Source organism: Columba livia, chromosome 5, assembly GCF_036013475.1.
Source record: "Columba livia isolate bColLiv1 breed racing homer chromosome 5, bColLiv1.pat.W.v2, whole genome shotgun sequence".
Classification (NCBI taxonomy): domain Eukaryota; kingdom Metazoa; phylum Chordata; class Aves; order Columbiformes; family Columbidae; genus Columba; species Columba livia.
The window spans coordinates 17,708,082-18,719,899 of record NC_088606.1 but is presented as its reverse complement, the minus strand read 5'-3'; the positions used below and the strand labels follow the sequence as shown (position 1 = coordinate 18,719,899).

At 40.1% G+C, this 1,011,818-nt stretch overlaps 16 protein-coding genes and 4 long non-coding RNA genes across 73 annotated transcripts; 6 read left to right on the top strand and 14 right to left on the bottom strand.

The window, feature by feature from the left end:
- Window positions 1–59,580: 59,580 nt before the first annotated feature.
- On the bottom strand, window positions 59,581–63,278 carry LOC135579549 (uncharacterized). Its single transcript, XR_010472819.1, has 2 exons — window positions 63,076–63,278; window positions 59,581–62,793 (listed from the first exon to the last, which is right to left on the bottom strand). It is a non-coding gene; the product is annotated as an uncharacterized LOC135579549 (long non-coding RNA).
- Window positions 63,279–63,338: 60 nt separating this feature from the next.
- Window positions 63,339–72,228, top strand: PSMC1 (proteasome 26S subunit, ATPase 1). 2 transcript variants are annotated; one of them, XM_065063685.1, is made up of 11 exons: window positions 63,339–63,467; window positions 64,043–64,096; window positions 64,930–65,026; window positions 65,442–65,566; window positions 66,088–66,273; window positions 66,468–66,596; window positions 67,459–67,555; window positions 67,731–67,920; window positions 69,125–69,276; window positions 70,992–71,146; window positions 71,931–72,228. In XM_065063685.1, exons 1-11 carry the CDS (start codon window positions 63,465–63,467, stop codon window positions 72,063–72,065), a joined length of 1,323 nt encoding a protein of 440 aa, XP_064919757.1. In that variant the 5' UTR covers window positions 63,339–63,464; the 3' UTR covers window positions 72,066–72,228. The 2 variants fall into 2 exon arrangements, with proteins under 2 accessions (XP_064919757.1, XP_064919758.1); XM_065063686.1 differs by lacking the exon at window positions 63,339–63,467 and adding an exon at window positions 63,763–63,865.
- A 2,656-nt stretch (window positions 72,229–74,884) lies between these two features.
- Window positions 74,885–109,985, bottom strand: NRDE2 (NRDE-2, necessary for RNA interference, domain containing). Of its 2 annotated transcripts, XM_065063684.1 has the most exons (14): window positions 109,840–109,985; window positions 101,121–101,229; window positions 98,883–99,107; window positions 96,622–96,771; window positions 94,667–95,129; window positions 94,081–94,483; window positions 90,221–90,354; window positions 88,052–88,172; window positions 87,089–87,264; window positions 86,005–86,391; window positions 84,074–85,002; window positions 81,713–81,851; window positions 76,309–76,380; window positions 74,885–75,649 (listed from the first exon to the last, which is right to left on the bottom strand). In XM_065063684.1, exons 1-14 carry the CDS (start codon window positions 109,916–109,918, stop codon window positions 75,524–75,526), a joined length of 3,513 nt encoding a protein of 1,170 aa, XP_064919756.1. In that variant the 5' UTR covers window positions 109,919–109,985; the 3' UTR covers window positions 74,885–75,523. The 2 variants fall into 2 exon arrangements, 1 of the variants encoding a protein (XP_064919756.1); XR_010472817.1 differs by lacking the exon at window positions 74,885–75,649 and having other exon boundaries at window positions 76,334–76,380; window positions 81,713–81,846.
- On the top strand, window positions 109,476–111,715 carry LOC110361319 (uncharacterized). Its single transcript, XR_010472821.1, has 2 exons — window positions 109,476–109,747; window positions 111,499–111,715. It is a non-coding gene; the product is annotated as an uncharacterized LOC110361319 (long non-coding RNA).
- On the bottom strand, window positions 111,209–135,978 carry LOC110361318 (uncharacterized). The gene is made up of 3 exons (XR_010472820.1): window positions 135,484–135,978; window positions 124,749–135,089; window positions 111,209–111,371 (listed from the first exon to the last, which is right to left on the bottom strand). It is a non-coding gene; the product is annotated as an uncharacterized LOC110361318 (long non-coding RNA).
- A 2,827-nt stretch (window positions 135,979–138,805) lies between these two features.
- LOC110361397 (basic proline-rich protein-like) lies at window positions 138,806–146,481 on the bottom strand. Of its 3 annotated transcripts, none has more exons than XR_010472818.1 (3): window positions 144,545–144,830; window positions 144,076–144,267; window positions 138,806–138,952 (listed from the first exon to the last, which is right to left on the bottom strand). XR_010472818.1 is itself a non-coding variant. In XM_065063687.1 (3 exons), exon 1 carries the CDS (start codon window positions 146,462–146,464, stop codon window positions 145,181–145,183), a length of 1,284 nt encoding a protein of 427 aa, XP_064919759.1. In that variant the 5' UTR covers window positions 146,465–146,481; the 3' UTR covers window positions 138,806–138,952; window positions 144,076–144,267; window positions 144,837–145,180. The 3 variants fall into 3 exon arrangements, 2 of the variants coding, with proteins under 2 accessions (XP_064919759.1, XP_064919761.1); XM_065063687.1 differs by lacking the exon at window positions 144,545–144,830 and adding an exon at window positions 144,837–146,481; XM_065063689.1 differs by lacking the exon at window positions 144,545–144,830 and adding an exon at window positions 144,916–146,481.
- CALM1 (calmodulin 1) lies at window positions 145,042–156,936 on the top strand. The gene is made up of 6 exons (XM_065063690.1): window positions 145,042–145,248; window positions 148,346–148,376; window positions 149,272–149,415; window positions 151,500–151,606; window positions 153,155–153,290; window positions 153,525–156,936. Exons 1-6 carry the CDS (start codon window positions 145,246–145,248, stop codon window positions 153,551–153,553), a joined length of 450 nt encoding a protein of 149 aa, XP_064919762.1. The 5' UTR covers window positions 145,042–145,245; the 3' UTR covers window positions 153,554–156,936.
- An 87,411-nt stretch (window positions 156,937–244,347) lies between these two features.
- LOC110361322 (uncharacterized) lies at window positions 244,348–288,756 on the top strand. 2 transcript variants are annotated; one of them, XR_010472816.1, is made up of 4 exons: window positions 244,348–253,189; window positions 272,438–272,624; window positions 283,931–284,048; window positions 288,001–288,756. It is a non-coding gene; the product is annotated as an uncharacterized LOC110361322 (long non-coding RNA). The 2 variants fall into 2 exon arrangements; XR_010472815.1 differs by lacking the exon at window positions 288,001–288,756 and having other exon boundaries at window positions 244,351–253,189; window positions 283,931–284,430.
- Window positions 274,157–418,587, bottom strand: TTC7B (tetratricopeptide repeat domain 7B). Of its 3 annotated transcripts, XM_065063659.1 has the most exons (21): window positions 418,290–418,587; window positions 398,899–399,053; window positions 397,552–397,720; window positions 384,041–384,171; window positions 381,776–381,897; window positions 367,928–368,006; window positions 366,413–366,585; window positions 361,150–361,213; window positions 354,891–355,028; window positions 349,453–349,536; window positions 348,110–348,214; window positions 346,678–346,795; window positions 346,429–346,486; window positions 342,462–342,534; window positions 341,016–341,176; window positions 326,139–326,255; window positions 321,613–321,710; window positions 317,964–318,122; window positions 311,354–311,494; window positions 305,179–305,381; window positions 274,157–275,167 (listed from the first exon to the last, which is right to left on the bottom strand). In XM_065063659.1, the coding sequence occupies exons 1-21, from the start codon at window positions 418,408–418,410 to the stop codon at window positions 274,946–274,948; spliced, it is 2,691 nt and encodes an 896-aa protein (XP_064919731.1). In that variant the 5' UTR covers window positions 418,411–418,587; the 3' UTR covers window positions 274,157–274,945. The 3 variants fall into 3 exon arrangements, with proteins under 3 accessions (XP_064919731.1, XP_064919732.1, XP_064919733.1); XM_065063660.1 differs by lacking the exon at window positions 317,964–318,122 and having other exon boundaries at window positions 418,290–418,586; XM_065063661.1 differs by lacking the exon at window positions 418,290–418,587 and having other exon boundaries at window positions 397,552–397,716.
- Window positions 418,588–429,541: 10,954 nt separating this feature from the next.
- On the bottom strand, window positions 429,542–513,633 carry RPS6KA5 (ribosomal protein S6 kinase A5). Of its 5 annotated transcripts, none has more exons than XM_065063662.1 (17): window positions 512,952–513,633; window positions 502,227–502,298; window positions 490,707–490,925; window positions 486,594–486,709; window positions 485,338–485,445; window positions 463,079–463,162; window positions 459,422–459,525; window positions 448,900–449,050; window positions 447,354–447,515; window positions 445,971–446,096; window positions 445,105–445,238; window positions 441,853–441,946; window positions 440,655–440,825; window positions 437,179–437,370; window positions 436,407–436,566; window positions 435,267–435,430; window positions 429,542–434,294 (listed from the first exon to the last, which is right to left on the bottom strand). In XM_065063662.1, exons 1-17 carry the CDS (start codon window positions 513,022–513,024, stop codon window positions 434,055–434,057), a joined length of 2,370 nt encoding a protein of 789 aa, XP_064919734.1. In that variant the 5' UTR covers window positions 513,025–513,633; the 3' UTR covers window positions 429,542–434,054. The 5 variants fall into 5 exon arrangements, with proteins under 5 accessions (XP_064919734.1, XP_021148084.1, XP_021148085.1 ...); XM_021292409.2 differs by lacking the exon at window positions 512,952–513,633 and adding an exon at window positions 501,607–501,667 and having other exon boundaries at window positions 502,227–502,279; XM_021292410.2 differs by lacking the exons at window positions 502,227–502,298; window positions 512,952–513,633 and adding an exon at window positions 493,421–501,568.
- Window positions 513,634–513,830: 197 nt separating this feature from the next.
- On the top strand, window positions 513,831–562,653 carry DGLUCY (D-glutamate cyclase). 13 transcript variants are annotated; one of them, XR_010472811.1, is made up of 15 exons: window positions 513,833–514,179; window positions 529,092–529,137; window positions 531,308–536,191; window positions 539,116–539,269; window positions 539,932–540,130; window positions 541,711–541,861; window positions 543,392–543,514; window positions 545,807–546,001; window positions 547,968–548,228; window positions 548,710–548,809; window positions 550,570–550,718; window positions 555,614–555,733; window positions 556,887–557,038; window positions 560,051–560,190; window positions 561,722–562,653. XR_010472811.1 is itself a non-coding variant. In XM_065063669.1 (15 exons), exons 4-15 carry the CDS (start codon window positions 536,095–536,097, stop codon window positions 561,863–561,865), a joined length of 1,845 nt encoding a protein of 614 aa, XP_064919741.1. In that variant the 5' UTR covers window positions 513,836–514,179; window positions 529,092–529,137; window positions 531,308–531,396; window positions 536,086–536,094; the 3' UTR covers window positions 561,866–562,653. The 13 variants fall into 13 exon arrangements, 10 of the variants coding, with proteins under 10 accessions (XP_064919746.1, XP_064919741.1, XP_064919739.1 ...); XM_065063669.1 differs by lacking the exon at window positions 560,051–560,190 and having other exon boundaries at window positions 513,836–514,179; window positions 531,308–531,396; window positions 536,086–536,191; XM_065063667.1 differs by lacking the exon at window positions 560,051–560,190 and having other exon boundaries at window positions 513,836–514,179; window positions 531,308–531,396; window positions 532,666–536,191.
- Window positions 558,442–586,256, bottom strand: GPR68 (G protein-coupled receptor 68). 11 transcript variants are annotated; one of them, XM_065063677.1, is made up of 6 exons: window positions 585,732–586,002; window positions 575,068–575,178; window positions 573,919–574,942; window positions 573,146–573,308; window positions 570,461–570,672; window positions 565,899–567,998 (listed from the first exon to the last, which is right to left on the bottom strand). In XM_065063677.1, the coding sequence occupies exon 6, from the start codon at window positions 567,855–567,857 to the stop codon at window positions 566,799–566,801; it is 1,059 nt and encodes a 352-aa protein (XP_064919749.1). In that variant the 5' UTR covers window positions 567,858–567,998; window positions 570,461–570,672; window positions 573,146–573,308; window positions 573,919–574,942; window positions 575,068–575,178; window positions 585,732–586,002; the 3' UTR covers window positions 565,899–566,798. The 11 variants fall into 11 exon arrangements, 10 of the variants coding, with proteins under 10 accessions (XP_064919749.1, XP_064919752.1, XP_064919747.1 ...); XM_065063680.1 differs by lacking the exon at window positions 585,732–586,002 and adding an exon at window positions 586,061–586,256 and having other exon boundaries at window positions 573,146–574,942; XR_010472814.1 differs by lacking the exons at window positions 570,461–570,672; window positions 573,146–573,308; window positions 573,919–574,942 and adding an exon at window positions 558,442–560,605 and having other exon boundaries at window positions 566,130–567,998; window positions 585,732–586,001.
- Window positions 586,257–598,312: 12,056 nt separating this feature from the next.
- Window positions 598,313–697,885, bottom strand: CCDC88C (coiled-coil domain containing 88C). Of its 6 annotated transcripts, none has more exons than XM_065063651.1 (31): window positions 697,592–697,885; window positions 697,383–697,483; window positions 688,937–689,045; window positions 656,462–656,531; window positions 647,789–647,847; window positions 646,064–646,147; window positions 644,585–644,725; window positions 643,644–643,828; window positions 642,971–643,052; window positions 642,209–642,367; window positions 636,372–636,518; window positions 634,811–634,955; window positions 631,953–632,134; window positions 628,006–628,143; window positions 625,573–626,643; window positions 623,103–623,230; window positions 622,055–622,196; window positions 621,033–621,221; window positions 620,499–620,660; window positions 619,130–619,407; window positions 614,182–614,325; window positions 612,541–612,727; window positions 612,156–612,301; window positions 610,655–610,744; window positions 609,601–609,842; window positions 605,444–605,626; window positions 604,971–605,039; window positions 604,108–604,176; window positions 603,051–603,349; window positions 601,840–602,055; window positions 598,313–600,632 (listed from the first exon to the last, which is right to left on the bottom strand). In XM_065063651.1, the coding sequence occupies exons 1-31, from the start codon at window positions 697,649–697,651 to the stop codon at window positions 599,619–599,621; spliced, it is 6,291 nt and encodes a 2,096-aa protein (XP_064919723.1). In that variant the 5' UTR covers window positions 697,652–697,885; the 3' UTR covers window positions 598,313–599,618. The 6 variants fall into 6 exon arrangements, with proteins under 6 accessions (XP_064919723.1, XP_064919725.1, XP_064919726.1 ...); XM_065063653.1 differs by having other exon boundaries at window positions 601,840–601,947; XM_065063654.1 differs by lacking the exon at window positions 601,840–602,055.
- Window positions 697,886–708,265: 10,380 nt separating this feature from the next.
- Window positions 708,266–754,951, bottom strand: PPP4R3A (protein phosphatase 4 regulatory subunit 3A). Of its 4 annotated transcripts, XM_065063656.1 has the most exons (16): window positions 753,760–754,143; window positions 745,199–745,254; window positions 741,159–741,251; window positions 735,352–735,450; window positions 732,334–732,951; window positions 722,537–722,614; window positions 722,320–722,436; window positions 721,726–721,842; window positions 720,282–720,413; window positions 720,085–720,187; window positions 718,706–718,864; window positions 717,289–717,458; window positions 715,398–715,540; window positions 712,259–712,449; window positions 711,473–711,699; window positions 708,266–709,151 (listed from the first exon to the last, which is right to left on the bottom strand). In XM_065063656.1, the coding sequence occupies exons 1-16, from the start codon at window positions 753,899–753,901 to the stop codon at window positions 709,038–709,040; spliced, it is 2,559 nt and encodes an 852-aa protein (XP_064919728.1). In that variant the 5' UTR covers window positions 753,902–754,143; the 3' UTR covers window positions 708,266–709,037. The 4 variants fall into 4 exon arrangements, with proteins under 4 accessions (XP_064919728.1, XP_005506205.1, XP_064919729.1 ...); XM_005506148.3 differs by lacking the exon at window positions 741,159–741,251 and having other exon boundaries at window positions 753,760–754,951; XM_065063657.1 differs by lacking the exons at window positions 741,159–741,251; window positions 745,199–745,254 and having other exon boundaries at window positions 753,760–753,782.
- A 71,167-nt stretch (window positions 754,952–826,118) lies between these two features.
- On the bottom strand, window positions 826,119–859,942 carry TC2N (tandem C2 domains, nuclear). Of its 9 annotated transcripts, none has more exons than XM_065063645.1 (14): window positions 859,465–859,604; window positions 844,369–844,438; window positions 844,157–844,218; window positions 843,151–843,277; window positions 842,245–842,478; window positions 838,860–839,024; window positions 837,298–837,389; window positions 836,592–836,667; window positions 835,466–835,566; window positions 834,483–834,599; window positions 833,425–833,616; window positions 831,406–831,520; window positions 830,735–830,934; window positions 826,119–828,455 (listed from the first exon to the last, which is right to left on the bottom strand). In XM_065063645.1, exons 4-14 carry the CDS (start codon window positions 843,215–843,217, stop codon window positions 828,345–828,347), a joined length of 1,470 nt encoding a protein of 489 aa, XP_064919717.1. In that variant the 5' UTR covers window positions 843,218–843,277; window positions 844,157–844,218; window positions 844,369–844,438; window positions 859,465–859,604; the 3' UTR covers window positions 826,119–828,344. The 9 variants fall into 9 exon arrangements, with proteins under 9 accessions (XP_064919717.1, XP_064919720.1, XP_064919719.1 ...); XM_065063648.1 differs by lacking the exon at window positions 859,465–859,604 and adding an exon at window positions 859,219–859,348; XM_065063647.1 differs by lacking the exon at window positions 859,465–859,604 and adding an exon at window positions 858,899–859,038.
- Window positions 859,943–877,373: 17,431 nt separating this feature from the next.
- On the bottom strand, window positions 877,374–924,962 carry FBLN5 (fibulin 5). Its single transcript, XM_005506145.3, has 11 exons — window positions 924,322–924,962; window positions 922,121–922,175; window positions 919,692–919,743; window positions 918,304–918,546; window positions 891,092–891,214; window positions 887,737–887,853; window positions 886,680–886,799; window positions 883,752–883,874; window positions 883,076–883,202; window positions 880,123–880,318; window positions 877,374–878,233 (listed from the first exon to the last, which is right to left on the bottom strand). The coding sequence occupies exons 1-11, from the start codon at window positions 924,336–924,338 to the stop codon at window positions 878,072–878,074; spliced, it is 1,335 nt and encodes a 444-aa protein (XP_005506202.1). The 5' UTR covers window positions 924,339–924,962; the 3' UTR covers window positions 877,374–878,071.
- Window positions 924,963–938,114: 13,152 nt separating this feature from the next.
- TRIP11 (thyroid hormone receptor interactor 11) lies at window positions 938,115–971,633 on the bottom strand. The gene is made up of 20 exons (XM_065063638.1): window positions 971,253–971,633; window positions 968,698–968,774; window positions 967,476–967,586; window positions 966,113–966,388; window positions 965,216–965,284; window positions 964,419–964,584; window positions 962,394–962,759; window positions 961,682–961,722; window positions 960,528–960,734; window positions 956,426–959,455; window positions 953,475–953,615; window positions 953,090–953,283; window positions 951,818–951,981; window positions 951,372–951,475; window positions 950,947–951,046; window positions 945,088–945,169; window positions 944,203–944,317; window positions 943,531–943,653; window positions 942,158–942,305; window positions 938,115–940,068 (listed from the first exon to the last, which is right to left on the bottom strand). Exons 1-20 carry the CDS (start codon window positions 971,389–971,391, stop codon window positions 939,860–939,862), a joined length of 5,862 nt encoding a protein of 1,953 aa, XP_064919710.1. The 5' UTR covers window positions 971,392–971,633; the 3' UTR covers window positions 938,115–939,859.
- Window positions 971,634–976,020: 4,387 nt separating this feature from the next.
- Window positions 976,021–992,244, bottom strand: ATXN3 (ataxin 3). Its single transcript, XM_005506141.3, has 11 exons — window positions 992,045–992,244; window positions 988,432–988,596; window positions 987,854–987,898; window positions 986,386–986,471; window positions 985,901–985,967; window positions 983,521–983,608; window positions 983,136–983,268; window positions 981,866–982,041; window positions 981,327–981,450; window positions 980,498–980,586; window positions 976,021–978,888 (listed from the first exon to the last, which is right to left on the bottom strand). The coding sequence occupies exons 1-11, from the start codon at window positions 992,066–992,068 to the stop codon at window positions 978,794–978,796; spliced, it is 1,092 nt and encodes a 363-aa protein (XP_005506198.1). The 5' UTR covers window positions 992,069–992,244; the 3' UTR covers window positions 976,021–978,793.
- Window positions 992,245–992,551: 307 nt separating this feature from the next.
- NDUFB1 (NADH:ubiquinone oxidoreductase subunit B1) lies at window positions 992,552–996,240 on the bottom strand. 5 transcript variants are annotated; one of them, XM_065063641.1, is made up of 3 exons: window positions 996,068–996,240; window positions 994,948–995,092; window positions 992,552–992,893 (listed from the first exon to the last, which is right to left on the bottom strand). In XM_065063641.1, the coding sequence occupies exons 1-3, from the start codon at window positions 996,198–996,200 to the stop codon at window positions 992,857–992,859; spliced, it is 315 nt and encodes a 104-aa protein (XP_064919713.1). In that variant the 5' UTR covers window positions 996,201–996,240; the 3' UTR covers window positions 992,552–992,856. The 5 variants fall into 5 exon arrangements, with proteins under 5 accessions (XP_064919713.1, XP_064919714.1, XP_064919715.1 ...); XM_065063642.1 differs by having other exon boundaries at window positions 994,948–995,089; window positions 996,068–996,219; XM_065063643.1 differs by having other exon boundaries at window positions 996,058–996,178.
- On the top strand, window positions 996,204–1,011,482 carry CPSF2 (cleavage and polyadenylation specific factor 2). The gene is made up of 15 exons (XM_065063640.1): window positions 996,204–996,331; window positions 996,957–997,142; window positions 998,552–998,711; window positions 998,804–998,909; window positions 1,000,701–1,000,830; window positions 1,001,949–1,002,064; window positions 1,002,612–1,002,799; window positions 1,003,216–1,003,506; window positions 1,004,605–1,004,705; window positions 1,005,036–1,005,236; window positions 1,005,905–1,006,057; window positions 1,006,634–1,006,859; window positions 1,008,226–1,008,525; window positions 1,009,460–1,009,594; window positions 1,009,696–1,011,482. Exons 2-15 carry the CDS (start codon window positions 996,994–996,996, stop codon window positions 1,009,786–1,009,788), a joined length of 2,349 nt encoding a protein of 782 aa, XP_064919712.1. The 5' UTR covers window positions 996,204–996,331; window positions 996,957–996,993; the 3' UTR covers window positions 1,009,789–1,011,482.
- Window positions 1,011,483–1,011,818: the final 336 nt, after the last annotated feature.

Below are 1,011,818 nucleotides of genomic sequence, written 5' to 3'. Positions count from 1 at the left end.
CCTGGGCACTCCCTTCTCCTAATGGCTCTGGCCAGGGTGCTCTGGGGCCAAACAAAAGAAGGCTGTTAGCCTCAAGTAGCAGAGAGAGAGGGAGATGTGCCTACTCCTTCCATACTGAAGGAGGGAGGGGGAGAGAGGGGGGTTTGCATTCTGCCACAACACAATGAAGTAAAGGTAGCTCTTAAGGTTTTCTGGCTGGTCTTAGGTTTTGTACAATTGGTGCATCAGATGCTTTGCTGGGTATGTAGGTGTCAAACGAGTTGCATTAGTTTATCTGCATGAAGGACATGGTCTGCTGTTTACAAGGACATGGACAGGTTTTTCAAAGACATCTAGTTCCTGCCGAAAGACAATTCACTTCCCACAACGCATTGACTTTCAGTACAAGTCAGGTACCTAATTCCCTTAGGCAATTTCAGAGTCCCAGTTGTGTATTAGGTTTTGAATCTAAGCTGACCTGACAGTGTCCCTGAAAAGTTCAAACACTTGGAGCAAGGTTTCAGTGCTGCAGCACAGTAATAGCTGTATTCATTTATTTAAAAGCCTTTTATGGTGAAAGCTTTGCATCAACCAAATAGCACAAGCAATGTTTACAGTTTGTTTGATTTAACCTTGGCCTCTGCCACTATTAATTATATTTGACACATTTACAAATTGAATAACAAACAGAAGGCTGGGCTGGGCATGAAAAACAAACCATCTCCATTTCTCAGACTGAATTAATCAAGAGAAAGAGGTCAGGTTGGGGAAAGAGCTTTCTGATTAACATTGTATTTGAATAAAGTTCCTCTGGAGGTGGAGGGTATTAAGTTGTTTGGATGACTCCTCTCCAACAGCTTTGGAGTGGAGCTGTTTGCTATGACCCACCAAAGTCATCACTCTGGGCGCAGCAGCTCAGTGAGCTTTAGCTGAGAGAAGGGTCAGCATTTCAGTCAATAGAGTTTGCATCGGTTGTTCTTTTGATTTAGCTTGCTAACATTTGGCTAATATAGTAATTTCTCAGACACTTCAAGAAGTAGCAAAGCTATTTTGTCCAATTTCGTGTACAAGCTGTGGAGAATCACCAAGTGTTTTCTTCCCCCTGGGCAGATAATACTGCCAAATATATGAGTGCAATCTGTGTATTTGAGAACTTTCACAGTAGTTTTTTGCATAATCCAGGAAACAAGAATACAATCCCTTCCCTCTTCCTTATTTTCCAAATATCTCTTAGCGTACACAATACTCTGTGCTTACTGCTTAAAAGATCACATTTCACTAGGGAAATTAAAGCCATGGCTCATCAAGGTGGACCAACATATTCCTGTTCTGTATTAGATTTAAGAGGAAGACAATGTGAACACAAAGAATGACCCTTCAGCTCCAAGTAGTCCAAAGCTTCTTGATATGGCCCATGTTTATAGAGCGTCAAACCAGAGGAAAAACCCCATCACTGCAGACTTTTAAAAGAATTAGTAAAGGTAAGAACAACCTTGTAGAACAGATGCACTCATTTATATTTTTTCTACATTTCCACTCTGTTTGCCTGAAGTTTTCATTATTTGAAATTATTTGCAATCACAGAATCACAGAATGTTAGGGATTGGAAGAGACCTCAAGAGATCATCCCGTCCAATCCCCCTGCCAGAGCAGGAACACCTAGATGAGGTTACACAGGAGTGTGTCCAGGCAGGTTTTGAATGTCTCCAGAGTAGGAGACTCCACAACCCCCCTGGGCAGCCTGTTCCAGTGCTCTGTTACCCTTAATGAGAAGAACGTCCTTCTCAAATTTGAGTGGAGCCTCTTGTGTTCCAATTTGAACCCATTACCCCTTGTCCTACTGTTGGTTGTCACCGAGAAGATCCTGGCTCCATCCTTGTGACACTCACCCTTTATAATAGAATAAAGAACATAAATTTGCAAAGATTTTGAGATGCATGATAGTGAGACTTGTTAAAAACGAAATATTATTTTCCTCAGGTTGCCTACCTTTTTACAAAGGGAAAGTTTGATTAAAAGTAGAATCAATGGGTTCCCTTTCCAAGCAAGTGTGCCAGTTTCTGGATTCCAAATGGATTCGCTATCGAGTGTCCATGCAGAAGATCCCAGAGAGAGGCAAGATGCCCTAGTTTTCAAACATTGTATTTTGAAATGTCTTTCAAAGCTATTCTGCCTTTCAAAGCAATAGAACACTAGCAGCGTTTTCTGTTTGTGGTCTTCTCTGAGAAAACTTAACCTTGCTTTTTGATGTCTTTAGAAGGAAAAGATGCACATGAAGAAAAATGAAAATAACCTACATAACCTTTACATGTACCACTTGGAGCTGCTAAAATCCTCCTCTTTTTGCTAACTTGACGTTTGCATCAGAGTTTAATTTCTACAGCTCACTGAAGAGGTTTGGTCTTATTAGTGAATAGTGACAGTTTGAATCAAAGAACTTTAAAATTGTATTTGTTCACCTGTTCTAAATGCTAAGAATCAGCTGATGGTCTGAATAACACGTGCTGTGTGAAGTCTGTTAAAAAGGTTGGAATCACCATTGCTCACATCTCTGCGATGGTCAGGGAGACACTGTGACCAGTTGAGTTCATATTGCTGCAGTAGCAGCAATTGCTGGCTGTTAACCTCTGGATGTCATATTGTCTGCATCTAGTATTCAGGGCTAGAAGTAAACAGAGATAATGCTGTCCAGAACCACCAGTTCAGAAATTCACAGAGCAATTTACTCTGAAAGAGGCCTCTGGATGCTATCTAGTCTCCAAACCCTTTTCCAAAGCAGGTCCAGCTAGTTCCTGCCCACCTCAGAGCAAATGCCTGTAATTTGGTGGGTGATGCTGGCTCTGCCAGTAGCACTCTGTTCACAGGGTGCTGGATGGGCCCTTCTCTCATGAAACACTGACCATCACCTTGTACCAAGGGCAAGTCACAGCACTTCTCTGCAGCTATTGCATTTGGGCAAATACTTTGCTCTAAGTTGAACACATTTCTTTGTAAACAGCATCTACGCAGCTGCTTTTCTCAGCCTAATACATAGCAGATGGGTATCCTGACCCCTAGGCGTTGTTGTTGGCAGTGATATTAGAGATGGCAGGGACTGAAAAGGTCATCAGTCTGTCAGCCCTGGGTTTCTAGGCAGGGGTATGACCCCTTGGGCAAGGAACCTATGGTATCTTGGCTTGGCTCTGCACATTGGATTTGTCTGTGTTCTCAGCTCAGGAATGGATTCTGCTCCACTGAAATCAATGGAGACTTTGCCACTGAGCTCTTTCTGACATTTTTCACAAGAATTAATTTCGCGCTACAAAATAATGCAAAGAAATGTTAACTAGCCTTTTGCTTTGCTTTTACCACCAGTTGTGCAAATACTAATTCTACTCAAGCAGTACTGTGTTCTGCACCAGCTTCTCAGCCAGGGTCCATTATTTGGTTAACAAAATAATAATCTACTTATAAGGAACACTTATTTAAGATTGAAAGTATTCAGACTATTATCTCTAAGAATTGTTTGCTGGTCACTCATTTCCTCAGCTGGAAACTGACAAATAATAACATTTTCCCTGAAATGCCCTGCAGTTCTGCAAGGGCAGGTTTTGTTCTGTGCTGACTGCCTGTGTCAGGTTGTTCTTTCCTTCAACTTGCTTCCCTCAGTCCACACCCACAAGATCCTCTTGCCTCCTTTTTTAATTTCCATTCATCTTTGTCTCAGTTCATCAAATCCTTCTCCTAGCCAAATGAACCATCGGATGTGCCACTGTTGAATATTGCACTTGAAAGTGGACTCACTGTCAAAAAGGATTCTTGTAAAACAAAGACCTCTTTGTTCAATGAGGATTCAGAGCCATACCTCATCCATTAAATGTAATGATAAAGATGTGTTTTTATTATTTTTCATACCTACTTCCACTGAGAGTAACAAGACAGTTTTTAGGAAGCTGGAATTAAAGTATCATGTAGAGGTACTTGGATGGAGAACAGCAGAAGTGTCTTTGATGCCTTGGCAGCCAGAAGGGATATTCTGCCTCTTTTTGTATATCCAATTGGCCTGAAATTATGTTCTCTATGGATGCCTTCAGTAAAGACTGCTGAGCTGACTGAGCTTCACGCTATCAATATTTGTCGCTTTTGGCTTACTATATTTTTAATAAATGAATGGGTTTGTATTTGTCTGTGAGCACAGTAACAATCAGTAACACTCCAGACTTCCCTAGGTATTAGGGAAACAATAGTCTTGACTTCATTTTTCTTCCTTTGAATAAGGACTGATCTTCATGGCAGCTATAAACCACAACCATGGCAGAGATGTTAAAGAATTTTACCTCATCAGCTTCTTGGCCATGATTTCACTGGCATTTGAGTAGAATTTCTCCCAGCAGGACCAGAGGCAATAATAAGATGTTCTTAAAGCATTTTTGCCCGCTGCCTGATAGAACCAAAGTGCATGGAATCAGACTGTACATACGTGCCTGTGTGCTGCTGCTCTGTTTTAAACATGGTCCAGTTTCAAATAAAATTGCCAAAGGGGGAGGTGTCTCACACAGAATTGACTTCCCACACCTTTTGATAAAATTAGCAGTCCACTTGAGAAGAAGTCTGAGAGGCAGGCTTGCAACCTGTTAGGTACAAGAAAAGCCACACAGAGCAAGCCAGGAGGAAAAGAAAGCGAGGCACAAAGAGAGAATGATGTCCTGAATGTCCTGTCAGCCAGGAAAGTGTCAAACAGAGCTTATACCTTCCTGGGCTCACAGCACAGATTTGAAGTGAAAACAGCTTCATGTGGTCCACCGATCACAGACCTATGTTTTTGTCTCATAGTGTATCTAGCTTTTAGTAAAAGAGTTGACTTCAACTGAGAAATTGTTTCATACCAGGAGTAAGACTTCTGACCTCCTTCCTACAAATTACTGAAATCCCATGTCCTGCAAAGCACAAAAAAGATTGTTGCAATATTCTAGCATCACTTAAAAAAAAAGAATCCCTTTAGTGTGCCAGGATTTTAACTTTTTTTATGTTTAACTCAATCAGCTTCTTTGCTGGCTGCCCTGAGCTCTGTTACCTTCTTTGGATGTCCAAGGCTTGAAGGCCCTGTGCTTAAACTGGAACTACAGAAATGTGTCAACATATATGCAAAAGATTTGGTCCTTGTTTGACGCCATGTAACAGGTCTGTGCAATAGCAAGAATTAGTATCTGCAGAATAGAGTCCATGATGATAAGAAAACAGAGAACTCTGTCATGCTCTTAATGGATTTCCAGTGTTAGACATTCCACAGTATTTCCAGGCAGCTTACTGGAGAGCATCATGAATTTTACTTTCAAACATTTTTCCAAATGCTAAATTTCAATCTCCCTTGCTACAGCCAAGGCACATTGTTTGCATCCTAGCCATGTGTAGAACAGAATATTCCCTTCCTTTTCCAAAGGAACGTGTTTTTTGCAAAACGTCCTCTTGGTGTTTGCTACCCCAGACTAGAAAGATCCCTTTCCATATGTGGCATTATTTAATTTCTCTACTGTGCTCTAGATTGTCTGCTTGATCCACTTTATTTATTTTTCCTTTGAAGTATTGTGTTCAAAATCAAATACAGTGACACAGAAAATATTTTATTAATGGAGTGTGGAGCAGTATGATTATTTTCCACATCTTACATACAACGTCCTGTCCATTTTAGGTTCTAGGCTAGTGCTTGCTATCTTAAAACACTGTTGATTCATCTTCAGTTTGTCATGTGCTATTGATGCCAAATTCTTTTTTCCAAAACTGTTACCTAAATTCTAGTGCCTCCAGTCTACACAGGTGATTGTTCCTGTGTACCATTTTACACATATTGTTTTTGAATTGCTTCTGTTTTTTTCAGATCCCTTTCCCACACCCATTTTGGTCCTTCAGCATCTTCGTCACTTCTGACTGCCTGGAATCATCTTCAGACTTAACAGTTGTGTTCTCTATTCCATCATCCAAGTTATTAATAAAAATATTGTCCCAGGTCTTGTAGAACCTAATAGATACCTTCTTCCAGTTTGAAACTGAACTATCATTCCGTACATTCTGTTGTCTCAATGCTGTTTCCCAATCAATTTTGCACTCATGTTAGTTTCATGAAGTGTTATGGACAGTAAGCTGCAATTGCAGTATTTTTATTCCAGGTTCTGAGATATGCACCAGAAAATATTTTGCTTTCAGATCCCTGGGTGAATTTGCACAACTGACTAGTAGGGGAAAAAGTAGTTAAAATTTAAAATCAAACACAAGTAAAGCTTGATTTACCAGCCTCCAACACAAAACTCTATTCTGTCATTTCACAGTTACCTCTTATAAAATAATTTTTTTCCCAGAGCTACAGAAGTAGATGAAATTATTTGAAAGATTACCTGGAAGAATTCAATTTGTAAAATACAAAAGTACTTGGCAATACATGGTAGGACTTTGGTTAGTTTTTTTCCTTCATGACAAGTTTTTTTGTTCTACTGATTAAAATTAATTTAAAAAAAAAAGTCAGCATGCAATATTTTTCTATAGATACAAGTTAAATTTTAATTAGTTTGTGCATCAAATCCTATTTTAGGTGAGATTATGCCAGATATATTTAACCTGAAAAGTACTAAGACACAAACAGCTTTTCGTGTGTGTGTGACGAAAAGGTTTTTCAAGAATGATCTTCCCTTGATGTGTCAGGCTGTTGATTATATTTTTGAAACACTGATCTCTGTGAGTACAGCAGGAATAGAACTGTGTGACCAGCAGATCATAGAAACATCCTTGCTTTAATCCCCAAACATACTTTGTGGATTTATGACGAATGTGCTTATTATTCATTTGTCTAAGGCATCTTGACTTATGGTCCACTAGCAAATGCCTATCTGACAGAAAAAAAGTGTAAAATGTCCTTTGCATTCTCATCAGATACCCTTCATAAGGAAATCATCCTTGCAGGGAAGTTGGCCTGAGCTAAGGCTTGCTAGAGGGAAGTCCTGCTGCTCCCTCCCTGAACCCTGGACACATTAAATAGACAAAATCTGCTGCGTAGGAGGTAGGTCAGTACAGCAAAGCCATCACTTGCTTGATTTCAATAGACACTGAATGGGCTCATGAGAGGAGTTGTATCACGACTGTTCGGCAACAGTAATAACGGTACTAAGCGATTTCTAGCACAGGACAGCATAGAGCTGAATGGGACCTGTGGAAGCAAATATAAGTTAATAGTAACAGCAAACAACGGGCAGTGTAGAACAAGACTGCAGAAAGGAAAAGGATGAGAACTCACTGAACATACTTCTCATCTTCTTACAACCTTTAAGAAGGGTCATTGGATGTCAATGAGGACTGGGTGTAGATTAGGACTTACAAAAGACAAGCACTGGTCTCTTTTCAGGGAAATTTTTAGGACTACTCTTTCAAGAAGTTGCCCCTAACTGTGTATGCAAAATTGCCAGCTGCATGCAGCATCCTGGTAATCCTATTGACATAGTGAGTTGCAGCAGGGGAATATGTGATAATCAAAGTATGTTTTAGTTATTTTTACAGGAAAAGAGTGTTGTCAGGACAAGGGAAGGGAAGTACTTAAGTATCTTAAACAGACTAGGTTCTTCACAAATAAATTTTCTAAATGATCTAGATTATTTAGGTGCATGAACCTGAAATGAGAGTTATTTTCAGCCAGGTTCCATAGGCCACTTTCAAAAAGTGGGTCTGTTTCCACCATCAGCCCACTTTCATATTCCCCTTGTACCACTGCTCCAATGTGGCCACATCACCCCAAATATCTCCTTCAACATGAAGGCAGCCACCACACACCACACGCTTCTTCCTGCTCTGCGCACTAAGCTGAGCCTCTCTGGACCTGGAGGGTTCGGAGGCATGTGTGGCTCCATCTCATGAGGCCCGCTGTGGTGCCATAGCAAGGCATTTGCCTGCTCTTGCAGTTTTTTTCATGGTCATCCAGCTCTGATTTTCCTGGGGAGCACGGCTCTGTAGTCAGGCAGCCACATGTGCTGGAGGCCTCCCATGCACCTGCAGCCCCGTGTTCGTGCCCTGCAGCAGCAGCAAAGGCTGCGCCTCAGCCTGTCTGCCCAGCTGCCGATGGAGATTTCGCTGCCCAGACAGCAGTTTGGGTGCCTGGGCCCCCTGCGCGCTCCTGGAGCACAGAGTCGGGGAGCTTTGGGGGAGTTTTAGGAAATTGTAGCATTCTGCTCAGACATTCCTTTACTTAAAAAGCCTCTCTACTAACATAGATAGCAAAACCCACCATGAGCAAGTTTTCCTGTGAGCAGCGAAACTAACAATGCCTGTGTGTGTACAAATTTATGTCTGATGTCCCCTGTACATGATCCCTGCATTGACTTGCAACATCCACATATTTTCTGTACCTTCAGCAAAGTCATCCAGTCCCTTTCTTTCTATTCCAAATGGCACCCTAATCCAATACCCCCATTGTATATTTAATATCCAATATTCAGATAGTCTCAGCTCCTTCCTGTAGCCATAGCAAGCCCACTATGATACCCTATTTTCCACATTTTTAATACCCCCATCTCCTGTATTGTCCCCTGGCCAGCACATCCTAAGCTGGCGGTGGCTGGGCAGGCTGCTAACAGGCCAGCTAACAGCTTGCCCTGCCTTTTCCTCAGGCACACTTCTCTCCTGGACACTTACATTTGTAGAAATTTAATATCTTGCATATTTCTACCCCTCCATCAAATGTGTTTTAAAATAATCAAGAAATTCAAGTGCTTTCAAAGAGTCCCAACAGTTGTGTTCCCAGCTCATTGCCAACAAAAATTGTGAGCAGGAGCCTGTAACCATGACAAACCTCTAATACTTAACAGGTATTGTGATGGGGGAAAGGAATCTACATCTGACTCAGTCCAGTTGCCAGCAAAAATACTCTAATAACTAAGCAGAATCAGGGTGTTCCAGTAATGAATATCAGAATATTTCAGGGTCAGTGGAAAACCTGAACAAAGAATAATATTTCACACTTGTAGAGCTAAAGATAACTGAGGCACTCCAGAAACGCTGTGTTATTAGCAGATGTAACCACTCAAATACATTCTGTTTTAAAGGGAAAGCATTACATTGCATGAGATGAGTTCTGAATTATATTTATAGAGGCAAATAAAAACAGCTATTGCCTGTATCTCCAAAGGAGCTGAATGATGACATCTGCTCAAAGTACAAAGCAAGTGAAAAAGAAGTAGTATGTTAAACTGTATTAAGAAGATGTGCTATTGTGCTGTATAGATAAGATTTATGTTCTCATCCTGGTTATTATTGTAACAGCTTGGCAAAAAGATGGTTACGAAAGTCAAAAAATAAAACCCAAGAAAAAGCAGTTTAAAAAATTCAAATCAAAGGTCTCTGAATGCTTGCTTCCAAGAGAAGGAAGACAAAGTCAGGACTATTTGCAGATCTGAGCCATTAAATAAGTGTGAATCTTGCTTATACTGTGACTGGAAAGAAGAGAAAAACAAGGGGCATGGGGCATGACAGAAAAGCCAGTCCTTCAGCACCAGCCCTGCTGGGTGCTCATGAGGGCAGCTCTTCCCTCCTGCGCAGGTACGACAGGAGCAAGGCTCACACATCTCACTCGAGTCCCAGCGTGCCCACCAGAATGACCGCTTGCAGAATAGAAGGAACTGAACAGATAAATATCAGAACCCATTTAGTTATCTCCATTGAAAGCATTAAAAATAATTGAATGGGAATAAAATGGAAAGAAAAAGGAAAGGCAAATAAAGGGGGGAAAAGTGCACTTTTAAGTTTGTGTTTAGTTAAAGCAGAACAATAATCATGTAAAAATGCAGTAGAATTTTTAAAAATGATGTTGACATAAATAGCAATTGTACTATTTGAAATAAAACGATGCTTCTGAATCATCATTCTTCCAGGCAGACAGTGTTAAGAAAAAATTGTTCTCTCCTGCAAAACAATTTTTTATAAAAAGTGCATTTGAAGTTTTTTCTTTAGCAGTTGGCACTAAGGACTCATAACCAGACCAATAAGCCTCCTGAACACTGTTTCCCATGCTACACATCTGCTCAGGAAGTACGTGAGCAAAGTAAATTTACTTTAGAAATTTATATCTGTGCTAAAAGCAATAGAGATGCTGCAACTGAATATTTATTAAGCAAAATGTATGTTTATATACTGCAACCATATCATACATTGAAAGATTTTCTTCTTTGCAGACAAATGCTCAGGAAAGCAAAAGGTTTGTTACAACAGATGAAAACTGCCAAGTTACTTTCCAGCTTTGGTAAATGCTGTGAATGGTTTAAGGGTGAAGAAGTTACATAAACAGATTTTTCAGGTGGGCGTAAACTGACAGGTTTACACCAAAGAAGGATTTGGCTTTTGACACTGTGGAACCTAATATTAGGCCAGCTCTTTCCCATGAAAATAGATTATTGCTCTATCTGAAACCTTCTGGAGTGCCCACATTTCTGACTCTTGCAGCACTCAGTTATTAGAATAACAGTAGGGGTACAGTGTAGAAGTGCATTTATGTTCAAAAACCTGTAAGGAAATGAATGCTAGTGTGCTAATATATGTAGCTCTATGAATCTTTTAGATTGCATTTTAAGTGTTGTATTCCATCATCATATTCTACTTCAACAGCTCTTTATTTTTTGCAGAGTCTGAGAATTGCTACATAAGCTTAGCATCAGGGATTAGGCTAATGTTCAACAAAGATAGGCAACTGCGATAATACATCATTCAAAACTCACATTTCATGAGATTCAAATATTTTGAAGTGATTTTCCCACTATTTCTTGAATTACTTATTAATTTGATGACACTTTCTCATTGAGAAATAATCAATTATTGACCAGCTATTAGAAAAATTGGTGCAGCATGCTGAAAGCAATAAGGAAGTATAAAATCTGACCCTTTAAAGGCACTATTGTCACCAAGTTTGGCTCCCACAAATGAGAAGCTATGAGTGTGAATAGCATGAAATCCATTTATTTTTGTGTCCAGAAATGGTTTGTAAGTTAATTAAAAATGAAGATACTGATATTTTTATATTCAATAAAAGATAGCAATGTTATCATACATGTGCGGATTAATTTTTTCAGGTAACACTGTCCCAAATGACTACCTGCTTGATACTACAAACCAGCAGACACTAGGAAACACGTTAGTCTTTTTTCCAAACGCCTTTTCGGTTTGTACAAGGGCAGGATTAGCAGCAGCACTACAAGACACAGGAAATCATGACTGGTGGTTTGGGGCAAAGCTGGGATTTGGCACTTTGTGTCACAAATGAGAAGTGTTTGCCCAGGTCAGAAGGCTGCTGTCTGAGCAGAGATTCCAAGCCTTTCAAGCGAGAGGGCTTTTTGTTGTTCCTGCCATATGACAGGGAAACAGCCTGGCCCTCACATCAGCCCCCAAGCAGGGGGCTGCTCTCAGCCCCACATGCAGGCCCTGCTCCTCCCTTCACAGCTGCCAGGTGTTTTGGGGAGGCACCAGGTGACCCCCTGACATTGGGGACCAAAGCCAACCATGAGGCGGTCCCTCAGGGGAGCCATGTGCTTTGGCCTGTGCCCTGTGGGGTCACACTCAGCTGGGAGGTGTGGGGAGACAACCAAGCTTGTGAGGCACCATGGCAGACACCGCCTGAGACCTGCCAAGCCGAGGTGCGTCTGGATGAGACCCCACTGAGGGGAACCAGGGTTGGTATGGCTCTGGGGTGGCCAGGTAGGGCCATGGGGACAGCGATGGGCCAAGACTGGGCCAGGACATGGCCCCACAGCCAGGTAGGGCAGGGCTGTGGGGAGCAGCATCACTGTGGCCGGGGCTGATGGCTCTGGGGGGGCTGCCGTGGGTCCTGGGCCATGGGCAGAGGCCAGTCAGGGCCAGTGAGGCTCTCAGTGCTCTCACTCCTACAGAGTTTGCCCCGGTGAGGGCAAGAGCTCCGGCTTAGACAGCCAGGGCTGCCCCTGGGCACAGGCCTGTCTGCTGGCAGAGATGAGAAACAGCCTCTTTAGGCCAGAGCTTCTCAAGGGGAGGTGAGAGCATGATGAGGCTGGTGGTTTGCTTCAGTTTCTGTTCCCCAGGGAAGTCCCACCAGTGATGCCCCCAGGTCCCACCAGCCATTTGCTTGGCGTGGCACTGCTCAACATGGCTGCTCCCCGTGGCACCCCCGCCATGTCCTGTGACGGGAGAGGCAGTTGGTACTCGCTGCTGACACCACAGCCTTTCAATTAAATGCTCTCTAATTTAATTTGCCCGTCACAGACTTGAGCCACTTTGTGCAAGACTGTCTCTAACCCTGTCTATTAGCATGTTAACACAGCTTGTCAAAATGCTCCCATGGTCTCAGCAAACAGCTAAATGAGGCACTTGTCCCTTCTAATGTGCTGTATCAAACCTACACGTAACAGCTCCCATGCATGCTGCTTGCCGAAAGGCAGATGTTTGTGTTCATTGAAGCTCAGTTGCTATAATTAAGATGGTTTTTATGTTTCCGGTTCTATTTTTTCGGAATCTACTCTTGTGGCTGAGTTTATGCTCTTGACAAACACAGTATCGGTGGTGAGTGAGAGTGAAAGAGAACTCCATTCACACATGGCTAGTAAATGATCTATGTTATTCTCAGAGCAAAACCTGGGGTTTGTGTTTCACAGATTCTTGAAGGCCTCTCCTGCTTTGCATGTTATAAGATAACAAATGCTGCAAGAAAATGCATTGGCTTTGTGTAAGCAGACAACAAATATCCAGATTGGAATCCCTATTGAAAACAAATGATCAGGCCTGATTTTCATTCTTCAAAAGAGCAGACGACTATATCCCAGGTTAGTGTCTCAGTCACTGCGTCATGGACTGCTTAGAAATAATTTATATCTGTCTTAGAAAAATGTTACTACAGTCCTGAAAAGTTCTCTACTTAGTAAGTAACAAAAAATTCAAACTATTGCAGAGGATAATTAAGCAAACAGGGCGGGGGGAAAGATCTGTTAAGGGTGCTTCCAGGCACCTATTTATTTGGAAACTAACTTCTCTGATACTACTGTGATTATTGTTGAGGCTGATTCTACGTGGTGGGGCAAGAGGTCTCCCTAGTACATATGTCCCACAGTTCAGGGTGCTCTTTCCTCTGCTGGAGGCTTATGGGAGAGCAGCTCAGGTCACTTCTTCACTTGTGCCAGCACTTCTTTTTGAAGGAAACTTGGAGGCAAGTGTAGATCTCAAGCCCAGTCGCTGGATGTGCCACTGATGCATGGCCAGGGAAAGCCGGGGCACCAGAGCTGCAGCATGGGTCGTGGAAGAGCTCAGTCCTGTAGCCTCTACTCAGCATGTTTCACAGCTTTAATTTCTTTATCTTCCCAGCACAACTATGCCTTTTTGTTTGCCTTTTTTTTTTTTTTCTTTTTAAAAACAAAGAGAGGGTTTGTTCTAAGGTATAAAATTCTATGTGATCTATTTTAATGAATTGCTGGGGTGGCGAAGTACTCTGCTATGCTAGTGGGGAAAAAAAAAAGCAGCACCATTTTAATCTTGACTGTAATGTACTGTCTTTGGCACTATGGGCTGATGATGGAGCAGGCCAGATAAGTACTCACTAAGCTGGGACAGGAGAAATTATCAGTGTGAATCTGGTTGTTCTTTATTAATTGGCTGTCACTACATTGGAACTCAATATTATTTTCATTTCTTCTCCCTGTTCCACATTTCCAGTGAGACTGATACCAACTAACAATTACTCTGTTAGGAATTTGTTGTGCTTTACTTCGAGCAGCAGGCTTGTTTGACATTAATAGCTTTGAGTACATGACACTAGCTCGTCATCACCTGACATCACCCTTCCTTCATATCAATGCCTACAAGGCTAGAGGAACTTCTGGAAAGCTACAGGTATTGAAGATTCATGCTCTGCCTCTTTACTCTTTTTGTTATGTTCAAATCCCAAGCTTAGGATCCTGCCTTCCAGACACTGAATCTTCATCAATTCTGGTGAACTTTAGCATTGGAATTAAATCTTCAGACAGGGCCAATGCAGTAGCATGATAATGGAAAATAATGGAAGAGCCTATGAAATGGGTTTTGTACTCTTCATCTGATTGCATTTGAATTCAGCTTCCTTTAATGAGTAACCTCTTTTGTTGGTTTGTGAGGTTTTTGATCTTTTAGTTCTAAGAATGTCAGTCTTCAGATGAAATAACCAAGAGTTCTTTCATTTTTTCCAATTAAAAGTGTTACTTCTGACATTTATCAGGTGACTAGTTTCTCTTAGTGCTTAGTAGGATAGTCCTAATAAAGTAGAAAGGCACATTTTGGATGTTGGTTGGGTTGTTTGTTGTTGTTTCTTTGTTGTTGTTATGGTTTTGCGGTGGGGTTTTTGTTGTTGTTGTTTGGGTTTGTTTGGGGTTTTTTTTTTGTTTGTTTTGGTTTGTTTTTTTCCAGTTTGTATGTTTTCTATTTCATCTGGTTACTCTAATCAATCATGTCTGAAAGCCTTGTTGTTACTCTAAGGGATAGCCAAGTAGATCAAAACTAACTTTTGACAATGGATTTGTTTTTACCAGTACTGAGAGCAGCAGAATTGTCTTTCATGTCAAGTTTCATGGACATTCCTGCTAAACTTCTCCTCTTTTTTACCTTGAAGACTCACACAATTTACTGATTACTTCCTGTTACTTCCTGATTGACTCAGAGGTTTTCATTGCATGCCAGTGCCACTGTGATAATTTAAAACCACTTGTTGCTGATGAAAATAAACGTAAGTGGTATCATTTACCTCTCTTGACCACTATTTTTGATCTGCATGTCAGAAGCTGTGTTCAGAAGAAGTCTGCATATGCGGACTGATCGAAATCTGTGGACACTCATGGAAATTTGCTAGTTAGTATGCTCGCAGTTTTTTCTGCATTGATGGCACCCCCTTTTCCTCCTGCCTATAGCAAGTGTCACACTCTTGTGAATTAGTTATCTAAAATATACAGGAGCAGAATGAGTTTCCATATCTTCCTGTACTGCAGTCTTCTGCTTCTAAATTAAAATGTTTGATTGAAAAGGAGATGATTGAAGGTTCTGTTTCTCCCTGATTGTTACACCAGAGTTCTTGTAGCCTGTTTAAATGGAATTTGTGATGGGATAGATGACCTCAAAAAGAACAGGGAAATGGTTTTTTTCCTTTCCATTCTTTATTTGCAGAAAATACAGAATACCTTGTTCTGTCTTCTCTGGCAACAGCTACAGGACAAAATTATATTGAGTCACGTGACTTTACCTCAAATCTTTTACTTTAGACAAAAGCCTGGTATTTTTCTTCAGAGTTGCCAGTTTTCCAGGTGAGGTTGTCTATGCAGTTTTGGAGCACACAACTTTGCAAGCTAATAAGTACACAATTCAAAACCGTGGATATTTTTTCCTGCCCTCCAGGAGGAAGTAACTGCAAAAGTAACAACACTGAGGAGATCTGGATATGTTCAGACAAGTTTCAGGCATGAGTGCAGTAGGGAAAACAGCAAAGATGTCACAGTCTGTGTTTTACTGTGAGCCAAGAACCAGAGCATGAAGTGCCAAGGGATACTGCCCAAGCAATTGCCTTATATCCAGGCAAACTGCTAGTGTATTTAAGGGTTGTGCTTTCATTGTCATTGTTGTTCAGAAAGCTAATTTAAAAAGTAGCAGTGGACTTCTTTGCACATACTACTGTGAGACCTAGAGAAAAAACATCAGCTTGTTCCTAGATGTTAAAGTTGCTTGAATTTATGCAAATGGATTTTCTAAGATTCCTGCAGAAAAGAATCCAGTTTAGCTTATTTCATTAAACTCCTCCAATGCTTCTCCTTTATTTTGCAAATGTTTCCCTTATCTCTGTGCTTTTCCTGGGATTGTAGCCAAATGTTAAGAGAATGATAATACTAAATAGATTAAACAGCAGCACTATGCACTATGCTGCTATACCGTATTGTATCTATAGCAGTCTAGGAAATGAGGCTGAACTGAAACCCCCAGTATAAGCTCATAGCCCAAACTGTGCAAGAGGAATTATTTGGATACTCCCAGGGAAATATTCAGCTAAACTTCCTTTGAAGATCACAGAATCACAGAATGTTTGGGATTGGAAGGGACCCCAAAAGATCATCCAGTCCAATCCCCCTGCCGGAGCAGGAACACCTAGGTGAGGTTACACAGGAATGTGTCCAGGTGGGTTTTGAATGTCTCCAGAGTAGGAGACTCCACAACCCCCCTGGGCAGCCTGTTCCAGTGTTCTGATACCCTCACTGAGAAGAAGTTTCTTCTCAAATTTAAGTGGAACCTCTTGTGTTCTAGTTTGAACCCATTACCCCTTGTCTTACCAGTGGTTGTCACCGAGAAGAGCCTGGCTCCATCCTCCTGACACTCACCCTTTATATATTTGTAAACATTAATGAGGTCGCCCCTCAGTCTCCTCTTCTCTAAGCTAAAGAGACCCAGCTTCCTCAGCCTTTCCTCATAAGGGAGATGCTCCACTCCATCTTTGTTGCCCTGCGCTGGACTCTCTCCAGCAGTTCCCTGTGCTTCTTGAACTGAGGGGCCCAGAACCGGACACAATATTCCAGGTGTGGTCTCACCAGAGCAGAGTAGAGGGGAAGGAGAACCTCTCTCGACCTACTAACCAGCCCGGGATGCCATGGGCCTTCCTGGCCACAAGGGCACAGTTCTGGCTCATGGTCATCCTGCTGTCCAACAGGAACCCCAGGTCCCTTTCCCCTATGCTGCTCTCTAATAGGTCATTCCCCAACTTATACTGGAACCTGGAGTTGTTCCTGCCCAGATGCAATACTCTACACTTTCCCTTGTTATATTTCATTAAATTTTTCCCCACCCAACTCTCCAGCCTGTCCAGGTCTCTGGATGGCAGCACAGCCTTCTGGCGTGTCAGCCACTTCTCTCATCTTGGTGTCATCAGCAAACTTGCTGATAGTACACTCTATTCCCTCCTCCAAGTCATTGATTAATATATTGAATAATACCAGCCCCAGTACTGACCCTTGAGGCAATGCACTAGATACAGGCCTCCAACTGGACTCTGCCCCATTGACCATGACTCTCTGGCTTCTTTCCTTCAGCCAGTTCGCAGTCCACCTCACTACCCGATTGTCCAGACCACACTCCTTCAGTTTAGCTGTAAGGATGCTGTGGGAGACTGTGTCAAATGCTTTACTGAAGTCAAGGTAGACCACATCCACTGATCTGCCATCATCTATCCACCTCGTTATGTCCTCATAAAAGGTGATGAGGTTGGTCAAGCACAACTTCCCCTTGGTGAAGCCATGTTGACTGTTGACTCTTACCCTTGATATGCCTTGAGGTGGCACCAAGGATGAGTTGTTCCATCACTTTCGCAGGGATGGAGGTGAAGCTGACAGGTCTATAGTTACCCGGGTCTTTCTTCTTGCCCTTTTTGAAGACTGGAGTGACATTTCCTTTCCTCCAGTCCTCAGGCACCCCTCCCGTTTCCCAAGACTTGGCAAAGATGATGGAGAGCGGCCCAGCAATGACCTCAGCCAGCTCCCTCAGCACCCACGGGTGCATCCCATCCAGACCCATGGATTTATGGATGTCCAGATTGCTTAACTGTTCCTTAACCCAGTCCTCATCAACCGAGGCAAACTTCTTCCGGGGCCTCAGCGGTACGAGACTCCTCGGGACAGCTTCCGACAGAGTAGAGAGAGACAAAGAAGGCCTTCAGTAACTCTGCCTTCTCTGTATCTTCTGTCACCAGGGCACCCACCTCATTCATCAGTGGGCCTACATTGCCTCTGGTGTTAGTTTTATCTGCCACGTATTTGAAGAACCTGTTTCTGTTGTCCTTGACCCCTCTCGCCAGGTTTAATTCTAAGGAGGCCTTAGCTTTCCTAGTTGCCTCCCTACACCCTCTGACAACAGCCTTATATTCTTCCCAAGTGGCTGGCCCCTCCTTCCATGATCTATAAACTCTCCTCTTCCACTTGAGCTTACCCAGAAGTTCCCTGTTTAACCACGCAGATCTCCTGGCTCCCTTCCTTGACTTCCTACATGTCGGGATGCTCTGATCTTGAGCCTGGTAGAAGAAATCCCTGAACACTAACCAACTGTCTTGGGCCCCTTTACCTTCAAGCAGCCTTGCTCATGGGATTTCCCTCAGCAATTGCTGAAAAGGCCAAAATTTGCCCTACTGAAGTCCAGGATTGCAATTCTGCTTGCTATTCTGCTCCTGCCACAGAAGATCCTGTACTCCACCATTTCGTGGTCGCTGCAACCAAGGCAGCCCTCAACCTTTACTGCTTCAACCAGACCCTCCTTGTTAATGAGGATGAGATCCAGCAGTGCACCTCTCCTAGTCGGCTCCTCCACCATTTGCAACAGAAAGTTATCGTCAAGGCACTGGAGGAACCTCCTGGACTGTGGCTGTCTGGTCGAGTAGTCCTTCCAGCAAACATCAGGGAAGTTAAAATCCCCCATAACAACCAGGGCCTGCGACTGTGAGGCTGCTCTCAGCTGTCTGTAGACGGCTTCATCAGCTTCATCAATTCACCCTGATCTGGTGGCCTGTAATAGACACCCACAACGGTATCACCGCTGCCAGCCTGCCCCTTAATTTCCACCCATAGACTCTCAACTCGCTCCTCGTCCATGCCTGGACAATACTCAATACATTGTAGTTGCTCTCTCACCTAAAGAGCGACTCCACCACCACGCCTGGCTGGCCCGTGTTTCCTGAAAAGGACATAGCCATCCATGACCACATTCCAGTCCTGTGAGCTGTCCCACCATGTCTCTGTAACTGCCACCAGGTCATAATCTCCTGCCCGAACACAGGTTTCTAACTTCTCCTGCTTATTCCCCATGCTGCGTGCATTGGTGTGCAGGCATTTCAGAGAGCGAGCTGAGCACACTGGTTCCAGCCTAGGAGTATGGGAGGCCTCTCAGTCTTCATCAGTTCTAGAGCGCTGCCCCACTGAGGCAAACCCAGCTACAACCCCATCCCCCTTTGAGTCTAGTTTAAAGCTCTCCAAATGAGCCCTGCAAATTCCTGTCCCAGCATCCTTTTGCCCCTGCGAGGTAAACCTTTCCCACGTATCACTGTCTGGACTGGTGTCTTATAAAACCAGCTGTTATCAAAGAATCCAAAGCCCTGCCTGTAGCACCAGTCTTGTAGCCAGTTGTTTATGGACTGAATTTTTCTATTCCATCCCATGTCATCACCCAAAACTGGAAGGAGGGAAAGAAAATCACTTGAGCCCCAGACTCTTTTACCATCCGTCTGGAAGATCAGCAGTGGGTAGTAGTCTGTTGAGTGCACCAGGTTGGGGAGCGTCCTGGTGATGTCCCTGATCTGGGCTTCAGGTAGACTACAAACTTCCCTACAATGAGGGTCAACTCTGCATATTGAGCCCCCTGTCCCTCTCAGAAGGGAATTGCCTACTACAATTACCCTTCTTTCTTTCTTACCTGAGGTGGTCTTGAGGCGTGGAGTCAACTGCCTCTTTCTATGTGACCTTGTAGACAGGCCTTGCACCACATCCTCACCTGATTTATCTCTTGCATGTATGTGTGTGCCTTATACTAACTCTAAACAAATCTTAGTATGTAAACTTGCACAAGCCTTTTTCATGCATTCACTGTTTTTACTGCTGTGTAGCTCTCCTCCCAACTTTCAGAATTGTTTGCCTCTTAATGACTCAGTAGCAGACAAGTTTTATGGTAAAAATACTTAAAATTACTTACTCTACCATTTCATCTCCTGCAGGTAGAAGTAACAAAAGTATCTATAGTATGAAAAGGGATGACAATTTCATTTAACTGTAAGCCTTTCAATGAATCCATGTCCACCTAGCACTTTCTTGTTATCACCATGCAGCATGTCATGGTTATCTGAAATTTCGCAGTGACAGTGGACAAAAATCTGATGATCCTACTTCAAAAGCACTTAGCTTTCATTCAAGCAATAGGAGTTAACTTTGCTCCAGGCTTAGCAATATAGCTCAAAGTAGAACAATTCTACTTGCAGCAAAAATGTAAGAGCAAGCCAAATACATTTTCCAATATTAAAAGAATACCTACATCTGCCCATTAAGTATATAATCAGACACTTATTGTACTTGCACAATTATCCCCAAAGCAGCACTACTTTAAGCACACATTTTGTTAAAATAGTTTTGATCTATAACAGCTCTAATACTCTGAAAATATGACACAAAGCTGCAAGGTAATTTGTAGATATTCTGCTTCTTGACAAGTTGGTTTAGACACCTTACTAGCACTTGCTTTAATAAAGCACCACAGTGCTGGTGGTTCCCTGGTGTATTTAAGACATTTCATTGTCACGGGTGATTATCTTGATGAATCTTTTCTGAGAACATCAGCTTCCAGTCCACTTTACCTTACTCTTCTCAGGGAGGAGAATTACATTTAACCACGCACAGTAACCGTTTACATTCATACTTGGACAAAGTGTATTAAGTGTTTTGCATTTACATCATACTTAACTGGTGTTTCTCTGGACCAGACTGTGCTCATATTTGGTAGGGAATCATTCAGGCAAACAAACTGGTCCAACTGAGAGAAATTAGATTAAACTCCAGTTCTAGCAGACATACTGAATGTGGGCTACGGGTAGGGACAGCAGACAAGGGTCTGGGTGTTGTGTTGTAGGGAGGAAAGAGGAATATCATTAAAAGTAAAGGTCATGTCTGCAAGGATTAGAACTTGAAACAGCCAAGTGCCTCTGTGCTAATCTTTACACCAGTGCACATGTTGTGGTAAAGACAGGAACTGGTTAAACATCCTTAGGCCTTGCCAGCCCATCTGTTCTGAATGTGAAACAAATGAAATTCAAAATTGTATTTATTAATGAAGCATTTTGAAGCCAATGAGCTGTAGAAACTATTTTTTCCCCGGCAGCTTGGAATGTCTTTGCTTATCAAAGACCCTGCAATTTCTGTTCACCAAGTATAGCAGCTACATCTCTTCCTGACAAGACTCAGAAATCTCATCAATCTGAAGTGGCTCAACTGGCTGTTTTCTTGGCAAAAAAAATCGTCTTAGTCTAGAGAAAAAAACATGATGGTACTTTGAGCCTTCAGAGAGCAGCTTGACTCTGACAGTTACAAAATGGGACCCACACGGGGAGGGAGATAATTCCATCTCTCACTAAATATCTCATTTATGTTCTCTGCCCCTCAGATAAACACTTTGGAAGGAAACTGTTGGTTCCCTCTTTCTGTTGCTTATGGATGTCCCATGAACTAACTGGAATCTTCAAATACGCATTCGTATAGAGTCAGCCGTGTGGTGGTGAGAGCTACACTGCCTGTGGTTAACACATGCTACTTGGAGCTGTGAGTTTGAAAATCTGTTTTACTGAACAACAGTGTTTCTTCGGTGATGTCACTTGGAGACATTTTTTTCTGCTAACTGTGGTGAAACAGCAGCAGCTGTCCACTTCAGTTCCATGTTGCTCCGATGGACAGATGTGCCATCTCCTTCCCTCATTCAGGTGCTCTGCACTTGTGCCAACTTTTCATAATGGATGGGGAAAAACTTCTGCAATTTTTAGGTTTAGTGAGACATTTTTGAGCTAGGGATTATGCAGATCTAAATAAACCTTCCCTGGCCTTGCCAGCTACAGACTAGATTTGCAACAGCCCTGTAGTCCAGCTCTGTTTTCACCATCTAACTTTCAATCCTTTCTCTGTCCCTCCCTGCAGGAACTAGGAAGTCACTATGCCAGGCTGCAGTGTCATGTTCCCAGCTGAAAGGTGTATTACACTGCCTTCATTTGTCATATGCAGACTTCAGCCCCACCAGCTTCACTGCCCATTTGGGCACTTCTGTAGCTGTGCTTGTGCTCTCACCACTCAGCTCCATCTGGATGGGAACTCTCTTCCTGAGCCCGCCTCTGCTCAGAGCCAGCTCCTGGTATCATGGTGAGCTACTGCTTGATGCTTCACTTTTTCCCTTAATTATCTTCTCAGGTAATGGGAGTTTAACAGAACAGTACACTCACAAGAAAAAAATACCTATTTTAATTGTCTCAGTCATAGAATTCAGATATTGGCCAAATGGTCACAACTGAGCAACAAAAAACCCTCTCTTATTGCTAGCTTTGATAGTGATCTTATGGCTCCTGTGTTCACAATAAGTGCTCAGCTTGCAAGAGATCTGCCTGCAAGTTGTACCCATACCCAAGTGTTCAAGCTGGTTTCCTCCTTCTCACAAGGAGTATCCTGTTGACGGTCCAGTTTTCAGACATCATAGGCAATTATTTCCACAGAAACAGGGTCTGAAAACCTGGTATTTCCCCTGCTAGGTTGCCTAAGAAGTCACGTTATTGCATTGTGACAGTTTAACTGTTCTATACAAATATTAATATGTGATAGAGCTGCAATAAGAGAGGGAGAAAAAGACCTACCCTAGAGTAGCCTGCCATCTAGTAATTAGATTATGCTCCAACAGATGGGATATCTCAGGCCCCTGGTTCTTAAGAACCACTGCTTATTTCTGAATTGTTCCTCAGCTAGCTATTGAAAGGTGAAAAAAGCTGATTTACATTTGGTCTGTGCTTTGTATTTTCTTTCATGTTTTGCTGGGCATGATAGGATCATGCTTGGAGGGCTTTCCCCTCAGTCCAGTGAGTCTGAATAACAATTTCAGTATCAACATTCTGGCATGCCCTAGATGCATGAGTTAATATCAAAGTTTTCTGGCAGGCTTGTGCAGTTGGTGCTGGTGCCTGTCATAGCTTTGCTTCTGTTGTTACTCAAGCTGCATAAAGACATCCTGGGCATGATGATCCCATCCAACTCCAACATATGTGCCTCTGGCTTCATAATCTGCTGTCAGGAAAAAAAAAAAGAAGAGTGGTAGTAGTCGGCGACTCTCTTCTGAGGGGAACAGAGGGCCCTATATGTCGCCCAGACCCATCCCACAGGGAGGTCTGCTGCCTTCCTGGGGCCAGGGTGAGGGACATTAATAGAAGACTTCCAGAGCTAATTCAGCCCTCAGACTACTATCCCCTGTTAGTAGTCCAAGCTGGCAGCGAGGACATTAACAGAAGAAGTATCAAGATAATTAAAAAGGACTTTAAAGTACTGGGTCAGTCAGTTCATGGGACGGGAGCACAAGTGATATTTGCCTCAGTTCCTGTGCTAGCTGGGATGGATGAGGAACTAAATAAAGAGAGGAGCAGAAAAGCCCATCTCATCAACAGGTGGCTTAAGGATTGGTGTCACCGTCAAAATTTTGGGTTTTTTGACCATGGGCCAAGCTCCGTGGTACCCAGTCTCCTCAAATCAGATGGGCTTCATCCTTCTAGGGAGAGCAAGAGGACTATAGCCCATAAGTTGGCAGGGCTGATCAGGAGGGCTTTAAACTAGGTTTGAAGGGGGAAGGGATTGAAACTGGGCTCTCCAAAAATCAGCCTACGGATGGAAAGCCCGAATTAAGAGGGAAATCAGCAGCCCACTTGAAGTGCATGTACACTAATGCACGCAGTATGGGCAACAAACAAGAGGAGCTGGAAGCCATCGTGCAGCAGGAAAGCTATGACATAGTTGCCATCACAGAAACATGGTGGGATGACTCATATGACTGGAGTGCTGCTATGTGTGGCTACAAGCTCTTTAGAAAAGATAGGCAGGGTAGGAGAGGTGGAGGGGTGGCTTTATATGTTAGAGTCACTCGACTCTGTTAAACTTGAGGTCAGCAGTGACAAGGTTGAGTGCCTGTGGACCAGAATCAGGGGGAAGTCCAACAAGGCTGACATGCTCGTGGGTGTCTGTTATAGACCGCCCAACCAGGACGATGAAGGAGATGAATTATTCTACAAGCAGCTGGCAGATGTCTCAAAATCGACGGCCCTTGTTCTTGTGGGTGACTTTAACCTGCCGGATATCTGCTGGGAGCTCAATACTGCACAGAAGAGGCAGTCTAGGAAGTTCCTAGAGTGTATAGAGGACAATTTCCTTCATCAGCTGGTAAATGACCCCACCAGGGGCAAGACCCCGCTAGACCTACTGTTTACAAACAGAGAAGGGCTGGTGGGAGATGTAGTGGTTGGAGGCTGCCTGGGGCATAGCGACCATGAAATAATAGAATTTTCAATACTCAGAGATGCAGGGAGAACCATTAACAAATCCTCTACGCTGGACTTCCGGAGGGCAGATTTTTGCCTATTCAGAAGTCTAGTTCAGAGCATACCCTGGGAAACAATGCTTAAAAACAAGGGGGCTCAGGAGGGTTGGACATGCTTCAAGCAGGTGGTTTTGAGTGCACAGGAACAGGCTATACCAGTGTGCCGAAAGGCTAGCCGGCGGGGAAGACAACCGGCTTGGCTAAACAGGGAGATTCTGAATGAAATCAGAAATAAAAAGAGACTTTACCAACTGTGGAAAAAAGGGCTGGTTACTTATGAAGAATTTATGGAAATAGCTAGATCATGCAGAAAAAAGATCAGGGAAACAAAAGTGCAATTTGAAGTTAACTTGGCCAATTCTGTCAGGGATAATAAAAAGTCCTTCTTCAAATATGTTAATAACAAAAGGAGGGGCAAGGAAAACCTCCATTCTCTGTTGGACTCTGAAGGAAATACAGTTAACAAAATGAGGAGAAAGCTGAGGTACTTAATACCTACTTTGCCTCAGTTTTTACCAGTAAGACAGGTGGCCCTCAGGACAACTCATCTCTGGAGATGGTTGGCAGAGATAGAAAGCCAAATAGGCCCCTTGTATTCCAGGAGGAAATAGTTGGTGATTTACTGAGCCATCTGGATCCTCACAAGTCTATGGGACCAGATGGGATCCATCCTAGGGTGATGAGGGAGCTAGCAGAAGAACTTGCCAAGCCGCTCTCCATCATCTTCCAACAGTCCTGGCTCACTGGGGAGGTCCCATATGATTGGAAATTGGCCAATGTTACCCCAGTCCACAAAAAGGGCTGCAGAGCTGACCCTGGCAACTACAGGCCTGTCAGCCTGACCTCGGTGCCTGGCAGGGTTATGGAGCAGATCATCCTGAATGGAATCACACAGCACCTTCAGGATGGACAAGGGATCAGACCCAGCCAGCATGGGTTTAGGAGGGGCAGGTCCTGCCTGACCAACCTGATCTCCTTTTATGATCAGGTGACTCACCTGGTGGATGAGGGGAAAGCTGTGGATGTGGTCTATCTGGACTTCAGCAAGGCCTTTGACACTGTCTCCCATAATATACTCCTGCAAAAGCTGGTAGCCCATGGCTTGGACAAGTGTACTCTATGCTGGGTTAAGAACTGGCTGGAGGGCCGGGCCCAGAGAGTGCTGGTGAATGGGGCTGCATCCAGCTGGCGGCCAGTCACTAGTGGTGTTCCCCAGGGGTCAGTGTTGGGTCCAGTCCTGTTTAACATCTTTATTGATGATTTAGATGAGGGGATTGAGACCATCATCAGCAAATTTGCTGATGACACCAAGCTGGGAGGGAGTGTCGACCTGCTGGAAGGCAGGAGGGCTCTGCAGAGGGATCTGGATAGACTGGAGAAATGGGCTGATTCCAATGGGATGAAGTTCAACAAGGCCAAGTGCCGGGTCCTGCACTTTGGTCACAACAACCCCCTGCAGTGCTCCAGGCTGGGCGCAGAGTGGCTGGAGAGCAGTCAGACAGAAAGGGACCTGGGGGTGCTAATTGACAGGAAGCTCAACATGAGCCAACAGTGTGCCCAGGTGGCCAAGAAGGCCAACGGTATCCTGTCCTGTATCAAAAACATCGTGGTCAGCAGGACAAGGGAAGTGATCCTTCCCCTGTACTCTGCATTGGTGAGGCCACACCTGGAGTATTGTGTTCAGTTCTGGGCCCCTCAGTTCAGGAAAGACATTGAAGTGCTGGAGCGGGTCCAGAGAAGAGCAACACGATTGGTGAAGGGACTTGAACATAAGACCTATGAGGAGAGGCTGAGGGAGCTGGGGTTGTTTAGTCTGGAGAAGAGGAGGCTTAGAGGTGACCTCATCACTCTCTATAACTACCTGAAGGGAAGTTATAGCCAGGTGGGGATTGGTCTCTTCTCCCAGGCAGTTAGCAATAGGACAAGGGGGCATGGGCTTAAACTCTACCAGGGGAAATTTAGGCTGGATATTAGAAAGAAATTCTTTACAGAGAGAGTGGTCAGGCATTGGAATGGCCTGCCCAGGGAGGTAGTGGACTCGCCGTCCCTAGAGGTTTTTAAACTGAGATTGGACATGGCACTTAGTGCCATGATCTAGTAAACGGACTAGAGTTGGACCAAGGGTTGGACTCGATGATCTCTGAGGTCTTTTCCAACCCAGTCGATTCTGTGATTCTGTGATTCTGTCATGTCAGTCTGTCTTTTAAAATAATGCCTTTCAGAATCAGTATTTTAAGAATGTCAAGACCTGTTTTCACAATGTAATAATTTTCTGTTCTTTTGCTGTATCTCAATTCCAAATTCCAGTGCCTTTAAGGGTGGAGATACTTTGGTTTTGGTGATAATTTTCTTTCTGTTTCTGTGAAGTGCAATTAAACTATTTCTATTCAAAATGTAATGCATTTAAGGTTAAGAGGTGGCAGGGAGCATCCTGAGGCAAAACTTCAAAACCACAAATCCTCCAATTCCTTGTTTCATTCCACACACCCAGCCCCTGAAAAAATCCCAGAATAAACAATGAGTGGAGACCAGTGACTACTGGTGTTCCTCAGGGGCTAGTATTGGGACCAGTGCTCTTTAACATATTTGTTGCTGACGTGGACAGTGGGACTGAGTGCACCCTCAGCAAGTTTGCTGACAACAGCAAGTTGAGTGGTGTGGTCAGTACCTTGGAGGAAAGGAATGACATCCAGATAGCTGGAGGGGTGGGCCTATGCAAACCTCATGAAGTTCAACAAGGCCAAGTGCAAGATCTTGCACATGAGTTGGGTCAATCCCAAGCACAAATACAGTCTGGACAGAGAGTGGACAGAGAGCAGCCCTGAGGAGAAGGACTTGGGGGTGCTGGTTGATGAGAAGCTCAACATGACCAGGCAATGTGCATTTGAAACCCAGAAAGCAAACTGTATCCTGGGCTGCATCAAAAGGAGTGTGGCCAGCAGGTCAAGGGAGGTGATTCTGCCTCTCTACTCCGCTCAGGTGAGACCCCACCTGGAGTACTGGGTCCAGCTCTGGAACACCCAACGTAAGAGGGACACGGACCTGTTGGAGTGATTTCAGAGGAGGGCCACAGAGATGATCAGAGGTCTTCTATGAAGACACACTGAGAGAGCTGGGGTTGATCAGCCTGGAGAAGTGAAGGCTCCAGGGAGACCTTCTAGCAGCTTTCCAGTACCTAAAGGAGGCCTATAAGAAGGCTGGAGAGGGACTTTTTACGAGGGCATGTAGTGATAAGACAGGGAGTAACGGCTTTAAACTGAAAGAGGATAGATTAGATAAAAGGAAGAAATTCTTCACCATGAGGGTGATGAGGCACTTGCACAGGCTGCCCAGAGAAACTGTGGATGCCCTATCCCTGGAAGTGTTCAAGGCCATGTTGGACGGGGCTTTGAGCAACTTGATCTAGTGGAAGGTGTTCCTGCCCATGCCAGGGGGATTGGAACTTGATGATATTTAAGGTCACTTCCAACCCAAACCATTCTATGACTCTGTTACTTTTATATACCTTCATGGGGAGAGAAGAATATGATACTGGATCAGACAAATGGTGTATTCAAATCTGTGTCTGGCAGCAACCAATGCAAGATGACTTGGAGAAGACTGTCTGGATTCTGCAAATGGATGACTATGAAATAATCTGCTTGTCTTGAAAACTTCTCTTTAATGTCTTTCACTTAGAATGTAGTTTATGTCTGGAAACAGAACACTCTGTATTGCTTAGGAACTTATCATGTCTAATATTGAATGGTCCTATTCAGATGGATGCTACTCTCTTACTTTTTTCTGTGTAAAATAACTCATGCATTGGCATTTTAAACATCTATTCAAAGTGCATAAGAGAAAAGCAGTGGAGAATAAGGCCAGCGCTACTAAAACTGGGATGTTTCTGTGGAAAAGGTTCCTGATCAAAACTCTCCAAGACCTTAAGCACTGAACCATCTTCACTCTCATCACACAGTATTCTAGCTGGCACAAAAAAGTCTCACTGGTTTGCCTGTTTCTCCATCCTTCTAAATTTACAGGGAAACCACACCTTTCATTTCCAATAAATATTTTCTATTGCACCTATGTAAACACCTGTATCCCTTTCAGATACACATTTTGCAAAGTTGTTGGGAAAATACTCATTTTTCTTATAAGGCAAGATGACATATGATACTACTTCAATAAGATCATAGCAGTAGTAAAAAGAAAAAAGATATGTCATTGTCTTCTGATAAAGTATCCTTCATATGAAAAACTACCTAAGTTTTATGAACTCTGACTAAATTATTAATGATTTCATTTTGAGGTGTCTGACTGTAGTATGGATTTCAGTTATTGCTTTCTCATTTCTCATAGTATGATAGATACACATCCTTTATCCAAAGCATAGTTTTATTGCTTTGAAACAGTCATCTCTGCATGTTCTTGTTCTGTCCTAGCTGAGCTTGCTTAGAGGTGCTAGCAGGCCTAAAGTTAATGGTATGGTGGGCATGAAAGCATTAGATTCATGTGTTAGGGGAAGAAGCAGTATATGGATTTATGTAGCCTTGCAAATGGCTAGAGAGAGCTGGAACACACTTACCCCTAGTTTGGTTTCTTGGTGACAGTTGCCACCACAGCATCTGAGAGGGAAAAGAAACCTCCTTCTCTATAGCTGTGAACGTGGCCTTCATCCCACTGGTGAGCTACCCAGGGTCACACACAGTCTGAGTATATTGGGACTTGAACCTGCAAAATATTCAGCTTAAAAAGTATTCTTTGCATTACAAAGCTGTATGGTAAAGCCACACATTAAGTAGCAGTAGGACATTGCTCCACACATATGGAAAGGGTGCAAGTAGCTGTTTCAGAGGGATGTGACCGTGTCCGTTGCTCCTGGAGGAATCGATACACAACCTGCTACAGAACAAAAGCCAAGGTCTTTTTGTCCTCCCCAGTGTTACCCTGGAGTAGTAAAAAACTCAAATAGGTAACTTCTGAGCATTGTCCAGAAGTACAGAAATGTGTACACACATACATATTGTATGGGTAATTTAGGGGCTGAAAGTCTGACACTGCAGTACGAGACACTCCAAAACAGCACAAGATTGCTTTGCAAATTGTGTCTGGCACAGATGCTCACCATGTTGGTGTGCTCTATCAGCAATCAGTTTCAAGTTTGCTCAGCTTTGGTTCTTATTCTAAAAAGTTATTTGTAAAAATACTTGTAGTTCAATACTGCATTATTTGTTCTGTGCTATAAAGTCTCCTTATATTACTGCTCTAACTACACACACAATTCCAAGTTTTGCTCATAGGTAATGAAATTCATAGATGACTAATGTTAAGTCAAACAAGGAGAATTTAAGCTCATGTGACAGTCCCCGGGAAAGACATACTGTTACATATTTCCCCTGAGCCTCAGCAACTGTACAATCAGTGCTTACCACTTCAGCCCTCCACTTTTAACAGGCGGGAAGGGGGAGTTTTTGGCACTTATTCATTAAAATTTAATCCTATGCTTGCAGTATGTCATAGTTTAATGTAGGCAAAATGATGAGTGAGAAGTGTTAACGAGCATCATTAGTGTTATAGGCTGTTACTCTGGACTTCAACTCCTTACTTTTACACCAGGGGTTCCAAAACTGTCTTTTTCACTTACCATCAGAAACAGGAGCTCTGCAGTGTAGGGCAAGCTATGTGACACTGTGAAGTCTTCTGCACACTACTGATGTTACACACACAGCTCCTTGTGTAGTATCAACTTGGCACTCCAAAACAGTACTAGGATACTGTTAGAAAATCTCATCTGATTTAAGGGTATTTGACTAAGTTCCAAACTCCTAAGTTTAAGGAATTTAGTTACATAAAATATTAGCTATATTTTTGAAGCTGAAGGGAGGAAAATTAGGTTGAAAATTTATTTGATTGAATCAGTAAGCTGCTGTGAGGCTTTGCAGTCATTGATCTGACCTAATCGTTCATCTAATTACCACAATCACTCCTGACATCTGATTCACACATTTTCTTGTATTCAAAGGAAAGTATAAAACAATGGTCTTGGAATTATTTCTGCAATGCAGGTCTTCCCTGTTTGAGCAAGAGCTGCCTTTGCTCTCAGTAAGACAGAAAGCCTCATGATGCTGTTTCTAGAGAACTCAGAGTGAGGGAGCCACAGTCTGAGCCCTCTCAATGCCTCTGCCCTCAGCTCCAGGCTGCTTCTGCCATACAGTGTTCAGAAACATCCTATGACGTCTCTAGCACTTATCCCAGAAAAGGGCATACGAACTCTGGCCTGTTAACTGGTGAAAATGTGGAATTATACTAAGCCCCCTTTCTTGCATTTTGATCATGAACCATGTCTCTAACACCGTTTTCAGCCCATTCTTATTCACCTTTAAGCAGTCTCATTTGGTTTACATTTCCCTAGATTCCTTATGAAAATATTACGGAAAGACGGCATCAGAGATTTGCAAAGATGCATGTTCAGTAACTCTTCTCCCATAGCTAGGAGGTCCTCTGTTGCAGAAAGGAATTACACCGATTTCACATAATTTGTTGTTGATGTACCCATCTGCTTGGAGTCAGGGAGTGGGTCTGCTCTTTGTTTGTTTTTATAAGTACTTAGACACTGGCTGCTTATTTGCAGAGACAGGACTCTGATCAAGGCTATTAAATTATTCCAAACCTCATATAAAATGAAAAAATGTAGCCTAATGCACCTGAATAAGGAGAGAAAATCATGATCAGATAACCTAGGATTTCTGACAATTTTGTGCTTGGCTTAGCAGCTTCAGTAGGTGTTCAGTTAGGTACTTTTAAATGGAACTTGCATTTGATATTCTCCATTAAAAGATACTCCAAGGCACATAAAGTGAGAATATTTTTTTAGAATTTACAAAATTATGTCTCTTCTGTTATTTTTTTTTTTGAATTTGTCTCCAGAAAATGAAAATAATATTAGAACAAATTGTCACGGAGGGACCCCAAAATCAGTTTTAGGTGAACAAGTTCCAAAACAGACTTTATTCTGGCCGGAAAAGTACAGCAAATGAACCGACCAAAACAGGATTTATACAATTAGTTAGCACTCCAATAACGTAACATAAAGGTTCGGATACCAGTTGAAGAGATTATTGGGGTGCAGCAAAAATGAGAATAACGAGTGATCCGCAGCGTACATGCACACACTCACAAGAAACAAACCAGAGCCCTCTGACTCCAGGGTAAACTGTCACCCACCTAGGTTAGGCAAGGACTTATTCAGAGATATATCCAGTAAATTATCACTCATCCAAATGAGGAGGTGAGGCGCTTCCAATCCTGGGAAGTTTCCTTAGACGGCATTCCCGTCTAATGGGAGGACTCTGGCTCAGCAGACCCGCTGCTCCGAGAAGATCACACAAAGGGAATCTTCAGCAGGAACCCAGTTTTGTAGTCTGATCAGATCTGGCTGTGGGCATTCTAGAAGCTTCTCAGCTTCTTTGGACCACTCCTCCTCTGCTAACGACCCTGTCAACCGACTCCAGGTCCCACAAAAGAGCCATTAACTGCCGAATTGAAGGCTCCAGTTCTCAGAGGGGGACGTGCAACTGCCACACCAGTCCTGAGGGGGGAAGTGCAACTGCCACACAAAGGTATATTCTTCACAGACTGCCTAACAAAAATAATTGCAACTTACACTAAGAGTGTTATTTTATCGGAAAAGAGTGTTAGCCCAGACTTGCCTATTTACAAGTAAGCCAGACAACCTTGGTGTGATGAAGATTACATTAGTAAAAGCATTATGAAAACAAGCCATAATGAGATTGACCAAATTCAACTGTACTTACCAAAGCAGGTATGTTTTATAAACTGGGCTTGCAGTGAAGGTTGTGAAAGCTGAATCTTCTGTTGACACTTCACATCCAGATCTTTACCACTGAGGCAGCTTAGTGCAGAGCTTAGAAAGACTGTCTTAAAGTGGGTGCTGTTAAGATTAGTGGTAAAATTAGTTGAATCTCTGTGCTCTGTGTAGTTGTGAGAAACTGTTTGGATTTGGGGGGAACTCAGTTTTAGGGCCAGTGCTCTTTAATGGTTTTATAAATTATCTGGAGGTGGGAATCAAATGTACATTAAGTAAGTTTGCCAATGATACTGAACTAGAAGGAGCTGTGGACACCCTCGAGGGTAGAAAGGTCTTACAGAGAGATCTAGATAGAGAGCTGGGCAATCACCAATCATATACAATTAAACAAGAGCAAGTGTTGAATTCTGCACCTGGGATGAGATAATCCTGCTTATACATACAAAGTGGGGCACAAGGGGCTGGAGAACAGCCCTGAAGAAAGAGATCTGGAGCTTTGGGTTGACAGTAAGTTGAATATGAGTCAATAGTGTGCCCCGGCAGCCAAAAGGGCCAACCATGTCCTGGGGTGCATCAAGCACAGACTTGCTAGCCGGTCAAAGGAGATGACTTTCCCACCCTGCACTGCACTGGCCCCACCTTAAATATTCTATGCAGTTTTGAGTGCCTAAACATAAGAAGGACATCAAACTATCAGTGTGTGTCCAGAGGAAAGTGATCAAGATGGTGGAAAGCCTTGAGGGTAAGACTTAGGAGGAGCAGCTGAGGTCACTTGGTTTGTTTAGCTTGAAGGGAAAGCTGAAGGGTGATCTCATGGAAGTCTACAACTTCCTCAAGGGGGCTGGCAGAGGGAGAGGTGCTGATCTCCTCTCTCTGGTGACAAGTAATAGCACACAAGAAAATGGTATGAATCTGCATCAGGGGAAGTTCAAAGTGGACATTAGGAGAAGGTTCTTCACTGGGAGAATGGTGAGTCACTGGAACAGTCTCCCCAGGGAAGAGGTCACAGCACCAAGCCTGTCAGAGTTCAAGGAGCATCTGGATGATGCTCATTGTCATATGGTTTAGTTTTAGGTAGTCCTGTGTAGACCAAGTAGTTTGACTTAATGATCCTCATGAGTCCCTTCCAACTTGAGATATTCTATGATTTTATGATTTTCCTTGTATATAAAGGGACCTGGCTGCTGCTCCAGAGTAAGATCTCTTCTCTTCTGACTTTCGGCAGGCAGCTATCCCTCCTGCCCTCCTTTACTATATTTTCCCTATGAATTCTACATTTGGTTTGGAAAGATAAAGGAGTTTTGGAAGAAAACAGTAAAGAAGAACCATGATGTGGAGAACAGTGTTACAGTGAGGGCTGCCCATCTCCATCCTGTAGGCTGCGAAGTTCTGAATTGTACAGATGAACATACCAACCTTTCAGGGGTATTGAAAGCTGTCCCTGGTGTCACTTCATGAGCTAGTGTTTGGTTTGTGAACACCTCCAATACATGGAAAGGCCTCCTCCAGCTCTGACAGGTAAGGCAAACCTTTTTCTCTGGTCCATGGCTTGAGGAGACATTCTTGCTCATTCTGCTGCACAAACACCCTGTTCCAGCAGGAGACAACTTGTGGAGGAGATATGGCAAGAAGTATCTCAGCCAGGGCCATGTAACAGGCAAATTGCAGTGAGCAGCTCTCCTGGCCTGTGGACCACTGCCCTGCCTGCGCTGCCACTGACAGAAACCTGGCTGGCTTGGGCATGATGTGACTCAGAAAGACACGGATGGGAGAGATTTTCTGGGAGCCCTGGGGCAACCTTTGTCCAGCTGCAGAGGATGCTTGCAATTATTTCCGTTTGAGCCTACTAAGTGAACTATTCACCCTGCTAGGTGTGAATAAAAAGGACGTGTGGTTTTCACACTAGGAAGTATTTTGATTTGAGTTGAGAAGCTGTTAATTTAAGGAAGACAAGTAGGCAGGTCCAGATACAAAAAATCACTTTAGTTGTTTGTTGGATAGTTATCCAATAAAATTATTTTTCCGTGTGGTAGCTTTCATATCCTCAAACAAGGACTTAAAAAAATTATACTGCTACCTTAGGGATAAATAGTGAAAGGACCAAATTTAAGAAGGAGCACAACCTTCCCCTGCAGACCAATTATACCAGCCTTTCCTGGGAGGGGGGCCAGAAAACAGATTTTCACTTTTTGTCATCAATAGCCAGTCTTCTATGGGGGCTGTGTGCCTGGATGTAGCTGTGATTAAATTGGATTTTGAATAAAATATTATAAAAGGTTGTAGAACAGAAAAAAATCATTTCTCCCTCCCTAACTGAAGGTGTTGAGAAATGAATTTAACCAAAAGCAGGGTGACTTTCTGCTCTGTTTCATCACCCTGCACAAATTTAATATTAATTATGCTTTGAACAGTAAACAGTTGTAAAGCATCTTCTTCCTACGTATTTTAAATACAATGACAAAATTTTTTAAAAATGTGCAGAAAGAAGTCAGAGTGTGTGACAAGCAAGCTTTTTGGTTCTAAGCTGGCAATTGGGGGCCAGATCCTGTAAAACATTTATAAAGGGATTTATACAACCCAGCAGCTGTGTACATCAGTAGTCACTTGTGACTCTTAGGACACCGATTCTGCTATTCAGTCATCCTATTGATTTTTTGTCTTCTGTGACATTGACTCTTGAGGCTGAAATTGTGTGTGTTGCCCTTTGAGCAGGGGTCAGCCTCACGCCTGGATTCTCTAAGGTATTTGTGCAGTCACAGATGTGAATAGCAGTGTGCAAATTCCCCTCGGCATCCACAGCCCTAATGCCTATTCGTCAGCCTTGTCTTAAAAGTCAGATTTGGTAGGGTCAGGAAGCTGTGCAGGAGCAGCCCCGAGTTTCACATCACAGCCCCATGCAGGGCTGACACCCCGGTGTAGCCACTGCAGCAGCTGGTGAGGGGAGCGGGAATCACCAGAAACAGCAGGCAATGCCTCAGGAGTGTTTAGCAGTTTTGGTGCTGATGTTCCCATATGCTTTATAGCTTGTGTTAAGTACCCTCTCGCAAGATGTAGAAAAACCTCACGGAGACTGCCCTAAGCATTGCCCAAAAAGGGTGGTAAACGTGGTGTTTTGACGTTGTTATGCTCTTAGCTTGTTGGATGAAGGTTCTGCAGGCAGTGTGGGTCAGAGAGCACTCAGGCACAGAGGCTGGATGCCACTCAGACCCTCTGTGTTGTCCACATGCCCATAGGCTGTGTGTGCACTGGGCCTGTTTTATATGTCCCCAAGGGCTGGGTAGTAACAGAACATTCATTTTGAGAATCTATATTTTTATATACTTGTCAAAAACTAACATTAACTATGCTTTGTGAATCTGCACAGAAGTCCCTAATTCAATTTTGCTGTTCTTTTTAATGGTTCAGAGGCTTTCTAAGGATAACTTTTAAAAATACCCTAATTTTGGAAAATCTCAGTTACTCATTGTACCTGACAACATTTGTAACTACTGAAACAACTTCATTGCTCACACAAAATGTGTCATAAATCTCATTTGCTGTTCATGCATTTCACAGTCTAGTGAAATGATTCTGCCTTTCAACAACACCGTTTGGAGAGCAGATTGCTATGAGGATAGTTAGAAATCAAGCCCAGGACCTCCCACAAGCTACTCGCTGATTTTGTGTCTCTGAGGCTGTAAGGAAAGCACTATGCATGCTCCTCTCTGCAGCTCCCAGTTGTGCTGCTTCACTACAAGATGCATCACAGTCAGTCTTGATGCATAATCTTGATACCTTGGATGAAGAAAATGACACATACAGACACCTCTGCCTCTGCTCTGTTCTTACTGACGTCAAGGACTATCAGTGGCACTAGAGAGAGTACACAGCCAATAAACTCTTGCAGGCCCTTTCACATTAGGGATCAGCTAGTTTAGACATTATCTGTTTGTATTGCATCAGATGGCTAAGACTGGCTGGGGCATTTGTGCTGTCAATACAGATGACTAAACCTCCCAATATCAGCAGCTGGAAGCTGCCAACTGAATGATGAATCACCCCCTGTAAAATCTGGCCCAGTCTCTCAGGATTTGGGGCTTGTCAGTCTGCTGATTTCTAAACTGGTGATGAGGTGCTCAGATGCCTTTGCAATGGGCAACCTGCCACACAAGCAAGTGAAGCAGCTAAAAAAATAATGAGTCAAAGATTTTTGATAAAAATGAAACATAATGGCTTAAATCAAATTTAACATCCAAATACTTCCTGCAAACTGGGGCAAACGAAGCATGACATAGAAACAGGAATGACTTTGTCGGATATCAGATGTACCAGGTTCTGAAACAACACAGACTGGATTGCAGGAAGTTAATTAGGCAATGCAGGTGAAACGCTCTGTGTGCTTGGCGAGAAACAAGTCTTGCCCTTCTGAGTAAACCCCTTTTTTTGTGCAGGCGATTTTTTCTATGGCAATTTGAAAAAGGGGCAGTCTCGTCCTCAGATAAATACACCAAAATGTCCTACACTGGTGACAGAAGTGACCCCGTTCCCTTCAGTGAGGTCCTGCAGCAGGACTTCTGCTGCTCTGCTGGGCACAGCTTTCTCAGGGGATGATGGCAAAAACTGGGTTTGCTTTTTCTCTTACTGCCTTTTCTCAGTGTCTTGAGAGATGAAAGTGTGACAGCAGCAGCAACGTGGTGGCCTCTTCTGCTGTGGCCTTTGTGTTGAGACATGAGCAGAGTGACGTGCACTGAAAGGCACAGTGTGGGAAGGGAAAATGCATCAATCTTATGGGTTCTTACCAGCACAGCCAGTTCCTTGCGGAAGCCTACGTGTGCCACAGGGTCTGCGTCGTAAGTAAGTGCCACAGTCCCCTTTGGCTTTTAGCTAGGAAGACCTCTCCTAAAATGTACAATCAGAACACAAGCAAGGCTAATGGCCTAAAAAGTATACAAACTGCTGAGTTGTGTGAGGTGGGGAAGGGATGCAGCCTGGGACATGGGGGCAGATTTTGCACAGTGAAGAAATGTGCAGGTGACAAATTGCCCGAGTGAGATGGTGTAGTGCTGGTGAAGGGTGTGAGAGCAGAAGCTCTTCATGGGGCTCTGGTGAGAGGCCACAGTGCAGCAGCTGTGTCCTGCTTGGGCGGAAAACTTGGTGAAAAAAACAAGTGTGCTTAAGCTTGTGAGAAATGGGACAAGGTATGCTGGCAGCATGTATGGTAGGAGAAGGGAGACTCTGAGCAAGCTCATTATACGCAGCTCGCTTTGACCAGGATGACGGGGTGAGGGGGAGATGAGACTCCAGCCACTGTTCAAATATAGAATAATTACAGAACGTACCAGTGATATAATGGCTGTTGCATTGATCCAAACCACTGGGCCTGTCTGGGCAATTACTTTCTACAGTACCAATAATACTGCATGTTCTTTAAACAGAAATGTTCAATTTTTTCTAACAAATACACAAATGAGTCACCTATTGGGTCCCATTTTATACACCTTAGAATCCTCTTCTCAGGATCTATATTTGGGCATATTCATGACTGAATCAAGATTTTATTGTGACTGACAAGAATTAATCTTCAGTTGTAAAAACAAGCATTGCCCAACAAGATGTCTCTAATCAAGCCAGTGTCCCTGGAATTGACATCTTACTTGTGTAGCCAAAACATATTTATCCCATTAACTCTTTCTGTACCTGCATTCCGCATGTACCAGGGGAGAAGCGGAGTGGTGCCTGGCCAGCAGCAGTGGGCAGCTGTCTCACCAGGAGCACACCGCCTTGAGCAGAGAGCGGCTGGTTGCCTGCACAGAAAAGGAAGGCAACTGTACTCGCTTTCCAACCGCTGTTACCCTTTGCAATGGTTTGCTGTAACTGAGGGATTCTTGACCCTCCACCATCAGAGTAACACTCAGAAGCAAAAATTCCTGCCGTCTGTTCCAGAGTGAGCCAAATACAGCAAGCAAATTCAAACAAACACAGAAATGATAACACTAAATACCCAGATATATCACAGCATTTCAATATCTTAAGATCTCAGGTAATATTTTCCTTCAGCAATTTAAAGTTGCCATGGTTTGTTGGAAAAACAAGAATAATACAATAATTTAATTCCCAGTTAGTTACCAGAGAATATGATGGTGATTCATTATAGCTTTACTGACTAGCAATGGCCTTTACACCTCCCTTGAGGCACCCAGACTCTTTTTGAGACTATAACCTGCTATGAGCTGTGAATAGAATTCTAATGAGGCTTGTTGTGTTTGAGATATATAAGCAGATGAATATTTGTCTTCCTGCCATACAGTGAATGAATCAGTGTACATTTTTTGGCTATGTAGCTTTTTCATCGTTCTCTTCTGTGAGTTGAGTTCTAACCTCACAGTGAGGCTGCAAGTGTGTTACTTTTTTGGTGGTTATCTCCTAGTTTAACAGTTCAGCTGTTGAATATCTTTTTTTTCACTGAGCATCTGAAAGAGACGGAAGGAAGTATTCTTTTGATCGGATCCACTGTCGTGATCTGTGATTGTTAACAGCAGATCTATATATGATACAATAGTACTTCAGCCCTGGAGTGACCAATGCATACATACAACTGCAGTTTTTATTAAACTAGCCAGAACACAGAATAAGGAGTTCACACCAGCTCCATGACTTTGTGGAGATGAAAATAGAACATTGGTAAGCCTGCCAGTGCAAACTTTTTGAAGTAACTTCAGCTACTTGAGTAACTTGCTTCATGCTTGATTCTGCATGACAAGACAATATATCCAGCTCTAGAGATCATCAAATCATAGTCAGCCAAAGTGCAAGCTGTCTCAGGACACAGCTTGACAAGACCACTTAGACCAGAACAGCAGCTTGCTGCCAGAGGAAGGAAGGGCTCTTGTCCACACTCCAACCAGTAGGGAAAAGAAAGATCTATTCACCAGAGCAGCAGAAATCCCAGCTGGCCCTCACCAGAAGGTCCTGTGGCAGCCAGAGCCTTGGTGAATGAGAAAGTAGCAGAAAAGGTGCAATACTACACCCTTAGATATGCCTTCTTATCCCAGCTCACTTTCAGTCCAGATGCTTTAGATGATCATCTCCAGATGTGCAGACCCACATCAGTACACAGACTACCTGCTTCACTTTTATTTTCCATTGAACCTTGGAAAAATCAGACCTAGGCACTCAAGCTGTGCTGCGTTTTGCAGTAGTGGCCTTCCATTGGGAACTTCCAGCACACCTGCCTCAAAGCCACACCAATGCACCCGAGGCTTAGAAAAAGGGTAGGCTGGGCTCCAAACCAAGACGTGAAATCCGTGCCTTGGACGACAACTCTACTGCTTTTCTATATGTGATTGTACTTCACGCACTATGCTGCATCAGATATGGAATTATAAAGCCTGGACTTCATCTGGACCATTTTGGTTCAGAGCACTAGTTTGGAAAGGTAACTTAAGTTCTCTGTAATTCAGTTTCACCATCTGTAGAATGGTTTGCAGTAGCTTGCTTTTGTAGGATGCACTGAGACCTAAGAGAAGAAAAGCACTGGTAATAAACAGCATTTATGCACTGCAGTTGTGCATTAAGTGCTTTTGATTTATCTTTATGGACCTGGAAGTAATTACAAATTGTCTTCCCAAATGATTACAATTATTGAGACAGTATATTAACTTCTACTCCATTCCAGTCTGTTCTTGCACTCCTGTCTGATGATTTGAAGGCTCTGAGACTGTTAAAACTGATAAATACAAAAGCTGAAGAGAGCAGGAAATGCAGTTTTGTCTGGGAGAAAACCTGGTAATACAGACTACGTGATTCAACAGCTGAGTGCCTTTCACTCAGCAATCAATGTGCTTAGTTGTTGAAGCATCAGAGGCACAAACTCTGCTTGTAGTGGCTGTTACTTTAATGTTGCTAGTTTTTAAAGTCCCTGGACAGAACCAAATGCCCTTCAAAAGTGGCTGTTCGAAACTGCAGGAGCAGCACACTGACCTGTTGACGATAACCAAATGGAAGTCAGAGCACTTTGCTCCCAATGGGTTATTCCCAACTACGTCTCACTGCTTTGGCAGCACTGTGCCAGGGCTCCTCTCTTCATGAAGTAGATGCTCTGATTCATCGAACAAGGGGAGTTACGTCAGAGCAATGAAGCCAAGACCTTCAAAATGCTCACAGTAGCATCCAAATGACAAGCCTTTTTTTTATTAAATTTGCAGCTGTCATATGATTCCATTGAGAGATTTACAAAACAGAATCTGAGCAAGCTTGATCCTTGCAAGACCTGCCTCAGGACACAGTATGTTAAATGAGTATTTTCTATATCTGACTGTAATCTTCAAGGCACAAGTACACTGCATGGGAGAAACGAGCTGCCAGAAAAAGCACACAGTGATCCTTGACGATTAAACCACTTCACAAGAAAGGTCAAACTGAGATCCATGGGGATGAAATCACTGACTGGACCATGTCTTCATATAGATTAAATGTTTAAAGAGATCTTCACACCAGTGGGTCATCTGCTTTTATACACAGAGTAAGTCATACCACTAATGTGAAGGGGAAAAAACGTACTGTTTCCTTTATTGATAGAATGTTTACCCATGGTCAGAAGAACTGGAGGCATCGTATCAAATATAAGCTGATTTCATAATCCTGTACTGATGCAGTAGCTCCTGACAAGGTTAAGGGAGGAGATCCCCAAGGGGACCAAAAAAAAAAATAAAAAGAAAAAAAGTTAGAACATTGTATTACTTACAGCAGAAACAAAACCAAAACCAAGCCAGAAACAAACAAAACCAACCAACCAGCCAAAAACCAAACCAAAACTCACACAAAGCAAAAAACCCCCATGTTTTTCATTCTCTCAGGAGTAAACTTTTCATGTTTGTCCTCTTTGATCCAAAGGAGAGAGTCGCAGGGTTGGGCAGGAGATGTGGTAGCCCATTCCCAGGCTTGCTCCCGTGACATGAGCACCACAGTCATTCCTTCGCAGCTCAGCCAGTGCAGGGCAAGCAGATTACCAGGGCATACGCTGGGGTATGAACATGCAGCCATACAGCTCTCCAGCCCAGCTGCCCAGCCTGAAGGAACTGCAAGGGTTTTCAAACACTGGCATTGAGGAACCAGCTCCCCAACACTTCCACATTGTAAACTCACATGGTATCTTGCTTTGCAGTAACTCGTAGAAAAGGAATTTGGGGGTTTTAATTTGATTGCAGCATTTTAGTCTAACTGCAAGGCACTGAATAAGTCCAAGGATTATATTTGTTAATAAAACAGGAAGCTAATTTTGACTGGCACCCTTTGAATATTTTACAGGTTGCCACAATCAGAGGTAGGTTTTGAATGGCTTTGGTACCTTTTGGCACAGGTGAGTTTGATCTGCCAGTCCTCAGCAGATCTTCTGCACCCTGAGATCTCATCAGCGGTTACCATGGTATAAAATGGTGCTGTGGAGGGTACACACAAAGCAGCTTTTAATGGCTCTCCCTTCTTCCTTTGAACAGAAACTAGCAAAGAAACAAGTATTTTTCTGAAAATCATGTTAAGATTGTCAGCCTTAGAGTAGGAGTGAGCCACTACAGCATTACAGGCCTCCAGAGCTCCCACTGTAGTGTGCAGCAGAGCAAGCACACAGCCCTGTGGGCCTGTGGTGGGAGGCGGCAACACCAGTCTGCCTGTACCTTCAGGTCAGCAGGGATTTCACCCCAGTTACCTGCAGTGGGATTTAAGCATGTGTTCTCACTATACTGACCTGTAGACCCTCAGAAACATGAATCTGATGAAAATGCTGCTGACTCTACCAGCATCCATGAGCTCCTGCAGGGAGCATCTGTGTAGCATTTGTAAGAAAAGTAGCTTTGCTGGAAGTTTGTGGCAACTGTCCTCTGTGGCGTGTACAAAGGCCAGATACACTGTGAGCTCTTTCAGGTTCTTCCCTGCCACAGCAATGCATCATTGATTTGCTGTAACACCTGCTGAGTCCTAATGACCTCCTAGCCTGTAAGCACGTGCTTAAATGCTCTGCTGAGCTGGGACCAAAACGATGTTATTTAAATATAAAATGCTTTCTTGTCCTGCTGGTTATAGAAATGATTGACCCTCAAGTGATAGATGCAACACAGTGATGCAGAGCAGATCTATAACAATCAGACCTTATGGGAATTTTGTACTGTAAAACAAATTGGAGTGCTTTGTCGCCCTGATAAATGGAGAAATTGAAAATGTGATTTGTAATTCAGGAAATAATGGGATTAATTAAATAGTCTTGTAAAACCAAAGATTCCTTGAGCAATAAGAAACTGAACAGAGACCCATAATTATAGGAGAGGGGACAAAGCTGACTGGCAGTCACATTACGATCTATTGTTCCAAAATTTACTTGAACAGTGCAGTGAAAAAATGCACTGAGGAAAGAGTGATTGCAGTGAGCTGTGGTACAAAGCAAGATGGTAGCTACATTATTTCCTCTGAAAGTGGCCCATATCTTGTGGTTTGATTCCAGCTGCCCAACTCTGGAAGATAACCAGAAGCTAGTATCTATTTTGCATTTAGTTGGTATGTTTCCTGCCCAGTACCAACATCGCTACTGATCTGTCCATGTGCATGTCACTAAAAGCATGGCCATATTTGCTAATTGGGCTATGAATGGGACTTCCACCTAGGGGAGTGGCAGCATATTCATAAACTGCAGAGCATAAACACTAGGATTTGGGGTAACTTTTCTAAGAGGCTGTTTTAACCTGTTCTTATCCTGCCATCTCCTCTATGAGTACAGATTTGTTTACGCTTTTAGGGGTAGGCAGAAAAATAGTATGTCGGATGAACATCAAAGGCAAACCAGTGTTAACAGCATGTGTGCAAGGTGCTGCAGCCACTGTCACATTTGGAGGGAGGGTAGCTGGAAGGTCCCGTTGCTCCCAGGTCTGCTCTGTGCAGAGCCAAATCAGCTGTGCTCCATAACCACCTGCAGACAGAACAACGGGAGCAGCATCTAAATGCCCCACAGCAAAAGCCAGATGCTCAACCAAAGACAGCTGTTTGTGGACCCACTTTGAGGACATAATGATAAAAATTACTCCAGGCACCTCCTGGGCTTGGCAGCAACCATGTTTAGTGTTTAGCACCTCTGACTATCTGTATTGTCACGCTATGGCCATTTGAGTGAATCTGGGCATGTGAATCCTTTGCGCATCTGTTCCTCATGCTAGCAAGTCCTGCCCGTGGAGAAGGGCTGAGAGAACAACTTGGGACCGGAAGGTCAGTGTTAGCCAGATACCATTCAGTGGGGAGGAGTCGAACCTCACTCTACTGTCAGATCCTGCATGGGGCCAGAGAGCGAGACCCCGACGATGTGCTAAAGGGGGAGGATGAACAGTTCTCCCTGCTTACAGTTTTCCACTATGCAAATTCGGAAATTTTAGGAGAAAAGCTATTTTACTGGGCAGGTTAATTTTACCAAGCCCCCATGAGAAGGATTCTGGAGCAGCATGACATGGGAAGCAAAGAGAAATGATGAAGGAGAGGAGAGGGAGCCAGAGACACACATGCCTGTTGGGCCATGTGAGCCAGAAAGCAAGTCACTCCACCTCTGCTCAGCTCTCTCAGGGCATTTATGGAAATATCCATCCCATGTTCCCTTTTGCAATGCACAAAGTCAACCACAGTTCTGTGATTGCACTTGCAGCATCTCCAGCCTTGTTCTTCTTTCTATGAGGCTGCTACAATGCAAAATGTCTCTCCCTCTCCTCCCACTGCTGTAAGACTATTTTATTTCAGCAGAAGTCACACATTCAGCTCCATTAAACATAATTGCATCAGATTGACATGAATGCTCTTTTAGTTATCTAAGTGAGTGCTTTTGCCTTTGAGCAGGCAAATCCTCTCTAAAAGCCTCCATTCTCCACATTGTGCCAATGGGTGGCACCATTAGTCACCAATTGCAATGTAGCTACACTTTGGGGGGTGGTTGCACCTTGCCGATACATTTTTGTCAGTCTTGTCTGTACCCATGCTCCAGAACTGTGCATCAGTAGGTAAAATTTCCTCCAATGTTTAAGGAGGAGATCTACAGACTTGGTAAAGTGATACAAAACAGAATTGTCTTTCAAGCATCAGTCACCTATTTGAGCTGTTCATTTCTGTAAAAACTAAGCAATAAAAATTGACACCATAGCATGTCGTGAGAATTAACAGATGTTGCAGAGCACCTGGGGACCTGAGGTGCAAGATGTTCACGGCACGGCTGTCCCAGTTTTGTGAGGCAGTTCAGTCCTTCCTAGATATTTCAAATACAAATGCTCACCCCAGCTGGCACCACAAGCAGTAGCGGCACATACGCCTGCTAGGATGTACTTGTGTAAAATTCTCAGAGTGATTTCTAGAGGCATGAAAAAGACATAAGCTGATTCACTGCAGTTAACCCCAAAGCGCTCTCACATCTCCCACAGACAGGCAGATGCACCAACATCTCGTGCTAGAAAATCCTGGGAGCTGCTGTCCTGTGGCACATTTCTTCCTTCGTGCCTCACTCCACACTGCAGGCTTGGAGGCTGCTGCTGCAGGAATGACTTATTCCTTCAGCTTGCCTCTCTGGCTCAGTTTGCACTTCAGTGCTGGGACAGTAGCAGTAGCTGCTGCAAAGTCAGGAGTCAACAAAATATAAAAGCCCTTGTATTACCACAGTTGTACTTTTTGTCAGAATGAGCAGAAGACAGCAACCAGCTGCTGCAGAGAGAGGTGGCTGTCCTGACCTCAGCTGTGGGAAAAAACATGTTACCTGGGAAGCTCAGGCTGATCTCTGTGGGGCCGACATATAAAGCAGAAAGGCAGCTCAAAGTTTGGAGTGTCAGCCCTTGTTGTGCTTCATCATTGTCTTGTAGTTTTCACTGAGTGGGCTTTTGTGCAGACACTTGTGCTTGTGACAGGCTCTCTGCTCTCTGTGCACCTGCCTTCTAGCACAGCCCCTGCCAAAAGACCAGTGTTAGCTGCTTGGACGACAGGGGCCCCCATGATTCGCTTGCAGTGTTGGGGAACATGGGGGCTGATGCTCACCCACCCATCATTTTGTCTTTCCACAGACCAGTTCCCTCCTGACAGACTTCAGATTCACTCCGTGCCGTGACTTAGACATGCTTCATGCACTTTAGATGAATCAATAGGAATAATGTATTGTTAAGTGCAACAAAGGGCCTCAGAGCATCTTTGACATTCACTTGAATTTTAATTTTCCCTTTTTTGAAAAAGAACCACTGTGGTTTCCATTTGATCTCTTGGGCAAATATAGAGCAGAGTGTGACATGTGGCCACTTGTGCCAGGAGCATAGGCTTGGTAAAATGTGATAGATTGGCAGGGCACTAATTAGCAACATAGCCCTGTTCTCTCATTTGCGGATGTGGTTTCCAGCTGTGGCTTTGTATGAGAAACCAAATCAAACGCAAGTAAACAATTTGGAATTTGAAATCAGAAGTGCTTGGGTTGACAGCTTCTAACCAGAGGCACGAAGATGGCAACAAACACAGTAATAAAACATTCCATGCAATTTAGAGGGAGGAAGCAGTCACTGAAATTCCTTGTCCCCAAGAGACAAAAGGAAGAATCTGTAGATTAAAACCCAAACTGAAGGTTAAATGAGCTGCCAACAGTTTCTAGATCAGACTGTCATGTTCACCCAACAAAGCCTCACTGCTGCTGGGACCTCAGGCTGTGGTGACTTTCTTCATATCTCCTGTGTCTTTTTGCCATGGCATGTTACAGTCTTGTAGACTTTTGGTATCACGTACAGAAGAGGTTACACTTATCACAGGATATGGGGAAAGATTTCCAGCCCAGAGCTATGGCACAGAGGGGAGGCTCTGGAGAACACAGTGGATTAAGCCCTTCCAGCTTTTTTAACTTGTTGGCGTATGTTATGTGCTTGGTAGTTCTTTGATGCTGATGCACAAGGTGAAGTGTCGCTTCACTGCAGAATTGAATTTCCTGAGGACAGAGGCAGCCGAGCCTTGGCCATGTCTGACTGAGGACAGACGGGTGCTGTGGCTGCCAGCCCAGGAGACAGGAACACAGCTCTGCTCTGAGCAGACTCTGGTGAGTTAGGGGAGCACACACTCCACTCACCAGTGCCAGTGGGGAAGGGATTAGATTACATTAGGCGTTCTCCCCCGCCTCGTAAACCTGCATGGTATGGGCGGGTGTTGTTTTCCCTCTTTTCTCCTGTGCTAGAGTAAGCTTTTTGTAGGAAACCAAGCCACCGAACACATTCTGCGAACCCACTTTTTTGTCCCTTATCCTACCAGTTGCCTTCTGCACCTCAGAAACAGCCTGCAAATCAGAGACCTTTTGAGACAGGGTTTGGTCATTTCTGGGCATCCCTTCACTGAAGAAGTGCTATTCAAACACAGATCATTTGTAGCCTTCCTAAAACAAAGTTGTTAATGGAACAAAAAAGGCTTGTTCATTGCATAGTGCTATGCTGTGGTAGGAATGAGCTTTTATTCCTCATGAAGTACAGAAGAATAGATGTGAGTGTCTCTGTGGCAGCAGTATATGCCCATTTCAACAGTTTCCTGCATACAAAACAGCCTCTATATTACAGTGCACTAAAAGTTATGAAAAACCCACTCATGGAGGATGCCTTAATGAAGCTATGCCAAATCAGATCAGGTCAAATGTCTAGTCCTGCTTCCAACAGCAATCAGTAGCAGAAGTCCAGGAAACTTCAATGCAACAGTGTCTCCATACAGCCTCTCAGCCTCCAGGATTTTTCTACTTAAAGATTTCCCACACAGCTTGTGAGGGAACAAAAACTACAAATTTGGAAAAGGAGCAAAGAAAAGGAATCCAACAATGTAATTTAGAGGTAGAGTGAGAAGTGGAGTTTGTCAAATAATATCTGCTGGCTTGCAGATGCTCCTGCAGACCCTCCCACAGTTTCCAAACATTGTGTCAGCCTCAAGTCAGGAGAAACTCTGGTATTGATGCTAAATGAATCCAGTCTTGAAGCTCACTTGGTATATTCCTTCTCTGAAGAGGCTTCTATGAAGGTACTCGCTGTGCTGGCGCTTGCTGAGTAGCACTGGGTTGGCTGCAGTGAAAGCAGGGCTGTGTGCCAAAAAGGGGTATCTGGTACCTCATGAGACAGGGTCACCAGTTTTTGCATGCACCTGCACTCCCAGCCACAAGAAAATTAATGAGCTATGCTTAACAAACTGCCTTGAGAGAATTCCTGCAGCAATTTACATGTTAGGTATACAGCGGTGAGGATGTAAACATTCAGACTAGCTCTTTATAAGGGATAAAATAGGGGATTTGTAATGAAGATGAAATATGACTTGGAAATTAGATAGGAAATGAATAACTGAGCTAAAGGCAGAGTTCAGACAATGAACTGAAATATGCTTTCTGGAGGATTTTTCTATTAAGGCTAATCGCAACAATGTCTGTTAAATAACATAATCCTCACACAGCATCAACTGCTGCTGGTCCCATACACTTAAGCTTAACTAGAAGAATTTACAGGCCTGTAACAGACTTCCACATTTTTAGTGAGAAAACATCCAATATTTGTATTCGTGCTGCTTCTGGACTTTGACCGGAGCTCTTAGCCCTGGCCACTGCTTACTGCAGGCAGACTCTTACAGTCAGCCCTGGTGTAAACTTACTTTCGGCAAGTTGAATTCGCCTAATGACCCAATCCAGTTCTGTCCTGTGTGTTCCATACATGCTCAGACAGTGGTGGTTTATTTTCAATTAGCTGTGTAGACAAAGGACTTGAGAACTTCTCCGCAGTGCCAGAGATAACATGGAGGTGGCCAATAAGGCAACAAACAGCTCACACGTTACAAACAGGTACTGTGTTTAAATACAAAAAAGATGTTAATCTGACAGTTGCCATGGTCTCACAGTGAGTTGCTGCAATAACCAGTTGCAACAAGCCACATGGGATGAAAGTCTCTTCTTTTTCTCAACAGTGCACCCATTGAAAAGTAAACCAATGAGCCTTCGGAGCGACAAATGGCCTGACTGTGTATGTGTGTATCATTGACCAGCATGTGCAGGGAGTTTCCTGATACACCTCAGGTGATGCTGTGCATGCTTCCACTCCTCCTCATGGCTTGTCTGTCTGGCAGCACGAGGGTGGTCAGTGATTTTCCCTCTGGGTTGGCCACAAGTTTCCAGGTACCTGCTGGGTCTGGATGCTTTCAGTAGCTGCTTGTTCCTCAGCACTGGTTCTGGCATCAGTCTGTGCCCAGCTCCTCTGGGGGTGATGCTCACACCTCAGGCTATTCTGCAGCTGGGATGCCTGGCCACTGCATGAGCTGAGGGGAAAGGATAAAGAGAGAGAGGCTCATGAAAACTGAACTCTTCTGTATGTTTGGAAGCGTACCTCTCCCCCCAGGTCACACAGGTAGGGACAAAAGGGTCCAGAGAAGAGCAACACGACTGGTGAAGGGACTTGAACATAAGACCTACGAGGAGAGGCTGAGGGAGCTGGGGTTGTTTAGTCTGGAGAAGAGGAGGCTTAGAGGTGACCTCATCACTCTCTATAACTACCTGAAGGGAAGTTATAGCCAGGCGGGGATTGGTCTCTTCTCCCAGGCAGTTAGCAACAGGACAAGGGGGCATGGGCTTAAACTCTGCCAGGGAAAATTTAGGCTGGATATTAGAAAGAAATTCTTTCCAGAGAGAGTGATCAGGCATTGGAATGGCTGCCCAGGGAGGTAGTGGACTCGCCGTCCCTGGAGGTTTTTAAACTGAGATTGGACATGGCACTTAGTGCCATGATCTAGTAAACGGACTGGAGTTGGACCAAGGGTTGGACTTGATGATCTCTGAGGTCTTTTCCAACCCAGTCGATTCTGTGATTCTGTGATTCTGTGAAAATCCAGGCTGTCTTGGGCACGTGTATAAGTCCTCAGTCACCAGGTTGTCATTATGTTCAGCCATGATGCATGGAGAATGGAAAGGAGAAGGAAAATAAAAGCCCTCCTCATCCTTCTGACCACTTGGCCTCTCACGTTTCCGTGTACTGTTGTCTTTCAGTTGCCAGCAGTGTGTGCAGGAGCTCCCAGCAGCCCCGAGTCTCTGGGAAGCCTGGCTAGACTGGCTCCAGGGGACACATAGTGTTGTCATGATATCTCACCCCAGAACAGAAACTCTCAGGCTTGTTTTCCTCCCTTGAATCTCTTTTACCATGGGAGGAATAGAATTGTTTACAAACTCAGGACACTAATGCGAGTTAAAGGTTAAGGGTTCCTGCAGCAATTTTTGCCTCCTTCTGACAGCACAGCCGGAGACATCATATTCCTGATGGTTTTGTGCTAATTGAGGTCATGTCAGACCACTGCCTGTCCAGCACCCCTTTTTTATTTGGGGTAACTTTCCAATGTTCCTACCATAAGCTAATGATGAAAAAGAGATGATGGTCCTGTTTTTTCTATTCACTCTTACACAACTCCTCCAGACTCACTTTCCTCTTCTGGAAATACATTCTCTGGCTATAGGTGACAGGAATCAGCTGAAATCCCTTCACATTTCAGGCAGCAGTCAGACAGCACACCCCTATAAAGCTCTGCTCCCCTGCCTCTCTTTTCATCTCTTCAGCTGTTGCTGCCCTCCATCTAGCCAACCAGTTCTTTACTGTTTTATCATTGCCTTGCAAGGTCTCCAATTTGCTCCTGGAGAGATTATCAATAACCATGGTTCTTCTCAGCACTATTTATTTTATTTGTGTATTGAGGATATTGAACACTTTCCTTGGAACTTCCAGCCCCTGCATTACTGTGATCCAGGAGCATCTCAGCTTTCTTTTGTAACATAAAATCCTCTCCTGACCACAAGGAAAAGCTGGAACACAAGGTTCTGGTGCACTCTGTAAGGTCATAAAACTGAGGGCAAAGAGATCATTAAAATGTGTTTCTAAAAATAATGGGGAAAAATGTGATTCTCATTTTGGTGTTTGCAGTGTGGCTTTGGGATTTAGGGTTGGCAGTGCTGTGAATGTTACACACAAGCACTGCAGCCAGCAGCTGTTAACATGGGTTGGATTGTCAGCAGTCTCCACATAAAAATCATCAGGAGGAGACAGCAGAAAACCCTGAGAAGAGCCTCTTCCAAGGAAATTAGCATCCTTGAAGGGGAAAGTGTTTGGCCTCCACAAACCGGCAGGAACAGAAGGTACTCAGTGCTATGAATATGCAGACCCCCAAGCGAATGGTGCTGGCTGCCTCCCAGGGGCTGCAGTCCCTTCAGCCAAAACCTCTGCCTGCTTGGCATGGGACACTGGTGACTTCTGACACTGCAATTCAAACCCGGCTGCTGCCCAGAACAGCCCATGTACCAGCCCAACACTGCTTGTCCAGAACCTGCGTGAGTTGCCCTGCTCCACATTCGGATGAGATACCTCACCTAGAAGTGATCCAGCTCTGCTGCCTTCCCTGCCAGGTGTGGGTCACTCATCAAACCTGGCTCCTGTTCCACGCTGTGTGAGTAGTCTCTAGAACAAACGGAGAGGAACACCAGACAATGACCTGTTCAGAGAAAGAAAAAGAGATGAAACGTTAGTTTTCTTGGAACTGCTATTTCAGGATGTCTTGTGGCCTTTTTGTTCGACAAGCTTAATAAAGAATGCTTATATTGCACAGGAAATCTGGTTAGTCTCCACGAGAGGACTTCTCAATTGTTAATCTCATTTCTGCCAGAGACTAAAATCTGGCTACCATGATTATTGTCAGCCTGTTGATCTAATATTCGTAATCATATCCTTAATTGTATAGCCAATCACTTTTTAACTGGCAGTAGGATCTCTGAAAAATACATCTGTTTGGGGTAGCAAATCTACCAGCTCTAGAGATTCCTGCTTCTAGTTCATCTTGCTTAAAATACTGAACAAATTGCAGACTTTCAATGAAGTCCACACAAGCCATAACCGGGAGTGCTGCCATTTGCTATACAAATGCATTATTTGTGTGCCATTTATTTTGATATCGTTTATACTCTTGTGATGTAACCAATAATGTAGTCATGAGGTGAAAGACAGATCAGCTGCTCCAAATACCTTGGGGAGTGTCCTGGTTTAGTTAAAAACAAGTTTCTCTTTTAGTGAATTTGCCTGTCAGCTAAAGCCTTCATATTAGCTGGATTTTCCTGGAGAACCGGATACATGTTTTGGTAAACGTAGCAATGGAATGTGAAGTTATTGATAAGCATGGATGGACATCTCACGAGAGGGGCAACGAGAAACAGGTGACCAAGACACTGACCAACAGAGTATAACATCCCATTCACGTGAATACTTCATATAAAAGTGAGAGATCACGAGTATCTCATCCTTTTTTCCTTATGGCCAACATTAGGAGAGGACCTTGCTAGTCATCCCTGCGAACTGGGGCCTAGTGACAGACTGAATCCAGCTCCGGCTGGCTGCAGGGTCCAATCCAGGACTTCAGGTTCTGGCTCTGCAGTTGCTGGGACTTTCAAGATTGGTTTTGTATATTTTGTATTATTTTCTCTATTCTTATTAGTAGCATTAGTAAAACATTGTTAATTTTTCCAGCTCTCTTCTCTCTGTCCTTCTTTCCCTCCCGATCGCCTGTCCTCAGGGGAAAAGGGGGGAGAGGGGGCTAACAATACATATGCCACAGTTTTATTGTCACCCCGCAATCAAAACGTATGACAGGGAGACACAGATTGCAGTTAGTTAATAAAAAGAGAGACAGTTTCCTTACAAAGCAATGAGTCATATTAGATTATTTTAAAATTTCCTTATATTTTAAAGACAGCATATTAACTGTGTGGGATCTAGCACACATGAAAAGCACCATAGCTACACAGGCTACAGATTTTTCTGGCTAAAGAACAGATAATTTATAGTAAGAGTTTTAGCTAGTCATCATAATTACTTAAAGTAACATGCCCACTTTTCCTCTGCCTGAGTATGATTTGTACTAGTACAGGGCAATTTGTTGCTACTGGAGAGATAAAGGCCATCAACCTAGGTCCTCAAATGGATAATGTCAAGTTGGGCTTCAGACATCCACCAGAATCCTCTGGAATCACATGACTGTGAATTCTTTCTCTTGTAATGTCTTGGAAATCATGACCTTGAGTTGTGTGTGTGGGCTCCCCTGAGAAATGCTAGAAAAAGTCAGGACTTCCAGAACAAGATTCACAGTTGTTGTGCTCTTTAAGATATCTGTTATAGAAGAAGTCTGGCATCCTTAAAGAATAAACCAGTATCAAACATTGAGAAGTTTTCACTCTCCATGGTCAGAACTGATTTTTGAGACTTACGAGTTTTCTGGAAACACACTGCTGGTGTCTAGGTTTCAGAGAAATGCCCTGCTTAGCCACCTCTGCTGTGAAATCAGTTTGGTTTAGATAACATGACTTGCATTTACACAAGTCCTGGCACAGGGATCTCACCTTTGTTGGGATGCTAACTTCCAAGTACTCGGTTGTTCCTCCAGAGGAACGATGTTTCAGGGAAAAAAAAAAGACAAACATTGTCTTATTATCAAGGAGATGTAATGAATATACAAATAAATGTTATTTGTGATCCATATTGAAGAGAAGAAAACCATTTCATCTCCATATGAAGCACCATATTGAGAGCAGAATGGAGACAGGGTAATAGTGGAAATCAAAAACAATGGGAGAGAGTTCTTGTCAAGCTTCTAGGCAAACAGTGATAGTTCCCATTTAATTGCTATAACACAAACTTGAACACGCTTCTAATTTACAGAGTAGTGACGGTGTTCTTCTCTGAATAGACAAAAGGCTGGACTTAGTAGAAAAATGCCCTGAAGTCCTTACTAACGCCATGAAACTTCAAAGCTTGAACTGGACAGAAGAATGAACTACAAAAGAAGTTGACAGTGCTGTTAAGAAACAAATAGCAAATTGGGTAGGTTCCCCTTGACTATTTTCTGTAACCTTTTCAGTAACCCTGCCCCAGGGAAGCCAGCAAAGCTCTTCCCAGCAGAGCTGCTGCGTGGCTGGGGCCAAGGCCACCCAGCTGGGCTCGGACTCCTCTATCTGAGCGCAGCCCCACACCCTTGGCGCCTGCAGCCTGGCTGTGAAGCACGAGGAGGGCCTTGAGGGGTACTGGTGAAGGTTGTGTAAATAAAATGACACCATCCCTTGAAAGCTCCAATTTTGACAATTCTTCCTTTGTGCGCTTTTGCATCACGTGAGAACCTGAAGTGACGTTTGGAGCCCATCAGAGCTGAGGGACCACACAGGCAACATGAGGAGAGATTTGCCTGTTCAGAGGGCACTTCCCAAGAAAACTCTACAGTCATTATGTAAATAGCTGTACTCAGAGGCATTAATAATTGTTTTCAGGGAGTTTACAGAGCCATAGGCAATAGAGTTGCCCAGAATAACTATAATATAGTACCAACAAACCTGTTTTCAATAACCACCTAAATGCAGAAAAGGGACCGTGTAACATAAACTGTGCAGTCTTCTCAGCTGTTGGACGCTAACCTGAATTTATTTCTTTGCAACAGCGCTATATTCAGTCTCAATTAAATGTGCTCAAGAGATCCATTCTCAAATGTTACTCACACTGCATGACCAATTCTTTACTTACAAAAGGAGCATCCTGAGCTAGAAAGACCACAAAGTGAGTAATTCTTGTTGCCAGGGAAGTCCCAAGAAAGCAGGCTTCGGCAGAAGGAAATGACGTGCCACATACTGCTGGGAAGAGGAAAATCCCTGCCCTGTACCCAGAGCCACTCAGGGCCAGGGCGGGACACTGGCAGCAGTGTGTACCCAAACATTTGCCTCATTGACCATTTAAATGTCTTTACTTCAATATTCTGTTTAGAAAAATACTCCGTTTAGAAGAATACTCCACAGACTTATGACTGGGCAGCTTTTTCTGTAAAGTAACATTATGTTCTGCTCCTTTCTGTCATTCTGGTATTCCTATTTTCATACTACCCCTCACTTCTTAGTGCTTACATTCTTCTGTTATTCTGTTCTTCCCAACCCTTGACATGTATATACCCTGACATACATTTAAATACTGCTTACATCTTTTTTCTTTTCTATTTATTATTGGTTTTGCGATGTTAAATATTTCCTCCTTGGTGATTTGTATCACCACATCCCATTCCGTCGTTGTTTAGTCTCTCACTTTATTATGTATCTAGGATCTAGCTAAACTGGCTTAAAAGTGTCTCACTTATTTTTCTCTGCAGCTGTGACCTTTCTGTGTAGGGAGACAGTTTCCTTAGATTGTATGACCACTGCATAGCTGTGCACTGTCAATAAGAGCAACAGCAAACAATACACAAGTAGCAAAGGGGGAAAAGTTGATAACCTAGAGCAAAAAGTGCATCTCTTTATGAAGACAGAAGCACATGTACCCATGAAGACCTCTGCTGGCAAGCTCTATTTGAGAATCACTGAAATGAGAATGACAGTCTAAAAAATGTTAAACTGTTTAATGAATTTTACTCCTAACCATAAAATATCATTTGTGTATTTGTGGAGGAATATTGTCATGGCACTCTTTCTTACAATGCATGATGTGTTCTTAAGGTGCATTTTCTACCAAATATACTACTAATGCAGTTTTACAGGTCCAGTCGGTTGTTTTCCACTCTCACCCTTGCAATACACAGCCTGGGAACTGCTACCTTTCCTGCCCGAGTTCTCCTGACAGGAGCTCCTTCTCAAATTCCACCCCGGACTCAGAGCCACAGTTACCATCTCCTTTGCACGTGCACACACACTCTTAGCACACCTACATCAACCGAGTTGTTCATCTTTCTTCAAATCAAGCATTTTGTTTCTCTGGTCAGAAATGTCTTTAGTAAGCTAAATACATGTTAAATAATGTTCTTGTCTTTCAACTTTATCTAATGAAAGTATAAAACTAATCTTACAGGCAGACCCTGTCTTTGATACTTCCAGATCTGGCTTTTCTCTACAGCATAAACATAAAATGCTTGCAGGGTCAGCTAAGGTTTGTAACGGTCTGGGTTTGGGAGAGAAGGACAGAAACGTGCTATTTATTTTACTCTTAGCCCTGAGCTGAATTTGGAGTCAGACCACCATGAATTTAATTAGGAACAACTTAAATCTGACCCTCAACACAAGACAGTTTTTGAAATGGGAAATGCTTTTCTACTCTGAATCCTGGTGATATATGGTAAACACCATATTATCTCTAAAGCTGATCACAGGGAAGCACAGGTGGATGGAGCACAGACATGAAGACAAATGCTGATAATAAAAGTATAATCAGTCATGGGAAGACATTAATTTATCTAAATTTAATTATACTCTGAGATCCAATGACAGATACAGGCCAACAGTGCGCTGTGTTTAACATTCCATTTTAGTTGGAATTCTTTTAGTTTTGCAAAAGACTATTGTTTCTCTGAGGGGCCATCTGCCTTTGTCATTCCAATGCTGGGGAGGTTTGGTTTCCCATGAGCTAAAGAGTTCCCCTTTTAAGAGCTGACAGCAGAATATGTTAACATTGTTGTAACTACCATCCCTGCTTCATATTCAGTTAACTGGAATGCTTTCATGATGTTCCTGAAAACACGATTGTGCCACGATGCAATCATATTTCATGTACAAATATGCGTGGGTTGGATCATTTTTTGGATGTGAAACCCGCCAGAAATACACTGCTGCTGCAGAAAGTTGTCTTAAGGTGTTAAGAGCAATGAAAGCAGAAAAATGGACTAGATAATTTTGCATCTTGCTGTTGATTCACCTGTACCCTGTGCCAGATTGGTCAGACTCAGCTTGGGAGTACTCTTGTAGTTTACATCAGTTTTTTTCTGCAGATTGAGAAACATATTCTGCAAAAAGTAAGGTTTCTTCTACCTCTAACTTGTGTAATTCTATATATCTTCAGTTGAAGCCTTTCTCTTGTGTTAGAGGGGATACAGACAAATCTTACTGAATGATGACATTACAATATCTTCATGTTGCCACTCAAGAAATCACTAGTACAACAGGTGGTTTTACATGTTTCAAATGCAGTGAAGAGTAAGTAGATTATGAAAGATTACAGATTACAGAAAGAAAACAGATTATGAAAGAAGAGGTGACACTTAAAATGTCATAGTATGACCCCAGTTCAGTTTGATGTTACTGAAAAACAGTATGTCCTGCAAATCAAACTTGTAGTCTCTAAACAGTTCACACTAGAATATGAAGTACATTATCCTGATAGATCAGACATTTGAGCAATACAGTATGAAGAAAATTCATGAGAATGAAAAAGAAGGAAACTGAAGTAGAGGGCTATTTTTACAGCAAGGAATGCAGACAGTTTCACTAATCATAAACCTGTATCTGAAAAGTTTTGCCAAGGCTGACTTTATGGGATTGGCAGAGAAGGAGTCTGTATCAGGAAGGGACAAAGCTTTTTCAACAGACATTTTTGTAGAAGGTAAGCTACAGCTTCAGAGCCACAGCACCTGCACAGCTCCTATGCTTTTCCAGAGGAGACTGGCATCTCCAAATACTCCTGAATTAACCACCCTACCCATTATTAGAAACATCCAGATAAAGCAATACCCAAGGAAACAGGAATTCTTGCATTTCTCATTTCTCACTCTGCATGCCAGTACCACACTCATTCCACTGAATTTGGGGCTTTCTCCAGCTGTTTTGGATAGACAAGATTTCTGCACAGCCTCTATAGTAAGTGCTGGCACTTCCACAACGGAGCTTTGGTTCTTATTTTCAAACTTATCTTTCAATAAGAGTATATTTTGTGTGAATGAGCAAAGTAGAACCAGAAAAAACAGTCCCTCAGCAGCTAAGAAATCATCTGTAGAAACGTCTGCTTGCAAGTGAGGACGACTGATCCGACTACCTCAACAGATTCAATTTGCACTATTAACAGTAAACGTAATTACACAGGTATATCAACCATACCTCCAGACAGAGCTGCAAACACAGGCTGATTAAACAGACGGTGCATCATGAAACTGAGGCCACAATTATTCAATAGAGGATGTGAACACGGCGAGACGCTTGTGCAGTATTAGATTACAGCGCTGCAGGAAATGACAGGGAGGAGCGACTACATGATAGCCAACAGATTAATGCAGAACCAGTACTTCGGTGAGGAGCAATTAAAACCAACGTATCTTCATCTCAATTCCAGTGGCAAGGTGGTAAGCTAGTGACTCCTGCCTTACTAGAGACATTAAGATTTTTCCATTTGTTTTTCTGCTCTCAGACAATGACTTCCCATTCTCCTGCACCGATGACAGCTCTCTCCCTTCTCTCCACTTTCTGCTTCCCTTTAACACCCCAGTGCATTCAGTCTACTTATGCTCTTCAGTGTTACATTCAGCCTTTCTTTCCATCTGCTTCCTAAGGCATTGGGACTGTCTCCAAGTGCTTTTCAACTGCAAGTCTCTCCTCAAAACTACTGTCCTTAATGAACCCTTGGCTGGGGTGTCTGTGCTGATGTGCTTTGCCCTCAGGGCTCCCTCCTGCACTGTGAGACAGAAGTCCCATGGAGCAGGCACCACAATGCCCCTCTGGGGCTTTGCAAAGCATGAGCGCTTGTAGCACTAGATAAGTAATTATAACAACTCTGCCCTTTTGTGAGGAAAAACATACAAATCATTAGCAGTTAATAATTCAACAGAGCACACAGACTAGGCAAACAAGTCTGTCTAAGGATTTCAGACTCGCAGCCTAAGTAGCAGCCACTATAATATTTAGAAAGCATTCATATGTGTATTCAGAAATACAACTTTCTGTAAAATGAGGGGAAAAGCCTATTCCAAGTTTTCCTCTTTCCACAAAAATTATTTCAGTGTCTCCTCATTAGTTGACTGAGTCCTGCAAAGTGGCTCTGGAACAAACTCAATTTATGTGAATGTTGATGTAATTAATGATGAAGTACTCAGTTTGTTAAAACCACCATAGACTATTGGTATATCAATGGGCTGACTCTGAGGAGCATTGGGTGACGGCATCTTTTCAACATTAGCAACTATTAATTGTCCAGGTGAAGAACTCAGGATTCCATTTATATGACATCTCCGTATTTCACCACTTCCACTTTTCTCCTTTCCCCAAATTTAGTAATTTCCTCATCAGGCAGCCCTTTGTATCAGCTTTCATAAGGCTACAAAAAGGCCTAGAAAATACAGACTGGCTAATATGTTAAACCTTATGGACAAATCAACTGATTATTACATTTGCCTGCCATGCAACAAAAAGTCACCATAGCAACATCATTCAACACTCACTGCTAAAGTACCGCAGGTTCTTTTCTTACAGAAAAACGAGAACTAATAAGCCACACTACCCAGTATTTTGCCAAACACTGTTTCAATAACAGAGAGAAAGACATTTTCTTCTTACACTCCCTTTCAGTTGGGTTTAGGATGCCACTCTGCTCTTGTGCTGCTTTCACTCTTTGGAACCCTTTAGACCAAACTTTGCCATCGCTCATGGGGATGCACTGGCCACCAGGTGAATGAGGTGAATCTGACACCGCTTACTATAAGGGACAAATTTCACTTCAGCTGTTGGATCATAAAATTGAGACGGTCTCCTTCACCCGCCTGCCTGCCTACAAGACTATGAAGTTTAACTTAAAGGAATTGTGTTGCTTTGAGACTTGCAAATGAAACCATATGAAGACACAGTATATTATAAGCATTATTGTTAATCTAATTGCTTGTTCTGCAGTATTCTGAAAACACGTATGGGTCAGTCTTCAAGGTGTCAGGCTTTGCTACAGCAACTTTGGTACCACTGGTGGGAACACACAGTGTTTTAGAGGGACAAGCCCCCAGCTGCAGCCCAAACCCTCCATTCTGTCACAACCCCCTGGTGCTAACTCAGTACCTTCCAGCCGTGCTAAAGCTGCAGATCCATTGCAGGGCTCTCCCCGAAATGAGGAATCAGCAAGTTGCCTTCAGTTGCCGTTTACTCTTTTGAGTGATATTATGGCAATTTTGTGCAGGGAAAGAAAGGCAGAGCAAGAGCTCCTTGTGCCTTGGGGATGCAGCAGGTCAGAGGCTGAAAGCTCTCGCCCACACTGGGCACAAGGGGGTGACAATATTCTGGGGGTCAGGAAGGCCCAAGGACCAGCACTGTCCGCAGTCTAGAAACACAGCACTACGTCGAGGAAGGTCACAGAAGTTATGACTAATGATTCAAGCTGTGAAACATCAGGTGAATCTTTCCTAAGGGAATGCTGTCTTATTATAGACCAAATATTTCAAATCAAATGAATTTTTGCAAAGAGCCATGGAAGCTTACAGGTTTCCATTCCTTTTTAAAAATGAACTGGTGCAAATGTACAGTGTGGACTTCAGGAAAAGAATGGAGGTGAAGATCACACTCCCTTTCTTAAAATCATTGTATGTGAGTCTTGGTGATGGGAGAAGGAGGAAGAAATCATGCTGCCTGACTTAAGGCAGTTATTTGAGCAGCTTAGTTAAAAAACCCCATGTCCCTGGTTCCCTGGCTGTGCAATGTAAAGGAAAAGACTGTTCCAGAAGGGGATGGGCCTTGTTCTGAACTGGGCGAGAAACTTCTCTTACTTGATTCTGTGGGGACACTGCAAGGGTGAAGTCCCGAGTTAGTAAGTTAGTAAGTAAGTTAGTAAGTTAGTAAGTAAGTTAGTTAGTAAGTCCCTTCACACAGTTACAGGCCAGTTAGTTTGAAGAACTTGTAAGAAGCACAGAATTTAGACACATACACACACAAGTTTTCCAAATGGTCCTTAATAACATGCAGTTTTATTCATTTATCGAAGGAGATGTAAGTTCATAATCCACTTAGAAAAAGAGGAAGTCCAAATTGCAACGTTTGAAAATATACCCCACTATATGTAGCTACAATAGTAAGCTTAATATTTTTCTTATCTGTGTTTGTTTATTTCAATTTATGGAAACAAAAAAAAGCTCTAGGCACCTAGACACATATTAATAAAGATAAATTAACATCAACAACATGAGCAATCCTAGTAATTTCCTCTTTGTGCAAAGGGAAAATAAATCTCTTTGCTATGTACTAATCCCAACCCAAATATTCCCCCATCCCTCAGCTGCCCTCTTCCTCCTCAGAAGCCTGGGAACAGAGATGGGGGCTTTACAACATGCCTAAAAGATCAGCAGTCAGCTTACTTCAGAATAGAAGCAGGCGCAGAAAACACTGAGAAAAGCAAAGCGTAGAAAAACCCACCCTCCCTGAACAACTCTTAATATTTTTTTTATATGAACAGAAGCTTTTTGATGCCCCCCAGGCTGTGTTCATCTTTAGAAACAAGGACTGTGTGTCCTCTCCTGTTGCCCCTGCTCACTCGCTCGCTCTTTTGGCATTTTTCTAGCGAGGGTAACACAACAAGTCAGACATACCAGGATCAATGAACATATATATTGTTTAAACTTCCTAATTTGACAGTATCTGTATTCTGCAACCAAATAAAGAATCTGGATGTGGAAAGTTAGGACAAGCAGCCCGGTTACAGAACCACACTTGCAGTCAGCCAGCACTAACCCCACGAACTGAAAAGCCATTAACCAGATCACCCCAAATTAGGAAATTGGTTCAAAACCCACAACATTTCCCTTCTGTGATTCATGCTTTCTGTCACAGCTGTTCCACTGCATGTAGTTAAGTGAATGAGCTAGGAGACAATCTTGACAATATCCTTTTACTGTTGCTCCCATGTATAATTTCCTCATTATTATAAAGGTTACAAAACCAGATCTGCCATCACAGATGTGTCCTGTGAACTCACAAATGCAAAGCTGGGCTTTTAGATTCATCCTACACCCCTACGGTTTTGTTCAGCTCCATTCAAATGACTGCAAAGCTACAAGCCACTAAAATTGGAGTTTTATAAGAAAGAAGTGACAGGAAATCTGAACCATAACCAGTACTTCCAATTACAGGTATAATTCTAAATAAATATGGGTATGCCTGAACCTAAAGTGAGGTTGAAGAGAAGTAAAATTGCATATATCTGAGGGAGAGGATATTCTAGCAACTGTACACTGTAAGGTTAACAGAAATACAGATGCAATCCTGTAAGACAGTAAATTCCATAAAGTGAATGTTATTAAAGCAAAGAACATCTGGTTTCATTTAATTTTATTCCAAGTGTCCTTAACAGTTACAGAACAGCTGATGCCATAACAAAAATGCAGCTAATTTATAAAAGAATAAAAATAACAGAAAAGTCAGATTAGATCCACAGTGCAAACCAGTAACCTCTGTGAACAAATGGAACCAAACCAGAGGAAGCGATCAAAACCTCACACCTTTCTACATAGCTTTGCCAGGCACATGTATATTTAATAAAGCTCCCTACTAATATATGAATTCTAGAGAAAGTGTGAAAGAAAAACACAACATCAAAGCAAAGAGGAAAACATACTCCACATCCTACTGACTGCTCTAAAGTGAAAACCCGTTTCGTAAACACTCTGATCTTTACAGTGAAAAAAGTGATGGATATAAATATCATTTATATGCTGCTTAACAGGGTGAAACAAGAGTCTAAGTACTTTTAGACTATATTCTCATGTTGATTATAACCTTTCTGCTTATGTTCAACCTGTGCTTTGCCTTTGGGAATGCCAAAAAGCAGACACTGAAAGTTCCTACTGCGTTTCCCCAGGAATATTACAGATTGGTAGCGCTCATTGTAGGTATGAATGGCACGTTTGTCTGGAGGGAGGGATTTCCTGAAAAGCTCACCAGGGTTCTTACAGTGCTACCCCTAAGTAAAGCAATTCTTATGCACAAAATTACGCGTTTATATTGACTAGCTGATGCAAGAGATGGAAGAACGCATAGGGTCTAGGAAAAACAACTGTAACTTTAAATACAGGTCACAAAGAATATTTCCCACTCTTCCTCCTCTGCTTCTACACTCCCACACAGGTCAGCTCACAGCAAGAAGTCCTGACAGAAAGGTCACAGTGCCTCTTCTTTTTTGGCAGTTAAAACTCCCGAAGCTTCATTTCTAGACATAAAAAACCCCTCACTTCTTTGATTTGTATTTCCATTCTTTCATTACTGGGAAGCTTTTCTGGTTACTCCCTTTGCCAATAACTTTAAAACAAGGTCGAATGCCTTCATTTATTTCAAAAACACAAATGGAAAAATGTCACAGGAAAACAAATTTTTGGAAGAAGGTCTACTGACACTTTTAAGTAGAATGAATGTCTGTTTATGTTGTTGGAACAGTCAAAACACACGGCAGCTCATGCTACAGGTGGAGAACAACCAGCACCAGTAGCACTCTGAAAACATTTGCTGCAAGCTGTACTCAGCACACCAGTCCAGATGCGGTCTCAGTAGGAGACCCATCAGTGTTGTAAAGCATGAGCTCTGGTTTTGTTCCTTTCCGGACTGAGGGCTGCTCTCCTGAGCCTTAAAGCTGCCGTGCTCTGCAATGGTCACACTCCCCCTGCCGCAGTGCCGGGCCACACGTTAAAACCAGTCTGCAGTACGTGCCAAGCAAAGTTGTGACCGAGGCATTGTTCATGACAGCATTTCAGAAAGCCCTCCCGCGACAGCTGCCAGGAGCAGGTCCGCTCCCCAAGCAGCATGAGCTGCCAACTTTCTACCTTCTCCACTTGTAGCACAACACAGAGCGTTTTGGTCTCTCCAGGAAGACGCACCTCTTGGCGGTTACGTAGTGGTGCTCAAGATTAATGTACTTTCCCAGCATATCATTTTTTTATTAACATTGCAGCAGCTGGTTAGTATGAGCTTTAGCACGTATCGTGAGCTTCTCGTTTTGATGTGAACTAAACTGTAAGAATACCTGAGAAATACCTCAGGGGGAAACGACAGCCTTCCTCGGGGTGTCTGGGGTGGAGAAGGCACTTTCACACTCAGAGCACAAGCTGCTGTTCACAGAATGCTTGAACTATCTTCTCCACTCGGCCGTTACTACGTGGTTCTTCTGTTAAGAAAAGTGAAAAGTGTTATTAACCTGAAGCTGTATTCAAAAGCTATTGCAACTCAAGCACTAGTTGAGACGTGACCACGACGTCTCCGCCAATGGACAGAAACCGCTTTTTCTCCAGCAAACGGGCCATTCAGGAGCGCTAATCGGAGGCGTCTGAACCGTCCGCAGCAGCAGCAGCCGGGCGGCCTTCGCTGCTCAAGGCGCGCAGGGAACAGCCTCCGAGCTCGGAGGAACCCCGGGCGCTCCGAAACACCAACCCCCGCGGCCGACGTGCACCTGCCGGGACGCTGCAGGCCGGGAGGGCCGCGGCTCCCAGCTGCAGCGGCGCGGAGCCCTCTGCCGCTCGCTGCCGGCCTCACACTCCGAGCGGCCGCCGCTCCTGCCTGCGCCGCACGGGCGGCTCCGCGGGCGGACAGGCCAGGACCCGGGCCAGGACCCGGGCCGGGCCAGCACCCGGGCCAGCGCGGACAGCAGCCCGGCCGCAGGGGGCGTGAGGGGACCGACAACCGCCCGCGGTCACATGACCCGGCGCCCCGCGCCGCTCGCCGTTGTCCCGCCCACGCCGCGCTCCGCGTTTGGCCCTCGCCGCGCCCCGTAGTGACGCCACTGCTGTGTCCCTCGTCGGCCGCCGTCGGGGCGACACTTCCGGAGCGGGCAGCGGCAGGATGGTGAGACAGCAGCCGGGCCCGGGAGCGCGGCCGTGTGGGACCGGGACCGGGACCGGGACTCTGCCCCCCGGCCTTCTCAGCCACCCCCGCCAGCGCCGGGGCTTTGCGGAGTCGCCGCCGGCGCGGGGCCGGAGCGCGGCCTGTAGGGCTGCGCCGGGCGGGGCTGTGAGCGGGAGCTGCCGGGGGCTCGGGCCGGTGCTGCCGGCGCAGAGCGGGGTTGTGGCCGGGCCGGGCGGGCATCGCCGCGGCGGGTCGGGCTTCTGCCGGCAGCAGCGCCGGCTCCTGCGGCTGGCGCGGGAAGGGCAGGGACAGCGGCCGGCAGCGAGCGAAGGAGACGCTTTCGTGGTGCCCAGTGATTTACGCTAGTGAGGAGTGAGCCAAAGCTGCCCTGTAGCAAGGTGATGCCGGACGCGTCCCTCCCTGCCTCATAAACCCACTTTTCTCTTTATTTATTATTTACTAATACTTTGTTTAGATAGGAGAAATCTAATTGTGGTCTTTGTTTACATGGAACTGCCCATAGATTTCAAGATTAATAGCAGCGTTTTGGTTTTGTTTGTTTTTGTTTTGCCTAGGGTCAGAGTCAGAGTGGCGGACATGGCCCTGGCGGTGGCAAGAAGGATGACAAGGTAACTAACAACTTTAGCTTACTGAAATGCCTTTACTTACAGGGTGAACTGCAGGTGTGCTGCTACAGAGGCTGGCTGCAATATGCTTTATTTTACGTATTTTTTTTCCCTTGTACTTGGCACTGCATAAAATTATGCTTTTACTAGTTTTGATGAAATGTTGTATCTCTCCTGGGCGCACAGTGCGGGAAACTGGTTGCAGTTCAAAAATAGAAAAGGGGGCTTAACTATAAAGAGAAAGAAAAATCATTTGGCAGTAGTAATTTATTTTTTAAAACAATGAAACTATAAATCTGTCTGTCTTAGGAAGGACTTGTTGCCTTCAATCTGTCACTTAAGTAACTGGTTTTACTTTGAAAATGACACCACACTGTCACCTGCGTGAGGTCTGTACTGTGTGTTGTGGCCCCTTGGAGGCCTTTCCAGTTTCCTTTGGAGGTGGAGGTACAGCGGCCATGCCCAGCGATGTCTCAGCCGGCAAACTGAAAGCACGTTACCTGCTGGTTAAAATGCAACAGAAATGATGTGGTTCGGTATTTTCCTTGTGCTTTCATGAATGAGTTTTGTTTGTGATTTACTTCAGGCTTCTGTGTTCCATATTCACTGAAAATGGGCAGAAATCTAAATAAGAAAGAGGGATGTAAAATAAGCAGAAGATGTTCTTCAATTTTCTTGAAAAATAAGAATAATATTCCTTTGAGGCTTCTCACTATATATCGTAAAGGAAACAGTTTTGTTATGTAGCCATTCAGCTGAAGCTGGGCTCTTACTCAGTCTGTGTTCCTAACGTCTGTGTGTATTTTTTCATTGTTAATATTCACTTTGTGAATAAGGATAAGAAGAAGAAATATGAACCTCCGGTTCCAACCAGAGTGGGGAAAAAGAAGAAGAAAACAAAGGGACCAGATGCTGCCAGCAAACTGCCCCTGGGTAAGCGTCCTGCCTGCCCAGCAGCCCCGTGGCCTGTCCTCTCTTCAGCAGCACCCAGCTGTCCTCTCCCCTAGATCTGGCTCTTTATGCATCGCCAATGATTAAAGAGAAGGGCAATTGTGATTTTATTTCTAATTAACGTAAAAACACAAAATAAGATTATTGTTATGCAAGATGCAGCCTGTGAATTCCTTGGTAAGAGAGAGAGAAATTGAAATGAGGAGAAATGCAGGGGAAGCATTATCTTTAAAAATGCTTTTTACCTAGAATTATAGTGGGACAAGTAAAACAGTGACTGCTGCTCATATAGAAGTTATTGTCAGAAAACAAAGCAGAATTCCTGGTAATGAATTAGTGAGTAGTTGGTACCATGCCAAACTTGCTCTAAAATGTTGTGATTCTACTCTGATTACAGTGACTCCTCACACACAGTGCAGACTCAAATTGTTGAAATTGGAGAGAATTAAAGATTACCTCTTAATGGAGGAAGAATTTATCAGAAATCAAGAGCAGATGAAACCTTTGGAAGAAAAACAAGAGGTGAGGTTTGTGTGAACTGTTACTTCCAATATTACAGTAGGTGCTCTAATGTAAACTACTTCATACAGAAGCAATGGAAACAAAGTGCCGTGAATGTGTAAGTCAATACAAATATATAATATAACGTAGAATTCTTCATTAAGTCTTAATTACTGTCCAGAAAATGGGATTTTTTTTCCTACCAGTTTAATGGTTTTAGTCCAAGCATGGATTGCAACAGATGAGGCCACAGTGGCTACTTGTTTCTTAGTTGTCTGTCAAAGTGCAGCTCCCAGATACCCATCCATAGAGAAAGACAGAATATTCTAGCTGTGCACATTCCTACAGGAACCTCCACAGGATAGCAATGAAGTAACGGTGAATTTTGTTACTGGCCTGTGCTTTTATGTCCGTTGGGGCAGCAAAACAACAATAGCAAAGACTAGTTCTGTTACGTTTGGTGTGAACTGTTGAGCCGGTGTTGTACAGGAATGTTTTTGCCCTTGTTCTTGAGTTGTTTGTTGGATTCTTCTTGACAACAGGAAGAAAGGTCCAAGGTGGATGATCTGCGGGGAACCCCAATGTCTGTGGGTACCTTGGAGGAGATCATTGATGACAACCACGCTATCGTGTCCACATCAGTAGGCTCAGAACACTACGTCAGTATTCTGTCTTTTGTGGACAAGGACCTGCTAGAGCCAGGCTGCTCTGTTTTGCTAAATCATAAGGTGAGTTGTTTTTATAAAATGAAGCACAAGTTCTTGTGCTGTTTTTAACTGGCCTTTTGTTGTTCCTGAGAATCCCAGGTCTGAGAGCTAATGCTGTTTATTTCACACACCTAAATATATGGGCATTGTGTTTAGACTTGTATTAAAAATGCTGCTTGCTTTGTTTTTTTGACAACTCTTAATACTTGAATTAGGTTCATGCTGTGATAGGTGTCCTGATGGATGACACAGACCCGTTAGTTACTGTGATGAAAGTTGAGAAAGCTCCTCAAGAAACATACGCTGACATCGGTGGCCTTGACAACCAGATTCAAGAAATCAAGGTATTCAGATGTACTAATTCACACTGTTAAGTAAGCTAGCAGTGTAGGTGGTGTGCTCTTTGTTCACAAGAACAGGACTAATTGCTGTTCGTGTACTGCTCTTTTGTATCTTGCCAGTTCGTTTCTGGGTTTGATTTTGCTAGACAGGAACTCTTAAGTGGGTAGGATAGCCGTTCACAAACTGTACATTTCACAGTTGCTGTGGAATCTGTAAAGCACTGAGATCATAAAATCTCTGCAATAACTTAATTTTATTTTTTGACTTATAAAGTGATTGTTCCAAAATGAAAGTTAAATTCTAGAAAATGCAGAGGTCATTTTGAGTGTCTGATGCTGTGCTGCGATCCAAGGGTTTTGGGGGGGGTGTTCACTTGGTCTGTGTTGTTGTTGGTTGGTTGGTTATCCTGCCAGCAGAGCTCTGTCTGAACCCTGGTGAACTCAGCTCTTTTGCTTTGGGTGGGCAAAATCACAAACGCTCTTAAAATACTCATCTGTAGTATGTGGTAACTTGTGGTGGAAGGTGTCCTTTCGTAAAAGGTCCCCTACCCCGCAGTCCTCTGTGTTTGGGAGTCAGGAACTCCCAAGTTCTATATTCAGCATGATGATTTCAGTTGGAGGAGGAAGAACACTCACTGCTTCTCTTCCACATGTCAAGTGGAAACAATAGGAAGACCTCTTCAAATAGAGTAGTTGCCTTGGAACTAGAGGCAACAGAAAGACATAATTTTCAAGGTCTGTCGTGAAATTAGTGAAGTTCTTTTTGCCTTTATTTCTGTTATTAGTGCTGTTCTCAGGATCCCCATGGAATTTCTGTGCAGAGTGCTCACTGTAAAAGCTCGATTTCATTTTTCTTGTGCTGCAGGAGTCTGTGGAGCTTCCTCTCACGCATCCTGAATACTATGAAGAGATGGGTATAAAGCCACCCAAAGGAGTCATTCTGTATGGCCCACCTGGCACAGGTATCTTGTAGTACAATAACAACTGTGCTGAGCTAACCCAAGTAAAATAAATTATGCTTGCTTAGTATTAAACCATTGCCAAGTTTGTCACAAATTTCTTATGATTGTTGTGTTAAAGCACTGGGGTTTTTTTGCCTGCAAACTAATTACAGTATTTCTGTCCAACTGAAAACAGGTAAAACTTTACTAGCCAAAGCAGTGGCAAACCAAACTTCAGCAACCTTCCTGAGAGTGGTTGGCTCAGAACTTATACAGAAATACCTGGGTGACGGTCCAAAGCTCGTGCGTGAACTGTTCCGTGTGGCTGAGGAGCACGCGCCATCCATTGTCTTCATTGATGAGATCGATGCCATCGGTACAAAGAGGTACAGTACTCTGGCTCCCGCTTCACTCGCAAGTATTGTGAGGGACAATAGAAAGTTTACTAGAAACACTTCTTGGGATCTATACTGATATTCAGTTTCATAGCTCTGCTGCCATTTTCATTATACTCTATTTGATGTAAGCATTTTTAACAAGTAAAACTTCAAATAACTTCTTTGAAACTAAAATATATCACAACCTTTTCAGATTAAAGAGATATGACAATAGATAATCTCTGTTCTCTTGCTAGCTGGTACCATCTGTATGATAGAATGTCTCAAACAGAAGGGAACATTGTGTGTAAGTTCACGTGGTGTACTTGAAGTGCAAATCCAAATAAACAGTAATTGGCTTTAGTGATTCAACAGAAAAGCAGTGTACTTAACACAGAGTTTATCCATTTATCACTTTTCTCTTCCAGGTAGGTGAGTAAATACTTACAAGTTTTTAGAACATTATGTGATAAGCTACAGAGTGCGATGTCCTGGATGTGGAATTTGAGAAGCATTGTTTGTGTCACACTAAACTGTTGTTAAGCCTATGTTCAAATTGTATTACTTTGAAAATTCGTTAGGCTGACTGGAACTGTCCAGTACACAGAGTCTTTAAAGTAGTCAAATGTGTTTTAGATAAAAAGGTGCTCATACATGTTACTACTACAGAGCTACTGGCCTGAAGGTCCAGGATGAGGCAGCTTCTGCCCTGTGTGTTTCAGCATACATAGAAAGGATTGGACTGATGGTGAAGTGCATAACACACGGAATTCTTCATTAATGAAGAATCTGGGTGCCAGTAAGGGCCGAGTTAAACCAGGAGCCACATTAGTAAGGCCAGAGGGTGTACAGTTACAACTGTGTGCCTAAGGAAGAACATGAGATTTCCAAATACATAACAAACTTGGAAAAAGGGCAGATTTCCTTCACGTGATTGCTGTTACTTCCCCTACCTACAAGAATAGTTCATTGTCTCTTTCCTTACCTATGTGTCAACAATACGATTATGAAAAGCTGCTTTTTTCTTTTCTATGGGTGATCATTAAATTAAAAAAAAAAAATCTGTTATGGATGTTTAAGAAAAAAACAAACAAACCAAACCAAAAACGCCTACAACTACCACACAGTATTTGTGTAGATATTTGTGGCAGTTACGTGATGCATGTTCTTAAATTTGCATAGTGCTTTTTCTGACTATATTGTTTTCTTACAGGTATGACTCAAATTCAGGTGGCGAGAGGGAAATCCAGCGTACGATGCTGGAGCTGCTGAACCAGCTGGATGGGTTTGACTCGCGAGGGGATGTTAAAGTTATCATGGCAACAAACAGAATAGAAACACTGGACCCAGCTTTAATTAGGCCAGGTAAGAGACTTCCCACTGTGTGTGTTTTAAGTCACTCTTCTTGGGACTTGTCATAACTCATCAAACATGGACTAGTAAAAAGAGGGCAAGTTATGCCTTGTCTGTATTCATATACGGTTGTGTTGGTGTGTCTGTTAAAATCAGAACCCATTCAAAAGTTTCCAGATGGGAGAAAAACCTATGAAAGAGACAAAATATATTAATTCCTCTTAAATATATACATAAACAATTTGAATATTCTTCTTTCGTATTAAGATGGCACAGCTATTTTAAGTGATTGCAAAGGCAAGCCATAGTGCAGCAGCATCCCGTTAGGGATGGTTGGGCAGTGTCACCTGTGCCTCATAGATGTGACAACTAAAGCCTGAACAAGGAGATACTGGATTTTGATGCAAGGAAACCCATCTGCTTCTGTACTGACCTGGCATTCTGCTGTCATCTGGGGGATGAGTCAGGGAGAAGTAATATCTTACTCTGATGTGACATACGTATTACATGTTGAGCCAAGAGCTTCAACAGCCACAAGTCGTATTTTTAAATGGCCGCTAAAATGTACCAAAACATAGTAGTGTCTGTGGGGTCTGTTAAACCAGAACTTTGAAAGCAACATGGAGATCGAAGGAAAAAGCTAAGCCTCCTGTAGTGTCCTCAGGTAAATCCTAAGTATTGAGGAGGTTGTAAAGAGATTCCTTCTAAAGTAGCAGAGGTAAGATAGAGAGTAAAGATAAGGTGATTTTATCAAATAACTATCTGAACGGTCGCCAGACTGTATAGACCCAAGGAGTTTAGAAAACACCTCTGTGGTATGAAGTTGCTGAGGCGTGTGTTTTTTTCCAAAAGGTCTGGTTTTGTCACCATCTTAGCTTTGCTCCTCCAAATCAAAACCATCTGCTGTTTGAGTACAGAAGAGAAATACTGTACTAGTATTATGATCTAAAATTTGTTGGAAGGAGACTTCCTACACCTATTGTGTATTTCAATTATAGCCATTGCTTGTGCAACAAGGGCACTTCTAACAGCTTGGTAGGCTGATTTACCACCATCTATAATAGTCTGGAATATCTTAATGTGGTGCCATCAACCCTTCTTAGAAAAGATACTGTAAAGAAAAACAGGAGTGATCTGGAGATGGAAAATATGTTTTAAAAAGATTGCTCATTAAAGTTAGAACAATGAGTACCAGAACATCCAAAGTCTCTACAGACATAAAGGAGACATCTGGTAGGGACTTGCAACAGAACGTCTTACGCAAAGCCTTCCTTCTTCAGTTCGGCTTTGGGGATTTTTTTTTAGGAGGTTGGTTATATAGGAAGAATTCTTCAGGTCGCCACACTGACTTGTGTGTGTGTGTGGCAGAAAATTCAGAGCTAAATGTCATCTCAAGAGTAGAACAAAATTTATTACAAAAGCTTAAGTTTTTGATTAATACTTTTCTGTGCTATCACAAATTGGGGTTTTTTAAGGAAGCTACAGGTTTTCATGCTTCCAGGTGAGGTGTCTCTTCCCTACAACGACACAGACTTTCAGCAGCACAGCACCTTTCAGCTCCAGTAGCTTCCTCTTCATTACAAACAGAATAATCTGATTGCACTTTCTACTCTAACACAATTGATTGTGAAGAAACAGTTGCTGTCAGTCTAGCCTTGACATGTTCTTCCTGCTCTGTCTCCAGTAGCCGTGTGTCAAAAACCTGACTGAAGTTCTGTTTTGCACAGGACGCATTGACAGGAAAATAGAGTTCCCTCTGCCTGATGAAAAGACCAAGAAACGAATCTTTCAGATTCACACGAGTAGGATGACGTTGGCAGATGATGTGACTTTGGATGAGCTGATTATGGCAAAAGATGATCTCAGTGGTGCGGATATTAAGGTGAGTGTACATCAGCATTGTTATACTTCAAAGGACAAATGAAATTTCATTTTTAACTGCATGCAAAAACGTTGTGGCAATTACCTGTGGCTACATCACTGAGGGACCATTGGGTGGCTTTAAAGTGCCTTTTCTGAGTGCCACATGCTCAGCTTTATGAATGGGAAACTTATCAAAATTGCAATTGTGATGTACCTTGTTTTGATAAGAGTATGTACCTGTGTTACCTGAATATGAAATTTTAAAAGTAGCAAAGTGGAAATTAGAAGAGGGATGTAGAATCTTGCACAAACATGCTGATATCTGAAACATTACTCAGGACAGTGCAGGATAAGAAGCATTTTTATAGACTGGTGCAAGTAGATAAAATGCAACTGTAGATGAGGAGGATTCAGACACACAGACTGATGGTCTGAAGCAGAAAGCGTTCTTGCTGGAGTTACCACACTAATGAGCTTCACCAAACATGACATGACATTACTCTGTCACCTCACTGTTAACAGAGTTGGATGCATCTGTTCCTCGCGGGAGGGAAACTGTTGTTAGGAAGCGGCCTTTCTGCCAGGGCAGCAGTACTCTGGTGACGGAAGTACTCATCTAGCTTTATCCAGATTGCTTTCCGTGCTTCAGTGCTACTCAGCAGTATCAGATTTAAGAATGCAAATGTTGTTAACACTCCACTGACTGACTCCTAGTGGAAGTGCAAAGGTGTTGCTGTCTTCTGAGCTGTGACCTGCAGGTGCTGCACAGAGCCAGTAACAACTTTTTGCTTTCTCTGTTGCAGGCAATTTGTACAGAAGCTGGATTGATGGCTCTGAGGGAACGGCGAATGAAAGTCACTAATGAAGACTTCAAAAAGTCTAAAGAGAATGTTCTTTATAAGAAGCAGGAGGGAACGCCTGAGGGATTGTACCTTTAAGTCATCCATCTCTTGGGGAATGATCAGGAACGCTGTGTTACAGTCTTGTGTACGACCACAGTCTAGCTCATTTTTCTTCTTGCAGAGTTTAAATCCTAGCGGACTGTGGGTTTTCAGTCAGTGTAACACTTCATTTCCAAATAAAACATGCATTTGAATGGAACTGGTTTGGTGGCAAAGATCTGCTACTTACCTGGAACTGTCTGTTCCTTTAGTTGGACTCGCTTCCAAGAAAAAGTGTGAGTGCCATGAGTGACTGTCCCAGGGATCCAAGCACGCTGTGACGGAACAGCAAGGAGTGTGTGAGCAGGTTCCCCACTGTGGGTCCATGTTGGGCGTGGCAGTCAGGGACAACTACTCCGTCACTGCTGCTGTTCTTAAAGTACTTTCACTTTTCCATCTCTTTTTAGTGGCAAAGGAACTAGGACAAAAGTCACTGTTGCATAACCTCAGTGTCCTAAGTCATGTATACATAGAAATTAATGAAACATGGAGCCTTAATGGTACCTGTCTCTATCTAGCACTTGATGCAGGTGCTGTTAAGGCACCGACCCTGGCAGTGCATGGTTTGCCATGCAGAGAAATCCAAACTACATGTCACAGGGTTGCTGTTCTGCAGTGTCATCTGAAAATGAATTCCCCTCTGGACAAATCCGTTGCCTGCAGCTCCATCCCCACAGGAGCTGGATTCCTATTTTGCTAAGTTGTAGTGATGCAAATACAGCTTATGAAGTGTATAGTGTACATCTGTAAAGTGCTTTTTAAGTTCTAATTAATTTGCAAATGTGGTACACGTGCTTGTTAATGTGAAGATCCATACACTGAACCGTTAATCACTGTACCATCTTTGTTCTGGAAACTTTCTGTGGGAGCAAATGCTGGCCAGTAACAGCCATTGGAGAGCTACATAGCGATCCCTTCAGTCACTGCCAGTGCTGTAACAACAATGGTGGCAGCAAGGCCAAGAGATTTTGTTTTTCTGTGTAAAAATTATGTGGTTCATTGTTAAAAACAAACCCTACAAATGAATGGAGCCTTTTATTTAATCTGGATGACAGGAACCCTGAAATAGAGTTGTTTTTCATCTGGAGATGATAGAAAAACAACAAGCAAAGTTTATTATCCATTCTCACAAGCCTTATGAGATCCGTCTCTTTGGAAAGGTCACAAAAAGCCAGTGATTTTTTTAGCACTTTCTAATCATGGCTGTTGATCTCACCATCGCTTGAGGGGCCGAAGAGCTTTATGAGATGCATGGTGAGCAAGGCTTTTTTTATGTGGGACGTGGCTGTTCACACTGGCCAGAAGTAACAACCGCAAAGAGGTGGTTTGGCTGACTGAAGAAAAACTGTGATGGATTAATAAACCAAGGAGTGCGTTCTGGTACAATGCTGCAACAGTAACTGAAGAAGAAACCTATTTGGAAATTAAATTCCTACCTTATGCAACAGAATTTAACTTCTGCCACTCACTCCATCATTTCTGAACCTGAGTGAGTAATAAAGATTGGGAGAAAATCAACAGCAAGTATATTCCCCATAAGGGCAGAAAAAGCTCCTGGGGTCTGACTGAAAAGGCAGCACTTAGTCCAGGAGCTCCAGTGAGCGGAGCAGCCTCTGGCCACCCCAAGTGAAGGCAGCAGCACGAACCCAGCATGGGGAGTAGCACCCAGGGGAGGGGACGCATGGAAGAGACAAGTGACCGAAAAAGGAGTCACCACCACCATCACTGGAGGTTTCCAAGATGTAACTGGAGAGGGTGCTGGAAAAATCTCACCTAGGCTCCCTGTCCCAAAAAAGATTGGACCAGATGATCTTTCGAGGCCCCTCCCAACCTGGGCTGCTCTGTGATTCTATGAAACACAATCAGGAGCACAATCAAGCTTCCCCCCACCATGCCCCTTCCAGGTCTTCAAGGGAAATGGCATTTTGCTTTGATGGGAGAGCAAAATCAAACACAATTTGTGATGCTGCTGTTCAGTGCACACAGTAACTTCTACCTCCAATTCAGGAGCTCTGTCATTTTGGAAAGAAGAATGGATTTTTAAAATAAAATAGATATTTTTTTACCAAGATTAATCAACTCCTTTTATACCATCACTTGCACCACTGTGAAATGGCAAGGCTTTTAGAAAGTGCTGTAATACCATTTAAAATTCTGCATATTCGCTGTAAGATTAAAATAATTTTAGAAAGGAATAAACAAAGCGCAGCCTAAATTAAAATATAATAAATCTTGCATTGTGCTGCTACAGGCACAACTGAGCCAGCGATTGTATGGCTTTGTCCAGCCACAGTTTTCTGTGTAATCAGATCTCACCAGCTGGATGATCCCGATTGTTTTAGTGTTGTGACAGTTTTCAGTTTTCTCCTGGAAAACCTCTGAAAGAGTTTTGGATATTCAGGAGCGGCAGGTACCCTCTTCCCTACAAAGACTCAGTTTCTGAGTACCTGGGTCTCAAGAGTAGGGATGCTGAACAGTCTTTCATGTATTTCAGCATATTCTGTTTTATAAAATAAATACATATATTTAAATTGTTACTGTATTGCACATTACTTCTCTAGGATCTTGCCTACAGACTCTTGGAACAGAAGCTACTAATTAAAGTCATGTTTTGACTACTCTGCCTTCTTTGGTGAGGATTAAATACAGAACAGACCTCTGCTTCTCCTATGATGATTGCCTGTATTTGGGTCAGAAGAGAGTCATCAATCACAAACTTGTTTAAAAATGAGCTGCTTAGAAGTGCACTATGAATATAATTTCATTTTTAATACACTCACAGTACTACTAAATCAAGAAATAAAAATCCAAGTTCCTTTTGAATTTTCAAATATTCAGGTATATTTTTCAGAAATACTCATATTAAAATGGTCATCTGTCAAAACATACAAATACAAGTCCAAAATAGGTGTCTGCTCAAGCAAAGATTCAGCTTTTACTAACAGTTTATGTACAGATGTAATGCCTGTTTGAGTTGGTAGTTATATATACACACGCAGGCATACCAAGCTGAAGGAAATTACTGAGGTCTGCCAACTGGGGAACAGCGAAGCATCCATCTGGCAGATGTTTATTTCCTGTGCTGCTCACCAAACCATAGTTGGCATGTCCTGAATGTCTACTGAACTCCAGGGAATGGAATTTCAAACAATAGAATAAGAAATGTGGGCAACATTCAACAAGAGGATATTTATAAGAGGGTATCCTTCTGTGGGAGACAGCAATACTTCAGGGAAATTGATGCATTTTTGTGGGCAAAATGCAGTACTTGATTCCAGAATACTTGCAGCAGCTAGCAGAAGTCCATTTTCATAGCAATTTATACAAAAGCTTAAAAAAAAAAAAGAAAGTATATAGTACCCAAGTCCCAACAGTGTTCCCGTTTGAAAAGAGACAGGTCTAACTTAGTTTTGGAACTTGCTTCTGTGCATGCTCCGCTCAGCTACAGTCTTCTTTTAAACCTCTAACAGCAGATCCAGCTCTTCCATCGGTACCCGCACTCTCAGTTCTTTTTCAGTCATTAGATCAAGCGTCTCCTGCAGCTGATCAGGGAAGTACTCTACTGCGTCCAAATACAGCACCTAGAAAGACAAGGAGAACGTTTTCTCTGCCATCTTTCTACCCTAGCAAGAAGCACAGTATAAAGAAGTATGTAGATATGCAAACAACTCTGCAGCAAGAGGAAATATCATACACTTTTAAAAATAACACAAACAGAATTAGTACTTCTACAGTGACAGAAATGTAGATGTTTAATCAAAGTCTTTTCCAATTCTTATTAAATAATTTTATTCAAAGAGATGAAACATAGGTCAGGAGGTGCTGGGGCATTTGCAGCATATACAGACGTTACCTGAAGAGATGCAGGTGTTCCTGAATAATTTGTTATACTATTAACTAAATACATTTTTACTTGCCTATATATTTCTGCTACTACCATGCTCATGATAAAGCATGGTCTGAAAGACACGATCACTTCTAGACCACAGAGGGGAATTTATTGTCTCCTGGCCTCATGCAATGCAATACCTTTCTGTTCTGCAATGCAGACAGCACTGACCACTACTTCTGTTTCCATTTCAGATGCACCTCTCATTTGCAGAAAATCTTACAGCACTTCTCCTTCAGAAATCTCTCATTTGCATATAACTCATTAGAACTACTAAATTCTAACTTTTTTTAACACAGAACTTCAAAAATTAGAGTATGATGACAACTTGATATTTTTTTCCATGCTTACCTTTGCCCAAGGACAGTTTTGAAGGGCTTTATAAAACAATCCTTTACTTTTTTCTTTGTTTCCTACTGAAGCCTGTGAGAGAAAAAACATGCAATAATAGCTGAAATAATGAAACAATTATCTCTGAGACAAAGAAATTACTGCTGAAAAGCTCAGTGTACCTCTGCTGAAGAATCCCTATTACTATACATTACGGTAGCTATGCAATTTGACAGGTTACACTCTTCAATGTAACACAAGGAGTTTCAGGGCTTTACCTGTAAGACAAATAACAGAACCAAGACAAGCAGAAAGATCTTCTGCTGAGTGTTTTCACTGAAGTCAGTGCCTTAGCCTATATTTGACAATAACACTCCAATGGGCAAGAGTGCAAGCTGTTAACCAAAATGTATGCTTACACTACACAAGAGCACCTTTGGTACAGCGAAGGTGAAAATACATTATTGTTGTGCACTGAAGGGATCATGCACATTCATTTTCTTACTCAGCAGAAGCTTGTTAAGGTTGAATCCCCTTACATACAAAAATGGATATGTCAAATTAGCATCTCTCTGGACGAGTTAAAACTTCCTCCTCAGATTATTCCTCAGACCTGTTCAGCTACGTGATATAAGTAGAGAGCACACAGCATCATGAAGTTTAAATAAGAAGGGAAGCAGAGTCCAGAGCACTGAACAGTCTCCTTAGCTACAGTCATCCCAGTTGCACGTAGAAATAATTTCTTGCGAAGAAATCTTTTGAATTGGGCTACTTTCAAAAACATTTAACAAAAGGGGGTTTTATGACAAATCAAAAAGAAAAAAAAAGGCAGTAGTTCCAAAATAATGAAAACACATTAAATGTTTCGAGATCTTTGAAGAAGAGATCTTCAATCATGAGTTTACACTTTCTCTTGTTCTTCATTACTGCTGCTAAAAATCAGCAGGTTCCCTTGTCTGTTCTTAAAATCTAGAAACTCTTTTTCATATTGTTGCACTGGGTGTAGAAACTTGTGCTGTTCTGGTGTCACGATCTCTCTTAACTGAGGAGCAACGCATTTCACCTATTGGAAGCCCTGCCACCAGAGCTGTGCACCAGGATGCACATGCACCTTTTGCAGCTCTGCCAAGAGCTTTCAGTGGCATACTGTCTCAAAGTTTATCATAGAATCGCAAAGGTTGGAAGTGACCTCTGGAGACCATCTGCTCCACCCACCCCTGCTCAAAGCTGGGTCAGCAAAAGCAGGCTGCTCAGAAGGATGTCCAGTTCGGTTTTGAGTATCTCCACAGATGCAAACTGCATAATCTCTAGGCAACATGTTCCAGTGTTTCATTGCCCTTACAGTAAAGAAACCTTTTTATGTTTAGATGAAATTTTCTATATTTCAATTTGTAGCTATTGCCTTTTGTCCTGTTACTAAGCATCACTGAGAAGAGTCTGGCTCTGTCTTCTTTACACTCTCATATCAGTATTTATGTACTGAGGATGAACAACCACAAGTCTCACAGCTTCTTCCCTGCACAACACATGCTCCAGGTCCCTTATTCATCTTCACGGCTTTTGGCTATTCAAAGGGACCTTGACAAGCCAATGGCAGAATTTGGTGCCATCAGCCACTTCACGTGATTTTGTATCAACCGCAAACTTGCTCACAGCACACTCTGTCATCATCCAGATCATTAATGAAGATGTTAAAGGGCGCTGGTCCCAATACCAGGCTCCAGTGGCTGGCCTGCAGCAGGAGCTTGTGCTGCTGGTGACAATGCTTTGAGCCTGGTGGTTCCACCAGATTTCAGACCACCTCACCACCTACTCCCCTAATCCATACCCCATCTGACTGTCCAGGAGGACATTAAGGGAGGCAGGGGAAAAGCCTTGCTGTAGCTGAGACAAACAACATCCACTGCTGTTCCCTCATCCACTGAGACAGTCATCTCATCACAGCAGGCTAGCAGTCTGGTCAAGCATGATTTCATGAAAAAAATAAACAGGAATTAAAGGTAAATAGTTTGTTTCAAAATCTATACAAAAGCTTTGCGTTTTTAAGCAGCTAAAAGCTTTTGCCCAAAATACTGAAGACTGAATATCTAGATGCAACCAAAGAGAAAAAAGAGAGATCTACAAAACTTAGGGTAATACTGGACAATCACAACTACTTCTAAGACTACATCTGAAAATGTTGACGTTTCTAATTGATTTTGCTTCTCTGAACAATGTTATCCAGGGCTATTACTGTAAAAGTAGTATTTTCCTCCACCTTATTAGCATCTAATAAGTATTCCTTCTTGTTCTTGTGAAAAAGAAAACTTCAGTGAATGAGTCATTAGTGATGAAATACACACTGTGTGATATGACTTAAGCATTTGTGCATACTGGAGACTCATCAGTAGTTTGTAAAGAATAATAGTAATTCAATTGTACATTCCTATACAAAGTTGTCTAAAATATTTACAAGCATGTTTTTATGTAGAAATGGTCACAGCAACAGTCCCACACAAGAGATCCTCTCCAACACAAAATAAGAGTCTCTCCTTCCCCTGCCTCCTCCATATTTCACAGCCTGGTAACTGCTGATCCTCTGTGCCAACTTATTACACCAAAATACATGAACAGAGGAGTAATATTGTGGAATTAAATTCCTCCTACATGAGTCCCAAGCATTTGGTTTGTGCTTTCATCTTCCATAGTATCTTTGGAGAAGCAAGAAAAGAACCTAGATGACAAAACTGCCTAAGTGAAGTTGATTTTATTTATGTACTTCCATGGCGAACTACGAAAGAAATGAACATTATTGCTTTTTTATGTTATTCTGTAATGGCAGTTAGCAGAACCTTTATATGCAGCTTTTAAGATTCAAAAAGATTGTGAAAATTCAAAACAAGTTATAAAAGCTATAGCTATGTTTTCCCTACCATGCATTTTATTTGTATGTGGATGGTGCCTTGCTTGACCCAATGTCAATTGAAAAAATCTTTGTCTGAGAAGGTTTTTATAATATGGAGAAAATAGAAAGAAGAAAAATATTTGAGGGGCCCATGTAAGTGTTTTCACTATATTCTTTATCCCACCATAAATAAAAAATATACTGAAGACCAGTTGAAATTGAACCTGGCAAGAGAAGTCAAAAACAACAAAAAGGGCGTCTGTGAGTGCATACATAACAAAACCAAGGGTGGGGATAATGTGCGCCCACTGCTGAGTGAGACAGCAGACCTGGTTACACAGGACATGGAAAAGGCTGAGGTGTGAAAGGCCACCTTTGCCTCGGTCTTTGATAGCAAGACTGGCCTTCAGGAACCCCAAGTCCCAGAGACTGGGGGGAACACGTGGAGCAAGGAAGATGTACCCTTAGTGGCAGAGGATCAGGTCAGGGAACTCTTAAAAAGGACGTGTAAGTCCATGGGCCCTGGTGGAATGCCCCCACAGATGCTGAAGGAGCTGGCAGATGTCACTCTGAGGCCGCTCTTGTTAATCTTGGATTGATCACAGCAACTGAGAGAAGTGTTCGAAGACTGAAGAAAGTCAAATGTCACTCCTGTTATTAAGAAGGGCAAGAAGCAGGACCCAGGAAACTACAGGCCAATCAGCCTCATCATGATCCCTGGGAAGATGAAAGAGCAGCTCATCCTGGAAACCATTTCCAGGCACATGAACGAAAAGAAAATCATCAGGAGTAGTGAGCATGAATTGGCTAAAAGTCATGCTTGACCAACCTAACACACTGCTATGAAGAAATGACTGGCCTGGTAGATGAGGTGAGAGCAGTGGACATTGTCTGCCTGGACTTCAGTAAGGCCTTTGACAGTCTCCCACAGGTTCCTCATAGATATGCAGCTGATGTAGGAACTGGATGAGGAGACAGTGAGTTGGACTGAAAACTGGGTCCACAGCTGTGCCCAGAGGGTGGTGATCCGTGGAACCAAGTTTAGTTGGAGGCCAGTAACTAGCAGTGTATCTCTGGGGTCAATATTGGGTCCAATCTCATTTAACATCTTCATTAATGATCTCACTGATCTGGCAGAGTATACGCTCAGCAAGATTGCAGATGACACAAAACTGAGTAGAGTGGCTGATACACCCGAGGGTTTTGCTGCCATTCAGAGGGGCCACAACAGGCTGGAGAAATGAACTGACAGGAACATCATCAAGTTCAATACAGAAAATGCAAAGTCCTGCACCTGGTGAGGAACAACCCCATGCACCAATGTATGCTGGAGGCCACTCAGCTGGAAAGCAGCTTGGCAGAGAAGGAGCTGGGGGTCCTACTAGACACCAAGTTGAAAAGGAGCCAGCAACATGCTCTTGCTGCAAAGTGCTGATGGTATCCTGGGATGCATTAGGCAAAGCACTGCCAGCAGGTTGAGGGGGAGGATCCTTCCCCTCTATTCAGCACTGGTGAGGCCAGTTCTGGGCTTCCTAGTAAAAGACAGACATGGACATACTGGATGGAGTCCAACGAAGGGCCACTAAGATGACTAAGGGACATGGGCATCTCTCCTGTGATGAGAGGCTGAGAGAGTGGGGACTGTTTAGCCTGGAGAAGGAGGGAAAGGCGGATCTTACCAACGTATATAAATACCTAAAGGAAGGATGTAAAGAAGTGAGAGCCAGTCTCTTTCCAGAGCTGCCCAGTGGCAGGGCCAGAGGCAATGGGCACAAACTGAAACACTGGAGGCTCTGTCTGAAGATCAGGAAACACTTCTTTACTGTGAGGGTTACTGACCACTGGCATGGGTTGTCCAGAGAAGTATGGAGGCTCCATCCTTGGAGATAGTCAAAAGCTATCTAGATGTTGCCATGGACAACTGGCTCTAGGTGGCCCTGCTTGAACAGTGAAGTTGGACAAGATGATCTCTTGTGGTCCCTTCCAACCTCAACCATTCTGTAATTCTGTTAAGTTACACAAAATAAGCATCTAGATTTGAGTGAAATATCAAAAGTCCTTATAATTTCCTTACAGAACCCTAAAGTAGGTCTCAAATATAAATACAGGTTGTCTTTGCTGATTTTACTTGCATAAAAATAATAAAATCACTACAATTTTATTCCGCTTTTCTTAAATTTTGTGCCCCTGCCCACTTACCTTTACACTGTAAGACTGGGTAGAATCCATTTATTGACATCTTATGACATATTTTTTATCTATTTAATTTAGCAGACACAATAACTTGCCTGAACTTATATTAAAACTATATTGTCAGAAACTATTACTCCTTATAAGCCACATGAAATACATTTTCCATAATATTCCCACCAATAAGGAGCATTACAAGTCAAATATAACACCTTACAAATTGTATAGATATGGTAGCATGCAGTATTCCTTTTTTTTTTTTTTTCTTTTTTATACAGTATTGTGGCTGAGTTCATGAGAAATTCCAAATATGGTAAAAAAAAAAAATTAGAACTGACACTCTCTTCTTACCAGAAAGTTCAAATACATTCTCCACAGCAGCGGACAATGGGTACCATTTTCACTCTGAACTGCATGTTCAAACAGAGCTATAATCCGATTTGTTAACCCAGTTTCAGGAATAGTGGAATGTATTTCACCAGCACCTGCCCTGAAACAGAGGACAAAGGAAATGACAAAGCCTTAAATCCAAGCAGGAGGACCACATCCATGTAAGAGAGGGTACAGGTCAATGTGCTGTCTTTGTTCACATAGCAATGTATATAGACAGGTTTTTTCAGTTCATACTACAAGTTCTGAAAGTTACAAACCAGATTTTTAGCACTTGCTACTCTAATCAAATATAAAAATCAGTTAATATTTCTGTGAAAATTCTTTTAGCATGTTGAAAAATTAACCCTGTCCAACTGGGCGAGATCATTTCTCTTTGAGTACTATAACCCACTATCACATCATCTTAAAACACTTATCTTAGCCTTCATTCAAGATAATGTATCATTCAAAGCTTGGCATAATAGCTCAAACCAAATTATAGTCTTGGTCAGCAAGCCTTCCCATGGTGCTCAGGCAAGCCTGTTCAAATTTACTCCTGGCACTTTTCTAAGACCATACACTGGTCTTGGATCAAGGCCTTGATTACAGCTCTGGATCTTAACCTTGATTACAATACTTTTCCTTTTCGCCCAGAGATTCAAATCCCCTAAGTCCCAGGCATTAACACAAAAGCAGGTACGAGTTTTTCACTGAAGTGCCTATTTTTATCTACAGCTGATACAGACTGGATTAGTTTTGACACTTGAGCTTGAAGAACAGCCCGGAGCACTTATGGCAGCATCAATTCTGCCTGTGTGCATCCTCTTCGCCTGCCAGATTGTTCCACTCACCCTTAACACTTGCTCCTAACTTGCCCCTTCTTTCAAGCGTCTTTGAGGTGATGTTTCCTCTCATCTTAACCTTTGCCATGAGGAAAAATGATGTAATTTATGCTGTATGGAGTCAGACATTTGAAGCATTATACCTCACACTGGCTTCTATAAGCTACTGTTTTACCCTTCATGTTCATTTCTTTAAATGAATTCCATGCATTTAAACAAGCAGAAATACAAAACAATAGGAAATAGTCACACACAGTACAGACATTTTCTTAGTTAGTCACAACATCATAAAAACATAAGTTTTATACTTGACTGATAGGCCATCTATCTCTCTGTTGGAGGAGTTCAGCTCTGCTCTTGCAACATCCAACTTGTCCCTACAAAAAATATAACCTATAGGAAAGGCTATGCTAGCAGAGAACAATATGGAAAGGAGCTAAATGTGACAGAGGAAACAATCACTCTGGAATTTTAACATAATTTTCCAGTAACAGTAATGAAAATCTACCATAGTGTCAGTCTGTAATTAACAGTAAATCAAATTACAATCCTTCTTTACATTTGGTGGCTGTGGAATTCTTATTAGAGTTTAGGATGACACACACTGACAGCACAGGAATGTCACTCTCATGTATGCATGCCTGTTGCCAGACAGTGGCAATCAAAGCAGTGGGTACACCGTCACTTCAAAGTATACTGATAATTTCATCAAGTGTGACTATTGTAAGCTGGCAGCTATGTAAAGCTTTCAGATATTTTCCTAGAAATCTCTGTTGCTATGTGCAGGCACAAAGAACCAAGCTGCCAATGTTATCAGAGATGTTTAGGCAGCAGTGGATTGGTAGCTCCAAGCAATGTCAGACAACAGTTACAGACTAAACTTTAAGAAGAACATACACCTCTGTTTCCCCACATCTCCTATCCATTCCTCCCTTCCCAGGAGCAAAAAAATTTCAGCCCAGACTGCAGATTCAGGAAATTTCCAGCCTCTTCTACCTAGCAACAGCCCCACATGAAAACTAAACTCTCGAGTACTCACTATGGAAACTGCCACAACTGTGTTCTGTGATCCAGGAGTAAAGTAGGGCAGCAAGCTTAGTCAGAAACTGCAGTGTAGCTCTGTATTATGCGCCTTATTGCTGTAGTACTAAAATGCAGCAGTTTCTAAGCTCACAATGTCTACCTTCGCCATCTAAGCAGCCTCTTAGTTATTTAAAAATAACTTAAAGAAATGTGTACCATCCGATGTCAGCAGCAAGTAATCAAATACAACACAACACATGATCTGATCCAGTAGAAAGGATATGAAACTATCATCCAGGTCTTTAATTCTATTCAGGATTCTGCCACTGACTCACTGTTCAGTCCTGAACAAATAACCTTCCCTAGCTAAAGCTTCTTCATCTGCAAAATGAGAACTACAATAGATTTTCTCTCCTCTGTTAAGTGATTAGAGAGATCCAAAAAAGCATAATCATAAGGAGCTGCAAAATATTACCTCTGGACATTCTCAATGAGTCTTTTTCTCATCTGCTCTGCTTGGATTGCAAACAGCCATGGCTCTAAAGAATCAGTAGACCTTGTGACACCATCAAAAAATCTTCGTGCTTTGCTAGCACTGTGAGACTTTCTTTGGATGTGGATATATGACCTCCAAAGAGACTGGTTGCTAGGATACCGTTTCAGAGCCTCCGTTAGTGCCTCTCGCAAAGGATTCAAAGGATAAACGCTAATTTTCATGTGGAATCTGAGTAAATTTGTATGCAGCAGTGTGACAGCTTCCAGAGCAGTGGGAAAATTTTGAATGCCAAAATTCTCTCCAGTATTTTCACATTTCTGTGGACCAAGAGCTTCAAGTTTTTCTGAAGTCTGTGCATATATTAATACTGCAGCATCAATCCCAACAGTCAAATACTGTAACAGTGCGTAACAACCAACCAAGTTAACCAGCTGATTAGTATCACTGACCCGATCCTGATCAGAAACCGGTGTTTTACCTAAATAATCTTGCAGTGCATGCTCATATGTTTTACGAGCTTTCAAGACATTCACAGGTAACACTTGTCCACTATAGGGTACATATGGTCCACTTTCAGCCAATTTGGTCAACACATGAACAGCACGTGACCTAACAGCTCCTTCTAGACTTTCTAGTAGTTCCACTTCCAGCTGAGCATAAAGCAGACCGAGGCCGCAGAGCTGGGAACTCTTCAACCCTCCTGTCCCTGCTGTGCAAAGAGCCGTGTCAAGCACCTTCCTGGCGTCATCAGTGTTACCAAGCAGCCACTCTAAGTAGGCGTATAGTTTCCAGAGAGAAAGGTCATTTCGGTTGTCTGGTGCTTTAAGGAGATTCTTGGCCAATTTTTTACTCTTCCTCCCTTGTATTTTCAGCTTCTTCTTTTTTTTTGTTTGGAGACACTGAATGACCTGCAGGGGAGAATAAACAGAACACATTTTGAGATAGGTGGGAGAAGAAAGAAAAAACACACCTCACAGCATTTTCATTATTGTATTTGTTTTCATCCGGTTCCATATTTCATCACCAGCCAGATGTTGCTACCGAGTACTGTAAGTTGTCACAACAGCCTGTTATAAGCTCCCTCCAACACAGACAAATTACAGTCTTATCATTCTTAGTCCTGCTATTGCCATTAAGCAATATCAAATTTCACTCTTTTAAAAGGCCAACTGTTCAAATAAAGAGCTGCCACCCTGCAATGTTTGAGAAAAGGAAAACAAATGATCCTGCCTGGTCAGATGGAGTTTATGGCAAGCACAATTAAACCTCCAAGTAGCTTTTCAGAGTGGAGAATGTGCTGACAGACTGGATGGGAAGATTACAGAAGATCTTGTCAGGTAATGTTTGCGTAAGAGATAGAGAACTTCTCCATGAGGTAACACAATATGAAACTTCCTGGGAAGACAACCTGGACTTGCATCCTTCTGTGGGCATCTATTAGAGCAGTTCTACTTCAATAAATCCATATTCAAGTGATAAGGTAGTCTTTCCTTCAATAACACTACAAATGTAACTTATATAGGAAGCAGTACATTTCTTGATAAGGTGTTCTTATCATGGTATTGGGGATTATGCACTTTATAGAATAATTTCATAAAAGTATTTGGCTGACTGCCTTGTAAAAAAATGCTTGCATCCATTTCTGTCTACCATACAAGTATCATATAACAACATTTATCCAAGACTGCAAAAAGTATTTTGTTACATGTTTACCACTATGTAACATACTGAAGAAAAGGGTTTGGTTTTGTTGTTGTTGTTTTTATCCCCAGATCAATCTTAACCTGCATTTTCTGATTTGAATACTTAGTCCTACAAGACTTAATTTTCATCAATATTTATATTAATTCAATATAAACATTAGTACACAAGAAAGCCACAAAAGTGATCATAAGCAGATTCCTCATTACCTTCGATATTTCATACTGTAACCAACAAATGGACAGGTTGCACTTTTCCTTTCCTGTAAACAGCAGGGATAGAACATGGAAAACATTGTGTATGAACTCCTCTCCTTCTTTACAGTGGCCTATGTGATGTCTCCCTCGTAGCATCGTGTCCATATGACCAATACTGTTGAATCCAGAAAGTGGAAAATCAACAAAAGTCAGTGGCTTTTCATCAGAAAGCACACTGTCAAAAATGTTATTTTCATCCATGGCAATATAGAGGTTGGAAGGAAAGAGTTTACTTGTGCATGGAACTCCCAGGAATTGCAAAAATGAGTACAGTAGCTGACGCTGAAGATCTGGATTAGAAAGACGAATTAAAGATGGTCCAAGATCATCAAATAATACCTAAAAAAATTCCAAATTACAACAAACTCCATTACTTTATGCAATCAAATAAAATTAACAAACCTGTAATTAATGTAATTAAAGAACATTTTTCAAGTCAATAAAGAGTTGTTATTACTATTAAATGGTAACAGAATGTCATTCAAATTAAAAAAAAGATAAGTTAAGTAATGTGTTCTTCCAGTCAGACTGTAAATTTGCTACCAAGAGTATTTGCCCTTGAGCGTCAAAGATGTCCACAGGAAACTTACACAATGAAGGTCTGAAAGATATTATTATTTAGGCCACTTAACATATTTTTATTTGAAAAATCTATGTCTGACTTGACCTATCTCCCAAGAAGAAAAAACATCCAACTATCTGACTTGAAAGCAACAAAACCTTTTTTAATTTAATATATATACATCACCTTAAACACAGATTTCTGTGACATTTCTGCATACAGATGAGAGAAATCACAGAACAGCAAAGACAGACTATTTGCCTGCCAGCCCTTTCCAAAGTTTACCACAAGCTTCCCACGGATTTCAGCAGTCTCAGCCCAAAATCTCAGGTAAAATTTGAACTCCAAACAAAGAAAATAATTTTTTCCAAACCAAGAAAAGGATTACTCCTCTAAGATATCCACTGGCAATGCTTTCAAATGAAAGAATAATTCATCTTATCATCTCCCCTTGTTTTATTATATCACAGTGACCTGTCTTTCTGGATCTTCACAATCTTCTTCGGTTTCCTTTTTGGTTTTGTCTGGCCTCCAAGGTAACCAATGCCTTGCTTCACGAGAATATTCAATATCCAGCCAAATGTGCCACTTGGGGAGAGTTTTATCCTTTATTTCTTGATCCTCATCTATCTCTTCATCATCATCATCATCTAAAACCAAATCATGACACACACACAAAATTACTAAAAAAAACACCACACCAAATATGAAGACCAGACTTGATATACAATTTAACTACTTTCAAAATGTAAATAAATACAGTGTTAATAAAACAGACCAAAGACAGAGCTGAAAAACTCCACATCACAGTTCTGGGTTTTAACATCAACTCTGTAGGAGCAGGAGGTTTCCAAACTTTTTTGAACCAGTGAATCACTGTCAGCACTCAAACTTCCTCATAGAGGAGAAAACAAAACACTGACAGGCTGTGGACAATTTTTATCAACAGCAGTTTGCAAATAACAGCCAAGAATCAGTCATCTTTTAGGGCAACTTAGGTTCTTCACCTCATACCTGGAAATACAATCTCAAATGCACTCTATGAATACTCGTGTACATAAAACACTTTGAGAAAGCTTCTGTAAGTAAAAAGTAGTAATACACATCGCAAACCAAGCTTGACAATGTTGCTTTTAGATACCTGGTATTTTCATCATTTTAATTAATGTGCAATTGAAATAACCAATGTAGTCGAACACACACAAAAGGAAGGGATTAACCACATCCCACTTCTATGATGATCTCTACAGATTGCTAGATGCAATTACTGCATTGTGTGCTTTTCTACCTGAAGTGTGATTTAGTTTATCCTAATCTTGGTAAATATTTTTTAAAACTTGTATGCAAAAACATGAGAACAAACAACTTGTATCGTTCTAATCAAAATGTTCAGAAGAACATACAGGCATACAGCTACATGTATTGACACAGGCCTACCAGGCTTAACAGCAATCCAGCCACCCTTTTCTTGTTGGTGCATCCACGCTTTCCAGCCTCTTGCTCCTTTCTCTCCAATTCGTGGTTCTCCACTATCCCAAAAGGGTTCAAAGAATTCAACCTGTTGTTTTGGGCAGGGGGAACCAAAACAAAACACAGAGAAAAAAAATTTTGCTGTTGTGCAGACACTGCCTGTGTCGACTTAGATTTTCCAGACCCTACAATCACTTATCTGGGTGCAGCTTCTGTATCTGAAGACTTTAACAGATGCTGCTTAAGAATGAGCAGGAATAACTGAGTGCTTCAGCTATGCCTGTGGCACAGCAGAACTGTCATCACCTCTTCCCATGAACATAAAGATTGTTTTTAAAAGATATTAGGCTTTTAAGAAAGAAAAAATACTTTTGTGCCAAATGTCCTATACAGATCCTTCAAGGAAAAGGATTCAAATGCACCCAGAAACCAAATCTACCCTCCTATCCACCTTTGACAAGACTCTGAAGAACTTGGCTAATCCTAGAATCATAGAATGTCATGAGTTGGAAGGGGCCCACAGGATCATCAACTCCAACCCCTGTCCCTGCACATGACAACCCTCCCGGTTCACACCATGTGTCTGATGGTGTTGTCCAGTCTCTTCTCGAACACTGTCAGGCTTGGGGCCGTGACACCTCCCTGGGGAGCCTGTTCCAGGGCTCCACCACCCTGGATGACATTTGTGCTCCACCATGTCACAGAACGATATTTTAGACAATGATATACTTATGGTCAAACCAAATGTTACGGTTGGATGTATATGACCGGACTGAGGACAAGAGGAAAAAAGATCATTGAGGCCTTTCATCTCTCAGGTTTCAGGGTGGTCAACAACTTCAGGGCACGTCCCAGTGAATCAAAAGTCCAGGGTTCTAGTCCTGACTTTGTCACTGCGTGTATGAATTGGCCATCTTTAGATTCATCAACTCCTCCCTGCTTTGTGTATACTTAGCTCTAACAACCCTCTCTCTCCTATTATATGCTGATGCTGTGTAACAGCCTTGGCTTGGACATTGAAATGTGGCTGTTAGTACAAATACTAACAATAAAGTTTGCTCTAAGAAAAATCAAGCATCAACATATCAAAAAAAACAGGGCTTACAGCAACTGCAAAATCTAATTCTGCTCCTCATGGATTTATTCTTTGCTCCAAGTGAGAAAGTGAACTGTGAAAACAGTACGCAAACAAGTAATTCAAGATTGAGTCATAACACTTTTGTATGAGGGCAGAATGTGTGATCAGCTGTAAATCTGGCATTTTCCTGTTTTCAAGAACTGCACTTTCCAACATAAACACTGTCCTTTTAAACTGTGGTTCCTTTCCATCCTCCCTTCTTAAGAGTTTTTAAATAAAACAGGTAATCTTGAAGTTTTTCAAATGACTGGAAGTATAACTCCGGTTTTATCTGTGTAACTATACCAAATCTCCCATCCCACACGACAATTATGACTGAACTCTGAACTTTTGGCTTTTTAAGAGGACAACATGAATATTTAAACTAAAAGATATCTCCATTGGTGGGTAAAACCATAATCTACAGAGCAAAAAATGGAGTCTCAGTAATGGTTGCTGGGGAAGGTGAAGTAATTAAAGGAAATTAAATTTCTGTCCTCTATGGTAGCCCAGCTGCCTAACTGCTGGCCCATCAAAAAGAAAGCAGCTCCTGACAATCCAGTGGGATGATGCTACATTGGCAACAGCCCCCTCTAAATATTAACTTACTCATTATTATTGGGGTGCACACCCAACATTTTCCTGACCAAATGAAGAGAAAAACTGACACAGTACTTCAATAGAATAAGCTGAATGGAATCTCATGGGTCAAACAAAAGGTACTTTAAAGCATGAAGGTGCTCCTAATGTAGCCGTCAAAGAATTACTGAAAACAACAGATAACAGAGAACTTAAGAAATGTTTGCAATAACTGTCTAGAACAGAAAGAGATTATGAGTCCTATCCAAAGGACCCACAAGCATTTTTCCCATGCAAGCATCACCCTGAAGAACTGTGAAGTATTGTAAGTTGTGATTCAAAATATTTCCCCATGTCCTTAAAAATTCACGAACATTTTTCTGTGACAGCATTATCTGTAATGCACAAGGACATAAATGCATTTAAATGGAAATTTCTACCTGTCCCCTTGTTGGCAGATCTTTTACACTGTCAGGTTTAAAGAAGGTGAAGTCAATCAGAGCCTGAAACAAAGACACTGCTTTCTCAGAATGGCCAGCCTGTCTCAGGAAGTGGCACTGCTGAATAAATATAGCTGTAAAGTAAAGAAGATAAAATTTTAATATTTCAAATAAATTTTGTTGCAAAGTATTTAATTACAGCCCACAAATATGTAAAAGACATACATGAAGTGCTGTAGAGCATAATTGTTTTGGAACAGTATCAAAATCCAAAACATATGTCAAAATTGTTGTAGTTTAATTAACTTTAAGATCTCCCACTTTAAATGTGCCAGACAGGTGACTTTTTTATTCATGCCATGCATGCACTGTTCCTGTTGTGGAATAAAACTTACACAGAATGGTCTGAACTCAGTTTATCCAACATCTGTCAGAGTGGGCCATAACCCTCTTTGAAGATGCTGGGCATTATTACAATTCACACCGTGAGTGATTACAACAAAAACCCCTTTTGCCTCATTTTCGCATGAGATAGTTACATTGGTAATATATTGGTAGTATACAATTTCCATTCCAACTCTCATTCCCATTTACATAAGAACTCAGCTAAGAGAAATTTGGTCTTTTGACCAAAGTATTATTGCTTGAAATTAGAGTCCTATCCCTCGCTCTTCAACAAATTATTTCTGTAATCGTTGCCATATCTCCGCTACAGAGGGAGCCTCAAGTCCCAGCTCAAAAAGGGAAGGAAAGGCCCAGTTTTTCTATTAATATATTTGCAATAAGAGTCTGAAATGAAACAGCTGGAGAAATAGCAGGTATTATCAACACCTCTATTATTAGGCAGTTCAAGGACATCTCAGAGATATTCCATCACTCCAAATTACACTCAAGTCTTAACAAACCAGTGGCTGTTCAAAAACCAAATTGTTTTAAATCATAATCTTAATTCACTTTCAAAGAGAACCAAACCCCATAAATCAAGACTTAAATAATTCATTGGTAGTTCTAGAAACAGTTCTTCAAAAACTACTGTTGCTTCACTAAATGCATTGGCTTTGCAGGGTTGCTTCTAATTAGCAGCTTATTTTTTAATCCTAAGAAGTGGCAAATTTTATTTTTATTCATTTTACTCATTTTATTTGTATTCAGATTTATATCAGATGTGTGCATACAAAAATTTGAATTCAGCTAGAATGTACAAACTAAGCAGTCCATCCAATTTTCCTGCAAAGTCAATTACTGTTTCTGACAACAAAGACTCTGAGGTTTCTAAAGGTATTTAAACAACACAAAGTATGTTTAAGTATATAATAGAATCTTCCAAAGTATTTTAACCAATTTAGGCACTTTCCCCATCAATTTCAGTATCCAACTGTCACTGAAAAAGTTGTCCTTTCCTAGTTTCACAGCTTCAAACAGATGAATTTTGATTAAAATAGTCTGAATGTAGAGAATATCTCATCAGGACTTGCTGCCAAACTGAAGATAAAAATAAATTATAACATTAGATTTTCTGCATGATAAAAAAAAAACCCTCTATATTTGAAGAAATGCAAAGATGTGCATTTTCTTTGTAGTAAAAGCTGAAACCAGCATGAATACATAGTTAATTCAGTCCATGATGCTAAAAGACTTCTGCAGCTGAACTAACCTAAAAGGTAGGGATGTTTCTCCCCAACCAGTAGGTATAAATTGAGAAACAGAACTCCTTTTCCACAGCAAAATTTGAGAATGCTTACCTTCATCTGCTTTACATTAACAGATCCTAGTAAATTAAAAATCTTACAAAATGCTATTTCAAAACTAAAGTAAAAACAAATATTATAACTTTAAATCAACTTTTACCCGCTTTCTTAAATTTCATGTTTTAAAAAAATACCCACTCATTTCCAAGCAGATAGTACCATGCACTGTACTGAACACTAGATGGCATAATCCACCACTATTTACAACTAGCTCTTACATCTTGTCATTATAAAAGGTCAAAGGTTGAAGATACAAGCCTACCATACCCCTACACTGCTATTCACCTCATTATTAACTTGTGAAACTCTTTGTATATTTATCTTAACAAACGATTTGGTAATCTTCCTCATAAGTACACTGTCAGTTCAAATTCAGCACAAGAATCAGGTAGCTGAGTCACTGAAAAAAACAAAACAAAACCAAAACAAACAAAACAACAACAACAACACAACCCTCAGATCAAGAAGTCTCCCTACTCCCATAATTTGAATTCAAAAATTGAGGGAAAAAAAAAAACCAAACAAACCCACACACATGCAAAACAAACAAACAAACAAAACCCACAAAACACCAAAACCTACAACCACAAACAAAACCCCTCAACAGTGTTCATAAACAAATCACTACAGTCTTAATACCTTAATACAGAACAAGCCATTAAGAGTGGATCAGAAATACAAATAAAGCCATTTTCATTTTAACCTATGCATACCGACACTGCCAGCATACAAGTATTTTGAAAAATGTCAATCAATCTAACATAGTTAACTAGCTAAAGGAACTCAATTTAAAAAATGCTTATATCACTTGACAAACAGTATGTAACGAGTCACATACATTCTGCACAGCAAAATAAAAGAAAGAAAGAAAGAAAGAAAGAAAGAAACAAACAAACAAACAAACAAAAACTTTCCTGTGTGAAGAAACAGATGCTCAATAAAACATTTGTTCTGAGAATCATTCATTGTGGTTAGTGTGCAAAGTGATCGAGGTGTTGGAAATTGGAGACAGCAGAAGCAGTTAGAAGCAGTCAGGCAGTACAATATCCACCTGCCAGCACAGGATTTTTCCTTTACAGCACTTTTTCCAGTGCTTGATCCAAAATGAATTAACTGAAGACCACAGGAGATCTGAACACCTGAAATTAATTTGCAATTCAGTATCTCAATCTGTAAATCCAGACTGGATACTGCCTAAAAGATAGCATCACTGCTCAAACATGAGTTACAGGGACTTGGATAAAAAAAGAGTTTCCTTGGACTATGCTACATATGGAGAAATGTGGACTGCTTCATAATAGTCTCCTCTAGATATAAAACAAATTTTTAAAAGAAAAAACCAAAAGCATCACACAAATATATTCATGATGACACTAATATTTCCCCCTCCTCAGTGTATCAATCGACTAACAATCACAATGACTCCCCAAGGTAGAGAAGCAAAATTCAAATGTGATAGGTTAAGTCATTTAGCTCCAAATAAATTTAAAGCCCATACCAGAACTGACCATGAACTCGTTTCTTCCCTGGATCCAGTCCAGCATCCTAACATCTGACTAATTTCCCTTCCAGGGATAATTATATAACAAATTATAAGTAGTACATATATGCATACAATAAATACAGAAGGCATGATCACATGATATTACAGTTTAGAATTCTCCACCTATGAACTGGTATGCTCAAGAAAATTTCACATTAGACTTCCCATGTCTCTTCTCTTTTCTGGATTAAAGTAATTAACTATAAAACTTTTGAACAAAAGATAATTGTTTCTTTCTCACCAGGCAACTGTGGGTTTTTTTAATGAACATTTCTCAAACATAAAAGCACATCTCTCAGCTGTCGGCTGCAATTCTCCAGCCTTGACATTTGTATTGTAAACCACTCAGCACATTAGACTTTACTGGATGTTGTATCATGAACTCTCTTGGGGTGGAAAAGCATCTGTTATGTCCATATTTGGTTGGAATTCTCAACTAAGAAATCAGGATGCCAGGCATTCTGAATAAAAATTTCCCATAATACATAGGAAAGCCTATTCTTACAGAGAATGTAGTCAGCTCCTGTGAAGACCATATTGAGCATAAAATGAAATAGGAAGAACCTTACCTAGCATAGCTTCTTCTGTCCCAGGCAGCAGAGGATGCGATACCATGCTGCCATCTTGTACAGCTGCCAATGTCGTCAAGCATTTTCCGTAGAGACTATTGATTTTTGAAACAGAAAACGTAGTGAACTGACTTTGACAGAACAGGAGATATTTCTTCCACAGCTCTGGATTATTGGGATGTAAGAAAATTAGCTTCTGCCATTCTTTGATCAAAGCTGGTGGTTCCCAGAATTCAGTGCAAATCTTCAGCCTGGCAAGTTTCAGATCAACATTACTTGGATTGCTTTCAATTGCCCTCTCTAAAATAGCCAGTTTCTTTTCCAAGATTAACTTCAGTGATTTTCTTCTTACTTCCTGCTCTCCCTTGCTGGCATAAAGGTTAGATCCTCTCATTAATTCATCCTTAAAACAACAGAAAAATCATTACATTAGGAAGAATCATCACTAGAATCACAAGAAGAATGCTGATATTTGTTAAGATGAATTAACAGCTTATTCTTTATCAATAGAAGATATATAGTCCTAAACAAAGGAAACTTGTATTTATGATTTATAATAAGCAACGAAGTCGGTCAGAACACATACCTGAAAAGAAACAAATTCCATCCAAGCATTAATATCTCTTGGGTTTTCTCTGACTTTCCTGTTATGTTCTTCCACTTTCGTCATTAGGGTGGAGTTGATATTTATCCCAGGCTCTTGAATTGTTTGCTGTGTATTTACAGGATCATGGTCTGCAGCCCTGCACCCTTTTTCTTGTAGCTGCACTGTAGCTGACGGATCATATATCCCAAGAGAATTTACCTCCACTGTGCCAGAAGGATCATCAGTTTCCGTTTCAAAAACTGGTATAAAAGCAGTGGGGTCAGATGAAGAACTTTTCTTGCAAACAGGAATCCCATCTGTGTTCAGTATCTTCACATTGTTTTTTGTGAAGTAGCGCTCAGGGTGCCTCTGCAATTGCTTCTTTTTTGATGCAGAACTCTCCCAAGTTATACACTGTTTCTTTGCATCTATGCCAAGACAGGACTCTCCTCTCCTTTTATACCTTAGAAGGAGAAATACAATTAAACATCTTCTAAAATACACATTAGAAAAGATGACTCCTCTTGAAAGAAAGCATGGAAGAAGTACTTTAATTCAAATTGACCCAAATAATGTATGCATAGACCTGCAAAACTCTAAGAATTTGGTAACTTTCTCCTTAATTAAGGCTTCGATTTCATTATTTTTTCAGTGCCATCACAACTTTTATTATCGGACTAAGCTTCTTCTGAGTTCAACAGTATCTGTCATACTCAGCAGATGGAAAATTATTTTTTCCAGTATAATTTTAAGCCATGTAGACAAACCTGGAGAAAAAAATATCAGATAGTATTATTGAAGACTATTTCGATTAGCTTATTTTAAACTGAAAAAATCAGAAACCAGTAGTTCAGTCTGGTAGTATCTTTCTGCATTCCTAAGCCTCTATCCATTTTATATGCCAAGAAGTGGGTGAGGTAGGAGGGAAGAAAGAGAGACCAGGTTCATAAAGCCCACAATAATCCCATCAATTGAGAAAGGAAAATATCGCCTTAAAATATTACCAAGAATGTCCTTTCAGTGGCAGACATACTGACATACAATGCTAAACCAACACTTATCATCTCAAAAAACAGCTGACAATTCAAAGGTGGCAGAAAATTTGAATGGATTGTAACCAGGCAATTTTACTGCAGAGGCATATACACTACAAAAATAAAACCCATAAATCCTCCCTCCTCCACAAATAATTACTTTTTATATATGCTAAACAACTTTCCTTGAGAACATCAAGAAGCAGGTGTGCGTACATAATGCACAAGCCCAGTGTAGGCTCCTTTTGACGGGCTTCTCCATTAACATAAGGAAATGTTCTGAAGGGTTATCATAGTACCAGCAACCCACTAAAGGAGGCTGAATATACAATTTCACCTACACTCACTCAAAATGCACCAATGCATAAGACAGATACCCTTTGGTACAATGTCTGGGCGATGTAACATAAAATCTGTTTGTTGAAGTATCTGTGTGGGGTTTTTTGCAAGGATATCAAACTACTCAGGTAAATCTCTTGATATATCTAGTACAACATACTCAGTACCTTCATTTCCCTTTCAGACACAGAAATGGAACAATAGACATCAAAAGAGGCACTCGCCCAAAGATGATCCATAACAGAACCCAGGGATTTCTGACCTCAAATTCATCCTTTTGAATCTGCCCCATGCTGCCACCTCCAGATCGCAGTTCTACAAGATCACATGCCTGCAGTCTACTAGACAGAGAATGTTCTCAGAAAAAATAAAAATTGTGCATTTTTTTCCCATTATTTCATGGCATCTTTTGTCTTTTAAAATATTTATGCCCAATGCAAAGTCAAATTTTGTAATAAAATATTCTGTTACCTTACTTTTTCATCTTCTACATAAAAATTTCACAGCCAGGCTCAAGTTACTGAATCTTGAGATAGTGACTCTGTGATAGTGACAATACCAATAGAAACCAACATGTTGTACCTTGCTATGTCTCCTCGATACAAGGATTTGTAGGCCCAGTTTGCAGGGTCTGGTTTCTTGTCTATCCTGAAGGTTTCTGCTGTGAAAGCCTGGACATCATCAAGCCAAACAAAGCGATTGCTGGTAAGATTTGATGTTTTCTTATCTAGGCTGCAGAAGAGAAGGAGTATATTCTAAGCATTTGTGCACATATTCAGCATTTACCCAGGAAACACTGCATTTCTGTTGTTCATAATAATACTCAAAGTCGTGGTATATGATCCAGTATGGCAAAGTCAGTCACACACTTGGAAAAATCATCTAGAAATACACTAATAGGACCATCAAAATAAAATACAAGAACTCTTTGCTCTTCCAAAAATTTGATTTACAATTACAAAAGGTAATAACTAGATTTAATCAATCAACTGGCTGGCAAACTAAAATCTAAAAGGCATATTTTGCTACTTTTAAAATTTACTTTTGTCTTAGTCGGATGCTACAATTAAGAAAAACAGGGTAACCTGTAAGATTTTGTTGATTAGCTGTAATTCTACCCATGCATTTGATAAAACGGTGTGCAGCAAAGTGGTTTATGGATTACAGTTGTATAAATGAACTTAGGTGGCAACTGCTACCTGCCTCTGAATGGTAGACAACCACAAAATTCCAATCTGAATTCATGTTACAAATACATAACCTAGTACATGAATTTTACAGTCTTGAGAAGATGTCTGAAATTTCACAAGGCCTATTGCATTTAAAGTAATTTTGTGGTTCTCATTTCAAAAACAGTCTTCTGAAAACTCAATATTCTCACAGTATCAACAATTTGTGGGAAAAAGGTAAGAGCAGACACCCTGAAAGAACTTCAGCATTTTCATCTGCGCAAAGCACTGGCTGGTTGGCCCAATCTAGCAAACAGCTGATGAACCAGGTTCAGCACGTAAGTCCATTCCATCCAGCCCAGAACCCCTTCCAGCAAAGACAAGACTGACTGGGCAGAGCAGAATGGTCTTGGCATCTCAGTGACTTTTACCGTGCTTCCTCGTAACCAAGTAAGCCTTGGCCACCACAAGCCAACAACAGGGCCTTTATCAAGAAGGAGGCGAATGTGGCCAGAGGCATCAGACAACACCTCCAGTACTACCACCATTCTTCCACACGGAAACGATGCAAAGGTCCCTCAGCATGGACAGAAGCCCACAAGCCTGTGCTCTCAGCTCCTGGTTCCTCTGCCTTGGGAAAAGCAGCAAATCTGGGGATGTCAAGGACTGCCTGGACTACACCCAGCCATAACAATTCCTCAGTGTCACCAAATTCCTTCTCTGTCCCCAGGAGCATCTGCAATGCTGTGAATTAGAGCCAGAGCTGCTGATGCTAAAGAAAAAGCAGGAACTAGGGAGCCAGAAAGAGGCAAAATGGCTGCTCAAAAAACAGGATGAGAAATGGGGAAAGGTGACTTACATAGACAGCTAGATCAGTCCACTTAGAAAGAAATCACCAAAACCCAACCAATGGAGAAAGGCACAGCTAGGTATGCCAAACTTGAATACCTGCTGTGGCCACAGAACCTCTTTTACTGCTCAAAGATGATGCTAGCCACCACATATCTATGTTATTGTTCCACAAAAAAAAAAAAAAAAAAAGACACCTCCACTAATTACACAGTACTTTAGAGCTCCCAGAATTAACAAATAAGATCTAGCAAAACAATTTGAGTTTTAAAATACCCATATAGATGCACCATGAGCAAGAAGTATGAAGCACACAGCACAGAGTAATAAATGACTGGATATAAAAGAAATGTTAAATTGTACAACAAATTTCATCTTAATATGAAACAAAGGAAATGTTAACTCTGTGAGGAGGAAGTTATATCACAAGGCAAACACAGTTGTACATTAAGACTTTTGCACTAAGAATAACATTTAATGTAATCCCCCTCCAAACTCTCCCAAAAGAAGATCCATGAAAGGAAACAAGATGCTTACAAAAACTCAACATAAGCCTTGACATATCTTTAAAAATATATTTCATTACTGCCATATTATGCTTTGTTCTGCAGAACAGTACTTTTCACAGAATATTTTAGTCACAGTTTTTCAGATATTATTAAACAAGTTGTTCTAATTCTATTTTCATTGCTTTGAATGCAGGTTTAGTCATATACAGCTTAGAAAAAAAAAATGACCCACCAGTGGTAAGACTTTCATTCATAAAGGAGACAAGTACAAGAACACAATGAATTTACATCTTGCACAGTATTAATAAATACATACTTTGCTGCTGCTTCCTTTTCGTGATTTCTGGAGCTTCCTGCAGCTTTGTCCTTGATGTGCTTAGTGTCCAGGTCCGACTCACTGCTACTGGAGTCCCCTTTGGTTTTCTTTTTTGTCTTCTTGTAGTGGTGATGCTTTTTCTTTTGCTTTTTTCTTTTCTTACTTGCCCGTTTCAGACTCTCATCTGTATCACTTTCCCCTGACAACTCTGATCTTGAAGGAGTCCTGCTTGGAAACAAGTAGGTATGTATATATATATATATAAATATACACACACACACCCCTCTACATGTCCAAGTAGTAAAACTGTAAAGAAATACCAGCATAAGAAAGTTCAGAATCATTTTAACCTTTACCTTCATTCTACCTGTATTGTTAGAGAAGAGAGTTAGCAGCAACACATAATGAAAGTTACATAAATCTGACTCAAATAACAACAATATTCAGTTCTTGGAACAACTGACAGTGTTATAGTTTTAATTGTCAAAGGCATTTTGGTGTGTGATTTGTATAAATATCCATCTCTTATCATCACTGAATTAAAGAATATTACTGAGCTGATAAAACTTCTTAACTTTGCTCAGACAACTTAGGTCAAGCTAAAAGGATGAGAAATCTTTCGAGGTCACCCGCAAAAGAAAAAAATCTGTACTTTTTTCCCTTGTTCTTTGTGATTTACATAAGAAACAACAAAAAAACCCATACTTTTAAAATCACTTCCAGATTAGAAATTCAAATCTCAGCAATCACAGAACAGTTTTGATGACTACTGGATTAATCTCATCATACCGTATAATGTAGTAATAAACACTACATGCAACAGACAGCTGACTCACTGAGAGATCACACAGAGGACGGGTAGTTTTGGCAAAACACATGTATATTATTGTATATATTGCATACACTTCCATAGTTAACAATCATCAACTGAAATAATGGAGGTCTTCTCTAACCCTTCATCAAAGCACAAGCTCTTTTTAAACAGTTTTTCTGGAATCTTTCAATAAAAGAAAGGAGTGACAAGTCTCAGTATTCCTAATATGACAGAAGCAAGGCACCTAAAAAAAAAGCCTTACACAATTTAAGGGCACTAAGGAAAAAGAAGCCATGGAAGAACCATTAGCAGGCCTTTAAAAGACACACACTGTCCCAAACCTAAACAAACCATAACCCCCCCAAAAAACACTAATAATTTTGAAATAATTAATTTTTATTGAACTGAGAACATACCTAGTAATAGGCAAAAAGTTCAAACATTTCTCTGAATGCTATTTTTTGACAAATTATTTTTCAAAGATTAATTAAATATGGTAGGTTTACTATGTCATTCTATCTGAATGGTAATTTGCAAATTCCTTATTTTTATGACATTAAACTGAGAAGGTCTGAAGAAATATAAGCAGAATATATGACTAATAAACAGAACAGTTATTGCATTTCAATCACACAATACATATAAATGTATTAAAAAGTATATAAAAATATGTATTCAGCTATGGTTATTACTATAAAGACAATCTCTATCATGACAATCGACAGTCATTATAAATACAGGATCTTGTATCAAATTAAAAGTGACTAAGTTTTTGAACTTGGCAACTGTAACTCGATTCCATTAATTATTAAGTGCAAGTTATAGTGTAGATATGCCAAGTATAGCAACTATTCAAGTGAAGTTGTTAAAACTAGTTCTTCAGCAAGCATGGCTGCTTAAAGCTCATTTTTTAAAAAATAATGTAATCACACACTTCCCTGATCAGCATGTTCTACACAGCTGCACAATTTGATACATGTAATATTTCATTAATTCACATCTTCAGCTACTTTTTAGAAAGTAAAAAACTTGACTGTGAAATGGCTGCTTGAACTGATTTTCACAAAGAAATCACAAAGATGATGCTTAATCTTTACATTATTTCAAGGGTCACTTAGGACATTTAAAAGCTCATAAAGACTCATGATCACTCAGTTCCCTTTCCATTCCAAAATAACAATGATTTAAATGCAGCTGTGCGAAAAAGAAAATGGGAATGTAATAGCGTAAGTATAATTTCTCATTATTTTAAGGACATTGAAGCATTATTCACACTTTTATACATGACTCAGTTCAGGCCTTTTTAAATACTGAACTGTGGGATGAAAAGCAGCCCTAAAAGCTTCTGACTTTGGTCTCATATAACAAAAGATAAGAAGGACAAAAGAAAGAGGATATTTTAAAAATATTGAAGTATAGTCTACCTTATTAGTGGTGGTTTTTCAGGGATGAGATTTGCAACTTCTGTAGTGCGCTGATGCAGTAACAGTGCATCTTCCGCAGAGAAGCTTGGGTTACTAAGCCAGTCCAATTCTGCAGGTAAAAAAAAAAAAAAGTATGAGATCAGCACAAATTAGCTTGCTGTGCTTTTTAAAGCTGAGGGTTAATCTAGTCAGCAGACAGTTAAAATTGCGGCCAATGTCATTAAGTCGTGTAATACTGAGTAAATCAGAAAGCAGTCCATGAAACTTCCATTCAGCGGAAAACTAGGTTGTAATGAGGTGAAATATTTAGTAGCTGGAATCTTCCCCTGACATCAAAGTTTTAAAAAGCCCACCATATAATAATACTTAAAAGTTCATACTGAAAGCAGATAATATGTTTCATACACTGCTATACACTTTTTAAAAAAATCTGTCCAATATTAATTTTTACTGTGTAAAAATTCTAACTTTATATATAATTATAATGCCTGGATGTTATATAAGCATCTCATGTATATTTACATATTTTATGTATTAATTATAATAATTATATACAATATATAATATAGATATTTACATATTTAAAGAGTAAAATTGAAAAAATTACAGAAGAGCATAATTCAGTGAAAGGTATAGTTAATGAATACAACTTATTCAAACTTACAAAAATGTACTTTATTCACTGTATGGATAACACATAATATGAGTTTATTGTCAGGGACAGTCATTACTGATAAGATTACTCAAGTGTTTTATACGAGGTCAAAATGTGTCACTGGATTCTCAGTTCTCTAAACACCGAAATAAGATTAGACTTTTAAATACTGTGAAAAAAGGCTAATTGATGTTAATTTTGATATATTAGTCAGCATTATGCATTCTGCATCTAGACTTCAGCCATTTCAGTCATCAGATAAGATCAGATACCGACAGCATGTGGAGGGGAATCTTTTGTGATAATTTTACTGGTATTAAAACTTTAATAGCAATTTTCATAGAAATTTTGTTTCTATAATTCTTTTCAGTATGTGAAATTTTCTAACATATTAAACAACAAATGTAATTTTGCACAACACAGAATTTAAAATCAGCCTCTGAGGAGACAGACTGCAGCAGATAACAACAAAAGAAACAAATTTGGTCTCCCTGCCTGTTCTCTGTGCTCTTCACAACCATTTTTGCCTCAGTGTTCTTCCTGTCACACTCTTGTCTTTGTGCTTTTGACTACACTGACCTCTAATCCTTAAATAGCATGAACTCATTGTCTGCCAAGCCATATATCTCTTCTCCTTCTAAAGTATTTCTTTCAGAAATAGCTCTTCATACCAAAACTCTTTCTTCCATCTCATATCGCTGAACTGTTGTCCACAAAAGGATTAAAAATAGAGCAGGCTGCAAAACAGTTTGTTAACCTGAGTTAAACTCATCAAGAAAAATACATGAAAAATAAGGTGATTGGCAAGAGTCACCATGGCTTCACTAAGAGCAAATCGTGTCTGACGAATTTCTGCAACGCAGTTACAGCGTTAGTAGATAAGGCAAGAGCCAATGACATAATCTACATGGACTTGCGCAAAGCATTTGACACTGTCCCGCATAACACCCTCATCTCTAAATTGGAGAGACATGGATTTGACTGATGGACCACTTGGTTGATAAGGAATGGGCTGGATGGTCACACTTAAAGAGTTGTGGTCAACAGCTCAATCTACAAGTGAAGACCAGTGATGAGTGGGGTTCCTCAGAGCTCAGTACTGGGATCAGTGCTGCTTAACTTCTCTGTTGGAGACATGAACAGTGGGATGGAGTGCACTCCCCCAACAACACCTAGCTGTGTGGTGCAGTTAGCATGCTGGAGGGAAGCGATACCATCCAGAGGGACCTTAACAGGCTTGAGAGGTAGGCCTGTGTGACCTTCATGAAGTTCAACAAGGCCAAGTGCAAGAACCTGCATGTGGGTCAGGGCAATCCCAAGCACAAATACAGGCTGAACAGAGAATGGACTGAGAACAGCCCTGAGGAGAAAGACGTGGGGGTGTTGGTTGATGAGATGCTCAACACGACCCAACAATGTGCGTTGGTAGACCAGAAAGCAAACTGTATCCTGGGCTGCATCAAAAAGAATCATGTCCAACAGGTCAAGGGAGGTGATTCTCCCTCTCTACCTCTACTCCACTCTCATGAGACCCCACCTGCAGTACTGCATCCAGCTGTGGGGTCCCCAACATATGAGGGACTGGACCTGTTGGAGTGAGTCCAGAGGAGGGCCACAAAAGTGATCACAGGGCTGGTGTGCCTCTCCAATGAAGAAAAGCTGAGAGAGTTGGGGTGTTCAGCATGGAAAAGAGAAAGCTCCAGGGAGACCTTCTAGCAGCCTGCCAGTACCCAAAGAGGGCCTACAAGAAAGCTGGAGAGGGAGTTTTTACAAGGACATGTACTGATAGGACAACGGACAATGGCTTTAAACTGAGAGTAGATCTAGATTAGATATGAGGAAGAAATTCTTAATCATGAGGGTGGTGAGGCACTGGCACAGGTTGCCCAGAGAAGCTGTGGCTGCCCCATCCCTGGAAGTGTTCAAGGTCAGCTTTGAGCAACCTAGTCTAGCAGACGGTGTCCCTGTCCACAGCAGTAAGGGTGGAACTGGACGATCTTTAAGGTCCATTCCAACCCAACCCATTCTATGATTCTCTGAAGAAGCACGTACTATCATGCTAAGCTCCATTTCCCAAGAGGCTGTCCCTGCTACCAAAGACCCTTTGGATAGGCTTGTTTTGAGCCTCCAACTCTCTACAGAGGACAGTCCACAATTCATGACGCTGTCAGGACCACAACACACTTCCCATGAACACCCCAACTAACACCCTGCAGAACACTGCCACGCAACATTTCCCAGCTCACCAAAATGTAGGATGTAGACTGAAAAATGAAGATTCAGCTGTATAATAGATATGTACACTATTGTAACCTTCTGCCTGGAAATCAGAATCACCAAACCTAAGGCAAATATACTATCCTGCTTTGTTGCAAATCAACATGATTTTTTTTTCCCCTTTTAGGAAAACACTTAAGAAATATTAATGTAAAATTACAATAAAAAATGAAACCTTAAAAGTATGATCCTTACTTGCCTATTTAAAATACGATAAAAATCTACTCTTTAATTTAAACTAATCCACCCTGGCACAAACACCTTCATTTTAAGTTTCTGTCTATGATTCTAAAACTGTAAATCTCTGACAAAAAATTCTTCCAAAACCTCTGGTGAGCTTAAATGAGAAAGATTTATGCTGGATAATTTCCAAGCAACATTTCACTTGCCTATCAAAATAATTATTTCCCTTGCTAGGGAATAAAGTATTATACAACAACAAGTTAATTTCTTATTTTGATGCTGTTAAGAGATGTATAAAGAAACAAGCTAAAATCACAATTACTTCTTAGAATAATTGTATTTACTATTTTCCATGAAGTACCAAATGTTTCTCACGAATAATTTTGTAACCATCACATATTTAAAACATATAGGAGTTAAATAAATTCATACACCAAATAGCTGCATAATCAGATTGGTTAATAATTCAATATATGTCATGCAGTATACTCAGTACTCCTTTATACTCAAGATTTTTGAGGTATATTTATTAAATGTGATTTTTATTTTAAAAATTAGCTTCCTTATATTCTTATATCCTTATATTCAATTATTTCTTCATTTTGGTAATGAAGATGGGGTGTAAGAGAACACAGGAGCAAAGTGCAACCCTGCAATGTTTTTCCACTGGTCACACTCAGGCCTTCCTTAAACAAAGACAAATTCAGAAAAAGTGCAATGGTCCAGAGCCCTCTAGATTTCAGTAAATGCCACTGATCCGTGCAAAAAGCCTTTTATTTACTTACAGAAATAAAGGAGACATTTAATTCCCTTAAAGAAAATCCATCTTTGTTTTGATTTGCATTGTACGACCTAGATTCACCTAACAAGTCAGAAAAATTCACTGGCTGGCAGAGTCTCCGGTGTAAAGGTGTATCAAACAACAGCACAAAACTGTAACTTACTAGCCAGACAGATCTCCTTAAAGTTATTATATCTGTTCCAAAGATATACAAGACCTATCTTATTTGTCTTTGTCCAGATCTTCAATAACATACTTCAGGCACAAAGATATTCTGTGTGGCCTTGAGCTTCTGTTCTTTTTAATAAATTATTGTTTCCCTTTGTGATGTGTAATAAAGAATTGACTAGCATTATTTTTTAGCAGAAATTAATTTGTTGCAAGGTAGTTCTGCATTGATTTGAATGAAATCACTTGAAATATACTAATACTCATGATAATAAAACACCGGGTTACATTTTTTTAAAAAGTAAGCTGGAAGGCAGAATGAAGTTAAACAATTTGCCTTCAGTCATACAGTTGTTCATGACAAAGTTCAGAATTCAGACCATCAGGAAAAATCTCTGAGATGTTTAACTTTTAAGATCTTGATCTAAGGTCTTTTAACATGTTGCATGCATCAACACAGGCTTTTCATTTATTTCAAGAGCGTAACATCAGGTCTTCCAAAGATTAATGCAGATAATATATTTTTCAATATTATTCATCAGCGTAAACAACTTAGATACAGAGCAGCCCAAACTAGGAAAAAAAATGCTTGCATACAGCAACAAGTATGCTACGTTTTGTAACCTTGAGCCTTATAGTACTACAGCGCCAAATAGCTTCCAAATGGAGATAGAAATCCTTAGCAGCACTAAGAGCTTCAGTCTTAAAGACTGAGAAATAGAAAGTAACTCATACATTTCTTTTTAAAAGGGCCTTATTGATCACACTGACAAAATGAACAGAGAAGAAAACAAACAAAGCAAGCAGTAAAGTTCCAGCTGTTTTAGAAGACACAATAAGACACAGGGCTGACTAACCATACAGATTTCCCTGAGGCACAAAACAGACTTTAAACAAAAGAGGCTTTACCCAACTGTCAGAGAGCAGAAAGCCATTATCTTTACATTTCTCTGCTTGAAAGGTTTTTCTAAGAACAGAATCACATTCCTAAATAAAAACTGAGAGTTGGCAAAATTTTCATTCCCCTCCTCTCCCAATACATTAATGCTGCAGCTCATAAAAGGTTGAAGCCCACATTTCTGAGTTGTGTCCTTCATTCTTTACGCTCCCCACCACTGCCACAGTTTCAGAATTACCTGGGTTCTCTAGACCATTCTACAGTAATTTGTCACATCCCTTAATTATTGGCTGGGCAAGAGTCAGACTGGGACATACGCTCATTGCCAAGCCCATCTATCCTGGTAACAGTTCAATTCACGTTACAGCCTCTACAGACGTAGGTTTTTCAAAGACTATTTTTACCATTTTTCTCTCCTACCATGACAAATTTGACTGAAAGAGTTAAAACTCCTGAGGAGGAAGAGAAAGATATCAGGTAGGCTGGCAGACAAATGCACAGCAAGCATCCATGAGATCCATATCCATAGGAAATTTGTCTTAAATATAGCAAAATAATGTCTATTATCACTGTTAGCTATTAGAAAAGGACTTCCAAGATGTCATTTTGACTTAACTTTACCTGAAAGTATCTGTTATCCCCTTACAGATGTGAAGTCACTCACTAACTTGGTACAATATGATTACAACAGTGAGTGCAAGCAGAATAAGGTTTATTTTTTACATTTTAAGCTATTTTTAGGGCCTCTAAGGAAAACTCACAGTGAGAAATGAAGTCCTACACATTAATCCCCCGACTGTGCCCGTAACTTGGTTCTACCTGATCAAATGAGATCAAATTACATTTTTAAAACACTGAAGAATCACACTGCAAGAACCAACCCCTGTAGCACAGTCAATATGCCTCTGTGAATACACCAGGGAAATATTTAGAATTCTCCAATGACAGTATTTTCTGAACAATTTAATCAAATTGACCGAATACTCTGGAAAGAACTGAACAATTTTTTCCATTACACAACATGCAAGTCCAAATCTCCTTGTAAATAATCTCCAGTGAATCACTCAGCTGGATACATCCAGTTCAAACATCAAAACACATTCCAAACTTCAGAACTCTACCTTTTCATTTGTTTTGTTTCCTTGTCAGATGTTTTAAAAGCTTATCATTTTCACAGATCAGATTTATGTTCTTAAAGAACATACAAAATAAAAGTATTACTTATTTTGTAATAATATGTATGTACTTGTTCATGTTCTACTCTACCATCCACATTCATGAGCACAACAACAGAAGCAATACAATGGCATTCTTTGTATACCTTCCCAAGAAAAAAATAATATATATATTAACAGTGCATGTCTACAGAGACAATTTTTAAAGATATGCAAAGACTTTTGTTGCCTCTCAGAATCCTGCAAATCTGTCTTCAGCAAAAATCACTGCGACATCTTACCTATAGAATAGCTCAGGCTGTAAATAATGCTTTGCATAATGCCCACTACTGTCAGCAGGGTTAATTATTACCACTGCTCTGTTCAGTATGGCTACTGATAAATTTGTAATTTATCTTCTACCAAAAACTAATTAAGTTTGAAAACATAATTGTAAGGAACCATATCCAAAATTACTTTGCACTCTAGAGGCTGCTGCAACTCAGCAATCTAGCAGTGTAGGAAGAGCATACAGCAATACTTCTGTTTCAGGCAACACATATTTATAAATGGTTTAGGAAGGTTTGTAAGAGTATGAGACATAAATGACTGCAAAAGACACCTCGGTTTTACAAATCATGTTAAATACAACATACTCTGTGATCTCTGTATTATGATGGACTTTGGCTAAATATCAGCTCTAAGGAAAGAGAGTCATCTATCAGAGAGATACCAAAGTTGCCTGTCAAGTTCTCAAGTTCTCACAAGCTGAACGTGTGAAATTTGATATATGCCACCATAAATGTGGCTCCGAGTTAATACTTAATTTTTATAACTTATACTGAAATGTGGTCATTAACAACAAAGTACAATATTGGATAACACATTAAAGAAACAATTTATGTTCCTTAAAGTTCTGTCTGTAATTGTCTACTTCTAGTAGACTAAAGCGTCTCTCATAAACAGAGCTAGTAACTGAAATCTAGCTCCCAAAGTCAGTCTTAACCTCTTTTTCTGTGTAATTTGATCTTCCAGACAGCTGGTCTGCAGTGACACAGACTACGCATAACAAACTCTAAGGCCAATTTTGCAGAGTTTTAAAATATAAGACAGGTCTTACTACTAGAGAATTTTAGTGTACCTGTGCCCAGCAGAGCAGCTCCTCTCTTCCTAGAAGCTATAACTTGGGATCTTATTACATCCACTATTCCCTGCACCAAGTGTCATTACCAGAAAGGCTCCTGGGCATGGCTAGAACTTCTCTGCATTGGCAGACTGAGCCTCAACAGCTGCAATGCCACCAGGGGGTACACAGAACTGGCTAGAACAAGCAGCTAATCCCAGCCTATATTGCTAAAAGCTTCAAAACCTCACCATACTGACTGGAAAAAAGGTACAAGAAATTCAGCGTAGGTAAACAATTCTCTTAAGAGTTTCCTCTTGCTGTGGTATCTCTAGGATGGGCAGACTCAAGGGTGGCAGAAGCTGACAAGCAAAAACCATCATTCAAAACATCTCCCAGTAGAATTAATATATGTTGCGCATACTTCAGAATTTGGCAATACACCAGGAAGGGTTCTTCACTCATTTAATACAAGCGTAACTTGCTAGACAGCAACCATGACAGTCAAAGTGATAAACTGAATCGTAATCTCTCATGACCTTGCAAAAAATATCCTTTACAAATAAAATCTGTCTTAATAAACAAGGAAATGAGGAAGCACTTTTTAAGTTACCCAAGGCCAGCAGCCAATAAAAAAAAATAAGAAAAAAAGAAAGAAGAGAAGAGAAGAGAAGAGAAGAGAAGAGAAGAGAAGAGAAGAGAAGAGAAGAAAAAAAAAAGAGAAAAGAAATCCTCATTTTCTGCATAATGCAAACTTTCTCCACCACACACACAAAGCCAACATAGACTTCCTCAAAGATGAGTATTTGTGTAGCCATGCTTAGGGACATAGTCTAGTGCTAGCTTTAGGTTCTGGTTGGACTCGATGATCTCAAGGGCCCCTTCGAACCAAAATGGTTCTACGACTCTACGATCTACCAGCAGACAGCTGGGCGCAAAACTGCACATACTTGAGAACCTCCTAAGGAGAAGCCGGCACCACTTCTATGGGGACGACCCTGGTGCAGGTTCTCTCTGCAGCCCCCTCAAGGGTATTAACTCCCCGGTAGCCATGACCGCTCTGCTCCCAGCAGCCCGGCTGTGCCCTGCACAGAGTGCGCCTGTGCGCTCCGCACGGCCGCATGTCCCCGCACACAGGCAGGCCGAGCCGAGCGCTCCCGGCGGCGGGGCTGCCCTGGCAGCCGAGCCCCTCTGGGCACCCCCGAGCCCCCAGAGCCGCCGCACACAGAGAACCGCTGCCGGGGTCCCGACGGCAGCACCGCCCACCCCGCAGCTCCGTGACGGAGGCGGAGCGCCCGTCAGCAACGCGGGCACGCAGGGGCGGGCCGGGCTGTGCCGTCGGAGGGCGGGCGACCGGAGTAGGCCTGACGCGGTGCACGGAACGGCCGGTACGGGGCAGGAGGCTCCGTGTGGAGGCGAGTGGAAGCGGAAGGGCTTCCCGAGGGCTTTTGGGGGAAAGAGAGTTCTCCTAGGACTTTACCTTTCCTGGAGCCCTCGCTGCTACCGGCTGGGGGCTCCCCGGGCTCGGCGGCCCCAGCAAAGGCCGGGAACAGGGCCATGTCTGCGCTTGCCGCCACTACTCTGCCCGATCCGCCCTGCGGAGCGGCGGGGCAAGATGGCGCCGCGGCGCCGAGCATCCTGGGAGATGTAGTTCGTCCGCTCGACCGCTCAAAATGGCGGCGGGGCCCTATGGCTCTTGAGAGAAAAAGGGCTCAGCGCTGAGGCTCTTTGGGTGTTTGTCTCCTGCAGGCCTTCGCGTAGCCTGCACCTTCCGCCGCCATCACCAAGGGCACTGGAGGAGGGAACTGCTGGGGGAAGGGAATGGGGTTTACAGAGCCAGCCTGCCCTTCCCCACCACCCTGCCTTCCCTCATGGGGTTCACTGGGAGGGAGCACCCCAGAAACATCTTTTCGGGACTGGAATACTCGGCTGTGTAAAGCAGAATGTTGCAAGAAGCCATGCTTGCTTTCTGTTAGTATCCACTGTATGTCAGAAGGCCCATCTATCCAGGCAGCCTCTCTCAAACACCATTAGCGAGGGCTTAGGGAAGAAATAACCTCCTGCAGTAAGTCCTTCGTAAGTCTCCTGACCACGGAGTTGCCTAGCATGTTTAATAGCATCCATGAGCCTGTCTTCCATAAACAAACTGGAAAAATAATTTCTGTACTGTTATACTTTGCACTTCGTTGGGCAGGATGTTCCATTTTTTAATTAGTTACTGTCTGAAACAGTATTTCTTTTATGTCTTGAGCCCGGTGCCTGATTCTTGCATTGTGAGAAATACATAGAAATGTATATCTGCCTAGAGTTGATACAGAAGATAGGGAAAAAAATCTAAAAGAAACACATTACCAATTTGTGACCAAATTCCAAAGAGGAAATTTAAAATTGTGAGGTAAAATAAGCATCCCTATTCACTTTCTCTGCAAAATTTTATACGCTGTTAAGATACTTCTCCTGTCTGAACTGAAGAGTCTGCCTTTTTTCTTTGTATAATATTAAAGCTGCTTCATAATGTTATCTTTGTTGAATTTCTTTAGTTTTTCTAACTCCTACACTAATACCACTGCACGAACAGAATTTCACGCAGTGGTTAAGCTATAGGTGTACAATGGGTTTAAGGATTATATGGAATTCAAATGAGTGGTTTGTTTTCTACTCCTTTCCAAATACCAATCATTCTGTTTGGCCTTTGGCCTCTCCGGAGCTACGATGTCTCTTCAGAGCCCATTCCTGAGAAGCAAAAAGTAATAGGTAACTATTGTGTATAGATGTTAGACTTAGCTTCCCTATACACACTGCTTCACATTTACTGAGCTGATTTTTTTAAATTATTTTATTATTTATTTCTGAAATATTTGAGTGACCGTTCTCAGTCAGCCTTCCAGTTGATTATCCTGAATATTTTTGCACCATCTATAGATTTTATCAGCTTTGTGTTCACTGCCATTTTCAGACTTTTTGTAGATGTTGAACAGTCAGATACGGATGAATCCTGCTGATGACTTCTTCCTTTAGAAAAAAACAAAACAAAAATAAAAACACAAAACCAACCAACAACAACAACTATTTCTTAATCATCCTTTCCTACCTTTAGTTTATTTTTAATCTCTAAAATGATATTCATTTTTATCAACAGAAGAGAAGAATATAAGTGCAGAGAGAAGAGGATTCAGAACAAAATAGTGGTCATGGACACTGTCTGGAAGTCATCAAATGAGTGGGGCCTGATTGCCATCTTGGAAAGAATGTGCTTTAAAATGCGTGCTCACATACCAATGTGGAGCAATGTTTTTGCTCAGGCTTGTTAATATCTATCAAGCTCTGTAGTAAAACATGAGAATGTGGAAAATGCAGTATGTAATACATAGAAATGTATATCTGCCTAGAGTTGATACAGAAGATAGAGAAAAAAATCTAAAAGAAACACATTACCAATTTGTGACCAAACTCCAAAGAGAAAATTTAAAAAAAAAAAAACAAAACGCCACTTTTTAGCCTTTTTCCTGAGAAGATAAAACCTACGTAATTACACTACCTGAACAAGCATTTGTCTTTCTGTCTGCCTGGCATAATTTCTCCAAGTACTTTTAAAACTCGTGACCAATTTCAACCAAATTTAACAGGAGGTTACAGGTTATTACATTACTGCAAATTTCATGAAAACAGGTGGCAACGCGGAGCAGGATTTTCAGTGGGAGGAAAACTCCAATGTGCATGCAGTTCATATTGGGAGTCTAATCTACTGGGAAAATTGAATCAGAATTCTCCTGCTGATGGAAATATCTGTTATAATCTTATTTGGATAGTTATTGAAATTTGTAAATGCATTTATTCTGCATGCCTCAGCACTGGGAAAGCTACCACCTCTCTACAGAAATTAATTATTCCCCTGTCCTCCTAGGAACCAGACTAAAAGCTCTTTCAAGATATTGATGCTCTACATGCAGGATAAACTAAATGGATTTCATAACAAAAGCATTCAGTTTATTTGCTGAAAGTCATTATTCACATTGTCTCTCAGCTGCTCATAGTAATGGTAACTAACATCTTCTCAACAAAGAGAATACAGAAAATGTGCTTTTTGAGAGTAAAGCAAATGGACAAAGAGTTTGTAAGAATCCTGAATACAGATTTTATGCCCTGTATCCCTGGAAATTCATTTCAATTATGGATAAAGGGAGGGATAAATTAACACAAAGTGTTATTATTGTTGCCATACTATATATATATATATATATATATATTACTGTGGCATCATAAGAAACCAAAAACCACCACATTCAACACTATCACATTAACGCAGGCAACATTTCCCATTATCACAAGTGGAAGTTAAACTCCTGTGAACATTGTTTTTACATTATTACATCTATTTGTACAAGCAGTTTCCTATTTATCATTATTAGAAATTGCCTATGTAGTGAAATCTTCTAAACTGACATTTCCTTGACTTACTGAGTGAGCAGTGCCCATTCTGATGAAATGTAGTTTTCTGCAGTGTATTTAGCTCCACACCTAAGAAATTTTATTTTCCAACTTTTATCTTAAAACACTGCGAAATGTATTTTAATTATGTTATATGAGTGCTTTACTGAGCCTTTACAGGCCAAAAAGTACTATTAGAAATAAATAATTTGCCTCAACTCAGTTGAGCCAAGCCTTTTCTTAGGATTAGTGAAGAACATGACCAAAACACAATGTCTAGAATATAGTTACCTGAAACACTCAGCAAACCAGCAAACCTTTCACAATACAGTCAAAACCACAGCAGCTGTGTACAACAAGAGTTCCTTGTTATTATAATAAGGAACAAACTAACCAATTAGAGGAACTAACAAGTTCCTTACTTAAGAACACTCTGGTCCACTTTTTACATTGTATCTACCTATTTATCATATTAAAGTCTGGTGCAGATAGTGTTTCTTATTAATAATCTATTTTAAGGATTCTTCTTCTTTGATAATGATTTTTCTTGTTTAGAAAGCCTTATGGTGAGTGAGGTACTGAACTGCCTAAGCAGATCTGAGAGTGATAGTTTTCAGTAGATTTGGGAATTGAGTTCTTTTGTGTATTTTGACAAAAATCATAACGTTATATTTAGGGACACAAAACCCCTCACATCGGGTCCATAACATTTTCCTTATTACAATAAAATTATAGTAGGCATTTGTGAGTCTGGCTTTTGTGAAGTGGGTGCCATAAGCAGCAGTAATTCAGGGCCCATCACCAGGGCCGGGAAGGCCACAGCAGGCCCATTTGGTTCTTGGCCACACACACTCAATGTTTTGTTCTGTCGTGCTTTCTACGCCTTAATTTCACAGCCTCTGATATCACATCTCTCATAATTTTCTATTTTCTGTTGCTTCTCCACACTTGCTACTTTCTCTGTAGTAAATCCTGTAGTTAGTTCTTCCTTCTACTCTGAGAGTGCAGGAGCTCCTGCTAGGAGTAGGTCCATCTCTCTATTAGATACCAAGAGACCATCCTTTTTACAAATCGGGGTTTCTTCTCACATGCAAAAACTTAGAGAACAAGCTGTATAGTACAGCATTATAAACAGTGTGATTCGAAGCACACGCAGTGGCCTTGAATAAAAACATCAGAAATAAAGGCAACCATTTTGAGCAAGGGCTACATTGCACTCATTTAAAGAAATAAGCATTCCCAAAGTTTTGTGAAATTTTGTAAGACTGTAAGAGCAGACGTTGCATTAGGAAGGGCACAAAATTAATTCTGACCAGGGAGCTAGAGGGACAATTGGGTGTATTTCTGTATACCTTCTTTGGCTCCCCTGAACAACCCCAGTGGGATGGATTAGAAGGCATCCACCTTTGTGCTTGACCAGCCTTTTCAAACCTCATTGACATACCGAGTGCTACCAGCATCATGTGATGACGCATTTGTATGACAGTAGGAATGCAGCTTACTCTAATAAGAAAATACATGGGTTTGATATGACATATTTAGCATGTTCCAACAGTGAGAGGGACTAGGCGAATGTAAAAAGAGGGTGCTATAGCTTTATCTCCCTGCAGTGAGACCTCTGGCACACAACAGAGTTTCCAGTGACACGGGTTCCTGTTCTGATGGTGTGCCAAGTTTCCAGCCTTCCTCTACATTTTCCCAGCCCCTTCTCAGGTTTCTTTTACTAAGAAATCCTTTTGTCTATGCCAATGCTACTCAGATGTATTGAGATCTATTGAGTAATTTTACCAAGGGCTAATTTTTTATTGAGACCCGCTCAGCAGGCAGAAACGCGAGAGCTCGCGTTCCCTCTCTGCCAGGTGCCCGGCGCTGCCGCTGGGCTGCAGCCTCAGCACTGTGCCATGGCCGGCCTCGCCAGGAGACCATCTCCTGCAGCAGCATCACGAGTTTGGGACTTTATGATGCCTGATAAGGTCCCCGTAGCTATTTTATTTCCTCTTTCTGCCCTGCTGTTGGGGTGCTGTGTGGGCTGGCAGCTCCCAGGGGACAGGACAGGAGCACTTCACCCCACTCCATTCCCCTTTGAAGCTCCTGTTATACTTCCCATGCCTTCACCCTTCCCACCTCTGCCATTCCCTTGAAGAGGGAGAGGACCAACCTGCCCTGGCTCTGAACGTGGTCTGGCAGCCACCTCTGCTGTGCCACTGGCTCTCCTCCCTGCTTCCTTCCCCAGGTCACCAGCTCCATGCCATGAGCATCAGGCAGGACATGGCTGGGACATTTCACACAGGGAACGATGCAGAGCTCTCCATCATCTCATGCTTTGCCGTTGCTTGAGAGGCAGCTCAAGAAGATGTCTTCTGAGAAAAAATTCTTCTTAAATGTCTAGATAATATTCTTCGGGTCCTCAAAACTGACAGATCAAAACTGAATATGGTTTGATACAAAGGTATAATAATTTTACATCTTTCAAAAGCACTTCTATTATATTTTTAAAGGGAAATGAGCTCACTCATATTTAGCAACAAATTCCAACTACTTTCTCTTTGGTGTTTAATGATGTATTGTATTACACATAGAGTTAAGTATTTTAGGTGAGAATACTGTATAATATTGCTACTAAATTTGATGTATCATATTTTACTCTCAAAGCAGGTGAGTATGTATATCCCTCCTAGAGTCTTCTGTACAGATTTTGAAAATTACATTACTGCTCATTGAAAAATACGCAATTCTACTGCCACCTTATTCTTAAAACGTAATAAATAATACTCAAATAAAATCTTAGTCTAAATTATTAATAAAACAGGGATATAAAATGACACGGAAGTGGTGCAAACATCTTGCCTTCAACAGATAAAACTAAATAGAAAGTAAACACATATAGATTGATCTTATTCAGAGATGCATTACTGCTGATATTTTCACAAAGGCTGTCAGGCCGTCCTTCTAGTGCCTTAATAAATCTCATGATTTATTTACTGATCCAAGTTCTGTCTGTAAAATCTTGAGTTATGATAAGCTTGGTGGGTTATCAAATGCTTGCTGGGTAGATCAGCTATTACAGGTATGTTTGTGGTGAATATATGTAATAACTGATTCCGTTCAAATACACATTCCGATTCTATAATTTAAAAACCTGAAGATTTCTGCACTTGATTACTCAAGCTGCATGGCAGTGCTGGGCTTGAACTTTGAACTAAAGCCATGGTCAGACTGACCCTGTATGAATATACGAAATATGTGTATACTCTTCCATACTACAAACAAAACCAAAATTAATATGAAAAACCTTTGTTTCAAAGCCATACTCTAGATAGGCCTATTAGGTTTTTAGACATAAACCTCAGACTTGTAAAGTATTTTGACTTTTGCTGTACACACATGTATGCATATGTGAATATACAACTGTATTCCTATATAGATTACAAAAAATTAGGGTCTTGATATTGTTCCCAGTACATTTACTGAGAATTTTGCTGTGAACAAAAACTACATCCAGAAGACAAAGGAGGTATTTTGCAGATATAAGCAAAGCATTCTGTTTACTAGAAGCTTTCTCAGGACAAAGACTAGAGAATTTTAAGAAATTCTGAATTATCAGAACTTCTTATATATCCAAAACCATGCGACTTTTACCTCGATTTGCCAATGCTTAGGAACATCCTGACTTCCTCCTTAATTTCATTCATGCTCTGTTTATATCCATCTGTTTCTGGGCCAGCATTTTCCTATGGCTTAAAATAGCTCCTCACTTTGCCAGGGTGCTAACCTGGATGTAACCTATACACAGACAGTAATCACATGCCACTCAGCCTTCCATTAAGCAATTTTAAAGTTTTGTAAGATCAGTTCTCTGGATTTTTTGCACTTTTCTCAGTTCATATCCTGAACTAGAATTGTACACAGTTTTCCAGATGCAGTGGTACTCCACAGAATGGCCTACTGCATATTCTCTACTGAAAATATTCTACAGCCCTGCATTGACGTTTAGTTGTCTGAATTGTACTAGTGGCTCATAATGACCCAGATCAATAATTACACTCTGACGTTTCCAATCTATCACTTCCCTTGGATGAATCCCCCTATTATACCAGAAAAATCTTATTATTAATCCCTAAGGACATGGCCTTGTATTTTGTATTACATTTAATTTTACTTCTGTTACTCCAGGCTGCTAAGTCACCTGTTTTCTAGGAATGAAATTCTTGAGATGGCTTATTGTAAGCAAGGCCTCTCAGTTTTTGTCATCAGCAAGTTCAATTAGCATGTTCTTATTTTCGTGCCATTGCATTTATTAGATAAGATCAGGACAAATGCTGCTATAAGGAGCCTCACTTGGAATCCCTCTCTGGTCTCATAGTGCCCTTTCCAGCACAGACCTATTATCATCCCTCTTTTAGACACTTTTTAATCTGACTTATGTTTCTTATGCTATTTCCCATTTCAACTAATAATCTCACAAGTACTACATTGCAAAGTGCTTTATTGAGATAAAAATAAATTGGACCTACCAGGTATCCATCCGTAAAAATTCTGCTGCTATTAAAGTTCACTCATGATCTACCTTTAGTAAACTTCGACTGCATTTTATCCCATGTTCTATTTATATCCATAGCATTCATTATTTTCAAAATTTGTTCTAAAGCTTTGTGTGTTACTGTAAACTAACAGAATAACTACAAATCTATTACATGTTTATAAAAAAAAAAAAAAAGGGAAGCTTGCTATATAGCACCACCACAATACAACAGATGGATTAAAATCTCTACCACAAACCATAAAACTCCATACCCTTGTTCTTTCCTTAGTAATGTTTCCCCATTTGAGCAAGCTGACTTCTCCTAGTTTAGCTTCCATGCCATGGCTCTTTTCACTTTGTGTATTCTCTTCTAACAGCAAACTTAGCTTGGACTTTCTACATCTTTGTCTGTTCTGAAAGCTGCAAAAATTACTCATCAGGCTGGGGAATGTAGCTGGATTATATATAACCTCAGTGCTTTGGGGCTCCCCCTTCTTTTTATGCTAGTTGCAATGAGCTACCTACATGGTTAAACAGTCTTTTACTTTTTGTTTTACTCTTTGCAAGATCTAGCTCTGGGTTCGGTTTGGTAAATCTTCCTTGAGTTCTGCACCTCCAGGTCTTTAAGTCACGTCTTCATTCATTTCCCTTCTCCATTCTGTACAGACCTTTTCCTTGTTTTTGCTCTGACTGGTGAGGTGGTTACTCATCCCACTTCCATACTTGGAATGTAAATTCCAGATGTTTTTTGCATCTCCGAGTTAGATAAATTCCAGGTCTCTGTCATGTTTAAGCTTCTGATTTATTCAGTCCCTTTGAATATCTCAATTGCTATGTCTAATCTACCAACATTTGTTATTACAGTATTTAAAAAGCCCTCCAAAACCTTAATTGTTGAAACAACTTTGTTTATTCTTCCCTTTCTTTTGGATTTTTCAACCAAGTGGGGATGGGGATGGAGAGAGGACTGATCTGCTTTAACTTTAAAACAACCAGCTCTCTCCCCATCATTACTACCTATCTTAGTCTAAAATAGCATCAGTTTGTACCGAAAAAAAAAAAAAAAAAGTGCTTTGGTTGTCATTTGCACAAATACCTGGGCTGAACTGGTATTAGTAGCTCATGTTTTCCACTGTACATCTGCATTTTGAATCTCTCTTCAAAGAACCTCATCAGAAATCTCCCTTATCCCCATGTTTCACCAACAACTGAGCTGTGATGCTTGCAGATTTTCCCTTCTCCAGTCTCCATTTGTGCTGCAAAATTCCATTAATTCAGCTGCCATCAAGATCGCAAAGTTTCCTCCAGTTTTCTAGAAAATTTCGATTTGCAAATAATATCACATAAGTATCCATTACCGGTACTGAAAAGTTTTATTACCAGACAATTTGTATAATGCTTGAGTTGTATGCAATGTCACCTCTGACAGAATGCCAATTGCTGTCACTAGACAACCAATATGACAGGCATTGAAACTGGTTTATATATATACAGTAAAAAAAAAGGAAAAAAATTCACAACATAATGAACTGGAATCTTGTTGTCCTGAACTACTACACTGTTCTTTCAGCACACTGAGGATTATTATGCCTATAAAAACACCAGCCTAACATCCTTAAATTATAGATAGCATCACTAAGTCACAATAATATATTAACTGGAACTAATCAACTATATATTTATTGTACTGAAATCCTCTATCTTATTAGCAGTGAAAGTCCTTTTATACGAGCTGCAATTATTCTACTGAAGTGCTGTTACTTTCAACCTAAAGAGCAGAAATATGCTGCACAACCTTGAGAAGAGGCGAATGCAGAGGCAAGTACACTTGGTAAGCTCTGTAATAGCATTAAGAAATTTAATTTTCATGTAGAGAAGAATGAATATTAATTTTATTTTTATGGCCCTTCCTCAAAGGTATGACTGTGCTTCCTCTATGCATTTCTTCTTCACCTTACGTGTTCTTCAGGTAACTGCATAAAAGCAGTTCTTTTGACTTCAGAAGGCTGGGAAAAAACAGCCATAAGTGTATTACATGTATTAGGAGGAAAAGTAAGGGTGATGATAATTCAAACCTAATTCTTTGTGCAATAAAATAGCTTAAGACAGAATAATTTGAATGTTCATGTACCTTCATCAGCGTATGAGTGAAAATATATATTATGTCTATACAATTTATATTTCAGAGCTTATTTTACACACATATACAGGAATGGAGCAGTTTGAAATGTTACTTTCTTTTTTAATTCCCCTGAAATTCTCTATCACTTTCTCTTAGATCATCAATTTTTTTTTCAAACTTGTTGGGCTTTCATGAACCCTGAGCTCATTTTCACAACAGCAGCCATTATCTAAAATATTTTCTACCCATCTGGCAATAAGTCAGTCCTTTTTGCTCAGAGGACTTCTTATCTATTTTCATTACTTCACTTTTGCCAGCACATGAAATCCACCCTCAGAAATACAAGCTGGGATGGAATCAAGGCATTAGAAAGACAAAGGATCAGCAACCACCACATCAGTCAAGGCTAGACCTCAACAGCTTGCAAAAGCAACATTATGTGTGGTTCAGATGGGTGAGGGCATGTGATGAAAATAAGGAGTGTGAAAGATTATCTTCTGCTTTTTCACTTCTATCAATCCGCTTGTGATTATACTCTGCTTTTCAAATACTGCGCACATCTCTGCAAAAGGGCAAGGTGGGAGGTAGCTGTAATGGCCTTGGGGGATAAGATCTTGCTAATTATCTAATCACTCTTGAGAGGTCAAGCAGTGGAAACCCAAGCCCATAGCCAGCAAAAAAAAAAAAAGAAAGTGTTCCCGGGGTTGTAGTGAATGACTCCATTAATGAAGATCAGAAGACTGATTTCTATAACCAGTGTTTGCTTAAACAAATATTATATGTTATGATGGAAATAATGTGGAATACTCTTCCTCAAATTCTTCTAAGTCAATGAGTCAATACACTATCAATCCACAAATTAATACATCAAGCATTCTCCTGACCCCTCTCTAATAACACAGTCTCAATTACCTTTTCAAAGAAGTGACTAGAGTACTTCTAGCATTTCTTTTCCCACCAGAGATTAAAAGACAATAGACCTTACCTCTTCAATTTATTGTGCTGGTCTCATTTGTTAACAAATTTAGGATACAAGGTGGTATGCTCAACCAAAAGCATTTCTTATTCTATTAGGTCTAAAAGAAGTGCAAACAAAATAGCCCGTTTCATGTTCACCTATCATATTAACAAACAAAATATAGAAACAATATTTTTTCTATAAGATGTAATCCCTCATATAGTGTGATCTGCTGTAGTTTTTCCTCAGCACGTAGGTCACAGGCAGCATGTTCCCTGCAAGACTCTCTGACATTGGTCAAGGCCTTAGCAAAGTACTGTTTTAACTATGGTCCAGGTTGATACAGAACAGAACAAGTGTTTCCCCTAGAATACTAGTTGTTCATGGAAAACAATACTTAGACAACAAAGCTTAGTCACACAGTCCATATTACGTTGCTCATCAAGCTTGCATTGTTGATTTTGCCATTTCCCAAAGAATCATTTCCCGCTTCCAGGCACGGCCAGGTTGGGGCTTGGATTCTTTTCCACTGTCCATTGTTAGAGGAATTAGGAATTTGCGGAGGAAAAAAAATAACTTTATCTACTGGTCCAAACCACACTACCAATTAGCCAGAAACTGGAGAGTTTCTGAGAGATTGTTAATAAATATTAGACAAGGTAAGCCCAAGTGTCTAGCTCAAAGCAAAAATTAGGCGTATCTGGTCTGCAGCAAAGTCCAGAGACAGATCTGTATGGGATCACTGTAAATAACTCTGAACATGTTTTGTTGCTGAACTTCTGAATACAGAGAGTCCTTCCATTAGACTAAAAGGAGAGCAGTGGCATTTATAACTCATCTACACGTATCTTAACATCTACTTAGCCATCTGATAGATTAGTGGTGAGGTATGGGTTCTGGTTGTATTTCTAACAAATGAAGCCACAGTTCCATTTCCATTGAAATGATTGGGATCTTCTCTGCACCTCCATTCAAACGGGTGAACTCTTCACATGCACCTGGTGGATGTTGGTTTTGTAGATTATCTTGCTTCTGACTATAGATTTGAAGTAAAATAGTTAATTTTGCTATTTGACATCTTATGAGAGAGCAGCTTAAAATACAAAAGGAAGGAAACATTAACCTTTATCTTACTAAAGGTTAAGCACCTCTGGAAACTTACAAGGCTTGATCCCAGAACCTTATAGGACCAAGGTTGCTCATGATTTAAGATACTAGACGAGAAAAATAATTAAAAGTTCAATTTAGTGTTGTCTCCTCTTCAAACAAGTGAAAAGCTTTGCTTTATTGAGGGAAAAATATTGGGGAAATTACCAAATAAAACCTCAGTACCCCAAGGGTATTATTCCTCTTGATCAAAAGCCACCGGAGAAACACTTGTGAGGAACATGTAGAAATAGGAATAACGTCTTCCTCTACAGCAACGTGAGATCATGTGAAAAAGAATTACAAGACAGAAAAGGGTAAAAGAGTCAGAAAAATGTAAAACTCTACTGAATTTGTATTTTAGTATTATTTGTAAAAAATTTATTGTACAAGTGGAAAAATATCATTTAAATATGGAAAACCTCTAAAATGCTTCAGGGACAGTTTATTATTCTATACACTTTACTTTGATAAACAGCCTTAGTCCATTGATTTCTGTCTACTCTTTTCATTATAATCCACATTAGGTATGAGCTGTTCTCTGTAAAATTTAGCCTAGCAATTACATTAGGTTGTTATTCTGAACTAGAAATCATATGTTGAAAAAATACAGTAAATCCATATATGAGTTAATAGAAATGCAGCTAACACAGAAATACATACCTGAACATATTTATGTAATTTATTAATGACTAAGAAATTATTATTAGTGTTCATCAGTATATCCAGAACAACTTCATTAATCTTTAAAGTATAGCAAACCACAGTAGACAATCTTGCACTGGAAGCGGCAGAACACTGCAGCTGTATTTCCCAGGAATCATAGCCATTGATTCCTGATATTTAGCACTGTTCAAAGTCCTAAAATCCAAATAACACTGAAATGGTATTCTACCATCTTTGCTACCAAAAGGGTGCCAATGAGCTTTAGAATGAAGTACTTATTTTGAGCTGAGCATATTGCTGTTTCAATGAAGAAAGCACACCATATGCTTAAATAAAAAACTTCTGGCACCTGCACACTAAAGGGGAAGCTGCACTCCACCCCAAACTATGTTACGGCCTTTGGCAGAAACCTACAGTAGCCTCATATGAACTGTGGAATCTCTAAACACTGTCAAAGCAGCCTTCATTTAGGAAGAGCTGCATAAAGCAGGCTCTGCAAGGTTCATCTGAGTTCATTTATAGAACACTGTACCTTGGGTTTGTGAGCTGTTTTCCCAAATTTGTGAGCAAACAAATCTGTAACAATATACCAGAAAGGAAAAAAACTCAAATGTTAACATTACAGAAGTGCTTGAACAGCCATAATCATTAATGGAGGCTCCATACTAGAGTGCTACTACTGAAATACGAAACCTGAAGAATTTAAGACCTAGTCTAGAAAGCATCCTATTTTAAAATGCTAAGATCAGGGGTTTTACTTTGGCTGCTACAAGTAATTACTTTTTATTGCTATTCAGTAAATAACTATTTGAGAAAGGTAGATTAATAGGACTAGCAGTTGCAGAAAATCCCAGAGATAAGCACATTCAGATAATCAGCCCGGTATGTTCAGTGAGTTGTCAGGAACATAGATAAGTTGGGGAGGGGTGCAAGGAGAGACTAAAGAGGAAAAGGAGGAAGGAAAGCAGTAAGAAATGCTAGAATTAGAAAATGAGAACTGCTGAATGCCATTTGTAAATTAATAGCTGTAGCCAGAGAGTTTCCTGGTGACAGAATTTGTTCTTCTCAAGTCAAAAGAAATACAGTATTTTCTCTGTTGTTCAGGGATCTCTTTCCCTGAGGTTGCCAGCTGTGTTTTTATAGCAAGATTGGGTGGGAAATTTCTCCAGTGGCAGATTCTGACATCCTTCTTCCCTGTCGAGGAAACAGCTCGACAGCCATCAGTTCCTTTGCTTATCAAGGGAATTTTTTTGCTCCCTGGCAAAGTGCCTGCTCTGTATTTATTCCCTTTGTTTGGATTTCCTTTCCTTTCCGATGACATTTTCTGCACACAAAGATTCTCATCCTTTCATGGAAAACCATGGTTAGACCCATCATATGCCACTCCTAGAAGTGACTTCTGAAGCCCGATGATCATGTGTCTCCCTCCACCCCGTATCGTTTTCATTCCCCACAAGTGGGGTGGAGCAAGAGGAGGCAGCAGCAAGGACAAACAGGGATTTATTTCTCGGCCCTGTGACACCATGCCTGCCAGGCAGAGAGCCCCCTGCAGCCACTCTATTTGTAGCCTTTTCCTCACTGAAGTCACTGGCAAAGATGACTGGGAAACCCGAGGCTCTATTGTTTTTCATTCCCAGCAAGCCATGAAGAGCACAGTGGTACATGGCTCTGTGAAGCCATCTAGTTTTCCACAGAGTACTGTGTGTGGTTTGTAATTCTGCAGCCCTGCAGTTTTCTATGTGGTTGTTCAGGACTAAAACAAAGAAAATACCATTTTGATGTGCTAAAATAATTCTATTTATTAATGCCATTCCTAAATTATTGTATTTGCAGGGAATAAGAAGCCTCCCCTCAAATCTCCAGCTACCTACCAAGATTTTTGATATTTTAATATTTCACCTTCTCAGAGCAAACATGTTTGGTGATCTTGGAAGCCTTGTTTTATTTGAGATTACTCCTAATTTACAACGGTACAGCTTTAGAATTAGTGGAATTACAGGAGTTACCCTGTGGCTATTGTTTCACAATAAAAAATGGCAACAGTAGCTTAAAGCCTTCTAATACCCCTTCTGCCCCTCCACTGTGCCAACACAATTGCTTGTAGGGCTTCTTAAATAAGGCTTATTAAAAGGCTGTCAGCACTAAGTCAAGGAACTGATTGGATTAAAAAAAATAATTACTGATCTTGAAAAGTTGTGCTAGCACAAGTGAATGGGTGGCATGCCACAGACACAAGAGGAACAAAAAGGAAGCAGGAATACCTCAAGCTGATCCTGCTGCTTGAACAGCAGTAAAGTAACAGCCTATGCAAGATCAAAACTGAGAGCAAGCTTGTAACACCCATTAAGCCAATTGTCAATTATCTATGATTAGATTATCTACATTGCATCCAGCATAGTTATTAGCTGAGTCCCACCACTGCACCAGTGTCTCTTGCAAGACTGTCCCTGGCCTGAAACAATACACTTCCATTCACGCAGAGCCAGAGCTCATAAACTCTTTTGATCCAAAGTTGCTTCTGAAGAAACGGCCGAGGCTCCTCCTTACCGTGTTGCCAGAACCAGGAGCGACAGACAGAGTGCAGACAGCACCGAAACAGCTCAAACCGCGCTGGGCTTCAGGCCAACTGCAGCCGACTGCGTGCAGGGACAGCTGAAATGATCCCCCACCGGCGGGACAGGACAGGCCCTGTAGGTCAGGTGAATACGATACACACGCTCGGATCCAGTTCGGATATCTGACCCAACAAACTCTCCTACAGGGAACCAAGGAGACGACATTGAAACACCAGCAGCAAGAAGCCTGGCCGGTTTCTGGAGGAGAGTACAGGAGCAGAATGAAAAGGCCAAATGTCATAGGTGACACCCCCAGCAAGGCATTTACACTATAAAGTATTGCTTGCAAAAGAAAACAGGAAACATTACAATTAGGAGTAGGATGTTGAGAAGTATTCTGTCTTGGGCTCAGCTCCAGCCCGACAGCGCTGGATGACACAGAGGATCCAGCTAAAGTTGTAAGGCAACTGTTTCTTGGTTGTCTGTTACAGTGCTAACACAAAGCTTACAAGCACAGGAGTTTCCTACTACAATAAAACAATCACCTCTCAGTGTGAAAGTACATTTTAGTGCTAGACAGTAGATTTGCAACTGATTATTCTGTATTATTTACATTGCACCATAAATGTGTTTGCTGTTTTGGATTATTTTAAAAAATATAGTTTGCCATAGAAAAGCAAATCAACCTCCAAATGAACACAAGTATTTTTACCCTAATGCAATAGCTATCACTTTACCTTTAACGGATGATCAAAAATTCAAAACTACTTCAATTCTTTGCAATATTCAGATAAGATGCACAATTTCATTAAATTGCGGCTGTGGGACTTCATTTTTGTGTGCTTTGTCTGCCCCATATAAGCAATATCAGCGAAGCCAAACAGGCTGTTGGCCTGTTCCTATCTATGTTGCATTCTTATGTGATAGTATATTCTCTAGTAATGTCAATTCTTTTTGGCCTAAAGAGTTGATCAGCTTTCCACATCTTTAAGGTTGTTTCCATTAGGAAAAGAAATTGATGAAATGTGATATGATCCCCTTTATTTAGGAAGAATGGGTAAAACATCCTGATTTATGGAGCACAAAGAAATTCAGATGAGTAAGAGCAATTTATTTAACTGTAGTTCCCAGGGTCTCTGTAGGCAGCTGTATTCTAAAAATCTTCCTTCCAGCATTTCTGATGCCACACAGACAGAATTGCAGCAGCTTCCAGATCACTACCTCAGTTCTGAAATTATTTCTAAATCCTCAGAAACCAGCTGGACTGTTTGACCCTCCTATTGTCTGCACCTGTTTGTGACCCAGTGCGAGTACAACATTTTCTACTGCCCGTTACTGAAATCGAAGTAAATTTTGTCTTGTGGTTTCTGAATGGATAATGGCTCTCATGGCCATGACTTTGAACAAAATGGTTCAACTGTCCAACGCCCAACACAGTAGCATGCTCTTCAGACTTCACTTTTTCGTATTGTCAAACAAATCCCTTTGGAATCACACAGAATCTCTCAGCTTAGCCAAATATCACAGGCAATCCCATGTGGCCATCCACTGAAGCCAAGAGAATTACTGCAGGGATGGATTTGGCAGTACAGCATTTTGAACTGAGTTCCCTTAAGCAAGAAATCAGCACAAATGTACAAATCTGGCTGTGTTCGAAGGTTCTGTTTTGCAGCCATCTGTGCAGGTTTTTATTGTTAAACAGGAGTAAAACAAATTCTGGACTAAATGATACATATTTTTATATGTTTGCAGGTAAAAAAAAAAATACACAGAATTCAGAAAGCTGGAAATAACTAGAAAAAGCTCGTTTAAAATTATTAGAAAACCCAGAAAACATCACGTTTGAGTAGAACATTAAGCGTCCAATTTAAGACATGTTGACACTGCAAATTAAAATCAGAATCCCAATATGATTTCTTAAGCTAAAAGATACAGTCAGCTGAAGACAGTTACTGTGTGTTGATTTCTCAGACGAAACATGAGAGCTGAAACATTGCCTCCTTTGTAATGGTACATAAAATCTTGGGTAATTTTTGTAGAAATAATGTACTTGATTACTGTTTGCCAAATCAATGAGTAACTACATGGTGAAACACATTGCTACAGAAACTCACTGATGCCAAGAACCCAGTAAATTCTAAAAATGTACATGAATAACAAACTAGCCAGAGCTGCAGTTGTTCACAATAATTCTGGAAGCCTTATTGTATGTCATGCTTCAAATTTCATAAAATCTCTTACAGTTTAGAATACAATATTTTATGGAGACAGACTATCTCCTGTTACCAGCAGCAAGTACTTTGTTCAAAGACCTGAGCTTGCCATAGCTGTCGAAAGTACTGACCCAGGGCATCTCAAGTCTGATCCAGAATAGTGTGTCAACCTCTGAGCTTCCTGTGACATCCCTGCCATCTGGGAGCTGAAGCAAGCAGGGTGGATGCCAATTTCAGTTACTTTTTTGCCATTTTGCTTTATCAGTAACAACCATTTTAAGGATGAGATGCATAAATGATTACACCAGTTTATAGATTTTTTTTCTCAACATACCAACTCAACTATGTTTTAATCTCTGCAGTCAGATTATTTTTTTTAAATGCAGTTCTGCACAAAAGCTTGATATACATTCTGCTTTCACTCCTATTTAGGACCAGCTTGTCATAATTTTAAGCACAGGAACAGAGTGAGGGTTTAAGCTCTAAAGTGCTCTCAGATTCAGACAAGATCATAATTCTATTCATTAGCAACATTATTTTTGCTTTTTTAACACTCTTTAAATTGCAAGGAATGACACAAGCAGCAGATACATACTCACCTGAGCTGTGGAGCAATCGCCACCGCAAAAATAGTTCCAAGGAGCCACTAACCATTCACACTGCAGAGTCTCCTTGTGTCTCCAGTACACTCTGGCATAGAGCAGTTACTCTGAAACAGCATGTGTAACCCAGGAGTAAACTCCTCTACACCTGGAGTTTTGTAACATGAGCAGTTAACACCAACAGCTGATGGGCATTGACTTGCTGCTGTCTCCACCATCATTGCCGCTCTCTAAGAGCCAAGCCAGAGCCACCTTTTCCAAGACTCTGGGAGCAAGTCAGGGTAGAGAATGTGCCATGGATGGAGTGGAGGTGGATGAGGGAATGGAACTGGCTTCTTTCTGTGGCAATGAGGGAGACAAATTAAAATTTTAAAATTTGAGGCTTCAATATGTGATGCATGGACACAGGTACAGAAGTGGCATCACAGGGCAGATGCGGAAGCACATATCTTCCTGCACACCAGTCTGGGGACAGAAGTTTGATCCTACCAGTTGCACCAAAGCCTTGCCCCTCTCCAGTGGATGAAGCCTGGGAGCCCCTGCTCTGTATTAGTCTGTTTTGCTGTTGCGGAATCTATACTAGAATAGATAACAAACAACTTAAAATTTACACCCAGGAAGTTAATCACATGTTGCGACTGACCAACACATGCCCACAATGGAAGAACTCCTGCCATAAAACCCGTGACAGAATTAGTCAAACAATTAGAGCAATGGTTTACCATGAAAAAACTCACCCACCACATAACATCCCAGTATGGCCTTTTAAGAAACCGGAGAGGAGATGGCACATGCCTATTGACTGTAGCGCTTTAAATAAAGCAACTGGCCCTCTAACGGCCCCTGTTCCTAGCATAGTAGATATGAATGTGATCTTCTGGGGGTGGGAGTGTTAACCACGAAAGGTATAGTCCTTATGATCCCAATACAAGAGCAAGACAAACAACAGTTTGCATTTCCTTGGGGTGGAAGACAATATAGTTTCATTACCTACGCCAAGGTTTTAAACATGGCTCCATCATCACCCATGCCATGGTAGCTAAAGAGTTTGAATCAGTCATCCTCCCACCTGCAGTAACTATTTTGCAATATACAGATGATACTCTAATTGAAGAACACGATGAGGAAATGGTTCACCAGAGTATGAATGCTATCGTCCAGCATTTAGAAGAATTAAATATTAGTGTTCCTGACTTGAAACAGCAAGGACCAAGTCAAGAAGCTACATTTTCAGGTATATACTGAAGGACAGAAAACTGTTACAGAATCTGTATTAACAGAGATACAAAGCATTCAAGAACCTTCTGATAAAAAGGAGTTACAAGCTTTATTAGGAACTTTTGGGCTTTGGAAGTCACACATTCCTGGATTCGGTATTTTATAGGGATCTCTGCAATTTGCTGAAAAAACCCACAATATGGAATTGGGGAAAAAAAATCATAATGAATCATTAAATGCTTTCAATGCTTAAATTTTACTAACCAATCTATGGGACTCATTAAGCCTGCACACCCTAGTACACTTCATATAGTCATAGGTTATGAGAGATATCAATAGCAATTATGGCAATAAGATGTGAATGGTAAAAAGGCATTTTGCTCTAAATCGTGGTGAGGCTCCCAACTACACTCCATTTGAGAAAGTGCTGTTAGCTGCATATGAAGGGCTGCTAATTACCAAGCCATTAATTTGAGAAAGAGAAATCAAGTTATGTGTGCCCATTCCTATTTTAAAACCAATTTTAACTGGTAAGTTGCTACCCTTAATGGTAGCCCAGGAAACTGCTGTGCAGCAATGGGCTCTGTATATACTTTACCAGGCGACAAGTGATGGGATAAATAGAGAAAACAAATGATCAGAGAGTGTAGAGCAAATAGGGATGCCTATCAAATACTCCCATCTGTCCTCCTCTCCAATAAATTATGCGCTGCCATGGGAAGGCGAGACAAAGGAAGTTTGGTTCACAGTGCCTAGAGAACTGGGTTAAAAACAATCAGCAAGTAAATGGTAGAGACCTATGGGGAAAAACACACTGGAGAGATTTACAATGTAGACCAATCCAAGTGCATATCTACAGGACATCTATCTGCTCACCAAAAACTAAAAACCCCTACGGGAAAGTGGAATCAGATTACTGATCATTTGGCTAAAATAAATATATAGCAAAACTCAAGGCAGAAAGGCTAGTAAGTGGTTACAGGATTGGATAGGACACATTGGGAATTACGATTTTTTCAATGAACTGAAAGCAGAGGATGGCCTGTGACAAAAGCTCTGGCAATACATACTGTAGACGCATGGCATTTTTTCAAACAATGGTACAGTACCTGTCAAAAGGACAACAGTTTGCCAATCTCAGGAAAGGTAAATTACTCAGAGAAACTTGTCAGCTAGATTATGTTAGTATTTTAAAGTGACCACCTGAGGGCTGGAAATACATCCTCAGGGGAGTAGAAACAATGGTGTAGGGAAGGTGAACCCCACCCAAGCTGTGACTGGTCCAGCAATCACTGCTGGTTTAAATGGATGGTTTACTACTTCTCCCTTGCCCAGGGAAATACAATCTGATAAGAGATCACATTTTAAAAATAAAGTTTTGCATATGAAAAGGAGCATGGAATTCTGCAGACACTACAGGGACTAAATTAACAATAACTGGGGCTTGGATCATGTCTGAGACCTAGATGTCTTCTTTTGCAGGAAAATAGAGGGTTACCTTATCACCCTGGGAATACTGACAATGAGAACACATGCCTGAGTCTTGTCTCTAAGAGGTTCTGCCTTTTCACATCACATAGTTATAACAGCAGGAGATTGTTTGCATTGTAATACATGACATTTATGAAATCAGTAAACACTACACCTATTGGCTCAAGCTGAGGATGGACCTGCCCTACTATGCCCAGAGCTCCAGAATCATGCATTATGAAACACTCCTCTGGTATCTGCATCTGGCAGCATGTCTACGGTAGTGAGATATAAGTATATGGCAATGGTTTTGGATGTGTGTGTATCCACTGTCAGTACTATCCACTTCAAAGATTATGTAAACTTTGGACCTGGCAACATTTGCTGGTGTAATATGACATATGTTTTTGATCAAATAACCAATTATATTTACAAGTTAACTTCTTCTTGACTGAACAAAATAAGTCTTATTTCAAGCCATTTAAGATATCAGTAACATGTGGGGTGACCTTTGATCCATAAGATGACTTTCTCAAAGAAAATGCCAAGGTTACCCAACATCTGTCTGAAATTGAAAAATGTTTAGGTGAAAGACAAGTAAAAATGGTATATGATAATAATGAACCAGCCTTACTGAACAGCATTGGTATGATATCTTTGAAGGTTTGTCACCAAAAACTACCAATGTGCTGAAAATAATGTTACATTCTATGCCTGTATTGTTAATAACCACTGTAATGTTATTTGTAACCTTGATATTGACCTGTTACTTGAAAAAATCAAATAGTACATGAGATTAACTCAAGTTAAATCACATAGCAAAGCTGTAAATAATAATTTTCCCATTGCCCTCACCCTCAGCATGCACAGGCACGAGGGCTGGTAATTCATAGCACTGTTGTATCAAGCTCACTGTGCAACACTAATAATTGTTGAATGCCAGGCTGAGCAAAGGGGTGGATTGCAATCAACCTAGACACCCCATACACTGGAGCAAAGCTCAGAGGCGATGAGCAAAAAACCAATTATCTCAAGGACTCTAAAGAAAAAGCACCAATTATCCTAAAGATGAACTTAACACAAAGGGGGCTGGAGGGTAACCTTTGTTTTAGATATAAGGCTGTACCAGCGGGTCATCACGTTGTATAAACAGCCTTCTCTGAGATAACCAGTAGAGAATAATGCCTTCCTGAGCTAGCCAGAGCAACATGGCAGGGGAGGAGTGGCTCAGCCAAAACCAGAGTACAGAAACTGAGCAACCAACAACATGCACTTTGGAAAGAGCAACGGGTTTAAGCTGGCTTCAACCACATACTCCTTCCTGGTGACTGGGCATGCTCAGAATCATGATGGTGAGCACACAGACCTATAACAAGAATGATGCTTTTACTGTGATTAATCTGTATATTGGAACTGCTATTTGATCCTTTCATTGTGATTTCAGTACATTGCTGTATCACTCTTCTAAATCAAAATCGCATGTAATACCCAATATATCAAATAAATAAATTTGATATTAAACATTAAAACGCCATGTGCAATATTTAAAAGAATTTGGTCAGAGACTATTTTACTCTGACACATATGAAAATATGGTATTACAATCAAGCAAGATGTATTGGGGGAGAAAACCCTTCTCATAAGTGGGAAATAACTGAAAAGGTGAAGACTCGGTTGGTTCTTACACAAAACCAATTATGCTAAGGCTTTTATTGTGGTGGTAAGTAGTATTTCACATCATCAAATTCAGCTGACAGTAATCTAAGTGGCAATTTGTGCTCACTGTCTTTTCCCAGCAAGATTATCAGGGTAGATGTGAATATTTGCAAATGACACTATATGGAGACAATATAATTTTCTAGTACAGGTACAACTCGGTGAAATCAGACATCCACCTAAGTTTAGATGCTGGGTGCTACCAGATTTTCCAGCAACTGGTAACATTCTGCAAAAGTTCACTGAATGCTGGACAATTTGTTTAAGTGCTCCACTACAATATCTGACAGTATCACAACCACTTAGATCTACCACTTTCCTAACTCACCTCAAACTTTTCGAAAACTAAATAATAAGGTCTTCCTGAGGAATCCTTTTCACCTAAAAATAAATTTTCATCAGTTAAAATGAAAATAACGTATAATACTTGTTGTACCAATTATAACACTCTTGTGTTCTTATGCGTGTGTTCTTAGCTGGCCCAAAAGTCACTTATCAAGTTTATCTGACATCAGCTTTTAAAAAAAACAGAAAATAAAACCAACCAAACAAAAGAGCATCATTTTAGCAACTTTAACAGCTTTGCCAAACTTTAATCACTTGGGCTGAAAATTTCTGTGACGATTGTCTGCCTTGGCCTGTACAAACTTCATTCAAAATTGTTCATAATAATACTCTAACAACTACAGAAAAGCCCATATATAAATTACTAATTTTGTCTTTAGCATAGGGCTTTACTAGCTTGCAGCAAATACAGCATAGTTACACTCCAAACAAAGAGGCTAAAACAGAATTCTGAACAGCTATTCACTAAACAGCTCCATCTAACCTGACCGCTGCATCAGGCAGTGGTCCCAAAGGAAAAAATGGCACATGATGATGTTGTTCAAGGCTGTCATATAATGTAAAAAACCAGCTTCAACTTTAAAACTTCCCAGCTTTTCCATGTTTGAACTTGTAACTGTAATGTCTTTATTTGATTGTGTGTTTACAGGTGTTTGCTAGAATGCACACATAAATGCAATAAATATACATACCGAATAGAAACAATGCGTCAAAATTGTGCAAGTTTTAGAAGAAGGAACACATTACCTGAAAAGGAAAAATTCAAACTATTCTCCTAATATGAACATGTAGTTCTATATTCTGTTATTTGGTAGTACCATTCAGGCTCCATAAGATGGCAGACCTGCATATATTTAACAGATGTTAATGTAATGACATTGCTGTAAAAACATGGCTTTTAAAATGGTTGCTTTAAATGGATGGTGCAAGTTTTTAGGCAGCATGTTTTGAATGTGATGTATTTAGAACCATAACAAACTCTGCTTACTACTCCGTCTTACCTTTCCTGTACTTATTGATGGCTTTGGATGTGGCCTACAGAGCACTGGTAAAAAAAAGAAAATGTGGCATTATCACTCACGAGTTGATTGATTTGGAATTACTTGAACTTGATCAATGCAACTCTTTCTAATAAACGTCTAATTGGTATTTATTCCCACTGATTGATTCTAGCAACTTGTGTTCAAAGTGAGCTAATTCTTAGAATATAATTGCTGTCCTGAACACAATATAAAGCTCTTGAGTTTATCTTTTAAACAGTCTGCTTTACAGGAGACTATCTGGGGCAGCAATGACTTACTCATTAACCCTGAAACTGGTATATTTATTTCCCATTGAATGATGATGTCACCTCTAAAAGCTTTTTTCGAGTTCTCTGACATTAATGTAGTTCTATTATTTGTACAGTCATTATAATAAATTAACAAATTGGTTTGATGACTAATATAGTGTTCAAGGTTGTTCTGGAGAATACTGTGTGATCCCTTTGCCAGGGCTTTATATCCATTTCCTTCCCGTTTTTTAAAACCTCAAGCTGATTTAGACCTAAGATTTTCAAATGTGAATTTTTAAAAAACACTCTCATCCTTTAAATGACCAAGTAAGAAATGGAATGAGCTTGCAATCTCATTTTTATGTTTCACTTCAGCAAACCTTCACTCCTAAACATTATAATTATAATTACACAGGCATATAATTTTCCCATAAAGGTTTCATTGCACTTGTTCCACGTGGCTAAGACTACAAGGAAAAGTGGCTAGATTATTTTTAAATTTTGAATGAATTCTTTGGAAAAAAAGACAGTAAGAAGTGTTCATGCCAGCAAGAAAGCAGTTTGTACTGAATAAGGCTGTGAAAAGGAAATCACAATAATTTTAAAATAAAAGGTGTTCTACTTCCTAGTGAGCAAACAGAATAAAGGAAACAAATTACCTTCCAAGAGTACATCAGGAATGTTATCCTGAAAACTGTGGTTAGGAAGAAAACTTCCACTAGAGTCAAGAAATTGGGCTGGTTATGTTCATATGCAAATGTGCGATTTTTTCATATGTAAACATGCTCTTTAATAACTGCTTAGCAGTGAAACCTTATTTAAAGTACTGCTCCCTGACACATTCAGAGACTTCTTGCTGACTCACTCTTCAAGAATGAGATTTTGAAAAAGAGCAATGAAAACACTCCAATAACAGAAATACTGAAGAATTTTGATAATATGATGAGTGTCTGTAACCCACTTCTACGTTTCGACGGTTATTGTATCAAGCTTCACAGATGTGCCAGCAAGTTCTTGCTGGTTTGAGACTTCCATAGTTTCAAAAGCACTCCTGTAAGCCTCTTACTGGTGCAGGCTTTGTTACTTGTTTGCTTCTGATTTCTCTATGCTTATTTCAACTGGAGCCACACAGAAACCCCACAGGGGTGTTTACGGCGTGGGTGCAGCTCTTGCGCGGCGGGGCTGCAGCGCTTTGGCCAGGCTCAGGACACCTGGCCACGTCCAGCCGTGCGGGGGGCGGCCGGCCGGCCTCACGGGCCTCAGCGCCGCTTCGGACTGCGGGCCTCGTTTTGCAGAAGCATCTCTTTGTGTTGAAAGATCTTGCAGCGGTTTAGCAGGATATTTAGGAGACCGCTCATGGCTTTATCATGCATATCCTCCTCCAAACGTCACTCAAACTGGCACTCAGAGCAGCCGTCCAAGAAACGCTCCTCACGCTGACGGTGGAAGGGCAGAATAAGCAAATTTGTACTGCCGCATTTTGCACCTCTGGCACCCTGCGTTATGGAGAGAGAACGAGAAAAGAGGCTTTGTTTTTCTGCTGCTTTTTGATACAGAAACCCAGCTCTAAAGCGATAACTGAGGAAAAGCTTCTTCCTGCCAGTTCTGGCTCATGAGCCAACCAACTGCTATTGCCGCAAGCTGCAGCTGCATGAAGGGGCGGGAAATCTAGCGCTCGGGCTGCTGAGGCTGCCAGGCCGTGGGACAGCAGGAAGGGCCGCCGGCCCTGCAGAGCTCGCAAGCCCGTGCGACCGCGGCCAAAGCCGGACCCGAGCAGCCGGCCACCGTGCCCACCGCCGAGCCCACACCGGCCGCCGACACACGCAGCCCAGCATCTTCACTTGACGCATTGCAGGTACAACGCACCCAATCAGAGGGCTCGACTCTTACCAGCTAACCATTGCAGACTCCCTTTAGCCAATCAGACGCTCTCTGACAAAGTGCTGCTTCAGATCTCTCAGCACCGCTTCCGTCGGTTGTCGCCGAGCTAGGGCGCGGTAACCTTCCGCGAAAGGATATAGGCCGTGCCGCAGGCCAGCGGTTGGCTGTTGCCGGATGCCCGGCGAGGCTGGCCGGCAGGCAGGCAGACAGGCTCGGCTGCCCGAGCGTTGCTCCCGGCGGCTCAGCCGCTGCTTCTCCCCGGCTAGAGCTGTGGGACCCTACAAGGCGCGAGGAGCTGCCGTCTTTCCCATGGCGGCCAACGGCCGCCGCTCCGGCCGAGCCCTTCCCGCCGCCCTTCCCGCCCCGCCGACTGCGGGAAAGGGGTGGGGGAAATAAAGATGTTTTCTTTACAGTTCTACTCGGGAGGCTGCAGGAGGCTTAGGGAAAGCAAAGGGGTTTGTGCTGTGCTGTGCTGCCCGGGCCCCTGCTGGTGGTTATAACGTTAATCGCCATCAGCAGCCTCAGCGTGGAGCCCGGAGCCTGGAGAGGCACCAGAGCGCGCCGAGCCAAGTCTCTGTGCAGACCAATGCTGAAGTGCTCCAGAGGAGCCGCGGAGCTGTCTCTGCCAACCCGGCAAATGGCATTTGCTAGAGACACAGCTGAGAGCCCTGCAGTGGCGTGCAGTCGATGGTGGTGGCAGCCATAGTGCCTCCGAGGGTGACGAGCAGGATGGGTGCTGCTGATTGCAGTGTTCCAGGGAGAAACACCAGGCCCCCAGCGAGGGGCAGGTGACAAGGAAACCTGGTGTCTTCCCAAGTTACTTAGAACTCTTGTAGCAAACTGAGTCCCCAGCATATCAACTATTACTCCTCTGTATTCTTCCTTTGGGGTGCCTGGTTAAAAAACCACCCCCTTCCCCATGCCCACGGACAAGTAATAAATACGCTTTCTTTGAAATACAGGTTCAGATGTTGTTGTGTTGTCATGCCAGCATGACACTGCTGTTTCTGGCCCGGGGCAGCGCGGTGAGATCCCTTGCTTTATCGAACATCCAGGTGGAAGCACCTGCAAAAGGGCCTGGCAAGGCTATCTCAGGAGGTTCGCTCTGTAAAGGATGCTCCCTCGCCGCACTGGAGGCTGAGGGATTGACGTCAGGATTGCAGGACAGCCAAAATTCTAATGATAACATTTTTTTGCAAGAATTAAGTTAGATGACTACTTGGCACCCATGGACCCATCATGAAACAGAGTTCATTTTTTCTGCAGAAGCTTGTGGGACAGCAGTATGTCCCTGAGGAGAGAACAAGATGAGACAAACTAGAGGAAGAAGTGGGAGGAGGAGTAGGAAGATATCTATGTTTAAGTGATTTAACCCCATAATAATAATAACAAAATAGTCTATTTTGAGTCTTTTGCTTTTTGCTTATTTGATGCTGAATATCTTGTTTCAGTTATATTTTAGTTAAGGAGATTGGTGCTCTTTAAGCACCTAAAATAGAATATGGAGATAGAAACAGCAGAAGCAGAATGGATGCCAAAGTGAAATGATCTGGAGTGCTGAGCACTGCATCAACCCACACACAGGCCCACCCCAAGGATAGTGATGCAGAGAAGTCTTCGATGGTGCTCCCTGCTTGGAAAAATGATGTCAGTATTGGCAGACCCGAAACTAAACTGAAGGCTAACCAAACTAAACTCGTTAAATGTAATTCCCTTCTATATAGCATAAGAATCCCATTCTCGGTGCAATGCACCTTTGTATTACACTTGTGCTCTTTAAAAATGCTGCTGACAACTTCACAGCCAGCACATAACAGTGCACTTACTAAATATAAGTACTTCATTAGCATCTAGCATACTTCTGCTACCACAAAAATAATAACAAATAGCCATACTACAGGGAAGGTCAGTGCTGCTTGCCAGGAACGGTGTGCACAAAGTGCTAGATGCCTGGGATAGACCAGATTTTAGGAATATTCTTATTTCACAGAAGTTGACAGCCTCAGAATAAGGCAGGCAGAACAGAGGTTTAATTAGGTAGCTGATATGAACTGTGCTCTCACAAAAATGTTGGGAAGAATAGGAGGCCCCACGGGACAGCTCTGTTTTCCAGGTTTACAAAGAAAGATGGATTTTCTTGGTATCGTTTCTGGAATTTCAAAAATGATGTGAGATGCTTTAGGTTGGAGGCACATGCATATTCTGAGGGTCAGACATTTTACGAGACTGGACTTCATGTGTGCTAGTGCCCCCAAAGGTGAGAACCTGAATTTCTAGACAAAGAACTGGATCAGAGAGAAACCTAAAGGGAGATATCAGAACCTATATTCTGGAGGCATCAGATGTTCCTCTTCTTTTAAAAATTCTTTTCCCTGAAAGACTTTTAAAAAGACGAACCCTCAGTAGAGGATTTCCTAGGTACCGCCATGCCAGGTTCCCAAGGGAGAGGCAGTCTGTTGGCTCTCTGGCAATATGCTGTGGATATTGGAATTTATTTTTACAGTTTCTCGGAAATGATACTAGAAATGTATCTTCTCTTCAAGGTTGTTTTTCTCCCTCAAAATGGCAATCAGGCAGTTGGAGAAGTTATTTCATTATTAGCTGAGTTTATTAGTGATGGAAGCACAAACAAAATAGTGGTCCAAAGAAATGTAATGGTCCCATAGCTTTCTTCATGTACTTTAGACAAATGAAGAAGAGTATTGTCTGGCAATGATTCTGGCTTTCAGCACCTGTAATTTGGGATGTATGTATAACACTTCTTACCTCAGGCCAGCTCCATAGTATGGTGGATTAGAATACTGGATGTCTCTTGGATGGCAGTATTTCACATCCATTAACTCATATGGTTTTGATCTTGTAGCTTCTTAGTCCAATGAATCTGACAAACTGATAGAAACTCCTCATTTCAGGTGTGTGAAAGAAGGGGAAATTAACATAGATTTATTGACTTCAGGGCATGTTTACGGTTGCTGAAAATCTGTACTGGAAACTACAATTCAGATTTAAAATTATGATTACTCTTAAACTGTATATGTGGAGTCATCGAATTTTTTACTTCTAGGTGTCACATGATGACCTATGACAGCCTTACCTGACCCCAAAAAAATTTTTTTAACATAGACCTACTACAAAATTAACAATTTGGGGTTAAGTAAGGGACACTTCACCATTAGAGGATATATCTGTGGATTTTATATACCTGTCTGCCTGTGTGTCATGGTTTGACCTCAGCTAGCAACTAAGCCACACACAGCCACTCTCTCAGTCCCCACCCCCCACCCACTGCCACCGGGGCAGAGACATAGAAAAGCAAAAGTGAGAAAACTCATGGGTTGAGAGAAAGACAGTTTAATAACTAAGGCAAAAGCCGCGCACACAAGCAAAGCAAAACAAGGAATTCATTTGCCTCTCCCATGGGCAGGCAGATGTTCAGCCATCTCCAGGACAGTAGGGCTCCATCACGCTCAACGGTCACCTGGGAAGACAGATGCCATCACTCCGAATGTCCCCCTTCCTTCTTCTTCCCCCAGCTTTATATGCTGAGCATGACGTCATATAGTGTGAGATATCCCTTTGGTCAGTTGGGGTCAGCTGTCCCAGCTGTGTCCCCTCCCAGCTCCATGTGCACCCCCAGCTGCTCTCTGGCAGGGAGCTGTGACAGCCAGAAAAGGCCTGGACTGTGTGAGCACTGCTCAGCAGTAACTAATATGTCCCTTTATTATCAATACTGTTTTCAGCATAAACCTGAAACATAGCCCCATCTGAGATACTATGAAGAAAATTAACTCTATCCCAGCTAAAACCAGCATACTACGTCATATGTGTTCTTATATATATACATATATATATGTATATATATTAATTAAATTAAGGTGGGACTTTTATTGCAAAATTATGTCCCAGTTTGCCCCTCAGGAACATTCAGATGAAAACAAATTACTCCTGGATGAAGGAGAGGTGTAAAAAACAATGTAAACGGATCATTTAATAATTTCCATTATGTAAAAAACCAATCCTAAGTATATTTGAAGATGCTTTTTCCATGTTAAATAAGACAAACTGAAATGAGAAACAATGTTAGTAGAGCTGAACAAACTCATTTCCAACCTCTCTTCAGGACTTCAATTCTGAAGCATATTTCTTTACCATAGTTTATTATACCATTATAAGCTGTATATTGGTTTAAAATCTGTAGCTAACAGCAACAGCTGTTTGGCTTTTATCTATTAGTTCCAAGACAAAAATTTGAACCTATAAAGTAAAACAGTTTGTGGCCCATTCAGTTTTCCAGCTTATTGTTAATAAATGAAATGCAGACTCAAGCCATTCCTAAAAAGGTGAATATTACTAAGAATTGTCTTCCTGTTTGTTACATTGTTTCACTGAAAATTTTGAGGAATCCATCTACTGAAATTAGAAACAGCAGTTTTCCTGTCATTAGAATGACTGTTCCCATACATATATTTCTATATAAAATATTTTAAAATGCATTTGTGGTAAAAATAAATTACTTTGACAGATGTACTAACTGGAATCACCATCAGGGAATATAGTTCATACACGTGTATCCGACAGTGAAGAAGCATGACCTAGGCATGCTTAGCAATGTTATACAAAAATCTGAAATACTTAGCGGACACATGCATAAGTATTCTGTCCTCTTCTGCATTTGATTCTTGAAAAATAGTCAATATCATCTGGCTTTTGTCCTTAAAAACACTAATGATAAGAAAATATAAACAATAGATAGATGGAAGGAGTAACTTCTGTTTATATCATGAATCATCCAATGTTTACTTTCCTATGAAACTGGCAATTACAAAAACTGAGAAGGAAAATTCTGTTTTCACATACTCCAATATTTGTAGAGAACTCTTCATAGGACTATGAAGTAAGGTTTGTTTTTAAAGACTGTGTGAACACCTTGTTCTTTTTTTTCATTTATTTTACATTCAAATATAAGCAAACAAACAAAACAAGAACAAAAGGCAGGGAAAACCACTTTGTTTTAAAACAATTATTTTATTAATGCTTAATCTGCAAGATATATGACCGAGTTTATGTATGGGAGCAGGTCTGTAATTGCCATCTGTGCAAGTCTTTTTAAGATAGGATCTTTAAAGTTCCCAACTCAAACCTCCCTAAGTTTAAAAGACAAAACTTTTCAAATTATTTGGCGTCAGGAATGCCAGTTTATGTAGCTACGTAGAAAAAAAAGGATTAATTAATTTAATTGCAATGTGTAAATAATCAAGTTCTAACCAACAGCTAAATTAGTTTTATGCCACCATCTAAAACTTTACAAGACAACGAACACTCAACGTACGTAGCAACTACTATTATTTAATTACACAGATGGCCTTCTAACAATGCTCAGTGAAAATCCACAATTGCATGTGATTTTGATACACACCAGTGGGAATGAGGAAATATAAAGAAATAATGAGAATATAAAAGATTAGGGAGTTCTCTCTCAAAAAAGCAGCAGTAATCTACAGGAACACATATGTTCCCCTTTAAAAGAGCTACCGGGTCTGGAAATTCAAATGTTAAGATTAAAGCAATTTTTATTTTCACATCTTGTATAAATGTGGTAAAATTCAATTCTGCTCTAGCTTTTTATCTCAATGGAGTTCCACCCACTTATTTGCAATCTTAGTGAAGCTCATGGAGCATTTTTGTAAGGATACTGGCTTAGATTTTCACGGCTGCCAATGGCATTTAGAAACATTAATTTTGTGGAAAATGGTCTCCCCTAAAAGCATTGCCTATAAGAACAGAATTTTATAGAGAGGGCAAAAAACTATTTTCTGATGTACCGAGAGAATTCCAGTTGACTTGAAAAGCAATACAACAAATTCAAACCTAGTTCGAGTAGCTCACACATATAACTGAAAACTTATTACGTATTTGTTCCAGTTGCACAGATGTTGCATGCACATATATACTTGATTTTGGCTTCTTATGTTTCTAACTTATTATATACTGATTATCTACGCTTATTGCCATAATATCAGCCTCCCAGCTGTGCATTAAATGATATGACAAACTTCTGTCCATCTGTTCTCACATCCATTCTCCCAGGGCACGTCTGTGAAGTGGTTTGTTTTGTTTTTTTAACTTATGTGTATATAGTATGAGAAAGCAATTGATACGTGTGAAGCTATGTTCTTCAGTGCTTATATTGACAAAGCCAAGGTTGAAAAGCACACCTTGCATGTAAGTAATAAGGTTTAGTATTTTGCCATGTTCTTAACAGAATTCCTCCATGTATCTTAGGCTGCTCCCAAAGAATGGACATGTTAAGGCTATGCAGAAACAGAGACCAACACTGTAACCTTACTGTCATATTAAGGTAAAATTTAGAAATTTAATACTAGGCAGAATGGTTGCAAGCCTTTCACTGCAACTAATAAATTTACAAAAGAATTGTTTGTTAATATTCCAGCTTAAACAAGAATCAACAAAAGCATGCTTAGAGATGGAGAGTAAAATAATCTAGAACAGTAAATCTATCCAGTCAGAAATTCATCTTAATAGCTATCGCATAGTCCTCTGTTCATAAAAAAGCTCTGTAGCTATGGGATGGCCAAGCTCTACGGTTTTAGGCACAAATACTGAGTAATTCCATGGCCCAGTCCCACTCCCACTGAGGTCCAGGAGATTTTGAATGAGACTGTAGAAGATCCTGGCAAATCACTTGACATTGTATGTCATTGGAATGACAGGGGCATTTCTTGCCTGCCCACAACTGAATGTAAATTTTAAGAGAGCAAAGAATACTAATAAAATCTAGCTGTACAATTGAGTGGAAGCAAATTTACAAGGAGCAGGCAATGCCAGTTCAGATAAGGGTTTTTTTTCTACATTAAATAAGCAGCAAAACATTAGTATTCTGTTTTGTTTACATTTATCACTGCCGTATGTCAAATTAGGAAAAAAAAAATTCCCCTTAGTCAGAATGTTATTTTGGAGCATTAGCTGTGAAATATTTTCAAATACAAAGTGATGTAATTTAACAGAAACTGCTGCAGAACGTTACTGTGGCACCTTAATTAATCATCCTGAAGCTTTTCTTAAATAAAGCAAGATAACTATATTCCAAACTACTTTAAAAGTAACTTTATTTTAAAATTCCATTTTTAATATAAATGAATTATTGATGTGAACCATCAAGAGTTAGCAAAAGGAGGCACAAAAAGTTAAAAAAAAAACAGGAATAAATGCACAGCAATTCTTGTACTCAAAGGCCCTGTTGATCTTTGGCATCATTCACTGAATATGACAGAGTGGCTTTTACCTCACATTTCCAAGTTTCTTCACATATGTCCACATGCTGTAATGCTGATAAGTTTATAAAATAATCTAAATAAATTTTGATTACTTGTCTCATAGTCTCTCCTCAATAGATAAATCCACTCCCTTAATTTTTTAACAAATGAAAGTTTGGATCAATGGAAGAACATATTACATGTACTTAATTTTAAAGAGACTGAAATAAGGCACCCATATTCTAAACCATCCCATTTTAATGTTGGTAAGATTATTCTCCTGATAATACCTTCGGCCTTCCATGTTAGAAACATTTTAATCAAAGACCATGAGGTTTTATTGGCGATTTATCTTTGTGAAATAAATGTACAAATTTCTTGGTCAAATATTCAAGTAGAATTCAGTGTTTCAATAATGAGATCTTCACTTGTGTGAGACCAGCACAATGAGGTGAATTATTTGTACATGAACATTGTTCTGCACACATCCCTGGGAGCCTCGTGGAGTTCCAAGATGCGCTTATCAAAGCAAAAGCTCCTGTAGCCCACATCAAACATTGTGCCATGTTTTCTAGAAAAAAAAATAAGCTGGGAAAATAAGAGCTTAAAATTGTTGGTCTGGTTTGAAAACAAAATGGAGATTTGTGTGTTCTTCCATGGCAAAAAAAAAATTAAAAAATCAACGTCACTGCTTTGTAGTTTTTAAAAAAAAGTATATTAAAAATAGGAGGCTGGGCATTCTGCACCTAAAATGGAAGCTGTCTATAAACCTATCATTTGCAGACTAGCCAGCTGCAAATCAGCTTTCTGACACCATTTCATATACTGGTTCCTACACAAATGTTAGGATGGTTTGGGGACCAAACTATGACACATTAAATATGCTATTTTGTTTGCTATGAGAAATCCTTCTAGATTGTAAACAGGTAACTGTTGTTTGTGAACCTATCACTAGGTTGCAGAGAGGCAAGCAAATAAATTTTAACTCCAGTGGTAGAGCCACTGAAATTGTTAAACAAAGAGAACCCAACTGAAATTAGGCACTGTTTTTCAAAAACAGAAAAACAGAAAAATGTATTCTAAAATATTTAATGCTATACTGCAAGAAGATCATCAGAATTATGACCACATTGGAAATACTACTATCCTCCCAATCCAGAGAGAGGCCCAAACTAAAACCTTAACTAATAATATCTTGAACTATAAGGAAACTCAAAATCTAAGGGTACCTGTCACAAACAGAACCAAGATCCTTGATTCCCATGTGGGTCCATGTTTGTGCTTCCATCTAGTAAAGGAGCTATGGTGCGCATGCTACAATATTTACCTGGGTTATCAGTTGATAGACAAAATCTTTAAACCCAGAAAACGTTTGACATCAGGACATGCTTTTGCTGCCTCTCACTTGTAGGCTACAGCTGTTCTGCTGAGAAGGGGTTGAAGTGACACATCAGTCGCAGACCATCTGATTCTGGATTCAATTTTACCATCATCTAGATTTTGGTGCTTGACAAAAGCCCTACGATTAAAAAAAGAAGGCAGCTATGCTCACTTCAACATAGCAGCTTCACAGTCTGTGTCGTCGTACCCCCCTTATCGTTCAGATTTTCCCGAAGAATATGCTTTATTAACGCCCCCGCCCCCCCCAGCTTCCCGTGGCATCCTTGTCTCCCCGGTACCGCTGCGGGCTCCCCGGGGGAGCGCAGGCCCCTGCACCGCCAGCGGGGATGCGGTCTAGGGGAAAAAAAAAAAAAAAAAGGCAAAAAAAGCACCAACTCTGCCGAGCTTCCCCTCACCCTCGAACTAGCGAGCGACGGGGCGATGGGGAGAGGCCTCCAAGTGGGGCCAGCGGGGTCCCCGCGGTGGCGCAGACCGGCGGCGGGCAGCTCTCCCCGCCGGCCCGGCCGCCCTCCCTCCGCGGGCTCCGCCGGAAAATGGCCACTGCCGCGGCCAGGCTGCCCTCGCCCCGCGGCTCGGGAGCGGGGGGCAGCCGTGCAGCTCGCGGAGCTGCAGCCGTGTCGCCCTGGGAGCGGGGCCTCTCCCTCCTGCGGGGGGGCTGCTCACCCGCCTGCCCCTGGCGGCGCTTACCTCGAGGCGAGGAGACAGGGGAAGGGGACAGGAACATGAGGGGGGAAGGGGGGGGGGAAACCGCTCGGCTGTAACCCACCGCAGCCCCACACCCGCAGCGGGCAGCCGGCCGTGCCTCCGGGGGCAACCGGCCCGGCAGGGGGCGGGGGGGGAGTGTGCCCGCCGGGGGAGGGGCCGGGCCGCGGAGGGGGCAGGGCCGCTCGCCGCAGTCACCCTCACACATACCGCGCCGGGGAGGAGAGAAGAAGGCCCTCTCTGGCGGAGGGATACAGCCCTACATATATAGTGCGGCGGCGCAGGCTCACAGCCCCAGCACTTCTCCGAGCCGCGCCGGGGAGGAGGCATCAGCCGCCGCCGCTCGTGGTCGCGCAGTTCGTGCAGCCGCCGCTGGGCCAGCCGCCGCCGCGCCATGGTAGGTAGCTCGACCGACCGCGGCGCGCCTGGGCTGCCGCAGGGGCTGGTGCACAGGGGGCTACCCGGAGCTTCGCTGCGGAGCCGGGGATGGTCGGATCGGCGTTGCTGGACTCTTCCCGGGGAGGAGTGGGGGATGGGGGAGAAGCCCGCGGGGAGGGGGTGGTAGGAGGCCGCAGTCGCTCCCTCCCGGGTCCCCGCGGGGTGAGCGGGCTGGTGGCTGCGGACGCCCCCCCGCCGCGCTGCGCGGGAGCGCCGCAGAGCTGCGGCCCTGCCTCTTCCGTCGCTTCCTTCCCCTTTCTCCGGGGCCTGCCGTGTGGGCGCCCCGGCCCCGTGCCCTCCCGCCGCGGCCCCGCCTCGCCTTCCCCCGCATGCGGCGCTCGCTCCCCTCCGGAAAGGGCTGGGCGCCTCTCCCCGGGGCCGCGGCCCCTCCGCCGGGCAGGGCGCGTTGCGGGGCGGGGGCTGTGCCGGGCGGGGCGCGGGTCTGTGGGCGAGGATCCCGTTCGGCTCCGGCACCAGCTGCACTGCGCAGGGAGCGGGGGGGGCGGCCCGGGGGAGGGCACCGCGCTGCAGCTAGTGCGCCCTCGCCCCCCCCCCCCCATCCCCCAAAAAAACGCAGCAGCCGTGGTGAAGCCCATCGCTGTCTGCATTACATCATGTCTCCTCCTCTTCCTCCCCGGCCCCCGCGCACCCCCCGGCTGGGGGGGCACCGGGGCGCAGCGCGTGTTGATCGGTTGGCAACGGCCCAACGCCCGCATGGGGGGCTTGGGGAGGCGGCGAGCGCAGCCTTTCTCCTCCCCGGGGCCTGCGGGGGAAGAGCCGCTACCCGGGCCGCCGAGGGGAGGGAAGGGATGAGGGAGGCTGGCGGCGGAGCCCGGGCGCCCTCCCGGCCGCAGGATGAGGACGTGGTGCGGCTGGGGAGGGAGGGGAGACGGGGCCGCAGTGCAGCAGCGGGTGGCTGCCGGCCGGGAAGGGTGCCTGTTGCTCCCGGCGGGCTCCGAGCCCTCTTGTGCCCCGCCCGGGCGATGCCAGCTTCCGCCGCCCCGTCTGGAACGCATCGGTGGGCTTTGGGAGCAGCCAGCGTCATCCCCCGGGTGCCGCAGTGCCAGCCCGGACTCCTCGCAAAAGAGGCCAAGAGGAAGGGCTGGGATTTTCCCGGCGGTTTTTCGCTTCCTACGAGAGCGGCGAAACAGTCGCACGCTGACCTCTAATCGCATTTTGGCAATCTGGGTGTTCCTCGGCTCTGTCTCTCCATCTCCCCTTCCCGTCGGGGAAGGCTGACATCACCAGGACAGGATTTGATGACTTGGCTGGGTGGGGTGATGGCTCCAGCCCTGGGTACCCTTTGTCCTGTGGCTGGGGAGAGCAGGCAGTAGCTGTGCCTGTTGCTCGGGAACGTGAGCCCCATGGTGGTTTAGGGTCGGGCTGTGTGCTTCTGGCATGGCGCTGTGTGCAAGGTTGTGGATTGTTTTGGTTTTTGGGTGTTTTTTTTTTTTTTTTTTAATTCGGAATCCGATTTTTAGGAACAGCTCTGTTTAATGGGGCAGTGAGCCGGTGCTGTGGGTTGGAGTTTTTTGCCGAGGTGTGGCTCTGTTTCCTGTTCTGCAGGGCATTGAGTCTGTTATGTAAATTCCTTAGATAATGTTTTGGTAAAACCCTCGCATTTTCTGGAAAATCACAAAAAGAGTGTAAAAGTTGAACTGGATTTGAACCGGAGTTTTATGCTGTCATTAAATAAGACTTAGTAAATTTGAATCCTGGTTTTAGCTTTTAACATTTCTACACTTTTTTCCTCCCCAAACCCACCTTGCATATGGGAAGTTATTTAATCATTGCATACAGACATTAAAACAAAAAAACATAAAAAAAACCCAATCCTAACACCTATTTACTGTTGAAATCTGTGTATGTAACTTAACATATACAACAGGCTTTCAGCCCTACCCTATTCCCCTGTGCAAGAGCTTAACAGATTGTATAGCCTGTTAATTCTCCATTGTAGTTGTTGCTCGTTACTGCAGTTCAATGGCTGTTACACTTGAATAATGATATTTTAGGACAAAGGGTTACAAGATATCTGCTTTCTCTGACCTATAAAATTCTCTGTTCAGCGAAAGTTGTTCAATAAAATTACTTTAAAAGGGGTTACTAGGTGTGTAAAATCTGGATTATTTTTTTTAATTGCTAGGAAAATGTGTATTTATTTCTCCATAACGAACTGGTTAGCTCCCTTGAGTCCAAACAGCAGAGCTTTTTGTGATAGTCTCTTTATGCAGAAGGGAGAGGCTTCTGGAAGGATGTGGTTAGCACAGTTAAGCTCTGGGAAAGCCCAGTTTAATTGCTCGCTGAGCTGTGTACCTTTGGATGTAGCAGTGGCCTCTTGATGTACAGAAGGTCATAAGCAGGCATTTTAAATCTTGACATTCAAAATGATGTGTAAAACAACCCATATATCAGTGTGAGGCACCTTAAACTGCTTGGCTGAATTGAAGAACAACGTGATGCTTGAAAAATTGCCTTTTTTTTTTTGTCAGAGATGGCAAAAATCTCAACTATAGCGAGTAGGGATTCCTTCTAATATCACAGCACAGTCCCTTCTGTTAGGCTTACAGTCAGCTAATACTTCCTGTAATGGAGGGGGGCGACATTCGCTTCAGTAGTGTTAGATCACTAGGTGGCACACTGGTTGTTAGCCCACTAATGTGCAAATACCCCCACACAGTATTAGGGTCGCTGTACTGCTGGAAATGACATTTGATGTGATGTGACACCCCAAACATGTCATTATGGATTTCGTGCCTCTCTGACCAATTGCAAGGAGTTGCCCAGTGTCCTTCACTTGACCAAACTGGATTCTCCAAGTTGAAGGATGGTGGGTCTGGTTCTTCCTATGCAGTTTCAAAACAAGTTGTCTTATATACTTTGGGAAACAGCTGCATGGTGTAGGTGAGTGAAATCTTGCAGAGGCAGAATTCCAGGGACTGAACGTGGCTTTGTAAAAGTGATGATAAATCACTACTGCAGTCTAAAGGAGGTGTCTCATGGCTTAACATAACTAGAGGTAAACAGTATTCTAAAATGTTCTATTCTTCATGTAGGCTGATCAGCTGACTGAAGAACAGATTGCTGGTAAGTGACTTGATGAGAAATTGTTTTTCCTCACTCCTTGTGACTGTAAGAAAATATATTATCTCAAACATAATGGGGGAAAAAAGTGACAATTTCAAATCTGTACTAATGCTTTTTTAAAAAGCATTAACTTTAAAAAAAAATACTGCAGAAGATTACTGGTTCTTTGCCTCTTAATTTAGACTGCTTGTTCCTTGGACTACAGATAATGATTTTTTTTTTAGACTTTCAGACTTGAGCCAAGTCCTTCTAGATTTCTTGCAAACAGAAATAATTGCTAGACTCAAGTGAACTTGTTGGAGTCAAAACAGATCTAGGTACTCTTTAATTTTTAATAAAGAGAAAACAAACTTGAAATAGCAACAAATAAACCTAAAATGGATTTACCACACATTAATATAGGCCAGTGTTTTTTAAATAACTTTGAACAGTGCCTGTAATTCAAACTCGTTAGGAGAAGGAGCATTATTTGACCTTCTGGAGACCAGTCACTTGTGGCTGACACCTATTCTTATTGTCTGCTGCCTTAAAAATAAGTGGTAAATGACAACACATACTGTTCCTGTAAATCTGTTAGTGGTGAATGGAACCTAGTGGGTTCCCAAGTAGCTGCTCTTAATGGTGCAACTGTGCCTCAAGCGAGATGATGTTGAACTGCATTATAGTTGTAATGGCAGATAATAGCCACATGAAATAAGTTTGAATATATGATGTAAATTATGTTGGTAGTGTAAGTAATTTTTTTATTAATATTTTAGAGTGTTAATTCTCTCAATACATAGACAGAAAATGTTTCGTAAAGTTGTACCATGCATTGTCAGTGGAGTGCGTTTCTAGTGTGTAGTTTTCTCATGCTGATGATGTTACTAAACACTGGGACTGTTTCTGCCTCTAGAATTCAAGGAAGCGTTTTCCCTATTTGACAAAGATGGTGATGGTACTATCACAACAAAAGAACTGGGAACTGTCATGAGGTCATTGGGTCAAAATCCAACAGAAGCAGAATTGCAGGATATGATCAACGAGGTAGATGCTGATGGTAAGTGTTGGAAAAGTAGTTACTAGTGCTGTGATCATCTTAAGTATGTATGACCTCCACATCTGAATTTGAACTGCATAGAAAAGATTCTATGGCATTTATCTTGAAGCAGTTTCAAAATACTCGATAGAATCAAAACTCAGATGTATAATTTTTTTGGTTGCTCTCTGCAAAACAGTCAGATGTCAGCAGTATTAGAATCTAAAAAAGGGGATGGGCAGAGACAAAGTTATGCTGTTTGTCTTAAATATTTTATGGGTCCCAGGCTTCCTATTGCTATCTGACTTGCCCTGACCTGCTGTTAACCTGCATTTCCACCCAGCTTTTCCAGGCATGTTTCATCAGCCCATGTTGGTCTTAATAGCTGTACTAATGTCTGTGGTTTCGTCTAAAGCCAAAAGTGCGGTAGGAGTGGAATAGTGCTAAACTTCCAAGAATTAACACAACAGGGAGGGACTGTATAGACTAATGTAGTATATTAGATCGCTAATAAATAGGTGGGAGGCATTGGAGGCAAAAGCAGAAAAACCTTCCTGCATCACGTCTATCAGAATTGCTTTAAATGGATGCCAGAGAGGGTAACTGCACATTTTGTTTCTGAGACTGCAGACAGGCTAGCAGTTATAAAAGGAAAAATGCTTTTCCCTGCTCAGTGATGTCAAGGTTTTGATATTGTATGTTGGTTGTGATAGTGTTTTTTTTTCTCTAATATCTCTGTAAAAGGAGAGCTAAAGTATATTGGCAAGAGTATAGATTATCTGTTTATCAGACTACATTAATTACAACTACTTTCTTAAAAGTGTAAGTTGACCCTAATTGTTACCTCTTGGATGCAGTTACTCAAAAACTTTAGGGTTTGTGGTGCTATGTAGAGCTTTTGTTTAGTGACTTCTCTAGGCTGCAGTCCACAACGCTGTACTGGTAGATTAAAAGTGAAAGGACATGGAGGACTTCAGATAAGTATTCCTGCCCATCTGTTGAGACTTGATTTATGGCAGAATGCTTTGCTATTATTCTGTGTGTTCATTGAGGATTTTTTTCAAAGCGGAGTACAAGACTTGTACTCTGATTTAGCTGGTAGCTAAGCTGGCCGTGATGATAAATAGCTGTGTAATGCTGAAGCTGCAGAGGCTTTCGTAAACTGCACATATTTAGCTTCTTTGCTATATGTACCCAATCAGTTTGTATGTTTCCCTCAAGCAGTGGGTAGTTCTTAGTTGCACAGTAAACTATTTAATGCATTTTTTTCTTTCAGCATATAGGGCAGAATCCTGACTATACAAATGTAGATTTTGCTGTTCTATAGAACGTGTTTCTTTACCATGCCATTTTTCTTGTAGCTTTGAGCAGCCTGAAGTTTGAATCCTTACTTTGAGTGAAGAATTTAAAAATTGTAGGGATGAGGCCTGGGTGTTACCAGGGATTTTCAGTTTTGCAGTAGAATACCTATAAGAACACCTACTGCTAAGCTTATCAGGAATACCAAATAATGGCAGCTTTTCTCATGTTGCTGGAGTTGGCAGATTCTTGTTGCCCCTTAAAATGGTGCATTACTTCTGTGGTATATAATACGTGTTGATAAGTGAGGTTTTTTTGACAAGGAACAGGTACTTATGAGCAGTTGAGTGAAGTGTAATTTTTTTTCAGATTTTTAGATATCCTGGATTTTTAGTGTCAGCTTTATAATACATTCCCTTCTGAAATCTCCCACAGGAATGGGGAGATCTGAAGAAACTAAATGATTGATTTTGGTGAGTGGTGTGAAGTAAAGTCTTAGTATTGGTTAACCTTCAAGCATCAAACTGACATTTTACTTGCAGCTTGGGTTGCAAATGGTATGGCTTGACCTGGAGAGAGCAGAACAGTTGATTTTTGTTGTGTCGAAACAGTGCAGAGACAGGGGCCACTGCGCACTCTTAACAGCAAAAAAGCAGCGGTAGCAGCTGAGGGCTGATCCAGTTCTTCTATAAGGATAGTTTACAGAGGATTTGTCAATCTTTTCCGTGGCTAAATCAAATGCAAGATTTCTGTGCGTGTGAAGAAAAGCATGGAAGTTTAATTTTTGGAAGTTTCTTTTCATTAAGGCAATGGCACTATCGACTTCCCTGAATTTTTAACCATGATGGCCAGAAAAATGAAGGACACAGACAGCGAGGAAGAAATCCGTGAGGCATTCCGAGTCTTTGACAAGGTATTAATAAAAGTACAATTATTCTTTAGAAGCAGTAATGATGTCCATTTTTTCCTCAGTATTTTCTCTCTTCTTGTCTAGAAGGAAAAAAGTCACCTAGTAGAAGCAGAGGAATTGGAAAGAGAGCAGGGCCTGTTCTGGAAACAGAACCAGGACTGTTGCAGGCTGGTTCTACCTGCTTTACACAGCAGATCTAAGCTTCAGTCTCATCCATGAGGAAAACTTTCTGACCTTTCCTTAGGAGCAGAGATGAGCAGAACTTGATGCTTGTGGGGTGTGTTTTTTTTCTTCGGGGAGGTTGGGTGTAGTGAAGGGGTGGGGATTTTCTGTACCTTCTGGCTTTGGGGAAGTGTTTGTGTGGATGCAAAAGGTTTTATACTTCTTTGAAACTAAGATGTCATCAGTATTTAAAGGGACATGAAGTGCTGCATGTTCAGTTTTTCAAGATGTGGACTTTGAGGTTTTCAAGAAAACAGAGCTCAGCTCCGTCTGTCTTTAAGGATACCTGGGTGTACATTATGAAGGTTCATTCTAGAACAAGGGTTCCCCTCTTTGAATTGCCTGGATATGACAGATGGTACAAGAGAATAGTGTTGAACAGTGGCTGGTGCAGCTGCTAAGCTGATGCACATGTGTGGAGGAAGGCCTTACTACTTCTGCTTTTGTGGAAAAAAAGTGGCAGTCTCTAGTACTTTGCTGGAAAATGTGCTGGAGGAAATGGTCAGATGTTTGGTTAGTAGTTCATCTACCCTGTTGGCTTATTTCTGCAGACTAGATTTCTGTTTAAAGACACTGAGGTAGCCTATCTACTGGTGATGTCTGTATGAACTCCTGCTCTAAGCTAGTGTATTCTTCCTGTGGATGGAAGAGGACAATTTCTGAAATGGCCAGGGATGAGCTCTAGGTTTGGATACTACTAATGAGAACACTTGGTGTCATTCTCCCCCCTCATCCTCCCCCCCACCTTGTGTGTTTGGGTTTTTTTGGTTTTTGTGGGGTATTTTGGCACAAGGCTTTTCACAACTCCTTATGAGTGGAATTTAAATGCTTTCTTTGAAGGTTTGTTCCATATTGTCTTAGACAAGAAGCCTAACCTAGCCACCTGCAGTTTGGTTATAGAGGTAGTGTTACACAGAAGAGAAAGCTGACTTTATTCTTGCTGGTATGGAAACTGGTGTTTTGTTTTGTTTTTTTTCTGCTGCTTAGGCAGCAGAAACTTAAAAAAAAAAAAAAAGGGTGGGGGGCAAATATCCCCCTCCCTGTTTTGTTTATGGGTTTAGTTTTGAAAGCTCTTTAAAAGCATTAAAATACCTTATCACAGCTACAAATCAAGCATGCAGTTATTCTTCCAATGGAATAGTTGTACATGCTTCCTAAGGCAATGGGACTATTATGTACTGTAGGGTGGTACAGTATACCAGGTCTGTATGTCTGTCCCAAGTGCCGTAAGGCTAGTTCAGAAGGAGTTACTAGAAACCTAGATGTACTTTCAGAGTTAACCAATGTCAGGATTGTTGATTGTGATCATGTGCAACTCTTTCCTCACAGGATGGCAATGGCTATATCAGTGCAGCAGAACTACGTCACGTTATGACAAACTTAGGAGAAAAGCTAACAGATGAAGAAGTAGATGAAATGATCAGAGAAGCAGACATTGATGGGGATGGGCAAGTCAACTATGAAGGTAAAAATATGTTTGTCTTGACTCAAATCCATTACCCAGCTTGAGTGAAAGCCAGTTGCATAGGGCATTAATTTCTAGTACTTGGGACTCCAGTTTATTCAGTCCACTTCTGTGGACAAAAACTGAAATGCAGGGAAAGGGGCTTGCTTTTTTTTAATGTCAAGTGTGTTTAAGTGACTTATCAGTTGAAGTACTATGGAGACAATAAACCGCAGTGACTTTTTATCTTTTCAGAATTCGTACAGATGATGACTGCAAAGTGAAGAGACCTCCTTTACACCTTTTTTCCTCTAGAAGAATCAAATTGAATCTTTTACTTACCTCTTGCAAAAAAAATGTTCATTTATTCATTCTGTTTCTGTATAGCAAAACTGAATGTCAAAATACCTTCTGTCCACAAACTGCATGTAATGGTTGGTGGTCCTGTCCCCAAAAGATAAACATCAGTTTTACAATATAAGTAATTGTACTACCTTGAAAATAAAAAAAAAAAAAGGAAGCACTTAGTGAACTCAAAAGTTCCATTTGCTAATGACTATTACACTGTTTGGGCTGGCCAGTTTTTCATGCATGCAGCTTGACAATTGAGCACAGTCAGACATTTGTATTAAAAGGAAAAAACAACCTAAAAGAATCCACTCTTTTGTTTTACAGTGGATTCTAGTTCAATTTGTAGTATAAATTGTCATAGCTGGTTTACTTTAAAATTGGTTTATACCTCAGGATGGTATGCAGCAAAATGGTTGAAGGATGCAAAACTTAGAGAAAATGCCCTAAAGGTTGAATGGTTCTCCTGTACGTAGCAGTGTGCTCCAAAAATACGATGATCTTAACTATGGATGGCATGTCTGTGTTAAAATACTGGTTTAACATTGTCTGCATTGCACTATAGTGAAACGGGTGTCGGGCTGTTACCGTTCACAAAATTTTTAAGAGAAAACTTCACCGAGGGAGCATCTTTGGACTCTCATATTTTTAAAACCTTCTGTACCATGACTTGGAGCTGGCGGAGTAGCCTGTGGACTTCAGCACAACTATCAACATCGCTGTTCAAGATATTACAATTTATGTCCATTCCAAGTTGTAAATGCTAGTCTTTTTTTCCAATAAAAGACCATTAACTTAAAGGTGGTGTTAAATGCTTTGTAAAGCTAAAATATATATATATAATTGAGATAATAAACCAAAAAAGCAGTAGGAGGGAAGTGTTTCTATGAATGACTTGCTGCTAAATTATAATGCACATGTATGCAATAAGTTATCCCCTATCTTTTCAAGATGGCAAGAACTGACCTCCTGTAACCCAAGACCTTTGCTATAAATAAATGAACTTGTGCTTGCCTTTCATATTACGACAATGTTAATTTAGTTGGTCTCAAAGTCGTGTAATGCTGACTCGTCAACTATCAGCACAGAAGTAACACCTCATTTCACTAAAGTGGAGAGCTCTGAGCATGCATGTCAATACTGGGCAAACATGTATAGGTTGCTTATGTTTTCTTGACAGGTTATAGAAACTAGTCAGAGAACTTCAACAGCATGGACTTCATAGATACCTACGATTCTCAAACATGCCAAAAATGCATTTCTTTACCCACAGAAAGAAAACAAAAGGACAGTTCTTTTACAGTGTGTTTAAAAAAAAATAACAAAAAAACTAAGCCTTTTTGGAAAGTGGGGCTGATATGTCTTGACTATCTTCTCAAACACTTGCATGAATTTTGTGGGGTGGAGAAGAGGACTAGGGTTAATCTAAATCCATCTTGTTACTTCTGCTTTGCATGCACTAGCAGTGCTTAGTCATTCCAAGTCTCTGAGTAAGTGTTCTCTGATCCTTCAGCTTCCATGTGAATGAGTGGCAAAGCAGCCATGTCCACTCTTCTTTGTTTGAAAGAAGAAATTTTTTGTTTTTTTTTTTAATAGAGCCTCCATGTGGAAGGCTTTTATGCTTGGGAGGGAGGGACTACAGCTTCTTTACTTGATTGTAAGTTTGTTTCCAAACGTAACTGGAGTTGCAAACCTTAATTGCTTAATTGCCTTTGGTTTGGGGGAGTGTTGGTACTATCTCTTGGAAGAGTGCAAGTCTCCATTCATCCTGTCTAACTGAGGTGCCAGTGTTAAGAAGTTGGTTGCCTGAGATGCAGCTTTGCTCAGTGGGGGTCAAGAGACACCTCCAGAAGGCAGTTGAGGCTATCTGCCTTCGGTGATACTTTTATTTTTTTATTTTTTTTTTATTTTTTTTCCCAGGGGGATGGGGGGGTGTGGTTCTGGGTGACTAGGGACCCAGACACCTTAACCAAGTGCCTAAAAGTTAGATGGGCTGAATGTAGGCAATTGTTTAGATCTCTAGTTGTTGCAAAGGCTTTTTGCTATGGCTGTGTACACTGTCTTAGCAAACTGTCCAGGCTGATGGTGATTACCACTTGGAAGTCTTGCATGGCAGCTGCAAACTGCTGCTTTGGTAGTGTTTGAGAAAGGCTGTACTGATTTCTGTAGACCAGCTTTTAAAGAGAACGTGCTCAAGAGACAGACAAGGTAGGAGCAATGGTTGCTGCTCTGAACTAATTACTTCTGCCTGAGTGTGCAGAGAGATCTTGTCTAGTAGGTAAATGCTTCTTACCATCTATCTGTCATTCACTCACGGTTGGTAGGGTAGTTCATTTAAGAACAGCTGCTTTTAGCGTATTTAGTGTGCTCTGTGCTTGCTAGCAAAGAGACCTCACTCCTGCAAGAGGTTCTTGGCTTGATTAGAAATTGTCTGGCAGTGTGCCGTGTTGGTATGCCCTGTAACTGAATCTGCCTGGAGGTATCTAATTATTAACTGACTTCAGTACCACATCAACCTCGAGTAAATGTATCCTCTGTACAGGACTTTAGCTCTGTTCCCTTCTGCATAGTAAATATCTAGAGAAATGAAATTGTGTCATCAAGGACTTTTTTTTTTTAATTATTATTATTTTTTTTCTGTGAGTGTGTGTGTATGTGTGGCTTTGGCTTTTTCCAAATGTGAAAGTGTGGGCTGGATACACTTGGTGCATGGCTTAGAAATGGGACTGGAAAGAACTTCCTGGGTCATCAGATCCAGTCCCCTGCTATTGCAGGCAACCGTGTCATATAATCCTTTTAATAAACTGATCAAGCTTAACCACCTGCTTGTAAGTGGCTTGTTTTCATGGAAGTTCTGTAACTCATGTTGCTTTCAACTGATGCAAGTAATATATGAAATATGAAGTTAATCAAAAGGTCCTCCAGCTTAGCTTTAGATTTATCATCACACTTATTTAACTGACTTTCTCAAACCTGTTATTCTTCCCACAACACTCAGGAAAGTGTTGAACCTTTACACCCCCTTGCTATGAATAAGAGTTGGTGTGCTTGCTTATTTTTTTTTAATGGAAAAGATGGATGTCTGGCTTGTTGAAATTTGTTACATATGTTAATTGTCAAGGCAAGAAACAATTGAGTTACTTGTATTTGATACATAAATTTAAGGCTAGAGTATACATAACCATTTTTAAAATACATCAACTTGCAGTGTAGTTTTATATTTAATACTGAAATTGTACTGCTAAAGTTTAAACTGCTGTTAATCATATTCTTCTGATCATAATGAAAAAATAAAGGGTAAGAAAATGCTTAACATAGATTATTCATTATCATGCTTATTTTATTAATAATTCAGGCACCGAAACATCTCCAGGTATGGGGCATTTGCTTTGCTGGAATGGGGTGGGGCGAACACGGGGGTTTACTGATGCAGTAGAAGATGCTTATCCCCCAATCATTTGTCACATTTGTGCAGCTTCAGAAACACAGATGTGGTCAAAACCTGATGCATTTCTCTGCACCTTATCGATGCATTGAATGCAGGTGTGGGTGTGATCCGTGGGCAGTGTACAGAGCCCCTGCACCCTGCCCGGGTGAGTGGGGAGGGGGACAAGGCTGTAACGTGGTCCCCATGTTGTGGCAAGCATGTGATGTGAATGCAGATCCTTGTTCCCCGGTGACCCCATCCTAAACTAAAAGCACAGTCTTGGGGTTTAAAATAACAAGACTTAATACAGCTTGCTTTACCCCTACCATGAAACTAATTGGACCACTTACTGCAATCCAATTAGGGTTGGTTTGTTTTTCCAATTTAATGAGAAAGTGAAGTCTGACAGAAAAGGACTGCGACAGGACGACACCATGTCTTCTGGCCACAGACATCTAGCCATTAATTGAAGATAAGGCGATGAAGGCTGATGCCATGTTTCTCCTGACTGACATTTAGGAAAGTAAATGGTATACTTGCAAATAGAGCAGGTGGACCTTTAAAATCAGTAAGACAAACCCCTATAAAGTTGTGTGGGGATTTCTACATAACAGCATTGCAATTCCAGAATACTAAGGGATTTTTTAAAAATCTGAATACAAGATTTTGAAGTAATGAATTAAGATTATTAATTGTGTACGGATCTGGAGTTCCAAAGGTTCCTGGTGTTGTTTGCTATAGAAAATTTGTATGAAGGCCCAAGTACTTAAATAATTTTGTATTTTCTAAGAAGCCCGATCAGTCAGTGACTTAGGGAAGCTTTCACACAATATTAGTCATAGTTGATAGTTTGTTTTAAGCTTGATATTAATAAATCTGGTTTTGAACTGAAGCAGCCTAACACCCACTGGATGACCAAGCACAGCTGATATCTAGCAATAAATGAGTGCTTGTGTTGCTCTCCATCCTACTGGTGACGGTAACCAGGAGCAGAGCAGCCCAGCCTGTTGTGCTGTCCTCCCTGTAGCACTGACAAGGACCCTCTCCTTGCTTCCCTGCGTGGTATTTTCCTCTGTGGAGGCAAAAGCACGCTTCAGAGTGCAGCACAGCCCTTTTAGCTATCAAACTACTAAACTCCCAGAGAAAAACAAACAAACCCCAAAAAACCCACAAAGAACCCACCACAACACAAACAAAAAAAAACCCCAACAACAGACCAAAAAAACCCCAAACCCACCAAAAAAACCTCAAACAGCATTTGACACAAAAAAGAGGAGTGTATTGCAGCAGGGAGTTAAACTTCTCCCAGATCCCTGTGGAGTCTGAGATGCTGAGAGACACCAGCACTGTATAGCAATGTTACATAAACAAAGTTGAGAAGCAGGTCTCCCAGCATTGCCACCAGAGAACCTGGTAAAGAGGTTCTAAGTTGCCCTTTCCAGCAAAGGGGAAGCTGGCTCTGGCTGGCAATGAGTACTGCAGCCTTGTGCATGGGGACTTCTGATCTTTCATAGAAGCGTTGTTGACTGGGAAATCTTGTACAGATCTCCTCCAAAGAGCCACTCCCATTTCGGTTGCCTCAGAAGTCAGCATCTGCAGAAATACTGAAAGAATTATTCATAATGCAGACTCTTCCTGGCAAAAAACATCTAATATGATTAGTTGTTGAAGTACAATATGAAAACTGGGCTAATCACCTAAAAGTGAATCAAAATGTTTTCTGACTTTTTTTTATTATTATTATTATTTCTAGATCTCTAAACAAGATGTATTTGAAAAACAGATTCTTGAACAAAAGTCCTGCTTGCTCTACCAGTTGCAGCATTTAAAATGAACATAATATTTGAATAAGAACCAACTGCCATAAAAAGGCATTAAATACCATTCCCCAGTTTACTAGTTTGCAGTGGAGTTGGCAATAACAATGCTGACAGTGTAGTAAGTATTCTGAAAAAGGATATGGTGAAAGAAATGGATAGGGTGAGAGCAGAAAGAATACCTGAGCATAGGGCTGCTTTGTAGTCTTGTCTCACAGAGTATTTGTTGCTCATAAATCTATAAATATTTGATTTTGAGCTCCCTGGGCATTAAGTTTTTCTAGCAGCGGTGCTGTCATTCAGTTTTTTCCGCTTTTCCTAAGCTTCCCCAAAGCCTCCCTGTGCTAACTCTATATATACCTGAAAATATACAACCTGGGAAAGTTGTTAGCCTGCTGCGGTTCAGAACTTGCCAAATGTGCTGTGCTTGTTGTGAGCTTTACAAATACATTAAAAAGAATAATTTCCTTCAGACATTCTGGTAGTAGACCAAATATAACCACAATTTAGGATAGGTTTTCACTGAATCTCTTTTGTTAAGTAAAATGTTTTAACCCAGGGTGTTTATCTCCCTAGGAATCTGTGTACGACATCATCAAAACTAGTTTCTCAAGGATTTTGACATAAAATTTGATGGATACTTTCTAGTAACTTATTAATTTCTTTAGATATTTATAAAGTAAAAATTTATATACACGTACACCAGATGCTCTGACATGCGTGATGCTGTCCAGCCTATGTAGCTGAATTAGATTCAATCAGTAAATCAAGCCAATAAGTAAAGCATCTTTTCACTACCAAAGAAGATACCTTGCTCTACAGCACAGTTAGAAGAAAAACACAGCTAAGGTGTGAAAATTGCCTTGCTGATTTATTTTCCATCAAATTAATTCATAGAGGAAGGTAAGTAATTCACTAGTTCGGGTTATTGCTTTCTGTATTAAACACTTTCACACATGGAAAATATTACAGCAAAATAATAGTTTTAAGGCTACAAAACTAAGCACTGAAAATATAAAAAAACCCCAAAACCCCTCAAAAACCCAACCCAACCCAAAACCAACAAAAGACCACACACACACACTCAAAGTTATCAATGAGACTCTAGTATGGCGTATTGCAAATGTGATTGCAAAACATTATGACGTTGTCTTGTCTCATACTACACTGCCCACAGCATCTTTACATCAGTGTATTAAGTATTTCGTTCCAATTTGCTTTTGAGTGCATTGTTCCATACCCTGGTCACTGATCACTACCCAGCTCTTGTTCCAAAGACAGAATTACTAGTTTCTTCAATTTTTCCTATGACACTTAAGTATCTGAGTGCTTCACAAATACTGCTTTGTTTTTAGGACATGCAGTGAAGTAAGGACACGCTTTATCCTTATTAAATAGAAGCAGCTGAGGTGCAGCCACTGAAGTCCAAAGCAGGATTTCTGAGAGCTCAGTCTGAGACATTTTCATTTGTCAGAATCATAATCGTGCCTTGCGTGTGGCACAGAGAGACCTCATTGCTAACAGTGTCCTCCGTGTCTGAAAATCAATCTAAGCCTCCGAGTCAGGCGGTTGTTGACCGATGTGCTCAGAGGCAGCGACCGCTCGCAGACAGCTGAGCCTAAGCGGCCAACTCCCCGACGCAGGGACCCCATGCAGGGACTCCACGCAGGGACCCCACGCAGGGACCGCAAGCGCTGGTTCCCCAGGGCAGTGACAGCCGGCCTCGTCGGCTTTGCTCTTCATCCAGCCCCTGCATCCCTCACTGCGCATTGCCTAATTCCTGCAACATGAGAAAAGAGATCAGCTACGCAGCATTTCTTTCATTGCACCACACTGATTCATGCCCAGAGCAGCTCCCCTTGTGCCAGGGAAGAGAAGGAGCTGAAATAAACAGGATGATTTCATGCTAGGACCTCAAAATAGGGGAGATGGAAGGGAAGTAGAGGAATAAAAGTGGCAAAGAAGCTCAATTCTGACACTTCCTAATTTTAAGGCATAACTTGGTGCTTTTGCTGCTATTTCAATCCTCTAATCTACTACTGCGAGAGTGAAAGCAGAACTGCACTCCCAGCACAGGAAGCTCCATTGTATGGTGTCACGGTGACATTCCCGTGAGTCATCATCCCAGCCCCTGCCTTGGGGTTCTGCACAGGCCGCGACCTCTCAATGTAACAGAGGTTCGGCAAGCAAAGCTCTTCTGCTTCCTCCACCAACTTGACACAGGGAGAGAGCACTTTGGCCATGGGTTTGCAGAGGAGAGGAGGATTTGAGAACTGTGGGAGCAGCTCAAAGCTCTACTTTGATGGTCCTAGGTTCTACCACCCATCCACTGTAACCATAACCCATACCTCCTGTCCTCTGCCTGTCCTACCCCTCCCTTCCTCTCTGTTTTATTCCCTACCCTTATCAGGCCCAGCTTGTGCCTCTCAGACATTTCCTGATTTCCTTGCCTCATGGTCCTTGACTCTTTTTCATCTTCTCTGCTGTTGTGGGTTAAGCCCAGCTGGCAGCTCAGCCCCAACAGCTGCTCACTCACTACCCTCCCTGGTGGGATAAGGCAGAGGATCGGAAGGGTAAAAGTACAAAAACTTGTGGGATGAGAGAAAGACAGTTTAACCAGGGAAGTAAAAGTCACGTGTGCAAGCAAAGCAAAATAAGGAATTCATTCATCACTCCTCATCAGCAGGCAGGTGTTCAGTCGTCCCCAGGACAGCAGGGCTCCATCACACATAATGGTTGTTTGGGAAGACAAACGCCATAACTCCAAATGTCCTCCCTTCCTTCCTCTTCCTCCAGCTTTTATTGCTGAATATGAGATCATATGATCTGGAATATCCCTTTGGTCAGTTGGGGTCAGCTGTCGCAGCTGTGTCCCCTCCCAGCCTCTTGTGCACCCCCAGCTGCTCGCTGGTGGGGTGGTGTGAGAGGCAGAAAAGGCCTTGACTCTGTGTGAGCACTGCTCAATGGTAACTAAAACATACCCATGTTATCCACACTGTTTGGGTCACAAATCCAAAACCCAGTACCATATAAGCTACTGTGAAGAAAATTAACTCTATCCTAACCCAAACCAGCACATCGGTCCATCCATTTCTCTCTCTCATCAGGGCTGCCAATGACACGTTCCAGATCTGCATTCCCATGAACACCCACCAACTTTTTGTCCTAACCTGCTGATTGCTCACCAAGGAGCTTTCTCCTCTGTGCTGCCTAAGACAGGGTGATCACTCAAGTCAGTGTGCAGAGGAAAGTCCTCTTGTGCTCTGCTCAGGCCCCATGTTGTAGATGTGGATCTGAGCCCCGTTTGGCTTGCAGGAGCAGAGAGCTGTGGTTGCAAAAGAAAGATACAGAGCAGGTATCCTTGAGCTTCAAAATAGAGGTACCGGGTCTGGGGGGCAGTAAGCTGTTGGAAGTCTACCTTGGCCATGAGCAGAGCTGTGAGGGTGCAGTGCTCACCTCACTGCTTTCCTGAAATGCTGCTTTTGCCTCTGAAAAGTGAAGTGCGCCGCTCTCTGCTGTATACACACATACCTTCTTGCTTTCAAGAAGAGCTTTGCTGTCCACTTCTCCTGAGCAGAATCACATAAGCGGCCACTTCACCCACCGTTGACATCCAATCATCTCGAGCCTAAAATGTGGTAGATTTTTAAGGGATGGTCTTTGCACATGAGTCGTTCCTAGCAGAGATCAATGCATCAAATTTTGAACTTGGGCTTGTAATGTGGTGTGTGACGTATGTAATTCTGAGGCAGCGAGGGAAGTGAGACCAGGGACAGACTATCCCAAGACACTGAGATCCCTCCCAGACCTCTTCTCCCACCAACTCTCCTTTTCTCTTCCCTTCTATGCTAATCTCCATCTCTTCTTTGGTTTCCTAAGCCATAGTTTACCTGTTTGACAAAGAGCACCTCACTGAACTTAATTCTATTCGTAGGCAGCTCTAGATTAGATCAGTTACTATTTGCTAAACTACTGCAGGAGTACCCCCACACAAAAAGTACAAGTAGGAAGCTCTCAGTTGCAGAAGTATGGCTGCAGAAAAAGTCATATAAAGTTTGATTGCTCTGATATTAAATTATTATGGTAGTTTGAAGTTTTATGAAGCAATAGTTATAAAATGCCATTTTAGTACTCTGTAGTTAGACACATTAGACCTGCTTCCATACAGTAGGCAGTTACTCTCTCGGGAAAAATAACCTGCCTTCTCTGATGTGGCAAAAAGCATCTTCATATCACAGCTATTGCCATTAATGAATATGTATAAACGAAAAAGTTAAATCTAATAAAATATATATAGCTAGGTACTTTTTTTCAGAATTTTGCAGTACGTTGCTTTCTATGAAATAATGGAACATAGTTTAGTGCTTCTCATTTTAACAGGATAGGGAAGAATTCAGATTCTTATTCATGATTAATGTCCAAGTGACTTCACACTGCCAGTCAAATGATGATATTACTTCAGGGATGAAGTATGATACTAATCTGTTTGCAGATTGTTAATTACTAAAGCAATACTGGATTTCACATGAAGCTTTAGTTCCTAAGCTATCACCCAGAGGTTATAGAATCTACTTGTATGGCAATGTAGGTATTTTTAGTGATTTAGAACTTGTAAGGCATTGTTGTGAACAAATTCCAGATTAAATTTATTTGAGCAATTAATACAACAACAGTTGAAATAGGCATTAAGGTCACATAGCTGAACTGGTGAAAAAACGGAACAATGTTTTTAGAGCAATTGCTGGCTGCACACCATTGACTGCTAGTTCTGGAATTTGTTTAGTCTCTTTGGTCTTATTCTATTGGATTGGCAAAGTTTTTTTTACATGCAGATTTTCTAATAAATTGAATATCCTTCCCTCTGAGTGAACAGGTTGCTGTTAAATATTTCAGTCTGGGATGTGACCAGTTTTGCAAATTTATCACCTTACAGCAAATTTTATTCCAATTTTATGTTTCCAAATGCAAAAAAATCTATCACTTTTTTCAACAAAAACCAGTAAAAGCAGCATTCTATGATCATCATGTTCTGTTTCTGCACTACCAGCTCAGTGCCCATAAACTCTGGTAATTAGACAGGATTAGCTGAACAAGGCAGATTCATCATTAGCTCAGAATTTCTTTGATTCTGGAAATGTAGGTCAGACCAAGTTTTACAAAATAAGGTTTTGTGCTTTCATTTAATTTTTATTATACCTTCTATAAAAAAAGAAAAGTTTTAAAAGGAAAAAGGTGTTACTGCTATAAGCAAAGACAGGAAAGATGGACTGATGGACTTACAGAGGAATAAATGATGAGTGTGTTCAGCAAAGCACTTGCACAGGAGAGCTCTGCTAGAGATGATGAGAGATTTCTGTAGAGCCAGCTCCGGGAGGATCCCTGCAGGGAAGAGAGGAGAGTGGGGGCAGAAGTGTTTGAAGGAAGATCTAAAATAGATGAAAAAAGGTGAAACATGCAAATGGCCTTGGGAATGCAACCTGCTACAAATTATAGCAGCCCTGATGCAGAAGCAAAGCCATCATGACCTGCATTAAGCTCCCAGACTCCCTGCATGGATTAGAGACGAAAAACCAATGCACAGGAGAAGATTCAGGGAGGGACCCTTTTAATGTAGACATTGAGGAAAAAGCATGCAGAGGTGACAACCAGACCTGCTGCTGTTCCCTGTGCAAGTTTTATCTGGTGCCATGCCTGTGTCCACTTGTCTGGAAGGCAAGCAGCTGAAGACCACGCAGTCACTGTCACCAGACATCGCTGTGGTCAGCCCTGGGATCATGCCTCACACCCTTGCCAGTCTCCAGGGTTTAACTACTTCATTCTGGGATGCTGAAAGCGACCTCCATTGTGAGGGAAGTCAGTGCTTCGAGCCTGCATGCAGTAAGGGCTGTGCTGGCAGGGCCATCCATGGTGGTCAAGCTGTTCTTTGTGATGGAGGGGACAGGTGACAGCTTCCCACCTTGTGCAGAATGAGTGACAACCACTTTGATGCAGAGGAAAACAACAGGCACCAGCAAGTGCATCTCTCATCTCTTAGTCTCCCTGAAGAGTGGAAAGCTCCATCCCAAAGCTTTGTGTCGGTGGTGCCAGGTTCAGGATAGTGAAGTTGTCAGTGAACCTAAGGCTGGTGGCCAGGTCTGCGTGCCCCAACAATCAGGAAAGGCACATGGGACCCTACTGCATAGATCCCAAGGAGGGAGAGACTGTATTGAATGTAAATGTTGAAGCCAAAGCACTCACAATCACGTTCAAGAGCTCAGAAAACAGTTTTCAACACCATAGTCTTTAGGTGCTAGCTGAGTAGGAGTTTAAGGGGCTGTGACTTGGGAGGAGTGGGACACAATCCTTTTGTGTTTCCAGTTCCAGCAATGACTCTAGTGGTGGCTTGGCTTTCTGTCTGGTCTTTAAAGCTGACCTTGTTTCCTGTGCTGTAGTACACATTACCAAGCTAGGTGCTGGATTTTTTAGGGTGTTTTCTCTATACAGCCATTGCACACATGCATTTCTCCTCAACTTTTAAGATATTAGCACACCACAGTTTAGGACTGAAGCCTTACAAGGGACTGAGCTTGAATGTGGACTGTTTAATTGAAAACTGTCAGATGGGAGATTTAAAGAGTACCTGGAACAGTTTGGAATGGTTTAAAACACATTACGATATTTTCTAGCTCCTTTCTTTAGCCTCTAGCCCTATTCTTTTATTTAATCACACCAGTTTTAAAACCAGTGAAAAAGAGGCCACAAAGAATGTATAATGGGTCCCAAATTAACACTTAGTGACAAAATCAAAAGCAAACACTTTCCTCTTTTTGAACAGTGTAGCAAATGGGCTAGAAAAAGGAATATGGTGCAGAACCATCCAGCCCAAGTTCATCGGTTTAGATGTGACCTGCAAGAAGTTAGCAGAAGTTAATGGCAACAATGCCTGCTTGGCAGTCTGCAGAGGGATGCTGCTTTTAACTTCACCCTACATAAGTACTTGTGGTTACTGATTCCCCTTCACAGGTGCTGCTGTGGCAGGTGACAATACTCAGTCTCCTGGTCTGGTGGCACTTCAGCTGCTAAAAAGACATCCTTGTTTTCAGTGGGCTGAGCACACTCAGTTCTGAAGTCTAAATACATGCTTCTGCAGACCACCCTGCAAATGGAGGCCAAGACTCGCTGTGTTGCAGCAATGGCTGGAGACTGCTTGACCAGAAAGGGTTGTTGGCTGCCGGGCATCCTCGTTGTTGCCCTTTGTGGGATGCTTGGACTTGCAGCCATGGTGGGCTCGCTGCTGTGGTGGGCTCACTGTTGTGGTGGGCACATCGCCATGGTGGGCACCCTGCTGTGGTGGAAACTCTGCCATAGTGGGCACACTGCTGTGGTGGGCATGCTGCTGGCCCACCTGAGACGTGGGCTCATGTTCCCGTGGGGCATCTGCCACTTCCCCATCAGGTTTTGCAACCCACGCTGAGCGCTCTGCTGCTCCCGCTAGCACAGGTGGTTGATGAACCCTGCTTAAAGCAGCTTGCAGAGCCTCACACAATGCTTTGGCCACTGGGGATCACATCCTCAGAGTGATCCTCTGGCTGCTCCACAGGCCTGGGCTAGAAAAACAGATTTGTTGTTACTGTTGGTACAATTATTGGAGCCAACAGGCTGGCGTGAGCTCCCTGCTCATGCTCTTTATTGCCCTTCACAAGGAAGTCACCCATGGAGCCAGTTCCTTCCCACTCAACTGAAACCTCCCCGTACCCATGGGAGCAGAGCAGCCGCCAGGCTGGATCCTGCATGGCCATGGCCGGGAGCTCACCCGAACCTGGCTTGCACACACTGCCCCAACTGCCCAGCCCAGTGAAATATGATGGGATGTTGACATGTTGGCAGGCTGGAGGGACTGGAGGAAACTGGTCTCAGCTCGTCAGCTCCTGTCAGTGCCTCCCAGAGTAGAAACACAGCGAAGGAAACATCTTACGAATGGATGTGGGCTGTATGCAGCAATCTGCATTAAATATTGGCAGCTGAAGCCCATCCAAACTTTTGACAAATTCAGATTTTAAACTTTGTCTGTGGACTTGTTCTTGTCAATCAAACAAAACACCCCCCATCCCCCTCTCACTTGCAAATGCAGTGTGTTTGAAATTCAGGTACAAAGAGAAATTTCACACCTTTAGCCCTCCCCACCCCTTAGTTGTTCATAGTGTGCCAGACATGCTGTTCCTTTTTTTTTCTTTCTGGATCAATATGAGCATCTTTAATACTTTTGTGGTTAGTCTCTATAAATATTATCAGGAGAACAAATACCAGAAAAGAAGGTTCATTCAAGTTAAGGGACAATTCTAGAAGTACAAATGGGTAGAAAGAGGCCCAGGGTAAACCTGTGTTGGAAATGAAAGGTTTCCTGGCATCAGACGGCTGTAGTTGTGGAGTCTCCATTCTGTAAGCAGCCATGAGAGTAAAAGAATTGGCTAATTTTTGCTCAAGCTGTACCAAAGCAAATAGACAATGTGATTGCCTGAATCTCCCAAAAGCTAACTCCAAGCCTATCTCCAGCCTTCATAATGGCACTTGCAGTGAGGCTAAATCTCTATTATAGTATATTTCAGGAAGAGTTTTATGGCAAAATCAGTGTTTTCTCACCATCCAGTCTGTCTCCCTAACTGAAAAGTTCCCTCATTTTTTGGTTTGCATTTTGCTATAGTTTTTTAATATTGTTCAGCAATTACAGATCCTGCTCATTATGCCCACAGCAAACTAAGCAGCAGAAGATATTTCAATCAAATCCATTGAATTCTGGGTATCTTGTACAGCTCCCTTGTTCTGTTTTGTTGTTTTTTTCTCCCAGTTAAAATCCTCTGAGTGTTTTTTCAGTCATGCTATTAGTGAACTGCCTGCCTGCATATAAACATTACCACATTATTTCCGTATATCCAAATGATTAACTCAGCTTCAGCCATTCTTCATTTTATCTTTTTTAAGATAACTAACAAAGTTTCTTAAGTGTTTACCCAGGTCAATGAGCTCAAGAGCTAACGATCAAAGAGGGGGACATATTGGGAAATAAGAAGAGCTCAATAAGGATTTTTTAGTCTCTTTTTGGTGACGCTGAAGCCTGGTCTGAGGCAATAGTGACAGGTATATTATTACCATATGCCAGATATTTAATTTTTTGCTGGACCAAGTTTGATAATGACAATTGACTTCCCCCAGGGCAAGTGGCCTCTTATTAACACTATATTCACTGTCAGCCTCATTGGATGTTTTAAAGGACAAGCTGAGAACTAATTGGGAGCTGGATAGAGAAGGGCTTATGCATAGGGTTGAGCCCTGGGCCATGGATAGGTGGAGTAAGGAAACCTGGTGTTAGCACTTCCAGGCTGTACCTTTTACTGGGTCATTAGAAGATTTCGATCTTCAGGGGTGCACAAACTCTGTTACCCAGACAGTCATTCTCTGAATTATTCACAAGTGATTTAAAAAGATAAGGGAATGAAATATAAGATGCATGACCATAAATCATACTGAGATCTTGACAGTACCTGCTATGGCCAGGAATGAAACCCAGCTACCATTGCAATCTCTTTTTCTCACTTGTTCCTAATCTAGAAAACAAAACAAAAATAGAAACAACAACTTTGAAGCAAATGTGTTTGGTTTGGTCACTCTCCAAATTAATATTTAGGGGAAGTTTGACTGTCACCTTTTTGCCTTCACCCAAAAACTTTTTATTTCTTTAGGAAGAAAACAAGCAAAGAAATTAAATGCAAAGTATTCAAGTCAACAAATGCCAGGATATGCAAAAGGGAAGTTTCTAATCATCTCATTGTCTGACTGCAATTTGTATTTATCTTTGTTAGGTTTAATCTAAAGTTAAATAAAACAATATCTGTAGTTTAAGGCATAACTTGCAGACTATCCAGCGCATCAGGTTTTCAAAGCCAACAATAGCTTGGGTGAAAAGAGATCAGGAACTGTAGAATGGTGATTTTTTTTGAAAAATATGGCCTCCTTCTTAGGCAGTCCCGGCTTCCCCTGATGAATAGAGGATGTATCACTCCCACGCCAGTTTGCCCCTCTGAGTAAAGTTGCTGAGATGGCATTGGTTGCACATCTCGTGTTTTAAACATTTCCTGCAGTGCACCATTTTGAAGTTGTGTACATTTTCTCAGTGTTGTTAGGTAATATACAGTGCATCCTGAAAAAAAGGGAATTGTGCACTCACAGAGAATAAAATCATCCATTAGAACAATACATGTATTACTGCAGAATTTCAATGAATATTTAAAATTACAAGACTGTCACTTTGAGTTACAGTTGACTTATACATACAATCCTGTTGACTTTAATTGAGGCAAAAAATTGCTACTTTATTTTCTTTAACAAATTGTTCATTAAATGTTTGTGAGTTCTCTACTGAACCATGTGGCACTTGAAAAGACCAGTATCTTAATTGTTCATTTATGATTTTTGCTGAAAGTGTCCATTAGAGTTGCAATTTTGCCTTATGTTAGTGAATGTACTAATAGAATTACCCTCTTTTGGGCAACTTTTTAGTTTGCAACAACAGTTTCCATGTTTTGTTTTAATTTCATTCCCACTCCTTCACGCCGGTTTTCTAATGAGTCTCCCTGCGTGAGGTGCAAGGGCTGAGGTGTCCGGCTGCTGCAGGCAACCCAGTGCTCTTCTGTAAATCCAGGGTCTACTCAAATGGCGTTAGGGGACACAATGTCACGGATCAAATGAATTTTAAAATCTTGCTGTGTAATTATCTCCTCATAGTGAAATGCACACAGTGTCTTGTTGCTATTAAGAAATTGCTTAATTAAAATAAGAAAAACAATTGGACTTGCGTGCTATAAAAGTGGCTAAAGAAGGTTCAGTGTCTGGGATTTGGTTCATGTCCTAAAGATAGTTCACAAAGCTCTGTGGATCGTTTAGTAAATTCCTAGGCATCAGCAGTATTTGTAGGCAAAAAGACTGGTGGTTTTAATGTCTGTATGTATTTTGTGATACGAAAATATTGCAAAATAATGGTGCATGGTTTGATCCTCATGGCACTGGTGATGATACTCATTGATGGTTTGAGTGGGTGCAGCATTCTTAACCTGGTAAAATAGTGAAGGTGCTCACCAGTGTTTGGACCAGCTCTTACAAATACTGTATCCTCCCAACTATAATTCATGTTAACAGGTGACGTGGACACTGAGTACCTGGAAATGCACTGATGGGGTTGATATTTCCAGATGCTCGGCGATCCTGTGAGATGCTGAGAGATTTCTAGTGAAGTGAGTGAGAGACAGAATGTCAGCTCCTGGCTGGCTTGAGCCTTTGCAGACCACAAATTAGGTTCTGTCTGCTTCTCTGCACTTTTGCTGAAAATACTTGCTCTTTCATGCTGGCTAGTTATTGCTCTACTTTATTATTGGTTATGACAAAGTAACAGACTAATCAAAGTCAGCCTTTTTGTAATCATATCAGAGTAGTGATTTAGTGGGACATTGTATTTTTCTGGGGGGATTTTAAAGCTTTTTTTAGTCATTTAAAATGGAAACACACAAAGCAGTGCAGTCCCAGTACCCAGTTAAAGATCACTGAAACAAATATGCAACATCATATATAATAGAGTTGGACAGTTTATTTATTTGGAATAAAATACTGAAGAATTGCTCCAATTAGGGTGATGTTTGTCCAGACCATCTTTGTTGGACTTGAAAAGAAAATACTGTGCTCTTCTTGTTGCTCTTTTCTGGGTTTTTGTTTCTCTCCTCACACTTCCTTAATCTCCTGGCTTGTTTGTTTTCATGACTACTGCAAGCCATGCAATTTAAGAAAAGATCTACAAATTGGGCTGTTGTGTTTGTCACTGTGCATCTGCATTAAAACAAAATAAAAGTCAGTGTTTGAAGATAGGCAGAGCCTGCTGACATCACCATGGATATCTTTCTGAGGGCCTGGAAACTCATCTAGTGTAGGGTGTGTGTGTTGGGGAGGGAGAACAGAAGGACACACAGATTTTTTTCTCTGCTCTTTATTCACACAGAAAACATTAGGGTTTGACCTCTGTCTGTGTCTGGCAATCTCCTTCTGTACATGAACCTTGTGTGCAAGACCACCACAGGAAAAGATGGCATGCTCTTGAAACTGAAGGCAGGTCTCTAAGAAGACAACAGTCAGTGGAGATGCTGCCCTGCTGAGCACACAGACCTTGTTCTTGGTGCCTCTTCCAAATTCCTCCTGCCTGAGGTGCTCTCTTCTGCTGCTGGTCTTCTGGCATGTGGCTGTATGAGCTGCAGCTGCAGGGGAAGTCCTCACTCTGTTTCTCAGCGTGAACTGCAGATTTCAGCCCTGCAGGAAAAGCAATCCCAGAAGTTTGCTGGGAGGTGCACAAACGCAGGGGCTGGTAGCATTTGTCAGGAGAGGGCATGGGCCTGGGAGGTGCCCCACAGGTGCTCCATCCCATTCCTGTGTGAATCACAGCAGAGTTCAGATTTAATTGTGGTTTTGTCACATAAACCTTACTTAAATCGTATTGCTAACTTTACCTCTTTCTGCTATGTGGAATATGGGATGAATGTAACATATCCCCTAAAACATTGGATGATATTCTGGAGGGCTGCAAAGACCCATAAGCTGTGCAAATAACTGTAAACCTCCTGAGACTCTTGGTAATATTTTAACCAATCATCCTTCTTCAGGCTAGAGAAAAAAAACCTGTCTCACCCTGCGCTTGCACACGTAGCACTAGTATGATTTGTCACACTTCCCTTCTTTCTCAGAAGCTGCCTTCACAACCATTTGGTCCTCATATGTTCTTTCACAGAACTGAATTGGGCATCTTTTCAGAATCACAGGGCAAAATGTTCACACCATAATCACAAAATGGAAGAAGCTGGTTATTTTTCAGGCACTTGGGCATATGCATTTGTTTCCTGCAAAATATTTCCAACTTCAGTGGTGGATGTGGTACTCACAAAAGGGTTAATGACTTCTCTGCAGTTGCTAGGTGATGCTGTCTTGTCATTGGGACCACTGTTAGTGACAGCCTTCTGATGATGTAATGCTTAAATAGTAATTGTAGAGTGCATTAAATTACCTTTTTATTTTTCTTGTTTCCTTTAGAAAGCTAGGAAATGAAACATAAAAGCCTGCAGCATTGTGATATTGTAGCTGTATGGATAAATCAACCAAAAGCCAGAAAATACAGAAGCTGAACATTAGTCTAAGGAGACATCTTCAGCTCTGAGAGAGTGAGCTCTCTTGAAATGTATTTTAATACAGCCTTTGGTAGAAAATGCTGCTGCTTCATAGTTTTTGGACCAGTGTAGATTGAAGTTATGGGTTCAAGTGATGAGTCACTACAATAATAAATATGGAAATGTCAAACAGGCTACACTCCAGTTAAAAATTCCTTTGCTCATTTTCATTTTTTTTCTTATTTCTGTTTAATTTGGTAATTAGAGTCACTCTTATAAAACAACAAGCACTGTTTGGATTCAAATTACTTTTGGAGACAGACCAAAGTGCTCGAACCCACATGCAGACAGAGGTGCAGCCAGAACCCATGCAGTCAGGTCTGTTCCAGAGGTGCATTCTTTGGATATCAGATCTGAAGCAATTGCTAATTTGTTCCTAGGTTACAGGAAAACACATTAAAGTGAATACAGCTATTCAATAAACATTTCATTCCCACTTCTGTTCATCTCATTCAGCCAAGTGGTCCAACCTCAGATCCCTCCTTTCCTAGCCTGGGAAATACCAGAGGAGGGCTCTCAGACTCTGTGGGGTTTTATACCCTCAAAATCCTCAGAGCTTGCAAGAGCCCTTGACCCTGATGGTGACACATCCTTCCTGTGCTTGCTCTCTCAGCCTCCTGGGACCCTGTCCTCCAAACCCCCTGCCCACCACAAGCTTCATGTGGACAAGAGCTGCTTTACCCAAGGTTGCACAACCCCAAACAAGGCTGCTTTAATGTAAGCACAGCACAAGCTCAGCGAGTGGTCCCAGATCAGTGTGCCAATGCCTTCTTTCACATGCCTTCTTTCACATGGCCTTTTTCTCCACAAACATCTCAGAACGTGAAATAGCATTGGGAGTTTGGGCACTTGGGGTGATTACAATGTGTCTGATTATCTTTTCATGCAAGCAGGGCAAATCCACTTGTGGATGCCATCCCCGAGGCATGACCTTACTCTGGATTAGAAAGCAATCACATACCAGAGAAGTGGGTATTCATATAGCTGATACCATACAAATGGAGAGAGAAGTTTATGGGTAAACAGCAGGTTCTTCTTTCTACATTTTTTGCATGATCATTTATGAACCCATTTTGTGACTAGGAGAAACTGCGTGTTCACCCAAACCTATATAATTGTGCTGAGCTCAGCTGATGTGTCTGGATCTTGCTGAGAGCAGCTGTTTTAACCAGCAACAGTGGCAACCCAGCACCTTTGTACCTTCCATTTGTCAAATTAAAAGGTCCTATTTCAGGCTTTCCCTTACGTATACTCCTACAGTGCTGTTTTCAGCGGACACACGGTAGGAGACCAATTGCTCACTGAGATGTGTGTGGGATTCAGTGCCAGGAGAAAACAAGAAGTCTGCAGGCTTCAGCACCCAGCTTTTTTGTGCCACTGACAAAACTAACAAGAATAAAATATGCAGTCTGAAAGGAGAAGGGAAAAATATCCTTATGTAGAGTCCTCCTCTGAGTTTTGGGACATGCAACCATAATAATGGTGGACACTGCATAGAAGACAATACACAGGAAGAGATCATTCTTGTGGTCAGGTTCAGTACAGGTATTATTTAACAGAACCACAGTGTATAGAAACTGTTTGCAGGGCAGGTCTCTCCTATGACAGATCATTCAAATGCTCGTGACAAGTACAGTGACTGCTGACGTGCAAAAGCAGTAGTAGGAAAAGAACTGATTACGGATTGTGAACCACTGTAGACAGATAGATTTTAGTATACTAAATTAAGGTTTAGCCTGTATGTAGGTAGATAGGTGAAGCATCACCATAGCTGTGAATGGCATTACCAGTTACATTTAATTCCATCTGATTAGATAGAAGATTTCATCCTACTCATTCATTTGTCTCATCTTGAAAAACATAATCCCTTTATACAAATACCTGATATACAATGCATCACTCCATCCAAAGGAGCATGGACGGTTTTGAAGTTGTCCTCTTTTGCTGTCGTGTTTCTCCCACACAGAGCAGGTGATGGGTAAAGGCTGGTTGCGGTGACAAACAGCATCTGCAGGTACCACATCCATCCTGGAGGGCTGACAGAGACATGTGTGAGGTGAAGTCTGGTTTACTGATTTGCTCATTTCTCCATTTCTGAACTCAATAACAGTGGTGCTGCACCTAATGCATGGGTAGCATTTGAGAGAGTTACAGAAACATTGAGTGCATTAAGTGAAGAAGCTTTAACCCCACAAATCAGTGCTTTCAGAAATCATCTCAGGACCTCTCATTGTCTTCCACTTAAGTAACAAATTCACAACAAAGACTGATATAGGATGTTAAGAAATTACACTACTGCTGAAATTGAACTATCACTTTGATACTCTTTAAAACACTTTTCCCTCTAAGGACCAATGGTCTCTGCAAACATCACTTACATCAACATACACTTATAACCATCCTGCCTGCAGTGCCATTGATCACTATTCGCCCTGCCTTCCAGGGGAAGGACATAGCATGCAAACAATCTGCCTGCCCTCATCCAAGTATAAATCTTGGCCCAAAGTTATCCACCTGGTCTGTGATGCATCCAGTCATTGCCATCGAGTCTGCTGGTCTGACCACAGGTAATTACAGTCGCCTGAGTACCCCCTGAAGCACCCCTGACAGTACTTCCCACAGGGACTGGTGTGCAGCTCCTGCCTTTGCGTCTCCACACGTGAGCAGTGTTTCCTCTTCAGTTTCCTTCAGTTTGGGAGAGGCAAAACATCATCCTCAGTCACTGGCTTTGCTGGAACAGATGTGGTCTTTGCTTTATCTAGCACAAGAAATACACAGATCAAAAGCTAATAGTGGAATGAACATGCATTTCCCAGTTTTTCTTTCCTAAGTGTATCTGAGTTCAGGTTGGAGTCTATCCAAGATCTTTCCCTACATTTTGTGGCTTCTGCATGGATTCACTTATCTTCCCCCTTCTTGCAATTATCTCCTTTGACCATGGCTTATTCTGCAAGTGACAAGGTCTTATCCTTCCCCAAAGATTTATTTTTCTCCTTATTTTTGCCATGCCAGGTTAATAAGTTCTAGTACCAACATCTGGTTTCTGTGTTCTGCTACTGGTAGTTTCCGATCTCTGCTGTGGCCAAAATATCTGCCCAGTTGTACTTCCCAGCCAGCCCTGCAAGAGTGAGGTGGGTGCGCGGGGAGCTGGGGACCTGCGCCCCTGCACACACATGGGGATCAGAGACACCCCAGCCCACAGTTCTGGGCAGAAATGGCAGATTCAGGGGCCTGTGGGGAGCTTTGGGAATGAGTGTTTTGGCCTCCTTTCAGTTCAGCAATGGTTCCCTTCACCAAACATCTCTTGTGGTACCTTTGTCTGCAGGATGGGGCTCCTGACAAGTTATTTCCATTCTGTGCATATGCTGGGGCATTCTCATCAAATGGCTGCAAAGGTTTGTTTCTGCCTCTCCTCTCCTCTCCTCTCCTCTCCTCTCCTCTCCTCTCCTCTCCTCTCCTCTCCTCTCCTCTCCTCTCCTCTCCTCTCCTCTCCTCTCCTCTCCTCTCCTCTCCTCTCCTCTCCTCTCCTCTCCTCTCCTCTCCTCTCCTCTCCTCTCCTCTCCTCTCCTCTCCTCTCCTCTCCTCTCCTCTCCTCTCCTCTCCTCTCCTCTCCTCTCCTCTCCTCTCCTCTCCTCTCCTCTCCTCTCCTCTATAAATGTGTGATTTGGAAAACACATTTAATTTTGCTGATTCCGTCTGTCTGTTTATTATGCTGGATTTCTAAGGCACTTATGCTTGGCTTGGTGATTCCTCAGAAAGGGAATGGTGCCTGTTGTAGTTAACTCTGTAAACTGTCTAATGAATAATTAAATAGCATGTTGTCTGTAATTCAGCTTTGTCAGTTTGGTCAGTCAATTGCTGGTTGCTGCTCCTATCAGACAAAAACCTTGCTGTGAAGCTTGTTTAAAATTCAGCATTTGCTAATTAGCATTGTTCCGAATGTAATTCTAAGTGCCACTTCTTCAGGCAATTCAAGAGAGCAATGTAGAACTTCAGTGTCTCTATGGAGACCATCTATAATTTAAAAGACAGAAACAACACTTTAATGCCTTGTAATACTTAAAAATTCACCAGTAGCTCTTTCCAAAATAGTCCCAAAATACGAATAGAAAAAAGGATTGTGCCCTACTAGTATACAAAGCCAATTTGTTGAAGATCACTGAATAGTGATAGAGATGATTCAGTGAAACTAGTTGAGGGCTAAGTCAAAGCACCAGGATTAGTCTCAGGGGTTTAAATTAAATGCTGAATAAATATTTAAAATGCAAAAGATCAAATTATTAGGCACATGTGCCAGCTGTAGGAAGGTAAAAGCATTTCATTGGATTTATGCACAGAAAGACCAAGAAATTAATTCAATAGCCCAGCTAACCATCTGGCTCACAGCACTGTAAGCCGTGACTGATCTTGGTTTCCAGAGCAGAAGCGAAGTGGGTTTGATTACCCACACCGGGCATCTTGCCTCCAGCAATGGCTTATAGCGAATGCTTCAGAGAAAAACAACATTGGGCATGACAGTAAGACAAGGTCTCCTGTAAATAACCAGCAACCATACAGGCAAGCTCTGATGAAAGCTGCGCCATACAGCGGTGTTATGGCTGATCAAAACCCAGGGCTGAAGCTGGTAGTGCTGCAGCACATCAGGGAGAGAAGAACTGAGTGCCTGCAGCAGAGCACCGGGATAAACACAGCTTCTGGGGCTCTTCAGCCTTGCAGACAGCTCACCAGCACTTTGGAAACTCTAAAACCGGGGTCACAGAGCAGTGCTGGGGGCTATGTGGGGAAAAGTATGCAGAAAGCAAAAGCCATCTTTCCCGCGGCCGAGGAACAAAGGTGAAGGCTGATGGAGTAGCAGAGTTGGTCCCAGGAGCCATGGAAGAGTCCTGTCCTGGTCCAGACCTACATTTGGCACCTGGCAGCTTTGGGGAAGACAGTGGGTGGGGAGGGAGGGGAGCACAGCCCTTCTCAAAGCTGGGCTGCAGGCACCAGGTGTGAGAGGGGATAAGCTCCATCTCACGATGGATGTGGAAAACACAGCACCTTGCAAGGCCCAGCAGTGTACCAGGAAGGCTTTGGGCAAAAAAGCCTTTTGGCCTGAATTTCGCATGTAAAGAGAAACACGAGAAGTACAAATCTCACCATGCAGCCCCTGGGAAGAGGTAGGATAAAAGGTAGGCTACTCTGCCTGAAAAGAGTAAGCAGAAGCTAAAAACACCTTCTAAAACTGAGATCTTTAGTGCTCAAATGTCCCTATACCTTTTTCAAGGTTGACTTGCAGTTGAGAGCTTCTCTCTCCTAGTGTGAAATATCCTAAAAAAAAAATAACACTATCTTCTCCAATGGTACATTATAATCAGAATAGGAGTTTTTAAAAAGCCAAGTGGAAATATAGGGTCTGATTTCTAGCTGAGTTGATCAGAGATCAGTTTTCTTACATCCCTAAAGCTTTTTTTGATATAGTGGGATTTCTTATTTTACCTTGTTAGATCACAGGAAATATTTACCACTCAGAGTTGTTAAGGAATACATTTTACCTTATTCATTGTCCTATTTCCTTTTCCCCTTCAGCAATACTGTTCATTAGTGTCGTAAAAATAGACATTAAATGAGATGTTTACTTCATTTAATTAAAGTTGAATATTTTCTGCCTGGAGTACAATATCTACTTAGTGCTTTTTTTCTACATTGGATACATGTTAACTACATAACTGGATATTAACAATGAACAGGGATTTTCTTCTTTAATACCAATAATTGTATTTTTCTCCTTATTGTTCAGTCACTGTTCCAGCTAATGTCAGTGGAAGGACACATATAGGAAAAATGTGAGCAGACAATGCAATGCGCTTCATATTTCATGTGCAGCAGTATTTTTCTTGAAGAAACAAATGCTTTTTGCACATCAGCTTTAGTTTTTAGGTACCTTATGTAATTTTTTTTTGTCTTGCACTTGAGTATATTCAGCCATGGGACGAAAGAAATGCTTTGGTCATGGCAGTTTTCGAAAGTCCTACTTGGCATGTGATTAGGTATGGCTCATGCTGCTGCTGCCCTCACCAGCTTGATACTCGACTCACTTTTGTCTCCTTTTTCCCCTTTGTTTTCTTGCTGCCCCAATATGCACCCTTGCTATACACGACTGGTTATCAGAGCCTTCAGCAGCCATTTTGAATCACTGTCTGCACAGAAGCCACCAGCATACACTGAAATCCCGTACCTTCCAAGTGGTAGGGCCTCATCCAAGCACTGAGCTGTACATACCACACCTGCTAAGTGTCCACAAGAGCATATTTAGGGTGCAGTTCTGCAGTCAAATGTCCCTCTGCTCCAGCAAAGGTTAAACCAATGAGTACATGGCTGCAAAAACATAGGTTGGAGTTTTGCATCCCAACTGTTTATGAGTTAGAGGGTGAATAGCTGGAAGCTCCATATCTCTTTTTCCCGACAAAACAAGCATGTGTGTCAGGGCACAGCTGGTCACGCCAAGCCAAACAGCAGAAGAATTGGATCAAGCCAGATGGATTTTGGCAAAAGCCTTACCCCCAGATACCAATCCTTCTTAATTAACCAACATTTAGCCTGAAGTTATGCCTTGTCAACACAGCCATGTTCCTGTTGAACTTTTTTGTTTTCTGGTGGATCGGCATAACTTGACTGGAAAAAAAAAGAAAGGCGAAGAAATACCTCATCAAAACCAATACCTCCTTCCACTCCCACCTCCAGCAAGGGAGTGTTTCATGGATCAACGCAGCTGGAATCATCTGGGGTTTGTACCACAAAAGCATCCTGCTTGGAGCCAATGAGGCCTCACCTCTCTAATCAGATGTATGTACATTTTGAAAACAAAATTAAGTTCATCCTGCATTCCGTTTACTTTCCTTTCTGTCTACTGGTGTGAATAGATACAGGACATAACTTCAAAGTCTGCATGATGCCTTCTGACCCACTGGATTGCACTTGAGATGTCTGCTTCAGACTTCTCTTCTAATATCATGTCTCTTCCACTTCAGACTAGGTTAGCTATTATTGTGTTAAGAATGTTAGAAGTATTTTTAAAAATGTAGTAAATTAAAACCTACCATTTCTTCTGTGTCTGTTCTTCCTTTCCAATGATGTTGTTTGGGCAATACATCATAAAAAACACCTCACTACAGTGATGTATGGCACCAATCTATCACATGAGCACTATCTTTTTGGTGATATATTAGAACAATGCATCATTAAAACATCATTGAGGTAGACATATATTACTCGGCTACTGACTGGCTAGCAACAATATATATATGGGTACTTAGATGGGTTTAATGTATTAAATCAAAAGTGCATGGATTTGAATCTAAAATAATAATAGCTGAATGCTGTTAAGAATGGTCTGAAGTTGTATATTAATAGGTATAACGAGAGCCTCTGCAAGACATTTCAATTAAAGAAAAAAAAAAAGACGTTCTAACAAAGTGGTGGAAGCTGCCCTTCTTCCACCCACGTTATTTTCCTGTTCCAGAATGGGCCAAAAAGGAAATAAAAAGGCAGAATGAAAAGATATAGGGCAATAGTCCAAAGGCATCACTGCCTCCCACGACTTTGATGGGAAATAGGAAAAATAATAAAAGCAAATGAAAATTTAAATGGAGAAAAGCGGTACCATTCTTTTAGGATTTGCTGACAGCTTTGAGTCTTTTTAATATCCCTGGCTTTGAAGTTAAAGCAGGGTCTCTGATCTTCAATAAACCTAAGTGAGGTGGACCATGGGTGTGAGCACTAATAAAAAGAATGAAAGGAAGCATGACTGTATGTGATTCATTAGTTTCTAGAAAATTATGTGGCTTTGTTCTGGAGGATTTTTTAAAATTCCCTGTTTTTTCTAGAGTGACACTCTTTGCCAGGAAGAAAATATGGGGTCACATCTCTTGAGGAAAAACAGACATGACAAAGCCCTTCACAGGCTATTTCCACTTATACCAGAACATTAGATGCACCTGCGGTTTTTGGATGTTGTTGGCTCTTCCTGATCACCCATCTTTTGGGAATATTCAGGAAATACTCAGGGGGTCAGAGAGAGGCCATTGCATTCTTCTGCATGGGTCCTTTTTGCCTCCAAGTGCAAGCTTAAAGCAGAAGCTGTGCTACAAACCTCTGCACACCCTGGTTCCTTTGGGGGAGTGTTTTTGGTTTCGTAGGGATTCTCAACGACTCAAAAGCTACTTTTTTTTTTTTTTTTTTTGAATTGTCTGCTCTTCATTTTCCATGGCAATAACACTCTACACAGTTAACAATTTTATCTCGTAACCCACCTTTGAACCATAGAAAAATTAACTAATATTTCAGAAGCTTGTTACAGCGAATCATAACAACTGTTTTATCCAAGCTCAAGGAGCATATTGGTGTCAGAGGTGGGATTGCAGTCAGCAGGCTTCTTCCATGTTTTCCTAGACTTTAAATCATATTTACCTTTCAGAACTTCCAGTGGTCCTTCACATTTGTTAACCATTTTTTATCAGTCTGATTTCTTATGTGACCACATTACTTGCTTGACCAAACTTTCAGGCCCACTATCATAGCACAACAGATTCAGCTCAGTAATATACAATAGAAATCACTTATTCCCAATCTGTCATTATTCCTGAAGAGCAAAATGGATTATTATCCCACTTTGCCACATTCTGTGGACAGGGTTTGGAAAGGATAATCCAAACTTCAGAATAATCTCTAAGGTACAGGTGTACCCCGGTCTGTAAAATGAGAAAGCTGCATATTAATATTAGACTGAAATCAGGATATGTCATGGTTCAATGATGAAACTGCAAATTATTCGGTTATATTAACAGAAGAAGAGAGACACGGGAGCGGGGAGCAGCAGGTTCAGCAGCACGAAGAAACCACTTGGTAGCGTTTTGTAATGATGGGGGAGGGAGGGAGCGGGTTTTCAATGCCTGAGGAATCATTTTCCACACAAAGACCTTTCCCTGTGTACAGCGTTGAGTACGTCCTGCACTCCACCAAGGCATTCAGCATTGCCAGGCACTGGGCCATCACATGCCCTATAACTTCCAATAATTAATCTCCCTTTCCACTGAAAGAATATGTTACATCAATGAGTATCATTGACACAGTGAGGTGGCAGCAAATGTGCTGGTTCTGCTGTTAGTGATGCAGTGTAGGACACAGAAAATAAACTGCCTAGCAATATAAGAGTGTCGTCTGGGAAAATGATGTGGATATAAAAATCCAGTAGTACAGGGCACCAAACACTCATCTGTTCTTTTTACAGTGCAGGCCGTATTTTTTCTTGTGGCTTTCAGCAAGTCCCTCAGGTTTTCTGAGCCTAGTCCATAAAATCAGCCTTGCTGTCTTTTGTCATGTCCTGCATAAGGGAGCATTAAAGATTGATTCATTCTTGTTTGAAAATTTCTGTGAAGATGAAAACTGCGGTATAAATTCTGCCTATTGTTCCAGTTGACTCCTGATTTCAAAGGCTAGCAGGGTTAAAACCGTAAGAGACAGATTAAACCAAAATACAGTGTAGCTGATGCAGGAGTCAGAACATGTTCAGCAGCACAGCCTGAGCAGGGAAGATGCACAGAGAGATGATACATAAAGCTCTTCAATGTCACAAAGGCACACATTAAAATAAAAAAAATCTCATTACTGCCTTTTGCACTCTCTAGCCACTGCTCCTACAACTCTATTGGGCTCTGGCACTAGTGAGAAACATGTTAATGAAACAGAACATTATCTGGAACATCTGGAAAGGATATTGTGTCAGGTTGTATGATGAGATACACAGACATCCTTTGGAGTTTGCCAAGAGTGAGACAATTATATGCACGCTTAGAATAAAACCCCTGCTTTTGTAAGCAGGTAGCAAAACATCCAAGGGGCTAAGAGGTAGGAAGAGAAATACAAGAGTGACGGATACCAGTGTGCCTGCCTCTGTTAGAGCCAGGGCACAAACCCCTGAACCCACCCCACAAGGACAGTGCAGCTGCTTCTTGCTGTGGATGGGAAACCTGGTGCAGGAAGGAGTCCAGAAACTTTCACTCAGGTTTTCTCTTTAAGAAATGGAACAGTGAAATTAATAAGGTTAATTAATAACCTTGGAAAATCATCATTAATTAAAACCCAGCCCTGACTCACTGAAGTCCAGACATCTTGGGCACTCACAGTGTAGATAATGATGCTTGAGACAGAGTCCTAATCTCACCTAATTGAACTCACTGCAGATCTGGGCAGCCTCCACAGCAGCATTGCAGTGGGCCCAGGAACGGGAAGAGCTCCAGGTGATGTGCTCACCACCACTGCCTGTAAGAGAGCTGAAAGCCACTGGGACAGCTGGGGCAGCCTGCAAGAAGGAGCTGTATTTGGGATCCGAGCTGAAACCCCGAAACACTCATGTGTTGCAGTGTTATTACCATCACTTCTCTGTGTCTGTGGAGGTAACCCATGGCAGGACTTGGTCTTGGTGCTGTACAGACATGCGATGCCAGGCTGATCCCACAGCTCGGGGCTGGACTCAGCCCTGCTCAACAGCCTGAGTGTCTGCCAGCCTTGAGGCCCAGAATAAGATGGAAACAACATACAAACATGTGGGAAAATGTCATTCAAAAGGTGAGAAGTTGCTAATGATTCAATATGTTATTTTACTCTGCGGTTTCCTGGTGAGCCCAGGCTGCTGTTCACTGACATAGTGGATGGGAGCAGTCTTGTGGCACACAAGGAAACAAAGTGGTGCAGGATGTTCATGTAACCTACCACCCGCAACAGCCCTTTCCCTCCACATATTCAGAGGAACAATAACAATTAATTAAAATATTGCCCTTCGACAGTGCCTTTCAGTCACAGCATTTTTATAAGCATCACTGAACAAAGGTTCCCAGCCTTGCTGGAGGTAAGAGTGATTGCTCCCCATGTTTTATGGCTTGATTAGCAAAGGCCTGAAGAGGTGAAAGGCTTATTGTTGCCAGCCTTGCCTGAGTGGGCAAGTGGAGAGGTAGGGGCCAGGAAACCTCCCCTTTTCTCTTGCTTGGCCTTTCTCAGCCCAGACATCTGCCCAGGAAAAAGCCTGGGAGTTCTGGGGTATCTGCCTGGCACCATGTCATGGGGGCATCCCCATAGGGATGGGACTGGGCATCCCATCACATATGTGCCAGCAACAAGGGGCCCACTCACCAGGACATAGAAAACAGCACGTGTTGACACACAGACAATTTGCTCAACACCACCAGGGAATTTTTTGTGGCTGAGCATTGGCACCCATGACTTTCGGTGCCGGCTTCTCCCCTGTCAGCAAGATAACACGACTTGGGGGTAGCTGAAATGAACGGCTTGTAAACGAGCAGGTTCAGATTTTTATCATCTAAAAAAAGGGAGTTGATCAGGGTCAAGACATTGGAGTGACTGCTCATAACCAAGCTGTCTTATTAGATTGCTAGCTCCAATTTTGGGCCCAGATGTTGTAGCATATAAAAGCTGACATAAATTTATCATAGCAAAGCTGCCTTTGGGCACTCCAGTGTCCATCATCAGCAGTGCACACACTCATTTAATGGTTCCTCTGGGCTTCCAGGGTAAACACTGCTTTTATGTAACATACCTAGGCACATGCACATATGTGCAGAAGGATTTGGGAACACTTTCACTGAATTCTGTGTGGAGGAATTAGTCTACCTGAATGCCATGTTGAATTTCATTGCTCTCATATCACTGCACATCTGGCACAGCTGTGGCCCTCTCTTGGCAGACTGACAGTCTCTGCCTCCTGCAGCAGCTATGTGGAAAAGTCCTTCTGTTCGCACTGCTGCCTTCTGCAGCCCTCTCCCTCCCCTAAGAGGCTTTAGATGATGTAATACATACTGCTGTTTCACTTGGTACTGCTTTTTCATCCAGCAAGATAGATGATCATGAAGAATCACTCGCCCTTCCTCTGAGCACAGCTTCCTCCATGTGTAGGGAAGATAAATACTCAGGCAAGCCACTCATCTCAAACAGCGTCTAGGCAAGTATTCACACTATTTTAAAAATTCAGTGCCCAACACTACTGGCAATTGCCACAGAAAAGTCTATAAGCAAAGCAAACAGATATAATACCATTGAGAATCAGAAGAAAGCAATAGTAATGCTTGCTACTCTGCAACCACTTCAAAATCCCAAACCAACCAAAATTGTTTTCTTAGTTACGTTTTCAACCTTTTCCCTAGGCCTTTTCCATAAGGTACTTAGTGAAAATGAAAGCAATAGTTTTATATAAATAAATCCATAGCACTGAAAGAGACTGATCTCTTTTCTCTAGGTGCTCTAACACTGCACCAGTCTATATGGTGTTTGAAAACCATGCGGGAAGGAGATAATTCCCTTTTAAATTCAATAGGCTTTTAGAATCACATTTATTCACTTCTGTGGAGTTTTTCCATACGGGATTTCAGTGCCTTTTATACAAGAAGGTGCCCCCTTTTCTCCTCCTTTCCCTCTCTCTCTCCCTCCTTTGTGCTTGTCCTTTCACCAGCACAAAGCCAAAGAGAACAATAATATACACTCGGCTTTACATCCCACAACATCCATGACTCTGAAGAACAAAGAATAAATGCATGGCCAAGGGGCTAAAGATAGCAAGTTCAGTGTAGTGGGTAACTCTGGCTCTGGCAGAAGGTTCTGGTGCTGGTGAAAGAAGGTTCATTTTAGTAGCCAAAGCAAATGTGCCAGTTCTGATGTAGGCTGGCTATAAAATCCTGACTGAGTCACCCTGCCTCTCCAAGCTGCATTTTCTGCAGCTGTAAAATGGGGTTTTGGCCCAGAAGCCCGGGTAATGTGTTTACAAGGCATTATAAAGGACTGCAAGGAAGACAAACAAACAACGTTGTTTTTTTCATGTGGGAGGGCAAGAGAAAAGACAGAAGGGAAAAAAAGCAAATACACTGAGTGGGAGCGTGAGGACAAGAGTTGGGACAGTTTATTAATTTGATTTCCATCTAATTCTGGTAAACAACATACAGCTGAGTGAATTAACTTTTTGATCACTCTCTGCCTGATGAGTGTTCACTCGCGCTGGGCCCCCAGCCCCTGCTATGTCCTGGAGGCTGCCCCTGCCTGCCCTTCGTCACCTCCGTCGGCTCCCTGGCAGCACTTGCTCTACTCGTTCCTACCCCAAGGACCTGAGCCCACTGACTGCCCTCACTTTGCTCCATGCGGGTGTTTGGGGTGACCATGACTTCGTATTGCTGTGTCTATCTGCCTTCCCTTGGCTTGAAAACTGGGCTGGGGAAACACATCTCCTTCCCCAGCTGGTTTGTTACAGAAGGGGAAGGGAAACTTTTTCTGCCCCCAGCTCAGATGTCCCTTGGGAAACCTCAGCACAAGGCAGAGGCCACCCCTGGGACCTGGGACAGCAGGACAGGTCAGAGCCTCAGGCAAAACCATGGTGGGGAAGACAAGGTCTTGCTTATATCTCCTTCTCACTGAATCTCTGGGATATCACATCCTTGCCTACAGCTATAATCACTGATTACATGCCGTTTGCCTGTATTGTATTTGTATTAAAGTTGCTTAATTAATATAATTTTAAAAGGCGGTCTTAGCATGGGGGAAGACAAGCTGTTTTGAACTCCAGTAAACACATTTAGTATGTGATCATTGTAAGCAACTCCTGCAGCCTTTCTACACTGAGCAGACAGAAAGCACCATGAGTTAATGAACTGTGTTTTAACCACCTGATGCTGGTCAAAGCTTTGATCCATCAGGTTTAAGGCTGGGTGGAGGAGGGGAGGGAAAGTGCTTTGCCACACTCCCCCGTACCACTGACACTGTTAATCAGCCTGCTCTGCAGTCTACTGCAGAGTTTGCTTTATTAGAGCTCCCTGCTGCCTGCACACGTTCCCTGGCACAGACATTGAGAGACAAGTAAACACTTACCCAAGTGCAGAGTACTCACTGCTGCATTGCAGAGTTTACTGGCATAAAATGATGGGGGTAGGTAATCGCAGGTGCTGCTTGGGTCCTCCCTCTGCCTGCCCACATCTGCAAGCTCACGGATTTCTGTAGCATGGGATATGAGGAGAGCTAGGGGCAAAACACACACCTCTAGGGTTCTCTTCTTACCTCCTAAATGTCTGGACAGCCAGCATTGCTCGTACTAGTCTTGAGTGTGGTCTATGCTATTTAATGTGGTTTTTATTCACAGCTACTCTATAAAACTAAAAATTAATTTCCTTGGAGGTACTCAATGGGGTAAGCATAATTTTATTTATTATTGTTATAAGCTAACCGTGCCTCTGCCCAGACGCCCTCTATAAGGCTGAGGATGCTGTTTTGCTGTTGAAGTATTCAAAGTGAATTCAGCCCCCTTTCCAGGATTTTGCAGCCTGAGTATTAGGGCTTTCTGTTTTTTGTCTAGGTTGTCTTACATACAAGCTTGAGCAGGGTGAAATCACTTTTGTAGCAAATTGTAGGTGATGAATTCAGTTTATTTTCCGCCCCCCCCAGTAATCTCATCTGCAGGGTTATGCTTCTCTTCTCTTTTTTTTTTTTTTCTTCCCCCCCCGCTTTGTGCCAGCACAGAAATATTTAATTATTCAAATTATTTATTGAGGTTTAATACCAAATAGCTGGTCTGTTTTGTAATGTCTGAAACCACACTGGATTTGTTGTTTTCAATAGACAAATTTTCCTGGAAGAAAATGTATTTGCTTAAGAATTGTTAGGTATTTCTAATCTACTGCTGTAAATATACATGTGGATATTTAATTATAGTAATTTTGTTCTTTGTGAGCAGCTGATTCAGGTTTTCTCCCATACCTGAGGAATACAAAGGGAAGTATCTCAGCTGCTTTTTTTTTTTTCTTAATGGAACAAGAATGGCTCAGATTTCTTCTCCCTGCATGTTTCCTAGTGATACAACACTGCAGTCTCTGCCTTACTCAGCTTATGTCTAATTGCAGAGTACTAAGCAAAAGAATTCACGTGCAAGTTTTAGATTTGAAGTTAACCATCCATTACACTTGGCTTTGTTAACAGATGCAGCTGAACAGCAGATACAGTCTAATAGGGAGAAATTCATCTTGAGGCCTCTGTGAAGGTGGGCTCACATCAGTCTGATTCAAGAATTTTTAGCTTGGGAGAGTTTAGGGAAAATAAAAGATCCTAGGCTGATTTTCATTGAAAAGCCAGGGTGTTTCAGTGCAAGTGGGACATCTGTGGCAGCACTGGTTACTGACAGTCTTCTGGGACAAGCTGGCCAGCAGAACTGGGTATGGTGGGAATTAAAGATCTGTGTTCATATGACAGCTTAACTGCTGAGTGCACACATTGTCTGAGGGGGAGAAACCACAAGATTTACCTTAAAAGGACTATTTGGGCTTCATTTTTGGAGCTGTTGAATATCCCTTGACTCTCATAGAAATTGGTGGGAACCCTGGGTACCAGGTGCTTCCAAAAACGAAGTCTCATTGTCAATATGAAGATCATGGAACAGAGGCCGAATATGATTTAATCATTATTTTAACCTTCCACATCTCAGTTTTCACACCAATAAAATGAGGATGACATTTTACTACCTGTAAGGAGTTCTAAGGGTTAATGAAAGATAATACAGTCTTAGGAGTCCTGCAAGGAAGACATTGGAAAGTGAAACAGTTGTTATGCTGTTAAATTGCTAAAAAATGACCACTTTCTCATCACTCAAATCCTACTTTAATTCACTTCCTCCAGTGACCCTTTCAGTGTTAATCCACCACGCAGAAGTGTTGCAGTTTTAATTAAAAAGGAAATCTCTATCTCACTAAGCTTAGTCTGCCATCTGATCATGCAGTATGTCTTATGGACAGTATTATCTGTCTAATTTACATAATAAAACCGGGACTTAGGCAAAGCAGAACACATTGGCAGCCCTCAGTAAATAATGCTGCTCTAACAAAAATCAGCAATGTTTTAAGCAAAAGTCTACTGTAAGAATGGAGATGTGAGCACATCACACATGGTGCTGCACACAGGGAGGGTTACGGGGGCACAGAGAGCTCAGTGGGATACCTCATTAAAATGAAATATCTAAATTGAGTTTGGACCAGCTTCTGAAAATATATGTTCCAACTCAGCTGCAAGGTATGGACTAGAGGTAGGATTTACTGGATTAAATTATTTGGCTTCTAGTATAATGAAGGTTAGTGGTCCCTACTGACCTTTAAAATCCATGATCTTAAATATTGGCAATGTTTATGTCCCAGGTCACCTGGAACTCCATCAATCAAATAGCATAGGGAGCTGCAAAGCTATGAACAGTTCTGAGGGCCTGCACGGGGCAACTAATAACCCCAGATTCCATTCCAGCAGGCGACGGGATCAGCACAAGGCCAGGACTCTGGCAAAAGTGTTTTCTTAGTTGTTCTTATGTTTGGGTCAAGGTAAAGCAACTGTCTCAGAGCAATACAAGGGTGAAGAAGAGCAGTAAAAACAGTCTTGCTGTTCAGCTCCCAATAGCACTGGCACATCGAGGTAGGAAACGTGATCCAGGAGTCACTGAACTAGAACAGAGCCCTACAACAACTATTTTTCACATTACTGTCAGATTTTTAAAACATTGTAGGAGGAAAGCGGTGGGGGAGGGAAGATGAGAGAGAAAATGGATCTTGTATTGCTTTAGCAGAGCAATGAGGGAGGCACAAGATCTGTGTCACACTATAAGCACTTTACCTCAGAGGAAGGTGAACCATGCCTGGCTGATATTAAATTTTAATGTATCAAATCATGTCCAAAAGCAAATAAAGCTCAAGGGACAGCTTATGATACCCTTTGAAAACAAGATCTAATTTAAGTCATTTGCATACCCTGATACCCAATCCTGCAGATTAGCATCAGTGGGTTAATGTACTGCTACCATTAGGCTCCCCTGAGGTTATCACAAAACTGTATTCAACTGCAGGCACTGAACTGAAGCATCTGGTCAGAGAAAACCAGATCAAACAATTAATACGTTGTCTTAATTGTGACCCAGTTTGGGATGCAGTAGAGTGCCAGCAACCCTTGGTAGAAAGAAACAGCAAATTGATTTTGCTGAGAACCTCATCAATCACTGATCACAGTGACCCATGGATCATTAATCTCATTAAAAAGTTCAGCCTCATAGCAGAAGTAATAGCAAGCACACCAAAAGTGTGTAAATTAGATATACTTTCACCAATTTGAATGGGTCTGGCTGGCATCCCAGAGGAGAACTCTGTTTTGATTTTGGGCAAACTCTTCACTAGTTGAACTTTAGCCATTTACTCTATGGCAGATACCATCTTTAAGGCCTGTGGAAACTGTCCAGAAGCTATGTGGCCTGCTATTGAGCCATGTTTATAGTACCCAAGTCAGGGAAGGAAAAGCTGAATCAATGGGCATGGTACATCACCTCTTAAAGCTGTGATCTTTTTGACAGCACACTTCTCTGCAGCTGGAGATCTTTAGGTGAGGTGTTTGGTAAATAGGCTGGGAAACACATCTGAGAGTACACAGACAAACCTGATTTTCTGTGCTTCTGTGAATCCAAGGAGTTTGCATAGTTTTGGAGGATGATATATGACAAACAGTAAAACAAGTCTGTTGTTCATGGTCCTTTTAACTATGACAGAGCCAATTGTATCTCTGAGCTGAAGGTTTTGTTGTTTTCACCATTAGCTTTCATACAAAAAGGATGAGATATGAGGGTTCCTTTTTTGTAAGATGCTGAACTTTTGAAGGGGAAATTGCTTAATATTCCCTAGACTATTTCTTGTCAGTACATCTGTTCAGTGTGTGACCAAAACAGAGGCACACAATTCTGCAAGACAGGATGAGTAGATCTAATGGCTCACCACCACTGAAGAAGAAGGTCCTGCTCTCTCCTGATTTCTTGCATTTTCAGCTGCACTCACCTGCTGTTTATGTTGTGTCAGCTCTGGCACTTGTCAGACCCACCCTAACTCAGCAAAAAGAAAATGGATGGTTTTCTCTTGGCTTATGGAGCTGCATGAGCTCACAGGTGGAATCTATGAGGGTCTAAGTGCACACATGAGGTGGAAGTGAATAGTCAGGAACAGGAGTGCAAAAGGGAAAGAAATGTGATGAGGTGGCTGGGTTGCAAGACCACTGCTTGGCAGTGGAACCTGTGCAAGACCTGCTCGTGGAACCTGTGAGGAATTGGTTTGAGATGCCATCAGTATATGGATAATATACAGATCAATAACTCATTTCTACTGCTTCCAGTTGAGTACAGACTCCGAGTTTTCCAGTAACAAGATAGGCAAACCAGTGGAGATTAAAGCCAGACAAAGTGTCATTAGTCATTCAGAGAAATTGGTTGTCACATGCCTGAATGGTTCCTCTCTTCTTTCATGAGGTAGACAAGTGAATCTGGGGTATTTCCAAGTATCTATTTGCAGAGCTGTAAGAGCATGAATGCAGTTGCCAAAGTCGCCACTGTGCATAGCATAGTAATGAAAAACTGTACTTGTTCCTCTCAGACCTTGTGAACACAATCCATGACTCTGGGTGCACCTGCACAGTTCATCCGTAGTCAGGTTTGCCACGTGGCCCTGGTCTCCTGGTCATCTACATGGAACCATATCAGCCCAGCTCCTATCTGAAGCAAGCTAAATAGCTACCTTTGTGAAGAAGCCTGGATACATTTCAGCAGGTTGATCGCAAGCATCCGCATGCTATAGACGCTACCTACACAGACCTGGGAACATCCAGTCCCTACTCCCAATAGCATTCTCTAGCACCTATAGGCTTATGCTCATGCACACAAATGTCACTCAACTGTGCTTACAAGGTCCCTAGTTGGCATGAAAAGTACAAATCTGAGGAGCTCTAAATCAATCCCCTCATTATTTGACCACTCAGAACTTTGTACTGAACCTAGTAATTAAAAAACCTAAAAGTTTGTTGGGTGCAAAAAGAAATTCAGGACTTCCAGATGTCTACATGGCATGAACTGGCCAAGGCCAGTTCGGGCTGTGGGTTTAGCCTGCAGCAGTAAGTAATTTAACTTCAGATTCATCAAAACAAAGCTGCACATGTTGAGAGTTTTGATTCCAACCATCATGCCAGAGCAGCTTGATATACATATTTCTGTCATGAGATACACCAGTTGGGGACTGATGTGCCATAACAGTATGCTTTGTGCTACACTGGCATCTGGGACTTGAACATCACGCTGAGTCTGAGAGGTCTAGGACCTTGACAAACCTTGCAAAAGGTGAGACATTTTGGAGCCATTTATTCACACCTTCCAGCTTTATTGTCATGCTCAGAACAAGTGGAGAGGCTCCAAGCATGAGGCCATGCCCCTGTCATTTCCTCAGCTCTGGTAGGTGTCTTGCCTGAGTTATATTTACTGGAGAGATGAGAGTAAGAAGTTACGTTTAGGTACAACCTATGTTTAGGAAAGATACGTTGTGTGATTTAGGGCATTCTTCAGCAGGGAGGGGCAGCTCAGGGACCAGGACAAAAGAGACTTATCTCACTCCACACCTTGGGTACCACACACACATGCACAAAAACACATACACATGAGCAGCCTTTTTCCACCAGCAACCTCCTGTCCTTGTTTGCCAACAATGACATCTAGGCCCCAAGAGCACTTCCGTATAACAACTTGTTATGTCAGAGCTTGGCTGGTAGCTAAGAGGCAGGCATATAATTGGGGCAACAGTAGTGCACAAACACCATCTGGCCAAAGTCAGCTCTAACAGGAATCTGTGTGTAGCCATTCATCTCCCTAGTTTGAGCTGACCTTGCCTGCACCCCAGTATATGAGGTTTTCTGTGGTGGGACTCCGACATCATGACCTGAAGAGGCAATGGCAGCAGATGTGGCCACAGCAGAAGCAGGCAGTGTATTTTTACAACAGCCCCTGCTCTCATTTATTGGGCTTGATCACCTTATGAGAAGGATGCTAGTGTGGACCTCTGCTGGGCACGGGGCAAGTGCCTTCTAACCCCCATGCAGGGGCAGCAGGGGGATGCTCACCCCCAATTGCAGACAGCAGTGGAGACTGATAGGATGCCGGGTTTATTCCCAGAGTGTGGTCACAGTTTGTGTGCTCCTGAGGGACGCAGGTCAAATTGTACAGGGCAGCCAGGGGACCATGGCTTGCTTGAGGGGTGAACTGCAAAGACAGCGTAAACAGGCTTTTTGTCTCCTCTGTAACAGGGTCCCAGTACATAGTGGTGTATTTGACCACAGTACACAAACCCAAGGCTTAATCATGGGTGCAGGGAAGCATACCAGACCATTGCTTCCTAGATTGTTGAGTTAAATGTGCAGTGCCTAATGTTAATATTAACCTATATACTGAATAGTTTGGAAAGTACCTGTTTGTACCAAGCTCTCCCAACTGAAACACTTCAGCTGCAGAGTCCTCAGTGCAGAGCTCGTTATTCTGAAACTTGCTTTCCCAATTAGCTGGAAAGAGCCTGATGGTTTTCACCCTTTGGATCACATTTTAACTCCTGTAATAGCTTTACCTGAGATGGACTGATGAGCAGAGATTTCTTTAACAATGCTATGATTACTGGCTGATTACACTTTTTGCATGAATGAAACTTTTCATGTAATTGGGCACGAATTTAGGGAGAGACTTTTTAAACTCCATTAGCAATTCAGCTGAATTATCTCTTCTGACTGGTATGACTTGCATCTGTCACATTAGTGTACTTCATTGAGCTGGGAGCTTCATTAAATGTAAATGTGTAAAAGTAAACTTAGACCAAACTGAAAGTCCTGAGTCTGTTTACACCCCAGCATGAACCTAGGGTCTCTGTCATGCAGTTTTGGCTTTTCCAGCTGAACACAACTACCCCCTGGCGACCCTATACATCATCAGACATGTCTGCCTCATTCCTTCTTGATTAAAGGATGGACTATGTCATCCCAAGCCATTACTAGGAGTTCGGAAAGAGACTGCATAGCTCACAGGTACAGCATAACTAAGCCTGTGGTCAGACTCCTGCTTTCACCTCGATATTGTTGGTTTCACCTACAGCTTGTAAAAAATCTACCCTGCCTTCATAGACAATACACCATGGAGTTAAGGTGGTTCAGTAAAAAAAACACACTGTGAGGAAAGACCGAGAAAGTTTAGGTTGTTTTGTTTAGAGAAAAAGTTGACTGTTTAGAGAAAAGATAATTGTTTTCAAAACTAGAAAAGATCACTGCAGGTAGGAATGGATAACCTGTTCATTATATGTGCTATGGACAAGACAAGAAGTAAGGTGCTTGGATTACAGTAGGGTAGATCAAGGAGGGTATGGCATTTCCATCATTTCCCCAAATGCCTGCATCAGCATAGCATGAGCAGGCAGAGATGGGCTTGGTCTGAAGGAAGGAAGAGCCTCAGCACCCCTGAGTAGTCCCCAAGTCACTACAAGCAACAGCAGAGAGGCTCCTGTCCCGTTGCCCCCTCCATTAATGGGGTTGCATAAATATCTGCCCCAGGTATAGTTCATTCAGACTTATTTTCTAAGCACAATCATTAAGTTGCAGAGCTGAGAGAGGAACACAGGTAATCTAATTCTTAGTTATCTGTTATGTCCACTAGACCACAAATACTGTCTTTCTCCTGAAATATGAAGTTAAGCCAGGCTAATAATGGCTTTTCACCACAGTACCGTTTAATACAGAGGTGTTAGCAGCAGCAGCCTCAGGTCCTAGGGGACCATGGGAAACCTTAATTAGGAGGTGTGGATTTTTCTCGGGGAAGTAATTTGGTGGGCTAGAAAGGTATTCTCAGTGTTCTCCTATGGATGCAACTGTGAGCAATAAATGATCTTCATGCCATTGTTTTTGTAGCAGGTAATATTTCCACCATGTCAAGCATGCTGCTGTCTTTTCTACAATAAAGCTCACCTAATCAAAACAAGTCAGAGCTTATCTAAGCCCCTAGCCCGAGATATCTCTGTGGTGGCTACAGAGCCAGGTTTCCTAGCAACCTAAAAGGCATTAGACAGGGCTTTGTCGACATTTATCTGTAACACACCTTCCCCCCACCCGCCACCCCCCCACCTTAATTAATGTTATGGGTGTGACACCAACTGACAAAAGCCAGGAAATTCAGAGCTGGGGCTGATTTTCTATCCTTGTTGTTCATCACTGAAAAACAAAAGGCACAGTCATGTGAGCGATGAGCAGACCAAACCAACATTTATAATTCCTGGCTTTTGTCCCAGATGAGATGCCATTTAAATGAGGTGTTTGGTATTAATTTCTTCTGTTTAAGACAGGTTTAATGCTCACAGTAGGTAGCATGTTCACAGTGTTGTCAGCTTCCCCACAGTTTCACTTCTTCCTCAGAGGGGCTGACTTGCATAAAGAGATATCCCAGCCCCTCTGTGATCTTTGGTTTCTCCATGGTGAAACCAGTTTTCAGATCCATGCCTTCAAAGGCAAAGGCTGCAAGTCTGCTCTACACAGGGCCACCATTGCATCCTTTGGTGGTAAAGACACTCCAACCACTGTCAGCCCAGAATGTAGCTGGTGAGGACACCACACAGGTTAAAAACACTGTCTTGCTACTGCTGCTCAACTTCATAAATAGGAAGATTCCTTTTATGGTTTTCAGAGAATTCTTGGTAAAAGAACTTCAACTAGATCTTGTTAGCAAGCAATATTGCTCTCTACAACTACCTGAAAAGTAGGCTGTAGCAAGGTGTGTGTCTCTTTTCCCAGGTAGCAAGTGAAGGACAAGACAAAATGGCCTCAAGCTGTTCCAGGGGAGGTTTAGGTTGGATATTAGGAAAAATTTATTCATGGAAAGGGTTGTCAATCATTGGAACAGGCTGCCCATGGAAGTGGTTGAATCACCATCCCTGGAGGTGCCTAAAGGACATATAGATGTGATGCTTAGGGACATGGTTTAGTGGTGGACTTGGCAGTGTTAGGTTAACGATTCAACTTCGTGATCTTAAAGGTCTTTTCCAAGCAAAACAATTATGAAAACAAAAGGCTGGGAGAAAAAAGAATTAATGTAGGGTTTGCTTTTTTTTTTTTTCCCACACCAAAAATATTTTGAGGACTGATGAATGGTCTGAAAAGTGATACTTCCGCAATGTCTTTTATTTCTCGACTTGTAGCAATAGGAGTGTTCAGAATGTCACAGCTTGTGATTTGTGGAGGAGATTAATGGAAAGGGATGGAAGAACTACCATTGCTGTTGATTGTCACTTCAGATCCTTGGGGAAAAAGGCCTCTGGAAGTGAACAGGAACTGATCACCTCTCCACAGACTTCTTGAGTCATCCCATAGAATTTAAAACAAAATAATTATTTTGCTTCAGCTTGGTATAAAGTGTCTTAAAAGCACCAGAAAAAAAGTTGTGTTAATTTTTAGTTATCATCTGGGGTAAACTAACTTAATCTGACTTTTCTGCAGTCTTTGAATGTGTATCATCTCAGCGTCTAGCTATATAGCTTTTTCACATGTGTATTTTCAGTGTTTTAGTGGTTTCATCTGTGGGTCTTCCACACATTTTTAACAGCCCTTTTTACATTTATTTGAGGCCTGACATGAAGGGTTTATCTGCGTGTAAATTTTTCCAGCCCACTTGTGAAACCTCTGAAAAGGTTTATAGAGAAAGTTCTAATGAATCTTAGCTGTAGTTGAGTCCTCCAGTGTTGTGAGGGAAAATCCCCTGAATCGCTGTCAATGGGTGAGCAGCCAGGCTTTCATCCCCTCCATTCTTCACTGTAATCTTCATTAACATAAGAGCTGGCGGTTTGCTCCCCACTCAGGGATGCCCCTACTGTCTGAACTCTGAAGGGTTTGTGGAATAAGGGCCTCTTTGCTGACGATATCCAGCATTTCTTTAGCAAGCATATCAAGAGTATATACGCTACATATATCAAAATGGAGATGAATTACTGTGCACAAGCCTTTGAAAGAAACAGAAGCAGGAGGTTCTTGCACTTTCTACCATCATCATCTTTACTGTCCACCTAGTTGTTCCCCATTTAGTCTCCCCCATTGCAAAGCCCCTATTGTGTGCGTGTGCCGGAAGAGGTGACAATGGGAGCCCACTACAGAGCAAATGCACACATTGTTCTGTGGGCTCCTTATAGAAATCCCTGCCTTCACATGACCCATTTTCCAAAGTGTTTTGTTTTGTTTTGTTTCATTTTCCTGAATAAGGAGGGTAACACACGATGTGTCAATGTGTCGTAGCTCTGCACAGATTAGTGGTACATTCATGCCCATACATTGAGGTAGACAATATAACATATAATATAACTTCCCCGAAGTGCTAGTTTGTAATGCGTGTGTGAACAAGCTTAAAATATTTAATGAACATTGAGATGAATGGAGAGTATGGGGTGAGGGGACAAAACTAGTAGAGATAATTGAGTACGCTTAGCAATTATAGCAGCTTTACATAGCTGTATCATATTCTCTATGGATAACAGAGCTGAGACAACATGGTTAGGGTTTTAAAATATCTAGGGATTTCTGTCTTAAGATAGTCATCAATAATTACAAACTTTAACATTGAACATTATTAGCTCAGTTAAAATATATACCTCACTAATGCACGACAAAATATTGTAAACCAGAGAACATTTTCCTTTTGACATTTTTTCAGGGTTCAGGTAAACAGGAAGGGTCTCTGAGAGGGTCTCTCCTGGAACTGAATTCTGCCTTGGGGAAGCCACAGGCTGCCAGAGGCAGGTGGATTAAAACACAGAAAACAGAAGTCTCTCAGATTTGATAGTGTTTGAAATGCCAAATGAGATCAAGGAGACAGGTTGCTGTAACACAGGTTAATACGACCTGTAAAACTGGTAAAGTCCTTCAGCACTGGACAAAATCTTGCTAGATCTAATGTCAAGTTTCCAGCTTCATTCCACTGAGCCTAAAACTGTACCTTTGCCTTTGTTCTGACTAGGACCAGGACCCCAAACTCACAGCTGCAGCAACGCATCCATCTTAGCTCACACAATGAACTGCTTCATTAGAGCTGCACTAGGGAAATTCCTGGTTTCATTTGCTGTCTGATGTCATTCTTGGCAGGACCACGGTTCAACACGAAGCTCTCAGAGCAACTGAACCTTCCTGGTGACACACAGCAGGTTCAAGGCGAAGGTCTCATCTGCTGGGGCTTTTCCTCTCTCTTTTGAGATAATTGACCTTGACAACACCATGAAGCTCTGCCCCAGGTCACAACACTTGCACCACAGCCAATTACCTTAGCTGGAGCTGGGGACTAATGCCTGGCTGTTTAATTTGGAAGGCTGTTTAATATGAAGGTCACTGAGGAAGCTAATGCAGTCCTGTTGATTGAACATGTGGATAAGGGCACCACAAAAACATAATCTACTTTGTTGGGGATGTGATAAACCAGGTTTATGTATGCAGTTGGCAAGCACTACTTCTGAGTGTTACTCCATCAATTAATCCAGACAGCAGAGCAATTATATATCCCTCTGGTTCCCTAATATGCCTTTAATCTAAGAATTAGGTCATTTACATATTTGTAGGGTTTTCTAAAATGGTATTAAAAGTAACTTGTATTTATTTCCTACTTGTTTCCTGATTTTATTAATGAAATACTTATTTCTGTAACCAAGCAGAGGTAGTTTAAGGGGAAGATTTCTGTTATTCCAAAGGGCAAAACAGCAGTGGGACAGGCCATCTTTTTCAATCCAGAAGATGTCCATAAGCCCCAGATGACTAACTGGTGTTTGCAGACAGATGCAGAACAGCTTCACTGCATGTATTCAGATGGTTAATGTGTCCCTGTCGTGAGACTCTTCACATGCACAAAGCCCAGGTGGTCTGTGGATGGGCAGTAAACTTGCTCTATAGGTCAATCCAGCCCAGCCATCACCTGACACCCCAGGGAGTTTGGGTGTCCATGGCAGCAGCCCTGCCCAGAACTCAGACATCCCTCTCTGATGGGGAAACCTGGCTCACCACCCTGTGCGAGGCAGGGTGAGAGAAGGGAAGGATGTGGTTGTGGTGTTAAGGTGTGATTGCAGGGATCCAGAGGAAGTGCCTGCAGATGAAGGCTGGAGATTGATTGTGCTGCCAGCCTGTGGCCTCAGGCAGGCCCTATCTTCTAGCTCCTAGGATGATGGTCCTGTGCCAAAGCTGCAACACGGTTTATAGGATTCAGCTGCTAGGCAAAGGGATGCCTTTCTGACCAGGAAACATCCTGTACACATTATTGTCATCAGGTGTGAAATGATTCACTGTTGAATTCTCAGAGGGACTCTGGCAATTTTACGTCCTTTCTGAAAACAAAGGACCCAGGGAGAGCTGTCACTTGTGCTGCCCTCTCCCAAGAGAGGGCAATGATGGACCACACACCAAGGATCAGATAGCCCATCGGAGTTCAAAAGGCAAAATAATTTAAAGAGTCCTTGGACTTTTTTTTTCCTCTCTTCTCTGGAGAGAAAGTTTCTCTTAATTTCCTCCTATTACTCTTCTGAGATCTGCTCATTTGTTTACCTATTGCATTTTAAAAAATATCATCTGAATGGATATGTAGGCTCTGTGTTAACAACATGCATACACATATGTCTGACTACATGTGTATGTGGTTAAATGTTTCTTTGCTTGACGACAGAAGCATCTGTCTGATGTGAGGAAACCACTAGCTAAGGCACTGCCATCGCTTCATCTGTCAGCGTCACTTCCTCTTACCTCCCTGGCACTGGGGTGCTCACACCACTACTCAAGGAAAGGTTTTTAATTACGTAGGAACTTCTCTGAGGAACACAGAGGAGCTAAGAGCATGTTATGGCAGGGTTCAGCACCCTGAATCCCCAGGGCTGACAGAGACCTCCAGGCTCTGCTTTCATCCCAGGTAACAGTTTTGTCCTCTTTCTCTGCCCACCTCATTGGATCTTTCTGAATTTTTCTTTTTCTTTATCAATGGAAAAAACCTTGCAGTCTCAGGACATATCAGGTAAGGCTTTTCTAACCCAGGCAGAGAACTATGAGTGCCGTTGAAGAGGCCACTGGTGAGGTCTCCTCCAGAATAGCATGTCCAGGCCTGGTCATCCCCTGCTCCAGAGAGATTATCTCTAATGGGAACAATTGCAGAGGATGTCTGGAGGATGGACAACCTATCTGACAAGAAGAAATTAGAAGGGTGACTTATTACCCAGCAACGTGAAAGGGTAAGAGTGAAGTCTTGCTCTCTTTGGATGTGGATTCACAATTGATTTAAACCAATCAATGTCCAGGCTGTTAGGACAGGGGTTTCTGACCTCTCTCTGCCTGTGCTGCACAGTCCTGATACCTCTCTCAGCCCGATGCCTATGCTTGGATAGCTGTGGGATCAGGGATCTTTTCTGAGTTAATTTTCAGCTAGATGATTTTTCTGAGACTGACTGACCATGAAGTCAGCAATAGCGTGAGCACCACTGCAGTATGGAGGAGGAAGTGTGACCACATCATCAAGAGCAGAGAGAGATGCAGGACGTGCCCATACCCCCGGCTGGAGGCCAGGTGAAGGAATGCCTGTTTGGCAGCAACTCCCACATAGAGTCAGCTTAAGCTAAGCATGAAACCGGAACTGAGATGTTAACTTCGTCCAGGGAGAACTATTTAAGCTATGGTATAAGGCTGGCACAAGAACAGGTGGACATATGGCTATGAATAAAATTAGGGTGGAAATTAAAAGGCTTTTAGCCATGAGAGGAGTGGGGTTCCAAAATAGCTTTCCAATGGGAGTAGGGGGGTTCAGAAGAAGTCAAACAAGTGTGAGATTGAGCTTAAAGGAGATTTACATGACAAAGTTGCTGTGATAGTGAGGAGCCTGAACCAAAGACCCAGAAGGTATATTTTCCCCCTATCTCCCCTGCTTGCTTTTATTTTGACTTTCTCTGTTACTCTCCTTTCTCCTTCTCTTTGTTCCTGTTCCTTTTTCTACTCGGATGACAGGCCAGAAAATCCCGTCTGTGCACTTGTCTGTTGCTGTTACATCCATTTGGCAGAACAAGGCAAAGGCAAATCCCATTCTGGTACATCTAAATGGGTCAGTTGAAGTGTGCAAGCAGAGCCAGCATGGGGCTGGCCCTTGGGGCACAGAAGTGGGGGCTGTGGGAGGCCATGGTGCCCTGGTAACACAGCAGAGGCCTTGCATTCTCAGTGGACGGGTGGTTCCCCTTGGTTTCTGCTTGGGGTACCTGGTGACACCCAAGTCTGCCCAAGAATGTTGTTCAGAGGTAGATTAATTAGAGGATGGGGTGCCCTGAAATGTCCAAACGCCTGCATATACTATGTTTCTGTGGAGCAGAAAGTTCTGAAATACATGTACAGTTATAACAACCGTCACTGTAAACACGATGTTCTGTTTAACTGGAAATGGAGAGGCTGAACAGGTAGCACTGGCTGGGGGGAAGCAGGAGATGCTCTCAGATCCTGGTGCCAGCAGCTGCTGGGCAGCTGTGCCTTGGCCTGCCATTGGCACATGTTGTGAGTAACCATCAGTTTTGGAGTCCAGTCCTCTGGTGCTCAGCAGGGCTGCTCCGAGGTGAAGCAGCACAGTGTCAGGCTTTCTCCCCCATAACAGTGGCACCGTCAGAGTGTGTGATTCCATCCTACACCTTTAGGCTCTGAAATTCAACTTGCAGAGAGCAGCTTGTTGTAACATGTAATAAATACAAAGAGGAACTCTTTGACAGGAGGTATAATGGTTCCTGGCACTGGCTGCTTTATTTGCACTGGTGCCCACTTGCAGTGACTCTATTTTACAGCTTGCAAAAGAATTGCTTGGTTTTCAGAATATGCTATTCTGTAAAAAGCAAGCATGTCCGGCAAGAAGTTGGTCAGTTAATTCAAAACTGAGTAGTTTAGATGCTAGACAAACGAAGTCACTTTTTCTTCTATTGCACTATTGCAGCAGATGTTTAGGTCTCAGGCAGTCACCCGAAAATTTGCTACAGCTCTATTAGTTGGCATTAGTGCCTTCATTTTACAGAAAGAAAGCTGTTGTTTTTCACAGTTCAGTCTATAATTCACAAGAACCTCAGCCACACATCAGGTAGTTGCCATGGTCATGCTCTTTATCTCATCCTGGTTATGGGACCCTGCCTCCTCCCGCAAACAGCTCCATCACTAACCAGCCCTGGTGCCCAACCATTTCAGCGTGCTAGACTGGCAGAAAGCTACTCCCTTTTTCTTACCAGACCAAAGGGGGCATGTCCAAAAACACCGGGAGCTGGCCAGAGAGCAGCTGAGCCTGAGGAATCTGCAGTTAGATGGGTTCAGGATGAGGAGGAGCAACAGCATCCCTGTGTTGCTCACAGCTTGTAGACAACAGATTTAAGGAGTCCTGTGGCATAATTCAACTTGGTTGTGATCCTGCTGGAGCTTTCCTTAATTGTCACAGTGTTGCATTTATCTCCTTTTGCTGAAACCCTACCATTAGATTTTATATGCACCTATATATGTAACCATCTAAATACAGTATTAACAACTGAGTGAAGTGGAATATTAGAACTACTGCAGTTTCTCTCTCTTGATCAGTGTTCTGTGGGTTTTCCTTTGTTAGAAAAATAAGCTAACACTCATTAAGATGAGAGCAGAACACAAAGTGAAAACTTTCAAAGTGTCTGTCACTTGCATGTATGCAAATTAAAACATCTAATCTACAGAAAACCTTGTATCTTTCTTTTTTCCTGTAGATTTTTGATTCCACAAGCGGCACTGGAGCACAAGATGCGTGCTGTCATCCTGGCCACTCCAACACAGCCCGCGTTCCATCAGTCCCACAGAACCTATCAGCAGGTTGGTATCCTACACTGGTACCTGTTTCACTGCCAGGCACCAGGGTAAGGGGCCACCAGCTGGAAGTGCCTCTAATGCAGGCAGGAGGATGTGACCAGGCATCCTTTGGGCACCGTGGTCCCTCTGAGTGGCTAGTGAATATTCAGAGCCTTTACAGTTTTTTGGTTTTGTGACCCTTTGGAAGTTTTTGATAAAGTTTAACCCTGAACAAAAACCATTTTATTTACAGCTAAGGAACACAGAATCTTGTTTGTCTGGTTGCAATAGAAATAAAAAACATCCAGGCCATTTTCATGCCTGTATTCTGTGCCCATAGAACTTGCTGCTGACTTCTCAGGGCTATTTCTGTAGCATCACACACTGCTCTTTGGGCAGGTTTTGCTGGTTTTATCCCTCACACACACACACTTTGAACTTGCATTGGTTTTGGCCAGACAACCCCTCTGCTCAACCCATTATCAGGCCCAGAGGTTGGCCCATTGTGTTGAATGGCTGTTACTTTTATCAGGTGTTTCACTCTACTAAGGGTCTTATTAGAGCCTGAAGGAAAAGTTCTTAGTTCTTTAATCAGATCTATGATTTTGGGTAAGACGTATTAATGCCTTCTGGTATTATTAGTTCTCTTACAGCAATGGGTAAAGTATCAGATCTTAGAGAAATACTTACTAATCTGAGCCTATAAATAATGAAGTTCTTCCCTTTCTGGAACATCCTTGATTATCATAGTCCAGAGGTATCATTACAACCTGCAGGATGTATCCATGCACATATCAAAATTTTGCAAGGCGCCAAAGTATCCTGTGTAGTTGGAGGGATCATGTAATACAAAAAGGAAGAAATTGTCCAGCATGGTGGAAATCATCTGCTTAAAATGAATCATGATTGAATTAACTGCTTGAGGAGTGGAAGGAGCTCAAAAAGTCAGCAGAGCCCATGTTCTGGTTGCAAAGTGATATTGTCTACTGATCTGCACAGAAATGTGCACATTTATATTACTTATATGTGGAAAAGCATGTCAGTTGAAGAGAAAAAATAGTTGGTACTCTATCAGGTTAGACCTAATGAATATCTGTGCAGAAGCTAACCTAATATCTGTGTGCCAGACACCTTGACGTGATGCCCAGGCCACCGAACAGCCTGTGGTAGTGTGACTTTTTAAAGAAAGGCTGCATTTAGTGAGGCAGATTAAATAATATGAGACAGAAGAACGTGTGGAAGAAGTAAACAAATGTTTGTGGTAGCTCGGTGAAATGATCTGAGTGAAGCTGTAGACATGTTTGTCTTCAGACCTCACTGCTGCTTTATCCTGCCATCACATTCATGGCCGTTCTGCCTCCATGGGCTTCCCCTCAACTTCTGGGGTCTTCTCCAGACTTGGTTGATGCTGTCGCAAAACTTGACTGCTTATCTGCTCTGCTGGCCATCGTTCATGTGGCATCAGCATGTAGCACCTTGCCAGCTACCGGCTTCTGGACTTTTTGTATGAGGCTACAGTTTCAGTTTAAATAATGTAGGATCAGAATGAGCTGTGGATCTATAGATAGTTTTCCGTGCTCTCCTGACTATTACTTGTTGGATTGTAGTTTCACAAGTACAGTTTCATTAGAAAGGCCTGCAGCGGAGATTGCCTTCCCACTCTTTCCTGTTTACATGATACTGCTTATGCAAACTGGGCAGAATAGACTTTTTCTTCTCTGCGATCCCAGTATCAGACATTTATAAGTGCATAGAGGCCACATTGGTCTAATTTTACCGTGTCTCTGAAGGAGGGAAGGCAGGGTTAAGCCAGTTCATCGAGACTCGAGAACACTGGGATCAGTTCCTCACTTGATACAGCTAAGTAGGATAATTTGGTTCATCTATGTTTTATCTCGTGTCTTTTTAAAATGTCAATAACGATATTTAGGTATGCAAGACCACAGCAGGTCAGGGCTGACTGCTGCAGCAGTGGGCATGGCCATCATGGCTTTAAGCTCACTGCCACTGGTAGCAAAGCCCGAGATTTCAGTCTGGCTTTTCACACAAGTATAGTGTGTATGGAAAAGAAGCAAGAACCGGTTGTTAAAACTGTGTTCTCTTAGTTACCCCTTTCTTGAAAGAGAAAGGAGTGTTTTGAAGAGGCAGGAGTTGCAGCAATGAATTGGTGACAGCAACCCAGACACCCTGGTATTTTGTCTGGGAGGGACACTCACCAGGCATCTAGGAGAACAAGGAAAGAAACAGCACAGAAGGCCAAGGGTGGTAATCTGCCAACAGGAAAAAAACATTCCTAATCCCCCATGGTGAGATATTACATGGAACATCATTTATTTTCCCTCCAAAATCCTGAGTTTGTGCTTATGATGTACTTTTAATCCATTAAAGTGCCTAGTCTCCCTTTGAATCTACACTTCGATTCTATTATCCACTTGGATAGCAGCCTGGGATAGTGTGTTTCCCTGTGTAATTATTCATTGTGTGAAAAAACATTCTTTGAAAGGCTTTGAATTACCAAACTTTCCATTTAGCGACTAACCTCTGAATTGCTGATAAGAATATTCTGTCTTTTCTGGGTCAGTTCTACAGGACTTCAGAAGGATAGCTGTGTGCTGTGTGAACCTTGCAATATTATGTTTTATTTTGGAAATTTAGTGTTGAAATGGAAGATGGTAAAGGTGGGTTTTTTTTAAAAAAAAGATAATATTTTTCCTACTGTGGCCAGTGCTTGCTCAAACTAGAAGAAAAGGGAATATTTTGCCACTTAAAATCTAAATTTTTCCTCTAGTGTAGCTGTGTTACTTCTTTTTCAGCCAACCTATGCCTGGTTCAGGCATATACAAATGCATACGAAGTGTATCTTCTTTCTTACGAGTTTGGTGCCACATTTTGGCAACTAACTAGCACTGAAGATTCACATGATGGAATTAACTAGTTTTGATTGACTCACATAGTTCTATAATCCTAAATTATGAAACTTTTCAGAGATGAAAGACATAATTGAACCTATTACCTGTTTGACTTCATTAGTGATACATCTAGTCTCCAGTTCAAGGATATGCTATGCTACATACTATAGCATCAAAACAGTTCCTCAATGAGAAGACACATTTTCAGAGCTGAAATCAAGTCAGTGTGACTAGAAGTGCTTGAATATAGATTGCATTTGGATTTCATCTGGGTTTGCTTCTTACACACATTACTCTCCCTTACAGGTATCTGGCCTGTTCACTCACATGGACTGGGTATTTTCAGTAGCGGCTTGGAAAAGAGGGTGACTTAGATGGGTTGCAGCAGATCTGAGGTTTAGATTCTTTTCAGTGTGTTTGCCTATTGGAGACAAGAAGCAAAAGAGCAGGGATTAATTTATTCAACAGTGACTATAAACACATTTTATTCTCTGCCCATAGTCATGCAATTCATTCAGGAATCACAGAAGCAAGAATTTCTGGTGTGAAAGGAAGGCTGTGTTATGTCCCCTAAATCTCTTCTGGACCAACAGCAGTGCAGAAATCAGAAAAAAATGGCACTTTCATGGGAGTTTCAGGTACTAGCTACCACATATACACTTCAAACTTAAATAAGCACAGTTTTTTTCTGTTGTGGAGACTGACTTTAAATGTCCTTGAAGTCTGGTATTATGCATTCTGGAAAGCAGGTAGAAAAATGAGCCAGATGCACCAATTTAGTCATATAAGGATGTTTCTAGCAAACTTCTGCACGACAGGTTAGCGACAGTATACTTAGTCAAGCCACATGATTTTTTAAAAATAGTGCTATTGATTTTATTAGTGTGTGTATAAAATGTTAGCACATTCATTAAAACAGCAGCCTTCCAAACACTGCTGTAGGACAACCAGCAGGCCTGGAGTCAATATCCATCTGAATACTGGCTCGCTCTCAAAGGGCAACTTAAAATTAGGGCATTGACTTTTCATGTTACAGAGGAAAGATTTTAAAGAGGGCATTTATCAAATAGAGTTAGGCAACATTTATCAAATACAGCTGGGCTGCAGGTCCTATTTGAGCAGGCAAAGATGCGTGCATACAGCCATATGCAGCACTAGCCAAACAACACATGTTTATACATATGTATTAATGTCTAGGGTAACGGTCTGGTATGGATACATGAGAATAATGAGGAAGACATTTATCTCTGGAAACTTTCCATTCTAAACTCCTGTGTGGGTATATTGAAACATCACCGAGCAGGAATGTAATATATTACAATGATTAAATAGATACTGTGCCCTTATAATGTAATTTTTGTAGAGCACTGTGAACAAAGCAGCACATTAGGACAACTATATCCTTTGTTGGCAATAGGTTTACAGCAACAAAATACAGTCCATTATGTCTGTTGATAAAGAGCTAAGACAACACAGGAAAATCAACTTTTTTCTCTCTCCTTGTGAGAATGAGAGATGAGGGAAGAAGAGCGCAGGTCATTCTACTTCTCATAGATTTACTATGAATTTGTGACTTACTTGTCTTTATTTTTTCCATTTTGTGTCTGTTCATGCATCCCTTCAAACTGTCATGGTCCCTGAGAAAAAGCTCTGCAGAAGGGGTCCAGTACCTGTTGTGCATGTCTATATTCTCAATGTAAACCCATGGCAATGATCTATGTCTCTGGAGAACAAACGTTCCCACCATCAGGGCACTGTTTGTTTCCTCCACTAAACTGATGAGGTTTATCTAATATCTGTGAGTTTTAGTTGATTGGTTGGTTGGTATGTTGGTTGGTTGTGGTTTCTTTTGACAGGGTTTCTTTTAACCGAGATAGGGTCACCAACCCTGTTCACCACGTTGCTTCACTGTCAACTACTTACCTGAGATGATGTGGGTAGAGAGAAGATGGAGATGTCTGCTTGGCTCCCAGGAGAAATAGCCATAGGAACAAAGCCAAAACCACCTCCTGAAGCACCATATTTCTCTTTCTTATTTACAGAGGGACACAAGAACTTTAAAGCCCCTAACTTAAGCACCTTATTTAGGTGGAAGAGAATAGGCATTTCCACAGTTGCATACAAATTTTAGCCGTGATGATTCATCCTTCAGAGATGCCTCCATTACTGCTGTGACTGCAGAAGAACAGCCTGGTGAGCTGCCTGGTGCCAGGGGTACCACTGTGTCTGCAGTGGTGGCTGCCAGCTGGCCCAGGAGCATTGTATCCCAGCTGGAACTGCCTCTACGGACACTGAATTCAGCTAAATCTTCACGAAATCACAGGCTGATCTATTCCTGCTTCCCAGCCACATGCTGAAGTAACTGAACTGCATTTTCCCTCCTTTCTGTGTTTCCTTTCTGTTTCATAATGCAGAGGGAAAGTCTAATAGGATAATTTCATTGGTTTTATTGTTTACAGGTCCTGTTAATTTTTAACCTGCTTGCCACTATGACTTGCTTGGTAAAGTCTGGTTTTTGAAAACTTCTCTTAAGCCTCAGCTGTCACACACTGAAAAGTGCTTTTGTGGTGTTGTGTGACAAGCAGTTGGAATAAACAGGTGTCTCAGAGAAACTCTATGTTTCTAATGAAAAAAAAAGGTAGGAAAGACCTGTCTCTGTGTTATTTTCTCCATTCAGCTGTCCTCATAGTTGGTACTAGATATCTCTTTCCAGTGTATATCTTCTTTGGAACCACATTCAAGTGTTCATAATGATGGGACTTCCTTTGTTTTATTTTCTTTCATGTTGAATACATTATTACCACAAAAGATTTTTACTCTTTGTCTCAAGATGCATATTCCAAAGAACTTTATTTCCTCCTTCAGAAAGAGAAATCAAGATTTTGGGCAGTCAGCCTGTGTAAAGCATGGCTTTGTTCTCCTCAGATTGCGACCTCTCTGAAGTCTATCTGAACTCCTGAATCAGCAACCCCATCTTTCAGGTCTGAACTCAGCAGGGCTTTCATGCCCTCTTGCTGAAGCATGAGTTTTGGTGTTTTTTTGTTCGGTTGGTTGTGTTTTCTTTGTGTTTGTTTTGTTAATTTAAACGTAATTCTTTAGTATTTGCCTAAAATTTGTTGAGCTTTCCATACGAGGACAGCAGAAGAGCTATTGCTGCTCCCCCTGACAGAAGATAATCTCAGCCTGGCTATGATGTTGCCCTAGGACATACTTGTGCAGATCCTTGCACTTCAGCCCCTACTAAGATCTGTGGCTTAAGTCTTATTTAGGTAAAAGAAGGTCATATGGAGCAGGCATGTTCCTTGCGTGCAACAAGTGGAAGTATTTCCCATTCAATATTAACAGCAATACAACACAGAGTTATGTATAGAGAACCTCTAAGAAGGTGGTTGTTCCTGGGTGAGGCAGAGGCATGAATAAGGGGAAGAAACCCCAGGCAAGTTGAGTCCAGACTGATACAGAACTTCACCCATACAACTGAGGGTGGTGTGCCGGAATACGTACTGGGATACCACCTGAATACACAGACCTGCAGCATCTACAGCTGTCTGAATGGGTGCAGCAAGGTATGCATGCTGGATGAGCAAAAGCTGTGAACAGTAACTTTTTTTCCCGAATAAAGAGTAATTTTCTTGTACTATGAGCTTGGTCAATACAAATAAGTCACAGTTGCAAAAGCAACTGTAAAAAGCTTCTAAAAGACCTCTCCTATGAGGACAGGCTGAGAGAGTTGGGGTTGTTCAGCCTGGAGAAGGCTCTGGGGAGACCTTATTGTGGCTTTTCAGTACTTAAAAGGGGCCTATGAGAAAAACTGGGATAGGCTTTTTAGCAGGGCCTGTTATGACAGGAGAAGGGCTAATGGATTTAAACTACAGGAGGGGAGATTCAGGCTAAACATGAGGAAGAAATTTTTTACCATGAGGGTGGTGAAACACTGGTGCAGGTTACCTGGAGAGGTGGTAGCTGCCCCATCTGTGGAGACATTCAAGGCCAGGCTGGATGGGGCTCTGAGCAACCTGATCTAGTTGAAGGGGAGTTGGACTAGATGACTTTGAATGTCCCTTCAAACCCAAATTATTCTAGAATTCTATGATTCTGTGACTAACACTTTGACCAAATTTGAGCTCTAGGGTCTAAGGGGTCACCCAGGATTCATTACTATTATGATAAATTGCATTTTTCTTGTCTACTTTGATGAATGCTGAGCAATAATTTTAAACCTTTCTTCCCTAAACAGCAGGGTAGGTTTTCATCTGGAGTTGAGTCTCCAAAATAAATCCAAGAGAAAGTAATCAACAGAATGAGGGAATAGAGTATTGAGGAGCAAATATGGGGGGCACAGTGGGTTTCTGAGTCTTCCTTGTCATTATACCACCAAAAAACACTACTGGAACCAGTGAAATTAATTCTTGGCTTCTTTTCCACTTAAACCACTGGTTCATAGGGTGGCTTTAAACGAACCTCTTAAAGCAGTAATTCACAGGTGGCAGCAGATTAAGAGTGGATTTAAAATGTTGGTTTCAGAAACTTGACCTCTGTGGCAGAAAAGCTGAGTTCCTAAACTGTGAGGTGTCCAAAGCATGGACTCACATCTCTGTCTGATTTTATGAAATGAGACCAACATTCTTTACCATGTTTGTAAAGTACTCTGGACCAAGGCTGCCACGGGTGTGCCAAGTATTAAGTTAGACTTATTTAGGTAACCCTTCTCCTCCTTAACCTTCTGCACCTCTCTCTAGTTTCAGGCACATTGTAGCTACCAGTGACCCAGCTAGGATCTGTCATGTAGACTGCATGGTGAGCTCTGAGAAATACTGAGCGTTTGGAAAGTAGCCAAATTGCCAAGTTCACATGATTTATAAAAAGTTAACTTTCTCTCTCCTCTTTTTTTTTTTTTTTTTTATTATTTTTCCTTTCAAAACCATCAGATCTGTTTGAAGCATGAGAAACAAAAACTGCAGCACTAGTTAATCCCATGAAAACTTCCCTCTGGTGATGCCTTCCTGTAAGTAAAACACAGTCCCCCAAAACTGCTTTCCAGAAAGAAAATGTTCTCAGATGGCCATGGAGATAATATGAAAAAATGGTTTTTGGAAACATTTACAGGCAAAAACCCTCAGAGGATCTCATTGCTGTGCTGGTTGCTGGATACTTCCAGTGTGGAAGGAAGCCCAAATCCAGTTTTGCTCATGCCAGTCCCAGCCACGCTCATCCTATGCCTGCAGCAGAACCTGGGCCCATATTTAGGGTGATTGTAATATGTCCCCAGCTGACATGGCTGTGCCAAGGGTCAGTTTGCTCTCTGCCATCTGTACAGATGGACACTTTGGGAGGGTGAAGTGAGCCATGCTCCCATGCTCACTCCCCACAGATGGATCGGCCATGAGACTGAAGTGGAAGGGATGATAGAAATCTGCTCAGAAATCAAGAGAAGTTCTGCATGTTATGAACCTGATTTGTTAAATTACCCCCAGATTTTATTTTTCGTTCGAAAATGTGTTCTTTCCTGACTAGAAATTTATCTATTTGAATCTTAAATGACTTTGAGATTAAACTAAAAATTATATTTTCTGAATTTTTAAATTCATTTTTAATTGGACATTGCAGCCCTTTGGAATTTAGAGAAACTGAAACTCTCTGAAGGCAAATGGCAGACATATTATTTGAAATTTGATGATGAATTTGTACTTAATTTTATGCAATTATATTAAGAGGCGTCTCTGTTACAAAGCATTAAAAAAGACTACTAAGGCCAGAGAGGTGGTAGTGAAATCTTTTTTTCTGTCATGCAGAGCCCTGTACAGAATTGAGTGGGCTTAAATAAAATGTATCTTGATAGTTTACCTTAAAACTCTCTGTCCTTTTCCTCGGTTCAGCTGAATCCTATGAAATAGATACGCAGCTTGGAGAAGTTCTTCACGCCCCCACAAATGCTAAAAATAGCCCTGATGCAACATGTATTTATGTAACAAAATCATCTGCATTAATATCTTCCTTTCATTTCTGCAAGAAGCACAGGAGGGACCCAGGCTGTCACATTTTCATGCAGCCCCTTCCATTTTTCTCCTTGCATTTGGGGTAGCAGGGACAAGCCACGTTTTCCCTTAAAAAACGGGCCACTGAATAAGCAGGAATATGATGTGACTGTTAATAGGGTGTTCGGCTGCAAACCTGCAGTCCGAGCTTTTGTGCTCTCTCCCTTTGAATATTCAGTACCCTGTTACAGATCAAAATTGGTTGGTAACAGGAATTCTGATCTGATCTTCCAAAAGAGAGAAGGTATTTAAAATAAAACATTTCCTCTACTTTGACTGAAAAGCCAGGAGACTGGCTGGCTGATGGGATCAAGCATGATGTGTCGAGCCTTTCACTTCTTATTCAGTTCTGGCAGAACCAAGTGAAAAATGTCCATGCTTGGTAGCTGTTTGCTGTCCCATTTGTCACCATCACGTTCAGGTGGTTCTGCTCTGTAGGTCATAGCCCATCCCTGGGCACCTGGGCAGGTCTGCAGCATGAGAAGGCAGCTGAGGCACTGCCCGAACAAAGAGAGGGGCTTTATCTCGTCTGCCAGGGCCGGCTCCTTGGCTGAGCTGGAGGAGTGCTGTCAGGGTGGGGAAGAAGAACGACTTACAGCTACTGCTGCTGACAGGCTCAGGAAAAGTCATGGTAACCCTGCCATGTTCAGCATCACCAAAATATCTGGGAAAATCAACAGCCAACAAGCCTCCTTGTTTTTCATACAGAGGTTTATGTAGCGATTCTGCCATTCCGCTATGGATGCTGACAGCCGACGGTGCCACAGCCCTTCCTCCCGCCATGGCTGGCCCGGACGGCTCCCAGCTGCGAGCCGGCTCCTTGGCCGGCTGTGTTGTTCCCAGGGGGCTGTCCCGAAGAGCAACCTCCTAAACCTTTTGAATTGATGCTCGCTGCCCCAACCTGCTGTCTGTTGTGGAAATGAATCCTGACCAGTAACAAGAATCAAACCAATGCTCACAGCAGCAGCTGTAAACTTGATAAGCTCCCTGTCCTCTTTTCTCTCCCTCCACCCTGTCCCTCTCTTTGGTGTTGAAATGAAGGCAGAGACATGCTGAGAGAGGCAGTGCAGTGCTCTGTTTGCAGGATAATATGCAGACCACATGTATGTATTAAAGGCTGTATGGAGTTATAATGAGCCAGGAGCATTTAAATGCAAGCCAAGGGGAATTTGCTATTCTGTGTGGGCAGATTTCAATTGTAAGGTTGGCAGCTCTGGTATCCTGTTCTCTAATGCCATGGGATGAGAAAAAATAGGCTTTTCTTTCAGAGCAGTTGATTATTGAATCCGCACCAGCTGTTCACCCTAATCCAAGCTTTCTGTTCTCGCTCCTTGTAATAGAGGCATCCCTCACCCGTCCATCCATCTGTCCATCTCCCTGTTTTCATATTCATGGCTCTTTTATAATTTTCCAGAAAGGTGGTTGGTAGATATCAGCCATCTAAAAAGACGTAAGTGTCAGTACCAGGCAAGGGTTATAACTAATTAACAAGAGAAGGCACCCACACCCATATATTGAAACTCAAATTATATTTCACATCCGTGGTAAGATGGGAAAAAAGCCATAATGAATCAGAAGGCAGAGAATCATTTTTTTAACAGTGACACCTGACTGTGCCCAGCAAACCGTGTGAGATCAGAGCTGGAGCAAGTCCTGAGCTGGCACAGAGAGATGGCTTTCCCTGCCGCCCCATCGCGAGCTGAGGGACCCGCACCTAGGCATGCAGCAGCAGTGGAGGAAATTGATCTTTTTTTTTTTGGTATTAAAGGGGGAGGAAGGGGTGAGATAAGAAGTGAGTTCCTTCTGGGTGCTTCTCACTCAGCCTGCAATGTTATGTAAGTCTGGCACAGCTAATGCCTGCTCTGCTTTGCCATCAGCCTGGCTGTTTCATCCCTGCTACACAATTATTTCATCAGTCTCTCCTATTAGACATCACAGTGCTACTGCGATTAGTCACATTTATTAGCATAGCGGCTAAAAAAAAATTAGCAAGCACAAGGGCCCAGTTGCACAAGGGACTGGGTTGAATGTGGCTCCAGGTCGTCCCTGCCCCAGAGTCATTTGAATCTCCTGGAGAAGGACAATGTACAAGAGGGTGACACACAGAAGCCAAAAGAGATGTATGAAAGCAGCAGAGGAAATGCTGTTTCCATGAAGAGCTTTGACAGGGAGGGTGAGTTTAAGTGGGAATGAGCTGACTGGAAATAAAAAGCAGCAGAAGAAAGGACATTGTAGGGGAAAGTAGGGTGTAGGAAAAGGTAAAATAGGAAGTGACAAGCAGAAGAACAGAGGCTGATGGTGGGGAAAAAAGCAGGATCTGCTCAAAGAGGCAGCCAGCACAGCAGATCCTCCCTGCCTGCATGCCTCCTGCTTGTTTTGTCTGCTGCTGCACATTTTAGCCCTGTGTCCAATTTCTTTGCAGTGTTTCTCTGTTTGAAAGGTGCCTCCTTCCCTGCTCACTGTGTCCTCCTGGGCTCGGAGGATTACCCCACGCTTTGTGAAAGGGAAGCCTGCAGGCTCCTCTCTGGAAATCTTGATTGAGTTGCAGAGACTGACTGTAGTGCCAGAACCATGCAAACTGCAAAGCTGCATTAGCACTAAAGATAGTGTGTTCAGGTTTGAAAAACACAGATCTGGGATGCTTTGGGGTATGGTGGGGAAAGGGGACTGTGTGACCTGATAAAGGACAGTTGGGCAGGCATGTACAATTGCATTCCTGTATGTCATAGTCATATGGATGGAAAAACAAACCCTTGAAATGACTACTTGACTTCCAGGAGCTGGAGATGTCAAACAATGCCTGTGACTTAGCTAACAATTTTAATCAGTATATCTGGACAATTTACAAATAAATCTCCATAAAGAATTGGCTTGGCAACTCAATAGCTGACAGATGTTAATATAAAAAGGGGGATAAATGTGGTTCTTGGATGAGTAGAGAAGGGAATAAAAACTTGCTGTAATATGATTTTTCCTTTGCAAATGGCATTGGCGACACTTCTAGTGGACTATTGGATAATGCTCAAGTGTTCACATTTTCAGAAGAATATTGAAAAAATGATGAGGTTGCAGAAAGAATTTCCAAAAAGGCTTTGAGAAAATTATAATTATAATCTGAGCAAATACTTTCTAGTAAAAGACTCAGAGTGCTTAACCTGTTACGTTTATCGAAAAGAAGATTGAAAAGTGGCTTGATGACAGTGTGAGTACTTTCATGGTGAGAAAACACCAGGTAGTAAAGAACTCGTCAATTTAATGGAGAAATGCATAATAAGAAACAATAGTTCCAAACTGAAGCTGACCAGACAAATTCAAATGAGAAATTAGGCATAATATTTTTGTTTGTTTGGTTGGTTTTTTTCAACAGAAGGAATTATTTCTGACTGAACAAATTTTAAGTGCCAAATTCTTCATTTCTGGATATGTTAGATGAGAACTAAACTCCTTTCTGAAGTTTCAATCATGCACACATGTTTTGTGATTCACTGCAGATGATACTGGGCGAAAGTTGAGGGTTTGTGATATAATTTGGTGGCCTTTTTTTGCCTAGAACTCCTAGAAAAGCCTATTATACGTGTATATATATATACATATACATATATATACAAGAGCTCAAAGCTTTTTACTCCATTTACTTTATTTGATCACTTCCTTCTTCACCAGCTTATAGGTAGAAAGCTGATGGATCTGTATGCATTTGCATAGCAGTTGGCCCTAATTCTGGAGATCCTCCAACTCATATGTTAAATAACTGTAATTAAAAGTTAAAACACAGCCTCAGTTTCAATCAAGACTGACTTCCAAGGGTATTTTTTTGGGCTGACAGCAACAGGAAGGCAGATATGAAGGTTATATGAGTTGGGTGAAAATTGGACAGAAGAGAAGTGTTAATTTGACAAAGTGGAAAGTTGCTTAAATCTGGCACTCCAGCAGGTACCTAAAATGGTTAAAACTGACACACAGTTTTTTGCAAGTGCTGTCAAAGAGTGGCTGATAGGGTGCTGGGAACTGCTTGGTGTAGAGTAGATGATGTCTGGAGTCTTCTGGACTGAACAAGTATTACATGAAGTCTACAATCATGACTGGATTCAGTAATTCAACTCCTTCTGGTCATATGGTCCTAAAATATCCAGTGCTGGGCTGTGCGGTTATGCACCAGCAGGAGCTCTAATCCAAACTCTGCAAACACCTATCTTTGGACCAGAGCATCTCCCATTGCTGTGGGGCGCTCCCTTAGTAGTCTAACAAGGGAGCTGGCTGGCACGAACCTCAGTGTCAGTGACAAATAAGGGCAAATATGTCTCAAATTTAGAGCCAGCAAGTTTAATAGTAACTACTTTATAGGACTGCTGAAAATGAACTGCAGCTGCCAGGCTGTTTGTCTCAGCAACTTCTACCAACCCCTGGGTTCTGTCAAAAAAAGGGGAAAGAACATCCTATTCGAGAAAAAGCCTAGTAGAAAGTCTGCCCAAACGTGAATGAGTGCAGAGCCCTTTAAAGATTGTGCCTCAGCCCCACTTGTGGCAAATTTACCCCATGATGAATCAGTGCTAAAATTGTCACATCTAAGAAGCCTGTCTTTCTGTGCACAGCCTGCTCCTTTCTCATGCTTTCAAATGCACAGCCGGCCCGTTTTGTACACAGCTGCCACGGTGTGATTTGCTTTGTGTTTATGCCTCAAGCTTTGCTTCTCTGTTCCTGTGTCCGCAGCCTCTGTCTCTTTTATGTCACCCTAGCTGGAACGCGTGCAAGACAAACATCCCCTTCAGCCACACGTGAGGGCATCAGGGATGCAGTGACACCGCAGAATCCTGCCCCACTTCTCTGATTGACTGTAGGTGCTGTTGTGGGGAGAAGGGGTGTCCTCATACCCAACAGCCCACCTTTTCCTGCCCAGGACCGCCTCAGGTGTGGGTGGGCCATGGGTCCCAGGCTGCCATCCTCTGGCAGCTCTGCCTCTGTGTCCTGTCCATCATCTGGGGAAGGTGCTGATGCAGCATGGCAGGGGACAGACAGCCTGACAGACACAGTGTGGTACCCAGCCCCCCTCAGCTGGGTTTCTGGGTTTCTTTGCAGGGGCATGACAGGTCCCGATCTGAGCCCAGAGCTGCGGTGCAGACCTTGTGTGGTAATGTGGGTGTAAACTAGGAGCAGCAGTTTTGAAGCGGGTGATGCAGCATTGGTGTGGAGTGGTACAGGGGCTGTGCTTCAGTCTGAGAAAAGGAGAGAGGGGGAGAAAGGGAGGGAGCACTAAGGTAACCACAGAAACATGGTATCCTTGGATATTAGCAATCATGACCTACTTCTGGGTATTTGCTCCCTTTTTGAGTGCTGTTAACAAAGGAGGACTAAGACGGAGGGCTTAAAGCCCTGGGGGAAATAAAGGGATCCTGCCATCATTTTCTAGTATCAGGATTATTCATTAAAATATTCAGCTAATGTAAATCTTTAACACTTTTATTCCCTTGCACATCATACTGTTTTCATTCCTGCTTTGTGTGCTATAGAAAGTGTTTTAATAATACATTACTGAAGTATAATTGACAGAGCTGTATTGTTATGTGTATGGTGTAGACTGGAGTGACTGACTGGGGTGTTGTTGTGCATGTATAATCTAGCTGCTGTCAGTGATGTTAATCTTGACCTGCATCTGATTTAGATTAGAGAGAAACCCTCTTCACATGTGGTACCCGAGCCTGCAGGGCTCCTGGTGACCCTGCTGCAGCTCAGGAGAGATCTGCGCCAATAGCAGTGAAATCACACTGTTGTAAAGGCAGGAAAAAACAGGCCTTGGGCTTCAGGGAGATTTGGAGTATTTATACTAGTATGTAACTGACAGCAACCGAGTCTGTCTATTTTGTGCCAGATGAAACACCTCTTTCAGACCAAAAAACAAACGACAAGGAAAATGTGGAATTCACAGTCATTCCTAAACTATCAAACAGGAGAGCTTTATTGATAAACAAAAACAGATGGGAAGACAAGAACGTTGTCTGCTTGTGAGCATAAATGTCCGTTGTAAAGAGTGGAAAATACATACTTTAGGGCTCCAGCTGAACACCATTAAAGCTTTCACTTCAGTGGACCATGGACCATTGTAGTGCAAAAATCTGTACCTGGTGTGTTAATAAAGACAGAAATGGAGGTTTAAATCCGTAACTTTAGCTTCTAGTCTTCTTCCACTTTTGACAATTCTGTACCAAATAAAAAGGAAAAGTTAATAACGAATCAGGGCTTGTCAAGGTGTTTTTAACATTCCTCTCAGCTGCAGTTCCTTCCTGCACACACAGTCTCAAACATTTAGACTAAGCTGGTAAAAGGAACCAGAAAGAAAAGAATCTGAAAGTCAATAGTAGTGAAAGTGTTGCTTTCTAGCATGACATTTTGTTAACTGCTAAGTGGAGAGCAGATTAGCTGACAATACTAATGTAACGTTGCCTGAATTCTAGTCCAATATTGAATATGTGCATAGTTGCCTTCTCTACAAATTGAAATCCATGGTTATTTTATAGCTGTATCTTTTGCAGAACTTGAATCTCAACAGCAGGGTACTGGCTAAAGATGTGGCTTCAAGAAATCCTGCATAGCCCTCCACCTACACCAGACATGGCTCAAGCCATGTTGTTCGTTCTCATTTAATTATGTGCTCAGATTTGACTATTCCCACTTTGTAGGTGGAAAACTTACACTAGATGGAGGTTAGATAATCTACCTAATGCCATACAATCATTCACTTTGCAGGATTGAGTGGAAATTCACGAATTCCCAGTCTGACAGAGCACAAAACTGAACTCTCATTTTTGCAGGCTTTGACTCCAAAATTTTTGCTATTTCTTTCATCTGTTCAAGAAGCATTCATAGTCAGCTGGTTTCTGCTGATGATTTCAGCATTGTCTCACGTAGACTTGCTTTGATCAGGCTTAGGCTGTCTGGATTGAAATCTTGGCTCCACTGAGGTCAGAAAGAGTTTTACCATTGACACCAGTGGGTTATGATTAATGAAACTAAATCTCTGCCAGTTGCTCTTACCAGGAGCCTTGTCTACTCTGCACAGTAGAGCTTCACGTACACAGCACTACCGTGGCAGAATCTCTGGTGGAAACAATAGCAAATTTAGGGCATACACTGCACCCTACCTCCTCCTGCCTCCCCTCATCCCCCACTGTCAGCACAGACATCCTGGGGAGAGCATTAAGCAGGCACAAAGAAGCAAACACGTCGGGGGGGGGAACATGTCAGTGGGCTGTGGATAATGCTGAGCTCAATGTGCAGTTTTGCAGCGCTGTCTAATGCCTGTGTCCTCAGGGAAGCAGACTTTCTTATTTTGAAAAGGGCTTGTGCAGCAGGTTCACGAAAGATTTTTCAGAAAAAACACCTTCCTCAACAACCTATTAGTAACACGGCTTTAGGACAGACTCGGATATTTCTAAAGCTGTGAGCTTAATTTATTGTGGTTGGACTGGGTGATCTGAGCTTTTTTTTTTTTTTTCCTGTTATACTCCAAATTTGGTGTTTTTCAATTAAAAATACATGATGAAGATTGAGTTTCTGGTCAGATTTTTAATACCCCCCCCTGCACTACACCGTACTTGCTCTGCTACAGGGTCTTATTCATTGAATACTATTTCCCACAAGCCTGTAAATTTTCTTCTTCATTTAAATAGTTACTTAGTCTTTTTTTTTTTTATTTTAAAGCTGAACTTAAAGGAAATGTAATTTACATAACAAGTCACTCAGAGACTATTGTATGTCAAATAAAAAAACCTGCCATATTTTATCCTTCTCAATTGACAAGTAGAAAGAAATATGCTGAAAGGGATATACCCAGTTATTAAGGGGTTTTGACAACCTTTTTTTTTTTCTTTAGTAAAGTGCCCTTATAATAAACTGAGATTTTTAAACACAAAAAGAACCTGAAATATTATATTGTGCTGACTGGACTTTATCCTCAACAAGAGGCAGAATTATAAGACAAATGGCTTGTAGGAAGAAGCCACAAGAAAGAGGCAAAACTAACAGGAGATCCATGATGGAGAAGAGATCCAGTAAACTGGTTCTTGCATCCTGTACATGAACAATTCCATTGACTTTAAGTAAAACATTGTAATACCGGATCCTTTAATTTTATTCATCTGCTTGAAGTTGAAGATGTGCTTTGCAGCATGGGATTCACAGTGAGGGGCGCTTTGAAAGGCTGAGTTGTGGATAATTAGTGGAGTCTGAGCTTACAATTACCATCAAATACCTGAAGTTGTAAGGAACATTTGGGCAGCAGTAAAGCCTTATAACCTATGAAATGCACAACTGAGGTCATGACCACCCACAGATATTAAACATCCAAAGCAATTTTCTAAGTTTAGCAGTTGTTTTTGGTGTGCAGGTCACATTTTAGAGTGGTAATAATCTGCCTATGGCAGTTTTACCCATCTCCAGTAATATATTCTGTCCCAAACCATGGCATGTTCTTCCCTGATAAAAAAGCTCCTGCTCTTCAGCAGAGAAGTGAGTCTCTCAGTGGACAGTGACACTGATGCGCTGCCCTCAAGGTGTTAAGAAAATATTTATGGTGAAGAGATACATGTAAATAGCAGATTTTCTTTGAAGAAGGTGGGATCTGCTGAGGCTTGACCCTACCTGTGAGCCTTCGTGGCCTGGATGGTCTGAAATCCTCCAGCACCAAGGACTGACAAGTCTGGCCGTGGCCTCCATCAGCAGCAGACACTTCTTGCTGCCGTCTCCATGAGAACATTAGCCCTATATTTGCTGCTTTTTGCCAATGACGAGATTAGTGGGAACACTGGGTATCCCACCAGGGAAAATCTAAGAATAACATTAATAATGTAATCATTATGAATTCAAGCATCGGCCAGAGCCTTTCAGAAGCAGTAGAAGGGATGTGATACATCCCGCAGCTAACCCGGAAACTTCAAAGTGCATGGACAGCGTACGCACAGTGCCACTAAGTGATATAAATACTTCTCTTAGCACTCTGTGCCAGCCTCCCTGTGGATACAAGCTGTTCACAAGAGATTCAGGCTAAACCTGTTCACAGACAGAAGAAACCCGAAAGGTTAGGGTTTTCTAGATGGAAACTATACGAGGTCTACAAGTTCCCAGTTATTAATTATTCAGTACTTCTTCGAAGTATCATTTTCTGTTGTAAGCTAATGCTGTATACTTTAACCTGCATGTTTACTCACTGGGGACAACTTGCTTTGTGAATGGTGGGGTCCATCCTCACCAGAATGACACAAAATAGAGTAGGATCCTTTTGAGCCATATCCCCACCTCTGCTATGTGAGGACAGCACACATGTTAGCACTGAGCCCAGCATCACATCTCACCACACTGGGCAGTGCACACTGTGAGGGGAGAGCACACTGTGCCTGCACAATACCCCTTCTCAGGGATCCCTATCAGCCAAAAGGCCTTGGAGCCAACCACAGTCCCCAGGGAAGACCTAGAGTAAAAAAGAAATTGTAGAAGTGTCTGCAACAGGACCAAAGTCATAGTGGAGATGCTGCAGAGGATCTGGCTACATATAATTCCATGCTGGTCTAGGGAGACACCTTCTTCCCCCTCAGCTCAGAGAAGCTCAGTAAAATAGAGGGTATTTCTGCCATTTATTGCAGTGCTCACTGACAACACTGCAGCAACCCATTATGTGGACAAAGATGAGTAAGAACATGCTGGCAGTGCCAGGCAGCCATAGAGATTTGGAGTGTTCATCATTGCAACCCTATCATTGCATTGTCCAGAAATGGAAACTGTCCTGAAGGACACACTGGGTAGAACGAGCCAAGAAGTGGCCACTGATCTTCAAGCATTGCCTTCTCTTCCTAAAAATCCCTAGTTTTCAAATACCATGTCTGTGAAGGAAATAACTTCTCTTTTTCTTCAGTGCGTTCTTAGTAGGATGACAGGTACAGTACATCTGGCATTGGGCTACCCGATTACTCTAAAATGGAAAGACAATTGGTTAGCCTTCACAAAGCCCATTATTGTTCTGTGGATCTCAGTACAGGGTGAATTTTGAATGGGAAAGGAGCAGTACAGCAGTACAGCAACCCATAATGTAAGCATAAAACTGTAGCTTCCAGAAGTTCCTAGAAGTTGCACAGGTCTCATTTTCCTCTGGACGGCTCTTCTTTTTCATAAAACAGATTTTACAGAAAGTTGGCTATAGGGAATTTACCTCTGTTTCGCCTGTTTTGATTACTGGTGAAGGAGAACAGCAACTGGAGGCATTTGCAGATTATTACATTTTTAAAATCTGTCTTGGTTTTGTTTTGCTCAGCTTAGAGGGGTATATGGTTTTCTGGAAAGCTGCTCATTGATTAGAACACTAACTTGGATGCTTAAAATGCTCCTGGCCAGCTACAGAGTTAGGTGACCTTGGATATGTTACTTAACAACTATGCACTAGTAAAAGATGTCTTTCCCTTTTAAGGTTTTTGTCAGAATAAGAATATAAAGGATTGTGAACTACTCAATGTGGCACAGTGGACAATATACATTTAAGACTAATTTTTTTTTATTAATAAAGCATGGGTCTTAGATGATGTTATTTGCTATGCTTAATCAGACAAACACTGAAATAATCAGGGAGCTTCTTGAAAGTGTTCTGCACAACTTTATTGAGGATGTAGCAAGTTGTCCTAACCATAATAGTTTTGGAGAGTGTCTTGATAGAAAAGGATCTTTCAGCTCAGAACCAGAAGGTTTCTGTATGGCAGTCAGGTGTCTCAGTTTCTATTCCTTTTCTACATTTATGTCTTGCTGTATTCCTCATTCCTCCCATGCTGGGATTTTCAAAAGTGACTACACATCTTGAATGCTTCAGTTTCTAGAGAGCTCTGAGAAGCCCCTCAGTGCCCAGATGCTCATGTCACAGGCTGCAGCTACAGGAGAGCGGGAGATGCAGACCCAGAAACAGGTTCAGTCTCTTTTCTCCCTAGAGCTGCAGATACGCAAGGCAGGAACTGAGTTCAAGGAACTCCACATTTCTGTGTGTTTCTCCTTGTATGCATCCATCTGTAAGAAGCTCCGCTGAGCCTGAGAATATATATATATCTATATAGCTGGTGTGATAGAATACATAAATATTCAAGTTCTGCATTTTTTGCAATCCTAGAACAAGTTACAGACAGATAGACTAATAGCAGTCAGACCTATTTAACCTTTCTAAATGTATGCAGTTCATCCCTGGGTATTGAGGGACTTTAAGCAGTAACCAATATGCCCATGTGAATGTATGCCCACCAGCCTGTTGAACTGTGTGGTTGGACTTGTAAACAGTACAATATATACAGAAATAGTAGATAAATAATGAGACCCCCTTTGGTTTTCTGAATATGGATTTTCACCCTTCAGCAGACTCAGTGTTAGCCAGTACCCTGCTTCTGGGACTATCGCCATTCAAAGGTCATTTACTGCGGGGGAAGCCATAGGAAAAAGCATTTGAATGGCTATGGAATAATCTGCCAGTCGGGGAGGTTTCTCCTACCTCTACTTAGTATTTAGCCTAGGCTAAAAACATGGCAATTAATTGCCCTTTAAAATGTGTTTAATCCTGCCTAGTACAGCCGTGGGTATTTTTGTCATTCATATCAAAATATAATTCATCTTCTCTGTCTTTTCAGGATGAAAAGTCTACCTCTGGCATTACAGTTAATGCCACTGCCTGCCCTCTAGAATATATTCAACCTCTCATTCTTGCCATGCCATGATCTTTTCCTTCCACTCAGAGAAACTAAAGCACAAAGCCTGGCTGCATGCTTGCTTTCTGCAGGGAAGGACAACTGCACACAACATGGGAATGGGACCAGGAGTGACCAAAGTCTAGAAGTGAATTAAAATGTTAACACCACAGGGCCAGACCCCTGGTCCATTCCCATCCCATACCGAGCTCCCAGGGCAGGAACAGTCTGCAGCACACCTTACCCTGCCTGGACACTTCTCTGAGACACACACCAGTCTTTAATGGCTTTGGCCACCTCACCAGGCACTAGGAGAAGCAGATATCACTATCCTATTACAAGATAAATAAACCAACAGATGGGAAGTTCAGTAAGGCACGTATTTTCAGGTGAAGTCTTCCTTCTGGTGCAACATTTTACTATGGTCTGTTAGTTTTGTATTGAATTCTTTATCTCTATGAGAAGTCTTCTCTGGAAATGAAGTAAATAAACAAAGGCCAAAATGGGCTCCTTTTGGCTACTGTTATTATTGCTAATGCAATCCTAGGACCCTGTGGCCCTTCTCACAGCAGCATCTTTGGACTATGTTTCCTACAAACCCAGGTCTGAAGCATATATAACCAGGCCTAAACAGTCCTGTGATGTCCAGTGTACTATACTGGCACCTAAAGAGATTAATAATCTCTGGATAATGAATTAAGAGGAATATAGACAATATGTATTCTGATACACCTAATAAAAAAATATAAGATCGAAACACAAATGTAAACCTGTACCATTTTAGTTCTGTTTTGCCTCTTTAATACTGAGCTGTGTTGAGATCAGTCTTCTTTTAAATATTTTTAGAAATAATGAAATAACTGATGCATTTTAATCCCAGTAGAGGCCTCACCATTGTACCCTCAGGCATTGCTCTGCTATTTCAGGCTCTGAAAGAATGCAGTTTAATAGACTGAGAAGATCAGAAAGCTTTGTCTTTGTCCTAACTTGATGTCTGAGTCCTTTAGGATCTGCTCAAATGCCCTGGGATTTCTGCTTAGTTCTTTTAAACATTATTCCAGTACTGTAAGAGAAGACTCTTGAGCTGGGACCATGCTTCATCTCCAGAGGCAAAGAAGCTTTAGGGTAATCATTTCATTGCCTAGGGATTTGGCGGAAGTTTAAGGCATCAGTGTGCCTGAGGATTTCAAGCTATATCAGGGACTTGAAGAGCCAGTGGAATACATCAGGGTAGTTTCCACAGCCCAAATCAGCCCACAGCCTCCAGAGCAGCATATGCTACAGAGTATTTTCTGCTCTTACTGCCCTTCCTTTCATCCCTGCCATCTTTGCTGGGCCTCAAAAAGCATCAGTCTTGGAGGCACAGCAGGGATTGTTCTTGTATCTTAGTTACCCAGCTCCAGTCCACATGTGCCTTTAGAAATGTACACTGGGACCAGACCCAGGGCAGAATCTGCCACTGTTTGGCTGGATTTCCAGTTATTTTCAAATTGTGAATGATGCAAACTCACTAATGAAGAATTCTAGAGGGATCACATGTAACATTAATTATGACTTACGGTCATAACTGAACTATTGTTACACAGTGTGAGTGGCTCTGCATCTATTTCTGTCTTTAGGTAATCAAGCCAACATTAGAAACAAAAAAATACATGGCAAATAGGTAATGAATGCACTAAAAAATTCCCAAGCATAATCATTCACATTTAAAATTAATTTCCATAAACAATGCTCATGCCTTTCCTCCCATTGTCAATGAATATTCAAGAATAAAGGTTCATGGTCAAAAGCGTTCACAAAAATAGTTCATTTTAATTACAATACAGAATATTCACAGAAGTGCATTTCCTACTCATAACTTTCAAAACCACACCAAAAACATTTCTTCAGTAATTTTGCTCATGCTAGCAGGACGTGGAGACCTTCCACCTAACCTGTGTCCCATCAGAGCACTCCAGTTTTCTACATGCAGGAACAAGGCTCCCCTCTAACCATCTTGTCTTTGAAATTCTCCTTGATGTTACTTCATATCTAAAAGAACCTGAGTATTTTTAAAATATTGTCCTCTGCTGCCTTATTTGTCTGACATTTGAGCAAGATGGTTTAAGCAGCTGAAGAAATTGCCCAAAGCAGTGGCCAAAGGGAAGAACATGAGTGACGATTTGATTTCTGTGAGCAAAAATATGTACTGTAAGCAGTGGAAAAACTTAAATTAGTGGTTACCTATGGCAGAAAGCCAGGAGCATGTGGAAGCTTTTTGTGCAAGAAAACTGAGAAAACCGCCTTTTTGATAAATTATTGTATTGTGGATTTTTTGAGTGTCCTTTGTAACCAAACAAGTATCTGTAAAATCCAGTTTCCATGGACAACATATGACCAAAAGGTATGTTAGTTTTTGTCCTGTCAAAAAACACAGGTAAGTGTTAAAAAAAAAGAAAAAGAGAGAAAGAGAAAGGGAGGATAAGATGGAGGAGTTACGCCAAGTCAGAGGAGTCAGTGGGGCTCGGGTGGCCATGGCTGTGTGCTCTCACTGGAGGGGCTGTCTGCCCCATGGGCTGAGTTGCAATCAGAGGAGCTGGGCCAAAAAAGCAAACAGAAGGAGAAAAAAGCATTTTTGTTCTACCTCAAAAAACCTGGGAAGCAGTGCCATGCCTCTGCCAGCCAGCACAGGAGGCCAGGGACCCGTGTGGGAAGGCCGCAGAGCAGACAGCCAAGTCTTTGCCTCAGTGCCCTCTGTGTTTGCTGAGGACACAGGAGGCAGTCCTTCCTGAGGTGCTCTTAACACAGGTTTAAATAATTCATTTTGTGTGAGTTTCCTGCTAACTTGAGGGGAAAGAGGAGCTGGGGCAGGCTGCGTTAGGGAGACTCATCGGTATGGAAATCACATGTTCCCAGGCATCTATTTAAGAAACATGTCACTGCAGGGGTGGGAATGCAGTGACTCAGTGCAAGCAGCAGCAGCAGAGGGGACCCGCCATGGCCTCTGTCCCCCACCACCACAGCCACACTGCCTTCCCTCCTGCCTCCCTTCTGTCAGAGGCACAGAGGCACCTCTGGGGAGCCACTGCCAGGTGGCCCCACATGGCTCTTCTTCTTCCCCAGGATGTGGAGGAGCCTGCTCCAGGCACACTACGGTGCTCGGGGGATGGTGTGGGGGGCACAACATGCCAGGGCAGCCTCCTTCCCTGGGGGAAATGGTGATTTCCAGTTGTGACCTGGAACAAGGTCTGCAATGGGGCCACTTCAGTTCTACACAGGACCCAGCTTGACCCCGAGCTGCTGGAACAGGTGGAGAAAATGGTCATGCTGGTGGCTCATGCTGTGGCTGAGGGCCAGGTCTGGGGCCACATTTCTCTGTGGCGAGGCTGGTTACGTGACGTGCTTTAACAATGGAAACACCATCACCAGTCTGTGCTGCTGGGCAGCAGCAGGGTTGGGCAGTTGGATGGGTCTGGACCTGCTCACAGCATGGCACAGCAGGCTGGCATGGTGCGAGAGCTGGGGAGCCGTGCAGATGGGAGCTGCCCCTTCTCTCTCATGGGACATGTCCAGCCACAGGGCTGCAGAGACTCAAGCAGCAGCTTGTCAGCAAGGTGTATGCAATTTGTAACCCCTGTGGGTTCAATGTTACTGGAAATGTAGTAATTTAAGATGCAAAGCCTCTTTTCCCACTGTCCTGCACCTTGGAAGGTATTATAAAGTGAAGCAGGCATGTATGTCCAATACCTGCTTCAGGTAAAGGTAAGAAAAACATTTGCTTATTAATAATAAACTATCATATATATAATCGAGTGGGTCAGTCTTAAGGAAAACGTTACTGAACTTGTACCAGATCAATGGATAGCCACTTAAAATTGTTTTAGATTGTGTTTTTCTCCTTCTTCAAAACCATCTCTCAGAGATCACTCATGAAGCCAGAGCAGAAGCCAAGAAATGACTGTGCCTGCACAGTTTAGTTAAGACATGGGCCTACTTGGAAGGGCAGGAGACAGTTTAAGTTAAAACGGATTTTAAAGTTGGTAATGGATATGATTATACTCTGCCTCGAAAATCATTTGCGGTATGCAAATTATCCATTTCTAGGTGTTGAAATATGGTAAGATTAACATTGTGTGTCATGTATATAAAAAAATGCAGTTTTGCACTGTGAATTACTTTATATTTTGCCTGAAGAGAAATAACAAGCAAGAAAGAACAATTTTCAGAAGAGAGTTTGTATTTTGCAAAGTGTCATGTGAATCTAGTCTCAAAAATGGCACTGGTATAGCAAGCCACCAGTTCAGAGGCATAAAACAACTAAACACAGAAAATAAACAACTAAACTGAAAACTTTCCTGACCAGCAAGAAAATTATTTCACCAAAATTAAGAAAGTTGTGTTTGAAAAATTATTCAGAAAGGCTGCTCAGGAGGGAGCCACTCGAGGACTTGTAGCTGTAGGGTAAGCAGAAGAGCCCTAAGGATTTATCTTCAATAACAGTCTTGAGAGTAACCTGTCATTGCTACCCAGAAGAAAAACATTGAATGTAATAATTAACCCATCTATAACCATCATTTCCCTCCTAATAGAGGAAAGGGGTGGAGAACAGCATGTCAGTGTTTGCTTTCTTTGTTGTTGACAACGTATCCTTGCAATGGGTACATCCAGAGAGAGAGAGAGTACAAGATAGCACTAACTGCAGAGCAGTTGGAAGGAGGGAAAAAAAAATCCCTTGATGGAAAGCTGGGAACATTTATAGCCAATTGATATTTTTGAACTGAGCTAGGAGGACAATTTTGCTGTCTTTTCACCTATAAATAAATTACTAGAAATAGATTCAAGTGCTGGTGGGACAGCACAGTCTATTTTTCTGCCTCTTAGCAGAATAACCTGGCTATATAGAGGACTATATCTTGTATTTTGTTTTGAGGCAAAGAGTCTCAATGGGTTGCTCAGAAAACAAGTTTATACTGAGTAAAACATACTTCGGCCTCAAGACCAAATTTAAACATTGAGAATCCATTTGCCAGTATGCAAACTTCCAGACAGAAAACTCAAAAAAGTGCTGCCATTGATCGCTCCTGCTCAGCTACTTGGAGAGGGGCTTCACTTTCTTAGGACAAGCTCAGCTCTTTCTGAAAATCAGACATTGTTGAAATGCTACTAATTTTGTTAGTGCTCCTCCAAACTCTGGCTCACGTTCTCCATGCCTGTAGTACCCCAACAGCCAGCATTTGTCGAGAGTCAGATGAGGATGAAGCCTTGTTTCTTGACTTTGATATAGTGCTGTAGGAAGAGCTGACAGTTAAATAAAATTTACTGATTCAGCTCACCCAAGTACCTCTGCAGAGGAGCTGCCACACTCTTGACACCACATCAGTGTAGTTTTATGCTCCTTGAGGAGCTGACTGCATGCTAGATGGAAAACGCTCTTCATTTTTCTGCTTGCATCTATGCAACTTTCATGGGGATTTTTCTTAAGCTCACTGCTGTTCTTGGTCACGCTCTGTGTCAGCAAAAGGAGAAAAAGTTTGTCCTTTTTGCTGCTGAATACAGATGTCTTCCCTTTGGCCCAAGTCCTGGTTATGTAGCTCTGTAGAAGACGAACAAGAGGGAAGTGTAGCGAAACTTCAATGTTACCAACTTTGCTTGCTCATGCCCAGTATGTAGGAAAGACTGGAGCCAATGCAGCAGGACACTGTGCCAGTCCAGCTGTCATCAGGGGTTGCCACATGAGCCATGGATGCTGGAACACTGTAACACCATAGTGATAGCTCTCCTGTCACCAGTGGTAGCTTTAAGTCATCTTTAGTCAATTTTACAAGTGGAATCTTATTTCATACCAAAAAAAGTGTGTTGCTTCCTTTGTGAGACCTGCTGGATTGGCCTACTTGCACAATTCCCTTTGCAGCAAATCTCTGTTACATTCCCCCTGCTTCAAACACGGCAAATATCCTTTCCAGTGTGGCACCGGAAAGTTACTTGAAAGTGGGGTGATAGCTCGAGGCCTTATAGTGAAACCCGTTTAAGGGTCTATGCTCTTGAACTCAAGCAATGAAATTAAGTAGATTTTTGATGCTCTTCACATTGAGTCAGTCTGTATTATTCTAACCACTGTATGTTATCAACAATTCTCAATAGTGGACTGAGAAAGATATATACAAGAAAAGATGTTAAAGATGTTTAACTGATTATTTTTGTAGTTTAGCCCAATGTGGAGTTTGATTGGGGTGCAAGGGATTACCCTTAATCCCTAAACATCCAAAGAAGGTGTGAGCAGGTGGGATATAACCTGCAACTGCTGTAGTCTCTTTAGCCTTTGATTTTAAATTATTGGAAAAAGAACTGAAACCTGAGCTCTGATTATTAGAAGGCCCTTGGTAGTCATCGGTGATAGCCAACTAAATGTGGTTTCCTACAAAGAACATAAGGCAAAAAGCCTAACCTCATTATGCAAAGAGACAGATTTGAACAGCAGGTCAATTTGTTCTGATTATGGCACCAAACAAGAACCTGGTTTGGGATCTGCAGGTTTTGGGAAGAATCAGGAAAGAAATAGTCATGGTAAATGTGCTTGATGAAGAGATGCCCAGTGATAAACCAGATGTGTTTTTAACATCATGCAAGGGTGGGTTACTAACCTGGTTATAATCTGGATGGAATTGTATTAGATGTGTTAGTCAGGAGACAAGATTACATAGCTCTAATAATCTCATTAGCCTTTTACCAGGAATTTTGTGATTCCTGGTAAGTGTGGTTCCTGTGATGAGCCTTGTGTAAGTCATGACAGGCAAATGAGTGCTTAACTGCATGTCAGAGTTGTTCCTCTGCCCGAGGAGCAGCCAGCAGCTGCTGGTACATCAGCAGATGGTACTTTGCCTTTAAATATTTTATTTTGATTCTTTTGTTCTCTCACAAAAGTAGCTGAATGATGATGGACTGGGGTAGAAATCAAGAAACAGGCACTATTCACTGAAGAATCTGCCATTATTATGTGGTTGACAGTTAACTGTACTGAACTTTTGTCTAATCCCAAGGGTTGAAGAGTTGGGATCTAGCATTTAAATGTTCTACCAGTTAAAAACCAACAACAACAAAACCAAACCAAACCAAACCCAAACAAATAAAAAACCAACCAAACAACCAGAACCAAACATGCAAGTAATCCTTAGGTTAAGGAAAAGATCTCTGTATGTATAGATTTAGCATTTACAGCACAGGTCCCTTGGTGAAGTACAGTTGTCAGTGGTCCTTGGTTAGGTTTCATCGTCTTTTATATCTAAAGCAAAGGGTGCAAAAGCCTCTTGCAATAAAAGAATGACTCTGACTCTGTGCATCCTGAACTTCCCTATTTGGCAAACTGAACTTATACATATGAGGGGAAACAGTCCTTCCAAACAGAGGCACAGAAATACAGCTGTAAAGTGGCAGGGGATGATTAGGATTCACTGGAGCCAGAATCTCTTGATTTGTGAGACTATATCTTCTCTGATAGCCAGTCAAAGAGGAAATTTTTAAAACTTACGTTTCTCAAAGTGACTAAACAATCAGTTCTTAGCTGTCTGTCCAGCATAAGAAAGAACCTGAAAATTAATTTGGTTGCCAAAGGACAGTTTATAAGAAGTCTGTTTTCAGAAACAGCTAAAGCATCTTTCATCAGAAAATCACTTTCTAATTCTTGACCCTTCTGCTATATTTAGATATCTAAGAGGATGACTTTTGTTCAGATGTACTAGGCAAAGCCATCCATACATTTGCTTGGAACTCGATGAATTTTTTATTTTTTAAGATAAAGATTTAGCTTTGATAATCACGGAAGAAAAAAATGGAAAAAGTAAGGCTAAAAGCTGAAGGCTCAGAACCCATGAAATAATATAAAATTATTAATTTTATTCATCAAATTTTATTATTTTAAGATCAGCTGTGTGATTTGTAGAGACTCAAGTTCATGATTAATTCCTCTCTCCTCCTGCCAAATTCAGGTTCAAATATAACATTAGGAACTGAGAGCTGACCATTTTGATCAGAAAATGATTGTGGCATTTTTGGTGCCCTTTGTGCTAGTACAAACCCCACTTTCATATTTTTTTTGAAGAATATCCACAATTGTTAGAAACAATATAGCTAAAGTTCTGGTGGGAGGTTAACACTATTGGCATGACTGAAGTTCAGCACAAGAGTGCCATTACTCCAGCGCCTTTATCAAGCCCTGGTAAGTTTTGGATTTGTTATTTTAGGACACATTAGAGGAGACAAACTTAGACATCAGATAGATGTAGAAGAAGGTTGAGACAGGTAAGTGTCTGTCTTTTGATCCACCTTGTCTAGCTTTTTAATCCACGTCCAACTGCAGCCAGTGAGGCGTGATTGACATTGAATTTAAATATTGTGAATTCCCTACTTGATTTGTCATACATGTAGAGGGGAGAGACACTGGTAATGTCTCCACAGAGATGGATTGCATTGTGAAGCCCCCAATTTTATACACCAGAGAATTCACAGAGGAAAAAGAAACCATGAATTTCCTGCAATTTAAGCCAGCTCTGTTCAGACTTTGTGCCTACTAGGCATGAGATACACCAACCACGGGGCACAAACCCCTAGGAAATCGTGCTTTTAGTTATTGTGTTATAGGACTACTTTGTTGGTTTTGAGCAGTAAAGCAAAGATCACAGTTGTGTTCTCCTCCTCTAACAAAGGAGTTGCTTCAGATAATATTTGCAAAGTTGTGTTTGAGGACAAAGTAAGTAGTTGCTGGTGTAAATAGAGCAGGATGTAGGCTACAACCCCAGGGGAGGAGAGAGCATAGGCTGCAGGGGGTTTGAGAGCATGCTGAAGGACCTTGCCAAAAAGAGATGGGAGAGCATGGAGAAGCAGAGGCAAGAAAATGAGGTAACTGCTTTAATGAAAAAAAGGAATAAATACAGATGACTGAGAAAATAAACTAAATATTCTGCAAAGTGACAGAGTTAATTAAATCCTTTGAATCTGTGCTTTGCAGCTGAATTCCTTGGTACTAAATTTTCCTTATCATTTTTCGTCCAGCATCTGGGAACCCATAGCATGTCTTTTCCTGTGTGGATTCCATGTCTCAACAAGGGCTGAGCTTCAGTTTCAGAGCTCCTTGGTTGGAGAACTAACAAGATCTAAGAGGGGGTTGACAGGAACAGGTAGTGCATTAGTGTTGGTTATCTTTGAGCAGGTAATTTATATTTAGTCACTGGATGGCTTGGACATTTTTCTGTAGACCACCTCTTTCATTATGAAGGCTTTTTCTGCAGTGGTGCCTAAGGTAGCTGTGAGAATGTGTTTTCTCACTTCACTACTCATTTTGTCCACTAATACCAGACCATCCACACCTTGACATGTTCACACAAGGAAGAAATATTCAAATTTTAAAGAAGGTATTTTAAGAAGGTATTTACACCTAGTCACACTGTGTTTCAGTCTTATGCTGTTATAGTAATCATGTGTACTCTCTTTGCAGACTCTCAGGGACACAGAAGTGGGTTGGTGTAATAGAGAGTGCGTGAGCTTTAATTCATTATTTACCTAGGTTTCAGACTTGTGCACAAACCTCAAAGCAAATACAACATAAGGCTTTAAATTTCCGTTACTGTGGTCAGATGTTACTCAGAAGTAAGAGGAGGAAGTAAAAAATAAATTGAGTGAACCTACATACTGTTTAAAATGCATTTGTCTTCACTGCCAAAGCTGCAGCAAGGAAACTAATTATTTCAGAGAAAGTCCAGTCTTGCTCAGCCTCTAGGCATAGCATGGGGTCGAAAGCTTGCCAGCACTTTGGGGTTTTAGGTTTGGTTGGGGTTTTTTTGGGGTAATTTATTCCCCACACCACAGAGCCCACTGGGTTGGGTCAGGGTGAAGGCAGTGCAGGTAGGAGGCATCAGGACAGCTGCTTCGGACCTCTCCATCCCCACCAGCCTTCCCAGGCAGCTGCCACGCTTCCCTCCAGCCCTGCACTGGGGCAAGTCTGGGGCACCCACAGGCCCCCAGAAGTGGTGGTGGTGGCAGGCACAGCAGGGCAGCAGCAGAAGCCTGAGGGGTAACACACAGCCGGCACTGGTCCTGGCAGCATCTCTCAGCAGCTCAGTGCCATGCCTGGTACGAGATGCTGCTTCCCACCTGGTGTTGCCATGGCAACAGGGAAGCAGGCCTTGTTTAGGGCTCTTTTCTTGGCAACAGGGTCTGAACGGAGCGGCCAATGCATGGGTGCATAAGTCAGCCCTGCTCCACACACTCTTACTTTATTCATCTGTATACATGTATATATATATAAATACATATATACACAATTTTTTTTTTGCTAGAAAGCCCTTGCAGAACATGTTTGAGGAAGTAACCTAAGTGATTTATACGAACCAGAGAATCAAGAAGGCAGCTTACGTAGGGGAAATCCTAATTTTGGAAAAACAGTCCAACATTCACCATTCAATCTGAGGTGGCATTTGGTTCTTCCCACTGCCACCAGCTGTGCAACAGGTGTGGAAGAAGCCGGGTGCCCAGCACAGCAGTGCCAGGTGGGGAGGCAGCCCTGAGCCACAGAGACCCCATGGAGCTCCCAGCAGCTCCTTGGCCATGTGCAGGAAAGCACTTTCTGCAGACAGGGGGGCTCTTTAGGTGAAATGCAGAATATCTTGGTGTGCCAGGGATCCCACATGCCTTGGGGTTGGCCTTGCAATGCTCATACAACCAGGGAGCTCTCATTTGCCTAAAGCAGATGTATCTCACCACACTGAGGACAAAGCACTAACAGTGACCTGTTCCAACACTTTGGCTACGGGCAACTGCATATACACTAGTCATGTTTGTAGCCTGTGAATCCCTTTTACTTGCTTTGAAGAATTAATATATTGAGACTTCTATATTTTTTTTCCTTTTTGTTTTGTTTTGTTTGTTTTGTTTTTTTAAATAGTGTGGCCAGCAGGGCTAGGGAAGTGATCATACCCCTATACTCAACACTGGTGAGGCAGTGTTCAGTTTTGGGCCCCTCACTACAAGGAAGACATTGAGGTGCTGGAGAGAGTTCAGAGGAGGGCAACAAAGCTGGCGAAGAGTCTGGAGCACAAGTCTGATGAGGAGTGGCTGAGAGAACTGGGGCTGTTCAGCCTGAAGAAAAGGATGCTGAAATGAGACCTTATTGCTGTCTACAACTACCTGAAAGGAGTTTGTAGCATGGAGGGTGTTGGTCTCTTCTCCTGAGTAGCAAGTGATAGGACAAGAGGAAATGGCCTCAAGTTGCACGAGGGGAGGTTTAGATTGGATATTAGGAAAAAATTCTTCGCAGAAATGGTTGTCAGGCATTGGAACAGGCTGCCCAGGGAAGTGGTTGAGTCACCATCCCTGGAGGTGTTTAAAAGATGGGTAGATGTGGTTCTTAGAGGCACGGTTCAGTGACAGTGTTAGGTTAACAGCTGGACTGTAGATTCCAACTTGGTTTGTTTTTCCTTTCCTCAGGTGAAAAATTTGAGATGTGAATAATTCTTCATTTATTCCAGCATAAGTCAAAAGTATCCCTTTGAATCTGCCAGAATTTTACCGATATAAAACTCTCCAGACTTTTTGGCCCCTAAAGCAGTAGCAACCCTTGCAACTTCATTTGGATAATATTCACCTTAGCCAAGGCTTTTGATAGAGGTCATCATGTTTTTGTTGTTTAATATGACTCAGTAGACCAGTTCTAAGTGAGTTACTGTAGGATTATGGACTACTTGTAGATTTGAAAGCCATTAAAATAAAACTGTAAAGTAGGAAAGAAGATAATTGGTCCTATGATAACAATAATCAATACTATATAAGCTAGATGCGTTTAAACTGAAGAAAAAGAAACATATACATAAGCTTTTTTCTTTTTTCCTGACAGTTGTGTTCTTTACCAGCATGATTTTTCTTACAGCATACCTCTGAGATCCATCATCAGAACAGTAGGTTTCTCTTTGGTAGAAGTCTACAGCTGTTTCAGTTCCTAGAGGAAGAAATGACAAATGCGAAAGGGAATTACTCAACTGGAATTTAGCCAGAATTGCAACAAAGTAAGGTGGCAGAATAAGAGAAAAATGTAGCAAATTAACACAAAAAGAAAATGCAAGGAAAATGAAGCTTCTTTGGCTTAACTCACTGCATTATGCTTCTCAGGCATTGCTGATGTCTCTGAACTGCAGGAGTTATGTGTTCATGGAGTCACCTTTATAGCAAAGTCAATTTGGAGCAGTGGGACCCTACTGTTCTGGCCTTACATTTGAACATCCTTGGTCTCACTGTATCACGGATGTTTTCTTAGTGTTATAAATGCCAGAGTCACTTCTGTGAGAGTGTGTGAAGTACCATGGAAATATGTCAGTTCATAATTATACAACTACTAAAATTAATTTTACACGTCCTTGTGATCATTCGCAGCAGCCATTCGTTATTTCTTCCAACTAACTGAGCAGCACGTGTCACCTCACTGGCTGATCTGTTTCCTATGTAGGATCAGGTGAGGATTTGGCTTCTATAGGAGAATTCCCCAGGAACAGGACAGTGTGTGTCCTTTTTGATCCTTTCCAGCCACTTCCCTGTGGTAGCAATGCGGCCCCTAAAGTGGCATTTAGCTGAGAAGCTTGAACTTCAGTGAACTTCAGGCCTGAAAGACAGCACTGCCTTTTTAGCAATGCATCACCAAAAATATATTAACTGTTTGAGCCATAATTCTGTGATTTCAGGTTCGCTGTGCCATATACTAATCTTGCTAGGGATAGATACCATGGATGTGCATGCAGAGCGAACCCTGACTTGCCTGGGTGACACCATGAGGAATCCCTCAAGTCTTCTTGCTGGAAAGGCAGATATGGGGACTGAGTAAGAGCCAAGGTCTGGGCAGGGCTGAGGTGGGATCCAAGGGATATGCAGACCTGGAAGTTGATATCTACTAAGTTGCTGGACTGACAGATAGTTAAGGGTACGAGGCATCTGGACAAAGAATTCAGAAGACAGATCTTGCCCAAAATATAGCCACATGAAACCAGCATAACTTCAGTGATTTTGGAGACAATCATTACTTGAGTGTGAATCATGAGTTTTCAATTTTTTAGATACAGGGTGTTATTTACCTGGGACAAAATATGTTTCTCTATTATGCTGAGCTCCCATTGCAGAGCAGCTCCCATTGCAGAACTTGGTCAAACTTAGCATTACGCTTTGCTCCTTTTTTGTCCAGATTTTGTTCTCACTTTATATACAGAAGAGTCTAAATTTACTCAAGTTTTATCATCTGCTTCAGAATGAAACACCTCATTTTTCTCACTGAATGTGCAAGTTAGGTAGCACTGAGCTCCAAACAGCCAGGGCAAGCTGAGTACAGTTGAGGCTCCTGTAATCAATATGTTGGTGTATCTAACAATTAAAAAATACAGTTATGTCAGTTACTGTTCCCTGCAGAGTTTTAATTTTAGTTTAATGCTGTGAAGCATATAAACTAAACTCCTTCATAGACTCACTTTGCCGCTTTCTCTTCTGGGTTTCCAATTTTGCTTTGATACATCTTTTTAATTGTAGAATATTTATGATAGCTAGGGTGGAAATATGTTAATCATTTAGACTTTTATTAAGAATCTTTAAGTTGCAAACCGAAAGCACATCTTCTTGCTTGCACTGTGAGGGCAGCTCACTACATCCCAAAAAGCCATGTTGTCTCAGCAAACTGCCTTTGGTTCTGGACCTGCAAAGATGAGGGACCAGGATCATGGCATAAAAGGCAGGAGGGGGCTGGGCTGTATTAAACACCTCAGGTTTTCCCCAGCTTCCCTCTAGATGGACAATAATCAAATCTGGTTTTGTGGCTTTTTAACATCAGAAGCACTGTCAGCTTGAACAATGACCGTATGGTAACAAATAAGAAAAGAAAGTGGGACTGAGCAGTTTGGTTTTGTGTTTTAGACATAACAGAAAAACACAACCAAGTAAGAAAGTAAGCAGCACATATAGCTAAGCTTGTCGAGCTAACTATAAAACACACCCAAACATGTGTCCTGTGGAATTTGTGATCTAAAAGCATTGAAAGTAAACTGGATGTTTTAGTCTGGTGATTGTGATCTGGGGTATTTAAGGGACGGTAACTTCTATGACACCTCTGTGTGAAGAAATGTGTATATTCCATTTTAATGGTCTATCATCTTGTAGTTGGAGAGGCAAAAATATTTTGGTAATTTTATATTCACAATATCCTGTTGCTATACAAATTGTTTTATGTTCTGGCTGTAACTGGAAAACCTCCTTCTCCAGTCACTCATCTAATTCAGTACCTGAACAGTCTAGTTTGTCAGGGTGAGCCAGCTCTGGCACATTTATCACCATTTATCCACTATTGAACTGTCACACTGAAAGCTGACTAATATTTTGTGATGCTCTGTCGTTTTCGATAACGGTAAACAGATTTCTATGACAGGTTGTAATTTATTTTCTCTCACATGTGATTAGTTACCCACCCCATTAAACACAACATATAATGTTTGGGTTTTAGGAATATTCAAATTGGTATTTCATTTGAGACACATGTGGAACCACAATGACCAGTTATCTTGAAAGCATATATTTTGAAACAGTGAACTGTTCCAAAGAGGCCATCACATCTCTGCATATAATATAGCATATCTGAAAGGCACTGACAAATGTTAATTAAAAGCTTTCTCGTAGCAGGATAAGACCCTGGTGAAAGATCCCTCAGTTACAAAGCAGCATGGTAGTCTCCTTGGATCACACACGGATTCTCTACAACTGCGCTCTGTAGTCCTATAAAAAGTCACTCAACTATTTTTACTCTTTTACTGGAGTTGTTACTGTGTTTTCAATTTGTGCTTAACTTTACAGACCCATATAAAGCTTTAGGAATTAATTCTGAATATGAAGAATCCAAGCTAGCTCTCAATGGCCTAAATGAGAGGGGCAAATTACAAAAGATGCCTCACTGAAGGAAGTGTTCCCTACTCAGTTTCAGAAGACAAAGCCCATCTGAATTGGGACTGTTATTGCTTGCCTATGCTCACAGTCAGGCAGGTTAGCTCTCCTCTCTCACATAACTTCTCTAGGGAAGGAAAAGCAGATATGCATAAGCAGCAGTTATAGACACAAAGTATTTATGTGAGATTTGGATTAAATTATGTTTTCTCTTGTCTCTCATGTTCCTCTTCATTGCCTTTCTCAATTCCCATGCCTTTCTCTTTGAAGAACTGTCCCAGATAAAAATTCCCTCTTGGCATTCATATTCTGCGGGGTAGTGTGGGATCTTGTCACCTCCTTCTCATCTCCCCCTTCCACTCTGACAGCAGCTGCCTCTGGCATAGACAGATATGGTATCTGCAATTATGGCATTATTAAGTGTAAACTCTTTTTCCACAGTAAAGATGCTACAGAGGCAAGGAAGGGAAGGAATGTGGACTTTGCTGCAGGCACAAGGAATGCTGTTGCAACAGGAGATTATTCGTGTGTAAGCAGCCTCTTCAATCTAGTAAAATGCTGACTTCGCCTCCTTGTAGAAAGAAATACTGAACCTTTTACCACTGAATCATTTACCACTGCAAAATGTTTTAAAACACATATGAATTCTCTTAGCAAGCAGTCCCTAGTAAATATGTATTCTGTGAAATCCTGAGTTGGTTGTGTTGGTAGTAATACCCTTAGAGATTTCAGAGGGACTAGAGTCTAACCTGGACTATCAATTTAGTCAAGATGACATGAGCACCTGCTTCTCCAATAACTGAATTGTCGTATTTCTATAGGGTTTGTCATGTGTCTCCTCTACCTAAGTACTCATAAGGCTCCCATCACCACTGCATGCAAATGTGAACTAGATCTCACATAAAATAAGCTTAGTGGAGCTGTTCCTGATTTACAATGGCATCAGTTAAATCAGAATCAAATCGTAAAAAAAATCTCTGCAGAGTGCTTCGAGCATTACTCAGAGTGTTGTAAGAGAGCCACAAACAAAGGCATTTCTTACTGGAAGTTGAACAGATTTACTGAACTGGTGCAATGTAAACACCTTACAGCAGGGACACGTTTCTTCAGACTCTCTCCAGTCCTGGGTAGAGAAAAAGGTGAGATGAGTAACATGAATGGAAGTTTTTATTTAATCTTCTGACTTGCTATAACAGAGAGAATTACTAGAGAGTGTGTTGAGTGACAGTTCTCTTAAAAGGATTGTCTTGAGAACATTTTAACACTGATAAAATGGTGACTAACATTTCAGAGCTGTTACAACACTGCAACTGCAGAAAGGCCACTCCTTGGGAATCAGTCCAACATAGTGTAAGCTACGAGAACACACGAGGAAAAAGACCTGCGGAATGAAGAGACAAGAACTGGTGAGAAATCCTAAGTATTTATAGACTTGGAGTAGTCCTCTCTCCCTACTGGTGTTTCCTCCACAGGCCAGTCAGGATTTGCAAGGCTGGGAATCCCTCTTAGTTGTTGACACTGCTCTGTGACTGCACTGGCATCCTCAAAGCTGCCTCTGCATTTCATGCAAGATCAAAAGTCAGTGAATCTGTGTAATAAGAAATGAAAGAGGTAGGAGCTGCACAAGGTGAGGCCAAATCTCCTCCTGTTGAAGCAAACCTCTCCTTCCCCAAGCCCCCAGCCCTCAGCAAGCCAACCTGCTTCTGCCAATTCACCAGGTGTTCCCTGAGCTGCCAGTTCCCTCACTCAAACCCCTGCTGCCACTTAGGCAGTGAAGGAATATGAATCTTTCCTGCAGTGTGCAGGAGCTTTCAACCTCCAGTTTGCACAATTACAAATGAAAATCGAAGGGCGAAGGCAGAGGGGGATGTGAGAACAGTCCTAGAGGAAAGAAGGGCACTATCTCAATCCTTAGCAGTTGTGCTTTGAGTTTGCCCTACATGACTGTCACGTGTGGTGTTTGTAGGGCCTGGTGTTGTAGGTGCCTGCTGTCTTTGGGATGTGACATTTCAAATGGTCTGTGCACAGACAAAGACAGACACACACACACACATACAGTGCTGACTGGTTGTCCCTGCCATGGTTCTGGCTTTGCATGGTCACAGCTACAAAATCAATAGGCCTGGTGTCAGAACCAATTTGAAGAGTGGTTTTATTTTGCTTTCCTGACTACCCTCCTTACCTCTTTTAATTGGAAGAAAGCTTATTTGTTATTTCTTTCTGTAATTTCCTACTCTAAACTATGATAGTAATTCTCTATGTGTTTTGCTGTAGATAGGGATGTTCCAGAACAGATGGTCTTCAAACCTTAAACACATCCATTACTGTGTAATTCACCTACCATTTATCTGTGGGTAGGGAGGTTCCCTTTAACCTGCTTTGGACCTTTACCAGGGAACTGGAAATTAAAATCTATCCAAGAGTCTAGTTCTCAAGGGCTTGTTATTTGTTTGTTTGTTTGTTTGTTTTTAATGATGTGTTGATATTACTTATGAGAATGACAAAGACATTTTCCAGCCAGGAAATTTTGAACTACTGATTTTAAAAAGCCCAGATAACCCTGAATAAATTGTAACAGTAGCCTAAAACCTGCTAGCTAAATGCAGATCAGTGTCTTCCTCAATGGAACAGAGAAAGGAGTTTCAACAGCAGTTAAAGCTATGGAAACTGATGCTGCAGTAGTGAGACCTGAAGCTGTGGACGATGTCAACTCTGTCAGCCTTTTCTGCTATGAAAATATAAGTCAGTCCACAAGCAGAAACAAATCAGCATGCTTCAGCTGACAAGTTGTCAGTGCACTACTTTCTGGTGATGTCCTTACTTTCTACTTCCTGAGCTTCCAGTTGGCCTTGACTACGCAGCCCTACTAGTTATCAGTTTCTCAAAATCACAAGAAATGGACTGTCCCTATTCTGCATAATTTGCTTTGAAACTTCACGTTGCCTAGAAGTCTTTCTTCAGTAAGCTGAAGTGATTTCTGTTACCCTTAAATGTCTGCTGATTGGACACAAGCCTAGGACAAAGGAGCAGGCAACTCTTCTGAAAGGCAGCAAATGACAGAAAGGGGGGTGTGACCTTTATCAGCAGAACAGGGCAGAGACATATCAGCGAGCTTTACCTTTCTGTGGCATGTGTTGACCCTGCTTGCAATGAGCCACCTCTGGGCTGGAGCACTAACTCAGGCATCACAGCACAGTCAGACACTGAGATCCTTAACAAACCTGCCTTGCAGTACTTCCAGGCTACCCATTGGAGGCTGTTGTTTTGCAACCACTCATATTCGAGACCACATAACCTGCTGGGTAACTTAGGGGGGTTGCTAGTGCTGCATGAGAGAGCTGGTTTCCCCTTCTTAACATTCTGCAGCTACCTAAGCACCAACAGATCTGCCTTCTGCCTGCCATAGTCTTTTTTGGTTTTGCAGAATGGATCATAGAAAATATATTCCTGACCATGTTTCAAGCAATAGAACACTTCCATTATGAGATTAGTGATGGTCATTCTTAGCAAATAGTTATCTGACAAGAAGTTACTACATGTAGACAAATGCAGTCCGTGTTATGCTTACCTGTGACCTTCAGCACAGTGGGTGTTGAAAGGAAGAATTTAGCAAAAATTTGATAGCAAGCAGGAAGGACCAAGATTATCAGTAAAAAAAACCAAACAAACAAAACCAAAACCCAACCAACCAAAAAATCAACCCAGAGAAACTAGAAAAATAATTGCTTTAAAAGTTTTTGGCACTCCTTGTTTCCTAAAATTGAACAAATAAATTGATGTAGACAGCAGCAAGCTGAACAAAAATAGATTTGGGGGGATTTTTCTAACTCACAATCTTCTACTAACCAGGAAGTGCAAACTATAAATGCTTGAGAACAGGCCCTATATATAGCTATTCCACATGACTGTTGGCAGAATAGTTACCTGTGACTCCAGTCTGAAGAAGGTATGGAACACAACATGTTGGAGTAATCTGACTATGACCTGAAAACAGGCAGGTAGACCTATGAGGCTATGAAGGATGAACCCTATTCATGTTTAGATCAGGATAATGTAGCAATACGGTGTTGAATGACATGGTAACTCTGAACCATGCTTCATAAAAAGTTGTTGATAATAGCACTGGAGTAGATGAAACCAATTAAGAAATTGATGAGTCAGATGGAGTTTAGAGGGGTTATGACTGGGTCACCTCATTATGATTATGATAACGAAATACCAGGTGTGTTTTCAGTAGCATCTTTTATTACAAGAATAACATCTCTTTAAATGTATTACTTACTCTGAGTGGGAAATTATAGTGACTGTCTCTGGAAGGAGGAGTAGTTTGGTGTGCCAAGTTCGGTGCAGCGACGCAGTACACATAAGAAAAGAAACCTAAAAAACTATGTGCTTGTACATAAGGAGTATTGTATACTATCTCACAGTATGCCAGTGAAATTGTTGGATTTAGCTGTTATTTAAAAGTCTAATTCCCTTTCAGTCCTATAAAACGACAAAATACCTTAATGCCATAGGGATGTATTTTTGACACATACCAGTTGGGATTCTGTGAGGATGATAAAATGTACAGCTAAAATAAATTGCTCAGACAGACCGATAAGCAGTAGATACTAAAACTTCCGTGCTGGATTCTCCTAGGAACTGTACCACTTACTGTGGCTATTGCTCAGCTACTGTCTTTTGCTCAGGTCTAGGTCACTCTATAGTTTTTCTGCTTCAGGCAGATCTTCCTGCAAACAAACAGTATCACAGATACTTATGACTTAAAGAATGTGACCACAAAATACCTTAAATATTGTACAGGGGAAGAGGACAGGGAGGAAGGAGGTTTCACCTTTCTGTCAATAATGTATCAAAATGGATTGGAGCCATTGGATTAAAGCTCTGATCTTGATGGATTAAACAAAATTAGTCAGAGCTGTAGCTAAATGAGCTGTGAACGAGTAAATCAGGCACGGAGGGAAACAGTATTGGATCCTCTTTCTTTTGATTCAGTTCAACATGCTTTTCAGGGGCAGCGCCATTCAAGACTTGCTGTCTTTTTTGACAATTAATGAAATAGATAAAAAATAAAATGCAAGCACAGTCATTCCTCTCCGAGAGTACAGGCAGCTGGCTTTCTATTTAAGCTCTCTATACTGTACACTTAGCCTTCAAATCTTCATCAAATTCCAATATATACTGTTAAATGCCAGACTTGTTTCACAGCCTCCACATTTCTGCTGTCTGAATAGCCAACATATTCAGCTAAAAGAGGGCTGTGTTTTAAGAATGAATGAAATCACACCTATGTGCATATCGATTATATATCACTGAGATAAAAGCTGCCCTGTAACTGGAAGTTATTATTGTACTAAAAATTTGTTAAAGAACACAAATAGTTATATTCCCTGGAATCAGAGGAGTGTAGGTTCTATGATATTTGCTGAAAGGACTCAGTTAATGGATATCAAAATCCCAAAGTAGCCATACCATGAAATCCCACTTTTGATTCTCAAAAAACCCTCAGCTAATATACAAAATAGCCCTGCCAGATATGGTATATATTATTTCTGAACATATTTAGTCTGGCTAGATTTTTATCTAGTTGATTCTTTCTGTGATATCTTTCCCAAAAAATTGTCATCTGATGAGTTTAGCTCATCTGTTTTTCTCTTGTGCTGAGTCACTTTCTTCAAGGTTAGATTCTTAGTCAACCAGTAATCACTGTCTGGTTAGCTGCAGCTCAAATTGTTTGTTAATGATGCCTGGTCAATCAAATAGAAGCATTTCTGTGCCTGCACTAAATGAATGTATAACAATTTCCATTTCAGTGTCTCTGTTTGGGTGTTTGAAGTAAGAAGTACTTGCATATTGATGTGTCTCAAGCACTATGGTAATTCTTTTTATTAGTGCTAGTAACCACCATGTGACCTAACCTTATCTCAGCGATAGGAACAATACACATTCACTGGAATTTCGCAATTCCCTGAAACAAATCTGCCGGTAAACTATGCATTGTGTTACTAATGGTCATTGAATAGAATGGAAATGTAACATACTTTTTGCCTGTGTATGGCAAGCCCATGTTAGGAGATGCCTAGAAATTATGGCTGGTTCCACCTTGATTCGTTAATTAGAAGTGTGACTTGTTAACTCTTCTGTGGATGATATATGGAATGGGAGAACCTTGCTGACAGGTTTTGAAGGAACAAAGGAACATAAAAATTACCACAATAGGTTATATTTTCAGTCTGCCTAAGTTGGTGTCCGAATTTTGACAAACTCGTGTATCAAGCACTTTGGATAAAGGTGAAGGTGTGAGAAATGTAATGTAGGCAAATAGGAGTTTAATTCTAATCTGGTTCTGTAGTAGTTAGTTATTGGGTTTATATTTAACATCAAGTATAAACATATTAAATGTGTTTCACAGTAATTTTATTACAGCTTTTAAAATACAAATTCTGAGAGATGTCTCCAGGAGGCTTGTGGAATGCTGCACCATGGACTGTGTAGGCAAAGGGAGGCCACCTGGAAGGCAGAGGCAGAAATGACTGACAGCCAGTGGGAACAGTTTTATGCATACCTGTCTAAGCTAAACATGAGAGAACTTCACTGAGCAGTGGGTTTTTAAAAAGTTAATTGAATAAGTCCTTACAATTGCAAATCACAAATGAAAACTGACATTAATGCTGCATATTCAGAAAGCTGGCATTGGTAAGAGACTTATGTTGCCTGTTTTCAAATGAAAGAGGTCACTCCTTTACTCATTTGTTTGGTGTTTCTCATAATAACTGTAATTACCAGACACTACTGTGATAATTTAATGTAATTTAGCACATAATTAGTGAACAAAAATCCTACACAATAATTCTTTCATGGAACCATGCTACTAATAAATAGTGGCATTCAGTGACATCCTTCCTGTCAGTGCACTCATCAGGCTTATGTAGCCTATAGTATTTTTACTTGTCTTGCTTTTTTTGAAAGATGAGCACAAGTATCACAGCAGAATTACTGAAATGAAATCTACAAAAAATGCTCTGCCCTTTGGCAAAGAATGCTAACTTGTTCATTACCCAGTGAGTACAGCTAAAAGAAGAGTGTCCTCTGAAAGCTTCATTGTCCTTTCCATGCTCCACTGATACTCAATAGAGTCATTGCTGCTGATTCCAGGGAAAAATATTTCTATTGATGGGAGGGGGGAAAGTAATTTCAACAGGCATTTCTGGTGCAGACTCCTCTCAGTGGATCTCTAATATAGGAAACAGTCTGATGTTTTCTCTTCATGTAGAAGAGGAAGGGTTGAACTGAGGTGTTTTGTGTCTGCTCTGCATGTGTGCCACAGAAACCTCAGACAATGCAGTTGACACATGCTACAATCAGAGTTGAAGTAAAAGAGCCAAAAAGTCCTCTCTTTCAAAACTCCTCTAAGTGTTAGTGTGACTATGTAAGCAATACTTCATATACTTTTCTTCTCAAGGGATCAAAAATCTGAAGGTACGAGATCTCCAGTCCCACAGCTTATGTTGGAGGGGTAACTTAATCCTTAATCAGATTTTAAAATACAAACATTTCATTAAACTAATGTTTTGCTGAAGAAGACTTGTGGGGTATCTTATCAGTGTGTAGATACCTGACAGAAGGGAATGAATACAAGGGAGCCAGACTCTTTTCCGTAGTGCCCACTAACAAAAAAAGACCAACGGGAACCAACAGAAATGCATGAGATGTTGTGAACACAAGAAAACATTTTTTTGCTGTGAGGGTGGTCGAAAACCAATGTAAGTTTCTCAGAGAGGTTGTGGAACCCAACTGGATGCAGGCTTGGACAACCTGAAGGAGCTGACTCATCTTGAGTAGGATGGTTGGACTTGATGTTCTCAAGTGGTACCTTCCAAGCTCAAGCGTTCTGTGACAGGTGAGGGGTTTTTGGGGGTGTTTTTGTTTGTTTGTTTTAAATCATCACCTTCCCAAGCCGTGGTCCAGCTTTTTACTTAAAGAACAGAATTAATGGGATTGAGATGAAAACACCCACCAGTGACTAGGATTTAAGTTGACAGCATTTTGCATGCCATATCATCTGTCTCGGTCCTGCCAAACCATGGAAATGTCCACTGGCAAGACTATCCCTTCAGCAGTCATTTTCAATAGCATGCCAGAAATAGACCTTAACTGTCAACTCAAGATGTCTGGTTTATGATGCTTCATATATTATAACACTGTAATTGCAATAAATTCTGCAAGCATTAAGCCTTTTTAGGCTTTCTGAGAGAGGAGAATCATTCTTTATTTCCATTTTATACAGGGACAGAAAAGAGTCAAGTAGCTTGCCTGTCACTGCGGATGAACATCGGTTTTGAGTGGGACTTCCCACCTCTTAACCTGATCTAGGCTTTTGAAATGGTAAAGGTCTCCGGAAATCTGTAGCTGAATGGAGCATCTGCAGATAAAGCAAATTTGAGAAGAAAGGAAAAAGACATCCCAGGAGTAAGGTCCCCATAACCAGCTGTTGATTGTGTTAAAAGAGAATTGGGAGAACACCACATTTGCCTCTGCACTGTGATCTTGTCAACCTGTCTGAGTGATGCAAGGGTGGGAGCTGGTAGTGCCCCTTTCCACAAATCTGTTTTCATCAAGTCTATTCACAGCCTTTAATTCTAAAGCTGAACCCTCATGGTCCTGCCCTTTCTATATCAGCCTGTTGTATGGGGATGTGGTTAATCCCCAAGCCCTTGACCTTTAGTGATTTGTACTGCTGTCAAGACACATTACACAGCTTTCCAAGCTGCCCTGCACTACAGAAGAAAATGTCCACAGTAGGGTTCTTTTGTTTAAACTACCATGCAACAGTTGTCAGTTTTATCAGGCAAACATTTTTAAATTTTCCTTCTGGGGAAAGAAGCTCCCCCGTCCCTTCTCCAGAAGAGTTTCAGTATGAAAATCAGAGCTGAGAAGCTAGAGTAGGTGTAGAAGAGCTGCCTGAAATTTGCAAACCAGTGAAGATTATGCTATTCCTGCTGGGAATGAAGCTGAGAGGAAGATGGGAGTTTAGTATTAATACCTAGGAAGAGGATGGATTGATTTTTGAAAGAAAAAACATAATTTTTGAATCATCCCATAGCTTTGACAAAAAACGGGTTGCTGGGGTCTAGGAGCACCTGTAAGGCACTCAGGGACCTCAGCTCTACTCTTCTTGGGTTTTGGTGAATAATAAGTCTGCAGAAAGGTGTAGCAACTAGATGGTGTTCTCCTTGTATCCACAGATAGAAACACAGTGGATGTAGTATGTACACAGTTTCCCAACCGCGATGTTCCTTCATTCAGAGATGTAACCTTAGGGTAGCAGGAACAATTTATTTTCTCTGCCACTCCATTTCTTGTCTTTTTGAGGATTTCAGCATGTGCCTCAGCTGGACTAATCAGAGTGTTGAAATGGACTAAAATTAGCAACTCATTTCACAACCATCAGTGGTGACTTTCAGCTGTCAGCCTAAGCTGCATTTTGATATGAAGCTGATGAAAGAGAAACGACTTGGGTGTATTAGCGATTCCCATTAAAAAAGAAGGTTAAAGAAAGAGTTTGCTTCCAAGATTTACCATGTTCTATGTAATAACGCCATTCTCATGCCAAAGAGAGCTTTAATACTGCATTTTCTAGCTGTTACCTTTAAGAATCAATTTCTCACATCAGTTTGTCAATAGGACTATCTGCCTTGCATGGTAAAGGAAAGATTAACATCAGATAGTTTAAGAGCAAACTCAGGAAAGAGATCTTTGGGTCACAGTGGGTATTTCTCTGAAAACTGCAGTTCAGTAGCTGTCAAAAATACACAGATATTTGTAGAGAAGGACCTAGATAAAAAACACTAATACACCATTGCATGAATCCATAGGTTTCTGGCAGCTAGAGTAGCATCTGCTTGCAGCTGTGGTCATGCAACTCAGCAAGGGGAAGTGGCAAACAATTATAACAAGGGTAACGGGGGTGATCACACACGGGGAACAACTCTCTGCATGGTGAATCAAACAGCCTCCAGTTCTTTGTTATAAATGAGAAATGACTGAGGTGGAGTTGATAGATTTGATATTATCACAGATGTTCTGGAGAAAGTGAGTGGGAAATGATTATTCACTAGTCCTAGCAATACAAGTTAGCTAATGATGTTATCCATTGGCAGATATAAACCGAACAAAGTTAAGCATATTTTCCCCACACAATCCATCCCCTCAGTATAGTTCTGATGTTAAAACTGTGAAACTCATTGCTATGAACTGTTGTGGAGGGCAAAAGTTCTGAAAGTGATTAGACAACTTCAGGAAGGGTACGTCTGTTGGAGCCTATCAGATGTCAAACCTGGCAGCAGCCTCCAGCTCAGAGAGTTCCCAAACTGCACATCACCGAAGCTGGGAGGTTGCTGCCACAGAGGGATTGCTCTGTACACACCTTGCTTTGCTCTTTCCTCTCCCGACAACTGCTAGAGACTGTAAGGGCTAGATGGTAGACAGACCTATAGTCAGACGCTATCTGTAGTTATCTACTTGAATTATCACCAACAGCACTAAACATGTCAATAGACGTTACAGTCCTGATAGCTTGGATAGAAATTCGTGGCAATAACAGCAAAAAGTCTTCAGAGAAACATGCCCATGATCTCCACTTTGCTCTTGTAACAAAGGTCTTGCTACGACTTCTGCACAGTGCCACAGCTGAACCACATGTTCATGTTCCACTGCAATTTCTCGATACACTGATGTGTTTTGTAATTGTACTGCAGGGGTTTCTAATCAGTGAAAAGACAGTTTTTCTGGATTCTCTATTGCTGCTGGCCTACCCAGCAACAGAGATTTTTAGAGTCTCCACATTCCTAAAATCACACCTCCCTTTATTGCCTTTTGTAACAGTTGAGACCTCTCCCAGTCCCCTGCCTTCCCCAGTTTCACTCATGCCAAATAAATCGGGCTTTCAGAAAGAAAAGACCTGCTTGACAAAGGGAAAAGTATGACAAAGGGAAAGACAGGCAAGAAAAGGTAGAAGAGTAAGGCAAAGGGCAGATAAAACTTTCCTGGGGATCCCAAGATAAATTCTGTGTCCCTCTGCAGGGAGAGAAGGAAGCAGAAGGCCATGGGGCTCATGGCAGCAAGAAGGGAAACGTGATGAAAACCAGGCTGAACCAGGCTAGTAGGATCAAAGCTCAGGGTCCTTTTTGAGGAGCTGCAGCTGTACCTCAGACTTCCACATCATGACCATGCTCCCAAACATTTTTCCTGGTCCTCACAGAAGGGCAGGTTTGCCAAGCTCGGCAGGAGCTGAAGGCCTGAAGGGAGCAGCTGCCTCTGAGAGATCTGGCTCCCAGCATTGGTCAGACCCTGGGTTTGGCAGGGGCCACCCTGCCCCTCAGGGGAGGTTTTTCTTACTCCCAGGGCCTCAGTTTCTAAACCGAGCTCAGCCCCAAGAAGGCAATGACTTAAGAAGGCCTGGCCTGTGGCTGTGAGACAGTGACCAATCTGTGACCCAGCAGCAGCACAGATTAGGGAAGCTGGATCCTGCCCAGTGGTTTAGGAGCACAGAAGATCCTACTGAGCACTCAGCTGGATTTGCTGTAACCCTGCTCTGCTGCCGGTGAGCTGAGCATGGTAACCTGCAGTGCAGGGGATGCTGGCTGCCAGCAGTATGGGATACCTGAGCTCATGGATGGGTAGTACATTGATGGAGTGAGAAACCAACCCAGCTAAGTCACAGGCTGGTGCTGGGCTCTTGCAGGCGTTCCCAATGGATCTGCCATGCTCCAGAGCAGCACCACAGTTGTATTCAAAATCAAACTTGGTGTACAGTCACACTTCAAAGGTATGTGGGTGTACATACCCCAAGAGCTTCAGGAATACCGTGTTGCTGAGTGTGCAGAGTTACTTGGGTTTGCAAAATGGTATCAATTGACAGAGCGAATTATTAATGCAACAGACACTGGCAGAGGCAGAGAGGTTTGGAAAGCTCATCAGAATATTTACCCACCCAGCTCTAGTCACGTTGCCTCCTTGTGCCTCACATCCATGTTTCCAAGCTAATTTGTAATCCATTGCAATAGCTCTCAGTCTCTCCTATGCTTTGAGTTTGCAAATCAGTCTGCCTGTCTAGAGCCGTATCAAATGTTTTCAACCAGCTCCACTCTTTCAGCCCTGTCAGCCACGCTGACTAGATGAGTAGGTTCAGGAATCAGGCAGCACTAGCAGACGTGACCTTCTGTGAATCAGCTGCAGACAAGCTTCGTCTAATGGGACTAGAGACACTCTCCAGCAAAGCTCGCCATGGTAATTTAAGACTTTGCTGTCTGCAGCTCCCTCTTTTTTAGGACTTGCTGTTTCATAGTGGAAGAGAAGTAGTCACTCCTGCCTTAACTGACTTGCTCTGCATTCCCCCACCAACTTCAGCCAGCCCGGAGAGCCGCAGTGGTCCCACTGACACAGGGACACTTCTGCTGCCTCTGCCACAGGGCAGGTGCTTTGTCTGCCACAATGGGATCTCCCTTCAGCTGCCTGTGTTCATCAGGAATATTCAGTTGTGGTCTTTGCTGAGAACTAGGTTAGTTTTTTGTTGTTTTTCATAATAATTAACTCAACTGAGACAAGATACTTTTGATTTGCTTTGGGAGCTGAAATAGACAATGTCAACTCTAGAAACAGCTGCTGGCTGCAGCTGATTTTTATTTTTCCCCTGAAATATGTAGAGTAAGGTAAAGCAGCACATTTAGTAAATTAATCTCAATTTTACTAAATTTCTTCAGTGGGAAGGAACCCTGAAAAAGCCTTTTAAAACATAAAATTATTTTGTTGAGATGCTTTCAAATATTCTTTTCATTTGAAGCAATACTTTATTTAGAAATTTTCCTTGCTGTTTTGAAGGCTCAAACAAAACATTCTGGGTCATTTTTATGTTCCTTTGAATAGACAAAAAAAATTCCCCACATTTTGGTTTGCACAAAATGTCTGTGTTATTTCACTGTAGTTGACCTCAATTCCCAACATAGATCCAATTTTATTAATTTTTTTTAACATGAAAGAACCAAAACATCAGCTATTAGCACATCTCAGAGTGCATCTTGCCTGTTTATCTCACAGCAGAAAAGATGTTTTTGCTTCATTACATCCTATTTTATTCAGATAGAGTCTTCTTGTGCTGCCCTGACAATTCCTCTGCCTCTTCCTGGCTGTCCTCACCTCTCCAGGACTTTCTGTTCTGTCCTTCTGCTCTATGTAGGTCACTACTGCATTTCCCTGGAGTCTCCCCTTGTCGTTTCTGAAATGAGACGCTTCATTAGCCACTCTCCAGTCTTTTGGCATTGCTGACTTCTGCAGTCAGCTTGCAGACACCTCTGCTAGTGGCTGTCTTCCTCCTCTCGCTGTTTGCCCTGCAGAGACAGTACCAAACGCATCCATGAGTCAGAAACTCCAGGGAATGCCCATTAGTGTGTGCTGGGTTTCTCCTGCATGTGTTTCACACTCTGAATCTTGCGGAACCTGACTATTTTTCTTTTGTATTTAGATGCTTGGCATAGCTAATATTTGAGGAGGACGGATGTAAGGTTTTAACATTTTTTCAAGATCCTTTAAATTGCTGTCTTCCGGATAGAGGAAGGAGATTTTCAAATAAGAAGCAGATCTATGATTTCAGCTCAAATGGCTCTTATTTTACCCTAAGAAAAATAAAACTAAATGAAGAGGAAGAGAATTATTTATATGAGTCTATGCGGCTCCCCGCCCCCTTCAACAGGAGCACCGAATCTGAACAAGGCATGGCGATTGTCTTCTGCTGGGAAGAGACATTTCAAAGGTAGGAAACAGGGAGAACAAAGCGTGCATGTTCCAGAGCTCTGCACACAATCACCAACAAATAAGCCTGGCAGCGCCTTCTTTTTCTGTAGGAGTGTGCTCCATACAGCTAATCCCCTCGTCCTGAGTTGCCATCTGGAGTATGCCAGGAGCTGGTCTGTGTAACTGAGGTGTTGCAAGCCTGCGACAAGGCGGGCAGCGTACCGAGGGCCTGCCAGCAGCCATGGGCTGTTCTTGCTCAGTCACACTTGTAGCCTAATACACAAAATGTACTCGGTGAAGGGCAACCGCCTCTTGTGAGAGGTCTTCTGGAAATCAGAGCCTGCATTGTATCTGCAGTGTTTCCCCTCGACAGCCCGGGAGCTGTATGGCCCTCAGTATGCTGCCTGAAGTGCCACTGGCACCCTGCGTCAGGGAGACTCCAGAGAGTTGGAGAAATAGCAACAGCCAGCCAGCAAAAACTGCTGAGGTCCAGTGAGAGGATCGTTGGCTCCCACTGTGCTAGAAATGGCTGGTCTCTGGTATGAACGCCGAGAAAAGGCTGTGTGGTGGCCAGGGGCTGGCGATTGCCCTGTCACCCCACCCTGAAGCCATCCACAGTGCACATTGCTCCTCATCACACCCAGTCTCTGTCGACCACTCATCCCAGCCAGCAGCATCCTGGCATCCCCAGTCACCCTACATGCTGGCACAGGGCAGTTGGCAGAGCCCCAGCAGCTCAGGTGGAGACCCCCTGGGTGTCTCCCCACGTCTGCTGAGCCCCAGGGTTTGTGCCTCTCCCCTGGCCTGGCACTGGGGGACGCACACTGCCCCACACGCCTAAGCAGCCACAAGTCTCTTGGTGGAGGGACAGGGTCCCTGTGGGCTTTTTACAGCTACTGCTGGATGATATGGTTTTTGTTTCGCCTGTCCTTTCCTAGCTTCATCAGTATCCTAATTGTGCTCAGCTCACTTTATGACATGTAGGCAACTACAAGTTTCCAGAATCCTGGCAAAGCTTTCTATTGGAAAAGAGCAAAAATGGCTCAAAAAGCACAGCGAAGCCCTGATGGCTGTAACTGCAGGACTATTTATCTCCTGGTTTTTAGGCCTGCACTCTGTACTGGGCTGGCAGAGCAGCAACATCTCTTGGCAGTGGCGTCGCTTTTCCACCCAGCGATCTCAAAGATGTCTGCTGAGAGTGGTGGACTCTGGCTAATCACACTTCAGGGACACAGAGAAGGAGAAATGGAGATGTGACATGATCTCCTGCCTGCCCTGCCTTCCTCCTGTCTCTCCTGACAGCTACAATATCTTGCCACCTTGAGACTAGGGCCCTCGTGTCACACACGCAGTAGTAGATCCATTAATCTTCCTGTTTTTCCCCCAGGAGCTGCAGTGTTTGTTCAGGAGGGGATGCATTTGCATAGAAAGACAAGTGCTGCCCATGGGCAGCAGCCACCCTTTGTCTGCCTCTCTCTGGAGGGCTCTCCCAGCAGGGCGGCAGCAGCAGCCCTCTGCTTGAGGTTTATCACTGGTAAAACAGCACACAGGTCACCTGCTGCTCCAGAAGCAAATCGCTGGGCCCCGTTGTTGATATTAACCTCAATAATGAAAGGTGCAACTTCTGTTTGTAAAAAAAAAGAGAAAAAGGGCAAAGGTTTGGGTCATGTGTCCCACTGCCCCTCCCTCCAATGGCTTTGATCCATTTTGGGCTTTGGTTCAAAAGCTCATTAAAAGGAAAGTACAGCCAAGTATTACTCTGAAAGAGAGGGAAAAAACGGCTCATCCATCACGAGAAAGACAAACAGTGTCAGATACTGGTTGCTAATTTGCTCTCCCCAGGGAGATCTGCTTCTTTTTAACCAGAAGTGTTTTGCCACAGACGAATGTCAAGTCAGACTGACTCTTTCTTACCCTGGGCTTCTCCCTTGACTGGCACAACTCCAGGGCATGCATCTCCCACACCTGTTGACCTCCTCTGAGGTGCTGGATGGGCATTGCTTGCGGAAGACAACTCACCAATATGTAAGTGGCACCTGAATTCTCCTGCAATGTAGTGAATCGATGTACCATGTAACAGCACGATGGTGGCAAAGACGTATATTCAAAAGAGAGAAACCACTCTGAACCATAGTGCTGTTATTTTATTAGTGTGGAGAAAAGGAGGCTGAGGGGAGACCTTATTGCTTTCTATAGTGACCTGAAACAGGGTTGTGGCAAAGCGGGAGTCAGTCTCTTTTCCCAAGTAACAAGTGATAGTACAAGAGGAAATAGCCTCAGGTTGCACCAGAGGGAGGGTTAGATGGGATATTAGGAAAAATTTCTTCACAGAAAGTTTGTCAAGCACTGGAACAAGCTGTCCAGGGAAGTGGTTGAGTCAACATCGCTGCAGGTGTTTAAAAGATGTGTAGATGTGGTGCTTAAGGACATGGTTCAGTGGTGGACATGGCAGTCTTATGTTAACAGTTGTACTTGATGATATTAAGGGTCTTTTTCAGCCTAAATGATTCTATGATTCTGTAAAAGCCAAGTAAAGAAAAATAAGGTATTTCTTCAAGGTTGGTTTGTTTGGTTTTTTTTTTTTTAGCTTATTTTGGGACAAAACTAGCAACATCAGTGGTACCAGCCCAACACTCAACAGAGTACCCGGTCAGGATAAGGCCTATGGAGGAAGCTAGATGAAGATGAGAATGTTGCATGACAATAAGGAATGTTTTTTTGTCCAGAAGTCACACAAAATGCTTTTGAGCAGGAACTACAGAAGGTGCTGATTTGCAGTATCTCTAGGAGCCTCAGGGAAATGCCAGAAGAGTGGAAAAAGAAAAATGTTTTTTCATGGGGGGTGGAAGGGAAGGGGTGGTGTGGGTGGGGGCTTGTATCTCTTTTTCTTTTGGGTTTTCAGCTGCCTTCTGTGGCTGGTCCTTGATCCCACATCTTTGAATCCTGCACTGATCACATTTGTGAGTCATATAAAAGTTGGAGCCTGGTGAAGAAAGAGGGGCTGTGCTTACTGCTACAGCACAGCCAAAACTGCTCAGTAGGATGGGCACAATGTGAAATGCCTGCTTGGCAAATGCACTGAAAGCCCTGCCTCACTGTGGGAGCTACTGGGAACTTCGTCTTTCTGGCTAAATTAAGCTCTCATCAGGAACATGCTGTTGTAGGGCTCCTTGGACTGACAGGTGAGAACAGAATAAAAGCAAATGGAAGTCCCATGTCTACAGCTTCAGCCTGGAAACAAAGCTCAGATTTTTCATGGTCAGGGGAACCTCTCCTTTCCGCAGCTTGTCAAATGTTGTGGTCACTGGGAACTCAACATCGAGATAGGATATTTTTCCAAATGATGTGCTCATGTTCAAGTGGAGCTGATACAGGGAAGGCCTGTGGTCTCTGCTGGCAAACTACCTTTTCATCTGAGGACTCCAAAAATTTTTGCCACTGAAAATGCAGATCCCTTAGAAATGTCATTTATGTAGATTGTAATACAGTTGTTATTTAAATTGTTTTATTGAAATTGCACTGTTAGTCATCTTTTCCATGTTTTAGAAGACAGTCTGCATGAGAACTGTCATGGGGTAACCCTGACAGTCCTGCCTAGTTCATCCAAAAACTGGTGCTTGAACTTATTCTCAAGAAAAAGATTTATCCTCTAGTACAGCATTAGTCAGCAGTCTCCTCTGCTTCAACAGTTGCTATTTTTTAGTCTTTGGAAGGAGGGCTGCTTTAAGAAATATCATTTTAGTCATAGGGAAACTGAGCAGAGGTCAAGTCTCACCATCCTGAGCAGGAAGCTGCACTCCCACTTCCTTCCTGCCTCTCTCCAGATCTCAATGATCCACTCCCTCTCGCCTTTCTGTCACGGAGCTGCCTGGGGACTGAAACCTGGCCCCAACTCCCTCAGGAGCCTGCAAAATGCTCCCAAAAGTGGCGCCCCCTGAACCCCACTAGCTGCCTCCTTTGGTGAAGCTGCAGGGTACCACTTGGATGCTTCGTGAACCCTGGGCTACTCTCAGCTTCATGTCCATCCCTTACTGTTTGTCTCATGGCTCCTGGGAAGGTGAGAAATAAAGTGTCGGCAGCCGCAGAATGTGGGGCTGAGGCCTGGAGGATAGTGCAGATCTCTGCAGGCTGTGTCCCCCATCAGCACAACTTCTGCCAGATCGCCATGCCTGAGCAACACCCACTTGACCAAAGCACTTTGTCAGCTTTAATTATTATTGGTTTTGCTGCAAGTTGCATGTTTACTGCTTAGTTAACTGATTAACAACACAAGGCAACTATGATTTAATGCCGTTTTGCAAACAGGAAAAGTTTAGTCTTGTTCCTGTAAGTGACGCCATGGAGGGATATGACCAAGAGCCGCATGAAGAAGTGGGTCAGTCCTTGGGCCAGCTTACCAAGGAGGAAATGGCTGAGGATTCAACAGCTGAGCGTGTGCGTGCCTCGTAAGCAGCGCTTGAGGCAGCGCTTCCGCCCTTCGGCGCAGAGAGGAAGGAAGCTCAGGGGTGATAACACAGTGGAAGGCAGCGGTGGCTTGCAGGGTGCAGGGAGGAGGTGACTCCACACGTGTCTCTGCAGTCGGGCCAGGAGCTGTGCCGGGGGGTTCCAGTGGCAATTGCCACTGTGGTGGCAGGGAGAGGGCCTCCACAGCTCGGATGCCATGTCTGGCTAGGGAGAGACCCTGAATAGGGAGAAAGGGCTCAGATGCCCTGGTAATAACAAAAACACTGCTGGTGCTCATACTACCCTCTTGACATGGGGTGGAAAGATAGGAAGGAGAGCTTTCTGTCTGATTTAGAGGAGACATGTACATCTGAGGGGTCTTCACTTTGGAGATATGTGTCTTCACTTGGAAATACGTGTCTTCATTGCCCTGGACATGTCAGTGCTGTCACTGAGTGCTTTTGGCTGTCAGACCAAATTTCCCTCTATATATTACCCATCACTCAGGGTCCCCAAAGCTCTCTGCAGTCCTTGATTAAACCAGTGCCTTCTAGAAGTATATGAGTAATATGTGCTTCATACATAGGTAATATGTGTATTTCATATTATTATATATCTTATATTTTTTTAATAATTTAAAACAATGTTAATTTTTATACATGCTGATATACCGCTGGCTCTCTAAACTGATGTGAGGAAGGAACAAAACTGTTGGTCTCTTCTCCCATGTAGCAAGTGATAGGACAAGAGGAAATGGCCTCAAGTTGCACCAGGGGAGGTTTAGGTTGGATGTTAGGAAAAGTTTCTTCACGGAAAGGGTTATCAGGCATTGGAACAGGCTGCCCGGGGAAGTGGTTGAGTCACCATTCCTGGAGGGGTTTAAAAGGCATTTAGATGAGGTTCTTAGGGACATGGTTTAGTGCTAGAGTGAGGTTATGGTTGGACTTGATGATCCTGAGGGTCTCCTTCAACCTAAATGATGTTATGATTCTATTCTATGGATTCTTGCTTCCTGCATTTGCAAGATGCATTTATCCAAGGCTAGCAGAGAGCTTTGATAACACCAGCTGTGCATGTTCATTCTTACTTCGTTAAAGGTGGCCTTGTGCCTCCCATCCTGCTAAGCCCCACACATGGCAGGCTGATGGCCCTGGTGCTCCAGCCTCTTGGGCACAGAGAGGACAACAGACAGCTGTGGATAACGGGGCAAATCTGGCAAATACTGGCAGCTCCTTGCTGCATACATGGCAGTGGTGCATCCTCTGGGATGCAGCAAGTGCTGTCACAGTGCAGCAACTCGCCTTGCTGCAGCTGAAGCAGTGTGGGTTTGTTCAGCTGTGTCGTTTGCTGGATTTATTTTTATTTTCACTGTGACAGCTTTTACACAGGGAAGTCAAACTCTCCTCCTAGCTAAACCTTTATATTATTCCATTGCATTGCAATAGGAAAGTAGAAAGACTATTATTATCTGAAAACGCCTATACCTACGGTTAATGTACTATTAGGGAATGAAAGAGGAGGCTCCAAATTATTTTTTTTTTAAGTGAAAATAAAATTATGATAAACTACATCTCTTTGCTTGCTGAAGGATTGGGTGTAATGCAAGTTCTGGACAAAATGTCCAGTGGACACTTGTAGTCCTCCTTCTGAAGCCTCATCTTTCATTCATCTGCATGTGGTCTGATCTGCCAAGCAGGACACAGTATCTCTGAGAGCCATGGGCACAGAGAGCTGCCACTGAGCATCACCAATGGTTACTCTGCATCTGTCAGCTGGATGCCTCTGCAAGGGCCTTACTAAATGTTTGTCATTCACTATGTTGCATGCCTATGATAGGACCCTCTGTAAACAGAAAACAATTAGCAAACTGGTATCTAGAAAAGGTGTAAAAGATAAAAACCTCAGTCTGGGTTATACTACATTTTTAAGTAGAAATATCCCTGTGAGCTGCTGTTGTGCCCAGATTTCCCCTAAGCAGGGTTATTTTGTGACCAGAGGGCAGCTCATCTGTGAGCCCAGGTAATCTGTTTTGAAACCACGTTTCTGAGGAAACCTCATTATGTTGTCAAATGACACTGAGCTGGCCTAACATGCCAGTCTTCCAGAGCAGGATCTATGGCAGGATGTGATGTTGCATTGGGGTAAATCACTGGCCATCGGGGAGACCTGGGTTTGTAGGCTTTATTGGGACAACATGACATGTCCCAGAAGACTTCACATGGAAAGGTGAGAAGTGTTTCTGGTTTCCTCCTACCAATTCCAGAGCCCATGCTTTCTTGTCACCACTGTGGGGAAGTTGACCACAGGCACGCAGCAGAAATGGCTGCTGTGTGTGATAGGTGGTGGGGCTGTGTTGTAAAACTGCTCCCCATGACAAGCAGGGAGTGTTTCTGCAGAGAAGCCTGAAGCCAGGGAGAAGGTCAGGCTGGGCACATGGACCATGACAGCAGAGCACACGGCCAGCTGCTTGCTGCTGCCTTCCCCTGACTCAAAACACTGGTAGCAGAAAAGTGACCTTCTGCATCAGCCAGGCTTGGGCAAAGGGTGCTGTGTAGTGAGCCCCACTGACAGGAGATCAGTGTTTCCATACCCTGAAATTTATTGGACATGAAACAAATCAATGATAGGCACCATGGTTGTACTCCAACACGAAGGAGAATCAGTGGTGGGGTTGCTCTTACTGCAGTATGTCTTCAAACAGTATTTTTGTGGATGCCTGAACATAAATTGTATGGTATTTTCCTCCTTGCAATGAAAGACAGACCATTTGACTAAAAATAAAATCCAAATGCCAACCAGAGTGAATTCCTCCAGAATATTCCTTTTGGCCAAGCTGTTCTGAATTGGACAACAACATCTGGAAAATCTTCTGTGTCCCTTGGTTAGCTAGAGAAAAAATTGTGCTTGATCTTGGCAAATATCCCAGCTTTCTTCAATGTGCAGAATGCTTCTCTCCTTTTTGACCTCCTTGCTGGTGGACTCTTATGCCAGCCAAAGTTTAGACACTCTCGCTTTATTGAAACTGAAAATGGCTGGCAGCTGAGTTCAATACATGCAGGAATACGGTGTTTTATTCTTTCTCCAGAAAGGCACAGAAGAAGGGCTTTGTCCATCCAAGCATTACCCACAAAAGGTACGAAGCTGAGCAGATTTAGTCAGCTCCAGCCCACAGAGACTGCCCTTCCTAGGAGGAAAAACATCATTCTGTAACACATAAATTGGCATTTTGCTCCGTGGGTGAGGAGACCTGTCTACCATGTACCCAACTGGGCTGCTCCAGGAGTTGTCAGTAACAATGTGCCACCTAATTTGCTCTTCCAGGGAACCCAGTTACCCAGGTTTGAAACACCGGAGTTAGTCATCATCACCTTTTTAGCCCACTCTTCCATCACGTAATATGCAAGTACATTTTTACCTACCAGGGCATTTATTCCACTGGAAGGCAAAGGAGCAACACTTGTTTTAAAGGGAAGTGCAAGTGTGGGTAGGAAGTCCCTTCTCTATCCGTGCATGGTGAAGTCAGCTGCTGCGCTCTGGAGCTGACCATTGGGTTGGGCAGAGGGAGCCAAATCCTCTTCCTCTTGTGGGGCACACAAGGGCAAATCCAACCCCTTTGGGAACAGACACAAAAAGGGTCCCCATCTCCCACCCTACCCATGTCAGTGCTGGAGACAGATGGGCCAAGAGACTCTGCGGTTGACTCTGCAATTATTCACTAGTGAGATTTGCCCAGTTTCCCACCCACCTCCTGCCTGTGTCCTAAGAAGTGTGAGAATTTGATTTCCTGGCTGTTTCCAAGCTGACATGCAGCCCACGGGGGTGAATCACAGCACCACCAGCCTGCAGCCGGACTTGACTTGCCCTGAGCTGCTCACTCATCACCAACAGCACATCCATGGAGCAGGATGGCTCCTCCGCTCCACCTCCACCTCCAAACAGGCTTTGGGCTGGTGCAGTCCCTGCCTTCTTGCTGACATGGTCAGGAAACCTGTGGAGGGCAATCCAAAGCACCTGGGTGCTCCAAATTAGGCAGGATTTTTACTGCACTCTAGGGAGTGTGTCATACAAGATACATACCTATACCTAAATAACATGGAGAACCTTTTTCACATCATAAAGACTACCCATGTTTTCTGACATGGCCTCCCCTTAATTAGCGCTCCTCCCCACACACTACTTGATCCTGGATCTGTGTATCCACATAGATAGACAGGCTTTCAGTTGTGTGGTTGTTTTCTTTAATTAAAATTTGGTTTTGAGAAAGAAGGAAATGAGCTCCAATACCAGAATGTGACAGCTCTGGAATATTACACAGCATTAATCTCAGCAGTGGGTGGGAGCAAGACACTGAGGGATGCGCAGCCTGAGAAAACCGAAGAGGCTCAGTAAGTAGCAGGAGCAGATAAAAGCAGACAGATTGGGAAGATTTTTTGGAAGAGAAATATCACTATGAAGAAAGCAGACAGGAGAGAGACAATCCAGACCCCTCCCAGGGCAGACCTTTCAGTGAGTGCGTGCTGATGGATGGGGAATTGTTTTATGGATTTCTCTCATTTCCAGGCTCTTGGAAAACTGTTGTCTAGTGGCTGACCTAATGGGGAGTGCAACTGCTCAACACAGGGAGCACATCCAAGAAAAAAATGGAAAGCAAAAAATTAAATTCAGAGGTTCTCTTTCCCTATTTTTAGCTCATCTGCAAGATATCTGGAGATGCATGCAACTTATTTTGGAAGATTTAGAAAGCAGAAGGTGTTGCCAGTTCTTGCAGTATAAAAAACCAAATGTGCTGCATTTCTTGTGACAGATGATGAGCTGCAAAAGATACCTAAATAGACAGCATCAACAAACGAAGGCTGGTTTTAGACAGTGCATTAAAGATTTTTCAAGTAAAAACTGAAGCACTTGCCTCCCTAATGTTAAAGAGAAACACACAGGGAGAGGGACAGAGACTCAACACCTGTTGTTCTGTAGCTGGTGTCATAGGTTGTGTAACTGCTCAGAAATTAAAGAATTGCGCTTCAGCTGTATAGATGCTTTGCATTTCTAACCCACCCATAAGAGGGAGGTTGCATTTGATTATCCTTTGCAAAGATCCCTGTAGATCTGGTGGGGATTTGATGATAGGAGTCTTGTCGCTGAGGGTTTATCCATGTTACAGGCAGGCCAGGTGAAAACACTGTGCATGACCTTCCTGACCCTGTTAAGCATTGTGCCCTTCTGTGACCTGACCCATTGACAGGCTGCAGTCTGAGCTCCTCAAAGAGCAATCCTGAAACTTTCACCGAGCTCCCACCTTGACTTGAGGTCCAGCTTCTCCTCCTGGAAGGGGAGCAGTGCTTTAACCCTGGTCTGTGGCTGCCTTGAGCCTCTACTTGGTGCCTTTTTGCACAGACATGAAGACCTGGATTTTGTTTTCCTCTGAACCACTGCAGCTCACTGACGCCCACTGACTTACTCCTGGTGGAGACCTAAAACTGTCCCTCACCAAACAGCGCTACACCTCATGCACACAGGCTCCCTCTTTCTTCCAGCTGCATTTACTGCTAAGGGCTTGTTAACTCCCCAGTACATTTTCATTTTCCTGGTCAAACCAGGAATCTGTCTGAGGTGCCATCCCCTTGTGTGAGCTCTGGGAACATCAGCGTCCTAGAGGCAGAATCACACCAGAAGGTCATAGCCCTGGATTTGCGTTGTGTTCAGCCAGAAGGTTATTTTCTGCTATTCTCAGGCACTAATTGCTTGACGAGACTGTGTGTATGTAACACATCTTGTTTCTAATCATGCAAACAAGTATTTTCCTGGTCTTGGCACTGGCAGTCAAACTGTGATTAAAATTCGTTGAGTTTCCTCCTCTCCTTGGTAGCGAGCGTTCCCATCCAAGCCAACAGAGGCAGCTGCCTTGTGACCTGAGCCGCAGCCTGGACAATAAATTCTGCGAAGGAAGATGCAAACCTCCGGGAACGGCCAGTTTCCTTGGAAGGTCTGCAGAGCCTGTTGCTTAGAGGACCCAGCTGCATCGCTTCAGCAAGGAAAAGGCAGTGCTGCCCCACAATGGACAAAAGGGATGTGATATCCCAAGGTCTCCTTTGGCATTACATTCCCGAGTTCAAGGGAGGAGAGGCTGAAAAAGAGGCAGAAATGTCTCTGCTGATCCTGCCTGAGCTCTCTTGAAATGCCTTATGTCTGTGCATCAGGGCTTCTGTTGATGACCTGTGGGGCCAAGGAGGACTTGCTCAGCTCCTTGCTGCAGACCTTGGACATGGGGGAGTTTGCTTCTCTGTTATTCTTGTCCTTTAGTGATGCAGAGGACTGTGGCATCAGCAAGTGACGGCATGCAGAGAGGCTGGGCTGTGCTGCCAGCAGTGTGCCTGCTAACATCTGTGGGCTTGTGATGATGTGCAGGAGGAATTATATTTTCCAGTCTAGGTTGATGGAAATCATGACACAGCTTTGTTTCCCTTTCCCTCTCGCTTTCCTTTTCCCTTTCTTTCCCTCCCCTTCCCTTCATCTGTGGTTTGGGGTGGCCTTTTACTCCCTGTTCTCACCTGGAAATTGCCCTGAACAAGTCCCGGGCTGCCACAAAGGACCTGAACACGGGCAAGGCCCATGGGGCTCCCTGGTGTGCCTCCTGCATGCAATATGATTTTGACTTTCTCCAGCCTTTTGCAGACTTGGTAAGTGAGGCATGGCTGCCCCTGTGTCCCCTTGCTGGTCTCTTAGCTGGTGTCAGCCAGTCGAGAGGTCCAAGCCCATATCCCAGTTGGACGCTAATTTATTCAGGAAGGCTTGCTCCTTTGGCAGATGTTCCGCATTTCGCTGCATAAGAGACTCAGCTGTCAGCAGAGAGGGCAACATACATATTCAGGGCCTCCTTTAATGTTAGCCACTGCAGAAAGTGCCTGTCACTTGGCAGTAACTGCTTGAAATGCTGTACAGCTGTCGGTAACACGCCTTGGTGCACTCTGTGCAAGTGGGGAGCTCCCTTTCAGGCCTCCTGAATCTCATCCCATTTATTAAAAGGGCTGATTACTCTGATCTCTACTCCAGGATGCTTTTCACTAGCAAGGTGAATTTACAGTCCACCACGTCTGGCACACTTTCACCTTAGGTGCCTAATGAAATTCAAGTTTTTCTTCTAGAAGGTGGTTTAATGCACTTCTTACAAGTTTCTTGCAAATGATTGCCAGTAAGCCTTCTGCTATGTTACAGCGAGTGCATGGGGACATCAGGCTGGTTACTGTGTATTATCTGCCTGAGGTAGCTCTCCATGGACATTCAAAGTGGTCAAAGGTGGTTGTTAGTGTTTTCCATCTTACCCTACAAAGCTTTGAGTTGGAGCTGACAAAACACTAAATACCTAGCATGTAAGGGCCTGAGTGCTCTGCTAATAGCAGTGAAATGGGAGTTGGTGCATGCACAACAAATAGTTGATATAGTTGCAGTACCATATGTGTGATTTTTAAAAAATTCAGTTAGGCTTCCTGGCTTGCAGTTGCAACTTGAGCAAAGGCTGGAGGCCTCTGGTGTTGGAGTAAATGGTGCTAAGGAACCTGAAGCATGCAGTATATATATATACATATATATATATATATATACATATTTGGATGCTGGTGGCATCTCATGGGTGAAGACTTTCTCCATCTTGCTGGAGAAGAGTAACTGGAATCATTGCAGTGTTGCTCTTTCAGGCTACTTCAGACTTGAGCACATCAGAAACCATCAGAAGACAGTTACTGGAACCATCAGAACATGGCCTTCACCCAGTCTGCCAGTGTTGCTAGGACTTTGAGCTGAGACCCAGGCAAAAGCTGAACTGCTTATTCCCACCTGAGGTTACATTCCTTTGTGGTATTTTATTCCTCAGGTCTAGGAGGTTAAAGGGCTTCACTGGGTCACACTGTTTTCTTTAGGATGACTAGTTATTGTGCTTTTCAAGATTACTGGGCTTGCTTTTGCAAGGTAGGGGGCAGCCAGTAGCCAAGCCATGCTAACCAAGAAGGACATAGATCTGTCTTGGAGAACATCATTTAAGGATAAGTCTATATAATATACAGAGTGACACCCAGAAGAGTCTTTCACAACAGCAGGGTCAGCTCACATTAACCAGTATTCCTGGTGTAGCACCTCACTACAGGTTCACAAGGTGGGACAAGTTTGCTGTGCACCACTTTGCAGCTCTGCTGGTAAAGAAGATACCCAATCGTCAGCTGTTGCACCAGCAAAAGGACTCTAAGAGCTTTGTTGCTAAGGGATGGCCTCAGTGTGAGTTTTTATTATTAACGTCATGTGTCTGCCTGACACAGTGATGTGTGCAGAGCAGTGACAGTCACAAGTCATCACCAGCTGCAGCTACCAGTGAGTTAAAATGCTCCAGCAGCTCGTCTGCCTCCAGCTCTGGAGCAAGAAACTGGCAGTGCTGGTCAAGAGACTCGGCTTAGCAGGTACCTCCCTTTGGGGGCACAAATGAGGTCTCAGCCAAGCATTTGCTGCCATTTCCATGCTGGGGCAATGGATGATGGTTACCATTTGCCACACCCAGCATTAACTTGTGAAACATCTTAAGTCTGTCAGCCTGTGGATTTGCTCCAGGCAGACTGAGAACCTCAGTGCCATTTCCATTCCCCATCCAAGGCTTAGGGTTTAGTTAGACCCTCATCTCCCTGAGATGGTAATCTGGAGTTAACACAGGCACCAGTGGTGCCACCCAGCTGAATGCACTGGGAACAATGATGGAATGTAGGTGACCACTCAGGAAAGCAACCTGCACTTCCAGGGGTCAGGAGGCTCAAAGCACTAAAAATTCCCAAGTATTCCTGGTCAGTTCAGAAATTGGTGTGTCATATTAAACCAATCACCACATACAGCCAGAGGTGCTCAGCTTGGGCCCATTAGACATCTGATTCCTAACACTGAAGCTTCTGCACTGCTTTGCGACAGTCCCCTTGGGCTTTGTGTGCAAATGTGCCCAGATCAGGCCCAACAGAGGACACCAGCACCACTGGTGGCTGCAGTGACCTTTGCCAGCCCTGCCAGAGCCTCTAGCCAGGCTACAACAGCCCAGACCTTACAGCCTCACCCAGTCTATAGGGTAGTTCAGGCCTTGTCTAATCTGGGCTGGGATTGTTTGGACACACAGCATAGAGGGAGGCAGCTAATCAGTGTGGTAAGGAGGAGAATCAAGGAGAAAGCACGCCCTTTTGAGGCTGGCTGTCCTGCAAGGAGGAAGGCAAGGTTCACAAAGGCTACACAGTGTTCAAAGTATGGCCCAACAAGCGCAGAGTCCCTGGCTTGCAGAATCCATATGCTTTTTTTCTTTTTTGTAAGTCAGTGACTAAGATAAAGCTCTAAAACTCACAGTCACTGATACCACAGTAAAATTTCTGTAAGAGATTCAGAAAACCTGAATTTGACCAAATGAGGAAAACTGGCAATTTTAGAACCACCCGATATAACTCTGATGCTGACTAAATCAAAGCTCATTGCAGAACTGAGCCTGACTGCTGCAGCTCTGGCCATAGCACCATACCATGTAATTTTTCCTGCCTCTCTTCCTGCAGCTATTTATACCACCCCCACTTCACGCAGGCTGCAGCTGCCGCTGTGCCTGAGCATCTCAGGCTGAGTGAGCTGCTCTCTGGAGGATGCTTTCTTCTAGGAATCAGGACACAGAAGCCGTTGGAGCGCATCATTCAGTGTCTCCCAGTGAAACGGGAAATCAAGGATGGAGAACAGGATGGAGGCAGCGCTTGTCACTGATCACATCATCCATTCTCTTTGCACAGAAAGGAGTCTGAAGCATCAGAACATGAGAAGAGCATTGATATGCATGTAGAGGGGAGTAGAAGAAAAGGAGGCAGAATCCATGTCTGCTTTTGAACTGCTTATAACAAAGCTAATGCACACTTCCTCCAAGATGGTGGGAAGTCCAGTTTTCCTGGAGCATGTGCCAGCCCTCAGGAGGGCTCGTTAGCTGTTTTATGACCGTCCCTGCTAAATTAGTGGGAATGGACTTGACTCACCTTTGGACTTGACTCACCTTTGGCTAAGCCTGTTAGACATTTATCTTCTGTACATTCAGTGCCTCATTTCCCAGGCAGAGTGAGGCTGTCTGGGCAAAGCCCTTGCTTGCCGTGTGTTTGTATAGCCACACCACAAGGCCGTCACGTTGCTGTTAGATCTCTGGACGTTACAACACTGAGGGCTTGTTGTGCACCAGGATTATCACCTGGAGAACACCTCAGGTGTAGGCAAGGCTTGGCACAGGTCCCTTGTCTTTCAAATAAGAGTAGGATCCACCAGTGACCTTGCTCTCTAAACATAGCTAAGATTGCATCCCAAATACCACAGTATATCACACCCAGGGAAAATCCTATTAGAAATATCTGAAAAGGCTGGATGCTGACAGAGCTGTCTCATGAGCATGGCGACATTGCTGGGACTGTCAGTCCATCTCATGCCAGAGCCCTCAGTTACTATTGGCCTAATTTGGGCCTACAGCAAGAGAATTATTAAAAACTGCAACCCATGAGAGGCAGCACTGAATGTTTGGTGGTGACAATGGCCAAGAATCACAAATCAAATCCATTTTGAGGCCAGGAAGGGAAATAGTTGTGCAATAGCATCACTTCCTATTCAGATTTTCTACAGACAGGGAATCAAGGTCTAGGATAAGAATCACAGGGTGAGGCTGATACATTCTGAGGTATGTTGACCATTTGTTTCGAGTCTTCTCAGTTGTGACCTATATAACCTGTGCCTCCTGTCCTCCAGTATTTCTAATGAAGTTGGGAACTATGGATCTAGGCTACTGTTAGACTCCAGCTAAACAAATTCTCACGATGCATTTGTAAGCTACAGTGAGCGAAGTTCACCTTATTTCTGAACAAGAATGTCTACATAAACACGTGGTATATTTTTGTCTTACAGATTATCAGTATCACAGTTGCACCAAATGCATTTTAATTTTTCTGAGCATCTCTATTATCACCCAGTCTCAATTTTTCAAATTATAATGTAACAAGAGACATCAGTAGCATAATACCTGAGGCTGCTATTCACAGCAAAGGCATCTCAGCTGGGAACAGAAACCCACAATGCTCTTTCCTACTGCATTTCTAAGGGCAAGCATGGTGCTCTGCAGCCAGGATGGGACAACCACCCTGCGAGTATATGTGGGTGAAACCCAGCTGGGAACTGCCAGACCAACTAACTTGTGCTCTACCAACCTACTTCAGCCTTTGTTTTGATGAAGAGTGAGGGCAACAACAGTGCAGGTTCTCAGTAGGCATAATCCAACCTAATTGCTGGCTACTTCTGAGAGGGGCTCACATCACTTCCCCACTTCCACTGCCTCCTCTGCAGTAAAAAAACAACCCCAAAAGTAACGGCCTTGAGCACCGTGAGCTGGTCTGAGTCACCCTGCAGCGTCACATTCATAAGACATAATGCAACAGGAGCGAAGCAAATGCAGGGACAAGGTCTCCTTTTCAATAATATCTGCTGATGGTTTGGGTCAGGCATAAGATGAAGTTGCACCATAACCTGGCATCCAAGACATGTTTTGGTTAACTCTTTCTGCTGCTGAAGCTCAGCCTTGCAGTACAAGATCATTCAGGTGAAGCCTCTAACACAAACCAGATGATGAAGACCTTACCAGAGCTCTCTGCCAGTAGAACATGGAAACTGTACAAGGGTTTGTTTGCATCTGCTGGTGGGCCCTCTCTGGGGCTTTTCATAAACCAGAGAAGCTTGTGCCTACTCTCTTTTTTATTTTTAATCTCTAAGATGCCGATGCTGGCTGACTCAGCACACATAATGAAGCAAGTGTTCGCAAACAGGTGTGTTGTGACTTAGTGCTCCATGTGGTGCTGCCGCCCTGTGCAACTCCTGCCTGGGGAGGCAGGGGTGCCAGGCAGGGGCACCTGCCCCAGAAATCTGGCTTCCCACAGGCTGCCCACCAGCGTGGGGAAGCACCAGAGACACAGGGCAGTGGGATCATCACACAAGCAAGACTTACTCCTGAAGCACACGTGTGGGAAGAAGTGATTTTAGCCTAAAAGCATGTAGGTCCCATGTCAGTAAAGGCAGTTGCTGGGTGCTTCAGTCATAGGACCTGCCCTGCAGGTTGCAGGGTTCCCGTTCCAGCACCCAGGAGTTTGTTACCCTAAAAGCTGTCTTGCAAGATTAAAAAGAAAAAAAAGCCCAACCTTCTGGCAGGGGCCCTTAAAAATAATTGTTCAGTCAGAAGATTTGTTTTATTCCAGATAAAGAGCTATTTTTTGCAAGGCAGTCGAAAGGAAAGCAACTTGTTATGTTTTATGGCCTCTATTGCCCCCTCCAGTCCTACATTAGTAGTCAGTGCTTTTTGAAAAACAAATATCCTGGGAAAACCTGCACTAATAATAATGTTTCAAGACTCGTTACTTGATATACATCTGACATGCATTGGAAGTGAAAATTGAGGTCAGAATTTCCTTTTCTGGCACCACCAACTTTCTATCAGAAAAAACAAAGTGTTTATAGAGGAGACAGCTTTACAGGAGCTGAAGTGAACTTGTGGAGGAACTTCAAGTTTTCCCAAAACTTTCTGTCATAGGTGTACGATGCACCTGCAACCTGGCTTGCTGTAGCCTGCAAGCACGTGTGCAGAAATAATTACACTTTAAAAAATTGTAAGCACGTACATTTTTCTCTTTGGTGGCAAGCCCGAGGGCACACATGCTGATCAGATGCTTGTTCCTTGGCTGCACCAAGGGGAGGGAGCCCCAGCTTCACCCTCCTCCCAGCACAGTGGGGCTCAGCTACAGAAACAAACAGAAAAACACTGACTCCACACCTTTTTTAAAGCCACATCACTGTAGTAATAACCAACAAACATTACCATTACCTTATGTCTTATGTCTACTGATTATTTTTTTCAAGCTTGATAGACAGGGCACCTTGATTAATTCCAAACTGAAGAGTGTCATTTTCTTTGAGAGACAATTTTAGAGGCAGAGAGGGAGCCAAGAGTTAGTCATGCTGCTCCAATGCAGACGGGGGGAGCAGGCTGTAGAGATTTATACCCGGGTGGAGCAAACAAGAGTAATGTCTTCAATGGAGGTGCCCACCTCAGGTAAGGGCACAGGGGAAAATAATTCAGCACAACAATAACACATTTCATCAACCCTTTAATGTCCAAAATAGGATTTTACACTCGGTTCCTCCACGCAACATTTCTAAGTGAAGGCATATTTATAAAAGCAAAAGCACTTTTTCTCCTACCTTTGGGAGCTTTGCTGTGCTCCTGCCATGCCTTACGGACTGCATCCAGAAGATCATCGGTGTCACCTATTGGACTCAGAAAATGTCCAGGAAAAAATGACAGTGCAGTGGCACTAGTGCTTGTCTGTCCCAAGACTGTGCACATAATAGGACAGAAACAGTTACATCTTTTCAAAGAATTTGTAGATTAAAAGGTACAGTTTTCCATCTATGAAATAATAATTAGGGAGACTAGGCACTTGGGCTACAAAGGTGCTTTGAACTGGGAACTAGAAAGGCCAGGCAGCCAAGGTGGTGACAAACCAGCACATCAGGGCCATGCCCCCCCCAAACGTGGAAGAATGAAGTCTGACCAACATCCACCCCATAGATACTCTACTTCCCAAAAAAGCTTAGGGTACATTTCTTTCTGATTCTCTTTAACTTCACTGTCCCATCTCTTCAAGCACACCTGCTGGCTTCGCAGGTCTGAGAGACTCCCACCAACTTTGACGTAACTAGTGACAAGAACCATGCAGGTCAAAAGCTGAATATTTACCGTCTTCCCTGTTGTCCATGAGCAGGATTCTTACCAGCTGTTTTTTTGTGACAATACAGATGCATATGGAAGTGCAACACATTCTCATATAATCTGCTGGTGGGATCAGAGAAGGTAGTTTGGAGATGATGAGGTTAAATTGATGAAGTGCTGGAGAAGTGTACATGCTGAAAGCATATCTCAGTGTACAAGGTTTTTAACTTGATGCTAGAGAGGATGATTGATTGCCAGATTGATGGTTAAGGAAAATGTCATTTTAACTGACAACTGAACAAACAAAGAATTAGTGAGGTAAATCTGGAACTCTGATATACCCAGACTTACACTATCATTTCAGAGTAGAACAGTCTACTCAGGAAAAAACAGATTTTCAAGGAAAATTGCAGCAGTTTTAAAAATAGCCTTTGATGTTTAAAATGCAGACAGTGACAAAAGTTTTCGAAGATACAGTTAAATTAGTTCTGCTTGGGTTGCTTCTGTTGTTCCTGTGGTTCGCTATCAATCATGAAAGAAAAACAAATCCTGGAGTAAAAATGGTTATCTGCACCAAAACTAGATATGAACTGCAACCAATTACTTGAATGATAAGTTTTCTTATCGTAAGCACTGCGGAGTCAGACATTTTATCATATGCAACAGGTTGTTGTTACACTCTAGCACATGCTTAATACATCGAACATTAATCGCTTTGAGGATCACAAGCACACTGCAGAGGAAGGGAAGTCCCCTTCAAAACCTGCTGTTACAGTCTTAGGATAAGAGGAGCGTATTTGATCCCTGCTGAAAGGCTGGAGATCTCAAGCTTGTGCAACTTGTCATTATAGCGATACAGAGTGCCTGACAATGCAATTTAATCACCATTTTAGGCTGGTGCAACTACAGGCTGCTGTGTGGAGGGGAAATCCTGTCTCCCCTTCTGTTAGTGTTACTACTTATGCAATAAATCAGAGGAAAGAACTACCTGGAGCCTCTCTTAGACTTCTACTCAAAGCTTACTAAAACCCTGCTGCAAGGGAGCAAGTGATTGGCTTAGTTTTCAGCTGGATCAATCCCCGATTTATCTCACTGTTCATCTGAACAGCGATTATTTCTGACAGAGGCTGGTGGAGCAAGAGCACACGTAGATCTGCATGTCCACTTAGAGATGATCAGCCACAAAGTCCAGGAGCAGCCCTCGTGCACATGACACGGACCCACCAGCACCAAGGGACACGCTTCCCCGCACTGGCTGTCCACGCTGGAGCTGCTTGTACCGCTCCTGTGACCGAGATACCGGAGTGGTCTGAGAGCAGATTGCAAAAGGCAGATTTTTCTGTATATCAGCTAAAATAGATATAAAAATACAGTTACAGCTGTAAAACTGAGTAACTTTTTTTTTTTTTTTTAAGTTGAAAACTAGAAACAAATGTTGCGGTTTAATTAATAAGCTGCATGGATTTCCACTCCTGATTGAAAATTCCTGAATGTACAGTCTTACAGTGATAACCCATTTTTAAAAAACAGGTAGCTGAGGCTATTCCCAAGAGGCAGAAGCTTGTGGATTTACAGTGAAACTGGTTCCAGTGTCAGAAAAACGAAAGAGATACTCAGGTTCACATGATACACACAACAGCAGTGACAACTTCTCCACAAATAAAATACATGACACAATTTGACTGCTAACCTTTCCACTTTGGGAGCTTATCAAAAGAGAGGCCAGGACTTTAAATTAAATGAGAAGAATCAAAGAAATTGTGCTATTACAGAATTCTCCTATTCTTCACTTTTGTCTGAAGGTCTCTTGAGGAACAGCACCAGTCCCAGATCTAGGTGCAAACTGTCTTGTTAGAAAAGCTTTGATTTTATAATAAAAGGTGAATAAATACTGTGAAGCAGCATACTTGTGAAAGGTACTCTATTGCAATTTTCAGTAACTGAAGTGGAATAGCAGAAAGGCTCAGGAGGAACTGAATTAAACAAATAACGGTTTTGCAGTATCTTTTGGTACACCAGGTACCAATTCCAATGGGATGAAGTTCAACAAGGCCAAGTGCCGGGTCCTGCACTTTGGCCACAACAACCCCCTGCAGCGCTACAGGCTGGGCGCAGAGTGGCTGGAGAGCAGTCAGACAGAAAGGGACCTGGGGGTGCTAATTGACAGGAAGCTCAACATGAGCCAACAGTGTGCCCAGGTGGCCAAGAAGGCCAATGGTATCCTGTCCTGTATCAAAAATAGCGTGGTCAGCAGGACAAGGGCAGTGATCCTTCCCCTGTACTCTGCATTGGTGAGGCCACACCTGGAGTATTGTGTTCAGTTCTGGGCCCCTCAGTTCAGGAAAGACATTGAAGTGCTGGAGCAGGTCCAGAGAAGAGCAACACGACTGGTGAAGGGACTTGAACACAAGACCTATGGGGAGAGGCTGAGGGAGCTGGGGTTGTTTGGTCTGGAGAAGAGGAGGCTTAGAGGTGACCTCATCACTCTCTATAACTACCTGAAGGGAAGTTATAGCCAGGTGGGGATTGGTCTCTTCTCCCAGGCAGTTAGCAATAGGACGAGGTGGCATGGGCTTAAACTCTACCAGGGGAAATTTAGGCTGGATATTAGAAAGAAATTCTTTCCAGAGAGAGTGATCAGGCATTGGAATGGCCTGCCCAGGGAGGTGGTGGACTCACCATCCCTGGAGGTTTTTAAACTGAGATTGGACATGGCTCTTAGTGCCATGATCTAGTAAACGGACTGGAGTTGGACCAAGGGTTGGACTTGATGATCTCTGAGGTCTTTTCCAACGCAGTCAATTCTGTGATTCTGTGATAGTGGGTGCCAAAAGACAACAGGGCCAGAGTGTACACAAACTGAGACTAGTGAGAACATCTGGCAAATAAAAAGAGAGAAAAAAAAAAAGCTAAAGACAGTGGAAAAACAAACATGCAGAACAGGCACTCTAAAAGGGGAAGGAAAACTTTTTGCAATGAAGAAGATGACAATTTCTCCTGGTTTCTAAATAGATTTGAAAACACTACTTATTACAGCCTTTTGGTCCATTTTACAGACAACATATGGTCTAAGCACTAAGGAGTCACAATCTGAAAGTAGCCTCAGCCCATGAAATGACATGGGGGGAAAAAAGAAGAGGCAAAAATGAAGAGCTCCCCCAAGTTTAAGTCTTCTGCCATTTGGAGATTCTCACTGGAGCATGCTGAGCCTGTCTCACAGCAAGGACCCTCCATGCATTTGAGGTGAGTAAGCTCTCTGGCGAGCAACAGACTAAAACATTTGCTGTTATTTTTCTGAATCATCTTTTATCTTGTGCTAAGCACTTTAAAACTGCTTCTTGTGACAAATCAGGTAAATACCAAGGAGCACCCAGTCTGACGGGGAACCTGGAATTCTTCCCAGGCTCCATACGAGCACAAGGTTGTGAATGAACAAACACCAGACTGCCCAGCTCGTTCACACCGAAAATAATTGCAATAAATGACTCTTCTCCACACATCCCAGAAAGACTCTGGCAAGTATTTATCTACTAAACATTTGGCCCTATTACTACTGATATTGCAGTAACATCTTACCAGCCAGCTTTTCCTTCAAGGGACGCAAAGCACAGGAGATGTTAAGAAAGAGCTCCTGTGGTGGTGTGCTCCCACCACCCCCAACCTTGCATTTTCTGGTAGCTCTGGTCAAGTGATAACCACCCATGATGGCTGTGATGGGAGCATCTGGTCTTGATGGCTGCACAGTGGGAGACAGATAACAGCACACAGCCAATGGCTGATGTAGAATAATGTGCCCACCTGGATGCAGTGCTGGTCCATACCTGGCTCAAGCCCAACTTGGAAGAAACTGGCATCTGGGGTTGCCATGCAAATATGACTGTGAGTCAATCACCTTACTACATAGTGGACAGCCCAGAGCCCTTTGAGCTCTCCTGCACAGCAGTGAGCTGCACGCTGGGCTCTCCCCTTGGGCAGGGACGCCCTTCACGGTTACTCCTTGAGGTTGTGAGAATCCTTATCACATCAGATACTTGGTATGTGAATGGAGAACAAGTGCAATGAAATGTTGCAACCTCAGCTAAATCATATAAGGGGTTGACTGTACATATGTAATTCTTTAGACATAAACCCTTGACCAAGTCTGAGGCTAAATCTGGATCCAGCTGTACCTGCACTTATCTCTGAGAAGCTGTTTAGAAAGCCAGGGTGTCCTTTCTGAACCTCGTGCCTCAACGGCAGGGTCTTGCTGACAGTCTTGTCCTACCCTGTCCCATATGCAGTAAATAATCTCGTGTACCTTGCCATTGAATCTTCTTAAACCACTGTCACATTTACTATCAACCTTTGTTATCAATAAACATATTGCTGCTTCTCTCTTATAAGTGAAGTGCATCACTCCATTCACAAGAACTACAAAGGCAAGTAAAGAAAACTAAAGAATAGTGTGTAAATATTTAACATGCTCTTCCCAAGCACTATCAAGGTACACAGAAATGTCCACATATTATTCAGAGGCACAGTAATCTGGCTTCACTGAGAGTTGGAGTGAAAGGAATAAAAAAAAAGGAGAAGAAGTGAAGATTTAAGGAAACCTGAAATCTAAGATAACACCACCACTGGCAAAGAGTATAGCAGTTTGTTTTCTCTAGATTGGCCTCATGGTATTTCATTTTGGTGTTGCTCATCTTTGAGGGCAGATACAAGCCCCGCATCACAAACGTGTGATCACAAGACATCTGTATAACCATGGCTTCCTAACCAGGACACAGGAAAGGTTCCATTTAAAAATCATTTTATTATTAACATAATCTTCCCATTTAGCCAAGTGTGGGTCATGTATAAGGAATGTCGGTAAATATTCCATTTGAGGCTTCTTTTTACATATTTCCATTGATAAATAAACTCTGAATTCACATAAAAAAGTTAAACTTAAATAACTAATATATTTTTTGTAACAGGCATACACTGGTAAAATATAAATATTCTTGTACTCAGCCTTTGCTCTAAATAGAGATAACAGTTAGCCACACATTACAGTTATTAACAACTGAAAACAAGAACTCAAGTGATTCTCTGGCCTGGACTAAAATAGAGATGGAAACAGAAAAATTCACATTTTGACTTTGGGCCAAAAGAGGTTGAGAGGCAGGAAGAGAACAGTTTTATTAACAGCCATGTTAAAAATAGTCTGCTCTGCCACTGAATTTTAACGGGAATATATTATTCTACGTCTGGTAGTTGATTCCATTATAATTTTATGTAAGACTCAAGTATCACGAACAGAATATGGCACATTATCCATGAACAATATAATGATGTTTTAAAACTACAAGGGCAAAACTGCAGGCGATATGAGTGATTTGGTACTGGCTGGCCATTCTGTCCTCTCACTCTAACATTAATATATTGCATCACATCACCGGTTTGGCCACTTTCCCGCAAAAGACAGGAGTTTGTTACTTGTAGCTCTAAAGTTTTCCTTACTAACCAGTTACCAGGCAGCCTGATACACTGGGTTTCCTCACCCAGAAGTCAGACCAAAACAGGTTGACCGAGATGCCCTCTCAAAGGACTCTGGGAATGATGGTAAAAGGGACCACGGGACTGCTGGCTTCCAGCTCCAGCGCTGTCAGGAAGCATTCAGTTGCAGCATCATCGTTGCCTTGAGCCTGCAGCACCTCTCCCAGGCCATTCCAGACCTCATGGGCTGTGGAGTTCACCTGGACGGCATCTCTGAGAATCTTCTCCGCCAAGCTATAGCGCCCGAGCTGGTGAAGTATCAGAGCCTGCAAGAAAACAAAGGAAAAATGGTTGAGATTGACCAGCACGACTTCCGTGAAGCTCAGATGATATATTGCAACAGTGAAGCAAGTGTAGGTAGCTCTTGGGTTCAAAGAGAAATGACCTGAAGCAGGACTGGGGCAGTTTATTCCACACCAACAAGGAGTCAAATGGCTTTGTACAGAAAACAAAGACACTGAAATTAAAAAAAACTGAATTGAACAACAAAACCTCCAATCACCAAAACTTGGTAAGCACCTGAGCTTTTGCAGCAAGCTCCTCTGTCTAAAGTCCTACTAAGGGGTGTTTGTATCCCGTCTGTGCATCTCAGCATGCAGCTCACGTCTGATCACATCTGAGATCACACACACAGCACCAGCGGCTCTCAGGGGTGGCTCTAACAGAACCAAGTTCAGCCCCACGAGCAACAACCACAGGATTTGATTCATCCTGTGAAATGGGACGTGTGCTGGGGCTGACGTTGTACCAGTAGTGTGGAAAGGTCCAGCAGGCAGACAACCTCCTCAGTAGTTTCCTAGACACAGATTCTTCGTATTCCTCTGCAGGATGCAATCCAATACAACACCACACGATCCAAGAAGATGTCCAAAGCCAGTAGGATATGGGCTGAGTGAGGCAGTGGAATTCTCCATCCATCATATTTGGCTATGTAACTGTGCCAGAAAAGTTGTGGAATGACCAAGTAAAAGAGCTGGGATTATAATAATCCTAATGAAGTTATGCATTTTTACCTTATGATTCTGTATTGCAAAATGTATAGGGAACACAAATCTTTGATTTTCAGACAGGCATCCTGATTACATGCTTACAGGTTCCTTATGACTTCTCCCCTCACAGCTCCTGCACCTTGGACCATGATTTCTTTTATTTCTCTCTGTAACACCTGTCCCATAAATCCTTACCAACCTAAGCATCGATGATTACAAAGTACTGAAATTCCATGCAACTCCTACATATCCACCAGGCTGACCTTCAGCATGGAGAGACTGCAAACTCCATCCTGTAGAGCAACAAAGGAGATTATGCTCTGAAAACAGTGTAAAGGGCACTGTACAGTATTGGCAAATAAATAAATAAATGCAACAAAGGCTAATTTCTACCAGGCTAGCAGATGTTCTCACATAAAGGTGCCAGAGGGCTTTTCTGCTTTTGGATTTTTTTTGAGCTGTCAAGTGAGTCAGCATTTCCAGAGAGAGCAGTACTTAAACCCAAAAGTCACACACCTCTCAGGGCCCGTACTTTTTCCCTGCAGGAAAGTGACTGTCAGCGACTGGTACGTATCAAATGTGAAGCTACAAAAAAATAAGCAAGGAAGTGGAATATATGAAGATGGTTTGGAGGCACGTACTTAACCTCAGTAAAATTAAAGTGTTCTTAATTTTTGAGACAAGATTCTCTAAACTATTTCCAAAATTCTTCCTCTTTTTTTTCCTGCAAAGATTTGTGTATTTTATACTAAACACGTGAGTTCTTAGAATATCGGTAATATTTTTTTCCCAAATATGCCAGACTATTTTCCCTGCTTGCTAAGGATACAAGCTGTTCTTTTCAAGAACAAAGGAAACAACCAAATTTTGCCTGTTAATGGAACACAAACACATTGTGTGACATCTGCCCTTTTCTATATGGATAAATGTGTGGCTGAGATTTTCCAGGTGATAGAACTAGAGTGAATACTGCCTGTTTGCCTGATGTTATACTTTTCTAAGAATATAAGTGACAGAGCACTACTGAAGGAACCACTTTTGCATGGGCAATCAGGTGGCATCCTTTTCCCTTATGCTTCTGAAGCCACAGCTGGTTAGAGGGAGAGTCTCCTGAAAGCCAGCCAGTTACTGGTGTCTCAGGCTGGGATGGTATGAAGATGCCTGCCTTGGGTATCAGCAATGAGACAATGAGCTTTGCTTCCAAAAAGAAGCAAGGGAGAGAAAATTAGATTTGTTTCATGCAAAGCATCAAAAGGACAGTGACACTTGGTGGGCTGAGCTCAAACAAGTGATCTAGAGAAGGAAGATATGATGTCCTCTGAGTCACTAACTCCCTCAGAATGATGGACAGATGCCATATATTGTGAGTGCCTAGCTTGTAATCTCCCTCCCAATGACTTTATGAAAATTCCAAGGCACAAAACATTGGAAATTGCTTGCAGTCCTTGCCTGACTCTGCTCTATTAAAGCATCACACTAGAGACCAGAGGAGAAGGAGCAGACATGCCTGTCACACAGCAACAACCTCCGGTGACCTCACACCATCGCCCATCCCAGAAAACCGACCTCCAGTCTACCAGCTGTCAGCACATGCTTGCTCCTGGTGCTAAACACTCCAGGAAAACAAACAAAAACCAAAACAAAAAACCAAGCCACAAAAAATAAACAACAACCAAACAAACCCAACATCAAACCCCTAAAACCAAAACCCTCAAAAAACCTGCAAAACAAAACTCCTCTAAGATCTCCCAGAAATCAATACAAATTATCCTAGTCCATCACTGCGTATTTTTCTTTGCTTCCTAACTGGAAACAAAATCTCAGAGCTAGTAGTTTAGTAGTTCTGGCCTTTACCTGTTTAGCAGCAGAGGTACAGACAACATTGATCTGCAGAACAGTGTGAGGTCTCTTGCTTTATGGCTGGAGATGGGCTTGATCAACACATCAGATCTACAGAAACGCAGTGGGGTCCCCAACTGACATATGGCTCACACCTTCAAACCCGGCATGTTAGTTTAAAACCTAAACAGAATGCTTTCTCCCTATATCTTCTTTATAAAGAGGCATACAAGCTTTTAAAAAATACATATGATAAGGATTTTGGAACAATTAGAAACACTGCTATATAATCACTTGAGTAAACAGTAAGAAATATTGGCAGGGAAACACCCATTATACAGAAGATTATGAAAACAGAAAATTCCTAAGGAATCACACAAATCTAAGGCAACCTATTTGTTCTTTGTACCTTTTAAAATGCTGCAGTACTTGACAGAGGTGTTTAAGACAACTGCTGGCATCCTGCTAGGAGAAAGCAGGGTCTTTCCTGCTATTGCATCTCTTTCACTACTGCTTTCACGTGAAAGACCAATAAATTTATGACATTTCTTTCTAGCAGTTATAAAAGCCTCTAATGTGTGTGGGTTGCTTCATTTTGCAGCTCAGTACAAATTTTGTTTGTTACTTTTCCCCATCTTTGGTTTGCTAAGAATTTTGAGGTTCTTCTGGGGTTGTTTTGGTTTGTTGGGGTTGTTTTTGCTGTTCAGTTGGTTGGGTTTTGGTTTGGTTTGGTTTTAGCAAACCGTTGATCTCCTGTAAGTGTGTTAAGGCTTCCAGCTTCTGTCTGTTCATGGTATCTTTATGTTGTAACCTCTCTAAGCAAACCTTATTTTTCTGTTAGCCAGTTCTACATTGTAGAGGTTGATTTTGTGACTCAGAAAACTCCAAGACAAAAATCTAATCAGAAATGGCACAGGCAGAGAGTAATAGGAATCTCTGAAGAAACAGAGACTTTTTTGGTGCCGTTATCGCAAGAAATGAAAGCAGTGCTTCGTGTCTCCAATTTGTTGATATTTATACCAGTCACTCTGAATAACTACCAGTACTCACAGATGTGTGGAGCTCAGATGCTCTGCTCAAGGAAAGGTCACCAGCCCTTTACAGTGCCCAGGCCACCGTCAGGGCTCAGAGCTGGGAGTAACATGGACTCTTCCAATGTTAAGGGCTGGCTTTCTAAAAAACAAAGAGTATTACCGTGTGCTGCCTGTGACAGGGAGGTATGGCAGTCCCTGGAATCAAGGTTCTACGGAGCCTTCGTACCGCAACAGAACAAAACCCCGCAGAAATTAATAAAAGTGGGGGAAAGTGCTTCCAACTTTCTTCTATGCCACAGGTTATTTTCAAAATCTTGACAATATTTTCCTCATCCAGTCTGGAGTCACAAAGTCTCCCTCTAGTTAGTCAATGATTTTACGTGTTTCTTCCCTCCATTATCACCCTTATACTTCATTTGATATAACCCCACATATAAAACTGCTGTCGTTTGTTTATTTTGCCAAAGCATCTGTCCAAGGATTGTTTTTATAATGCTCAGCCAAACAAGGTCCAACCCCTGACTGAAGGCCCTTAGCACTGTTGTCAAAACAGAAGTAATGTGTTATTTATTACTCAATATCTCCTGGTTACCTACACAAATACAGCCCAGAAAAACAGCTATTGAGTATCAATAGACAGAAATATCTCAATGCACCACCCTAAACATTTGGCTGAATAACCTTCATTGATACTTATCTTGCATGCGCTAAGGAATGGGGATTACAGCTTCTGTATTTCGGATACTGCCTTGAGACTAATAATGTTTAGTATTTAATTACTGTCACATGACAAGAATTATGACGCAATTAACTAAAGAAAAGTGAAGAGGATACGATACTGAAAGCAACGGGCTGATCGTGAGAACCAGGGTAACAGAAATATGGCAAAAATCAGTATAACAAAGTGGAAAATAACACCACCGTAACACAAGTTCTGCAGCATGGTGGAAGCCTGTCAGCCAAGCAGCTTGGGAGAAGGACTTGGCTATATCACACAACCACAGGATGACAGCGTGAAAAGGTGCCAGTGTGAAAGAGGAAAACCCCAGTGACATCGGGAGAGGTTTCCAGTAGAGAGAAAGACAACAGAGACTTCAGCAGCTGTGCGGTACACAGCTACAGCAGGGCCTCCTCCGGCACCTTGTGTGGTCTCCTCTGTTCAATGAAGGTCATTCAAACTGAGACACACAGAGAAACTATTGACTATTGAGACAATCAATAAAAATCTGAATTTATAAGAGGAGACTAACAGACTTCATTTGTTTAACCTACCAAATAAAAAGCTGAATTTACTTGCTATAAAAACAGTGGAAAGAAGAGAATATAGAAAAACTACTTTAGCTAGAGAATAATGTTGACACAAGAATACGTGTGTGCGACTTGGCTGTTTAAAAAAAGGTGAAAACATTACTAAGATTTTGGAACAGCCTTCTACTGGCAGTGGCAGGGTGCAAACCAGTGTTAAGCCCAAGTCCTTGCATGCTCTGGTGCGTGTGAGAAAGAGACTTGTCTGGAGCACCCAGGGAGCTTCCACTGCTCCTGTTCCAGCACCAGGTTCTCCGTCAGTTGCACTGAGAGGACAGAGAGCGTTAACATGTTCATCCCTATATGAGTACTTGATGCTTCCGTTGCAAGAACAACTTTCTCTTGAGTCCTTGTGTTACACCGAAGAAACAGGTTCAGAGAAGTGTCCAACTAATGACTACAAAGATTAAAAAGCAAAATTACGGTAGGTAACGAGCTTCTTTATGAAAGAAGAAAACTAGTATGAAAAAATTAATAGATTCTGAAATCTTCACATCCCTGAGGCCTTTTTTAAAAAACAAAAACACAAAAAAAGAAAGCAAACAATCAAACAGCAACAACTGCACCATGTTCAGAGTCTTTTGGACACAGAAAGATGCAGAATGGAATTTTCAAATGCATGTAATACAAGATGTTTGATCACCATTCAGTTCAACAGGACCTGAATCCTTACTCCATAACTTTCAGTATGTCACCACATGTCAATCTGTATCCTGGATAAAGACAGCACCTTTAAAATTTGGTCTATGGTGATGGCACAATAAAAACAATAATTGCAATTAATACCTTCTTCAATAAGCCAGAATTACATTTTGATATATATTGAAATGTCAAAATTATATTTTGGCATAGTTATTTCCCCCTTGCAGTTCAACATATTAAGGTTATTTTTCATTATCTAAATGTAAACATGTTTAAAAAGGAAAACATTCAAATGAGTGATAATTTCTAAATGTAGCTTTACACAACCTCCAAGTAAAACCTTCAGTTAGCAAATGCATCATTATTCATTAATAAAATATCATCACTCTGAATCTGAACAACATGATACAATAAGCAACTGTATAAAGCCATAATTGTAGCGTAGCCTTTCACTGCAAAGGTTATCTTTTTCTGCAAATGGGCTTTCTCTCTTTGCAAATTAACCTGTCATAATGATTAACTAAACAGTCAATGGAAAACACACATCTAGAAAAATAAACACGGGACAGAAATGGAAAAGTACTTAACTAATTTCTGATTTTGAAAACATGATAAAAACAGCCATTTAGAGGAGGAAAAGAGGTCACTTTTTAATTTGCTTTTAGGCAAATACGAAGCTAACATTCAAATTTTTTCCATGGACTTAACTTTTAAAAAATTAAAGGCATAATTATCACCCATTGTATGCCTCAGCAACCCAGAGCTCTGTCATGAAGTGCTAAACAAGTTTTGCAATAACTGAAAAGAATAAAAAGAAAAAAGTTGTGCTCAAGAGAGCTGGAGGTTTTCTCAAGGTTTAACCATCTGACTACTTCTCCACCTCTCCTGGAAAATAAACAGCTCTCAATCTCAACTGAAGCACTGCTTGAGATTTTTACTTTTATTTGATATAAAGAGGAACAATTTCATTTTCTCTAAGAAAAACAGAGACTGTAGGTGGGAGATGTTCCCAAAAGCAAGGACATTTATTTCAAAATGGAAAGAATATAATGGGAACTTCAACCATGAGTCTATTTGTACTTTCACCTTCTTCAGAAGGGAGGCTGAACTCTCAGCTCTGAACTCTCAGAACTCTGCAGAGAAGGAAACAGATGACTGGAAGAAATGGTGAGTATGAGGAGAAGTGTGGCCGACCTAACATACAAGAAAGCATCGGAGACACTGACCATGTTTAAGAATCGCCACCTGCAAAAAAGACTCAACTACAGAGATTTTGAGTTCTACCAGATATTAATTTTTTCCTAGTGGGTCTATGACATGAATTTTGTTAAAGAGCTTCTACATGGAGGGTGTTGGTCTCTTCTCCCAAGCAGCAAGTGATAGGACAAGAAGAAATTGTCTCAAGTTGCACCAGGGAAGGTTCAGATTGGATATTAGGAAAAAAATATTTAGAGAAAGGGTTGTCGGGCGTTGGAACAGGCTGCCCAGGGAAGTGGTTGAGTCACCATCCCTGGAGGTGTTTAAAAGACACAGACGAGGTTCTTAAGGACATGGGTTAGTGCTAGAGTTGGGTTATATTTGGAATCTATGATCTTGAGGGTCTCTTCCAAGCAAAATGATTCTATGATTCTGATTCTAAATTTATAGGATGCAGACCTTATTTAGCTAAAAAAAAAATACCCCTCAGAACTGTAAGTTTCCCTTGAAAAAACAGCTAGAAGAAAACATGATAAGCACATGAAAATAAAAAATTGACTGATTTTGCTTTTTATGATAAGGGCAGGGAGATAGAAGAACAGTGGAAATACTACTTGCCTGGTTCACTGATGAACTGCTGAAGGCCAATAAGCTATTATAGCAGCTGCAAATGTATTATCAGATACAGAGCTAGGCAGATCAGGAAAATAATGTATATTTTTTTAAAGTTACAATAAAAGGCCTCAAGAACTCACTGCATCCAACTTGTCAGTAATTTTCTCAGTTCACTATTTTGTTGAGTTTTTTTTTTTAAACAAGCCCCAGCCTGCCTAAGATAAAATCAACTTTCAAACATGGTATGCAGAAAGACATGATAGAAACATCACATCTTATTAAAAAAAAAAAAAAAAAAGTTAAAATCAAGGATTATGATAATAAACAGTTACAAAACTTAATACACAATGTGTGCATTGCAAATCCGCATGCAATGTAATTTTATCATCACAAAACTGCCCCTTGTTTCATGCTCATGTTCGACTTACTGTCTGGGGGTTCTGGTCGACGACAAGTTGAACATGAGCCAGCAGTGTGCCCAGGCAGCCAAGAGGCCACCCGTGTCCTGGGCTCATCCAGCACAGCATGGCCAGCCGGCCAGGGAGGTGATTGTCCCGCTCTGCTCTGCACTGGTGCGGCCTCATCTGGAGCTCTGTGTGCAGGTCTGGGTGCCACAGGATAAAAAGGATATAAAGCTACTGGAGAGTGTCCAGAAGAGGGCTACGAATTTGGTGAAGGGTTTGGAGGGGAAGTTGTATGAGGAGCAGCTAAAGTCACTTGGTTTGTTCAGCCTGTAGAAGAGGACACTGAGGGGAGACCTCATTGTGGTCTACACCTTCCTCACAAGGAGAGGAGGAGCGGCAGGCACCAAACTCTTCTCTCCGACAACCAATGACAGAACCCGAGGGAATGGCAGGAAGCTGTGCTAGGGGAGGTTTATGTTGGACATTAGGAGAAGGTTCTTCACCCAGAGGGTGGTGGAGCCCTGGAACAGGGAGGTGTCACGGCCCCAAGCCTGACAGTGTTCAAGAAGAGACTGGACAACACCCTCAGACACATGGTGTGAACTGTGGGGTTGTCATATGCAGGGACAGGAGTTGGACTCGATGATCCTTGTGGGTCCCTTCCAACTCAGGACATTCTATATGATTCTATGCTGCTTTTCCAGCCTATTTAGAATGTGTTGAGGTGGCTGCTATTTTCAAACAAATCTCTCAAACTTGAAGGTTTACCAGAGACTTGACAGTGTTATGCTATAATAATGAAACAGAAGAAGAGTTAAGCAAGGCAAAACAAGAGGAATTTGTCATGGTATATGGAAAAATAAGTAAAATTCTCCAGCTGATATTTCCGATCCTCTGTGACAAATAATACAGATCTTAAATGTATTCTATAATCAATGTTTTACACTTACGTAGAGTGAAATAGCATGTCACTTAAATACTATGCTCTTCTATTTTCATTTTAGTTGATGAATTTGTGCTGAAACATGTCCCTCTAATGGAAGTATGACTTTGCACAAGAAATCATTGATTAACTCCTTCTGTGGAAGGCATATACCAGTAACAGCTGCATGTTTACTCATTGTAAGTAACTATTTTCTGCAAGTGAAAAAAAAATTGTGACATGATGCATCAGTTTGAAATAAGTCATTCCAACAGAAAAACAATGCCGTTGCAAGTTCATGCAACGACAGACACAGATGTATTTCAATGCAGGGATTTTGAAGGGTGTCCACATTATAAGTTTTAAAACAACTGGGTTGACCACCAACGCTCACGAGTAAAGATTATTTTCCATAAAATAAATACATAATTTTTTTTGAATTGGAAAAGAAACTGCAATGTGTATGTAATTTGTTTCCAAAATGCAGAACACAAAACTACTTATCTCATTTTCTCTAATAATGCCATTCTTGCAAATAACAAAAAGTGTGTTTCTTCAAACGTGCTCAAAATAAAATTTCCTAGCGGCTCAGAATGTTTTGTTTTGTTTTATATAAAATGAGGACAACCAGCCAATAACATTGCAGCTGATTGCTCGTTAAACCAAACCAAAGCAACTGATGAGCAGATATGAGTCTGCGCCTGCAGGCCGCATTTCTGTCCCAAACCCCAGCTTGTCCCTCACGTCCCTTCCTGCCCTGTCCCCCTCACCTGCCTTCCTCGCCCCTCAGTGCTGGGAGCGATGGGGCAGGGCTGCACTAAGCTCCCAGCCCCAGATCACTATTTGTTTCCCCTTTCCCCAGCGCCAACATCGCCCCAAAGGTATCCGATTGCCTCCCCCGCTGCACAACACTTGTTGCTAGGAGAAAACCGACTGCTTGGCAACGGATTTTTAAAACAACAACTTTGGCTTTGTTACTCGCTGAACTTTATGTTGCCAGCATGAAATAACGCCCATGCATGGTTGTTAGCGCATCTGTGTATTTATAACCCTCTTGAAAATGACTGCCCCCTTCCAACAGGGATGTGCTTGCCTTTTTGTTCATTGCTGTTCATGGCTGACAACACAAAAAGGTTCAAAATTGAAAGTGGTGTGTGTTTTGGTGTTGTTGTTGTTGTTTTGGTGGTGGTAGTTTTTTGCATTTTTGTTTGTTTGTTTAATTACTGATCGTATGCTTCTACCAAGATGGAAGCTCTCGGGGGACTTTTCTGGTTAAGACAACACAATCTTACAATAACCTGATTTACACTTTGTGAATATCACAGCAGCTTATAACAACATAGCATGACTACCACAGTATATTGTGTGAGAACTGATTTGACTATAGCAAGAACATTGGAGACAAATAAAACACGTCACTGATTGAGTGAAACACCCAGTTGACTTCAGAAATTATTTAAATTTTATCTCCATCTGGAAATTATACTGAGGGTCTGATTTCACCTGCAGAATCTAAAAACACAGTAAAAACACAACAGTTCTTTCACCAGAAGTCAGAAGGCTACAGCTCTGGCAAGTACTGCATCAACACTTGGATCAGGGAATAATTAAGTACAACCTTAATCCTCAGATTATGGCCAGCCCCACATTTGGAGAACTTGTCATCCGGTGCAAACATTTTCTAATACATTTCCTCCCAGCTGTGGTATCATGAAGAAACATGCATGACCAAATTACAGTATAGTCACTGCTACAATCCTACCATTTTATCAGTCTAACCTGTGCTGTATTTCAACATTGCCTGGATCAAAAGCAAGGCTGGGTCACCGTGCTACCTACTGAGACTCCTATGTACTGTTTGTTACTGGTGCCATTATCTTCCCAGTTTTGAGTCAAAGCGTTAGAAATAGAGAAAATGCTATTTCTGTTAGTCAAGACTTAGGATGAAAATAAAAATGCTTTCAATATCCAAAAGAGAGAAAAACTCCAACCAACAAAAAAAACCCAACATCCAAAAAAAACCCAAAACCCAAAAAAAGAACAACAACAAAAACCCCAAAACCTACAAACAAATCCTCCAAAAATTTATACAAGTGCTGAACAGGTAAAGAAACAGAAAACCTCAGACAAAGATTCTTGAAACAAGCCTCAAAGTCATCCCACTGAGTCAATATTTGAGCACTGAGGATCCTGGGAATTCAAGTGTCCACGTAGGTACTCCAGTACCTAAGGACTAGATTTCCCTTTAGTACATCTGAGGGTTCCTGATTTTGAAAGCTGTGCTCCATTCAAAGTTATCACTCATGTTAGGATATTCATGTTCTTCTGTCCATCAGTCAACCATTGACAGAATTAAAGAATAAATAATAAGAAATAACAAGCAACGGCTTTTCAAGAAGCTGTTTTCCATTAATGACAGTTTTTCGATAAAATCACAATGAACATGCCGGGGGTATGTGACTTCTAGAAACAGTAATTAGAAAAATTGATTTTTCTTTGATGCACAAGCTATTCCCCTGACTTCAGATTCATTTCTTCATTAGAACATTTGATCAAAGTTGCAGATCCAGTACTAGCTTCTGTGGTTAACACTTATAACTAATAGAACTGTCAGAGTTCAAACTGAGTTCTCTGGAGATCTTTAGTTAGATCGTCACTATAGTGAAGGCGTGCACTGGTTGTCCATACTTGTACACAGTATGTGTACAGAAACCAGCTCTTACCTGTCTGAACTTTTGAGACTATGGAAAAGTCAATACTACAGAAACCAGCTCTTACTTGTCTGAACTTTTGAGACTACGGAAAAGGCATCAGAAGTGAATGATACTCCTCTGAAGTACCCTTTTTGCATTTATGCATGTGCATTTCTCTCAAATATTCTGACAAAGGCTGTATTAAATATTCAGAGTCAGAACTGCAGTATAAGATAAAAGATGACCAGTCCTTTCATTACTAAAATAAAACAGAAATTCGAAGATTAAAGCACATTTTTCACATTTTTATTACTTTTGCCCTTAGCCAAAGGGACTTTTGCTTATAGAAGTATGTACATACATATATCATAACTACGGCTTAGTGTCACTGTTTCGAAAGTGTTGTGACACCACAGCAGCACATACTACTCTGCCATTTCAATAACTTATAAGAAAAAATAGGTTATTTTTAATAGAGCGTTGATAAATATATTTTTATAGCATCCCCAGGAAACAGACCATTTCCTCCTGCCCAAAGCAGACGTGAGCTGCCATCTGCTCCTTAGGCCAGCACACTACAACGGGAAGAGCCACCTCCACAGCATTTTGCAAGAAGCTCCCCAGCATGAGGGGCAATGTGCCCCCTTTCTCCTCCCTGCCAGATTCCTACACAGAAGGCAGAAGCTGTCAGTCTGACAGGACAACTGTCAGCAGACCCACCCTGAAGGGAAGGTGATTTTCAGGGTGAAGGGAAGGCACACAGCCTCCCATCTGGGCACCATCAGGCGGAGATCAGGAGAGCCAAACCCCAACCACCAGCTAAGAAAGGGCTTTCAGCACTCAGAAAAATAAACACCTTCTTTGTATACTGACTTACCTTTCACAAAACCTGAAAAAGTGGAATATGCCGAAAACCAAGGAAAAAAGGCTTTGGGCGATTAAAGAGAGAAGCTGAAACATCAGTATTATGGAGAAAAAAAAAAAACCCACACTAAAAATAATTTAAAAATATATATATAAGAATAACATTCATATACCTCAAGAAATCAGCTTTGCTAATACCGGTCTGGAAGCAAACAGATAGATATAACTGAACTATCACCTACCTCCATATCAGACTATTAGGTTCTCACAACCATCTTTTTCTGGATCACTGTTAATTTTTTTACTTAAAACTTGCCAAAAGTAAGGTATTTGCCATTTAATAAGCAACAGATCAGAAGAGCCCTCTTAGGTTATTCATTTGCTCCCCTGTTGTTACTGACAACCTCAGCACAGGACTTCTTGTTCCACACAATGTTTAGAGTGTGACTGCCAGGAATACTCTTCAAATCATCTTCCCAAATTTGTTTTCATTTGTTCCAGTGCCAGTCACCTAGCCTTATTTTGATTATGCTTATTCATCTCATGTTTACATGGAGCATATATTATTGTTATTAATGTTTCCTACTCCTCCCAGGAAACACTCCAGAGATTTTCCAGAGCTACAGTTCGGGCACCTCAGTGCTCCCTGCGTATCAGCACAATCCCGGTGCGCAGTGACAGCTCAGTGTTGACATCCAGCCACTTCACTTGGGAATCAGAAGAATCACAGAGCCAGACTGCGAGAAAACTCCAAGGGAAACCTAATGCTTTAGTACACACCAAGGGTACAGTTGCCCTGTTGGTCAGCCTCAACTGGTTTTACTGGGCATAGCAGCCTCCATATTTTGGGGACATGAAGCTGCCAGTGGAGCTAGAACACCACCACCTTCCATACAGGAAGGAGAAGTCTGTAGGCTTACAAAATTAATGGTGAGTTTATACTGTTGACAAGATGATGACTTTGATAACTGGGATGTGATATCATGTGTTGGGCATGGCCAACTCATCAACAACGGAGATGTAGCTCAGAACAACTTGTACTCCAGCTCTGTGTCCTCCCCAGTCACTTCCATACTCAGTCTTGCCCTTGCATTTTATAGTTGTGAAAGTCATTGTATTTCTTTTTCTGAAGCGTCTCAAAGACTCACTTTTAACCAAATTGACATCTGTCTTCTGCAACTGGTCAACTCTATACTCTTCTACCAGCAAGTGCTTGCCACTATTTCCATGCTTTCATTTCCACTGCTAATTTTACCTTTGCCATCCATGCTGAATATCACATGCCTGCTAAAGACTGAGGAAAAAAAATTTAATACAGTTATGGATTTTTTATAAATTGTTATTCATCACTGCACTGCACTGCACTGCACTGCACTCATCACAGCATGTTAAATCATATGCTGCGGTTGGTTTACAGCTCTTGAAAGCCATTTTCCAAACTGTATAATAAATTAGAGCACAAGCTTGGAATCTGCAGAGAAAGCACAATTCAAAATGCAGTTTCTCCCTCAGTCCTTTCCTTTGGTTTACTACTGTCAGCTGACAGGCAGCTGAAATAGATTTGAATCCCGCTTCCAACAGTGTCAGAATCTCATCCATTTGAGTCACTTCTGTAGTTCACTGGAGCACAGTTGGCAGGAAGAACAGAAGAACAACAGAAAAGGCACTCCCACAGAAAGCTAGGGTTTGATCCAAATAAGCCAATAGGGAGGTCAATGTTCACTAAGTGACGAGCTGAAATCGAGAGTGGCAGCTTCCACTTTCAAGGATAAGAACAACAGCAACAGCGTGGGTTTGGGGGGAAGGTGGGAATTCTGGAACTTAAAGCAGCTGCTGAGTGTGGGCCGAGATACAAACATCTCCTACCAGCTATTGTGTTAAACATCCATGGATTTTATTTTCTGCAAAAATATTCAGATATAAATGTTACATTAAATCGAATGTAATGCACTTGGCGGAAAGACCGTGCCTACTAATAAAACTTCCTTCAGTTTTAGGAAGCTTATGGTTTGATTCTACAGCAAATGAGATGGTTTTGGATGCCCAGGCTAAAGCTACATGAGTTATTTTCAACAGAGATCACCAGCTGCTCACACTATCATATCACAATTTTAAAGGAAATTAAGTTTGACGCATCAGTTACTTTAATAGATCTGACAGCTTTTCATACCGTTTTAGACTTCACATCAAGAACAGTTACTTCTGGCAACTCTAACCTACCAACTTCTGGGCAGGCATTCAATTAACATGACAAAGCATCGTCACAGCCTGCATTTGTGTCCTAGAATGTCACAGCCCTCTGACCGTCTTTGGCTCCGTGACCCTCATAATACCATCTGTTCCGATGCCATTGTGGCTATCACTTTTTCAAATGGTCATAAATTAAAAACCAGACAGAATCCCAGAGAAGCTATTGTCAGCTGTCAGGACAAACTGTAACAAGGACCATGGAAAAACTGGAAATTGCAATGGCTCTGCAGCTGACAGAGGTCTGCTTGCTCATCTCTTGAGCATTTGTAACCACTTGACAAACATCTGCCTTGGTTTATTACATGCCCCCATTTAGAAGATAAAGGTGTTTGTTCTTAAATGAGAGAATATACATTTAAAACTATGTCTTTATTTAAAATTACTTATTTTAAGGTAGGAAAACCCACTTACCAGCAGGGAAATTTTAATTCAGAAACCCAGGCAGCTTTCTCTTTTCTAGGTCAGATGTCCTCTGACAGAAGGCAAGTATTATTTCGAAGTGTTACCTAATGCAACCTTTATCCATGCAGATTTAGAGATTTGAAACCATTTTCACACTGTGTATTGAACGTAAGAAATTTTGAGTCTGCATGATATAAAAAAAATAAAATAAAATTCCATGGCTCTTTACTGATATTCATAACGCAATTCACTATTTTGTCTAAATATATTATGCTATCAAGTTGTAGAGCTAACTAACCTAACATAGCAGAATACATTATGTTATGTTCTGAACTAATTCTAAAAAGTTAACTTTTAACAGCTACCTTCATGAGCACTGACTGTAATGAAGCCTGGTTTGGTTTTCTAACAACCATGTCTTATATTCCTGCAGCAGAGAATTTACAAATGCTCACTCTCACGTGTACTTGCTGATATCTAATAAAAACTTGAAGTAACGAAACAGCCTTGGTTGTTTTTCCTCTTGTCTCTATTTCTGTGATATTTGCACAAGGCTAAATGATGTTCTGTTCTTCTCACCATTCCCTCTTCTGTCCAGATGAAACCAGCTAAAGAATTTAGAAGTTATGAAGAGAAAGCTGGCAAACAGACACTCAAAGAATAATGATTCAGTAAGCCTGATTTCTTAAGGATACCGCCCTTCAACAGTAAGTTCAAGGTGTGTGATATGAACAAAGTATCAGTAGTAGCTGAGGGAGATTAAACACACTGAGCTGCAACAAATCATTCCACCAGCATCACTGATTAAAAAAACCTAATCAATGCATTACAACCCAGGAAAAAATTGAACTCAAATGTTAATATCAGATGCATCCATAAGGGAAACATTAATATCCCAGGAACTAAACTTCATAAGTGGAGTTAAGAGGGAAGCATTTAAAAACAATTGTATTTTCATTGAAGTATTCAGAAAAACAAACAAACAAACAAAAACCCAAACGTCATCATCCTTAATGGGTCTACTAAACCCCGCTACATTGCTCAAGTGTTTTGGGTCGTGTATTTCCTGGCACTGTTTAACTTTTAACAGCATGAACAATGTTCATGTTTTCATATTTCTGCCAAGTAAGTGTTTTGCTCATGAATTGCTTTGCTGGGTTCATCTGAACAGTACTAAAAGACTGAAGATTTCTTCCAGGTCAAATGCTTTATGTGAGATATGTGGCTCTTGAGCAGCAGCACTCCATTTTAACATCTCAGTGTTTTGCTAATAATTCTTTTCCCTTCAGTTATATGCCAGTTCTTAAATAAGAAAAGCTGTTCTTAAAGCAACTTTAAATTCAATGTAAGGGCTACTGAAAGCCACCTTCTTGAAGCACCACAACAGCATTCATTGCAATGCAGAATTTCTCAGATTTGTGTGAGGAAGCCAGACATGCATAAACCACACGCTTATGTTTCAGGTCAGAGATTAGCAGAAAGAAGCTGTAATGTATTGTTATGTACAGAGCTTTTTTAGTTTTCCAAGACTGTGACAAGCACATTTTTGTAAAAATGGAAATACAAAACTATATTCAGCCTCAAAATCTGGACAATAATAAATATTTACAACCATTCTGACAACCTTAAAGGTATTAAACTGCCCTCTCTTCTTTATCTCCCATTAAACATATATTGGGAGCACCGAGTTATGGTTTGTCACATCTTAAACTGATCTCCTTGCCCAGAGGATACTGCCCCCCTTCAGGAAGTAGCTGGCCTGAGAAGTCTTATTCAAAACTACATTTATTGCATACAATGGTAATCATATGAACACACAAGCAACCTAATAGCAAAAGGAAATTTATTACATTAGTTCGCCAAATCTGACCCACGCTACACATGAGGAAATATGCAAGAGTGATAATGTGCTCACCAATTCATGTTGGGAGCTATAATAACCTCCAGCTTCACCCAAGGGCATATGACAAGACTTAGTCCTTTTTTGTTCAAACCCAGGTAGGATTCTGATTTGTAGGACAGGAGGATGCATCAAAGCATAGACTCAAACAGAACATCTCAGAAAAACTAACAAGCCATTATCATGAAAGCAGCAATCCTTTTTCCTTTAGATCTCTGTATCCACACTTCACATTTAGTGCTGGTTTGAAGTGAGCTTTCTTGAATTTTGAACTTTCTACTACTGAGTAATAACATAAGATAAGAAACAAAGATCTATGGGAGTAGCTTACCTTCATTACCTATAAAAGTGCATTACTATAAACCAGTACCAAGTTTAACTAAACTCTCAAAATCAGATCAAAAAAGAATGAGAGAAATGAAGTATGGATACCAGATATACTTGTGGAACAGTCTGCTGTCCAAACAGTCATCCCCTGCACCAACCACCTCAGCTGCAATAACTTTGGAAATATTACATTCATTGAGCAAATCCAAGAGAACATTGACAAAATCTTCCAGAAGGGAAGATAGTTGGGGGAAAGAGAGATGTAGGTAAATGAACTGATTTATTATTTAAAAGTATTAAAAGTTCTGCAGTGAATTTGAGACAAGGGCCTCATTTTACTTGGCTGAGCTGAAATGGCTATCAAGTAGCTGCCACGTATCCCTTTGCTTATACTGCGTGCAAAGGCAGTAACTATCAAGAATATAATTTTCACTGATAAATGATAGAGCTGTTTTAATAATCTGCATTTTAATAGGAGGTCGATCAGGGACAGAGTACTAAATTTAAATATCATAAGGGAAAACCCTTCTCAAGTCTGCCAACCATTTGCAAGTCAAAACCCACAAAAGCCACCCCGCAGGCTCCCTTCAGCAGGCAGCGGAATATTGATGCTGCTGCCCTAACAAGACTGACTGATACACTGGAGAAACCTGTGAAGAACATAATTTTCTTCAGATTGCCAATGCACTGCAAAGAATAAGCACAGGAATTAAATATGAGTCCCATGAATGTGACACACGGAATGATAAATCAGGAGGCTTGTATCATATTTAAAGCTAGGTAAGTCGCAGCATCTGTGCCTCGGTTTCCTCATTTCTTGACAGGGAATATAAATAATAATTCAGGGCAAAACGTATTTGAAACTTAACACGTCAACCATTCAAAGTTGTTGCAAAACCAAATATAACCTTTTTTAAATATCTAGACTTAAGATTTAGAAAAAGAGTAGGAGAGATTTCAGTCATTGTTTTACTATCTGCCATACTAACTGTCTTAGTGCCAAACCTTCTTCAGCCACTCCGCTTAGCTACATTTTTATTCCTCTAAACTTGCTCAGAATCTCAAATATTCATGCTTAAAAATATAAAAAGCTGAAACTAAAAATGCAGCTATGCAACCAATACTAAATATTATATTCGAGATTTAAATCAGTCATTGGTTTAACAATGTAAAAATTTATCCTGCATAGGTAAAAAAAGACTATAACTAATGGTATTTTTTTCAAATGCCACAAATTATTTGCAAAGTCAGCGTTTAAACAAAATGTACAGACTAGATTTGTACGTATGTGACTAACTGTTGAAACTAAAAAGCTCTGATCTTTTTTCTGTCTATAAAATCCATGCATATTAATATCAGAATTAAAAAGGCACAGATCAGCATTGCTGATTGAAATGTGATGAAAGCCCAAAACAGCTTTCTATTTTCAAGTTCAGCACTACTAAGTCTCACTCGTGATGTATTTTTCCACTCATATCAGTTTAGCCAAGTAGCTTGCTGTGATAGAAGTGGCATTAAAAGTGTTAAGAACTCTGAGTTCACTGTGTTTCATGTCGAGCAAACTTGGACTAAACACACAGTGGGCAGGTTTACTTGCTGAAAACAAAGTACTGGAAAGAGTCCAGTTTCAGAAAACATTCATCCTTGTGCTTTTACACACAGATAACTGGCTCAAGCAAATAAACCTCTGATCTAGGTGCACCAGCACTCAGGTTAAACATAGTCAGCTTACTCCAGCTTCAGCAAGCCTGCAGGGTTGACCAGACTTTTTAGTCATTACCCAGTTAAGTAAACACAAATTGAAACTCAGACCATTGTTTCACGATGCCAAACACACAGCATCAACTCCCGTTTACCAAGATGCCAGCTTGTGACTTTAGTGTTGATGTTAATTTTATATCACATCATAGCAACAGCATGAAAAGATCCTTTATGCTCAGCAGAAAATCAGATTTGAAAGGCATCCAGACTTTCAAAGTGAAAGTAAAGGAATTTTCTTTTCCAAGCCACTGTAAAACCAAAACCAGAGAGACCCAGGTAATCAAGTTGTGACAACTGGGTTATCTCCATCTAGAAAAGGACAAAAAAAAAAAAAAAAATCAAAGACTAGCTATCAAGTTAATAGTGGAAGAATTTTTACTACCAAAAAGTAGTATACTGTTTGTATTTCAGAAAGAAAACTATTATTTTAATTTTATGAAATGACATGCAAGGCTTTAGAACAAATGCTGAAGAAAGGAATTGTTAGCAGTACAGTAATAGGGAAAAGTGGAATAAAACACAGCATGTGTTTATCACTGGTAAGACACTAAGCTAGCCTCTACAGTATTTGATTAGATAAATTGCAGAGGAAAAAAATGTTGTAGAACTAATTTGTCTGGATTTCAGTAAAGTTTCAGTACAGCTGGATATAGGAAAAGAAATCAAACTAGAGATGGCATAGAGCAGCAGAAGAATATAAAAATGAGTTAAGATCTAGTTTCCACTCATCCATCCATCCAACAGGGCTGGATGATGGTGAGTAGACTTCAAGGTTTGGCCACCAGCCATATCTTAGTTTAATTTATTGTCTTAGCATATAGTTATCAAGAGTGCTGATGAAATTCGATCACAATGAAGCTATAGTACAGAAGGAGGTAATCCAGAGCCTTTTAATGATGAGCTTGTGTGATCCACAGCTTTGGCCACAATGGTTTTACTTGACAGACTATTCTCATCCCCGGTTCCCCAGCTCTGGTTACAGAAGAGAGCAGTCATTTGTATTCAGAGGAAACACTGGCCTGTTTTATTGACATCCAGTATACAAGGTGGCCAAGCATCACCTCTCCTCTCCTCTCCTGAGGAAGAGACAGCAGCTTGCTGAAGACTAGTAGCTGCCTATCACTTTCTACATACTATTTGTTGCTACTCATTGAAAAAACAAAACAAAACACAGCAACTCTAACATGAAGAATAATGGAAAAATAACTATCAAACCTTAGAAAGGAACACAGCTTTCAGAGTCAGATAAAACACACTTCCGATTTCCCTCACCAAAATAATTGCTTTCTCTGTTTGATCATCTAGATGAAAATATTCTGACACAAAAAATAGCCTGCCACCAACCTCAAAGACCAATTCTTTAACTCCATCTAAAATCAGTTATGTACCAGAAAACACAGCTTATATTTAAAGAAAACTGATCTTGGATAAATTATATTATGCTCTTCACGCATAGTAAATTGGCTGAATCGTTTCAAAATGCAAAGTTCAACTCATCTTTAAACTGCAGACTCATGAGCAGGGGAAGGAGTACTAAGTACAACACTGGCTCGCAGGGACGGAAAGCTGCAGTAGATGGAAAAGAGGTCTTCAAATAAAATTTAAAGTGAGATGAGTTGGAGAGATAAAGAGACACAAAAAGACTGTTTCAGACTGGGGATTTGCAGAAAAAACTCTGTACCAGAGCAGACAACTTATCTGAGGAATGCAGCTGTTTGATATAACCCTGGCAAAAGCAAGCATTAAAATAATTTCCTGAGGGACATTTGCTTCCAGATCTCTATTTCTGCCTTAAGGTCAGGATATGATAAAGACAGGACAAAGCATGACTTTTAAGAACATGTTGTTTATAATTCCTAGTCAGAAAAAAGGAATAATCACTGATTAGGTAACTACTGGTCTTCTCAAGACCAGTCTGTAGTCCTGGGCAATGGCTTATGACAAAGCAAGTCAAGCCCCCTTGTGAGAGGTATAAAGCAAAAGGTAATTTCTTCAGGGCACCAGAAATGCACCTGAGAACTGCCAGTTTTATAGCTAGATACATGCACTGGTTATTGTATGACAGACTGCTAAAGAGCCAGGTCTCGGACACCGGGCTACAGTGCTGCAAGTGTCTCACACTCATAAATGACAACCACAACTTAACCACACTGAATGGTTTGTCTGGCTCAGATTGCTGGTGATGGGAGCATTTAATTATACTTCACCAGTGTGCAAAGTTATGGTAATAACTTCACATCTCAAATGTTTTCCTGTAGTTAATGAGTGCTCACCTACAGAATCCTACAACAGAACTTTTTTCTCAGGAAAAGGGAAATAAAATCCCTTTCATTCGTTTAAAGTTGAGGATGGCTGCTTGCTCCAGCATTTTTCACATGCTTTATATTTACCCCAAAATAAATCGTTAAAAAGATATCTTTATTTAAATTATATGAAATTCAATTATAAATGATTACATAGCAGATGTTATCTACCAGTGAAAGCCCACAGAGACCACAGAACAGACAGCCATGCATACCAGCTGCCACATAGCTTTGACTGCTGTGTAAGTTCTCAGATCCAGCTCTAAAGTAATTCTTTAATAAATTCAATGAGCATAAAAATGCCCAGGGAAGCAAAATTATCACAATTAGCCCAGTGCATAATTCAGCAGAATGTCCTAATTTAAAAAGTATTTTGCAAAGCAATTCTCATATTGAAAGCAATTACAAAGAGCAAAACAAAAATCGTATTTTTGAGATCCGTGTAAAAAAGCACCAGTAAGTATCCATGAAAAGCGATGTAGGAGACTACAGAAGATAGCAGAGAATAGCACACATTTTCAATTTCTTCCAAGCCTTCTGTTGTTTCCATTTTATGATTTTATTGTCTTAAAACAAACCAACCAACTGACCAACCACAACAAAACCCCCAAACAAACAAACGGAAAACTTAAATATCCAGAGCAACTATTAGCACTTTACTGACATGCGGCCTCTTGGCCAAACCCTGAATAACAGGGACTAAGAAGACTGACCTTTTCAATCTGTTCCATTAGTCTTGATTGCTAGTATACTTCCACTAGTAAAAAACTGTACGGGTCTTTTTTTCCCTCCACCCTCTTTTAGGTGGGCAGTTACCCAGCAAAAGGCATGGAGGAAAAGGCAAAGATTACTTTGCATATCAAAAAAACCAAAGTGATGACTTCAATGTAGTCAAGCCCTTTAGAGGGTAAAAGGCAGAAGGAGATAAAAGGACTCTGGAAAGACTTCTTTGGGTTCTTTAAATGACACTAGACACACCTTTGCCTATAGAAGCCTCAGTGCAGATCATTAACGTGTACTTGAATCTTCCTTGAAAAAAACATTGAGAGAGAGACAGAAGCCCAAAAACTTAATTTGTGAAGATCCCAACCGAGGCTTTTCAGTTGCATTGTTTTGCCACTGGCACTTTTGTATGGATATTCCCCAACCACACTGCATAAGCAGGCTGCATGAGGAACATGACTGGCAGTATTTCAGAATCAGCTGGCCATTCTTGCAGTTGCATTATACCTGCATGCTTAAAACAAAAAAAAAAATCATTAAAAAGCTCAAGTATTAAAAAACCAGCCAAATCAAGCATATAATATCAGACTCAACACAATCAAAAATGCATTGTATTAACTAGCTGTCAAAGAATAGGCCATTTTGTGGAACTACAGGGTACTGCAATGCCTGCAAGACAATGACCAGTTGACAGCAACCAGATTGCATGGCACATGGTTTGGCAGCTTTTACAGTGCAAAGACAATAAGAAATCTCCAAAACATTATGGCAGGTTTGTAGCAGAGAATATATGTATACATATATACATATGTGTGTGTATATTATATACGCATGCATGGAAGAGGAGTGAATACAGTTGAGAAGGATCTTAATCTTTTGCATCTTTCTTCCATTACTGCTGTGGGTAACATACCATGGAAGTGAGGAAAAAACAAAACAAAAAACCCACACATTTTACCTCTGGTAAAAATAAGGAAAGTCCTGTGTAATAGGAAGACTGTAACAAGATTTCGTCCAGAAACACACAAGTATTCCCATCACGCTGTCTAACAGAAACCATTGTCTCTATCTACAAAGATCATCTTGCTTGCATCCCCCGAACTGCAGGATGACCAAAGTAGGAAGGGACCTCTGGGGACCATCTACATCCAAACTCGAAGTAGAGTCACCTAGAGCACATTGTCAAGGGCTGTGTCCTGTCAGACTTTGAACTCCACATCCTCTCTGGGCAAGTGGATGCATTTTACACATGTATCTGAAATACTGTTACCTTTCCGCAGAAAATACATGACCGTATTCTTGTTCCCCAGCTCTTTGCCTGTCAGTCACCAGACACAGACGGTGTAGGGCAGGGAGTCCCTCCGCACAGGCTTTGTTATGATGTCCAGCAAAACCAAGGCCCCAATCCAGACTGGACCATTGTGATCTTTGGGTTTTATTCCTTGAACCCAAAACAATATTTGGTTGCTACCTACCAAATTATAATATTTAATCTGTACTTGCTTTATATACAATTAATTTATAATAGCTCAGTTTTGATAATAGAACCCAGTTCAAAAAGACTTTATGCTATAAAACATGAATCAAGGCTCAAGACGAACATGACTTGTATTTTGAAAATGGAAAACAAAGATTCTTAAAATCTTCTGAGCAAAGAGAGCAATTTTGGAGTAATACTGCACACTGTAGACTGACCTGCTGCAACAGCCAATTGTGATGAATTATCTGATGGGTGGAATTTTATCAGTTCCACACAATGCAATAAAAACACTGGAATGATCCCTGACCTGCCAAATAAAGAGAACTCTAGCCAAAGCATCCCTTCCTTCTGCCAGCATCTAACACTAATTAATTTTCCATTTTTTAAAATGGGAACAAATAGAAGTGATGAAATGGTTTTTGGCATGCTGAGCCTCAATTGATAAACTCTGGAAAAATCTATCCCACAGATAACACGAAAACAGAGGAAAATAGAAAGTTAAAGCTGAGCATACCGGGCAAAAATCCCTATGTAAAAACAAAAGAAAAGACACCTTTGAATTCAGAGAGAAATTCTCTTTCAAAAATACATCTCAGGAAAGTTAAATTAAAAAAAATAGACCAAAAAACACTTAAGAAAAAGCTGCAGAAAGCTGCCTTAACCATTCCTACTAAATTCCCAATAAATCCTACACCCCAATGGCTTAGATTCTCCATCTTATTCCAGTTCTGTTCAGTGTAACAGCAGTGCACGCTGCCCAAAATCAGATTACCTTTATATCTTCAGATATTCGCAGACGGTCTAAACAAAAAAACTAACATATACCCAGTTGCAGTATTTCTCTTGTAACGGCTGTCAGCTGAGGACAGTACGGACAAACTGAAACCTGTTGAAAAGTCCTTGCCAAGCTCACTCTCAGGTGGTGAAAAGCATCCAAGAGTGAAGGTATTTTCTTGTTGAAAGATCTGCTACTGCTTACAGCTACTTTAAGCCATTTGGAGTAAATACACAGTAATGTGAAAAGAAGGTCTTTTATGAAGCGGGACCTGTTTCATTAGCCCCAAAGTGCCACTTTCAGAACAACAGTTCTCAGGGCAACAGCACAGCCAGTCCTGCTTGAATAAATGGGAGCTAACTGCTTCAAGTTCTAAATTAAATTAGTGCGGTAAATCCCGATAGTGACTTTGTTTCCAAAAGAGCAACTAAATTCTAGTTTAAACTCAAATTTTTAGTAATTATTGTTGTCAAATACTAAACAAAAATAGATCTGCTTTAAAAGAGTACTGTGAAATTCAGATAAAGCATCCAGGAATTAAAAAATTCTATTGACATTCCTCCAATGATAATCTTCAAGATAAGAATTAGTACAAAATAGTTAACTGCTGTACTTGAACTCAATAACACTAAAAATAATAGGAGATAACTTTGAAACAAATAGGGGAAAAAAACAACAAACTTTCTTGATTATTCACCTTGAATGACACTTTTTAAAAAATATTTCAAAAGCTAATGACTACGCAAGTTGGTGTTATGTACTAAGTATTGCATTAAGCATCAACGGTTTTCTGCTGTAAGGCTGAAACCAGAATTAATATTTGCGAGGCAGAAAAGAACAGAGCCTGCGAGTGCCACATGGCAGGCAAAGAATTTAAGGTGTAATGAAATGGTTCTTGAGTCACTTGAACTCAATGGGCATGTTCCAGGTTAAAATGCAAGTAGAACCGCCATTGATTTCTCAGAGTGCAGAATGTGAATACTTGAAATATTTAGATGTGACAGTGGTCAAATCACAGTAAAACACCACCTGTAAGGAGCACCAAGATTTTGGCTGAACGTATGTTTTGCTTTCTCTACAACTTTCTATGAAATAACCTTGAAGTTTCTGAAGGGCAAACCCACAACATTTTACTAACAAAACCAATTACCATTTCTCCCTTCTTCAACCATCGTGTGCATAAGGATGCACGTAGAGAGTGAGTCAAATGAGCACGAAGATTTGGCAGTAGCATTTAGCTCTACAGTGATCAGTTACAACACAAACCACCCACAAGAACAAACATAACACGCTTAGGACAAGCCTATGTGGTCTAAACAAAAAGTTTTACAGTATAGCAGCCCGACAATGAAAATCAAATAAATTAGTGAATGCTCCCCAGATGAAGTCCTTGTTATGAAAGGAAGAATACACACAAGAGAAGACTGCCTCACTGAAGGAAAAAAGTTAGTTTGGGTGACTGTGCTTAGTCTTCATCTTCTTTAACTCCCCTGACTCCTTCAAACAGGGTCTGAACTCATGTTTCTAAACCCTTCTCTGCTTTTCCTTTCAGTCAGCTCAATATCCTTGACAGGCTCATAAGCGCACACAACCCATACATACTGCTGGGCTCCTTTCTGGTAGTCTTTGGGTCGAAAAAAAATGTAAGAAGTAAAAGCAGTTAGAAAAATATAACAATATAACTGAAAGGTAAAGCACACGTAGTTAATCTAAGTCTTAAGAGATCTGACTTAGTTCTGCCTGATTTTAGGAAACTTTAACAGATACCTAATAGTGTGGAATGTAATTCTTTAAGATAATGCTTTTTGAAAACTCATTTCTACATGAGTAATTTTGGATAAGTAATTTATCCCTTTCTGGTTTAGTTTTCTACTCTTAGAAGCCAAGCTCCTAATAGGATTAACTGGCAAGTGCTATGATGAATTACTTAATATTTAAAAACTACTAGTCTTCTAGTATTATAACCATATACAGATGTTGGAAAAATAATTTCATGTGAAAGCTACATTTAGCTAATAATTTTTTGGCCTGAGAGAGAATACATAGATTTGTTTCCTGGACAATGGGTTGAAATATTCATTGCCATTTCAGGCATTACTGAATGACGGCCCATTTCAGGACTTTTCAGACGTCAGCAGGAGGGGCTACTTTCCACAACAGCACTCTGACTGCAGGAGATAATAGACAGTTTATTCTTTTTTCACACAGGAGGAAAACAATGACAAAAGCAGGAAGGCAGCAGCAACGCAGAAATCTGGAGGTGATGATAAAGGGTAGGGAGAATAGAGAAAACTGTTTAAATAAATTCATTGTGGCCAAAATCAGGCAGATGACAACTGTATATATGTATATATGACATTCAACTGAAGTGCAAATCATCATTTTTCAATTTAGTAATTAAGGAAAATTTTCAATTTCATTGTGTCTGATAAAAAGTGATTTGAAATACAGAACACAAACTGAAGTATTTCAAACCTTTGGAGCACAACTTTGTGTAGTCTTCCCCGAGTGCATCATAGAACCCTTAAAAAGAAAGGGCCCTGCATTTGTGCGGAACCATTGCTGAGGCATTGACACGGCACGGCACAGCTTCCCTCTTGACACCTTGCAAACAGCCAGAGCCAGCCAAACAGCAACCTGTGTAACCATGACCTCGAGAACATTTCAGTTAGTGACAAACGGTAAAAAACAGCACCTGAGAACAGGTGGGTCTTACAATGAGAATTGCTCAAGAGAATACAGTGAATGAAAGTATGGATATAAACATCAACTATATGAGGAATAATTTAGCTGCACAAGCAACTAAGGAGAATTTTAACAGCATTTCTCTTAGAAATAACTAGTTTTGTTGTTCAGCTGGTTTAATGAATAAAAACCCCAACATTGTAGAAGGGACAGAGACAGCAGTGAGCACGAACACAAAAACACTGCCCTCTGCAGCCAGGTCTCTGTTAGAATATCTTGTATCTTGCTTAACGGAACAGTATAACCTGATCAGTTCCATTTCCCAAGAAGTTTAATTAAGTAGAATACAGCTAAACAAACTGTCATTTATTCGTGAATCAAGCCCCCACCATCTGGTGTCACGTTCTTAGGCTTTTCATCACTAAGGCAAATACAGCAAGAGTTAACCTCTCCCTCTGAACCCTACCATTTAGCACTGGCATTTTGTTGGTGAACATATCTATCACTGCTACCTGCTCCAATTTTCACACCATTACCTAGGCCTCCTATTTTTCATTTTAGTAAACCTTCAAAACAGAAGTAAATCAGTGAAGACCTTAAAGGTAGCAGTATAATAAATAATAACTTGTTTGTTTAAAAATTGTAATTTTAAACAAATATAGTCTTTTAACAGCTCATACCAACCACTAAAGGGTAACTGCATTCAGAGAATACATTAGACTTGTGCAAAGTGCATGTCTTCACGGTCACATTAACAGAGTATGGAGTCTGCACTTGAGACAAATGCCAGAGCCTTTAGGCAGAAAAGCTCCAAAGCACAGGACATGCCCCAGCTCACGGGAAGAAGCACATTAGTTCTCAAGCCACAAGGCTAAACCTTTTAGTCTTTCTTCACACATTTCTTCAGTAATGCAGATTAATAAGGTTGTTTCTGTGTAGAAACAGTAGATCATATTCAGAAATAAGTACTCAGAATTACGGCTGAAAAGTTGTACTGAAAAATAATAAAAGCTTCAAAGTTTCATTTTTTGTCGTTTTTACTAGAGTGATGTATCATCATTAAAAGGATGGATTATAAAAGGAGAAGTCTTGCCTATTCTCAGTAAACCGTTCTTGTTCATACAAATACAGACATCTATTTTATTTAATTTTTGTTCTTCTCTGGACAACTACACGTAATATCAAAGACCCAGATTTCTAAACCACTAGCATCAGGAATTTTCACTGAGTGTCAGATATCAGTCATTCTAAAATCTTTATTAAAAGAAAATAAAATCTTTCAAAACTGACATCAAGTTCAACTGCTTCAAGTAGTTTTACTTGGAGAGGCAGGGCTGGGTACATATGCTACATGTAGAACTTGTGCCATCCTTCAACCTTTTTTCCTTTTTGTTGTATTTTATACCTAAAGTTGTTACAATCTATACTTGGTATTTGACCAAAAAAAGACATTTACCAAAGCTTACTAAATAAATCTAAGCTCTAAGGTAACTTAGATTGCAACAGCAGCATTTTATATTGCTTTCTAAGCATCATTAGAAAGCTATATCAAATAATTTTTAAATATCACATTAATCACAGAAAATAAGGTACTTTTCCACAGAACTCTGGTTCATAAACTGATTGTTAGTTTAGAATTGTGAATACAAATATTACAAGTTACTGTTTAGCTATTGTTATAGAGGCTGGTACCCCCACAGTGCTGTTGCTATAGCTCCCCAGCCACTGAGATCATATCTCTTTATAATAACTAGGTAAATACACACAAAGTGTTGAGATGTACAGATATTCATCTATACACACAGGCAAGAGTAAACACTGCAAACTTCCTCCTCAAAATACTTTTTGCAATAGTCAAAACATCAAGAAGGACACAATTCTGTTCTTTTCCCCCACATAGAATTACATAGACAACTATTTTCATAGCATACATCTTTAATATTCGTATTTATGCAGCATAAATCTCTCAGCATCTATTCAAAACATCTTAGCAGAGAAATGATCTTAGAGTAACAGAAATAGTTTTTAAAACCAAAATTTTAAATTATAAGAATGCATAAAAAGGACTGGCCAATCCAATGAAATGAATAGCTTTCCTCCAGCTTGCACTCAAACTGAAAAGGTCATAAAAAGGGAACCCGTTTTGGAAGCACAGTATTTTTCATCTCACGTGCCTCTTAAGGCAGCTAATTTCTCAGACATTCTGAAGAGCATTCTGTGTTTACAGACTATTTATTCAAAGGTGGATTCAGAGGCTGGGCAAAAAGATACCCACAAAAAACATGAGCTTTCATTTTCACTGAGCTGCACTGCTTTAGGTCGACTGCCTGCTTCTTCGGAAAATCAACCTTTTGGCATTTGTCAGTAGGCTCAAATATCCTGAAATGCTGAAAAGGTGAAACAAAAAACTTTCGCTGTGCTGCCTTCCTATCTGATCTTTTGTCTCATATGTCCCCCTCAGGGATGTACGAGAAATTTCTCTGAATAATTCATAAGCACCTAAGCAGAAACTAGCTTCTACTTCTGAACAAAAAGATTGGGTAAGAAGCTGATTGCAGCTGTTCTACTCCGCTCTACCTGGAAGAAAACTGCATTAAAAATAATTTTCCTAGCATAGTAAGCACAGAATATATACATGCATGTATATACGAAGTATATAAACAAACGTACGCATTTAAGCTGGGGAAGGCACCTTTGTATTTAGAGCTATACATGTCTTTGAAGGCAAGACTGATTCCCTACCTTTCAAAACTCCAAGAAATCACATAGCATGAAGGTAATCAATGTGTAGAATTCAAGTTTTGGTTTGGAATTAGACAGCAGAATGACTGCTCTTTCCTCTAGACTACAGTGTCCAACTTTTCTCTGAGCACGAACCACCTTTCTTTTCCAAAAGCACTGAATATTAGGCAGATTCAAATGACTTATTTTTCTGCAAGATCTATTAGGACTGAAAGAGTCCTATTGCCTGCAGATAGCCTTTATGTCCCAACACACACAGAAGAGTGAATAAAAAACCAGAAAAGACTGTTTCCAAAGATATTTTGCTAATAAGAGCTCAGATCCAAAAGTCATATGCTATGGGTTACCCATATCAAGTTCAGATTTCACAATACAATATCGTAAGCTGAGACGAAAGTACTCATGAACATGGACTCAAGACTTACCAGCCTCTGCATGCTTTTCACATGTGTAGGACTAATAGATAAGGCCTCTTCATACCAGCGTTTGGCTTCATCAATATTTCCACGAAGTTCAGCCACTTGCCCTCTCATGTACAGAACATAGTGTGACATGGGGAAGAGGTTTGCTGCTTCCTGGGTACAGGCAGTGGCCTCAGCAGGCTTCCCAATGCCTATGTAGACCTCAGCTGTGGAAGGAATGTGAGGAGCAATGAATGATTCTTGCTTCAGCATACCATGATGAGATGTTGGCACGTGTTTCATTCTAAGCAAAGTCTAATTTCCTTAAAAATTTGCAGCTTAAAAGAAATTAATCCATAAATTATTTTAAAGAAGTTATTCTTTTAGGAAAGATGCTTTTCTAAATGTAATAGAAGTTTGAACCTCTAAATAGCTGTTTTAAACACCAGAAAACTCTTTGTTATTTTTAACTGAAGTCTGGGATTTTTTCATTTTAGTTTTATTTTTAAGATGTGAGCGTGCCAGTATTCCAGTACTATTTAAGAACAGAAAACCCAACACAAAACAGCACACAGAGATTCTCACAGTGGGTAAGAGAACACAACCGATTATGGGGGTTTCTGAATTTTACATGTCAGCTGTTAAGGAAGCAGCAGCAATTGCTCCAGCTACCAATCACTAAATAACAAGCCTCGTTATAAGTTTCCTACTTCAGAGCATTTAGAAAGAAATATAACGTTATTTGATATTAAAAGTTTCCTAGTTAAGGTATCAGAACATGTGAAATGCCTAATCGTCATTCTGATTTGACAAAATTTATTTGTATTTCCAAGCATTTTATCTGATATCCTTCAGAAACTAAGAACACTTAACTCTGTACTTTTTAAAAAAGGCTATATTTAACATGAATCATTCCTGATGAAAGCAGTTGAGTAGCCTGACATGCACTTACCTAAATCAGATTGAAAATACAAGAAAAAGAAGTTCATTCAGTAAGTGATTAACAGCTACCAAGAGAAGTAGTATTTGCCTTCAGTATCTCTTATGACACTCCTCAATGCTGCTATTTCGCTATCCTGCTGCATTATCTCAATCTCTTGCTGAAGGAGCGGGAGAAGAGAGGAACAAAGAGATACTGAATGCAAGAAAAATATATTAAAGATTCTGGGTTGGGTTATCTATTTCTTTTACTTTGCTACAGACCCTAGAAAAATTGAGCCTCAAAGTACTTAAAGTGCATTCTATTGTATCGCCTTGTACAAGAGTCTTACAGACTAAGGTTTCAATCAAAATGCTCCATCAAATCGGCAAAGGGAGCTATGTCTGTTCAAGACACACTTCTCACCACAGCATACAGGCCACCCACCCTGGTTGGAAGGCTCTCAGACCAGGATCTCACACTGCTGTAGTGGATTTGGGGTTATGCCTAAAATGCTGGATGGGACTGATGACTGAGTGCCTTTAGAGAAGATTTCTTCTGAAATAACTGCACCAAACAGACACTGATAAGCCCAACTAGTCAACTTCAGTACAGCAGACTGTATAAACCTTAACTTACAGGTGATACCTGCTATGAATAGCCAAAATTATTTCCATCAAAATTAATTTATAACAATGGCTAACAAAAACTGGACTTTCGGTAGCAGTTGGTGAGTAAGTACAGTTTAAATGTCCCACTCATCTTCTATTTTTTTAACTGATTTTTGTAGGGTAGCTGGAATAAGTTGTTTTCTTCCTCTGAGACCTTACCCTACTGATGGGAAAACAGAAATTTCCACCAGAAGAGCATTATTTTGCTCCTCAGTTGATTCAGTGATTTCACAGAGTACATTCTACTTAACTTAGTATGTCCATGTGGATGTAGAAACTAATAAAATTCTTTTTGACTGAAAAACGTTCCATCCACATAATGAACTAACACATGAAATTGCTGATCCAGCAACACTTCTTTTTTCCCCTCTAACCCTAAGAACCACCTCACGTAGCGAGAGATGGAACTGTATAACTAACAAATAGCAAACCTGGAAGATAACAAAGGGATACAGTTTTGAAATAAAAATCTATATTTGGAAGACATTATTTTTTTCTAGGGTTCTACTGTTACTAACTGCTGGTAAAATTCAAAGGGCAAATTGTAGGCATAATTTGAGAGCTGGACACGCAGCATAAAATGCGAACTGTACCAAGAGTTAAAAAAAAAAATGGAAAAGCTCTGGGTACTTCATTTTTGAGTGCTTTTCTAAAAGCTACATGGTCAATATTACTAAGTGAGAAACAAGATTTTAGTGAGTACAAAATACACTACATTATTTAAACGCTAACTATTTGAGCTTTTCTGGTTTTATTGTCTCTTCTCCAGCATCATGAGACTTGAAACATAGTTTTAAGTACTCACTCCCAACTTATTCAGTGAAAAGCCTGAGGAAAAATATAATTGACACAGACTGTAAAAGTTATTAAGCTATAATTATTAGCAAATCATATGCAGAAACTAAAAATTACTTAAGTAGAAGATTAATCTGCTAACACAGTAACTGTAGACTAAAAAATAAGCAGAGACTGGCTAATTTAAAAGGCTGCAGTTGAAATTCTGTATTCCTTGAGGGGAAACAAGTATGGCAGCAATGGCTTTTAACACTAGTCAATAGAGTCTGCAATGCTCCTGTTCAAATTAGTCTTATGTTACTTGAAGGGATACTAAATCTTGCTGTCTTGCTTGCTAACTGCAGCACAGAAACTTGACAGTTGTTAACAGATCTTCCTAAAAGTATTAAATTTACATTAAATATTTCATTTATATTTAAAGTTATTACAGAGTTATTTTAAAAATAACTTCTCATTTTCTCTAGTAGAAGTTATGACACCCCAGTAGAATATATATAGTGGGTTTTTTGAAAAACTATGGTAGAATGAACAGAACATTAAACTTATAGGTAGTTGTTAAGCATGAAAATTCATTCAAGAAATTTCTGAAACTAAAGGAGATCTATTAATCTGAGATACTGACTTGAAACTGAATAAAAATGGTAAAAACCAACATGGCAAATTCAAATAAATCAGTTGTGGAAAACTGAAAAGTGCCAGCATACTCTATAAGAAAATCTCACAGAGAAGCAGCAGTTTGAAGAGAAACCAGGTGCCCAGTCTGATGTGTCCCCCTAGAGAATCACAGAATGTTAGGGCTTGGAATGGACCTCGAAAGATCATCTAGTCCAACTCCCTGCCGGAGCAGGAACACCTAGATGAGGTTACACAGGAACATGTCCAGGTGGGTTTTGAATGTCTCCAGAGTATGAGACTCCGCAACCCCCATGGGCAGCCTGTTCCAGCGTTCTATTGCCCTCAATGTGAAGAAGTTTCTTCTCAAATTTAAGTGGAACCTCCTGTGTTCCAGTTTGTACCCATTGCCCCTTGTCCTATCATTGGTTGTCACCGTGAAGAGCCTGGCTCCATCCTCGTGACACTCACCTTTTACATATTTATAAACACTAACGAGGTCACCCCTCAGTCTCCTCCAAGCTAAAGAGCCCCAGCTCCCTCAGCCTTTCCTCGTAAGGGAGATGCTCCACTCCCTTCATCATCTTTGTTGCCCTGCGCTGGACTCTCTCCAGCAGTTCCCTGTCCTTCTGGAACTGAGGGGCCCAGAACTGGACACAATATTCCAGATGTGGTGTCACCAGGGCAGAACCTAGAATGCCTTCTGGCTCAAACCCCTCCAATGCTCACACTTGCATTTTATTGACAAATCAACATATTTTCCAATCAAGCTGCATAGCAGCACTGAGTTCCACCTTGACGCATTTCTTAAAGGACCATGATAGCCATTGATCATTTAGTGACACGTCTGTTTTCGAATAGTGAGTTACTAGAGAACATACTAATTGCAAATGTAATTTTGTTTCCCATTTAAAATAAGCCTGATTTTCCACCTTTACACTGTATGCCCAGAAAAGAAATGCTGAAACAGACTATTAACAAACACAAGATGAAAAATTAAAAGCCAGTTACTGTGTGTACAATCAACTTCTTTTTACTGAATGCCACGCTCATTTGCACAGCTGGAATGACACTGTACACCCAGAAGAACAATAGTTTTCTCTCTTTTTCACATCATATTTATTAGTTTGGGTAAATATATTCCACTAAGTTTTGCATGTATTAGAACTTCTTTATGTAACTTTTCCATGTTTCTATAATTTAACATGAAGAATAATTCTCAGTTTTTATATTTTAAAATTTAAAGCTTGTTAAAGATTTCCCTACACACACACTAAGAAGTAAAACACTGTACAACTATATAGCGCGTCAAACAGTTAAATGTGACATGAGTCTTAACAGGAAGCAATTTCCCAGTGGTAAATCTTCACTTTTATTTAAAGAATACGTGCTGTAAGTAAGGTGTTAAGTAATTTTATCACTGTTTTTGATGCGAGTAACCCATATCTACTGAAGGAGATACCTTCCAGAATATCTGCTTTGTATTGTGCTTCTGCAAGAAAACTTTATTCTGAATGTTCCTACAGTGAAGAGCCTTTCTCAAGGCTCAGGGCATTTACTGGGGCAAGACAAGTAGCTGAATAGCAGGATACCTAAACACCCTGAAATGCAGCACAAATCACCAGCCTGAACTATCAAGAACAGGATCATCCCAAAGTGGAGAGGAAGCAGAATTCTGGTTGCAGTACGTTCTCTGATGGCAGACAGAAGCTCTTTTCCATCTTGTTTTTTTCCTTCATTCCTCCCCATATATAGCGAGATCATACTTTGTCATGTCCTTCCCCTGGATATTTAACACTTTAGCTCATTCTCCAACTCTCTCCTACTTCCCACCTAAGCTTCCTCCTGCTGGTAATCAAGTACATAACCTACAGACCACAGTTGTCAAGATAGATATTTCTAAGAGTGAAATGCAGAGTGTGCAGCAGACCAGCAACATGGATGCAAACCCGACTATGTTGTGAACTAAAATGGAATCAGCAAAGAGTGTCCAGACCCCTCCATTGTGGGCAGAACAGTAGCAGTTGCTTGCATGGACTTGATAAGCAGCAACAGGACATGACCAACAAAAACTGCATGCTAAGAGGTACTGTAGATGGCCAGCTGTGATGGATTATAAATATTTAAAATCAATGATGCCACCCATGATGCAGGGCAGGTGACTACTCTGTGCCCTGGTGGACTTTGCATTGTTCTAATCTGTATTGCTTTCGAGGAGCCCTTCTGCCCTCACATGAGATCACCAGTATTAATCATTGCTCTTTCCAGTCTTCTAGGCTTTTTATCTAAAACATTGATTAATAAATTGAAGCCACTGCCCAGTAATGACTTGCACACAATAAAACTGTTAAAGTAAAATAGAAAAATTAAAACACTAAGAAATAGAGCACTGTTTTGTTAAATGTAAATATTAAAGAAAAAAAATTATGTCACTGAAAAATGCTCAAGTCTGCGAGCAGGCAAAAGCAGAACAATTGCTGACTGATTCCTAAATTACACCTTCCTGAAAAAATGAAAACAATTGCAGGGTATACATTTTTAAGTGTGTAAAAATATACTGCATTATCATTTTCTGGTTGAAATTGTGTATAACAGCTACTTGTGAAATTCCATTTAGCTTGAGGCTTGAAGCAGCAGAACAATATTAAACCCACTCAAGATGACTGTACATTTAGGAAAACAATTCTGGGTGTTTTACATTAATGAATTTAGAAGGAAGAGAAATGAATGAGAGCTCATTATCACAGCTGCAAGGGACAGGTTGTTCAACAGTACTGTTACCCTTTTTTCCCACATATGCAGAATTATTCATTTTCAATGATAAAGATTTTATAGTTGCAAGAACTCTTTTTTAATTTCACAAATATTTTCTTCCAACTAATGGAATTAGGGCATCTAAACTTGCAAATACTTTGAGGTACTTCATGGATAAGGGAGTGTTGCCTTTGTTCTACAGAATATACAACTCCACCGATAGCAGCTGCATTATAAAACTACTGCCTTATCTTACATAAAACATCTTACACGCATGTGACTCAAATGTACTTTTTATTTCTTAACTTGGTTCAGTGCCAAACACACCCCTGAAAAAATGAGACCTGATGAGTGATAATAGATTCTGAATGAAACCAACAGATTTTTGCAAGCCCTTAGATTAGCAAGAAAAGGGAAAGCATAAGAAAGAACTTCACTTTCACGGTACCTGCATGTAGCCATATTTGAGCCAGAGTCATCCAAGGGTGCAGGGGACCTTGTTTCGGGGCACTGCTTTGCAGAGATGAAGCAACCTCAGACAGTGCTTGCTCCACTCTGGAAGCTGCTATTGATGTGGCATGGACTGAACCTGTAGAAGTAATTAAAAAAATTATCATCAGAGAAATAATGAAGGCCACACACATTGCATAAAATGTAATCATAACCCTTTTCCTGAGAGGTTTTGGCCCAAACTCCTCTAGACTGAATTTACATGTCCAGTCTTGGAGAAATTTTTTGAAATGTCAGGTAATTTTCCTTGTTATGAAAGCTTTTATACTGTTCTGAAAGACTATATGAAAAACACACTGAACACTGGAAACTATACCTGACACATTTTTAGTTTGCTACTATGAATAACTCGACACCTCTTTTCTAGCAATGTACAACCCAAAAAAAACATTTGTGATGGTATCATACAGTGTAATCTTCAGGCTGCTGCATGCACTTTGATGTTAGTAATTGCTATGTTTTTCCATAGAGTGCAATTAGAGGACTATTTTAAGGCTAGTAACAGTACAAAAAGGAGAACTAACATATACAGGATGATCACAACATACCCGATCACAAATACACAATTAAACTGCACTGAATGTAAACCTTAGCTTATCAAGAAGGCTGAGTTAAAATGCCTTGTGCCATACAAGTCCCTTGCATGAAGAACACGTCCCCCTCCCAAGTCAAGACCGTGAATGTTTTAAGCTACACTCCTTCTTGTCATCTAAGCTTCAATGTCTCTCTAGTTGTTTCATAATTACAAATTACAAAATCATAGACTAACTAGGCCTGATTAATATACAATATTCCATATTGGATCAGATGATAAGTCTTCTAAACCCATCAGTATATCTGTAACAGTCAACAATGGCAGGTACCTCAAAAGAAAGTATTAAATCCTGTAGAGCAGGGGTGACAAACTCATTTACACCAGGAGCCACATCAGCCTCACGGTTGCCTTCGAAGGGCTGAATGTAATTTTAGGACTGTATAAATGTAACTACAGTGCCACCTGCATTACGGTTAAAACAGAGTGGATACTTAGTAAATTTCTGTAGTAATTAACTCCTATCTTGGACTTTATTCTGAGTGGCAGAAAAAATTTTAAAAAACTTTTGAAAATCTTTTTCAAAATGTTATTCTTCAAATTGGTTATATTTCTAGTTTAAGAAAAAGGTATCCCTTAACATATTGCAGCAATTAGTCCACTGAAGAAAACACACGCATACGCAAAGTAGCGCAGTAATAGTCTTCGAGTATCCTTACTTCAATTAAACTACTAGAAAACAGCTACCTCCTATACAGCTAATATTAAAATATATTCTAAATCATTAATATTAACAACTAAAACTCAACGTGGACCAAATAACTGTGTTAGAAACTCTGCAGACTGCAGATTATCCAACATATTCAACTCAAACTGCCTCTAAACAACATCCCAAATAATGGACTCTTGGGGTTTAAATTGAAGATCAATGTTAAGCAGCACACGAAGAAAGTCAGTGTTATCTTCTGCAGGGCTATTTGGAAATCTCAGCCTTGGAAATCCTTCATGCTGCAGTCTTATTTAAAATGTAGAGAACTTCAGATGTTGTGAAACAGCACAAGTGCATTGATAATTGGGCTTTTTTGCTTGGTTTTGTTCCTTTAATAGCCCTCCTTGCAGTGGCTATTGAGAGAGCTATCAAGCACAGAGGGCTATACAGTTTCCAAAAGGAAGAGGGATGACCTTTAGTGCAGACTTGCATATCTAATGGCACAGCCACTGTATCCTTCATCGCACTTTTACATCTTTGCTATTACCCTTTTTTCTTTTTTTTTTCTTTTCTTTTTTTTTTTTTATTTTTTCCCCCTGGTTTATAAATATCAATTGTCTTTTGACACTGCCCAGTCAGGCATCCTTCCGGTAGATCGCACTCATGCTGATAGCTCTAACCTATCAACCACTAAATGCTTCTTTAGTATTGCGACAATTAATGTCATCTGACTAATTTGTGGTTCCTTCTGTTAAAAAACAGTTAGCAAGCTTTCATCTTGCAGACAACTAAAAATCATTTAAAGACCATTTAAAGATCCTATGTGCCGAAAAGTTTTTCCCAGCCGACCTTCCTCCAGATTTTATCCAGCTCTTTCCTTACCAGAATTGACTAACTTAGTCAAACTATTTGTTCCTTGTTCTAACCCAGGGGTCCTCAGATTCAGATCTTTATAGTCACACTACAATTGTAAAATGTATAGTAATTTCAACTACAGCTGGTAAATACGGATAGCTGTTTGTGGGAAACTGAGGGTAAAGAGGGGATCTTAAAGTCTGCCCGAGGCCTCACAGGTCCTATGTAGCCAGTTGCTTGTTTGGTGGTTTTGTCATAAGCTCTGCTCCCTCTTCCCAGCCTTATCTGTATTTTTTTTACTTTGGTCTGTGTTCAGTACCCTCAGCCAAACACAAACATATCCTTACTCTCAGTGTTACAGTTCACCAGTTGTAGCTGCCTTCAAATGCTCAGAGAGTAGTAGTAATTTCTGGTTGAAAATTTTACCATATCTTTTGCACACACAAATATCCCCACTCATCCCAAACAACTTCTAGATCTGCTGTTACAGCATGACACTTAGGAATCAAGAAAAAAAATCCCTCAAAGCAAAGACTGTGTATTTTGAAATACAAAAGCGTGAGGTGTGGAAAAGTAGGAAAAGTAATATATCACCAAAATGGATCCTGGCTACTCACTTTCGTCTGTTTAGTTTCGTTCTGAAGCTTGTTTATACTAAAAAGGCCAAGTGCAAAACAGGGGCTGTCTTTGTAAGATCTAGAATTCACTACTTAAATTACTTATTATTTAACATCTGGAATCACAATCTTATTGCACACTGCAAAGTGTGACAGATGGCCTTAATCATAACAAAAATTTCCAAATCAAAGCGGTATAACCTCCCACTACGTTTCCTATAATGACAATTGGCCAGAATTTACAAAGTTCCTACTCATCATACTAACGTGGTATCTGGAACAACCATGGTTATATCCATGTTTCAATTCAATCTCAAATAGAAAACCTACCAACTGCCTTGTAAAACACAATTTAACCCAAGAAGTTAAGCCATCTCACAGAAGCCCTTCTTTTCCATGTCACACCTACAGTTCAACTGTGAACAACAAAGTGTTCTATTTATTCTCTCCAGACTTTTCTTCAGATCAATATTACAGGAGAGTCTACACAAACCCCATCTTTTAAATACCATTTGTAAGTCACCCTATGTAAAAAAAAAACCAAACATATTATGACTTGTTCAGTTCTTTCCTTGCTCATTTTCCAACAAATTATTCACAGCAGAGCCCAATGGACATGAACTAAGACATGGACTCTATCAGCACTTAGTTGGCATGCAGGCTTGGAGAAAAAGAGATTTTTCTTCAGAAAATGAGTAGAAGAATGGACTATCATCTTTCAAGAAACATGTTCAAACCAACTAACAAAACTAACTATAACAGGATTTCTTTTTATACCATACAAGAGAATATTATTAAACAGTTTTACATTCATCACGTTTTCAATATTTCAACATTTACATGAGGCAAAAAATGCTTTAACAGCAATGCTCATGCAGGAGAAAAGAGGCTTTCAACTTTGCATGCACACAATGCTGGCAGTTAGAATATTGGTGGTGTGACATACAGAAAACTGTGCTAAAAAGAAAAAAAGCAGTCATGTGATACAAAGAGGCAGTACCTTCTGCAGGACTAACATATCTCTGAACTGATGAATTTCGTAACACAGATCATCTGGTTTAGTGAAAATTAACAATTTTCCCTATAAAATTAATTAAGTGTCTGAGACACCTTTCATGAATTACAAAACTAGGTTATATTTTGGTACAAAGTTATGCACGAAGATATTAGCAGTTAGGTATGGGCAGCATCATTCTTAGAGCATCCTCTTAGCTCTTTGTAAAAGGTTTTTTCATGCTTAGTCACTGTCAAACACACTGTTTTACACACCTCCTTATTTTTCTCCAACTGGTTTCCTGTACTACCTCATAAAAATCTATGTAAAAGTAATCAATGAAAAAAAATCTGCTGTTCAAGGCTAAATGCACAGCTTTATAATGTAACTGGTTAAAGAAAAAACCTTATTTCACATCCTGGTTAAAGCAGTAGTTATTTTTATTGATCTATATTCTTCATTCTCTCTTATTTAGCTTGTTTTTATCATTGCATTATGTTAAACTGTACTCTTAAGAGATGTATTCTACAAGCAAAATTTGTACACAAGAGAAAGCAGTAGTTTATTATGACTCATGACAGCATTTGCAATGTTGTGTTCTGGACCAACATAGTCCTTAGGAAAAGCAGTGGCATAAAATCTTCTCTAATACAACCAAGTGGCAGCTGGCCATTACGGTATACAAGACCTTCCTAATATATCTTTATTTGCAGTCCTCTAGAAAGGAATACTGCCTCTTTAATTATTAAATGCAAGCGTTAGTTGAGTGCATTCAGATCTCGTAAGATTACAGCCCTTGGGGTGACTGAATGGGCAAAGAGCATCAGCCTTGCTTTACACACTATCAAAATTCCACTGCTGATGGACAAAACACGTACGTTTTGTGGTAAAGGAAAAGGTGATTTAAGTCCTTAAGAAATTAATAGAACTACACAGTCAATACTACTTACAAACTGAAAAAAGGGAGTAAAAACCATGAAAGTAAGCATCTGATGGATTGCCTTTGAACAGATCAAACCACAAATTAAATTCCAAAGTAAGAAGGAGGAAAAAAAAAAAAAGTATATGTATATATATATATGTATGTATGTATATATATATATGTATGTATGTATATATAAACCAAGAACTCCAAGAAAGCTAGAGGATTTCTGATAATCTTCAAACTGTAAATCAGGTTCACATGGTTTCAAAAGACTAAAAAAAAAAAAAAAAAAAAGAATATTACTGTTTACAACAAATATCTTCTTAGATTCTTTGCTACAACTTTACAATTATGTTACTGTTCAACTGAAATTGGAATTCAAGTCAATAATAGAAAAAGCCTTCTGCTACTTTCAGTAGAAAAAAAAAAATGAACTGAGCAAGATACAGAACATAAGATTTTCAGCCCTGGTAACTGTACTAACATGTCAGAAGCATCTAGGCAAACACCTACTTACTCAGAGAGCTTTAACTTTCATTAATTATTGATACTATACAACGAACTCCAATATCTGGGTTTTTTCATGGTTCCACTACTTCTCATGCATATGGTAGAACTTCTTTCCCTGAGGATATAGAAGTTTAGAAATGGAAAACTTGGGCTTTACATAATGGAATCCATGCTTGGGCTTCTGCATTTTTTCAGTTTGCCTTCATTCTTGAGTGAGTTCTTATTAACTCATAGCTCTGCAAAGAACAAGTAATTTAATGCTAACTTAGGTTGTGCTGTTTATAGAGTAGGTCTGAGCAAGTTCAACTCAGCAATGCTCAAACCTGTAATAGCAGTGAATCAGCCATTCAAATGTTTCCAGAAGAAAGTCAGACTTCAACCAGCTAAACTTCTGTTGGACGGCAGATTTCCTGGAGTCTAAAGGAAACACTTTCCTTAATTTCCAGTTAGAGGCTTACATATGAGCTAGTGTCTTCAAAACTCCAGTCTTATGTCAGCCATTTTAATGAGTGAATTTTGCTAAATACTCAAAGATTTCTTTTCTACATTTTATTAGGAATTAATATCTTTGACATGATATCGGTTACCGGCTAGGTGTAAAAAATGAATTTCTTAAGACTGGATTATAGTAAATCCAGTGACAAAAACAGCACTATGCATAAAGCTATGAGTAAAGGACAATTTAACAGAAATTAAAGGAGTTAAAAAGAAATGGCTGGAAAACTATGTTGATTTCACCCTGCCACCTGAACTACTCTGGTAGCATTATAGCACAGTTTACATTCAAACAATATGTGGATTGACTTTACAACATGTTTAAATTGGTGTCATTTCAATGAACAGAATGGCTCTTGACTTAAACAGCATAATGCTCTAATACCTCTGAATCACTACAATATGCCCTACCTGCAATGTGAGAATAATCACTGATATTTAGGCAATTCTTTCCTTCCTGTGCATTTTCAGGGAAGGTTTTAGATGCAATTAGCTAAAGGCTATCTGAAATTAAATTGCTAAAAACTGTACAGATAAGAAGGAAATTCTGTGGAAAGTACAGTCTTGTTAGGAAAATATGGCAGTAATGGAAATAATTTACAGCAGTAAATGCTGCAAAGCACTATCGGCCAATAACCTCTTTTACTAAACATCGGTCATTTTCTGCAACAGTCATGAGAATACAGTATTAAATATGTCTGTATCTTTACCTCTTCTAGGATCAATAAAACTGTCTATTCTGATGAAGCTCTTAAAACCCATTCAGTATTTAATGAAGAGCACCTGAAAGGGCAGATTTCACTGACACTGTTGAAACTTAAACTGTTTAAACACGGTTTATCAGTTATGAAGATTATCAGACAAATACAGCACAAACTAGCACGCCCATCAGGAATAGAAAGCCAATTTACAGCGAGAAGGTGTACAGGGCTCAGGAACTTGGTCACAGTATGGAGAGGCTGCATGGGGCCAGACAAAGGTATCTGGTTTGGGATGAGGAAGATGAGAAGATACAAACAGTTGTAGAGGAGACTCTGTTCTTGAGAGAGAAGATGAGGAAGTATCAGAGGCTAAAAAGCGAAACAAAGACAATGATAAGGGTGGGAGGGGGGGCAGAAAAGAAAAAAGATCCAACAGGGTTTAATGGACTCATGGATGACAAAAAGTGGAAAGCATTTATTTCACCATTCAGTAAGATGGAAACGTCTTCTACATAAAATAAATATAACTTCTTCTGGAAGCAACAGAAAAAAATACCATGTACTCATATGTACTCTCCTTCCATACTAAACTAGATTAAAAAAAAATGAAGATTTTTTTCCCCTATGTTCTAACGCACAAATTTGTAAAATGTAAAGTGGAAATAAGGACCAAAGTTTAAAACTCAGCTACTATCATTTCTTACTATGATAAACTTAGTGGACTACAACCATTACACGACAAAATGAATAACGTGATTGAGTGCAACTTACCTTAACCAAAATAGCCTCAATGATCTGCATACGCATATCTACCTTTGGATATGAAATGTGCCTGCCACCCTGTGAGATTTTACTTCAGTGATTAATTCATCAAGCCTTTTTTTTTTCCTCTCCATATTTACTAACTTCAATACATACAAATATGGGTGCATGCCACTCATGGTAAAACAGCTGAAACAGAAGGCGAACTTAAAGTACATTTGCCACAGTAATTGATCAGGTCACTAGAATTAATAGTCTAGCTTGTAAGAAATCCACAATACACTCGTTTTATACTTCAAAGGTTACACAAACTTTAACTTGAATCTTTTAATTATTTCTGATTATGGGACTGGTAAAAGTTCTATATAAAACTGTTTTAAGATATTATTTTTTTTTTAAATTTAGTCTTCTGCATAATTGACACAACTAAGAAAAAGAATGTTTTACACTGATTACAGCTAGATGTATATATATTTTATTTCTAGAAAAGAGTTTAAAATTCAAACTGCAAGTACATAAGACTTCAGATACTTATTTTAGCTCCCATTTCATGGTACTCAGGTTGAATTCAGACTAGACAAGCAAAGGGGATCATCACCAGAGGTGACAAGTAAAGTTAGGAAGGAGCAAATTTCCAAATGTTCATGTGAAAACACACACACACACACAAATGCATATACATGGTAGCATTATACTGTATAAAGAGGAGGGGAGCAAACATTTCTGTCCCAGAAGGATCTTCCACAATACCCTTCTGCATACCCCTATTTTAGCTTTTTTTCTTTTTTCTTTTTTTTTTTTTTTTTTTTAATATCAACTTCCTTCTGCATTTCTACACACTGTGGATCCACAGAATTTGCACACGAGCTCTTTCAGGCGATCAGGGTTGAACATCTCAACCATCTATTGTTTCTGTCATCTGTCTTTTGTGAACCACTTTTTTTGACAGTCTGCTTAGAGTCTCCTCAAACATCATGACAAGCTTGACTTCTTTCATTCTTATAGGACCAGAACCTTCTAATTTCTGAAAAAAAATTTATATAATCTTTTGGATGAAGAATTTTGGACAAAACTTGGGTATGGAGTTTTTATAGGTATACTACTGTATACACACAGTAGACAACAAAGCTCTGGTTCTTACAAAAATTGGAGTATTTTTATTGCAACAAGGTTTCTTCTGCTAAAAGTAACAAACAAAAAAAACCCCACAAGCAAACAAAAAAACCCAACAAACAAAACAACACACAACCACCCCCCAAAAAGAAACAAACAGAAAAGAAGTGACTCCCTGCAACACATCTTTCACAACTACATTTTATGAGAGAAATAATCAAAAAGGGACCCCATATTTTTTATTTCCCATTTTATCCTCCTTGACTATAGAGAGACACTAACGACATAACTGAGATTCAGAAAAAAGACAAATTGGAACTTGCAGAAAAATCAGAACTTATGTATAGATCCTGTTTTCCAATCAAGATATTGGCTGCAGGATTTGAATGTGGGGCGAGCTCTTTGAAAAGCTCACTGCTTTGGATAAGGGCTCATCTTTACTTAAAAGCACTGAAGAATATGCAGTCTTTAAAAAGCGCCAATTCATTATGCTTCCAAGTGTGGCAGATATAAAATAGGACACCCTGATCAAGAGCTCTGTGTCCCCATGGGGGAAAACAAAAGAAACTGATTTAAAAAAAAATAATTCCCACAACGCCCCTCTAAAAAGTATTTTTTGAAGCCATAAATTAAATTATATCTATGTGTATCTATATATGTATAAAAAAACCTGTTAAATCTATTTACATCCTTAAAATGAAACAAGCTAGACTAGAATATAGAATGGTCGCTATAGAATGATATAACATCTTATACATTTAAATTATATGAACACAAGATGACAGAAAATTCCACATTAGGGACAGCAAGCTAATTATGCCATACTTCAGACCATATCAGACTGCAATCCTTTGAAATCAGGTGACCTGATCTTTTTAATCAAAACTTTTTACCACTACAGCAAGCACAGAACACTTTCTATTTACTTACATGATTTTGAAATTGAGTGAACATTTGACCCAACTTTAACTTTCAGAAGTTAAATATCTAAATAGGATTGTTCTCTACTGCACAATTCTGATATTAAACACACACATCAATTACACAGCTCAATGTATCTTAATTTATGGGTCAGTGTATCCTAATTCACAGGCTGGCAAACTTCCCCATAGGCTGTTTGTGTCAAAGAGTGATGAAGCAGAAATTCACATCTGCAAGGTGCCAGGAAGGGTTTGCTACACTTTTGAGATAAAACCCAGGAAACAGAAAACTCTCAATATTTAAAATGCAAGTAACACACTGTAAAGGTTTGTGTGATGAGCATTATCATGGTAATTCCTTCTGCAATTTTCACAGAATGCATGGCTCATCTGCTTTTTGATTATATGACTTAAGGCATGTCAATTTGCATTGTGATAACTGATTATATTTAAATAGGCAAATTACATATTGTAAATATTTACCGATGTGTAACACTCTTAGCTTTTATGTAGTGCACCTGTACACCACAATTTTTGATATTTATATCAAAATATCATATTATATATAATTTGTAATACATACATTTTACTTATAATGTCAAAGCTATGTCTATATGAAGCCAAGCCATCCATGTAATTATTTTTAACATATATTAGAAATTTTTATGAATTTAATTAGCAATGGTGTCTTCAGGCTTTTTGAGATTAAAAATTTTCTGAAATTTTTCAAATTTACCTTTTAAAAAGAAAATATGTGCAAACATCAAATGGGCAGAACAGCACAGGACTTTGGCAAATAGGCTAGCTCAGCATACTGATTTTTAACCCTACATAAGATAACACCCCTAAGCTGAGCAAGATCCATACTATAGATATTTTAATTTACAAAGAATGTGGTCAGCAAGTATTTCATAAATAAACAAGAAAAAAATCTTATATTGCACAATGTCTATTTACACTTATACAGCAACAATTAAATATTATTTCATTAAAAAATAATTAATGGAAAATCTACCTACGACCGCAACGTTTTACCTATTTTATTGTTCAAATGCAGTTCTTACCTGTTTCAGGATCACTGAAATCTGGTAATGTAATTGTATTAAGCTGTCGTCTATCAGCAATAGCTCTGTCTAACAGGCTGCTCCCACGTCCAGAATCACTGTAATGAAGTACAGAAATTGTAAGCTATTAAAATATAAATTTATATACTGAGATACAAGTTGCTTGCTGGCCTCCTCCCACAAAAGTTCTTGCTATGAACAAATTTAGTACTAAGCATCACTCACTGTGCATTAAACCAGCTGCATTAAAGCAGAATTAAGCTGAGCAAATCTAAATCCATATTTACTTTGGCAATAATGTTTTCATAATTAACACAACCATGAAGGGAATCGAGACTTTTAATTTGATTCATAGCCAACAGCTTCACAGAAAGGATTTATTGTACCTTAAACTTTTACAGAATACGAGGTTCAGCTCTCACAGGTACCTGAGATGGCAAATTCATGCTCGAAAATCCACCCTTTTCCCAGACTGAAGAAAAACACTCAACTCAGGACATCTAAGTTTAGGTAAAGACGTTATAAAGATGCCATAACTACCTTTCACATAAAAAGGAGTTACTCTAATGTCCAGAGTCTGGGGATGGGAGGGATGAGGTGGTGGTGTTTGTTTCAGTTTGTGTGTGTGTTTTTATTTTGTTTCGTGTGTGCTTGTTTGTTTTTTGTTTGCTTGTTGGTTGCATTTTTAAAAAATACACACATATACATACGTATTAATTTCTTAATGTTGAATTGATCTTAATAGTGCAGTAGGAACATTTTGAACAATTTCAACACCTCAGAATTGCAGGCAGCAGGAATTGTTTTCACTGATTGCTCCTGTGGACAAATGACTTAATTTCTGCTTTACTTGTAACTCAGGATCTGTCCCTCACGCTTCCTGTCGATACACCTGCCGGAAAACTAATTGCTCCTGGCACTACTATTAAAGATTGAGCAGAAGAACAGGGACTGAAGAACTAAGTGATCCTTCTCCTTAAAATGAGTTGAGTATTGAGACACATGGACAGTGTGAGGAAGCACATATGGGCACTCCTCCTTTAACATTCTATGGGTAATACAGTAATTTCATTTTTAGTACTAGTCACTGTCAATTAATACTTTTTCTAAAAACCTCTTTTAAAAAAAGGCACCCCACAAACTTAAAAATAATTAAGCTTTAAAGCAATCGGGCTGTTAACCCAGCTTAGCACAGTGCAAACTTTTGTCCGATTCTTACTGAAGAGAAAAAATTCCAAAAAATTCCTAGCTTAAAGTAAAGCCTGAGAGACTTTAATCTAAACTGCAAGACTAGAATTCAGTACATCTTGCCATTTGCCTTCATTTTAGAATCCCCTCCTTCCACATTTGAACTGAGAGAAGGGCAAGAAGCCTTTCAGCAATTTCCTTTATTTATACAACTGTTACTAGAATGCTATAAATAAAATTTTGCACAACCCTAACATTATTGCATGACTGATTTCCTTACAAAATGATGCCAGTATAGAAACCCACAGGAAACAGAAGGGAACATCCTGGGACACACACTATCAGCTCTAGCTGTTACATCAGTTGGTGCATATTTTCTGGTAACCACTATATTAATTATTTCCTCATTCTACACGCAATGACATGCCAAACATTGCTGACAAGGAGAGCCAGGCTTAGCATAAGTATCTTCTAAGCACAGTACTGTCATTGTGATTAGTTCTGTTTTCCTAAAGCAAACGAAGAACTGGAAAAGAACTGCACTATTTCCTAATGAACTTCAAACATTAGGCTGAAGATATATATTTAAACCTTCCAAGATCTGCACCACAAAATGAGTGTTAAATTCATATTAACCATTTCATGAGGAAAATGGTTGTATGCCAATTAAAGACTACAGAAAATTGTTCTAAATCAGCTGAACAAAGGTAAGGCAAAATGTTGCATTTAGTCCTTTCTTTGTGTGGTATATTTAGCTACATACATAATTAATTTTCATTATTAAAAGAGTATGAGGACACTGAACCCAAGTTTACTCCACAAAATCCAATTAATTGCAGGGAGAAATATTTCACATAAAACACAGCTTATCAAAGAAGTGAGCTCTTATCTCATTGGGAAGATGACACATCCAAATTAGTTTTCAGTCTAAATCAGCACAGAAAAAGAGCTTTCGAATAAGCATAAAGGATATTTAAATCTTTGAAAAACTACATTCTAAGAAGATTTTAAATGATTAAAAGACCTTTTATTATTTGCTGAAAGAATTATTTAAAAAGCTTCAATTATGTCCAGTGGGAGACATAATTTTCAAATGGTGCTTTTCAACACGATGAAGTGTTAAAATTACAGATGTTGGATACTTTAGGTATTCACAACAATCCTCCTCCATAATTCTTTATTACAGTTGAGTGAATAGAACTTTCCAGTCACATTTCATGTCTAAGTGATAATTGTTACTCCAGTCAGCCAGACTTGGATCACTGTGATACCATATGAAGGTATTCAGCCTTTAAATTTCACAGGGACAATCCAAAGAAATGTTACAGCTTGGTATCCATATTCACTGTTTGCTGTAACTCTGGAATGTGCGACTCATGAAACCTGTCTCCTTCCATCGTGACATTTATCCACAACTCCAGTCTATTCCATTCCTAATTTGGTTTTGATTTGTTACCATAAACCAGAACTTCAAAAAAAGTTTTAAATATCAAGATAAAGAAGCAGTAAAAACTATCAAATGCAAAGGAGTCTGCGTTAATTTTTTCACTTAGATGTTCTTGAAGGAGAACGGTGACATGAGAGTTGGCAAACTTTGCTGTTTGAAGCTGACACAGCCAAGAGTAAATTTTCACAGTCCCTGCTGATGTCTGAGGGAAGCTTTACTTAATCTGTATCTAACATGGCACAGTAGCTCTTAGCACAACAAAAAAAGTAATTACAAGCCTTGATTAGAACCCTGATGTGTGTAGAGGTTGTAACAGCAAAGATGGAACGTGAAAAGTTGTGCCGGAGTACATGCAAAGCCTCACTGAAATTAAGCTTACATAGAAATCGTAACTATTCTGCACAGCACAGCATTTTGACAGTGAACTCTTAACCCCTGCTCCCCACACATAGGACCAGCCAACTAAAATAAACCACCACCCACTTAGAAGAGAAATTCTCTCCCAGGTCCCTGCTGCTAGTTCAGTGACTAAGAGTTGAAAATAATTCAGCTCAGACCTTTCTGGTTGCTGACGTTCTTGCTTTCTATAGCAGTCCCTGACTGCAGCTCACTGCTCCACAGCACAGTATCAGAGTCCCTCTCAATGTGCCAGGACAGACTCCAGTCCCCTCTCGGGCTTCTCCTGCTGCACCCTCCAAACTCTCCTGCTCTGAACGGCCCATCAGCTTACTCAGGAGACAAGAAATTTTACCTCTTTGGCCATTTGGCCAACTCAGTCACCTTAAAGAGATGCGTTTGTGTAACTGAGATCAAACAAAGTAAGAGCAAAAACTGAACAGATAAATGTTGACCTGTTATACAGGTATCTAATGCTACCTGGTACAAAGTTCTTCTCTTCTCTGGAAACTGTCAACCCTTCAAATAACCAGATAGCAGGAAACTCTGCTTGTCATCATCTCTGGGTACTTGATGTGTTGAACTGTACCAGGATGGATTTCTGCAAAGTAGCTTTCCTGTTTATTTCACAGCTTATCTAAATATATATGGCAAAGGAGCTTTGCAGAAGCACTCTGGAAACCCTAACAGGAATTAGAAAGAAATTCTTTACAGAGAGAGTGATCAGGCATTGGAATGGCTGCCCAGGGAGCTGGTGGACTCGCCATCCCTGGAGGTTTTTAAACTGAGATTGGACAGGACACTTAGTGCCATGATCTAGTAAACGGACTGGAGTTGGACCAAGGGTTGGACTCGATGATCTCTGAGGTCTGTTCCAACCCAGTCGATTCTGTGATTCTGTGAATGTATCAGCCTATCCAATTACTCGTTAATGTGTCTGAAGAACCTAAATAGATTCATAAGCAATACCTCCCTTCAATAAAAAGCCATGCTGGCTTTGCAAGAACATCATATTTATCCATGTAACCTCTGATGTTTCTGTAGCCTTAATTAACATCTAGTCCTTTATTTTATTTAGTGAAAGTCATTGAACTAAATTTCCACTATAGCAATCTCCCCACGAGCCAATATAAAAGGCTGTATAACCCAGATTGTGGGAAAAAAATAAAAATAAAAATTAAAAAAAAAAATCAAGACAATACCAGTACCATGAGCCCCATCAAGGAGAATGGCAGAGTTACCAAATCTCTGTGATCAGCCCTCATCACTGCAAAGTTCATTAGCTTTGGTGTATTATATCTTACTTGACAGAATGCTGGGTAGTTTCTGCATGCCAGCCAACTGGTATCTTTGCAATTAAGTCTCCAGGTTCCCAGAGGATTAGTTTTTTCATATGAAATAGCAGACCAAGTAAAAGCAGGAATGCTGACCTAATATTGTCCTGAAAGGCTACTGAGCAAGGTACTAAGCATCCTAGAATTCTACACCATCTTACCTTGGGTTAGTGAGATTGTAGCAGGATTTCCAAATCTGAAGCATGTGTTTACAGGTAAGGAGTGCTTCATCTGGACCTCTGCACAGGGACTCCAATTTGACTTTTGTAAACAGTAATCTAGTGAAAACAGGAGAAAACATAACTTCAAAGAAAGGGTTAATTCATTTTTTTTTCATTAAGTAATTAAAATAAAGTCAAATATCTAATGTCAAAGTAACAGGGCTTTTTACAAGATGGCCTTTTCAACTGAACAGAAACAATAGTTGACAGGGTTTTTCTTTTTTTTAAAGTAAGACAATATAGCTTAGTGAAATTAGCAAGACTACTAAAAACAGTACTTCATATGTTGAAATGAAAAGAGTCATCTTCACTAAAGAAAATCATTACTACTTTTCCATTAACTGGCTCAGATGATAGTTATCTAGCATATAAGTCACAAAAGAAAAGAAGACTCAGTACTGATGCAAGTTACTTCCCTATCGTATGAACTTCTATTATAAGAAATGGAAGTGGTTATACTGAAAAGGATACCACTAGACCAGATAGATTCAGAAGGGGTAGTCAGCATTGCTAAGATCAACATGAAAATGTAGCCTCCACTCTACATTATGTTGCCATCAGCAGGCACTGAAATTGACGTTTGACTGGGATTTTGAACATTCTGAACATTTACAAGTGACAACCTGAGGAAAGCGTATAATTCATCAAATATGCAGCAAACTATTCATAATGGCAGTGAACACATTTGCCAGAAGCCACTATAAATTAATTCTGATTTCAAAGTTGATGTTTCTAATGGCAGCAAGGCTAATAAAGTGCATCGCCTCTTAAGATGATAACTGCATATTCATTTTACATTCCACATATCAGTAGAAGTTTCTCCACAGAGATTAACTTAGACACCTTCCCGAATAATTAAAGAATATAAATGCAATGTGACAATAAACGACCTAGTCAATTGGTATGCATATTTATAGTAGTCACAGCATCTGGGAACAGATAACACACTGAAAAAATACTAATTTAAAAGCAATTTTTAGTAAATTGTGTGATTAAAGAGCACAGAGCAGAAGTAGAGTATGCATATAAAACTGTTAGCCTACTTTCTCTTTTTAAACCCAGGTGTACTTTGGCATTTTATTCCAGTGCAACCTTAATCATCTTAAGTGAAAAATTTATGTGATTGGTCATATGGTTTGCGTGGGAAGACTGAGAAGGGTGTAGAGGGTGGGCATGTGTGAAAGCTCAGAACTTTCTTATCCCAAAAACAAACTTTGAGGCTGCTAATAGTAACTGCAAACTGCCAGAGGGTTTTCTCAAGAATAAGAAATGACATCAACTGCCTCAGCAAGTCACAGGAGCTAAAGCTTTAGTGTTGCACTGAACGTCCTTTGCAGAAACAACACAGCATGTAAATCTAAAAATGAATCACACTACTTTAATTTTACAATGTACGCGTTGGTGGAAAGGTTGAGGAGGAAACGAAAGGCAGGTCACTGAGTTAGTTTAAGAGAAGGAGCACCTGTGGTTAAGCAAGGTAAATAAGGTCATTTGGAGTCGCATCTGATGTCTTGTAGAAGTGTAGAACAGAGTAATCAGTTACACTAGTTTAGCTTTTTTCCTGTCAGTAAACTGGATGTGAGTATACAGGGAACTATACACGTAATTTCAAGTCTTATTTCTTTGGCAGAGCAGTACTTTCTAGATACTCGTTTAACTGTGATGATATCACTGCAAGAAAAGATGTTCAAGTCTGTCCATCATTTTACTCCAAGAAAAAAGGAAAAATGACAAATAATATCCTCCTCCACTCACAACATCTATTCTACCCTTAACACATGCACACACACATCCCAGCAAATCCTCTGCATCAAAACCAAAAATCACAGGAATCCACCTCATACGATCCATCTCCTGTTTCTCTGTATGTAAAAAGAAGAGAGTACTTTCACAGTTTGAAGAGCCTATCAAAGTTCAGTTTCTTAAAATTGGTGATCCTAAAGCACTTTACAAAAGTTATAGGACATAATAAATTCAGAAGCACTGAATTTACAAGTCATTCTAGAAAGAAGGTAATTACTATATATACCCTATTATGTACAGTTTACAGATGGACTGAATTTACATTAACAACCTTCAAGCATTTAAGATTTTCAGGAATTTTGTAGCAGGGAAAAGGCACTGGGTCAGTAAATCTCTAAGATTCAGCATGCAAGAGCTAAAAGAAAAATTGAGCGGGAGGTAGAAAGGCAGAGGATTTGATTATTAAGAAATGACTTAAAGATGTGTATAAAATAGTAGAAGTCTGTGCAACAAAAATGTCAGAACCTGGACTACTAGTGCAAGATTCAAGGGCCAAATAGCAGAAGAAAAATATACTAGTAGGAATTAAAGTATCACATCAGAGTTTAATACTTTTGGATGCACTCGGTATACTCGCAACATGTTCTCCATCTCTTACATATTATGGCAATCAAGGGGACTGGACGGTTGCACATTTCCCAAAATACAAACAATAAATGAAGTATGATGGAAAAGTGTTCGTAATTGTAATAAGGAAAGGCTAGGCAATTGTATCTAATGGGGGAAAAAAGTACACCAATGTGCACTTTTAATAAAGAATAGAAAGGTTCTGGATAGAATAGGTTTTGAATAGAAAAGGTTGCATTTATAAAGCCACACAGAGCAGTTCCCCTGGGTCCAAGAAACATTTTCACTGTAAATCACAAAATAACTAAGACACTTTAGAAAACTGATATGAGATGTTAATAACAAAATGAAAACCTGTCAACTAAACACTTACTTAAAAAATGAGGGGAGGAAGGGAAAAAAGAGGAAGGAGACAGTGGGTAAGAGGAACACCATGTGACTAACAGGTCTCCCAAATCAACTTCATTCTTCCAAGTTCCTCTGAAATAAGGCTGGAGGTACGAGCTGATAAAATAAACAAACAGCTCAGGGACAAGTATTATCAGGAAGGTTTTAGAAACCATGAGGTAGATCATCTGAAAAAGGATTTTCTGAAAGGTCAGCTTCAGTCAGCTGCAGAAACAACTCTTCTGGAACACGGCCTGCTCTTCTGACACAGAGGATTTTCAACTTTACAGGGACATTTTCACACCTGTTTTTAATACACTATTACAAATGGCGAAGAATGGATAAATGGCTCTTCAAGAGACAGGATGGTGAAAATCGAGCTGTACATTTTATGAGTACTGTGAATTATCTGGTTGTATCTGTTTGTAAGAGCCAGAGGTTTAAATTACCAGCACACGGTGCAGAAGAAAACACAACAGAGTAACCACAGCATGGTGGGACAGCACTCGTGACTAAGAATGCAAGTACTGAGGAACAGACAATATTCAAAGTAGAAATGCAGAGTAAAACGATGTGTGTCAGTGACGCGTCAAACTGGAGTAAATATAACAGATAACAAGAACAGAAATCTGTTTGGGTCAAATCTTTTGGGGAAGGGAAGTAGGTAAAACCAGTTCTATTAAAGACATTAGACTAATGGAGCATTTGTTCCAGCATCAGTGTTTGATATGGAAACAGATCTTGAACATTAGATAAAAATAAAGTGAGTTGTATCATTTTAGGAGGCTAATTACCCAGACACAAAATGGAGAATAAATCAAACTCTTAAGTGGACAGGCTTAGTTACTCTTGGAGCTAATGGCTGATAAATTTATGAAATAGCTACTGAAGCAGCAAATGACTCCATTACTTCAAAACTGTTCTCACTCACTAATGAGGACATTATAGAAGAGCTGCTTGTAACCTAATCCATATACGACTGAGTTTTTATTTAAATAATGAAAAAAATCTCAAATGGTTTTTTGAATTTCAGCAGTATACACCTATATAATTTGATAACGAAGGTTAGCAAAGACATCTGAGATTCAGCAGAAGCCTGGCATTTAACACAAAGATGCAAAAACATTTAAGGATCCAGGTCTCAAGTTGAAGGGGTAAAATTCAATGTTTGAAAAGCCAGTCATTGATAAAATTGTGCAAGTAAGACATCAGAAACATGCAGAGATCCTATAAAGAATAGCAGGGGACAGAGTGGGGAGAAAAGAGCAAGAAGAATCAGTACAGAAAGCTGCATCTAACATACACAGAAAAAAGTTACACTAAACTATACCCGAACCCGTTATTACATGAAAAAGTTACAGTCTTTAAAGGCTTTTTTGTACTTATGTAGGGAAGAAAAAAAAAAAAAAAAAAAGAAAATGCGTATCCTGAACAGGGACAACAGGATGAACATTAAGAATATTCAGGAATGAATTCTCAACCTCTACCATAACCCCTGTCTGTGTTGTCGCATATATTAAAACAATGGCAAATGTAGAACAGAAACACTTTAAAAATTATTCAAGTTAATGCAGAAAATAATAAGTTTCTCAGAATTATGGAAACAGTGACACATAAGATTGTCCTTAGTAAAGTAGGAACTTTAAAGAAAATATAACTTCTGTAATGACTGGGGAACAGCGACTATATTGCCAATGTTGTTTGCAAGAGGGAAGGCACAGAAGAATATATATAATCTTAATAATACACTAAATTTTATATAAAAATAGCATACAAAAAATGAAAGTAGTATTAGATAAAATTGTTAATGGAAAAATGGGTTATAGTTCAAGTTTAATAACGGGATTGCACCAAACAACCTGTGTAACAGTTATTCCAAACCAGAGCTGCTTGACAGACAGGTTCATCAAGGTGAGACAGCTGCGAAGAGGGCAGATGCCATTCTGGAATGTTCTCATTGGAGCAGAATGAGAGACAGTGCCATTGTACAATAGCCCAGTGAGACCACATCTGGAATGTTACACAAAAATCTCATTATAATGAACACACACACACACACACAAAATTTCACATTGGAGCAGCTGCAGAGAAAAGCTGCAAGGGTGACCAGCTGACTGGAGACTGCAGAGTATGAAAAATACTTCATTTAGTCAGTCTAGCAAAAAGAAAAGCCAAGAAGCGGTACAAGTTCTATCTGTACATACAGATAAGATAAGCACCGTGAAGGGAAAAAGAACAATTTATCTAGAGGATAAAGGCCATATAGACTATTAAAAGATGAAGGGTAGAAATTATGTCTCAAGATTATAAATGAAATTGTAGAAAAGACTGCTTCCTCACAGTTGTTTTGGATAGACTGCAGAAGAGGTGGAGCAAATAATCCAGCGGTTCTTAAAAGTACAGCTGAGAAGTTCATGAACAGTGTTACAGGTAGCACAATGGTAATCAATGGGGCCTTGTGACTTCCGAGGTTCTTGCTAGCACTCTTTTTCCTAACTCTGCTACGTGATAACACTATTAGTATTGAAAACTCTTAGTTCTTCCTGTGAAAAGGTATTGCTCACCTTGGGTGTAATTTTAAAATCAGCTGCTTTGCTTTTGGGATCAAGTAAGCAATTTTTGCGACTTGCTGTATAGCATATAAGCACACCAGCTTGGATCAGACAGAGCTGGATATCTGTGTTCCACACACCGCTACACAGAAGAGACCTGCATATCATCCCCCAATTCTTTCTGCAAACCTGGCAATATGACATGCTATCCCTCATTTTTCCAGCAGATCTGCCTGCTGGAGCAGAGTCACTCAATGCAGTGGTCAATGGGAATCTCCCTGAAGTCCTTCAGACTAAGAAACCTTCTACAGCAAACTTTTAATTCCACTAGACTACTTCTTCTGACGGGTCCATATCCCCATATCCTGATCAAACCTGAACAGAATGCTTTATTTCAGTAAGGATTGGGAGTAAACTTCACTATTATTCTCTTATTATATAAAATATTTACATTGTTCAGGCCTTGAAGAACATAAGGGAGAGCTGCGCATAACACACGTGCTTTGAAAAACAGTAAACCTTCAGCATAACACACAACAAAAGCCTCACTGAGAACCCTTTAAGGACTCTTCGGTATGCAGGAAGGTCAAGCTAAGTCTGTCCGTCACACCAGTAAACATCTGTCCTTCTCAAATAAACTAAAATTTAAAAGGATGCATCAAATCCACTTGTTTACAATGCAGGATTGTAAAAACACAACCACCTTTGTTTTATGTTTAACCTACTTTGAGTAAAGTTTTAAGAGAACCTTTTAAAGCGATTTGACAGTCTGCATTTCTAAATTCAGCTAATGGTATTTCTACATGATATTCAAAATATGGTAGGAAAGTAATTAATATATTGGGAGTCCCATAAATACGGTAACAACCAATAAAAAAGCCATGCAGAAAGTGCAAAAAATACCTTAGTCTCCCTGACAAACACATTAATTTCCACAATAGCTTAAATATAACAATAAAGTTTATATATAATAAACTCTGATAAATAGCCTGTTACTTATTAGAGCATAAAAGAAAGATGACAAATAGTTCTGTGTAGAGTTATATATTTAATTTTGGTTTCAGATTTATGTGTCCATTTAATATATCCTGCAACGTCAAACCCTGGAATGCTAGGAAAATTCAAAGAAATTGTTCTGGTTTTAAACCTGGGCACTACATTAAGAAGAAAAGAACCACAAAAAAACGTCACCAAGTGTAAATGTATGATTTGTGAAATCTTAGACTAACTAGCCTGACAATGATCCTGTACTAAAAACCACCACCACAAACAAAAAAAATCACAAAAAGCACGATGCAGAATGTAATACTATAGAAAGATACTAAAGTCTGAAAATAAACTTTAAAAAAAAAAACACCTTTAAAACAAACAAACAAACAAAAAAGGTATGCTTGTTTTCATATGATCTGAATTTAAGGGAAAAAATACCTATGTAAAACTTATATTCACATGCATACTTCATACAGCTGCATCTCATTTCTGCAACAAACTGTCATAGTCAGTTGCTTTTCTATATTAAATCAGATTAACTGACAGAACCCACAGGGTAATTAAGGTGGGAAAGTAGTACACAGAATGCATAAAATTAAGCTTGAACAAATATTATTCAATATTGATGATTTCAAAGAATGTAAATCTATTCACCTTTCCTAAATAAAGTGTTAGCAAGTCACTTCTTGCATTCAACAATTACATATATAGGAAAAACTTCAGATGACTGTTACAGGAAACATAGAAGAAATGAGGAAGTAGGAGGAAGCTAAATCTTAGCAAATTCGGTTTCTCTTCCCCAGTACGTACTATCAGCAAGCGCAATTCTGACAGTCTCGCAGTTACCCATAAATGGTTTACAATAAAAAGGTTAAAATCAAAAAACATTCCCAGAGTTCTCAGCATTTACTTCATTCACAGTCCAGAATCTGACTACAGTTTACTGTCTGCAAGTTTGTACCTTCTTTTAAGAGGAGGAGGTAGGGCTGACTGCTTTAAGACCCTTCACTTGGGAATCCCACTTGAATCCAAAAGGACTCTAATTTATGTGTAATATACTGTCCTAACAAAAAGATGCTTATAACAGCACAGTAGGAAAGTTTCCAAACAATTTGTTCAGCAGACAGCTTAATAGCTCTCAAGCTGGATTTCTTTTTAAAAACCCAGCATATAGCTATAGGAACAAGTACAGACTTTGCACTCTGATGTGAAAACACATCACAGAAATAACTGACCGAGAAGCAAATAAGAACGCCAGCAAACAAGTAAGGGAATATAAGCCCCCAGAGAAGTAATTACACTCAAAATAACTAATACAATCCTTTTCAGCAGACACGATGCAGGTGATTCTCTGTCTAAAGCAATAACAAATGATGCAGAAATATTTCATGCAGTTCTTGTTTACATGTGATGAAAATTGGCAACAGTTCAGCAGCACAAAAGATAACTGAAAGGCTAGAGAATGTCCCCTACTGTCAGCAAGTGTGGTGACGTTCTTATTGGAAAGGACATTTGAAGTTACCTGATCACAGAAGCTACCATCAGAGTATGAAGTCACCAGTATTTCAGAATGCTTAGTAAAGAATGATAAAAAAAAACAATGGCTGGAAACAAATAAAGGATTCATTCAAATTAAGTACAAAACCACAGTCTTAATGAAGATTGCAACTGAAACACTGAAACAAACTACCACATGCAACAAAGTTTTCTCCAGTTTCTGGTGTGTTCTTACCAAGATTGGGTGTCTTCTTGAAGGTATGCTTTACTTAAACCTGTATTATTAGAAAAACTAAAGCAAATCTAGCAACTTCTGACATACAGAAGGTACATCACATCTATAATGAAAGTACAGAAAGAAATTCATAGGCATGTCTGCTGCAATTGCAAGGTGAAGATTTGCACAGACTACTGCATTTTGAGTATTCAAGGAAAGTTTTATTATCAGGAAAGACATAAATATGTCACCATTTCTAAGTACCTAGAAATAAATTTTTGCTGAACAAATTAATCTAATTTTCTGATGATTTCTTTTGAATTTCTGTGACATTGCTACCCAATCAGCTTCACTTGCCTTACCCTGAAGCCAGTTTCCTCTTTCCCAATTAATCACATCTGCTTCTCACGTTTGTTCAAAATGTCAATAGTCAGGAGTGAGTCTCAATTATCCAAGCTGCATTTGCAAGCTAACAAGACACAATTAATGAAAAGAGGTTATGGAACACAAATATCAGCAGTGTCTACTTGGATTGTTTTTTCAGCTGCTTCCATCAATCTGGTTACTTCAGGAATCCAATTGAACCACTGAATGCTCAATACTGGCAACAGGAGGCCAAGCAACCAAATTTTATTTTTTTTTTGTAAAAACTGAAGAAAATCATTTAACTTAATAAAAATGCCTCCTAAACTGTTTCTCAAAATATTACCAAACATACCCAAAAGACATGAAACCTGTTTCAAGTGATTCAGTAGTGACAGGTTTCCATAGTGCCAATATTAACCATAGCAGTCATCTCCTCCAACTTTGCTTGCACAGGTCTCCAGTAGCAGGATGCCCATTTACATGTAGAAACACAGATCAAGTGAAAATAGGTAGTTCAAACAAGCAAAAGCTACAACAAAAAACAGCCCTTGAGTCCCAAAATAACACAATTTTGTGGAAACCATGAATAGGTAGAGACTTGGTGTGCACTGGATGGCCTTCTCTGCACCCTTTGAAATATTATTCCTCATATATTTGTTCACAAAGTAGTAACATTACTTCTTTGTAAGCAAAAGCAGCGGTCAGTCCTGTGACTTTTGGTGGAGTTTATGTATACTGTATTTTATCTTATGAACTCAATGTCCTTAAGAAAACGAACATTTCTAAACTATAATGATGATAATTTCTGACTAAAGCCAGAAAAAAATAGTTACACTTGAAAACTTCTTCTTTTCCTGCCTGGAACACCCTGTGGCAGCCAGCTTGTGACCCAAACTGAAATTCTTTCAATCAAATTTCAAAGAGGTATCTATAGCCTAGCCATGCCTAGCAAACATGACTGGGATAACACTCTGAGGCCAATGACGAATTCATTATATAAATTAATATGTACCTATCAACAATGTCTTTTTAATGGGCCATTCTGTAAGAGCATGGAATAACAACCAAGGGGGACAGGGAGAATAGACAAGCCCAACATGAAAAGAAAAAACACAAGCAAGTCTTTCATGACTTACAGAAAAATAATTCCTGAGAACAAATTCAGTTACCTCTCAAAACAGACAGGATCAAAATGGAGTGGATTTGGAAAAGCTTGTTGTCATATGTTGACAAGAATGTATACGCCAACCTGGAAGGCATGATTTTGGCAAGTCTAGCAGATCACTGCTTCTTGTCCAATCATATACTCCTGCCCTTTCCTCAAATAATTCCCAGTGCTCTGTTTATCAAGGAAAAGAAAAAAAGCGCAAGTTTAAGCAGCACCACACACTGCAGTGCAATTACAATGAACCTTGGGAAAACAGAACAGCATGGATTGATTATTCCCTCTAATTGATAAATACATCCCTGTCCCACAAAACATTGGTGTATGTATCATCATACACTGAAAGTACCAACCAGCTCTTCTGTTATGCCCACCTGGACAACTCACATATTAAACAATGGAGTGAGAGGGATGTTAAAAGGCTGTGCGATTCTGGGAAATCTACTGTAGCTCAAAAGAGCCCTTGAGGGTCAGGAAGGAAAGGATTTAATAGTTTTCAGAGGAGTGACATATTGGCCTGATGCTTCTGTGAAATATTCTTGGAAGAAAAAAAAAAATCCATCACACTTCAACAAATGTAAATGTTTAAACTGTGAACTCAGTCTTCAGTTGTCTTCAAACCTGCTACCATATGTCTTTCCTTTTTGAGTGTACTTAACATTAGAATAACATGCTTGCACTCCTCAAATAACCCATCTGCTGTTCCCTACTTCTGCTACTTTATAAGCTTGTCAGCTGCTATCCATTGTAGTTCAATTTTCAGCATAAAATTAGCAACTAATATTTAATATTTATTTATCCTAATTACACTAGTTTCAGGCATTAACCTCATCTTTAAGTTCCTCAACACTTGACAAAGGAACATCAAACAGCTGAGATTAAGATAACGATATAATGAGTATTTCATTAAAAAACTGAACCCCGTCTCCCTCCTTTGAGAATATACTTTTGACTAACTATGAAGTAGAAACAGACAGAAGCCTTGTTTCAGGATTTCGTATCATTCAAAAGACCACTAAGATATAGTTTCCTTGTGACAAGCAGATAAAAAGACAAGAAAGAGTAATGGAAAGTAGTTTGTAATGCACATATAACTGTACTGAACCCAATAACTGTATATATAACTGTATATATAACTACAACTGTATATATATAAAAAACTCTAACTGTGTATATACATATATATACTGTATATATATAAACTGTATATATAGTCATATATATGTAACATATAACTAAAACTGTATATATATAACTATATATATATAACTAGAACTATAACTGTACCCAATATAAACCAATGCAACACAACCACAACTACCTTGCATCACCTCAAATACACTTCAGACTGTAATGCACACCTCTGGGACTGCTGACACATTCAGAGTAGGCAAACATTGGATTGAAATAAATAAAATTCAAGGAAAACTGAAACAGCTAAGACCTCAAGCCTCCCTCACAGCTAAGTTCTAGTAATTTAGCTGTGGCTCCTTCCTACCTACTCTCTTTGTAATCAGGACAGCATGTCCCTGCTTCTGTTCCAAGTCTAGAGATGGATCATCTCACCCAGTCTCCCACGTAGTTTGATGGTTACGATTTCTGAGCTGCATCATTCTGTGGGTTAAAATCCTGTCAAACTGGAGAAGAAAAGAACTTCACGTTTCTACTACAGGGACAAGCTGCCTAAGGAAAGGTAGGGAAAAAACAATGTAACTTTAGATGAATTAAAATGCAGTAGGACCTGATTGAGGTTAACCAGACTTTTTGATGCTCGCACTTTACTCCCATCCATCTTACTAGAGCAGGGTATTAATCTTTTCAGCAATCTTAACCCGTTCAGTAATCTTTTGTCTAGAGATCTTTTTGTTCCTGGATCAAAGCACTCTCAGATTTCAGAAGGCCTCAGAGGTTAGCTAGCATTTAAAAGCAGATTGATTGTATTGCTTCGGCAAACACAACTAACTTGTTTATAAGTAGATGGTTACAACCTGGCATCTTAAGTTTACAAAAAGTTTGAAATGATAATGCTACAGATTTTCAGCAAATATCTTGCATTTTTATAATTTCTCAAAAACATTACTGCATATCTATTTCATTTTTAGAATTTCACCAACAGTTCTTCCTATACCTCTTGAGGTCTCAGAGCTGCCAATATAACAAACAAAGGAAGAACAATCAACTCTCTATTCAAAGAAAATCTTTACCTTGCTGCTAACAGCACAATGTTACATTTGCTCATTCCTTCCACTCCTTTAGGTAATGACAGGCCACAAGTCTTTGGCTCTGAGAAATTTCTTTCTGCTTACTGACCCAGAGGTGCATGGGGCAAAGTCATTTTCCTATTGGGCACGTTTGTTCAGCAACTTCCCAGCTTTATGCGGAAGGAAGCTTAACACTAATTTAAGATGCAAAGGTATGCTTGCTATATGCCTCAAACAGCGACCATGAATTCTAGGAACACATCAGATTTTCAGGTTAAAAACTGACAGGCAACATATTTGTTAACTAACTATAACAGAAGAGTGCTGAAAAGTATCAATTTCTCAGCATGACTCTCAGTGTATTCCATGACTTCCTTGCAACCTCTGGCATTTTACAAAGATGTACTATTATAAACTTCCGAAAATTTAGGATTCTTTACAAAGAAATTTAGGATTCTTTACAAAGAAAAGCAAAACAAAAAGAACATAAAGCTGTGAACAAGGGAGGACAGCAGTCAGCGTAGCAATGCAACTACAGCATACAGAGGTATGTGAATAAGAACAACAAAAAAAAGAAATAAGAAACAACACAAATCACAAGCCCTATGTTTTACTTTAATATTTTCCAACTACAGAGATTTATTATGCTGCAAAGCTACCAAAGTATCATTTTGCATAATGCTGAGGTAATGGATTCATTCTAAGTGAAATACAAAGAAAAACAAGAAAAGCCTTGTACTATTTATCTTACTGGGATTGCAGACATAGCCAAAAGATAAAACATAAAACAAGATGACATTTGAAGTGTTTAAAAAGAGCCAATAAAATACCATAGGCAAATAACCAAATGTTGTAAGTATACCTAAGGATTACCGAGTATATCTAAGAATTAGTTCCTTAGAGGAACACAAGAGGATCTTCCCAGCTTGCTAGGAAGTACCGTGAGACTGTGCTGCTTACAGAAGGTGCAGAATAAGAAAACAGAATCATCAATACACTAAGCATTTGTGGTTTATGTTTTATATATGTGCACATACACGTTCTCAACCATTTCAAGAGCACTACTTACAGTGTGCAACAGCAGATTGTAAACTTGCGATTTTGCTGAAAAATGCTTACATGAATGAATAAATCCATATTTATATTACTGACCAGGTGTGTTTGGCTGTCAGTATCAATTGCAGAGAGCACACAAGGAATCTCAATCATATCCTTGACTTCTCAAGGAACCAGAAGTAACCTGACAGCACTAAAACATGACTATAAAAGACTGTCTAGATAGACATATAGTTGTCTTTCACCTTGGATACTTCAGCAAATGTTGCCATATCTGCTCGCAATTCCTACTGCCAAGATATTGCTCTAAAATACCCTTATTTGTGCCAGTAGGTTGTAACAGTACACTGTATTACCACAGTGTTTGTATTATACAACAGGACTAATAATTTATAACCACCACTGTGACCAATATGATTAATACACATATGGGTCATATACACATATATACATTAATAGATACATTCTTTTTAAAACAACTCGGAAACATGTTTAACCACAAGGTGCCATTATAAACAAGTACGGAAAGGCCATGAAGCGTATCTGAAAAACCTATAAACACCTCACGAGAGTAAGTTTAAACATTTTACTCAATGATCACTTGTCGTCTTAATCACAATAGGGAGAACTGTAGTTCCAGAAATACTTCAAGACTACTATTATTATGAGAGATATAACAGCTGCTTCTTTGTCATTTACATTGCTACTGAGTGGCAGAAGATGAACCAAGAACAGACAGAAGATGACAGATCATGGTGCTTTGAACATATCTGGTTTTAACAATAATAGGGTATAAAATTAGGTACCTGATACTTCAATTGCCTACCAAACCATGACTTACTGACAGGTCCCTCAGACCTGGGAAAAGCACACACAGGTTTGGGAGAGAAACTGCTACATAGTTCTGAAATCATGAAGCACATATGGAAGCCCCTAATAAGGCCAGAGACAAGTTACCTGTGTGTGGATAAACTAGGAAGTGGTAAACAGCTAGAGGCACAAAAGCAGTTGCACAGAACTGAGGTGATATAAACAGAGGTTCAGGTCAGACCCAGGAGGGAAAATGCAACTACTTTACACAGACAGCCAAAAGGAGGCGTGAAGTGTTAGGAACCGAAAGGAAAAACACTTTAATCCCTATTTTCAAACGAGTAATTCTTAAATAAATAATTTTTCTGGTACGTTGATATAGTAAAAACTTAGGATACAGGCCAGTCATTTAAAAGTTAAGGTTGAGATACTTCAAAAAATTATCTCAATAAACATCTAGGATATTTCCAATACAATGGATTACAATCTTAGTGGCTGTTGGTAAAGCATCAGAATAGAACATTGGAAGTTAATGGAAGCTGTCCCTGAGATATTTTGCTGTGAATTGTTTCATTAGATTTCCATAGGAAAATAATTTTTAAAACTTGCAAAAGTACAAGATCCAAATGTATTTTCAATATGCTTAACATGAAGAATAAACACAAAGAACAACTTCTTTCTTAAACAAGAGAACATCTATCAAACGTGCTTCTTCCCTGTTTACTTGTTTAGCCAAATTCATGTGACTGGTTCTTATACTGGCAAAAGAGGTGATTCTTTGTTATGATGTATTTTACAGGATAGATTCCACACAATATGCACAAAGTTATCTATAGGATGGGACAAATCTAGCTAATCATAAAGTCCTTTTTATCCTTTCCAGGATATTGCATAAAAAAAGAAGACAAAAAATACTCTAAAGCACGCAAAAGGAAGAAAAACTCTAAACAAAGAGTCTACAGGAAAAAAAGACAAAATATGATCAACTACCCAGCTCTAGCCTTCCTTCCAAAACCAAATCCATAATCACTATTTAGCAAGACTTTACTAAAATGCACACTTCCATTTAATGGGCAGGAGGGAACACTGTTGGAAAAAAAGCCAGACCAGTCTTCAAATCTATCCCCTCTTGAAATGAATGAGATGAGAATCTAAGAAAAAGAAATATGAGAGAAAGCGTAGAAAGCAAACATGACATTCACTCACATAAAATTTTCTGGATATTCACTCAAGGCCATATCAATGATATTCAAAGCATCATGATAGTGTTTCTGGGCTGATAGCAAGAGTGCAAGGAGATGAAGAGAGTTGGCATCATCTCCTTGTAGCTGCAGAGCCTGACGAACATAACCCAAAGCTTCTGGTATCTGATTAAAAAAAAAGGCAAAAAAAGAAAGCACCACTATTAGAAGTATAGCCTACTACTTGATTGCACGTCCATAAAATTTTCACAATATTTATCTGGATACCATAGAGAATTATATAGACTCCTGTAAGACACTGCTTAGAAGTTTAAAACGGACCTGATGCTCTACGGTGAACAGTAAAAATTAAATAAATTTTTAGCCCTGAAAAATAAGATACAAGTTTTAATAAAACAGTTCCCTTCAGCCCTCTGAAATATTCACTTACTATTCTTTTTGAAGTATTGGTTGTATTTCTATATGATTTTGAAAATATTTTAATTGTAATACATTAAATAAAATGTACAGCTAGACTGCAACAGTAACTCTTCTTCACATGGAATTCACTGACCTCCTCAGCTGCGTGTGCTTTTGCTCAAAATAAGTGCACTAGGTGCTAAAAACAAGGAATTTAATTAAGCAACATGAGAAGTTTGGAATTCAAAAGTACAGAGCCATAGGCTGTTACTGAAAAATATTTTGTGCTATTACAGTAACAATCCATTCCACTCTAATGTGACACAGTCCAATGTCTTTGCTACTCATTAGCAAGGAAAAGTAGTCACCTATAGTCTGTAAACTACTGTGCTCAAAACTACTTTGTAAAGTAAACATGACACAGGAAGAGGCTTACCATGACATAGACAAAACAGCTCCACGTTATCCAAATTCATGTGATATATAGTAGAACCATAAACCTCTTATAACAGCTGTACAAGTTGGACTGCGCTCTGATCTCTTCTACAGCTTTACAATATTTTCCAGCTTTCTTAAACATTTTGTTCACAATAACCAAACTTCTGATGAGTATTTAGAAAAGGCACAGATCTCAGGAGATACTCAAGACTTAAACAGTGTCAAGATCATTAAAGATTAGATTCAAGAGTCCCACTCTCCGGATAACCAGCCTAAGCAGAGATGACACATAATAGGTAAAAATGGGGTGAAAATTGATTTTTCTTTTTTCTCTCCATCCAGCAACACATTAAAAATGCTGAAGCAAATAATTTGAATGACTTCTGTCTTATTTCTAATCCTAGAGCTGGAAATACTGTGGCAGAACTCTGGAAAAGTGTACAAGACTGAAGGCGTTCAGACAGACTATTTAGGGAATTTCTTCCACAGATATGTGTATATGCACAAGGAAAACCAGGTTTGCATTGAAGAAGTCTTCATCTGTATCCATCAATAGACACAAATTCTAATCTTCATATGACCGTGTGAGGTGCACTTTTAAAACCCAACTAACCTGTCTCGATATGGCAAGCTGCAGTGCCAAGTAAAATGCTGCCAGATGATCTGTTGGAGACAAACTGTGAGCCCTTAAAAACAGAAACAAAACAAAACAGTGAGTTTTTCCTGTTAATACAGGTTACACACACACAAATGCATATATATTCACGCACCCATATTCAGATCTCTTCACTACACACGCTCATATTTTGACAGAAGCAGTGTTCATTACAGTGACTTTTCTGTCCCTTTTAATAGAAAATAACTCTGTCCCTTTTAATAGAAATTATGTCATTTCAGTATAAATCTGAAAAATTATTAATACAAAATTATTCTTCAATTAAAATATACTCCAAAACAATTTTAAAAAACCCACAACCAACAACAACCACCAATAAAACACCACAACGACCACCAATTCCTCAAAATAACATGCCTTCAAAGACAAGAATTATGTCCTGTGCATGAGAAGCACACAAGCAATCACACCACCTCTGACCAGGATGCTTCTGAAGCCCAGAACTCAAAGAGGAACAGTAGCAGCAAAGTAGATCAGAGTTTTGTTCGTTTTTCAGACTCCCAAAGTTTAAGCACAATTTCAGTCCCACACACTAAGCCTCTTCAGAAGCCAGTTACTTCTTGGCTGTGAGATTAATTTAGCAGAGCACCTTGCTATGTAGCAGTGTAAAAGAAATCTAGGCTAGACGGCTTCTTTGTCATAGCCGTACAGTACAAGGCAGCATAAGATCAGACTCATCATGAACCTCTGTTTTCCCAAGTGTAAAGAGACAGCTCCATTAGTTTAGCAACTACACCCAACACATATCAAGGTACTTTAAGTTATTAGGAGATAGTTTCATATTTTGTTAAATTTATCTCTACACTGGAGATTGGAGTAAAACAAAACAACAACAACAACAAAAACTAGCAAAGTTCAGGACCATTTTTCTTTTTTTAATTTAGGTTCACAAATCAAGCAAGACTAAGTGAGAACAAGAGTACTTGTTCAGTCACCCAAGCTTCAGTTAGAAAAAGAAGAAAGATGTTTCTATTTATTGACCATTTGGTGAGTTCTGTGAAACTTTGATTCACACCAACCACAGGAGAAGCACTGAAAGTCTTCCAAAATAATAATAATAATAATAATAATAATAATGAAACAAATAACTTCTGAGCACTGTGCAAAGATGGCAATAAGCACCTTCTGAAATGGCCACTATCACAAACTGGTAGCCTTGAAATCCAGCATAGGCAATGGTCCAAATCATAACTGTATTTCTTCAGGAATTGGTCCTCTAGGTAAGTGATTAAAAAATCTCCTCCTGCCTCAAAAAAATCCAAAACAAACAAACAACCCCTACCCCGCAAACCACAAACAAACAAACACACTCCACCAAAACACAACACACACACACCACACAAACAAACAACACACTTGGCAGATCAAAATACTGAGGCCAGTACAGCTACTTGTTTTATAAATTGTGTAGGAGTTGAATGGAGAATTTCAACTTCCACCTCCTGGAAAACATTTATTTTTAAGATGTAGGAAGAGAATGTGGGCATGACTTAGGTATGCTGAGCATAACATACACTCCGTGGTAACATCCTATACTTATGTTATCAACATAAGGAACCAGCAACATTATCAACTACATGTAAGTGTATTCCCAATACAGCTGATCTGTCAGGTGTGAGTCTGTCTATGAATAGAAGTGGTGAAACATGTTAATATGCAGAACAATCACCTTTCAAAATAGTCTTTTCACCTTCTCAGAAGTTATCTATGGGATTTTTGACAAGCAGAAACTCTGTTCCTTTTGAGGGCCAAACCATTGTATTCAAGATTCTGCGTGGAGCCCGAGCTACTCACATTAGCAATATCACTAACAGCAATATTAGCAATTCACTAGAGTTTTCAAAACATATACCGTGCACATTACTAAAGTCTCCAAAAGATATTTTCATTAAAAGCCTACATACAAGTTCATCCTGAGAAAGGCCAGCAGAAGGGTTGAACATATAACTTAACATCAATACCCTGGGACATGCACTTAAAAATACAAAACATCATTTCTAAGAGGTTGTATCAACTGGAGAAAGAAAAGAACAACAGAACCCCCAAAACAACAGAAAGACACATATCAATCTGATGCAAGTAGCCTTCATGTTCCCAAGACTTTCTATGTATAAATTTATGTTCTGGTAGTTAGCACAAATGTTTCAAAGCTCCATAACACTACAAAACTGAGGTTCCACTCAACTGCTAAAGGACATCTCTAATGGTTCACTGAAGAGACACCAGATATGTGTTTAGATTTCAGCTGGCACTATTCACTGCTAGCAAGCCTTTGAAACAAAACAGTGAATAAGGCATCAAGAGGCTTATTGTTCAGCTGTACAGAATGAAACAGAAAAGTTCCTGGGTGAAAGACAACATAACACAACTAAGCAACAATATTGGAATAGAGAGTATGAAAGTGTAATTTTGCAGTGATAAGAACCTAAATATTGCTTGAAAAACAGTTGTCCTAACCTACTGTGTACTGCCTATTCTCTTTTAACTCAGACCACTTATTCTTTTTCTAGACCAACCTAATAAAATAATACCACAATAAGCAGTATGCTACCTATACAAGCATCCTCATATTTACGGGTGGTCAAAACATGCTGCACAACCTCAAACCTCAGTAAATGGAAATTTTCTAGACAGATCGATAGCAGGGATTGACTCAGAATTTTGGGCATCACTAGACTAAACAGGAGGGTAGAGTCAGCAGGCACTGAACTGGACTAACTTCAGGCTATGGTTCATTTCATCCCTTGCCGTTTCAAAGAATCAGCAGAAGAAAGCAAATCGCTATTAGAACATCAAAATTAGTGAATGGGTAGAAATGGCAAGAAATGGTTAGCACAGTATTTTTGAAACAGTGATGACTAAGTCAGTGGCAAGAGGTATGGCAAAGGAAGTGAGGTATCAACTAGGAAGTATAAAGTTCAGTTTCTACATGAAGAAAGAATGCTGAAATCATAAAAACTGTTCAGTCATTAAGGAACAGCAAGAGCAGAGACATGTTAAAACATATTTACATACAGAGGAATTGTTAAGACGGAAAAAGGAAAGACCAGTACATAGCAGCCTCACTCTAAAGTTACCTGCAAAACACTTTTTCAACCCTATCCTCTCAGATACAAAGTCTCCAACGAATATCCCAGGCTTGCACAACTCAGTTTCCCTGAGGCATTCAGGCCAATCTCACCAAAGTAGGGTTTTCAAGGGTATATAAACAAAAAAAGAGACATACTTAGATGTTGCAGCACTTCTGCCAGCTTTGCCATCAAGATTTGTTTCTTCTATAATTCGATACATTTACCTGTTTATTGTTATTTCTTTGGCAGAGTCAAACCCTTGAGACTGAACTACTGTCAGCCAACAGCGCTATTTCTGTCTAAGGCACCTGGTAGATGGGAGATTTGCACTGTCACTGCCTATGCTGTTGAATGTCTAGGTAGAATTTTTGCTTTCTTCCCCTAGCTTACTACCTTACTACCTGCATTTCACCCCTCATCCGCAGCAGCAGGATCTCCATTATTACTCTGCCTCTACAGAGATAACTGCAAAAGCCTGGTATATGACCTGATCAATGCCCAGCTCTTCTAGAAACACTGTCACACTTGAAACCGTGCATCATACCCTTTTCCCTTCTAGATCAGAACAGAATACTCCTTTGAGCAAGTATTTTATACTATAGAGCCACACAAATGTCTTCAAAATGAAATAAAATCAAATTCTTATAAATTGATTTAGATATTTTCTGACAGAAAATGAAGTAAATGCTAAAGAAATACATTCTGTAGTCCTGAAGGGAGACTCCCAGAGATTAAATCCTCATTACACAATCTTTTACAAGTCCCTCTTTTTAACACATAAAGCTTTCCACTACATACAGCAGAACAAAATGAAAAGATTAACACCCACTCACCTCTGAAATGCAAGAAGAGCCTTTCTCTGCAAGACCTCTTGCATCCCTCGCAAAGATGCTGAAAAGGATATACTTAATCAGTGATATGCAAGATCAAGAAATTTCATTCCACATGCTCACTGAAGAAGTTTTAATAGAATGACTGAAATAAACGGTTGCACACACAAGCTTTAAGTCTGGCATTCTGCTAGGTATCCTTTTTTAGGAAACATGGGAATTTCCAAATGTGAATGTGTATTCTTATCTTACCATCAGTAGCCTGCAGACTGTAAGTCAATCCCAGTGCCAAGTAGCCCTTTGCTTTGAACTCTGATGTTTTGTCCCCAAGATCAACAACTGTTTTGGCAAATCTTTCAGCTTCTTCCAACTGAAAATATTATGAAACATCCATGTAAGTCTAAAACTAGCTAAAGCTTACGTTATAATGAGAAAAACACAAAAGTATGTGTATTATGCATACTGAGCCTTGACATCTCAGCCATGACTGCTTTCAAGGACTCATTTTTTTCATTAGACTTAGTTTTCCTGTGAAATACTGAGTATAGAACACAGATTAAAGCTGAAGCACCCATTCCTATGGCTGAGAAACTCTAGCACATAATACACAGATAATTCTAAACTTACTGTGGTTTTGCCTGTTTTTTTTTAAAATAAAAATGCATTTCTGGTCCATATATGTCATCTACCATTTTTTGCATTTCATAAATAGTATTCTTGCCCCATGAACCATTTCTTTAGAAAAATCAGTTACAAGAACTACAGCTCCAACCTTGCAGAAAGAAACACAGCCATGCAGAACTCTGCATCACATACAGTATTGCTGAATGTGTGCAAACTCACAAATAGAGAAATATGTAAAAGATCAGGGTTTAACTGCACACCCACCCTAACACACTATTTCACAATCTAGAAAGAAAAATAACATTTGAATCCATTCCAGTAAATGTAAATGCTAAGCACAGTAAGCTACTCCATATGGAGTCAATCCACAGGGAACAATTTACAGAACTAGGATCTACAGTAATTATTAAGACAAAAATATTGTCAGCCTCAACAAGTCATGTTTCTGTCACTGCTCTATTTTCTTGATTTATGATTGTGACCTTTCCCTCTTCTTTTACTCCTTTTTAAAATATGCTCATTCTTCTAAAAATTACACATATATCTTGAAAACTACCCAATGATCTTCGATAACCTTAATGGGTTTTTTTTTGTGCAGATACGACAATTTCAAGGTTATCTAAAATACAACTCAGGTAACACTTCTTAAAAAGACACTACCTACCACGAATTCATCAACCCCAGCTGTCTGCAAATGTGGTATCACCAGAAGACTGTCTTGAATGTAAGACATTTGTCTCATTATCCATCCTCTTGCATAAGGAATAAGAAGTCTAACTTGCATTTTTAGTCTCTGTCTGCCAACAATGTCTCAATTTCTAATATATTTTAGCTGTGCCTTAGATCAGCATACACTACCTTGATAAACATAATCATTGCTTTCAAGTATTTTAAATTAGCTATGCAAACAGGGCTGCACATGTGCTGTATCTGTGCTATATTTTCAGAGATGACCAAGTGCATTTAGTCACTGTGCAAATGTATTTGCTACATGCCTAAGCCAAGATCTTGTTGCATCTTAGCACAGCTCTTGCTGAAAAGACAGAGTGGCAAAGCTTACCCAGTGGAGAGATCCCATACAGAGCTTTGCAGCAAGGAGTGGAATAGTTGCATCATCTGGTTTCAAACGTATACATTCCTTCAGGACTTTAACAGCTCGAGCAGACTGTTAAAAACATTTTCCACTGAAATTACTAAAAGCATAAATATGTTTCACAGATAGAGGATTCCTATTTCCATCATTTACTGCATATTTTCCCATGTGAAGGAGACATTACTAAACATCTTATTGATAATTTGTCACAATGCCTCACACAACTGAAACACAAGACTCGAGGCACTGCTGGTGACACTCAACCCCTAAGCATCCCTAGTGAAACATTTGCCCAGAATGTGATTCCAATGGCACATGATTCAGAACACAGTTTGGAGATGCCTTTAAAACTCTGCTAAGCCTGTAAGGTCGCAGCTTTTCAGCCAGGTAAATGGAAGAGAAGGAATGGGCAGAGTTTTCAGAACAAGCAGTGGTTTAATGCTCTTTGGGAGTTACAACAGCACTTAGGAACAGCCCTGATGAAATACTGCGTAACAGACTGGCACTGCTCCTCTTTCCTTCATTCATTTGCCTCTACCCAATCACAGTTTAGAAGATAACGAAGAAAACAGACAATGGGAAGAAGAATCAAGCCCCTTCAGAACCAGTGTTCTAAAAATATTTTCTAAGGACAATATAAATCATTGTTTTCCCCCATACTGAAGATAAACAAACTACCTCCATTGAGAATGATCTTTTAGAAAATTAGTATTATTTACATTATTTACATTACGTAATGAATGTGATTTGTTTTCCATAACATGACAAGGAAAAGCAAAAAGAACTGAAAATTGAAAATTGCATCTGATACACCTGTTCCCAAGTTATACAGAATTTTTAAAAAATACAACTCAATTTAATTGCACAGAATATGCAGTCTTAAAGAAAGCAATATTAAGAAAAAAGATAGTGAGAAATTCTCAAAGAAGGAAAAAAAACAAGAGCATCATGAAACGGCACTAATTTGTACCTAAGCATAAAATTTGTTCATCAATATAGCACTTAAACAAGGTTGTTACTGTATAATCTGATTTGGCGTAATTCACCACTTATATTTAATTAGCTTAGTTTAAGCTTGTTGACAAGATAGTTCTTATGATCACCTTTCAGTCTTCCTAAATTAGAAACTATTGAAACAACAACCTTCTTTATACAGCACTAGACATAATAAATTCAAGAGGACAATGTATTTAGCTGATTCAAGGATTAGAATTATTTTCAAAAACACTACAGATTAAAATTATGGAAGTGGCAAAAATTGTTATTAAAAGCCATCAATACAAGAATTACCTCCAAAAATTAAGACTTACTTTTCCTGCTGCCATCAAGGACAATGCAAACTGATACCAGAGATGGAACTCTTCAAAGGCAAACTTCATGGCTCTTTCTAAACACTAGTTTTGGGGGGAAAATTGTTATTGAAGGTATGCTCTTCAATTATTAAGAAAATATACTAGTACAAAAATGTTCTTATAGACTCATACCTAAAATAAACATAGTTTAACATTTTAATCATTCAAATAAGTTAAGTGGAAATAGCTGCCAGATTCTACATGGAAAAAAAGAATTGAACAGAAAATTGCTTTCTCATTTATTATGTTTAAGTACTTCTGCTGGTACTGTCCTATTTAGAATGAAAGAAAAAATGATCAATGTAACCTTACTGAAGGTATCACCTGCAAAAGGCAGGTGAAAAAGAAAATTGTGCACAGCCTCTTCCTAAATTGTGAACACTTAACAAGGAATGTCACCACAAGTACTTATCAGTACCACTTAAAACATGGGGGAAAGGTTCACCTGACAGTATTATTTCTATTTTTATGAATTTTAACTTCACACTCAATATTCTGCTGAGATTTTTAACTTAACAACTGAATGCTAAAAGGAAATTAATTTACTATACTGAAATATATTAAATTAGCATTATATGCTAATTTTGAAAGTTTCATATCTGCTGTTGTCAATAGGAATTATTTCATTTTCCTATGGTCATTTTACTAATCAGGCCAACTCCAAATAGTCAAAGGTAGAATAATTTTCTGGATTAAACTGATTTAGCAATTAACCTTCTAGTCTGCAGAGTCCAACGGCATGAGGCAGCTTTTCTGCTCCAATGGCTATAATGTATATGTTAAACCATAATATCATTAATTATTTTTCACATTCAAATTCAGCCTTAACATTACATAAAACACAGCCAAGTGTGTAGCATGTTCCCACACCCTAACAGAACCTGAAGCAAAGAACAGCACTGAGGATGAAACAGAACAAATATGACAAGTGCATTTTTCTACATATATGTAATGTATGCTAGTATTTTTCCTACTATGCAATGTCTAGTATTAAGACTATTACTAAATAGAATTTTATTCTATGATTCTAGAGGAATAAAGTTTTTAAAAAACTAATTATTTCCCATACTGTTGTTAAAAGTTCATCATTAGATTGTATGTGTAGTAAGTTAATTAAATGTCTATTAAGAAAACCAACACGGGATTCCTTTTCCCATTGGACCTTCTATCAGTGGAAGCAAAATGACCAAAGCAAGAAACAAGTAAGTTATATGTCACATCATCTATTACTCTGGATACTTCACAGGGATGCCCAGGTCAGTCACGCTCCTCAACCTCCCTCCATGGATTTGGCAGAAAACACAAGTTGCTAATCCCTTTCTCCCTCTCTCTCCTGATTAGTACAACTATGTTGCTAACCTGAGTGCCTCTAAATGAAGTAGAATGAAATCAGGACTATCTTTTCAAATACACTTCCAGACACAACACACTCTACCTGTTTTGATACCAGTGTTTTACACATGATTTAAATAATTTCAGCACTTCTTCCAGAGCTCTGACCTACAGAAGCCATAAAATCCCAGAGATTCACACAAAAAAGTGCTGCATGGAAATTTAATATCTAAAGTCAAAATAGGTTTATAACTTTTTAGGCTGCCTGATCACACCTTCTTCTCCCATTTTTACATACTCAGATATGTATGCATGTGCATTAATTATACAGAGGTACTTAATTAAAAATTAACTGCCAATTCTAACTGGCAGAAAATAAAGTTGGAGAAGTCGATGCTTTATGTTGTTATAATTTTGTAATTAGAGGGACACAGGACACAATTGTACATTATTCTAAAAGGCTTGAGTTTCAACACACTAATGATCTATTTACCGTTCTTTTTTCCTTGACTCCAAGTTCTATTCATTCAGTATAAAATATGACAAACTGTCATGTTTTGTCTTCTTAAGATCACAAAATTGGTGGTTATCATGTGTGGGGACAAGGGGTATATGTGCACATAGGCACATATGACTTATATAACAACATGGGCACCTCATAAACTGGGTTCTTCTGAGGTAAGGAACAACAAGGAATTTCCAGGAGCAACAGACTCCAGCGAGAGATGAATGAGAAATATATAACAAGCAATGGCACCCTGAAAAACTGCAGGTTAAGATAACATTCAGAATAATGGCAACTGACTTAACTAATTGAAAACACATTCAGTACAATCACTCTCCTGAAAGGCAGAAATGCAGCTGTTGATATTGCCTTGTAAATAAATAATCACAAGTCACTATATGGACAGGTGATGTTAAATGCGTTCCTGAATTCTGTTGCTTAGCACTACAGTCTCCTCCTGAAAAGAATATGCTTGAACTTGGAGGATTGAAAGATTTCTAGTCTGGAAACATCTCTCCTAGTAGGGCACCGATAAGCTCAATATGTCACATCTTATGAAGCCTAAAAAACAACTTGACAACAGTCAGAGTACTTTTGCGTAGGAGAGAATTACGACAGTAGAAAGTTCTTTGATCTAGTTGAGAAAGCTATAAGAAATTGAAAGCCCATAGCATACAGATTGATATAAAGACATGGCATAAAGAAATTAGACCTTTTCAGTTAAGAATGTGACTCAGTATTAGAGTAGTTTGACAAGTATGAGACAGATTTTGGCCATTTAATGTTTTTATATCAGAGTTAACTACTTCTGTAAGCAATCAGCTAGAGCTAAACCAGAAGATTGTAACAAGATATTGGAACTGGTGGGTGAATACCATGTCCACAGTTAGTATAATGGTGCATTCTGACTTGAAGCTATAACAGCTCCACTAAAGCAATCAAAATTTGCTCACGGAGAACGCAGCTGGCAAAAAAATTACATGCCTATCACATAACTGAACATAACATTTTTACATTTCTGAATTTGCGTTTATTGTAATACTTAGTATTACAATATAGAAGTATTGTAGAAAAAATATACATGTAAGTATAATATATATTAAGTTATGAAAGTTTCAGACTAAGGGCTGCAGGATTTGAGGACAGATCCCTCTAACCACTCTCTAAACTGTAAGAGCTTCTTAAAGTCTAGGTTTTCCAGTGTGCTTTGGATGACAAGAACTGGAACAAATGAAATATTCTCATCTTTTCCTGATAAGCTTCTGCTGCACCTGTATATCTAGAGTATCCATATGCTCAAGTAAGTATAGTCTAATTACATCAGGTCTTCATAAGATATTTTTTCATGCTCAGAATAGTTACATCATGGACATATAATAAATACATTTAAATTATTCTGTATTGAAAAGTATTTATCAAACATGTTAGAATTATTTTCTGTTTTTCAAATAAAACATTTTGAAAGAATATACATACAATTTTGATGGAATATAACCACGAAGATGCTAGACCCAGGTTAAAAAAGAACAATACAAGACCTTAAAACAAGCCTCAGGTAGACTTGAGGTGTCAAAGCTCAAGGCAGTGGCTAAAAACCCTCAAAAAAGAAGCTGGTCAAACATGGAGACTCTTCAACTTTCCAGATACTTGTGGTTCTGCTTTTGTCTGTAACCATGATTACCACCTGCACAAGCAACTTCTAAAGGGCACTGAAATCCAAGATGCAAGTCAAGTAAAACATCTTCCATTAGTTAGAATATTCAACTGTGCTCAGAACACAGCAGGAAAAGGAATAGGCTGTGGTACTCGTCTGTCAGCTCCATGGGCTAAACCAGCCACACAAGCAGCAAGAGAAGCAAACTCTGAGCTCTTCTCCAGGTGACTGGACTATCAGACTTTCCTCCTACCCTTCAGAGTAATGTCCTAGACTTCAAGATACAAGGCTAAGAACAGAGATACCTCTAGCTTTCTTGGTGAAGACAAAATACTCTATTAAGAAAGGCAAGAAAAATCACATAGAAGCCGCTGTGTGTACTGTGACATAAATACTACCCAAAGTCTCCCAAAGGAGATAGTGGAAGAATCCCAGGAACTTGGTGGTTTAATGTAAAAAAACCAAAACAAAACAAACAACCACACCCCAACAAACAAACAAACAAAGCACACACAAAAAAACCAACAACCTCCAAACAACCAACAAAACCCGCACACACCAAAAAAACCCAAACCAAAACAAAAAAAAACCCACCAAAAACACCCCACCACAACACCACAGACAAAATAAAAGAATCTGAATTGAGCATATTTACATTTAACTAATCTCCTCACCCAATCTTCCGCTATATTCCCATACACTGTCCATGACTATTCTTTAAAAAGTCTAGACCAAAAGATATGGGGACTCATCTATTACAACTTCAGTGCCACCACCTAAAACTCCATGAAGGTGATGGTGTCTGTAGTTGCAAGTAAACGGAAATATTATTGATTAGATTATGTTGCAGGGTCACAGTCCTGCATGAGCTTTCATTCTCATTAGTTTTGTGAAGGCTTTCCATTGTACTGATAAAATTGTCTTGCATGGACAACTTGCAGCTCTGAAGTACTTTCAAGAAGAAAAATAACCAAATTCAGAGCTTAATATCGCAGGAGATGCAGATTAAAGCGTGGCTATTAACCAGAGATGTCTATTATCCCAGAGAACTGGGATGCTTTTTTTCATTTTTATCTTAATAAAAGTCCTCTATTATGGTAAAGAGAAACCATTTCTCAGTAAATCAATCCCTGGATATGCCTTTCTACCACACATGCTGAAGTATTCCTTCTGGATACCAAATATTAGTCACTGTCAGCAATAGTATCCTGCTTCTGGGTGAGCACTGTTTTGAGCAACAGAGAGATCTGCTCTGCGCAAAGAGCTGAGAGCTGTAGTTGTTTCTCAGGCATAAAGCTGTTAACAACACTTGAAAATTTCCTGAAGAAGTTGTCACAATCTAATAAAACACATACAAGTTGTGTAATCAAACACCAGACATTTGAGACAGAGAATGAACTTTCCTACAGACCTGAAAAAGTAATACATTTCCGTTTTACTAACTTCAAAGCCATTTTACAAACTACAAGGACTCTGGAGCACTCCAAATCTTCTGATGTGTAAGAGACAGTTTTCTTTTGAAATAAAACATCACAAAGCCTTTTTCTAGATATTTATATCTATCACTTATATCCACAAAATCTTTTGCCATTCCTTCCTGCTGTCTCTATTTAATGTGTATCTTTTTAAGAAAATCTGTGCCTCTCTACCTAAAAACCATGAGAATTGCTGTGCCCTTCAACATTCATCACACCTTTCACACAATTTCTGTGCTTGACCACCTCAAGTCACTCGTATAAATTCAGACAAGGAAGTTTTTGGAGTGGAAATCGCCTACTATATTTATACAGTAGTCAAAACAATAGCATCCTATATTTGTTTAGCCCTTAAGTACCACCACAACTAACATGATTAACAGAAATAAGCAATGGAGACACAGTTGAATATCCACTACTATCAACAAACCTCTGAGAGCATTTCATATTGGCCTCTTCTTCCCAAAGCTATAGTAAGTAAATCGTAGACTACAGATGCACTTTGCAAACTGATGATACGATCATTTTTGTGTTCCGGTATTCTGCTCAGTACAGCATCACGGTTGGCCTGAAACATACCCGGAAAAAAGGAAACAAAATCAGCAAAAGTCACCCAACCTACATTTTCACTCAAGTAACTACTGTTCTATTCAGACTGACAGTCAGCATGTGATAGACGTGCTACAGAGAGACAGTAACTGCTACTAATTTATAGAGAGCAAGAATCACCAACTTTTTACAATAATGGAAAGATTTATGTTTCTATGTGGATCTGGTTTTAATTATTCCACTCTAATTACATCAGCTAGGTAAAGTATTTAAAATCATTGAAGAGTTCTCAGAAAACAAATAAGGGTAATATAATGTATATTCATCTTTTAAAATTTAATTTTATTTTTGTATGCAAGTAAAACATATTAAGAAGGATCTTCAAATCTTCTATTCCATCTTTTGTAAAATAAGGAAACCGATTTCTGTTCGTAACATTCTGATGCTATCCTCTCACTTGTGAGCGGTAACCTGCCCAGGATAATCACACCATCACCTTCAGGAGTAACCAGTGAGAAGCAAAAACTGCCCCTGGTTCCGAGCACAGGTTTAGAATCAGGCCGTGTTTGTAGTAAGGCTTTGTACTTGCATTCCTGTTTTGTGAAAGGCACATTACAAACCTAAGTCCTTAATTAAGCGGTTTCTGTCAAGCAGAAAGGAAGTTGAGCTACAACTCGATTACATGAATTTACAATATTCACAGAGAAATCCTGTTAAAGAGCAAAGGATAAAATTCAGGTCTCCCAGTACCTAAGACTACCTATATTCACCTACCCAGTACCACTACCACTATAGCATCAAGCCTCTGAAGATACTTTATCTTGATATCTTACATATTTGTAGATTTCTTCACGTTTAATATTCCCATTGGCACAAATGCTAGTATATCTGGTAGTCTGAAGTCAGAAGTTAAAGGCCCTTCCCTCTCTTCCTCCTCTCCCCCTTCTTTTTTTTTAATTACACAGGGCATGGGCCCCTTAATATTTTTACTTAAATACACCACATTTTAATGGACGGCTTATTTCCCGTTTTTCTGAGGGGAAGAATGACACACATTAAGGGCTAATAAATGTTTCCTCTGTTATAACAGGATAATATTTTAAGCTCTGAACATACTCAATATATCTTTAAAATCAGAATAATTAAATAATGAAATTTTCAGAGGGATACATAGAGTGTAAAATGTTCAGACATTTCAGGATTTATCAAATGAATAATCCACAACTTGGTTTGAAAACACCCCCCCACACACACACCCCAAAACAGATACTTTGCTTTCTTTTGATCAAGAAGTCTTTGGCTTTTCCTTTCTACACTGCATAAATATTTAGCTTCAAGAACTTCTTCCTTTTCAACTCCACATTTAAGCATTGCTTAACTAAATTCCTTGCAAGTACAGAACAAGTTATGAACTAGCACTTCTTGTGAAAAAATGGTTGACAACAACAAAGCAGTATTATAGGAGAGGATGCCTTGTAAGTATTCAAGATATTTTATATATTTGAACAATCATTTTCTGTGTAACTATAAAACAGAATGTACATATAAACTGAAATGCTCACTGTTTCAGAACTGCCACGATCTCAGATGCAATAAAGTGACAGTTAAGCTGCAATGTGTCAGCTGGCCACATCTACCCTATACAGACTTTAAGCCTGAAGCAAATGCAAGCCATGTAACTTTGTTCACCCACCAAGAAGACAGGATATGCTCAGCCATTTACCACTGGCTGAGAATAACACACAAGGCTGAGCCCAGGAGGTGGTGACCAGTACATCAAAGTCTAGTTGGAGTCCAGTAACTAGCAGCATACCCCAGAGGCTGATACTGAGCCTGATCCTGTTCAAAATCTTCATTACTGATCTGGATGATGGGACAGAGTGCACCCTCAGCAAGCTTGCTGATGGCACAGGAACTAGGAGGAGGAACTGATATGCAAAGGGCTGCTAGGAGAATAAGCTGACAGAAACATCCTCAAAGGATTCAACAAAAACTTGGAAGTGCAAAGTCCTGCACTTGGGAAGGAATAACCACCAGGCCACCCAGCTGGAAAGCAGCTTGGCAGAAAAGGACCTGAGCATTCTGGCAGACACCAAGTTGAACAGGAACCAACTGCGTGCCCTTGCAGCAAAGAAGGCAAGTGGTATCCTGGGCTGCATGAGCAGGAGTGTTGCCAGCAGGTCAAGGTGATCCTGCCCCTCTGTTCAGCACTGGGGAGGCCACACCTGCAGTACTGGCTCCAGTTCCGGCCTCCCCAGAAAAAAAGAGATGTGGAACTACTGGAGACAGTCTAACAAATGACCACTGGGATGAATAAGGAACTGGAGTATCTCTCCTATGAGTAAAAGCTGAGAGTGCTGGGACTGTTTAGCCTGGAGAAGGGAGCATTCAAGAGGTAACCTTATCAATATGTACAAATACCTCCTTTCAGAGGGTACAAAAAAGAGGAAGCCAGGCTCTTTTCAGTGTTGCCCAGTAACAGGATCAGAGGTAATTGGCACCTCTGGTTCCTTTTGAACATCGGGAAACACTTTTTGTACTGTTATGGTGACTGAGCACTGGCACACGTTGGGAGATTATAGAGTCTCCCTCCTTGGAGATACTCAAAAGGCATCTGTGCCCAGATGAAGCCTGCTCCAGGTGGCTCTGCTTGAGCAGGAGAGCTGGACAACATGGGGGGGCTCTTCTAACCTCAGGCATTCTGTGATTCTGTTACTACAGCTCAGCTGACAAGCAGCAGTACATGCATTGTAATGTGAAGGTGTCAGTCCCTCAGATCCCACCTTCCTGCTCATTCCTGTCTAGGTAAGGAAAGGCTGGTCTATACTTTGCAAGTGTAGCAGCTGGAATACAAGGACATCCTACAGTAAGAGTGATGGCAGAGTTGCAGCTGAATTTCCTCACTATGCACAACAACACACTGTAGCAGCAGTCATGTGGCTAAAATAGACGATTTGCACTCTGAAATGTACCTATAAGGGAATTAAAACACTTGAAAAATCACAGAACTATATGTCCCAGAGCATTTCTTTCATAAATATTACAATTTAAATCTTACTCGAAGCATCCTTTCTGAATTCAGAAATCAAGGGAATCACAGAATCACAGAAGGTTAGGGATTGGAACAGATCTTGAAAGATGATCTAGTCCGATCCCCCTGCCAGAGCAGGAACACCTAGAAGAGGTTACACAGGAATGTGTCCAGGCAGGTTTTGAATGTCTCCAGAGAAGGAGACTCCGCAACCACCCTGGGCAGCCTGTTCCAGCGTTCTATTGCCCTCACTGAGAAGAAGTTTCTTCTCAAATTTAAGTGGAACCTCCTGTGTTCCAGTTTGTACCCATTGCCCCATGTCTTATCATTGGTTGTTACTGAGAAGAGCCTGGCTCCATCCTCGTGACACTCACCCTTTACATATTCATAAACATTAATAACGTCACCCCTCAGTCTCCTCCAAGCTAAAGAGCCCCAGCTCCCTCAGCCTTTCCTCGTAAGGGAGATGCTCCACTCCCTTAATCATCTTCATAGCCCTGTGCTGGACTCCCCTGTCCTTCTTGAACTGAGGGGCCCAGAACTGGACACAATATTCCAGGTGTGGCCTCACCAGGGCAGAGTAGAAGGTGACAAGAACCTCTCTGGACCTACTAACCACCCCCGTTCTAATACAGCCCAGGATGCCATTGGCCTCCCTGGCCACAAGGGCACAGTGCTGGTTCATGGTCATCCTGCTGTCCACCAGGACCCCCAGGTCCCTTTCCCCTACACTGCTCTCTAACAGGTCATTCACCAACTTATAGTAGAACCTGGGGTTGTTCCTGCCCAGATGCAAGACTCTACACTTTGCCTTGTCATATTTCATTAAATTTCTCCCCGCCCAACTCTCCAGCCTGTTCAGGTCTCTGGATGGCAGCACAGCCTTCTGGCGTGTCAGCCACTCCTCCCAGCTTGGTGTCATCAGCAAACTTTCTGACAGTGCACTCTGTTCCCTCATCCAAGTCACTGATGAATATATTGAATAGTACTGGTCCCAATAACAACCGACCCTTGAGGGACTTCACTAGATACAGGCCTCCAACTAGACTTGGCCCCATTGACCACAAGGGGACTCAAGGTGACACAAATATAGCATTCGTAATCCACTAGCAAGATTCTATTTTCTGGCTAGATGGTGCACTAGACACAATTCAAATTAGAAGTGATAATGATGTTAGAGTGCACCACTTCCCTGAAACTAGCAGTATGACTTAGGGATTGTATATACAGAGCAATTTCTTTACTTTTACTTACACAAAATGTTACTTATGTGTCAGATCCTAATTTTGTTTTCTAATATTTACTTGAATAAATTCTTGAAGGACACAAGTCTTGACACCTTATCTGTGTTTTTACTAATTCACAGACAATACAAGAAAGGGATCACACTACTTTAATAACACAATATCATCTCAAAACACTGATGATTACTTAATATTCCGCAACTGCTCCTATTTCTTTCACAAACACTGGTTTCAAAATCATAAATCACATCCTACTTCATAACTACTATAGCTAGAAAGTTAATATGCACTAAGCTGAAGTAAGAGCTCTCAACTCTCAGAAATATAAGTTGAAGTGATGAATATTTTTATGCTTGGTTTTCCCCTTTTCCCCCTCCAAAACTAATTTGAACAAATGGCTTAGCCAAAGTAAGTAAATCATGTGAAAGATTTTACACCTCCTTGAAACAAACTCTTTTGCCTCAGATAACCTGCAAAAATTACTTGTAAACAAAAAAAAATTTGGAAGTTTGCTAAAGGTATATGCTCTATAGTGACAAGCATTTCTCGTAATTGGGCAGATCTAATTCACAAAGGAAAAGCTGTAAGTAACCTGAAAGGAGACTGAACAGGGCAATACTTTGTTTTTTGGCTTCTTAATGCTAATGCTGAAATGCAAGGAAGCACACATGCAAATACAGTAATCAGTAGGCAGATGCTGCAAAATTGGGACTGCTCCCACGTCACACCATGGTCACAGTTCACATCAGAATTCTGTACATCGCCACAAGCCGCACAGGCACCTTACAGAGGCACAGGCAGCCCCTTTCAGTGGTGAGTACATGCTGCAGCAAAACCAGCACATGACATATGGAAATGTTCGCTCACTCTAGTTTTCTGGTGGCAGATTCTGTCATGAAGATTGCAAGGCAGATGACTAGGAATCAGGAAAGTAGTTTGCACTACAGCGTAAGTGTTCGCCACTTTAAAATAGTTCAAACAGGATAACATTCACTAAAGTGTTCTGATCCTATTTAACTGTTCCAAAAGAGAAATTATGCCAGAGCATGAAAGCATTTCAATCACCTATAGAACTTAAAAGACTAAGTCTCATTGATGTGCAGTGAGACCGACTCATGTATGATGCCCAAAATTCTAGAGGTTCCTCCCCTCCAATTAGAAAAATGGCAAAAATTCCAGTTTCAGATTTTCATTTCTGCCATTTGAGCACATAACTGACCTGGTATGAAAGTGTCAGTACGTGGCAGTTGATAGATGACTAGCAAAATCATACTAGAGGAAAATGTGAACGGTTGATAAAAGGCAGACATAGGCCATTGAAAAGAATCACCTATTGAGGAAATTAGGGCATTAAAAAAATAAATTTAAAAAAAAAATAAACAAACAAAAAAAAAACCAAAACCACAAACAATAATCCAGTAGCAAAGACTGAATGCCAGTATCACAAAAAGTCATTTACAAATTTGAGTGACATCTGAGGTTTAATGCACAATGGAAAAGTATTTTTTGGCTCACCTAGTAGTCTTTGATATGTTTTTTACAACAAAAATAACTTACATTTTGAATTTCTCTGAATGGCAACCAACTGATAAATTACTCCAAATGAAAGACCAGGCTTTGTGTTCACCTGCCTAGTTAGAAAGAGGCTAGGCTCAAGTCACCCTAAAGGAGAAAAACTATTCATAACACTTCCAGACCTCATCTTGCTGGCTCAGAGGAACAGAAGTTTGAGTTTCAGAAGTAACTGCCTACTTTCCTAACAGAGAATAGAACACAAGTCAAAGTAAGGCATGATAAAAAAATTCTATTAAAAAAAAGAGGAAAACACACACACAGCACACAGACAGTCACTGTATTTTACCTACCATAGATTCACTAATAAGCAGCAACAGTAAGGCTTCTTCTGTATTTTCTTGAGGACAAAAGATGCTGTTCAAAACAAGAATTTAGTTATTTAAGCAGAACACATTACTTTTAGTAGTAGCTTATACAAATATAGAAAGAGTATTGTAAAAGCTGGAAAATATCCAGGAAAGAGAACACAGAGTAACTTGCACACAGAAAATGGTTGATTAAAATGCATTTCTCTGCAATGCTCTAAATTTGCATTTCAGAAAATTTGGGCAAACACAATAAGAGAACAAAACCACCACAGCTGTCAAGAGTTAAACCATTCGAATATTCCAAAATTGCACATAATTTGACAACTGTAAAAACTGTACCCGTAGTTTAACTCAGCCTCTGGCACATAATATGTCTGAGCTGAATCTAAATCACTGATTCAAAGGTCAGCAACAAGAAACCCTGTCACAAGAACAAGATAACTTTTGTATTTTAGGCAATATATGGATGAATACTTCTATTAGTCTTTCAGCAGATATGCTTGAGATTTGTTTTCCTGATGCATTCAATAGCTGTGAATATTTTTAAATAGAGCCATGGCAATCTCTGCCTGCTTACCATAACCACTGTTACTTCCAAGCACTTAAAATTTTTGGTTTTAATTAAGTACACTTCCTTATGATTAGGACTTTGCATAGGACTAGTTTGCAAACTTCTTTCTCTGAACACTGGAAGCTTTCTGAATGCTTTTCTATACTGGTGGACAGACAACAGTAACCTGCATTGACTACATGACTGGTAGAAATTCAAGCATGCTCACACACACACATAGTGACTGTGTTCTTACTCTCCAGATTTCTTTCTCTAAACTGTTTCTGAATTAGCACAAGTACCGTATTTCCTGTTTGTAGACTAACAGTTCCACAATCAACTGTTTAAATGTAGAAAGTAATTTTTTGTTGTTAATAAGCAATTCCTATAGTGTCAAGGGTGCTTGAACTACAATAAATTACAGATGGGAAACTAAACTTGTGTCCTGGTTTTGTTAAAAACAAGACCAGTTCTCTTTTAGTGATTTTTTTTTCAGCTAAGTTCTTCTAGGTGGCTGCACTTTTCTGAGTTTTAGTCTGCATATTTTTCCTAGGATGCTGTACTCGGTGCTGATAAGAGACCAACAGAATGCTGAAGAAGCTCGTGTTTAGATTTATTACTATGGTAGCCAAGAAAGACTGATAAGTTTTCCAACGTTCCATTGTGAGAGGGGCGTGTTTGAGGAGAGGTGGATGGAACAGGTAACTAGAACTGACCAACTGAGGATCAACAGAAGTATTCCATCCCATAATCATCATACCCCTATATAAGAGAGTGATCACGAGGGTCACTCTCTCTTCAACCACAGCCGGCACCTAGAGAGGACCCTGTCTGTCTGCCTGTGATCTACAGGCCTCAGGCCCTGCATCCCTGCAACCAGGTTCCGGTTTGCTGTGCAGTCCCGCCCATGACTTCTGGGGGCCTGAGCTGCGCCTGCTGGAGCCGCCAGCTCCGCCGCTTCTGGAGTGACGCCAACTCCACATCGACCACTTGAGATCGGTTTTGTATATTTTGTATATATTCTATATTTATTAGCAGCATTAATAAAACCCCTTTAAAAGTTTCCAACTTGAAGTCTAAGTCTCTCTTCCTTTCCCCTTATCTTTCTTATCATCTTTCCAATGTAAAGGAAAAGGGTGGCGGGAAGTGAGCGGATAACAGAGAGTGCCTGCCACAGTTTATTGCCGCCTTGCCTTAAACCGTAACAACTCGTCTGAGATTAAAATATTTTTGGGTTTTATTTAATGCACTAGAAATTGAAGCAGTAATTAAATGCCAGAAAGGTGATGGAAATTAAAACACATCTGAACTCCAGGTGGTTTGAAAGCAACATTGCGAATGTACGATGGTAATACACAGCAGCTGAGATCCCAGGGCAGTGGTTTGTTGCTGGATTTTTGTTTTTCAATCAATGCAAGTTGCTCACAAGACTTTGAAGAGTATTCTACATCTTAGAAGACATTTTTATTTTTACTTAACAAAGAAATTTCAAAATATGGGTACTCATGTATAAGAACCAGCCAGAACGGGGAATGAGGAGTGAAGAGAACTCCCCATTTACCTACCCAGTCTGCAATACAGAATTTAGCAATCTGGAAGTAGATTTAGCCTGAACAACTGGCAATGGTTCCCAGAAAGCAAAACAACAACTGGAAATATTTGCTGTAGAAATTATTTCTTGGAGAAAAAAAGACAAGTTCCCCCAAAAAGAACTACTAAGAAGTCACATCAGAATGAAAGCAACGGTTATTTTCTCCTACAACTTAGAAAGTATTTTCGTAAATAAGTTGATGTTTGTCTCAAAAAGGAGATCCTTTTCATGCAGAAATTACTGGGAATTTCCTTTGACTTATATACGTAAAAACTTCAGTTTAGTTGACTGAACTCAGACATTTCTTATGTCTCCTAACAGATGCAGGCATAGGAGTAAAGCAATTCCAAGGTAACGGGGGCAGAGTAAAAGAGGGAACTGGAAGCATGAAACAGCTACCAACCAAAGGCAAAGCAAATAGTTTAACACTCCTTCAACTGAGGATAAGGAAAACTGCAGAGGCAGCAACACAGATCTACACAATCATACATGGTACTAGCCAGATCACATTCACCATCTTCAGAAGAACATAGTACACTTACTTGTTGTATAAGGCAGCATATTGAAAACAACAACAACAACAAAACGAACCAACAGTACACCTCAGACTCAAACAGAGCTGGTGCTCAGATGAATACCCAGGAAGAAATTTCCTATACGTCTCTCCTGCTGTTCACTGTCTTACGGACTTGCTTTCAACCACTGCTGGAGATAGGTACTTGGCTAGACAGGTTTTATCTGTTCTGGTATTAATCACTCTGATGTGACTAAAGAAAAGGACTTAATTACATGCTCTGTTGAAATTGTGGAACTCCTCACTTGCATGTCCCAAGAACAAGAAAATTACACTGAACAAAGCCCCAGTTTTGCCAGGAGGCACATTTCTGCCAATGGATCAGTTGAGAATGAAGAACAGATATCTGAAAGACTGAGACAAAAAAACTTGTTGTAAGTATTTTGGATAGAGAAGGAAAATAGCTAGAAATCTTTGAAGATAAAGGCCATTCCATTTGCTAGTAATAATAACACCACAATTATGTGGGCTTGCTGCTGTATAAAGTATTCATTAATGGAAATCTGCAATAAATGCAGCTTAACAACTCAAATGCCTGCAGTACAACAGCATGTTAGGTTACAATATACAGGTACTGTGACCACTAAAAACATCTCTTCAGAATTTAAGGTAGGACAACTTCTACACGCAATCTACCATAGAAGCAGACTCTTTTGCACATAACAAGGTTACATTATGGAAAAAAGCTTTCATATTAACTAGTAAGACATATATACTGTAAGACAGGAAGAGGCTGTTCTTTAGGATTTGCTGTATGAAACCAAGTGAGAAATGAGAAAATGTGCAACTTTGCATAGAAGAGTTTTCCTCACATTTGGGCAATAAATGCCCAAAAAGTGAAGTGATCAAGGTCTATACACAAACCAGTTATTTTCTTTTTACCAAAAAGTCTACCTCTACATACAGTTTGTTAATTATGTACTTGCAGAGAAACACAGTAGCTGTTCTGGCAAACTGAATGTTCAGCTCCTTGGAGAAAAAGGGTCAAAATTTCATATGGAACAGACAACAGCCTCCTCAAAAGAGATTGCCAGATCACACCACTTTCACAGAATCACAGAACAGCCGAGGTTGGAAAGGGTGTCTGGGCACAGTGCCTCCACTCTGAGCAGGGTCTACCAGCAGGTTGCTCAGGACCATGTCCAGTTGGATTTTTCACATCTCCAGTGATGCTCTCCAGACTCCACAATCTCTTCTGTAATTTTTTTTCCTAAGTTTAAATGGAATTTCAATCTTCTCCATCTGCATTATTTAGCACTGTCCTACTATGGCAGCTCCCATTCTTGGCTAGATCATTATCTCCACTGCAACAATTTATTTCTTGGTTCTGTGGCTGACAGTGCTTTCCAGCATGTATCAAAACAAGCAAGCAACAGTTGCTGACTATATTAAATATAGATATATATATCCACAAAACACTAGATCCCACAAGGACTTGCATATAGAATACAAGTAGAGCAGCACAAAGGTTGCAGACTATGCAAAACAAGCACACAAAGTTTCATCAGACCATCAATGCAATAAAAAATAAATTTTCAAAGTGCCAAATGGTTAAGATTTCATCAGTATCCTTTGACACAAGCATGTTCCATTCAGGCAGTAGGCTACACCCAAGGCTGTAAAAGAGCGCAACGTTTTGTCAATAAATATTTTCGGCACTGTCAGAGTGTGTCTACAGAAAACTTTACCTTAGAAACCATTTTTCATTTGGTCAAATAGAAACAAACAACAAACTATTAACTTTTTCTTAAAAGTTCAAATTCAAGGAAATGGCTATCCACATTCAACACTAATACTTATGGTGATTGGTTTGGAAATAACCTCATTCCTTTTCAAGAGAAAGACATGCACCAAAGCTACACCAGAATTAACCATGGGATATGCTGCACAAAAATGATGCATAGCATACCACTTATTTGAATGGGTGAAAGAATAAAATCCAGCAAAAAGACGGCATCATAGAGAAATGCCAAAATTAACCTAAGATTATTGGGAAAAAACAAACAAACAAACTCTGAAACTGCTAGATAAATTGCTAACTATGCTTTTTGTTTGGTTGGTTTTGTTTGGTTGGTTTGGTTTTGTTTTTATAATGTTTCAGGGATGAATTTGAATCTCGATATAGCTAAATCTTTTCTTTCTATGATAAACCAGAATAGAGGTCTAGAAACTGCACACAGCTTTTAAAATGCGCAATCTCAGTTTTGCCACCTGCACTTCATGTTTTCATTTATATCTAGGTACAATATGAGATATTGACTCCATCATATACTCCAATATAGAACAAGAAAACAATATTTTGAGAACAGAGAACAAAAGGTCTCATGAATGCAGTGCAAACTTCTGCTTAGAGAAGTTCGTTGCTTCCCCAGTTCTCTTCAGGGAATACAAATATACACACAGCATGGGAAACATTCCTGTTCACATTGCCAAATTCCTTCTACGTTTTCAACAATATAAACCAAAATACCCAGTGCACTGGGGAACAATTGCAATTATAGAAAAAAGAGGAGTATAAACTCAGTCATACTTTTCTCCAGTGTATACCCGCGGTCTTCTACTGAGCGCGTAATTCTTAGTATTTGAACCTTTTCGAAGTGGATCATCTAGGGGTGATTGGTGAGGAGGATCTTCCAGTGGATTCCAATAACTCTGTTCACACATTCCTCGTAACAAAATTTCAGCCAGTTGTCTTGCTATCGTCTGTAGAAGTGAAAGAGAAATACTTTCCTTAAAAACATGGAATATACAAACTCTTTGAAAATGGTTGGATTACTTCTAATGAAGACTAGTCATGGAGAATATACTGCCTGTTATTTTAAACAGGCATACTGCTGTTTGAAAAGTACAAGTGCCCAGTTCAATTCTCTAAACACAAAGAAACAAAATGGCAATAACAAACAAGTTTTTGATTTTATCAGTTAAATCCTGACACTTCTGAAGTAACACCAAGAACTATTGCTGCTAAGCGTGGAGCACATTAAGGTATATTTTCAGATATTTTGTGCTCAATAACCTCTACTGCTTCTCCAGCCCTGGAGCAAATATTTCCATGGGAGAGACCACAGTGGAGCAGGTATTTCCCTGCAGTCCCCGGGGAGGATGTCAGTGGAAGATGTCTACGCCGCAGCCTGCCAAGAGGACCACAGTGCAGCTGGTTGATATTCCCTGAAGGAAATGCAGCCCATGGGAGGGATCTCACACTGGAGCAGGGAAAAGAGTGAGGAGGGAGCAGCAGCAGAGAGGAGCTGTGACAGACTCACCACAACCCTCCACCCACCATGCACAGGTCAGGGAGTGGGAGGGCAGGGAGAGCAGGTGGAAGAATCAGGAATGAGGGACTGAAGTTGAACCTGGGGAAAAGGGGTGGGGGCATGGTGTTTCAGTTTCTCTTTGTTTCTCATCATCCCACTCTTTTAACTGACATTTCTCCCAAGTCCAGTCTGTTTTGCCCATGACAGTGGCCACTAAGCAAACTCCCTGTCTTTACCTTGACCCACAAGCTTTCCTATCTTATTTTCTCCCCATCATGTTAAGGAAGGGGAGTGAGAGAGCAGCTGGGTGGGCATGTGGCAGCCAACCAAGGTCAACCCACCCCAGACAGTTACAGTCTAAACGCCAACTGACTAGGGCTTCTGACAACTTGTATTGACGATGCTGGTGTTTGCTGCTGTCAGTAAGACTCAACAAGAGTGAAATGAGGTTGTAAATCAGCACGAAAATTTTACTTTGACAAGCTATTCTTGGCACCATATATTTGAGTGTAGAAATACTTACATAAACATTGTTAAGGTAAAGAATATTAATTTAAATCTTTGAAGCCATCCCGTAATCCGTAACTATCAGGTTAGTCTCCTCTTCAGTGTTTACATGCATACAAACTGCACGATAGATGGCAATGATGAAAACTCAGAGATTAGTACCAGGGCAGTAGGAAGATGCTGTGCATCTGATTATTTGTCTCAAATTCATCCACTACATTTATGCTTTACCTGACTACTGAAATTCAGATGCTGCAATAGGAATGTGGTTTACTGTAACTTACCATTCGCAGATTTTGGGTAGTTCTTGTTTCGACAGCTCTTAGTAACTCTCTAAATCTACCAACTCCTCTTGTCAAGTTCCTGTATATAAACATAGAATTTGACAGTATTCCAACTTGGATATAGTAACACCTTAATATATTACTTGATAAAGTTGTTAAAATCCATGCTATCATTTTTTGTTCTTCATATGACCATCACCTTTCTGTAAGACCAATATAGATATATATACATCCACACAACCATCTGGGAACCCCACCACTGATTACTGCAACAATATTCCCTGCCAGTTTATTGGAAAAAAAAAGTTTTCATGATCATTAGATAACTAAAGAGAAAGCAAGGGAACGTATAAAAAGTGACCACTCCAAAAAAGGAAAAAATAAAAATAAAACTGAAGTTGGTCTTGCTACTGCTATGGTTTTAATATTCAGTTACATTAGACGTGAACGTATAAACTTGCGGGGGGGGAACCAAAACAAAAAAACGCACTACAAACAACACCCAAACAAACAGCCACCCCATTTTAGCTGCCTCTTAACTTAAAATAGGGAAATAAAAAAAAAAAAGAGTAAATCTTGGAATCCTTGGTAAAAGTGACATAAGATTTTAAACTCCTTTTCAGAGAGGAAAGAACACAAACACAGCAAGGCCCCTGTGTGGCCAGAAGAGGACTGAGAGATCAGTGTTCTGTTCTCAACTCCATCTGGTTTTTGGTGTGGCTTCTGCAACCAGACTGTCCTTGTCTATGCTTCTTCCACTTCTCCTGCCTAAATAGCTTTTGCAAAGAGATTCAAGGCCCTCAGAGAGATGGCATCATTAATACTAACAATTTCAGCAGATCTGAACTTTCTTCTCAAACAACAGATTATTTTGAATGATCTTATAGCTTTATCTTTTTTTTTCCTCATCACTGTATCAGTTACCTCAGCTATCTGGTTTACAGTCTGTCTTTGAATGGGTGAAGGACTGGGGTGGCTTTTTGCTGAGCTCAACAACTGAATTCTGCAACCTCAACACACAACGTAGGACACTCATTTCACTATTTGAAGTCAGCTGCAAAGCAAAATTATTTGATCAAAAGTGTGTTTTGTGTTAAAGCACTGCTGTTAAGTCATACAGTTGGATTATCTCAAGATGTGATTCTATGAGCAAGTTGCATAACATTTACCTAACACGGGCTCAAAAGAGAAAATAAATATTACATATTGTTTAAGTTTTCCACAAGTAAAAGCAATATTGCACTGCACCATAAAGCTGAGGCTGAAATTGCCTTCCTTACTCTGATGTCTTTATTCACAACTTTATTTAAAATACCTTCTGAATTGCAACTTTGTACAAATTCAAAAAAATCCATAATTTTAACATGGATACTTTCTTTAAATTTAGTTGCAGAACACCTGAAACCAGTGTTTGATGCAAGAGCTCTTGCTATAGAACTGTAGGACTCACCACTTCACCTGGAGACCCACTCACTTATTTTACTCTTCAGATTACATGACAGAGGTCATCTCTATTCTGTTTTATATGATAAAGAGTTATCAGCGTATTTCAGAAACTTTAGTCTCCAGCACAGACAGACATGTTTCATTAGCACAAGTTCACCTTCCAAAATGCTTTTATATAAAAGCTCATTTAAAAGGAACTGGCATTTCCAACTGACAAAACCTATATGAACAGGTTGAAAGTTACGTCAAAGTAAGCCACTAGTTGGTTAAAAAGAAATAATCACCTGTCACACAAGAAATAATGATTGTTTGTAAAAATTCCACGTGTCACAGCAGAGCTTGGTCATACAGTGAACAGCTAGCACATATTTAGGAAAATTAATCTTCTGTATACATCTAACATGAAAACAGCTGCATGAAATATTTATATATTTAACACATGCAGGCCTCTTAATAGCTAATTTATATTATAACAACTTCATATACTAATCAAATAAGTACAGAGAGACAGCAGGCCAAGTTTTGAGAGAATCTCTGAATTCAGTGGAAGCTGGACTCCCTCAGCACCTTCAGCAGGTGAAAACACAAACCAGTCAGTAATGCTACGCACCAAACGTTTTAGAGAGCCCAAACCAGACCACTGGAATCCCAGCTTTAAGTCCTCTGCTCTAAGTGCATATTTCCCATGAATGGAGCTTTCTGTCCAGGACTGTATTGCAAAGTCACAGATGTGTCCTCATAACAAGATTTAAAACAAACAAACAAAAACTAACAAACAACAAAAAAACCCCACAAACCCAAACAGACAGACTGAAATGTTCCCTGCAAAACTGTTGAAAAAGAGCAAAAACTTGTCAGCGTGAAACACTAATTTCCCAGTACAGTTGAAATATACATTACGTAGTAGAACTTCTATCACAATAATTTAAATATTTATGTAATTTTAAGAATTGGCATTGTTTTCCATATGAAGTTTATGTGTTTTGATGTGTTACAAGAAAAAAACGACTTTATGGAAAAGTATGCAACTTTTAAAAGTCCTTATGAACTTCATGACAAGTTATTGCTAGTTACTCATTACATTTTTTAAGCACGTGCAAAGGACTGAAACTTGTGACTGAAGTTCTACTGTGTCATGGAAAAAGCAGTAAAATTGTACAAGAACAAAAAACATAAAATACAGAATTAGGTTTTGCTTCATAAAGCATTTAACACTGATCCACCGCACAAGTGTACACAAACACAATACAGATTCGTCAAGCACCTTCTATATGAAGCATACTAAAAAAAAAATATTTCAAAACCACCATCTAAATCACCCAGAAATTGAGTCAAACGCTTTAAGAGACAAGTAATGAAGCAAAATGTAGCATGAACAATATGGTAGATCTCCACACTGCACTGCTTTTAGCAAAGTACATTTCCTGTATTTGTTAAAAGTTTGTAACATTGGAGAGATGAGGGTTGTGAGTATTCTGGCACACATTTTTCCTGCCTTGGCTTGGAAACACACAACTTTTACCTGCTTTTCACTACCGTGTGCCTTCGTGTTAGCAGTTCCACCCGTGCCGATCAAATGCCAGAGCAAAAGGTTCGGTTAACTTAGAAAACAATGTCCCACAGTGTCTGTAAATGACTTTGAGATCCCTTCTGTTCTCCAGACAAGGAGTTTTAAGGTACATAAACTCAGAGCTGACACATTTTCAGTGATTTCAGACATGACCAAGAGAGCCCACGGGCATTGCTGCTTACATATGTGTGTGTTTATATAACTGCTTCCCACCAGGACATGCTCGAGTCAAGCCCTTTGAATCACATCTTCCTAGTTTTTAAACACTAATTAAAATGTTTGCTGTTGTGTATCATCAAGAACTAAAAAACCCTACTTTGACTCCGCAAGTAGCACTGCATCAGTTAAAGACTGGAAACTAGGATCTAAAGGTACAATCTCCTATGTGGATCACTGTCCTTAGGGCTAATTTGTACCCTTGTGGCTACATTTTTCATTCCAACAATTTATGTCGGAATGTAATTATTCTGATGCAAAATCAACTTTATGTTCTTTCTAAACATGATTTCTGTTTAGAATAATTGAAATATTTTAGCTGCATCTATGCAAATATGCTCACTCCTAAACAGAGAGATTGATCAACAACTGTAGATATGATACAAGGAAAGTGCTGGAAAAAAACAAAGGGGCAGTAAGGACAGACTTTCAATGCAGGATCAGAAAACCTGAATATAAGCACATAGGCCAGCAGCAGCAAACTTTTGGCACAAACGAAATCATCACCTTCACCACCAAGAAGTTTCTTGGTTTTAAAAAGCATGTTTGGCATCAGACACCACAGTGCTTTGACAGTAGTGGTCCAGATAAACCTCACACCCCAGACAAATACTTCTTATCTTTGTGTTCTTAAACATACACACTTCAAAAAAAGAAGCAGAAAATAATGAAAGAAACTGCTCAATAAGAAGCAGTCTCTATTTGAAAGATGTTAGGAAAAAGAACCGAACACCATTCCTTATAACAAAGGGAGTGAGATCTAATCACAATATACTCAAAACAGGGTACAAAAGTTTTAAATTTGACCTCAGAAAGCTGATAAGATTAATTTACTTTTTATTTACAGCATATTTTGATAGTATCTTCTCCATTGGTGTGAGAACAGCTTTCTTTGCCAGGCATTTCCCTTACGCTTATCAATTAAAAAACCCCATATATTTAGTTTAAAATTGCCTTTTATAGATGAAACATTGAATTAGAATAAATCCTTGCTTAGTGATCTTAGACCAAACCTCACCTGTTTTGCCATTTGGTAGCGAAAATTTTTGTACTTAGCCCATTTAAGAGAAAAGAGTATATCCAAAGCCATGCCAGTGAGCACATTAAGTTACTTACACTAGCCTAACTATTACCTCACTACAGAAGCTTACTCTATGTAATTTAAAATGATAAAAACTGAGAACAATGAGATCTAGATTGCTTCCTGGAAGCGATGAAACAGAAATAGCTTCTGGAATTGAGCTCACTTCCCAAAGCGCATACTCTCTGCTCTCTTTTGCTCTATATATATTTCAAGAAAATGAAATGCAATGTTTGTTAACACAATGGTACATTATAAGTTCTAAAGGTTTTTTTTCTCCCAGGAATTCCAAGAGCAAAGAAAACAAAGGTATTTGTTTTTTTAAAGAGAAGGAGTAAGGGCAGGCAAAACTCTTAACACGCGAGCCAAGCACAACAGCGGCATTTCAGTAACTTTGGTATGACTGACATGTTTACACAAAAAATATAACAATGTTTTAAATCTCTACACTCTCACTAATAATTTTCAGCAAATTAAGAAAAATTTACACATTAAGAACATAATTTATTTTACATTAATCAAGTTACTATATAAGCAAAATTAAGAAATGTGACAAATCTAGAGATTAACTCTTTTGCAGTAACAACAACATCCTAAACTGAGGCACACCATCTACCATACTAGAGAAATTGCTCGATGTAGCCCTACAAGGATGAATTTAATAAAAATTTTTAAAAAAAGGACTGAAATTCTATGGCTTTCTGCAATAACTTCATTAAATATCTGACCAAATGGACAATGTTGTCTTCTGCACAACTGATGATGCTTCAGGTGGGCTGTAACTAATGTCTGTGCCTGTTTTCCCTCAGGTTTAAGGAGAAAAAAGTGCTAAACATGCCAGAAAATTTTACTAAGGAAATCAGTTAACAGAGGGAATAAAATAAATAGAATTTACTCTGGTAAATATTTAATTTTGTAGTACACATCAATTTGTAAGGTCATAAACTTTATAGAGTTATTTTATCTATATATAAAAGTAAATATAAAAACTCCTGCAGAACTAGAAAGAAGCATGTGCAGCACCAACTGTGAATTTGTTTAGAATAGCAAACTGAAGACCTAGGAGGTCACTCAGTTTAACATCAAGCACGATAAATGCACAAAGAACTTCAGTAGTGACCAACACGGGCATGGTTTTACAACCTGTCCTAAAGATTCAAAGGTCAGAAATCATCAGCAGAAACTACAAAGGAAGTATATCCTGTTAAGACGCAAGAGTTTTAAGCAGCAACAAAACAGGTGGGATGCATCAACAAAACCATAACATTTGATAGAAGCCAAGATTTGAAGTGACATATCAGATATTTAATCAGAAACAGTGCTGAGTAACAACAAAGCCAAACCCTGAGCACTGCATGTGGTTCATCCCTCCCAACGGTGACACCAAAGAAGAGAAGGGGTGGGAGGAATACAGAGCTACTCTTGCAATGAAACCAAACTAGGGGCAACAACTATGAAGAATAAAGCTGAGCTGGGAAGGGGGCATTCACCGACACTGTATTCTTGCCACTGACCATGCCTGGCTGTCTCGGAGAGGAATTCTTTATGACCAGCATGAAGTCAGCAATTCAAAGTGTTCCTTCAAGTCCAACATGAAAGGCAAAGTGTAATATACTGGACAATAGCATAAAACCAGCAATACATTAAGTGCAAAAAGTGATAGCAAAAATTAACATGAGGAGGGAGAAGAAAAAAACTAAAGAACAACAAACAAAACCAAGAGGTTATCAAACCTTTGTTGATTTTCTGAGTCCCTTGGTAACCCTGGAGAGGTTTAATTTTGAAGCTACTGTTTCTATTTAGCTAAAGATGTTAAAATTGGAAAAACACTCACAGTTTTCCTCTACTTCAAGTTGCTTACGTACCACTTATCCATCAGTACAGCTGATAAGACTTCCGTCCTTTTATTGCCAACTCTTCTATTTGCTATCAGGCTTTCATACTAAACCAAAGTAATAGAGGACAAGATTTCCTTTCTTCTTTCCTACACAATAGTACTTACTAAGGTGTCTTTTCTTGTTATACTCTTCAAATTAATAATGAACCAATGTTCAGTGTAACTCAATACATTAACTTGGGCAAAAGTGAGGAGAGCCAAAACTCTCCAAATTCATACTTCATACAACACACAAAATGTGAGTTGTATCTACAAAGAGGGACAACACTTTCTGGAAAGAATAGTCTGTGCAAATACTTCAAAATGCACAAACAGAATATTTATTAGTAATCACCTTTCTTTATACTCCCTCTCTGGTCATTCATTGCGGGTAAGAATTCATGCAGCACACCTACGCATGAGGCTTACAGCAACACTTGTATCAGGAAGGAACATAAAACCAGCTCTAAAAACTATCCTGCCAATAGCCTCATAAAAATATCACAGTAAAGTAATTGAGATTACTTCACTGCTGAGTTGCCTACCAGACATACGTCTGTTTGAATGTGATCTCTGAGGAGCTACTTGTTTCCAAAGAAACACTGTTTTAAAATACCCATGCTGCAGTAACATGGGGATTTGGTAAACAAAAAAGCACTGAAATTTTGTCAAAATTATTTATACATATGCACTTTGCTTATGCACAGGAGAGAAATAAAATGCACATGGGCACTAACACAGAGCCAGAGAAGGAAGTGTTACTTTTACCTTCTCACGCTTAAATTACAGTGAATCAAATGAGTTCAGAAAAAAAAGTCATTTGGGACAGTGGGACAGCACTGGAAAAAGAATTTGAGATGCAGAAAAGGTCAGATTTAAGACGTGTACCAAACCTACACAAAACTGGTTTGGTACAAACGTGAAAATGCTTGAACGTCACCAAAAAAAAAAAAGGCAATCTTCAGTCAGCTGGTCATATAACACATTATCCTGCCAGTTACGTATTTTAAATGGAAAGGATCTGGACTTTAAACCTTTGACTGGTGTATGGCATTCTGTAACATGTATTATGTCTCCAAGGTATTCACAGGAGAGAATATCCACCACGGTCAGTCTAACAGTGTTTCTTATCTTAAATAACCAGAAGCAACTTTGTAAATTGTTTTGTCAATGACAAAGAAATAACTAGAGCAATGGATACTTTGAAAGAACTGATGAAATTTCAAATGTCTTTCATCTCAATAACAAATGAAAACAGACACACACAGCCTCAAACACCTGCACAATATTCAGCTTTTCTTAGCACTGTACCAGTCTCCTGTTCACTAATTGCTGAATATAAACATGCTGGTACAATTTGATTGCTACAGCACGGCCTGCAGCTTAAGAGGACAGTGCCAAAGAGACAAAAAAATATAATTCGGTAGCTCTTTGAAAAATAGCTTACGAACAGTTATTACTATTTAAAATAAAGATGGATCCTTCTTTACTACTACTAGTCTTCTTTTTTTTTCTTAAAGCTCTGTACATAATTAGTCTCCTAGTTCTTCCAAGAGCCAGTTCTCTTTATCACCACTGTGACCAAAATACACGCACTCTTTCCTTGACAAACCTACCTTAACACTTAGCAAGTGACTTTCTAATATTAACATAAAGAAATTCAGCACCAATGAGTACTCCTACCTTCTAATTTCCTCCTTTTGAAGTTACAGGGTCAATTAACATTTTTGCAGTTAAAGCTGGCAGCATAATATTAACCAGTTTAAAAACACGATTTCAACAAGAACCAATGTAGTTTGTAACCAATAATTAAAAAATACTGAAAAGCTCCAAGTTAAACTATTACTAAAGATTTAACAAAAAAGGCCAAATTCATAGAACCAAATCTTTCTGTTGGTGAAAATAGCTATCATCCAGGTAGAGCAACTAACTGTCTTTCAGAGAAAAAGCACTTTTAACAGAAAGAAACTTGAAATATTTAACTAGTTGTAGGTTACTGCAGCTCATATTCAGGTGATCTATCTCATGAATATTGTTCTCAAAACACCTAAGCCTCAAACTTCAGCAGAATTTGAACCTCAATCTTTGGCGACAGGCAGAACCACTGGCCGAGGCCCTGAGCAAGCAGCTCTGCCCCGGCTGTGTAGCAAGCAGGGCTGGGGGCCAGCTGGCCCCTCAGAGCCCCCTCCAGCCTGTGTGACCCTGTGGATCCCCGTCATACAAGCTGCAAGGGAAGGGACAACAAGAAGAAAACAAACCAACAAACTTCTGGCACAGCCATGCCACGTGATACCTGGCACGTGCAGCAGTGTTCTTCAGAACAAAATCAGAATCAGAGAAGGAAGTAAAAATAAGAGCGTTAAAGACAGCAAGTATGTTGCGGGGGGCAGCGGAAGTGCACTAACTACTCCCTCCCCAGTTTAAGGCTTCAATGCCTTTTTGTTTAATACCCATCACAACACAACATAAAACTAAAACCTTGAATTTGATGCTTGCAAATGTGAGCAACAGGCACAGTCAGCAACACTTGGAGTTCATGAGCTAAAAAGCACTCAATATTGTCTCAGAAAAAATGAGCTAGAGTCAGAATTCCAACTGCAAATTATTAAAATTATTCAAAATTTAAGATTGACTCAGATACTAACACTACTCTTCCAGTGTGCTTTGTATAATTAATTATTACAAAGTTATTTGAGATTATTTTGAATAAAAGTAATTCCTTCATGTTTATATGCAGTTCAGTCCTCCATGTAAAACTGTCAGATTCTCTATCTATCACTTCACTATGGAATCTTATTTTAATAACTCCTGAAGACACAATTCTGAGCAGTAAACACACGACAAGGACTGAAAGTATTCCTGATAGATGATCTTATTTGAATCTGAGGGAATAATAATTTCCCCTTGCATTCAAATGTATTGTTTTTTCAATGAAAACTAACAGAGTAAGAACAGTATCTTAAATAAGGATGAGGAAAGCATCTGATATGGCAGATATTAAAGTATATTTTGAAACTAATTTTTGTTAACAATCACGAAACCATCATTTTTGTCTGTATCTTGAATATATTCTGCCTTAGTTTCCTAACCACATAAACATGAAAAGTTATCTCCAGAGCAAAGTTGTTCTGAAAACTTCCACAGAAGTAATTTCCAGCTAACTTTCCAATATACCAGTGATATCTCACTTATAAAGAATGTGGTACTTCATAGGATTTCCATGTTCCTGAATTTCACCCTACATTCTATTCAGTAGTTAATGACCAATTTGTTTTGAGACTAATGTAGGATATTCAACAAGATCTCAGCAGATTCAGAGACTGATGGGCATCTAGCACTGTACTCTAATACAGTGGACAGCATGCCATACAGTGCCTTGATGTGCATTTATATCAAGCAGTTAAATAAATCCTTCTCTCTTATGGATTTCTTCACTGTAAAATCTCCAGCTGTGAGCACTCTATAGATGTACACATAGAAGAGAAGCACTTACAGATCAGCCTCCATCCAGTCTCCCTCACTAGCATGAGACCTATATTCCTATGCTATTCCTATTCATGCTATGGTGGAAAAAGAAAAACAGGTAAAAGAAACAGTTTCTATACAGACAAGTCCTATACTAGACTAGCTCTAAGGGGGTTTGGTTTTGTGCATGTTTGTTTGGTCAGTTTTGGGGTCTTTTGCACTTGCCAAACTTTTTGTAAGCCGATAAAAATCAATTATATACAGAAAAACTGGTTGAGGTTTTTTGGTTTGGTCTGGGGTCATTAATTTTCCATTGAGAAAAAGCCAGTTTCTGAAAAACAACTTCATGGAGAAGACTGGGAAGGTCTTGCTTCACTGCTGCAGTGCCACCACAGGGAACAGCACCATGAGGGGTACAGATCTGGTCCAGGTTCCTCAGGCTTTGATTCAGCATGTGAACCACGATGGAGCTCAGACCAAACTGCAGTATGGATCCTGGACTCTGCCAGAGCAATATGCTTGGAGAGGGTGTGAGATACATGAGAAGCCACAAGAACAAGCTTTGGAAGGTGGCCAAGGCTGGTTTTCACATGACAGCCACCTGATTTTAGACTCCAACTAGAAAGCCCTCTTGCTTTCAGAGCATACACTTCTAGTATATTTCTGAACATTGCTACGTCAAAACCAAAAACTATTTACAACTTAAATTTGTCTTGTTTATCTCATAACACGAATACAACAGAAACACTAGGATAGAAGGATTACTGGGTACATAAACCACTGTCCTCTCTCTCTCAGGAACATTTAAATTGAGAACAGCCATGTTAAAGTACTAATGTCAAAGTTCCAGAGCTCATAGCTTTCCTTGGAACAACATCAAGACTTTGAACTCCTTCAATTTGAAATTACAAAGCAACAACTAGACTAAATGGAAGCTGTGTAATCAGCCTCAAAGACATTTAAGCGTACATATTACAGAATGTTTTTTTAAAAGCACATATACCCTACTTTAAGTTTTAAAACAGCTTCCTCAACTTTGTTACTCATTTCCAAGCTGAAACATTCCCCTGCTCCCAAGGGATAAGAGTATTTAGTTTGATTCTTTGCTAAAATTCTGTACACTTAGGAAGAAAACATTAATTTCAGATTTGTATCTTAATAGAGCACTAAAATAGCATCCTTCCACTCAAACTATTGCCACTTTTTTTAAAGATAATTTCTTTTCCATGTATTTTCAAAATGCCAGCACTTAGCAAGTTAGGCCAAGTTAGGTTTCACAGACTTTCTAGTTTCTCATACAAGATAATGCATATCTGAAAGATTGTCACTTAATGCTCTACAAAAACTCGGTATCTCAGCTTAAAAGAAAATCTCTGTACAGTTAGTGAACAAAGGGGAAATTCAAAGTGGACCAACAAGCTTTCTGGGTAGTCAGCGATATTCCCCACATTACTGCTAAAACTAGTAATAGTATATAAGTTATATACACTAGTAATAGTTTATAAGTTATTTCCTTTTCTAGTTTCTAACTGACACAGGCACAAAAATTATATGTAATTATAAGCAGCAATTAGCCAACTAACCCTTAGATATATGGCAAGAGGAACAACCACAACCCACTCCATAGCAAAAGGGCTTCAGGCAAATTAAATTCTCCAGCAGATTTTGAGAGTTGCTTATTAGTACTTACTGGAGTAGAACTGAAATTTAAAAAAATCCAATAAAAATCCATTTATTTTATCCAGCAACATCTACTCAGATCTTTAAGCATGCTCCAATGCATAAATTGCCACAGCCACTATGCTGGTAACAGGATAACATTTGAACTGACTAAAACCAGTGCCAGGTTACAGTTTGGTGAAAGGAACTTTTATTTAAGATTTAACTCTTCCAAGTGTGAGCCTCACTTCATGAACATACACAAAGAAGAGATTCTACTGCACTGCAGTATGAATAGCAGATTTAGTCTGCCTATAAGAACAGACAGCCACACTTTTCTCCTCCTCCCCATCACTCACAGGCAATTAAACTCTGGTTTAAACTGCCTCCTCCTCCTCAGAACTGAAGCCCTTTTTAACATCTGCAGCTTCTATTGCAAAAAAAAAAAAAAAAAAAAGTTTATTTAAAAGAAATGTTTCCATTTCTAAACTGCCTATACATTTCCTCTCCTTGCAAATCTTCATATAATCTTTGCCATTTTAGATTGAATTCAAACATGACGTTGTAAAGCTCAATGGAAAGATCTTGAATCTAATTTCTATAAACCTAACATCAAGGGAGATGACAAATACAAAAAACATGCAAAGCATTCTTAAAATAAATGTATGTAAAAGTATCCTATAAATTTGTCGCTATTAGAAAAGTGCATATTTAAAGTTCTCTTCAGTTCTGGAAAACCCAAGTTCAAAACTAAACAAGAAGGGACCCGTAAAAGCAACAACAGATCTAGCAGCCTGGAACAATGACCTTATTAGGAAATCTTGAAAGAATCGAACTGGCTCTAAATGAAGAAAGGAAACTAAAGGATATAATGGCAGGAATACATAAAATAATGATTGGCACAGAGCTGTTTTTCCTAACATCTTGCTTCCTCTCATACCACAAAAAAGCAGCTCTGGCCAATGAGATTCAAAGAAAAATTAAATATATCATGTGTAATTAGCTTGTAAACTGCAAGGGACCATTATAATGTGTCATTAGCTTGTAAACTGCAAGTGACCATTGTACTCAAGACTGCAAAAAAGATTATCTGCTTATGTAGGAGTTAACAGGAACACCAACAGCTTCCCTGGGAAGGATTAGAATACAATCGGCCTTTCAAGGTTCACACCAGACCAATGGATATGGTTTAGGAAAACATTACTATGGCCTGGATGGTCCTTAATAAACAACCCGGCAAAAAAGTCATGTAGTGGGTTATTGTTTTCTTAATTAATCTTAATCTGCTATATCTACTGCTCGTTGCTTTTAGGCACAGCATGTCAGAATAAATGGACTGTTTCCATTCCTGGCCTTCAATCAAAATTCTTCAAAATACGGAAATTTTAGCTTCTTCTTAACCATGATCACCACTGGGATACTTGCAATACATATATTTTATCTTTTGTGCAGGCACAAAACCAGAAATTTTATTTTTAGCTCTGGTAAATTAAAAAAAATAAACTTTCAGAACATTCCATTCCTTCTGCAATTAAATGATGAAAACAGAATTAAAATGTAAGTCTTAGCTCATGCATTATTGCAGCACTACCTCATTATGTTAAGAATGAGATTTCAAAAGCTTAGTGATTATTTCCACACTGAAATCCCTGAAGGGTTTAACAACTTGGATAGCCTTTTGTCACTCTACCACCCGTGCATTAAAATCTCAAACTCTTTACAGACACTGCACGATTTCCCTTCATCTCCTGTTTATGTATTCAAAAGAATAAGCAACATTTTTGGTACAAAGCAGTAGTCCTATCAAGAGTGCCAATATTTCAATCAAACCACATTTTCCTAGACCTGTGAACAACTTTTCAACTATGGGATTTCAGCAACAAATGTCAGAAATGTACTTAAAAACCATTTGTGCCAAGTTCTGAAGCTCCTAAAAAAATGGAGAGTTGTATCCTTTTTTCATTTTCTTTAATACATGAATTTATTTTTAGGCTTTTGAGGGAAGCCTTATTTAAAATAAATTACAGAGGATCTCCCATGCAGAATCTATAAGGATCTATAGAGCGGGTACAATGGAAATTGTATAATTGTATACATACTGTTGATCTTCATGCACATTTATCCTGCAGCATAATGTTAAAATAAGTGATAACTGAAGAGATTTGGAAAAAAATTATAAAATCAGAGCTATAAAAATAAGGAGTTTCAATACGTCAATGACTTTCTAACAATGCCTAGTAATAAAATAAAGGAAATTTCAAACTGTTAAACCTTAAGATATTTTAAGTTCTCACATTTAGTAAGTAAAACTATAAAATGCTTTCCTTTTAATATACTTGATTAAACAATTTTACAATTTGTAAGTAAATACAATATGGGCAGCCTTACTATTTCATCCAAAATGCTACTACTTTATTAATAAGAGGCCTCATGATTACACAATTCACAATTGCTAAAAATTATGACAACCAGTTAGATCATAAATACAAAACCTAAAAAAAAAAGGCAAAGAAAAGAAGGAGAATCAAATCTTACCCATTCTTGAAATATAAAACATGTGCTCTTTGAAGCCCTGTTTCCAGGAAAAAACCAAGTTCTTGTTCATGTGCAGTGGGCCCTGGCTTAGGGCTTCTGTTCTGTAAATTGGCATTAATCACCTAAGAAAACAAATGAAAAAGGAAAAAAAAAATGTATTTAGAGAAAAAAAGTTTTGCAGACTTCTACACAGAAGCTAATACTTCATGTTGGAGAAGCCTCTTTCATTTGGAGGTGGTGGCCTATAGCATATCCCACCTAAATAGAAAGCTTTTTGCTCTTAGCTATATCCTTTTAAAGGTAACTTTTTCACCAAGCAGAAATGCAGCTAAAAATCATGATACTTCTACAGAAACTTTTGGGATACAAAAGAGAAGCGTAAGAAAAAGCACATTCAGTAGCAGGAGGTGATGGTATTCAAAATCTTAAACTCCATTAGGTTAGGAAAGCCTGCTGCAGAAAACAGTAAGAAAATAAAAAAAGCGATCTCCAGAGTGATTTTCAAAAAACAGTGTAGAAATAGCATATTTATATTACATCAGCATTAAAAATGCTCTCTCAAAATGGAGAGCTATTAGCTTTCATTTGCCTTCATGTTCAGTGCACAGTCTACCAGCCACTAAAAGGCAATAACAGAACAAAAAACTCAGAGCAAAAAAACCCTCAGAAAATAAAAAATGTGTATGTCTTTAAAAACCAGTGTGAATTACTTTTATTCCCACATCACATCAAAGTTTCCTTTGCCTTTCCTTTCACTGTGTGACCCCAAACTGTTTCAAGTAACCCTGTCAAAGACAACTGTCAAGTGACCGGCCTGAGGCCTGTCAGCAATACTTCTCAGAGCGTCAGATGGACGTTGCCAGCTTCCTCCATTCTAAGAGTGTTCACAAGCCAGAGTAGAGCCCCAAGCGTATTGTATTTTGTCCAGACACATCTCAAAGTCTAAATAAAATGCAGTAGTGTGTAATTCCTACAAACAAAGGGTACCGCTTTTTTTTTTTCTTTTTTTTAAGTATTTATAACACGTGAAAGGGTTCTGCTAGGTGGTAAGAAAAAGAAGACAAGATTAATGGTGCAAGTGAAGAGGAGGAAACAAGAGAGTCTATGTATCTTTTTAAATTGAGAAAAAGCCTGAGGCTTTTAAATAATGAAGTGTTAGGGTCTTTCCAAATAAAGAGTGTAACTTTAATTTTCCATAATTCATAATCTATAACTTATAAAACAAGGGAAAAAAGAAAACAGCAATTTGCCTAATATTTTGCAGAGCTGTTTGTTGGTTATATTCTGACTAACATTAAGAAGCTCTGACACACCAGTTTACCTCAACAAAAAAAGAGGTCTCCTACACATATAGTACCTCAGATTTTCAGCTTTCTACTCATAGGTAGCATGAAAAGTAGAGCAGCTCTAGAGTCCAGATTCAGATGTAGACAACTGGCTCCTTAGGGAAAAAAACGTAAGTACTTTCAACAGTAACTGTAGTTTCATAGATACAGTGAGTAACATATGAATGAGATAAAAAGACGAACAGGCCATCAAGTCCAAGAACATTGCCCTGATCAGATTTATAGAACTATTATGATTTATCTCAAGTTTATCTACATTTTAAAATCAGATGTTTATGAGCTATCATATCTGGTGATACTTGCACTGTCCCAGGGTTGTACCTATTAGCTGAAGTAAACACACTTCCTGTTACTGTTCTGGACACCCCACTGCTACATCAGTGTCTTGCTGACAGGTACAATGTTACTTCAGAATTTTACCTGCAAGCAGTTTTATAAGGAGGACTTAAAAGCAGTTAAGTTATTGCCTCCGAACAAACATCAACCAGATTAATTTTCCATCTTTACAGTTTCATTTTGAAATTAATTCTTCAAGAATTATCTGAAAAAGCTTGTAAATATATACATACAATGTACATATTACTACATGTGCATTTGAAAGACACCATAATCCCATGCTCATAAATGAACTACCATAGAGTAACAAAATGCCACAGATCCGCATCTCGAATATACATAGTAGTTCAGAGGAGCTCTGTCCCTTTTTAGACTACTAGCAGTATTTTCTGAGAGGTCAGACTGAGAGAACAGTCAGGACAGTTATTAAGACACACTCATTTACTTACAATTTTAAGTGTGCATTGAAGGCCTAAGAAAACAAATACTAGATACCTTTTAGCTGAGTTACCAAAATGTTGGTAATACATCGATGAAAGATGAGCCACGCAATTCTTCAGTTAAGCAAATCATCCTGGCTTACCCTTTCTATCTCCTGAAGGTACAGGAGAGCAATATCCCCAGCCTTCTCGTAGCAGGTAACAATCTCCTGTTCACGGTCCACATGGAGGTTGCTAGCCGAAGAAGAAATTGGCAACTTCTCAAGACAGAGACCTGAAAACAACAACAACAACAAAATTAAACAAAGCATTACAAACTAATGTCATATAATCCTATATCTAAAAAATAGCATAGGCTAAGCCACTTTGATCAGGAGAAGAAACAAAGAAAAAAAAAGTTACTAAAAATTTATGAGGGTATGGTCCCTCTGATACAGACACTAACAAATATATAAATAACAGCTACTCTTTAATAATCATAAAACCAGAAGCAGTAATTTTTTTTAAGGCATTTTGATTTAAAAGACATTATGACAGTCTACCACAAAAGTGCCTAGCATCTTTCTATACCAATTTTAAATTACTGAATACATCTTCACTTTCCAGAGTTATCACAGAAACCAAGGCAAGGTAAAGAAAGGCATTCAGGGTAATACTGAACTTTGTACCTGTGCAAGGCAGAAGCACCTATAAAAGCAAATGCATTTGCAGAAAAATAAGAGGTTAGGAAATGTAACTTCTGTATGTAAATGTAAATGTAGTAAATGGTATCTCACTCTCATCAAAACATAGAAGTATTTTCCTCTCAGCACTTTATTTGACTTATCCAAATACATACTCCAGTGCTGTGAAAGAAAAGAGAGTCTTTGCTTGCCTAAAATAGGAACCAAACAACTCTTACTAATCAATGCTATCTCCTCCACAAGCCACTTCTATTAGAGTAGTTTTCAAGATAATTAGAGAAAACAGCTGGAAACGACCTCGAGAACACTAACCCATCTATCTAGCCAAGGAACCAACCAACCCCTGATACTTGTCTAACCTGTCCTTAAAAGCCTCTGACAATGGAGATGCCTTGGACTTCCTATGCAAATTATTACGGAGCTCAACTATTCTCATAATTAGTATTTTTTCCTAATGCCTAGATCTCCCTCCCTGGATTAATTACTCTTCATCTTCTTCTCAGAAAGATTATTCCTTTCTTTACAAAACATTTTTTCAATGTTTATTGAGAGAGAAAGACACTCTTGCAACAAAGAATGTCCATTCTGACTTGTTTCTCTTTTCATGCTTCCTTAATAGCCAGTCGTTTTATCTCGTCTGGACAGTCTCCAACTGGTTACCTCTGTCTTGACTCCCTGTGCCGAAACTGGATACACAGCTCCAGGTGAGTCTCAATAGCACGGAGCAGAGAAGATGAAAGACTTCCCGGTTTTGATATCAAATACTTAAGAACCAAAAACATACAAATTAGCAGAACTTCAATGCCTGCTCTTACATATTAGTAAAACATTCTCTGTTGTTTATGATCTGCAACAGACCACCAGATCATATTCTGCAAGTGAACTGCCTCAGCAGTTACCCCATATTTTATGCATTTGAATAATTATTTTAATTTGAAGTGCAGCACTTCCCACATATTCTTAAGAGATTTATTTCAGGTCTTTCTTCCAGCTTGTCAGCAGTAAATGCTCATCCTAAAATGCCTTCAACTGCTCCCACATTAACACATTAACATAATTCACACTTTAAATGGACATATTCTCATTCCATCACCCTGGGTTTTGAGAATCCATTGCTGGAGAAATTAAATAAAAAAAAAAAATAAAAATAAAAAAAAAAAAAATAGACAGTTATATACTGGGCAGATGCCTGTAGAATGCCAGATAGTACAAAATCCCAGTTTGGAAAATAGTTTATCAAAGGATTTATGCCCATCAACACTGTAAGGTGCAGACAGTATGTTTCATTGGAATTACAATAGCTTTCTTACTAAAACAACTTGGGAAGACACAGACAGGGCATCCGGAGTTTACTTGTTGATAAACTATACAGTATTTTTGACCTCCAGATCCATTAACACATTTATTAACTTTCAGTATCTCCCTGCAAAGTATAACTGATCCATATGATAAACCATCAAGACATTTCTGGCTTCAGAGGATGCCTTAAGTCTGTCTCAGTTTGTTGGCCATCTTTATCCTCCAAGTCACCCTTTTACCAGTACAAACAACATATATCCTACAGCTCTATTTGCTAGCAATACACCCAGTTAAGACAAAATCCTGATTTCACTACTAACTTTTCTGCTAAAGACAAAGTAAAATTCAATATACTTTTCAAAAACTTACACATTCCTAAAGCGTAGCAAACACGCAAGTACTCTGTCTCTTAAAAATCTGCCAAATCTGAGTAACACAGACACCTGGACTTTTCTGATGGTAGTTTTCACCTGACACATTCCTAAAACTTAGCTATATTTGAAAATAGTCTAGAGTAGCCCACACTAATCTGCTTTCTTTCAATTTTTCAATTAAATAGCATATATCTGCGAGGTTTTTTTGATAACTGTAAGCAGTAGGCTTGGACAGACCCTCTGATAAGAGCTAAATGTAAGGTTGATGCTGGATAGAAACGCTGCAATATCCTACACAAACATCTTCAGTCTCAGGCTTAGAGGTGATCATAAAATACAATAAATGAGCTGCAATAAAAATGTCGAATGACTGAAAGCATCAGATAGTTGGTAAGCAGATCACTCCTGCGCACCCCTTCTCCCAATGACATGAAGAGCCAGCGCACCACAGTATTCCTCCACTACACGAAACATATTACTCAACTGGCTATTTGTAGATTTGACTTGGATTTATTATTGCTATCTGTATACTTTATGGTCACAACTATAATCTTTTTAATCTGAAAAACTCACTATAGGAACATTCACTCATTTTAGCTGAGAATTATCTGTCAGATATGAAAACATCTCAGTGCTCTGCGAGAAACTTTAAGTAATGCAGAAGGAAAGTACAAAATTCTAAGTGTCCTTTGATTAAGTATATAATAGTATTTCTTAGGGTAACTTTATTATACAACTATGATTTGGTGTGTTTTTCCTATTATGTTTATTACAACCTGGGAAAGTATGTCTATTATATGCATGCAAGGCTTTGGAAAAAGAAGCTCATTTGGAGAACTATCCCAAAATGATCACTTAACAGGATGGTTTGGACACTTATTCTGTTTTAATTAGACAAGGAATAATTACAATTCAATACTCTATTAAAAATGAAAACATATAAACTAGACAAAAAACTGTTTACAACTTCCTTGAGATATTGGGAAAAGAGGTACATATTACTGCTAAAAAATATTATCACATTTGTTGTAAAGGTCACAGCTACTGGTTTAACTTTGTTGTTGTTTTGTTCTGCACCAATTCAATTGGTATTCCACCTTGACTTTGATATTGATAGCTTTTAAAGTTTAAGCCCGTTCAGTCAAAACCACCTGCGAGTAAAAGCTTCCAATGAACTGGGTCAGTTTTATTTTGGGAAGACACTTGTACATATCTACTCCTGATATCAAGCAAGATGACTCCTGAGGGAAAAGAAAGTGAGAAGCAGTGAAAGGAATAGGAGTCTGTACTAGTTAAGCTTACATGTTTTGCAAAGTAATTCTAAAATTGCTTGTCAAAAACACAAACAGGATTTGGAGAAGAAAAGATAACTTGTAAAGGTTTACTGTAAATCTTCACAAGCTTTACAAATCATTAAAAAAAAAAAAAAGAAAAAAAAAAAAAGAGAAACCAAACAGTATCTACTTACTCTAGGTGGCATTCTTGTGTCTATGGTCTCAAATCAGTGGACAAGGTTATGCCAAGTGAACTATTTCATTTTTCACAAATCCAAGAGCAGACCAGCCCTTCCACCACATATTCTCACACTGACTCCTCAGTAATAAGTAAAAAAAAAGAACAAATTTTAAGAAGTCCCTGTGCAATAGATTTGCTTATTCTCAGACAACCAGTGTGTTTTACATTAAGGACAATGCCAATAATTACTTTTTATTTAAAAACCACTTAGAGAAAAAGAAAAAAAAAAGGCGCAGCAGATTTTTAAGTTCTGTAAGAAAACTTATTAACACTCCCATGTCAAAAACAACTCAAAGGTAAAATGGGAATTCACAGCTGAGTTCAGATCTTTACCAAGTATCCCCACCACCCAGACCACTACTGAGACCATTACACAAATCCAAAACCACAAAGGTGAGAAAAGCCTATCACATTTACTGCATCATATATCTGCGGATTTTCCAAAATGCCAGACAGTACCTTGTCTGTATAAGTGCTACTAAATTTTAGAAACCACAAATAATAACAGATCTCATGTTTTATCTACTGTTTTCAGTAGACAAGCCAAAGGACAGAGATAAAACAGTGAAAAGCTATTTTATACTTAAGTAAATAAACATGCTTTTGCAAGGGAGGAAGAGTCACATCAATAGACAGATTTCTGGGTTTGCTTCCTGTTCTCCTTAAACAGACACATAAATCCCAAGTGTATTTCAGTATACAGTGCTTTCTCTGCCCTATGTGATAAGCAAAGCAACACTGCTAAATGTTCCAAATGCTGGGAACACAAAAAACCACTTCCATCTCCTTTTAAAGAAACTTCATATTTAGCTTATATATTTAGAACAAACAATATAGACTATGGCAAACTTTTACTAGTCACTTTAAGAGAGGAACTAAAACAATCTAGAGTTCCTGCTATCAAGGAACACCCACAGTTTATTTCTGAACTCAGAAGGAACACACTGCTCATCTCACGGAAGGGAAGGACTTATTTCTAGAAGTCTTGAATCAAAGATTGTGACTTGCTTACAGGGGATTTTTTTTTTAGAAAGCAAAGCAGGAATTTTTTTCCTCTTCAATTCCCTACTGGTATTTGTAAAGTAATTATTATAAAGAAAAGCATGAAATTTAAGAATAGGGAGTAGGAAAACATATTTATTATAAATAACATCTCACAGTTACTGCAGATACACTCAGTAGGAACTTTCTTTAGACAATCTAAGGAAACACAAAGTATCTGATATTTCAAGTACCTTGTATTGCTCACTCAGCCCTGCCCTGCTCCACCCCCCCACAAGCCAAGACACAGAGAAAAAAAGTCTCAAGACAACTGTCAGGATGCTGGTTTCATTGCTAATTAACTTTGCAGAAAATGCATCAGAAAGGTCAATATCCCCTTTTTTCAGCGTATTGAATTTTAAGGGAAGCTGCTCTGGCTAGCCGCTCTTTTAAACACGGACTGCTTACAGAGAATTAAATCCAGTCGAGATGAAACCCAGAGCAACATAAGCACAGCTTTCCAGAGCTGAAGACAGCATTTTATCACATATGCTCATACTGCAGTGGCATTTCATTAGTATGGCTTTACTAATATCAGTTATGCTAGTGTTTCTAAGTGCCTTCAAGTTTCTCAAAGGTAAAAAGAAGAGGAAAATAAAAACAAACAGGAATACTCATCTCTTTTCTGAAGTGAGCATCTACTTATTAATCTAAGCAGACAATAAAACAGTAACAATATTTGGGGATTTCTTGTAATATAATCTGAGACAACTGTTGTGAAATGACTGGTCCCACTTTTCCTGTAAATATAGCAACCGTTAAATATTTGCAGTTTCTTAAGTGCACAAATAATATTTTTAAACAGAAAAGATCAGTATTTTCACAGATGCATTTGTTTGTTACAGAACATGTGCCAACCAATCCCTGCTTCACAATACAGCCCTTTGACAGACAAGCAACTTCTGGAAAGGCCAAAAAATTTCAGCATCTAGATAAAATCTAGGAAAAGAACTGATAATTTTTGTAGATCTTGGAGTGTAGGAATCTCTGATGAACCTTCACCAAAGCAGAAGAGCCACACGGCAGTATATGGAATGGTCATCAAGGAAGTTGTTCGCTCAGGAGAGATGGTTCAACAATGGAATTTGTACTGAATTGTTTTGCCGTATATTGTCAGGATTGCTCCTACAGGAACGTCTGAGGAAAAAAGACCGGGCTCGACTGTGACAACTGTTCTTCCCATAACACGAGGAAAAAGGCCAGGATCACTGATTTTGGCCCAACATTTTCTCCCGCTCCTCACCCTGCCAAGGGCAAGAATCTTAAGATATTCTAAAAATTTTGAAGAAACTAAGATTAAGAAAAACACACCACCAAACTGTGCAAGTCCTAAAGAAGCCTATTTTAATAAGAAGCAAATGATTTTCAGTCAGTGTTTGGATTTCAAACACTGGAGCTCAAGGCAGCACCGAGGAAAGCAGGACAAACCCCTGGGCTCTCCCCCAGCCCCTGCTCCAGCAGGGCAGAAGTCATAAAAATAGACTGGGGAAAGAGAAGCTTTAACAGGGAAGCTTGGAAGTACCAGTGGCACAGGCTTCCTAGGGCTGCAGACTACTTGCTGATAGGCTGCAACATTTGCACAGCCATGGAGGAGGAAGGGGGAACTTCAGGAAGTTGAGTTCTTGACCCATTGCCTAATGAGGCCAGAGATCCCCAGCATAATTTCTAAACCAGCTTTCATTTAGCATTCTTCCACGGAGAGCTGCTTGGTGTCTGCTGACACAGGCTAGCAGTGCACAAGATCTCATTACAATCATATATGATTAAAGTTAAGTGCAGCATCTTCTGCTAACTGCAACATAGCAATTCACAAGCACCTGACACTTCCACTGAACCTAATGTGTATTTCCATGTTTCTGTAAATAGAACTAATTAATCGCCAAGCATTTAACTTGGTAAATGCAACATTACATTTGAATATGGGTCAGCAGTAGTAAAGACAGTCTCACCTTACTGAACATACATCATCTAAATATAAACATGGTTATTTGAACAGGTAATATGAGACACAGAACAGCCTGCAGCAATAAGGCTACAATCTGTAATGTTACAGTCGAACTTACATAGGACATCCCTCACATACTTAACAATACGTTGTTACACTAATACCACACAGCCATCTTGACAGATACCTGCAGTAGTCTACTAATATATCACACTATAGTAAATATAAACACCATTTCTTTACTAAAATCAAGTTTACAAGGTTGTAGATTTTAAGAAATGTCAGCTCTGTAAATTGCTATGCTCCTCTATAAGCATTTAGAGAAATATTCAATGATTTCTAGTGCCAGGTATTATAAACTCATTTTTCAATCATGTCTATTGACTTACATAGCAGTATCAGAATCATGTTACCTAAGATTTCAATAAGCTTATTTCCCAGTTAAATATATACTTGTTATTTCAGTTACTGAAAAGTTGCACCTCCCCAAATTAACACCTCAATATCCCACTGTGCATGCATCTCATCTCTGCTTCCACAAGCAAACAAAAATTGCTTAGAAACATAGGAGATATTGCCATGCACGGTATTTGAATAATGCCTATGTGTGATTTCCTGCATATTACCTCATTTATATACTGCTGAACACTTGCAGAAACTTAATTGTCCTGTTCCCAGAGGCCATATGCCTAGGAGAATATTAGCTTCAGCCATTATTAAAACAGATACTAAATATATGCTTCTGTATGGTAACAGCATATACAGAATTTTTTCTGGATGGTTTTGTAAGAGAAGGGAGTAGAAAAAGTTGGAACTAGCTACACAAGCCTAGCTTGAAAAAGTCATACATACAGTCTTTACTTCTTTACGGATTCATAACTTGTCTTATTTCAGTTCTTCATAAGTCAAGATTTTCTTCCATCTCAGAATTGAGCATTGCTAATTAAACTGATCTAGTAAAGAAAGTAAACAAATGGATACTAAAGAGACAAAATTAACCTCTTATAACAAGGGAACCTGCTGTACTTATCAGAAGGTAATCATTCCTAAGCAGATACTTAAATATCAAATATGTAATACAGCCAGAAATGTGCTAAGCTCCTCTACATTTTACTTTGAACCAAGGCTTGCCACCACAATCTCAAGAATGCCGTTCACTTCTCCCCCTTGCCCAGCCTCATTTCTCAGCTTTCTTCTTGCTGCATAAGGCAGCTCTAATAACAGATACTGGTGGTTAAGCTACATCTGTGGCAGGAGAAAAAAAAAAGAAAAATCTGCCTTTTTCTGTATTGCTTCTTGAAACTTCATATTAAAGGTATGACCCGCTCCTGTGACCTACTATCTTAAATGCTACTACAGAAGAAGGAAAGGCAACGGCTTCAGAGAGCCAGCTCCAGCACCCTTCACACACCAGCTTTCAGGCCAACACTTCGCCACCACGGAGTCATCAAACCTGCCCACCTCCTCAACAATATCCTTCTTTTATGCCCATTTTTCTTTCCCTCATCACACCCCCTTGAAATGAGCACCTCCAACCACACACATTTCATTAGAGAAAACTGTTTTGTAAGATTATTTTCCTCCACTTTTGTGACAAATGTAATTACAGCAGACAGGGAAAAAGCTGAACAGATCCAAGTAAGTCTTCTCAAGTTTTTGCAAACACTAAGTGGCCCATTGAAATGAAAAGATGGAGGTTTCAAACCCATGTTTTATACATCACTTTAAAATTACCCTACTCAATTTCAAGTAACTCATTGAATCTAAGAAAGTTCTGCTTTTTTATCAAAACTATGATTGTATTAATACTCCAAGTATCTCGCACAACACCTTCTACATACACATATAGAGTCATTACTCAGAAGCACACCTTCACAATCAGCTCTTTCCTTAGAGAAAACAGTAGATATAATGCAGAGCTTGATTCTAAAGGCAAACACAGAGTCACAGAATGTTAGGGATTGGAAGGGACCTCGAAAGATCATTCAGTCCAATGACCCCACTGGAGCAGGAACACCTAGATGAGGTTACACAGGAATGTGTCCAGACGGGTTTTGAATGTCTTCACAGAGGGAGACTCCACAACCTCCCTGGGCAGCCTGTTCCAGTGTCTGTCACCCTCACTGAGAAGAAGTTTCTTCTCAAATTTAAATGGAACCTCCTGTGTTCCAGTCTACCCATTGCCCCTTGTCTTTATCATTGCTTGTCACTGAGAAGAGCCTGGCTCCAGGCTCCTGACACTCACTCTTTACACATTTATAAACATTAACGAGGTCACCCCTCAGTCTCCTCTTCTCCAAGCTCCCAGCTTCCCAGCTTCTCCCAGCTCCCTCAGCCTTCCCTCATAAGGGAGATGCTTCACTCCCTTAATCACCTTTGTTGCCCTGTGCTGGACTCTCTCCAGCAGTTCCCTGTCCTTCTGGAACTGAGGGGCCCAGAATTGGACACAATATTCAGGTGTGGTCTCACCAGGGCAGAGTAGAAGGGGAGAGCACACACGATTCTATGGGCAAACACAAAAAATCGGGGTACAGTCAAAAAAGTATACATGTCCATAAAGTTTACCACATAAAAGAAGAGCATCGTCCACTACACTTCAATTTTTAACTTTTTAACTTTTTAGGAAATGGTGAAAAAAGGCAGGAACAGGAGAATATCCAAATTACACTACATTCAGTGTACTGCATGGTAGTCACTCCCTTGCAACTGTGGAAGAGGAACATCTAAACAGTGCTGAGTCCTGACCTATGCTCGTCAAGTCTCTGGGGCTTTGCCAAATCCAAACTCACACAGCTCATCTACTCTCTGCTGGTTTAATGGACACAGCAGCACATAACTTTCCATCAGACTACTTTTGCATCACCTTCTAGTCAAGATTAAGCATAAAACATCACTACTAGCAGCAGCTGTTGTTGCCAGAAGGTGGGGGGGACGGAGGGAAGCCACCATAAACAGCTTGTCTGGTTCCTTGAATTTTTTTTGCTCACCATTATGAACAACTGCCCATGAGCTTTTCAATCTGATGAAACAGAGCAGTTCCTTTATCCCCACACTAATGTTTTCCCTAGGAGGAGCGACAGACAGGAACCACTTTCCAGCACTGCTGGGGCACTGAGGCCCTTGGACTCCCTGCACAGGACAGGCTGGCAAAGAGCCACGTGGAGAGGAAACTGAGAAGATTTCAAAGGTAATTTCATAGGGTTTTTCTCAGAATTTTGTTGACATTTTAGAATGTTGCATTTTGGCATTGCTATTGAAAAGCCTTCTTGGAAAGATGTGAAGCAGCATTTCCCCAGCTAGACATTTCCAAGAAAACAATAACAATCTTCCTCACTGGATTTCAGAGCCTTTGAATTCATTGATTGACTTATTATCATTCCACATTATGCCTCTCAATTATATTCTTCTAAATATGCTGTCCTCAATTAAAGCTATCAGCAACACAGAGACTTAAAGCATTCTTCTAAAGATATATATGCATTACTTCATTTATGTAATTAAAAATTTGAGGATCCCCTTTCTGAGTGCACTGCAGGCAGCAGATGGCTTTAGTTCTTTAGTTTAATGACAGAAATATTCCAAGTTGAAGACCACAGGGATGCAAAGACACTAAATTTCACGTTCTGGACTACTGTAATGAAGACTACTCTATTTTAGTGAACGTTTTGTAGTGAGATTTACAAACAGCCAACTCAATGGATAATGCATTCAGAAAGTCACTCTGGACAGTATGAAGAAGCAGTAAGAATTTTCTTCTTTTGATTTTTGTCACATCTTACTTTCTACCAATATAAATACATACATATGCATGTTTATATATGTGCACAACACACATATATATATACACACACACATAAATATACACACTCTCCACAGCTGAGCAAGAACTTAGGGATCTGACTTCCCCTATCATGTTCAGATTCCATTGCCTCTCCCCACAATTGTCACCACTGCTGTTCCTCTTCCCCTTCTTTCCAGCCATCAGTAGACAAAACCCCAGGAAAACTTAGCTTGAACCTGACCTTGGACCCAGTTTTGCACCTCATTGCATGCATATATACATGCTGAATCCTCCTTCCCTGTGCAGAACAGAAAGAAATACCTTGTATATTCCACAAGCAAGAGTAAGATGGGACAGGTGGAAAGCAGGTCATTCCCAAGGGCTTGTTGAGAGCTGTTAACTGTCTAAGGTTACAGCACAACATGCTCATTTAAGTACCCTGCAACAACTGTAGAAGAAACAACATGTCAAATCAAGCATCCCACTCAATCTGTCACCTCTGCGGTTACAGAATGAAGCCTCAGAGTGAGAAGGTAAGCACTTGGAGGTGATCCTACATGAAATAAGGAAAAAAAATTTAAGACAATTAAAAAATTACCATTAGTTATCTTCCCTAAGCCTTCGTCACAGCTCACTATGTGAGTATCGGACCACTGCACAATAGGATACAAGACTACAAATCCACTGGAACTGGATTTGCTCCGAAGTGGATTGAAATGGGAAAACTAAACCAGGTATCTTGAACTGCCCTTGTGCAGGTGCAGCCGGGCTGACGGTCACATGCAGGCAGCACAGACCCTCTTTGCTTGATAACACGATACTACGGTCCTGACCGCCGAAGAAATAAAATCTAAAAACTCAGAAGAGTTTTATCTTTATATGAACAGGATATCCTTGAACTTGCAAGCAGAAATACAAATCCTACTGAAGCACAAAATCCCTGTAAGGATAACTTGTATTTAGTTTGGTAATACCTACAAGCCTCAATCACCCCTGAAGAGACTCTGAATTCACACTGAAAGGCTTCATAGTCCGGTCTTGTAAGGAGAAAGAAGAAATTCCAGGAGGATGGGGAAGAGGAAGAAAACTAACTGTACAGTATTGGGTACAGACATATGCTATTAATATTTAGCTGTCAATTACTCTAAACTTACCTAGGCTTTCAACACTAAATTCAAGACTGCTCTGCAACTTCTACCTCATTCTAGAACACACAGAAGACAAAATTGTTGCAACCTGCTACCATGGGAAGAAAGGACATTAAATGTTATTAATCTTCCATTCAAACTGGAAACATAGTAGCAAAAAAACGTAATTCTGAACATCAACAGAACAACAAAAAAACCCAACAGTTTTCTCAGGTAAGCTGGTAGCCAGCCACCAAGTAGAAGCGATCAAACTAATGAAGTTTAATCAAGATTATATCAGGCTTGATAGGACAGACTTCAATGTTTAAGTATAAAACTTGAAATCAGAAGTAAAAAACACCCACCATATCTAGGTAAAAGACATGCTGGTTTTCTTGTCTCTCTCGATTTTGGTTTGGTTTGGGATTTTGGGAGTGTTTGGGTTTTTTTTTTTTTGGTTGGTTGGTTTGTTTCCAAATAAGCTGAATGTACAATAGTATTTTATTCTTTTTTAATATATTTTTTTTACATTAAGTAAAATTAATAACACTAATCCTTTCTACAAAAAAATGATGCCTTTGTTTTATTTGACCTCATGAGGATATATAGTAGTTGAAACACAGAGCCAGAAGAGTTGAGCTCTGGGAAAAGATTCAATTAAATTAGTGGGATTCCTTTGAGATACAAGCAAATTTAGGTACTTAAAGTTGATCAAGTCCAAGATCGCATTTTCATGAAAAGAACATGACAAATTCAACGGACATCAACGTAGATTTAAAAAGCAAATCAAAACCCACAATCAAAAACCATAAAGCTGAGTGGAAGTCTATCTGTACCGGACATCACTAAAAGCCGACACAGATGGTGCATGAAAGAACCAGGCAGGTTTACATCACATATAAGAACTCCCCATGTCCTCCCTTACCACTTTGACCGAAATATTACCCAGATTTAGGAAGCATCCTTTTGTCTGTGCTATCAGTTAGTTCTCTTATTTCCTTGACATCTCTATAGATAACTGATTCACGCTTGTCTAACATTTACTAGAGGACTGTGTTGGAGAAAACAGCCACTCTCTTCCAAGACTAATGTTAGAAACGATCCTTGACCAGTTGTCAGTGAATATGATCGAAGCCTCTCATAAATTATGTTTACTAACTTTGACACAACCAGAAAGCATATATGTGGACCAAACCCAGGCTTAAACACAGCAGACCAAAGCAAACATTTAAGCACAGTAAATTCTAATAAACCTATGGCACACACACAAACTGCCACTTTCCTCAACACACTGACCCAGCTTACAGCCTATTAATGAGTTTTCTAAACTGAAGTAGCACTGCCACCTTAAGACACAAGGCCAACATTACAATGACTAGACTAGTAAAATTTTTTTAACTATTAACTTGACTTTCAAATATTTTAAAAAAATACATATTCAGGTAAGAAAAATTCAAAAATAAAATTGCACAAGAAATGCACTGCTTGAAGTTATTTTATCATGTTATTACTATTTTTAAGTAGCAATTAGGTTTATCAGTTTTGCTTAAGTTGAGCATTTTAACATTCAGCAATATTCCTAATACTTTTAGTACACAGCCACAGCTATAGTGACATTTACATATCAAAGGACTTTTAAATACATATAAAAAAAAAATGATTGGGTGACAGCACAGTTAGCATATTAACTGAGGTAAAATCTTGTCAACCTAGCACAAACTCTGAATAATTTAAAGGAGCCAAGGAATCCTCTTGTTGATCTACAAATACAGTACTCCACCACTTTTTTGATGATAAGCACACCAAAAATTTCTTTAGCTTCCGACAAGATGCGAATTAATGTTTTAAAAACTATTTCCACATTATTATAGTGGAAAGAGCAACCTTACCTTTAGTAGAATAGGCTTCAGCAATCATCCGTAGCCTATATGGTGGCACTGCAGATAGCTGCAAGTCATCAACTCCAACTCTGGCATATGTGTTCAGAGCTTCTTTGTAATCACCTTCCACATAGTTTAACTTGGCCATAATTAGGTTAGCTTCTTGTAAGAATTCTGGCTAGAAGAGAGAGGAATAAGAAAGGTTTATTTTGTTGTGGTTTTTTTTTTTTTTTTTTTTCCTAATTCTTTCTGATAATTATTTGCTCTGTTTTCTGTATATATGCACTGTAGAAACCCTCAGGGTATTTTTTCTAACAGAGCAACAAACCAACAAAATTGTGTCTTCATGTAATAATTGGGAAGCTTGCAGTAGGTGGTGAATCCACAAAAATCTCACCCCTCCAAGCTACTGAAAAGCATTACCAGTCATTTTGTATATTCACAGATTTATTTACACATGTACCAGAAATACCTCTCAGTCAGGATCCAGCTTTGCCAGGTGACAAAACTATTTAAAGGCAGCTGATCATTACAACCCCTACAATGATTTTTTTTTCCTAACACCACAAGCACAGTTGAAAATAACATAGCATCAAAACGTAATGATATATGTTCCACAGTCTATATATTTAATTTGCACAGTTTCAAAGTATTAGGTCAGAAGAAACGTCTTGAAAAAAGGATTCGTGGAAAAATGAAGAAAGGAAGAGAAAAATCAATACTCCCACAAGTCACAGGAAACAAAACATTACAGATGACCATGAAACAAGGTCCTTTTGATCTCAGAAAAGATGGATATTGAGAATAGAAGAGATAAGCTGATGTAACAGCTACAATTAACAGCTAAGCAAAGAAGAGCCAGAATGGTTAAGAACCATAAAACATTATGACAGAAAATCGTTCTCATATATTAACCTCACTTTTCTGCCCCCATAAACATAACTTAAGCAACCTTTCCTGCATACTTACGAGACTACTACAGAAATTTGTGAACTATTTTGCATTTTTTCCTAACATTTCTATTTAATGCACTACAAAGGAAAATACAGTTATATACTCCGAGAAAAACTTCCACGAAACAGGTTGTAAGTACTTCACTTAAGCCTGCCAGAAGCCAATAACAGTTTTCTTAGTCTTCTAATGAAAGAAGATTTAAGAAAATTATCTGAAGAAAAAGCCATGAAGAAACAACAAGCCAAGAAATAGCATAGTGTTGATGATGTTCTGGGAATAGCGATGACAACACAACACCAGACAAGCATTTTCTACATTCTTCTCCAAGATCAGCAGAGGCCTCCGGTCAATTTCAGCTTTTGTAATTCTTGCTCAGACTGACTTACACACATACTTACATACCTTTAGGTTTCCCCTATCAAGTGCTGCTGTAAGGTGTTTCCTGACCTCAGTCAGCTTTGGCCGGGGCCCCCGTGGACTACTGTTCTGTTTAAGAGCATTTTCCTTCAAAAATTGTTCTAGTTTGGACTCCCCAAGAAGAAGTTCTGCCATGTCATCTGTAAATAAAAGCAAACATGTGAAATATTAGACACTTCATTTCACTAACATTTCAGTGGAAGCAGCCTTTGCCTGATTTTTAAATACAAACTAACCAAAACTAACACTGAATCAAGTTTTCAGATTTAACACATCACATGCTACTTCATTTTACTTGCCAGTTTATCTTTTACCTTATTCATTGCAGAATCAAGTCCCTGTGTTCTAAGCTATGATTAATTAGAACATTAACCCGAAGTCAGTACTCTTCCCTTCCCCCTTAAAAAGCACCACTTGATTCAAAAGCCTTATGTAGCTTTCTAAACATGACATGATACAGGTCTGACAAAAACTTTATCAAAAGAATGGTGTGTTTTTCACAAAATGCCTATTGTATGGTCAAATATGAATACTGAGAGACATTGGATTAATTTATGCAATTAGTTTTAAGTTACAGGTCCCCCAGGATGTATTTGACCACCACCTGTATCTCAGCTGTAAGAATGCAGATATCACTCAGCCCTTGTTAAGGCTCCAGCCATCCCAATTCTTCAGGATGAGAGTCCATTCATTTCTCATCATTCTCCTCTGTCTTAGGAGGCAAATCACCACTTCTCAGACATGAAGGTAGGATGTGATACCAGACTGCCCAGCAAACCTGCAGCTAACATATTTGCTGAAACCCAAGAAAGAAATCCTCTACCTTACCCTTATGCAGAACCACTGAACTCGTTTTACTGAAACATGCCGAGTAGTTCCTCTAGTGAGAAGAGAGCTGTAAAAGTCGTCACCTCACTATCTGGAACTTGAGAAGACCAGATGACATCTTGCAAACGATGTCTGAATAACCCAAATTTGAACTACCAATAAATGAAATATTTTTTAAAAGGGAAAAGGCAAAAAGCAAACAGAGAAGTGCTCACCATGCTATAAATGGCTATGGGAAGGGACAGAAAGTCCAAGATGTGCAGAACTCAGTGTTACTGTAGAGGAAAAGCTTTTCCTTGGGAAGTATGAGCGCATCAGCCTTATCTTGCCTTTCAACTACAGCAAATTTCAGTCTCATGACAGTCAGATTAGTATACAACCCCCGGACAATGCCATTATGCAGTAAGATGTAAGGACCAGTGCTGTCCTGTGATATGTCTTATCACACAAAAATACAAAAATCTAGAATTTTTTTCTTTAAAACTTCCAGCTAACTGCTGGTTCTTAAACCACGGAGTTTAAGAGACCAGACAAACAACACAAGTATCAAGGGAGTCCTTATTTTTCCACTTATGTTTTTTATTTGGTGTTCTGGGAAAAATATCCTTGGTAATCTAGACATTTATTTGTTCTCAACCACCATTCACTCATATTTTCCTGTTTACACACTACTGCAGAAGGGGAAGATCTCAGCATGCAGATGAAGCCACAGATGAAACCACGCCACAGATGCAGCCTGGATACCAGCCTGCTTAGTTTTCTGGCTTTCAGACGATAGTTGTTAAATGTGTTAATCCCAAATTTCCAGTAGCAATTCCATTCCTTTTACCCACCCAAGTTTCTCCTGATGTTTCAGCTATACTCATCTCATCTCTAGATCAAACAAAACCAAATAATCTTAAGTGTCACTTTCCATGTGCACTTTCTTCTTTGAAGAGCACCTTTATGTCTCTCCACATGTGTTTCATTTTGCCTCAGCTGTGCACTTTCTGCTCAATTTATCCTCCCAAGCACAAGGCACTCTGGATAGAGCTTTGACAAACGCTAGCCAAAAATGTGGGTTCCTTGAAAGATAAGGAAGGAGAAAACAAAGTATCTCCATGAGACACCATTACTTTAGAGACATGTAAAAAAAAAAAGAAAGCCACACCAAACCACAATGCTACCTGGTATCTTTCAAATAAATATTAAAGGCATACAATTCCCAATTAAAAAAATATTACTACAATTTAATAATACAGCTACAGTACAACAATAAAATTTTATTACCCACTAATTGTCAGCCAAAACATGCTTTTATTTACCTATTCAGTGCTCATATGGCAAATGGTACCTTTTGACATGCAACAGTAAATCACAGAATTTGCACATCCCTTATCAAAGTAGTTGACCAGCTTATACAGTTTGACTGATATGCTTTCCTCTCAAACACCCAATGGACAGTTCCAAAACCAACAAGAGAAGGTAAATGTAAGTTCTGACAAATACAAAGGTTCAGATTTTGTTGTTGCGGTTTAATAAACCAGTTTAATAAAAAAACAAAACAATACTAATATACTACTACTAATATATATATAAAATGTGAATACAATATAAACTAAGTGATACTCAGTGCAATTCCTCACTAACTCCACCTGCACCGAGCAGCCAGTCTCAGGAAAGGCCTATTCTATCCCGCACAAAACGACTGAGGGTGCATTCTCAACGTTTACTTTAGCAAGAAAAATATTAAACAGTATGGACTGCAGTATCAACTCTTGAGGCCCCATTTCTAATATGTCACAGATCAGATTTTCTTTTTTTAACCTGTGATCCAAACTCTGAGCGCAGCCAGTTTTCCACCCACCTCCTAGGCCACCTGTTTTGTCAATGGAGTTACCAGATACACTATAGGGAACTGTATCCAAAGTCTAGACAAAGCTGAAGCCAACAATAGCCCCATCCCCACTTCATCCATACAGTCAGTCACTTCTCATCAAAAGCTATCTGCTTGGGTAGTCCTTGATAAACCCACGTCAGCTGATCCCATTCACTTCCTTATCCTTACAGCTGGTTTCCAGAATTCTCCCAGGGCCTGAGGTCAGGCTGATCAACATGCAGTCCCTGCATCCTCCTTCTTGCCCTTCTTGTAAATGGCCATATTTGCCTTTTTCCATTCGCCAGGAATCATCCTTGACCACCAAGACCTTTTAAAAATATGGCGGTGTCCTTGCAATGACATTGGCCAGCTCTTGCAGCTCTCTGGCTGTCAGAGACCTGCTTCCTTTGCCCAACACAGTCGGTTCTGTCAGGGCATAATGCTTCACTTCACAAGACTTTTCAAAGGAAGTAATTTTCCATCAATATCAACAGATTTTCTGCAAGCACAGATACATTCACTAAAAAGCACAAACGATAGAGACAATTGTCACTTACTGCAATAAAGCAAATTTTCCATGAGAAGCAATACGCTAAAATTAGATTTTTTTTTTTTAAGTATACTCAGCATCTATTTGTTACAGTTTATTTTCAGCATGTTATTTTTTTTCCTTCAAACAGAAATCTTAGCATAATTGATAAAAATCAATGGCTTGCATAGCTTCATAGTTTCAAGCTGCAAACTAAACAAGACATTAAATTGACTCATTCTAAACATGGTATTTCAGACCAAATCCCCCTTGTTACAGCCTCGTTCCAAATTCCACATTTCATTAATATAGCCACAGTATTATTACAAACAAATAGTAAAGTCAGACATTATGACCAACATTACCCTGCTCAAATATAGTTTAATATAGCACCTTGTAGGATTGCACTCTCTGCAACTGCTCCATCTCTCTGGAAATTAATGAGTGCAAACCGCACACACTGAAAAGACAGCACGTTTTGTAAACCAATGCAAGGCAGATTAGTCTTTGGCGTAAAGAGTTTAACATGTGCTGCGTGAAAGGGTCTCAGAGATCAGAGGCCCACTTCAAACTTACAAAACTGTGCTTATAACATGTTCAGAGGATGCAATTATTTGCCTTGCAAAGAATAGGGCACTGAGGGGTCCCTTCAGCACAGGCATTTTACTAACAATATTCAGAAGACTCCAGAGAGTGTTCTGAGTACACAATTTTTGTTTATGAGCCTCTTTTAGAGGTGATTAAAAAAAGAGTAGGCATTGAAAATTATACTTGAGGTCAGCAAGCATAATAATGTCCTACTTGGGAGAAAAAAAAATGAAGATTAATTTTGCTAATTGTATTTTAACAGCTAAGTGGTGACTCAAAAATGAGTAGAAATATGTCAAACTGTTTACTCTAAGTTTTAAGCAATATGCAAGCAGATACTTCCTCCCTGATCTGTACTTATCAAAACCAAAGTATTTCATTTATCAAGCAACATCCTCTTTCCTTCTATTTAACTTAATGCTCCACTAAGCAAACTTGATTTCCAAAGAAGGTTGAGGAAACACAAATGTCAAACACAGCATGGAATTCAAATGACATTAAAAAAATCAGTGCTTTCGTTCAGGAGCTGAAATATCATCAAGGCTGCTTGCAATGAGTGAGGTCTATCGCTGACATTCTTCAACACCTCAAATACCAGAACTTCAAACATGCCAAAGAAGAAAGTATCACACATGCCTTTCCTTTCATATGCATTCCTTCAAGTAGGTCTCAAACATTCTTCTGACTCACATTCCTGTAACAAGCATTTCCCTAATTAAAGCTAAATACAGTAGATCTATCTTTATGGAGAGACAGGTAAAAACACTGCTAGACTGTGCACCAGATGCCAGAGACACTTTGTTTATACAAACTGCAAAATTGTCATGGAAGCATGTGAAAAAACTCATTTGAATGGTTACAGTAGATTAGCAGATATCTTGAAGAACAGGTTAGACAGCAGGAAAAAAGAAACTATTGCCCTGTTAGGTACGAAAATGCATTTCCTGAGGCATGAGGATTCTTTAAACTGAATGGGTGCTGAAACCACCAGTTACTAAGGGGAGAAAGTAATCATTTTACCTGTAACAGAAGAACAGCACTGGTACATGCAAGAGCAGATGTTGCCAGACTCCCCTCCATACTCCAGTTGCTCCACAGCTGCACCACAGAAAGATGAAGACCAGCCCCAAAAGCTCCAATTCTCACCCATTTGTGGGGCCACAGGAGAACCATACAAGCACAGACACAGATCTAACACTCTGCTGAAAGTTTGTAAGATTATTTCTCTCTTGTACACAGCAGAATTTCTCACACTGGGGAAAGCAGGAGGACAGAAACAATAAGCCACCTCTGGAAAATTTAATTTAGCCTCTCTTTCTTCCCCCTCTTATCCTCCCCACCCCCAACCTAAGATAAGTTTATTCTCTGACAACGACTTGAAAAAAATATATTGTCTCTAAGGACAAGACACAAGCAATAGAAAAGCCTTAAGTTCATGATGGCACCTACACTGAAGGTATCCAGACCTCAAGATGAGAATCAAAGTAGTCTGTAGCACCCAGGTAATTTATTCCCATCATTGATGCAAGTTGGAGAAACTACTGATCCATACACTAGCTAGGGACAGTCACAGTGCAGCAACATATATTACACACACTTTCCGTCAGAGTACAGGTGGGAGATGAAAAAACAGCTGCAACTTACACACAGAACTGATTAAAACAAAAGCTGTTCTTCAAGGTCACCCCTACACAGCACAACTCACCCTTTCCCTGCTACATTTCATGATACACAGCACTGTTAGAGAAACGGTTCTGGTCAGACTGGCTTTGAAGTGCTGCACCCGCTCAGCTGCTGGGGACTAACACTGGAAGGCAACAAGTCATAGAATGCAAACCATAGAAGTTACTGCAAAGCTGGGTTTTCTTATTTACCGAGTCGCTCATCTGCTAAGTCAAGCAGTTGGAGCCAGACATTGGCAACAAATTTTTAAATCAAATTATGACTGAGAGAGTACTTATTTAACAAAGTATTGGCTCGAGGCATGTCAACCATGCTGTGCCAGTAAGATGAAGCCTCAATGGTGCTCAGAACAAAATTCCAATTACATGGGCATTTCTGAAAAAAAAAAAAAACATTTATAAAACCATAGGTCTAGCAGTGTTTTTAATCAGTTTTAGCTATCCCTCAAGACATCCTGAAATAATGTAAGTAATGTTTGAGAATAAATTGCTTTTCCTTTTCTTCCAGTGCAGTATTAGTGACCTATGCCATAATGTTCTATAAGACACTTTATAAAGACAGAACTAAACAGTGTAAAGTTTTTAGATACCTTGAAGTTCAGTGTTCTTTCAATCTAAATAATGTTTTGGAAGAAAAATGGAAAAAAAAAAACAACACCATTCATGAACAGTTTCAATATCATGAAGACCAGTTTCCCACTTTTAGAAAACTGAGGTAGTTACGGATCAATATAAAAATTCTTGAGCAAAGGAAAGACTCCCTCTTATTCATCCATACCTCTGCCGAAGAGTTCATCAACAACACTTGCTTAGGAGAGTTAGGGGATATTTGATGACTTCTATCATAACTGCATTGCAGAACCATTTCCTAACCGGGGAAGGACAGCCTACCTTTCCCACCTGTTTCTGCCACATCACAGCATCACTGAAATAATCCACCTGCCAAACAGGATGTCCTCTGCCTATAAACAAAGACAAGTCTGAGCACCGTGGAACTACATGACAAGCTGAAGGATGCTTTAGGTGAAATGTTCATTTCTGCTGGCACTGAGAGCAAAAACTCAGATGCTTCTACACATGCAAGCTGTTTTCTTTCAGCTTAGAGAAAGCTTAGTCACGCTTATACAAAATGTCTTAAGAAGAACCTTGTACAGAGATGGCTGCCCCTCTTTGCAATATGAATCAACCCCAACCACCCTCAAAATGAGAATAATGGCTGGAATAAATACATGGTGCGAGAAAACCCACACATTATGTCATGTCTTTGTAAAACAGCATCTAAAAATATCCTGACAGCTGCTTTGCTACTTGATTTTTAACACCTGCTTTTTGAAGCAAAATTGTTATCACACTATTGGGATCTGAAGCAGCTTCTCACAGAAAAATAGAGAATTAAAACAGAGGATTAATCTTCACTTATCCTGGGTCAAGAACAATGAGGAATGCTTATTACTATTAGCTTAAAACCATGGTCCATCTTCAATCATCCACTGAATCACATGCTAAAATACAAAATAATCAGGTTTTTTATGAATGTCAACCTCTATCCATTTGTTGAAGAACCCAGGGGTTGTTAGCAGACTAGGCAAGAGGAATATCTAGCTCTAAATTCCTTTCTAAAAGTAAGTTTAGAGAGAAGGAGAGAGAAAGGAATGAATGGCAACAATGAACCTAGCTTAAAAAAAACCCAAACAAACAACACCACTGACTGAACACAGATAAGGAGCTCTTGCTGCAGAACTCTTCTCCAAGAGCTGACTTGAAGAGATCATTCAATTCCAGAGTACACCAAGATACATCCACAAGGAAGAATAAGTGTTCTCAACAGAACTAATGAACCTGCTACTTCTTGTTCTGTGGGGTACAAAACAGCTTTGTTAAATTATTGCTTTTCCTGTGGTGGTTCAACAGCGTTAGATAAAAATCAAAGCAAAACACTGAAGGTTATGTTATCTATGCCACAACTATCTACGTGGTTTCTCAAGTGTTCCTAATATTAACGCAGAAAATATAATATTTTCTAAAAGGGCCTGATAATTATATATTCCAGTTGTGTTCTTAACATCACAAGTAAAAACTTGAAAGGTACAATGGAAACATACCTCTCACAGATAACATAAATGCTATCACCTCTGTGGCAATGACTATCAACAGCCCTGCTCCTGGGATCAGGGCTCCATACACAGGAAGTTCCTGTGACATGAAACATCCACACCACGTGTGCTGTGGCACACTGGCAAGAATGTCCATGATCCCATACATGTTATGGAGCTTCAACAGCTCAACATCTAAAGCAAGAAAGAGTAAGGGGAAAAAAAAAAAAAAAAAAATCAGTATTTTCCTCCTTATACACCAAATGGCATAGATGAAAATAAGGATTTTTAGTATTTTATTTCACTCTTCTGAATTACACAGCTGCAAGAAAAATACACAGACTTAGGATAAAATCTCCTGCCACAAAATTTAAGCAAGGAGGTTCAACCTCAGGCTCAAGCCCTGAGGATCTGAATTTGAATAGTAAGTATTTAGGAACAGGAAATAGAGAGCAAACTATCTACAGAATCTGAGGTGACTGCCAAAACAAACTTTAATCTTTCCTTGTAAGTAAGCAGATAACCTATCCAGAAGCATGTTGTATCCCTTCATCCACTCTCCACCAAAATCTTCAGTATTTCAGACTCTTAAAAAGCACAATTGTCCAAACCCATTGAAGCCAAAAGATCAGTTATCATTAGTTCCAAATGAAGATACTGCATGAGGTGAGATCAATCAGATGAAGCATGAAGGTGTAAGAACAGAAGATGCTGCTGCTTCACCTGCCCTGTACTAGATTCCAGAAAGAGAAATAAAATAATATTTTTTTTTAAAGTCTTAACCCAGGACTAAAAATACTAATTAAAAACAAAAAATTAAAAAGCAGGGGAGGAAAGGGTCAAGGTGTAAAGAGGACAAATATGAGGTTTCCAGTATCCCAATAAGACCATAAGCTGACGTGCAAGATTCCAGCAAGTCGAGACCTGCCTTGTAATCTCTGTTCTGGTGCTTGAAATTTTCCCAGTGCAAAACTAGCTTGGAATTCCTCCTGCTCAATCCCTAAAAGTCTTATTCTCTCTATAGGTAATACTGAAAAGTCAGAATACCTGGAGGGCTGCATGCTGCATTATCTTGAGAGGATTTTTCCTTCAGACTTCCTAAAACATGTTGGATTATCATTATGCCTAAAATCTAAAAAACAGAGGAATTTTTATCCAGGAGTGGGATGCAGCAAGAAGGATCTCAAAGGGGTCAATTACTCCATATAGTACCTAGCCCAAAATTACAGAGCAAAGTTTCTATTAAAAACAGCTGAAGAGGACAAAAATCTTACAACATCCCACAGAAGAAGACCATTTTGAAATGGAGCTTTCTTCCACAGGAGGGTCTGGAAATCCCTGATCCAGAGCTTGTTTCATACTCATCTGGCAGAAACAGCATGAAGCACCTGTTTTCCAACTGGGAATAAGTTGACCATACTTTTAAAACAAAGACATTTGCTTTGCTCATGATGCATGTAACAGACATGAAGAGCATCAGCTGTACCTGAAGAGGAATATCAGCAGAAGCCCCCAAGTACTCATTCCAGTTCTCTGACTAGAAGTTACTCAAATTAATGCTAAAACTTGTCTTAGATTTATACAAGGTTTACATCAAAGAAAAACAATATATGGATATACAGATGTCCCTTATGATTCCATCACTGACTGGTAAGTGGCAAGAATTCACAGGATGGATGAGGTTGGGAGGAACCTCTGAAGATCATCCAGTCCAACACCCCTGCTCTTGCCAAGATCAACTGGAGCAGGTCACCCATGATCTTGTCCAGTCAGGTCTCTGGGGACAGTAAAAGAGTAGCAAGAGAACACTTGTGGATCAACAGGCACTACTGGCAGAAAGGCTGCCAAGTGATGCAGATGATACACATGTAAAACCAGAGGCAGAAAATACAGAGTCAGCTCCTCAGAGAAACTTAATTGTACTTATTAATGCCTTTAATTATACACGGCCATTCACTCCTCCGCCTCTTAAGTACACAGAGGGCATGGCACCCTTTTACTGCGCACCTCTGCAGTATCTAGGTGATTTTCCTGCCTGACAGCCAAAACTGGCTTTGAAAAAAAATGTAGGCTTTCCAGACTATTTATGTATAGGCAAATCTACTTCCAAAGTACCACTACTACAGAAATTTATTTTATGGGGGCACATATTAAGAAGAACAGAAAACTGCAGCAATTGTTTCAAATTGTATAGTTTTTATGTTGTTTTTTTTTATATTTGAGCTCCCAAATTTTGTGAAACGTTAAGACCATCAGAATCATAATAATCAAACCAGGACAGCCAGAGTGTATCATCTAGATTATTGATAAGTTTGTGCTTGGGTTAAACTTGGTCCATTCAGTCAAACGCAATATAAAACCAAGAAATAAGAATGCAGGTCATACCCAAGACTGGAAATCATTAAGCGTGGGAAATAGGATAAGCATCAACTTTGGGTGTTTAACCAGGAACAGTTCTAGAAACTGCACTGAGGGAAAGTGATCAAAATTTAGTTTCTTTCCATTTATGTTTTGTTTAGGTTACAAAGAAGATCAAAGAGTGGCTTGGAGAACAGGAAAAGCACATGCTGTGATAGCTAGAAGTTCTTTTTAATCTTGCTTCTTGCCACGATTTGTTTCTCAAATGACAAACCAGTTTTCCTGTCACTACTAACAACAACAACAACAGACTAGGGACTATTTAGATGGAGGCAAAACCAAACCACATCATGAGGACAGTGGCTCTTGGCCATGCACTGCCCAACAGCTAAATTGCAGCACAGTGCAAACTTGACAGATGATGACAATGAAATCCAAGGAGGGAAAGAAAATAGTTAGCAAAAAAAAAAGAAGAAATAAGAGATTGAAGATATCCTGACTTTGTGCGACTTCTTATACACCAGGAACACTTCCTTACTCCTAAACCTCACTAGCTAGAGATTTTGGTTCATACCTTCACTCCTTGGACATCTCTCTGTATTAATCACTGGTTAATTGTCAGGTCAGAAGAGGGACATTTTAAAATATCTACGGGATGGTCCAAAGCTCCGATGAAGCACACAGATGAGCCTTCGTTCCCCAGAAGATATCTTGCAGTTCTCAACCATTTCATAAAGCCAGTCACTCAGAAAAAACAGCCTCTTTTCATCCTCTTCCCCCACTAGCTCCACCTGGGAAATCTCAAGTAAATCTTGAGAAGCAGTAGCCTACACTTGTCACTTTCAGAGATTATTGTCTTGGGTACATAACCAGCAGTTTTAAGACAGAAATCATCTTTTAGCAACTTTGCTATTGTGTTGGGGTTTTTGATTTTTTTTTTCATTTTTAGTTCTATCAGCTGTCCTAAAAGCTGTAGGTTCCCCGCTTCTGCCTCTCCTTAAGCCCAGCTCTAAAGCAACCCAACTAGAGCCTTGATTAATGCAGTGTTTTCTCTCCATTACCATTAAGGTAAAGGGACTGTAATTAAAAGGTAAACAGAAAAACAGAAGTGTAGCTGGAAGCTGAGCCCAGGCAAACCTGAATTTGAAATAAGGCACGTAGAAAGATAAGCAGCAACTTGTTCACACAATTAACTGCAGAAAAAATAGGCGAGGGCCTGGAAGCTGTTGGTGTTTTCCTATCTTGGTTACCTTTTCAAGAGCTGCATTCGGGATTTATCTAGAGCCAAGGGGGATTTCACACCACTTTTTGTGAAAGCAGCAGACTTTACACCACCTTTTGGGAAGAGGAAGGGTAAGTGTTCTGTGAAACCTGGCAACACCCTCCACCTCTGCACAACTCCCCAAGGAGCTGCCTGCGCCAGGGCTCCAGCACCCAGCAGGCCACATCCAGGCTGAGAAGACCACTCCTTTATTCCAATAAATGGGAAGCTCTAAGCCATACAGCCAAGGAAGCGACCAAAGCAGAACAACAATACACAATTTCAGACTATACATTTGAACAGGGTACTTAACAGTGGAAGAGCAGCATTTGCCAAATACTGTAACACACAAGTCCCCCTTTATTTCATCCATTCTATCAGTGCAGCTTAACATTCAGGATCTACTTTCACTATCAAAGAATCAACTCCTAGTATCTGCTAGGGTCAGATCCTGATCCTCTCCTCTTTTCCAGACAAGACAAGCACACGTTTCAAAGCCCCTCCTTTGCATTATCATCCTTTACATGTTACATGTCAGAAACATCAGCTGTGGAGCAGATGTATCAAAACCTGAGTTGTTGATTAATTGTTGTTAAAATGCCACCTCTACAGAGTACTAATCCGCATGACAAACTGAGTAATGGTGCTTAAGGCAGGCAGCCTTCTTCCTACTACATTACAGATTTCTTAAGTGATAATTCAGCAGGCACTGATCAAGATAAACACAGAATGAATGATTTTATGAAATATTTGATTCTGGCCTTGAGATTTAGAGCTCTGTCTCTAGAGGCCAGTCTTCTGTGAACTGAATGAATCAAGATCCTGATGGAAAAAACAGCATACACACTATAAAGCTGTAGCAAAATCTTTAAAAGATTTAAAATTCTTTTACAACTACACTAATTTAAAGAAAGACAAAAAAATCCACAACACTACCTTTCATGAATTCCCTTCTCTTGAAGATAAAAAGATTATAGTAAAGGATTTCTGTTTGTGAATACACATTTTGAGTGGAATTGTGTCGATCATACACAGATCATCGGTGAGGTGGGAACTTGCAGAGCATCATGCAACACCTCCTGAACCAAGAGAGCAACTGATAACATCTCTGATCAGAGTAGCTTACTAATAACTGCCGCTGTGCATTCTGCCACACATTTGCTGACACCAGAGACATGCCCAGATTCAGCACTCCTTCCCAGAGCCTGGAGCAGAGATCAAATGCTCTCCAATGATAAAAGGTCTTGCTAGGAACAAACACAGGACTATTAGCCAGACATCCTCACTCCAATTTATTTCAACATCTTGCCACTTTGCTTTTTACATATTATTGTCTTCAGTCACTATTTATTAGATCACCAGTTAGACAGTATTCAGTACAGAGAAAACTGCAAAGAATTTAAACATCAACGTCTAAAATCTGATTATTTATAATACAGATTTTGGGGGAGGAGGAATGGCCCAGATTTGGCCAGGAAGGAGAACAGCCCACATTGGGTATCGTTAAAGACCTTCTGCCCCTTTCTTTACTACCATGCAAATCAAATTCAAACAAAAGTGGTATCAATGTTCCTGAGTTTATGCTAATGAACTTATTTCCTTACAGAAAAGCTAACGCTAACCTTTAACCCTTGAAGTCAGGTTAAAGGAACCTAGAGCAGCTCTAATACAGACATATACCAGTATATATACACTGAAAAGTCAGACTACCATTTCTTCTTATAAGTCTTAAACAAAGCAACAGAGTGCAACCAACCCAACATTAATATGCGAAATGCCTGATTTCTAAAGTAATTATGTTCATAATACATGGAAGTATCCTTATAAATGTAAGCAGCTATAAGTTCCAAATACCCAGAAGTACTTAGTTAATTTCACTCAGACCAATTGGTTCCTCGCAGCGGGAGAAGAAGGTTCCCCTTGCCTTTGCCCATCACTGGCTGCTGCCCCTGTTCATTTTCCACCAGCTGTTTTACTACTCTTCAGAGCCCTGGGGGAGGTAAATCAGCTCAGCAAGCCAGCAGAAACCAACCCCAGAAAGAGGAGCAGAGAGTCTTCTGCTGGCTCAGCACGGCAAGTGCCACCTCTGGGGGGAGGGAGATGCCAGGAACATGTATCTGGGGGAAAACGCATAAAGAAGGAGCAGCTTGAGTAAAGGTAGGAAGAAAGACTCCTCTGCGCAATAGCAGCAAGGCGATAGACCAGCTTGGTTACTTGTGAAACCATCTTGACTACGCTAGCATTTCCTCTTCCAGATGACAGTTGGAACACAAGCAGCAGATCTACATCATCACTCACACTGTTGTAACACCTCTGGCCATCTGAAGAAATAAAGCTCTCAGTCAAAAAAATAAGGCAACACATCTTAGTACTGTCACAATCTTTGGTCTTCATTCAGAAAAATGTGCGTCCTTAGTACAATTGTTCTGTAAATAAGATAGTGAACACAACAGAAGGAAAAGAAAAAAGATAAGAAATTAAGAGAGTGCTTCATTTCCACCTTTGTGGAAATGCAAAAAGGCATGTTACATGATGGTCTGCAAACTTTTTTGTTAGAGAGGTAGATCTCTTCGGAAAGCTTTCCACGTAAAAATTGCATTACAAGCTGTGTGTATAAAAACCAAACAAATTTGATAAACACCTTCTAAGTAGGGCATGAGTCCTAAGAGGTTTAGAAATCCCTGGTTTACTCTGAGGATAAGCTTTAACCACACATCTGAGGTCTTGTATTTCACAAGGGAGCAAAACAAATGAAAACTGATAAGATGTTTCTATTTTCACATCCTACTTATATAGAGATAAAGAAGCAGTATAGAAAGTGACAAACAAAAAATAGACACGTAAAATACTTCCTGACCATTTGGTTTTTCTACTCTGCTCCTAACTCCTCTCAGCTCCCTCATTCTGCAAGGCGAAATCTAATATAGAATAAAGAACTATAGAGACAAAGTGTTGAGAGGAAAGGCAGTCAGAGAAAAGATCACACACAGAAACAACAGGAAGAAATAGGATAGTAATGGCAGTAAGAAATTAAACTGGTAAGAAAGCAGTGCGTTAAAAGGCTGGTGTATTTCCATCAGCAAACTTGATACCTGTAGGTAATGTTCTATTTTCATGGCAATGTCACAATGCTCTTGGTAGTGTATAGATCCGCGAACCTCCGGGGCACGCGTCCTTTGCCCACGGTAATGCAATATTTCACACCGGCTAAGGTTTCTACACAACTACATCACCCTGCCTCACTTGAACTATAAAAATTCACCTCCTCGGTGCTTTTTCAGACAGAGCCATACGTCTCACTGAACTTGAGCAAGGTCACGTTCCGATTGCAGCAACAATGAATGGCCGGAAACACCTGTGGAAATTCATGGATCTTTTATTTTATCCACTCAGCTTGCCACTGAACTGGCCTAAGGTTTCCTCACTGTGTTTCCAAAGGGAGGAAAGAAAACATTAGAGCACTGATGTCCCGAGAGTGCTCTGAGTACACACAACCTTCATACTGAAGTCCGTTGTAACCGCTTCCTTCGAGCTGCTACTGATTCACCAAAAATTCATGACAGACTTGCAATTGCCTTTAAAATGCGATCACTAACTAGCTTCCAAAATTACCATTCAAACACCACAAAATTCCAGGCACCCTGAGAATCCTAATTCCCAGAGCTACGAATGACACAACGCTCTCATTAGAACTGTTGCAAAGAGGTTTCAAAACACAATCCTCATAAACCTGAACACTTCAATATATGAGTCACCTGTAAGACCGACATGTTTTGATAAACTTACTGAAAAAGAATCAGCACTGGTATTTCATAAGTCTTATTTTTCAATATTTGAGAACAACTTTACAGATCTCCTTAAAAATAAAAGCTTTTAACAACAACAAAAAAAAAAAAAAAAAAAAAAAAAAAAAACAGGATTTCAAATTCTCATTAATTTCAGACACTTAACAACTCTTCCAATAACTCATGAACAAGTAATTTTGTACTTGGAGATTTGCTGGCTCTCACGACCATGCTTCACCGCCATGCTGTTCACTTGCAATGTTAGACAAAACTCAACAAATAGAATCAAAATTTGTTCCGATTATTTTCTTAGAAGAAACCTTTTTTCAGTTAGTTAAACGAGTTTGAAACACAGATAAAGTTTCATTACTGAAAGCCACTTTAAGATTTCAATTCTAGGAACTTTGGGGTTGTCTCAATTTCATTTGAGAAATGATACTCAGGATGCGAACACTCGAGGACAGCACCTTTTCTTGCAACCAAAGAGCCTACGGACTAGCCAAGGACCACATCTCCGTGAACCTCAGATCAGCACAATGTTTTCTATGCCAGCTGCTACAGTTTTTGTAAATCCTGCTGTACTGGGTGTAATGGGCAAGGTGCTGGAAGCGCGGGGGCTGCAGGGTTGCCCCTATGGGAAGAGCCCAGGGACCGCCCTGTCCCAGGCCCAGGTGGCTCCCACAGACCCACAGCAGACCCAGCTGAGCCTCTCAGGGAAGCTGGCAGCACCTCTAGGAAAGTAGAGTTAAGAAAGGGCAGGAAACACCACAAGGAAGAGGAGGGAATGAAAAGGAGTGAGAAACACCAAAGGGAACAGCAAGGTCAGAGAAGGAGTGGGAGGAAGTGCTCCAGGTGCCAGAGCAGATATCCACCACCGCAGTCTGGGAAGGACCCAGGCTGGAGCAGGTGGACATGCCCTGAAGGATCTGCAGCACATGGACAGTCCTTGCCAGAGCAGATGTTTCTCCTGAAGGACTGCAGCCAGCAGGGAGCCCACGCCAGAGCGGAGCAATAACGTGAGAAAGAACAGCAGAAAGACGCCACCTCGCACCAACTCTGACCCCTCTGCCCACCATACTGCATGGGGAAGGGCACAGGAGTGACACTGAGCCTGGGAAAGGGGGGGAGGAAGAGTGTTGCTTTCACGTCTGTATTTCTGTTTCTTAGTATCTGAATCTATTTTAACTGGTAACAAGTTTAATTTTCCCAAAGTCAAGCCTGGTTTGCCCACAACAGTAACTAGTAAGTGATCTCGCTGTCTTCATCCTATTTTCTGCCCCACTAAGGAAGGGGAAAGACTGACCAGCTGGGTGGGCACTTGCTGTCAGCCAAGGCAAACCCACCACACCTGCACGCAACAGTTCTGACCCAATCTTTTATGGGAGTGCTGATGATGAAGCAAGAGATCAGAGATTTGTGTTACATGGCATAAATCCTACCACTGCTGCCCAGTCCTGGTTCTGAAGGAAAGACATGCAATACAAACTGGGTAACTGCCTAACAATTCTGAGTTAGGTTCAAGACCCTTCTTTCATCTGTCCACATTTTGTGAAAAACAATGCAAGTCACAGGCTTGACACAGAGCCCATATTTTCCACAATACAAATTGTGGCTATTACTTATAGAATAGCAAAGGCAGTGACCAATCCATCAACATTTCTCTTCCCTCTTTATCTTAAAGCTCAATAAGCTCACAAAGCCTTTCAAATACAATCCATCAGATAAAGAAAATTGGTTCTAGTAAGTGCTGTTTTTGTGCATCCACAATCTGACATGAACTGTCATTTATATTTGAGCCAGCGGTAGGTGTTGTGCAGAATCCTAGTTCTGTGAGGGAGTAAATAGGACCCATTAGCAGAACAAAACAGAATAAACAATACAATAATAATCAAGTCCACTTAAAATACTGCACCTCTCAAGTGTTGTGCAAGTATATACTATTGCCTTATGCATGCACACAGACCTTCATCCTGGTAGCTGTTACTGCTGTTTCTTCTTTCATCTAATTAGGGTTGCAAGCTTCAAGGGATGGGAACTTGATAACAGGAAATACTATATCAGTGCAAGACAGCCCAAACAATAATTGGGCCTATTAAAATTTCTGTCAAGTTCTCTAATGCCCATTTCCAAAGAGGAGGTATAATTAAGGCCCGGTAAAGTAACAGTCTATTATTTTGCAATAGTGCAAGATTGAAGAGATTACAACAGCGCTTCCCTAAAGGATCCCTTCCCACCTGTGTTCGAAGAGCAATAAACCATATTCCTAGCAATGCTGCTATCCTCAGTTAAAATGCTCCAGCATTCAAGTCGTAGCCAATTCTCTAATTCCCTGCACACCAATGTATGGATAGAATGAAGATCCTCTCCCCTCTTTTTCCTTCTCTCACACATCTCAATCATTCCTATGACATACTGTTGCACATTCAACCAAAAAACAGAACTTTTGTTTTCTATTACCTAGCTGATTTCTAGAACTGAACATTACTACAGAAGGAAGCTGTGAAGTTCTGCATACTTTTTATTAAATTAATTACTTCAGATTGACTAACAACAGGGATATGCATCAGAGTGTGTTTCAGTTCTCATCTATCTTCACAGGTGGAACAGACAAACTGCCTCTTCTTCACAGTCTCACTAGCTGATAAGCTTGGCCCGCAACCTGTTAAGGTACACCAGGATCTAGAAAACAAACCCACAGTTTTAGACACTCAACAGCAGGGTCATGTATTTCATTATACAAATTACTCTCTTCCTGTATTCCTCCACTACAAAAAGAGAGCCCCGTATGATCACTTAGCTTACTGACTGTTTATGTTCTCAGCTAGAGCTTGGGAGCCGTGGCCATTGATTTAATTATTCCTGTGCTATCAGAAAGAGACAAATCTGCATCTGATACTTTCTCATGTTTTAAAGATCAGGAAATGCTCCGATAACTCGTATTTTGACTGGTACAGAACCTAGAAGATACCATAATAGGAAAACTGCCGAAGTGCAAAGTTATGCAGACTGTATAATCTTCTCTAATATGCTTCAGTTAGGTAAGAAGTAGTCAGGTCACAGAAATTTAAGTCAAACTGCCAGTAACATCTGCCTCGCCCTCCCCACCTGCCTGAAATACCTTAGTACATCTTAAAACTATGAAGATCATTCTTCTCAACCAGAGTGCCAAAAAACATTTGCCCTTGCTTGAACTGATCTCTAGTTAGTCCATAGTCTATAACTTAATGAAGCACATCCTTAAACTAAACATAATACCTTCCACCTTTTCACTTGTGTTTATTTTTAGTTAGTATAATACCAGTGTGTTTCAGGATCACCACCCGGTTATTCTTAAGACCAACACATGTAAGCTTATCTCCTACCTATCCATCCATTCTTAAATTTTCTCTCTTTACTTTGATTTAGGCTTTTCCTCTTTTGTTTGTATTTCTGTAAACCTGAATCATGCAGTCCTCTGCCTAAATGTGCAAAGCCATCACTGCCTTCGCAACACACTCCCAGTGACACCAACCTTACACCTCATCCTCTGTTTAACTTAGCACCTATGACTCCACCCCAAGTTCTATCTCTGCAGACTTGTTTTATCTCTGAAAATATCTTTAGGTTCACCTGAAGCTGACAAGCGAGACCAGAGAGGCAGACACTATCCCCATGTCCTTTCTCACACACAGAATCAAGGCAACCATGCCAAAGAGAGGAATTTCCCTGCACCTCCCTTGTTCATTACGCACCTCTGTACCTCAGAATGAAGCGCCGCTTTTCACCTCCTTCAGATAAACATCTAGAAGTTTGTCACACAAGAAATAAGGGACGAAGCAAACCATTCATAGTTTTTCTAAGAAAACAAATGGAGCTGCACTATGTCGCTGAGGTGTGCTTTGGAGTAAAAGGAGAGAAGACTTCATGCGATACGCTGTGCACAGGCACTCCGGCTGCGCACAGACGGCAGAAGGACGTTCAGGGCTCCATGCACACAGTCAGCACGTCTGCCTGCAAAACTGCAGCACCCACAACAAACCATCAGGCTGCTCAGCAGTTCTGGATGTAAACCCACAGGGCCCCGCTGCCGGCCGGACCAAAGGCGGCCTCCCCGCGTCTCCAGAGGGGCTGGGGGCGATTCCCGGGGCGGTCGCACACGGGGGTCAGGCCCTCGGCAGCACCCGCCTCCCGCCGCCCTCCTTGGGGCTCCCGCTCCGTGGGGCCGCGCCGGCCGGGCCGCCCCTGCAGCGGCCCCCGCGCCCCACAGCCCCCCCGGGCACCGCCGGGCGGCTCGCAGGCCCCGCACGCCGGCCCGCCCGGCTGCACCTGCCGGAGCCGGCGCCCGGGAGCCCCGCCGGCCGCCCCCCGCAGGCCATCCGCCGCGGCCTGCCGCCGCCTCCCGCCCGGCCCCGCACCGTTAGCGATGAGCTTGGCCGAGAGCTGCTTGACGAGCTCGGGGATCCGCTCCCACTGGCACTCCGAGCGGCACCGCTCGATCTCCGTCTCCAGCCGCGAGCCCGCCTTCTTGGTGGCCATGGCCGGGCCGGGCCGATGGGCCCCGGCGGGGGAAGGGGCCGGGGCGACCCGGAGGAGGCGGGGAAAGGACGGCGGCGGCACCGGGCGCCTGGGCGGCGGCAGCGGCGGCGACCGGAGCGACGGAACTCGAGGCTGCGGCCCGCGCCGCGCCGGGGCCGAGCGGCGGCGGCGGCGCCACCTGCCGGACAGCGGCGGCGCAGCGCGAGGAGGGGCGGGGCCAGGCCGCGGGGCGGGGCCAGGGCTGCGCGGGAATGGCGGCCCGTCCGGCAGGGGGCGGGCGCTGCCGCGGCTGCCCCGGCACCCAGGGAGGGCGGGACGGACGGACGGACGGAGGGAAGCTAGCTAGTGATGCGGCTCCGCTGCTGGAAGGGCCGGTACAGCCGGGCTCCTGCGGCCACCGGCAGGAACTGCTTCTTTGAAACGATCTGCCCAGTTACACCTGCGGGGCGAGGAGAAAAACAACAAACAACAACACAAAAAAACAACAGCTCATCTAATGTCATTCCTCCAGAGGCTAATGAAGAACATACACCATCATTCTGTGTGATACACATAATTCCTGACCATTAGCAGTCGCCTCTTCCCCCACCTTCAAATCGCTCATCCACACTCACTCCAGGGTTTGGATGGAATAAAAACACTAGCTGAAACAATTTCAAATTTTCATGCATGTGTATGTGATGCGCCAGTTCCACAAACGTATATACACCTCAGAACACAACTGCCAGGAGGGATTTTTCACTGGAAAATATAGCAAAAAGACCAAGACCACACTTGAAGAAAAATCTCACATATTGCTATTCACTTTTCCCAAAATAAGGATATAGCTCATAGACAGAACAGGGTTTGTGACATGCAGTGTAATATGCTACATTAGACACAATATGAATTGAAGTAATGTAAATGTTTTGTTTCACATCCTTGGGTATTAGTGCAAACTTGTATAATTAATGCTTTTTATCCCCAGAAAGGAGAGGTCAGTAAGGTCAAGAGATACTTGGCTGAGTTTGTGAGGATGACTATCTGTCTGCTGGTTTAAAAATTCAAAATATAGGATGGGTGTTATTATTGCTGTTACATGCATTGCTCTCCTCTGGATCTAGTGCATTTTAGTCTTCAGAAACATCAAGATCACAAACTTAGAATTCAAATTTGGGCAAACGTAACGTTACCAGCCTGAGACAAGTCAATAATTGTTTCATAACTCTTAAGAACAATACATTTTATTCCCCAAACCTTGTGAATTATGATCACCAAACTCTTGGTGAACAAAACTATCACCAGTCACCTTTATATGCTGTTAAATAAATAGATCAGTTAACTGTAAACAGGACATGCACATGGGCATTGGTAGAGTTGTCATCATTGTTTAGAATTTCTAAATAATTATGTAGTGTGTGTGTGTGTGACACATACCAAGGACAGGTGCTTTCTGAAGTTTTGCTTGGTTTCAATTATGAACTGAAAGATCAGGAAAAGGACGCACCTTTTTAAATACGGGAAATCAATAATTGCTATTGAATCATTAATTGTTTTGGAATGGACCCAGGGTTGCGTGACCAAAAGCTTGTCCGTGTGTTCCCCAGCTGTATCCTCAATGTCATAAATATCCACTTCCTACAAACCTTGCTTTGCTTCTATCCTTGGGCCATCACAGCCATTGCAACCCTATGATAGGTATCAGATGTCTCTCGGTGCTTCAACCAATTTACTTTTCATTCCCGGTGCCATTGAAAGCACAAAAACACAACATTCAGATACTGTATCCTGCCTTTTTATGAAATTGCTGTTATAGCACTTTCAGGTTACAGCCCAATTTCAAACAAAGTATACTTCACATTTTAAAAAGTGAAATAGAAACAGTAGCAGAACATAACAGTGTTTAAAAAACACGGTGGAGTACTGCAGGAGCGGAAAGAAGCTTTGTTACTGTAACAAAAGAAAAAGGAGAAATATGTGATAAAGCATTTTTTGCTTACATGAGGTAAATATAATGTTACAGAAGACAGTATAAAAGTGCTTATTTTACTTCCACAAAGTGTAAAATAGAATTAAAAAGGCAATATTAAAAAACTTTTCTGCATCACAAATCCTTATTTTACCATTTCCTTATCTTTCAAATCAACATCTGACTGCCTATTAAGATGTTAAATGTATTCTATTGCAAGTGATCAGAGATGCAATTCAAATATTTGTATTTTAAAGCAATGATATTCAATTCCTGCTATAATCTGCCATTTTCTCAAATGCGACTTGCCAAAATTTTCTGGCCAAAATGCATTAACATGAGAAGTAATTTCTCTACAGTGAAGAGCACAACTCATAAACGTTACAGAAGCAAAAATTTGACTGGAATCTAAGGGCTTCTTTTTCAGTTAACATCACACCATCGGTGACACGAGGTAACTGCAGAGCTCCCCATTCCTACTCAAGCCAGTAATATCTATAAAATTTAGAACAGACAATAAAAATATTGCTAAAATAATTTCAGTGGCACTTGGTTCATTTCTGAGAGTATCCAAATGCAATTTAAAGGGAAGTGAGACTGAACATTCACAAAATCAACAGTTTGACCACATCCACATTATAAAACCTGCCACACCAGCCTCAAAGAAAGGAATGCAGTCATATAAGAAGTGAAATATGCTTTAGCAAAATATTTCAACATTTTGAGATTTTGTACTTAGATTAGTTTATTTTTTTAAAGATAAAATAGTTACATCCCTGAATGTACATTATTTTGTAAACCATTAAGCCCTTACTGCCATTTCAAAGTTAAAATCATACACAAAACAATTCAGGAAAACCTAGCAACCTGGAAAGCATTTTCTTTTTTTTCCTCACAATGGCCTTTTGATTTTGTTCTTTGTTACTTTCAAACTGATTCAATCCATATTGCACTTGTCAAATAACGGGAAGCACAATGGATACTTCGAAAGGAATGTATGCATGTACAAACAATACTTATTTTTCACTATTGTATGAAATCCCTTGGAGTTAATTCTTAGTCTTTAATAAATGACAATGCTAACAATCATTGCTATTGATAGGCTGACTTTGAAGCTTAATTACTAGTTGTGCAAAAAGTCTCACTCCAAAAGAGATCCTTTCCAAGCCCATTCATGCTAAATGGGAACCGGCATTGCCAATGAAAGGGTAACAGAGTATCACTCAACTGAGATAAATACTGAAATCATATTGTTTTGGCTAATGTTTCATACTGCATTTTTAAACCTGCCATACTGTTTCTGGAAATATCTTCCACATTACAAATTCAGGTATTTACACATACAAAAAAAAAAGTCACCTCTCAGAATCAAAAAAAGCCCTTCGCTCATGTTAAGGGCTGAACAGATGTATTTATATCTGAATTGTTACTTGTTCAACAACTGTATGTTTACAAAGCGATATTGCCGCTAAAGTTGCTATCTTATATTAACATGTAGTAACTAACAGGAAGCAAAATGGGAACAAAACCACCATAGTTTGCAGTTTCTCACATTTATCGTGCCAGCGTGCCACCGTTTACTGCAGGGCGACAATAAACTGCGGCAGATTCTCTCTGTTAACCCCCTGCCCTCCCCACCGGGAAGGGTAATAGGAGGGAAAGGGAGAGGGACTTACAAGTCGAAAAGTTAAAAAAGCTTTACTAATGCTACTAATAAATAGAGAAAATAATACAAAATATACAAACCCACTCTTGAATTTCCCAGGGTAGCTCAGTGTGGAGCTGATGCTGCAGGGCAGGCACCTGGAAGTCCTGGGCTGGACCCCACAGTGAACTGGAACTGGATTTGGGGATGAAGGGTCTGGAACTAGACCTCAGATCACAGGCACAATGGGCAGGGTCTTCTTCAGATGCCAGCCATGGTTGAAGAGAATGAGACCCTCATGATCTCCCACTTTTATAGGGTGTATGACACGTATGGGATGCAATACTTAGCTGGTCAATTTTAGTCACCTGTTCTGTCCTCCCTGCCTTGCCAATACACCCCTCTTACTTACAGGATGTGCAAAATTTATCATTAACCTTGGCTGCCATAGCAATAAGGATAAACCTGGGCCTCTTCTGCATACCATTGCTACCGTTATCAGCTCTGGAACGAACAGTGTCTGAAAAACATGCAGCCAAATCCAAAAAAGTGCAGTAACTTAGAAGAACTCTTGTGTTTAACAAAACCAGGACACAGTATAACACTTTTCAGCCTTGTTCAAACGTCTAAGGATTTAAAAGAAATGCTTTGTCTACTTCTAAGTTCAGGGAACAGCCGAGGTAAGGTCTAATCCTGGGTCTTCCATTGTGTCACGCTCACAGAAAGCCTCTTTCTTGCTGTATTTCAAACTGTTGTTCCACCCAGTGATGCCTGTAGTGCTGCAGGCAAAGAGTCTCCACACTCCCTTTGCCCAGTAACAAAACAGACAGACCCAGTTCAATGAAAGTCTAGATGTGATCCAGATTGCAGCTTAATCTCTCTCTTGAACTGGAAAAAAAAATACTAGACAAATTGAACACCAGTGGCAAAGACATTTTCCTATTTTTCTGGCTCATTTATGCAATAAGTGGTCAGAATAGAACAATTTTGAATTAAAACGAATGACAATAACAAAAACAAACCACAACAAAAAAAATAATCAAATTTATCTACTTTTAGAGAGATGCAAGCACACTTTAATTAACCCACTGCTTTTCAGTTCATTTTGTTCTATCCACCATACAAAACAAGCCATGCACCATTTTTACCTTATTCTTAAGGGTAAAAATAAAATACCTACATGTAATACATGTTAGAAAACTAGATGTTAGTAAATATGAGCCTCTTCTTAAATCTGAATAACCTCTTTACCTAGCAAAGCAATAGTGGCAGATCTTCTCTCTGTAGTACGATTGCTTGATTTCATCACTTTATTGGATAAAATCATACTTAGGCTTTATTCCCAAATCAATTTCTGTCTACACAGGAATCCCTGTCTTCACATAACTGCTGTTTCAAACTGCACTCCTGTGACCACTTAAGGGAAGATGAAGATCAAGTGTTTTTCACATTGAGTTTACTGACACAGCAGAGTGCAGCAGCTGAGTTACATTTCTTCTTCAGTTGCTAAGTTCAGCCTCTTTAAATAAATTCAATTATTACACAGAAAAAAAGCTTGAATTTTCACTTTTTCCTCCCTCTCCCAATGTTCCTAGCTACCTACTGGTAATAAAAATTATTTGTATTATTAATAAATATAAATATTTTCCCCATTGCTATTTAAATGCATCTGAGACAAAGAATGATGGTTGAATTTGAAGCATGGACAGTGTCATACTGCACTGAAGCATTTCCCTTGTTATCGTCAATATTCGCAGCTAACCATCTTGCCAGCTACATTGTCAGGCCACCAGAGGGAGTCGAAAGCTACGTATAGTTTCTGAAAGTTTCTAAACCAGCAGGCTACAGTATAAAACATTAACAGAAATTGCTCTCTGTTGTTAGTACTACGAGAAATGGGTAAGAAAAATGTAATAGAGAAATCCACAGAGATCATGAGCTGCTGAGCATGAAGATAATGGAAAAAATTTAGCAACATCATCAGTTCCTTACTATCCGGAGGTGAGAGAAATGTTCATGATACAAATAGTGTTCAGCAACTATTTTTGTTCTGTGTTGGGAAAGAATGGAAATCATGCATTTAAATCAGATTTTTTCAATAGTGTTAATAACTGAAGAGAAGTCTTAAAAATCAGTAGATCCAGAATTAGTACACAACAGTCCTAAACCAAAGGGTTTCCTCATCACATCCTTCCAAATAGCTCACGGACTGCCAGAGGCAGCTAGTAGGACACCGGCTTTGTGCTGGTGTGCTACAGGAAGGCAGAAGATGGTGGCAGAGTTCAGACCACCTAGCCTGATGTGACCCTACGAGAAAAACCTGGGAATGTGCAGACAAGGTTACATTCTGAAGTTCCAAAAGCAACGTCCTTAGCAGAGAGGGGAGAAGGAAACTTCCTAAGATCAACTGGGGCGAAGTTCAAGAGACCTGTACTCCAAATGGGCAGAAGCACTGAGAACCGGCAAAATGTGACCCAAGGAACAGGACATTTTATACCCTGCTCTACACATGATGTCAGATAAGAAATCGCAGATATTTCCCTAAAATCCTTGCAGCATTGTACAGTGGTAGCCTATGAAACACCAAGCATCACTAGGAAGGCTACTGAGAAGAAAGCAGCGAGCATCATTCTGCTGTTCTGTAAATCACGACACTCCTGCATCTGGAGTGCTGCGTGCATTCCTGGCCTCACTGGTTCGACTCAGCAGGACATTTCTTATGTTCTTGCAATATTCAGTTGGCTTTACACGCTGCAACTTAATCTATCTGGCCCTGCTCAACCTTTCAGAATTCTATTGCCTAACACTTGCTCTCACTGGTAGAAAGACAAATTCTGCTTGTGCCTTCTGACATTCTCCAGAAATCAAAGTTTTTCCTCTTCACATACTCCACTATGTCATAGCTCCTTTCTATGAAAAGTTCAGCTAGATATTTCCTGGGAAGATTAGGACTGAGCTGCAGTTTATTTAAAATACCATAACATGACCAAAGACATTTCTGAAAGGTCTGGCATTTGCCCGAAACCACAGAATGGATCGTTTCCAGTCTACTTCACTGTCCTGGCAAGCATTCTACCTATCAGCATAGACCAGGTAACAACAGAACATATGCACTTTTTTTAGCTGCTTGATACAAACTAAAGTAGAAAGCAATAATGTTACTGTGACTACAATCGGCTGGGGACAGATGTGAACTATTGTTCTCTGGGCTTTATCTATCTTCAGTTCACAAAGATGATTCACGAGCAAAGTTTCTGGGGAATAACTGCCAGCTTGCAGCCTGTGGTGCTCCCTGCTGGCTCCAAGTCCAGGCTCTTGAAAATCCGAAGCTTCACATGTGTAGGACAAAGCAGATTTCTCCCGCGTGCTTCCAATGTAACCCTACTTCAAAGTGTAAAAGGCAAATCAAGCAGATCAGACACCTGTTGTTCAGCAAATGCTTAGATCCAAGTTTGAAGGCGCTATTTGAGTTTATACCTTTTGGTTTGCACTCATTCTCAAAAAACAAAAAAACAAACAACCCCCTTTTATTCCTTTTCTTTTTTAGTATTTTTAAAACTGTTCTTTTTGTACTTGGAATGCTATTCATACTGTTAGCAAATATAACAGTTGTCTGAAGAGTAAGGTATCTCTTCATCGACCAGTGAATTTTACGCTAGATACTTCTGATAAAGGGAAGGGTTTGTTGCATAGTGCTCCTTACTATTTTTATTCTTTTTATATATTGGACTCTACATTTTTTGGGGCAGAAAGATCCATGCATTGCCTCTCAGAACAAGCACAAAGACAAGAGAAATCAAAGAGCTAAGAGGGTTAACATAAATAGAAAGCTCAGGAAAGGAACAAAACTAAGTATAAAATATGGGAGTAAAATTGAACAGTAATTAAAAAACCAAACCAACAAAACCATGAACAAAACCTGCGTAACCTACTTAACCCAAAAGCATGGTAAAAGAATGTCAGATTTTTTAGGTATACTGATGGTATTATACCATAGGACTTAAACATATAGGTATACTCACTCATTTTTCTCCAAAACCTAGCTCCCGACAGGGCTGCAGTCCAGCAATAGCTCAAATACTGTAAGTCTGTTTTAGAGACTTGTTCAGATATTTCTCGCAAACTGCCACAGAAGTTGTGCATAACGCAACAGCCAACGAACATCCTTGGTTATTACCTACAAAACTGCCTTTACCCAGGTGTTATCTGCCTAGCAGTTATGTGTTTGGCTTACTTTGTTTTAATTCTTCTGGGAAGAGAGTTCCCAGCCAGGAACGAAGGACACACAGGTCACCAGCTATCCAAGGGGAACACCCACGCTGCTGCTCTGCGCTGTGCACGGCTCTGGCAAGAAGCTCTCCTGAGGGAATCCAGGGTTGACTTGTTAATAATGACACATGGTACTTCTCCAGATTGCTTTGCATTAACTTTGAAGCCACCACAGTGGTTAACCACACAATTTAGGGCAACAAAAAAATCTCTTCCTATTTCTGAACACCATGGCCTGGAGAAGAAAACAAGATGAGCAAAGATCAAAACCTTCATTACATTTATCATTCCAAAACAGCTGAAGAACCTGATTTGCCAAACACCTTTTTTTCCCTGGTGGTTATGGCAGGTAAGGGGAAGTACCTCCAAGACAGAAGCCCCAACAGCAGGTTTTCATAAACCTGTGGCCAACAACAGGCTGGGCTTACCAGCCTCCAGGTCAGCATGGTTAGGCTTTAGCAGTTCTAGAGACAGGAGCATTCAGCTGCCATCTCATTCTGCAAATCTTCAATGAGTGCTGAGCAGCCTTCCAGAAAACAGCTTTCCTGTATTTCTTCGACCACTGCATTCACAAAAAGATTCTCTCTTCTAGTGCTTTTCCATATCCAAAACCAGAACCCTATACTCATTCATTTTGTGAATAATCTGATACTGGGTAAAATAAACCATTTCAGTTACTTATCTTGCTTTTTGCTAAACTTCTGCCACAAGGTTTTGCACTTTGTTCACGTGACTAAGAATCTGAGAGACATGCATACTTGTCACAACTTCACCGTAATCTGTTGAAAACTGGTATATAGTGAGTTAAGGAAATCAATGTCTATGCTGCTGCCTTTAACATTTGACAGTGGCACCATTTCCCTCCAAGAAAAAGTTGACTTGTGAAACTGTGGATAGTTCTTTCGTTTGTTTGGGGTTTTTTGTTTGTTCGCTTTTTCTCTCAAAGATTTTAAGATGAAAAGCAATGGTGTGCAAGTCAAATGTCCTGCACATTACAGTGAGGCAAAGCGTTCAGCATTCCCTTCACAGGGAACTGCTGAAGAGAGTCCAGCGCAGGGCAACAAAGATGATGGAGTGGAGCATCTCCCTTACGAGGAAAGGCTGAGGGAGCTGGGGCTCTTTAGCTTGGAGGAGACTGAGGGGTGACCTCATTAATGTTTATAAATATATAAAGGGTGAATGTCACAAGGATGGAGCCAGGCGCTTTGCGGTGACAACCAATGATAGGACAAGAGGCAATGGGTATAAACTGGAACACAGGAGGTTCCATTTAAATTTGCGAAGAAACTTCTTCTCAGTGAGGGTGACAGACACTGGAACAGGCTGCCCAGGGGGGTTGTGGAGTCTCCTTCTCTGGAGACATTCAAAACCTGCCTGGACACATTCCTGTGTAACCTCATCTGGGTGTTCCTGCTCTGGCAGGGGGATTGGACTGGATGATCTTTCGAGGTCCCTTCCAATCCCAAACATACTGTGATTCTATTTGATTTCTTTCCATCTTCCCCCTCCCTGCCCACACCGACACAAGAAACAGCATGCCCTGTTCTACTTACTGCAAATGAACAGAATGTCAGAATCTGTCACCAATTCATTTTTTGCCTTTACAGCTTCAGAGGTAAAGGCAGAAATTGCAGATTATCTCTTCTACCGGGGCTACAGCAAAAAATATTTTTTTCTGACAGGAAGTAATTTTGCGTGTTTCTTTCTCTACGCGTGAAAACAGTGCAGGAAAGATATCTGTAAGCATCAAAATTTACTGCAGTAGCGTCTTAAGACTGCCAAGGCTGAATGCCAATGCCAAGCTCTTATTCATTTTTGTAATCCAGATGTAGGTTAAAATTAAAGGCCTGTTCTCACTTTGGTGTTGAAGGAGATCTCAAGTTTTCCTTTTTATCTGACAGCTTTCAAATTGAATTAAGTGACCTTCCAGAGCTGCATACAGATGGACTGAGATGGCAATGCATATTAAATAGAACAACACTTGAACTTTAAAGTAGCAAGGATATAGCACCTTGAGTTCTAATTTGTACAATCACCAGACAGCGAGATCCTGCTCCCTCCAGTAGGCAGAGCTTCAATGGAGTATTATGCACAGCTGAGCTGTATCTTTAAAGGATGAGAACTCATTAAGGAGACATCTGAGAAAAGCTTTGACTTGCTGCTTTTGTGAATCAATTTAGTTTATCTTCTCCACTGTATATTGATTTTAAAGGAAAAAAGCATACACACTGTTATTAATGAGTAAGCTTCTACAGACAGTATGATGATACTATGGCCTAGTCACCTCTGTCAGTGTAACCCGGAGACAAGCCCTGAGCATTGTCCCCTCTCTGCATCATCATCTCTAAATACACCTTCCCCCCTTTCTTCTCACTTTGCTGCAATTCCAAAGCCTAGTTTACACTTGAAAGCTTTTTTAGCATAGCTGAATGTGTCACACAAAATCACACCCATAACTGATGTAAAATGTACTTGGGTAGTCACAATCATACTAAGACATATTTAAAAAAAAAAAGAAAATCACATTAACATAAATGAGATTGAGATACCAATTTTAAGATCTGAAGCTGATTTGCTGCCAAAGTAAAATTACCTTTGTATTAAGAAAAATGCAGCTAGTTTGCAAGCAGTTTGCAGTTTCACCTGTGGTAGGTTATGAGCAGGTTCTGAGCAATTAGAGTTCTGTTTTTCTCTGCTTTATTGTTGGCATTTCAAAGGACGTTAGCAGACTTCTGCAGGAATTTTGTTAATACAGACAGGTTGCCAATCTTGAAGTGCTTTTATATGTTAATAGTATGGATTCCTTTCTACTTCTGAATAAAGCTTAGTTTTCAAAAATCACAGCATTATACCATATTTGGTTTTGCAATGCTTCATTACTACTTTACTTTAGATTACCTGTGAAATCAATCCAGTGTTAACCAAAATGCTGTAACTAAGTTAGCAGAACATTCTTATTTCCCTGTCTGTGCTGACTGAGAGGTGATACAAACACTAGAACCAGGGAAAGGGTAGAGCATGTGGCCAGAAAAAGGATCAGGAATGGCCCTGTGGGTGACAGTAAGCTGTCAGAGCGGCTCATACCATCTCATCTACCTAAACACTCACCACTGATTCCCAAACAGATGCAGGCTTCCCTTTCCATCACGCAGAACACGAAAACTCTGTCAAAATACATGGGTCTTCTTCAAATATACATTATTGCAGGTGTCTTACATTTCTCCGCTCTTGATGCTTCTAGGCACAACAAACAAGACTGCTCCAGCTGGTCTATGTAATTGAAAGCATCACTTTATTTATGAGTGCAGACTACAGGAATCATCCTCAGTTTTCTTTTCAACACAGGTGTTCTGAACATCCAGAATCTATTGAACAAGTGATATATAAAAATGTGGGATGGCAGGCGAGAGCTAGCCAACAGCTCTGCATTTCTTACTTTTTACATAATCCAGTGCCCTATGGGTCAAAGGAGCAAATTGAGAAGTGTTTCTCACAGGCAGACAAAAAAGACCAAAGAACTTTTATCTCTTTACAGCAGACACAGCCACGTCATTTCTTGTTCTCTCAATCCAGACTACTCAGTCAACTACCTCAACCGAAGGCAATGTCATGTTTCACAACGTAAAAATCAGTGCTGAGAAAGACTGTCACATATGGGGGAAAAAGAATGAAGACCACCAGCTTGGTAAAAACACCTGAAACGATACTTGGGGAATAACAAAAAATTACAACTGAAGACCAAAATGTCACATAAAGATACACATATGTGTGTAGACACACACAGATACTCACAGACCTGCAGAGTTAGGAAATGTTTTTATGCTGGGTAACTGGCAAGAAAGTTTGCAATCTGGTGTCAGCAAATAATAAATACACATGGAGATAGCAAGGGGAGAAATTTACCCCTGAAATCATTTTCCCAGAAGCCTCTCATCTCTGGCTTCCCATAACCACCTTCTTCTGTGGTAGCCCCCTTGTCTGGTCCTCTGAATCTGTGTGAGTCAAGAACTCATTTTTAAGTACAGGTTCTCTTAAACAAGGCATATTACTGTAAGTTGACATGCAATACAGCATGTATCTACATACATGCACATAATACATGCACATATTAAAAATGTAAGACACTTGTGCAACACTTCACAACCAATAAACATACATCATCATTCTGTGTATATTTTCTACCAAGAATTGTTCTGTTCCTGGATGAGCATTAGGGAACATGGTTGTGCATGTGTCATTATGTTGTTCAGAAAAGCAGCCATGGAAAAGGGCTGAGAAAACACATACATCAGCAATGCCAACTCAAAGTCTCAATCCCTGCTGATGCAATAAGGTATTTTTATGTTACCTACCCCAAACTGTTTAGTAAAGCATTTTAGTGAAGCGTTTCTCATGGCAGTAAACAATACATATGCCAAATGCACTGCCCCTTCTATTAAGAAACAATAAATATTTCAGCTGCTTTTACTTATATAAAAGCGTAGAAATTTCACTTAGTCAGAGGAACAGTAAGTCATGTTACTTCCTTTGTATTCCTTTAAACCCTTTAGCAGAATTACTTCTTAATTACTAATATTTATGTTTCTAAAAGTATTACAAAGAAATTGCTTTACAGAATATCAAGTACTTTAAAGATTAGATTAATAGCCACACTAGTTATTGAAATCTTTACTGATAAGAAATTCGATTTTTCAAACAAACCTGCCCACAATGTTGCTGACTGCATTACATTTCTGACAGTAGAGAGATACCATTACTAGACACTAAAGTTGCTTGACGCATAGCAGCACTGTGAAGGAAATTTAATCTGAGTATAAACATAATTTACAGTTTAACACCTATTTACCAAGGCAATATGAAGTATTTATAGTACTAATGAAGACTGGCTTGTACACTTCAGATTTGAAACAGTTGTGAAAAATTTGGCCCATGGTCTTTGTATGACCTAAAGTGCAAGGCTGGGCAATAGGTGAAGCTGAGACAACACAGTTCTGCCAAGAGTAATTATTCTCCTGCAGGGACGTCTGATCAAGAAGTGAACCCGCTCTTGAGCTGCCTAGTTTGCAATTCAGTTTTACTAACGTAAATGGAGATCAGCAGCTGCTTATGTAAAGATGGTAATCCAAAAATTCAGACAGCTTAGTGTCAAACACACCTCCTCAAGAGTTGTTACCTGGAGGCGGAACAAAGTCAGAGGTGATAAACATTTCAGCTACCTCAGGTAACTGATTCAAAGCAAATGCAAGGCGACACCTAAATATACTTACCCCTGACAAAAAGAATTACCCTGGTTTTAGATTTTTATTTAATAACTCCTGTTAGAGCACAAGGAGGACACAGAAACATTCATCTATAAAACTCGTCTTTGATACAAGTGATGTATTCTAATAATCTTAGTCTCACAACAGTCTCAAAACCTGTGTGAAAAAAACCTCTGACATTACCTCTAGCATTTAGCATCTTGTGCATTCTTTTTTTGTTGTTTTATCAGTTTGTCAAGCACCAGGTTTAATTTCCCAACAGGGAAATAACTGTACTGTGATCCTAATAAGAAGTTATTTCAGCTGGGTCACAATACTCCAAATCTACCTGCTATCCAAAAGTTCCTTACACTTAAACAAAATCAAACCAAAAACTGCTGTTCTGTTGTCCTGAAGACAACAAATTCCAAAAGCTCCTCAAAGTGCAAACTTTACAAGTAACCTGTTCTCCAGCCTCCGAATTTACTAGTACTGTCTGCATAACAAGTATTAATGGTGGATTGTTCGTTGTATTTACAGCAAGTTTATTGGGGAGAGGGACAGTATTCTTTTACAAATGAGCCATGTTGACTATTGAGATTACTTCCAAAGAGAGCATTCAGAAAGCAAACCTGAATATATTACACTGACAATTACTTTTCAATATTTTAACATCAGCCACTTAAAATCGGTTGTGTTATTATTACATATACTGATCTTTAAATATACTACTTCTACATAAACAGTGCAAATCTCAATATTCACATCAACCTGAAATTAATGCTGCAATTACTGTTGACATTCACATCAAGAAAATAGTAAACTATTTCACATGAGCAATTCCAAAACCTCAGAATGCCATTATTAATATTAAAGAAACACAGAACAAACATGTTGGGCTTTAAAGCCTTGTTTTGATACACATGATCCCTGTAAACATGGATGTATTGTATTTGTCAATACTGATATCTGATACAAGTCTATAAATAAAACCACTGATATAAACAATTCCTACAACTTTTTTGCATAGGGTTTGGAGGTTACTTTAGGATACAGCAAGCTCTTAATAAAATCCCTTAGTCAATTAGTCTTCCACCACACAAATTTAGGCATAGGATTAACTTTACACAAGGAGTCTCTGACCTCAGTGGGAACTTACAGATGTAAGCATTTGCAAAACTGGAGTCAGCTTTAGCACTTAAGTTACCCCTAGTCATTGAGAATACGAGCAATAAAAGAGCTCTCCATAAATTTATAAAATATGCTGATTTAAAAGTTTATGCTGATGTTTCCGTAAGTCACATTTATGATTCCAAACAGTTATGTACATACTATACTATCACAGTAGGAAATACTTCACTGTAGAACACCACAGTGAACAAGTTGTGAAGCACAGTGTTTGATATAATTTCCCTTTAGTATTCCCAGTGCATAAGTTGTTAACATCTACACTACACAAGGTGCCCAGGTCTAGTATTTGTTATATACAATGTATAAGCAAGATAGAAAGAGCTTTGCAGGTTAAAGTAAGGAATGAAAACAGTGGGTAATATACAGGGATTCACTCCCGCAAAGTACAGAATTCTCCTTCACAACAACCACAGCCACCAAATACGGTGGATTTCAGGTCATTCAACCCAGTAAAACAGTGCTCAGCACCTTGTAGGAAAAGAGATCTGAGTGCACTTTATTAGAAAACATCTCCTTTTGATGTTATAAAGTGCAAAAAAGAAAACATATATCCTAATATTTTACAGTCAATATTAAACTGCCGTATTTGCACGATGCAAAATTCAAATAACGTGGTATACATTTGGTATGGACCCTATAATAACAAATGTTGAAACTGGAGTTCTTGCATCTTCAAAAAAATCTTCGTATTTTCAAGTTATTGTGTAAATATAAAAAGAAAATATAAGTTATAATTAATTCTTTAGATATTTTAACGTGATCATTTGCCGAAGCATTCAATATGAAATTTCAATTTCTCTTAAAATTCAAATAAATTGAAGAGAACATGACCACAAATTTAAAAGGCCTTAAAATACTATACCGCTTTGGTGCATTGTACCAACGATTCCTTACACACATGACGAATCAAATTCTATGACATTCTTCATGCAGCTGGGTAAAACCAGAAGATCCAATAGATCTGTATGTGTTAGAAAGCTTTCCTTTCTTTGAACGGTGGGGAAGAAACCACGAAGAAGATTCTGACACTGTGAAACAGTCTTCCTCCACACTGTACCATGAGCAGCATAGCTCCTTACCTTGAGCTTGACTGCACACTAGTAATTTAGCCCTAAGAGAGTATAATGTTGGTTGTATAATAGTATTATACCATATCCAGTGATACCAAACTTAACGCTAAAAAGAAATGTTCCGAAATATAAAGCTAAAAAGTTATGATTGAAATACATTTTTAAAGCGACAGACATTCCTGTAGCCTGTAAGCTACAGAGAACAAGGGTGCGAGACAACAATACAGGTACTACCAAGTTTATAACCACTTAAATCTTCAAGACAGGATATTCTCTGCTTTTCAGTCAGAGAATTGGAAGATGGTTTCTGGGTTATTGCTGTCCGCAGGGTTTGTTGGCTGCAGTGTCTTTGTAGGTGTAGTTTTACCGTGAGAATGAGAGGAAGAAGAATGTGAACTTTCACTGGAGCTGCTACGTGTCTCTGTGCTTGTACTTGTTTTTTTCATTTTCCTTCTCTTTGCAAGAGGTGCCTTGTCAACATTCTGGAGACAAAATCCTTCCCTTTTGTACTTGTTAAAGGCCTGTTTAAAAATAAAAGGTAAGTCTAAGCTTTTCAAGAGGTTTAAAACATTTTATGGCTCATAGCTTATTAAGAATGTTCTATGCTAAGTCATAAGGTAAACTGTAATCTCTTGACAGATCCCTACTGATTCTTACTTGTAGCTGTAACAACTTCACTAGCCTTTACACTTAGTGGCATTTAAGAGACACTATATAACATTATTAATTGGCATCTTCTCTTCCTTGTTCTTTTTCACTTAGAAATATTTTTATTAAGCCTTAAACCTATTTAAGACTATGTTTTCAGAAACTAAGTTAAATTACAGTTCTTCTTTCAACCCAAATTATGTTGCATTATCAGGACCTCTTCAAGTACCAGCTCCTCTTACTTACTAATACCTCTCTTCTTGGTAATAAGCATCTGCAAGTATTTTGGCACAAATCTGCTTGATTTCAGTATATTCTCTGCAGAAGGGATCACGAGAATCAACACTATGTTTGTACAATACAGTTGAAGTTCAAATGTTTTTTGTAAACATACAAAGGTAGACAAGCAAGTCCATTTAAAAAGTTTCCATTATATTAAAAACATGAACTCGATACGTTCTAGAAATTTCATCTCAATTTTGGAACAACAAGGACAAAATGTCAGTTACTTAAATAAAAAGTTTCTTCTCTTTTTTATAAAGTTTGAAGGCCTTTTAATAGCTTTCTCTAAGAAGCAGAATATTTATAATAGCTATTTCATGAATAGCTGTCTCTCAGTCCTCGGAATGCCATTAGCATAAATGTCTTCAACAAATTTATTCTTGCCCCATCATTCATGTTTTCAATCGTAGATGTTAGGTACGGAGAAAAAAAAATTGCAGCTATAAGCAATCACTGAATTATAAGGATAAATATTTACATCTTTTTAATTAAAAGGAAACATACAAAAATCTAGATCAACATATTACATAATTTAGCACGACATAAGAGTTCTTGGAACTTACATGAAAAGTGGCTTTGACGTACGTGTGCACCGCAGCTCCTGAAGAGCCTAAGTTATCAGGAGTCATGAGAGGGTTGGATGACAGCTGGCTGCCATCCTGCAGCCATTCATTGTATCTCAGGCTGGACATTTTAATTCTTTTGTTTGGATCCACTGTTAGGAGTCCTGATAGAAGCACATTACATTCACTTAAATCGTGAGCTATTCATCTTCTTCTAATAGAAAATTCAATGATTTTTAATAAAATCTCATGCATTGCTTTGGTAAGTAAGTCCTGACAACATTTATCCTAGGTATGCTGATATTCATCCTAGATAAGGCTCACACAATGTTATACTATCATCCTCTCCAGAAGAATCACTAAATGAAAGAAATTGCTATTTAACTGTTTGATAACTCGCATCTCTCTTCCATAAACTCAGAAGTACCAAATGATATCTCCACTTAAAAATTGTCTAGGACAAAGTTCAAAAGAGTAAGCTTCAGATTCTCTGCCTGATCCACTGAAATCTGAATCTGGAGATGCCTACACTTTGGCAGAAAAATTCCTTATAAGCTGGCTTCTACAGAAACTCAGAATTCCATCTTAGTATAATTAAGATTGGTGTCTACATCATCCTGAAAATATAATTTGATAGTCAAAAGCTTAAGGGAAGTCAAAGCATGGCAAATGTGAATTAAGTGGCTCAGAAATACATTCAAAAACAGTCCAAGGAAAAGATGATAGTAATTATTTTATGCAAAAGCTCAGCTTTTAAAATGCTTATCTTATAACCTGGTGTTTTTACAAAAGCAAAAACAACATAAAAGAAAAACTTTGCTCTTAAATATGTTTTAAAAGAGTGACTTCACTGTTTCTGAAGTTCTTCAGCTACTTCTAACCCTGCTAATCTTCTATGAGCATCTCACTACACTAGAAAGCTCTCTGCTAGGAGTACAAGCAATTTGTAATGCGGTTCTGATGTGTCCACCTTTACCCATAACTTGAATTAGAGGTCAGTACATAGCTCAAGCTGCAGATTCTACTCTGTTAGGTTAAGCACTCTGATGCTTATCACAACATTCAGATATTGTATAGCCCTCTAAATTTTATCTTTTGAAATAAAAATACAAGGCATGTGAAATAATTGCAAATACATACCCTGAATTAACTCTTTAGCCTCTTCAGAAACATTTTTCCAAGCTTCTCCTTCAAAGGAAAATTCTCCCTTTTTAATTTTCTTCATAATTTCCAAAGCACTGGTACACGTTAAACTTTTGTCTTGAGACTGAAATGGTACCTGTCCTGACAGCATTGTGTACTGTCACAAGAACAAAAGTAGTATTAACAAACAGTGTATTTATTGACAATCCTATTACTATAATAAATATGGAGTGCTGCTGTTTGCTTCACCAGCACTATGCACTAAAACTTGGACTAGCATAACTTCAAGGCTACATAAAATTTAAAATATGCCAACACTTCCTCTGGAGTCCTTGTTAGAAAAAACATTTGTATGTTTCATGAAACTACAAAAAAAACACAATGGTATTTCTACCCAGTTTATATCTGTTGAAATTAATTTTCTGTAAATCAGAATGCAGATTCATTCTCTGAATTGATAATGTAGGAAGATTACATGGATGCCTGTAAAATCCCCCGATAATAACATATATATATTTTAAATGCGACCGTATCAAGTTTTTTTTTTCTGTTCCCAGAAGTGTTGAATTTAATTTACTGCTTAGAAAAAAACCAATCTCCACCCCTGGAAAACATCTGTCTTTAAACCTATGATTTAGGCAGCAGTATTTTTAACTCACTTGAATTCAGCTTCTACCCAATTCAAGTCTGAAACTGTGTCAAGTCCTTTGCATTTGAACAAAAAGTAAACACATACAATAAAGTTGCAATAAAACCCTCCACCACTCACCAAAATGACTCCCAAACTCCAAAGATCACAAGATTCATCATAACCATTGTGATTCAAGAGCTCTGGGGCAGCATAATGCAGAGTAAAACATGGAGTCTTAAGAGGCTGATTATCAGGTGGTTTTAAACGAGCAAAGCCAAAATCAATTATTTTTATTTCTGAATTATCAGTTTCATCTGTAAACAACAAATTCTGAAAAGCAAAGACAAAATCAATACCAGCACTGGGTAGAAAATTGGTTAGAATACTTAATAGTTTGTTTTTTTTCCCTACATTTATTATTACAGAAAACTTCCCATTATCTAGAGAAAAGTAGAATTGAGAGATAGTGGGGAAAAAAAATGGAAAAGTAGAACTAACGGTACTCTGGGATTTAAGAAAATGTGCTGTGTTTACCTTCCTCCCGTATATCTGCAAGGCAGGACAGTTCTGTCTGAGATCAATAATGAGAACGGGTATTCAGCAGAGAACAGTGGGGAAAACAATTCGGGGAACGCTGAAGAGTCTCTGGTCCTCCAGTGGTAACACACTGAAGCCAGGTTGCCACGAGCACAATCAGGCAAAAGAATAATTTGAAAGTGAGGATGGAGGACTAGAACGCGCACGCATAGCTCAGCACCGTCCTGACTGCCGTCTGGCGTGGATCTCGAAGTCACTACAGACATGTTTTCTGGAAGAGACCTGGGACCAACAGCGTTCAGGCACTGAAGGTCATGGAGGAGTCCAACCTCGAACCACCGGCCTACTCCTTACACCAAGTTAAAGAAACTTCGGTGCAGCAGCCCCTGAGAATTCCAGCCTTGCAGACTGGAACGTGGCATCTCAGACTTGAAGACAGATGAGCTTTTATCAGTTTGGAAGAAGATTTAAGACAACCTGTTCTTCTTCTCCCTGAGTGTTTATATTTGTCAGGAAAGATACAAGAGTGAAGCTAAGTCTTAGGAGAACTGGCTGAGGCCAAGATGAATTATAAAATTCACTACTCCCCGCTTGAACTGCTGAGAGAAGAGAGGAGAGCAGAATTTTGCTGTTGCCTTTGCTGTTTAATCTATGCAATGCTAGAAAATGTCTCAACATCAGAAATCTTATAGTCCTATGTGATTTTGTAATACAAAAGGTGAATGACTCAACACAAAATAATTAAAGTCAAACTCATTAAGAAGGGGAAAAATGATTGCTAGACTGCAAGCAGATCAATAAGGAGAACTTGAGAGCATTCATTATGGACAAAAGAGAATAGCTGATACAAAACAGTATTTTTGCATTCTGTACTGGTGCTATAGCTTAGTGCACAACCAGAAAAGTCAGTTTTCCATATTAAAATGTTGTGCAAAATGGATCTGAAGGAAGCCTAATTTCAGTAAAAATATTAATACAGTAAGGACAGGTGATTAATACAATTGCCTTTTTTTTCCTATGGTGATGTTACATAGCCAACAAGTAAATAAATAACTGCAGTAACGTTGGTTTGAAAATATATCCCTTCTTATGACAAAAATAAAATTGGTTTTGTACAGAAAGAAAGCTGCAGTCCAAATGTCCTAAGTTGGGTTCAGACTACTTTGTTGAATAGGTAAATGAAGTGTGTTTCACACAAATCCATACTTAAAGCTATATTCCACATGTATTTTAAGGATATATAAACAACATCATCAACATTGGTATGTTTTTTCTAATATCTTTAGAACCCAGTTAATAATCATTTCACAGAAACAGTCGTCAAATCCTCTACTGAGAAGCTCCAAATGGTCAAATATGCTGCACAAATTCTTTATTTCTGTGAATTTTCTATTTTCTATGGAGTACTTATGCTCTATTTTGCAGAACAATATATGTGATCTAATCACTGTTGCTGAAACAGAAGAGCCTTCCAGTCCATGCAACAATTAAAAGCCTCATCCTTAGTGACTTGTAACCAGCCATATTTTTTAAAACAGACTTATCAGTATGCATTAGATGTCAAAGCTGAGCATCAAATAAATCTGCCTGGAATTGTTAGCAAAGCAACAAAATTTCCCATTGTATCTTTTTACAGAAAGGTGAACAAACCACATCTATATTGGGAAGCCTGCATATCCCATGCTAAGTTCATGTCTGAACCTAAAATAGTAACTTTCAAAACAACAAGCAGGAAGGAGACAGGCTGCTTAAGTCCAACCTTGTGGAGGCAACGCATTCTGCAAGCTGTCTGCTAACCCCTCATTACTGGGACTTTCCAGGCTTCTGTTCTTGAACATGATGTGGGATTGAAGACTGCCTCTTTCACCATGCAGCTGAAGCACTGCTTTACAGAATCTGGCCTTTTTATTCAAGATGGTAATAAGACTAAAATGACGAGAATAGGAAGAGAGGAAGGATTTCTGGGTTTTGGCCTTTGAATAATGACTTCTTTCAAAAGCTGGGTTTTTTCCTTTAAGATTTCAGCAGAGAAACTTTTTGCGAAAGTCACATTTTCAACTGACACCTTAGAATTTCACAACAGTCCTTCTTTATAAAATTGTTTAATTTGTACAGAGACTCCAGTGCAGAGATGTTTTCAAGCACATATATTTCGGACTGATTTTCAAAACCAGTTTAATACCAACACCTAGCTGATTTATTTACCTGTTGAACTGGAATTAATATAAAAGAAGTAAGTTTGTAATATACCAGAAGGTATGTTACAAAAGGATGAAACATTGGTAGGAATGGTAGATCATTTTAAACTCCAGGTACAAAAGGAACAGCTATTTCCTGAGGGATGATGACTGTAATCACCGACACAATATAACATCCTTACTGGATGAACTAATATCTATCCACACTGTTCTTGGGCTAAAGAAAACTAACACATATCCAAGCCCATTGTTGGCAAAGAAAAAGGAGCCAATATTGGCTCCAGGAAGCAGAACAAAGCCAGGGGTCACCCTTAACATAGTAAACTGAATTGTCTGGAAGGCAAGATGTTGCTGCATAATAAAAATACCTGAACAAGTAATTATTGAAAGATACATATTAAATACATTGCTTCTTTTGGGAAACTACTAAACTCACTGAACTCAAGTCACATCTTGATTAGCTGGCTGCATTAGCTTATGGTTCATTTTGTGTTTAATTGGGAGAGAAGACAGTACAAGGGCATCACAGCTACCCACAAACAAAAGGTAGAAATGTAGAGGCAATGTACCCAAGCAACCTAGCTCTGCTTGTGAACCATTTCATACAATAAATATATGCTTAACCGCTAGTAAAAACTGTCCCCAAGAAGGAGAAAAATGTTTTTGAACAAGTCAAGAGTTTAAATTGCTTACAAAATTAAAAACGTTTCCTAACAGTTACTTTTACTTGTGAAGAGAGTATCTACAGAATTTGCTAAGTGATAATGTTTTATTAAAAATATACAAGTAGAAAAATTTGTAATAAAAGCTGGAGAAATATGCCACCTTCCAGATTTTTAATCACTTAATGTCTAAACATATATAAGCAAGTCACTGTACCTCAGGTTTCAGATCTCTGTGGACTACTCCTACATCGTGCATATGGCTCACTGCTGAAACAAGTCTGCGCATAATATGACTGGCTTCAGTCTCACTGAAATGTTTCTTTTTCTGAATGCGCTCAAGCAATTCTCCTCCTTTCAGCAATTCCATTACTAGAAATGTGTGAAGCTGAAACAATAAAGAAAAATATGGCAGGTTAGAAATGTAACATTACACACCAACATTCATTCAGGAGCTAGGTGCTGTTCTGATACATTCTTAAAGTTTGAAGAAATAAAACTGCTGCTCATAGCAATTTGGAAAGTCAACAAGCAGCACCAAATTGCATATCAGATGACATTTTTCCCGTCAGTCTCATTGACACTGAATAATGTTGATGTTGTCCCCACATTCACCCATATTTATTTACAAAACCACTGTGCCTCCATGTAAATGGATTAATTTGTAGAGAAATGAAATGCCTTTCTTTAGACTTGTGGTCCTTGTACAAACAGCATGATGGGGATAGACTGGGATACATGGAGAGGCAAGAGAGCCCATGTTCCACTACAAAATCATAGGCTAGAATCACAGAGCAGCTTAGGATGGAAGGGACCTCTGCAGGACATCTGGTCCAAACCCCCGGTCCAAACCAGGGCCCGCCTCCAAGTTAGATCAAATTATGGCTTGTTACAGGCTGTGGAACTTGCATTACACTAAGAAAAAGACAACTAAAGTATCTAAATGAACCCTAAACTGATTTCAATATATTTTCAAATAGAGGCTCTGTTTTCATATCTAGTAATTCAGCAAGCTATTTGGTTATCTCCTTTAAGTTAGTAATGTGTAAGCAAAAAATGCAAGATATGTAATCTTCACATGCAAGATTTCCAAATTATTTTACAAATATTACTTTAAGATTTATGACAACTCCAAGATGACTAGCTACCTCAGTATCACAGATATGGAAACTGCGCAATGAATATATTGTAAGATGATTAACAAAGCAGACCCAGGACAGAAACAGAACTCTTAATTCTTCCAAATACTTCTTTTTTGCTAGAGCAACTGCAAGTTCCCTTGAATGCAGATCTTCTATACTGACTGGACAAAAGTCCTATGAAAAACAGTTGCTTCCCCAGTAACAGTATGCATAACTCCTAAAACTTCTTGGGAAAACACACGGCAAATGCTGATTACAGTTTCTTCAAAATACCTGGTCATGAAAAACTTCATGTAACTTCACGACATTCGGATGTGCTTCGCAGAGTTTCAGAGCTGTTATTTCTCTCTGGGTGTTGGCTTCCATTCTGGAAAAATTGAGCAGTCATTTTATACCAATTTTACTGAGCAAATTGCACATTCAAAGCATTACACCTATTTTTTTAATTGCTTGCAATGCAGATTTTTTAATATTGAATATTAACATTGAAAACAATTAAAAGTATATTCAAAGTGAGCTGAGCAAAACTCTCCAAGTTAGGACATCAAAAAACCACACCCAAATCAAACAATGTTTTTGATGCACCTGCAACTTGCTACAGCAAAATCTGAAATGATATTACAGAATAGTTTATATGTAAAACAAACCTTTCCCTAAGTCCAGGGCAATTTGACTTCACCTCTGTTCCTATAAATACTTGTTACTTCAGCTTTATGTTGAAGACTAAAATTATTGGCCCAAACCTCTTCCATTCTTATAGGAGACAAGTATTTCCAAAGCTGGATGGGAATAGTGAGCTCCTACTAGAAAAGTAACATCATCTATATATGGACTATTTTATATAAATGAAATCCTAAACGGGCCATTGTACAAGTCCAAAATGGAAGAGACAAGAAGAGACTAACTCCAGAGCAGAAATCATCACATAAATTCTCTTTTATGTACCGAAATCCATAGCCAAAATAAGTGAGCAGAGTGAACACTATAAAAACTGCATGAATGAGGACAGAGCTGAACATTTTATTTTCCACTAAATGCGTATGTTGATTTATTTTGGGCAAATAATGCCTGAATTTTTTTGCCAAAACTCTGTCCAAGAAAGGCTAATCCTGTACTGACTTAGAGAGAATGGCAGAATTTCTCTCACCACACATGTTCTTCATTTTTGGTTGCATTTTTTTTTCCCTAATTAGGACCAGAATTGTGATGAGAATTTTGTGCAAGAGAATTCTTTTTTTCTGCAGGCTTCATATAATCAACAAGTAAACTAAGTTGTTCTACCTGCATCTCTCCTGATGATTTTGTTTAAACTGAAAGTGATTTCAGTTCCTTAAGAAATTAAAAAACGTGACTCAAATAGTCTTTCCCCTATAAACTACTATCAGGAGAAGGTGGACCTAGGAAACAGGTGAAAAAGGTTCAGTATCATGAACATAAACCTTTGAAATTTGTGCACAGGCTTTTCTGAGAATTTCCCCTCTAGAAATAGTGACCACCTTGGATTTTAACAAACAATACCATGAGAAACAAATGGGAAGCTCTAAAACAGTCACTCAAGCAAGTTTACAGGACTTCACTGTTTCACTGGCCTTCAGACACACAGTTAAACCTCGAATTGTTGGATGGAGGCAGGCTCAGCACTATGAACAAAGCAACACCACAGAGGAACCCTTCATCTGAGCTTTCACCTCAAGTACCATGAGAAAGTTTGCCTAGGTGTAGGATTCACTTTTTTGGCCCCTTTCATGGGTAGGAGTGAAAGACTTCCTGACTTTGAGGCAAAGAAGTTACTAGAAATCTATTATCCTTTTTGTTTTAGCAAGAGTTATTAATGTGGTCTTCAGAGCAATATTATTTACAGTTTAACCAGTTTCTTATTCAAGGCTGGTGTGCGTCCAGCCACTCAGAGTGTGGGTTTACTGCTGTCTCTAAATACTACACAAACATGCTCAGTCTGCTCACAGCCTGCGATCCTAAAAACATCTCTGTATACAGACCACTTCTTACCTTCATTTAGCCTGGTCCACCAAGATGAAGGAGAAAGAGCAAAAGAATTTGTGAGTAATATCATTTAGGGACATAATTACTAAAAGTTTAGTTCTATGGGAAAAGTCAATACTAGTTTGCTCACTGTTATCCAGAAACAAGAAATCCATTAGCTTAAGATGAGATGAGAGTATTGATCTGCAGGTCTGCATGCACCACAGAAATTTTGAATGTAGACACAAGGCAGAGATTTCCAGGTTAAAATAGCCAAGGAAGGTGTCTACTGCATACAACCTGCATAAGGTCTCACTATAATGAGTGATATTCCAGTTAATGCATCTTACGGGGTGAACTAGTTCACTGTAAAATGCAGACCTAGAGTGGGATTCAGTGGCCTAAACATAGGAGAGCCTGGAAGACATGAGCCATGAAGACATCTACATAAAGGTAGGAGTCACAAAAAACTGAAGGGAACTGGAGGACAGAGAGGATGCCAACAGATGCTAAAATGGCACTAGGTAGATGCCTATGTTCAAGTTACTGAATCCCACCGCTACTGCCTGGTCGCTCAAGTCACTCTGTAGGCTCCACTATCAGTTTTGAGTAGGCCTTTGTTAATCGTAGCAGACCTCGGAAAACTGACTCAGACACCTATATTTAGGTGTCTTATTCTTGAACATTTCCTATCCAAAAAGCATGTGATGAAGCACTTCAGTCTGGCGGACAGCTACTTCTAGAGTCTAGAAAAACAGAGGTACAGCCAAATGTCTTGGTAGGAGGGATCACTGTGAACTATCATTCTGATAGCAGAACATTTACACTTTCCCTTTCCTGACCGCATTCTACAACACACTAGGGACATAGTTACTAATGAACACTGCAAAATGAAGTTGAAAATCCACACATCCCTCAAAGAATCCCTTGTCTTTATTTTTCTCTAGGCAGACGCTGCCAGAGGTACCTATTCTGGAAGAGGACCAGATGGTCCCCACGTACAAAGCAAGGTAGCTGCCTCCATCATGGTGTTCTCTCCAGAATATCCAGGAAACAAGATGCAACTTAACAACTCCATAGGCTAAATCGATTTTACACACACACACACAATTAATTAGATCTGAGGCAACTCATGCTACAGATCCTTTATAAAGGAATATCCTAGGCAATCAATTGGGCTGCTTAGGAAAGTCAGCTAGCACAAGCCTACCTTCAGTTCTCTTAGGTCTAAAGATAGGAGGGCCTTATACCTTACCCCAGTTAAGAGCAAAATTAAGGGAATTTCAGGTAGAATACAACTAGGAACCAGAAAAGTACTCTTCAGGCTTCTTCTTGTGTGTTCCCCAACAAGAAAAACATTTTGTTTCAAAAGATTCTCAAAATCTTTTAAAGGTCATAAGGTTACTGTAAGTTTCTGTAGATTCTTCAAATAGGAAATTATTTTAAAGTTATTTTTCTACTTCAAAAATGTAGTGAACATTATTCTAATCCATGGGTGACAGTAAGCAAAGAAAATATATTTATTGTCTTACAGAATATTTATACCTTTTGCTAATTATTTTTACTGCATACTCTTGGCTAGTTTTCTTGTGTAAGCACTTTCGACAAATGGAAAAACTTCCTTCTCCCAATGGTTTCTCTTTCAGATCCAGTTCATAATGATGATAAAATGGAGAGTCCTGTTAGGAAACTGTCTGTATTTAGTTCTGCAGAATACTTTTACTATACACAGTCAAAGACAAAGAGCAAAGTTTCATGAGAATTTTTCATCTACATTTAAAACTGCAACAGAGCTCTCTTTTTTGAAAAAATATAATCTTAACTTCTATTTAATAAAATGCTTAAACTTTTTTTCTAACAATACAAGAATAAATCTTACATTACATTAAACAAACATAATCACTAAATAAATCATTACTACTACAATAGCTTAAGATACCAAATATTCAGACAAACAGGATTAAAGATGGCTGTACATACATTTATCCACAAAACCATGTGCTCATTTGAAGACATCACAATAGCATGTGTTCTTATAAGGCTTCACACAACTATGCATACTTTTGGGCAAATACTTCACAGAAAAAATTCGGATATAATTAAAGTAGCTTCAAAAGTATCTACAACAGTTAGCTGAATACGAACTATCAGGAATCAAATTACTATTACTTCTATACTTTAGCCTTCTGGAAAACTAGACAATCATCTCATTTTCAGATTAAACTTCAATGATTTCTAAATAGTACCACATGCAAATTATATGTTTGGATCAGCTGAGGAGCCATTACAGAGAACAGATAAATCAGTGATGACTATTTCATGACCTGTAGCCTAGCTTGTGATTGCTGCTTCGAAAGTTATATGCAGTTCCAAGTTAACCAAATTAATTCAGCTCTTGATATTATTATTACCTTCATCATAGCACTTCTGGCAATAGTTGTAGTTCCAGGTCGTTCATCCCCCATATAAAACTGAAGAGGATCTACTGTAGCTGCATTGCGTTTAAACAAAATAGAAGGTGCAACGAAAGAATACCCCTATGACATTAAGACAACAGAAAAGGGCATGGCTTGAAATTGTTGCACACAAACTAACATACTGCATACAAAACATGAGAAGTTTCAGGAGAATTTTTCAAAGAAATCAGCATTTTCGTAACATAACACAGAAACCGTAACTGGCTTATTGATGGTTGATATTACTCTGTTGAATGTGAACAGATATCTTCCTGGAATTAGTTATTAATACATGATTCTCCACAGTTATAGATAAAACAATAATACAAAAATTCTGGTAAATAAAGCTAGAAGTCTGGTTCAGCTCCAATTGTTTTGCAGTAGTGATAAAGGCTCATATTTCAAACTAGCTAGCTTCCCAGAACACCTTTAAGCTAAGGCATGAATTAGTTTTTATATTGTGATGTAAGCATCAAATCATTTTTAAATGGCAAAACAAAATAAGCTTCATATTAATGATGTGCTCAGTTTGAGTACCATAAAAAGAACAGCTGTGACTACCACTGCAGGATGAATCAGACTGTATTACGGCATGCATAAATTGCTTGCTACGGTCACTACAAATCTAACAACTTCCAAAATATGATGCTATATTCCTGTACACTAAGCATCAAGCTGCTCAAAAAGACAATTAAAAAACAACAAAGCACAAGGAAGGGGAAGAGAGAAAGCAATCTGAGCTGCTGTTCACCTCTGCAGCTTTGGTACCACATTGACTGCACGTGAGCTGCTTCTGCCCATTTGACATCCAGACTGTGCAACCCAGGAAGGGATCATCCTCTAACAGCATGGAGAAGATGGTAAGAAAAGCTTTGTTACTGATCTGTATCTAGCAGTCTGGTAATCAGAGCACTCCTACAAGATGTGGAAGACCTACTTTCAACTCTGCAGTTAGCGCCCACTTCCCAAAGGAATATCTCAACTAGAGCATAATGAGGACATGGGGAAACTACACTGCTGTTGTCGAAAAGGGTAGCCCAGGCTGCTGAGTCAAGATAACAAACCCCTCAAGGTATGAAGAGTCACTAAAGGACAGACTGACTTTAGCCCAGCAGGTAGGACATTCAGCTGGGAATGGAGAGACATGGAATTTTATGTTTGCAGTAGGACTCTTTCCACCTTTCTCATTTTTCACTTGCTGAACCATCCTGGGACCGGGGATTGGAAATTACATAGTTAGTTCCCAAAAACTTAGAAAACAGGAAAGAGAAAAGCTCGCTACACTGTGGAATTGTTCAAGAAATGATTTTTTAAAATTAATGTGAATTCTTAAAATACCTGAAATATTCTTTCTGAAGTCTCAGGGGTTGCTGCAGGAGAATATGTTGGATCCATTTCTGTAAACTCTTCTGCAAAATTACTGACATCCAACTCATCTCTGATTACTGGTTTAAAAGGAGCTGGTACTTTTTTGGCAGCTAAATCGTCCCAATTCATATTCTAAACCAAAAATAGGAAAAAAAGTTTGAATCAAATGAAAATTTAACAGAAACAGATATTGGAAAGAGACTTGTCCAGAAACAAACAGCCCTAACTCCATTTGCTATTTTTCACAGGCAGATGAAAAGCATTCAAATTATGCCCTACTGATTTGCTTAGGTAAAGGCAGGAAGTATCATACTTCTTTGTAAGTAGACAGAATCCAGTTTAAAAAAAAAAAAAGGAAATTTCGCAGTGGAGATAAGCCAAACAATTAGTGTGACAGCCCTTAATTGTCTTCTTCTATTTCAGAAGAAACAACATTTATATTTTTGCAAGCCGTACTGCATGCATGCTGTATCTTCAGCTTTTCATTGCTGATTTCTGTGCTTCATTACTGATCTCAGCTTCCAGGGCCCTGAGAGCATAATGCCCCTGGATTCTTACTTAAATGCATGGCTAGAAGTAGGAAGCAGAGATACAGTAGTTCTGAGAAAATTCCCTTATCACTATAAAATAGTGGAAATGAAACAAATTCAAGATTAGAAAGTTTCATATGAGGAAAAAAACATAACTTCCAAAACAAACAATGAATAAAGGAAGTTTAACTCTTCTTTGTCACACTCTCTTACAAGAGAAGGAAATACAGAAGGGATGAGAAGAAACTCAGAAGTTAAAAACACAAGGTATTGCCCATGCTGAAAGTTACAATAATTACATTGAAAATATTTATATCAAAGGTCTAATTCATACTACCAGCTTTAAATACTCCAAAACCTATCCTAATTAAAAAAAAAAAAACAACAAACTTCAGAAGCACTGGAAATACATACTTAGTTTTCTCAAAGTAAGCACACATTTTAATTGCAATGGATGGAACAGTATAGATGTTGTTCACAAATCCAATCTTCATCATTGTTTGAAACCAAATGTTAATTCGCTGAAATCTGAACAGAATTAAAATCCGCTAAACAAGACTAAAGATCTAATTAGGCAAAGGAAAATACAGAAGAGGCATTTATCACTAAGGGTGTATTTTATCAATATCCAAATTTTATAAATAATGTTAGTGGTAAACTTTCTTTAAAATAAAACAACACAGAACATATTATCTAAGTGTTTTCCATTAAGCCTTCTGGTTTAAGTAGCTTATCTTTTGACTGCTTCAAGTTACTGCTAGAAACAGATAGAATACATTAAAAATCTACCCTTCTTGCAGTATGCACAAAATCCGTTTACATAAGCACATGGATATATATATACACTAACTTCAATGCAATTATTCATGCAGTTAACAAGCCTCTAAGCTATTCTGTTAACAAACAACTGAGTTTCTTTAGACTTGGATTTCAAAGGAACTAACACAGAGTAAGTGGTATCTGGGGAGTTTTGTTGCTTGTTTTACCTGGAAAAAGGGATGCTGTTTGATTTCATCAGCATCAGTGGGACCACAACCTAGCCTCTTCTTGGGGTCTTTCATCAAGAGACGTTGAATTATATCCTTAGACAGTGCACTCATTTCTTGTGGATAAGGTGGCTCACTTTTCAATATCCTCCTGTAAAACAAACAAAATAGCAATCATTTGGTAATTACTTAATGTGTTGAGTGTTAAATCAAAGAGCTACCATACTGCTAGTAGTGTTTAACATTTCTCTTAAACTTCCATTGCACCCAAAGACAGAAGGATGACAAATGTGAGACCAACTTGTTTGTCTGTTTTATAATAAAGACAGGTTTGAGGAAATGAAGACATAAAGAACAACTTCCATAGGATATAAATTCTGTAACTTAATCCACCAAAAAAAAACAATCCTCATTTCATACATACTAAGCTTACCATCACTATTCAAAAGAAATCTCATGGCTACAACAGATAGCTCCACAAAGACATCACCTTGATGCTTAATAGCTCTCAAAATAAACCCCTCCAAAAAAACAAAGTTAGAAAACAAAGAGACAAAAAAACCAAACACTAACTTGGGCCATTTGAGGTTTGCCTTGTATATTGTGTGCAGCGCTCTCAAAGGAAGGCACAATAACTGGAAATGTTTTAGAAAAGAGTAACAAGATTAATCAGAAATATAGAACGTGTTTCACATGAAGATCTACAAAAGAGGCCAGGAATACCAGCTTAGTGAAAAGGGGACTTAAGGGGACTGGGCATAATGTTCCCCTCAAAATGAGAAATGGTAAAGAGAAAGGGGATGGGGACCTCACTGTCTCTTTCAATACAAGAACTAGGAGGCATCAAACAAATCTAGTGGAAGTTCAGCATCTTGGAAGCCTAAGTAGAATCACATTTCAATACCTATCTTTTATATGTGTAGGTCCCACAGTTTTTATATAAAGAGGAAGGCAAGCTTTCCTTCAGTTATTCCAAATGTAGATATTGAATCTCCGGATTCTGAAGGGAAATGGAGAATGCACACAGGGACAACACATACCAAAGACACATCAACAAGTTAGACACACACAAAATCCTTTAGCATACAGAATCGCAGGATGGTTGAGGTTGGAAGGGACCACTGGAGGTCACCTGGTCCAATGTCCCTGCTCAAACATAGTCACCTAGAGCCAGCTGCCACAACCATGTCCAGAAGCCTTTTGAATGCCTCCAAGGAGGGACACTCCACCACCTCCCTGGACAACCCATGTCAGTGCTCTGTCACCATCACAGTAAAAATGTTTCCTGATGTTCAGAAGGAAGCTCCTGTGTTTCAGTCTGTGCCCATCGCCTCTGGTCTGTCACTGGGCACCACTGAAAAGAGCCTGGCTCCCGCTTCTCTGTACCCTCCCTTCAGGTGTTTGTCCACATTGATGAGATTCCCCCCAAGCCTTTCCTTCTCCAGGTGGAACAGTCCAAGCTCTCTCAGCCTTTCCTCTTGTGCTTCAGTACCTTAATCTTCTTAAGGGCAACTTTGCTGGACCCTCTCCCATATGTCCATGTCTCTCTTGTACTGGGGAGGCGAGAACTGGACCCAGTACTCCAGCCATGGCCTCCCAATCACCCAGTAAAGAGAAAGGATAAACTCCCTTGTCCAGTGCAGCCCAGGACACCATCTGCTGCCTTTGCCACAAGGGCACATTGCTCCCTCATGTTGCAACTCAGTGTCTCTATAACGATATACATATTCTCACTGTTGTGTCTTCAGGAAGTATGATATACAGAAGAAGGACAGAATACCTCCACTAAACACAGATTTTGAAGCTTTGAGAGACTGTGCCACTGAAATCACATGAGGTTGTGGCACCACTAAAATCTCAATAGCTATATGCCTCTGAGCTTAAGTTGATCACCGCTGGACATTTCTAAATTTTGTGTAAAGTTACTGCATGACATATCCTTAGAGACAGCTATCCCATGGGAAATTTTTTATCATGAAATACGTAACTTCTTGGATTACTCCAAAAATAGATGCAAATGTATTGTTTCCTACATAATCCTGTCCTGCCAGTGTGGAAGGACAAAAACAAGTTTAATATGCACGTATCCCAGGGGTTGTTTCTACTAACGTAGTATTCAATTTCAAGTAAATGAAAAGACAAAGTAAGCTAACCTCTTCGTTTAAGTAACACTGAAATGAGTTGGGAAAATACAGTCTGAGATTTAAGATATAGCATCTTCAAATGATGTAAGAATGATGTGCCAATAAATCTAAATAAATAAATCTAAATCACAGCCACCCTGCTAGAAGTAACAGCAACCATAAGCCTTGTCTTCAGCTTCTGTACACACTTCAATTTACAAAAAAGCAAAAGAAAGCACAATATTGGCAAATGATTTCTTAATAAGAGATGTTAATGCTAAATTTAAACATTACTGAACAAGAGGATTCTCACACCGTAGGACTGGTGGAGAAGTATAGGTCTCTTTCTAGAGACAAGTTGTCTTTGGGCTCTCAGAAGGGGAAAATAAAAACCTAAGTCAGTATGTTTTAAAATTGATTTCTAAAGCAAACAGGAGTAAGACTCTGGGATGTCCCTAAAATCCAAAAGGCAGATTTTAGAGCATTCTCCAGTCTGAAAAATGTCAGAGATTACAGATGGCCAAGTCAGATAAAAATTTGAAAATGTCTCTGAAAAAAGATGCTGAATTGGGATGATATGTAGCATTGGTAACAGAAAAAAATAAACACTATTTCTGTGTGTAGCCTCAGAAGATCAGTCTCTGTTGTACTGATGCTAAGTGTTAGCAATAAGATTCTTGCCTGTGTTTCAGGCTGCTGATGCAAACACAAACCTTCACATAAGAAAAAGAGAGTGAAACAAACATAAATAGCGGGAAGTCTTTTATAGAACTCTGCACTGCAAAGTTACCAGAAAATTCTCAGCCAGAAGAACAATAGTAACAACACTAGTAAACCTCATCCCTCTAATTGCAAATTTTCAGTGACATATGGCATGTCTTCGGTCAGCCTGGGAACTGCAATCAGTGACACCATTGATGTGGTAACTGAGCAGAGTGTCCCAGCTGACACTGAGACAGGTTTATAAACTAACTTTTCATATTACTTGACATTCTGCTCTTTGGGTAGAAACCACTCCCTAAAATATTGGAGGAAGCAATTCTCTATTTGACAGATTACAGCTGTCAAACAACTAGCATGCATATTTTGCCAATGATAGTTCAGCACAATACTGTATTTTACCTAATGGAAAACTTCTCTAGCAACAGCACCAGTAATTCCTGCCTTTTGCCAAGATTATTGTTTTAAATTATTTCTTTTTACAGACAGAATTAACAATGAAGTGGTATTTAGCGACATCAAAAGCAAGCTATGATCATATTGAGGGATATCTTCCATCTGTTGACCCTCCTAGAGCCCACTGCAGAGAAGGCAGCATTTTGCCGTGCTGTACAAGCAGACTCCATGTGATCTGCATTTACATATGCCAGTGGCACCCATTCAGAAATACCTCTGAGGTGAACCGATACTACAAACATCTGAATTCAGAGAACCACACTATGTAAGTAGAGAAGAATGAAGCTAATTTCTTTAGAAGTTCCAGGAACTACTTATAACAGAATTCAAGTATGTGAAGCTGCATACACATTACTGAGGATAGAAAGCAAGCTGCCAGAGATGAAAGACCATATGGGATCAACATGCGGGAGAGCAGATATTAGTGAAGACTATTGATCAAGTGAAGAGAGTCTGGCTTTATGAGTGCAGCACTAGAGAAGTGTTGTACTGAAGATAAGTCATTCAAGGCTGTAACAGTAGCCCATAAAGTGTCCAGAGGAAGGAAGCTGCATGTGTCCCAAGTCCTTCACGGGACATCTGTGCTTCTGAAAAGAAGCTACGGCCTTCAGCATCAACCTTCCTTTCCTTTTTGGAATCACCTCCCCCCCCTCTTGTCCATGTCATGTTCACGTGGTCCAATAACAGTGACAGAAGTAAGCAGGAAGAATTAAGCATTCCAAATTAAAAATGTGGTCAGAGGTGCTGAAGGATGACTGTCTTATTTTCTGCTTCTCCTAATCTAGTACGACCCCTCTGAGCTGGGATGAGCTGTGCTTACCCCTGCTGATGAGAGCACTCTGGCTGTACCTGAAACACTCCATGAGAAACCAACCATTGCACAGGCCAAGGGGATTATCACTTTGAAGCCCTGGATCCCTGCCACCTTACCCCTCTCTGTGGCAGACTCTGCAGAGCTGGGAGCCAACACCATTGGGACAGTGCATCAGCAACTTCAGCTCTGCTGAGTTTCTCCCATGAATACTACACACCAAGAGCATACACAGGAACACGAAGGTCATGGTAATAAATGATGAGGAGGAAGAGATGTTTAATCTTCAGTGAGTGGAGGATACAGTAGGGAAATGGCACTTCGACCTTCAAATGCTCCTCCTCTTTCTCAATCTCTTCAGAGCTACTGCTGTGTAACAGGTGCAGGCTGCTAAGCCTGACCGATCAGCCAAGGAACTTGCTCATTTTGTTATGAAAAACTGAGTTGCCACCACTGATCTATGTAATTTAAAAATTACATAGACTGACCATAGGTTTCTTATCTGTTCTTTATCAAAGCAGTAGAGAGGGGATATGTGTTTGCTGGCTAAATAAAACAACCTTCTACAGAAGGCATGGTATTTAAAACCAACCATAAATGCAAAACTCATGTGCTAAAGGTGTATATTAAAATGTCAGTCTAAAGGGAATTTGGAGAGGATTCTGACCTTGTTCATTCCAGGGTGATTATATTCAGGACTTAGGCAGTAATGCCCTTGCAATGGTCCATAGAGGCCTTATAGAGACAAACAGTGTCACTGGGAGTTCTCTAACACAGACAGCAGATTTCTCCCAGTGGTTAAGATAAAATGAAAGGGGAAAATATGCTGTTAACCAGAAGCTGAAAGATATTTTCTTAATTTTTCCTTTTAATTAACTCTGTAAAAAGCGGACCTAGTCAAAATTCTGATACACCACATACCTGGGAAAATCCAATTTATGTCAAAGAACATGAAAACACCTATTGACAACAGGACCAATTTGGCAATTTTACTTATTGACCAATTTATCTTTTAGCATTAGATTGACCCATCTATAAACTATATTGTAAAAATTATTATTAAATATATCCACTGAGAAGTAAAGCATAACCTATAGAAAACCAACTAAAGATGAGGTGCTTGGAAAAACTAATGCCAATTAATTATTGGAAACCATAACTACAGAACTTCTTTAAAATAGAAACAGTGAGAACCAAAACTAATTACAAGGAAGGAGGATGAAAATGCTAAGCAAGTGGTAAACATTAGATGCCAACCAAAGAAAGGTTTTATAGACAAAAAAAAAAAACCCACAACCACAAAACAAAACACAAACAAACAAACTAAACTATTTTGGTTACGATACAGATATAACACATACGATACTGAGATGGAAGCCACCTTTCACCCTCCACTTTGATTAGCCTGAACTTGACTCTGGAAGAGATGATAAGAAAGCATCAAACATGCAGAACCTGAAGTTGTTTTTGCTTCCACCAGGTAAAAGACACAATTAGATCATACAAAAAATGAAAGGATCACCACAGCTGACCAACATAAACATCAGGTTTATGCTAGAACTTTTATTGTTATAGTCTATTATCAGTGCCCTCAGAACTGTATTATAAGCATCAAAAAGATACTTATCCATCCTAATGTTCAAAGAATAAAAGAGTGCCAAACTGTAACCCTGTTAAAGGATAGAGGGATAAGCTTCCAAAGCAGAGTTTTCACCTTCACATTCGAGAACTCTACTGAATGCCCTGTCATCTCAGACTACTAATGGCAGATTATTTCATTGCAGCTTTGAGCAGTCAGATCTGTATGTGCATCCCAAGTTCTAGGCAAGTCAGAGACTTTGATGTAATACTTATGATTTTCTTAAAACCATCTGCTTTACTGAAAGGTTGAAGAGATCTGTAGGCAGTTACTGACATGATGTGATTCACATGAAGTCTAGCACCAAATGGTTTTCTTCTTGTGGCAGAGATTTTCTAACTCATTGCTATCTGTTAGAAAAGCATCATTACATTATTGTCTATCAGTTCTTGGACTCTGGACTCCCATCATCTAAGAGAATAAATGCTTTATATTCTAGGTAGACAGCTATATACTCTAGGACAAAATTCCATTAGACACCATGCAAATTACAATTCGGATTTAATGACTGCTCTGTCCTTTAAAAGATCTAACAACCCCTGGAGTCTTCACAGGTAGAGAATAAAGAAGGGAATCCCAGTAACCTCATCTAGGTGTTCCTGCTCCGGCAGGGGGATTGGACTAGATGATCTTTCGAGGTCGCTTCCAACCCCTAACATTCTGTGATTCTTTGTATACACCTGCTATGCATCTTCCCAACAGTTTTATCAAGAGAAGACTTCTCACAGAATCTTGGACAAAATATCTTCACAGCATCCAACGGATGGTCAAATTTCAGCTGTCCTCTGTGAAGTTTAAATAAAGTCCAACCAACTATGTCAAATAAAAAGCACAGGATGGTATTAGCATTAGTATGCTAAAATGGCATCATATGCTGCTACAGATTATTTTATAGATGTATATATGTGTAAAAATGGAAAACAATAGATATCTATTTGTTTATTACCCCAAAGCTGGTAAGATTTTCTAAGCTCCTATACAGCAGCAAAATAATACTCCAAAAGCTTCATGCTCATTTTAAATCCCTGTATGTATGACAAGACCCTCAAAAGTCAACACCCATAAATGGATTTGTCTGTCTTTCAAGTCAGTACTAAAAATCATTCACGGTCAAACTGAAAATACTGGGTTTGTAATCAAACCCAGCCCTTGCCTATGCTCTTGCAAGATGGGTCCCACCCATGGCTCTGCAGCAATGGAATTCCAGAATTCTCAAAAATGAAAGGAAGGTTTGGGAAGAAAGGAGAAGAATGGGGAGAAGGTATACTAGAAAAGGAGAGATACTCTGATAAATCTGTGAATTTTTTTTATTAAGTTTAATAAACCATAACACCAAGCATTTAAAAAAAAAAAACACAACTCTTCACAGCCAGAGACAGAGACATAAGAGAAAGTCCACAGTGTTGTCAAAAAGGTTATGATAAAAGAACCGAACACAATCTCTCATTAGAAAGAATAAAAAAAAACATATAAACCACACAGTAACTATTTCTGACAGAAGAACTTAATTGTCCTTTAGATATTTCAGAACGAAACTTCGTGCTCAAACTTAAGAGCATACAGCCATTGTACCACACAAGGGAATAAAATTTCCTAAAAATATCTAAGATTACTTCCCACTTAGGTAAAATAAAAGGACCTGGATTCATTTAGAAGATGTTTTTCCTTAAACTCAGAAAAATCAAAAGCCATGGAAACTGTGCTTTCAAGGCTTGAGACTGAGTAAGAGAAAACTTAATTCTCTAAATCTGTTGCAAATTAAAGCATATGTAGGTTGGGTAATACAATTTCTGTTTAGAATAACTTTACCATCGAGAAAGAAGTTTGTATTAACTCATATCTCCGTGCCAGTGCTAGTGATTTCATTACCATTGGCACCTGTAAATATCTGATGAAATTATCTTCAATTCAGTTTTTATCAGTTTAGAACAGAAATGAAACTAGAAAGACCAAAGATAGTTACAAAGAAAATGTGCAAACTATTTAATTGTAAGTCTAAAACTATCTAGGACCTGCCTCCCAGTTCAACAGAAAACTCATATAGGAAAGGCTGCAGACATAATCGGAAGAATTAATACTCGAAAATGACACTAAGTGTAAATTGTGAATGTATCCATATGGACAAGATTATCTGGCTTCTAGGCCAGACAAGCTCAGGATAAAGACAGGTACTGAAAATTCAGCTGTTATTTCTTGAAGCAGCTCAGCGTACGCATGCTAGAGATAAATACAAGGAGGGCATTTCTGAAAAGCCATGAATATGGTAACAATAATTTCTAAATTTAACAAGCTAGTATGTCGGGAAGGGAGGATCACTTCTTTCAGGCATGCTCTCAAGCAAGTAAGTCAACAGCTTCCCAAGCTGCAGCAAACTCTACACAGTCCCCTTCATTCCTTAGAAAAATATTTTCTCTCCATTTTCTCTGAGATGTACTTCTGCTCCCTACCGTTCTCAGCCTCTGCCTGGGCTGCAGGAGCACCCCAGCCTGCTGGTATCTCCCATCTGTTCCGATGGTGCTGCCGTGTCCCCAGGGAAGGCCCAAACATGCTCCCCTTGCTCCCCAGGGCACGCAGCAACCACCGCTCCCCAGAAGGCTCCACCTGACTCCGGGCAGCAGCCGCAACAGAGAACATCCATGGTCTCCTGTGCTCAGCCATGCTCTTAAAAGGAACATAACATCCATTATAGAATAAACTGCAAATACACAAAATGGATGTCACCCGACACAGAAATTGCTACCAATGGCAAGGATTCAGAAACTAGGGTCTTAGGAGTACTGAAGTAACAGAACACAGAAGAAATCATCTCTGAAAAGCAGTCATAGAGTTGGGACTAATGAGATTCAGCTATAAACTATGGGCTTGTCAGTTGGAAGTGATAGGAAAGGATAAGGAATTAGATCTATCAGTCCATCGTTGGCATCAACAAGAGGAACCCACGAAAAAAGGAAGGAATGTCTGTTTGTTCAGATGGGGAATTATTACTTCCCTTAAACAAGATTAGCTTCGAACATCAACAGGAATAAACTGTCCATATGTAAGACAGAATGCAAGCTGAGTTAAGAAAAGGCTTTTTCAGGAAACAGGAAGACTAAGGAATATCTTTACATAACGAAAACGGTAAGAATTTACCTTCTAAATTTATCAAAATAAAAACCGAAAAACCACAGGATTCCTATCTATAAATGTGTAGCGTGAACAGCAATCAGAACAAAAGTATAATGCACAACACCACAGTAAACTTGCTACAACTAAATTTAGATCACAAGTTAGGTTCTTAGCTATCAGAGGATGAATGTTAGTAACCTTGAAGTTTCTCAGCTTCAAATTTAACCTCAAATTATCAGAAAGATTAAGATATTGAAAAGCATATACAGACCTACGAAAAGAAAGTCAAATCCTGTAGAATAAACACCTAAAATTTTCCAAGTTTGGGGGAAAACCTATATCTGTAAAATTAAGGTCAAGGTTCTCTCTAAAAAATTTGTAACTCCTTCAGAGTTCCAATTAGTAGCTCTTGAGAGTCAAAATTACCAATTCAGACATGGCATAAGCAAGCAATCAACAAAATTTCTAGCTTGAAATAGGTCAGAAAGAGTTAATTTAAGTGTTAACTCCATCATAATGACCAAGAGAGTAAAGTCCTCAATTTTGCCTCCTTAATGGATTCCTCTTCCCTCCCGCATTTTTTCTAGTCTCTCTCTAAGATTCCTGTTCTGTTAGAGACCTAGAAACTAATAAATAGGTCTCAAACTTTAAGATATTGACTGAATTTATTAAAATAAACTATCTAAATAATTGATGTATGTTCTGTTGCCCATTATAACTTTAAGTATCGAGTGACTTGAGGTGAAGGTCAGAACCATAATAATATATTCCAATAGGAGCAAGACTATTCTTAGTCTGGGGAATGGACTTCCAAGCTGATCTCGACAGTGGTTACTAATTTGTGCAATGTAAGTCCTCAGCTCCCCAGACCAAGAGAAACGCAATAATATGAAATGCTCATTTTTTGGGAAGATTTCAGTAATATGGTCTGGGTATGCTTACTGCTTTGTCTTTTTAAAATGCTCCAATGCTTTTACATGGGTACTGAAAACAAACCTTTAACCTTTAAATTGAGGAGATTACTGCACGTAACAAAGTTGACAGTCAGGAAGAGTTTACATGTAAAATTTGAGAATGGTATAGGTTATTTCATTTCCATAAGTATCGTAGACATTTCTTCTGAGATATGCAAGTATGGCTAGAGAAGATCACATTGTTTGTTTCGTGTTATAAACTAATAAAATAAAATATTACCTGTGACAAAAAGGTAGGAGCAGGGTACATCCTGACACTTTAAGGCAGTAATCTGATGGAGTGATCTAGCAAGAACTGACAAAAATCTCTCTAGCTGAATATACGGTTCATTATGTATCAAGATTTTGAATGTGATAATTCTATTTGCATATGATTTCATATCTCATTTGACTTCCTTTTCACCAGTAAGCATGCAAGAGGGTTGAATATCTACAAAGCTGTTGTTTCACTGTAGTTTAAACAGAACAAGTCTTTTGTAAAGGTCAGTTGATTATTTCAATAATCTGCTGAGGTTACTGAAACCTATCTGCTTCCAGATGCCATTCTGTTAAACAGAACCAGAGCACATAAAATGTTACCCTGGTAGCACTTTCCTTCTAAATTTTAGATTAAAACTCTCACAAAACACATATTCTGGCAGAAGCATCACTTTGTGAGCAAGCACATGTACTTTACTGTTTTGAATCTTACCTAGAAATCTCTGCTTGGGAATTCTTCTCTCCATCAACCGTAAATGGTGATGCTCCAGTTAGTAATTCATACATAAGAACACCAACACTCCACCAATCAACAGCCTATAGAACAAAAATAGTTATGTATGTTGAAGTAAAATAGCTAACATGAGAAGGAAGAAGACAATGCACGCAGAAAACAACCAGCATACAAAAAGCTCACCTATCTATACAAAAGCAAACCTGTATACAATAAATCATAAACAATTGCAGTAATGATTGGAGGTATTTTCTAGAATAAATGAATTTTCTTTTTAAATCTCTCCACTGAGCTTCTTCAACTTATTTCTCAAGATGAACTCTTTCCACTGACTACCAAAGTTCTTATATTTCTACCATTGTGAAAGGATAAGAATTCTAAAATGTACTTGAAATACCATAGAAACCTAAGCATTGCTAAGAAGTAGAGGAACCTGAACTTCCAGGAACCTGAGAATGAAACTAAGGAACTTTCAAAAATCACAATTTAAGAGCACAGTAAATCATGTTATGGAATTTTATTTTACATTCCCTGGCAACATATGTGATCTTTGACTTCCTTCCTTGGTGCGGAGTCTAGTTGGAGGCCAGTATCTAGTGGAGTGCCTCAGGGGTCAGTACTGGGGCCAATATTATTCAATATATTCATTAACGATTTAGATGAGGGAATAGAGTGTACTATCAGCAAGTTTGCTGATGACACTAAGCTGGGAGGTGTGGCTGACACGCCAGAAGGCTGTGCTGCCATCCAGAGACCTGGACAGGCTGGAGAGCTGGGCGGGGAATAACCTAATGAAATTTAACAAGGGAAAGTGTAGAGTCCTGCATCTGGGCAGGAACAACCCCAGGTTCCAGTATAGGTTGGGAAATTACATATTAGAGAGCAGTGTAGGGGAAAGGGACCTGGGGGTCCTGGTGGACAACAGGATGACCATGAGCCAGCACTGTGCCCTTGTGGCCAGGAATGCCAATGGCATCCTGGGGTGTATTAGAAGGGGGGTGGTTAGTAGATCGAGAGAGGTCCTCCTTCCCCTCTACTCTGCCCTGGTGAGACCACATCTGGAATATTGTGTCCAGTTCTGGGCCCCTCAGTTCCAGAAGGACAGGGAACTGCTGGAGAGGGTCCAGCGTAGGGCAACGAAGATGATTAAGGGAGTGGAGCACCTCCCTTATGAAGAAAGGCTGAGGGAGCTGGGTCTCTTTAGTTTGGAGAAGAGGAGACTAAGGGGGGACCTTATCAATGTTTATAAATATATAAAGGGTGAGTGCCATGAGGATGGAGCCAGGCTCTTCTCGGTGGCAAACAATGATAGGACAAGGGGTAATGGTTTCAAACTAGAACACAAGAGGTTCCGCTTAAATTTGAGAAGAAACTTCTTCTCAGTGATGGTGACAGACACTGGAACAGGCTGCCCAGGGAGGTTGTGGAGTCTCCTTCTCTGGAGACATTCAACACCCGCCTGGACATGCTCCTGTGCGACCTCACCTAGGCGTTCCTGCTCCAGCAGGGGGATTGGACTAGATGATCTTTTGAGGTCCCTTCCAATCCCAAACATACTGTGATACTGTGATATACTAATCATATTATTCATCTCTCTGATACCTCCTAACTTTAAAATAAAAGAGGCTGCTATGAATAATACAGGAAGCAGTTTAGGCATTTCAACAAAATTAGTTTAACTACAGGTGCTTGAATTTCTCAGTTTTACTTCCATGAAATTTTCAACTCAGTGAAACTTCCAAAAGTTCTGCTTTACTTATGATGACAACACTAATACAATACAGGAAGACAGTTAGTGAAATGATGACAATTTGGCCTCAGATTTTAGGTTTTTTGCTCCAAGATACACTAAATCTGATGTTTCATATATTCAGCCAAGACTGCCTTGAAGAACTAGCTGAAGAAGTCTCTGTACTCTTAGCAATCACATTTGCAAACACACAATCAGAGAAAATCCCAAAGAAGAACTTTTTCTTGGCATATGTTTTTCCAAAGGAAAAGGAGGATCTGTAGAATCAGAAATTAAACTTAAAAAAAAAATACTAGAGCAAGTATTTTAGATAAATAACACAGCCATCCAGAAGAAACTACAAATCAAAAACACTGATTAATGAGAGCACAGCATACTAAAGAAATCTAATTTCCCCTTTTTTAAATAAGATCTTCGAGTTGCTGGATAAGCAGTAAGTATGAAAAACACTAAAATCCTTCTAACACTGCGTGACGTGACGTTGCCAACGGCAGGCAAAGGGTGCCTGCTGGAAACAATCATCATCACACAGGTAACTGCAAAATCACCTTTATTTATCTGCTCACATTCGGAATCAAACTATGAAGTTATTTTTTACAGAATACTGTATGGCTCTGTACTACATCTAATGAAAGTATCAGATAGAATCAAAGGTAACAGAACAGAGATTCCTCTTCAATAAAATCAGCAACAATACTGAATTTGTAAGGACTCCAGGAGACAGAATCACAATGCAAAGTGACTGATGCTTTGGAGAGATGCTCTGAAACCGGCAAGACTAAACCAAGAAATAGAATGCAGGAAAGGAAACTCATAAGTCTGTAAAATTCGATTTTTAATAATGACTAGGCAAGCAGTACAGTAGATAAAGATGTAGAGGTTAGAGTGGAGTACAAAGTAGGTGTGAGACAATGATGCAGTGAAAAGACAAGGCACATTCTATGTTAAGTTTAAGAGAAGGATCTGGGAGGTAATCATTCTGCTGTCCTTCAAACTGCCAGCTCTCAGCTAAAATACAGTGCCCCCACCTGCAGAAATGCACAGGCAAACTCAGAGCAAAAGAGAAGCAGAACGCAGAGAGAAAAAGAAAGAAGCTTCTCAGGCAAAAGTCCAGTTAGTCTAGAAAAAGGAGATGGAGCGTGACATGACGTTTTCCAGTGCTGAAAAGGCTGTTATAAGAGGAACTGCGACCACCTATATTTCATGACACCCAAAAGAAAATCAACTCAATCTACAGCAAAAAAACCCAGAGATTAAATATTCTCTGAACTTCTCAGTATAGCGAGTAATGTGAATAACCTATCTAGGAATATTGTAAATTCTTTCGGGGAATAGGTTTCAAATATTATCTGTGAATTATGGTTATCTTGATCTTTCCCATAAATTACTGACACTTTAATTCATAATAAAACTTGAACCTCAAGCTATGCAGAATTGATTTTTACAATCTGAGAACATTTATAACATTAATAACCTACTCCATATTTCAAGAAAGATAACAGATTTCCCTGATGTACGATTTCAAAAATATATCAGGATTAGCCAGAACACAGTCATTTTTCCACTCTGAACTAAATAGCTTTTTATTTAAAAGGAAGCAAGTGTCAGCTAAGTTTTTTCATCCCACTGCATGTTCAGAACAAATTTTGAACACAACATAAATAACCCTCAAGACCTTCATAAATATGCCTTTCACTTGAGACTAAAAACTAACAATACATTATATTGTTGTTTTTAAATATAGGCAATAATCCATTTCAGGGCAAGCTGAAATAAGGCATGCTTAAATAAGACACTATCATATTTTACAAAAAATCCTCAAGCTGAACAGTAGCACTGCCTAAAGAATTGATTTCTTCCCAATAATAAACTTGAATAGAACATACCTTATCATGTCCTGCATCTCCTCCTCTTACGATATCTGGAGCCATGTATTCTATCGTTCCACAGAAGGAATACGCTCTTTCATTCTAGCAAAAGAAGAGAAAATAACATTCACATCAAACAATTATATTATACAAATCATATGGGACAGATATGGCTAACAGTTCCAAGATGCTGGCAGCAATTCTTCTCCAAATAGCTCAGAACTGCTAGCTAAATCATAATGCATTGTATGCAGAGATGTATCACATAATGCTACAGAATATTTACAGTCTTCTACAAAAAAATAAAATGTCATAGGTTTGTGTGACAGTCTAAGATAAGCACACAAAAATTAATGTATTGATAGTTTTAAAACTTTCCCGTAAGTCTAAGTGAACTCTACATTTCAGAACTACACAAGATTCCCCAGGGTAATATAGACACACATTCTGAAGGCTGCAATATCAATACTCTAGACAAAAAATGAAACCTTTCCATTAAAAAGAGCATTTCATTGTAAGATGTACAATTTGACTAAATTGGATACAAGATCCTTTGGGTTCCCCATATATAGGAATTTATTATGACCTCTAGGAAAGTAATTTTCTTTTGCAACACACACATATATAAAAACCACAACATTCTCTCAAGAAGAGACTTGGAGAAAGACAAGAGAGAGAAAGAGAAAGGCAGACAGACAGAGTTGTAAATTTAATTTTATTCTACACACTGAAGTTATTGTCTTGATTATGCTCAAAACTAAGCTGCTTTCACAGGCATGTATCATTGTTCCCTGATAGCGATTTACCTTTGAGGTCAACATGAGGTCATGCTGTACCTTGCTAATGACGAAAGCACATGTGTTTGGGCCATGCAACACTGTTCCTCCCTTATCCTTCAAGCTTCTAGCATTTTGGGGAGAGATCCTGATAGGTCCTTTAAAGAAGAGTGTTCAAAAAAGCAAATATTTCAAAAGTCAGGTTTTACATTTGTAGATTCAGATTTGGAGTTTAAAACAGGTGCTATATAAGAGAATGTACTACGCTAACAAGAGGAAGCTTCTAAAAGTAGAAATAGTGCTCAGTGCTACCCTGAGGCATAAAAATTAATCAGTCCAACAGCATATTATTAAACTGTATTTATTAAAATACATATACTGTGACTGGTTTTTGGGGGTAAAATCCTCAGTTAAGAGGCCTCATTTTGTTCCAATATTAACTTGAAATATTAACTTCTGAGACAAAACCATAAAATAATAAACTTTTCATGATTCAACTTTCTTTTGACACATCTATTGTTTTGCTTTCATTATCTTTTCCAGTACCTGTTATTTGAAAGAAAAATAGTGTGGTAAGAAGCAAAAACAAGCAAAAAAAAAAGGAGAAATTCCTAGCCCTCCATCCTGGCATCAGGCAACCTAAAGCTCTTCATATATCCCTCTGTCCATTTTTCCTTCAGCTGGGAAAGAGGGAGGGAGGGGGGAAAAAGGGAAAGGAGGAAAAGGGAGTGAAAAATACAAAACAAGACCATTCTTCACTGGCTACCTCTCCAAAGAGTAAAGATAGTGCAGCCAAGCTGAGATTTACAGAAACAATTTATGATGCTACTCTATCAAAAGAAATGGATGAAAACTATTATCTAGTTAGCTGCCAATTCAGCAAATCATCCACAAAATTATGTCCTTTTTGTTTCCATGTTGTGTAATAAAGCCGGGCTACAAGATATGCCAGTGACAAGAAACAGCTTGGGGAGTTGTGTATGAATGTATAGAGGTACAGGAGAAACCTTTTGATCTCAGGTACCTTTTGCTGGTTAGAAGGCCCACTCAAAACATTTCAAAATATGCAGAATTATTAGTAGTAGCTGCTTTGGTGAACAATTACAATCCTTACTATACATAATTGGTGGGTTTCATTTTCAATTGTATTTACTTTTTTCCTTTTTTTACCATTTACAATCATTTTAGCTTTTAATATGAAAGATGGAATTTCTGAAATAATATTTGAAAATGAGTTTTACTTCTTTCTTAAATTCATGTATGCGGTATTTTTTCCCTTGTAAAATTTATTGTTTAAAACCCCCAAAACAATTTTGTAAGTTTAAAGAATTGGTATCGTATCATTTTAAAAAAAATTTACAATTAAATTTCAATTTGAAAAACTCATAGTGTAATTCAAGAACAGGCATTTACAAACAAAACACTCTGGGACATGTTTGTAATGAGATTTACAAAAACTCCAAATCCTAATTCACATAGGTAAATACTTCGGTGCTTGCCATCTTTTCAGTTTAGAAGTGGTCTGCTGCTGAAATCTGAGGCTGAACAGAGCCAAGAAGAAGCAAGCAGATGATTATCACAGAGTTCTTAGCAAGAAATTAAGTAGTAAATTGGAACTCAGCATCGGGAAGGAGAAAAAAATGGTCCCACTGAGCATTTTCTTCATAATCAAAACTGATTTGCCATTACATATACTAGCACCATATTGCAGAAGCCCAGCTCCTGGCTGTTGCAGGGTGAGCATTAAGAAAAAAACCTCTGACACCAACTATTAATAGTTTCTTATTTAACCACACAAAAAAGCTCAGAGGACCACAGCACTGCCCAGAACATTAATAAGGTCAACTATCTGAAAGCCAAGTGTTCTGACTCAACTACAAATTGACGCAGATTTGCCTTCATAAGATGCTGTAGGAAGTTCAGACAGTTGAAGTCACAAAATCTGGATACTTGTTACAGACCCCTCCATTTATGTTGTGTTTTATTAAATTGCAAGCCCCACCTACTGTATCTAGCAGTTTCTTACAGAACACAGTTTTTATAGTATTGTTTCACCAAGAGTATGTATGTAAATTTGTCATTGTTAAATATGCCTCTTGTAGGGAGTCACTAATAGTCTTTATTCTTATGTATTACATGTAGGTTTAAACCCATTTTCAAATAATCTTACTTCCAATGACAGTTTCCTTTTTCATCCTGTTCTGGGCTTCCCAGTACAAAAGAGACACGGATATACTGGAAAGAGTCCAGCAAAGGGCCGCTAAGATTAAGGTACTGAAGCACAAGAGGAAAGGCTGAGAGAGCTGGGACTGTTCCACCTGGAGAAGAGAAGGCTCAGGGGGATCTCATCAATGTGGACAAACACCTGAAGGGAGGGTACAGAGAAGCGGGAGCCAGGCTCCTTTCAGTGGTGCCCAGTGACAGACCAGAGGCGATGGGCACAGACTGAAACACAGGAGCTTCCTTCTGAACATCAGGAAACATTTTTACTGTGATGGTGACAGAGCACTGACATGGGTTGTCCAGGGAGGTGGTGGAGTGTCCCTCCTTGGAGGCATTCAAAAGGCTTCTGGACATGGTTGTGGCAGTTGGCTCTAGGTGACTATGTTTGAGCAGGGGAGTTGGACCAGGTGACCTCCAGTGGTCCCTTCCAACCTCAGCCATCCTCTGATTCTGTGACAAAAAGTCCCTGTATTTCACCATTCATTTGTGAAATCACATCTCACTCACAAATCAAGTACGCAGCCCCCCCAAAATTTCAAAAATCACAACCAAACCCTATTTTGTATTTTCCCTCTGCCTAATTTACATTTAATTCATTTTTATACCATGAATCCAAAGTCCAGAATCCACATTAATGCTTTTATTTTATGAGATGTAAGACAAGAAAGGAAATTATTAAACACCAACTGAATTTGGATTGCCTACAGATGAATTCTCACTGTACACGCACATCTTGCAAACACTCGACCTTAAGAATTTTCTGCATAATGCAGAATGCTCATTTTCTTCCCTCACTCAGCATGCATACCTTAAACATTGCGGGTCCCCGCTGCAGAACAGCAAGTAATCAGGCAATAACGGAAGGAAACAGAAGCGTGGCTGACCCATCTCTAATAACTTAATATGACAATATCGACTTTGTCTTTGAAAGAGTGCCATTATGTCCCAATCAGCAGTGCTTCCATGTTTACAGATAATCTGGAGACAGTGTTCAGTCCTCTAGCACATAGCAGCTGAGTTTGATTTGTTTTTTTCGTTACCAAGTTCAGCATCCTTACTGAACATTTATGCAATAGCAGTTTTTAGTATATGTATACAAAGTGGCTGCTTCAAACTGGTTAGCTGCTTAAGGGTGCAACATCTTTTCATGAAGCCACTGATACAAAGAGAATTTTGAGTTCTTGACCAGTGGACATAGATAGATTCACCTGGGCAGCCAAGCAGCTCGCTTTGTTAAACCATCCCTCTGTTAAATTAGAAAAACAAGTTATATTCTCTTAACACTTATTCTTCGTGATAAGCTACACACTGACACTGCTGATGTGCCAATGTGTACTACCAGAATGTTTCTAATAAATACTCTAGTACCACACATGGGGCAGACCTCTAACTTTTCCCACTCCACTTAGGGCAATACAAAAGACAGTTCCACCCTCTGAGTTCCTTGAAATCATTCTGACTGATGGGAGCATCCTAGTGAAACGTAACAGCTCTAGCTTACTAGGGCACTTTTAATACCATGTCTATGTGATCCCTGCAGCCTTTTCTCCAGGTTATCTATTTTAGCATCCCATTTTCCTTTTCCTTCATGAAAAAAAGAAAGGACATGATTTGTCTTCCAACCAGGGAATGCTGACAGCACCTAGTCACTGGGCAGCTTTAGGACAGAGAATGAGAATTCTGTGACTGTCCATGATGGAGAGGTGAAATGTGGATTAGCGTTTGTCCTGGAAGACAGTCACTTCACCAAAGGAAAAAAAAAAAAACCTCAGAGCAGTGTCTGCTTTGCGAAGACTATGTACACTGACCTTGGCAGGCTGACCACAATTACACTATTTCAAGAGATCAAAAAACCTAGCTCCAGAATTCAGTCAGCAGTGCTGACAAAAGGATGAAGGTCTTGTACTATCATGCTTTTGATGATCTTGTGGTATCATCATGTGCCCTGATTTATAACCAAGGAATGGCTATGCAGGCATTTGAAACTACCCAAGTTGCAGAAAGCACATGTGTAAACTTTCCTTCTCAAAGACAGAGAGGACTTACACCTTCAGAGTTATCTAACGAGTTCCCTCATCAAGTAAAAAAAGCATATTCATGGTGGCAAAAACAGCAAGAGGAAGAAACTCCATTTCTCTGCAGAGACTAATCAAACTCTCCACATCTACAGGAAAAGCTTGACAGAGAAATAGTCACTACTATAACATAAGGATGTGTCCTTGAGAGCACACATACTAGTATGCAGAAATGCAAACCCAGTTTAGTAATGTGTGCAGTGGCAGCTCAGACAGTTATTAAGTCTCATAACTGTTCAACAGGTTATAACAGGGTATTTGGGAGAAGAACAGTCATTCCAGAGCGAACCACAGGAATTAGATGAGACTTCAGGAGAGCCAAGGAATCGCACAGGCACAACATGCTCCTGAAAGGCTTATCTATCTCTGCCAGGCCAAACTGCCTTTTGGCAGCCAGCTATCTGGGCAAAGGGCTACTCCATTATGTCTGATTTAAGAAGTTACTGTGCTGGAAGGACCGTGTTAGTTTCCAGTGCCACAAAAACTCACATAGCCCAGATGCACTGAAAATGTTTCATTCAAAGTCCTAACACATCCAAAAGGGCATAGGAACACGGCAAAGAAATCACAGAATCACAGAATCGACTGGGTTGGAAAAGACCTCAGAGATCATCGAGTCCAACCAAATATAGACAACAGACTCAGGGCAGGTGTTTCCCAATACCTAGGGGCTGAAGCCCTGCATTACTGTAGCACATGCACCTAAAGATCTGCATCTGTAAAACAAACTGTGTTTTAATATTTGGCTGAAGACATCTTCAGCTAGAAGGACACAGGGAGACATCTGTCTGAATGTCAGGGCCAAACTAGTATTTGTAAAGTAAAAAAAGATTTCTTAGAGCAGAGGACAAGATCCCATGGGACTGCTACATGGTATTAGAACTCCTTCAATAAGCAGAGAACATCATTAGTTCAGGGACTCAAAAAAACCCAAGTCAACCACATCTCTGGAAACTGACATCTGCATAACTGGAAAGTGAATCTTGTGATTGCCATGTTTACTCATAGCATGGCAGGCACGGCATCCAAGACAGCTTGAAGGAAAGTATAGAGAATAGCTTTTGGAGCTCTGAAGCAGCCCCAGAGCAAAAGAAGATAACCTTCATCTCGAGTTCAAGACTTGAGCAGGCAAGGACTAATGTGTTGGGTATGTCCTGAGTCAATGACATCTTCACTGTGTGGCTGCTGAGTACCAAAGAAAATAAGATTTCTGTTTAGAGTTCTACAGGTAACCAGAAGTTACATCAAGAGAAACATACAACGTATACAAACATTAAGCACAAAAGGCACCTATTTGCTGCCAAATTGTCTGTGGAAGAGACAGACTGAGCAAATTAGAGCATGCCATTTGACCATTGGAAAAATGAGAGCATAAACAAAGTAAAGATCAAACAAAGTCTTAAGAATCCAAAAGATCTTGTTTCAGAGGCCTCATGAACAAAACAAACACACACATCAAAGCAAAGCACCCAAACAAAACTATGAAAGAAGACTACAGAGGTGCGAATGCTGGAAAGCCTGAGCTAAAGCTAGCCAACAGAATGCTAACAAAAACATTAAAAAAATAAAATCAACACACCTGCGAAGAACAACCAGATGCTCTACCTAGAGTATCTGCCTCAGAATACTGAGGCATATTCCAAGTTTTGTTCTACACATGTCCACCAAGCCTAAGAACAGCATCTATTTGCCACACAAATACTGCTTTGGGGAAATGCTTCAGAGCTTGAGTATCTGTGTAACGCAGATATGGAAAGCACTCAAGTGTCTTAAGACAATCATTCTGCCAATCGAAGACATATTATTTAATCTTTAAATATACGGCCTTTGAAGTACTTCTTCACATGCTACTGCTCCAACAGACACTTGGGTCCTATAATCCTATGTCTTATTTTATTCACAATAGTCTTTGTGCAAACATATTTTAGGCAGAGTATTAGCCAAGTATTCACTGACGCCATTCTTTTCAGCATTCACAATTAGGACCCACTTCTCCAACTACATGAAAGGTCACCTTTGAAACAGAACAGATCGCTTCTGTTCTCCAGCTACTTAATGCACAAATACTTTGTTCTTAACTGAGCTAGACTACTATGCTGAGCATTAGATATGAAACATTCTGAAACCACGCTACTATCATATTCCTTCAAATGATGAAACTTGAGTCCTTAAATTAATTTCACAACTAAATAAAATAAAATAAAATCCAAGCTACTCTTACCTAAATGTTCTTTTATAGTGTATGTGTTTGCTAATAGTAATTCCTTGCTAATAGAAGCAATAGTAGGGCATGGTTAAAAAGTTTGGTTAAACCCTGCTGTACCTTGCACATTGTACAGTGTAAGAACTACAAGAAATGGAAACTACACAATATTAGGGAAAGGGCACATCTCAGCTACTAAATTGTCTTGGACTTCAATTTCCTTGCATTCTGTACTCTCATATAATATTCTAGGAACATAAAGAGTTTAAGAATTACTCCTTTAGCGTATTCAATATTAAAAACCGACAACAAAACCAAAACTTAGACACAATAAGTGCTGTTGGGCCAAAGAACACTAAGACATCCTCTACAGCTGAAGTCAGAGTTGCAGCCTCGACTGACATGTATTTCATCTGTCAGCAACAATGACTGAGTAGCACTTGGTAACACAGGGCAAGAAGGTGCAGAGGAGCAGAAGGGAACCAGCCAGCCTGAGAGAAGCTCACCTGAGTGCCTTCAGGGCTGCTTTCGGGACTGACTTTCCACAAGGGCACTGAAAAATTCTCCAGTCCAGACAAGAATTACTTACTAGTTCTTGTCACGTTTGTTTGGTTGGGTTTTTTTTAATGGAGAAATAATTGAATAATTATGTATGTTTTGGCTGGGTTCTTCCACAGATTTCAGCAACATTCTTATGAGACTCTTATGCTTGTCCATACTTGTTAGCTAGCAAATTAAATTGCTTAATCTGATCTCATCATTATGAAGGTTTCAAAATATTACGACCTAGCAAGACACGAGGAATGCTTAGCTGTTGTTAGAGGTACTCTGAAATCACAGAGCAAGTTCAAACAAGGTTTTTAATCTAATGCAGACATGGTCTTTCTACTTAAAAGTCAAGGAAAATTCCTCCTTATTGCATGGGTAATAAAATGCTCCATACAAACTTTCAGATCAGGTATATAGGCAAAAAACCAAACTGATGAAAAATCACAGTTTAGCTAAAACTCTGCATATCTTGGGTTTCCTCTTTAAGTAATGACCTAAAAGGCTATACCTCACATGACTGTGTACACCAGGTAATTCATGTGAGCTACTGCTGTGTTTCCAGCTTCTATGAAATACTCATGGCTGCAAGTGAAATCCACCACTCTTCCATGAAAATGCCTCTCACCTATAATAAACTGGAAGCAGTCTGCATGTAATATATATGACAAAAAGAAAAACAGTCTCTAGGAGATTTAAATTTTCAAATCAACCTTTTGGAACTGGCAATGTTACAGTTAATATAAAGACCTTGCTGCAAATTCTATTTAGTGAATAAACATTCTGGCACATGAAAACCTATTATCTTGACTGTTATTGGTAAGCATTCACAACCCATGTTTTCTTCTCTGATGGAGGGCAAGTCTTATATTACCAGGTGCAGGGCATGTGGCAATTTCCTGGGAGATGAAGATGCCAAAAAAGATCTCTTTGCCTAGAGATAAGATGGACAACTGGGGAAGGGGTCACATGGAACAGAAACTAATGTCAGATGGTAACATTTCTTTGACACCACAGTATTGTAATTCTTGCACAAGATGGGGCATTTCCAGCTTATGTTCTAGACTAAATAAGATCTGCAGGGCTGCTGCCTGCTCTCAAGGAGGTCAGCCCAGATGATTGCTTGCTGGATACCGTAACCTATAGGGAGGAGAAATACAAAGAGAGAACCTTCGTCCTTGAAGTCATTAGGGTTTCCTAGGTACATCAACCAATCTCTAATGAAAGAAACCAGAGGCAGCTATCTCTTTTGCAATTAAAGACCAATGAAAAGACTGGGGAACAATAGGCTGGAGTACAGCCCTACAGAAAGGGATCTGGTTGATGGTAAGCTCGGTATGAACCATCAGTGTGCCAAGTGGAAAAAAGGGACCAGCAATATCCTGGGTGCATTAAGCACATTATAGCTAACAAGTCAAAAAAAAAAAAAAAGGGGGCCCCACTATACACCCACCTTGAGTACTGTGTGCAGTTTTTTAATGTGTCCAAAGGAGGACAACAAAGATGGTGAAAGGACTAGAGGATGTGACTTTTGAGGAGCAGATGAGGATACTAGGTTTGTTCAGCTAGCAGCAGAGGAGATGGAGGGGTAATCTTATTGCTGCCTATGATATTCTCATGATGGGGAGCAGAGAGAGGGTGGTTAAGAACTGGAGCAAGCTCCTCAGGGAAGCGGTCATGGCCCCAAGCCTGTCAGTGTTAAAGAAAGCATGTGGAAAACAGAGACATGGTTTCACTTTTAGGTGGCCCGTGTGGAGTCAGCAGTTGGACTCTATGATCCTTGCGACACCCTTCCAACTCAGGATATTCTACAACTCTATGATTCAATGAGACTGAAGCATAGCATGTTTCAACTGCGCCAGGAAACATTTCCCTGATGTACAAAAATATTCAGGTATATAGAATGCTTCATAAGTCTTTATAAAACCAAGAAAGGGGACTTGATGCAGCAGAATCTTCAAGAAGGTTTGGCTTTGCCAGGCGTTTCTCATATCTGCAGAAACACTGGTGCAAATTGTGCTGGATAGCGTTACAGCCTACAAGGATTGTGAATTGATTATTGAGGTGGCAAATTACTGAAACTGATTATTCAAGACACACTTATTGAGAACAAAGTTACATCCTCATCTTCAGCACATAGGACAGCTGCTCAGCAGGTAAGGAATCTGCTCTGCATGGTTCCCCCTGCCCAAATCTGGCCTGCAGTCTTGGATGTTAGTCCATGGGGGAGCCCAGTGTGCTGGCACTAAGGAGCACAGGGGAGTGCAGCAATGTGGGGATACCACAGCCAGAACAAGATGATACCATGCACATAGCTGCTGTAAATTAAGAGATAAATGTTCCATTCCATCTGAAATTCTAGTTGCTGAGCTAGCAGATGTGTTGACATTTGTCTCGTGGATCGACTTTGCTCATTAGAACACCAAAACACAAAAGATACCCATTTCCATCATGCCCCTATTCCCTCTCGACCATGTGTCCTGAATTCTTTCAAATTTATACCTTTAAAATGGAAGCAAGATGACTTTATACCAATCAATAACAAAGGTGTGTATGACCAGAGTCACTAAAACTCCACCTAAACATAGAAAATCGTATAAAATACCCTAACAATAGCAGAAAGTTAGGAAACACACCATCACTGAGAAGTTGAAGAGACAGCATTGTAGACTTCTAGAATGAGTCGATGGGCCGATCCTATCTCCTCGCAGAAGGAGGGTAAGATTTTGGGTAATATTTGCACACTTGGTTACACTTTGTGTTTCCCCAGGACATTTAAGACTTCAAACTTGTATTTCTAATCACAGTAGTAGCACTACATAGTCATCTTAGAATTTGTATATATATTTGGTACCAATGCATATTTCTTGCAACTAAAATGTATTTTTGCAACTAAAGTGTGTTTTTGCAGACTGTATTTTATCAACAGCAATCTAAAAGAACTTGTACATGTTGCTTTAATAAACCTCATTATTTGTGAATTTAGTAATGAGAACATCTCAATGGATGCGCTCAGACTTACAGTTTATATTATACTACTCGTGAATCTGTGCAAGTGCATAAAATGAACGACCACAAGGCGACCCTGCAGCATTAGTGAATCTGTAATCGTGTGAATTCAACATAACACTGGACCAGTTGTTGAGCACAATTGGACTTGCAGTGCTGACCTGAGGTCATTTGATGTAATTGGGCATCACTCCGGAGTTAAGCTCCGCTGCACCCAGCCACACAGTGAAATACTGAGGACAAGCTGGAATGTAAGAGAGTTTAATTTCTGCTAAATTAACTCTCTTAACACAACAAGGATATATCGGATGAATCCAGAACTGCTTGTAAAGTTTCTCAAATGCCCGTTTCCTTTTGTGGTATGATCACCGATATACCAACAGTACCTAAGAAAAATTCTATTTCTTAAGTAGTGCTTCATATAAATTCTGAACAGGAAACCCACAGAACAATTTCTGTGACTTCTCATATGCTTCTTCTCCTATGGTCTTTGTGTGGTGAAGTCTGCTTGCTCTTTTCCATTAGCTGCAAGTCTCTAGTGTAAAAGTCAGTCTGCTCAAACAAAAGACACAACAAATGGTATAATTGTTTTGAAGGTCCATTGATGCCAACTAACATCCCTAATACGCTCTCATTAAAGCTTTAGTAAAAAAAGTGCTTGGGAGAGCAATGGTGTCACAAAAGATAGAGTATCTAACTTTGTCTTAGAGCTCCTGGCACTAATTTAAATTGAAGGTGCAGAAGTCCTAACACTCTTGGCATAAATACTTGTAACAGATATCTGGCCAGGATTGTGACACTTCACCTGGTAATTAACAAGTCATCCCAAATGAAACCTGCACTTTACACTTCACAGGTCTAACTCAAAAGTACCCTTTTGAGGCAGAAAAGCAGACTGAAATTCAGAACTAGTGTCCTGGTTTTGGCTGGGACAGAGTTAATTTTCTTCCTAGTAGCAGGTATAGTTCTGTGTTTTGGATTTAGTGTGAGAAGAATATTGATAATCCACTGATGTTTTGGTTGTTGCCAAACAATGTTTACACCTTCAGCAAGAACGCTGGAGATGCACAAGAAGCTGGGAGGGGGCACAGCCAGGACAGCTGAGCCAGACTGGTCAAAGGGATATTCCAGACTGTATGATGTCATGCTCAATACATAAACTAGGGAAAAATTAGCCAGGGGATCGCTGCTTGGGAACTGGCTGGGTGGCGAGCAATTGCATTGTCCATAATTTGTTTTATATTTTATTATTATTATTATTATTACAATTGTTGTTATTATTTTCCCTTTCTATCCTATTGAACTGTCCTTAATGCACGAAGTTTACCCTTCCCCCCACCCCCTCCCGGTTCTCTCACCCATCCCACTGGAAAGGGGGAGCAAGCGAACAGCTGTGTGCAGTGTTTAACTGCCTGCTCGGTTAAACCACAACGACTAGAAATGGCAGCAAGAGGTAACAGTACTGGAAACAAACTGAACAGGTACTGAACCCTCTTGAAGAATAAGCTAATGTGTTTTTGTGAGATTCCTACAGTCTCTCAGTGTGCATCTTTATCAGTATCAATATCATAGGAATCACTTCAGCCACAATAGTATGGCAAATGACCCTTCTATTTTAGAGTTTTACTAATTTCTTAGTTAACGAGGAACAACATTTTAAACAATCCATGCTAAACCATCCTTTCTAATAATTTTAATTAATTCAATGTGTATTTGGAAATTGACCAAACCATCATTCATTCTACTATTCTTGAGGTCATTGAAGAAAAAGTTAACTAGTTGAGAAATAAGCAAATTCATACAATAAAGGCTAGAAAGGATATATTATGTTACTGCACTGAAGAGTAATACTCAGCCTTAACTAGGGATTATGGGCCCATCTAAAGACTTTCACAGATTACTAAATGAAATCATTTTCTTGTCCTTTCAACAAGATATAATCAATTTCTTAACCTCCTCAAATGCTCAAGTGATAGATCATTTCAAGCTATTAGCAGATGCCAGTATTTGTACTGTGCTAGAGGCGTCTCACTGTTCATTTGACTAACCCAGGGAAATATGCTGTAGTGAAACCACCTTCTCTAGCTGCTTATACCTCTAAACAAATGTTTCCTATCCAAAACTGTCTTTCTTCCTGTATTAACAGAATATCAAAGCTAACTTGAGGTTGCATTAATTAGATCATCTCCAAGCTCTATCAGTAGTGTAGCAAATAACACCAAATGGGCACCAAAAAGAAAAAACAGCAGAATTTCTGGAACACAAAGGACAATATCATTATTGTTACTATTTTGTACAGCTGTAAGAGTATGTCACGTTCTGAAAGCCATAACTTAGGTTTTGGCTAAAAGCACAAATAGTAAAAACTTTTCTAGGATAACCACATCAGGGCCCTGAGTTTATCAACAGGCTCTGCAACATCTTCCCCCAATCCAAGGGGTTAAGGAATCTGTGCTCAAGACCATCACTAAAACTATGCAGCTGAGTAACCTGTGTGGAGCCTTGTCAGGGGCCTCCTTCACTTTCAGCTGGGTGCTGAAGGTGCTCCCATTTTTGATCCTTGTGCCAGCTGTGCTGCAGGTATGCCTGTACTTGGCTGCGTACTCACTGATCCTGATCCACCAACTCCACTAAATCCTGATTTGACCTCAAGCAACCCTCTTCACGGCGGCAAGCTTGTCTGATAAGCACTGGCCTGTGGTCCGAGCCTGTCTTACCGCTCCTGGACTTGCTCCAATCTTGTTTGGCAGCTGTGGGACTGCACCGCTGGTCAGTGAGCGTTACTGATCCACGCCTGCCTCGCTGTCAGCCTTAGCTCCCAGCCCACTCTAACACGGTCTCCCCATCTTGCTGCTCCCTGACTAACTAGTCCAGAACCACACTTGCTCTAGAAACAGCCTGCAAGGCTGAGGAACTTGAGCAGCCAAAGAGTTCAGCAGTATCACACAGAGTATCTCTTACATGAGCTATGAGCATACGCTTCTGGTTAAGAGAGTGATTAGAGTTCCTTTGAGAAGTTTAATGAGAAAACTGGGGCCATATGATAAATGAAAAGAATACTCATATACAGAAATTTACTCGCAGTGCTGTAGGTCACACAGCAGGGCTGCTACTAACAAGCTGACCTGCTGAATGGAATTTGCATTTCAGGAAAATCACGAGTAAAGAATGAAAAGCCTAAATTCCATGCAGAACCAGGCCTCATACCTCCAGTGAACCTTAAAAGTCATACTATCTGGAAGTTATTTTATTGATATTTACCTCAAAAATAAAAATTCACCAAGAAAAAAAAACACACCTGTTTCATAGAAATCAGATCTGTAACATTCTTCACCATCATCTTAATTGTCCAGAATAACAATAATTACAGTCTCAATTTAGGAAGGCATGTGAAAATTGACAGAAAAACCCTCTCATGGTTCAAAGATACAATGTAAATTTAAAATGAAAAACAAAAATCCTGTTCCAACAAAGTACATGCTAAACTGAGTGGATTTTTGTTTGGTCTGGGTTTGGGTTTTGTTTGTTGGGTTTTTTGTTTGTTTTATTGTGGGTTTTTTGTTTGTTTTTGTTGTTGTTGTTGTTGTTGTTTGTTTGGGTTTTTTAAATTATTTTGGGAGCTTTTTAGGTTATAATACCCAGACATAACAGTGGATAATTAAGCTGTCCATACCAAAAAGAGTACAGCTTCACTCAAGAGATCTCTCAGCTGTAGATTCTTGATTCTGTAGCTGTAACTTCAATCAGAACGAAAACTATGATCTTTGTAGGAGTCAGAGGAGAAAGAACAAAGACAGGAAAAATGTTTACTGGCACACTAGTTATACCACTCTGCTGCATTCAACAAAATCATAATGAAGACTGTAGTACAAAAGTAAAGGTTTAGGCTAGACCAGAAAGGTTGCAATCTGGCAGATCAAAGGTCTACTAGTTTGAAATGTTACCCCAAGAAGAATTAATTAAAAAAAACTAAATGTATAAGGTGATCTGAAGTTAATTAAAAATCCCATCCTGGTGACTGCTCCTACTTGAAGCCAGGTAAGTCAAAATACTGCGTGGGTTACTGTACCACATGCCAGAGCTAGACACGCTCATAATGACTTCTGATTCCCCAACAGACATGGAATTGGGCTACTGAATTTTTCAAGAATGAGATTTGCCGGCCAGCAGCTGCCAGCAGAACAGGCACTTAAAAGGAGAAATAAGAACAGCTAAACCTGGTACTGCCAGCCAAGAGACATGCGACCTCTACAGCTGTGGCCCCAAAACATAACTCAATGCAAGGCTAAGCCCTCAACTAATCTTGAATACAGGTTCAAGAAACCCTTTCCACAGATTATACAATGGCTATGTTTGTTTTCGCAGTGCAATGCAATTGTAGTTCTGCAAGGAATTCTTTAAACCAGCTCTGATAATGGATTTGTAAAGCAAATAACTAAGAGAAAACAAGTGTCTCAGTTTTCCAAGCAAAAAAAAAAAAAAAAATATCAGAAACAGCACATTATTGCGTGGGAGAAACTCAAGCATGTACCACTGGCAGCCCAGATGAACATTTTGTACTGGGTTCTTCTGAAAATTCCAATTTTTGGAAGACTTCTTCCCTAATCCATAGATGTTGAGAAGAGAGAGGTATCATTAGCAAAAGATAGAAGAACAGTATACAAAGTGAAACCTGAAAAAAATCCGCTTTCTTCAGATAGAGACAAAATTGTAAGGTATAAAAGAGTACTGATTCAGGGAAGAATTCTACAAGCTGCCACCACAAACCTTCAAAAATTTATTTTCAAAAAAGAAAATATAAGGGAAAAAAATGTGCAGGAGATGCCAAATAAACATTTATATTATCAGAGAGCACCAGATGTAAAAGGTAGAGTAGGATTGAACAATTTTGCTCAAATACAGTCCATATGGTTCCAAATTAATTTTCGTAGGGCTATGAATCTCTGATCATGTAAGTTTTTTACACCTGGTTGCCCAAGTTTCATTGAAGTTGGGTATTCATAGTAATTCAAGAGGTTAAAAAAAAAATCCATGAGAAAAAGAGGTTAATGAGGGTGGTATTTGCCCTCAAGAAGTTACTTTTTTTCCCTTTGGAAAACAGAAACAGAATTTTCTTAAGTTAACCAGCAACATATTACTTTAAGATCTGTTAGAAGATACCTGGTTACTGAACACACAGATCACTATTTCTCCCCAAAATGTGATTTTTAAGTGGTGTATTATTGTATAATAAGAAAACAGAATTCTCAGGGCAGTCACTGTAAGACTTCATAAACTCTCTTGCAAAAATTCTTAATGCCACTTTAAGATTTTTGGCATCAAAATCTCACAGCATATTTTGTGTCCCAGTCTTCTGCATCACTGCTCCGTGCTGGGAAAGCAGAATCACCTTTGTGACAAGCCCTGTAAAAAGGATACCTCTCGGCGTAAGGCACAAACAGTCATCTGATCATTATTGACCTAGCTTTGCAATTAAATGAGTCCAGTTCAGTTAAGTGTCTTTGGAGTGTTTGGTATGTTCTCAACATTAAATTTCAGGACACCTGAAACACCAACAGAAGTACACCAAATAAAGTTTCATTTCCTTTTCCAAAATATGGGAAATACTGTCTAATTGTCCAGACAGATCTATAACTAGTGTTAACTTCTGTGGACTAACCCCATCACTCAGTTTACTCTTACATTTTCCTCTACAGAAATGTAAATCTACTCCTTATAACTGTGCTATGTCTACACTACTGAACAACTGTTTAACTAAAATGCAAGCAGATATAGTAATGGTCATCTGCAGTACGGATTATTTTAACTCAACTTTGCAAGAGAATGCTCAGTGTTCACGGGATCCCTTATCAATTTTCAATGATCAGACTTTATCACTTTAAATTGGACAATTATAAAGGGCCTTCTAAAGGTAAATACCAGGTCCCTCAAGTGAGATGACAGTTCATACAGCACTAAACAAGAGTCGAGTTGTAGTCACTTCCCTCTGTTGTGAACTTTGTTTGGTGAAAAAGTAATTGCGGTTTTTGCACTGTTGAAATTTTCCATTTGATGTTGGAATACATTCTTAAATACAGGTGGTTATGTTATACATCATTTTAATGTGTTTTTCTTGCTTTTTTTTGTGACTAATTACTTGCTGTTTATTTTATATTTAGACTATAGAAATGATGTTAGACAAAAAGCAAATTCGAGTGATTTTCTTATTCCAGTTCAGCATGGGTTGTAAAGCAGTGGAGACAAATCACAATGTCAACAACCCATTTGGCCCAGGAACTGCTAATGAATGCACAGTGCTGGTTCAAGAAGTTTCACAAAGGAGACCTGAGCCTTGAAGATAAGGAGTGTAGCGGCCGGCCAGCAGAATTTGACAACGACCAATGGAGAGCAATCATCAAAGCTGATCTTACGACTACACGAGGAATTGCCAAAGAACTCAATGTCAACCATTCTATGGTCATTTGACACTGGAAGCAAATTGGAAAGGTGAAAAATCTCACTAAGCTGGTGCCTCCTGGGCTGACCAAAAACTTAAAAAAAAAAAATAAAAAATAAAAATAAAAATAAAAAATCATTGTTTTTAAGTGTCATCTTATTCTAAACAGTAACAATGAACATTTTCTCAATTGGATTGTGACATGCGATGAAAACTGTATTTTAAACAACTGGCAATGACCAGCCAAGTGGTTGGACAGAGAAGAACCTCCAAAGCACCTCCCAAAGCCAAATTTGCACCAAAAATAACTGTCACGGTCACTGTCTGCTGCCAGTCTGATCCACTACAGCTTTCTGAATCCCAGCGAAACCAATCCACCTGACAAGTCTGCTCAGCAAATCGATGAGATGCAACAGAAACTGCAACACCTGCAGCGGGCACCGGTCAATAGAAAGGGCCCAACTCTTCTCCACAACAACGCCAGACTGCACAACACACAACCAACACTTCAGAAGTTGAACAAATCAGGATATGAAGTTTTGCCTAATTCACCATATTCACCTGACCTCTTGCCAACCAACTACCTCTTCTTCAAGCATCTTGACAACTTTTTGCATAGAAAACACTTCCACAACCAGCAGGATGCAGAAAACGCTTTCCAAGTTTTTGTCTAAACCCAAAGCACAGATTTTCATGCTACAGGAATCAACCAACTTCTTTTTCTTTGGCAAAAACGTGTTGATTGTAACTGTTCCTATTTTGATTAATAAAGATGTGTTTGAGCCTAGTTACAATGATTTAAAATTTGTGGTCCAAAACTGCAATTAATTTTACACCAACCTAATACCTTTAAACTGCTCTAAGAAAGTGTACAAAACATTTCCTACCTCACCTACCAAAATTCACAGTGGACTAACCACCTTTTAACCATTTTTCCTTTCATGAAATTTCCTTTGAAATGTAAAATTTTCTTCCCAGAACAAAATGTTCACTCAACCAGCTAACAAACGAAAGCAAACAACAACTGAACAGCGTAAAGCATCTGACAGTTATAACTGAATTTGCAACTCTGATCAAGAGATTTTCAGATGGGAAAACAATCATGTAGCTGAACTACTCATTCTACACATCAGACAGAAGTAAACAGATATCTATCCAACTGACTTGGATTACAATTCAATCATCCCTCATACAGAGTATCAACTCCTATATGATTCACTACTAAGGCATTTGCATGCTCTCAGATATATCATATCAGTTTGAAGACTGACAGTGTTCAGTACTTACATTTTTTTTTTTTTTAAACTTCATTAAGCAAACAGAAAAACTTCAAAACAAACTTAAGCTAATGCAGAAGACATGTACCAATACAGAAGAATTCAGTATTTCATTATACTCGGGTACAAAGTGTACTTTGTGGGATTTAATTAAAAAGAAAAATGTTAATTGTCATGCATGGTCCAATAGAATAGATTACTGCTATAATAATTCAATTAATGCGTTTACATTATTTTTTCTAGGACGCATAGAACTCCATATACACTAAAGTATGATATTTAACAGTTACAGAACTAAGAGAAATGTGAGAAGAAAAAATATTTTAAAAAATTAAGTCACATTTTAAAAACAGACATTAAAATGAAGACCAGGTGTGATGAGTACATTAAACTGATATTAACCAAATTAAAACAATTTCAGCATACAAGTAGAGCCATTAATGAGATTAAAAGATGCCTAAGCCAGAAATCCAGAAGACACTATACAAGAAAAAAGATGGCAAAAAAAATACCAAGTTATGGGGTTTGTTTTTTTTAAATGTAAATGAAATGCAGTGAACAAAAACGTTGCAGAAAGTTCAATACAACATCTGTCCGTCCGATCAATTCCCCACACCCCTGCTAATAATTTTTATTAATGTCATGTGCAAATATATTCTGCATCCCAGTTAGACAGGAAATCAACTGAGATGCATGAAAGCAGAAGCCTACAATGTTTATTCTTTTACTCTGATTTTCTTTACAATTCAGTTTAGAGTTAAAAATTGGAAAGACAAGTCTTATATTCATCATGTGGCTAAGAATGCATGTGCCATAAAACTTAATACTAAAAAGGTACTATTCTTTTCAATCTCTTAATCTCTTACCTAATTCCATTCTATAGTTAGACTAGCCAAACTGTAGGTCTTCATAAGATATTAAATAAAATTTGAATATCAGAAGTCATTTCATACTAATCTACTTTTTATTCAACTACTTTATTCCAGTCAGATATTTCTTCTTTTTGTATGCAAGTACAAGCACATAGACTCATTTTATAGATAAAACAAGGGCAATACCAGAGTGCCATTTCACTTGTACAAAACAAATATCAGTTTTGAGTGAAACAGTAGTATAAAACACTTTAGAGCTCTTAAAAGCACACTGCTTTCAGCTTGGATTTGTAATTCTTGCATGTTACAAGCACTTTCACACAATAAGTGTAAAACAAAGGGATACTTGACAATGCTCTCTTCACACTCGTGCTTCTGTAGCTGCATGGCAGAAATCAATAGGTTTCTGTTTTCCTAGAAGTCACATGCATTTGCTTCCTTTCACTCACAGTACTCAGGAAAAACAGCTTCCTAGCTCTTTGGTGTTGAATAGTCAATGAATCCGCTATTGTTATTATAGTCAAGAAATATTACACTTTTTATTCTAAAACAGCTTCCAATAGATTCTGTACTTGGTCAGGTACCTGGAAATATTTAATGACCACCAGATAAAAGCAGTGATATTGAAAACATTGAACTATGATATTTCCTTAGCAAGTATCCCTAACTACCATACCATCTGAAATTCATAAATACATAGGAAAGTATGCTCTCTGATAAGAATTCTAAACATAGTTCATGCTTCTTATTGCTGATAATTTTTTAACTTTCTTAATAACCTAAATATATCTTGTTTCACCAAATACAATCCAAAGAGGGGGCACTACTAGAATAAATTCCACTTGCACAAGTATACTTTCTCAGTGGCAAAGTTCTTGCAAGAAGCAGGGTAGACCAGGGAAGAAGTGTGAAGAAAGGGGAAGAAAGGAAACTATACTGCTCTGATTGAATTGCCAACACTACACTTTTATCTGACTTACATGGTTTTGTAATTTTATTTAAAAGTGCTACGCAATGAGCATGAAGACAGATACAAAGCTATGCAGTTATACAGGCAAATTTTACCTCTTGTAAGTACATTGCTTCAGAAGCGTAAGTTAAGTATCTTTTGTAACGTGAATTAGAAGTGTTCTAGTAGTACCTGAATTGTCTACAGAAGACAATACAATTTCTAGATGTAAATGGGTCATTCTAATCATGTTTAGGTTCAGTCATCAAATTACAATAGCACACATGAAAACAGTAGTCAAGTGCAGATGATTTCTTAGATTTTGAAAGCAAACGATGCAATTGCAATTACTTTTTTCCTTAAAAGAAACACTAGAAATGTCGAGTTTTTTGACAGGGAAGACAAATATAAAATATGAAGGTGAATAAAAAAAGTATGGTTAAATGAAGAGGTTTGTGAGGTACATACTGAAAACAGAATGGAATAGAGTCAGAGGAACCAACATTAAATGACAAAGCAACAAGACTGCTTTATTTAATGACTAGAGAAAGAGGAATCCAACTCAGTGTGGGAAAAGCAGACAGGTGTCTCTTGATGCTCATCCAAGTCCTCCCCTTTCCTTGCACTGCTTGTAAATGACATCCCAAAGGTGAGCACAGGCGAGAAATAAGTATATTTCCTAAAACCATCTATTTTGAGACTTAGAGAAGGTCCTGATTCATTAAGACATTGTTATTACAGGGAAGATCTTGGCTTCCTTCAACTTTGGCTCGAAGGCTGGAGGACTGTTCCTGTTCCCTCCCATGGGTGCAGTAACACCATTCCCTTTACTGCGCTTTGCCTTGTGTGCCCAGCACAGCTTCTCTCACAACTCTGAGCATATTCTGCTCTCCCTACCCACACCTTCTACTATCATTCTTTCCTGCTGAAAACTGCATTTCTCTGTACTTCCTCTCTTGCACTGGTCTGGAAATCTGCTGCTAATCCCTTGTCGTGTCAGTTGAACCTCCTCTTGGTTTCAAGCTATAATTTAAAAGGAATATACTTACATTATCGGTACTATTTCCCTGCTTCAGAAAGTAACATTTTATCTCTCTTAAAATGGTACCTTCCAAATCCTACCAGACTCCATTTGAAATGCAAATAATTCTCAAGGAAACTACTAGTTATCTATTTTTAGAAAACCCCTCTGCTGCCTCTAACAAAGACTTTTTCATCTGTAGTCCCAGATTTCAATACTTTTGATACTTAAAGTGAAAGCCAAAAGATAGTAATTTTTAAATTCTCTCAGAAGTAAAATACTGTGCAATTTTGACTCTCTGAAATCTAAAAAGCATATTTGGAGATAAAACTGTACCTTACAAATAATTAACAACTAACGTCAACAGTCAAAGATAACTATGTTAGGTACTATGCACATATTTAGTATGAGATAAGCTTTTATCCTAAAAGCTTGCAATTAAGCCTATCAAAAGTGACACAAAGAGATGAGAAAGAGACAAGATAATAATACATTAATTATTATTAGCATAAAAAGAGTCATAGCATACCATTTGCCTAGTCACTGCAAAGTATTAGCACAGTCAAGTGTCTTTAAAAAGGCACCTGAAAATGATAACCTGACTTAGGTGGATCTCTCCTTCTTCACATAAAGGGCAGCAGAAGGGATCATGAAGGAATTTCAGGGAAAATTAGAACAGACAGAAGTGTCTGACAACACTGCTAGGCCAAAGACCAATGAACTGAAAGCACAAACCTCAGTAAAACACACTGCCAGATTTTGTTCTATGAAGCAAGAGTCTAGAAGGCAGTTTTCCCCTCTCAAATGTGTTTATGATTTCAGTAAGACACAATCTAACTTTGTGATCTTGCTGGATTCTGTGTACACTTACTGGAGATTCAAATACTCACCTCATCAGTGAGAAACTCCTTACTCAGACCAAAGTCTGTCAGCACCACATGGCCATCAGAATCGAGGAGAATATTCTCAAGTTTTATATCCCGATATATAATCCCCAACTGCAAACAGAATACAAGAAGAAGTATTTTCAAAACAGTATAACCACATCAAGGAGATATTGTTGAATGCATTTAAACAAGAAGCAAGCAAAACTCCCATTATTAAGGTAACCTGACACCTGAAAGTTGCACCTCAAAAGGACGATTTTAAAATACCTTTGAAGAAATAACTTTGAGACAAAAATTATCAGAATTTACACTGTGCATTAACATCTTAAAATTTAAAGGTCATACTATATTGTTTGAATTTAAAAATAACTTAATACTTGCTGTTGAGTACAAAACTTAGTTCAGCTATCATTAAGAATGAAAATGGACGGTTCTGTCAAATGTTCTATTACAAAACATGAATGTATGGTCTAGACTACAAATCTACTTACTACCTCTCAGAGCGCTTTTCATATCTACAGTTCACAGAATCATAGAATGTCCTGAGCTGGAAGAGACCCACAAGGATCACTGAGTCCAACTCCTGTCCCTGCATATGACAACCCCACAGTTCACACCATGTGTCTGAGGGTGTTGTCCAGTCTCTTCTTGAACACTGTCAGGTTTGGGGCTGTGACACCTCCCTGGGGAGCCTGTTCCAGGGCTCCACCACCCTCTGGGTGAAGAACCTTCTCCTAATGTCCACCCTAAACCTCCCCGGCACATCTTCCTGCTATTCCCTCAGGTTCTGTCATTGGTCACCAGAGAGAAAAGATCAGCACCTGCCCCTCCTCCTCTCCTTGTGAAGAACCTGTAAGGTCATATGTGCCAAAGTTTCAGAACTCTGTTTAATTGCATCAAAACTGGGACAACTGAACATCTGTGCAACATTAACACTGTTTATGTCGACTACAAATTACTTTTGCTGACATACTCCACTTCATATGGATTAGTAAAAGCTAACAATCATTTATCAATAACACTCTTCATGCTGCAGACAAATACTTGTATCCTTAATCTGGTGCACATGAATAGACATTGCATTAGGAAGTATTTCTAATTATAGAACTAATGTCCCACTGCTAGATTAAGTTACTTTGAATTTAAAACAATCTAAAAAAAAAAAAAAAAAACAACCCACAAACATAATAGACACCAGTTGTCCTTACTAATTTTGTATGATGTGAAAGCAATATAATTGTAGGATAAAGTTACTTTACCTTGTGGAGATGTTCAAGTGCCAAAACGATTTCTCCAATGTAAACTTGCACCTCATTTTCTGAGAATCTCTCTCTGTGTGAAAGATGAGTAAACAATTCTCCTCCATTTATATAGTCTAAAAAGTAGAACAAAGAAACTTGTAATTTCACTTTCTGACCATTTTCTTATTGGAATATTAATAGGTACTTAAAGTTATTTAATAAGATATTCTGGGAGCAGATGCTTTTACTTTGTTTAATTCAGTAATATCTCATGTTCTACAATGCTCCATTTCCTTCTTAGAGTACTGACAGAAGAACACAAGCAACTTTTAAATAAGTACCAAAACCATAAAATAAGCCTCAAATATCTGTAATTTATAAAGATTAGTATTTTTTGCAAAAAACAGTCTTTTAGTTACTTAGGAATATTAAAAGAAAGGAGTACAAATGGTATCTACAAACAGAATACTTGTATGGTCTTATGAAAAACTTAAGAGCAACAAGGCAGACTCATACAGGGAAAGGCAATTCAGAAAACAGGTATTAGGCGAAATAATCAGCTACAGCAATTATAAGTTTTACCCTTTGTAAGGGGAACTTTGATGACAAAACATACTTGAGGAGATTTGTTAGATTATTTCCACATACATTCCGCCATGGCAACCACACTCTCATTCTTTGCAGGCTCTGACAAAAGGGTTTTACCACAGAGGGTGAAAAAAAGTAATGATTACAACAGAGCTCCACTGCAATACAAACACAATGCAGAGGTAGAGCTGTTTATGCCACAAGTTGTATCAAAGCCATTAATTCGCAACCCCACAGCCCCCACATTGTTTGTGAGGTCTACATATACAGAGCAGGGAACATGCCCCACAACCTCCTACTCAACACTTTCCTGAATATGGTTGCTATAGATTCCTTGGTATAATATGTAAATCCATTTAAAAGGTTCAATCCTATCACAGGTAAGTTAATACTCTGAAGGAAAATGCATATCTAGAAATTATAGACATTCTGAACTCTTTCCTCCAGTTCTCTGTTTGGGAAGCAATATTAGTGGAATCAAACCATGTGAGGAAGATAAAGTAAGCATATGAAAAAAATTATAATAAAGTATAAATGACCTGCATTTTACAATTGCTTTCTTCTTCCAAAAAAACTTTGTCATTTGAATCATGGATAAAACAAAGATAAGAAAAGTAAATTTTTTTTACAGTATTTCTAATCAGAACAGCTAACTTAGGACTGAATTCCCAGGCACTGTGACAGATACAAACCAAAGCTGGCAGAGAAGTGGCAAAACAAGCCTAATTCTACACAGGTTATAAGACTAACCACAGCTGTATTAAACACTGTACTGAGGCTCCAATTCCAAAACCTCTTGAAACTGAAATGATGTGTTGCTCATATACTAAATTCAGGTAGGTACAAAAACAGAGACTGGTTTCCCCAAAAATTCAGAAGACTCTGAAACACATACACTCCAAAACTACATCAGTGATTCACAGATTTATACAATGAGAGATAAAAACGTTGCAGCAAAGAGTTATTTTTTTGTCAGGGAGCGTGTGAAGCCCAGTTGAGGAAAATTGTTCTGGCCTCAACTGATATTCTGAGAATAGATGCATGTAGACTTCATGGGGAAGTAAAAAACAGAACAAAATGCCTTCAGTCACACATCGGCTTTGACTTTCTTGCTGTAAACATCATCTTAACATTGTATTGCAGTGAGCATGTGCCCAGACTGCACTATCCACTATGTAATGTTCTTCAGAACTACTGGGCTCCCTTCCCCTTGGACTCTTATAAGAATATGTCAAGCTTTTAATTTTCCCTTCATATAGGGGGGTTTTCTGCCCTTCTGATTATTCTTGTCACCTAAGTTTTCCATTACTGTGTATTTATTTTTAGGTAACTCCATCCATCTCAGGTGTGAGGGTTTTTGGTTGTTTTTTTTTTTTGGTTGGTTTGCTGTTTTATTTGGTTTATTTTTGTGCATGTGTGGTTTCGGGGTTTTTTTGGTGTGTTTTTTTGGTTTTTGTTGTGGCAGTTTTTTTGTTTGTTTTAAATAGTTCTAATGTGATCTCAAATGTATTCTATCAAAATATATTACAATTATATTAAAATTTTCAACTTTCATTTTCGAAAGGAACCTAGTGAACACTCCATTTAAGCTTGAGCTCCTCAGATACCTGTTTTATCTCACTGTAGTATATGAAACTAAGGTTTGTGCATAAAACACCTACCTAAGCATTGACAGCCAGTGATACAGATTCATATAATATTAATAAATATTTATTAATTTAATCTCTAGATCAACCTGTGAATAAAGGTTCAATAAATGGAAGTTATGAGCTAAAAGGAACTGCAAAACTTATACTTCAACTAAAGGCTCATTTACTTCTTCAAATAATTCACTACAAAACTGTATTCTGCATCCAGGCATTAATGTGGTCATTCATTTTCCTGTTCTTTTATAATACCCTAAGTAGTCTCTACAAATTGTTTGTATTTTTGTTACAGATACATCTTAAACACCAAACACAAAATTTGCTGCTGATCTGAAAGGCAGAAATATTTCTTATTTTAGAGTGGTACCAAGCCTTATGAACAAGCTCTACTTTCAGCACAAAATTGCGTCATTTTGGATTGCCTCTTAACGTCCAAAGACTGAACACATACAAGTATCTCAATACTCAAAGATCAAACAGTTTCATAACAACAAGTTTTGGGAGGAAATGTTTCATGAAGCACTGAGGTCTAGAGTTGATTTTCACACCCTTTTGCAGCTCATGAAGTAAATGTTCCTCATTATCAGGAAAAATCCTTAGTCTCTCTGAGAAAGACAGGACTCTTCAAAGGCAATTAAACTGGGGAATAAAGCAAAAAGGAATATAACTCCTTAATCTCAGCATCTTTGCCCAAAACGTTACTGTCCTGAAAAAGGATGGTGGTGGTAGGGAGTAGAGAGACAAGTGCATATGGAAGTTATATCCAAGCTGAAAACCGTAAGAAAGTTCCTTATCTATCTTCTGCCCACCTTACAAATGCTACACCAAGAGATGTGGTTCTTCACATCAAAATGGAAAGCAAAACGGCCAGGACAGAAGTGGAATTAATAATGTTCTAATAAGGCTCGCTATACAATAGTATTATCAAGTGTCACTTGTAAATAGGAGATTTACAAAAGTTACTATACTTCATTTTGATAAGTTCTCTCAATGCATAAAACAAGAAACTATCCACAATACTTGTATTTTCACCAGCATTTTACAGCCACAAGCCATACCAACAACTTGCAGATTCCAGTGCTGTGAGGAATTTGGCCAAAAATAAATAAAAGCACAATCATCTTTAACTGGCATCACCCACACTACGAGTGCATTTGTTCAGGAAAGACCTGCAGCATTTCAGTGCTAAAACAGGGTACTAACTGGTCAGCACAGTGACAGGTAGTCCTGTCCTCTCAGACAGATGACAACCTTTCGAAAACACCCATCACATTGAAGACAATATACAATGTGTTCTTAAGAATGAGATGTGCACTATGTTTGAACTAGAAGGCTCTCTACTGCTTAAGTATTTCCTTACTTTTTTTTTCTTTCCTGCCAACTAACACCAGTAATAAAGTCATGTTTGGTCATTCCACCTTACCAACAACCTCTGTGCCACAGACACAAGAGCAGCACGCAGAGAATATAACCTGAATCACTTTAATGCCCACATTCATATAGATCAAGAACTTTTTCATTCATTGTAGCATGCAGTATATAATACATAATAATATAGTATATAATAATGGTTACAAAAGTGAAAATCAAAATTTCATCCTCTAAGTAAGTTCAAGAAAATATTTCTCTGATTTAGGTCATGTAAGTCAGCGACACTTTTTTGTCATGTCTTCTGCCCCAAGTCAGAATAGAACACTGAAGTTCAAACAGGAAAACCACAAACACACTGTTGAAGATGAACAGAATTTTACTTCCTATAGTCTCTCATGCAATCTCCAAACACACAGTACTTAAGACCACATGAAAAAACACCCTACAAAACACTAAGGAGATGAAAAGGAAGATTTATTTTTTTTTTTTCCACTAACGTAACACTTGAATCCTGAAAACTACTCACCTAAAATGAGATGAAGCTTTGTATCCGTCTGGAAGGCATAATGTAACGTGACCAAAAACGGTGATTGCCTGATGTGCTCCAACACTTGTCGTTCTGTCCTTGTGTGCTCAGTTGTTTTGGCTTTTTGAACTATTGTTGCTTTCTTCAGTACTTTCATGGCATACAGCTTTCCAGCATCATGGCCGCTTACCTTCCTTACTAGGAACACTTTTCCATAGGCTTAAAAGAGAAAAAGTGGGGAGAAAAACCTACAGTCACTTACTTGTACTACAGGTGTGGCTGATAAGTATTTTCATTTCTTCATTGTTATAGCAAACAGTAACTATTCAGTACAAAAATCTTCCAGAACGTCTGGTTTTTTTTTGTTTGTCTGACCGTTTCTGAGCAAAATTTCAACCAAATGAGCTTCAGGACTGAACACAGCAAGAGTGGGAAAACCAAACAGAGCTTCAGCATTTAAAAACAATTTTCAAGACTTCTGATTTTTTCCTTTTAATTACCAAAACTCCCATACCTAGAATTTAGCAAGGGTTCAGAATACAAGAAAGGCTATTATTTTGTCCTCAAAACAGTTGGCCCATATCTGCACAACTACTGTGCTTTCATTACTAGTTTTATAGCACTGAAGTTCCAAAAACCAAGAGAAAAGCTAATGAATTCTTCCCATCAGTATTTAGTACATAAGAACATTCTAAGGCTCCAATACTGGATTTGAATGAGAATAAGCTAGAGGAATTACCTCAAAAAGAAAAGTTATCTGAACACTAAAAGAAATAGTCAGCAGGACCAAAAAGTAGTCTTTCCAGAGTCTTAACTTATTGAATCTAGGTGTTCTGTTTACGTATTTGGTTAAAAATACACTCAATACTGGAGTAATAAGTGGCAAATGTCAACTTTTTCCCCCCCCTTCCTTAAATAAAAAGGGCTTCTGGGAATTGCACACAAGTAAATTTGACACCTTTACTAGGCAAACCTGCAGAAATAATAAAGGTTAGAATCACGCAAACGGGACACTGTGTGACCAGAATGAGTGTCACTTTTGTAGATGGTAGTAATTATTCTACTAATAATCACTCAAAGGAATCAGGAGGAAGGAACAATGATATGATTGACTTATTTAGAATTCCAAGGTACTTAACGACTTCCCTTACAAAAGGGTCTTAAAACCACTAAATCATGGATCCAAAGAGAGGGCTCCTCTTATGAATCAAAAACTGTATTAGTAGATAAAACACAAAAAGGTTAAAAATAAACATTCAGCTTTTTTAGCGAAAGGAGGTCACCACAACAACTCATCCTGCCTGTTTCAGTCATACATGAACAGTGAGGAAGGTGATTTTCTTGATTTAGTAAATTATCCACTCAACAGAAATCAACTGCTGAAAACTATACCACAGTATCAACATATTAAGTAGCTGAAAAATAAAGTGGCAGATAAAATTCTGAATAAGTAAATGAGTAATCCACAGGAAGTATAATAATTAATTGTGCATGGTGCTATAACTTAGGGAAAAGAAAATACCTGGAGTTACCACAGAGAATCCTATGAGAAAACATCAATGGTAATCAAAAAAGCAAATTAATGTTAGAACTTCAAGGGAAGCACTGAAGGGGGAAAATGACACAAACATATCGTTCCTCAGACCTTCAACACAAAACCAGAAATCCTTTATGCTGTGGTATGAACTCTTTGCCTGCTCCTATCTTGAGTGATGTACGCTATTTCGGTTTCTCCTCCCTTCTGTCCCCAGCTCCCTTCCCCCATCAGAAAAAAAAAAGGTATAGGAGTACCTTAAAAAAAAATACAGAAAAGGATAAAAGAATTCTTCTAATTATGAAGGAACACACTTATACTTTTTAGAGTATTTTAAATTTTTAACTGTCTAGCACAGCATGAAGGTAAGTAAAGAACATTTTTTCCTTATATCTAGAAATAAAATAACTAAGGTAATGAAATCATTAGGTATTAAGATTAAGAACTGCCAAGCACACACACAAGTGGTTAAGCTGTAGAACTACTGTTACATTATGCTGCAGATGTCAAAAATGTAGATGAATTTAAAGAGATGAAATTCTTGTGGGAGAGGAGAGCATAGGCAAGCGCTGCTAAACACAGAAGAGAATCTGTGGCTCAGGCAGACCCCAAACCACCGGCTGCCACACGGTCACTGAGGAAATCACCAATGTGTGCTTCCCCATCTACTTGTGGGGTCTCCTTAAGCCATCATGAGAGGCAGAACACTGAACCAGCTGGGTGTTCTGTCCAAACCCTATAATTATCTTCACATTACTGTCTCAAGGAGAAACCGTAAATACATTAGACAGGTTATACTGTCCTGATGCAAGACACTCAAATTTAGTTGGTCTTTAAGAATGTTATAGCATACACTGCTCCAGGTAATTATGTGTAACTCCAGAATTTTCCTGGTTTGTTTCGTTTTTCCAGATAGGTAATAGTTTTCAATTATCAACTGACATGGGTTGTTTTTTCCTACAACTGCATTCTGGTTCATTCAGTATACAAAAGTGATACTGCTCATTTAACGAACAATTCTTTTAAGAAGCCCTTTACTTGACTCATCGCACACTAAGGAATCATGCTTGCCTTCTTTATAGAACACATTATTCTCAAGAAGAGCTTTCATAAAATAAGTTTTCACAATATATCTGTCAAGAATAGCAAATAGAGTCAGAATAGGTTACTGTAAACGTACCTTTCTATTTTGGGAGACAAATGTGAGACATCCAGCGACAAACTTTTTCAAGATGTTCAGTAGTATATCATATTCCCCAACTTCAGTTATGAAATCTCAAGTATATTTAAGTTTGACTCAATAGTCACCAGCAGGTCATCAAGAAATGGATAACCATAGATGTAAAAAGATTACCTTAGTAAAATAGGCATGGGCCATAAATCCTGTCACAGTGTACAGACATAAGTAATCTAAACCAAGGCTGTATAGACCATAATATGTGACCACAGTAATACTGTTATGCATATGAACAATTTTAATGCTATTCATCTATTTTTCCAATCTCAAATGTTAAATTATTTTTAGCATCTGAAAAACAGGCCCTTACTACAGAGCACTGGTTTAAAATTGCTGCTTCAAAAAGTATTATTTATTGATACATCTTTTTAAGGAGTTACTTCTCAAAAAAGTAGATAACACTTCTGCATTCTACTACCACACAACAAAACCAGTATGGAGAACGGCCTTAGCTGGCATTTTTCAACTGCTTAAGGGAGCAGCTCTAGTTTTTACCAGTTTTCAACTGGAGCTTGACATTGAACTTCCTTGTGCCTCTCTGCAAAGCCCAGTCTAGAGCATGAAATGGGGGTTTCCTTAGGTAACCAGATAACAGTTTTATCAGAAATGTTAGAAAACATTAAGTGAAGCTAAATTCAACAAAAGCCCCTAGATCTTAACACTTGGCTACCCGCACCTTTAAAAACACTTTATAAAAGCATACAATAATGCATCTTAAGTGGCAGAATGCTAGCAGTATATTAACAGCACCTACTACAGCTTTACATAAAACATAGGAGAAAATTATCAGTAAGTGCAATAGCTGTAAGAAAATCTCTAGACACTATAGCAGTGTTATCATAGAAGAATTTGCAACATAGAGCTTTACCACGGTACAAATTGTTTCTTCAGAAATCTGAAAAGACTGACAGAATGATGAGGATTCTCAGCAGTTTTGATGAGAATAAATCTTAAGTAGCACTATTTTAATCAAATGACTCATGATATACTCAACACCAGAGTCCCTGATATCACAAGAAATCTACTTAAAAGACAACACTGCAAAAGTAATTCATTTGAGTGGCAGCAAGGAGAAGAAGGCATGTAAGCTAATTGCAAGAATACCCTGACCTGATAATCTTATTTCAGAAAAGCTTTTTTGAATTTCTCAGAAAGTCACTTTTTAATGTTTATTCTCAAAATCTAATGCTATCTCAACTATTTCCAAGGCAGAAATATTTAGCCAGCAATATATCCCCCATAAAGAAACACACACAGTCACTCAATACCCCCAAAATGCATTAAAAATATTTTGAATGATGGAAGAACCAAAAGACTACATAATACATGCTAGATATATATACACATACACATAAACTAGGTCAGACTGACCTCGCAGTTTAATAAGAGAAATAAAAATCTGAACTAAATAAAAAAAAACAATTATTAAATGCAGATTGATATGGATATCAGGCCTGTAAGATGAATAAGAGATTTCATACCAGCAATTTATACTAAATTCCCACTTAATTTGTGAGGCAGAATAATATAATTGCTGGTTAAACTTTCCTTTCACCACTGCCTTTTTCATGAATGCACATTCATAGTAATACACACTATCGTTAAGTAACAATTCAGCAAGTCATTAGAATATTCCAAAGTACACACTTGCTGAAAGGCAATTAAAAATAAAGTATTCTTTGCGCTTTTTTGTCCTTTCTGTATAAATGCAAGCACATTAAGCCATTGCATCATGCCAGCCAACTTACAGAGAAAAAGGCAAGTAATTGTTATTATCCCACAAAGGATGGTTTATGCAGACTTCTAAATCCATCAAAACTTGACATTTATATACAGATGGTTTTAAAGTAATGTTTTCAAGTGTTAACATCAGCTACAGGTCTTAAATTACTTTTCTACTGTTAGTGTGAGAATAATAATGAGACAACAACAGGAAAAGGCTCAGAGGCAACAAATATTTAATGATTTAAATAATTTTTACTGTATTCTTGCATGATATATGCCTAATGACCTCTTTCCTCTGCACTTTTTATTGTTAAAATCATCTTTAGATTTTATCTTCTTAAAGAATTTAGAGGCAGAACTCTCACTGTGCAGATATCTGTCCATATAAATTAAAATTTGGGATGCAGCAATGTCAGAAAGGCATATAGGTCTGGCAGCTAAAAATGGGGAAAAAAAAAGCAGTCAAGCAAAAACCTTAACAAAGATCAAATTCTAGTTTTTTGAACAAATGAGACATTCTTGGTCATCTTTACTTAAACATTAGATAGGCAAGAATCTTCAATGCACCTTTTTCAACGTTATTATTTTCCCACAAACAAGAACTGTCCTATTAACAAGTGAGACATGATAAATAAGAATGGCAGAAAGTGACAGGAGAGAGTAAGTTACATCTTGAAATGTATGTTCTATCTGTATTTTGCCTCTGTGCTTCTTCTGTTATTACAGTAAAAAGGTATTTTATTACAGTAAAAAGGTACTGTTATTACAGTAAAAAGGTATGGAAGGCAATACGTGCCTAATTTTTTTTTCTTTCTAAAAGTAAGTTTTTAGAAGAAGGCTCTCATACGTAAGACAATCTACCACCACATAAGCATGCCATTCATTTTTAGTTATCACAATAATTAAGGTAAATTATTTTAATCAAAATTGCTTTGAATTGCTGCTGAAGTCAGATGAAGTCAGAGCAACTAACACCCTACTTACTTTGTTCCTTCTTAAATGTAGGATTGCATTTACAGTTATACTCAACCACCTCTGTCATTAGTTCCAGTGAGAATCTGCTACTGATCTCCAATCTCATTTCTAGATTCTTTCAAAATTCTGTGGTGGATGAATAGGACAAATTCGTCCAGGTTCTGAGATTGAACACAGTCCCCTCTTTTTACAGAAAAATAATTTCCTACTTCCAAACTCCCTCTCCAGTTAGCCATCCCACCTTCCATTTAGTATTCACCATGGCTGTCCTCAGCAGAAACTGAAGGAAAACACTGACTGGAGTTTGGAATTATTTTTAGACGCTCCCTAATTTTGGCTCACTCTTCTGGGCACAGTAACCCCACTTTCTTCTTCCTCCTTTTATGATAGCATTTTATATTTTCTTCAATATGTTTTGAAAGTTCTAACAATTTCACAGTCTTGTCTTTATCAGCATACTTTGACCTCTCAGACAGAATTTCATTATGCCTTCTTGTATGACAAGTTTTTTTGAGCTGTTTACTTAAATCTGACATTAATCCTATCAATTTTCTTCCCTTCATATGAATATATGCTTTACATTCTACGTAATATCTTCCACATACAAGGACAATATCCTTGCCGTATAAGTACTTCACTGCAAAACATCATGTATAAAATAGTCTCTTTTCTATATGGCAGGTATATTCTTGTTTCTAATTATTTTTTGTTTTCATTAGTGGACTTTACTTCAATTAGTAGACCAGACTATTAGGCAACATGTTCAGGGACCACTTGTATTGTCTCTTCTTAAGCACAGTTGAAAGACAATGAAAGTGGCATTTATTAAAATCAGAAGAAACAACAGTTAAGAAGAAAAAAACTGAATAATCTATTGAATAATCTATGTGTAGAAAAATGTGTGACCTGGAACGCACTCTACAATTTTTATTGTTTGTTTTAAAAACACATTTACAAAGAATAAGCCAGGTGGGCACACATAAACCAACACAGCCACCTCCTCTAGTTGTTTCCTTAGCAACTTTGGGAAGCAACTAGATTACTTTGCTGTAAAGTAACTGTGTTGTATAGAATAGACAGTGGCTTTCTATGTCACAGGAAAAAACCCTTTAACTAGATAGAAGGGGCAGCTGGAAACATTAATTCAATAGACAGGAACTCTGAAAATTTCAAATTAGCAAGGCTACACAGAAGCAGCAGGAGAAAAGGACTTAAATGAAAACAAAAAGAGTCTGGAATTTCAGAAAGTATATACTGAGTAGAACACACACAAGTCAGAGAAGTCAAGTAAGCAATAATTTGCTCCCAGAGCAATAAGTACTTTATTAATAGTTTTATTAACAGTGGCACAGTGTAATGTATTTTGTTTTACTGATGCAAAGTGTTACTGATTTCTTCAATGTGGCAATATATTCTATTAATAGCTCTTAATGCAACATAAAAGGATTCAACTCAGATTAAACAGGTACTAAATTAGGTTTCTGCTTCCCTGTCTTTTCCTGTGAGACTTAGGTGAAAAGAGGAACGTGTGTATTATGATATTCTTTTAACACCAAAAAGCAAAATATAACAAGCATGCTTCCAACTGAGAAAGCATGTGCAACAACAAACCAGACAAAAAGGAATGGAAGAAAGGAAAAATGCAAATTAAAGAAAATAAGTACAAAATTACACTAAGCCATAGCATGAAAATGTTACCACAAAAAAATTACTTCCTCAGGAGAAACATCAGTACCCAAGGATACTACTTCTAATACTTTTTTTGTTGACTTTTTAAAAAATTGAACTTAAAAGTTAAGATTTAAGTAAACCTTCACTGCTGTTGCCTGAAAATAACACCACCAAGTCTATACAAAACTACCACAACTATATATACTTAAGTAAGGTATCATTTAACATATTTTGAGTATCTTCTTTAGTTATTCCAGTTGCTTCATAGACTATATTTAAAATATTGTAATTAGTTAAAATAGCATCTACAGTCACCACTTAATATTACTGTGAGGTTTCAATATATTCTGCCTTGCATTATTGTAGACCATTTAAGTATCAGATCTTTTAAAAACACTTTGCATGCTGCATAACTCCCCAGTGAAGAATTTTAAAACAGCATTACAGCTTTTATTTACCATTAGCTATATTACAGTAATGTCAGTAATACCCAAAAGCTCACACCAGGATCAAGCTTTCACTGTCAGAGTAAAGATAGTTCTTGCCTAAAAATACACAGCAAGACGTACACAGTAGCCATCAGATGCCCTCTTCCTTATTTTTCCTTGAAATTGCTCCTAAAAAAACAAGAGCATAATTTTTGTGATGACCTCAACCCTCAGCCCCATCTTCAACTTCATAGAATTTACTAGTGTAAACAAACAGGGAAGTTCTTAAAATTGTCAAAAAGCCCCAACACCTCAAAACAAAAAAAAACACCTCAGTTCTCTCTTATCATCCTGCCCATAATTTGGGGGTAAATTACAAATGAAGATACAATGGCTGTTTGGAAAGATCTCTAAATCCCAGGAATCACCCTGCCTTGCCCACAGACCCTGATTAAAAACAAAGGGAGAAAAAAAGACCAAAATAAAAAAAACACACAAACATGCCACCCCCCCCCCCAACACAACCCCACTTGAAAATACTTCATTATTTCAGAAATTTGAAATATATCAACTTATCACTTTTTTCTGTCTGAAAGGCAAAGGGCATCTAATAAGCACGTGTAACTTGCAACTTAGCAACCAGGCCATTTCTGTTTAGAAGGATGGCCTCCAGCTTCACCATGATTAGATTGCCAACTATACACAGATAAAAATTAGACATACATTGAAGAAAATATTTCCTTTCTTACTCCAGTAGAATGAAAACTACAAAACAAGAAAATTAAGACTCCTAGTTACCAACACAGAAGGCATACAAATGTCTTCTGAACTTTTTCCTCACCTTTTTGCGAGAGCAAGCCTCAGGATGACAACTGAAATGCAGACAAATAGTTCTGTACAAGAGAGTACCAGTTCTCAAGGAGGCCTCACTCTTGCACAAATCTTTTAATACAAGTCTGCAACAGGAGCCTGCTATTCCAAATATTTTTGACTTATGTTACTGTGATTATAGACAGTCTCCTGTATGTTTCTTCTCATTCCCCCAGGTAAAAATATACTCTGGTACAAAAACTGAGAAGTCAGAGTAGTCATATTCATTCCTCCAACCTCAATTCAAGTATAAGAACAAGAAGTTGCAGGCCTAAACAGGACCCTGCAACTCATGACACACTTAAGAAGATGTAGTAAAATTTGCATGCTAACAGGTAGTTAGAGTCTTATGAAGTTTTTGAAAAATAATCTCTCTGCTATCGAAGTTGTGGGGAAAAAAGCAAGGTACATTGTACAAGACAGAGTCAGTAAGATAGCTAAATAACTGAATGTATAGCCCCAGACTTTTCACACGCAGCAGGTACTGCAAGGTCTACAGCATTTAAGTTGGTTTTCCGTATTTAAGATGGAGCCTTTGCACAACAATTCTTGTTATTGACAAAGTAGTTCTAGAACTTTCTAAAAACTAAATTTTTGCGAAGTGGCTTGTAGGTTATCAAACTAACAGCAGAGTCAATGTGTACAAACTCTCTGTGGTTCTGTAACAGTAGATCAAATATTTACAAAAACTTATTTCACAGTAGAACATTTCAAAATCATCTTAACCAAATGAGAAGCAACATGAAGAAAACTGTCTATAATCACAGTAACATAAGTCAGAAATATCTGGAATAGTAGGCTCCTATTGCAGACTTGTCTTAAATGATCCTTCTGCTCTATCAAGTGAGTGAAAAGGACACAGAAACTCTTCTGACCACACCAATTAGAAATATACTAAAAGTGGAGACTTTTTCAGAGCTACATCAAAATTTTGTTGGATGATATTTACAGAAGAAATGCTTTAACACAGGTATAGCCTATTGTGAAATAACGTTCCTTCAGAAGCCTCTTGCAAAAATGAGAGAGGATTTTTACTTATTGCAGTCCCCATTATGCTTCTCAAGCTAGAAAATTAAACAGCCTCACAAGAACATCTAGGAAGGTTGCTGAATCTCTACTACTGGAGGCTTTTCAGAATGAACTGTTGCCAGGGATGATGTAGGTATAACTGACTGTGTCATGGGCCAACCAATTAGAGGACTTCTTCAAGTCCATTCCAGTTCTGTTTTCAGTGATTCCTTGTTGCTGCAAACGCTGCCAATTCAGACAGTCCCTTCCCCAAAAGCAAACAGAGCCAGCTCCATTCTGATCAGGTCACTGGCATTTAACTCTGTCCAGCAACTGGCAAGCAACAAGCTCTGACACACTGTGACATGCTTAAGGCTGAACAGAGCTTCTTGACTTCCCTGATGGTCTAGACTTCTGCAGCACAAACCTCAGGCTATGATTGAAATTACATATTTAAAAGGTGCAACTAGCATCTCCTTGGCCAAAAAAAAAGTAGTACTACTCTTCCTACAAATGCCATTTCAGGACTCCTAGAGTCTACAGGAATCTTTTAGTTCTTGAAGTCTACTAGGTCAGTTTGAAGTCTATGAAGACAGAAGATATTTATGGAGCAATGTGACTATTAGAGCAGGATGAAGACAGGCATGCTTCCTCAGCTTTTTTTTCTTCACATATATGTACACTGTCAATCCCACTGTCAATGCACTGAAATAGCCTTTTCTGAAAGGGGTCACTCAAAAATCACCCTGTTAACCTGAATGAATAGGATAGCTTTGCATTATGAGACTAATGACTACCTGCTATGATTAAGAGCATCCCAGGTAACGAATATTTGGCTAATACTGTTCATGAAGACAACAGGGCTATTTCAGAGGTACTGCCTAAAGACAACAGAAGGAAGTCAAGCTACTACCAGTCTGAACTTGGAGGCTGACACCTATGAAACCAGCAAAATGTACTTTATATTCCCAATGCAACAGTTGCAATATTGTGATCTCAGACTAGTGGAAGTGGCAATGAAAAAGGGAAAAAAAAAAAAAAAAATCAGGTATGGGACTAGCTTTCAGATACACACACACATACAATTAAAAATCCAGCCAATGTTTCTATCAGCGGGAGAAAGGCATCCTCACATAAATGTGTAATTATAAGTAATTTCATTTCTCTCTACCCCACTCAGACCAATACTGACCATTTGAGAGCAGCACAGCTGCTTTTCTACCTATGAATATACATCATATATCTATGAAAATTAAAGCTTCCTTGCCTCTACCGCTAACTACTATAATTTCACACCAAAGGGTGAATTGTTAAGCCTGTTAAATTTAAATACCAAAAAAAATACTTCAGAAACAGAAAAATATACTCAAGTGATTCCATGGCTTAATGAATTTATGAAAGAATCTGTATGACAGCTAAATGTGAAAATCAAAACTTATAACTTCTACAGACCTTGATGATAGTCCACCTTCTGATTATCCCAATCTACTCAACACTGCATCTGATGTTAACACTGGCAAAAAAAGAAATGCATAAACACACTAAGAAGAATAAAAGCTATTACTTTTGGTCTGTGTACAGGCTGCTGGTGGGTGTGTCCCTTCAACAAAGGAGAACAAGATTTATAGTTTGTTGCAAGATTATTAGAGCCAATATCAACTCTAAAACATAGTTGAAGAGTGGAGCATCCTGTTCAATGTTGTATTAGCTCTACTGCTTTTTTTCCAGAAATTCACAAAAACATAGTCTGAAAATTTAATGAAATTATGAAGATTACACCTTAACTTAGATCAGATTTTGCACAAACTGTATTAAATTGTCACCAATCTCAAGCCATTTATTTTCGTTTTTTTTGAAAAAGTACATCTTCAAAGGCACTGTAAACTAGAACACATTGCCTTCACCTTCCCAAAATATTTGTGAGAAAAAAAGTGAATAAAATTATGCTATGTAATACAAAAGTGATAGATCTTCCTAAAGAATGTTCAAATTACCAAAACCTCAGCTAGAATACAAAACAATACTTAAGAGTAACACTTTCAACATTCAACTTAGAACATAGTGCATCTTACCCCCTGTTCCAAGAACTTTCAGGAGTTCAAAGTTTTCAATGCCAACCTTTTCTGCATGTCCTGTCAAATTTGCTGAAGGAAAAAAAAAAAAAAAATCACATCAGATATGTAGTACACTAAAACATCATTCTGACACATTACTACAGCTTCAGTAAAAACAAGTTAGCAGATGAACAAAATAAGCAGCACTAAAAGGACATTCCAGTTGCATATTGTATTCTTTTAATTCAAAAAGCAAAGGAGAACAATTTTCTTGCTGCCATGGGCATTCTTGGAGGTATAAGATCACAGAATAATAACTGAAGCCTATCTAGCTTGTATACACCATTTTTCATCGTATCACTGTGCACCTCCAAAAACAGTTGAGTTTCATCTTGTCTGTAATCTCTAAAGAAAGCAGTCCAGTCACTCCTGAGCCCTAGCACCCCAAATACTCTCATGCTCCTGGATTATATGGTAGTTGGGATGACATAATCAGAGCTCAAATAACCATGCTTTTAATATAGGATTACAAAACTTATAAAGACTCTCCACTATTATCAAGCAGAAAAGAGGTTGAGCCCACAAGTCTGGAAAAAACTAAGCTGCTACAAAGTTATTTCAGTTGTTGCACATTTTAGAAGGAGGAAGTTCTACATTTACACAATTCTATACCACTTTGAGTACTCTCCTTGTCTAACGGGTATTTTTTCTAACCGGGGAAGTGAAAGAGTCCTGTTTAAGAAATTAATTGTGGTGGCTTGATTTGGTATAGTTGGGTTGTTTGGTTTTGTTTTGTTTTTCTTTTATAAGCTGCTAAAAGCAAGCTTTATGCAGTTCCCATTTTTAGTATCTTTCATTGATCCAGGTTAAAAGCAGTAAGGCAGAAAAGTCACTCTGATTACTCTTAACCAAGTTCAGTTCCCTGATCCACTTTAATGAGCAGCTGCATAGCAGTTTTATTAACACAATTAAGGATGCAGCATCCACCAGCAAAAGCTGCATAAACTGGCACAGCTGCTAAAAAATGCCTCTCAAAGAGCAACTTCAAGCCAAACTATGTCTAAAGGCTAATTAAAAAAAAAAAAGCTTAGAAAAGATGTGCAAGAAGCTTTCTATAATAGCAGCACCACAGATTTCAAGTACAAAGATCTCTTAACCAAAAGAAGAACACACTATTTGATAGGAGATGCTGAAATCAACTTACAGTGTTCAACAGAAATTCTCATTTGGTTTGATATTTCTAAGAAACCCTATCAAGACAGTTTGCTTTCTGGATTAATTATCAAAATGTATAGTTAATCTCCATTCACAGAACTACATTAGCTCAACAACTCAAAGCCAACAGAAGACTTAAAGCTTCAGAAAAACATCTGTCTGCAAAGGAGGAACAAGTACAAAACAATTCAAACATTAAATAAATGAAAACGCAAATTTGTGACTTGATCCAGTCCTAGGAATCTGTACACATACGCAAAGTGCATCTAGTTGGGATAAGGTAACATGCATGCTGTCATTCAAGGCACAGATGAAATCTCATCTAAAATATTATTTTAAACTCTTATCATTAATCTTCACGAGTGATTAGTCAAATTCAGAATAAGTACAGAGAGACCCCTTGAAATTACTGGGTTATTGGAAAGTCTAAAACAGCTTTCAAGGTTTTTTTCTTGTACAAACAGAAGTACACATGACAGTGTTTTTTTGCAAATCTGAGGGAATCTACAAGCCATCCTAACACTAAACATAAAAACAAACAAACAGACCACCAAAAAAAAAAAAAAAAAAAACACACCACCAGGGCAGTAAAATTATTATTATTACTTTTGTGATCAGCTCCATTTCAATAACATGTACTAGGCAAGACAGCATCAGAATAATTAACAAACCAACAAGGCAATACGTACCACAGGAGCTAAACTGAAGCTTGTTTTACTATTGTCACTGCAAATAGAACAAATACTGCAGCTAGTGCTACACCAGTCGTGGCTGAAGTCAGCAGTAAGGAAGATGCACTTCTGTGCCAAGAAAGGAGTAAGAGCCTGAGCTAGTGTCTAAATAATATGATTTTTACTTTATTTTATTTTTAAAAAGGGTAGAAAGGAGGACCCCAGGAACTACCGACCAGTCAGCCTCACCTCTGTGCCTGGGAAGATCATGGAACAGATCCTCCTAGAAGCTATGCTAAGGCACATGGAGGACAGGGAGGTGACTGGAGACAGCCAGCCTGGCTTCACCAAGGGCAAGTCCTGCCTGACCAACCAGTGGCATTCTACAATGGAGAAACTACATCAGTGGACAAAGGAAGGGCTACAGATGTCATCTATCTGGACTTCTACAAAGTCTATGACACGGTCCCCCACAACATCCTTCTCTCTAAACTGGAGCGGTATGGATTTGATGGGTGGACTGTTCAGTGGATGAGGAACTGGATGGATCGTCACACCCAGAAAGCAGTGGTCAATGGCTCAATGTAACAACTGGTGTCCTTTGGGGGTCCATACTGGGACAAAAACTGTTTAATATTTTCATCAATGACATAGACAAGGGGATCGAGTGCACCCTCAGCAAGTTTGCAACTACCACCAAGCTGAGTGGTGCAGCTGACAAGGCCCGAGGGATAGGATGCCATCCAGAGGGACCTAGACAAGCGCGAGAAGTGGGCCCATGTGAACCTCATGAGGTTCAACAAGGCCAAGTGCAAGGTCCTGCACCTGGATCAGGGCAACCCCCAGTATCAATACAGACTGGGAGATGAAGGGATTGAGAGCAGCCCCACAGAGAGAGAGAGGGATTTGGGGGTACTGGTGGATGAAAGATTGGACATGAGCCCACAATGTGCACTTGCAGCCCAGAAAGTCAATCGTATCTTGGGCTGCAAAAGGAGTGTGGCCAGCAGGTCGAGGCAGGTGATTCTGCCCCTCTGCTCTGTTGAGACCCCACCTGGAGTCCTGCATCCAGCTCTGGAGCCCTCAGCACAGGAAAGACGGGGACCTGTCAAAGAGGGGCCAGAGGAGGTCACAAAAATTATGAGAGGGCTGGAACAGCTCTGCTGTGAGGATAGGCTGAGAGAGTTGGGGTTGTTCAGCCTGCAGAAGGCTCCAGGGAAGCCTTATTGCAGCCTTTCAGTACTTAAAAGGGGTTTATGAGAGGTCTATGAGGACAGACTTAGCGGGGTCTGTTACAACAGGACAAGGGCTAATGGTTTTAAACTGAAGGAGGAGAGATTCAGGCTAGATGTGAGGAAGAAATTTTTTCACAATGAGGGTGGCAAAAAACTGGAACAGGTTGCCCAGAGAAGTGATAGATGCCCCACCCCTGGAGATGTTCAAAGCCAGGCTGGACAAGGTGCTGAGCAACCTCATCTAGTTGAAGATGTCCATGTTCATTGCATAGGGGTTTGACTAGGTGACCTTTGAAGGTCCCTTCCAACACAAACTATTCTGTGATTTTATGACTCTATAATTAGAACACATCAAGTCACAGACAGAAAGCAGACTGTCTTGAAGCAACTTAATATTACATATTATTCTTCTTAACAAGCACTAAGAATGGTACTCAATATACGCAGTTTCAAAACAGCGTCTTTCCTGCCAGCGACAGCAGGAGTCAGGGGCCATCTTAAATAGACCAGGGCTAGAGCACCCACAGTTTTAATGAAGCAGTGGATGTCACTGAAGAGATTCAGGACACAGAACTTCTCTGAATACCAGCTAAGTGAGTGCTGAATTCAGAATGGGAAGAAATTTTTCACTGAGAAATCCACTGATTTGCATCTTCCATTATGGAGTGCTCCAGAAAGGTTTTACCATCTCACATCCCTTAAGAGTTGTCAGCAGAAATCTTCTCAATTAAACATCCTTCTAGAAAGCAAAATAGTCATTTAATTCTGCTGTGTTCTTGGAACTGAATAGGCAGATTGAGAGAGTGGAATACAGAAAAACACTGCATCTTCAGTAACATGGTAAAAGCTTGTAGTGCTGGCTATAGTCCTTAAAAGAGGTCAAGTCCTAAACTCTATCTATTAATCCAAAATGTACCATAAACTCAATTTAACTGCTGTTCCACATTCAATAACATTAGTCAGACCTTTCCCACTTCCATGAAGTTACACAATAAAAAGCCAAGTGACACCTAGTTTGAACTATTATGTACTTGTTTCAACATAAGCTGTAATTTTCCACTATCCACTTAGTCCCATTTTTACTTCAACTTAGAGCAAAAATAAAACATGTAGACAGTTCTGAACTCATATCAAAGAAGAGCAAATGCAATTCATGTTACTCTGAAGTCCAGGATCACAACTAGGATAACCGGGGTGACAACTGCTCATTCTCTATATTGAATGCCCAAGGAGAAGACCATCTGAGGCAGAAAAATATTCAAGATCTCACAAAGCTGCTGATCCTATTCTAGAAGGCCTGGAAGCCAAAAATGATGACAGATCTCTGAAGTACTAGCTAAGCAGAATACAATAAGTGGAAATTCAGAAGCATGAAATGCTGTGGGAAACATGACAGGAAATTATCATTACCATTAGGAAAATAGACTGAAGCTGCAGAAGATTATCCCACCAAAGTTATCATTTGCACATCAGAAGCTCAAATACAGATAAAAGCACAGACATCTGAGATTAACGATCCAGACTCGCAATAGTCTGAATTGGAAAATGCTCCATGTTAAGATCCATTTGCATTCATCAGCAGTAATCCTTTTGCTATTACACAGGTAATTTTGCTATGAGGTTTGTTAGTAGTATCAGACTAATCAGTCTGAGGTCACCAAGACTCAACCTAGAAGCACCTCTGTGGTTAGCTAGAAACTTAATATGCAGTAACACTACACATCACATAATAGCCAAAAAAGCAAAATTGGCAAGATGCTCATGAATGAAGTTGCTATAGATAATTTAATGCTGAACGGAGTTGAAACAGTCAGACCAAAATAACAGATACCTAAAGATCGTGCATACCTTTTAAAAAAAAAAATTATACCTGATACATGATATAAATCAACTTGGGTCTTCTCTACCATCAAAAATCAGTATAACACTTAAAAAATACCCTTTATTTAATCACAAGCACTCTGGACACAGTGTTAAAAGTAACAGAATGTAGATAAGTTTATCAACAAAAGAAGAGCTACTGACACTTTAAATGTTGACAGAAGGTATTCATGTATTAGTTTATGCAGACATTAACCAGGAAACAAGAATTACCTTCTGAACTATCCTCTCTCAGGTAAAGCTTTTATAACCATCTGTCCAAGTCAGCATAAAATATTTACAGACGTCAACAAAAAAATTGAAAGAGGAAACAGTCACAATAGAGCCCAGAACAAAACACAAAAACAAATGAAGTGACTGTGTGTAATATGAGTCCTTCATAAACCAGGTCATCTGCCTATCTACAGAATGAGTCAGAGGCAAAGAAATCCTAGCAGAGCTTGCACCTCATCATTAGGATTGTATAATGGTTAAAAGAAAATAAAAAAAAGAGAAAGAATGTTTACCATAAGATATCAAGTGATGCCAAGCAACAAAAGGGATCCAAGGGAAATATTTACATGAAGAATACAGCTGCAAATCACACCCTCAGATACCTTGGCTTTCTCATATGTGTAAGCAATTCTGGCAAGTGTTTTCCGAATTGCCTCCTGAATAACATCCTAAAGTGCACTGAAGTGGTATATAAGTCTTCTAACTCTTTTGTGGAATCCAACAAGAGCTTTTAAACAATCACATTTGAATACACTGGAACAAAGTTAAATAAACAGGCTGACAATGAATACTGTGACTAAGAGTCTTCATTTATATTAGACATTTTACAGAATATCACTGAAGCAATGAGAGCAAAACGAGCAATAGCGCCAGACCATTTTGCAGATCATTTTGACCAGGTCTGTTAGATTCCAAAGCCTGAGAGAAAATAAACAAATAAATAAATGATCAATAGTCGAAACCACAGATAATAGAAGCAGCAATAATTTCCTAGAATACAGAAGATTTTTTAAAGTGTTGATTCTATAAAGAATAAAACCCAGAGATTTAAGTTGTACTAATGATGATTCATAAACTTATTCTCTTTAAACACTCTTTATACTTCCCACAGCGACATGAGAACATATATATTTTCATGGTCACAAGAGAAAAATAGAAGTAAAAGCAATCCTGTCTTCAAAATATTCAACTATTAATATCTCCAAATCTCTACACAATATACAGAATTAGTACATAGAGTCAAATTGTTTAAAAAAATCTGTATCTTACAGAAAATATTATATTAGTAGCATCTTTAAACTTTCATAAGAACATTTCCTTCTAAAAATAAAAAAATATAATACTGTAGAGGTGCCAGGTGCAGCTCCATAGCGAGGACTGAATACTCTAATACATGATTCATCATATTTTTTAGCCATAGGAATTTTCACAATGCCTTACGATGCAACATGAACCTTACAATTTACAAATAAATCTATTCTCGTTTAAGTTCTCATTCAGGAAGGGGTAACTAAGAATTTGTAATATGAAACCCATCAAATAGTCCGTGTATATATTGTCTGAAGCCTTTCATAGTCTTAATTTATAATCCAGTACGAAACTATTTGACTCAAGTGGAAGTTCCAAATTCTGCCTCTGGAGGCCTGCAGCCCATTGCTACAATGACCTCGGGGCTGTACGTGCCTTTTCACATGTCGCATGTTATAGTCAACCTACAAACTGAAGCAAGTTCTTGAACCCAAAGTTTGTGATAGCATTAAAATGAATCCAGTATCCTCTTCAAAATGGACCTGACAAAAGGAAAAGAACATCTTAAATAGAAACAAAAAAAATCTATATATAGCCTATTGACCATACACTCGGGGAAAGTCTCCCAAGTCCCCTTCAAGATCCCAGCTTTGCTAATCTCTGCCTCTCACTGGGCAAAGCAGGGAGTGCATACATATCCTGCAAGACGGGCAACCTCCTACCTACTAGTCACACACAGGATCCTTTGATCCTTATTTTATTTTTTTTCCAAAAACAAGGGTTATGACAGAAGCAAACCAGACGGGGGGGGAAGGAAATCTCACTGTTAACAGCTCTATTTCCTTCTTACCTTCGTACATCACAAGTCTTTCCCTCTATGTCAATATCACTCCCCATCACACTAAGATTTTTCTCTAGTAGGCTTTACATTTGCCATTGTTCAGTTCCACAGCACCACCAGGAAACAGAAAATGTGAAGAGGCAACAATATTCTTTATTTCACTGTAAATAGCACACAACTTCTCAGGTCTCCAAAAAGATTAGAAGTTGTATTAACTCTGAGGTTAGCCTTCAAAAAAAAAACCTTTTCAAGATTCCAGAAACAGATGCTGCAGAAAGTTTATTTTTCTTATTATTTTCACTGAAGAGCTTCAGTGAGAATCAGAAACAGTCACTACTTCCTATCATTTGATCTTTGGCATATTCCTTCTACTTGCAATTCTATAGAGAAGGCAATTTCACTTTCCCCAAAAACACATTTCCTTCCCAAAATGAGAAAAGAAAGATGGTGACTATTCTGAAGTGGCTGAATGTGTGAGGTTTCTATTGAGGAAAAAATGGTTTGTGTGACAGGAAAAGGAAAAGAAAGAAAATAAATTTTAAAAAAGGAAAAAAATAAAATACAAAAAAAACAACTAAATCTATTGGGAGAATATAGTTATTAACTGAAATGTGTCCTAAAAGTCACTGTTGTTTCTAATCTGCAAGATAACCAACTGAAGGAACAGTAATTGTAGGACATGCGTGCTTACAGTTTCCCCAGCAGTAGGGGGACATTCTGATTCTTTGTACCACTAAAATAAGGTATATATACATATATATATATACATATATACACATATATACATATATATATATATATACAGGTGACCAGTATTCGCAATACAGCTAATCACATGGCATCTCACAAAGGCACTCAAGTGTTATGCACCACAGCTCCTTCCCTATCACAGACCCAATCTACATGCCTATGAAGTGATGTTTTTTTCAGCAATTGCTTTTTGGTCACGCAACAGAGGAGTTCTAGGACCCTAAAAACACGGAATATAGAACCTAAATTAAGGCTGACCTTACATATCAAAGCCAGCGCTGTAATTTCAAAGTCAAAGTTTAAAAGAAATCACACCATGGTATGACAGGGTTAACAATCAGCTGGGAGCTGCGTAGAAATAGCACTGCATATGCTCTAACTATGCATTTTCACATGCTGCAATACTTGCTTGAAGGTAAGAACAATCATCTGTTTCATTCTTCAAGATACTCACTTCATCTTAAATTCAAGTTTTATAGTGTTTTATAGTATTTTTAGAGCAATTTCAAGACCCAAGTAATTGGGAATGTAAAGTAAAACTGTAGGTTCACCTCCATTTAGTTGATTGGAATATATAATTCTTTGTACTCTGAGTTTGTTATCAAGAGGTTCAAGCAATAACTTCCATAATATGAAAATGAGACACTCCCTTATCAAAGAAGCTACTATTGCTACCACAATAGTACATTATTTCAAAGCACTGTAGAAAGTGACCAATTTTTCATCTGCCAACTGACAGATACTTCCGATATATAATTCTAAATCATTCAATTACTCCCAGAGCTAACAAGATCAAAGAAAGAACATGGAGAAGAGCAGAACACTAGGCTCTAAACAAATTGCACATTAAAAGTATATTCATGGTATACAACCTCAGTATTTAAGAACAATTAAGATCCTCTGGCTCCAATTCTTGCACATCCCCTCACCCTCTTTAACGAAATGAAGCAAAAACAAATAATCCTGCTGCACACTTTAAAACTGCACTGGGCTGATCCTAGCCAGCAGCTAGGCACCCTTGCAGCCAGACCCAGTACAAAAATGTCCTAGAGCTTATTCTTATATTTCTGTATCAACAGAAGCTGACTGCAATTCTTCTCCTCGAATTATCATATCTCTGTTCATTGTGTGGAGAAAAGTTCTGAAACAGTACCTTGATATGTCTTGCATAGTGATGACACTATTGACACCTTCAGGAGTAGGAGTCTCCCAGGAGTACCTGACAGAGCAGCTCCCTCCTCCACCCTAATGCTCCAGAAATAGATAAGCCATTGCTAGAAAGCATTTTTCAGAATGCAGTTTTCTAAATACTTAATAAGGAGAAGAGAATGAGCAGGGAAGAAGCAAGTGACTCCTATTAAGCTGAATTTCAGAAGCTTAAAAATGCACAAACGAGGTTGAGAATTTTAAAATTAAAAGCAAGTATCAGTACTTACAGAATCTTTCACGCTTTAAGATCAGGACTGAAAAAAGAATTGCTTATTATGCTATATCAGAAAGGTCTTCGTCTAGTTTATATGAAAGTGTTTATTCCTCAAACTATCTTTAGATAAGTATGCCACAAGGATATGTGTTGTCTCAACTTCTACAAAAGAAATCTAGACATAGCTAGGTAAATATGCAGAATAAATGTGTTCCATTTGCCTTCCCTTGACACCTTTTTCTCCTGCACACTGAAATCTAGTAACACCCAACGAGACAAGTAAATTTTCCCCTAGCTCTTTTGCTGCTTCTTGAAAGGAGGAAACTACAGTCCTTTTGGTTTCTGCGTAGCCATCAGGAAGAGCAACTTTTTTTTTTTTTTTTTTCTTTTAGGCTGCAGTGATAGCCACGTTCCGCTGGGGCACCTCCACTGAGCCCCTAGACCTGAGTGACAAGGGGACACCAGGCTGAACGTGATCGAAGAGACCCAGCACCACTGCTTACCTTCCCCATCAGCCTATTAGAGAACGTCAAATACATTAACTCAGGGGGCGGTTCTCTCAAACTTTTGTGATGAACAGCATCATATACTTACTTTTATTTCATCATGGAGAAAAAAAAGAAGACGAGAGAAAAGGAATGAGGGTCATGGGTTAAGAGCACCTCCACTGTTAATAAATACAGAGAATATACATCCTGATTATGTTTTACACGCAGTTCTAAATTAACACTAAAATCTAGATTTACTGCAGTATTCAAGTTGCCTGGAAACTTCTGAGAAGCACAGAGTTCCTATTAAAAAATATATTAAGATCTTCCCCAACACAACAACCTACGGCAGAGCATTTCTGCTGTATCTTGAAAGGTCATACATGTTTCACGTGTTAAACTACTTCTCCAGAGGGTCTTCAAGTAACTACTGAGCAACAAGAAGATTCACAGACCGAAACGCCAGATAACTGCGGTTACATGTTGGCACATTCCCCTCTCTACAATTCCGGCATTTCACCGAGGTCAGAGAAAAGCTGTCATACAAAACGACATCATTTAGGACTGCAACAAATAGCCTCCCTCCTCCCCAATACTGACAGAGCCATAAAAGTCAAACACACAACTTAAAAATCTAAGCCTTATCTCCTTCAAAAGCGTCAAATACCACTGGGGAAGTGGGACAGGGGAACCAAATATACAGCCGAAGTCCAACTGAAATACTTTTTTTCAGAAATAAAAGAAGGGACCTCCTGCCCCCATCTCCCACGCTCCTGCCCATGTCTTTCAGCTCATCCTTTTTTTTCTCTCACAGAGGTTTCCCTGCAGGTCCCGATCAAGTCTCCCGAACCTCTCTCCTCAGCACTTCTTCCCCAACTCCCGGCAGCCAGGCCCCACTCCGCCACCCCCCGCGCTGCTCCCAGGCAGCAGGGCTGCCCTCGGAGCCCCCGCCGGCACCCCCGCCCCCGCCATGACCTCCCGGCCCCCCGGCGCTCACCGTTCCTCAGCTCGTGCTTGACGGTGAGGAGCGGCAGCTCCCCTTCCTCCGCCGGGCCCGAGGGTCCCTCCATGTTGGCACAGGCGGGCGCTCCCCCGCCTCTGCCGCTCCCCGTGTGTGTGAGCGCGGAGGCGGGGGGACGTCACCTGGCCCGAGGCGGATTTTATTTTCCAGGGGCGCTCCGGGGGAGAGGAGCCATGCAGGCGCGCTGAGGACGGGGGGCCGCTGCTCTCCCCTTCGCCTCGGGGAAAACGGAAAAAAAAACAAAACACAAAAACAAACAAACAAAAAAAAACCCCAACCAAACAAAATAAAACCACCACCCAACAACAAACGGTTATTAAAATACAGGGAGGCACACGCACGTCGGCTTCCCTCCCCCGGCCCTCAGAGCCAGCCCATGTCCTTGCGGCTCCCCTCCCCCTTGCTCCGGCCGCCCTCCCCGCCCAGCAGCAGGGAGCGGAGCGGAGCGGAGCCGAGCCCGGCGCGGCCCAGCCGGGATAGGCTGAGGGGGGCGGAGGAAGGGGCGCCGTAAGGAGCGGCTCCTACTCAGGCGCTCGCGCCCCTTCCCTCCCCCCGCCGAGCGCTAATTGGGCGCGCGCGCCCGCGAACCCCAGCGGCTGTTGGGCAGAGGACGCCCTGCGTGCCTCCTTCCGCCGAGCGGCGCGCTCCGTCATTGGATCAGCGGCTGCGCCAATCGCGGGCTCCGCCCCCCTGGTTTCCCCCCAATCCCTCTACTCCCTAATGTTGTTTGTAAACATTCCCGCCCGCCTCTCCCACTTACCCCCCGCTTGAGGGCGGGCGCTGGGTTGCCTAGAGAAAAGGGAAGGCTCTGATTGACCAATGAGGCTGTCAATCATCTGAGGGAGCGCCGATGGCTCCCTTCCCTCGGCTTATGCGCCGATTCCATCGTACTTGAGGGGATGGGGGGAAGTTGTGGGTTTCCTTGCTCGCCGTGGTGGCGGGTGGGAGCTAAGCGGAGCCCCGGTGTCGCGCGAGCGGTCCCGGGCAGGCCCTCGCCGCGGGACGGGACAGGGAGGAGGGACGGCCGGGCGGGGAGTTCTCGCAGCGCCCTGACTGCCCGCTAAGCCGCCGCCTCCCCCCCACGGCGCGGGCGGTGTGCGCGGACCCACGGCGGCGGCCAGTCCGTGCGGCGCGGCCGGGCGGGCTCGTTCACCTCCTTGGGCTGCGGTAGCTGGAGAGCTGCCGCCGTGAGCGCGGCACGTCGGTACGTCCGCCTGCAGGCCAGCGCGCAGCGCCGGGTGACCGCGCCGCGGCCGCGCGGTGCGCGCTGCGGGGTCACAGGCTACAGGCCCAGCAAAATGGGGGCGGCGGGTGAGAGGGCTTCAGGGAGAGAGGCGCCCCGGTCCGCGCCGGAGGCGGCCTTAGCCGGTCTGGGGCAGCAGGCGGTGTCCGCGGCCCGGCCGCGGGGCAGCGGGCGGAGCCGTCGTCTTGCGAGGTTGCAGAGGATGAATTTACTCGGAGATAGAAGAGCTTTTGTGATCGCTGCAAGGTCACAGGGCCGAGAGGAGCTGGGTTGGCCATGCCGGCGCAGGCCGCGCCTGTGCGGGGCTCGCGTTCCGTGGCGCGCTGTGCGGGGGCTGGCCTGGCCGTGTCCCGGTCACAGCGCCCTGCCCGGGCCGGCGCGTGCGGCCCCGTCCCCGCGCGGTGCGCGCCGTGCTGGCAGCGGGGCTTGGATCCCCTTGTAAGGGAGATGTGTTTTGAATCGCGTTAGAGCTGTTCATCTCACTTAAGCCTCTCGGTCTGTTATGTTTTGGAAGCAGTCTGATACGTCTGAAGCACTTCACATTTCCTGAGACAGATTGCACAAATCACTTTTCGCTCCGCTTCTCACAGCAATTTCTGACTTGTTCCTTTTGAATGCTGCTGTTTCCTATCCGTTGACACTGGATAACAAGATGCTGATTTGCAATGCCATGTCACATAAAACAGATGTGTTCACTCAGGGTCTGATTCTGGTACATCAAACATCAGTGAAATAAAATGTGTTCTGTTAATACTTTATTCACATTCCAGTATTACATATTTGTGTGTGTTGATACACATATATATAAATCCATGTACATATATACATACACATTTCTACGGTTTCCTGTTGGGAGATTGAGTTGAACTACTTAAAGTTGATAAGAGCTCTCTACTAGAGAAGTGTTAAGTACCAAAGCTTGGTTTTAGGATGCTTTGGGGATTAGTTTTCTTCCCAGAAATTAAAAATACTAGCTAAGGGTTTCATAGTGTTCCTAGTAAAACTTTTGAAGGTGTTTTTCACAAAGCATTGCAGGTGTTCTCTTGAGGTGTCTCCCTGTAGCATATGGTACACACATAACTCCACTGAAAATGCCCATCTAGTGACTGCCCTTCCAACGGTGTTATATCAAGACTATAAATGTAGAAAGTCTGATCACAGAAGATCTTTTCAAACTGAAAAATAATTGATTCACTAACCTTTGTCACTTGGTTTTAGAAGCCTCTATATTGCAGAGGCAAAAATGTTACATCAGCATATTAAACTACAAAAGGAAAAATAATGAAAATACAAAATAAACTGATAAAGGTCATTGTTATATTTTTGCGTCTTTGTAACTGATGACTCCTTTGTACAACTAGTGGGAAGTGTCAGTTTTACTTCTTCTTTACAAGGAGTAACAACCATTTCTGATTATTCTGTGTCCCAGATGTTACATATTAAAGACACTAGTACTATATTTCAGGCAGTGGCTCTACACTTTGGACTAACTGTCCCTGGCAGCCTCCAAAGAGAGAAACTGAAGTCTGACTCCACTGCGTTCCTCACTAGACCTCAGTGTGAGTGGAGCTGGCAAGGAACCCAGTCTTGCTAACAGTCTTGGTTTCAGATGTTCATAGCTTGATGGGCTTTATCTGCCTCAGGCTGAAACCTCTTTTCTCCTTTTAGATTTCGGCTAAAACAGCTTTAAAGAATGACACAATAACCCTAAAACATCAACCCCAGGTTAGTGATCCATTGTGGTAGCTGCTGACTATGCTTATTGGAAGACACAGTGATTATCCTGTATATTAAGGTTTAAGTTGTGACCGGGCTTGGAAAGTACTACTGCATGAACTGAAAGTTCATTCTTATCACTGAGGGACTCACTGATTTACTTGCACCTTGGAAAAAGTAACTGAGCAGCACGGTCATTTTATTGAAAAAAGATCAAAACACATTTTTTTGCGTAACAGTATTAAAATATTTTTGCAGTAGGATTCTCGTGTCATATCCAGAAACAGCACAGCAGCCCTACTGAATGCTTGGAAAGAATCCCACCGTTTGACAAACAAAAGAGCTATACTTGCCCTGAAATCCTAAACCTCCCATCAGTAGTCTGTGATTACAAGACTATGCCCAAGTTTTCATTTTGACTGAATTGGGAGCTGTGGAGGATTAAACTTGGTCATGTGTTCGTTTTAAGAGCGGACCTACCTTCAGTGGAATGGTCCAGGCATAGTGGGCTGGGTTCATTATCTCCATCATCTTTGTCTTTGAAGCAGTATCACATGCTTTTGTGATTGTTTGTAAAAGAATGCGGTTTTGTCAGCTTTAAGGGTAGATAGGATTTACAGGTAGGTGAAAACATACAGGCTACATCTGCACCAGAAAATAAAGTGGATTAGGACTCATTCTTTAGGTGTCAGGGCAAGTGGCAGGGCACAGCATGCCATGATTCGCATGCATATAGCTGAATTCTTTCCTCTTCAAAACAGGGTGGCCTTTTTGGTGCTGCCTACTGGATTTACACAGATTGCAAACCATTCCTCAGCTATGCTAGCCCCCAGCTTGTATGAGAACATTGCCTGGGAGGGTACTACTCAGAGGCCCAACCATTCCCAAAAGCATGCTGACAGAAGTGTGGGTAGTCATGTGCCAGTGCTCAGATTCTGCCTTTGTCCCATTTAAATCACCAACAGACAGTCACAGAGTCAGATGAAAGAGGAAATTTGGCTTGAGCCTGCAGCCAAATCAGGCATGTGAAAGTACAGAAACAATGATGGGCTATGGACCCACAGGGAGTACAGGGTGGTCTGTCAGAGATTCCTTTGTAGTTTGCAGAAGTAAAACTACCCTTGCTATGTAAACTCTGCTTTTAGAAGTGCAGCTCTGAGTGCAATGTAACTGACTGAAAATGTTATTTGCATTTTAAATACTCATTTATGTGTGTGCTATGACACTGAACAAAAAAGTACTATTTATATTATGTGTATTCCATAGTTTATTTCTCCAATGTTAAAAGGAAAAATATTTGATGTAAAAATGATTAAAAACTATGGGGTGATGCAGAGCCGCTCTCTCTTCATAGTGTAAATGTATTTTTTGAAGTATCACTTTCATATTCGTGTGTACAATAAGAGCAACCTGACAGGTCAATCAGCCAACAGTTCAGTGTTTGGGCTGAGCTTGTGTTACAAGTTTGGGAAGATGAAGTAACAGAGTTCTAAAGATAGATGTCCCTTCTCTACCCCACAACACAACTGTTCAAACGCATGTGTATTTACTTGCCATTCTTAATTGTGAGGAGAGAGAGGAAAAAAATGTTGGGGAAAATACTCACATGGAAAGATATTAATAGGACTTCATTTAAGAAAAAGTGTCACAATATCTCCCTTTTGGTTGTAAAAGAGGTGGTGTGCCAAGCTGGTTTGGAGGCTGAGGTGAAACTGAAATGCTCAGTGTACAGATTTCTGAGAAGAAATGAGAGAAAGAAGAAAATGAGTGCTCTAGCTCTGTGCTTCCAGGGTTTCACTGCTTTACAGTTCTGAGGTACTTGATTTACTTACTTTCTGAAGGGGAGCTGCATATGAAAAATGTAGTTTCTATGGAGCTAAAGTTGGAGGCGTTTGGCGCTTTCTTCTGGTCATTGGATTGTTACAGAAATAGGTGTTGTTTCAAAGTACAAATGTTGAAAAGCCAAAATGTTCCCCTTAATCTCTCCACAGAGAACATTTGCACAGCAAGAGAAAAAGAGGATCAAATTTTGGTAACCAAGAATTTAACTTAGGGAAGAACTCCCCATGGAAGAAAGTCATGACATAAAGCAACTTTTGTGTGAGATTTTAGTACAGCATTAGTTCTAGTTTCTAGTTATATATATTCTCTGTGATTTTTTTTTTTAATCTGCAATTGAACGTTTTGTGGTTTATAACTGTCAGAAAAGTAGATTGGGTGGGTAAATTTGCTGTTTAAAGCATTTTTGTATGAAACTGCTCTGGCCAACAGTTTTATCTCTCTAAAACCACTTAACGTCTTACCATGAAAGGAGAAGTTATGCTAAGCATCCAAGCCTAATAATTCTCTTAACGGAAGTGGTACAACTCTGTCAGGAAATGGATCGTTTCTTGAAAGAGTGTGTCTAAGTGAAGATGCGTTACTGATTCTAGGGTTACATCTTTGATTAAACTGAAGTCATGTTTCAGTTAGTATTCATTTCTTCACTGAAAATTCATTTGTTTATTTTTTATTCAGTCACAGTACAGTTACAATTACTATTCCAGGCAACAGTTTCAAAAGTTTAATTGTTAAAAATCTACATAGCCATAAAAGAGAAACAATAAAAATATTCATTATGTTACTTCATTTCTCATGAGGAAAAGGAGAATGAATGAACGCTATTGAAAGGGGAAGGGAAGCAGCACTATCTATTAAAACAGAAATAGGAGTTTATTTCAGTATCTGATCTGCTAAAATGCTGAAGTTAGGCAGAGATTAAATTTCTAGTTAATACAAGGAGCTGACTTGGATCCTAATCCTCACTCACTGTAATTTGAAATTATTTTCAGATTTGCTGGAAGAAACAGAGAGGGCTGTTCTACATAATGGTGTCATTAAACCTCTGAGTAATACCGACTGCAGTGTAATTAAACTCAAAACCCTTTTCAGAAGACTCATGTGAATTCTCACTGTTTTGAAAATTGACTGTAAACTTTGGAGAACAGGACTTGAGACAGGAGAAGCTAATTGAGATGATCTGAAAGCTAGAGATGAGGAAATTAAAACTTCTAACTCAGCATGGGGAACATGAGTACATCCTGATCGCTGCAGAAGCCATACATCTGCTTTCCACCCCTAAAGAAGGAAGGAAAAACGTGAGGGAAAAAAGCAATTAAATGGCAGAGCTTAAAGGTATGCATTGTAGCTCATAAGGAGAGCCTACTGAAAAGGAGAAACAAAGAAGTACCACATAAAATAAAGGGGGAAAGGCAGTTTTTGAAAAGTATAAATTCAAACAAGTAAGTTCTTTTCCACAATTTTTTTTCTACTAACATATTTAAAGATATTTTATCTGTTAAATTACCGTAGAGCAAAAAAGAGATTTAATGAAGTGAACAATATTGCTAAGATTCCTTTTTTCCTTTTCCCTTTACCATGAAAAAAGTTGTGTGATTATTGATTTTGAACCTACTCTTTCAAATTTAAAAATATAAGATGCTCCCATCAATTGAAATAACAGAAGAGAAAGTCCTGAAACAGATGGATAAATTAAGAGAAATATTTTCCAGACTCAGGTGATATATCTCTTGGAGTTTGGAAAGAACTTGAAGCTCCTCAGAAAAAATATGAAAACTCCATTAGTTTCAAGTACTGTATCAGACTGGAAGGCACTATATTATATTATATTATGTTATATTAATTATTTCATATAAGCAGCATTACAGCTTAAAACTTCTTTTAAAGGACCAGGAAAATGTTTTGATGAAATATTTGAAAGATTACCTTTAGTTTTAAAGAATGGAAGAAAAATCAAATGGATTATAAAAACAGTAGATAAACATGATTCCTTGAACATACACACACACACCAGATATAAAATACAACTGTGAAAAGTCAGGTAGTGACACCAGTATATATAATAATGAATAAAAAATTTTCAATATGTCTAAAACAAAATGGGGATTTTTAACTGAGGTTGCATAATTTACTGTAATGTACTGTAAACTGTATGACTTGAGCTAACTGCTAACTGGTACTTAGCTATTCTGTAGTTTCATTACTGTTTTTCTTAAATTTCTCATCTCATACTGATTTAGTGAGAGGCAGGATACAAACGAGGGTTATGTCTGTCACAGCAGCTGGTCTCCAGTGGTGGCCGTAGCAGTTGTGTAGTGTTACAAGAGTGGTAAGAAACTTCTAAGGTTTAACTATGCAGTCTATGAATAAAGACCTCCTCCATTTCTTTGCTTTGACTCTGCTGTTTGCTACTTTCATCTGATGACTCATAATGATTTAGCTGAAAAAGAGAGTGAAGAATTGTTACCTTTGAACTCCTCTATGCTTTTGTTGGATCTGCCCCTATTTCTTAGGCAAACCCTGTACGTGCAGCACTAGTCCCCCCCACCTCACTATGTCCAGTAAAATATTTGCTGTATGTCCAGGTTATGCAGCGGTCAGTAGCAGTTCTTTGAGCTTTCAGCAATCCGTACACAGCCTCATTTCTTTCATTCTTCCTAGGTAAAGGGCTTACAGGGGAAACCTAGGTTGTTTAGATGTTACAACCTTCAGTTTCAACACACTTCTTTTCTGATGTAAAGTGTTTGCTATGACAGTTTTTCATGAGGATATCAAAACCCCAGTTCATCAGAAAGCATTTTACACTGCTTTTGTAAATTCCTCAGGATTTGCATTTCTCCAGAGTGTTAGACTTCTATGCAAAGAAATGTTCCATTAGGCAATTTTCCTTTGGCTGCCATTTATTAAGTCTGGCTACGAGTGAGGTTTGGCATTCTCCTCCTTACAACATGTCACATTCAAAGTTACTTTTCTGCTGTGGCTGCTTGTTAACATATTGATGAAGAACGTTACAGCGGTGCGCATTATTGACATTGTAAATAACTCCATTAACTCTGAGCTACTTCAGCCCCTCACCCCCCAGCATCTTCTGGGATTTAATGAAAATTTACACTAATACCACATCTCTCTCGAGCTCCAAAATAACACGTTCCAATTCAACCAGATTTTATTACACCAAATCCGCCATCTCATTCCAGAAACTCTATAGTGCATGATTTGCTTCCCATTGGACTCAGTGTTGCCTTCTTATGGCTCTACTGAGATGCATCTTCAAAATAGGAAGGCAAATGAAGCAAACCCCACAGATTCTTAGAATTACTGGTAATATGCAGAAAAGGTAGGGCATGACTTCAACTTAATCACTCATTCTCCAAGCAACATCTATCTGCAGTGTTTCCTTACAATGTCTTCCCAGCAAAGCATTTGGGTTTGGATGGTAGTGAGTTGTTGTGAGATTCTTTCCTTTGTTTTCCTAAGTCTTTAGCTAATGAACTGGCTAAACTGTTCCACTGTGTGACAACATTTTTGTTTAGAAAGCTATGTGATTGAAGACAGTGGGCAAACATAAGGTACAGGTTTGGTTTATACAGAAGACGAATAATTGCTTTTGGATAGCAAGTGCCAAAGCCATGGCATTATAAATCATTTGGTGTTGGACGTGAACCCACTGCAGTCCTGGAGCACCATCCTTTGATGGGTATATAGGGAGGAAATGAAGGGGATTTCTACAAAAATCATGCATCTCTCCCTGCTTTTTACAAACAAACAGTGAGTGTTAATTCCTTATTTTATATTGTGTTTCAAGCCAGACCAGGACAATGCTCTCTGTAGCCTTTTATGTACCCTTTCTGACTTCAGATATCCCATGAAAAAGTAATCATTCCTTCTCTAAGGCAACAGTTGCCTCATCTTCCCAGTGCTTCTCTTCCTCTGCAGAAGTAAATGCCTTCTCAGCCCACCCACACGCCCCAGGAGAGCAGCGTTCCCCCCACTCCCTGCCTCTGCTGCAGCACCAGCAACATTCATTTGCCTTCAATTACAGAGTCAAGGACGTTATTGCCAGAGTTGCAGGTGATGCTGCGCATCCACACATCATCACTCGTCTCTTCCTTTTAACGCTTTTACCTCTCTGGGTTGAAGCTTCATAGCACGTCCTCTTATATAGTTGAAGCTTTGGGCTACAGTTCAGTCTATTTTGAACCTATTGATTTGGTTGTTGTGTTTGGTTTTGGAAACTTTATCTCTGCTGAGATTCTTTAAAGTGACAAATATAAAAAACATATAGTCTTATTATGATACAGCCTTGTCTAGAATAAAAACAAAACCAAAACATTTAAAGAAAGCCTGCCTATCCATCTTATTATTTATCTTACTATCCCCTTTTTAAAGAATGTTCATTGTTAATCCTAGCTGTTTACTTCAGAGAGGCTTATCTCTTGTCTCTCCTGGTTATTTGCTTGTCATGTATCTGCCTTTAAAGTCCACATATTCATGCAGCAAATATCCAAGCAGGCAAGTTACCTACAATACCCATAACCTGTTTCAAAGAAGCTACAAATGTACTCTGATTTATTACAAAAAATCTAATTAATTCTAAATGTTACTTTATAGGTGGTATTGAGGTTATTTTCAGCAAAAGTTTTAATCTGTAATTGAAAACATATGCTTATGGTTTTTGTCACAGGACAAGCGTTCAGTGCAGGTAAGAGATTACATCACACTGCAGGGATGCTGAGGAGCCCTTGCTGCAGACCGGCATTCCTTTGGGCTGAGCAGTATACCGAGCCAGAACAAAAAGGTGCCCCCCCCTAATTCCTCATTAATGCGCTATGGATGAAAACCCTTCAAGCACAACTGAGAACTGGGAAAATGTTGACTTAAAGTTGATAATTAACTTAATAACTTAAAAAAACTTAAAAATAACTTAAGTTGATAATTACTATAAAGGTCAGAAATCGGTTGTTCATCAAAAATATATGTCTGTTGGGAACAAAATGGGACATCTACAAGCATGGTATCCTCTCTATTCCTGTTTAAGAAAGATATTTGAGATATGTGACTTCTGCTTAACTCATGACCCCAAGGTCATTAAGTTAGATGCATTTCTGTTAATACTCTTAGGTATTTTTGATAAACATAGATTATATCCTAAACAATGCCTGCTTAATACACTTTGGTTTGCATATTTTCTTTCGTATACTTAGTAACCATGGAAAAGTCTCATACAGATCATTTTATTCTTTGAACTAGAAGGTGTTCATTTTGGACTGTCTTTTATTCTGTTAAATTTATGCAGTCTTGAAATAACTCTCTTTAATGGAGAACAGTTTGCTTTATGTGCTCAACCATGGAATGAGGGCATATGTATTATATATATGCACATGCATTTTTTTTGCCTGGAGTTTGAAACCAAGTACTGATGGCAATAGTTTCCTTCTTCAAAAGGAGTGGAAAATATTGTGTAATATTTTCCAAACGGAAGCTGGAGCTACTCAGAATGCTTAGTTTTAAAACTTTCCAGTAAATGGGGGGAAAAAAAAAAAAAAAAGCATGTTTATTGTGTGATCAAGAGGACACAGATTTGCTGTTTTTTATATTTGGTTTCATATTCTTTTATATGCCTTCTGGTAAACTATATTTTCCATGTCAAGCAAGAAAGTCTCGCTTCTTTCCAGTCTTGTATTTTCATGCTTCAGCAAACTTGCATTATTTCTGTCAATTTTCCCCTGGACACAATAATTGTATATCTCATATATCTGCAGTTTGAGAAGTGCTTAATAGATTCAAAATCAGCCTTGTATACCAAGATTCCTATGTCAAAGTCAGTTAATTTACAACGACAAGTATTATGAGAACAAATAAAGAGATTTCCATTAGGGAGATCTATCAGTAGAGAATGGAGTTTCAAAGTCATTAGCTACCATCATCTTTTCAAATGTTTTAGTAGTAACTGGTTTTTGTAATAGCAGTCTTCTATGGCTCCATCAGTTTGACTGAAAATCTTAGCAGGTTCTAGTAACTAATGCATGTTCATCTTCCTTTCAGCTAATTAAAATCCTCTCTCTTCTTTCTGCCGTGAGACACACCTTCAGCCTATATTCAAATGATAATGTTCTTCCATCTTTGCATATTATTAAAAATACTCTCTGATATGTAAGATACAGCAATATATCACACAATATACCCTACTCTATGTGTTTTTTCTTTGTTTGTTTATCTTTCCAAGTAGCTGAGCAATTATCTGTTTTGTAGATTTATCTTTTTCTGTCCAGAAATGCTGATCCAAAATACTCACTTCGTTTTCAAAATTCCAAGTGGTCCCAAAAACATTTGTTCATACGAATTGTGTTAAACAAGAAGCTAGCTAAATAGGACAGGGTTTGAACCAAGCTCCCTTCTCCCTTTCCCACACAATCGAAACCCCACATATTTGATTACTCTTTTGGAGACAAAACCCACAGAATTTCACAGTTCAGTTCTTGCAAATGTGAGTCCTCTATTTCAACTGTACATTTAGACTTGGAGCCCGTTATTACAAGCTGCTGAGTGCTTTTAATTTGTCTTGTCTTTTTCATTGCATGCACTCTGTAGTCTGATCCTTCTTTTGGAGAAGATATTGCCAGTACTAGCTAATTAATTGTATTTGGAACACTCTTCTAAGATTCTGGTCTCAAGAGAATATGTATATTTATGGAATTAGGATTAGATTATAGATTTATAGATTTATAGATTAGGATTAGATTATAGATTTCATTCTAATATATTCTAATATATTCTATATATTCATTCTAATATAAATACAGTTCATTTAATTTTAAATATATTAGCTTTGGAACTGGAATTCTAATAAAACGATCCATGCAATATTCTTGCCTTTTGCATCTAGATGGTTCCCTGAGTAAATTAGTTTAGGAGGCAGCTACTAGAATCCATTATGATATGCTGCAAACTGGAGTTATATGGGATAAAGTCCACTTCACTATCAGTTTTTACATTAACCTCTACAAATAAAGAAATCACCCTTAGCTCCGAAGTTCCTGAACCACAGCTCATAGAATGCTGGAAAGATATACCAGCTGAGTTTTGTCAACTTTAGCTCTAATTTTAAACTCTTCCTTAGGTATGCATTTTGGCTACTATCAAAGTCAAGGTACTGGGCTTGTTGTATCTTTAATGCTGTCTTCTGAATAATACTGTTGTAATACTATTTTGAATTATTTGGACTTTATTCATGCATTAATCCACACCATTAAATTCTTAAGGCACTATGATGTAATGGAAAGTAAAAATCCGTTTCAGAGGAGGAAAATTCAGCCAAATTAAAACCTAATGCTCAAACAAGCCAAGAGTCTTTTCCCATTTGAAAACAAAATAAAACTATCACATTCTCCATACTTAGGATGTATAATAAGTTATGTGAAAAGAAAACCAAGAACAAATATGATTATTAAAAACTTAATATCTTAAAGCACCTCCTAAATAGCAGCTATAGAATTTTAAGGTACATTATTGCAATTGCCTGTCTGGCATGTATACAGAAAACAGAAAAAAGGATCAGTAGTTGTGAAGCAGACCAAAGAAAAGAGCTAAACCTTATTTCCAAACTGTATGGTTCATCAATACTAATTATAACTTTTTTTATGTCAAGGATGTTAACTTGTTCCATACACATGTGTATAAAAAGCATGTGTATTGCTTATATCTTTTTCTGTCTTTACTTTAAATTACCTTTTCTGTCACATCTTGCTTAGATCTGTGTATAGTATATGGCTTGTATGCAAACACTTATGCAAATGAAGTAAAATATGTAAGCACTTCATCTGTCCTTGAACTCAATAGGACTACTTATCTCTGTTACTTACATTCATAGAAGCACTATAGATTTGAGTCCTTAAACTGTAAGCTCTGAGACAAAGTTTTACCCATGTTACCTTAACTCTATCTGGGAACAAAACTCTACATAAATAAATAAACAAAAATTAGTAATAGCTTATTTTTTTTGTTCTATGTTGCTTCTATACAAAATATGGGCTCAAATCTGTATGACAATGGAATTTTGGAAGTAAAGCACAGCAAGATAAACCAACATCTGTAGCTTGTTTATATTTTAAAAATATTAAATGAGGTGATAGATGTGTAAGACATTTTCAGCCCTTACCTTTTTATTGTCTGGTAATGAAAATCAAAATTATGACATTAACATCTCTTTCAAGTCAGCTAACTGATACTGCAGCATTGTGAGTCATCTCTTTAACACCGAGCTGCTTCTTTTAAAAATAATATTTTAATGGTGATAAAAGGTATGAGTGTGATAGGCCTACAGGCCTTACTCTGTTTACCCATGGAACACAGGGAAAAGCAATAAAAGTTCATGGTTAATTCTATGAGCTAGAAAGGTGAACTGTGTGTTTTTTTCAACATCTTGAGTTCTCTGCTGAAACTGCACATAAAGGCAGCGGTTTGAGATATTCACTGTCAGCTGTAACTTGTGTTGAACACAGTAGCATAGTGTATGAGCCATGGAACAGCTAACAGAGTGACAGCATTTAGTCATCCGATACCTGATCTAGTCTGTAACCAGAAACTTATGTGGGAAGTTTGTGGCATGACGCGTGTTAGGACTCATGCCTAGCAGAGCTCTTAAACTTCTCCCTTGCACTTGCTGCAAAGCCATGGTGCTGCTGCCACCAATGGTGACGCTCTGAGGATGGCCTGACAGACTGACTGCATCAAACCTTCCACACACTGTGGCATCAGGCTGTGTAAAGTAATTGGGGATTTCCCTCCCAGAACACAATGCTTCAGTTCAAACCTATCTTTCTTCTAGACAGCAGGTACCATTGCTGCCTGTGGCTATAGGTTAACTCATTCTCCACTTTGTCAAGGAGTACTCTGGTGGATGAGGACAGTTGCCTGGTGGGATTGTGTCACATGCTGGTCTTGAGTTCTGGGTTTAGAAGTGGGCAGGGCAAGTGAAGGCACTGTTGGTACTCGGCAGCACCACCACACCAGGACCTCTCTTCCCATGGTCAGTGTGATTGCCATTTGTCTATAGAACTAGTTCATTCGTATTCCTAGAGATGACTGGACACTCTGGTCAGTGTAGCAACGCTCTTGTTTGCTTGGTTGAACAGCCACGTCATCCAGGTCTTCTATCCCCCATGTTACTGCCAAGCTGAGGTCCTCAAAGGTTCACGTGGCATAGTCTCATATTGCCTCTGTCTAGGCAGGGGAAGAAGAGCTATGAATGATGCAGAGATCTTCATTTGGGTCCCCCCACAAGGGACTTTGACTGTTCAGGATTATAACTCACTAATTCTGCAAGTTCTTATTCACAAGTTCAAGGATGGTGAACATTATCATTGATTATTTATGGGCTCTGTGATGCAGTCTACCACATAAGCGTGTAACATCTGTGGTTTCTAGAGCTTGGGCGTCTTCACTAGAGACAAAGCAGCACTTTCTTCTCCATAGGGATTGTGATCATTGTCAGAGTATATGTCTGTTTCTTGATATGATTGCTTATCACTATTCCTTTTCATCATGCTGCTCTACTCACTGTTGGTCAGTCAGGCCCTGAGGTCTTGCAGGTAGTGTGCAAATGTGTCTGCAGGTGCCTGGCTGCACCAACAGACCATCAAGGGCGGTTTCCAGATCATCATGACAGCTATAGTTGCCACATAGTACCATGGTTGTCAGGTGTGCAACAATGAAAACCTAGTAATGCAGCCATAACTTGCTGAAACTTTATGGAGTCTTTCCAGTTGGAAAAGATGCTGCAGAACAAAGCAGTCCAGGCATCCTTGGTGCAGATTAACTTTTAATATATGGGCAGTGTGGATGCTCCAAGATAAAATAGCAGTCCAAATGCACACTATTTGCCATCACATAGCACAGTTGCTAACGGCATTTTATCTACACTTACTCCTGGAAGTTGCAGTGAAGTATTCTTGCAGACCCTGCCACTGATTCACCTGGTTGTCTAAATAGTTCCATCAGGGAGATGATGCACAGAATCACAGAATGTTAGGGATTGGAAGGGACCTCGAAAGATCATCCAGTCCAATCCCCTGCCAGAGCAGGAACACCCAGATGAGGTTACACAGGAAGGCGTCCAGGCAGGTCTTGAATATCTCCAGAGTAGGAGACTCCACAACCTCCCTGGGCAGCCTGTTCTAGTGTTCTGTTATCCTCACTGAGAAGAAGTTTCTTCTCAAATTTAAGTGGAACCTCTTGTGTTCTAGTTTGTACCCATTACCCCTTGTCCTACCATTGTTTGTCACCGAGAAGAGCCTGGCTCCATTCTCATGACACTCACCCTTTATATATTTGTAAACTTTAATAAGGTCACCCCTGTTCACAGTATTTCTTGGTCTAAGAGCTGAAGGAAGGATTGGAACAACAAAAGTCAATATCTCTCCATCAGAGGTATTTGTGGAGGCAAGGATGTTTGATATTGGTAGTGTTTGGAGAGGTACAATTCACTGGAGGTTCCCCACAGCCTGAAGAGACACCCACATTACAAGGACACCATCTTTGTGTAAATACAAAGGTAGCAATCATTCCTTTAGTGAGTATATCTGAAGATAATTGCTTGGCGAGGAGCAATGGATGCAGTGACTGAGTACCTGCTGTCGCATCTGACAGCCCAAAAGAAATGGCATAATGCTGGGAGTAGCCTGAATGACCTGACAGCAGGAGCCTGGCACATCTTTTTGGGAGCATGGTGCTATTTTTATGGTGTGTAGGGAGCAGAGCATCACTCACCTGCTTACCTCCAGCTGGAATTCCTTGGGAGGAACAAGTGTCTTGTCAGCACTGTGACCATGTGTGACGTGACTGGGTGTAACCTAGGCAGTATCATACTTTCTTATCAAAATAAGCAGCTGTGGCTGCTGCCTTGCAAACAAAGCAGTACAAGTCACTGTACTTTGTCCTATGGGCTTCCACTTCCATTCTGCATGAGTAAGACCGGGAAGAAAAAGTTTTCCACGCATTAGGAATTTTTATCCAGCCAGTACTCATCGCCTTGGTTCCAGTGTGCAGTGCTCTGCCAGCTGGCGAGTGTGGATCCAGGGGGCAGGGGAGGGGCTGGCACTGGTGGCCTGCAGGCAAGGTCTTCCTGCATCCTTCGGCTGTCTTGGTGCCAGAAGAGGCCAAGATAGAGAACTGGTGGCTGGACCCAGCCCAGAGAATTGTGGAGCACTGCTGAAGATCTTCTGTAGCTTACCGTAGATTTGGAATCTATATTTAAATACCACCCTCACTTTTTTTCAATGCCTTGAAGTTAAATAAGCCCTTCTTGTTGTCTTACACAGAAACAACCTCTGGCAGATCATTTGCTGTCTCTTCTTACTGCAGCTGGTGAGTATTCCTGTCAGCAAAGTCAAAGGTATGAAAGTGGTGGTTTTAAATCTTGATAAAGGTCCTGTCTCCTCCTCCTACATGTGTACTGTATCCTGCCAAAGGTGCACATAAATGAGGTGGCTGTTCTAGAACTTGTTGGTCATGTGTTTTTGTAAGGTGATGGGGCAGGGCATGCAGGTGTTAGGATATGACCCAAGGGACTGGAAGGGTGCAGGAAGTCAGGAGGCCTCATCATTTGCAGGATGAAAAAGCCTGAGCAACTGAGATGTTGCATAGATTGTGCCCATGCAAGGGCAGGGCCCTGGTGTGAGCTATTCTCTAGTCTCTGCCCATATTTCTCCACCTGACAAACAATTTATTTTGTCCCAGAGCAGAAGCTGAGTGTAGAAAAATACAAATGTAGTGGTGGAAGTTCAGGGAGCTGGTACAAGACATATCACACTTAACACCCAGCACTGTCTGAAATGGCTGCTTTGGAACTGGCAATTGCTTTCTGTTATTTGTTCTTAATATACTGAGAGAAACTAAGCGTTGTGTGCCTTTTTTGGAAGTAAACAAGATTGCATCAAAAATACAGTGATTCTATCATCAGTTTCTTATCCTGACACAGTCTGCAAGGTCTCAAGTACAGGCTAGCTGCTTTAAGCCACAGAGAGAACACTAATGGAAACTGATTTAAATTTCTATTTGCAGCCCTCATATAAAGGTGCATAAACTTCAAAGGCAAATGCTCTGTATTTCAAATGTGAAGTTAAATCTTAATTTGCTGGATGAGCCACTCTCTGAAAATATACAAAGCACTTCCTCTTTGGAATGATACACAAAGCACTTCTGTGCTTTGAAATGATTCATAGCAGATGGGGAGAAAAAGGATCATTAATTGATTCAAATAAAGCATCACTAAGTATAACTGAGGGACTCAGTTGGAGAATCAAATGGACTAAATCTTCAGAAAAGTTTGTTCTTTTCAGAAAAGTCTCTTGCCAGAATTTCAAATCAGCTTGATGATTAAGCAGCAGGTAATTTTAAACCATGTTTACATTAACAAACCTCTGTAACCATATTCACACTAGGGCAAGGCACATTACACAAAGGGTTTGTTAGATTATAATTAGTTTAGATTACTTTCCATTGTGTATCAGTAAAGGCAGCCCATGGGCTGGCTCATGTTTCAAGTTGCCCTGCTGTTCCTGTTAGCTTTGGGTAAGCTGTCTGCGTGACAATATCTAAAAAAACCTGCCCAGCAGTGTTAAGTAATGACCCCTGCTCTTTTTTGGCCTGTGAACCTGTAACATGCCACCACCCATTATTATTATCAAAGTTTAAACTGAAAATAGGACAGAAGTGATAGAAGCAATGCAAGATTGTACTTCATAAGAGTCACTGGGCTCCTTGCAAGCAAGTCTCTAGATTACACTGCATTAAACTATGTCATTATTAGTGTATCAGTAACATTGGAGAAACAGACCTGTAACCTGTGATGTCAGGAACTGGTGTTAACTACTTTGCAGTCTCCAAGCTGACTTGCTTGTTACTCTTATCAGCAGTACTTTTTACAGGCTGTTTATTCTCAGGTAAACCATTTTTAAAACCACAGAAATACTGCATGCTTTTAGTTTTATTTTATGAATTTACTTGACACAGGTAAAGGCAAAGCTGTCACACTGACACTGCTGAAGGATGTTTTAACCCTCTTGTGTTATTAGATAAATTTTTAATTCTTTTTTATCTGATGTGATTTAGCACAGTGGTATGGACACACCCAATGCATCTCAAAGTGCAATCTTTCTGGCACTTATATGACATCTTCCCATTTTTTTGGGTGATGAATGATTTACAGTGTGGACCTGGAAAGAATCTTTGCTCATATTTAAATATCTGTGAAATTTACAATTTTACTTTTTCATTTTGAAAGCTCTAAGGTAATAACAAGATGTTGCACTTAGTGCACTTCTTTTTTTTTCTAATGAGATTATGCCCTGCAGATTGTAAAAATGCTTTAGAAACTATAGCTCAATCAACAATTTAATGTAAAAATACATAACTTTGCAAGGCTACTTTGTGGTTCTGCTCTCAAAAATTAAGGAGAAAATAATTAGAAAAGCGATGCTTAATCTAGGACTATCTGTATTATTAAAAGGGGCTGTATCTCTCTCTTTACATGTAGGTTTAGATACTGAGGTTTGGAGGAGTCTGAACGATTTCGGAAGTAAGCGTGTTTTGGCTCAGACCGAGAACAGGAAAAGCTCATTTAAGGTAAAATTGAGGGAGACTTTAAGGTACAATGGAGAGATATGGCAAGCACGTAAGTTAAAAAGAGTTGGTGAGAGGAGAGAAGGCACCCGGACTCCCATGTTGCTGTGGTGTGCAGTCAGACAGACCAAGGACACAAACCCTACAAAGGTCAGTCCAGCCTGGAGTTGTGGAGATGGGGTCTGAACTCGGGGAGGACAAAGGCAAGGACAGAGGCACACTGGAGACAAAAGAAAGAGGGAGGGGGTGAGCAAGAAATAGCCCGGGACATGCAAACAACAGGGAGGCGCAAAGAGAGTACTCTGTGCATCATACAAGTCATCTGAAAGAGAAGGCAACCTCTTTATTAAATCTTGTCTGGGATTGCATTTTTCTTGCTTCCTGTTGGGTTGGAGATTATATGGCAAAGGTGGATGGTATTGGTCACTTTTTCCAAGCGTTACTGTTGAATATTTAACTCTTACCTTGATATACAGTAACTAACTTTTTTACCAGACAAGGCTTAAAGACAGAAACTAGTGAATCTCTAAGTGATATGACAAGTAAGGATGTATCTTTTGAGAGCAGCAGGATTTTGATAAAGTAACATTCCTCTCAACATGTGTTTTTCCTAGCACAAGTCATGGGGTTCAGGGGAAATAGAGCATATTCTTTACAATCAGTGATAAAGATGGGTCTTAGAATGAATCCCATTCCAATCACCTCAGCAAAGATCATTGCACACAGTCGTCCACTCAGCTCCTGCACTGAGAACAGCATGTAGAAATGGTTAATGACTTACAGCTTCACATGGCAACAATTGATCACAATTTCTGAATAAAAAAATATTCACCCTTCAAATCTGGCCTTCCTGAAAATTGCTGTTGCCTAGGTAATGGGATATTTTGCAAATCACTTGGGCCAAATTAATCAGATAATGTGTATCTGCCTGACTCTACTGGAGTGGTGCTACACAGCTATATACTAAATGAAGACGTCACCTAACAATTTCATGTAACTTATTAAAACCAGACCCAAGATTTGTTTAGAACTTTTAGTGAAGCTGGTACGTATCTGTACTGCCTGACAGCCACTTTGATGGAAATTTTTTTCCTTTATATATATATATATATATATAAGTATAATGTGATTTTAATACAATATTGTTTCTGACAAGTTGATTTATTATTCTGAACTACTGATATGGCATATACCATACCACCATCATTGTCTGATCACAGCTCCTTATGTAATTCTTATAGATCATTCTTGTATGTTATAATCTCTTTCCAGCTTTGAACTTCCATCATCCTTGTCAAGATCTGGAAGTGCAGCTCAGAATATAGCAATGGCCACAAATCAGTAGTGGGCAAGTGCCACAGCAATATATTTTAATATTTATTCCTTTCACTTCAGTGTGTAGAACTCAAAATACGTTGAATCTTCATGTAAACTTCTAAAAAGAAAAACGTTTATTGTTTTTCTAATGTGGAACCAAATGTGTAAGAAAAGATTCTTCAAGAGTGATCTTGACACTTGAGTGCTACAAAGCTTTCCAGTATTGGTTGATGGTATTGTAAATCAGGGAGTCTGATGTGAACAACATTTCTTAGAACAAGTTTTTTTCCAGACTAGGACCTTTAAATATGAAGTTTGTCATTACACAGCCATTAAATTACCTGATTTTCAAATGCTGGTTACCCAGGACTGTATCTATTCTGCTTTAAAGGTTCATTCCATTAAAGGCAACCCAGACTGGAAAGTCACGTCTTAAGGTCCCTTCATGAGGGAACACCACATAGGATGCCCTCAGCCCATCTCATAAGCTCTGTCAGCATCTTCTCTTAAGGACTTTTTAACACTCTCCCTGCACCCCGTCCTATCTGTATCATGATCAAACATACCCCCATGAGACAACTGATAGTTTCAGATAACAGTAAGTATCTCAGAACAAAGTGAAAGGAGCTGAAAAGCTTCTGCCAGGGAACAGATCCTGATAACTGATTGACAGCTGTACCAGATTGTTAAGCTCTGCTTGGGAGGCCCATGCAGCCAGTCTGTGCACTGCATTAGGCATCCTGATGGGACAGAGCAGAGAATACGCCAGAAGACCTGAGCTATCTTGGTGCTTCTCCCCTGTCATTCCACACAGGCTGTGCTCATGATGGCTTCAACAATTTTCCAGGAGGCCCCAGAAATGGCTGGGGAATCTAAACCTGTCAATGCCCCCCCAGCATAGGGAAATAACACACTGCATAGGAGCTAGCTGTTCCTGAGGAAGTCAAATAGCAAAAGACAGGTTTTAATATGAGCATCTAATATTTTCTATCATCTGTCCAGATTCAGCAACTAATACAGAAAAACAGCAGCATAATCTGTTACTGATATTGTATAGCAAGTACAGCGGTCTAAAGTTATAACTCGTCTTATTCGATTTTCCCTGTGATTTTATAAAATCACCACAGGAACTTTAATGATAGCAAATGGTTATAAGGCAAGTTTTGTCTCTCATCTGAAAGAGATGAATCAGTCTACTTTTATACAAAGTTAATGTTTAAATTATTCACTTCCTAACCAGTCATCAACAATAAGTGTTACTTTGCAGCCAGGGGCTAGGTGCACAGACAGGAACTACAAGCCCAAGTGTTTCTGTAAGGTACTTGCAGCCAGCATTTCGGCACTACTGATATTCACAGTTCTGTAGCTCGTTAGCCACTTGCTGCCATACGAACCTAAAACTTCTAGGGCCCCAAATGTTTGCTGATTAAATCCCATAGGTACTTCAATTTCTGCTACCGGGCACACACTTCATGAAGGGAGAATCAGGCTTGCCCAGCATCAGACCAGGGCATTCGTGATAAAATACGCAGCTGAAGACAGCTTTTGTCCCAAACTATTTTCCTGAGCTTCAGACTGTCTTTCAGATCCAAGTAAGCCAGTAGATCTTGAGGACATCAATCCTACAGATGATTTAGATGGTTTCAAAGATGCTCAGAAATAAAGAAAAAACATCATAAAGAATCTAATGGAGATACCTGGAAATTACTATTAGGATCACTGTATTTAATTTGAAACCACTTGAATGAATAATTCCAGACTGGCGTTAGAAATTAGTTTTGCAGTAAGAAGAAGTTGTCTTAAATTGACACTCACAGGCCTGGATTAGAGCTCAGCTACATTTCTAAATCCAATTTCTTGTTATCTTTAAAGTCTGTATTTGGAATTGTTTATGATTTTGTAATGAAGACTATTTTTTGTGCAGCATACGGAGTGATAATGTAAAAGCAGAAAAGATGAGAAGAGTTAGAAAGTAGCAAGTCAGAGTTCTGAAAAAAATCCAGACTGATTTCTTTTAGCTTACAACATTATGTAAAGATTTCAAATTTAAAAACAGATACAAAGGTTACTCTAAATTTCAGTGCACCCAGCTTAACCTCTCAGAATTCTGCAAGCTTTGGGAAGCATTTTAGACAGACAACCTAGGATGAAAGTGTAATTTCAGTCAAAACATATCACTACTCCGAGTTAATTAAGGAATGAGTTGCTCAGAGGTATAAATTTTCACAATAAAGTGTTTCACTTACATTCCACTCCACTGTGAGAGCGCAATTTTGTACTATCATAGTTATAGTACAAAAACTGTGAAACTTAACAGAAAAGTTAACCGTTGCTAGAAGGCTGTAACATCTCATTGTACATTAATTTACTGGTATCTTTTTAAAAAAGGAGCACAGTTTCTATCATATTTATTACTTCTTGTGAATGACTTCAAGGGATGTCATTCTTCTGATTTAAAGCAAAACCTGGAGGCTGGTAGTTTGATTACTAGGAGGATAGTTCAGTTTCTTTAAAGTGATTAAGGTTAAAATCGTAAGCAGCCAAGTTATTTTTGTACACTGAGCTTTTTATTTTTTCCTAGTAGTCATGTAATAAACCCTTTTTAGTTATTAGGTAGTTTAGGTGGAGGGAAAAGCTTTGTGTGAACTTCGACTAGATTGCAGAAAAAAGATATCTAAAGATATCTTATATCTGCAAAAGATATAAAATGAGAGTCAGACATTGATTGTAATTAGGGTACTTATCTCTGTTTCCACTCCAGATTGTATGACAAGTGACTGAAACAAGTCTATGTCTGCTTTCCCAGTACAAGAACAGCCACAGGAGTATTAACTTCTATATAATTAATATTTTAAAAATATAATATGCATGGAATGTATTAAAATGACGTTTTCTGAATATAGTTCTCTCTTTACTGCAAGGTTGAACTGCTAATTGTCTAAAAGCATTTTTAACAGAGACTTAACATTACAGATTATAGCTTGGTGGGTTAATCAATTTCTGCTTTTGCATTTTGAAGTTACAATTAATTTTGGGAGAGTGAATACTCTAGGAAATGAATATGTATCAGGGAGGAAAGAAATCTGTTTCTTACATTATAGGCCAGCAAAACTTTGCAAATTATCCTGAATGTTAAAGTGCATGTCTCTGGCTTATTTATGGAAATACAGTTTGCATTTAGTCATAAAATGTCAGTGAAGTAACCTTTTGACTTTGATCTGCCTTTTGGGTTATAACTTAGAATTTCTCAGTGATAATAACTTTCGTGGAGCATAAGCAGAAAACTTAAGCTAAGTTCTCCAGAAAATCAGAATTTAAAATGTCAAAAACATAAAGGTGCTTTGTGTTTAAATTTATAATTATCTTTCTGTTCAGGCTGAATAAATGATTTTGACAGGAGGCTTGAAATCTTTCTTTCCACATGTGCTAAGAAGAATAATTCAATGCAACAGACTCAGTAATATTTCTGGGATGGCGGAGGGTAAGTAAACCTAAGAGGTCTAAGCATTAAAGTGACTCCGTTTTAGATGCATAGCTACGTGTTTTCATTCTTTGTTTGTGAAGGAGTGTAGGAATATCAAAAACACTGAAGTAAAACAGAAGAAAATGTTGACTTATGTTCTGTAGCCAGTTGGGTGGTTTTGAAATCACATTGTAAGCACCTGACACTGTGTTGTTAAATCATGAAGGTAAGTCAGAGAAAATATATCATCCTACCTGAGTAAAGTACATGGACTTTGTTTTCAATGTTTGTAAGTGCATCCTCAGCTCCCAGTTACGTCATTTAGAAATTATGAATGCAGAAAACATCTGAAAAAAATCTTTAACCCAGTCTGGCTTTTCCTGAATATGTTATTGTCGCATTTGTGGGATGACATACTATGTTCTTCACAGAGACCTTGCTTTACTTAGTGTATTGGATGCACTTTGGGGAAAAATTAGAGACGTATAGTTACAGAAGTGATTTTCTGCTTCATTTGTTGCCGAAGTTGGAAGTTACCGATTCAGCAAGACAGGAATAAGGGGGAGGGAAAAATAGTTTTATACTCAGATATCTGAATGCATTCTGAAAAATGGATTTCTGTCTTGCCTCTCATAGCTGCACTTCCATAGAAGCAGAGAAGGCTGTGTCATTGTTCTGATCACCTTTGAAATGTAGCTTAATTAAAATACTGCAGCAAGTAATTGATCAAAAAAATCTGTATGGACTAAAATTAGTATAAGAACATTAAGGGTGACTTTATAGAAGCATAGTGAGTCTTGAAATTATGGTTTTCTTTTCCATCAATACATAAGTTGAAAAATACAAATGGAAAACATGTTATAATGTTAATAATCTGCAGTTTGCCTCAACTCTATTTTAAAGCGTGTGTATTGCTGCAATAGTTTTAAATGTGTTAGTTTTAACATCAGAAAAAAGTATTGTTTACACACAAAAAAAGTTCAGAATTGTAGCCACGAGCACACAGGTCTTTTTTATGCAAAAGCTAGAAAACCGAGGGTAACCAGAGTTTCTGAGAATCCTTAAAATTGTTTTATGTTACTGGGTGATATACTACTGAAATAATTATTTCTTGCTGCCCTCACTGTCATTCACCAAAGAAATTTAAAACTCTTTCTAAACTTCTCTGAGCTAGGACATGAGCATGATGGATTAACACATGGGTTGGTCAGCATGTCCACCTTCACTAACGTCGCTCATGAATCTATGCATAATGATGGACGCGTAATGCAAGTATATGCATAAGCTGATATGGGAAGGGAAAAAAATATCTTTTCATCTCTAAAGAAAGGAAGGATAGTTATCACGAGGAACAATAAAGAGGTCAAAGAGTTATAGCAAAGCTTCCTGAGTTCATAGAATATCTCAAAGTTATCTACAGATTCAGTCTGTCAGATGTGACTAGTATTGTATCTTCGGTGTTGTCCGAGTTGAATGCACTGACTACAACAATTTTTTTAAGAATTCTTGGATATCACCAGCAAAGTAAAAAGTGCCTGCAGATTTCACATGGATGATGAGGAGTGAAGCTGAGGGGTAACTGAATGTGGTATTTTATAAAGCTGTACATTTAGTATGTTTATTTAACAAAAGTATATTTCTGTATTTAGCAAGAAACTGTTTCTGTATTTAGCAAGAAACTGTTTCTGTATTTAGTAACTTTTGCTAGTAATAAAATGAATTTTTGTGCTGCGTTCTCCCAAAGGAGCAGTTTGTGGGCACATTCAGTATGCAAATTCATGCTTACTTCAGCCTTTGCTTTGCATTTTTCCAGAAGGAATAGAATTTTATATTTGGTTTCTTTGTTGGCTTTGGTCAAGAGTAAGATTAGACTGATTTTCTACAGCCTTTTAAGGTAGATCATTCATTTCAACTAAATGATTCCCTCTTGGATGACAGACTACCATAGTATTTAAGAAAGCGAGAGCTGCTCTGCAGCCTCTTACTCACCTGTCTGATACCAGACACAGTAATAACTTTTCAAGACAGTATCACTATGGCAGTTAGGGACTGTTAATAGGCAGTTTTATACACTGCAGACCAGTTGTACTCCGAATTTGCACTCTGTATTTGAACAGCTGGTGTTTACATGCAGGAAAATAAAAATGGCATTGGTATTAACTACAACTCTTTAGAAAATACATTTTTGCTAAATGAATGAATGTGAGCTTTCTTCATCGATACTCACTGCAAAAATATTCCTGTCTTAAGAAGCTATTGCTTGGTAGCAGTCAAAAACCTTTTAAAACAAAGTTGATTCCAAGTGAAAAAAGTGTAGCAGTTCTGTTCATTTTAGGTTTTTTTTTAATCAGAAATGGTAGAAATAACTGAGGCTCTGTGTGACAGGCAAGAGTTTATTCCCGAGCTGTAATTATGTCTGTTAAATTGGAGCCCACAGTAAAATTCTGTAGCCAATGAACTTCTAAGAGTGGGCTACATAACATCAAGATAGCAGGAGTTTACTGTTGGACTGGCCATGATTTATAGCTTGATATTAAGTGAAGATAAATGTTGAAAGCCTTTCTTTTGCTCTGTACTAATATTTGCAAAGTAAAGCAGTATAGAATATATATAGAATACTAATTGCCCAGGTTAGGTAATGAATTACATTTATGTATCAATTAATAGAAGTATGTATTAAGGTAATTATGCTGTCTTCATATTCTAGTACTGCCCATGTCTGCCAACTATTTTATTAGCTGTGAACAACTTCGCATACAGAGTACATCCGGCTATGATTTTTAAAACATTTTAAAAAGTTGTTTAATTACGGAGTTCAGAACCAAAAATTTCCTGTAGGTAATTTTTATAGACCTTCTAAAGAAATCTGTACAGAAAGGTTACTATTTCACAAACAAGAAACTGAATTAATAACCAGTCTTTACAACTTTCCACAATTTCAGGCTATAAACAGGCCAGTGTCGTGATTTTGCACAAGTCCCTGGCTGATGACTTTGAGAAGTTTTGCCATGCAAACAATGGAGCCCTGCCACTGCTGTACCGAAGCAAACCGGGTGATTGGAAATGTCCTTCTCTGAGCAGTGATTCTGATATCAGGTAACTACGGACCAACTCTGCTTCTCAAAGTTCTGCAGTGAATGCTGGTGGTGATTAGGAGGGTCTTAGGAAACAGCCTGCTCACACTGTTGTACATTTTGAACAAGCTTATTTTCTTGGAGTTATACTTTTGAATGCAAACTGTGCATAACAGCCTAATCATCTTGTTCTTGAGAAACATGGTAAATGTAACTATTACCAGTATTTCTCTAATACAAACGTGAAATTATGTAATTTCTAAATATTTTGCAGTCTGAGTCAGCAGAATTAAATAAGGTTTTACCTTTGTTTCATTGAGCAGCAACACAGGCATGATAACCACCTGATGCTTGTAGGGCCTCTGAAATGTAAAAGATGTACTCTTGTAGTAAATGCTTAAAACTAGACTTAAACTCCCTAATTTTTAAAGCCCTGAGACAAGATACAGATAAGGGACATTTACCTATAAAACATAAAACTCAAAAAATGTACTGTTTACTGGCTAGTTTTTGTGCAGAGTAGGGTGATTTGGGGGGTTTGCATGTGTTTGTTTCATTATTACTCAGAAAAAAAATGGGTAAAGTAAGCTGTTTCTTGTGGTTTGATGCTGGATTAATGTAAATAAAAACAATCTCGTTTTCAAAAATATACAATAAAGCTGTGATAACTTCTTACTTCACTAGAACTGACTGCCTGCAGTACAGAATATATGAGCACGGAGCTTGCACTGGATCACTGAAAAGCCTAAAGGAGTATTCTGAACAACTTAAGGACATGGTCACTTTTTATTTAGACTGCAGCTTCTCATTTGAGAAAGCAGCCCAAAATGTTGGCATTCCTGTGAGATACGTTGAGCAAAAATGTAATGTAAGCATGTATAAGGTAAGTATATACACACAGTCTTTGTCATAACTTTGCCTTTGAGTATTTGTCCATATTCACATTATGTGCATATACCTATTGCTCAAAATCAGAACTTCTTTTCCTGCCTGTGCAGTAACTTCAGGCATGTGCCAGTGCTAAGTGCATAAACATAAAGAGTGAAATATGCTCAGCCTCAGTTCAGCACTTTTCTCAACTTCTTGCAAGGCCAGTCTGCTTTTGTATTCAACGTGTCAGCTGATGACCCGTGCACTATTCTGGCCATGCCTTTATACATGTCCTGCTCTCCATACCAGCTCTGGCTTGCAGTGGGAATATTCCTTTTATGAGCCATGACAGTAGCAGTTTCTTCTGCATGTACAACAGCCACATTTTGGGATTTTCCTGTGGGAGTAGAGCCTCTAAACTGCCTATTTGCTATGAAACCAGACCTGGGACAGAAGATGTTCCCAAAGACTTGAGGTATCTACAATAGAACTGAAAATTATAACTGTGCTCAGCATGTTTATATAGTGCAGATTCTAGTGCTGGCCGAAGTCCTAGAATAATTCTGGCTCCAGGAGGCAGGCCCTTTAGTATTAAGAACAGTATGGATCTACATGCCTTTTCCATATAGTTTGGATGCTGTTCTATGAGAGAAAGGTTATTGTTTTCAGTGTTATTTTTTCACACTCTTTTTCTATACTCCTGGTCAAAATGAAGGTGCAAAAGTATCTCATGCATAAGTCCTTCTAGCAAGCTTAAAGAAACAAAATACAGCTATGCATCTGCTTTTACCATTTCTAAATTGAGAAAATTTCATAGATTATAGCACACCAATACTGTGAAGAACTGTACAGTATGTTTCTTCAGTGACAGGTATGTTTTTTGTTATAATGATTGTTAATGAACATTTTCTATACAGCTCTGTCTACATATCTTGTTTATGTTCAAATGCAACTCAGATATCAGACTGCTTTATTTCTGAATAGAAAATGTGCTTTAGCATCCCAGTTAGTGAGGATGATGGATTCCATGGATTCCATGGGACCCTTCTAGAGGCACAAAAGATTTTATATGTGTGGAACTGGCATGCCAGTTCTGTAGAAGTGGGTACGGCCGGCAGCAGGAGTTCCTGACCCTTGTGTGTTACAGAGCACAGCGTTCTCCTGGATTCACATACACAGGGCAGATTCACACCAGGTAGATTTGTTGCTGTGTCATACTTTTTACAAGCTTTTTCCCTTTATCTGTAAAGTGCACACTGTTGTTTTCTGACAATATTCAGAAAATACTGAGCCCACCACACTGTATGCTGCATGAGCCAGAGCAAGAAATGCATAATGTTGAAAATGTTAGTGATCTCTGCAAAGAAGCTCAAGAATAGAATGTTTCACTCCTGTACTGGTGAATCTTACAAAAAAAAAAATATGGCAAGCTAAGATGTTTTTGTTCTTCTTTTTTAAGAATTTAAAATGAATGTTAGAATGCAGCCTTTCCAAACTCAAGTCCAGCACAAAGTTTTAGACTTATTTCTTCTAATGCTTTAGAAGTATTATTCAATATTCCTGCTAACACCTTGGATTCTTTTGAACTGCCAGACAGCTGTGCCTTGCTACAGCGTTTCTACTTTTAGCTGCAACTTAGTAGTCACAATGAGACCTGTTCCGGAAAGCAAGTTGGAAGCAGCTGTTCAAGCAACATCTGGGTTAAAAGAAGCCCATGGAGCACCAATTCATATGGGTGACCCTGGTCAGTGCTTTTCATGTTTCACTCTGCATGCACTTTACTGTGTATAAAAATGAAGGATGGAGCCATAGGAAGTGTTAGGACTGAAATACCTACACCAGTCTATTCATTCTGTTTTAATCCTTTCTAATGGTTCACCTGAAATGGGGGGAGGGGGTGGGGAATGAAAGAAAAAAAAAGGTTTTGAATGAGCTGAACTCAGATTTCTTGGATAAAGGATAGCTGTCTGATGTAGATAAGTAATATGGTGGGGTGGTTTTGTTAAAAAAGTGTAATCATGGTTTTCTAAAATGCATGCATTTTCATTTATATGTGAGTACTTTCTTGCTGTCAGAGATTTAAGTGACAAGGTAGAAATGATTGACAGCATGGGGAGAAGTATGTGTGGATGCATTTTGTATCTTAGCGGATAACTGTGAAAGTAAATACTGCATTATTTTTAAAAATACTGAAATAGGATACACTGAGCACAACACTTCAGACAGAACAAATAGAAATATGACAAGAATATATATTTTAAAACAATCCAGCTCAAACAAGTGTAAGCCTATTCTTTGCAAGGGGGGGGTGGGGAAGATAAAATAGGAGGTTGTTTAAAACAAGCAAACAAACCAACCAACGCAAACTAAACATTGATAATATGAAGATGTGTCACAATAAAAAAAAATAAACAAACAACCCTCTCCTGATAGAAATTTGTCAGTCAGTAGACTCATGGGCTGCCTGCGCAGAAGGATCACATTGCAGAGCGTGGAAGTAGATGTCATTGGTAACAGTGCACCCCAGTTACATATTTCGTCTGAGTGCTTAAAGCTGAGGAACTAGTAAAAAGTTCTTACTTTGAGTGGAGATGATTGGGCAAGCGAGAGTCTCAACTATTTAATTTTAACAGAACAGAGTAAATTATTATATATACAGATGATATAAATTAATTCCAGAAAAGACAGTGGTATATAAGCGTCTGAAGAATTTAAAGCCAAGGGAAGAGAGCAAGTGCTCAGAATGACCCAGAATATTACAAGTACTTGTTAGACTAAGGCAAAAGACAATTTATTGAAAGCTGCATAAGAGTGAGATGTAGTTATCTAACCCAGAAAGGTGAAAGATGGTTGCTTGTTGCTGTAGCTAAAGACTGTAGGAAGCTAAGGCAGTAGAAAACATGTTCTAGAAAGAACCCATTTTGCATTGCAGTCATATATTCTTGTTTGCAAATGTTATGAATATAATTCTTCTGTTGATAGAGAAGATTTATAATATCTTGGAAACTCAGCATACACGCCTAGCTCGGGTTTTGTTGCAGAAATAAACTGAATACATTTTTACTGATGTCATCAAGCACAAAAAGAGAAAACAAGTCAGGTCAGGTTCTGGGGACATGCACTCAAAGGCAAACTAAATATGCCACTTCACTGGGACTTGCCACTGTTGCAATTCCAGCTTAGTGTCATTGAATGATGTTTGGGGTCCACCCCTCCAGTGTTGCACTAGAACAGCTTAATTAGAATCTCATCATTTATTCCTGATCAATTCCAGGTCTGCTGGGAATAAAAGATCTTTCCAAACCAGATTATGGAGATCCAGTTCACCTTCACCCTGGTGATATTCCAGTGTTCTGGGCCTGTGGAGTAACAGGAGTAGAAGCCATCATCAGCTGCAGTATGTGCTGTACTTGAAGACTCTTAAAATTATCCTTCAATTTCTTTTTCACCTTTTTTAAAATGTGGACAGAACAAGTTGGCCGATGAGCAAGCTTGATTTTAGGGTGAGCTAAAAACCACCCCACAAAAACCAAAAAAAAGCCTCACACCTTTGTCAGGACTGTTTTGCATTGTGAAATGCAGGTGAGCCTTCAAGGGAGTTACTACTGAAATTACATCATTTTTGTTTGAGTATTTTAAAAGCAGAAACCTAAAGCTCTGGCAACATCAAAATGTCCTTTTTAAGCCTTATTAAAAACTAGAATGTTAAAGGCATTCTTTTTTAAGCTTATCCTTTAAAAATGTTTTATATATATATATATACATATATATATATATATATAACACTGCACTAAAACAATAAAGGGAAAAAGGATAGAAAATAAAAGGCAAAAAAAGGCAGCCAGAAATCTTTCCAAAGTGGAAATGGATTGACCTGGAAAATAATTTGAGCTTTTAGGTTTTGTTCTAAGCTGAAGTGTGACACACTACAGAAATGAAGCTTTGTCCTCTGCACAGAGCTGTCCTGCACTGTATCCAGTCATTTGTAACAGGCGTGAGCACAAAGGGCAAGAAAACGCAACTGAAACATAGTGACAGTATTATATAATGCTCTAAATCACTAGTGTGGAACGAAATCTTGTATTATATAGTAGTTCTTACTGAAAGAGAAGCTTAAGAGCCGTAGGCAGCATAACTGGGAGAGCCTTGGAAGGTCATTGGCTTTGTCCTGCTTGCAGGATCTGCTGCATCCTTGTTGTTTCTTACAGATGTTTAGATAAACTGCTCTCAACACCTGCTGTAACTACGTTCAGCACTAGGAGCAGACTTCTTTTTCTTTCTTCCATACAATCCCTTTTCTCCAGTCACAAATCCAAACTGAAAATCCCACTCTTTCCTGTGTTCTCCAGCAGTTGTATTCATCTTCCTCATGCATCCTTGTTGCAGGAAAAGGAGAGAAAAAAAATTGCCAGCCTCTCTACAATCTGCTGCCCAAAGCAGCTGTCTGTCCTGCCATTGCCTGGAACTGGCTTTTACTTTTGTTTGTATCTCCATTTTCTGTATTTAAACCAGTTGTCATTGATGCATTCCAGGATTTTTTTTGGCAGTGTGTATTTTTCTGTGCTCATTTCTCATTTAAGTAGCTAAAATTCTGCCATACCTACATTACCCATATTTTAGATGAATCTGCTAGCTTCTCACAACAACAACAAAATTGTCTGTTCACATAGCTTGATGAGGTATATTAAACCTCAACAACCAAGTTCCCCAGTTGCTTTTAGATTAGCTAGACAGACTCCCAACAGATCTAGCACTGATCAAACACATATGTACTTGTCAAAGAAATATCTCCTTCCTTTTCACCATCTGAACAAAGATTTCACTTGTACCAGTTGTGATTTACCTAACAACATACAAATTTTTCCAAATCAAGTATAATCTAGATCAAGACTTCTGAAATTAGTATAAAGACAGCAAATATTTTCAGCTTAAGGAACTACTATGCTGGCAGGTCTAGATAAGCTTATTGTTCACCAGGGTTTTATATGCTACTGTGTTTCCCTTTATTAAGGCTTACTGGTCACCTTTTGTCATTATTCCTTGTATAGGTCTCCTAGCTAGGTCAGCAAGACACTGTGCAGAGATGTTATTCCCCATTTTCTTAATCTGATAAAGGACTACTCCTAGCCAGCAGGGAGTAGTTGACATAGTTTTGTCATATCATATTACAAGGATATTCAAAGGTACAAGAGAAACACTGTAGTTTCCAGCAGCACTCCAGAACCTAGAAAGTTAATTTATTCTTACAGAAACAATATCACCAGCACACTATGCAAACTTAAGCATTAACTTATTCTTATGTCAATGCACTAGTTTTCTTCATGCACGTCAAACACAATTTTCAGATTTGCCAATTCCCAACAGGCTTCCTTGGAGGGTATCAGTGTTCATTTTCTAAATTGCCTCAAGTTTATACGAAAGAGAATATTGTAGAAAACCCTGATCTCAAATACCCGCATAAGCTTTTCAAAAGCAAAAACATTTTCAGATGTATATGCATAAATTTCTTTCTCAAAATGTATTAATTGCTGCAGAGTAACTTAAAATATCACCTGTTTTTATGATATAAGTATCATCAGGCAGGGACTCTGTGTTATTAAATTGCATAGCTTTTTCTAATTTTATCATTCTGATACTGCAATATATTGCGATAATGTGTTTAATTGAAGTTTTTTTTCCCCCATTTTAGGAGCTCCATTAGCATTTACTCATTCTCCCAGCCACATGTTCATTACCGACCTAAAGAACACTGTCCCCGTCAGATCCTCAAGAGAAGTCCCACAAGTCCACTGCATTTCTCAACATCCTCTGCAGTACAGCATGGTGTCAGTAGAAGCAGCCCAAAAGATAAAGACACTGGAGATGCTAATTGGAACAGATCCAGGTAAAAACAGAATCTCTTTCTTTAATGGTTTTGTTATGAGGTAGACATGACCTATCCTGCTTGGTTTTAGATATTGATGAAGTTCAAGAGCGCAGCAAGAATCTAAAAGCAATTTAAAGGTTTTAAAATTTCTTTGTGGAATACAGTGAGTTAATATTACTATGTCTTAATTTTTCTGTTACTGTAATTAATGTGAGAGTCTGACCAAAACCACTCAATCTTGTGGATAATGGAATATGTGATCTTGATGACTGAATACTCACAAAGTGCACAGAAGCATCAAAGTTTGTAGCAGATTGGAGAGACCAAAAGGAATAAGAACTGTTACTGAATAAAACTGAAATTGGTATGTAAAGTACAGGGCAACTCCACATGCTGGTAACAGCTACACAGGTATTCACTGTTGAGGAAATAGCACGCTTTTTTACATATGCTCCTACCAGAGAATTCTAGTAGTTGCATGTGCTTTTCAAACACTCCTCTCTGATGGGTGGAATTACATCAAGCTCTGCTAACATATTCATCACTGAGGTGTTGTGTGTTGGAACAAAGCAACCTGATCACCACAGAAGGTTGAAATAGGGCTGCACATGTGCACAAGGAAGATGAGAGGGAAATACAGGCAAAATGAATAGCACAACCATTACGAAAATACACATGGGATTAGTCCCCTCTGTCTGCTGTAAATTCTGATCTCAGTTTCCCATAAATGTTCTGAAATTCTCTGTAGGCAGTAGTGGAAAACAGCTTACACCCAGCTCTCCCAAGCTCTGGGTTTGGGCTGTGTGCATGTGTTTGGGTCTGTTTATTTTTACTCACAAGGCCTCTCCTTTTCCCACTCCCTGGAGTTCAGCTTGGCACAGTGCCATGCTCTGCGAAACACAGGACCTAACTTAAGAGTTAGCTCATTTTATTGCTAAAGGAGAGTACAGTTCTCAGAAACTAGTATTCCATGCTTCTGCCAGTTTTGTTCAGAGCTTTTTTCTGTGCCCACTATCTGTGTATCGCCTGCATGTTAGGTAGAGGGAACAGACAGAGGAATAGCAAAGGGAAAAATGAGGACAAAAAGATAAAAGTGCAGGGGGAAGGTGAGAAAGATGAAGATATGAGGAGGCTAGAGAACAATAGTGAGGACCTACCTTTCCCTATCATCCCATGAACATTCCTGCACTGTCAGCTTGTGTTTCTGAGTGCCAGGGAAGGGCAAGGGGATAGGAAGCATTTGAACAATGGAAGACATACACTGATAACACAGCATTGCCTCTTCAGGAACCAACCCACAAGAAGAGACATCTGTTAATATTCTCCATCAGGTAACATAGTTCTCTACTACAAGATCTTTTAGCAATCACCTGGGTACTACTGTATTGAGTTTTTAAAATCCCCTGGTAACTTACAATGTCCCTGAAACCTCACTTCTGTGGTTAATCATTTCATTAAGTGGAATTTATTTGGGAAGCAGCACTTCCCTAAGGGAACAGAGTTAAAAAGAATCCAAAGGCCAGCCTGCTCATCTGAAATCTGCATCAAAACTTCTTAGATCTGGGATGCTTGAGTTGCAACCTACCTTCAGTGGCTCAACATGGTCTAGCATGCCCGTCACCACAAATGAGAGGAAAGCAAAGGGCCAAAGAAAAGGAAACACTAAGCAATAATTGCACAGAAAAGAAAAAGCTATTTACACTAATACCTAGAAATGCATGCTAGATATAGTAATTTTCAAAAGCCAGTTAGCTGAAATTCTTAACCTGGAAGCACAGCCCATTATCTTCATTACTCATATCCTACGCCTTCCTAGGCTTCCTGAGGAAATTGCCCCAATTCCTGCCTCGACCAGAGGTTTGTTTGTTTTTTTTTTTTTAAATCTGTTTTATGTCACTAAAGCATTCAGGTTTACCTACACAAAATCTTTGAAAGGAGAACGATATATTGACGTGTACTGCTCTCTTTAAAAACACTTTTTTAGGAGACCGGGGTATAATTCATCTGCACTGCCCGGACGAGCTGCTGAAGGCTTCCCTGTCCCTCTCCCATGCTCAGTCAGTGCTGATAACAACTGGATTTCCTACCCACTTCACTTATGATCCACCAGAAGAGAACGACGGGCCCCCGGGAGCCCTTGCTATTGCAGCCATGCTGCAGGCCTTGGAGAAAGAGGTTGCCATAGTAACAGATCAGAGAGCCATGAATCTGAATAAAAAGATTATTGAAGAGGCTGTTCAACTAGGTAAGACACATGTTTTTATCTTGCCAATTCGAGACAAGGTTTGCTTCAGTTAATCTCACTGTCACTTAGTACAGGATTTTTTTTTATTTCTCCAGAGAATGAACTAGAGTTCATCTTTTAAGCTCTGATCAGTGCTGCTATGATGACATTCTGTTAAACCTAGCTGGCATCAAGTTAATGCTCCAATGTCTGGGTACTGATTCTGGATTAGCTGTTTGCGATGAATTCTGGATGTCTGTTCTTATTCTTGTAGGCCTGTTTTCTATCTCAAGGTCCCATTTACTAGCACTAGCAACCAAACAAGTTTAATTTAAGGATGCAGCAACCTTATCAAGACCTATGTAAAAACATTGAGTCCTTACTATTCCAACTGTTTTGCTTTCTTTTTTTTTTTTCCTTAAAAAAAGAAGTTATTCAAACACATCTCAAAAATAACCAACAACATAGCATCTGAATTGTATTTTGTTTTGTTTTCCTGTAGGAGTCCTGAAGAAACCTGTCCCTCTATTGAGTTATCAAAATGAAAGTGATGATTCAGCTTTAATGTTTTTGTGTGAGAATGGGAATCCTGGAAGACCTAGGTACGTGTATTCAGTTTTTAAGAACAGGTCACAGCTCTACTATGCGAAGTTATAATAAAAATAACAACCATGATCTAAGAAGGTGTAATGGCTACAAGTGCATCCTTGAGACTTGGAATAAACAGAACAAACTTCAAAGTGAAACATCGGTATTGGAGCACACAGAGTACAGAATTCCATGTTGTTCTGCAATTATGCATTTCTGGAGTACAAAAAAAGAAGCAGTACTTCATAAATCAATAGCTGTTTTCCTCTGTAAAATTTCTAAGAGCTTTTCAGCTGTTACTCCATACATGTAGATATATACACACACAAAATTTATTATTTTACTGGTTTTTAAATCAGCAAGAAAATCAGGAAGGAGAAGTATTATGTCAGAGTCAATGAAAAAGCTAGGAAGAGAGCTGCATAGGGTGTTCACTTTCTAGAGCTTTGGCTCAAGTCTGACAACTGGGGAATCTGATCTGATTTACTGAAACGTCATGTGCGTGTAATAGTGTGGAAGTGAACATCCTATTGTCTTTAGGCAGCCAAAGCCAAAATTACAAATGTATGCATGCACTTCTCAGTATAGATTTGAACTCTTTGTGTATTCAATATTGAGTATACAGCATTGGCCACAAATTCAGATTTATACAAAGTATGTGATTAGGCTTAATGCACTGGAGAATTTGCTAAGTAGATGTACACACATTTCGTTACTTAACAGGCAGCTTACATTTTATTTAATTAGGCATACATTGCTCATTTTTATTGATCTTCCTTGTAAAGCGTTTTAATGTCATTGCTTTCAGTTTGTTCTCTAATGAAAAGATATTTCACTCTGGTATTTGCTTCATCAACTTACTCAATTCCCATTTCATTCCACAAGTTAGTGTATGCTATATTTATGTGCATGATACTATCTTCATTTTTATGTATTGCTTTAAAAGTGTGGTTTATAGGTATGCATAATATAATTACAGCCAGTTTCTGTTTCAGTTGATCCCACAGTTCTAAAAAGCTCAAGTGTTTAAAGTGGACTAACCTCCTTAAGACCTCTACAGTCACTGTAGATGCCCACCCACAAAAACATAGAGTAATTCAGCAGAATTAGTAACCTCTTGACAGCAAAACTGGAGAAACAGAAGCAAAATAACTTAATTCTAATGTACAGTGGCAGAACTGAGTGCTAAAATTCTGCTTCAAATGTAGGACATCTGCAGTACATCTGTCTACTTTCATAAATAGCAAAATAGCCATAGACTTAAAGAAAAATTCCCCAAATTTAAAGACCCAAAGCAAAAAACTCCCTAACTGGAAACAACTGAACATTTGCTAAGCAATGTACTTTAAGTAGATACTATGTTTACATTAACAAGGATTTGGATGTTTCTTAATTTGCTGCATTTTTGTTTTCTTTGAAAACACAGAGACATACTAGTCTTACAAGGTATTGTGTATTTTAATATGAAACAGAGCAAGGCCAGATGGCTGACCCAAGGGATTGCTGGTTAGAAGGATTTCAGGAACTTCTCAATTTCTTGGTGACAAACGTAGTTTGAGGCAGTTGCATTAAAGCTATAAGGAAACTAAACTAACCTTTGGAAAAAAACTGTAAAGAATTACAATCAGAGATAATGAAACAGCATCCATGTTTTACCTTGAATCCCAGATGGTCAAAAAACAGAACCCAGCACAACAGAAGCAGCAGCCAACAGAAGAGTTTGCTGTGTCAGGATCACAGCTTTGACTCTCTTTTTTCACTTGTCTCTAACCAGATTTGATCACCTGATAGCAATCGAGCGTGCTGGGATGGCTGCTGATGGCAATTATTACAATGCCAGGAAAGTTAACATTAAACATCTCGTGGATCCCATCGATGAGCTATTTTTAGCTGCACAAACCATTCCAGGAGTCAGAACAACAGGTATGTGTGAGTTTGTGTGATGTTCTCAGAAGCAAGAGAAGCATAAACCAAGAACTCTTACTGGAAGTGAAGGGGAGCAGGGGGCAGGTGCTGAAGAGCCACGTGTGGGCTACAGCAGCTTGTTGTGGTTGAATTTAGAGACTGTTGCTAGAGGAATTGTAGAGGTTTCTGTTGAAGGGTTCTCACAACCAAAAAAATGAAGGAGTTGATTTCAAATGTATTTAAGGACAAAAAAGCAAGCCCAGATGTGTGTAATTTTTATACATCGGTGTGCATACACACTTCCCTAAATGTAGTTTTTGATACTGATTTTATTCTTTATTCTGTGTATGAAAGGCATCTTAGACAGCAAATGACTACTGAATGGAAACATTACATTTTAAAATATTAGACTTATTTCTATGATTGTTAAATCTGTGTTGAAACAGCAGTATGGACAAAATCTTGGTTTATATTGCCTTTCAGCAGTATATTCTCTTGAGTGGGATTGCAAATTTCCATGTATTATAATAGTGCCTTCTCTAACAAAATATACATATACAATTATAATCTTTAAAGGAGTACGTTGTCCTTCCTGCCAAGCCTACATTAGCATTGACTTAATGCTAATATTAGACAATGAGTGCTTTTATCAACGCGCTGCTCCTCTTTTGTTAACAGTCCTTTTTCTCCTGAAAATTGACTTATATCTGGTTTCAAAAGAATATGCTATAGATCAAGGATTTCCATATGTATATATATATATAAAGTGATGTGCAACATCTTTGTACAATCAAATGCTTTGTGCTACACTGTGTGGCCCAAAACAGAGTTAGGAGATACATAATCTGTATAAATACTAGCAACAAAATTACAAATAAGTGCCCAGTCTGATTTCAGTCACAACAGAACTTGTCTGTTGATCTGGGATTTTTTCTTCTTGTAGTCCTGTTGACTCACTCCTAAGTATTACCAAAAGCACTACAACTTTTACTTGCAGTAGCAATGGTTTTCAAATGTTTCCACAGAATTTCAAGACTTCCTGCAGAAATAATCTGATTTCACTATATTGGAATAATTTAAAAGCTGTATAGCAGAAGAGTTCACTGGCAATTTTTGTTTATATTAAAACTTGCAGTACATTTTACTTAGATTTAATTCAAATTTTTGTCCTATTCCTAAGGAGTAAGTTTCAACATTCAAAAAGCGGCACTCTAGGTGGCACTCTGTTGGCAATCTCAGCAGAGAAGCCAAAGATTGTCTGAATAAGGATAGGAAAAGCTCTCTTTCATAAAGATGTTTAGAAAAATGCCTCAGAGATTTACCTTCTGCAGTTAATTTCAATTATTTTATCTCTAATTTTAGACTGTTAATACAAGGACTTCATCTCTCTAGCTACTTATGTAATATCACATCCTGTTTCCTTTAATAAAAATACCCTCATCTCTTAAAATATCTCCCAGAGCAGCTCAAAGTATATTATTGATTTGGTGGAGTATAGAGTGTTCTGCACACTGGGAATTTGAATCTGTTCAGCAGAATTTAGTTTGATTTAAATATTCTCTAAACGTTCAAACATACTATGAAATGTCGTTAATTAAAAATACCACCAACTTGTGAATGAGAAAGAACCAGCAATCCAGATTCACTTTGTCCCATTGCTCTAAAGAGATGTCTGCATAAAACATGATTTAACAAGTCATAGGCTTCAAAAAACAATGAAGGTGTCTGCTATGGCCTCCTGTGGATTTTGAGTACATGGATATTCTACACCGGAGAACTAATTGAGTGTCTGTAGAAAAACAATGAGATTTTTCCTTACGTTGTCTGTTACATAGTTAATGTTTCTCATTTTGCTTATTACGCTAACTTTTTGTGTTTGTTTCTTTACTTTGATTACAATTTCTTGGGATGGCTGTTGGATTTTTCAAGATATTTCTGCAAAGCCTAGCTTAACAAGGCACAAATCTGGGCTGTGGCCTTTGTGTCTTTTCTCTCGTTACTGGTGATAATTTATTACTACTGATTATGATAAATTTTTCCAGTAGTTCTATCTTTGATTTTCTTCATGGTCAGTTGGAATTTAGAGGCATGAGTCTAGTTCCAAAATAAAATGCAAATATTGTACAGCACCCATTTAGGATGGACTACTCAAATAACATTATAAACTAGAAAAGGAGTCTAGAAAGATCAAGTTTTCAGCCTTACAGAAGCCTTTATGTAGTGTTCTCTGTTGCAACAAGTGCCGGGTCAGTAGGTGGAGAGCAGAGATATTAGAACATTTGATACATGCTGATTAATTGATGTCAAGTTTTGCATTTAAAACAAGAGCTGTGTCTAAAAAATAAAAAAGAACAAAACAAAAACAAACCACCACCACCAACAAACCAAACTGATCTAGGAGTTGGACCACAGACAAATAATGAACAATGCCTATAATTGTATGGGTACTGATACTATAAAAAGTCATACAGTGAGCGGAAACCTTCAGGAATATACAAAATAAGAAGACAGGAAAGACTGAGGTTGGAAGGACTCGTTTTCCACGAAAGACTGAAATGAAAGCTGAAGAGATGTTACTGAAACCACATGCTATTTTTTTCAGCTGTCATACAATGACATGGTTACATGCTATTTATAGAGGAGCTAATGAAAAGCCTTCCAAAGCACTACATGAAAAAAATGTGGTCACACTTGTTTCTCTTTCATATAAATGATTTTTTAGCGCAGAAGACTGACGTTTCCTGCATTTTTAATGAATGTAGTTTCAGAAAACAATGTAGTCAGTGAAAACTTATGTGGAAGATCCAACAGAACTATTTTTCCCCTGCCTGGAAAGTGCTGAGCTCTTTAGGAGAAGCTATTCATCTTGTCTATTTTCAGACGTCTATATTTGAGACGTCTGCCTCGGGTGAGGTGAATGGAGTGTTTGAAGGGTCTGTTCCTCTCTGCTGACTTTCAAAGAAGTCCAGCTGACTGGATCATGGGTAGGTGGCTGCATTTTGTCAGGTGAAGCTCGCTCTGGAAATGAACAGTAAAATGTGGAGCTCTGCCCACGTGTAGAGGAAGAAGAAAAAGAGAAGGTGTGGGAAAATTTTTAGTGTGGTGTTCTTTTCCAACCAGTGTGGTGCTGGTGGGATCCATCCACAGCAGGAGGTCTACTGGCTGCGTAACTGTCCTGGGGACAGGACTTCCACAAAGACAAGAAACAGCAAAGCAAGGCTGATACAAAACACCCCAAGGCAATGGATTAGTATCATTCAGTTAAAGCAACTGTTGATGATCTTCAAAGGACAGGAATTCATTTTAGCCTTTTAATATAATATTAAGAGCAAAATTTTGGATTTTCAATAATCAAACCATTGTGTGGATTCTTACAAAACAGTAGTAACTATCATATTTATATGATGATAGAGGCACCATGATTGTCATCACCTATTTGAAAAGTACTATCAACACACAGATTTTAGAAAGCACCATTAAATCCCAACACCAAAATAAATGTGAACAGATTATTTAAGCAGATAAGAGAGTAGCTGTTTCATGGCAAATCCTTTTACATAAGTTACGTGTCACCCAGTTATGTTCCCCTGGACTACTTACACTTGAGGAGTTATATAAAAAATTGCGGCTGAGAAATAAATTTTCATTTCATTTATAGAAGAAATTTGCTCCAGACTTATGTGAGATATTTATGCAGTTACCAGAAGTGTTAATTTATCAGTTTTCAGAGCTTGAAGTGTAAATTATAAATCCTGTAATTTCTCTCCTGTAACACATTCTATGTATTAAAGCACTGTCACATTTCAAATGCAAAGATGATACACTGCAGCAACGACTTGGAGCTTTTAACTGTTCTGTTTCCCAGACATTACCTAGTTTTTTTCTGTGAAATCTTCAAACTTGAGAAAATGCCATTTAGACTATTAGGTGAAAGAGTAATGTTAATTTCCATTTAAATAGATGGATATTTTTCTGTGTGTGTGGTTTCTGCTTTTGTGGTTTTTTTGTTTGTTTTTTTTTACACATAGATGAGAGACTAAAGGTACTATCCAGATTTCATTAAAGCTACTAGTTTATGTCTTATCCTCATCTCCAGATCTCTAAATGACATCTAACAGTTTTATATCCCAAACGTAGGGTTGCCTAGAATTTTCCTGAAATAAGTCCCATTGATTTTACTGAAATCACTGAGACCTTTGTTTCCTTGACCAACAAAAATCCAGGCCCCACATCCTGAATATATGAACCAAAAAAACCACACACTAGCTATTTTTTTTCATAAATTACTAGAAAAAATGAAAACAATAATACTACACAGGGTTGGGCTCTTCGTACACGGTGGCATGATGATAGTGATACATATAAAACAGATTGCCAGTGCAGTAAGTCCTACTTCTGCCAAAGTCCTTACATTTATTTTTGCTTATCTTTCTGCAATAATTGCTACTTTTAGTATCTTCTTTTAATTAAAGCTTTTAACACACCAAAGTTTTCTATGCTTGCTTTATTATAGAATCATAGACTAATTTCTCAGGTGTATTTTGGATTTGTTTTCTATCTCCTTTCTCTAGTGGTACTAATGTACTCATGATAATGCATTATATCAAAAACTCATTTAAGGCCTTCCATAAGTTAACTCTCTTAATTCTGTCTGCAGTTCATGACCACTTGAGAATATTTGTTTCTGTTGCCTGTGCCAGTACAGCATCTATTGCATAGATACACTTACAGGTGACGCTTTCAGCTTCCATCTTCTGGTTTTAGACACTTTTGATTAAAAGGGATAAATCATCTTGTATGGAGCCATCAGCTTTCACAGAGACTCTGGGGAAGACACCGGCTGCTTTCTAAATGGATTGTTAGTCATATGCTGCGTTCATACTCATTTGGTCTTTTTTTTTCTTTTAATTAAGGTGTTGGAGATGGAGGAAATGAATTAGGAATGGGCAAAGTAAAAGATGCTGTAAAGAAGCACATAAAAAATGGAGATGTGATAGCTTGTGATGTCGAAGCTGATTTTACTATTGTAGCTGGTAAGGGATTTTTGGAGGGTGGGGAAGGTGTTGATGTTTGAGAATGCAGTTGATAAGAAAACAACATGTGTCTTTCCAATCAATTTGTATTGACCTTTTTTTTTGTATGACCAAGTCATCAGTAGCAAACAAATCTGTATTGTGTCTAATTTCTAAATAGTTAAACAACTACAGTTCCAGTAGGAATGACTGAAAATTGAGGAAGTGCCATGAAGAAAGTGCATTTAATTGTCAATGATAGAGTAAATCCTGAATATTCTTGAAAAATCACACCTTATGTAATAACTGTCGCACCCTGCAAAGGGAAGTGAGGTGGAGGTTTGGACATGTTTTAACACAGAAAACTACACACACTAAAAGAACCTGCACGTTTTTTGTAAATTTTGCTATTCTGCATCTCTGGAAAAGGCACCAGGCAGCAGAGAGAACTTCTCAAAGCAAGTTTCAAATCTAATGCTCTCCAATACACTCTTGACAAAGAAGCTGTCAAACAAGACTGGGTAGACTGAGGAGCATATAGAGCATATAGAAAATGTATGGATACTAATTATATTAGAATATATTTTTGTATGTAATACTGACACTAAGCACGCATCATCAAGACACAAACAATCCGTTTCACCATGGCTTTAAATCTTATAAAATAGCTGAACTCTTTAATCAGTCGTTATTTGTGACCAAAAAGGGATTCTCCACAGTAGTACACCTGACCCGAGTGAAAATTTACCTGGCTTGGGATACTTTATTAAAATCTTCTACCTCTGTGTGGTGGAAAGCGAAAGGTACCGAGCGGTAGCGCAGCTCCTCACGGTTCATGGACTTCATGTTCAGCCAAGTGGAATTGTGTTATAGACCATGCCCATCTGAGTTATTGCTTTGTTGAGAAGACAAACCACAATCTAAGCTAGATGGAAACTTGCAGAAATTCAATCTGAAAGGCTACGGAAACATTTTAATATGTTAAGCAATTGTGCATTTCTGAAACAAACATTTCAAAGTCATGTCAATATTCAATTCATATCCATGTTCCATTTCGCCATCATGACATGAGACTCAGCTGTATGTGCTTAGTGACTTAAGCAGGTTGGGTGTTTTTGCGATAACTGTTGGTTTTTTTTTTACAGTTTTGTTTCCTGGTGTCACTCTTCTGCAGGAGTCTCTAACTGGGGAGGCTACGCCATTGCCTGTGCTCTGTATATTCTCAGCACTTGTGAAATACACGACCGCTATCTGAGGAAAGCTGTTGGGTTCCCACAGTTATCGAAGAGGATGGTCTGGCTGTCAGCGCTTCCATCGGTGACAAAGGTGATTTCTGTAGGGCCAAGGAGTTGTGACTTGCTCATGACATGTAGATGGTATCAGCCACCAGCCACTAAATCCTGCCTAGTGCAGTTCAATGGTTTTACCTTCATGTGGTCTTTTGGTGACTTCTGGAAATCAGTGGTAAATGAGCAGCAACACTGTAATTACAATACTCTGCAAAGGATTCAAGACAGATTGAACATAAAAATCCTCAAAAATTAATGTACTCATGTGATGATGCGACTTCAAGCACAAGACAGTGATACGGTTTTATGGGCAGTCCAAGATATCCTTGATTAAAATTCCCTGTTCACTTCCTTAGCATCATTCATGATTTTATAGATCTCTGTTACATGCTCCTTCAGATATCTGTCTTCCAAAATCAAGTCACAGTCCTGATAGAGAAGCCACTCCATACTTTGCACCTTGCTTCTGATCTTTCTACCTTTTCTAGTTGTGTTAGATCCTTTCCATAATTAGTTTTGAATGTTTCTAAATTAAAGTTGGAGGAAGACTGCAGATTAATATTTTTAAAGGTGTTTTCACTAATGCAGCCCTGAGCAGTGTGATATTCTGGGAATGCAAAGGTTTCAGACTGAGAAAAAGTGAAATAACTGCGAAGGGTGAGAAATGACTGTGATCTGTGCTCATCCTGCTAAGCACATGGCTCTATTTTTAACTCCACATTTCTTAAAAATAAAAACCCACTCAACGATCAAGTAAGGTTTGTTCCACCATGTTTGTGGTAACTCAGGAACTTCAAACTTCCGTTTTATTGGCAAAATAACTCTATAAAGACCTGGACAAAACTGGTGAGTTTGTGACCTCCAAGAACGCTAAGGAAAATGTAATCCGTCTACCACAGATACTGCCCACAACAGCGGAATATTTCTCCTGAGGTGACAGCATGTTCTGCATGGATTTCTAACAAAGCACCTCTTAAGTATTTTAGAGTAGGTCTTTTTAAATTCTTGTTATTTTGATTTTTTTGTCTAAAGGTCATAAAACTGAAACTGATCTCAAGGTTTAGCGTAGCCTTATAACCACTTATCCTTTGACTTACCAGAGCATATGGCATCTTTCAGTGCAATCTTTGCCAAAAATAGACTAATCACTTTTCACTTTTCAATTTTTTTTTATTTTGTTTTGTTTGTTTTTGCTTTGTTTTTCCAGTTACATCTACTGGTTTACATCTACTGGTTTTGCCCTTTAAATTAATATATCCTAAAAACTACTATGATCAAAATTCCTGGTAATGAGACACTGTAATTAAATGTGATGCACAGGAAATCCTTCTCGTTTTTGTTTTACTAAGCTATACAGCTGGGAATATGGATAATGACCCAGTAATGGGCTAGTGAAAGTGCAATACTAACATCTATTGAGACAGAATTAATGGGAAGAGTTTTGCGGAGGAGAGAAAATTACAAGATGTCTGTCAAGAGAATATAATATCTTTAATTACAAATCACACAGCAGTAAACAGTGCAGAAGATTGAACACATTAGTGTTCACATACTCCATTAGTATAAAAAAAAAATTCAGACCATTTATGTTTATATGACTACATTCTGCCCAATCCAGCCTCTTTTAGTGCTATAATCATTACCCTAGAAAGATGAAGGGCACCACCACACATATTCAAATTGATGTTTGTAGTTGGAAAGAAGGCATCTGAAGGAGTGCCTAAGTACCCAACGGCTTTCTTGTAATGTGTTTTATTTTTCTTCCAAAAATGGCATTCCTTCCACGAAAACTATAGGTCATAGTTACTAAATGAAGGTTTTCCCCTGGAACACGAAGGTTCTTTCTCTGCAGCCTCGTGCTGAGGCTGGGTCAGGATGGAACCACAGCAGAGCATGGAGCTGCGGAGCTCCCCATTCCCACTGACCGAGCACCAGGATTGTTCTACGTGCATGGATTAGCCTGGATACAAATTTTAATAAGAGATGCTGCAAAGTACTTGTTCCTTGTTGAGAACGTGATGAGCGGGAAACAATTTGATCTAAACAATCTTTACTTACTTTTCAGTTGTGGAGTTGAATCATGATTATGTTGGTTAATATAATATTGGTTGGATATTTCAGATGTTTTTGGTACTTTTATACCAAGGTGACTGAAGGGAAATATATTAATTCATACGTATCCAAACAGAGCTAATGCTTACAGTCAAGTCTGCATTTTCTTGCATCTCAGAACCAAGTTAATATATCAGGCAGTTGCTCCCTTGCTGAACTCTATATTAATAGTAAGAAATAAACTGTATAGTATTTATTTTGAAATTATGACCTATAAGAATATGAATTACTTTATAAATGAGCAAGATATAAAGATGTGACATTTGTTCTAGTATTCTCTATCAGCATTGTCATCCATAACTGAGGGGGGTTTTTTTACTTTAAACAAGGTGCCAATTAACAAGCTCTTTTTCTATTAACTTTATGTTTTTTTTTCTGGTTACCCCACTCCTAACATAATTGTTTACTAAAGTGAGAACTGTGAGCAAATTGCATCACTTTACAGCTAAGGAAGTGTACTGTATATATTGCATGTTCCTTACAAATGAAAACAACAGCATTTGACGACAGAATTCAGTTTATCAGGCACAGTTATATAGTATTAAGCCAGCCAAGTCTTTCTTCCCCAGGTAAGCAGATCAGAGAGCTCTAACATAAATAATGTAGGAGAAACAAATCAAATAGAAATTACATTTTATGTATCCAGTTCAGGTGTTTTTTCTGTGATACAGAAGATCTAATTTGCCACTTTGCATATAACTACTCAGTGCTAAGAAAAACCTCTCTCATGCAGACAGAGCAGGTGCTTATATTTGCATTCATAGATATGTACTTTGGCGTGATATAAGCTGATGTGTATATTTTACAAACTACAAAGTAGCACTTTTTATGCTACCAGTGTAGCCAGATGATTTCCTTAAATAGCTGTATCATTGCTGTATTGTTACATTATGTCAGGACTGACACTATGTAACTATGCATATTTTTCCTTTAATAGAACACCAGTACCTCATTTAACTTTGTCGCAGCTAAGAACTGAGGTGTTTTACTAGGAAATAGAAAACATTTCATTATAAAGAGCATTCAGAAAGCAAGTTACCAAATCATACTAAAGTCTCTGCTCAGTGATCATGCAAGGTATGCTTTAATTCTTTCAGAATTGTTTATATTTGGGCCATATACTATATTATGTAAAATACAACCGTATAGTGTCTAAATTCAAATCTAAAGCTATTGTACCTTTATGGTTTAGAAATCTTCCAAAAAAAAAAACCCAAAACCAAAAGCCAAGCACGAAAAAACCCCACCAAACCTACAACTAACATTTCATGAGGGAATATTAATCATTTTAACTTGATCATTTTTCATCATTAATTTGTGTTCAGGAGATAAAGGACTTTGCTAGAGATTATTGTATAGGAATATCAAACAAGATTTAAACCTATAAAACTGTCAACAACACCGGTAGGGCTGTTTCAGTAGCCGTTTTGATCAAAGCAGGTCTCACACAAATGGAAAGAGAACAGTAGGCCAAGGACCAAGGAAGGCATTCCTAGTGGAGAAAAGGAAGAATAAAATAAGTGTATGAATATTTCCAGGTCTTATGTAAATTACTACAGGTTTGGGGCAGGGGGAAGCCCAGATGTGACAAGGCTTTTGATTTTTCTTAGATTTATTATTAGCAAAATTAGATAAATTAAAGTAAGTGCTAGAACAATAGAAAGAGTTTTACTGTGTACATTTCATGTCAAATGGAAAGCAAAGCAGTTTATACTAGACATACGTCCATTTGAAACCAGGTCTTCTAATTTCACTGCTCATAGACCTGGTGTTTTCCTCAGGGCTGATTTATCCCATCTTTTCATCCCACAATGCTAACTGACCCATAGCTCACAACTGAGGGTTTTGTTCCCTCTGTGCACTTTAACAGCCCCGCTTGGAACATGCTTTGTTATCTGCTTGAGTTACTGTTATGTAAGAAAATAACTGTTATAAACATGAAATTGAGTTGCAGTTCTAAACAGAGTATACGCTATTTCAGAGAAGTCCAAGGAAGTACAATTTTAAGGTTTTATTTTTTCCCCCATCCCTTTCCTAACCAACCAGAAAGCTCATAAAATCAATAGAAAAAAAAGACAGAGAGCAAAAGGCAGGCAGAGCTCACAGAAGATACAGGAAATTGACTGTCCAACCCATTCAGGTACCTTCTGTTACCTTTTTTCCTGATGCACCCTCTTTCCCTTCTGTTAATTTACGTTAAAAATGCATCTGCAGCCAGCTGCTACACTGGGGAAACCACAGGTAGGCTCTTGAGATGCTTTGGGTGGAGGTTCACTCTGATTCTGATTTGTGCAATATAGAAACTTGAAACCAGGCAAAAAAGGATTCACGTTTCTGAATTGACACTAATGTGCAGTTTGAGGGAGTGTGGAGAACAGTAATATCATTCAATAACTAAGCAGCAGCCAAGAATACAAGCCTTTTGATACCCTCTATGTTCCAGATGTCACACACATCCTTTGGGACAGGAAAACAAAAGGGTGTTAGCAAATTGCTGTCAAAATAAATACAAAGGATGTGGTCAGTCTCCACTAGAATTAAAAGTTCTTGACGAATGCTCTCGTCTGACTCAGGATCTTAATTTTATTCTACTTCTTGTGTTTTTAAGGAAGAAAAGCTTCTGAAAACACTTGTGCAGCATGGGGTCCGCAGTGGAAAAACTGCCAGTTTAGAAATGGAAGTGGATGGGCTGCCCTTCTACACCACCCACTCACTTCTCATTGAAAAGCTCCTGCAAGAAGTGCAGCAGTGACTGTGCCCGTGATTTCTGTATCAAGAGTTGCTCCCATGTAATTTCATTATTCCCTGGGCTCTCCTAAGGTCTAAAAGATCAGAAAAAGATGACTTTTCCTCTCTGGTGTCTTGGCTGCACATGACCTTTCATTGTTACTTTTACAAGATCTCTGAATTGAGAGGGGGATATCATTGTGGTGATTTTGTCTGCCTTTCTTTTCTGTAATTTTATAATGGATAATGGATATTAAATGATATTATATACTAAGAGGTGATCTGGCTTTTACAAAAAAACTTGTCATTAAAAGGAAATATCACACTGCTGTTCCTGTTTTACTAACCTCATAACTGCAACAGGAAGTAACTCTTGCAGCAACTCAGATTTAAAAATACCTTGTGGTGGGGAAAGCAGCTGCAGTGGAGGGGGGAGGTTCAAAACAAACTACCCCAGTGTTACAGCAGTGAAAGTTGTTAAATACAGCTCCCACGCACGTGTCATGGAGCCCCTCCAATGCTGCTGTCTGATGGTGGTGGGGAGTTCGTGGAAGTGTGAGGAGATAAGGGGAGAACTTTAACTGAACTCATGAAATGCAGGGCAGCGTTGCAGACCTCCTGTGTAAAGGGTGGGCTGTACCAGTTGCTGCCTTCCTATTAGTTTGCCATTTATATATTTTGTCCTTTTCTGGGCAATACAGAAAAGTTGTAGACACTTCAGGGTACCCTCTTGTTAAGAATAAATGAGTTAAATACGTAAATAATGATTAAAAATTAATGCTTAGAAAATAAAGCATTAGAAATTAAAAATCATTTGCTTTCAATATGGAATAAAATTATGAAAACGAACATTTATATGAATTCCAGTTACAGAAATTTAGCTCCTGACGAGACTAAGTGAATCAAAACTCAATTATATCTCAAAGGCCTTCTAATGCTGAACGAGTACATGACAACTGGTTGTGAATTGTGCCTGACTTCTGTAATTTAAAGCTGTGATTTTACTTTATCTTCAGATGATTGTAAAGGCTGAAGTTCTGTTGGTTATCAGCCCTGGCAGCAGAGAGGTCAGGGTACGTGTGACACTGGTATGAACTGGTGCTTTACATGCCATAAAATAGTGACAATGGTACAGAAGGCAAGCAGCAAGCCATCGTGTTTTAACAGTATGAGAATGGCAGTTGTGTTTAGCCACTGCTTTTTGCAAAGAACAGCCGACTTTCAGCAGCAACACCTTGTACCTTCTTTCCTTTCTGGCAGGTGACTTTTATTTTCCTTCTCTTATGCAAAACAAACACATAACTTTTTGAGAATGAGAAAAATCAGTTCGTACTACAAACATCAGCATACTTTGAACAGTAATCTTCTGAAGCTCTTGAGGATACACAGCTTTTAAAGCCTTAAAACAGTCAAACACATGTGAAAGAAATCTTAATGCAGACTTGCTGTGAGACATTCCGATTCACCAAAGCTCCCAATGTTTATTTTATGGATCAGTCATTTTTTTTAGATTGGTTTTATTTAAAGCCTTTTTGAAGGACATTGCAGTTAAACCATCTTTGAACTTCACAATTAGAAAATGGCTCCTTTAGAAGTCTCTAGACTACAGCTATTAAGTAGAATATATGAATGCTTGAGGTTTTTGCCAATGCCGGTAACCCTGCAGCGCAGTGTATGTTCACTGCTGCACAGAGCCCACAAATGAAGTTGCCATCATTTAAAAACGTCTGTTTGGGAGAAGAGGCAGCTGATTTCCTTCTCTGCGTGCCCTGTGCTCGGTAGCTTACTGGCACATTACATTAATACGTGCAATGTATATTATTCTTTCCAAACACTAACTTCTGTCAAAAAAACCCTTAATTTGAAACACTTTTGCTCCATTTTCCACAAAACACATTTTAAACATATTTACTGAAGAAATAGAAAATGTAATAATTTATTTGTTTTCTTCCCTGATGTGTGTTTTTAAAATTCCTTTTCCTATGCAGTCCCAAGTGCTGTATTTAATCTGATAGCCATGTGTAGGTTATCTCTAGCAGCCACAGTAGGACCCTTGAGTAACTATGTTCTGGCTGAGACAGGAAGAAAAGCTCTGGGTGAGAGTCACCTTCCTCCCATATTGGTTACTGTTCTGCAGCCGGGGAAGGGGAAGGGGAAAGGAAGGGGAAAGAAAGGAGAAAGAAAAGGAAGGGGGAAGGGAAGGGAAGGGAAGGGAAGGGAAGGGAAGGGAAGGGAAGGGAAGGGAAGGGAAGGGAAGGGAAGGGAAGGGAAGGGGAAATGGGAAGGGAAGGGGAAATGGGAAGGGAAGGGGAAATGGGAAGGGAAGGGGAAATGGGAAGGGAAGGGGAAATGGGAAGGGAAGGGGAAATGGGAAGGGAAGGGGAAATGGGAAGGGAAGGGGAAATGGGAAGGGAAGGGGAAATGGGAAGGGAAGGGGAAATGGGAAGGGAAGGGGAAATGGGAAGGGAAGGGGAAATGGGAAGGGAAGGGGAAATGGGAAAGGAAGGGGAAATGGGAAAGGAAAGGAAAGGAAAGGAAAGGAAAGGAAAGGAAAGGAAAGGAAAGGAAAGGAAAGGAAAGGAAAGGAAAAGGGAAAGGGGGAAAGGAGGAAAAGGGAAAGGGGGAAAGGGGGAAAGGGGGAAAGGATCTCCCCCTTCTCCTGAGGGTCAGCAGGGTAACTGTTGAGAACTGCAGCAGAATGCTGGGCTCTGTGACACAGGTTTCCATCTGATGTCACACTGCAGCAGCTGACCAAGAGCTGACCACTTCAAAGCACCAACTCAAATATGCCTTAATCCCTCAGATGACAATTTGCTGTAATATGGCATGGTCTGCATTCCAGCTGTCTAATTTAAACAACATGGGTAACTGTAAAGTAGTAAAGCATAAACAGGACAACAAATATTTCATCCTAGAACAAACCACGTGTGTGTCCTACAGCCTGCCAAGGTCATGGGAGGCCAAGTAGTTGGCTCGGTCCTTGACAACACACAAGCATTCTGGCAGCCGAGCGTCACTGCCTCATCACCTCCTTGGTACAGGCAGGAGATTAGAGGAAAGATTAAGAGAAAGTAAAGCTAAACAACACTAATAGTCAAAAGAAAAAGTACACGTATGAAGTAATTAATCCAACTTGGTGAGCAGTCTAAGTATAAAGAAATGTAAAATAATTAAACAAACCAAGCGTTAAGCTAAGCAAACCTAATCCCTTTCTGGGAGTGCAGACATGAATCCTTTCTGCAAGAGGAGGGAGGAGAGGATCTGTAGTCTGCCTAACCATTTCTGACCATAAGATAGTTATTTCAAACACACAGTGAACAAATATAGGAAAAAAAAACAATAAAAACATTCTTTCATAAACACATTTTTTAAAGTTCTGCACTTTCAAGGTGCTTTCTGGAAAACTGTTAGAATATATTGTCTTTTAGAAACTGATGACAAGTAAAGCTGTGTTACAGTGACATAATTCAGATACCAGGAGTAGACCACCTGTCTAGAGAACCTTTTGACATTTAAGAAAAAAGGAAGAAGAGAAAAGAAAGAAGGAAAAAGAAAGAAGGAAAAAGAAAGAAGGAAAAATAAAGAAGGAAAAAGAAAGAAGGAAAAAGAAAGAGGAAAAAGAAAGAGGAAAAAGAAAGAAGGAAGAAGAAAGGAGAAACAAAACTGATTATACTGTTGCAAGTTTTCAGCTTCAAGTTACAGAGAGAGAAATGTTTCAAGAAAGGTTTGGAACCAGAGAAGTGAAAGGACAAGGCACTATTCATAGGATAACAGTTACAGATGATCAGGTCACAAAGAAGAATCACACAAGATTCATTAATATAATAAAGAAAAAACAAAACAAAACAATCCGAGAGAGAAAGAAGTGATAGAAACAATATGGTAGAGCACAACTTCCACATCTTTAACTGCCATTACCTCCACTCGTTCCTCTATTTCGGTTTTTATCTAAACATGAAACAGATCATTCATACATATTTCTGATACTGTATTTACTAAACAGTGACCAAACCCTCATCTATAGTATCTGTGGGAAAAAAAACAGACTTTAAACAGAATCCATTTAACAGTTCAATTAATTAATTAATTAATTAATTAATTAAATTTAACATTCAATTGCCTGTGTGTTCCATGCTGTGCCACACACAAAAGTTGTGAAGGACACAATCCAAACCTTAGCAAGGAGAAGTTCAGGAGTCCAAAATGCCTCATGTACCTTCAACGTCCAGTTCTTTACCAAGTCAACAGATCAAATGATTTATCTGCATCAAAGCCAAGAGATCTCCTACCTCTGGAAGTCAATAGGAGCTTTATGATGAGGTTCAACAGTCTGAAATTCAACACTCAATCAACAGACTGGAGATCTCAGCAGATGCTAAGTTCCTTGTGCATGTTCTCCCAGAACATCTCATGTTATTAGATTAGTTGTTTTGGAAGGCTGGTTCTGGCACAGTCTCTGCAGGCCTCAAGACTAGCTGAAGGAGAAGTTATTTCCAAGAGTTACAGGAATGTAACAGAAATGCTTTTTAATTTTTTTTTTCTTTTTTAAAGTACATATGGGGACATTTAATTTGTTTTGTCTCCAACCTTTCAAACAGCTGAAGACATCCTGTAGAGAATTATTTTCTCCAGGTGCTACAGGGGCAAACAGAAAGCAGTTAAATTCAGCAGAACCACACACCATCAGCGTGGTTCTTATTCCAGTCAATGCAGACATCAAGATAGCAGGTTTTGAGTGGTACCACAATGACAACAGGCACGTGATTGTACTGAGGTGACTTAGCCTGTGTTTTCCTCACTATTGCCAAGGTCTACGCACCTCAGAAATGACCTCACTGCACTGCATTGCTAATAAGCCTTTGGGAAGTAACACTGTTGTAATAGATGGATAAATCAGATGGATACACAAACACAGCCACAGCTGCAGATTTTAGACTAACGTCCTTTTTTGATGAATGCTATAGGCTGCCCATGTTAGCTGTGCAGGAGTCTTTCCTTTCAGTACCATCATCTGGTTGTTGCTCGTGCCGTGGCCTGTTGGGACTTTCTGGAGGGTTCAGTGGATAGGATTCCTTTGTCTCGGTCCTCAGGCACCCTAAACAAGTTAAACAAGAGTCTCGCATCTTGGCAAAGTTCTGGTAAGTGCTTTCACTGGAAAAACAGTACAACACTGGATCAGCAACACAGTTAAAAGTAGTCAGCAGGAGAGAAACATGGTAAATATTAAATATTTTCTCAGCAAATGAGCAGTTGTTCTCCAACAAGCTGCGGATCACAAGTAGGATGTGGTATGGTCCAAAGCAAACTAAAAAAATTAAAACAGTGCTTGAAACCAGTCGTTTAATTTGGATTTTCTTCTTCTTTTGAGTTCCATGACTCTTGTGGACAACTCGTAAAATCCCACAGTAAGAAAAGGCCAACAGAAAGAAGGGGAAAAGGAAGCCAGCAGAGAAGCGGTAGTAATTGACGTTGTGCTCCCATTTTTTGATGGGGTAATGCTCGAAACACACCACATGGCTGTCAGCATCCATACTGACCTCCGCATGTGTAAAAACAAAGCAGCATGTAATTATTTCTTTGGTCCAGATAACGATGCTTACAATCACAGCAGCCTTCATAGTCCGAAAGCATTGGAACCGAAAAGGATGCACTACTGCGAGATAGCGGTCAATGGAGATGCAGCAGAGGAAGCCCACACTGATATAGATGTTCTCATACAAGAGGATGCCACAAATTTTGCACAGCAGCTCATCGTAGGTCCAATTGTCATGCTGTAAAACATACTGAAGCCAAAAAGGCAAAGAAAATATGTAGAGCAGGTCTGCTACAGTCAAATTGCAAAGGTAGATACCCAATTCATTTTTAGCTTTGATCTGTAAATACCCATAGTACAGTGACAGGCAGTTAGCTGGCAAGCCTAATATAAATACAAATATGTATATCACAGGGGATAATGTCTGGTGGATATCATGATTAATATTGCACTTCTCAGTTGCATTCTCTGTGAAATTGACCATCTTCTACCTCTCCCTGTGTATCACTCATCAGGGTCCCGAATGAATAGATGTAGAATTTAATTTCATCCAGTTTCATGCATTGCTTATTTCTTCCACAGCCCTTCAGGCTGAAGTGATGACTTGCTGCAGGATGTTAATAACCTGAAGGTAAAACACAGGTAAATCTTCAGAATGGATATGATTGTCAAATATATAGTACAGTTTTCAATAAGCTGCCTTTTCCTAGCCCTAAATTTTCTTATAGTCTTTCATAGAAGATAAAGCCTGTCTAGGAAATCATGATTCATATGAATAAGTCCTAGTACTTACCAGAAAAGTACCAGAAAATTGTGTGTTCAAAAACTTCAAAACAAATTACAAACAGTCATTACTTTACTTTGTAAGCATCTAAAAGGTGAAGAAATATCAGTTCTGTTTTGCAGATCAGGCACAAAAGCAGTAATCTGATTTATCCACAATGGAAAAAATGTCTCTGGCTAATCAGCAACCCACTCAGACTTCCTTAGAAGATGAAGGGGACACAAAACTGTTGGTATTTACTCTCCATTTCTTAAATTTCCCTTTAGATACAAGATACCATGGAATATGCAGTTCAACTCATCAGGATGAAAAAAAACGGAATTTTTAGCAGTGTCTCTTACAGTTACTTGTAAACACCACCCTGAAGGCCAGCTGCCTTTCTCTGTCAGAAGGAGACTACAAAAATCAGCTACAGCCTATCCACGTGGTCTCAGTTCTGCAGGTCATGCTATCACAGGTTCCTTATTTGCTAACGACTCTCAGAACCACTCATTTACTGGTACTATATATATATTTTTATCTTTCCTTTCCATCTTCATTGATTATGAATATAAGGAGACAGCACCATCCAGGGACAAAGATGAGGCCTTGTTGATTTTTCCTGTTTACTATCTTAATTTGTATTTTTGTCATAATCTTCTGTCCTGTCTAGGAACATACAAATTTTTCCAAGGCAAACCTCATGAAAACATGACGACAGCACAGTAAAATTACTGTCAACTGCACAACTTTAGGATGTTACTGTCACTTCTTTTATTTTTAACTGTGGTTGGCTCTACTCCTATAGAAATTGAAAAGAAGACCAACTTCCTTTGGGCCAGAAAAGAGTTGCCTGGCTGAAATAAGTGACCAAAACTGCAAAGACTTCTAGTTCAAACTTAAGGACACATGTGAATGTTTTAAAATTAGAACATGATTTTCATTCCTTTGCTTTTCCTCTTTTTCTCATCAACAGACAGAACAAACATCAGCCTCAGTTTTGGGGAAAGTGTTATTGGGAATCTCAGAGACAGTCAGTCATGAAACCACAGGTGAACATAAATTCATCTCTGACAAATCTTCTAACCTCATTGTCCAACGCAACTTGTGTGGAAGAGTGGCCAGGTCTAGGACAGCGCTAGCTCTGCTCTCCTCCTCTTGCTCTCTCAGAGCTTCTTTGGGGGTTGAGAGACTCACCCCTTCCACTGTGGGTGGCACAATAGTTATTACAGGTAAATCAAGCACAGCAAGAGAAATGCTGCACAGGGACCTGGTCACAGATACCAATGGTTCAGTTTTACACCAAGAGACTGTAGTAACCTTCCCACAGAGTAATGATGATAACGTCAGCAGTGCAGACATGTACAGAAGAAATTATTTGCTAAAGTTAGGTACTAACTTCCTAAAGGACTATTACTTAGGGGTTGTTAGCTCCCCTGTAACAGCATCCAGTGCACTCTGCATTTCTCAGTGGCTTCAGAACAATCACACAGCTTTTCTGTCTACAGGACACCTGTCTCCACACCCACAAGAACTGTGCACAGAATCTTTGCTGAGGCAGGGTTGATAACCTGCTTACCCCACCCCACTTTCTCTAATCCAGAGATACAGGCCAAGTACAATTGTATTTGAGCTTGTATTTGGTACCATTTCATTTTTGTATAATAATTTGGTGACTTTTACATGTAAGAGTTTGCCTGCTCAGGATGAGCAGGCAAACTACTTATAGCCTCACCTACTTATAGCCTCAAATGACTAAAACTCTAGGATCTGTCATCTAATCTACCAACTAAAAGTGTCCAGCTCCTGTTGATGAGGTCAAATAATAATGTGAAAGCTGAAGACCATTTTGAAAAGTCAGAATTGTCTTTATACACCTAGCATAGCTCAACAGCACTAAGTTTTGTTCAGCGTTAGCTGCTGAGTCAATATGGATCACAGTATGAGAAAAAGCAGATGTACCCTACAGTTGCCCTGATTTTGAAAATGTTTATTTTCCTATAAGAACTAAAATGGCTGTATTAAATTACATTTATGTCATGGAGAACATTTTTGTAAAAATAATCTCTGTTTAGCATAAAAGTCTTGTCAAGAACAGCAAAAGTCTTATTGATATGACATTATGCTAATACAATATACACTTATGGTTACAGCAACATTTCCTCCTCCTGGAGGAAGGTCTGGAGTGGGCTGTTTCAGACAGCAGGAAGAGAAGGCTGGCTGCTGGGAGTCTGTTTGCCCTGTGCTAACAAACCCTCCCCAATTTCAAAGATGGGGATGAAAAACAAAGATCCAGAGTCTTGCTTGTGCGATAGCTGTCTTACACTGCTCTTCTGGTCAGCAGCAGCCGTGAGCCAGGAACTCCTTCCCTCATTCCTGCCTTCTCAGCACATGGGCTCTGGGACAGTTTTGTGCCTTTGAGCCCTTGTGCCCAGCTAGTGACAGGCTCAGGAGCCAAAGTTCACCTTTCCCCCAGCACCAAGTAGTACTAAACGTAGTTCTGCACCAGCCAGGAAGGGAAACTCTGATGCCAGTTCTGTTGAAAAAGCAAAGTACTTCAATGGCAGTGTTAAACAGATGGGTGCAGAAGAGCCCACCCTGTTATTAAGAACATAATACACAACAACTTACAAGCTGTCTGGAAAAGTGGAAGCTGAAGGAAAGGTGATGCAAGGTACAAGAAAGAAAAGACAAATAGCTCCGCCATTGCTTACTGACCTTGTCTGCATAGGAAGGGGAGAAAAATGAAAAAAAATGCTGTATGAAAAACATCTGGGGTGCAGACAATCATAAAGCTGAAAGCAGTTATGAATGGGAACACACAGGCATTCCTTTTTAGTCAGCTCTAATATGGAAGTAGTGCAGCTGTGTAATATTTTAGAACATAGTTTATTTAACACCTTCAGTATCACAAGTCAGCAGATATTTCCAGGCAATATTTTTTCTCATATATGCCCACATCTTTTAGATTATACCCTTCTAAGACCAAGTCTTGGAAACAAACTAGAAGACTCTTGCCATCTACACGAGGTCTAAACAATTCTCTTGTCCCTGGATGAAAAATGAAGCCAAGAGTCACAGAGGTTCAGAGTGCTTCATTTTTTCTTGGTTTAAATGAGCCAATTTTCATTATTCACTGGACAGTTCAACAACAGGTTCTTTCTTTCCAAACTTCTTTGTGCCTTAAATATTGACAAAAATGTGATGCCCCCCTCACACCACAAACCATGGAGCAGCTCAGGTGCGAAGCACTGTTTGCTGGTGTCGGCATGGGAAATAGCTCAGAGCCACTTACAATTTCTTCAGCTCCAAGTACTGGCACAGACCATGGGTGATTTTTTAGCTTTAGTGAACATTGCTGCAATTTCCCTCACAATAAGTCTGCCTGCAATTAGACGTACACATTTTTAGCAGAGACTACGCCAAAGGACTCCCTTGTAGGCCTTTGCAAAAGTTGTACACAGCTTGTCTCATCTGCAAAGCACTTGTTTCCATGAACAAGGAGCATAACTTGGTCATGCACCATTATGGGACAGTAGTTCTCTTGCTGTTTAATCTGCCCCTGCACTGGTCACACAATGCAGACAGGCCTGAGCCACTTGACTGTCATAGCAGGACTTGGACTGGGCTGCATATCTTGGAACCAGAGACCTGGGGTTGTTTCAGTTTAGGATTTGGTTCAGATCATTACCTACACAAACACCAGCCCTTAAATTTATACACTAAATTTCCCCAGATATTCAAGGGTTTGTCAGCTTGGTTTGATCTTGATTCACAAAGCCTGGAAAAATAAGTCAGGTAAAGAGACTGGGAAGCAATGACCAGCAGCATAGACTCGGGACCAGTCAACCAATATAAAATAGGCATAAACTGGCTAATATCCTTAGAGCAACTTTTTTTGGGTTTGTTGGTTGTGGTTTTTTGCTTTTGTTTTTGTTTGTGATGTATGTTTAGTTTTGGTTGGTTGGTTTAAGTAGAAGAAAGTGGAAGTTTGGCTGTGTGACTGAGTACAAGGAAATGGCACAATTACGTTTGGATTCAATTGGATTAAGTATGATTTAAAAGCAGGAATTGTTGAAGCAGGTCCAGAGGAGGGCCATAAAAATGGTCGGAGGAATGGAACACCTCTCCTATGAGGGCAGGCTGAGAGAGTTGGGGTTGCTGAGCCTGGAGAAAAGAAGGCTCCATGGAGACCTTATTGTGGCCTTTCAGTGCTTAAATGGGCCTTATAAGAAAGATGAGGATGGACTTCTTGGTAGGGCCTGTTGCAACAAGATAAGGGGTAACAGTCTCAGACTAAAAGAGACTAAATGTAAGGAAGACATTCTTCACAATGAGGATGGTGAAACACTGGCACAGGTTGACCAGAGAGGTGGTAGATGTCCCATTCCTGGAAACATTCAAGGCCAGGCTGGATGGGGCTCTGAGGAACCTGATCTAGTTGAAGATGTCCCTGCTCATGGCAGGGGGGTTGGACTATGTGCTCTTTGAAGGCCACTTTCAACCCAAACTATTATATGACTCTATGAATTCTAAAAGGGTTACAAGTACAAGGCAATGAAGGATGATTCTATTAACACACACACACGAAAAGGAAGGGTAAAGAAAGACAAGTACATATGAGGCACAAGCACATACTATAAATCAAAACATAGCTGAAATATTTGCTGTTATTTTTTATTTGAGTCTTTAGAACTGAACTTGTGAACCAGCATCTAACAAAATTGTTTTTAACAGTAGGATGGGGGCATAGGAAAAATAGATAAGCAGAGGCTAACAGGTATTTTGAAAGTCTATGTGTACTCTGGGGGAATTAGCTAAAGCAGTTTGTGAACTACTGCTGCTGATGTTTCAGAAATTGGTGTAAAACAGGCATAACACTTGTCTTGTGAAAAGAGTAGCTGGATAATTATACACTCGTCAGCCTAGCTTCAACCAGAACCAGCCATCAGACAATCAATACACATACTACGCATTTACAGAAGTGACTCACAGCTGCAGAGACTGACCCTGAGTGAGCACTGCTGTACTTCAGGAGAAGATGAAGTTCGGCTGGGGTTGGCAGCTGCACTTCACGCTGTGTCTCGGAAAGGTGGTGTCCTGTTTTCACTTTTAGTGATTTTTCCTCTCAGCAAAGCGCCTGTATATTTTTCTTGGACACTGTACTTGGTGCTGATAAGAGGACCAATGGTAACCAAGGTTAACTGATAACAGGACATATTTGGAAGGAGGGGCAGATAGAACAGGTGACTGAAACTGACCAACTGAGTATTCCACCCCATAATTGGCATACCCCCTATATAAGAGGGTGATCACGAGGGTCAAGGCCTCTCTGACCATGGCCAGCATCTGGAGGACCCTGTCTGCGTGTCTGTGATACTAGGCCTGAGGCCCTGCAATCCCTGCAACCAGTTTCCCGTTTGCTGTGAAGTCTCACCCATGTCTTCTGGGTACCTGCCCTACAGCTGCTGAAGCCACACCAGCTCCACCCACCCAGCTCTGCCACCACTGGAGTGATGCCAGCTCCATGTCAAGCATTCAAGATTGCTTTTGTATATTTTGTATATATTCGCTATTTAGTAGTAGCATTAGTAAAACCCTTTAAAACCTTCCAACTTGAAGTCTAAGTCTCTCTTCCTTCCTCCTTATCTTCCTTATCATCTTTCTGATCTAAAGGAGGGGGTGGAGGGAGGGTAAAGGGGATAACAGTGCGTCTGCCATAGTTTATTGCTGCCTTGCCTTAAACCTTGACACATGGGAGAAGCTCTGGCCTCAGTCCTACCTGCTTGCAGTAGGAGGTCCAGTGCAAGCATGGATGGGCCCTCTTTTCCCTGCAACGTGCAGCCTTACCAGGCTGCAGATCCTGTAGATGCTCCAATAAGCAGAAAGCAAAGAAGAGTTGGAAGGGATAATGGACTCCAGTGGAAGCTGCTCTCATCTTCCCTGATTACTTCATGAACCTGTTGCCTCCCCTCCCTGCCAGTGGTCAGTCCCACCCCACACAGCATCACACCCGAATATCATCCCAGTCACATCAGTGCCCCAGGTCCCAGAAGCTACCTTCCACAGCTCAGTGCCACCCCTGTCCTCATAACCTCTTCAGCGTGATTTCAGACATGACAGCCTCCTTCTCAACAGCTTTCACTCCCATGATACCCAAACAATTCCTTTCTCACACAGCCTTCGCACACCAGGGCTGTGGATGCACAGGGGGAAGGCAGAACTTGAGTGAGAAAGTGAGTCAGCAGCTGCATCTCAGGGCTTGTGAAAGTCAGGGAGGGAACAGGGAGGAGAACACACAGAGGCAGCAAGGGCAACCAGCACTGCAGCCAAACAGCTTGGAAGGCTGCTTTAGAGATGCTCCTGCAATAAGAGACACATAATTCAACAAAAAACAAGAGGGTCAGACCAATCTCATCCCCATCTTTGATAACATATGTGGCTGAAGAGCTAGGCAGGCAGCAACAAGTGTAATACATCTTAGTTTTATGAAGACTTTTGACACATCCCATTGTACATTCTCATTAACACCTGGGAAATTGTAAAGGCATTACGTACTGCCGGATGTGTTGCACAATCATGCTCAAAAGCAGCCACATGTAGTCCACTTGATCTAGAATTATGAACTCAGTTGATTGTGCAATAACCTGCCCTTTCCAGGATGTTAGTCAGTATTTTCATCTATTCGTAATTTCACAATTTCCATCCCATTCAGAAAGGCATAGAAAATGTACTTACTAAACCAGCAAATGATACTGATTTGGGAAGGAGTATATAAAATCAGTGGGATTTAAGATTATCTTGGTCTGAAAACAAAACAAAATCTGTTGAGGGCAAATGCAGAACTGCTGTGCTTGGAAAAAAAATCAGATTGTCACTATGCAATGGGGAATATCTGGGTATGCAGCAGGATGGATAACAATGCACTTACATTAATGGTTTTACTGATGAGAATTACCATGGGATGCAGTCCTTAAAGGGCACAAACTCAGCTGTCGTCTCTACTCACTGCTGGTAAAACCTCTCTGGAACATTTTGCAATCTAAAAGATACACAGGTAAATTAGAAAAAGTACAAATATTTTTGGCAACCAAACTATAGCATCCCTATTTCTCTGTCTTCAGAAATTCAAAATTATATTCCTGTCAAGAGAGGAGTTCACTGGAGGTAAGTTGATAGTGCTCCTGAAGCACTCAGATGTCCTACACCAATGACTGCTGCAGATAACACAAATGGACAACAGGCACATTTATTAGAGGCGGAAACAATTCTAGTGAATAAGATATTTTATCCTTGTTCATCACTTGGGATAAGGCAACATATTACAAGGCTGCTCTTAGAGGCACAATACAAAGCCATGAACATATACTCAAGCTGGCACTGACCGTGATTTCAAGGACCAGAAAGAGCAAAGCTGCAGTGGTGTGATACTTGGCCTGGTAGATCAAAGAAAAGGGGTGCAGTAAGAAAACCAAGGTAGTTCTATCTCCTGCATTATGTTTCTACAAGAAAGGTGCCCAGATTTGGCTTAAGCATCTCAGTAGGGCATAGGTTTTGTTAAGCTCAGGGTTGGCATGGCTCATATTGAGACTAAAGTCCAGCAGAAATAATGATTCTATTCATTAAAGATCATAGCCTGATTTAAATCTGCAGGTGAGTTAAAAATTACATTGCAGTAGAGACCTTAAGATTTCTAATTCCTGACCCCAGTGTACTCCACATAGATGCTCACCTCTCCTTAGTGCAGCTCACTTTATATGCACCATCAATGTTCCTTTTCAGGGCATGGGATTAATTCCTCTACTGACCATACCATGTATTTAATTGGATCAGTTTCTAAACCATTATCAGTAAATCTAGAATTAAACAAATACCACTTTAAAAAACAGATACAGGGCCCCTAAGAGTATAAACACTACAACAGCAAGTGTGCAGAAATATTGTTTTTGTCAAACCCCTCTGTGAATAGCAGTTGGCTGCAAGGAGTTTTGTTTCTGTCTTCTGCTGGTTCTGTTTGTAAATCAGAAAGGCTGTTTCTCTGCTACACTTTCCTTTCTCTTTCTGTTTTTTTGTATTAGAAGAACAAAATCTGTATGTCCTACTCTTTGCAAGAGTGTTTCTCTGGAGGCATGCAGCGGAAAAGGGCTGTGAAATTATCTTACATAAATAGGAAAAAAAAAAAAGGGGCAAAAACTGCATCCTTCCTTAAATTGAATTCCCTTCTAAAGTTAATTTAGGTCTATACACAATCCATTCAGTGTTTGTTAACTTGCAAGTGGCCCTCTCTGACACAAACCTTTATGGCAAATAGTTATTACTCTGTGTATCTGTTTCAGTTGGAGGAAACCATAAAAGCATTCTGTGAATTACAAATCACTTTTGTCATTATTGTATGACTCCATTTATAAACCTATTGTCAAAGAAGGAAGCCAGCAACATTTTTTCAGAACCCACATAAACAAAAGACTAATTAGTCACCAACGTCCAATTTTCCCTAACACAGACATGTAATCATTCACAGCATTGGGTAAATCACTCCATTTGCTCCAACTTTGATATCCTGGGAATTTGTTCCAATTTCTTCATTTCTGCTTGCCACGTTTCTCCAAAGTCTGAAGTAAGCTAGTTACATTAAATATATAATCACTAAAACTTCAGATGCCATCTGACCCCACAGTGGTGGGGTAGTTGAGGGTTTCGTGCCTTCAACTTGTAAATTTGTCATTAGGAATTCATTGTGTGGATTTGAGTAGCAGGTTCACACTAAAATATTTGAATCATGAATCTTTTTTTTTTCCTCATAGTGAATTCAATGCCTGTTGAAAGTGCTGGTTTGCACATCACTATAAGCTGAGAAATTTGACCTGTGCAGTCTAGTATAAGCAGTGTTGGGTGATGATTGCAATGCAGCTAGAAGCCAATGAAGATAGCCCACGTATATTAGACAAGTAATTAATTCAAATAATTTAATGACCTCTAAATGGAGTTCAAATCCTCAGCAACTACATAGTAATGTAGTTTAATCTTACAAGTGCCCTGACCTGCAGATCATGAAGCTCTGTAAGGAACAGCTGAATCAGTATCGATCTCAAACCTATATGTTCTACATTCAACTCACTTTGTAAGTCAAACAAATTCACTCTCAATGAGGCAGGAAGCCACCTAGAAAGCAAGCAGCTGGGCACTTCTGAATGGTCTTAAGACAGCTAAGGTACCACACACCAATAGGCTACGCTGAGAGAGGTCACAGGAAGGACTTGCTGAAACACAAAAGTTACATTCCTGGTAAATGTCAATATATATATAAAAAAATCCTGATTAACCCGGGAGATTATTATCCTGGGCTCACATTTGTCAGTTTAATTAGAGCACCAAGTATCCAGCTTCTTTCTTACCTGATGTGCAAACTGCTGTATACACCATATTATGCATTCCATATGATACGAGAAGTCATTAATAAACCATATCTTATTTTACAGTAGGATGCTGGGAAGGATGTGAAGGTTCCAGGGGTCACATACTGGAGTCAACAACACCCTTTGTTGTGAACACAAGGACTCCCCCCATATCACACTGGGATGTCTCAGCTGGCTGTAGGTACTACCTCTCCATCCTGTGCACCTCTGTAAGGCTTTCCAGAAGTGCACAGATCCTCTGGGATCCACTGACTGGTCAGGAAAAGCACAGGGGAAAGGTCAGAGATCTAACAAAGCTGCAGACTGTGGGAGTTGGGCTTGTTTAGTCTAAAGAAGCCCAAATGGAGGGCAAACACAGCAACAACCTTCAAACATATTAAAGATTGGTGCAAAGGTGATAGAAACTGGGTTAAACACCACCAAAAGCTTTCCACTAACAAAGGCAAGTGGAGCACTAGGACAGGTGGCGCATGGGATGTAGGACTGTCATCACGGAAGTTCCTGAAGTTTGGCAAACTTCTTGAGAACAGTCCAGCTGACGCCCCTTGAAGGCAAAGAAATGTTTGGAGAGCTCTCAGGACCTTCCTATTCCATTCTCCACTGTTGTTTGCCAGGAACATGACATAACACGTCCCTCTTAGTAACATGCAATAACATGGAAACAAATTGTATAAATCTAACACGAAATAAAACAGCTTCCATAAAGGATTTTTGTTTTTAAACAAATCATCATTTTCCAATTATTTTTTTTATGAAATGTTTTTCAGTTTAAAAGTTGTTGTTTTGTTTTTCCTAGAAATGAAATCTGTGACTTCACATGAACAAAAACTAATACAAAAAACCCCATGTTCTGCTCCTGCACCATTTCATGTTTTTTACATCTTTGGTCTTCTTAGGTGAAGCTTGCACATGTGTGAAGGACAACTTGAGATAAAGGGTAGGGAAGGCAGATAGGATAATAAGCACAGTTAGCCCAATATCTCAGACTTCTTCTTATTCTTTATCTAGGATTGAGGTTTTTTTTATCAAGTGCAAGGTCTGAACAACTGGCTGACCACAGGGAAGTGCTGAAAAGAAACTACACTTTGGAAAATCCCTATTTATGGTAATAAGAAGTTCATACAATGTGTAATTTCAGGCAAGCAATCCAAGTGGTATCAGGGAGGTGAATCACATAACAGGAATTAGTCACATCACTGTTGCCTCAAAGCTTTGAAAAATGAGCCTCATCTGCCCCCTCCTTCCTGCTGTTAAAGATCAGCCAGGTGGACAACATGACCCTCCAAGTATTTCAGTGCTGAGCTGTTGTGACTAGCTCCTACTCACAGGGGACACCTCCTAGAGGCTTCATGGATTATTTGCTTGAGTACAGGACAGTGGGTGGAGGAAAACATATCACACCACTTTCTGCAGAAAACTTAAATTTCTGTGTTCCTCAGAGAACAACTCCAAATTTACCTTTTCCTCAACTAGAAAGAACCTCAGCCAACTCAACTTCTCTCTCCCTCCCAACCTTCCTTGGCACAGAAACCAAGGCACTGTCCTGTCTCTATTGCACAAGAAGCAGGTGAGTAACAATCAATCATAGACAACAAAACTGCTTGTAATGCCCCATCTCCTGATCCTCATTTTAAATGACAACACAAGAAAAGCCAGGATTATGCAGGTGTTACTGATTAGAAGCCACATAAGCCATGATCAACATACAATATTACCAGTAAGGAAAAAGGACTGGAACAACTGTGTTGTAGCCTAGGACTGAAAAACAGGAACTTCGACCTCTGAACTAGAGGAGTTCTGATTCGTTTTATCACCTACAGCTTTGGGGAAAATCACTCTTCTGATGCGTTTTTCCAAACTCTGTATTACTGCCTGTTCTGATGCTGCAGCCTGCTCTGACACCAGCACGGTGCTCCATCAGGCAACACCAGATGTCTTGCACAGAAATCAGTGACTCAAGGGTTAGGTCACATCTAAACTATGTCTCAATGATTTTTGCCTTCCTTGGTTTGTCAGCGCATTCCTCTACCCCCAGCACAGCCATACAGCCCCTGCTCCACAGAGTGACCGCCCAAAGGAAGCTGTGGCCCCGTGGGAGCCACCCCACAGACATCTCAGCACCCTGAGCATGGGCTACCCAGTTGCAGCAGGTGGGACTTGGACACTGCTGGCATCCCATACCGCTCAGCACATATCAAGGCCAGGCTGAGCCAGCCAGGTGTTAGCTTGGATCTTTGCCCAGTACTTATGGCGCTAGACAAGACATAGCAGTTGTGAATATCGAGAGTAACTTGCTCTGTACTCATTTGTGCTCACAGAAAGGGGAGGGGATGCCCACAACATGCAAGGTACTCTCTTCTGTTGAGCCTCCCCAGCATCACTTACTGGTTAAAAGTGAAAACTTTTGTTTGAAAACGTAACAAGTTGGAGACCAAAGCAAGGACCAAATCGTCTTTCTGCTTGCATCTTTTATAATGCCACTGTCTCCAGTCACAACATGGTATGATTAAACACAAGTACAGCACATCATGCCCTCTAAACAGAACTATCTCATTAACCAAAACTAGTTTGGAAAGCAACCAAACATCCATCTATACAATTTTTTCCTCCTCCTTTACTGATAGTTCAGTGAATATAACCAATTTTGCAGTGCTGGTGACAAGCAGTAGCTTGGGACATCAGTAATCAGTGTTTGACTAATAACGTCTGACAAATAGCAAAGGCTGTGTGAGAGAAAAATGTTGCTCGCTAGGTCTAATTGAAATGTGGTTGAAATTCTGCCATGTCTAAAAAGATTGAGCACATCTCCTGTTCAAGAAAAATGTTAAGATTTTCACTAGTCCATGCATCAGCAAATAATGATACACTCAATAAAGTCATCCCTCTTTTAAATGCTATTTTCTGTACATATGATTCAGTACATGATTCATTTTATACAGCAAAAATTTGAAGACATGGTAAAGTGAAAAGCTGTTTACAACATTTGGAGAGTTTTCCCTTCTTTGTCTCATTTTTCTTTGACTTCATTCTTTTTTTTTTTTTTTCTGTTCGATTCATTTTAATCAAAGAGATAAAATTTGTCATAGGATAAGAGCCTGTTTAACTGCAGCACCAAACATGGCGTGCACTGTCACCATTTAACACAGGAATAATTCTTTTGTGACTTAGTACTACGTTTGTATTTCCGGCTCACACTGATCCCTATTGTGTGTTTCAAACGTGTTTCTGTTCTAGATCCAACTCTGTCTAGTCTAGCACACTGACTGCCCTTCCACGTGCTGCTGTTTAGCTGTGCTCATTTCCTTTCAGGCTTGGTTGAGACTTTTTTTGGCCCCTGTTCTGTGACTCTGTATTTCTTCCTTGGATACAGCACTGGAGGAGGGGATGTGCCCATGCATTTGTGTGTGTCTTCGAATTTCCAGTTTTCCTTTTGGAGATGAACCAAGTTTCCTGTAGATCTAAGTCAATATTCACATGTAAGGTGTGTTCTCTGATGTTATCTCTCAGACTTCTCACGAATGTGTAGAAGTAGCACGCCTTGAAGGAGGTTTTCCTCTGTGCTCTTTCCCTTGTTGTTTCTCTCACTCGCTAGATGACTATTGAAAACTTTGGTCCTTTCTTCTTTTCCCTTGAGGATCCAGGACTCCAAGAACCAAGTTGCCAATGGATATAACATTCCAAACAAAGTGCTAGCATCTCTATCTGAAGGCTTGCTTGCATTTTCATCTCCTGAATTTTCATTTCCCCAATTCCCTTAATTTTAATTTAAAAAATTCTCTTAGTACTCACATGATTTTTAGTACTAGTGTTTTCATTAAGATTTAAACAAAGTCTGGCTTTCCATTACTTCCAAGTTCCCTCATTTCCCAATGTATACGAGCTTGTCATCCCTCCACCCTTTTCTTTGCTGTACCTTGAAACAGCCTCTCTCTGTACCTCTGTCTGGCCTTGCATATGCTGTGAGAAGTTTTCCTTAGCACCATGCTGCTGAATTGCTGCACTTCAGTGTCCTGCCTAAGGGCCTAAATGTTCTTTCCAGCTCCTGTCCATTCCACTCCTGGATGACATTGGCATCCACACCAGTGACTGACCACTTCTCCTGTGTCAGAGCCCCTTCAGGTTTGCCACCTCTCTTCTGGGAGACAAATCCCAGTATCCTGCCTGGAGGCACAAAATCATCTATCCATATGCTTGAAAATTGACTGGTCCTTCTCTAGATTTCTTTTAAAGAAAATTGAAAGGAACAACCAGCCCACCATAATGGTATTAATCTGGATAAAAGAGGTTCAACACAAAAATTGAAAGCATAGTTGAAGAACCACAACCTTACAGAAATGAAAAAGCCTTTTATAGTATCAGAGAAGCAACTCACAGCAAAAGCAACAACCTTTCTGTAAACCGTTCACGCTTCCCACCATGCATCTGGCTAGAGAAAAGGGAGAGAATCAAATACACATTACAGGGGAGTTCTGACAAGCTCTTGGGTGGAAGATGGAAAAGCCAGCACAGGAGATGTGGGATTCCAAACCTGGGAGCTGTTCAGAATTCCAGGTCCTGTTCTGGGGTGGAGGTGTAATATTATCTCTGAAATTTGGACACAAGTTCAAATTCCACATAATAACATCCTGACATGGTGAGTTAAGCGATCTCAGTCTAATCCTCTTCTTACTTTTAAAGACAATTCTTATTTCAAAAGCTATGTCAGATCACTTCTTGAATATGGAGCATAAAACAGATACATCCTCTAATTAGATATGTGCATAGATGCTGAATCATTATCCATCACAGAGTAAAAATTCTCCTTCTTCCATTGGCAGATGGAAGACACAATGTTTCCAGATCAAATTCTAATTGTTACTAAAATATTGAGTTACAAAAAAGTCAAACCAAGAGATCTCTGTAATAATATTTCCATCCTTCCCTACTGGTTGCCCATTTAATAATTTTATTCAGGTGTCATTAAAGTAACTTAAGTTTGATAGTTTGCTTGCATTTGTTTTTGTAATGCATTCATTTTTGATCTCCCCTTCCTCTGTCAGCTATCTAATCTATCTTCAAAGCTATGTGTCTTCGCTGTCAACTCATAGCAAACAACGTGAGAGAAAGGAAGACTGAAAGCTTATGGAAGAAAGCAACAATGTTGAGAAATGAGAGACTCAGCTCATCCTAGCAGCAACTGCTGTCCCTAGCAATTTTTGAGTGGAGAATGTCAGGAGAACCTCTCTCATGGAGCAAATGTAAAAGCAACATCAGCAGAGTGTCCTCTCTGTTATCTGCAGACCACATAAGTTCTGCATTTCTGTTTGCCTCTGGCATGGTGACAGATCTGAGCCTAAGCAACCCCAGATCAAATACCAAGACAACCCAGCTGAAAACAAATTTGTCGCCACAGAAACAATTTCTGGCAAGGGGACTCCATGGCGAGGAACAGAGCATACCTTCAGGTGAGCCTGTTTCTCAACCTCCCTCTAACAGTGTTTGAAATCTATTCTTTAGTCTTTTTTTTCTTTTTTGGACAGATTAGCTACAGCTTCTGGATGAAGTCCCTAAATAGTTCTCCTTTTGCTACATGCTAGGTTAACAGTTCAGAGTGTAGTTTCTAGTGGAGAAAAAGGAAGTACAGGAGATGCATCCCCCAGAGAATAAACTGCAATCTTGTTTTTAGCTGCTGTTAATTACTAATATCTTTACTTAAAATGACTGGCCAGTTTCTTCTAAACATTAAAGCTGTTCTTTGCTTTTTTGAAATCAACTGCTATCAGCTGTCAGGGACAGCAGCTCTGCAAATGCTTCAGCTGGCATAGTAATTCATAACAAGCATTAAAAGCCACTCAGAATAAGCTTTACAGGAAAAACAAACCTCTTAGAGAAGACACTCAGCTAATTATAAGGTAATGAGGCTCACAAGGCCACCACATCTGGAGTTCACTCTCCAGAGTTCTTCTTACAGTTCACTTAAAAATAATTAGCAAGTTGTGTAAGTGTCCTCCCAAGTTTGAAATAACTTTTTCTCTGGTTGTCACCACACTGGCACAAGAATAGTCAAGTGGGAGTGAAGCCTCAAGGCAACACAAATGCACTCTCAGGTCAGGTCTAGAAAAACTGGCAGAGAAAATATTTTCTGCTCTGTGCACTGTTCAATGGGATGCCAAGTTACAGGATCAGCTGGTCAGGGGAGGAAAACTTACACTGATGCCCACATCCTTGTACGCCTGGCCCTGTGCAACTGTGCTCAGCCACAAGTAAGAAGTTTCCAGTCTGTCTAACCTCAGGAACCAGCCATCCCCCAGGGTCATCCTATTTGATGACATCTAGTATGATGACACCTATGTACACCTGGTTCGGCTGGGATTAACTTTCCTCCCTTCTCTCCCCTTTGCTACATCTCCCTTCTCTCTTTTCCCACTGTCTAGGATTGCTTACACTCCTCAGGTCCTAGAACAAAAAAAAAACAAATTTTGTCCACCAGCCACAAAATGATATAAATGCATCTCACTGCAGATGTCAAGTGAGATGAGATTTTTTTAATGAGATATAGGAACTGTCACATCTTTCTTCATTTTAAACTGTGATATTCAAATCACAACACTGTGAAGTAGGCATTGTCAACCCCCTGAGCTGTGCCTTGCTATCACAGAATGACATTTTCTCATGGTGTACTCACCAGACCCTGGAAAGTCTCCTAAAAGTTTGCATGTGTACCATCTATGTTATCACCTAAATTAGTGCTGTATAGCACCAAGCATAAAATGAGCTGAAGCAGCTACCTTCTGCCTCGTGTAACAGAAAGACCTTATGACTACCATGTGTAGAAGCAGCACGATATGGGGGAACAACAACGTGCTGGCAATATGATGGGGAGGCAGGAAGGATAAAGGTGAGGACAGTAAAAAAGATTTATTTCCTCAGAAAAGAAATGGAGGAGTGGGTATTAAATACACAGGATTGACACACTTTTACTGGCTTCTTGACTAAAGCAAACTTGAAAGAAGAAGTGGTCAGACATCATACTCCTCTGCAGCCAGTGTGAGCGTAGGGTGCTAATGCGGAAAAAGTCACAAAGGGAGCTGATTAACAGATTGCTCAGAAAGTCCCTTAACGTTCACAATGACAGTGACATGTCTTATGAGCCTACATGTAGCCATTTTTCCCCGCCTCAGTGTTAAGTTTCCTTAAATATTTATTGATAAATGTCTGCATGTGTTCTGAACAGAAAAGGACAGAACAAGGTTGTTTTATTCTTCTAAACTCTATTTCTCAGCTCTCCCTGCACACATGAAGCTGATCACTCACTGTTTTACTTTTCTTGTTGCTTTACAAAGACTGCCAAGAACCAGAAAAATGTACTTGTAACACAGGCAACCTACAATAATAAATAAAGGTTTTTAATCCTATTAAAAAGAAAAAGAAAAAAGAATAGATACATTTCTAATGAAATGAATTTAATTTCACTAAACAAACCTTCACATTTCAAGTTTCCCAAGTCAGGTTCTGAAAAGCAGCAAGAAAAGCGGCTTACTGTTTGGAAAATATAGTAATGGCATAGTTTTGAGATACAAAGACAAATCTATATATGTGTATGCAGAGTACACATGTAGGTGTAACTTTTGGCTTGTGTTCTCAGGGGAATTAAGTATTTAAATCACTTATTAGTCATTTTAAGTTGCCTATATCTAGTTAACTTAGACAGTCCTACTAAGTTTTCCGAAAATGACTACTGGAATTCACCTACTGGCTGTTGCTCTGGTTCCCTGCTGCAAACATGAAACAGTTTCCCAGTCTATCCTAACAATTCCCTTTCATCAACACAGCTTCAACATTCAGATCTCTTTGCACCAAAGTGGAGCCCAGAAAGTTTTTTCGGAAGAACTTTCATTCAAAGTTCTGACTAATCACAGAAACACAGAATGTTAGGGATTGGAAGGGACCTCAAAAGATCACCTAGTCCAATCCCCAACTCCCCAATGGGAACTTGCCGAGGAAATTAATTTTGAAGTTGTGATTTTTTTTTGACATGTTGCTCTGGTTGAGTCCTTGGACTGCCTGGTTGTTTTGCTTTGACAACCTAGCCAAAAATCTGTCCTCCCACCTTTCCAGGGGTCATAACCTTGTATAACCTGGCTCAATGACAGAAAATTAACTGGCGTTTAAGTATGAATTGATAAAAAATTAGACTCACCTGTGAGCAGAGCTTATGCAAAGAGGTTTTCCCTGCAGTATGAACAGCACAAAACTTCCCCTTTCCCAGCTCCTGCTCGGGCTGCTGGCGAGGCTGTCCTCCTCCCAGCTGTGAGCGAGCTGTCGCTGAAACAGCGCGGGGAAGGAGGAGGAGGAGATTGCGTTTCAGCTCCTGTGCTCTTTATGGTTCAACGGCAAAGGAGCCAGCCCAGCCCAGCCCTCTCCTCCCTCACCCTCTCATTCATAAATGAAACAGACAAGAGTGCCAAAAGCAGACACTGGATACAGAGATGGCAATGCACGCAGAGCGGTGTTCATGCCTGTACCTACCATCACAGACAAAAACCAGCGGACAACTGCACTATGATCACAGCAGCTGGTGCAAAGCACAAATACAGCTTATCTAAGCACACACAGATGTTGCCTCGTGGAAAGTATACAGAGTGTTGTTATTAGTACTATTTGCAGTAAGTTGCTCCTCGGGCTTGCTGAGATAAGATCTTCGCTATGTCTAAACACAGCAGAAGCTGATATCTGCGCAAGGGAACATCTCTGAGGGCTGTGAGGCGAGGTTCCTTCCTCTCTCACACCAAGACAGACTGAGGCATAAACAGATCAAAAGGCTTGTTCAAGGTCATTCAGGAAGACTGTAGCAGACGTAAAATCTGACCTCCTGCTAACTCACACCACTACTCCTGTTTCCACAGGAGAGAAAATTGCACCATGGGACATGTATTAAAGTGTCTGTCATTCAAACTGAAATGCACTACACTTAAAAATAACAGAAAGATATGAATTACACCACTGAAGCTGGAAACGAAAGCTGTTACCAGTTCAGGGTCTGAACTGGGATGTAACTCACCTGAAGTACTGCTCTGCCGTGCTGCTGTAGGGACAGCGGTGACTCTGTGTGCCCAATATATCAGCCTAATGAGAGTTTCCCTCTGCTCACTGCAATGGGCCAACAGTGCTCCAAGGGTGGCCAGAGATGGTATATCTGGAAATAGGAGTCTGGTGCAGGGTACTCCGAGACATGTACTCCATTTCAAACCTGGTGAAAAGCAGCACAACATAAGCACAAAATAAAAATAGAAAAACAAAAAACAATACAACAACGACAAGAGACAGGGAGAGGCTACAATGGCATTTACCAAACTTGGAAATACTCCAGGAGCACCCATGGCTAACGTCAGAATCAGCATCAAAAATAACTCCTCATTCCAGACGCAGGCAAAGGGCTCTTCAGGTATGACGGGCTACCAGATGGCAGAGCCCTTCCTCTGCCAGGGCCTCTGACAGATCAGAGATCTAAAATTATCTACAAGGGTAATGATCCTCTCTGAGTTTCTGAGAAGGGATGCAGCAGGAAAAATAGGAAATTATTGAATATGGACAGTAAAGGCTGCAAAAAGCATAGGACGGTCCTTTGCAGGCTCACCATGCTGCTCTGGCGATGGCAGAGATGCAGCCAGGGCAACAGCCAGGGCTGAACACCTCATGCAAAAGAATAAAAAATATGAAGGGTTAGTATCAGATTTATCAGAGCTACTTGGAATGCTCCCCTTCTCTGTGTTTTCTCTGTTTTTTTGTTTGTTTGTGTGTTTTTTCAGTACTCATTTAGTATTCATATGTATTTTTATATACATATATAAGAACACATATATCAAGAAAAATCTCACAGACTGGAATTTTTCAGGAAGCAAAGTAGGACATTTGTTCCAGTGCCTTTTAATTCACAATTATGTACCCTTAGATACTGAAGCTCTTTTGTTAGATTTAAAGAATTTATAAAAGATTATATTAAGAAAATGAAGTGCAGTTGCTTCCTTAGCAATATGTGCACTACTCTTCAATGAGGAGCATTATTATATTGGGCTACTTGTCTTCACCAAGACCTTGCCACAGGCACATGTCACTTTGGTATCCAGGTCTCATTGGTGGCTGTAGGCAAAGCACTTCCACCTCCCACAGGGCCCAGGCTGCAGATGGGCAACAAGTCCTGAGAAGACCCTCAGACAGCGATTGCCCCCATGGGTGCCAGGGAAAGCAGAGACACCGGTGGAAGTAACGTCATGGGCAGCATCTCTTCCCTAGTTCCCAACTTGGCTGCAATTCTCTGTCACACTGAACTGTGAACATGGTCAAAGGTGTGTTAACCCCATGTTACATACAGGTGATCGGAATACCCAGAAAGCAGAGCTTGGGTGATCAAACAATATATGTCTATCAAAGTGTGCTAAAATGGCAGAACTTGAAGAGTGCAACTGGTAAATCAGGCCTTGCAGGTGAAGCAGAAACAGTCACTTTCACAAACCTCCCTTTCCAAATATTACAGAGCAAAATAAACTCCAGAAAAATCTTTTATTGCTTTTCTTTCATCCACCCATTATATTTTGCTTGTCTCAGCATGCAGATGCTGTAAAGCCAGTAACTGAAGGGTTTTGGTGGTTTGGGTCAGCCCTGCTTCACCACTTCCAAGGGGGCAGAACAGTGTCCATTGCAGACCAGACTCTATCATACACACAGCAACTGCATGTTGGGACATATTTAAAAGTCTAAAAATGAAAAGAAATGACAGCTTTTATAGCCTTTTATCTCCATGAATTATACAGCAGCTATTAAAGCTGACAAATATCTATCATTCAGTGCAAGTGGCAATTCTTGCTTTTCACTCACTCTGGTCAAATCATTTTGAAGTGTGTGATGATTAAGTGACTCCACTGAATTGAATAGCTCCTGGGTTGCATGTGTCACAATGAGAAAGAACAAGCTTCAAAAAGAGTGGAGCCAAACTGGTGCTATAAATGTCACAGATGCCACAGAAATGCAGCAGGAAGGAGGTCACCTGGACCATCTCCTTACCCTGAGGCCTAGTGACCTCATCACTCTCTATAACTACCTGAAGGGAAGTTATAGCCAGGCGGGGATTGGTCTCTTCTCCCAGGCAGTCAGCAATAGGACAAGGGGGCATGGGCTTAAACTCTACCAGGGGAAATTTAGGCTGGATATTAGAAAGAAATTCTTTACAGAGAGAGTGGTCAGGCATTGGAATGGCTGCCCAGGGAGGTGGTGGACTCGCTGTCCCTAGAGGTTTTTAAACTGAGATTGGACATGGCACTTAGTGCCATGATCTAGTAAACGGACTAGAGTTGGACCAAGGGTTGGACTTGATGATCTCTGAGGTCTTTTCCAACCCAGTCGATTCTGTGATTCTGTGATTCTGTGAAAACTAGACTACCCCCCAAGAGCTCTAGCTTGTTCTCCTAAATTGCTGTTGAGGAAGATTCTGCCTTTCCTCTGGCAATGTCTCCATCCTTTGGCTAGGCTTTTTCTTAAAAAGCTTGTAGGAACATAAAAATCTTATCCTCCATGTTTCTAATTCATTTTATTTTTTCTTTTCCTTCTATGAATGGATATAAAAAACAGTCCATTGCTACATTTCTTAATATCAGTTATTTAAATGTCTGAAGATTAATCACCCTGTGCCTCTTCGATGTTTCTGCTGTAGACCAAACTACCCAATTTTTTCAGTCTTCTTCACAGACCATGCTTTCCAGGGTTCTGCTCACTCACCGCCAGCCATCAGCATTCCTAGCTAAGTGTATTCCAGCAGAGGTCCTTTCTGGCAGTGTTGGCTCCATCTAAGTCCAATTACCCGACCTATGCTTTGCCTATAAGGGTCAAACTTCCTATAGAAGTTTGATTTAAATCCTTTCAAGCACCCACTTTTGTGAGGACAGGAAGAAAATAAATAACTTTTCTGACTCTTTTGCAGTTACAATCCACACACACATTCCCCTTCTCTGTAGCTGAGAAACAAGGACTTACTACTGCTCTTCCTTCTGTCCTGATACCGTCTCTGGAGCCTTTGCAGGTCCAGCTCCTCCATTGCACTGAGGGGTGGCTGTGCAATGCACGGCTTCACTCGGTTCAGCTGCCAGTGCCAGAGGGAACACTGCTGCAGATTTTACTGCAGCCCAGGCATTTTGCTTTATTTATCTCTTCTCCTCCTATTTTCTCTTGTTTCTGTTCTTGTCCCAGTCTGCACTGTATTATGTGTTATATTTAACCTTTTCCACAGGTCTCAGTTTTCACTCTGCAGGGCACATGCACAGTCCTCGGATCTGCACTCCCGGTGCTTTGGGGAGATGCATGGACCAATGTCTTAGAATTTATGCCCAGAACATGCCTCAAGCGGTGAGCTTGGACTCAAGAGTTCCCAGTGGAAAATGCCTAACACACATCTCACAAATTACTCAATCACCCAGGCCACGCTTCTGCCTCCAGAAGAAACAGGTCACTGCCCTCGCCACTGTGCTGGCAGCTGCCAGGTAAGACCCAGTCTCCTCTCAGTGTCTGACCACAAGGGTTTTCCCAGCTTCCCTTCAGAGCCTGCAGAGTTTCCACTCCCCCAGACTCAGCACAAGACCCTCAGCTCTGTCTTACAAGCCAACAGAAAAGCACTGTGCTTGTATTCCCAAGAAACAAAAGAGAAGAGACCAAGTGCTCACTGAGCAGACCATCATGTGTATCATGAGAGGCCTCTGACAAAGCCAGTACCGATGGAAAGCACTGGCCTGGAGAAGTGCTGCTGATACCACGGCAATATGTGAGACCTGTGGCTGGGGTCACCCTCAAACTGCACATTGATTATCCTCCTGGGGTCTATCATGTGTGATGTATCGTGTCTATTTGGGAGCTTCCATCCTTCAAATGGTGAATCTCCGAAGATGGACTAAATCCTTAACTACTTTAAAGACTTTCGCTTCTGTTAGTAGCGTTTGTTGACCAGACTTTTGTCCCATTCGCTGTCACACTCCACAAAGGAAGAGACACAGTCAGGAAATACATGGGACCCCTTTTGCAGACTCCGCTGCCAGTGAGCAGCACCTTTTGGCTGACTCAGTGGGTTACTGCCTCAGCTCTCTCCCACATTGGCCAGGACAACATTGGCTGGGTATCAGTCAGGGCTAGAAATGCAACCTGGGGCCAGGTAATTTAGCTTGGTGTAGTGATGCTTTCATAATTCAACTTCTCCCTTTCCAGGGTTTGTCCTTTTGAAAGTATCTTTCAGCAGGTATAAAATCTCTCCTTGCTCAGACCTTACCAAACTGGCTCTCAGTTGGCACCTTCAGCAGCTACTTCCTGGAAGGTGGAAAAAAGACTGGCAACACCTTTGGGAACTCAGAAAAACTGAGGATCTTCTGCCACAAATTAAAGCTCAACATGGTGACACAGGCTGAGACCATCTCAGCTGGTCACAGGAATGTGTCCATACCTTGTAACCAGCAGGGAATTCTCTCTCTGTCCAGGCTAGAATATCTCTGTTCTTGCTCTCTGCAGAACCGCAGGCTGAATTCATCCTTTCCCCAGCTACTATGTCACTAAAGAGACCTCGGCTTTGATGTGTGGCCTTGCAATTACTGGTTGTGTGAAGGACCCGTGGATGATTGTGGATGTGTTGAGAGTATCCAGTTGGACCCACTAGGAATGCATCTAGGAACTTCCATCCAGATATGGAAAACAACATTGCTCACAGGTAAGTGAAGTTCTCCAAGATGGATAGCCATGTGGACTTGAACTCCTGTGATGCTGCTCTTCCCCTTATTGGCCTGGACCTGGGAATTTAAGAACTGTGGTCATAAGATGATCCATGTGCCAGTGCCCCAATGCAACAGGGAAGATGGGGCCTAAATGTCCTTGAACCAATACCTCAAGGGCAAAACAGCAGACAGCCAGTCAAGTATGAATGCACATAGTTATCCAGATACTGGCATCTCCTATAAAACCTCACTACAAAGACCTTGTTCTGAAAACAGACTGGAGTTACCGAGTTAGTTTACTTTTTGCTTTTCTTCTCACTTTCAGTTTTAGATTTGCGTGTAAGCATATCCTCATTGCCCAATAAACATTGTCTGTTAAACAGACATAACTTGTTAGAGTTTAAAACATGAAGGGAACTCGGATCCAATACAGTCTTGTTAGTATGTGTTTTCATTCATTTACCTGATTACATAAGACGAAAACAGGCACGTGTTCACATAGGACAGGGTGGGAGACTTAAGAGAATTCAGGATCTGCCAAGTGTGATGCTGTTACCATTGATATGGATGGTTAAATAAACAAGGAAAGGGATCTGTGTACACAGGAGGGGTAATAGGACTGGGCTTCAGGGATTCAAGTCTTTTTCAATTAAAGAAGCCAAAATAAGCAAGGAAGGAAATTCTAAAACAATGAAAATTATGTGGAAACTCATATTGTTAAAAATACTTGAGACTAAATAGAAACAATATTGCCTCAACATGCAAAAAGTGATACAGACCTTCTTAAAAGCATCTATCATCTTCTTAGTGTTTTTAAGGGCTAATAAATTCTCACAGAACTTTAACCATCAAAGGTATCTGCTGGGCCTAAAATTTATAACAAGCAAGCTTAGAAATTGTTATAAGATCTTACATTAAAACCCTGCTACAGATAGAAGAATTCTGTATTTATTGTGATAAATAAATGTTTGAAAGACATCTCAATAACTAGTAAGTAGATTTTGAAACTTGAAAACAAGACTGGCTCTAGACTTTATGTGAATGTGCATCTTCTGCACCACAGACAGCCACGGTAGTTTATAGTACATGGTGTATTTCCTTCCTCAAGCCTTGGTCATCACTTGTCACGAATGCAGAGCAAAATGGAGCAATAGAAATGAGCTAAAGGAGGATGTGGGGAAGAGACACGATGAGAAGACAGTGACTGCAGTGCACGCTATGGAGGGATGTCAGGGAGGAAAGGCCCCTTGAGCTCATGGCACTGGTGTATTTGGGCAAAATGCTCAAGCAGGATAGCAAGGATGAGGCAAGGGAGTGTGGGGAGCATTTGAGACAACAGTGGATGAAAAAGTAAGGAAGCGTCAGGAAGCACTGAGAACAGATACTGAGATCAGGACTACACGCTGGCCTCAAGACTTGAGAATGTGACTGCATAACAGTCTGGCAAGGTACAAAGAGATGACAACAGCAAGAAAAAATGGCAAAAAGTTCAGAGCTGGTTGATAAATAACTGAAACTTTTAGCAATGGGAGCGGGAATGGAAAGAGTGGTCAAAGCTGGAACTAGATCTGGACAGAAACAGGGTACAAAAATGAACTCAGGGATAGGAAATAGTTAAAGGTAACACTCTGGGTTGAAGAACAGAAAGGTCTCTATTGCTGGAGAAGTCACGAAAGGAGGAAAGTTGGTGGAGATAAGGGGTGGGCTTGGCCAGACTGCGGTAGCTGCTTGCACTATCTGAGCTGTAGGACAGGACCTAGCAAAAAAGCTCCTTTGTTTGCCTGTTTCATGCAAGGAATTTTCTGCTAGCACAGCACCTGGTTGTTTTTGGAAGAAGCCACTTTAATGGCATATCAAAACACTAGAAATACACTGTTCCCCATCAAACATACATTACCCACCTCCTTTAAGCCTCAGCTATTCAGGAACAAGATATTACTACATGGAAACACGAGTAACAGGAAGTAGCAATAGCGAAAGAGATCTTTGTGTCAATGAAGGTACCAAAGCTGCATTCTCAAGTGTACATACTGGTGCCCTCATTGGATGGAGATTAAAACCTTCTGTGCCTAACTGATCAAAACCAGTCTAGATGGACAAACAACCTTACCAAGGATCTGGGAGGTCTAACAGAAATGGAGTACACAAGCTGTACAGTCCTTCTGCTCACACGACGCTGTTAATACAGCTCTCTAAAGCATTCTAGCCCTTTGTCTCCTTTGCTCATGGACCAAAAAAGCTGTAAGCTCAAAAGACTGAGGAAATTGAAGGTTACCCATCTTAGCTTGATTTTGGTTAAATCCCAACTAAATTGATACTGTCTATTCCACACAGCTTATGCCCGCCTGTTTTCTCCATTTGCCTTTTCTTAGAATATCTTGGGTTGGAAAGGACCAATAAGGATCATCAAAGCCAACTCCCTGGTCCTTGCAGAACTAACTAACACTAAACCATATGATGGAGAGTGTTGTCCAGATGCTCCTTGAACTCTGACAGGCTTTTGCACTGCTAGGAGTGAGCAATCCTTGTTCAGAGGACTGCAGTTCTAAAAAAAGTTCCCAAGATTTTGCCTTCACAGATATTCAGTATTTCTTCTGCTTTCACTCACAAATAGCCAAAAGAGTCCTCTAGGAGCAGCCTCAAACTGATCACGAGTTTTCCATTTCTGTAGAAGGCTGAAATGCTGCAGCTGAACATCCCCAGGTGAGCAGCAGCTGTGAAATACACGCATCTGTGGATTAGGCATTTTACATTTTATGGGCTCACAGTGCAAATACATGCAAATTCCAAGATTTGGAAAATTAGAGAAAAAAAATCCTCTTTCAAATGTGCAGGGAAGCATTTTCCATGGGTTCAACAAGAATGGGATAATTTTGGTCAGGGAAATTTAAAGCAGCAAGGGAATGTACACTTCTGTATCCCATAACCTTCAAAATACCCTACCAAATGGTAAAACAATCAGACTAGAAGCACTACAAACTGCTCTCTTAGGTCCTTCACAGGCATACTTTCCTACTTACTTCTTGCAGAAACCTCCCTCTTCTCTGCAGGGCAAGTCTCTAGAGATGTCTCACTCAGCTGTCCACTGGGGAGTTGTGCTTCTCCAGCTGGAATATCCTTCTCGAACTCCTGTGTTCTTCCTCAGCAGTGTGTTTCCAAACACGAGCTGTGCTTTACTTGCCATTAATGTGCCTCAGACCTCCAGAGCATGCCAACCACTGAAAAGGTGAGATGCTCTTTGACTTGCAAGTTTCAGTGATTTGCACATGGAGGTGCCACTGTTCTTGGTGTGGCAGCCCAGCTCCATCCAGAATCAGAAGGCAGCCAGCACCTGATGTTGAAGAGGAAGGGGAGCCTCTCATGTCTTACCTGATGATGTTTTCTTAGAGCAGAGGCTGTTTAGCTCTCCCATGAACTCATGATCTCAGACTATAAATCAAAAGCATTAAAATGCTATATTATATTAATCTATTTGATTCCACAAGAGCCTGGTGCAATGAGTCTCACCAATAGCTTCCTCTTTCCAAGCACTCTCTCCTTTAGCATCACTTTTGGATCACACTACAGGCTGTCACTCGAAGAGGGAGCCTCCTGCTTTCCCTTGGTGCAATACATGCTTTTCACAGGCTAACGCCAATGCTTAGATCTAGTGCTCTTCCTCATTCTGGTATGCAACACGCACATCACGTACTTTGGCACAGCCTCACCATTAGAGCTACATAAAACTCAATTATAATCTTTGGTAAAACACTTTCAAGTATTTTAACTAGAGCTGATCAGAACAGCATCTGGGAATGACAGAGAGTTGACATTAGTTTTCATAGCATTCTATGTTTTGTTTTGGACATGTTTTAGGTTCCTAGTTTCTGTGAAATGACCACATTTTCATTGTCCTGTTCATGTTCACAGTAAAATCCAATTTTGCTCCCCCAACACTAACCTCAACTTCACATCACACTTCATCAACTCACACCTTGGGTCTTTAGGACCTTTCAAGGGTCTTTAGCCTTTCAAGGACTTTCCCAATTTGAGGAGGTCTCTGTTGTCTCCTGTTCTCTTCACACTTTTAAAGATATCCTTGTGACTGGAAAAACACCATTTAGTTTTGCAAAACTTGCCATAGTTTCTCACAGTCACCTTAAACTCCTGCCAGTACTCTCTAAATCATAACTTTATTTCACCACTTCCCAGCTGATGCCATTCTGTCTTAGTTCTTATGGCAGCCTCTAGTACTAGAATAGCTTTAAAGATAGACCTTCACAGCATAGTCTATTTCTCCAGTCTGGCAACCCTTCATAATGATGACTTCATTTCTTATTTTTAGTAACTGAACTATTTCACTCTGAACTGTTAGGTCAGGTTAATTCTGTTTGGTACTGGGGATTTGTAAAAACATTCCTAAATTTTCCACCTTGCCTTCAACATCTCCAGTGCTACCAGGATCTGATATTCCATGACTGATGGGTAGAGAATCAACAGATAGGATAATTTTTTTTGGTGAAGCTTACCACAAGTGATTTGTTTTTTCCCGTCTTTCATCTAAGTCTGCAAAAGCACAATTCAAATGCTCTCAGCACAGCTGGGTTCATGTTTAACAAACAAACAAACAAAAAGTATTAATACTTTTATATCCATTTAACATCCAGGTTGTAGTCATTTCACATGAATTCAAGATTTCTGGAACATTTCTTCCATGTTCTGTCTTAAAGCCATTTACCTTTGGCTGAACTTCTAATATGCTCCCAAACATCTGGATGGTCAAAATAATTTCCAACCACATGGCATTCCTTGATGTGTCATTATTCTAATCAAGTGCTAGCCATTTTTACACTGCACTCACACCTGAAACTCCCCTCATTACAGAAAGAAAAAATAGTAAATTCTATTTTAAATTATTCTTCAGAGATTTTATGTTCTGAACTCAATTAACTGAAATGAGAAAAGGTCTGTTCACTGCACAATCAGCTCCCAAGTTTGAGGAACAGCTGAAACATATCTAACAGGAAAAAGTTTCCATGATACAGTGTCTCTGTAAAGGACCTGGGCTTCAGATTTCTTGGTAAGGAGATGCTCTGTCAATGTAGAGCACGCAACTCCCTAGCAGCAATTTCCACAGTAGCGCTCTCTTTCACCTCAAGTAAATATCATCATTACACAGTGCATGCAATTTTAAGCAAAATTTGTTTCCTCAGGTTAAACAGCTCTAATGACTTCAGACTTGGAGCACGCTGCAAGGAGCAGGAGTTGCCAAAGGCACAGCCCCTGGGTTTTCTCAGAAGCCTCCTGGCTACTTACCTGTGTTTTGGGATGGGATCCCCTTCAGAAATCTGTCCTTTAACAGAAAGCATGATCTAGGGAACTAAAGAGGCACATACACCAAGGCACTTCATTATTGAACACTACTTGAAGCGTTATGTCCAGAACCCTTAATAGCATTGTTTAGCACACATAATCAGCAGCCTTCAGAGAGCACACGCTTCCCCCATGTCAGGGAACACCAGCATCCCACAGCCCTTCACCATGCAGAGCCGGGAAAAGCCCATGTGCTGAAGACCAGGGTTCCTTCAGAGCGGGGTCCCTTGTCCCTGGTGCTCCTCATGCACCGGGGCACGGCCACAGCCGGCAGCTCCCTGGCTCACTGCAGCACTCCCAGCTGCCAGCCGACACTCCATGGGTCTCAGTAGCCTTCAAAGCTGTGCAAATTGAAACAGCTGCTATTTCATCACAGTTCCCCTTTTCTTCTTGGAAGGAACTGAGAAGCCTGAAATGGTCTGGCAGCTCTGTCTCCTCCACCTTTCCCCTCACAAAAACCTCTCCTGGCAGCTCTACCTGCCCAGCTCCACTGGCATAATGGTGAGAGGACTTGCCAATTACTTTCTCTGAACGCAACTGACTTCTCTCCCATGTCACGTCTGACGCACGGAAACACCTGTTTATCCCACTAACAACTGCTCTGGGCACCCCAGAAAGGTGAAGAGCAGCAGCACCTCAGCTGCGGGCAGGCCTTGTTCTTACCTGATGGCGTGCACCGACCCGGGAGCCTCCACGTCTATCAAAGAATAGTTGAAAACGATTAATTTAGCAGGCTGCAAAACGACTGAACCTGTCATGGCAGGACAGGTACCTATACCAAAATTCTCCTTAATGTTCTCAGGAGGGCCCAAGCACCATGGCATTGTGCGCTTCAACAGCTGTTGTAACATCTGTATTTAAAATTATCCCATAGCTGAAAGGTACTATACAAGTATTAAGTACATTTTTATTATAACTCACAACAACTAAGTTATAAGTAGTAAATAACTCAGAAAATTACACTAAGGTGTAAGTTACTGGGAAAGTAGTTCTAGCAAAAGCAGATCTACAGTAACCAACAGCTCACAGCAGTTCATCCCGCAGGGCAACCAAGCACATCCCTCCAAAAAGGAGCTGAAACAAGGGAGAAACAACCAACTTCAGTGATCTGGACAAGAATCAATGTTGAGAGGGCGCTTCTGGAAGAGGAATTTCAGTTTACCAAAATGACTCAGTATATTCTAAAATTACTGTTTAGCACATGATTCTTAAATTGTTGAAAAACTATGATTTGCAAGTAAAACAGCAGAGAACGCAGAAAGCTCCTTTTGTCATTCTCTTCTTGTTCAAAAACTAATACTTTTTCACTTTTGTAGGGCATCCTGAGAATTAAGCATGAAACAGATCATACAAAACGCAACCTTGGTCAAAACTAACAGCACACTTGGCACTGTGTGAAGTGGTCAGAGAAGCATAAAAATTCAATGGTCTGATTCTACAGTGAGCTGGAAGTCACTTAACTTGCATGATCAATCCTCCTGAAGTCTCCAGTAAGAAGGTTACAATCAAATGGAAAGATTTCTGATACGCCTTTTGTGGCAACATTATAAAAACAAATGCAAAGTCTGACACACAGAGATGCAAATCAATACTGAGGCTTACAAGCTATTGCAGATGCATCCAGCCAGCACCATGAATCATGTTGTTTTCTTTTTCCCTGAGGAAAAAAAAGTACAACATCCATCTATTTTATTTAAGTCTTTATTATAAACAATTCTGTCTTCCAGAATGGGATTACTACACACTAGATAACAAAAACATCCTCATCTGAATCAGTTTTAGCTTTTACTAGATTAAATCAGAACCAGCAAAACAAGTTTGTGTGTATGTGGTTTTTTTTTAAAGGATTTCATCTATTGCAAAAAAAACAGATTTACAAACATGAGATAGAATTAAAGATATGCATTTGATCATATATACATAAGCAGCTGATGACACTCTGGACAGAAACATACAAGGAACTTCTTTGCACATAAATAGATTTTTAAAAGTACATTTCTTTCACATGTATACAAAATTATTTTGCTTTCTATACCGAACAAAGTTCTTGGAGACATAAACAAGGATTTCCAAAAGACAAAATCCCACAGATTGCTTAGGATGTGGGCTGTCATGCACACTAGGATGTAATAATACAATTTACACAGCATTCCTATACAACACTTGAGTTTCTTATATACATACAAGACACTTTTGTACATGAGATGCCATCTTTGCAATTAAAATGGCATCTCCCCTGAAAGGCTGCATTAGTTCCAGTGTTTGTAAAAAAGATAAAACAAGTTTCGAAATGCAGCACCACTTGGCTTGCAGAGTCAAGGATCCACTGAGCCGCAGCTGTAGTGAAGGCAGTGGGTAATCACAGTGGCCTATGTGTTTACACAGTCCCCAGAGGGGGAGGTTGAGATGTGGCCCTGGAAGTCTATGTGTTACCTCTATAAAATGTGGCTGTGGCAATTGATTTTAGAAGATCCGTGGCTAAAAACCACACACTCTTGCTCTTTAGCTTTCCCTTTAAGCTACTTAAGGCAAATGTCTGGTTCTGGTTTTGGGGGAAAAGTTTGGCTTTCATGTGACCTTTTCAGTGTGGTGAAGTGACATGTCAATGGTGGGGCTGGGTTCAGCACACATGTGACCTGTGAAACTCTTCTTTAATGCAGGTAGGAGGGGTGCACAGTGCAGTATTGACAGGGGACCCTGCTAAGCCTCTCCTGGAGTGAAGAATACTCAGCACCTGTGAGGATCAGGTGCCAAGACTGCTGTGGGATTAGGTCAGGCTTCCACTTAATTTAGGCACAACAGTGTCAAAAAAAGGGCTGGGGTTTTGCTCCTTGTTTCTGCTAATCATACTTTGTCCAACTACAAAAGAGTACCCAGGGGACACTCAGATCAGCAGGCAGGTGATGCCTTTTAAGACCTGGCACAGTGTCTAGACAAATGCTACCCAGATGTCAGCAATGCCAAACACACATACTACCAGCTGCATCTGTGGGTTACACACAGCCATACTCATACCAAACTGTCTGCTGATCCCCCTGGGGATCCGGAGACCCAGGAGTGCTGTTGGAGCTGCTTCCTCTCATGGGCTCCTCCGCAGTCCCAGAGCTGCCTTCTGGCAGCTTACCCTGGCACTTGGTCAGTAGGGCATCACCCTGGCCTTGTCCCAGGGAAACACTCCCCTCAGTGCTGCTGGCAACAGCTCTGGTGGAGGCCACTGTGGCCGCCTCCCCAGCACGAGGGGCTGGCTTGGGTTTGACTTTAGAGGAAGCGTGGGATGCGGGCGAGTAGTGCTGCCCAGGGCTCACACGCTCCTGTTGCTGCATGTTCAGATTGCTGGCGGATGCAGTGGGTGAGGCAGAGAACTGATGGCAGGAGAGGGGCCTCTCATCTTTTGGTGAAGCCAGGGAAAGGCGCCTTGCGTCGAAATGCCGACAGCGGGAATCAACGCCTTGCAAGGAATCTGCTGCCTTTGCAGACTGTGGCCTCTCTCTTAAGGTTCCCTGGGCGCTCATTGGCGAAGAAACCCTAGCAGTCTGACTGACGGCATCCTTGCCCCCACGCAGGTCGGCTGCTGACTTCTGAGGGCTCTCCTGCCTGTAGTTCTCTGGGCCCGTGGCTCTGAGGAGATCTGCAGAAGCCAAGCTGAAGGCCCTGCTCAGCGACGTGCTCCTCCTGCTCGCAGTGCCGGGCTGCTGAGGCTGGGCCAGCTGCCGCACCCCGCTGGCCGGCTGGTGCTGTGGCGTGTGAGAAAGCTTAAGGGACCCCTGGGAGTTTGACAGAGGCTCAGGTTCAACTTGTCGGAGGTTTGGCTTCGTGTAATTTCCAGGCTTAGCCATTCTTCCTTCTTCATTGGCGATGGTCATCTTTACAGTTGAAGCAAGAAGACTAGTGGGCATCTTAGCAGTTTCCTTTCTGGATGGCTGAACCAGTACGTTCCCAGTAGTTGAAGGCTCATTTGCTTTCCTAAAATAATCGCTGAGCAAATCATCTCTGTTACTGGAGGTGTCCTGGTGTGAGAAAATATGCACATGCCACATTAATGACAGCACTTTTTGTTCAAAGAATCATGCAGAGCTTCATGTTTTTTCCCACTTAAATTCAACCCAAATACAGCTATAGATTTTAAATTTAAAGTGGGGAACAGAATATAAAAATATTTACTATGGGTATAAGTCGAAATCAAGGAGTAACATGCTCATCATAATTAGATTATGACAGCCTTCTTTGCCAGATTAATTGTCTTAAATTTAAAAAAAAAAAAAAAATCATCTTGCTTCTGGGCAGCAGCTCTTTTACTTCCTTTCACATCAGCCACTGCCACTGTACCATCAGTATCATATTAATGACAGCCACTGATATCAGCAGATATGAGCGATGGTCTGTCAGCTTCCAGAGTACAGTTCATCTGGATAGCACTGCTGTAAATTCAGGGATGTAACAGGAGAGAATACCCTGGGGAGATGTGCTAGCACTACAAGAAAGTTTCATTGCTTCTCCATGGATTTCCCTCAGCTCTCCCAGTCAATATACTATATATGTTAAAAGTTGCATATACAATATAATGAAATGTACAAAAAAATGGAGGAATTATTGCTTGCTCACAACAAACTAGCAAATTTCAAGTCAGACAATTAACCTGGCAGTAAAAGAAAATATGCAGTCAGTATTTCTTCGGTATGGTCCACACAATCCAAAAATGGTGGTGTTTGATCAGCTGCCATCAGACTATTAGTACAAGGCATGCTCACAATAGTTAAAGGACATGCTGTCTTCACAAAAAACATGCTGAAACAAGCTCATGGAATTTATTTATTTTCTCTAGGGAGTATGTTAAATCTTAATATACTCATTTCACTAGTGTTTCAAACATTTCTTCTAGTCACAAAACTCATTTGCTGGAAGTGAACACCATCAGTGGTAAGAGGGTAGCAGGAAAACTTCTATGCTCAACTAAATCTTAAAGTGTTAGAGTTATTTTTAACTTCACTTTAAATTGCTGTTGCACACGTTACCATTACATTATGGCTAGTCCTCAAAAACATGCACAATTATGAATAAGCACTGGAAATACTTTATGAGCAATTAATGCAAGTGATCTGTCAGCCTTCAAAATAACAGCTAAGAGTTACAGTACGGTTCTATAGGTATTAATATGCTAAGCAAAAGCTGTGGTAAGTTGGGAGCTGTTGCCTTCATAGCAAGAACAATGGATACCCCAGGGATATAGAGTGAGGTGGATCTCCTATTTCCCCTGCCTGTTCTGTGCCTCACGCTGTCGGGACATGAATGACTGAGGACCGATTCGAGTGACTGTGAAGGTTCCTGATGGAGGGAAGGACATAGGGAGTAGCAAGAGGGACACAGTACATCAGCTTCTAACAGAAACTGGTGCAATGAAATCATTTCACTCTCATTTAAACTGCGCCGATGCTGAAAAGGAACAAGGATGACAGAAAGAATGAAAACGGAGACATGGTCAGGTAGTTACAGAGAAAAAAAATAATGCAATTTTAAACATCTCTAAAAGATAAGAACTGTACTGAGGATAATGTGGGAATAGGAGGAATACTTAAATATTGCTCTGAAAAGTCAAGGAGCAGAATTTACTGATGCCATAAAATAGTACAGCTCTGTTCATTTCAATACTGTTACCAAAGCATTCATGAAACAGAAATATCTGTTCCCTTCCACTATCAGTGAATTGCTCTTAAAATATTAACATGCTTGATAATGCACCGCCTCACTACTGTCTGAGCAGAAATGCCATCTAGAAAATAAACATTTGTTTTCTGACAAAGCACTTCAGTGTGCAGCAAATTCTTGCAGTCATTGAACCAACAGCACCGTGCCAGTCAGCACCCAAGCACACAGCACGGGGAAAGCATCGAGAATTTCCTTCAGCGAGAAAAAGATTTTCTCTCAAATGTACTGATGGCATTTTCAGATCAGCAGATTGTTCTAACAACTGCAGATTTTGCATTTCAATTGAAAAGTACTGTTAGGTTTCATTCCTAATAACAGATTTAGCAGCTCAAATGTATAAAGCAAACTTATCAGTTCACAAATAAAAATACCTGGACCTAAGAACCAATTATATAGTAAGAAACTTTGTCATTAAATAAGAAACTTTGATATTAAAAAGTCCCAGCAGCCCAATACATCATACTTGCAGTGAATTATCTGCCTGACTTGCCATAGCTGATACACCAAAATAAATCAGCAGAGTGCTGTGTGAAAGTTCATCTTGCCTTAGTTGTTGGAACTGTTTCATTCATTTTGCAAGATTCGGTAGTTCTCTGCAAGTCACACACATAAGAAAAAGGATCTTTTTGTCTTTCCTTGTTTTCCTGTGCCCCCATGCCCCTGAATCAGCTTTGAATAGTCTTTTGACATCTGAGATGGGCTATCTCGCTCTCTTTACTTACACTTGGTGGGGACAGCCGGTTGCTCTCTTCCAAGAACTCCTCCAAAGTTACCATCTCACTGCCAGGTGAGGCAGAGCGTTGCCTGCCTGTGTAGGACTGGGATGGAACACTCTTCAGAGGCGCGTCGTAAGAGATCAAACCATTCCTGTGGGAGGACTCGTGCCTGCTGCTAGGGCTTAAGACGGCAGAAGCAGAGTGAATGGGGTAGGTGTCTCGGAGCAAGGCTGGTGCCTCTCTGCTTGGCATCATATCTTCACTGCTGAGGCTCTCAGTTCTACCATGGATATGATCTAAGGAACCTGAGGGGAAGCATAAATATCATTAAAGAAACACTTCTTCCCTCGTTGCAATAGATTTCTCACTGAGGTAGAAACTTTATTATCCAGGGCCACTCCCACACAGACTAGGTGGCATTTTTGACCTTACTTTCTTCTCCTGCAGAACTCAAGGCAGTCACAATTTGGAAAATCAATACTACTAAATGTCTTACAGCACACACTTTGGGCCCTTGTGTTAAACAAGCACAACTACGTGTCCAAAGAATGGGTATAAGATAGTAAGGGGGCCTCTTTACCACCAGGAGATTTGCCAGTCTTGGCTGTGTGTGATCTGAGAGCCAGAACCTGCGAGTGGGAAAGCAGAGAGTGAATTTTTCCACAGTGCCAGGTCTCCCGCTGTCTTTTAAGGACACACAGCTTCAGAAAATGCAAATCTCCAGAGCACACTGATTCCATACACAAGCTGTGTACACACTATGAACAGCAGAGACCTGTTGGAAAAGGAGTCTAAGAGTGGCCTGATACTTCCCACAATGTGATGCCAGTCAGACTGAAGCAAAACCAGACTGCCTGCCTTAACAGCCACCCCTTGCCAGAAAATGTGGAAAAATACTTCTTGCCAGCAGTTTTGATTCCCAAGACAGCAATGTCCAGATTGCATAATCATTACTATTTCAAAACAACAGTCTTAAATTTAATTGAAAGGAAAAGAGCATTTTAGACACAGCTTCATGGAATTTCACTTCCTTTTTCTCAGAACTCAGCCATAAAAGCTTTACCTTTCAAATTGAGAGGTGAACTACTGCTGGAAGCGTTTCTACTGCTCTCTAGACTGTTTGGCCTGGACACTGAAAAACACAAAACAAGTACTGAACAAACAGATCTTAAGTTCCTCTGATTCTCTAAAAGACTTGGCTACAGTCTGCCTTCTGAAAATAGGTCCTGTGCAACTAAGTCACTTTGAAAACATTAACAACATAATATACACAGGATGCCAAAGTCTGCACAGAGCAGAAACCATTTACATTTTTCCAGTCAAGTTGTTCAGGATCAATCTTGTTTTTCTCACTTATTTTTTGCGCACAGAAATATGTTCTGAGTTTTGCTTTTACAACAACTATAAACAAAGTAAATACTGAAGAAGTTCAACAATAAGTTGCTGCCTCTTTCTTAGTTTGTTTCTTTGGAAGGAGCTGATAACTAGTCTGCAAATTAAGTCTTCCACAAAGCCCTAAGCAAGCAGTGCTGCTGCTGCACCAGTGTTGTCACCGTGGACCCGTATCCTCCACTCTGAATTTTTTTTTATTGCTCATCCACTCTCTTAAGGAAAGAATTGAACATTGTCTAGAAAAATTAACAACACATCTATAGGACTTGCATTAAAGGGTCTGTTGCTGGGGCAAGGCAACTCGTCACAACGTCAACACTGTTTCTGAAAATTCATTTTAGGAAAATGTCCATTAAAAGCTTCTCAACAGAAAAATAGAAGTACTTAGACCCACATTCCCAAAATGGTGTTGAGTTACTACATCTCATTTTATCATTTAATTTAAGTAAAATGCACCACAACAGTTCACGTAGATGCAATGCAACCAGTCTTAATGTGGAGGTTTAGGAGCATTCATATATGCTACAAGCTTACCATGCTGTCTAGTGCTCACAAACTCCACCTCAGGTGACTGTTCACATAGATTATCTTCTGAATTATAGCCTGAAAAGAACAGAAAACTTAAAAGACAATCACAAACCCAGGAAGGTTAATCCTTCAGGTCAGTCTCCAACACATTCTAGCAGTGCAGAAGACTGAGGTGATCAAAAGGGTTTTATAGAGCCAACACTGGAAGAGCAGCCATCTTGTAACTGCTACTGTGAACCACTGGGCAGGGAATCACAGCAGAATCGACACCCAAATGTGGTCTGGCGAGCCGATGACGTTACAAGAATAAGGAAACCCTCTATCTGATCAATTAAACCATTAAGCAGATAAAATAGGAGTGAAAAAACCAGTGCTGTGTTGTTGTACTTGGATGCCACTAGAAGCCATGTTTCACCCAAGCAGGAACTGTGGAGTCGCCTGACTCATGCTGACAGCTGGCATTCAAATGCACCGCGCACCTTTCGGTCTGCTCTGGAGCCTGGAGATGGGGGTGGAAGTGTGCAGGTGAATAGCTGAGCTGGAGCAAGTCCTGGCACCCAGCTCCACACAGCTGTGTTTTGTTGCAGAGTCTGCTGCGATTTCAACATTATCATTGCTGCCTCCGTGGTGGGAATTCCTCTTGTGCTTTAGGTCCATTAGCACTGAGGGGGAGAGAAGTAAATAAATACAAGTCAAGGAAAAATAGCATTAGGAGATTTGTATTTATCTGCTCATACAAACATGACAAGCAGGCACAAAGAAACTGCACAACAGAGGCGCTAGTTTTGCAAGCTTTTCCATAAACAGTTCAGTATTGGATGGGAAATTTCTGCCACCAGTTTTTCAATCGTGTGCTCTCTGTGAAGTGTGGGAGTGACAAGGGCTGCTTAGTGCCAGTGGGAGGGTTGATATTATACATGCAACAATTACCATGAAGGGAGGAAGAAAAGGAGCAAAGAAATGAATGCAGAAAAGGTGAGGTGTGAAATTCCCATAACATTATTCCTTGCAGGTACATTTTTATGAGCACTTACTTCAGTAATAAAATAGCATATGGAAAGTGCAACAGAACTCGCACTCTTATTTGAAGAGAAATAAATGTTGATTTGGAAATTATCTAGCATGATCTGCATACTAAGCTAATTGCTTTGAAGTTCAGATCTTTGCTGTGGTAAGAGCTCAGTCCTTACAAGGTTAAAACTCTGCTGTTCTTATGATGCTCTGGTGTAATGATTTCTAAATGCAATTCCTGGAATCTTAGCATGAGAAAAACAAAAACTACCTGCTAAAATATTATTTAGATTCCGAAGGCTGACGACATCTTTCCTAGTGATGAGGTAGGTTAATTCATTTCTCGTAATGTGAAAGTAACACTTTAAGGCACACATAAAATAGAAGAAAATTTAAAGTATTTACTATAGGAAACACCTTTAATGAGATGCAAGATTCTCGTTTTCTATTTCTATGGATTACTTGCTTAACTATCTAGTAACTAAATAATGAAAACACAGCAGAGTGCAGTGGTCAAAATGAACAGCTTGCAGACACAATGGACGGACAGTTAGTTTAAAGCACATAGCAACAGCAAAGCTGTATTAGAGAAATTGGCCAAGCTACTGTTGTCTGAGACGACTCCTGGAAGCTGAACTCAGAAACAACGTTTTCTCCCACAGTCTGCGTGGGCTCTGCAGCTCAGGGCTGGCACTTTCTCTCAGAACTGAAGTTTATAGCATGCCTGCAGAGGCAACTACTGGTTAAAGCTTGCCATGCAAATCTATATTTCTAATTGACGTGTAGATGCACTTCACAGCTTCCACAAATGCCAGAATTATTAACTGCCACAGAGACACAATTTCTCTACGGATCCCAAAAATGGGCAGCTGCTGTGCCTGTGTCCTTGGCTGTGCCACTGCAGGACCCCTGCTCAGAGCAAGAAGGGGGATGAGAGCTCATGAGATGCTGAGCTCCCGTAGTGTATTGCCTGTGCTGCACATATTTCCCTAATACAGAGAGGGAAGTGGAACCACGTGCTCATTTCAGAAATGGCTATCAGGCAATAAGAATTCTGGGCAATGGATCCATGATGAAGGTTATTCCCAACCTTAAAAAAACACATCTACTCTCTTTTTCAAAAAAAATAGAAATTAAAAAAAAAAAAAAAAAAAGGAAAATAAAATAAAAGGAATCTGTCAAAACAGAAGCTACAGAAACTGAAACTAGCTCAATTCAAGATGAATTTTCATAGCTGGAAGTGTGAAACCTTGCTAAACAGCAGGCTTGAATGCAAACGTCAAACCACTTTGCAGAGAATAATTTTCCCAGTAGCTTCCACTCTATATTCAAATCTAGACTACTTAAAAGCAGACAAAGATGTTAAAAATCCTGCCATTTTTAGCACTTAGTGGCACTGAATATTGCAAAAATCTCCAGGATTCGAGACTGCTTATATATTAGTATTTTAGCAGAGCTACAACATTGTAGAAAGCATAGCAACAGCAAATCAATTCAACACTTTAACTGGACACGATGCAAGTAGGTGATTGCAAGAAAATATCAAAGCGTATAGCAACTTCACTTACTTACAACATGCACCACAGCCAATATACATACGCAAACTGTATGCCATGAGGTCCCCTAAAATGTGCTGCATTGAAGAAATGATCCACAGTGTGCAATAGTGATTCATCTTCTACAGGAAAACTTAAGTCCATGTTCACTAATCTGTGCTTTTATTTAGAATATTGTAAAGACATGCTGAGTGTTTTTATTAAGGTCTGTGTTCTTTTAAGGCACGTAGGATTTGTTTATTTAAAATATTTTCAGAAGCAAATGAAGGTAAATGCTAAAGAGAAGGTGTTAGAAATATCCCAATTCCGGGAAAGAAAGAGGTTCATTAGGAGAGGATGGGATGTCGGAAGAAGACCAGAACCGCAGCCGACTAGAGATAGACTGATGATTCGATGGAGACTTAGGAGACTTTTCTTTATCCTTGATTTTGCTTCTCAAAAAGGCAATCTTTTTGCGCTGCGCAGCTAAATTGTTATCACCCAGGTAAACCAAAAAGAAGAAGAAGAAAAAAAAAAGTAAAAAACCCCTCGTAAATAAAACTTAAAAGTGTCTTAAAACAGATTCAACTCTACACAACCAGTTAAAACAAAACAGGCTAAACAAACACTAACACATATTTGGAGGATTGATTAACAGGCAGTCAATCATACTTCATCTGATTCAGATTAACACATAGATTCATGCATATACATAAAATATAAACAAGTCCATTAGGAAATCACTGTTAGGTCTCCCAAAATGTTTTCACTTAATTAAGGAAAAAAAAAATAAATCAATTAGGAGTGCATGTTACTTGGCAATAATATAGTGACATTTCCTTCTAGGCTTTAATACTAATGCTCATCATCTCAACATAAGCATTTTTCATACAACATCATGAAGAATGAAGCCCCAGAGACTTTCTTTTATCACTGGCACTCCATGCGGGCCTTGTTCTGTGGACACCCAAGCCCAAATTCCCAGGTTGAGCTCTAGATGCAGGTTAAACACTTAACATCTCCTGGACTCACATGCTGACACACGCACTTTGATTTTAAGAGAATCAACGACCTCAGAGAATTAGAATGAAAAAAGGGAAACGTAAAACCCAGTCAAGACAAGAACTTCAGACAGACACTTGCCATCGTCTATAACAACAATTCTACTGTCCTCAGCTGCTCCCCCTTCTGTTTCACACGCTCCCCAGTGGGAAGACAGGAATTATTATTTAAAGATTAATTTCAAAACTGCTTCTTGAAAAGTATGCCTGGAGGACAATGATCTATATGTAGAAGCTGACAGAAGTGATCTCAATAGAATAAGTAAAGCTCGGGTTATATATTACCTTTATTAAAAAGATCACAGAATATTTATTTTGAGGAGCTTTCTTTTAAATTCCCCTTAATTAGGAACACTTGATCTATTGCATGACCAACTAAATAGAAAAATAAATAATTCTATCTTGCTTACATTCCCCTAGAGTGTTCACAAAAAATCATTTGGACATTTTACATTAAGAAATTCTTAGTTTGATTCAAAGTCAAAACGTGGTGTTGCCCGCCAAACCATTAGACTACAATAAATTAGCATTTTTCAAGTGATTTCTTTTGCATGTGCGCCATCTCCTGGCAGTGGCTGTAAGACCAGCTGTTACCCAGTTGAAGAATAGTTGTTAATGAACCATAATGTTATATGGTCCAGCTTTAAACTGCTTTGTTGCAAAACTCCAGTAAATGAAGCACTTCCACCAGTTTATTCACTAACATGCAATACATTCGGGCAAACTAAAAAACTGTATACAAAAGATGAAGGGAGAAGAAGCAGACAAAATGAAAAAAAAAAACCAAACCAAAACCAAACCAAAAAATCAACAAACTAAACCTGAAACAACCACCCCCACACACCTATTAGTTTACTGAGCTTCTTAGTTTGGGTTTTGGTTTTTTGCTTAGTAGAAATTTTACTTTACCAAAAAACTGTTATAAAACATAATGTGATGAAGTATTAACATATTCTATAGATTAAATACTTGAAAAATATTTTCAAAAAATACTGTTCAGCTCCTGAATTTAGGTTGGGCATTCCTTACCTTTGTTTGAAGAACCCCCCAGGTTCTCTCTCTCTTCCATAGAGTTTGACCCTTGAGAGGTACTGTCCTGAGTCTCGTGTTGAAGTTTCAGTTTTTGGGATGCAGATGGAGAGTTTACAGTCTCTGGGGATTCAGAATGCCATGGAGGGCTTTCTGCTGCTGGTTTCAACCGCTCCCTTGTAGTTTCCTTCTTTGGCTTGATTAGTTTAACTAAGGCTCTGGCTCCAATCCAGTGGTTTTTCCTGATAAAGCAGGTTTTGTGAATGGGATTCATAAACACTACAAGAAATACTCCCCAAAGAAGGTTACAGCTGTGCTAAAGCCATCACACCATCTTACCCTGTTATTCATTTACTGTCATGAATTGGTTGGAAAGAGGCAGCTTGAATTTCACAGAGCTTGAGATCCATTTGTCTCCCAAATTTAAAATTATTTTACAGAAATATTTCTCCAGCATGTGAAATGTGAGAAAGATTACCGTTCCCTCTGCTAGAAACCTAACCACACAGATGGACCCATATAAGACGTTTTAACAGTGTGTAAAGTTATACTACAGGAACAGACTGAGAAGGAAAGAAATGAAAACTGCCTTAAAGATGAAGCCCTTTCTTTGCTAAGTCTATCAGTCAGAACTATTTCTGGTGGAATTAGCTTGGCTCTTTTTTGATGTTCTTAATGTAATTTTTCCAAGTCCCTTCTCCCCGATGGACTGCTTTTCCCTTTGAAAGAGCGGCTCCGGAAGCACCTACTACTGCTTAGTCACCATAATGGGAGTCCATGCCCCATACTAGGGACAAGATGATATTCATCAGGGCAAAGTGGCTCTTTTTCAATTAATACTGTTTCAGATTTCAATATTAAAATAGAGGGCCCCACATGAGGTACTGTGCTCTATATTAACACGACCTCACTGCTTGCAGAGTGAGAGTGAAAAGTGGAGAACACACTGTCCTTATTTCAGATGAAATTTATGTTATTTCCAGTTAAGGAGAGCCCTTTCTCACTCTCACAAATCTATACAACAATAGCAGAACGAAACCCCTATAGGACTTACTTTTTTGGAGTAGGATCATAAAACTTGTACTGATCCATTATCTTCTCTTCAAGTTTTTCCTTATGTCTCCTTAAGGCATTCAATTTGTCACTGTAAGAAGGGAAAAGCACATTCTGAACCATCTGTGTGAAATTAAAAAATTGAAGACTAAAAGCCACCAAGAGAGGAAGGAGACTGAAACATCTTCCTATCGCATAACCTTCAGAATCCTACTGAGCTCATTCACTGTCTGTTTAGGGAGGCAAATGCAAAAGCCTACCAGACTTGCTGATGGGTGATTTTTTTGCAGTAAGCATGAAATGTGAAAGAACAACAGTAGATTGGCACTCACTAATAACTCGGGCAGAGTTTTTTTGGTGGGTGTTAAGACTAATCTTATTTTGTTATTTGAAAATTTGTTTGCTGATTCTTCAGTCTTATTCACAGATCACTGACAACTAGTCAAGGGTTAAGATCCTTGCATAGTTTGAACTTCATGTCTACATGGTAACTGGGTATTTTTTTTCTGTTCTGGTTACTCTGTTGTAACTAGAGAAATAAATAATGTTTGATATTTTAAAGACTGCTTTGGTCTCCTGTGAGCAGTGCCAAAGCACTTTCGGCAGTGCCACGTGATCTTACTGTTTCTTTACTCATTCTTTTATTAACCTGCACAGTGGACATTAGCAAATCTTTTCTAATTCAAGTAGTAGGTCTAATGTAATTCCATAACAGAACTGCCAGACACTTGGACTAATATGCTTAGAGAACATTCTAGCTATAATTCAGCCAGTTTCAGGAAACAATTTCTAACACTTCAACCATGTAATCCAGTACTGAAATAAAATACTGTCAGTAACTTCCACATCATCCTGAGGTACTTAGACTAAAATTCTTGGGATTAAGAACACTTTTCTTCCCTATTTCATACCAGTAAATTTACTGCAGTAAGAACTGGGTATTTTGTAAATGTACTGTAAGTTTAAACAAGGTACCTTACTTAAGCATGTCACCCTGTGCATGGGGGACACAACGATGTATGCTGACACTTGCATCCTCAAAAACAACATGAAAGTAGTATTTCTTCTAATGCAAATGAAAAAAAGTAGAGGACTATGAGTATTTGCTGTTCGTCAGGAATCTAAATATAAAATTGTTCTCACAAGACTTTTTGTTGCAACTCAGCTGTTTTCCAAGCTCTTCAGAAACCTTTGAGAAGTACTACTGGATTTAGCATTCCATCTTTTATAACCAAGTTTTCCACATGCATTCATCAATATGATCTGAAAACGGCTGTGCTTGTCCAGGTGTCTCCTGAACATCCCTTTGTGGTAAGACAACGTGAAGAAATTTTGTAGCTTCTCCCCATTACATGTATCTCCTCCTGAACACCCCCTTTCCTTGAAAGATACTAAATAGACCTATCACTCCTCTGTCTGTTCTCCTACTTCTGATGATTTGTGTTCTGTTTGTCTAGATGAGTTTTTTTAAGTTTCACAATTCAAATCTCTAGTTTTCTTACATGTACTGTTTCTGTTCTTCATGATACTGCTCCTTGTTCTCCATATTCTGCTCCAGTAACATCTGATTCTGCTGGCTCAGGATCTGAATCTGACTCAGGAGATGATGATTTTCTTCTTCCAGATTTCCCTTTAGACGTGACAGCAGCTATTAAACAAGAAAGATTAATCTCTCCTCTGCACCCAGTTCCCTGGAAGTGCATCATAACCAAGCTAGTACAACAGCATAGCAACCTAGGATATGAACTGATAAAACTTCAAAGTATATGGCGGTATTATTATGACCACATAGCTTGACCTTTTATATATAGCGTGCCAAAATCTCCACACAATGAACGCTGGCACATCAAAAGGAACACAGCAGCGTACCTCCCTACAGCTACTCACCTCACAGTGGTTATCCAGTTTGGTCAGAGAAATATCCATGGACTGGTGCTGTTCTTTCAGTTCATCGTAGCGAGCCTGCCAGCGATTCAGCTCCAGCTGAGAGTTGTTCAAGGAAGTTTTCAGTTCTTTAGTGTGTGAATGCAGCCCTTCATACTCTGCCTTCAGCTGGCTGTGCAAGAAATTCACCCTAAACATGAAGAAGCCAGCAGGCTTATGAAGGACACTTTATAGAAAGCACCTCACATTCAAAGACCACAACATCAGCATGCAGCTGTCACTAAATCAAACATTAAGTTCCAAAGACTAACTCCTAAAGACATCTTTATTCTATGCACATAATGAAAGTAGTAATAGCATTATAAATTGCTTCAAATCTACAGAAAAACTGAAAGGGAAATAGATGGAACATAAAACTGCTATTTCCTCAATGTGTAAGAAACACGCCACAAATTTCTGAGGCACAATATATTTAAGAGCATTTGGATATAAAGGCAGCTCTATTTGGCACAAATAAAGAACAATCAAAGAATTTTCTTCCTGATGCATGAAATAGAAGCATCAAAGTGTCCTGAACTGTGAAACGTTGAAATGTTGCAAGATGATACTATGGCATTCTTTTATAGCTTTTGGTAAATCTACAAATGTCTACAAATCATGAAGGCATAAAATTAAATAAATAGGTAAATAAAAAGATAAAGTTCTGCATCTGCTGACAGATGAAGCCTTGCTCTCTGCTTTGTCCCCAGAGAAGCTGAGTAGAAAACATAAAGCTTGAGGAAACCTGCTTTGCAGAGCTCAGCAGTGTTCTCAAGTACATGACAACTGGGACAGCATATGAAACTTTCATGACTGACCTTAATGTGATTTTTCAATATGATTCAATCTGATATTGCTTTAACTTGATATGACCTTGGCCCCTTACTTGTACCAAACTATTTCTGAAAATGCCTTTTTAAGTATGAACAGTAGCACTGAACTGGTTTTAATAGAGAGAGCCCCAACAGGGATACAGGTTGTGGGAGATGGTAGGATTTAGTGCTGCAGTATGTAGCTTTGACATGAGCTAACAGTTACCCAGCGATCATATGAATCAATAGGTCCACTCTTAATAACAAGAATCAAGTCTCTTGGGTATTAACAAATGGCAGCTTTCTCTGAGCAGCAGAAAAGAAACAGCAATGGTAACTCCTAGAACTACAACATATTGTGTAAAAAAACGGTAACGCGGTTCTCCTTGAGGGAAAGAAAAACTGGGTAGGAACCGTTTCATGGACCTCTAAATATTATTGGGGGTTTGAGGTATTTGTAGTTCTACTTAAAGATGAACACTTGGAAACAATTCAGTGCAGAAACACTTGTGAACTGAACCACACAGGGAAGCTTGTTTTCAATGAGCTAAAGTCCCAGGATCAGACCATGTTTGAAGCATCGAATAACAGTATTTGCTGACAGTGTCCATGAAGCTGATAATCTTAAATTAATCACAATTATCAAATTAACAAGATAAAAATTCAGAAAAGTTAATCGACATTAATTAAGGTATTCTGGAGCTATAGTTAACACAACACAGCAAAACAACTGTGTATGTTGCTGCACTGACTTTTTAGTTATACATACAATAATTTATCAAGGTAACCATACCTGTCCAGTTCTTCCCTCAGCTTCTGATTTTCCCCCGTCGTTACTGCATTTGATCTCCTCTCTTGTTGCAGAGCCGCTCTCTCAGTTTTTAAAACTATTTCCAACTCTTCCAATTCTGCTTTGTGTTTCATTAAACTGTTGTATCTGCAAAAACAAGAGCAGCATATTCTCACAGCCTTCATTTAAACATTCTTCTTCCCCTAGTTTAAGATGTTCAAAAGGTAACACCACAATGACCAGGAAGGCATGTTGTTTTTTTTCTTTGTCTGTTGATTGGTTTTTGTTGTTGTTGTTGTTGTCATTGTTCTGGTGTTTTTTTTTGTTTGGTTTGGTTTTTTTGGGGGGTGGGGGTAATTTTTTTTGTTTGTTTTGTGTTTTTTTTTCCCCGTCTGCTTACTTTCATACACATTTGTGTGGTTGAACAGCCAGTAAGGCTGAAGAATTCTGCACTATACACAGAAATTCAGCTTAGTCTGTAAGTCTAACAGGGAGGCTTTTAGGAAAAAAACGAACTGCATTCTTTAAGCAAACTGGAAAGCAATTGCCAGAACCTTATTTCAATTCCAAATTCTAATCATGTGAGTCTCCATGGTGAGTTGGAAACTGCACCATTAAACTGGAATCCCATTCACAAATAATTGCCAGTGGCAAGTTTGAAAAACCTGACTAAAGAGCAGAAAGCAGTATCCAAAAAACAACAAGAAATTGGTGGAATGAGCAACTGTTTATTAGGTAATAATATAATGCATATTAGGCAATATGCATACGTAACAGCATCTCGCATAGGTAATAATCTCCTGCATATTCCAGGCAGATGATGAGGCCAGTATCAGATGATGGCAAAGCACCTGGGGCCAACTCACCTGCTTGGGTAGTTCAACTTGTTTTCTAGTGAGGAACCCAAGAGCCACAGCAATGTTCACGTCCAGGTTCCCTCTGTTCCCTGGTGCACACTGTTTGTACACACATCATTCAGGGCGAGGAGACGGGCAGAGACAGAGGGCAGACGCCATCAACTGCATCTTTAATTTCACCCTCTGGAATGCTGAAATAACAGAGGTGTGGAACAACTGCCCTGACACTTGGCACAGGCATTGATCTGGCAGGCTCAGCCTCCCTGAGCTGCTGCACCACCTGCATTCAGAAAGCACTGCAAAGAACGAGGTGGCTTGAGACCACAAGACAGCAAGCTGTTCTCAGAAGGTTTTCTTTCCTCTGGTGGCCTCTGTCAGGGTCTGTGCCCATACACACACACCAGCAGAAGCCACTGAGGACAATGGTACAGTGAAAATCAAAAGTCATCAGTACATTTTTCCGTGGCTTTGATAAAATGATATTGCCCTGAAATATCCCTGGGCAGATACACCTGTACCAGCCATGGAGAAATACCCTTCTAAGCAATTTTCAAAGAGTAACTAGGTGGAAGATGCAGGATCACTTGAAAAAGCTGGAGAGAACAAACATCATCTATCTGCGACTCTTGTCCCAGCAGAGCTGACTGCAGAACACAGTTACTCTGCAGTCACGAAAACTTCCAAACACAAACAAAAGCAGCAGACAGCACCAAATACACTGACTCCTGCCAACTTGATTTTCTTTCAGGCTACCATTCCCTTCATCCCAGGGTCAAATTACAGCTTGTCCCAAATTCCAGTCCATTGAAGGGCCACACAGAAAAGCACCTGTCTCCTAGACAAAAGCTGCTTTTTGTTATTCATTCCCAGTAACAGCAGTGGAGTTTAATTAACCTTATTTATTTGTTTTTTTCCTCCATTCAGCACCAGGACATTTCAAATTCAATGTCTGTACAACAAACGGAAGAACCTGAAAGCAGAGGAAGGTTTCACATCCAGCTCCAAGCAGGACTTAAGACAGACTGTGTGCCAATCCAGAGTCTGAAAAGACAAACTCCACAGTCAGTCCCTTGGCAGAGATCACCATGGCTGCCTCTGCAGAAACTGTTGGGAATTCTTTTGCTGTTTCTGTATGATAGGGCTAGTCCGCTCATTTTTATCCAAGCTCTTTATTTTTTAAAGAGGGCTGCTTAGAGAGAAGCAGTATACTGGTCCAGTTTTATCAGCTTGGCCCAGCTCCAAATGCTGCCTTTGAGCATGAGAACCCCTGAGGTTGACCACAGCTGCTCCCCTAGGTATTAGGTGGAAGGTAAGAAAGAAGAGACTGTTGGCAAAACTGCAAGTGATTCTGCATGGAGTTTATCACTCGAGCAGGATTTGTGCAACCCAACAAGCTCTACCACCAGGGGCAAGGTTACCCATCCTGTAGGCTATTCAACACATTAATGTTTGCTCCACTTCTTCAAGCATCAGGCACTTGAACAGAGATGTTTTATAAAGATTTTCTTCTACATAAATAAAAATCCTTTTTAGCTCTGACGGAATCCATTCCTAGTATTGAACAATTTTATTACTCTTTACTCCTTTTGGCTTTCACTCTTTCTGCTGCTTTGTTATGAGAAATACTGTGGGTAGGTATTTGTGACTCGGAGAACTTTAAAAGTCCTCAGCTACGACAAAAAGCAAGTGGCAAAAAAAGAACAAAGCAGAAAAATAATTACCAGCCAGCACTGATGACACAATACAACTCACTGCAATATGTAAACCCTCCCCAGCAGGGATTCTGTTTTTCCAGTGATATGAGCTTTTCCAGTCTCTGCAGGATTAGACTTCTCCAGAGTAAGCCACACAGAAACACTAAAGGATCTTCTAGCCAACTATAGTTAATAAGTTATCTCCCCCTAGTAATGTGAAATATGTAAAGCAATTTAAAAAATGCAGCAAGAGTTCAGTCAATGTTCATTGAGATGAACACTGGAAAGACAGGAAACTGCTATTAATGGTGAATGATCCTAACATACTAACTCTCCTTTTCTTGCTGTGTCAAACCCACATATCTGTGATTTGCTGGGCTATGACAGGCCATTTCACCACAGTTACACACAACCCATTATTAAATCCCCACTGCAGTGCTAATACTCTGCAGACAAAGCTGAGGGAGGTTTAATGAAGTTTGATCAGGTGCAGAAAACATTCTGTGGTTAGAATGCATCAGAACAAGCTACACAAACCTTGGGGACCCTGGCTGTGCATGGTGTTAGGACTCCACAAGCTAAAGTTGCTGTAGAATTTTCTAGACGAGCTGCAGACATAGGTTTGAGCAGGAGTGCAATCCCACTTTAAATAACAGAACTATGATTACAATGCTGTCAGCAACTGAGAAAAAACAATTACAGTTGGGACAAGCAAAATCTGTCTCTTAAGACACTGCACAAGCAAACTTCTTGGCTGCGCTGAGCTGCTCTGGGAAGGTTTAGCAGGCGGTGCATTCGGTGCATTCTCGCTGAAGTCGAAAGTGAGATATTTCATCTTCACAGTTAAATGCCTCAGAGTGGTAAAAGAAAACAGTTTTCTTACAGCTGTTTTTCTAACTTTCGCCCCTCTGCTCCCTCAGCCAGCTGAACTGCACACAGCACACGGGGGGGAAAACAAAACACACACACAAGAAGTGGTTGGTCTCTTTCCTCTGACAGGCAAATGGAGACACATGCTGTTCTTGGACAAATCACCTTGATAAGCCTTTTGAGACTGATCTGCTGAGGAAGACGCTGCACTCTTGAAACTGCCAAAATCAACCTGCTTTGAGAGTACAGAAAAGGCCACCATCTGCTCCTCTGCAACATCTCTCGCTGGCAGCCCCCAGTCCAAATTGTTAAAGTTTAAAATGGTGATTTGAGCACTTATCACTAGAGATAACCTAATTTTGAAAAGCCATGTTTTCCTTGGGCTACAACTGTTTAATAATTGGTACTCATCAAGACAAAAAAGAACACAGCAAACCACCTCAACACACTGCAGTGTGATAATCTCACGCAATGCCACAATCAATGAGAACCATTAATCAGTCTGAGAGAGGCTTGGTAAGCAGGAGGAGTGCCTGCGTAATCACTTACAGCTCATTTAGTTGACAGCCGAGCAGCTGTCCTGTCCCACAGCCCTGGTGGATACTTTAATCACAAGAGGTTTATTTCTGCACTTTATCAAAATCTACTGCACATTTTATTGCCAGCTCCTTAGTCTTTGAAAAAGACAAGTTTAACACCAGTTTTTAGTCCACCTGCAAAGATTACTACTAAGTTACTCTGAATGCTCATGGTCTTGCACAGAAACTGAACCTAAATACAGGTATTTTGAGGAAAATCACTGAATTGTACAAGAAAAGTTGAGAGGTAGGCAGAGCAACATTTGTGTAGCAGTACATTATCTGTGTTGTTCAATCCACGCACAATTGTCAGAAAATGACAGTGACCAGAGACTAGACAATACACAGATTACTCTGATTTCACAATTCAATTGAAGGGCCCGAAGCAAAAGCCTTAGACTGTGAGAACTAGAAGAAAATAAATAATACATCACTATCTCATAGTTAGCTCAATATGGCTTCCTTCAGAGAGCCTCTTTTGTCATGAGTTTGATGCCATACACAGTCTTCGATGATGTAAATTTCTCAAGGCACATGCTACTCAAACACAGGTAATTACCTAGGTGACTTGCAGACCTTACTGTATGATTAGAAAAGACATCCCATATAGTGGAACTTCAAGAATCTGTTTTTAAGCTTGCATGTTATTATACCACAGATTCTTAAACTTATTAAAGCCATTTAATCTACTTCTGACAAAGCATCCCCAAGACCCGGACCCATGTTCAGTAAATATTACCAGTCATCTGTGGTCTGCCAGCTTTAAAGGTCTAAAATCTACAGCGTTGCAAATATTTTGATGTAATTTCCTAATGACAGCAAGAATGACAAAATGCTTTTTCAGGGGAAAAATTTATGTAGTTTCCGTTTGTAAGTGGAGACCAACATTTAAGGCTAAAATTGTAACATGGGCACATTCCAGCTACTCTACACCCCTGAGCAGTGAGCGTACCTCTCACCCAGACCTTTGTGCTCCATATCCAGGGTTTTGTGTAGTGTTTTCAGGCAGCTGTGCTGGTTTATTAGCATTTCATATTCTGCAGACTGCCGTTCATGCAGTGAAGCAAGGTGTTCATGGTCCTGAAGCAATGACTCATACTCAGCTTTCAGCTGCTCCTTCTGTTTCAGTAGATTTTCATTCTCATTCTCCTTGGCTGTCTGCTGATTTTGGAGTAGAGAATTCTGGGCCATCAGTGAAGCACTCTGGGAGCTCAGGGTTGAATTTTCTACCTAAAGTTGCTCAAATAAAAAGCAGGCATTACTTATTTACACCTACTGGTACATACAACAGACATAGTAAAAGCTTGTAATTGTATAGAGTCAATCAAGAATGCATCCATTGCTTTGTAGACTTAAGACATCTATGGACAATTTGGCACTATTCTGATATTACCGCTGGTAGGATGCACCATATAAAGCCATGCTATCAGTCTTCTGAAAAGTATCAGGATAATCTCCAAACTGAAAAAACCCACTGTTTTACTAGTAGAAGCTTTCGAGCCTGAAGACCAAGATGAGCTGGAATATTTGCAACTCAACTGCATCTCTGACAATCACGTACACAGCCGAAGTTGTATACAAGTAATGAAAACTTAAGTTCACCCAAACTCAACAAAATTAACTGCACCACTGTGTATGGGGGCAACACTCCTAACAAGTCTGATTTCAGTAGATAGGTAGGGCATTGATTTCATATGTTGCTTATACACTTCAATTACAGGAGAAATAAATAAAAAGAAAAAAGAATAAGAGGGGAAAAGCTTGAGAAGGGAAATTCACATTAAAGAAATCAGAGCTGATCCAATGTTGTCCTTCAAAACTGTTCTCTTTCTCAAGCTAAGTTTATTTTTTTCAAAAATTAATGTTTAAGAGCATCTGTTTTCCACTGGCAACTTTGACATCTTGTTTGACAGTATGAAAATGCTGACTGGAACCCACTGCTACAATGCCTCTTGGGAACTGACTTGTGTCCTCTTCCCTTTTGTTCCAAGGTCTTTCACAGGCATGGCGTTAACAGAATTTAAAAAGCAAAGATCTTTTACTTCAAAAGTGCAGCTTCTAGAACAACACGTCTGGATTTTGCTGAACTGACTTAAAAATTCTCTCTAAATAACTACCTTCTTAATGAAGGTAGCTACAGAACCAATTTTCCTCCTAGCTCAGAGAAATTCAGACCTCAAATTAAACTCCACCTTACAGGCCTCATCATTACATCACGAGGTTGGTCTACCAATACAAATATTTTCTTATTAGCTGTCATCTTCTCCACGCTACTATAATCAAATCCAGTCACTGGCACAGAGGTGCAATGTTGTCCTGACCTGGAGTTTGGCTGTCTGCGTCTGCAGGGCAGTGTTGTGCTCCTGAAGGAAGACGTTTTGCTTCTGTAGTGTCAGGATCTGATTGTTGAAGGAGACATTCTGTGTTTCCAAATGCTTCAGCTGTTCTTTAAGCAACTGCTTCTCAGTATGCAGGGCTGCATTCTGAAAGAGACATGGCATTGAAGGGGTGACAGAAGAAATGAAACAGCTGTCCTGGTCATTTGGAGTCCTCTCAAAGAGGAGAGCCAATTAGTGACGATCATTTGGCAACAAACGTGCAAAAGCTAACTCTTTCCAGCATTAAATGAAGGTAGGACAGATGTTATACACAGGATTAATCCCTGCAATTATGTTACAAAATACATATATAGCATCCAAGTCTCACGCAGTCCTAAAAGATACCTGAGGAATTTGGTAGACTTATGTGCTCCAGAAACCCCACCAGATTCCTCTAAGCAAAATAATCCAGTTCCCAGCAACGCACTCTTGATCACAAGGGGAGTCTGAGATAACATGAAATCAGAGAAGGCTTACATTCCTTTCCAGTTCAATTGCCCTGTCCTTCAGTTTCAGCAGCTCCACAGTAGTTTCTCGGTGTCCTGTTTCCAATTTCTCATTCATTTGGTGGTTGGGAATGTGTTTCTCTGCAGAACACCTCAGTGACTTCTGAGCATACTGCCCATCCTGTTGAGTCTGTTTAAGTGCATCCAAGTCCTTCTTTACCTGTAAAGCCAACAAGCAACAACCTTCAACACTGATTTAACAGTAGGATTTTATTAATAATGATAGTATGCAGTTCCTCTCTTGGAATGTAGGGACGTTAGGTATTCAAGAACCATCACCCTGGCTTCACAGATGGGGAAGCTGAGACACAGATAGGCGGAATCCATGTCTCTTGGCCTCCAGTCAGGTGCTCTTTGACTCAAGCTCACTGTCACCTAACCGTCTGTTCTTAGGTGTGATGTTTCAACAGTAGTCTTCCTCAGCCTATGCTCTCACTGAACAAAGCAGAAAACCACAACGGCAATGAAAAAAACCATGGGAAAACAGAAATCTGCAAATAGTGGTCATGTAAAAAAAAGCCCAAACCCTCCTGTCATGCTCCTGATACAACAATTTTGCTGAAATTGGTGCCATTATTCAGGGTGTTTCAAAAGATGGACCCAATTTGAAATCACCATATCTCTGCAACCACAAATTCAACTATCATCTTGATGCTGTCCACACAGCAGGCAGAGGGAACATAGAGTATTTATCAAAAGGTTACTAAAACCTGATTACACAAAAATTTACAAATGCTGTAATGAGTTATTGTAACATGTTTCCATGATGAAATAAACTGCTTTGAAATTGGGTTCATCTTTTTGAAATGCCCTATATAGAAAGGGACAAGAGAAAACAGTCCAGTCAAAAAGGTTTTCAGGAGTGCATGTATGTGGGGTGGGGGATGTAGAAATAACTTGTTCTTGCCGAGTTAAAAAAAAAAAAAAAAAAAAAAAAGCATGTGAATCTGCAAAACCACATAATGAACAATTAAAATCTGGTTAACCTCCTACCATATTTAGGTCATTCTGTAACTGCTGGTTCAAGTTCAGAGTGTCTTTCACTTGAGCTTCCAACATCACAATCTTTTCCTCTTTCACAGCTAGTGCTGTTTTTAGTGCTGATTCAGTTTTGCTCTCCAGAATCTTGTATTTTCTGAAAGACATGAGAATAGCTTTCTAGTGTCTGCCACTAGGATATGAGCCATCTACGTAGGAGACTTCACCTTCACTCATTCCGAATGTCACCACGTTACATGATACACGTTTGCTTCTTCAGGAATATGATTTACTCTACTGCCGCGGATCCCTACTGATATATTATAACTGGGAAACCTGCTTTTGGAAAATCAAATCAGTTTTAACAGAGGTAATGCTAGCATGGCTCTACAGAAATATCTAAGAGCTATATAACTTAAAAATAAGTAATTTTTTCTCTTTTTCCTCTAATGCCACTACAGAAATTTCTTCTAAAAACTCTCCTGTAAACTCTTGAGGAGAAAATACCACAGTAGATTCTAAAGACTCCTACAAGATGGGTATGTTTCTCTAATCAGGTCTTACCACAAGAGACCTATATAGGTTTACAAGGTTTGTTGGGGTTTCTTTGTTCATTACTACAGGACTTGCAAAGGAATTCCTGGCAATCAGGAATTTCTTAGGCAATATTTATTGTTGATATTAACTGGTGACTGAATTTCCAGTTACATGGAGTAATGACATACACTGTTCGATAGACACTATTCTTACTTGTAAAGAGAATATAAGGAAGAATACACACTGAAATAGTTACCCAGCTACTCTACAGGGGAGTAGAGTAAGACTAGTAACAATGGCTAGCGTGGAGAGAGAAAATGACATTTCTTCCATCCAAGAAAAAGTTTTGCAAAACTTGCAGTATACTGACAAGCTTGCTACAGAAAAACATGTGTTATGTCCAGAATTGGCAAGGGTAATTGGAGTGAGTCAGATGAGAACCAAAAAGGAAGGGAAAGGGCTTGAATTAGGCTGAGGAAAAGCCTGCAGAGTCAAAAGAATGACCAAGAGAGCTCAGTTTCCTTACGCGTCGTCATTGCCATTGTCATCCTGTAGCAGGAGCTCTTTGTTCAGTCCTATCTTCTCCAGTTCCTGGCTCAGTTTGTCCAGTTCACTAGACAACTGTTGATTCTTCAGCTTCTCATGGACCAAATCCTGTAACAGCACTAACATGATTAGTTGCTGTGCAAATGGTGATGTTAATTATCCAGCACTATAATTTTGTTGTTTTGGTTTTTTAAATGTACTGAAAAAGTCATTGGATAAAATGCTAGTTCCAAGAAGGTCTGCTAAAATTCTTCAGTGACAGCTGAGTGTAGAATTAAACTGATTGCTTTTATTTATAGTTTACTAGGAATAAATCTGGAGAATGCTTCTCTTGGCCTTTGTCTTGCTCACTGAACTGAATTACTTCTGCCAGGACTGGCATCCTGCCCACCTGCCAAAAGAGGGAAAGTGTGCAGGCCAGGAGACACCCTGGCCATGTGCCGCTGCCGGGATGTGCCCAGGTCAGGGGACATCAGCAGAGGGAGTTCCCACCTCTCAGCCAGGATGACAAGCCCTGCTGCAAGGCCCAGCCAACAATGGCACATGCAGAGGAGTGACAGGACTTCAGAGTGAAAGTTTCCTGAGATCCTACAGTTAAGATGTTATTACCAAGGGACTTGGTAATAATGCATTTTCACTATTGACTCTAAGTTTCTGATGTATGGTAAGTAACTGCCAAATTTTTTAAAAAGCATAATTACATTGTTGTGTAAGAGACAGGAGGGTTCTGGAGACTACAGAGCCTGGTATCTACTGGCCTGTTCTGGTTTCCTTTAGGTTTTTTTGGAAGGAACTTAAGCAGAACAAGACAAGGAAGTAATACGAGGAGATTTGATGGAGTTGTACCAGAAGGTATTTTGGGACAATGCTTTGCAGTTATGTCAGTAAAACACTCTGTATGGAAGTGGCCTGAGAAAACACAATACCATCCTGCATATTTAAAAAAGTCAAATAATTTTTGGTGCAGTCAAGTTCAGAGATTCCTACCATTCAAAATTCTCTGAAATGCAAATCTAACATAGAGAACTACATTGCTGCTGTTTCTGCTCAAAAATTTTCTTAAACAAGCATGAGGAAAGAAAAACAAAGTTACTGAAGCACTTCAAGAAGGAAAAAAATTATCCAGTATGTCAAACAGTGGCAAGAATAAAATTAAAAAAATACTTTGTTAAACATAAACCATAGGTATTCAAATAGTCCTCTGATATCACAAATTTAGCAACACATTCATTCACATGGCAACAAGGGAAAATATGTAAAGTTAAGGTCAGTACCAGTCCACGTACTGTAAACAGGGCCCTTCGACATCCATGAACATCTAGTAGAATATACACAAAGCAACTAAGGAAAATAAGATAACGTGTCTGTACAGGTCTGCATCACTGGAAATCTGCAGAAGTCTGAAAAGGGGAAGATTAAAAAGAAGCCTTCTCTAAAATGCTATTATTTTACTTTTTAGGGAAGTTTGACAGAAACACAACTTGGGACTGTTTCATACGTTTCTGATAAAACTTTTTTCCTCCTCAAAATTACAGTAGTGCTTCAAAAACTTAACTAAAATGAAATCTTCAAGTAATCGCTTACGGCATTAGCCTTGCTAAACTGATTTATTTCACAGAGCTACTGCAGCATTGACCATTTTCCTTTGAATGCTCTTTCCCAGGAAATCCTGTTTCCTGTGGGGCATCAGCAGCTGAGGCAGGCAACCAGGGCAAGTTGCAGTAACCTGAACCTGCTCATAGGCCACTTGTAAGAGTGTCAGGTTCTGGCACACACACCATTAGTTTGCTGATCTCCTAATACTAATTGTGTATTTTTAAAAGATGACTACTAGGAAAAGCGCAACTACTGCATTCTGCAGTGGAGAGGGGTGCGGGAAGAGATTGCTGCTGCTTAACACAAGAGCTGCTCAGTGTGCTCTCACTCTGCACAGAAGCTTTCGGGAAACAATGCTGTAGGTAGGTATGAAGCAAAAACTTGGTGCGGCTGTTTCTGAAAGGGTTCAGCTGGGATGATTCTTGTCTTGGCTAAGTCTGTTTGAGAACAGGGATGTTAATGTGTCCTCAACAAGTACTCTAACTTCTAGGATCAAGAGTCTATCTCATCTGCAGGAGCTCTCATGTTAGCAAACAATATTGTGGTCACAGAGTTAGAGAAAAGTATCAAAGCCTTTGATTTACAGCTTCCATGTGGGACCTGTATGAAAACCCTATTCTGCATGAAAAGAAGATGTCACTCGGAGTGACATCTTATGTGGACATAAAGTGGTACACTGCAGTTTTTGGCAGGTTCCACTTTCCGAGACACCACTCTCCAGTGATGGCTGGTAACACTGTGAAGATATAGCTCGCGTATTAAATAGTCATGGGACAGATGTCTCCCTTTGGTACTTCACAGAGTTGAAATCAAAACCAGCATCATATTGAAACCAGTAGTACTATTTTGCTTACCTCTCTCAATGTAGCTAGTGTTCTTTTATCCATTGTAACTTGCTTTATGAGATCTTTATTGTCTTTTTCAAATTCTTTCAGTTTATTAGATGAATCTCTGAATCGAGCAATTTCCTTTTCTAGCGTCTTGTTTTCTTTCTCAGCAGCTGCCAGCTTCACTGTACTATCATCCAAAATAGCATCTTTCAGCTCCACTTGCTGCCAAAGCCGTTTTGTTTCTTTCTCTAGCATTTTTTTGTCTTTCTCAAGCTGAGACATTTCTTGTTCTAGGGCCTTGTTCTCCTTTTCTAACCTCTCTAGCCGTTTGGCAGAAATCTTTAGCTCCTCAAGGTTTCTCTGGAGGACCTGATTTTCACTCTCCATTCCCTGTACTTCTTTTTCTAACTCCTGGATCTTTTTGCTGCTGGTCGCCACGATTTGCTGAAGCCTCTGGTTTTCAGAGTTGACACTCTGATAGCTTAGCTCCAATCTCTCTGATTTCTTGCTCATTGCTTTTAACATTTCCACATTCTTTCTCAAGTCCTCTTTCTCCCTTTCCAAATCTTTATTTTCTGCTTCTATTTGTGCCATTTTTGTGCTGGTAAATCTCATCGTCTCCACCACTCTCCTAAGCTCCAGATTTTCTTCATCCAATTGCTTGTTGTCCCTTTCCAGATCCCCAAGCCGGATGGAAATATTCTGCAAGGTGTCCAGGGATTTTCTTAGCTTCCTATTTTCCACTTCCAGATCTCCATTCTCTTGTTCAAGAACTTCCACTTTCTCTGTCACTATTTTCATCGCTGCCGCTTTCTTTGTGAGCTGTTCATTCTCCCTCTCCAACCGATGCAGCTCTTTTTCCATTTCTTCCACTCTTTCTACTTTTTCTTTAACCTGGTCAAAATCCTTCTGCAGTTGCTTCTTCTCAAATTCCAGCTTGCTCAGTTTGCTACTAGTCTCTGTAACTGTTTCATGAAGGATCTTGTTCTCTTTTTCAATATCTTTTACTCTTGCCTCGCTGCTCACTTGAGATCTTTGTCTCAGGGATAAGACCACTTGATTAAGGTGATCGTTTTCTTGTTTAAGGTCCTTTATCTACATGAATGATAAAACAGTCATGCAAATGTTACTCATTTACTGTACAAAATGCAGTATAAATTAGTCCTGAAGCAGACAAATGGTTAACAAAACCACGTGCATTTACTCCAAGACAAATTTCTCAACAGCTTTCCCTGACTAAAAACAAGAATCCAAACTAATGAAAAAAAAGTTACCTCTGGTAAGCCACGATTCTAACAAATTAAAATAATGGTATATTCCTGCTACCAGCTAAGAAGGTGGAGGCAGAGGAGAAAGTAGACAGGTGACCTCCAGAGAACATATCTTGGAGAAGATGCTTTGCTAGGAATCATTCCTAATAAAGGGTATTTTTCTGTCCAGGTTTACATCCATCTTGGGGATCTAAAGACACAGATTATCTCTGATAAGGTGTCAGAAGCCCCAAAACATTTGAAAATTTATAGCAGGCAGATCTCATTAAGGACACAGTTTCTGTAAGAACAGTACACTTACACCACTGGTCAAATTTCAGCTGAAGCAAATATGGCTTAGACTGCAATTTGCACTTGATTCTTATCTAGACAATATCCACTGAAATCCGAAACAACTTAGACCTTAAAAAAAATCAGAATCTGCCCTTTTCTGATAGTTGAGGATACTTCTGTTTTTACCTCCTGCCCTTCCTATGAAGTATTCTTTAATTCTTACCGCAAAAAGTCTGCATGTGTTCTAACTGAAATGTAGGACTTTGGTGGTTTCCCAGGTAGAAGTCTGGGAAAGAATCCTTCAAGATGATAAGCACTACACAAATAAGACATCTTGTTATTTATACTTCACCCCACAAAACTTGGAGTAAATTTAATACAGCTTGAAAATATACAAGCCAGTCTCCAATTATTTGTGTCTGTATTTTCTTCGAATTAATACAGATGATACCTTGTATGAACTTAGCCTAGTTTCAAGGCATTGCACATGAACTGCAGTACAGTAGTAAAAGCTGAAGGGCATTTAAAATATCAATCCAGAAGACATAAATGCTTTATCAGCGTCTTTTTGAAATAGATCAAAAAATGTTGGGTGGCTAAAAAGCCCAATCAAACCAATCAGGACATATAGCTGGCAGAAGACCAACCTTTTGCAATAAAATAGGGGTTTATTTGTACATCCTAAAACCAGTTGGTATCCTACTTAGTAAGATCCGGGGCTTTTTTTTCCCCCAAAGAGGGAAGGTCTGTCCTTGCCTGAAGAGGCCTTTTACCTACATTTGAACAAGTTCAGCTTGCACTTAATAGCTCTCAAATTGCCTCATCTCCCCAAGAGAACCAAATGCTCTAAATGGCATCAGTAAATTACCACTACTGAGTATATGCTTTTATATTATATCTGTGAAGTTTTCACCTGTCTGTCTTTGTCAGCTTTTAGAGTCTCCATGACAACTTGTAGCTGTTCTTTATCTTTTATCAGCTCCTCACTCAAGGTCTCCAGATCTTGATTACTTTGCTTCTCTTTTTCAATTTGATTTTGCAACTTCTCAATCTGTGTGAAGAGAACACACCAAAACACATCAGCCACAGCTTGACACAACGACTGTTCACGCTAAGTTACTTTGAAGACCAGAGAGGAACGAGATGGGGACTATGAAAGATGTCATCCTTCCATTCTGCAGCTTGCTAATCTCAGAGGAGGAAATGGACTGTTTCCTTTTTCTTACAGTGCCAAGAATCTCCTTCATGTCTATGAAGATCAGAGCATACAAGGTACAGCAGTAAGAAATGCTTCACCTGCCTGCCTCAATGCCCAGTGAGTAAAATTCTAAGTAAGATGTCTTCTTACTCTCTCCCTTTTGAAAGCTTTGAAAGCATAACACACTAAGCACCGAAAAGCAGCAGCTCTTCAGTATTTAGAAGCAAGGGGTTCAGAGACCAGGCTTCAGGAATTATTCCTTTTTATGCTTGTGAAGTCCTGTGAGCACCTATTGCACAAGTATCGGTTCATTGTTTTGTGTTGGTATTATAAACTTTGCCAACAGGGAAAATGTCAATGAAAAAAGTATTCAAAATAATTCTTACAAGTGGGAAATAGCTGGAGGCTGAGCTCTGCCTATGTCAACATGTGCCTCATTACAGGAAGTGTTTAAACAAGCAGGGGCTGCCCAGATTGGAGATAAGAAGAGCTTAACAGTTAGAAATGTAACCATGTTAAGGTTCATTGGTCTCAAAGGAGCTGTTCAGGGAAAGCTGGAACATAAACTCAGTAACTCAGCAATAGCTGATCCTCATTAGCACCTCCTAGAAAACTGGAGGCAAGTAAGAAACTACGGTTTACTGCTTGTTTCAGTCCAAGAAATTAGGAATGCAGAGAAAACAGATAGCTTCTTAGACTGCTGCTATTTGATTGTGCCTGAAAGGTGAGTTTTCTATTATTAGCTTCTCTGAAAACCTTCCAAAAAAGGGAAAAATACGTATGTGACTTTTCCTTCATATTGTTTCCTCTTGTATTACCTGTTCCAGCTACACGATCCTTCCAAGCTCTAGATCAATAGACAGCCAGGCATACTTGGGCAACTTTTCAAAGTCTCAGACAGTGGATGAAATCTGACTCCAGGTAAATGACTTTAGGGAGGCAAGATTTTACTATTGGGTATCTCAGGAAAGTTACAAAAAACCCATGGGCCTACAGCAGCATTTGTAAAAACACTTGTTTATCTCTTGTCTTGTGTCTTCATATGTGCTTGTCTTTAACAGTCCTTAAGAACTGCTGCCCTCTCCTCTGCCTACTGTAGAAACCATTCTGCAGTGAATCAGAGACACCTTCCCCATTATCCCCTTTCCCTATGACCTGCCAACTCAGGGACATGCATTTCCTCTAATTAAGGGGATACATGCATGAGAGAAACACAAAATCAGTTTAGAGGAACAGAAGATTTTAAAAGAAAATTTCGAAGAGCTAATGGCCTTCTATGATGGAATTACTACATCAGTGGAAAGGGAAGAGCTACGGATGTCATCTATCTGGACTTTGTAAGGCCTTGGACACAGTTCGCCACAATATTGGAGAGGTCTGTTGAGACCCCATCTGGAGTGCTGCATCCAGCTCTGGAGCCCTCAGTACAGGAGAGATATGGACCTGTTGGAGAGGGGCCAGAGGAGGGAGCAAAAATGATCAGAGGACAGGCTGTGAGAGTTGGGGTTGTTCAGCCTGGAGGAGAGAAGGCTCCAGGGAAACCTTATTGTGACCTTTCAATACTTACAAAGGGGCTTATTAAGAAGAGGGGGACAGGCATTTTAGTAGGGCCTGTAGTGACAGGACAAGGGGTAATGGTTTTAAACTAAAACAAGGGAAATTCAGACTAGATGTAAGGAAGACATTATTTACAATGTGGGTGGCGAAACAGTGTAACAGGTTGTCCAGAGAGGTGGTAGATGCCCCATCCGTGGAAACATTCAAGGCCAGGCTGGATGTGGCTCTGAGGAACCTGATCTAGTTGAAGATGTCCCTGCTCATTGCAGGGGGTTTGACTTGATGACCTTTGAAGGTCCCTTCCAATCCAGACTATTCTAGGTTTCTATGAAACCAAGAGTATTTTATATATCATGTGTCAGATCTCTGTATACTGAGAGACAAATGCTATGTCTCAGACTATAAAATACTGTCTACTACCTTTTTTTTTTCCCATATCTCCCTGAATGGGAGGTGAAGTCCATCAAGAACTTGACTGGCCTGTGGTATACAGTCAACAGGTCCCATCATATTCTGTGTTTCTCTGGTGAAGAGGTCACACGTTTCAACTGCCCTTAATAGTAGTGTTTCTAATTGCCATTTTTTTCATTGGTCTGATGCATACAGTGCCTCCCTTTCACCACACAGGCATTCCCCACTAGTGGTTTTTGTCGTATTTAACTACCAGACCTGTAGGTGACCCCACCATATCACCACATTCATCATCATCAAAAATATCAAACTAATTGGCAACTGTTGGCACCAACACAGTGCCCCAACATGAGGTGCCCACAAGAATGTGCCTGGGACAAAGCCAAAGGTTGACCACAGTTGTTCAAGTGACTTGCAGATACACTGCAGGTATTGCTGAGTGCTTTATATGCCTCGATCTCAAATTTTAAGCATGTAAATTAGAGCTGGAGTGAATTACTCATACACAACAGGCCATAAATGGGAGTGTGGAAGGAGAAGTACAGTGAAGTGCATTTTTGCAGTTCTCCTTGTTCACAGAACAAAGCCAAGAAGCAGAACTGGTCTCTCAACTTGGCAAAAGAATCTCACCAGAAGATGGATATCTGTTCTCCTTGGCAGAGAGACTGGCATTCTGCTAGTTAAAATCTGGTAATCCGTGACCAGCATTTCATATCCAGATTCTTTCTCCCCTTGTGCTTTAAAGCATTAAGTTAGCCCATAAGCAGGCATGAGAGGACTGAAGTCTGTATCAATGTCTCACACAGACAGGTTACAGCAATATGGAAAAAGAAGAAATAAGCCTTATATTCTGGATAATTTAGCAGAGGTAGGAATGTGGAAAAAATCTGACATGGAAATTTTTTATACTCAGACTAGCATTCAGCCTCTTTCCCCACTGGCACTTGGCTTGACTAATGAGAATTTAGGATGCAAGTTACTAGCCAGGCAAAAGTAAAGCTAGTGGTTGGAGGTGAACTGAGCACTGTGTTTCACAAGGACAAGCACTGAGCTGCCATTTGAGCTAAATGTAATCACAGATAATAACAGAGTGTAACAGACCTGCATATATAAGACTGCATTTAAAAAGTGATGACCTGTATTTTCGCTACAAAGATTAAAAGAACCCAGATCTTTGCAGAGAGGGAGGCGCTAGAGAACTTCTAATAGTCAGAAAGACAAGAGAAAGAGTTGATTCAAGACTATGGAAAGCAAAAGAATTATTTAAAAATATAGTATAACCTGAATTTACCTGAATGATCTGACTTAAATTGAAACAACAGTAAAGCTTTCAAACAAGTAAAGTAGTTCAATGTGGTCATGGCTTCCTTACCTAGGAATGACTGCCACAAGATGACAAAAAGGGACACAATCAACAGTACAGTCCGACAGGGACAAATGAGCAGTGAAACACAGCTTTTTATGAAAGAGGAATAGTCATTTTGCTTACAATGATGCACCTGATTAGGCAGTGAAGAAGGCAATACAATGCACCCATGTTAGAATGCAATTAAACGGACAGGCCCCAAAACATTTAGAGTCTTCTAGGGAATGCAGGTGAATTCCCTGCAACCCCTCGTCATTCAGGAATGCTGTGCAGCCCCACACGCACCGTTTAAAAACCAGAGCTCTGTTTGCTCCTGTGAGCAAATTACCTTTTTGCTAAGCTGTTGATTTTCCTTTTCCAGTTCCACAAACTTTAGGCTGCTCTCTCTGGAGGTCAAGGAGGCATCTCTCAGCTCTTGGATTGTGTTCTGCAAGCTCTGATTATCCTTCTCTAGCTTCAGTATGCGACTTGAAGCACATTCATTCAACTCAAACACAAAGGACTTTCTGGCTGTTGAAACATGAGAATCAGAAGGTGGCACTAACCAATTCAGAAATATCTCCCTTCCCAGGTCCTTAAGATTCACTTGTATGAAGATAATTGCAGTCAGATCCTTATCATTTCAGCTTGACTGCTAAGTAAACACTTTGTTAAAAGCAGAACCCATTTTTACAGATAACAATTAAGTTCTTCAATAAACAGAGTATCTGAACAGATAACCATCTTAAAAGTTACCTACCTCTCCTTAAAGTTGCTTTAGCTATGTTAGTAGCATGTTTAATGTTAGTAGCAAAGTATATTTCGACACCCTCTTACTTCCACCAGAGGACATAAACTGAGGCAGAAAGTAAACCACTATGAACTGTTTGCTAAAACAGCAAGATGGTGCACTTCCAAAAGCTAGTGAAAACTGAGGCATTCCACCATATTTAGTCACAGAAAAAAATCTTACAAAAGCGAGTTCCAGTGCTTATCTTCACAGCTACTTTATTAAGAATATGCTGATTCAGGGATGATATTTTACTACCAGGTACTCAGGCACAGAACATCCATCAGAATGTTGATCACAGAGAAGTGTCTGAAGTTGAAATCTCAGAACTAACAAAATGTATATGTTACAACAGAGATGTTATTTTACTCCAAGCGTTTGCACATCAAAAGTCTCACTACCTCTCAGCACCAAAGTCTCACTGTTCTATTAATTTCTCTGCTCAGCACCTGAATAATTCTAAGATCAACCCTCTGTTTCGCACAGAAAAATTGCTACCTTTCACCTCAAAACCACATTTCAAATGAAACTGACTTTAACATTTTCTTTAACTCTCAAAAAATTATTCATTCCTGCTAAATAAACAGCACTATTCCATACAGCACACTGAGTGCTTTAGAACCGGCAAGTTTCTGAGAATGATAAAATCCTATTTGTCTTCCATGGAGCATCACCTGGAGAGTTTTGGTCAAATGAAGACTTGGATAAACATGAACTAAATGCTCCAGTTGAGTTCTGTCTTGAAGCAAAGACCATCTGAACTACTTTTTCCCATGCTTATTTTTTAAATTATTTTGAATAAAATATTCCAAACTAGCAGGTTAAATATTCTGCTACCTGCCACCCTTGCAGACTCAACTTGAAATCCAGGAACAGGAGGGTTTTCCAAAAGAGCTTTGCTGACTGACTCTATTTGTATAATACAAACAAGTTGCATTCAGAACAGCAACATGCATTGAAATGGAATTTCTTAAAGAGAATTATTGTAAAAGCAGGACAAGACTTGTGTGAAATAATCTAAAGTTTTGAAGTTTAATGTTATTAGTGTGGTGTTTTTTGGTTTTGGGTTTTGTTTTTTCCCTACTGAATACAAAGGATTATTGATGTTCTCAGTTCCTCTTACTCTCTTTTTCTTTAGTTAATCAGAGGTTCTGTAGCTCCAGTGCTCAAACACTGAGCATCAGTGCAGTGAAGGAATCTCATAATTTTTCATTTTTTTAAACCACTCTGTTGAGCACATTTTTAAAACTACATTTGACATCCTTCCTTCTATTCACGGTTAGTGAAACCAAATCAGGAAGGGGGCAAAACTTGCTATTTGAAACAAGCCGGAAAATGAGAAACATTTACATTTTCCTAAAATACTCTTCATCAAAATTTGTAAGTTTTGAGAGAATTGCGGTGGTGTTTTGTTTTGTTTGTTTTTTTTTCCCCCAGACTATTAGAACAAGCAATATCCTTGATTACACATAAGGAGGAATAGAGTACCATTCACTTCTCAAGCTAATGTAAACCTGCTTTGCAAGTTTGCTAATTAAACACAACAATTAATTAGCCATTAGTCTTTAATAAAGACAACTCAGGTCCTAGACAGCAAGTAGATTTGAGAACTGGTGTCAGACACACATTCAGCTATTTTACAAAACAAAACCATTCTTCTAGACACTTCTTTTCTGAAAACCGAACATCTGCTTACTCTAACTCATTCCTTTGTCTTCAAGTTAAACTGTTCCTGGTATACAAAGCCAAACATGCAAGTCTTAGCAGAATCAAGTGAGTAATTAATAAAAACTGCACAGTGAACTGCATGAAATAGCTTATATTTCCCAAGTTCCATTTAGCACTGTTATTACAGACAGAATGAACGTTAGTCACAGAAATTCATGCTAAAATCCGACTAGCGAAAGAAGTATTAGTTATGTTTGTGATAGTTACGGAAATCAAATCAACCATTTGAAAAAAAAATTCAGCCAGTTGTTTTAACTGTACATACTTTTCGGTACCTAGTAAAAATAAATGACTTCAACATTCACTACTTCCTGGGACTTAAAGACCAGCTAATTGTCTGTACTGATTGTACTGAAGATCACAGACTCCTCTCCCAGCCATCCAGTGTTCGGTGTGACATTTCTGCTGTGTCATTTACAAAGCTTTCCTTTTTTGAATTTTTATCATTTTAATTAAAAGTCCCAGTGACAAACAGAATAAAAGAAAAACGTTTTAATGCTTTTGTAAGAAAGTGAAATAAACTAGAAGGAATACATTTTGGAAGTTTCAAAAATCTAAGTTCAAAGCCAAGTGGCTGACTGAGGGAAGTTCTCAAAGCTTGCACTCAATCTCTGTTCTCATCTCAGTCAACCAACCTGTCTACTCTGAAAGAGACCACAAACACAACAGCTACCCCAGCTGGTACTCACTGTCTGCAAGATCTGTGCTTTTAGCCAGCTGTTCTAGTTCCCAGCCCAGGTGTGCAGATTCGTTCATGCTCTGTTTCTGTGCAATCTCCAAGACCATGTTCTCCTCCAGCAGCTCTTCAATCCTCTTCTTGTCCGTGTCCCGGTCCTGTGCAAGACATGCATGAATGAACACTCATATTCACCTTACCTGGAAGATTGCCCTATCAGCTGAACTGCTACAACCACAACACATCAAGGGTAGAAGGATCTCAAACACTGTGTGCTTTTATATTGAAATACATGTACAGCATTACATGTTTGCTGTGGGCTACCATACCTGCCACAGAAAGCACTGCAGAAAACACTCAACTGGCCTTGTGTGGAGTCAGCTCAGGTCCATGATACACTTGGAGGGAGGGTGACTGGAGTGAGAACACCCCGGGTGATGACAGGGCCGGTACAAGCCTGGGCTAGTAAGGCAGGCTGGATTCAAGCTGCCTCCAGAGCTAAGCTCTTAAAAAACAGGTAGTATCATGTACTGGCACACTGGAGACTCGGCAGGCACAACTGCAAATTCTACTGAGCTTTCTCAACTCATCACATCAAATTTGGTTACATTCATAGAGATCAGCAAGTAATATCTGCCTCATAATTTGGGTTTTAAAATATCCAGAAAATATATCTGGAGAATGAGTCTGCCATTGCTTTTTGTGATTGTTTTGCCCATTTGCATTTGCAAGAGCCAAACTGGTGCCCCAGAAGGTTCCAAATTTTTTGAAAGCATTACCCAAAAATTTATCAACTCACCCAGAAAAACATCATCCAAAACTACCAGACACTTCAGAAAAGCTGGAGCATGACAGGACCATTATAATCCCCTGAATTGGTCATTAAACATAATTCCACACAGCAGCCTCAGTATCTGTTTCCAACACACCCAGTTGAAGCCCTACACAGTTAAACCCCTATACACTTAAACCCACAAGAATTCAAAACACAGTGGGACAAGAGGAGGAACATTAAGTAAAATACAGGAGATGAGGTGAAAGAGTATTTATTATTTCTAGTGGGATTATAAACCCCAATGTTGCTTTTTGTTAGTAGACAAACTGCAATTTATGTTTCCTTTTCCACGAAGCAATAAGCACACAATAATAAATTTTAGAATTTTGTGTCTTGTAAGGCAGTAATGGATTCTTAAAGTCACTGTAAAAGCTTGGGGTTTTGTTTCCAACAAAAAAGATCATTTACTACAGAAGTTTTCATTTTCTATATCTACGAGACTTCTACTTAACTGCCAGATTTTATTATACCCGTTATCAATATGTATGAAAGAAATCTGTATTTTAAAATTGTGATATAACTTCTTGCGTAAGTTTAAATTCAGTCTCACACAAAATAGCATTGGCAATATTTACACTATTAACATTATCATATTTCAAAAGTTCATGTGCACAAAGACCTCTTGAAAAGCACTGTTGATTTATTTGCCTGTCTCCACTCGTTTCTGTTACGTGAATCTGTGACTTGGCATAAAAACAGAAGTTCAAAAACTTATCATAATGAAAAAGAAAGGGCATACCAGCTCTACGTCATGAAGTTTGGATTTCAACTGCAAATTTTCCTTCTCTAATTCATGCAGTTTATCACCACGAGCTCTTGCCATTGTTAGCTGTTCTTCTAGCATGGCCTTTGTTTCAATTAAAATGATGTTGTCCTCTCTCAACTCCTAGGGATAAAAAGTAACAATGTTAACCTCTTTAGATAAACTGACTTTTTGAAGGCCGGGTGACTTTCATAAACTAACACTGCAAAACAAAAAAAGAAATTTGACATGTTTCTCTGTTTCATTAAAAACATTTCACCTGATATTTTAATAGAAGATGATACTACATCTTTGAGTCATTAATGCAAGTAAACCTAATATTTCTTATTGCATTTTCCTGAATTTTAAAAGTTTCTTGGAGTTCCTTTTGCTTTACATGAGGATAGATCAAGAGGTGCAAAGAGACTAAAGACACAGAAGAACAACTGTTTGATTTCAATTTCACTATTATAACACCATTTCCTTAGCCAACTCTAGTCCCCAGAAATAAGTTAATTATACTGGACTCTGAATGTTCCTTGCAAAGCAACAAATGAAGCTCTGCACATTCAAATATTTTATCTCCAGAAACATGAAATGTCCAAAGCATAAAATCTGGCCATGTATTCTTGCTCATGTTTTAAACACAATTATTAAATTATGTCTTATTTCAAGCTATAATACCTCACTAGCTTTTACTCTTGTTGATTCTCAGATAAGTCCTGAGTCAGAAACAGAATTTTCTACAGCAGGAACGTATCAGCATTTTAAAAATTAAATGGATACAGGCAGGATTTTTTCCCAGAAGAGTTACAGTGGGGCAAGAAGCAGACTATGTGACTCTCTAAAGAAGTTTTCTTTCGTCTTTCTTAGTTTTCCTCCCTCCTCTCCCCATTCTCTCCCCCACTCCAATGAAATATGCAAAACCAGAAATGCACACACAGGCAGGATGAAATACTTATTGCTAGACAAAATTATTTCTGGACAACTGTCTTCAAATTGTGAAGTCTCTGCTGACATCGGTGTTCAAGTCTGCTCTCTCAGACCACAAACATCCAAACCAAGCAGATTCCTGAAAGATCACCAGGCATGTGAATCACTTTCACTAATTAATCAGCAACTGCTTTCTCATTTTTGGGGGGTAGAATCAGCCTTAAGAAGCCTTATGTGGCCCAGCTATTTAAAACACAAAAAGCAAACAAAAAAGAAGATAGCTGCAGAGCACAAGTTAAGAGTGTGTGATGACAGCCACTCCCCTTGCCTTTTGATACTGCAGGGGGCCATGATTTAATAGCCTTATATAGCCAGTAATCTCAGTTGTCTGCGGCATCTTGACTGTAGATGGCATAATATGGAAAGTCTAACTTATGCAGTACCATATTGCCCATGATGTCTCAGTGGGTCAGCTACCAACTCGCAAAGTAGGAGAGCAAAAAATTCCCTACTAGCTTAGTATTATAAGGACAAGTATGTTAGTGCTTGTGAAGTGGTTCAACGACTGCAACTAAAATGTCTGAATATGCAAGTAACTAAAATAATAACAATACTGACACACTAGTTTTACAAAGCCAGCGTTTTGGACCAAATCTGATCCAACAGGGTCACTTCAGGATGAGCAAACTAAAAAGGCTGACACTAAACAGATGACAGACCGGGAGAAGCACATGACACAGAATGTGCTGGATGTCCTGTAAACTGCCACAACACCTGTAACGAAACAGCAACACGACACGAGTTTACTTTGCTAGATCACCACACTCCATCTGGCCCACTGCCCTAAGAAGTAAGGTGGTGTCTGACCTCAAAACCATGGCCTCAGAACTATGCCCAGAACTGCTTACCAAGCAGGAACTAATTATTTTAGTGTCTCATGAAGAGCCAAGCTACGTGCCAAGTGCATACACATATCCAGGCTCTGGTGCAAACCACACATCACTGGGAGCTGCAATATACGGAAGACCGAAGCACTTTCCGTTGAGCACCCAGGTAGGGCAGACATGTCAGTTCAAAGTAGTTCTAATGAAATCTTAAATTAATAACCTGGTGGAAATGCCTGCTATGGCGAGGTCAACATCGCTCACTGAGGTTGACCTGAGGTTGTCTTAAAGTTCATATAATTTAAATAATTACTCCATGGGAACATTGTAGAGTTTCATCTCAAGGCCTAGAAGGTAAAACTGTTCTAACTAAAACATGTCAGCACTAACATCTCCCAGAAGTCACTAACGTAACATAGTTCACCTAAAAACGTGTCTGTCTACAAACCACACTTGTTCAGCAATCAGCAGGTAGTGGTCATGGGATGGTGTTGCTTCCACTGGAATTAAGGTTTATTTTTTCTTTAATTAACAAACTCACCTGCATTATTTTCTAAGTTTATTTTTAAATCGACAACAAAAATAGTTATCTGTGGACTTTTTTTAAAATACACTAATTTAATAGGCAATGGATTAAAAACCCCTTAGTTTTGTATTACTTACATTGTGATGGTTTTATATCCAACATATATAATTCTGCTTTTGTAATTTCGAAAATAAATTACATATTGTGGTTTGATCCTGCATTGCTGTGCCTTGATATGTCTTTAAGAATGTTCATTGTGTACTCACATGGTTACAATTAACTCTGGGGGTAAGTGGTTACACAATCAGGGTGTGTTGCTACTGGAAAACATTTTCAGAAACTAAAGTAGCAATCAGATTGTTCAAATCTGAAACTAGAGAATTTGCACACGCATCCAGACCTAGTTATTAGACAGAGCTCAACCCCCTCCCTTCTGGCAGCTCAGAAGCTGCCCCTACCGAGCCATGACACAGTTATCATTTCGTGACAATCAAACATTGCCTTGGACAGCTATATGAAAACATACAAGAGATGTTTTTGCTTTTTTTAACATTCACAGAAATTCCTCCCATCATCCTGCACGGAAACGTGATTGCAGTGAGAAGGGGGAAGAATGGGCAAAGCAGACTCCCTGGCCTCGGAAAACAACCCGCTCTCCTGGAGCAGCACAAGGTTCAATGGAGAGGAATGCTGGAGGGAAGCCTTCCACTGGAGTGAAGCACCTCCTCTGAGGAAGCCCGGCACTAGGCCTGCTCCTCCACATTCACAATTACAACCTCATTAAGCCATCCCAGCAGGAAGGTCTTCTGAGCATATTCATCTCCACAGTCCTTGAACGATGGTCAAATTAAAATGTCATTTCTGAACAACTTTGTCAAGACAGAGAGAGAAAGAAAACAACACACATGCCTAAACGTGTCACATTCACTTGAAGACTTGCTCCTTTTGCACTCTTTCCAGAATAGCTCCTTAAACCTCTTCCTGTTGCCACGGTTGATCTGTATAACGTGCTTTCAGAAACTACATGTAAGCTTGCTCGCAATTCCTAAAGGTTGTCGTGGTATCATACACAGAGCACATTGTATATTTTTTGCTCAGAGTACAAAATGTGTATATTAACTACAAAAAGGAAAATATTTTTAATGCCCACTTAATAGCTTTCTGCATTGATGCACAAAGGTAAACCCACCTTTTCTTCTCACTTACGGATTTGGCACTGCTTATTAGCAACCCTGTCAAAACCCTATGAGCCTTAAGGTATCACATTACCACAGTAAAGTGGCTTACACTGTACTTTGCACACCTACATTTTCATTGCTGTGTCTCTGTAAGATTTTTTCAAGTCTTAAGACTTAGAGATTAAGAAGCCAGTCACAGTAAATGACATGACATGAACCAGCAATGTACTGTCCAGTGGTCATAATCTCTACCATGTTACATCCCTGAACAAATCTTACAACTTGGAATTGTAAGCCACAGTTTGTGAGGGAGTGGGAGGAATCTGAGCAGACACTGAACTGACCGCAGCCATTAATACTTCTTTTGAGGGGGCACAGGACCTGAGACAGATAAGAATGAAAACTGGGGGACCATGGAAAGTTGGATTCTGGCTACTATGCACAGTCTTTGTGCTACTCCAGAACTATAAAAAAAGACAGAATAGTGCCCTGTGTCATCCTCTGAAAGTATCAGCAGGAAACCAGTGGAGTCTGCCTGACACTACCACTGCTCAACACTGGCGGTCCATGGCTGTGCCAAGACTCGATCCATGATGGAAGAGGGAGTGGTGAGAATGTGAAACTCTCTGGCTATTCTAGACCACAGACCAGCCTGCAGACAGCTGTGCAATCCTGCTGCATATTAGAACAGCTCAGCCCCTAAAGCAGCAACAACTTTTGCTAGAGTCCACACTGTGACCTGGAATTAGAAAAGTGACAAATCGATCAGAAATATCCTTGTCCCACTGCTGTATTTCAGGGAGGTATCCTTGGAAAGCCAACATTCATCTCTGACATTCAATACTTTCCCCAAAATCTGGCAGGGTGAAAGAGGGAGTGAGGAACATGGGAACAAATCTGAAACTGAAGCGGAGGTCTCTTTACTGAATGATACGTTCAGCAACATTAGCATGCAGACAGCAAAGAAGGAAACTGCTGGCTCTAGGACAAGCAAGGAGGCTGAGAACTCAAGAACAGAGATAGTTACTTCCTTGATCTCAGATGAAGACTAAAAAACTCCTCTCCTAGGCCTGGCTAAATTATCTGAGCAGCAGGTAGAAGCCAGGCGGCTCCAGCATCCAGTCAAAGGGGAATGCCAGGATGCCACACTGATAGCTCATGTGCCAGGTTAAAGCACAAACGACTTGCCAGCTTGAGGCAAGAAAACAGAGAGCCAGAGCTTCTTTCTAAAGTAAACTGGGAATTACTGAGAGGGAAGAGAGGCCTTTGTAGTCTATTACTACATTTAATAACCATCCGTTTTAGCAAACCTATTCATAAGAGGCTGGCTCCTTAGGTTAGAGAGGGGAAAAAAAATCAGCTATAAAGTAAGGTTTGTAGAGCAGAAATAAGGTCTGTGTTCTCAGCCAGAGGCCTGGCAAATGTGAGTTTCAATATCACCCTTTACCTCAGACCTGGGATTTTATCTAATTATAGTGAAGTCAGTTACTGAACCTCCATATGTTCAGCAAGTATGGATATTTATTTGATGTCAGCTGAAGTGTTACGTGTGGGGCTTATTAAGGACAGAAAGGGACTGAAAGGACAGAAAATAAGAGCGGTCTGACTTAACGTAAGCTGTGCTGTGAGCACTGTGTTTGTCTAGATGATCTCAAGATCCCTTTCAGCCTATGTTAATTAATAGTTCCAGGATGGGCATAGCTGCAGATGACTACACTGAGCAACTGGCATCACTACTGGAACAAAGCTATACATTTCTCATTGAACTACCCTACTCAGGGCACTAGGGAAGATCCAGATTCACTCTCCTTTCTGCTACAAGCAACAAGCTGCAAAAGGGCTGGCTAGAATTCATCATCTGAGGTCATGCTTAGAAATGCCCAGCCATGTTAACAAATTACATCTGCTACAAACCCTAAGGAAAAACACCCAGACATTCATTTAGCTAACTTATACATGACATTTAAAATGTTATGTCAAAGCAACTCTGAAACACAAGCATTTTACCTAAGAGTAAATTTTCAAGGCTGGACTAAGGGTCTGGATTCTCTGTAAGTGTCCAGAAAAGGCCTGTCCTGTTTAGCCACAAAAAGGTGAACTATGCAGAGATTATTAACAGTAATGGGTGTGCACCAAGTCCTTCTTGCCCCTGGAAGAAGTTTTAAAGTTAATAACTATGACATAGGTTAAGTAATTTCCACTTGCTCTCATGTTTTGTTACAGTTAGGTCACTGACAAATGACACATGAACTGGTAACACAACAAAAACCAAACATTAAGGATTACTCAGCAAATCTTTTAATCTTAACTTGCCTCCATGCGAGCTTTGTAAAAATCCACATCATGAAGTTTCTCTTTGCACCGAACAAGTTCCATCTCAAGTCTCTCCACACGGTTTGCCCTCTCTCTCAGAGAGTCGAGCTCATCTCTGTATGCTCGTGCAGAGCGAGCGTCTGAGGCCAGGTGTATGTTCTGTCAGAAGTGAGGAATAAGCAGGGAGAAAAATTTTAGCTAATACTTGAAAACGTGTTCTTTATACTTTATTTACTCGCTTGTTTTAAGCACAGGCAAGCAAACAGCATTTCCCTGGTTCAGGAGCAAGAGAATGTTCCTAACTGACAGTAGAGCCTGACAGTGTTCAAGAAGAGACTGGACAATGCCCTCAGACGCATGGTGTGAACTGTGGGGTTGTCATGTGCAGGGACAGGAGTTGGACTCCATGATCCTTGTGGGTCCTTTCCAACTAAGGACATTCTATGACCTATGACTCTAACTAGCCAGTAAATTCTCTACAAGACAGAGAGGTTATCCAGCCTGTTGGGACCCCGACATTTCTAGTGCCTGGTGCTGCATAAGCTTCAGGCATTACACTAGGCTATTTGCAAACAGATGAGACTGCTCTCACCAGTTAAGTGGGAAGTGTAGCATTGCTATGCCATAGCCATAACCATCAAACAGCTTACTGGAGTAACTTGATTTCTTCATTAAAAAGAAGCGCAGTAGTATTTTTAGCCTCACACTGAAAGAGGTTTTTGAAATACGGAAGACCGTCACAGTAAAACAAGACCATCTTACCTCTTGTTTTATTTTTTGCAGTTCCAGGGTGAGCTGCTCAACTTCATGTTTAGAATCTACAAGCTGTTCAGACTTCTCTTCCCTGAAAATTATTAGAAAAATCTTAATAAGAAATTACATTTTCCTTCTCATTAAGCAATATCGACTGCATGGGTCACTGCTGGGTATCTGGAAAGGAAGACAAATCTCCTAGCATATTCTGAACAGAGAGCCTCTTTGTCATGAGAGCGTCATAAAAACAAAAGCTTTTTCCTCATGATACCATACACATATCATGGATCCGAGTTTGTAGCTCTACTTTTTTTACTAAGTACCTCTGTTTAAATCTCATTGGTGCTACTGCTGTGATAGCCAGCTTCACTGGCATCTGTATTTCCCAATAATAATTTAAAAGTGCAGCTAGCAGTTGGCATTTTGAAGAGAGGGAGAGATGAGATACAAAAAGAAAAATGAAGTACCCATCTACTCTGTGTTTAAAGACCAATTGAGAAAGAAGATGGAATATCCATACTATAATAGGTTCCTACTTCTATGAATAAAAAAATCTGAAAGCTGTGATTCTGAGAGCTCCCATGGAGGCCAGTGTACTGAAGCCAACAGGCAACCGCAGTTTCAGGATGCACAAGACTTAATATACAAGTCTTTCTAGACACACAAATCACTGGTGACTCACAGCTCCTGCCGGATTCTTCTCAGTTTAGCCTTCGTGTCTGCCAGCTCCACTGTAAGGTGCTGCTTGTCTTCATTAGAAAGTGGGTTGGCTGGGTTTGGTGAAGAATCTGGACTTGGAGCTTTCAGAGGACTCGGTGGTTGCTGAGACTGGAGATAATCTCTCTCTTGAGTGAGATCTACAATGACCTGGAAATACAGAGAAGTATAGAGTGTCAAGAATAAACAGTATAATTATATGTTGGTTTTTGAGTATCTAAAAATTATTTATAAATGTAGAAAGTTGTTAGCCTGGCATTATATAGAATTCAAATGATAACCAGGAGGGAGAGTTACACAGAGGAGGAAAGGAATTTCCACTATGCTCAGACTACTAAAATATTCCCCTTTCAATGCTCAAAATAAGCAGTCTGTTTTGCTTGGAGAATTCATAAACCTGTAACAACTAACAATTTTAACTAACACAACCACGGTCAAAAGCACGACAGAAAATTAACAGGTTAAAGAAGGGGAGAAGACTCCTCCAGAGATCTGAAGGGAAAGGAATTGTTGAGTTAGCAACAGACAGGGAAAAAAATGAAGATGACACTGGAACCCATGATGGTATTTACCAGTGGAGAGACAGGCAAACAATCACTCAGATGAATGACTGAGCAGACATGCAGAGATAAAAATCTCAAGACAAAGTCACAACATCAAATATTTTAGTCTCTCCCCTTCATGGAGAGACCACTCCACTCCTCTTTACCAATCATTTCATCAAACCTCAGTGTTTACACGAGAATCAATGGAATAGTCAAAATCTCTCTACAGATTTTCAGAGGTACAGAAGAAAAGGTACAGAAGAAATAGAAACCCAGTGCACAAACAAGACACAAGAGAAGGAACGGAGCCTGCATCTGCTGCTTCACATGAGCTCTATATGGCAGAGATAAGTCATCGTACTTCTGTGCATTCATCTCTCTCATCAATGAGCCTCTTGAGGTGGAAAACCATATTCCTGGAAAGAGATTCTAGTTCTTCTGGGGCCATATCTGGGACCTCCAGCCACTGCAAGTCAAAGACATTCTCCTGGTTGTGAGTCACCTAGGAACAGCAACAAAAAAAAATAAATTCTTTCCACTGGTTGATGTGTAAATTTGTTTGCTCCTTCCCTCAGGATGTTCTACTGACGAGCTAAAAAATGATCACATCTCGCCGAAAACAGGTTGTAAATAACAAACACAACTACCTCTAACTTTAACATTACCCAGCAACTTCTGGCATGTATATGTTTTTATAATTATTAAGGCTGATTTTTAAAAATTATTAGATACATATTATGACCCATAGCACTTGTGCTTGCCTATTAGAAGTATGCAAGTATCTCACCGCAATCACTGAGGTCACCCCAGGGATTTGAAGAGACTGACTCTGAGCCGTTAGGCTGGTGTCTCACTGAGAGGTAGCCCTGCTTTCAATGAACTTGCAATTTGCAGGTGATACAGCTGGGAGGAGCTGCCTTTAGCAGAAGGGTCTCCAGTCACTGCTTGCAGTGTGCCTTTCAACCCCTACCTTACACAAGCTGAACTCCTATGAATCATTTAACAGAAATGTCAGGCAAGTCTCTCAAGTTCAGTTAAAGACCGTTCCTGCCTTTCTCAAAACCATATGCTTAGTTGATCGTGATTTTTTTTTTAAGTAGAACTTTTTTTTAAAATGTTAAGAAAAAAGTTCCTGTCTTAGACTTCCACTATTTGTTCCCCAAATCTGAGTGTCCCAGTCTTGCTACACCTGCACCCACTGACACCCAGCCAAAGCCAGTGCCTGTTCCTGGTGAGGGTCACCCAGCAGTGGCCGTTTCCACGTGGCTCTCCTTTGGGTCCCCAAAACAATCTGGCTCCTAACACCTACGACATGCACTTCCTTTTACAGAAATCTTACAAGTCCAAGATTTCTCATCTTTGGGTCAAACCCATCTTTAAAAATGTTGTATGCCCCATTTCATCTGCAGAGCACACTCTTCAAGATTGTCTGAGCTCAAAGGCCACTGTCCAAGCAAGCCCGCGGGGACCTTGTGCCTTACCTACGGCAGGACCCCGGAACTAAGTGCTTACAGCACTGCTGCAAGGGCACTGCCACTCCTAAGCCATATACGCTTTTTGGAAACATTACACGTGTATCCTTACTACAATTCCTTCTACATAGCCTATAACTGGCAAGCAAGGCATTCACTACTGCGTCTCTTCAAACCATCACCGAGCCAAGTAATGTTCCAAGCACTAACCTTTTTAATGTCATAATTTCATTGCAATAATCTATTCGATCTTTTTTTTTGGTGGTCCATTAGGAAATTTCAAGCATTAACATTTTATAGCAAAAAAATGCTGTCAATTCAAGGAAGGAAGAGATAAGAAGTAAAACAGACAATACTGAGAGTCCCACCTCCTGAATGTGTGACACAATGGCAGCTTGGGTTTCAATATCCAGTTGTTTTATTCTTTCAATAAACTCTTCTTTTCTTTCACACTGTTAAAAGAAAACACACCCTGAAACAGGGCTACATATCCTAAAACTTGCTGCACTATTTTTTATTTAAATAGTTAAAAATCCCCACATTGCTAATGACAAAATGTTGAAGATCTACACTTTGTCACACTAGAAGGCATAACACTTCATTGCTCCATAGAGAGCATGAATTAAATTATTTAAACTTTTTACAGTCAGGAGAATTAAGGCTAAGCTAAATGGCTGCTTTTGCTCTTTAAAAACAAGTTCAACACGCAGTGGGATCAAGAGGTCGAGCAACAGCCAGAGGAAATCATCACAGCTTCATTAATGGAGCTGCACCGATGTAAACATATATTTAACCTGTCTGCTTTGCTGTTTGCATTTTGCTTGGTTTTGGCAATGAACAGAGATGCATCACTTTAGCTGTTATTCACACCACTGCATGATGTTGCTTGTTGGACTAAATCAACATGTGCTTTAGATAAAAAATGGGGTTATAAAACATTCTAGATAAAAATGAGTGACATTTCAGACAAACTGATTTTAGTAAATCTTTTACTTAAGGCTTTAAAAGAGGCAGACATCTGCTATCTGTATACCCGTGTTTGTACAATAACTTTATTGCCTTCTTGTAACAACTGTGCATTGTACAGAAGTCAAGCATTACTTAAAAGCTTTTTAAAAACTCATTTACAATGTTCTTTTGGGGCCTGGTTCCACTGGGAAGAACCTCAAACCCATAAATAGGGACCGAGGATGCAGAGCAGCTTGCCAAGTCAGACCCTTATTCTTTGTGCTGCAATGCAATGCTGAGACAGTTCAGAGCAGCCATATGAAGACAGCTTTACCCTGACATAATCAACTTGACATAGCTGAGCAGGGTAAGTGTCCTAAGGCACAACAAAAACACCAGACAGACCTACAAACAAGGTCAATTATAAGCAAAGGCTGGCCTGCAACCCGCCTATTGTTTACCACCACAGAGGGCTGCTGGGCAGAACACTGATTTCTTTATCCAGTAACTGTTGTGCATTTCTGGGGAGTTTATCATGTATGCTGCCTGGCTATTTATTTTAACAAATGCCACATAAAAATCCCCACATGAATACACAAAGTATCTGTTCACTTTGGATTTTCTACATGTAATATTCAACCAAATGATTACGCAAATAAAATCAGGATTCATCAAATGATGTTTAGCCTGTTAGCTTATCTATTTGGCCTTAATATTTACTGTTAAAACTCCTGCGTATTTTAGAACAGTAAGAAAATAAACCAACCTAATCTTGATATCAAGAACACTGTTCAAAGCTTCTCTCTTCCCACTTTGTTATCAAAGTGGACTACTGCTTTGTTAGAGTACATGTCCTATGGCTCATTAAGCATTGGCAACAAATTGAGGCTACTGCTACCACAAAGTGTGCTTCCTTTCCTTGAGCTGTCTTTCCCTCTGCATTTCTTTAATTCACCTATTGTGTCTCTTCTCACAATTCTAGTTCACAAGCTTTCTTGAGCTGGAGATTTGTTCCTTTAGCACTGATCTTTGGGTGGATTTTCTCAGTCCACAAAAACCAAGCAACTAACAACAAAAACACCCCAAAAAGCCCAAAACACAGATAAAAAAAAAAATTATTTTTCAAGCTTTTAAAGAATGTTCACCTGCACAGCACAGCCCAGAACCAACAACAGCAGCTTCTTAATTTCATCCATACTTTTACCTAGAGAGGAAAGAAGGGAATCAGTACATATGTACAACATAAATTAAGTACTTGCAAGTCATCCTCTCCAAAATATCCTCCTGAAAAGATAAATAAGACCATTGAACAAGTGCCTGGAAAATATATATGCACCCATTATTATGTTACCATACTTTCCACATAATAATACAGTTCTTATGGATTAAACACCCAAACCCATCAAGACTAACTCAATGTGCTATCCTCACTGATATTTTCTGAGGCTTTTCTGGTCAATGCAGAAGAACAACAACAGCAACAAAATCCTTCAAATGGTGCAGCACATATGCCCAATGCTTGTCGTTTGTGTTGTGACTAATGAAGGCGGGAAAGACACATTAAACCACCACCCAAACCAACAACAAAAAACCAAATCAAACCAACCCAAAAACCAGCAACCAAAACCAGACAAACAGAAACCAAAGCAAAGGAAGGTTACTCTCAAAGAGAGAACTTGTCCTAAATTCTCTGTCTGTAAAATAGTTGCCACTCAGACTTCCCAAAGCTGAATGTCATTCTGCACACATAAATTCTCTCCAAGAGATGTTTTAGCAACTAATTTCTGCCCCTGTTCTGCATCAAAGCCTGTTCACACTTTGAAGTGCAAACCCCATGAGCTAAGAGTGGCATAAAACAAAGGTGCAGGTAACCATATGCTCGGGGAGGAGGCACAGGCAGGTTGTTACTGCAGGGGATCCTGCTGCGACCAACAGCCCTGCCCGTCGCCTCCCAAGGTCAGGAGAGAGAAATGTGCACAGGGGAACCAGTGTGGCCGTCAGCCAACTCCACATCTTGTTCCAACAAAATTAATGTGGGTATTGCTGGGTGATAAAGACAATTACATCTATCAAAGACAGACAAAGGGGGATGGAAGGCAAGGAGCTTCAAAGAGGAAATGAAAAGTCACTATGGAGTTAGGTTCAGGAAAAGCTTCTCCACGCTGGGGAAAGAGAAGGAGAGACAGGCCACGTATAGTTTTCTCTAATCCCTATACACCTGCATGCTTCCTGACACAGCGTGTAACTGTGGGCTAAACGCTTTAATTTTCTACCCCGCCTTACTCAGGTGTTCAATTGCTCCTATCACTAACTAGACAGATAATTTCTGAGTGCAACTGTGTTCCTCCACCACCACCATGCTCTTGTGAGGCGGCGCTGGCAGAAAGCAAGATGCATGTGCAGGACCCGAGGCTGGGAACCTGGAGTTAAACTGACTCACCAGTTCAGCCGCTGCAGCCCCGCAGATGCACAAAGACACACCGGCCTAAATTACCACGAGGTTACCTACACCTTGGGAACCCTGCAAGCCAGTGTGGCCATGTGCAGGCTGCCTAGGAAGTAATTTGTTTTCTGATCATCTGATTTTAGGGCACACAAATTCTGTAAGCCAGTTTTTAAATGTGTCTTACTTGTTAAACAACTTTTCAACAACTTTAAGGAATGTTGATCTTTGAAGAGTTTTAAGAATACCCTACAGAAATTACCAGTATACTATACTAGAATCCAATATTCAAGTCTCACATTGTTAATCAATAAGATTTTGCAAGCAGGAATTCTTGTCTTCTGCATAGACAGACATATCTAAAATGTGCTACTTCACACTTCACCCTGTAAATACAATATTGTTCTTTTCCCTGCAGATTATGAAAAACTGTTTTTGACAGACTTACAATCTTTCTTACTCTTCTCCCCCATCTAAGCGTACACACGGCTTGCCCTTTTCTGAAAAATTACTATTTAATATACAAACAGCATTTAAGTCTGTGAAAGTCTGATTGTTCTGTATGATTCTGAACAACACAACGCTAAATGTAGACAGCATCTCAAAAAAACCACAAACAACCCTGAGCAACAAGAAGAAGAAAAGATCTAGTACTTCATGAACCATTCCTTTGAGGGTACTATTTATACTAGCCCAAGGAGATATTTGGTTTAGCCAGAAGACATTTTTTCACGAAACTTTAGTTCTCATTAGAATTGCAGCATTGGGTTTCATTCTGCATCAGCTTCAGAGAAGATACAGGCCAGACATTAAATGCAGAGCATGTCTGTGGGACATGAGGACAAGTTGCTAAGTTCTGGAAAGCAAGTGATTTGTCACTCATTCTCCCAGAATTAGTCAGGGCAGAACATCATCTCCATGAGAGGCTGAAGGTGTAGCCACCAGGCTACTTGCTCCCATCACACCAGCCAAGTGCTCTAACTCTTGTATGCTCTGGGTATCTCCATCTGTTGATCATAAATTCCAATCTGTGCACTATGGCATCACAGCTGATGGTGAACCTAGTGGCTTGAGATCACTAAAATTAGAAAACTTCATGGTTATTTTCCAACAGAGAGAGCACCTATACCATTCTAAACACTGGAGAGCTACTTAACCTACTCAAGCCACACTCGACCTCTCTGCACCAAAGGCAGGATGCTTTGCTGTTCTCTCCAATAGATAGCAGATGGGCATCAGTGATGCTGCATGAACTTGTGAGGTGAAACACCTTCAGCTATTACTGCAGAGTAACTTCGCAAGGTCAACCCTGTTCTCCCACCAAGGGCTGATCTTGCCTGGAATTACCAGTGCAAGACCTTACCCCCACTTAGGAAGAGAAGCTGAGGAAGACACAGCAATCCCTTTCAGCAGGGAAGGCCAGGCCAGAGTTCATAGAATAGAGTGCAAAATTAAAATACTTGAGGTAATGATGAGATTATAAATTTGCTACTGATTTAAAGATAACATTTGGCAGTCCATTCTTCCCACTGGCAACTTTCACAGAAAACTTAGCTGTCAGGATTTTTCCAAGATTTCCTTTTTAATAAATTATTTTACACTTGCAGACATGCTATGCACATATCATGAAAATAAGATTGTACCACCCACCAGAAGCACTTTTAAGGTTGAAAGGTCTACTTAGCAGATCTACTCTACCAGCCACACAAGTGTTTCAGAAAACTATGAGTGCCCGTTTTGGAGAGTTAACACTTCTCTCAATTCCTTGGGCTTTCATTCAGAAGTTGTCTCCTATGGGGTGGAGACAGCTTGTTGGCATTAAAGCACTGCAAGGTCACTCATAGAATAACATTATTCACATAAGGCACTTAGAAGAAATAGGGTATGAGTATGTAAAAACCTCTCTGCCAATCTAAAGTGCTTTAGAGACAGTTTTCAGTTAAACCTTGGAATGAGCCAGGAAGAGATTAATTACCCCTCTCCTCTTTCATCTCACCCACAGAAGAGCTGAGATAGCACACACTTAAGTGGAGTGCCCAAGGTTACTACCTGAATCAGAAGCACATCTAAGATTATTACACAGCACAGCAGCCCGGTTCTACACTCAGGACAGTTCCTTTATTCTGTAACGCATGTTAAACAAAAGCAAGTGATCTTTATCCCCAATTCAATCATGCCTCCTGAACACCAAAGACTCTGCGATGTTTTTGAAAAGCAGGAATGTGCAGGCTTCCCCTGCTGGCTCATTGGAATACAAGAGTCCTTCCTAGACAGCTAGGAAGAAACTCTGCTGGGTCCACTCAGGCTTATTAGCTGACCTCACCAAGACAGTGTCCTCCTACGACTAGGGTGCAAATGCTTAGGTCTGGGGCATCTCCTGGCAGACAGGTCCCCACAAGCTGAAATGAAGGGACAGGATTTGAACTAGCACTTAACCAGAAAGGTGACAATTAAGAAAAATCACCCCTCTTTTCTTTTACATGTTTTTGAAAATTCCAGGGCAGCTGCTCTCAGGCCACATGCTTGTGCCTGCAAGGGAAGCAGCCACCTGGGGGGGTTTGCAGAAAGACCATCTGCTCCCAACCATGAGAGAAGGCCAGCAGCTTTTCTGGAAAATAAAGGGAGGGAAAGCCCGAACACCACCTGTGCATCCTGGGAGCCTCCCTGTGCCAGAGCGCAGAGACCCCTCTGAGCTCCCAGGGGATGGAGGGTGGGAAACAGATGGCAGGACTCGGGGAGAGGGCAGGCAGAGGGATTAGGCGACATAACAACAACAACAAAAAAGGAGGATCACAGTACAGACAGAATACAGACAATGAAAAAAAATGAGAGGGGGTAGGAAAGATATAGAAAACAGAAACGAGGGATGCCAAGCACATGAAATCTTGTACTTGCACTGCTTCTTTCTGCACATTTTTACCTTGATGCTCCTCCAGCGGAGGGGAGGGAGCACCTGGAGTGCTACACGCGGCAGCCGGTGGATGTGCCAAGAAGGGTGAAACACGAAGTGCCATTTTCCCCAACTGTAGCAACATCCTGAGCAAGAAACGCTTCAATACTAAATTTACGCTATTGAGGCAGCACTTTGCTATTAGCTTTATGTTTTATGAAGCTTTTATCCGGAGGATCGTGAAACAAAATGAGGAAGGAAACAAGACACGAAAAAATACCCCAGTGAGAGTAGACATTTTATTATTTTAATGAAAAACATTTTCTATAGACACTTATTAGCAGGGACTTTGGGCTCTCATTCACAAACTGAACATGTAATTTCAAAAGGGGATCTAAATAGTAAAGTGTTTTTTTTAAGAGATAGAAATAAGTCTACATCAGGCAAACAAATCCTCATTTCCATTCTTGGTCTGAATAAAGTTAAAATCTCACCTCCCCAAATTAGCTATGATTATTTGAAAGGATTAATTGCTGTCAGTTCCCAAGTACACTCACTAGCTATGTTAAGTATATATAGAAACTAAGAAACTAAACTTCTCTAAATAGAGGACTAGTACTGTATACTGACATTCCCTGTGTGGGCACATGAGTGGTCATTTATAAGGCAAGCTAAAACCAGAGGTAATTATAAAAGGTGATTACAGTGATGTGTATAGATGATAAATATGCTGGTGATTCTCATATTGAGCACAGGGGGATTTGTGGTGCAGTAATGAATTGAAAAAGCTGTTCTGCAAGAAAAAAAACGGAGGAAGACAAAAACAGACTGGAAAATGAATGGTAGTAGCTGTCTACTGTACAGTGCAGTCAACAGAATAAATCCTGCAATGTCAGTTGCATCATTCTGCAAGTTGGACTCCTGAGAAAACTTTTAAATCCTTTAAACTTTCAAGTTTCAGCTCCCTACATTCTAGAAAACAGTCAAAGCCTCTGTTTTCGTAAAAATTCTCAGCTTTAGAGCTGTTCAGTTTATAATTTAACACATGTAACACCACTTTTGGCTAAGCGTTGGAGAAGAAAAAGTAAAATTTGTAGATAGTAGAACAGACAGCTCTAAAAACACGCATAGGAAAACATCATATGGGCTTGTTACATGAAATAAATCACTAAAATTGTTATACGGTGAATCATTTTGACTGATCTAACAGCTCTCTGGTCTTGGACACGTAGAGTCAATACAATCACCAGGAGGCTTCCCAGCTCAAACACTGCATGTGTTCCAGGAATGTGATTGGCGGATCAATTTTTCTTCCTCATTCAGATAACTTATCTACAGGACAGGGAAGGCAAAACTGGGATTTTATCACTGCCCCTCAGATCCAGCTCAGCCATGCAGACTGGTCTCCAGCTCCTGCTGCTCCCCGCATTGCCCAGCTCCGTCTCTACAGATGTCTTCTCCAGGACTCTCCTCCTTCCCTTTCAGTATCTGTCCTGGATCACTGACACAGACAAAGAGGTTTCTCCTCTACCACTTCTGTCACTTTTAAACACTTCCTTCAAATAACCATCTCCAGTATCTCTGCTCCCCATACTGCTGTCGTTCCCAGCCTCCTCGCTTCTCTGTCAGCTTTCCCTGGGGTTCTCTGTACTCATGCCAGAAGCTCGTCTTCCCATGCTGATGACTGCCTTCTCCTCACATCTCTATTCAATAAACAGCCTTCCTTTAGCTCTCTCACTGACACAGAGAATCTCTCATTTCACTTGTTTTTCCCCTCCCATGTGCCCCTGCCTTCCTCTCGCTCGTCTCTGCAAGACATGCAGTAACAGAGACATCCACCTGACAGTCACCTGGTCATCGTTCACCCACGTTGCTCACCACAGCCTAGTCCTTCATCCAGCTTCTTGTACTGGTTGAATCTCAGAATGTAAAGGATTGGAAGGGACCTCGAAAGATCATCCAGTCCAATCCCCAGGCCGGAGCAGGAACACCTAGATGAGGCTACACAGGAAGGCATCCAGGCGGGTTTTGAATGTCTCCAGAGAAGGAGACTTCACAACCCCCCTGGGCAGCCTGTTCCAGTGTTCTGTCATCCTCACTGTGAAGAAATTCTTCTCACATTTAAATTGTACCTCCTGTGTCCCAGTTTATACCCATTGCTCCTTGTCCTATCATTGGCTGTCACCAAGAAAAGCCTGGCTCCATCCTCCTGACACTCACCCTTCATATATTTATGAACATTAATGAGGTCGCCCCTCAGTCTCCTCTTTTCCAAGCTAAAGAGCCCCAGCTCCCTCAGCCTTTCCTCATAAGGGAGACACTCCATGCCCTTAATGATCTTTGTTGCCCTGCGCTGGACTCTCTCCAGCAGCTCCCTGTCCTTCTGGAACTGAGGGGCCCAGAACTGGCCACAATATTCCAGATGTGGTCTCACCCAGCCCTCAGCCAGGTTCCTCTTCCTGAAGGAAGTTCTAGTTCGCCACTTCTCTAACCATTTCTTCAGCACATCTTATCAGTGGCTGTCTACCTAAGGATAAATTAAGATGAGCTTCTCTTGAAATCCTGTCCCTCAGACAATCTCTTCCTTGAATACATTCTTTGAAGCAAGTATACCTCAAGTCTTTCTTCGTTCACCACCTTTCTCTGTAGTGTCTGAGCTGGGACTGATTCTCAAAACCATTATACAACATGGCTAAGTAAGAATGTCATTTTTATACACACATACCCCACAAATTTTAGACATCCAGAAACTACATTTTTCCATTCTTTATTATTTCTTCCCATGTTCTGAACAATGCCAACGACAAGTCAGCAATAGATAAATTTTAAAAGACCACATAAAAAAAAAAAAAAAAAAAAACAAAACGCCCCATTTTAAAAGATGTCAGAAAGAAGCAATATTTCTGGTTGCAATTAAAGGAGCTGAAACACAGAAAACACATGGCTGATCAGTACATTTCTTACAAGAGACACAACAGGTACTTTCTTCAAAGAAAGAAAGATCTATGGTGCTGACAAAAAACAGGTCAGTGATGGGAAATTATAGCTAAATACAGAACAGCTTTCAAGTGTGCAGCTTCCCCAGGAACCAGCTCTATGGTTACTGCATTATGAGCCTCCTGCCAGCTGTCACTCAGAAACGGCCATGACAAGAAGCCAGCCAGCCTTTTCCATTGACACCTAGCCAGCAGAGACACTTGCCTGGTTGGCCCAGACATCTCTATTGACTTACTCACTAGCATTCTCAACACCAGCAGCTCAGGCTCTGCCCACTGCCCCATGACTGAGAAAGGCAACAGCTCCTGTATTTCTATTCTCTCCTTTACCCCTAACAGTAGCCTGTACGGGAGAACTAGGACTGGCACTGTAGACTTTAATCTGCTTGCTGAAGAAGAGATGGCATACCCTCAGTTTGATTTTAATGCAAAAGTGCCAAGACTATGAGTTTCAGTGATCCAACATCTCTAAGTTAATATTCTTTTCTGATATAAACCCTTTCTTGTACATACACTACTGCTACTAAGAGCAGCAAAATAAAAGCTTCTACCAAGCTTTCTGTCATTTGTTCTGGAGATGCACATTACCATGTCATTCCCCATCACTGCTGAAAGGATTCATCCACTTTTCCTTCTTTAATAAAAATAAATATGTTGTCCTTGGCACTGAAGTGGGACTAAGGCAGAGATAGCATGGCCTTAAAAAAAAAAATGAAAACCACAGGAACAAAACTTCTCTTTTCAGAAATGTTGTTTTAAGAAGAAGTCAACTTTGGTTTTATGCTGAACAGCTTCATTTTGTCTCAAAGACACTGGACTCTGGACAGAAGCTCACTGGCTTCTAGGTCACTTTTGATGTAATACCTCATGTGACAGATGTCCTTGCCTAGACAACATGGCCAGACAGATGTTTTTTCTTTGTCCGTTCTCTTCCTCACTTTTTCCAACTTGTCATATATGTATTTTTCTCTCCGTCCTCACATATTTTTTTCCCAAAACTTCACTTGCAACAGTTCCTTCACACTTTAGGGCAACTCTGCAAGACTCTTCTGGTGTGTATATATTGCCACAAATGAACTGAATATTGTACAGGCACCCAGGACAGAAAATTGGGAGGAGAAACAATTCTCCTATGGCAGAGTGTTTCCTGAGTCACTTGCATCAAGGAGTGAAGAGACACGACTTTCAAGCAAACACTTGCTGTTCTGGCTTTGGCAAGAATTTACTATCACACATGCATGTGTATGATGTGCAAACATGCATATCAGATATTATATTTGTATGTAATGGTATGCAAATATAAGTATTACAAACTAGATACATTAAACTGTGAGACTCAGAGGTACTCAAATATTTGTAGTTTGGCTACAAGTATGAATAGTCTGTTTAACAGCATGTTTGTTATTTAAGAAAATTTTTAAAATTATAAATTTTATTTTGCGTTTCAGAGGGGTGGGAGTGGAGGGGAAGAACCCAACAAACTACTCACCAGAAAGAGGATCTTTGCCAATCATCAAAACATTTGGTAAATTCATTACAATCAGCTGCTGGAGGACCTCCTAAACAAAAGACAACAACAGGCAAAGTTCAGTGTGAAGGAATTCCAATCAATCACAACACAAAGAATACAGAGGTCCATTGATTACAAAGCTTTTAAGGTACTGGTAGGTCAGAGGTCACAAAAGGAAGCCCCATTTGAGAGAGAAATCACTATTTGAAGATGGCATCAGGTTGCACAGTTAACAAACACTAATTGCCTCTTTTAACAACGGCTAATATAGAACTTAAAGGGTCCCATGGCACTAATCGGGATAAATGCGTGGCCATGCCAGGCACACCCATCAGTCATGCCTTTACCCCAGGCATGACCTGTATTCATTTGATGTTCAAACAGCTGCTGTCATGTTCCAGGGCGTACAAACGCAGTGGGTTCATCAAAGGTACCTAAGCCATTCTCTGAAGTTTGAGTAATTCAAATAATTGGTCAAATTGTTTTGTGGGTCTGAGATTTTAATGATGGGCTGAGAAAGTGGCTGTGGGGGGAAAGCTACTGAACAGACATTTTGCACTGCTCAGACAAAGAGGAGTTAAAGTTCTGGATTTGTTTGCATTGTTTTTAATGGGGAGTAAAACAGATTTAAGTATATCATGAGCCTCATTTAAAGATCATTTTATTTTGGGGGACATAAGGGAAAGGAGGTTGCTTGACCATTGCCTGGTCAGCTTCGGTATTTAAATGTCAGCTGCCTGAAGCTACACTGAAATGACAGCATGGGCTTAAGGGACAGGAAAGGCTACAAGCCCTGGGGCAGGCAAAACACTCAAAGGCGGACAGATAAATACATTGGAAAGGGGACTCTGAATGGTAATATGTTCAGCCGTGCACGCCAGTAACACACGGAGCACAGGAATACAGTTGTTAGCTTCAACCTGCAGTTACCAGCACTCGCTTTTGATAATCCGAGAAAAAAACCCATTTTGCAGGCAAGTATTTATTTCACATAAAAAGCATAGGTAGAAAATGGTCGTGTGATTAAAGCACTATGCTGGTATTCAGGAAACAAAGGTTCATGCATACAACCCCACCAAATGTTTGGCAGGTGCCTTTTTCCCCCCCCCCCGCCCCGGGTTGTCTCCATTTCCCAGCCTACCTCTAAGGCCACCGGCACTGATACCCACAGAGCATTCCAAGCCAGGGGAAAAAGTCCTGTCCCAGCACAGAAACATTTCCTGAAACAATCACCCATTCACCCAAACACTTCCCCTCCAAGCTACCCCATTGTTATTTCTCCGCTTTCAAAATCACCATAGGAGAAAAATTAAGCCTGATTGAAAGCGGAAATATTTCAGTGAGCCTGCAGCATTTGATAAGTAACTAGAGTGGGTATTTTAAAAATATTTTCAGCATAACACATTTCACTTTTTTCTCTCATCCATACCCATAACATACTCCTCAGCATTCTCTCTTTTGAATAAAGTAGAAATCTCTCAGTGTCACAGTTGATGGGGTTTTTTATGTTGTTAAGGCGGCTCTACAGGCCTTTATGCAACATGAAGTTTGGCTAATGTGAACCAAGCATTCACTGAGTCATTAGCCAAATGAGCTTTATAGTTTGTGCATTTAAGACATTTTTTTAAAAGTCTGTTTGCACCTGTTACCAAAACAGGTGTAAACTCTATTGGCCTTAACAGCAAGTGGTTGGACTACAATATCTGCTATGACAACACAGAGTGGCACTGAGGCTTTAAACAAAAAAAACAGAATTTGCATATGCCAAAGTATTGAGCTTTAACCAGCAATTTCCATGGCAAAAAAAGACAAAGAATTTTGTTTTCAGTCATCCAGCATGTGGAGCGCCACTGAGGCAGGAATGCATAAGGAATTTGCGTTGTCTTTGTGTAATCATCAGATCGCTAGCTATTTAACTGGCAGACACAAAAGACATTACAGCTAAACTTATGCTGTTAACATTCCCATGACCTCCTTCTGAAAAATTGTTCGAGTATACCATCCAACATAACCACCACTGAACACCCTCGCAGCTGTTTGAACTTAGTATTTTCTGGCAAGAACCTGACAGTCACTGAATACAAGTAGAGACAGTGCTGAGTCTGTGAAGAGTGATTTCTTAATTCAGAGTGAAAGATTCAAATTGTTGCAGGAGGTGATACTCTGACCTGTTTATTTTTAAAATAAATTATTTAAACAGACAGCTATTGTTCTAAACACCTTCACCTTCAGATTAGTGCTGATGATAATATCTAGCCCTCACACAGTGTAGCTTGCCAGCAGATCTCAACTCTTTATAAAGGAAGGTCAATGTCGTTGCCCTCCTCTTTTAAGATAAGGAAAGTGAGTCACAGAAACAAAGTTACTTCAGTTTAACAAACTACCCTCTGTTAACAGCTGTACCAATGAACCATCCACTCACACAGCTACAAGTGTGAGATAAAATGTGTTAACTGAAAGCCCTTACACTGACACTGATGAATTTAGCTCAGATTTTGTCTGGGCTAAAACCATAGAAAGTTAGTAAGACTCAGCTGACACCCAGTGCCTGACTGTGAGAATGTGACTCTGGCTCAGGTTCATTGCTTAAAATCCCACATCTGGAAATACAACCCAAGTCCCCTCCCCTAACAGCAAACCAGGAATTCTTCCATTTGTATTCACTTATCAATATTTTCTTGTTTTCCTTATCTGAAGCAGCAATAGCACAGGTTGTCAAGCAAAATCATAGAATCATTTCCGTTGGAAGAGACCCTCAGGATCATCGAGTCCAACCATAACCTAACCTAAACCTGGCACTAAACCATGTCCCTAAGAATCTTTTCTAAACGCCTTTCAAACAGCTCCAGGGATGGTGACTCCACCACTTCCCCGGGCAGCCTGTTCCAATGCCTGACAACCCTTTCTGTGAAGAATTTTTTCCTAATATCCAATCTAAACCTCCCCTGGCACAACTTGAGGCCATTTCCCCTTGTCCTATCACTTGCTACACCCTCCATGCTACAACCTCCTTCCAGGTAGTTGTAGATAGCAATGTCTCTCCCCAGACTCCTTTTCTCCAGGTTGAACAGCCCCAGTTTCCTCAGCCACTCCTCAAAAGACTTGTGCTACAGATCCCTCACCAGCTTCGTCACTCTCTGCACTCTCTCTAGTATTTCAATGTTCTCCTTATGATGAGCAGCCCAAAATTGAACACAGCATTCAAGGTGGGGCCTCACCAGTGCTGAGTAGTGTCTGGTCTCTCTGCTCCCCTCACCATTCCACCCAAAGACCTCAGGCAGTCCAATGTGGGCTTCAGGCAGGGAGTCTGTGCTGTCAGAACCTAGGAACCAGCACTGAGGGCCAAAGGGCTCCACAGACCCAACCATCTCCCAGGGCACAGCTACATGGGACACTGGGTTCACATGGACACACTGTCGAAGCCCAGCCAACAAAACAAGCATTAGACAAAATGCAACATGTCTCCAGAAGGGCAGCAAGTTATTGCATTGTAATATATAAAAGGATGTCTGAAATCAAACACAGCTGAAGGACAGTGCAGCCAAGGCTGAGATGGCCTCTATGTGTCCTTCTGCCTCAGGTGACCGGCGTGGCCAGGGCAGCACGCCAGGCAAGAGCAGCTGGATAGCAGAGCAGGGTTGCCAACACTTTAAATAACCCACAAAAACCCACAGTACTCTGGAGAGCACCTGTACAAGCAAAAAATCTAACTCTTCCTGTGAGAAACCTTTTAATCATTTTTACAGCACAACTAAAGCTGGGTTAAAATAGTAAAGGTTACAGCAACAACATATGGTAACAATTTCCTTGATTATTACAACAATTGGGGTTTGAGCTGCCAGCTTTACACCTAGACCATTAACCAATTTGCAGGCCAGCTACTGCAAGTCAGGAATTGCCTCCCTTCAGACTATTGTTGGCACATTTTTGTTTTAAATGTTGCTAATGAATTCTCCATAAAAAATAAAATAATGTTGATATCAGGAGTGTTATTTAAGCACCAGTTAAAAACAAATCCCCATCAGGCCTGAGTGCAGCATCTGCAGGTGCCTGAAATTCTCCTCTGCCAAAAATGAGGATATTTTAAGCTTGCAGAGATTTGTCTAAAACCTCAGCTCTTTTGATAGCAGCAATGGTTACAAGAATGGATGTTTCTAGTTAGCAGGTCACCACTACTATCTCAAAAAATAAACATCAACAGCCAAGTCTTACTGCAAGTAAGATTACTTGGCCAGTGCTGCAAACTCATTGGATAAAGCCCACAAAGCTTCCTGTGTGCAAAGTTCTGTGACCCTGTACTGAGGAAGCGTTTTCTAAGCGAAGGTCAAACCAGGTGTTCAGTCCTCGATCTCACTCCCCCTGCCGTGCTTGCCCACAGAGGTGCAGGGCGCGAAGAGGCCGAGACAACCAGCAGATCCGAGCAACAAGAACGATTCTGCCTAAGCCAGAGGTAAGTTTTGCTGAAAGCAGCTAGGCACTCCAGGACTAGTCCCCAAGGATTCAAAACCATTATTAAGTTACCTAGAAATCATGAGGTTAAACATAAATAAATAAATGCTGTGTTCTCATTAGCAGCCTTTGTTGCACACTTGCTTCACATTTGCAAGCTCTTTGCAATCACTCTGCTAAGAAAGCAACTTAAAAAAAAAATTTAAAAAAAAATCAAATTTCCCCACATCAATTCCAGCAGTCAAGGGCTTTAGGAAAAAAAATCAAAATGTATGAGATCCAGGATAAAATTCTGAGCACCAAGTTAAGCACTTAGGCTTACTAAAAGCATGAACAAACATATTCATTCCTTCCATCTAAAAGTTTCTAATTTGGTTCTGGAGTGCTGAGGCACATTTTACCTACTCTTTTTATCCTTTCAACATGAAACTCACCGGATGTTTGTTCTCTGCCTCAGATCATCACAAAAGATGCAGAGGCAGCTCTCACTCTCAAGTCAACATGGTCACATAGTAAAGTTTTATTTACTTGTAGCAGGATAAGTGGGCCCCTTCTAATTTTGTAGGAACAAAGTCTCCTTGGCCCATACTACACTTCAATATACATTTGCTTCTTAAAAATACATGTGCAACAGCATGGAATAAAATGGTCTTAAAGTATTATTCTCAGCTGCATTTTTAAGTACCAATGTAAGGGTGCCTACGGCTCTTGCAAAGAATGCATTTCTAGGAAAGGAGTAGGTAACACTGTCTGTGCCATGGCTGAGAGACCAGGAAAATACAAGCTCTACACAAAAAAACTTACCCCTGCACTGCAGTACAGCACAGCATTAAGGTAGAGTAACAACTAACTTCTCATGCAGAATTAAATTAACCTCTGCCTGAATCCTAAACAAGAAGCGAGTACTAAATTAATTATGTAAGAAGAGCGGTAGTCTACTGGCCATTGTAATTCAATGCTCAAGCCAAGCAATTCCATTTAAGTATATTGCTTGGCTATAATATGCTAATTGTCCAGCTGACTGGAAGCCAAATGGTGCTTTCCTACTTAAAATGCCCAGGAGGAAAAACCATCACCAGGTTTATTTATACCAGCAAGAGCAAACACTGCCTAGCCAGGGAATCTGGCTTACATTTCAGCTGCAACTCAGGTCAATGCAGCAGGGAAGTTCAGCAGAGTCCTCTCTGTGCAGCACAGCCAACATCTCTCTCCAGTAACCTCAGTATGGATCTGATCTCACAAACATCCCTGGAGTGGGAAACATTTGGTGAAGGAAACACCCCATGCTCAGATAAGGTCTCAGCAGGGGCCATCTGCACCAGCCCAGAGCCTCCAGCAGCAGAATGGGGTGGAAGCTTTGATCCTACATGTTTTAAGGTGCCTTTGGATGCCACCACAAAAAACAGGCTGGGGGCTGCGTTTCCCAGGCAAGGAGCACTGCAAGTCGAAGGGCCAACCGAACTGAAGCTTTTCTAGAATCAGAACTCTAAGGAAGAGTGAACACTTGGGCCAATGAACAAGTTTTAACATGAAAACACACTTTAAACAGCAAATTGAGACAGAAGGGTTGTTTTTTAAATATGATTTTTCTAGGTTTCCAGTTTTGTTTTAGTATAATAATGAAAACAAGTTATTCTGCAGTCTACAACAAGGAGGCTATGTTTTAAAAGAAAAACATCTTCCTATGTATATATAAAGTACTTTTAAGGCTGTTTTTTATTTCGCTATAATTATCTGAGGAGTTAATGGTGTCAGAGAAATAATTTATAGCAAGATTCTGTAAACCGTGTAACAGGGTCCCACAAAAGATTAGACAAGATGAAACAAGTTGTTGCAAGGGAATGTCAAGGAAGTGAAACGCAAACACATCTTTTGAGATGTTTTCCATGTTCATCTTACCATGCGAGCACACCTGATGACACTATGCATGTGACTCAGTACTCACTGTTTCCCTGTCAACACATTATATATATGACAAAATATGATTAAGAACTTTGCTCATCTCTGCAACGATTGTATTCGTTACGTGACGGACTAGAGGATTAGCTGTCTTTAAAGGGATTTTTTCTTTCTGAAAACCAGCACACTACAAAGCATGCTTCTAAAAACCCTTCAAGTGGAAACCCAAAAGTCACTAAAATAACTGTTGGCTCATCTGCTGAAAATAATCAGTTCTGACAATCGTAGACTGGAATCTCAGTGGGAGAGCATGTGAAGGAATCATACCCAGTCTTAGCCGTGCTCAGCCTGTGTGGGGTGCAGATAACCAACCAAATGACAGAAACACACTCAATGTAGAAGTATATCATATAAGATCAGGTTAAAAAACCCAAGCCATACATATGCAATTTGGATGTCATATAATAGAGTATCATATAAAAAACCCTAGAAAGGACCCAGACATAGTCATCCACCCAATTCATTGTTATGGCTCGGGTTTTGTTATTTGTATTACAACAGTGCAGAGGTCCCAGCCAGAAGCAAAACCTCATCCGCTGCAAGCTGTACAAATATCTAGTGAGACACCCCTGAAACAAAGAGCTTGTCATACACATGGTGAGGCATCAGTAGGCTGATGGAAAAAAAATAGTAACAAGCAATGGACGAAGGAAATGAAAATAAGATTCTGTGGTTATAATGTGATCCATTGTGTCCACTCTCACTGCTTTATGAACTGGTTAAATCAACTGCTCCAGGCTGGCACAGAACTAAATCACTCTGGACATCAGAGAGCAAGATGAGTGAGGCAAGTCCTGATAAGAACATTTGCTTTAAGATCAATCCCAATTGTCTACAGTGCACATTGTTTATATCACATAACAGAAAGTCTATGTATATTTAAATAAGGGTACTTATAAGTATGTAAAAAATATTTTAAGACACAATTAGTTTTAATGCTAGCCCAGTGGAGTAAGTAATGGAAAAGCGACCACCCTCACATCACTTGCAGAGGAATTAATTTTTTAAATCAAACTAAATACAAACCTGTACATTTACTTCTAAAATATGAAATGCTCAATGGCTATGTAGCAGCAGATTTCCTACCCTAGTTTCACTGCAAGATGAACCACATATGTTAATACAACATACGGCTCTGTGGTTGTGCCTGGTGGCAATATTGATTTGACCCAGAGAGGAGAAAATCCAATTGCAGAGCACTGTGTTCTCCTGCTTTTATTGCCAGCAGCACCTTTGACTAATTTACCTACTTCGCTGAAAAGAAAAAGCCTATTGATTTATCCTCAACTTCTCTCTTCAAATCTCATGCAAGTACTTCACATGTTTATAACAGTATCCAGATAAATTACTCTTGACTTCTATTTTATTTCACCTTAGATTTGTCCTGGGGTGGTTCATGCAGTAACAGGGAATAAATAGTGTGCTGTGCTAAAGGCCTGTCACTTGACATTACAAATATAACCAGCTAAAATGCAATCCATCTGTTCAACACACTTCCAGCTAATCTATGGTGGTCTCTAAGGACCGTAACAATTTAGCCTAACACACAGTAAAAAGAAACGCCACAGGCCACCAGAACAGACTTGAAACACTTCTGAATTCTCTGAAACCCCTCACCAAGCACACTCATTTTAAGAGTCAGTTTTCCCATATACAGTTCAAGCATACTTTGCTGGGATAATAAAGCCAAAATTTTTCACGTCAAACTCTAAAACTGATCAAGTATATTTCAGCTTTTAACACCAAAGCCTATACCAAAGTACATCAGCTATGCTGGGCTCCTAGGTACAAACTCTGATCCGCTGCCCTTGTTCACTGGAGTGAAAAAATTTACAATATTAAAATACAGCTTGGCATCAAGAAATGAACACCAACCCAATAAAAGCACTCCTAGGACCTTTATGTATGAAATGTCTTTTCTACAATTTCTAGTAATATAAGTATTTCTAAAAGTTGGGTTTTGTATGTTTATACAGAACAGACACAGTAAACACCTAACTGGGTACATACTATTTCACATAAAACACACTGAATTTGTTAATACAATTTATATGCTGTCAAGAAGTGCAAAAATAATTAACCCAAGGCAATCACATGGTGAGTTGTGGAGTTTCTTTTGGGGTTCAGAGCTAGAGATCCACATGGCAACTTTAACAGTGCAATATGAGTCCCAGGCTCTGAAAAAGCTTCAAGAAACCCAAAGAAGCAGCCGACTGCTGGAGTGACAGTCATAATGCAATGCCTCAAAAGGCAGCAGCCAAAAGTACAGGAACATGAAGGAGTTAGAGACAGGACAATGTAGGAATACCAACTACACATCGTAGCAATATTGCTTTCCTAAAGATGAATAATGAGCAGAAGCTAAATAGTATAAATGTACACACATTTGGCACTTTCACCAATACCATCAAGTATTTTATTACTATAAATGTTGCTTGAAAGAGAATGATGCATCTTGGGGAAAACTCTGTAAAACAAACTGTTAATGACAGAAGAGCACAGAGGCCTGTGTGACATGAACCACTTTGAGGTTCTCTAGTACAAATACTGAAAAGTCAAAGACATCAAGGTTTAAATAAGAAAATCTGTGAAACTAGAAAAAGAATTAATAAAGGAAGGAGGTGACACAAAAGAATGGGATACTTTCAGGATTTCTAACGGATTTCTTGTTACAAACAATAATTTAGTAGCAAACAGGAGGCCTAGCAGATGTGATCAAGATTAACGTGAACGTATGACTGAATTTTCACTGACTAAAGGTAATAGAAAGAAAGCAAACACCCAGGTTGGCTGTTACTAATCCGATACTCTTGCATCCTGTTCAAAGCAGGAATTCTCAAGTAATTTAAATCTACCTCTCAGTCCCCAAAAGAAAGTAGGTGCTTTACCCTGCCACTCTTGTTAATACTGAGAAACAACCCTACTGTCTCAATAGCCCTTTTGATTGTATGGGGTCAACTCACAGAGAACAGTATTTCTCCTTGTTAGCAGAAGGTGCCATGCCTCACCTTCACTACATCCAAACACCCGCAGAGTTGCTCAAATATAAGGTAGTTAAATGCTTAGAAACAAGCATAGACGTGCTCAGTCTTTTCAGGATAACACTCCCTGAATAAACAAGATTTAGTTCACGTTACACTGGCAAACCATTTTGAGAAACTTGAATAGATAGTACTGGAGAAAGAAACCACCTAGAAACCGAGGAAGAGTAAATACACAGACAACGTTCAGGCAGTCATGATCAACAGGGCTTTTACGGGATAAAACACAGAATCATAGAATAGTTTGGGTTGGAAGGGACCTTCAAAGATTATCTAGTCCAACCCCCTGCCATGAGCAGGGACATCTTCAACTACACCAGGTTGCTCAGAGCCCCATCCAACCTCGCCTTGAACATTTCCAGGGATGGGGCATCTACCACCTCTCGGGACAACCAGTTCCAGTGTTACACCATCATCATCTTAACATCTAAGTTATTGGTTGACACTGCTCACTTTGAAATGCACAAAAATCTTTCAGTCTGTAACTTCGGAAAAACAGCCATCTCAAAACAACTTTTCCTCCTGGTGAAGAAAAGGGTTGCAACAGGGCTTGAGGAACACCAGAGAGAGAACTGACCAACTGGTCTATTAGCACTCATCCTACTGTCCATCTGTCCCCCTGTCCTCCTAACAGGTACATAAACATGAAGGGGGGAAAAAAAATCCATTAAGTTTAAATTAGAATAAATTGATTCCTTTCCAAAAGCTTGTTTAAAGACTTTTTGATCATGAGTTTCCAACAAACTTAAACCTTCCTGTGCTTAGAAAGCTTATGGCATTTTGAACAACAACAACAAAATGTTTCAGAAAGTATGCAAATAGTCACTATGCCATCACTTTATTATCTAACTCCAACAGAGGACAGCAGCACCAGCAAGAGAGAGGTCCTTGTGGCATGTGTAGACAACCACACAAAAATCCATGTTGGATTCAGAGAAGAGGGAAGCTTTCAGCTGGTCTGAAGGGAAGACAGAGGCCACAGGGACAAGCTATCCCACCCTGCAAGACAGTAAGATACTACGGGACAAATGAGGTGCTTGGGAAGTACAGGGAAAGAAAGTATTTACTGGTAATGTCTGTAGGTTAAAACAAAAGAGCTCATACATGCATCTCATCTGACTATCTTAGCTGCTTTCTCCTTTACCTCCTGCAACAACCTGACCTCATCACTGCGAGCTCCCTCTTGCAGGCAAATTCCTGTTACCAACCAGTTGCCAGGGGCACTAAAATCTCAAATACCAGTAATGTTGAGAGTCCTCACAGTTCACGCTGTCAAATACTCCAAGAAAACTTTAAGGGCTATTCTTGAAGGTTAATGTTATGAGCTTTCCAGCTATTCTGAAGCAGAATTTATATACAACATCATTACCTCAATGTATCACTGTATTATCAGTATCAACTAATTTACCCAATATCAGCAAGTTCAACAGATGGTCTCTAGACAGATTTCCCAACATAGCAAGTCTGTGATATTTTTTCTTAAGGTGGGTAAAAGGAGAAGCTTCAAGTCAGACCAGATGTTTTTTCCATACGTAAATGTACAGTGGTGTTTCTCTCTATAGCCAGCAGATTGCTCTATCCAAGTAACACGCAAGGGATTTTGAAGGCTGTCAATGCTGCTTGCACTGTACAGGTGGAGAATCACAGAATCACAGAATGTTAGGGATTGGAAGGGACCTCGAAAGATCATCTAGTCCAGTCCCCCTGCAGTAAATTTCACGTGGCTTTCCCAAAGTAACACAAGCACTCTTGTGAAAGAAAGCATTCCCAGCATTTACTGTGTCAGTCACCAGTTTTACCATGAGCACTGTGCTGCAGTTAAAATAGGAGAAAAAAAAATAAATTAAAAAAAAAAAGATACTGCAGAAACTAGTAGCAGTAAAAACTAATAGTGAACAAAATGGGAGAGGGCAATAAGAGGAAATGGGGGCCATGTCCTCAAAATAGCCTCTGGGTCTCCTATAATTCCCTTTCCGGATTTTCTATGCTAATTTGTTTTCAATAGCAAACAACCTTTCTATCTGCGGAGTTACTGTGTCCCCCTTGGAGGAAGGAACAGTTACCTACAGGGAGGAGACACAGTCCTTTGCAGTCACACTTGGCTATTCATGGTGTTTACTGCTAACAATTTGCACCTCAGCGTAGCACACAGGCAATGGCCAGGTCAGGCTGCCAGGAACAGCCTCTCTGGTCTTCCCAAGTTGTTGCCACTGAGGAGTGTAAACCTGAGATAAGCAAAATTCTTCTGGAAACACCATTAGATTTCTATACATAACACTGTCCCATGTTCAAAGTCCCATGGTTCAGCAGTGAGAGCATTACAAGTTTAAACCCACACCACAGAGCAACAAGCTCTTAAATGCAAACACTGAAAAGTGTGCAAAAGTGAAAGAGTGCAATGACTTGATAAACTTTAAAGTTAGTCCTTCGGGGTCAGGAAAATTCAGTTATTCAAATTATTTTGAGTCTGAGAAATTACGCAAAAAATTAGTTGCTCTAATACTTCCTTTAAAAAAAAAAAAAAAAAAAGAGAGAAAGCAAGAACTCAAACATTTTGAACAAGTGTGAAAACCACAATACAAGGTTCTGTGGTACATTAAGATTTTAAATCTGCAATCATGAAATCCTCCCTTATGACAGATCCATCCCCTACACACTTACAAAACCCAGCCACCTTCCACATTCTACTTCACACATATGCAAGATAAAACCATTAAAAATTAACAGTGAAAACCCACCAAGCCACAATGAGTCCCAATTCCAAGGAGCAGTTAATATTACAGGATAACAGAGATCTCCTTACCGTTGCAACTGCACAGCAGGGGAAATATTTCATACTCAAGAAAAGAGCTACAGTGGAAAAATAAAATAGAATACAATAAAATAAAATAGTCACTTGTGACAACTGCCACAATTTCACCTATACACACAACAGGAAATAGCCCATGTGGCAGCTGCCATGCAAAATTTACTTATCAATAGTAATCCAGGCTATGCATCCACACACGTGCATACTTGCACATGCAAACACTATCTTCAGAGAATTTTCAGTCTTGCCAGTCCTCAACAGTGCTCCTTTAAGTCATCTGAAATGACTGGTTAACCCTGCTTAATACAATCTGTGTAATCTACTGTAAATCTTGCAGATAACTCATAACTGTTAACAGTAATTAACTCAGCAGAGCTTTACCCTTCTTGCTCCCCCAACCAGCCTCATACCACAGACCTCAATTTAGGAGTTCGCTTCCACCGCAGCCCCTGCAGACAGCTTAGGCAGGGTTAAGCAACACTGGCGAGCTTCTGTTGTAGAAAACCTGGTTAAACAATTGATCTCTCCCCATTTTATACTTTCCTTCGTCAGTACTTGTTGGTAGTCAAGGCATGCTTAATGTATACAACATCCTGGGAATACCAGTGATGTCACAAGAGAAAATGTGAAGGATGCAGTTGCATCCTAGAAGATCCTTTCTTTATGCCATCTGTCACCAAAACAGAGGTAAACTGTGTCACTGTGTTATTATTAACATTCAGGAGAGATTAACTTCTAATACTCCTGCTATGCCAGTTTTAAGGCTTCTGACCACTGGATTTTCCGTGTCAACAAAAAACAATTTCCTCTTAAGCTGCGATGTTTAGTGTTTTCCTGAAAGTGAATCTCATCTATCACATGATCATACAAAAGCCTCACCTATAACTGAAAGAAAAAGCAACTTTTGAGACCTTATATTTACTGAATAAAAGCTTAAAAATGGTCACAAAATTTTCATAACCAGCAAGAGCCCTCAAACGCAAGGGGCCATTCTGGCTACAAGCAGAAAAAGCAGAACTACACACACTACCAAATGTCTTTTGTATGACTAGTGTCATTTTTCAATTATACTTCTTAATCTTCGGTGTCCTTTAATGGCACATGAAGGTGGCAGGCATATATGTTTCCAGGCAATTTCCAAGCTGCCTCACACGTGGATCCTATCCCTTACCTACATCAGCAGAGCTCAGGTTTACTATTTAAGCAACAAAACTAAGGGAAATTTAATACGATGTATTGAGTGACTTGCACTCCCTATTAACCAGATCACAAAACAACAGCAGCGCAGCCGTGAGGGCCGGCTTCTCAGCTAGCTCAGGGCAGAGGAGCAGACGGTAAATCCCCCAAAAGATTGCTCCAAGCAAGAGCTGTTCAAGCCTCAGGCTGCAGAAAGCAACGCCACCTCCTCCGGTCTAGCACATTCGTGCTGCATTGCTCCATAAAGATTATTAGAACTTTAAAACATACAAGTCACATAAAAGTTTATACTGCTTTTGCAACCGCTGAGCAGCAGATCCGAGCCTAGCAGCGTTCAAAGGATGATGAAATCCCTCAGTGGTCTAGAAGTCTGACTCCTAGAAGCAGCCCCAGATAAAAATTTTAAGGGGCATTACAGTCACATAAAGGCAGTACAAGCAACACGTGATCAGCAGAGACTAAAGCACAAAACCTTGGCAAAGAGATCCAGCAGTACAACGCAGAAAGGAGCAATGCTGGGTCCACTGCAAACTCCAAAATGTCGACAATGTTAAGTGCTGGAATAAGGACTCCTTTGTTCTGGTTTACACACAGCTTTACACATAACTTATTAAAATGTCTCTGCATCATTGTTTAAACATACTTTGGTGCAGGCATTGAGTTACTTTGACAAACCTGTTTTTTGCTGAGAGCATCACGAACTGGTTGAGTGATGAACGGCTGATCAGAAACTGGAGCTCTATGGGAATCAGCGCAGTCACTCACCAAAAGAAATGCCGCAGTAAAATAATCTGTGCTCTCCAAACCTACAGTAATAACTCACATTTTAAGCTGGGCACCTGAACTAATGGTTTTACTTCCCACTGCTCGGAAAACATGCAGCTCTCATTCATTTTAAAGAGAGAAACAGATGCCCAATATCTGGAGAAAATAATCAGAGAAAACCCAGCACTTATAACACAGTACCTGAATGTAAGTCTAGATACTCTGGCACCTCATTGGCATTACCCAAATTCACCATCCTTTTAAATCTCAGCACAAGCCAATGTTTGTATCTCCACAACACCAAGACACGTGGTAAATATAGGGTGCTAAAATCAGGCATTTAAGTTTGAATCTCCAAGCTAAGCAATTTCTACTGAGCGTGTAAATATGTGGAAGATCTGCTAGGTATCCGTAATTTACTACTGAACATTAACACACGGTAGTAAAACACAGAAATTTCCCCAAGCTAATATGCAGTCACTGACATCACTTTCTAAGCAACAATACTGAAAAAGGCACAACCAAAATGGAAAATAAAGAGAGTATTTGCTGTGTTTCAGATTAGCAGATACATGATTCCTTGTGAATTTTGACTGAAAGTCATTCTCACGAGGTAGCAGCAACAGTCCCTTTGAAATGAGCTCAGCATAATGCGGGCAGGAACTAAGCAAACTTCTTCAAACAGCTCTGCCAACACCATTCAGCTCCAAGCTGCAAAACTCCTGCTGTTTCAAACTCAGGGCCTCCTGTGAGCAGACTGCTGATTACACCAGGTTGTATGGCAGGTTTTTGACAGATGCACAGGGCAGAAGAATTAGAATGAAACCTGCCTATTGGTCATGTTGAATAAAATATTTCACATCACACTGAAAGAAAAGGACACTCTGCCATCTATTCATTCCCTTGCCCCTCAGTAAAGACAAAATATATTGCATATATTACATATATATACACACACACACTCCACTCAGTGTGTACAACTCACACAAGTGTTACTAGATATGCTCCTATCATGAAAGAGAAATGGGAGACAGGACAAAGCAAACATCACATCTCCAAAGCAGAGTAGATACGCTGTCAAAAAAGCCAGAGTGCTGAAACGCAGTGTGGTGGCACATTTAATTGTGCTTCTTATTCCCAGTTATGCTAGAGAAGACTTGGAGCAGTCAAAGGATAGGAATGAAGACAACTCAACGGGCATTTTTCATCCTGATTTTTATGACAGGGAGGCAGAGGAGTCATACCTTTACAAGTTTCTGTGAAATTCTGAGAGGGGAGACCCTTGGGTGTCATAGGCAGCAAAGGAAAAACAAGAGCCAGGGTTTTAGGCAGAGGCCAGGTGAGCACACATCTCACTCCCCATGCATCCCAGCATGTCCCTACTGTCAGGTGCAAACCATGGGAAAAAGCAGGGTTTGTGTGGGACACAGGCTCTGCAGAAAGCTCTCCCCTGCTCTCAAAACAGTTGCTTTTATTTATTGTTTTGAGCAAGGAGGCCTTTTGCTGCCTAATCAAGTGCAGCCCCCTTGTTGTCTCCTTGTAGCATCACAGCTGTGAATCTCCTAATTGCATCTTTGGTATGCAGAAGGTATGAAATCTTCATGAAAAGATGACATGAAGGGCTCCACTGGTTGGTCATAAACATGGACATTAGAGTCTTTCCTCAGGGACTGGCCAGTACAGAAATCAGATGTTCAGAATGTATTTCTGCCCATATGGTCCAAAGTGATGAATAATGCACTTTGGAAAAGGATGACAAAAATAATACAACACAGCAGTAAAGCACCCATCATATTAAACAAATAACAGGTGGTGACTAAAGATGCATTTTTAATGAGTATCTCTTCATAAATGCACACAATACAAAGTGGTTTCCACTGCTTTCTAACATAGTGCTCCTCATTATGGATTAAAAAATGTCTGTTATATAGACCTAGATGTGTAAGCTTTTTACTTTCTCTTTGGACCTCTCATGGCTTGCCTCTTTCTTTTTTTAAAAATATTTAGCTGCCAAACAAACTTTAAATTCTGAACTCTTAATACTCAGAGATTCTTTAATTAACACCAACTGTTTTCACTAGGTAAATTTGTAATTAAATGTTAAAACATATACTTTGATGTGTGTTTTTGATGCATCTTCCTCATCAAATATGCTGTTCTTCACATGTATACAATTACTGAGGAAGAGGGCAGTCCAGTGGTTAATACAGAAGACAGTGTTTGAATTCCTGGGTCCAGACAGGCATGAAACAGATCCACGGCAGTTCTTCAAAGTGAATTTCTGCATTCCCAAGCTCTTCTCAAACCAGTCTACATGAAATCCAGTAGCCAAGAATGAGACCTTACTCCATAGCAGGAGGTGCTCCTATACCACAGGGTATTAAATCATTGTAACCATTTCACCAGGGTTACATAGAGAGAAAGCTAGAGAAGTTATTATACAAAACAGTTGTCTAAGATATTCAGAAGAAAAGACTGGCTTAAATTGACTGTTTCTGCAATAGAAGAAGTCTCAGAAAATCTCAGGCAGTTAATACAGTCAGGAAGTGAGACTTTGCATTACTACTGCTACAGCATAGTAAGGTATGTTCAGCTAAACCTGTTCCCTGCTCTGTCTCAGCACAAGCCTTACTATCTCAATGATTGCAGCAACAGTTTAAGCAGTTACTCAAGTCTGAGTCTTCTTGCATGAAGGTCAGTGTTACAGAACATGAAAATAAACGTGTTCCTCCTCTCTCAAGTGCAGCTGTCTCGTTAATCCCAAAGATGACATACTCCTCATATATCAGTCACCACTTTAAAGCCCTAATTCATACACAGAGACTTAGGAGCACATAGCAGGTTATTACTTCAGCAGGTTGCTTATTTCTATTAAGCATAATACTCCTTGTAATTCTTAACTGCTTTCCCCCTTGAGGGCATACAGCATACGTCTTGGAAACTGGAACAGACTTGCTCTGAATATCAAAGGAAAATGAATGACTTATTAAAAAAGGTGAGAGGCGGTAGTTAAACTCTACCCTCCTCTCCTTGTTGGCTCCTTAGAAGGACAATAATTTTTAAAAATGTTATTTTTCTCTGTTTAATAATTTAGATTATGAAACTGAACACAAAAAAGGTTTGTCCCTGCAAGCAGAAGTTACTTTAGGCTGCTGCATATTTAATATTGCATTATATTAGTCTGCCTGGTGGTTCTGTTAAGTACAAATTTAGATGGCTTCCCAAGTGCCAGGAAGCCGGTTCACTCCATTCAAAATTTCTCTTTGGCACAGCAAGCGAACATCCCAAAGATACGGAACTCAAAATGGTTTGTATCACATGGGGCAGACGATGATTAAACAAACTGCAAGTGCTTAAACTGACACAAAAACTTCCCTCTCTCCCCATCCTCACAATCGTAAGTGCAGTGAGTGGATCTCAGTTAACATTAAGCACCAAATTCTGCCTTTTTATGAACATGCAACTTCCCTGAGGCCTTGAGATTCCAATCACAGAATACAAAAGAAATCTTTCACATCCTTTCCCAATTTAAGACCGGCAGAAGGAGCTGAGATCACCTTCCTAGCAGACTTTCCAGAGCACCCAGCAAAAAGCACTGTACTATAACTCCAGCATGGCATTTGAACCCTTCTTTGCATATACAGAATAATTAAATGACATGCCTTATGCTAGCCAGCTAGATAACAAAGGTACATATTAAGATACACTAGTAAAATAAACCCCAGAGTTTATGTGGGGAGGAGTTGCCTTGTTGAAGCAGCTGACCAGGACTGCAGTTCCCAACCACCATATCTGGGGGGGGGGAAGTGCTTCTGTGAGTTTGGATGGCCCTATTAACTGAAGAAATTCAAGCCATTAAGCACAAGAGGAAAGTCTGTGCAATGGGAGCTTCCTTTTGTATTGCAAAACAGCAAGACTCCAGAACAGACAGCTAACGCTCCTCCCAAAGCTGTGTGGCTGGGGGAAGCACAGCTGTGAGCAGTCACAGCCAAACAACTTCAAACCCACTTTACTGTCTCTGATGATGAAGCTGCTGCTTCTGTCATGGACTCCATGTGGCCTTATGTCATTTGCTCTACGCAGCCTGAACTGACCTGGAAAGGCTTTGTGCTCACCACAGTGGCAGCACATGGGACAGATGGAGAGAGCCCATCCCTAGAACCCAGCACCCACCCCACAGAAGGCTTGTGCTGTAAGTTTTGGAAATTTGGGAAGTGTATGTTTCAGTTCACAAGCATTCACGCCTTAGGTGAGTCAAAGTCACCGTCAATATCAACAAATCTACCCAGCAATAAAGCAGAAATTTCGAAGTTGTTAGTCCAATACCTGCCATGAACCCAACAAAAGAGACCATATCTCAGATTTTAATCTTCTCCCAAGTAAATCTGTTACTGTCTAGAGTGCAGGTGTTCTGGGGTTCAGGAATTCACAGTCTTTTCCTCTGACAACTGTTCCATTTATTTCATATTCTCAACCTATTTCATTTAAGACACAGAGAAGTGCTTTGACATCACTTTTTTCTTGTTTTGTAAAACTAGCTCTTTTCTTGCAAGTGCCCCAAACAACACATTTCAGGCCAAGCTAAACATTTCATCTGGTGGCTGGGAAAGTAGGATGAGGGAAGAAGTATTTTTAAAAATAACAAATAAAATCATCATCCTAGTTGAAAGTTGAATAACACAACAGTTAAAACTATCACAGTGAATGAAAAAGAGTTTTAACAAAAATCTGTATTATACAGGGTGTTTCAAAAAGACGGACCAAATTTGAAAACATTATATATACACATTGGGTCCATCTTCTTGAAACACCCTGTATATTCATATATATTTTTTTGTTACTGCGGAATCAAACTGATGTTTGAAATATTTAAAAAGTGTTGCATTAAACACCTTAGAAACATCTTACACCTGAACAGAGCGGTATGAAATATTTACCAGTATTACACTGCAGTTTCAGCCCTCTTCCTTTACACTCAAGTACGCTTCACTATAACCCTCAGACTAACTCGACAGCACAACAGATCTCCACGGTGAGAAAGGAGCTCCAGGTATCTCCAGACTTGTACGCTTGTCCCTTTTGCAATTTTTTGGAATCTTATTAGGCAGGAACCATTCCTTATCATCCCAGCAAAGAAAAAGCAATGGTTGTGTCCACCCCAGCAAAAGAATACTGTGGTAGTTAACCACGCCCCATCATTGGCACCAGAACACAGAGAAGATAAACAGAAAAGCAACTGTAAGGTCACAGCATATACCCACACAGTGTATTTACTCTTACTTAAGGAAAAAAAAACAAAACAAACCAAACAAAAGCAGACACACAATTAAATATACAGTAAAAAAAAAGTAGTCTTTGATGCAAACTTTTGATACAGGAAGTTTGGGTTTTTTTTTTGTTAGTTTGTTTTGGGTTTTATTAAACAGAGAAGTTCAACACTACATACTTAAACAAACAAACAACCCCCATAGACACAAAAAACCCCCAATCCAACCCCACACACTGTAATGATAAATCTAGGGCTAATCTGATAACCTTCTTTGGCACGCCGGTCAGAGAGCTGCTTTAGTATCTCAGATTCACCCCCACAAATCTATCAACACACACAACCGGTAAGCTATAGCCTCTGGTTCTGTGACGTTACAGAGGTACATTAAGAACTGCCATATAAAAATCTTATTTAAATGTGCTAAATGCATTCATTCGTCACCTCCTTTGCATATTAAATATGTTCGATGGAAGCATCGAGACTCCAGTGTATACTGAAGTTTTAAGTTGGGTATTACATGCTACCCATTACAGAAAGCACAACAAATCAGGAACTTGCTCATGTTTTAAGCACTCTGTAGTGTTCACCAATTAAAAAAATTACCCTTCACATTCAGTTTTCTGATTTACAAAAGACCTTGAGGAATTAAGATTAACGCAGCCTGATGGGAGAGACTTGCATGAGTATCAGTAAGATAAAGGTGGTCTGGTTTGGGTAATTTTTTATTTGTTAGTTTTTGTGGTTTATTGTTGGTGCTGGGGTTTTTGCCTTTGTAGTTGTTTTTGGGTTTTGGTTGTGTGCTGGTTTTTTATTTGTTTTAATTTATATAATACTTAATATCTTCCCTTTAGAGTCTCAAGAGGTTAAGTCACTAGTTACAAATGTACTTCTACTTGTCTATAAGCAAACTGAAAAGTAATTTCAACTTACTTATCCCTTATAAATGTGTGACAGTACAGGCCCAACTGCAAAGTCTGCATGCTGGAAGAGTAGAGCAGTTCAGTTCAGACTGTTGTAAAAACAACTGCTTTTTACTCCATCACATCAACTCAGCTGTCTCATCTGAGTGCACCTCTCTTCCTAACCAGTTGGGCAGAGCATTCAGAGCCTCCCAAACTAGGTGTCTTTCTAAGCTAAAGACTGCGAAATATAAGTCAGGATGAGTCCTTCCGCAGCGATTCAAACGGTTGCCATAAACACTTCAAAATCTCTAAGTACTGATAAAGTGTGGCAAGTACCTTGACATGGTAAAGGCTGCAATATGCTGTCAAGAAGAAGAGCCAAAACAAACCATGACCTGGCAGACAGCTCTGGTTTCACAATATCCAAGGGTATCAAAGCAAAACTGCTTAAAGACCCTGCCATGCAAGGTGCTCAGCATCTCAAATTGCATCAAGTCAGTGATACTTGAAATCAGGTCCTATGCCATACAAAGAAAATGCAATTTCAAGTTAACCAAGCTGCTTTAGCTTCAGTTTAGCCTCGTTTGTTATGTCTTATAGAAATAAGTCTTCAAGCAGCAAATAATTTTAAGTTTGAATCCCTCAATTGCATAGAAGTTGGACCCAGCAATTTATAGAGAGAAAGGGCTAAGTGAGAAAGGAAGATCAGGATCACCTTTCCAATCAAGATTTGGCTCAGGCTACAAAGGAAATGCACACTGGAAGAAACACAGGACAGCTCAACCAAGCCTGAGAATTTAAACAGAGCACTCTAGTTTACTTTCTTCTGCATGACTGAAGCCGGGAGCTACATTAAGTGCCAGAGCACTGAAGTGTAAGAAAGGCTTCTAATAATGGCAGCCTTTGTGGTCCTCTACTACAGACTCATTCCTGCTGCATGTAAAACTGTGAAGATAGAGCCACGTGCTGTTCAGATAAGCAAAGGCAAGGCCTTCCATACTGACACAGGTTTGTGGTACTCAGGAAAACACAGAACACACAGGGTGGGGGGTTTTGTTTGGTTGTTTCTTCCCCCCACCCCTCCTCCTTTTTGAGAGATCAAAATTGAAGAAGTGACCTTAAAGACACTTATTACATTAAAAAGCAACTCCTTGTAGTTAAATATTGTTGTTTTGCTTTGAAGTAACTAAACAGCCTTAAGAGACTCCAAGTAATTCAAACAGGTAACAAGTTAAACTAAAATGTGTTTGTTTGTTTGTTGTGCATGTGGTGGGTTTTTTTTCTTTTTGTTAGTTTTTGTGGTTTTATTTGTTTGGTTATTCTTGTGATTTGATTTTTTGTTGGTTTTTATGTGGGTGGGGGTTTTTGTGTGTGTGGGGGAGGGCTTTTTTGCTGTTGTTTTTTTTGTAAGTAGAACATGCTAAATAACTACTTCTCAGGACTGATTCTGTTTCTTTTGGAACCTGCATCTTAACAAATCCTTTTAACATGCATAGTAATTCTGCATTTAATATAAAAACTTAAAAAGAAATTCACCTCCTTTCAGTTACTGGCAGTAAATGCTTATGCCTCCTGTGGGACTCCAGCCACTTCACTGTACTGTTACACAGCTGCTCCAAAATAAAACAGGCATTAAGCTCCATAACACCCTCCCCTTTTCTTCTAACGCACACTGTGCACCAAATAGGTCTTTCTGCAATACAAATTTGATGCTGCACTTATTCATATCTTTCCAGTGGATATATTACAGATGGGATCACCATTAAAAAACAAAAACACACACACACACACACACACAAAGAACAACCAACACACAACCAAACACCAAAACAACCACCAAATCACTCTTTAAAGTGCCACAGGGAATTTATCTTCTTAACCTCACAGCAAAGAACTTAGATGTTTTTGAAAGCAGTTTTTTAACATCAGGTAAATAAAGGTGACATTTTCCTAGAGGAAAAGCAACACCTACAGTAGTTTAAAAGTCTTTAAAATGTTAAAACCACAGTAAATAATCATTTTCACAGAACAATAAGATATTTAAGTGGAATTCATACAATATTTTTCCTTTGTGTAACATCCACAGTCTCTTACCTACAACTCCCCAAAGAAGCAGATGTCTATCACTGTTATCTTGATTACCTAATGGGAACACACCATGTCATTCTATTTAATTTGGGTTTTAGACTTAAACATCTAGAGACTTTTAATAGTGCTAATTATGAAAGAGAACAGACAGTGACAGCTCTACAGGGGCCATTTCAGTCTGCTGAGCAGTTTTTTTATGTAGGTCCTTTTACTGGCCTGGCCATATGAGGACCCAGCGGAATTTTAACACTTAACCACCCTTCAGCTTCATCTCTTAATCACAATGGGAAGCCGGAGAGGCACCAGCTCACACACAGCTTATATTCAAACAGCGCATGCATACAGCTATAAAACAGTCATTCTGCTTAAAGAACATTAATTTGCTGCTTTATTTGCTCTTCAGAGTTCAATTTTTTTTTAATATTTCCTTTTAAAAAACAATACATTTGCAAGTGGGATATGTATGCACGCAACAGTGAGTGACAGTATTTCAATTTCTGTGCATTCGTGAGCAGGTGCCTTCTCCAATTTCTGCTGGCATAAAGTCCAGACACCATGTAAAGTAAGAAATACACCCCTTCCTGTGGTTTGTCTTCACTGAAGCAGCCAGCACACTAAAACTTCCTCCTGTCCCCAGGTGTTTCGCTTCCTTAGGTCCAGAGACCCGCTTCAGAAGGGTAAATCCCATCATTCTTAAGCAGGGTAGCTGACTCCACAACTTCCACACCCATTTCTTAGCCCAAGAACTTTTGCCTTTACCAAAAGTACTAGAGGTCAACATAAACTCAAGCAGACCTTTACAATGCAAATCACATTTTGTTTTCAGAAGTAAATATAACTCTGCAGTTGGATATGATGCTCTATCCAAGATCACCCATGCATTTCTGAAACCGATAATCACCCATTCAAAACAACATATAAGCACCACTTTAAAAGACATCTCAAATATCCATACTGGATGAAAACACACCGTGATGAATTTCTTACCAGTCTAATAAATCATTAGGAAAAAAAGCAGTGTACAAAAGGTGAGAGTTGGTTACAGACCTTTGTAACAAAAACTAATTACAAGGCTGTTGGAGCAGAAAGCCTGGGCCAGCTGAGTTAGAGGCACAGAGACACCTTTGCTCAGTCTGCACCACAGGGTCACAGATGTTGGAGAAGGTCCAGCGTAGGACAACAAAGATGATTAAGGGAGCTGAGCATCTCCCGTATGAAGAAAGGCTGAGGGAGCTGGGTCTCTTTAGCTTGGAGAAGAGGAGACTGAGGAGTGACCTTATTAATGTTTATATATTTATAAAGGGTGAGTGCCACGAGGATGGAGCCAGGCACTTCTCAGTGGCAAACAAATGATAGGACAAGGGGTAATGGGATCAAGCTGGAACACAAGAGGTTCCGCTTAAATTTGAGAAAAAACTTCTTCTCAGTGAGGGTGACAGACACTGGAACAGGCTGCCCAGGGAGGTTGTGGAGTCTCCTTCTCTGGAGACATTCAAAACCCGCCTGGACATGTTCCTGTGCAGCCTCATCTAGGTGTTCCTGCTCCAGCAGGGAGATTGGACTGGATGATCCTTTGAGGTCCCTTCCGATCCCAAACATACCGTGATACTGTGTGATGTCACTGGAACTGATGGGAACAAGCCTTGACACCAAACCTTAATCCAGAGTCAGATTTGGGCAAGAGTAAGACTGTGGACTGAATCCAGTGTGCCACAACGCAGCATGTGACAGTATCCTCAGTAAAAGCCACAACAGATTAAACAGCATTGCCATACACAGAACACGCCAAAAATAAAAAAAAAAAAAAAAAATATATATATATAAATCATTTTTGTTTTCTACCTGCCATTAAAAGCAAAAATTACTTGCTTTGGGAACTGGTATGCAGTTGGGGATTTGTTTGGTAATCATCCTTTATACACATGTAGAACTCACCTCCTTGTGCCTTTAAAGACTTTTTAATGAAAGGGGCTAAATGACATGGAATTCATTACAGACACACAAGCAATAAAGCAGTCTTTAACATTCATTTGTCTTTTAGAAAAAATAAATCTCAAAGCTATTTTTAGCAACAAGAAGCATGCAAGCTATTTTCTAACTTACCCAAAATTGGTAAACTCTACGAAACTCCTTCATAAAATTGCAGCTGACAAAAACGGGACATTTGCCCAAAATCTAGGCAGCAGGACTGAATGTGGCTGTCTGGTGAGGCTGTCTGAACAGGGACTTATGTCTTAAACCTAATAGCCAAAAATATATATGTAGTAGAGGACTGAAATACCCTGTGGCTTTAGCATTTGTAATCACAGCAATAGTCTAGGAGATTAACAGTAGGCCTTGGTTTTCATTAAGAAAAGCCACACACACTCTCACGTTACCCTTTTTTAAGCCATATAAAAGACACAGTGGATACATTCTGTAATGCCCACATCCCAAAAATTGTTTTCAGTTAACATGTCAGAGGTTAAGTCAATATTGCTGTGTGGGAACCAAACAACTATTCCATATTGTAAATTTTTTATAGATTACCTCCATTTGCCTCCATATTTTAGGACACTGCTGCTCTTCCCTTGGCTCAGTTTCTTGATTTGTCTGCACAAATTCACACCCCTCCAGCTTATTAAGCAAAACAAAGACAGGACGACAGACACATGGCAGCCTATTCTGCCCTTTCCCATATTCTAGCACCAGGAAATTACAGGCAATAAAGCAGTTTAAGAGCCGACCTATTCTCTTCCATCTGTTTGAGGTCACTATTTCATTCTGTATTAAAATGCATGCAGAGTCTTAGGGGGTGAAAAATATGTCTCTTTAAGCTCAGTCCTTCATTACCCTTCCAGACATAACTCAAGGTATCAGTTGAAACGCATCCTAGAATGACAGTTGGTCACCTCAATGTGGTGTCCAGCAGCGTTGCTACTGGACACAACATGGTGGCTCTCACCAACCTGGGAAGACTTCTCAAACTGACCTCCGTAGAAACTTATTTCAACTCTGGGGCAGGAATGTTTGTTTTACCTAGTTCTTCTGGAAATGGGCAAGACAATTCTCACTATAAAAGCTGGCTGATAGTGATGAGTCACATATCTTGGCTGCTTTCTCATTCATACGTTTGATAACAGGACCTAAACAAAATGATCGTACATGATCTTTGTGATTGTTCTTATGTTCATTCCACCCGCAGAACAGCAGTATCACTATTTTCAAGTGAAGGACTAAATCACAGACAACATCACCAGTTAAGCATTTCCCAGAATGTCTCTGCCAAGGTCAGTAATTTCCTTGCCTTGTAGCCACCATCGCAATAACTGAACATCTTCACAATACCAGTCTTACATGCACCTTCATGTCTTACGATCATGCTACTGCAGGACCATAAACTTAAAACATTTTTGCCACTGCAGAACCAAGAAGGCCTCATTAAGCAGAGTAATGCTTAAATACATATAGACAGTCTGTGCCTGTAGCAAGATTAAACTAACTAGAGAACTCAAATGAGGAACAGGAGTGGAAACATACAGAGCTACTAAGGTCCTATTCTAGGTCACGCCTGTGGCAGAGTGGCAGTACGCTCCAACCCTATGCCTTATTGGAACACAGAGCATCTCTGCAACAGTACCTTAGTATCAGCTTGTCATACTGCCTTATTTATTGTACACTTGTGAAAAAGACTAAGATGCAGAGAGCTTCAGAGGCTGCTCACCATCGTTTCTACATGCAGCTGCAACATAAGGCCACAAGAACCTGTAAGATACCTCTGGTAGGTGCAACACCACAATTCCCAATGCAGAAACAATTCAGGAGACTGTATGCATATAACCTGCTCAAGTGTACACAGATGTGAGAGAACATACTTTTTAGAGTGCATGAAATCAGCAAAGAATTTGAATTAGAGCTTAACCGTTGAAACTTTTGGTATCTTGCTTCAGAAAGCTGACATTCTTGGTTAATAATCTTGGAATTTAAAGCTCAAGATGAGGAAAGGTCCCCCTTAAGCCAAGTTGCTAAATTAAGGTTTCTAGGGAGCAGGAATCAAAGGAAAGCAGTCATCCAGGCATATCATAGTTTAACAGACAAAGCACAAGGCTAGCAAAAAAAAAAAAAAAAGGTTCATTTTATCACTTAATTCAGTAGGTCATTGTGGGCAGGAGTTCTCTCCCTCAGAACAGATAAACGCTTTTTGACTTCAGGGCATGCACATTTATGTACATTTCTAGCATGTTGGTGTTTACTTCGCTAAGGACTGGAGGACTAGCCTACTAGGGGAAGATTTCAACTCACAGAAGAGGACATAGCTAGTTCCAGAACTTTATTTATAGCTTGAGTTCAGTTGCCAGTTCATAATTTGTGCCCAAATCTGGAACTTCCAAGTTTGAATTGCTTTTTGCAGACCAGTCAAGAGCTCTGAAACTGACTCAGTCTTCAACTAAAGAAGCAGGAGTTGTTTATTGATCTGGAAAGTACTGGTGTTGCAAGACATTTATTGACCCACTGGGAGAACCAGCTTTTGCCCCAGTCTGAAGACAACATGGTCTCTCTCTTCTGAAGGTCAGAAACAGCACTATTGCAGCCCCAGCACCAAAACACTCACAGCAACAGCCCAACTCATGGGCTGCAAACTCCCTTTAACCTGCCTGATAAAACCCCTACTGCCTGCTCTTCTTTTACACAAATATAGAGTAGCCAAGTAAAAGGAGAAGGACAGACGTCTGAGAAGACAAGCCTTAAAAGTAAGCCAAGCTAAGTGAGTTTAGGCAGGGGGGGTAGGATTTTTGTGGTGACAAAGTCTCTAAAAATTCAGTGAATAGTTTCATCTTTACTCCTCCACACCCCCACTTTAATGCAAATACTCAGGGTTATGAGTTCCTTTTTGAAGCTGTGCAAGTCACAGTCACAACTGGTTTCAGAACTGTCTCTCAATATGATTTTTTAATGAAAAGATATTTCCAACCTATTTAGAAACATGAAGCAATCTCTTAGGTATTTAGTGGCCACTGACGCAGGAAACACAGGCAACAAAAATACAGTCATGACCACAGTGCAGCATTTCTTCTGACAGAGTCTCTCAACCACATACTCCAGATGTGGCCATAATAACCATGCAAGGACCAGCCAAGGGATGATCACAATCTTTTTTTCTTCTATCAGCCACAAGTTCTCCATTTAAGTGGTAGAGATTTTTGCTTCAGAGTGCAATATATACTGTTGGAGTGATTACTGGCATTTTTGAAGGTTAGGAAACTAGCTGACATTAAAACAGGTCCTTTCATAAATTTAGTTCTTTATAAATTGGTACCAAAGTGTGGTTTGGTGCCTTAGAAAACCTCTAAACCCAAGGACTGACACATGAACAGAGGAAGAACAGCAAAGCCACTTCAGGCTTGCCCTGCCAGACTGCCTTAGGCCCGTTCCAAACTCCATAGGTCTGAGTATGTTATCCAAGTGCTGCAGACATTAGGACAGCTGCTCTTACATGGACATGGGCAAGTACCAGCACCTACAAGGTTTAAGTATTTCCTACAGCACAGCAAAGGGATAGGCCAATGCCCCTTAGATTTTCTAGTCTACTTCTCCCACCATCAGAAGTGACAGAACCAGCAAAATAATTGCTCTTGCACAGGTTGTTACAGTTTAAGGGGTTTTTTTGGTTTTTGTTATTCTTTTCCTTCCCAGACACTGCCATCAGACTCTGACAGCAACAGGGACAGTGCCACAGCACTCTGAAGAGAGTTGCCACAGCTGGGATTAATCACCATTCAGAAAAGCACAAGACCGCAGGGAATTAAGGCCATAACAACTCACTGTCAACAAGGGTCAAGAGTGCTTATTGCATCAAAGCCAAACATCACTCAGTCATGCAGTGTTCTATCTGAGCTGTATTCAAACCAATTTATTTGGACCAGTAGATGAACCTTAATGGAACTCTCAGTAGGAGGTTTTCAAAGTGAAGGCATAGGTCAAGAATAGCAAGATCATTTCATCTCTTGCACTGGACTAGCCAGAATCAGCCTAAGGACCAACATTCCCAACTATGTTATCAACAACAGGCAGCAGACAACAGCTGGAGGTCCATCTGCCCACACACACTGGTTAGCTGTAGGATGAGGTGAAGACTTCACCCTTTGACCAGGATGCACAGCACCTGCACCAGTGAGAAGTGGATGAGCATCTCTTCTCCAATACACTCAGCTCTCTGTTGACCCCTTTAATCAACAACCTCACTGCAGCTGCAGGCAGTGGGCTGTAATTCTCTGTACTAAACTATTTCCTACAAAACCATTTTGAATTCCAGCTTAAAGACAGTCAAGTGCCTGAATTCAGTCAGAGCAAGAAGAGACACATAAAACTCACATTATGAGCAATGAACACATTCTGCTGTGCTCAGCCCTTTTCCAAGATATGGCACCAATTCCAGAAGTTTTATGACCAGCCGTTTCTCCAGTGAACCAGTACCATAACAGTTATTAAATGCAAATAATGACAGATTCTCTTGAATGCTCAGGAAAATGAGTCATTTGCCTGGTTTCAAAAGAGGGGCCTCCCAAGCCAATAACAGACCTGCAAAGCCGCAACTGCTCAGAGTGGCAAATGCAGACATGTTGCCCGCTGTCACCAGTAACAAATATTACGTACCAAATTAAAGACAAAAACACGCAACACAACAAAACCTCCATTTTAAGAGTCTTGACACAATTTTTTTCCTAGAAGCCACCAGCAATCCCATTTCATGCAGCTGAAAGTTAAGAGAAGGTAACTCCTCAGAAAGTTGTTAATGAACAAAGTCAGTTAACAAGCTTCTAAAAATGAGACTATATTTGAACTGGAAAAATGCTGCTCCATTGCATTTACCCCTCCCAAGCTATGCCTGCTGAATCACAGATAGGAACTGATCTTTATGGCTCAAATCAAAGCCAAATCCCAACAATAATCTAGTTTGTTCACAGTCATTCCCAGCACAGACCCTTCAGCCTAAAGTATCAGGAAAGCCCCAATGCTGTGGAGAACACCTGGGTTCATGCTTGTGGATTACACCTGTCCTTGTTTTCTGAAGTAATATAATCTGTATTAATGTCAATTTTGTTTTACTAAAGAGCTATACAAATACATGAGAAATCTGATATCAGATAAAGATATACTAGACAATTATATGATCTGAAATGTCAACTACTTTCTGAATATCAGAGTTAATTTTAGTAGCCACTTACATCACCTTCTTCAAATATAGTTTACAGTACCATGAATTCATGTCATATTCTTGATCGCTTCCTGCCCAGTGCAGAGAGGAGCAAATATCTTCCATACCTACCAATGTCCTTCAAGAAAGCATGAGGTGGCTTTTTTTTTTTTTTTTTTTTTTTTTTTTTTTTTTTTTTACATTCAAGGAGACTCTTTCTACCAAATTCAGTAACAGCCATAGACTTGGGTCCATTAAGCAAACAGGAATGTAATATGTCAAGTCTAAACTGTATTTTTAGAGCTTTTGTTTCTCTTGAGGAAGCAGCAAATTCATGTTCCTATTGTTTGTCAGGAACTTCCCCCTCCACTTCCAGTCTGCGATCAAATTCAATTGCATATTTTCAGTTAGTAAGACACTACCTCCATTTTAAATTAAGCTTGTATGTATTAATACTACTTCGCCAAACAATGCCTGCAACTTTAACCTATTTAAAAAAAATGCTAACATTCAGGAAAGAAGAGGTCTAACAATATTAAATATATTCTAAAGCATCTATTTGTTTGCATGTTGAAAAAACTAGTAAAAGCTACTTACATCAGATTCTAAAACAAAAGAAATCCTCCAAATATGTTACAGAAACATTAGTATAGATGTGTCATTATACTTGGCACCAACCACACAGTGCTCAGTTACAGCATAGATGGCCTTAACTCCTCCCTGATGACAGAGTTGAAAGCTGCACACGACCATGTGAAAGGGAACCTCTGATTAGCATTGAGACCTTGAGCTTGCCCTGAAGACGTGACTGCGACAAGGACAAAGAAGTTCATATAATGTTATCACAAAAAAATATTATGTTAAGCTTTGTTGTAATTACACATTTTCAGGACCAAATGCAAATGACTGCCTTGTTTACATACAGTATATACAGTCTTCAGGCAGCAAGATTCACAGTGTTTAACTTCTGGACTACAGCAGGAACATCACTGTCACACCTGTTACTGCAAGCCTCAACTACTATTTCCCATTGAAAACTCTGCGTCTTTAACCTATTTTGGTTGTTGGTAGCTTTATTGGATTACAATTACATAGCTCAAGAGCTAGGTCAACAACAAACCAAGCAACATATCACATGATTCTGAATCACTTTTCTTTCTTCCTGACTCTTATCCCTCTTCAGGTACTCTTAAAAGAGGTCAGATTATCAACTCCGAGACAAAGAACTCACACGAATAAAAAGCTTTAGAATTTCAACACCTGAAGGACCAGACTCTCAGACTATAAATCTTGTAAGGGTGAGGACAGCAGGAAAAAGACTAGTCCTGTCCCTAAACATAGTCCTTTTTGCTTATAGACTCCATACACATTTACACTGTTCAGTGGGTAACAGAGAAACCAGAAAAACCTTCAACCTCTAGTTATGACCAAATGGAATTTGCCCTTCGAAATCACAAGTCTCAGTAATGACATCACATTGCATCAGAATCACCAGTTCTCAGCAATGGAGACACAGGTCAGCTGTCTTCAGAAACACACGATACTCTCCCACATCACCTCAAACCTGAGTTACACAATTTTTCTAGCAGGTGACTAGAACTTGCTCAGATGAGTCATTCAGCCCATCTGACTTTTTCACAAGTCCCTCTCTCTTCTAGGCTTCCCTAAGCCCGTCCAGAAGCAGCGTACTGGCAGTAACATGGAATAGCAGTAGGCAAGCTCCAGAAGAGAATGGCATCAAAAGGCACTACTATAGTTAAGCATTAAGTCTCTTCTGTATTTTGAAGACAAAGCCAACACACAATCTCTTTTGTATGTACAAAAAAGATGACATGTCCAGGATGAACACACTGACATCAGCTCCTACAGTTTAGTTGTTATATGACTGAGACACATATGCACAGGAGCATTTTAACAGTCCTGAGTGGTTTCAGCCTGGTTTATACTATACATTCAAATCTGGCAAAAGATATGTAAAAGGAAATAGTAGAACAGTTACTTGTCTCACTAGGGAGTCTATATATATACACAACAGTGTGTATACAGAAATTCTATTTAGAGTAACTGAATTAACTCCTGTGGCTTTTCAGCAGCATCCAACATGTATCTACACCTGCAAAAGTGCTCAGCTGTCACCACCCTGGTTTTAGGGGAGTGCCATAACAGCAGAGGAACACTGGCCAGTTCAAGAATGTCACCTAAGAATTGCCCTATTTGTGAGAAATGCCAGTGATTGCTGCACTTAAGTCTGTTAGAGGAGTTCAGAACAAACAACTGCTTTAACACCTGAAAACAGGTACACAGCATGTCTACCTTCAAGATAAGCACAAGTTTATTTTTCCTAGTTAGTAGTATATTAACTTGAGGTTTATATTCTAGCATTAAAGACATTTCTTCATTATGATTTATTTGCTGGCAGCCACTTTAAGGGAATGCTACTTGTTTAAAACAAGTTTTACACCCAATAACATTATACCAATTTCAGCATCTCTTCACATACACACCCCACAACCCCACCACAAAAGAGCCTTTTAACTAAATGTATCTCCAAGTGCTATCACAGCCTGCAAATGCACTTCTTTAAAAGAGAGGGGGGCAGGAAAGCAGCCTCTGGCCATGAGGGATAGAGAGAGTAGCCATATTGTCATTTCATAAGGAAAGCACAGCTGAAAGTACTTTTACACAAATACAATTTCCTCCCCCTTTCCTCTAGCAAGCTTTTTTCAAGCCACCAGCCCCTGCACTAGCTGAAACATTATACCAACCACCACAGATCAAGGAGCAAAGAACAGAAATCTCACCTGATAGTAAGTCTTAATGTTTCTCACTAAGATGGTCAGGTTTTGAACCCGAAGATAGGTGTCATTATTTACATGCTTATTGACACGTTGGTTGGTTGGTCGAGGATCTCTGTTAAAAGAGGAAGAAGAAAATAAAGTAGTATCAGTTTACTCAGTACTAAGATTTAGCATCTCGATAATGCACCGTCATGAAAAACCTTAAAAACTTACCCATTATATGCACCGACATAATTAGACACGATACATATACAGTAATTCATTATAGAATAAGCTCATTACCTTTGCACCTATGTATAACTTGGAAATCTTCCTGCACACCGAAGTAACCTACTTTAGGGTAACCCACACAGCAATTCAGGCCAGCTTCCCTCCTTATTAGTATTTCCATGAAGCAAAGAGCATATTTGGTTTGCACACACTAGATCAAAGCAGTCTCTGATAATAAGGGGTTTATCTTATTCAAATAAAGGGAAGCCTAGGAAAGACTACCATGCCATGCCATCCTTAGCTTTGGAGTTTTATGACAAGAGCAGGGTGTTAACACTTGATCAATGATCACTGTGCAAACTTCAAAACCCAGAAGAATTATACACTGAGGGGAAAAAGGAACACTGCACTTTTATTATACCAGTAGCCTCTAACTAGATCTTCCTTATATATCCACTACATCACAAACAAAAACCCACATACACATAAAAAAAATGCATAAAAAAACCAAACACAAATCAACTCTACCAGGCTTCACAATATGAATAAAATGTAAGCAAGACAGGAAAAAAACAGTGGAAAGATTTCAGGGAAGGAAGTCAAAAGTTTCTGGTTCATTTTAAAGGAAGTATATCAAAATTGTACCTGAAGCAACTTTGTTTCTAAAACAAAAAATAAAATGGGAAAAAAAGCTGCAAGTGATTTAATAAGAATGTACACCTTCCCATACTCTGTGTGCACCCTAACACGTTGCAAAAAAGAACATGAAAAACCTTATCTGTCAATAGCACAGCTCAAAGCCTTGCGTTTCCCTTCTAATGAAGACTCTTATCAGCAAACTCCTACACAATCCAAACACCTGCCTCCCAGAGCTCTGCTTTGGCTGTTGATTAAGCCATTCACACCTCTTCCAGGGCCAAATATTGAACTCGGGCATTGACAAGGAAATAAAAGACAAACCGATCCAATATTTATTTTTTAAAGATATCTGCCAAAGCTTACATAAGCATGTCAAAGAGCTTTTTCTTTCTAATTATGTATTTAAATGCACAACCATCCCAAAGCACCTCTCTAGTGAAAGCAGTGCTATGTGCATAAATATAACAGAATACACAGATATTCCAGTGATGAGAAAAAACTGCCTTGGCAGCAGATAACATCAGACACAGTATTTACGTACCAGGGTTCAAACAAACTGAAGTACAGATGACCAAAACTACCACTGACATGACCTAGCAAGACTCTATACAGCCTTTACAGCAGCAAAGGATTTTTATATGCTGATTGGCACTGTAATACATCCTGGGGAAAAAAAAATGAACATAGAGATGCAACCGTAACAAGCTTTTAAAGTAAAATCAGTAATAAGTATTTCATTTTACTGATGCTCAGATACAGGAGTGCAGAAGCCATACCCATACACAGTTTGACAATGAGTCTTCAGCAACACAGCAAGTTGGAGAAGCGCAAGTGGCATCTGAGCTTGAACTTGGAGAGTCCCTTGCCTTCAGTGCTCTGAGCAGATGCTGACACAGAGTTGGATCCTGAAGGAAGCTGAACACTTGGCCTTTTTAGTCAAGGTCACAACAACACACCAAGAAGCTAAAAGGGAAGAAATGCACCGCAAAGAGAGGCTTGCAAAACAGAAGGGTGAGCCTACAGTTCTCAGTTCCACGTGAAAACTCGTGTAGGCAGCACGCTGCCGTGCCACGGGCTGGCAGTGACTCACATCTACGGCCTGGAAGAAAAGGCACCGACTGTAGAGCAAAGCTCCACAACCCTTCCCAAAAAAAACCTCACACAAAATGAGGCAAAAATCCACAAGATGCACCCACCAGCCACAGCAATGGAGAGGCAATTTCTTCAAAAGCTGTAGGCAGTGTAACGGCAGGACTTTGGTGAGGTTTTCAGAAGCACACAAGACACAGAACAACTCCTTCCAACACAAGACCTGCTTGTCTTTTGGCACAGTGGAGCAAGTCATCTGTTACAAGAACGTAACATTCGCAGGACTGGGCCCTCAGAAGCAATTCTGGAGCTTTTATCCTATCATCTTCATTAAGAGTAATTGGTTGACCTAAGAGCCCTTAATGCCACTGACCTTGTGGGCCTCTTAACCTGGAGCCAAGCCACAGCACACGGTGCCACTCATACAGTCCTGCTTCCTCCTCCTCACTGACAAGGAAGTTAAAAGCTTTTCTGAAAACAGAAGGTAGTTGGAAAAAAATGGTGGTTTGGATTTCTGAAGATGTTGTGTAGTCAACTTCATCCAGCATCTCAGGTCAGAGAGGACTCTTCACGCAAGATGCGCAAGGCCAGCACAGCTTATACTTCAAACTATCACAGAGCTTATTGTCTCCGCAGGGAAAACTAAGCAATTCCTCAACACGCAACATCCCATTTCTTTTTTGTTTGTTACCATATTTTTTTTTTCTTAATCCTGGGTCAGATAAGCTTGAGTACTGACTACAGCTGTCCTAGCTCCACAGCCAACAGCTTGGGAGGAGACACAGAAAGTTGCTTTTGGAGGTAGTGGGAGGTTCTTTACCAGGTAAAGCTCAATTTTAACCAATTGAACTGGCAAAACATATTTTGACCTAGCAAGCATGGAGACAAACACTTACAAGTATCAAGGGTTCGAGGCATGTGTTTAATTATAAAAAACACGTTTGTTGCAATTTTCAAGCATGTTCTGCCTCAGATCTCTGGCATATGATAACCACATCAGCTTATGGAAGGTCAGCTGGACCTCTCCTGCTTCTGCCTCCTCCACATCACTCAGCCGGCTCCTGAGACATCTCAGGGGACATGGAAGGGGAGAGCCAGAGCAGGAACAGCCCCAGACCCACGTGCTGCCACCCCAAAGGGGAGCGGAGCAGGGCCTGGAGGCAGCCCAGGGGCAGGCAGGCATCGCCCTGGGGAACGGGGCAGCAATCAGGACCAGGCAGGCCCAAGGTCACCTACACTCAGGGACAGAGCCGGCTACCAAAAAAACCACAGCCACGTGCGCTTACTGACCTCAACACAGTGGAAAGAAAAAGGCTAAACACCTAGAGAGATCCAGGTACTCAAAAAAATGACAGCCCAAACGGTCTGATCTACAGCCAGGAAAAGTGCGAAGAGGAAGCAGAGTCCTCAAGGGGAAAAAAAAAAAAAAAAAGCACCTGAGTAAAATGACACCATAAGAGGCAAATTCTGTGTTTAAAGACTTTTCTACCCTAAAGACGACAGAATTGTTGGTACTGCACTCTGAACATTATAGCACCTGTTCAGTTGGTGAAACCTGTTTAGGAAGAATTTTACAGAAAGAAACTCTTTCCAAGGATCATATTGAAAAGTGAAGATAGTTTTTGCAACACTAACCAGGTAACCCAAACAAATTATTATCTGAATGTATTTAAAAAAAAAAAAAAATCCCTGGATACAACCTCAATTAGATGTTTTTTCAAGTCCTCTGATGTTTGATCTTTCCTTTACACACAAATGTAATTAAAACTACAATTCAATTTTTTTTGAAAAACCATATACTCCTCAAGCTCAAAAAGTTATTTAGATAAGACAGGCGGTGTGACTGAGGTGTGAATAAGGGAGGTACTTTGCAAACCAGTAAAAACACACAAAACCAAATAAACAGAAGGAAAGACTCAAACCTCACTATATTGGGTATATTTTTTAAAAAAGCTCTCTGGTTTGTACACCCTCATGACTTATAGAGGAGCACAGAGGAGAGGAAGGGCCAGGACACAGGTCAAGTAGTAAGTTCAGTGAGCCCAGGGCCAGCAGCACAAGTGCTTGACAATACAACCCCTTCAGCCACCAATTAATTAAAAAACTAAATACAACTTCATTTTAAAAATTTGAAGTTACAATCTCATTCAAGCAATTTCTGACAAGTAACTTTGATGAGTAAGCAGGAAGCCCACAAGCCAGGCCCAAGGGTTATGAGATGCCAGAAGGAACAAGCCATGCCCAGCGTGCCCAGCATCCCATGGCACTTCACTCTGCAAGCAGCTAACTGAAAGTACACCACTCTTGAACCAGTCTAACTCCCCCTTTTTCTAACATGAAGTGGGATAAAGCCACTGAAGGCTGGAGGGGTTTCTAAACTGACTGGAAAATGGTAGAAAAATGCACATTTAAATACAATTTTAAATTAAACAGATGCATATCTTCAACCTTCCTGTATCTGTGCCATTTGCTACAAACCACAAGCAGCGGGCACTCAAAATGTGGCTGTTCCTGTCACATGGTCTAAATTAAAGAAGGCAGACTGTCAGTTCTACAAACCACCATAGCTGCGATTGAAATGAAAAAAAACCAAACTATTATTGTGCATTTTTATTATGGGGGCTTAATAAAAGCAGTTTTATCAGATGTATTCCTAATAAAACATTCAGCAAACTGGAATGTTGAACAGAACAGAGTCTACCATCAATTAGAAAAATTAGAACAAGTCAATATGAAAACACTTATGTGCTTGTGTACCTGCATGTGTAAACCTCCACATCGTTTCTCAAATAAAACTTTCTATAAGAAGATAAACAGGGTAAATATTTGCTTATGTTTGTAGGTATTATGCCACAGCTGCAGCTGTGACACTGAAGGGAGTCTATGCAGTGTCACCACGTGCTGTTTCATACCAGGAAGTGACACACAACCCTCTCAACAAAGTTCTTCAAAATCTGTCTACAGAGAAGCTCATTAACCTGATACACATAAATCCACTAGAAACACAGAAGCTCAGGACACAGCAGTTCCACTTTGAAGATTAACAAACATTTTCACATGCAGAGTGTTCAGCCAGCACTGCAAATCTGCAAAAATCAGCGTGTCCTTCACGCATGATCAGGTTGGGGTATACACTTGGACAGAACACAGGAAGAGGAAACCACTCATTTACAGCAAAACTACTCAAAAAAAAAATTAGTCTTATTTTAAAATATTAGGGGGAAACCAAATGCTGCTGTCTGCCTCTTCCTGTCAGATTTAACTGGTTAAGCAGCTAGGCACCACCGTTGAGAACTAAGCAATCTCCAGCTCTCTTTTTAAAATGGCCTTGCTTTGTCACCAGCAAAGCTCACAGCTGGCTACTTACTGACCACCTTGTGGCCAGAACCTCCCTGAGCCCAGGCCGAATTTCCTTCCTCCACCCTGCTACTATGGCTACACTTGGTGTGCCTGAGCACACTACGTTTTATTCAGGGCTAGCATTCCTGGGGGCAGTTAATTTCTGAAGAGGATGGAGCAAAGGCACAGCCCTATTTTCACCTCCTGTCATGCAGCCAGCAGGGACCTGGCAGGCAGGAAAAGCAACAGATGTCACGCATCCCTCTGGCGACACAGCTGCCTTGCCGATATGAACCCGCAGTTTAAAAGACGTTGATACCACAAGATCAAGCAGTTGGGATCTTCTCCACCCAGTGTTGCCAGACAGCATTTGGGCAAAATCCAGCCTACTACAACAGAAACTAGAGGCTGAACTCGTACAGCCCACTCACTCCTTACACAGCTAAAGCCTTAGTTTCGCTCAGCAATCTCCACTCAACTGGTACACCTGGATTTCTTCATGTGACTTTCTGGCCATGGATTAAACTTAAAACCTGCTTAGCTGCCAGACACAAATGTTTTTAATAATGAAATTCCCAAGAATTTGACTTTTGACATCTTCACTGAAAGAAACCTGTTATACTGCATCACACCTGGTGTTTCAGATGCAAGCTCACATGCCTGCGTTATTCATGTTCCAAGTAAGCAGGATATTCAACCCCAAAAAACTAAAAGCATAATAACACACGAGTGAGGAGAGCTGCCCGCATCGGGAGCCCAGCCCTTTCACTCTGCTACCCCTGCTCTCTGCACGCATGCATCTCTGCCTCCAGGCAACCAACACTATCACGGCATGACATATTAAATTATATCAGATTTATCAAAGGCACTCATTAACACAATTTCAGCAGGAAGAAATCTCAAGCCAAGCACTGAAAGTGATCTTTGGGGGGCAGGACTTGAAAAAATCAATGAGTAAGCATTTTAAAAAACACATCGGTTTTTCTATTCCAAAAGCTTTGTGAGGCAGAAACACATATCGCAAGGCTTTCCCGATTTACAGGCAAGAAATACTTGCATTGCAGTGTCTAAAGGTTAAGTCAGGAAAACTGAAGGTCATAGACAGCACCTCTCCTGAGTGCTTCGCTGGGTTGTGATACATAAATACAGCCGTGATCCTTCCTAAGTTAAACAATTTAGGGTTCTCAGAAGAAAGCTCTGAGTTACAAGCTCCTTAGACACCATTAGTAGCACTGTCAAAGCTGCCTAAAAAGAGGGGGCAAAAAAAAAAGACACCCTGATTGCGCATAATGGGAGAGTTTCCTATTCCACACTGTTTGTGCTTCCCCCACTTAATGCTTTCAGTGATGCTGCTGGCAGAGATGTCATTTGTAAGAAACAGACTTATTTTCCTGACTGCACAAGGCAAGCAAACATGCCAGCGCACTTCTCAAACACATGATACTCAGCAAAATGCCAGCTAGTGTCACTGCTCTCAGCCTATATCCTATATGCTTATCTTCCTTATTCCAGTGAGATCTTAGTGCTCACTCCTTGTCCACAGAGCATTCAGTTGCTCCATAGACTTTAACAACCTAACGTCTCCTTCAACATATTTCAATGGCCAGCTACAAAATATGGGTCAGCATACACCACCTGATAAAGCACTTCTAAAATACATGACTCACGAGTGTAACACAGTCATTCCAAAACCACGTAACTTCAACCTATTTCATAACGAAAATCAAGAGCAACTAAGTATTAAGTTATTTTTTTCTTGTTTTGAAATAGTAAGATTCTTTTACATATTAGATAATTGTGATAGCTTAGTTAGTTAAACCTGCAGCAGGCTCAACTGTTGCTGTTCCTTGATAGTTTGGCTACTCATCTCCATGTCAAATACAATGGTCATAAATCGAAATCCAATTTCCCACATCTTGGTGAAGTACAAGTCTGGATGTTAATGCTCGTACTCAAGTCCTCCAATTCGAAGAAAGTGCAATTTGTCCTTGAGAAATGCTGGAAATTATGCTCTCTCATCAGGTTTCCATCCCAGCTAACATTTTACACCACTAGTTTGTTATCCCCAAGTAGGGTTATCGATGTGGATACAGTTCTGAATTATGGACCTTCACCACCTAAGTTCCAGTTCACAATTTCCACGGTTAATAACACCAAACCAGAAGAAAATCTGATTGCCTTTTCAGATGGAACAGCCAGGTACCAGAATATAACAAAACTTCCATTGGTGGGGCATGGGTTCTCACTTTTTTTTTTTTTTTTTTACTTTTCAAAAATCGCACTTGAAGATTGCCATATGAATTCTTCATTGAAATGTCTGGACTGGGCCTAACATAGCAAATGACTGGTCAAGCTTCAACTGATTTCATTCAGAGAAGAAAGCGTGATGCCAAAACTGAATGATTTCCAAAGTCCCTTCCCCTGCAAGTCAGAGAGTTCGCTATGAACTCTTTAAAAAAAAGAAGCATTTCAGAGTATTTAAAAGTAAACACAGAGATGATACAAAACAGGCAGGATCCACATGCAGCACACTGGCAACAGGAAAGGATGTGGTTAAAAACAAAAAGAAAGTAAAGTTTTACCAGCAATTCACTTCAATGTTAAGGAATTTTCAGTGTTTGCTTTTTTAACCTAAAATAAGTTTCCTCAAGACACACTCTTACAGTGCTGCCTGAAAGAGATATGACCTAAGTTATTACATATTTAATATAAAAGTTTACATTAGAACATAGACACACTTCAGACAAAATCTTCCTAGTAAAGTTTCACATGGCTAAAGTGCTATCATTTTCTTAGTTGTACTGTCACATACCTACCCCCCTAAAGCACACATGAACAACTAAAAAAAGTAACCAGGGAAGAAGAAGAAGAAAAAAAAAGGCAAAAAACACATACCCTCAAAAAACACTAGAAAAACGTTAAAGCAGATTTTATAGAACCGGAAGATTTTTTTTTTCCTCCCTTGTCTTCGTTAATTTTAATTAGCAACCAAAAGGAAAAAAACGCGAAGCCGACGCTTCCGCCCCACACGCCGCCCGCTGCCAGGGCGTCCCCATCGGGGCCGCTGCCCGACCACGGCGCGACAGGCAGCGGGTGCGCGGCCGAGGGGCGCTCGGCGCTGCTCTCAGCGCAGGGCTACCGGGTCTCCTCCCTCCCCCAGGAGCCCACTCACATCTGCAGCATGATCTTGTTCAGGACGACGCCATCCACCAGGTCCATGTACACGCCGAGGTTGTCCTCGTCCCCGCTCTCCAGCTCCCCGAAGGTTTTCACCTGCCGGGAGGAATGAAGGACAGCGGGGTCGGCGGGATGGCTCGGCCGCCCCCACCGCTGGGCCAGGGCCGCCCCGCCGGCAGCCTCCCCGCTCCCCCCCGCACTCACCCAGGTCACCAAGGGGCTCTGCAGGAAGAGCTCCAGGAGCTCGGAGACGGTCACGTCCATGTCGCCGGGGGCCGGCTGGTGGCGGCGGGAGCGGGGCCGGCTCACTTGGGAGACAAAGGCGCAGAGCCCATGGCCCACCGGCCCGCTGCCCGCCGGGCGCTGCCTACAGGGGAAACAATGCGCGGCTCATCCCTCCCCCGCCCCGCGCCGGGGGGAGATGAGGGGCCGCTCGCTGTCGCCGCGGTGCCGCCCCTTAGCAGCAACAGGCCGGTCTCCCCCCGCCGAGCTCGCCCCGCTGCCGCCCGGCCCCCGCCGGCAGGAGAGGCTCCCCCGGCGAAGAGCAAGCCGCACTAGGAGAGGGCAGCGGGGACAGCAGCCTGCAGCGACCTCCCCCGAAGCCGGGAACAGAGGCGCGAAGCTCTCACGAGGCCGCTCCGAGCAGCAGCGCGACGAAACCCTCAGCCCCGCTCCGGCCGCCACGGCGCTACCTGCTGCGGGGCGCGCCCTTGCCCCGGCAATTAGACCCGGGCCGCTGTAGCGCCGTGACGGGCACGTCCCGCCGCGAATGAGAGACGCGGAGAGGGTCGGCGCCGGCCAATGGGTGACGCCCCTGGGCGGCTGCGGGAGGAGGGGGCGGGCCGCGGGGCGCAGCCGGGGCGAGCTGCCGGCGGTTGCCCTGGCGCGCGCTGCCCGTTGTGGCCGTCGCCGGCCCGTTTCCGCGACAGCGAGGTCCCCCGGCCGAAAGTTTGCGAGAGGGGCCCCGGCGGGGCGCGGAGGCAGGAGCGGGCCCGCCCCCCCTGCGGCTGCGTCTCGTTCGTCCGTTTGAGCCAAGGTGTTGCGGGTCCCGCGGCGAGGTCAGCCCGCCCCTGGGCGGCCCGGGCACCGTGCCGTGGGCGGTTGTACCTCCGCACCCACCGGGGCCGGCTGTTGGGACCGGCAAGGCAGCGTGCCGTCCTCTGCCGGGGAGCAGCGCGCTAACGCGCAGTTACAAGGTTTAAAAGCATGGAGGTGCCCGTAAGGTACTTCGTCAGGCAAGAACGGCTTTTTCAGGGATGCCTCAAAACGTGCAGCATAAACCTCTTATTGCAACACAAAAACCTAAAAAGGAAAAACTTCGAGAAAAACGAGAGGCACAACCTGTTGCGTGCCCTTTTGATGTAGCGTACAACAAGGCGCAAATGGCGTTCCTCACCGCTGCTTTCCCCGTGCGCAGGGGCATCGCAGGTCTGCTGTGAGCTCTGAGGGGGGCACGCCGTGCGCTCGGCGCTGGGGCAGCTCTGAGCACAGCGGGAGCGCGGCGAATCCGTCGCCACCGGTGCTGCTCCTCAGCAGCCTCGCACCAAGGATGCGAATTATTTTCCTGTGGGAGCAGGATTTATTCTATCTTTAGTTAAAAACAAAAACAAACAACAACAACAACAAACAAACACACACAAAAACTCAGGTTATCTGGATGATTGTTGTTTATTCATCACAGCCTCAGATTTTGAAAACAATATAATTTATTCATAGAGTTGCAGCATGCCTGGTGTTACATGGTGAGGTTTGGTCCTGCTAAGATTCACGTTTGATAGTTTGCTCTGTTTTTCACAGCTGAAGTCTTTTATCTCTGGTATTTATCAGTCCTTGCATCAGCTGCTTCCTAATACATTTTGCCTAAACTCGCAAAATATAGTTTGGATTTTACATAGTCAAACCGAATCTGAAATTCTGTTTATTATTAACCACTTAATCTGCCAAACATATTTATAGGAAGGGAGGTGGGTGTACGTCTGTTTGTAGTTACCATATCGCCGGAGGGAGGAACATCAGTTGTTTTGCCTGAGCAGTTTGTAAGCAACCTGTTACTAAATGGGAGACACCGGTGTTCACTGCAGGGGCCTGTCAGTCCCAATAAAGATGGATTTTAATGATTTGCTTCATTATGATCCTTACTTTAGGCAGCCCTGCACCCGTCGAGGAGCCTGCGCTTTTTGGTAGCGTCGGTACCAAATGCATCGGTATACATTAACGAGGACACAGTTTGTGTTGCTTCTGATAAGACTTTACCAGAGCAGGGAGGGAAACCTGCCCCCAGGCGAGAGCGCTGCGGGGCCCCCGCTCCCTGGGCTCCCCCGGCCCCGCTGCCGGCCCGGCCGGGCTCGGCACCGCCTGCTGCGCGCCCACGGCGGCTGCGCCCCCGGCAGAGCAGCCCCGCCGGGGAAGGGGCTGACGCTCGGTAACGAAATCGAGAGCAGCCCGACCCTCGGGCTTCGGATTTGCATTCGGATGGATCCCATTATTACACGGGAACGGCCAGAAATTACCCGGTGAACGCGCTATTTAAGGCATGCGATTTATTTTTGATCTTCAAACCTGTAGAGTAAGGAAGGAGAACTCCGGGCTGCCAGCCGGCCCGGGCCCGGGTGAACTGCCACTTGTTTACAAGCCAGTACAGCTGTTTCACTCTTAAATTCATTGAGACGATGGGCCAGGAGGGTACAAATAGTTAAATTAACCCTTTATTGTGTGAGTCATCCAGTCCAAGCATTTCTGAACCTCGAAAGAAGGAAGGTTTGCAAGGAAACTATCTGTTGTAGTTGGAAAGAGAAAGCGTAACAGCTCCTGTTCGGGTGTAGAGAGAAAAAGAAGGTGGTTAATAATTTCTCAACACTCCCAAGAGAAAGACCGCTATTCTTTAACTTCTTGAAGCCTTATGATCTCCCGTTTTGTGAACAGATTTCAATAAATACATTTTTAAAGTTGTTACTCCCAGTACTTACGACAGCGGATGGGTGTGTTCATCAAGAGTCAAAAGAAAAGTAACTTAATATTTGAAAAATATAGAATCTACTTCAGAGAAGACAGAATACAAATGCAAGGATGCTTTCCTGCTTTTCACAACTTGAATGTAACTCATATGCCTCTACAAACTCCTGAAGTGAAGCAACAGTTGCGTGGTCCGATCTAGGTGTTGCCAGTAGTGAGACAGTTGAAAGGGAGGGTGCATCGTGGAGCACGGTTATAAAACCCAAACAACTCATCCAGGAAATCTTCCTGGGGATGCTGTTAAGTGTCGAGTGCTCACACGTTGTTCAAAGGTATTGTGTGTATTACAGAAAATATTTGGCCTCTAGCAGTAGCAGAGGGGGTGCCGGAGATGCAGCCGCAGTAGCAAGACAGGAGTGGGGTTGGGCGTAGGGTCGGGGATGAGGATGGGATGGGGATAGTGGTGGGTTGGGAAGGGGTCGGGGATGGGGTCCGGGACGCGGCCGCTTCGGCCGTGGCTCGAGCGCCCTCTGGCGGCCGCGGCCGGTGGCGCGTCCCGCCGGGGCCGGGCCGGCCGTGGGAGCGGGGGCCGGGTGCTGGAGGGTTCGGGTGCGGGGGAGCCGGGGCACGGCTGCGTTCTCTCTGATGCCGAAAGCAAAGCAACAGTAGGAAATGACATTTTTCTTATTTTGTAAAGCGCTACCACTGATGTAGCGTGTGTAACGCTGTTAAACACCTTCAGCACCCTGACAAGGGAAAAATCGAAGTGCTGCAAGGTTCTACAGCCCTCAGGATGAGGGGAGACGTGCTGAGAAATGCTCAGCTGTGAGTCTTCTCAAGTTCAGTCTTAACTGCTCTCTTGAGCTGCAAACTTCAAGCTGGCCTCTGGAGAAGGCAGCGTGTTGGTGAAACCCTGCTGACCTCGAGAGGAACAAGACCAGGCTTGCCCTGGACTTCTGCAAAGCGCAGCCTCGAGTACACACTGCAGGACTGGAGGAGGTCAGACTGCCTGCCTTGGGCAAAAGTATATACCATGTCTGTTAGATCCCCAAACTGCATATGTCTGGGTTCTTTTCCTTGGTAACTCCCTGTCACACCTGTCAGGCCCAGCTTGGTGCATATCACTTCCCCTGTGTTCGCTCTGAACTGGGACTTAGTATGTACAGTATCAGCACTTCTATTTACCCACCTTGTGTTTCACCTCATCTGCCTGCTACAGGTCAAGTTCTCATTTCTGGTGGTACCTGAAGCTGCTGCCTTTCCATGGCAGACAAAATAAAATAAATGCCTGTGAACATACCCAAGAAAGTTCAAATCCAGACACGTACATGCAACTACTTTTGGAAATCATGTTTCTTACCATAAAGAAATGATGAAAATTTGTAGTATTTAATTTTAATGTGATTTGCAACAGCTTTCTTTTTGCACATGGTCAGCTTTTAAATAAAAAACATAATTATCAAAGCAGTAAGAAGCAGCAGAACAATGTTTTAAAATACATATGAAGGTACAAGCAACTAAAGACACCAGAATGTTCAATGCTTCTGTTATCATCATGTGTATTCCTAAAGCACTTCTTTGCAGCCACAAAGCACTCGACTCTCAGCACCACAGACCACAGAAGGACATTTCTAAGCTCAAGCATTTCCAAATGTTCCTTTAGGCTGACTGTAAATGGCATGATTCACCTCCCTCAGACTGTCCCCTAGCAACGATTACAACCATCAACAAAGCTCCACCATTCATCTGCTGTCTGAAAGTGTAAGTTGCTGAGGGATGGGAATAACAGAATTTACAAGGTTACAATACAAGAGTTAAACTCATGGTAATCAGGAAAGGGCTTTTTCTCTTCCTTTGCTTGGGACTGTCGTTAAGCAGCTTTCTTGTAAATATGACTCTACTGTTCATCAACCAGCTTCTCAGCTATGAAGCAAGTTTACTTTAAATAGACTCTGGAGCTGTAAACAATGAATGCCAGGAAAAAAAGGTGGCCAGAAAATTGCTCTGCTCCTCACAGTATCCAATTCTGAAACACTGTTTTCAATATTGTTCATTTTGTTTGGACAAAGGTTTTAAAGAAACTGTTGGCGAAATTAGAAAGAAAATAAAAAGAAACAAAACTATATGTACCACCAAAACACAACAAAACCCCAGAATTGTTTGCCTTAGATCAATCTGAATGCGGGGGGGATGCTGGTGATTTACAGAACCTCTATAGCCAGTATCTGAAAGAAAACATTCAGAGAGAAACTCCCAGAAAACCCAGCATTAACCTTTGCTACAGGGAGGGATGTTCATTCAGTGCTGAAACTTAAGCCAGATGCATAGGCTCCTGACAGGATTAACGTAATGCAGAACCTGAAATACAAGGAGAGAGTTTGGGCAGAACATCTCATAAATGCCTGAGTCCTCAGAAGATAAGTACAGAGTCAAATACACAAGGCAAACAATAAAGTTAATACTGAGTAAAAAAAGGGGGACAAGATGAAGGAGCAGTGGTGGTTTATATCTCTTTGCATGAACTTGAAAGCAAGGGTGGAATACTGGCATCCCAGGCAAACACAGGAACGATGGCATAACCTCCTTGACTTGAACCCTTCAGAGAAGCAACAAGTGCCACAGCAGCAGAGGAGTGCTCAGGAGCCTGAAATAAAACACAACAAATTAATTTAAGTTAGATTTGTAAGCTAAAGAGGTGCTAGGAGCAAAGGCTGAGTGTGGTGATCTGAAGTGGTGAGTTCAGGTACAGGAATTTGGGAACTGTATCTCCAGTGAACTGGAAAAGATGTCATTTGAAGCATCAGAGATGGACACATGTTTTGTAGCTTTTAAAGGCACAATATGGCCTGGTGTGTTGAGAAGGTGATTACTGAAGAAGTAAGGACCAAAATAATAGCGTAAAGGCTCAGGGACGCTATCCAAAAGCTTGTGTTATGATCAAGGCACAGAACATAACCCAGGCAGATGATTGCCATGTATGTTCCTCAGTTTCCCTCTCTTTGGCAAAGGGTAGAAGAACTAGACCAGCAGTCTTAACTGGGACTCACAAGATGAGTAGAACAACCAAGAGGGCCATGGTAGGGACTGTTACTGGTCACTCTAAAGGAAAAAAGGTAAGTATAGGAATAAAATATATCAAATGGAACATCTTTGGATTGTGTTAAAGATTTAGCACTGATGATTTGAAAACGTTTTCAAATTATCAGTATCAAGTCTTATCATCATCACTATCAAATGTCCTTATAAAACAGAACATGATTTTGAAGATCCAGCCCTTTAGGGAATGGTTCATTCCTCATTCTTCTGTTTTGGTGTTTAGTTATATGAGAGCGTATCAATATCTATATTGATGACATTGGGGCCTAGGTAAAAATAACAGGCAAGCACGATCAAAGATTTTATAAGTGGCCTTGGAAAGTACTTCAGCTGGCTAGAGCTGAAGAAAATGTAACATCACATGCAAGGAAAACACTTCAAGGAGAAGTTAACGAAGCCTCAGCAGGGAGGTAGGTGAGAGTAGGGTTGGGACCATCAAGTCACGTATCTACCGAGAGGAGAGCCATTTCTTAGAAGAGTGAACAACGTGGGGAATGCATAAGTTTGTGTCTGTGCTACCTGATCAAACAGCAGCCCGAGTTCACTTCTGTGTGCGAGTCAGACACGTGCAGGGAGAATGTTAAGAATTTAAGAAACTAATTAAAGACTCCAGTTTTGAGGTGTTGTGACAGAAGGCACGAAACTGAGGTTATCCAGTGATAACCCCAAAGAATGGGTTAGGTAGCTGTTTTACAAGATGGCACTTTACTGAATATCCTAAAAATTGGTGATAATTGGCTTATATATCGTGACTGACCTAACATGCTGAAACACAGAAGGTGGCTTTGATTCTATATGAATTATATAAAATCTTAATCTTACTTAAAGGTCAATGCAAACAGAAACAGATGTTAAATCACATGGGTTTATCTCACTCTCTTAGAAGTGAGATTATTTTTCAATTACAGATGCTTCAGAGAATTGTAATTCACATTCACCTGTGTTTCACACAACATGCAAGGAGTTTACTTTGGTGATGCTACTATCCAGAAGCCATTCTTTTTCTTGGCTATACACATCTCCTGCCCATCCTCATACTCTGATGTAAGACTTGTAGGCAGATTATCGGTCAGCTTAACTCAGTTCTCTCAGTGTTTGCTGTTGTAGTATCTAGGGTGTCCAAGAAGCAGAGATCGGACACACATTGTAGTGATTGTATTTATTACACTGTCCTACCTGATCTACACCAGCCATCTAGCCATACTTTGCTAGTATTTTACAAAGGCCTGTAGGTTACTGCAAGCTGCCAGACACATTTTGATATTTGCAGGACCCTAAAACAGCTGTAGTGTATTGTTGCTGCAGTGAAGGAAGCCTTGATGCTCAGGGGGAAAGGTCTATCAGCTATTCCATTTTCTAGAGGTGGGCTATGTGGTGATGGTGGACTACCTTTCAAGTGTCTGGGAAGTGGCTAGATATAGCTGAGGTGGTGATGCGAAGGTAAGTTGCAAGATAAACGGGATTCGTCAGAATCCATTGAGGCTTGTGTAACACTGAAAAAGGCCGTAATTCTAGTAATCAAATCAGGGATAAAATAAAGAGACACAAACCTCTGTAGAATTTCTGCTGCTGTTCTGATGTTTATGGTAAGAACCAAGAGATGTTGCAGTCTGTTACTGCATGGGGGCTAGCATAATTGCCCAATGATACAAAGGTGATTTGTGTTTTGATGGAGATGCAGTAACTAGGCTGCTGTTCTCAGGTCTAGCATGCAGACTCGATGGACTCCAAAAGAGGAGGCAGTAGGAGCAGGTGGCAAACATGCACATGAAAACTCACCTTAAAAAACTTCAGTTGTTGGTAACTTCTTTGAGTGCTTGCCAAGTTTTACACTTAAGCTGTAGGAGAGCCCAAGCAGTGACCCATCTGGTCTCTGGCTTTCACAACTTACCTGGCACGGGTCTTGATATCCTCAAGGCAGGGGAACTGCAGTACAGGCACAGACAGCTCTGCAGCCGTGAAAGTTGATACAGGTAGGGCTGAACTTCTGTGCCCACTCTCCAGATGCTAGGAAACAAAACTCAGCAAGGCCACCAAGGTAACTTGTGCTGGGTTGAACTCTTTAATGCAGCCACAGCAGCAACGTGCAAAGAGACTCTTATCAGTTACCCAATTAAACAGTTTCTGAAATTTGCACAGATGTAAAAACACAGCCAAAAGCAACAGAAACAGTTTCATCCTTCATACGTTAAAAGGATTGGGCCTACTTGACACTGAGTTCCCTAAGAACGTCCCACCTAGGTGGGCTCTGAGAGATGGATGAACAGTCTGATCTTGTTTACCATGTAGGTAAATTATGGACAGGTACATTTTAGAGGCAACTTGCTGTTCTGTACACCAGCTTTCAGATCATTCTGCCCTCGTGACATAGGAGATCCGTTTTTCAGTGATGTCCACACTCACTTTGATGCAGCCATCCCCTGTGTAAAGCGGAAGAAAATCCGGATATATTCCAGATTAGCTGGAACTCCTGTCATTAGCATAAGGGTGTGTTGCGCTGCAGGAGCAAGCGTGCTCTGTGCTTTTGGCTGGTGTCCCCAGCGACCCGAGGCTCAACGCTGGGCAACGTATGTAACCGCATGGAGCCTGTGAGCCACCGAGGGAACTCAGGGGCTTGTTGTGATGATTCACACACATTGCCTCTTGCCTGTACCATACCTCAGGGCTTACCCTGTAAACCATACTTAAGGATACAGTTAAACTGCAATTAAGACAACCGAGCCATGTTTAATACAACATACAAGCAGCTTTCTTGGGATGAGGACAAATGGTATTAGAAGAAGAAAAAAAACCCATCATCCCAGAGAAAGACCTAGAATCTAACAGTTTTGTAACAGCATTTCTTCCTTCTCCTAACTCATACCCACTTTTTTTTTTTTTTAAATATCCATCACTTGTCCCAATCCCACTATTTCCTTTTTCTCCTGGAACAGATTTCAAGATTTACATGAATACAAAAGTTAAAGATGCTGGGCTAGAGCATACCCATCACTGTCCCCAGCTCACCTACTTCCAGCTTCCATGAATGTATCATCTGGGTGTAAACATATCCTGTGAGGCCACAAACAAGAGACTGGGAGATCTCTGGGAAGACAACTAACCATCTAACCACAAGTTAGACAGCAATTACAGATGTGAAGCTTAATATTTTACCAGTCCTTCATAAAAGTAAAAAAGAGTTCAAAAATATTCTGACTCCCATTATTATTCTCAATGAACCCAATAATTTTAGTATTTCTTCTGTTAAATGTAATGCTTCAAGTACTGAAAGTCCCAAACCCCAGATTCCTATAAGTATCATGAAAGTATCTGAAAATGTAGAAGACTGCAGCATCAAACATCAAAAGATCAAGCACTCAGCTGAAAGACATGCACAGACACACACCAACCAACAACGTTTCTTCCACCAAGTCAGAAGTATGATTTGCTGAGATATAGCCTGGAGGACACGAAGACTATATGGATAAATTTTGAGAGCTTCACATGTAACGAAAATTGGACTGATGGGAAGGATTTAAATTCAGGATAATTAAGAAAACCCGCAAAATCACGGACTTCCTTGTCAGCATGTCTGCTCTTACACCGAAGTTGCAAAGATCAGGTTTGAGACAGGTCGTTGAGACAGGAAGGGCACTGTTGTACTGCAACAGCAGATCATAGTTAGTCTTGTAGTGACCAACTGCTCAACTCTTGCACTCCATAAAATTCATTGCTGAGAACTATCCGGTCACGGACATTGCAAGGACATCATAAAAACTCAACCTTGGAAAGCGATTTCAAATGAAATTTTTGAGGAAAAGAGCTGAGTATTTTTTCCCTAATGCACACTCTTATTAAAATCTGAAATTACTAATATGTATTAACAAAGTCCAAGCATTGACATTTGTTGTTAGCATAGAATCTGCCATGCAGCCCAGAATTTTTGGAAACAAAGTGCTAATCTACACTTGGATATGATCACATATGATCAAGCCTCAGGTTTTCACTTCTCTTATTTCTGTTTGTATGTGATACACTAATGTGTAACATCATGACTGTTGAAACATTGGTGCTGTGAATGTCTGAAAGGAAATCGGCTCTTGAAAATGTGAGTAAGAAGGGTCTCTTGTTTGCAAAGGAACTGAATCAACTCCCCTTCAAAGGAAGCACTGCTGTACAAAGCCATCTTCTGCAAAAGCAATAAAGAAGCAAAATATAAGGTCTAGTTTAAAATTAATAACTAATATTATTTAGATTTTTGGAAAAGGGGAAAGAACGTACTTATTGAGTTAGACCCACGGTTTAATTGCTGTTTTTCAATCGAATATTAGAATAAATTTCAAAAGATGGTATTCTTGTAAAAAGTTTATTCTACAACCATCTTTAAGTCACTAAAACTGGTATTCCAAAGGGAATCAGAAGTTTTTAAAAAATACGACTAATGCCATTTTCCTTCATCTTTAATTATTTCTTTTTTATTTCTGTAAGTCAAATGAGTCAATATATTGGTATTCCTAAATCACCTGTCTTGCATTTTGATGAGTTAGTCTACCATCATTGTTCTCAGTTATGAAATGTCAAAGTCTCTTTGGAATACTAATTTCATATTTATAGGTTTCAATTTTCTGATTCCATCCTATTTCCCTGAATTTTTTTCTCAAGACAGTTGCTGATGTAAAATTTAATATAAAATATTTAGTCACAAAATAGTATTGCTTTTATGCACATTGTGGTAAGATTTTTTCTTTCCAATAAAACTATACCATCTTTCATAAAATCCTAAACATATTAAGAACTGTGATGCAGAACAAAATTACACAGGGTGAAACAGGTACCAGCACAACAGTGAGATTATATTACATCAAAAAATTTTAATGGTCCCAAATATATACTCAACAACTAAGCATACACTCAGGGGGGCAAAAAAAATTATGACACAAAAGTGACCACATCTAGAATTCCACTCAATCTTTAATCAAGAAGGGACAAACAAATCCCCCACCTCCAAAAAAAAAAGTCTGCAGTTTAAAGGGCAAAGGGAACAGATTAAAAAAAAAAAAAAAAGAAAAAAAAGAGGAAACTTTATATTTGTCCCTCCCCGTAGAGGATTTTAAAACCTGTTGTAGCTTGACTAAAATGTTCAGAATGTATGATTTCAAAGGCAGGTCTCTTTTATACAAAGAAACTGCTGGCATCCTTGACTAGTGAAGAATTATGGCAAAACCTGCCTTTTCTTCAGAAGTCTCACACATGGTCCAAGAAAGCATATTCTGATTGTAGCAACTGACCAGCCAATCCAGAGTTCCACTAACAAAACTCCTGCCCTGTTGGCTTTGTGTATGTGTGGTTTTGTTTGTTTTTTGTTTTCCATTTCCTTCCCTGAGAAAAGGGCAATGTGTGGTCCAAGCTGGAGAGCTCAAAGGCGCAAGTCTTTCCCCTAAACGAAATATTTCCACTTCTTCTGCTCCTTTGAATTGGCACTTGATTGGCAGAAATCCGTTTGTATAGGTTGATCTGTGTCACACACAGTAATTCACAAAAGATCGCTGCTTTGCTGTGGGTTTGTTTTGTTTTTGGAAAAACTATCCTTCCCCAAACTGGTAACATTCTTCACCAGTTGCCATTATGATGAGTCAAGCTTTGCTTTCTTTGACAAAGGTAAAGTTTCCTCTTTATCTTCATCTTCATCATCCTCTTCGTCATCGTCAGGATAATCTACAAGCCCAACGAGGCCTCCCTACAAAGACAAACACAATTACTACAATTAAGAAAATGTTTGTACATTGATACTTCACATTTGTATTGGAAAATGATGTTTGCACAGAATGTTGCCATAAGCATACTGATTCATCAAGTTTTGAATATCATGAAACAGAACAAAAATAAATCCTTCAGTATGACTGAAGAAGACATTGTCTGAAAAATGCTTACATGAATAAATCCAAAATGGGGTTTTACCTATCCAACTGGACAGAAATATTTCCAGTTGAAATTTAAGAAAATCCAAAAATCTACTTAGGTTTGCTAAGTGGTTGCAGCTTTATCTGTAAAGATGTTGTGTTTTTTTTTACTGAGCATAGCTGACTGCAGCAAGGAGCAATCTGGAAGCACTTCAGAAACCTTCAGAATACCCTTCGATTTGAATTTTTGAATTACGATACTTTTAGAACACAGTCTGTCTTCACAGAAGGTAATTTAAATGTGTAGTAACTTAAAGATTTTTTTTGTGTAATATAACTGAATGAGGTCTACAGGTTACAAAATTTAGACAACTCAGCAGCTGAAAATGAAAGCATATCTAGTAACATTACAAACTCCCCTGTACTGCAAATAACCACAAATTTTAAGATTAGGCAGCTGTGGGCCTGTGAAGAAGCAGCATAAACTTCTAAAACTTCCTCTAATTACAGTACACTGCAATTTCTAAAGCTTAACCAGCATTTGACTATAATGGCAGCTATTGGTACTTAAACACCATATCACTCATTCAGGTGTCTCATGACAGACATCCAAATCAGAAAATTTCAGTCAACTGTATACCAAAACACAACTTGAGAAACAATTACACATTCTGTTCAGTCACGTACAACATACACCGAGTATACTACACATAAAATAACAGGATCAGATAATTAAAAAACCAGTTTCAACACTGTTTCTATTATAGTTTGTGACTACGGCACATTTAAACACAGTGCACATTTTACTGGCTTATGTCTGAATCCACGAACAGTTTTTCAGTGCATACTCAGTGTAACCTCAACATTTTCTTTTGCCACAACAACTTGGAATTTTGGAGCCAGTACTGTATGCAGTGTGATCCATGGGGAAAGAGCCCATTTCAGATTCAAGGAATTACACTGTCTGGAAGAGAACAAGCCTTCAGCAGAAACACAGAATAGACTGAAATAAATTCCAAGCCAACTCTATCCCTTTAAAAAAGGACTTGACTAACTACTGTATTTTTTTCCATTAATGAAAAGAATCTGCTTCCCCTTCCTCTACAGAAGGATCTAGAAGAATTGTCAGTTCTACCATCAGTAAAACTCTTCTCATTCAGTTTTTTTCAAAAAAAAGATAACCCAAACAAAAACTCTATAAGGACTAAGGACTTCCTGACTATAAGGAAGAAAAAAAACCTAACACCTTTTGCCTTCACTAGAAATTATGTGAACAAGCAGCGTGATGGCATTAAAAAAATAAAGATTAGTCAAGACTTATTCTGAGGTTACCTGAGAACGGAGATATATACCTGACCTTTCAGAAATAAAAACCTTATGAAAGTAAATTCTCATAATCCAAACAACGCTGTACCTACAGTACCTCATCATCTGTTCCCCAGTGCTAAGAAAACACCAGTCACTTGATTTCCCTGACTTGCTTTAAAGAGAGTTTTAGCCAAAAATCTGATAAAAAGCAACAGCATCCTAAAATGTACTTAAAATGCTGGGTTTGGATATTCACTGCAAGTTATACTGACTCTTTTAAACAGGGTTTCCTCTTCTGTTTCAGTATGTTCCCACCCAAAAATACATGTTATATCAAACAGTAAAAGAGTCATGCTAGGATATTAAAAATTATTTATTTTGGCTTAGAGCAACCACTCCTCCATCATACAATTTGTTTTTTTCACATGTGCCAGTTATATCATTCCGAACAATACTAAAAATGGTAGCAGCAGGGGGTGGTGGGACATCATGGAATCCGGCAAAACTTAGCAATGTTTCCAAAGTATTTCTATATTTCTACTCACCAAACATCCCTGTGCAATTTAACAAAAGTAAAGCATTGTCTGTATTTCACAATAAAGATCACTGCAAACAGCAGCTAGTTGTGTGTTTTGTACTTTAAGAGTCTGGACATTAAAAGAGCTTTTATTTCTTCTTTTTATATACATGTCAGATCTCCTCAAATTGCTAAAGGCCAGACAAAACATACAAGCAAACCTGACAGTCCAGTACTACCTAATATGTAAGAATTCACAGAAACTTGAGACACACGCTAAAGCAAATTTCTCGTCTGTAACAATGAAGTCAACTTATGTACATTCAAAATTACCTTAGTTGTAATTGCTGCCATCTGAGATGTGCTTTTAGAAACTGATCCTGGAGACCCAGGGGACCCAGGGGATCCAGGAGACCCCGGGGATCCAGGAAGGTTACTTGCAGACGACTGGCTGGTAAGGTTAGATTTTGTACCACTGGAAAAGGAAAGCTTGAAACTTGGGCTCTGACGACCTGAAAGGTTGGTTTTCAGAAGCACTTCCTTCTCTTCACTCTCTTTTACTGGAAAGAAAAAAAATAAACAATCAAACAACCCCCACACAAAATAAAACACAAAACCCAAACCAAACAAACAAGGCAGTATTATTGAGCAAAACATTTAATTACAAACCATTTTACTGTGCGCAAAAAAGGCTTAATAGTTTACGTACAACCTGGTAAAGCACGTCATCATAGGCTTTTTTTTTGTACTACTATACCACCTAGCAGCTGCTGTCATTGGCGAGGAATGAACAACAATTCACAGTATAGAATACCAATGATATCACCCGAACATTACATCAAAATATTTGTATTATAAACCTGAATAAATCAAAGGAAAACTTGACTACCAGCTAAGATTGCCACTCAAATGCTTTAAGAAGTCAACAACAATATTTGTACCATTCTGCTTTTACAGATAACAAAACTTGTTTTGAAGGGGTGGTCAACCAACCTGGTGGCACAATTTCAAAATCTAAGACTTCAGAATAAATATATGCAAATCCTTCACAGCAGTAGGACTAAAGGATACAAGTTATGCCTTCTGCGTAAGCCAGATAGCATTCTCCTCGTCACTTACATTTTTTCCTTTCCATGAATTTACTGATAGGGTCCATAATATCTTCATCATTTTTAGTTTTGTCAGAAGGGGGCACCACTGCCTCTCCATCTTCCATATCATCTTCATCAGTGTTAAACCACATTTCCTCCTCATCTTCCAGGGTTCTTGCATCCCTTCTGTATCTATGGTTTCTCAAAATGGAGCGCATGCTGCAGAACAGTAAGTTTTACAACTTTTGATTCAAACAACTCACATCAGTTATAAAACGTCTACTCTCATTTTAATTCTACAAGTCTCAAATTTAAATACTGATGAAGAAATCTTGTGGCAGGAAATAAAATAACTTAAAGTTCTGAAATTTCAAGATGCCCTAGTATGACTAATTAGGATTAAGTTTTAATGTGTTTTCAAACTAACTCAAGACAACAGAACAAGAACAGATCCTGCTAACAATTCTTAAGAGTGACTCATCTATTCACACAAGCAGTCCACTTTGAATGAAACTACACACACAAGCAATACCGCTTGCCAAAAATAAACACAGTAAAAAGCCCTAAACTTCCTACTTTTATAAACCGTAACCTTTTAACCTTGGGTAACTGTGTACTGAGGAAGGGAACTTTTAATCTGGAAATAGGAGGAGTGACTCGAGTGTTACATCAGATTGTTAGATTTACTGATAGAGTAAAACAAGTGTGACAATAAAGTATCCTCTGAAAATTCCCTTGTATATTCTATTTCTAAGTCATTTTGGTAGAGTTTACCTAAATATCTACCCCTACAACTAACTAACACAAAAGGCAACCTGACACAGAAAAATCCAGAGCTTACAACTGAACCATCTTTCACTTCCAACAGTGGGAATCTTGTTATTTAGAAGCAAATGCAGTTCTGACACCTGATAGGCTTCCAGCCTCATTACAGTAATGTTACATAAGTTTAGGATACAACAAGCTTACATTATTACTGGGGGTCCAGCAACTAATATGTTAGTTGAAAGCTGGTCAAGTGTTTGGAGCAACACATCTGGAAATCACACTATTACACAGTATCACAGTATGTTTGGGATTGGAAGGGACCTCAAAGGATCATCTAGTCCAATCCCCCTGCTGGAGCAGGAACGCCTAGGTGAGGTCACACAGGAACATGTCCAGGCGGGTTTTGAATGTCTCCAGAGAAGGAGACTCCACAACCTCCCTGGGCAGCCTGTTCCAGTGTCTGTCACCCTCACTGAGAAGAAGTTTTTTCTCAAATTTAAGTGGAACTGTCGGGGATTGGCTCAAGGAGCACAGACATGAGTTCACCAAGCAACTGTACGAGCAGAGCCCATTTTAGTTGACATAAGTAGGCCTTAGTTAGCTTGTCTATTAGGCCGTGGGAAAGGGGGGAACGGAAAAGTACTAACTAAGGCAGGGTTAGGATATTTTTGAAGAGATATGAGTCAAAATGTGATGATAATGTAGATTATTGAGGATCAGGGTTAAGGGTTTTAGGATCTCTTGTATCTAGTGTTGGCACAACTAAAGCTTTAAAAACTTTAGAAAAGTTAGGATGCTGGCTAGTTAAGCAAATAAACAGAACTTCTAAGGCTTTAAGTGGACTTTTGTTAGATGTAGATTCTGTAAGACATGCTACACTGCAGAATACAGTCACAGGAGACTTTTGTTATTAGCCCATGGCCATGGATGTGAGGAATTTGACAGACTGTGCTGTATGGATTTACAGAATAAGCCGAGATCCATCCACGAGGAGATTAAACAACTTACGGACCATTCACAGAAGATCAGAGAGGATGTGGGCCTCTTTGGCTTAGACGGCCTCATGAACTGGTTTGGACTAGGAGGATGGGTAAAAGGGCTTTTGCAGAGTGCTCTGGCTCTCTTAATCATAGTAGTAGTTGCATTAATATGCTTGAGTTGTGCTATATCATGTATTAAGAAGATTTTAGAGCAGACACTTGGGCAGGCTCTGCTCATTAATAAAAGAAAAGGGGGGAGATGTCGGGGATTGGCTCAAGGAGCACAGACATGAGTTCACCAAGCAACTGTACGAGCAGAGCCCATTTTAGTTGACATAAGTAGGCCTTAGTTAGCTTGTCTATTAGGCCGTGGGAAAGGGGGGAACGGAAAAGTACTAACTAAGGCAGGGTTAGGATATTTTTGAAGAGATAAGAGTCAGAAGAATGTGGGATGCGCACAGCTAGCTAAACCCAAGTAGGTGGAGTAAGTAAATGTGCTTAGCCTATTAGATAGAGACAAGTATGCATAATTATGGTATTTGGTATAAATGCACGCTATCTCGGGCAATAAAGTTGAAGTATGCTTTATCACTCATATTGAGTCGGCTGCATTTCTTCCTCCGTCCGCTCGGGTCTGGAACTCTGATGGGATTTCTCTCTGCATGGAACCTCTTGTGCTCCAGCTTGATCCCATTACCCCTTGTCCTAACATTGTTTGCCACCGAGAAGAGCCTGGCTCCATCCTCATGGCACTCACCCTTTATATATTTATAAACATTAATAAGGTCACCCCTCAGTCTCTTCTTCTCCAAACTAAAGAGCCCCAGCTCCCTCAGCCTTTCTTCATAAGGGAGGTGCTCCACTCCCTTAATCATCTTCGTTGCCCTACGCTGGACCCTCTCCAGCAGTTCCCTGTCCTTCTGGAACTGAGGGGCCCAGAACTGGACACAATATTCCAGATGTGGTCTCACCAGGGAGGAGTAGAGGGGAAGGAGAACCTCTCTCGACCTACTAACCACCCCCCTTCTAATACACCCCAGGATGCCATTGGTCTTCCTGGCCACAAGGGCACAGTGCTGGCTCATGCTCATCCTGCTGTCCACCAGGACCCCCAGGTCCCTTTCCCCTACACTGCTCTCTAATATGTAATCTCCCAACCTATTCTGTAACCTGGGGTTGTTCCTGCCCAGATGCAGGACTCTACACTTTCCCTTGTTAAATTTCATTAGGTTATTCCCCGCCCAACTCTCCAGCCTGTCCAGGTCCCACTGGATGGGACCCGCTATTAATCAAGTAAATTTTACAATGACTGAGATGCAAGCAGGAGACTAAATTATTTATGTCACACAACATCCCCCTGATATTCCCAAAACAAAATTTAAAAATTGACGTACTAAAAAAACATTTAGTGTATTTTACCTGTCAAGTTTTGGATTATCTTGTCTTTCCCTTTGTTGCTCAAATCGTAGTTTCAGTCCTTTGAACGTCTGCACATAATCTACATCTTCCAGTGCCTTCCAGTAATTTTCAATTACATGAGCTGTTAAAGATTTTATATCTTCCTATAGAGCAAATATAAAGTGACTTATTTTCATTCAAACAAATTTATTTAATACAATATAAAAAGTAACTGAAATCAGACATTTTTAAACATTCCATACAAAGCATCATATTAATTACCTTATGCAAAAACAAGTATTATGCATACAAGTGGAATTAAAAATCTAGAGCTTCAAATTTTTTATTAGTGAAACATGCATAATAGCAGCAATTTTCTAGCAGAATCTCCCTCAAAACGCATGAATATAACTTAAAACCCTGATAATGGATTATAAAGCCTAAAAGATCTTTCCCATTCTAACTTACAAATATTTTTATACTGACAGATTAAATGATACCTGCTGTAATCAGTCAATTAAAAACATTCTTTCCTTGCTGCAAGTAAATTCCGTGAAAGTAATTACTCGGTGCATTTGTTTATTACGAGAACAAGGAAACTAGCATCAAGGTTTTTCCTTTGTGGACATATAGTGTTGGTCAAGGTCCTTTCCAAAATGCTCCCAACTGTTCTGCTATTTCAGATCAGCATTGCGGCTCCCAGAGCCACCCCCGGCAGCTGGGACTGGCCCAGGTCTGCACCCTGCAGCATGAAAACTGCTCCTGTGCACTGTCTGGCTTTCTTAGCGCTGCACAGCCCCAGAACACACTGCAGATGAAACACGTGAATTACCAGCTACCAAGGGCAAAGCAACGTAAATCTTAATACTCTGGTTATTTTCTCTTTTGGTTATAGGCTCAAAGGTCACCTCTTGTGAATGGTAATACATCAGTAGTAACCAACGCACACTTTTAAATTTGATCTGTTTAAGAATAAACCTGAATTAAATAAAATTGACAAAAATTACTTCCAGATACCAAGAAACACTCTGGAAATGCAACCCAGGTATCTATGTGGGAAGGAGGATAAGAAAATAAAAAGATTATTTATTTTCTCATAGCTGTAGAATCAGCACATAGTACTCAAAGACCACAGCACAACAGTCAAGGCCACATATATGGATTAACTTTTTTTCATAGCTTCAAAACCATTTCAAAATCAACTCTTCCATGATGATCAAGTCATCTCAGTCTTGAAGTACCTTGAGTCCCAACTCAAAAAGATGAAGGTGGTCATCAGCACAGAACATTTCAAGAGGTGACAAAACCTCCTTGTTTCCTTACCCACTTACTCCTCCAAGGCTGCCTGCACCCCAGCTTGTCCCCACTCCCCACGTTTACAGTCTGTACAGCATCTTGTCAGAGTCTGCGCACGGACAACAGTGAGGAGACAGCACAGCACACACAGCCAACCTGGCATGAATATTTTAAGAGGCTCCCCATAGAATGGACTTTGTAGCATTCCATTAATATAATCAAAGACAACTGTTACCTCTTCTGTATGTTTCTATGTTCTGTTGAACTGACATCACAGAGCACAACTAAATTTGGTGGTTTTGTAAGCAATAGTTTCAAATGATGTTCCTGTCCTAACAGGCCCATCCACTCTGCACAATGAAACCTGACTAGGGATGCCTTTGCAAATCTGGGTATTGGGCCTACACTGAGTATCAACTGAATTTAATTTTCAAGTCATGGAACTGTCTGAACATAAGAACAAACGTACAAATGTGTAACCGATACAAAAAGTTCATTCAAATACAGTATTATGGTCACATTGCTATGAAAGCATAATACAGGGTAGAAACAAAAATAACTTGAACTACAAGACTAAACAATACAGTAATTATCTTCAGCATATAACAGCACTCACCACTCTGATAAATTCAAACATCTCTATTATGGCAGAGTTCATCAGATTATAACGGGAACCATTATTTAGAAATGCTTTAACCACAGGTTCAAACAAAAAACTTTTCATTATGTAACGGTTGTAGAATTCATCCTTTAGTCCAATAATTTTTCTCTTGAAACGAAGGGCACCTGAAACAGAAGTGTTATCAACAGAATTTTTAAATTTAAAATAAAAAAAAAATCAGAAATTACTTTCAGCATTCATGAGGGCAATTTGCAATCTCAGTTCTTACACAGCATTACATTATTAGGACCAGGTAATACATTCAGCTATTCTCTGCTTCTCAACAGTCTTGACTACACTGCTGAAGATTATCTATTTTATCATAAAGAAATCCTCCCTCATAACTGTACAAGTAAAACCACCTCTGTTTACTGAAGAATACACTACTGTTCAACTATGTTACTACTAAAATAGAAGTGTATTTTTGATTTTTTTAATTACTTACAATAAAGGTAAATAAAATATTTTGTCAGTAGAACTGGGAAATTTGCTTATAATTCCTATTATTCAAACATAAGTTTGACTACATTTAATTAAGCCCTATTTGATTAGGATGCAAAAGACTTCATTTTAAAATTGGAAAATGACATTTTCTTTACAAACATAGTAAAGCAAAAACTTCATTTACATCCAGTTTAAAGCTCTTTCTGAAACTCAAGTAGTATATGAATGTCCAAACACAGACAGGAAGCAGAGCATCATCTCACTATAAAGCAGCACGATTTGGTTAGCAACTGGAGGTGTACATGATAAAACATTATTCAGGAGTTCTAAAACCAAACTCAGGTGACACAGCTACAAAAGTAAAAGGTACTTCTTATTGTATGGTACTGCTCAGTCAAATATAGGCTTTGTTTTACTCTGTGTACACCAGAATAGTGGAAAAAAATCTTGTAAATTGCCTCCAGAATTAAGTCCCACTGCTTTGCCATTACTATGCTGAGCACAGCCAAGAAACTACCAGAGTTTGAAGAGCAGCTCACTGAACTTCTGTGCTCTTTAACGCAGACAGATAACTGTATCTCTAATTAAATACTTCTGAGAATTTCTACTACAAAAATGATCTTACAATTAAAAAAAACTTACAATGGCTCCCTTAGGATATTGAATATCGAGCTACCATCTTTTCAATCCAGCTCTACATTAAGAAAAATCCTTCTGCTTTTTAGAAAATATAGATCTATAAATGCAAAAATTTTTAGTAATACTAGCTGGCACATGAATCAGTAAGAGAAACAAAGTATACTAGTAGAATTTCTGTGCTCAGTCACGAATTGTCATGACCTGTGAACAGTTTTCTTCCAGCAGAATGGGGATATGTAACACTTCACATTCACAAAGTACCACTTTATTCTTTAGCTTTCAGACTTACACAACGCCAAGAAAGCGTGCTTTGAGGCCATGAGAACGAGTACCCTTCGCAGGATATCTTTGTTAATGATGTAGTTCTTTATGTGATAAGTATGATGTTCTACACAGAAAGTTAGCAATTCCAGTATTAATGCCAAGAGTTGGGCTGTCTGAAAATCATCTATAACAAAAACAAAGCCAAAATAATTACACATATCTCGGATATTGCCTTCGGAAGCTAACTTCAAATACCTAACCACAGTCTGGTAAACATTTCCAAGTTCTTGTACATTCCCACAGATAGTTTAGGGAACATGCTGGAGGGTATGTTTAGTCCTTAAAATAGATATCGAACAAGCTTGTTATCGACTGAGTATTTTATATTTATAGAGATATGGCAGGAAACCCTCCGTAACTACAGAAACAATTACATTTTGTCTGTCTTAAATCAGTGTTTGAAGGTTCACAGAGTGCAGACCTTAACACTAACACAAGCAGTCAGGATTATTTAACCAAATCTCATTATGTTGTCCTCATGTCTGTATCATCAAATAGTCCCCCACATGCAGCACCTTGACTAAGTTTGTATCAAAACTGTGATCTCTCATGCATTTTAACAAAAGTACTGTGTAAGAAATATCTCAGGCCCTTTTAATGCTTCTAGGACATATCCATACCAGCACATACAAAATACACCTCAAATCCTGCTTTTAAGGAGATCAATAATAAATTAAATACACCTTTTAAAAATATCACCAGATTGTTGACCATTAAAGAACACAGGTATTTTAAATAGCAAAAATCTCACTTTGAGCTAAAACAGATTAATTTAACTAATCCCTTGGAAATCTATAAAAAAATAAAAAGTTTACAGAACATTCAGGTATCATTTATGTACCTCCTTTTACATCCATTTTGCATGTGTTATACTATTAATGAACAAACAGTACTACTTCTAGTATCCAGCAAGAACAGTTACTTCATCACCAATCTCTACTTTCTTAGCCCGATCTAGAATCAATACCCTGAAATCCATGCACAGTATTGTGGTACACACCTTCTCGGGGCAAATCTGCATCCTCTCTAGTAATCCCTGACCTTAAAAAACCTTTATATATGTTTACAAGTTGATGTCGCTGAACAACCCGTTACGAAAAATTATACAAATATTTTAATTTTTGCTGAAGCAAAGTGCTGTTCACTTCTTAAATCAGGTTTCTTCACTGAATTTTAGATTTAAAAGTTTTTCAAATAACTAAACAATGAATCAACAGTTTACTTTGAACTATGTATCATAGCCTCAGACTCTCTTGAAGACAGAAAACATCCTTTGACAGTTATTCCGTTTCAAACATTGATATTCAATAGCCTTGATGTGCCCAATATTCAGAGTGGCATTACCTTTGCTAGGCTTGTCCTCGGTAGTATTGGCCAATAAAGGGGCTGTCAGAACATGCATACAATGTTTGTAGAAGAAACCCAAGAACTCTGTCTTTTCTGTTTTCTAAAGAATGGACAAAAAAATCATATGTATAACACATATCACCAAATACACCAAAAAAAACCAAATGTAATTTCATTTGAAGGTATTTACTTACATTGGCTGTAGCAAGCATATTTTCTGGATCAACTAAAGTACGAAGCAAACCCATGAGTAACACTGCCCCTCCAAGCTCTGGATCTGTGTCACAAATCATGTGTTCTATAATGAGGTTAATGAGTAATATATCCTAATAAGAGGGGAAAAAAAGGCAAAAAAATCAATTCTAATGTTACTCCTTTGCCCCAAATCTGAAGTTATCTTCTAAAAGGGTTACCACCCAGTTAAAAACAGTGCTGTATCAAAATTCCATAAAATGTAAACAACAACCAAACTAAAAAACCCAGACTTAACAGAAATGATTAACTTTACATGCCAGCAGCACATTCTGGTCAGCAGCGCAAGCAGTGAAGAAGAATCTTTCAAAGCAACTAAAAAACGTTTCTGGAATTAACAATCTAATTTAGAATTTAGTCTGAACTGAAATGTCAGAAGATAGAAAGCACAGAGGCATATACACAACAGACTCAAAACTGATTTCTGGAAGTGTTTTCTGAGTGCAGAAGTTTAAATTTGTATCCCCCTTTAGCAAATATACCAAGAGTTTTATTTCCACAATCGTACAACAGTGAATTTTATCATGCTATTGAACTTGATGAGTTATTTTCACCTAAAAATAACGCTGACACGTGTTTGCAAAAAACAAGAATAGCACATATAAGTAGAAAATAATATTTACATTTAGGAATCCCTACAGTAAAGGTGCTTGGTTACCACTGTCCCACATAAAACAGGACAGTCATCCAATGCAAGTGGCTGGAATCACCAGCGATATTCCCTGTCCCAGCAGCCCCTTCCAGCATAGAAGTAGCAGCACCAGCAGTTTCCAGTTCTCTGGCATGTTTTAGCAGACAAAAAAAATTAACTATCTCCTCTAAGTAAAAGACAGTGTGATGGTTTTTTCTCCATTGAATATCACTTTGAAATACATTTCTTAATACCAGTTGTGTGCTAGCATTCTCTATTAGCCAGCTACAGAGGATCTCTGGGAAATGTAAACCTCTGTCAAAAAGTGTTCTTAAACACTTAGGACCATAATTCCACTTTCAACGTGTCTGACAGTAAACTGAACATGGGTATCTTAAAAGTAAATTTAAAACACATATACATGCTAAGATCAAGACTGAAATTTATATTTTGCATTTTAAGGAACTCATCATTCAAAACCACTTTGTTTTGCTTGTATGACAGCTAATATTAACCACAATGGTGGTTTATGGTAACCTGTTGTACTTTCACGCAATGGAACAAGAACATATAAACAGGCAAACACTCATCTCTACCTAACAATCTTTAAAAGCATTATAGTTCAGTATCCTTTAACTATCATGACCATATTCCATACTTCTTCAGAACTACAGCTCACATCATTAATAGAGTTGTAAATACAAACCAGTAATTTCAAAAAACAATATGCACATTTCTGGGGACCCTCTACTTACATCATCATTCTGCTGCGCTTCCTGCATGACAAACTCTCGTACCATGGATGGGTTGTATTCAACCAAATACGAAAATATATCAGTGGCTGCACTTCGTACTTGTGCATCATCCATACCCTGGAAAAGTCAAATAAAATCATTCATGTTTCCTTAAAAGAAATGGCTTAAATGGAATGAAAAACAGAAAGCATATGGCTTTTAATTCCTACTTACAAGGCGTAACTATCTATTGCTAAAACTGAACTGACTCTAACCTCTTCTTTGTACATTTGACAACTGTTGGGCAGAATAGGTTTTATTGTTTCCCTGCCTTTTGGTCCATTTCCCTCTTTTCTTAATTTTACACCAAGAAGCACTAAAGGTAGGAAAGCAAATGAAAAAGCTAAGAATGCCAAGGCACTTACCAATGTCGTATTGTAACTGCTTTTAAAGGTTGACAAAAATACTGTAAATGTTCTGAACCTCAAGCTACGACAAGACAAATGAAGCAAACACTTCAGAAAACCATGTGAATGAAGCTTGGCTTACTTTTTAAAAGAAACCTCCCTGGAAAGAAACAAAATCGTTACCACAAATAAAACTGAACTGACTTACCAGTATGACTTCTAGTGCTGGCAGTATGCCCATATTTGATAAGGTTTTGAAAAATGCATCTCTGTTTTGAGGCTGCAGTGTTTGAGAGAATGCACAAAACTCTTTCAGAAAATTCACCTGAAAAAAAGGGATAATATACTAGTTAGTAATTAAAAAGAGATGCATGTATCACTTTGTACTTACTGCCCCTTTCATGTGTATTTTACAGATTTCTTACCAACTCCTGTCTTTTCTCCTCATCTGTGGCTTCATCTGTTAGTTGTGCAAACAAGTCTGTCAGGAATTTTTCATCTTCCTACAAAGGCAAAACAATACAATTTGTTTATCTGTCGATATCAAAAGGCATTCAAGTCTAACAGAAAATTCTTCTAAACCATTCCTCCTGCAATTAAAAATACATGCACTTCTGTACTGTAGTTAGTCATACCAGCATCAACTTTCTAATTAAATTTACAAATTATTATGTGTCTTGTTTTTGAGCTTTTATCATGTTCAACACCACCCCACCCCCTGACACTTCATTCTCAATTATGATGGATCTTGTACATCTTTGGCTCTCCTTTTTCTATTTTAAACTGACATTCTCAACATTTTGTCTACGCTTTCTTTTTTAACTCCTTCCCTTGTCACATGCCTGTGACATGCCCCATACCACACTACAATACTCCTGCTTCAAATGTTTACATATTTTGATAAACACCATCTCCCAGTCAGCTCTGCACACACACATATCTCTGGAATGTTATGAGATCTTTGCAGCAGAAGTAAAGCAAGGACACTACCAAGGGAGAGCTGCCTAATAGCAGGAACGATGTGAGATTCTTCCCCCCACCCCTGCCCCCTACAATGTTATGAAAAGGGTGAATTCCAGAAACCAAATAAAAGTAACTGTTTTTACTACATACAGCATTTATTGGGCATTCTAGCTGGCAGCAATCAAAAACCATCTTGTTATTTTTCATGCTGCTGTGCCACAGCATAATTACAAATGGTGAACACATTATAAACATGTACTTAGTCTTAAAGAAGCAGCAATATTTAGCTTCCCATAACCTTTACAGTCCTAACAACTAGAAGATTAAACCAGAAATAAACCTTCCCCTATCCTTTCCTCAACATTATACAGTAATAAGACAGCACTCGCTTTAAAAAGATACCTGTACATCTGTGGCACCCGCACACCCCCCTCTCTCCCCCTCCATTCCTTTGATATGGAAGGTGCAGACACATCTCCCCGCTCGCCTCCTGCAATGGAGTTAACAGCCTCCTTTGTTTGACCCCAGAGCCCACCGGCCAGGTCGTTAAGAGAGAGGAGTAGGGGCATGAAGGCGCCAAGGAGCCGCTGGGTGCCCACAGCCAGAGTGGGGGCGCAGAAAAGCTTCTGGAATGCCCACAGTCAGATCTGACAAGGCTTTAAAAACGGGATCCCCGCCAAGGTTGTGCCCGCTGTGTGGACCTCTCGGAGCGCGGGCCAAATGCTGCCATTGAGAGACCTCTCGGGACAGGGATGCCGTTTGCCTCACCTCCACGTCTAGGTGAGGGAAATAATTCCTTGCCACTTGGGCAGGTGCTTATTTCGTGCTTAAATATAAGCACATATATTTTCTTTAATAATTCCTTGCCACTTAGGCAGGTGCTTATTCTGTGCTTAAATATAAGCATGTGTATTTTCTTTAATAATTCCTTGCCAGATTCAGGCAAGTATATACTTCTCCTGGAGTCAGGGACGGCTCTGGCATTGTTTTTGGTGAGCCACGTGTATGCACACTGTGGATCTCCAGTGTTATTATTTGCTGTACCTCAATAATTACCCCAAATGATACTCGAACCTGTATTTATGTCACTATTGGAGAGCTAAACCCTGTTTTCCACCGGTTAATCTGCTGCGCCTTCTTTACTGAATAAAAGCTTGTTTTGGACTCTGTTGTCTACCTAAACTAACTCTGGGGTGCCTCTGTGACAACATCAGATGTGAATAGATTTTTTTCAAAAAGCTGCTGGAGTGTTGTTTTTTGTGAAGTCAGTAACACCACATGCAATAAACCTCCATCCCAGAACCACAGTGCTAGAAACCCAAGCTGCCTTGCTTATGTTTGCACAGCATAAAGCAAAACTATGAATATACTTCAGACACATCGACATCAAACTCTCTTCTGTTGCAATTATGTAGGTACCTCATCCAGGCTCACCTTGCAGCCCTGCTGAGAAAACTAGTACCTTGGTTCCAACAGCACACCATGCTAACGCAGCTATAGCGCTGTCACAAGCCAGTTCAGGATTCCTCCACGGCACTGGACAGCGCAGATAAACCCAAAACAGGTTGGCATGAGCTACTATCCCACAAGGCATTTCCCCACACTATAAGGTAAACTCTATATTTAGGCTATGCCACATGTTTCTCCTCTTGTTTGATGCTGTGCTTCTAGCCTGATCCAACAGTCTAATGATAATGACAAAGAATGAGTTCTGGACATAATTTCAGGTACTATTTCTGTGATTACCTCAAAATCAAAACAAAAAGAGATAGTGGAGGCCTCATTTGAAGTTTACTGAAATGCACACTGGAGGATCAAGGACTGGAAACAAAGTTTGACTTCCAGATTTCAACAGTCAAACATGTTCAAAAGAACTATTAAGGTCTTTGATTTCAAGAAACATCAATTAAGCTGCGATGAAAGAATAGAAGGATGTTTTACTACCTGCTATCCAGCTGTTAATATGGCTTGGTAAGTTTTCTGTTCTAATCTTTAACTCATTAGACGATACAGTTAATATAACTAAACCACAGTAGAAATACTGACATACTAGCTTACTGAAAAATAAAAAAAAACAAAATACAAAGCCCAACAACAATAACAAAAAGCAAACAACCCCCCCAAAACAAAGACAATAACAAAAAACCTCTTCTTTTGAAGAACAGGCAAATTATTCTCCATGATTTGCAGCGCATTTAAGAAAAGGCTAAATAGATTGCTTTCATTCCTTTTGCTACTTTGATCAAGATGTAAAACTAATCTCATCTATCAGAACTATTGAGAAGATGCATGCTTATCCCCAACTGGTTAGTGTAACCCCTATTTCCATTCTCCCCGTGCAATTAACTTTTCACCTCCTTCACAATACCCAACAGCAAGGGCAAGTCAATACTGCAGAAGTATCTCAGAATGATCACTAGGAAAAAATAATGGAAATTTCAGCATTTAAATATGTCCGAGCCATGATTAGTGTGCTTCTGCATAAAAAAGGTACACGATATGATCCAAAGCATTAAACGACTTTTTAAGTCAAAATGTAGAAGGGGAGGAGGAGAGCCTGCACTGCCGGTGATGCGTGAGTCTCCTTTATGTCCCACTGCAGAGTCACAGAGGCACAGGTGGCTGGGGAAGCTGCCCCCAGCAGGGCAGGCATTGCTGGGCAGGCAGGCGCAGGCCCAGCTCAGCTCTGACCAGATCCCTCCGCAGCCCTGCCCGGTTTCAAGACGTGGCCAATGCTCTCACCCTGTTACTGGGCTTGCAAACACTGGGGACTCATTGAGGGAACATCCTAACATCGGGAAGTGATGAAGACTTCAATGCTGACACACAATGTTTCAGAGTGAAATTGCAGAAGTTTGGTATGTAAGCATTTTTCAATCCTCCACATACCTACCATAATACAGTATTTTACAATTCTATATTAAATATAATATTGAAGCATTTCCCACATGATCTCCTCTCCCAAACTCCATGCACTATGTTTTTAAATTCATGGGATTATCCAAAATCTCTAGGCCTAAGAACAAAATCTGATGAATTAAGATGGGTCTGAGTGATTCAAAACATCCCACCCTTACATGGATAATATGCAGTAAATGACAATTATTCCAAGAACATAAAAACAAGTTATTAATAACTTCGCAGTTATGTCTTAGCCCTGAAATGCATTTAAGGAGATGTCTCATACCAGGTGCTTAATGCAAGGTAGACAGGTTGTTATTGATGGGGAAAAAACCCTAAACCCTTCACATTTAAAGAAAAACTGTGATCGCAACAAACATTCTAAATGCAAGATTCTCTCAAGCTGTAAAATTACTGACAAGGGCAGCGTATCTAAAGATACATTCCTCAACAACACGACCAGAATCTAAGGAAACACACAGTCTGAGAGCAGAGTTCACATATTTTAGAAGTCAAAGCACCGCCACCAAATGCTAGAATTACACAAGCTTAAAGGTTTTCAATTTTTTCCAACTGGAAAATATCTCCCCAAAATATGTCTGAAGAGAACACAGCGCAGCTGCATAATTCTTTGCAGTATCTGGCCTCTTCAGGCAGACAAGTACCAAAACCCATATGTATCTTAGAAACTGTGAAGGTCACAACTGTTTTCCGGGAAAACAAAACTACAAACAACAGTTACAGGGCAATTGTAGAATCTAGTTATTTTGCCCATGCAGAGAAATTATTAAATGTGCAACACTTAAACTATGCACATACCAAACACTAAGTATATTCATTTATGCTTTTGCAAGATCTGGGTAGATGCTCCTAGGATTTAATACCTTTCAAAGTTCATGAAGATAAAATTAAGCCAAGCCATCTGCTCAATCATTTATGACTTTAAAAACAAAAAAAACCCAGACCAAGTAGGATCACAAAAAAATACACTATTTAAGTTTGTGATTCAACTGTTAGAGCAGTCCTTCTCCTCCCAAGAGGCACATAAAAAAGCATTATTTAAAAGCAGGTCTCAAAGTTTCAGTTATCATTAACTTCATGTCCGTGATTACAGATGAATGACAAAGAAAAAAAAAACCCACATTCCTTTCCCAAAAAACCACCCGAGAAACTCAATGACACCTAAGCTGGAAGAAGAATATACTTTCTGTCCTATTTAGCACCTCCATATTCATTTTAGGCAAAAATAATATTTCAGGCCAGAAAGTTTCATAAAATATTACCAGTAAACAGAGAATTACAGCTTCAAACACAGATTCCTTCCTGCTACCCCAACAAGATTTCATAGTTTAAAATATTTCAGTCTTCTTTATCTCAGTCTGCCTTCCCACAAATGCCTTCATTTGCTACCAATAACCTATTTCCACTTCAGACAACATGCTAAACCAGCAGTGGGACTCACCTAATAATATTTGAAGTTTCTGAACACATTGAAAACTATTTTCTACAATGAAGAAGTTAGTCTCAGGAACCATTAGCATGCACCACTTGCAAACTTCTTTCACAAAGTCGTTTCCCCCAGAATGTGGCATCCTTTTACACTTCATTGCAAGGTAAATTTTGCTGATAGCAAATCTCCAGATTTATTCCTGAGGCAACTACTGCAAAACAGCAGACCAGCAGGAAACATTCCAGTCCTAATGTATTTGGGCAGAATACCAGCATGCATTCACACAATTCTTCCTCTAAAACAACTACAGATAATTACATTCACATCCACAGGGCTCTGTTAAAAATAAGTAACTATCTGTAAAGCCACTTTCAAAATTAAAATCAGCCCATTGTTATACATAAATCTAGTAAAATACACAAATGTACCTAAATGCCCACTGCTTTTTGGTTATTGAAAAGGGAGGTAGGGACTATTGATAATCTGATTTCTGTATTTAAAAAGCTGATTTACCAAGACAGTAATGCCATGTGATCACTGCTCTACTAGGCACACAAATTATTCTAACTTACATCCAATCTCTCCCTTCCACTCTCCTGAAAATAAGAGACCCTGAAGTCTAAAGGCGCATACTCAGAAGTAATCCTAACAATATTGTCTATTCCGGAATGTACAAACACTGCGGGATCTTGCCGGCAAAAAGAACACGCCAATGAGAAAGGGGGAGAGAACAGAAGGAAACAGTGTTTACTCACTCTATGGCGCAGTTTTGCAAGTTTGTTTGTTTGGTTTGTTTTGTTTTTAAGAACTAGTTAATAATACAAAGGGAAAGAACTGGTGGCCTCCAGTGTGAACATTAGTATATATTTTTTAAATTGCAAAAGAGCGTCATATAAAGCAAGAAACACCACTTACCTGTCCCACCCCCTCTCTCAAAACTTGGTGAACTCCATGTTTCAGCAAGGTTTCTTGGTGGCTATGACATCTCAAGACTAGAACAGGCTGGACCCCAAGCAGTAAGAGCATATTAGGAGGGGCTGAAATTGGAAAAAAATGTTATATACCTCTTTCGTATCTTATGTACAGCCAATCATAAAACCTGTAATTAATTAGGTTTCCACAGCAGCTAATTCTGTAGACTGGAAATAGTGGTATCACAGGTTTACTGTCCATCATGACCAATGGTATCTAGTTTGGTGAGACCTTGCTATAGTTACTTAAAAAGACAGAACTTAGACAATTAAATCACAAATAAGCTAACCTCCATTTCTCAGAAAAGCCCAGCAGTGTAAGCGTTTTTATACGATTACAAGAATGCTAATGTTTATCAAGAAGGTGGGAGGAATACGGTTCATAACCCTACATGCCAAAGGTTTTTTGGTTTTACTACAGAATGGGCAAAAGTTATTCACCTACCAAAGAAAGCAAAATAATGGAAGCAGATATCTTCCACGACTACAGTATTTATATATTTTAAAGGGATATCAAAAGTCTCTCCTAATACAGCCAGAATTCCTAAGAATCAGCATATTCTTATTTAGAGAATTCACTAGTTATAATTGAAAAACTGACCTCAATGCCAGTGACCCTTAATAACCTTAAATGCCCTATACTGACACCAAATACACAGAATCACAGAATCGACTGGGTTGGAAAAGACCTCAGAGATCATCAAGTCCAACTCTTGGTCCAACTTCAGTCCATTTACTAGATCATGGCACTAAGTGCCATGTCCAATCTCAGTTTAAAAACCTTAAATAAGACACAGTGGTAATTTAAGTGAAGTCATTTGGCCTGTCAAAAAGCATAAGGCAAAATCTGCAGTCTTGCACAAATTTCTGGTCACTTTTCTGTAACTAAGGTATGGCTGAGTTAATTTCAGGTGAGGGTATTGAAAAGCACCAGTTTAGTTAATAGATAGCCTGACCTGAAAAGGGCTCTTTAGAGCTCATGTTTTTTTCATGGTGGAGGTAAGAGTTTTTCTCCTTTCCTTCACAGCCAGTGAGAGAGAAAAGAACAGACTATGAAACAACTCAGTTGTACACAAAATAACTGCAGTATCTCACAGGATATCAGCTGTGCATGGAGTTTACTTTTAATCTGAGAAGTAAAATTTCCTAAAAAGATAACTTGTTTGTCACACCCTCAGCAGTCCAGGAGAGACAACCTAAAATCAACAGTGGCAGCACTAACAACCTGTATTACGCACTAATGAACAAAGTACTTGAGACTCATCCGTGGCTCCCAGTAAACTACCATGAAGCATCCCAGAACTCTTCAATTAATAATGACTTATACAAGAAACAGCTTCTTAAGTACAGACACCAGATTAGTAAGCACCAGGATCTTGCAAGATCTAAAATAATAAATGTCAGAAAATCCAGTTACAGAGAACTTCCAGTTTTACACAAAATAACACACACATCCCCACCAAAGTATTGTGATACAACCAGCTACAGAAATGCATATTAAACCATACACTAATGGAACAAAGACCATAAGAATTATTTGTAGAACTGAAATCAACAAACACAGTCTTTTAATTTTGCTCTCAGAACATTATTCTGCTTAAAGAAATGAGAAGGAACAGTATCATACGCTTTATATATGGACTGTGGGAGTGCGAGGGTGGAGAAAGGAAAGGGGAGAATGAAACTTTATGGGGCAGAGATAACAGAAAGTGCAACCTGACATTTGCTCTATAAATAAACTAATAAAAAAGTGCCAGGTAAGTAGGTTTAAGGTTTGGTTTAGAGCTACACTGTGAGAACTTGAAAAATCAATCAATCAAGCCTTTTAAGCTCTTAGAAATGCAACGGGTGTGTAATTTGGGATAGTCTCTTTAGTCTCTTTTAATTCCCTCAAACCCAAGAACCCATCATTAATGTCAAATAATTTCCCACAGACTCTTATTTGTAAACGCAGGGAATACCCCCTCAATGCTACAGAGCAGTAGTGTGAAAGAACTAGGAAATGCAATATAGCGCAAGATATATTTTCTTCCTTCTGCACAACCACTCCTGTCTCCTCAAAGCTGTAGAAAGCACTTGAACAATTTGAAGTATTTATCTAACTTTGAAAGCTATGCAGTGCTAATTCTTCCGGCTCCACTACACAGGGCCTATACACTATTCTCAATCACAGACAACCATAGTAAGAGAATTGAAGATAAGGTTCAGAAACCTGCAGTCACACAATTAAAATCAGATCTGAGCCTCTACTTCAACCGTAAACTGCAACTACCAAGTTTTTCAACCACACTAAACCTTGATATTTTAACCCCGGCTTAGTCTACATCTATTCACCTAACAAAGGTTGTAAGAGACACAAAAAAGGAAACTAATCAGTCACTAGTCTTTGATCAACCTGCCTTGGGATTTCTGGCAAACACCCCCTTAATGATTTTGCAGGATCAGGTCTCATTTTTCCTTGCCCAGTTTCCTTTTCTAAGTTCAAGAATCCTCTCAGAATCAGCCACTGACACTAAGACACCTGAATAATTCTTACCCTCTTCCTCAAGCCAAAAGGTATCATCCTCAGGACTTGCTTTTAGTAACCCTTGCAAAGAAGTCAAGACATTTTAGACATACTAGGTGTACTGGATACACAAGTTGAGACCCCTAAATTGAACCGTTTCCATCACTCCCTCGAAGTGAGGCTTGTAAGTGTTTTCAAACTGGTCACTCCAAAATGATTATATCTTTCTGTTTCAGATATGCATTTGTGACTCAGTTTATCAAGGACACACATACAAACATGAAGAGTTCGGTTCACTCAGGCATAACCTGGGGTCTAGTACTACTGAAGATGCCCCAGGTGTTCCACCAGGCCTCCAGTGGCTGCTCCAGCGACAGTCTGTCCACAAGGCACATGTCTCAGCTGCAAGGTCTGGGTGACGTCTTGCACATCTGTCTAGTTATCAAATACTCCATGTGTGGACACAGATTAAAACTCCGAGAGAGTGGCTTAAGTAAAATTGGTATTCTAATCAGCTGAGTGTGGAGAGGAAAAACAGGAGGCAGTGTTTTGACAATGGTTTGCCATGCGAGCTTGCAAAAGGCATTTTCATTCTCCTTGCTGCATTTTCCATGAAACTAAACAGGGTGCATTTTGAGATTCAACTGAAGATAAATATGATTAAGGTTATCAGTAGCACCCAGCACTTTGTCCATTTCTCCAGATCAGACAACCCCTACAAAGACAGTGGCTATTCATTTATTAAACACTGGAATTAAGATAATAATAATTAGCTTCTACAAACCAAAACATATCCTATAACATTTTGCTAAGTCAGTTGATAAGATGGTAAGATATCTAAAGCATCATATTATCTCTTTACATTTGCAGTAAGACATACATCATGAAAACTGGTAATTCCAAGCAGTATTATTTAAAGAGTTATAAGACAAATGAAAACATTCAAGCACCTAAGGCAATGCTGTGTTCTGAACCTGCACCTTCCAAACAACCAATTTAATTTACTTCAAAATTAAACACAGTTATATCCTGGTATGACACGATATTTGTGAAACTAGGTGAAGTATTTAGATATTTTTGTCATGGTAACATGACAAAAAACCCCTTAACTGTAGTGCTTATTAAGTCCCAAAATGCAAAAAGAAAACCCTAACAAAATCAACCCTTCAAAATGAAAACAGTGCTACTCATTCCAAACGACCTTATTCAGGATTCCTTATTCAGGATTCTACACGTTCGCTCCATTTAAATCAGTTACGGATAATGTAATAAGTAATTTAAGAACATATGCTTTTTACATCATACTTCAAAATGACTTGCAGAATCACAGAAGTGAATGTTCCACCAAAGCACCTCAATCTTTCCAAGAAAAATTATTCAACTTTCTCTGCCCAATCACAAATAAAGAGACAGTGAAATTCTGAAACTTACCTGTAACATACCAACTATTTCCACTTTATTAAAAAAGATGAAAGAATGAAGTGTTGATAGCATATTTTCCTCAAAAACTGAGGGAGTGGGTAGGACCATATCTTGAATATACTGTACTCTGTATGTCTGGTGTATTTTTTGCTTCAGCTCTGGATCAGATATAGGAATCACCTCTTTAAATTTTGCTGTTTTAGTCAGAAATTCCCTGTGTTTCCGTGACTGTGATAAAGATGGGTCATATTCTAGGCATCCAATTACGTCCATTATACATTCCTCAGAAAACATGACTTCAAAAAGTGCAGTTCTGTTCAAAAGGAAAATTCCCTTGATAATTTCATACAAGTGGTGTAGTCCTTCAATGTTCTCCAAGTCTTCGCACACATGAAAAATTTCTAAGAGCTTCTTAATATAGCCCTCATTTTCCAGTGCTAGTGCGAGTTTTTCTCGACGTAATGGTGAAGGCAGTGAAGACGCCACAAGTTCTGCAATTTCTTCTAGTCGACTTAATTCACAAGACGGCAATTCTAGACCTGGTGATGACATATCATCAAAACGTTCTTCCTCAGATTCATCAACAAGGTCCTGAGTAATATCAACAGAAGGGTCTTTGCCTTGAACCTACAAAACAAGATGTGTTCAGAAAAGTGGAGTTGAATGTTTACTGCTGCTTGAATGCTTTTTAAAAATAACATTTCAAATGTCACACATTTTTGCTTTGCATGGCCAAAACAGAAGTGCAAATATAAGTTTGACATTGAGTACAGCTGATTTGAAATATAAGATATGAAAAGATTTCTTCAAACAGAAGGCTTTAAAAAATATTTCTACATTAATTATTTAATTCTATTTATTTTCTACAAATAGGAGAAAAAACAAAGAAAAAAGCTACATTTTCTGAGCACTTCAAATAAAAAAGGAAATTCATAACTACTAGTATGGACTATAACTTTTTAATAGACTACTGAAATAAGCTATTTGTTTCCAGTCTGTCTTCTCTGCAGACAGATTTTCAAATGCAAACCAGTATTATATGACTGCAGTGACAGCTTTAAACATTCGGCTATAGACTACGTAACTGCCCTTGAAGCTTTTCAAAGTTCCTGCTGCCTCAGAGGACAAAGGCCAGTCTTGTTAATTTGATTCTTGTTTTCAGTTCTGGAGAGCTGCAAGTCAAAATCTGCTATCCTGCACTTTCTAAATACTCAACAGAAGCACAGATTCCTCTCTTAAGAACAGAAAACTCCAAATCAACGTTAATGAAAGAGTAGTGGAAATCTGGAGCTGTCAGCAAAACAAGGCACAGGACCTGCAAAGATCTCTCTAGAGATACAAAGAGGAAACGATGGAAAGTACAAATTGGGAAGAGAATACAGAGAGATGCTTGGGCACCAGAGTCCTTCAGCTTTAATGACATCTTAATTGTAGTCTCTCCTTGGAGTGTGATGTGTCAAATCCAGAAAGGCACTGCTGTGCAAAACAGAAGAAGATACTGTTCTTTTAAATCTTGAGAATCAGAAAAAAACAAAACACAAAACCCTCAGAGAAATCATTCTTCATGGCTAACAGCAAGCCTAGACTTAGATTAAACTCCAGAATGCTTTTAAAACCCATATATTGTTCTGCTTACACATCAGCAACCACTTCCAGTGTAAGGGATATAAAGTTGTTCTTTTAGAAAAAGCTTTTAATGACTGAGGAAGCTTCAGATCTTTAAAGTACACTAGACACAACAGCAATAGCGTGGCCTCAAAACAGGATGTAAAGACACTGGTTTCTTACAGAAAATATTAGAACTTCACAGGAGGCTGAGGAAGCTCAGCTTCTTCTTTTGGTGTTTCCCAAGAATAAGATTTCCCCTTTCTCCCATTTTGTTTCTGGCCCCAACTTTTGGTCCTTCAGCTGCTATGGTTCCTGGAAATGCTTCTGTACTTATTTACATAAGCTTCTGTACTTACTGCTGAAAAGACTCAATCCTAAAAAAAGGAATGATCTATACACAAGCAATTAGGCAAACAGATTTCTTTTGCTTTATTTGTGAAATCAGTGAGGGGCACATGTTTACTAAGAACAGAAAGAGGGCACGCATCAGAAGAGAAATAGACAAGTCACACCTAATGTAGCATAGAAATTAAGACAAGTTGTAATGCTTGGAATGGAAGCAAAAACCCAAACAAGAACTGACAAATTGAACTAGTATCAGTCAATATATAGACCAAACTCTTTCGGGCATTGGTCAATAGTTAATACCTCACCAAATTTTACCCAGAAACAATACTGATTCAGTGACTATTTAGTCATCCAGTCATAGTGGTAAAACATGAGCTAATTATACATACTACATATTAATTGTTTGTTTAAACGGTAAGAATTAAAGCTTTGAGGTGATAATACAGGGACAGAACGATCTCATATTTCAACTATCAGATCAATCTTTCACACTCTCAACAGAAGCATACTGGCACATTTACATGGAAAAAAGTTCTGTTGAGAAATTTGATACTCCCCTCACCTGAAACAGAAGAATGAGAGAAGAGAAGGAGAAGAATGAGAAATGTAGGAAGAGAAATGTAAATAACAAATGGTTAAATCCATGAGAAATACATTATTAAAACTACTAAGAGCTCACATTCTTCCCTCCACAACAGAACTTTGAACAGGTAACATTCTCCCTTTGGCAAACCTGGAAAAATTATGAAACTAATTGCTATGAAACTTTTTAAGCATTCATTTTGAGCTAAACTTCCTCAGGCAATAATAAAGCTAAGAAGTTACCTTAACCAAAAGACCTGAAAATGCTCTTAAAAATCCTTCAAACATAGTTTTAAGATCATATTAAATTTCTGATTGAAGAACAAAGTTTCCAAACTTAAACACACAAAATTTGGGGGAGGTGGCTAAGATGACAGTTTTTACTTTATATCTACAGAGTTCAGATTCACCTCTCAGAACAGTATAAAAATTTTGAACACAATCATTAAGATGATTTAAGTGTCTCAATGTTACATTTATTAAACTTACCTGACATATTTTTTCCCATATTTCATCACATCCTGCTTTTTCTTGAAAGCTAAGCGCCAAATCATAATTTTCAGCTTCAGACCACACAATCAAGGTATCCTTTAAAGAGAGGAAGAGTATTTTCAGGCAATATATATTTCAGATTTTACAAACTGTTTAAAGAGCAAAACTTAAAAATAAAAACAGCTTGACACCTCATTATGGCAGGACAGTATTATAATATCAATGTAATCATCATACTTCGTACAATTTTATATGTTCTGAGATTCTTGGGTTTAGAAACATTTCTACATAAATCAGAATAAGGAAGTTCCAGAAAGGTACTTAGTTTTAGTTCTTAATTCATGTGACCATAATATTGTAAGTCTCAAAACATCTGGTCTAGATTATATACTTCTACTTCACTGCACCCTCTGATAAAATACGGTAACAAAAGCAACAGGTTTGGATTTTGTTTTGTTTTGTTTTTTTTTTTTAATAATCTGTTTCAATTGGACCACATAAACTGCATATTTTTTGTAGGATCAAAGTTACAATCTTTTTTTTTTATTTTTTACAGGTCCCAGAAGACACTGTGCTTAAAAAGCAGCCCCAAGATGCCTACAAACTTTAAACAGGAATGGGAACTTTAACAAGCACACAGTTCACTGCTTATGAGCACACACTCCTACTGCACTGAACCATCCACACCGTTCTTACTCATTCCAAACTACAAGTCTGAAAGATTTGCCCTAGATTTCTGGAAGTTAGTAAAAACCATGCTTAGCTGTATTTACTATCCAGACACTTAAGCTTTCACCTACTTACTAGAATAGTTCAAGAGTTTATCAGAGCCCTCATACTGTGTGCAAAAACAATATATGGAAGTGGAAGCTGACTCTGCAAAGGAACAATATTGCACACTAACTTAGGTATTTGATGCAGTAACTTACAGGCAGTCTACTAAATAACTGTTAAATTAAAAAAGGAGAGGGGGGAAAGAAAATATAATCTGCATTATTTACATATTGAACAAGTTTGATCTAAAAAAAATCTTTTATCTTCCTATAACAGCTAGCCGAAACACAGCCACAATAAATACATATAGCCCCATGAAAGTGCATTATTTCAGTTAAGTGCTAAAATATAAATTTCCTCACCAGGACAAGAGACATGAGTATTCTTCTACTTCTATTTCAATAAGAACCATAAAAATAGAGTATTTTTGTTTCATTAATTATAGATTTTGCTTATAGTGATTATTCCTAAACGAATTTTAAATATTTGCAAAAGCATTTTAAGTTACCAGACATTTATAAAGTTTAAGATAGTTTATTAATTAGCCTTAATTTATTTCAAATATTAAAATGAACATTGAACATAAAGAGAAATCTTACATTTAGACTGATACACACTTACTAGAAAAGTCCTTAAACTAAACCAAATGGCAGGATCAGCTAGCTCCATTAGTACTCAGTCAAGCAATACAATGTAATCAATTTGCCATTACCAGAGCAGCTATACTGCTTCAGAGGCATTAACAGCTTTACCTTACAAATGGCAAATAGTTTACCTTTTCCTTTTCCAAAGGGTTGAGGTGGTACACAGAAGAAAGGGATTTAGGAAGACCACCTCCAAAATATAAAAGGAAGAAGAAAGTCACAATTAATAGTTTATTCACTACAAGACAGGTCATGGTGCAAATACTCTGGTAATAACAGATTGAGAGCACTTAGTACTGCTGACTCCTCTAAAGTAAGAAAACCAACAGTTTACAAAAATTTTAAAAGGGAAGGTCCAAAGTGAGGAAGAAAAAATTAACCATCTTTTAAAAGCAGTATTAGTTATATATATCACGTTCAAAATCTAATTGCAGAGGTCAATGTATTAGTATTTATACTGCAGTAATTTTTGAGGCCACTGTCCCATCAGCTTCCTACTGAGTAGTGCTTATTTCATACAAAAACCCCACAAACCTAACACTAAGTCTTAAGCAGACCCTAGCACAACCTTCAACATTCCTATCTAATTACATTTCCATTTAGGTGAAAGTGGTTAGATTTCTAGGCAAGCCATTTCCAAAAGAACACAAAAACATCTTTTCTTCTTTGTGAAGAACATGGCTGGCAAATAAGGAAATGACTAAAAGAACACAAATAAGGACAGCGTTATTTACATTAACTGTGATTAAGCTGAATAAACAAAAGCTCTAAGTCTCCAAACACAATCCAGCACTGGACTAAGACAGGTCTGTCTGTCTTTTGCCCCTGGGGAGAGGAGGGATGGAGGGAGGATGGCAGGCACAGGAAAAATGAAAGGGAAGACACAAAGGTAAAGCTGTTTGAAAAACAGATGTACGGAAGTTTGTTTGGCCATAGTAGAGCAGTTGTTCTTGTTAAACAAGATCATCTACTATGATATATGGAAGCTGAGCCAGTGTCTTTTCACTGCTACACACATTATTTTTTTTAAATTGTTTCTTCTTTGGAAAGCAAAACAAAAAGCTGCTGAAATAAATTATTTGAGCAGCAGAACAAGAATCTTCAAGTTCAGTTTATTAATATTAGAAAAGTATTTTTCAACTGCCAACATTAACATCTTAAAATTATTAGTTATCTCTTGTCTTATCACACAATGATTTAACATTATAGATTAATATCACTATCTCAACAGAAATCTATCAACTGCTACTCTCCAGATCCTTTGTAGGAGAATAATTGTTTGTACATCCTTTTTCCTCAAGGGCTTTCAAAAACAGAAAATGAAACTAAGTGAGAAAAGAACTTCACTCTGTTGCATAATAACACAGTTCAGTCAAAGTTTAAATTCACTGTGAAATACAGTTATGAATGTAATTTCATTTTCTTAACCCTACAAAGCTTAAAATAATCAAAAAGAAGAGCAGTACAAGCCTTGTACATGGATGATTAGATGACTGAAGGAAATTCTAGATGCGGCAAAAGATTAAAAAAATGAATAAAAGTCTAGTTTCTGCTTGTTTTATTTAAAGGAACCTTTCTGTGTGTTTGATCTGAAATCTCCCCGGTGTAATTTGGATCCACTAACCATTCTGGATCTCTTGGCTATGGAATAAGACTATTTGTTGCTTCCAAATGCCAAACATCATTCTCAAAAGCAACTGCAATTTCTTACAACTGCCTCCTACATTCCAACAGAAAACAGGAGTGTGAATAAATATGCTTAGCAATAGTAGCTATTGGTTAGGGGTAAAGAGAAGAGTCTTTATGTTACCCTTCTACGAGCATAAGATCTTCAGTATTGACTCATAAGAGCAGTTCTGGCTCAGTTCGATCAAGAGCATATCCTTTTTTTGCCTTACATCCAAAATGGTAGCCTCTAGACAAGGAACTGGATGGGATTACTACAACATCTAAAATTTGTTCTTATTTAGCTTTCCGCTAAACACAATTAAAATGTGAAACTGCAGTATTATATCATAGCTGCACTGTGTGAACTGAGTCATAAACACGGACAAATGTTTCATCAGTGAAGGCTTCTCTGCTGAGCGCTCTGCAAGAATCCTAGTGTTCCAGCTCCTCATAGTTCACAAGATGCATTAGAGTTCTTGGCAAGATCTTTTTTACATAGGATGATAATCAGGAAACTAATTATGTAGCGTTCACAATCTTGTTCTGAGATTGAAAATCATTTGCTGCTTTGCAAAAAAATATTCTGAGAATGGTGCCAGTTGGATGTGTCATCACTACTTTAGCCCATAAAAACTTGCTGTCTCCCTAAGACTGTTTATATGCATTTGTCTTCTTTCCTTTTATTGTTCATTATGACTGCTCAGATACAATCAGGAATTCTTAATTTCAAGCAAAAATTCTGAGCATGGCCTCTTTTTAGAAGACCTATGTATTGAATATTCCCATAAAGAGGTATTTATCATTCCTACCAATGGAGGTTGACTTCTTGCACTCTTTTCCTTATAATGATGTAGCCTGAGGCAAAACTTCCTCAGAATACAATCAGGCATTTCACTGCTGCTTGTCTCACTGTTGGCTGCATCAAGTCCACATGGAGCAGGTTCAGGTTAGGTAGAGGTTTTCAAGGAAACACTACCGTGTGCTACTGCTTTATTTGAGACTTCATTTCTAAGAAACCAACCTTCAAAAATACTACTGCAATAGTTTAAGCCAGGAAGCAGTAGCAACTATACTTAGGTGGACAGGGCTTAGTATCTATCATATGATTTCTGCTCACTTTTGGCACTGATTGCCAAGAGGCTTACTCTCCTTAATAGTAAGGTTGTTGAATAGACACTATCAGTCTTAAGTTCTCGCCGTAACACTCACCAGATGTCACACTTTTATTAGACATTAAATTGGTTTTATTTAACTACTGGCAAGCAGATTAGCAGGTGTGTTGTACAGCATTCATATGATTGCCAAAGCAAGCCCTGGGATTTCATAATGAACAATTTCAGAGCAACTAGTACTTGGGATTTGATTCTGCTGCAAAATTGATTTAAATTCTCCTTCCTAATGGGATAAAATTAAGAAAACTTATTGTTTGACAATGCTCTCTCACTGGTGTTCACATCCAGAGAGAATACTAGTCTTCTCTGTAGCTCCAAAATATTCTCTTGGCAACCCTATGAGATTTAGGCTACTCTCAAGCAGCAGCAGTATCCCAAATTAGATATGTCTTCCATAAATTATGTCTTTCTGTCTTAAAAAGCAAATTATTCTCTTCCTACTAGCCTTCAAATCATTTAGGTGTATGACACTTTCCTGGCCCCCACTGGAAGTTCAGCCAAGGAAGGCTGTTCTTCCCCCTCCTGGACTGCCCGATTCCTCATCTAAGCCCCTGCATCATGTACAGTTACAGATACTTCCCTGGACATGTCAAGATACCTTTCAGCATCTTGCTAGATAATTATTTACAAAGAACAGTAGTTTCATAAGCAGCTTTTCGTTTATGAAATAAACAAACTACTGGCACTATACAGGGTTTGTTTTTTTTTTTTTTTTTTTTTTAAGTTAAATATATACAGTTACCATGGTAAGTTGCAGCAGAATCTTCAGGCTAAAAAACCTGTCCCAGTAAAGCAATACAAAGTTTCAATTCTTCATCTGGTTTTATGCATTTGTTCATTTAGAATTTGGATATCTGGATGTTTTAACAAGTTATCCCAAGAACTGGAATAATATATCAACAGCACATTCAGCCTTTTGGCAGAAGGTACTCTATTAGCTTCTAAGAAAGCTCAACAATCATACATGAGTTTTCGGCTAGCCATTTCATAGCTGCATTCCCATGAATCACGTGGAATTTTAGTTGAGCTTATTAGTTCTATAACAGAAACTCAACTCACTGGCCTAGTGACTATACCCAGAAACAGCAGAAAAAGTAGATTTCACAGGAAGACATGTGAAGATAAAGGAACATGTGATCACTGAAATGGATAAACAAACCTACCCCCAAAACAACAGCAATCACTCCCTGTGTTTTTCCCTCCTCCCCACAAAACCACACACTTTTCTTTACTATCTTAACTACAATAGGCACAAATTTTATTGAAACAGTTTCACAGTTGGCTCTCTTGTCCTGACAGTAAGGGTAGGAAATTCGTCTTCTCCGAGCATTCTACCAGTACATTTTTGGATCTTTTCAAAATTTAGCCTTGTTATTAGTAATAAGTCTGCTCTCCATCATTCAAGGATACCTTCAAACTACATAGCTAGTAGAAGATGCTCCAGACAAATTTAAGCTTTGTATCCTTCTAAGGAACTGAAAAAACAGACCGCAAAAGCAGAGGACACAAAATACTCAAGTTTTTTAGAGCAGAGGCAAGACTTTACAGCTGGAAGCAACTCAAGTCGTCCTTGTCTCAGGCACAGAAAGGGATGCAATACATACTTCACCATTGGTTTACAGGATGTACATGGGTGTACCTACAATAAAGTTGAGGATGTAAGTCTTTACTGTTCCATTGCTAAAGTATTGCCAAAGTATACTGAAAGTATATTGAAAAGTATATACCCCAGTCCACACCCGCATCTGTTTTCTCCCTAGACAAATGCTATCTATATAGAGTTTATTTCTCCTTTAAGGCTGCACAGGAAGAGCTATGTTGTCCTAAAATTCATTTTCTGAATAAGGATAACTTGTTTAAGAGCCGTACCTCTGTCACTAGCATTCTGGAATTGTGTCATTTTAATGCCTTAAAAAAACCAAACCAAAACATAAAAAATAGAGAATGGATTGAGGTGTATAAACTGACTTCACCAGGATATTACAATTAAGGTATCTTCTACTTCACTAGGATATTAAGAAAACATCAACAGAAGAGGAAAACTTAATATTCTATGTATGGTCCAGCAACCCATAGTATAATTAAATTGTACTTACTAAACAAAATTTGCTTTTAAGCTGTGTGCTACTTACCCATAATTAAAACCAGTTTATTCCATACCAAAGTTATAGAACTGTTACTCTAACATTTTAAAATAAGAGTACCAATAAAATTTAACATACAGCCCTAAACAAGAATAAAAGTCAGGAGGCCAAATGGCTGTACTGACGCACTTTTTGCTTTTTCAGAAGAAATCTGCTGCCTACAAATTGTACCTTAAGAAATATTAGTTCTTTTTCTGAGCCACAGGACACTAGTTTCTCAAGTTGTTTTCTTTTCAGTTTATTTTCCTCATATGGATTCCTTTCTTATAGCGTAACCAAGGATGAGGAAGGACACGCTTCAGAGCATCCAAAAACTTCCACTGGTAGCAATTCTATGTTACAGAATCAGATACATAGATATATCTTTCTTTCTGAATGCACAGTAGAAAATGACCCTTCATTGTGACAGAAAGGGTAATCTAATTCATCTGACTAGTGAAATGGTAGTCAAAAGACTTTCTATGTGTTTCATGCTTTAAGGAATTATTTCAAACCTCTAAATGGCAGGTAAGCCTAGGAAGACTGGGGACTAGAACATACAAGCCAAAGTATCTCAGGATCCTGCTGATATATGAAAAAAGAGTCCCCAAGCAGGTCTCAAGATCTGCAAAGTACTCTTTCTCTCCAAAGAGAAAAGCAGACAGTAGTATCCACTGTCAACCAGATCAACATTTACGTGCATATAGAGACCTGACTAACCCACAATAAAAGGGCAGTCATTGCCTTCAATCCTAAACCACAAGAAATCTAAAACAGACCATCTGATGGGTTCACAAGCTACGTTTTTTTTTTTTTTTGTAGTTTCCATGGATGTTTTACACACCAAGTGAACAGAGGCAGCAAGGTAAACCTGTATTTAAGTCTTCACACTATTATTTTGACAAATAATGATCTAAGCTGTGAGAGTTACTATTACAATATATATATGCATAGCCAGAGATCACACCATTTGTGGTATCAACAATTAGCGCCAGTGTGAAACAAATTGTCCTGTTAATACTGCAGCACAGGTAAAAGGTTCTTTCATCAGTGGAAGAACTTCATTGTTTGTCACAAAGGTATCTATAGGCTTGTTGTAGAATGCAAAGCAACTGACGCAGCAAGTTCTGCAAAGAGCTCATCTATCACGCATCTCTCCTTCCTTCCAGTCACCAACTATATTAGTTGGTCCATTATAAGATTGTTTTTTCTTACAAGTCTCATAACAGTCTTCTTTACAAGCTTTAAGTCAGAACTCATCCAGCTCTTCCATTAGATATCCAAAGTGCACACAAGCCACATGCTACGTATATCACAGTAAAAACAGATGTACTGCTACGTATCCTTTTAAAATGTAATGAAGTTTTACCCTCACAACAAAATTTGAGATTAAAGTCTAGAAAAACTTAGTTTTAAGTCTTAGATTTCTAGGAGATTTTTCTTGAAATTTTATGAGTGCAACTGACAACTGCAGGCCAATGCAAAAGGAAGTCTTCTATCTCAGGTTGCAATTTCACTAGTAGCTGAGGTGACCTAAGGGGCATTCTGCGGGCAAAAAGGCAAGATCTGACTCTTCCATTCCACAAAGGGATCTGCTGTAAGGTGGCTTGAAACTGCTGCTGACGTAGACAGTTATTCGTTTTTGATGAGGGATCTGGAGTACCAAGCTGATTTTCTTGTGGTTTAGTAAGTTTAGGCAGCTCAGAGTTCTATGAGCAGAACCAGAAAGAAGCAGCTCTTCCTTTCAGCTGCAAAGCTCCAAGCTTAGCTCATAGGGAATCAGGTTTAAATTCTGAACTTGCCTGTTACTAAGGGAAAGGATAAGCAGGCCTCACCTGAAAGATAACATGCTATAAAGTAATATCAATACACACACACCAAGAAAGATTTCGTATTTCTAAGGCTCGGATTGGAGTCCTACACTCAATCAATATTAGAGACTGCTTTGCTTAAATAACATGAACAATCCATCTGCAAATACCAATTTCCATCTACACAGCATTTGAAAGCTTTAAGAACAGCACTTTCCTTTCTCCAGCACAGAAAACGTACAGTGCTGTTCTAACAGGACAGATTCATGTTTAATATTTTTATTTCTCTAACCATGTTTTCACAGTCACCAGTACTGGATTTGCGCAGTGATAGATTACAATACCTGTCTGACACAGAGTAGCAGCAAGCACAGATAGGAAATGCTGTACTACTGATAGGCATGTGTGGTGGTTTGCACTGATCTTATAATTTTATGCCTACTTTAAGTAAGCTTCATGTTTGATCTGGCATAAAGCCTATTGATACAAAGCTCACTCCTCAAAGCTCTTTGAAGAGATTTGAACCAGCAAAGCAAGTTTACACTAGATCAGCACTTTATGCCATAGAGCTGTGAAATATTCAATGTCATTTCAGGAGTCCTAAAGCTTGAGTTATTGTATCATAGAACCATGACCTCAAGCTAATCAGGATTACAACTAAGAGTGAGCTTGCTTAGCATTTTTGCTGGTCTTATCCTTTCTTACTCCCTGCAATCGATTCTCCACCCCGCATTTAGTTGTTCAGTATGGACTGTTTATATGGTGCATGATGAATTTTATCAATGGGCAGATACAGGTTAAATTTTCCAAAGAAGGATACTTTTAACCCAGAATGGATCTCCCCATTTAGTTCAACATAAAATCCTACAAACAGCTGCACAACCACTGGGACTGCCTGTAAGCGAAACTACAGTGTGTCTATGCTTATAATAAATTACTAAAGCTGAAGCCTGAAGAGTTTTTTAATATATTGACTGTACCAGACAGGATCTTAGCAAGTCTTAGCTGATTAGACAGGCAACAAAACACCGTCTGGTTCAGCATTTCTAAACCTCTAAAGGTAATTTTCAGCAACCATGAGATAAGAACAGCATACAAAGTACAAGACCCACAGTTCACTTCTCACCCACATCAGTAGCATTCTTTAGGGGCTCACAATGCATGGCTTAAATAATTGAAGCAAGGTGCAAACCAGAGGTGAAAAACTGCTTTTATGTATACAGAATGCTATGAAGCAGTAGTAACCTATATCCATCTTCCACGTAAAAGCCAAAGGTAAACATGTAAACAGGTTTAAAGCCTTCTAGTCTTCTCTTAAACAAAATACACTGAAAGTTGTAGTATCCGAAATATAAAGAAAAAATTAAGTTTCAGATACTATACTCCTTAGGAACCTCAGCTATTTTGTGATTTTCCAACTATGCTTTGTCTGCCTCTCTGAATGCATTTTTTGGTGTAAAGCAGAGCACAACTTATATATATAGTTCCACAAAAAATGCAGAGAAATATCACACATATCATGAAGTACTTTGCCTCCTATTTTTGGTACAAGAACGTGAAATATAATTTGCAGAGGCAAAAAAAGGACTGTATTGCTGAAGTTAAGAACCTGCCTTTAAATGTGAGGCAAAAAAAAAAAAGAGCATGTTTACCTGTTGCTTCTGGTACGCAGTGTTCGGGTTAATTTTGGACTCCAAAAGAAGAGAGCCTAGAAAAAAGAAGTTCCACTTATTTACATGTATACTAAAATTTCCATCTCAACATGAATTTTCTGATCACTCTTTCTTCAAGTAGGTATTAACATCCTTTCTCCCAACAACAAGCCTGTTAAACTAATATTCTACAGCTTTATATTTAATTTTTCCCTCAAAGATATTGTTCACATGGCAAAGAACATTCAAGAATGTTTTGAGGACTGGAATTTTAACCTCCTCCTTATTCTGAGTAATAACTTTTCCACAGATAATTCTTTAGAGATGACAATCTGCAAAAAATTAGCACACAAAAACCATCACAACTGCATTCCATAGATCACGTATGGTTGTTTTGTACAAAATTTGCTAACCATGTGGTATTTGTTCTTACAGTTTACCTAAAACACTTGCATTATTTTGCTGGAAAGAATATCCATAAACTCATACTTAAGAGTGACAACCATTGTCACTGCCAATCCCCAAAAGCTTCAGACACTATAACTTCGGAATAATGGTTCTACAGCAGCTTATACTGATTTAAGACACAGAATAGCAACTGTGTTCTTATGTCTGTGTTTTCTTGCCCTTTCTGTTGCATAAATGTTAGTGTTCAGCCATGTCACATTTTAATGGTTAGGAGGGTTACCTAGATAAAAACAACCTTTAAAACTACCTTTATTTTTGGTATAATGACTTCCCTCATCCACCTTGCTGCTGAACTGCACAAATGCCAGTGCATGAAACACTCTTTACAGCCATGACTTTAATGTACGTACCTGTAAAGCTTCACTCAACATACATGAGGAAGCATTAATAAATTGACCTGCACAGTCAGTCTTGTAATTAAAACATAGGGCTGCGAGCACCCCTTTACAGAGGAACTTCTCCATTCACTTACCTGCTTAAATATATTATTTTCTAAGAAAAGTCCAACTTTCTTTAAGAAAAGTCTTAACTTCTTAGTTGCATAGCTGTAGTTATAGGGCAGTCTTATATTATTAGAATATTTGTCAAATATCCTCACAAAATCTACACTACAGAAAAATATAAATGTTTCAACCACCTCAAATATGGAAGCCTGAGGATTTGAAGACAGGACAAAAAAAACCAAACACATTACTTGGATTTGAAAAACATACTTGGAATTGAAAGTTGTACTTCCACATCTCACAGCAGAATCAACAATGACTAGCTCATTTTCACTATCTAAAGAGTATACCAGTTAAAAAATCCACAGCAAAAAATAACCCAAACCAGTGTTCATTTACCAAGTATGACCATCCTCAGTCTCACAGGTTACACGTATAACAGAAACTCGCACTCCTTTCCTGAAGAATTGTTACTGACTTAGAGAAGATCATGGAATCATAGAACAGTTTGGGCTACAAGGGACCTCCAAAGATCACCTAGTCCAACCTCCCTGCAATAAGCAGGGATGTCTTCAACTAGATCAGGTTGCTCAGAGCCCCATCCAGCCTGGCCCTGAATGACTCCAGAGATGGGGCATCTACCACCTCTCTGGTTAACCTGTGCCAGTGTTCCACCACACTCATCGACAAAATTTCTTCCTTATATCAAGTCTAAATCTCCCCTCTTTTAGTTTAAAACCATTACACCTTGTCCTGTCATAACAGGCCCTGCTAAAATGTCTGTCCTCTTTCTTACAAGCCTCATTTAAGTACTGAAAGGCTACAATAAGGTCTCCCTGGAGTCTTCTCTCCTCTGGGGTGAAGAACCCCAACTCCCTCAAGCATGCCCTCATGCAAGAGGCATTTCAGTCTTCTGATCATTTTTGTGACCTCCTCTGGACTTACTCCAACAGGTCCATGTCTTTCCCACGCTGACTACTTCAGAGCTGGATGCAGGACTTCAAGTGGGGTCTCACCAGAGGAGAGCACAGGGGCAGAACGACCTCCCTTGACCTGCTGGCCACCCTCCAAGCAGCCCAAGATACATTTGGCTTTCTGGGCAGCAAGTGCACATTGCTGGCTCACCTCCAATCTTTCATTCACCAGTACTCCCAAGTCTTTCTCGGCAGAGCTGCTCTGAATCCCTTCATCCCCAGCCTGTATTGATACTGGGGGTTGCCCTGACCCAGGTGCAGGATGTTGCACTTGGCCTTGTGGAAGCTCATGAGGTTCACATGGGCCCACTTCTGGAGCTCTGGAGGTCCCTCTGGATGGCCTCTCATCTCTCAGGCCATATCACCTGGACCACTCAGCTTGGTGTCATCCACAAAGTTGCTGAGGGTGCACTCGATCACACTGTCTATGTCACTGATGAAGATGTTAGGTTGGGGGAAGTGAGGGAAGAGAGATTGAAGAACAAGGTCACAGAACTTCACTTGCTGAAAGAGTGGTGCATCATTAAAGAATTCCATAAATATCAGAACAGTTTGCTGTCTGATAAGAAAGTTTATTGCTTCATGAATTTAGAAGATTTACCAAGGACTTTGATATTAATTAGCTTACTATTATGTGATAGGTGCTTCTTCCTGATTTTTAAGTCTGTTCTACAAGAAGCAGCTTTCACTAATGAAGCTAGCTTGAGAAGCTACCACCCTGTCTCAACTGCCCTTGCAGTAAAAGCTGTTTACAAACTCAGATACAATTCAACAACAAAATTGAACAACAACTAAATAGCCCTAAGTGGAAAAGAAGACAACAACAACAGAAAAAGCAATCTCCTCTCAAAACCATATATACTACCCTTGCTTTTTCTAAGACTTTTTCCAGTTTTCTAACCTGCATCGGCTCTTAACAAGCAGCTTATGTGCTTAAGTGTGACAGTATAACTAAAGAAAAAAGTGAAAGTCACAAACTAGAGAGAAGGAAGACATCCCAGATGAGTATTAATGATTAATCCAATACACTGTGGTACTTAGGCCACAGTCTCAAGCTTTGAATTTTGGGTTTGCCTAGTCAATACCTAAAAATAACATTCCCTTTTCCATTACGATAGTTATAGGCTGTATTTCACTTCAATCTTACTTTCAGTTTCAAAGCCTCAGCTTCAATTACATGAAGTTTTCGAATATTGTTCTGTGATATTATCTTAATTGACTAACTTCCAGAAAATCTTTACGGTCTAGAAATATTTAATAGCAGCAAATATGAACTAGAATATTATAAGAATTAAAAGCAATTGATAATTTCAAGATTATAAATGCTGAACACAGATCTACAGACACGGAAATTCTGAAACTAGCAGAATATCATATATAACTTGATGCCATGTTTGACAAAATACTATTAAAAAAAAAATCTTGGAGACAAGTGAATGCAGACATTCCATCTTCCAGGCTAGAAACAGGCAGTAGAGAATTACCTCCTTCCTACAGTTACCACAGAAGAACATTTTTTCTTCTCTACTAAACCTGACACTTGCAAGAAAGACAAATCAAACCTTATAAGGCTTGACTTGCTTCTCATTACCACATGATTCAACTTATTCCTCACCATTTTGGACAATAACTAGAAAAATATTAATTTGGAGACAGAAACATACCAAAACATAAACTGTGTGCTATAACCTATAACTGCCCTTAATCAATTGTTCTGGAGAATCTCATGCTCTATTTGTGCAATTTTTTCCCCCAAAAGGTCTCAACAACACAAAAACAGTGACTATTCTGCCAGTTAGTTCACTGACTCTATTTTCATGCAGCACGTCTCACAGGATCAGGCCCCCTCATGATATGAGGCAGTCTTAGACCTCTGTTACTTGCTTCTGGGAACCAGGCAACAGTAACAGATGTCTGTAATGCAAACATATTCTTCAGAAAAAGGTTACAGAAATTTAAAATTCAGCAAATGAAGTTTTTCTCCATTCAAAGTCAATATCAGTATTGATTCCTAAATACAGTTTAAGATCCTTACTCTTACATTTGTCATAAATTTGTCATAAGCAATTACTTTCTATGAAGGTATTTTTCTCTTGGTACTATCCTATAATATGCTGAGACTATCCAGTCTGCTTTATTAAAAACACACCAACAAAATTTCATCTTCATTGACCCAATGACACTATTCAAAGTCAGGTAAGACCTGAAAACTCACCTTAATGCGAGCTATGGTTTTAATAACGCCTCCTTCCCCCAAAATTATGCAGATCTAGTTTTTTCTAAATTATAGCCTTGAATAAACTTGTAACTGCAAAACATTGGTAACATCTGAAATCACCTATAAAGAAGAAAACATTGATCTGCAGAATTCTCTTATTTGCCACTGTAATTTAATATAGCACAGTTGGGTTTTTCTGTTAATATAGTAACAAGGATCTGTGCTGTGAAAGAAATGTGTATGTAGGGAAAGACTTGCTCAAAGGAGATCAAATACCGACATAAAATACTATTTTCAGAGACACTTGGAGAACATCAAATGTAACAATTCTATAGTCACAAACAACAAATCTGCAGTCTTGTTTACATACATGGATATGGAAGAGACCTGCTGATATGGAATACCACTCCTTTCCCATCAAACTGTTAGGTGGATCCTTTCTTAAAAGGAGAAAAGGTACAGTGTCTCTCATTACTCCTCACCTGTATACATGTCCTTATGTTTAAATGGAAATTTCAATTCAATAAGTGTTTTTTGCAAGATGCACACAGAGGTTTCAGTTCTGCAATCAGTTCTGCTGCTACTGAATCACAGAAACCAATCCACAGAAACTTAGGAACAGTTCCAATTGAGGTCCAAGAAACTGTTCTACATTCACAGGAGACTGTTGCTTAGTCTGACACATTTCTGAAGAGTCAAACCAAACACTAAAGGGAGAACCAAGAGAAAAGAAACAAGCAAAAAAAAAAAATCCCATCCCTTCTCCGATTTTTTTTCATTTTAAGGTAAGTACGTAACCACAAAGTTTTCTGTGTTGCTTTCCTAAAAATAAACAAATAAAATTCATCCCTTGAGTTTGAGCAAGGTAAAGAAAACTTAAGCCAATTTTTGGCCAAGGCTTCTGCCACTATTACTGGGTTGCTGATACCTAGCCTAAAGCAACAGCAAGCATGTGGATGCCTACTGTGTTGCAAAAGTCATTAACATATAGAATTCAGAAATGGCAAACTACAACTTTTGAATAAAAGCAGATGGTTCCTGAAAAAAAGCTGGCAAATGTCCTCCAATGGGGAAGTTCACTTTGGCTCATCAAAAAGTTTAGTTACAAGACTAGTATGCTTTAATTAAAAGTCTAAGCTTTCAAATTAACCTGTGTTAGCTGAACACAAGTTCATTTTAGAGGTCACTTCAGTCAGCTGGGCTCAGAACAACAAAGTGATCTGAAAACATGCAGTGAAAAATCTAGAAGCACAAAGACATTTTAAGAATGAAGCAGGTCACAGCAGGCTAAAATACCATATGAGAAACAGGTAAGAAATCAAAGGCTTCTGAGTATACACAAACTCATGTGGAAGGTGATGATTTGTAAGAAGAGAGTTTGCCACTGCTCTACTGCAATTCAAATATAACACACTACAACTAGGAATCACACAGAGAAACTTCTCAGGGTTTTAAGTAAAAAAAGTTAACAGTTGTTTAAGTGTAAAAAAAAATACTATTACCTGTCTCAAAGCATATCTGATCTGAAAACAGTTTGATATTTCCGTACTATAACAGATTACATCAAATTGCTTGCAATGACTCTTAAAGATTAGTTCCTGGGAGCATTAAACAGCTCAGACAGCAACACAAATCATTCATCTGCTCTAAATTCTTATAAGATGGTGTTATAAAAACACCAACCCATGACAAAAAAAAAAAAAAAAAAAACTCCTCCAGATAAGAAAAATTGCGCTATTATTCAATTCTTATTGCTCCAACTCCAGATGACAGCTTACTTTGGACTTGGCATATCAACTGTAGCTCTCTTATCTGAAAACCCTGACTTTGCCATAAAATCTCAACCACTTGTAAAACAGCTACAGAGATACACCAAGTAACAGCTGCACAATCAAAAGACTGAACCATGTGCTAGCCCAGATGGTCAGCCAAATGAATCCCTGGTAATTCTGCTGTTGCTCTGTGCACAGCAGAACTGGCCCTTTAACAGGAGTGGGAATTTCCCCCACAGCAGGAACTGCTGCAAACATCCCCCACGGCTTCCCTCACTCAGGAAACTGAGCCTTCAGCTTCAGACAGATACGAGGTTTTCAGTCAGCTTCCTGGAGTAAGTCAATAAGAACATGCCATCGTGCACAGGATGAATCTCAGCTCAAACGTGAGGAAAAGCTGGTTTAGAAAAGGAGGAAGGAAGAAGCTTCATTGTGGAAAGAGGAGGAGCTGACAAAGACAATACAAGAACGCAATGGAAACATGGAGGCAAATGGTGTGTAGGTCAGGTTCCTAGTACTTGTATGTTTTTGATAACTATTAAAAAAAAAAAAAAAAATCACACTCAACAACTTCATGTAGTTAAAAAAACATGCAAGGGAATGCATGAATTGCTTAAATACCTAAACCACGAGCCTGGTACTACCTTTTTCCAAACCATTTGCTCACATGTAAAAATGACTGCATTAGCTTTCAAAATCAGCTCACAAACAACTAACACTGAGAATAAAGAAACTACAAATCAAATCTTACGAGGTGTTTACACAAGCAAGTTAGAAAAACTAGCCTATTCATAGAGTGCACATTTACACCCAGGACTGATACTACCTACTAAATTAAGAACTTAAGCTCTGTATATTATTCAATACTAAGTACATGCATGCTGTTTGAGAGAAGTCTAATGTGTGTATCCTATTGAACGTAGTTCTGTGTATTAGGTGTAATTAGTGAGTTTGAGCCCATTCTGCTTTGATTAGACTATCTGGCTATGTAACACAAAGTAATGACTTCATCATTGTTTTGGGATCTTCTATACCAATTTGTATTTTGCTTCTTATAGACATTAATTTACAACATATAAGCTGGCAACAACAATCCAGTTGAGGTTCTAACCAGTCTTAAGCATAAATATCCCACTGAAAGTCAATAAAGGGATTTTCTTTTGAATGGGCTATTTCTTCACAAGCAGGTTATGAACTGCAGTTCCTTTGCTTTTTCTAAAAAGAATTAGTAATAAAAAAAAAAAAATCAGTAAATTGTTTAGTGTACAGAAGATATGTTGCCAGTCTTAAAACACAAACACAGCAGCCATGTAGACAGAAAGGACTGTATCTACAATGAAATATCCTGTAAAGATTAGCCTAAAAATTTAGTGCTAACCTTCTTTTTACCTCCCTCATGTTGAAATGAAACTAAATCTATTTCCATTTTGAACGCTTTCTCTTACACTATGAAGTTGGCCAAACTATAAATGCATCTTCTTTGATGTAAAATAAATAAAATCAAGTATCAATTTAACTTTTTGAAGTACAATCAAGGACCTCCAAATCCTGAGACTCATGCTTATCAAAAGCTCAATTATCAAAATCCTGCTTAGATGAAACTTTGATTCCTCCATATCAGTTTATGATCTTTGCTGTAGAGATTATTGTACAGTTTGTCAGAACTTTCTCAAACTGTAAGAAGGAAAGATTCCCAAGTTGCTCTTCATCCTAGTTCTAACAATGAAAAAGCCAAATAAAGAAAATTACAAGGTCTGTTGACAGTCACAAGCTACAACTATATCTAGAAGTCACTAGACACAGTAGCTATGAAGTAGTAAGTCACACACTGACAGACTTTACTAGCAAAATGGTATATGCTAGATATTGCAGAGCATACATTTTAAAATCTGCTCTGGTCAGAGCAGCCATGAACTCAACCAACAACCAAGACTAGCCAAAACACATAGCTACCGGGCAGATACTAGTACTCAACCTATACTACTAACATATGTTGTCATAAAATGTAAAGGAAGTTGATAACGCACTGTTTCAAATTTATTTACAGGAAGATTCAGAACTGCTTACTGACCGAGAACTACTATTCCGTTAAAAAAGCATCACTGAAAACGCTGTTCTGTTCACTGTATTGTCTTTACTACTATAACAACTGTACTTCAATAACTGTTGATAGCTTTTAAAATGTTTTGCATAATTCTTGCTACCAAAGAAAAGGAAGGGAGGAAAAAAAAGGCTGTTAGCCATCCAATGACCTTTAAAAAATTTTTACTAAAAAATATGATCCAAGTTTTGAATAACTCCTTTCCTGAGGGTATCATTTCCAGAAATATCCAAAGAAAGATATATCACAATGATCAGTTTTGAAACTGAATTACATTGGGCACCCAGTAATAGACCACCCAATATCCAAACCCATACAAGATTTACAAGATCTGAAGATATTTTGTATGCAACACCGTGTATTCACTATGAACCAACTGTCTACTACACTTGCACTTGATGGCAATCTTCCATTTCTTTCACTTGGCCTAACACGAGTGAACTATAGTTAGTGCCTATTACTTGCTTTTAGGATCACACCTGAATTACACAGTAAAACATTAAGGCAACAGACACAAAGCTGAGCCCAGTTCCTTTCCTGGGTAGGATGAGGAAAGATTGTGCCTTCAGACATGCACACACTTACCATCACTCTCTGCCCTGACTAGCAGGGACATGCCCTTCAGCCTCTCCACGTAGCAAGAGGACACATGCCCTGTGCCTCGATCATCCCACTGGCGGTCCTCGTTTAGCGTGTAAACCTTCACCCTCCGCCGGGTGTCAGTCATCCTGCCGCCTGCCACAGCACAGCCACCGCTCTGGCTGGCAACTGCTGGAGGAGCAGGAGGCTGGTTGGGGGCTAGGGCCCCCTCAGGGGAGGGGACCGGGAAAGAAGGGAGCAGCCCCACACGGGCACGCCAAGCGAGCTCTTCTTACTCCTCTTCAGTGCTCCAATGGGATCCTCATTATCGAGGGTAACAGAGGATTGGGGGACGCGGGGGAAACGGGGGAACAAGAAGAGAGGTGAAGATGTGAAAGGGGAGCTCCTCCAGCCACAGTCAGGCGCTGCACAAAAGCCAAGCAAGCCTACGCAGGAGAGAGCCGCAGAGAGAAGAGAGGCTCTTTGCAGGGTGAAGGGCAGGCAGGAGAGGCGGTGAAGAAGGGAACCCGGAGGAGAAGTGGATCCACGGCACTGGAAGCAGCGGTGGGGAGGAGATGGCACGGGCGGCCACGGCCAGCCGACCCGGGGTGACAGGAGCAGCCGAGCCCGGAGGCCGGGGCCCTAGCGAAGGAAGCAAGCAGGGGCTGGTGAGGCCGGGCTGAAGCTGGCGGGGGCAGGCAAGCGGGAGAGGAGCCGCTCGCCCCGGCCCGGAGCTCGGCTCTATTGTGCAGCAGCTGCCCAGGCCCGAAGCCCCTCGCTCGCCGTCCGTCAGCGCAGGGCTCCGCGGAGCCGCCTTCCTTCCCGCCGGGCCGGCCGGGCCTGGGGGCACTGCCTGTCCTGGGGGCAGGATGAAGCGGGCGGGCTCGCTCAGCGTCCCGTCTCCCCCATGGGCTCCCGTCGCAGGCGGCGGCTTCACTCCCAGCCCGACTCGGCCGCCATATTCTTCTTCTTCCTCCTCCTCCTCCTCCCGGTGCTGCGGCGACTCAGTCCCGACTCTTCAGCGCGCCCGGCGACGTGGCTACACTCCAGGCACTCAGCAGCCCGGGCGGCAGAGAGGCGCTCTGCCCTACCGAGGGGACGAGCGGCGACGGCGCGGCCCGTCCAGCCCAGCTCCCACCGGCTCCGTCTCCGCCTCAGTCAGTGCGCGGCCGCCATCTTGGTTTCACCTCTCACTGGAGGCGCGGGGTCTCCCAGCCAGCGGCAGCATGGGCTGCCCGCCAGCATTTAAAGGGCCAGCTGCCCCGAGCGGGCAGCGGCTTGGGGGCGCGCTCCGCACCCACGGGTGGGCCCGCGCTGCCGGGCCCCACGCAGTCCTGGCCGCCCCACGCAGCACCAGCCCTGCCGCACAGCACCGCGCCCTGCACCGCGCCCAGCGCCGCCCCCACGCGGCGCCCTGCTGGGATCGCTCTCGGAGCGCGCGGGCGGGACACGCGTGGGGCCTTGGTCCGGCCGTTACCGCCGGCCCGGGGAGCGGGGGCGCAGTGCGGCCAGGACGCGCGGCATAGGGTCAGCACCGGCTGCCCCGCTGCTGCCCGCGCCCGGCGGTGGCGCTGCCCGCTCTCTGCGAGGCGCCCGGGGCCCCTCGCCGGGCGCTGCCGGGAACGGGCGGCCGGTGGGCGGCCCCACGTGGGACCCAGCTGCTGGGAAACGCGCGGCCCCGCGTCCCGCGCGCACGGGAGTGCAGGCCGCTGCTCCCGCGCCTCGCCTGCCTGGGTTAGACCTGGGACCGTGTTCTCACTGAGCGCAACTGAACCTGAACCTGTCCTATCGCAAAATGTTGGGGTTTTTCGTTTTTCTTTATATTTTCCTCCCCCGCCCTTTTTCTCTTCTCTTCTCTTCTCTTCTCTTCTCTTCTCTTCTCTTCTCTTCTCTTCTCTTCTCTTCTCTTCTCTTCTCTTCTCTTCTCTTCTCTTCTCTTCTCTTCTCTTCTCTTCTCTTCTCTTCTCTTCTCTTCTCTTCTCTTCTCTTCTCTTCTCTTCTCTTCTCTTCTCTTCTCTTCTCTTCTCTTCTCTTCTCTGTCGCACTCTGCTGAGGGATCTGAAAGTTCAACAGCTTCTGGTAGAGCGACTGTTGGATCTCCATAGACAGAGATGGGATCTAACAATTGCAATAACAAACAGAAGCTGTCGAGTATCCGCTTTTGCCACTGCTGCCAATATCTGAACATATGTTCAACAGATTTCCCTAAAATGTGCAAAAACACCGATGCATTTGGGACCCCACAGGCACATCACCGCACAAGAGTCCATTTCAGAGTGTATTCTGTATATGCTACATACGTGGGAACTCATTGCAATTTATATACTTGATTAGATTGATTTATTTAATACGTTCAAAGAAATATTGATATTTGTTCATCCAAGTTATACTGGGGCTGGTTTGAGTCCAGTTATGTGAGATTATGTGCTTTCACCTCAATTAATTATGTCACAAGGAGGCCTCAGGTTGAGCGCCATGTTCCTTTCTCTGTCTTCCATTTTGCTCACCCCATGAAAAAGACGCTGTCCGGCTCCACAACCGGTGCCCGGTTTCAGATGAAGCCGTTTGGCCTTTGCTTTCAGGCCTGCTGCTGACACCTAAGGATGAGCTGAGGATACAAATGTCTTCAAGAGTATTGTTCAGGTGTCCATAATGTGGCTAAATGTACATTGTGCTCAGTTTGTAGAATCATAGAATGTCCTGAGTTGGAAGGGACCCAAAAGGATCATCGAGTCCAACTTCTGTCCCTGCATATGAGAACCCCACAGTTCACACCATGTGTCTGATGGTGTTGTGCAGTCTCTTCTTGAACACTGTCAGGTTTGGGGCCATGACACCTCCCTGGGGAGCCTGTTCCAGTGCTCCACCACCCTCTGGGGGAAGAACCTTTTCCTAATGTCCAACCTGAACCTCCCCTGGCACATCTTCCTGCCATTGCCTCAGGTTCTATCACTGGTCACTAAAGAGAAAAGATTGGCGCCTTCCCTTGTGAGGAAGCTGTAGGCTGTTGTTCTTAACGTGATGGTTTTGGCCAGTGAAACGAAAGGTTTGGAAAAGATTAATTCATCTGAGAACTGTAGATTATGGCCCCGATGAAGGGAAACCATCACATGGCAAATGCTCATCGCCTTCCTTTGGCGAGCCCCACAGCCTCCAAGGGCACAGGCCTGGAGATGTCCTGTGCCAGAATTTCTCTTAGGCAGTTCTGGAGATGGATTTTTGTGACTTCAAAAAAGATTGATGTCACTTAGGGAAATCTCTGTGGAACCATTATACTAATTTACAACTTACGAATGGTATCCTCCTGTGGCCATTAGATTAAGCATTGACCACTGTTCACTGCAGTGATTCTTTCAGGTTTGGTTGGGGGTTTTTTTGTGAATTGAAAACACAAAGTTCAATCAGATTTCAGTTTGCATAGTTTGCTTTTTGAAAATTTTGTATTCATCTTCTTTTCATCAGCCTTGTGTTATTTTGATATCAGCCTGAACAATGCTCAGCCCAACAACAGTGCTCAATTGTCAGGTTTTATCCCAATTCTTATTATGCTTGCCAGGAGCATTATTTTTTTTTTTTAAATGTTTCCACCCCAGTGATTCCAGAAAAAAGGTGGGCATTGAGGGCAACTTCCCATGCTGGAAAGCAGATGTGAAAGAAAAAAACACTCAGTTTATCTTTCTTAGGGTCATGATTTAGAAGGCAAAAGTGTGTCTGGTCACATCTCAATTCCTTCTCTCTGTTTTCAGAGGTTTGAAGGACCATGTCCAGAAACAAATATCTTCAGGGATCATGAGAGAGCATTCTTAACTGAGTTAAAAGGTTAGGCTCCCTTAGTTCCTGTAAATAACCAAGGACCTTGCCTTGGCAGAGGTTTTGACTCACCAGGAACTGAATAATAAGTGAGGAAATGGAGTATTGAATACGATTTTGAACTTCTCATATTCATAGGAAAGTAACTGTATATGGACCAGTGTAATAGGAACAAGCCTAAAATGGGTTTACTAGTGAAGGCATGTTGCACAGGAGTCAAGACTATAAAACAAGAAAGCTTTTTATTTCATGACTTTGGGAAAGCAAATTTCATTACATTTGAACATAAGACCTATGGGGAGAGGCTGAGGGAGCTGGGGTTGTTTAGTCAAGAGAAGAGGAGGCTTAGAGGTGACCTCATCACTCTCTATAACTACCTGAAGGGAAGTTATAGCCAGGTGGGGATTGGTCTCTTCTCCCAGGCAGTTAGCAATAGGACAAGGGGGCATGGGCTTAAACTCTGCCAGGGGAAATTTAGGCTGGATATTAGAAAGAAATTCTTTACAGAGAGAGTGGTCAGGCATTGGAATGGCCTGCCCAGGGAGGTGGTGGACTCACCATCCCTGGAGGTTTTTAAACTGAGATTGGACATGGCACTTAGTGCCATGATCTAGTAAACGGACTAGAGTTGGACCAAGGGTTGGACTCGATGATCTCTGAGGTCTTTCCCAACCCAGTCGATTCTGTGATTCTGTGATTCTGTGATTATTTTGAGGAACTACAGATCAGACATATAACTCAGAGCTGTGCACTAAATTAGAGTTTCTAAAAACCCTAGGTCATTATTTTCTGAAAAAAAAGGAAAGGGAAATTAATAACTTCTGACTATTATGGTAAAGATAAGTACTAGAATGAAAGTACTTGCCTGAATATTCAGATACGGCTACATTTAGTATGTGCAAACAAGGTTACAATTCACACTATATACACACACATGGACACTGGCTATGTCTTGTTCCCAGATACACGTTTGGATTTGTTCCTAAAAAAGGTGTGGAAAATGAATGAATGAAAATAAAAATTAAATAGAAAAACTGTATCAAAGTAGGAGGAGTCTATGAAGAAGAAATTGACTGACATAAGTCAGGGTATTGAGATCAAGAAAGAGGGGAGATTCGGAAAAATACAATTCTAGTTTAGTGGGGAAGTGAGCACACCAGTTTGAAATAAATGTATACAAGAACTATAAAAACGCAAACCTAGCAAACATTACAAGTTATAAAGCATAGAAAAATGGATGAGAATGTCAACGGATATGCATGGTTGGTAGTTTTAAGAAAAGGTCAAGTTTTCTAAATCTTAACATTATTACAGGCCTATTATATCTAGATTTTTAAAAAATATTGATGCAAAAAATAGAACTGTTTAATTTTTTTTCTATGCTTGAAAATATGTGTGGTGTATTTGTATCATATTGATTTTTAATAAAGCTTAAATTATTGCACAAATTCTGCAAGACGTGAAGAGTGACTAAAAATATTCAAATCGCACAAGTGAAAACACGGATAATTATAGACTGATTTATCTGACATCAATCACAGACAATGAATGCTGATACAGGATACAATAAGGAATTACAAGAAAGGAATATAGGAGCAGCAGTTTATGTGCCTTTATGGAAAAAAAATGTTTAATTTCTTGTTAAATTACAAAGTTACTTGTAAGGGTAATGGTGCAAATATGATATACTTGGATAGTTCTTGGGTATTTTTCCTGAAAGTAAATATTGTATTCTATGAAGAAAGCTCACTCTGCATGGGTCAGAAATGGGGTGACTGGTGTGGGTCAGAATGAATCACCAATCGGTGGAGATGACTCTAGACAATTGTGCAGAAATCACGAGTACGACTGATGCCATTTAGGATTTGTAGTAATGATTAGAAAGTCAATGTAAAATCTCTGTGAACAGAAACTGTGTATGTCTCAGAGAGCCTGGAAGAGTTATACATGCAGCTGTGGACAGAGTGCTCAGAAAAGGACAAGCTGACCTGCAGAAGGCTCTGGTGGAGGAGAAGGAATGGCTTAGCCTGGGACAGCTGGGAGCTGACTGGCAGCTGCCTCTGTCTTACCCCAGCTCTGCCAGTGTTTGCGAGCTCGTAAGCACCTGTCAGTCATCACTGCATTTTTAAGGCAAACAATGACACTTAAAATTCTGAGCTGTGAACAATTTTGATTCAAGAGCTGGTGGATGAGCAGCTCAAGCAGACAGGGTGGGGGACACCATGGTCAGCTGGGGATGGCCTGGTTGTGCCCTGACTTACTCCTCCTACATGGGATCATTCAGATACATCTAAATACAAGGTCACACCAGTGGGAATAAATAGTAAGGCAGCTTGGAAAGAAGCTGGGCTGCACAGTGAACAAGCAATCCAACACAAACTGCTTATACCCTGCTGTATCTGTAAGATAAAATATACCCCTTGGGTGTATTGTAAGCTAGCAAGCTGTGGAAGAACGAAACATCAGGACCAGAAGTAACCTTAATGCCACATTCTGTAATTGTGGTGTCTTCATTGTTAAAAAATTTTAAGAAATTGAAAAGGGCCAGAAAAGGACCACTCTGGAGAACTGTTTGTTGCACTTTGACATCTCAGATTCCCACAGCATGCACAGTTTTGCAGCGTACCCTGTGGATCATGTCTCAGCTCCCACTGCTCTGTGTTCACATCCTGATGGAGATCCCCTAGAAGCAGGACCCCTGTTCTTGTACCTGAACCACAAACCTGAACCTGTGTGGGTCAGCAGTTAAAATTCTGGCTCTTCCTCCTACATAATATGCATATGGATCCCCTCAACAGAAATGTCACCTCTTCCAACCCATACCGTCATCTTAAATTTCACAGTGCTGAAAAGACCCTAGTCTTCCAAGCAGAGCTCCCTTTTAAGAATTCTGTGCAACTGCATAGTCATGCAAAGGCTGTATTTGTTCTGAATTCCTGCGTGCCTCTCTGGAAATGCTGCACTTTCTCTCAATACGCAGACCTCGTCATCAAAGACTGAAGAATTTCAGAGCACTGCGGAAGGTATTGGATGCAGAGAACATGTCTGGGTCATCTGTTCATTTGATAGTGAAAATTCCCCTTTTTCTGAGAGGGGAACTCCGAGATATCTGAATTACACTAGCTGTCCTTTCCCTATGCAATGAGTATTTCTAGTTTTCACATTTATTATTGTGCCTGTTGACTGTATTTGTAAGTCTTTTTACTAAGATGTTACTGAGTGCTTTTTTTCCTATTGGCAACTTTTGCTCCCATGTAACCCCCCCCACCTTTATTTAATTTTATTTTATTTTATTTTATTTTATTTTATTTTATTTTAAGATTTCAAGTATCTTATCTGTAACTCAGACTGCAATACGCTTCTCTTAGACCCATATGGTTGGTGATATTTTGAGAAAATGATGGATAGAGAGGCAGGAAGTGTGAGATCCATGTCATAACCTTGTTTCCAAGAAGCTAAGACTAAGAACATACTTGGACATTGCTACCAAAGACGGTGTAAGTATACACCATTTCATTAATTGCCACTGCAGCTTGATACTATATAGGAATTACTTGTTATTAAATCTTAACTCACAATTATCTAAACAAAATGCAGGATTAATTTATGAGGTTTACAGTTCTCATTGGTGATGGAACCTGAAAAAATAATAAGATAATCTATAAGAATATATCTCAGTTCTACCTGTTAATTTGTGTTTAATACTGACTAAAACAGTATGGTGAGAAGAGATTTCTTTACATTTTCTGAAATCCTCTGCATAAAAATCTTTTAAACACATACTTTCTGCATATTTGAAAACCAACTTGGAAAGGATAACTCAAATTCTAATGGAGAAGTAAAATAAACATTTCAGAAGATTAATAATATGTCATCAAATCAGGAGCTACCTTTAACATAAACATCTATAAGAGGGTCAGTAAACATGCAGGGAAAGAAATAATTTATCTTTTGGGTATCTTCTTGCACATAATTTTTAAACACTGCTCCTCCACCTGGGAAGAAGTAGCAGTTGTGTTATGGCAACATGCTAGTTTGTAAATTAAAAGCTGAATATAGAATTACATACATTTCATTAGTTCCTTATTCTACCTTCTTCTGTGTTTTCTTTGACTAAAGTGTTTTGGGCTACAGGCTGTATCTACGTCTATTTTTCTTTTGTAAAACATTGAATTGTGAAGCCCCAAGCCTCAGTATGGATCTGTGTGTGTTATCATTTTCCAAATGAAAAATAAAGATAATGATAACAACCTTTTAAAAGCACTTTCTGGTTGTGTTCTATTGATAAACATCGTCGTCACAAATCATATTTAGTGATGAAAGTCTTCTGCGTTCCAACCTCTGTGGGGTCTCAAGAGTGCCAGGCCAGCAGTATCTTTTAGTGGGAAGTTCTCTGGAGGTGCAGAGCGCTGGAGGCTGCGTGGGAGTCACCGTGCACCCCTGGTGCTGCTTGTCCCCATTGGAGATGCACACTAAGATCAGGTAGGTCAAGAGCCATGTCAGGCTCCAGGGATGTGACCAGAGCTGCAGGGGTTCCAGGTCTCTGTGTAGGCAGGCATGGGCTAGACGGAGTTTGAATTTCATCAAAATTGATTCAGCTTACCATGTTTAGAAAGCTATAAAGCAATATTTGAGGGAAACGTGTTCTTCACATGGCCAAATATGGGATCAGGACGCTGTTTGACATGAGATCTGAGGTTGGACTTGCACAAGTGAAGATTTTGATTTAACTAATTTATTTTTCATATGAACTGGTGTGATTGTTATTTTTAAATAACAGTCAACTATAGTGACACAATGACATGTAGTGACTATAAATGACAGAAGTTACAGTCTATTTATGACACCCGAAATTCAATGGACAGGCAACCATGGGAAAGTCCAGAAATAGTTGATACCTTAACATGGGAAAGACCAGATCCCTTTTAAAAGAAGTCATCATCATCATCATTGATGGATTCTTTGTTTTTTTGCAGGAAAAAAATGTGAACAAAATGTAGGCTTTCCTGAGCAGAAACATTTGACACCATTTTCAGTCAGTTCTATAAGAATTGCTGAATTTTGAACACAAAGTTAGGCAAAAGTAAATCTAGGAAGGAACATATCTATGCTGCTTTTAAAAGAAATCAAGCAAAATTTCAGTAAGGACCTTCAGCTGACTAACAATTTTGTCTAGTGGTGGGTATTTTTTGTATTCTAGTGCTCAAAAAAGTTCTGCTATCAAGCAGACCGAAATCTGGGTCACTGTTTTCCTTACATATTTTGTTTTTTCTTGATTAATAAGAAGGGTTTCCTTATGAGGCAGATTGAAAAAAAAAATGCAGCTTCCTAGTTTGGGCAGCAAACTAGTCTTGTATTTTTAATATTCCTGGTGCTTCATCAGTACCTGTAAAATTAAAACAACAACTAACAAACCAACAAAATAATTCAAAAATATTTTCAATTTTAAAAATTTTCCCCAGATATATTAAATTCACGTAATGGAGTTTTTAGTTTCATAGACAGGTTGGGAAAGAGAATTAGTTAGTTTCTTGGGTTTTGTTCTCATTTTTCCCTAACCGACTCCTGTGAGGCACCGAGCACTGTCTCCCATTAGGTGACAGATTACATTCACCACTGACAGCAGCATTTGGGACTGTTTGGAGTCCTGTCTCTAACACAATGCTCAAGGATCTGTAGAGGAAGCTGCTGACTGTGAGAGATTGTCTAAATATATGAAGTGAAGCTTCACGAGACAGAGACTAAAATCCCAGCGTGTTGTATAGAGTCCATACCTGAGTCATCATTCATGGACTCCAGCTCAACCTGATCAAGCACCATCAGTGCTGGACAGTCTTGTGATCCGTTACAAAACACGCCCGAATTCTTTATAGGCCGGTGTAGGTGCTGTTCACACTGACTGAGACATTTCGGTAGCCATGGACTTGTATCTTTGGGTCAGCAGCTGGCTTAGGATGCTATGAAAGCTGTGTGGGGTCATGGTCTGGGGAGCCCAGGACTGGAGGGTAAGCTGGATAAACGGTCCAACCCCCCGCTCGTTTGGTGAACACAGTAAATAAACAGCAGCAGGAAGTGTCAGATGTATTCTTCACATTCTTGCAGCAGTGCCTGTGAAATTTGTGGGTCTGATTTCTTACACATTTCCCTTTCTTGCCTATTAGACTTTTGGGGTTTTCTGATTTTTATTAGCCTCCTTAAGTGTTCCAGGGTCCCCGTTTTCAAGAGGTTCTCTACTATTTCAAGTATGTGGCACCATAGCAATTCAGTTTAATGCATATGTATGGGGACAACAGAACCACCAGCTGCCAATAGGTGCTCTGACACTGCCACCCTAGAGCCCTGGTCACCTAAAGATCTCACAGTGCTCTGCAGGCACAAGGGAATTCTAGGGCAACTAGAGATAAAGGAAAACAAGACTAATTCCAGTCAGTAAAGCTGCAGCCTTGATCCCTTCCTGCTTTCCTCTGTGCTTCTCACTTCTCATAATCCCACATCATTTGGATTACGGTTTATGCTTTCCTGTTACCTTTTCTATATCACACAGATCAGCACTAAGTCATGTTCCTGACCTTCTCACCTAGGAAATCATGGATCCAGTTGTGCTCATCTCCCTCCTTCACTCATGCAGCTGCCCTATTTCTATCTTTGCTGCATTTCTCCTGATTCCTTTCAGCACACCCATATAATCTGTGTTTAGGTTATGTTCTCACCTGCCATTCTGCTCACACCCATCTCTAGTGCAGAATCTTTGCTTTACTGTGTCCCCTGCTATAGGACTAACCTCTACACTTGCAAGGTCCTACACAACTTGGTTCCCTCCTCAAGCCAAATACATTCTCAGTATTTGCTATCTTTCTCTTTCTTGTCTTACACTGCCTTGAGAACCTTCCCCACTCAAACAGCATGTATCAGCCTCTGGTTTATCCCATGTATAGTCCCTTTTCTTCTTCACATCGCAAACACTGTTCTCAGTTTTCCCAGGATGTGATTTTTTGGGAATTCCCGCACACCACCTTGACATTCAGTTCAGTCTAGCCTCTTTGTAGGCATGAGGAGTGGCAAGGGGAAAAAGATGCCTGATAATATTGCAAAATAACTGTATAAAGTATCCACTGTAACTACAAACTATGGTGAAAAAGCAACAGTATGGGGGAAAAGGGATGCTTTTCTTGCAGTAATTCTCAGAAAGCTTTCTGATTTCTGTTATTTTGCAATGACTTTCAAAGACCATGATTCCTGGTTTCACTGAAATTACTGGATTTTGCCATGGACTCACTGGGGTCAAAATCATTCTATAATTTCAAATTATCCTTACCTTTGACTTCCCAGCCTGTCACTTGGTTGACTTCAGTAACTGTGTCGAAATAAGGAAATTACAGATTTCTAATGGCCCTGAAATGCTTAAGTTAAAAACAGATTGTAAGCATTGTAACTGGATACTACATTCTTAGAACTTGAAGTTTAAGTGGTACATTGTTATATGACTACATTTAAAAGAAATACTGCTCTGATTATTTCAGGCATTCTTTAAGCCTTTCAAGCCTTTGTGTTAGTTTGGACTGTCTCCTTTACAGTCCAATTTGAGCACAATTTGAGCACAATTGGATCAGTTATTACTCTAATACTGGTTAGGTGTCTGCTTTATTTCTTACCTTGTCCGTATAGTGTGAGAAAGGTAAAAATGAAGACATTGTCTCAGCCAAGATACAGTTGCATTCAGCTTGAGATGACTGTTAACATATTTTTTTATACAACTCAGAAATCCGTGGAAAAGCCATGAAAAGTTATTCTAGCTCGGTTTCTTGACTAAATCCTGAATACAAAACATCATAGAAGAAGTGATGAGTAAACCAGTGCAACTATCCCTATATGGTATGCTTCTTGGGAGAAGAGACTGACACTTGCCTTGCTACAACCTCTTTTCAGGTAGTTGTAGATAGTGATAAGGTCTCCCCACAGCCTTCTTTTCTCCAGACTAAACAGCCCCAGTTCCCTCAGCTGCTCCTTATCAGACTTGAGTTCCAGGCCCCTCACCAGCTTTGTTGCCTCCTATGTGCTCTCTCCAGCACCTCAATGTCTTTCTTATAGTGAGGGGCCCCAAACTGAACACAGTATTGAAGTATTCAAGGTGGCACAATCACTTCTCTAGTCCTGCTGGCCACACTATTCCTGATACAGGCCAGAATGCTCTTGGCCTTCTTGACCACCTGGGCACACTGCTGGCTCATGTTTAACGAGCTGATGACCAACACTGCCAGATCCCTCTCTGCCAGGTAGCCTTCCAGCCACTCTTCTCCAAGCCTGTGGTGCTGCCAGGGGTTGTTGTGACAGGACCCAGCACTTGGCCTTGTTGAACCTTGTAATATTGTCCTCAGCCCATTGATCCAGCCAGTCCAGTTCCCTCTGTCCAGCCTTCCTACCTTCAAGCAGATCAGCACTCACTATTTTAACTCATGACATCTTATCAGTACCTCTGCCAATAATGTTGAGAATAGATTCAAAGTGGAAACTCTGGTACAGGTGCTTTCCTCATTAATGACTATGTTTAAACATTTACATTGAAGTTACCAGATTTTATATTCCAATAACTGTTCTATACCACTGTCTATACTCTTTGTTAATGTAATATTAAAAAATTTACACCGTCACATCCTTTAGAATCTGATATAAAAATATGTATCCTGCAATACTGTGCAACCGAAAGGTCTTAGTTGGAAGTAAATAGGTTGCAGTGGGCAAACCACTGCACTGTCCTGCCTGTACAGTCTGCTTTTTGAAATACTGATTCTTAAAGTATGTTGTAGAAAAACAAAGAACACCAAGTATGAAATAAATGATGGTAAAATAATGCATCTTAAGATATAGTCAGTAACCATGAAATGATTAGAAAAGACTTACTTTTGAATCCTTATAACGGTTTTACATTCTTAGTTTGCTGGGAACTGCATTACAAATGTTTTCACCAAGTGAAATACCTGTTCTCTGTTTGGATACAGGTCTATAGATTACCTGCATATAAATACACCATAAGACAGAGGAATGTAGATGAAGTATATGTTTATTGTGCAGAAAGGATGATAAAAATTTATTCTCAATGTCAGCATAATACAACAGAAGAAATGGTATTAAACTCTAAAGCATACAAAACAAAGAAAGTCATTCATCTATATAAAATATTTCAGTTCCCAGGAAGTCTTTCATACAAAAAGAGCTATCGTTTTTGTTTGATTGGTTGTTCTGGTTTGGCTTTTTTTCATTCTTAGCCCTTACCTCAGCAGTAACAACTGATCCAACAGGTGCTTGCTACTTGTATGGATTATGTCATTTAATATATGGACATAATTTTTTAACTAGATCTGTCAGACTCAGAATTTTCAGGTGATCTCTCACCTCCACCTGACACTGCTCAGAAACCATGTTCAAAAGACATCAGATGCTTTCAGTCCATTGTGACCAAACCCTGGAGATCTTTAGCATGTATGTTACCTTTACACGCTTAAGTTTAAATCAAAGAATCGAACAGAGCATATGTCTTATTTAGGCAAAAAAATCAGAAATATTAGTTTAGTATGAGATACAAGTTCTGTTAATCAGTTGCATTTTAAACATAGGAAGTATTATGCAATTTTATAATAGCTTAAACTCAGGATCACACATTTCACAAAATGAAAGAAAAACTTGTTAGCAAAATAAATCTTCAGCCATTTAAATGGGAGATGTTTATGGAATGACAATGAAACGGTTCTTTTCTAATAGTAGTAGAGTCAATGGTATCATAATTGGGAACTGTGCTGTTTCTTGCCTCCAGATATCTCAGTTCAGCTCTTTCATAGCAGAAGAACTTTGGGATCCCAAGGGAATTTTTTTTCAAAACACTGTACTGAAAATAAAAGCCCTGGAAGGTCACGGAGTTACATGGAAAGCAGCAGTTTAATTTATTCAACCTCAATAACAAAAGGGATATTTTAGCATATATTAAAAATAGACTAATTTTATGCACTTTTTCAATCTAGTGTCTGATTTTGCGTGTTCATTTATTTATGTACAATGCATTCTCGCTATAGGAACTGGTAGGTTGTTGTTGACAACTTCTTCAGATAAACATGCATGTAAGTATACACATGCTCCTGGTTCTTTTGCAAAAATGAATGCACATGGTAGATGTTGCTCCCTCTCTATACCAATTCCTAGGCATCACCTAATAGCTCTGTTACCAGCAGTTCTTTTAGGAGAGGAAAGCTGTTTTCATCTTTTGGATCCTTCTGTATCCATAGGTCAGCAGTCATTGGAACTGGAGAAACGTAATTAACTGATTTCCCACATACACTGCTACTCTTGAGTGATATAATATGTGCTACCGTATCACAAATACAGGATGCTTCTGAGATACTCACAGCTATAGTAGATTTACCCTATAGGTAGTTATGCTGTGAAAATAAACTAGTACTCCCAAACCAAAGATACATCTGCCATGTTTGCACTGGCAGCTGTATCTACATATATGTACCTGCTCCTCCTGCCTACTAACCTAGTGCAAGGGTATCAAGGGAATGGTTTTAATTTGTTTATCTTAGAAAAACTCATTTCAAAACTGTCTTTCTCCTTTTGTATTGCTTCTGTGGTAATGATCAGGAGACAATTTAATTGATCCCTCTTTTTGTTAGGAATGGCCTCATAGGAGAATGTGCTTAGCGAGGTGTCTTTGAAGAATTCATAGTTCTACATTCAATGTAACAAAGCCTGCTTTTGTTGTTTTCCAGTGCATATGGTAATGCCGTACTTTTACCAGGGTATTTGGGGGAAGCAATTATCAATTATGGATTGTTAAAACTGATAACAGAAATTATGTGGACAAGTATGGTACAAGCAGATCACTGCCACACATGATTGGTGCTGGTGTTATTTATGGGCTTGCGTATTTTTAGCTACTGGCAGTGCCTTCCACAGTAGAGAGGAGTGGTAGATACAAATGGAAAGAATACTTTGAAAAGGGTGTTATTTTTATACTGAACTTCTCATATTGCTCAACTGATGTTGCCTCAGCATGACACTGAACACAGTCAAAGAAGAAGTGTCTGTCACAAGACTGTAAGAACTGCCACATTGGTCACACCAAAGGTCCATCTGTTTTAGCATTCTGTACAGTGACCAGTTGTGACTGTTCAGAGGAAGAGTATAAGAAACAGGATAATACAAAGTGGTCCTTTTTTTTCCTGACAATTAGTTGTCAAAGCATTTTGGCCCTCTGAATTCAATAGCAAACAGTGGACATATCATCCATATATTTGTCTAATCCCTTTTTAAATCTATCTATACTTTTGATTTCCAAAGCATCCTCTAGCAACAAATTCAGCAACCCAGTAAAGCAACATATAAAAAAGAGTGTTTCCTTTTGTTTGTTTCAAATTACTATATAGCTTTTGTACTTCTGAGAAACAAGAAGCCACCATCTTTATACCATTGATTTTATGCCCTGTCCACCTGTAATCATCTCTTTTCCATAAAGGAATATCCCTTGTATAGAACCTCTTAATTCTTTCTGATCACTACTGTTTAGCTTCTCTGTGTCTTATCTAGTGCTAGTACATCAGTCTTTGAGACGAATGACCAGAAGCACATACATGTATTTACGATTTAAGGCTGGTACAACAGCATCGTGATGTTTTTCTGTTTTGTTCTCTATTCACTTCACAAGAACATAATTGTATTATAACATTGACTTTATCTTTTCTTGCTATAGAGCATGGAGCTGCCTACCCAAATAACTCCCAAATCCCTTAACAGCTAAGGGCTCTCTATGTGGCATTTTTATTTCAGATGAAATGGTTTCAATCTGTTAAACACACGTTATACCAGAGGTTTTACTGTCTGAGTGCTCAGCATTGGTTAAAACTTTCTTCAGCTCCTCGCTGTTCACTGTAATTGTGAGTTTGCTGCACAACTTTTTATCTTCCACAAAATTTCCTGCTTCAGTAAACACCTTTTTGTTGACATTTGGGAATGGCTTGTACAGCGGCATTGGGACCACTAGATCCAGTGGTTCCCCACAGGCTATTTTCTTTAATATTTGTGAAAAATTATCATTCATGTGGATCTCCCATCCAGTTGCTACTCCATGGGTGATCTTTGCTCCAGTTCCATGGCAGCTAAGCTTCTTCTAGAGCGCTCGGTAAAGTCCCTTGCTCAAAGGAGCATTTTATAAATCCAAATATGTGAATATTGCTAGCTCAGCCTCATGATTGCTTCATTTGTTATACTATTTATTTTTTCAAAATCCATGTTGATTCTTCCCTCATATTTTAATTTATTCAAGTTTCTGCTAGTTCTATTTTACAATAAATTTGATCAGTTTGCCACCCATGAAAGTCAGACTTTGGGCATCATAGTTCTTCAGATCACCTCAATGTAGTTTTTAAAAAGTGGTGGCATGTCTTTCATCATCTGCTCTCCTGACTGATTGAAGTCATAGGTTACACACCACAATTCTCAAGTGAGGAATTTCATGTTTAAAATTCTTGAATAATCATTCTATGCCCTGGGCGTTATTTATTATTTCTTTAACTGATTTGTTCTACAAATTTACTAATGATATGTCAGTGTGAGAGTTCTCAGATTATTTTCCAGTTCTTGAAATCTCCCATTGCCCATCTAAGATTTCCCTGCTATATCAAGGTAGTTCCATTCCATTCCATTCCATTCCATTCCATTCCATTCCATTCCATTCCATTCCATTCCATCAGAAGACATTCTTACAAAGATCAGTCTCACCCAATGCCTATAGTTTGATCTCCTTCAATCTTTCTGAACTACATCTCATGTTATAATTAAATGCATATCTCTTTGTGATCAAATAGGAAAAGGACTCCAAATTGAAAAAAATCAGAAAGAAACTGACTATTTGGTGGATTAGATGAAAGAACTGCAAGAAGTAATCATAAAGATACCAGAGTGAACCAAGTACAGAAGAAGAGGGATACTCCAACCTGAAGTTTCAAATATAACATATATTTTTTTAACAATGTGCATTATGTAGAGAAATGCTTTATTGACATATATATATTAATGTTCTATCCAAAGACTGAGAAAAGATGGTTAGGAAATTTCAGCAGAATTTTACATAACTATTTTTTACACTACAAAAATAAGCTAGTACTTTTTAGACTCAGTCTAAAGATAACTCCACCATTTACTCAAACTACTCAGAATAAAATAATGCTGTATTTGAATAACCATTCATACTAAAAGAATGGTGGAAGCGTGGCTATTGCTCAGAATGAACTGTGTTCCCTTCCTGGCTTGTAATGTTTGCAAACAGAAAATTCCAGTGTGTAACTGTCCATTTCATCCCAGTCTTCTCTTGCGTTCACTTTCACTAGTGATGGATTGCCAATGACAAGGTGTATTAATTGCATTTGAAACACTGGATCAGCTGTGAAATTGAGCAAGAAAGTGAAGATATGAATTAAGTACTCTGTTCTCTGTAGTTGAAGAAAATCCCAAGGAAAGGAAAAAAAAAAACAAAAAACAACAAAACAAAACAATTCAAGCTCTAGAATTTACTTGCATTCAGAGCTTTGTGAATGGAATAGTGAAAATTTCTTCATCCCAACTCCACGTACTCCCTCCATAATACCCATAATTGCTTCTTTGCCAGTTTGGCTGACTGGGTAACTTGTCCTTTATTGTGCTGTAGCCACAGAAAATGAAAGCAACTGTGGAAGCACATTTAATTTCTTTTCCTGTAGCCTTGCCATCTTCACTTATTACACACTTTAAAATCTTTAAAAGTGTTGATTTAAAAATTTTCTTTCTGACTTCCACTGCTTTGAGCTCTCCAGCCTTTGGGCTTAATTCTCTCTTACAAGGCAGCTCCCTCCCTCTTTTTGTTGTTTCTTTTTTAACACACACACACACACACAGACACACAGAGCTTTTAAAGTTTATCCATGTTAGTGCATGAAAGAAAATATATGCAAGTGTAAAAGAAGTTCTCTTCACAGCTGGCTTTCTTTGCTTTGATCTCTATGAGGACTTGGGTGCTTATAATAGGATTTATCTGAGTCTGAAGCCAGAGTTTACTTTTCTGTTTGGCCTTCAAATTCTCAGTGTTCACAGAATAGTTGAGGCTGGAAGGGACTTCTGGAGACTGCCTGATCTAAATCCCCTGCACGAAACAGAATCCACTGGAAAGGGCTGCTCTGGGTCTAGTCCAGTCAGGTTTTGAGTATCTCCATGGATGGAGAGTCCAGAGCTGTTGTTTTGCCACCAGTTTTTTCTTATGTTTAAATGGAATTTCCTGTGTTTCCTTCTGTGACCATTGCCTTTGTTGTTGTGTTCTTTCAATGCTGCTTCTGAGCATTACCAGGCTGCTCTGGCCTGTGCAAGTAACCACCCAGCCCTCATAGAAGTTAATAGGGACCTAAATGTATAATAAGTGAAGTGGCACATCAGTTTCCTAAGGTGACCTGTCAGGTTGGCACATTGAATCAGTTTAAAAGGGATGTTAAGTGCCCCTCTTCAGTTTTAAAATATATGTGTAGATCAACTGTAAATCCTGGTATCACTCTTTGCTATCAGCAGACCTCTTGCTCACGTGGGATAAAGTACTGTGGTGTGAAGATCACCTTGAACTCCTTCCTGCCTCCCCATCTGGGGTTAGGTGTAGCTCACGTCATACCAGATGCACAGGACAGGACTTGGTCTCCTCTCCACAGGTGAGAGTTGGCATTTTCAAATGTGCCTTGGGCATCTAAGGGCATAGCTGTCTAATTTCTCAAAGGGATATGCATTCAGAAATGCTGTAAGCTTTAGGAAACATATCTTTGGAGTGTTTTGTCCTCATGATTTAGGATGTGAAACTATCTAGACACTGTTTTCCTTAGTGATCTGACCACCACTAATGACACTACCATATGGTTATATTTTCAACAAATGGCCAGTCTGAGTAAACTTCAACTAGTCAACAACCATTACTGCAGAATTATCCTTCTCAAATCTGGGTGAGAGATGTTTATCTTGGTGATTATATTAATCGCCTCCTAAACAACTTCATCATGCAAACTTTTACCAATAGGAATAATTTGCCTTAAAAGACAAAGATCACCAAAGTCCACAATACTTTTCACACAAAATAATCTCATATATATTAATTTAATTTACAAGTAGGCATATAATCAAGAACCATAGTAAATCAGTAAAAAAAAATTAAAAGTTCTAAATACTCCCTACTGTTAATGTTTTCCTTTGCTCTTCCTGAATTTTACATACATGCAAATCAAAACACACACATTGTTTTGCTAGACTGAGATTCTATTTAAGCACTGATCTGTGTTACTTACACTCTCTTTGCTTCCATTCTGTTAATTTAACTTATTCAATGATCTGCTATTTAAGTAGTTGTGTGTGAGTCAGGAGCAGTAACTATGTCCACATGCAATAGAATATGAATAGATACTTTAAAAAATAAATCATTTGGCTTTTATTTAAGTGTCTTCAACTATTTTTATTCATATGGTTTTCTTTTGAAAATCATCAAACGTCATTTTTCTTTGATGAAAACAAAGGGTCATACGTATAGCCCAATTAAATCAATGGAATGGTGCTCACTTCTCAAATTGGCTTTGACATATTGAATCAAAATTACAGATGAACCTATAGACTTTATGTTTATAGCTAGCTTAAGCTTTTAAATTAGGCTGCTACTAAAGGTATATGGCAACAGATAATACATATATGGACATTGCCAAACTCAAACAGACTTGAAAGATTTCATAACAGCCAAAGTAAAGTGCTTTTATTTCTCAGTAGAAAAGATAAGAGAGACAGAATCTGTTAAGATTCACCTCTGGCTGAATATAGGCATTTAGAATACATCTCCCAGCTATTAGTGTTTGAAAATAAGGAAGAAATATATTAGTAGACTTACCTAAAGTTTACATTATTGGGCTGTCCAAGTCACATGAACTAGCTTCATGTATTGCACACGAACTATATGCTTAAAAAAGGACTAAATGCCAAGCCTCTTACCTGTATATTGAAGGACTGCTCTGTATCTGGAAATGTAAGTTGTGTTCCGTTCCAAGTATTCAACACTGTGCTTTGCTTTACTATTACAGTCTTGCATCACATATCTGCATCATTGTAACTTCATGTCTCTTTGGTTTGTTTGTTTGTTTGTTTGTTTGTTTCCCATTTACAGTACCAAAGTCATGCAAGAACCACTGTTTGGATGCAAAGCTCTTGACGAAAGTCACCTTATCAGGCATCATGGGCTCTGCTGTAGCAGTTTTACAGTCCAGAATTCTTGTGACTAGGAAGCTGTTTCTCCATTGAATCACTGCTGTCTTTTCCACATCAATGCTTCTAAATCCTCTTTCATGAAGTAAAGCAAAGCTTTAAAGTTTGTTTGTTAATTTTTAGCATTGTGGTTCTGTGGCCAAAACATGACCTTCATTTTCAATAATTCCTTATCCCTGCTATTTGAAAGACCATGAAGCAGCACAATCTTCCCTATAGCTTCATTTTAAAATGTTCATAAACAAGCTTTCTGAGCAAAATTCCTCATTGATTAACAAATCCATGCTAGCTAGAGCAATCCCAGCGTTAGAGGTAGAATCCAGGACATACTCAGCACTTCCATGGTAATAGAATGTATAAAGTTATGTGATTATAGCATTTCACAGGATCACAGAATGTTAGGGATTGGAAGTGACCTCGAAAGATCAGGGAACACCCAGATGAAGTTACGCAGTAATGTTTTTTCAATGTCTCCAGAGAAGGAGACTCCACAACCCCCCTGGGCAGCCTGTTCCAGTGTTCTGTTCCCCTCACTGAAAAGAAGTTTCTTCTCATGTTTAAGTGGAACCTCCTGTGTTCCAGTTTGTACCCACTGTCCCTTGTCTTGTCGTTGGTTGTCACCAAGAAGAGCCTGGCTCCATCTTCCTGACACTCACCCTTTATATATTTATAAACATTAATGAGGTCACCTTCCTCAATTATTATAACTTACAGCTCACTGAGTGATCTGTACTGCAGCCAACTCAGGCACATGAAGCAAATGGATGCAGCAATGATCCTTCCACTCTCCCCTCTTGCCCTGCTAACATGTAAAGCACTATAACATTGTGGAAGATGATTAAAATGCAGGCAGCTGACTTTGAACTGTACTGGATTTTGCTTCCATATGGTCTTGCAGTGACTTATGAGCTCATCAAAAACTTTGGAGTGCTAACAATCACCCAGTAATTGATAACATCTTAATACAGTGATTTCTAAAATGATTAAATGACTTTGTTCAAAGCATATCACAAGTAAAAAGAAAATATTTAAGGGCCTGTTTATTTGTGGACAGCTATAATCACATCTATATACATCTTGAAATAAGTGGAAAGTGTTTATGAATTTCAATCCAAATTCTTAAGAGTTTAAAAGCTTACATTGTGAGCTCAGCAGAAACGTGAGGCAGGAGCTGCTACTCATAGAGCAACAGCTTCTGGCATCCCTTGCTAGTCCTAAGATGACCAGGCTGCTTGTAGTACTCTGGGCTTTATGGTGAGAGAATTCAGCAAGGATTTCTGTAAGCCAGCTGTTGCTGTTGCTCCAGGAAGGCAAAGCCGTAAGTGGTATGGCCACAAACATCCACTGACTCGTGGACTCAGCCGAGGCTTTGGCAGTTCAGCTGTGTGACCAGCACACCCTGCAAGGGAGAGAGCTCAAAGAAGGGCAAAAACCAGTGACCTCAGGGAAGAATAAAGCAAAAATTAAGCAGGTAAAATGAAGCAAGCTGAACTTATCTCGATACCAGGCAGACTGGAGGGTGACCTTGGTTTTAGGTAAGACAGCTGCACCAGCGAATCATCAGGGTCCCTGAGACTATTAACAAAGAATGTCTGTGTGAGCCAGCCACAGCAGCACTGGGGGATGGGTGTGGGGCAGTGCACAGGTAGCTCAGCCCCACATAAAGCATAAAAATTGGACAAACAATAAACTTTGAAGGGAGCAATGGGCTTGAACTGGCTTCAATCCATGTGTTCCTTCCAGGTGATGCCCAGTGTCATGGCAGTGAGCATATAGATACCAGTAATGGTAACTTACCAGGACAGAGAGCTGGAGTGTAACACTATTGTTCCTTAAGCCCTTCATAACAGTTAATGTGTGTTTTACACAGGGACTGCTTCCTTCAGGTTCAGTGGGAGACTTCTCCAGAACATTTACAATCAGGATAAATAACGTGAAGAATGTCCCAGTGGGAAGTCACTGACTACCAGAGCTGCCCCAACTGGCCTGTGATGGCAAGAAGCATAATTTTCTTATTGCGTTGGATAATTCCCTAGGTAAAAAGCATGTGTCTTTCATACTGTTTTTATAGATTCTAAAGAAAAACTCCCCAAAATCAAAGCAAACTGGCAAGTACCAGATGTGGATGCCAGGTGACCTGCACAGATGAAACAATATGTGAAAGCATGTCCTCACAATGCTGCCAACTGGTGGGACAGGCTTTGATTATTTGATTGTACAGTCTTTTGCCTGCCTGCTGAAAAAGACAAAGAGCAATTACTTACCTTTTTTTCTAGTAAATAGAGTTCATGTAGCCTTGTCCATATGTATTCTGCAGCAAATGGCACAGGTATTGGCAGAAGGTGCTGAGTTGTTCAGTGAGTGAGTCACAGCATTACCGAATTCAAACTGAGAAACTACACTAAAGCTACTTATAGCCTTATAGTCTCTCTGCCTGTATGCCTATACATTGATATGATACATACATGCACATACACACAGAATATAGTTTCCATACTCTCTTTCTCCTATGAGAGTACACATGATAAGCAGCAGAAGTTGCTTTTTCTGTGCGAAAATGCACAGTGTTCTCCCTTATGGCCTCCTTGTGGCTGTCATGGAGAATACAGTCATACAAGGTGGCATATACTTGAGCTGAAATTGCCTAGTCCTTAAATAGGTCAGTAAATGCAGTGAAAAATGTAAGAGATTTCTATATGGTAATTTTTTATTTAAATATGTCAGATTTTTTTTTTTTTTTTTTTTTTTTTAAGGCACAAAACCTTTAGAATGTTACAAAAAAGGTTAGGTTGTGATGCACATATAAACTTTATGGAAGACAGAATACTATGGAGAAGTGTTGAGAGACCATAAAGTTTTTACTCTGTTGATTCACACATGAATCAATGTCTACACTAAATGCAGTAGGGGAGTGAATGCCCTGTCTTCCCTCCATACTTCATGCCACCTCCACCTCCCAACTGATACAGCTAGAGAGAAAGACAAAATAAGTCAGCTTAACAGTGGACACACTTGAAAAATCACTTCACACAGGCCCATGTTGTGAATCCAATGAACTCTTGTGGGATAGAAATATGTATTTAGTAAACAAGGATGAGAAAAAGTAGATACACAAGGTAGGTTGAAAATGTGGATTATCCATGTATTGGAATGTATGCTATTACACAGCCTCTGAGAATAGTTCAAATGATTTCCTAGAAAGGTGTAGCTAAGGATAAAAATCTCTCAGGATTGACTGACATGTCTTATGATAACCGTCAAACTGATTTTTTCGGTGGGTATGACAGATTATTAGAAGTGGTGGTAACCTAAGAGATGTTCTCAGGTACTGTTGCTGCTAATAATCTACCATACTCACTGATGATGTGTAACTTCTGTTTCTCCTTGAGTGTTTCTGGGAACTTCTAATACAGTAATAATGAGATAACTTTAGGACTGCTAACTGAATGTTTTCTTGGACTCAGTTGCATAAATATTAAAAAATTAAGACACTGTCTCTAAGGTACGTGGCATCCATTAGTTGTTGAGCTCATCCAGGAAAGTAGCTCCTGACTTTTCCAGACTTCTGCATGAATTGTGTAGGTGACTAAGAAATCTATGAATCTTCGGCACTAGAAATTGTAATATTGTGGCATCAATACTGAGTTAAAGGCAGACCAAATAGTTTGTGCTAAATAGGCTGCACCTCTGCTTTCAGAACTTGTTCCCATCAAGCAGAGATGCAAATCATGAGAGCAGACAGCCCATTTTGTACTGTTAACCGTGAATGTAAATACAAATAAGTAATTTGTACTGGTGGTCTGAAGGAGGATACTTTAGAGACATCAGAATAATGGACCATAGACTTCAGCTTCCTTTAACAAGAAATGTATGCTTGTGGTCCTTTGAAAATTAACACAAGGATCTGTCCTCTCAGACTGAGAGGCAAAAAGACAATTTGGGGCTGAATAAAATGCCCCATAATCCATGTAATAAGAACTGCCAAGTACTTTCAACAGAGGGCTATGCAGAACTCGATTTATTTCATTATTGGTATTTGAGATACACTCCACAGGTTACCAGTACCAATCGTTAAGATTACTAGGATGAAGTATGAACCAGAATTTATTGATTAAATAATCAGGAAAACAATTTTTAAACAGCAGTTTTAAATTTCTAGTCCTGGGATACAATACATCAGTATTGATGGACTACCAATATTAAAGCTTAAAATACTTAGGCATAGAAATGGTAAAAAAATAGGCATCTTAACATTACTAACATATCATGCAAATGTACTATGCAGCATACTGTTGAAGTCATTGTAAACCTTCTGTTTTATCACCTGGCTCCATGTCTTTTCTTTGTTGAATATGACACTAACACTGTCCTCTAGAATAAAAGAAAATTTAATTAATCTACCATCTCTTAAAAAAATTACCGATTATCTGCTAAGTAATTTTAAACCAAGATCCATATTGTCTTGTATAACTGAGTGGTTTGTTACATAAACAAATATTAATGATACAGTCTCTGCTCTGCATACAAAAGAGAATGTCCCTACTGGTATATTTCTGGGCAGTTTAGAAGGAAGACAAGCATCTCCATGGTACTGAAACAATAAGAATTATTTTAAAGGAATTTCTGTATATAAGAAAATCACAGCCATTTAAAGGGAGAAAAGATCCACCTAGTCCAGTATTTGCGATGAGGAAAGAAAACAGAAACTCAGATATGTACTTTGAGAAATTCCACAGATTTTTTTCTGCACTGGTTGTGATCAGAGTCCTTTCCTAGTCATCTCTTTAATGAGACAAGGAGTAACAGTGTATTTATGAAGGCTAATTTTGGCATAAGGATAGTTCTGTTCAACTTGCTATAGACTGCATGGACATACACATGCCAGCCTCTACATATGGGATCTCTCAGTGGACTTCATAGATGCTTTTGAGAACTTGTGATCTGGAGTTCTCAAGTATAATTTCAATCTGCATTGCAAGATTGTCTGTTTTGGCTTCAAATAACTATGCAAAACAATATAAAAAACCAGAAGATAAGCCCTGGTATTTGAATTTCTCACCTTGCTTGTGCAAACTATGTATAAAGGATGGGTGACACAAATGTATCTTCACTTGCCTATATATATTGAATTGTGCACAACCTGTTTTTTTTCCTATTACGCAAGTAATTTTTATTCACACAAATGTTACATGAAACAGCCCAGAAAGAACCCTTAGCTCAGCAATGCGCAGTTTCTGAGCTGTGGTTGAGCAGCGCTGACCGGACAGCTGGTGCATCTCCTTCCCTGTGCACACGGAGGGCTAAGCCCCTCCGCTCCCGGCCGGGGCAGGGACCGCTCATCCATGGGGCCCCGGCGCCCCCCAAAGAGGAGGAACCCCAGCCCCCAGGACTCTCCCCAGCCCTGCAAGAGGCCGCCCCACCGGCAGCACTAGCAGGGCTCCATTAACTCTTCAGTCATGAAAAATGAAATAAACAACTTTTCGTCTGACACAGTCTCTGGGTTCTGCTTTCTCTCCCTTCTCCTCCTGTCTTTCGCTGTCCCCTGCTCCTGCCATCAGAAGGCCAAGAAGGACAACGGTTTCCTGGGCTGCGTTAGGAAGACTGACCAGCAGGTCGAGGGAGGTTATCCTCTCCCTCTACTCTGCCCTGCTGAGGCCACATCTGGAGTACCGTGTCCAGTTTTCAGCTCCCCAATTTAAGGAGAATAAGGAATTACTGGAGGCAGTCCAGCGGTGGGCTATGAAGATTAGGGGCCTCGAGCACTTTCCTTATGAAGAGAGACTGAAAGAGCTGTGTCTGTTCAGCCTGAAGAAGAGAAGCTGAGAGGGGTTCTCATCAATGTTTATAAATATCTCCAGGGTGGATGTCAAGAGGATGGGATCAGACTCCTTTCAGTGGTGCCCAATGACAGGAGGAGGGGCAACGGACACAGACTAAAGCACAGGAGGTTCCATGTGAATATGAGGAGAAACATCTTTACTTCGAGGGTGCCAGAGCCCTGGATCATGCTGCCCAGAGGAGCTTTAGAGTCTCACAGAATCACAGAATGTTAGGAATTGGAAGGGACCTCGAAAGCTCATCCAGTCCAATGACTCCACCGGAGCAGGAACACCTAGATGAGGTTGCACAGGAAAGCGTCCAGGCGGGTTCTGAATGTCTCCAGAGAAGGAGACTCCACAACCCCCCTGGACAGCCTGTTCCAGCGTTCTGTTTTACCCTCACTGAGAAGAAGTTTCTTCTCATGTTTAAGTGGAACCTCCCGTGTTCCAGTCTGTACCCATTGCCCCTTGTCCTATCGTTGGTTGTCACCGCAAAGCGCCTGGCTCCATCCTCCTGACACTCACCCTTCATATATTTATAAACATTTATGAGGCCACCCTTCAGTCTCCTCCAAGCTAAAGAGCCCCAGCTCCCTCAGCCTTTCCTCGTAAGGGAGATGCTCCACTCCCTTCATCATCTTTGTTGCCCTGCGCTGGACTCTCTCCAGCAGTTCCCTGTCCTTCTGGAACTGAGGGGCCCAGAACTGGACACAATATTCCAAGCGTGGTCTCACCAGGGCAGAGTAGAGGGGAAGGAGAACCTCTCTCGACCTACTAACGTACTAACCCTTCTAATACACCCCAGGATGCCATTGGCCTTCTTGGCCACAAGGGCACAGTGCTGGCTCATGCTCATCCTGCTGTCCACCAGGACCCCCAGGTTCCCTTTCCCCTACGCTGCTCTCTAATAGGTCATTCCCCAATTTATACTGGAACCTGGTCTTGTTCTTGCCTTCTCTGGAGACATTCAAAGCCCACCTGGACACATTCCTGTGTGATCTGCTCTGGTGAACCTGCTTTAGCAGGTAGGTTGGACTAGATGATCTCCAGAGGTCCCTTCTAACCCCAAACATTCTGTGATTCTGTGAAGCACTGTTCATATGAACACTAGTACATATGGACCTTGCAGGTATGCTCACAGTGAATGCACAAGCAAAAACAACAGCAACAATAAAACAACCAACAAAACAATCAACAAACAAAACTCGGAAAAAGTATCATTTTGGTGCTCTTTGAAGATTCTCATGTCACTTTGTATAAAATTACGTTTCTGAAAATACGATCAATTAGTTTTCATAATCCATTCTACTAAAGGCATAATACTGTCAGAAATAGCCAATGTGGGAGCAGATGTAGCCAAGCTGGGACCAAAGGGCAAAAAAGCAACTAGGGCTGAGTTGTTTATTTTGGTAGGGGACTGGACTGGAGAAAGCGAAGTGCAAGGGCATCTCTTGGGGCTGAAGACAAGGTGCCACCAAGGCCTTGGTGACCGGCATGACCGCCCATGAGGATGTGACCATGTGGTGGAGGGCAACATCACCTGGCGGTGGATGGTGACATCAGCGAGCGATGGACTGTGACCTCACGTTCCTCGCTCATTATCTTGGGGCGTCAGCAGAGCCTGGCCCAGCCTGGCTCGTGCCTGGACTCCTGCCGAGCAGCTTGCGAGGTCTGGAGGTCTGAGCGAGGCTTCTTGTGGTGCTGGGTGGTGCTTTGGGGGCTGCTGTCAGCAGTTCTCCGTGCCTATTCCAGAGCCATCCCTTGTGTTTCCCCGGCCCTGCCTGGTTCAGGCAGCTGGGCGCTGCAGACACGCTTGCAGCAGCAGAGGTGAGCTGTGTGGTGAAACATCCCCCCGGGTGGCCGTGGGTGGGCGATGAGGCTCCAGGAGCGGGGAGGGTGTCCTTCTCGAGGGGCCTGGGCATTTCTTCCTCTCCTCCCTGTGATAGTAAGTGACCGTGGTCTCTCTCACTTCCGCAGCGTGCAAATCCCTTTGGCAGCACTGGTACCAGCCAGTGGGAGCAGCTCCTCAACCTCAGCTCTCACCAACCCGCTGCAGAACAAAACCATGGCCATGGAGCCAGATTGGAGCTGCCCCATCTGCCGCGACACTCGAAATGACATTGCTTCTGCGATGCCCTGCCGCCACCAGTTCTGCCTGGGCTGCATCCTGCGTTGGACAGAGATGAAACCAGAGTGTCCACTCTGCAGAAGACCGATAACCAGCGTCAGGTTTTCTGAGCAGGAAGAAGGCGACTATCTACAGTTTGTCATCACGCTCTCGGAAGAGTCGCCAGATGCCAGCGGCCAGGCAGAAACAGCTACCGGCAGCCCAGCCGAAAACAGCCCCCATCACCCTGTGCCATCCCCTCCCTCTTCTCCATCAGGGATGCCGTCCCCAGCTGAACAGGGGGCTGCAGGGCCACAGGCTGTGGGTGGCCTCCTGCCCGAGGTCTGGGCAGAACTGTTCCAGAGGCAAGAATATCTCCTCGACCCCGTGCTGCCTTGGCTGCGTCAGCAGCTGGAGGCAATCTATGGGTCTCAGTGGTGGATTGCAAGGAGTGCAGAGAGCACCATCCTGCACGCCCTATGCGTCTACGGTCTGGACGTGGAGGCCATGGTCCAGATGCTGCAGGACTACCTGGAGGAGCACACAGGAGAGCTGGTCCATGGTGTCATTTCCATCATTGTGAGCCAGTGCAGAGAGGAGGCCCAGAGGCTGCTGCAATCCCAGGCTGCCAGGGAGGAGGACAACCGCATCGCAGCCGGCTCCATCTCCAGCAGCTCCACCTTGAGCAGCTCCAGCTCTACCAGCTGCACAAACTCCCGGGAGGGGACTCCCAACTCCAGCCTGGCCTCCTCAAGAAGCTCTGCAGGCACTGACGTGGAGGAGCAGCCCGGCACATGGGAGGCTGCTCTGCGTGGGGGTCCCGGCTGCCCCCCATCTGTGCCCGTCCCTGCAGAGCAGGAGCAGCCCCAGGAGGAGCCGGGGCAGCTGGTGGCAGCAGGTCCCTCTGCCCAGGGCTGCACCCGCAGCCCCTCCGCTCCCGGCCGGGGCAGGGACCGCTCATCCAGGGGGCCCCAGCACCCCCCAAAGAGGAGGAACCCCAGCCCCCAGGACTCTCCCCAGCCCTGCAAGAGGCCACCCCACCGGCAGCACTAGCAGGGCTCCATTAACTCTTCAGTCATGAAAAATGAAATAAACAACTTTTCGTCTGACACAGTCTCTGGGTTCTGCTTTCTCTCCCTTCTCCTCCTGTCTTTCGCTGTCCCCTGCTCCTGCCATCAGAAGGCCAAGAAGGACAACGGTTTCCTGGGCTGCATTAAGAAGACTGACCAGCAGGTCGAGGGAGGTTATCCTCTCCCTCTACTCTATCCTGCTGAGGCCACATCTGGAGTACCGTGTCCAGTTTTCAGCTCCCCAATTTAAGGAGAATAAGGAATTACTGGAGGCAGTCCAGCGGTGGGCTATGAAGATTATTAGGGGCCTCGAGCACTTTCCTTATGAAGAGAGACTGAAAGAGCTGTGTCTGTTCAGCCTGAAGAAGAGAAGCTGAGAGGGGTTCTCATCAATGTTTATAAATATCTCCAGGGTGGATGTCAAGAGGATGGGATCAGACTCCTTTCAGTGGTGCCCAATGACAGGATGAGGGGCAACGGACACAGACTAAAGCACAGGAGGTTCCATGTGAATATGAGGAGAAACATCTTTACTTCGAGGGTGCCAGAGCCCTGGATCATGCTGCCCAGAGGAGCTTTAAAGTCTCACAGAATCACAGAATGTTAGGAATTGGAAGGGACCTCGAAAGCTCATCCAGTCCAATGACTCCACCAGAGCAGGAACACCTAGATGAGGTTGCACAGGAAAGCGTCCAGGCAGGTTTTGAATGTCTCCAGAGAAGGAGACTCCACAACCCCCCTGGACAGCCTGTTCCAGCGTTCTGTTTTACCCTCACTGAGAAGAAGTTTCTTCTCATCTTTAAGTGGAACCTCCCGTGTTCCAGTCTGTACCCATTGCCCCTTGTCCTATCGTTGGTTGTCACCGCAAAGCGCCTGGCTCCATCCTCCTGACACTCACCCTTCATATATTTATAAACATTAATGAGGTCACCCCTCAGTCTCCTCCAAGCTAAAGAGCCCCAGCTCCCTCAGCCTTTCCTCGTAAGGGAGATGCTCCACTCCCTTCATCATCTTTGTTGCCCTGCGCTGGACTCTCTCCAGCAGTTCCCTGTCCTTCTGGAACTGAGGGGCCCAGAACTGGACACAATATTCCAAGCGTGGTCTCACCAGGGCAGAGTAGAGGGGAAGGAGAACCTCTCTCGACCTACTAACGTACTAACCCTTCTAATACACCCCAGGATGCCATTGGCCTTCTTGGCCACAAGGGCACAGTGCTGGCTCATGCTCATCCTGCTGTCCACCAGGACCCCCAGGTTCCCTTTCCCCTATGCTGCTCTCTAATAGGTCATTCCCCAATTTATACTGGAACCTGGTCTTGTTCTTGCCTTCTCTGGAGACATTCAAAGCCCACCTGGACACATTCCTGTGTGATCTGCTCTGGTGAACCTGCTTTAGCAGGTGGGTTGGACTAGATGATCTCCAGAGGTCCCTTCTAACCCCAAACATTCTGTGATTCTGTGAAGCACTGTTCATATGAACACTAGTACATATGGACCTTGCAGGTATGCTCACAGTGAATGCACAAGCGAAAACAACAGCAACAATAAAACAACCAACAAAACAATCAACAAACAAAACTCGGAAAAAGTATCATTTTGGTGCTCTTTGAAGATTCTCATGTCACTTTGTATAAAATTACGTTTCTGAAAATACGATCAATTAGTTTTCATAATCCATTCTACTAAAGGCATAATACTGTCAGAAATAGCCAATGTGGGAGCAGATGTAGCCAAGCTGGGACCAAAGGGCAAAAAAGCAACTAGGTTGCCCCAGGTTCCCTTTTCCCTACGCTGCTCTCTAACAGGTCATTCACCAGCTTATACTCGAACCTGGGTTGTTCCTGCCCAGATGGAAGATTCTATACTTTGCCTTGTTATATTTCATTAAATTTTTCCCTACACAACTCTCCAGCCTGTCCAGGTCTCTGGATGGCAGCACAGCCTTCTGGCGTGTCAGCCACTCCTCCCAGCTTGGTGCCATCAGCAAATGTGCTCATAGTACACTATTCCCTCATTCAAGTAATTGATGAATATATTGAATAATACTGGCCCCAGTACTGACTCCTGAGGCACTCCTCTAGATACAGGACTCCAACTGGACTCTGCCCCATTGACCACGACTCTCTGACTTCTTTCCTTCAGCCAATTCACAGTCCACCTCACTACCCGATCATCCAAACCACACTTCTTAACCCCCAAATTCTATGTTGTTTTAGTGGGATATGAATTCATGCACAATTCTGAGATTGAGAAGCTGAAAAAAACCTAACTTTTGAATGGCCGATATTATGATTATTATTTTTTCTCTTTCTCTTGAATTTAAGATCTGATATTTTACCTTGATAGATTTCTCTGTTAGCTAGACACTGGTGATTATACCATATAGTTGCACTAAAATAGTCATTGTATGAGAAGTGAAAGGACAGAAATTAGTAAACTGATGTTTCTCATTTGATGTAAAAATAAATCTACACATAACATGACTTTCAATTACAGGCAGGCAAAAAGAATGATGCATTGTATTTGGATATAGCTAGATCAGTTTGAGACCAGTTAAGCTATAAATAAGGAAGATGGAATCTGGTCAGTACTCGGAAAGACCTCCAAGAAAACAGCACATGGATTATTCTCCTAGTCAGGAAAGTGAAAAGTCTGAACATGAACAGCAGTAATACCAGCAACTGGAGACCTAATTATTCTGATTGTACAGGAAAATAAAAGTTTTTTTTCTTTCAAACTGTTTAAAAACATCCCTTTTCATTCTTAAAAAAATATCCACTGGTAGCATCTCAGTCAGACTCAAGTAGCTGCAACTAAATTCCAGATTTACAATCCAAAGTTGTATTTTTCTAATATCTCGGTTTACCCTAAAATGTCTCTGTGTTGAGATGTTAAGCAGTTGAGCTGTTTTGTCTCAAAGAGTTCAAATACTTTCAAACAAATACTCACTGTTGTGAAGAGATTTGCTTGTCTGAAGACTGAAAATAAATTACATTTCCAGGTTTCTTACCATTTCAAAGCCATGGATCCTCACTTTGGAGAACTAGGGAAAGAAAGGAATGAACAAGGATAAAAATAGCACACAATGAATACTGAACAAATAGTGATCATAGTAAAAGGGATTTGCTGGTGCCTCTTCAGTTTTTCTTGTTCTTTTTTCTATTTTTTAGTTTTTTGTTTATTTTATCATCAGGTCACAAAGTAATATTGGCAACAACAATGGAATGCTATCCTTTAATGAGGTTTTATAATATATTGTGTATCTGGTCTTGCTCCTCCAGTGCACAAATATGTAGTTATTGAAAATATCTAATTGATTTTAATTCTGTGAGTAAACATCTGATGGTTGTCCATCATAAAACCACGATTTGGGTTGCTAAACTGACACATATCCGGTTTAGAGAACTGGAATCAGTCAGACACTTTGTGTGGAATATTTTAATCCCAGAAGGATGCCACCACCAAGGAAGCTGCATTAAAAACAGGCTTAGTAGCAGTGCTCATTTTTAAGATAGTTGAATACAGGGTCTTCTACTAAGAATCACAGAACAGTTCATAAATTTGCCAAACGAGCTACTTGGAGTGAGATTTTCCTTGCAAGCTTTCTATTTCAGGCTGACATTTCCAAAATTTGGAAAGTAAAGGCTAAAAATTAATCTCTAGGGAAAGGGTCAGGAAAAAATACATTGTTTTGTCCTAGTTCTGGAAAATAAATAAATAAATAAATATGTTTAATGTCTTATGGAAAGCTATGTATGTATTCTTTAAAGACATGAAATTTGGCAGAAAGACTACCTTTGCACGAAGGATGGGCTTTTTGCAGTCCTATGAGAATCCAAAAAACTTCAGCCTTTCTGAAATTATAATACAACTTTTCATATACTCAGAAAAGACTTCTTCAATTTCAACAGCCAAAAAAAAAATTAAACCATTTTAAAAAAATCACAAAATAATCTGTAATCACTGACAGTCTTGGCTCAGAAATTAAATGAACTTTGTTGCCTGGATAATGTTTTTCTAGCCTGTCCTGTGTCCTCCATGGCCTTTGCTGGCACAGGCACCATGGAAGGCGGAACCACGGTTGTTTGTGAAGAAGGCGCTAAAGCACAGTGGAGAGCAGCACCGTGTTTAATTTTGCTGTTGCAGCTCTGTTGCTGTGTCTGTAACAGATAGATTACGAACGCAGGCTAGTTTTATGGAAAGTGTATATTTTATTAGCCCAATTAATTCAGCTGAAGAAAACAGGCTTTGGGGACCACAAGCCCATCCTGAGGTGGCTTTATTATCTCTGGTTCCAAATTCTGCCTCAGTTAACAGCACCAGTACTTGTGAATACTCACTATTAAGATTTGCAACATTGCAAGTTATAAATGTAATTGCCCATTCTGTACATAAAATTATCGATTCTATACATAGAATAGTATGCAAGATGGCTGATGTGAAAGAAAATGCCCTTAATTTCAAAGGAAACATATTAACACAAAAAAAAAATACAAGGAAGAATGTTACTTAAAAATCATATTAGATGCAGGAATAATGCATTTACAACAGTGCCAAATCCTTTGCATTGCTTCTAATGGATTATATATAACCTAAAATGCTGATTAAAAGATGCTAATTATATATCAACCAGAAAAAAGTATATCTTCAAAATGAAGAACTAATCAACCTTACTAACTGGATTTCAAATCACTCACATCAGTAAAATCCATTGAATACCTGGCTGTTTGGGCAGCTTGAAATTAATAAACAGGTACTTAATTTCCTGTGCATAATTTCATTTTTCCTTCTGCAAGAGGTATAAAATAATAATAAATGTATGCTGGAAGTATCAAACTTATTTAAAAACATTTTGATAATGTGGTTAATTCATGTATAATACTTATTCTTTAGACACCACTATGTACTTTTAAAAAAGATGAATTCTGGGTTTCTTGTCTTTGTTCACTGCCCACAGACTTGGGGTGGAAAAAAAAATAACATTGTGAAGACTTGTTGCTTTATTCCCTTCATGCATCAATTGACATTTCTAATGTCTACCCTAGAGCATTCACATAAACACCATGAGGTGCCCTCCAAACCAGAGGGGAGGCTCATGCAGAGAACCAACCTGCAGAGTAACCCACAAGTGAGGCTGCTCTGCTGAGCACACTCCTGGGTCATCCCACGTTCACACACTGTCCTGCCTGGAACGGAGACACATCCCCACGCAGTCAGATAGGCAGGTTTGGGATCATTCTGTCCCTGCAACCAGCTGCTCTATAGTGCTTTGTAAATGATTGACACAAAAATGGTGAGATCCGTATCTAAAAATACAGCTTACTCCAGGTTTTAAACATGCAAACTAAATTGCTTCCCCTATCCAATGTCAAAGAAGTTCCTTTCACATGCGCACCAGCAGTGCTCTTAAATAACATCATAGCAGCTAATCAGAAGCAAATTTCCTTTAAATAGATACTCCCTAAACAGAACAAGACTATGCTGAGTAATAAATGTAAAATTTCTTCACAAGCACGAATGAGTCATCAAAATCTCTGTCATTCTGGGTATGTATAGAGCCATATGCCATCATGCAAATAGCGTCCATAAAAATCAAACAACCTCTACTGACCAAATAAACTAAGACAGACAATAAAAATACACAACCATTTAGTACCTTTGGGTACGGTCATTTAATTGCTGATCTTTGGTCCCGATTCTTAAAGGAGACTTACAAAATAACTTTAGAAGCAGCATCTAGGAGCTCATATTCATAGTACTACTTGATACAGCAAATTACAGACATTGTTTTGATAATGCATAATGTTTTCTTCTGCAACTTACTTCTGCTCTTCTGCTGACAATTTTTTTCCAGTGGTATAACCCTCCCCTCCACCCTTCCCCCCCCCCCTTTTTTTTTTAATTCTCATAATCATTAAACAAATTCAGTAAACATTAGAACAGTTGTTCTCAGGTTATATTTCACTTAAAATAGCATTGCTTTTGATTCACCTTCAGAGAAGGTCTAAGCACTCTAAAATAAAGAAACAAACAACTAAATTTAATCAAATTGAATTTATTTTTCCTCCCCAACCCTATTAGCTTGGTAGAATTTCCCTGCCAGATTTGCCTGGCTAAATCATTGTGAAATCAAAACTTATCACCATCCAGTTTGATACACAGGTTTTTAGTCATATTAAACCACTTTGTTTCCTCATATACAAATCTGGTATAGCTAGCACTTACATAGACAACTAAAAAGTAACAAACAAAAAGACAACACCAAACACAAGCAAACTAGAATAGCTAAATGCAAAACAAACAAAACCCACAAACTCAATACACCATATTTTCTTGCACAGAAGAGATCCAGCACTTTGCTATTCAAGTAAACTCACTATTGGCGTGAAAAGAATAAATCAGAATGATGTCTGGAAATTCTGAGTCTTCCAGTGCTTCAGTACAGTAACTTACATAGAACTGTTGCTTATCTGAGACCCAAGTAAAGGCTGGTGGAGAGCACTGGAATAAAAACAAAGCTCCGTTCAAACTTGCATGTCTTGGCTGTTCCTGTTACTGTGCTTAACCTCTATAAGCAAATATGCAGGCTTATTTCTTTCACCTAGATGTATCAACATAATTCATTTTGATATAAAACCATCAATTGCCTACAGATCTATTTTGCAACTGGAATAACAACATGATTTTAAACCTGATTCCTTTGCTAGGAACCTGGTAGATCTATTATTATAATCTGGTGCAAACTGTCTGTGCATAACACTGCAAGAAAAAAGAAAAGACGGTCCTCGTTTCAAATACAATTCACAGTAGCATCCTGAGCAATATGCAGTTTAAGGTGCTGTAAGCATCTTGCTCTGGTGCTTGTTTTGAAAGATTTTTACTCAGCACACATGCTTTTTCAGAAAGGGTGGGAATGGAACTTTAAAGCAAAGACATTTAAAAATAATTTAAACACAATAAGGAGAGACAAAGGGCATGTACACACACACATAAATAAAACAAAGTTTGAAGGTGTAAACAGAAAGACTTCTAATTGGCTGTTTCTTGAGTTTAATGATCAAATGTTTGCCTGTTAAATGTGAATTCTGCCTTTTGTCTCTTGAGATGCTATTTGTTCCCTGTCAATTTGTCAGGTTTTGTAATGAAAAGCTGAAAAATTCAACAAGAAATCCTAGCAACTGCTTTTGCCTCAATTTCTACCCCAATGTTTTATAGTGCTCTGTTTCAATCCAATTAATAAGTAAGCAACTGCAAAACCATCCTGAAAAATTGATGTAAATTTCAACAGAACATACTTATTGTAGTTCAGATAAATCACCTGTGCCTGTTAAATATGATGTTAAATTACATGTTAAAAATATTCTTAAATTATTTGATAATTTTACGTACATGTTATTCTTCCACTTGCTACTCTAGGTCCTATTTTGAACTTTCTGGTTATGCAAAAATATCTTTTTACATGTCTACAGTTATTAACATGGGGTAGAATTATATTCACTTTTATTTTTGAGTTGCTTTTACATTTCCCATTAGATGAGTGTGGTGATGAGGACTGACGCAGACAGAGATGCACAGACACAGAGTTGCAGTGAGAGCAGAACTAGGCAGAGCTGAGCTGACTTTTATTAATTGCTCTCAGTTTCTAGATAAGGACCTGGACCAAGAGGTTAGACAGGATGTTTTTTCAACAAATGTTATCCCAAACACACCACGCTCCTGTTGTGATTGTTTTCAGCCACGTTCCCATGCATATCTTGTGGGCGGTGTTCCAACCCACTGATTCACACGCTCAGGCCCAACGTTCACACATCACTCTTTACACTCATAAAAAACGTACTTCTGTATAACCTGTCCAAGGCTCTTCAGCTGGAACTGCACACCCTGCCATTCCCACAATGAGAGAAGTCAGTTTCATTGGCATTGCAGACACTGCAAGTCTGTATATCACCTCAGCAGATTATAGAATGGTATAGAAAACTGGTTTGCTAAATATTGAAGTTGCTTATGCTAATTAAAAAAAAAAGACAACAAAACAGATATGCCTCTAAGTAACACATTGTTACAAGACAATTCATTTAGTGAGATGAAAGACTTATATTGTAGATCTCCTGTATGATCTTTGTTAAAGATTATGTGCAGATTATCACTTCCCACTCACTGGAACATGAATAAGCTCTTTTTTTAATCATTCATTAAAGATAGTGGTTGAAGAGAGATGGAGCCAACATGGCTAACACCTTATCTAGAAGTAAATCTGGAAAACTCTACAGACTGTGTCACAGTGAAGGTGAGACTGAAAGATCACCCTGGGTTCTTCTAAAATTGTAACTTACAATTCATTCAACCATTCTGCTTTTCAAGTGAATACCTAACAAATCCCTCATCTCCAGTAATAGCTCATCACATCCACTTGCCTAGCATATTCCAAAGCCTTTTAGTACAGACAATTGCATAACCCCTTTGTATCATGTTACTTTTTCCCTGGACCTGAATAACGGTCAACACAAATTCTGAGGCAGGGGATCACTTGCTAGAGATCAGAATAAAATCAGTCAACAAACTGAATAAGTGGAGCCAGGTACATCACTGCTCAGTGCCTCAGGTGCCTATCTAGAAAACAATAAAAATAGCACATACTTGCTTCTGGAAAGTGCTACAAAAATGTTTAAAGCATTACTTTAATATTAATAATTCAAACTTTAATATTAACAATTCCAATTCAACAAATATTAATAATTCAAACTGGAACACAAGAGGTTCCACTTAAATTTGAGAAGAAACTTCTTCTCAGTGAGGGTGACAGACACTGGAACAGGCTGCCCAGGGGGGTTGTGGAGTCCCCTACTCTGGAGACATTCAAAACCTGCCTGGACACATTCCTGTGTAACCTCTTCTAGGTGTTCCTGCTCCGGCAGGGGGATTGGACTAGATGATCTTTTGAGGTCCCTTCCAATCTCTAACATTCTGTGATTCTGTGAAGTATTGCTGTAATGGATTTTTTTATTACCACAGTGTCTAGGAATCCTAATAAAGGACCAAGATGTTCCCCTTTGGTTTGTGCTGTACAAAACCAGAATAAATATACAAAACGATCCCTATTTTAAAAATCTAAGCAAGACACACAATGGATACCTGAAGACAAGAAACAATGAGGTATTGTTCAGCATGAGAGGCAGTGGTTTCTGCATAGCAGCACTATAAATATACTGCTAATAGCAGAGCTGTTGGTGCAGGGGCTGCTTTGAGGAGGGATTTGAGAAATGACAAGAGGACAGATCTGTAAGTGTCTGCATATTCTTCCAAGAGTGAGGAGTAACATTGGAGAAAAAGCTTAGTGGAAAATTCAACAAATATATGGACAAGGTCATCATAAGTGTATTGTAAATACTGGAAGAGACAAGGTGGAGTAAGGAAAGGCAACAAAGTGTTTTCAGACTAAAGAAAAAAACAGCTTGTGTTTGGAGTAAAAGTAAAGGAAGAGAGCAGAGAGCTACAAGGAAAAGCCTCTTTTTTTTTTTTTTCTTTTACTCTCGCCATTAGCACTGAGTGTATATGAAGGTGTAAGGTTTATCCAAGTTTGCCTAATACAGAAGATAATTCAATAATTATAAGAGAGAGGGTAAGTCATGAGACTTTCAACTTCTGGAGGAATAGGAAAAGCTGAGTCTTGGTATGATAGTGGAAAGAACTTAGACAAAGCCTGCAGGCCACAGTCAAACATGACCAGGTGAGAGTGGCAAGCCATGTCTAGACAAGAAAGGGAGTTGCAAGGACATCTGGGGAGAAGTAGGTGAGGAGTTTAGAAGATTTTTTAAAAATTATTTTAGACTTGAGACAAATATCACAGACACAAAGTAACACTTTATTCAGATGGTCTGGATAAAGACATCTATACAAAGACAGACATCTGAAGTTAGATGAGAAGGACTTTGTACTCTAAAAATGCTTATATCTCTCCGTTGACTACAAAGAGTTTAGGCAGAGAGACTGGAGTGACACCCACAATGTACATAAACAAATCCAGAGGTGAATCCCGCCTCAGAGAACAACAGAGATCAGGTTTGTTGTCTGTATAAAAAGCAATAGCCCTTTGGAAAAATCAAACCACTCTTTGTCCCAACATGTAATGAGATACTGACACCAACAAATTATTTATAACTTGCCTTAAGACCAAGAGGAAGGTCTTCACTGAGAGCCCTTGTTCTGGAAGCAGAGGTTCAAAAGACCTTTCCTGTGCAGTTTGTTATGTTACAGGACTATCTATTTTTTTCCTCCTCTGTTTGTTTCTCACATTAAATATCCATAGACTTCTGAATGTCCTTTCCTATCTCAGATAATTTAATCTGGGTTTTTTTTTTTTGATGTGTTGGATTTTGTTTTGTTTTTGTTTTTTTTCCATTAGGTGCTGTTGTTTTTTTTTCTAACAAAGGAATAACACTTGATGGGAAGAGCAAGAATATATAAATGAGATACAAAACACATACAGATACAGAGAATATACTTCTACTTAATTATCTATGTCTGAATTTTAACTGAAGCATTATACCAGACTTTCATTTGCTCAACTGATTTTGTAAAAAGGACACAGCAGACTGCAGAAGGTAATTTGGTAAATTATAGCTAATTTGGAACATATCAGTTCTTTCACGTATTCATTGCTTTCCACTTGTTACATTTGTTGTGCATTTGTGCAAGCCCGGAGATCTATGCTTACCATGAACTGTAGCACTACAGATGAGTGCAATGTCCACCATATCATTAGCACAAGGAGATTTTGACAATGTGATATGATCATGTGGAAGAGAAATGTCCAGCTGCTTAACATATAAAGCATGGAGTAAGCTGTTTGCATATGAACCAGTCTTGAGAAATTATGTATTTGGGGACCAAGATGACAAATATAACAAACAGGAGGTTAAGTATAGTGAGTATGTAAGAAAATAAATGTATTAAATAGCTTTATCTCCAGCATGAAAGGAAGAATACACTTACTATTAAACACATGTCAAAAAAAGCAACCTCACTGAAATGTAAGACCATGCCTTTAACACAGACAATTCAAATTCATTAAACATGTTTGTGTTGCAGTATTAGTACACATAGACCATATTCTATGGTTCTATGATACTGTGGCAAAAAGCAACTGTGTAAAATTTAAGAGCTTTTTTTGTTTCTTAGATTAGGTTTTATATGCATCTGAACACCATGAAGATTGCAAAGTTAACCTTAAGAGCTGAAACCTCATATCTGCTGTGGTTGGCATTAGATTTCAATGGAAAGAGGTTTGGGACAGTACACTGAACTTAGTCTCTGGTTTCAATATATAATAGGTCTAGGCCTCATCGTATTCTCTCTGCTGAGAGTATCCAGTGACTTTTTTTCAATGGTAAATATATTTAATCAATGAAGCATTCTTAGTTTTACAAGTCAATCCTCTATTGGAACAATGTCTACTTGAACATGAAGTAAATACTAATGAAATGTTTCAATTTAAAAATACCATAGAAGCACAATACTCACAGAAGTGATACTTTTCCCTGCGCTATCAGATCTCTTTTTTAGTAGCAATTAATAATGAGCAAGGCTATCAGCACCTAGCTAGAAAAAAATACATGGATAAACAATTAATATTAAAAGTTAGCTGAATATGAGGAATAGAAGAAGTCAATATACCTGGATATTTCACAAGTACAAGATAACTGTTTTCTTATCCTAAATATTCACTACAAATCTCTTGGCTGCATCAAGTGAAGGCAGGATAGAATGCAAAGTAAATAAAGTGAAAAATGACCATGTTTGGAAAGCCAATTGTTTCAATATATGAATACCAAGTTTTATCCAAAATGACTCCTGTCACAAAACTAAGCTATAGATCAGGCAGAAGACTGCTATCAAGTACTTTGAAACAATTGTACGCTCGTGCAATTGCATAACAAAGATTGAAGAAATTACTTCTAAGCCCACTGGCAGCAGACCACCACTAGCCCTGCAATGGAGACACTGGGAAAACCACTTCCCTGGGGCAAGTTGTCAACAGCCTGGGTTGGGAGGGCATTTAATGCAACATCATAGTGACTGCTGTCAGGCATATTTCTTTTAAAATCTGCAATATTGGCAGGAAATTGTAGTGTTAACATGTTGAAACACTAAATGAGGAGAGTTTGCAGGCATAAGTGAGCACTGAGAAATCATCTAAAGGTCTTGGAATTTTATTAAAAAAAAAATACCTCAGGGATCCAATCTAGGAAAGTTCAAGCTAATCTGCAAGAAGACATTTAATATGAAAACCAGATATTTTATGAAACACAAACATAAGCAGCAGCAATGCTGGAAGAAACAGGCTGTTACTGGACAACACACAGGACTTCGAGACCAGATAGGCCAGCATGATCCTGCACATGAACTCTCAAGTAGGGAGAGCTGTTATTAAAAAATAGTTTATTAAGACTGAAAATTCAAGGAAAAACACTGAAAAATTTACATTTAAGGAAAGTTTAGCAAAACCAACCACCCATAGAACGGCTATGATACCATTGTAAGTGGATTAAAAAAAAAAATCTACAAATATTTGGGTGACAACAAAATTAAAAGAGTATTGAACACAGACTGGAATGTTGTCAATTGTATCCAAAGAAAAACATATCGATATGTAGTATGATTTTTAAATTCTTACTTGTATTATATGTAATATTTACACTGGGGATAATAATGCCCCAAGTACTTGCATTGTCTACAGTTTACTTTAGAAATGAAAGCCAGCATTTAAAAGAGAATTTGAAACTTTATTGTAAAGGCTACATTAAAAAATACCCCTTTCCTTGAGTACATGTCTAATGCCCATGACTGACTGCACCATTTTTGAACATAAGTCTCAGGATCAGACCACATTCCTTAAGTTCATCTCTGTCTTAAATCAGTGGGGATACACTAGGACTCCCCTGGTTCACAAAACCTTGGGAGTCACTTATGGTTTTGTATCTGTTCCATTAAGCCCTGACGGCATATCAAAACTTTCTTCACCAGTCATTAAATATACACAGGAATTTTGGCCTAAACACCAAGGTATAATTACATCTGTGGTTATATATATGTATATATATATATATATAGAGAGAGAGAGAGACAAGCACAGTGTGGGGGGGTGTGTATGTATGTAGGTATGTATGTTTCTAGTATAACTGTATCTGTAGGGAGAAATAATTAGACCAATTGATGCGGATGCAGTTGTGCCAATCAAGATGATTCACAACAGTGTAATTTCTCTCTGTAGGAGAACAGCTATACTGTATCAGTATCATGTGCCCTTGGAGAATAAATTTCATCACCTAGAGAGTTTTTGTATTGCTTCTGAACTAAGACTAAATTTTACTGGTTTTCATGTATTTTTGCAATATAGTGAATTCCATGATATTTGAATTTCCGTGATATTTGGACATTATACTCTGGATAGAATTTCTCTGTTTTGAGAGCTGTTCAAAGTATACAGAAATTATACAGAACCCCTTGAACAACCTAGACTTGAATTTCTTGTTTGTTCTGCATTTAATTACTCCAAGCAACTGTAATAGTATATGCAGAAGATCATGAAATCTTCAGCACTTAGAGCACTCATGCTTTCTTGGGCAACAGAGATTCAGTACCTCCACCTGGAAATTCCAGCTTCTAACTTCCCACTCCCTTCTTCTTTGTATTCTGCAACTTGTCTCTCTAATACAACGGTCAACACCTGGTGCTCTTCACCTTACCCTCCATTTGCTATGACTAATTTTCTTAGTTTAGCACTGAGCTTCAACATACGGTGTCAGGAATAAAGGCCTATGAGAGGATGAAGCCTTCTTTAAACATGTTTCTCTTGTACTGGTCTCTAATTTTGAGAGACTTGCAAAGCTAACGCAGCTGCCTAGCAGACAAGAAAAAGCATAAATGACAGGTGCGGTACCTACTTAGTCCTAAATCATGACTACAGGTTTGACAAGATCTGTGGCAACACGGTGAATTATTAAAACAATTGTGTTAGTGTTGTCATTGAAACTAATTTATAATTCACAGTAATCAAACACATACTGGGCAAAACTAAATATCATCTGTTTCATTTTGAAGTGCAAGATGCAAGAATGGGCCTTGTTCATGATCTCAACGGTGAGAACAAGCCCTGCAGAGTTATATATCAGTAGAATCTTCTTTCTCAATTCCAAATTATTCTCCTCATTTATGCTATATAAATAACAGCTGATTTTCTTTGAAAAGAAAGGAAAAATACATGCTTGAACTTGAGAAATCTTCTATTATCCCCCCATTGCAATGAAACTGATCAAACACTTAATGGACTTCATAGATGAAGAATTTTTTGAATTGGTTTAATTTCTTTGTACACACTATTTGTCTTTGAAAGCAGATATACTGCAACAAGTCCAGGATCATAGATGCCATAATCTTAATGAAAATAACTTCATATACATTATAACTTGCATATGTTAACTTTAGACTGAAGGCAATATCTTGTATGCATTAAGACAAATTTATGAGTCGAGAACATTTAGGATCAAATTTGAAGTCATAGGTTGCAATTAGTTGAAGGAGACAAACATGCATTTGCAAGGCGGAGATTTAAGTTCCAAAACCAAAGCCTGGATGTAAGACTGATAGCTGCTGAGATTGCTACTGGGATAGAAAAGAAACTGGAACCCAACTTGTGTCATGTGCAGGTTCAAAATATGCCCAAAGCCTTCTGACTGCAGAATAATAAAATGGTTCATGTTGGAAGGGACCTCGGCAGGTCATCTGGTCCAACACCCTTGTTCAAGCAGGTCCTCCTAGAGTTCGTTGCCCAGGACCATGTCTGGATGCCAAGTGCAACACCAAGTGCATGTTTCCAGATACATTTTTTCAAAGGAAAACTTTATGTGAAGTACATTACTGAACATGATTTTTGAATTCACTTACTAACAGTCATGTGCAATTGTTTCTGTTCAGTTCAGTGAATTGCATACTTCAGTTCAAGAACTGTGTAAATCATAAAATACGAACTGTTTTTTTGAGGTATCTTCTCTCATCAGACTGAAGAAATATTTAATAATATTATTACCCAAATAAAGAATGGGCATATAAAAGAAAATCCAAATTATCATCATTTACATGCAAATTTAATCCATTATTCCATATATGAGAAAATGTATTTTTTTAAATGATGTGATCATCACCAAAATCAAGACAGTAGTCTGCCTCTCAGCTGTGCATTAAGGTACACTAAGGTTATTAGGACAGCAAAAAAATATAATAAAACTTAAATTTGCTACTCTTAATACCCCCTCAATTTAATACAATTTTCATTTTAGTGGGTACTTCATTACTACCTTTTATTTGTATTGGGAAGATTGTAAACTACAATATGTATTTTTATCTACATTAAGTGAACAAATCACAAATATCAAATACAATCCATAACTTGGAACTTACTAGATGATGTGAATCTAGGAACAATTTGATTGCTTTAGACCTTGTTTTCTCATCATGCATTTTGTTGCTAAAGAGTGAGAATCTTATGCCCTTCTGAGAGAAGCACCAAATGCATTTTAGTAACTTAAATACCTTTTGCAAAAATAGATTTAATTCAAATACCAATTTTACAAAAAGAACTTGTAATACATTAATATACGTGAAACTGCGCCTTATAAAAGTCACACCTATGAATCGAGAAATTTTCCTGTGATCATTAAAGAAGCTTCTAAAGATGTAATTCCTTAAAATGAATGCAGACTTCCTGCTGACTCTCTAGTTCATGCTAAAATGCATTTTACTGCTCCTCTTATAATCCATCCATACATCCATCCAAACAACTGAGTGATACATGTTAAATTAGATGTAATTATCTTTCTAGCAGACACTCAGATTAGGTTCTACTTTTTAATTCCCTGTAAAGTCGATCTGCTTTGAGTGAGAGGGCATGCATATATACCCCAATGGTGCAGAATTCTGAAAAAGTCCCCAAACAATAGTGAAGAAGCCAAAGTTCAAACCTCGTAACTCAGAAGCTTTAAAACAACAACAACAACAAACAAAACACATCAAAAAAGCTCAGAATATAATTTTGGAAATATCTTTCAAGTAGAGCTGTATAACCTGCACTAGCAAGATGTATTGTAATCTGTCTAGTTTGTGTTCACCTGCCTTCTCACAAGAACACAGATATTTCCACATATTCTAATGAAGTTGGGTTAACATGGTTGGTAGAATAGGACAAAGCCTGGAAAGCTTCAACAAGAGCACAGAACATAAAGAAAACTGTTCTCTAATCAGCATAATTTGGGTTTGTTGTGGTTTTTTTTTTGTTTGTTTTGTGGTTTTTTTTGGTTGGTTGGTTTTTGGTTTTTTTTGGAGGAATAGGCAGGAACATCCATGCTATGTCAGACTACAGAGAGGGATTATAAAATTAGCTTGGATGTCACAAAACCATGTTTTGTTGTGGCCAGCTCCTTGTCAGGACAAAGTATCTTTCAGGCAAGCTGTAAGCATCTAAAAAGCACATGGGAGTTCAGGATTAGTAAAGAATACAAGAAAAACTCAAAAGAAAACCCAGATCTAGAAGGAACACCCAAATCGTACATATTACAGTATTAGAGAATGGTTAAGGTTGGAAGGGGCCTCTGGAGGTCATCTAGTCCAACTTCCCTGACCAAGCACAGTCATGGAGAACAAGGTCATGTCCAGACAGCTTTTCAATATCTGCAAGAATAGAGGAGATGCCACTACAATCTCTCCAGGTAACCTGTGCTAGTGCTCAGTTATTCTCACAGTAGAAGTGCTTCCTGATGTTCATTAAGAACCTCCTGTGTTTCAGTTTGTGTTCATTGCCTCTGGTCCTGTCACTGAGCACCACCAAAAAGAGCCTGGCTGCATCCTCTTTGCAGGTATTTGTACACATTGATGAGATTCTCTTAACCTTCTCTTCTCCAGGCTTAACAGTCCCAGGTCTCTCTGCCTTTCCTTGTAGGAGAGATGCTCCACTCCCTTAATCATCTTAGTGGCCCTTCCTTGGAGTCTCTCCAGTATGTCCATATACTGGGTTGCCGAGAACTGGACAAAATGCTGCAGGTATGGCCTCGCAAGCACTTAATAGAGGGGAAGGGCCACCTTCCTCCAGCTGATGACAATACCTTGCCTAATTCAGCCCAGGATACCACTAACCTTCTTTCCAGCAAGGGCACACTGTTGGCTCCTGTTCAACTAGGTGTCCACCAGGACCCCCCAGGTCCTTTTCTGCAAAGCTGCTTTCCATCCAGTGAGCCTCCAGCATGTACTGAGTGGTGCCTGGGGTTGTTCTTCCCCAGGTGCAGAACTTTGCACTTCCCTTTGGTGAACAGCATGAAGTTCACGGCAGCCTATATCGCCAGCCTGTTGAGGTCCCTCTGGATGGCAGCACAGTCCTGTTGTGCTCTAGGCATGACTGAGCACGTTGCTAAAGAGCCTATCATCACATTATTACAGGACTGGAAATTACTCTTATAGCAGAATGGCAGGCACTTGCATTTGGATTAGACAACGAAGCACCTTTGGTGCCTGCCACATGATAAGGAAGAGGCATGAGCCTCAGGAAACAGCAAGGAATTAGGGACCAGCAGGAGAAAGACAAACTAAACTGGAACAAGCAAAAGATTGTTTATATGGAAATCATAAGTTACTCACCATTCTATTATGAAATTGTACATCACCTTGAACCTAGGGTGCTCCAAAATGTTTGTAAATAAACTTTCCTCATTCACCATTTAAATTTAACTATTATGTCTCAGATAATCATAAGTGATTTTGTGACTATCACTGGTGCTGCTCAGACTTTAGTGAGTCCTTTACACACCTGTGCTTCCTCCCTGCTTACTTTTCTTACCTCTCACTTCAGCTTTATCCCTATTATTCCCTGCATTTAAGATACTAGCCCTTCTTTCTAGCACAGCCGCAATGCAGGCAGCATGGGAGACCATTTCTTTGTCCCCACTGTGTCTTAGTGGACCTCTCTACCACCTCACCTATGCTCTGCTGGGCTGGCAATGAGCCACCACAGCTCCTCGGCTGGGGCACACCAGCATGCCCATCGGCAGTTCCAAACATCTCCTGCAGCTGACCCAGACCCTTTGGGGAAGCAGAGCCACAGAGCCCCCTGACAGCAAACCTGAGGGCTGACAGCTCTGTCACCTTTCACCCTTTGGACAGCAGTCTTGCCTCAATGGCTGCAATCACTGTGGAGCTGGAGCTCACCTGTACTTCACTCTGACCCTGTGAAGACCAGCAGCAGCTTGTGTTTTCCCTTTTGCAGTGTAAAAAGGTTGACAACCAAAGCTGTCTGCCACAGGTCACTCCTCCAGGGAGATTAACATGTCTCACTTCATCCTGCAAACAATTAGATGTGTACTTGCAGCCAGCTGAGCAGAGGGGTTAGAAACGTCTGAAGCAGTCCTCACACATCTGCTTGGAATCATCTGACCATATGGTTAATTGGTATGAGCTACATTATTTCCTCTGACGGGCTTATGACAGATTTCTTATACTGCAGGCCAGGTGTGGCAAAGAGCAAATTCTAAAGAGAATAGCTAATGCCCACAGGACTATGAAAGTGACAACAGCAGTAAGTCTTCTACAGTCCAACTTGTCACAATACATGCATTAGAACTTAACATCTATATATTGCAATGCTCAGCTTGTAGAATTAATAGTAATTGTAAGTAACAGTTGCAAAAATGTTAAAGTATTTTACAAATGCCAGCAAGCTGAGTTCTGATGTGCCTGAGATACAAAGAGGCAAAGTCACACAGCAGATGGTGAAAATAAGATACCATAGTGAAAACCCTTGTCCCTAACTCACCTAAAAATGTCTCTGACGTAGCCAGGAAAAGACTTCTGATCACAGAATTTCAATTTCTGGTGTCCAGCACTGATACAAAGCACACTGTAATCTGTACAAAGATTTTTATGTATTACAGGAGCTGTTGGGTCAGTCTCTTAAAAATAAGACCATGTTGTCATTATGATATCAGTATATTATTGGTGTAGGACAGCAATAGTTGCCAAATGTTGTGTTGCAAAAGCAACAATAAGCCAGTGAAACATTACAATTAAAATAAGCAGTGGAAAGTTGTACTTAGCAAGGAAAAGTTCCGTTTAAAACAACAGAAAAGTGTATTTGAAGATTAAAAAAAAAAAAACAGAAACAAAGGAAGCTTTTATATTAACTCAAATGAAAGAAATCACTAGGTATAATAATATTCTGCTAAGTTCAGTTTGCACCAGAAAGTCAATCATGAAAAAAAAACAACAATCACTGGGAAGGATAAAGAAGGTCATAGCACAGTCCATACTGCCAAACTCATTTCTCTTAGTCTTAAGGAAGCTGTGAGAGCTTTCCAAATACTTACTGTAAATAGCACACTCCCTTCCCATCACATAATATCTAAAGGTCAGTGGTGTCCCCAAGTCTAATCTCCATAGGTTTCCATAAACTAGTTTTGGCTGACTTCCTATTTTGTAAATTTCTTGCTACTACTGAGTGCTCTCTTTACATTCTGGAGGCCTGAATTCTTTAGTGGAAGAGGAGATGCAGACTAAGAACAACATATGCTTCTCCCCCAATCCTAATCTAAAGGACCTGCTGCTGAAAGAAAAAAGGCTTTGTACTAGTTGGTATCTGTGATAAAGCAATGAGTTCTTATGTTGCTGTAGGTTTTTAAGAAATGCACATTTGTTCACTGTGAAATGGATAATGGCCAGCAAGCATATTTCATATAATCAGATACAAACATGTAATTGGTAATTCTGACCGTTCTGTGCTTGTTGAGGACTTGCGTCTAACAGTGAAAGGTTGATCACTCATCATCAGTCTCATCAGCTATCCAGCCCCCCACCCTATTTGCTAAACATGGATGACATCTGCAATATTTAAGACATCTGTGTTTAAAGAAGGCTTTGGCTTTCTCTCAACCTACTTTTTCATTGTACTTGACCCTGCAATAAATCTGTAGCAGCAAATCTCATTTTGCAAACAGAACACAGGATCACTGTAGACTCAGCCAAATGAGAAAACAAAGGTTAAGAAGATAGATTTCTATTCAAATACACTTAGCTCCAGAATTAGCAGAGGCAACACAGAAAGTGCTTGGCTGAGTGCATCCATTTAAAAAGAAATATTTTCCCAAAGTTCATTCTAGTGCTAATATGTGTCTCTCAACCAACACTGGAATGTCAGTCGTTAGATGGGGGAGAGAAAGTTTCAGGATGTCCCAGACGAACTACATTGGCACAGTTATGTTAAAACTGAAGAATTTTATTGAAGTGAAGTCCTCGAAATTTATGAATGCTCAAAACTGTTCATTAGGAACCGCAGGAAATAGCAGACTACTATTATCTTTTATCTCAGATTTTAAGTTTTCTGGGAGAGGTATTGCTTTTTTTGGTGTGTCTTTGGCCAGAACTTGGAAGAACAGGGGCCTGCTCCCTGCCCGGCCCTCACCTGTGACCACTAGGTCACTGAAGGGAGAATTTGCCATTGGCTTCAATGAACAACGAATCAGACTCCTCAGTAATATACAATAAGAATAATAATGCTCAGGGAGTAATACCTGAAGAGAGGGTCTCATAGCTTCTACATGAATATTGAAAGGACAAAAATGATTGAAAATGTCTCTCTTGTCAGCCTGGATTCTAGAAGGATGGAGAGGTCAGTCAGCCAACCCAGAAGCCAGCTGTTTTGCACATGTGTATGTGAATTACTGGAAGTGCATCAACATAATTTTTCCTTTTCTAGTAACGTGGAAACTCAACTTTTTCAGCAAATGAAATGGCATAACGGCCATATTTTTAAACTGAACTTTTATTGGACAGTATAAATGAAAAGTAATACCATCCTGACTGTATATTTTATAACCTTAAATGGAGAGAGATTCTCTTCAAGGAAGATCAGGAATTCATTCTGCCAAGTAGTATCAGCAATGGGGTGGAAGGCAAGGCAGTGGTTTCAAAACCTTCTTGGCTAATGCTATAAATCAGACCTAGCCTAATGTAATCTCTACATGTAACTCTGTTATGAAGATAAGCTGGGCTGGTAAAGAGAAACACTTCGCAATCTCTGTCCATTCTGAGGTGAGTCAGACTTGCAGTGAAGTCCATGTGTTTCCAGCTCATCAGACAAATGCATCAGATGGCTCCTTACTCCAGTGCACTCCTTACCAGAGGCTCTGCAGACACCATAAATCCATTTCTGTGAAGTATCAATCAGAAGAGGCTCCCTACTAGCAGCTTATTCAAACCCTCCATAATGAAGAAAGCAGCAAGTTCCCTCACCTGAGTGCAGATAGCAACATGTGCTGAAATTGCCAAACCAATTTGAGAAGACATACTTCCTTCAAATAAACTGTAAGAGGATACAGGGCTACTTCCTTACCTACTGGAATTGCTTTCATTGGTCTGCAACTCACTAATAGTGGTTGTCTCCGGTTTCAACTTTGGCAGCATCTAATGTGGTGCCTGTGTGATTCGGCAGAGTTCTCCATATAAGAGGCTGGAGCTAATGAGCAATTTGGTGTGTCTGCACAATCCAGTGCTGCTCAGCAACGGCCTGGGACGTTAGCTCAGGTCCCAGGGGACACATAACCCCCGTGAGCGTGGAGGTGGGTTAAACAGTCCTGTTGCACCTTGTGTTTTGCTGGCAAGGACTGGCCCTACCACCTCAGAACAGCATCAGCATGGGGAGCACCGCAGATTCCAGTATGGCTCTTACCCTATTTTCAAATGATCAGTTTACAAGATAATAACAGTGTTAGAATAAATCAAACTCGTCACTGGTTTTGTTCATTTTTCCCCGCTAAAAAGGAAAGAACATTTGAAGAGCTCGGAAAGAGCCTGGGAAAAGTATTGGGGTGTGTAGATGTGCGAGCACAGGGATGGAGCCACGGCTGGGGAAGGGGGCAGCTCGAACTGACCGAAACGGGGCTGGAGGAGGGAATTAAACCTCCCCTCAAATCTCACGATTTATCAGAGTTTGCCACATGGTTTTCGGGCAGTTCTCCGCAGTAGCCACTGCGTGGCAGAAGAGATCAAGACTACGGTCTTCTGAAGGGAGGCAGCGGGGGAAGAGCGCAGCCTGCGGCCGCCGCTGTGGGACAGGCGCCATCTTGTCTGCTTGCTTGTGGGGACCCATAGGGCCGGGGACAAGCACCGGCTGCAGAAATAACTGTTAGGCGAGCTGGCAGTTAATTGCTTCTGAGGGTGCAAAAGAATCCCGGTGAAGGCAGTTCGTTCAGTTAACGGGCAGAGCCAACGGCTGGGAGGAGCTGCCGGCGCGGAGGGTTTGAAGTGCGGCCGCGGTGAAGCTGGTTCTGAGCAGAGGGAGCTGCCTGGACGTGCGTGTGTGGGAAGCCAGGCAATAGAGTAAAAACTGAATTTAAAAATAATCCCCTCAACAGAAGGCAAGAAAGTGGAACTACAGGGACTTCCTGTTGGTGTGATGAGAAAAATTAAATGGCTTTTCCCCTGTTACAATCCAGTGTTCCTTAAAAGAAACAAGAAAATGTGCTGACCCATATTCTCAGCAGAGTAGGGAGCCCTATACTTAGCAAGTACTAGATTTTCTGAAAAACTTGCTTTCAAAACATAATTGTTAACAAGGTCAGATGCCACTAGTAAAAATATTTTCTCCAGACCTGAAAATGAAAGGTTGAAGTGTTGCTGCAAACTCAGGACAAGCCTATAGTTTTAAAATTGCATTTTAAATTTGATTTTCCAGACAATGCATAGCAAGAAATAATAATTTAAAAAAACCCTTTTGTTTTGGGTTGACTAAAATGTTTTCAGTTCTACCCAAACCAAAATAGTTTTCCATTTGTTTAGTTTGGCCACCAAACTGAAAAGCCAATGTGTCTTTATCCACACATAATGGCAAAAGAGACATTTCTGAGGACAAGCAGGGTTTTAATTAGCTCCACTTCGGTATATAAGATAGATGCTGAGTGGAATTACTGTCAGAATATATGTCCTGATCAGGAGTTTAAAAAAAAAAAGCTTTTTTTTTTTTCATGTTATTTTTTTTTATTAGATACTTAAAAGCTTCAGAAGTGAGTCAGGGCCTCTGTGAAGTAATGCTCACATACATAGGGAGAAACGATGGTGCCAGCTCAGAGTGCTTGTAGAAAACAGAAATAAACAGAGCCAGGTAATACGAAAGAAAAGGCAAATATGATTGTCTATTATGTAGTGCTTGTAATAAGCTACAGTCTCAGTGCATTTGCTTAGTTATTGACAAACTAAAAGACAAAACCAAACACCCCAAACCTACATCTCTTAACTAAAGTGTCAAACCACACTTCAGGCAATACCAGATTGTTTAGAGAACGGTGTTGAACATGACCATGGGAAAAATTGATGTTGAAACTTGAGACTACAAAAAAAAACAAAAGCAGAAAACCACTCATATGGATTTGCAAAAGTTTCAGGAAATGTGATCCAATTTTAAGCAAATGTTTTTTATAGAAACCCATGATAATTAAAAAATTAAGGTATGGAAGTATAACTCTTCACTTCTTATTTGCTCACTGTGGGAATGTTTAGGAATTCTGTAGCTAATGTGTGCCTTTTAACTTGTTTGGAGAAGACTTCTGTCTCACAAACCTGTGCTACATTTCAATGTCTAAAATGTTTGTCTTCCATTTCTCATGGTACAGTCATGCAGATATTAGTCCTGAAAGGCACCATGCATATAGCCTGGCTTTTGTAAAACATGTAGAATGTATTTCCAGCATATGAATGTGGGCATTTGTCTCAATGGATGCTAAATAATTTGATTAAGCTGGCCTGGTAGAATGACTACCTGCATAAGCCTATAAGTCTGTCCCTTCTATAAGAAGCAACTTTGGACTGGTTACAGGTTAAACAGGTTTGCAACTGAACAGGAAAGAACTGTGAGAAAGCTTAAATGTTGGTCAACTGAAGACACTATTGCTGCAGGAAATGAATGTGACAGCACTGATCCTACTTCTTGAACATCTGATCCTCTGGCTAAACTTCAACAGAGAATGTTGGGTGTATGTGGAAGGAGGAACCAAAATCCATCTGTCAATGGCCAAAGGAGTCATAAACAGCCAAATGGAACAAACAAAAGATCCTGGAGTGAGAAAAAACCCCAAAGTTATTCAAGTTTACTTAGTTCACAAAGACCTATTCATTCGTATGATCTTTTTACATGGTCCTATTAAATTGCTGGTCCTTTGAGACCGGTTTTCATTGTGCACTGCAAAGTGAAAAACAGAGAGGCACTTAAGCAGTCCTTGGTCTGTACCAAACTTCTGCTCATTTATTCAGCTGTATCTCAGTTTTCATGATGTAGAATTTGACATAGAATCTATGAACTGCTGTAAAATCTACTAGGAAAAAAAAGAAAAAAGAAAAATAAATACTACTTTTATGATTGCAAAGACAATCATGGAAATATGAACCAAGTGTGTCCGCTTCCTCAGTCCATAGCCAGCCAAAACTAGTAACACTAGGAGGGTGAACTTGGCCTCTGCATCTCAGTGGGTTGTTTACATTTTTCCCTGCAGGTTTCAAAGTCAGTATTCATTGCTGATCTCACTCAAAGAGATGTGTCTTTCAGGAGTTTGTGACCCAGGACAACCTGCTTCCTTTGATGAGCTACTTCCTTCGATTAACTGCTCAAGTTGCTCTTCGAAAGGCAGAATTGACCAAGCTTGATTTTATTTATGTTCTTGATGATTAGGTTGTTTCTGGGATTGTATCTCTCAGTAGCACCAGCTGAAATGTTGCTTCAAGTTAGCGCTTTGGGCTCCAGGATCAGGTCTACATACTGAGCAGTTTTTCCTGCAGACTCATATAAACAAATTACCCAGTAGATACGCTTCAGTCCATTGTCATGCTAGGCCTTCCCACTGTTTTCTCATAGAAGTATCTTCCAACTGAAGTATAATACAGGCTATATATGTTGCTGCCTTGTCAGCAGCAACATCTGTCTGTTTCCTCTCGTGTATCTGAGACACTGAGCTTATGGCTTATTAGAGCTGTATTTAACTGAGTTGATTGTAAAATCTATACTTTGTTGTGAATTGTAGAAAAGTCATCAGTAGCTGCAAGTGACATTCTCAATCTTGATAATGGATGACACACTAATTAAGCAGGAAGCAATATAACGGCTCATACAGATAAGAAATGAGCTGTTTTCTCCTGAGAAATAGCTGCACCTCTATCTAGGCTGAATGGAAATAAAATCAAAGGGTGTTATTAAAGCACCTTTCATATCGGTCAGTCACAAAAGGAACATGCCAGTGTCACTTGGGAAATCGGGGTATTTCCAGGTGCCTTGCCTTCTCCCCCCGTTCCAGCACTTCATCACGCTAAAGCCTGACACCAGAATGGGTTATAGTGTTCACTTGTTGGGAGTTGAGGCAGAAACTGTTCATGCTGTCATATCTGGAAATCCAAATGTCTCCACTGTTAGTTATTAAAGCTTTGATTTGGCGACATGAAAGAAAAAGCCTCTCAGTGCCATTATGGACCTATGGCCAAAACCAGCAACAACGGCAATTACATGGGGAATTGTTTGTTTCCCAAGGCTGGAACAGCCCCAAATGCAGTATTTCTTTGGCATATACCTTCAGGATCAGCATTTGCGTTGTGACCTTATCTGCCTGAAGGTGTTGGAAAATGTATCTATTTTTAATAATCCGATAAGGTTGATGAAAAGCTTGGTCAGTTTGGTTCTTTCTTTTGCCAAATGTTCCAGGACTTGCTGCCCTGAAGCACAGGTTGTTGCATCCAACACCAGGGGTAGGCTGATGATTTCTGCTAGATTTAGCATTTAGTACCACTCAGGGAAGGGGTACCTGGATTTTCTATTCTCATTTTCTCCTGCCTTACATCTGTTACATCTACAGAATCTGTCTTTTCCAACTGCCAAGTCTGTGAAAGCAGAACCTGGAAATTTCTGGCTCCAGGCATGGCTAGTGGCCCCTTTGCATGCTCTTCTGATGGGTGCAAGTTTGCATTTCAAACATGGGGATGAACTTAGTCATAAACCTTCTGTGTCAGCATGTTGATATGACATTAATCCTTTCCCATGTTTACAGGTCATGGCAGTACTTCACCTGGCAGTCTCCAACCTCTACAATGTCGTTAGTCTTCATCCCACTCTATGTATGTCTTACCTGAGCACGCTCTTCTGGGAGCATTTGTTTGCCGACTGGAGTCTACGAGAACAAAACACTGGGCATCAACTTGCCCTAGCCTTGTTTTTTCAAGGGGACATCTGGTTTGCCTCCATTTGGGGCTGTGTAGATGCAGCCACAACTACCACAATCAAAGAAATAGTCTGACTGCAGTGATCTGTTTCACTGCTGGGCAAGAGACACTAATGGTTCAACTGGGAACTGGCTTCCTCACCTGTTAATGATGTACATGTTCTGGTGATGTCCAACTCTGCTGCTTCAAGCAAGCAAGCAAGGAAGCAAGCAAGCAAGAAAGAGAGAAAGAAAAAGAAAAAGAGAAAGAAAAAGGAAGAGAGAAAGAAAGAAAGGGAGAAAAAGAAAAAGGAAGAGAGAAAGAAAGAAAGGGAGAAGGAAGGAGGGAAGGAAGGAGGGAAGGTAGGAAGGAAGGAAGAAGGAAAGGAAGAAAGATTGCAAAGAACCTCAAAAACTGCAAGAACCTCTGCCACTTCTGCACCTCAGGTGACCTCCAAGCAAAATGTTTCATACATACAGGCAGGACCAAGTCTTCATCTGGGCCAACAGGCTTTCAGAAACTTTACAGCACCCAGCATGGGACCTGGTGATCCCACCACCTTGCATTACAAAATTCAGAACTTGTAATGTGCTACATCATAAGAGCAACAATCCCAGGTGCACTGAGGTAGAATTAAGATCCCATTTGCCTCTTAAGTACAAAGGATCTGGAGGTTAGCATCTCTGTAAACACCAGCATGTACTTGTGCAAAAAATGGAAAGCTAAAATTCTTGGAGGGGTGGACAAGAACCATCATTTTTTTCCCTATGTACAGTACTCAGTGTTGAAATATATAGAATATATTAGAATATATTAGAAAGCCCTTAAGCATGTACTAGACATGGGAAATCTTCCTCAAACTGACGTACTGTTATGAATTACAGCATTTATCAGCCTACTAACGCTGCAGTTTACTGTAAGTCTCCTCTTGCAAAGTGAAACCATATGTTGAATGGCAAAGACTGGAAACCTAATGTAAATGGAGATAAGGCTGTTTATTAAGCTATGTGGATGGGTATTTTGTGGGTGAACTTTCTTTTACAATATTGTTAAGGATTGTATAAAGTCTAAAATGGGTATATACAAACACATTTAGAGACACTGGGTATAACATGATTTAAGTTAACTGTCAGATGACAGGAGGATAGTGGGACCAGCACTACCAGGTGCCAAACACCCACCACATCAAAACCTTTTAGAATTCTCGTGTTTAGATAGATGAATAATGCTGGTTTCTGAGCAGCAAGGAGGAAGACAAGCTGACAGTAGTTTTTTTCCACTGCTTTTGGAAATTTTATATAGCAGAAAGGGTGTTGAAACTTGGAACACAAAAGTCACATTTCCAGCCATTCTCTACGAGTTCCAAAAGCCTTAGTCTAGAAAATGTCATCCTGCTGGGTCCTGGGAGCTGTAACTGGGGGTGCAGGTTTGGCTTGTGACTCTGTCTGTCAGTCTCCTGTGTTGTGGATGGCTGCAGTGCTTCCTTGGAGTTGCAGCCTCCTCAGAGAGAGCAAGTCCTAATAGACGACAACTAGACATTTCAGCTGCAGCTCCCATGGGAAGAGATGGGAGTGTTTCCAAAGTGAGGCTTTTCAGCTTTTGGCTAAAATACTAGTTCTGAGTATTTAATTAGTTAATTTAAAAGAAAACAAGGTTTTACACAGAAAGCAGGCTTTTTGTTTAAAAATGTGCATTTAATAAAGATCTAATTTTCCACCAAAACTGTTTCAGCCAATGCTGGGAGTTATATTCCCTGAAAAACTACTTGAAAATGGATTTCATAATGTAGAGCAAAATCCAGACAATTTTTTCCAGATGACTTTAGAGTGATATTGTTATTATTCTTAAACTAAACATGATAAACCTAGGAAACTCAGAATTAAGGTTAATTAAAATCTAGCACATTAAAGATAGGGAAAATATATTACTCGAGCATGAAAATTACTTTAGTCTCTGCCATGTCATACTGCAACTTGATAATTCTGAAAAAAAGTCGTATTTGGTTTGATTTACTCCAGAGCATCTTAAAGCAGCCAGAGTGTGCTGAATAATCAAATAGTTTTCAGAAATATTTGGTGTTGTGGTTTAACCCCAGCTGGCAACTAAGCACCACACAGCACTTGCTTGCCCACCCCCCAGTGGGATGGAGGAGAGAATTGGAGAGTAGAAGTGAGAAAACTCGTGGCTTGAGGTAAGAATGGTTTAATAAAGAAAGCAAAAGCCGCACACACAAGCCAAGCAAAATAAGGAATTCATTCACCACTCCCCATGGGCAGGCAGGTGTTCAGCCATCTCCAGGATAGCAGGGCTCCATCATGCGTGACAGTTACTTGGGAAGACAAACGCCATAACCCCAAATGTCCCCCACTTCCTTCTTCTTCCCCAAAATGTATACCAAGCATGACATCATATGGTCTGGAATATCCCTTGGCCCTTTGGGATCAGCTGTCCTGGCTGTGCCCTCCCCAGCTTCTTGTGCACCTGTCATGGCATGAGAAGCTGAGAAGTCCTTGACTGCTTAGCAACAACTAAAATATCAGTGTATTATCAACATAATTGTCATTCTGAATCCAAAACACAGCACTATACCAGCTACTAGGAAACAAATTAACTCTATCCCAGGCAGAAACAGGACACTTGGCATTGCCAGAACAGCATAATGTCCAACCAAGCTCCACTGCTGATATGTCAGCTGCCTGCTACATTTTAGGCTTCTCTGTTTTTCCCTGAGCCTTCCTCTGTACACAGCTATGTTGTGGTACTCAACCAGTTTCTTCTACAGTTATCTCTATATAGATGTAAATACACATAAACCAAATGTGTAAACTCGCACAGACAGAGAGCACACATCAGCTTTCTACTATCCCGTATTCACTTGGGCACGGCTTATTCTTAAGTCTTTTGCTTCTTTCTTATTCAGTCCTTGTGGAATGTATCTGGCACAATGAATAGTTTGTCAAGAAAATGCATAAAATTAATGATGGTTCAGTAATGTCATAATACAAAATATAGTTTCCTTAGGAACGCCATAGCATTAGAAGTTCCTTTTCAAAAGGAACTCCATTGGTTTCAAAGGGCCACTAGCCACATAGAAAAACTGCTTTCTTAAATTGGCTCGTACACAGCATTTCAAGGGAGCATAAGGACCACCTTCCTCTGTCTCACTGACAGAGTAAGACAAACACAGCAGTTACTCAGCTGAAGGTAAGTTCAACCACGGAAGCTGTGGAAGCTGTATTCCAAGAGGGCAGTTCTACTACAGGAGTTTTCATTTACTGTGAAATGCCAAAATCCCCATTCAGTTACCATGTATTTTTGGTCTGTTTTTTGACCTCCCCAGCTCTGTCTACAGTGACTGAATTTGGTGAGATGTAGTTAGTCCTTTCTATTACGCTCCTCAGAGTATGTTTTTAGCTCCATTGGTACCATCATTAAAGTTTATTTGAATGGGATATAATATTTTAAAACCAAAGACTTGCAGGTTCGGGTGCAATTCTCTTTCTTCCCCTCACCTATACACAAAGAAACACTTAGAGGAAATATGTGCAATAATGACTGGATGGAAAGGCAGAGCTTTTCACATTGAGACATTACCTGAAGACCTAAGCATTTTACAAGAAAACAGCAGTGGAACTGAATAATAGTATTTCATTTATTGTGTAAGGCAACAGCTTCTGAAGAGAACATGGCAATAAGTACTCCACTAAGTCGCTTAATTCTGTTCCCTTTTTCATGCAGTGCTTCACATGCAAACCTTGGAATCACTTACAACCATTGACATATTTATTTAAATAAATAATAATTTCAAGGCAGAAGGTCTAAGTAATTAGAAAATAAAGAAGATCTTCTGCATATGCATTTTCATCTGTAAAAATCTCCATTCATGATTTCTATTGTGATCCTTTTATTGCTGTAACACAACCTGTGCATTTTAAAAGCTTTCTGTTCCCAGAGAAAAACTCATAACATGGGCCAAGCAGAAGTAAATCAGAGGTTTGTAAGAGCACCTGGCAACGCTGCACAGCAACTGGAGATGGGAAATAGATAACCACATTAGGCAGCTTACAAAATTAATTAGAAACTTACCAAGGTGAAGAATGGTTATCATAGTTGGCTTTTGTCCAGAGCATACAGTGTATAGTAATTAGGTATTCAGTATCAGCTAAAAATTCTTTGTTCATCAAACAAGAACAAAACTTTTTTTAAAGTTACAAACTAAAGACAGAAAGGCCAAATGGAATTTTATGGCAGAATTCTTGCTGAATTTGATTAATGTGTTTCTATTCTATTCTGCTCTGCATCTGTGAGAGTATCCGGGGTTATTCATGAGGCAGGTGCTCAAACGATGTCGCAGTTAATGTTTAGCATCATTTTCTCATAGGTCAAATCCTTTCACACCCTTTTTAAACAAAAAGTTGGCATTAGACCACTTGATAGTGCAAAAGGAGTCAAGATTATATGCCATTCACACAATGTCATGGTGCCAACAGGAAGCTCTGTAAAAGAAAAAATGGAATGGTTTCAGTGTGTAAATTAAGTGTAATAAAATACCATAATCAGAAAATCAACATAAGACATGGTAGGCCTGGTCCTGTTGTACCTGGACTCATTCAGGAATCAGCAAAGAGCTGTTTGTGCGTCAAACTCTTAACAAATATGAGTGAACGCAGAAGAAATGTGCTTCATCAGTTTCATCTGGAAATACAGACTGTGCTATAAATGTGGATAGATCGGGGATGAAATGTAGACACATTAATTTTAAAGGTCTTCAGCGGCGCCAATTGAGTTTCCAACTATCTGTTACAGTAACGTTAGAGAAGATCAAGCCAAAGCTACCTTCTTAAACTTAATCTCATGCATGTGTCCTATTCCTATAGCGTGGGGGGTTTTTAAATGATTACCACTTTCATGTTAATCAGTCAAAACACATTCAAGTTCATGCAGCCACCAGTTCACCATGTTAAGGCAAATCCAAGTTTAAACCAAGAACAGAATATATTTTCTTGCTGCCAGTGTTTTGCTCCACATCATTAACATAACTCTTCACTCTAACCAAATCATTGCCATCTCCATAGGCAGAATATCGGATTCCAGCTGCTAAGTCAAAACGAAACTGATGGTACCATGTTACTTAAAAAGAAAATAAACAAATTAAAAGCATTTTCTCTATTTCAGTATGGTCCTTGTTGTTTCCAGGAGAGAAAAGTGAAACAAATTGCACCCCCGCTGTCTACCACTGTGATTTTATTGCAGGCATCTTTATCCTGTTTAATTAAATGTCACTGTTAACGTCTCAACTGATGAAGGTGGGCTTGGAGAGTGAAAATCACTAAGGGAGCTTCCAAAATAAGATCAAACCAGCATTTGCTAAGCCTTTTCAGTGGCACTTTTAATCCCTGATTTGTGGTGGGTGGCCTGACTGGGAAGCCTGTGTGCACTTGACGCACCCCTGGCAGTGACGGTGCCCCAGGAACGGGTGATGAGGCCCCTGGCTGAGGAAGTCAATGAACCTTTGTTTTAGCTCTTTGCTCATACCTGATGTAATGGAAAGCTTTTACAAAACAATGCATAGGGTTAGAGCAGACAAGAAGGAATTAATGGATTAAACAAAAGAGAGAGATGCTGTGTTTGCTGAAAGGTGTGCTTTATGGTACTACTAACATTATAGTGGACCATTACTGTGTCAGAAATACATATCTACCCAATGAGTGAATTATGTAAGGTTATTTCCTCATCATAAATGAGGTAAGTGCTTCACGTTCCCTTTACAAAATTAACTTCTTGTCAGTTTTAATTCTGAGAACTGCCAAACTTTCATGAAAGCCAGATGAAAAGAGAAATTATTTTAATGTCACTAAAAACTTTCCGTATGTCATTTCTGGACTGCTGGTAAGAACTGTTTTTTAAAGACTCCGCTGCCAGCAGCAAACTAAAGAAGAAAACCACCTAAGCATTCATCTTCCACAATAATCAAATGTTTAAGATACACAGGTCTCATCTAAGCACATTCATCTTGCTTCAGTATTTCACAGAGACATTAACAGGTTGCTAAACAATTGAAGCAGGTATTTTCTAGCCAAAACTTCCCTGTCACCTGTGATGATGTGAGTATTCAGTTCATCCCTAGCAGACACAGAGAACAATCATTCTCTGTCCTCTTTTTCAACAAACTTTTGCATGTCAGAATATTTGAATTTTAGCTCCATGCTCCTCTTTTCCATTTTAAACAACCCAGTACCTTTAGTCCTTACTCACAGGTCAGATTTTTTTCTTAGTGTTGTCATTTCCTCAAAGCTCTCCCATTTTGTCTGTGTCTGCCTTGAAAGATGATGACTACAGCTTGAAACCGTCCTGCAGCTGGGGCTTTCCCAGCACCAAGTGAAGCAATGCATAGCTCCGTGTCATCTGTGCAAAACTCTTGGTCTCAGGATTGTATTTCCCTTCTGTGCAACAGTAATACATTGCCAGTTCAAGTATCTTTATCTGAAGCGCAATGTACCAGTTTCACCCTCTGAAATTGTGCACTGTGTCCATTTCTGCTTTCAGTATGAACTCCCAGAAATTACTGTGCTATACTTTTGCCTTTACCACCCCCTTCCTGTAAGTCCCAACAGCAGGCTAATTTATTGCAGACGTCAGGAAATGTTTCAATGTTTTTAAAGTAAATGTAATTTGGGAGGCCTGCAATCAGCCTGGATAAACAGTGATTAAGCAATTAACCTCAGCACCTTGGGATATTATCCCTGACATGATTGCACGCTCAAAATTGTATGAAATACCAAGAATCAGTGCCATGGTATCATACCCCAGTGGCTGGGATGGTGGTACCAAGAGGTGTCTTCCTTTTGGTGTGATAGTTGTCCAAGTCTATAGTGTCTCTATACATGACATTACAAACAAGATACAGAGCTGTGCCGCCTTTGCAGTTCACATTATTTTGCACCTTCTTTCTACATTTACAACTGATATCATAAAAGGATCTGCTGCCAAAGTGCTGGACAGCCATTTCTGTGGAAGTCCTCAGCACAGGCTTGCAGGAACTCTGAGTCTTGAACTGGATGGCTGCCAGCTTGATATTTATAGAGAAAGATGCCAGCTTCGCTGAGGGACATGATATGAATTCTGGCTCTCTGGGCAAAATGTGCTGTGTGGGATTTGAAGAAAATGTCGCCTTTTTTGACTGGCTTATTTCTACTCACAGTTAATAAGCTCACTCAACAACAGGATCACTTCTTACGATGCTGCTGCCAAGACCATTTGTCTCTCAGTCTGTGTGTCTGGATATATGTTTGCGTGTATGTAAATCTATGTATGATGCCAAGTAAGTGGCAGGTCTCAGAACTCCAGAATATTAGGGTTTTTCCTCTCTGCCATCTCTGGCTCTAACTGACATCCAGGCAGCTGGATGTGTTTCCAACGCAAACACAGTCCCATTAGTTTCTCAGCTTTCCCTCTGTGACTCAGTTCAATAGCAGCCAGTAACCAGTGTGCTGTCAGGAGGACCACATGCTTTCCCTGTCGCAACATGGCCCCCTGATCCTTTCCCCATGAAGAATTTCTTCGTGGTAGCAATGACAGTGTCTTCATCTGGTCACACGGTACTGACACGAGGAAACTCCTGTGTGGTTGTCCAAGCTACTGCAGGTTTTGAATCTTCATTGAAATCCAGAGCATTAACTTTGTTTGTGCCATTTGCTCCAGCATGGGGAATCGCCATGTTGTTTTTTTTTTCCTATGACCTCTTCATTAGGGGTGTGTGCCATTAGTCTTTAGCCTTCTTTTCTCCTTGTATCATGGATTGCCTATTACACACATTCTGTAATAGCTTTAGTAATTCTGCAGGAGCTCCTGTGAGCTGGACAACTACCACTGCTTTGCAAAGGCCAGTGGTTTCATCATAAATTAATTGTAGCGTTTGTAGCGTCAGGGTTTCTTATCTTAGTTTCCAGATATGGTTTTGTCTCAGGGCTTCAACGAACTCCTCCAAATTAAAGGATTGTAATGTACTTCACTTTCTCTTACTAAAATTATGACTTTTGCAATTTTCATTTTCACATGTAGTGCAGTCCATCCTTTTTTGTAAGACGGTTTCATAGACAGCTTAAGTTAATCTCCGTTAATTAGAAAACATATCTCCATAAAGAAGTCGTAAAAGCCTCAAGCACCGTGTTGTCAGATGTGCTCCCAGGAGGCTGCGGCACCCAAATGCCGGGCTTCCTGGATTTCTAGACTCCTCCTTCCCTGGGCATGCTTTGAAATTACTACAAACTTTATGTGTTGCAGATTCTGAACATTTCAGGTTCTTGTTAGTGAATATTTTTTAATGTTCCAAATTATCAAAATTTTATCCTTGGAATGAAGATTTGCTGTGTAGCTCAGTGTGACTATGTGCTTGTAGTACCTACAAGGCTGAGCTCTGCGGAACTTGTTAAATCCCAGAGATGGCTACCGGACTAATTGCTTAAGTGGATGCATTTCCAAGCATGTGTTGTTGGCTCTTCTCTAAAAGACTGAGGATCACAGAAATCAGAAGTCACTGTACTGCACAAAACCAGTTAATTGAAACATTTGCAAGCTTATTATTAGAGGTTATGTATTAAGATTTAAGTTCCATGACTGGCAGCAGAGCTGGAGAACAAAGTCCTTCGATTTGGCACAAAATGCCCACAGCATGAATAGCAGCCACTCGCCATTCGATGCGTCTCTGCTGTGTCTCAAGCCTGACCCAAAAGCTCACAGTCAAGGAATAATCCCAGTTTCATTCTTGTCTTTCCCATTGTTTCATTCAACAGAAGTGGACACCTTCTGAGCAAAGGAGACACATTGCATTGTTTTGCAAAGACTGTCGAACAACCTCCAACATGTAACTGCTTCCAGGGATAATCAGCAAGAGTTGTATTTGAACGTGTTAGAACTACAACTCAGTAATCAGTTCTACATCCTTCAAGACCTACCCTTCCTGTAAATGTTTTGCCACCTTTGCTTCTGACAATCTATATGATTTTTATTTGGCATAATGCAGATAAACAGGTAATGCAATATTAAAATGAACTATACATTCAGATTTTTAGATCAAAATCAGTCAACAAAAGAAGTTATTAAACATCCTCTACAGAAAATTAGTTATTGAATGAATACTGCATGCAGGAAATTCAGTTTCAGTCCAAGTAGATACAGCCAATCCATTTGCATTGCCCAAAGTCAAAAACAAGGGAGCTCAAAAAAAAACCAAATGTCTGAAAAATTCATTGCTGTTTTAGCTCTTTGAGGTATTTAGTAACACAGGTAAGAACATAAGAACTTTAGTAACACCCATAAAAGTTTAGTTGGAAGAGGCTTTTTAGAACATGTATTAAAACATCAAATATAAGCAATTTTGAAGTATTTTATTGATTTAGGTCTCTTCTGTAAGGTAAGAAAGAAGTATCTCTGTTGCATCCTGTGAAGAAACAGACTTGGTATCAGTGCCAAAGACTTGAATTAGTCCATTTTTTTTTCCAAGTCCAGTATCTTAACCTTTTCTGTTAAGGTTAAAGTAGCTTGCAGCTCACAGACAGCTAGTTCAGAGAAACACTAAAGCAGCTTATTGGAGTGTTGACAAAGATCAACCATTCCTCCCCTTTACTTCCGTCTTGCCTGCCATATCAGAAAATACTATTTACTGTGGCATGTAGGTGTGAATGGGTAAGGGTTACTAGCTGATCATCAAGCTGTATTTTAATCAGGAAACACTAAAACTGAGAAAGCAAATCATGGCTCTCCAGGAATATGAAAGAATATGAAAGAATAACTCTGCATCAGTCCAAACTACAGGTGGACATTCTTCTTTCCCATTTTCATGTGAGCTGCTGAAAGTGTATTTGCAGTGCTCAATACTTTTCCAAGACCCTGGTGCAGCCTACTGAAGCTCTCCAAGGGATGAACAGCAGCAATCACAACCTTCTTACTCTTTAGCAGAAGATTATAGTTTCTGTGGTTTGTGTGTCCAGACCCCCAACTAAGATGAACTGGCACAGATCAACCAACGCACAGTCCGGTTTACATTGCACCAGCTGAGAATCTGCACCTGAATAATGGACTCATATTGTTCTGCCAAAAGTGCAGCTGAAGCATTGATGCTGTTGGTGTGGCTGATCCACTCCTTGCTTTTGTTGACCAGGCTACTGCTTTGATCTGTTCATACAGAGGGATATTTATAAACAGGTTTGACATACATTTCTAAAGCACAAGAGAAACTTGTCATTCCGATGACCTTCCAGGGGCTGATTAAAAGAAATAAACCAGCTGGATGTGTTTGAATGTGCTTTGTCTCTTAGGCAACTAAGAGAGGTGCGGGCAGGGAAAGGGAGTGAAGTGCTGAGGAAATAAAGTAGCTGAGAACAAGTGGATGCCATAAATACCGCTCAGTTTGACTAGAATATCAGCACCTGCTGTATTTTTCAAAAAGGGTATTTGTAGGATTTTTACTCCCACAGCAAGGAACAGTGTTGCTAGACAAAGAATACTGAATCCACACTGATGATACAATTTTTCTCTATGAATTTTGGCATTACATGCAGAGTTAATATCAGAAATCCCATTGTTGTATACTTTTTAATCCATCACACTTAAGGCTTTAATTTATACACACAATACAATTTGTATACACTAAAGAATGGTAATCAGCAGGGTTGCATTTGGTCTCCAAAGTGTGTAATGTGGAGAGACAGCTAAGCCTAACAAATCACAGCAAAGGAGCAGAGCCTCAGAGATCCACTTCTGCTCCCAGGATCTACTTCACCTTAGCACAAGAGCTTGGTTAAAGCGCCTCTAACATCGCCAAGACTCTACTTCCTTGCCTTTGAAATTAGGGGAGTGTATCAATCCTGATTTTTGTTGCCCTTTTTCTCTATATTTATCCAATTTTCCCTACTTTCATGGGCATTCCGACCCACTTTGTTCCCCACACAGGCTTATCAGCTTGATCCAGTCATGTTAATCACTAATGCAGATTTGATTGTCACAGTTTTATCTGGAATTCCTTGGGCTTATGTGTTCTGCTCTTAAAACAAAACTAAACTAAACTAAACTAAAACTATAGGTTTGAGTCATCATCCAATTACCCATTTTGGGGGGATGTTTGTGCAGTAAATCTAGGTCCCCAGGCTCATGACTCTCAGTGAGGTTTGTGCTCCAAAAACAAGTCAGACTACCTGAAACTAAGCTGATTCCATTGTTGAATTTTTTGGATATTCTGCACAAGTCACAGGGTAGATCTGAAAACAATGGTTAGAAATCTCAGATCATGCGCCCAAGGTTCAGGACAGTTTGTAGCTGCTGAAGTCAACGCTTTGCCAGTGGAACATGGAGCTTCTCAATCTCAGCACTGAGTTAAACATAGCAAGGCTCGTGGTTTAAGAAATGCAGTATTATTGTCTGTGAGCTTTAATGGAGTCCTAATTAGATGTACACAGTGGAGATTAGAAGGGGACTTGTTGTCTGCTACTACTGGTTGTTTTTTTATTCATAAATGAAGCTTTTAAAACATTTCTTCATACTAACCTTAATTAAACCTCTACTTCTCCTTTTTGTCAATGGTAATTTCAAAGTACATCAAAACTCTCTTCACCCAGGCCTTTAAGACTGCAATACTGTGAAACCCCAGCAAGCAGCCAGCTCCATAGCATGCTGTTCCAAAATATCCATGCTTTAAAAAATGTGTCTTCAGAGAAACTCCTTGAGCTGTTTTGAGAACTAGTATTGCTGGAGCCGTGATCAGCAATGATCTGAAAAGCTGCTCTGGCCAGTGGCTGAGCAGAGGAGAACACAGCAGAGCCCCAGGGGCCTGAAGCAGCATAACTTGTTTTCTCTCTTTCTCACCAGCACTCACCGTAATTTTTGAGCCCATTAGTCATTGCAGCCGAATTTGACTGACAGTAGATATGTCACAGATAATTCTGTTTCTGAAGGTTTCAAACACCACCCAACGATGTTCAGGTAGACAAGGGAGAGCCAGCTCCCTGTTTCCCAGCTGAGGGAATAGCTGTCCTGAGCTCACCTCTTACTAGAAATCAGAGAATCCCTCTGGGAGGGAAGCTCTGTAAGTACCTGATTTCCAGCAAAAACATTCAGGTCTGTGCTGCTTTGCACACTGAAGTCAATCAGCCACAAGGGACAAATCCATAGGAAATCAGGCATAATTGGGACTAGAGCTCAAAGGTCAATGAACACAGCAGAATGAAGCATTATTTAAATATGAAGAAGATGAATTCAGTTTCATGCCAGGGAAGTATTGAAAGAACCTAAGTAAATATCTAAATGCGTAATCATCTATCTTAACTCATGTCAAACAAAAGCTTTGTCAATAGTTACAGTCACGATACATTGCTTTGAAAAACAATGGTTTTCAAATCGAAAGCGCTCCTTTTATTTTACCTCCTTCACAACCTCCCCGTAACAATGCCCCACACAACCTGTCTGTACTGCAGGAAAAGGGGCAGATAAAAGTGAATAGTTCCACCTCAGCATTTGAAAGACTAGCAAATACCAGTGCAGAGGAGACCCAGCCCTGTTTTGTGTGTACGTGCCATTTTCTTCTTCTGCTATGTACCACAAACTAAGAATTCACTCCTCTCCTATGACAAGTGACAAAGCTTGGCTATATTTAAAACTAACAAGTACATTCCTACAACTTATTTTTTCAACGCCTCCCAACATCTTTCAGTCAGTGCTCTGCTTCATAGAAATATGTGAACCATACTGTTCCTCCTATGGAACATTTCCCTGTTCGGCTGCTCCAGAGAATTTTGCAGGATAAGGATAAAAAGTACAGTATGATAACCCCTCCCTTTGGGCATCTGGTAAGGGATTCCAGTTCCCAGGCTGATACATGTTTCCCAGATCATAAATACAGGAGGCAGAAGCCTCCCTCCAACTGGAGGTGCAGCTTTTCATGACTCTTCCTCTTTGTCTCACAGCACAGACAATGCCAGTTGAGCAACCAGACTGTCCTTGAAGGTCAGAAACACAAACAGTTTGCTCCTTCTCATCACCCAAAATAATTTCTGGTGGTAATTTCCGGAGTAGGAGAAAGACAAGCGAAAATACCCAGGCACACATGAGAAGTCATGGCTGATTTGTTCCATCGTTGTGTTCAATGGTATTAGACAACACAAACATTCAGGGAGCTCCAAAAGAACCATATCATCAAAGCTGAGCAAAGGAGGCTCAGAAGTGGGAAGCATCAGACATGAGATCCAAGCCCTAGGACTGAAAGCCTTTTGCTTGTAGCTGGTTCTTTAAAGAGCAAAAGTAAGATGTATAATGCTGGTCCCAACAGTATATAAAGAAGGGAAATATCACTTGAGAAGCAGGAAGTTAATGGCAAAAAGCAGACATCATTTAAAGACTTGTTTATGCTGAGGGAGCACAGGGCAGTCCATAGGCAAATAAAAGGAAGGAAAAAGTTGTGCTATCATAAATAGGGGTGGGTGGAGGGGCGTGGGGAGGGAAATCAGCATATAGGATTTGTTTCAAAGCCACTGAAATCTATGGGAAGAACTGCATTATGTTTAAGAGATGCAGATCCAGTTTCAATGAAATTCATTTTCTACAGACATCACATCACCGAATAGATGTTTGTCTGTTTTAAAAGTGTAAAATAATTAAGCTGTGTGTAATCTTTTGCTAGATAACTCATCACAATGCTGAAATAAACGGGTCTGAAGATCAGTTGCTTCTGCTGAACACAAGAGGAGTTTTGCCATAGATTGTGAGAGATGATGGACTGTCCCTCAGTGCAAGCTACAGAAAAGAATGTAAATCAGCTGGAGTAGTGTTTGTGGAACATGGTGATGGTTTTAATGATGGCTTTTTCCATGCACCAAGCATGAGATCACGTACAAGGCTGTATTTACATGGTGATGTAATTTTACAGCAGAAGCTGGGAAAACAAGGAGGGTAGATCATGTCCAGCATGATTTATGCCAAGCTTTCCACAACCATGCAGCCTCCCTCCCATGTCATCTATCTGTTGGCAGGATGAAAGGAAGAAGCAGGACAACCCTGCCCTCAGCTTCTAGACAACCTTATGCTTTGGCTGCAAATTCAACTCATAACTCAAAAAGCAACCTCCACCGGGCAGCCAGTTTTCAAGCCAAACAGCATATGTGCTTAATTGGATGCTTACAAAATTACCTTTTGTTTTATACAAATGTCCTGCCAACAAACCAGGGACGTCTAATGGATTTAGCAATATGGCACTATTTATGTTGTGATCACAAGAGATGGAATACTCGAATACAATTATTTTCCAAGTAATGTTTTATGGTAATGTGGTTTACAAACTGTTACACCCACTGATCTTTGGATGATGGGCTCTTTTGAGCTAGAATCTTGCATTTTTTTCCTTAAAAGGAATGCTGTGCCATTGAGATGTAAAGACTTGAAAATTAAATTTGTGGGCCTCATTTAAATACAGGATGTTATTAGTCATAAATAAATAAACTTATTACAGAATTGTTTGATTAACTAGTGAAAATATATACACATATTCTGGAAAATCTGATTAAGTTTAGTCTATGGTTGATATCTAACTAGGCAGGCACAGACCTCTGTATGAATAACATTAATGTAAGATCATAACTGTTGTGCCAGTTCACCTACATCCATTTTGGGTTGATTGAAATTAAACTGGTACAGCTTCTGAAACTTTGCTGCTTTCATCAAAATCGTTATAAGAAGATGAGTCAACTAACTACAAGCAACAGCAAATCCTGCTATAACCATGTGTGCCTTGTATCTACAAATTACGTGAACTGACAAAACAGCTTTCATAACAGTATTTTCAATGACAGTGAACTTGGATCTAACAATCAAAAAGTGTCTGAGTGTGCATTAAAGGGACAGCATTCAGCTGTCACCATTAGAAGAATGGTTTGAGACACCTTTTCTCCTTCTTGCATGTATCCTGCAGTACATAAAGTTCCTTGCTAATTTATATCGTGAATCAGCCTTCAAATGATGCATCATCATCCTTTTCTGGAAAACTGCCTTAGCCTCAAATAAGCCAAGAGTGGAATTTGGAGAAGCCAAAATCTCACATGCATTTATAGTGAGGCAGTCACTAAGCAGTAAAGCAAAACATTCTGCACTTAAAAGGCAAGACATCTCAGGTGATTTCTAGCTGGCCTTTTAAGACATTCAAATTGAAATAATACCTGCTGGAACACTCAATTTTAAAGCCAGTTGTACCCTAGAACTGGTGCTAGCAACGTACACGTATCCCCTTGTCTCGTGGTTTTTACTTCAGGACTGTTGTCTAACAAAACAGACATATTGATAAGCTCTAGACACAATGAATCATCAATGACAAATGCTTTATGTGACAGCTAGTAAGTGTGTGTAACCAATTGATTCTACTACACCACAAATTATCTTCCACCTTTCACCATTCTGTTCAGGTCAGTCAGTGTGTATGCACCCCAGTGTCTTCTCAACATGCACTTGGAAGAAAATAATCTACAAAGACTTTTGCTTATAGTCATTCTCCATTCCATACCTCCTCTGCAACACCTCTTAGGCAGATCACCTCACATCATTAACTTGCTGGCAGCCCCCATCCTCCAGAAGAGTTTTATTTTCCAACCACTAGAGCAATCCTCTGGGCAAACCCTTTACCTGGCAGGTTTTATTAGGAGGAGGCGGACTATACTTTCAGGTGATGATGCGGTGTTTGATGCACAGCTCTGGTCTTCTTGCAAGGTAAATGCTGATGCAATGAATGGGTACTTATTGGTTCTTGAGCTGGGCAGGTCCTCTCCATCCCTAGATGGTTTTCCTCAGTATTGAATGCAAAGTCCAGCTTTCCTCCCAGGAGTCAGTAATTAGGACATAAGTAGGATATGGGTTTGTGGTTTGGTGGTGGTGGTTTGTTTTTGTTTTGTTTTGTTTTAAAGACAGAACAGTGCAACATAAGTTTCTTTGCCTCATCATCATATTGCAGCCCTTTATTACCCGTTTCCCTCTCTACCCTGCTATGCCTGACAAGACTGGAGCACCTACAGAGATGGACAACACAATGCACAACTGCCATCCTCTCAGAAATGGAGTGCGCATTGAGTCAGCTGAGACTAGTAACAAGCAAAGCCACATCTTGTGTGGTGGGACAAATAAAGCACTTTCTGCTTTCTACAACTGAAATACCACGTTTCCTCAAGAACACTGTAGTGCTCTGGACAAACTGAGGAATCTGGGCAACAGGCAACTTAAATACTCCAATTTTCATAGAATGGTTTGGGTTGGAAGGGACCCTAAAGATCACCTGGTTCCAACCCCCTGCCATGGGCATGGACATCTTCAACTAAACCAGGTTGCCCAAAGCCCCATCCAGCCCGGCCTTGAACACTTCCAGGGATGGAGCATCCACAACCCACCTGGGGAGGCTGTTCTGGTGCCTCACCATCCTTATGGTGAAGAATTCTTCCTTACATGTAATCTAAATCTACCCTCTTTCAGTTTAAAGCTATTACCCTTGTCCTAGCACTACAAGCCCTTGTAAAAAGTCCCTCTTCAGCTTTCTTGTAGGCCTCTTTTAGGAGCCCCGTCTTCTCCAGGCTGGACAACCCCAACTCTCTCAGCCTTTCTTCACAGGAGAGGTGCCCCAGCCCTCTTATCATCATGGCCTCCTCTGGACTGGCTCCACTGTGCTTGCCTTTGGCCAACTATTAATAATTCATTAAATTATTACGTGAACACACACGCAGATGCAGAAAACCCCAATGCCCAGAAAGGGGCCGCGGATGAAGCGGTGCCTCAGAGCACATTCTCGAGCGCTCCAGTACCTGTGTGAGTCTTGCACAGAGAGCCCTTACACAGCTCCTCAGTGTGTTCGCAGTCAACTCCCCTACATGCAATGCTACATGGGACATAGCTCCTTAGCTGGCATTTTCTCAGAGAAACAGTAAGATTTGAACTTCAGTTTGAGATGCTGGAAAACATGGGTATAAACAATTCAAAAAAATTCTGTTCATAACTTTTATTATAAACACATAGATGAAATATTAACATAGGAAAAAGGTGACATTACTAACTAGGCTTTTAAAAGGCTAGGTGTCCTAAAACAGCCCCAAAAGCTCATTTTACACACTATCCACTGTGTTGGGAGGTTCTGTAGAACCACTTTCATGGTAATCGAATCCTCCAAAACCCTGAGGATATTCCCTGTTCTCTATGTCAAATGCAGCAGCATTCTGCATAAGGAAAACAGTTAGTTTGCACTTTTGCTTACTTCAATTCAGCTACAATGAATGAAAAAATCCACATATTCAAGTAAAGATACACAAAGCCTATCAGCTCAATCCAGTTCTTTTTTTCATTTTACCCAACAGGCCAGGCTCATCCCATGTGCTGGAACTGGCTGGAAGTTAACGCTGTCAGTCAAGATCCTTGGGGCCAACTGGGAGCTTTGCAAAGGGTGCCAGTAAGAGCTAGAACTGATGTTCATTCTCTGAGTAACATGCAAAAACTTTCAGTTCTTTTATAAAACCTGGTCAAAAAGCAGAATGCACATAAGAGCCTAGGAAAATCCTTTTGTTTGCCCATTTTCAAAATATTACATTTCGACAACAAAAAAACTGGATGTTTGAAGTTTTAAAAGCTTTGATTAACAGCTGATTAAAAAAGAATATCTAAGAGATTCCATTTTTTCTTGACCTTTAGTCAAAGTCAAAAAAGTTAAAGATATTCTGAGCTCTATGCATAAATACAATGTGCTTTTCTGTTAGTGTTTTCTCTGCTCCTCACTGTTCCTACACCTTTCAGCAGTGAGTGCTCTCACTGCCACTCTAGTTCATGTCAGATGTTTGAATGGGATCCAAGTTATAAAAAAGAGAAAATTATTCAGCATCTGTGCAAACACACATATTTGTACAGTCCAGACAGCCAACAGTAAATGTGTAAGCAGTGGATTTAATTGAATAGATATTTTTAACTCCAGTAGTTAAATTTGTGCAAGGAGGTCTCTGCTTTTAGATGTATATATTATCAATTATATACACGGTATTTTCCCACCTCAAAAACAACTATGAATGAACCCCCTGAAAATATGGGGACTAATAGTAAAAATAATCTTAGAATTTTGTAGGAAAAATATTATTTGCAATAAAAATAGGGTAATTTCTTCTTGCTAGAAACCAGTAACAAAAATATACTCCCACACATAATTTTTCAGCATCCTAGACATGTAACAAATGCTTCTGCAGTAGTAGCCCATCTTTGTTTAAAAACAAAGTTTGAGTCCCTTACTATGCTGCATCTTAATTAGCATCAAAAAGCACTTATGTCAGTAAATATTTGCTTACTCCTTTGTAAATGTTAGTTTAGCTTTTAGCAATGTAAGCAAATGCTAAAGCATTGTTGATTAGATAGGAAGTAGTTTACGTCTAAGAATTCTATATAAGTAATTTATCTAAAAATATTTGCCCTCATCCTAAGCAGGGCCGTTGCCTCTGTATTATTCCATTGATTCCAATCAGAATTCACTCAAACAGAGCGAGTCTGGAGGGTCCCACTTGCAAAGTTCACAGTTATTCAGAAAAACTCCTTTCTTTCCATCTCTCTGTTTAAAGAGAAGGATGGGGGAAAACCAGGTTACAGGCAGGTCAGGGAACTGAACAAGCCTGCATCGGACGTGGAGGTGAGAAAAGCCACTGGGCACTGCCTTACTGCATGGTTCCCTTCATGCCTCCTCCTACAGCCACAGTCTTCCCACATGTTACTCTGATCAAATGGTGTCAACAGGGGTGCAACCCCCGAGGCCCAGAGGTACCTGGGATCCAGCCACTGGCCGGACTGGTTCCCATGGACTTTGGAGTCTGCCCAAGACAAGATCGCAGATGAGGATAATGTCAGCGACTAGTGAACGAGATGCTGATTATTCAAGCTGCCTCTCTCCAAGAGTGGATTTCTGTGCTTTTATGGTGCCTAAAATGGTCAAAAATGTATTTTTCAAGGTCGATTTTTTTTAAAGCAAATGAGTAATTTCCCCAGTTCCTAAGTCATCTTCTTAATAGTATTTACCCAGCATTTAGCTTGGTGAAACTGCATTTTCCCAGTTACTATGAAGGCGTGATGCAGTGGAGACCTTCTGAAGAACTTGTGTAGACAATACTTTTTTTCATTTATACTATTTTAAGCAGCGTAGGAATATCTTTCTAGAAAAATCAGTTCTGAGTTTCATCTCCAGTCTTCAAGATGGACCAATGCTGTACCATTTAACAACAACTTTTTCAGGGTTGGCAATAGTATCTTTCCACTGCTCTACTGCTTCACTGTTACTGCTATCAGGACTTATACAGATCTGCAGGAAGAAACAAAAAGAAAAATAAAATTGAGTTATTGATATAACACAGAGGCCCAGCCTTTATTACATCCAAATAAACACTATGGAAGTGTAGAATGAGATACAACGTGTAGACTGCGACCAAAGCATAATAGCAACAAATACAGTTCTGTTAAGACTAACATATTTTGGCTTTCAGCTGGGAACACGTGGAGTCTGGGTTTAAATTTAGCTTCTAAATAAATAGTTTAGAGAACTCACTACATACTAATGTTTCTCTACTTAATGTTGTAAGTCAAGCATTCCTTGCTCTGTTAAAACGCACGTGCTGGGGTCAGGGGCGCATCAGGGCCAGCGATGGCTCTTTGCAGTCAAACCCCAGTTGGCTCCAAGCCACCTGGCATCCACAGCTCACTGTCCAGCCTTTCCGTGGGCGTTTAAAGTCACACACTCCAACAGACAGGGCCAAACCTGCATTCCACAGAGGTTATACCATGCCCATACCACACATGGTCATGGAGAAAGAGTCCGTTTCTTCTCAGTGTTCAGTTACTGGATAGTGGCCATCAAATGAGGAAATGAGGTACAAGTAGGAAGTTTCCCTCCTGAGCATTAGTAGCAGCCTCCATTGCCTAAATAATTCTGCTTATGTAAGTATGTATCATTATTTACAGGACTCTATTTCCTCAAGTCTTCCAAGAATGAATCCTTCCAATGCTTCTCAGAAACCTTCACCATGAAGTGCATTCAGCCGACACTGCTGAGGCCCGAGTCCTCCACAAGTGAGAATAATGTCTCCCTGAATACCACAGACAGCTGATGTTCCATCCACTGAGACTCAACACACATCTTACTCATGATTAAAGACATGTCTGTAAAAGCAGCCTAATCTAAGTATTGTCTGCTTAGAAAGGCATCCAATTAAACATCATTCTCTGAAGAACAAAGTTAATAGATCCAGCTATATTCATCTTTTTCCAACTACCCAGCCAATTGCTCAAAGTACGTTTTTCCTTTATGTCTTCATGTGTTATGTGGCAATGTCTGCCTGCATAAGCTGAAATAACCTTTTCCAAATAGCCTCTGATGAGCAGAAGTACCTCATTTCCTCTCCCTAAAAATAATATCCATGATTAAATGTAACTCGTCAGATTGAGATCACCTCACATATTGCTAAGTGACTGCAAAATCATACCTAGTTATTTTTGCCCCAAAGTAGCACATCTAAAAAGAACATTTTTTTTCTTTTCCTATTCCAAATCCAATGCCACCAACAGGTATCACAGAAATATGGAACACATGTGACATGAGGCTCAATAAAAAGAAGGAACTTCAACTAACTCTTGCTGGCACATCATTTCTATAGCACATCTGCATCTTCTTTAGCTGCACATTTTCAGCAGGCACAAGAAACATCACCAGAATGGGACAGTACCATCCTCTGTATCTACAGCAAAACCCTTCATCTGACAAGGGACATTACAGCTGAGGTCTCAAAATAAATTCTACATTGTTAATTTATGCATATATTAAAATTGTGCTACTAAATCTAGCTGGGTCAGGGAAAGCAAGGAGCATTAAGAACAGCTATGGCTCACTATACCAACAAGAAAAGGAGAGAAAGAAGGGACAGGATGACGGTGAGTTAGAACAACAAGGGGAAGAGAGAGAGAATAAGAAGAGACCTGACTACCAAGTTGGATGCTGGTTAAATAAATATGATCACACAAATGCTTTCAAAGAGATACTACTGAACTTCTAGCTGAAAAAAAAAAATTACATTTGTTCAGCTATGTTATCACTTGATCATACACATTTAGAGCATTGATTTCAGCACTGTTATACCCAGGAAGGCAGTCTGATATTGTAACTGTTGACACTTCCTTTTACACGCACCAGTGTGTAAGTGTATTGGTATTGTAAGCCAACACATCCCCTTTCTGTGCCGTACGTTGTACGCTGCGGAGCTCCTGTGAGTGCTGTTTTTTTCTTTAGAAAGCCTAGAGGCCAGGAGGAAACTGTCTGTAGGAAGGAATCTTTCACATTGTAATACTCCACACAAAAATTACTTAAGGTTTACTTTTTAAAAGAAAAATCATATGTCAACTCCCATTCTGATGTCAGTGCATGTTTAAGAGCCCCAAACTGTTCTTTCTTGGGTTACAACCAGAAGAGTTTATTCAAATTTACTATTTTGCTAAATGCCACCTTATTTAAAATATTTTAAAACTCATACCAAGAAACCTGTGGAACTGGATTTTAAGTAAAGGATATCATGCTAGTTAGCAGAAACCAACCTGTCCTAGGAAGTGTTTTCTTCTCACTGAGCTTCTGCTGTAGAGTTTGATGAGAAAGCTAATTCCATGTTCAGCTTGGCTAACTGGAAAAATCATCATTTCTCCCCACTTCACTTGGCCATTAGTGGATTTCAGAAGTCGAGTCTTCTTCTTACAGATCAGCCCTTCTGTACTAAACATTCCAACTTTCACAAAGAAACCTAGCACAAAAGGGAGGGAAAAAGGCAGAGCACACCAAGGGTTACTCACAAACACACCCCAAGAGGAACTGACAAGATCCACATGTGTAGTTCAAATTGCAACAATTTCCCAAAAGTCTGGCCAAAAGAACTGTACAATAGCTATCCTGACTAGTCACACAGAGTACATTCAATAATATTGAATTGATTAGCACAGTATCCAAACAGCAAGTGCAAGCTAATGCCCTTGTATGTCAGGATTAATATTGGGATAAAAATCTTCCAAAATACATAAACACGTAGCTTCAAACCAAACAAAATGTAATCAAGCAAGACATCTGTGGAAACAAGCCTTGGCAATGAAAAGCTACTGCACAATATGTTAGTCTGAGGTTTGTAAGGAATGTTATGAATTGCCAACCCATTTAAGCAGCAATTTACCTGTTACAAATGCTTTTAGACAGGAGGCATGAAACAGCTGATGTAACTTACTTGAACACAGTGGTGTAGATGAAATGGGAAGGTTTTGTGCTTCAAGAATCTGTAACTGAATCCTCCTGTTTATTGCTTGAAAACAAGTTCCTATTTGAAGTTCTGCGCGCCACACCTACAAGCAGAAGAATGTTGCTATAACATCTGGATTAAGTTGCTTATAAACTCAGGAAACACAGGAATTCTGTCATATATTGGGCTCCCACATTTCTGTCTGGGATTTCCTGAACAGAAATACAAGCATGTGTTGTATACACAACCTGCAGATACACAGTAAGTCAGTGCATCTTGCACTTGTTATAGCCGCAGTACATGTGCTCCACTGATGGCTTATGTGCGGTGCAGACAGCCCTCACGGGCTGCAGACAGAGATACAGACACATAAGTCCTCACTTTTCACCTGGGAAAGATTCTGCAATGGTAGGAGCAGATACATACGGGGAAAAGCAGACAAGCAGCTGTAGCTCTACTAAACCTGGGTGTGGAAATGAGAGACCAGGTATGCTCCATTAACACAAAAACCTTTGGAGTTCTCCTCCCACGCTTTTGAATTTTGCAATATGGAGATACAAGTGATGCTTTCCATAGACACAGGCCCTGTCACTTAATGTCATGAATGTTCAGAGTCATTGCAAGCTGCGGAGTTCCCTGTGTTATGGAAGTACTTGTGTTTTACATGCCCACACACATACACCCACCGCTCTGCCACTGAGATCTCCAGTTTGAATTATTTTTCAGAGCTTTTGCTAGTTACAGAGTTGTGTTGATGCATCTTCAAGACTCTCCTATCAGATGCTGATGTACACTGAACACTCTAAGAACAGCGGGAGAAGGCCAGTGGAGACCAAGCTTTCCTGACAGCCTCTGTTTAAAAGCACTTTGCTCGTCCTGGTTCCCTTCAAATTTTAACACACTCCAGTGAAGCAAAATACACCAAGCGTAAGAGCAACAGGTCAGCTAAAGAGAAATCAGGTTCCAGTTCATTGAAGTGACCCAAATTCTCTTTGTAGCTGCAAAACTTCTTTGTTGCCCTGAGAGGAAGCCAGTTCCTCACCTGGGAGCTCTGGCTCTCCGTTGGTAAGTGAGGGTAGTTTGCTGCCTCAGGGGGCAGTACAGGGATCACTTCCAGCAGTGTCTGGAGGGCTCTCAGATCTAACAGTGAGGAAAGCCAACACAGAAACTATGCGATGATTCAGGAATTTACATTGGGATGAAGCAGTTTCTAAACCAGCTTCCTCTTTCACTTAAATCTTGCTGCTTTTGAAACAATATGGTTACTCTTGTTAGAACTCAAAAATGTCAAGTGTAACTTATGTTAGAAATCAAGACTATCACTCATGTTACTCAGACACACTTAGATAAATTTTTTTTTTTAATTGCTAATTCAAGTTTAATTTGTCAAAAATACAAATGTCTAGACACAATATGTAAAAGAAACAAAGTGAGGGTAGGAGGAAAGGAAATCCCACTGTGAAAACCACCTGCTTCTTATTACGCTAATGGAAATGAACTGACTGAATTATTACCTCACAGCATGCAATCTGAACATTAAATATATAGCTCTCTCTGCAGTTTCAAGCCACTGAAGATCTTAGCACTTTTCTTCCATAACAAAAGCACATTCCATTTGCTCTGAGCTCTTGCTGTGAGTCCTAAGGATCTTTCGATACTTTTTTGGTCAGAAAAGACAATTACCCGGTGTCCTTTGCTGAGTGCTTCCCCAGAATGCCCCTCCCTTGAGCTCTGTGTCATGGTGTGGAAGAGCTTGCTCTAGCGCTTTTCCCAGAAACGGCTCCAGTTTATGACCAGAACAGCTATGTGCAGAGTTCAAAAGTCTGCATTTTTTCCCCATCGAAATGTCTCTCCCTGAGAAAGTGGAAAAAAAAACCACCCAAAAAACAAAAACCAAACCAACTCTGTTTGTTGTTAACATTGAATTAGTACAAATTATTTTACTTCGATTTCCAGCAAGTCTTCCTAGGTGATATAACAACACACTTTCACAGTATTGGCACTTACAGGTGCTTTGGAAGGAGGAGAGATATCCAGCCAATGACTTGACTCCTCTGAGCTGAGCTCCCGCAGTGCCAAAGAACACTCGCCAATGGTTTTTTTCCTGGGAGTCTGTGTCTGGATTTTAAATACCAATCTGACAGCCTGCAGGCTTTGCAGTTTAATAGCAAATACAAAAGTTTCCATAAATTCCATGTCCTAGAAAGAAAAACAGAGGGGTAACATCACTATTGTAAGAGACCTGCACCGAGCCAGAAACCTAGAAACCAAGGCTTCCTGGTCCCATAGCTGCTGCTCCCTGATACCATTATAGGTTGCCATGGCAAAGTGTGGTTCTACAGCCATAATCCCCACAGACTCACCACCTCATTGTCACACCCTGGCAGGAACAAAGCTCTGGATTATTTTCACTACCTTAACGAGTTGAGGCTATCTCTTCTGGAGCTTTACAAAAGCAGACACACATTGTCGTAGCAAATTTGCCTTTTGCTTCAATCTCTCCTGTTGATCTTACTTGCTTTCACCTTTGACTCACATTATGGAAGGTTTATATTGCTTTGCCTTCCATCCCCTTAATATTTCTTTACAGACACTATCAGGAGTCTTGTCTCATGTGAATAATTCTTACTACTTTCTGCAGAGAGGTAGCATGAACTTTGGCTCCAGCCCTAGTGAGAAGCAGTAACATCATCTACCTTCCCTGGGGTGAGTGTGCACCTGCAGGTATGCCCAGGCTTCCTCCAGTCCCCCAGCACTGTGTTGCCAAGGCTAGCAGCTCATGGTTCAGTTCCCCATGAGCATTATCTGTCCTGTAGGCTTGGGAGAAAAGGAAGGTAACAGTACAATGCCAGAGAGGATACAGGGGGAGGGAGTGGAACGAGGCTTTTCATAGGGTTTTGAGAAGTTGGAAAAAAAATAAAAGGATACAGTAACCCCAAAGTAGGCAACTACCACAGCAAATATGGCATAGGAGTACATGTTTGGTCAATTTTAAAAATCCATTTACATTTCACTTTATTTTTTGATGAAAAAGGTTTCTCAGTGTTTTCTCTGCCTCTACTTACATTGCACCCTTCCTTGGCAGAAGATTTGAACTGCACTGGCTTGGGCAGTGTGAGAATCCCCTTGACACAGATACGAGGATTTTCCCCACAGCTAGAAGGCCAGCTCAGGTCCTTGCACTGCAACATGGAAAACACAATCAGTTTAGAAAACTTCAGACAACTTAGAAACAAGAGTCGTCTACACTGTTCTAGAATGACGCATAATTCCTGTAATATTGAATATAAATCAGAGCCAGTGTAATGATTGTGTCACCTCCGATCATTTAATAATTAATTTTCACAACCACAGGTTAAAAAGTTATTCTGTAGATTTTAGTGATTTCACTATGTGGCAATATGACAACAGATAAATAATGAAATCCCTTATATAGTATTTAACACTCAACATAGTATGAGGTTTCTGACTACTCAGAGTTCCATTGCCTAAAAATTCTTTACGGTTCCTGAAAGTGTATAGAACAGTCAGTATAACAGTATCACATCAAGTAACAAAAAAGCCACAAGGAGCTAAAGGTCTTTCCAGTGCCATTATGGTTCTGCCCTGAAGGAATTGCTAGATTTGAAGTCAGTTAAATGCTGCTTCCAAAGTTGCTCCGATTTGCTGCCTCCAAGCTTCCACAGGAAAATTTCCAGAGCAGGACCAACCTATGACCAGCTCAGCTTTCTTTTCTATGCTGAATAGTTCCTCACTCCACAATCAGAACATATGTATGGTACCATAAGGAGTTATATACTACTTTTTACTATGGACTGTAGCAGAACAGAGATTGCATCAGAAAAAAAAATACAGGCAAGGAACATACTTCGAATGAAGCCCAGTATTACATTTGACTGAACTTTGTTTATACTAATACTTAGAAGTAAATTTCTTTTCCTCCTAAAAGTATTCCTTAAAGTAACAGAGAGCCAAATTTAGTGAGAATTAACACTCAGTAAAATAGCCATTTAAGTAAATTATAATAAAATTATTTATATTTACTTACATGTAAAACTGTGATCCAAATCTGTTCTACGGAAGAAACATAACACAGCTTCACATTTAGTCTTCCAAACTCCCGTTCATCACCTGATAATGTAATAGTATCTATGGAAGAAAGCCAATTAGTGTTTTTAGAAGTAATGCAGTATCTTAAAAGTTCATTCCAAGAATAAGGGAACTCATTAATAAGTGGATTGCCCATATTTGAAAACTTGCCTCAAAATAAGTTTGAAATATCTGAACACCGGCATTTTAAGAACAAAATATCTGTGAAGCCCTGTAGCCTGACCTTCCACATAGCTAAAAGCCTACACGTTTACCTCAGTTACCTCTACTGAACTTAATAACTTGTGTTGTACTCAAACAACTTTTAGAAAGAAGAAAAGTATGTGCCTGAGACCCCCAGAACACATTTATAGTCTATCACTTCTCTTAATCACCTTCAATGTTAAATTTCTAAACTGGCCTGCTTTTCATCTTCCTCAGACTTTAACTCCAGCTTTGTAAACATTTTACTATTCTGCTTTTCTCCAAGTCAGAAGAGCCATTTAATATCCAGCGTTACTCTGTCATGACTGAAACTTGGTCATCACTCTCCCGTCTTCTTTTTGAGGAGACTAGGTGAAATTCTGACTTCCAGCATGGTGACCTCCATGGGGACTTGATTAATTTCTGAGAGCTTATTTTGCAGAATCTCTACTTCAGCATTCATTAATAAATAAGGATCCTAGGTTTGCATGCAATATTCTTGCCTAATTCTCAGTGTAATATGGGTATTGGACTCCAGCCACTTACCACTGTAAAATACTGAAAAAGGACAAGAGCTGTGAACAAGGTGCTGCATTCTATCCTAACAGAACACCTGCTATTTCTTAGTTCACTGGAGTAGTAAATGCAGAGATGCATTTCTCAGAAGCACAAGAACTTCTTAAAGGCTCATTTGCTCAATCTCCTAATAGAAGGAAGGTGCAACTCCAAAACTCTTAATTTCAAACTGCAAAGTAATCTCCAAACTGACTTTCTGATCAGATTAATCTCAAAAAAACCCAACTCATCAACAGTAGAGACAGCTTAATGTTTCAAGTGCAAAGGGAAGTATTTCATTACAAGGTGAACAAACAGAACTTTACCCAGACTCCTGTTACTGCCTTGTGAATCCTTCCTGGAAGAGGTACTGCTAGGTACACTGGAAAGTGAGTCATATCTCTGGGGGCAAAAAAAGAGTCACTTCATTCAGAGCAACAGATGTGAAAAGTCAGAGAGATTCCACCATCAGGCAAGACATGATGAAAACAAAACAACATGCAATTTCAAATAATTGTCTCATTCCCTACTAATCTCTTCATCCAGCAGCATGGAATTACTGTTTGACGCAAAGAGCTAATACAGGACACATATGGACAGCACAGATTTTTTGCTCCCTAATGTATGTGCAACTTCATCTCCATGTAAAAGATGATTATTAGGAAAAAAAGGGGGGGAGGGGGCGCAAAAAAGCACTGTTTTTTGCATCAATGGAAACTTCTAGTGTTCTACGTTTCAACCGATGGGAGAAATCACAAGATGACAAACCACAGTCTCTTGTCTGTCTTGTCCTGCCTAACAGCCTACTCAGGTTTCTCAACAGCCCTGTTGCGCCAGAACAGCCATAGTCAGAGGAGACACCAGGAAAGAGCCTCTTGAAACTGGTCAAGATGTTGAACTTCTAGTCCCTCTAGTCCTTCAAGTGCATAGTACAATGCCTTTCAGTGTTTACTTTGAAAAACAATGCAACAGGAACAGATACACCATGTGAGCTGAGTTTTCAGTATAGCTGAAGTTACAAGGGGAACGCACCTTCATGAATCGATGAGGTGGGCTTCTGAGGTCAAACATTGAACGACTCACATCAAATGATCCAGGCAAAGTACTAGGTCTTAAATCACTAACTAAAAAGACAGAGAACAACACAAATAATATAAGCATCATTCCTAGAAAAAAAATTAAGAAGGTTTTTATTTAATTTTAAGTAGACCTACAGTAGAATTGAAAACCAGCTAAATAACATCTCTGGAAGGACATTTCACTTCATAGCTTCCAAATAAACACACTCTCTAGTTCTAAGCCCACACAAACGAAAACCATCATAGCAGTTGCTGCAACAAAACAGGTGTAGTTTTGCTTAGTCTATAGATGCACATAAAGAGGATCATTTTGAAACAGCTGTCAAAAAACTCTTGAGGAAGAAGGTATTTTAGAACTGTACTCTAGACACAGTTAAGTGACCTTTCTTGTGTTCAAACTTACTAAGACAAAACTAGAGAAGCATTTACTTAGCTTGAACAAAAATGGAGAAAGAGAGGATTTACTGAAGGGCAGATGTTCGAGACAGTTTCATTAAGCCTATTTGCCTCCCACCCCCGGTGTTCACAAAACCTAGCAAAACCATATGCATTAAAGACTGCTGAAATTTTATGTGTGTTTTGTTGTCTTAACACAAAATATATGGAGTAGTCTTTTCATGTAGTCTCTATAGTGATTCAGAATTATTTTTAAAACAGGACATAGACTGAGACATTTCCCCCAGCTATAAAATAAGCACAGTATACCATTCTAAATAAAACACTTTTAAAAATGCAGGCTGTTGCCAGCTTCCGATTTGATAGAGAAGTGTATACTTTTCTTCGAGTCTATATGATTCCTGAATGCGTTTGCTTTAGCAGTCACTTACAGCAGGTAACACTTAGTCATCTCTTTTACTCTAACAGTATTCATTACAGGATAAATATACCAACTAACAGCACAGAAAAATTTTATCTAGGTAGACAAACACCTCCTATCTAAACTTTTACTATCTCACAGCCCTCCCCTGTTCTTAAACACACCTATGCAATGAGAAGTGGGGACATTTCTGCACCTTCAAAAGCAAACTACAAAAAAGCTGGCATATAGCATCACTGCCCATTTTGCACCCATCTGCTCCTGAATGCTTTTTAGTGCCTGTTCCTCCCTCCATATATACACTGCTCAGACATTCCTCCACTCAAAATACTGCCTGACTTCCTTTTTCCATCTCCCTCAAACACTCCTATTACTGGTAGCTGGAATCTCCAGTACTGCATCCTGTTTTGGATCGGAGGCAGCTACACCAGCTTGCTTTTCCAGTTTGTGTACCTTCATGTGATGCATGCAAGCCTTGTGAAGCCCCAAAAGACAGAAAGTAACAGCACAGCTGGAAATCAAGCAGAGCTGCTTCACAGATCAGTTCACCAACCGAGAAGTGTCTGCAGCATACACACCAGTTTGAGAGCTGCTATAATCACACACACCTTCTGTGTACTTCTCTTGGCTTTTTTCTCTTACGTATAAACCTTGGGAAAGGGAGGAAGATAGTGAAGTAAGGGTGTGGTCCTTCTCACCTGATCCATATAATTTCCTATTATCTGATTTTGCTTGGCAGCGCCTAATCAGATCTGGCGAAACCCGATGCTCCAAATAGAACGGGTTGTACACGTCATAGCAGGGCCATCGGTACACGCCGTGCAGTTCTGCTTTCCGGTCACCGAATGAGGCTCTGGCAGATTCTGTAGAGCACAAGTAAACATCAAATGCAAGAGTTCCAGACATAACACATGCTGCCTGGCTTCATAAAGCAGGCAGAGTGCCTTCAGGGCAAAGGACAAAATACTTCAATATTATCTGCTTCAGGAAAAAAATATATATATATTAAAAAAAAGAAAAAACACATACACATTATGTCAGATTTCCACAGTGTGCTAGCAAACACTGGAATTAAATTGGCAATAAAAAGCTACGCATACTTTGTCTTGGAGTTCCACGATATATGCCTAACTAGTTAAAATACAGAAGGCTTCAAAGACAGGCAGCAAGGCAGAAATAAACAGGAAAACTAGGGCCATGTGTACAGAAAACCTCTGACTTATTTGGCTACCTACCCCCACGACATTCTCACTCTGCTAAAAGGACCCCCAGACTTTCAGGAGGGTCTTGTATGGAAACATAACATAACTTGGGACTGCAGTATCCTTGTCATCCAGTTTCCATAGGAAGTCTGTCAGTGGTAAAATCACTGGTCCAAAATGACTTGAATTGTTGGCTGAGGCACAAGTAGACAGATCTGTGAATGCTTAAATCCCAGCCCTTTACTCAGCCCATTACAGCACAGCTGCCCTATTTTTCTTTCCTTTATTTATAATCATTTCAGAAAAAAAAAAAATGTATGTCTTGGTCAGCAGAGCAGTAAAGAACACTGCTGTAGTGCTTTGTTTTGTCTGTCTGGAACAAAAATAAGCCATATATAACAGTACAGTAGAGAATGGGGATGGGGTGACTTGAACTCTGCCAAGCTCCGACATTTGCTTCCTTCATTTCACCTCCCTGGATTTCAACCTGTCTGTTAAAATGTTCTTTATCCCACCATAAAGTGCCTTCACTTCTTAAGTGTGTTGCGCTGTAAGAGGCAAACTATTATCACTGTAAAATCCGTTCCACCAGGTGTAGCAAAGTAAGTAAAAAAGAATAACTAAAACAGTGAGGTGGAACATGAGAGATGATAAAGGAAGAATTCAAGTATAATGGGCTTGAGCATGACGTAAATCAGGGTGAACGCTAGAAATGAGGCCATAAAGAATTGCTACACAGCAGATGATGGAAAAGCCAGCGTTCCAGACCAGGAGCACGCTCCTTCCTGCTAGCTTACTTCTGTGAGAGCATGAGACGTGCTGCAGTGAGTACTGAAGAGAAAGGCTGCCAGAACTTAATTGCTTTCAAAAGGGATGCCAAGAGCGAACAGTGAGCATGTCCTGTTTCACTGAAGGCAAATGGTCAGACATGCACAGAAAACGGAGTGCAACTGAATGCAGAACTTGGACTTCTACAGGTATTTAACAATGGTCTAAGAAGCAAATACTCTAAATACACTTTCTGATCATGCTGGTGCTTTGGCTAATATGAAGAAGGAATGACAGCACATTTCCCTGTATTTAGTAAATCTTCTTAAAAAGTAAACTTTGCGTTTCTAAAGACAACTTCAATAAGGCTTAAAAAGCTGTACTTTAAAAAAATAAGTATTTATATTTGTAAAGAGAAATGGAAGTCGCCTACTTAACATAAGAGCCACTTTTCAAATATTTGTTCAAGAATTTAAAATATTTGCTCAAGAGAGACAATTATGAAGACTCAGGTCATCCTGCCAGAAGATCTACTGGCTTTATAGCCAGTCTGTTCACCAGGTCCTTCAGAAATGATGATGAAACAGAATTCCCAATGAAGACAAGTCACTGATTTATAAACCACTGAACTGATAAGATTGTGTAGAACAGCATTATCACACAAAATATTTATCTAAAGGCATTTAGACACATCTTCCTTCTCCCTGAAGAACATTTGTGCCTCAGAGTCCTTGACGCACTTCTCTGTACAGTGTCTTGAGAATAACACAAAGCAAGGCAGAGCCTGAGCCCAGACCCAGTGAGAAATGGGATTACCACAAACATGTCTGGCATTTCCATACCTTGTTCAAGTACGGAATTACAAGAACTAGCTACTGAAGTAGCAGAGAAGCGGGGAGGCCGAGGGAGATCAGACTCAAGAGATGAGAAAGGCCTCGTGTTCTACCTCCAACTATTAGGTTGCCTGTCCATGTCTGGTGAGGCAGACATCATAAATAAAGCCCACTAAAAAGATCGGGCACAGAATGACCAATCTATACCAAAAGGCTCTGCCAGGCTGATTAGCTTGGCGCTGGGGTGGGTGAGGGCGAGGAGGAAGTTTGGCAATAGGCAGGCAGGAGGAGAAAAGAAGCAACATCAAGGATCTGGGGAGAAGAGGGAAGGGTGGGGATAAAACCACACAAACACAAAAAGGTTAAGTAGTACTGCATTAGTTATTACGCAACCTGTGGTTGACTTTTTTCAGTTAAGGTTTCTACCCTCAGAAAGGAACTATGGTCACATGAGACTAAAAGCATATTACCCACTTATCACGTCCTCAAGGCAAAGCAACTGTAGAGAAAACAACCCTTCAGGTTTGTGCCTGTGCCAAAATCTTCCTTCAGCTGATTCTACGCGTCTCCTGGCAGGGCCAAGAGCCTTGCGGTAGCATATGCCCCATAACTCATGTTACCAAGTCAGGCTCCTGTCCTTTTAGAATGTCACTGTGTCTAAATTGCATGTGCATCATTTTATCAGTCCAAGCATGGGACTAATTGGCAGAGGTTGAAGGACAAGATTGTTGTGAAGCAAAGAATCACAGAATCGTGCACAACCTTATACCACTGAGATCTGCAGCCCCTGGGCTCCCAAAGAGCAGGAAAAAAAACAGGAAATAGTAGGGGGAAAAAATTCCACCATAGAGTAGCACATGCTGCCTACTGGTGAAATTTGAAAAGGAAGATGTGTCAGTCTGTTAAAACATGTCAGTACACTAAACATGAAAGCTACTAAAGCCACTTTCTTTACTTGAGTTATCTGGATGCTGGGGATGTGTTAGGTTTTCCAATAAATTCTTAACTACAGCTTCCGTTTCCTTTAAGTGTCTTCCATTACTCTGAGTATGAGCACTGGTGAGCAATCCTCCCTTTCAGTTTTATTCATGCAACGTCACAGAGATTCATAGTGGGATGAAATCCTTCCCAAAACCTCTCTGGATGTCCAGAGAGAAAATAAACAAGACCAGGCTTCTAGAAAAGTTCGGGAAACATATGTTTTCAGTAGGAATACTTGACAACTTTCAAGGAATAGCAGAAGTGAAACAACTGCTTCAGCAATGTGGTTTATATTTTACCTTGAATCCCTCCAGCATGTGAGATACTGGGAAGGTTCTTCGGTTGTACATAAGCCAACTTGAATGGAGGGACCACAAATGGTACCTCTTGACCATCCAGGGGCAGTTTACAAAGCAGATAATCCTCTGAACAGCCAACTTGACGCTTCACTGACACAGAAGACAATGGAGGCTTCTCTACAATAGTTGGCTTGCTTGCAGCTACTGCTTCAGATTCCTGCACCATGGAAACTGCTAAAAATAAAGAGTGAGAAAAACAGACAGTCCACATGTGCATTAAGTTTTGAACAATACTATGAACAGATCTCTTTTATTTAAAAGGATCTGTGCTTGATACATTACTTAATGGTTCCTAGTATTCAGTTTTACCGGCATTTGGGACTAGCGCCTGGAAAAGATATTCATCCTCATTACACCTGCACTACTGATCCAAACTCTTCATTGTCCAAGCTTCTATATTTATAGCTACCTTGCTCTTAAGTGAATTTTTACAAGAGGTACACTTGTACCGTAGAAGAGTTCTTTAAACAACTAAGACACCAAAGAAAATCCTAACAGCAAATCCACAGGGAGTTGTTTTTTTTTTTTTAAAAAAAAGCCATCACTCTTAGAGTTTTAAAGATATGAGACCTTTACACAACCTTGGTAAAAATTTGGCTTTTTGGATGGCATTCCAAGCTGCAAAAGTGCAGACTTCAGACAAGTGTTATTATTTCAGTTCCAATTCCAATCCATAACACTAGCACATGTTCAATCTCCAATTGGAGGTACGAACAGAATTTTACATGTTTTAAAAGAAATGAAGCTTATCAGGGGTGATAGTAATTTTATTAATGGGAAATCTCATCATTAATGAAGCCAAACCAGAAAAAAACCCTTAATCGATGTCATGATGTTGGAACTCACGATCATTTTTCTCTTTTTCCATGCAGAAACACCATTTACAGCAGTTTTTTATACATTCTGCTGCCATTGTTTTCAGTGCTGCAATTTAGAGGAGACCACAATAAAAGATCCAGTGTAGCTATGAAACCTGAAAAACACAATAAACCAAACTGTATTAGATGAGAATAACCGAAATCAAAATGCAATATTATCAGTTATTTAATATGTGACTGCTTATTGGACACAGTCCCAGGGTCAATGAGAAAGTTATCTCAGCCATAAAAGGATCAGAGCCATCAGATTTATCTCACTGAGATAAATAATCTTTTATATAAAAGCACAGGGAAAGAGAAAATAACTTTAATGTGCAGCATCCAAGTACTTTCAGTGACCCACTTAGACAGGTCCCTGTCCTTCAGGAACATTAAAATTCTCCTCGTATCTGTGTGTGCCACTGGGCTTTGCAGTTTACTCAGCTTTACAGCTGTTTTGATGTGGTCTTGTCAAGTCATTTGCAAGATGTGGTTTTTATTCCATTTCCCTTGTTCATGTTTCTCCTATCCATTTTCACTCATGTACTATTTTCACATACATCCATACCCGTTTACATTTTTCATTCAGCATACTCCATACTTTAGATCTGAAAACACTCTTTATGAATGATGCCAAAATTGCCTTTTTTGAGGAACTACTGCTTTCTCGTAATTGTATACACATGAAACTGAAGACCTGTTTCATTATATAATTGTCTGCTATGCATACAGAAATAGAGAGCACTGACTTCCAGCAAAATAAGAGGCATGTAATCTACTGAAGAATGAGAACAAGTCTATAACAGCTGGTTAACATTAAAAGAACTTTATGACAATACTAACTGGCCTCATTCAAATGTCTTTATTCATATCCTTATGTTCTTTTGTTCAGAGAGACACAGACAGCTGCATTGCCTCCTGTCCAAAACTTTAGCTGTCTAAGTCTAGTTCTTTTACATGTACCTAAAGTACACAAGGTTCTTTGCAGAACATACCCAAGACATGATTCCAACTCCACGGAGTTTAGAGGACACCAACCAGAACATATGAACATAGGCTGAAATGATGGGAAAGACAAGAAGTAAGAGAAAGGGGAAAGCACAGAGAGAAAATGACAATTATGCAAAACCAGACACGTTTGCTCAGTTATTTCAATGGCAAGGAATTGCTGAAAGCTTTTCTGCTACAGCACAGAAGCTGCTCCTACCTGCAGCTTGAACACTGCCGTCATTTTTTGTGTGTGTGTATTCAAAGACAGCTAGGCAACCACTTGTACCCTGTTAACAGAAATAACAATATATTAAAAAAAAAAATCTTTTAAAAGCCCCCCAAAACTCTGATGGATGCCAAGTGAAGATATTAACCTACAGACACTTCATCTAACTTAGAAATCATGTGCTTTCTTGTCGTAACGTCAGTTATTTCCCCCGGTAGGGTGCAAATGATAGTTACCAACAGATGCGTCAATTTGCAAATACTGCCCAAAGACAGCACCACTGGTGGCAAAGCCACCAAGAGCACGCAGCTTCAAGAGGAAGCCTTGAACTAACTTGCTATCTTTAAAACACAATTGTGAAATATAATGAAGGTTTACTATTACAAGTACATAACCGTTCCAGAATTATTCTTAATCATGAGCTATCACATAGTACTGATAAGAAGGAAATTTTTAAAATATATTTCCATTAGTCCTAAACCTAAGTAAAGCCATTATTCTATTGCAACAAGGACCTAAGGGAGTATGTGGTTTAATACAATTTCTTTGAATAATTTTCACTGGTTTAACCACTAAATGACAGTAATTCTTTCCTCTAGTTTTATACTGCTTTTTGTGTTCAATAGACCAAAATGAACAAAGCGCAAGTGACCCCTCAGAGGTAGCCTGAATACTGGCACACATTACTCTGGAAAACAGAATGCTGTGGAAGAGATTACAGGGTAGTTTCTAACCAGACAGGGCAGAGGTGCAGTATCTTGCTTTAAAAGGGACACCTTTACACTATACAGAATCCATCCCTCAGTACTGCCCTGATGTCAAAATGGCCCATGAGTGTGAATGAACTGCGAGATCTGCATCAAAAAGTCTTTAGAGGTGATACCACTGACTCCGGAACCTGTTCTGCATCTTTACAGAAGCACAAAAAGAGGCACAGGAATTTTTCATTAAATTCTACACATTTCTAAGGATCATATTTTTTCACCATTGCTCCTCCCTCAATGGGACACTCACAATAGCTAAGCCTGCTAGAATTCAAAGTTTACTTTAAGGTTCCCTTGCAGTGATTTTCCTTCCCAGCTGTTATCAGTACACAGCTGGAGTTAATATGCTTTACTCTTGTTCACTGTGTTTAAACTGGGCTGAAACAGCTGCTTCGTTTGCTCTAAGCTTTGCAACAATGGTATCTAAGCCTCAGCAGCAGTTTGTGCAGGCAAAACATCTTTTATCTCAAAACATCCAGATTGAATCTATTCGCTACTGCTGGAGAAGAAACCAAAATGTTAGTAACTGCCCTGCTTTCCAGCTACATAGAGTGGAAAAATTAGCTTTTCTGCATCAGAGACAATTCAGTTCATGGTAGCAATTTCTTTGCCCAGAACTGGTTAGCTGGAACCATTAATGTGGGCAAGTGAACAAATGCAAATTGTCTGTCACAAGAAGCTGCCTTTCCATCGTAGGGCTGAGTGCCTTACCTAGAAAGAAAGGGCTACATAGAAGTAGTGAGGATGTAACAGTAAAGATGCAATTCTACATCTTTTGTACTTCTATAATTAAAAAAGACCGTGTTTTTCACAGTGAGACCAAGTAACCTGTGATGGTCACTGACCATTATATTTTTTTCCCCATTTTTCAATATACATTTTTTTCCTATCTGAAGACAAATATAAAGCAATTCATCACTGTCTATTGTATAGAAGAGAGTACACAATTTACAGATTACTGTTTTGTAGGCAAGGCAGTTTCAGTAGACAATGCCAAAGTATATAGACACATAGCTTAGATTTTCCAATGTAGTTTGATCTTACATATAGTATTTTGAAAAGAAAGTTCCACGGCTAAGAGACTGGAACACGATTTATATACTTTTTTAAGCTTAAAACTGTAATGGTTTCAGTGACAAAATCTGTGCTTGTGTTCCTATACTTACACCACAGCCACATTAGAAAAAATGACAGCATTTGCTGAGGGACGGAGCATCTAGATACGGCGGTCCCTCATTCTCCTTAGAGAACTTTGCTTTGTTCATGAACTCACAACATGGATGGTCTCAACTACTTTTTAAGGTTTTGATTAACGTAATTAAGCTACACAGATAAACAGATTTGTTTTTTTGTTTTAGTTCAGAAGAGCAATCCTGGCAGTAAATTAGATGGCTTGACTCCCAGTTAATTTATTTTCTCATATCTGTATTTCTCAAGTTGCCTACAGTTATTTATCCAGCTTTCACTGCATGCAAAAGTTTTGTCTTAACCATGTGGGACAGAGAGAAATTTAGCAGGTTCTGTTTCATATTTTATTAACTGAAAATGAACAAAAATCTTGTAGAGGATTAAACAAGTATTTAATGATCTTGACAGAAGCTGACATTGCTATCAAAGGTTAAACTTCTCCCACATGCCATAAGTTTTTGCTGGTTTCAGCTGCCCCCAAATTCTCAGTATGAAATTTAATAGTTGTAAAAAGGTTGTACTGACATGCATTTTTGTGGGAATAAATTACCAAATGAACGTGAAGTGTAGAGATATCTGTTAGGTACACCACCAAATTCCAAAGTAGTACTGATTTATCATCAATTCCATCCATTCTAACAAAATGTCAGGACTTTTTGACCCTTTCTCTAAGTCCTGGAGTCAGTTTTTGTTAGTCAATATGCATATGTCAGACATCCCCTGTGTTGGAGATATTAGACTGAGAAAAGGACAGGAGGAAGAGGGGAATTATCCCTGATTTTCAGGCGGAAAGCTGAGATAGAGAAATCAAATCACTTGCAGCAGAAGAAAGAACTGAATCGAGATCTTGTAACTCTGTCTCAAATTCTCTTTTTTTGGTGCTTTCCATGGAATTCAGTAAGTTTTTTAATTTCTGTCTTCCCAGTATCAAGCCAGAGTAAGATAAGAGCAACAGTCCTTCTACACTAAGGCAGAAGGAAAGCCAAGGTTATTAGAACATCCTGGAAACAATAAAGTTTAAAAACCTACCACACACATACACAGAGCCTAGAGAATTACAATCACTACTATTTTAATGGGTTGAGAGGGAGAACATAAATTATCTTAATGATTTCCAGATTTCTGTGATAGAAATTTTGAATGAGCTAAAATCAGATAAACAGAGTATCAAAAGACTTCAGTTCCAGATGCCTCCAGAATGATTACAAGACAGAGATGTTTGGAGAAGAAAGTAAATATTTTCAACAGCTCATTAAATAAAAAGTATGTGATAGAAAAGGGATGATCACAATATTAAATATTAAAAGCTGAAAGCAGTCTGAAAATAAATGTCAGGTCTTTGCTGCCTTATGATGAAAGGGTGTATTTTGCAACCAGTTTGTAGGCTGCCGAAGTATTTTACTGCATTTAGTCACAGCGCTGCTCCATAGGAGTTTATCAGGTAACACATGAAAAACTATGCGATGGACTCAAAGGTGAAACAGCTGGGAAAGCTGGCTAAACCAGAGGTTTTGAATGTTATGAGATTTATTGCCAGCCATGAACGTATGAAATGCATTCTCAGATCTGGGCTCCAGAAACACATTCGTGGCAAAATTTCTAGTAGCAGTTAAGTCCTCACAAAGCTGGAGGTGTAAAAGAAAATATCCAGAAACAGGGATGATCAGTTGTTATTAAGCATTTGGGACAGATCCTCAAATGACATAAGCATCTACAGCTCCCAGTAGAGCCACCACATTTGGCAACACGTGAGGAGTAAGCCAGCTGAAGCTTGCTGGTTCACACCTCAGCCAAACACCGTGTCTGTGCTGCCTCGGCGCCTTTCTGCCTTCCAGAGCCAGGAGATGCAATCACTCCCAGTCACAGAAATCCTGCAAAGAGCACAACACCACCACCACAGGCGTCCAGATGATTAACAACACAGCATGGCAAAAGCTGCTTCTGCTGCAGGTCAGATGGATTCTGTTGACGGTACAGACGCTGCAAAAGCTCTTCTGTAGTTTTGTTTCTGGGGGAGAACACCCGGGAGCTGTGCACTGGTATAAGTACAGCTCTGCATCTGAAAGGGGGGTGGCTTGTGACCGCTGCATCTCTAAACTAGTCAAACAGCCTCAATGGTTTTCAGAAATTTGCCTTCAAGTACTTTGCTACTGTAGCAGCAAGGCACCACACCTACGCACCCACACATAGTGCCATGCGTGGGCATACATGTCCCAAAGACATGAAGTCCACAGTTTAAAAAAAAGCCCTGCATTTTTTCTGGGACTGTAGATGGGTCTGATTTGTACCATTCACACAGGAGAGAGAGGAACTTCAAGTGGGTCTGAGCACATGAAAACACAGGATACAAGCTTTTGTTCCTGTTCATTATAAGTCTAGGCTAGGTAGGTTGTCTGGAGGAAGAGAGGGGGGAATAAAAAGTCATGCCAATACACACCTACCAGGTGCATGATAAAAGACTCCTATCTATGCCTGTTTCAGGGGAAGCCCACAACAGCGATATCTGCAGTAACTAGTGGGTGTGTGCATGCATGCACCTTTCTTCTCTGCTTGCAACCAGATTCTGGGGAAAAGCATGAGAGATCTGAGAATCTGCACACTGAAATTATTCCAGTTCTTCTGCCTTCCAAGGAAATGTAGAAAATGTGAAGCTTTCCTTTCTGCTGTGCCTGGAAAGAGGAAGGGATTTCATGCTGAAAGCAGCAGGTCACAAAGGAGATGCCAGAATAACACGACAGAAAAAGAGAAGTTATGAGAAGGCTTTTGAAGGGCATAACCAGGAAGACATTCTTGTGAGAGACAGCTTACAAACAGTTCAACAGAAACATGACGAAGAGATGCAAAGCTCAGCACAGCAAATAAATGAAGAGTGTAATTACATATTTAAAACTGAAAAAAAAAAAGACTATGCATAATTAACCTAATTTAGATGATGGGGATATTATGATGTTGTACAGTCCTCCTGTGAGTCCAGTGGTGTTAAGAAGTTACACAACTAAATCCGGTAACAGAAACAGACGGTAAAAAGTTGCTGGGAGAAGTGTCATGGTCCATGATGCAACCAAACCACCAACTGCCTGGGCACAGGGAGCACCTTCCCGTGCTGGTACACGATGGCACAACAGCCCCCCGGAGGAGTTCATGGCTTCCCCTCACTGATCCCAGAAACAGGAAAATGAATGGACCGGACCATCAGTCTGAACCAGCACAGTACTGTCCCACAAAATCCTCTCATGCACTTATGGTTTGCAAAAACAGAATCTTGATTTTGAAGACCAGAAGGTCCATTATGCACCCTTCTCAGTCACTGACACCACTGGATTTCAATCTGTTACTCCTGCACTACATTGAGCAGCTTAAGCAGCAAGACACTTGAGTTTTATTTCAGAAAAATATTCCAATAGCTAGTTACCTTCACTGTTCATATTTTAATTCTATTTCCAGTTTGTTTTTTTTTCCCCAGTTTTTATGCCTTTGCTCTGCTAAGAGTGTTAATTACCAGTATTATAGTATCTCTTTTCTTTATTCAGATCTCAAAAGATTAGGATCTAACCTTCTTTTATATTTCTCTTCAGTAAGCTAATGAGACCAAAGCAAGCCACATACACAAATTTAAACCTGTAGGTTTTACACCATTCAGGTCTGATTTGTATAGTACTTGTCAAAACATTATCCCTCCCGCTCTGACCAGTTTCATTCAGGCTGGTACCACAACTGAACTATGCACCTCAGACTTGAACAATGTCACAGCATCATCTAAGGTGAGAATATATTTCATAAAGTAATCCTTGTAAGGATAAGATTGCTCTCATCCTCGCAGCATTGTACTGAGATCCAAAACTGGTACTGGTCCACCATCGCCTCTGCATCCTTCTGACTGTATTCTGAGCAAGTGGAGGAGGAGGATGGGAACCTGCAGAGAGCATCTCCACAGGTCCTCTGGTGACTGCCCCAGCATTCAGGTAAGAGATGGTTTGCTGGGCTCTCCTAGAGATAACAGATGCATATAAAGTTTAAAACCCATGTAATCAGTGGGAGTGCTCAGTACTATGCTGCCATCAGTAAAGATGTGAAAATTGTACAAAAATATTATGTTTTCAGCTTTAGCAGGCTTCTCCTGAGGCAAAGAAAACCACCTCAGAACTCAATTCTTAGCTGAGCTGTTGGCAGAGTGGTAAAAGTAGAGCTCACTGTGATCCCACGAGCTGCTCTCTATGTTCTCCTGCTGAGGAGGTCTAGGCCTAACCAAACCAGGGCAGCAGCTTTCCCTGGAACAGCCACATCTTCCTATGTGCAGTTGTGCAAGGCCATCCCATGACCCACCGCAACTTTCTTTTCTCCCTCCAGCTCCTCTGCCCAGACAAAGATGATGCAATGTATTTCTCCCTTTGTGCAGGCCCTGAGCTGAACCCGGCAGAAAGAGCACTTGTGCAATCTAGCTGTGGTCTCCTTCAGCTCAGCAGCTGCTTCTCCCAGGGCTCCAGGCTGGAAGGGGCCAAACGGCCTTCAGCACATCTGCACAGGCAGCCCAGGCACGGACCACCAAACAGAGTACGTCACCAAGAAGAACTAATTGCTCTTGCCTACTTCCCTAAAGAAAAATAAAGCTGAGCAGGTGTGTGTGCTTGGGCTATCACGCTACAGGAACAACTGCCTTTGCTTTCCAGGCACCCCTTGGAGAAGGGGAACAAGCCCTGGCACAAGTACACGATCCAAAGTCGTCCTTCTGACAGGGCCTCCAGGGACATCCTGACTCTGGCTTAGCATTACAGCCTTGCACCTGCAGCCCTTAAATGCAGACTTCATCCAAGCCTGCCTCAGTATGCAGAAGATGAATAATATCATCTACAAGGGCCAAAAGAACAATTTTCATAAGTCTGAGCCAATTTTTCTCATGCGAGATTTATATTTGAATTAAGAAGGGAACATTATAAATCTATCCCATGATAAAGCTTAAAACTTGGGATTTTAATAGGCTGAATCCTCTATGCTCTGGGCTGTAAAAGTTGATAGTATTTCTGCCTAATGCTGCATTAGGCAAGGAACCAATTCATCCAGTTACTGAACTGACAACACTGTTCCTGTGAACTCCAGATAAATTCACTGACTTGGACAAGGATGTACAATATGGTATGTATTGGGGCAGTAAACACAAAAGAATAAATCTATTCTCCTGGACTGCAGATCATTTTGGACTCAGATGGAAAACAGAAAAGCAAGAGTTGAAGTGAGGACACAAGAGAAGAAAGCTTAAGAGGCTGAAATATCTGTAAAAAGAACTTGGCTTTTGATGACAACATGGAAAGAACTCAGCATAAGATAAACCCTCCACTTAAGCAGATTAGGGAAAAATCATGACGATCACCGATAGTTACTTTATAATCTAACTTAAAACGCAAGACTTTATGTATTCTGTGTCAGGTTTTAATCCAATTTTTTCTCCTTCTGCAGTAATGCCAGGAAGCCACAAAAATAGAACTGTCAGCAGTCCATCTATAGCCTTGATACCAAAGAGAACTGGAAACATCTGGATACATTTTTCAACAGGATAGCCAAGGCAAAGGTGTTTTAGGCAAGAGCATCTGCCTCTGCAGTGGAGTTCCCTAACACGGCCAGAAGTGTCTAGCTTTGAAAAGATGGGCCTTGGATAGCAACTCAATGCAGCCCTAAAAGAGACCACTGAATGGCATCCCGGACTCCTCAGCCTCTGCCATGACCATGGAGCCACACAAGAAAACACACAGATACACATAAAATATCCAGACAGCTAATGAAAAATAGCTCCTCCTGTACATATGAAAAAGAAGAAAACCCAAACAGTTTTGCATGGAAAAATATAGTTTAGTTACCATTAAAACCATGTTGACCTACAAGAGTCTAGACAGAATATCATAGAATCACATTGGTTTGGTTATGTCTTTATATACATGCACACAAACATCCGCTGCTTTCTTTTAGACGAAACAGGGTTTTATTAGTTATTTTACATTAATTATTTGCTATTTTACATATAGCTATTAGCCTGCTTCATGATGCAAACAAAAATCTTTATACTATGGATTTTCCAGAGGATGAGGATTCCCTGTTCAGCAGTTCTGCTCCTCATTGTCACACTTCATAACCAATTACAACATTGTGGTGAGAGGAAAGAAATACACAAGCTGTATAAATGAAGGCTAAAAGACTATGGTCGAGATTAAGAAAGGAGACTGGTGACTCCAATACATCTCATATATGAAAGAGATTAAATGAATGAATTGAGAACAGGAGGAAATGAGAATGGATCTTAATTAAAATTCAATCCAGATTGGGAGCTTGGCTCTGCTGGGCACGTGCACTGAGCTCAGGAACCTGCCTAAACACACTTTAAAAGTCCAGGAAGATCCCATCCTTATAAGGTGCAACTATTTATTATTTTTTTGCTTTAAATCAAACCAATCACTTTTAATGGCCCCAGCAGTGCCTTTCAAAGAGATGTACTGGCTGGAGCAGTTGGCAGCTGTGCAGGCACTGCATAAAAGAGGTATTTGTAAATCATCTCGTGCAGACATTGGGAGAAAACAGCAGAAATCAGACCCATCTCAATTTTATGGGAACATCTGACATCCCAATTATTATTGGCCAAATGCTGCTACAACTATGAGGCACAGCAGTGGGGCTCCACTCCCTTCCGAGAAGACAGAGGTCCTGAGAGCAGAAGTTGGCAGCGTGAGCTTATCACTCCCTTTTTCCTCTCTCAGGATGGATTTGCTTAAAGCAAAGTGAATAATGCCTACACCATAAACGTATGGGGTTTTTTATCCTGTTGGGTTTAAATCAACACTCTTTGCAGGAGATTTTTGACCCATGATTTCACACATTGGTGAGACTAAATCTTGAAAGTACACATACCATTGAACAGAATGCAAGCCAGGATAATTCAGGGAGATGTTCTTGGGTTGATCAAGATTTCATGGAGGAATCTTTAGCTACTCCGGTCACTGCTCAACAGACACATAACCTGAAAGGGAGACTGTCAGCCTCTGGATTGGGAACTCTGTCAAGCTCATTTTGCAAAAGTAAATAGGAGGAAAAAAAAGAAAAAGAAAAAACCAAACCCAAACAAACAAAAAACCCAACCCAGAATTAAGAGGTTTTGAATTTTCCTGTATTGTGAAACTAAGCTGGTCTTGAGAGTGGTTTTCTGTCACCTGGAAGCTCAGTGCTGAACAACATCTTAAGAACCTCTCAAACAGGAAGCACAACTTGTTTTTGGACCAGTTCACCGCTAACCACAAAAGTGCCGCTAGCTCAAGCTACCTTTGAACCGCCCTCTGACTAACCCTTGTCCCTGCAGTATGGCAGGCACTTTCCTCATTGGAAGAGGTACACACACAGCAGACTGGATGCCTGAATTTTGCAAAGAGAATCCTTCCTTAGCCCCACTTTATCTGCCCCCTCCAAGCCCTAGTCAAGGGCTGGGCCATATTCTGGCCACATGCACCACCTGATGCTGGGGTGGTTCAACAAGCAGGAAGGACAGACACACATCAGGCCCCTCGACCAGGAGGCACGAGGGCTCTCTGGGAGTGAGGGGCTGCACTCCCGCAGGTGCAAGGGACCCTCCCAGGGCTCTGCTGGTGAGGCTGCCCCACAAAGCAGAGCAGCCTTCCAGCTCTCCCACCATGGCCAAGCAGCCTTCCAGCTCCACCATGCGCCAGACGAAGCTTAGGTGCTACATGTGTGCATTGCTGTACCCCAGGCATGCTCTTCCGAAACCGCCAGGGCGGCAGGGCCCTTGGCCTTGCCCAGCATCCAGGGGAGCCGGGCAGGGAGCCAGCCATCTGCCCAGGCTGGAGGAGCACACTCCAAGTTCACGTCCAGGTCCCAGGCTCCAAGGCGCAGGTGCCAAAGTAACTGAAGTGTCTAATAGGTTTTGAGGCCACTGGGTCATGGTCCTTCTAGATTGCTTCCTTGGACTTCAAAGCTGGTTTAACTGCCAAAGCAGCATCTCCAGACCCAAAGCTCATTGCAATGACCACAAGAACCCTGCAGACATCAAGGGTCTTTGTTTGGGGCCTAATTATCCATTGTCTCCAGTTTAAGTGTGGCTATTAGATCACCGGCAAACAAAGCTTCAAAACAAAAATCACCAGGGTACAATTTAAAGGAAAGATAAACATCAGATTTCTGACTTTTTTTTTGGCACTGAATTAATACAAACTTTAGCTGTGATGACAGGGAAACAAACATTCATACTAAGCTTAAGAGAAGTGTCCTCACTGATTCTACAGTTTGATGTATTAATGTAAGAGATATGATGCAACACAGATGAATTCAAACCAAACCCATGATTTGAACCTCTTCCCACATGAGACTCCTCAGTTTAGGTCTGAGGATTCATCCTGGCAGCAAAACGCTATCAAAATAATTTTTCCCTGCATAAGCAATTTTTCTGAGGGAGCCTGAATAGCATTACTAACCAGAATGACAACACAGCTTAACCCAAACTCAGCCTGTCCCACTTAAAGCTTACTTTGCCTTTCACTTTACAGAGCTGAGATCTCAGGTTCTCTGCTGACACAGATTGGGTGTTGTCCTACTTAGATTAGAGAGAGAATATTTACCAGATTTAAGGTATCTTGGGAGATAGTAATTCAGAGTAAACAGAATATTTTTTTTTATAAAATTAAACAAGAGTCCAAAGAGGGGAGCAGTAGGTCAGGATATACAGTCATGCAAAATTCACTAAATGAAGTAAATAGCATTTTTATCAAGCTGGCAAATTCAATATATGTTTCCACCAAAGTCAAAGGGTATTTCTGATATAAGCCAAAGTGGGTAGGATGCACAGGAAGACAGCAAGCCTAGGCCAGCCAAAGCCTGGCTTCCTCTTGGAGGTTGCCCATCTCAGGCAGGTCCTCTGGGCTCTACCCACCACACACAGAGGCTGCGTCCACCTGTCCTGAACTTGCCTAAGGGCTGGCTGCTGGCGAGAGGGGCAGTTCGGCTCTCCCTTGCCAACAACTGCTCCTCTTGGACCTAGTAAACATGCACAATGAGCTGGCCCAACTCGCTGATTAGATGCTAAACTAAACCACCAAAATGAACAAACATTTTTTTTTAAAGAGTACTTTTCCAACTCCCCCCATAGTTGACTGCACAAGGTGCGATCAGAATGTGCAGTCACAGGGAAACAGGGAGCCATGGCAGGACTGCCCTTTCAACAGCCAACCCACAACCCTGGAGAGTGCATTTAGAGTAAGGTACATCTGAAACTAGAACACCTACGGGTACAACGAACAGAGGCTGAGCAAAAAGCAAACCAGCTGACAGGAAACACAAGTGACAGAACACGTCAAATGACTAAGCCTAATGGTTAGGACAAAGAGCCAGAGTCTGAGGTTTTCTCCAACAGAATCACAGAATCACAGAATCGACTGGGTTGGAAAAGACCTCAGAGATCATCGAGTCCAACCCTTGGTCCAGCTCTAGTCCGTTTACTAGATCATGGCACTAAGTGCCATGTCCAATCTCAGTTTAAAAACCTCTAGGGACGGCGAGTCCACTACCTCCCTGGGCAGCCATTCCAATGCCTGACCACTCTCTCTGTAAAGAATTTCTTTCTAATATCCAGCCTAAATTTCCCCTGGTAGAATTTAAGCCCATGCCCCCTTGTCCTATTGCTAACTGCCTGGGAGAAGAGACCAATCCCCACCTGGCTATAACTTCCCTTCAGGTAGTTATAGAGAGTGATGAGGTCACCTCTAAGCCTCCTCTTCTCCAGACTAAACAACCCCAGCTCCCTCAGCCTCTCCTCATAGGTCTTATGTTCAAGTCCCTTCACCAGTCGTGTTGCTCTTCTCTGGACCCGCTCCAGCACTTCAATGTCTTTCCTGAACTGAGGGGCCCAGAACTGAACACAATACTCCAGGTGTGGCCTCACCAATGCAGAGTACAGGGGAAGGATCACTGCCCTTGTCCTGCTGACCACGCTATTCTTGATACAGGACAGGATACCGTTGGCCTTCTTGGCCACCTGGGCACACTGTTGGCTCAGGTTGAGCTTCCTGTCAATTAGCACCCCCCAGGTCCCTTTCTGTCTGACTGCTCTCCAGCCACTCTGCGCCCAGCCTGTAGCGCTGCAGGGGGTTGTTGTGACCAAAGTGCAGCACCCGGCATTTGGCCTTATTGAACTTCATCCCATTGGAATCAGCCCATTTTTCCAGTCTATCCAGATCCCTCTGCAGAGCCCTCCTGCCTTCCAGCAGGTCGACACTCCCTCCCAGCTTGGTGTCATCAGCAAATTTGCTGATGATGGTCTCAACACTGTAAAGGAACAGCCTACACACGAGTGACTGAACAACCCTGCCCACATTCACTCTTCCCATACTAATAGAAAAAAGAGGACTTAAATCACCTGGGGATCCATCACCTAAGTTAAGTGCAGGGAAGGGCAGTGGAACTGGTGGGCCTCCTGTGGAGTCCGACGTACCCTTTAGGTGCGGCGTTTTTAGTAGGTGTGATTTTTATAAGTATTTGTAAGAATCAAGGCACACCTTAATAATAAACATTTTTATTGAAATTCAGTATTGCTTAACCACATGTATTCAGCTGGAAAAAGGATAAGAAATCAAACTTCCCCACTCCTGGATTCATGCACTAGCCACTGAGTTGCAGGATCACAGCTCACCTAGTGAGTATTTCTGTATTGAAAGCAAGGCAAAACTATTTCAGAAGTAAGGAGTCAGAGACCACCAGGCCAGAACAACACGCAGGTTTATGACTCTAGCACTCTCTTGAGACATAAAATATGCAAATTGAGAACTTGGCTGTTCGTATCTGGGTAACACCTTTAAACAAAGCCTAGAAAGAATATGTCAGGAAAAAAAAAAAAAAGGCATAGCAATATACTCCCCTCCATGTTTTTAAAGTTGTTCTGGCCATCTACATGTAATCTGAAGACACTTGGGCTCTCCAAGAGAAACTCATCAATGAACACCTCACTCCTGGATTCCTGGACAGTTTTGGCACCTAACTAATCAACAGTGTCAAAACCAAAGGCACATCAAACAGCAGACCTCAATGCATTCAGCAAATGTAACTGGGGAAAAACTGTGCCTGTACAGATCAGAGTCCAAGGGTTAGGACTGCAAGGATCTACCTCTGAGGAATAGGTGCCCACAGGATCATTTACATGCCCAAGCACTTCACAGCTGTGGCCCAGTGTATGTCTCTTGAGATCTAGTTCTCTTCCTGCACAACTACAGTGGCACTGACTGGACGTGCACATTGCAGGAACAGCCACGATACCAACCTTTCCATTCTTATCTCGAGAAATTAATTGCATGAGGCACTGGGCACTTTCCACACTGAAGGAAAGTTGCATGACCAGTTTAATTTAAGATGAAATTTATTTCAGACTGCTATTTAATAACCAGAGTAATCTGAACCACCCAGGAATCCAGCTGTATGGTATGCATTAAAAAGTACACTATGGCTTTTGAATGGGACAGTTTGAAACTGCCTACAATTGCGACTGCTGCTTTAGCAGTGCTCTTGGATACAGGAGGTTGTAACTTCAGGAAACAGAATGTATTTTCTGATGCTAATTTCATCCAGTACAGAAGGGAAAATCTGTCTAGCTATATTCACAACTTCCTTCTGAGTTTTGGCTAAACCGTATCTCTAATTACCTGAAGTGTTCCTAGATAAGCTGATATAATTAGTTATCTCTTGCCCATGATAATGCTTAGATGTTAATTCACACAGAATATTTTCATTTTAAAAGGACATTTTCTTATAGCGATACCAGTTTGAGACTGTTTTAAGTATAATTTAATCTTGGACCTAATTGATACAAAGATTTAATTCTGCGGTAGTTCAATCTAGTTACTATTTTTCTACCTGCCTCCATTTCTCAAGGTCTGCCACTTGATAGTGTCTTGAGCCGAGTCTTGGAAGCACACTGTCAAATTAACACTCGTTCAGCCATAAGCAAACGAACCGCAGACGCTGAACCGTCTTCCTTCCCAAAGCCCCACTCACACTGTAGTGTGGTGGCAAAGCAATACAGATGTGCAGCATCACCTGTGACACAAACTGCCCAATAACACTGCCTTTTGCAATCTGTGTTCTGCAAGTTGAATTAGTCTGTCAAGTTTCAGCCTACTTATAAAAATCACACAGGCCAATATGCTGACAACCATAAAGAATTCTGACGTTAAAAACATGCTGCCCCATTCAATATACCTATCAGTATGCATCTGGTGAAGTATGTCAGGGTTTATGAAAACTATCATTAGTTGTTTTTCTTTTTTTTTCTCAGGAGCCTTATATGCACAATGAGAAAATAATCTCCCGATTGCAAAAGGATCATTGTATATTCACATTTAAATACTCTTAAGTATCAGTACACAAGGCAGTTATGTTACATTCAATCACATCAGTGATATATATTAAAAAGTCACTTTAGCAAGACAGCCCAACAAAAGCCAACCTTCCCAGCTAGTTTTGTTCCACGGAAGAGTCACTTAACCAAAACAGCCCAACAAAAGCCAACTTTCCCGGCTAGTTTTGCTCCCATTTACCCTCACGCACGGCCCATCTTGAGGTACTGAGGTGTGCCACGAGTTACAGAGGCTGCTGCAGACGGGCAATCGAATGGTTCTGCTGGAAACACAGAGCCCAACTTTTCATCTCCGATGAGCGACCAGGCAAGGAAAGCCAGCTCCCAGCTCTGCGGGCAGGGGCCCGAAGCGGGACTGTGGCAGCGGACACCCCGCGCCGGGCTCCGCCGGCAGCTGCTGCCCCCGCTGCCCGCGCCGCGCTCCGCCGGATCTTTCTCAGAGAGCCGCGGTAGGGCAGCGCCGCCGCGGCCCTCGCTGCCCGCTCCTGCCCGCCCCGATACCTTTTGGGAGGGCGCCCAGCAGCCCCTCCGCCCGCTCGCAGCTGCCGCCGGCCCCTCCCGCCCGCAGCTCCTGCGCGACTGCCCTGCCCCGCGGCTCCTGCCTCGGCCGCTCGCCGCCTCTCCCGCCCAGGCCTCTCCTCTCCTCCCGCCCGGCCGCTGCCGGCCCCCGCCTGCCCTTCCCAGCCCGGCACCGCCGCCCCACCGCCCGCACACCGCCTCAGGTGCGCTCCCACAGCGCTTACTCACCGATCGCTATCGCGGAGGGGGAATTTCCCCGCTGATTCGGGCCTCTCCGGCCTCATCGCAGCTACTCACGGGGGCAGGTTTATCTCCAAATAGCTGCCAGTAACTTTTCCATGTCGCTCGCTGGACCGTTACACTGGCACAGGTGGTGCCAAAGCTGCCTCTTGCTTCACTAGAAGCGAAACCAGGCCTATATTTTAGAGTGGAAAAGTGAATTTTTGATTTTTCATGCAGTTCCCAGTAAATGGTAAGTCCAGCTGGAATATGGATCCCTGTCAAGTTAGGCTTTACGCCGACATGAAAGCCTCTGCCACACAGTGTGTAGTCTGTAGGATAATTTACGGTGGTTTGTTTCAGAAATGTCAGCAGGAAATTCTGGTTCAGAAATTTCCCGGCAGGAAGCAAAAGTTTTGTGAGGCTCAGGATGATCCGCTCTCCCTCTCCTCTCAATTCCGGTTTCTGATAAAGAACTAGAAGCACTAAAATACCACAGGACGCAAGTATGTGCAAGAAGTGGGGGTGCATTAGTAGGAAAAGGGTAGTATTTCCTCAGGGAAATGCTGTTTACGCTCTTAAGAGCTTTAACATTTTCAGTCAGTGAAGTTTCATACAGTTGCCCTAATAGCTCTTGAACTGCAGCATTTGGTGGGTTCCTCATCCACCAAGATGACGGTTTTTCTATGATGATATTTTTAATTTAATAGCGCCACAGACCTGTTGCTAAGTGTTCCATGCCTGTCATCATGCAGTGTAACACAGCTACTTGAAGCTCCAGAGCCACTCTAAGGGGAGACCCTTTGCCAAAAGCACAGACTCACAATATTTGAGCTAACAAAGCATTTCCGTTCATCTCTGCACAAAGCCAGTCACAGTACTGGGGTATCACATAGTGGAGCGGCTCTGATTCCTTTTAATGGAGCTCAGGAGATTATGTGTGGTCACTATTTTAAAGAAATACCAGTAACCCAGTATGCTTCCAAAATTACGCGAGTCCTCCTGAGGTGCACATTAGGCACACATTTCAAGGCATCTCACTGAATTAATTTACGTGATTGAACAACTTTATTTTCACTCTTTATAGAAGAGCGTTGTTTAACTACTGATAAGGTCTCTATGCAGCTTGTTACGTCAGCATTTTCACGCTCAAGGGTTTTGCAGGCTCTCCAGCTGCTGGAGTTGGCAAGGCAGTAGCAGCCAGCCTTTGGGAGCGCAGGTTGCCTCTCCAATGAAGGATATTAAAAATGGTATTTTTGACAAGGCAGTTAAAGGAAAAAAAAAACAGTTTGCAAGCCTACCTTCCTTCTTTCTCAAGGCAAGGCTGTCTTCTGTAATTTGAGGGGGGCTCTTCTCGCATCCTTGGCACTCTTTTGATGGTTTGGGACACACCTTCCATTCTGCTTTTAGCTGCTTGAAAATTTGGAAGTTTGTTTCAACAGACACAAGATTCACTTGCACATGGTAAGGGATGTGGCCCACCTGATTTTGTATGGAGAGGGAGAACATTATCGTGCTGTAATTGTTTTAGCTGAGGCGGGGGGGAACCTCCTACCTCCCTTAGAAGATTTTCGTCCCAAACCAATCTAGTGTGAAGATCAGCAGCGAAACAAATTTACCTCCGTTCTTCGCTCCCTAGACCTCTCTGTCAGCTGAGGCACTGGAGCAGAGCCATGCAGAGCCAACAGAGGAGAATTTATTAGTCTGGGCTACGCTTCACCTCTCATATACCCTAGCGAGTCCTGTCTGATGATCTGTTTTGAACCTCTGCACAGCACACTTTTTCGCTTGCTGCTGAGGCTGTTTGTGCTATTGGATTACAACTTCCCAGTGTTTCTCTTGGTGAAAGAGGAGTAGCTAGAAGACTGTAAAAAGTAGCTACAAGCAGGAGTGCATATTATCACTTTTGGGCCTCAAACCTTTAGGAAATAGACCTGTAACAATAAAAACCACATGCGTAAATACTGACACAGATGTTCTTGACTCATTCTTTATATCTGCAAAAGCTTTCAAACAGATTAAGACCCATTTTCCTCACTTTGTGCAAATACTCCAGTGAACAAGGTTTTAAGCAGAAATGCTGATAGAGGCTACAGTTCTGCATAAATCAAGCCTGAATTCTCCCTCGTGATCGTTTGCGTTGGAAACCTGATCCCACCACTTGTGCACTTACTGAATCATGCCAACTTCCATGTTAAAAATCAAGTGGTTTAGAGGATGAATCATGTTTGCACAGAGCACATTGAAATCTTTCAAGCAAAAAAAAAAGTGGAAAACATCATTGCTTAGTAGTTCCTGCCTCGTTTACAAAAGAATAAATGCAACTAAGCAGTTGATGATTGCAAATAGCTTCCTCAGGTCTATAGAGAATCCTTCGGAGCAAACATCTAACATTAGTGTGTGTGAAATATTTTAGTTTCAGAAACTAGCATAAGTGATGTACTTATGATCAGACTCAAAACCCAGTGTATACTGCCATAGCCAAGTGATGAGGTCAGCTGTCGGGACCTAAAGGCAGGGCGTTATCAGGACACGTCCAACACACAGCGTACGAGGTCTCACAGCCAAACTCCTTGTGTAGCCGTGAAATTAAGTTTCTTATGCAGAGGCTTTTTGAGAGAGAAAAAAGGATTTTGCAATTTAGATTTCAGTGAAATATTGGAGTTCTTTTCAGCTGAAGTCTCTAAGCAGTTAATACACCTCCGTTGTAAACAACTTCTGCAGCCAGAGGTTTTTACTACCATAAAAGTTTTTGCAGCAGTAATCTTTATCCCCTGAGGCTTTGCTGGGAGAAACATGAAACTGTTTCCTCATCCTGCCTGTCCGACTCTCAGCTGGAGCCTGGCTTTTTCCATTCCCATCATAACGTTTGGGTTCAGCAGACACCTTCCTTCCTCTACCACAGATGCTGGGTGGGGTCCACACACTTCATTATAGAAAGCTGCTGTAATGCTTTCTGTGACTATCATTTTTTGTTATCTCCTTTTTTTTCCAAATGCACGCTGAATGTCGTGCTTGCCTGACATAACCCGTTGTAATTCTGTCCACCATCTGAGACTGCAGCCAGTTGCCTCCTCCCACAGCACTGCAGAACAGCTTTATTGCACAATGTCCAGCATCTTTTGAATATGTTGCTAGGATGCCTAGAGGAGCAATTGCATGGAGATACTTTGTTGTCCAAATCAGATCCTCTCTTGATCTCACTTAGGTTTGATGCACTGTGAATTCGAAAAGGGATTCACTGGCTTGCCTTATGCTTTGTACACAAACACACCATTAATATACATTCTGAAAATAAATCTGAGGTGGGCTCATCCTTCATGCACCAGAATACTTTGGTCCTGTCTCTCCACAGCCAGTCCCACATCTGTGCTGGCTGCAGTGATTGCTTCTGAGCTACTTAGCAGTCTTCAACCTCCTGGCTACCAGCCCCAAAGGAGCCCAAGGCAAGGTGAGGTTCCTGGAAGGAGAAACACTGAGGCACAGCAGTGGGGGCTGGGCTTGGACTAGAGTTTTCAGGCCATCAGCTTCAGCTTGGAGTGACAAGCAGGAGTGACTGTGGGTGCATATTTATACATGAGGAAAAGATTCTGTTTCATACACGTGAGGCGTTCCTTGCTGTTACTACTGTCTAGGAATCCGAGATTATGAATACAGTAAACTCAAGAGGCATTCTAAACCTTCATGTACAGCTGACAAAAGGATGAAACGGAGCCAAGGTGTGCTTCTCCCATGGTTTTCCAATTGCATCCTTTCCTTGCCTGGCTTCATTAAGAGCCAGCTGCTCTTAATCCCAGCACAGGTTTGGGAGAACATTGTCACATCTGCTGACAAAAGAAGATTAAATGTTATCAACACATAGGATATTTTCTAGGGCGCTTGTACCTGCAAGATTGTGGGTAGACAGTGCTATCCCAGCTGTAAAGTGAGCATGCTGCATGCAAAAATCACTTGATGTACCAAAACTGCTTTTTGGATCTAAGCAGTTCCAGTAGTTTCCTGTTTGATTTAGTGCTTTAAGCCAACATACTTAGTGTTTGTCTGGATTCATACAGTCTGCTGTTTGAAAACTGCATTTGCAGGGTAAGGGATAAAAGAGAAAGTAAGAACCTTATCTCCTGCTGGTTTCACGAAATATTTGAAATCTGAGGTATCTTTGAGTTCCTGTCTACCTTTCAGTGCAGCATTTGGACTCAGTTCAATGACAGGGTTTCAAATTGTTCCCAAACCTTCATTGTTAGGGGAAAAAAAAAGGCAAAACAGGAAAGACCTGTTTCAGGAAAGGCTGTTGTATCACTGAAAAACACCCCATGGAGCACCTGACTCTGGAATATGCTTATTTATTATAAATAATTTCCATGGCGTCACATTGACAAACATAAAAGGTCACGAACTCCTGTATTTGAAGCAAATGTGTTTGACAGCTGGGATCTGGCAGAAGTTTCTCCTGTGGGATAGATTGTTTGTGCAGAGCTTTATTGAAGAATAATATTAAGAATGAATTACGAAATATTAGTGTAACCTAGTAAGAAATTATTGTATTTTACAAGCCAGAGACATAATAGATCTAACAGAACTATTTTAGCTCATCTGATTCAAATGCACATCAAGTCATGATAGCTGTGACCAGCTAACAGTGAAAATCTGTGGGATTTAAGTGCTGCAGTTAGAAATGGGCTGGAAAGAGAGGTCCAAATGCAGGCAATCGCTGAAATGCATGTTTGTGTTTTCGCTACGCCCCTGCTCTGTGAAGGGAGCAAGAAGGAACTGGCTGGGAGCCTGGGCAGCTGGGGAAGCCTGGCCACCCCTGTGCACCCCCAACCAGGGCACAGGGCAGCTGGGTAGCCCCAGCCCCAGGGCATCAGGCACCTCCCTGGGCATGGGGATGGGCCAGGGATGGATGGGACACCATGGCTGCGGGGAGCTGGAGACCGTGACTCCTACAGTTTGTGCTTCTCTCTCCTCTCTCACCCTGGTCAGTGAAAACCTCATGGGAGCAGCTCTTTCCCAATACCTGGGGATACTCCCCGGGCTGTTTGTGAAGCCAAGTCTCCCAAAGAGGTGCTCTCCTACTGGGCTGGGATGGTGCTACCTCCTGGGATGCCCATGAGGTGTCTCCCTAAACAGTGTTCCTGTCCCACTTGCTTGTGATACTGTGCAGAAATGCCTTTCTCAGTGTGTGATGATGAGAGGCATCTCTCCAGGTCCTCCCAGTCTCCTTGGAGCCTGGATACTTGTTTGCCCAAGCAAAGGGCAGGGCAGGCAGCCGAGCCAGGGACAGGAGATGTCCAAACACCTGCCTGGCCCCTTTCTTCCCCTCCTTTTTTGGGACCTCAGGGCCAGGTGCTGCTGCCCTCACCTATGTTTTCATGCCATCGTCTACTTGGGATATACTTAGGGCCTCAGAGCTGGCCTCTCTCCTGAAAAAAGGCAAAGGTGTGCCTGAGGATGGGCAGATATTCCTCTCCCCAGGATGCAGGGTCCAGCCAGGTGTCACCTACAGGCTGGAACAAGGGCAATACCCAAAAGATCCTCCTGAAAAGGGCTGAGTTAAGACATGGTCCAACTTGTGAGGGACAAATATTGTGTATTGTTTACAGTTGTAAAAGCCTTTGTGTTTTTTGTTTTTTTTTAGTCTTCTATTTTTAGGTGAAAGCAAACTTCATTTACTTTGCTTAAAGACTGAGAAAAAGTAATTCCAGAAATCACAACACTTTAAAGCCTGCCAGCCCTGTGGACATAAGGGAGCTGGGAAAAACAACCATGGAGGCCAATGACTGGTTGTCCACTGAAGATGAAAAGCTGTTCTTCCATCTAAAATGGTTTAGTTTGAAATGAGAGCACATGCTGACCTTCTAGCTAAAGCCTTGGGCTTGTCCCTCAGGGAGAGGCAAGGAGGCAGAAACAGGCCAGTCTGGCTTGGTACTTAAACCACTTACAAAACAGCATAACTAGAAACAGAGGTTACCCGTCCACTCTACCCTGATTTTGACACTTTAATCCAGCTGCAGGGTGTTTGGCCGTGTTTGCTGACAAGCAGACCAGTACACAGCCAACCTGCTGCCCACCGTCCTGGCCTTCACTTTGCAGAGCCGCCACAGCATTGGCTGCTTCTCACCAGTGCAGCCAGAATCACTGGGAAGCAAACGTGCTGCATCCACAATCCTTGCTGTAGAGATTTTAGGGCAGGAAAAAAGCTGAACTCTCACCCAAGGTGAGGGATTACACATATTTAACTTGTGGTTGATGGTACACATAAATATCTAGAGAGTGGAGAATGTGTAGAACCACAGAGACTCCTCTGAACAGGCTGAAGTGAGTTACGTTCTTGGTACAGCTTGATCATACACCCAAGCTGAATGGCACAGGTGTCAGGAACCTGTTTTTTAACAGAAAGTTTAACAGCTGCAAACTGCAGGATGTTTATTCTTGACAGTATTTTCTGGACAGATTATCTTCAAGAATCCTGAGTCAGCAGTAATAACTGTAGGTGCACATATTTGTTTGCAGGACACAGTAGCTTTGCTGTGTTATTTAACTGTGCTTCCCAAGCCAAAAAGTTTATGTGTATGACTAAGGCTGGCCTTCCATGGTGAGCAAATATCCACTTGCCTCAAGCATTACATTCAGCTGTCACTATTGCTTTAACTCTTAGCTCCATAAGAACTATATCATGTGGTAGGAAAGAATTCAAGGGTGAAGGGTTAATCATTTCACTGCAGCTTGGGGATTAACTTCACATTAAAAACACATGCATTGTGTCCAAGTGACATAATGAAAAATATGGTGGGAGATGGAAGGTGCGCTCATTCTAGCAAGCAAGGATTTATTGAACTAGTTCTCCAAGATCCTATGAAACCATAACTGAATATTTCTCAGCCAATGCACTGGCTGCTTGTTTGGTTAAACTACTGTGATTTTCATTAGCAGGCTGACAAGAATTTTCATTAGCAGGCAGATGGAGACTGTGTCTTGGTACTGGATTTTGGGGCGCGTTGGCAATCATTCTGTAGTGGATGAACTGTGCAGGAGCCCAGGAAAGTAAAAATAACACAGGCTAGGAAGAGAATAAAAGGAAATGCAGGAGCGCTGTTAAAGATGATCAATCAGCTGCCATTTGTGTCAGTCCATATGAACAGTGGCACAGACTACAAACACTTGCATCATTGTGAACAAGCCAAGTTCACACGTGCTGCCCTCATGAGTTACTGGCATGAGAAAATGTTCACCTGTGTGAGATGGGGAGCTGCTGTCCGGCTTCCTGGAAAAAACATGTAGGGCTCATTTTTTCCATCACTGCTGTGTCTATGTGCAGGCTGACACGGAGGACAGTTTAACAGCTTTCAGCAGCACCTGCAAGCCCCATGAGTAACCGATGCCACCAAAAACAGAGAGGAGAAGGCAGGAGTTCTCGTACACAGAATACAGCCTAATAGGACTTCTCAAGGAAATACGATTCATAGCTGACCCTTAAGGAAGTGCAGGAGGAGTTTAAATCCCTGCAGGATATCAGTTTTACAGCCCAGCCAAACCCCATCTCTCCAGCAGTGCAATGTCCTTTACCAGCTGTCTGGACAGCACTGACAGAAGAGGAAGTACAACCTCCTTCTCCTGACCACACTTGTGAGTCAGGTCCAGAGATTCTGTTGCCTTATCCATAGAGCTCTTGCTGAACAGAGAGACTCTTGGCTGGGTGGATCCTGTCCGAGCAGATTGGTATTGCATTGTGAAAAGGACAGTTAAAGGGGATGGGGTCACACTATTCAGTCCTGCTTGCAACCTCGATGAAACATGACAGCATGAATTATAAGAACACCCTGAAAAGCAGACTGGAAGCAACTAGAGAAAGAAGGATGCAATGCCTCATGTTTGGAAACTTCAGATTAGGCTGCCAGAGCTGTTATACCAACAGCTATGTTTGAGAAACCTTTTTTCCCAAAGTGTCCATTCTCCACCAAAGTGAGTGGAAAGCCCAATCATTCAGTGGATTCACTGGTCAGACCAGTTCCACTAAGTTACACTGGTGGGGACTGAAGAACCAGAAGTCTTTAGTCATGGGTCACAGAGCTACTTTCTCATTTTCTTTGAGCAGTTCTAGAGAGTTCTTTGCTTCTCTTGAAGTTTTGCAGCCCAGCATTCCTGCACTTGGCCTCTTCCGCTTTGCATGCGTGTGCGTTTTGTTTCAGTGTAATTTATACTGAGTGTGTGATTCAGAATTAATGCGTTTGCAGTGTATTGGAGGGAGCTGATGTGTCCTCGTGACATTGTTAATGAGCAGCGGCAGTTCCTTTTAGTTCAAAACAGCTATAAAGATCTTTATCGGCTTTCTGAGTGGCTTGTAAATCATCACAGGCCCAGTGAATGGCGTATTACCTACCTCACCTGTGCAGTGAGTTGAGTGATGAGAATGTAAGAGAGCAACTGTGTGACATAAATTCATTCACTTCCCACAAAGCAAACCAGAGCCAGGCTGGGCTGCCCTTGCAATTTGCTGAAATAAGAACATTCCACTTATAAAACATAAACCCAACCAACAAACAGCCAAATCCTATTAGGCATGGGTCATTGAGTATGGTGTGGGTGGAAAAACCTTTCTTGTACCACAGTCACAAGCTATGTAGTGCAGGTGGGAGTGAGAACAAGGTGCTAGTTAATGATTTATGTATGAGGAAACCAGTTCATTCTAAATAATCTTATTTTAACGCCACTTGTTAAGAAGACAAGTTTATTCTGCAGACCTAAGTCAAATTCTGCCCATAGCCTCATGGTCACTGCACGAACCCCTGCCTTCACTGGTCTTCGTTGTGCTTCCAAGACCCAGGGCAACTGGGAGGAGAGAGTGGCACCGTGTCAGGCTGGGAGGAGAGCTCATCTCCTGGGATCCTTCATGCAGCCTGTACACCCTCCCATGCACCCTCCGAACTCGTGCTGGGTAAAGCGCGGCTGGTGCCTGGGAGAACGGGGCAAGGGAGCCATCCCCACCAGCAGAAGCTGTGATCTGCACTGACCTTCAGTGGAGCTGCAGGAGAAAGAAATTCCTCGGATTGTGTCCAGTTCTGGGCCCCTCAGTTCCAGAAGGACAGGGAACTGCTGGAGAAGGTCCAGCGTAGGGCAAGAAAGATGATTAAGGGAGTGGAGAACCTCCCTTATGAAGAAAGGCTGAGGGAGCTGGGTCTTTTTAGTTTGGAGAAGAGGAGACTGAGGGGTGACCTCATTAATGTTTATAAATATATAAAGGGTGAGTGCCACGAGGATGGAGCCAGGCTCTTCTCAGTGGCAAACAATGAGAGGACAAGGGGTAATGGGATCAAACTGGAACACAAGAGGTTCCACTTAAATTTGAGAAGAAACTTCTTCTCAGTGAGGGTGACAGACACTGGAACAGGCTGCCCAGGGAGGTTGTGGAGTCTCCTTCTCTGGAGACATTCAAAACCCGCCTGGACATGTTCCTGTGCGACCTCACCTAGGTGTTCCTGCTCCAGCAGGGGGATTGGACTAGATGATCTTCTGAGGTTCCTTCCAATCCCAAACATACTGTGATACTGTGATACAGATACGTCAAGGTCCTGGTACAGATAAAGTAGTATTACACAAAATATTAATTTGAGCCTAATCATACATAAACTCAGCAGGAAATGAAGGTAAAATGCACACATGTACCTCCAAGTATGGGCAAGTTTACAACATAAAAACCATGAAAGAAAATTAGCCTATGAGAGTTAATTGTATTTTGGTTTGAAGTTCTCTCTGCTACTATATACACATTACTAGTGCTTATGACCAACAGATGTACCAGTATCATTGATCCTCATTCAACTTGCTATCCAGAGGGATTACATGATTCTGGCATGAATGTTTGCAGTGATCTTATATGATCACCACTAAACCAGGCAATGATCAAAATAAACTATAATTCACTTAACATTTTTGTTAGAAATTTTTTTTTTTAATTTTTAAAAAGCTTTATGAGAGACCCTACTCAAGTTGTAAAACAATACAAAAATTAAAAGCTCATTTTCTGCTACAAGTGAAGTAATGGCTATAGGTTAAAGGGGCAGAATGAGAGACATTGAAACCATCCATTTTAAATTACAGATTTTTTCTTCTGAAAAGAATTAAGACTAAAAAATATAACCTGTTTATTAATCTGGACAGCTTGCAAGTCAGGGTTAAGGAAATGACAGTTAAAGCAGCAGCAGAAGTTCTGTGGAGCATTCATTGAGCTGGGCAGTGTACTGCTTGCAGAAAAAACTGTTGGTATAAGGTAGTGCTATATCTTCTGTACCTTAAACTGCACTTACAGGCTCCCAGTGTCCAGTGCATCTCATTAGGTGACAGACTGGCCAGGGCAGTGTGACTATTTTGAAGACTGATGCTGCATTCAAATGCATGAATGCTGCCCTCATATTTTTATTGAAGTGACTGTTAGTACTTTTCTGTCTTTCAAAGGCCCAAGCAGAGCTAAAACACTTTGTACAGCAAGGGAGAGATTTGTCTCAGACATCCTGCATACTGGGAGCATTCCTTAGGACTTTTACATTATCTTGGTTTGTCCTTCCCTTCCCTCTGGCCCCACCTGCCTTTCCCTTGGCCTACCGTCAACCAGCCATTGTCTTTGTATCCTGGTAAGGACCAACCGTGTCTTATCCTGCCAATGGAACACTGGGATGCTGGAGGTCAAGGAGTGAACTCTTAGAGATATTGTGTGGAATGTCTTCATTCCAGAGCTATTTATAGGCTGCATGGGCAGTTACCTTTCTAAGGAGATAATATTTTTAATATTTTGTGTTTCTGGTTGATTATTTTTGTCCGCAGCAATGACATCATAACCAAAGCACTGAAGGTTAACTAATGAACAAGCTCTTTTTTATTAACTGTCTGGTTCAACCGTAATTTTATCCCTCAATACTTCTCTTTTTTCATCTCGAGGAATAGCTTTATACTGCTGTATGCTGTCACTTAAACCACCATAACTTGCACCAAATCAGACTGGGTAATTCCAAGTGAGCACAGCCCTGGGGAACGGTAGAGGGATATGCTAGAGCTTGCTGCAGGTGATACACATGTGGCAGGCAACAGCTTGGGCCTGTCATTTCGAATTTTTCGTAGATGTATAAACACAATGAGTAATTTTATGCACATTATGAAAAAAATCTCCACTAGATATCATTAAGAAGTCAATGACGATGTCTCTAACAGAGGATATGTCTTTATGAGTTTGTGCCTTCCTTCACTGAGCTGGGGTGCAGACTTGGGCTGCCCAGGGTTTCTGATGGCTGTAGGAGCCCTGGGATCTCTGTAGAGCAGGTGCTGTTGTTTTGGAAGCAGCTAGTTTTTCTGTCCCCCTCCCCTGCCTAAATGGCATCAGATGTCGAAGTCCAAAGGAATGTTTTTAAATTATGAACTACATTCAGGTTTTCTTGGGGATACTGATTTAAATAGCAAATCTGTGTGTCCTGCCTATAGTTAATTTTCTTCTTAGTAGCTGCTACAGTGCTGTGTTTTGGATTTAGAATGACAATAATGTTGGGAGCACACTTATGTTCTAGTTGTTGCTAAGTAGTCAAGGACTTTTCATCTTCTTGCACTGTGCAGGTGCACAAGAAGATGGTGGTGGGGCGAACAGCTGGGACAGCTGACCCAAACTGGCCAAATGCATATTCCAGACCATATGACATCATTTTGAAGGAAGATGGCCAGGGGGACCACTGCTCTGGGACTGGCTGGCTATCATTTGACAAGTGGTGAGCAATTGCATTGTGCATCATTTGTTTTATATATTCTTTTACTATTACTACCATTATCATTGTTTTTATTAGCAATAGTATTTTTTATCCTCTTGTCCTATTAAAATGGCTTTACCTTAACCCATAAGTTTTTTTTTTTTTGCTTTGTTTTGTTTGTTTGTTTTTTCTGATTCTTTCCCCTACCCCACTGAGGGCAGAGCTGGCAGAGAACAAATGACTGTGTGTGGTGTTTATAACAGCTGCCTGCCGTGTTAAACCAAAACACTGTATAATCTGGGCAGGTCTTCTGCCTCCTTTTTTTTTTGCATTTCACATAATCTACAAAATGAGTTTACTGGCCAAAGTATTTCTTAAAGACAGCTTTTTCCTAGGAATACTGGAGAACTCTGGTCCTGGGCTTTTTAATTGTGTTTGCATTATGTGAAGGCATCCAGGAAACACCACATATTTTGAGGATTTTGTCAAAACTAACTTTTGTAGCTGTAATTTCACACATTGAATACAAAACATTTGTACCAAGTTGCTGATGAATGACCTCCAGACTAAGGTCCCAGTCTTTAAAAACACATGCACATACATTACTTTGAACACTGCAGAATCTCAAGAAAGTCAACATAACCCCTTATAGGTTACAGACAGGAACAGTTTCTATGAGCGATGCATGAGTTGTGACTCTGCAAAGGCTTGGGTGTAGCTTGATGTTTTAACAATATGTACAGTCAAGTGCCTGTGTTGGCCTGTGAAGAACAGGGATGAGGAATCATTCATGGAAACACGTCAATGCATGGCTTGAAATAGAGGAAATTTTGAAGTGTCAAAGAATATCTCAGGAAATCTTAAAGTACCCAAAGATGGTGCCCACAGAGGAAGAGATACTGCAATCATACTACTGTTTATTTACTGGAAACAATCTTTCAGCTCTACTGTAAAAATAGTACGTCTGCTTACATTTATACCACTGACACTGAGATTCAAAACTTAAAACAAAACTGAGCTAAATCCAGACCTGATGTAAGGTGGTTAGTCAGTCACTGGCTTCAACACAGGGGTGATCCCATTGCACTCTGACTGAGCCAAATACTTTGTTTGAAAACTGGCAAAACATCATCCAAGGTGTGAAGTGCCTAAGAATGTATTGCATAAGCATGTCCTTACCAGGCCTCTTAAAAAGCCTTGGCACTATCAAGCCAGCATGGTATAGATGGAATTTCAAGAGAAAAGTGATTCACTGGGACCTAAAAGAGCATCTATAGCCTTAAAAATAGGGGGGTTGTGGGAATTTTTTAATCCTTTTCATGAAGCCAGGCTCTGCCAGCAGACTGGGCATCCCTTTGGCCGTTCAGACCTAATGCTGTAAGGGTGCCTGCCGACATCACTGAGGGAGGGGGGTACAAAAGCAGCACACGGGCCAACAGCAGTGCCTGAATTTGCAGTGAAGCACATGAAGAGCTTGTTGTACAGATGGTGGGCACAGGGGAACTTGGCAGGGAAATGACAGATCTGCCTGGGCTGTGAGAAAAGCAGCAGAGGCCATTCAGAACCTGGAAGAGACGCATAGCCTACAACTCGTCTCCAAAAAGCAAAGTGAAAAATGTTACGTAGTGCCAGAGGAGAAGTGGAGCTCACTCGGCATGGGCTTGCAGTGCATGACCATAATGAGATCACTTGTCCAGGACAGACTCAAAAGGGAGAATGAGTGAATTCTGAAATTCAGGAGGAAATTGAAACACATTGAATGTTTCAGGAATTTTTGGATGCTGAAGTGTTTTCTAAAGATCGCTTTGCTACCCAGCTACATTCCTCAATTCTTACATCAAAGTTACTGCATCATTATTCACTTGCTGGTGTAAAAGTATATCTGCCTTGTACTCAAACTCTCCCTTGTGTGACTTCACCAATATTAGTTGAGTTACATGGGGGATCAGTTTGGCCAGTGAAAACCACTAGATGGATCTCAGAAGTCTGAACTAAGAACAGGAATAGGTGAGATTTCCACCTCTGATGTGCACACTTCTAAATGTCAGGTGCACTGTGCACTGAAACAGGTGAGGGAAGAGGCGGTTGCAGGATCAGAGACATCCCTGCACAAACACCTCTGGACCATTGCACTGCCTATGGAACTGACCCTTCAGCACAGGTCACCTTTCTGGGCTGGCTTTCTGCGGAATCCCCAGGTATCTAGTTGTGACCACCAGCGTCAGTCTTCATGTGTGGCATCCGCTTTGGGGTTGAGCTATTCAGAATTGGTTCAAAGACTGAAAACAACAAAACATGACAGGTGTAAATTACACATCTGCACTCGTGTCAGATGAGAAAACACAATTTGCTTGTGCTGTGTTGTCTTACAAGGCTTTGACTTCCAAATGCAGAGCCACAGTGCTGCAACTGGTTTTAGCTTCCGTAAATTCTCCTTGTATACAAATACATGCACAGCGCTTTTCACACACAGGGAAGATCCTAAGGATAATTTTTATCTTTCCATGAAAAAGCAGCAGTCATGCAAATTAACACCAGCTGAGGGTTCTGTCCATCCAGGATAGAGATTTATTTTAACAGTAGTCAGGCTTGAATAATGTTAGGGCATAATTTTATTGTGCTTCTTTTTTAAAAAAACATCTTTTTGGTATGAAAATATAATTGTGTTCTAATACAGCTACATGCTACAGAAGATATTCTGTAGCATATTCTGACAATAAACGAGTCTGGAGAACATGAATGACCACAACCTGTACTGATTCTATTGCTCTGCTTGCTCTAGACAGAGAAAAATGAATATGTATATTCTGCTGATGCTGTTACTATGTTTATGAGACAATGAAAGTTGATTCTTCTAAAAGCTGAGCCAAAAAAGGTAAATATGAGTACAGGCCCCCAACCTGAAAAGGTGAAAGCTCTGTGTGAATGGCCCTGGAAACTATATTGGGTGATGGTTGGTGACCAGTTACTCAAAGAAGCTTACTTATTCTCAACAAAGCTATTGTTGTCAGAGAAGCACAAGTTGAAAAGCCATTCTGTGGGATCCAGCAAACCCTTAGGTGAATAAACATTTTGTTGTCTCTGTCAGAAAAAGACAATGCCCTAAAAATATCTCAAAGTCAAAAAGCTGGACAATAGAACCCATTCAGCTCTACAGCACTGGATCATTCATCTCTTGCCATTCTTCTCCCTCTGGCACCTACCACGACTGGCATGAATCACTCAGTTCTTTTATCAAAATAGATTCTCCTTCCCAATCATTGTGATCTGTACGAAAGATTACTGCCATTTCTGCCTTTGTTTACCTTTATTCCAATTATTGCACTGGCAATAGGTGCTGTACAAACACGCAGTGAGAGGCAGTCTTTCTCCTGGGGACCTTGGTTAGACAGGACAGCTGACAGGAGAGGCAGGACAGGCCAAGTCCATCCCCAGGTCGGGCAGGGACTGGCTCTGCCACCCTGAGAGAGGAGCATATCAGAGCAGAGCTGGAGGGAAGCCACGTGTACCCAAACCAGGCTCAGTGCCCTCATCTGGTCCTGGCCAGAATATTGTCCATTAACCGTACGGTAAAACACTTTGTGTGAGAAAATCCTCTGCAATAGTTTAGAATAAAGCATCATTTTCTGAGAAGACCTGGAATTCTGTCTGCTTTTAGGGATTCTCCACCTCGAAGGAGAACAGGAATGCACACAGCTTGCAAGTCTGCATTTTTAACTTTCATGCTGTAAAAACCTGACATGCATAGTCTTTTTGTTTTTGTTTTTGTTTTTTTTTACTGCAATATATGAGCTTGTGATGGTCTATTGGAAACAGACCCCTGACTAGGAAATTGAGAGTTTAGATGTTATATACTGCCAGTAATTTATTACTTTGAGATTGGCATATATTTTGGCAAAGTTAGAGCTGGCTGGAGTGATAGTGAGTGATGAAAGATGTTATGGCGGTTGAGAAGTGGCGGAATTCCTTTGTTTCCAGACTTCTCACTTTTTTTTTTCTAAGGCACAGAATGTTTATATAGCAAGTGTAATATTGTTTTATGAGTATTTGCTGGACCCTGCAAAAACCAAGCATTCGGGCTTTACTCTTTTAACAAAGTGTTTTGTTATGGAATTCCTCTGGATTTTGATGTTTCTACATTAGGGTTAAATCTGGTTGGTATGTGGGGGCCCTGGGAGAACAACCCAGAAGTGAGAAACTGTCTGATGTCTAACAGGGTGCACTTCCTCTCCAGAAGGTGATGTGATGGCAGGAAGAGAGAGGACTCCTCAGCTGGACATGAAGAAGCCATAGCATAGAGTCACAGAACATGGGAAAAGGGGCTTTTAAGCTCTGGGAAGACTTTCAGCATGTTAAGAGTTTAATGTCTTTAATGCAAGACCCTGCCTGCCCCTTGTCTGCTCTCTGGGCCACCAGATCCTGCTTGTTTCCCACGTCTCACTGCCGTCATCTGGGATACACAAGCACTTTTAGCTTCATGGTTATAAACTAGCGTTTTTCCTTCCTGGTCATCTCCATTATCCCCTCCAAGACAGTGGTATATGATGAGCCATGATACACTCAGGAAACACATTTGTGTTTCTGATATTTCTCTGTGCATTTCCTCTACATTTTTCTCCTCCAAGTCAGCTACCCTCATCATTGGCTTCCCGCCCTCAGCTTGGCCCACAAAACTGTGGATTCAGTCTCCAGCCTTTTTATTTTTACAATAAAGGACAGTCTGTGTACAGAGCTCTGAGCCACAGGATCCAAGGGCATTTCAACAGCACAGAGAAAACTTTAAACCACTAAGAAATGGAAGGTGCTTAAGCACACTCACCTCAGCATTTCATTGCTGTGTGCCATTGCATCAGGGCTTCCTTCAAGCTGAATACAAGTAAGAGCAGAGTCTCTGCTAAAGCCAGGGAAAAATAACTCCAGACTAACTCACAAAGCTTCACTAGGAACAAGAGAGTAAATTTTCTGATTGTGTCATGCAGCCTGTGCTGTGATAACTTTCTGAGTCTGTATTCTTCTTTTTAGTACTCCACTTTCATGAAGCCCTCACATACTGCTTCTAATCTGCTGCAGCCTGCTCACATTATAAGCTTCATAAACTCCTTTTCCCAAGTAGCATTAAGCATTTCCAGTCCTCAAAAAGACAAAGCAAAAATTATCTTCCCTGCCCTGGTGGTGCTGAAGAGCAAATAAGCCCATAAGGAAAATGCAGAGGGACACAGCAAAGGAGTTTGCTTCATAGCAATTCAAGAACAAGGAATATGAACGGTCATCCCTACTAAAATAAAAGACCAAACTGACAGTGCCTTCAACAAGGTAACCAGTATACCTCCAAACTATACTTTTTTTTTTCTTTTTTCAAACTCCTAAACATATACATAGATTTAGCTTAGCACTGTGAGACCTCAGCTGGAATACTTTCCACAGTTTTGGGCACTGCACTTCAAGAAAGATGTGAACCAACTGGAGATAATCCAGATGAGAGCAACAAGAATGATCAAAGGTCCAGAAAATGTGATGTATGAGGAAAGACCAAAAGAATTGGGTTTGTTTAGACTAGAGAGGAAAAGTCTGAGGGGAGACATGACAACAGTCTTCAGACATGTTAAATACTGCTGCAAAGGGGAAGATAAACTGTTCTCTATTTCTACTGGAAGTAGGCTAAAAAGCAATGGGTTTAAATTACGAGAGCAGAGATTATCAGATTAGACTTTAGGAGAAACTTTCTATTGGTTACAGCATCTATACCTGAGAAGACATTGCCTATGGAAACTGGGATCCTATCGTTTGAAGTCTGGGTACTGGTACAGTGGGGTCTGCTTTATGGCAGAGGCATGAACAATAAGACTGGTCCAAGTACTTTTCAGCTTATTTTCCCCAATGTTAGGAATAGGAAAGAGGCTGCATGTGAACAGAAGAATTCCTTTTTTCTGAAGGAGTTTGGATGGGTCTGAGCTGAGTGGTCTTTGAACAGAAGATTAGTTGCAGCCTTAATTACAGAGTTAGTATCACTACCTTATACCGTTACGAACTGTTTGCAACTATCACAGGAAAAAATAAGGTCCTGATTCTTATCTGCTCTAAAGTCCATGGACTCTATTCCAGTAATGGAGGACTGTGTCAAAGAGCCTGAGTGTCAAGAAGCATAACATCCTTAACATTGTAAAACATACCATTCAGTGATAGATTTCTGTGAACTCTGTTATATAGAAAGATTTAATACAGGAAGGAACCCAAACATGTGACACTTTGTTAGAAAGTAGAAGATTACATAGTACAACATGTATTTTGGAATGAATTTACAATAGATTTTAACTATAAAACAGAATCAAAGAAAAAACAGTTGAAACTAAGACAAATGCAGGGTGAATTGAGACAAAGTGCCTGACTGATAATTCCAGAGATAATTGGGAACGTAAGTTAGCACTTCTGAGATCCCTTGTTTCAATAGGTGGCTTTTTGTTTCTGCTTCTGCTTCTTTGTCTGCTTTCCATTTCTAAAGAAAAAAAAAAAAAAAGGCAAGATTGCAAAAGCCAGCTTTTTCCTCAGTTTCTTTGGTGCTTTTTGCTAAGCAGCTTTGGAGCTACAAAGGTTCACAGTCTTTCAAACATAGACTCATACCCTAGAAGTGTTTACAATGGAAAAAAGAATCCTTAAAATATATAACCACATAGAGAATCATATGGGATCTGCTGACAATACATCTCCAGATGTCTGCATCCTGGTAGGGGCTGTGCATGAAGAGGCCTCCATCCTCAGACAGGTGTAGGTCACTGGGTCTGTGGAAATACTGGTTTGGTTTGGAGCTGCTATACGTGCTGGCTTCTGAGGAGAGAATTCTGCAGAGGAGGAACTGTCTTTTTTGTATGAATGTTTCCAGGGCACAAACTCAAGGTTTAGAAGGAGTACTGTGATACATATATCGTCAGTCGGATGACAGAGCTTCCTCTGAAGTTGATGACAGTGTTGACAGTGATCATTTCCAAGTCCAACTGAATAGTACGGGGCCCCTTCACGGGGCGGGTCATCACCAGGGTAGCACTGATCGGTCCCGTTTGCTGTGCACAAAACAAGAGGAAGCAAGTGAGATTTTCAGAAATGGCTCTTGAAAACTATTGTCTCAGGTGAACCCACATTATGCCCATGGTCTTTGAGCACCCAAAACAACGCTGTTCTCTGCTGAATTATTAGAAGTGACTGCAATTAATGGGAGAGCTTCATTTCATCATTTGGCTCCATTTCAGTGTTTTGCATGAACTATCACCTTTTACAGTTTGTAAAGCCTTTGGGAGCCCTGCACATAAAAGGAGCTGTTGAACATAGAAATTTGCTATTGAACATAGAAATTTACTATTGTCCAAGTACAACAAGATTAAAACATGGAATTTGGGTATGCACAAGCAGTGACACCATTTTTTTTTGGTGTGTGAGATATTATTTTATTTGATGTAAAGAGCACCATTAGTTTGAAGTAGTGGGCACTAAATGGGGTTATATTAACAGAGCTTGAGAACAGATGTGAACAGGATCGGGGTTTGCTGTATAATTGCATCAATTAACATCACAAAACCTTACTCTCTGAAAAGAGTTTTAAATATGTGAAGGCTCTTCAGACAATCTGTCCTTTAGTAAGTGGAAGCAGACCTTTGAAACGTCTGTCCAGAACAGTGGATTGTGAGCATATATAAATCAGAGCTTCTGATGTTAAACCCCCAGGAGCAGCCATTGCCCAGGGCCCGTTCCCCCAGCACCCTGTTGTGCTGCCCGCTGCTTGGCCCCTTCCCACAGCCACCAGCTCTGGCTGCCAACCTGATGTGTGGCTGGAAAAGCACAGCTTGTGCAAGTGGAGTGTTGAAGGTGACAAATGGGAGTGGGATAAATAAATATAAGAAAACTCACAAAATCTGAGCAACAACACGGGTTGCTGGAGCCTTCGACCCAGGTGAGGGAAAAAGGTCAGTGGGATCAGTAATGACTTTGCCAGAGGAAAGATCTTGTGAGATGTAACAGATCCTTCTTGAACCACTTGTCATTTTGGGATTTTGAAACATCATCTTCTTTTTAAACAGTGAGAATCTGAGGCTCTTGGTAGAAATGCGTATTGGAATCTAACGAAATCTGTCATGCTACCGGTTTCTGTGAGGCATGAGAACCGTCAATAGCCACTGATCATCACTTAATGTGAATATCAAAGCCAGGTTTTTGCCTAGGTGTAAAAATCAACCTTCTGAACGCCACCATCCCTGGAGGCTGTGCCCTGTTCTGTGCAGACACCACCCACCTCCACTTGTCAGAGGTGCTGTGAAGATGATTGGGGAACAGAGATGTTTTTTGATGAGGATTTAGATTTGAAAAAAGAAAAGTAGTTGTGTTTCTCTAGCAATACCTACATAAAGTGTGTGTTCTCAGTCAAAAAAACCCACATAACAAATAAAAACAAAGAACCCAGAAAGTCAATTCTTGGGGTAAAGGTTTGTGGTTTTTTTCCTACTTTTTTGGTTTTCAGGTTTTTCATTTTCCAATGAAGAGTTAAAAAAAAAATCCCAACTACAACAACAAAAAAAACCCAAACCAAAAACCCAACCAAAACCAAGAAGAAACATTGACTCTTTCAGTGGCAAGTACTGATTGTTCATCAAATAAAAAAAGGTTTGGCACAATAGTTTCTCTTGAGCATGAGAGACATGAGCTATTCTTAGGCATGGGTACAGCCCTGGACTCTCCTGAACCTAATGTCTCATCAGACAAGCGTGTTTGCTTTGGGCAGGTTACCCTCCTGAAAGAGCCAGCAGCCCCTGCAGATCAGCACACTGCTCTGCATGTGTGTAGAAATGCCTCATACTGAAAGTTTAAATGATATTCATTAAAAACTGGGTTCTGCTATCAGAAGGATATTCAGCTAACAAGAAGGTACTCCCTATTTTCTCTCAATGAGCTCCAGACTTACCCGCATGTAGAATTCCCTGCCTTCGTTCCCTGATTTGATTTGGAAGATGTAATAGGCTCCAGGGTAGCGAGTTGTTGCTTGCATCTGAAAGATGTCCGAAGGCACGGACCGCCCGGACACCATGTCCATCACTCTGTACAAGACGGTGAATGGTTGATCTCTGCAGCCGGGGTTTTCAGCTGGACACATGCAGCGGCTAATTGTCAGAGAGAGGATTGTCATCAGGGGTTACAAATGGCTGTAATATTTGATTCTTTATATGCAAATACAGCTGCATGAATAAATAAACAAAAATGTTGTTGACCAGCTAAAAGAATAAATGACACTTGTAATGAATTTTTTCACTTTTAGTATTCCCTGTGCTGCTGCTCTGACCTACCTATATCCCTGCCTTCTTTTTCTTGTCTTCTAGGCAAAAATATCTTGCATCCTTTGTCTCCTTAGATCGCCTGAAAATCTGTACTTTTTTAAAAGCAGCTCTGCAGGTATAGAATACCTGGTATGTATTTATTCTGATAGTAATTTAAACTGAACTGTCCCCAAAATAATGCTGATTATTGCTTCATTTCACTGATGGTGAAAATGTTGTAGTCGTTGCTTAACAATCTTTTATATACTACATGAAAATATACAGTGAGACATCCTGGATCAAACCCAATACTTTTGATCATCCTCATTGTTCTTTATGAACCTTTGTCCAGTTATATTTCATTTAAGAGGACGGGAAGGAACTGCACAGTCTTGAAGATATAGTTACACAATGGCACATGCTGTAAGGATATTCTCTACCTATTAGCACCTCAAATTCAGATTGCTTTTCTGACCTCTAGTGAGTACTGCAGATCATGGAACTATCCATAACAATGCTCAAATCTGAGTTTGGAAGGATTATGATGACATCAATGCTCTTTATTTAATTTGTGAATTTGGGATTGTTTTTTTACTTTACATTCACCTAGACTGAATTTCACCTTCCGTGTTTATTGCACAGTCATTGAGGCTTCCCATGCAGTTCTTTTCTACCCACCCTTTTCTCTACTGTGCTCAGATATTGTTGCAGACCTTGCCCATCTCATAGTTTATCCGTTTTTCCAGGTTGTTTACAAATATATTAGACAAAGTAGATCCAGCTCAGACCTCTGCAGAACTTCACTGTGAAAGTCATCAATTTAATACTATACGCTATTTATTTTTTGTTTACAAATATATAAAGGGTGAGTGTCAGGAGAATGGAGCCAGGCTCTTCTTGGTGACAACCAACAGTACGACGAGGGGTGATGGGTTCAAACTAGAAGACAAGAGGTTCCACTTAAATTTGAGAAGAAACGTCTTCTCAGTGAGGGTGACAGAGCACTGGAACAGGCTGCCCAGGGGGGTTGTGGAGTCTCCTTCTCTGGAGACATTCGAAACCTGCCTGGACACATTCCTGTGTAACCTCATCTAGGTGTTCCTGCTCCAGCAGGGGGATTGGACTAGATGAGCTTTTGAGGTCCCTTCCAATACCTAACATTCTGTGATTCTGTGCCAGGGACTTCTCTCTTACCTATGGCTGTTTCATTTCCATAATAACCCTATGTAGGGTTCTTTTCAGCAACCTTTGGAAACCCAAACAGACTGCATCATCCCATGTGCCCATGTCACATGCTGCTGATTTCTTCAGAGAACTCTACTTCTGTTGTGAGGCAGGATGTCCCATTATAAAAGCCATGTTGGGAAAATTACTGGAAAAGTGTTTGGTCTTTTTGCCTTATTTTTCTATAATCTCCACTACTGACACCGATTTCAGACAGTTCATCTGGCATGTCCCCCATAAAAAGGCTCCTGGCATTGCAAACACCCAATTCCTTCCACAGAAAACACAGATGCAGGGAATCCACTTGGCTTTTATACTGACCACTTCTAGACATATATGCCACAAATTAAATACAGTCACATCTAGATGAGAGCCAAAGCCACCAAAAACAAAGCTTAAAGATCAAAAGTTCCACTGATCTGGGAGGACTCTGTAGTTGAGCTCTGGGGAATTTAGATATAGAGGTTTCAGATATTTCAACTTCCAGTTTATGACTCTACCACCTCTGAAGGTAGATAAGCCCAGAACTGGAAGAACAGTGTGTCCATTCCTCAGCTGCCCTAGTTCAGAAAGCAATGTAAAGACATGAATAAATTACAATGGAAAGAAGCTGATTCTTCATCTGTTGCCTTTCTATAAAATAGTTTAGGCTACCAAGTAACCCCAAGTAAATGGATTTAGTGCAAACACTATAGATTAAATATTATGGGCTGCAATATATAAAGAATTGTCTGGAGCTGAAATATTATTTTGAGCTCCAGGCAAGTAGCTACAAAAATGTAAAAGAAACAGGCAATCTTTAGAAATTTGGAATTTATTTTTTTGCTTGCTCAAATGATTCCCAGTTTAGACAGTAACAGTGCTAAAAGCCTCATCCAGATATACCTATTTTCTGGATAAGGCAAATCAGTCTGTGGACTTTTTATCACCTTTAACCTTTAAACAGTAGGAAACTACTTGTATCCTGCTATAGCTATCATCTCATGTTTTAGAGTACTTCCCAGACATCAGGGAGTTAACATTTACAGGAAATACTCATGCTAACAAACAGGCTTAATTTGAGCGTATATGAAGTCAGTAATGTAAGTAAATATCTTTTATTACATTACAAACCTTGCTGTTTTCTCTACCCACTGATAAGTGTTTTTCCAGTCTAACTTCTCACACATCTGAGTATCATATCATATCCCACCTGGTGACCTGGTAAGGAATTGCAATTTATTATTTTTATAAAGCTTACCAATGGTAAATGCAGCAACAGCATGTATGTATAGCTCTCTAGACACATTTCATGGCTGTGTTGTAAAAATGCAGCTTATTTGGTTTACTCTAAATATGCTTCACATGGATAGCTTTTGTGGCTCTGGGTGTGTTACTCACTTCTCGTTAATCTGAATATAAGGATCCTCACATCTTACTGGGTCTAAACATTTATATTCTCCTGGGATATTGAAACACGTTTGCTGCGGAGTGCAGGTGAAGTTTCTGGTTTCACATTCATTGATATCTAAAACACAAGAAACAAGAGAAAGGGAAATATGTGCAAGACACCACTCTTACAGAACAGTTTCTGTCTAAGGACTTGACCCCAAATTCATAACACTTTTGCACCATGAGAAGTGACCTTTGAATAACTGGCCTCTCTTTTAAGATCAGTTTTTACTCCATTCATTTCTGCTTATGGGAGTGCTCCCATATGGTAAGTGCTGCAAAAACTGGGAAATAAATTGGCTGCTCAAGCTCTCTGACCTTAGAGAAGGGGAAAACTAAAGAGAGATGTGCAGCAGAGAGGAGAGCATCTGAGGGCTTTTCTGTGTAGCTGCTTCTGTGTAGCTGCTTCTTCGTCAGTAAAGTCTTACTTACACCAACACACCAATTGACCTCATTGGGACTATTCACGTGATGACATTCTTACCAGAGTTACATAATTGGCCCCTATGAGTATTTCACTGTGCAATGTCAGGACCAAGCATCTCAATTCTTGGAAAGCTCTTTCCAGACACAAGGCTTATTTTCCGTGCCCCTGGGGTTTTAATCAGCGCAGGAATGTTCTTACCTTGGCAGCTTCTGCTATCGTCAAGCAAGTTATAGCCCGAAGGACAGATACAGTAGTAAGAACCAGGCCCATTCACACATTCGTGCTGGCAGAGGAACTCCGAGAAGCTGCATTCGTCCATGTCTGCAGTGGTAAAACAAAGTTTAGTGTCTTTGGCTTTACAGACAAAAGAGCAGTCCCACAGGCAGGTGACCATCCAGACAATATGCCTGTCACCCCAGCTGGAGGTTGGCACCCTTCAGCTCCCCAGAGATCTTCAGCAACCTGGCAAAATGCTATACAAGTTCTTGGTTAAACATTTTTCTCCCAGGGAAACCAAAGTTTCTGCTGAATACAATGCGGCTTTTATTTATATGTATTTGTTTTTGAATACCTGTCACCAGTTGGACATGTTTTCAGTTGTGTTTTACGTCACAGATAGAGCAACTCCAACAACAAAGCTGCAACTGTAATTTGAAAGGAGAGACTTGGCGGTGGGGTTTCTTTTTTTTTTCCTTTTTTTTCTGGAGAGCAAACTTCCCTTTCCCAGGGCCACATGGGTCCCAGCAGAACTCCTGCAGCCAGCTCTGGCCGTTTTATGTTTCTTAACCTCTAGCCAGTTACTTCCAAGGCATTCCAGCAGGACTACAGAGCTCATCCCAGCTTGGGTCAGATCTACTGGAAGGCCCAGCCATGTCCCAGATACCCAGGAAGCTGAGCAGTCTGTCCAGTCTCTGATGAAAAGCAGAAATTGTGCTCTTTTACCCTTTCACTTATGAACTGACCAGTCATATTCTGCAGAACTGTGCTCGAGTGAGAAAGACGAACTTCAGAGCTGCACATGGAGGCATGGCTGACTGCGGGGAAAACACATGCAAAGGCACTAGACTGAGGGAGGCTGCAGTTAATCATTTCCTTATTTCCCTGTTCAGGGGAAGAAAGAAACAAGGGCCAGAACCCCAGCCAGGAACTCCCAAGTTCTTATTCCCAGCTCTGACATGTTGACTCTCCCAGGCAAGTCACTTTTACTCTTCAGACTGAATTTCTCTTTCTTCTAAATTGGGCTCAGTCCATTTATCCACTTTTAGTGTTTTGTGCAGATGAATTGAAAAGTATTTGGAGTCCAAATATTTTTAAATGGGTTTATTGCTGCAACCACATTAGCAAAATGGTGATGAAAGGAACTCCACACCTACATAATCCTGTTATTGTCCAACTTTTCCCAGAGAGTTCACTGAAAAAAACACCTTCCTGACAAAACATGGACCAAGGGCTGACTCCTTAAAGGGACAAAGTTATCACCCATCGCCTTGAGGTGTCCTAGCCCAGGGTTCCAGCACAACAGATTCATATAACCTGTGCTCAGCTGCTGCCAAGTGCTGGAGGGACTTAAAGCCCTGAGGGTCCTACATGTTTGCTGCTGAGCCCACACAGGACAGACACACCTTTGCTGTTCCTAAACCCTTCTGGCATGCTGCTGACTACCTGCAGAGGACTAGATGTTCGGCATTTCAGAGAACATCTAATGCACATGCAAGGCCTCTGTGATTAGAAAATAACACCAATGTTGGGAAAGTCTGGTTGAAATCTCTGACTCCCTGAACTGGGGCAGGGATTTATCCCATCTTCTAGGTAAGACATCTGCTAGGCCATGGACTGTTGAAGCACATCTGGATCCTGGGTGTCTCACAGGCATGTCTCCTACTAAGGCATTCCCTTTGCAAACCACAGTGATGCCTAGTGATTGGTTGGGAAGTGAAAGAAGCTCATCCAGATAAATTTGGCCTGCTTTGACAAGTATTTTCTCACACAGACTTGTCAAGAAAAGGTTTTCTGCTCTAAATATGAGTGGTGGAAGGTCCCTTTTGCTGGTTTAACTCTGAGACATGAATGAGGCTCAAGTACTACCTTTTCTGTCACCATTTTGTACTGGCAAAGTTTATGTGGCATTGCATTGAGCTTAGCTGGTTGAGGCCCCCAACTAGCTCAGAAGCACATGAAAGGTGCAGGAGTTTAACTTAAAATCAGAAAATCCATTAGAAAGCAGAAAACTTACATTAGGCGTTGCAGCTCTAGATGTTAAATGCATGAGACTCTTTAGATATATGTCTTTGTTCTTTTCCCTATAATAAGGAGGTTTGCAGGGAAGAACAGCTTTGGAAACACTATACACATACTGCATATCACATGTCTTTTCTCTCAGAAACAGCATGTTAGATCTGTTTACTGTAAAGTAAAAGACAAGTATTTTCCAGTGTGTTTTTCTTTCCAAGAAATATTCACTGGATTCTCTAATTTTACCAGGCTCTGGGAACATTAAGCACAGAAATAAATTTTGCCTTCAATTAAAATAAAGCAATAAAATAAAAACAAAAACAAGAGAGGAAAAATTACAGTAACATAAGCACAGTTTCTTCTGCTATCTGCCGAACAGATTAGCAATAGCTGTACTAAGAAACCATATACAGTTTCTGAAGTGTAGCCAAAGCTCTACAGGGGAAACTGGGGAAGGTTTCAGGCAGAAGCGTTCAATTGTAAGAGCAAGAGGAATACATGCATTCAACAGACAACTGGAAAAGTGCTTTATATAAAGTATTTCTTCAATCACGGAAGAATGTTCTAGGACAGTCCCTGCTTTACTTGCTCTGATAAACCTTCCTGTTCAGCATTTAGGAGGTGTTTTCTTAATTTTTTCTGTTATCTTGGTGCTTTTTAATATTTAGCTTATTTCTTTAAACCCATGTACAGCCCTCCTCCACTGTGCTTTTCTGTGTGTTTGCTGTGTGCTTTAACTGGAAAGAAGATGATGCGAGTTGCAGCTCTCCTGCTGCTAACCATGGACCAAGGCAAAAAGCTTTTTAAAAAGCATGTACAAAACACAATACATTGGAAAAAGAAAACTTAATAGCATTGAAGAAACCAAAACAATAAATAACTAAAGACAGTTACCACTGCAGTTAACTCCATCAGCTTCCAGTTCGTAGCCAGGTTCACAGCGGCAGAGAAAAGAGCCGTAGGTATTGACACAGGTCTGAGTGCAAGGGTTTTCACTTGTACATTCATTCACATCTACAGGAAACCAACACCCAATACATCAGTTATTTCACCCCAAACTCTATTTTGAATTCGTTACTGTAAAGTATTTCAAAGAGATTAGCTGTACAGTCAAAATGATTTGTTCTGAAAAAGTATAACCAAGTCAGTATTATTTATTGGGATTCAAGCTGATGCCTGGAAATAGCATGCTGGAAACACAACAGTGCGTGGAAATGAAGCATTTTGGGAATGTCTTCAATCGCAAAAATAACATGGAAGATGGGATGAAATATTTATTACAAATGCTTCTGTCTTTATCCTGCAATTTTAAAACCTTTGAACTGATTTTGTCATAACAGACCTGAGACAAAATGCAGCAGGATGTACCTGGGGAAGATGATGCAATGATGAATTGTCCTTATGGAAACCTAGGGCTGTGAAAAAAACAGTTGTTTTTTTTTTTTCCTTTTAGGCAATCAGCAGCTTCTGGAAACACCTCACACAATTAGCACAGAGCATTTCTTGGAGGAAAACCCAGGGAGAGGTTTTATGAAGAGGTTGTGTTGACTTTGATTCAGGTAGCACATCACAGCAAAAGGTCTTCAGGACTTGAGTCTGGAGCTTGGGAGACAGATCTAATTTGCTGACCTGACAGAGGTTTTCTGTCTCAGGTGGGTCACACAGGCTTGGATTTTAAAAGTAACTTCAGAACCTAAACTCTCTGTAACATAAATGAATTGTGTAACTCTATATTTTAGAGGGCTTGGGCTTCTGTGCATATTTCTCCTGATACACTGGTCGTGTTGCACATGTACACCTCCAAGGTACTGGGAAGCTACAAAAATACCTCATGACAAACATATGAACATTTTCAAAAGCGATGTTGGGAAAGATACTTGTATTCTAAAAACAAAGCAAGTTTTAGGGGTGGGGGCCAAAAACTTCAGTCATGGTTTAACATACACGGTACCTTGGCATGATCTTCCGTCATCATTAAGGGTAAAGCCTGGGTTGCATGTGCAGGAGTAGGAACCGGGCACATTGGCACATAGCTGCTGGCAGTAGCCGTAGCGACATTCATCTATATCTACAGATGGGAAAGATGGAAGGTAAAGTGGTTTGTGTTTTCACATGCGGATACAAAGCAGCAAACACATTGGGTCAACAGTAGCAATAACAGCATGCTGGTTACAGCCAAACTTTCAGGTGTTCAGACCCAGAGTAATTGTTAAAATACATCTCTACCCAAAATAACGCCATAATGTGTTTTTATCCACAGCTGACATCTATCAGTATGTCCTATGAACTGATTGTCATTGTTGTGAACTTAATGCGATGTCATCAGGAATCCCAGAGTCAGTCCCTTGAGCAATTACTTCGAAGGACACCTGATAGCTGGCACAGCCCATCAACACAAGCACAGCCAACATTATTTTGTCACAATCCAGATAGAAACCTTTTTTACCTCCATATACACCAAAGCTACTCACTGGAAAAGCAAGAAGTATTTGTTACTAAATACATTTTTTTTTTTTTTAAGAGAGGATATTACTTTAAGATTTTTTTTCCAATAGGCACATTAGCATTTCATATGACCGTTTAATAAGTTATAGACTGTAAAATGTAAACAGTACATTTACTGCCAAAATAGCAGTTTGGGCCGAAATGCAGCTTTAGAAATACATGGAACTGACTGTTATAAGCACAAGAAAACCCTGTAAGGTACATATGCTGGTAAGTGCTAGAAGAATTTTGCTTCTTGACTAAGAACTGGAATGAAACACCAGGAGTAGCTGTCCTTTCCAAGGCTTAACATTTCCTTTGGTATTAACTGGCTTTTGATTTATGGAGATTATTTTAAAATGGCTACTCTCAAAGCTTTGAAGTTAAGATTGTGCAGTAGAAAACCAAGTGTATTATCTCCAGTCGGTTTGCCAGAAGGAGCAAGGCAGGAAGGGAAAGGTTTTGGTGAAATTACACACACTGTAGGTGCCAACACACGTGAAAATCAAAATAACAGTATCCTCCCTATGGTTCACACGTATACATATATATCTGCATGAATTCCAGCAGTTCATTATTTGTTAGCTAAATTGGCTGCTTCCTGGTTTAGTGTTAAATATAAAGAATGTGCTGGAGAGCTAAATTCTTGAACAACTTGAACATTTACATGATGTGGTAATATCACAAAAACAACAATCCTGTGAATCTGTTGTATAAGTAGCTACATCCTGCAATTCAACTTTATGTTGTTGGCCTCATTGAGGTAGTTTTGCCAAAGAAAGTCTCAGGAAACCATTCTGAAAATTTCAAAAGTTTTGAGACTACTGTCTGTATAAAATAACAAGGGCACTGACACTTTACCCTTACTAGCTTTTATAATATTTCCCACTGCATTCTAAATAGTAAGACAACCCAAAGGCCAGGGTCGGCTAAGGTGTGTACACCAGTAGTAGGCTTGGCCTAAATCCTGGAAAAAGTGACATAGGTTTTAAGTAAATTAATAACTCATTTAACTGACACAATGCATTACTTTAAACACATGCTTTGGCTTTTGCATGACTTTTGTCTCAAGAGCACAACATTTTGAGGATAAGGACTTTTACAGGGTTTCTTCTTGTGGGTGGGTCCTGTGGATACTGCTGTACCCACTCCTATGTAAAATTTACTGGGATAATTGCAATAAATATATAAAATAGATAATTACAATAAAGGTGTAGCTTTTTGTAACTGTGGTTTACTAACAGTTCACCATAAAAGCCTGTCTCTAAAACCCAATCCAGACCTCTGATTACATTAAATAGTTTTTTACTGCCAACAAAAAAATAACTTCTCTAAGGCCAGTAAAAAGTACGGAAAACTGGGGCTTTTTTGACAGTTAGGGAAAAATATAGTGACTCTAAATGCAATTTGCTCTTAGCTCTTTGCATTGCCTTGTAATAATTCACCCCACGATTACTTAAAGTGGGCAAAACTGGGATGTTATTGCCTATTTTAAATGGCATAAACAGATGCTTGAATCAGTTCAGCAGAGCAGCCACTTCAGTTCTCTGGTACATCCATCAAGCAGTAAATCACTTTAGATCCATGTCCAGATCCTGTGTGCTGCACACAACCCTTAAGTTCGGGCTGTAACTGAGGGAAGTAAATGGGTAACACAACAGGCGATGTAGAGCAGAATCCTCCTCCCTGCCCTCCCTATCCTCACCCCATCGTATACACCTGTACAGCCCCCAGCACAAGCTTTTTTTCCCTGAGAGAAGAGGAATTATCAGAGATTAAGGATCAAGGCAGGGGCGGAGACTTCCTGTCCCAGGGGATCTACTAGATGGTGACCCCCAAAGCAGCTATGTCTGTGCAGACCCCTCTTGGAGGAGGTTCAGGGCTGCCTGGCCAGGGGAACTGCACAGCAGCTGCGTGCAGTAGTCAGGAAAGCAGCTGTGAGTCAGTCCTTCACTGGAACTGGTACTTGGGAGGAGAGACTTGGAAAAGAACTGGAGAGGCTCCAGGGATGAATGGGCAGGGAAAGCCCGTTTTCCTTCCAGCTGAGGTGTTGTGACAGGACAGTCCAGCTCCACGGAGCTGGCAGGCAAATGGCTTGTGCCGAGGGGAAAAAAATAATAATGAGCAAACTTAAAAAAAAAAAAAAGCTGTATCCTATCTCCTAGGTCCTATCTGTGTACCTAAAATTAACATCTACTTCATCATCCCACGGGCATGTCAAGTGAGATGTCAAGTGAGGGGAATGGGCTGGAGGAGAGGGGAGCTGGAAGGTTTTCCCCTGCTGTTTGTTGAGGAGTGTTTTTTTCAGCATGGCTGAGCTAAAAGGAAAATAATAAAGTCAAAATAAAACTGCTTGGAAGCTACTGAAATGGCACCCAGTTCAGAGGTAATTTTTCTTTCACCTCCAAGCAAAAGGGTTGGTTGAATCTGTGGATTTACCGGCCTGTTTCTTGATATCAAATACTGATGCCTTCGAGTCCACAGTGTCACAGCATGGAAAAGACAGGTCTGTTTGGGAACAGATCTTTCTGTATACATGCTTTTGACTGATCTTATATGAAAGGGAATCCTTCAGACTGGGAATATGAAAAGCCCACGTGTTACACGGATAAATCATCATATGGCATTTACATCTACATTTTTGTTCCACGATGGAGCCTGTCTGCCAATTGTACTGTTGGCTCTCACAAAGGTGAAAGACAGTTTCCACGTAGCCGACGGTTTAACCATGTACTTGTCAAAGATGTTCAGTGACATTATTTCAGCTATTCACAGGTGCACATACACAGATGCTCAAATACCATATTGTGGGAGGTTTTTACCTAAACACTGGCCTTCTAAGAGCCAGTAGCCTTCAGTGCAGGAACAGGTATAGCCCCCTTCGGTATTTATGCAGATCTGGGTGGGGTTACACTGGTGAGAATCTGAAGCACATTCATCCACGTCTGCAACACAGAAATACAGCGAGAAAATATCAGAAATGGCAACAACAAAAGACTGTTCACACTGTAGAGGGATTTGCACTCACAATGTGTACATAGCTCCATGCGAGAAGCGACAGTGTGGTGGAGTAGAGAGAATGACCATAGCCTGAAGTAAAACTCATAATGAAATTGTCTGAGGGCAGTGAGAACTGAAGGTGCTCATCACATCACTCCCTTTTGCAGATGACCCAGTGTTTCTCAGAGATCCTCAAGAAAGGGATCACATTGCCTTGAGCTTTTTATTACTTGCACGTTTGCTTTGTCACTGAACAGGGATTTCCATGCTATAGGGCAGCATCCAGCCCTGGGGACAGCCTGCTGAAAGGGCTATATAACCCCGCCGCAGAGTAAGAGATGAACAGGAGTTTGAGACATGTACAAACATAACTCAGACATATAAAAAAAATTACTTCCTACCCCCACCAATGCAGATCATCTCACTGTAATTTTCCTGACAGAGGGTTCAACCAAAATCAACCTTTACCTGACCAAAAAAATGTATACTTCCCTGGAATCAATTTCCTGGCAATAAAAGTCTCTCTTTTCTTTTTTTTAAACCATCCTTATTGTTTTTAATGTATTTGATTTCTTTATTACAATCCCTTAGGGTGTTTTTGTCGTGGGATTTTATTTTATTTTTTGCAAAGGAGGTGAATAGCATTCCTACATTTATATAAGCCAGGATGCTGGAACATAACTGATTAAAAATAACTTTCAGAGTCAGAAGTTCAATTTGAATCCCTCCTTGCCCAATCTCTTCCTCAATGTTTCAGGCATCGGGTTTGCCTCTAGATGTCAGAAACTAAAATATCGGAAGATAAATGGTGTCATTTTTTTCAGCCAACTCAGATTTCTATGTTTTATTTACTGATACCTAATCTAGTTTTTATTCCAGCATACTGTGCACTGGCCTTCACCGAAGTACTAGGTCATTCAAGCAACGCTGCTCCCTTGGTCCCCCCTGATTCTTATTAACCCAGGCTTTGTTGGGTCATGACTGAAAGTATCTCACAAATGCAGCAAGCTGGAGCAGGCAGCAGAGGGCAGGAATTATGTCCCCGTGTCTGGCCCCGAGGCACCTGGCACAGCCGGTCAGCTGTAAAATGCCAGCAATTGTGGAATAACTGTTCCAATCTAGCACAGCAGCATATCTAACATGTTTGGATATATAAGTATATACATACAGATCATATATATGGAGAGAGTCTAGAGTTCTTATCTTGCCAACATCTGTACCAGGGCAATTTATGGTGAGTCAAAGCTGGTAAGATAACAAGAGTGGCACAATTAGAGGTAATTAATTAAGTCTGTCAGAAATCAGTTCCCACGTATTCATTGGCCAGAGGAAAGTTTGGCAAAATTGTGGAGGAAGTGGGAAAGGAGTAAGATAACAAGTCTAGACTATATAGGTACATAAATATGTTGTTCAGTTCATGCTTCCGTGATTGGGCTAAAAATTCTGGATCCTTCCTTCATACAGCATATTGCACATAATCAGTAGTACTTGAACACAGATTTTATCTAACCATAAATTTAATAAGGATGACATTAATGTTTCCTAAATGAAAAAGTTTTCTATTCGTCATGTTTGCTTATTGTTTTAGGAATGGGACCTTGAGATCTGGCCAATTCTGCTGTTTCTAGCCTACCCTGAGCTTAAAAAGGAGATTTTCATTTTCCACGCTCTCTGCTTCTAGTAATATTGCTAGTTGAAGCACAGTGGAGACAAAGTGAGGGTGAGGGTCTTACCACCGCATATAGTAGCAATGCTGTTCGAAGACTATAGATCCTTCACTCTGCTGTGGTGCATCTTTCTTGCAGGGGTACAACATGCATCCTTCACCAAAAGCAACAGGTGGCTACAGGGTTGGTTTTGTTCCCAAGTCATCTTTGTAGGAGTTGCATGAACAGCAGTACAATCACTTCAGAAAAGTAAGACATCAGTCCTCTTTGCTGTCTACCATGCTGATTTCTTTGCTTACCCTCGGTCTTCACCTTTTGTAGTGGTGTCGAAGACATATTTCCATTTGAAAGCAAAATTTTTTGCAGCAGATGCTACCTGTGGAGTTTCTGCTCTCTCTAGAATCTGGTCAGCCCAAATCCCTGCAGAATACTTTGACTCCCCGTATTTTATACTGAATAAGACTTCACTGACTTAATTAATGAAGTTTTATGCAACCAACAGGTATAAACAGCTTCACTGGTAGCTTTAAATCATTTTCCTTAGGCCTGAGTGCACACACTCAGTTCTATATTACATGTCTCTGGCTTTGTCTAAGATTGCTCCTTGCAATATAAACACCTCCATGTACCATTAAACTCTTGACAGGCCCATCCAATGCAATCGAATAAATTATTTTTGGCAAGCAGCCTTCTCAGTTCAAACAGGTAGTATAATCCCAACGTGTCTACCAGAGGCTTTTACATTACATGGGCTCACTAAGTGAAAGCTGATATTTGCACACTGAGAAAAATGTTGGTACAACAATTGGCTAACCATTAGGTCTATTCTGGAAGAATATCAGAGCTGAGAGACAGAGGGTGCCTTGCCCAGCCCATTTACACAGTGCAGCATACAGTGAGAACTTTTGTGATTGATAAAGTCAAAACTAGACATTTGACAGGGAAAGGGGGACAAACAACAACAATAAGAAGGAAAACAACTTATTTCTGCTGGGGAGAAAACTAACCATAAGAGATAACCTATAATGGATTTACTAGACTTAAGTGCCAGCATAGAAACTATATCAAAACACTCCTAGGGCACTTTTGATTGGGTGGAAAATTGCAAGTGGAAACAACCTGACAGCTATTCAATAATGTGTAAATCATTTCTTATTCTGGTTGCACAGCTTATTATTTCTGTCCCATTCAAACATAAATCTTCGGTGTGTTCATGCCCTGGAAATATAACTTCAAAGCTAATTTGTAAAATCTTTGCCTTTATAAGAGTTCCTGGGCCATACTAGAGTAAAACTGTGATACTAAATGTACATGATAACAAGTTGTCAATGGTTTTGTAGGTTCAAAGCAGATAAGAATAATTCATAGAATAAAAAATTGTAAAGACCACTAAATACAAGGATAGTGCATGTGGCTAAGAAGTCCCTGAGATGCAGTTCTCTGGAGCCTAGAAGAGTGCTTTTGACAAAGCATAACCTGTGTTGCTGTCTTCACCATGGAAAGAAATACTGCAATTAGTTGTCTGATCCCTGAAGTTTAATCAGCTGGAGAGCAGAAGAGTTACTGAAGTGAAGCAAGCTAGCAAGAAACCCTAGAAACCCCACTGTCCCCCATTCAGAGTGTTACTAGATTGTGATATTTGATGATTTTGGCATCAGTACAATGAAAGCATCAGATGGTGTCACCTGTCACTGATATCCAAGGATGGTTTTAATACCTTTCATTGCCAAGATCCTTAGGAAACATTACCTGTGTCCCAAGAGCAAGTCTAGGATTTAAGAGCTGAGAGCTAGCTTTACTGGATACGTCTTCTGTGATTTTGGCTAGATTACTCAGTATGTGGCTACAAGAAGAATTGTCAAGAGGTGAAGTAGGAAGCAAACATAAATTAGATCTGTCCTCCCTGAAAACAGATTAAGGTATGTGGTAGTTACTGGGCAGGACAAGGAACTGGCACAGCAGCAGTGACCCCACTGTAACTCATGTGCTCAGAATTTAGCCTGTGGGAACTTAGCCTTGCTCTTCAGCTTCCCATGTCCTGCATCCTATTTGAACAAAATTTTTATCATAGTCCAGTCTCCCTTTACTGTTTAGCATTTAAAGCTATTCAGGGTAGGGCGTATCCTCTTATATACAGAGCCAGTTCACAATTAATCCATTTTTATTTGAAGGCTTCCAATCATAATACAAATCAAACTGTACAATGAAACCCTTTGTGTCCTGCTTGGTGTAAATATCAGTGCTCTGGGATTTTAACTAGGAAATTCAAGACTAAGAATTTAAAGGACTGACCTGTGGCCACTCAACAAGACAGAAGCAAGAACAGGTCACAGATGTTTCTGACTTGTAGTCCTTCATGTAGCCCAATACAACCTGCCCCTATGTGAACACTTAAAGATATGACTTTACAGAAATTTTGTGCAGCCTAATGAGATCTGAAGTAAAAGATTAACAGTCATTCTGAAAGCATTTTGTTCTACTAGGAGACCTCAGGGGCATCAAAGGCTCTTTCAGCTAAACTCATTTCTTCTATACTACTCACAGCATTATTGTCTTACCCTAATGACCTGTTGAACCCCAAAGCTTCCAGTAGCTACTGAAACAGAGAGAGAACCATTGACACACTCAATGGCAAATTGAAAGAGTTATCTGCCTACCACACATTTTCTTACCCTTACAGATAGGACTGGGATAGTTACTGTGAAATTACATATGAAAACAAGAGGGTGCTAAAGAACATTGTAAGACCTAATAATTTTGAACAAGTCCAAATTTTCTCAAGTGACTAGTGACTCTGGGTGGCTCCTTAGAGGTTCCTGATTTTGAGAGAGCAGCTGTTCAGCACTTAAAACCACACTAGAGAACCTAGGCAGTACAGGGTGGATCTCTGTTCAAAACTTCCCTTGCCCAAGAGTGCTCAACCAACACTGGCCCTGGATGTCTCAGCTCTCGATTATGCTTCTCTGTGTTATCAAATTAACAGTCATTTATATTCTCCCATACATCCTCCCAGTTGTTGAGTTCACATTACTGCTCCCACAGCGGGTTCCAAGGGCAGAAGTTCAGGGACAAGTCCAGACTCAAATTAAAATTTGACCTGAAGTGGGAACAATTCACTTTGTTACTTCCCAGCTGAATACTGAGAGCGACCACATGGCCCATCCAGACTGCTGCTCTCTGCCTCTGAAGAAATACCACCTAGAATGAATACAGAGCCTCATGGCTCAAATACATGAATTTTGAAGGTCTTTGGTTTACTGACTGAATGGGAGAATAGGTGGGAGGCATCTCCATATACATTTCTCAGGAAGTCCTTGCTGCAAGAGCCTGAGCCCAAAGACTCCAAAATTAACCACATCTCTCTGTCTTAGCTCAGTGTGTCAGCCTTAAAAATTTATTGCTGTGGAGGTTTGGTCTTGCAGCCCTGGGGTGTGATGTTCCGTTTACTTGACATTTTGCAGAGGTGAGGTGGCTGGGGCAATGGGGTTTCATTTGGGGATTGAAAGGGTGGAGGAAGTGCTTTTTATATTTCTGGCTGCCTTTGTGGGATGTGATGTGCTGATGCTTTGTTTTTATTGGTACAGATTGTATTTTTAATGGATGGCAGGATGCCTAGTGACAGGATAGAAATAATTTACTATGTCAAAATAAATAAATGAACTAATTGTGTTTAGCATACAAATTACTGGCTTTGTGTTTTATTATCTGTAAAATCTAGCAGTAATCTTCATGGATTCTTTAGAATTCAGCCAGATCGTAGAACAATGAATGACATTTTTAATTCATTGCCCATAAGTTTAAAAAATGAAATAATTTAAAAGCTATGCATACCAAAAAACAGGGGAGCATATTAATATAGTCAGAAAGAAAATCTAGATGTCAAACTGCAGCACAACACCACATGTCACCAGGAAGGCTTATCAGAAGATGCAGTGCTCTTTTATACCAGCTCAGGACCACAAAGAATGCAGGACTGAGGCCACTCTCATTTCTATCAATAATACCGTAACAAATCACAGCATAGAAAGAAAAACAATACTCTAATCCATTGAATTAAGACCAGACATATTCGACACTGCTCAAATGAAAGAGGCTGAAACTAGGAGACCAGAAATCTCAAGGGAGAATCCTAAATGTGGAATCATGATGTGAGTGTCTACAGGATCCTGTGGATTTGGTTTTGGTCCAGTGTTTTCCACATTTGGGATAAAATTCAGAAGATTGCAACCTGGTGGAGCTAAAAATTAAGAAGTGTGCAAAACTCTTATATAAATAAAAGTAATTTGCTAGATATTGTGGGCACATTTGAAAGTGCATCTCAAGGCAGACAAACATGAGGTCATATATCAAGAGTAAAAAATGTTGGTTATGAAAATAACTCTGGGATTATGAAAGATAATCACTTGAACATGAACTTTTCTTGACACGGTGTTGCTGAAAGGATAAGCATAAACATGAGAACACTGAGTAGACACAGGAAATTGTTCTTACCACTGTATATTGCATTAGTAAAATAATTACTGAAATACGTCTGGTGTCAACACTTCAAAAAGTGATATTGCAAAGAGATCAGGAAATATCTGAAAACTAATTCCAAGTCATCAAAATTTGTCTCACAGCAAGACAATGCTCTGTTTAATAATCTATTTAAGAAAAGGTTCAAGGTATACTTGCTGTGATCTATAAACACCTCCATGGAAATGAAGTTTTTAGCTGGAGATGGTCACTGAAACTAAAAAAAGACAATGGGATGAAATTCAGTGTTTACAAGACAAATTCAAAATAAAAATAAGCCACAAACTTTAGTAGTACTACTAATTAATCATCATTTAAACATTAAAAGACAACAAAGGAGGTGGCAGATGCTCATTTACTTTTAGGACCTAATACCTGACCAGTATTTCTTCTTTGAAATATGTTGTAGCAAAAAGCTCTGCACTTGAAACACCAGGTAAGGTTCTATGGCCCATGTCACAAGAAAGACATATTATATGGTCAAAGTGTTGTCTTACAGTCTTCACTGAATTATTTAACATCATTCAAAATTTAGCAATTTTTATATATATATCCATACCCATTACACCTGAGATTTGCTGCTTGCCTTACATCTTTTTTCATTTCCTAGGCCATTAGGACATCTATCCTGGCCAGTGAAACTACTGAAAATGGGGGTGGGAATTTGTGAGGTTCTTCCAAGTGATTTCTCCTTTGCAAAGCTTTAAATGTACACATGTGCAATTTTTCATTTTTTGTTTGTACTTTTATCAATAAATTTGATTCTTAGTGAGAGATATTGTACCTCTAATGTTTGTAGTAATTACAGAAAAAAATACAGAAAACTTAGAAAATGTTGATAAAATTCTTATGCTACAAGATGTTGAGTCATCAGCCTAAAGATGCTGGGCATGCCAACCACCTTACTTTCAGGACACAAAGAATGACTGCATTTTTATCAAGCATGAAGCAAGATAAAGAGGAAGAATCCAAGTTATTATCACAGACCATCTGCTGAATCAAAGAGCTCAGAGAGGACTAAACTGCAGGTTAGGGAGAGCGAACATGCAGGAAGCAGGGGATTGTTTGGCAAGCCAAGTGACTTTAAGAGGTAGAAAGCCAGGGGAGAAAGCAGACAAGAGAAGAAGGAACAGAGGTGCTTAGGAACTGGAAGGAAGCACCTGTCCACTGGAAGATGAGGTTCAAAAACTGTAAGCAAAGACACTGTTTGCCTTTCTTCTGCTCAGAAAAACAGGACTTCGTGTCTAAGCAGGACTTTATACATTAAAGAATACAGAAAGAAACAAAGTCCTTAAGGTCAGCTCATCAGTTCAGAGACAATATCAGAGTCCTTCAAGAAAAGACTTTTTTGAGAAAAAGGTATTTTTAAAAGAAAATAAAGTAAGTATATTGATGAATTTCATTTATCAGCATCTGGATACATACCACTCAACAGAGTAAATGCATGTGGAAAGCTTATAAAAGCAGCTCCATCCCAAGGAGATATTTGCACCTAACACTGCAGGAACAAGGGAGACTACTGCCTTCTTAAGTCCATCCACTGCTGTTGAAAGTGGTGGGATTCGTGACTACGTTTATCCCTCCACAGGCATGGTCCATGCTCAGGTGCCGTGACCATTCCACTCCATCCATGACAGCTCCTTCCCTGCTCCCACGCAAGGTGATAATGCCCCTAGCAGAGAGCTATCATGGAAGGATGTGGACTTATCTTCTCTGAGCTAGAACCACATTCTTGGAGACTTTGGCTATTAGAAGAGAAACTTTGCTTGGACTCTGTATTCAAGAGGGAAGCCAATGTGGACAGCAGATTTCCAAGACGATATGCTTTTGGCAATGTGTGCTGTTTCACAGATGGACTGTTACATTTTGTTCTATTTGGAACATATTTAGCATGCATGACTTCCTTTCTTAAGTAATGAATTCTGATAATCGTGCTACAAATTTCTGTGGGTCACAGTAGTAGCTGTGTCTGTGTTTCCTTCTTTTGACCAACCATTGACAAAAGTGGGAATGTTTTTGCCATCATGATTGTCTGAGAGCCATTAGCACCATGGGATTCAATGCAGTAAGGCTGAAGATTGATTTGACAGTTGGGAGAGCACAGGTCTTGCAGAGTGAAAAAAAAGTTTTCCATTAAAAGCCTTCTTCTCCCTTCTACTAGGAAGTGAGGGTGATTTTGGGGCCCTACTTCTTTATTTTATTCTATCTGTATTCTAGTCCCACTGTTGTACCAACACAACCCCATAATCTCACCCCACTCTTGAGATACAAAGTTCTTGCAGAGAGGTTCAAGGCTGGGAGCTCATTCCAGAACCTCTGTCTGCTCAAACACTGAAGCTCGTTTAGTCATTTATAACCCTCAGGGCTCCTTTTTAAAATAATACAAAGACTGGATGTCTATTTTTTATAGGAATAATTGCAGGCCAGGACTAAACATCCGAGCTCAGTAACATGGGTGTTGGTTCCAAGATTATTTGGAACAGAGCACTTTCCCCAAACTTCTCCTCCACTCCTTATTTGGACACAGAGAAATAATTTCCTCAGTAGTAGATTTTTACTCTGTGAAATCACATGTTTTCTCAAAACTTTTTTTTTTCTCAAGATAATTACATTTGATAAGAAAAGGGGAGAAATAACAATGCCACATTCCTAACCTGCAGACTGAAGCCAAATTCAAACTGCTGCTGTGTGGGGTCAGTGTTTTTTTCCAAGGATGACTGACCTTGCTGAGCTTGGACACAATCCAAGATCAACTCCCTAAACACCTGTTTAATTGCATATTTCAGTGTCTGAGGACTGGCCGTTGGTTGCCGAATCCATTTTCTATCTGCATCCCATAGGCATTATGTTATTGGTTGATTGCTAAACAAGAATTAAAGTGTTTTTTCACATAGATGGTCAGCCTGGAAGGGGAGACTGAGTAGTGTGAAGCATGAATCTGTAGCACTGCTCCTTCTGCCTGGTATGAAAATTGCTCAACATGTGTCACAGGTTCTAGATATCCTGCCAGCTATCTGAGCCTTTCCTTAGCTAGCACACTTCTAACGTTACTCAAAGATGATAAACAACAGCTAAACTGTGAAAGGACTTTCCTCTCCGAGCACAGTTCTAGTCCTGCTTTTGTGATTGAGATTTATAGGACAGCCATGCAGATAAGTGCATAGCAAAGGGTCAAAAGTGGCAGCAGCTCTTTCACCTTCAGATCAGAACAGACCTGTGAATGGTTCGTACACTTGCACCATCACAGTTCCTCACTCCTACCAGTTCCCAGGGCTCCCTGTTGGTACAAGATTACACCTGGTTGTGTGGACTGTTCCTGTTGCCCCATGAGAGCTTTTGCACAAATGCACAGTCTGCATGTTAATTCTGGAATCAGAAATGAGACAAACTACTGATTTCAGTCAAAGGCTTTGCTTAAACATGGAAACTCCATGGCCTGAAGCACAGCCGTACTGTCTGGCTTCGTGATTTCCTGTTGTGGGTTATGCACAACTTATAAAATCCATGGTCAGTGCACGTGATTTGGAAATCTCAGTTATTTCCCCACTGCGTTTATGCTGTTCCAAGTAGCTGTGGTACAGCAGAACAAAGGTGACTCAAGTATCCTGCTGGAGGTGGGTAGAGATGTGTCAGTATCCCACTGATGACACTGAACCTGTTGAATTATCATAGAAGGTACCAAGCAGGTGCTGCTCAACGTGGTTTCATCTTGATCAGCAGGAAACATGTTTTTCAGCTGAATAAATGGAGCGTTACTGTTGTACTACCCCTTTCTCAAAATGAGCTATTTTGTGTGATCATATACTACACTGAGATCTGCTGGTAGGGTGGTGAGAGGAGCCAGTGGGCACTTACTGAGAATACTCCCAGCTGCTGGGAGGTTCTAAGCAAGTGACACTATTGCAATGGAAACAAAGAAGATGTGTAATCAGAGCCAGGAAATGCACACTAAGAAATTAAAACATACTTCTAGCAAAAGGGTCTTAGAGTCCTCCCTTTGCTGCATGATATGACACAGTCTCATGCAAAAACCTCTAGAGAAGGCTTATAAAATTTCACAGAAGTAGAGCCATTAACAATGAAAAAGTGGATTTTCTATGGCTGAATTGTAGATTTTCTCTGCAATTCTATGGGTATTTTAAAAAGACCCTGTAAGAATAAATGTATTAAAAATATAGGAGTTTAAAGCACTATTAATAAAGCTTTTAAACAGGTCTGTGAAATCCTATTGGCTTCTCCTCCAATGAATTCTTTCAAAGACTTTTCTGTTAGGGTACAGAGCATGAGAGAACTAACAGAAAAGAACTGCTATTCCCACTTTCTCTCCCCTGAGAGCTTTGAGAAATCACTAGCACAAATAGTCCAGCCAGCTGGTTTAGCCAATTGGTGGTCAGTTTACATTTCCTCTAATAAGTGAACTTCTTGACCGTACATTTTAACTGAGTCATTAAGAGCTCCTTTTCCAAGTGTTTTGGCAGGCTGAAGAGGTCTGAGACTGTGAATAGACCACAATAACTAGTAAAGAAAAGAACAGCCCTACTTTTAATACAGCAGAAGAAATTGATCCAAATGGATCCAGAACTTAAAGCCGCAATAAAAACAAAGGGATGCAAATATTCATCTGCAGGATATAACAGAAACTTCTATTGGAAGGGTTGCTTCTTCCATTAAAATGCAGCCACTTCTGACATGCGATATGACAAAAGCTTTAATCATTGCTCAAACATGTTGCGCAAGCAGCTGTAGGAGTGAAGTATTGGACACCTGAAAATACAGGAGAGATTGTAGGTGTGCAATATGTAAATACCCCAAGACAGAATTCAGTATGGATGCTCTAGTCACTCCAATGGGATATCATCATATCTTTAATATATATGAAGAAAGAGGACCACATGCATGTGTGTAAACAAGGAACCTCTATTATAGGGAACTGGAATAGTAACATGAAATTAATCACTAACTAATCACTCACAAAGCTTCAGCAATCATCACCAGTGTCTCATTCAAGAATGGGCTGGATTCAGAGCTGCTTGGCTTGAGCATACGATGAGGCTCTAGCCAGAGGTAGCACATCTGTAGGTTGCTTCATGTCACTCAGACTGTGTGAGTCCAGCACACATACAATGGAGACCACAGTGCTTTGTCTTCCTCCATCAACCTAAGACCTTATTCGCTGAACCTAGCTAATTAATAAAAACCAGGGAAAAGAGCCTGGCCACACCAATGGCGCTTGCAAAACTTCTGTCTGGACAGCGAGGCAGTCTTAAGTTTGCCTGAGAGGCTCTGTAGACCTGGCCAGCTATACATGATCACGCATATCGCTTGTCTACCCTGGTGCAGCCACAAGCTTTGCAGGTAGTGGGAGTTAAAAGTCCTTCCTGGGAAGGCAGAGCTTCAGATCTCTGCCCATGGCAGCAACCCTTGCCCGCTGCTTTAGGAGCTGTTGTGATTGACTATGAAGAGAGTGTTATGCTTGGAACTAATGGTATTGGGGAGCTTATCTGGGGAGAAAGTTCTTTTCCATGTTTCATCTCAGTTTCAGATTTGTCCATAAGTCAACATGCTTCATAACAATCTCAAAAGGGCCACAAAGCTAAGGTAATTCTTGTATAAATGTTAGGGACTTTTGAGCTCTTTTGTAAGCTAAGTATGGGTAGTGGACAAAAGCCAGTGGAGAAGAAAAATCCTTGAGAATTATTCTCTGCAAATACTGGCTTCCAGTCTCAGACAGCTGTGTCCTCATTACTGTTAACAGTGAAGAGCTATGCATGTTGGGCAACATTCCCCTTTGAGTGTATACATAGCAAGCCATCTATTTATTTATTTCTGTGGTGGTGATCATTGGAAAATGCCTATAATCCCAGCTCAAATAACTGGCTTTAACTCAGATTTGGCATTCACTGTTTTATAATGATTGAGCCATATTTGCTTGCAATGTTCCAAAAATTGCCGCCAGCCAACTGGGTTGCAAACCTTTCTGAATAAATGAAAACTGTGTGGAAATGGGAGGTTTCCTTCGTTCCAATTAGTGTGTGATGTGGATGTCTACTGGCAATTCTCTTGCTCTCATTACTCTCAGTTCATGCCTCCCTGGAAAAAGAGGTGTTTTGTCTTAAAGGGCTTTCCCCTTTTCTCTCTCTTTCCTCCCTTCTCTCTCTCTTTCCCCCTTTCTCTGTTTTGAACTCATTCAGTTACCTTTAATGCATAAATTAAGGCAGAAACTTCCAAGATTTGTGAAATCCTGAGATAAGAAGCCCTCAAAGCAGATGTGCTGAGCCTTTAGAGGCAAAGAGTTGAGTTTTGTTTACTCCCAAGAAATGCCAGTTTTTAGCAGGATGACAACAGGTTCTGGGTGGTTGTGAAACCCCCAGGCAGGACAAGATGTGAGGCTGAAGCTGCAGCAAAGATATATCTAATAAAAGTTAGCTAACACTTTCAGGAGCCCTGGCCCCACCTGTCCACCAATGAATCAACCAAGATAATGGCAAATCTTCCTCTGTACTGATCCTGGTGTAAAACAGACATGTTGATCTGGATGGTCTTGACTGAATTTGCGCTCCCTAAAATTCAAGATTCACTTCACTGAAAAGACGATAATAAAATCCTTCACTTCTGATTATTGCTTCTGCTTCAATATGTCAGCTTCCATCCAAAGATCTTACATCAAATGGATGCGTACATCAAATTGATGCTTACATCAAATCGATGCTAAATCTCAAAGTCTATGTGACAAAGAGAATATAATTTCCATTTTATTGGAGTCTTAGATAAATTAAAGGCTAGAACCAGTATCAGACACAAGTTCCTGCACTTCAGGCGGTGTCAGAACCATTGCACGATGCACTTTGGAGTTGACCTCTGGAAGTCATCTGGTCCAAGCCTCCACTCAAAGCATGAACAGTTCAGTCAGCTTGCTCAGGGCCTTCTCCAGCTGAGTTTTGAATTTCTCCAAGGATGCAACCTTTAGCCACAAAGTTTATGAGCCGCTGTTCCAGTGTTTGACCACCTTCACAGTGATAATGCTTCTCCCTATATCTAATAAGAATCTCCTGCATTGCAACTTTTGCCCATTCCTGTCCATGTGCACCTCTGAGATGAAGCTGCCTTCATCTTCTCTACACACACATTAGGTAACTGAAGACAGCGAACAATATGATCCTCTCATCAGCCTCATCTTCAGGCAGAGCAAACACACTTGTCTCAGCCTCTCCTTCTGTGTTTTGTGCTCCCACGCCTTAACCACCATGGTGGTGCTTTGCTGAGTGCCCTTTATTGTGCATATGTCTTTCTTGCACCAGGGATCCAGTATGGTTGGAAGAATGGGATGCCTGTGAAGGCAACAGGATTCCATGGCACGCTGAACTTTGTCCTGGAGGTAGCTAAGAGAAAATATTTTGAATGCTTGTATATACAAGTTAGTTGTAAACCTCATTATCAGTGTGGTTCATCACAGTGGCAATGCTTTGTGAATCTCTGCTTAATTTACTATGAACTGTTGAAGTGGGAGAACTATTTAATTGGATACTGTACAAACACAGCTACAACCAGGCCTACCCTACTCACACATACAAATCTGGACAATTTTGTCCCCAAAGCTTCAAGGTAAGTCTACCTTCTTTGCACCAGAGTTCAGAAATTGCCAAGTAGTGCTAAAGGCTGTGGCCATTCATATGACCAATTTTGCAGGCAGTCCCACCAACTGTTACAGTACCCACAAAAGCTCAGAAAGACACATGTTCACATTGAGCATTCCCAAGCCAAATAGTTCGATTCCAAGTACTCTGGCCTGAAAAAACCCATGTTCTGTTTAGGTAATTAAAAATAAATAAATAATAAATAAACAAAAAAGGCAATGTTCTCAACCAGCAGGAACATTTAATATTTGTGGTTATTCCTGGAGCAGACTCCTGCTCTTACTCTCCAGAAGGCACATCCCAGTGAATTTTCCGTCATGTGGTCCTGCTCTAGTGAAAAGTTAAATTACATTTTTTCCTTTATCATACTACTTTCCTTTATTAGCTCCTTATTACCACAAAGTCTCCAGCCATACTCAGTCATGCAATAGAACAGGCACATGTTAGAAGGCACAATCTCTAGCACAGAAGCATGCCTAGCAAATCCTTCGTGTGATTAGCATTATGCCATTTGTAGTCATTCTAGTCATCTCCAATCAAATGCTGCAGACAGTGCTTAATTCAGCATTTTATGTCCTTCCGCAGGTCAGATGGAATGAACCACGGATGGATCATGTATTCCTGAAATGGTTTCATATCCAAGGCTTCTAGATGTCAGCTTGAAATTTGCGGGGTGCAGAGTGTGATGGTATTTTGCATCTTGTGACAATATACATCCCTTATCAGCATCAGAATGTATATGACCTTCTGGGCCATTAATGGATATACTGCAAATTGTTATCTGCTAATGATATTTAGAGTTATTCTCCAGTCCAGGTAGGATACACCTATGCCATAGGCCTCTGGGCTCAAATCTACAGTCAAGTTTTCAATATTGTCTCAGGAATATAGGTCTAGTTAAACCTCTTGAAAATGTCAGTGATCCAAATTGTCATGTTGTAAACAAACAGACAAACAAACACAACAACAAATCACTGATTTCACTGAGAATTTTGTCCCAAAACGCAATGTACTACCTGAATAACAGTTTTACAAAACCGTATCTTCAAATAACACTGATTTAGTGAAGAACTCCTAAAGCTGGTATGCTACAGTTTTTTGGGATGACCGCATTAAGCCAACTGATTGCTGTCAACGCGCAGTTCTGGGCTATTCCGTCACAAAATCAGCCTTGCTTTTAATTAAAATAATTCCAATCTGCTTCTGAATTAAAGCTTCAGATGCAGTGCTTAGTGATTTGCTGGCAACAAGTGTTGTGTATATTGCTGCAGTATGCCTTTGAAATTTGTGAGCATGATCCAAGGCTGCTCCAGCCTATGCCTGGTTTGGATTTCACAGCGTGGTTCCGAGAGCAGGGAATTAGCAGCGTGCTGCAGCTTTGGGACCACATCTCCTCTCCTGGCCTGGCTCCTGTGCCAGCAGTAAGAAGTGCCAGTCGGGCAAACTGAGTCTGCACTGCTCCAAGATCCCTCCTCCAGAAAGGGGCTGTTGGGCTGCCCGTGTAAGCTGTATCTCAGCTTTGCGTTGCTCCACCATAGTGACAATAACTGCTATTTAATGGCTGGAGGCTCCTCCCCATGCTATGACGTTTTCTCTGCAGTGTTAGGTGATGCAAACAGTTTTATTTTGTGCTGCACACTGGAAGCTGAAAATGTTTAAAAGGCCTCAGAAGTACAGCAACTTAAAGACACCTGATAACATCTATCCCACCCTCAAATTAGGCAAGACTCTTTCTTGCTAACAACTGTTCCAGGCAGTTTTTAAATGCTTCTGCTGATACATTTTGCACTATTCCTCCACTACAACACACCCAGTGTATTCTTGTATAACCTAATACACTGCACTGTCATGAAGGGCTTTACTATGTTCAGTCTAATAGTAATTTTCCTTAAATTCAGCAAATTACACCTTATTCAGGAATAATCATTCTTCTGTACCACCCACCATACACAACTTCTGCTTCCCTCACTTTTACAGTTCCAACTGCTGTCATCTTACCCTAAGGTTTACAATATACTTAATTCTTTTAATCAAAGCCAGGCTCAATAATGCTCCCAATTTACTGTTGCTCTATACTGAGATTTCTGTAAACTTATCTACATTTGCCTGGCAGTAAAGTACTTACACTTAATGTGAGTAGGTTGGATCTATTCTCAGCAGAACATATTGCAGGACTATTCCCTCTCTGTTCTGGAATAAGAAGTCTTAGCAACAGTGCCAGAAACTGCCCCATGCTACACTGCTCTTGACATCACTGCCTTCTACTGTTCATCTTCCATTAGATGGCCATGTGTTAGGTTATCTTTTCATCTACTGTTGGGTTTCCAGTCCCTTAATTTCCTGACCACAACTGTAGCTTTTCTAAACTTTTGTGTATTACTGTTTGTGCAATCTTCCCAACCTACAGGTATGTTTGGCTTGTACCACAAAACCAGTTAATGTCTTTGACTCAAGCAGCAGTTTACTGGCTCACCAGCTAATGCTTCATTTACTCAGGGGGATGGCTGGAAAACAAGAATTTTACTTCACACACACACAAAATAATAATAATTATATATATATATATATATATATATATATATATGAACAAAGCAGACATTAAAATTATTTCTTTTCGTGGAAAAATAAACCCAAATTAAACAACACAGATAGTGTCAGACCAAGCAGTAGATCGTGGGTTCATTCAGACTCTGGAAGAAGGTCAGTGGGACCAAGGGACCTACCCAAGCTTTGAGAACCCGGGCCTTCATTGCAACTGTCCTGTCACCTACAATACTGCCCTGTCATCTAGACTGTCCTTCTCTTTACACTGCAGCAAAGCCTTATACCACAGGGCACCTGCAATCATAGTTATGGTTGAAAAGAACTAAGAGCCAAGAGGGTTTTGCTGGTATTAAAACTGAAGGTGGACTTCAGCACATCTTGTCATCCCCAATGGGCAGCATGTCCCAGCCAAGAGGCAGAATGCTGAAACTACTCCCTTGAACTGGGCTGGTGATGTGTAACTCCCATTCATTTTTTTTTGTAATTTTCTTTTCCTTGAAAAATTTGCTCATCTCATTGAAGTACTAAAATGAGAAGGCAGCCAATTTGCAGATGAAGGGGTCAGAGCATGTTAAACTCTACACAACATCAGGCAACTCTTCTGTTTCTGCGTGGCAGCTCTGCCATGGGTCTGGTGTCTTAGGGACAAGACAAAGGAGCAATGCCAGAACACTACCTCTGCCTATAGAGTCTGGCAAAACATACACTCCATCTGGCTGATTTATATTGGCAAAGGAGCCAATGCATATTTTCTATATATTTTGGCTTAACATCTTGATTGTGACATATAACCATGGCCAATTTCAGGCTGGAACCAAGAAAAAAGAAACAAAGCTGACCCAAAAAATATAAGGGAGAGGCCAAGAAAAATGGTGACTTTGAAGTCATTGAGAATACTGTCATCTCTAGGCACTCTGGGTGCTGCAAATATATGCAAAAATTGACAGGGGCCTGAGCAGAGTGCTGGTGCTATGAAGGTCACTGAAAATAAATAAGCATTCCAGGTATGGAGAGACACTATCACATATTGGGCTCTGCACATGATGCCACAGGGAGGTAGAGAAGTCATCACTCATGCAGTCAAAGTCCATGAGGGTCCAGGGAAAACTAGGCATGGACTGTCATCCGCAGTCACAACAGACACCCATGGGAAAATGAGAGCAGAACAAGCCACAGAGTCAATGGACTGGGGAAGGGTACTCATGAAGTCTGTCACTACTCCAGCACTGTTAAGTGTCTTAATTTTCTTTTAAGGCCTGTAAATGTCTAGTTGGCGGGACTGCCTTGCATTGACAGCTATCCCAGAAAGGAAAGCTCACAAAATCTGCTCCAGAGCAGACAGAGCTAATCGGTACATAGTGGCTTTAACTGATCTGGCACTGCTGAAATCCCTGGAAGTAAGACATAATAAAGGCAAGGCGGCCACAAAGCCCCATGTATCAAACCGCTGTTAGCAGTGAGACTAAGGAATCATTGAGAGATTAACAGCAGGGGTGAGAGGCCTGCCCTGGCTAGCACATGCCTGAGGATATGGCAGGCTGGGCACAATTACTGCTCCTCTGAAGTGAGTCAGATGTAACCTCCTGCCAACTAGCTCTTGGTGACAACTGAAGTCTATGTATTATCTGGCTCAGATCCCAGTGACCAATAACCCCAATTCAGAGACCAAGCTTAACTGAGGCCATTAAACCAACCAAAACCCAGAGTATCAGTTAAACCTCTTTCCCTTACATCCGCCTTCTCCCTACAGTCTACAAAGCACAAGGGAGATGGGATTCCTGGGTTCTTGCCACCTTTCATACCAAAGTATCGTACAATTCCAAGAAAGAGGGAAAAGTGAAACACATCATGAAACAGAGAGGTCACTGTCTAGAGAGATTTTAACCTTCCTGTTGTCTGGACTGTGGCCTGCACATCTAACAAGACATGGATATTGTCCCTTCTGTGCTTATGCCCCTTCCCTGCACACAAACCAGTTATATTTTGTAACGTGTCACATTTTCATTCAGCTGTACCCCTCCATATGCCACTGTGCCTCCCTCCTGGCTCTCAGCCTCAGTACAGAAGAAATCAGAAAACTTTTAATCACCCCTAATAAGCAGGTGAAGACACTTCCACAGACAGAATCAGTTTAGCTTGAGCTAAAGCTGAAATCAAATTCAAACGCTCCTGGTGGCACAATTTTTAATCATAAGGTGATCTGCTGACCAGCTGTTTATTCTTCCCTCACAATGTCTAGGAAATCGTTATCAAGGTATCATCAGAAGTCTGGCAGAAGGAAAATACGGTATCAGGCTCCCTGACCATAAGTTACTTATGGTCAGTGGTCTAGGCTCAAGAGAGATTCACTACAAGAACTCTTGCTCCAAGATCCTAAATCTTCACCAAAGTGAATGGAAACCACAATCAGAAGTCTGAGAGTTTTTGGTCTCCAGTTGACTATCCAGCTAGCTATCCAGTATGACTGTAATTCAGTCAAGGTCAGTTGTGGATATACTGTAGCTGTGTTTGTTTTATTTTCCCTTCTCACACCGTCACACATGAATACAGTTGGTCAGTAATGCTTGACAGGCACTGACATGCAGAATGATGGAGTTGCATTTACTATTACACTTTGCTGTACCCGGGAGCCTGCTATTTTTCGTTCTAGTACACAGAGATGCCAGTTTTCTTAATAACATGCCAGCCTTTCTGGTTTGCATATTGTATTTCTTGGTTCAATTTTACTCATTTCTTTGTGAGTAGCAGAAGTTTCACAAATAAACGAAGCAATTGCCTGTGCTTTAACCACCAGACTGTACTCCTTCCACACGACACTTAGCAAGGAATGAAAGAAGGAATGATCCAAGCCACAGAAGGCTCAATTTACCCTGCTACAGACCTATACATACAGCAACCTTTTCTATCAAGCAAACTCCTCCACCACAAATTGATTAACTTCAGTGAAAAGTAGCATTTCCACTCTCATTCTCCCTGTTAAATTCTGCTGCTGGAGGATACATTTATTGACAGTCAAATTTCTGTAGGAATGACCCTATTGGATGGACCACACTGTAGGAACCAGCTGAATCTTGTCTTTCCTCAGCCCCGGCCCATCCTCCGTGCTGGTGCAATGCTTTCCTGAGGGAGGAAGGAGCTCTGAGTGTTTTCAGATGTACCTTTTCACCCATTAATATTTTATGGTCAACCTGTGATTTTTATGAAGATTGTTTGGATTGTGAATAGATCAGGCCATCAGATCAGAAGCACTGAAGCTGGACCCAGAAGAATTCTAGTTACATTTGTCTGGAGCTGTACAATGTGGGTTTGTCCAATGGGAGAGGGCTATGTCAAGTATGTCTGTACTCTCTGGTGTTAGTGATCTTTCTTCCATTAGTCCCTTGGAATATGGTTTTCTGTCTTAATGTATGTAGTTTGTATTTTCCATTTCTTTATTTTACCTGTTTTGTCTAGTCTCATTACATTAGACAACCAAGGGTTAACCATCTTGAATTGTGCTAAAACACAAAGAGAGAACAGCATGAGACATGAGCTGGACTTCATGATGCTCGTGGGTCCCTTTCAACTCAGTATGTTCTATGAAGTAGATGGTGACTGAAAAATCCAGGATCAAATAACCACTGAAAGCTTTTTTAGCACAAGTATTTTTGAAGTAAATGGGAGGTACTGATAAAGTTTTGGGACTTCTCCTCTCCTCTGATCTATGCAGAAACATAGACAAAATTGCCCAGTGATTTCCAGCCAGTTTAGTGTACTAGGAAAGTAAGTTCATTCCACATGTCTCACTTGGAGCTTCACTGTTGTAGAATATTTAAACTGGGCCTTTTTCCTCCTGTTTACATATTTTTACATGCTACTTGTCAGGGAGTTATCTCATCACTTATTATCTACTTGTGAAATTATCCTTGGTACAATCCTGAAAATGAATTATTTTTTCAGTTTGCACAGAATGACCTGAAACCCCCAAAAGCCCAGCACGTTTATCTTTGGCAAAGTCAGGAACTGAATGCAAAATCCTCCAACCCAAGCCTCAGCCACCAATTATAGATTCTTCTTGTGGTGCTTCAGAGGCAACTTTTCTGTTGCTAAGGCATCATGAGATACAAATTTATATTTCCCCGTATAAAACCTGGCAGAAAAACCTTCTTATAAATAAAGGCTACACATCATGGCCCTTAATTTAATCAGGAATTGTCATCAACTACATCTCTTTTTAGGAGCCTACCCTCAAGCTCTTGCAGAACCTATTCTCATGCATTTTTAATTTTTTTTTAACCCCCTAGTTAATTGGGACATTATAGCAGTGCTGCTCTAACAGGGACCATGAATAGCTTTCAGGAACTGGCCCTCTGGAGTAGCAAAAGAGATCATCTCACAGACGAAGAAGAAAAGGAAAAGACACAGAGCTGAACCAAACAGGGTTAAAAAAGGCAATGGCAGCAGTGGATTCATTTTGTTTTTCCTTTACGCAACACCTTCCAGGGCATAATCTCCTTGCTGCCTTTCCTTCCTTTTCTTCCCCCTGTTTCTATATGCCCTAAAAGGCCACTAGAAAAGGCACTATTAGGAGGCAGCCTGGCTTAGGGGCTGAGCTATTGGATAAGGAATTCTGGGCTCTATCCCCAGCACAGCTATGGGCAAAACATGGACACCTCCTTCCAGTTCCCTATGTCTTCATTTCCCTCCCCTCTCCCCAGACATGCACATCTGGTTCCTTTATTTTGCTTGAAAACTCATCTAGGCATAGGCTTGTCTTAATGAGATTGTGCACAGGGCAGGTCAGTATGGTTGCAGGCTTGGATGTGGGTTTTAGGTATGCTTGCAATATAAATGATAATGATCTAAAACCCATCTGTGCAAAGGTAATGCTCTGAAGGAAGGAGTTTCACTCAACAAATGTAGGACTGGGGACCTGTAGGTGGGGAATGTGGGAGGACCTGGCAGACTTTGAGAAATGAGGAAAGGTGAAGCAATGACCATGCCACAGATGAGACCTTGAAGAATAATTCTCTCTTATGCTTGAAAAGAGTATCTTTCCATTTCACTCTGGTTTTGTGCTTCTTCCTTTTAGCTTTTGTTTAAAAAATAAAGATGATGCCTTTTTTCATTGTTATTACCAGTGCATTGGGTTTGCATGGCAAGGTTTTGGTAGCAGGAAGGCTACAGGGGTGTCTTCTGTGAGAAGCTGCTAGAAGCTTCCCCCATGTCCGATAAAGCCAGTGCCAGCCGGCTCCAAGATGGACCCACTGCTGGCTAAGGCTGAGCCCATCAGTGGTGCTGATCATGCTTCTGTGATACCTTATTTAAGAAGGGGGAAAATACTGTGAAAACAGCAGTAGAGAGAGGAGTGGTATGTGAGAGAAACAACTCTGCAGACACCAAGGTCAGTGAAGAAAGAAGGGCAGGAGGTGCTCCAGGAGCCAGAGCAGAGTCCGCTGCAGCCCCGTGGTGCAGCCCATGGTGAGGCCGGCTGTGACCCTGCAGCCCGTGGTGGTCCAAGGTGGAACACAGATCCACCTGCAGCCCAGGGAGGACCCTGTCCCAGAGCAGGTGGATACCCAAAGGAATCTGTAACCCTGTGGGAAGCCCACACTGGAGCAGGCTCCTGGCAGGACCTGTGTCCCCATGGAAAGGAGCCCAGGCTGGAGCAGGTTTGCTGGCAGGACTTGTGACCCCATGGGGACCCAGGCTGCAGCAGTCTGTTCCTGAAGGACTGCATCTCGTGAGAGGCACCTGCACTGGAGCAGTTAATGAAGAACTGCAGTGCATAGGAAGGACCCACATTGGAGAAGTTCATGGAGGACTGTTCCCTGTGGGAGGGACCCACGCTGGAGCAGGGGGAGAATGTGAGAAGTCCTCCCCATGAGGAGGAAGGAGCGGCAGAGACAACGTGTGGTGAACTGACCACAACCCCCATTTCCCATCCCCCTGCACTGCTGTGGGGAAGGAGGTAGAGAAATCAGGAGTGAAGCTGAGCCTGGGAAGCAGACAGGTCGTGGGGGAAGGTTGTTTAAGATTTGATGTTATTTCTCATTACCTGATTCTGACTTGATTGGCAATAAATTAAGCCAATTTTCCCAGGTCAAGTCTGGTTTGGCCCTGACAGTAGTTGGTTAGGGATCTCTTCCTGTCCTTATCTTGACCCACAAACCTTTCATTATATTTTCTCTCCTCTGTGCAGCTGAGGAGGGGAGTGATAGAGAGGCTTTGTTGGGCACCTGGTGTCCAGCCAGAGTCAACCCAAAACATTTATTAACTTTTCTGGCCTCCTCCCTTCTTTCTGTCTCTAGGGCATGCTCATTTTGCATTATGCTTATAGCTTTCCTAAAATCTATTTCTCTGTCTTTGGCATCTGATCCCTCCATTCAATCCTCTTAAATGCCTCCCTACCCTCATTGTCTCCTCACATTGTACATATGCACTAGTGGGAGAGAAAGCAAAAATAAGAGCCCACCCATTACAGTTCTCTCCACAATGCCCAGAAGGATCTGTGTTTGAGGCATGTTTTAAAGATCATTGTAAATCAGGAAACAGCAAGGTGGAGTGAAGGGAAATTGGAAAGAGCTCTCAGCTTATGAATGTATAATGCAAGAACGTGGGCCCTCACTCCAGTTTAGTCTTGCCAACAGTTACTAGACCAAGTTCCTTGAACAAAAAGTCATTATTATGACTAACCATTCTGTATTTATGGAGAAGTAGCATTAGAAGACAAACAGCTCAAGCAGCGCTCTTGCACTAGATGTTCTTTGCTTTTTCCTGTATGTGGTCTTTTATTCCAACATTAATTGTGGTTATAAATCATTTCCAACCTGCTTTGGAATGAGTTTACACAGACTTCATGCTGTTGAAAACACGATACATTTATATATACAAGACAGAAAGCATTCAGCAACTCCAGGGGTAAAAATACAACGTATCAGGAATCAAACCCGTAGAGGATTTAAAAAGTAATTGTCATTAAAATATTTCTCTGCCTGTTGACACAAATGGCTACAGCTACTTCAGCACCACAGAGAGGACACTGGAGTGGGCAAAGTGGTCACTGACAGTTGTCTCTGAGAGGCACTTGTGCCAGGAAAGGTTTTGTTTTCACAAAGGATGAGATCTGGAGATAACAGTGTCCAGTTAGGACTGAGTGGTGAACAGGATGGGGAAGGAACATGGACAGGCAACCCCTGTCTATGACTATCCAGGCCAGGAGAGAAAAAAAAGCTTGACAGGGAGAAGAATTTTTAATTTTTTTTTTTCTTTTTTTTTTTTTTTTTGCTTTGTTGGAATATATGAGCCCCATGAGGGGGAACGTTCTTTGAAACAGATGGGGTGCACGTTTCCCTGAGAGCCAAGGAACATAGAGCCTTGGCAAGCAGGGCAGGTGCCAGGCTGGGACAGAGTGACCCTCTCACATCCTTCCTACATTTTTGTCAGCTCTAGCAAGTAGGGGGGATTAAAAAAATAAAAAGAAAAAAAAAATTAAAAAATAAAAAAAAAAGAGCTTGTTAAATCTTATACAGCTTTCAGATCAAATTTTTATGCTGTTTCACTTTGGAAGTCTCTTGAACATTCTCAGTGCTTCAAACCTGAGGCTGCAGATCTCCCAGGGAAGGTTCCTGTGTTTAATAAGCTGTTTTGCCTGGAATTCAAAAAGTAAAGATTTCTGTTGGCCTAGCAATAGAAAATGTGGCCCAGACCTGTAACCCCATACCTGACCAGACAGAAATGTCTACTCTTTTAAAAACTGGAAATTTCTCAGAAACATTGGCATCAGAATAGCTCTGGTTCCCCTGCAGTCAATAGCAAAAAGCCTCATCATCTTTAATGGAAATACCTGTGAGTAATTTTATTTGGAAAGAAGGTGCTGGAAGGTGGTTCCAGAACACCAACATAACAAACCTGTAAGTTATATAGTGGCTTAGCTACTGGGCAACATAGCTTCCAGTTTACTCTTTTCAACCGTTCCACCACAAAATTAACCCATGTAGTGCTTCGTAACCTAAGAGCATGCTGAATGCTGACAAGCAGTGAAGCACAGAGCAACTGAAATACCATTAACAGGAGCAATGTTTATAATTAGCTTATTATAGGATGAGGCCATGATTCATGTGATCCAGACTTTCTTGAATGACTGGAGGAAAATTTTGGTCACTCCTGAGGACCTATCAAGGTTCCCTGATGTCTTGTCTCCAAGGACTTCAAACACGAAACTGCGCATCACCTTGTTAACTACACCAGAAGTCCTGGAAACAGGGGATTAGGCCTTTCTACCACCACTGCAGTGAGACGTGCATTTGTACCGCCTCCCTTGGTGTCCACACTTCACATTCTAGGGCACGCAGATCCAAAAATAAATACTGCATCATGATAGTTAATGTCTCCAGAGGATTCCACTAAAAGAAAAATGAAACCTAACCCCAGCAAAGACCCCTTCACTCTGACAGGCTTTGTTTTCTTTAAGTTTTGTTTTTCTTCCTTTAACACATATGATCCTTTAACAAATATGATCCATCATCTGCCTAAATTCAAACCTGATGTCGACTTCCAAAAACTGCTCCCAGCTAACTGTGGTACTCCAATGGCAGTCTGTCTTTTCCCATCTATTCGTGTTAATGTCTCTATTCACCAAACTTTTCCTCACAATTAAATTTCCTCATTTGAAAGTTAAAGTGATAAAAGTGAACAGCCCTGACTGAACAAAGCATTAGTCCTCACAACTCTGCCAGCATGGATAGGAACTTATATGCCCTTTGGAGGCTGGAAGGTCCACTGCAAACGTTTTCAAAATCCGTCTGTTCCTGTTAAGTTTATTTCTCCATTTCAGCAGGCCAGACGCAGTAAAATACGGGGGCTTCATTTCCCCTTTGATTTCAGCACCTCTTTTCCATTAACTGCCCCATTTCCTGAGTCACCCACATGAAAGTTATCAAAATGAAAACACTCCTGGAAATCTACAAATCAGTAGATAAAATAACTGAGGTTGGTCAGTTTTCTAAGATGAGGACTAGTTGCAGTTTTCAAAGGATTGGATAGCATATGTACTTATTTTTACAGCAAATTCATCAGTTATCCCAAGATTTCAAAACTCCTCATTAAAAAAAAAAAAAAAGAAAAAAAGAAAAAGTTTTTTTAAAATTTTCCAGTAGGTATTACTACAAGTGGTGTTTAGAAAAGACATTTTTCCCACCTTGGAACGTAACAAAGTCAATGATTCAAATACAGAAAAATGTGTCCCAAAGTAGCTGAATTTAAATCTAGACTCACAGTTCCCATGAAGCATCCTGGTTTCCTCACTAGAGAAGCAAACAAAGTACATCATCTGAAACCAAGTCCTGCCAGAAATTTCAGACAATAGGGCAGAATCAGCCCAAAAAACAAATCACTTTTAGCTCTTGTGTTGTTCTGCAGCAGCATTCAAAAAGAAATATTCTGAGTTAAATGCAGTTCCTTAGTGTAAAGACAGGCAAAATTCTCTATTGAAAGCTCACATCTTCTGCGGTTTGGGCTCTTTTCCTTGTCAAAGACCAATCCTAGTTCAAAAAAGATTTTGGTAAAAGCCTTCTATTAGCTACATATAATAACAGATTTAAAGTCACTTTATCATTAGGATAACTGAGATACAGAAATAAGTAGTGGTTATAGATTAACTTCCTGGTAGACCTGTGGGCTACATCTTCAGCTTTTACCCTGAGCAGCCGCCAATCATCAATTTGATCCTGATCTCTTAATTCCAAGTTTGGCATCAAAATACATATTTTGGCCAGTGGAATTTAATTTGGTTCAGAAATTTTCTCTCCATTCCTTCATAGCATGACATTATCAAAAGTAAGTAAACCAAAGGGATATAATCTAAATGTCCCTTAAATTTGAGCAACACAGGAGCAGCTTATATCCAATTTAAAATACACTATAAAATGAAGTGGATCAGAATTCAGCAAAACATGCAAAAGCAGGAAAACTATCAACATAAATTTTTCTAGGATTGCTTCTTGTGTCGGAGACTGGGGAATATCAAGGTCCTAAGACAATGCCAAAACTACTGGGGCAGCGATTCTTTACCCATGTGTTTGCGCAGTGCCTCGAACAAGGGAGTTCCAGTCTCAGCTGACGTCTATAGTCATTAATGCGATGGTAGTGCTAACAGTTGTGTACCACCCTGTAGATAAGCAGCTATGTGCTCCAAAAGGCTCACAGTCTAAGTGAAGAACACAAAGCATGGGAGGAAACAACTCTTATTTATACCATTTACAGGAGGAAGACCAAGGTCCAGAAATCTGAATGAGGTCACATACTGCCAAGAACTGAATCAGAGTTTCCTCAGTCCCCATCTCATGGTTCCAATGGAGGGCCATCTGTCTTCTCTCTCGAGGACAGAGTCATAAGCATAAAAGGTATGCCTTTGATGCACTGATAAGTCACCTGCCATCAGATGATTGTTAATCTCATTAAAACATTACTTATCTCATAAAAGTGGATTTCCTGATTAAATAAAATGACTAAATCATATCTTAGCTTGACTATATGAAATGTAGAGCTCACATCCTTTTAAAAAGTAACTGAACTTCAAAAGACGGGGCTTGAATTATATAATAACTAAAGGATAATTGCAAGACAATTGTTTCTGCAATGTTGGACAAGCTTTACGATAAATAAAAATATATAATAAACATTTCTACTGCTTACCAGCACACTGATTGTTTTCATCCAACTGGTAACCAAATCGACAGATCAGAGGTCTTGTAACAGTTGGGTAGTTAGGAACAGGGCCTGGTGCTGGGACCGGTGGATAAATATTTGAGTAAGGATTCAGGTATGGTGACCGATACACTGGGTTTGTTCGGGGTACACATAAATAGCCACCATTCTGGTTGACACACACCATATCTCCTCTGCAGGCCTCAGGAATAGTCCGGCATTCATCAATATCTGCAAGGAAATAGCAAAAGTTATGTAAGTTAAATGAGCAATTGCTTCTTAATGGGATCTATCAAAAAATAATTAACATGTTTTTCTCAAGACTTAGCTAAAAATTTTATATTCTCTTTGAAAGTAAAAGCTAATCCTTCCTTGTGGAGCCTCACTTTGAAGTTAGATCATAATAAAACAGGAAATATTGTATATATTCAACATATCCTGTGTTCTACTTGTTTTACTTCACTATTAGAGGGTAGAGGGAGGAGGGAAAGCCTGCTTTGCTATTCTATAAATGTTCAGTTTAAACACTGACTTATATGTGGCTACAGCATGCTACATCCTATTCCTGCTAGAGGGTCTGTCCAAACCACAACATGCAGATCAGGATTTCAAACACTGGTGGTTTGGTTTGCCCAGCTGTGAAACTTGGATCCTGATTTGGAACTCCTGAGCTCCCTCCCACAGAAAAAGTTTGGGATATTCAGATCTGGGGATGTGGTTCGGGCCTCTTTCTTGCTCTGATTGAGATCATTGCTGAATTAAATTTAGAAAGATACAGATGGTTTAGCCAAACTGAGCATTCATATGGTTCTCGGAACACAAAAGCAGTAGGTTGCTCTGGCAGGGCAAGCAATCTGTGGCTGGTTTTTGCCTTGCCATTTCTGTGTCTTTAATGCATGCAGGAGCTGCTGCCCTGAAGACTGAATGCCATTGATAAAAGGATGCTATAGGACAAAGTGTGTGTTTCCCTGTATTGCCTCAACAATTCACTTGGAGTACCGAGGCTGAGCAGTGGCAGACGTTATCTGAGCCGCCAGGTGGAGGCTGCCAATAAAGACAGTAAATAGTCTGGAGGAGAAAGAGAAGGAAGATAAACACCCTTGTCACTTGGCAGCTAGACTGAGCTCCTAAACTCATCTCGATGCATCACAGCTATTTGAGAAGCACTGACAGCCAATTAGTATCTCTACAACATCAAAGATTGGTAGACACTTGTGCTATGTAAGTAGACACACATATATATACATATACACAAACACACATTTTTGTCACACAGCAAGAATTTTTTGACTAAAACATACTAACAGCAGCACAATGTTAACTCAATAAAGTCAGGATTTCTGAACCCCAGTGTAGTGATTTAGTTAAAGTCCTACCTATGCACTGCCCAGAGGCACGGTCCAGGTCAAATCCATTAGTGCATTGTTGCTAAAATGAGAAAACAAAGGACACTCAGTGACTGTGAAAGAAGAGGGTTGCAGAGTCAAACACTCATCTGGATTATTTATTTTATCACAGTTGTTCAGCACTCTACAGTACACCAAAATAAAGTCCCTACCCCAAAGGACAGTCAGCAAGGCCTGAACCTGAGGCCTCAGTCCATTTGACAGCCCCTTCCCTCAGCAGGTTGTTCCATCAAGTGGTGACAGTGTCAGGCTGTTTGTCTCCCTGGGGGTAACCAACTCATGATGTGTGATGGGCTCCACACCAGTTGTTGACACAGAAGTCATATTTTTCTGTTTTGGGGTCTGTTTTTTGTCAGAACAAGGGAGTTCATTTAAAAGGTACTAAGTAGCTTCTCTGACAGGCTCTGAAACTCGACATATAGACCATTCAGTACACATGTCTTGACATGTTAGCCGTCTGACTGAACTGAAACCACAGCTGAAACATAACAAGCTTAATAAAAAAGTAAGGCTTTTACACCAAACCTTTTGATTTCTAGAGGATAAATTTTTACATGACACATTATCAGCGCTGCAACCTTGAGCCTTCAGCACCTCATAAGTGATCCTTAGCATTTCTAAACTAGTGAGAGTCCTGGTGATGAATGGGTCAAAGTTCATTAAAGTGATTCCATGCTCTCCCTGGTTTTTGACTGGGCCTCCAGCTATTTAGATATAGGCCAAGTGGTTGGCACAGGCACAGTGTCCTGCCAGTAAATGGGTTATACTATGGAATGTAGAGATATCCAGAAAACAGGAAGCACTGAAGTAATCAGAAGGCAGAGGGATGGAGTATGTTCAAGATCCTTCCCTTTTTGTAGCTGTTAGGTGATAAAGACACTTATTTTTGGACTTTGTGGAAGGAATCAGTGGAAGAGTAAAGTACTTGATTAATGTTTGGAAAAGCAGTAACTTCTATGTGGGAGACAAGGGGTGGGGTGGATGTCAGTGGAAGCAGGGCATTGCATCAAGTTAAACACATGGCACTATTCAGACTGCACCTGCCACTTGCACATGTGGATACACAAAACCGCTCTAAAAGTGTCAAACAACTACAAAGGAATTTTGCCTTCATTTATTTTGGCATTCTGAGATGTTTTGGTATCACGTTGTGGAAAGCCAAGATAGTCTGATGGGAGAATGTATAATCAGCCTCATGTTTTAAAGAATGTATGCAGTCTGTCTTTTGTCCCGCTTTCTGTGCTATGGCGTATACAGTACACTTAGGTTAGCAGGAAAAGTTAAGATAGTTTTAAACAAAATTCTTTTCTTTTGGACAGTAAACAATGATTCAGAAGCACTGAAACTACTGTAGAACAGGCTTCAACAACTTTATAGCGCTTTATTCTAGAAAAGATTCCATTATTGTAGAAATGACCAGTTTCAACGTCTTCAGAAATAATTTATTGCTATCATTTTGCTTTCAGGTTGCTTTTTGCTTAGACTTCAAAAATCAATTTACAGTACAAGATGTTTTTATAAAAATCACAATGGAAACAATATTTTTTAAATGATAAAAATAAACCCTAAAAGAGATCTCAAAAATTCTCCAGGAGCATGAAAAGCATTTCCCATACAGATCCAATGTTCACAAAAATATCAATAAGCATTCCATGTGTAGGAAATTTTCAATGTAATAGAAAAAAAACGACCACATTTCAGAAACTATTGGCAAAGGTATTTAGAAACACGGCTCTGGACACTGAGTATATCTGGATTATCAACTAGGAATCTGAACTTAACATGCCTCTGGGAACTGTTTTTCCTAATTTAATGTCCACTTGGAGCCCAAGAACACAAAGAACTAATGCTTCTGCTATTTCAATAACTGGACTGCTTTAATTCCATCCACCCTCAAGAGTCCTGCCTCTTGAACAAAAAATGGCTTCAGGCATAAATTAAAACGAAAACTAGGATACAGTCATGCAGTCTAAAATTAAACAGTCTTATGGCAAGTTCCTGCTATAGACAGAAAATGCCTATTTATATGAATAAGTTTTCCAAGCATGGATGTTCCCCACCACAGAACTGAGCTGCCCCTACTCTCATGGGGTGGCTTTTCTTATTTCCTTTTCCAGAAGTGTTCATTCAGAGGCAGCATCAGGTATTCAGCAAGGTCCAGGTTTCAACAGGGATGTTTTGCTGAGCTAGCAAGGATGAGTCAATGAGCTCAGTCCATGTCCAGCTCCAGAATCCTGCTGGCTCCCATTTCTCCCCTCTAAACCCTTAGACCACGCTGCTTCCTCTTCATGTAAACCCCAGACCACAGAGCTTCCTCTGCACCTGCTAGCCAGTCACATCTCATGCCATATAGCCCTTCAGTACAAACCAGTACAGAGATCTCTGTGTGCACCTCTCACCTGTGCTTTTCCAGGGCTTGAAAGGCAGACGGCCAGTGTGAAAGCGGTCAGTATCCTGTAATGTGCACAGAAAATTAGCTGAAAACCTTCTGATATCTAGGCTCATTGTATAGAATTAAATACACATGGATAAGTTAGTTTCTAGTGGCTCTTCAGTGTATCCCACAGAGTTTTGCTAACATGAGTTTGGCCTCTGGAGAAGGAGGAGAACAACTGTGGGCCAGATTAATATCTCAGAGTCACTAATTTTACTATGGTTTTGCGCAACTGGGATCAGAATCAGTCTTGCACGTCTATTTCCTGACCTATTTTTTATGACAACCCATGCAGCAGCTGCTTAATGAACAAGTATGCAATATTCAATAAAGAATTTTGCCCCTCTCTGACACCTTTCTTTTGAGAATACAGAAGTTTTTCTTGCACATTGTGCACATTTTACAGATGGGTAAACCAGAGCACAGGCCCTGCCTAAGCTCCCAGTGCGACGCATTGGCAGGGCTGCAGACATGTCATGCAGGAGGTCCTGAATCCAAGCCAGTTGCTCTAACCGCTAAACCGCATTTCATCCCCAGGAGACTGCATTTGAGATTAATCCATTTTATCAGGGCCAGATTCTGTTCCTTTACTCAACCTTGAGTAATAAGTTGCTCGGCAAGTACACACACTGTGCCAGGTCATCAGCTACTAGAAGTTGCTATCTTCAGTGGAGCCTTCCCCAGTTGTATCATATTAGCGTCTAATGGGTTCTACTGGGTCTCTTCACTGCCACTGAAATAAAAGGATCCCTTGCAAACAGAGCTCTATGGCTGTATTTGGAGCTCCTTACCTGGAGCATAAAAATTCTGGTCAACTAAGCTCCCAACCCCAAGTATTGACTAGCAGATAGAAAACAAGAAAAGGACAGTAAGGTTGTTGGGATTTTTTTTCTATGTACTATGAATTTCAGTGCTTTGCCACTGCCTTATATAAAATTTCTTCTCAATACAATTAGACCCACATCTTGCTTATTTTGGATTCTAGTTCTGAATGGCAATTGTATATAATACATTCCCACAAAACCAGTACAGGAAGCAAGGGATATTTTAGGTAGCCTTAGCTCTGCTACCCAAGCAAGCTGCCAACTTTCTGTCTTAGAGCCCTCTCTGATTTCCAGTGCAAACTGAGCTGCTGAACGAGACCTACAAATGCATCAGACAAAACCACACGCAAACAGTACATTTGAACAAATTTCTTTTAAATGAGGAAACAGGCACAAGCTCTGAATAGTAAAAATAAACCCTAAAATGGTTCATAGTGCTGCAGAGGCGGATCGTGCATGTTGGCAGCTTGAGAGTGACAAGGAAAGGCAAATTCTGCACGGGGTTTTCCTTAGAGCTGGATGAAAACATTCAAAGTACAATGTTATCCATTTAGGCTTGCACTTCATTTATTCATTCCTCAAATCCTTTTGAAGAGATTTTAAGGCATGCACTGGTATAAAGACTGCATACTCACTTTGCACAGAGCAAGAACAGCACTAGAAGGAAATACAACAGGTTATTGCTGAACATTAACATACCCAGCAACTGGGCTACGCTCTGTATTATTGCAGAGCAGTGCATGCTAGCAAAATCCCCTATAAAACTGGTCAGACAAAACTCATATGTTTCTAGACAGTCTTTAGTTTCTGTTGTTAGGAGATGATATATTCTTTCCTCTTGGTGGGGGGATGACCTTACTGCCTCAGATGTGTTCTGCCTACAACCACCACTGCAATTTGCTCGGTACTTTAGATCTCAAATCCTCTCAAGAATTATTAGCAGACAAGCAGCACAACTTATCAACACTATATTCAGCTGGTCACAGTAGCTTACCCAGCAGGCAATATATTTTAAACTAGCAATTAACTTCTGCAATAGTGGCTAATTAGTTCAAATCAGTCACTGTAGCCAGTGGGATCGTTTGCTGCTGCGATTCAGCACTCCTGTGGATGCCGCGGCTGCTAAAACGCAGCATATAAGCACAGATCAAGAAGGAACTCGTCAGAGGCAGCACAGCTTTAATAACAGACAGATCGTCTTTCCCCACCTCTGACCACTGAGATCCCGTCTCTTTGCAAATGGCTTTAGCAAGTGGATTGGCATACCGAATCCCTGCCACAGAGTTTTTCCACAAGTAGGTTTCCCTTCAGTAAGTAAAGAAGTTTCATGCATACCACTTACCTTTTTAATCCTTGCATGTCCAAAACCGTTGGGGAAAGGTGGAAAAAAAACAGAGTCTGTGCTGATGAATAACTAGAAAGTTTTTCCAAACATTACCCTCTGCTAGCACTTCAGTTCCTCTGTCATTTATAGTCCCAAGAACGAAATAGCAAGTAATGGAGAAGATCGGGAGCCGTCTGTACCTCCTCAGACACTGGAGAGAATACAGAGAAAGCACCTGGTTTTGCTTAGTTCTCTTCTGTAATTCAGCATTAAACCAATTGGAGGAGGAATGTTAAAAATGAACACTTCATTTTCTAAGTATGTTAAACAATGCAAATGGGGGCCTCAGCCTGGGACAGCTGGTTTAGATTACAAAGCTCACCAACTGGCTAGACTCCTCACAACAACCTCGAGGAGCCTGCCAGGATAAAACACTAACAGCTTGAAGGAAAGCCTCTCCCGCTGCAAACTTCACAGTTAAATGTGCCTCGGAGCAGAGAGCACCGTTATTGGACAGAAACCCTTATCAAGGGACTGGAGAAGGGAAGGGATTGTTTTCCTTGCTCTGAGAACAAAAAAAAAAGTCAGGCTTTTTGGAGGCCCTCTAGCCGGTGTCTCGGATGATGAATATGCAACACTCGCTGCTTCGTGCCAATGGCATACTGATGAAAAGTCTGACCCTCTGGGAGGTGAATAACTTGAATTCATGATGATCACAGCTACAGGAACTATATTGCTTGGGGATTATTTGAAAACAGGAATAAACAAATTAAATGTTCAAAGGAAAACAAATGACTTGTCTACAAACACTGGCCCTTTTTAAACTGACCCCACACTTAAGGGAGTGGTTTGTGAAATGAAATATTTCTCAGGAAATACATATATTACAGATCTCCAGTTATGATTGAGGAGGAAGGAAATAAAGTACTTTTTCAGGTGGTTTGCAGCTTTGCCACAGGCAGAGCCTCAGTAGGTCAAGCAGAACATTTATGAGATGTGAGAGGTGAGCAATCAGATGCTGTGAAGATTATGCTAGAACCAAAGATGAACACTGAAATGAAACACATAGATATTAAATTGAATACTTTGAATTTCTGTTGAGTCTCCTATATGAGGAAACCCTTTATTCCTAAGGAACATGAAATGTCCCAAAAGATAAAAATCTATCATGCATTTCTCTGTAACAGATTAAGAAACAGAAACACGGTTATTATAACAGATATTCATGAAACTGTCCTCTAAGCATGGATGCCCAGTTTGAGACACAAAGACTGAGCTGCTTCATGGTTGCTGAGCACCCACAAGTGATATTGATGCCAATGGGAAGTGCAAGAGCTCTGTACCTTCAACAGTGTCAAAAACAGGAATTGGTGAACTTATTTTAAAAAGATTTCTCAAAAGCTTAATAAAAACTCACACAAGAGATTTCCAAGGAAGCTTTCTGGGCATGTTGTGAGAGGAAAATTTTGTCATGGATCAGAAAACAGGGAAGAGTTAGAAAGCAAAGCCCAGGCAAATTTTCATTGTGGCCAAAGGTTAACAGTGAGTATTCCTGTTCCTCTGTAAGTCCAGTGTTTCTCGGTACACTCAATGATCTGGAGCACTAAGAAGTCTAAAAGTAGCAATGCAGGTGCTCTGAGTATCCATTTGTGTGGATGAAGGCCTTGCCTTATGTACTTGCTGATACCTCACTTGCTGATCCACTGAATTTCTCTCACCATCACCTGGCAAAATCATTGTCTGCATGCCAGAATCACCGTAGGAGTGCAGCACCAGTCTCCTCCCAAAGATTTGCCGCAGACTAAAGGGTTTTGATAGATCAGCCAGCTGGCAGAGGTACGCCAGTGCTGGAGACGGGAGGTGAATCCAGACCTGACCACCTAAGGGGCTCCCCTAAGAAGGAATACTGTACAAATGTTTTGATTTTTTCCTGTCTCCATCTGGCAGCTGAATTGGATAAAAAAATGGAGTATAAAAAGTAGTACCAAACCACAACTTGGGCTAGTTTACAATGTGGTGACTTCTTTTTCCTAAATAAAAGGATTTGATGTTATGGCTAAGTGGAATTTCTGCAGTACCTTTCTGTAACTACCATGAGCCACAAAATAATAAGATGCAGTTCCACCCTTCTTACAATTCTCTTTGATATGAAGAGCTGCACATAGGAAGACATTTGTAGTACATAGAAACTCTTTTGTTCACCCGATAAAAACATGGACAATTCAACATATTTTTTAACACCAACTGCTGATAACACCTTCACCATTTATGCTTAGGATGTTGGATAAACGTTAGATCTAGCAGCACTCTCACGTCAATGGTCACAAATATCCTCCCTTGTTATGAAATCCAATAGTTTATTTAGATTACCTTGATGTTTTCCTTATCTTCATGAGAGGTGCAGAACAGTCCACAGTACAAAAAGGGGCTCTGTTTAGTGACTGAGTATGTTCTTATAAGTTCGCTTTGTGCACAGCTAGGGTTGAAACTATAGCTCTAATTATGTTTAAGACTTGGATTTTGAAAATTGTGTAATATATATTTACAAGTGGCACATAAACTATGTTGTGTAACCTTAACTCTACCCTCCTTGGGCAAGATAACACAATGTATTAATTACTCCATGCTCCTGCAGCTAATGCACACCACTGGGTTAGAAGAGACCCTCACCACCAGAGAACATGATCTAACGACTTCCAAATGCTTAGACAAAAGCTGTATTTAGGTCAGAGAGCTCAACAAGAGTTAACTAGACTCAGCACTCCTGAACAAGAAGTCTGCTTCACAAAAACAAGCCCCCATCTACTAACTTTTACAACACTCTTTCTCCTTTTTAAATTCTGAAACTATATTTGCATTTCTTGAGGACTATATCTGCCAAACACTCTTCTTGGATGTTCTTGTCATTTTTGAAAGCTCATCCTCTCTGAACGTTCTCAAGAACACTGTCAAACTGTAGGAGCAGAGTCAAATCACACAGATCTGTATGGTGATAGAGATCTGTATGGTGATAGGTGTGCGAGCCCCAAGTCATTGGAAGTGACAGGTCTTAGACGTCTTGTACACAGCCATACAGACCTGAATTCAATAAAGAACTTTGCCAAGAGCTGATATTTTAAGGGCCCATGTCCAAGCCTTAGATGCTTAAAACATCCATTTTGCTCCTACCAAACCTTATGGAATCACATTTTCTACCAGCAAAACTGGTGAAACAGAGCACAACTGCTGGGTATTCACAGAAACATTTGCAATTAGATAGCACCTAAGCTCCATGAGATTCACAGGTTGGGCTTTTTCTTGACTGTGGAAATTGATCTAAATGTTCTTGGAGACTGCCAAATAAGCAAGCTCTTGATACTGTCACATGTTGATATAAGACATGGCAGGCAGTGATTTGAAATACACACATCTCACCCTGCTGCCACATGGATTGCACTAAGCAAGTCGGAGACTTGGCCACAAACCCTAGTTCTGCCTAAACAATGTAGGGCTTTCTTTCCCCTCACAGGACAGAATCCCAATTACAAACTTGTGGTGTCTGGGAAGGGTTCCCTGTCCTTTTTCAAAGGTGGACTACCTTACACTATCAGTTAAGGGCTGCTTCATTCAGTGTCTGAATCGTCATTGCCATCTCGTAATGCGAATGATGCAATAACCTGTTCCAGATGGCTCCAGCCAGAAGCTCAAAAGCACAGTCCCACACATATTTTCCTTTCTTAGCCAAACGTAACACAAGCAAAAATTAATAGTGAAAATTAACAAAATATGTAATTTTGAAAACATTACTAGTGCTAACTACAATGTACTGTGAACGCAGAGTTGCTGAGATGGCTTGTCACATTGTGGTGATTTGCAGGTCACTGCTGTTGTTAGGAAGGAGAAAGCGTAACAGTTCCTGTCCCGCTGCTGTCTCTTGGGGCTTGATTGTCTCAACATGGTACAGATACCACCTGTGTGAGATATCTACAGGAAGAAGATCCCTCCTGTATGGGGATGTCACCCACCCGGGATGACAATACTGGCAGCCATATCACTGCTTCCCAAGGACAATAAGCAGAGTGCCCCTTTCATGTTGTAGCAGATGGTCTCAGAGTACCCCAGCCAGACGGACCACATAATTTAAAGCTTTTGGTTTATGTTATCTAACTGCACATCTTACAACTACCTTTACAGATCTGTGGTCACTCTGGTACTGGTTTCTAACAGCGCATTTTATTTTAGGGAAAAAAGCAATCAGTGGAAAGTCCAGACACCACTGGATGCATTCTGAAATCTAATACTGAACATGGACCGGTATTTGACTCCACATTGTTGCTTTGAAAACATGTTAATCATCCCATTAAATGAGGAATAGTAGGATCTAGCAGGTAAATACTGAAGCCCAGACACCCTAAAGCTGTGCCCAGTGAACTGCATCTGCTGTAAACAAAACTGTTCCAGGTATATTTCCTTTAGTGAAATCGAACTTGATGTTCATGATCACCTGCTTAGCTGCAGTGTTTTCTAGGAAGGTTTGGGAAGGCCGCCTGAGGCAAAAAGAGAGTCATATTCTTGCAAGAATGCTTGAATATGGTTCAGAGAGGTTTTTTAGTTTTTCTTTTTTCCTCCCAACAAGAGTAAGGTAAGCAAATAAACTAAAAGCTTTTTAAACTTTCCCAGGAAAGCATTTTTGGTGCATGTGACAAATCTCAACAGGTCCCTTTATATTAACATTCATTTGCGAGAGTATACAACATTCCTCTTGATTTTTCAATCTTTAAATGACCAGCATTTACACTTTAAAAAATATTTTCCTGTAAAAAGCGTAGGAAACATCATCCTGTAACTAGAGACAAAAAGATCGCCTTGAAAACTCACAGCTCCCCCTTGAGTTGTCGTGAGTATCCAAGAACACGATGCCCTGGCCACTCTTAATACTTTTACTTTTTTTCCTGTTGAACCTGATTCCTGAGTGTAGCTCTGGTAACTGCAAATCACATTTTGGCTGAAACTAGACAGACATGTTTGTTTTTGTTTATTTTCTAAGACTGACATGCACATAAGCTAGGCAGTGATCTTTTCTCCTCTGCATTTTTGTCAAGGGGTCTAGACAGTGTGGTTGAATACAAAGCTCTTTAATCTTGCGACAAGATGTTTACCAGCCCCCTTTAATAACAAGCATAAATCCTTTATGGCCAGCTTCAGCTAAGAATGACCTTCCATAAATAAAGACCTACAACTCTTAGTACTTCTGGACCAAGACTAAAGTTTCTTTCACTATTTGAGCAAGCCAACATCCAGTGTTCACAAATGCCTGGGATGCATAAACTATCAGTCTCCAATGATGACCAGACACTTAGACATATGTACTAAAACCTCCCTTAGAAATGTTCAGGACTGATTTATTTTATGCTTAAATTCCTCAAGACTGCAGCATCTTTTGCAGTTTCTCAGGTTCTTTGCAGACCTGTGCAACGCACTGAGCACACTGAGCACATCTGGCACAGCAGCATCAGGCTGCATGTCAGAGCAGCTGACCAGAGACAGTCGTTCACTCTTCCAAGTTAACCAGGTGGTGCTCCCTGTCTGCTAAAGCACCAGTGGCACCTGTGCTCCCTCCTCTCCCTTGTGCATTATTTCCATCACATGAAGTTTACATGTTGGGTGGGTTTTCTTTATTTCTGTAGTTAGTTGAGCATATTTTTCTTTAATTATGTTTTTTATGTTTATTTCTTTCAGTCTGCTTGGGCAATTCACTTTGTTTTTATCAAGAGTAAAAGATTGCCCTTGGTAGCATTGAGCATATTCTGCATTTTCCATTAAAACACTCCAGGTTCTGAGCAAACCCAAACAAGTCTGTGGAAATGCCATCTCTCAACGGGGATGTTTGAATGTTCACAAGTATGTGGGCTATTTTTGTAAGGGCACCTGCCAGAACCCTGCTGATGAATCCAGAGCAGAAAAATATTTGACATCAGCCCTCTCTTCCAGAGCTTCTCTCTTTCCAAGTAGTGGAAAACATTCCCTTTTAAAACATGTTTCATTCTTAGAGGTGTTCATACCTGGTTTATTTTTCCAATAAAAGAATCATCAAAAAAGCCTATATTTTTGGATCTTTTCCTTATCTTATGATGTTGAGGGTTATATGTTAGATGAATACAGGAGTGGCAGAAAGTTTGCGTATGAGCAGAGGGATAATTTTAACTGTTTAGCACTTACTCAACTGCTTTCCTATACCTTGGAAGACATTTTTAAACTATTCTTCAATTTAAGAACTCCAAGGTTAATTTACTTATTCCCATGGCAGGTATTACACCATTTCACAATTTACCTGTTTACTTTTGGGGTTTCATAGGTTAACCGTGCTGTTTGGCAATAAATTGGCTATGAAACTGGGTGATGAAAACCGTAAGTATTGTCTGTTTGTTTCCAGCCTTAGTATTTGCTGCTCTGCAGCCGTGGGGGCTGCTGTAAGGACACAATTCAGAATGCTATAGGTGCCCTATATAGGTGCCCAGTCCACTGAGCAGGGGATGCTACTCTACGTGTACAGCTCTGCTGCACATGCACTGCAGCACTTGCACACCCTTGCAAAAGGACGCAGTTTACAGCACAGATTGTTCCTTCTCTTTTTAATCTGGCGGCCTTTGCTTTGACCTGTGCTGGTTGTCACAGCAGGAGGAGCTGAGCGGCACCCGCAGCTCCCCCTGCAGAAGCAGCCTGGCTGTTCCCAGGGGCTCCAGAGGAGCAGAACCTCAAGCAGCCACATGGAAAAAGGGTGGAACTGGACCCTCCTCCCAGCAGAGACACTTGTAGTGCTAACAGAGCCCATAGCTGCAGCCTGATAAAGCAATCAGTCCCCATTTTGTCCACTGTTTCAGAGCAAAATTCAAGAAGCTGAAGTTGTGCCAGATGAAGAAAATAGAAAGGAACAAAAACTCCGACAAGTTAGATGTAAAAAACAGAAAGGTAGGCCAAGAAAGTTTGAGAAACAAATTGTAAGAGGCATAAAAACTAATAAAAAATTCTTTTTCAGACACACCAAGAGCAGGAGGACTGCCAAACAGTCTGCAAAGCCAACAGATGAACAAGGTACAAAAATAGTGCTTAGAAAAGATAAAATTCACAGTAGAAAGTTCAGTGATTCATCTGCATTTGCTAGAGAAACATCCAGAGGTTCACATAGTGGAATTAAAAAAAAAAAAAAAGTAAAAACCAAAGCAAATCATACTTGGGAAGATGTGACTAAAACTGAAGGGCCAGCAGAAGACGTTGTGTAACAAAAAATAAATTAAGAGTAGCAACTCATCAGAACTCACTCAACATTTAGAAGTGTTGTAACTGAATTAAATGTGAAGGTATGTAACAGCTGAATTATTTATCAAAAGTGTAACCTCTTACAAAATTGCCTTAGTGCTAGAAGAACAGAAGGTACCAAATAACATTCTGTATTTAATAAGTTTCCATATAATGCTTGAACAATACAGAAGTAAATCCACTGTTTCAGGCAAATCAGTAACAGAGCACAGGAGACAGTGTTGGCCTTCCAGGCACAGGTTTTCTTTGAGATTATCCTTAACAACTATGTATCTCAGAACACTAGGTCTCATCCATGGTATATGGATTTAGTTTTACATTTACTCTGTTACTTCAAGCAACTGAAACTGGCTCCAGCCAACTCCTAACTGGCACCTGTAAATAGCAAACATGAAATTTTGGCAGCAAAAGATTGAGAATTTGGGTAATAATACTTGTCATTTCTTTCTAAGTCTAGTGTTTCATCTACAGCCTTTGTAGCCACCCTTGGCAGGCCAACAAACAGACCATGGAATGGGCGCTGAAGCTGAGTTAGGTTCAGCTAAGGCTCCCAGGGGTCTTGGCACTGGAACATGCCATTAGGAGACCTGCTGAGATTTTTAGAAGGCCAGAGGAGGGAGAAAGAGGAAAGGACCCAAGAAGGTAAGTCCAACTCCTTTTTGAATTGGAACTCCTCAGCACTAAGCCCATCTCCCATCCTCCACATTCTGTTTTTGGTAGCAGTCATGAATCACAGATGCATCAGTACCCTGGGCAACTTGAGGGACTCAGTGCCAAGCACAAAGTCAAGACCGCGTCACTGTAGCAGGGTACACGTGAGCTTCTTCCTGCAAGTTACAGGCTCAATTCATTCTCACTCTGGCCTCTCACCAGGGTTTTGGTTATTCCTCCAGAACTGGAAGGTGGGCCCTTCAGGTTTTGATCCATCGCAGTGATTTCTGATGTTTCCTTATTTCATTTTAGTTTCTAATGAAAATCTTTTGTGTCATGAACTAGATTTACCAGTCACATTTGGCCAGGGCAGTGCAGGTTCCAACAGTCTGCTTCAAGGCAGACCACTAAAACTACCAGTCCCAGGAAGCTGGAGCCACTGACTGAGCTCAGGAGAAGAACATCAACAGCCAGAGTGCCGAGGGCGCCCTGAATCCGCAGTCCAGCTGGCAGGTTCTGGGCAGCACACCATCGCCATCATTCTGCCAAGAGTCCGGTGAAGACAGAGGTACCAACCACAAGGCCTTGGCCGGCAGGTGGCCCTCTGCAGGTCCTCGATCCTGAGTGCTCTGCAGACATTGAGCTATTCAGAGTCTGGGTTTGGGTCCAGACAGATCTGGCAAGCCTAGTTATGACTCATTCGTTTTCTTTAGAATCCTGTACTCCTCAAGTTTTTGTAGTTTCATAATAAGCCTCCTCTAAGTTAGCTGAAAACTGTTAAACACATCTGTTCCTGCTCCTATTGTCAAAAATAAGGCAGTCTTCTGTTTGCCTTCATTTTTATTGGCACCCACTACTAGAGCATACAGAGCAAAGAGCAGTCTAAATATTTTCCAGTTCTATTTCCAGAAAACGTTTCAGTTTTTATGTGTATTGTTCAGTGCCCTAGTCTACCATTCAAGCTACTTTATTTTTACTCCTGGTACAATTTAGTGTTGCATCCATGGCAGAGCATGCAAACCAAAATATACTGAACGACCAGAATCAACTCAGTGATTTGCTTGTAATTCTGAAAACTCCCTGTTATAACAAACAAAAGCATTGCTCAAGTACTTAATTACCTTATAGCAACAGAGAAAACTGCTGGAGACAGGGAAACATTTTTACATAAAGGTTAATTTTACAACCAACGTTTCGTGTGGCTGGCTGCCCCCATGACTAGCTGAATACTGAATCCTTTCTTTCCCTTCCTGTATGCATTTTCTCACACACCTGCACCCAGAAGTGTTAGGGATCACTCTCATGGTCACTATTTATTCTCCTGAGATACAATGTTAGCAGCTATCATCTTTTGTACGTTTCCATTTAGTAACTAATATTCTTATTGAACTCGCCTGTTTGCTCAAAACTGCTGCTACCTCTTACTGTTGTGCAATTTACATCCAGTTACTATTTTCTTGCTTAGGCTAAATATATACTTACTGTGAAGAGTGTACTGACTGTTCAGGAACCACATGGATTCAGGGTACCCAAGTTGTATCAATTAAGGTACCTTTATTTAGTTGCATAAATCCAGTTGCCCCTGCCAAACTTTACATGGGATTCTCTCTCCCTGGGCAGCATTGAAAGGTCAATTTCTCATGTCCTTAGGTCCCTACTCCCTCATTTACGAAAGTTTAGATGTGAAACATTGTAACTCCTGCATTCCTGTTGTCCAAGGGTTGTGTTCAGCAGTGCTTCCCATTCTAGGGAGTCTGGAAATGCCACTGCTTTGCTTTTCCCAGGTCAACATCAATCAGCTGACTTTGCTCACCCGATAGAATAGCCTTCACAGAAAGTTGCTAAATGATAAAATACACACCATTTTGAATGGGTTATGTGCTTCTTCTCCCTGATCCTTTGGACTATTAATTATTCCAGCAACAAACATGACATATGGAGTGGTTGTTCTGCAGTGCTGGCTAATGGTTACTAGCTGTGAAGCTTCCTCGTTTACACGTTCAGCAAAGTTCCTTCAAGCCTGAGATGTTGAGTTTGACCTCTTTTTAAATGTGGCAAAGCTCCAATCCCTACCAACAGACGTTGCATCTCTAAAATAGAAATTATTCTTTCATCTTATGAGCATAATGAACAGTTTTGAACTTGTCAGGGTAATCAATGTTAAATTTGATCAACATGTAAGTGTATTAAATTTATCAGTTTAACTTATTCTCACTTCACTCAAGAACAAGCCTCCTGGGACCATGCTACTACACTCATATGTTTTTATTGACTACTGTCCCTTTCTAATCCACTTAATGAATGACAACAGAAATACAGCAACAGTTATCTGTGATTTCCCATCCCCCCTTTTTTACCTTTAGCTCCTGACTTGGTATGAATCTGTATCTCTCTTCTGGCAATTTGAGATGTCACTCCATTTTCAGCCATGAACTCCACAACTACATGTGAACATTTGAAAGAGATTCTCATCCCCAGGTAGGTGATGCAACAGCATCCATGCTCAGCCTCTGCAAGCACAGGTGCCATCCCAGCTGTGGTACTACGACTTTCACAGAGATTTATAGTTGCAGGAGGCGCTCTAAGCAGTATACATTCACATTGGAAGAAAATATTGCTGTGGTAGTAAGGATGAAATAGAAGTGGCAGAAGTGGACTTTAAAAAAGGGGCATTTTCTTTCTGGGTGTGACATTCCACATAGCTGGAATTATGAGCAGCAAGGGAGCTGCATCATGTCACTTCAAAGGGGAAAACATTTCTGTATGGTTCCCAATGAGAACAATCAAAAAAAACCCCAACCAACCAAAAAAAAAAGCAAACAAAAAAAGATCCCAAGGCGTAAAAGAACTTAAATGACTATAAGTAAAGAAAAGGGGAGTTTTCAGTCTGCCTAAGAGGCCTGGGAAATGTTTTTGGTGCTAATGTGGATATTCACAGTAATATTTATCAGCTGACCATCACAGCCCCAAAGAGGTGAACCTGTGCAGAGGCACTTTGGCACAGCCAGCCAGAAGCTCGAGTGCAAGCAATACTGATTTTAAAATCCAATCTGCGAGAAGCTGTTTAATGGCTGGTTTAAGACAAGAGTAGAGAAAGATAAATTCACTATCGGTGCTCGAAGATGATGGTACATCTGTAAACATTTAGAAAAAAATTAGATTTAGCCAGCAACGCCACAAGCTCAATAAGGCGGCACAGAGTAACTCCAAATTACTTAATGCGGTCCCTTACTGAATGACAAGTGCCACTTCTTATGCATGAAAATATTAACATATATCTTCCAACTGTTATGTCCGACAAGGAAAAGAAGCCTTTAATCACTTGATACACTTTTCTTCTGCTTGGCAAAATGTTTGAGAGTTTTAACAGCATGACTGAACTCCCAATCTGGAATAAATTTGTCTGAATTAGGCTTTCAACACATCTAACACAACCAGCAAACAACAGGCACATTTCTTGCACACTTATGCTGAGAACATGCTTTAAGGACTACTTGTTACAAAATGTATTTCAGAGTTAGACAGGTGATCCTGTCAGATACTGAAATTTAAAATGCCATAGTCTTCTATTAGCTTGAGACAAACGCAATGGTGCAAGATTCAGTGCTGCTGCTCCTGTAGTCCTGTACAAATTATTTTTTCCTTTAAATAAAATGCCAGCAACTGGCTATTGCTTTATTTTTATTGGAGACTGGTTTCTATATTTAAGCTTTGTGAGGTTGCAGATAAATTCAGCAGTATATAACAGCACAACACAATAGAACAAAAATTGTAGGTTGGTAATTCTTATATATTATTTTCTAAGAAAGCTAATTAGAAGCTTTCTACCTGAAGGATAAACTGAAGGCAACAGACTATTAAATTTACCGGAGAGTGGAAAAAGGAGCCAAACCAAAACAAATACACACAATGTTTTAAATTCCTCAAGCCTTACTGCTACCACTGCCATATGTGTATATACACATGTATGTATTTTAGGTTGTGTTTTGTGTTGTTTTAACATTGACAAAGTATATTGACACAAAGACTACTTTGGTTTCAATGTCAAGATAAATTAAAGACTTTTGTTGGAAAGAATGCATGAAGCCATTATTCCTTCTTTTCCCACAGTAATGTCTCTCCATATTAAATGTTTGTATTTTTTCTTCAAGTAGGTGAGAAAAAAAGATTATCATTTTATTCTAGTTAAATATATTCCCAAACTGGGAGTGCTTGGGAGGATGCAACATCAAGTTTACAAGTATGTCTGATTAAACAAGTTGAGAAAATCATTCTTGAACTTTTATATGATAATGTGGCAATAACGTCATCACAACTTGCAGAGAGAAGACATCAGGGCTTAAAATCACAAAGCTTTCAGGAGGTATGTGATAATGTGAAATACTTACAAGGCAAGTATCTTCCATTCTGTCTCTTCTGCTTCATCAGTCACTGCTATACATATTCCAGGTGGCCTGCCTTATTAATAAATATTTATGCAAAATGGGTCAAGAACATGAATAGAAGCAACGATAAAATGCATGCTGGGAACTGACATTTGATAAAAAATTATTATTTACATACTCATCATAATAATATGGAAAATTACATGGCTGTGACTAACTGGTTTAATGCAGAAAAGTTTAATTAAAACAAACCAACCAACCACCACAAAATGCATTCTTTTACAGCAACACTTAGAAAGATCAAGTAGTTAATTCCTTCTCTTCACACAGAATGCAGGATGAGCGAAGAACAACAAAAAATGGAAGGGTCTAATGAGGAGAATACAAATTCTTAACACTTATTTTTCCCCCTTATATTAAGTTTACAAAAGTAATTCCTTACTAGAATTCTGTTACCACTACAGGCAACTGACAGCTTGTTAGACCAAGCCTAAGAGGACCATACTCTTTTCTTCCTTGAAAAAGCAAGGTGAAGGAAAACAATTAAGTTAAATAAAGAACAAAAATTTTCAACTATTGCACCTGCTCATAAATTCCACAGAGAATTTTTCCCCCCTGCTGCTGATTGAAACACGCACACAATTAACAGGATAGACTACGAGTCACATACTTACATGTGGGAAACTGGTAAGGTAAACATGTATGAAACAGTTATCAAGCACAAAGTAAACACAGAAGAAAAATTAGAGGAAAAATACATCTGCTAATTTTCAACAAAAACAAATCTTTAAGGTTTATAATAGTCTGTGAAACAGTATAAGAAAGATGAGAGAAACAAGGCAAGGAAGTTGTTGTACACTTTTCAGTGGGAAAGTACTGCCTGGAACACAGAGCATATGTGATTTCTCACAAAGCAACAAACCCCACCCATGTAATTGTGGGGTAAGCCCTAGAACAGAATCTCCAAGCCACAGGGATTTTCTCCATAATTCAAAAGACCTCTAAGGACTTGAGAACTGAAGCCTCTTGTATCTCTCCTGTGGAGGTTGTTCTTCTCCTAAAGCAGCTTAATGAGGAACTTAATGTTCTTCAATAGCTTCGCTTGGTTTTACATTTCCCTCCACAAACTCTCAGCTTACTTTACAAACAGAGCTGTTTTACAGCACGCAGAAATGAATGGTCTTACCATGTTTTTATTTACTGGCATTTATAAAGCTTTCTGGAAGAGAAACATCTACATATTAAGTTCTCTGCAATTAAAGAAAACATTTGCACAAAAAATTTAAGATCTGCTTAGTATATTCAGAGGAGAGTGAGCAGCATGAGTCCATTCATAATTTATAATATGTAAGCCACAAATTTTTAAAAACTAAACATTTCCTTCTGCTTTGGCTTACCAAAAGGCAATTTTATTCTGAAGCAGCTATATATCGTTAAATAGACATGACGCCAAGAACAAGAGAAACTGCACAGAAGCCATCTGATTTCAGTTTTCTTTATATTTGCTGTAGAAAATAAAAAAGTATCTATTCCAGTCCAGTTTAAATGAAGATGGACATTTGAAGGACCAAACTGAAATGTTCTCAGCCGAGGTAATTTCAAATTTTTATTACATTTATTACATAATGCAGAAGTTACTTTGGTATACTACATGTGGCTGTAATCCTTTCAGAAATCGAACTGCCAAATTAATTACCTTGTCTATAATGAAGTAAAAAATGTAAACTACAAATTCAGTATGGTAAATCCACTTCCAAATTTGCATAAGTCTTCCATGAAACATTAACATACTGGAGAAAAGGGATTTGAGCAGTTCTTAAGGTAAAGACAATAATTCAAAAACTGCTAAATCTCAAGGCAACAAAAGAAATCACTATTTGACCTCCACATAAATAAATCCAAAGATTTCTTGCATTGTTTTGGTTGATTCTGTACAAGCTTCAGTAATTTATTTTATTTAAATATAACTCTTACAACAATTTAACCCAGGATCTTAATGAAATGAGAAAGTTGACAGTTCTAATATAGAACTTGCACAACACTCATCTTAACACTGACTAAACAAGGAATGGCATATAAAACAATTCAGAAATTACAGATTTTAAACCGAAGATATTTTATCTCAGATTCACTATGAAGATGACTTTTGCAAGATCACTTTTATCCTTTAGTATGCAACTTAATTCTTTACCTGCCAAACAAAGTGTACAAGTTATCACAGCAAAATTTACAGAATAACTGACTTTGGCCTTGGTCTTACAGACCTATTTACACATTGGAGATAAGTCTGCATCTTCTTCCCTTTAAATTCTATACATGTGTTCAAGCTTTAAGCTTATATTTGGATCTACAAAATCCCGCAAGATAAAAAGTCTCTCAAATATACATCTTAAAATATTAGAATACATTGCCTTTGTGAACTACCTTTCACTAAATTACCTACTCTTCATCCCACAGACACCTCCAGAAATTAAACACTCACTTCCACAGTTAACCCCTTGGTGCTGATGGCTTTGACCGCTGAAAGCAGCTGTTAGTTGGGGGGTGGGATCAAATCGCTGTGCAAAAAGAGATTAACATGCCTCAAATTGCCCCCAAACGTGCTGTAAATAAGAGATAAATGTCCTAGTGTACATTAAGTAAATGCCAGAAATCATGTGTGGGAAGACCGCTCAATAATCACCCTCCCATATGCTCACTGTATTTTTCTTTGGAGTTTGTGTCATTAATTGAACAACTCAAATTAGATCAATTTTGTCTGGAGGTGTTTTTGTTGGTGGTGGGGGTGGTTGTTTTGTTTTGGTTTTTTTTCCTTTTTTCAAATTCTGGGTCTTGAAGGCCCAGACCATTTTAATGGAAAAATAGATCTCAACACCAAAAAGTTAATGCTATCTATGCATATCTGAAACAACCCAGAGTATAACTAAAGCTTAAAAATCCTTCTATTTGTTTTGTGACAATCTAGCAACAAGACAGATTTTTTTCCCCCTCAGTTTCAGATTTAACCCACAGCCAAATGAATGCCTGCTATAAAGAAGGCAGCTATTCATGCCACCATTAGAATTTCCAAAGCACTGGACAGTTTATAATGAAAAGCAAAGCAAGGTACAATTGCAAACAAGTACATGACTTTTTACAGAAGGCCTCATTGTGGTAAATTATATGCAGTATAGTGTTCTCATTTTCCTTAAAGTGCTACTATCGTCGTACTGATACGAGATCATCTATTGTTTTAGGAGGTCTTTCAGTACAGCACCAGCACTGGCATCAGGGGACACTGGCAGTGGTGTAAAAGTCGGCAACGCATCAGAAATGGGTTTCATAAGCAGATGTCCAGAACTACTAGCAGGTGTTATGAGAGGCACTGCTGCAGATCGAGGCGCTAAAAACGGATTTGTATCTGGCCTTCTGCTCGCTCTTGAGACTGCAGAATCTGAAATGTTAAAAAACAAACAAACAAAACCAAAAAATCAAAACCCAACCACAAAACACTTTGTTAGAAAGCATTCATAAGTCTACTCAATTTTACAGCATTTGTTCACAAACAAGTTCTGAAATTGCCTATTACTTTTGCAACGTGAAAGTCCTATTTTCTTGCCATAGACTGTCCTCAAAGACTTGCACTCTCTCAGTCTTCTCTCGTCTTGCATCTCATCTGCCACTGCTGCTTCTGCTGAGCAGTTCCTGTGTCTACACTTCAGGCCACCAGTCACAAGACTGACTTAAAGATCTGGGAACTCCCGGAACCCGCCAACCACACCGTGCTCGTTGGCAGCTGAAATTCAGTAACAGCTCAGGCTCCTCACAAAAATCTCTACAACTCTGACAGGCAACATGAACAGCCTTGGCCAGGGTTCACTTCCCACATGCCATGTCAGACGTACAAATATGTCACATTTTCTGCAGCACCGTGCAAAGACACAGGCCCCTCCTGCACAGCCCACAGTGTAGCAGCGAGCAGGGGTCCCACCCCATGGGTACAGGGACAGCTTTCCCAATCAGCCCCCAAAAATCCCTGGAAATGAACATCACAGAGAATGAGTCCCAATTCAGTCTTCAGGCAAAACTTAATGTTTGCTCACTAGTCAAATTCCAACCAAATTTTAGTTTTAATAAAGTCATAACAAACTATTTTTTTAAATCTAACAATCGACTTGCCCTTCCTTATCTTCCCCCATCAGATCCTCACTCAGCTCTAGATGTAACTTCTCCTCAAGGTTCCTACACCAGATGTAGAGCAGAAACTAAACCGACATTCCGTATCATACTTATTGTTTGGATAGATGATTTTAGCCAGGTTTTGTTTTGTTTTAAAAAAGGTCTTACATTATGTAAACATCCTAATTCTCATAAATGCATTTCTGTGTGGATATTATACTGACATTTGTGTCCAGCACTTAAAAACTGCTACCATATGGTTTATTTCTAAGAACAAAAAACTTAAAGTACCCAGACAATTAAAGGGATATATATAATGCGTGTCTAGTTTTACAAGCCAACAATTTAGCTCCTGAATAAACAAAAGGAAGGAAGAATTTCATTCTTCCAGACAATTTGTGCCAAGTACATCAGGTACTTTACCTGTTATAGCACTGTTATACTATAAGGAAGAAGAGTAAAAAGAAAATTAAACTAAAGTTAGGTTTAGTAAAAATATAAATATTGCTTTCAGAGATAAATTGGTATTTCACAGTAGATATCTATACATTGTAATGTCCAGCTACTTTACGCAAATTGAAAGAGGGTTTTTAGCATATATATCTCTCTCTGTAGATCTGTAGAACACATAGGTTGGTTTGTTTTTCTTTTTTTTTTTTTGAGTTTACAGTTAAAAGTTTCAATCAAAACAAGCTTCTGCAAATCAGCAGGACTGTATTAAGGTATAGACTTAGATGTACAGTAAAAAATAAGGTACAAACCGTATCAGTTAAAATCAAAGCTTGGATTTTACAATATCTAGACAAAAATGCATTAATTTCAACATGCATAATATAAGCATAATTGTTCTCTGCCTTAGAAAAATCAAAGTTAACACTCATGCACGGCTTACAGAGATCTCAAATCAGGCAAAATACTTAAGGGATTGTACTTCAGTCCTCTCTGAGCAACCAGGTTCTACACACTAGAGAGGCACTACTAGGTTGGTGTTACTTGCATCCTTCACCCAGTGAGACCCAAGCTGATCAACAGGGATGCTGAAAATCAGGACTGTGTTCACTGATAGACCATATGGAGCTGTCGACACAGCATCTGTTTGGCTCCAACACGTGCTGTTAAAGCTTTTTCATATCAAAGGGAATTTGGTCCCTCTACTATTCTGTATTGAGGTTATAGGAAGTGGGGTACATGAGCAGTGAGAAAAGGGGAAAAAAAAAGAGAAAGTAGGAAATTGATGGAGGTAGGAGAAATCAAATCCCTAGTTCACAAGTGAGGAAGCACAGAATCATTGGAATTTCCTCAAAAGTTCTACCTTTAGTTATTTATGTTTTGGGTAAAGATTCAAATTTTCCTTCAAATGTTACCTTGCATTTGACTGCTGGATGGAGTACTGCTAGTTTTACCGGTTCCCACTCCTTCTAAAGGTTTCATATCATGAACAGAGAGCTTGGGTGGAGGAAGGCTTGGGCAAGATTCTGTTTCGAGGAATTTCACAAACAATTCTGAAAAAGACTACAAGAGGCTACTAGTCATTATATTTTACCAATACTCTGAAAAGTTTGTAAGTTAAAAGTACATAAAACAAAAAGCTGTCAACAGCATCCAAAGAATTTTGGACTGGTACTTAGTACTGAGTACTTGATACTAGGTAGTCCTTACTGAAAGACCATGACATTTATTTTCAAAATACACATTTTTTTGTTGTTTCACTAAGTGGTATTTATGCGACATTGATAAACTTTAAAGACAACACAAATACTTTCACCATTATTGACTTAAGCTGATTGTTTCAAGAATCCTGTGCTGCTACTGACATGGCAGTATTTCCTGTGCCCACGCTCATGCAAATCACTCCTCCAGAAACACATGAAACTTAAACATTTCTCTTAAAATCCATGGCTTGCTTTATTAGACAAAAAGTCTTGAATAAAGAAAGAATGGAATGATTACAGTGTCAGTAGCATCACAAGACAAAATTTTGCTTAGTAATGCCTGTGCTATATGTACAAAAGCATTAATTTTCCTCTTTTACATCTGTAGTTAATCAGATCACAATCCTCTGGGGGTTTAAGTGCCTGAATTATTTTAGCGGGTAAAAAACATTCCTTACACTTCAAGATAATTTACAATAATCAATTCTCAACACGCTTTTCTAGTTCAATGAGCAAAAAACTTAAGTTAATCCAAAAAGCCCAGTCCCTCAGTGTTCTGTCCTTGAGTGCATTATTTGCTGGTCTGCAAACATAGTTCCACAGATTAACTGCTCCCACAGACCACGCTATGAGAACTGTTGCTTTACAGCATTTGAAAGCTTAAAATATCAACTTTATATGCTGCACGTAAGAGGCACTAGCTGCAGCAGCTGAGAAAGCTTTTCAAATGAAATTTAAAGGACATATGGGAACACAGTCATCAAAATACGACGTCATGGTTGAATATTGCAGAGTTCCAGGCTCCCACATGTCTTTAACTTCTAGCACTGTCAGTTTGCAAGACTAAGCCCATAATGTAGGAAGTCAGTGATCCCAGGAACCAGTGGAACAGTAACTGGATTTCTGTATTAGCCCAACACTTAGTAGCCTTACGCCAAAGCAGTTGCACAAAGCAAACAAATAATTTAAGATACAGTAGCATCTGTAAATGAAGCTCAATACACTGATGAACCAAGTATCAGCATTAATATGCAACTGCCCCATTTTTTCCACTCAAACATAGAGAATGAATGATTAATTCTTACACTATTGAAAATGTTCTGATGAGTTGGCCTCAGAGGCGTACTAGGGACACTCTTTGACCCAGCTCCTCCACCTAGCCAGCCAGTCACCCATCTTGTAACTCCTCTTTGGTCTTCAGATAATAACTAGAAAGTATTAAAAAAAACAAGGAAACTAAAAATAAAGCAGCAGATAAAAGAAACTGCAACATTGTGATCATTATATTTATTCACCATAAATATGTGGGAATGCTACAGATGAATAAAAACTTTAATTACTGTCAAAATCTTTTTCTCTGCCTCATAAAAGACTGACAGTCTAAAAACCTGGCTCTTTATTTAGAAATATAAGCCACAGATTCTCACAGTACCTGGTGGCACATATAAAACTGGTTTACTTTTCTGTAGCTGACATATTACAGCTACTATACACAACAGCACAAAGTTAAATCCCCTCCTTTCTGCATTGGCATTGCTCAGCAAAATGAGATCCATTCTATTAAAATAATGTTCTCAAAGATTCCATTAAGATCAGCACATCCCACACAAAAAATGAATTCAGATGAGAGAACAAAAAGCATACTTTGCCCACAGAAGTACAGGGCCAGCCATAATTAATTTAGCGGCAAGTCATTCTATTTTCAGGTAACGATACCACAAATAAAAAAGCCAGACTAGTTTTTTGCAAAGTATTACCTGATCGAGTTCTTCCTTTTTTATTCCCAAGATACTTCCCATTAATCGTAACACTTCAGGACGTTTATTTTTTGGAGTATGAAAATGTCCAACAAAGAGATTTTTCATCAGGAGTCTGCAGGACAGAGGACGCTTGTTACATAATCTGCTCTTAGGTTACAGCTGATACTGTAATATTGATGCATTTATTCTTCATACTTTTGTTTAACTTATGATAATCCAAATAAACAAATCTAATACAAAGATCTAACAGAGTACCTCATCAATTTCCTTCCCCTACAAGTTATAACATTTCTTATACAGTAAGAGTCAATTTGGACAGTACTAGAAATACTGTATGCAGTCAGGTGAGCAAGTTCTGATGTAAGTACTAGAACCAGGGAAAATGTGTATTCTAAGACCTTGAGTCAGGAGAGAGTTTAAACAGATATTTATGTGTAGATATAATGAAGGGGACAAGGGAACCCATTTGCCTACCCCTGTTTCAGTTCTAACAGGTGAAGAAAAAAGATGACCAAGGAAGAGAGATGTATGCAACATCCAGGTGATGCCAGCTACATGAAGGGGCTTGCTGTTCACACCTTAGACATTGTAACACACATTTATTAATAACTTTTATCTCCATTTGCAGAGGTATTGAGGTGCACTTCAACTTAAGAAGCGTATCAATAATCCGAATTTACATACACGTTGATTCTACTAATCAAAATTACTATTTACAACCACTAAGCAATTGAAAACTGTCAAAATAATCAAAACATAATTACGAGATTAGGTAGAGAAACCTGGTTCTGCACTACTTTTGCAATTGTGTTAGTAATGTATCTGTATATTGTGACAAATAAAAACCAAATATGTATACCTAGTCCTTCATTAAGGACTTACTTGTCCACTTTTCCTTCTGTGCTGTTCATAAGATTCATTAATTTATTTTGTACATCTTCTAACATTTCTCTTCTGATCTCACCTATAAAAGATTATGTCACAGCAAATAAACAAAAATTGAAACTTTGAAACTTTGTTGCAAAACAAAACTTATTGATAATATATGTTTTAAAATAAGAGTATGCTAATATTGTTATGGTGCTTTAAAAGAATCCCACTAAATCAGCTTGATTTTTATAGAAAAGTGTCAACTTAAGTGATTATTATTTGAAATCATAAGCTAAAATTTCTGGAAAGATACTCAATGCCAAAGTACAGGAACACACAAAATAAATCAATTGCAGAAGGTCTGATGAATTGCTCTGTTGCACCTAGATCACACAGACCTAGAAAGAAACTCTTAATCAAGGTCTCAATGCCAGTAATGACATTCGTGGCCTGCACAAAGAACCCTATTTTTCCTCTCCACAAACCCAAACCAGGATCTACTAGAAGAGTAAGAGAGGAGTTTAGATTCTGCATTCAGCGCTATAACTTCTCAGCTTTCTGAAATTCCTGACCTTAGTCAATTATTTGTGTACTGTCTACACACTTGACCCTAATGACAGTGTTTTTAATGAGAGAAATACAAATGTAGTATACCATTTCATTAAAAGGAGCCACGGCATGATATTGTGGTATACATTCTTGCCTAATCATTTCACAGCACGAGCTTCTCTACAATTGTAATAAGCCACTAACAGAAATTACTTGTTAGTGCAAATACTGACACAGGATGTGGGGATAGTTAGGTGTATTCTGTAACTCAGGCTTCCTCTGACCCACCCCCCACCTAATAAAAATAAAGCTCATAATAAAGAAATAAACTCTCCTAGAAGTTTTACTTGTCATAAATATTTTACAACATTCTGACTGTAAGGAAACAAGGCACAAAGTTTTCCCTTAATAAAAACTCAGATATACCAGGAAATGAATAAAAGCATCTGATGTTCAGGTCTACATAAGTTTGTACAAAAAAACAGAGTAAAAAGTGCTAGAGAAACATCTCTCACTTAAATCCCCAAATGCAGGATTTAAGAACACTGGTAGTAAAACGTTCTCAGACAAGAAAACAAATTATTACAAGGTTCAAAGAATTCTTAGAAGACAAACTACAAATGGCTTCGCCTCAAGACAGTGAAAATATAATTTTTCACCAGACTGGGACTCTGCAAGATACGGCATTTGAAGTTACCTTTTTTCCTAATAAAAGTACAAGGAAGTTTTAATCACACAAAATCTTGATAAATATAACTTCACTGTCACAAATATATTATAACTGGACCATTCACATGAAGACCAACTCTAGCCTACAGTTCCCTAAGCAGAAATTATGACCTTTTTCTCCTCTCCCTCTATAAGGTTGAATGCTTGTCCTCAAATCCTTTGGAAAAACTGTCAATTGGCTTAATTTCTGTACCATTATAACACTTCTTGGGCTCATACTAATTAAAAGTGCCTTATTTTAAAAACAAAACACCCCAGAAGATACACTTTTCTTGTATCTATCTTGCAGTTAATTTCTAAAAAGCCTAAGCACCCTTGCAGGTGCCGTGGTTTAACCCCAGCTGGCATCAAGCATTGCACGGCCGCTTGATGAGTCTCCCCTGGTGGATGGGGAGAGGATTGGAAGGATAAAGGTGAGAAAAGTCGGGGGTTGAGATAAAGACAGCTCAATAGGGAAAGCAAGAGTCGTGCACACGAGCTAAGAAAAACAAGCCATCTCCAGGACAGCAGGTCCCCGTCATCCGTAACAGTCACCCAGGAAGAAAAACACCATCACTCTAAACATTCTCTTCCTTCTTTTTACTTTCCACAGCTTTTATACTGACCACGACATTGTCATATGGTCTGGAACGTCCCTTTGGTCAGATGGGCTCAGTTGTCCTGACTGTCATCCCCAGCTTCTCGTACAGCTGCCACGGCCTGAGAAGCTGAACAGTCCTTGACTGTTTAACAACAACTAAAACATCAGTGTGTTCCCAACATTATTTTCACTCTAAATCCAACACACAGCACTATACTAGCTGCTAGAAGAAAACTAACTCTACCCCAGCTGAAACCAGGACAATGAGAAAAGTGACTTTTATAAATTTTCATACCCTTCAAATCATCTGAGATGCATGAAACACATTCCATTCTATATTCCACGTGACTTTCAATCTTTAACAAGTGCATGCCACAACTATGCTGACACAATATGGTCCTCAGCTAATGCCAATGGCTCCAGGAGAACAGAGTTTTTGTGTATATGTATTTATGTCAAAGAGATAGCCTGAGAAATTGATACAACCTAATATGTTCTGTTCAAAAAATCCGCATCTTTATATAAACATTTTACTTCACAAATATGAATTTTAGAGAGTACAGAGCAGAACAAACTAACTAGTACCATGCTGGGGCAGTTCTTATTAAAGGAACATAAGGATTAAACCCCTTATTAAAACCAAGTTAAAACCAGCAATATATCTTGTAACAACTACAACCATATGCACTGAAATCCAGTCCAATACCGTGACTGCTCTTCAGTACTCCCTTCTCTCAAAGCACAAGGGTGAGGCACAGGAGAATTAATCCATGGTTGCAAGGTTCAAACTTACTTAAAATTAAATTACTTTGTAAATGTGGTTAAATGGGACCCTAGTACTTGAAGGAAAACATTTGCAATATAATTATGGAGTTATAACAGTTGTAGAAACATACATGGAAGTTGAGCTGTTATTTGGGTCTCCGCAGAATAAAAGGGAACTAAAAACATTAAACTACTAATGCCACAAAAGAATAAACAGCATCTGAAAACAAGTTGCAAGTAAATCTTATGCTGTTGTTATTGCTCTACAAAGCAAGACAATCACGAGTTTCCTTTGCAATTTTTATTCCCATTATGAATTTTAAAACAAATGTATTAATAATTTAAATGAATTGTTACTGTTGTTTTCTATTTTTTTTCCTGGCAAAAAGATTTTATATCAAAGAGGACCAACTTTTAAGGACAGCTATACAACTATATTCCACCCACAGTCACTATGGAACTCTATCATGAAACATATTTTTCAAATGGAATATTTCCTTCTACGATAGAATCTTATAGTTGAAAAGGACTTAAACACGTACTTCTTGAGTATGAAAAGACTGAAAAAGACCTGAGCCAAAATTCAGCATGGACTGCTGTAAACCAGACATTTACAACCGTCTCCAGTAATTTGTTAACCATTTATGGCAATCCAGAAAACTGCATCTGGTACATCTTATACTTTTCCATTAAAATAACTTTTCCTGCCAAAAAAATCCATAAAGAAAACCTTCAAGAGATTTGGCCAACAAAACTGTGTCTGGGAATGTATTTGGCTAATTTTCAATAAGACATTATATGTTTTCTTGTGTAAATACAGAAAACGGAGTGGTCTCTTTTTTCAATAAAAAGTATAATTTATTATACGAAACATTAAAGTGCTGTTTCCTTTATGCAACAACCCCTTTTTTAACAAGTAAATCATTTGCCAATACAGCAGAGCTTGATAAAATACTGAGATTCAGTTTTCTCTCAAAGTTCAACCCCCTCCACTTGCATACGTGAAGGTTTGCCATCAAAACTAACCAGGGATGAAAAGTCCCCCATTTGAGAGTGCTGTATCTGCCTATGACAAAGTTAATTTCAATCCAGGGTGTTTAAAACCTTATGCCATGAATGTCTGTAGTGAGACAGATGTGCAGATGAGTTGATTCAAAAACAAATCAGTGTTTAGTTGTACATTCATGTGGTAGCTTGAAATTTAATTTAGCTTGTCAAATTCATATGTGAACTCAGGGACCCCTCCTATGATGCCCACTTGGGTGTCAAACTGCACTTGTAAGTACACATTCGATTATGTAGTACAAAAGTCAGAACTTTTTTGTAGAGTTCTTGCTGAACTTGTGAAGACTTTCAAATGACTTTTCACACCAACTAGCTGATCACAAGCAACTATGCTTTACGAAAATATTATTTACTTCAAGAGTAAGACAAATTAGAATTTAAAAATGAATAGCAATAATTAGCTATATATGTTCAGAGCAAGAGCTACCACTGCATCGAGCAGAGATATGTTTAAGATCTTCCCCCAGCAAACCTTAGGGAAAGGCATTCACCCCAAAATTCTACAGAGACGTGGGGAAAAAAAACCCAGAAAGTAAGAGCTGTTAAGTAACCACAGAGGGTGAGCAAGCCTCTGTTCTTTGAGGTCCCTTTATAGAACTGCTTCAGAGACCAATCGCAAGTTTTCTTCTGATTTTAGATCTATTCCATGTGCTCAGTAAAAGTCTGACCATAACAGAGGATGCTGCAGTAACAGCAAAATACAGTGACCCACAGAAATAAAGAGGGAAAGAGAAAGTAGCACTCAGCTGGGAAAACGGAGGAGGAATAGACAGATGAAGACAATTTAAAAAAAAAAAAGAAAAAAGTTAATATTCCCCTGGCAGTCAGTACTGTTAGTAATTTCACACATATCAGAACTGTCATGCAGCCAGACACAGAGAAGTAACTTTCCCTCTTGGTTCAAGGAAACTGACAAAATTGCAAGTTGGGGCTGAAAGTAAGTAACAGAAATCCAGCAAAATTATTGTTATTAGTCCTAGGTCCTGGCTTTAGCATGAAAACTAAAATTAATGCAGTAATAAAAAAAGTGACCTTATGTTACTCGCATAGCTATTTTGCCACCTTCAAGTGAGTCTCTCAGCTTATAAAACTTAGTGATGTCTGATATTCAAATTTGCTTTATAGAAATTACCCTTACTTTTTTTCATTTCATTACACTAAACAGCATAAAGCCATAAAACACAAATGGACCAAAATTATTTTAGTTTTTAGTACAAGGTTAATCTGCCTTTTCAGGCTTTCCTACAGTTTTCATGCTAAATGTGTTTATGAAAGAAAAGGTATGCATCTTTTACAGAATGCATGTTTCAATTATAACAGAAAGAGAAAAAAAACAAACACCAAAACCACACTCCAAAACATCCACAGAACTACAAAATCAAAGAAACATTTATGTTGGAAGGGACATCTTTATCATGTAGTCCAACCCCTTTACTCAAGCAGGGGTCCTAGACCATGGCCACTTGGGTATGAATGTATCCATAGATGAACACTCCACATCTCTGGGCAACTTATTCCAACATTTCACCACCCTCACCGTAAATATTCTTCCTTTTCAAAACTGCTTCTTCTGACAAATCTCTCTACCATCTGGACAAGTTTTGCTTTCAAATCCAAAGTAATAACATTCAATGAATATTAGAGTAGCTAATCTGAAAGGCATCTTTCCGAATATGAGCAACCAGGAAGCTTATTTGAAACAAAATCTGAAAATACAGTCTAAAGATGTATCCAAGGCCTTCCACATAATCTCTTCAGACAGTCTCACATCTGTGCAAGAGCTGCTCTCCATCTCTTACCAACAGCACACCTTTTTGCCCCACTTCACTGTATCCCTGTGTCTATGTCAAACATGGTAGGTAGTTACTTTGGAAAATGTGAGGTTTGGTATTTCACAAACTTTTTAAAGAGACACAGACAGAGGTAAATCAAGGGCTGTGGTGTTTACAAGAAAACAAACAAACAGACAACTGCTACATGGCTTTCTTTTGAGAAAGGTCACCAAGAGAAGAGGTAAACATACTTTTTCAAATTTGCTTTATAAACAAGTAAGTCTTCAAAAGGTGGCAATAGAATTAATCTTTTCCTCATAGGAAATGAAATTTGGTAAGTTTCTAGGAATATTACATTGTCTCCTCAGCTGTCTGGAATGTTTCAAGCAGGGATTAAAAAAATGTAGTTACCTTCTTTCTTAAGCTCTTCAATCTGCTCCTCTTTGATGTCAAGCTGCTCAGTAAGTCTTGATGCTGCATCCAGTGCAGCATTTGCCTCCTCTAAACTTTCCTGAATAGAGGGCAGGAAAGGGACAAAAAGAGAAGCAAGTTCACTATCACACTTATGCTAATACAACACAGATCAAATGTAATAGATGCAGAGACTTGTTCTTTAAAATAACTGCACTGTAAACATCCCCAGCAAAGGGATGGTCAGCAGAGGGATGCTACTTAGGTGATCTTCTTTTAGTGCCTCCCCCTCTTCCAAGGAAGAGAGAATACTTTGATAACTTGATGTATTCTGAGACAGTAACACCACGGCACTTAAAAACAAGAAAAATGAGTCAAGAATTATCATTCAGTTTCATAGAATTCAATTTCATTATTCAGCGCACCTGCAGTGATACAACTTTTTCTTCTAAGTGTTCAGCTTTTTTCCTCCATTCTGCAGTCTGTTTTTGGTGTTTCTCCAGCTCTGTTGAATACATAGCTTTTTCCTCTAAAGAGTTAAAAATACAAAACAAAAATTTCTTTATTCACAACATGCAACTCTTTTTGTGCTATACAATTGCAAAATGCAAAATCTCAGCATTATCATGTCTGGTCTTTATGCGGTAGAGGTGAATTTAAATTTCATAAATGGGATGTTGACCATCAGTTTTCACAGGGCTAGAATTGTTTTTATAATTTTTTTTTTTTAAAAACAACAGATTCTGAAATTCAAGCTACCAAAAAGGAAACTGGAGAACTAATATTTAAAAAGCACGAAAACATGCAACTGTCCCAGCTGAAAGCTGGTTGTTGCAACCTTTGCAATCTTTGCTGTTTCTTGACCACTCACCCTGTTGGAATTGTTCTAGTACCATCTGCAGGTTGGCCAGTGACAGTGCATACTGCTTCACTTGGTCCTGGGAGATGGTGAGCTGCAGCACCGTTTCATCTCTCTGCTTGGAAACCAGGTTCAACTGCTCTTGCAAGGATTCAACTTGCAGACTAGCTTGATGACTTAACGAAAATAAAATGCATTATTTATGTGGACAATAACAGAAGACATCACAGCGAAAATTAAATCTCAGCAAATATAGCCTACCTTTAATTTTTCAGCTCAATTTATAAAAATTAAGGCAATTTTTCCCTTGATTCCTCTAAAACAAAACAACAAAAAAACGACCTAACAACATATTTAAAATAAGTCTGATAATAAAATTTTGGCAATTAAAAAAAACCCAACCTACTTTTGTTTGAAGAATAAAATAATATTTGTTGTTCACTATTGTAACAGTAACATTACCTCCCCACCCCAAAAAGAAACCACATCTTGCTAATTGTCTACTTCAATTACTACATTAATCAATAGGTTTATTAATTTTTATGTTTAAAACCAGTCTCCAAGAACTCAGTATCTCTTGCTCCACAGTGACCAGTGAACACCCTCTTCAGCTTCCCAATATGCAAAAATATTATGAACGTGATTTACTCCTATGCCAGTCCTTTTAAGGAGTGCATATCAGATGGGAAACAGGCAGTATTCCTTGAAAGGCATTTGACAAGTTTGATGAAGAATTAAGAAACATTCTGATGAACAGTTTTTACAAAACATGCTCCCAACTCTTCCACTTCCCCATTTTTCACAACAAATTGCACTTGACTCTCTTTGCTGAGAATATTAAGAGCAGAAGCCATCTTTGGCACTTAAAGAAAAAGGACTGCAGGTACATACTTTTTTTTTAAATTAAAATACTTGTTCATTTGGACAACCGTAATAAGATGACAAAATAATTATTTTGCCCAAAGTAAACAACATTCCTTTAAATAAATCAATATTAAAAGCAGTCAAAACAGGTCCTGAGTAATTTTAAAACCTGAGTTTTCATTGTTCTGTGATTATGGCAAATAAATGAAAAAACATTTAAAAATACTTTAAATTCTCAACAGTAGTCAAATCTATTTCAAATCATCTTCCTGATTTGGAGTAATAAAAGTTCAGAACCTTTTGTCTTCCCAAGTGCTTAACGTGTTACAGAATGGTAATTCAGTAAAATAAACCATCAGTACCAGCCTAAATAACTATGATATTTACAGCCAATGGCACTGCTGTATACATTAAGGCTACCTGGCATTCTCCACTGCAGTAGATGAAGATGCAAGTTTTTCTTCCAAAATCAAAACTTTCTTTCTTAGCTTGACCTCCCTGTCTTCTGCAGCTACAGCTTCTCGCGTGTAGGAGTCTTCCATTTCTAAAAGGTGATTCCGCAACCTCTCCAGTTCCTGATTTAGGCGCTGTTCTTTCTCACACAAATGCTGTATCTGTGTACAACAGAACCTTGAGTTGCTTGTATTATCGCTATTCATAAAAATACTTTAAGCAAACGTAAAACACGTTCACTGAAGCACATAGCATGTGTATTGATTGTAAATGCTTTTTACAAGTGATTGCTACCAAAATGAATTAAAACTTATGTTTCATTTCTTACAACTGTAAATTTTTTGGTGGTTACCTCACTCTGCAGGGCACTGCTCTCCATCTGCTTCTGTTTGAGTGCTACCATGACTTGGTCTCTCTCTTGCTGAAAAGTAACAGCCTTTTCCTGCATTGATTTAACTTCATTTAACAGTTGATTCAATTCTCCTGTCTTGCCCTGTTGAAGAAACAAACAAGCTTTTCAAACATGGCACATAATTTCACCAAGGGAGACAGAGTCTTTGCTGAGAAGAGCCTAAAGACAATAACAATATAAACAAGGAAGTGAATAGGATACCCATAGCCTTACAACATAGAAGAACATCCAGGGAAAATATTATTTTGAAGATATTTCACTCACGTTACAAGACAAAGTAAAAGTTATTGCTAAAAGACACCATGCGGATGCATTGTTTTAATGTACTGCCATGAAGAAGCAGATAACTACCTATCTTTAGATGAGACAGGTATTCCACATGTAGTGTCTCAGACACTTGAATATTTCACTTTTCCCTGTGTTTGGAATCTATTCTCTGTGACACCCAATTATTAGGCCATGCACATATAAAGCATGTCAACTTGTCTGAACTTAGGAAAACTAAACACATGAAGAAATCTTTAAAAACAAACCATAAGGTGACCTCACTCCCAAAGATCAGCCTTCAAAGAATCACACAATGTCCATCACATTTTCAGATGTCACCTTTCAATTAATAATGTTCCTATTTACATGCAATTTACTACAACTATACATTAGCATGTAAAGGAGAAGTGTACGTCAGTTACACTGAATTCACACGTCCATGTGAATGCATTTTCAGTTACTTCAAACATTTCAGCATGTTCTTTACTTTTTGTCTTATATGTTGTTTTGAAAGCAGTTACTTTTATTGAATATGTTTGATAAAAGTAAACCAAACTTTGTTTTTATCACTAGTATTTATGAGCTTCAATTATTTGTTTTTATTACTCAAACTGAACACAGTAAAATTCTTTTTGCAGTAGAATCATAAACTCGCCGGCAAACATCCTTTTTTTATGTTGTGTTATCTTCTCACACACACACAAATTGCAAAACTGTTTGAATACTATTTTTCCTAGTTCTCCATGGCAAACTCAAAGCATGTAGCAGGAACTTCTCTGGTTTGTACAATAGAAATGTCAAGACAAATGTTCCACGCTTGTGAAACTGAAAGCCTAAGCCACCAGTAAGTGAAAATCAATAGGGCAAAAACACACAACAAAGTGAACCTAGCCAGACAATGCCAGACAATGTAAGTTGTAATAATAATAATAATAAAAATAGAATGAATATCTAAAGTATTTGTATATTTTATATAGGCAAGACTGCTGAACATAAAAAGTCCCAATGGTAATTCAAAGCTATTTTTCACAATGTATCTGTACTTTGATACAATAAAACTCATTGTAATTCTATAGTATTTCTTTAGAACGGAATCCAGAAACCTCTACTATGAGCAAACAGAACTAAACATCTGTCCTAACCCAAACTTCTCCAAAAAAAATAATCCTAGTTTTTCATATTTATTATGTCAAAGTTGAGACTTCCAAATTATACACTTTAAAAGATACATATTTTTATACATAAGTCATATTTTGCTTTTCCAAATACATCAGATTGACAATTTAGTCGGTAGTTTCAAAATGCTTCAAACAGATGTGAGGTGGGTCAAACACTGGCACAGGCTGCCCAGAGAAGCTGTGGCTGCCCCATCCCTGGAATTGTTCAGGGCCAGGTTGGACGGGGCTTTGAGCACCTTGGTCTAGTGGAAGGTAGGAGGGTTGGAACTAGATGATCTTTAAGGGCCCTTCCAACCCAAACCATTCTATGATTCTATGATTTTTTTTAATTATACTTATAGCAAGGGGGGGGGGAAATATAATGTCAAGTTATTTAGCAATGGTTTACATAAATAGCACACTCTGATAACAGGCAATGCTCATAACTTTGGGAAACGAAAAGGGATGCTAAAGGCAACAGGGAGAATAAGAACAGTGTGCATGGACGGGGATAACTGAAAGAGAAGATTGAAGAACAGCAACCAGAACCACCAAAACAAAGAAAATGGGGACCCGGACAGTACAGGGGAAAGAAAGAAAATTGTTTGGAATTAATGACGAGAAAAGCCTGCCCACTAGGACATAATCACTTTCAGAGCCTAAAAAGCAAACCCAAACTATCTACATCTGTAATTCTACTGTCAAGAGTTTGTCAAAACTACAGTAAGACTTTTGCACTGTACTTAATGCTTGTTTCTCAAAGGGAAATGGCAATTCACACATTACTTCGTTAACTCCAACAGCAGCAGTTTGTACAACAGGCTGTTGACCTGTGTATCAATGATGTCACATAATTCTTTGCTCTTTTAAAAAAGATCTTTCCCCAAGTTACATATAACAAGCCATTGCAACTTTTATCTGAACATATGTTTTGAAAAAAGTATCCATTTTTCCATAAGTCAAATTGTAGCAAAGAAACCATTAATTTAGCTTGCCCACACTTATAAATCTTTGATATTTTTTTTTTGCAGTGGAGTTTCTCCAGCCATAAAAGCAAGATACATAAATGCCATATGTCTCACAGGGATGGTGTGAAGCAACCACATTGGAACAACAAACACTAGAGGAAAGCACATTGAAAAATGAGTCCTGCTGGCCAACTCTGCAGAAGTTTGAGCACCATACAGTAAAAATAATATAAGGCAAAGCAAAATATTAAGCAGCTGTACAGTAAATGGGCAATTTTAAAAAAAAAAAAAGAAAATGTGTTTATGGCTACCTGATTAACAGTTAACATCAGAAACCACTCACCTGTTGATTTTTGATTTCTTAATGTTGCAGGGGGAGGATTTTTGTTGTAGTGCAACGCAATAAGGAGTCACAAACGAATTACAGGCTACATATACACAAAAATGTATAGCCATGTGACTAACTTTAAGAGATATTAATGAATATGAATGCACATACCTGTTCTTTTTCTTTCAGCAACTTCTCAAAAGCAAGAGCTTTTTCCTTCATTGAGTGAGACTCGAATTCTCTCTCTTTCAGCATCATTGAAAACTGCATATTAGTCTCCTGAAGCGCTCGGAATTCCGTCTCTTTTTCCCTGCTCTTTGCAACTATTTTTTCGTTTTCTTCTTTCAGTTTTTTGATATCCATTTCCAGAATTAAATTTCTTTCTTTAAGATTAGTCACAGCTTGCTTCAAAAGTTCATTTTCATTTTCTTTATTACTAAGATTTTCACTCACAGAAAGTAACTGATCACTTTTAGATTTAATTAATATGTCTTTTTCCCTAAGTGATTTCTGTAAGACATCATGTTTTTCTTTGATCTGCCTCATCTCTGACATAGTTTCTTCTTGACTCTTTCTTTCAATTTCGGATGCTGTAGCCACAGAATCAGACAATCGTTGATTGTTTTCCTGCAGAGTCCTAATAGTTGACTCTTTCGCTTGCAATTTTTCTTTCAGTTGTTGCAACTCCCTTTGAAGGAGTTTAGACTCCTCACTGAGTACTGCAGGAGCACTGTATTGAATGCCTGAAAGCTGTGAAACGGTGGAAGCTGTTGCCACAGATGGTGTTACCAAATCAAGTTTACTCAGAAGAAGATCCTTGGTATTATGAAGCTGTCCTATGCTGTGTTGAACTTGTGCTAATTCCTCACTAAAACTTTTCAGCTTTTTCTCATTCTGTTCATAACACTGAATCAAGCCATTATAATCTACCTGCAACTTTGAATTGCTATCACTTTCAACTGAAAATTGTGCTTGAAGCTTGTGCAACTCTTCTTGGAGGTGAGCTGACTCGTGCTGCATGTTCTGAACGGTGGTTATTACCTGTTGCTTCCACTCTTCCATCTTCTTTACTTGTTGTTTTAGTTTATCACGTTCTTGTAGAAGTTCCTCAAACTGGTTACTGTTAACACCTCCTGACCCATTATCAGTACCTGTACTGGATGTCTGCAAGACAGTCAATAAGGTTTGGCATTTTTGACTTAGAGCATCTATTTCAATATCTTTTTCTCGAATGATACGGGATAAATTCTGAATAGTTTCTCTAGACATGTCTTGACTGCTGTTTTCAGATCTGGTAGATAACTTTTGATTCTCCTCTTGCAACCTTACCAAAGCTGCTTCTTTAGCAGCAACTATATCCATGATATTATGATACTCTGTTTTTAACTGACTGTTTTCTCGTGTCTTTTCACTTAGAACTGCTAGCACTTGTTCTCTTTCCATAACATAAGCTTGCAACTGCTGCTGAAGACAAAGAACATCCTGCCTACAGGAAGCTGAGGAAACTCTAGCATTGAGAGCTTGTATTTCTAAGTCCTTTTCTTGAATGATCCGAGTAAGTTTGCCAACTTCATCCTTTGACAACTGATCGATTTGCTGACTTAGAGAAACATTCTTTTCATTTAGAAGCTTAATCTCCATCTCCCGTTCTTTGATTCCTTTTACCAGTCTTTCAATTTCAGCTTTAGATAGGTCGTGTTTTTCATTTCCATTTTCTCCATTAAGAGTCTGAACTTTGGTTTCCTGAAAAAGATCAGAGGAATCAGTCTGAATAATCTGTCTCTCTTTGTGCAACTGGGTTTTAATTTGTTCAATTGTTTTCTGCAAATTTTTGATTTCCTCATCTTTCTCTAAGGAAAGTCTTTCATGTGTGACATTCATTTGCTCACACTGAAATTTAGACTCATCTATTTCCTTTCTTTGCTCCTGCAAAGACTGCTGAAGTTGCACTGTTGTTTGATTCTGATCTTCTATTGTTTTTTTGTGAACTTCTATTTCTTCTTCAAGATTATTCTTTATCATTTTCAACTGTGTTACCTCACTTTCGAGTTCAATAATAATATCTAGAGTTTTAGGCTCAACCACAGGTGTAGATCTACTTTGCTGATCCTTAAGGCGTTCAATTTCTTCTTTCAAATGATTATTTTCTTCCTTCATGACTGCGAGACTTCTGTCTTTTTCCTCCAAGTTCTGTTTTAAGACATCCTGCTTGTTTGAAACTTTCATATATTCCTCAAGTTCCTGCTTCACCTGTAAGGCTTGATTTTTAAATTTTTCAATAAATACCTCTTTTTCTTTTATGAGTTCCGTCAACTGCTTCTGTCCTCCTAAGCTAGTAGTCAACATCTCCTTTGTTTCTTGATGATCAATCTCCATCTGCTCAATGCTCCTTCTAAGTTCAGCAACCTCAAAGTCTTTCTCCTGATTGAGTTTCACAAGGCGCTCGTGTTCCAGCTGCAATGCAGTGGTATCCATACTACGTGCATTTGATAATTCCTCGATAGTTTGCTTATACTTCTGTGCTTGTTCCAAAAGCCTCTTTTCTGTTTGGTTTAATTCGCTCTCTAACTGTCTTTTATCCATTTTCAAAGCCTCCACAACAGTGTCTTTTTCCAAGTAAACTTTCTTTTTCTCAGAAATGGCATCACTTAACTCCTGTTTTAGTTCTTCAATAGCTGCTATCAGCTTTCCATTTTCTGTTCTGAGACTTGACAGAGACTTCTCCAAGTCTTCATTTAATCGTTTTTTTTCTGAAATGTCATTCTGTAGTTTTGCGATTTCTACTTCTCTTTCTTTCAGAATCAAATCTTGACAAGTATACTCAGATTCCTGACTACTTCGTTCTGTTAACTTGCTCAAGGATCTAGAAAGTTCCTCCTCTCTTTCTTGTAGTCTCTGCTGCAATTCTCCAATTTCTTTTTTATTTTGCAAATTACGGTCCTGGGCTTTTCTTAATTGTTCCTGAAGATCTTTAATCTTATCTTGAAGCTGCTGCTTACTTATATGCAAATCATTAAGTGCATACGAACACTGGCTTAGTTTTTCTTTCTGACTATCTAGCTCCTTAATAGTTTCCATCTTCTCCATTTCTAATGCTGATACTTTCTTTCTTTCAAAATCTATGTCAAATTTCAGCTGTTTGATGATACTATCAGTTTCTGTGTGGTGTTTTGACAGCTGCTCTTTCAGTGTAATCATATGCTGAAACAAACACAAACAAGAATTCATTAGGAGAAGAGAACCAGCTGAACAACACGTTATTAGTTTTCATCCTCTGAACAACAAAAAAAAAATGAGAGGAAACAAAATTGTCTCCTGGCTGCCAATGTAATTTGGCAAGTAGTACCAACTAGTCACTACTAAATTAATTAAAACCCAATATCAAATAGGCATAGATTACATTTCACTAAAAACAAGAACATCAACTCCCCAAAAGAACCCTAACTACCTGAATCAAGGAACAAAAAGAGAACTACCTAAGAAAAACAACTGGCAGAATTCGCCAGGGCAGCTGGAATGGGTATGCAGCAAACACCCATGGCTTGAAAACAGGGAGGCACTACATTTAAAATAACAAATTACAGAAGTGAATGCATATCTGTATATTCTACTTTCAATTTCTTGTTTGAGGTTATTTTTAAACACACTTGCTGGGATTCAGTTCACAGTAAAACACTTTAATTGTTCAACTTCATAAAGTAAACCAATATTGAAAACACATGGATTACAACTATCTGTTTACACCAAATATATCAGAACACTGACAAAAAGGCATCATTCCATTTTGATTAAATATAATTCGTGACCTTTTTTGCTCCACAAATGCTCATATTATGAAGAACTTATAAAAAAAGTAACTCACTTATTCAACATAATTAAAATAATGAAAAGAAAAAAGTTTAACAACTCACTCGTGTTATGCATACTGTCGTAAGACAGAGGTCAAAATATTCACAGGATAAAAACCATCAGAAGTCTTACAAGGGAAAACTAAGTAGTATGTAACTGGACTTGAGAAAGTAACATCCATCCCTCATGGATAGCTGACATACCATATTATTTCTTTGTCTATAACAAGTGGGTTTATAGCACTTCAAAATTTCACATTGAGACAGTAGATACATAGAAACACTGGTTTGAATATTCTTTTTAATCCTCCAAGGATAACTCATATTTTCCTGCTATCTATGTTCAAAGATCACCTGAAAAGATAAACACACACACACAAGTCTAAACATTAAAACATTTATTTTAGCAGTTCAATATTTATTACCTGAGTAGCTTCTTGATTCTGCTTGTCTAGTTCTTCCAGCTCCGCTATTAATGTTTCTCTTTCAGTAATACTTTCATTTAATTCATGTTCTTTCCTTTCCAAATCTTTTCTTAACTGACTTAATTCTGAATTCTGATCCTCAGCATACGCAGAAAGAATTTTCTCCTTTTTATGTTGTGCACTTGTCAGTTCATTCTCAAGTCCCTCCTTAAGTTAAAAGAAAAAATTAAATGTTAGACTTTTTCTTGCTGAAATTTACCAGCTGTTCAGATTCGAAATAGTTTTTTCACCTCATCAATTAAAAGCAAAGCATGTGTTTTTACGTTAGAATCTCTAAGCCTACATGAATATTATCCCCATTAAAAATCCTTCATTGTGAAGTATTTGTTTCCACAATTCATACATGCACATTTATTTTCTCATCACTAAGTTTAGGAGTGCAATCTCCAAAAAGCCATGGTCTGACAAGCAAAGTCATATCCACCTCTGGCGTACAGATCCACAGCTGGGATAAACTACTGTATCTCCAAGAGATCCCCTAAACATACAGTATGCTGCATGGTGAGACAGGAAAAAAGCCATGGGAGCTCTTGAATGCATGCGAAACACAGAAGACCCCAGCTGAAAAATACTGCTGGATATAAAGTAAACTAAGCCAAATCTCTCAAGCCTGAGTTTATAAAGAACCAAGTCAACCTTGTGAAAAACTAAAAGGGTGTTCCACTGCTTAAATTTATCAGTAGGATATGGATTTAGTATTATTAGAGTACAACACGGAATTGACATATTTTACAACCGATAACAGTGTCAAAACTGAAACGTGCCAAAGTAGAAGAGGAGAAAAATTACAAATTTTACAGAATGTACTATTCATACTGCAAAAATGTATATTACAGCATCCTAAGTAGTAATGATAGGTGGAACTCCACTACTTTTCTTTAACAGACTATGTGGAGCTTCAGAAGTCAAAATGTACCATATCTATCAGTTCCACATGTAATTATAGAATTAATCCACAAAAATTTCCTTGATTACAAGGTTATTTATATAGAAGTGTGAATGTTCCAAAAAATACATAATGTCAGAACGTTTGTTTTCCATCCATTACTATAGTTACGAACTTTTTTGTTGGCTTAGTTTAGAAATTGCTTTACCTGATTTAAACTTGAAAGTCTTGCTATTTCATTTTCTGCTTCTATAAAAGAAAACAAAAAACCCCACAGTTTTACTACTTTCCAAACAACAATAAACACAAATCATCCTCCCACCTTGCCCCAACAGAACTCCCTGCTGCTCAGAAGAGGATAGCTTCATGGTATTTTCTGATGATAAACATCAGTGCTGTAAAAGATTCAAATGCACGATAAATCCTCACCACAGAGTAGAACATTACTTTTTACAACTGAGTCCACATTAGGAAGACTTTGGTACTACAGTGTATCAGTTATGCATTATTAAAAGATTTTGTACATATAGATATACTTCTTAAATAAGATACGCTTCAGTGTTTCTTTAAGGACAAGATATTAGCAACAGATTGCCTTTACACACAGAAAGTGTACTTTTAGAATTTAAGCAAAACAACTTCTATTGAGGTTTCCTCACTTTGAGAGAAAAACCCCTATCAAACAGTTGGCAGATGTGACTACTTACCTAATAAAAAACACCTATGATATTCATGCTAGTCCTAATTATGTCCCTTTTTCTACTTAGCCTTACCTCAATGGACAACTCTTATCTAAAGGAGCAACTTTCAAAAGGTACACATTCTCATATTCAAGTTCTAAATCCTTAAAATAAATTCTGAGCATTAAAAGTGAAAATCTGTGAAGATATACTGAAAAAAAAAAATCATTATCTTTGTACCTAACAGTGCTTCTTGTAGTCTGATAACATCTTCTGGTAGTGATGCCTTTGATTGGAGCTTCTTCTCCTGTTCTTTCAGGAGAGCATCTTGCTCAGCAACAGAACTTTGAAGCATACTAAAGTCAGATTTAAGATTTTCGTATTCTTGTGTTATTTGGATTTTTTCTACCTTTGCCAATTCTTGCTGTTCCAGAAGAATTTTGTTTTCTTCTTCAACAGAAGACAATTTGTGATTTAATTTTCTTATTTCATCCTCTAGGTGCTTTACAGCCAGCAACTCTTCTACTTTTTCTCCTTCTAGACTCTGAGCATTTTTTTTCTGTTGACTAATTTTAGAGTCATCCATGGCACCAACGCTCACATCATCTAAAAAGCAAAGAAATTGTTTGCAATATTAACCAAAGCCAGCACTGTAGATCATTTGCTTAAAAGTCTCTTCTTCCACCCAGTTTTCTGACAGAGGGAGACAGTCAAAACCAAAGACATGACCTTTGTTAACAGAAAGCTCACTTAAATAAAAATTGACATTTGAAGTAGTGCTATACGTATTACTGGTTTGATAAGCAGCTTTTCACATACTTACACACCCTAGGCTTGAAGTAATTTTAAAGCAAAGTGTTGCAAGACATACATTGTTCACAATTTAATTAAACTATACTTGACCCCATCTCTCTTTGTGGGGAGATGACAGATCTAATTTATCATGATTTGGAATCCTTCAGTTTTCTAAGACTGATTTATGAAACCCCATCTAATTCAATCTGATGCAAAATCCCTGTTTTGACTTAATTAATCACATGTCAAAGGTTTGCCGAATGGTTGTTATAGAGAACAATTTCACCAAGTGAAAAGTCCTGCACCTGGGGCAGGGCAAGCCCCAACAACACAGGCAGAAGGATGAAGGGATTGAGAGCAGCTCTGCAGAGAAGGACTTGGGGGTACTGGTGAATGAAAGACTGGACATGAACCAGCAATGTGCACTTGCAGCCCAGAAAGCCCATCGTATCCTGGGCTGCATCAAAAGAACGGTGGCCTGCAGCTCGAGGGAGGTGATTCTGCCCCTCTGCTCTGCTCTGGTGAGACCCCACCTGGAGTCCTGCGTCCACCTCTGGAGCCCTCAGCACAGGAAAGGCACAGACCTGTTGGACAGGGGCCAGAGGAGGCCACAGAAATGATCAGAGGGCTGGAACAGCTCTGCTGTGAGGACAGGCTGAGAGAGGTTGTTCAGCCTGGAGAAAATAAGGTTCTGAGGAGACCTTATTACAGCCTTTCAGTACTTAAAAGAGACCTATAAGAAGGATGGGGCCAGACTTTTTAGCATAGCCTGTTACAACAGGACAAGAGATAATGGTTTAAACTAAAGGAGGAGAGATTTAGGCTAGACATGATGAAGAAATTTTTTTATTATAAGGGTGGTGAAACACTGGAAAAGGTTTCCCAGAGAGGTGGTAGGTGCGCCATCCATGGAGACATTCAAGACCAGGCTCGACTGGGCTCTGAGCAACCTGACCTAGTTTAATATGTCCCTGCTCACAGCAGGAGGGCTGGACCAGATCTTCAACGGTCCCTGCAACCCAAACTATTTTATGATTCTTTGTCAATCTTTGAGTTTTTGTTAAGTAACCCCAGTGACACATAGTACTTGTCACCAATATTATTTCTGTGCTGAGATTTTCTTATCTTCAACTTTGTATGTCTCGTCCACATCTATATTCAGTGTAAGTGAAAAAAAACAGGAAGTGAAGAATTTAGAGCACAACATTTGTTATGTATAGAAAATGACCCTCTAGACTGATATATGTCAGAAAACAAAACGCTATCATTCCAGCGTTCTAGCCAAACACAGTGGATGTAAGCTATTACACTAGGACATACATGTGTCTGAAACACGAAGCTGAACTAAAGTTCAAATTCAATTACTAAACATCATGTATTTGATATCCATTACACTGTTACACACATTTGATACTTTAACCAGAATTCACTGTACATTAAATAAAAAAGAAAGCATAGGATAAAATAGACCTTTCTGTAACTGATTCTCAAGTTCTTCAATTCGCTCTTCATATTCACTCAGCTCTTCTCTGTGTCGACGACTTATCTCTACCAGCTTTTGTCTGTGTGCATCCTGCAATACCGAAAGTTCATGTTGATGTTGATCTATTTCTTGACTTAAATTCCGTTTGAGCTCCTGAAGACATCAACAGAGAAACAAAATGGTAAAATACAGTACAGAAGTTTAAGAAAGAAAAAATACAAAATAAAGAAAAAAGCGTTCCCTAGTGAAATTAAATGATTTATTACAAGATTCCTCATAGGAGTCAGTATGCTCTACACAACAGCAACTATTAAACAAATAAAGAGAGATTACAACTCTTTCATAGGAAGTGGATACACTTTGGACATATTTCTAGTAACTTTCAAGGATGACATGCAAATCTGTATTTGGCATGTTCACTGAAAAAAGGTAAAATCTTTCTGAGAAGAGAGAAGAAATTATTTTGTGTATCTAACTTCAGTTTCATAAGTTATCAACAGTTTCTGAAAGTGATTTGCCCTCATAAATACCAATGTCATTCTTTTAAGCTTGCATATTACATTCATTAAATCCTATAAATACCCTTTCTCAGAATAACTGAGTTTTTACACACAGGACAGCAATATTTCAGTTAGCAGTACATGCCCACACACATTTTAATAGCGAAAACGTAGGTGCTAGTGTTGTAAATATTTTAACTACTTTCACAAATCATGTGACCATATGCAAAATCACCGAGAATAAAGCATAAGGGAAGACTAGTTTGTCAGAGTTCTTGTCTTACCTTAACAATATTTTGCAGTTTGCACATTTCACTTTGTTCGGCCTCATTTGTCCCTTTCACTTTAGAAGACTGAGAACAGAAAAATCACATATCCATGTGAAAATTGTGATAAATATGTGTATTTTTCATGTAAGCACTCCCTCTATTGATACTCAAAAGTAGAAAACAACAAACTAACATGAAGCAAAACTCAAATCTACAGTAACTTTGATTTAAAAAAGACATTTTAATGGAAACATTTTATTTTCCAATAATTTTTTATTATTATATGCAAACGTGAAAAAGTTTGGGATGGGGTGGGGGTGTTATTGCAACAGAGTTGCTTAATTTTACTTTAATTTTTCCACGTGGGAAAAGTATACTTCCGAAATCAGGCTACAGCTTGAGAAACAATGACTCACAACAACAGCTTGAAAGACTACATTCTTTCTTGTCTTAGCAGACCAGGAATTACAACTGACATATCAAGGACTGAGACAAGAGTAAGTAAAAACTGTATGCAAGTATCCAAATATCACTTTGAACAGTATTGTGCTGTCAATAAATAATATCACAGCCAGGAAGAAGAAAAGTATTTCCTGAAAGGCTGCAAAGAAATGAAACCCTGAAGTAATATTCTAGGCCAGTGTTTTTTAAACCCTTTTCCTAACTTGACAAATCATGCATAAAAGCATCATGAAAAGCATTTGGAAGTTCGTCACTGAATGTGTTCCTACCCACGTAACAGCAAGAAAATGACTAAAAGATCATTAAGTGTCAGCTTTTCCATCAAATCATGTTGCTTCTACAAATTGTACAGCATGAACTTTCAAAAGAGCCACTCCAAAAATACCAAATGCAATGAAAACACTAATTTGAAAGGGAGAGGGGAGGGTAAGACAGAGGGGAACAACTCACCAGTGCAATCTGCTTCCAGTGGTCAACCTCAGATTCAAGTGTAGAAACTTCATTGGATAATCTGTTTATTTCTTGTTGTAACCAGATTGTATCTCCAAAATCCATGTCATCTCCTTCGAAACCGGAGGAGTGTCTGACCACTGGAGCATAGGAAGCTGATGTAGTGGCTGGTGGCAAAACAGCAGCTCCTGACTGTGCTGACTGAGCAGCCGTCTGTACTTTCTGCAGTTGTTCCTGTAGTGCATTCTGTCTAGCTTTTAGATGGCTTATTTCCACCTGAATAGACAGAATAAAATGCATTATTTCAACGAGAATAGCAAAATACACTCTCTTTCCCCTTACAGCCTTATGAAATGTGAACCAACAAAATTACTCCACCCCTGCACAGATCACTGATAACTTTCACTTTAAAGAAAAAGAAAAAAACCCACTCTCCTAACAGAGAAAAGCAGTCTTAGCTGATGTTTTACAATGTACCTCATTCAAAGACACATATTAAAAGTGTTAATAGTTTTCAGTTAAGTGAAACTTCACTAAAACTGATTGCTTATTTTTTCAGCTGCCAACCTACCCAAGTACTATAGCAAGATTGAGGTTAATAGGTTGTACAAGAAATTTAAATATTTAAAGATGGTATTCAGACATGAAAATTAAGCAACATATGATGCTCCTCCAGTTATTTATATTACATTAGATTTCTTTTACACTTAACAACTCAGTATCTTGAAAATTTACTTATTTAAAATAAACTGAAATTAGCTGAATGCAATTTTCTCATAACAACTCTAATATTGTATTTAATAAGCAGGATTCCATACAACTTAAAATTCTGTTTCTTCTAGTTCCCACATGCATTTACAGACAAAGCAACAATAAAACTCCTCTTGTGTAATTCTAGGCATACTGGCAACTTTCTTCATTCAAAAGGCTATGAAATCTCATGCTACACAATAGGCTATAAAGCTGATATTTCTCTCACAAGGGAACACTTCTCATATTATGAAAGGTAGCTCTGTTCCCTTTAATTGTACATGTTAATGTAAACAATTATGGTATCCACAGACAATATAAGTAATTCAGATGAGAATTTGCTCCTGTTGTGCAAAACAGTGTCCTTTCCTACAGTGATCCCAGAAACAACCGAAATTCTGATATATGCATGACACTGCCAGTTTTCTCATCTCAACTATCTCCTGGCAGCTCTGCTTATATTACATGGTTCACTTAAATATGTCTTAGTGTCTACAGTAACAAACCAAGAAACCATAACTGTGACAAGTACTTCCACTGAAATACCACAGTGATTAAACATCATAATACATAAGATTGTTGGACATCTCAAATATTTTACTCTGTATCCTACCTCTTTCTGTTTAAGCTGATTTCGGTACTCGACAGATAACTGCTTTATTTGAAGCTCTGCTGCTTCATGCTTTTCTTCTAGATCACTACAAACTTTTTTCAGTCTCTCATTCTACAAAAATGAAAATGAATGTTGGTAAATTCGGAACAGTTCTTACAGAATTAGAAAAGCATAAATCTGCTGAACAGTAAAAATATCAGTTACATTGTACAGATTTCTTATGTTGTTTCACTCAAAACACACAGTAACTTCTAAGAGTGGGCCCAAAATCATGTTAATGACCAAGCTTTCCATTTTTATATTGTATGGACTCTAGCCCACTTTCAGAAAAACTCTTTGGTGACCAGAGGTAAATGCCAAGAAAAAAAAAATCAGGGCTGAATTACATCTTAGCATGATCTACAGGTGGAATTTAGAAACAGCCACAGAGCACAAATTGCAGCTAATATCCATACAGTCCAGTATTTTCTCTCTGACACTGGCCTACAGCAGATGGCAAGAGTCTAGAAAAAGGACAAGCAGGAACACTTATTTCCTCAAAATCGTAACTTCTCAAGGCTCTCAAAGGCTGAAGACATACATGAAAGTTGTTGGTTTACAGCCATAAATAAAGTCATAAACCCAACAAGTCCCTTATAAAAATATACAAAGTCATTTTCCACAAGGGCACATGGGATTTTTAAGCTGTTTTGGAAGAGTACGAGCATCAGTAGCTATGTCAAAACAACCATACAGTAGGTCAACACAGACAGAGAACTGCATCAGGGAACACACACGCACTCTCCACTTCGAAGCTTGCTGCAAAACACATGCTGTCCAGTATAACCTGGCATTCTACATCAGCTTGTATTTGTGGTCACATTGAAAACACTATAAATCAATTTTAACTCTTTACCAGCTAAAATTTAGGAAAACTTAAAAGATTTTTGCATTTGCAAGATTTTCAGAGCCAAGTCTATTCCTGCAGTCCAAGTCCACATGATAGGTAGGAATAGTCACAGGATGCAGCAGTTCACAAAAGATGAAAACTTGCACACTGTGCATACTCCAACAAACAAATGTGACCCCTTAGCTGCAACGGTGGTTTGTCACCAAAAAGAAGAGGCACATTCACCACTGTCACACCTGTTTCTAGATTTATTCAGGACAAACAACTTCAGTGCAATATTTCACCTTTATAAGAGACAAATGTTACTTTTAGCAGTGTTTCAAAAGTTCTTACTTCCAATTTTAGTGCTGCATTAATACTTTCTATTTCTCTGAGTCTAGAATTGGACACGTGGAGTTCTGTTGCTGCATCTGAAAGAAAGTGAAAATTTCATTTTTGTAATCTGTTAAGTAGACAGACATCAATTAATACCACAGTTATTAATAAGTATCTTACTTCAGACTGCTTCAGTGTTAATTCCCAAGTAAACATCAAAAGTTGCTTTTATCAGAACACTATCAGAATTATTTTTTAGACCAGAGAGTCTTTCTGAAGCTACTTTAGTTCTTACTACCTGGGTTTTAAGTCAGACCACAAAACTAAAAGAAAAGTATGGCTTTAAGCTTTAAAATACGGGAAAGGTAAAGTTTTATTTGGCTATTTTGTGCCAGTGAATCACTATTTTATTTAGGACTTTGCCCCTGACATGACAGACGTGTGTTTCTCTTTAATCTTATGTGAAGTTTCAAAACAAGAATTAGTTCCCTAAAATACACACAATAGTGATTCAATTTTCAGAAAACAAAAACCAAAGCCAACCAAACACAACAAACACCCTAGCCCAATAAAACCCACAAAATAACACACACAACAAACCACCAACCTTGCCCCCACACAAAGGCACAGAAAAAAAAATCCTATGACTCGCTTTCATTTCCAGAGACGACACAATCTACCATGCCAGGCTATCTAATACAAAAACCACACAATTCTGTCCCCGGATACTCTTCCTTTAATGATCAACCTTCCTCAAACAGGTTATGTTTACTTCTCCCATGTCCCACTTCCAATGGATAGAAATACCAGATTTCTTTTTATTAATGAGAAATCATCCTGAATTGACTACAAAACAACCACGACCATTTTTCAAACTTTGAAAAATTTTCAAGCAAGTACTGCTTTTCATCATTTCCTATATGTTATTTAAAAACTGATGCAGCTCAAGTGCTGCAGAGGCAACAATCTACCCATGAAAACTGCTAAACTGAAGATGTTATAGTCTGTAATCCACAAACATTATCTTCAATTCAGATGGCAGTGAAAGCAGTGAATGTAAGGGATAATATTAAAAATTAAAAAACATTAGGAAATTTTAAGGAACTGCTTGAATAGTGTTCTTTAAGGCCATATAGTATTTCAAGGCTTTTTACAGAAAAGTACTTAGATGTCACTAGATTTTTACACCCTCAAGGCTAGTAACTCATAAAAATGTATTGCTCTGAAATGCTTAGGAAACTGACGTTGTTCACAGCAGTATCTAGCAGTCAAATACACCTGGAAGTGACTGCTGAACACCAACACATCTCTTTTGCACAAACTAAAGTGCATATGTGTGAAATGGAATCTCCATGTATCTTTTAAAAAGGAAAATCAAATGCACTAGATGACTACAGAGTTTTTCAGCATAAGTTTGCAAACCACATTAATATAGATTTTGGAATCTGAAACAATTCTAAGTAAGTCTTTCAGAAAAGTGAAAAAAAAGATAACTTTGCAGTTACCAGAATAAATTTCTCTCTTCTGAGCATTTTGCCTTTATACCAAAAAAACCCCATCCATATGAGACCAGTAGTATCAGCTTGTCAACAAGATTTATACAATACTTTCACAATGCCTCATAGTTGTGAAGTTGCAAACAAAGTAGAATTGTTCAATTTCACATTTGAGTATTCAGAAGTCCCAGCTGTTCTTCCTGACTGCTATTAATACTGTTCTAAGAACACTCTTTTTTTTTTCCAAGATGGTAAACAATCCTAGCAATATTAACTCAATATTTGTTATCAGGTTATATCATGGCTCTACTAGAAAAATCAGAAGTTGTATTCAAAAACTGGTAACAAAAAGTCATAATTAAAAACATAAATAATATAGTCTAGAATAAATCTACTATTATTTTTTAAGAGTAACATCTTACTCTGATGTCTCAGGTTTTTTGTTTCAATGTTCTGCTTTAAATATAAATGTCAACTTCTAATGCCTATAAAACAAGGGCCATATTCTCATACTTGGCTGTAGGAGAATGGCAGAACTCAATAGGTTCCTCTGGGCCCAACTGAAATAACAATAACAGAAACATCAGAAACACTGGACCTTTGCCTGGGTGACACGTCAGACTTAGATCACACCAGTGGCCAAAATACCTCTGTACTACTGCCACTCTGCAGTTTCTGAAACCACTCTAAAAGCAGCTAATCAGACAGGGGTTTAGATAAACTAAGCAAACAGAACGGAAGAAGAGTGTTGTTTATGGGTTTTCGGTCCTCATTAACAATTCGCAAACTCCCAAATAATAAACCTAGAACAGGTTTACCTCTGCTACAATAAGCTGGGAATATGTTTATTCTCCGGATTCTGGGGTCAGAGGGGCGGAATAAAAGCGCAGACACCGCCAGCAGCTCTCCCGAAAGGCACCGAGCCGCGGTTCGGCCCGACGCTCAGCTCCCCGGCCGGCAGCGCAGGTCCCGCCGCTGCCGAGCAGGCCTCCCCGGCCGCAGGAAGGGCCCCGCACGGCCAACTGACCGGACAGAGCCCGGCCGGTGTCACCCCCCGCAGCGCCCCGGCCCCCTTACCGCCCACTTCCTCCGCGCCCTCCAGGAGGATGTCCTTGGTGAAGCTGGAGATCTGGCCGGTGAGCGAAGACAGGCTGCCCCCCACCTGCCCCAGGGACTGGCCCAGCCCCGAGCCCAGCCCGCCGAACCACGACGCCATCGCCGCCGCTCGGAGGGCTCGGGGCCTCGCTCAGCCCCGCGCCGGGCGGCGCCGCCGCTGACACTGGCCTCCTCGTTAGGGAGGGTCAAGGCTCCTGCCGCGGGCTCAGCAGACCGGGCTTGACGACCCCTCTGCCAGCGCCGCCCGCATTCCCCCAGTACGACGCGGCTCAGCGGCTCCTCCCGGCGGCTCCAGCCTCTGCCACCTCGACGGTCGCCATGACACTCCCTCCTGAAACACCATCGACGCTAGCCGCAGCTGCCCAGAGCGCCGCCGCCGCGGTTGTGACGTGTACGCGGCAGCAGAGGATGCCGGGATAGTGGTGGAGCAGCTGAGGGGTGGCCTCGGGCTGGCGAGTGCGGGCGGCCGGTGGCGCACGGCGGCCGAGCTGACGGGCTGCACCCGCCGGCTGGCAGCCACGGGGAGACGCGTGGCTCTGCAGTGTGCTTGTTTGCAGGAGGACAGAGCCAAAGCCACGGTACGGGTTGGAGTGCAAGCTGCTTCCGCCGCGCTCGCCTTGTCCGCAGGCGGGGCCGGAGCGTCTCGTCGTGTGGTAAATGATAAATGCACAAATGATCTGTCTGCGTAACAGGGAAGTGGCGGAACTCAGAAGCCGCCACAGGAGGCTGCGCCGGTCAGACCCTGCGGGGGAGGCCGGGCGGGCAGCGGCCGCAGCGAGCGGCGGCCGGGGCTGGGGTCGGGCCCGGGGGGTCAGTCACTCTGTAGCCACGGACACGGCCCACGAGCTTGGACCTGAGCAGGGAACGCCCTGTGATTAACATGAACCCCAACCTTATTACCTACACATACTTGTGTCATATGTCATTAACAAAACACAGGGTCCAGCTGCTACATGAGTGAAGACATTTGTATTTCAATACGTATTTTATGAAAGACGCAAGTTCTCAGAGCCTTTAGGCCTGCTCTGCTTTGGGTGTAGGTGCCATGGCTGCATGGTTGGATTTCCAGCCACAACCCTGGCATCAGTTCAATTCCAAGTTCTTTTTGGTTTTGATCAAGTGAGGTATTTAAAAATATAAGGGACTACGCAGAGTAATGCACTGTTACAGAAAATGCAGTACTGAAACAGAATAAAAAATGATTGAAGTAAAATACTGGGCAGCTAGCTGATTGCTAGTTTCAAATAACACAGGTGAAATCTTAACACTTTTAGAGAGGCACTGAAAATGCAGCAGGCACAAAACGCACACTCTGGAGGTGTTGGGGGACGAACATTACCAAAAGGCTATGGAAAAACCTGCTTGTTGCTTACCAAACCCTATCTTGCAGAGCCTTGACAAGTGTTTTGTAGCTGCTCTGCAAGCCTGGATTGCCTTTTAGCTTTCCTGTCCATTGTCACTTGGATGCAATTCTGAGGCTGGGCACAGTATGTGGTCCAGGTGTTCCTTAGTTAAAAGTAACCAAAATAGCTGTCAGGTTTGACAGTTCAGTAATAAAAATTGCCTGCCTTCTTCAGCGAATGATTTTTACATCAGGTTTACTCCCTACCAGATTATATTTACCACTCTTATTACTATCCATATTAAAAACAATCATATGATACTTCAAATCCATTTTTACCTCAAAAAAAAACCCAACCCACCATAGCAAAAGGTATTGATGATGTGAAGCAGCATGAAATGAAACATATCTGTTAATTGGTTTTGTTAATTTAACATATTGGGTTTAATGGAGATGAAATGTTTACAATGCTCAGAACACCCTGTGTCATAGTTTAACAAAAACCATATAGGTCCAGAGGAGCTAAAAGAGGTGTCATATTTTCCAATAATGTTTGGCTAATTAATTTTTATGCGAAACTGTCTTAACATTTTTCAAATAAAATCAGGGATATCCTCCAAACTTAAAAAATAAAATGTCTTCCAATGTGGTTCATTTCATAATACCATGTCAAGAAATCAATAAAGTATCATAGAGGGCTTTTTTTCCCCACTGTTGAAAATTACTGCTCTTGAAAAACTAGAAACTGACTACTTAGCATTGCAACTCCATTTTTTTAGGTGACTGGCTTCATGTAGTGTTAGTAAAGGTACACGAGAATCATCCAGTGTAGTCTGTGGACTGACTAAGCTACAAAAGCAGTTCATTGTGCCACAAAAAGAATGTGTATTCTGGTAGCAAACCAGCAAATATTAGCTTATTTTAAAATTAGCATACAATTTTTAAAGATGTAGCATAACTACAATAATACAGTAATGCACCAACCTTCTTCCTAACAGAAGTGTCTTTACATAAATTTTGGATTATTACCAGATGAAAAGAGAGAGATAACAAAATGTCAGTTATGAGCAACAGCAAATCAGCCCAATGCTAATGCACATACACAACAGCTGGTGCAAAGCCCATTGACAGCAAAGACAAGATTTTAATGTTTGCTGATTCTGTGCCCAATCCACAGATAAAAGAAAGCACATATGCAAATACTCAGGTCAAGAGAGAAACCTTAGAAGCTATAATATTTATTTTAAAAAGTGATATCAAATACAACCATATATATTCGTGCCTATTTGGAGAGCATTTTCAAAATATCAAACAGCACTGCCATTTTCCAGTCAAAACAATGACAAATCATTTCAGCTCTCGGGTTTTTTTTAAATCTTTTCAGTACTATATGCTTTATATACACAAAATACAGACAAAAATTATATAGGAATGCAGAGCCAAAGACATGATACTGAAAGCAGGGTCTCAAGATGAAAAATCTATTACTGAAAATTATTTCTAAAATACACAACTATTAGCCAAGAGATGAAAAAAATTATTCTATTACAAAATCTTAACTATACAGATTTGTACATATGGGGTTTCATGTAGCAAAAAATAAAATTTTACCAATGCCTGCATGCTTTGGAGACAAAATCAATTCTTCCTTTTTTTTTTTTTTTTTTTTCCTTTTGTGCAGTGGCATTTAAATATTCCATCCCTTTCTGTTCAAAAGCCTTTTTTTCTAAGTTTCCCCTCCTGAATTCACACAGTGGCTGTACTGGGAGGAAAGGGGGAATAAAAAAAAATATCTAAGGATAGTAATCATTATTTGCTTTTCTTAACAATGAAAATAAAACCATTTTGATTTGGCAGTTGAAAAGTCATGTATTTTAACATTCTGAAGAACTTTAAGTGACTGCAACAGGTTAAATACTGAAGTATTCCCTCCGTGCCTGAAATATATATATACAGCAAAATGTGTGTATGCAGGTTAAAGAAGTTTATTGCAAAACAGCTGACACTTTTAAGATGCAAACCTGGATACAATACACAGAAGCTCCTAATTTGAAACTGAAGAATTGAATATTTGGACCAGGCCAGTTCAAATGTATTAATAGGAAGTATTGTTCTTACTGGAACAACTGATTATGTGGGGAATGGGGATTATGTGGGGAATGGGTAAATATGTATTACCTGTTAGGCTTTTTTTTTTTTTTTTTAAATGATTTGTGAGTAACTATGAAGATTTCCCAGGAGTTTGTTTTATGTAAAGACAGTAATGGCTTACCAAGCAAGCAACATAGTTTTATATGTAAGCCCTTAAAAAAAGTTTCCACTTCAATTTTTCTTCTCCTCAGATTCCCTTTTTTGTTTTTGATTCCTTTAAAAATATGTGCTGCTAATACAAATTGTACAGTAATACTTATTTGCAAGTCTGAGTTCTCCAATCTCATTCCCCGTAATATTTCTCAGTAAAAAGGCCACCATTTGTACATTTTCATCATGGTTTGAAAAAATAAATTCTACAAAATTTCACAAACATTTTAGAACTGTAACATCTTGTTCATTTTTAAAAGCCTAATTGTCAGTTTTGTAATAAAAACAGCTTGCAAATGACAGTATTTGTCTTGAGATACAGAAATAGAATTGTTTACTAGACATGTGCAGAAGCTATTTTAAACTCCCACCATGTTAAAGATGTGTAATAGAAGCAATAGTTCAACATTCAAACACATTGGAGACTTAACTTTGTATTGGTTATTTTAAGTATTCTGCAAAGTAGTTAGTATGAAAGATAATAAAGAGTACATTAGCTGAAAATTACATTTAAACTTGCAAAAGTTGTTTCAAGGGCACAAGGAGCCAGTAAGCCAGTATTGTAACAGATGAGTTTCAAGCCCAGAAAAATGCGAGCATTACAATAGCTCACATTGGTACCTGCTGTGCTTAATGAGAACTGCATTCAAGCATGACTGCATTACAACACTTATTTTTCCTGCCCTCATTATAAGACCAGGAAAGCAGTTTACAGAATTATACATAAAGAAGTAATTTGAGAAGTTATTTAATGTAACTATCACTCATTCATTGCCTCTACCCTTTTGATTTCTATAGGCAGAAAACCACAAATTACATCACATGGACCATTCACTGTGAGGAAGACTAAAAAAATCTGTTGCATGAAGTCTGAAATTCCCTCAAATATCATACTATAATATATATATAAAAAAATCAATTTCTGCTCCTTTACAATGGACTTTGGCATAAAGCTACAATGCAGGAAAAAACCTTTCAGATTGACAGACAACAGTAGGAAAAGGCTCTAAATTAGTCAGTGCCTCACAAGCATAGTTCAGCCTCATTGAGAACTATTTGTCACTGAAAGAACACACACCAAAAAAATGAGAGTGGCTTTTTATTTTATTGACAGCTTCTTGGCAGGTCCACACATTTTGAACTTTAGGTCTGGCCTATAAAATATGCGCTGTCAGCAATTAGTCTTTCCCTTTGGTGCAATTAACATATGTAGCTTAAATTGCTAGCTCTTAACTGCTTGACTAGACAGATGTGCCTACTTCATTAAACTTGGCATTCCTCTGAAAATCAAATTGGTGTTTGTACAGTGACACTGTTTCTACACAGGAAGGAATATGGTTAGCACTGTAATGATTGACACAGTTGTCGTTTTCAGGCACTGTTACTTTCTATTCCTTACATATTAGAACACTTGGGTGATGAAGTAACTTAAAAAGTGACATGAAAGTTCAAACGCAAACCACCATACTTTAGTGATTATAAAAACATGGAACTGTAACAGGTCACAATTAATGCAATTCTCAAGGGGCTTTTTTTTTTTTAATACAGGGCTGCTATGCTATATAGCTATGGGAATAATACAATTTTATGATATTATTGTAAGAGAGGATAAAAGGACCAAGTTCCAAGTACAGGTATCAAATAGCCATCCCACACCTGTTTATAAAATGAAGAGTCTTATTTCTGAATCAATTTATGGCACAAGAAAAAAGGGAAATTAAAGCTGTGGATAGTTTACAGATGAGCAAAGAAATAATTCAGTGCTTTACAGATTCCTGTTTTCAGTTTCATATAAAACTTAAACTGAAAGCAGAAATCTACATCCTGAAAAATACAGCATTTCAAAATGGCATATGCACACATGAGCACTTAAAGCCATTGTTTAGCTGTATTAATCTGAGACATTACAGATGATAATGTGCGTAACAATTATTTTTAAAAGATAAAATTTAAAATCAGTGTTTAAAAAGTAGTGCTGTCTCACGTCAAAATGCATATTATCTTACACATAACAGTGGTTCTGGTGACATGGTGGAAATTCAGCACACAGGTAAGGAAAACAGGATTTTGCCCAATTATGTATAATATTATTATATCCTAAACTATCAAGAAACCCTTGTTGTAAACAAATCATTACTGAGAAGTTGAGCCCTTTCAAATACAGTACTTCTTGATGCTGAATGTATATTTCCATCTAGCTACCATTCATTTTATACTGATTTTAATTAAATGTTACTATTGTGCAATGATATTACTTCAGAATATTTTGAAAAAGAAATTTGGAGTTACTGTCAAAAGATTCTTAGAATGCCTGTGCTAACTTGTCTACGCCTTAAGTGGACTACAGCTTACATACTCTACCTACAACATTTTTTCATATAATTTATATGTAAACAGAATTTGTATTTCAAGCACCATTTAGGAAAATGAAACATATATCTCAATTGCTGCACTGAAGTTGAAAGTCATGTTTGGTCACCCTGTTACACATTCATCCTGGATATCAAGAGCAAACATCTTAAAACCAAAAGAATAAGCTCTCTCGCATACTTCGCTCCCCAATTTTTCTGAGGATCAGAAACAGCATGATAAAAAATTGTAAGGTGCATGAATAAAGGCTATTCCTGAAAAAGCTGCAACGTTCTGATAGACACTCATCAAAAGCATCTCAGAAAAAACATCCACACAGACATAAATATTCATTCTTCAAAGAGCGACTTGCACAGGGGTCATTTCAGACTGCAGGAATGCACCTTATGTGTGTGGCACTGACTTTATGGCACCTGAATCCCCTCCTCCTTTCTCCTTGACACAGTTACAATTCTGTCATACTGAAAGGCCAGAATGAAGGGTTGAGTGTGAAGAGGAAAAAAGACTCCAGAAGAGGTAGAAAAGATCTGTTTAACCCAACTGATTATATGCTACTTTTAAATACAGTGGCATAACTAGAAAGACCAGAGGAAAACAAACAATACACCCCAACAAAACCCCAAAACAAAAAAAATCCACAAAAAAAATCCCCCAAACAAACACAAAAACCCCAAACGAAAGAGAAAACAACAAAAACAACCCCCCAACAACAACAAACCACAAAGAAGGCAAGTTATCTGCCAAAAGACAATAGAGCAATGCAAAAATCCTACTTTATACGTGGATCTGATAATTTTACAGTTGGAACTGGAAGTAAAACCAGAAAGTGTTAGAAGATCAGAAATCACTGAAAGATTCAGGAATAACATCATAATCAACAATACACTGAAGATTTTATCTTGAACTGCAAAGTATGAAATTTATGGATTCATGTTTCTCTTGCAAAATGGGTCATTCCAAAAGTGGCAAGTAGGATTGAAAAGTCGACCTTGTCATTCAGAATAAACAATCACAAAATAAATTATTTAAAACTAGCAGAATTTCATTATTTTCCCATGTTAAGTGATTTCTTATAGAAATTAGTAATTTATGACGACAACATTACTTTTATCTGTTTTTCCATTAGTACTGAAGGAAATCAGTTGGTGCTGGTTTTCAGCACCTTTTGAATTGTTGAAAACAATTTAAACTTGCTTTTTAAATGCAAGTTACAGCTGCTACACGTGTCTAACTTTGTTCATGTCAATAGTTCAAGTAACTTTAATACAGCTACTCTTGTGAACAGATGTTCTGTAGTAGGAGTGCCACAGTTTTCTAAATTAGTGCAATCTTTTTTGTATTTGCAGATTCCCTCTAAACTCTGACCTCCATCCCCCTTTTCATACCTGCTTCCAGAACTCTGAAATGAACCCTGCTTGTGCAACATCCACACAGTAAAGTTAGAATGGAGACTTAGTGTTCAGACAATAAAAGGGGGAAAAAAGTTATGTCATTTCTCCTCTTCTGTATTCAAGTCGTTTCTAACAGATTCCAGAGACATATTCATGGCAGCTTGAAGCATGTCTTCTTCACTCATATCACCATCTAAAGAAAATAAACGAACAAAGCTAGTTCTCAGCTGTAGTTAAATGCATTCTTTGTTCTTTCTGTCCACATATGTTTCCCACCCCAAAAATTGGTTTTGTTTTTCAAAATCATTGAAGATTTGCACTTAGCTTTCCATCCTCAACAGTCAGTCTGTAACAAGTAATACACATTAATTTTGGATCACCAATACTTAATACTGGTAAGGCCTACATACTTATGTTCTACTGAAAACCAGTTCCAGTAATGTTGACAGAAATTACTCCAAGTTTATTACATTGTCACAGAATCACAGAACGTTAAGAATTGGAAGGGACCTCAAAAGATCATCTAGTCCAATCCCCCTGCCCGAGCAGGAACACCTAGATGAAGTTACACAGGAAGGTGTCCAGGCGGGTTTTGAATGTCTCCAGAGTAGGAGACTCCACAACCTCCCTGAGCAGCCTGTTCCAGTGTTCCATCACCCTCACTGAGAAGTTTCTTCTCAAATTTAAGTGGAACCTCTTGTGTTCCAGTTTGAACCCATTGCCTCTTGTCCTGTCATTGGTTGTCACCAAGAAGAGCCTGGCTCCATCCTCATGACACTCACCCTTTATATATTTATAAACATTAATGAGGTCACCCCTCAGTCTCCTCCAAGCTAAAGAGACCCAGCTCCCTCAGCCTTTCCTCATAATGGAGATGCTCCACTCCCTTCATCATCTTCGTTGCCCTGCGCTGGACTCTCTCCAGCAGTTCCCTGTCCTTCTGGAACTGAGGGGCCCAGAACTGGACACAATATTCCAGGTGTGGTCTCACCAGGGCAGAGTAGAGGGGAAGGAGAACCTCTCTCGACCTACTAACCACCCCCCTTCTAATACACCCCAGGATGCCATTGGCCTTCTTGGCCACAAGGGCACAGTGCTGGCTCATGGTCATCCTGTTGTCCACCAGGATCCCCAGGTCCCTTTCCCCTACACTGCTCTCTAACAGGTCATTCCTGAACTTATACAGGAACCTGGGGATGTTCCTACCCAGATGCAGGACTCTACACTTGCCCTTGTTATATTTCATTAGGTTATTCCCCGCCCAACTCTCCAGCCTGTCCAGGTCTCTGGATGGCAGCACAGCCTTCTGGCGTGTCAGCCACTCCTCCCAGCTTGGTGTCATCAGCAAATGTGCTGATAGTACACTATTCCCTCATCCAAGTGTCTGATGAATATATTGAATACTACTGGCCCCAGTACCGACCCTTGAGGCACTCCACTAGATACAGGCCTGTCCTACAACTTTAAAAGTAATTTAGAAAACCAATTCTTGGCACAAGTCCCAAAGATCACAATTTGTAATGCTCAAGCCAAACAAAACAACAAAAGCAAAGCCAGAAATCAAATGGTCTAATAGTAACGCCCTTGACTTTGTAACAGGATAGTGACATTCAAAGCAGAACATGCTTTTCAAGAAAGCAATCCTTTCCTTCACTGCCAAAAAACTGTAACAGCTGTGATACATTGTCTGAATGGCTGCTGGAGTGAGGAAGTGGGCAGATGAAAGTTGGGAAACAGAGCAAAACACAAAGGTGAAAAAGACAAATATTTCAGTACTGGAAATAAGTTTATTTAAACAGTACCTGCATCAGCTTGTGGAGTGCTTGAGGTTAGAGTTGGCTTATCATGTAGCTTTGGGGTCTGATCTTGCTGCTGTAGCTGTTGTTGCTGCCTTAAAGTGTTAGAAGGGAATAAGATGAACATCAGTATGAGACCTCTATCAAGCATATTTCAGTGTAAGGAAGGTGAAGAGCGAGATGTAGAAGCTCTTTGGTATGCCCCTGCACCCAAAAATCTCTCTGATCATTTCACCTTGCTAACATTCTGTCACCTACTGTCGCAACATTATATTCCAAGTCACATTACTATTCTCCCAGAATTTGGATATTCTGCATTCTCATCCTGTCATGCAAAGTCTAACTCCTCCAATCCACAGCATTTCTCCCTGGTCTCTATTTCTTCTGTTACTAAGAGAGAGAGAGCAGAAAAGCTACAACAATACCCCTCTGTGTATTAAGAAGGTAGTCCAGAACAGCAACATAAAATATCACCTAGAATCCTTTCATGTGATGCACATTAGAGGCATCATTACCAGAAGCAAAGTCTTACAGAAAGAATGCTTTTCTTCAGGAAAATAATTACAGAAACTTACAGGATTTCATTTAAAATACTTCTGTAACATGTATGTTTTTTATCTTCCCAAGACTGATGTTGCATTACTAACCAATCCCCTCTTAGAGGTTTCCTTTCTTCATAGGAACAATGTGGAAACAGCAAAATTCAGGTACTATTTGAGAAACATGTTAAGATATAAAAGTTAAGCTGGACCCAGTCAGAAACCCATCCATGTCCCAAGAGCACTGAAAAAAATTCCATGTACTTCCACATGCAGTTTTCCATCAACTACTTTACTTTTCAAAATGCACTCGTCTTCTCCTTCGCAGTTCTTCTGAGGAAAGGGGGTCTGTCTGACTGGTGTGAGGTGACTGAGGAACATTCTGTGATAATGAATCCGAGAACTCGCTTTGACGGCTACCTAAAACCAGAACACGACATATCCTATTAATTACCGTGAAATGAAGTTAGTAAGTGAAATATAGCTTAAGAAAATGTCTTGAAACTTGAGAGGAAGAAAAGAGAATTGTTGGAGAAATAAGCACCTAGGCTAACTTTGCTTGGTACTCTCTCTCCTCCTCACCGTAGGATGGTTTCCTTTCCCACCTGCCACCCTTGGTTCTTGCTTCCAAACAATCAACATGAAAATTGCAACTTTTCAAAAATCAGAAAGGAGATAGCTTCAGGAAGTTCTGGATTGTCCTTCCATGCCTCAAAGCCAGTCTTTTAGAGAGCTTGATGCATGCTGGAAAAAGTGTCTGACAAACTGATTTCAGTAGCTGCCTAAAACATAAGCAACACGAACAGTGTAGGAAAAATTCAGATAAGCACTGCACCTTGCATGCTGAGCTGAATGGCTCTGCGAAGATCAGCTTCTTCATCTTCCATATCAATTTCCTGCCTACTCAGAGCTAGGGCTCTCTGAAAGTTCTCTTCATCTTCATCTAACATGCCTGTTCCATCAAAAGGATGGTTAACTTCTATTGCTTGGTCCACGTCGCTTCTGAGTAACCTGTGAAATGTATATATTTATGGCAAAGTTCAGAGAGAAATTATATTAACTTTCACTGTGAGATTTCAGGTAAATGTTGATTTAACTCTACTTTTTAACTTTTGAAAAATAAATTCTGTTGTGAAAATCTGCTATATAAACAGTTATTTTCATTTCTACAATAAAAAGCACAACAGAGCTGCAAGGAGAGCTCTGTAAAAAAGAAGATGTAAAAATGAAAATACTGCAACTCTAACCCCATGTTGACAAGAATCTGTTTGATAGAAAAAACTTAAAAAACAGTAGGGCTACAAAAAGCAATAATACAAGTTATTGGAACACATTGCTATTTAAACGGTTATACCAGCATAAAATAGTCCATGTGGCCTCCTCTTTAGAAAGCTTTGATGACCACGCTAGAGCAACAGATCCTCTGTAAAACCACACTTTTCCACATTACTGCCAAGCAGTTTGTTTTTATTTTACACCAGTTTACCTTTACAAAGCAGAAGAAATAATAATGAATTAATTCCTCTGAAAAACCTTAAGCCTTTTTTGTCAGTATGCAATTTATACACTATGAAAATGTGATAAAATTATTGCAGTAGTACTTTTTATACTTTCATGGATGTTTCATATTAGCAGTATGCATCACAACAGAGCAGCACCACATTTACAGCAAAATTATTTCAAAAAGAAATGCTGTATGATGTATATGATATGGAATTCAGATATGGGCTTCTCAAAATCTTCTGCTTATGACACAATGCACAAGCCAGTCTTAATTATAGATGGATTACCATTAACCATAATTTGGTAATATTTGCTAACTCATTTTACTATAATTGGAAAAAATATAATAATCATGAATTTAAAGATCTGCACTATACAACACTTAGGCACATGGAAAGATTAAATCCTTATTAAGGTAGTTTTTGCCCATTTAAAAATACACCATTTGTATTCTACCAACTTGCTGCTACCATGTGCAACAGTAGTAAGCATACTGCACTAAGGGTACTTCTAATTACACCTTAAGGGGGTTGTTGCCAAGTAGGCATTTATCATGGAAATCATTCATACTGAACACTACTAAAATTAAATCTCTCCCTTACCTCTGATCTCTTGACTGTGCGGCCTCTTCTCCAATTAGTTTTGGTCGTTGCATCTGCTGTACCCGAATCATCTGCAATAGCTGATCAGCCTCACAGTCTGGCAGGTCACCTTTTACTACAAATATGGAATAACCTAAGAAAAATAAATCATGAGTCTACAGCATTAAGGTGCATGCATAAGCACTCTAAAATGCACACTATATGAAACACAATGATGTGCAATTTATTACAACGTAAGGCTCTACCTTTCATTATACAGACTTGGGTTATTTCACTATTTAAATCATAAAACTAAGGGTAATTAACTGAATACATGAGTTCTAATAAATAATGATTATTACCTACTTTTAATTAATGAGATTTAACATCTGCAAGTTACTATTACCTTCCTGTTGTAATTGAGCCAAGAAAAGTGCAAGATATGTATCTGATATTAGTTCTGGACCCATCAAGAGAGAGTTCAAGTTAAACCACTGTAATTAAGAAAAAAAAGGTTTGAGAGAACAAATTAGCATAAAGATTACTCGGTAATCTGTTTCTGTACATTGTGGTCATTTTCTATGACGGAACATCCAAATAAATCTAGAAAAATAAATTATCGAAAAGTCCTTTGCAGCACTGTATTATACTGCTAAAGGTTACTCTTCAAATACTCTTCAGCTAACAGGAGATCTGAAGTGCAGACATTACTGCATGCTCTTTCCCATCACTGAACACTGGTACCAGGCAAATGGATTAAACCAGATCAATCAAAATATAATGGTAGAAAAATTATTTCAGACATCGTTCTAAAATCTTCCTTAATCCTAGTTTTAAATCTGTTCACAGACTAATGAAGGAAGAAACCCTTCATAAGTTAATGCTGTATCTTAAGAAATTAATAGATACAGGAAACAGAAGTTGAATTCTTTCCATGAAATAGTCCCATTAAACATGCTGGCTTTGATAGTTGTTGACGCTGAAAACTATTGTTTAGTTCTGAGATAATTTTGAAATTTAAAAATTAAGGAAAACAAACTCAAATTTAATAACACTGATAGTACAGCATAATATTACAATAAGGGACACTTGAGAAATATACACAGATAATTTCTAGTTCCCTGGAGACAGCTAGTCATTTATACTGCCTACTAGAGAGAAAACATATTCAACATGTACAACAAAACAGTCTATCTTTAAAACCCCATATCTGAAAAGCCTTTTGTATACCATACTTTCCATATTATCCAATTTAAACAGGAAGCATCACTTCAAGTAGTAGGAGAATTCTATCTCCATTCTCACAAAAAAACACTTATCTGCCCAAACTTCCATATATGCAGTCAGGCCCATACTAGAATTCACCTGGAATACAGGTGACTATCTACCATTCTGTCATTCAGTCACTTAATTCGTCAAAAACACCCTTTGCCAGTAGGAAAGGGTAAGAAGATCAACAGCATAGGAGTGGGGAATAAACTTATGTAAACAAATACAATGCATAGATTATAGACAAGCTTTTAAAAGAGAATATGGAGGAGGAAGGTTTGGTAAGCTAACTTGGCTTTAACTGTAACAGAAGAGAAGCAGGCCAAACCTGAGTCAACCTACTTTATCTTTTCTTATTACCCTCTAGACAACAGGCACCTACTATCATCTTCATACGGCTACAAGCCACATATACAAAGAAAAGACATTCCCTCCTCCAACTTTTTGAAGGTAGAATGCTATCTCACAAAATTCCACCCAGCATGCCTGCATATATAATAAGGAACATTCCTGTACTTTTAAGAAACCATTCAGCCTTTTTGATATCAAATATACAAAAATTGCCTGTAAACATTAGCCATACATTTATACTGACACAGAACAGCAGAGATACTTTCTTTACTCACAGGTGATTTTTTTTTAATCTGGATGACAACATAGGTAGCCATCACTTGCAAAATGAACCAAATGTGTAAAGAGACTCTTGTTCACTACAGCAGAATCTAAACATTTATTTCCTGAACATTTTCTATGACAAAAATTGAAAAAAAAAAAAAACAAAAAACAAACACCAAACCAGCTTTTGTTGTATAAAAACATATGCAGTATGATCTAGAAGAGTGACTGGCTACTGAAGTAAAACACTAAATTGGTGTTAAAAGGGACATGGATGTGACTTGAGTTATTGTATATGTACCATGTACTTGTATGGCCATCCCCTGCCTTTAATAACTGTTTCCTGCTTACAATACAACTGTTTTTGCACTATTCTAGAAAACTTCTAAGTTGTGATTTTACTTTCCCCAACTTTATCTTGATGGATAATTTTAAACACTAGCAATCATAAATATTAATACATTCGAAATTTGAACTTACTTGTACCTACTATCCATTTCTACAAGCAAAATTGTCTCCACAATGTAAATACTTTAGTGCATTGAGTTTGCATTCCATGGGGATCCTAATCCTTGTCTAGAACTCCCCCCTCCCTCCTCATACAATTTTTCTGTTATTTTTCCATGCAGAAAAGAAAGAAAAGAGCTTAAGGTGTCTTGCAGACTACCAGAGCTGCAGCTCCCTAGACCACAGGTTTACTGAGGAATCCCAGGGTCTTTCCCCAGGCTGACATTCACAAAAAGCCGCATTTTTGTGATATCACTTTTTTTTTTTCTAATATGGGATACTGTTAAGGTAAATCGCAGCAAAAGCTTGCAAAAGGCCAACACATGGTCTACTTGCAACCTCTTTTCCACCCCCATTCTGAAGTCAAATTTTAAATAAAAAAAAGACAATGTCACCTGTTTTCCTAACTTTCGAACTGTAAACCAGTGTTCCTTATAATTACAAATAAATGATTTTTCATTTCTGTAAAAAGAAAAACAAAAGGTATAGGTAAAATTAAATACTAAAATACTGGAGTGCATGTTAACGTTTAAGTTATTTGCTACCACTAATTTAAACTTTTATAATAAAATTTCAGTAGTACAACTCCTGATGTTAGAGTACTCATACTGCTCTTATATAATAACACGTAGAAAGTTGTCAGCATTACTGAAATCTCCATATACCTGTGATGCCACAGATACTGAGATATCATGAGGGCACAGAGGACAGATGTTCATATACACCCCAAAAAGGAAAATATGAAAGACAGAAGGGATAATAAAAACATCAGAATGCAACAGAGCTTGAAACAGCAATTCAAAGATAGATTTAAATCACTGATTAAGAGTATTATTTTTCTGTAAAATGAAAGCAGGGTGCTAAGAAAAAAACATCTTACATCGGGTCGATCCCAAGCCTCTGATACTCTGGGCTGTTGAAGAGGATTAGTTCTAAACCCCAAACTTTCAAGGCATTGCTTATAACCTGTCAAAAAATAGCAGTTTTCATGAGTCAAACAAGTCATATCTAAATTTAAGCAAGCAAGCTTATTGCTATAAACAATTGTACTCTTTTCATAAAACTTAGATTTCAAAACATTGCTATGAAACCTGGGAGTCACATTATTCAAAACACAACTGTCATGAATCTACACGCAAACACAGCACACATACTATATCTAAAGGGAAGCAACAAAACTAGGATTTAACTGAGACGTGTTAATAAACCCACTCCCCCAGATAAAGCTGTAACTTCATCTGCCACAGATACTTCATAAGTTGCCATCTCTCTTCTTTCAATATTCTGCTCTGCCCTCCCTCCCCCGCAGTACAATGTCATCCTTCCCCACAGTAACTGTTGAAAATTTTGAACTGCTGGCTTGTCATGGGATCACTCAGGTACGTTAGTACAACCTCTTCTGCAACATCTCTTTAAAACTACCTGAAATAATGCTGTGAGAAAATTTAAATTAACAATTCATCTTCCTTTCAGCAAGCCGACTACGCAGCAAGTGAGCAAAGCAATGACAGGAAAAAAAAGTAATTATGAGGAAGCATTCTTTTTTCAGCTTCAGTATTGAAGCAGCACAATCAAGAATACAAGAAATGCCAAACTGTTAATGGTTTTTCACTAAACAGAAAAACAGCCCTGCCATAAGGAAAAGAGGCTCTTGAGGGATTCTGGAACATTGACAAGCACCTTTGAAAGCTCAGGAGACAGCCAAAGGTGCAAAGCATTGCCTACAGCTCTAGTCTACATACAAGGCCCAGTTCAGTGTTCAATACCTTTTCTTGTTGTTGTTCTGGTTTAAGTATTTCTTATTAATTACTTTTCCATTATGGTCCTTAAAAAAAAAAAAAAAAAAAAAAGAAAAAAGAAAACGAAAAAACCCAACTCTAAAGTGTCTGGAGTTTGTTATAAAAATCGGAATGCAAATACTGCAGCTTTTTCAATTCTGCAGATCACTGTAATATAACACTGTAATCATTGTCCAGGGCTCTAAAGTCTAGAATTTGAGAAAATATCAAGTCTGCTTTTTCACCTGTAGCATATGGGACTATATGTACTAATGTTTACACACACTAAGGTCTACACCTGAAGTTCCCATAAGAAGCAACTTCGAAATCAAGCTTATTGCCAGCAAGTGTCATTTCACAGCTCAGGAGTCCACACTTCTACTATGTAAGGGCCCATGAACTGAAGAACTGCAAATCACTGCTTTTAATTGAATGATCTCCAATGATCTAGAAGTCCAACACTTAGTCCCATTAAGCCTGTAAACTAGATGAAAAAGCTTGATGCCATTTAAATTGTATGAGAGAACATATACTGCATAAATAAATCTGTCAGTATAGAGCTGAGCTTACTTGAATCGAGAAGAATCCACTGTCATCCATATTTACAGATGGCTGCTGCTCAGTGTGAGGTTGGGAGGGAGAAAAGGGAAAAACAGCATAACCAAAAAAGGTCAGAAATAATTCAATTTTGAAAATAAATATAACTGTACACACTTGAAGCAACAGCCTAGTATGTCCTAGTCTGTAAGGCTGATACAATGCCCAAATAAACTTTTTAATTAAAAACTCAAACCCTTAGATTAGATATGCTCAGTGCTTAAAGGATAGCCAGGCATAAGAACTTCTGTTCCTACCTCTGCCACTGGCTTACAAAAACAAAAGGCAAATTACTGATCCTCCTCATCATGCCTGACTTTCCTACCTGTAAGATGAAGATAATGTAGCTTTTTGTAGGATTACTGTGAAGCTGTACTAGTAATACTTGAAAACACCAAATTTAAGACACATAAGTGAAAAGGCCTATACATTTAAGAAGTTTTAGCACTAGGAAATTAAACTTCTCTACCTATGCAAGGATAGCTGGTCTGTACTACACAATATTAGATTTCAGGCAAATATCAAGCATCCTCAAATTAAGAAGATTTTACCTGTAAAAATGTTCTATATTCTTCACTAGACACTCCTCCCTCTGCCATTCTCATTCTTTCTTCTTCATCCAGCTGCTGTGCAATGGAGGATAACTCAACAGGACTAAAATATTCCCCTTGTAGCAAATTATTCAGACAGTGCTGAGCACACAACGAGCCTTCTTGCTAACACAGGAATAAAAAAAAAAAAAAAACAAGGAGAACAACAACAAAATGATGTTATTGTTCTGATTTGTAAAATGGCTCAACCATTTCATTCTGGCAAACTTCCTGCCCTCCCCACTCGCCCAGGATGCCATATATTCTTTGGATGTATTACACTATAAGCTATAGAATACAATCCTCTCATCAGCTTGATGGGAAAAGAAAACAACATGCATACATACTATATTTCCTCAAAGGAAATAAATTTCATGTTAAAATGTTACTTTAGAAAACACTGTAAAAATTGCCGGCGGCCTGACCAAATCGCACAAGGACTCTACAACCACCAAGACAGTGGATTCTGCCCTCTCCCAAATCACCATCACACTACAATTGAATGTTTTGTGCAACAGATGCTCTTGTTGTTTTTCAACTCTTCTTCCCTGCCAGGTGTGGCTGTTGGCAACCTGCTCTCCACATGTGGTTAAAGAAAGCAGAGCACTATGACTTCGGAGAGATTTCAAAGTATACTTCTACAGAATATATTTCCTTCATGTCAGGTTACTCACCCAGTTCAGGTTACAACCATTTTTTTTATCACCAAGGAAATTATTAGGAGCTGGATGAGCAGTAAAGCTAATTTTCCACATGAAATGTATATATAGAAATTAGATAAAAGATGGTAATACTACTGGTTCTAAAATCTTGACTATGAGATTACAAGAAAAAAAAAAATCAGCATGTTAAACAATGAAAATATTTTTGTTGATAAGTCATTTAAATGGAAAAAACTTCAGATACTTTGTTACATACCCAGCACATTGGAGATAACAGAAATGTAATGTAATACTTTTAGACTGTCAACCCAAATTAAAAATCAGTAAATCAGAAATGTCAGTTATTATTTTGTAGAACCAATTTTAAAATATCTAATCTGAATGAATGTATGTTAGGCTCCATCATCGTCATAAGTGTAGATAAAATACTGCCTTGTTAAATAAAAACCAAAAACAAATAAAACAAACAAAAAACCCACACCAAACCAAAACACATTACAGTTCTCCATGAAAAGCACAACTAAACCACAAGTGCAAGACAATATTAACATCACTTTTACAATCCTGCTTTTCTATTTTAACCTCGTTTTTATTTTCATTAAGAACTCTAATGAACATGCACTATATTAAAGACAAAACTAAATCCCCTTAACAAAAATCAAGAACGCTGTTCCCTCTCACCAAACCCACAGAAACTAAGAACAGGAGAGCATGCCTTGGAGGAATATTCTTCAGACTTCCACTAAAGCCTCATACAAATCACATGCACAAATCTCCCACGATTCCCCTTACAGCAGGAACCTCAAAAGTTCCCAAGATTACAGAATCTTCCTAGGGCTTCATCACTCAATTGAGCAATGAGTTATTAAAGCCAGACTGGCTGTACGACCAGGGTCCAAGGGATCCCAGACACCTCCTCCAGCTCATGTCCTTCCCACAACAAGAAGCTCAAGACTAAAGATCCCTTCCAACCTTTCAGAGCCACATCCCTGCTGCTGGTCATATGCTAAAACTATAACAGAACTTGCTCAAGAATCAAGTTTCTCCACCAAAATTGCATAAAACTGAGATATGAAAATGAGTTGTATTACAGGCTTAAATCTTAATTTCACTGAAAGAACCTTTCTGTACTTGTACAGCTTCAACTTAAAGGAATAAACATTAATTTTCATATACAAATTTTGTATATATTAAGTGCAAAATGCAGAAAACTGATCTTACAGCTTTTAACAGAAAATAACTTTTTTTTTTGTGTGCAGAGAATACTGTACTTTCCATGATCTGAAATCCCCTCATTGAAACCTATCCTGATACAAACTGCTGCCCTGCTCTCAGTGTTTTCAAACACCTGTATCTTATAAAAAAAGAGCCAACTTCTAAGAGAGGGGCTTAAGTCCTGCTTTCTGCAATCATCCTATCCTTGTTAAAAATGCCACATGGCTTACATCTTTGTTTTGTTAAAAAACATCATTTTTTCATGCGTATTTACTGGAACATCTGAAGTGTGCAGATTCAGGTGGGGCATGCAGCCCTTCAGATATTTTGACAGGAACTGAGATAGTGCAGTTGATGGGGAAAAATACCCCTTAAGAAGAAAGACAGAGGTTCAGTTAAGTTTTCCCTAGAATAATAATGATAACATCATAGAAATACTTGGTACTCCAAAAACAGCCATTCAGGTCTAACTTCTTAACTGTGTAACTAACTTAACCAGGGAGCAGTTATGTTTCATGTGGGAGACACTCAAGGCTGCACCAAACCCCCCAAACCTGTAGTAACCACAAATCACCGTCAGTTTATAACTTGGAATGTGCTATGCTCTGTTACTTCAATTTCAGCAGAGTTTTGTTATTAAACTACAAAGCAACTTTGTAGTAAAAAAGTTATTATTTCATTATGTAAGAAAGGTATACTTGTTTGGAACTCATTTTCAAATATAGACTAGAACTCAAGGCCACTGTAGCAGAGGCCTTAGTGGCTGAAATCCAGCACTCATCCTCTCAACAGCAACTGTTAAACACCACAATTCTTCCCAAGTTTTTCTACCCATACCTAGCTTGAAAGAACACACCTCAGTTTCTATAGACTTCAAAACAGTATTTTTTTAAATAAAGTTATTCAATTATCTTGCTTTATTTACTAAATGAGCCAACCATTATGCACGAGAACAACGTATAAGAACTAGTGTTAACATAACAAAGGTACAGACATAGGGGCACAGCACATGAAAAAGGACAATTACATTTGAATAGCGTTAAAAAGCTCATATTTGGAAACCTGGATAAATTCACAGAAGCATTTGTCCTCCAGAACAGGAAACACTGGTCAGCACACAGAAGCACAGAACATGAGTCAGGACTTCCCTAACAGCTCTCCCTTCCCCTGCTCGTTACACAACCCAGCCAAGGCAGGCTAGATGTGTCTGAGAGCACACAAACAGCCCTGCCTGCCGCTGCCCAATTTCATGCCCACTGCTCAGCCACGGGAGCTGCCCCCAGAAGCAGAAGTTCGCTACGCCTCCCCACAGCCGCGGCCCGCTGCTGAAGGCCCAGCGGAGCAGCCAACGCTCAAGAAGCGCTGAGGCTCAGCCCTGACCCCCGTCCACCTCCAGTCACAACGTTTCCTCCCCCCGCAGAGCCGCCACGCCTGAGGCACTTGCATCGCCGCGCCAGCGGGCCCCGGCTCTCCCGAGAGAGACCGAACCGGGCCGCTGCCTCATCCGGCCACCGGCAGGACACCGGGGAGCGGCCCTGCCTACCCCGCGGGGACCAGGGGCTGCCTCAGCGCCAGGGCAGGGACGGCAGACCAAACCGCCGCCCCGAGCAGCTCCTCAGAGAAGGCGCTCCTGGCCCGAGCCGCGCACTCCGTTACACGCCGGTCGACCCCACCGGAACCAAACCCACCCCACTCACCCGCTCGTGGAAGATCGACTCCATGTTTATTGTCAACCACCAGCAGCCTCCGCCCCACGTGACCTCCCCAGCCAATCAACCTTTCCATTGCTCGACGACCCCCAGCTGGGCTGGGCCTGGCGGCCATGGCAACGCCCCCTGTTGGTCGGGCGGCCGGGAGCGGCCCCGCGCGGCGGCCCAGCTCGTCAAACAAGCACGTACCGACCCTTCGTCTCGTATTATTGGCGACAATTCGAGAACAACCTGAAAGCTCAGCACCCGCCCGGCAGCGCCACTTCCCTCCGTGTTCTCAGCCCTGCCCGTTCCATCAGTCTCCCCCTTCCCCCGCCGCCTCTCCGGACCTCTCTTCAGAGGAAACCTGGAAAGAAACTTATTCAGGTTCAATTAAAAACCCAAGCAACCCTTGACCACATTCTGTGACTGCATGAAGCGTTCTTTTGAAGGTTTGGTCATACATGAGCTACGCAGACATGAATTTCACACCATACAGATCATTAACAACATAAATGATTTTTGCATAGATTTTTCTTTATTATGTAATTCTTTCTCCTGCTACTCCACAGTGCGACTTCTGAGGACAAAAGTTTCTCAATACTTATGGACTAATGGAATTCCTGGACACCTATTAGCCATGTAATTAAATCATCTTTCTAAAAGTAAGACTGGAAGTTAAACTAGCACTGATAAATTGCAGGTGTCCTTTTCTGTAGCTTTAAGTACTCCATCAAGATAAAAACCATAACCCTATTCTATCAATGAGTGAGATAAGATGACGAATCAAGTGAAAATATTTTCCATTTCATCCTCAGCTTTTATCTCCATGTTACTTCTTCACCAGGCTTCAACTCTCTGTGGGGAAAGAAAAAGAGAGGAAAGAGACTAAAATTAAAATAATTTTTACAGAATAGTTACTAATAAATGTGATTAATTATTCTAGAATACCTTACTTTTGAGAGTTAAGTATAAATTTAACTTTCTTTGCAATCATCATCAGTTAAAAATCCTTCAATACTGATAAGCTTCCTCTTTACTTTCCAAGTCTTCAATGGACTGATTCCTCTTAACTATCATTAAGTTAAATGGAAGCTCAAAACAGGTGACCTCTAAGGAGCTAACAGATTTTTTTACACAATGGGATCCAAAAGGAAAAAAGTGTCCCTCTTCTAAATACAAAAATTCATTACTTTACTGGGAAACGAAGTCAGTCTGAAAGCAGAGGAGATTGTTGCAATAAGCTGAAATACCAGCCAAACTTCAACAGCAACTGCAGGAAGAGCAGTCCCAATGTAACAGTGGGGGGATTTGTCATAAAATTACTATCTTACTCGGAACTAACTTAGGTGAAACCAGATTAAAAAAGAAATTCACCTGCAAACTGATCCTAACACTGCTACTGTTAGTCCATGCTTTGCAGCATGATTTTTTCTCCCGTTGTTCCACTAACCTTAGAGCCTAATACAGAATTAGGAGAGACAGATGAGGCAATGCATTAATTTACCTAAATTCTCCCTGAGAAGTCAGTCACTAAGTCCAGGCTAATTAGTATATATAATAATATATTTCAGTGAAGACACAGTTGCCAACACAAACATTTAAAGATGTTGTCTTAGATTTTCAAAACTTGGTTATTATTTTAACACAAATTAGGAAAGTAGTTAGTTCAAATTTAAAATTATCACAGCACTTTTAAGACAAAAGTTTGCTATAACCACTAAAGAGTTGAAAATTAAAATTCAAGTAATGTGTTTCCTGCTGAAGTTTTATAGAGACAAAATAATGGTTCTACATTTCATAACTCAGAACTTCACAGCAGTTAATGATTAATAAGCTTTGGAGAGCAAAAGCCCTTTCTACTAATGTGAAAATACCTTCTTTTTGCAAATTATTTGATTTCAAATCAATAATTAGTGAATTAAAAACTAATTAGGGGTCCAAAAAGATAATTTTCCATTTTCAATTCACAAACAACAATAAGATGCAAGAGACTGCATTTTCTACCTGCACAATCTTCAAGGACACAGAGAATAAGAAGGAAAATTCACATCTACAGAAAACACTTCCCTAACTTGGTATTTATTTTATGTTAAAATACATTTTCTAGCTCTGCTCCCCCAGTTAACATACAGGTACACACTTTCACACATTACCCACTGGCTTAACTTATAATGACCCCATACCACATTAGAGGTGTTCCTTGAATGTACATGTTGTAGTAAAGTTTGAAGTCATGTTCTTCAGTCCTTCAAGTTCCATTTTATAGGTAGCACTGCAAATTTACTTTTGTTATAAAAACAGTGCTAAGCACTAACAATTCCTATATAGTGAAATATTAATGTAACAGTTTTGTGAATTATGTCATAAGCTTACTTTCTTACTCCATTTACTACTCTGTAAAGGGCAAAGTATAATGAAAGCAAATGGTTAAGTTTTATTTAAGAGGACTTTTTCCTAGGAGTTTCTTACTCATCTGCATATTAAATGTTTACTTTATATTTTTGTACTCATGTAGTGCACCCTTCTAGTAAGTTTGTTTAGATACAAATCAGTCTTAATGTTCACTAATGTCTGCATTTGTTTACCTTGCTTCCACCAATATAATTTATTAACATCAACACTTCTGGTTCATTGGTGCAGTCAAATATTTTGACTAAAATGTCACATTGATAGAATTACACATCCTTTTTTTCACGAGTAAGATGGCTCCTAAAGCCCAAATTTTCAGAGGGCATTAGTGACTGAAAACCATGAATGCTTGATTAAATGTTTAGGGCTTACTTCCCTTTAATATTTTGACTGCATCACTGTTGGGGTTTTTTTTATGTTTAAGATTCAAACAGAATAGAGAAGTGCTTTGCAAAATAACTGAACATAAATGTATATTTAACAGGTATCATAAAACAGACCTTCTATATAATAAGCTCTTGTTTCGGAAGGCTGACAGTTTTTCATCATTCATTCTGTCTAAATAACATCCAATCACAAATCCTAAGGGAACAAAGATGTGAACCCAGTGATCACGCACAACTTGGGCGAAATTCACCATGACTGCTAAAAAGAAAAGCAGAACAGTTAACAGTTACTGAAAAGCCTGTACATGGCAAATGTTGCATACCTGGCACGTTTAATCTCACAAGGATCCTACTACAGCATAATAAACATGAAGGCCATCAAACGCTCCCTACAAGACACATTCTGTTCTCCAATCCATACACAGGTTTCTTAGAAATAATCCTAACTAACTATTGGCCCTGGGAGATTTTATCCCAAAATCGGTGAGAAATAGAAACATCCCTGGTGAAATAGTAGCAGTAAAACGTTCTAGAATAACGTACCCATTAAAGTAACTCTAACGATACAGAAGTTTGCTGTTTCACAAGACATTACAAATGCATTTACAACATAAACTCCCGTAGATGGACGCTTTGCTATCTGTAACAAGACTGAAAGCTGGACATTCAGTGGAGAAGGGACAAACAAAAAAAGGACATTTCTAAAAATCCAGCGAGCCTTCCCCAGCCCAACCACAGCCTTCCAGGTTAGCACCTTGCTGAAGTTTTAAGAGTCACCGAGCAAGTCATACAGTTGCGACCTCAGAACCACCCAGGAATACAGACACGAAGGGCGCAGTTCCTCGGGCAGCCGCCGCGGGACAGGACCCCCGTAGCACCCGAGGCGGGTCGGGGGCACAGCGAGCAGCGCTGCCCCCTCGAGGCCGCTCCCTCAGTCGGCCGCGATGGCGGCTCCGCCCGATGCGCACGGTACCGACCTACGAGAGGGCCCTGCCAGCCCTCCCGGACCCGGCGACACGTACCCCGAACCTGCCTGGGAAACCCACCGCCCCCCCACACGCCTGTGCCCACAGTGCCAGGAGCGCCGTAGAGCCCCGGGGCTGAGGGGCGCTCCCGCCCGGCCCCGGGTCTCGGCGAAGAGGACAGAGAACACGGCGAGGCACTCCCGGGGAGGCTGACGCCGGTACCACAGAAACGCCCTCCCGCGACAGGCCCCACCGGTACCGCTGCTCACCGCCACCAGGCCCCGCGCAGCGGCCACACCAAGGGCAATTGACGGCGCGAGCAGGCCGGGAGAGCCCACCGGCTGCGCAGGAGCGGGGGGGAACGGCCGTCACCCCCGGCGGCCTCGCGGTGGTGCTGTCCATTACCCTCCCACCTTCCCTCTTCCTTCTCCCCGCCCCCCGCAAGATGGCGGGTGCTGCCGCGCGGGGCGGAGGCGGTGGGCGCGCGCCTCGGTGGGCCTGAGGGAGGCCGGTGCGCGGCGGCCGTTCGGCAGGTACCGGCGCTGAGGAGCGGCGGCAGCGCTGCGGGCCCCGGCGCTCGCTGCTGAGTGCCCGCTCCGCTCCTCCCGCGGGAGCCGGGCTTGGCCCGGTGCTGAGGCGTGAAGCGCTCAGCTTGTGCGAGCCGAACTCGCCCATCTCTTCCTCCTTCTCCTCTTCCTCTCGGGACTGGAGCGGGCGCAGGGCTCGCTCCTTTAGTGCCGGGCCCGGCTGGTGAGGCCCCCCATGGGAGACAGCTGGGCCGCTGTCTCGGCGGGGGGGCCCAGCGGGGCCCTGGAGCCGCCCTGCGGAGCCCCCGGCCCGGCCCGTGATGGGGCCCCCCGGGCAGGCGGCGGCGTGAGGGGCCGCAGCCCTGGGCCCGCCATGGCCGGTGTGCCCACCCAACCCTGCGCTGGGAGCGGCTGGAGCTGCGCTGCTCCTTGCGATTCCTTTTTTGTGTTGTAAAGACACCTCTTCCTGATAACAAAAGACCTACAAGTTAATAATTGATAACTAGTAGTTGTGTTGATCGTTTTTCGCAACCTGCTATCCAGTGTAGTCTCAAAAATGTATGACTTTAGATCTAAATAACTAGACTTTTTGTTTGGATTAGTCATTTAAACATTTTCTTCCCCCATTCAGGTTAGTTATTTTCGAGCTTAAACACTTGGAGAGGAAAATGACATCGATTATCAAGTTGACTACGCTTTCAGGTGTGCAGGAGGAGTCTGCCCTCTGCTACCTCTTGCAAGTAGATGAATTTCGTTTTCTTTTGGACTGTGGCTGGGATGAGAACTTTTCTATGGATATTATTGATTCTCTGAGGAAGTAAGTAGTTCAGTTCATACACTTTTTTTTTTTTTTTAATAGGTCTTGTCCTTTTCAAAAAATTTTCAAAATATCATGCACTGTTATGCGTATGGTGATGTTAAATCCAAAATTGTTCTTTTTTGGTTTGCTCGAAATGTGTTTAATATGAAGGGAATTACACTGTTGAAACATTTCTGATAAAAACTTCTTTATTTCTTGCATGTCTAATGAGTTACACCTATTAACTGTAATTCACAGACTCTTCTGTGTTTTTTCTTGGCTTGGATGTTTTGGTTTATTTCATAAACATGATAGAGCAGAGTTTATGGGAGGCTGACCTTGGCTCTAAACTAGTATAGAATGGTTAAATAAGTTTTAAATGAAAAAATCATTAGCGTATGTAGGCTGAATACAAAGTGGTTCAACTCTCACCTCTTGTTTCAGGTGGAATAGACTGTCAGTCAGGAAAACAGCTTCTGTTAGTTATCCCAGCCCTGCAAAGAAATAAACCTGTATAGCCTTTAATACCGAATTTCTGCAGGTTTACAGCAAGGAGCTTTGCTGGTGCAAACACTGGTTACAAGGTTAGGACTGTAACATGGAAATTCCTGAAACAAATTTGTGATACTTTGTGAGCTTTGTGATACTATTTTTATAGATTCCCTTTTCTAGCATTGACACACTTCTAGTGTTTGAAGTATTTTAAGTGAGGTTTATTATTTACCAAGGCTAACTTACAGAATTTTTCAAGTGTCTTCTCTGAGAAGCAATTAGATAAAAACACCTTTTTAATAACAGCCATCAAGAAGAATGCGTGTGCCTCAGTTACTGTGTGATGGAACAAAAAGCTTTCAGCCCAACTTGTATTTTCTCTTGTTGCATATGTTTTATGCCCTCAAGTTTTTCAGTCATGATAGGTAGTAAGTTTTAGTCTCAGTTCTTACTTTATGCAACACTTTACAAAAAAAAAAAAAAAAATCTTTTTAAGATGAATAAAACCCCGAAATTATATGTGCCACTTCTCTTAAATTATAATTTTGACCATTTTTGTTTTTTAAAAAAGATATTTTGATTTGATCCTTATCAGTTTAAGGATTGTTGTGTCTTTTGTCCTCTTGGTCTTTTTCATGAGAAGGAAAGTTGTAGCCTGTTTTAGGTTTTTACATGAATGAACAATTTGTGACATGTCTGCATTGATAATATTTTTGTCCCCTCAGTTAATCTACTTTCTGGTGTCCAAATAAAGTCTTCCTAATCAAGAATTTAAAGTGAAGCTTATGTGTTCCTGACCTTGAAATTATGTTTTCAGAAGTCACTTGCGTTTTTAAGTACTTGAACATTTGGAAATATCTGTAACTTTTAATTATACTTTTAAAAACTTTGCTACAGAACTCTTCTCACTAGCTTTTTTGTCCCTCTTTTTGTAGACATGTACACCAGGTGGATGCTGTTCTTCTTTCTCATCCTGACCCTCTACACCTTGGAGCTCTTCCATATGCAGTGGGAAAAATGGGCTTGAATTGTGCCATTTATGCAACTATTCCTGTATATAAAATGGGACAGATGTTTATGTATGATCTCTACCAGGTATATTCAAGTTGATACTTTCATGCACGACATCTTTGATACGGTAGAGTGCTCAGGTTCTTGAATGCTCTATGTTTCTTATTTGTTTGTAGTCCCGCCATAATACTGAAGATTTCACACTCTTTACATTGGATGACGTAGATGCAGCATTTGATAAGATACAACAGCTGAAGTTTTCTCAGATTGTGAACTTGAAAGGTAAAGTCGTGGCCAAATTTTCAATTAATGACTTTCGGTGAAAGGCAGAGTCCTTAAGATTTAAAGTAACCGGATTTTTTTAAAGGGAGTAAATTTTTGAGTGTTGAGCATTTTGCAGGGCTGAATTCAGTAGCCCTGTATCAGTCTATATCAGCTGCATATTTGCCTCATAATTGTATGTGGAAATGGGTAGAACTTAAACGAGGAGAAGGTCATGCCAAAGCATGTTTAGAGATTTGTTTCTCTTTTGTGTTTTTGTAAATTTTCTTGGAATTTATTTATGTCTCTCAAAAGTTTTTACTCATGCCAAGTAGTAGATACCTCAGAATTCTTCAGTAACTAGTAACACAGAGGAAAGCTCTCTAGAGAATGGATAGGTTGCAGAGATTAAGTTACAGGTTTTGGAGGATGGTGCCAGGCTCTTCCCGGTGACAGCCAACTGTAGGACAAGGGGTAATGGGTTCAAACTGGAACACAAGAGGTTCCACTTAAATTTGAGAAGAAACTTCTTCTCAGTGAGGGTATCAGAACACTGGAACAGGCTGCCCAGGGGGGTTGTGGAGTCTCCTACTCTGCAGACATTCAAAACCCACCTGGACACGTTCCTGTATAACCTCATCTAAGTGTTCCTGCTCAGGCAGGGGGATTGGACTAGATGATCTTTTGAGGTCCCTTCCAATCCCTAACATTCTGTGATTCTGTGTAATGAGGAAGGCTTCACTGACTCTGCATGATAGATTCTCAGTATAGCTTATTGCTAGGACCTGTGGCATCCAGGGAGTCAGCAGGTTTTCACTCTTGTTGAATTTAAAGATCAGAGTGAAATGGGAATGCAGTTCTTGAACAAAGACAGGCCAGTCACCAGCAACTTGTCTCTAAGATGCAGTATCTCCCTGTTCCTGAATGCTGCATGCTTGTAATTTGGAAAATAGAAATGGGATACCATCCTTGAAAGGCTACTGAACCTTTTTCAAGGTATTTATAGCAAGGCTATATCTGTTCTGCCAACTTTTACATCTTACAAGTAATTTTAGTGAAAAACTTTTTCAAAATATCTTTTTCATATTTAATTGATGTGACTCAAGAAGACTCGATGGATGCATCTAAGAAGATAATGTACTTTTTAGTTATTATTAAAGCTGTGCACTTCAGGTCTAGTTGGTGGGATGCAGCAAAGTCAGTGGGAATGGTCATGGGTGGTCTAGTTTTTCTCTGACAAAGATCTAGGTCAGCACCAATGGTGAGGAGCAACAGTGCATAAAAAAAAGTCATCAGGTGCTGAAAAGGTCCTTCAGTCTTGACTGCAACACACAGACACCTTTCCTGGAATCGATTGATTTGCATGTTTGTCATTCTGGAAAACTGCCAGTTTGTGTGATTTATATGTGCTTTTATAAGTACCTAGGCAGTGAATGATAAACATTTTGTGTTGCCACAGAGAGCGGTCTGCCTTTCACCCGTGTATTTGCTTTCATATCATATGTTTGTTATTTATTGTTGTTTAGGCCTGTAGTTATAGCAGCTCTGCAGTGCCTCTAGTACCAGTGGGAGATAGAGGGAAGAAGTGATCTTCAGTTGTTTTTTCTGGAGGCAAAATAGATGTGAATTGCAAAAAATTCTGAAGGTACTGGTCAGATGGGAAGGACAGATACGTTAGCAATTTTTCATACTTCATTTGACTTTTTTTCCCCAGTAATAAATTTGGTGTTCAGTTATTTAAAATTACTCTCTTATTCAGAGTAATGGACTTTAATACATGTATTGTATCTAAAATATTGAAAACTTTTGTAGGCAAAGGACATGGTTTGTCAATCACACCATTGCCAGCTGGCCACATGATAGGAGGCACAATCTGGAAGATTGTCAAAGATGGAGAGGAAGAAATTGTTTATGCAGTTGATTTCAACCACAAGAGGGAGATGTAAGTTCAACATAGCAATATATATTTCTTAGACATTGTGTTAGGTGTGCACCATTTAGTGTGTGCTAAACAGATGGAAGTAGCAGTGCCTTTCCAGCTCTAATAAGACCGGTGATTTCACTTGCATTCAGATTAGTCAGCTTGAAACAAGTATTAGCTCTGGGTTTCTTCATTCCACTCAGTTTTATTTATTTCTAAGTTCGAAGCAGGAAACATTCAGAAAACTTCTGTTTCATGCAGTTCAGAAAAGCTTTTATTGTGATTTTTAAAAGGGAAGATAACATGAATCTTCTCTTAGTCATGTAAAAAACATAGTTAACATTTACCTAATTTCCTTCTTTTCTGGAACTATCTTGCTTCAGAAGGTAGGAAGAGGAACTCTTAGAACAATGTACTAAATTCCAGCTTGTCAAGATGGAATTTGGAATGCAGTCATATAGCATAATTGTATTTAGGTTGGGATACACGTATTTACTTAAAAAAAAAATTCTGGGAGGATTTAGGACACATAGATGAATTTTGACTGTTAAAAATTACTGCATAACTGCTAGGTATTTCAGACTGAAAAACTTTATTGGCTTTTAAACTCTTGTAAAACATTGAAGAAAAGTCTTCCTTTTCTTCCTCTGTAGACAGGATACTTCTTATACCCTGTCTTCCTTCCTGAAAATGCCTATTTAAGGAAAGGAAAAGGAGCAAGAAAATAAATATTGAAATAAGATAAATTTTGCTGGTTAATATTAATGAATATGTGTTGAATTATGCATCAAGCCAAACTGAATTCAGTGTAAAAAGACTTCAGGCAAATTAGAAGAGAGTAAGGTAGAAAAATAAACCCACTGGAAGCTATCACTTTTCTTACTGATAATCAGTTTTAGATATTAACAGATATGTATATATATGCTACATGTAAGTTACTTATTTACTTGGACTTAAACATCCGCTTAGTCTCAAGTATTTTCTGTGAGTAGTTGTTTGATTTGTTTATACGTGAGATCCTATTTTTCAGTTACTGGGAAATTTGATTTCTGTACATGCAAACATCTGGAATCTCACTGTTTTATTTTTTTGCTCATAAAGTAGAAATGCAAAAAGTGAGATTTCACCTTTTTCTACAGCCATCTGAATGGATGTTCCTTGGAAATGTTGAGCAGACCTTCATTGCTTATTACGGATTCATTTAATGCTACTTACGTACAACCCAGGAGGAAACAAAGGGATGAACAGCTACTGAGTATGTATCCTGGGTTTGAAAATAGTGGTAATGTGATTTATTGGCCACTGTAAAATGTTTTTCGATGAAAAATTTATCAGCATTCAAATTAAGAACCTTTATTAAAATTTACGTATTTTGAATTACTCTTCTGATGGTACTGATCTTATGGGTTAAACATTTTCCTGAAAACAAAGAACCATACCTGAAAATAATGTATTTTATGCCGTATCAATTAATCTCTTCTTGAGGGGTTTTTAAATGACCTTCCTCAGCACATTATTTTTAAAACTTGGTTTAACAGATTTATTTATTTTTTAATGAAAAAGGAAGAAAAAGTAGTATCAGGGCAGTGAGATATTCTGAGCTACCAAGAGAATCCCATCTCTCTTTAATTTTCTGGAAATGTGGTTTTGGATCTCATTTGAAGTTTGATTTATTTCTGTGTTCAGTTTGTTTTCGATTATTGTTGTTAGTGTGATAAAAAACCCTCAAGCCACAGACATTCTAATTTTGATGTGAAGTATAAATAGGTTTTTGTTTTGTTTTTGTTTTTAATTCTTCTTAGCTAATGTTTTGGAGACATTACGAGGTGATGGAAACGTATTAATAGCTGTGGATACAGCAGGCAGAGTTCTGGAACTTGCTCAACTTCTTGATCAGATCTGGAGAACTAAAGATGCAGGATTAGGAGTCTACTCCCTCGCACTTTTGAATAATGTCAGCTACAATGTAGTGGAGTTCTCTAAATCACAGGTTTGTTTTAATTTTAAAATGCAATTATCAAGAGGGTAATGGAGTATGTATGCAAAAGTATTTTGGTTTTAATATTAGAAAATGACTAAATACTGGATGTTGTCTTTATTTTATAGTGTGTGTTTGTGTCTCAAATCTTTTGATCAGGTAACAGAGTCCAGTCATGGCTGTGGTCATGTTTCTTGATACTCATTTCTGTTTTTATCACAAGACTTGTGAGCATAGTTTAAAGCTGTTAAAAAAGAGGTCCCTAAAGTATGTGTTTCTGTGTTGTTTACACTCAGCATTATTTCTACACTTGCTGAGAAACATTGACGTAATCACTTGCATATTGCATCCAGTACCCCATATCAGGTTTGCGCAGTATTGTAGAACTTGCATTCCTATAGTTAACTTTTTCTTAATACATATTTTAGGTTGAATGGATGAGTGACAAGTTGCTGAGATGCTTTGAGGACAAGAGAAACAATCCTTTCCAGTTCCGCCATCTCTCCTTATGTCATAGTCTGTCTGATCTGGCTCGAGTGCCTAGTCCAAAAGTTGTTCTTGCCAGTCAACCTGACTTAGAGTGTGGGTTTTCTAGAGATCTCTTCATTCAATGGTGCCAGGATTCCAAAAACTCTGTAATCTTAACTTATCGCACAACACCTGGAACATTAGCACGATTTCTGATTGATAATCCTTCTGAAAAAGTTATAGATATTGAGGTAAGAGTTGTCTATATATCTCAACGTTTTTGTGGGCCGTCTGGGGAAACAAGAGCAAAACCGAATTTAATTTTCTTTTTGATCTACTGAAATGCTTTTAGAGGAAGAGGGAAATCTAAAATCAGTATGTTGCATGTATAACCAATTATGGAAAACTTACTTAAAAATAGGTCTTATATTAGGAACTGCAAAATGCCTTTTGGTGGTGTGGAAAAATCAGTACTCCATAGAGATAAGCATGAAGTTGCTTTTAAATATTTATATAACATTTTTCCTTTGTGTTTTTGTTATAATAGAAAAACTTCTGCTGGCCATTTATGTACAGGTCGCAATATATGATGGATTATTCTTGCTGGAAAATACTCTGGGTTTGCATGAGGGGAGAATCAAGTCAAATCAGTATAATATATCCCATCAGAATAGAAAGATGAGCGAAAGCTAGGAATTAGAAGAACACAATTAATTGTTAGTCATGCTTTCAAATTATTTCAATCATTTGTATTTCTGTGTCTACTTCTCTTTGCTAAACGTTAATTTATGGCAATCCCCTGTGATCGCAGTGATAATTTCAATCCTGATGATGTAGCTTTATTTTAGTTTTAGATTTGCTTTAGAACATTGAATTACAGTGTTAGAATATTATGAGAATTCACTATTATCCAAAGTGACCTATGCTCTAAATTGATTTTCAGAAAACAAGAATCAGAACTTAACATTGTTTTGATTGCTAGTATGTCTTTGCTGGGTTCTTCTGGTTTGATGTTAGTGATACAAAAATAAAAAAAACACTGCTCATCTCAGAGTATTTGTGTTCACTTATTGGATGGATGTTTCCTGAAGCTGTTTTAAGAAATCTTTTTAATGCTAATTTATTTCAATGTTTTAGAAATGTTTTTCTGTCAGTCTCTACTAATTAATAACGTTGTCATGATGTTGCCACAGCAAGGTACCACGTGTTTGCATAATCTTGTTTTGTATGTGACGTAGAAGTTGTACTTGCCCGTGGTACTTAAGTACAAACATTCTTGTCAGCAGTGTGTAGGAAAAGTATTAAAATTATGTCAGCTACTCACAATAATACTCATTTTCTATCTGCAGTTGAGAAAACGTGTCAAGTTGGAAGGAAAAGAACTTGAAGAATACCTAGAAAAGGAGAAGCTTAAGAAAGAAGCAGCTAAAAAGTTAGAACAGTCTAAAGAGTAAGTATTAAGTATATTGGCAATTCTCACATTCTGATTTTGTGGTCAGAGTTGAGATTTCTGTGTTGTTGTTCTGCTGCTTCAACCATTTTGAGGGATAAATGAAAATCATAGTTCTGATGGACTTGTCTGAGAGCACTGAGGAGTCAGGAACGGTTGTTACAATAGACGTGTTTCATCTGCTGTTTGGCTGTGAGCTCTTTCTCAGATCCACAAACTCCCATTGTCGTTGGTCAGTGTTATGTCAACTGTTATTTTGCAGTCAGTGTGTTTATATAATATTAAACCTGAAGAAAAAAAGTACTAGGTTTTTTCGGAATGTCATTTCAGGGCAGATATCGATTCCAGTGATGAGAGTGATGCTGAAGAGGATATTGATCAGCCAACTGTACATAAGACCAAACATGATTTGATGATGAAAGGTGAAGGTAGCCGGAAAGGAAGTTTCTTCAAACAGGCAAAGAAGTCTTATCCAATGTTTCCAGCCCCTGAAGAAAGAATTAAATGGGATGAATATGGTGAAATTATCAAGTATGTGGTGGTAATGCATGCTAACATATAGCGTAGCTATGAAATAATTCAAAAATAGAAGTAATAAAAATAATTGTTTCATGTCTTTTGTAGCACTGTTTCATGCTCTTCAAATCGCAGTAACTTCTGAACAGTTAGGACAGTTAGCACTAAGTCTCACGGGAAGCTTATGAGTGGATTGAAGCTGCCAAGTGCTGATACTTGGCCTGTGGTTGCACCTCTTAGGATGTGTTTGCACTCCAGGCTTTTTTTTTTTCTTTTTCTCTGCTTTTATTTTGTCAGATATAAGATTTTTTTTTTAACCTGACTTTTTTATCTGCTTTAGATTATACATAGTTCTGATAAATTTATAGTGAGAAGAAAGATCTTTGTAATCCTAGAAAAATCTATCAATACTTGTCCTATTTGCATAAAGGGATACTTACTAGAAAGCCTCAGGTTGCTGGTATTTCCCAAGATCCCAGAATCTTTTTAAGATAGGAAGGTGACATTTTCCAAATGAGTTTTGTTCAGATGTGGAACTATTGAAGGCAAGTGTAATGAAACTTTTGGCAATAACAATTGCAAAACATCTCCACAGTAGCGCTCAGCATAGTTTGGTTTTATGTTATATAGTGCTTTGGTTTTACTGTAAGACTATTAAAAGCAAAATGCCTTTCATTCTTTAGACCTGAGGATTTTCTAGTTCCAGAACTTCAAGCAACAGAAGAAGAAAAAAGCAAATTAGAATCTGGTTTGACAAATGGAGAAGAGCCTATGGACCAGGATTTATCAGATGTTCCTACCAAATGCATTTCTGCAACGGAATCCATGGAAATTAAGTGAGTGGTTTTGTTGTTCTTGTCAGTTCTCTAGAATGATGGCATGAGTACTGTGCAAATTAGATAAAAGGCTAGCTTGGAATTAATGAAGTGGGAAAGGGCTTGCTTGCCTCCTTTATTTTTTTTCCTCTCTCCCAGTCTGTCAAAGTTATTTTTTCACTTGTCTTTCTGAGAGCAGAGTGCAGAATCCTATGGTTCCGACTCTTAAGAAACTCACAGTTTGTTCTCTGTCTGATAGGGACAGTGAAAGAGGAAGAACAAACGATACAGTAGTGTGTTGGCAGAGATACTCAAATGTGTATATATTTTGTTACAATAACAACTTACCAAAACAGAAGCATATTTGAATAACTATGTATGTGAATTTGGGGAATTTATAGTGTTAAATACACATGCAGGCTGATATTTAACAGTTCTGTATGTTACTGATCCGTAATATACCTTGTGCTGACAGCTTTTGCTAATGCAGAATAATTTCAAAATATTTTACATTTTTAAATAAAATATTTTGGAGCATTCGAGGGCTTAATCTTTTCAACTATAACATTTTCTTCTTGGCTTTTTAATTCAAACTAGAGCCAGAGTTACATACATTGATTATGAAGGACGCTCAGATGGGGACTCAATTAAAAAAATTATTAACCAAATGAAACCAAGACAACTGGTCATTGTCCACGGACCACCTGAGGCCAGTCAGGACCTTGCAGAGTGTTGCAGAGCTTTTGGTGGAAAAGATATTAAAGTTTACGTGCCAAAACTGCATGAAACTGTAGATGCAACCAGTGAAACTCACATTTACCAGGTAAGGTACTGGAATGTGTTAGTTGTGTAAGTGCTGTGAACTGTAGGAGAGCTGTATTGGCATATATTGTGACTTGGCCCTCTGTTCCTTGGGAGAGACAATAGTCCCTGTGTACATACTTGGTTTTGTGTGACCTAGACATTACTTGCTTTTTTTCTGTCTTCTGGGTAAGTGTTCTCCTTACGCTTATCATTCATAAGAAGAGTGTAAAAGCTTAAACATAAGATCAGTGCATTTTTACCTGTATTGCAGAAGGCAAGGTTTGTGTCCATGGAGACATCAGTTTGCTTTACTCAAGTCTTAACAGATTTCTGATACCTGTAATTAGAGCACTACTGTACACTACTTGCAATTCAGGATTCTTTTTGGAATCTGAAGGGGAGCCTTAGAGAGGGAAGAGGGAAAATGTCCTTTGTACCTAAATAGTACCCAAGAATGAACAGGTAAAGTTAGGAACAAATTAATGTTGAAAATAAATATATAAACGAGACACCCCTGCCCTCAAAAAGAGTTAATTTGATGGTTCTTGGAAAGCGAGGTTATGATGGTGTGTTGCACTGTGTTAGTATATTGCATTTAGTTTTCATGGTTAAGCTCTGAAGAAGAAAACTTGGATAATTTGTGTGAAGCATGTGAAAATCATATGTGGTCCTGATTCAACTTTTGAAAGTTGTTTAGAGGAGGGTCTCTTACATGCAATTTAGGCATTAGTCCTTTATTTCTTCTGTCCTTTTAAAGTTCATAGAATGGGTAGTTAATTGCAGTAACCTTCGTATGGTTGCAGCCTCGATTCCACTATAAGTATCATGCGCAATATCATGTGAATAAGAGTCTTCAGATGAGGGCTTTATTTAATGGGTTAAAGTCCTGGAATAAGTCATCAGAGGAATTAGGATAAGGTGTTTTGGTCCGTTTAAAAATCTGGTATCTAAAACATCCCTTCTTACAATAAAAAAACTTTTTTTTTTTTTTTTTTTTTTTTTTTTTTTTTTTTTACTAAGGCTGAGGAACTCCTTGGCTGCAAAAAAGGTTTCTGATGTTGAATTGATTGTTCTTGCTGTGAGTTTAACTGAAGTTTTCAGTCATATAGGTTCTTCTTTTATTTTAACCAAGACAAAAAAGGTATTGATCTCTGCTGTCTTTTAAGTTGAGTAGTGACATGAGGGTTATACAAGTTATATTTTGAAAGTATAGTACATCTTGCCTTAGTGATACCAATTCCCTCTTTACCCTCCCCAAAAGAGTATGAATCAAACGGATGTAGAGAGATAGTGAAAGGAAAACTGCTAATTTTTAAAGTTTGGAGTAAGCACTCTCTCTGCATTTTCCATCAAACTAATGGTACTTTTATTTTTGTGCAACCCAGGTCAGGTTGAAAGATTCTCTTGTCAGCTCCCTTCAGTTCTGTAAAGCCAAGGATGCTGAGTTGGCTTGGATAGATGGTGTTCTGGACATGCGGGTTTCAAAAGTGGATACTGGAGTTATTTTGGAAGAGGGAGAGTTGAGGGAAGATGAGGACACAGAGATGCAAGTGGATATGCCTTCTTCAGACTCCAGTGTCATTGCACAGCAGAAGGCCATGAAAAGCCTCTTCGGTGATGACGACAAGGAGATGTGTGAGGAGAGCGAGATCATTCCTACTTTGGAACCTCTGCCACCTCATGAGGTACAGAGATTATGCTGATCTGGGATTATTTTTTGAAGAGCTCTGTATTTGGTTTTTTTCTAGTGCGTAGAGATTGATATTGTGATCTTAGTCAAATGAAAGCCTACCTGAAACTGGATTTTCATGGGTTTTTTTGGCTTTGTTAAACCTGGTGCTGTTCTTTGTTCAGATTTTTATACTTTTCAGCAAGGGTGATCTCTTGCATCCACTAACAGTACCTAACATACAGTTACCATCTATTTGAGCATTTAAGATTTTTAATTAGCAGGTTTCGTATTTGTAGTTAGTACTTGCAGATTTAGAAATTAGTTGGTGTTTAGTCACTCTTGGATTTTATTATATGATGCTATAGGAAATACTTCATGTACTTGAGGTACAGATCTTTGAAATTCATGCCTCTGCTACTATAGTAGTGATTTGAGAGTTCATTGAAGTACTGCATGTGAGTAGATATTATTTAATCTTGTCAGTGAATTATTAAAATGCCTTCTAATCCTAGAATTGCTTTTTAAGGTACTGTTACACAGTCCTAAATGTAGTCTATTCTAGGAGCTAGATGAATGTGGAGACAACTCTGAAGTCTGTTCAGATTCATGGCAGCTGTCATGGAAGTACGTACTGATCAGCAGTGCCAGTTCCTGCAGCTCTGGCCCTGGCATAGCATGGCTTGGAAGAGGAATCTTTAATGACAGCTTTGCATTTGTCTTTAATATGTGAGCAAAGAAGGAAACTTTTCCTTTACTTGACTGTTAACTTCTAAGGCATTCCTAACCTGGAAATGTCTTGCTTCAGGTGAACAGAAATAGAACCAGTCTTCTCATTTATAGTCCTGTAGTCTAGGCCACACTCTTGCCAATACAAGGATGAGATCATCTTTGGAAAAATGGAAGGTATTAAGTAGCAGAAGTATTAACATTGTGTGTGTTGTTTAAAGGTTATTGGACATCAGTCTGTATTTATGAATGAGCCAAGACTGTCTGACTTCAAGCAAGTTCTCTTGCGAGAAGGTATACAAGCTGAATTTGTAGGAGGAGTGCTTGTGTGCAACAATCTGGTGGCTGTTCGCAGGGTAGGTGTTCTGTGTCTTAAACCTTGGTAAATAATATTCTAAATGATAATCAAGTTTCTCTTTACTGTGAAGCTAATAAATTGAAACATCTTCTGTTTCAGACTGAAACGGGGCGCATTGGATTGGAAGGCTGTCTCTGTCAGGACTTCTATAGGATAAGGGACCTTTTATACAAGCAATATGCTATTGTTTAAAGAAAGTGCTGCAAAGATGTTTTTACTTGAACTTTTAAAGGCAATGGAGATCTCTCCCAATTTTGACTTTTTGTAGTTTTCTAATTTATACAGGGGAAACCTAATTCATGAAGAACAGTTAACTACCCTGAACATGTAATGAACTGCTTCTGTTGTTCTTCATAGACCTTGGTACATTCCATGTTGTTGCTTTTCAAACCATTACAGCTTGCTGTCTCCCACATAACACATTACAAATGAGTTTATGACTTTGAACTCTTCTCAGTAATGGTTCAATTTGTCAGGAGATGTTTTGGTTTCATAGATTCCCTGCCAAAGAGTACAAAATATTGAAAAGTCATTCTTCCAAGATAGGCAAATGTGGGTTTCTTTGTTTGTTTTGTTTTGTGTGGGGTTTGGTTTTTCTGGTTGGTTTGGTTTTGGGGTTTTTTTAATAACTTTGGTTTAGGAGACAGTCTTTTTTTTTTTTTTTCTTTTCTAATGGGGCTAGGTCAATGTACATTTTTAACAACCCACTTAAAGCTAGACTATCTAAATTTTCCCCTAGTGTTAATCTGTATCCTAACATTACTGATTTGATCCAGAACAGAATTTCATACTCTAAAGTATTAATCTGCAGGATCAAAAAATTACTTTGGGAAGGTACTCTAAGAAGACTAGATAGTATTATCAAGCCACTTAAAATTCAGTAACTGTGCTTCAGAGTAACTTGTGTACAAACTCACAGCATTTGTAACTTCGAGCTTTTGCAAAAGTACACCAAGTCTGAAACCTTTTGAGTTCTGATTTTAATAATTTCAAAGTCTAAGCCTTTATCTGTGCACCGCTGTTTGTTCAGAGTGCCATGAACCACGTTCGGGAAGATCCTTTATCTTGAAATCTGAGTTCATGTGATTTATTTAATGCCCTTGTGCCATTTTTCATTCTAGTTGGCAGTGGCACTTATTGTTGCTGCTGATACTAAGAACTCACCTCACTTTTTAGGTGAAGAGGAACACAGTTTGGGCACCTTATTTTCACAGAAATTCATTTATGCAAACAAATGATCTCACCAGCTTTGGCAGTGGAAGGTTGCTTGCTTGTTTTTATGTACAACAGCAACGTAACATGTTCTCTCTGTGTATGTTTAAATAAAACATTTTGAAAAAGCGGCAAAAAGTAACCCTGTGGGCTATCAGTGGAAGGATAATTTACTTTGCAATTCATTCTTGTCAAAGAGTTTTCCATCTGATACAGAGACTATTTATTCTGTTTAAAATAGTAACTTAAAACTGAAGTTCGTGTCAAAAACAACCTGCTAGAACTATATACTGCAAATGTAAAAAATCTTGAAAATTTAATGCTGAGTGCAAATGTATTTTGTTATACAAAGAAAATCTTGGCTAGGAATGACTGCATGACTTGATGCCTTTTTTTTTTTTTTCTCCCCAACAATGTAGAAAAATGTTTATTTTCCATTATATTGACAGACAGAACTTCTTAGAAATGCTCTGGTTTTGTAGCTGTTTTGTAGCAAAGCAGTGTAAATCTGTATGATAATGGATGCTTGTTGGTGAATACTATTGTATTACTATTGTTGCAGATACTAATGAACTTTTATAAAGTGAATTACTTTGAGGATGTGCGGTAGGCAGAGATCACACATGCCTGCATGGAGTATACTAATAAAGAAAAAAAACCCTTAGGAAATCAAACTAAAAGTAGTGCTATTTTTAGGAAAGGGATAAAGAGAAGGCAGTGGGATCGTAGATCTGTTAGTTTGGTTTGCTTTTTTGATCTGTTGATTCAAATTCAGTTAACAAAAGTATGGTGTTGTCAGTTACTAAATTCCTGCATCTTCTGGTAAAGAGGAGAATCACTAAGGAAGAGGCTCAAGTATGAGCAAAACAGCAAACTGTTCTTTTTTCAGTCTGTTCAGTGTGAGCGTGGCTTGAAATCAGACCTGGAAAGCTGACATACAAGGTGATAGTCATCTGAGTGCTGGGCCTGGGGCAAGCTGGGTTTGTGGACACTTGTGGTGGTGAGAGGGA

What these genes read in the sequence shown, in the direction of transcription:
- PSMC1 (XM_065063685.1), top strand. An exon ending in GTGGCAAGAAGGATGACAAG is followed by an intron (nt 64,097 to 64,929) that starts GTAACTAACAAC and finishes TTTGTGAATAAG; the next exon opens with GATAAGAAGAAGAAATATGA. An exon ending in TCAGTGGTGCGGATATTAAG is followed by an intron (nt 71,147 to 71,930) that starts GTGAGTGTACAT and finishes TCTCTGTTGCAG; the next exon opens with GCAATTTGTACAGAAGCTGG.
- NRDE2 (XM_065063684.1), bottom strand. Translation starts at nt 109,918, where the DNA reads ATGGCCCTGTTCCCGGCCTTTGCTGGGGCCGCCGAGCCCGGGGAGCCC. An exon ending in ATCTGCCAACAAGGGGACAG is followed by an intron (nt 88,173 to 90,220) that starts GTAGAAATTTCC and finishes CCAAAACAACAG; the next exon opens with GTTGAATTCTTTGAACCCTT. An exon ending in GTGAAGATCCAGAAAGACAG is followed by an intron (nt 86,392 to 87,088) that starts GTCACTGTGATA and finishes GAATTTTTTTAG; the next exon opens with GTATTATTTGATGATCTTGG.
- CALM1 (XM_065063690.1), top strand. An exon ending in CATTCCGAGTCTTTGACAAG is followed by an intron (nt 151,607 to 153,154) that starts GTATTAATAAAA and finishes CTTTCCTCACAG; the next exon opens with GATGGCAATGGCTATATCAG. An exon ending in TGGGCAAGTCAACTATGAAG is followed by an intron (nt 153,291 to 153,524) that starts GTAAAAATATGT and finishes TTATCTTTTCAG; the next exon opens with AATTCGTACAGATGATGACT.
- LOC110361397 (XM_065063687.1), bottom strand. Translation starts at nt 146,464, where the DNA reads ATGCGATTAGAGGTCAGCGTGCGACTGTTTCGCCGCTCTCGTAGGAAG.
- TTC7B (XM_065063659.1), bottom strand. Translation starts at nt 418,410, where the DNA reads ATGGCCACCAAGAAGGCGGGCTCGCGGCTGGAGACGGAGATCGAGCGG. An exon ending in TGAAGCCTATTCTACTAAAG is followed by an intron (nt 384,172 to 397,551) that starts GTAAGGTTGCTC and finishes TGTTGTTTTCAG; the next exon opens with GTCTCTGTCTTGAGAAGTTG. An exon ending in GCTCTTCTTGCATTTCAGAG is followed by an intron (nt 342,535 to 346,428) that starts GTGAGTGGGTGT and finishes TCTGTTTTTAAG; the next exon opens with GGCTCACAGTTTGTCTCCAA.
- RPS6KA5 (XM_065063662.1), bottom strand. Translation starts at nt 513,024, where the DNA reads ATGGAGGGACCCTCGGGCCCGGCGGAGGAAGGGGAGCTGCCGCTCCTC. An exon ending in AACAGCATCCCTTTTTCCAG is followed by an intron (nt 447,516 to 448,899) that starts GTAAAACAAGCA and finishes TTTTTGGTTTAG; the next exon opens with AATATGAATTGGGACGATTT. An exon ending in ACGTCAAAGCCACTTTTCAT is followed by an intron (nt 434,295 to 435,266) that starts GTAAGTTCCAAG and finishes ATTTTTAAACAG; the next exon opens with GCCTTTAACAAGTACAAAAG.
- DGLUCY (XM_065063670.1), top strand. Translation starts at nt 536,095, where the DNA reads ATGATTTTGACAGGAGGCTTGAAATCTTTCTTTCCACATGTGCTAAGA. An exon ending in GCTAATTGGAACAGATCCAG is followed by an intron (nt 546,002 to 547,967) that starts GTAAAAACAGAA and finishes ACACTTTTTTAG; the next exon opens with GAGACCGGGGTATAATTCAT. An exon ending in CGCTTCCATCGGTGACAAAG is followed by an intron (nt 557,039 to 561,721) that starts GTGATTTCTGTA and finishes TGTGTTTTTAAG; the next exon opens with GAAGAAAAGCTTCTGAAAAC.
- GPR68 (XM_065063675.1), bottom strand. Translation starts at nt 567,857, where the DNA reads ATGGTCAATTTCACAGAGAATGCAACTGAGAAGTGCAATATTAATCAT.
- CCDC88C (XM_065063651.1), bottom strand. Translation starts at nt 697,651, where the DNA reads ATGGACGTGACCGTCTCCGAGCTCCTGGAGCTCTTCCTGCAGAGCCCC. An exon ending in AAGCACAGATCTTGCAGACA is followed by an intron (nt 632,135 to 634,810) that starts GTGAGTACCAGC and finishes ATGTTTCAACAG; the next exon opens with CCAGAAAGTCCTTTGTGTTT. An exon ending in CAATTGAACTGGAAAGGAAT is followed by an intron (nt 620,661 to 621,032) that starts GTAAGCCTTCTC and finishes TGTCTCTTTCAG; the next exon opens with AATGCAGCCCTGCATACTGA.
- PPP4R3A (XM_065063656.1), bottom strand. Translation starts at nt 753,901, where the DNA reads ATGACTGACACCCGGCGGAGGGTGAAGGTTTACACGCTAAACGAGGAC. An exon ending in ATTCATGGAAAGGAAAAAAT is followed by an intron (nt 711,700 to 712,258) that starts GTAAGTGACGAG and finishes TTTTCTTTCCAG; the next exon opens with TAAAAGAGAGTGAAGAGAAG. An exon ending in TGGCAGCAATTACAACTAAG is followed by an intron (nt 709,152 to 711,472) that starts GTAATTTTGAAT and finishes TTGTCTTTGTAG; the next exon opens with GGAGGCCTCGTTGGGCTTGT.
- TC2N (XM_005506146.3), bottom strand. Translation starts at nt 843,217, where the DNA reads ATGGCAGCAGAATGTATAAAAAACTGCTGTAAATGGTGTTTCTGCATG. An exon ending in TTTGGATCACAGTTTTACAT is followed by an intron (nt 834,600 to 835,465) that starts GTAAGTAAATAT and finishes TCCATGTTGCAG; the next exon opens with TGCAAGGACCTGAGCTGGCC. An exon ending in ATCTACACCACTGTGTTCAA is followed by an intron (nt 830,935 to 831,405) that starts GTAAGTTACATC and finishes CTTTTGTGCTAG; the next exon opens with GTTTCTTTGTGAAAGTTGGA.
- FBLN5 (XM_005506145.3), bottom strand. An exon ending in TGAAAACAATCAGTGTGCTG is followed by an intron (nt 891,215 to 918,303) that starts GTAAGCAGTAGA and finishes TCTGTGTTGCAG; the next exon opens with ACGTGGATGAATGTGCTTCA. An exon ending in TGATGGAGTTAACTGCAGTG is followed by an intron (nt 883,875 to 886,679) that starts GTAACTGTCTTT and finishes TTACCACTGCAG; the next exon opens with ACATGGACGAATGCAGCTTC.
- TRIP11 (XM_065063638.1), bottom strand. Translation starts at nt 971,391, where the DNA reads ATGGCGTCGTGGTTCGGCGGGCTGGGCTCGGGGCTGGGCCAGTCCCTG. An exon ending in GCAGTGCCCTGCAGAGTGAG is followed by an intron (nt 953,284 to 953,474) that starts GTAACCACCAAA and finishes TGTTGTACACAG; the next exon opens with ATACAGCATTTGTGTGAGAA. An exon ending in ATCAGAACATTTTCAATAGT is followed by an intron (nt 942,306 to 943,530) that starts GTAAGAATTAAT and finishes AGCCTCTTGTAG; the next exon opens with TCTTTTTCAGAATTGTTTGT.
- ATXN3 (XM_005506141.3), bottom strand. Translation starts at nt 992,068, where the DNA reads ATGGAGTCGATCTTCCACGAGCGG. An exon ending in AGTCGATCTTCCACGAGCGG is followed by an intron (nt 988,597 to 992,044) that starts GTGAGTGGGGTG and finishes TTCCTGTGTTAG; the next exon opens with CAAGAAGGCTCGTTGTGTGC. An exon ending in CACTCCACAAGCTGATGCAG is followed by an intron (nt 978,889 to 980,497) that starts GTACTGTTTAAA and finishes TATTTTCTTTAG; the next exon opens with ATGGTGATATGAGTGAAGAA.
- NDUFB1 (XM_065063641.1), bottom strand. Translation starts at nt 996,200, where the DNA reads ATGGACAGCACCACCGCGAGGCCGCCGGGGGTGACGGCCGTTCCCCCC. An exon ending in CTGCGCGGGGCCTGGTGGCG is followed by an intron (nt 995,093 to 996,067) that starts GTGAGCAGCGGT and finishes TTTTCTTTTTAG; the next exon opens with CAGTCATGGTGAATTTCGCC. An exon ending in AAGAGCTTATTATATAGAAG is followed by an intron (nt 992,894 to 994,947) that starts GTCTGTTTTATG and finishes CTTTCCCCACAG; the next exon opens with AGAGTTGAAGCCTGGTGAAG.
- CPSF2 (XM_065063640.1), top strand. Translation starts at nt 996,994, where the DNA reads ATGACATCGATTATCAAGTTGACTACGCTTTCAGGTGTGCAGGAGGAG. An exon ending in ATTATTGATTCTCTGAGGAA is followed by an intron (nt 997,143 to 998,551) that starts GTAAGTAGTTCA and finishes CTCTTTTTGTAG; the next exon opens with ACATGTACACCAGGTGGATG. An exon ending in TTATGTATGATCTCTACCAG is followed by an intron (nt 998,712 to 998,803) that starts GTATATTCAAGT and finishes ATTTGTTTGTAG; the next exon opens with TCCCGCCATAATACTGAAGA.